At 37.6% G+C, this 1153433-nt stretch overlaps 12 protein-coding genes and 3 long non-coding RNA genes across 20 annotated transcripts in view; 4 read left to right on the plus strand and 11 right to left on the minus strand.

The window, feature by feature from the left end:
* Positions 1–5823, minus strand: part of r3hdm4 (R3H domain containing 4) — an 8217-nt gene extending 2394 nt beyond the window's left edge. Inside the window, exons 1-5 of the mRNA XM_048173059.1 lie at positions 5650–5823; positions 4674–4828; positions 2458–2576; positions 2267–2381; positions 1–52 (exon numbers count right to left, since the gene is read on the minus strand). The exon at positions 1–52 is cut by the window's left edge and continues 34 nt beyond it. Of these exons, the coding sequence (XP_048029016.1) occupies positions 1–52; positions 2267–2381; positions 2458–2576; positions 4674–4828; positions 5650–5693 (485 nt within the window). The 5' untranslated portion in view covers positions 5694–5823. The remainder of the gene's footprint in view (positions 53–2266; positions 2382–2457; positions 2577–4673; positions 4829–5649) is intronic.
* An 823-nt stretch (positions 5824–6646) lies between these two features.
* Positions 6647–56100, minus strand: abca7 (ATP-binding cassette, sub-family A (ABC1), member 7). The gene is given in 51 exon segments (XM_048173055.1): positions 6647–7782; positions 12106–12349; positions 13123–13215; positions 13819–13922; positions 13998–14132; positions 16663–16804; positions 16925–17031; positions 17130–17192; positions 17286–17409; positions 17505–17634; positions 17737–17860; positions 19668–19812; positions 20051–20166; positions 20255–20432; positions 20749–20918; positions 21003–21077; positions 23329–23434; positions 23523–23555; positions 23655–23749; positions 24358–24550; positions 24642–24734; positions 24818–24942; positions 25931–26079; positions 26188–26211; positions 31775–31877; positions 32194–32396; positions 32541–32598; positions 34458–34678; positions 34762–34899; positions 35015–35154; positions 35318–35449; positions 35572–35743; positions 35900–36013; positions 37022–37226; positions 37401–37622; positions 37762–37984; positions 40240–40416; positions 40530–40735; positions 43660–43974; positions 44059–44198; positions 44728–44929; positions 44931–44966; positions 45684–45704; positions 45706–45777; positions 50431–50625; positions 51720–51841; positions 52178–52305; positions 52403–52544; positions 54715–54808; positions 54892–55000; positions 55955–56100. Coding segments are annotated over 50 exon segments (7008 nt in total). The 5' UTR covers positions 54958–55000; positions 55955–56100; the 3' UTR covers positions 6647–7389.
* Positions 56101–56454: 354 nt separating this feature from the next.
* si:ch73-40i7.5 (amyloid-beta A4 precursor protein-binding family A member 3) lies at positions 56455–72077 on the minus strand. Its single transcript, XM_048173057.1, is given in 12 exon segments — positions 56455–57037; positions 60982–61122; positions 61208–61327; positions 62070–62282; positions 64788–64967; positions 65352–65528; positions 65607–65669; positions 65671–65694; positions 66670–66815; positions 67411–67441; positions 69074–70250; positions 71833–72077. Coding segments are annotated over 11 exon segments (2253 nt in total). The 5' UTR covers positions 70160–70250; positions 71833–72077; the 3' UTR covers positions 56455–56965.
* A 161-nt stretch (positions 72078–72238) lies between these two features.
* On the minus strand, positions 72239–80127 carry pex11g (peroxisomal biogenesis factor 11 gamma). Its single transcript, XM_048173058.1, has 5 exons — positions 79817–80127; positions 76769–76954; positions 76508–76686; positions 72792–72863; positions 72239–72699 (listed from the first exon to the last, which is right to left on the minus strand). Exons 1-5 carry the CDS (start codon positions 79877–79879, stop codon positions 72474–72476), a joined length of 726 nt encoding a protein of 241 aa, XP_048029015.1. The 5' UTR covers positions 79880–80127; the 3' UTR covers positions 72239–72473.
* Positions 80128–81289: 1162 nt separating this feature from the next.
* Positions 81290–102075, minus strand: si:ch73-40i7.2 (FYN-binding protein 1). 2 transcript variants are annotated; one of them, XM_048173072.1, is made up of 16 exons: positions 101988–102075; positions 96216–96783; positions 95952–95994; positions 95421–95500; positions 95026–95060; positions 94855–94889; positions 92772–92883; positions 92493–92652; positions 85388–85541; positions 85277–85290; positions 85095–85146; positions 82399–82453; positions 82118–82280; positions 81911–81944; positions 81781–81818; positions 81290–81632 (listed from the first exon to the last, which is right to left on the minus strand). In XM_048173072.1, the coding sequence occupies exons 1-16, from the start codon at positions 101988–101990 to the stop codon at positions 81607–81609; spliced, it is 1572 nt and encodes a 523-aa protein (XP_048029029.1). In that variant the 5' UTR covers positions 101991–102075; the 3' UTR covers positions 81290–81606. The 2 variants fall into 2 exon arrangements, with proteins under 2 accessions (XP_048029029.1, XP_048029028.1); XM_048173071.1 differs by having other exon boundaries at positions 81291–81632; positions 85277–85293.
* An 8376-nt stretch (positions 102076–110451) lies between these two features.
* Positions 110452–121460, minus strand: slc35e1 (solute carrier family 35 member E1). Its single transcript, XM_048172551.1, has 6 exons — positions 121026–121460; positions 117721–117791; positions 117432–117569; positions 117220–117345; positions 114590–114835; positions 110452–112907 (listed from the first exon to the last, which is right to left on the minus strand). The coding sequence occupies exons 1-6, from the start codon at positions 121354–121356 to the stop codon at positions 112692–112694; spliced, it is 1128 nt and encodes a 375-aa protein (XP_048028508.1). The 5' UTR covers positions 121357–121460; the 3' UTR covers positions 110452–112691.
* A 1649-nt stretch (positions 121461–123109) lies between these two features.
* LOC125256111 (mediator of RNA polymerase II transcription subunit 26-like) lies at positions 123110–130779 on the minus strand. 2 transcript variants are annotated; one of them, XM_048171725.1, is made up of 3 exons: positions 130676–130779; positions 129871–129945; positions 123110–124514 (listed from the first exon to the last, which is right to left on the minus strand). In XM_048171725.1, the coding sequence occupies exons 1-3, from the start codon at positions 130745–130747 to the stop codon at positions 123297–123299; spliced, it is 1365 nt and encodes a 454-aa protein (XP_048027682.1). In that variant the 5' UTR covers positions 130748–130779; the 3' UTR covers positions 123110–123296. The 2 variants fall into 2 exon arrangements, with proteins under 2 accessions (XP_048027682.1, XP_048027681.1); XM_048171724.1 differs by having other exon boundaries at positions 129871–129948.
* Positions 130780–139876: 9097 nt separating this feature from the next.
* LOC125257154 lies at positions 139877–145445 on the minus strand. Its single transcript, XR_007182254.1, has 2 exons — positions 140942–145445; positions 139877–140005 (listed from the first exon to the last, which is right to left on the minus strand). It is a non-coding gene; the product is annotated as an uncharacterized LOC125257154 (long non-coding RNA).
* An 871-nt stretch (positions 145446–146316) lies between these two features.
* On the minus strand, positions 146317–151923 carry LOC125256723 (dual specificity tyrosine-phosphorylation-regulated kinase 4-like). Of its 2 annotated transcripts, none has more exons than XM_048172929.1 (12): positions 151865–151923; positions 149693–149820; positions 149387–149483; positions 149109–149245; positions 148246–148376; positions 147934–148077; positions 147676–147814; positions 147457–147538; positions 147165–147337; positions 147020–147080; positions 146795–146921; positions 146317–146710 (listed from the first exon to the last, which is right to left on the minus strand). In XM_048172929.1, exons 1-12 carry the CDS (start codon positions 151887–151889, stop codon positions 146434–146436), a joined length of 1521 nt encoding a protein of 506 aa, XP_048028886.1. In that variant the 5' UTR covers positions 151890–151923; the 3' UTR covers positions 146317–146433. The 2 variants fall into 2 exon arrangements, with proteins under 2 accessions (XP_048028886.1, XP_048028885.1); XM_048172928.1 differs by having other exon boundaries at positions 146318–146710; positions 149387–149486.
* A 4724-nt stretch (positions 151924–156647) lies between these two features.
* Positions 156648–164378, plus strand: LOC125256474 (retinol dehydrogenase 10-like). Its single transcript, XM_048172514.1, has 5 exons — positions 156648–157410; positions 161922–162020; positions 162114–162262; positions 163711–163842; positions 163955–164378. Exons 1-5 carry the CDS (start codon positions 156961–156963, stop codon positions 164076–164078), a joined length of 954 nt encoding a protein of 317 aa, XP_048028471.1. The 5' UTR covers positions 156648–156960; the 3' UTR covers positions 164079–164378.
* A 608-nt stretch (positions 164379–164986) lies between these two features.
* Positions 164987–188174, minus strand: cse1l (CSE1 chromosome segregation 1-like (yeast)). Its single transcript, XM_048172513.1, is given in 28 exon segments — positions 164987–165692; positions 165823–166054; positions 168740–168858; positions 168860–168887; positions 169024–169105; positions 169220–169305; positions 169392–169489; positions 169598–169648; positions 169650–169807; positions 173189–173339; positions 173812–173909; positions 174026–174129; positions 174224–174240; positions 174242–174361; positions 174455–174516; positions 176113–176197; positions 176729–176931; positions 177010–177075; positions 177199–177328; positions 178104–178271; positions 178393–178485; positions 178585–178692; positions 178804–178894; positions 179234–179379; positions 181316–181417; positions 182471–182613; positions 187092–187181; positions 188017–188174. Coding segments are annotated over 27 exon segments (2916 nt in total). The 5' UTR covers positions 187177–187181; positions 188017–188174; the 3' UTR covers positions 164987–165602.
* Positions 188175–191606: 3432 nt separating this feature from the next.
* On the minus strand, positions 191607–512892 carry ptprga (protein tyrosine phosphatase receptor type Ga). The gene is given in 31 exon segments (XM_048172553.1): positions 191607–194232; positions 196684–196819; positions 199158–199300; positions 202083–202229; positions 202448–202576; positions 203041–203117; positions 203441–203534; positions 204334–204480; positions 204580–204669; positions 204671–204716; positions 204829–205001; positions 207036–207170; positions 207292–207426; positions 207523–207605; positions 207831–207927; positions 217076–217167; positions 223988–224079; positions 232534–232666; positions 235217–236006; positions 236973–237022; positions 237136–237244; positions 242494–242678; positions 252775–252967; positions 261281–261438; positions 272323–272389; positions 280434–280529; positions 320425–320573; positions 324731–324913; positions 432499–432591; positions 512363–512462; positions 512563–512892. Coding segments are annotated over 30 exon segments (4263 nt in total). The 5' UTR covers positions 512457–512462; positions 512563–512892; the 3' UTR covers positions 191607–194085.
* An 11274-nt stretch (positions 512893–524166) lies between these two features.
* On the plus strand, positions 524167–972017 carry fhit (fragile histidine triad diadenosine triphosphatase). 2 transcript variants are annotated; one of them, XM_048173664.1, is made up of 8 exons: positions 524167–524208; positions 568102–568160; positions 665540–665661; positions 850013–850158; positions 854651–854680; positions 877109–877177; positions 971315–971425; positions 971921–972017. In XM_048173664.1, exons 3-7 carry the CDS (start codon positions 665556–665558, stop codon positions 971414–971416), a joined length of 453 nt encoding a protein of 150 aa, XP_048029621.1. In that variant the 5' UTR covers positions 524167–524208; positions 568102–568160; positions 665540–665555; the 3' UTR covers positions 971417–971425; positions 971921–972017. The 2 variants fall into 2 exon arrangements, with proteins under 2 accessions (XP_048029621.1, XP_048029622.1); XM_048173665.1 differs by having other exon boundaries at positions 971925–972017.
* LOC125257196 lies at positions 914915–918234 on the plus strand. 2 transcript variants are annotated; one of them, XR_007182264.1, is made up of 5 exons: positions 914915–914963; positions 915402–915527; positions 915996–916077; positions 917179–917249; positions 917342–918234. It is a non-coding gene; the product is annotated as an uncharacterized LOC125257196 (long non-coding RNA). The 2 variants fall into 2 exon arrangements; XR_007182263.1 differs by lacking the exon at positions 914915–914963 and adding an exon at positions 915038–915292.
* A 165370-nt stretch (positions 972018–1137387) lies between the features above and the next one.
* Positions 1137388–1138393, plus strand: LOC125257253. The gene is made up of 4 exons (XR_007182274.1): positions 1137388–1137496; positions 1137578–1137646; positions 1137721–1137819; positions 1137945–1138393. It is a non-coding gene; the product is annotated as an uncharacterized LOC125257253 (long non-coding RNA).
* Positions 1138394–1153433: the final 15040 nt, after the last annotated feature.

Here is a 1153433-nt window from a genome sequence, read left to right on the forward strand (position 1 = left end):
AGCCTTCGATCAATCCTCTGGTAACATTCCTGAGCCCTGACAGCAGGATTTACTGTTAAAAGGATAGGAGAATGATCATCACAAATATGTCAGATAAAATTAGAAATAATCTGCCCATCATTGAATTAATAAAGATGAAGTGTGTATTTTTTGATGTTGGAATACTTCAAATCCCCAGATTAACGGCAGAGACGACCGTAAGTAAATCATGCATAAGTTCACCTATACAGAGTGCAAATACTGTGGAGCTATCGAAACATTGCTCTGTTTGTTTGAGCGTCCCGACACGTCCGACTTCTGGCTCAACCAGTGCCTGAGTTTAGGGCAGAGTGGGGGGAGGGGGGTTTAGAGGTATCACACGAACAAAAGTGCTGTTTTCCCCAATATCAGCACGATTTCAAATGTAAGATTTATTTTAATACAACAGTTCAATAAACAATAAGTTGATATTAATTTAAATTAATTTTAAACACAGTATTGTCCATTTTGAGTGTTCTTTGCTCTATTTCATGAACGAAAAATAGTTTAGAACAGGGGTGGGGAACGTTGATCCTGGAGGGCCATTGTCCTGCAGAGTTTAGCTCCAACCCTAATTAAACACACCTGAAGCTAATCAAGTTCTTCAGGATTACTAAAGTTACAGGCAGGTGAGTGTTTTTTTCAGGGTTGGAGCAAAACTCTGCAGGACAATGGCCCTCCAGGATCAACGTTCCCCACCCCTGGTTTAGAACAAAGCAGAACAGTTGCATCTCCCTGCAACATACAGAGGTGGTGTTTTGTTCATGAATGAATCAGCCGGTTTGAACAAATCAGTGAATGAATGATTCTTTGACTCATTTATTAAAGGATTAGTACACTTTAAAATGAAAATTTACAAGATTTACTCACACTTAAGCCATCCTAGGAGTATATGGCTTTCTTCTTTCTGATGAACACAATCTCAGTGATATTAATACAAACCCAATTCCAAAAAAGTTGGGACACTGTACAAATTGTGAATAAAAAAGGAATGCAATAATTTACAAATCTCATAAACTTATATTTTATTCACAATAGAATATAGATAACGTATCAAATGTTGAAAGTGAGACATTTTGAAATGCCATGTCAAATATTGGCTCATTTTGGATTTCATGAGAGCTACACATTCCAAAAAAGTTGGGGCAGGTAGCAATAAGAGCCCCCGTGTGGCATGGCCTGCTTACACATCTGGAAAGGCACCATCAATGCTGAAAGGTATATCCAAGTTCTAGAACAACATATCATATCATATCCATATTTAACAATTTAGAAAGTAAAATATCTAGCTTCCACCAGACCACCTTCCGTATTCACCAAAGAAAGTGTAACGCCTCTCGCAGCTCAAAACACTTACGCTATGTCATACACCTTCCAAATTCAACAAAAGTCTAACTGACGCGACGTCAGGATATTTATTAACTCTGATTATGTTCATCAGAAAGAAGAAAGTCATATACACCTAAGATGGCTTGAGAGTGAGTAAATCTTGGATTAATTTTCATTTTAAAGTGAACTAATCCTTTAAGACTTGCTGCCACCTACTGGCAGTTTCAGTTCCACACAAAAGTATCATATATAGAAAAGTATCATTTCATATTTCTATATTCAAAATGTTACATTTTAAACACTAATTTCATAACATTGTTTATGCAACTATAACTAATTACAGTGTAAATGCATATAAATAATAGAAATTATGACATTTACATTGATTCATTTAGCAGACGCTTTTATCCAAAGTGACTTACAAGCGATGAATAGTAGTTTCTTTCAGTAATGCACAACATTGCTTTTGCTCATTTACTAATTTCAGCATAATGCCAACAAAGGACGTAATTATTTATTTGAATAAAAATATAAATATATAATTTAAAGATGTTGTAACTAATTTTTTTATGTAAATGTTATAGTAGGCTAGCTATGAGAGGGGTGCCCTTTTTTCACTTGAGCACCTGCCCCCCAAAATGTCTGTACACCACCCTGATCTTAAGGCACTGAAATGTAAACTGTACAAAACGTATGGCTCTAAACTGCACTCAAGCACTTAGGTTAAGGGGACTGAAGGCAACAGAGAGCATGTGAAGTACAAATGCCTCTGTGTGAAGTACGTCTCATCTGGTGTGGTCTACACTAGAGTGAATACGTCAAACGTAAGTCTTAAGATGTGTGTAGTGTGATAAACTGGTGTGCAACCCTCTCTCTTATTGGATGCAAAGTGGGTTTGTGTGATTAAATTATGTCAGACCCTTTCTTTGGTCTTTATGGCTCTTGTTAGAGTGGGTCCTTTGAGCCTCCTCCTCCAGCAGAGCCAACAGTCGCTCTTGCTCCTCCCCAGAACGATTCATAAAATCACTCCAGTACTGAGAGACATCAGAGAGAGAGTTAAAGTAGTCAAAATATCCCTTAACTGAGAGCAGTTAAAGAAACTTGCTTTACCTCCACATAGTTTCCATTGGTGCAGGCTTCAGTGAAGATGGTGGGTGAGGCTGTTTCATGCCCTTCACCATCCTCTTTAGAGCATTCGCCCGGTTCCAAAAGACTGTCCAGAAAACGAGCTACGCAGAAGCAGAGTGTTTGCAAAATATTACAATATCATAACTAAACTTTTTTTTCTTTCTGAGCCAAACATGAAAGTTTTTTCTTTTCATTTTTAAGCATTTGGCCAATGCTTCTATACAGTATATATACAGCACAGTGCATAACAAATTTATTAGACCACCACCCAATGTAAGGTTTGTGTCACAGCTGCCCTAAACTAACAGTATTGGTGATTACCAAAATCATTTTTGTTTCTGTAATGGTTAATCCACACCAGTATGTGCAAACTCTTTAATCTAAGTTATGTTTGTAATGCTAAAATATAATTATTTAATGGATTCAAAGATATATTGCACAAAGGATTCATCAAAAGCAAGTCTTTAGGAACAACTATAAACTATTTGGAAATCAGTAACAACAGAGACTGTGGAAAAGTACATAAAAACAATGCCAGCAAGAATGTAAGCTGTTATCAAGGCCAGAGGAGCAAGCAACAGAAAGAGCAACAGTTCTGGAAATTAATTTAATACTTCGTAGAGCCAACTTTTTCTTTAATTACAGCCATTAATCTTTTTGGATATGTCTGTACTAGCTTTGCACACCTAGATTGGGGAACATTTGGCCATTATTCCTTGCAGAATTGCTCAAGTTCAGTCTGTAATTAAAGCAAAAGATGGTTCAACGAAGTATTAAATCAGGAGACTAATGACTTTTTCAACCCTGTTATTCTAGTTTTTCAGATAATGTAACTTTATTGGTATCATGCTTCCTATTAAAATAATCCTCGTTTAACGCCCTGCACATTGGTGTATATCACCTCCTTGAAGCATGCATCATATGCTTGTTATATTAATCAGGGTATAAAGGGACACAAACAGCCAGCTCACTCTGATCAAATGAGTCAGCTTCCAAACAAAGGAATTTTTCCTGCTTGGAAATTACACCTTTCTCATTGGTCAAGCTTAACTCGAAAGGTGTGACCTCGACAGAGTCATAGTGACCCTCCCTCACTACTTTCCTCTGGTTGCTGTTTGTGTGAAAAGACTAGAGAGACATCCGGTCCGACTATGGGACTTTTCCCTCGGTGCGCAATTGCGCAGCCGGAGGGGTCTCAAGTTACATCCAGCCCTATTGTAACTTGCTCGACCTAACAATGCAAGTTTGTTATCTCTTCATTCAAACTGGAAAAATTTGATTGCAACTTCACCACCATCCAACTACTGAACCATCAAGCCTTGTATGTGCGTCTGTGCGCACCGATAACAGCATGGCGTGCAATACCGAATTAAATCCTCTTTTGCCTCTTCTAGCGCTGGAATGGTTTTATATCTATTTAATGTGTAAACTAGCAAGACAAAACACGTGCAAATGATAACCTTTTACTCTACTGCTGTGAAACTTGCAGTTGATCCACGAATCACATGCATGCCGAACCGTGGGGCTTGGTTCACACGGATCATTAAGTTAGTAGGGGGAGAGTAGGTGGTCTTTTGTGGCTGTTCAAACACATTCGACCAAATGACTCTGCCTCTGGAAGTAGTTTAAAGTAGACAAGCTCAAAATGTTTTAGACCCCGTTTACACCTGCTTTTACAGCGTACACCCATTTACAGCGTCGTCCTCTTATGATCCAGTTGGCAAAATGCATCTTATTACCAGGTGTAAATTAGGGCCTAAAAGTGCAGTCACAGTTGCTCATCTAAATTTCACAGACAAATTTCAGTCATTTTAATAGGAATGTGTGAGGGCGAAAACATTTTCCCAGCCAGATTTCATTTGAGTTCAAATTCGCTGCACTGACTAACAGAAAGCTGCTTGGTTTGAAAGTAACATCTGTTTGAGCAGCGTTTCATACATTGAAATAACACTAATGTGACCACACCTTAATGCTAAAAATGAACTATGAGAGCCATGTTACTGTCATAAAAAAAATCATATAGACTTTTGTGTTTTTTCAGTATAGAAAAGAGCATTGTTAACATTCTGCAAAACTGTGACAAGAGGGTGAGTAAATGACAGAATTTTTTTGCAAATTTTTCCTGTGTAGTAGGTAATAAAACAGTAAATAACATAAACATAAATAATGAAGTATCCAGACATCAAAGCAAGACTCACTGTTTTCCTGTCGTCGCAGACTCTTCCTGCCCTTGGCTCTGGGAGTGAGGTCCGAGTTACGGATGGCCTGGTTAATAAAGAACTGCTTCTTTTTGGCTGGAGAAACACGTTTTGCAGGAGAGTTGGGTAGAGATGAGCAGCGCCGCTCATTTAGGCTGAAAGAGAAACAGAAATCAGACATGTTTTGGTTTACTAAACTATTCTCCCAAAGGGTTTACTCCATAGTCACACACATGACAGACACAAAATTTACTCTGATACAAATTTAAATTTAATTAATTAATTAAATTAAATTTGTCACAATGTTTTAGTGGATTTTAATGTAGTTTTTCACACTGCACTGCTGTAGTGAATCTACAGATCCTTCAGTGGAGACCCACTGCTCTACTTTTATTTATAGCTCTAGCCACAAGTCAGATGCTTTACCATGGAAATAGGTCACAGCTTATCTCTGCAAACAACATGCAAATTTTAGTTGTCTATTTCACTATAATTATTTCATTTTTATTTGTTGTGAAGCTGCCGGCCAGGGTCACCTGTATAGAAACCAGCAAATAGTAGATTACACATTTATACTAAATAACCTACAGAAAATTAGATATGAAATACTGATTTTACTTCTGAGTTTATTCGGATATGCCGGTTATCTCCAACTTAGTTGACTTTACGTAATTGAATTATAACCTTACATTTATTTATTTATTTCTGTACATAATGACCTGTCATTTAGCTGAGGTGCCATAAACAATGACATAAACAATCATTACATTGCTACCACAGTTTTAAAGTGCATCACTTATTTCATTTATATAAAACATTAGATGCAACGAAGACTTGAGAGACGTAACGTTATCTGTCGTTTGTTTTTAATTTAGCTAATGAGCTTGACCGACTGACAAAAACAACTGACATGTAGCATATGTGCTAAGACAAATAGGCGAATTAGCTACCGGCTACAAGCTAAAAATACACTTACATTACATCCTGTTCCTCATTGTCATTGCTATTTAACACAACCATCTCAAAGTCTTCTCACAAAGAAACACGACAGAGACACAAACAAAGAAATTTATAAGGAGAAAAGGTCCAGAACAGCTGGCGTTAGCCGCGATGGCTAATAGCTAACTAGATAAAGAGAATGGGCGGGGTTTTGGAAACCCTACAGCCATGACAATCATTTCAGCCAATAAATATCCTCAGAACGCTTCAACCTGACAGAAGCTATATATTATATTATATTATATTATATTTTATCTTAGATTATGTATTTGGTAACCATTTTCATTTCAAGTTTTTTACCATTTTAAGTTTTTTTTATAAATAGTCATGAATTGTGACAGTTACGTACAAATATCGAATATAATGTTTCAATATGAGGTCGAAAATCTGCATGCATAATTATAAAATAATAATTATATTAATATATTTAGGTATTGTATGACATTTATGGTAATGGTCAAGGTATTACATAGAACTTTATATCAAGATCTTACTGGAAAGGATTTTGTTAATGCTGTCAATTTTATATATATATATATATATATATATATATATATATATATATATATATATATATATAATAAACAGTGAGTTGTAGAGTCTCAGCAGTTTACAACAGTTTAAAAAGTGAGATATGGTCAAAGAGACCATGATGACGGTGGAGGAAAGTGGCTGCAGTTAAAGACAGCTGCATTACCAGAGCTACTTTCATCCCCATTTCCGGTTCCAGACAGTAATCATCCATAGTCAAGCCTAAAAATACCCTTCCCAAACATAATTCCCCTGATGTGTAGCTTTTAAGAAACAAGACAAGTTCACTGTGTCACAGAGAAAGCATTATTCAATGTTCTACTGCCAGATTGGTTTATGACAAGATACACTATACGCAACCTTGAAAATAGTTACTGTTAATTGAATATAAAAAGGACACTAATCCATTTTTTAAAATAAATCAATGTGCGCACACACCAAACTTCAGTACCCAGATTTATATATTTGCATATAAATATCCCAGCATTTTAACTTTTTAGAATTTTATCCAGCATCATACACATAAGGAATATTGCAAACATAATTTCATAATATCTCTGTTATGTACATCCAATAAATACTACATAAAAAAGCTACATATCAAGCATTGTGACAATCTTTGCAGTGAAGAGATACAGTGATAATCCAGACTACAATATTAGAATCGTTTTAAGCTAAAGTGCATCACATAAAAAAAGAGAAATAAATCTAAAACAGTACAAAAAAATCAGGAAATACAAATGTTGAGCATATGAAGGCAGTTTTTCAGTTTGATACCATCTCTACACTGCGCATTTGACCTTTACATACATGTAGAAAACAGAGGTCCGATATAATGTAACACATTCAGCAAAAATCATATCCAAATTGGGTTGCACAAAGCAAATCCTATATGGAGGTGCAACTCACATCATGACAATAATATGCATAATTTATGCGTTAAAGAGGGCTGGGAAAGAATTCCTGCCAATGATGCCATGCGTCATTTTCAAGTTTCAGAATAAAAACTAGACATACAATCAATGACGAATTGCAGAGTTATCAGGGCAGCCAAATAGATTCAATAATTGATTGGTTTTAAAGAAACTATATAAAAAATTTGGAAAATTATATGTGAAGAAGGCACCAAAGATCACCAGAGATCCACATCATGACTGTTTGGTTCTGAGTATCTTTGTTTTTTTTTTCACACTTTGCTTTCCTGTGTTTTGGTACTGACAATAAATAACATGGATGGATCTTTTCTCCCAAGAGTCTGGTCTTCAGGAAGGTGTGATCCATTAGCTGCCTCGCCAACAGGTTCCATCCGCATCTGCTGTTGCTGTCTTGAGATTGATGGACTGTTCGATTTACTCTTTTTGGTCTTTAAACTAGTAGATGGAGGCTCAGGGGTTTGTTCTGAGCAAGCAGCTTGATCTGTAGAGGGTGTTGAAAGAGAGTGTGGTGTGGAAGACCTGCTGAATTTCTCGAGTTTGAGGTCCGTGGGCCGCTGAAGTCGGTTGGCCACGGATCCACCGTTTACCGTGACTTCCCTGAGCTGATCATCATCTGTCTGCTCCTTAGCAAAGTTAACAAACACCTGCAGGAGGTAAACACTCTTAGTTGTGAGTAACAACAAAGACTATAGAATAACACAAGACGTGTCACTCGTATTGTTTTGAATGGGAGAAAGTGCAACGCGCAATATGGCGGAACAAGTCCCGCCTTCTAAATAAGGGCCAATCGCCGACTGGTAAAGTCATTGCGTCACTGCAGCAGCCGTTAGAAGCACCGGTTTCTATAGAAACAGTCAGACGCGTGCCTCCGAAATGAGGCAGAAGAGCTGCGCATTTAGGTCTGCACATTAGCTTGATCTAGCTTGAAAAATACAGTTTTTTTGTCATGAATCAAGCATTTAGAAACAAAATTTATGAGACAGTTGTTGTCAGATTTCATTGGTGATTTCAAATATGAATTTTAAATCGAAAGCTTGGCAAACAGTTTTGGAGAATTTGATGTTTTCCCATTCAAGAGATAGGAGCTGCACATGCATGCCCGAGAGACGTTTCAAAGATGGCCACCGAGTGAAATGACTTGTCTTAAATGGACTTTGGTAACAATCCCTGTTCTAAAACCCAGTGAGATGCCTCCTGACACAAGGCTGTACCTATAATATCTTCTACTGGCCAGATTCTAAAAGTGTAGTCACATTAGCAAAATTTAACAGGCAAAAAGGGTCGACTGTCAATAGTATAACGATGCATGAAGCACAGCTCACACACAGAAGTCACTTTCAAACCAAGCAGCTGTCTTTTGGTCAATGTGGCATATCTATGTGACCAACTTGAAAAAAAGTGTGTGATAATCATTTATCCTCAGGCAAGTAGATAAACAATAACAGTAAACTAAACAACAGTAAATGTGACCGCACATGCATATAGCCTTTGTGGAGAAGCCAGGCAATCCCATAATTCACTGCAAAAAGCTCAGTGAAAAATGCTAAATTATTATAAATATTAATATTTCATCTAATACTGAAAAGAATCAATAAAAAGTAGTTCTGATAAATTTTAAATGGACTATTTTACATGTGCTATTAGGGCTGCATGATTAATTGTATTTTAATCATGTTTTCTGCTTCTCTAAATTAGTTAAAAATAATTGTCGTTATATTTGCCCCGCTGATTATTTGTCCCGAAAACTTTTTTTTAATTTTATTTAGACACTTCTTTTATCGTGCATTGATAACAAGCCTCCACTATCTTTCCTGCTTGAAGTTGTCAAGAGTATAAATCTTATCCCCCAAACTGAGCTTTTCTCTTAAAAGGATTTGTTTTCTGCCCAGTGTATTACTTAATCTTTTCAATTTGGCAACCACACGCACATGCACTCTCTTGTGCTGCAAAAAAGAGCTGATGATCTGACAACACTGACAAAGTTTAGCGATGTTAATTGTGAAATTCTGCTCGAATGAAAGTGTCATACAGCCAGTCTGTGTTCCTTCACGAGGCAGCATGTGTGATTTGCTGCTACAAAATCTGCGAGTAAAACATCTCTGTGACAAACTGTAAGAAATCCAAACATGATTCTTGACCATATTGTTTGTGATCTACCTCTGTGCTACAATACAAAGTAAAAATTTAACATAATTTGGAATTATTGTAATTAATATTAAAGTTCCCCTATTATGGATTTTTGAAAATGACCTTTCATGTAGTGTGTAACATAGCTCTAAGTAAATGAAAACATCCTGCAATGTTTTAAATCTGAAAGAGCACCGTATATAAAGTTATTGTCTCACAAACGTAAGAGTCGACTCCGAGTCAATTAAACGTGTCGTTTGTAAAACGAATCCCAAGCCGTTTCGTTGTGACCTCAAGACGAAACATTAGCATATTGTCCGCCCACTTATTGTGTGCGCAGACGCCAGAGAAAACTTGAAACTCCTCAAACACTGCCAATACGTGAATTATCAGTGGTTAAAGTTTATCTTTACAGCTATACCACAGCAGTATAGCCTGAACCTTGTGCTGTGTTCCCGTCATTTTACTGACGACTGCTTCTTCAACCTAAATGCATTCAACGAGGGATTTGCAAGCCGGTTGTTATTGAAGGATGGGTCAGTACCCAGTTTATTTGGACCAGCTTCTTCCTCCTCCGAATCAGAAACCTGTAAGTATGATTAATAATTGTTGCTGTTATGATGTCTGTAGAATGCATTTAGTTGTGTGTGTTGTGTACGCTCCACGCAGCTTGTAGGTGTCCGGCTAACCAGCTAACAGCAATATGTGTTCGCTCGCAATAGTCTAGAAATGTGTCAAATGTCAAATACATTGGTGTACAACTTTATCAATACGTTTCTGCATTGGGCTAACGCATATACCATGACTGTTTGTGCGTTTACCACTGAGCTGAGGGCTAGGTTAGCCAACATAAACACAAACCAACTTATTTCCTCTCTGAGTCTTTATTTTTAGAACAGAGCGGAGCACCATCATTGTTATAATACAATGTAAGTGAAGCAAGCACTGTATACTGTACTCCTGTGTACAACTGACTGGGTCATCTGACCAATTACTGCAGATTAACATCACGCAAAGGAGGGGTTTGGAAAAATTAATCATTGAGCTAAACGTTTGGGAGTCGTTGAGTAAATAAGGTAAAAATAAATGCATATTATAAGATAATGAAAGTGTTTTTTTTAACCTTGCATGCTTGTAAACCTGTTGCTGGGCACTCCCAAAACAAAACTAGGAACCTTTCAAATGCCATAATAGGGGCACTTTAAGAATTTCACTGTTTTACATTTTAGCTTTTGAGAGAAGCTTCTTAAAGGGATAGTTCACCCAAAAATGAAAATTTGATGTTTATCTGCTTACCCCCAGGGCATCCAAGATGTAGGTGACTGTTTCTTCAGTAGAACACAAATGATGATTTTTAACTCCAACCGTTGCGGTCTGTCAGTCTTATAATGCGAGTGAATGGTAACACAATTTATAAACATAAACATGCACAGACAAATCCAAATTAAACCCTGCGGCTCGTGACGACACATTGATGTCCTAAGACACGAAATGATAGGTTTGTGCGAGAAAACGAACAGTATTTATATAATTATTTTACCTCTAATACACCACTATGTCCAACTGCGTTCAGCACTCGGTTAGTGATGTCTGATCGCGCTCTGACAACGGCAGTGATGTCTCGCGCATATACTTCAATGAGTGCTAGACATCACTTCCGCTGTCAGAGCGCGATCAGACCTCACTAAGCGAATTCCCCAGTTGGACATAATGGTGTATTAGAGGTAAAGAATGATATAAATACTGTTCGTTTTCTCGCACAAACCAATCGTTTCGTGTCTTAGGACATCAATGTGCCATCACGAGCAGCAGGGTTTAATTTGGATTTGTCTGTGCATGTTTATTGACTCTTATAAATTGTGTTACCATTGACTCGCATTATAAGACTGTCAGACGGCAACGGTTGGAATTAAAAATCATCATTTGTGTTCTACTGAAGAAACAAAGTCACCTACATCTTGGATGCCCTGGGGGTAAGCAGATAAACATCAAATTTTCATTTTTGGGTGAACTATCCCTTTAAAGTTTTACCAGTTTTCATAAATTAAAGCAGTTGAAAACTACATAGCTGCCATCTGTTTGTTAGTGTTTAGCCATTTCAAAGATGAAAATGGTTAAAAGAAAAACATGACAATGAGTAACATTTATTTGCAGTCTGTCTGTATGAATTTGCATTTGTGGAGCAGTATGAATCTGTGGTTTTTCTCATTTGCAACTGAATTGCTTCTTATAAAATATTTAATGTGAAGACAAATTACAAAGCACTTACCAAAACCACGTATTACCAGAAGTCGTATTAATGATAAGTAGTGTTCAATTTACTCTTATCAATACAATTGTAATCAATACAATTTTTTTTTTGTATTCGACTTCCCATGTGATGAAGCTATCATAGTTGGTTAAATGAAGTCCATGTGCCACCTACAGGCCTATCAGGTGAAGTGTAGACTGTTAGTAAAGAAAACGCAATATGTGAAATGGCATTTATTACATTTACCCCTTTGATTTACACCTCTTTATATAATAATGTTTCTTCCCAAAGGAGAATAATCATGATTATCTGTTTAACCATTATCATGCAGCCCTATGTGCTATGTTTTTATGCTGCTTAGAGTATTGTTAGCTTAGCAACATGCTAGTGCCAAATTCTTTTGAAATCAATTGTGAGTCAAGTATATTGAGGAGAGCTATTTGTCTGATGAGTTCATGTCTATGTTTAGTGTTCAAATTGGTCACGTATGAGGTTTTTATGACATTTAGTTATGCTGTCTTAGAAGGTACACAGTAGATAGCAAGGCAGCTCACCATTTTGGAGCAGAGTCTCAGCGCTGTACTCTTACCTGATCCAGTGTAGTTTGTGACACTGTGTAGTCAGCTATCCCCAGCTCCTTATAATTATTCGACAGAACCTCAAAGACGCGAGCGAGCGAACAGGTTTGTGATGGCAGCTGGTAATGGAGAACATTCTGATGTCTTTCCTTCAGCTGGATCCCAGGGAAGGAGTTCTGGATGTAGGTGTCCACCGGGCATGGTTCTGTAGACGGCGTGGACAAACGAAGGATTATTGTGTAACCATCTCCAAACCTAGTAGGAAAGACAAAGAGGGCAGAAATGAAAATTGTTATAAGACACTATTCAGTAATATTATTGATTTTACTGCACTTACACTGCACTGACACTATTGAACTGAAATGAGATGACTGATGAAACTATTGCCTCCTGTAGAGCTGCATTTTTGCAACACAGACACTGTTATTGAACTTCACTGACTCATTGAACTGACTCAAGCTGAACAATGACATTATTGCCTTCTGTAGAACTGCTTACAGCTGAATTGAACTCGTTTCATAACTAGTTAACTTTCCAGTTATTGAACTGAACAAAACATATAAAAAATATTTGATGAAGTTTGCATCACTGATTCTGTTATTTCCCTGTTTATTACTGTGCAGCGAAGCATGCTTTGTAACAATCTGTATTGTATATAAATAAAGGTGACTTGACTTGACCTGCGGAATTGCATACTACTTATATTAATTTTGCAGTATGCACTGCATTTTCTTGAGTACTTTCTTTCTTTCTTGAGTTACTTTAACTGAAAGTGACATCAGCCACAAAACTGTATTCTTTTTAACATTACTTATATCATCCACAATCTCTTGAATCACTATTTGATCTCTCTACAAATAACGGTTTGATTCTGACATGATGCCACTGAATTAAACATGCAATATACGGAGGATGTATGACAAAATGAGGCATATTACTGCATACTCTTTCGCATCCTATTTTTGAAACTGCATGCAGTACATACTAAGCTGTTCATATTAACCTAATGTTTAATTCAGAACTGTTACCTGTTCTTCAGGTGCTGGACTGAGCCCAGACACTGGAACCTTCCGTTCACCATGATGGCCATTCGGGTGCATAGAGCCTCACACTCTTCCATGCTGCAAAGACAGCAGAACCATCAGGGCAGGAGAAAAAAAAGTTAATCTGAAGTCAGAATATCTTTCAAAGAGTTGATTTCTCTACGATGGTAAACTGAAAGTCCAAATATAAAGTATAAAGATGCCTCTGCACATGAATCACTCTCAGGAATCATGTATAGAGGAATCTTTATACTTTATATTTGGATTTGAAGTTTCACGTAAAAACAAAACTAACTGTGGTCGGATGTTTTACATGTCAATCAGATGATCTCTTTTGGTCTAAGTGGGCAGTTCCTCATTTTTGTACATAAACATTTCAATGTTCTTTACAGATTCTCACGGCTTGGTTTTGTTCATAGGTTTTTGACTGGATTTTGAGATGTGGGCATTGTGCTCAAAAACAGAGGCAGATGAACGTGAGCTTGCAGGGGTGGAGTTTAAGTGGACTAAATGACTGAAAAAATTCTGCATACAACACCAGAGAGAACTTTAGCTTCACTGGATTCACTTAATTAAATGTATACATGGATGAATCATTCACAATAATTTAGAAAACAGAATGTGATTTTTTATTTCCATCCATTGAGGCTACCTATATGAAACTGTAATAGTGTCCTCTACCTGTGAGAGGTGAGAACAACAGATCGTCCCTGTTTGATCACGCTGAGAATGCAGTTCCAGAGGAAGCGCTTGGCCTTTGGGTCCATCCCAGTCGTAGGCTCATCCTGAAAATCACAGATGAGGGTGTAAAATGCCATTTACAGCTACATCATACAACAGTATGATTGTAGCAAACATACCAAGAAGATGACAGGTGCAGCTCCAATAAGGGAAATGGCGGTGGAGAGTTTGCGCTTATTTCCTCCACTGTAACCCCCAGCCTCTCGATCAGCATACTGACTCAGACCAAGCTTTTGAACTCCCCACTGCGCCACCTAGAGGACAGTCATGAAAAAGGACTGTAAGTGATCTACAGTGCTTATTGACTAATCACCTCAAACCAGCATCAAAGAAATAGAAGTGACGACGGTCGACTGTGGTGTCGCCTCACGTCACCAAAAAGTTGCGCTTAAACACACCGCAAAGTTTACGGCCAACTAGCTTATAAGTTCTGCATCTACCTGTGAGCAGGTGGCACATCACAGAAAATCAGCTTGGTGTGTCACAGCCTTTAAAACAGGGGTCTCAAACCCCTGGGTGGGAATCTTTAGGCACCTCATGATCTAATTCCGATTCTGGGAGTCACGATCCGATTCCAAAACGATTCTTGATCTGCTTTTTTTCCAATTAATTAATTAGTTTGCCAACTTTAAATAAAAAAAATAAATCATGTGGCGCCAATGAGCTTTGGGCGACCCAAATTTGAGTCTCGGCTCACGGACCTTTCCCGATCCTATCCCCCTCTCTCTCTCCCACTTAGTTTTCTCTCTGTTTACTGTTCTATCATAATAAAGGCAAAAATGCCAAAAAAAAAAAAAAAAAAAGATTAAGATTAAGATTAGGATTTCATTACATATGCAATTATAAGTACTTTTTAAAATAATTACAAAATTAAAAAAAATTAATTAAAACAATTGTGTTTTAAATATATAAAATAATACAGCTTCAAAACATAAAAGCAAGTAGTAAATAATTATAAAAAAGGAACAAAAAAAAAATGACAAGCAATAAACAAAGAGTGCTTTCAGTATTCAAGAGTATCTGAACGTTTTCCATTCAAGAGCTGTGAGTGTTTTTTCTCTTTCTCTTTTAAATATACAGTACAGTCCAAAAGTTTGGAACCACTAAGATTTTTAATGTTTTTAAAAAAAGTTTTGTCTGCTCACCAAGGCTACATTTATTTAATTAAAAATACAGTAAAAAACAGTAATATTGTGAAATATTATTACAATTTAAAATAACTGTTTTCTATTTGAATATATTTCACAAAGTAATTTATTCCTGTGATGGAAAAGCTGAATTTTCAGCATCATTACTCCAGTCTTCAGTGTCACATGATCCTTCAGAAATCATTCTAATATGCTGATCTGCTGCTCAAGAAACATTTAATGTGTACAATTGTACAAAATATTTGTGTACAATATTTTTTTTCAGGATTATTTGATGAATAGAAAGTTCAAAAGAACAGTGTTTATCTGAAATCTAATCTTTTGTAACATTATAAATGTCTTTACTGTCTTTACTGTGATTGATTTAATGCATCCTTGCTGAATAAAAGTATTCATTTCTTTAATTTCTTTTCAAAAAAATAAAAATAAAAATTCTTACTGACCCCAAACTTTTGAACAGTAGTGTATAATGCTACAGAAGCTTTGTATTTCAGATAAATGCTGTTCTTTTGAACTTTCTATTCATCAAGGAATCCTGAAAAAAAAAGTACACAACTGTTTTCAACATTGAAAATAATCATAAATGTTTCTTGAGCAGCAGATCAGCATATTAGAATGATTTCTGAAGGATCATGTGACACTGAAGACTGGAGTAACGATGCTGAAAATTCAGCTTTGCATCACAGGAATAAATTACTTTGTCAAATATATTTAAATAGTACACAGTTATTTTAAATTGTAATAATATTTCACAATATTACTGTTTTTTACTGTATTTTTAATTAAATAAATGTAGCCTTGGTGAGCAGACGAAACTTCTTTTAAAAACATTAAAAATCTTAGTGGTTCCAAACTTTTGGACTGTACTGTAAGTCATGGTTTGTTTAATGCCTTAAGACATAACTGACTGTTTACATTAATTTTGTGTCATGAAACCATTTTGAGATGCAAGTACATTTAACCACAGAGTTGCACACAGCTGCATACACGAGCGCTCTTCACAAAACGCACATGAGCATTTGAAATTGAAAACAGCCTTCTGGCAGTGAGTTTCATATTTTTAATATTTAAGCCCACTGCATTCCATAAATGATGCCTTCATAGAACATCTGTAAGGAAAATACCGGTGGGCGAGAGACACACTGCAAGCGCAACATCAAGCAAAACGCACGTTTCTCACAGCACATATCCTGTGCATTGAAGCCCGCGAATGTCCTTGTAATGCTTTCAACCTTTCCGAACTTTAACAAAGATTATTTTATGGAAGTTTCAAGTGGTGTGTGTGAGGAATTGGAAGCAAGCAGAATATAGGTGTTTCTAAAACACGCAGCGTCATCATCGCGCATGAATCAGGATCCATTCTGAAATTGATCCAGAATCATTAGAGAATCGCGATGCATCGATTTTTTTCTCCCACCCCTACCTACTTGGTACCAGAAGATGTGAAGCCAACCAACCTTGGATTTAAATACAAAAATATATTATGACTAGATGGTCCATTTGAAACAAGCTTGGAATCACTAGTTTTCTGAGACCCCTGGCCTAGAGCCTATTAACGCTTATATCTAGTATTATGTGCCCAGAATGCACTTTTATAATAACAATAATAATAATATTTTTTTGGAGCATCCTGTACCTTTGCAACATGAGCTTCAGGCACTCCTCTGAGGCGAGCGTAGAACTCCAGGTGCTCACGTCCTGTCAGCAGGTCACTGATGGCATCAAACTGAGGACAGTAGCCCATCAGCTGATGAACTTTCTCCATTTCTGTAAGAACACTAAATAAAAAAAATGCATGTGTGTTAGGGGGTTGTGGGTAGTTGCCAGGGTAAAGTAATACTAAGTAAAAGTAGGAAGTATGAATATTGGTAATGTTCATCACATGTCAAAGGTCTAACCTGTGGTTGCTAAGAAATGCTTCTCCATAAGTAACATGGGTGTCTCCTGTTAGCATGCGGAAGGTTGAGGTTTTTCCAGCCCCATTAACACCAAGAAGCCCAAAACACTGCCATGGGAAAAGAAGACACTTGCAGCAGTTTAAACCATCACAACAGAAAAAACAAGGAGCTAGTATAAATGTTTCCAGGATGGCACTCTACTTACCTCTCCCCGTGGAATGCCCAAGCAAAGCCGATTCACTGCTGGCTTCCTGCCCGCCTTGTATACCTGCAGAGACACAAAGAGTCCATATTTTACCACTGAATAGATTAAACAACATTTTATACAGCTTCTTGTGTAGTATCTGGTGTGGTTCTGTACCTTACTAAGGTCTGTGAGGACGAGAATGTCTCCCACAGTTCTACCATTCTTCACACGTTCTCTCTCTCTTGCCACATCCTCATCCTCCGTGCCCAGTGGGGGCAGCACAAAGCCCGACCATCGACTGAAGGGAAAATGTTTATTTATCAGGAACAACTATACAACTGTATGTATGTGTTGATTTATTCAATATCATGATATTTAAACATACAAATGTACCTAATATTAATAAAGAATTTATACTGCAGGAGAACAGTGAAGATGAAGAACACAATTCCTTCCATCGCCATGGCAAACAGGTTCTTCCCAACAAAATCCCAGGACAAAGGGTCCAGATTCTGTTTAGTTCCTGTTGACATCAACAAAATTAACTCATATGCAAAACTTACAGCTGTTCATGCCTATTGCAGAAATATTTGTTTATCAGTGAGAGAGCTCTTTTTAAAAATACCCAGCCGCTGAAATGCATCTGCCATGGCCTGGTTCTTGGCCATGTCAATGAGACCTCGACCCAGACAGAAGTGAGGGAAGATAAGGAAGACCTTCTTCAAGATCCTGTTGACCTCATTCAAGTGCTGAGTACAACATGAAAATAAAATAAAGAAGAGATTTTTTGCTTCCATTTTATTATTATTAGTAATGTATTCATGATTTTTAATGAATGTTGGTTTTGAATTTAAATTTTATATGATATATTTTTATTACTATTATTACTATAATAATAAAAAGAAGTACATAACAAGTAGCATTAGTAGTAGTATATACATTACTGTAATACGTTTTGAAGTCATTAGATCATTAAATGGATCAAAAGTGACAGTAAAGTATTTTATAATGTTTAAAGTGTGTAATGTATAAAGTATATTTACAATGGAACTGAATCAACACTGAACTGACTTCAGCTGAAAAATGACACTGTTTAGAGATGCTTTACAGTTGAAATGAACTCTGTTTTCATCATTGAATCATTTTCCTTTTATCACTGCTTTGAAAGCTGCTTTGAAACAATCTGTATTGTATAAAATGCTATATACTCAATAAAAGTGACTTGACATCAATTAATCAAACAACCGGGACTTAAAAGATTCACGGTTTTCACAAAAATATTAAGTATCATCGTTGTTTTCAACAATGATGATAATAAATATTTCTTGTGCACCAAATCATCATATTACAATGATTTCTGAAGGATCATGTGACACTGAAGACTGGAGTAATGATGCTGAAAATTCAACTTTGATCACAGAAATAAATTACATTTTAAAATGTATTAAAATAGAAATCAGCTATTTTTAATTGTAATAATATTTCACAAAATTACTGTTTTTACTGTAATTTTGATCAAATAAATGCAGTCATGGTGAGCATAAGAAACTTCTTTCAAAATCTTACCAACCCCAAATTTCTGAACAGTAGTGTATTTGTAGTACAAGTAAAGAATGGTTGATAGGAATTTTTTTGTCAAAACTAAGGATGCTGACCCAGGAACATGTACAGTACATGGGTTAATCATAGGGTGACCAGATGTCCTGTTTTTCCCAGGACAGTCCTGTATTTCAGCTCTATTTTTAGTGTCCCGATAAATTTTTTTTGGTTTTGACCCATATTGGTTCTTTCCTAAATTGTCTTTGCTATGTGAACATAAAAGCGAGTAGTAGTCTTCTGTCATGCGAGAATAGCCTAATCAAAGGTAGCCAATCTCGTCAAAGTATATATTTTGGAGAACAAAATTACCATACACTCACAATTCGCAGTTAGCGAAGGCGGGATATTAGAGAGAGCAGAGGAGATCAAATCAGACGTGAAGATGTCAAAGAAGCGTGTGTGTACATTTAACAAGGATCTTCAAAAAGAGTTAAAAAACTCAATGCGGTATCGCGCTGAATGACACATACCAGAAGGGATCTCTTAAACAGCGTGTAATCCCAAATTCAGCTCTCTTTGCGCCTGAATGGTCAAATACAGACACAGTTGTCAAAATGCCCATCATGTGGAGTTTCTCACGTAAATACAGTCGGTTATGGCTTAAGTGAATGTAAACAGCTCCGGATATGTGTCAGTATATTAGATCCTAGCATGCAGTCTTAAGGTGAAAGGAGCCTAAAATACCTGTCTGTATCATTACTGTCAATCAAACAAAAGATGTTAAATAAATGTATACATGTTAAATAAAATGATGTACCTGAAAATCTTTGTTCTTTTTTATATAACAAAAATAAAATAACTAGGCCCTATACAATATATATAGATATCATGAAATATGATGAAATACGTTTTTGGTCATATTGCCATATTACACAAAGTTTCAGTGAATTTTTAGTCAAGTGAAATTATGATCACCCTAGTGAATCAGTCAGTATCTGTGTGGTCTATGTACCTCACCTCATCGACAAATAGCTCCAGGACGAAGGTGGCGACACTGCCATTGATGCCAATGAAGAGGTTGATGGAGGTAAGGACCACATAGGCAGTGCTGGGGACTGAGAAGATGAAGGAGGCTGGGTACATGAGTGGAGTGATAGACCAACTGCAGCAGAAACAAACAAACAACACACTACTGATTTATGCTGGTTAGAGCTGGAGGAACGAGCATGGTTGACCAAGGAAGTTTAGCTGATTAAGCTGCTAAAACAGGCTGTGGGGACACCAGCACTCCCATGCTGGGGACCACCAAAACAAAACATATGATATTTCTGTACGCAGTGTTAGTAAATATACCAATGTGCTGAAGAGTTATTTATTGAACCAGTAAATGTCTTTCTCACCCATACAGCAATAGCAGGAGCACCAGTGCAGGTAGATTCTTCTCAGATACATATGATTCCTGCTGGAAGCAGATGAAGATGAAGACCACCATAGTGGCTGGTACTGTATAGTTCAACTGAAACACAAGAACACCACAAATATGAAATCCATTAGGATAACCATTTAAAGATATTTCACAGTCTCATCAAACTCACAGCACTCACCATGTCCCATACGTAATTGGTAGTCCAGTACAGGATGGGCTTCACTCCACTGACAAACTGCAGATGTTTTGATTTACTGACCCGTTCCTCAATAAGGAACAGCACAAAACTGGCAGGAACAAATGACATGGCGAAAATAACACATATGGACACCAGAACGTCCACTGAAGTGGTCATCCTGCAAAGGCCAGAAAGAAAAAAGCATTGACAATTTTTACATGAGTGTCATGAAAACTTACAATTCAGCAAGGCTATAAGAGGGTGCAATAATTTCTAAGGCAAATTATAATTCAGAATAATTTGTTGCATTTCATCCCCTAGTGGGAGTAAATAAAAAGTGTTTAAAGAATAAAGTTTTAGTGGAAAAATATTGGTAATTCTGACTAATCTCACAGTTTTACTAGATTACATTACATGCATTACTTGGTTGCATACGGTCTAGCCACAAAAGTTCAAATATTGAATGACTGTTGATAATGAATGATATTACATACAGGGCCATCTCCGTCAGCTGCTCCTTTGTGAGGTTGAGCGGGTGATTGTAGGCTGTTATTCCATATTTGCGTCTTTCCACGTTAGGCGGCAAGTTGGCACGAAGGAGACCATTGTTCATAATATTCACAAATGATGCCATGGCATGCCATCCTTTATTATTAAACCAGACCTGAGAGAGAACACATCACAGCTGAATGAAGAGATCAGGAGAAGTTTGAGCTTGAGAGAGGTCTCTCACAGGTGTCTTACTCACCTTCACATTGTTTTGGCTGGTGAGTCCTGTAAGGACATCTGGTAGTCTATGAAGGAGCTGATCTAAAGACCCATTCTGCAAAAGAACAAAACTTATCGTAATAATGCTAGGGTGCTTTGAGTGTGTATTAGAGTGTTGCTAAGACGCTCTGAATGTTTTTAGCTCTATTACTGTATGGTTGCCAGGGTGTTTTGGGTGGTTCTTTTCTGTCCCAAGTAAAAAGAGCCCAGCCCTCTAGTCTCTATGATAACCTAGTTACAAAACATGGGTCATTCAGTGGAAGTCTGTGAGAGTTTTTTGCACCATTTTTTTGCACCAGCTTTGCACAAAAAAACATGCCTTAAGAGTGTACACTTTCACTGCAAGATGTAGCCCATTAGAATGCACTTAGAATGCCTTTAAGGATATGGGGATATGGGGGCATAAAAGCCTTTGTCTATTACATTTATAGCATACAATGTATGTAGTTGAGCAATATTACATGTGATATTGATTTTATAGAACAGTTCAATAAACAACAAGTTAATATTATGCAAGCTGCATTTTAGACACAATATTATTTGTTTTTGCTCTACTTCGCCAATACATTTTTTTTTTACAAAGTAACAGCAGAACTGTTGTGTTTCTTCGAGTTTTGTGTGTTCACAGTGGTGGTGTTTTATTTCTGAATGAATCTGTTTTGAACAAATCGTTTAAGTGAATGATTCAATGACCCATTTAAAAAGACTGTCACTTGCTTTGTTTCTGAATGAATCAGCTGTTTCAATGAACTGGTTGAATGAATGACTCAGTTCACTCATTAAGTCTTGCAGCCATTTACTGGTAGTTTTAGTTTCATATAAGTATCATTTAATAAATAAATAAATAAAATAATAATAATTTCATTTTTAAATGTTCAATTAAAAAACATCTCATACTATTATTTATACATTTGTAACAGTCATTTAAACAGTCCTGTAGGGTCTCGTTCTAACTGAATCTATTAGGGGGGGTCTAATGCTATTTCATGTATTCTGACTTATTTACACTGTTAAAGAGTTGGATTCTCATGCTAAACATGGCCAAAGCTTCAAAACACGAGTTGAATGTACGATGGAGTATTTCTGTGCCAAAAATACTCTTCCAAATCCTCATAAACTTTGCAATCTTTTTTTCGAGTATGGGCCTTTGAAACGTCATAAAGGTCGGAATTCCTTGTACGGGTACTTCTCCCGGAGGAGCGTACACGCACATGTCGACCAGAGCAAGAGAGCAAGAGCACGCCCATCAACGTGCGTTCTACGGAAGTCATCAGCAGCGCTGCATAGGTCACAGGACTTCGTGAAATCAACAATGTCACCAAAGAAGTGCGTTTTTGGTTGTCAGGGAAAGATAACCTTGCTTCCCAAAGAACCCAGCGATAAGAGGAGTGGAGAGTTTTGTGCTCACGCATTACATTGATGCGCTCTCGACATTTGTTATTAAAATAACCATAGAAACTGATAGTTGCAGCCACGTTTTTATTGGTTAAAATGAATGGAGAATATCTTGTGTTTTTCCGTGGCTGCTCAAGCCCTCAGGATCGGTGTTCATGGTTTCATAAACAAGGCCCAGATCTACGCTGGATTTACAGATGAAAAACTGAAAGATGGAACGGTCACAGCGATAATGATCCCGGTCATAAGTCTGAACCACAGGTGGTGAGTAAAACTGCTTCATATGTCTGTTTTGTTGGCAATAGATTCATATAATGTAAACAACACGAACGTAGTGAATTCATAAATGTATTAGTCATCATTCACTATACGCTATATTCATTATAGTGATTCAAAATTTATCCAGGAAAATGTGATGGTTTATTGTGTGTGTTTAAATACAGTTGTTTAGCTGACCATTGATAGCTTGCAGATGATCGCTACGCAAAAGCTGCACGTGCTCGTGACAGCTCGTCACTCTTTAGCTCCATTCACATGGCACGCCTTCAGGTGCTTGGCTGTTTTCGGTTATCTTCTATAAATATGATAAAACTAAAGACTTTTTGAAGATATGAAGGATGCACTACTACTCTATAGCTACTCAAGATTAACATGAGATTGGCAGAAACTGTGTGTGATAACCCCCTTTTAAATGTAAAAATTGGGCAAAATTGCCCTTATAAAAGGTAAAAATGCCCCTGAAAGTTTTATTTAAACAGAGAAAAGTTCCTTTCTGTCACTGCCGTGAACTAATCGCTACACAGAAAATCTTTAGGAGTCAGCTGACCATGATATGTTTAAACCAGCCAAGGTACAAGCACAAAAACACACTCAACAAAATATTGTTTCACACAAAAACTTAGATGTCACACCTCTGCAACGTTGTAGCGTCTTCTAATAGCCAAAACAGACTCCTCCAGGTGATGTGGTTCATCCACAGCTTGAGAGCTTTTAGCCCCCAGAGAGAAACCTCCATATCTGCAACGGTGAGCAAAGAGTAAACCAACATGAAAACAAACTGAAATTAAATGGTGATTGTTTGGATCTCTGACAGTAATTAACTTACCTAAATTCATTTACCCATTTTTTCGTCTTCAAACTGTAGGTGAGAGACAAAAATTACACATATGTGCTGTCAAAACAGCTCAATTTTTTTTTATTATAGAGTATTTAAAGAAAAAATTATTGAAAATCAAACCTTTTCTTCAGAATTTGGGGATACGTTTTGATGAGGTAGTCAGAAATGTTGCGACCTGTCAAATTTTGCAGGATATCACCTGTCATTTGTTTTATCTACATGGGGAAAGGGTGGAGGTGTTAGTATGAAACTAAAAACACTAAATAAAGTAAAATAATGAAAAAACCCTGTCTATTCCATTTAAATCTGTGTTTTTGACTGCTAACAAGTGTTCTAATTGCTTATTTTAAAATGTGTTTTCCCTTAAGGAATGGGTCAATAATTGTAAACACCTATATTAACAATGTTATTTCTGGGAAAATGCTAACTGTTCACAATGTACGGTAAATGCTAACATACATATTTTACATAAAACATACTATACATGAAGTTACATTACCACTTCTATTTCAAATAAATGCTGTTCTTTTGAACTTTCTATTAATCAAAGAATCCTTAAAAATGTATCACGGTTTTCACAAAAATATTAAGCAGCACAACACCAATAATAATAAGTATGGCGATCAGCATTTTAGAATGATTTCTGAAGGATCATGTGACACTGATGAGATGTGCCATCACAGGTAATATTTCATAATATTACTATTTCACTGTATTGTTCATTAAAAAAATGCAACCTTGGTGAGCATAAGAGACTTTCAAAAACATCTTTAAAAAAATCTTAACGACCCCAAACTTTTGAACAGTAGTGTATATTACTGACCTGAGGAGGGGGGATTCCTCCTGCTCCCTCTGGGCAGTCCGGCAGCATTCTGCGGTTATTTTCAGTACTGCATTCACAATCAGGAGATGGCTTTTCCACAGTCCAGTTGCCTTTATGAAAGAGCTGCCACATGCTGTAAGGAATCTGGGGCCGGACAAACTTTGTTTCAGCTTCCTCTAAACACTCTAGGTCACTGAGAGAGCACACAATAAAGCATCATGTTAAACTATTTAAACAGTATAGACTATTTTATGTTCTTGTATTCCTAACGACAAGGGTTGTACCTGCTCGGCTCCATACATTTAGTACCAAACCCGGGTGGATCTAGCAGGGCGTCCAGGAGGTTCTGTGTGGCCGAGTCCTGTGGGGCATCATTGCTTTATGGAAAAGAGACAAGAGGTAAGAGATCTGCAGGTGACAGCAGGCTTTTCCTTAAAAATCTCCATCTCTGAATGCATACCTGAAGAAGGTGAACTGCTCCCCGTACATCCACGGCTGGAGCTCCAGGGATGGATATTTCCCAAAGGGTGGGACAATGAGACTGAAGAGTAGAGCGATAAGGACAAAAACTGCAGGAAGAACAATCTGCAAAACATGATGGATCATGAATCAACATTGTTACACAAAATTCAACATACTGAAACAAAGACATCTTATATAATTACTATATACTATAGTGAGTTTAGCATCATAAAGAATTTTTTAATGTTTTTGAAAGAAAATACAAAAATACAGTAATAACAGTAATACTGTGAAATATTATCACAATTTAAAATATCTTTTTTCTATTTTAATATATATTAAAATGTAATTTATTCATGTGATGGAAAAGCTGAATTTTCAGCATCATTACTCCAGTCTTCAGTGTCACATGATCCTTCAGAAATCATTCTAATATGCTGATTTGCGGCTCAAAAAACATTTATTATTATTATTATTATCATCAATGATGAAAACAGTTGCTGAATAATTTTGTGGAAACTTTAATACATTTTTTTAGGATTCGTTGATGAAAAGAAAGTAAAAAAAAACAGCATATTATAAAATATAAAGAACAGATTTATATTTATAAAGATTGCATTTAACAGTTTTATTAAATTATTTATGTTTTTGAAGATAAACTTTAAGTGAGTTTTGGATGGCAGCAAAGGTAATTGAATAGGTAACATCAGTCTGATTTGATCTGAAACTGATATGATACTGATATCCCTACAAGACACCTTAAAAACCCTCAGTGGAAGTCAAGGTAGTATGAATTACTAAGTGCACTATCTGTACCTGCCAAATTACTTAGAAATTACTGTTGTCAAAGCAGAGTGATTTTCTTTCCACTTGGAATAACCTGTACTGATGCATTATAACACCAAGAACAGGTATTAAAAAAGTAAATAGGTTGACTCAAATAATGCAGTAAGACAGAAAATTAATTCAACATTAATTAAAAAAAAATCCTTAACATCCATTGACAAGACTGTTGGTAGACTTTGGAACTGACATAATCATTCAAACATGCACAATTATTAGTTGATAATTTCAAAATCATTGTATTGACAGGTCTATCACTGCTGTGTACCTGTGCAAAAATGCCTCTGCAACTGCGAAGAGCGTACTTCAGTCTTTTGGTGAAAAGCGCTCGAAGCTGCTGACATGTATGGAAGCAACCTGTGAGAGGAGCACCGCCACCCTGACCATCCCCACTCAGCGGTTCTGTCTCCTGGGCCTCTGTGTGCCAGAGAAAGACCTTCTGGTTAATGACATCTCATTACAGCTGTTCTGATCTGCGCTACTGCTGTGAACACTAATTACAGCCTGTTTTGTTTTATTTTGTACCTTTCCTGATTGGCTGTTTCCGTACTGCCAGCGAAGCAGAGAGAAGAGCAAAACAAAACAAACATCTTTAAAATACATGACACAACCAAACCTAACCTCACCATTTATACTTACATTCTTATAGTATGACCAATTATATGCATACTATCGTCATAGTATGTTTTGTATCCACTGGCCCATATTTGTAGCCCACTTGCCCCGCCAATAATTTCCCGGGTCCCAAAAAAAAAAAAAAAAAAAAAAAAAAAATTATATATATATAGTATCTCACAAAAGTGAGTACACCCCTCACATTTCAGCAACCATTTTAATACTATAGAAATTAAAATTGGATATACGTTAGAGTAGTCATGGTGCAGCTTGTATAGTAGTACAGATTTACTGTACAACATACAGCCATTATTGTCTAAATAACTGGCAACAAAAGTGAGTACACCCTAAGTGAACATGTCAAAACTGTGTCCAAAGTGTCAATATTTTGTGCGAGAACCATTGTTATTTAGCACTGCCTTAATCCTCCTGGGCATGGAATTCACCAGAGCTGCACAGGTTGTTGCTGGGATCCTCTTCCACTCCTCCATAATGACATCACGGAGCTGCTGGATGTTAGACACATGGCGCTTCTCCACCTTCCGCTTGAGGATGCCCCACATGTGCTCAATAGGGTTCAGTTCTGGAGACTAGGCCACTCCTTCACCTTCAGCTTCCTTAGCAAAGCAGTTGTCATCTGGCGGTGTGTTTGGGGTCATAATTCATGCTGTTCAGCCCAGTTTCTGAAGGGATGGCATCAGGTTCTGCTTCAGAATGTCACAGTACATGTTGGAATCCATGTTTCCCTCAGTAAAGCAGAGCTCCCCAGTACCAGCAGCAATTATATCAGTCCCAGACCATGATGCTACCACCACTATGCTGGACACCATCTGACCCAAACAAGTTTATCTTAGTCTCACCAGACCACAGGACATAGTTCCAGAAATTCATGCTCTTGGACAGGTTGTCTTCAGCTTGTGGGCTTTCTTGTGAGCCAGGAGGCTTCCTTCTGGTACGATGGCCATGCAAACCGACTCGTTGCAGTGTGCGGTGTATGGTCTGAGCACTGACAAGCTGAGCTTCCACTTTTGCAACCTCTAAGGCAATGCTGGCAGCACTCATGCGTCTGTTTTTTTGAAGCCAGCTTCTGCACCTGACGCACAACACAAGGACTCAACTTCTTTGATTCAACTTCTTTGGCCTGGTCCTCCCTATGACCCTGACCACTGTACTGTAACTCAGTTTCATGTCTTTCATGGTCCTGCTTGACAGGTGTCAAGCAGAGAAAAACATTAACATGATGAATAGGACATGTGGCTTTGCATGGTTAAACGACATACAACTGTTATCACTTAGGCTCACTTTTGTTGCCAGCTATTTTAACAATTATGGCTGTTTGTTAAGTTATTTTCAGAGGACAGTAAATCTATACTGCTATACAAGCTGCACATTGACTACTATAAAATAATAAAATATATCCAAGTTTATATAGTATTACATTTCTATAGTACTGTCCCTTGAGAAGACATACTAAAATGGTTGCTGAAATGTGAGGGGTGTACTCACTTTTGTGAGATACTATATATATATATATATATATATATATATATATATATATATATATATATATATATATATATATATATATATATATATATATAGTACCTACCTACCTACCATTTAACACCATAGGCTATCAAAAGCTTGCAAAATTGACATGTTTTCCAGCTGGATAACTTTACTTTGATGACATATTTAAGTCAGTAAAATTTGCAAAAATGTTCATACAATACATCTAACATTTACATCAATGAAAAAAAAAGTATACGTTTGCAAAACATAAAATATATGTATATGAACTATGACATAAGATAGATCAGTTCTTTTAAAAAGTCCTGCCTGTTAATAAACTCAGGTTAGAAAATATTTGCAGAACATATGTAAAAAAAAACAAATAATGTAAATTATCTTTTTTAATGAACTTACACCTGCACAACAAATGCTAGCATTGCATAGCATTGTCGTTATGTATGCAAATTAAACAACAAAACACCTGCAAAGCTGTTGGTTGCAATTTTTTTTTTTTTTTTGAGTCAACCGCTATTCGACTTTGAATGACATACAGCCAATGGTGTAGTCGGGGCGATACGCACGCATACGCCGTATGCTTACTTTTTGCTCAGGGCCGTTTGTGTATTACGCTTCTAAGGATATATTTGCGTAACCCATTGTTTTTTGCTTCGAAAGTCCATAAAATAATGCCTGTTAACTTCTCCTTTAACTGTGTTCCAAGTTGTTGTGTAAAGTCGCGATTCTTTGTGTAAGTGGTGCTGAGCATTTCATTCTACCTTTTCCCCGCTCATCATGCAAAACCCAGGCTTCACAGTGCGTGTTCGCGCTGCAGTGAGAGATCTCCGGTCAAAGCCGCTCGGTGTTTTGAGTGGTGCATTGAGCGCAGTTCTCTCATGCAACGGTCTCAGCGTGAGAAATATGGTGGTGAGGAAATAAGACTATTAATTAATTATATAGCCTAATCATGCGTCAGAGCGTTTATAAGCGCTAAGTCCCGTACAAACTAAAGACCATCAGCGCAAATAAGCCTTGTTTATTTAATGTATTAGTGCGCGAATCAAACCAAAATACTAGGCTGCTACTCTGAATCGTTAAGCTCCAAAAGTTTTATAAGATTTCCACGAGCCATCCCGACACTGATGATAAAATTTGCGATCCATTTGAATTCTATTGAGAGTTAAACACTTTGAAACGCTATATAGAATGTCAAACGTGATCTAGACTGATGGACAAAATTAACAAAAGTCTGAAAAGAGGACAGACATCATCTTGCGCCAACAATTATTAGGGAGCTTTTTAAACTATTCATGACCCACCCTTACTAGAATTTATATAGTTTTATTGTAGTAATTATGGTAAATTTGGCTAACTTGTAGAATTTATAACCTATTAAGAGAATTCACTAATTTATATTACACCTGTGACATCTTCTGTTGTTTCTATAGGCTATGTGTAGGTTGCTATTTTTCATAACAAATGCTTTGATAATGGAAAATGATATAGTTTGACTTCTTATAACACAATGAAGTAGAAAATTCTGTCAAACTGATAAGCTTACATAGTCGTAAATAATAAAAAAACTGAGTTTACAGAGGTTACCGGGAAACAGCTCTATTTCTGCTGCTCCATAAGCGCCACCTACTGACAGAGAGTGGTTTAAATTTTCATTCAGTGAATATAATTCCAAAGCAGCATGTTTAAATAATAGTCAAACTGTAAAGCATTACAATGTCAACCAATTTTAGAATGCACTGTATTTATTTGTTTTTAATTCTGGGTAATAGTACACCACTTATTTTTTTAGGACTACACCACGATACAGCATTAGTATGTAAATTAGGGCCAGCTGTATGAATATAGGCGCTGTGTTAAGACTGTGGCTGAATTTCAAAATGCATACTAGCATACTTGTATGTGATTCCAAATTCAGCATATGTCTTAAAGAGATAATTCACCCAAAAATGGGTGAATCATTATCCCATGATTTACCTGGGTGTATATGACTATCTTTTTTCACACGAACACAATCATATATTTAAAGGTGCCCTAGAATTAAAAATTGAATTTATCTTGGCATAGTTAAATAACAAGAGTTCAGTACATGGAAATGACATACAGTGAGTCTCAAACTCCATTGTTTCCTCCTTCTTATATAAATCTCATTTGTTTAAAAGACCTCTGGAAAACAGGCGAATCTCAACATAACACCGACTGTTACGTAACAGTCGGGGTGTACGCCCCAATATTTGCATATGCCAGCTCATGATTGAGGCATAACACAAGGGCAGTTAGTATTACACAAGGGCAGAACGTCTGGATGTGCACTGCTGAATAATCAGACTAGGTAAGCAAGCAAAGAAAACAGCGAAAAATGGCAGATGGAGCAATAATAACTGACATGATCCATGATAACATGATATTTTTAGTGATATTTGTAAACTGTCTTTCTAAATGTTTCGTTAGCATGTTGCTAATGTACTGTTAAATGTGGTTAAAGTTACCATCGTTTCTTACTGTATTCACTGAGACAAGAGCCGTCGCTATTTTCATTTTTAAACACTTGCAGTCTGTATAATTCATAAACACAACTTCATTCTTTATAAATCTCTCCAACAGTGTGTAATGTTAGCCAGTTAACCACGGAGCACAGGCTCAAACTCATTCAATATCAAATGTAAACACCCAAATAAATACAATACTCACACAATCCGACGCATGCATATCAGTATGCATGACGAACACTTTGTAAAGATCCATTTTGAGGGTTATATTAGCTGTGTAAACTTTGTTTATGCTGTGATAGAGTCGAGAGCTCGGGAGGGGGCGGAGCGCGCGCTATTTAAAGGGGCCGCAACCTGAAATCGGCTCGTTTGTAATTATGCCCCAAAACAGGCAGTTAAAAAAAATTAATTTAAAAAAATCTATGGGGTATTTTGAGCTGAAACTTCACAGATACATTCAGGGGACACCTTAGACTTATATTACATCTTTTAAAAAAAAGTTCTAGGGCACCTTTAAAAATATCCTTAGTCCTCCAAAGTTTATAATGGTTGTGAATGGGGAGCCATGTTTTGAGGTAAACAATAATGCATCCATCCATTAAAAAAAGTAATACATACGACTCCAGGGGGTTAATAAAGGCCTTCTGAAGCGAAGCAATGCATTTTTGTGAGAAAAATATCCATATTTCAAAATCTTAAAGCTTTAAAGCTTCTGGCAGACGACCGTATACAGAACGCGCAAGTCGACTTGCGCCAAATGAGTAATCCTTCAACGCGACGTATGACGCAGGAGTATTGTAAGCTTAGATGCCTCTCGCGGTTCAAACTAATAGGGCTGTGCGACAAATTTAAGCTAATGTTCTCTAATATCAAAATCCTTTGAAATTTCTCTTTAAAAATGATAATTTTAGACTTATAATCCATGACCGGTGATTTGTTTTGCTCTATCCTCTGCGCCTCCGCATTCGTCATTACATTGTGCGTCAGGTCAAAGTATACTATTTCGTCGCAAATTGACTTGCGCATTCTAGGAAGCTAGTTATTTTAATTTATAAAGTTTTAAATATGGATATTTTTCTTACAAAATGCATCACTTTGCTTCAGAAGGCCTTTATTAACCCCCTGGAGTCATATGGATTACTTTTTTTTATGGATGGATGCATTATTTTTTACTTCAAAATGCAGCCCCCCATTCACAACCATTATAAACCTTGGAGAACTAATGATATTTTTAAATATATCTCTGATTATGTTCGTCTGAAAGAGAAGAACTAGTCTGACCAACTAGAAGTTAGTTAGGGGGTAATAAGTCTTACTTTTTGGATTCAAATCTACTTTTTTCTGTAACTGACATTAAAAAAAAAAAGTTATGACATGTCCTAAATAAAAAATTAGATGACTAACTTGTAAGATTAGTCAAAACAGTTCAACAGGCCACAGATTTTATCCCATTGGCTCAGCGGGAATTAAATGTATTCATTTACCTGTGTCTGTGTCCTCAGATGGCGCCCCCTCATGGCCTGGAGATGCTGGCAGCTCCTCAGGGTCTGCATCCACGCCTGTCTCCTCTGCCACACGAAGAAAGATCTAAAATATACAGGCAGAGGTAAATATTACAGTCTGGCAAAGCCCCTTTTTCCACCACTTGGCAAGAAGACATATTAGGTTACAACAGCAGCCATGAGGATAAACACTCTCTACTTAGTCCCTGTTTATTTTTAACTGATGTTAGAACCCCACACAGATTAAAGAGGGATTTCCTCTTTTGCCGCCAGAATGGGATAATGACTGGCCATTGACGGATATGTATACCACAACCTTGAACTTTAGTGAGGGGTAAATCCTTTTACAGAGATAATGTATCAGTGTGGAAAAACAAACTGATGCTTCAGAACCGTCTCACCTCTTCTAACGTGGTGTCAGACAACCCGTAACTGACCACGCCAAACTCGCTCTGCCGTTTGTCCAGTTCGTTCAGGAAGAGGGCAAGACTGCCGTCCTCTGAGGCAGCATGGGGCAAGTTGATAACTGCCTCTCTGCCAATGTCCTCCACCAGCTCAGCATCAGAGATGTACTGCTGAGCAAGAGCCATTAGAGCAGCAACATCTAAAAAAGGAAGGTATCAGTCCTTAGATAATGTTGAGGTCTACAATAGACATTAGAATAGACATTGCTGGGCACAGCCGGGCAGCTTAGACAATATGTTAAGACATGATGCACATAATTCCTGTAAGGCAAAGCTGTACCCACCAAATCCATTCTCTTCACTGCCCAATCCTGTGTCATCACTTAATGAGGATTCGCTGTCCTGAAACACAGAGACCTGGTGAGAAAACTGCAGGAGGTTTGCGACAGAGCACATGAGCGAAGCAGAATGATGTCGCTCAAATCCAGCTCTGACATGAAATATCTCTGTACTATATGTCTTTCTGTTTGCAATTAATTTCTTGAATAAACAGTTATTAGTAATGTCATGTAGCTTTGTAGCTTAAGTTGCTGATTAATTCATCAGAGCAGCGCTGACAGCACGTTTCTGTGCGAGTGTGTGTTTGTACTGTATGTGTGTGCATTTGAATGTGGGAGAGAGTATGTATAAAACAGTAATATATTTATATCTTAATTTTTATAATTAGGGTTTAAACATTAATAATAACATTAAGTATAATTAGCCCTATACAGGTGCTGGTCATATAATTAGAATATCATCGAAAAGTTGATTTATTTCACTAATTCCATTCAAAAAGTGAAATTTGTGTATTATATTCATTCATTACACACAGACTGATATATTTCAAATGTTTATTTCTTTTAATTTTGATGATTATAACTGACAAATAAGGAAAATCCCAAATTCAGTATCTCAGAAAATTAGAATATTGTAAAAAGGTTCAATATTAAAGACACCTGGTGCCACACTGTAATCAGCTAATTAACTCAAAACACCTGCAAAGGCCTTTAAATGGTCTCTCAGTCTAGTTCTGTAGGCTACACAATCATGGGGAAGACTGCTGACTTGACAGTTGTCCAAAAGACGACCATTGACACCTTGCACAAGGAGGGCAAGACACAAAAGGTCATTGCAAAAGAGGCTGGCTGTTCACAGAGCTCTGTGTCCAAGCACATTAATAGAGAGGCGAAGGGAAGGAAAAGATGTGGTAGAAAAAAGTGTACAAGCAATAGGGATAACCGCACCCTGGAGAGGATTGTGAAACAAAATCCATTCACAAAGAGTGGACTGCAGCTGGAGTCAGTGCTTCAAGAACCACTACGCACAGACGTATGCAAGACATGGGTTTCAGCTGTCGCATTCCTTGTGTCAAGCCACTCTTGAACAACAGACAGCGTCAGAAGCGTCTCGCCTGGGCTGAAAGACAAAAAGGACTGGACTGCTGCTGAGTGGTCCAAAGTTATGTTCTCTGATGAAAGTAAATTTTGCATTTCCTTTGGAAATCAGGGTCCCAGAGTCTGGAGGAAGAGAGGAGAGGCACACAATCCACATTGCTTGAGGTCCAGTGTAAAGTTTCCACAGTCAGTGATGGTTTGGGGTGCCATGTCATCTGCTGGTGTTGGTCCACTGTGTTTTCTGAGGTCCAGGGTCAACGCAGCTATATACCAGGAAGTTTTAGAGCACTTCATGCTTCCTGCTGCTGACCAACTTTATGGAGATGCAGATTTCATTGCATGAGTGCTGTACATGCTCATACTTTTCATGTTCATACTTTTCAGTTGGCCAAGATTTCTAAACATCCTTTCTTTGTATTGGTCTTAAGTAATATTCTAATTTTCTGAGATATTGAATTTGGGATTTTCCTTAGTTGTCAGTTATAATCATCAAAATGAAAAGAAATAAACATTTGAAATATATCAGTCTGTGTGTAATGAATGAATATAATATACAAGGTTTCACTTTTTTAATGGAATTAGTGAAATAAATCAACTTTTGATGATATTCTAATTATATGACCGGCACCTGTATATAAAAAATGTAATCAAAAACAAATCAAAATAAAACATTTTAAAAGATTTACATCTAAGGGGTTCGGCTGACAAAAAAGTCTGGGCAATCTTGGTATAACTGATGTGCTAAAGTCAAAGTACTCAATAGGATCTGGAAAATATGCCCTTACACTTTTAGCTTCTGCTCTTCATTCATGTGGGTCATCTCACCTTGCTTACTGCAGCTGAAGGGAGTTTGCTAGTGCTGATGCTGCTGGGTGTCCTATGCATCTCTCTCTTGACCAGCGTAAGGTAGTAACCTGTACCAAGACGTGCCTTGAGGAAAAGCGGCGTTCCATAGCAGCACAGCTTTCCCTGGGAAATGATTGCAATGCGGTCACCGAGAAGATCAGCCTCGTCCATGTAATGTGTGGACAGAATGATGGTGCGGCCTGAAATTCAAAGGGTGCTAAGTCTGGTAGCTGACAAACCACTAGATTATATTCATTTTTCAAAAGGCAAAACTTTAAAAGACCTTCACGGTATTTGAGCAGAAGGTCCCAAATCCCGCGGCGGGAGTAGGGATCCACACCAGCTGTGGGCTCATCCAAGACCACAACCTTAGACCCACCTATGAAAGCGATTGCAACAGACAGTTTCCTTTGCATGCCACCTGTCAAGAAAGACAAAATAAGCCCAAGTAAAGGCTAGAGGTCACAGTTTAGAAAACACCATAACAGATATAGAACACCTGAATGGCTTTGAAATGAAGATGTTTGTTAACCTACCTGAAAGGTTTTTAGTCTGCTCGTGTCGTTTGTGTTGTAAGCCCACATCCTCCAGAAGTGAATTTATCTCTTTCTTCACATCCTCCATGCTCATGCCCTTCATTCGACCATAGAACCACACATGCTCTTCCACCGTCAGGCTTCAGTGACATACAAGAGAACACATATAATGTTAAACATATAGTATAGAATGCATAAGCTTGACTTCATGTGGCAACACAAATGTTTCATTATTATGAGTAGAATTACCAAAGTACAAGTAAAATTATCAAGGTAACACTCTTTTATTGAAAGGTGCCCTACATGTCAAAGAGGACGTTGTGCTGGGGACAAACTCCCAGAGTCCTGCGGATTATGTCCATATCTGTGCGAATGTCCATTCCCTTCACATATATCGTACCAGCAGTGGGAGGAAACAGTCCTGTTAGAATGGACCTGTGAGTCAAATCATCATGAAGTATTAAATGAGTCAGAGCTTGGTAAAGTAAATCTAGTAAGACGTAAATTTAGTTTAAAGAAATGTAACATATTTGTAATGATTCATTTTAAGCTCTCACATGGTGGTTGTCTTGCCAGCTCCATTGTGACCCAGAAAAGAGGTTATTTGGCCCTCATAGAACTTTATGTTAAGGTGATTGACAGCAAGCTTGGCCCCTTTTTTATAAATCTTTACTAAGTTTCTTATGGAAACTCCCAGAATGAGGTTTGTCGGTTCAGCTTCAATCCGATCTGTAATAAACATCGGAAGTAAAAAAAATATTTAACCAAAAACATGGTACATAAATCTCTTCACCCAAGAGTATTAATTCAAATATTTTTCCTAAAATAAATATTAAAAACATCTGCATGCCAAACACAGTTTAACTCATAGTTTGATGCTCTTACCATCTGGTTCCTCTCTAGGTGCTGTAGGAATGGGCAACCCCACCTCTAATGGAACCCCGCCCCAGTAATTCAGCTGGAAGATAAAATACCACGGTCTGGGGACCCCATACTGACCTGTGAAACACATCCAATTATTGACATATTTTTTCTTACAGACTAATTCAACACAATGAGTGTGTTTACATGCATAATCGTATTCAGCCGAGAAGTTATAAAACAACTTCTCTTTGACATGTACCAACACATAACCATGTTATTATGATTATATCAGATAATAATGTTATGATACTTTGATGCTGCTTTGTATTTGAACGCATAAACAAAACCTGAGCGAAACACCTATATATTTACCCCACTTTCACTTTTTAAATATCTTTACCATTGTTCTGTCAGTTCACTCAATGTCTGGCTGTGAAACAGGAATGTCTTGGGGTAAAACGCAATAATATAAACCTCTTTTTCTTGCATTGTCTATTAATAGATTTGCACATTTTTTGTAAAAATTTGCTTTTTTTGATTACTATGAGACTTGTGAAGTAAGATTTTATTCTGCAAGGATGCATTAAATTGATTAAAACATATAATGTTACAAAAGATGTCAAAGATAAATCAATAATATGAATTTTCAATAATATCAATAATTCTCAATAATATCAATAATTTCAAATAAATGCTGTTCTTTTGAACTTTCTATTGATTAAAGAATCCTAAAAAAATATCATCATGGTTTCCACAAAAAATTAAAGAAACAAAACATTTGAAAACATCAATGTTTTCAACGTTGATATTAAGAAGAAATGTTTCTTGAGCACCAAATTTACTTTATTAGAATGATTTCTAAATTATCGTGTGACACTAGTAGTAATGGCTGCTACAAATTCAGCTTTGCCATCACAGGAATACATTACACTTATATAAATAAATAAATTGTGTATAAATAAATACATTATCACAATATTACCATTTTTACTGTATTTTTGATCAAATCAATGCAACCTTGGTAAGCATAAGAGACTTATGGTGAGCATTTAAACACTGATGAATCCAGAAAATCATGTTAAGATCTCAAAGGAAGACACAGCTAGATATAATTTTGCGTTAGCTCACAGAAAGTTGCTTTACCTGGAAAAACAGCTTCAATGTACCAAGTAGCCAGTGCATAGATGACAGCATCTACATACAGCATCACAATGGAGGTGGTGAAGTTGTAGCGGTCCCCCTCCATGGGGCTGGATCTCAAGTTAAACCACTGGATCCCCACACCCTGCTCTTCATACTGAGAGAAATACTCACAGCCAAAACCAAAGGCCACTGGAGACAGGAAGCTCTACAGGGAAACAAGTCATTGCTTCAGACATCTGAATTGCAGAGTTTGATAGGAACAGACAAAAATTTAAACTGTCATTTTCTAATAATCTTCTCCTTTGCAGCCCTCAAATCTCATTCTTATATATTTTCTTATATGTGTTGTGTGAAGATGTGTTACGCCAGCAGCTCTCACCGCTAAGATTCTGTGTGTGCTGGTCAGATATTCCCTCCAGGCCACACATAGCACATACGGCAGGTAAAGGGTGAAGTAAATGAGGCCTCCACACGCTGCTGCCAGGTTAGCGCGTGAGAAGAATGTGCTGATGAGGAAGCAAAGCATGATGGTGGCTGTAGCAAATGCGGTAAGGAAGAAGAAAACAACAGCCGGGTCACTGTAGGGTAAGATATCTCCCCACTGCAGAGAGAAGAGAGACAGAGAGCTCAAACAGTGCATATTTTTTTCAATAAATCTTTTGACAGATGAGAGAAAAGGAACTTTAAAGGGGTGTCATCAAAGAGCACATTGAGCTCAGGAGAGCTGCAACTTCGTTCACCTTAAGGGCGGCGATAAGGAGTCCTGCGCTGAACAGGAAGGGCAGGTAACTACTGACGAACCAGCTGAGCCACAGCATCCCAGAGCTCAGGCCCATGATACGCATTGTCTCCTTTAGACGAGCTTCTTTCTCGTAGACCACACCCTTTATGATCATAGCCACAGAATAGATCCACGCCAATGTCATAAACAGAGGCAAAGAACGATTCAGGACACGTATGAACCTAAAAAAAAAAAGAGAAAAAAGGTCATTGACGGGTTTCAAAAATAAATGGAATGATTTTGAAATGTTATGACGCAGTATGAAATAAAAAGTAATAGCATATTTTCCTTATGTCTTAAATACATACACTACTATTACACTTATTATACACTACTATACAAAAATATAGTAAAAACAGTAATATTATTACAACTTAAAATAACTAAAATTTTCTATTTTAATATATTCTAAAATGTAATTTATTCCTGTGATGGTAAAGCTGAAATTTCAGCATCATTACTCCAGTTTTCAGTGTCACATGATCCATCAGAAATTATTCTAATATGCTGATTTGCTGCTCAAAAATCATTTAAAAACAGTGCTTAACTGCCAAAGTCACGCCCAGTGGTGAACCATTGAAATTTCGAAACACTTATTATGTAACGAATCCTCGTTTACTGAAATCACGTGACTTTGGCAGTTTGATAGGCGCTCTGAACCACTGATTCGAAACAAAAGATTTGTAAAGCTTCGAAGCTTCATGAAGCAGTGTTTTGAAATCACCCATCACTAGATATTGTTGAATAAAGTCATTATTTTGTTTTTTTTGGCGCACAAAAAGTATTCTCGTCGCTTCATAACATTAAAGGGGTGGTTCACAGTTTTTTTTCTAGGCTTGATTGTGTTTATGGGGCGCAGTTTAACATGTCTTAATGCTTCGTTTTTTAAAAAATGCCATATTTTTCATATATTTTACCTTTATTTTACACCACTGTTTCCCTTCTCCTAAAAAACGCTCTGTTGAGTTCCTGGTTCTATGAAGCCCCTCTCTCAGAAATACGCAATGGACTGAGATTGGTTAGCTGGCCCTGTGTATTGTGATTCGCTCGATTCAGGTTGTCCGGAAACGCCACGCCCCTTACCATTACGGGCAAATGTGCATGTGCTTCAGTCAAAGTCCAGTCTTTGCAACGGTGGAAATGTAAATAATGGCGTAATGATGTAATGATGAAGAGGGTCAAGCAGAACCTCTGCAAGCACGGCTTTTAACGGATGTTTATGAATGTTAAGTATTTTTGTTTGTATTTGTGTCAAAGTGTTTAGATATGCTGTCACTTGTAAATGTTACTGCTGCCCCAGTGTTCTGATTAAAGCTTTACTGTAGCTGAATACATGACTGAGTAGTAGCATTTTTGTAAAGTTATTGTTTAATTTATAGCATGAACCAGCATGTGGGTAAACACAACATAAAGCCGTAATGAAACAATGTTGTACACTGATAACAGAAACGCCAACAAACACCAACACAAGTTCGCTGGTGTGATTACATAGAAGTTTGTTGGTGTTTGTAGGCATTTGTTGGTTAAATATGAAATAGAATTTAGCTAACTGGTTTGCGAGCCAAACCGCGTTGGTCTTTGTTTACATCCCAGAAACTGTATAACTTTATAAAACATACATTACAGTTAGGGGCCCATAAACAGCAGCTTCTGCTTTTAAAGTTTTAAATCTTTCAGTAATAGCCTTTGTGCAAATCCAGCATTGAACTTGTGTGGATTCTGGAAGCTGTCTTCCGTAAAATGTGCAGCACAGACCGCTAAATTAGCATTATAGTTGTCAGGAACAAAATTAAACATAAATTTTAAACATTGTTCCCGAAGTCCAGCGTCCCTAGGAAGAAGACTTGTATGCACACGACATGGCCCTCACCCACTTTTTTGCGTGCTTCCTGGGGGCAGTGTTTATGTTAATTGCAGGGTTTATGATGTCACCAACCCAGGAAGAAGCTTGTTGTAGTCCAAACCGGTCGTTTTTGTAGGCATTAAACCACCTTAACTTTAAAAGACAATATCTCTGTTTGCATTGAACTTTCAGCGCTATAACTTTGCAGATACTGTTTGTACTCAAGCAGTAACATTACACACTAACTAAAGTTAACAAAGTGAAATCGCAACGAACCACCCCTTTAAGGTTGAACCACTGTAGTCACATGAACTGTTTTAAATATGTCTTCAGTTCCTTTCTGGCCATTGAAAGTGTTAATTGTCTTGCTGGCAATGGAGGTCTCACTGAGCCATCGGATTTCATCAAAAATATCTCAATTTGGGTTCTGAAGATGAACAAAGGTTTTACAGTGTGGAACGACAAGAGGGTGAGTAATTAATGACAAAATTTTAATTTTTGGGTGAACTGACCCTTTAATGATGGATTTAGCTCAAAGTTATTGGTGTACATTGTGGAATATAGTGTGGTGTGAAACAAAAGAGTGAAACTCACACATCATCAACGAAGCAGGGGTAAGGCATCTGTTGCACATATATGCCTGTGTTTGGCTCTTTACCAGTGAGCAAATATGTCACAGCTCTCTCAACTAAATCCTGCACATAAATAAAACCACCCCAGACATAGCGGAGGTCACTGAATGGTTCAGCAGCCGGGCCTGGATCCCAAAATCTGTCAAATGATAAAACATGATATATCACCTTTATTAAACAACAGACCAAGGAAGCGCTACATAAATAAATTTCTCTGTAAACTTAAGTGTGCGTGTGGACATTTCAATATACTTGTCTTTGATCTTGTTTGTGCGGGTTACATCGTCTATGTCCATGCGGATCTTGTACTTGACATGAGGAGGTAGGGAGGATGATGATGGGTCTGGGAGGAGGAAGACAATTCCGGCCCAAAACTGACGATCTTCCAGCAGCTCCAGGGCTCGTTCGACCAGCTCACCCTCTGTGGCCAGACCCTCAATTTTATTCAAAGAGAAGCACTGGAACAATAGAGGGTATAGATAGATAATGATCAATATAAATACTGAGGATTGTCTCAAATGCAAGTTATTGACAATATATGACAGTTATGAGTATATATTGGCTGACACTGCCTGGCTCTAAAGAATTTTAGATCCATTTGTAAAGGGTTATAGGTAAAGTAGAAATCTTTATCCATAACACTTTTATTTCAATTAATAATATAGTTTTTCAACCTAATGTCTATGTGCCAGATCTGTGACATATTTTTGTTAGTACACCTACATTAAAGGGTTTATTCACCCAAAAATGAAAATTTTGTCATTAATTACTCACCCTCATGAAGTTCCAAACCTGTAAGACTTTCGTTCATCTTCGGAACACAAATGAAGATCTTTTTGATGAAATCTGAGAGCTTTCTGTCCCTCCATAGGCAGCCTACACAATTGAAACTTTGGCGCTTCAAAAAGTTCATATAGCTCAAACATTTGAGCTTCCGGAAGAGATTTATTCTCGTGCGTCATTCAGGTTCAGTTGAACTTCTGTTTTTGTTTGCTGATCAAGGTTTATATGCGAGTAAAATATAAATTAAATATGTTCATCACAAAAAGCGATCGAGTCTCTTCAGAAAATTTGGATTAAACCACTCAATTCGTATGGATTAGTTTTCCGATCTCTTTATGAACTTTTTGAAATGTCAAAGTTTCAATTGCATCGGCTGTCTATGGAGAGACAGAAAATTAAATATTAACGAAGATGAGCGAAAGTCTTACGGGTTTGGAACGACATAAGGGTGAGTAATTAATGACAGAATTTTCATTTTTGGGTGAACTAACCATTTAATTATTCATTAAAGTTATCTATATTGTCCTTTTGCAGCTATGCAGATGACACCCAGATTTACCTAGCCCTATCACCTAACGACTACAGCCCCATAGACTCCCTGTGCCAATGCATTGATGAAATTAAAAATTGGATGTGTCTAAACTTCCTTCAGTTAAACAAAGACAAAACTGAAATCATTGCGTTTGGAAACAAAGATGAAGTTCTCAAAGTGAACATGTACCTTCACTCTAGGGGTCAAACAACTAAAAATCAAGTCAGGAATCTTGGTGTGATTTTGGAGTCAGACCTGAGTTTCAGTAGCCATGTAAAGACAATAACTAAATCAGCATATTATCATCTCAAAAATATTGCAAGAATTAGATGCTTTTTCTCCAGTCAAGACTTAGAGAAACTTCTTCATGCTTTCATCACCAGCCGGGTGGATTATTGTAAGGGGCTCCTCACTGGTCTTCCCAAAAAGACCATAAGACAGCTGCAGCTCGTACAGAACGCTGCTGCCAGGATTCTGAGCAGAACCCGAAAACATGAACACATCACACCAGTCCTCAGGTCCTTGCACTGGCTTCCAGTTGCATTTAGAATTGATTTTAAAGTACTGTTACTTGTTTATAAATCACTCAATGGTCTTGGACCTCAATACATTGCAGATATGCTCATAGAATATAAACCTAACAGATCACTCAGATCATCAGGATCAAGTCATTTAGAAATACCAAGGGTTCACTCAAAGCAAGGAGAGTCTGCTTTTAGCTGTTACGCCAGCCGCAGCTGGAACCAGCTTCCAGAAGAGATCAGGTGTGCTCCAACAGTAGCCACATTCAAATCCAGACTCAAAACACATCTTTTTATCTATGCATTTGCTGATTGAGCACTGTGCTATGTCCGAACTGTTTGCACTTTATTTTATACGTATTATCTTTTTATTCTTTTAATTCCTTTTCCTGTTTTTATTTTCATTTTTAATGTATTTTATATCTTTTATGTATCATCTTGTTATTCTGACTTTTAATGTATTTTAAATATTGCTGTCTGGTTGAAAGAGCTGGAGAATTAGGAAGAAAGTGATTAGGTTAAAATTTGGTAAATTTGGATAAGGGGACAAACCATGGGGAAATTTAAGCTGTAGTGCATGGTTAAGATATCTCTGGATTACAGTCAGGACACTTTCCAAAGGGGGAAATTTCCAAAGGGGAAATTTGAACTGCGTTGCATAGATAAGATATCTCCAGAAGGGGGATTAGGGCTGGGGATTTGTGGTGCAGTTTGAGGTGTCCTGGCAAAAGGGGAGATTGAAACTGTGTTTATCAGTTTGAAGTGCCTTAACAGGTAGCAGTCCTGTCGTGTGAGGAAGATCCATTCTGATCCGCTCTGATGGATAGATCCGTTTAGATCCACTCTGATGGACAACAACAACAACAACAACAACAAACTCTCTGAGACTTCCTAGCTCTTCCATCCAGATAGCAAAATTCTCTGTTTTTACTGTTATTTCTATTCCTTATGTTCTATTTTTATTATTCTTTTTTATGTAAAGCACTTTGAATTACCATTGTGTATGAAATGTGCTATACAAATAAAATTTCCTTGCCTTGCGCAAAGTGGAGGAACATCTGGTTATAATTGGACAATTGAAATGAGGTTGAAGTCAGAATTCAGTCATAATTCGTTGTATTCCAACATTCAATGCAAATGTCGAGGAATAGAAAATAGTATGGATGGTGTAGGCAACAATTTGTGGTGGATTTTTGAAGTGTGCATCAATAGAAGACAAGGAGTTTGTGACAATTATCTGTTAAGGTTCAGCTGCTGAAAATGTGATAAATGAGTATGTAGATAAATGTATAAGAACCTAAAAAATGTATGGAATTATGAGTTACACATGGACCCTACAGTTGTTTCTTCCTCAAACTTTCATTACTTTCCTATTAATAATTAATTACTTTAATCAAAATAACTTCCCCTCCCTCTTGCAGCGACATCTCTTCTCTTCTCTGAGGACGTGTTTACTGGCACATGAGCGGGACAACCCATCATTCAACCATCCAGTCAATTCCAACATGAGCTGCAGATTTCCTCCTAGGCTTAGCAGACAAATTACCTTTGTGAGTTCTGACAGAGTACTGAAGGTGTTGCTTAAATCCTGGTACAGATCTAACCAAGTGGGCGGTGCTCCAACTTTACGAGGTGTATCTGGGTCAGGTGTCGAGAGGAACCGGGAAATGCGAGAGGCCGTCCAAGAGGTGTTTTCCAGACGTAGGTTCACAACTACCGCCACCTCAGGCCTTCTCAGAAGATCCTGCAGAAGCCGAATTTCTACACTGCTCTCCATGAAGGTTTTGATTCTGGGACCCACTTCCTGCCACGCCTCCTGCACATCATTTAGAATCTGGAAGTCCTGAAACGTTTTGTTTACCTGGAGGAACAAGAATTTCAGGATAGCATCAGAGACATCCTATTTTTGGACAACAGACATATTGCACACAGGATGGGGCGGTACCTCTGACATGATTGTACGGGTGACTGGTGTGTCTGGTGTGTATAGCATCTTTCCAATGAACAGTGGTTTGATGCCCCGCCACACAATCCGTGAGAGAGGGTTGGACTCCAGACTTCGAATCAAGTTTTCACAGAATGGTGCTATGAGTAAAAAGAAAATCAGGCATGGTTTGAGTTATCCCTGATGCAGGGATAACAGGAATATGAATCTTTGGGTAGACTTTCTCAATTCAGAAACAATTTCTGCAAATTTAGAACGAATCGTTTTGATTCACAATGACATTTGATTCAATTTGATTTGATCTTGATTAATGATTCAAATCTATATTTTTAAGTTCACTATGTTAAGATTTTGTAAATACTTCTCCTAATGTGTCTCAAGAAAAGAAAAAGACCAACTACCTAAGATTGTTTATTGTAAGCGACTTGAAAGTAAACATATTAAATATATTTACATTCAGGCAACTTGGAAGACATTTATTTAACTAATTTAATGTTTATATACGTTACAATATAGAATGCTACTTTACCGAATCATGTTTCATTACAATTTTTACTATTTTAAATTCATTCTTGACCCTAAACAAATGATTGACGATTCAAAAATCTATGTTTCAAGATGGATGCATATGCATCGTTACACCCTATAAATAAATCAAACATGTCTTACTGGTGCTGTTGTTATTTTCAAGGTCTGTCTCCTCTGATACGTTTCTGCCCAGGAAAGATTTGATGTCCTGATCTTCGTACCAGTTGAATGAAGGGATTCTCTCTCCCCCTGCCTCTGGGTGTCCACACATGATTCTGGAGAAGGCACGAAAGCTCTCGCGTGGCAGTGCTAATCGGTTTTCAGGTGTCAGTAACCTCATCTCTGGAGTTTAGCTCTGAGAAACTGGACAGAGAAGAGATCTGGGGGAAGAAGAGAAGAAACAGATTCATTGCTGTGGTGTGAAAATGAATTCAAACATATTTGCATCCTTAAAAATGTATTATTTAACTAACTATTCCTCTGATGGCAAAGTTGAATTTTCAGCATCATTACTCCAGTCTTCGGTGTCACATGAACCTTCAGAAATCATTCAAATTTGGGGCTCAATTATTACTGAAATTATTGCTGAAAATGTTCTACTTAATATTTTGTGGAAACCATGATACATTTTTTCAGTTCAAAAGAACAGCATGTATTTGAAATAGAAATCTTTTGTAACATCATAAATGTCTTTACTGTCACTTTTGACCATTTTAATGCATCCTTGCGGAATGAAAGTAATAATTTCTTCTTACTTACCCAAACTTTTGAATGGTAGTTTCCACAAAATAATAAGCACCAACATTTTCAACATTAATAAGAAAAAGAATGTCTCTTGCGGACCAAATCAGCATATTAGAACGATTTCTGAAGGATCATGTGACTCTGAAGTCTTGAGTAATGATACTGAAAATTCAGCTTTGCATCAAAGGAATAAATTACATCTTAAATTTTTTAAATTAGTTCTTAATTAATCCAAACTTTTCATCTGTAGTGATTGTCATGCAGTTTCATAGAGAAAGGAAAAGGCAAGATTAATGTTTCATTAGTACAGTAAGTGTGAAACTTTGGCATTAATAGATCTGAAAACGACTCACATCATCCATAACTGATGCTAGCTTCCTCAGTTACAGAGGAAACAGCCCGACTGATGAGCCGGAGATCAGCCGCGTTTGCCTCCAGTCTGTCTCTCTGAAAGGAATTAATATGAAAAAAAAAAAAAAAATCTGTTCAAATATGAAACTGAGATTTCAGATGGCATTGAAAAAAAGAAGCACATTAACATTTATCATATATAAAATTTTCTTCCAGGAAAATGCCCCAAAAATACTGATGACTCATAATACCTCATTTTTGTTTTCAATTAAATTCTGATACCACCTACTTCTGACTAGCATGAAAGCAGCATATCATTTTCAAAGCTATGTCATGAACTAAATGCTATTGGCTATTTAAAAAAATGACACATCCCTTTGATAGTTTTTGACTGGTAATCACATAATTAGTGATAAGCACTTTTTCATGAAGCTTCACAACCTTTATGCATCTTTTGTTTCAAATCAGCGGTTCAGAGTGCATATAAAACTCGCTTCCAGACAAACGAGGCTTCATTACATCATACCTTGCTATTACATTTTTTTTTGAAATTCTGATGGTTTGCTGCTAGAGGGCATTAATCTGGCAAACCCATGAACTCAATATATATTCAATATATATATCTAGTTGTCAAACATGAAACTCTAGATGGCACAGGCCAAATGCATTCTGTAAGCAATCACATAATTTACTACACAGCACAAGTTGACTGGCCTCTGCTGATCCTGCAGCCTATGAGCTTGCTTGCTCAACATTTTAATTATCTGGTTCAATGTTCACTGCAAGCGTGCTCTGAAACCCTCCACCTTCCCCCTACAGGATTTATGTATGCATATTCCTGCAGAGGAAGCATATCATCTATTGTCAGTAGCAAGTCCATACTTGCTCTGCAGCAGTAATAATCAACTGCAGCAGCGTAGCAGATCTAGTCTGCCAAGATCAAATACTTAACATTGTCATATCCATTAACATACTAAAACTATTCCCAGAGTTGTCATGATTGAAATTGTTTTAACTGATCTTGGGTCAGTTTTATAATGAATGTTCAGATTTAATTCATTTTAAGACATATCCATGTGTAATAAAAAGGGAGAATAATAGTTCATTATTTCTAATTGGTCTAGTTTTTCTAGGCCAAGCCCTGCCTAAAAACACTATAAATGAATACAAATGAATATTAGATTCTAAATCAAAATGTTTGTGATATTTACACTAGAGATGCATGGATCGCGGCTATATCTGGACACTGAGGAAAATCTGCAGGTCAAGCGGGCCAAGTAATAAAAAATAATATTCCGATTAATTGTGGATCAGGCGGGTCGAGGGTCGATGAAACGAATCATTAATGACAGAAATATTAACGACTCGGGTATGTGCCATGCTGAGTATGTGACATGTAACACCTATGAAGTGCTATGTATATGATAGTAATACTCATAAATTAGCCTATACCCATCCTTTGCTTGGGCTGAAAGCATTTCATTTTTGGTGTATGTGTTCGGGAAGTTACAGTAACAGAAACAGTGACATACCAGTTTAGTTTAGGCTATTAATAAAATAAAATTTTGCCAAAGCAGAACTTTTACTATAAATAAATGTTCACTTAAAGGGTTAGTTCACCCAAAAATTAAAGTTATGTCATTAATACTCACCCTCATTTCATTCCACACCCGTAAGACCTTCATTAATCTTCAGAACATCAATTATATTTTTTAATGAAATCCAAGAGGTTTTTTTATCCCCAATAGAAAGCAAAGTATTTACCGTCATTCAAGGTCCAGAAAAGTACTATAGACATTGTTAAAATATTCAACCTGACTACAGTGATTCAACCTTAATGTTATGAAGTGAATACTTTTTGTGTGCAAAAATTTCTTCTCTACCCTGTCAGACTTGTAAGCAGTTGACGCAGTGTACGCAGTTCAGCACTTCCGTGTTTATGTCTGAACGCCGGCTCAGCATTGGCTGACGCTTTTCACATGCGCACCACAATGCATTCGTGTGATGCCAGCCAATACTGAGCCGGAGTTCGGAGGCAAACATGGAAGAGCTGAACTGCATCAAACTGCGTAAAAGACTGACAGGGTATAGAAGAAATTGTTGAATAACAGAAGTTATTTAACAGAAGTCGCCTACATCGAACGGCCAGTTTGGACTACATCCCTCTACTTCCTTCTTTAATGACATCACTAAAACAGTTTTTTGACTAACCTCCGCCCACAGGAATACACAAGAGTTGCGTTTGTAGAGTGTGTTTGTCGCCATGTCGTCGAAACGCTGTTATTTTCATCCCGCAGTCCAATCACCGGGTCTGATTCCGGCTCAAATTGATAGGGTAAAATTAAAGACATGTTTACAATAACACTGAGCGCGTGCATCTCCACGTTATGGTAAGAGGCGTGACTTTTCCGGGGAAGGAGAGCTAAGCTGCTGTCGAATCACAACACAGGAACCGCTGGCACAATCAGAACTCATTACGTATTTCTGAAGGAGGGACTTCATAGAACAAGGAAGTCATCAGCCCGTTTTTATGACAGTGGAAACAGCGGTATACAGATAAGTAAATTATGTGAAAAATACTGTGTTTTTTTACACGCGAAACATGAACACATGTTATATTGCACACTATAAACACAATCAAAGCTTCAAAAAACCACGAAAAACGGGACCTTTAAGGTTGAACCACTGTAGTCACATGGACTATTTTAAAGATGTCTTTACTACCTAGACCTTGAACATGAAAATTGCATTGCTTTCTATTGGGGATAAAAAAAAAAAACCTCTTGGATTTCATCAAAAATATCTAAATTTGTATTCCGAATTGTGTCACTTTAAATGCAAATGAACTGTTGTCCCACGGCCCCTTTCAAGATCTCATGCTCCGGCATACCGGCAACAACACAACAGGACAATCTTACGCACCAAAATGTCAGAAAGGGTGTTAGTCAACAATGTGGGTGGGGCTTCTCCTTACGATGACACCATTGTAGGGGAGAATCTGAATCAGCTCGTTTGCTCAATCGGAGACTGCTTCTGATTTATGCAAATTTTTAAAAAAAGGACTGGGTGGATTTTTACCATTATAATCTGGTTGTTTACACACACTGAGGACCAGTGTTAATTTCGTTGACGAATAATTTGTCATAATTTTCGTCAACAACATTTTTTCATGGACGAAAACGAGACGATGACTAAATAAAAATGCGTTTTGAATGACTAAAACTATGACTAAAATCTACTCTAATTTTCGTCAACGAATAAAAACCGAGACGAAAATGAAAGAATGACGATTTGAGAAGATGTCCTGTGTGGAAGATGCACACATTTGAAGTGTAACGTGCTGATCTAACCGCGGGAAAGGCGGCGCTGTTGCGCGCTCTACAGGCTCGTCAGCAGCACTTCAGACTGCTTTGCAATTAATGAATAGCGCATATTTATGCTAAGCGAGTGCTTATAAGCTAATGTTGATGAATTAAGACAATGTTTACTACACGATGTTTAAATGGTAGTATGTTTTAGACGGTTGTAAGAAATGCATATTTTATCTCCCTCATGAGTAGCCTGCTATTACAATAGGCTACAGTGCAGACTGCAGACATTTCAGAATAAGAGTCACTGTGTATTTCGGGATGGTTTCTAATTATAATTCATAGTAAACAAGTAAGGAAAGACTAAGAACATTATTTGACACATTATTCAATATATTTTACAAGTATAAGGGTTATTATAACTAAATTATATTATATTATATTATATTATATTATATTATATTATATTATATTATATTATATTATATTATAACTTATTATTAACTAAACCTAAAACCAAAGAAATCTTCATTACTTTAAATAAACATGAACTGAAATAAAAAATAAATATAAAAATGTAAACTTATTTTATTTCATAGTTTCTAAGCTTTAGCTTAACCTGAGGTATTAAAATAAACAGAAATAAAAACTTATAGACATTTAAAAGCAAAAACTAAGACATAAACACAAAAAATTACTAAAACTTTTAACTAAAATTACAATGAAAGCAGAAAAACTAAAAATCAAATTGAATAAAATAAAAAATTTTAAACGAAAACTATAATAGTACCTCAATGATAAGTGTGTCAATCCCTGAAAAGTACTGAATTTTGCTCTTTCGCGTGTTTTTGCACTTGAACGGTCAAAAACCATCCGCTTTGGCAAGCAAAGTACAGTTGGGTGAACATAAAGAGTTTAGAGAGTATATCAGATGTATATCAGTGTATTTGATTTGTGTATTGTTAGCGAAATGCTTAATGCATTACAATTTTAGTACGATTTTAGTTGACTAAATCTACTGTAGATTTAGTCGACTAAAATCTTATGATATTTAGTCGACTAAAACTAGACTAAAACTAAAACAATTTCCGATGACTAAAATATGACTAAAACTAAATGGCATTTTAGTCAAAAGACTTTGACTAAAACTAAATCAAAATTTGCTGTCAAAATTAACACTGCTGCGGACACATCGGTCTTCAAACAACGTATAAAAGTGATCGAGTGGGGGTTCAGTACGGATATTTAAATCAGATAAAGTTATAGGTTCAGGTGGGTGGCATCTCTCAGTGGATATAAAGAAACTGCACTTGCAAAAACTTTGTTGTGGTATTTTGAGCACTTCGAAATAATGAATAATTTTGCAAAACAATTGGTTCAACTGATTTAAAGTTCTGGAAAGCTTAAACAGAATAAATACGAAAACCATAAACTCACTAACCGTGAGGATCTTGCTGAAGTCCAGCTGTGAGAGGAAGATCTGCTCTGCCTTCTGCATAACATCTGAGGGCACAGCACACAGCGCCCCCTGGAGTTCAGGGAAAGAATCTCCTTTCTCAGCGGTGAGGTAACGACCCAAGAGTGAAGCATTACAGACGATATCAGACAAACGCATTCCTCCACCTGCTAATGAAACCTTGTGGACAAAAGATATTCATGTATCAATTTACTATCAACATCTATGAAAGTGTTAAAGTTGTATTGTGACATACATCCAAGTGTAACAGATAACTGAAAATGAAAAAATTTAGAGCAGGGACTTGATTCTGTTCATTGGTTGTTGATTGGACTTAAGCGGATTAAATGACTGGAGAAATCCTGCATTCATCAAAAGAGAGAAATCTGTCATTTCACCGAAAGACATTATGATATTTTCATTAAAAATTAAGGAGGTCAAAACAAATAAATAAAACATATGCATGGATGAATTGTTCACAATATGATCAACAGAATATATTTAAAAAATAGATAGGGCAAAGTTTTATTTCATGCTGACTTTAAAGTCATGATGAAAGGAAGGTAGCAACAGACCTCTTTTTTCATATTGTGACACGTATCTGAGTGACACAAATTTTCAAAAATAGAATGTAGGGCGGGGACTTGGTTCTTGGTTGTACTGGTTGTTGACTTGGATGGAGGCAGATAGAATGTGAGCTTGCAGTCGATTGCAAGAAAGGGGAAGAGTTTAAGCAAACTAAATGATTGACATCACCAGAGTCTGTCATTTCACCAGATTGAGTTTAATTATCAATCATTTTTTAATTAAGTATTACATGATCAACATTTTTTGAAAAAATGAACCATATATAAACGAATGAATTGTAATCAATTACATGCATTTGGAAAATAGATGATGAATTTTAATTTCATGCTGACCTTAAAAACAAATCATGAAAAATCTCTGTTACACTGAAGAAAATGTAGAAATCTATCTTAGGTAATCAAAATAATAGTTAGCGCTAACTGATGATGTAACTGGGCAGGGGGCAACATTGTGGTTGCAAATCTGAGCTGCTAGCTTTATTATTTAGATATTAAAAATATCTTTGTATCTGGACAATGAATAGCTGTATATGGTTATCCAATCACATATTTCTGGCTAAAAAAAACAAAAAAACAATGCTTTGCACTGTCAAGTTACATTCAGGTCATTTGGCCAGCTCAGAATCTAGGTTTTCCAGAGGAGGATTATAAGCACTTCAGAAAGTGGAAAAAAGTTTCTCTTCTTACCACTTGGAGGTTCAGTCGTGACCTCAGCAACTGATCAACAGATGCTGAGGAGATGCTGGTGTTTGTCCGCAGGAAGGAGGAGAAGCTTTCATTGGCTCTGAGATACTCTCCAACTGGAATATCTACAAAGATCAAAGTCCAGTGGGCTTATATTAAAAAGTTTAATTTTGTTAATAATACATTAAGGAAAATGGTTTGACCTACTGGCCACATTTAGTTCAGGATTTGCATGTGCAAGGCACAGAATGTGTACTTGCTGTGCCCATTAAAAAAAAGAGGATTATGGGAGTTGCTAAAAATGAAAACAACAGCCTTATTTCCTCTCTGAGAGATCTACCAGAGAAGCGTTCTCAGATTGGGGTCTATTTCTTCTATCTTTGAGAAACAGCTGGGATATTGAACATCTTATATGGGATTTTAAGCTTCTTACAATGAGACATTTGATCAGCGTGTCGTACTTGGCCAGGCATCAGGTCTTTCCCCCAGTCTTTGGATTGCCTGTGACAGGTCCTGTAGGCCGGAGAGTGCTGTCCGGTTACCACTGATTGTCAGGACAGTCCTGATATCGACCAAAAGTCGAGAGAGTCTGAAAATGAGAGAATAAACCTCCATTAATGGCCAAAGCCAAAGAAAAGAAAAATCATGATACACTGTCTGAGATACTGTATAGAAAAGCTTCTCACATGGAGTTGTCGAAGTTGCTCACTCGTCCGGGTGTTTCTCCTGCAGTGGGGTGATGAAAACAGGGATTGTTGATATTGCAGATGATGCCCTGAATCCATGACACTGTGCCTGCTGAAGGAAGGGCCTTGTTGGGAAAGTGACCTGAAATGGAAAAGAAAAAAAAAAAGAAAGAAAATCAAAAACATTTAATGTGAAATGTAGACATTTAAAGATATTTACATAAAGATATTTAAATTAACTAAAATGAACATAGTTCATACATTTTAAAAAACTATAATTATAATAATTTTATACATATCCCCTACATGTGAGATGATTATTTTATTGGGCATTTTATTTGCATAACTAATAAACAATTTTGACAAATATGCCTGTGAATAGGGTGTGCTTTTACAGTGGTATGAATATTCAGAAACTTTTGTTTTTGTTTGAAACTGCATCCATACCAATAGGTGTGAGTATACTGTATAGTTTATTAAAGTCATCATTAAGTTTAAATGCGATCATATTTTCTTCCCTGTTGTGACATATATCCAGATTAAACAACTTTCCGAATGAGGACTTGATTTTGTTGACTGGGAATAAAAGTCGTGATTGTTTCTGTGAGTGACAGGTTGCTGGAGGGAAAGGACTGAAACTCTGCTGGCTATCATCACTGATTGATTAAAACTCTTTTAAAATGACATGCTCAAATCTTTTATAATAAATACTGCAATATTCCATAAAAAATTAAATAAATAAAAAATTAAATTAAAAAAAAAGTAAATTTTGATTTCATGGTGACTTTAACTGGACAGAAGCTAATTTCTACTTCAGATTAAAAAAAATGTAATTCCTTATTTTAAAATAAGAAATAACGTTGCACTTGTGTGATATAAAGTCACAACGCAAACTATAAAGTCACAATTGTGAGATATACTCGCATTTTTCTCTTTTTTTTACTTTGAAGTTGAAATGGGCTTCGATAGGATGGACATTTAAACGGTTAGTTCACCCAAAAATGAAAATTCTGTCATTAATTACTCACCCTCATGTCGTTCCACACCCGTAAGACCTCCAGAACACAATCTTCAGAACACCAATTAAGATATTTTTGATGAAATCCGATGGCTCTTGCCAGCAAGATAATTAACACTTTCAGATGCCCAGAAAGCTACTAAAAACATATTTAAAAAATTAAAAAAAAAACAGTTCATGTGACTACAGTGGTTCAACCTTAATGTTATGAAGCGACGAGAATACTTTTTGTGCACCAAAAAAACAAAATCTTTTCGATTTTTTTTTTAAATCTTTTGTTCGAATCAGTGGTTCGGAGCATGTATCAAACTGCAAAGTCACATGATTTCAGGAAACAAGGCTTCGTCATGTCATAAGTTTTTCAAAATTTCAATGGTTCACCACGGGGGGCATGACTTTGGCAGTTTGATACACGCTCTGAACCACTGATTCGAAACAAAAGATGTGCAAAGCTTTGAAGTTTCATGAAGTGTGTTTTGAAATCTTACGGGTGTGGAGCGACATGAGGCTGAGTAATTAATGACAGAATTTTCATTTTTGAGTGAACTAACCCTTTAAGTATAACATAAGCTTGTGTTGCCGTGTTTGCCTGGTTGGGATGTTTAAGAAGAGCAATTTTTTTGTATAGCACATTTCATACACAATGGTAATTCAAAGTGCTTTAACATAAAAGAAGAATCCAAATACATAATAATAAAAATGGAATGCATAAGAAATAGAAATAACAGTAAAAACAGAGCAATTCCGCTATCTGGATGGAAGAGTTAGGAAGTTTCAGGGAGTTTTTTGTTGTCCTTCAGAGCGGATCTAAACAGATCTTCCTCACGCAGAGGGATAACTATTTATATTTGTCAGATAGCTGTGCATTTAAACAGTACCCTTACAGACAAATCTTCCTGGACTAACTCTATACAGAGCTCCATCCAGGGATAACTCTAAAAATATTTGTCAGGTAGCTGTGCGTTTAAACAGTACCCTTACAGACAATCAAATGATAGCACCTTGATGTTTCTGGGGAAATAAACCCATGACTTCGATCACCTAAAACATCTAACCCTTATTAGAGAAATGTGCAACAGTCCTGCAGTGATACACAGTAACATTCATTTCATTTATTTAAAAAATTCATCATGTCACTGAGACTGAATTTTCTTCAGGTGAGCCGTCAGAAAGGTCATGATTATAAACAATGTCACAAGGGCTCAACAATGTCCCGAATTTCAGTGTAGCTAATCAGCTTTGCTTCCCTGCCAACAGAGGAGGGCAACACTCATGCTCACAGGGCGTCACTTACACTGGCTCTGTTTATACGGCGGGTGTGATTGCCGGACAGCAATGAGGATGAGGAAGAGGAAGAGCGGCCACAGAAGTTCAATAATCAGTTGGACCTGTATGGAAAGAAAAAGAGACAATGATCATGTTTAACGACATTCCTCACTCTATACAGACTGGAGGAGTAAAGACACGACACCTTGTTTCTCCTGCGGTACGTGAAGTTTTTCCACAGCAGCAGATAGAGCTGTGTTCCAATGGCCATGATGGACGGCACAGAACTATGCAGCCATGGTAACAGAGGAAACCTACAACAACAACAACATAAAAAGGTTGTACTCTTCCACCATGCAAAAGCAGTGACATATACAATTTTACGCTCTAAGCCAAGAAGCCTTTCAATTAAAAAAAAGAGACAAAAGGAGATACTATGCAAGATTTTCACACTTAATGGTGACAAGGGGCTGTCAAGCTCCAAAATCACTGTAAAATCACCAAAAAGTAAAAGTAACTGTACTCCATAGGGATTGTGCATTTATATATATTGTGTAAGATATATACACAAATCTCATTGTGTGATTTGCACATATTCAAATTGGAGCTCCTCAGTTACAACAAAATGTTAATTTGAACATTTTAAACAAACCCCTTTAAATGAATGGATGAGCTGTTAAAAGTTAAAAAGACATGATCTCTTCAGCTTTGACTGTCACCTCCTTTTCTTGAAATCCTCATTATGCTAATTGGCTTAACAGAGTCAAGTCAAATAAATCTCCTCCAAAATGGGCACAGAAAAATACAGCACAAGCTTGTGTAAGACACAGAAAAGGTTAATGTAATGACTGAAATTATTATGGGCTGCTTATGTTTGGACAAAATATTAAAAATTGTCTACACTGCCAATTTAAAATTATGAATTACCTACAGAACTATAGATTGTTTATTGTAACTGACAATTATTTTCACACTCTTTATGGATACAATAAACAAAGCATTATATTTGTAAAATATATTACAGGCCTATTTAAAAATAAGGCCTCATTTGAGCGGTGAATTCTACATATTTTAGAAATCATTTACTAGTTTTCCTTACAGTGTTCTATAATACAGAATATATTACCGGATATAATAATTTAAAGTCATTCATATTTAATGAACTGTTCGTTGCAGGTCATATGTCGAATAATTCACAGTACTGTAGCTTTGACTTTCGCTACAAATGTCTATAAACAACACAATAAACACGGGTAGAATGTTGTTACCTTTGGTTTTATCCAAAACTTCATGTGCCTCATGAATTCAGCTGGTCTGCTGCAGTCTTCCTGCAGTCCGTGGCCGTGCGCGCTGCCGGTGTTACAAGATCACTTTGAGGAAGCTCCAACATGGGCGGGGCTTCCATTCAAAACACTGAACCCACATTGAGCTTGTAACCAATCGAGAGCGCTGCATTCGGGATATGCAGCCAATCATTTGCTTTGTGTTCATTTAGCGCCCGCCCTCTTAGCCTTTTACATAAGCCCTGCGCAATTTCCGGCATCTACACACAGTGAGCCTGCCTGGAAATGTAATTATTATTTTTCATATATCTTATAATTCATCATATATTCTGTCTTGAAAATTAATTATATTATATAATAAAATAGTTAAAACAAACAATAAATATATAAAAAAATATGATTTAATATAAGAAAATATAAGATACATCTTAGAACAGTACTATACCTTCCTCTTTCAACAATTAAACACACAAATCAAGAAAGAATGTCTTTATGTATCTTTAATAAACATCCAATACAGCAGTTATTAAAATATACCTCTCTCTATATAGCTAAAAACAACCCTGGCATAATCAAGGTCCATTCATTTTTACAGGCACTAAGTCTTGAGCTCTGTAAAGAGCATGTAAACCCTTGAAACATCAAATCCATAATGAGATATTGCAGAAGTGCTGGAAGCTTGAGGTGGAAGGCTCAAGATCATTTAAGATTCATTTTGAGTGTGGATTCTATTCTAATGCATAGTCGTTGTCTTCAGGCACCTTGGCTTAGCAGCAAGAGCAAAAACACATGTACACATACGAACCAGCAGTTAAATAATCAGCTCTAAAACAGCTTTAAAATGGAGGTCCATGATCTTTTATAAGATTTTACACTGTTCAGCTTTGATGCATCTGCTAAAGGACAGAGTTTAAATAAAAGAACTGCTCTACACTTCAGTCAAGTGTTCAGTGGTAAATTTGCATGTGACCGAGAGAACCTGAGGGGATCCGCCTCCTAAAGGAACACGGGCTGATCTAGGCCAGTCAGGAGACGGTAGGTTGATGTTGGCATTGTCTTCAGATGAATCTGTCACAAATTAAATAAAAATGTTTATTACTAATGGAAATTCACCCTATCTATTTTCTAAATGCAATTTATAGCTCTTATTGTGAAATATTCATCCAAGTAATCGTAACATCATAACTGGAACTTTTGGGTGAAACGTCTGGTGTCGTATACAGGGGCATCACTAGGCCCATTACCCTAAATTTCCATCCAGTCCACCCAAAATTTGTGATTAACTCTGTAATATGTACAATAATTTGTGAACGCCTCAGTCTCCTTTAAAGGGGGGTATCACACACAGTTTCTGCCAATCTCATGTTAATCTTCTGTACATAAAGAGTAACAATACATCCTTCATATCTCCGAGAAGTCTTTAGTTTTGTCATATTTATAAAAGATAGATACGCTAAATCGAGTCTTTCTGAAAAAAGCCGAGATCCTGGAGGCGTGTCTGCCGTCAGTGCTGTGGGCGGAGCTAAAGAGTCACGAGCGCGCGCAGCTTCTGCGTAGAGATCGCATGCTAGCTGCGAAATCATTATGAATAAAAAGGGAACAAAAATGTTTGTGTTGTTTACATTATATGCACTTGCGTGCCGATTGCCAACAAAACACAGACATCTGATGCAGCTTTACGCACCGCCTGCGATCTGCAAATCCAGAGCCGAACTGGGACTTGTTCACAACGTATCATCACTGAATTCAAACATACATGCACAACTCCGTTGCTGCCTTGGAAAAACAAACTTCATCCTCTGTTCCCTTAACGCTGGGTTCTTTGGGAAGCTGAAAAAGGTAATCTTTCCCTCACAACCAAAAACACACTCCTTTCGTGACAGGAGCTGTGTCTCATTTTGGAGGCCGCATACTTCATCAAGGATGTCATATTTAAGAAAAGTAACTGTAAAAAATTTGACTGATATTCATTGTGAGGTGTAAAATACTGTAATTTCTTTCTTGCGTTGCAATCTACTGGTTATTTTTCTTAAATGAGACTGCCTTGATGATGTATGCAGCCTTCAAAGGGTGCAGCCCCTGAATTGGGACACAGCCATTGTTGAAAAATCTCTCTGCTTCCGTATCCCGAACGAAACGCGTTGATGGGCGTGCTCTTGTTCTGGGTGATGCGTGTGTGCACGCTTATCAGGGAGAAGTGCCTTTACAAGGAATTCCGCACTCTTTTGACGTCATACAGGACACACTCGAAAAAAACTCTCCGAATCCTGTACCAAAACCGAAAGAAGTGGATTTGGCACAGAAATACTCTGTCATACGTCCAACTCGTGTTTTGAAACTTTGGCCAAGTTTAGCATGAGAATGCAACTCTTTAACAGTGTAAATAAGTCAGAATGCATAAAACTGCATTACACCCCCCCTTTAAAACTCATAAAAATGGCAGCAGGCTTTGGCTCCTCTCCATATTAGTCTGTTATTCAGCGTGTTCTTCAATCTGTAGCAGTGCAGCGTCAGAAGCAGAGATCAACGAGTGTGCATTTATTGATAGATTGTTATGATATCTGCATCTGTGCAGTTATAAACTGTCATAAATGCAGTCCACATAATACGATGCAGGAACAATACAATACAGTTTCCCATCCACTGTAAAATCTGGGCTTATTCATTTATTGTGTTGCTTTCATTTAAACAGCATGAGACTTTTGCTACTTTTGCTATAGTTCATACTTCAGTACAATAAAATTGCTCAAATCTGTCATAATATTCATTTTATAATAAATCCAAAAGCAAAACACGTAAAAAGAACTATAAAGGGAGAGGAAATGAGCTAATGAGCGGTCTTTCCCAGCCATCTACTGGTAATTTCATGTAATTTTCATGTTACAAGTGTTTTTGGCTACATTCAGACTCTCAGTCCAAACCCGATTTTTTTGTGCATATCCAATTGAAATCTGATCAGATTAAGCAAGTGTGAATGGCAAAAAAAAAAAGAAAAAAAAAAACGATTTTTATAAATCTGTTTCGAGCTACATTCATATGTGGTTTGAAATCGCATTTCTGGAAATCCGCTCTGAATGGATTTCACTTGGTTTATGTGACTGTCTCACAACACATAAAACATACACATCAGACGTTGTTATAGGAAACATGCTGAATATCACTGCAAGGTTGCGTTGTTGCAAAGTGCCCACACAGGCAGAAAATGACAATATAACGGAGACATGTTTTGAGACCGGCAGAGATGACAGCATGGAATAAAGTCACGCATACCACCTCCTACATTTCTGCTGCTGCCGCCACACAGGACACAGTAGTCAAGTGCAGCGGCTACACGGTCAAATTGCATATAAGACAACATCTTTATTGCAAACCCCTCCATGTTGCAGTTGTTGTTTTTGGCGTACACCTACCAATGTCACTGCCATTGAAACCAAGGCAGATATTGTAGGAAAATGAAAGTGCGGAAGGGACACACAAATCATGGATCTGAACAACTGCAATAAACAAAGTGGACAGTCAATCATTTTAGATCAGATTCCAGTACACAAATAATCGGATTTGGACTGACAGTGTGAATGTTGCCTTTTCCACCAGGTGAAATCCTCCACTAAACCATGGCACATATTCCATGTTATCTCCATGAATGAAAATTGGATGTACGTCACAACCATTTAATTGCAATTTTTAATTGTGTTCATATATATATATATTTTGGACTGTACTGATATATATATATATATATATATATATATATATATATATATATATATATATATATATATATATATACAGTACAGTCCAAAAGTTTGGAACCACTAAGATTTTTAATGTTTTTAAAAGAAGTTTCGTCTGCTCACCAAGGCTACATTTATTTAATTAAAAATACAGTAAAAAACAGTAATATTGTGAAATATTATTACAATTTAAAATAACTGTTTTCTATTTGAATATATTTGACAAAGTAATTTATTCCTGTGATGCAAAGCTGAATTTTCAGCATCATTACTCCAGTCTTCAGTGTCACATGATCCTTCAGAAATCATTCTAATATGCTGATCTGCTGCTCAAGAAACATTTAATGTGTACAATTGTACAAAATATTTGTGTACAATATTTTTTTTCAGGATTATTTGACGAATAGAAAGTTCAAAAGAACAGTGTTTATCTGAAATCTAATCTTTTGTAACATTATAAATGTCTTTACTGCCACTTTTGATTGATTTAATGCATCCTTGCTGAATAAAAGTATTCATTTCTTTAATTTCTTTTCAAAAAAATAAAAATAAAAATTCTTACTGACCCCAAACTTTTGAACGGTAGTGTATAATGCTACAGAAAGCTTTGTATTTCAGATAAATGCTGTTCTTTTGAACTTTCTATTCATCAAGGAATCCTGAAAAAAAAGTACACAACTGTTTTCAACATTGAAAATAATCATAAATGTTTATTGAGCAGCAAATCAGCATATTAGAATGATTTCTGAAGGATCATGTGACACTGAAGACTGGAGTAACGATGCTGAACAATTCAGCTTTGCATCACAGGAATAAATTACTTTGTCAAATATATTTAAATAGTACACAGTTATTTTAAATTGTAATAATATTTCACAATATTACTGTTTTTCACTGTATTTTTAATTAAATAAATGTAGCCTTGGTGAGCAGACGAAACTTCTTTTAAAAACATTAAAAATCTTAGTGGTTCCAAACTTTTGGACTGTACTGATATATATATATATATATATATATATATATAAACTCTAAATATGTATTTTATTAAAAAAAATTAATTATAAAATTTATTACAGAATTTAATAACCAGAAAAAAGCAATACCAGTGAACATTTTTGATTTTGGTTTTTGAAACATCCATATTTGTTATGAAATTCAATTTAAGACAGACGTTTTAGGAATGTCTTGAAATCTGAATGATCATATCCCGATTTCAAGAAGTTTTTTAATCATTCTTGTTATAGTATAAATTATGCAATATTGTTTAAAGTGAAATACCTCTCCTACAGCACTGGACAGGATCTGGATGATCTTCTCGTGAGGTGTAGCAACGACACTCTGTCCATTGATCTCAATGATACGATGACCGACTCGAATGCCGCCCCGCTCAGCTATTCCACCCCGCATTAAACTGCAAATCTATTGCAGAAGTCATGTTAACAGAAACAGAATGTCATATACTCAATACAGCTTCACCAACATAGTGTGGTAAACAGTTTCTTACAATCCCGTCCTCCACGCTGAAGCCCAGCTGATACTTGGGGTCTGGACGCTTAATGATCGCCATGGTGACAGGTGGACAGTGAACGATGCTGAGCTTTATCATCGACAGGTTCTTTAAATCCTGGTGAAAACAAAAAAAATCAACATTTTGGCACGAGATGCAGAGTTTTAATTGTTGTGGAATGCTTAAAGGATTAGTCCACTTTTAAATAAACTTTTCCTGATAATTTACTCACCCCCATGTCATCCAAGATGTTCATGTCTTTCTTTCTTCAGTCGAAAAGAAATGAAGGTTTTTGATGAAAACATTCCAGGATTATTCTCCTTATAGTGGACTTCAATGGCCTCCAAACGGTTGAAGGTCAGAATGTCAGTTTCAGTTGCAGCTTCAAAGAGCTTTAAACAATACCAGATGAGGAAATAAGGGTCTTATCTAACGAAACGATCGGTCATTTTCGAAAAAATACAACTGTATATGCTTTATAAAAAACAAAATATCACGGAAACCGGAAGTACGTTCAAGGCATTCTTCAAAACGCTTATGCTGTATGTCCTACAACCTTCCCTTTTCTACTTACAAATAAACAAAACTGTTTGTTCCATAAGTAGAATTCCTCGTCTGGTATCATTTAAAGCTCTTTGAAGCTGCACTGAAACTGTAATTTTGACCTTCAACCATTTGGAGGCCATTGAAGTCCACTATAAGGAGAATAATCCTGGAATGTTTTCATCAAAAACCTTCAATTTCTTTTCAGCTGAAGAAAGAAAGACATAAACATCTTGGATGACATGGGGGTGAGTATATTATCAGGAAAAGATTTATTTAAAAGTGGACCAATCCTTTAATTTCTGGTTGGTCTTACTCGTATGATACTTTGGCAGGTGGCGATGGGAAGGCCCACCAGACTGGTGCCATTAATAGACATGATGCGATCTCCGATGCTCAGCTCGCCGGAACGTTCCGCAGGGCCGCCGTGCAGCAGGTTGGCTACCACCACTGTCGGCAAGATAGAGCCCCAGCCAGACTCCACAATCGCAACGCCTAATATCTCTCCTGCCTTTTTTGTTATGCACACCTAAAAATAAAAACAGAATGTTTTTTATTATTATTATTCATGCTATCTAGCTAGGGCTAGGCAATATGACCAAAATCTTATATTAAGATATGATATATACAGTACTGTGCAAAAGTCTTAGGCACGTCAGTATTTTCACCCCCGAAAAAAAGGTTTTAAGCCAGTTATTTATATCTTTTGCTGTAGTGTGTCAATAGGAAATATCTGTTCACATTGCCAAACATTCATTTTGCCATTAATTGTAATAATCCAGTGAGATTTTTGAATACACAATAAGACTGATAACAGCCGGTGCTCCACATGGAGATCAGAGCTCACCATCATCAAATCCGTCTGTGATTACATGAAGAAACAGATGAAACTGAGACAAACTAAATCCAGTAGAACTGTGGCCGTGTCTCCAAGATGCTTGAAGAAACCTGCCTGCAAAGATACAGTACTGTGAAGAGTTTTAGGCACTTGTGTAAAAATGCTGTAAAGTGAGGATGTTTTTAAAAAATACTGTTATAAATAGATATTATTTATCAATTAACTTATATTAACTAAATCAAAACAATATTTTGTGTGACCACCCTTTGGATTTAAAACAGCTCTTGTCCAGGTATACTTGGGCATCATTTTTCAGGTAGCTTTGGAGGCAGGTTTCTTAAAATCTCTTGGAGACACGGCCACAGTTCTCCTGGATTTAGTTTGTCTCAGTTTCATCTGTTTCTTCATGTAATCACAGACGGATTCGATGATGGTGAGATCAGATCACTGTGTGGAGCACCGGCTGTTATCAGTCTTATTGTGTATTCAAAAATCTCACTGGATTATTACAATTAATGGCAAAATGAATGTTTGGAAATGTGAACGGATATTTCCTATTGACACACTACAGCAAAAGATATAAATAACTGGCTTAAAACCTTTTTTGGGGGGTGAAAATACTGACGTGCCTAAGACTTTTGCACAGTACTGTATATCCTGATATAGTTATTTTTGTTTTTAATAAGTTTTTTTAAATGTAATTTCATAATTTGTCACCAATTTCAATATATAAAAAACCCTAATACCAGCCTAACTAACATAAGTAAAACAAAACAAAAAAATTACTCCCAGTCTTTTACAAGGATACTAACAAATATGGGCATTTTGAAACCTAAGTGTGGAAATTGGACCGTTCAAGAACAATAAGGCGGCAAAAAGAACTCTGTTCAGTACTCATGCGCTGCGTGAGCAGCGGCTTTATGTGTGCGCATTTTGATGTGCATCCTCAGAAATGTCTCTCAGGCAGTAGGAGTGGGCGATATATACCGGTAGACTCGATCAACCGGTAGAAATTTGTCAACTGGTTACGCTCGCGTGACATTGCTGTGCTGCGCGGTCACGAAAGCTTATCGTTTGCATGTGCATTGTGGTTTAAAAACAAGTGGTTTTAAACCGTTGAAGTACAATTAGCAGCGTAAGACTCATTTCAGCATATGTGCGCGCTCTCTCTGAGAGACTGTTAGCGCTGTCTGAGAGATGCGCAACATGAAGCCGCTGCTCATAGAGCACGTGAGGACTGAACTGAGTGCTTTTTGCCACCTAATTGGGCTTGAATGGTTAAATACACATATGTATGTGTCAAAGTGACCATGTATTTGCAAGTAAACAGCCATTAATATTTTAAATGAAGGTACGGTTGAAAGACAAGGCTTGAGTTAATGGATCGGTGCAGTTGGTCTTAAAGGGACAGCATCTAAATTTACCTGCATTAATAATGCTAATCAAACAACAAAAAAGAGAAAATCTCTCACTGCTTGCTTTTGTAACTTTAATAAGAATAAATGTATATTTAATTTACACAGTAAAGACTATGCATTGTTTTTTTATATACCTTTGATAACTTTAGATATTTTATTTCTAGTGCTTGAAGTTTTTCAGGTAGGTCTATTTCAATTGTGTCTTTGTTCTATTGTAGTTTGTTTTCTTTGCTCTTTCTTTATCACTGTTTACTTGTTTTCAGTAAGCTTGAGAGTTTTTTAGGCTAGTATTTGTTTATTTAAATGATATTGAAAATGGTGATAAGAATTATGAAATTATGAAAAATGTTGATATCATAAAAACCTTATTTAAAGCAAAAATAACTATATTGTGATATATATCGTTATCGTGATATAAAATTACTTATATTGTGATATAAGATTTTGGTCATATCGCCCACCCCATCAGGCACCATGTGCATATCTTTCACTGCTTACAGCACTTGAATGGTTCAAAATCACACTTCTTTAAACTGCAAGGCAAAAATTAAAAATGCATTCAAATAACAAGCTTTTGTGCAATGTTACGTGAGCATAACCACGATAGAGACTGTAATCCAAAATCTATACCATTTGACAAATTTCTACCGGTTTATAGTGTCCACCGGTATATCACCCTTCCACTATATCTTGCCATATTAAAGAGAAAAAAAAAAGAGAATAAGTGTTCAAAGCAATCTTTCAGCAAAGATCCACAATGAAGGGAAGACATCCTCACCTCTCTGATGTTTTCAGAGCGAGAAAAGTGAACCAGGTCTCCGTTATAAAGTTCCTGAGTGCCGAGGTAATCGCTGTACTCGCCTGGCCTCAAATCACTAGCTTTAATTCCGTTAGTGTAGAGAAACTGCTGGTATGCAACACCAAAAGCCTGACCAATGGCCTGTGCAATGATCTGAGCCTAAAGAAGACACACATAAGGAGTAAGGAATTATGAAAGTTAGATCAAATTAAAATCTCAAAAGACATCTTTATGCATAAATGAATAATAAAAACCCAATAATAATGACAATGGAACATTTTTAACATTTTTACTCTATGTGCTGGTGGACATTACACAAAAATATGTGCAATATTTGAGAGTGACTTCCAACTTGTGCAATCAAGCCTCTGCAAATGAATCAAAATGCACCAGCACATTGCACAGTGTGAACTCTCCTTCACACTTTTCATGTTTATTGCCTTTTTAAGATAAATCGCTTATTGTATTCCTAAACTGTAAGTTGCTTTGGACAAAAGAAGTGTTTGCTAATTGAATGCTTGTAAATGTAAATATTTGACTCACATCCTCTGAAGAAAAGACGTGGCAGATCATCCAGCACTTCTTTGGTGGTGATGCAGAGCTAGCCGCTGAGTCCGCTGATTTGCGATTGGCTGGCTTCCTGCGGGCCATCAAAACTACAATGTTCCCAATATCTGCGATGTAAGAAATCATCTGCAGAGCATGGTCCATCATGGCCTCCTGAAAGCATGAGAGAAATCAGAAAAGACAGCACTCACAGAACATAAGATGGACTGTCAGGTATGTTTTTTGTCTAACCTGTGTGTCAGCACTCAGTACTTTGATTCTCTGTGTGGAAATGAACAGATCCACCTCTGTCATAGGCTTGAGACTCTCCTTCAGGTGCCTAGATATTATACAAATGCACATATATGACACAATCTGCTGTTATATTAGCCATGTTAATACTATCAAACTAGATTTTTAGAATTTCTGAAGAAAGCCTGAGTATAGCGGTTGCCTGTGTAAAACCACAATGAAAGGGTGTTGTGGGTGGTTCCTTGCTGGTCCAAGTACAACTGCCACTAATATTTTTAATAGGTTGAAAATTAAAAAACAATCAGTAATGTTTTGCAATGTATTGTATGTCATCATTTTCCAGCAAAAGTGTTTACGTTTTTACTGCTGTCTTGAAGTTCCTAATTATGATAACTGTATAATTTTCAGCTATTATTGCAAAAAATATTTTTTAAAGAAAACTTTCCTGAAAAGCATTTGTTGAAAAAACTTAAACTTTATAATATTTAAACATGATTGTAAGACAAATATTAAATAATAGATGCAAAATGATGCTTTTAAAATTAGACATTAGTAAATGAATAAATTAATAATTAAATCCGGTTAGTGAGGTCTGAACGCGCTCTGACAACGGAAGTGATCTCTCGCACTCATTGAAGCAAAGCACGAGAAGATCACTTCCATCATCAGAGCGCATTTTCTGACCTCACTAACCGGATGTGCAGGGCAGTTGGACATAGTGGCGTATTAGAGGTAAAAAATTATATAAATACTGTTCGGTTTCTCGCACAAACCGATCGTTTCTTGTCTTAGGACATCAATGTGTCGTCACGAGCCGCAGGGTTTAATTTGGATTTGTCTGTCGTGTTTTTTTGACTCTTATAGATGGTGTTCCCATTGACATGCATTATAAGACTGACAGACGGCAACGGTTGGAGTTAAAAATCATCAATTTGTGTTCTAACTGAAGAAACAAAGTCACCTACATCTTGGATGCCCTTGGGGGTAAGCAGATAAACATCAAATTTTCATTTTTGGGTGAACTATCCCTTTTTTTTTTTTTAAATAAATAATATTTTTCAACCTTGATACGATCCATAGCTTCCTGTGCCTGGGCCATCCGGGCGTTGGTGGAGGGATTTTTCTCAGACTGTAATTGTGTAGATCCAAGATATTTAGCTCCAAAGATCACCCCATCCAGGAGGTCTTCAGGGTCACATGGTCCAGGCACTTAGAACAACAACAAAGTGGCATTATTTACCATGTACATGTACATCATAATAAAGCACAAATATATTCGCTGTTGGCCAGAGGAGAACTGGCCCCCTGACTGAGCCTGGTTTCTCCCAAGGTTTTTTTCTCCATTTTAACACTTATTTGCCACCTGATGTCAGCTGTTGGAGTTTGGGTTCCTTGCTGCTGTCGCCTTTGGCTTGCTTAGTTGGGGACACTTGACATTTGATATTCAACAGTGTTTGGATCTGCCTGCATTGACAGCCATTGTATGTGAACTGAACTGAGCTGGATGATGACATCACTGTTTACTCCAGTGCTGATCTTAGATAAATTAACTAAATTAATAACTATTGTTTCTTACATCGGAATGAATCAATACTGAATTTACTTAAGACGGACATTGACACCATTTTCTTTAAGAGCTGCTGTGCAGCCAAAACTATATACCAGTTAATAATGCAAAGCTGCTTTGACACAATCTGCATTGTTAAAAGCGCTACATAAATAAAGGTGACTTGACTTGACATGTACATCACAAGAGCTATGAAAATAAATACAACTGGTAAATACTTTATATTGAGTTTCATACCATTCTTATAAGCCGGCTGTGTCTCAGCTTCCTGTTAAAAGATAAAAGAAAATCAAATAAGTGTCTAAACTGATGAATCCATTGCTGTGTTCCATTCAACTAAAAAAGTCAGAATTTTGTTAAAGTGCATTAAAAATGCCACCAAAAGCTCAATTTCCAAATTATATGGAAATCCACAACTCCAACTTCACTGGTGTATGATGTCATACATGACACTGAAGTTCTTAGATTACGTGATGATAAAATCTGATCAGATTAAAAGTGCCTTAACATATGGAAACCCATTTATAAAATAAAAAAAGGTATTTGGACTTTTTTATCATTCAATTTTGACTACTGCTTGCAATGCTGAGTTTATGTAAACATTTTAACATATTGTAATTCATACTTTTTTCTCAGAATTGCGAGTTGATACACAATTTGGACTCTGAGGTTTATATCTCACAGTTTTGAGTTAACATCTTTTTTTTTTTTTCCAAAATGTACAAAACATTTCTTAAACAAAATATGCTACTTCTTAATACAGAAAGATCCTTTAGTCTATGAAAACAGGTGACCCTTAAAACGGTTAATTCATCCTCACAGCGGTTACTCACCCTCATGTCGCTCCACACCCGTAACACCTTCATTCATCTTCCGAACACAAATGAAGATATTTTTTGATGAAATCCGAGAGCTCTATGACTCATCCATAGACAGAAATTTAACCACTACTTTCACGGTCCAGAAACGTAAAATAGTCATGTGACGGCAGTGGTTCAACCTTAATTTTATGAAGTGACTAAAATACTTTTGTGCGCAAAAACAAAACAAAAATAACGACTTTATTCAACAATACCTTCTCTTCTTTGTCATTCTCAAGTCGTTATTTTTGTTTTGTTTTTGCGTCTCCCGTTCTGACGTAGAACAGGCGACTAATCATTGGCCGACACTGTTCACATAATCAGCACAACGCATGCGTGTGATGCTGACGCAGGAGCCGGCAAATAATGAGTCGACGTGAAAAGCGCTGGATGTAAACAGGTGTAGGAGAATGACAAAGAAGAGAAGATATAGTTGAATAAATTCGTTATTTTTGCTTTTGCGCACAAAAAGTATTCTCATCACTTCATAACATTAAAGTTGAACCACTGTAGTCACATGAACAGTTTTCAATATGTCTTTAGCAGCTTTCAAAGAGCTCTAAGATTTCATCAAAAAATATCTTCATTTGTGTTTCGAAGATGAACGAAGGTCTTACGGGTGTAGAACTACATGAGGGTGAGTAATTAATGACAGAAATTTCACTTTTGGATGAACTAACCCTTTAAAATATACATAATTCAAAGAAAAAAAATCTGAATTTTGAGAAAACTTCAAGAAATAAAGTGTGCTATAAACAAGCAATGCTGAGAAAAAAGTTTGAATTATGAGATTTTATTCATTTAAAATAGCGAAGAAACTGAATTGCTATAAAATATATAAATAAAGTCAGAATAATCTTTATTTTTTATTCTATGGCAGAAATGGACTTCCATAGAAACAGCCATGTAAATTGCTTTAAATGAGCTTTTCTGTCAAGCAACGGAACACCTTTATGGTCAAAAGTCTGAGATTTTAAAGTAGGAATACCCACATCTGCCTTAAAATGTAACAGCCTATCTAACTGCAATTAAAGACTCACCAGATCAGTATTTGGGGAGACAGACTGATCCACGGTCAGGCCTTCAGACGCTGTCCACTGATCCTCCTCTGTGATTCCTGAGACCAACAGCTCATCCTGCAGGTGTCTGTGCCAAGCATCCTCGCTGTGAGATATGGGAATCATCTCATCTGCATCACTGCTCTGCCTTCTGAGACCTGACTGATGTTCAGGGGTCACCAGGGGTGTGTGAACGAACAGAGGCCCAGTTCTGTGTTCCTCTGGCTCTGGGTCCTCTAACAGCTGCAGCAGATCTTTCTGATACTCATGTGAAAAGAGCAAAGCTTCAGGGATGTTCCTGTCTGCTGCACATGCTGATTGGACACTAAACTCAAGCCCTTGGGAGGAAGCAGCGCCCTCCGCTGAATTATGCAGAGTGCCCTGATTGGCTGAGTCATCAGGCGTGCAGTGGGAGGGATTATCAAAAGGAGTTGATGGATGAAAAAGATGCAGTTGAGTGAGAAGAGTTTGAATGTGTGAATGGTCAATATCGTGTTTCGTACTTTCTTCTTCGTGTTTCCATTTCCTCATATCTTGATTCTGCAATTTTCTAACTCTATCTTCTGTGTAATTCTCTTTTCTTTCTCGTTGCTCATCCTGATTTTGAAAAACACTACTTTCAGGCTTGTTCTCACACATTTCTTGAGACAAAAGCCCTTCAGTTTTCTCAGAAGCGTCGCTGGAGTCTTGAGCTCCGTAATCACTTACTGCAGACATTGTATCCTCATTCAACTCTGTGTTGAAATATCCAGGAGCCTCAAAATCTCCCACCGAACAGCTTTCAAGTTCTACAACCAAACCGGCCTCACTGGAGGAGTCGGACCTCCAGTCTAGTGGTGGGGGCTCGATTGGGTTATAGGAATCCAGATCCTCCAACTCGGGTGTCTGTATATTTTCACTGTTCATATTTGAGGATTCAGGAGGGTTAGTTGAGTAATCCGAGCCATCGGGAGCCCAATGTGCATCCTGGGCTGAAGCTTCGGTTTGAGAGTTGGAGGAATCATAAGAAGCAAGTTGGGAACTCGGCTCCATCTCCAAACTTCCATTGTAGAGAAAATCATCTGCCATTGCTACTACTAGTAATTCTTTGCATTAGTAAAGTAATAACCCTTAAAAATCTTTCATTTTTCCAGAAGAGCCTTGATCCATGTAAAGCAACCTAGATAACAGATTAATAAAGTGCAAGATTAAAACAACTAGTGACTTTAAAACATACCCAAACATACATCAAATCAATTTTCCACATTTTATAACAATAGTTAAGTCATCAAAAGCATGAAAAAAAGGCAAATACAAGTATAGAGGTATTCTACAGTTGCAAGAGAGAGTATGTGAATCACTTGCAGAATCTGTGAAAATGTTAATAATTTTAACAAAATAAGGGAGAAAATACAAAATGCATGTTATTTTTTATTTAGCACTGTCCTGAGTAAGATATTTTACATAAAAGATGTTTACACATAAGACAAAACAATAGCTGAATTTATTAAAATAACCCCATTCATAAGTATGTGAACCATTGATTCTTAATACTGTGTGTGGTTACCTGATGATCCACGACTGTTTTTGTGTTTTGTGATGGTTGTTCATGAGTCTCCTTGTTTGTCCTGAGCAGTTAAACTGAGCTCTGTTCTTCAGAAAAAAATCCTCCAGCTCCTGCAGATTCATCAGTTTTCAAGTAATTTTGCATATTTGAACCCTTTCCAGCAGTGACTGAATGATTTTGAGATCCATCTTTTCACACTGAGGACAACTGAGGGACTCAAACACAACTATTAAAAAAGGTTCAAACATTCACTGATGCTCCAGAAGAAAACACGATGCATTAAGAACCGGGGGGTGAAAACTTTTGGAATTTGAAGATCAAGGTAAATTGTATTTAATTTGTCTCCCGGGAAACATGCAAGTATCTTCTGTTGCTTCTGAAGTGCAATACTAAATGAAAAAAATAGATATTTAAACAAAATAAGACAAATTTGGACATCTTAATCTTGTTCAAAAGTTTTCAGGGTTTAGTTGAGTTTGAGTCCCTCAGTTGTCCTCAGTGTGAAAAGACGGTTCTCAAAATGATACAGTCACTGCTGGAAAGGGATCAAATATGCAAAAAATGCTGGAAAACTGATGAATCTGCAGGACCTGGAGGATTTTTCTGAAGAACAGAGCTCAGTTTAACTGCTCAGGACAAACAAGAGACTCATGAACAACCATCACACAACAAAAAAAACAGGTGTGGATCATCCAGGTAACCACACACAGTATTGAGAATCAATGGTTCACATACTTATGAATGGGGATATTTTAATAAATTCAGCTATTTTTTTGTCTTATGGATTATATGTAAACATATTTTATGTAAAATATATTACTCAGGACAGTACTAAATAAAAAATAACATGCATTTTGTATGATCTCTTATTTTGTTGTTAAAATTATTAACATTTTCACAGATTCTGCAAGTGGTTTTCTTGCAACTGTATAGTGCCCATCAAAACATCAAGGTAATCACTGTACTATTGTACAATCGCAGTACTTTTTGGTAAGGTAACTTAAATCACAGCGTAGTCTACAAAGATAAAATGCATTGTGTAATGACATAAGACAACACACGCACACCAGCTGGGTTGCCTTTGTGTACGTGGATAGTTCAAAGTGCATGACACTATTTATACAAAGCACGTAAATCTGATTTCTGATTATCTATCTGTAAATTAGCATTAGTGTTATTATATATAGCGGCTTACCTTTCATCTAGATCCCCAACAATAGTCAATAAACATCACGCAAATCCTGTCCAGTCGCTTAAATGGCTGGAGCTTGGAGCCGGTCAAAAGAAGGTCGTGTTTCAGTAAGACATCCCTACAAACTGACAGTATTCATTTTGTATAGACGGAGAACTTTTACTGGGTTTACACTGTTAATGCAGCTCCACAAAAAAACTTAAGCGTAGTTGAGGACATCTCCACTGCGCATGCGCACCCGAACAAGACATGACTAATCTATCGTATCATCAAACGAGGCATACAGAACTTTACTTGTTGAAAAAAAGTTTTACAAAATGTAGCTGTTAATGAAAGGATTCTTTACATTTTAAAGAGTCATTGAAAAAATAATCATTTATTTTGCAATTATGCTTGAAGCATTTTCACATTATTTGTATAAAGATTTTATATTTTCACAAAGACATTCATCCATCTACAATTGAATATAACATTGTTTTTTAACTATTAACCAGTGTAGAAGTTAACAGAATTTCAAAATACAGACTTATCAGTGAGTCTGTACAAAACAGTGAATCTGTATAAATTGCACATTGTTAAACATAATTATTAATTATTAAATTATACATTACAAATAGTACCAGATTTGATGTGTGTGTAATGCTTTAGGTACATGCTCCTTGATCACTGGAGCTCATCTGTAGAAGACCTATCAGAGAGGATACCGTTCCCATCAGTCCCACCAGCCATGGAGGAAACCGTCCAGCCCACAGAAATCCAGGCGGCATCCAATGAATGGCATTGCTGAGATCTGCCATACTGCTCAGGATACTGAACACTTCCCCTCTGATCTGCCTCCGGAGCGCAGCTCTCTGAGAAAATGCTTCCTCTCTGATGATCAGACACAATGAGCCATTCTGTGTTAATGCAATAGGCAGTGAATATGGGAACATTAACATTCAGAGCTAAACTTTAACACCCACCTGCTGTCAGCTGAACCTGACCTTTGACACTTCTGCACTTTTCCCTTCAGAATCAGGATGGATCTAATGGATCTAAAAACAAAGATTTTTGCTATTTTACATAAATGGTTGATATTTTGGAGAAAAAAAAAGAAACTATTTAAAAAATATGTATTAATTTATTTATATAAATTTAGAACATGCCATAAATCCCCCCAAAACTGAACAAATGTAGAGTAAAAACATTAATAAGTAAGTAAAATGACATTTGTTTTTAAAAAAAAAATGTAATTGTTTAGTAATTTGATTGAGTCGTGTCTGTCGAGAAGCTCCACCTGGTAATCACTTGAATTCACTTTAAAATAACTTTTTGTGATTGTAACATTTAATGTTTCACTGAAGGCGTCAAATAGCTGAAACGTCTGCTGTGTATGTGCTGTGTTGCACATTTAACCCTCTATGGTATGCATTATGTTGAAATATTTTTTCAAATTTTCAAGTTTCAAGTTCAAGTTTTTAATTACATCACTCACACATATCAAAAAAGGTTTTTGAAAAAAAAAAGGGTACTTTGGGAAACGTTGCCATATGGCAACACTGTACCACAACGGAAAATGGTCAAAAAAGTATGCAAACCAAAAATAAGTAGATTCCTATCATTTGACTAACTCATCCTCACTCTCATCACATGGAAGAGCTAATGCTGTATTCTTCCTATTGTCCTTTCCATAAAATATTGCTGTATTCATTTTCTGAATAGAAGAAATTATTTTGTTATTTATACATAAATACAACTATACTACAATAAACACTTGCTATTACTTGCTATGCTACTTTTTTATAAAAAATCCCAATGGGGAAATACATTACTGCAGTTCCATTTTGGTACAGCATTGCCATATAGCAACATACATATTTTTCCATAGTGAATAAAACAAAATCACATCTTATGATTTTAAAACATATTTACTTAAAATTAAGTAAATTTAGAAAACAGCAACATTACAAAAAAAATATTGAAAAACATGAAATTCACAGCAATATCACTGCTACATAAAATATTTAATGTATATTTCATATATTATTATTGTTATTATTATTATTATCACATATATATATATATATATATATATATATATATATATATATATATTATATTCATCTACACTGTGTACAGAATTATTAGGCAAGTTGATTTTCTGATCATATTTTTTTTTCCAAGCACATTTTACCAATTCCAACCCACATCAATCTTAATAACTACTATTAATATTGTTTTTTAATCATTTATAAGTGATATATAATTGTTCATGAAGGCTGGAAATGAAAAATGCCTTATATTCAGGTGTGCATAATTATTAGGCAGGTTTTCTTTTACAGGCAAAATGAGCCAAAAAAGAGATTTAACTCAGACTGAAAAGTCAAAAATTATTAAATACTCATGAGAAGGACGCAATACTAATGCAATACTAGAAATTGCAAAGTTAAAGCATGACCAAGGGACAGCAAAATGCTCATTGGGTCAGCGGGGTCAGACAGAAACAGGTGGAAAAGAAAAGACACATGTTAACTGCAAAATAATTAAGAATTAAGTGTGAAACCATCAGGAACCCTTTAGTCTCCAGCGCCACCATTTTCCAGAACTGCAACCTACCTGGAGTCTCCAGAAGTGCAAGGTCTCAGGATCTCAGAGACTTAGGTTAGCTAAAGAATCCTAAAAAATGACCCGCACTTGATAAGAATCACAAGCTGAAGTGTTATAAAATACATGAAGACTGGGTTTTTATAGGCCTTATAAACAGACAGCTTGAGAGTGACTCCTGAAGGACCAGCACCACATCCTCTTGTACCACTGTTTGAAGAATTTATCTTCCAGAATCTGGCAGTAAGTTTTGGAAGATCATTTTTAGTCCATCTCTGCAAGACAGACATTTCAGGATAAGAGATGGACTAAAAGTGAACTCAAACACCTTACTGCCAGATTCTGGATAAATTCTTCAAACAGTGGTACAAGAGGATGTGGTGCTGGTCCATCAGGAGTCACTCTCAAGCTGTCTGTCTATAAGGCCTATAAAAACCCAGTCTTCATGTATTTTATAACACTTCAGCTTGTGATTCTTATCAAGTGCGGGTCATTTTTTAGGATTCTTTAGCTAACCTAAGTCTCTGAGATCCTGAGACCTTGCACTTCTGGAGACTCCAGGTAGGTTGCAGTTCTGGAAAATGGTGGCGCTGGAGACTAAAGGGTTCCTGATGGTTTCACACTTAATTCTTCACCTTAATTCTTAATTATTTTGCAGTTAACATGTGTCTTTTCTTTTCCACCTGTTTTTGTCTGACCCCGCTGACCCAATGAGCATTTTGCTGTCCCTTGGTCATGCTTTAACTTTGCAATTTCTAATATTGCATTAGTATTGCGTCCTTCTCATGAGTATTTAATAATTTTTGACTTTTCAGTCTGAGTTAAATCTCTTTTTTGGCTCATTTTGCCTGTAAAAGAAAACCTGCCTAATAATTCTGCACACCTAAATATAAGGCATTTTTCATTTCCAGCCTTCATGAACAATTATATATCACTTATAAATGATTAAAAACAATATTAATAGTAGTTATTAAGATTGATGTGGATTGGAATTGGTAAAATGTGCTTGGGAAAAAAATATGATCAGAAAATCAACTTGCCTAATAATTCTGCACACACTGTATATTTCATCTATATTTCCCCCTCACCGCCGGAAAAATTCAAAAAAATCACGAATGTATGTAAGCGACAGGTTTATTATGAAAAAAATATAAATGTTAAAAAAATGAAAAATTAGGAGAATCAATGAATTGTGAACAAATTACTGCCATTGTGTAAATAATATGTAATCATGTAATCCATAAAAAAGTAACTGTAGTCTGATTATGAGTATTTTAAAAAGTAGTTTACTCTAATTACAAGTACTTGATTTTTGGAATCTGATTACATATAATCTGTTAGTACCCAGCTCTGGCTTTTTTTTTTTTTGTCAGACAACAGAATGAGTATGATATAGTGAATGACTACTTTTTTTTTTTTTACATATGTAAATTATATGAATCCCAGAGAGTTCAGAAACTGGATGAACTAAAGCTCTGTGATAGTGAGTAATACAAGTGATAAGAAAAATGGAAATCAAAACGGTCAAACTAAATTCTTTAAATATAAAACAAAGGAGAATCAGAAATAGTGTTTAGTTTGTGGCAACGCTGTGTGCTCGTGTGTAGCTCGCTCATTCACGTCTGTCAGATCAATGGAATGTGCTTCTTCTCCTCTCAGCCACTCACTGAACAGAGTAGACGCTGAGAGAGGTGTGACGGCAGCGGGAAAGCAAGACCTCACGCTCACAGGACAGTGCTGGTGACATTTGGAAAGTTACTGAGATTTGTCCAAAAAGTCACTAGATTTGTCGCTAGTGCTTTTTTGAAAAATAGTCGCTAAAGTGGTCTTAAAAAAGTCACTAAATCTAGTGACAAAGTCACTAAGTTGGCAACAATGAATATGACCATGACATGACGTGTGGTGTTCCATACTCAGAATTTGTGCTCTACATTTCAACCATCCGAGTACACACACACACACAAAGTAGTGGGCAGCTGTTATTTTTGCGGCACCCGGGGAGTGATTGGGGGTTAGGTGCCTTGCTTAAAGGCACCTCAGTTGTGGGTAATGAGAGTGGAAGAGTGCACTGACTTCTGGACCCCACATACTTTACCTGAGTATGCTGAGGATGAGTGACATGCCCCAGAAGCCTGTGCTCAACACCCACCACCGGTCAGATTTGGTTTTGATGAGCTCTGCATCTGCAGCCCAGGCGATGTGCTCGCACGGGTAATACAACTGATCAGCTACATTAGTCAGAATTGACATCCAGCGCACCAAAGCGTCCTCCTCCTGAAAAAAACAAGGTCATTATGTCACACTCTCCTTCAAAACTCCAATGTTTCAATTAAATAGAGCCATCCTGCGCCCTCACCGAGGCTCCTAACCCATAGCTTGTGGAGTACGCCAGCATGGAGAGGTCGTCAAAGAGCCTGAGTGTGGTTCTGCAGTGACTCAACTGAGCGGAGAACAGCAGGAGACTCTTCCCCAGTGAAGACTGAGTCTTCTTTCCAGCTAGAACTCCACCTACCAGCTGAGAGCCATAGCAGAGGGTCCTTATCTAAACCAAGAGGAAATAAATCATAATACAGTCGCAATATTTAATGTCACCAATCAGCATGTATGGATAACTGGGAATGAGGAATGTGCCTGGTTTCTTTACTGCACTTCTAACAAGATTAACAAAGAGTAAGAATGCACTGTAAACCAACAAGATTCTTTAACCAGATCTGAAGGCATTTTGATTTAAACGTCTCATCCTGTAAAATCTCTTAGCCTGGTGTCACAGACAGGATTAGACCTTAGTTCAATTAGGACATTTACGTATCCTTTATAAATGTGCCTTAGAAAAAAAACGTTACTAATGTGCATCTTGAGACAAAACAATGACACTGAGATATTTTAAGATATGTCAGAGCAAGTTGGTTTCAGTTAAAGGGATAGTTCACCCAAAAATGAAAATTTGATGTTTATCTGCTTACCCCCAGAGCATCCAAGATGTAGGTGACTTTGTTTCTTCAGTAGAACACAAATGATGATTTTTAACTCCAACCGTTGCCGCCTGTCAGTCTTATAATGCGAGTGAATTGTAACACAATTTATAAGTAAAAAAATATGCATATTAGGGTTGGGCGATGTATCGAATGCTTTTGTCACGCGCATTTCTTCAGTAAAGCCGGTTCCCTGATTACCGCTAAATCGCCATCACCTGCTTTCAAATGGAGGGGCATTTAATAGACAGAGCCGTAGATCACTGATAAGCCACGCAATATCGCGTTCAATATCGGCGGCGATACATATCGATATTGAACGCGATATTGCGTGGCTTATCAGTGATCTACGGCTCTGTCTATTAAATGCCGCTCCATTTGAAAGCAGGTGATGGCGATTTAGCGGTAATCAGGGAACCGGCTTTACTGAAGAAATGCGCGTGACAAAAGCATTCGATACATCGCCCAGCCCTAATGCATAGACAAATCCAAATTAAGCCCTCCTACTCGTGACGGCACATTGATGTCCTAAGACACGAAACGATCGGTTTGTGCGAGAAACCGAACAGTATTTATATCATTTTTTACCTCTAATACACCACTATGTCCAACTGCCCTGTGTATCCGGTTAATGAGGTCTGATCGCGCTCTGACAACAGAAGTGATGTCTCGCACTCATTGAAGCAAAGTGCGAGAGATCACTTCCATCATCAGAGCGTGTTTTTTGACCTCACCAACCGGATGCTGAACGGGCAGTTGGACATAGTGGTGTTTTAGAAGTAAAAATGATATAAATACTGTTCGGTTTCTTGCACAAACCGATCGTTTCGTGTCTTAGGACATTAATGTGTCGTCACGATCCGCAGGGTTTAATTTGGATTTGTCTGTGCATGTTTTTTTACTCTTATAGATGGTGTTCCCTTTGACATGCATTATTTGACTGACAGAGCACAACGGTTGGAGTTAAAAATCATCAATTTGTGTTCTACTGAAGAAACAAAGTCACCTACATCTTGGATGCCCTGGGGGTAAGCAAATAAACATCACATTTTCATTTTTGGGTGAACTATCCCTTTAAAACAGCTCAACCATGCATTTTAGTCTGGGACCAGTCTGTGAAATTGTATACATAAAAAATAAAAATAAAAAAGTTAATATGCACCGTATGTTGCCATATGTATTGTCCATTATACACTACCATTCAAAAGTTTGGGATTTTTAATGTTTTAATTTTCATCTGCTCACCAAAGCTGCATTTATTAAATTAAAAATACAGTAAAAACAGTAATATTGTGAAATATTATTACAATTTAATATAACTGTTCTCTCTCTCTCTCTCTCTCTCTCTCTATATATATATATATATATATATATATATATATATATATATATAATTTATTCCTGTGATGAAATATTATTACAATTTAAAATAACTGTTTTCTATTTGGAAATATTTTAAAATGTAATGTATTCCTGTAATGCAAAGTTGAATTTTCAGCATCATTACTCCAGTCTTCAGTGTCACATGATCCTTCAGAATCCTTCACATTTTTTATTATTATTAATGTTTGAAAAAAGTTGTGTATTTTTTTTTTCAGAAAGTTCAAAAGAACAGCATTTATCTGAAATACAAAGCTTTTATAACATTATACACTACTGTTCAAAAGTTTGGGGTCAGTAAGATTTTTTTTTTTTTTTTTTTGAAAAGAAATGAATACTTTTATTCAGCAAAGATGCATTAAATCGATCAAAAGTGACAATAAATACATTTATAATGTAACAAGAGATTAGATTTCAAATAAACACTGTTCTTTTGAACTTTCTATTCATCAAAGAATCCTGAAAAAAAAAAATGTACACAAATATTTTGTACAACTGTACACAATAAATGTTTCTTGAGCAGCAGATCAGCATATAAGAATGATTTCTGAAGGATCATGTGACACTGAAGACTGGAGTTAATGATGCTGAAAATTCAGCTTTGCATCACAGGAATAAATTACATTTTAAAATATTTCCAAATAGAAAACAGTTATTTTAAATTGTAATAATATTTCACAATTTTACTGTTTTTACTGTATTTTTAATTAAATGGTGAGCAGACGAAATTTCTTTTAAAAACATTAAAAATCTTACAGATCCCAAACTTTTGAACGCTAGTGTACAAACACCTAATTAGCTATTAGTTGAAATGTCTCATACTATATAAAAAAAATATACAAAAAAAAAATATATATAAATTAACACACTTCTAATGAATTAAGATCGTATCTTACGGTTTAATTTACCATTTTATTTTATTGTCTTTAATGCAGTGCCTACTGTTATTTGATTTCAAATTAAAAACAGAAAAAAGTTATTGTTTAATGAACGTTACAATACGTTTTGTATAAAATATGGGGTTCTCGTGAAGCATATAAATACAAACTTACCACTTTATCTCTTCCTCTATATGACTCCAGCACATTTATGAAGGACTCGACTGAATTCTGCATGATTCGTCAGTTTAATTCTCATCTGCAGACAAGCGATCCTGCAGAGACACTTCTCGTTTGTAAATTTCTCAGACGAAAGATGTGACTTGGTACATCCATTAATAACTTTTCAGAATGTAAGAAATATAAAGCACATAAGGCGGGGTTGCTTTTTTAAGCTAATATAAAATTAATTCTTATGGTAGCAGTCTTGCATTAGGTCAGTGGACTTCGTACAGGAAATTATTCATGTTCACCTCAGACCAAAGCAGTCAAGAGCCGATTTGAGTTGAGTCGGGGAATTACGTCATGTGACTTTTTTTTAATACAGTGCAAAACTACAAAACAAATGCGCAGGAATTTTGTACATTTCGAATATGTGAAATAAAGATTAAGAACAACAACAGAAAGCCAACATATAGTAGCTACAAACATGGCGACAAATATGAATGAATGAATGTTTGGGCGTTAAATAAATTTGAAAATCATTGGAAATTTGAGTTTATGAATTTTTTATTTTGTGTTTTCATATTTGAAATGGTTTAAATCTTTTCTCAGTATTAGAAAAGGCAATATATTAGTTTTTTTTTTTTTTTTTAGTTATTCTTGTCTTGTGAATGTAAAACTTTGCGAAAATAAATAAAATATTAACGATGTAATTTTGTTCTTCAGAAAAATATGGGTTTTGTTTAAAAATAATAATAATAATAAAGTAAAATGTCATTAGGTTGTAAATTTAAAGTTTTTTTGTCATGTTTATCTTGAAACCAATCCAAAATGGAAACAAAAAGAATAAAAATAAAATAATAAATAAATAAATGTTCGATATCTTCAACTGATTTGTTGCAAAAAGTACATTTATCACAAACAGTATTAATGTATGTATGCATATTTCAATTATTTATTTTGTGTTAGAAACATATTTTGAATTATTGAATTAAATGGATGACTGGATCCAGCACTTAAATTAGTTTCTTATGATGTGATTAAAAAAGGAAAGACTGTTTACAAAAAGTTGGGAATTTTGTAATGTTATATCTTTGATGTTTACATCAGAGGATTTGGTTAAAATTGTAAAAGAATATAATAAAATAATTAGGGCTATCAACAGTAGCTTAATAATTTTAACCAAATCCTCAGATGCGAACATCAAAGCAACATTTCATATATAAAATATCTATATCATGTGAGTCATGTGAGTCTACTGCACCTGTCAATCGTAGTCTGATGTGCTGGCAAAGAAAACACTTGGTGTAGCCTGTGGCTTATATAGTGCATATATAAGCATATATATATGTGTGTGCATTATAAGTGTTCGTAAAAAAAAAATAAAAGAAGAAGAAAGACTGGCGTCATTATTGTAACAGTTACATGGTAAATATATTTAAAAGTGAATAATGAACCACAAATAAATAACAAATCAAATATAAAACTTTATTTATTTTTATTTGAACAGTGCTGAATTGTCAGTATCAGAAAAAAATAAGAATCTTTATCAAATCTAACAAAAATCAAAATCATCCCTATAATAATTACAAGTCATTTTTTACAAAATATTTGTCAATAATAATAATTATAATGTTTCATAATAATTATTTCTACAATATACAAAGCTTTGAGCTTTAGTTTCCTGAAGCAAATTTCAAACCATGTCATTCATTCATACAGGGAACAGATGGTTCAGTCTCTTTTTACTTTCTCAGGTAAAAACACTTTTATTTGGATGATACACATCATCTCCAAGCAGGTCAGCTGTCATCATTATCATATATATCTGCCATTAAACAAACAAATACACAATAAATACATCAAATTTGTATTCATTTGCTATAATAATTACAAATAAAACATCCATTTTTTATACTACTTCAGCTAGCATTAAAAAGTAAAACATTTAATTTAGGAGGGAAAAAATGATGTACCTGAAGCAGCGTCAATGTCATCATAAACATCATTCTCCCTGAAAATGAAAACAGAGGATAACATTTTTTTAAATATATGTAAATAAAAATCACTTAATGTATTACTGTATTTAAGTAAAAGAATACACACTCAGGCAAAAGGTAATTCAATGGCACGTATCCATCTGTGCAAAGAGAAAGAGTATAAAATGATTTAATTGTGATAAATTATTGTATACTTATTTAATCAAGATAAAATCAGATCTTTATTTCTCCGTCCTCTTGGTTTAAATGCAGCTGAAGAAAGAAGGCAAAGCTTCAATAACATATATGTTCCAGCAGGCGGTGTCTGACTCACATTTCCCCTCGTTATTACGGCACAGAAATCGCTTCTTGTTGGTCTCCTGTATAACCTCAAGAATCTCTCCACGGACCACCGGCAGGTCTTTGTTCCCACCCTTCTTCAAACTGGCATTAGGGTCCACCATCATGGTGTACAGAACTCGGATGGGCCCTTCAAACTGTTAAATAGTTTGATATCTTTTATATTTTACAATTTAAGACATCTTAAAGGTTCTCATGGCAATAAGAATCAAAGCTAATCTGTGAAAAAAACGGTCAAAAGTAAGACAGATTTACCTTAAATTTCTTTCGAAACTCTTTCTCCTGCTGCTTGGCCTTTTTCGGATCGTGGCTAAACAAAACCATATGGTATTAATATTACAAAAGAAACATTAAGCTTTTTTTTCAAATAATTAATATATAAAAATTGTGATCATTATATGATTCATATTTTGAACATTATATGATTAACAATCACTAGAAAAAAAATGTGCAACTAGCCTCAGGTTAGGGAAGCTAAAACAAAAGCTCTCTTTTTCCTCTGTGGTAGTTTACACTATAGTTACCCATTAACACATTCATTCAAATGGGATTTAGAAGGTTTGTCATTTGTTTAAAGCTGAAGAGAGACACTTCATACATACAACATGAGACAAAAATAGCAAATAAAAGGAAAACAATTGGCGTGATTGCTTGTTTTGTAATGGAACACAGATAGGCCTTAAGGTGCGGTCACATCAGTGAAATTTCTGCAAAATTTTGCAGGCAAAAACAGGTCCATTGTCTGCAGTCAATAGTGTAACAATGTATGATGCACAGAACTCACTTTCAAACCAAGCAGCTTTCTGATGGTCAGTGCCACAAATGTACGTGACAAACTTGAACCTGCTGCAAAATCTGCATGGGGAAATCTTTCACCCTCATGTGAAATTACAAACTGTGTGGATTCCTATTGAAACGACTGGATTTCGCTTGCAAAAATTTGGCAAACAACTTGTGGCCGCACCTTTAGTGAATGAAAATGAGTCTGTGAGGTCCTAAGTCACGTCAAATACTGACAGCCTAGGTTTTTTAAATTATTATTTTCAGATGTATTTGTAGTTTCATCAGCTGAGTGATCAACACTAAAGAATGATAACTATAGTGATAACTATAATCAGAGGTGCACATAACTTTTTTGTTCTGGTTCTCAAGGGAACACCTAGAGATGCCGCTTAGTACTCAAACTTTACACAACACTCTTATCCTACAAGTTGTCGTCATCACTTTCCTCCTGACTGCTCTCTTCACTATCTTCTTTGCTCTCGAACATGGTAGATAATGATGATGATGTTTTGTTTTTATTTTATCAGTGTGCCGAATCTGCTGTTTGGAGCGCCAAAGTCACATGATTTCAGCAGTTTGGCGGTTTGACACGCGATCAGAATCATGATTCGATACACTGATTCATAATGCTCTGAAGCTTCCTTAAGCAGTGTTTTGAAATCGGCCATCACTATATAAGTCATTATTTTGTTTTTCTGGCACACCAAAAATATTCTCGTCGCTTTATAATAGGGCTGGGCGATATATCACATGCGATTGTCACGCGCATTTCGTCAGTAAAGCCGGTTCCCTGATTACCGCTAAATCGCCATCAACTGCTTTCAAATGGAGCGCCAATTAATAGACAAAACCGTAGATCACGGATCAAGCTACGCAATATCGTGTTCATTATCAAAGGCAATTCATCTGCGATAATGAACGCGATATTGCGTAGCTTGTCAGTGATCTACGGTTCTGTCTATTAAAGGGTTAGTTCACCCAAAAATGAAAATTCTGTCATTTTTTACTTACCCTCATGCCGTTCCACACCCGTAAGACCTTCGTTTATTCATTTATGCTCCGAAGCTTCATGAAGCAGTGTTTTGAAATCGGCCATCACTAAATAAGTCGTTATTTTGTTTTTTTGGCTCTCCAAAAATATTCTCATCGCTTTATAATATTAATATTGAACCACTGTACTCACATGAACTGATTTAAAAATCGTTTTTAGTACCTTTTTGGATCTTGAGAGAGGATATTTCATTGCTGGCTATGCAGGCCTCACTGAGCCATCGGATTTCAACTAAAATATCTTAATTTGTGTTCCGAAGATTAACGAAGAACTTATGGGTGTGGAACGGCATGAGGGTGAGTAATAAATGACATTATTTTAATTTTTGGGTGAACTAACCCTTTAACACTAATGGCACAGACAACAGCAGGAATATTAGGCTACTGTCACTTTAAGACCGAATGTGCGGAATGAATATACTGACACACATCTAGTTTCTTTCTCAACCGTTTACTTATGACATAACCGAGAGAATACTTGCTGAGATGGGTATTTTGACAAAATTTGGTGTGTATGTGTCCATTCAAGCGCAAGTAAACGTGAAAGAAGAATTAATTTGATGGAGCGCTGTCTGAAAGCCTCTCTCTCTCTCTCTCTCTCTGCATGCAAGCGAATCCTGATTTTCGACTTCTTCTTGCACATTTAAAATCATTTGAATGTGTAAAGACAAAACATGTCCAAATGATAAACTTTCACATTATGATGGTTAAACTTAGCAGTTAACGAATCATCATGCGTGCCAAACCGCGGGGCCTGGTCCAAAAGGATCAACTGTGATCCGTTGCACAACTAATAATTAATGAACACACTTATCATCTATCTTACCAGAGATGGAGAAAAATCCTACACCTGTAAGTGAATGTGTCCCCAAAAATGTTGGGACTCAAAAGCACTTCCCTCCACGTTTTCAATTACGCATCATTTATTTTTACCACGCATGCACACCTGCGCGCCAGTTATGTGTGTATAAACCTATATATCAAGTGCCAGACAGAAACCATATAGAAACTTTTCTTCTAGAGTGTAATCTGTTCCCTCACAGCCTCATTTTCATTTGTGTAAAATTAAATATTGGTGACTAAGGAAAATTTGTTAAAAAAAGAAAGACAAGAGACACCTGATCTCTGGGGGAGGAGGAGGAAAGTCATGGTCCACATCATCATATACATCTGAGAACAGCAGAATCCAAACATATCAATCCAATACATCAATCCAATACAGAAAAATCTCTAAAAAAAGACTTTTCAATCCAGTGCAGAAAACCCCTCTAAAAGTCGAGGTCTGTATAGGATTACTCACCATCGCTGTGAAAACTGCTGCAAAGAGAAGAAGAAAAAAAAACACAATATGAGATCAAACTGTTGAGTCATATTAGAAATATCCTTTGTCTTTCCTCAACATGAGGCTCACCTGTCCAGTTGGTCGTTGGAGCCGATATCATCATAAAATTCTGGGTTGATGGCCTGGACTACAGGAGGGTGGAAGGAGGGGGTGGCTTGATTACGGAGTTTCCGCTTCACTTCCTCATAATCCACATCCACACAGGAGTTGCTGATGTAGCCAACTGCAATGGTTAACACATATATATTCATAACTTTCTGAATATTTTACTGTTGTTTTCTTTTGCTATTAAGAAAATGTCGAGCCAAGTTGATAGCTAGACTTTAAAAGAAGATTCTGGGTTAAAATATAGCCTAGAGTCAAAGTTGTGACAAAATGGAAGTAGGAACAGATCATTTCTTTCATATTGTGATGTGTGAAAAAGTGCTTGCCCCCTTGTTTGTTTGTCACACTTTAATGTTTCAGATAATCAGACAAGATAACACAAGTTAACACAACATGCAGTCTTTAAATGAAGGTTTTTATTATGAAGGGAAAACAAAATCCAAACCCACATGGCCCTGTGTGAAAAAGTGCTTGCTGTTAAAACATAACTTGACTGTGGTTTATCACACCTGAGTTCAGTTTCTCTAGCCACATCCAGGCCTGATTACTGCCACACCTGTTCGCAATCAAGAAATCACTTAAATAGGACCTGCCTGACAAAATGAAGTAGACCAAAAGATCCTCAAAAGCTACACATCATGTTGAGATCCAAATGAATTCAGAAACTATTGAGAAAGAAAGTAATTGAGATCTATCAGTCTGGAAAAGGTTATAAAGCCATTTCTAAAGCTTTGGGAATCCAGCGAACCACAGTGAGAGCCATTATCCACAAATGACGAAAACATGGAACAGTGGTGAACCTTCCCAGGACTCATCCAAGAGGTCACAAAAGACCCCACAACAACATCCAAAAAACTGCAGGCCTCACTTGCCTCAGTTAAGGTCAGTGTTCATGACTCCATCATAAGAAAGAGACTGGGCAAAAATGGCCTGCATGGCAGAGTTCCAAGATGAAAACTGCTGCTGAGCAAAAGAACATAAAGGCTCTTCTCAGTTTTGCCAGAAAACATCTTGATGATCCCCAAGACTTTTGGGAAAATACTCTGTGGACTGACGAGACAAAAGTTGAACATTTTGGAAAGTGTGTGTCCCATTACATCTGGCATAAAAGTAACATTTCAGCATTTCAGAAAAAAGAACATCATACCAACAGTAAAATATGGTGGTGGTAGAGTGATGGTCTGGGGCTGTTTTGCTGCTTCAGGACCTGGAAGACTTGCTGTGATAAATGGAATGATGAATTCTGCTGTCTACCAAAAAATCCTGAAGGACAATGTCCGGCCATCTGTTTGTGACCTCAAGCTGAAGTGAACTTGAGTTCTGCAGCAGGACAATGATCCAAAACACACCAGCAAGTCAATCTCTGAAAATGAAGACTTTGGAGTGGCCTAGTCAAAGTCCTGACCTCAATCCCATTAAGATGCTGTGGCATGACCTTAAAAAGGCGGTTCATGCTCGAAAACCCTCCAATGTGGCTGAATTACAACAATTCTGCAAAGATGAGTGGGCCGAAATTCCTCCACAGTGCTGTAACAGACTCATTGCAAGTTATCGCAAACGCTTGATTGCAGTTGTTGCTGCTAAGGGTGGCCCAACCAGTTATTAGGTTTAGGGGGCAAGCACTTTTTCCCACAGGGCCAAGTGGGTTTGGATTTTGTTTTCCCTTCATAATAAAAACCTTCATTTAAAAATTACTTGTGTTATCTTTGATTCATATTTAAATTTGTTTGATGATCTGAAACATTAAAGTGTGACAAACATGCAAAAAAAAAAAAAAAATCAGGACACACCACTGTATGTCAGAATGAAAACAGTTATCGAAAATGAAAAAGTGTTGGATGGGGACTTGGTTCAAAACATCGATTGAACTTCCATTGAATGGAGGAAGATCTGAATGTGAGATTGCATTCGCTTGTCAGAAAGAGGCTGGGTTTAGGCTCACTAAATGATTAAAGAAGCCCGGAATACATCACTAGAGTGAAATCTGTTGTTTTACCAGAACATTGTGTTGTAAGTAGTGTATAACATTAGTGTTCTAAGAGTTATGTAATGTAAATTAATTTATTTCAACTCTTTCCACTTATTTGTAAAAACAAGCAACAGTAATGCCCTTACAATTGAAGTCTATGGGGGCAAAGACATTGAAATAAACACCACGTTTCAAAAGTACAGCCACAAGACTTGAACATTACAGAAATGAACATGAGACTAGTGTGATATAATCACAAATAGGCAAAGATAGTCTCAGCCTCAGACGTCATGCCCACGGACCATTGGCTGAACATCTGACGCATATGGCACACAATCTGGAAACACTTCAGGATTTTCGAAGTCATCATCTGGATGGTTGAAGGTGTGTGTTGCGTTCCTTAATGGTCCGCCTGGAAACAAATGCCCCTTGTGCAAGAAGAAAGCCATCGTGTTTAAAACTGTGACAACCAGCGCTTACCAGGATCAACTAAACGCTAGATTTTCAAAAGTATGTGATGTTCGTGGCTCCATTGTTGCTGTAAACTTGCACAACGCTCTTGAATGAATAATTTATTAGATGCACACCAGTCTATTATTGTAGGGACATCGACTTTCATTTTCACACCCCTAAACCTGACGCGGAACAAAATGAACTGTGATTGGTTGTGTTACATGTCAGTTCTTGGGCGGTCCTTGGCCAATGAAAGCTGCGATAGAGTCCAGACCTTCTGCCGTCAGTCTGAAGGACTGGCTACGTGAGACTAAAGCAAAGATACCAGAAATTGACTTTTTACATCGAGGCAAAATACATACACAGAAATTATGTACACATTACTAAAATTCCTCCACTTTGAATGTCACTTCACCAAGTACAACATGTTCCTGGATCACCATCTTTGTTGATCCTGGAACAATGTTTCAATCAACCAATCAGATTTGAGGGACAAGTTTTCAGTTTATGTCAAGTTTAGGCTTAACACCCGGGGTTAAGGGCTTCTGCACCATTCTTATTCACCTATCAGTTCCCTCTGATTTTAAGGATAAGTTAAGGGTTGAGTTAGGTTTAGGGGTAGGGATAGGGTTAGGACCAAATTTTCGGACAGGATTGCTGTTCCAGGATCAACAAAATATGTCGATTGATGAACTTCTCTTACTTGACAAAATTACAGTGACCTTTTTCCACCTAGAACTGCAGTCCCAAAGCTAAAAGGATGATTATCCAACATTTACAGCTCAAATATACTGTACCATGTCTGTCTGAATGCTCGATTCTGAAGGTGCGCATTACACTGTAAAAAAAAAAAAAAAAAAAAATCCGTAGTTTTTACAAAATAATTTTGGCAGCTGTGGTTGCCAGAATAATTTAGTAAAAAATACAGAAAAACTGTATACACATTTACAGAACAAACAGTAAATTTTACAGTATAAAACAGTAATTTACAAACAAGAAAATTTGAATGTAAACCAGTAAATTCAACAATGCATACTACTACTAAAATCTGTTTTGTACCTTTAACATACACTGCCAACCACATTATAATGCAGGTGGTAAAAGAGAAAGCCACATGAAGAATCAGAGTTCATCAAGTAGTTTTTCCACGAGCTGAAGTATATATTAATATAAAGAAGGTGCACAGAGTCATTCATGCAAACGCAAAACACCATCATGGTAACCCACAAAATTTAAATAACGCAATAAACATTCATTAAACATTAAGTTTCATTGCTAGTAGAGAGACACTGCACAGACGCAGATATTTCACACATGCATCTCTCTCTCTCTCTCTCTCTCTCTCTCTCTCTCTCTCGATAGGCTAATTAATTCAAATAAAAGTTATAATTCATAAATAATAAATGCAACCTTACCACAGTATTTTATCTCTGTGTCTGATTTAGAGTGGACTGAATGCTACATCTAACGAGTTGTAGCTGATGAAAATAACCATCATTTTAACCCTTCCAGTCAAATTTAGCGCTGCAAACATTATTGACAGCTGTAACTTGTCGATGCTGGCAAATGACCATGGTATAAGTGGGATAATCCACAGCTAGCAGTGCATTTAAAAATTTGAATGCACTCCGCGGAGGCAACCTCCCAACGCTGTGGATTATCCCTTACATGCTACACATTTTGTATGAAAGAATTATTATAAGTGCTTTAACAAAAATACAAGCTGCACACTTCTGAGTTAACTTTGTGGAAAGTCTCACCCCAGTAGAATTCCATTGTAAGTGCATTGCTTCAAAGTCCCTTTAAAGGATTAGTTCACTTTCAAATAAAATTTTCCTGATAATTTACAAACCCGATTCCAAAAATGTTGGGACACTGTACAAATTGTGGAAAAAAAACAATAATTTACGAATCTCATAAACTTATATTTTATTCACAATAGAATATAGATAACATATCAAATGTTGAAAGTGAGACATTTTGAAATGCCATGCCAAATATTGGCTTATTTTGGATTTCATGAGAGCTACACATTCCAAAAAAGTTGGGACAGGTAGCAATAAGAGGCCAGAAAAGTTAAATGTACATGTAAAGAACAGCTGGAGGACCAATTTGCAACTTATTAGGTCAATTGGCAACATGATTGGGTATAAAAAGAGCCTCTCAGAGTGGCAGTGTCTCTCAGAAGTCAAGATGGGCAGAGGATCACCAATTCCTCCAATGCTGCGGCGAAAAATAGTGGAGCAATATCAGAAAGGAGTTTCTCAGAGAAAAATTGCAAAGAATTTGAAGTTATCATCATCTACAGTGCATAATATCATCCAAAGATTCAGAGAATCTGGAACAATCTCTGTGTGTAAGGGTCAAGGCCGGAAAACCATACTGAATGCCCGTGATCTTCGGGCCCTTAGACGACACTGCATCACATACAGGAATGCTACTGTAATGGAAATCACAACATGGGCTCAGGAATACTTCCAGAAAACATTGTCTGTGAACACAATCCACCGTGCCATTCGCCGTTGCAGGCTAAAACTCTATAGGTCAAAAAAGAAGCCATATCTAAACATGATCCAGAAGCGCAGGCGTTTTCTCTGGGCCAAGGCTCATTTAAAATGGACTGTGGCAAAGTGGAAAACTGTTCTGTGGTCAGACGAATCAAAATTTGAAGTTCTTTTTGGAAAACTGGGACGCCATGTCATCCGGACTAAAGAGGACAAGGACAACCCAAGTTGTTATCAGCGCTCAGTTCAGAAGCCTGCATCTCTGATGGTATGGGGTTGCATGAGTGCGTGTGGCATGGGCAGCTTACACATCTGGAAAGGCACCATCAATGCTGAAAGGTATATCCAAGATCTAGAACAACATATGCTCCCATCCAGACGTCGTCTCTTTCAGGGAAGACCTTGCATTTTCCAACATAATGCCAAACCACATACCGCATCAATTACAACATCATGGCTGCATAGAAGAAGGATCCGGGTACTGAAATGGCCAGCCTGCAGTCCTGATCTTTCACCCATAGAAAACATTTGGCGCATCATAAAGAGAAAGTGACAAAATGCGACAAAGAAGACCTAAGACAGTTGAGCAACTAGAAGCCTGTATTAGACAAGAATGGGACAACATTCCTATTCCTAAACTTGAGCAACTCAGTCCCCAGACGTTTGCAGACTGTTATAAAAAGAAGAGGGGATGCCACACAGTGGTAAACATGGCCTTGTCCCAACTTTTTTGAGATGTGTTGATGCCATGAAATTTAAAATCAACTTATTTTTCCCATAAAATGATACATTTTCTCAGTTTAAACATTTGATATGTCATCTATGTTGTATTCTGAATAAAATATTGAAATTTGAAACTTCCACAACATTGCATTCTGTTTTTATTCACAATTTGTAGTGTCCCAACTTTTTTGGAATCGGGTTTGAAAAGAAGTTTCGAAAAGGTCGAAATCAGGTTGAAAAGAAATTAAGGTTTTTGATGAAAACATTCCAGAATTATTCTCCTTATAGTGGACTTCAATGGCCTCCAATTCCACCAGACGAGGAATAAGGGTCTTATCTAGTGAAACGATTGGTCATTTTCGAAAAAAAAAATTCAACTGTATATGATTTATAAACACGAATGATCGCCTTGCATGTGCTTCCGCTTTCCGTATTCTTCAAAAAGCTTATGCTGTATGTCCTACGCCTTCCCTATTCTATTTACAGAACAAACGCGGCACCAGTTTCGTTTTTTTCCATATGTAGAATAGGGAAGGTGTAGGACATGCAGCGTAAGCTTTTTGAAGAATACGGAAAGCGGAAGCACATGCAAGGCGATCATTTGTGTTTATAAAGCATATACAGTTTATTTTTTTCAAAAATGACCGATCGTTTCGCTAGATAAGACCCTTATTCCTCGTCTGGTATCGTTTAAAGCCCTTTGAAGCTGCACTGAAACTGTCATTTTGACCTTCAACCGTTTGGAGGCCATTGAAGTCCACTATATGGAGAATAATCCTGGAATGTTTTCATCAAAAACCTTAATTTCTTTTCAACTGAAGAAAGAAAGACATGAACATCTTGGATGACATGGGGGTGAGTAAATTATCAGGAAAATTTTATTTGAAAGTGAATTAATCCTTTAAGACAAGTCATTTTACTCAGCGAATATCTTTGAAACGCCTTTCGGGCTTTCAAGTGCAGCTCCTCTGGGGAAACATCAAATTCTCCAATGTTGTTCAACAAGCTTTTGGTTAAATTTCATATTTGAAATCACCAATGAAATCTGACAATAACTGCCTCATAAATTTTGTTTCTAAACGCTCGAATCATGCCAAAAAATTGTATTTTTCAGGCTGGATCAAGCTAATGCGCATGCGCAATCCTAAATGCGCGTCCCTTGTGTCTCATTTCGGAGGCGCACGTCTGACTGTTTCTATAGGAACCGGAGCTTCTAACGGCCGCTGCAGTGACGCGATGACTTTACCAATCGGCAATTGGCTCTTATTTAGAAGGCGGGACTTATTCCGCCACAGCCTATTGCACGTTGCATTTTCTCACATTCAAAACAATATGAGTGATGCATTCTATAGTCTTTGATTGCTTTAAACATGATTTTCACATGAACATGTCAAAGTTAGAACTTAAGCTTATGGCTTACTGCTGCCCCTCATGTTTCGTGCCAGCCATTTCCCTTCAGGGTTGTTGTTCACACGGATGATCTCCACGCTCTCCCCCTGTCGCACGATCAGGTCATTCTTTCCGCCCTGCCAGTCCTCTCTCACACGAGCCATGTGGATAACCTCAATAGGTCCATTCAGCTGTGCGAATAAACAGGAGTATGAACATGCTAATATCTACGGGAAGCATGCAAAAACACACATAAACACATTCATGACGTGATGCCTCTTTTTAGCTTCAACACAGACAAAATTGTTACCTTAAATTTTTTTCTATACTCATTTTCCTGCTTCTGCTTTTCCTTCAGTTCTTTCTTGTCCAGCTCTACCTTTTTATTATCTTTTAAGACATGCCTCTCAATAGGAACAGGTCTGCAACATATAGAAAATCACAGTTAAAATTAAAGGAACAGTTCAAACCAGAATTACTTACTTTCTTCAGTGGGACACAAAAGGAGAAACTCTGAAGAATGTTCACGCTGCTCTTTTTAGAGTTTGACAGTCACTGTTTGCTTTCATTTTGTTGGAAAGAGTAATTTGTCATTTCTCACAAGGGTGAGTACATTAAGTCAGAGTAAAGAATAAAATGTTATTAACTGATACATTATTGATACATGATACATATTTATTTTCAGATTATAGATTTCTTGTACTAAAAGTTTTGCATGACCATCTTATACCCTTACAATTACAATCTTCATTATTTTTGCTACTGTACTTAGATTTCAATACAGAGATGCACTGATATTAAAATTGTGGTCGATACCAGTAAATCAGTAATTATTTTCATGGTCAGTAACCCATTTCAAGCGGTTTGAAATACACTACAGTTCAAATATTTAGGATTGGTAATATTTTTTTTTTATTATTATTGTTTCTGAAAGACAACTCTCGTGTTTACCAAGGCTGCATTTACTTGATTAAAAAAGCAGTAAAATAGTAATATTGTTAAATATTATTGCAATTTAAAATAACTGTTTTCTATTTTAATATATTTTAAATTTAAATCTATTTCTGTGATGCAAAGCTGAATTTTCAGCATCATTACTCCAGTCTTCAGTGTCACATGATCCTTCACAAACCATTCTAATATGCTTATTTCTTGTTATTTAGAAAACATTTCATGTTACTATCAATATTAAAAACATCTTTTCTGCCTTTTTTTATTTTTTTGTAAACTGATAATTTTTTTTCAGGATTCTTTGAAGAATATAAAGTTTAAAATAACAGCATTTATTTGGAACAGTTTACTATCACTTTTGATTATTTAATGCATCACTGCTGTATTAATTTATTAAAAAAATCTTACTGACCTCTAAACTTAAACTTAAATTAAAAATAAAACACTAAAAACTGAAATCATTTTAAATGCTATAAATACATTTAGCACCACAATATAATGTACAGTACAAAAAAAATGGATAATAATTTAGACTTGTTAAAATTGATTTTTTTAAATACATTATAAAGAGTTATAAACAGTTTGAGTGAGTTCTGGGTGACAGCAAATGTAGTTTAAATAGGGGAAACTAGCATGCACAATTAAATATCCATTACCAACCGTTATCAGTAAACTAAAACTTTTCTAATATTAACTTATAACAGATAAGGTATCTATATACCTATAAAATTCCTACTTCTATGTAAATGACTTATTGTTATTGAGCAAGTGGTGCAATTTTACATTTATATTTAACTATAGCTTTTATCCAAAGTGAATTTAGCAATAAAACCAACAATAGGGCAACAATGTGTAAGTGCTGTGACTATTCCCGGTTAAGTCTAGCACAGTACATGTAGCAAGTTTTTTAAATAAATAAGAAGTGAAAGTGAAAGTGATATGTGAAGGCCAAGAATGGTAACCCATACTCAGAATTTGTCCTCTGACCCATTTAACCCATCCAAGTTTACATTAGCAGTGGTGAACCCACACACACTGCAATCCGTATAGATATACAGAATAGAACAGTAAGTGTCAGTTTTAATGGATCAAGTGTTGACGAAAAAGTCTTTAGCCATTTCTTAAAAATGACTCAGCTGCTCGGGTTAAGTTAGGCGGTTTATTCCACCAGCATGGAACAGTCCAGGTAAAGGTCTGTGAAAGTGATTCTGTGCCTCTTTGGGATGGCACCACAAGTCGCCGTTTACTTGCAGAATGCAAGCTTCTGGAGAGCGCATAAGTCTGAAGTAATGAGTTTAGGTGCATTTTAATGTGTTCATGTTTGTGGCATCTGAACAAGCTGTTTTTGCAGTTAGAAATGCAGCTAGAAATGATCTGGGTGGGGAGGGATATTTGTATTGTATATGTTTTGGAAATGCATGATTTATAAATGTATGACTTACTTGTCTGGGTCTTCATAGATTTCCTGATCGCTGTCCTACAATACAATGAAATAGCACATTAGAGATCACGCTGCAGCACTGTAACTCTTGCAGATGGAGACCCTTAAACACACATCCTCACTTTCACTCGTTCTGACATACATACAAGCAAAAATAACCTAACAGACCGACCTCGTGCTGAGAAGGGTAACTGTCAGTCCATGAGTCTGCAACATGAGAAGACATATATGCTGTATTGGTGAATGTATTTTTTATAGAAATAATTCTGTAATTATCTGCTTTTCATAGTAAAGAAAACCCAACATTTGAGACAAATGCATGATTATCTTTTGGCCGCCACAGTGCTGGGATGTTATGAGTGGTCACCAGGGTACTGCTTTGTGGTTTTTTTAACCCATTGCTATGTGGTTTCTTACCGGAATAAGTTTAAAGAGCCCACCCTCAAGACTCTATGATAATCTGATCTCCAGATATGGCTTGGGTCGCTCAAAGTAAATCTGAGATTATTTCATCTGCTTTATCGCTCACCAAGCAACAATCATAAATCAAATTGCATTTATGTTTACCTCTTGGCTTGGGAGGTGGGGGAGGAGGTGGTGGGAGTGAGCTGATGTCATCATAGGTTTCAGGCTCCGGGGAAATGTTTCTGATCCAGACGACACATGCAAATGAGAGTTAGATCAGATACCTACCCAGTCAGACTCATTGTCAGCAAACATACTTCACTCTCTAATAATAACAACAGAGTGGGATAAAAACAACCGATAACCATAATGCAACACAACACATGCATATCTGAGCTGGTTTCAAAAGAATCTGCATAAAGAGTCAGGAAATGCCACAGAGCGTGCTTTACACCCACATACTTCCAGGATGAAAGGTTGCACTGTAAAATGCACGCATAAAGCGATGCATTAGAATGGAAGGTGTTGTGTTGTGAAATTCAGAATTATTGTCTCTTTATACTTCAGAGATAAAGTACTGATATGGAAAATTTTACACCTCAGAGATCTATTCTATATGTATGCTTCAGTTTCCTTTCCCTTCTCTTCCAAACTGGCAATCTAGAGAATTACGAACAGCCACATATTACTCACAGTTCTGAAAAGGATGATGTCAACTTTGGGGGTCTTGCTGGTCCTGATAAAACACAAATACACCAAATAAAACTAATTCAACACAAAGATTTGCTTAACAAGTCTATGAACAATAGCTATTACGTAATTCCTGTATCACAGGTCATATGGACCAATAAATGCAAATGTTTATTGAGGAGTGATGTATTTTTTTATTACTGATTTGTATGTATATGCAATAAAAGATTGAAAAGGCATTTGTTTTCCATTCAAAATGGCTCCTACCTTTCAAACATTGTGATTCTATAGGTCTTTTGGGAAGAACAACAGGGGCTTTTTTCCGTAAGTGATCCAGATTTACATACGGAGGCCGTTTTGGTTTTGACGGTCGTGGTCCGACGTTGGGAAGCGGCTTCCTTAGCGGTACTACCTCCGACACACTCCTCTGGCTCGGCAGTGGCGGTTTGAAAGCTGAAGACACTTTCATGTCGCTTTGCTGTTTTAGTATCTTGCTCTGAAGAAGTTCTCCTGTCAGTTTGACTCTGCTCGGCACATTGACCTCCGTAGGGGGCGTTTTAGGACTCTCCTGGGCTCCTAAACGATGAGCGGGAGGAGGCCTTGGGAACACTCCTTGAGGACCCGAGTGAAACATCTTTGGTTCACCTAAAGAGTTCAGAGGAACGACTGGTCTTGGAGGCACAGCTGAAGTCTTGTTTCGGAGCGCTCCATTGGTTAGAGACTCTGGCAGCGCACCAACTGCGTGAGGTTTGATGGCGGATCCGCCTCCGGAACCTGCCATTTCTAACTGAGCGTGAAATTTGGCCCGGAGGGCCTTGAAATCCACATTTTCTTCCTAGAAAAAAATTTAATTATTTCTCATTTGAGCCGTAAAACAATTAAAGTACCCTTTTGACTGGTGCCTTTCACAGGTAAAAACCTGTTAACTGGTTATCCATATGTTGCCTTACTTTATACGGTGAAATGTCATAGATCTAATGAGACATTTCTTGCAATTTTACAGTAAAATGCTGTCAAATGTACTGTGAAAAGAAGTAAAAAAGTCATCCTATAATTTGCACTCCCCCTGTTGGTTATGTACATTAGGGTTTTATTCTTACATCTTATGTTATATTTATGTTTATTGCATTATTTTTGTGTCATATGTGTTTTTATGATGTTTTTCAGTGTATTATAAAGTAAAACTGTTCAGCTATGAAAATCCAAAGGAATATATCCCATTCAAACTGTTGTTAAATCAATAGTAAATCAACCCTGTGAATAAGAAGACCATTCTGAGTTAATCATTTGCAGTAATTTGCTGTGATGTTAGACTGTCGTGTTCAGTGGCGCTGGTTTGTGCTGTTTTAGAAATGTTGTGTTTTATGGCGAGAGAAACTGGAGCAAACAATACATGACACGGTTGTAGCAGTAGCACTGATGGCTTGTGTCACATAAACATCCATCTACACAACATCTGACCTTGTGGGTGCTTTACCACACAATATTAACAAGTGTGAGCGAGAAAAAACAGTTTGCATGCAAGATACAGAGCAGGTGTGAATTTTCAAAAAAATATATGAAATTTTACTGTCTGAGCTATAGTGATGAATACATAAAAATTGTGACAAATGTATGGATAGATCGAAGAATGTTCTCTGTCTCACTTCAAACAGTTAAAGGAATGTTCTAGGTTTAAAATGGCTCTTTAAACCACAGAAAATGGTTTTAACTAGCAGTAATTCAATTAGAAGTCTATGGGGAAAGGGATTGCACTGCTAAATTAAAGACAATTTTGACTAATGTACTGCACAAGTAACACATTAAAGGGTTAGTTCACCCAAAAATGAAAATTGTGTCATTAATTACTCACCCTCAAGTCGTTTTACACCCCTAAAACCTTCGATCATCTTCAGAACACAAATTAAGATATTTTTTGATGAAATCCAATGGCTCAGTGAGACCTCTATTGAGAGCAAAGCCACTGAACCTCTCAAGATCCATAAAGGTACTAAAAACATATTTAAAGCAGTTCATGTAACTACAGTGGTTCTCATAAATGACAGAATTTTCATTTTTGGGTGAACTAACCCTTTAAGTGTATGCAATGCTTTAACTTTATTTCCTTTCATTTTACATTTTTAAATATATATTCTTGGTCTTGTATATTTTCAAAATCTCAGAATATCAAAAATGAAATTGATTCACACATTTAGCCTCCCCCATCCGACAGGCTCTGTTCTAGTACTGTATGTAATGCCCACTTTTAAAGAACCAATCAATTCCTGACTGATAAACTCAAACCTTGGTCACATTTAACATTGCTCAGAGAAATGCAATAATTTCAAGGGGAATCTTTGTGATCTGGAATTTCATTTAAAGGTAAAACATTTCCTAATAAAGACTTTGCATCAGGTTTTTCATGCAAATTCGCCGTGCTGATCAACAGAATGCAGCTTGGTTTGAAATTGACTTCTGTGTGAGCACTCTTAAAAATGAAGTTTCCAAAAGGGGGTTTTCACAGCAATGCCATATAAGAACCAGTTTCTGTTTCACAAAAAACCTTTCAGTGAACAGTTCTTATAAGAACCATTTTTTTTTTTTGTATAATGTGAAGAACATTTTAATCATCTAAAACACCTTTCTCCTCAATAAAGAACCGTTTGTGGAATGGAAAGTTTCCATGGATGTCAATGTTCTTCATGGAACCATCAGTGCCAATAAAGAACCTTTATTTTAAAGAGTGTACATCATTCATAGTGGACAATGGACTGTTTCTTCCAGCAAAATTTTGCTACAATTTTGCTAATTTGACCAAGGCTTAATTTGAATACTTGAATCTCCTGTTTCTCTCAGATTACAGAAGAAAATAAATGTTCCAAATCAGCTTTTCAGGTTTACTTTTGTTAACATCATATTTAACCAAACATACACAGACTTCCATTGCAAATGATTTACTATAATCATGATCTTTGATTTGCATTTTTGCTTGTCCTTATAAACTGAAGACGAGTTGAAACGATTTTCTGTGGTAATCGACAGTAGGCCACAGATGCTATCGATAGTTTAACTTGTAATGAACCTGAAACGTTCTGCTCAGAGGACTTAATTGCAATAGAATGCATTGTTGTTTGTTCAACAAAGGCATTGATCAAAATCAGCAGGTGGAAGGCAGAAGTTTTTAGCAGAAGTATGTCATCTCTGTGGTGTTGGCAGAATGGACTATAATAGTCCTCAGACCACACTTTGTCATTATGACATCTTGTATCCTCATTAAGACTGGACAGTGAATGTTACTAATTCGTTCGTATTAACTTTCTTTAAATAGTGATTGCACACATTATTATCAGTGATTGATCAAGCATCTGTTAACAGCATATTTTAAAAGAAAACCTTCATGACATCAGACATTGTGGGGAAGATAATGAACTGTCTCGAAGTGTTTAAAGTGAACAGCAGATTCAGAACAATAGTGAGGCACAGGAAGTGTCTTCAACCACACACCTTTGCACAGCACATCACTCAACAGTGGTTGCCATAGAGACGATAGTCAATAGTGGGCCAATCAGCTGCATGCCTTGCTAAAAAACGCACCCCGTGTCAATGACAAAAGAAAAATGAAAGCTTTGTCTTATCTGTTCTAGCCACATTCCAAACAATTAAATCATTCACACACCCTTTAAAATCACACTAAAATTATTTCAGGGGAAAGGAAGCACAAGTCTTTTTTTTTTTTTTTTTTTTTTTCATTTAAGGATTTTGTATTAAGTCATCAACTGAGGCCTGAGTTTATCACCAAAATCTAGTTTTGAGAATCAGTCATTGAAAACCCTATACTAACTGACCACTAATCAGAATATCTCTATGGTTGATGCCCATCGTTTGATTAACTACATCAATAATCACAGTACAGATGATGATTTATTACAGCACACAATATATATATATATATATATATATATATATATATATATATATATATATATATATATATATATCATAAACAATGATCTATTATAATCAATTATAATTAGGGATGCATCGATACCATTTTTTAAGGAACTAGTACGAGTACTTTTTTTCTGGTACTGGCCGATACCGATACCTATAAATTTATTAATTTCTTTTTTCTTTTCTTTTTTTGTGATGTTGCAGTTTTCCAAGCACAACACAGTGAGACTAATGAATGCAGGACAGCAGCATTATTAGTACTCTAATGAAAAAAGTAATAATTTTTATGTGCTTGTCACAAACTTAAAGCACAAATTTCACAATGTCCAATAAACAACCTTCAAAGGGCATAATTATTAAAGTCATACTAAAACAAAATAATAATAATAAAAAATTCAAGTCTTTTTTAACCTGCCTTTCAAAAAGTGCTAAACAAATATTACAGAACAAATGTTTATAACATAACACTGTGAACCAATGTAAACACAACCTTGTGACCAGATTTCTCATGGTGGAATATGGACGAGTGGGCAATATGACCATGATATGAAAAATGTTATATATATATGCATTTATATATATGTTTTATTAACATTAATGACAGACAAATATTTAATTAGGCTACTCTCCCATATCCTGTTTTCACCCACCTGTTTGCGTCCACTTAAGCCATAACCGACTGTATTTACATGAGATACTCCACACGATGGACAATTTGACAACTATTTGTGAATTTGACCATTCAGGCGCAAGGAGAACGGGATCGCGCGCAAGAAGGAGAGAGAGCGCTTCTGGTCTGTCATTCAGCGCGATTTGCATGCAGTTCGCAATGTGTCGGTTGTCATCATTAATTTTGAAGTATTTCCACACCCCTGAGGCTGACATTGTTTCTGCGTACGGAAAATTCTGTCAGTTACGTCACGTGAGGTATCGGTCTTCGGTATTGGGGGCATTTTTACGAGTCCGAGTACAAGTAGGCCTACATGAGCTTGGTATCGGGCCCGGTGCATCCCTAATTATAATCATATAAAAGTATTTAAGTGCAGAGCGTGAATATGGAAAGGTTTTCACAGTACATTTAGCCGTGGTTTAACAGCTTTTTAATGTAAGTGCCTCTTTTAACTTTGGCTAAAGCAATATATCCTCATTTTGAATGAATGTTGAAAAGTTGCTAAAGGTACACAGTGTGAAAAAAGAATGAACAACAGGTAACAAGACAACGCAGGATTACATTACCCCAGGGTTTAAAATGATCTTATGTTAACAAAAACCATGATTAGAGTTTCCTCACTGCTTCTCTAACTCAACAGCACACACAGTATTTTGGGGTCTCGGCTGCTGATGATGAACAAAATTCTGGTGACACAGCCTTTGCACAATGGGATGCCTTTTTAAGTAATACTAATATGAATACTACACTGTAAAAATTATTTTCATGACGTTATCACAACATTTTTTCTTTTGTCAAATCAACTTAGATAATTAACGTGGATCAGATAACATAATATCTTGAGTTTCTGTGATTAAACCAATCGCCTTCATTGTATTAACTCAAATTTTTAATTTCAATGAACTCAAAATTTTAAGGCAAGCAGGTAACTTATGTTTTTAAGTTAAACCAACAATTCTTTTTTACAGTGTAATACTAATAATAAGGTCACACTTTAGTTTAGGGTCCACTATTAACTAGCTATTAACTATGATTTTGCCTCAATAAACTCCTCATTACTGCTTATTATTAGTTAGTAAGGTAGTTGAGTTTATGTATTGGGTATAGGATTAAGGGATGTAGAATTTGGTCATGCAAAATAAGGCATTAACATGAGCTTTATAACTACTAATAAACAGCAAATATCCTAGTAATATGCATGCTAATAAGCAACTAGTGAGATTTGGACCCTAAACTAAAGTGTTACCAATAACAACAACAGCAACGATAATAATTAAATACATGGAAAGCAAATTAGATTTTAGGTTTGTCTAATTTATGATAGGCTAGTATCAGAATTAACAAAACCTTTAATCAGCTGTCACTTAATAATTATATGAGAGCTTTGAAAATGCTCATTTATGATAGTTTTGCTAAAAAGAAGATCAAGGTGTCCTTACCATGTGTTTTATCTCCAAAGTTTCATGTCATGTGAGTACGGCTGAACAGAGCGGCAGACTGCAGCAGTTTCCTGAAGCGCAGATGACAGATCAAACACACTTGTTACAGCAGGAAGTAAAATAGAAATAAATGAAGACAAATCCATTGGGCCACTGTGCATTTACATATAGGCTATCTACCGGTTTTATGAGGCTGTGAGAGGCATTAAAATAAAAACCCTGTCTTTCCATTTACAAACATACAAATATTGTCTTGCATAGGAACGTACCGAGTCTCTAGTTTAGTGGTTTCTTTTAATTTTAATATTTTAATATACATTTTTAAACATAATTTATGAAAAATGATTGCCTCAGTCAGGGTTGGGCAAAAATACATCAAAATGTATTTTAAAATAAAATACCAAATACCTTCATTTTCAATGTATCAAAATAAACTACAAAATACAGCAACCACACCATGTATCAAAATAAACTACTGTATTTTTGTATTTTAAAAATACTAAAAAATACTTTTACAAGTATTTGTATCAGTTGACTTATTTGATTGATCCCTTCACCATTACACTGACTCAGTTGATTAAGTAAACAATGTTTGATAGCACCAGCTTTTCTCTGCCCGAGTCATGCAATAAATCTGACATATGCAACCAGTTAAAGGCACAATATGTACAGTAAGATTTTTGGATTAAAATATCCAAAAAAACACTAGAACAATGCTATATATTTTGTTGACTTTTGTACTTACATTATCCCAAATGTTTCCGAGAATGTTTAAATCCAGAGAAATAAGCTATTTTAACAGGACACAGGCTGTGTCCGTGCGTCGCTTATCAATGACATCATATCCGCGTTACCCTCAATTTCTGGTTTTATTTTGTAGAAACCATGGACACACCAAAGAAAACTAATCATGTTATATAGCTATTTGTTTAAATCTCGTTTTCTTGATTTACCACGAGTACCATGTTTTACCATGACTAATATTGATCTAGCTTATGCAGTGTGCAACAAGTGTCTCACAGAAGCCGCTGAGCGAATGCAGAGTAGCATTATAACACAAATGTATCTAATATGATAAACAGTGTTGCGTTACCCCACATACGTTAGATCGGCGACTGTGGCATAATAAAAGTTCCACTTAGACGTGTCGCATTCGTCTCTCATTAGCAATCACTCCAGCAGCTTCGTTCAGCTCCAACATCACTCGCCCTGCTCTGCTTCATACTACAATAACGTTAATACTCTCATCCATAAACATGATTTCTGACTGAGTCCCGTCCTGATTATTTTCCACTGGCTGTAGACTTGAAGACAACACATCCCATGATTCCCACAAAATCAAGGATAAGCGACCGAATAAGTGACCTCTAGTGGCGAAAATGTACATATTGTGGCTTTAACAGAACAAATATTGACATATGCCTGTGATCTCCCAGATGAAGTTTAGTTTTAAAGTAACCAACAGTTTAATGTTTAACAGTTTGCAAATGACTTATAATTGTATCCTAATTTAGTTATTTGGTGTTTGGTAATGAAGGGCCTACTTTGCATCAGCAACACTGACTCAATGACAAACAAGTCATTCATAAGAAGACAACTGATGGCTCCTGTATTCATAGCACTAATTAATAATTTGATTGTTAATCATAAATATAGGGGGCTGCTGCTCAGTATAAAAGTTTTCAAGAACATGTAAATTGGTATAGCCTATGCTATTAAAACGAACACCAAAACTTAACATTTGTTCTGAACTCAATAAGTCTGGGCAAACTATTGAAACTATTGTAAGCACCAGTCAGAGGCCGCATTTTTATGATGTTATCATGTAGACTTCTTACAAAGTATTTTACAGTATTTTAAAACTACAAAAATACATAACATTAATGTAATTTGATACAAAATACAAACCCATTTTCATCAACCCTATCAAATACAAATTACAAAAAACTATTTTGTATTTGAAATACATGTATCATAAATACTGCCTATCCCTGGCCTCAGTGTGTGGGGTTGACGGTGAGATACTCTACCATCGAATCACTGATCTTGAGCCAGATGGAGCTTTGTCTCCCTCTGTCGGTCAGATAAGTGTATAACAGAATAACAAAAATATTGCTGGAGCAGTTCACTGGATGTGAGTACTTTTGTAAAGGACGTGGAAAAAAAGAGGAAAAAAAAAAAAACTCAGAATAAATAGCCTACTAAAAATGCCATGTGCAGTTTTTTTTGTGCCCCTGCCGACCGCGACATAAAATCTAGTAGGCTATATCATTATGTCCTTCCTCTCTACGCAATCTCGGGATTGGATGGACCCAATATTTCCTCTTTCCTTTTCTCTTTTTAAGAAGAGAGGACAACTAAATCATGCTCACTGCTTGAAGACTCCATTTTGTATTGTTTTGCAGTGCCAAAACATTAACAGTCACTTGATATGATTCAAATAGTGTTGTTGAGTGAATAATCTTATTGTATTATATTAAACATTGTTATGGAAATGTTTTATATTGTTATAACTATTTTTTGTTGTTGTCTGTTCCTAATGTAGGCTACGCTGAAAACATTTATGAGGTATTTCTATAGACAGACCTGTTCAATTATCAGTTCAATTCATGCATGTCAAATGCATCTACATTTATCTGCATAAATTATCTTTTAATTAAAAAAAAAAAAAAAAAAAAAAAAAAATTAATACTTAATCAAACAACTTGAAGGTCAATATAATGAAGACTGGACAGTCAGTTTCAGTGAAATGAAGCTGTAGCATCCATATCAAAATATCACATATATCACTTTATATCAGGTGTCATGTCAAAAAAAAAAAAAAAAAGCCTGAATAATTATAATTTTTATTAGGTACAATGTACTGTGTTGTGCTGCTATTGAGGTGTGATATGGTAGTTAGGACAGGTTTGGTGGTATTGGCTTGTTTAATGGTGGGTTAAGGAATATAGCACATTTCTTACACAATGGTAATTCAAAGTACTTTACATAACAAGGAAACAAATACGTCAGAATAAAAATGGAATGCATAAGAAATAAAAATAACAATAAAAACAGAGAATACCACTATCTGGATGAAAGAGTCAGGGAGTTTCAGTCAGAATATTTGTCAAGTATATGTTTAAACAGTACCCTTGCAGACAAATCTTCCTGGAACCACCAGGGCTAACTCAATTTTGTTTTCCGTCAGAGCGGATCTAACCAGATCTTACTTGTGCCAGAGGGATAACTGTAACTTAACTGTAACTTTTTACAATGCTCAGCATAAATGAGTACACCCCCTTTGAAACGTAACATTTTAAACAATATCTCAGTGAACACAAAAACAATTTCCAAAATGTTGACAAGACTAAGTTTATACAAATTATACAAAGCGCTATACAAATAAATGTGAATTGAATTGAATTAAGTTTAATATAACATCAGTTTAACTTATAACATGAAAGTAAGGTTAATAATATAACTTAAAGAACAAAATGTTCAGTTTTACTCAAAAAAATTAGGGTGATGCAAAAGTACACCCCACTGAAAGTCTCTGGAGCAGACCTAAATTTTAGACTACAAATGTCTAATTTAACAAGAATTCAACCACAGGTGAGTTCATTACACAGGTGTCCAGCAGACAGTTGACTATAAAAGGGTGTTAAAACCCCTTCCCATTTCATGCTGTCAGCAATGGCACCACACAGAAGAGAAATGTCACAAGACCTGAGAAAGAAAATCATTTCTTTACAGCAGAAAGGTGAAGGCTACAAGAAGATCAGCAAAGCTTTATTTATCAGTCAGAATACTGCAGCAAAAGTGGTACAAAAATTTTAAAAAGATGGAACTGCAACCATCTCGCAGAGACGTCCAGGTCGTCCATGGAAGTTAACACCTCGACAGGAGCGTCTTCTGATGAGAAGGTTTGAAGAAAATCGGCATGCATGTTCACTGCAGTTATCTAAAGAAGTAGTAAGCCAAACTGGGGTGACTATTTCCCGTGACACAATACGGCATACACTGCAGAGGAATGGCATGCATGGGTGCCGTCCACAAAAAGCCCAGGCACAAAAAAGCCCGCCTAGAGTTTGCCAGGGCCCATGCTGACAAAGACTACTGGGACTCTATACTCTGGAGTGATGAGACCGAGATAAATGTTTTTGGAACTGATGGCTTCAAAACTGTATGGCGTCGCAAAGGTGAGGAATACAAAGAAAAATGCGTGGTGCCTACAGTGAAACATGGTGGTGTCAGTGTCCTTATGTGGGGCTGCATGAGTGCTGCTGGTGTCGAAGATCTGCATTTCATTGATGGCATCATGAATTCACAGATGTACTGCTCTATACTGAAAGACAAGATGCTACCATCACTCCGTGCCCTTGGTCGTCGTGCACTTTTCCAACATGACAATGATTCTAAACACGCATCTAAGGCCACTGTTGGATTTCAGAAGAAGAACAAGGCGAAAGTGATTCAGTGGCTCCTGATCTGAACCCAACTGAACACCTATGGGGAATTCTGAAGAGACAAGTTGAGCATCACTCTCCATCCAGCATCCAGTCTCTAAAAGAGGTCATTCTTGAAGAATGGAAAAATATAGATGTTACAAAATGTCGCCAACTTGTTCATTCCATGCCGAGAAGACTTGGTGCTGTCATTAAAAATCATGGAGGCCGTACAAAGTACTACATGTAGTAGTTTTTGTTGTGGGGTGTACTCATTTTTGCATCACCCTAATTTGAGTAAAACTGAAAAATGTATAATCTAATTTATGTTATTAACCTTACTTTTATGTTATAAGTTAAACAGATGTTATATTTAGATGTAACATTTCGGAAATTGTTTTTGTATTCATTGAGATATTGTTTAAAATGTTACTTTTCAAAGGGGGTGTACTCATTTACGCTGAACACTGTATATTTGTCGGGTAGGTGTGTGTTAAAACATTACCCTTACAGACAAATCTTCCTGGACTTACTCCATGCAGGGATAACAAGTGTTTACTTCCTAATTCTCCCAGCTCTTTCAACCATACAGCAAGATTTAAAATGCATTAAAACAGTCAGAAATAAAAAGAGGATGCATAAAAGAGTGACATAAAATGCATTAAAAATGAAATAAAAACAAGAAAAAGAATAAAAGGATGACAATATAAAATAAAGTGCAATCAGTTCAGACATAGCACAGCGCTCATGCAGTAAATGGACAGCTAAACAGACGTGTTTTGAGTCTGGATTTGAATGTGACTGCTGTTGGAGCACATCTGATCTCCTCTGGAAGCTGCGGCTGGCATAATGGCTAAAAGCAGACTCCCCTTGTTTAGAGCAAACCCTTAGTATTTCTAATTGACTTGATCCTGATGATCTTAGTGATCTGTTTGGTTTATATTCTATGAGCATACCTGCAATGTATTGAGGTCCTAGGCCATTGAGTGATTTATAAACAAGTAACAGTACTTTAAAATCAATTCTAAATGCAACTGGAAGCCAGTGCAAGGACCTGAGGACTGGTGTGATATGATATACTAGCTGCTGCTGTCTAATGGTCTTTTTGGGAAGACTGGTGAGGAGTCCATTACAATAATCCACCCTGCTTGTGATGAAAGACAATCAGGCTTAACATTATGACCATCTTCCTAATATTGTGTTGGTCCCCTTTTGCTGCCAAAACAGCCCTGACCCGTCGAGGCATGGACTCCACTAGACCCCTGAAGGTGTGCTTGTGGTATCTGACACCAAGATGTTAGCAGCAGATCCTTTAAGTCCCGTAAGTTGCGATCAGACTTGTTTGTTCAGCACATCCCACAGATGCTCGATTGGATTGAGATCTGGGGAATTTGGAAGCCAAGTCAATACCTCAAACTCATTGTTGTGCTCCTCGAACCATTCCTGAACCATTTTTGCTTTGTGGCAGGACACATTATCCTGCTGAAAGAGCCCACAGCCACCAGGGAGAACCGTTTCCATGAAAGGGTGTACATGGTCTGCAACAATGTTTAGGTAGGTGGTACGTGTCAAAGTAACATCCACATGGATGGCAGGACCCAACATTGCCCAAAGCATCACACTGCCTCCGCCAATTATTCTTCTTCCCATAGTGCATCCTGTTGCCATGTGTTCCCCAGGTAAGTGACGCACACGCACCCAGCCATCCACGTGATGTAAAAGAAAACATGATTCATCAGACCAGGCCACCTTCTTCCATTGCTCCATGGTCCAGTTCTGATGCTCACGTGTCCACAGTTGGCTCTTTCGGCGGTGGACAGGGGTCAGGGGCCACTCTGAGTGGTCTTCAGCTATGCAGCCGCATACACAACAAACTGTGATGCACTGTGTATTCTGACACCTTTCTGTCAGAACCAGCATTAACTTCTTGAGCAATTTGAGCTACAGCAGCTCGTCTGTTGGATCGGACCACACGGGCCACACACACAGTCTGGTTCACTATCCTTGTAGGGACTCTCCATAGACGTAATGGTTTTTATACAAACTGTATATTATATCCCCTAACCCTAACCCTACCCCTAAACCTTCCATCACAGAAAACTTTAGGCATTTTTACATAATGTATAATTTAGTATGTTTATTAATTTATTTCCCCCATGGGGACTGCTGGCTGGTCCCCACAATGTAGGTGATCTCACTCTGAAAAAAAAGATACTTTGGACCAACTTAAAAAAATTGCTGTAATTTGTTACAGCTAAATTTATTAGTTTTTCTCCAACTATATTTTTAATTTGGTTAAAGCTTTAAATTTTATTTTAATATCAATCAAAATAGTTCTTCAGCCCAAAGTAAAAAAATTACATTGAAACAAAGTTAAAATATTGTTTTTTATGGAGACCAAATCATTATTTTTACTTTAGTACCGCTTAAAATTTTTACTTTGGAAAAACTTACTTTTTACCATAACATCCAAGTATAATATTTACTTCGGACTAAACTAAAAAAATTGCTGTAATTTTGTTACAAGGAATTTTATTAAGTTTACTCAAGTTAAATTTCTGATTCAGTACAAACTAGATTTTTAATAACACCTAAATCAATTTATTCTCTTGAGTCACAAGACAAAACGTTATGAGTTGTATACTATGGTGGCTCCCAGCATGCATTGCGACATGAAGCATGTCACCATTGTTGAGATTCATACGCTGATTCTTGATGTCTGTGTGTGTCAAATGTTTTTAAAAATTTTAACTTTAAAAGTCAAGATTCAGAATGTCTGATCTGTAGCAAGAAAACATTGTTGGTGAATATAACCTATTAAAAACAAATATGCTCTTTTGCTCTGGATAGCAATTAGTAAATGATTTTGCTTTATGATGATGAAAACTATATCACACCTTCATTTTGTTTCTGGTTTCTTTGCAACAAATGGTGTGTTTTGTTAAACACTGTTGCAAAGAGCACAAACTCACACAAAAAGCCAAGAGTCAAACTGCTCAACTAAAGGAACCACTGACCACCAAAATGGTGACCAACATTTTTAATAAAACATCAACATCTAAACCTGTTAATTCTCAAAAAGAACTTCTGCTGAGATCTTGAGAGATTTAATGTCTTCTTTTATCTTCAGTTGATTTCAGGCTGTGTATCTTTGAGTCAGTTGTGTTTCATCTTCTGAGAGTGGAAGCATCACATTGTAACCCTGATTCAATGCCATTACCATTGATTTATTGTTGAAATTTAACATTGATTTAACATTAATTGAGGGTGCAAAAGTGACATTGATTCAATGTCATTACCACTGACACATTAACATTGATTCAAAGTTATTTCGATCATTGATGCTATCTGGGATGTGCACAAACACAGTTGTCTGTAAAGTAATAACCTAATTGTCCATCCTGCCACTAACCATAAATGTGAATGAAAAACACTTATTTTTGTTAAAATACATTTTCGAATGTTGATGTGGAGTTAGTTGATGTGATGTGGTCACGTGACATCTGGTTTAAAATAAAAATACTACTTAAGTCAAATTGTTGTTTTTAATTTGTTCTAGGGGCTTCGTTATTTGCTTTAAGGCAAACTGAAAAAAATAGGTTTAATTCTTGTGGGGACCCACAATGTAATATAAACCTGTACACACACACACAATTTACTTTCTGGTCTCTGACCCAACAGTTTTAGAGTAAAAGAAGGATATTAAATAAATAAATAAAAAACAGAGCAAACACAACTACTAAAATAACACAATCTATAAGTCATTAAACCTTCAACATAATTAGGAATATTAGCCTGTGTAAAGCGGTTAGACTTTTTTAACCTGAGAACTACATTTTGAGAATTCAAATTCAGACCCCAATATGTGATTCTTTGTATGAGATTTTAAATTGTAGCTATCTCATTACAATCAAAAGGAACAATGCTATTTTCGTGCTTGAACAATTTTCTGCCAACAGTGGTGTTCACAAGTCCAAACAAAAAGTTTTAGGATTCTGCTTTACAAAGCCCTGAACAAATACAACAGCAAGACTTTATCAATTAATCTTCTTTATTTTCACATTTAAAAATAAGTCATCTTATAACCTTTAAGTTGACAAGCAAAAAATGCAACATTAACCGTACCAAGGCATCTTAAAATCAAATCATATAAAACACTGGCTGAAGGTGAAACTATCTCAACACAGAAAGTGTGACAATGCATTTCCACACCATAGAAAAACAAACCGGAAAAAAAAAAAACTAAACGGGATTCAACATGACTGTCAGATTATAGAGACACATATGAGTCTCCCAGGGAAAAAGGTCTAAGAGCTTAAACATTCTAAAGCTGAATGAAAATGCATCAAATACTACAGTAGTGCATGATATTCTGAATGGGAAGATAAAGACACTGTAATATTGGTTCTGTTGAGTTGAATATTTCCAAGGTTTAGGCTCAGTTTACAAATATTTACTGTGTAATACAACACAAAAATCAAAACTAATGTTTTCCAAGACTGAGATTCCAGTGCTAAGAACTGTTGTGTCAGCCATAGTATTTCTTGTACATTTACAACCAATCATCTAAAACTCTAAGAATTGGGGAAACTAAAAGAAAATCGGCACTGAGAAGAAATTTGCACACCTCTAGTGATTTCACAATGAAAGAGCAAAAGGTGTGAACCAATAAAAAAAACAGACAGAAGGAAGAGACCACACCCACAGCCTTTCATTTTTTGGCAGCTGAAGTTACAGTATCAATTAATGAACCACTTCATCTGCCTGAACTGATCCTCTAAATTCACAATATATAAAGAGACATAAAGACAGAATGTCACGTGAACCTTGTCTTTCAAAATTCACGACACAAAAAAGCCATGATGCCTTTTAAAATCCATAACACTTAAAATATATATATTTTAAAAAAAGAACTCTCCAAGTTCTTTTCTCTATGCAGTTATGCAAGAATGTGCATGCTTTTTGCCAAAAATGTGTCTAACTTTCCAGCAGCAAGACACGACATAGAAATGGAGAAATAGAGAGAGAGAGAGAGAGAGAGAGAGAGAGAGAGAGAGAGAGAGAGAGAGAGAGAAAAAAAAAAACACCTAGCTTACAAATATTAAACTAAAATACCACCTCGCACATTTAGCTAAAACTGGTATAACTTTGGGAACAAAGATGGTAACGGGTCAGTTAATACCCAAAAAGCAGGCCCACAAGAAATCTCCAAATCAAAAAGTTATGAAATAACCCACCTTTTTATGAAATATTCTAGCTAGGTTATTAATGCTTTCAGCTACTAATAAAGGTGAAGTGCTCTCAGCTCTGTTTAACACATTTTTACCATAAAATTTTGTCCACAGATTCAGGTTTTACAGGGCTTGAAAGACCTCCGTCTGTCATGATTGAAAGGAATATTAGAGTTTGTTGTCGAGGAACCAGCAGTTTTTAAACACTGTCCTCAGACTTTTTATTAGATTGCAGTTTGGGGAAATAAGAATTTAAACAAATTTAACTGTAAAGAATGTCAACTTCCAGAAAGAAAAAATAATAATAAATTGTTTTATGAACCTTCTCATTCAATATTAATTAAACTGACCCATAAGTTAAGGCCATTGTATCTGACAAGTCCCCTTCAGTACAAAAAAACAAAGATACAGAAAATAATAATCATGCATATGAATGTACACCGTGATTCAAGTGATCTTGTACAGTGACCTTTGTCTGATTTAAATACCTCAGGAGGAAAAAAAAAAGTGATTCTCTCACAGACATTCAAAAATTCAAAGGGGTGTTATCAGTCCATGATATGGTCAACCAATGCACCTTCCTCTATAAAAATAAATAAAATATTTACAAATAAAAAGCAAAATAAGAACATTGACTAATACCCTGATGCAGTTGTATTTGCAGTGACCCAGTGTATGTTATATGACTGCGTGTCTGTCTGTCCCTCACTCGCAGTAGCATGATGGCGATGAAGACGCTACATTCTGAAATGCATTGAAATGCATGCTGTGCAAAAATAATCAAAAAAGTTCCAAGCACCTTCCTATAGCCTACACATACCACTGAGAATTTAAAATAAATGTGAAAACACAACAAAGTTTGTAATGAAATAAATAACAGGCCTGTGGAAAAAAAAAAAAAAGGAAGGAAAAAAAAAAGCAGTAGGATTCTGTGAGTAAACATTCCTTTTCCAGTCAATTCGACACTTCCTTGTTCGTATGAAAGATGCATCCTCAGAAGCACAGGAGTCTGGGAACAGTCTATAGAGTCCTCCGAAGTGCTCCACTCACACAACATACTGATTGGAGCTGTAATTCGTTGTGTAGGCCTGTCGGCTGTACTGAAAGTGGTCGGTGAGTACTGTGCTCCGACCGTACTGAAAGTCTGAGCTGTGTGTGAAGGGCCCGGTGCCGTTGGACTGGGGCTTGTCGAATGACACCATATCCTGTGTTGAAACTGGCAGCGGTGTCTTTTTGGCCTCCCGGTTGGAGTCGTACTTCGCCTGGTGAGGAAAAGAATTCCATTTCATCATTTTTTGCATCGCAACATTGTTTGTGTAATGATTTGCCCAGTGCTTGAAGTGAGAAAAAAAAAGTGCCGGTGTCCTCGTGAGGTTTATTTATTTGTCTGTTTGTTTATTTTTGCAAAAAATGGCCTTTTGTGGTATTACCCACACATGCAAAGTTGGTTGATAACATGCATAACTGCAATAAAGTAATAGCCTAGGGCCAGTAGTTCAAAAAGTTTAATCTGGATCAGAATGATCTGGATTTGAAAATCCCATGTTTTGCTATCCTGGATCAGGTAATCCATCTTACTTTTGTGCTGGTATTTCAAAGCAAAATTGAACTGGATCACCCTGCATTCTCTCAGAAAAGTTCCACGTAGCGTTCACCCGAGAAACTTTGCGTTTGCTCGCAAATAACTTTTGACTGGTTCATCTCTTATGATTGTGCCAATGTAGTTTACAAACACTGATTAAAAAAAACAAAAACTTTGAATCAAATATAATTTTTCTTAATAAATATTTACAGCTGTTTGGGGATTATTTTATGGCACCAAAATCTCTTTTTTTCTTTACAGTAGGTTATCAAAAGGCTAAATATGTAGCCTAATGTCTACTTCTAATTTATTACTTTAACAATTAAACTAATCAAGAGCAAAATAAAAAAGTGTATATGTAGATTACATGATAAAAATGTTTATTTGTTGACCAGTTTTAACGTTTTATTACATTTTTGTTCCTGAAATCCACCCTTTTGATGGGATCTGTATAATCCAGATTTTTTTGGATCAAAGGTATCCCAAACTTACTAAAAAGTTTTGAACAACACAAACTGATGATTTTATCCAGATCAAAACCAAGACTGGATTTTGTGATCTAATTTGATTTCAGAATCCTTTTTTTCCCTTTCAAACAACCCATTTTCAAGATTTGATCCAATCCGATAGCCGAAATCCGATCAGATTACTCTTGAACAACTGGCCCCTAGTTAACAATTACTTGTTTGCAAAATGCAATGGGAAGTCAAACTAACTTTACTTAAAATTGTTAATTTCCTGTCATCTCTTGGAATATCTGAAAGACAGTTTTTTCCTAATATCTGTCATTATTAGCAGAAAACGTTTTATATATGGGGAAAACCCAATTGTTTTGTCAATAATTCAAGATGGTCAAAATTTACCACAATAAATACTACAGAACGCAATAAATTCAAGTAAAGATGGTCATGAGTAGTTTAAAAAGCCTTCTTATTTATGTTGGTGCAAGATGTTTTCTTTTTAGTTTATGCTGCTGTTTTAGATCAGGTTTGACTTTTAGCTTTTGAAAGTGGCACATTCTCAATAGAATTCAAATGGGTCACACATTTTATCATCAGCATCACAATAAGAACGGCTCGTGCAAATCTCATCACACTTTTGGAGGGCAATGCCTACTGTGATTTGTGCACCCCTCATGCAAAATTAAAAAACTGGGCTTCAGTCACATTGCACAGATAATTGGTCCGTTAAGATCGTACGGCTTATAAAAGCTCCGAACATGCAATGTATATAATTCTCTGTTTCGGTGTGGGCAGTCAGAGCACCGGCAACATGTGAGAACGCTATATGGGTACGCTATAGATTAAAATACTGTGTACTGGCCCACTTCAAGCAATGGATATGCCTAAAAAAGGAAATTACCTTATTATAGAGGAAGACACCTAGTATTGCTGTCATCATGCCGATAATGTTAGTGGTGCTGACGGGGTTCCTGAGCATCAGTAGGGATATGCTGATGACCATGATCCTCTTTGTTGCGTTGGCTACGGCGTAACTGAGTGGGCTGACCAGGTTCAGCACGCTGAAAGCGATCATGTTTTGTGCAAAGTTGCAGATACCACTGATGAGGAGCAGCACAATTGTTCCCGTCCAGTTGGAAACCTCCATCTGTAGAAGAGAACAGAGAAAATGAGCGTGTGAATCGCAGTGATTCACCTGCACTGCTGCGGGACCCGACGCAAGAGAGCGGGATTTGATGGGCGAGTGCGGGTGGTAAAACATTCGTGTGTGTGTGTTGTGGAAGAAAAAAATGATTTGCAGGACTTTTGCAAAATGTAAATATCTAAAAAATAAAATATCTGAAAACAAATAAACTTTTATTCATCTATTGCAGAAAAGCAACAAGAACAATTAAAATAAAATAAAAAATGATTTACAGCTGCAAGCATAGGTGTTAGCCTTCCCCTGCCTGCTGCTGCTTCTGATTGCTTTTAGAAGGAAAAGTGGCCAATAACTGCTGATCTAGGATCTGTTTTCTTCATAATAATAGCATACTGGTGAAACAGATGGCAAACGCACCAGTGCGTATGTGTGTTTGCGCTCTGGAGAGTTCCAAAGGTTTCTATTTATGTGTTTTTTGCAGCGGTGAGCAATGTAGCCAATCACAGACATGTCTGTTGATCTCTTGAATGCAATGACCAATCAGAGGTGTTCAAGTTAGAATCCAATCACTGGTCAAAAAGAGTTTTTGTTCATTGCGGAGTTCTGCACACTTGAAAATCCCCTTATTATACCAACGAAGGGTAGACGATGTAAATAAATGACTCATTGTGCAAAAGTTTGGGGCCAGTAGGATTTTTTAAAAATATTTTTGAAAAAACGTTTCCAAGTCTATTTATTTGATCACACAGTAATATTGAGAAATATTATTACAACTTAAAATAACTTGTCTATTAATATATATTCAAATGTAATTTATTCTTGTGATGGCAAAGCTGAATTTTCAGCATCATTACTCCTGTCACATGATTCTTAAGAAATCATTTTAAAGATGCTGATTTGCTGCTCAACGGATCAATTATTATTATTAATGTTAAAAACAGTTGTGCTGCTTAAAATTTCTGTGAAAATAATATGATACTTTTTTTAGGATTCTTTGATGACTAAAAGGTTCAAAAGAGTAGCATTTATCTGAAATAGGAAATTTTGTAACAACATAAAAGCCACTTGATCAATTTAATGGAGTGGTTCTCAACCTTTTTCCCAGTGGGCCGCGCTATGGTCCAAGTGCAAGTCTCAGAAAATGAGAACAATGTATTCCACCAAATAAAAACTAACTTACTGACATTAGCATTACAATAATCAGATAATAATGCTCAATGAACTATTTAACTCTGAATGTAAATTCTTTTCAACACCATCGTAACAGTCACCAAACAACGACAATGTTATATAGACCACAAATGCCTTTAATAAGCAAATGTTACTCAACTATCATTACAAACGGCATTGAGCGCATTGTAATTACAATCTCTGACGATATCAAGCATTCGGTCACGTTGCAATCCCTCGCGCAGCATCCGCCAACAGCCACGGATGCATCGATGCAGTTATTTTTATCGATTTAAAATACAAGTACATCTAAAATCTTCAACGTCTTTTGACTTTTGACCAGTCTCATTACCTGCTACGGCTCTTCTTGTTTGCAATGCGTTCCTTCATTGGTATGTTCCTCATTCCGTTTTTCTCCTCTAATAACAAATTTGCCCATTTTGATCCCTAAATTTACAAATGGCTACTATTGGAATTCTGCCAAAGCACGTGCTTGTAAGTGTTCCTTAACTGAGTAGCCTACTCAGTATATATAGTCTGCGTATGTCTGAAAATAACAGGCCTATATGATCACCACAATGATTTTATATGAAAAAAAACAACAACATTATAGTTCAAACGTATATTAATTTAATCCATTTTAATTTATTTTAGAACAAAAATAAATTGTAAAACTGGAATTTATTTTTTTAAATGTGGTCGGCATATTGTGGCCCGCATTTTTATTCGTGGCGGGCCGCGGGTTGAGAACCACTGATTTGATGCATCCTTGCTGAACAAAAGAATGTCAAATAATAATAATAATAATAATAATAATAAATATTACTGACACTAAACTTTTGAACACTGTATACGTTTTGAATAACTAAAATGAAGAATATTTTTCTGTGATATTATTTTCGATCATAATACACCACCACCTTCCCCAATTGTTTAATATAATGATAAAAATATTGACATATTTAATTGTAAAAAATATATATATATATATTTTACTGAATTAAAATAAATACAAATAAAATTATTACATTAAAATCCATTATGTCCGAACAGAACCCATACAATGGGTTGGGAGGACAATGACAAAGTCACACAATGCCAAAATCTTGATGTAAAAAAATTGTTTCTTTTGATTTTGGGACAGATTTGAACAGAACAGATTTACCCATAAGCACCCTCTTATCTCATACTCATAAAAAAATGATTCAAAACATATTTACCAGGTCTCCATCCATCAGGAAGGAGGAAAGGTCCACTAAAATCCATGTGGGCAGCATATACAAAAGTGCATTGAAGCCCAGGATGTTCAGTAAATGGAGGTGGTGAATCCTTGTGTCACGCAAGACCTGAAACAACCACAAAAATCATTTCATTCGGAAACTCATACCAGTCTTTTTCTAATTTAAAGAAATCACCAAATAGAAATAGGAACCTTTTTGGAGAATATGTTCTGTAAAGAGAAGCAGAGCGTGGCTGCCAGAGCGCTGATCAATCCAGAGACGTCAAAGGACAATTCAGTGACAGTGGCCAACAGGACGCCTCCAATGATTGGGATCAGAGACACATAAACCTGGTGGGAAAAAGCCAAACTCGTCAAATATGTAAATAAACACTCTGAACTTCAGTATTGGATGACTAAGACACAATCAATGACTATTAAAACCATTATAAATTCAGTAAAAACATGACTTATTTCTAGCTATGTTTAGATGAAGTCGGACCTTTGTGGTTTGCTTCTCTTTCATGATAATCCGTGACAGCAGAACCACCCAGATGGGCATGGTGGCCTTCACTAGGAAGTGGGGAATGAAAAGAAGACATGCATTCACTCATCTAATAACATCAACCATTAGTCTCGTCACATGTTCTTCTGTAAAGTCTTGTGATTGCACCTGGTGTTTCAAACATCTCAGCTGCAGTCGAGTCCTCAGAATCAACACTCACACTCTCCGTGCTGATTCCTGCACTAATGCTTTAGAGTTTAGGGTCCATTTCTCACTATTAACTGGTTCATTATTAACAGGCACATTACTAAGATATTGGCTGTTTATTAGCAGACTTATAATGCACATATTAATGCCTCATTCTACATGACCATATTCTACATCCCTTGAAGGCACAATTTGGATTAAAACATCCCAAAACCACTAGAACAATGCTATATATTTTGTTGACCTGTGTACTTACATTATCCCAAATGTTTTCAAGAATGTTTAAATTTTAACCAGCACAAAAACCGTGCGCCACCTATCAGTGACATCATATCCGCTTTACCCTCGATTTCTGGTTTTATTTTGTAGAAACCTTGGACACACCAAAGACGCTTTAATACATTATGTGTTTTATTAGACAGGTGAGCAACTGTTTGGATAGATTCATTGACAGAAATCTAATCATGTTATATAGCTCAACACAGTCTTATTATTTAAATCTCATTCTCTTAATATTCAGCGAGTATCATGTTTTACCATGCCTAATGTCGATCTAGCTTACTGCAGTGTGCAACAAGTGTCTCATAGCAGCCGCCGAGCAAACACACAGTAACATTATAACAACTTTCTACACACAAATGTGTTTAATATGATAAACAGCGCTGCGTTACCCCACATACTCATGACCGGAAGAAGCAGAAGCGGTCGTCTGCATTCCGCTCCAACAGCTTTCAGCCCCACCCTGATTTATACTACATTAATGTTAATAAATCTTTAAACCATTAGCTCATCCATGAATATGATTTCTTCAGGATTCTTTTCCACCGGCTGTAGACGTGAAGATTTCCGCAAATTCAAGGTGTCAGCAAGCTACGCCTTTGTTTTGAATAAGCGACCTCTTGCGGCAAAAAATTACATATTGTGCCTTTAATCCTACCTAAACTTGAATACTACATTATTAACCATTAATGAGCAGTAATTATGATTTTGAGGCACAAGTTGTCCTTAATAGTGAGAATTGGGCCCTAAACTAAAGTGTGAGCAAATGTTTTTCAAACAGAAAAGCTGGCTAGACTAAACAATCCGCATAAATGGAAATCAAGTAGAGAATCACTCAAATCAGTAGGGAGTTATTAATAACCCAGAAGCAATAAGACTGACAAGCATATCCTAATACTTGCTTTCAGATAAGAGAAAGTTATAAAAAAAGTTACAGCCTTATGCTAAACTTTTTTTTTTTTTTTCAGACCAGTTTACATAGACAAAACCAGATTTGTGATGACTTGGCAGACATACTGATATTTTCTGTTTTTCTTGTTATGCTCTAAAACCACAAACAATTTGAAAAACATCATTTAGAATCAGAGAAAGTCATGGGTGTCAATATATTTGCAAGTTTCTGCACAACTTTGAGTTATGTGAATAAAAATTCACTATCACTTCATGTTTTTTGTTTTGTTTTTTCTCCCCATATTATTATTATTGAGGAGTTTGATTAACAAATGAATGGAGCCACACAGACGAACATTGCAAAAGCCACAAGAAGACACTGGTCACGACAATTAGATAAAAATGAGCTCATAAACGATATATGCTGATATATGCATAATAGACACTATCCATACTGTCAAATTTAAAATAACTAAGCTCTAAATACTTTTCTGAATGGCGAGTTTGTAAAATAAGACAAGATTTCATGTCATTGTACGGCTACACTCTGTTATTGTACATTTGACAGATAAAGTTTATATACTACCAGTCAAAAGTTTAATGTTTTGAACGAAGTCTCTTATGCTCATTAAGGCTGCATTTATTTCATAATAAATATAGAAAAAACAATAATATTGAGAAATATTATTACAATTTAAAATTATGGTTTTCTATTTTAATATACTTTAAAATATAATTTATTTCTGTGATCAAAGGTGAATTTTCAACATCATTACTCCAGTCACATGATCCTTCAGAAATAATATGCTGATTTATTATCAATGTTGGAAACAGTTGTGCTGCTTAATATTATTTTATAACCTGTGATACTTTTTCAGGATTCTTTGATGAATAAAAACTTAAAAAATATCAGCATTTATTTAAAATAGAAATCTTTTGTAACAATATACACTACCGTTCAAAAGTTTGGGATCAGTATTTTTTTTTCTTTCTTTTTTTTTTTAAAGAAATTAATACTTTTATTCAGCAAGCATGTGTTACATTGATAAAAAGTGTTAGAAAAGATTTATATTTTGAATAAATGCTGTTCTTTTTAACCTTTTATTCATCAATGAATCCTGAAAAAAGTATCACAGGTTCCAAAAAAATATTAAGCAACACAACTGTTTTCAACATTGATAATAACTGAGTATCAAATCAGCATATTAGAATGATTTCTGAAGGATCATGTGACACTGAAGACTGGAGTAATGACGCTGAAAATTCAGCATTGCATCACAGAAATAAATTATATTTTAAAGTATATTAAAATAGAAAACCATAATTTTAAATTGTAATAATATTTCACAATATTATTGTTTTTTTCTGTATTTATTATGAAATAAATGCAGCCTTAATGAGCAGAAGAGACTTAGTTCAAAAAACATTAAAAATAGTAATGTTTCCAAACTTTTGACTGGTAGTGTTACATACAGAAGGGTCTGATAATAATAGAGACCACTTATCTCATATAAACAAAAGGAATTGAAGCTTCCCAAACTAGTCTGAATAGCCACGCAGGTGGATGATGTGGCAGTATGTATTAAGAGTGCGGAAGTGACGTACTTCATAAACGACTTCAATGAAGTGTAATGTTATCAAATCTCGGACGTAAAGCAATTAACGACGAGTCATTAAATCCCCATTACACTTTGTTTCTTTATGTGTGGATGAAAGTGGACGTTTAAATGTCTGGGGAGCGCAGATTACTAGATTCCCAGCTGTGGTTCGGGTTAATGACAGACAATAACGCACGCTAACGCGTTTAACTGAACCGAGCCGAATCAACACATCCGATCAGGTTGGCTGGTTACGTTCACTTTCATTGATTTTAAATAATAAGGCCTGTTATACAAAACCGATATGAATAACCGAGAGCCACTTACCGGTGTGCGCGTACGACACCGGAACCTTCCATATGCTGAAATGGGCCGAGACGGATGCGAAGTATTTCCCAAAGGCGAGCGGGAGAATGTACCAGCGGTAGTAGCGGGCCGGTACCTCCACTCGCGGGACGCCCCAGGCTCGTAGCAGCGGCGGGAGAAACACGATGATAGAAAGGATATGGAAAAGAGAGACCGTGACCGGATAGGGGAAGCCGTTGAGGATGATTTTATTAATCACGTTGCCACCCGAGCTGACGGTGTACCAGAACAGGCACAGCACCGCGATCCGCATTCCCTCCCGCACAGGCGGGCGCTGCTCCACCGCGGCCATCTTTCAGCGCAAGCCACGACGCGAGCGAGGCAAGCTACTCTGGAGGAATCGCTGGTGGAAGAGTCACGTGAGAGAGTTAATGTCACGCCCCTACGAAAATTCACCATGGTAACTGGCGGAGAGAGTTTTTGATAGAGGTGTGCGCTGTTTACATCGAGTTCACGCAAGTGAATTATTCACGTAATGTGCTCTCTTAAAATTAAAACAAGTGTAATATTATTCCCAACTACCGTTCAAATCAATTTAATAGTGTAACTCAACAGTAAAACTGGTATTTAGCTACAACGGTCATCAAAAAGAAGCTCTTTCTGAATTCTGAAAGCTCTTTACACTGGAGTGTACAAAGGAGTTCCCATATTTATTATGGTTATATAGTAACTGTAGTAATTATATATATCTTGTATATCTTGTTTTTATTAAATAAATAATATGTGTATTATTATTTTTGCGGGAGATTTAAAATATGGGAGGAAAAAAATCAATGCTTTTGCGTTCGCTCGCAAAGGATTGCATTTCAAAAGGTTTGCCAGTTATATATATATATATATATATATATATATATATATATATATATATATATATATATATTTTTTTTTTTTTTTTTTTTTCCTTTTATCTAATATTTTTATATCACCACAGCCCCTTTTAGGGGCTACATATATAATGTAAATAATTATTTAAGACGTCATAAGTTTTTGGCCTATGCAAGTCATCAACTGCAGAAAAGTGTAATACAAAAAGTCATATAAAAGCGTACTACAGGATGTTATTATAAATGAAATGAAAACACTGTACAATCCTTGTTAAAATAGTTTTGCTTGGATGAAAGCCAAGGCCAGGGCGCTTTTATTATTCTGTACAGATGAGAAATTGTAGGTAAATTCTTCCATCTACAGGAGACATTTAGGAACTGCAGATTCATTCTAGTTCATTTGTCTGTTTCCTATACTAAAAACAATGCTCTAAATAATCTAGATGCATATAATATTTTAAAAATATGTATCATGCCATTGGTACATTGTTAAAAGTCAGGACAGAGGTTTCATAGCGATAGTCACAAAGAATAGAGAAGCACAACAAGAGAAACACAGGCAGAGCTGGGTAGTAACGGATTACATGCAATCAGATTCCACAAATCAAGTACTTGTAATTAGAGTAAAGTACTTTTTAAAATACTCATAATCAGACTACAGTTACTTTTTTTATGGATTACATGATTACATATTATTTACACAATGACAGTAAGTTGTTCACAATTCATTGATTCTTCTAATTTGTAATTTTTTTTTTACATTTATATATTTTTTTTCATAATAAACCTGCCGTTTATATACATTTGTGATTCTTTGAGTTTTTTCCGGTGGTGAGGGGAAAATATAGATGAATATATATGAAATATAATGAAATAATAATAATATATGAAATATAGATGAAATGTTTGATGTAGCAGTGATATTGCTGTGAATGTCATGTTTTTCAATATTTTTTCTTTTGTAATGTTGTTGTTTTCTAATTTTACTTAATTTTAAGGAAATATGTTTTAAAATCATAAGATGTGATTTTGTTTTATTCAGTGTTACTATCAGCAAACACTAACAGGTACATTAGTGTTAGTATTTTGAAGTATCATACATTGCACTTTAAAAAGAATTTGTTGAGGCTCTTGTTGGTGAATAGAATATATTTTTTGGAATATATATTTTTCTTTGTATCTGTCAAAATAGTACAAGATTATCCTACAATATGTGTGACATCAAATAAGGGTTAGCACAAAAGTAATCTAAATGTAATCCAAAAGTAGTTACCAAAAATGTGTAATCTAAGAGATTATATTACTGATTTTGTCATTTAATTTGTAATCAGTATCTGATAATACCCAGCTCTGCACACAGGTCTAAAATAGTTGTGAATCCACTTTTAAGAAACATGCCTTTACAGTCTCAAAATCTGTAATCTATGGCAACATAAGGCAAGATCTTAAGTTTACTCCCATTCCCATATGGATCCAGGGTTATGGACTGAGTCCAGTCGTACCAGTTATTTCTATTATCATAACAGCCATTCACACCATGCCATCGATGACTGCGTATCCTGACAAGGTCTCGCTCGGTGATCTCTCGGCTGACCCCAGGAAGGTCTGTGACAGGGAAATCTGGTATAAACGCATGTGTTTTTTTGTAGACTTTTAAATTTGTCTCCTGCTTGAAATTCTCAGCCACAGAAAAGTCCATCCCTGATCTTTCTGAAGTTGGCAAGCTATTCTGAATCATCTTATATTGTGACATCTCTCTCCAGTTAGTCTGTTGGACCAAACAAAGGTTTTGTTTCAGACGCTCACTGCCTTGGATTTCACTTCCTGTTGATCTCTGACAGTCCGATGTTTTACTTGATATAGGTCTGATTTGTCGATTGTGAGGGTCATACGTTAGTTTGCTTGCTTGCTGTTGTGTAGTTTTGGTATTGTCCTCTGCAGGACGTCCATCAACTTTGACAGTGTGATTGTTATGCTGATTCTTCGTATCCTCAAAAGTCCTTATATCTGTCACTGTGGTGGAGACCTCATAGAGGTTAACGTTCAGCGTAGCAGGTTTGAGTATGTTGAGGAGGTCTGAAGGCTGCTGCATCTTTATGTTTGAATCTTGGATGGAGGAATTTAAAGCTAGACTAGAAGTAACACAGGTGGATTGTGCTGGTTCCTCGGCCACCATAAGGTGCTTTGTGTCACTGCGACTGGCCGAGGTGTCTTGTCTTTGGGGCTTGTGCTGCTCTTGGGAATGCTGATTGGACAGAGATGGTCTCAAGCTCGTGAACTGTTGTAAATTCTTGATGGACGAGGAATATGGTCTGATGGCACGGACGGGTATTTTACTCTTTCTAAAACTGATGGGATATTTAATGTTTTTACCTGACATTTCATCCCTCTGGTTCATGTTATTGTGGAAAAGAGTTCTGCTGTAATTTTCCGTGAAGGTTTGTGCTGATCCAGGAATATGTTCAGCGGGAATTGAATCCACAGAGCTTGAGAGCCCTTTTGCCGCGGCTTCATTTACTCCAACCAGCCTCTGCCAACTCCGTACAAGTTTTTTTAAACGTTTAACAAGATCTTTGTCTGTGCTTCTTTTTCTCACATCATTGATCAGCTTTCCAAGCCTGGTTTCCTGGAATAAAACAATTCCACACACAATCATCATCATCATCATCATCATATATAGTCTCTGTTACACTTTAATTTAGGGTGTCCTTGTTACAGTGTAATCATACATTTAAGGGGGAAAAATGCAAAAAAAAAAAAAAAAAAAAATGTACTCACCCTAAAGTATTTCCAAACCTGTATAAATTTCTTTGTTCTGTTGAACACAAAGGAAGATATTTTAAATAATGTCAGTAACCAAACAGATCTCGTCCCCCATTTACTACCATAGTATTTATTTTTATACTGACATTCTTCCAAATATCTTCCATTGTGTTCAGCAGAACAAAGAAATTCATACAGGTTTGGAATACTTTAGGGTGAGTAAATGATGATAGAATTTTTATTTTTAGGTGAAACATCCCTTTAAGATGCATCTTTCAAAAACATTTTAAGATTCTTACCATCCCTAAACTTTTGAACAATATTCTATGTACATTTAAAATAAGTAAATAATACAATAAAATGAAATAGAATACTTTTTTTGTATAAAGTCCAAAAAACAGACATATAACCACAGGTGTAGTTCATCACATTAACTATGAACAGGTTCCACTAATGTTTGACAACCACAAATTGTCACAATAATTTTTGTATTTATTTATAGTATACCGTATTATGGAAGCCCTGAACTGCATGGTGAAAAAAAGAAGAAAACTTATCGTAATTTTCAACATAAGACGTTATTTAGTCGTTAGTCGTTATTTCGACTCACAACTCATTATTTCGACATAAGTCGTTATTTTGAGATAGTTGTTATTTCGACATAACTCGTTATTTGGAGATAGTCGTTATTTCGACATAAGTCGTTATTTTGAGATAGTTGTTATTTTGACATAAGTCGTTATTTGGAGGTAGTCGTTATTTCGTCATAACTCGTTATTTGGAGATAGTCGTTATTTCGACAACTCGTTATTTGGAGATAGTCGTTATTTCGACATAACTCGTTATTTTGAGATAGTCGTTATTTCGACATAACTCGTTATTTTGAGATAGTTGCTATTTCGACATAACTCGTTATTTTGAGATAGTTGCTATTTCGACATAACTCGTTATTTCGACATTAGTCGTTATTTTGAGATAGTCGTTATTTCGACATAACTCGTTATTTTGAGATAGTCGTTATTTCGACATAACTCGTTATTTTGAGATAGTTGTTATTTCGACATAACTCGTTATTTCGACATTAGTCATTATTTTGAGATAGTTGTTATTTCGACATAACTCGTTATTTTGAGATAGTCGTTATTTCGACATAATTCATTATTTCGACATTAGTCGTTATTTTGAGATAGTTGCTATTTCGACATAACTCGTTATTTCGACATTAGTCGTTATTTTGAGATAGTCGTTATTTCGACATAAGTCGTTATTTTGAGATAGTCGTTATTTCGACATAACTCGTTATTTGGAGATAGTCGTTATTTCGACATAACTTGTTATTTTGAGATAGTCGTTATTTCGACATAACTCATTATTTCGACATAAGTCGTTATTTTGAGATAGTCGTTATTTCGACATAACTCGTTATTTGTAGATAGTCGTTATTTCGACATAACTTGTTATTTTGAGATAGTTGTTATTTCGACATAAGTCGTTATTTTGAGATAGTCGTTATTTCGACATAACTCGTTATTTTGAGATAGTTGCTATTTCGACATAACTCGTTATTTCGACATTAGTCGTTATTTTGAGATAGTCGTTATTTCGACATAACTCGTTATTTTGAGATAGTCGTTATTTCGACATAACTCGTTATTTGGAGATAGTCGTTATTTCGACATAACTTGTTATTTTGAGATAGTTGTTATTTCGACATAAGTCGTTATTTTGAGATAGTCGTTATTTCGACATAACTCGTTATTTTGAGATAGTTGCTATTTCGACATAACTCGTTATTTCGACATTAGTCGTTATTTTGAGATAGTCGTTATTTCGACATAAGCCGTTATTTTGAGATAGTCGTTATTTCGACATAACTCGTTATTTGGAGATAGTCGTTATTTCGACATAACTTGTTATTTTGAGATAGTTGTTATTTCGACATAAGTCGTTATTTTGAGATAGTCGTTATTTCGACATAACTCGTTATTTTGAGATAGTTGCTATTTCGACATAACTCGTTATTTCGACATTAGTCGTTATTTTGAGATAGTCGTTATTTCGACATAACTCGTTATTTTGAGATAGTCGTTATTTCGACATAACTCGTTATTTTGAGATAGTTGTTATTTCGACATAACTCGTTATTTCGACATTAGTCATTATTTTGAGATAGTTGTTATTTCGACATAACTCGTTATTTTGAGATAGTCGTTATTTCGACATAATTCATTATTTCGACATTAGTCGTTATTTTGAGATAGTCGTTATTTCGACATAACTCATTTTTCGACATTAGTCGTTATTTTGAGATAGTCGTTATTTCGACATAACTCATTATTTCGACATAAGTCGTTATTTTGAGATAGTCGTTATTTCGACATAACTCGTTATTTGGAGATAGTCGTTATTTCGACATAACTTGTTATTTTGAGATAGTTGTTATTTCGACATAACTCATTATTTCGACATAAGTCGTTATTTTGAGATAGTCGTTATTTCGACATAACTCATTATTTCGACACAAGTCGTTATTTTGAGATAGTCGTTATTTCGACATAACTCATTATTTCGACATAAGTCGTTATTTCGACATAACTTGTTATTTTGAGATAGTTGTTATTTCGACATAAGTCGTTATTTTGAGATAGTCGTTATTTCGACATAACTCGTTATTTTGAGATAGTTGTTATTTCGACAACTCATTATTTCGACATAAGTCGTTATTTTGAGATGGTCGTTATTTCGACATAACTCGTTATTTTGAGATAGTTGTTATTTCGACATAACTCATTATTTCGACATAACTCGTTATTTGGAGATAGTCGTTATTTCAACATAACTTGTTATTTTGCCAATATCTTGTTATTTCAACATAATATCTCATTATTTCAACATTACTCGTTATTTTGACATCACAGTCCTGGCTTTTACCGCGATCACCACGGGTTCGAATCCGCCTTTTGCCGAGCTCTCTCTTCTCTATTTTCCCATCACATTTCACATCAGAAAAGCATTTATTTTCAATAAAAATGAAAATAATGTTCTAAAAGTGAAAATAATCTGCCTAACGAGTGTTTAATAATCTTAAAAGTATTTATTGGGTAGGGTTAGGGGAAGGTGTTGGGTGGGTTTTTATTCTCCTAATAAGCCAGCATCCATTTAATAATTTTAATAAATATAATCATATACAGTGCAAATATCTCCAAATAACAAGTTATGTCGAAATAACAAAATATTATGTCGCGATAACGACTTAATATGTTGAAATAATGATATATTATGTCGAAGTAATGGCTTAATAGGTGAGACCGGGGATGGTTGTAACACCATTAATTCCACCAGTTAGGGACAAGATAGGAGTCATGTGATCACTTGATTATTTTCCTACTTCCTCTCCGATCCCGTATGTTGATTGCCAAGGCTGGAAACAGGCACATTCAGAATATATAGAGAAAAAACAGATTTTGAGGTAAGAAAGTAAAAATTTTGACCAAGACTATATTTTGTTTAGAATGTTTTTTTTGTTGTTGTTGTTGTTGTTGTTTTAATCAGGGACAATGTACATTAATAATACATACAATATGTAAAATACACCAGATTTAGCCAACACTTGGCTAATTTTCACCTGTAGTCCCTTTTAGCAGGTTGATGTTAAGGACAGGAAGAAAAAATAAAAACAAAAAAAATATTAATACACCAATTTAAGAACAAAAAGAAAATACGAGAGCAAAAATATTAAAACAAAATTACAGACTACCATACCATATCCATAATAGTTTCTTAGGCAATATGTGATGCATTTCCCCCTGCTAATTTCAAACCACTATGGTGACAGGGGTGGGGATGGTTGTAAAACTTATTTAAAAAGTGTTACAACCATCCCCTTTCATAGACACACACTCACACACACATTGACATGCTTATTTTTGTTAGACTTAAAGTTGTACTAAGATGTTCTTTAATCAAGATGTTCTTTAATCAGATACATTGTAGTAGTGTGCATTAAGTATACCATTAAGTATGTTTGTCTAGATTTACACACACACACACACATGTTCGTTTTTGTGAATTGTGGGGACATTCCATAGGCGTAATGGTTTTCATACTGTACAAAACCGTATTTTCTATCCTACTCTACCCCTACCCCTAAACCTAACCATCACAGGAAACTGTGCACACTTTTACTTTCTCACAAAAACTCATTCTGTATGATTTATAAGCCTTTTGAAAAATGGGGACATGGGGTAATGTCCTCATAAGTCACCCTCTCCTTGTAATATCTGTCATACCCATGTCATTATACAAATTTGTGTCCTGGCATGTCACAAAAACACGTGCACACACACACACACACACACTGTCATAGAGAGAGTAAGAGACATTGTTCTTTTATTTCAATAAACCTGTTTTTGAACAATATCATATATGCATGTGTTTTTGCTTCTTTTGTCTAATTGTTATAACCTACCCCAGCATGTGTTACAACCGACCCCGGTAGCGAGGTAAGTTATAACAAAGTTATTACACTATTCTTTAAGAGCCGCTGTGCAGCCAAAATAATGTACCAGTTATCAATGTAAAGCTGCTTTGACACAATCTACATTGTAAAAAGCGCTATATAAATAAAGGTGACTTGACTTGACTTGACAAAGGAACAGTATGTATTTGACATTAACTCACGAGGTCTGTGATTTTCTTGTAGAGGGTTGAAATGGTTCCATTTGTAGTAAACAAATGTGGGTACTTTGTATAAAAGACTGAGAACTCAAGCTAAAAAATTCAGCAAGTTATAGGTGCTGAAGCAAAAAGTGTTACAACCATCCCCGGTCTCCCCTATGTCGAAATAACGAGATATTATGTTGAAATAACAACATGTTGAAATAACGACTTGTGTCAAAATTTTATTTTTTTCCCCTCCCCACCATAAGTTTCTTTTTTTTCCCCTACCATGTGGTTCTGGGCTTCCGTACAATATACCATAGTATAGTTTTTTTTTCACTTGAAAACTGTGCTTGTGCTATTTTCCCTTCAAATAAATGCCAATTTCCTGTTGCATTTGGTATTTTGTTATATGTTATACATTTCTGAAGCCCATTGTGCATCTGCTTCCAGTAAGAGTGATTTCAGAATTTTATTCTTATTTTCAGTGTGACACACCATACCACAATACACAGCTGTTGTGATAAACTCAGTGTAAAAATACTGAGTTAGTATCTTACCACTAGAGCCTCTTTAGTCATGGGGTACCTTTCCAGACAGCATATCACATCCAACACAGCCATCATGTTCTGTATCTGCTGACAGGTACAAGTAATGCTAATGTCACTTCAGACTTTCATAATATTCTCTGTGCATTAAAAAAAAAAGACTTACATTGATTAATGATTAATCATTTTGCTGTATGTTAGAAAGTCAGTCCCTGTGTCTTTTTCAGAGGTTGGTCATATTCATGAAAGTAAATGGGCCTCATGTATTTGAATCCACTTCTCACATGTGCACCTGCAGCAGTGACACTTTCAGATCTCAGTTATGGTAGAAAATGCAAATGACAAGGCTGCATTCTCATTGCTGTTAAACTATATGAAATACGACCCCAGGGAACTTGTCTCATAAATAAACCTCACCACAGTGAGATTTAAAATAAAACAAAACCAACCTTGATTTTACTTGGATGTAACAAATGTGAAAAGTCAGTTATAAAATGATGCACTATATTTATTCAGGTAAAAGGGGAGGCACTGTCATTCGTCTCAATTACAAAAAGTCATCTAATTTAACTGAATTCAATTTACACAAAAAGTCATTGATTATGAGATGAATATATAAAGACTGGCATTACCAATCTTTGTTTGCCATACCAATAAAGCTCATTTGAATTTGAGAGAGAGAGAAAACATGCATTTAGAATGATGCTCCCTATTTTTTCCATTAATCATTGAATGAATGGGTAGAAAATGCCATTTGTAGTTAAATGAAGTGACAGTTACTACTAATGATGCATATCCAACATGGGTATTTACTCACATTATGTTGAGCATCGATGGCCTGGAGTAGCTGCTCTTTAAGTTGTTGAGGTCTTGATGAAGCTCTTTTCATTGTCAGACAGTGACGCTTTAAAAAACATCTACTGAAAGATTTGCAGCAATAAGAATACACACTATGTGCAAAGCTCTTCAAAAGTGTACACGTCACTCATATGAAACCACTTTACAGCCAACCCCATTTGAGCTCAACTATCCGTGTCCACGCCTGCAGGCAAATTACTAAACTGTCCCAAAAAGGGTCCAACAGGTGCAGTTCTTATATGTTTCATATAAGTCTACAGAGCTAATGTAGGACAATGTTACAGTTAAAGACCCAAAAGACCAGATATGATGAATAAAGACCCGTAGTCAGAGTAAAAATATAAAAAATGAAAACTTTACTGAAGAATAGTTTGCCTGTTTCATCAGCAGAAGCCAGCTTCAAGTCTCACAAGGAGTTCGTAGGCCGCTCTGCGTACATTCACATTTTCACAGCAATTATACTCTAACAGAGTCAACTAACTACATCATTACTTCAGGTTGAATGATTCTGATTGGCTAAGAAAAACAGACAAATTTGGTAATCTTCCACACATGGACAGATAGTCAGAAGCATATCTCCATTCGTCAGGATGCTGATGAGGTGACCCTGGATTTAGGTACTGGATGTCCTTTTGGGGTCATGACATGGCGTCTGCTGGTCTTAAGCAGAGTGTCAGTTGTCCAGTAACAAAGGACCTGCACAGAACACTTAGCGCACATACACAGATGCACATAATCACAGCTTCTCCAAGGTTGAAGTTGATCTGAGCTCTGCTCTGAGCAGGAAACTTTCCCAAAACATACTGATAACATGTTCTTTTCTCACAGTGAGAGGTACTGACAATATATTTAAAATTATTTTTTAGTGTTTGAAAAAGAAAATAAATGCTTTAACATACGTTGAAGAAGTCATTCAAATCAATTTAAAGGGTTAGTTCACCCAAAAATGAAAATTCTGTCATTTATTACTTACCCTCATGTCCGTTCCACACCTGTAAGACCTTCGTTAATCTTCGGAACACAAACTAAGATATTTCAGTTGAAATCCGATGGCTCAGTGAGGCCTTCATAGGGAGCAATGACATTTCCTCTCTCAAGATCCATAAAGATACTTAAAAACATATTTAAATCAGTTCATGTGAGTACAGTGGCTCAATATTAATATTGTAAATCGACGATAATATTTTTGGTGTGGCAAAAAACAAAAACAAAATAACAACTTATAAAGTGATGGCTGAATTTCAAAACACTGCTTCAGGAAGCTTCAGGAGCAATAATGAATCAGTGTATCGAATCTGCTGTTCGGAGTGCCAAAGTCACGTGATTTCAGCCGTTGGCAGTTTGACACGAGATCTGAATCATGATTCGATACACTGATTCATTGTGCTCCGATGCTTCATGAAGCAGTGTTTTGAAATCTAACTCTTTAACAGAAAGATAAATGTTGATTAATAACTTAAAAGATATATATTGAAGTGGCAGTGGTTTCCAGAATCCACCCCCCTTCACTAATGTGTGTCAATGACTAGTTGCATAATTATACAACTTTTATGCGCTCATATTCACTGAAAGACTATATGTATTTAATACTTTTAATTTGTCAAACCACATAACTATAAGTGAACTAACTTGATGTGACGTGACATGAAGGCCATGTATGGTAACCCATACTCAGAATTTGTCCTCTGCATTTAACGCATCCAAGCTAGTGCACACACATTAGGAGTAGTGAGTAATGAACACACACACTACTACAAACCGTGGACACCCATTTGCTGCGGCACCCGGGGAGCGATTGGGGGTTAGGTACCTTGCTCAAGGGCACCTCAGTCGTGGGTATTGAGGGTGTTCATTTATTCTTCCGACCTACATTTTCCTGCCAGCATTGAGAACCGAACCCGCAACCTCCAGGTTACAAATCTGACTCTCTAACCATTAGGCCGCAACTGCAAAAACTTAAAAGGCAATTAAAATAATGAAATCTTAGCAGCAATATACTGTAATCGAACATCTGAGAGCCACGTTTAGATGAATATGTAAATATGTGCTGTGCGCTTTCCCCTCAGTAACAAAATAAACACAACAAAAAAGAGAAAACATTTTATTCAATCGATTGCTTAAAAGCAAGCAGCTTTACATTATCAAATGTGAAAAAACAGTGTCAGTGCCTCAGAAGAACAACTTCATTTTCTACTATAAAGCGACTATCCAATGTGTTCATGTTTTCACCAGCGGAGATCTTACCTGGACGGACTCAACAGATCAAATGAGCCAAAGAAAAGTCCTGCGTGAAAGAAGGCGGAGCCTCAGCTCACACCTCCTATTACATTATCGTCACAGACCAATGGTATATGAAGGTGTTTTGCAGCTGAAGCGAACTTTTCCTGAGAGTTTGCTTTAGGCTAGCCGTTTGGCAACTCCCAAAATGAACACAAAACAAACTTCATTTTGGTCCTGATTTTATTCGAAATGATGTCACATCAGTTTGTTCTTCGATTTCGTTTGAAGTATTTCGGGGCTTGTATGTGTCAACACTGCATCTCTGAGTGCTCCATTGATTATCCTGTTCCCTTGTTTTGACCCTGTTGTCTGTTTCCTGGATTTACCCTGTCTGCCTCTGTTCCTTCCCTGGTTTATTTTTGGAATATTTGCCTGTGTTTTAACCTTTGCCTGTTTTTTGGATTTTGATTGTGGATTACCACTCGAGGAAACATCCAGGACTTTTTAGCCATTGCAAATTCCTCTGACCCCCCAGACTATGCTCTCATTGATTTCTTCTGTTATGGTCTCAATGAACACTATCAATCCAAACTGATCAGTGATGGTCCTCAAGGGTTGTTGGCTCAGTTTCTGGACTATGCACTTTTGCTGAGTGGCTCCTCATTTACTGTTGAGGAAGCAGAGGATGACGCTTCCCCTGAACATTTTTTTTGGGGGGTGTTCAGAGCGTTCAGCCGTCATGGACGCGAAGTTAGTGTTCCCGGTAGTCATGTACATTGCACATGATGGCATTACCTAGGCATTTGAAACTGGATTCAATTCTAGAAGACACACCGCTGAAGTCGGTGCGAGCAGCTGGTATCTCTACAGTGGCATCAAGTCTGGGGGTCACAGAGGTGGTCCCACTGACAACTGCATTCCCCGTTATGGCGACGGACATTTAGTGTGTTTGGGCCATGCACTGTGCTTCAGCTCATGAGCCTGCTCCAGCCCACGAGTCTACTCCAGAGCCCGCTCTAGCCCAAGAGTCTACTCCAGAGCCCGCTCCAGCCCATGAGTCTACTCCAGAGCCCCCTACAGCCCAAGAGTCTACTCCAGAGCCCGCTCCAGCCCATGAGTCTACTCCAGAACCTGCTACAGCCCAAGAGTCTACTCCAGAGCCCGCTCCAGCCCATGAGTCGACTCCAGAGCCCCCTACAGCCCAAGAGTCTACTCCAGAGCCCGCTCCAGCCCATGAGTCGACTCCAGAGCCCGCTTCAGCCCATGAGTCTACTCCAGAGCCCCCTACAGCCCATGAGTCTACTATAGAGCCCGTTCCAGCCAGAGTCTACTCCAGTGCCCGCTACAGCTCAAGAGTCTACTCCAGAGCCCGCTCCAGCCCATGAGTCTACTCCAGAGCCTGCTCCAGCCCATGAGTCTACTCCAGAGCCCGCTCCAGCCCATGAGTCTACTCCAGAACCCGCTACAGCCCAAGAGTCTACTCCAGAGCCCGCTCCAGCCCATGAGTCTACTCCAGAGCCCCCTACAGCCCAAGAGTCTACTCCAGAGCCCGCTCCAGCCCATGAGTCGACTCCAGAGCCCCCTACAGCCCATGAGTCTACTATAGAGCCCGTTCCAGCCAGAGTCTACTCCAGAGCCCGCTACAGCTCAAGAGTCTACTCCAGAGCCCGCTCCAGCCCATGAGTCTACTCCAGAGCCTGCTCCAGCCCATGAGTCTACTCCAGAGCCCGCTCCAGCCCATGAGTCTACTCCAGAGCCCCCTACAGCCCATGAGTCTACTCCAGAGCCCGCTCCAGCCCATGAGTCTACTCCAGAGCCCGCTCCAGCCCATGAGTCTACTCCAGAGCCTGCTCCAGCCCATGAGTCTACTCCAGAGCCCCCTACAGCCCATGAGTCTACTCCAGAGCCCACTCCAGCCCATGAGTCTACTCCAGAGCCCACTACAGCCCAAGAGTCTACTCCAGAGACCGCTCCAGCCCACGAGTCTACTCCAGAGCCCGCTGCAGCCCATGAGTCTACTCCAGAGCCCCCTACAGCCCAAGAGTCTACTCCAGAGCCCACCCCAGCCCATGAGTCTACTCCAGAGCCCCCTACAGCCCAAGAGTCTACTCCAGAGCCCGTTCCAGCCCATGAGTCTACTCCAGAGCCTGCTCAAGCCCATGAGTCTACTCCAGAGCCCCCTACAGCCTGTGAGTCTACTCCAGAGCCCCCTACAGCCCAAGAGTCTACTCCAGAGCCTGCTCCAGCCCGTGAGTCTACTCCAGAGCCCGCTCCAGCCCGTGAGTCTACTCCAGAGCCCCCTACAGCCCAAGAGTCTACTCCAGAGCCTGCTCCAGCCCATGAATCTACTCCAGAGCCTGCTCCAGCCCATGAGTCTACTCCAGAGCCCCCTACAGCCTAAGAGTCTACTACATGAACTTCCTGTCTGCCTCGACGTGACTGCAGAGGTCAAAACTGAACTTCCTGTCTGCCCAGAAATGAGGCCAACCTTGGAACACCCTGCTGGTTCCTTTATGACCAGTGAGGACGCCCTTTGAGCTCCCTACCTGTTTTGACATGACCTCTGAGGCCAATCCTACCCTATCTATGCACTGTGTTTCAGTTTTGCCTGATCAGACATGATGGTCTCCACTTCCGACAGTTCTACGTACGTTCACAAAGCCCCCTTAACTTCACTCACCTGGCAATCTGAAAATGCTGTTGCTCCTGCACTGTTAAGGAAATTGTAATATGTTTTCTATACATGGGGTGACTTGTTTTTTTTTTGCATTTTGTGAAACGCAAAAAAAAAAAAGAGCTTTATTTGTAGCAACAGTAATACATAATATTTTAAAATTAATTACATATATTCCATTTACCAACACAAGTCCAGCTTTTATTAATATATTGTAATATCGATCTAGCTTACTGCAGTGTACAAGTGTCTCATACCAGTCACACAACTTTCACACTCAAACATATTTTAGTATAATTTTTTTGGACCAATAAAACAGCACTGCATTACCCCACAATTTTATGATTTTAATTTTATGATTAGTAATTCAGCACTCGTGGCTGTTTCATTATAATGAAATAAAATAATGTGAGTTTAAGTGATCAAATGTAACTGTAACAAAGTTCAAGTTCAGGGACGAAGGCGGCAGATGTTAAACATATCTTCAATCATTAAATATGCATAAACAACAAAGTGAAAGGAGTGGCAGAGGCCGACTGCTGCATATATGCCTAAGCATAATAAAAACAGCCGTAAAATGTCCCGGGCTCTCAGCCGCTCCCTGCTTACCCATTGGCTTACCCATGAACATGATTTCTACCTGAGTCCCGTCAGATTGCTTTCCATCAGCTGTGGATGTGAAGTCGACAACTCCCATGAGTCCACGCTCATTCACGGCATTATCAAGATGAGAATCTTGTGCTGACCAGTGTTACACTTACTTATACTGACACCTACAAGTGTGCGTGCAGCATCATGCAAAAATAAAGGTTGTTTACATTAATGGATGTGTCTGTTAATGCATTATTCATGGTGACCCATGCCATGATTTCGTGTCTATCCTAAAATGGGTAGTTTACGACTTTGTGTGATAAACGACATACAATAGCACTGGTATTACAAAACATTCAGTGGCACATTCCACTCAAATACAGATGTGCCACAAACTGAGAACATGTTTGTAAAAATATTACCAACTTTTATGCGTTTAACTGACATCTATTTTTAAATATCACTAAATTAGGCTATTTATTTAGGATTTTGTGTCACGATTACGTCAGTATACAGTGGGTACGGAAAGTATTCAGACCCCCTTAAATTTTTCACTCTTTGTTATATTGCAGCCATTTGCTAAAATCATTTAAGTTCATTTTTTTTCCTCATTAATGTACACACAGCACCCCATATTGACAGAAAAACACAGAATTGTTGATATTTTTGCAGATTTATTAAAAAAGAAAAAACTGAAATATCACATGGTCCTAAGTATTCAGACCCTTTGCTCAGTATTTAGTAGAAGCACCCTTTTGATCTAATACAGCCATGAGTCTTTTTGGGAAAGATGCAACAAGTTTTTCACACCTGGATTTCTCACACATTCCTCCTTGCAGATCCTCTCCAGTTCTGTCAGGTTGGATGGTAAACGTTGGTGGACAGCCATTTTTAGGTCTCTCCAGAGATGCTCAATTGGGTTTAAGTCAGGGCTCTGGCTGGGCCATTCAAGAACAGTCACTGAGGTGTTGTGAAGCCACTCCTTCGTTATTTTAGCTGTGTGCTTAGGGTCATTGTCTTGTTGGAAGGTAAACCTTCGGCCCAGTCTGAGGTCCTGAGCACTCTGGAGAAGGTTAGTGAGGTCTGATCGCGCTCTGACAACGGCAGTGATGTCTAGCACTCATTGAAGTATATGCGTGAGACATCACTGTTGTTGTCAGAGCGCGATCAGACCTCACTAAGCGAATGCTGAACGCAGTTGGACATAGTGGTGTATTAGAGGTAAAAAAAATGATATAAATACTGTTCGTTTTCTAGCACAAACCGATCGCTTCGTGTCTTAGGACATCAATGTGTCATCACGAGCCACAGGGTTTAATTTGGACTTGTCTATGCAAGTTTTATTTACTCTTATAGTAGAAGTTCCCATCCACTAGCATTATTTGACTGACAGACGGCAATGGTTGGAGTTAAAAATCATCATTTGTGTTCTACTGAAGAAACAAAGTCACCTACATCTTGGATGCGCTGGGGGTAAGCAGATAAACATCAAATTTTCATTTTTGGGTGAACTATCCCTTTAACAGCTGTCATGGATGTATTGCAGCGCGAATTCTGACTGAACGGATATAGACCGGAAAATAAAGGTAATTTGTTTGATATTTTATCTACATTTATTAGTTTTAGAATTCAATTTTTTGAATGAATTCGAGCGAGCAAGGGAGAGAGCACGCGCGAAAGAAAAAGAGAGCTACAGCTTTTGGCTTATAAGAAAAACAACAACACGGTGGTCTTTTAAATTAACCGGGCAAAGTTTGAAATTCAGCTGCTGAATATGTGTGCGCAATTTCTTTCACGTTAGACAAAGTTCCCACATCAATATAGAGCTGCGAATTTTTAGTGCGAGTGCATACAAGCACGTCTGCTTCATAATACAACATTTAAGCTATATTTTAGTGAGCAAACGTGCCACCCTCGCCGTTTGATGGCTTGGAATTACAATGGGAATCGGATATGCGTGTTTAGTCGAAGTTCGCATGTTCAGAGATCGGATATGTATCGGATTTAAAACCACATTTCGAAGTGGCTCAGATCGGATACGAAAAAATCGGATCTCGTGTGGATTTTTGTGTTTACACGTGTGCAACTAATTTCGATCTGTGTCAGATGTGAGCAAAAGATCGGATTTTTTGTGGCAGTGTAAATGCAGCCAAAATTATTCATACCCTTGGTAAATATGACCAAAGCGCACTCCCTCACCAGAGTACTAATCACCCACACCTGTCACGCATCAGCTACATCATCACAGACACTACAAAAGACATAGCAGCACACACAGTCACTGTCCGGTCTTGTTAACGTATAGCCCTACCTACCTGCTATGCTTACCTCAAAGACTCATCTAACGACTACTTACCTGTCTCCAGCGTTCTCCACATCTCCTGTGAGTGTCTCTGTGTCTCATCTGCTCCACGTCTGCCTGCCATCCACGATCCCTGGGAAAGCAAGACAAGTATCAGTTCCACGATCACCATCTGCCACGAATTATACCTGCCTTCACTTACCTGCACTCTGCTTGCCGTCTTTGGTTGTTCAATAAACACAACTTGTATTATACCTGTGTCTCCGTCCCTTTCTGTATGTAACACTGTGGAAATAAATCTGCATCGTTAATACTTTTGATCTTTTATTTTAAAAAATATACAAAAATCCAACCTTTCATTGGAGAATAATTTTAAATTTTGCACAAATGTTTTTCTCTAATACACACTGCTCACAATTAATCATACCCTTTTATTAAATACTTTTTGCAACCTCCTTTTCCCAAGATAACAGCTCTGAGTCTTCTTCTATAATGCCTGATGAGTTTGGAGAACACCTGACAAGAGATCAGAGACCATTCCTTCATGCAGAATCTCTCCAGATCCTTCAGATTCCAGCTCCATGTTGGTGGTGCTTCTCTTATTTACTTAAATACATTTGTAGGCAATAAATGCATCGTTTTACAATATTTATGTAATACACCGACATGTGAATGTAGTAACAGATTTTTTTTTTTTTTTTTTAAAGATAAAAACCTGCTAATATTTGAGGATTATTTTTGTCAACCAGCATTGCCTGCCTTGTTAACATATTTCTGGCTAACATTACCTTGTTTAAAGGTCGCGTTGCAGTTGTTTTGAAGTATTTTTATGTTTTTAAACTTGTTAGTTAAGGGCAATCATGTCATGTTCACTATGGTTTCACAGGGACAGGAGACCTGCAGGTGACAATTGTCTTAAAAAAAACCCTACTGCAAACAAGTGAAATGTAAAATTTAATTAAGCGAATTTTATTTAAACTTGATGTTTACAATTCTTATGCACCTATTACTATATAAATTCATACACAATATATTCAATTCTAAAACAAAACATGATTATACACACACATTGACTTTTGCACTGATTCAGTACAATGGATTTATGAATTTCTAATAAACTGCATGTCAAGCATTTTGTCTGTCCTTTCCTACATGTTCTTGTAGTCTCCACTATGGTTTGCAGTGCTGCATGAGGATGATCCAGTTGTTCAGAGAAAGCAGTATGAATTCATGGTTTCCCCACTGACACGGAAAGGAGAAAATATGTTCTAGTCAGCAGGAGTGATCTAAATAGAACTAAAGATTGTGTGCTAAGTTGTGTTAAACATATACAGGTGTATCTGCCCTTTTTCACAAAAACCAACACTGGGAACTTTTATGTTTATTAAAGGTTTATTAAAAATAAGGAGCAAGGAAAAGCTTGCAAAATCCAAGGAGCAGAGACTGGCAGTGAGGGTGCAACATCATTGCATGGAGACTTCAGGATCTGAATCCCCTTCGTGCTTGTATTGAAAGCAAGATAAAAGGAGACAAAAACAGGAGAAATTAAATACAGTAATAGTATATAATATACAGTTTTGGTATTTAGTATGATTTCCCATTTAGCCTAGTATGATTTTTTTTTTCAAGCATTTTTTTTTTAATCTCACTTATAAGCTTCCCTCTCCCCATCAATAGAAAAATCAGCTGAGCTGACACATAATAGACAGTCAACAGAATCACAATGTATACATTCTCAAATATAAATTCTGAAATAAGTATTTTTTTTCTTTATTCCCAGGTGAAAAAAATACTGTAGTAATTTATAGTAAATACTATAGTGTTTTTGAACCATACTACAGTAAAGTACTTGAATTCATTTGTTGTGGTAATTCTATAGTTGCTGTAATAATATAACAACTATAGTAATATAAACAAATTACTTAATAGCCTACTGGACTAAGTTTTCTACAACTATAGGGTATATTATACTACAGTATACACTAGAGTTTACTGTAGTAAAAACTAAAGTATACTACAGTATTTATTATAGTTTATCAGTTCACTATGCAGTATGCTAATACTATATATAATATATACATTATACTACAATTTGCTACAGTATATGGTTCAAAAACACTATACTATATATTTACTGTAGTATTTCAACTGGGTTGTACATTTAATAAGGATATTCTCATTTTACCCACCACAAGCCCCAAAGTTATATTTAACCCCGTTTAGAAGCCTTTTTCTCTAATTACACAACGATGGATAAAACTGCATTAATAGTTTTTACAATAAATAAGCTGTTTTAATCTATTATCTAATCTACTATCTGATAACATCCCCTGAAACTATTTATTTAGTGAGCAATATCAGCTAGCAGGATTTAATACACAAGTTAATTTGATTCAGATGTACTGATAATGTAACATCTTAAAATTTAAACAGCTTACCTTTTAAAAATACATCACAAACGGACTGTTCTGCTGTAACTCTATGGCGCGGCTGCTACTTCCGGGAACTACTGAGAGGTTCCATGAGCCGCCATTGCTGTAAAAAAAACGTTCCATTGGAGTCTATGGAGTTGTCGCAACTCTCTCTCTATATGGCTCTGTGTGTCATTATCCATGGATTCGGTCTTAAAGGGAGTGTAGCCTATTAAATAAATGTATACATGGTAAATAACCAGAGATTCTGTACTATTTCAGAAAATGCATCATAGTGCCCCCTACCATATAACACTGAAAACACCAATAGCATGAAAATTCAGTCAATGGTGAGGAAAGAGTTAAATTCTTCAAATTTTGCAATTTATATTAAAGTAAATATGAATTGTATTTGTACCGAGTCAGTTAGTATTTTAAAATGTTTTGAACTTTTAGCTATTAAAGTTTCTTTACTTAATGGGTCTGACATGATGGTGGTCGGTTGTTACCGCCCGCCTTCAGCTTCAAGTGAGGCAATTTCATTGCTTACAGATATGTTGCACAGTTGGTCTAACTCTGATTTAGTTTTAATGGGAGATTTAAACTGGGACTGGTTGTCTCAGTCATCGGACTCATTTAAGGACATATGTAACTCCTTGTGTTTGGAACAATTGATAAGTTCACCAACTCGTCTAAATGGAAAGAGTATGAGCAAATCATCTTTGATTGATATTATTTTAACCAATATACCTCATGTTTTCTCTGCGATAGGAGTTTTTTGTAATGACCTTAGCGATCATTGTGCAATATCTTGTGTGAGAAATTTTAAGTTGCCTAAGAGTTCACCCAGATTTATATTTAAATGACAGTTCAACAATTTTAATGAACAAGCTTTTTTGCATGATGTGTATAATAGTGACTTACAGTTAGTTTCGTCTATACCTGATGTGGTTGATGCTTGGGATTATTTTAAATCTACCTTTCTTAAAATTTGTGATAAACATGCTCCTTTACGTAGATATCGAGTGAGTGGAAAAAATAATCCTTGGTTCAGTGAATCTGTTTCTAATCTTATTAAACAAAGAAATTTAGCCTGGTCCAAAGCAAATAAAAAAAAAAAAAAGTGATGAGGACTGGTCCAATTATAGATTTCTACGAAATAAGTGCACAAAATTGACAAAAAGTTCTAAAAGTCAATATTATCTTAATCTAATAATAAAATGAATGATCCTTCTAAATTTTGGAAATTAACAAAATCTCTTGTAGGGACAAATAAATCTACTGATTTTCCAAAAGTTTTAAAAGTGGACCGGAGATTAATTACAGACAAGGCTGATATTGTTAATATTTTTAATAATCATTTTGTTTCAGCTAGTTTGATAACAGGTACCAATAATTCGTTGATCACTGATGAACAGGAAATTGATGAGACGACAAATTATAATAAATCAGATTTATTTTCTTTTACCCCTATATTGTCCACCGAAGTTTATAAGTTACTTTCAAATTTAGACTGTAAGAAATCAAGTGGATTTGATAAAATTGAACCATTTTTTTTTTTAAATGTCTGCAGATATTATTGCTGAACCTATTGCATCAATTTTTAATTTGAGTCTATCCACAAATGTAATTCCAACATCTTGGAAATCAGCTATGGTTATGCCATTATTAAAAGGAGGAGATCCCTCTGATTTGAATAATTATCGCCCTATTTCTAAATTATCGGTTTTAGCAAAAGTTTTTGAATCTATAGTAAATGATCAAATGAAAGAATACCTTGCTAGTCGAAATATTTTAAACGCATTTCAGTCAGGATTTAGAGCGGGCCATAGTACGATAACAGCTACTACACTTGTTACTAATGATTTAATCACCGCTCTCGATGAGAGACAGCATTGTGCGGCCTTGTTTGTTGATTTGACAAAAGCGTTTGACTTAGTGAATCATTACTGTTGCAGAGGCTTAAAAGTATAGGCCTCTTTAACTCGGCCTTGAGTTGGTTTCAAAATTATTTATTTGATCGAACGCAATGTGTTGCTATAGATAATTATGTTTCATCCGTGTTAACAGTTGAGAAGGGTGTCCCGCAAGGTTCTTTACTGGCACCACTTCTTTTTTCTATTTTTATAAATGAATTAGGGCAGGGAATAAAATCCGCAAAGTTACACTTTTATGCTGACGATACAATAATTTATTCAGCTGCAGCCTCTCTTTCACAAGCTATTGAAATGTTACAGGATTCTTTTAATACTTTTCAGCAGAATTTACTCCAATTAAAATTAATTTTAAATGTGAATAAAACTAAGTACATTGTTTTTTCACGTGGTCGTTCCATGATCACTGCTCCGTCTATTATTACTGCTGATGACGTGCATATAGAGAGAGTAACAACCTACAAATATCTGGGAATATGGATAGATGAGAAGTTGGCATTTGATGTTCATATTGATTACTTAGTAAAAAGATTACAGCCAAGATTGGGCTAGATTTCGGCAAAAAAAATGTTTTTCCTTTGGAGCTAGAAAGAAAATTATTCACAGTACTTTTTTACCTATTTTAGATTATGGTGATATTATTTATATGCATGCTTCTATTGTCACAGACACGTCAGGTTCCAACCTCAACCAATCACAGCGCACACCATCTCCAGAGTACTGATCACCGCCACCTGCACCTCATCACCTCACTCATCAGCAGCACCATAAAGAGCACACACACACAGCACTCCATGTCCGGTCTCGTTCGCATATACTTCCTGTTATGCTTACCTCAAGGACTCCTCTTCGTATACTCACCTGTCTCCAGTGTGTCTCCCCTTCCCTCTGTGTACCTCGTCTACTGTGTGGGTGTGCTCCAGTCAGCTCCAAGTATCTCCAGCGATCTCCAAGCTCCAGCGTATATCTCCCTGCAACGAAAAGGACAGTAACTATTCCTCATATCACCTTCTGAACATCATCTGCATCCATTCTACTCACCTGTTTGATATCTCATGCTCTACTGTGGTCAATAAACTACCGATACCTGTTTACATCTGTGTCTGCCTCCTGTGTACCGTAACATCTATATATTTATTAAAAAGATTAGATTGCATTTATCATGCTGCGTTGCGTTTTATAACAAATGCTTGTTCACGTACACATCATTGTTTGTTATATAACCGTGTAGGCTGGACCTCTTTACGTCAAAGAAGGAAATCACATATATTAGTATTTACAGTAAAGGCATTGTTGGGTATGCTGCCAATTTACATTACTAGGCTTTTATGCCTGTATAAAAAGAACTATAGCACTAGATCATCAATTGGCATTAAATTAGAAGTACCTAGGATACACTCAGAACATGGAAAATCAGCTTTCTCCTACTTTGCTCCTTGGCTGTGGAATGAATTTCAAATTAATGCTCAATTAGAAAGAATTCCTTCTTTGAATGTGTTTAAAAATATATTGCGATGTAAAATGAATGAAGTGTGTGGCTGTTTTAATTAATTTCGGTGATATATGATAAATGTTATTGTATTTACCTTGTCTGTTTAGAATTTGTTATATGTGTTTTGTAATTATGTGAAAATTTAATACGGCCATCTTGGCCAGGACTCCCTGGAAGAAGAGATTTCTTTTTATCTCAATGGGACCTTCCTGGAAAAATAAAGGTTAAATAAATAAAAAAAAATAAAAATGTACGCTACCAGTGGACTAGTCTACACAAAAATTCAGATACTGAGAATTAGGATCATATCTGTTTTCTATATAAGTCATTATTTTCAAACAATGTACGTTTATAAGACAGTATGTAAAACTATGTGGGGAAAAAGTATTTAATAGGCTACTAAATCAAAAGATTAAACAACTACAAGCCAAGTGTACTTAGAATACTCAATTATACTTTTAAGTATATCTCAATCAAAAGATTAAGTAAAAGTATAGGCCAAATATACTTAGACTTTTCTGTCAGTATAAGTCAAGTATACTTAAGTGCAATTTTAACTATATTTCTGAGAAGTATATAAAAAGTAGACAAAGTATACTTTCTTATTTTTAGTTTAAAAGAAGCATCCTAATAGCACACTTGAATAAACTACTTTTTCGTAAGGGACACAGTGAATAAGAACCAGATTTTTGAGGCCATACTCCTCCTTCAGCATTTTTTGGACCCCATTGTTAATCCCTGTCATAACAGAGGCATTGTCAGTCCTATCCCCAGGACTTTTTCTTTTTTAAGACAACACTTCATGAGGAAAGCCACAACAGCACGGGCTATAGATTTGGCATCTCCTCCCTCCAACTCAAGAAATGTTGATACAATTGTCTGCTTGGTGTCACTAAAGTATCTTATCACAACCCCCATGCCCATAGAAACACTTACCTCCGTGGACGCATCGAGGGGCGGCTTCCTGCATGCGCGATTCAGGGCTTGACATATCAGTATTCACAAAAAGCTTAAGGCTAAAAGTTGTTCCTAATGCAGAAATTTAGGAGCAACTCTTAAAAAATTGGGGACGTCGTTCCTAATTTTAGGACTCGTACATTTTTAATCCAAGACTAAAAGGCCCTGATATACTCACGTTGAAGTTCTTTTTTGTTCTTCGTTTAGTAGGGTTGTGAATCGTCACTGGTCTCACGATTTGATTCGATCGATTACGATTATCATGTCAAAGATTCGATTCAATTCCAAGATTCCGATGCATCAATGCGTTGCATCCTCAATTTTCAATATTACTGCACACACTCATGCGCACATGCTCTCTCAGCGTGTGTGCGAGCAATGGTGCATGTATGTGTGATAAAGCATGTATGTGTGTGTGAGAGAGCGCATGCGTGTGAGTGACCGTGTGAGTATGTGTGTGTAAGAGTAAGTGTTTGTGTGCAAGCATGTGAGCAATGGTGCCAGTGTGTGTGTGACAGAGAGTGTGTGTGCGCGAGTGTGTGTGTGAGAGAGCATGTGCATGCGAGTGTGTGTGAGCGTGTGTGTGCGAACAATGGTGCAAGTGTGTATGTGTAAGAAAGCGCATGCTTGTGTGTGTGCGTGAGTGTGAGAGTGAGCACGTGCATGCGAGTGTATGTGTGTGTGTGTGTGTGTGTGTGTGTTTGTGCGAGCGTGTGCATAAGAGTGTGCGAGCGAGCGAGCACGTGTGAGTGTGTGTGACAGATCATGTGTGCGTGAGCGTACGCGGGTGTGTGCAGCAATATTGAAAATTGAGGAAGTAACGCATTGATGCATCGCGATGCGTGGAATCGAATCGAATCATTGACATGATAACCGTAATCAAATCAAATCATGAGACCAGTGACGATTCACACACCTACTAAACAAAGAACAAAAAAGAACTTCAACGTGAGTATATCAGGGCCTTTTAGTCTTAGATTAAAAATGTCCTAAAATGAATTTGCTCCTAAATTTCCACATCAGGAACAACTTTTAGCCCTAAGCTTTTTGTGAATACAGATATGTCCAGCCCTGACTTTATGTTTCAATGCTATATAAATGCTTCCTTCCTTCCTACCCAGGGTGATGTCGCCACTTCATGGTGGGTGCTTCACTAAGGGCTTGAGGGTTGATATTTTCAAGGGATTGTACACGTTTCGTAGACGTGCCAGCCTTTCCTCACATAATAAGGCCTTGTGTCCCCTTTTGTTCAAAGGACCAGACCCAGGTTTGGGGTAAGATGGTTTCACAGTGCTGTCCTTCGGCTCATGCCGCAGATGGTCATGAGTCCCGTTATGGTTGTTGTGGCGACCCTCTAAGATCCATTTATGCTGCATGGCTTCCTGTGGTGTCATACGCATCTTGGGGTCCAACCTAGAAAGGTTAGTAATACATGATCAGTACATTTACATTCATCAGATACACAAATGTCTTGTATAGTAATCAAAATGAACATACGTCAGGCAGCGCTGCATGAAATCCAAAAAGGAAGGATCGGTGGTTCCCAGAATATTGACCAGAGGTCTGGATTTGGGGTGTCTGATGCCTGCGTGTTTGGCTACAGTCTTGTTTTTCCACTTGCCAGCTTTAATAGAACAAAATACACAATACCAGTTCAGCACAAATGACGCAGAATCAAAAACAACTGGAAAATCACATCATGTCTGTGTGTTTTGAACTCACCAAAGAACGCAGTCCAAAATTCCGATTTTTCTGTTACATCAATAGAAGGCATTCCAAGCACCTAAACGGTAAAACACAATCAATATAAACTCAGACATTAAATGAATATTCATGTTTCTGAAAGCAGGCTTCCACTGCCATTTACCTGTATTATACAGGACAGCTGATCAAGCTCATTTCTGCCGGTGAAGATGGGATGCCCAGTGTGGAGTTCTGCTAGGACACAGCCAAAGCTCCACATATCTATGGCAGTGCCATAGTGCTGACGTAGCAGCAACTCAGGTGCACGGTACCACCGAGTTCCTATGTAGCCGAAAACTACAGTGGACGAAGAGATAAAGAAAAAGTCATGAAAATGCAAGAAAAAAGAACCTCATATCTCACACATACTGAAACACTTGTTCTCTCACATTTAAAGCACCTAAAGCTTAACTCACCTTGCTCATCTTCATAGCAGCCGCATCCAAAATCAGCCACCTTGATGTCAGAGTGCTCTTCGTCAATCGCCAGGATGTTTTCCTATACAGAGCAATAGCATTATAGAGCAAATTGTTTCACTGCAGATCTTCCAACAGTGCATCAGACCAAAAACAAACAAATCTGAATACTTATGAGAATGTAAAATTAAAAGGATGTCGAGTGTTAGTCAAACTTACAGGCTTGAGGTCAGCATGTATGATCTTCTCATCGTGAAGCGCCTGCAAGCACTTCAGCAACGAGCGGGCATAACGGCGGACCAGATTCTTGGAAAGGCCCTGGCGGTGTCGCTTTTTAAGAATCTCATTCAGGTTTGATCTATGCAGAGACAAAAACACTTTTTTTTTTTAGAAGCTGATTAAGATCTGACTTTCTGCTACATGTGCCAACATTTTAAAAAGTTGATTGTCCTGCAGCTAGAAACTGCTGAAACTCACCCCAGAAGCTCAAAGGCGATGCAGAGATGTCTGCGAAAGATGAAGTGGTCTTTCATTTGGACGCTCTTGGTGCTGGAGTCTTTGTCTTTCTTGAGCAGAGCCTCCAAAATCTTGACCTCTGTCATGGAAGTTTGATCATCTTTCCTGTTACACGAACAGAGACATACTGGGTTAAACCTGGAGAGTTCCATCCAAACAGCAGCAACTCTTTTGTGTTCTCTGTTTTAAGTCCATTTAAAATTAAACCTATTTAGTAAACCAAATACAAATAATTAAGAATTCCATTCAAATTATGGAATGTAATAGACTTACATTCTGCGCAGTATTTTAATTGCAACCATCTCATTGGTCTTGTGGTCCCGACATTTTATCACCTGACCAAATGCGCCTTGACCCATCACTTCAAGCACCTCATATCGGTAGGCAATGTGATCATGAGCAACCTGTGAACAACACAAAAGAAACATTTATATCCAAAATCAAAAGCTCACAGCTGCTTGTAATACTTTGTAATATTGTTGTGTGATTTTAAGTATGATTGTAAAACAACTTCAAATCAAATCAATAGCTGCGTCTCATTTTGAAGGCTGCGTCCTCCGGAGGTCGCATTTGAAGGCTGCATATGTCATCAAGGCCTTCTCATTTAAAAAGAGTAACCGTTAGATTGCAAAGAAAGAAAGAAATTACAGTATTTTACACCTCACAAGGAATAACAGTTAATTTTATTACGGTTACTTTTCTTAAATAAGAATCCATGATGACGTATGCAGCCTTCAAATGTGACCTCCGAAGGAAGCAGCCTCCGAAATGAGACACAGCTAATATCTCATGTACACGATCAATTATTTGTTTGGTGAGAAGTCGTGAAAAAACAGGATGGCTGCAGCCTGCATTATCTCTTACCTACATGTTCATTTGTTTGAACTTGTTCATCTTAGCTAAAAGACGCTGGCTAGGAATTGTTTTTCTTTGTGCAAGCTTTGAGATTATTACAAGTGTGCTCAAATATTTAAATATTTATGTCCAAATATTTATTTATGTGCCCAGGAGCTGTGTAATGACTGGGATAATGTACATCCACACAGTTAACTTTTTAATAATCACTAACATCTAGCTGGCTGCGCATTATCCCCTACCTAATATGTTGAACATGTAACATTAATAAAAACAAATACCATAATATAACGGTCTTTCTCATCATCATATTTTCGGATCTTCATAGCTTTTAAGCCGAGGTACCAGATCTCTGTGTATCCCAGAATCTCCTTCTGCTCAAACTCAGTCAATCTGGTGCCATATTTTTTCAATGCCTCTGACAAAGTAAGGTGACAAAAACATAATCACGGAAAAAACACAGACAAGATTCTATCGTGTTTATCACATTAGTACACAGCTGTACACTCTTTAAATAAACCTTATTGAAATACATATGAACTGGTGAAACATCTGATACCTGGGCCATCAAGAGGTTCCTTCTTTTTTGGGTGCTTTTGCACCTTTCCAGAGACACCCTTTAAACCATTTTGCTTCAAAGTGCCTGGCTTCTCCTCCTGCTGAATAATAATAATAAAGAAAAAATGTAATTAAAGTGCTCTACTTTTTCATATTTTGTAAGTACATTAACTAAGGCTTTCTATGGAGTTAATGTATCTCACTAGAATGTCTTATCTAATGAATTGAATGATCTATGACTGTATTATTGTTGGCAGGCAGGAATTCGAATCTATTGTGTGCTTTAAATAATTGCAAAAGAACTCACAGAGACACTCCCATGAGAGATGTATGGGAGTTTGGGCTGAGGCTCGGAGGGACGGTTTAACAATCGTCCATTGTGTTGGGGGGCTTGATTGCCTGCACAGCCAGTGGAGGAAAAAGTGATGGGCTCACCTAAAGAAGAGGAGAAAACCAAGGTTAGCCACAATAACACATATAAAGAAGTAATAAAAAAGTGGTCAGATTAGTACACATTACCCAAAGTGTGTTGATTACATTACTACCTACAATTTTTTGTGATTTGTAATCAATAACAGACTAAAATTTGATTTCCCAGCACTGGTCATGACATACATAATACTGTTTCCAGGTCCAAGCCTCTAGTACTTGCTTCAACTGAGAATAATATTTTATTAGCCGTTTATGAGCACTATTTATTCATATCAAACATTTAAAATAAGCTCTTAAACTCGTGGTGTGCATTACACTCTAGCAACCATCCTGAGGGACTCACACCCTTCATTACTTTTAAAACCGATTCAAACATAAAACTACTTCAAATGTGAATCCTTTAAACTTCAAGCTTTTAAAACTTTTTTAAAATCTCTTTCTCTCTCTATATAATTATATATATATATGTATATAAAACTATTTCACACGTACAGCTTTAACCATTACTTAAAACTTTAAGACTAGTTTTTCTCAAGCCAACATCAAAGTTGTTCATTCACAACATGTACTCATCTAGTTGTTCATTAAACTGTTTCAGAGTAAATAACATTATAAACCTGATGTATTGGTCGGGCCCACTGCTTCCTCACGTCCGGCCTCTGCTTCTCTTTTTGTACGTTGGCCGGTGGCCGAGGAACGTACGTTTTCTTCAGTGGTTCACTCATTTTATCGAATGGTTGAGTAAAACAAGTGAAGTCGCTGAAGACGGACTGGTAACGTATGTTTCACAGAATCGTCGCTAACGGTTGGTAGTTGTTAACGATTTTGAAGGGTTGTCAGAAATGTCTGTAAAGACTGATCTGTCTGTGAAAACCGAACTAACGTTACCAGTAAAGACTTATCAGAAATGTCTTTAAAGACTTGTGTATCGTCAGTATATAAAGACTGATGTGAAATCGTCGATAAACACTTAACTGTACTGCAAGCATAGACTGTTCTGAATCGTCTGTGGAGACCTGTGAGAGAAGCGTACTTTAATAGCGCTAATAGCGTCGACGTCACAGTGAGCACTGTTCTAAGTTCTAAGTGACGCAAATCTGGAGCTGATGCAAAGAGTTAAAGAGAAACATACAGGTATATTTTATTTTTATATATATATATACAGTTGCAAGAAAAAGTATGTGAACCACTTGCAGAATTTTTTAACAAAATAAGAGAGATCATACAAAATGCATGTTATTTTTTATTTAGTACTGTCCTGAGTAAGATATTTTACATAAAAAATGTCATAAAAGAACGACTGTTTTTTTTTTTGTTGTGTGATGGTTGTTCATGAGTCCCTTGTTTGTTAAAGCTGCTGTAGGGAGTTTTTAGAAAACATTGACTTAGCCTGAAAATTTGAACAAGCACAACTCACAGGTCACTCCCCCTTGCTCTCTGCTGCGCTACAGCCCTCCCTCCACAGCTCCTCCCCATCACAACGGAGCCTGCCGTGAACGCGCAGGCTAGTAAGGCGGATAAACAGTTATGGCACATTCACTGGTACAGACGAAACATCATCAATATGATTTACATTGACTATGGCCTGCCCATACTTTGACTACAAACTTGGTCCTCAAAACATTACGTATTTTGCAATACATGTAATGTAAATATATGACGTTGCACTATTTATATAAGTAATAAATAGCTAGTATGATAATATAACGGTAACTAACGTTACAGTATGCAAGTAATTATTCTATCGATATGTAATGCTAAATAAGGTTTGCTAGTACATTATTTCAGCAACATGACAAGCCAGTGAATTAGTAGGTTTCAATAGTTGCTTTGCACAGCGCGTGACATTTTATCTGTATGATATGCGGCTAGAGTTTTGACACTGAGTCAATGGGCTCCGACGAGGAATTCACACCCACAGCGACTTCGAGGAGTCAACGGGCGGGGAGAAGAGGAAGCATCAGGCAGGGGACGGGCAGGCCTGTTTTGAAATTATCTTAGTTGTGTAGTTCTTAAAAAATGAAACAAATCAAGCAGGGATACTTACTTGTCGAGCAGAAATGTCTCTGCATCGGTTTTTAATCCTTTCAGGACAACGTAGCTCCCTCCACCTCGGAAAAGCCGCTCCGATATTTACCCTCGTTTTATTTCGGGCTCCATCTAATTCTTTCTTTTTGGCTTTTTTATCATCGTCATCTGTCTTTTTCCGTTTACCCGTCTTTATTTTATGAGCAGGTGCCACTCGAGGAATTCGCAGTTTGGATAGTTTTTCCGCCATAAGCAAAGCTGCGGCACACCGGTAATCTTGAATTTGAACTCCTGTATGCGCTGGCGCTGTGCATGAGAGGGGTGAGATCAGCGCGCACGCGAGCTTGATTGACACTGCTAAGACACTCCTCCTGGCTCTGATTGGTTGTTTCTTACCGGGAGCGGTGTATTTCTGCAAATGGCAATAGGACCACTGGGAGGAGCCAGAGGAGCTTGATTTTTTCACAGATTATCTGTCTCATATTCTATTGTCAGGACATAATGACAGGTTTAACAAATATGTAAAAAATACATTTTTACAAAAGTTACCTACTGCAGCTTTAAAATGAGCTCTGTTCTTCAGAAAAATCCTCCAGGTTCCAAAAATTCTTCAGTTTTCCAGCATCTTTTGCATAGCCTATTTGAACCCTTTCCAGCAGTGACTGAATAATTTTGAGATCCATCTTTTCACATGGAGGACAGCTGAGGGACTCAAACACAACTATTAAAAAAAGGTTCAAACATTCACTGATGCTCCAGAAAAAACAAAAAACAAAAAAAAAAACATGATGCATTAAGAGCCCCGGGGGGGTGAAAACTTTTGAACAGGACGAAGAGGTCCAGATTTTTCTTATTTCACTTGAATATCATTTTTTTTTTTTCATTTAGTACTGCCCTTCGGAAGCAACAGAAGATACTTGCATGTTTCCCGGGAGATAAAAAATTAAATACAATTTACCTTGATCTTCAAATTCCAAATGTTTTGAAAATTTGGACCTCTTCATCCTGTTCAAAAGTTTTCACCCCCTGACTCTTAGTGCATCATGTTTCCTTCTGAAGCATCAGTGAATGTTTGAACCTTTTCGAATAGTTGTGTTTGAGTCCCTCAGTTCTCCTCAGTGTGAAAAGATGGATCTCAAAATCATTCAGTCACTGCTGTAAAGGATTCAAATATGCAAAAAATGCTGGAAAACTGAAGAATCTGCAGGACCTGGAGATTTTTTCTGAAGAACAGAGCTCAGTTTAACTGCTCAGGACAAACAAGAGACTCATGAACAACCATCACACAACAAAAAAACAGTCGTAGATCATCCAGGTAACCACACACAGTATTGAGAATCAATGGTTCACATACTTTTAATGGGGTTATTTTAATAAATTCAGCTATTTTTTTTGTCTTGTGGATTATATGTAAACATCTTTTATGTAAAATATCTTACTCAGGACAGTACTAAATAAAAAATAACATGCATTTTGTATTATCTCCCTTATTTTGTTGTTAAAATTAACATTTTTGAAGATTCTGCAAGTGTCATGATTGATTACAGGAAGCAAATGCAAGTAACGCCGTTTATTGAACAACAAGCAGTAACAGAAACACAGTCAATGAGAACGTGCAGGCTACAGGTAGGCGCAGGGACTGAGATGGTCGGCTGGTGACGTGGCGTGGTGACTGAAGAGTGGCGGTGAGATAAATCCAGGATCCAGACAAAAGACAAGGCACGAAGACAGTAATCCACAGAAGACGACGAACAACTGGGATCCGGTCAGGAACAGACGAGACAACCACGAACAGGACACCAAACAACGATCTGACAATGGAGACAGGAATGAGGTGAGTATTTAAGGACTGAGGGAATGAGCAGCAGGTGGGGAGAGTGATGGGTGGCAGCTGGGTCCAATAATCACCCACGTGGCCTGGGCACACCCACAAACACACTCGCACACAAACACAAACACACCCACTGCTGTCATAACACAGAGCACGCGACAAGAAGGAAACAATGCATCTGCGAACCGTGACAGCAAGTGGTTCACATACTTTTTCTTGCAACTGTATATATATATATATATATATATATATATATATATAAGAGGGTGAGGTTTAAATCAGTGTTACAGTCAAATAACCAATCGAAAAAATATTTGGTTTATCGCAATAAGTTTAGTGTCTGTGTTTGCTGTTGTTGTTCGAATACAGAGCGCGCGCTTTTGTCGAAGTGCAGTTTAATTCTCACACTTGTGCCAGAGAAACAATCAATCACGCAGCCATCTTTTAAAATTTCGTGTTTGAACTTCAGTTTTTGTGGTAGCTCTGTATATTTTTATGGCATCGCTGCTGAAGAGTAATTAGGTATCTAGATAAAGTAGTTTTAAGGCCTTTCTCTAGACTGTATGTAGAAACACTGTATTTTCCATGAAATGCGAAATAGGCTACCTCTAGTTTTGTTTTCTTCCAGCTGTGCATTTTGCAGTTCAATTCACATTTTTTGTATAACGCTTTTTACAATACATATCGATTCAATGCAGCTTTACACAAAATGCACAGAGTAATTTGTTATCAGAGCACTGATTCTTTGAGAGAAGGGGCAAAACATGTCCTAAGCACAAAGCCCTATTTATGTTAAAAAGTAAGAATATCAATAAAATAAAAATACTTGAAACGTTACATCTAAAGGATACTCGGGGCATTCATTCCTTATACTTTTAATGTAGCTTAAAGCGGAACTCAGTAAGATTTGCGAAGCTCCCCCTGCAGGTTCCTTCAGTGAATCACACTGTCGTAAATACTCAAAGCGCAGCTCTGGACTACAATTACTACAACGCTCACCAGCGCAGTAGTTTTGCAAATACAGTACAAGAAATCTCGATGGAGGTGGGTAATTTTCGAAATTGTCTTATAAAGTCATAATATATACATTGTTTTTGAATTACCATAAAGCATTTTGTCACTCTCGCGTGAACGTGGACATGAGGCTATAGTAGGCTGTGTTATGTATCCTGATTGACTTTATGATTAGTTAAATCTGTTTTGCACACGCATCGCCACAGAGTTAACCATTTCAGACAGTACAGGACAGCCTCTGTCTTGTTCACTTCACGTCTGTGGGCGTTACGCACAGCTCAGTGTGGCCCAGGCGCCAGGATTCCAGTTTTGGATGGGGCCAGACCAATTGTGGGTGGGCCTTAAATTAAAAATGTTAAATTAAAAAAAAAAAAAAAAAAAAAGTTATCCAATCACTGCTTAACCTAATAAAAACATATTGACTAATATAGCCTACTGTTATATTATCTGTGCGTATACATAATATAGATTTTAATAGCTTGATGTTCTTTAAATATTTTGTTGCATTGTTAAAAGTTTCGGTGCATAGGACAGACCTATCCGCGATCGCTCTCCATGGTTCTGACCAAAGAAGAGCGCTTTGGAATCTCCATTACGCATGAAACGCATCATACCTGGGCTGCGTTTCCCGATAACATTGTCTCTTAGCGCGCTACGAAGACTCCTAAGGTATAACTTAACTAAAGGTATACTACCACTAAAGGTATATCATTGCTAGGCGTCTTCAGGGCTATCATCCACTCGCGAGGCATAGGCGCTGAAAGGCAGAGGCGCTGGCGCACTCTTAGCAACGGCGCTGTTTTTGGTAAAACATGATTTTGACGACTTCATTAAGTTTTGTTTTATAGAAAACTCTTTTTAAAAGATATTCGTTTTGTATAAATTGTATCTTAATTTTGATCAATGTTTTATCAATCAATTGTCCGTATTTAATAAATAAGAAACAAATATATAGCAGACAGTGTAATAACCTTAGTGTAATTGACAGAATTACTAAAAAATATTTTGATACCTAAAAGTTAAAGATTTTTTGTGTCACGCATGCATGCATGTCTATTTCCCTCATATTAAATATAAAACGCATGTGGACTGATATTTTTCCAATGTCTGGACTCCTTTATTAATGGAGTATATAAACAGACGTTTCAATATATTGGTATTAAATGCATTTTCTGAGAATTTATAATTTCAAGTTTTTACTGCAAATGTCGAAATGCGCGCTCTTTGGTCCATCAGTGCTTGGGTCACTGATCACATTAGAATAAAATATCTCATAATAAAATACAATTGACTGATTTATGAATGTATATGTGTTAGCTACTATGGCATGAAATATCAACACGATCACATGAGAATGCGTATCAATAGTACGAGTTTGTAATCTCGTAGAATATACACGCCAAAATGGGTTTTGGCGTGCTTATGGTACGCGGTTTTTCGCGTGGATATGATACGCACTTTATGGCGTGTATATGATACGCTCTTGGGTAGGATGGGGGTGGGGGAGTGGGAGTTTCGTACGTATAGTACGCCATAAAGTGCGTATCATATGCACGCGAAAAACTGCGTACCATAAGCACGCCAAAACTCATTTTGGCGTATATATTCTACGAGATTACACACTCGTACTATTGATACGCATTTTCGTGTGATCGGGCTCTGAAATATCTGATATTCCGATTGTCAAATACATGCAAGTGGAAGTGTATTGTTGTTTAAACACCTTTATAACGATCGCGTTAGTTGAGCTGTATGCGCGATATAATTTTATGACACAAAATTTTGAAATGTAGGCTTAAATCAAACACATTTTAATTCAGATTCTGTATTGGAAGAATGTTGGAACGGGGGGGGGGGGGGGGGGTAAAAAAAGTTACTTAGTTCTGCTTTAATGAAACGTTTATTCAACTCTTCATGTCCTAAAGCACTGCAATTGTTCTTGAGGGGTGATAATTGAGGCTGAATCATAAAACACTGTCAAAGGTTGTACATTTACATTTGTATTTCAGATACTTTCAATTTTCAGGTGACGTATGTTTATTTGTTAATCTACCCACTTTGAATAAAATATGATTAAATAAACAAACAAGGTATCTTAATTGACGTGAAGAACAAAGAGCAGAGCAGGATCTCAATTGGTGGTGCTGCATATTTAAACCCTGTAGTTAATCCAGCAGTGATTATATAAACCACAGGCAGTTGAATCTGCTCACAGGACCAAAGGAGCTTGGATAAGTTGTGTTCATGTTATTGTTCTAATAAAAGGAAACATGATAGTGCTAATAGATCTATTGTTAATGCTCTTGGACATGACTTACACCATCATCAATGCGGTGGTTCGCACTGTTCTTCGGCCGCGTCTCAAATCAGTGGACGGGGAGGTGTGTTTGATCACGGGCGCTGGCGGAGGGCTCGGGCGACTCTTTGCGCTGGAGTTCGCCAGAGAAGGTGCCGAGCTAGTGCTGTGGGACTGCAACACTGAAGCCAACGAGCACACGGCCAGGCTAGTGAGGGAACTTGGCAGCAAAGCGCACACGTACACAGTGGATCTGTCCAAGCGCGAGAGCATCTATCAGACCGCTGACCGCGTGCGGAAAGAGGTTGGCGACGTCAACATATTGGTCAACAACGCTGGAGTCGTTGCTGGGCGACGGTTCCTGGAGTGCCCGGATGAACTGCTGGAGAGGACCCTTCTGGTCAACTGCCACGCGTTGTTCTGGGTGAGACTTTATAAATCAGGGGTGCTCAAATAGTGCTATGGTAGTGCCATGTAGCAGCCTTTTTTGGACATGACACCACTATGATATTCTTTGAAGTGCCTTATTTTCAGTCTGATGCTATTTACCAAAGTACCACAATATGATTACAAATATAGTCATATTGTGGTACTTTGATATATAGCATTGGACTGAAAATGATTAACCATAGTATTTGGATTGAACTGTTGCACTACTATCCAAAAACCGTATCATGGTATTTTTTATATATACAGTGCCCTCCACAAATATTGACACCCTTAGTAAATATGAGCAAAGGCGGCTGTGAAAATAAATTTGCACTGTTTATCCTTTTTGATCTTTCATTAAAAAAAATCACAAAATTCTAACTAAAAAAGTATCATTGAAGTAAAACAATTGAAGTAAAACAATTGAAAATGGGGGGAAAAGCTCATTATGAAATAAATGTTTTTCTCTAGTTCACGTTGGCCACAATTATTGGCACCCAATTATTGCAATGTCCTTTTCCCAAGATAACAGCTCTGAGTCTTCACCTATAATGCCTGATGAGTTTGGAGAACACCTGACAAGAGATCAGAGACCATTCCTTCATGCAGAATCTCTCCAGATCCTTCATATTCCCAGCTTTATGTTGGTGCTTCTTCTCTTCAGTTCACTCCACTCATTTTCTTTAGGGTTCAGGTCAGGGGACTGAGATGGCCGTGGCAGAAGCTTAATTTTGTGCTCAGAGACACATTTTTTTGTTGGTTTTGATGTTTGTTTTGGATCATTGTCCTGATGGAAGATCCAACCACGGCCCATTATTGGATTTCTAGCAAAAGCGGTCAGGTATTGATCTTTTATCTGTTGGTATTTGATAGAATCCATGATACCATGTATCTGAACAAGATGTGCAGGACCTCCAGCAGAAAAATAGGCCAACAACATTAAAGATCCAGCAGTATATTTAACCGTGGACATGGGGTACTTTTTATCCATGTGTGCACCAAACCCATCTGGTGGGTTTGCTGCCAAAAAGCTCTTTTTTTTAATTTCATCTGACCAATGCATAACCACCCACAACCTAACCATGAGCACTCTTCAGCACAATGGTAACCACAGAAATGTCAACAGAAACTCCTTTAAATGTAACAAACGTAACAGCATTGTTCTAAAAAACACATCAAATGACACTTAATTTCAACATTTATTCTCCTGGGCACTAGAAATCCACTGCCCAATTTTCAGTTATCAAGACATTTTCATGAAGTTACTTCAACATATTTATTTATATATTTTATTTTTCAATTAAAACATACATTTCAGTTTAAAAATACACACAATATAAAGTTGATGTGATGACCAACATTATTATGTCAATCTCAAAATAATTTTTGGAATGTAAAGAGTTTAATTAAATCAATAGATGTGAATTTTAATTTGTAACCATGCATTTATTTAAGTTGTGGTAATGGGTCCCCTGAGTTTCTTTTTAGAATGTACTATGGTACCACCAAAGTACTTTTTTTATTTTTTTATTTTTTTATAAGGACTGTTAGTAATTTTCAAGGGAACTTAAAAGATTTTAGATAGCTGGTTCAGGTGTGTTTGAGAACTGTACAGGAAGCTTGATGTCCAGGAGGAGGATTGAGCACTTCGTCTGAGTGACAGACAGCATTTCTTGCTGCCTGTGCTGACAAAGTACATCTGACGGTGACTGTGTGTGTGTGTGTGTGTGTGTGATGTTTCCATGCTGTTGAAAGTTAAGGAGATACTGAAATGCCGTCTAAAGCTAGAGTGAAAAATTGCAGTGACTGTATAATCTGCTTGATGAAAAAGGTTCACAATAGTGGCTTATTGTGCATATGACCATAAGTCACACATACAATGAAGAACAGGACATTATGCACCAGATTATCAAGTGATTAATCATGACAGCAGCTCAGTCATAAGTGTTATTATATAAACTGTCAACAGTATGAAATAATGCTTGCTGGGGCATTTGAACACAGCTTTAATCCTAACTTTAGTCGCACAACTCACCCCCCACTGTTTGTGTTAAGGGCATGAATTATACTTCAAATTGAGCATGGTATTACTTTTTAAAGAAATCAGACCAATGTAAGTATGTTCTGTATATACTTATATTTAAAGAGGGACCCAAGTCATATATAAATAAATTCCAGAATATAATAAAGACTAAGGGTGTGGTCACAAAAAAGGTCAATTTGTGACACATTGTGAAATTTGTTCTGGGACACTTTTTGCTCTAATGTAAAATTACTAAATGTGTCGATTCTTTTTTAAATGAAAATCCACCAAACAACAGTATGCTACAAAAAAAATTGAACGAAACAGTTTCACTGCTTGTTAATATTTAAAAAAAAAAAAAAAAAAAAAAAAAAAAAGCCAAATCTAAGTCATGCGGGAAGCCTGCAGAAAACAACATAAAACAGGAAGTGATATATAATATAATTGGACCTTTTTATAATAAGGTTACATCAAGTTGTAAAATGTCATTTGGTGCAACTCGCAAAAACAACTGAATGAAAGAAAAATGCATGGTATTTGTAACTTTTTACTTATGGTGTAAGGAAAATATATTATTACTTTCCACTTGATGGTTACACCACATGACACTTTTACATTTACTAACTTCAGACTTTCACTGAAGATGAAAGTGGTGTAACTGTTTTTATAAATGTTTTAAAGATTTTTATTTTTTATATTGTGGACATCTTATGTGGAGTCATTGACCCACTAAAACTCTCTGAATTCGTTCAAGATCTTGAATTTTTGAAGTGCACAATAAGTCCCGTAGCTTTTATGTACATCACTGTTTTAACACCAGGCATCATGCAGTCATATGACCTACAGCAAGCACCATGAGTAACAATCAGCTCAAATCCTGACACGGTTCTTTACATTGCAGCAAGAAACAGCTCCAGTTACTTAGGGATGCAGTTAACAAGCATTATCCTATAGCACTCAAAGCCCGGATTACTACAGCAGCAGTGACTGAACAGATGACTCCTGTTCAAAAGTTTGGTTTACTGTGTTAAAGGGGTGGTTGATTATGATTTTTGACCGGTCTGCTTCACAAATGAACTAATCATTCAGAAACGTCCAGTTTCATTCTAAAAGTTGTAACTTCTTCCTGAGTCTCTCCATCAGTGTCGACTCCGGTTTGAACAATGTAAGGCTGAACACGGTTGCTGACAATCCTCATTTTGGCTGCGTGAGATTCTCCAGCTTTGTTGTTGTTGAGCTGTTAAAGCTCCGCCCTCTTCTGGAAAGCGGCCGGGAGCAGCAGCTCATTTGCATTTAAAGAGACACACACAAAAACGGCATGTTTTTGCTCATATCCAAATAGGGGCAAATTTGACAAGCTATAATAAATGATCTGTGGGGGATTTTGAGCTGAAACTTCACAGACACATTCTGGAGACACCAGAGACTATATTACATTTTGTAAAAAGGGCATTATAAGTCCCCTTTAAAAAGAATTTTCAGTGTCCCCGTGGGTCCTTAAAAGCCTTAAATTCAGTTTTATCAAATAAAAGGTCAATAACTTCCCCTCCTTCTTGCCGTGACATCTTTTCTGGCATGAGGGCAGGGCAACCTGTCACTCATATGAGACTGACCAATAGCAAACCATGACCATCCAATCAATTCACGACGGACAAATTCAAGTGCCGCCCTACATTTTTCATTTCTCTCGGATGTTCATCATAATAGGGATGAAAAGACTATCACAACTTCCATTTCATGCTGACTTTCAATGTTATTTGTGCATGTCTTAAAAAAGGTTGTAAAAAGTCTTAAATCTCATTTTAAAAACTCTATACCCCTTTTTAAAAGAGCACTTATTACGGATATAATGTGCTTTAGAAGAATATACTTTTTTAAAACGTTTGCCGACACTTAATTGCAATTAAATGCAAATGTATTATATAGTTTTAATTTATATTAAATGCAAAAAGATAAACTTTAATGTGCTTTTTTCATTGGACATAAATATATCTTTATAAGTAATTAAATAATTACTGCTATTGTCTTTGAGATATAGTTGAAGTGTACTGTACTGTACTGTTGTATAGTTGAATATCTTGTGTGTTTAATGTACTTGTAATTACTGTACATATTTGTAATGATGAAGTTGCAATTTTGTATATTTAACATATTTTAACTTTTTACACACTAACAAACAACAGACTGGTTAGAATTAATAATCTTATCTTAATAACCAAAAATTAATCAAGTACTTTATATGTGCTTTAGTATGTTATTCCACACATGAAAATAAGTGTACTTCTTTTAAGCTCAACAAAAGATTAAAAAATAGTTTAAAGTAAAATTTTTCATTCAACATTATTACAAAGTGAACTTTGATTAGTTAGATTATCTGTACAGGTACAAACAATATGCTTTTAAGATTTGAAGAACACTACAAGTGCGCATTCAATACAATTAAGTGCACTTCTTTTTCACATACTGTTTTCCTGTTTTGACAGATGACAAAAGCCTTTCTGCCACAGATGAAAACCAAGAACCACGGACATATTGTTACTGTTGCAAGCACTCTTGGTCTGTTCAGTACCGCTTGTGTAGAGGTAAGTTAAACAAATATAACTGTTGTGTGTGCAACCCTTCAGTGACGTTAAAAGCTTGTTGACTGACTGATCGTGTTATCTTTCCTGTTTTAGGACTATTGTGCTAGTAAATTTGGAGCTGTAGGTTTCCATGAATCTCTGACTCATAGTTTGTTAACAGAGGAAGGTGTGGATGGGGTGAAAACCACCCTGATCTGCCCGTACATCGTCAACACTGGCATGTTTGCTGGATGCCAAATCAGGTGAGGAAATAGAATATAACTAAAAACTTAAATAAAAATAAAGCACACTAAATAGTAATGTTTAAAAGCACATAAAATGATGAATTATTACAAAATATTAGGTGGGCTTAATGTGTACTAACAATAAATACCCACAAGACAATGTATAACTACATTGGAAAATTCCCACACTTATTGCTAATGAGTTTGAGGGTTGGGTTTAGGAATAAGGGTAGGGTTAGGATTGGGTAACACTTTTGTTACACTGTTAACTTAATGTACACCATATAACTTTTTTTTAAATGTACAAAATTTAAATAATGAGTTAAGACATTGTCGAGCCTTCTTCCAAAACATGTTTTGTCTTTCCTTGATTCACTATGGTAAGCTATTAATAAGTGTTTATATTTTAGACCTATGTAGATGGTTTTCTAAATCTCATCTGATTTTTAATTCTCAAACCTCTGGGGAATCATAAACACTGAACAGACGAGAGTCTGCTGGCAAAAAGAGAACATGACAGAGCTCATAATAAAACCAGAATCAACATTGGCTTGGTTTTTCGGAGATGCCGAGAACTGAGGGAATAATTTTGTAAAAGCTCCACAGAGATGCTGTTTTTATTACTCAACATGTAAGTAAGGTATTTTATTGAACTGACAAATTGCCATATGTAGCTCTCTAACAGAGTTCATTGCATCATCTAATTGTAAATGTTCATATTCATCCATGGTCAAGCAAAGCCAAAACACAACCAAAACAATGTTCTTCTGTAACATGGAGTGTTTTTTTTAACCACTAGAGGGCCAAAAGTTACTTAGCGTACCTTGAAAATATTTTAAATGCAATTACAATGCAAGTGCATTGCAATTTTTTTTACATACATACATACATATTTATTGTATCAAATGATATTGTAGTTAAGGCCTAATATGGCCTATAGCGAATGGACATGTTTGATGTCAAACCAGGATTATCATCATTAATTAAAACTATTAAAAACTTTGAAGCACTAAAATTACTTATTGGAAATAAATAACTCAAGGTGAAATAAAAAATAAACTAAGCAAAAAAATAATAGTTAAAATAGCAAAACCAAAAAATGGCACAAACAACAAAATTACTGAATATTTAACTGAAATTAAAAAGAAAGCTGACGATTTAAAAATAAAAGCTAATTCAAAATATTAATTAAAACTATAAACATATATATATATATATATAATATATATAAAAAGCATAAAAATAGCGCTGCTCCAAACCTAATGCAATGTCTTCACATTTGAATATGGTTCATTTTTGTCCTTTTGGGAGCCAGTGATCACCACATGCTTGCTTTGGAAATGAGCTGTACGAACAGTCTCCAAAACATGTTTTGGAACAACATGATAAATTTACAATAAGTTTTTATTTTTGGGTGCTATTTATTATGTGTTCTAATGTTCACGCTAGTGTGTCTCCATTCACAGGAAGGAACTCCAAGGCCTGATTCCACCACTGGATCCTCTATACTGTGTTCAGGAGTCAATGAAAGCCATTCTGGCTGACCAGCAAATGGTTTGCATCCCCCGCGTTATGTACTTCGCTATCCTCTCGCGGGCGTAAGTACCTCCACAGTCCAGTTTCCTTAGACTTGGATTAAGTGAGATAGTGTACACAAAACTCAAGCATATGCATTAATCGTTCTGTTATGTCGTTTTTTTTTTTTTTTAGGTTGCTCCCCTGGGATGCTAACGTTGCAACATATCGTTTTATGGGAGGTGACAAGTGCATGTATTCCTTTATTAAGGCCAAACAACAGCAACAGGTTGTTAATGGTCATGTGAAATCCTCTTAGATATCCTGTAATAGCTCCATACATTATCCACATTTCAAGGCAATAAGCCTAGATTACATTCATAGAATGTAAAGCATTTGGCTGCTATCTTTAAAAAACATTTACAAATGTACTTCATGGGGACCAACAGAAATATATTTATTTTTCTGTACAAAAAAACCTATTGTATTGTAATATTGGAATGAATCTGTTCATAAATTGACTGATTATTAGACCTTTTTCAGAGCCAGGTACATCTGTGCAGATTATATGTGCCTGCTATAAGACAGTTGTATTTTAATGTAACTTTTAAAAGTAACAATATATTTCATTTTAAATGTTATAAATAATTGCCATTGACCAAAACAGCATAAATAGGCACACATTCAAGTAGGGCAAGTAAGCAAGGGCAAAACTAGGGCAGGATATTAAAATCGGTGAGCTGGTTAGCAAAATGTGAACTACATGTATTTACTAGGGTTAAAGTTAGATTTAGGGTTAAATATGCATAATCTGTTATTACTATAGTGCATGTTGTATCAGGCCTGTGAATGGATTACATGTGATGTGGTGTGAGTTTGAAAGTATGTAATCCATGCTTTAAGTCATCAATGTGCTAAAAAAAGATTAGATTGCTTTTATGAATCAGAAATTTACATAAAATGTAGTGATGATAAAGTGGTAAATTTAATGTTACACAAACTCACTTTGTTAATTGAAAACTTGACTTTGCATTATGGAAAATCAATACATGACAGTCTTTCCTGGAATGCAGTGATCTGTGAAATACGCTAGATCAGCTTTAGCGTGTGATGTAATGAACAGCTGAGTACAATACAGCGATTGTGGTCTTCAGCTCCCCGGCATGTGTAAGATCCTCAGGCACGTTAACCTTTTTTTTTAAAGCAAATACAAACGTGACCAACATGTTAAACAAGTGCTTAATTTTATTTATTAACAACTAGAGCAGCAAAACTAAGACATGAAGACAAGACATGGTAAATGACATGCAACAAGAGACATTTTTAGTTCATTTTTTCTGCGTTGCAAAAACTCGTTTATACAGTAAAAATATCTCCAAAACTAAAGAAAAAAAAAAAAAGAACAAACGGAAAATACTTTTCCCATTGATTTTAAAGATGCCACCAAATGTCTGCCAATTCCTAAGTGCTGTTAAATGTTTGTAAAATGCGACATTTCAAAATACTTTCGAATGTATGGTTGGGTGAGATGGCAAACTAAATAAGAGAAAATGTTGAATGGACTTCAATTAATACATAGAGGAAAAAGCCAACATCAGCAGAGGCCACCCAGTGAGTTGATCAGCCCTCTCAACCCAAGCAACAACGATGGTTGTTCCCTGCTCGGTCCCATTCATCACACAGAATCCATTAAAACAAACCCTTAAAAACCCCTTCTGTCTGGCCATGCATCACTGGGCGGTACGTCTCCGCTCATGTCGAGTCCATTGGTCGTCTCAGCTTGGGTGCTTTCAGAGTGTCAGGGGCCCCCTTTCTTGGCGATAAGGAGTCTGGGTGTGTGTGGCTACACCAGCTGTACAGTGGCAGCCTGAAGGTAGCCCTGCAGGTACTGAAGAGCTTCTGCTGGCAGACTGGTGCTCACCATGGAGGGCACCTGTTACAGACCATTCAGTTAGCAGGTATTCCGGGTAGGGCATCTTACTAGGTCTGGAGACCAAGCATGCTCTGAAGACATTTTAGTAATTACATCAGCATCCCTAAACCTTCTCATGAGTGATACTCACCCTTCCAGGACAGGCAGTGGAGAGTTTGTGTAAGGACTGAGCAAGGAGAATTTTGGGATTGCTGACAGCATCTCCGATGGGGTCATGTTCTTTCTTGCCTGCAAAAGCAAGCTGGGAGAAAGCGGTCTGGTATCCTGGAGTGTCTTCTATGTCTATGAAATGCTCATCATCTGGGATGCTGTCGTCTTCTGGTAACTCGAACAGACCAATCAGGGCCTGCAGCAAAGGAGTCCTAAAGAACATAACCCAGGTTTAGGTCAAAAAAAAAAAAAAAAAAATTTACAAAAAGTTTTTTTTGTCTTCTAGTTTTAAAACACGAATGCCCTCAACACCATGTCTACACCGGACATGACTGCTTGCTTGAGGCCGTCTACACTGGACTTGACAGCAGCCATCGCAAATCTATTGGAATATGTCAGAAATAGAACGGGTCAGGAATTTGTCATGTCACGCCGCATCCAGTCAAGTTGATCGGACTAACGGTTGCGTTGTTACAGTTTGCATTGACTAACGTTGTTACAAAACATGTTTATTTTTTTCCAAGTTATAGTGCCACCTAGTGTCCAATCAATGAGATTTTTTTTTTTATTGTGACCAAAGATCGAGCCCCTGCACGTGTACAGAGTTTCATTTCGTTCTTGAGTTATAGCCATTTTAGTAAAAGTGGCCTCGCCCTCATCATTCATTTTGGCGCCCCTTAGCGACCGTGAATTATGATAATTATTTATATTCAGACTCCAGAGAACACTTCTGCACCTAGGTTTTGGACATACAGGAAACAAAATCGATATATGTTTTGTTTGTCTTGAACCAAGGATTACAATGATATAAGACACTTGAGTCTACAACAAACAGTCTCCGAGTTATGAACGATTCTGGGTAACACTTTATAATAACTGCACACTATGAAGCATTAGTTAAGCATTAGTTAATAGTTATTTCATCACTTATAAAGCATTAATAGACATTAGTAAGTAGTTTATAAATACAGCTATAATTGCTTTATTCTTGAATTATAAGCATATCTATAATGTGTTTAATAATTGTATTTTCATACTTTATTAATAATCAATTTATCATTTCTAAATTAAGTATTACATTATTTACAAACCAGTTATTTAGGAGTTGTCAGTAGTTCATTTAGTAAGTGTAAGTAAATGATTAATAAACTATTTAAACATTCATTTATACATCTTATTATTTAGACACATAGTAATAGTTACTTAGTGTGTTAGTAAATGTTTTATTAACACATATTCCTACTGTAATTCATGATTAATTCAGGTAGTTATAAAACATTTAGAAGTGGTCAGTTAACTATTTTTGTGAGCTCATCTAAAGTGAGGACTATTTATGCTTTGTAAAGCTTTTATAAATGAGATTTAAAGTTTCAGTGATCTTCTGCACTGCTGTTCTCTAATGTTTTAAAGTTAGTACCGAGGTAGTTTTGACACTAGGAATATGTTAATAAAGCATTTATTAACACACTGAGTAACTAATACTATATGTCTAAATAATAAGATGCATAAATGTACATTTAAATATTTTATTAATCATTTACTTACACTTCCTAAATGATCTTATGAACCACTGACGACTCCTAAATTACTGGTTTGTGAATAATGTAATACATAATTTAGAAATGATAAATTGATCATTAATAAAGTATGAAAATACAATTATTAAACTCATTATAGATACGCTTATAAATCAAGAACAAAGCATTTATAGCTGTATTTATAAATGGCTTACTAATGTCTATTAATGTTTTATAAATGATGAGTTAACTATTTACTAATGCTTAACTAATGCTTCATAGCGTGAGTTATTCTAAAGTGTTACCCGATTTTGTACTTTTGATCGTTGTAGCGCCCCCATTGGCCGACTGGGGTCATCTCTTGTGAGGTTCTTCACAAATTGAGCACTATCATCTAGCCAAGTTTCAAGTCTCTAGGCCAGGGGTCAACAATTAAGTTTGGCATCGGGCCAAAAAAAATTTCCCCACTAGATGGCAGGCCAGAATATAGTCAAAGGATAACTTAAATTAATTGATGAAAAATACAACTAGAATTGGCTGTGACCAACTGTTACAGTGTCATTTGTAACTGGTATTGAGCTGTTACTCTGACACATTTGTGTGGCGGTGTCCGGGCTTTACACTGGAGTTACTGCTGTACCTGGCAGTATCTTCATTCACCAACACAGGCCGCCTTGCTAAAACACACATATGTGGGCGATGCAGAATGGATAACTCAAAATAAAAGAGGACTTGAATAAGCCCATTAATGGCATGTTTGAGTCATGCTCTTAACGAACTAGGTTTTAATTTCCTCTCTCCTTACTGTGAATAATAAACGTGTCTCAATTTGCTTGTTACACAATGGATTCTAACTTATTGTAATAATTATTTGACGTAGCCTACTGTTACTCTCAGAATTATTCCTTGGCATCCTCACGTACTAAACTGCATTTTTTTTTAGTTTCTGACGTAGTCCAAGTGCTTTGCAACGGTCGGATTGTCGAGTTCAGAGTAGACAGCTTTTAGCTGTTGCGGCGCAACGTCACACGAAAAAAGTCACGTCTGGTGTAGACACGAAATATTAGATGGCACCACGAGACGAAGATCTATTTCAGAACCAGACGCTATCAAAATAAGGACAGATATTATTGCTGGTGGGCCAGTTTTGGCACTGCTCTAGGCCTTACGCTTTGGTCTGCACGATTCATTTTACAGCAGAATACTACTAATAAAAATCCTTACAATGCTCCCTACATGCTTGAACCCTAAATTAAAACTTGGATATACCTTATTTGATATGATTGAACATGTTTTTATGCATAATTTTCATTTTTTAATGCATTTTCCAATTAATGTCATTTTACACAAGCTGGCCCACAAGCCTGCATCATGTCTTACCAGAGTTTGGTGTACTCCGTGTCCATCATAGCAGGACACTCAGTGAGGATCTTCGTGATGCCCACAGCACAGATCTTCTTCTCCACCGGCCCTGAGACCTTCTGAACCTCAGGAATCACGAATCTTCTCCACAACCATGCCAAACATCCTGAGGACACACACATACACAAAAAAAAAGAAAGGCTCACCAAATAATTCAATAAAAACAAACACAGCAGGATTTGCGCAATATCTGCACTGCAGAATTATGAATAAACATATTTAGAATAATAAAAGTAACTTACTTTGGCTGGATGCCATCAAATATCTCCTGCAATGCAATGGCACCATATTTCACAGAATAAAGGTTGATAAAGACGAGGAAACCTGTGAAGAGGAAAAGAATGATACAGTACAGTGAGTGATTTATAAAGTGTTTAAAGGGCCCATCTAAATATGGGGCAAGTAAACTGTGATTCAGAAATGACAGAAATCACTCACTCTTAACAAATTTTGTGGTCTTAGAGCTCTGGAGCCTCTGAAAGAGCAGAATAAAAATCTGTTTCCTGTACTGTGTGATGGACTCTCTGCAATACAAGCAGAAAAAATTAAAATGAGCACAAAAACATGTCAACTTTTTTTTTTATTTACGCGTCCTCAATGCATCACTTACGGAGGCATGTGCTCCACTATACTGTTGAGCAGATAGAAGCCTTGGTGGTCATTAGCCTTGGATGCGATGAGTTTCTGGAACACTCCAAGAAGACCAGGCTATAGGGAAAAATAAAAGTTAAATTATTTACATGGGAGGGTATTCAGGGGAGATCCACTGCATTATGGGTATTAGTCTATCAAAAGGAATTCTCACAAAACGCTCACAATCTTGTCAGCGGCTGTGCTGGCGATGGTGGCGGCTCCTTTCTCCAGGTAAGGCCTGCAGCAGACGGACGAGCGGAGGGATGTTTCCTGTGCGTTCCCAAAGGATGGGCTGCAGGAGGTGAGGAAACAGAGCCATGTAGGAGGAGGGAATGGAGTTATTGTGGATCTCTAGCAACAGAGACATCACCTGGAAGACGTACGGCACAAACTCTGCAGGGACAGGGGACACAAGAGGGAGGGCTCATAAAAACATGGCTTCAGGACTGTTCTCAGACAGTTTACATTTTTTTTTAAAGAGAATTTTAAGTTTCAATTTACAATTTGTTTTGGCTTGATGTTTATAACGCTACTTTTATTTTTTCTTTCTTGTTCTGTTCTGAATACTGTTAAAGGATTTGTTGTGGAGTGAGGGGAACTAAAATAGCCTATACAGGGCTCTACAGTGCACCCATTTAACTTGCATCTGCGCCAGAAAATAACTGCGTGCAACTGTGAAAAAAATTCAGGCGCACTGGTGCGAGTGACTCGATCGATTCTCATGAACAGATCTATAATACAATCGGAATAAAAAGTACAACTCGCAAAATGCATCTACACTGAATAACAGTTATGTTTTGCACTGCAATCGGCTGCTTTTCATGCCTTCATTCAAAGACTTTGCTGCAGCAGAACAAGTGCAAAAGACGTGCATTCCGGAACACACTTCAAAGATTGTTTACAAGGTGCAGCTGGTGTGATGCAGCCACGCACACTTACCAGGCCATCTCATGCTGCTGTTTCTTTGCAGCCAAATTACTTGTAAATACTACATTTGGATTATCAAAAAATTCAAAAAGGTCAAAAATTAACAGGGGCTTGGGGCAAAAATGCCTGAATGCCTGTGCTCATATTACTTTCACTTTTGAAGTAGTGGCAATTCGGAGGCGGCAACTGATTGGTGGGTGGGTTCTTTATTATTCTGGATGAAAAATACAACAACAAAACAGTACAATGACAAACTCGTTTAAATATGCACTTTAACATCCCTCATCTTGTCATTCAGAAAAATGAGGCAAAATGGGCGAAGTAAATTGAGCAGGCGCGTTCAGTTTTTAACTGTAGTATTTTCTAACTAAACTAAATGATTATTATTACTATAAAATGAGGGTGGGGGCTGGTGCCACAGTCACAGTGGGCAAGTGATATAACCGGTGTCGCTGCTGAACACCGGTAACTCTGATCGCAGCAAGTTAAGTACTCTCCGAGAACTGGCATGATTGCAAATGTGATACTTACTGATCTGACTGAAGTCCAATAAACAAGCTGATATTAAATGGCAAAATGTTTGCCACAATGTCTGTTTTTGCTCTATTTCATGAAAATACTTTCAAACAAAGCCACACCAGAACTGTTGCACATCTCCAAGCAATGGTGATTCCTGAATGAATCTGCGTTTTGAATGACTGAATGAATGACTTGCACATTAAGATTTACAGCCTGTTTTATTTTCATACACACATTTTTTATATATATGTATGTATATATATATATATATATATATATATATATATATATATATATATATATTTTTTTTTATTATTATTTATTTATTTATTTATTTATTTATTAGGGGTGTCGCAATATACCAGTATTGATGATAACCGTGATATTCAAAGCATGAAATATCGATAACGTGTTAATTTAGGGTGTGACAATATACTGGTATTGACGATAACCACAATATTTAAAATGAAAGGGACGCTTATGATATGACATGTAAATACTCTAACGCCAGTACCTGGTTGAGCTCTCAGGTGGCAGTATTGCACCTTAACGCTGACATCTGTCAAACAAGAAGACGACGCAGAGCAGCTATTCCAAGAATAATGTCGTCCAAACGGGAGAGTAAGAGGCTCTGTCCACACCCGGAAAAAGTAAAGTAAGCTCGACAAAATGGGAGTTTTTCGGCTCCTTAGACAGCCCAATCCGCAGGATTTGCCTAGCTACAGTCAGTGCAAAGGGTGACAACACCATCCTTTTTACCCACCTCCGTGTCCATCACCCTGCAGATTATGCCATTTTACAGAGAGTAAGTTGTGATTATTTTACTAGTCACGGAATGGGAAATGTTATATCAACCTGTTAACAGCGATTTTCTGTGTTCATATATTTAAATAAATGGTTATTATTTTAAGTACCGCGTTTTCTTTACTCTTCTTATTCTGCGTGATGTAGCTATGCGTACAGTTATGTGCCCTCAATTCAAGATACATGGGCCTTTTTTATATCATTATATCATTATATCATATTATAAGATGTAGTTGTTTTACAATAATCACACGAGCAAAAGTGTTTTCCCCAAATCAGCACAAATGCAATGTTCCTTAAACTTATTGTTAAATGAACAATGCGACATTTTAGACATAGTATTGTTAATATTGTTTTCTTTCCTTTATTTCGCCAACGAAAATTTCAAAATTATGAACAGCAGAACAGAGACCCATGCAACAGAAATGTTTTTGTTATTCTGACTGAATCCGCGTTTAGAACGAATGAATCCGAGCTTCGTTCCTGAATGAATCAGTCATTTGAACAAATCGACTCACTCATTAAGACAGTGACCTGCTGCCACCTACTGGTTTCATGTTTAAGGGACATTTTAATTAAAAAGTTAAAAATAGAAAAATGTATTTAAATATTTAAATATTGAATTAAATTTATGTAGACAAATTGTAAATGCTGTGTAAATATATTAATGCCACTTCTCATTCTGTGTCACCTCTGTATTGCAAAGATGGATTTTGTTGATAATGATTTAATTTGATTGGTAACAGCCATAATCTATAGGCTACTATGCTAGTATTAATTTATTTCTTCAGGTCTTAAAAAGCCTGACTTAAAAAAAAAAAAAAAAAAAAAAAAAAAAAAAATGTGTAGCAATCCTGAAAGAGAAAAACAAAGTGCAAATTTAGACTCATAATTTTCTTTTTTTCAAATTGCAAATGGGTTATATACAGATTTTCCCTTTTTAATCACTGCAGCTGTAAGTCACTTCAGCGGAAACTCACATAGTTCACAAAACTCCTGTTATAATCAATCAAGCTGGCTACACTGCACAATGAATCTCTTATTGACCTTATATTGCATAAAAATTATTAATTAGCAAGTTACTGAATTAGGTAGTTGCTTACCAATTACTATTTACTGCATACATTTGAGCAGTTAATAGAATTAGCTAACTGCTGCATGTGGCAACACAAAACTAAACTAATCATTGAAAATACTACTCTCACATCAAAACTCATCATTCCTGAACATCGCACTTTCTGCAACTAACAGTAATTGTTTTTGGCCAGTGATAAACTCTTTGTTCTCAGCTGAAGAACTTTCTAAAAAATAATTTTCAAGGACAACAACAAGATTTTCCAGGACATTTTACATTTTCTCTAATTTTCCATGTGTTTTCCAGGACTGGAAAGTTTGTCATCAATTTTCCAGGTTTTCAAGGTTTTCCAGGACGAGTGGGAACCCCGTTTAAACAAATACTGACCCCAAACTTTTGAACAGTTGCTCAAGACACGAGTTTAACAACTTTATAACAGTGTAACTCACCCTGTACATCATTCTGGAGGATCTCGGTAAACACAGGAAACAGGGCCTCCTCAAAGCTGCCCACGGTGTCTGGATTTGCCTTGCAGGTGACCCTGATGGACAGGCACAGTGACTCAAACAGGTAATGGTTGAAATGTGGCTTACTGGGATTCTGCAGAGAAAAAAAAAAAATAATATAAAAGTGTCTCATATTTCAACAGGGTGCCCACACATCCAAAAACCAGGCAATGTTGTGGCTGTTTAAAAAAAATAATAAAAAAAAACATTGATTACTATCAAGCAATTACATAGCCACTTGCTCAACAGAACTTGTAATGTGGTAATTTTCTGCAAACAGATTTTGCACGCTACAGAAATACTACTAATAAACTAGTATGCTGAATAATATGCTAGTGTGCCATGCTGAACACACCCTGTGTATGAAACACTCGCATGGAGGTGTTCCGTCCTGCCTTTAGGATCAAGTCCTGCTTGGGAAATGTCCCCTTTAATGGACGGATATTTCTGTGTGTCCTGCCAGTGAATCCAATGCCATGGACTGAGACAAAGACCACACTGACTGGACATCAACCTGAATTAAAGCCCCCCCCTTTCGAGGACAGCAGATTTAGTGACTGGCTTACCTTGCTGACAAGGAGGAGCTTGTGGGTGAGCTGGCCAATGAGAGTGGGGATGTAGGGCACAATGGCTTCCTGCAAGAGGGAGAAACTCCTCATGATGGCTGGAGAGGTGACAAACAGAAAAGGTCAAAAAGTAAATGGGACAATATTAAAGTAAACAATATGAAGTTGACAAACATGGTCTATGTGGTCTTGTGAAAATTAAACAGCCAATTACCTTTCATGATGTACTCATTCTCAGATGAGCCAGGGATTGCTAAAGCTTTGAACAGATTATTGAGTAACTGCTCCGTGAACGGTGCCATTTCAGTAGGTGTGATGCTAAAAAACAGGGTTAGTTTAGAAACTAAAATAATGACAAAACACAGAGCATGACCACTCTTCTTCACTCATGTCTTGTACTGGATAAACTCACAGGGTGGTGTTGCTTGGCTCCTCTCATGGTGAAGAGTCTCTCGAGTGCATGTGCGGCATAGGTGTGTTGAACGATGCTCTCTGCCTGCAGGTGGGTCACCAGGAGAGGAACTGCCTGCAACAGCTGCTCTTTAGGGAGCTGGAGGACCAAACAGAAGCCACACCATCACACACAGTGAAGTACACGTGTGCAATGGAAAGCACATAATGTAATGGAAAACAAAGTGCTTACCTGACTTCTGAAGGTCATAACATACTTGATGGCATCTGCTTTCAAAACTGGGAACTCGTTCACTGAGGGGACGAAGAAAAAAAAAAAAAAAAAAAAACTTTCTAAGCAATACCATTCCACTGTATAATATTATATCTCCACAGCCTATAGAAAATGATCATACCCCTTTGAAATATTTACTTTGTTGTATAGCCTGAAATCAAAACCCATTCCAAAAAAACACCTTTACCAGCTTTATTTACAAATGTTGCCTTAAAGTAATGAAAGAAAAAAAGCAACAGTTCTGGAAATTAATTTAATACTTCGTAGAGCCACTTTTTGCTTTAATTACAGCCATTTGTCTTTTTGGATATGTCTGTACTAGCTTTGAACAACTAGATTGGGGAATATTTGCCCATTCTTCCATGCAGAATTGCTCTAGTTCAGTCAAATTCCATGGTGAGTGACAATGGACCGCTCTCTTCAAGTCCATCCACAGATTTTCAGATTTAAAGGGTTAGTTCACCCAAAAATGAAAATGCTGTCATTAATTACTCACCCTCATGTAGTTTCAAACCCGTAAGACATTTCTTTTTGATAAACTCAAACTTGCTTGAGCTTCCATTTACACAAGTGATGTGAGTTGATGACCATTTATGTGTGAATATAAGCCTAAATTCAATCCGTTTATGATATAAAGTGATCAAGTCTCTTGATAAAATTTGGACTAAACTGTTCAATTCATATGTATTAGTTTTACGATCCCTTTATGAACTTTTTGAAGCGTCAAAGTGTCAGTTGCGTAGCCGTCTACGGAGGGACAAGAAAGCTCTCAGATTTCATCAAAAAGATTCTCATTTGTGTTCCAAAGATGAGGGTAAGTCTTATGAGTTTAGAACGACATGAGGGTGAGTAATAAGTCAGGGGGCTCTGACTTGGTCACTCGAGGGCATTCACCTTATAACCCTTAAATCTTTGCGTTGTTCTTTTGGCGGTGTGTTTAAGATCATTGTAGTGTTGGAAGGTGAAAGACCTGCCCATCTTCATGATGTCTAGCAGAGGGACGCATGTTTTCCTCAAGAATTTGGATGTACTTGGCAGCATCCATTTTGCCTTCAATCCTGACCAGTCGCCCAGGCACAGTAGGTATGGTGTGTTTTGGGTGGTGTGCTGCGTTTGCTTTTTGCCAGTTCAGTCCAAAAAGGTCAATTTTGGTCTCATCAGACCATAGAAAAATCTGTGGATGGACATAAAGAGAGCAGTCCATTGCCGCTCACCATGGAATTTGACTGAACTAGAGCAATTCTGCAAGGAAGAATGGGCAAATATTCCTTAATCTGTGCAAAGCTAGTACAGACATATCCAAAAATATAAATGGCTGTAATTAAAGCAAAACGTGGCTCTACGAAGCACTAAATCAGGGGACTGATGACTTTTCCAACCCTGTTGTTCTAGTTTTTCAGTATTTTATTAATTTTCAGAACTGTTGCTTTTTCTTTGATTACTTTGATGTTGGTAAGGCAAAAATTGTAAATAAAGCTGAAAAAGATTTTTTTTTTTTTGGAATGGGTTTTGATTTCAGGCTGTAAAACAAATAAAGTAACCATTTCAAAGGGGTATGATGATTTTCTATAGGCACTGTATATAAAGTCTGAAGAGTTCATTGAGACATCAATTACCGTTGGGAGACTTCAGGTCTACTAGAATGTGGTTGATGAAGAATTCGGACAGGTTTACCAACTCATTGGCTTGTGTTATTCCATGCTGTAAAACAGGAGTACAAGTTTGTCAGACTAGACCTCAGACCAACAGTTCACAAATAAAAAGAAATCAGATGCAATCTGTTCTTAAAACGGTCTCCAATAATCTGACTGCCAAGTACACAGAATTTTTACAGCTCACATTCTAAAAATTCATATTAAAGTACGAGACATTTTGAACAACACGTGTAAGCCTCTTGATATTCATTACGAATTCTTTGCAGCTCTTTGTGACTACTGGTCAACAGATATATCACCATGGCTGATATATCAGTTAATATTTGGCAACTTTTAATTATGAGCATTGGCTGAAGTTTTTGTGTAGCCAATAACTGTCAGAAGACTTATTTTTAAAACAAAAGAAAGTAAACAGTGAGCCACCAGCAAAACACTGATACTGTTGTGAACACCTGCAACACTGGAAAGGAAATTCAGATGAAAATGTAGAGAAGATTGTGAATAGAAAAATAAGTAAATCAAAGTAAAACGGTTTGATCACAACACCATCTATAGCTGGTCCCAACACACATCTCACCTTCTGTGTCTGAGCTTTGGAGGCCAGAGATGTCACCAGGTAGATAGCAGCATCTTTGTGCTTCCAGTTCACACCAGGATTCTTGGCATACTCTGCCAACATGGAGTTCACATAGCCAGAGAAGATGCCAGTCACCGGGCCCTCGAAAAATTTACAAAGGCCTCGCACCAAATCACAGGCTGCTCTACGCCTTGTGTCGATGTCTGAGGACAGATGGCATCATTTAGTACGGACATCAGGAAAGCCAAGGGCCTGAACGATATAGCGTAGCATCAACACACCTGAGCCTTCAAGGTCTCTGATGATGTACTCCTCCGAGTTATCTTCAAAAGCCTCTTCATCTGCACCTGTTCACATACAAGTATCAATTTGCAATGTGTAAAAATCCTTCTCAATTACTTGTACATCTCACTAGCAGGTTTCTTTGTTAATGTCTGAAATAGAAGACCTTGACAAAAACTGACACATACTTCTGAACTCCATGTTGGGAACGATGACTTTCTCACAGATACTAGTGAGAACATTCTGGTCTTCAAAGAGATGTTTATAGTGCGGCCGCTCACACACTGACGCCAAAAACTGGATAGCATTGCTCACAAGCTACAACAGACAATATTATCAGGCACTATTAAGAGAATACTAACAACACTATGAACACTGAAAAGAATCTAGTGTCAGACATTATTTTTAGTCTTGAAACTTTTCAACTCGCAACATGTATAAACAATATGCATGTTAAATTAGAACTGCACGATACAAAAAAGAACATTGAAATCGTGCTTAAACATGATTCTTATTCTGATTATGAAATCGCAAAGGCTGAGATTATTTTTTTATGTGCAGCTTGTCAATGAAGTATGGCTCCAAATGCTAATCCATCTGAAAGCACTGCGAGTTTGTGTCGATTATAATGTACATTTGAAATAGCAACACACGTCAAACATCTTCCCAGGCATGAGAAGCATTTATTAACATCTTGTCCAACAAAAGACAACATTTAATAACATGTTTTTACTCCAAACTCACTTCATAATGACAGTTGAGCTTCATTCTGTGAGATGTGGCGGCTTCTTACACAGAATAAGGCAGTTGTGTGTTTATTTCATGTTTAATATGATGCCTATAGGGATTTCCTGGAATGACGTGTTATCTACTTCAACAGCAGGGCATATTTGGAGTTTGTGCAAGAGCGCCCTCTGGCTTTCAAATGGAGAAGCATTTACTACTGATCACAGAGCCGTACAGCTCTGACAAGCTGCACATAAAATAATAGCAGCCTTTGCCAAATCGTGTGCAGTTTAATCGATAATATCGATGAATAAATAAATCGATATAGATCAATCGTGCAGCCCTATGTTAAGTACAATCTACTTACCAAGTCATATTTGACCTCCTGACCTGTTGTGACCAGCAGGTTCCAGATAGCCGTGACAAAGCGAGGCAAGTAGGGCTGGAACTCCTCGTCGTATTTTTGAGCATAAAGTGCTGCGTTATCACAGATTTGAGATTTCAACAACTCCAACAGACCAGCCTCCTCCTCATCCTACGGCAAAAGTTTCAATTTAGTTTCTTAATCTTGGTTATTTGATCTCAGTGTTAAATAGATCAGATTTATGAGCACTTCTCCTCTGCAACTACATGTTTAAACATGAACACAAACTCACATCTGTTTGCAACAACTTGTTATCCAAGGTCAATAAGTTATGAAAATTTGACATCCAAGTCTCCATGTTATCCTCAAAGAACTCTGGAAGATCCTGAAGAGATTGGAAAAACAAGATGTTAATTGGAAATACAGGCAAAGAATATACAAAAGTGAAAAAAGGTGTCATGCGAGGAATGACTGCAAGACTTACCTGGAAGTTAAGGCTGTAGAAAAGTTTTGAAATAAGCGTTAGAGAAGAGAAGAGCACTTTCAGGGCGTTGACATCTGTTGCATGAGTTTGACACAAATCAATTGTAGCCTAAAAATAAAAAAAGAATGACATTTGAATTTTCATAGCACATATGACGCAACGATTATGTCATATATAGAAATTGGTAATCATAAGATTACAACCGCTCATTGACATCACCTTGAACAGTTCAGTGAGAGGCTGTGCAAAAGTGTCCAGTACTAGCTTGATCTCAGACCACAGCTCATTGGACTTAAACTCATGGCGATATCTGAAAGACACCAGAGATAATGCACAAAATATTGGATATATCAAACTTAAAGAGTCATGAAACCCAAAAACAGAGTGTTGCAGGTCTGTGTTTTATTGGTTTTCTCCCCTTTTCCCACCCTCTACTCTCCCACTTTTCCACTGCTTTACATGCCCATTTCTTGAGATTTTTCAACCCAGAGGTGTGAAAAACCAGGCTAAAATAGGGAGGGGGACTCATGACACCAAGTAAAGGTAAAGAACAAAAGGGTCTAAAAACACACAATTAACTGAAGATTAAAACAAACATGTAAAAGGACTACAACACTGCATTCATCTTATTCCAATGCATCTCAAATACCTTTTAAAAAGGGAATGTGCTGTGCGAAGAATTCCATTGATGATGTGGAAGTCTCCGCTCTGAAAACGGTTCACCATCTCAGTCAGGAGATCCGGCCATTTCTGAGGAAAGTCCTCTCGCCCGATGATGCTGATTGCATCACTCAGCTGCAGAAGGGAAAATAAGTCATCTCTACTGCTCCTTGCTGCATAGTAACCAGCATGTCAGTTTACATCAGCAGATCACTAAGGCAGTGTTTCCCAACCCAGTTCCCAGAGGCAGTTGTACTCAACCTTTTTGACTCATGCTGTCCACAACAATTAGGGCTGGGCGTTACATTGAGTATTAGTGATATTATCATGTTATGTTTGCCGACATATTGTGTAAATAATATAGTGTATATTGTGATAATGTTAAAAGGTACACCAGGTAACTTTTGTTCAAAATTTATATAATGAGTGACTACCTCATTAATCCATCTCCCAAATTTTGATTTTGCTGTTCCTACAGTATCACTACAGTATGCCCATTTATAAGGGTTTATATTCAGACTATTTTTAACTGAGCGGGACGCAGAGTAGCCCAGTAGCTGCGTGACTCGTCATATACATAAACAGAGCAAAGTAGCGTTGTTTTTACATTCGTCAGAATGCAGATTTCGGCGACTCATTTTGGTGCCACTTAAATGCCTGAGCTGTTGATTGAAATATTCAGTGCATCATGTGTTTTTTTTTTTGTTTTTGTTTTTTTAAGTTTCGGTTCAGGCACCGGGCTGTTTTAAAAGTATTGATTTGGCGACCGGTATTGTAAAAAACACAAACAATACCCAACCTTATTAAAAGCCGCTTTTAAACGTTGGACTGAATGTGAAAATGCGATGATTGACAGGGATTACCATGGCAATGGACAGGACCCAAAAAACAAAAAAACAACAACAACAAAAAAAAACATTTTACAAAAGCATTCTTATACAGCAAGAACTGTGCATTATGTCTTGGAGTGGTAATGCAAACTAACGGATCTGCCACTTGTTCTATGTAATGTGTTTTTGTCCTTCAAAGAACCTGCTTTTTTTGCTGTAACTTTATGTAAGATTGCAATTTTTTTATAATTCTTTATATTTTTTATGCCACCCCCTGTGGAGGAGTGTTATTCTCACTTAATTTACTGTTGCTAAGTGATAGAGATTGCATGTGCAGTAAAAAAAAAAAAAAAAAAAAAAAGTGAAAAACAAGTGTGCGCACACGTGTGAAAATGGTAGAGGCACATGGATTTACATCAGTATTTCAGTTCTACTCAGCCAGAAAAGACAGGTCAGGATAAAGAGAGAAATTCATAGAAGAAATCTCTATACAAACGCATATTTGTCATTTTAAAGCCTTAAATCTATTCTTTGAATAATTTTGTAACGTTTATACTTATTTATACATGTGAATTTTGCTATTTTCTCTTTATTTTATTTATAATAACATTTAATTTGATAAATATTTAATTTAAAATGATACTGCCCTTGTATGTTTATTGTTCAAAAATTGCAATAAAAAAAAAGCATGTTTGTATTGATGATTGTAATTTGATTTTATGTACGATTGTTAATATTTGTGTTTTGAAAATGTTTTTGATTGAGGTTTTGACTCCTATCCAATTTAATACGTAAAAAAAAATGTCTGTTTTTATAAAGGTTAGTTAAATTAATTTTGGGTTACCAAAACTTGGAGTGCCTGCCTGAAGGGCTACCAGGGATTTAGAAATTTTACGAGCCCCGCAGACTGAGGGAATCCTGGTTCTTCAGAAACAACCATTGAAAGGGTAAACTAAAACAAGTACCTTGATTACTTCTTTTTTTGTAGTTGTTGCAGCTTATTTCAATGCTTGTTTTGTTTTACTTTAAATCATAATCTTGAGGCCCCCTTTGAAGTTGGTTGAAGTTTGCCCCGCCCCTTGGTTGAGAACCATTGATCTAGAGACTACAGCAATATGGTTTTTAAAAACCCAGTAATGTGCATTTTACAGCTGTAGCACTCATTCCAAATAACAAGAGTAACATAGGTAAAGCAATTTTATTCTATCCACTGCTTCTCGTGGGTTATCTGAAATGGGTACCTGTTTTTGTATTTGCTCTGGGCTGGTCAGCATCAAATTTACAATGTTGGCTTTGATAGCAGTCCGATCAGGATCAGAGATTTTGTTAGGTTCATCCTCAATCTGAAGAGAACATACACACATCCACATTAAATATCCACCTATCACACAACAGACTACTTTAAAAGATCAGTTAATTTCAGAATTAAAACTTCCTGATAATTTACTCACCCCCATGTCAAAAATGTTTATGTCTTTCTTTCTTCATTTGAAAAGAAATTAAGGTTGAGGAAATCATTCCAGGATTTTTCTCTATATAGTTTCTCCAAATTTCAGTTTCATTGCAGCTTCAAAGGGCTCTACATGATCCCAGACGAGGAATAAGGGTCTTATCTAGCAAAACAATCATCCATTTTCTAAAAAAATTAATAAAACTTGTATACTTTTTAACCACAAATGCTTGTCGGACATGCGCATGCAGCGGCCATTGTAAGTCCACAAGATCTACTGTGCACATGTAGGCTGAATCCCAAATGCGCGCTCACGAGCACCTTTCTGAAAGCTAAAATGATGAATGGGACACCCTACAGTCTTGTGGACTTAACGGACACGTGCACGTGGCAGCCACTGTAAGTCCACAAGACCGGAAGTGCATAGAAGTGTGCCATTTGGGATTCAGCTGAAGTGTGCCATTTGGGTCAAGGCCTTACTCTTTGCACGTTCACTTTGTAAACACTTGCTCGGTACTTCTGCCTACGTCACGCTGGACCTTTTCAATGCGATTACGTAATGTGTGGAAGATCGCAGAGCAGTGCAAGACGAGCAATTTATGGTTTAAAAAAAAAAAAAAAAAAAAAAAAAGTATAATTTTTTTTTATTTAAAAAATGGCCGAATCATTTCGCTAGATAAGACCCTCATTCCTTGGCTGGGATCGTGCAGAGCTCCTTTGAAGCTGCATTTAAACTGCAATTTGGACCTTCAACCCACTGGATACAACCCCAGTGAAGACCACTATATGGAGAAAAATCCTGGAATATTTTCATCAAAAACCTTAATTTCTTTTCGACTGAAGAACGAAAAGACCAAACATATTGGATGACATGGGGGTGAGTAAATTATCAGGAAATTTGAATTCTGTAGTGAACTAATCCTTTAATATTTAACGGGGCACTCACTATGCGCCAGTTCCTCTTGATATAGTTCTTGAAGGTGACGGCTGAACACACACGGATGACATCATCTTGGGACTTCTCTAGTACTGTAAGCAGTAAAATGGGGTAGTTCTGGTTTCCCTCCACCGATTCCAGAAATTTCTCAGCTAAAGATAGAGAAGAGATGAGAACACAAGAAAACATTAATTTCATGTTTTCATGTGCATGCATCACAAATCAGGGCTATGCTCAGGACAGTTGACAATTGTCACTGGCTGCATAGCCACAAAAGTTAATCATCTACATGCTTATAATCTGCAAAATTATGTCAAAATGCCCATCCTGGTAAATATTCTTGCAAACCTCCTTGCTTATGTTTTAAGTGAGCAAACACTTGGAAAGGCAACCTGATGCATGTCAGTTTTTTAGATCTGTGCATTAGGTCTTAAAGTGACAGCAGCATAATATAATCGCTGCCAGGGCTTGACATTAACTTTCTTGCTCACCAGCCATTGTGGCTAGTGGATTTCCAAAGTTATTAGCCACTCAACATATTCACTGGCCACAATTTTAACATAACATGGGGAAAAACTGCCATATAGATATTTTCAATATTAATTTGACAGCAGGTATATTAGGCTGTTGTCACTTTAAGACCAGACACATGGATCCATTACTGTTACACATGTGTTTTCTTTCTCTTTATGTTAACTTAAAACATAACTGACTATTTATGTAAATACTCGCCAAGACCGTGATTGACATTATTTTGTGTGTATTTGATTTTTTAAACACAATAAGCAGCGAAAAACAACTCAATTTAGTAATTCAAGTGTTTGTCGAGTGTCCTCATAAGAGAAGTCTTGAGGTTAGTTCACCCAAAATGAAAATTATGTCATTAATGACTCGCCCTCATGTCGTTCCAAACCCGTAAGACCTTTGTTCATCTTCGGAACACAGTTTAAGATATTTTAGATTTAGTCCGAGAGCTTTCTGTCCCTTCATTGAAAATGTATGTACGGTACACTGTCCATGTCCAGAAAGGTAATAAAAACATCAAAGTAGTCCATGTGACATCAGTGGGTTAGTTAGAAGTTTTTGAAGCATCTAAAATATTTGCATTGTCTTCATTGTATTCTCTTCCGGGTCTGTGTATATCCACTTTCAATCCACAGTGACGCTGCTTCTTCTACTGTCCGGAGCAGAAGGGGGCAGTAATGCATCAATAAGCTGGATGCCAACCGCTGTAGAAGAAGCAGCAGCGTCACTGTGGATTACATTTTGGTCCAAAAATAACATAAACTACAACTTTATTCAGCATTGTCTTCTCTTCCGGGTCGACAATGCTGAATAAAGTCGTAGTTTTTGTTATTTTTGGACCAAAATGTATTTTAGATGCTTCAAAAACTTCTAACTAACCCTCTGATGTCACATGGACTACTTTGATGATGTTTTTATTACCTTTCTGGACATGGACAGTGCACCGTACATACACTTTCAACGGAGGGACAGAAAGCTCTCGGACTAAATCTAAAATATCTTAAACTGTGTTCCGAAGATGAACGAAGGTCTTACGGGTTTGGAACGACATGAGGGAGAGTCATTAATGACATCATTTTCATTTTTGGCTGAACTAACCCTTTAAATGAGTTAAATAACATCTTAAATGAACTTAAAAGAGTTGTAAGAAAATGAGACGCGTGAGATCCCTGCCATGTTCAACAGCAGAAGGTCTTAAAAGGGGCTTTCGCACCTTCCTTTTGGGGGAACTATATTAGCTCCTACTTCAGAGTAGGGTCTAAACCAGCACTATAGAAACTATCAGTGACGCAAGTGTACAGCGATTGTTCAAACACTGGCACCCGGCATTTTTAAAAAGCAGTGTAAACATTTACTTCACGAACCTGGTAAAACAGTGATAACAGCATTTACATGTTGTCTGCAGAGTTGTTCTTTTTCTGCCTCTATGATATGCAATACTAAAAGTTGTCATTGGAGATTTCGTCTCTTAGCCCCACTTTTTGCTCTTTCAGTCGCATAAATTGTACGTTATCATGAAACTAGGGATGGGCACGAGTACTCGAACGTGACAGCGACGATCAATCATATTATCTTTTATCTGATTGGTTATTACGGCATTTTGGGCAATATCTGAGGTCTGATTCATAAGTGGTAGACAGCATGCCTTCCAGACTGGTGAAATAAAGAAAAACTGGAGTTGAAAGTGCGCAGTGATGGCTGGAAACTCTGTTTCATGATTAAAGTGATAAGTGCAAGATGTGCAGCACCAATCTGTCATGTACATAACATTATAATGAGAACACAACTGTAATATAATGTTGTAAATCCTCTGTGCTCTTGTTGCCTGTGTATCAGCCTGCTGTTAAAGGAAGAACACGTCCTCTAACGAGAGTTACAAGTTCAAGTTACGGGAGAGTTATGCGGTCAAGTTCACGTTGCCAGCAGCCATATCACCCTGTAGCCCAAGACTGGTTGCCCACTGAAGCTAAGCAGGGCTGAGCCTGGTTGGTACCTGGATGGGAGACCTCCTGGGAAAACCAGGTTGCTGCTCACCCTGTGGTCTGTGTGGGTCCTAACACCCCAGTATAGTGATGGGGACACTATACTGTCAAAAAGCACCATCCTTCGGATGAGATGTTAAACCGAGGTCCTGACTCTCTGCGGTCATTAAAAATCCCAGGATGTCCTTCAAAAAGAGTAGGGGTGTAACCCCAACATCCTGGCCAAACTTGCCCATTGGCCTCTGCCCATCATGGCCTCCTAATCATCCCCATTCACTGATTGGCTTCATCACTCTGTCTCCTCTCCACCAATAAGCTGGTGTGTGGTGGGCGTTCTGGCGCAATATGGCTGCCGTCGCATCATCCAGGTGGATGCTGCACATCGGTGGTAGTTGAGGAGATTCCCCCTTAATATGTAAAGCGCTTTGAGTGTCCAGAAAAGCGCTATATAAATGTAAGGAATTAATTATTATGTGCGCAATCACATCCTTTTGTGCAGATGTTGTAAGATTACTTTTATGTTGTCTATATCTGATTAATCTCAATTTAGGACATGTTTCTTTGAGTTTATTAACCAGCTAAAGCACTGCAGTTTACCGACCAATGTTTATTCACTCTTCAGTTTCAGTTCAAATGCAATAGCTTACCCAACATTGACTATATTTGGGTTAGACATATTCATATATTACTTTTAGACTTTTCTTTTTCAAAAACATTGACATTAATAATGCAGCAATGTTAATTTGTTATATATATATATATATATATATATATATATATATATATATATATATATATATATCAAAATAATTATCACTTTGATCATGAAAAATAAAATTAAGTGCAAGCAGTGCCAATCTGCCATATTATACACAGCAGGATTGTAATAGAATTCTTTGTGCTTTAGTTGCCCGTGTTTTTATGGGAAGATCGCCTCCACAATGGGAGTTACCCTTTCAAACTAGTACAGGTCAAGTTCACATGCGCATTTGCGTCATTTTGTGCAGAAGTTGTAATCAATAACATTAAAGCATCATCTAGCAGTGTTATTTTTTCTAGTCATATGTTCATGTTTTTATGTCATATTTTTATTTGTCAACATTATTGGCCAGATCCTGTGTCAGCATCACATGCATGCGTCGTGCTGCTCACGTATTCAGCTTCGGCCAATACTGAGTTGGCGTTTGAACGTAAACAAGGAAGCCTACACTGAGTTCACTACGTATGACAACGGCTCAAATTGTTGAATAAAGCCATTATTTTTGTTTTGTTTTTTTGACTCGTTTCATAACATTAAGGTTGAACCACTATTGTCACACTGACTATTTTAACCATTTTTTCAAATGGTGCAAAGACGTTGCTGCCTATGTGTGGATCAGATACCCTCAGATTTCATCAAAGAATATCTTAATTTGTGTTCTGAAGATGAACGAAGGTATTGGTGTTGAACGACATGAGGGTGAGTAATTAATGAATTTGAGTGAACTAAACCTTTAAAATATTTTTGTTATCTCCATGACGGACATGCCCCGCCCCCTGCACAAACCTGAAACCACCAATACATTTAACCACCCACACACCCTCCCTCCCCTCGAAGACAGGACAGAAGTGGTTGAAAGTAGACAAAACAGACGGATTAAAACACCAGGTGTAAACGGAATGCGTCTCCCTCGTCTACTTGTGATCCAATCGACCAAAACGCATCTTAATACCAGGTGGAAACGGCCATAGAGACATCAGTACCAGTATTAGCCTTCATTCATAAAAAGATGCCATTAAACAAATACTTAAAATATGCTGTCTTTAAGTTGTTTCTACATTAATTTGGAGAGTAACTGTGAAATTATTACAATATAAAATATTAAAAATTCCAATGTTTGAATCGTGATTAATTACAGAACAAAATGTGAGCGATTAGTTATTTTTTAATTGATTGACAGCACTAATTATAACATGAAATGGGTCAAAAAGCTTTTTGTAAAAAGTAAAAAACAGATGATTTGGCCTGATTGGGCCAGTAGAAAAAAATCCTTAATGTTGAGTCCTGCAAACATACCTCCTCAAGGTCAAATTCAAAGAAAATGCTATTTATTTTTTTTATATTCTGAAATATGAATGAATACCTGGCCGTCTCACAGCTGGGTCAGGGCTTAGTGTTTTCTGCAGATACTCAGTCAAGGTTTGGAGATTTGCATCATTGAGCTCCATGATTGCTACAAAATTAAAAACATGTATGAGAAATGAGTGAGATGGTAATAAAACACAATAAACCCACTAAAATTATAGAAAATATTTAACCACAGCAAGGTATTTCCGTATAGGCTAACCGAATCACTATATTACTTATTAAAATCAAGTCATTCTGAGAACACAACATCCTGCTGATGATAAAGTAAACGCATGTATTTGAATAAATTAAAGACTTGCTTTATAAAGTATATTTTGACGTAAGCTTACTCTTTAATGTTTTTTTTTTTGCAGATCCCATATCTTACTAGTGAAAACTGTTGATATTATAATCTTGACAGATGGCAACCCGCACCCGTGGCCTGCTCTGAGCGAAGCTTACCATCGCGGCCTGACAGGCATCTCTCTTGCATTTATGAATAAACACTACATTATGATCTGTGTGTGGTAGACTGCTGGTTTATGTGTCTACGGTATCAGTTTGGATGTTTCAGAGAGAGTTTAAAGACAAGCTCAGGCCATGATTCACGTGCTAAAGCTGTTAGCATACTGAAATGCTAGTCATCCAAATAGTCACAATAAACAGCGTTTCAGCATTTTCTTTACCAACATGTAGAACGCTGAAGAAACAATAAAAAGGGGTTCATTTAATAAAAGTAAGGCGGAAAACTCCATTATGTAAAGTACTCCGTTATGTGGTTAGTTCAAGCGCTAACTCTCGAGCTCACTTTAACAGCGCGCGCTGCGTGCGTTAACATTCAAACAAGACAATTCAGTATCTCGTTGTTTAATAATGACTAGTAGACAATAGAGAGTGTATTTATTAATAATCAGAAGAGAAAGGGATATAAAGGCTCTTACCGTTAGCTGTAGGTTGCAGTGCTGTGCTAATCACCGGCGAGAAGTTTCAAACGTCTCACACAAGTGCGCGGTCACGACTCCGCGCATGCGCACTAATGATACACGGAAAGAAGCGCACGTGGGGGCGCATGTATGTATCATGTACCGCCCCTCGTGTATGTTGCGGGGACTTGCAACATAGATAGGGAAGGTTTGTACCAGAGCCATGGAGAGAGAGAGAGAGAGAGAGAGAGAGAGAGAGAGAGAGAGAGAGAGAGAAACGACATAATTATATTTTGCATAAAAATTAAGCCTATTTTAAAGCAAGTACGTTTTTTTTTTTTGCATCTTGAGATTATTTTCACGACAGCATATTTTCCCCCAGTTCTGAGAGACTATAGCTATTTCTGTCAAGCAAAAAAGTAAAAAGGCCTAGTTCAATTACAATGCCTGTTTTCTCTACCAGTGACTTTGCTGACTGGTTAAATGATGCAATTCAAAACTGTCTTAAATTAGTATATTTTTATAAATTCTGTCCAAACTGAAATTCCATTCTCGTGATATTTTTGTAGCTGTTGTAGCTTAATCTGGTGCCATGGGTGTTTTCTGTTCGCACCCTCAGCCTAAAACTGAAAATACAATAGTCTTTTCGTCTGTGAATGTGATCATAATGAATGATAATTCAATAATTTAAAAGGTTAAAGGTTAAAAAATGGATAGACTTTATGCATGTGATATGCTTTCGCTTAACCCTTGTAAGTGATTCATTTGGGATGTACACAGGCTGTGGGGGTCTCCAGAGACCCCAGACAATAAAATGCGATTTTATAACAAAATAATGTTGTTGTTTTTTTGTTTTTTTTTAGAACAAATGTAATTGTACATACTTTATTAATGTTTTTACTCTACATTTGTGCAGTTTTGGAGAGATTTATAGCATGTTTTAATTGTTAAAAATATTTATTAAATATTTTATATAGTATTAATATTAAATATTTATTGATTTACAACCATTTATGTAAAATTCACTTGATTCAACATGCATTCATGGAGATAACATGGACAATTTGCCATGGTTTAGTGTTACATTTTTTGCCATCTTTTGAAAAATAGTAAAAGTAAAAAATGATCACTTTAACCAGTAGATGGCTGCAGAGCTCCACTATTTGCTATTGGATATAGTTTTTCCAGTTGGATACATATCTACATATTATAAATATGTTCAAAAATAACTTCTTGTCCAAGTTTTTTTTTTTTTTTTTTTTTTTTTTACCAAAGTCAGTTTTGTACTGACGTTTGTGCTAAATTGTATTGTCTCGTCTTTTTATGTGTGTGCGCGCATTGTTCTCCATCTTGGATGTGTCATGGTGTCATAACTTTATCTTTGTGGTCATTGTGCATTTTGGCTGATTTTATTTGACAAATTATAACAGAGCAATTTTTATAGTCTCACTAATTTATTCCTCTGTTTGTGTGTATGTGCTGCATGATCATTTTGCATTGTGGATGTTTTAAAGTGTTGCCACTTCATTTCTGTCTGCGTGTTCTGCGTTGTTGCTGATTTTGAGGATGAATTTCATCCATTTGTCCATTTTTTTGTCCATATATATTTGTAGATCTAGAAAGTGTTGTCAGCGTTACAAAGTCTCATGCCATTTTGATCAAGGGAACATTTTTTTTCCTTCATTTCAGCAAACATCATTTGATCCTGAATAGCTCAGAAGGGTTAATGTAATAATGGGAATATTGTTGTCACTTATTACAGCATGTTTAAAATCTGAATTGTTTGAGCAATAAAGCAGACCAAACCTAATAAACCTATTTTAAGTTGACAAACAACAAGCTCTAGTTGATTAGTGGCATCCGTCCTTTTTCACTGCAAATGGCCTGAGATTACACACTATACCTGTCTTCATATGAAACCTACTGTGTACTTAGTTTAAATATAATGGAGACGATAGAAGAAGAACAATACATTGTAGATAATGGTTCATTTGGTGCACCATTTTCACTATATAAAATATTAAAGATTAAATAAAATGACATTAATATTAGTTTAAATAACCAGCTTATGACATTGGCAAGGCTTTAATACATTAGTTTGGTAGTTTGAAATGTTTTAGATGCCCTATAAAAAAGATGTATTTCTCCTCTGTATATATTTAATCATGAATAATACAAAGATGTAAATGATTCACAAATTTCTGCCCCTACATAATGGGATATCCTTTGTGGCGTAATAGTTATAACACAGGACATTGAAAGACATGCAGTCTGACTGTCCTTTGTTTCATTTTGTAATTAACTTCCCTTTGTCTCTTGTACTGTTTGTGGGTTCCAGCAAAAACTCACATAATTGCCTCTGGTTCCTCATGATTATTGTTTTTATGCCCCAGACATCAGAATTTGTTCTGATTTAAATCTATAGCTGTGAAAAGCTAAATCAGGCACTGTAATAATTACAACAATTATGACCATTCATACTGCTATCAGACAGGAAAAACACAAATCTGCCAGAATGAAAACAAAGACTAAAATGAACACTGGGAGGCAATGTTATACTTTTGGATTTTTTTATCCATTGAACCCTCACAGTAAATGTGAATTTGCAAATATGAAAAGATGCATTCATGCGAAAAAAAAAAAAAAAAAAGACCGCAGTTGATCTAAACCTACCCGTCTCCACCTCCTGGATCTAGATCCAATTCCTCCCACTTTACATATCCCTAAACCTACCAATCTCCATCCCCTGTATATAAACCCACCCATCTCCACACCTTGGATTTAAACCTACCCGTCTCCGCCCCCTGGATCTCGTGTGTTCTGCAGTGAGGGGCTACTGAAATCTGGGGGACAAAAACTTTTATCCAACGCCAAGACGATCCAACAACGTGTGCTCTGTTTATCTTCCGCACGTGTGCACCTGCACACAGACGCACATCTGTCTCGACCATTAACACAGCAAGCCATGTTATTTTGTATGAAATAATCCTGACAAAAGCACAAATACGGCAGAGATGCCAAGTTCAGCGGCTGGAATTAGCTCACAGACAGCAGCGGCAATCCACCTGTCACTCAAGTGACCACGCCCTTAATTATTCAGAACTTTAAGGCTTAATATTGTAAAAAAAAATCACCCCCCTCACAGTTGTCATGAAGGGCAAAATTAGCTATAGAGACCAAAACCACAATTTGATCTAGGCTTTAAACATGTTTATGATGTAAAGTTGGGCATTTTAACATGGGGCTCAATGAGTTTCTGCTCTCTTTTGCAGCCTGTCCCTAGTGGCCAGTCGATGAATCGCAGTTTAAGTCACCCCCATATTGGCTTCAAGAGAAATGTGGGGAGGTTGCCGCTTGGTCCAGACCTTCTGCCGTCAGTCTGCCGTTTTTAAAACATTTATCTCAACATTATTTATTTATGCGGTTGTGATTTTACCAGTTTATCAGTGTTGTTAGTGATTTCATTTGATTGGTAACAGCTCTATATAGTCTTGTTATTCCAACTATATTTATTGATTAAATATATGACATTTCTCAAGACAGAAAAAGAAGCAATCAAATACAAATAACAAATATCAAGCATCATAGACTCACTCCACACAATGTACTTAAAGTACATCAAAACTCATATTTTATTTTATGTATAGCAATACAATTTACATATTAAATAACACTATAATAGAATGCTTTGATATAGCTTTCAACAAAAAGAAAAAGAGAGAGGAAAAAAAAAAAAAAACAAGAGAAAAAATCCTTTGTGTGTTATTCCGGATTACAAAAAGAGGATATGATGGTGACACCCACCTGCTTTGTATGACAGAATTATTCTTTGACTTAGAAGAGCTATTCTATTGCACTTCTGGACAATGAAACAGATTTTATTTAGATTCAAAGAGGAAAAAGCAAAGAAATACCACAATCACTGCCTTAGTTTATGATTGTTATGAATGTTTTTGGAATGTGATGTCAGCCACCTTCAGAAGGATCTGGGGACATTTTGTGTTAACCATCAATATGAGAACTAAACACAAAACTAAAGCAAACAAAGTTGATTTATACGAAAATATAACGTTTGCGACTATATGCCAGGATACAAAGCTTTCAGAGAGCGATGGGTTAATGAAGCAAAAAAAAAAAAAAAGATATGTACATGATAATGCAAATATGTTTGCAAATGCAACCCACAAATAATGCTTGAGCAAGAGAAGGAAAAAAGGGGACACCACAGGACATAAATGTAAGAAAAGATTTAGAAAAGCAACTTGTCACCTCCAATGACTTTACGTGATGTACGAGCAAAGTCAGAGTATTACCCCAAATGTTGGAGAGATGTGACTTCATTTTTCAGCCTCCTTCTTAGGAGAAACAAGACATTAATTGAATAAACACCTTCAATAAGCGTCTTCTCCATCTTAACAGCATAACGTTATCTTTCTAAAGCATTTCCAAAGTCAAACAAAGATTCAACAGCTTTCTTCACATCAAAAGAAATCAGTAATTGTATACATTCTCATTCACTTTAATTGCAACATAAAAAAACAAACAAAATAAAAATAAAAGTGACCTGTGAAACAAACAATTTTAGTGAAACGATTTTGACAAAAAAACAAAAACTTGATTTTGCCTGTGGAATCATCCTTTTCAACATTGTTTTTCCAGACACCACCAAAAACATTCTTTTTAAAACTTCTTACCCATTAAAAATAAACACTTTCTCACACGTTTTGTGAATGGAGTGACAGTTTAGTCTTTGGTAAAAATTAATGAATCACGGGTCCCCTGTTTTTTTAAGACTGATTCTAATGTTATATTAGCAAGGCCTTTGTGCTGTATGGCATGAGAGAACCGTTTATGATATTACAGTAACCATTTTTCCTAGCATATCTGAGGATCTTCGATATGAAATGACACTGTGAGTCTGTTTAGTGAAGAAATGCTTAGTCTACAGGTTTCTAGTAAAACCAGTCAATACCAAACACAACACACACCTATATCACACACATACACACACCTGCCGAGGTGAAATGAGACTGTACAGAAGGCATCGAGAGACTTGTATACATTATTCTCAAAGTTATGGGACGGCTTATGACAGAGAACTATCTAAAAAAAAAAAAAAAAAAGAGGACAGAGCAGTATAAAATTACAAAATTAAGTGGGCAAATAACAGAATTAACTCCTACATTACGAGTCCATAGGTAATGCGATATCATTACCCGTTCGGTCGCACTCAAGTGACACAAGTAGCAGCTTGCAGCATAAAGCAATAGCGAAATCAAACCAGCAGGGGGTGCTAGAGAAGTCATGAGCTCTGCGGATCCTTCAACCGAGCGCAGTGACTGTGACAGTTAACATTTACAAAAGCACAAGTTATCATGATATACGATATATTCATATATATTAAAAGCAGAATATGAATCATACAAAAGTTCACAGTAGCTGTTTTAATACCACCTTTTCAAAAGTAAATATGGGTTTAACTAGAAGCATAATGAACAGATCTACTATTTGGGGTGCGCAAAATGATCAAAGCAAATAAACAAACCAAAAGTAACAGTCCATATAGCTCATATGGTCTTTCGTCGGTGAATCTGACGTTTTGTGGCGAGTCTTCGCAAGTTGGCCGTGGGATTAATCTCTTTTTCCAGCTTCTGAGGTGTGCGTGGAAATCGTTTTTCGTTTGTGGCGGTCGTTTCTAAAGCTTCGGAGAACAGCTTTATAATGGAATGTCAAAACAACGGCGTGACAGTGAGAGTTCGAGCGAGCGAGACGGACTGACTGTGGTCGAGATGCTGGAGTAGGCAGTAACACTGATAGTTTCATAGTGCAAACTAGACAGAACTGTGTTTCATTTTGTTTCGTTTGTTGTGAACTCAAAAAACATCGGTGCAAATGTTCAGTAGGATAACATTAAGACATAAAATGGCGAAAAAATAAATATCAAAAACTTTTTATCAGTGTAAAAAAGTAATCAGGTTATTCTTTTAACCAAGAGTTCTGGCAAAAAAGGCCTCAGAAAAAGTCTGTCTTAGTCTTTGAAGTTTTACAAAGTTAGATTAAGTGCCTCTTCGCGCCTGTTCGGGGGCTTCAGACGAGGGACTCCATGCTTTCGGCCGGGTCCGATTCGTCAGACATGGCCAAACTGCCGTTTCTGTCCAAGGACATGGGGCTGGATCCGTTCTCTTTCGTGCTTATCAGGCTGAGCATAGCTTTGTAAAGGTACTGGTACTGTTCCTGAAAAACAGAGGGAGACATACGACATGACTATAGACACATAGGCACAGAGGAAAGTAATGTTTCGTTTAGAAAACGAGACAACTAGATTTTAGGGCTGCCCTCGACTAAAGATTTTTCTAGTCGACTAGTGGTCGCTCGTTTAAGCCATTAGTCGCGCGTTTATATTAATAAGCCATACATCATAATATTGAGCCTTTAAATGCCTATATATATTTAATACATAACCTAATGATTATGAGTGTGTCATGAAAAAAACAGAAGGAGACTGTCTAAACATTTTAATCATTTATTGATAATGTTTGCTGTGTTTTCAGCTGTAGGGATCCGCACCTATATGCATGTTTCATATGGTTTACATAATCTGAAAATATTTATTTTGTTTAAAAGTAGACATTTCAAGCTCTATAGATATATTTCTCGTGTCTGTGAGGCAAGTATACCTTGAGTTTTGGTTCATGGTTTCTCAAGTTCACTGAGACTGAGACAGCAGAAAGGTCATCCTGACTTTTTTCATTATTTTACAAAAAAAGCACAACATTTTGCTGTTATTGTGAGTTTACAGAAATAAAAGTGGACCCTTTACAGTTTGCATTACTCTTAAAGGGGCTATATGTAGGAATGACACCCAGTGGTCGAAATAGGTACTGCAGTCCAAATTCAAAATATTGTTTGCCCCGCCCCCTCCTTCAAAGATGCGGGTGGCCAGCTTGAGGACACGCAACAAGAGGGAGCGCAATTGACAATGAAAGCCGAGGAGACTTACACACTGTAAGCTGATGAGTTGATTTATCTGTGTTTTAATATGCTGTCGTTCATAGAAATTTTTAGATGGATGCAGAGGCTTTTTAGGTCAGGTAGAATCTGCGATTCTCTGACCCAGTTTGTTTGCTGGTTTCCATGGCTGCAATACGGTGTTTTCCGTCAACTGGCAACCTGTGATGTCAAAATACTATTGGATAAACTGGCAGCGCACGGTTTCGCACGGACCAAAACAAAGACAGACATTCCGACACGGAACGCACATTTCAAAGTAGAATGTCTGGCTGTAGCATTGTTTTTCTGAGAAACAAGTAGGTAGCATGTTTCCTAAATATCTGCAAACATATTGGGGTATTTTTATGCTTTGTTAAAGTGAAAATCTTACATATAGCCCCTTTAAATGCAAGTGATCGCACCGGCGCCTCCATGTCATGCAGTAAGCGCGCTCTCCACACAAACACTTGGATATACGTGAAATAATAGCGCACATTTATCTAAGCTAACATTAGAGCGAGCGGACTTGTAATGTTGCTACTACTTACATGTTTCAAGTGATAAGCAATTTGAGGGTGATGAATAGTAGGGAATGTTTGGATTTCCTGCTGTTAACGATCCGTCCCTCACAGACTGCGTCACTTCGTCACTTCCTGTGGAGGTTTTTTTTTTTCTGCAACTAACCGACTAATAAAATCTTGGTCGACCAAGCCTCTTCTAGTCAACTAACGGTTAGTCGAACTATTAGGGAGCAGCCCTACTAGATTTTTAACATTTTCTGAAAAGCTAACAAAAACAAACAAACATGTGAGTGATGCCTGGCCGTGCAAAATTCGCTGTCACAATGCTATGATTTTACTAGGATGTTCTGGATTCTGGCTCTGCTCCCTCTTTCCAACTCCAGTCCAGTAGGTGGCAGAAACGCACCTTTTATGTTTGAATGTTTGTGTAGAAATGTCAGAAAGAAGCAGGAGAACATTTCCATCACTTACTGGACTGGAGTGTGAAGTGCTGAATGGTACACAAGGGATCACAGTTTTGCTGTTAAATGTATGATCCCGCACATAACATACAGAAGAAAAAAATAGATATTGTGACCACAAATTAAGAATTTGTTTGTTCCCTCGTTTTAGTTAAGTCGTGACCACATTGTACTAATTCATTTTAATTCGAGAACGAATGAATACGTCATGGGAATTAATTTTTTGGCCACATTTTACTAATTTGTCCCTTTGTTTTAGTCCATGTTGTACAAATTCGTTCTAATTCGAGAATTAATAAGTCGTGTGAATGAATTTGTGGAAACATTATATTAATTTGTTTCCTCATTTTAGTGAAACTGTCACCAAGTTGTCTGAATTCGTTCTAATTTGTTAAAAAATTTTCTGTCCACATTTTATTAACCCCGTTCCCTTGTGATTAATTCGGGAACAAATGAGTTAGTCATGGATCAAATCATGTTTTTTTCTTTCTCTGCATGTCATGTGCGGGGCTTTGTAAAATAATGCTTGCTGATCAATTTCATTTTGGTCAGAATTTTGGTGCCTTATTAAGCATTTCTTCTCTAGAAGAAATGAAGTCTAGGTTTGAGAGTGAGTAAATGATTAATTTGTGTGTGTGTGTGTGTCTGTGTGTGAACTAAACCTTTAAATACGACCCGTATATAAACATTTAAACCTTAATATAAACACTTACAATGTCGGTAAAGACTCCTGGTCTCATGAGGTTGATCATTTTGGCCACCTGATAGACCCCCACAGCTCCTTCACTCTCCAGCTGCTGTGACAGTGTGGTGAGAGCACATAACATCCCAGCAGACACTGCACCAAACCTGTCAACACACAAACATTTATATTGCGGTATACGGTAATATACACTGCCTGGTACAGTACAGTCCAAAAGTTTAGAACCACTAAGATTTTTAATGTTTTTAAAAGAAGTTTCGTCTGTTCACCAAGGCTACATTTATTTAATTAAAAATACAGTAAAAACAGTAATATTGTGAAATATTATTACAATTTAAAATAACTGTGTACTATTTAAATATATTTCACAAAGTAATTTATTCCTGTGATGGCAAAGCTGAATTTTCAGCATCATTACTCCAGTCTTCAGTGTCACATGATCCTTCAGAAATCATTCTAATATGCTGATTTGCTGCTCAATAAACATTTATGATTATTGTCAATGTTGAAAACAGTTGTGTACTTTTTTTTTTCAGGATTCCTTGATGAATAGAAAGTTCAAAAGAACAGCATTTATCTGAAATACAAAGCTTCTGTAGCATTATACACTACCGTTCAAAAGTTTGGGGTCAGTAAGAATTTTTATTTTTATTTTTTTGAAAAGAAATTAAAGAAATGAATACTTTTATTCAGCAAGGATGCATTAAATCAAGTAAAGACATTTATAATGTTACAAAAGATTAGATTTCAGATAAACACTGTTCTTTTGAACTTTCTATTCATCAAATAATCCTGAAAAAAAATATTGTACACAAATATTTTGTACAATTGTACACATTAAATGTTTCTTGAGCAGCAGATCAGCATATTAGAATGATTTCTGAAGGATCATGTGACACTGAAGACTGGAGTAATGATGCTGAAAATTCTGCTTTGCCATCACAGGAATAAATTACTTTGTGAAATATATTCAAATAGAAAACAGTTATTTTAAATTGTAATAATATTTCACAATATTACTGTTTTTTACTGTATTTTTAATTAAATAAATGTAGCCTTGGTGAGCAGACGAAACTTCTTTTAAAAACATTAAAAATCTTAGTGGTTCCAAACTTTTGGACTGTACTGTATGTGTAGCTTTTCATGTAGGAAGACACATCATGGCCATATTCCAGGATGACAATGTCGAGATTAATCAGACTCAAACTATGAAAGATTGGTTAAAGAGTCATTTTCACACATGAATTGACACTTCTGAGTCCAGTCCTTAATTTCACTGAAAGTCTTTGGGATGTGCTGGAGTAGACTTTACAGAGTGCTCACCTCTTGCATTGCCAATACAAGATCTTGACCCAAAATCGATGCACCTCTTGATGGAAATAACATCACATTTATTCATCACAACTTGTCCTTCGAAAGTATAAACATAAATGTCGTTCAACCTATTTTACTTCTTCGGCCGTACTCCCCCGCTGGCCTGCACTCATATTGCACTTAACGCTCTGGGCCGTATCAGAAGATTTATTATGGAGGCAGCTGAATGAAACTGACACTGCTGCTTGCTATAAGTGGAAATTTTCTATTTCTACAGATTTCTTTTTATAGATCATCTGGTACAGGCCATTTTCTCTCTCATTTCATCTTGTGTTCTTGCTTCAGCAGTGTAACGTCTCCCACCATAAACACTATATTTAAGTCTAAGGGAATTGAATTCATTACTGTTTCTAATGTTTGACACCCTAAGATGCTGTGATCCAATTAGCTCTAACGAGTATCCTTTAATTTCAGCAGACATCACTTTGCAACAAAACGACTAACAATGGCCCCTTCATGTTTATTCATTATGTTAATGAGGTCTGCTTGCCTCATCTGATAAACATGGCGGACTAATTGAGCTTTTCAAAATGTGTAATGTTACTATGGTATCACCCTAAGAGCTTTCGAAAAGATGGCTGTCTTAATTAGCATCGCGTTCATTAGCGGTGAAGATAAGCTAGTCTGTCAAATGCTCCTCCTGCAGAAGCTGTTGACAGAAGCAAAGATCTGGCTCTCCTGTGGAGCTATTTCTGCGTGCACCGTCTCCCTGGGGTTTGACAGAGATCTACTTCTGGCTTGAAGGAATGTGAACTCTTTGTAGTCTTAAATGGAAGGCCTTTTGTTTTCACTCAGTGAAAACTGAGACTGAATCGAAGCCTCCATCAAATTTCTAGAATGAGCTGAACATGAAGGATGGCCAAAAAGCTGACGTATCTAGAGTGAATGTTAATGCTCTATTAGCACATTAGGTACAAAAAGTATACACTATAATGCGAGTATGAAGTAAGCCTCAAGAAAAAATGTTGTAGTATGTTACATTTCTGACATGCCATATATTATATCCGATAGTTAGTATGCAAATTGTGATTGATCAGGCTTGTACAGGTTTTCTAAGCCAAATTGTAAATTAAAAGAGGTACAATTTTGAATAACAATAGCATTACTTACTCATCATGCACTATAGTGGGTCCATCTCTGGTCATGGCCTCTTCTTTGATGACATTGATGAGCTCAAAGGTGCTGCTAATGGGAGCGTCAGGGTTTGGCCATTTTGGGCACTGAAAATGTCGAACTTCTAAAACATAATCATCCTACAGAGAGAAAGGAAGAGAGAGATAATAATTTCAAATTATTTTTATTTCCACAAAAATATTAATTAGCACAACTGTTGTTTAATGTATATACTAAGTATTCCTACATGGATAATAATAATAAATATTTCTTCAGCGCCAAATCCACATATTAGAATGATTTCTGAAGGATAATGTGACACTGAAGCTTTGCCATCAAAGGAATAAATTATAAATTAAAACGGTTACTTTAAATGGTAACAATATTTCACAATTACTGTATGTACTGTATTTTTGATTATAAAATGGTTAGTTCCTGTCCTTGATTCTGATTGGTCAATAGCTGTCTTTTATTCACGATAAAACACGGCTATGACCGCTTTACCCAACGGTTCTGTGCATCACTACACAACACCCTTAGCAACCACTCTTAGCAACGTAAACTGTTTGTTCTCAGTTGATATTGTTCATTGAAGCTTACAGTATTATGTAGAAGAGTATTGTGAGAAAGAGATCGAGTGAGCGAGTTTATTACCTGCATTCAGATTTAGCATTTCCCTTCAGGTCAGTCCTATGTTCATAATATGTCCGATGTATTATCTTGTCCTTTTAACATTTAAGGGGTTTTCCCGTGACTGACAGCGCTAATCAAATCATTTGTCAGTTGCGTCTTGTTCCGTGTTCACAACAATTCAGTCTTTTCATTGTAAAAGTCTTCACTACTGACTGACACACTCATAAAGACAGTCTTTGCTGCCATCTAATGGCATAATAATGTAACTTCTGTTGCTGTTCACGGTCAGGGACTATTTGTTTCCAGCGGAAGGAAGACTTTTAGTTAAAGTTTACTTCATGAAAGTTGCATTGATACATGTTTTTGGCTTTAATATTTGTATTGTGTGGTAACCATTTTATAAAAGCAAAAAGGTACTCGAGGTACCCCTTCAGCCTTGACTTATTCACGATACAGCACAGAATCTTTTACCTTATTGCTTACTTAAATTAATGCAGCCTTGCTGAGCATAATAGGCTCAGTTTATTAACCTCTTACTGCAAAATTAGACACAGAGTCATTCAAGTCATTCTGAATAGACACATAACCAACATATATTTAGAAAGCCAACACTTCAGAGTTTTGGTCGATCGGATCACAAGCGGACAACCCTAAATACAGGTGTAAATGGGGTGTAAAACGTTTTGAGTTTGTCTACTTAAAACCACTTCTAGGGCTGGGCGATATATCGCATGCGATTGTCACGCGCATTTCGTCAGTAAAGCCGGTTCCCTGATTACTGCTAAATCGCCATCACCTGCTTTCAAATGGACCGGCATTTAATAGACAGAGCCGTAGATCACTGAAAAGCTACGCAATATCGCGTTCATTATCGAAGGCGATTCATCTGCGATAATGAATGCGATATTGCGTAGCTTATCAGTGATCTACGGCTCTGTATATTAAATCCCGCTCCATTTGAAAGCAGGTGATGGCGATTTCGCGGTAATCAGTGAACCGGCTTTACTGACAAAATGTGCGTGACAATCGCATGCAATATATCGCCCAGCCCTAACCACTTCCAGAGTTAACTGAAAACACATTTGACCAGATTGCTTACGTAGTGTAGATGCTCATTTGGTCGAATGTGTTTGTACAGCCACAAAAGGCCGCCTTCTGTCTTAGGACCAGATTTACAAAACAGGACAGAGCATGAGAGCACAATCCCATAAAAGCGCAGACAGGAGGGGAAAGTTCTGTGCGTGATCTACTGATGACTGTGCGTGAACACAGACACAGCCGGATCGTTTCCAAAATTACCAAACACAATCTACCAAGAGAGGTGCAAATTCATGTCTAGTTTAAGACATGCTTTTTTTGGGTGGCAAATAATGGTGCAAATACCAGACTAGACAAACCATAATAAATCACCTTACATGATTCATTTAAATACTCTCCTCCCATAAATTTTGCATCTGAAAGGGAAACTCCTATAAATACATATGCAATAAAGTCAGCTGCAAAAATAACCGTGTCCACGCCTTTCAGCGCTAATTTTTCACTGCGAGTCTTTAGTAAATCCTGACAGTATTTTTTTTAATGCCACAAGAGGGTTTGCAGTGGCGGAAACGGTTAGTAAATCTGGCCCTATTTTTGTAAACATATGGGAAGTGCGATAGCCAGATGGGATTTAAACTTTGTCGGCTGGAGACCCAAGTTCGGTTTGAAGACAAAAAAATGTACCAAGCACAATGTTCTCTCTCCATTCCTGATTTCTAACAAACACTCTTGTTCTTGCGGCTGTCAGAGAAGAAACGAAAGCTGCGACTCTCTGTATGTTTTTCTGTCGTCTCCGGGCGCATTCATATGTAAATTGCGTGAGCTTATTTTGTCCATTAGATTAAAAAATCTGAAACAACCAATGCATTTACCCACCCACACACCCTCCCCTCGAAGAAATCAGGACAGAAGTGGTTCAAAGTAGACAAAAGAGACAGATTAAAACACCAGGAATGTGTCTCCCTCGTCTACTTCTTAATACCAGGTGGAAACTGGCCCATTGACTTCTTTCAATAACATTAAACAATCTTATCGACACTAAACTTTGAAAGGTAGTGCATATTAATAATGATTTAATATTAATAATATTTAAATCTAATCAATTAATGATATTATAACAATATTTATAATAAATATACATTATCTTATAATATTATATTATATACAGTAACATAATATTAGATGAAACACATCAAGTTATTTATATATTCTATACAGTTTCACTCCACATCTTATCCTTCAAAAACAGACCTGTGTGGCCTCCAGGATGAAGTCATGAATGATGATTTGCTCCTCATTGGAGAGACAGAGTCTGTCTTTACTGATAAGGGTGACTGTAAATGCCTCACAGTTCATGGCTTCCTCTCGACTCGGCCAATACACAAACTCATCCTCCGCCTGCGGAAACAAACGTGTGTGAGCATCGACGCAAATTAATTAAAGACTTTCAGAAAGACTGAAGCTCTCACAACCAATTTCCATAATTCACTGCTTACAATAAGGCATCAGCTGACCTTGAGGAGCACAGTCTATAACATTATCTTGAGTTTCCCTCCTTAGAGGCACGACATCACTCAAGGCAAGAAGGAAGTTTGCAGATGGTACTGAATACCCACCAGGCCCTGGTTGTCAGGTAACATGACGATGATTTGAGCGTTGTGGTCCCAGATCATCCTCCAGAAATCTTTAGTGGTGTGAGGCAGGGGATGCTGGGTAATGATGAACTCATTGCTCCGGTAGTAGCCCTAGTAGTAGTAAGAAAACGTTCAAAAAATGCAATCAATTATTTTGGCTTTCAGTATACAACAGGTAGCATCGATAAAAGAGACTCAAAAAGTGCCCCAATTTACCTACCCTATCTAGTTAGTTAATTTCAGTCACTTAAAAATCTTAGGGCTCAGGATATCACTTAGTAGTAGTAGTTAAAAATGAAAAATTACAATGTGAAGTTTGTGTTTGATTCCCTAATGCCTGTTATCTCATTGACATGTCATCTTTGAGCCATGTATAAACCCCTTTCTATGTACTATTTGAAAAGAAAAAAAAAGGTGTGCTCAAAACCAAAGCACAGGTGCTGTAAAACCAACACTGCAGCAAATGTTCACTCGTACGAGCATAAAACAGAACAGTTTTCCCCAGAACACTGAGTGCTATTTAGACATCCAGTACAGGTTAATGTTTAACTGTAGTGGGGGTGCTGGGTACTCACCATTATATAAGATGCATTGATGTAATCTGTGCCTTTCATTCCAGGCAACGGCGCGAGACCAACACGTGCTCTTTCCGCTGAGAGGGACAAAAACAGCCAATCATCATGCAGAATAAGAGAGCAGGTCAGTGATGTGATCTCATTAGCTCAAACGGTGCTGCAAGCACACTTTTGAAAGATGTGTTGCAAATTGGATTCAAGAACATTAGTAAAGATAATTGTCATAAAGGGCCAAGGTATTTGAAAAAGAACAAAAAAAGAAAAGAAAATGGCCACAGACACCACAGTACACAATAAGCAATACCCGATAAATAAACTGGATGTGCTATTACATTTACATTTAGGTGACAACAATGCTAATAAACCTTAATTGTCATATATTTTAGCTTATGTTACTCACATGGGACAACAGAAGAGTTGCGGTTCTTCTCCTTGTTGCATTCTTTCTGAGCACTGAAGCACTCCACAAATCTTGCATTGCACTGAGTCACCAACTGTACATCAAGGACAAAGAATTATTTTTTCTTTATTTCAAAGTAGCATGAATACATCACATAAGACAAAGCCAACCGTTTGAATTCAACAGGAAGGAAATATGTCAAGTTGCTGTCTATGAACCATAAACCGTGAGAATTTCAGGGCTCAATAAAGAAAAGAAAAGAAAAGAAAAGAAAAGGAAAAGGAAACAAAAAAAACAAGGAAAATGAAAGAAGAAAAAAAGAACCGAAACCAAAAAAAAAAAAAAAAAAAAACAAAAAACACAATGAACTGGACCTTTTTATTTTTAACAAAACAAAAGATTTTGTTATGACACAAAACAAACACAAAACAAAACAAAATATTCCTAACATTAAGTACTGAAACTCAAATCTTTGGAACTTTACAGGAAGGAAATATGTGCCGCAGTTGTAAAACGTGATGTGGATTTATATTTGGGTATTGAAACCGTACCAGACAGAACTATAAAAAGTGAAAATTTCAGGGCTCAATAAAACATTTTATAAACTCATGAAACTCAAGCAGACCACATATCACACATTTTTCCCACACAGAACCTGTCAGACTTGGGGTTTAAGTCACAGTGTGCTAACCAGGTATGAAATGATAAAGTATTAAGCAATAAAAGTGAGCCAATTACTTTGGTTCAAAATTCTTCTCTGCATAAATATGCATTAAAAATAAAATATCTTCTGATATGCTGAGAATGTGTCACGCATAGCAGTTCTGCAATCAGTTTGAACAGACAAATTGCTTGTCGAAATGACTTTGCATAAGGAAAGAGATAGTCCTCACCTTGAACTGCTTCTCTAGTCGTGTTTTGCCTCCTGGGCCTGGCGTCAGGATGTTGTTGACGTAACTGTGCAGCTGACTGGAGGGCACCTCTGTTTCCTTCCCAAGAATGGCTTCCATCAAGGCATCGTGGATGAAGATATACTGCTCCTAAACACACAGAGACAGACAAAAAAAAAACAACAACAGAGAGATAAAGAGACATGCTGGATGACACACAAACAGGACAGATTTGGACTGGTGACTCACTTCCGTTTGGACCAGGTAGTTTCTCTGAGTTCGTATATGTTTGAGGAAACCCAGCACATTGACTGAGCCTTTATCCTTCAGCTGCTGTAAGCATGCTGTCAATCACAATGTAAGTTCCGGTCCTGCCCACTCCAGCACTGAGGAAAATACATTAAAAACATGTAAACTGTTTGTTTTTGCTCTCTTTAGCCATTAAATTAGCCAGTGCAAGTGTGTGTGTGTGTGTGTGTGTGTGTGTGTGTGTATTACCTGCAGTGTACAAGCATGGGGCCCATCTCTGGAGTCTGTGCGGCAGAGGACTTCCTGACGAAGGTGAGTACAGGTAACGTGTACTCAGGGACACCCATATCTGGCCACTGAGTGTAGTGATACTGCAGAACTGTTCTCTCACTCTGACGGCCCTTAGTGTTACCCTTCTGACCCTGCAAACATAAACAGACAAAAGTCTAACAACTACATATGACTCTTCAACATAAAAGGACAAAGAAGGAGAACACAGATGTCTGCTGTTTTTAAATCAGTCCAAAACGAGACACAACACAATCTGACACAACAAGCAAAGCAAAGTAACACAAAACAAAAAAACAAAGCAAACAAACAAAAAACAAACAAACAAACAAACAAAGCAAAACAAAAACAAAGCAAAGTAAAACAAAATAAACAAATAAAATAAAAATAAAGCAAAGCAAAATAGACAAAGCAAACAATCAAAACAAAACAAAACAAAGCAAAGCCAAACAACAACAACAAAACAATTCTTAAACCCGGCTACATTCTAAATTGACAACATATTGCATATTTACTAACCCAATACTGACCCATTTATTATTTTTTTCTAGTGAGAATCATCCTTAAGTCAGTTTTTTTTAAATATTTGTATGGATATTTTCAGAAACTTGGCCCTGCCAGGTAGCGAAAAAAATGCTTTTTTGAAAATAAATAAATTACACAACATAATGCAATTGTGTATGACAGTCATTAAACACAAACACTCGATTAATCTCCATATATTCAAATAACCCTTACTTGACATTAAACTTGCAGCGCAAATGATTTCTTTTGTGCGATTTCTTTCTTTTTTTTTAACCATACATGCATTTTTCCTTGCCGCATAAAAAGGTGGCACCTAAACTCACATCTAACTGGCTGCTATAAAAAGACTCTTATTTCTTTGCCACCAGTGGCCTTGGTGTGGCTCTGTGTATTATGAAAGAGATTTACACAGAAAGCAGATCGCTCTCACTGACGCTGTGAAGGCCAGGACCTTGCATAAGCTCCTTAAGATATTTTCCTCTGGCTTTTAATGCTCAACCCTGCCACAATCCTTCACACAGGTAAAGGAAAGCAGGCAAAACCATGCATAATTACTATATGGATCATTCTATTAAATGAGTGCCTTTTCCAGTTTAATGAAGAATGAACAAATATTGTGTATAAGTGATAATAAATCATCACCTTGTAATTATAAGGTTCTATCTGGCATTTTTGTCAAAATATTCTTATTCTGTAACTTGTGATTTTTTTTTTTTTCAAAGTTCATTGTACATTTTTTTAAGAAAACAAAAAGCTTCTATCTACAAAGTCCACTGGAATGCAAAAACTTTGAAGTTCAATATCTCAAAACTGCTCAGAATGCAGATAGAACCTTATAATTCCAAGGTGGCGAAATGGCATTGTGTAACAGGACAGCAAGGGAGGCAGGCTGAGAATAGGAACTAAGTGCAGGATATTTAACAGGAACCAATTAACACAAAAGGTAGGAACACAACAAACAACTGACAACCTAACACACCAAACACTGAGGCTTATATACATAGGGGCCTAGATTAACAAGACACAGGTGTGAACAATTAGGAACCCAAAAAACTGAAACAGTTTATTAAACTATATCAAACACTAAATCAAACTTTTACACAGCAGTCAAAACAAGAAACAATGATATGACACATTGTACTATTGCAAGCTAAATTTATTTTAATATCTGTTGAGAACTTAGCCCCTTCATGAAGGTAAAACGAATCAAAACAGGATGGTAATAGGGTTGACAGTTTAATTTAACACACATTAGAGTTGTCAAAAGTACAGTCGGTACCGACTGTTACCGGATTCGTAAACACCTCCGATTGTGTTGACATGCTCATCTGATATGTCTGTGATTTTTTAATTTGCTAGTTTTTATTTTCATATACTTTGTTCATTTAATTGCGTATTTGGAGAGGCTGGAAATACACGGGCGGGGAAAGGTAAAAAAAAAAAAAAATAGTGGAATTTTTTTAATGTGTTTCGAACAATGTCTATTTTAATTAATAATAAAAGTTGGCATCAGCTATTCATTGCTAAAATCATTTCTAACACATAGGTAGTAAATAATGCCATCCATTTTGTTGAATGATCCATTTTCAGTGTACAGCATGAGAATGTGCATGAGAGAGGGAGGCGAGATGAAAACTGTATACCTTCTTTACTTTGGTGTTTCTGATAGCGAAGATGCGGAGTGTGTAGCACGCCATTACTTTGGTTCTCTTTAGCGTCACCACAATATTACCATATTCCTCACTGTTCTCTGTCGGCCAGTACTGGTCGCATTTTCTCTGTGAGATGCACACGAAAAGGGAACAAAGTTTAAAGCGGCCATATGAAACAAATTATCAGAAATATGGTTAAATATTAAATATGGTTATATCAGAAATTGTAACGGTTGTCAGAACTCACTCTGCCTTTCTCCACCAGGTTAGTGATCATGACTATAATGCCGGTGTTCTGTTCCCACACCATCCTCCAGAAGTCCTCGAATGTGGATTTGAGAGGACCCTGAGCTGCTATGTAGGCCTTGGGTTTGTTGTACCCCTGTAGAGGAGAGAGAAACAGAAATATACATCACACACTGTCAAGTTTATTCAATATGAAGCTCTGACATCAATGTGCTCTGCAGACATCACTCACATCCACATAGTTGGCATTGATGTAGTCACTGTGTTTGGAGTCTTTGCCTGCCAGAGGTCTGAGCTTCACTCGACTGTGGTCGTCTGGAGGAAGAAAGAGAGATGGACAGTGAGAGGCACGTCTGATCTTTATTTACTGATTTACTGTCACTTTAGATCAATTTAATGCTGAATAAAGGTATTCATTTCCATCGAAAAAATCCAAACTGAATCTATACACTACTGTATGTACATTTTCAATTAAATTCTAAGACTTTAAAGATTTTTGGACCCCTACCGTATATGTGTGTTACATAGAAAGAGACTCACAGGCTATGATGTTGATGTATCTGTTTTTGTGCTTATTGTCAGGGTGGTTGGAGTGTTCTGATGTGATCTTCATATCTGCTGTGCAGCGCTGCACTTCCTACAACACACACGTATGAGACATCATGAATTTCATTTTCATAGTTTGACATACAAAAAACCCATAATATTTACAGAGCAGGAAAGAAAGAAATGTCATTTTCCCCAATACTCAAACCAAGTGTTAAGTGCAAACAAATGCTCCTTTTCTAAGATTTTTTTCAAGGTGATTTTAAAATAAGTTGATTTTCAGTGTTCACATAGATGAGTAACCACAGGTGTAGTTTACATTTACATTTATTCATTCATCAGATGCTTTTATCCAAAGTGACTTCCAAATGATGGATATAACAAGTGATTCATCAGGGAGGAATGTAGTTCATCACATTAACTACTACATGAAACAAAAAAGTGATCAAATATGATTCATTTTATACAGTATACATGTTGTTTTTATCATTTGCTGTTTTGCTTAAAGGATTAGTTCACTTCTGAATTAAAATTACCTGATAATTTACTCACCCCCATGTCATCCAAGATGTTCATGTCTTTCTTTCTTCAGTCGAAAAGAAATGAAGGTTTTTGATGAAAACATTCCAGGATTTTTCTCCATATAGTGGACTTCACTGGGGTTCAACGGGCTGAAGGTCCAAATTTCAGTTTCAGTTTCAGTGCAGCTTCAAAACGCTCTACATGATTCCAGATGAGGAATAAGGGTCTTGTGTAGCGAAACGATCGGTTATAAAAAAACAACAACAAAAAAAGTTTTAACCACAAATGCTTGTCTTGCACTAGCTCTAGGGCTGGGTATTGACACAATTTTCACGATTCGATTCGATTACTATTCACATGCTCGTGATTCAATTAGATTCTGATTCGATTCAATTCGTTATCGATTATTTTGGATGTAGTATTTCAGTTACAGTACATGGCAAATTTTCTAGAGGAAAAAAATCTCTCATTTTTATTTTTTATTTTTCATTTTCAAATTTATCTTTTGAATCTCACAATAGGATGGATGTCATGAGACTTTGCTTCATATCAAAAGTAACAAGGCACAAAGATTATTGTGATTTATTGGATGGGAGGCGCTACATATTCTGCTCATTCATCAACTGAAAACAGACTAGACTAATCAATTCTTGGGATTTAAGTATCGATATCGGTTCGTAAAAATGAGAATCGATTAAAATCGAGAAATCTATATTTTTTACCCATCCCTAATGAGCTCTGTGATGCACCACACATTACGCTGAAAGGTCCTGCGTGACGTAGGCAGAAGTACCGCGGTAGGGCGGAAATCTTATTTTTTTAAGAGTGTTTGGCTTAATCTTTGCACGCTCGCTTGTAGACACTGGATCGGTACTTCCGCCTACATCATGCATGACCTTTGTAACGTGATTACGTCATGTGTGCGGATCGCAGAGCTAACGCAAGATGAGAATTTGTGGTTAAAAAGTATATACATTTTTTTTTTTTTTTTAAGAAAATGACTGATCGTTTCGCTAGATCAGACCCTTATTCCTCATCTGGGATCGTGTAGAGCCTTTTGAAGCTGCACTGAAACTGCAGTTTGGACCTTCAACCCGTTGAACCCCAGTGAAGTCACCTATAAGGAGAAAAATCCTGGAATGTTTTCCTCAAAAACCTTAATTTCTTTTCGACTGAAGAAAGAAAGACATGAACATCTTGGATGACATGGAGGTGAGTAAATTTATCAGGAAATTTTCATTCAGAAGTGAACTAATCCTTTAATTCCAATTTGGTTTTATCTTTTGTTATCTAATACAATGATATTCCTACATTGTTACATGTGACATACAGTATTAAAGACAATAACTGTGCATTTGCACAAAATTCTCTGTAGTTTGCAGGTAGCATGTACAGCAGGTTAAGCAGAGCTAACATCCTGAGGCTGTTAACAGATCTCTCAATAAACACACGAACACATGACACAGTCTGTTAACAACAAAAACATTGAGATACAGTTAATTGATCTACCGGAAAACAAGAATTGGCTGTGTGTGCATTGGTTGGATGTGTGTTTGTATTGCATTTGGAGGGTGTGTGGACACGGTTGTTTAAAACCACAAGATGTTTGAAAATCTGCCAGGGGCTGTTTTCAATGAGTCTCTCGTCTGCACACACGCACCTGTGAGGTTTCTAGTTACCTGCACCTGAATTAACCCCGCTCATATCCTGAGAAGAGCTGCTACTTCACAGAAGGCCACAGGAGAAAGAAACATTTATGTGAGGATGGTCCACGACTGTCAGTTCTATTCATGTGTGACCTGTGAGATCGTACGTGATGCTGGTGGTATTACATGAGGTTTCTTTTTTAAAGTCAACACGAACAACCCATTACCCAACCTATTTTACTTACTAGAATGAAAAGGTATTCAGCAAGAAAAATAGTTTCATTGGGAAATGACTGGATGTTGAAAAGTGTGATTTCCAATATCTGAATGCAACTTTGCAGTCGATTGTGAAAAGGAAAAAAGTAGAAATCAAGCCATGCAGGGAATTGAGATGATGACCAAGACGAGGAGGCTGAAAGTCAAGTTCACCCTGGAGATTATCTCGATGTGAATGGTTAACTGATAACTGAGACATTTTAGTTAATTGACCAAATGTCCATGTCAAACTCTACAATTCAGTATTTAGAAATGAATGTAAGGCCATGTGTCCACCAAAGCGTTTTTAGCCAGCTGAAAAGGCTAGGCGCTCTGCTTAAAACGCCTATCTGTGAGCGCTTGAGAGCGCAGCGTTTTTTTTTATTGAGACGCTTTGTTGCTATGATACGGAATATCCGCGGCACTGTTACTTATAACTGATTTGCAGGTAATTTGTTTCAGACTAAAAATGTTGACACAATGTGGAATTACTTGCTATGTATGTTCGGAGAACAGCAATATTAATTTCTCATTCATTTTGTTTCAAGAATGTTGTGACAGTTGGTCGGTGTAGTATTTGTCCCGCCCCTCCTTCACTCTGATTGGACGGCTGGCTAAAAAGTGACAGTGATGAGCGCAGCGTTTTACTCAAAGTTGAACATTTTTCAACTCGAGGCGACCAGTAAAAAACGCCGAGCTCTCAGCGCTTGAGCGTGAAAAAGACGCTCAGCGCCTCGTTACGCTCCTGCCGTTTAAAAAACGCGGCGTTCCCATTGAAAACAATTGAAAAAGTACGCTAGCAGCTGGAAAAAACGCTTTGGTGGACACACGGTCTAATGTTAACTTAGTCAACATCAAATATATCTTTATTCATTTTTTGATGTCTGTGAATAAATGTCACATTTCAAAAACTCGACATTCTAAAAAATAACCCAAGTTGGGTTAAATAGACAATAGACAACCCCAGCGATTGGTTTATTTTGACCCAGCAGTTGGGTTAAATATTTGACCCAACCTGCTGGGCAGTTTTATTTAACTCCAGGTGCTAAAGAGGATGTTTTGTTTTATACATTTTTGCAATATTACTTGAAACTGTCTTTACTAACTGATAAAAGACTATTTATTAGGTGCACTGAAAGGAATAATATTAATATACATCATCTGTGCACGAGGTAGGGCCTTAAAAACATCAGCCAATCGTTTACGCAATATCGCGTAAACGATTGGCCCTCTGGCTTGTCATCACTGCCATGACGTTCCTTGTGAAGACGCGCGGCTCGCGCTCCAGTAGCTTTCCACACTCCACAGGCGCCGCATGCAATGTTTTTGTCAGGAACAGGAGTAACAACTGCAGATTATAGTTACCTGCGGTGAATCCGACATAATGAATCCACTAAGTGTGTGCGCGGCTTTAAGATGATTGTAAGGCCGATTATGAATGTAAATTGATACTTATGACTGATCGCGTTCAAACGCGTCCAGTCAGAGCCAGTTGCTTTCAGTCTGCGATTACAGTCGGTGTTCAAATTCCATGTGAAAGTATATAAATCTGCTTCAGGAGCAGGAAACAATCGCTGTATGTTGAGCATAGTCAGAATGTTTTAGCTAGTCGTTAAATGTGTGCCCGGCTTAATAACACAGCGAATGCCGGTGCTAAACACTCGTGTTCCGATACTCGTGCATGAGTTTTGGGAGGCGTTCCCTCTAAATGAGCTGTGAAGGAGGGGGGTTGTTCTTACCCATGCGCTCATTTCAAAAACTCAGTCGACAAAAAGAACCTCTTTAGCACCTTTAACTCCACTATTGTTTAAAAATTACTATATTGCTCACTTAAAATGAAGCTAAAATATTGTGATTAATAGTTAATAGTTAAGTTAAATAAAACAAAAAATTGAATATTAATTCAATCCTCCATATGACAGATTGTCACAGAGATGAACTCCGTGGTTCCCTCCTCTGGCCATCGGAGGGAGCCATCTCCCGAGTACTGACACACACACGCACGCACATACACACTACATTTCCCATCAGCCCGTGCCTTGGACTAATTAGTGCCACAGCTGATACCCATTACCTGGACTATAAAAGACTCTCATGCCCTGCAGTTCACTGCGAAGTCTTGTTTTCCCTTGGTGAACATTTCTGAGCGTTATTACCCTGTTTGTATTCCTGTTGCTGATCCTGTTTGTTACCCGTCTACGATCCACTGCTGCCTGCCTTTGACCCCCGCCTGTTACCTTGTTCTGTAAGTGATACCTGCCTGTCCTGACCCTCTGCCTGTTATCTGACCACGATTCTGCCTGTCCCTGTTATACCTGTCTGCTCCTGTTTCACCCTGCCTGTATTACCACGCTCTTACTAATAAAAGCATGCAAATGGATCCCAGCCAGAGTGATGATTCATTACACAGATGATGATTGTTTGTATAGAATTGTTTACTGATGTAAATGCATCCGTCTTCTATACTGGGAAACATTCTGAAAGCCTAAAAAGAACATTCTATTTCTGTAAAAAAAACAAAAAAAAAAAAAAAACAATCATGGCTAACCAAAAGCAAGTCCACAGGTGTTGCAGTCGCTTAACTTGCCTACAGTGGATGTGAGTGTTGAGTCATGTCAAAAGCAAACAGACCCCATTATAATCACTGACACTATCTACACTGGATACATTGGACTACACTGGACGTACACTGCGCGCTTGAGTCTGTCGACAACAGGACAAATGGAAGAGTATAAGAACGTTCGCTGTGACATGTCCAGCTTAAACAGCGATGAAGAGACTTCAGAAGGATCCCAGCACTGGTTTGTATTTAATAGCGTCCCAGATCACAACGGAGGATTATATGTTTGTTCTGAGTATTTTGTTTTGTAAATGAGGCACAGTGTAATGGAAAAAACAAAAAAAAAAACTTTTGTTGACAGATGAAGCAGTCAGCTGTATTGGATCTGACAGCAGTTGAATCACCAAGTGTAAATAAACGATTTCATAATGCTTAGTCCGTAAATGACGGTTTTATATGGATAGTATTTTTGAAAGCGCTTACTCACGTGCAATAGCGTGTGGCCGTTGATATTGTTTTTCTATGCAATGACGTTATCCAATCATTAAAGTTGGCAGATTACTGACAAGTGCTCATTTCAGACAGAGGGTCAGAATGAAGGCTAAAAATAATATTAATATATGTTTAGAATATATATATAAAAAAACAAAAACGTTATTAACATTACAAGATTATATTATTATTATTAAGATTATTATTATAATTGAACCTCAAGGAAAGGAATATATTAAAATGTCATGACCCCTTTAAAAATATACATTTAACAATGTTCTGGGAACTAAAGATTGTTAGCTTATTCATTATTTGCTATTAATATATCTTTTTTTAATAACACTGACCAGCATAACATTATGTTGTTATTTTTTGTAAAAATGCCAATTAGCAACAACGGCAGTCTAAAAGATAAATATATAGCTATTTGGCTATGCAGTTATTATGTTGTTGGGCTATTATATTAATTTTATCTGTGTAAAAATATCAATTAATTAATAGCATCTTAAAAGAGTTAATATCATAAAAGATGTGAAGGAACCAATTACATTTTGATAAAAAAAATATATATTTTTTTAGAATAGCATGCACAAAAACAACAGGGACATTTATTAGGCAAGTAAATAAGGTTGGTTTCGATTTCTTGTTGTCTTTAAAGAGTGTCTTACAACATTAAACAAATAAAATAAAAAATAAGACAAAACTACAATAAAAACCATAAGGAAATAAGTCTGTCATCCACTGCTTTTCTCAGACTCTGATCTGTCTTCCTCTCTGGTGTTCTCTATTCACTCGTCTCTCGCTTTCAGTTGAATGCCAAACTTCTCCAAGTGTCCTCTTCCTTTTTTCCCTTTGAGTCACTTTTCTTTCCCCCCTAAAAAACTCATGCATATAATCCCCGTGCCTGTCCGGACCTAGCCAATACCCCTCCTCTCCTCCCTGGCTCCCATGATCGCTGCCACCCCAGCCACTGCTTTTTTTTTGGCCCCAGTTGCACAAAGCCGCTTGTCAGGGGTCTGGGGGGCTCCATCCAAAGGGGGTTTGGCTCAGCTGTCTTCCCTCTTTTTCTCTGCTCAAGTAGTGGAGGCGAGAGAGAAGGGTTAGGAACCACAGAGGAATCCATTGAGGGGAAACAGCACCAGAAACCCCCCATGGAACCACTTCCCAATGTCCATCAAGCCCACATGAGCGCAGGCACACACTTTCTGAAGCACTTCCCTGCGTCAATCAAGCCACCATGGAACAAAGGGGCCAAGTGAGGCCCTCAGAGGAACCTTAGTGACCCACACACCTCCCCTTCTCTCCTCCCCTCATTCTCTCCTATGAAGGAGGGAAAGTAGAAGACCTACTTTGAAACTAAATTGAAAGATTTTCCTTTCCATTATGACAAACACAACAGATTACATTCACTCAGTAGCTATGTTTCCATTACCCTGTTTTTATGTACATTTTGAAATATCGCATCAGAAATGAGTGATAGAAACGTCCAATTTCGGGAAAAAAAAAAAAAAAAAAAAAAAAATCCTTAATTCGCATCACATGTGTGTAATGCTTAATAGTCGAGAATTGTTCAGACGCCTCTGGTTTGTTGTTTTCCTATACATAAGTGTTTGAATGCTTGGTTACAGTGTTTTATTTACTTTTGGTTACTGGGTTACCGATACCACCGTCATACGCTCAAACAACTTGATGGAAACACACCTAATTTGCATTCATTTGAAAAGATTCACTTCACAGATACCCAGCTAGTGTTCTGGATTGACAACTGTATTACAACTGTATTGACACCTGTATTAACAGGTGCGCAGCAAAAACAATAGCGCTATTCAATTAAATGTTTTCTTCGATATTCTGATTAATTAAACAAATATACTTTGAAAAAAATTGGTACTTTCAGGTTGAAGGTGGCAAAATTGAGTTGTCTCAAATAAATACAAAAACGTGAGAAATGAACAACTGTCTATGAAAACTGACCATAAAATGAGCAGCTGGCTATTAGTAATTAATCAGTGTCAGAAATAAGTTTTTATGAAATAACATTTTCTCACCTTTAGGACATTGTTGCTTTTTTGGGAATTTTTTCCAATCTACCAAAACATGCTGTTATTTATTAATTTAATTTAATTTAATTTAATCAATTTCCAAAATAAATTTTGAATATACAATTGTTTTAAATTTTAACTTTTGTTAAAAGATTAACTTTGAAATAAATGTCTTGAAATTAGCAGAGCCACAGATTTAAGCAATACCTGTATAGCTTATGCATAAAGTACAATAAAGATTTTACAAATAAAAATTGTAAATAATTAGTGGAGAATTTTTTGCCGAATATAATCTTGAAGTTTATTATAAAATAAAATAAAATAAAATAGTAAATAAATAAGCAAGCTTGTAAAATAAATACAATTACATAATAAAAAATAAAATAAATAAAAACAGGTAAGTAAATACTGTTTGCATCCTTTCAACTCAAAACCAGCTCAGATTGTATTGCTGAACTGCTTACTTAACAATTCGTCAATTCTGGTGGAACAATCAATTTTGGAAACGTGAGTTTTTTGTTGCAGACCTCAAACATTTGTCTGCAACAGCAAACAAACTATAGTATAAGCAAGCAAAAATAGTATAATATGGGCTAGTGTTGTCACGATACTGGAATTTCCAACATCTATATGATACATTGAAAAATATCGATATTCAATACCATAGGGAAAACTGCCATTTTTGGAACGTAAAACAGTTGAGAGAAAACACATGTTGTGTAACAGTATATTAGATTCGTGCATACGCTCTTAAAGTGACAGCAGCCTAATAAACCTGTCAAGTCAATCAAAGAACAAAAGACGAAGAGAAAATCACTGCTGCTCTTGACTAAATAACTTTTGTAACTTTAACTGCAAGCATTAATTTTTACAATAAAACTATTCAGTGTTATTTTACATTTGATTACTTTCATTTCTGTAGTATTTCTTACCTGAATACTCTTTATTCTATTGTATTTGTGTCAATTCGCCGCTGGAGAGAAGAGAGAGTGAGAATGCGCAGCTGCTATCATTGTATCAACACTGCAGAAAAGGAGTATTGGACTGTTTCAGATATTTCAGTATCGATATGAAATATCGATATTTTGGACAACACTAATGTGGGCACGGCCAGTTATTACTGCCAAAAAGACCTCCAGAACATCAGGACACTTCAGAATCCTGATCCAAGTGTGTGTGTGTTTGTGATCTGCAAGCGATCATCGGGGCCAAACATTTCAGATCGTTTCATTGACATTCACCTGTGCCACTGACAGCACAAGCAGACGCTGCGGCCCAAGATTCAATGGATAACTAATTACTAGTCATCCTTGTACAAACTGCCATCACATTAGTCTGACAGAATGTTGTTGTGGTTTTCTGGCTTCTGCGCCGCACTAACACACACAGCAGAGAGAGTCCAAACTCGGTGTGAAAAAAGATGCCAACGTTCAGATGGCCTAATTCATTCTCACACAGGCGGAGTTCAACTGGCTTGTCCTGTACGGCCACCTGCCAGAAATAACAAACATCCGCGGAGGGATCCCGGCCCAGCTGTTCACAGACAGACACCAGAACCTGTCAACAGAACTGCTGCAGCGAGGCAGAGGGAACCACATGAGACGGGACCCGTGTTTACAAAAGTCTGAGGGAGTTTGCTGAGGGAAGAGTTATAGAGACGGGATATGCCTGTAAAGTGTGTGTGTGTGTGTGTGTGAGTGAGTGAGTGTGTGCAGATCTTACCTCAAACTCTTCTGAGAAGCCGTGTTGGTTGTTGGAGTAGAGTTCTGATACATGCTTGATAAACTGTTTAACAGGGATGGCCTCCATATCATCTGAAACAGAGCCAAAAAAAGAGATGAATTTGGGCTTCTGTTGTCTTCTCAGGTGTGGATGTGTGGATGGTTGTTTAAACAGGAATTACCATAAGTCTGTTAAAAATATATCCAATATTTTGACCTTTAATCCTTTTCAGTGTTAATTATTTTGGATAAAACAACAAACAAAAGATGAATTACCAATAAATACAATTATTAATATAATTATTATTACCTCAATATTTTATATAATTATATAAAAATTACACAAATTATATGGTTCCTTTTTTATTATTACATTTTAGATTTTCAATTTTCAAATTGTGATTGGCACTGAGGGAATACTTGTGGTATAAAATTAGTAAAAATATTATATTTTTTACGCTGCATCACACATTTTTGAAAACTGCACTACAACAATAGATTTTACTCTAATTCCTGGCAGCAAAAGTAGCATACAAGTGTTTCCAGTGCTGGTACATTGATCCTACTTAATGGCAGCACCTGTGCTTTAATCAACAACTCAGCATGTTGACTGTTTCAACTTCAGTCACGGTGAAAAAAGAAAAAAAAAGAAAAAAAAAACTCGGACCGGATTCAAACTCCCCACAGATATACGCTAAGCTGACCAAACTGTCACTCAAATCTGTCTGAGTCTAAATACACACAAATAAGCCTGTAAAGAGAAAAATAAACAAACATACCCAAAATACACACACACCCCACACAGCACTTTAAAACTTGATTTAACTCATATCAGGACAGAAAAAAGCCTGTAATCATTGTCAATCAAATTTAATTTGGTTAGGAACAAAATAACAACTAAAATATATAATTATAATCAACATATAATTAAAATGTAATAACTATGATTACTACAAGTATGGTTACTAATTACTTTGTCAATAATTTATATAATATGGTGTGATTTTAATTATTTAATCATTATAATATAACAATCACATACACTACCGTTCAAAAGTTTGGGGTTGGTAAGATTTTTAAGTAAATATTATTACAATTTAAAATAACTGTTGTCTATTTTAATATATTTTTAAATTTTAATTTATTTCTGTAATAGCAAAGCTGAATTTTCAGCATCATTACTCCAGTCTTTAGTGTCACATGATCCTTCAGAAATCATTTTAATATACTGATTTGCTGCTCAAGAAACATTTCTTATTATTATCTTATTCTGCGTTCAGTAATTACCGTGATGACGAGGTGACCACAGGTGAAGTCCTACTCAGAGCTGTTCACGTCCTTTGACTCGAAATTATGCGTTTCAGTGGCAAAACCAAAATGAAACTGCAGCGGTCAGGTGGTTCAGCAGTCGTGTGGTAGAAGTCGGAGCTCTCAGAGTTCTCTGAGGACGTGAACGCTTTTTACAAGTCAGAATCTCATAATTACGGTAATTCCAACATGGCGTGAACGCACCTTTAACTTGAACTTAGTTTGTGGAAACTGTGCTACTGTCACATGTAGTCTGTTTTGGTTTCGTTTTCATTTTGTTCTGTTCCGTTTTGCCTGCTTGAGTACCAAGTTAGTTTCCTTGGTTGTTAATTAGTTCCACACACCTGTTCCTGTTCACTTTGATTACTCCCTGTCAGTATTTAAGCCGTCAGTTCTTTCAGTTTCCTTTGTCCGGTATCGTCTAAGTTAATGTGGTTGTGCTCATTGTTTCCATCTTGTGATCTCCTGAGTTTTTCTGTTTGGATTTAATCATTTGATTCCTTGTCTTTGAGCGTATTACTACAGCCACAACGTGACAGCTACATTTTTTTTTTTTTTTTTTAAAAAAAAAAAAAAACAGAACAACATTTATTTGGAATATAAATAATTTGTAACATTGTAAATATCTCTACTTATCACTTTTGAACCCTCTACGGACACACTGAAGCTCAAGTTGCCATTGGCTAGTAATGTTTTTTATTTTACTCGCCAGACTTTAGTTTTTACATGGAATGCAAGAACAATGCAAATGAAAAAAAAATCGACATAAACATAAAATATAATTTTCAAAAACTATTAAAGACGAAGTAAACAGTCTGTAATAATATAAGAACAAATAAACTACAAGAAACACACATAGATACAAATTAAATTTTTTAACATTTTTCAGGTAGATCTAACAGTAGTTAGACACAGTTTAGGTAGCTTATGTACAGACATTGAATAATCAAATGTAAAATAACACTGCATAGTCTTCACTGTGTAAATTAAATATAGAGTTAATCTTTAATAAAGTTACAAAAGTTCAGTTAAGAGCAGTGAGTGATTTGAGTAATTGAGAGCTAAGCAGTGAGTCTTTTGTTGTTTGATTTAACGTTAAAAAAAACACAGCAGCAGGAATATTAGGCTGCTGTCACTTTAAGACATAATGTACGGATATACTGATAGTGTTACACATGAGGTTTTTTTTAAATTTTTAATTGTTATGTTTACTTAAGATAACCGACTATGTTTACTAGGATACAAGCCCAGACAGACATTTTGACTTAATTTTGTGTTAAATTGTTTGTTCAAATGCAAGATGTGAAAGAGCTCAATTCAGTATTCCGCATCCTGGGCTTTCTGTCAGACGAACGCGATTTATATTTCGCATCTTCTTGCTAAAAAACATGAGCGAATGATAAACTTTCATGATCATGCAGGCACTGGGCCGATCGAGAAAGTGACAGTTCAGTCATCTCTTGTCCATCGGGCAGTCCTGTCGAGCCCTGCATTAGATCTAGCGCGTCAACTCTCTTTACGTGGCATGTGTAAACCTCTCTCTTTCTCTCACGTTAAGTGTGCGTGTGTGAGAGAAAGCGACATAGGGCGCTCTCAGGCCAAGCGCCAGTGCGTAAAGTTCAGCAGGCAACGAAATTATATCTGTGCTAAACTTATATTTTTGCCTCTTAACTCAATCACAGGTGTCTGAAATCATACAATATACTAGCCATTGGCTAATTAAAAAATTTTTTTTAGTCGCCTAGGGTGAAATTTAGTCACAAATGCTAGTGATTTACTCGCATTGTAGAGGGTTGCTTTTGATCAGTTTAATGCATCCTTTCTAAATAGAAGTATTAATTGCTTAAACAAACAAACAAACAAAAAATCTTACTGACTCCAAACTTTTTAGTGTATAACAATATAATTAAAAAACATTACAACAAATCACAATTACTGATTTACTGTGACCCGAGCCCAAAACTATCTAAAGCTTTTAACACTAATAAAAGGCGATCCACGCACCTTCTGTCTTTATCCTAAAGCGTTTATAGCTGAATACAGCTAACAAACAAATTTTGGCATCCATGGATGGCAGAAACAAACAGGGAAATTCAGCCAGAAACTGAAGGCTCTATTTAGCAGGAAAGCATCCATGTTTGAAAGGACACTGAACTCAAAGCACCATATGAGCCGGAGCCAGCGGAGAGAGAGAGAGAGAGAGAGAGAGAGAGAGAGAGAGAGAGAGAGAGAGAGGCTGTTGCCCACACTAAATAGATCTTTGTAAATACCGAGGCCAGTCCTCGCCAAGCTGGCACACAGATGCCTAAATTGGATTGAGGGCACCATGCCACCGTTATTGTGAGCCGTGCCACCACGCAACAATGAAAATTGGTTCCAATGAAGTGCTTATGGGAAAGCCTGAGCAAATCAATAGGCTCTCGTTGCATTAAGATCTTGGTTCCAATACACTGACTAAACCGGACCTGAAACCTTCAGACCCTGAAAAATCACATACTGTCCACTTCAGTTCCACTACGCTCTCCGCTCATTATTTACCCACACACACAAAGGCAATGTGAGATAGAGGCCAGTCAGATAAAGCCATTTTCTTGGCTCCTAACCTTAATGGCTAATGTGTATGTGTGTGTGTACATGCAGAGGGTCCAGATGGACCACAAAGACCCTGAACAAACCTAACAAGACTAAATTTCCTTAAACAGCTCTCTCAAAACATCTACTGTGTCTATATTCAACAAACTCTTCAATGTAGCTCACACTCATCAAACCCAGCTTACAGTAAACATGACATGGCCAGCCATTCCAGAAATTCATTTCTTTTAAAATCAGGAACTCCATTCCAAAATTCCCAACCACCGAGTGTCAAGCAGTAATACTTATGTAACTACAGAAAAAGAGTCTTGCATACCTGCGCAAAACTCACTGTGTGGATGGTTGCCAGGGTCTTCCGAGGGTGTTGCAAGTGGTTGCTGGGGTGTTGTGGGTGGTTGCTAATAGGGAGTTGTGAATGATTTCCAGGGTGTTGATAGGGTGTGTGCTTAGGGTGCCATGGGCAGATGCAGATAGTTGTCAGGACTATCCAGGGCGTTGCCAGCTAGGCATTTGCTCGGGTCTTGCTGGCGGATGTCAGGGAATTGCTAGGTGATTGCTAGGACAATAATAGGCTGTTGTGGTTGGTTGCCAGAGTATTGATAGGGTGTTGAGGATGGTTGTTATGTCCTAGTTTGGTGGTTGCTGGGTGGTTTCTAGGGTATTGCTATAGGGAGTGAGTAGTTTTGAGTGGCTGTCAGGACATTGCTTGGGAGTTGCCAGGGTGTTGCTACCCCAGTAGTTGCTTGTGTATGGTTATTAGGGACTATTGGGTGGTCATCAAGGCATGGCTAGGTGGTTGCTGGGGTGTTGTGGGTCATTGTTAAAGGTGCCCTAGATTATGTTTTTAAAAGATGTAATATAAGTCTAAGGTGTCCCCTGAATGTGTCTGTGAAGTTTCAGCTCAAAATACCCCATAGATTTTTTTTAATTAATTCTTTTAACTGTTTATTTTGGGGCATCATTATAAACGCGCCAATTTTATGCTGCGGCCCCTCTCTGCCCACAGAGCTCGCGCTTGCCTTGAACAGTGCATAAACAATGTTTACACAGCTAATATAACCCTCAAAATGGATCTTTACAAAGTGTTCGTCATGCATGCGGCATGCATGCGTCGGATTATATGAGTATTGTGTACTGTTATATTGTTTACTTCTGATTTTGAATGAGTTTGATAGTGCTCCGTGGCTAACGGCTAATGCTACACTGTTGGAGAGATTTATAAAGAATGAAGTTGTGTTTACGCATTATACAGACTGCAAGTGTTTAAAAATGAAAATAGCGACGGCTCTTGTCTCCGTGAATACAGTAATAACCGATGGTAACTTTAACCACATTTAACAGTACATTAGCAACATGCTAACGAAACATTTAGAAAGACAGTTTACAAATATCACTAAAAATATCATGTTATCATGGATCATGTCAGTTATTATCGCTCCATCTGCCATTTTTCGCTGTTGTTCTTGCTTGCTTACCTAGTCTGTTGATTCGGCTGTGCACAGATCCAGACGTTAATACTGGCTGCCCTTGTCTAATGCCTTTTATAATGTTGGAAACGTGGGCTGGCATATGCAAATATTGGGGGCGTACACCCCGACTGTTACGTAACAGTCGGTGTTATGTTGAGATTCGCCTGTTCTTCGGAGGTCTTTTAAACAAATGAGATTTATATAAGAAGGAGGAAACAATGGTGTTTGAGACTCACTGTATGTCATTTCCATGTACTGAACTCTTGTTATTTAACTATGCCAAGATAAATTCAATTTTTCATTCGAGGGCACCTTTAAAGATATTATTAGGATGTAGTGGGTGGTTCCCTTTGCATTGCTCGGTGACTGTGGGTATTTTTCAGGGCATTGATGTTGTGGGTGGTTGCCAGGGCTTTGATGGTAGTTGCTGAAAAGTAACGAGTGGTTGCTAAGGTGTTGCTAAATGGTTGCTAGAGCATTGATAGTGTGTCACGGGTAGCTGCAGATGGTTGTCAGGACATTACTAGGTGGTTGCTAAGGCTTTGCTAGCCAGGGGTGCGTTTCCCGAAAGCATCGTTAGTCAACTATGGTCGTAAGTCCCATTGAACTCTATTGGTAGCGACGGAACTTGCGACCATAGTTCGCTTTGGGAAACGCACCTCAGGTTGTTGCTCAGGTGTTACTGGTGGTTGCTAGGGTGTTGCTAGGTGGTTTCTGGGGTGTTGTTGGTGGTTGTCAGCCATAGCTAGGGTATTCTGGGCGGCTGTTTACTGGCCCAAGTCAAACGAGCCACCCCCAAGTCTATAACACAATTATAATGACTAGATATGGCTTGGGTAGTTCCTTGAATGCAAGTCTATGGGATTTTTACCCATTTTATTGACCACCAGGTAAAAATCACAAGTCTGATCACTTAGAATAGAAAGTCAAAGGATCTGACGTATCATTCATATCTACAGCACATGGTGTGAGAGGAAGCCTACTATTAAGGGCAAGGAGTTTGTTCAAATATTAATAGTGCAAGCATGATACAATATGAGAAAACAAACAAACAAACAAACAAACAAACAAAAAAACGTATAAAATCAACCACAACGTGGAGCTACACCCTGCATCTCATGCTTGTGGACACAGCTGGTTTCCTCCCTGTTTCCCAGTAGCTGAAATCTTCATTAGAGCCACTTCATGTCAGAATCAATGCAGAAATTGATTTTTAGATTCTACACTAATCGCACAGAATAACAGTCTGTAGAGAGCACAGAGTTAAGGTCTATTCCACACAAACACACATATGCTAAGATGACAGCCACAGCTTTGTTCAATCTTGGCACTGTTCAGAATCTTATGTAATCCAACCTCTTACCCATTAAGCAACAGGTACAGGCAAAGCAAAGACACACTTGCAAAGTTTTGTATCGCCATACTGACATTAGATCACATTAGAGCACCTGGTCTCTATGAATTGTTCCGTACGTAACAGGATTGTGTCTTTACTTCATATCTAAGTGTGCCGAGTGATCTGATATCTGTTTGAGGACACCTACCTGGGATAGGAATGACTGGGATACTCTCATTGGGCACAACTCTGGGCGAGTTACTGTCCTCAACGTAAAAATGAGCCGTTTGAAAACACCTCCTAAAAAAGAGAGACAAGGAGAGACAGTCAAGTGACATAATGGCCGTTCAGCACTGCTTTAATGTTTCCACGAGGCGTGGTTTAGGTAACAATCCCCACCACAGTAAACAAACATGCTGTTGGGTGTGTATGACAGGATCAAGATGAACTTTGAACCCTCTTCTCAAAGAACAAATCAAACACTTCAAATAGAGATTACAGCCCCACATGTCAATACACATGCCTACTTAAAGAAATAGCTCACAAAAATGAAAATCTTATTTTCTCACTCTCATGTGTCTACAGTAAAAACCTATATATATACACTACTGTGGAATGCAAAAGAAGTTATTTTATTGCAAACTGTCCAACCTGTTCTTTTTTAAGTCATTCTTTTATGTATTTTTATTGTAGTGAATTGCAAGCTTGAACATTCTGCCAAACTTCCCCTTTTGTGTTCCACGTAAGAAAGAAAGTCATAGAGACTTGGAACAATCTGAATGAGTAAATGATAAGAGAACTTTTAACATTTTTATTGTTTTAACTATTTTATTGTCAACTTTTCCTCATATTTACACACATATTTAAAGTCAAAGTTGCTGTTTTTATATTAAAATAATTATAAAGGTACATGCCCAAACTCTACACATAAAATAAACCATTTTACATTTTCACAAAATTATAATTATAAAAAACATATTATTAATAATATTTTAATAATAATTTCATATTTAATAATTATATCATAATGTTTTAATTAAATTAAATATAATAATAATAATGAATAAGACAGGTTTTTGTCACATCATGTGGACAATTTTGTCTGTAAAATATAATCGAGTAAACCCACACATGTTTTTACTCCCAAAATCCATGTGAAACATTTTCTTTCTATGCATTTTCAAACTAAACATCTATAACCAATCTGTACGAAGTCCATTTAGAAAAGAAATAAAACCCAGAATGTCAGGATGAATGATTTGCAGTTGTTTCAAGTTTGAGAGCCGTAAACTGGTTTTACCTCTTTCTTTCACTTTACAAGAGAAGAGATAAGCAGGTCAAAAACAAAATCCATATCCAGTAAAAAGAAACAAACAGAAAGAGAAAGACAGCCAGAGACTAAAAGGTTGTTCTAAAGTTACAAAAACTTGAAGTTTTGGACGTCAACCCGATAAGCCAGCCGGAGTCTCGTCTGTCCTACCTGTACTTGATGCACAGCAGAGAACATAAGCTGTTCATCCCTGCAAAGAACGAGGGATTTTAGGAGAGGTGAGCGACCGTAGGCTCCGCATGCTCCCGCCGAGCAAACAGAGCCATGAGTGAGCAAAGTGAGAAAGAGAGAGGGGGCGGAGAGAGGGCTGGTCCTGACGCATCACATGCACAGAGCTTTACACAAGAGCAAGAGCTGCTGGGGTCAGACGTGAACAGTTCACTGATCCCAGATCAGTCCAGAACTGATCTGATAAACCACAGACACCTGCTGCCCTTCCCTCTGGACACACACACACACACACACACCCTTCCAGATGGACAGTCCTTTGTGTCCAACTACTCCATTCTTGTATTGAACTCTTTTTAACTCTTCTTTCTGTCCAAGAGAATGGAGAATACCACAAATAGCCTACAGAAACAAAATGCATCAAAATAGAGTAAGCAAGGCTTCATCCATTTAAGAATTGACTTCACAAATTCATAAAAGATCAGCTTGAACAGAAGAAAGTCTTTCTTCTATTAGCTCTAGCTGATCTTTTATGATTTTGTGGTCATTTTTTAACTCATAAGCTCCAAAAAAGACAAAAAAAGCACAATAAAATTAGTCCATAAAACTCACTATAGTCTTGTGAAGCCATGCAATAACTTTGTGATGTTGTTATTTTAGCATTTTTTATTTTTTATTTTTCCATTCTATTATAGTTCTTTTTAATATTTTTAATTTAATTTAATTTTATTATTTTATATTTTCATTTTAAATTAAGTTTATTTTGCTATGTGTTTTTGTAATTTTTTATTATTACTGCTTATATTACTATTTAGGTTTCAATTTTTTTTATTTCAGTTTTAGTCTGATAAATATATATTTATTTCCAGTATTAATTTTACTGCTTTAACTTATTTCAGTTCATTTATAATTACCGTTTAGTCCATTTATTTTATTTCAGTTTTTTTTTTTCACTTTTTTAAGTTTTAGTTAGTGGTGTGATGAACAAACCAATATTTAAGATGTTTACTGAAAATCACACCCTTTGTCATCGATCTCAAATCTCAAATCTCTTATATCTGGATACATTTGAATATGCTAAAATGAACGAGTTTTGAAAGATGTTGGGAAAGATTTCTCTGTCTGTTCCTCACAGAAAGCTACTGTATGGCTTTATGAGACTATTGGGTAATTTTATAGTGCTTTTTTTTTGTCATTTTAGGAGCTTGATGTCCCTGTCGTATGGAAAAGATCAGCATTCTGTAAAATATCTTCATTATTCAAATTATGAATGTCACACACTTTTTGAACAACATGGAAAGTAAGTGACAGAATGTCTATTTCTGTGTGAATTATTCCTTTAAACCCCGCCTAAATTACAATGTAAAAACCAACTCTTCACTGTAAACAATCTTTAACTAAAGTCCTGGCTTAAGAGAAACCCTCCCTGCAGGCACTGTGAAACTTCATGCTCAACAGGTCCAGGGCGGTCAGGAAACACTTCAGGTAATTTGCATATACACAACTTCAACCAGTCCAACTGGACATTGCGTCAGAGGCTTTTATTTTGTGGTGTAAATGTGAACTTCAAATGAACAATCACATTGTTTAACACAACGTTTAAGTCAATGTGTAAGAAAGCGACAGTGTTTGGCTATGTGTTTAGTGAGCAGCTTTGCTGTATACATATAAGGCAGCTACAATCATGAGGATTCATCAGAGCCTCATCAGTGACTGATTTGGAAACTTCTATAGGCAACAACTCCGTGGCCCACAAATAAAAGCACATGAGAAAATGCAAACATTTGATTTCTGATGTTAGCATGTTGCTAAGATACCAACACAACACATTAAAAAAAAAAATTCTTCTGAATAAAGGTTGATAGAAAGTGCTGATTGAGAAATTGCTTTTACAGTGTAAATATTTATCTTGACTTTCCCTGAGACAGGCCACAGTAAGTGTCACATCCTAGTTAATGTTTCCAGGCGGACTTCAGAAAACACAACACAACACGACACAACACGACACAACACGACACAACACGACACAACACGACACAACACGACACAACACGACACAACACGACACAACACGACACAACACAACACAACACAACACAACACAACACAACACAACACAACACAACACAACACACACAGACAGAAGGCAAGGATATCTGATCTGATATAGACTGAGACATCAACATGTTGTGCTAAGGGTAATCTCAGTCAGTCTACTGAGCAGATTACATTTAAAGACCCTCACACACACACACACACACACACACACACACACACACACACACACACACACACACACACACACACACACACACACACACACACAGTCATTAGAGAAGTGTTTATGATCATATCAATGGCTGAATATTATAGTTGAAGTCTATTCTAATACCTTCCCAATATCCTTTGCCTCTGACCAAGCAGAAACAACATGAAATAATAGATCATGTCTGTTTTTTTTAGTGTGTGTGTGTGTGTTAATTATAGTCCCCTTTATCATGGCTATGAGTGCTATGACAGATGTATGTTCTCTCTGGAGAGGTTTTGGGCTTGGTCAAGTGTGTTTGCGTAAATGTGTATGTTATCAAGCAGTAGAGCATTTGGCGATGGATACACATCTCAAAATATTTCACGACCCCCACTACTGCATGACCCTTAAGCACCAGAGGAGGGAGCAGATGGCTGTTATTGGCCCAGGGCGGAGAGCCCAGACCTGGGGAGACAGTCCTGGCACAGGCCTGCTCCAGAGCTGTTTGCTAAACTGAGACATGGTGTGATCAGGGTCCCTGAGAGACTTTATCAGCTGACCACTAGAGAGAAAAGATATCCAGAGAGCCATATGAGTGCAAACGGCCAACCATAAACACACGTTTAACTACCAATTTAGGTAAGGGGCACATAATATAAACAATCTACACACCTATTACAACCCATTTTTTATTATTAATAATAAGAATATCAACATTATTTATATTTCTGTCATGACAACTCTTAGAGAGATTGGTATGGTAATAGAGATTGGCATGGTAATGGAGATGGCAGTGTTAATGTATTTGGTCTTGCCGGAATTTATCTGCTACATTGCTGCTGCAGAGCAAGTACAGAGACTTGCTACTGCCAATATATTTATAGACTTTGCTGTGAGCATGTAAGACATGCTGCTGCACATGTAACATACATGAAATAACCCCCATTGCAGATCTATACAGGTGGAGCTGGGGAAGGTGGAGGGGTTCTGGCGCACAGCAGACTGCTAACAGCAAAAAACTACCAGTATTTGAATGTTGAGCCACAGCTCATTGGCCACTGATGCAACAGCAACCAATAAGCTGCGCTGTATAGATAACGATGTGATCACTGCCAAATTGAGTTAAGGACCTTCAGGTTAAGGAGTTAAAAAGTTTCATGACAGAACTTGGCAGGGGCGTTTCCTCTGAGGAAGCAAGGGAGGCAGTGGATGAGAAAATTGGATGAGAAAAGAAGCGATATTACAAAAAAATTAAACAATGCAAATATTACAAAATGTGACATTAAAAAGTGTAAAAGTCACTCGTTTTTATAAAGTAAAACAGTGACACCCGCATGTGAAGTTACAGCGAGAGGCTTGCCTGAAAGTCACGTGAGAGGAGGCAACGCCTCCATCATGCCTTGATCGGATATGATCAGTTATGATTGGATATGATTGGTTCACGCGATAAATCCCACCTCTTGTTTTCGTGTATGTGCTTTCTCATTGGCCTGAATGAAGACAATGATGCTGTTAATGGGAAGACTAAATAAAAAGTAAGTAAACAACACAGCCATTTCACCGCTTTATATAACGTCAAAATCAAACTTGAAATGGCCTGAAAACATGATGACTGCGGGGGTTTTTAGTGAGCAATCAGCATGGTGAAATGATCATGTCTGTGTCTGTGACCAGTGTGTACAAGCTAGATGACTGCTGAAAGTAAGTTGACTGTTAGAAAAAAAAGCTGAACATTAGTTCACAAATAATATACACTATATTGCCAAACGTTATGTGACGCCTGCCTTTACGTGCTCATGAACTTTAATCCGTAGGGTTTAATATGGAGTTGGCCCACCCTTTACAGCTATAACAGCTTCAACTCTTTTGGGAAGGCTTTCCACAAGGTTTAGGAGTGCGTTTATGGGAATTTTTGACCATTCATTTAGAAGAGCATCTGTGTGGTCAGACAGTGATGTTGGCGAGAAGGCCTGGCTCACAGTCTCCGCTCTGAATTCATCCCAAAGGTGTTCTATCGGGTTGAGGTCAGGGCTCTGAGCAGGCCAGTCAAGTTTCTCCACACCAAACTCGCTCATCCATGTCTTTATGGATCTTACTTTGTGCACTGGTGCGCAGTCATGTTGGAACAGGAAGGGGCCATCCCCAAACTGTTCCCACAAAGTTGGGAGCATGAAATTGTCCAAAATGTCTTGGTATGCTGAAGCATTAAGAGTTCCTTTCACTGGAACTAAGAGGCCAAACCCAACCCCTGAAAAACAACCCCACACCATAATCCCCTCCACCAAACTTTACACTTGGCACAATGCAGTCAGGCAAGTACCGTTCTCCTGGCAACCGCCAAACCCAGACTCGTCCATCGGATTGCCAGACAGGAGAAGCGTGATTGGTCACTCCAGAGATCACGTCTCCACTGCCCTAGAGTCCAGTGACGGTGTGCTTTACACCACTGCATCCGATGACGCTTTGCATTGCACTTGGTGATGTAAGGCTTGGATGCAGCTGCTCGGCCATGGAAACCCGTTCCTTGAGCTCTCTACACACTGTTCTTGAGCTAATCTGAAGGCCACAGGAAGTTTGGAGGTCTGTAGCTATTGACTCTGCAGAAAGTTGGCGACTTCTGCGCACTGTGCGCCTCAGCATGCGCTGACCCCGCTCTGTGATTTTACGTGGCCTACCACTTCATGGCTGAGATGCTTGTTGTTCCCAATTGCTTCCACTTAGTTATGAACCACTAACAGTTGACCGTGGGATATTTAGTTGTGAGGATATTTCACGAATGGACTTATAATGGACTTATGAATTCACTGAGCTCCTGAGAGCGACCCATTCTTCCACAAATGTTTGTAGAAGCAGTCTGCATGCCAAGGTGCTTGATTTTATACACCAATGGCCATGGAAATGATTGGAAAACTTGAATTCAATGATTTGGAGGGGTGCCCCATTACTTTTGGCAATATAGTGGATATTGTTTAATTTTTGGACTGAATGTAAAACTGTGTAAAAATATTATCTTGATGAAATTTATACTTGGTTTTATAAATAAAAAACATTACATAGTTCTTGCAAAAAATACAAAATAGAATAATGTTTGGTCTCTTTTTTATGTAGATTATTTAACCAGGAAAATTAAGAATAATGGACATAAATTTACATTTGATATACAGTATATAAAAAAAAAAAAAGAGTACTTGGCCTCCTCATTTAAAACACCATCGCACATCACTGGAACTTGGTATATATAATTTACAGAATCTATATATACATTTATTTCAAAGTAATGCAAATATAAATTTTTTCTCTCTCTCTCTCTCTCTCTCTCTCTCTATATATATATATATATATATATATATATATTATTATATATATATATATATATATATATATATATATATATATATATATAAAGAGAAATCATTCTACAACTTGAAATTGATTTTTTGTAACATTTTTGATCAATGTAATGCATCCTTAATTAATAGAATTATTCATTTTCTTACCATTTGAATGTTTTCAGGTTATTAAAAAATTCATATTTTTATAAATCAAGAAAACATTTCAAGTCATAGAATGATTTCTGAAAGATCATGTGACCCTGAAGACTGGAGTAACGATGCTGAAAATTCAGCTTTACATTACAGAAATAAATTACATTTTAAAATATATTTAAATAGAAAACAATCATCTTAAAGAGATAGTTCACCCAAAAATGAAAATGATCCCATGATTTACTCACTAGCCATCCTAGGATATGACTGTCTTCTTTCAGATGAAGACAATCAGAGATATATTTAAAAATATCTTTAGTCCTCCGAGTTTTATAATGGTTGTGAATGGCTGGCCAAATTCTGAAGACAAAAAAAAAATTGCATCCATCCATGAAGAAAATGAATCCATATGACTCCAGGGGGTTAATAAAGGCCTTCTGAAGCAAATCGATGCATTTGTGTAAGACAACTATCCTTATTTAAAACTCTATAAAGTAAAATAACGAGCTTCCGGTGCGACAGCCATATGCATTTAACGTACATCCAAAAAGCGTCAACTTCCACGACATAGTACACAATGACATGACACGTACATTTTAAATAAGGATACCGCCTTACACAAACGCATCGATTCACAAACGCAGGCCTTTATTAACCCCCCGGAGTCGTATGGATTCATTTTTTTTATGGATGGATTTTTGCCTTCAGAATTTGGGCTATCATTCACAACTATTATAAACCTTGGAGGACTAAGGATATTTTTAAATACATCTCTGATTGTGTTCGTCTGAAAAAAAGATAGTCATATACGCCTAGGATGGCTTGAGGGTGAGTAAATCATGGGATTTTTTTTTTCTTTTTTGGGTGAACTATCCCTTTAAACTATAATACTATATGTCACAATATTACTGTTTTTACTGTACGTTTGCAGCCTACTATATTTTTACTGTATAAATATAGCCTTAGTGAACATAAGAGACTCCAAATGTTTGAACTATAGTGTACACACTGCAACATATATGTTGTTTGAAGCCACATTCACTCAGTCTCAGGTGTGACCATGGCAACAGGGCCTTGGCAGCCGTTTCCGTAGCACCTCCATCACTTCGGAGATGCCCTGAGGGAAGAGTACGGCCTCTCTCCATCTTACTTACCGTCACCAGAGACACATCACCCACACTTTCTACAGGCTCGACACACACACTCCCTAACTGGTTTTTATTCCACCCCTCGGGGCCCAGGGGACGCCAGGGGCCCAGAGTGATAAACTACCAGCTACAGGATCCAAACGGACACAAACACACACAGATGTACACGGAAATACACATGGTAGCCAAGCTCTGAAGCAATAAAACAGATGAAGTGTTTAGGAGCGTCACATCAGGGTAAAGCCCTCTGTCTGTGTGACTCCCCATGATTCAATCACAGAATCAGTCGTGTATCTATCAAAGAGTTGCTCAGGAAATCAGTGATTCATTCAGTGACTCCTATAGTCAGTTTGTCAGTGTGGATCAGTGTCTCACCTCCAGTAAACGAGGACGGCCAGCAGCAGAATGAGGCAGAGGAAGGTGAGCGCCGACACCACCACCAGAGGAATAATCCACTCCATCCTTCCTGAACCAGGCACAGGGTGCATGCTGGAGACTAGAGTACGCTCTGAAACACACACACACACACACGTTACTATGAACACACCGTACATACGGCAAACAGAGGCTCTGTTTAAAAACATATTGAGCTGAAACCCCCACACAGCATTTCTGGGCATCTTCAGCACATTCAAATATTAAAATATATAAAAAAAAAAAAAAAATAGCACATGCTAATGTTTAGTGAGCAGGGATGATATGAAGCTGATATAGATGTAAATCTGTGCATCATATAATCAATTACAGACATAATAATAATAAAAAAACATTTGTATATTATTATTGTTATTACTACTAGTACTAATAACTGTAACGTTTATGTTCTGTTTTTGGTTTTGTTTACATTCTGTTCCCTAGTTAGTCTCCATGGTTGTTCATTTATTCCTGCATCTGTTCTGTTTAACCTTGATTAGTTCTCCCTGTGTACTTAAACCCTCAGTTCTGTCTGTTCATTCTTCAGTGTCGTCTGTTTACCGTGGTTATGCTATTTTGCCTATTCCTGTAATCTCCTGAGTATTTCCCAGTTGGATTTAAAATTAAAGACTGTTTTCATTTGATTCCTTGTCTTCGTGTGCATCAATACAGCCACCATCTGTGACAATAATTATTTATAAATAATAATAATAATAATAATAAAAGTAAAATCATGTCATAATATTCAATTGATTTAGATCAAATTACTGAAATTCAGTAAAAATACTTCACACAATACTTACTCAACATTCAAAATAAATGCAAAAATACATAAGAATATAATAACTATTACTATTATTATTAATATCAACATTTTATTATTAAAATTGCTATGATTTAATGATACAATTACATGATAAAATTATTCAAAATATTAGATAAAATAGATCATTAGAAAATATTCAAATTAGATTAAACATATACTAACCATTAAAAATAAGCGTTCATAAAACATTCAAAATAAATGCAACAATACTTCAAATTATTGTCAAATATAGTTCTGGGCACCATAATTTTGCCAAGTAAAATGTGTTACTAGACTAATTTATTTTGAACAATCCTAGAACAAACATCAGTCAAAGGTTGTCCTAATCCTGACCATAACGTTAGGTGTTTCAGCACACCTGCGTGTGATTTTCAAGCGATCCTGAAGAGCCTGATTAGCTGGTTCAGGTGTGTCTGATTAGAGCTGAACTCTGCAGGACAGTGGCTCTCCAGGAGCAGGGTTGAAGACCTCTGCTCTAACCCTTTCCCTAAAACCTGATTGGTTGCTATAACTGCTGTTCCAGGACCAACAAGGATGTTGATTCAGGAACACGTCCCACTTGGCAAAATCACAGTCAACCTACCAGTCGACTTCTAACACACACACACACACACACACACACACACACACACACACACACACACACACACACACACACACACACACACACACTAACTAACATACCAAAGTCCCAAACTGGCAGTGGAAACCACAGACTCAGATCCCGACAGTAAGAACAGAGAGATCAGGAAACCTGCAGCTCCCCTCGGGTGGTCCAGAGACGCATGCTGCTAACTAATCCATGCTGCTATCCCATAATGCTACAGCTTCACCGCGGTCAGACACAGACCCGCAGTCACGCAAGGAAGAGCTCTCAGAAATGATCTCAAACTCTAGACCTCGCTGACACACACACACACACACGCGCACACACGCACACACACACACACACACACACACACACACACACACACACACACACACACACACACAGATGAACATAACTCCAGTGCCATAGAGCTAAATATGGAGTTTCTCTCTTTCTTATTTTTTTTTTTTTTTTTTTTTTTTTTACTCCCTGCAGCTGAAAATGTTTTCTGCTTCTCATCCTCTCTGGACCGGAAAACTAGGCCAACCCTCTGCCTCCGAAACAAACAGAGGGGACGGAAAGAAAGATGGTAGGATGAGAAGAGGGGGGATAAAGAAGAGGGTGAAACAAAGAGAAACGGAGGAAGATGGGAAATAAAGAAAGAAATGAGAGTGGGAGAGTGAGATGAAACTATCATTTCACAGGGGACACACAAACAGAACCTCAAAACACAAGAACTCAATTTTTAGTGAGAAGAAAAAAGGGTCTGAATAAGAATTTAACATTTCCTGAAGAAAAGATGAGTGCTGCACATGTAAAACTTGCTAGGATGATGTGGGAGGTTGCCAAGGTGTTGCTATGCTGTTGCTAGGGTGATATGGATGGCTGGTCCAAGACACAAGAGTCCACCTCCAGGTCTCTGGATATGACTTATAGGTTCCTCATTCAAAGTAAAATGTCATTATTCCAAACTACTTAATAAGGTTTTCTTTTCATATATATAAATTACAATAAACCTTCTCAATTAACTTTTGTATACATTCTATGAAAATCCTTAGCAATTGGAAATAATGAACAACTGGAAAAGTCATGGGGTCTTTGAATATTGTTGTGGACAATCGGGGGCCTTGGAGTCAAAAAGGTTGAGATACAAATGCAAAAAAAAAAAAAGAAAGAAAGAAAGAAAGAAGAAAGAAAGAAAGAAGAAGAAAAAATGGCTGGTTTCTAACCTGTATGTATAGAGAAAGGTGGCAGGTGGTTGCGGTCTCCTCTGCTGGGTTTGCTGGTCTGAGCCATGTTGTCTGGGGGCTCTATTACTGCCGTCACATTATCATCATCCTCTGGCTCTCCGGTCGGCAGCACCTGCATGTCCTCTCCGCCTGTTCTGTGTGTGTTTTTCTCCACGTCATCCTCAAGGACACTAGATGGCACTGTGTTGTTTTCTGCCTTCCTGCTTCCTCCTTTCTCTTTGGCTGTCGAATCTGGCGCTTCTGTGGGCGGGTCTTTCGTCACGGAGCTGTTCGTCTGCTTTTCGACATTGTCTGGAACTTTGCTGTCTTTACCCTCGGCACCTTTCTCCTCATCCTCTTCCTCTTCTTCTTCTCCGTTCTTTTCTCCGTCCTCATCCTCACCCTTCCCTCCCTTATCCCCTCCATCTTCAGATCTATCGCTCTCTGTGGTGGCGTCTGCGTCGGAGGCCGGCGAGGACGTCGGTTCTGTGGTGGTCACCATAGGTTTGGCTGGGGTCTGGCGGGTGGAGGCAGAGGCAGGGGTCGAGGGAGGAGGCCTGGTGGGCCAAACCGAACTGGGGAAGGAGGAGATGACCCCTCCACTGAAACCCAGCCCTGCTAGAAGGGTGCTGGTCACCACGGACGCTACCGTCGCTTGGCTGCCGCTGGAAGAGGGGCCGATCCCAGTTGCCATTGAAACGAAAGAGAACGGAAGACCGGAGGAAGTCCAGGTGGAGGAGCCGGAGCTGATCGGCGCCATGTCTGCTGAGGATGCTGGGGATACAGTTGGCTAAAGGCAGAAAAAAAAATGTACAGAAAATTTTTTTTTTACCTCGGCGTTGATTCTAAAAGATGAAATCTGTGCACATCATGTGAGGTCTCATCAAATTAATAGTTTATACTTATGTTTTTCAAACATGGTAATTATAGATTTCTATATTTTCTAAAATAAATAATAAATTAAATTCAGAATTATATATACATTATTATAGACAATAAAAATTCAGTTTTTAAAACATGATAATTATACATATATATTTCTATATTTTCCAAAATAAATAATGATAATAAATAATAATAAAACAATATTTTATAAATAATAAAACAAAAACGAGTATATATTTAAATCATGTATTTATTGTATACATATATATCTGTACTTTCTAATATATATTACTATTATTATAATTATTGTAAATTATTATTTTAATAAACTCATTTATTTATAGTTATATTATACTTATTTATAGTTATATTATTTCATTTTAATAAATAAAAAAGATAAAATCTGTGCACATCATGTGATCAAAATAGAATCATTTCCATTCATAACTCTAGATTTGCATTGAGTTCAGAATATAAATATAATATATTTTGAATATATATATATATATATATATATATATATATACACTTCTAATATAAATACTTCTATATTTTCTATAATTTTGATAATAATATAGAAAATATAAGTATATGTATAAAAAATAATTTGTTATTATGCATAACTCTGGATTTGCACTGAGTTCAGGAAATGAATAAACAAACAAACAAATAAATAACAAATTATTATTTTATAAATATACTTCTATTTTTCTATATTATTATCAAAATTATTATAAATTATTCTTCTATACATTATTATTATTATTATTATTATACAAGAAATAAAAATAAAATATTCATGTTTATTTTATTTGCCATTGCAAAGAGTAAAGAAACAGTGCTTCCACCTGCTGGACAGATGTAAACTTACCATCCCAGTTTTGACTATTCTTGTGCCCTCAAATATCCTGGTGGTGTTGGCTACCATAACACAGAAGATAAATATAAATGAGATGGAACACGCTTAAAAAAAAAACAACACAAAATATCATTGATAAAAGGCTTTTTGTGTGTGTGCACGTGTAGCTCCGTACCTCTGAAGAGCATGCTCTGGCTGAAGTCACTGCGCTTGTCATTCAAACACACCGCCTGGACGCGGAACAGGTACAGCACATCTGGTGACACCGGCGTGATGACGGCCTCCTTAAATACACACACACAGACACAATGTTACATATACAGTAAATATACGTCAGGATTTCACATGAAAAGTCAGTCTGTGATGTGGAGGTGTGTTATCACCTGACGCGTCCAGTCAAAACACACTCGCATACACTTTGAAGTGTGACCTCTCCTGACAGAGGTCTGGAGGATGAAGGTGAGCAGCTTGTTCTCCTCTCCTTCACTCGACAGCAACACCTTTCTTCTCAAGTCATTAGCATTGAAAATAGACAGTCTCTATCAGTCTCTCCCTCACATAACATTCATTACCACCTAAAGCACCTCTGAGCTGCTCAGCTGGGACACAAAGACAGTGGAATTCAGTGAGCGAGCACTGATTTATTTTTAAAGGCTGTTTATATAATGTACGCCTTTTATCAATAAATTATGCAACATTGTTAGAATCTCTCTGAGAACATAGTAAAACACACAGTACACTTTAGATCAGTGTCTACTGAATATATGCCTACTCAATATAAAAGGTAGTGTTTAATGAAATTAAATGATGTAATATTAAAGTAGTTTCTTTATTAGTGGGGTTTGCTTATTACTATTGTTCATACCCAGCTTTAGGGATCTGAACAAACCCCTAAACCTAAATATTACACTTCACTGAATGACTTATCCAGTGCTGTTTGTGCTACAGATACGAATGATACTTCAAATCATGCAGCTTACTGAAAAGAGGTGTGCTTTTATTTTAAGTGAACTGACGTCTTGTGGATGACAAACATCTTCGCAATTGAAAGGCAATGCATTAAAAAACAATAATGGAAATATTTACTCATTATACTTTTTTATATCTTCTATTGATCAGTTACACACCACTTTCTTAGTTTGTCTGAGCGATCCAAAAACACTGTGTATAGTGAAAGCTGTATAACTGATTATTAACTGATAATGTTACATAAGAAATGTTTCTCGAGCAGCAAATATTAGTGATGTAATGATTATGATTACTGTATGATTACTAAAGGATCATGTGACCCTGAAGACTGGATTAATGATTCTGAAAATTCAACTTTACCATCACAGGAATAAATTCAATGTTAAAATATATTAAAAAAGATAGGTATTTTAAATTTTAATAATATTTCACATTTTTTTTACTGTATTTTTATCAAATAAATGCAGCCTTGGTGAGCAGAAGAGGCTTCTTTCAAAAACATGATACTTAAAGGCACAATATGTAATTTTTCGCCACTAGAGGTCACATATTCGAAACAAAGGCGTAGCTTAATGATACCGAGACTGAGCATGGAATCATGGGAGGTGTTGTGTTCACCTCACAGCCGGTGGAAAAGAAATCATGTTCATGGATGAGATTATTAACGTTAATGTAGTATGAAGCGGAGCGAGCCGAGTGCTGTGGGAGCTGAACGAGGGACTTTTATTATGCCGCAGTCGCCGCTTCTGCTTCTTCCGGTCAAGCATATGTGGGGAAACACAGCGCTGTTTATCGTATTAGTTACATTTGAGTGTGTTGAAAATGATGTTATAACGTTACTCTGAGCGTTCGCTCGGCGGCTGCTGTGAGACACTTGTTGCACAAAATCGCTAAATCGATATTAGGATATCATATTAATATAATCAAGAAAACGAGATTCAAACAATAAGACTAAACGTGTTGAGCTATATAACAAGTAGTTTTCTGTCTATAAATGCATCCAAACAGTTGTTCCCTTGTCTATTAAAACACACAATATATTAAAGCGTCTTTGGTGTTTCCATGGTTTCTACAAAATAAAACCGGAAATCGAGGATAACACGGGTATGATGTCATTGATAGGCAACACACGGTCCATGTCCTGGTTAAAATCGTTTATTTCTCTGGATTTAAACATTCTTGGGAACATCTAGGATAATTTAAGTACACAAGTCAACCAAATATATAACACTGTTCTAGTGGTTTTTGGATATTTTAACTAAAAAATCTTACAGATTGTGCTTTTAATCTTAAACAAATTATGTGTACAATGAAGGACAAGATAATAAATCAGCTCCGCTGAAACTGTAAGTGCACAAAAACTGAACAACTGTTTGAAGTGTGACAATGAATAAAGACTGTATTTTTAATCCCAGGGTGCTTACTGGCCTAAAAGAAAAGAGCTCAATTTAAATATTTTAAAATGAGTTCAAAGGAGCTAGGAGTACTTCACTCTTATTGGTAGCTGAAACACATTAGTCAAAATATTTAAAAAAAGAATTTGGCAGTGCATATGTAAACTAGGGCTTCAGCACACTTGACAAACAAATCTACTTCGGCAGTCAGGTATGTGACCGTTTTAACTACGTTTCCTTCATTGGTGCCTGTTTGAACCACACGCAGGCAGCCTCATTTCATCTCTAAGAAATGGAGATTCAATACAATTCTAAGTGTATGAGCAATAGCCATTATCATAACTCACTTCACCTCCCCGGGGTCTGCTGAAAAGTGCCGTGGGCTTGAGGGATTTGTAAATCTCGCGCTAAGTAAATGGCGTCAGTTCCTCTCCACGCCAACACCTTTCTGATTCATGCGAGTTCATTCCGTAAAGGACCCCGACTCAAATATTATCGATGGTGTTGGGTTATTATAAATGAAAAGGAGTAAAATCTGTTTCTCTATTGATCTGGGAAGCAGTCCCTCAAAAATCAAGTCGGCCGCTAATTTGACCCAGATAGCAGCATCTTGGGACGAGAGAGGAAATAAAAATGGAAATGAAGAACTTAAAAGAAAAGGAAGAGGGAGGAACAAGGAAAAAAGAGGAATTTGGGAAAGGAGGGAATGGGGCGGCTCTGATGATGTTCCGTAATGGGATGCAATGCAATTTTCAAATTGCACACTGAAATGTTTGAGAACAAAAATGACTTCTTTCTACTGTTTTGTCGCCTCGCAACCCCCTACGGACTAGAGAATCAGAAATCTCAGCCTGTTATAAATTTCACACCCCACTGAGTGTGCTTGATAGAAAGTCAAGAGAAATGAGACAAAAATACATCTCTACCTCTTAAACAGTTTTAGTGCATTAGTATTTTCAAATGGTGGGCCTCAAGGTCAGCGTCTACCACTGCGGCCCCCTGCTGACGACCTAAAATACAGCCTTTATTCACAGTCACACTCACTGCGCTTCTGCAAACATGGATCTGTGGGCTCTAGCGGAGGAGAGATTACTGGATATTATCGATGAGCTGAGGGTTTACGGACATAATATCAACATCCTCACATTCCAGACTTTAACAGCCAGTCTGTTTTCCAAAAACAGTCTGCCACAAATATGAAACCTGAAATGATGATTGAAATCAAAGTGAACAATATTTACCTTTTAAATAAATTAGAAAAATGTATTAAAATTGAACGAACATACAGTACAGTCCAAAAGTTTGGAACCACTAAGATTTTTAATGTTTTTAAAAGAAGTTTCGTCTGCTCACCAAGGCTACATTTATTTAATTAAAAATACAGTAAAAAACAGTAATATTGTGAAATATTATTACAATTTAAAATAACTGTGTACTATTTAAATATATTTGACAAAGTAATTTATTCCTGTGATGCAAAGCTGAATTTTCAGCATCGTTACTCCAGTCTTCAGTGTCACATGATCCTTCAGAAATCATTCTAATATGCTGATTTGCTGCTCAAGAAACATTTATGATTATTTTCAATGTTGAAAACAGTTGTGTACTTTTTTTTTCAGGATTCCTTGATGAATAGAAAGTTCAAAAGAACAGCATTTATCTGAAATACAAAGCTTCTGTAGCATTATACACTACCGTTCAAAAGAATTTTTATTTTTATTTTTTTGAAAAGAAATGAAAGAAATGAATACTTTTATTCAGCAAGGATGCATTAAATCAATCAAAAGTGGCAGTAAAGACATTTATAATGTTACAAAAGATTAGATTTCAGATAAACACTGTTCTTTTGAACTTTCTATTCATCAAATAATCCTGAAAAAAAATATTGTACACAAATATTTTGTACAATTGTACACATTAAATGTTTCTTGAGCAGCAGATCAGCATATTAGAATGATTTCTGAAGGATCATGTGACACTGAAGACTGGAGTAACGATGCTGAAAATTCAGCTTTGCATCACAGGAATAAATTACTTTGTCAAATATATTTAAATAGTACACAGTTATTTTAAATTGTAATAATATTTCACAATATTACTGTTTTTTACTGTATTTTTAATTAAATAAATGTAGCCTTGGTGAGCAGACGAAACTTCTTTTAAAAACATTAAAAATCTTAGTGGTTCCAAACTTTTGGACTGTACTGTATATTAGGAAAGTATAATCCTATATTATTCCTTTCTGAAAATTCAGTTTAACTAGGAAGTATGTCACATTAACGATGCTTATTTAATCATTTGATGGGTTTAGTGTGAGATATTGTGGTATAGATGAAAAAAAAGCACACAGAATCCCTAAACAATATTGTTTTCCACTAAATATTCAGTTTAAATAGGAAATATGTTGCTTTATGGAAGCAAAGCTATATCATGCTGTCTCTAAAGTATAAGCAGGGTATTTGATCATTTTTGGGAGATATTGTGGTATAGATAACCAATACAAACAAAAAAAGCAAACAATTTCTTATCAATATAAAGCGACAAGAATATTTTTTGTGCCCCCAAAAAAACAGAAAGCCTTATATAATGATTTGCTGATTTCAAAACACTGCTTCATGATGCTTCGGAGCGTTGAATCTTTTTGATTCAATCATGATCACGTGTCAAACCGCCAAACTGCTGGAATCACGTGACTTTGGCACTCCGAACCGCTGATTCGACACAAAAGATTCATAACGCTCCGAAGCTTCCTGAAGGAGTGTTTTGAAAATGGCCATCACTATATAAGTGACTATTTTTTTTTTTTTTTGGTGCACAAAAAATATTCTTGTCGCTTTATAATATTAATATTGAACCACTGTACTCACATGAACTGATTTAAATATGTTTTTAGTGCATTAACGGATCTTGAGAAAGGAAGTGTCATTGCTGGCTATGCAGGCCTCGCTGGAATTCATTGGATTTCATCAAAAATATCTTAATTTTAATTAACGGGTGAGTAATAAATGACATTATTTTCATTTTTGGGTGAACTAACACTTTGTGTTGCTATTGTATGCTATTCCATGTTTTCTTTAAAGTGCATCTTAATGAATAAATTATATTTTGTAGGGATTATTGTGAGATATTGTGAATGACCATTACACACACAAAAACATTCAACTCCTCACCAGTTTCTGATCACTCCCTTTGACGTACGTCTCCTCGTATGACTCATCGTTTCTGGTCCAGCTGTAGGAAATGAGGTAGCTGATGATAGGCGGATCGTAGGTGATCTCCGGGCGGGACCATCGGACGACTAATGCAGTCTTGTTAGTGTGCTGGACGTTCATGTTGATCGGGGCACTGCTGCATGCTGCGTGAAAGACGAAAAGAACAAAAGTGTGTGTTTAGCTCTTTGCCACCACTCTAACCTTGAGCTCCACTGGTGCCCTTAGATCCCACAGCCACTAGATGGCTCTGTTACACTACCGACTACATATACTTGGCTTTCACGTGTCCTGAATTGTGTCATGCCCTCTGTAAACACCAGCAGCATCCAAGTTGCTGTTAATCTCCCCAGCAGAAGGTGTTTAATCACCGAACGTGCCACAGTTTCTGGCGGCTAACAGCGCGCGTAGGGGTGAGCTTCTATTCGTAGAGAAATCTGACAGAAGAAGCCCTAAATTTTCTTTAGTTCTGGTTTTCCTAAAATGCATGCACACATTTGCAACACAGACAAGCGCACACCTCCGCACGCTCAAATCACTCCCTCCCACAGCCACAGGGGAGCCATTACATCCAAAACAATGCTAATTAAACTAATTCTACCATCACTCCTCTCGCAGAAGCCTCTATTAGCTCTAATCATGAGAGAAGTAATAGTGACTACAGTCGTAATCATACTGCAAAAAGACTGACTTTCACACAGATGGCATGCATTGGTGATTATAGCACACAAACATGACTTTGACCTTTAAGGATGGACGCTTGTCCTTTAAATAAGACTTCACAGACATTTCAACAGCCTGCTCTGGTAAGAGTTTATAGGAGAATTATGTTCAAAAGGTCATAAACATACCAATTTGCATGCTATTCATCCTAATTGGTATTCAAGATTAAAATCAGTGGGTCTCAAATCATGGTATATCGAATACAGTATGCACAAGGTGTCCAGGTGGTATTATTAATAACTCATTGAACAGTTTTTTTTTTTTCTGTTTTTTTTTTAATTCATAGACCTAAAATGTAAACCATAATGAATTATAACCATAAATGCAAACAATGTGTAAAAAAAAAAAAAAAAAGTCCTTCAACCTGCATAGTGCTTTCCTACTTACACAAACATACTCCGGTACACAAAGTACTGCACCACTGTTTGTTTCTGACTCAAATTTTTGCATCTAATTTTCACACCGAATGTTCGTGTTGGTGTGAACAGGCCTTTAAATCACCAACATTGCAGGAACTATTTCCTGTAACCTTTTCAGCTACTAAATGAAAGTACAAGAGTGTCTGGCCATCAGCACTTGAATGCATAGCCTTCCAAAGAATACCGTTTGCTAGCATGCATGACACACGCACCCAAGAAAGTTTCATCTTTGTCCAATGTCTGCACTATTTCGCTTCAGTAGTAATGACTGATAAAAATGTCTTTGTACTCATTAAAACTAGAGTCCAGTATCTTTTAACCCACTCACACATGCTCATCAACATTGGCATCAATTGTTGTTGCGTCTCCAGTATTTTATTATAGTTCTGTCTCTTCCATTTCAACTGTGAAACAACGGGCTGGGCCAGTGCTGCCACCTTGTAAAAAAACCAAATAGTGCAAACAATTCAATGTGCATGTGCGAGCTGAACGTACAAAGTATGCACAACACTCAAATCCTAGCTTACACGTAAAAATCTAAGTATACTTTGGGATTTAGCAGCAATGTACATCCATTTATCACTGAACAGGAGCATAGAACATAGAAAAGTTTAAATATGCTAAACACTAGGGGTGTGACAAGACAGTTAATGAGACGAGACACAAGACGAGATTTTTACACAGTATTTTTAAGAAATCCTGAATGACGAAATACGTGACTAGAAAAATACTCTGCAGGTGCATTTGAAGTGTTTTAACTAATCATCTTTCAGTTCTCCTTTCTGTGTATGAATTATCATATGCAGTAAAAGACAACAATACTCAAGCACTGTAAAAGGTTTTGCCACTAACTCAGCTGACTGGCTTCTCTCCTGTATGATTTCATATAGAGCTTTTGACCTCCTAACTGAGCTCCTTTCCACAAATTCATCATAGAAATAAAAACAGTATAAATAAAAATGAATAACACAGTTATTTCTTAGCCTTAAGTGCAAACAATAAATGCAACCATAATCAATACTATTTTAATATTCAAAGTGCAAATAGACACCATATTTTTCTTCAAGTATTAAAAGAGCTAAGAGATGGTTACAACTACACAGCCCAGCCTAAGATAGCTTTCATATTGGGAAATATTTGCATGCATCAATGAGCCGCTTTCAAAATGCGTGACGTTGAAATTGCGTTAAAACGCACGCTCGCGTTTTACTTTCACTTTCGATGTTGCAATCACGTGTACTCTGTGAATAGGGAGCGGCGGTGCTGAGCGTGCATTCTACAAGATAAGACATTTATCAGACGCTTAGGCTCTGTTGTGCAACGAATCCTCCGCCATGGTCTTGTCAGTCATCTCGTCACTTACTCTTGTCATGTGATCAGTGAACTCTGATTCCTGCTGCACTATGTACGACTCTGCTGCTTGTGTTGGATGAGCTGGATGGAACTGAAGCGACCTTTATCCAACTGAATGAAATGGTTTTTATTTCTATTAAAAGCAAAACGACAGTGGAGGCGTAATGTAAACGTAGGCACATTCTATCCTAATTTCACTCTCACACTCAGTCATGGCAATATCGCGAGACAGCTTTTCACTTCGACAAGAAATCTCATTACATTCTCACAAGATTTTAATCTTGTCACACCATTGATCAATGGTCAACTACCACTGATAGCAAGAACATGGATCTGACTGATGTATGACATCATTTATCACACCTTGACAAAACTGCAGATTTCCAAACTGGAATACTAGTCATTCTCAGGGTTTTACACATTATCCCCTTTGTATAATTGTGTTCAAGGATGGGCAGTATTTATGATACATGTATTTCAAATACAAAATAGTATTTTGTAATTTGTATTTGATAGGGTTGATGAAAATGGCTTTGTATTTTTGTAGTTTTAAAATACTGTAAAATCCTTTGTAAGTCTACATGATGACTTCATAAAAATGCAACCTCTGATTGGTGCTTACTCAGTGGTTTCCCCAGACTTGTTCAGAACAGATGTTAAGATTTGGTGTTCATTTTAGTAGCCTTGGCTAAATAGTTTACCAATTTACATAATGTTCTTGAAAACTATTGTACCGAGCAGCAGCCCCCTATATTTATAATTAACAATCAATTGATTAATTAGTTAGAAACTAGTTGCTATGAATACAGGAGCCACCAGTTGTCTTCTTATGAATGACTTGTTTGTCATTGAGTCGGTGTTGCTGATGCAAAGTAGGCCCTTCATTACCAAACACCAAGTAACTAAATTAGGATACAATTATAAGTCATTTGCAAACTGTTAAACATTAAACTGTTGGTTACTTTAAAACTAACCTTCATCTGGGAGATCACAGGGATATGTCAATATTTTATCTGTTAAAGCCACAATATGTCAATTTTCGCCGCTAGAGGTCGCTTATTCGGTTGCTTATCCTTGATTTTGTGGAATCATGGGAGGTGTTGTCTTCACGTCTACAGCCAGTGGAAAAAAATTGGGATGGGACTCAGGCAGAAATCATGTTCATGGATGAGATTATTAATGTTACTGTAGTATGAAGCAGAGCAGGGCGAGTGATGTTGGAGCTGAACGAGACCGCTGGAGAGACTGCTAATGAGAGACAAAAGCGACCCACGTCTCGAGAGCAGCGGAACATTTATTATTACGCAGTCGCTGCTTTTGCTTTTTTTGGTCTAGCGTATGTGGGGTTACACAGCGCTGTTTATCATATTAGATACATATGTATGTTGAAAGTTGTTTATAATGCCCCTCTGTACGTTCACTTGGCGGCTGCTATGAGACCCTGATGTGCTATATAACATGATTAGTTTTCAGTCAATGAATGAATCCAAAGAGTTCCTCATCTGTCTAATAAAACATATAATATGTTTTATTAGACAGATGAGGAATATAAAGCGTCTTTGGTGTTTCCATGGTTTCTACAAAATAAAACCGGAAATCGAGGGTAACGCGGGTATGATGTAATTGATAGGCGACACACAGACACAGCCTGTGTCCTGGTTAAAATTGCATATTTCTCTGGATTTAAACATTCTTGGAAACATTTGGGATAATGTAAGTACACAAGTCAACAAAATATATAACATTGTTCTAGTGGTTTTTGGATATTTTAATCCAAAAATCCTATTGTACATATTGTGCCTTTAACTGGTTGCACATGTTATTGATTGACTCAGGCAGACAAAAGCTGTTGCTATCAAACATTGTTTACTTAATCAACTGAGTCAGTGTAATGGTGAAGGGATCGATCAAATAGCCAAATTGATGGAATGTTTGTGAAGAAATTTCATGCTCCCTTGTAAAAGTATTTTTTAGTATTTTTAAAATACAAAAATACAGTATTTTATTTTGATACATGGTGTGGCTGCTGTATTTTGTAGTTTATTTTGATACACTTAAAATTAAGTATTTGGTATTTTATTTTAAAATACATTTTCATGTATTTTTGTTATATATTTTGGTAAATTGTATAATGACGGATTTAAATATTTTACACAAAATTTCAAGAAATCAGCACAAGAAAAGCCTGATCACAACATTTTCTCCATCCGTGTGTCTGTGCAGCACTACAGTATATAACCCATTCCTACTCTCTCGCCCCACTCAGAAACACAGTCACAGAGGTTACTGCGTGAGAGTGCAGGTCTCTTATGAGATGCACAGAGAATCGTTTAATAAAAAGGCCATCTTTGGCCCTCCGGCTTGTTGACCATGGAGAGTGAGATTAATGGAGGGATATAGCAGGAAAGGAGAAAAGGTGAGAGCAGAAGTCAAATTAGAGAGAGAGAAAGTGCAAACACTCCGTTAACCTTGAGTGGCTGTTTCGAACAAGTTGACACACAAGACCAGTTTAAAGGAACAGTTCACCTGAAAAAGAAAACGCTACCATTGGCTGGACAAAAAGGATTGGATTTTTTTTTTTTTTTTTTTTTTTTTTTCAGCGATGCAGAAGAACCATTTTTGGTTCCCCAAATAACTTTTTATTGTGAAGAACACTTTAATAATCTAAAGAACCATTTTCCACTATAAAGAACCTTTTGTGGATGGACAATTTTCCATGGATGTTACAGGTTCTTCATGAAACCATCAATGCCAATAAAAAACCTTTATTTTTAAGAGTGTAAATGTGTTAGCATTAGCCAGCCAAGAACAGCTCAGATTAAGTCTAATTTAGTTTGAAATACTGAATGTTTAACAAAGAAAGAAAAAAAAAAAAAAAAAAAAAAACAATCAATTGACGCATTTCCTACACAGGTGGGGATTGGTGCTGGGATTGGTCACAGTCTGTACTATATTTTGGACTGCTGATAAAACCGATTCGGCTGTTTCGCCTACTGCGAGGGAAAGTTCAGCTATGATCCGTGCGTGTGTTTTGAATTAATCGAAGCTGACAAAAAGTTCAGCTCCAGCCTGCAGGCACCATTGATATGCTTCTGTTTTCAGCCTCTATCACACTATTACTCCACCCTTTCATTCTTTCCCCCCTTATTCTATCCTTTCTGTTCCCTTTTTATTCTTCGAACAACAGCGGACGGCGTCACAATCAATTTTGCACAGAGCTGAAATTAAACGCATAACCAGGGAGCGATAAGAGAAGTGTTTCTTTCTTCGTATTACAGTATTATTTCCAAGCACCCAACTTAATTATATTTCTGATTCAAAGGCTCTGGAATCTGGGCAGATGTTTAGGAGTTTCGGTGCAATTCTGGCAATCCAAATCACCTGGAGCTATCTGGAGCCACGTCAACAAGCTGGCTACACAGAGAGATTAATGGAGAGTGTGGGTGGTCAGCTCTTCTGTTTCTTCAACTACTGGTCCTTAGGCTTTGTTGACATTGTATATTAACAGAGCAACAGTGGATACACTGAAAAAAGTGATTGTGATTTTAATGGTAAAAGACTGTAAAAGATTCCATACTGTATACGTTGAAAAACTGTAATAGATTTTACTGTACATTTAATGTAATTTTACAGTAAAATACAATTAAATTTACAGTTTTTGGAAGTGACAAAAGACATTACACACAAGTCATTTTATAATTTACAGTGAAAAAATGTAAATGACATTTCCAGAATTCCCTGCATGACACTTCACATTTGATGTATTTTCGTTGAAATAACTCTGTTAATTCTGTAAAACCTAAAACGTTGCTACCATATTTTTTATGGTAAATTTCTGGTAACCACTGCTGCCGTTTTTTTTTTTTTTTTTTTTTTTTTTTTTACAGTAAATTTAATGGATTTTTTTTTTTTACAGAAGATTTGTGGTTTGAATTGACCCTTCGCCGGGACAAGCGATCTAACCAATCATAACGCAGAATCCACCATTTTGTCCGACAAAGCAGTCAGGAGTTAGAAGATTAACCTCAGTAGATTTGAACTTGAAAAATGGTGTGTAATTGCGTCTTTCCGCGTTTTAAACAACATTCATTCTCATGTTCATTCATGTTTATTTGATGCTATAAATGATCTACTAGGAAGAGATGATCGGTTCACGAGCCGCTTGAGCTGAGGCGCTACAGCAATCTGTCACGACACATTAAAGAGCTACAAAACAGTTTTTATTGTTTGAATTTCTTAAAAAATTACATAATTTGAAAGCTGGGACTTTGTTTAATATCATAAGTAACCTGCTCTGTCTTGTCTGTCCACGTGCTGTCAGTGTCCTCTTTGCTCCGCCATGTATTTTTCACTGCGTGTGGTGTGACAGCGCCATGTCTTGTCGGACAAAGCAACAGTAACTAAGGGGGGCGGGTCTTTGCGAAGGGTCAAATTGTGGAATTGTTGCTTTAAAATGCCATCTATGAAAAAAATACACAGCAATTTCCACCACAAAAAGAAATGGTATATTGGAAGTGACGATAGAATAAAAAGAGAATAAAATGCCTTTGTAGAATAAAAGTCCTTGCTAATGCTAATTGTATTGCTAGCAATTACATGATATTTTCACATTTTACACAATATATGACAAAATTACAGCTTTATAGGAAATGACAAATCGTCACCTTGATATTATAAGGTTCTATCTGACATTTTTGTCAAAACTGAGTTCACATATTCTTATTCTGTGACAACTTATATACATTATGTGATGTTTTTTATGTTGTGTACTTTTGGGACTTTTTATTCAGAAATCAAAAAAAGGTTCTATCTACACAGTCGAACTGAATGCAGAAACTTTGAAGCTCAAAATCTCAAAACTGCTCAGAATGCAGATAGAACCTTATAATTCCAAGGTAGCGAAATGTAGTATTTGTCTCCATCTTTCTCTCCTCTAAGGAACACAGTCTGACCGCATGTAGATGTCGTCTCTTTATCCTGAACAGGCTGATGAGGATGGTGTGGTCTTTCTGACCTGTAATTTGTGTACTGTGATCTGTATTAGAGCCGTTGGGAATTGGGGATTGTGCTTGGACCATGGATCACCAGGCAAGATTTTATGAACATGTGAGAGAACTGTAAATGAAAGGAACTACCGCGGTACAATGCTAATGCCAATCAATATCTGTTAAGGCCCTGAAGATATTCTGCTCAGCACAGTACAGAAAACGAGTGTGTAGGATGAATGTTTTGTGTATATGTGGTAAACAATCTTTGTCTGTATTGAGAGGTAGTAGGGGTGGGTGTGTGTACTTAATTCTGTTTGCCAATCCATGTGTAGATCAAATGTTCCCACGAAGAAAACAGCTTCAAAAGATATGTAAAAATGGCAGTAAGGATGCTAGTTAGTATGTTAGGTTCCGTCACATGACCCATGGCAAGGCTTCAATGCTCTTCTCAACACAAGCGTCAAGTGCAGCTGTGATCTCCACATGAAAAGTGGTTCACATACCGTCATGAAAAGTGACTTTACAAGGTTGCTAGGCAGCAAAAAAGCGGGATGTGTACATGGTAAACGGTGACAGAAAGGGGTAATAAGAAAGTCCTGGTGTTTTTCTCAACACCGTGTGGGATATAAAATGTAAGCTTAAAATACCAGTCAAAAACAACAACAACAACAACAAAAAAAACTTATGTAAGCAATAAACAGAGTTAAGCTGTCAATAGATTCAATCATTTGTGATCTTAAAGGTCCACTGAAGTGTCTTGGAACGCACAGCTTTATTCACTCTGTTGATGTAATTTCCAATGAAACAGGAAGAGAGGGTGGGATATATCTCGAAGCTCCTCCCCGTTTTTCAAAATAACCAACAGTGTTTCGCCTAGATCACAGCTCAGCCAGAGCCACTGAGCTCATAAAACCCAATTTTCCTCATAATCTCTAACTGTTTCTTCTCCATATTGCTTTAAAATATAGCATTAGAATTAGAATTCACTCTGCTCTGTGCTCTCGTGTCTCTGGACCGGAGCAGACCGTGCTTGTGCTGCGGCAGTTCACGTGACGTTAATGCGAAAACTTAATTTGTGTCAATGGAAAGCATATTTGAATCTGAATCATTCCCTATCCTCTATATTGTTCACTATGCGCCATTCAACATATAGAAACTAGTAAATGTGTGAACAAATGACCGATTTAAAGGAACACTCAACTTTTTTTGAAAATACAAATGTCTCCATTTGTGAGAGACATTTGGCAAGGCACGCTCCCTGTGCAAGCAGGGGGTCACAGCCACTGCGTAATACAATTGCGCCTGCTGCTAAAAGTGGTACCGCCAGACCCGGAGATTGGCTAAATGGATTCGAAAACGGTAAAACTCACATTTTTTACTCTAGGGGAGCTGGAAAATTAGCCTATTTTGAAAAAAAGTGGAGTGTTCCTTTAAGCCGCAGCTTCAGCGTCTGTTTATAGTGTAGGAGGAGGAGGGACTTCAGATTCTAGAGAGCATTTGATTGGACAGAAGATTTGATGAGAAGCTGAAGTGCGCGGTGATGTCATGAAATTCTGTGATCCATTTTAGCGGAAGGGAGAGACTGTACGTTTTGAATGCTTTGAATGCTATCTCCAAAACGCAAATATTGTCATTGTTTTAGAACAAACCAGCTTATTCATAACCTTAAGGCTAACATATTCTTACTAAAAGCTAAAAAAAATTTGATTTCAGGGGGACTTTATATATATTAAAACATTTAGCAGAAAAACTAAATACTGTGTAATTATGCAATTATGCAAGTATATGATATACATTTCTATATATACTGTGTATATTAAATATTTATTACATGAAGGAAAACTGAGATCAATACAAATATACAATAATTAAATAGTATAACAACTTCACATTAACATATGTACAAAAATATTTATTTAATTTAGAATTAATTTAAATTTATGCAAAGCATGCCAATATCTTTCTTTTTTTTAAATTTACAATAATTAAATAGTATAAATTCATATTAATACTTTGTACAATCATATTTGTACATATTAATTTAATTTAACTGTAATTTAATTTCCAACATGAAAAGCATGCAAATAACTTAAAAAATTTAAAAAATCTCATCTGTATTAGAGAAATCTACTATGATTATGAAATCTAACAATTTCATAATCATATTTGTACAAACATATTTATACATATTAATGTAATATTCTATGTAATTTGTTTATTTAATTTAATAAAAAAAACAACAGAAGCCAAACGAAGGTATATAAAATCAAATGGTCCAATCATTTGTGGACCAAAGCAGCTGTGTTTTGGACACCAGGAGAGGTAGAGCGTGTGAAGCAGATCTGTGGCATATAGACAGAGCTGAGAAAAACAGCGTGTCCTTGAAAAGCTGCAGCCCTGTGCATTTCCTGCGAGTGCGGCTGCCACGCGGAGCAGAGAAATGAGCGAGAAAATAGGCAAGTAAAGACAAAGCGTCTAATGACACAATAGCAGAAGACAGGCACCATATGCCACCGACTCACTCTCATTACACACACTCGCTCGCAGACACTGATGCGCACGCGTTTGCTCTCGTGTTATGCGATGCATTATGAGTAAGCACTAATGAGGAAAATTTATTTGAATCTAAATTTGTATCTAAAAGAGTCTAAAGCTTATGAATACAGTATATGCAACGCAAAGCCATGATATACAAACATCTGGTTTAGTAGAAGCTGCCAAAAGACAGCCACAATCAGCTGTCAGGAGAGCCCGCCCACCTTTGGAAGCCTCTGTGCCGTACGGGTTCCCCAGGCTGTCAGTCAAGTCAGGCAGCCAAGCATCTTTGACTGCGGATTTGAAGACCTCTCGGTTGTCCAGACTCTGGAGTGGGCGGAAGTTGTTACGCAGGTATTCAACGGATTTAACATGATCCTGCTGTTCTGTGGTGAAGATGGAGTAGAACGCCTCCAGCTGTGAGAGAAAGAGAGAGAGAGAGAATTTAGTGTGTTTTCATATCTGTCTCTTATTTTTTAAGTAAGTCATCTCCCAGGATGCCTGGAGTCTCTTTTTCCCTCCTTCCAAACTAGTGACTCAGAGGAATGTTATTTTAGCTCACAGGCTGATCAAAGACCAAAAACATGACCGACTGTCTGTCTTATTTTTGCCTCTGCCATGCCTCACTAACCTTCTGCCTCCTTTCCTCTCTTGCTTTCTAAAAACACTGAACGTTCAGAAAGCCGAAACCACACATGGTCCTTTTTACATTATCCTAAATCCTGTGGAATCTGAAGTCATTTGATGGATCACTTCAAATTAAAACACGCTATAAAGGATGTGACACACCAAGCTGACGTCAATGAAGTAGCAGTGACAACCTTGCGTCAACTGCGTCTCAGCCAAAAAGCTGTGCTTGAACACACCAAAAGGGACGCAGGGGACTGCCAACTTGAACATGCATTCTGCGCGTCTGTGTGCAAGGAAATAACTGTCTATATCAGCAGGTATCAATTTTCTATGTTCATCATTCAAAAAGAGAAAACAAGGACAGCAGATATCCAAACCGTAAACAAAGCAGCCCTTGCTTACCATTTTGAATATCAATCATGCTGATCACTTTCTTCATTCCAGGCAACTCATTTTATGCAAATACTCACATAGTGGAATGCTCAGGGAAGATGACATAAAATTAGAAAGCCTTCTGTCTGTGCCGACATCCGCAAAAATGTCGCAAAATGTTTTTTAGTCCGTCCGTCCGTCCATACTTTTATTTTTCAAGGAGACATTGCTCAAAAACAACAGTAAGGACAATTATAATGTTACAAAATATTTCTATTCATCAATAATGCCCCCCCCCGACTTTCAGTTTGTTTCAGTTTGTTTTCATTTGTCAAATGTTCCTTTGTTCTGTTTTTTACTTTATTTTTGATCAAATAAATGCATCTTAAAATTTAAAAAAATCTTACTGACCTAAACTTTGTAGTATATTTCTGTTAACATATAACATAAATATTTGATTTCTAATAATAAAATATATATTATGAGTAAATATATAATTATATTTTATATGAATATTGTATATTTAGAATAGTAATATCAGTAAACACTGATGTATGCAATAAATTAGCTTAATTAATAAGCATATCATGTAATTCATTTGATCAAAATGTTTAATTGATCCATACTCCTAGTTTTAATTATAATTAGCTTTATATAAAAACAACAGAGGTTTATGGTATGTCATCATATATAGTTAGGTAAACATATGAGTGTGAAAATGCAGACAGAAAAGAAAATGTGTGACACAAAAACAGTCTGCCCTTACGAAAAAGAAGTATACTTCAAGTTCATTTTATCAAGTATACTTAAATAATTTCAAGTATTTTTTTTTAAGAATACTTTATGTTGTTAGTACAAACCCGATTCCAAAAAAGTTGGGACACTGTACAAATTGTGAATAAAAACAGAATGCAATGATGTGGAAGTTTCAATTTTCAATACTTTATTCAGAATACAACATAGATGACATATCAAATGTTTAAACTGAGAAAATGTAGCATTTTAAGGGAAAAATAAGTTGATTTTAAATTTCATGGCATCAACACATCTCAAAAAAGTTGGGACAAGGCCATGTTTACCACTGTGTGGCATCCCCTCTTCTTTTTATAACAGTCTGCAAACGTCTGGGGACTGAGGAGACAAGTTGCTCAAGTTTAGGAATAGGAATGTTGTCTCATTCTTGTCTAATACAGGCTTCTAGTTGCTCAACTGTTTTCTATGGGTGAAAGATCAGGACTGCAGGCTGGCCATTTCAGTACCCGGATCCTTCTTCTACGCAGCCATGATGTTGTAATTGATGCAGTATGTGGTCTGGCATTGTCATGTTGGAAAATGCAAGGTCTTCCCTGAAAGAGACGACGTCTGGATGGGAGCATATGTTGTTCTAGAACTTGGATATACCTTTCAGCATTGATGGTGCCTTTCCAGATGTGTAAGCTGCCCATGCCACACCATCAGAACCCCATACCATCAGAGATGCAGGCTTCTGAACTGAGCGCTGATAACAACTTGGGTTGTCCTTGTCCTCTTTAGTCCGGATCACATGGCCTCCCAGTTTTCCAAAAAGAACTTCAAATTTTGATTCGTCTGACCACAGAACAGTTTTCCACTTTGCCACAGTCCATTTTAAATGAGCCTTGGCCCAGAGAAAACGCCTGCGCTTCTGGATCATGTTTAGATATGGCTTCTTTTTTGACCTATAGAGTTTTAGCCGGCAACGGCGAATGTCACAGTGGATTGTTGTTCACCGACAATGTTTTCTGGAAGTATTCCTGAGCCCATGTTGTGATTTCCATTACAGTAGCATTCCTGTATGTGATGCAGTGCCGTCTAAGGGCCCGAAGATCACGGGCATCCAGTATGGTTTTCCGGCTTGACCCTTACGCACAGAGATTGTTCCAGATTCTCTGAATCTTTGGATGATATTATGCACTGTAGATGATGATAACTTCAAACTCTTTGCAATTTTTCTCAGAGAAACTCCTTTCTGATATTGCTCCACTATTTTTCACCGCAGCATTGGGGGAATTGGTGATCCTCTGCCCATCTTGACTTCTGAGAGACACTGCCACTCTGAGAGGCTCTTTTTATACCCAATCATGTTGCCAATTGACCTAATAAGTTATTATATTGGTCCTCCAGCTGTTCCTTATATGTACATTTAACTTTTCTGTCTCACTTTCAACATTTGATATGTTATCTATATTCTATTGTGAATAAAATATAAGTTTATGAGATTTGTAAATTATTGCATTCCTTTTTTATTCACAATTTGTACAGTGTCCCAACTTTTTTGGAATCGGGTTTGTATACTAGTATCAATGTACTAATAGTAAACTTGCAAATGTACTATTTTAATACCGCTTGGGACTAAATTGGCCCAACTGAAGTATACGTTTAAGTGTACTATTGTTACGAATGGAGACTCAGGCTGGAGATCCAAGTGCAGCGTTTTATTTACAGTGAGAATGGTCGTACAGGCAGAGTCAATCAGGAACAAACGGAAGCAGCAAAAGACAGGCAGGGTCGTAGTCAGGGTACAGGCGGTAGGTCAAAAGGCAGGCAGATATCACTCACAGAACAGTATACGAGGCAAGGATCAGGACAGGCAGCAACGGGTCAAAAACAAGAAACAGGCAGGAACGATAACAAGCAGGCAGACAGGATAGAAACGCTCAGAAATTGCAACAACAGTTAAACAATACTTCGCGGTGAGGTGGTGTGTTTGGAAGTCCTTTATAGTCCTGTTAATGAGCTGCAGCTGGGTGTGGTAATCAGTGTGGTGTGCTAGGGTGGATGTGGCAACAGGTGATTGGTGTGAAGTGAACATGTGACTGACAGGGAGAATTGTGGGAAGTGTAGTCCGGGGAGTGACAGGAACAGACGGTGATCGTTACAACTATAAGTGTAACAGTAGTAAACTTTAAGTACACAACTAGTTTACAGCTACCTTTCTCATTTTTACTGCATCTGTACTACAAGTGAACCTATATGAATAAGTATACTAGTAGTTTACTATTTTAATACTAGTAGTACATTTTTAGTACACTTTGAAATATACTCTCAGTAAACTACTAGTTTAGTGCAAGTATGCTTATAAGTTTTCTTTAAGTGAACATAACACACTTATAGTTTACTTTTTATATATTATTTTTGCACTTTAAGTATACTGCTATGTTCCTATTTAGGTATTATATTTTATACTTGAAATACCTTTAACTGTACTTTAACTCTTTCCATTTTAAAAACATTTTATTCTAGCTTCATGAATTCCTTTTTTATCAACACTTAAATGTGAGGTAAGTTTTATTAAAAAAGAGATAACATTTTAAACGAAAAGCTGATAAAATTGCATTTTTGTCAAAGACTATGTCCGGATGGGATTCAGGAATGATGATCAAACACAGATGGAGTAGATCGAGTCCATCAACACCCCAAAGCTTCATAGTCCTCATTCAGTAACGTTTGGCAGTTTTGATTTATATGCTGTTTAATGTTTGATGATTTGCGTGAGTAATCTTCTATCGCTTGTTTCAGCTTCTTCTTCTCCTGCATTTTGATCCAGAGATTATGTACTCTTTCAGAAAATGCGTAACAGTGCCCCCTCCTGTATAGCCTGAAAATTCAGTTAATGTAGAGGAAAGAGTGAAGTAGATTTGAAGTAAATTCCTATGTACACTACCAGTGGACTAGCCTACACATAAATTCAGATACTCAGAATTAGGAATATATCCATTTTCTTTATAAATCAATATTTTCAAACAATGTACGTTTATAAGAACAGTATGTAAAACTATGTGAAAATGGCTACTAAATCAAAAGATTAAACACAACTACAAGCCAAGTATACTTAGAACAATTAATTATATTTTTAAGTATATCTCGATCAAAAGGCCAAATATACTTAGACTTTTCTGTCAGTATAAGAAGTATACTTGTGCAATTTAAATACATTTCTCAGAAGTACATAAAGTATATTTCTGATAAGTATATAAAAAGTAGACTGAAAGTATACTTTCTTATTATGAAGTATGCTAATAGCACACTTGAATAAAGTTCTTTTTCGTAAGGGTGAGCATCTGTGTCTGTTTTATTATCTGTTTCAGAATTCAAATGAAACTGAATTCAAACGAGTACGCAAGCGTGCTCTGTCACATATCTGAATATGAAAACCCTCACAAGCATTCCCGCACGCTGTACCTCTCCAATATCCAACCAAATCTGATCTGTGACATCATTTCCTGCGCTTTAGGGATCCACACCGAAACCCGCTGCATCAATATGGTGCTCTCGAATAATCTCCTGATCATAAATCCTCATCAATTAATCCCTCGTACAGCAAAACCTTGCTTCTAAACAGCTTACCAGGATTGGGCATCGGCTACAAAAGCATGTCTCTTATTGTGTACAATTCTTAGCGCTGCAGTAATCCGAGACAGATGTGTTTGTGTGTGTGTGTGTTTATAAAATGACTGTGCATCATGGGTATGAAGGTTAAGTAATCCCTGGTGGGAAATCACAGCAACAGGGCCGTTCTGGGTCACACATCTGTGTGTGTGCGTCACTGCTCAAAAGACATGTTGGAGTCTGATGGTTGAGTAATCCCTTATGGCTAACCACAGCAACAGGGCATTCTTGGGGCAAATGGCAAGATGTGTGTGTGTGTGTGATGTCCACCTATGCTCCAGATGTTGCAAATGCAGTAGACTGGCTGAGCATCGATCGGCTCTTAAAGCGCCCCAGAGCTCCGTCTGTCAGTCTCCGTGACCTACTTCCTGCTTTGATGAAGAACAAAGCAGCAAGAAAAATGGGGAGTGAAGGACAACTGTCTTCCTCCATAGACTCACTTATATCTGCCTCAGCAGTGTTTCCTTTTAAACAAAATCACCCAGAGACGAAAGGGAACAAAAAAAAAAAACTTTAAAAGGTGTCAAATGAGAGCAGAAAGCTTCTGTGGGCAGCGTTTACAGCTCCAAGGAAGGGATTGTGTCTTCCTGTTAAACGCTCGGTGAGCTGTGATCTGTACACGTATCACTTCCTGCAGTTTTGCTCTGACGGGCTCAGAACATTTGGATACTGATGGTGACTCACACATCTGACAAAATCTGGGCTATGACTGAGCAGATTGTACAGTGATTGTACACAATGATTTGACTATGTAAAGTCATGCAAATGCCTTCATAATGCATCAGAAATGGTTTAAACTTTAAGATTTTTGTCCACTACCCTGGTTTTACTTTGAATCTAAATGATTTTTCAACATTCTGTCAGCATTTAACATTCAATGTTTTGAAGTTATATATTTTTGATGGGCTTTTATATTGCCACAAAAGAACACTTAAGGCCCCGATATACTCATAGCATATTCTTTTTCGTTCTTTGTTTAGGGGTAAAACGAAGTTTAAAATATGTGAAGAGCGATCCACTGTTTATATGTTTATATATATGGGATTTTATTCAATAGATTGCTTAAAAGCAAGCCGCTTTATAGTATCAAACATGAAAAACAGTGTCAGTGCCTCATTTCATCAGAAGCACAACTTCATTTTCTACTATAAAGCGGCTATCCAATGTGTTCACCTGCGGAGATCTTACCTGGACAGATTCAACAGATGAAATGAGTTAGAGAAGAGTTCCGTGTGAAAGAAGGTAGAGCCTCAGCGCACACCTCCTATTATGTTACCATCACTGACCAATGGTAATACGAAGGTGTTTCGCAGCTGAAGCTAACTTTTCCTGAGAGTTTGCTTTGGCAAGCCGTTTCGAACTCCCAACGAATGAACTTCGTTTTGGCCTGATTTTGTTCGAAATGACGTCACATCAGTTCGTTCTTAGATTTCGTTTGAAGTAAATCAGTGCCTTTCCCCCCTAAACCTCACTCCTATCTGGGTCACGGCACCAATGTGAGTGGTCCTACCCGCTCTGAGTGGGATTTGAACAAGCATGGGGAGGCTGGCTTGCTAACAAAGACCACAGCCTCTAGTATCAGTTGTTAGTGCGCCTCACGAGGCCAGGGCAGTGAGGTTTACTTGCACAGCTGTTACTAGTTGGCCTCCATTACACTTCAGGCACATATAAAAGTGTAACTATGATAAGCATGTGGAAAACAACAAATTTTAAAAATTGACTGTAGCCTGATATAATTACCACCAAGAAACATATCATGGATGCACACTTAAAAACAGCGCAAGACATGACAATCATAGACATTTGTCTGAATGTGTATGACTAGTGGCACATGCTTTAAAGGTGATTAATTGAAAACACAATGTTTCCCAGAGGGTTCTGCTGTGCAAACTTTAACAACCAGCTAAAGCACAAGATGTTATCAGAATGCTAATTAAAGAACTGTCAGTAAAAAAAAAAAAAAAAACTCTACAAAATAGTCAATATCACCAACGATTAGTGGATTAGTCAACCATCGTGACCAACAAACTCTAATGACAACTGGAATAATTCATATGCGACTCCAATATTGTATGACTTGGATTGTACGAACATATACAACTGTCATACTGTATGTTTTTTACAATTGTGCACAGGTTTAGGTTTTGGTCATGCGTTCTATGTGTCTTCCTCTTGTCTACTGCACTGATAGGTTTCAACGAATTTCAAGTGGACAAAAATTATGAATATTCAGTACTTGAAACGTTCAACAATCAGATGCACAACAATCAAGCCCCATTTAAGATGCATGAGCAGAACAAAAGAGTCTGTAAATAATGTGTAAAACCATTTACGAATTACGTAATAATGGTCTCACGAATGATTTACACGGAGCGTTGGTGCTTCCATTCATCACAGTCTCGTTTTTGTGTGATTAAATATGTGTTCTCTGCCTTTCTATTTCTTTTTAAAATATTGATTTTATCATTACAGTCTTACACTATATGGTTATAAATCTTGGAATGACTTTGAAATAACATGGAATCTTACATGGCCGGATGAGTATTATACAGATATCCTTTGATCTTTTATATGTGAGAGCAAAGCCTCATGCGGTGAGATCAGAAGCCGCAGAGAGGCCAGAGAAGGATTGGTTTCTGACGGAGAACAACCTTTATGAACAGCCACTGTGTTCCCTGCCTGTACATAAACTTCAGTCCCCACTTATCCCGGCTCTCTTTGTTTGGTATCTGAGTCTAACAGTGGTGATTTTGAGACCAGACCACGCCACAGTATCCTGATGATTTCTGCTGTAAAACCAGGCCTCCTACCTCTACACTTTGGTGTAAACTCATCTGACCTGCACATAGCTCTTCACATAGCATGAAGATGCCCCATTTTTGGTGGTTGGTTTTGTTACATTACAGTGTAAAAGCTCAGTTTGAGAGTATTTCTTATCAATCAGAGCTCAGAAGCATTGCCGAGAGGGAGGACAGGATGTATGTGCACAAGCGGTGCTGGGCATTGCATACTAATGGAGAGGCATGAGTCACTGTGGTGAAAATCTGAGGTCTTTTAAGGACCATTCGAACAATAACGGGTATTATACACACTAGAGTTTACTTTTATTTCTCAAATTGTTTAGCTCTTGTCCCAAACATGAGCTCTGTATAATAAATCTGTAACATGTATTATGGGAATTGTGACTTTGAGCTTTGCTTTGAATAAAGATGCAACTTGTTTGGCATAATTCGGTATATGTCTTAAAATAAATGTTTATTTAAACACTTCAACAAGCACGATTAACTTCAAAACACCTTCATATGTGTGGCAAAGACTCACCTGTTTGTAGGAGAGGAACACAGGCCGACTGAAGACGATCCACTCCACCACTTTACTGCAGGGTGGGGTGGTCAAAGAGCCGATGTAACGGTAGTAGCTCCCGATTGAAGACGGCAACAGGTCTCGGAGCACAAAGGGCTCTAGAAATGTCTCTTTCTCTGAAACAACAACAACAAAACATGTTGAGAACATAAGGATTTTAGTAGTTTGTTGGTTAGTAGTGATTGTATAAAGGCGGCAAAAGGCAGACTTTCACAGTCTTTTAGAGGGAGTACAAATGGAATGAGTCAATCATTCGGGAATTGGTTGGACTGCACTGGTCATGCTGTGCCGTTTGGATTCCCAAAAAAGAATCAGTCTATACTGGTCGCACAGCTTTTCGTTCACTAAAAAGAATTTACTCATAAGAGTCATTCATTCGATATTTGGTTGGACTGCACTTGTCATGCTGTATGGTTTGTATTCACTATAAAGAACTGGCTCATAAGATTCATTCTTCGGGAATCAGTCTACACTTGGTCACACTTTATGTTTTTCATTCACTAAACAGAACAGACTCATAAGAGACATTCAATCAGAAAGTGGTTGGACTGCACTGGTCCTGCTGTGTGGTTTGCCTTTACTATATATATATATATATATATATATATATATACAGCTCACAAGAGTCATTCTTTCAGGAATCAGTTAATGTCTACCGTACACCAGTCTCACTATACTGTATGTTTTTGATGGCAAAGAACCAACGCTAAAAAGAACCAACTAATAAGATTCAATTGTTTGAGTCAATAGAGGTATGCCATTACTTTAATAAGCAATCAGATTGTTGCAAAAACACAATAAAACCCTTAGGATAGCTTAGAATCTGTATAGCAACCACCCACAGCAACATGACTGTGAGCTTAGCATGGGAAACACTACTCATAATTTCATTAGAAAGTATAAAACTCTGGTTATGAAACTTATCCATTTATTTATTTATTTTTACACAGCGAAATGGGGCAGCTGCAACTTTGAGATTAATCTCTGTTTTGTCCTGGAATTGTTTTTCTCCACTTGTTGTGTCTGTTGTTTTTCCAAAAGGGGACATGGGCCAGACTAAACGTTCAAGCTGTGGATGAGTTGTGCGTTTAGCATTTTAAAGCCACTCGATCCTCGAGAGGACGCAATCTGCAGATTTCTACCCATAATCCTCCTCTGATTGAAACGCTTATCAGTTCCATCCAACAATGCCTGCCCAACATATGGCTGGCCTGGCGACATGATAAAACGAGAATCGCTTTCAACTTGAGTGTTTCTTGTTCTGATTTTCAAATGCACAAACATTGCCTGAAATCAAGATAAACAGATGCAGAAAGCTGATTGGTTTGAAGCGAAGCGAGGATGACGCACAAAGAATAAAGTATCTCGCCAGCCCACTGACCCATATTCCAAACCTAACATTGTGAAACCTGCTCAGCGGAGCTTAGAATGCAAATGTTATTCAATTTTGAAAAAAAACATATTTGCAGGAATTCTGCACATTTGATAATAGTAAAGCCTGAGCAGTTTGTGTGATTCTGTACTGACAATCAGTGTGGCGATGGCCGGGCAAATGGAGACTTCAAAACATCCCTGGAAGACTGAATTAATGGACTTGTAATACATTCTGTAGTGAAACATAGACCTCATTTCTCGTTTTCATTTATGCACCCCAGAGAAGTGATACTCGGTTGAGCAAACAATACTTGACGACTGGTGTGGCACAAGGGGACAAACAAGAATGCTCAACACACAACGGCACTACCAATCACAGCAGGGTTTAGAGATACTGCAATCTGATAGCCGTCTCATTATCACTCACTGAAAGAGAGAGCAAAATAAACAGAAGCATGCGCTCATTTATATGCAGCTGGGTGGCTAGTGTGTAAATGGGAAGGCTAACATGCCTTGTGTTGTGTGTATATTGAAGTTAAGGTTGAATGAATGGTAATCCCCTGAAGGTTGGACTGGGAATGTAGAACTAGAGAGAGAGAAGCTTTTGCTGTGCCTCAGTGGCATGGTAATGGATGCCACGGAGCGCTTTTCTGTCACACGCACACACAGCCACAGGGCAAACACTCCAGTCACACATCCGTGTCTGAACCCAGCACGCCATGGACTCTCTCCGCCACACGCAGTCCCGCCGCCGAAACGTCCGTCATGAGGTTACATCAGCTGACTCACACTAGGAGAATGAGCAGAGCCTGTACAGCAGTGAGGATATTTTGATATTTTTTGCCACTTTTATGCCACAATCTCTGATGGATAAAGTCAAGCCCCATCATTGTGAATGCCGTTTTATGTTTACTTTAAAGGGGTACGCTTTTATCATTTGCCGTCCCAGACGTATACATCTTTCCTTCTTTAGATGAACACAAACAAAGATTTGTAGAAAAATAATCCATCTATTTGAGTCCATATAATGCCAGTTTTTGGGTAGAGTAACAAAACTTTAGCAAATAGAGGCCATATTCTAGACTTTTGTAGCATTGTAAGTGCACTTATACTATTAGTCAAGGTTTCTTGCACCATAAACAAAATCATTTAGTTTTACCTGCTCCTTTTCTGCCCTCTCTCTAACCATCAGAGCTAAACAGACTTTTTTTGTGTTACTGTACCTTTAAAACTTTTATATTTAATGACCTCTATTATGATTGCTGAGTGAAAACTATCAAATTGTACCAAAATTTAATTTACAATGACGTTCATAAGGGCAGGGCAAGTTACTGAAAACTAAATAGACCTTAAAGGATTAGTTCACTTTCAAATGAAAATTAGCCCAAGCTTTTTTCTGAAGTGAAGCGATGCATTTGTATAAAAAATAAAAATAAAAAATCGGTAACACTTTATTTTACAGTGCCATTGTTACTACATGTACTTGCTATAGTAATAACACTAAATTATGCATAATTACAAGTAACTAACCCTACACCAAACCCTATTCCTAACTGTAACTCTATAGTAAGTACATATAGTTAATTAATAGTAGTCAGTAATTATTAAGTAATTACAATGTAACTACAGCACTGTAAAATAAAGTGTAACCAAAAAATGCATATTTAAACCAGTTATGAAGTCAAATATCTAGCTTCCGCCAGACCACTTTCTGTATTCAAATTAAGCAAAAATGGAATTGGCTCCGCGTTAATTCTGTAAGTAGAATAGGGAAGGCGTAGGACATACAGCGTAAGCTTTTTGAAGAATATGGAAGGCGGTCTGGCGGAAGCACTTGCAAGGCGAGCATTTGTGTTTAAAAAGCATATGCATTTTTATTTCTTTTTTTTTTTAGAAAATGACCGACCGTTTCGCTAGGTAAGACCCTTATTCCTCGTCTGGTATTGTTTAAAGCCCTTTGAAGCTGCACTGAAACTGTCATTTTGACCTTCAACCATTTGGGTTCTGCTGAAGTCCACTATAAGGAGAAAAATCCAGGAATGTTTTCATCAAAAACCTTAATTTCTTTTCGACTGAAGACGGACATGGACATCTTGGATGACATGGGGGTGAGTAAATTATCAGGAAATTTTAATTTGAAAGTGAACTAATCCTTTAATGCGAATGTAAATGTGGGTGGTCATATGTTAATGTGCTTATTGCGATGTCATCACAGACATTAGAAAGTTTATCTCTGCACTTTTTGGTAAACAACCCAACAATTTGGTGTGGTTCCTGCCTTTGAGCAACTTACTTCTGGGTGAATGTTATATCGCCTAATAATATTCATGAGGCAAGATGATAGGGTTTAGATTGTGTCCTTTTGGCCATACGTTATAATTGTGAACATTTCTGATCAAGTTGCTTCATTTCCATAAATAGTCTGAGTGGACTGGAGAGGGAGCTCAATCTACATTGTACATCATACTCTGAAAAAGCAAGGAATTTCTTGTTATCCATTATACATCCTCTTTAATAGCTTTAATAATTCTGAAACTACTGACGTGAGCGAAGCTCTATACAGACCTCATTTGTCCCCGCAGCTGACGTTAAAATGAAGCATGAACTTCATGAGAGATTCATTAAAGCCTGCTCATGTTAATGTCAGGTGAAAGAACAAAAGCTTACATCCTTGAATTAAGGATTCGCAAGTAACATGTTCCCAGAGGGCCTGCATGTGTCGTCTCGACCCAAACTCCATTGTAATCTGCAAACGCAAATGCACTGATGTTCACACTGGGCCGTTCTCACAGAGTGCACACTGTCTTGTAATATACGACTGAGCGTTCGCATGGCATGTCCTCTTCTAACGTGTGGTTAAATATTAAGAGAAATTACCTCATAGGAGCTTAATGGATGATCACTTAACAAGACAGCTCTTCTCTTCCACCAGCCGAGAGCTTTTAAATACAGCGTGTAAAATGCTGTCTTCTGTCATGGATGCATGCCACTTAAGCGCCAACACTAACCAGACACTGCTCAAAATCTTCATTTTAGTAGTCAGAGTGGAGATAAACAGGTTTAAGAATTCACATACGGCCGCATACGATTAATTTGAGCTGCAAATCATTTGGTTCAGCTTCCTGTGCGTCGTGTACATATGCGGCAGAAGATCGGCAGGTTGAAATTACAGACATCTGAGAGCTGACAGCGGACACGGCTCTGAATGTGTGCAGACCCCCTGCTCCTCTCTGTCTGGGATAAGAAGAGATAACACAGCTCTGTCCCACCTCCCACCGAGAACACACACACCTCCATCCCGTCCCCTACTCTAACCCTACTGAGCAAACAAAATCAGCACGCTCCAGCAAACAGGCTGCACAGTGACTGGTGTGGAAAGAGTGGATTAAAAGGATGAATAAATGTGCCTCTGTCTGCTCTCCTCTTGTAGTGTATCATTTGAATCAAAGGGTCAAGGTTTGGCTGTGGATGCTGCAACTAGACCAATATTGGACAAAAACAATCTTTCTTTATTGATGGGCAAAAAAGTTACCATCGTTAAAGTTACCATCGTTTATTACTGTATTCACAGAGACAAGACTGTCATTATTTTCATTATTAAACACTTGCAGCCTGTATAATTCATAAACACAACTTCATTCTTTATAAATCTCTCCAACACTGTGTAATGTTAGCTTTAGCCTGTTAGCCACAGAGCATAGCCTCAAACTCATTCAGAATCAAATGTAAACATACAAATAAACACTGTACTTACGCGATTAGACATGTTGCATGACAAACACTTTGTAAAGATCCATTTTGAGGGTTATATTAGCTGTGTGAACTTTGTTTATGCTGTTTAAAGGGGCCGCAGCCTGAATCGGCGCATATTTAATGATGCCCCAAAATAGGCAAAAAAATATATGGGGTATTTTGAGCTGAAACTTCACAGACACATTCAGGGGACACCTTAGACTTATATTACATCTTTTGAAAACGCGTTCTACGGCACCTTTAAGAGTTTGCTATAGAAGCTTGTTTCCGCAACTGAATAAAAAAGTGTGACATATTATCTCACAATTCTGACTTTTTTTTCTCGCAATTGCGTGATATAAACTGCGAATGCCCATACGACAGTTTAAAATATTAAAGTATTAAATAACTTTTTATTATGCACACTTTTTTTTCTCAGAATTGCGAGTTTAAATCGCAATTCTGACTTCATAACACACAGTTGCAAGTTATAGAGTCAGAATTGTGAGATATTAACTCACAATTGTTATTTATAAAGTCAGAATTGCATGATATAAACTCAAAAATGCATGTTATAAAGTCAAAATTGAGAGATATAAACTCGCAATTCTGACATTTCTCTCGCAATTGTAAGTTTAGATCTCGCAATTGTGACTTTATTTCTCGCAATTGCAAGTTTATATCTTGCGTCATTTTTATTTATCTAAGGCCAATTATCGAATTGCATTTATGCCACCTCTAAAAAGAATATGAAAAATTATTAAAAAGTCTGTGTAAATACACCTTTTGCAACCTTTTGTTTAATATTGTATAAGATTTTTTTTTTTTATTGAAATTCTCAATATAGTTGTACTTTATTTTTTTATTATTTTTCTTAAATGTGTATTCCTAACAAGTACTAAAATAATAATCAATGGAACTGGATTTTAAATTAAATATTATATTTTACGATTCTCATCCCTATTCGAGTCGCATTGAGACAGCAGAAGAGATTTGGGAATGGGCTCTTTTAACCACACAAAACACCATAACAACCGCATAATCATCCTGGCAACATCCTAGCATCATGGGAGAGACTTTTGCAAGTGTGTGGATGACTCAGAATATCAGAATATGTAAAAATTGAGTTAATCACCATCATCACATCTTGGTAACCCTCATCATTGTCATCAGATTTAGCATCATCATCTTCGACTTCTGGCAGCAGGTGGAGGCAGAACTATCTTGGTAAAATCCCTTTTGAGTGGGCACAGTTTAAAGTGAGTGCCATTATTACACTGCATTAGAGCTGATCTCTTTGTCAGAATGGCACTGCGATGCTTTTAGTACCACGGACGCCCGGATTACACCACGACTTCATCATTCTCTCTCTCGCTCACTTTCTACGAATGTCTCAGTGGGCAGCACAAATCGCAGGCCGGTAATTACCATCAAAGCCTCGCCATGCCTTTAAACTTCACATGGACACATAGTGAGACGTTCCTGAGATGACTGAAAAGCAGGCAGAACAAGAGTATATTAACTAAGAAACCCTTAAAGACGTCAATTTACTCTGTCTAAATCATGGACAGACCTCTGCGTTTCATCTTAATATTCCAGAATATACAGTTCACGCTGGGAGCAGTTGGTGGTGTCTTCATCATTTCAGAGCTTTTAATGTCTGGAAGCAGACAGAAGGAACATTAAGGGAAATTGTACGATGACTTTCGGGGAGTCAACTTACACAAGGCAAAAAAGGTTATTTTTCGGGATTACATTCATCTTGTGAAAGTTAAAATGATCTTTTGGTGCCCCTAGCATACCCTTACGGAACAAAAAAGAAAGAAATTCCAGAGAAAGAAATTCTGTTTTACCACAGAAAGAAATTCTGTTTCATGATGCTAGTGACAAAGAAACTAACTTTTATTTGATTTATTTTTTTTAGTTACAATAATGCTGTCAATGTGCCATCCGATACTGATCCTAATGGAAAGCCCACCCTTACAAAAAGTATTATGATGGACAAATAGTAGCTTTGGGTACTTTTTTGTTTGTATATCAGCATGCAGTTCTTCAGGCTAGCACCACTTTTGTTCATTTAAGTGCCTACCTTTACTTCTATCACCTGACAACAGAGATCGCCAATCAAAAACACAAGTAGAAAATTACACACATTCTCAACAAAGCTTGAGACAAAATGAGTAGATAATGTGTTTGTGTATACATGTGTGGGTGTTTGTGTGATTGTCAGTCTGGATACATGACAGGTATATACTGTGTGCGTCAGAGATGGGCACTCGAGTTAGAGACTCGGATCGATCGCATCGATCGCATTTTAACAGACTTCAGACTCGGATCGGATCGACCTAAATATTCAGACTTGATCGATCGGCATAAAATATCGGATATTTTAAAAACGACTAAGTCTTTTACCCATAACTACTGATATAATAAATAAAGTTTGTGTTGTGTTTAAATGGTTTTATAATATCTGCATCTCATATATTTCCTTACTTGTCGTGGTAGACTGGACTCTTGTCATAGAATTTGATTACGTATGTCTGTGCGGATAAACTCCGAAATTCATAATAAGAGTCCCAGCAACATGCGGGAGCACCGTGCCATTGTGTTCTTTCGTTTGGGTTTATTATCACATAATCAGCTAGATGCACAGAACGTGGGAAAACAATTAAAGACACCGGAACAACATCATCAAATTTTATGAGACATCACATCCACAAAGGTTAGTCACATTAACTCACAAAACTAGCTATTACTCTGTGGTGTAAGCCTGGTAAAATATGAACAAAATCAAATTGCCTTTAAACCTAGACTACGTTTTATCAAATCTTCGATTATTTGCGCTTTTCTATTTCTTAATGTGTGTCCATAAGAGAGAGAGAGATAGAAAGAGATGTTAATCATTTATTACTTAAAGCTCATATTTTAATGTATCACATTCAGCATGTGTAGAGTTTTCTATTGACATTCTTAAACATTCCGAGGTTTGATATGTTCTGATAATGACTGCGTCAATAACAACGAAGCTGATAACAATCTGCTGTATAACAAACCGTGACCACTGGCGCCATCTTGTGTCCGCTTTTTTTTTTTTTTTATGACTGAATGACTCGCTCGAGCACGTCTCTGATAAAGACCTCGGGAGACCGGTCTCTTTTCCCCATGCATGCACACTGGTGTCCTGGAGTGGGTTTGAGAGAGAAGCGCAGGTCCAGCAGGGGCGAGCACGTAGAGGTCTCTTTCCCCCATGATGACACTGGGTCCTCGCATCCAAGGGTAGAGGGGAGGGATCCAACTCATTTGAGCTCTACCTTTTCTTTCAAGTGCCCCAGCACAACGAGGACACCAGATCCCCTGTTTATTTTGGACACTTTTACTCCCACTGACACTTTATTCCCCTTTTTGGACATTTTAGGTTTATTTTTATGTTTGTTAAATGCCACATGTGGCTTGCAGACCTGCCAACCTTGGAAAAATTTTTCGAGTACCAGTGACGGGACGGGGCACGGGTTTATTTTTATTTTTTTTTGGGGGGGGGGTATTTTTTACATTTTTGAGAATACAATACACAAAGCACACACACCCATCTTCGTTAATTTTGACTGTTAAAGTTTTTTTAATTTGACACAATTAAAAATTTCACTACACCTGCTCAAAAGCATTTTTTTAAATTCATGATTAATCTTGCATTGCATAATGTGCTCTTATACAAACTGACAACCACAAGTGAATTGCATTCATATATTTAATATGGACTAAAATTTTTTGTTTGCAATTTCAAGAAGGCTATATTTACATACAACTAACCTGACAGTTGAGTCGTTTACAGGTTTTGTAATGAAAACTAGTCTAAAATTAAGAAACCCTTAGAAAACAGTAAACATTGAGTTTACATGTGATTCATTTAAAATACTTAATTTATTATTCCAATATCCAAATATGATACTAAATCCCACAGAAAAAAGGGTTTCTATTTGTAGCGTGCTGTCTTTGAATTATAAACAAGACAAACATTCGCTGAATAAAGGTTAGCCAATACAAACATATTTATAGAAAACAGTTGACAATGAATAGAAAGGACCAATAAGAGCAAAACGCATCGAGTATTCAGGAATATCAAGAAGTTAGTCCGACATATAACGAGGGTTGTGTTAACTAAAGTGTCCGTCATTTACCGAATCTTAAAAACACGGGTGGATAATTAAAAATCTTTTCTTACAAAAAAAAAATAAAATAACACAAGCAAGTACAAATTTTAAACCAAACACGGCAATTTTCATTTTACCTCTCTGTGTGCGCGCACGCGTTTGTGCTTATGAGAGAGGGCTCGCGCAGCATTGAGACAACGGTCATTTTAAATGCATAAGTAACTAATGTGCTAGTCTTCATACAAAATAAGTAGGCTATGTAGCATAATTAGTTACTTTAGTTAGTATTAACACAATAACGCAACACATGTAGGCTATACGTTTCTGAACACTGAGAATAAATAAATAAACGCCTGTTTCTCCAGACTTGCGCTTGTCAGTCAGTCACACATCACAACATTTTCATAATCAGCGATTTCAATTTTATTTAGATTTGTTGTTCAACATTACTTGTGCATTTTATACCCGTTTACCTTAAGGAGTTAAAAGTGCGTGAGTGTGCTTTCCTCGCTTGAGAATTCAGTCAATGAGACGGCGGGACTCGGGAGTGAAGGAGGGATCGAGCGGGATTTTGTGTTGCTGTCGATTTGCAGTGTCTTTTTATTGATAGGCCGTACGCATTTGTCAATCATCCCCGCTTGCTTTTTGAGGAAATGAACCCAGCGCTGATTGGTCGAACTCTTTTGCTGGATTTGAGTACTACGCGTGCACAGAGGAGTCACCGGGTTTTTCCGTAGTATAGAGTGACAAATCGTACCAGCGTACTTTGAGGTCAAAATGCGTACCTGGTACGCAAAATGCGTACATGTTGGCAGGTCTGGGCTTGTACATGGAGTTTTGGAGCAGACTAAGGACATGGATTACTAGAACCAAGATAAACTTATTTGGTTCAGATGGTGCCAAGCGTGTGTGGCGGCAACCAGGTGAGGAGTACAAAGACAAGTGTGTCTTGCCTACAGTCAAGCATGGTGGTGGGAGTGTCATGGTCTGGGGCTGCATGAGTGCTGCCGGCACTGGGGAGCTACAGTTCATTGAGGGAACCATAAATGAGCAGAGCATGATCCCCTCCCTTCGGAGAGTGGGCCGCATTCCAACATGATAATGACCCCAAACACACCTCCAAGACGACCACTGCCTTGCTAAAGAAGCTGAGGGTACCTAAACCCTATTGAGCTTCTGTGGAGGCATCCTCAAAGGGAAGGTGGAAGAGCACAAGGTCTCTAACACCCCCCAGCTCCGTGATGTCGTCATGGAGGAGTGGAAGAGGACTCCAGCGGCAACCTGTGAAGCTCTGGTGAACTCCATGCCCAAGAGGGTTAAGGCAGTCCTAGAAAATTTTGACACTTTGGGCCCAATTTGGACATTTTCACTTAGGGGTGTACTCACTTTTGTGGCCAGCAGTTTAGACATTAATGGCTGTGTTTTGAGTAATTTTGAGGGTACAGCAAATTTACACTGTTATACAAGCTGTACACTCGCTACTTTACATTGTAGCAAAGTGTCATTTCTTCAGTGTTGTCACATGAAAAGATATAATAAAATATTTACCAAAAATGTGAGGGGTGTACTCACTTCTGTGAGATACTGTATATATATGTGCATGTAGTAGACACACAGGTCATCAACAAATTAGCAGGAGTTGTTGCCAGGACAATTAAAAAATACATGTAACTAGTAAAAAATAATATATAACAAATTCCAATACTGAACCCTCAACCTGAAATGTGCATGAAACATTCTACTAACCGTGATGCACCACTCCTCTTAGACCATGAATGATCGGATCTACTGCTGGATTGTCCTTCATTCCCACCTGAGAAAGAGAGAAAGAATACAAATAAAAAATAATGACTTTCACCTTCATGTTGGGAGTTACAGACAGACAGACAGACAGACAGACAGACAGACAGACAGATAGATAGATAGATAGATAGATAGATAGATAGATAGATAGATAGATAGATAGACAGACAATAACTTTTGATACAGGAAAAAGCCGGTAGATATCTGAGTGGAGTACATGATGTGTTTTGTGCTGATGTCATACAAGCAAAATGATTGCAATCACACACAAACACACACTTCACATAAGAGAAGCCATTATGCTTCATACCGCTTCAAAAGCTGCCTGTGTTTGAGATGCACCTGAACTGACAGAATTGTTGAACACAGACAAAAGACTCCAGAACGCAATAAAACCTGAAAGAGAGAAGCTATAGTACTGACCTTTAATGTGTGTTTCTGAGCATATGTTCCTTAGCGAAAGAGACTGATGGCTTGCTCAGTGCTGACTATATACAAAAATAAAATTGGTTTGAAAATAATTTGAACAATCTTTGACCGCTAAAAAAAGCAAAGATCAGGGAAAATCCCTAACAGGCAGAGCATATTTCCTTTGCTTCTCTTGGATGGAGGTGTATCAAATACAGGTTTGTGCTTTTAAGAAGCCCCTATAGGGTTGAATCAGGAGACAGGCTTTGACAGAGAGGACCCAAGGGGTGAGGTCTATTGTTGAGTTTGTGTGTGTGTGCGCGCGCGTCGCTTGTGTATCAAGGAAGCCAGTGCTGGTTAGCCGATCTAACCAACATTCTCATGAGGCAGGAGTGAAAAGGATTCACACACTTTCTTTGGCCCTTAGCCACCCTCTCTCTCTCTCTCTCTCATAAATCTCTCCAGGCTCTTTGAACACTCTTGTGCTGTTTCTTGCATGAAAGAGAATTCCAGAAGCTCAACTCAGGAAGTGGGCAGTAAGAGTTAACGGCACAAGTCTGCACTACAACAACTGTCTTGAACAGTTCTCTTAGACAGACTTCAGTCCCAAAGTAAAGACTGCTGTTCACTGAGGTCACACGACAGACCGAAAGACAAACATGGACAGACACACAAATAGAAAGCAGAAAAGCAGACAGACAGTCAGCGGAATGACAGAGAGACAAATCTGCGCAACAGAGAACTGACAAAGAATGGCACAAATAGAAAGCAGACATGCAGATAGAAGAAAAGAGGACAGACAGACAAATAGACAGCCAGACAGCCAGATAGATAGATGACAGACAGACAAAGACAAAAACAAAGGACAGTAGATAGACAGATTGACAAAAACAAAAGGATAGACAGCCATTTTATGAAACAGGAAAAACCTGGTAGATAGTCTGAGTGGAGCACAAGATGTTAGAGTTTGACAGACAGATAGATAGCATGATAGATAAATAGAATGATAGAACAACAGACAGACAGACAGACAGACAGACAGACAGACAGATAGATAGATAGATAGATAGATAGATAGATAGATAGATAGATAGATAGATAGATAGATAGATAGATAGATAGATAGATAGATAGATAGATAGATAGATAGATAGATAGATAGATAGATAGATAGATAGATGCTCTCTAATGTATCAAAGGCATTCCAAAGGTATTGTGAAAATTCAATCTTTAGACTTTGGGTTTGTTTTTGTTTTTGTTTTTTTTTGTTTTTTGTGTAGCAAGAGGAGGTTGGAATGGCACTGTGTGGAGAACAAAACACAGAATCTGCAGCCGGCATATTTTTCTTATTCTAGTAGCAGGACTGGCTTGCCTCAGGACAGCTATACAGCCAGAGTGTGTGAAAAATGACAGAGCCAAAAGTGTCAGGGCTGGAGGAAGAGAGAGAGACAGTGTGAGGTCTTTGCTGGTCAACAACATCAGACTGACAATGGAGGGAACTTAAAGGGATAGTTCACCCCAAAAATGAAAAATATGTCATCATTTACTCACCCTCATGTTGTTCCAAAATGAGATTTTTTTTTAATAATTATAACAACAGAAGTCAACTAGTTACCAGCATTTTTCAAAATATCTTATTTTGTTTTCCGCAGAAGAAATGAAGTTATTCAGGTCTGAAAGACGAGGGTGGGTAAAAGATGAGAATGTTTGTTAAAGAGAGCAGCTGCCTATGTAGAGCATTTCAACTTGAGTTACTTATGAAGTTCCCATATCGCCTTAGCAGAGCGCAGACATTGAGAGAGTTTTTGTTTTGTTTTTGTTTTTTTAAACAGAGCTCATATCGTGTTCTACATTGCATTCATATACACTGGAACAAGTGAAAGCACTCTGCAAATGAGCCTGTAATGCCAGAAGTCACCCACAACCCACAAACACCTGGACTTCCTTGTAGAACAAACCCTGAGGTAAAATAAATAGCAGCAAACTGCTTTAAACTCAGTTTAAGAGCTCTGTTCCACCTCACAAGTAAAAATAGCACATGCAAGTCAATAAAGTTCAAAGTACGTTTTAGCAGATGGAAAATAAAAATGCTCATTTACAGTATTAAGCTCAGAGTGAGGTTTTTAATGTGGCAGCTGTGAGCTGTACCAGGTAAACAGAGAGAGAGAGAGAGAGAAAAAAGCCCTGCGATTGATTAAAAGTAAATGAGGAACGCAAATAACTGCCAGCTAATAAAACAGCACAAGACCATAACTTGAAACAATAACCAACAATGAATTATATACAACCTAAAAACGATTTATTGTGTCCCGGGTCACCAACAAGCCTGTGGTTTCAAGTGTATTAAAGAAAAGCTTTGGCTACATGCTAAAAGCTAATAGCTGTGCTCTAGTGTGTGGACGACATGTGTCTTGTAAATAAGCCTATGAACGTATCATGACAGATGTCACGACTGCTATCTTCCTTAATCAGGGATAGATAGACTAAACGCTTGGGCAATAAAGAAAATGGTGTGAGTTTCAAATAAAAAGAGATATCGAGCGGGACACATGCTACAAGGATTTCCTCAGAGTATAAGTATAGGTGTATAAGTATAGTATAAGTGTATAGGAAAATATTATGAGACAGGGTTTGGGGAAAATATATAACACTCTTTTCACATGAGATTTAGAATCTGAAATTCTGTATTGTCATTTAATGATTAGTCTTCTGAGTTTTGGGGGTGAAGGGTGCAGAATTTCCCTGATGAAAATTTGTTCTTCAAAGAAAAGCTACAGTTGCAAATGTCTATAGCAAACATCTGCATACATTTCTGTGTTTCTGTTATTATTTTTTTCCCCCACCATTTTATACACTATTGTTTTTGTCCTTCGTTTTACACAACTGTTAAAGAGTAAAGGCCTTTGCACACTGAGTCCGAAATTCGCATGCAAAATTTTCGCACGTTAAAAAATAAATTCGACCTCACGTTAAGTCAATCACGTTTGCACACTGCCTCCGAAACTTTCGTCCGTCAAAAAAATATTCGGATCAGGTTCGATTTTCTGCGTTTTTCGCATCCGTGGCATGCATTTTGAGAGACGTTTTGATAATTCAGAGCCACCGTACTCAAACGCAAAAATCCCGAATGCCATCTGACAAGCTGATCCACTGCCTACAGCACAAAACAGCAGCACTGAATGACAAACAACGTGCGGAATACAAAGACAGATTGTGCCAGTAGCAAAGCATCAAACTGAGCCACTGACATCCTGAAGTAAACTTTGAAACGCTCGGGATAATCACACAGCTCCTTGATGAGGTGAAACTCTTTCTCTCTATGCAATCGCGAAATTGGATGGACCCAATATTTCCTCTTTTTAAGGAGAGAGAGGACAACTAAATCGTGCTCACTGCTTGAAGACTTCATTTTGTATTGTTTTGCGATTTTTTTCGCAACGCATTCATTAATACGCATCGGACTCAGTGTGCAAGGTCTCTGTGCGTGACGAATTTTTAGGATTACGAATACGAAAAAACGAATGCGAAAATTTCGGACTCAGTGTGCAAAGGCCTTAAGTATACGTACACTAGTGTTTCAAAGATTGGGTTTGGTTAGATGAAGTCTCTTCCGCTCACCAAGGCTGCATTTATTTGAGCAAAAATACAGTAAAAATAGCAATTTTGGGAAATATTATTATAATTTAAAACAACCTTTTTCTGTTTTAATATATTCTAAAATGTAATTTATTCCTGTGATCAAAGCTGAATTTTCAGCATCATTACTCCAGTCTTCAGTGTCACATGATCCTTCAGAAATCATTCTAATATATGCTGCATAATATTTTGTTGAAACCTTGATAATTTTTCAGGATTCTTTTATAAACAAAAAGTTCAAAAGAACAGCATTTATTTGACAGAAATCTTCTGTAACATAATAAATGTATTCACTGAATAAAAGAATTTCTTTTACATACTGGTGAGACGAATTAGCTGTTAAAGCAGAACTAAGTAACTTTTTTACCTTCATAAATAGTTTTCTAAGTCCTTATGATGGTTAATTGACTTGTAGTGGTGTGTTTGAGGCGTGCACTAACCCCCAAAAAATGTCAAAATTGTGAGATGCAAACTCGCAATTGCAAGAACAAAAGTCAGAATTGTGAGATAAAAAGTCACAATTAACTTTTTTATTCTTTTATTTAGCGGCGGAAACAAGCTTCCATACACAACAATTGATCCTGTTTTAGCTTCAATTCATATTTCAATTCACATTTATTTGTAAAGGGCTTTTCACAATACGCATAACCTGATATTGCTGAGTTCAATATGTTCCTGGGTCAACATATTTGTTGATCCTGGAACAACATTCAAATCAACCAATCAGATTTGAGGGACAAGTTTACAGATTATGTCAAGTTTTGGCTTAAAATCATGAATTGGTGCTTCTACATCAGTGTTATTCATCTATCATTTCCCTCTGATTTTTGGGATAACTTATGGGTAGGGTTAGGTTTAGGGGTAGGAATAGGAATAGGGTTAAGACTAAATTTTCAGACTACAATGTTGTTCCAGGATCAACAAAATATGTTGACCCAGGAACGCATCTAACTCAGCAATAGGGCTGGGCGATATATTGCATGCGATTCTCACGCGCATTTCGTCAGTAAAGCCGGTTCCCTGATTACCGCTAAAATCGGCCATCACCTGCTTTCAAATGGACCGGCATTTAATGGACAGAGCCGTAGTTCACTGATAAGCCACGCAATATCGCATTCATTATCGAAGGCGATTCATCTGCGATATGAACGTCAGTGAACTACGGCTCTGTCCATTAAATGCCGGTCCATTTGAAAGCAGGTGATGGCGATTTAGCGGTAATCAGGGAACTGGCTTTACTGATGAAATGCGCGTGACAATCGCATGTGATATATCGCCCAGCCCTACTCAGCAATATCAGGACGTGCTTCACAATACATATCATTTCAAAGCAGCTTTACAGAAACACATATCAACATTACAATATTAGAGTAATCTGTTATCAGAGGTGACTGTGTCCAAGTTATGTAATTTCAGAAATGTACATATACAAATCATGCAATTAGCTAACATTGTATTAATTCAAACAATGTTTTAATTTAAGGCAGAAACAATGAGCTTACTGAAGTAATGAATACATGTTAACAAATGATTAGGATATATAGAAAAAATTAAAATGGTGCCTATTGATCCTTAATGTGGAACAATGTTTGCTGTCGAAGCAAATATAGACCAAATTAAAGCTGCAAGCAGCGATGAAAGGGCCCTCGCACCTGGCCTCAGGAAAACAGTGAACAGTGGTCGACATGCATGTAAGCGAATGAATACAGGAGAATTATGCCAAAGTCATTTCGAAATGCCACACTTCCTGCTGCCAACACGTGGCACTTTGACCATAACCGAATATTGCGATATAGATGTGTTCAGGCCAGGACTGTTATCAAACACGTGAAGTTTGGAGCAGATCGGACATCATATGCCTGAGTTACAACAACTTCCTGTTTCATGGCGTTAATCACATACATTAGCACTTAGCCAAGTGTTGCATGATTTAACGTGTTTCTTGTATGTTTGGTACTTTGTGGCATATGATAACATTTGATGTGTATCTGGTTAAATCTCTATGAGGAGTTAATCACAGTGTAAAACATGTCATTTCCTGTTGCCCCCAGGTGGCGCTATGACTGTAACTGTATATTGTCATATAGATGTCTTCAGGTCATGACTCTAATAAAACATGTGAAGTTTGGGGCAGATCAGACATTGTATGCCCGAGTTACAACAACTTCCTGTTTCATGGCGAAACATCGAACTTTGCCAGGCCGCCACGGACACGCCTTTCAGCGAAAACTCAAGATCTTCGCAATTTAACGTCTCAAAGGCCTTTAGATTAGATTGACCAAATATGATGTTGATCTGATTAAAGCTCTAGGAGGAGTTCGTTAAAGTACAACATGTGGAAATGGCAAAAACTGCCAAAATTTTGTAGAGAAAATTCAAAATATCTCACTTCCTGTTGGGTTTACAAACTTTGCACCCAGGGGCTTTTTTGTAGGTATTGGGCTGTTACATCTGTCTACCGAATTTCATAACTGTACGTGAAACGTAGCACGAAGGGCGCTTAAATGAAATTTTGTAGGTGGCGCTATCGAGCCATTTTGCCACACCTAATTCTGAAACCCATATCAGATGTAAATTTTCACCACTTCTGACGCGTGTGCAAAGTTTCATGAGTTTTTGAGAACGTTTAGGCCCTCAAAAAATGCGATTCATTTTGGAGAAGAAGAATAATTGGCTGAGCAATTCCAATAGGGTCCTCACACCATCGGTGCTCGGGCCCTAATAACTTGCAACACTCAGTACGTTTACATGGAACGACACGATGCAATAAGATTCCAGCGATGAGCAATGCAACGCGACAATGAGAAGCGATAAAATCAATCAAAAACCAAAGCCAATCAGAAGAGAGTGTGGGCGGGCTCTCTCGGCAAGAGCACAGCAGACACAATGAAATGGGCAAATACTTAGTAAAATTCATAAATATCACACCATTTAAACATTATTTAAAGTACATACGGAGTGACTGAACCAATCTTTGTCATAGAATACACTTGTTTGTTCGCATTGAGTTGACAGTTTGAACATTCTTGTGCCCATTTATTTATTTTCAAGATCTGATGTGAATTATCCAGTGTTGTTTTCATTACAGCTAAAAACTGGGAACACAGAACGATATTCAAACTCACGTTAGATGCCAAACTTTGTGTTGCTGTTTCAGCCGCGATGTCGCAGAGAAATAGAAACCGTTTCTAAAATAGAATATTCGCGTGTCGCCGTCATGGCTGGTTAGGACAAAACTCAGATTAACATGGAAAACATACCTTTTATCGTGTGTCGCTGCGTTGTGTCGTTTTTGTGAATTGTGGGGACATTCCATAGGCGTAATGGTTTTTATACTGTACAAACTGTATTTTCTATCCTCCTACTCTACCCCTACCCCTAAACCTAACCATCACAGGAAACTGCACATTTTTACTTTCTTACAAAAACTCATTCTGTATGATTTATAAACCTTTTGAAAAATGGGGACATGGGGTAATGTCCTCATAAGTCACCCTCTCCTTGTCATACCCATGTTATTATACAAATTTGTGTCCTGATGTGTCACAAAAACGCACGCGCACGCACACACACACACACACACACACACACACACACACACACACACACACACACACGTGTTTCCTGCCAATTGTTTTTTGGACTGTTTGAAGAGTCTTTTGAACTCTGGATTATTACAGCACTGACACGTGTGTAATTTTTAAAATGTGAGAGATGAGTATACAAACCCACACATACACAATTCCTAGTAGAAGACTGAGCCTTAAATTGCTGTTTTGTGATTATCGCAGCAGGGTTGACAAAAGCACAGCACAGAACTGGAGCGAATATGTGTGTGTTTTTCCATATAGAAAACAGAGCAGTGTGAGTGTGAAGCTTCAGTATCACCAAACTTAATGGGACGAGAGAAAACCTCCTCACAAAATCAATGCTTTTTAATGCTGGCACTTAACACTGACAAAGCTCAGCAGCCGAACATGAAGTCGCTTTTGAAACGAGCAAGCTCTCACCTGAAAGAAGACAGCCATGGCCGCAATTACTCGCTTCTCCCGTATGGCTGTGTTAAGACTGTCAAAGTCATCTGAGTTATACATGAAGATCTGCATCTGTGTGAAAGAGAGAGAGAGAGAAATGTGAGAATCTTGTTAGTCTGAGATCTTTAGGCAATCAGATTGTAATTCTTACATTATCGCTAACAAAACACACATAGTCCATTATCAAAGCTAACATCTCATAATCTCATGGCCTCTAATCCGTCTCATCCTGTAATCTCCCGAGAGCGTTCGGCCTCCTCGTCTTTCCAGTCCAAACGTCAGGCCCTGTCCATCCTCTTATCACTTTGATGGGATCTTTGGCAGTAGATCAGGCTAATAAATGTGCTCAACTCTCCACGGACCACAACTCCTGTCTAAATTGGCAGCGGCTTTCTGTTATTCTCCATTGTCAATACCTTTTCCCACAAAAACGCTCCAAAAAAGACAACAAAGATGAGCGATATTCTCGCTGACAGATAGCCATCAGTTCTGCGTCAATAAAAGGCGTAGATTTAACAATGGAGAAACAGCAAGTCCTGTGGAGCGTCAGAGACACTTAGAAACAATGGAAATAATAAACATCAGCTAAAAACAAAGATTTAGAAGGACTGGAAATTCGAAGATTTTGAAAAGAACTTCCCTTCCAACCAGAGACACTTCATCATTCTGTTGTCATGGCGATAATTAGGGATGAGTGACTACTGCTGTCAGTGTATTAAAAATGCAATTTATACATGAAATCACTTGATTACAGCTCTTCTGTGATGAGAATGTTTTTAATTTCTGAATTCAAAATTATTGTGATATTTTGGGACATACAGTGAAGTCAAAAATACGATCCTGATATACCAGAAAAAAACAAAAAGCAATGGCTCATTCTTGAAAATAAAACATTATTAAGTAGTTTTGTTATTGACAATATTATAATAATATTAAGAAAAAAAAAAAAAAAATTATATATATATATATATATATATATATATATAGAGAGAGAGAGGACCCCTTAGAACTTCTGTGTCAAGATCAATAAGTAGTAGTACCATAAAATATCACATGGTTTGACCTTTTCATGGTAATACAAAGTTAATTTGGGTTGTAAAATTTTATATTGTGCAACTCCACAAAAATGTAATGATACTACTGAATTAATAATTAATCATATTTGTAAAAAAAAAAAAAAAAATTATATATATATATATATATATATATATATATATATATATACGATTCCACTGTGTCTTCGTTTCAGGACTTTTTTTTTTTTTTTTTTTGATGTTCTTTTGTCCTTGCTGTGCCTGTGTTCAGTTCCTGTGGTTTAGTTCCTGTTTACCTTTGTTTCTATAGCTACCCTTGGTAGTCACCATGTCAACTAATCACCTGCACCTGTTCCTCATTATCCCTCATTTCTCTGTGTATTTATACCCTTGTGTTTCAGTCTGTAGTGGGCGCAATCGAAACACTTATGATGTAACAAAGCCTCGTTTACTGAAATCACGTGACTTTCACGCTCCGAACCACTGATTCGAAACAAAAGACTCGTAATGCTTCAAATCTTCATGAAGCAGTGTTTTGAAATCGCCCACCACTAGATTTTGTTGAATTAAGTCGTTATTTTGTTTTTTTTTGGCACACAAAAAGTATTCTCGTCACTTCAGAACATTAAGGTTGAACCACTGTAGTCACATGAACTGTTTTAAATATGTCTTTAGTAGCTTTCTGGGCATTTTAATTTGTGTTCTGAAGACGGAAGAAGGTCTTACGGGTGTGAAACGGCATGAGGATGAGTAATTAATGACAGAATTTTTGGGTGAACTAACCCTTTAAGAATGCTTTTCCCATAAACCATTTAACATGCACAACCTCTCTGTATTCTGCATCAAAAAGGCATGCACACTGATGGAACAGCAGAAACGCAGCAGTTACCCCGCTAAATGTTTCAAACAGCCATTCAGATTTTTGTATTTGCAATGGTTCATCACAGCGTCAAATTCTTAAATAAAGACTTAAGTCTATTTATTTTCAAACTTAAACATTTTTATATTTTAATCTGGACTAAAATGCCCTAGATATTGATTAAAAAAGTTGCGATTCTTTGTTATTGTTCGGTAACATTTTACAATGAAGCTCCATTAGTTAACATTAGTTAATTCAGTAGTTAACAAACTAAGAATGAAAAATACTTCTAAAGCATTTGTGACCAGTCACGGAAAGTAGAGACACAAGTCGGTTCTGGGGCATTTTGAGTTATTCACCGATTCTGAAAGTGTAGTCTCCAAGCTTTCCAACGATGTGTAACACATGGAAATCTGATAATATTTGTAGAAGTTGTGGCCATTTGAAGGTAGGCACTCAAAAATGCTCAAAGGGCAGAAAATGACCTCTAATTTTGCAGTTCTCGCCTGTTCTCACCTGCTGGGAGTGACAAAAGGGCTCATTTACATCTCATTTAGATAAGCCATACCCCATGTAAAGCTGCATGGTTGCATAGCAACGACAGACGCAACGGGAAAAATCGGACCGCATACTATTAATAATAAAGGATAATGTGCATTGTAAATGTCAGTAATTGATCTTTTTTGACATTAGGACTTTTTGAACAGGATTCTGTGATAACCGTATAGTCCTGGTTTAGACCTCAGTTAGTGGTTAGACCTGGTTTGAGTCAAAGGATTAAACAAATCCTGTACATTAAACTCTTCAATAAATACTTTTACTTTTGACTTATAACGCACATTTTACGGCTACGGATACTTTATACTTTTACTTACGTAGGAATTTTATCTGATACATTTACTATTACATTAGTAAATCCTTGTTAAGAATATTAAGTAGTAACTGGCTAAAATTATTAGCGTCACATTTAATTTAAGAATAGTAAGGTTTACATGAGCTAAGTCATTCACACCAGTCAATTCAAGCAGTTGAAGCGTTTTTCAAATTAATAGCAGATGCTAACATTACCATCTAAAAAGCCCATTATAGTAATGGGGGTTTTTGGCAAGTGATACGATGCTAACGATTACAATTAAAACGAAACTCCTGAGCAAGCTAATAGCAAAAGACACATAAGATAACGTGTAGCCTACGTGTTCTTAGAATGAACACAAAACGACAAACTTTGATGTTTATGGAAACTCACCCCATAAGAAACAGAAAAGATCTCATTGCCTCCAATGAAATAAGTTGTTCGGGCACACTTTCTCTTTGTCGGGGTCTTCTTTGTGGATGTAACCATCTCCGAAGTTTGCACTACTATGCGTCTGTTTGCCTCTAAATGTCCAATAATTCGCATGTCCTGTCACTCTTTTTCCGCAGCTAAAGAATCCAGCCGTATGTTGTACTTCAAAACATTTTTGGTGTAGCGGCCACGGTTCAGCTCGTCTGCGATATTCTTTGCGGCGTCCATCTTCATTAAATTTTGATATCAGCTAGAGCCGGCCAGAGCGCTACATAAATAAGTAGCCATGCTTCCCTTGGAGGGCGGCGGCAATAACAAAAGAAACAAAAGCCGGCGTATCCGATTCCAGTATGGAAATACAAACAGACAATGACACGCCCCTACTGTGAGATAGAATCCTAGAACAACAAGCCGATTTCAACCTCAAAATGTACGCTTTTAAATAAACCAATACTGCTACCTAAAACACGGAGATGCTTCTTCGTGATCTCAACTAACAGATTCTGCAAAAAAACGAAAATCACCAATTTTGAAAAAAAAAAAAAAAACGCTTCTGTCTCAGTTTGCTCATTAGTTGTGCTGCCGACTTGTGTCCCTGGTTTCCGTGACGGGTCACATTTATTCATCTTTGTTCATGTTAATTTTAACATTTAATAATATATTATTAAAATCAAAAGTTGTAACTGTATTATTTAATGGACCTGAGATAACAATGATCAGTTGTAGCTATTTTTAACATTAACAAAGAATAACTTCTGTAACAAATGTAGCAATTGCTTATTGTTAATATTAGTTAATGCCTTAACTAATGGGACCTTAAAGGGATAGTTCAGCAACTGCATTCAGCAATCGCTTAGTGAGGTCTGATCGCGCTCTGACAATGGCAGTGATGTCTCGCGCTTATACTTCAATGAGTGCTAGACATTACTGCAGTTGTCAGAGCGCGATCAGACCTCACTAAGCGAGTGCTGAACGCAGTTGGACATAGTGGTGTATTAGAGGTAAAAAATGATATAAATACTGTTTGGTTTCTCGCACAAACCGATCATTTCGTGTCTTAGGACATCAATGTACCGTCATGAGCCGCAGGGCTTAATTTGGATTTGTCTATGCATATTTTTTGACTCTTACAAATTGTGTTACAATTCACTCGCATTATAAGACTGACAGGCGGCAATGGTTGGAGTTAAAAATCATCATTCGTGTTCTACTGAAGAAACAAAGTCACCTACATCTTGGATGCCCTGGGGGTAAGCAGATAAACTTCAAATTTTCATTTTTGGGTGAACTATCCCTTTAAATGTAAAGTATTACCTATTGTTCTCTTGTAATTCTTTTGCAATTTAATCTGTTTGAATGAAACATTTGTTTACTTTGAACATAAAAATACAATAAATCAATACACAAAAAAGTCTAAAGAGTTCTTTTTGTTATGAGAAAACAGTTATTAAACCTGTTATATTATGACAACACTCTTTTGCAACTTATTTCAATACCGTATACCGTGATAAAAGCTTCAGCAATTATCACAAGATGAAAATTTGATACAGTCACATGCCTAGCTGAAATTAATCAACAGTTCAAACGAAAACAACAACAATAAATCTCCACATAAAAGATCAGTAGCATTACATATATAGCCCCCAGTCCAAAGCTCTTAAAATCAAGAAAGAAATCATTGTTGCCTACCACATTGGCTTGTTTTTCCCCGTTAGCATTGTCAATATTATGCCTCCTGAATTTTTCTCGCCTCTGTAATCCTTACACGAGGCCAACTTTGATCTAATTCAGTCTCAAACACCCTCATAGCTTATGATCACAGATCGTACCGCGCATGCTAGAGAATTCACGAGCCTACGGGCCTGAGCTTAACGCCTCCATCCGCAGTGTTGTATCTTACAGCCAGTGATTAATGACATAATATCTGGGCAATTTCTGAGAACACGCTCTCAAATGAAAGTAAACAGCAGAGGGAGAGGGAGATTAACATAACAGGGTGTGAGTATCTTAACCTCTCGCTATTGGAAGCTGTCTGTAGTCTGTTTGTATTCAAGCAGGAGAAGAGGTGACAGACTGTGACGTGTCCTCCATACGAGACTAACATTACGCTGTGGATCAAATGAAAGACATGTCAGTCTTTACAGTGAGATAAGGAAGAGCAGAAACCATTCTAAATGATTGTTTAAGACAGTTGGAATACTGGCATTGTATAAGGTAAAATGTTTTTTTTATGGTTTAGTATATTATGTATGGTTTTAGTTTGTGGCAAGGGGGGCGTGATTCAGCGAGGTCTGTGACTGGAGAGAGAGTCAGTAGACAAGCGGTGAGTAAGTGGGTCAAGTACAAATGACAAACACCTGTGTCTTGTTTCAGTAACTGGCGTGAAGAGACCATATAAGCCACCTGGGAAATGAGAAGGAGGAGAGAGACTGGCTGCAGACTCACGGTGCTGGACTGTGCAGTGAGAGCTCTGGAGAGCGGGACGTTTGATTTGAAAGGACTGAGTTTGACAGCACACTTAGCGCGGATTTATGTTCTGTTTTTGATTATTGTTTTATTGGAAATAAAAAAAACACGAGTCTCAGTCAAAGCCGACCTTGTCTTCTTCCTTCATTTTATTTGAATCTTGTTACAGTGGTGCCGAAACCCGGAAAGGAAGAAGCAGCCGCCGCCATGCAAACTCCGTCAGCTTCGCCGTTTGCGGACGTCATCTCATCCCTCGCGGTCCTCCATCAGGAACAACACCATGCGTTGCTGGACATGCGAAGTGACCAGAAGCGTCGCTTCCAGGCGATCGTCCAGGCACAACAAGAGGACCGCGAGAGGTTCCGGAGCTGGATGGACGGGGAGGTTCGGGAAGAAGCATCAGCACACCCAGCCACACCCACCCACCTGCCGTTGAACAAGATGGGGCCTCAGGATGATCCTGAGACATTCTTGGACCTATTTGAGAAGACCGCAGAGGCAGGTGGGTGGCCACGGGATCAATGGCCGGTGCACCTCATTCCATTGCTGCGGGAGAGGCGCAAGTGGCCGCCCAACAACTGCCTGTCCAGAATCTCCTGGTCTTTGACGATCTGAAAAGAGCCATCTTACAGCGGGTCGGCCGGAGCCCAGAACAACACCACCAGTGATTTCGGTCCCTGGAATTGGGAGAGAGTGGCCCGACCCTTCGTGATGGCTCAACAGCTTCTGGACTCCTGCCGCAAATGGCTATTGGCTGAGGGAAGTGACGTCGAGCAGATCATCGACCGGGTGGTGCTGGAACAATTCGTTACGCAGCTGCCCTGGCGGGCAGCCGAGTGGGTCCAGTGCCACCGCCCGACGTCGCTGGACTCGGCCATCCAGTTGGCGGAGGACCAGATGGCGGCGTGCCCAGGGGTCGGCAAAACCCTACCAGCAATCTCTCTCTCTTCCTCTTTGTTTTCTTCCCCTACCTCTTCTCCTCGACCTGTCCCTCTCCCTAGGTCTGGACCTCCCGGACCGCCTAGAGTCACACCCAGAGGGTGGGGTGGGCCTGTTCCAGAATATTCTGGTGGCTCGAGAGCTCCGGCCAGAGGGGGCTGACCACTACCGGGACCATTGCCGCTTCTTCTTCCCTGCTCTCTTCATGCCAATCGCTTGATCCATCTCCTGCCACTAGAGTGGCGAGTAGGTCTGGGCTGGCCTGCTGGCATTGCAGGGGACCTGGAGCATTTTATTGACAGATGCCCAATGATGGAGGTGGGAACATTGATCCAGGGTCCCGGATGTCCATGCATTTGAACAGGTCCATTTTATTGACGGTCAACTTCTCTAACCTGATCGGCCGCTTTCCTACCCATATTTTGCTATTTTGAAGGATCAGGTTGTATCGGGTGACACAAGACACTCAGACAAAACAAGATACAACCCAGTTATTAATACCAAAAAGCCGTCGCCGGGAAATGCTTTTCCAGGCGGCTCATTGTAATCCTATGGCTGGACATCTAGGACAGACAACCACTTTAAATCGTCTCATGGCCCGATTCTTTTGGCTGGGCATTCACGAAGAACATGCGCAGGTGGTGCGCGTCTTGTCGTGAATGTCAGCTGGTAAATCCGCCGGCCGCACCAAAAGCACCTTTGCGCCCCATTCCTTTAATGCAGGTCCCCTTCGAAAGAATTGGGATGGACCTCATTGGCCCATTAGAACAATCTGCACAAGGGCATCGCTTTACATTAGTTCTGGTGGACTATGCAACACGATATCCTGAAGCAGTGGCGCTTCCGCAGCATTTCTGCAAAAAGTGTCGCGGACGCTCTGTTTCGCTTAATCTCCCGAGTGGGGATCCCAAAAGAGATCCTCACTGACCAAGGCACGACATTTATGTCACGTACTTTACGCAAACTGTATGAATTATTGGGCATTAAATCGATTCGCACCAGCGTCTATCATCCACAAACAGACGGGCTGGTGGAACGATTTAATCGCACTTTAAAAACCATGATTTGTAAGTTCGTTCACAAAGACACCGAAAATTAGGATACATGGTTGGAACCCCTCTTGTTCGCTGTGCGCGAGGTCCCGCAAGCCTCCACAGGGTTTTCCCCCTTCGAGCTACTTTATGGACGTCAGCCTTGAGGGGTTTTAGTTCTTAAGGAAACTTGGGAGGAAGGACCTTCAAAATCTGTAGGAAGGACCTTTCGTCAAAACGAAATTCAGTATGTACTGGACCTGTGCACAAAACTCCACACTTTGGGGCAGCTCTCAATGGAGAATTTGTTACAGGCTCAGGACAAACACACCTGGTTGTATAACAGGGGCATCAAACTAAGAGAATTTAAACCGGGAGATAAAGTCCTTGTATTAGTACGTTGAGTTCCAAATTACTTGCGAAGTGGCAAGGACCCTTCGAGGTCACACGGCGAGTTATGGATCTCAAATATGAGGTAGTTCGAACGGATAGGAGTGGGGCACGTCTAATTTACCATCTCAACCTCCTTAAAAAAATGGAGTGAGGCGGAATCAGTGATGCTAGTGAACGATAATCAGTGCAGAAGAAGATCTCGGGCCAGAAGTGAGTACTAAAACACAATCACTCGCTTCTGGCCTCGGGGGAGATCATCTTTCGCCCTCACCAGATCACTGATGTAGCCAAGTTGCAGGCAGAATTTGCCGACGTGTTCTCACCCCTACCCGGTCGAACAAATCTCATTCAGCACCATATTGAGACTGACCATACTGACACTGCGCCCAGCGTGGTGGTGCACAGCCAGCCATATCGACTACCTGAACACAAAAAAAGGTGGTTCAGTCCGAATTAGAGGCGATGCTCGAGATGGGAGTAATAGAAGAATCCAACAGTGATTGGGTGAGCCCGATAGTTTTAGTACCTAAAACAGACAGCTCTGTTCGTTTTCTGTGTGGATTACAGCAAAGTAAATGCTGTGTTGAAATTCGACACGTATCCAATGCCGAGGATTGACGAACTGCTTGATCGGCTAGGCACCGCTCGTTTTTATTCAACACTGGATTTAACAAAAGGGTATTGGCAGATCCCCTTATCACCTCTATTCAAAGAAAAGACAGCCTTCACAACGCCTTATTGGATTACACCAATTTGTTACTCTTCCTTTCGGGTTGTTCGGGGCACCTGGCCACTTTTCAGCGTCTCATGGACTGAATTCTTCGGCCGCAGGCTGCATATGCTGCTGCCTATCTAGATGACATCGTCATTTATAGCAAAAATTGGCAGCGGCATATGGAGCCATGTACGAAGCCGTCCTGAGAGCGCTGAGGGTGGCCGGGCTGACTGCCAACCCGAAGAAGTGTGCAGTTGGGTGGGTGGAGGTCAGGTATCTGGGCTTCCACTTGGGTCATAGTTGGGTCAAGTGCGTCCCCAAATTGATAAGACGGCAGTGATTGCAACTTGCCGAGACCCAAGACCAAAAAAGGAGGTGAGACAGTTCCTGGGGCTGGCGGGATATTATAGAAGGTTTGTGCCTAATTATTAGGACCTCATCAGCCCGCTGACTGATCTCACTAAAAAGGAGGCACCAGATCCAGGTTCAGTTGGACGGAGCGGTGTCAGCAGGCTTTCACTTAAGTAAAGGCTGCTCTGTGTGGCAGGGCCGCTATTACATTCTCCTGACTTTTCTCTCCCACTTCTTGTTACAGACTGACATGTCGGACAGGGGGCTGGGAGCGGTCCTGTCCCAGGAGATAGAGGGAGAAGGAGCGGCCGGTGCTGTACATTAGTCGCAAGCTCTTAAAGAGAGAGGCTAAGTACAGGACCATCGAATGCTCGAATATCATCAAGTGTTTACAGTGTTACATAGTAGTTTACTTGTTACATAGTTTTACTATAATAACCCTGACTGTAGACCCTGAAAAAATAATAAATAATAGTGTAAATGTACAGTAGTAGGTCATTCAGGTATTACATGCATAAAGATAATTTGCATACTGTGCACAGTATACATACAAGCAAAATAGTGTATGAGAAGTAGGGCTGGCCGGTATATCGAGTTTGTATATTTTTATATACGATATGGAATGAGGCAATACCGTTCATATCCATATACAGTTTGGAGCACATCTGAAAAATAGCGGAGGACAGAGTTCAGCTGTGGATAAAATGCAGAATACAATTTGTCCTAAACATGAGACATGCTTAATATTAAGGACTTTAAAATAACTCGTAAGATATCATTAACACGTATAGATTAAAGCAGTTTACCTCGTCAGATGCTCTGACAGATACTTGCGCTGTTTAATGCGTTTATGGTGTTTTCCTCAGTACATAACTTACATTTCACAGATATATTCTCCATCTGTAAATGTTAGAAAGTCATGCAAATATTTCCATTTTGCTTGTCAGGAGTGGACGAGCCTTATGTAAGCGAGTTAATTTCCGCTAAACACACTTCAGTGAAAGAGTGCCGTCGAACGCATGCGCGTCAAACAGACGGAGCACCATAATTCTGACTAAAATATACATTTTGCTAAAATATTTGTTGTTGAACAATAAATATGCCATATGTAGAAATTTAAACCTATAAATAAGTGTATTTTTGTGATAGCAGTAGGCTAACTGTAAAGTGACTATTGTAATTTGGGAAAAATCAAAGCAAAGATACTGAGATATATACGTATATATCGCCATTCAGACAAAAAATACAGAGATATGAATATTTTTTGGCCATATCGCCCAGCCCTAATGAGTAGTATGATACTATGGCATTCTGAACATATCCATGATCTTTGCACTGTACTCAGTTGCTCTGTTTAAGTCTATGAAAGCTAATATTCATGAGAGTCATGAGAATCATGTGTGTGTGTGGGGTGGGGGAGGGAAGGTGATAGACTATGCTAAACACTAAACCACCAGCGGCTTCATTACAGAAATGTCAATAATTTATTCTGATTCATGAAAGAGAGAAAATTATAGCAGTAGAGAGAGAGGTGAACTTTGTGTCAGGTCACCTTTATAACACAACATAAACTCAAACAGTAGTACACACACACACACACACACACACACACACACACACACACACGCGCAAACACACAAAGACACTAAAGGGCATCGTTCAATCAAAATGCAATGGAGCAGAATTTACAATAATAGAGTATCGTGCTAAAGCCTTGTAAAATAGATGAATAAATACAATAAAAGCGCAATATGATGGATAACCCATCCAACTGCTTTATGCAGTTAAACAGTTCTACACAATCATTAGTAGTGATTACTAAGGGTATTATTCATCATTATTGTTGATACTTGGGTTCTGGTATTACAAATATAATCGATTTTTGACTGACCGTCTTACCACCAACATAGCAATGTCCTGCAACCATGAAAAACATGCTATCATTGTGGCTGCATCTGGTACATAACACCAAGGTTCCTAATATTGCAAAAGCAAATTTATAGCTCAAACAGAAATTTTATTTGTGTTGCTTTTAAGTATTATATTTTTTAGTCAATTTTATATGGCTTTTAGTCGATGTCCGTAAACACTGAAACCATATACTTTATATGCTCTTCTACTCCTAACAGTTGATTAAATTCCTTATAATCAGATATGCACAATTAGGCCACGTTCACACAGTCATTTTTTTGGGATTGACAACCGCATTTACTTATTTACTTAACCGCATTTACTTAGATGTGAGTCTCGAAATGTCTCGTTCACACAGCAACTTACAGTAGCGTTTGGAACACTGCCTGTATGAACGTGCAGTGAGTGTCAAGCCTGTATTCTCTTACTAGTAACCATGACGACAGTGATAACGTAATATAAAAGATGGCAACGTCTATAAACTGAAAAGTATTATCACCTTTCACATGACAAGAGACTAACTGAACCGTGAGTTCATCCATCAAAACTTCATTAACCAACAGCAGCATGTAAACACGTGCCAGCCGGAGTCTTTTGCGACATCACGCGCATACACGGCATTTGAAAAGAAACACAAAACTGACATGAGCCGCTCCAGTAGAACAGTGACTGGCTCTAACACCTTAAGATGACGCACAGCTCGTATCTCTGTCGCTGTAAGTTACTGAAAGCCAAACCACACACAAAACACCTCTCTCTCGCACTGTATGACGTGACAGACAACTAGCTGTCCAGTCCTGTTCCGTTCACACACTGCGAATATTCCAAGAACGCGGTTGTGAGTCCTGAAAATTTACAGGTGTGAGTTCGGTTATAGAATGCTGATTTCACACCCGTAAATAACCGTACTGCATGTGAACTAGAGATGTTCCGATACCCCTTTTCCACTCCCGATACCGATTCCGATACCTGAGCTCAGGGTATCCGCCGATACCGAGTACTGATCCGATACCAGGGTGCAGGGCTCTGAACCGGTTCAAGGAACGAAAATGAAAACCGGAAACGAACGAAATTTTGACCAGAACGTAACCAGAAATGGAAACTCAATCAGATTTAATCATTTTGAACAGAAACGCTCATTTGAAATGGCCATTAACCGGTTAATAACGTTATTTTTTGTTCTATTTAATATTTTGATTTGGCAGTCAACCAATCACAAATTCAAATAGTACAGCCTATGCAAATGTGACGCTGACGCATCCAACGTGAGTGAAATGCCCGCGCTGCCGCTCTAAAGTGAGATATGCCTGCACTGACGCGCTCAGTCATCATAGGTTAGGTAAGTTAGAATGGCAATGCCCTGGCATTAGTTTTTCCGATGATATATGTCACCATTAGGCCTGCATTTAAGTGAAAATGAATGTCAAGTAGGCTAATATGCAGCTTGTTGTGCGTTTTGAAACCAGCGAAAATTACAGGATATGTAGAACATGAGTTCACACAACGCCACCTCACGCAGCGGTTCAGAATAAAACTATAGGGTAACATAACACATATACAACAAAGGGGAATATTTAGGCCTATAGGCTACGCGAAATATTTCACCATATAATTAGGTCTACATATTAACAAAACGAAAGTGGTTCATTGTGGCGCACTCCAACGATCTAGGAAAGGAAACAGACATTCTGCATATTTTCGTTATTTAAATGTCTTTTGTAAATGTATGAATTATGTCTGGCTTTTAAATTACGACCATAAACCATAAATTACAAAGTACAGTTTAGGAAAAATTTTTCCAGTGGTCGCGACGGCGACCACTGCACACAAATTCTTGCATTGCTTACTTGATATCGCAGCTCAGCTGTTAAATATTAAAATAAAATACAATCAACCAAACATATAAAACTTTACACTGCTCAATTCAATTCTGTAATACAATCTGCCGTCCTGTGACCACCGCCTGACTGTGCTGTTATGTGAAGAATGATGTCGATAATGCGAGTGAAGTACAAAGTTTACATAATAAACATTCTGATAGTTTAGTATTTGTCTCGAAAATGGAAACAGTGCAGAATGAGAAAGGTATGCTTCAGATTCACTCTAAATTAATTCGTTTAGCATCTTATTTAGTTTTATTTCTAATAAATAACCCTGTTTTTCACTTCTTCGCTGCTCTAAACAGTGCTTGCTTATGGCAACACAGCACAACTTCCTGTGTTTGCATTCTGAGAAGAATTGATTTCCGATTTGCTGCGTTAAGCAAAGATAGCGGGCACAACTAGATATTGTTTAAGAAAATGGTATCGGATCGGTACATGAGTTTAATTACTCGCCGATACCGATGCTAGATTTTTTTCTGGTATCGGTGGTATTTCCGATACTAGTATCGGAATCGGAACAACCCTAATGTGAACGTAACTGTATTAAGGACTCAAATACAGGACTGACAACTGTATTCTGCTGTTGTATGAACGTGGCCTTAAATTTACAGATTTTCTCTTACTGTTAAACAGACTGAAAATTGTTGATGACTCATCTTGTACTACACAGACTTTTATCCAATCAAATGCTCTAGAATGTAAATGCCCCTCCTCCTACTAGCTACGTACATGATTTTCTGCTTGTTAGTTGGTTGTATGTATTTGCTTGTACAGTACCAATCAGACAGTTATGGTTAATAGTTAAAGGTCCCGTTCTTCGTGATCCCATGTTTCAAACTTTAGTTAGTGTGTAATGTTGTTGTTAGAGTATAAATAAAATCTGTAAAATTTTAAAGCTCAAAGTTCAATGTCAAGCGCGATATTTTATTTAACAGAAGTCGCCTACATCGAACGGCCAGTTTGGACTACATCCCTCTACTTCCTTCTTTAATGACGTCACTAAAACAGTTTTTTGACTAACCTCCGCCCACAGGAATACACAAAAAAGGGGGCATGGTCTTGTTGCGCTCCCACGGAGAAGAGCAAGAGTTGTTTTTGTAGCGTGTGTTTGTCGCCATGTCGTCGAAACGCTGTTATTTTCATCCCGCAGTCCAATCACCTTTGTTTGGCCTTCCCAGGGACGCTGTACTTAGAGATCAATGGTAACAATTTATGTTTAATTTGGTTCCCGAAAATTATAATCCACATGTAAAACTATGTGCAGCACTTTCCGGGCAAGGTGCGCTAAGCTGCTAAGCTGAATCACAACACAGGAACCGCTGGCACAATCAGAACTCGTTACGTATTTCTGAAGGAGGGACTTCATAGAACAAGGAAGTCATCAGCCCGTTTTTATGACAGTGGAAACAGCTGTATACAGATAAGTAAATTATGTGAAAAATACTGTGTTTTTTTACACGCGAAACATGAACACATGTTGTATTGCACACTATAAACACAATCAAAGCTTCAAAAAACTACGAAAACCGGGACCTTTAATGGTTTCAGTATATCCCACCCACATTTCTTGTTTCAATTGGAAATAAAGGGGAAAAAGAGCTTGTATGCAAACAGCTCACAAACCTGGAGCAAAGAACAATAATATCGACATTTCTGTGTAAACATAAACACACATAGGCTTTTACCTATGACAGCCCAAGGAAGCCAAAGCAAATATGTAATGAGAGAGAGAGAGAGAGAGAGAGAGAGAGAGAGAGAAAAGGGGAGAATGTCTTCTCTGAGATCGTTAACATACAGGTCACTCACAGGTATCTGTGTCTTGTATGTACTTAGGTAAGTGTGTGTCTGTGTGTGTATAAGCAGATCTCAGCAGAGTTTCATTAGCACACAGGTCAGACACGACTTGTGAAATCCTCTGCTCTGGTTACACATATCAATTGCATACACTCGTTGTTAGCCAAATGTGCAAACACACATAAAACAGATGGATATGAACATGCTAATGTACAGGAAAGATATACATTTTTTTGTTTTGAGAAGAGTCAATGAAATCAGGCAGCTGAGAGGAATTCAAAGCACATCTCCATTTAAGCAGACACTCCAAGGCTCAGTAGCCTGATGGCACACGTCCTTCATCCAAAATGACTATTCAGTGTTAGTGACTGGATGTCTTATTCATTTTTTTCCATTTTTGAAAGTGTGCTTTAATGAACTGAATAAAAAAAAACTTGATAGTTTACCAGTATTTTTAACCTGTTGCTGTTTATCTTTCATGTGAAATAAATGGTATTTTTCATGAATACAGTAAAAATTACAGCCTCAGACAATTAATGTTCAGAGGTTAGTAGTTTCTGAAACTGTTCATTGAAATATTTTTCTAAATAGCTTAAAACATTAAATAACCCTCAAAATTGAAAACAAGACAAAACAAATAAAAAAATAAAACAAAATCCTACGCCAGAAAATACATGGCGTAGCCTGAATTAAGTTGACTTTCAGAAGGTACTAGCAACCAACTTGGGACCAAACATTGTTTTGAACTGTATTTATTGATTATTTATTTGATCTATTTTCTTACAGCAACTTGCATAAAGGATATTGAATATTTGAGCTCTAGAATACTCGATAAACATACAAATACAACACTAAAATTTGGTGTAAAATTGTGAAAATGGAATGACATTTTTACTTGTTTTAGAAAGAATACAAAGGATTTCTGAGAAATTAAATGATTTCTAAGAAAGGAAGGTAATTTGAGGTAATTACTAGAATAACTGAATAACAATTTAACAAATTAAGTTATTTTAAATTTTGGAAAAAGTTGAGAAGGTCAAGACCACAAATGTTCACAAATTGGTGTGTTAGCTGTCTAAACCATTTAAGGCAATTCAACCAATTCATGTGTCAATCTCAACTGACAATTTAAGAGTGTTTAATCATCTGCAATTATTTAGAAACATTTTTCATTTTCAAGTTTTTTTTTCTCTAGGTGTATGATTTTGAACATATGTGAATAGTGACGCTTTGCTGGTTATGCACTCTATAACAGATGTTTCAGCGTCGTACAGTATATACTCCTCCGGTGTGGTAGAATGTCTCTCTAACATGGAATAATCTTCAAAAGCTCCCACTAAAAATAACTACAACTGGGGAAAAATTAGGTCTGTGAGGCACAATATTACGTTCACGGGTGAATGTAGCCGAGTCGCTTAGGCCTTGGGCTGCTAATACAAAGGATACAGGTTCAATCCAAGGTAAGAGGTGGAATTGGACAGCTTACTGTGATCACAATCCAGCTTTATAATGATTGTGCCCTTTAGCAAGACACTTAACCACAGGCTGCTCCATGGGGACCATCCCTGAAATTTGTTACTGTAAGTCACTTTGAATGATCTGCAGCCGCTAATGGTGACAGAATTCTCTAAGAGATGCTGTTCCTGAAGTGGCTTTGAAGAACAATATGATTGGGAATTCACTGACTAAGATCCAAATTAGTTCCCCTGCTCTACAGAGAGATGGGCCTTGATCTACAATCAGCTTTCTTCCTCTACCTTGTCATCCTGTTCGCTTTGTTCTACAGAGCAGACCTGCCCATATCAGTGCTTCGATTCTGAGACACATAACAGGTCCTGAAGTCATGGGCAGGGAAACTTAACCTTCCGGAGAGATTGCTGAGCCATAATTTGAATGATTTTTTGCCCTGAGACTAACCTGCCCCCAAACTTCCAATAACAACAAAGCTAATGGTGGTTGGTCTCATTTACATGACATTTTCCTGACTGAGTGGGCAGTTCTTGCACAGAAAAGGTAAAAAAATGGACCCAATCAATCGTTAAAAGAATGGCTATGAGAATATGACTTTATAAACAAGAAAATATGGCTGCAAGGTCAATCAAACCTCTGAAGTTGTCCTTGTAACAACTCCGAGGGGGTATCCACAGAATCATCTTTCACAAAGCCAAAAGAGCCTGAGGTAAACAAATGGATTCATCTAGGATCTTCTCCTGAGGAGAGACTGTAATTCTTCTGACACCAAATAGAGGACGAAAAGGGAAAAAACAGGCATCAGCGCCTCGGGGGAGGCCCAACTTTGCTACTTATGTTCCTTTGTTTCTGAAAAACATGCAAGGTAATCCTGCTGAGAACCAAGCCGGCAATGGACAACACCTAAACAAGCCTATCTGCCATTGAAGGGCCTTTGAATGCAGAAGCCCTGCTGTTCTTCGATGCGGGAATTGCTTTCAAATCTCCCAAAATGACTACAACTACCCCTTTCTCCAAACCACACGAGGTCTTTACGTCCTTTCTGCTCGCATTCCTGTTAGGGTCAAGGTTAGTGTCTAGGACTACGCTTCCCTTTGGCTGATGGCTTCTCAAAGGGCTCCCTGTTGCTACAAGTTCTGCAGAAATACCATCAACAGCTGTTCAGAACTTCAAAGCGTGAGGAGGAAATGCCCTTTGACCTGCTAATTATAAACCAATCAGGAGCGTCTCGTTTTGGCTTACAGAGAAGCGAACGTTGGAGATTGGCAGGGTTTCTCTCTCTTTGTCTTCCTGGGCAAACATATTGACCTGCCTCTCAATTCAAACAGGAGCCAATTAGCCATGGCCGCTGAATTAATTTAGCTTTTGTTTTTATAAAAGACTCAATCTGTGTCCCCAGTGTTTGTTTGCAGCTCAGCCATCCATCAAGGTCAATAAGGGGTTTGAATTAGAAATAATAAATGAGTACCAGAAATAAAGAGAATTACCCATCTTTATGAGCTCTAAACCTTCCCTGAATTGGACATTGTGTTTGCACAAAGGCAACTGGCTCAAGTTTTCAAAATCAAGGAGCAAATGAAATATTGACAAACTGGCACTTCCTCTTTGGGACTGGGCCACATTACAATGCAGGTGGCAGAGCGAGTCTACATGCAACATGTTCTGGATAAGTGTATAAGCTCTTGTCTATTTGTCTCACGGACCCTTGCACTATCAACTCCCGCACAGTCTCGGATGTAAATTATGTCAAGTTCGGGACGGTTCAAAAAACAAAGACCATCTGAACGATGTAACCTCAGAAGAAGACAAGGCTAAAGTGCCTCAGATAGCGATGAAATCAAGATCAGAAACAGTTTTTGTTAAATGCGTTACAAAATCGCATACTTTCCTACTATATATAGGTGAAAAAAAAACAGTATGTGAAAAAAGAAGTATGTCCGAATTTACAGAACTCATAAAAGATTAGGCTTACAGATGACCTACTACTTCTGTCGACATTCTGAAGTGTGCATATGATGAACACTTTACTATCCCATGACGCTACGGGAGAGGATTTGCGAATGGCAGTGAAGCGAAACAACTGACGCTGATAGGTCACATGACAATGACAGTATGGCGAATGTAGTGCATCTGGATTTCATTCATACTACACACTCATACTATATAGATCATACTGTTTTAGCGGTCGGGAAGTCAATTACTTGTTTAAAATAAGTACCTACTCTGGAGAGTTTGCGATTTTGGACGAAGCCCTGGTTTTGCACAAGATCAACCAGAAATGTGACCTCAGAGGATAATAATGCTCACCTAAAATAACTGGGGCAGCCAATCAAATGCTTCTGCCAATTTGCCAAGGGCTACAATGGAATCAAGGTCATGAACAGTTGTCTAGTTTGTATTGTTAGATGTTCAGAGAAACGAGAACACACCTATCTTTCTCATCACATATTTAATAGTAGAAATCATGACAATAAGAATGCAACAAGAACTCAAGTCTAATGCATGTGTAACTAGTCATTTCAGCTGGTAGATGACAAGATAATGGATCATCATAATAAATATTCCATATGCTCTTGCGGTAGCATATACACACACTTAGACACACACACACACACACCCACACACACACACACACATACACAGAGACCTTCCCTAGCTGATCCATTCCTCTCAGTGTTGAATTTGAGTGACGGGACACATATATCGATTTCGGCACTTTATCCCTTTAAAACAACGGCCGTCACCGTGAGAAAGCAAAGGAGATAAACGAGCGCTGCGGTCCGCAGGGAGCTGAGCCTAAAGATTTCCCATCAGTCCTTGCTCTCGCTGACCGAATGCCCGCTCCACAGCTCTTACTGAGTGCTTTTACAGAAAAAAGATCAAAAGAGTGCCTGAAACTAGTTAGGGAAAGGGGTTGATTTAACCATTAGAAAATGTTTGTCAAACTATTCATTTTTTGCACCTTCTTTTACAGAATTCAGGACAAATAGAGTTTTCACCATGATTTCTGTGATTTTTATTAGCAATAAACATTATATAAAATATAATTAAATAAAATATTACATGAAATATAATAATAAATATATAAAGGAGAAAAAAAATACAAGAAATGGGGATCAAAAAATATATACAGTCAAACCAAAAATTATTTGGACAATTTTTTATATATTTTTTTACTAGTGGGTGCAGGACACTATAGTTCATTTATGAAAGTGAGGATAGCAAAATAAAAGTAAACTGTGGCATATTATACCCAAAAATTCTTCATACAGTGGACTACCAGTAAAATTGATAAAAATTTGGAACCAAAAATTATTCAGACACTTTGACCTGACCATGTTTTGCTTAAGTGTTATCTGACATAATTAAGATTTTTTTTTCTGACACAGTTTAACTCAAGGTGTCTGAATACATTTTGGTTTGACTGTATATGTATATGGGGTAAAATGAAAACATTTAGATTATTTGTCGAATTTTGTTTTAACTTTTGGTCAATTATATTGTGTTTACATTATACAGGCATTTAAAACAAGCTATTTTTCATGTTATGTTAATTTTACGCTGTTAGATGTGGCTTTCTTGAGCAAATCAAATCCAGATTAATTGGACCTCCAATATTTTCCATATCATATTTTTTTCTGATCCTCAATTGCTATTTCAATTTTAATATCGTTTAAGTTTGTAGCTGCACACTCTTTGAACCGAAACTGTTAAAAAAAAAAAAAAACACTATCTTTTCTGAATCAGAAACAATCTTGCCACCCACAGCGTGCAGACAATCTGAAACAGTCTTGTGGAGTTTATTGTCAAGTTCAGGATGGGAAAGGGCAGGGTGCAAGCAGACGGCCTCTAATACCTGTAATATAAATGGTAATAGTGCCAAGCTTCCTTTGAATCCCAAAGAGCCAACCTGGGAGTTTTACCTCAGACGAGGCCTGTTATTCCTCTCTGGGCTTTGTCTCTAAAGAATGCACTGTGCACACCACACTTTGCCAAATTGAATTTATCCCATATTGACATCTCTCCAGGTCCCACGGTTGGAGGTGCGCACACACGCACATCACACTGACATTCACAAGGACAGACAAGAGGGAAAACCCATTGCTTTATAGAGCAGGACCCAATATGCAATATGCAGTATGTGTGAAATGAGAATAAACCAAACCATAAGTGTGTGTGTGTGGATATTTGTATGTATAGATCAGTGTATTAATGATTGTATTAAACAGCACAATGCTAACACGACTAGCACACCTTAGTATGCAACAAACATCACACAAAAAATACAGCTGTTTAACAGAGTCGGACATTTGACTCAGTGTGGTGCATTATCAGATGTGATGTATACTAAAATTTACATTACTATTTACAATCAGCATCAGACATCATACACTGACTTTGTGTTTCCAACTTAAGAGTAAATCATGTTTATGATGTTACATGGTTACAATGTGGTGAAAAAAAATATACTATGCCAGAATGGGTAACAGGGTTGAAGGGTTTTGTAATCTTGTAACCAAAATGTGGGTCGTATTAAACAACGAAACGAAACAGTAACAGGGTTGCAAATTTAGCCTAAATTAAGCTGTCATTCAGTAGGGGCTATCTTTTTTTGATCCCAAATATTAATCCGTAGTTATCGATAAACTTATAATCACATACATCAGAGAAAATTGTATTTGTTTAATCGTTTTCCCCTTCACAATAATCTGGGTAACAGGGTTGTTAGATTGGTCGCTATTCTTCATCAAAAGCGCAAGTCTCTCATACTGTAATTAACCAAACCATCTTCAAGATCACCACACAGGGGTCAGAGAAGGATCTGATGTATAGATTATACAGTACAAGTTCACAGAATCATGACTGCCTGTAAAGTGCTTTGACCTTCTAATGAACCATTCTTCAATTTTCCGTACAGCACCAGAGCTTTTTTAAACCATGCATCAAGGCCACACGGTGTCGCAGAGACAGAGAGAGAGAGAGAGAGAGAGGGAGAAACCGATAGAAATTTTCTTCTCATCCTTCTTCCCAGAAAATGAAAGAGCAACAGAGACGCACTGAGATCTGTAAAAGTGTCATGTGCCTTTTATTTCCCATTTCACGGGTATTACATCTCTTCATAAAATACGGGAAACACTGTTTTTGAGCAAAGAAAGGCAGGAGGGGACGGGATCTATGGCAAGATTATCAAAAATGGTATCTAGCAAAGCAAAGAACTGGGACAACATCTATTTGCCCTCCAGGTTTCACATGGCTTTTAAAGAATGGATGCGTTTTTCACTGTCGGAGGAGGCAGAGAGGAAAATATAACATTATGTCAGGAATTGGATGTGCCCCTTTTCTTGGAAGGGCAATAAAAATACAAAGATTGAAAAAAATGGCATGGCATGAATCTGTTATCTAAAAAGATTTTATAGGATGCTGTTCAGCGACAGAGACGGAAAGTGCACATCATAATGCATTACTGTGGAAAATAACTAATCTATGGCACAAATCCAGCTTCTGTGGAATTGTAAAACTGCAAAAATGTAACATATACACACTTAATGTCAGAAAATATATATGGTTTGTGTTAAGGTTTCAGTGCTAATTTGTTTTTAAGTCATTACTTTGGGCCTTGTGTAAGCGAACAACATCGGGAATTTATGATATGTCATTAAAGTGCATTAACATTGTTGAAGTGGAAAATCGTTTTCCACTTGAATAATGCTTACAATATTTAAGCTCCATGTTTTTTCCTGAGTGTGTGTGTACTGTGAAATGGATTCCTCTTTTCATATTTAACAGTGTACCGCTTAGCGTGTATGTGTTATCTCACCCTGGCTAAACAAGGAAGAGCCTCCCAGGCTCAAGCGAAACTAGAGCCCTTCAATGTGTATAGATGTGTGTATATTGTTATGATTTATATCCCATACACACTCGAATATTCCAAGAGTTTACAATTTTTGTGTCCCTAAATATGCATCATTGGGTTTCTGACGTGACCCTGAATCTAGTACAGATTAAGAGCTTGTTTGAAGACACAATTAACATGGTCCCTGAAGAACAACAGAGTGAAATAATGAAACGGCCTGACCCCATTTTTTGTTGGTTTCTTCATATTTACTTACATTTTTATCAGTTTATTTGCATTTGTCAAAAATATCCAGTGTTTTCCACTTTGAAAAAACCCCAACAACAAATACACATAATATACGTTGTATATATTTTTGTTAATTTAAATAAAGCTACAATAAAATAAAATAAAATTTAATTAAATAAATAAATACATATATTTAAAACTAAAAGAGATTTCTGCTGCGCAACTACCACTCTGACGCTTCAAAAAGTTCCTAAGAACATTGTAAAACTAATCCATATGAATTGAGCGGTTAATTCCACATTTGAATTTAGGCTTTTATTCACATATAAACTTTAATCAGCAAGCATAAAGAGAAGCTCAAATTACTCATGAGTCTTTTTGACCAAAACCTGCTCCTATAAGAGGCATTTGTTCTTGATTTGGACTACATTGAGCACACTGTTTATTTTTGCATGCAGCCAGCAAAAATGATGTGTTTTCTATTATTTATATAGTTTTTTGGTATTCCTTTAGTAAACGTTAGTCGCTCGATTCAGGCTTTTGAGACAATTCCAGCCACCAGCTGCCTATTTAATGTGCGATCCCATCAAATAATCATCAATAACAGCGAACTCAAGCGATAACTATGGTTATCAGAGCCGCAGCATTACTTTACTTTTGCAAATACAAGATCAGGCCATCAGCCCAGCAGAACGCATGTTACACAAACGTGGCGACCTCGTGATTCGCCCAACAGGCTGAAGCGAACACAAAACAACGTGTTGTAAAATATTTACGAATTAATACAAAATCCGAGATGACACATTGCCTGTTGGGACACGTTGTTCCATTATATTTGTGTTTCCTCTAGTGCAGCAGCTGGTATTTAGACATTAGGAGGTGTCAGCACCATAACGATGATTTTTCACGGCACAACCCCGCCACAGAAGACACCCAGATGCTGCTTTCAAAAGGTTAGCAGGCCACTGTTATGAGAATATGTGTTATCTCAGCTAAAATGTCTTGTTGTAATTTAGTTTGTTAAGACTTTTTACTTTCGGACTATTCATTAAAACTATTCGAAGTTCCTGTGTCTGCATATTCTGTGTCGGCACTGATAACGCTTTAGACATTTAGCAGTGAGTTTTCGGTTATTGCAGGCCTGCAAACCCCACAAAGAGAGGGGGGAAAAAGTACCATAGCTGCTTTGTCAGGTCAATTTTCAATAAAAAAAAAAGGAAATGAAAAGAAACGCTGACAGTGAAAGCACTATAACAGTAGACATGCCCATGCTTGTGGAAACCAATGCTCATTCCCGTCGTTTGTGTGGTTCTTTCCCATTACACGCGCTTCTCTTTTTGGCTATCTTTGCATCAGGTAATATTTTGGAATGCACTTTCTATTGCACCGACTGCAGGGGCTGATGGGAAATAAAATTCAATTCATCAATGCCACATCTTATCTCTGATACCCACAGCGGTGTGTGTTGGCTTCTGTGCCCCCCATCACATGTGTTAATTTACTTTGTGCTTCTCTTATCGGCGCAGGCGGACAAAGGCCTCAGTGAGAGCCTTTTTCTCGCTCTCGTAGCAGCCGTTCTGCGCGTTTATCATCGAGCTGGCTGGACAGAGGGTTCGGCCATGATTAAATGGAATGCTGACCACCTAAGCACTGTATCCCACAATCCAACAGCTTACCTGACCTCCCTCCCCTCTGGAGTTTTAAATTCGGGCTGCATCGCCGATAAGAGAAACACAGACGACAACCCCAAATTTCATCATCGCGCTCATCGCCCCTGGCAACAACGCAGACTCCATCACTGCAGGAAAGCGTTGGAAATAACAGTCACGTACAGGCCCAGACTCAGTTGTTTTCTGCACTGGTTTGGGAAGAAATCTACAGGATGCATTTCAGAAAGTGTTAAAGGAAACATAATGCATAATGCTCACCCTAATGATATTCCAAACCCGTTCTTTCACAAGATATTTTGAAGAATGTTCCAGCACCATACAACCCTCTATGTACACCCTGGCAAAATAATCAGTGCAATGCAATATATATATATATATGCATGTATGTACAGTATGCAGGGTGAAAAATCAGAACGTTCACTGCTAAATTCAAACGTGCTTTCGTGCTTTGGCTGCGGTGGCAGCACCCATTGCACGTTATTGATCAACTGACAGGATTTAAATAACAAATCACATTAAGGGCCAGATTTACTAACAGCTTGCACCAGCGCAAACCCTCTTTTGGCGTTAGTAAATCCCGTCTACCGTCTACTAAAGAAATGCAGTGCAAAATTAGCGCTGAAAAGGCATGGACAGTTGTTTTTGTGGCTGACCTTATTGCATATGCATTTGTAGGAGTTTCCCTTTAAGATGGAAAATTTATGGGAGGAGAGTATTTAAATGAATCATGCAATGAGATTTACTAATCATTGTGCTTGTCAATTTACTGGTATTTGTGCCATTATTTAACGCCTCAAAAAAAAAAAAAAAAAAAAAAAATATGGCTTGGCCGACATGGCTTGGCAGACAATATTAGGCCTATCTGTGTATGTGTTTGTCAGATTACATGTAACAAGTTGCGCCTGTGTCGACCCGCACCTGATGAGCTCAGCTTATTTGCGTCCCAATGCTAATTTGTGCTGCTCTTTTTAGATTTCGTTGGTCATTATGTAAATGATTTGACTGCCTCTGTGTTCTTTAATTTGCACGTCAGCAGTAGATCGTGCGCAAAACTTGCCACTCCCATGGGCGCATTTGTGGAATTGCGCTCTCACGTTAATTTGCCCCGTTTAGTAAATCTGGCCCTTAAGTATTTGACAATAGGTGCCGATTTATGTTTGGTGCCCACACTCTATGACCGAGCACGCACACGTAATATCTGAGCCAGAGTAGAACCATGAGGACACTATATTTGAGAGCACGCGAGTTTTGTGGAGAGATTCGTGCTGCACATTGCATTGATGCGCTCACGTGTTAATGTATTACATTGATGCTCACTCAACATGCGTCATTAAAACTGCCTCAGCTTCAGCATCTGTTGATAGTGTAGGGGTCGGGACTTCATATTATAGTGAGGATTTGATTGGACAGAAGATTTAATGAGAAGCTGAATTCTGAGGTGATGTCATGAAAATGCGTGATCCATTTTGGCGAGAGTGGGAGACTATAAGTTTTGAATGCTTATATCTTCTAAATATGAATTTTGTCATTGTTTTGGAACACATCAGCTTATTCATAACCTTAAGGCTAACATAGTCATACTAAAAGCTAAAAAACTTGAAAATTTGACTTTAAGCAGAGCTGAGAGTATTAAGGGTCATTTACACGACACCATTTTCAACTAAAAACGGGAATCTTTTTATGAGGTTTGGCCGTTCGTTCCAACGACAACAGTGTTTTGGGGGTCTGAAAACGTAAACAGTACTGTTATCTTCTCTGTGTAAACTACAAAAACATGAATTTTTGAAAACAGTGACATCATGCATATGCCCATACATGTTCAGTCTATAGGCACATAGTGTTTCTTTACAAAGTGACAACTATAGGCCTGGCAGCAGAATACAGCGTTTTGAGTCGTTTTCGCAGATCCGTGTGAACAGGGATCGTTTTAACATTGTCGTCTCTATGTGAAAAACTTTTCCGTAGTTAGTACATCATTGCCATGTAAATGTGCCTTTACTCTTATTGGTCTAATCGTCAAAAAACAAAATCAACAAACATGCAATGGGTAGGGAGTGTGTACAGCTTCGTGAATGACGGGCGTTCCAATTCTATCAAAATGCATTTAGATCATTGTGACCTTTTGACACAACGCCTTATCACATTCCGATCTCTGGGAGCCAGTTTAAATATTATTCTGCCATTATTTATTTGGGTAATTTAAATGTTATAATAGCATTTGTTCAGAACAGTGACGGCGACCTCTGTGTGACTGTCATCTCGGATTTCGACACACTGAAAAAGACACGGGTTAAAGATTAATAGACGAAATGCGTGAGGAGTCGATTTTTGTGGTGCCTGACTTATTCATGAGCAAATAAAGGGCCTTTAGCCACGCTAAAGCGTGAGTAAGTGTGTGTGATCTCAGACAGCAATATAAGTGTTATCAGGATAAATGCTGCATGGAGGCTGATGCCCGCCTGATTGAAGATCCTACGCCTTTCTGAATGTGACTGGCATACTAAACACAGATTTACAGTTAAAACAGCCGGCCTGAACGCAGCAGGGCTGCACTTAATCATGCCATTCAGCGGTCTTATTAGAGAACAATTACTAAATGGCAGGCCTTGTAAATCATAAATCATTCATCAAGATGACTCTGAGAAAATGAGTGCAGCATTTTGCAGCGAAACGCCAATGGCCTCCCTCATGTGTATTCATGGGAGTGTAGGTAGACATTGTGCAAAGCTGTTGCTGCCTTCATCTGTCATGAAAAAACCAAGACCTGAGCCACCAGAACAGGAAGGACTCTTGGGAATCACATGAGTGTGAATCTTTAAGAAGTACAACATCTGGATCCTGGTTTTGCAGATGGAGTTATAAATGTGAAGTTAGAATATAGCTACAAATGGCACCTAGGGTTAGATTAGCTGTTTGGCCTGCATTAATTACAATGTTTGGACAATTTTTCTTTGCCTAGATAAGGATAAAGTCTAGATATTTGTATTCATATAAAAACACATTTATACTATGTGAGCAAAAATGTTATGAGTGATATTATAAGGACAATATTCAAAAATATCTTCGATTGTACTAAAGCATAATGCTACTATTATCATTATATTCATGTTTAATTATGCTGATATATAAAATAAAAAAACACAAGCCCTATGCCGGCCAAAGGAATAAATATGTTTTTGAAAGAAGTCTCTTATGCTCTTCAAGGATGCATTTATTTGATGAAAAATACAGTAAAATATTTTTAGCCATTACTAACCTGATTTTATTCTCAACTATTATCAATTATCACTGGTGCTCATTTATTAATGGTTCTTGAAAAAAAAAAAAAAAATCCACATGACCATTGCAAAAAGATTTTCATTCCATTCCATTGAGTTCTTGAGAAATAAGCAAAAATGTAAATATTCTCATAATAGCGCTACCTCCTGGCAAATGGTTGTATCAACAAGCATCACGCAATCAAATGCTTCTTGATCCCACTTCCTGTCTCAAGTTGTTGACTTGTTTCATGTCATCAGAGATGTAAGGGGGACAGTTTATGAACTTTATCAGCTTGGCTCATGAATAATAATCAGGTGATGTAACGTTCAGCCAGTAGTCACAACCGATTTGTGGAAGCCCAGTAAGTGAAAGAAGTAGAATTAGAGCCTTCGTACAGTTGACTGCTGATGCAACTGGCTGGCAGATGTTTCTGCTTGGTCTAAAAGTCTTAAAGCAGACGGTTGTCATTTCGATTACCTAAGAGGTGGGTGAGATTTGGGATCATTCCACCAAGTTTGGCACTTCTGACTTTACGATTTCTGACATCCAGATACGTTCAGGGAAGAAAAATCATAGTAATAAGAAAAACCCTTCAGTACTGGATCCCTAAAAAAATGTGTTTCTGGTTGATGTGCTGATGCTGGGGGTTTATTAACATGACTATGTGCACCTCCACTAGGAGGCACTAGACTATAACTCCCCAAAGACAAACTCAACCCTGCGCTCCTTTGCTCTGTTGCCTTCGGTGTCTGTAGAAGTGTCATTTGACAGACATCTGTCACAGCTCATCTCTTACACACCCTGTCAACTCTCCCTCACCCACTTCCTCTCTTTCTCTCTCTGGCCTCCTCAGGCTGTTTAGAATGTGTGAGTGAGCAAACCGCTTCAGGAGGAATAGAAAGACATGAAAGGTGAATTTCTCTCTTCATCAGTGTCTGCTTCAGCGCTCCCCAACCTTGTTCCTGTAGGTCCCCCAGAAGAACACATTTTATATGTCTCCTTTATCTGACACATCCATTTTAGCGTACTAATGAGGTGTTAATCAGGTGTGTTTGATTAGGAGTCATCCAAGGTATGTGCAAAACTACAAATATTCATAATTGATTTGTCAGTTGGTTGTCCGAATGACTAGTCAACTTGGATTTTTTGATATCCCAGCGGTGCTTTAAAAGAGATACATACCATGATGACAGTATAGAAGCATGTTAAAGTGCCCCTATTATGCTTTTTCGAATATCACCTTTCACGCAATGTGTAATGTAGCTGTCTGTGAATGTAAACAATCTGCAAAGTTGTGAAGCCGAAAGTGCACGATAAATAAAGTTATTGTCTCTCAAAGGAAAGAATTGACTCTGAACAGCCTAAACAAGTCATTAGGAATCCGGATCCCATTTCCGTGACGGCCACACGTCACAAAGTAAAACATTTGCCTAAATCCCGCCTATGGTCTTCATTGGCTGCCCGTGAACAACGTCTACTTTGAAACGCTGTAGCTGGTTCGTGTTGTATACATGTCGAAAAGATGCTGTTTTCTGCTCAGCAAAAGTAAATTCTCTTTGTAAACACTCCCAAAGGATGAGGATGTGAAGAGTCAGTGGTTAAAATTACCACACCGATACAACAGCAGAATAAATAACATCTTCATGATTGCTTCTCAAATCTCTGTGAGGTCTAAATGGGCCTTATAAAACGCCATTAAAGATAGGATAATAGCCACTTTATTTGGACCAACTTGCTCCTCAGAATCACAGCCTGTAAGTATGATTAATTACTGGGTGTTCATAATATGTAGTTTTGTGTTTAATATTGTGTATGTCTCCAGCTAACCAGCTAACTCATGCTATTACTGTCTTATACTTCTCCTAATCAGCTGTGAGCCACTGTTAGCTAAAATTGTGTCCATTAATGCAGATTGTCTGTTGTTCTTACTACTCTGAGTAATGGAGCAAGATTTGTTTTACAAAATTTAATGTTAGCACTATTATTGAGACAGTTAATTATACAGTTCCTACGTGTGCACCGCAATACATTAGAAATATACACATCGGTTTGTTGATGGACATACACTTGTTAATGCTGATGGTGAGGAATTACAGCTGCAACATCTTATAAAATAAGTCAGACTGATTAGTGTATCACTGAGAAATGTCCTGCTCAAGTCGTCCTTGTGATAGAGGCTCTGGTTGAATAACTAGTTCTTTCAATATTTCATCATCGGACTTACGCTCAGATTGATATGGTAAAATCTACAACATTGTTGTCTTTACAGTGTGTGCAATTGCTGAGCTTTAGGAAGCCTCCAGGGCTGAATGAGTTATGGTAATGGCCGCTTGTTTCCGCATGTGGTGTGAGCGGTAGACCATTCACAACAGACTGGGCCATCTGGCCAATCAAAGCAGAGCAGGCTTGTGGAAAGGGGGGATTTAGAGTAACTGAAGCATCGGACGAGTCGATTGAGAATCATTGAAAAATTTGGTGACGTGCAATTTTTTGCATTTTTTGACCTTTGATGCATGTAAACCTGCTATAGGAGACCTCCAAAACAAAATTAAAAACCCTTGAAATCCTTTTGTGGAAAGGTTTAATTTATATTCTAGCAAAGAAAAATCAACAAAAATAGTAAAGCTACAAAAATCTAGATAAACAACCTCATTAGCTATGTTTCCATCCATAGTTGTGAATTTAACTTGTGTGCATAATTGGAATATCGCATAAAACATTTGCGAATAAAGCAGCGTTTCATGCTCATGCTACCTTGCTTTCGGAGGTGAATGGCTGCTGTTTGGGAACACCATCATGTCAGTCTCTGGTTAGTCCAGTTAGTGAACCAAAACACTGTTTTTTTGATGCGCATCAAATTTATTCAGTAAATGTGTTTCCATCGTAGATTATGCACGTTTTCTTATCAGATTAAAAAAAAAAGATCCGATTCAATTGAGCGCATACATTTTTATGCACATTTTTATTTATGCGCATCTTGGCATTTCCATCCAGCGTTTTTTTTTTATGCAATATCCTAAAATGTGCATAAAAATAGGTGGATGGAAACAGCTATTGATCCATTAGTAAACTGGTGTATGTCTAGTTGGCAATAACATAAAACCACGTGAAGACAACACAGAAACATTCTTAAGAGCTCCATTTTGATGATATCTAATTCTCCACTTCTGAAACAGACTAGTCGCCAAGTTTGCTTGCATCACATACAAGTCATCAGAGGCAGAGAAGTGATCAGAGAAGGGAATAGTATAAACCACATCAGCTTAGCTCATGAATATTGATTAGGTGACAACATTCACCCAATGAATACTCAAGAGCCCCAATGGATTTTCTGAAGGGCTGTTAGATGGGTGCTAGCCATATTATGATTACCTCTAACTGCTTGTACATTCATGAAACTGGTTGGCAGATGCTTCTGAATGGTCCCATAGATGGCATTTTACTTGACTAGCTACATTGTTTGTTTGTTTGTTTGTTTCTTTCACCAAGCTAAATAAAAGTCTTAAAATGATTATTTTCCAAAAAGTTGTGTACTTCTATTCAGATGTATGTGAATCTGAGTAAAGACCAATGTTTTCCTTTCCCAAATCCCTCAAGTTTTTTTTTTTTTTTTTTTTTTTAGCTCAACAAAACACTCTGGAGATGGGCCTTTTGTCGAAGCCATGAAGCCCCTGGATTACCATACATCTGGAGGGTCCGCTTGACGGACGAGTGAAGGATGGAGAGCGCTCTCCCCAGTGATAATGACAGTGATCTGGCAGCTCTCAGATTGAAGTCAAGGGCCACTGGGTGATCTGTCAAAAGTAGCAGTGCTTTCGGTCAGGCTCTGAACAGCCCTCCACAGGGGGCAGCGTTTAATTACCTCAGGTCTCCAGTTGACTCTCCAGCTAAACAAAAGTAATTGCCACACTTGAAAAAACAAAAACATGAAAAACTTCTTTGGTTAACAGGGCCAGGGCGACTAATGCAGAATGCTCTGTGGAGGAGTAATCTGTATGCAAAGAGGGAGCGCTTGGCAGTGTTGCGGTTCTTTGGAAATCTCGGTTTGATGATCTAAGCAGAGCTGTAATACTACTTTGTGCAGATATGAGCTGAACAAAAATGAATCAACAAATAAACAAGTTCTAAACTCGTCTGGCTCACACTGACTGATCCAAACAATCAATAACAAACAAAAGCAGATTTTAGCATCTTCTATTAACGTTTTTTATTCAGTCTCATGAACCAATGACTCCTGTCCAGGGGTTCATATATCATTTTTATTAAAAAGTACCTAATAAATATTAGGAAATATTTATTAGCTTTGAATGGATTAAAATAACTAATTGTGATAAAAGTTCTTATAAAAAATGAGTTTAAAGGAAACAAAAAAATGTGTGCAGTGTAATATGAGTTTTATAATTTTATACAACAGCTAGTTCTCAAATCTGATCCCGACACTTTCTGCAAGTCATTTTCAACTGATTTGTTCAAAAACACTGATTCTTTAAGGAATCAGGTTCACATTTTATTAATTCATTGCCTTGTTCTAGTTAAATCATGGCCGCGTTGTACTAAATTGTACCATCATTTTAATTGTTAAATCATGGCAGCAGTTTAACTAAAATGAGGGAATTGAGTCAACAAATTCTTAATTTGTGGCCATGTTATCTTGTTTTCCCCCCAGCATGTCAGGTAATTCATTCAGAAATTAATAAAGTGACTGCCTTCATGAGTGAGTCATTGAATCAGTCATTAAACTAAATCATTCAAATGTACAGAGCCCTGCACATGACATGCGGAAGAAAAAATATAGATTGAGACCCTCAACTAAGAATTTGTTCCCATGACTAAATTTGTGGCCACGTTTTAACGTTTTTTCCCCTATGTTTTAATTAAAAAACGGCCATGATTTAACTAAAATGCAAAAAGTTTTGACATGCCCTGACATTTGTGCTTTTTTCAGTTGTTCATAAACATATTAATGGAAAAAAGTGTCATTACACTGTATTCAGCACAAACTGGGCTACAATAATATGTGAGGAACATGTACATGTTTGTGTTTTTGAAGGAATAACATTAATGCGTGGTTATTGAAAAAACAAAAAACTTAAGTCACTGAAATAAGGCCAAAAAAAGTATAGTAAATCTGTGTTTACAATACTTTAGGGTATTGCAGGTTGTAAACTAGAGTTTTTGCTTCAAAATTATGTAAACATTATGCTGCCTACTCCTTCATATAAAACAATATATTGATTTAGTTTTTGTAAGACACTTTTTGCCAAGAAACACAGTATGCGTGGAGGCGTGAATCACTACTGAATAATGGGCCATTCTCACCTGAGAAGACAAAAGAATTGGATAGTGATGAGCTGAAATGACTTGCATATTAATGAGGCTTTTCAGTCAGGTAGGCTGTGAAAAAAACCTTCTGTGATGTCTCAAACTCATCATGATATATGAAACATACAGAAAAATATTATTACAATATAAAGTAATGGTTTTATATTATACTTTAAAATATAATGTATTTCTGTGATGCAAAGAGTCTGAATATAGGCTTTTAGTTTAAAAGCATGCACATTTAGAGAAATATTGGATTCTCATATGCTTATGTCAATTTTCTATACAGAGAAGTTATATTTATTTAATATTCATTGTCATTACTATGAGCGCTGGTGTTTTCAATTCATCCTTGAAGTCGGAGGGCGCTCTCTGTGCATTTTTAGTCCACAAATTCATCTAAAAGAAGAAGAGGCTATTCCATGAATGAAGTTTCCAATTCATACTGCAGCCGGAGGGCGCTAAAGAAACAAAAACTCATCTAAAATTCATCTGTAGAAGAAAAGAAAACAGGAACTAACTGCATGTCTTCTAGAGCTCCCTAACCATGACTTTTACATCCAGATAAACACTTTTCAAGACAATAAATACACGATTGAGACGATGAATGCATGTATTGCCTCTGAATTTGCGTCTGAATAGCGCTGGCTCTGTGGGCGTGGCCGCATTAGCAGATAATGAGCTGAATCACGGACTTCTGACATGGCTCTCTTTTCATACAGATTACATAAATGAGTTTTTGTTTCTTTAGCGCCCTCCGGCTCCAGTATGAATTGGAAACTCCATTCATGGAATAGCCTCTTCTTCTTTTAGATGAATTTGTGGACTAAAAATGCACAGAGAGCGCCCTCCGACTTCAAGGATGAATTGAAAACACCAGCGCTCATAGTAATGACAATGAATATTAAATAAATATAACTTCTCTGTATAGAAAATTGACATAAGCATATGAGAATCCAATATTTCTCTAAATGTGCATGCTTTTAAACTAAAAGCCTATATTCAGACTCTTTGCATCACAGAAATACATTATATTTTAAAGTATAATATAAAACCATTACTTTATATTGTAATAATATTTTTCTGTATGTTTCATATATCATGATGTGCCATTGACATCACAGAAGGTTTTTTTCACAGCCTACCTGACTAAAATGCCTCATTAATATGCAAGTCATTTCAGCTCATTACTATGCGATTCTTTTGTCTTCTCAGGTGAGAATGGCCCATTATTCAGTGGTGATTCACGCCTCCACGCATACTGTGTTTCTTGGCAAAAAGTGTCTTCAATCAATATATTGTTTTATATGAAGGAGTAGGCAGCATAATTTTTACATAATTTTGAAGCAAAAACTCTAGTCTACAACCTCCAATACCCAAAAGTCTTGTGAACACAGATTTAATATACTTATTTTGGCCTTATTTCAGTGACTTGAGTTTTTTGTTTTTTCAGTAACATGTTCCTCACATATTATTGTAGCCTAGTTTGTGCTGAATACAGTGTAATGACACTTTTGTCATTTATATGTTTATGAACAACTGAAAAAAGCACAAATGTCAGAGCATGTCAAAACTTCTCCAGGCCCCAAATCAGCCTCAGACTCCAGAGGGTTAAAACCTGACATCTTAACGTTTTTTTAGACATAAGTTTAATTTTTCTGTGATTAGTATTCACTAAGTTACAGTTCATTTTCTGAGAACTATCAGATTGGACTTCGTTCAGAGGGAAACCACGCATCATGTTTGTTTTCTTTATTTTACAAAAAGCAAAACATTGTGTTTTTACTCTGAGTGTATACAAATAAAAGAAGATATTCTATAGTTTCAATTGATATATTACTTATGTCTCTATGACAAAAAATGAGAGTATTTTAAGTCTGTTTTGCTGCAATGTGAAAAAAAACCTGCAAAACGCGCCAGCGCGTTTTCAGACCTCAGAGTGTTAAAGTTGACAGGTGGATTCAATGTTTCTCTTTGCCCATTTTAATTTTTTGACACGTGGTGGACACACTGCCAAGATGGCGATGACTGGCGCCGCCCACTTTTGGGCTTTAAAAATGCACTTCAGAAACCGACGGGTGACTTCACAGACACTACGACCATATTATTTTACAGTCTATAGTACAAATGCACTGTCTGCATGAGTGAGTCATTGAATCATTCACAAAACCACTCTGTTCAAAAAGAAGAAAACACCACTATTTGTGTGTTACTTGGAAATATGCAACAGTCATTCTGCTTTAGTTTGAAACTAGACTTTAATAATATTCTCTCCAGCATATTATGAGTTAACTTCAGTGGTTTAGAAAAAGCTGCCTCAAAGAGAATTGAAAACCACAATAGCAACCACAACAACAGCAACAACAAAAAAGGCCCTCCATGCCTAGTCTTTCAATAATTCCTCAGTGGTTTAATTAGTGTAATTAATTCAGATTAGATGAGCCCTCTTCTCTCAGTCTACACCATCTAAATCATGTCATGACCACTTGATAAATAAAACCAAGTGAGCACTTACGGTTAATGTATGTTTTTGTAAATGGCTTTAATCAACAGGTGACGCTGTTTTCTTTAGCTGCATGAAGGATCTGGGTCTGAGAGCTCTCATGAAGAGAGCACAGGCCAAAACACGTGACGTCATGCCAGGAAAACCACAGAGCCCCACTGCTGATAGCCTTAATTAGCTTTCTGACTCAATTAGTTTCGTTAATGAGCGTGTTGGTTGTAAGCTAGCGTTTCGGCTGGTGAAAACTAATTCATAATAGGCCACACTTCACTTCAACTCCGGCCTTTTTTCTGTCTTGTTATTCGGTTTTGTTGTTAACCTTACCTCCAGTGTTTCTGCAACTTCTGTGATGTTCCAAACTAACGTCTGTCTCTTTGTCTTTTCTTTATTCAGTTAGGGTTGTGTAACAGAGTGAAAAGAGCAGCCTAATCTACATTCTCTGAGCTTCAGGCTCGACTCACATTGACTACAAGACACTAAATGTGACAGACCAAACAAGTCAAACACACTACAGACAGACATCAGATGAACCAAAACACAGATCGCTCTAGTAAAACTGTCCAAAAGGCCGCTCAAAATAACAAATGTCAGCTCTATTTGGCCCTGAAGCTACACGATTAACTGATCACTTTTAGTTCTTGAAGGGAACACTTGGAAATGAAATTTAAAAAGTTATTTGAATTTGAAAATGTTGTATATATTGCCATATAAACATCTAGTCACTACACTGATTTGAGTCTCACAAGCCATAAATACAACACAATTTGTATGCATTACATTCACTAAAAGAACTGGATCAGAAAGGGTCATTCAGTCAGGAATCGGTTGGACTAAGCTGCTCGTGCTGTATTCACTAAAAAGGGAATGGTGTTTTGGTTCACCAAAAAAGGAATGGCTCATAAGAATCAGTTGTTTGGGAATTGGTAGGATTATAATGGTAATGCTGTATGGATTTGCTTTACTAAAATGATTCACCTCACAGGGGTCATTCCATCAAAGATCTGTTAAACTACACTGTTTGTGCTTTATAGTTTTGATTCATTAAAAATAACTAGCTCATAAGAGTCATTTGTTCAGGAATTGGCAGGATTACGGAATATACGTTGCTTTTGATTCACTAAAAATAAATGACTCATAAGAGTAATTTGTTCTAGAATTAGATGGACTATAATTGTCATGCTAAAAGGTTCTGATTCACTAAAAAGAAACATATTAACTGAACCGAATGTTTTTTGGTTCCACTGTTTCTTTTTTTTAAATGGTTCTGGTTCTGAATAAGAGTATTTTCCAAATCCTTTCATGGAAATATCACTGTAGCGCATTGTCCTTAAATTCTTTCTTTGAATTCTAAGCAAGCTATATCTAAATAGCTGGTAGAATGCAGTAGGAGACCTTCAGTGCCAATGTGATTTGTACTGTGATGACATCATCACACCAAGCCACATCAAACTGCCAATACAAGGGATGGTGATGCAGGCCAACGAACACATATTTTACTCTCTAAATTAGGTTGGGTGAGAGGGCGGCAATAAAACTACGACCACCAAATCAAACAATATTAATTGCACTTAATGTTGAAAGACATGCAAACTCTGATCACTTGCATATTTGAGGAAGGGTGATAAAATCAGTCTCAAGTGTGCATGAGAGGTGCCAGGCGGCCATAATGATAAATCAGAATTGCAAAGAGAGACACAAGCAGCCAGTGATCAGACCCAAGAGAGAGCTCGTCTCCATAATGCCCTGTTCAATCAATACAGGAACGCCTTTTTACACGCTTCTATAAGACATGGCCAACCATTCCTCCTCTCCACCCGACCATGATTCTTCCTGCTTTTTCTCTATGTAAAGACTACCAAGGTCCAGATAAAGCTCATTTTAGACTGAGAGCTGTGGGTCAATGACCTGATACACTTTTATTTTCTCTATTAATTTAAAAAAGAAAAAAGAAGAAAAAAAAAAAAAAAAAACATTAAAATGCAGTCAGTGCTTCCCACAGGTTTGAAATATACTTGCGGTGGTAGCCGGGGGAATAATTCTCCAGTACCCACGGCACAAAAATGCTCTATTATGTGACAAACAACAAATAATGTGTGATTTTTAACAGTATTTTTATTTATTGAAATAAATTTTAATTACATAACATACTATTACATTTATTTACATATTAATATTATGCATTATTAAGCATTGTAAATTATGCAAAATTACAGTATTTAAATGGTTATATTTTGCCTATGTTCTCCTTGCTGTCATATAGTGTCTCTCTCAGTGAATGGGACATCAATTTTACTAGTATAATTTATATAATGAATAATATACAGGTCAAATCATGTTCTTGGTCTTTTCTTCCTGTGGGGGAGACTACAATAATTTACTATGAATTAAATGGAAATCAAATTAAATACAATTTATTGTGTAAACAAAATACCAATAATGCCCAGAAGAAGAAAAAACTTAGCGTGTGACTTAATTATAAACAAGCCTGAAATACACCAGGACTCTTATTTTGAAATGTAGGCTGATCCTTCAGATTCTTACAACCGTCTAAAAAAAATTATATAAAGGCCATAAAGTAGACATTGTCATAATTCATCAACTTGAATTTATTAGCAATCGTTTGGCATAAATCTGCACTATTCTTTGATTGAGAATCACTTTGAAGCAGCCTGAAGCATAGAAGTGTAGAATGCGCAACAGTGCCACCTTGTGACTTTGCAACATGCAGTGCTCTTTATGTCTCTGCAGCGCATGTGGAAACGTTAGCGTGAGTAAACAGTTCTCGCGCCAGGGGAGATTTTCCACCATTTAATCGATCGCGGATGGTTTCATTATCTTGGGTGGATACAAAAGTATAAGAGGATAAAAATAATAAAAGCATAAATGTGTCTCCAAATATACTTGGGCGGCCGTTAATATACCTGGGCGGCCCAACCAAGTAAAGTCTATGTGTGGGAAGCACTGGCAGTATACTGATTTGATTATAGTATACCTCTTCTATGATGAACTTGTTTTTAATTTCTGAATTAAAATTCAGAAATTATTCTCTTAAAATATCAGATAATTTGACCTTTATAAGGGCTCATTAAGTCAAAAAATATCAGGGTGGTAGAAATGCCCTGATACTGTAATGAAGAAAAAAAAGATAAAATTCTTTAAAAGAAAACCTTAAGTCTTACACTGTAAAAAATGATCGTGATTTTAACGGTAAAAGACTGTAAACATGCTATGGTGAAAAACAGTTAATTGGTTTACAGATAGTTTCCATACTATATACGGTGAATAACTGTAATAGATCTAATGGTACATTTAATGTAATTTTACAGTAAAATACCATTACATTTAGTTTTTAGAAGTGAAAAATAACAAGTCATTGTATAATTTACAGTGAAAAAACATAAATCAACATTCCCACAATTTCTGCGTGACACTTCACATTTGATGTATTTTCATTGAAATAACTTCATTAGTTATGTACATTAGGGTTTTATGTTACATGTTAATATTGTTAAATTAATGTTTATTGCATTTTTAAACCATGGTTGTGTTTAGTGTTTGTGTGAATGACACTGGGTGCACCTTCTACTGTATATATTAGTATTGTTCTTCTCAGCTTTTGGAAAAGCTGCTTCTGATGAGCTTTGATTCATCATGTGACTCTCACCACCTCTGTGTTTGGGGGTTGTCAGTGTATTACAAAGTTACAAAACAGATATTAGTACTTCAATAGATTGGTACATTAACATTATATCAGTTAGTGCACTATGTTTTTTTTTTTCACCGTAAATTTAACAGATTTTTTCACAGTGTGTAAAAGAAACAGTTATGAACCGTAATTATTACAATATAAACCTTTAAATTATATGGTTTTGAACTGTAAAATAGATAGTAAACGAAGTACTTTACCGTAAAACTTAAAACGTTACTACTGTATTTTTTACGGTAAAGTTCTGGCAACCACAGCTGCCATTTTTTTACCATACATTTTACAGCATTTTACACCATTTTGTTGCGCGTCAGCTGTGATAAACAGACATCCACTCTCGCATTGCGTGTGTAACAGTGGACAGCTAGTGAGAGTTGTGCAGGTAAACCACTGCGCATTGACGACCGCTAGAGAATGCGGTGTTTGGCGTCATTGTTAGTGCACTCGCCTTGCTTGCTAGCAGCGGATGGCCCGGGGTTCGAGACCGACTCAGAGCAGGGTGCTTAGGATTGGAGGGTGAGTTTTGGAGGCGGAGCAATGAAGAGAGGTGTGGGTTTGTTTGGGTTGACTTCAAATGTCCAACAGCATTGTTGAAAAAATACATACCCCACATTTAAGATTAAGTAACCTTAATTTTTTATTATTACTTATTAATAATAATTATTAATGCTTATTAATGGAAAATGTTGTGCTTATTAATGGAAAACTTTTGTCTGAAAAATCAAAGTCACGTGTTGTTTTTCCCAATATGGAGAAACAGTTCATGTCAACATCGATACAGAGATTCTCTTAAAATATCAGATAATTTGACCTTTAAAATTTGGCTCATTTATTGACCAAGTCAAGTTTAGTTCATACTGTAATGTCATATGGTGTGACTGCCCAAAATAGTTATCTTTATCGATTAATTGATTGATTTAAGATGTATATGTACTAAAGGTGTGAGGAAAATATATTTGTTTTTTAACTTGTTGGTTACACCACATGACATTTTAGCACCATTAAATTAAACTCTTTTTAATCTAGAATTTTTTTTTATCATGGACACTCTTATAAACAAAACTTCAAAGGCAAAATAACCTCAATGCATCACAAGTCTTGAACCATTTGAAATTTATAGCGTTCTTAAAATAATGCTTGAATGTTCTCGAGACAAAGTCCCAAGTAAGAGCGTAATTTCAAAAAGTTGGCGTAGCCCGCAAAATAAAGCAAGTAGGCCAGAGTTGGGAGTTGGTGGAGCTGGTTTGTTTAGATATGGAACAGACCTTGGAGAGAGATTAGCTGGGGCTCACCTCCACAGGGAATCTCCTGCCATTGATGCTGTGCTCCGAGCCATCCGAACCATTGCTCTGGCCCCAGTGGAACTCCACCTTCTCGGCTTTGAAGCGGCCCGGTAGCCCGGCTCCTCTCACAAAATAATCGTCCTTCAGGAAGATCGCCACTGTGAAGTGCAGAGAAAAGGAAAGAGGGTTAAATAGGGAGAAACAGAGAGATAAAGACCACTTTCTTGGCATGTACACTAAACAAATACATTCCAAGCATTTCTGACTGAAAACAGTCTGGAGGACACTTCCTTTCAGCATTTAGGATTATTCATTTAGCTTCCTTAGAGACACGGGCTGAATGTTATACACAATTCCTTTCTGCTGTTGCCCTGAAAAGGCCAGGCCTCAAATGAAGCAATAATTTGGCTGAGAGAAGACATTTCCCCCTCACAGTGTTTCAAATTGCTTTTTTGATTCCTTTTGTTATTTCATAAAACAAGAGCCTTAAAGGCGAAAGCTCTTCCGTCCAAAAGCATTTAGATTCACAAATTGGTCTTTCGCACCAGGACCGGACTTTAATTAATGGGCGCAACCTTAAATAGCACAGCCTTTGTTGGACAGATTTCTATTTCTGATTGAATTTCAGAGTGATTTTTCCCTACCGCTTGCCACGAGAGATTTGTGTCCTATTTAAAAGAACGGCTCCTCTGAAACCTCACTTGTAATCTTAGCGAAACAGGCTAGTGTCCAACCATTGAGATATTGAAGCAATCAACTGGTGGCAGTCTGAATCCGTCACCACAGCAACGAAGGAGTGACTTGGAGGTGCCAGGGGCAAAAGTAAGAAGCATGACATGCTCTCGCACAAATACACACACTCTCAAGCCTGGGAAAAAACAACACCACTCTCTGTCCTTCTCGCGACTCCTCTTTAAGTTGTTTGGTCTTTTGTTGATTTTTTTGACGTAATCCGACATGAGAGGGAGAATCAGTTTCATTAGCTATTCCGGCTTTGAGCTTCATGAGCTTTAACAAACAGGCAGGAATTAGACGGCTAAGCCAGCAGGACCTTGGAACGGCAGCTTGTGAAAACTAGGCCTCGTCTGCCAGCAAATCCTTGATCAATGCAAATGTTTCGTCAAGGTTCCAAGATCTCATGAATTTCTTGAGTTTAATTTGGTGGGGGTCTGTGAGGAGCTTGTGTATTGGCCAGTCCAGCAACACACAATTGCTCGCTCGCAAAAACACCTCTATGTTAGGAATAGAATACTGCAGTGTGCACAGTAAGTGATTTTTCAGTATATATGGAACAGAACAAAGCACAGAGTGAAATACTGTACCGAAAAATGCAATGTACTTGACTTGATCTTCCATTTTCAGTGTAACAAATAGATTTGACTGCCTATAGATAAGACATCTTTACAGAAAATTGGATTAATAAGCATTTTATTGTATCATTATTTATTTTTATTATATATTTACAATATGTATTTATTATTTTTTTATAATAAATAATTGATTTATCATTTAATTTAATGCTTTTTATTAAAATAAATGGTCGTCCAACACAATATTCATATTACTATATTCCTGCTCTGATTATTACAATGCTGCTTGTTTTCAAACTTAGGATTGTTGATATACAGTAGTCAACATTTGAAGTGGATCAAAACTTTTCATCAAAGTTGTCCTAAAACCTTCTTCTTAGGACAACTTAGTTCTTAGGACAAATTTGATTAACTTTTTTGATCCACTTCAAACCGTTGACTACTATATTAAAGGCCCCCTGTGGTGAAAATCAAGTTTTTAATATTGTTTATATGTCTATGTGATATTTTTAATATGCTTTAAGACAAACTATGTGCAAATTCATGTGTCAACACCATTGCTGAGTATTTACTCCTTAAAATGGAGGTTAACAAAACAATCAAAAACACGGTTTAAAATTGCTGCTGTTTCTGACATCACAAACTACCTTGTAACCAATCACGTCACTATGTGATTGTCAACGACTGGATGCGAGTGAGTGGAGGCGGAGCTAAATTGCATATTCATAGAACCGTGTATACTAAATGAGGCAAGGGTGTAGAGTTACATTCAAGCTATTTTAAAGCATGAAGATTTTTTTATTTATTTTTTTTCAAGGAAAAATGTTTAAATATGTAATTTTTGCGATCAAAGATGACTTTTAAGGGATAAAATTATTGACTACAGGGGGACTTTAAAAATAATTAACCTGTAACGAAGGCGGGACTCAGGTAGGGATCCAAATGCAAAGCTTTATTTACAGTGAGCGTTGTCATACAGGCAGGGTCAAACGGGAGCAAACGGGAACAACAAGGAACAGGCAGAATCGTAGTCAGGGTGCAGGCGATGGTCAGGACAGGCAGCAACGAGATAACAAACAGGAAACAGGCAGGAACGGTAACACAGGACAGGCAGACAGGATATAACGCTTGGTAATGCAACACAGGGAAAACAAGACCTAGCAGTGAGGTGGTGTGTGTATGAGTCTTTTATAGTCCGTGTAATGAGCTGCAGCTGGGTGTGGTGATTAGTGTGAAGTGTGTGCAGGTGAGTGGCAGAGAGGATGATGGGAGATGTAGTCCGGGAACTGACAGGAACAGACGGTGATCATGACATAACCATGATTCATTTTGTGATTGCAGAGGATTCAAGATTGGGTATGTTTATCAATAAAAAACATCTTGATTTATTTGTGTTTTTAACATTCATATTAAGCTGTTGTGCTGTGTGTTTTTTTTTATATATATACGATAAAATAATTGTAAGTCATCCTGTGGCCATCTTGTTGAGAACCACTGGTGTACACTATATACTGCACAGCAAGCAAGTACACTAGCATTCCATTGCAAAGACATTCAAGTTCTTTATCTTTTACACACTTATTCCTTTTCCGGACATCCCTAATGAGTGTTTCGCTCAAGGTGAGAAGGTCAAGGGTCACTTGACGTTGTAGTCGTCCATAGAGAAAATGATTTAAAACATTGATTGAGTCATGCATAATTCAGAAGTGCCAGGTCTGTAGGTTTATTGTGCCGCCCTGTTCCAGGTGATTATTTTGCTGATAAAACACTCATGTGTCAGTTATAAATAGCAGAGCAGCTCTCCATTATTCATGGGACAACAGCGGGACATTTGTCTTCCTCTGCACGGATTATGTTAAGGAGGGAAATGCTGGGCAATTCGTGTCTGTGTTTACTTCCTCAATACACTCCGCTGCAGTACAGCTTAATGGTGCAAGACTGTAGCATGAAAACAGAATTCGGGTGTGAAAAGTTCAGGGGAGGGGGATCACATCATAAAAGTTTGATAGAGCTTGAAAGTACAAGAGTTGAACACTTTCTATTCAATGTAACCTATAATTTATAGAAGTCAGTGGCATGGTGCAGCAATTGGCACGTGTTTCTGCAGCAATCTAAATCCATAACCCTTTCTCCCCTAATAAATTTCTGTCACTCTCAAGTCTTTAATAAAAATATTTAAAAATATCTATACAAATACTTTTTATGCCCAAAACAAAACAAAAATAATGACTTTATTTAACAATATCTTCACTTCTGCGTAATTCTCTTACGCTGTTTACGTCCATCGCTTCCAGGTTCTACGTCAGAACGGTGCCGGAGCCAGCCAATAATGAGTAATAATCAAAGGGGTGGTTCATTGCGATTTCACTTTTTTAACTTTAGTTAGTGTGTAATGTTGCTGCTTGATCATAAACAGTATCTGCAAAGTTACAGCGCTGAAAGTTCAATGCAAACAGAGATATTTTCTTTTAAAAAATTCTCTGTTTAAGGACTACAACAAAGGGCTTGTTGTAGAATTTACATAAACTCTGCCCCCGAGGACACGCAACAAAGGGGGTGAGGCCATGTTATTGCAATACAGCACGTAACACAAATGCAATAGCATGTCATAAAAGCAAGATGACAAAATGACAAGTTATAACTGTTTCATTTCATTGGCATTTAAATGGACACAAAAACAGAGCATTTTGCTCACCCCTCAAAAAGTGCTATAAAAAATGACCTGTAGGGTATTTTGAGCTAAAACTTCATATACACACTCTGGGGACATCAGAAACTTCTTGTAAAAGTGGCATTATACTACCCCTTTAAACCCTGATTAAATTGCCATCTATGGGGAATAAAAAAAAAACTTCAAGTATTTCATCAAAAACATCATAATTTGTGTTCCAAAGATGAACAAAGGTCTCATGGGTGTAGAATGACATGAGGGTTAGTAATAAATGACAGAATTTTTGGGAGAACTAACCCTTTAAGACTGTAAGTCTGTATCTGTGCATATTTACCAGTTTTGCCTGTATTCTTCATTGATGTCTTGTTGGACGACTCTGCATCAAACCCGTCCAGTGTGAGTTCCTGGTACTCCATCGAGACTTTAGTGTCTTGGTCGGCTATATTGATTGGCGATTGGTTTCTCTCCTGACACTCAGGAAAAGCTGCCGCCCACCCTGTATCTGGTCCGTACGTCCCTGCAGAAGAGAGAGACAGCAAATCAATGGATCATCACACTGCAGACAGAAGCCGAACCGCTCCCAGACTCACTTTATTCTTTATAAATGCCAGTCAAAACACACTAAAGCTGTCCTGAGACCACCATCTGTCTGTCTGTCTAAAAAAATAAAAAAAAATAAAAATATAAAAAACGGAAAAGCTTGATGAATTCACACTTGAATAGTCACACTTTAATCCAAGAACTTTGAACCACACAGGCTAAAGCAGACGTGACTTTTTTTCAAATTCCGCTGAGAAATTTACAAGCACTCATGGACAAATATGGAACGAGTGTTTTGGAAGTAAGCCAGGAACATTTTTTACCAATAAATTTCCTTGTTGACAGAGAGTGACCAAAAGATAACACTTGCTAATGTTTTGCTTTGATATCCTGTTGTGCACATGACACAAGTTAATATCTTATTAGCTAGCCATGGTCACAGCATGCTGGGTAAATGCGATGTCTAAAAATTTACGAGGCCATGTTTTACTAATTTGTTACTCCATGGCCACAGTTTAACTAAAACTAGGGAACGAATTAGTACAATGTGGCCACGATACAACTAAAACATATAGAAACATATAATGTTGTGAACAAATTCTTAATTCTTTGCTGCAAAATATTTTATTCTCATGTGTAGGGCACCATATATAAGAAACTGGACTAGTTAAATCATCTTGCCCAGCATTATTGCTAACTTTGGTATACATATGCCACAGTTAATGTTGCACAACAGTTAAAAAAAATGCTTGCTTCCAAAGACACCAGGACTTAAACACTTTATTACTCACACTACTAATTTATCTACATTTTTCAGTAATTATGACAGTAGCTCAGCTGCTTTCAAAACAACGTAGCTTCTAGTAACAAGTTATTTTGTCCAACAATCAGAATTATAGCATATTACTGATTGAAATCAGCTTCCCCAACACTGTGCGAAACCATCAGCGATCAATGTCACACGGTAGAGACCCTTGTCATCTTAAACATAATAAAATAAAAGTATGAGCAGGCAATTTTACTTCAGCACACAAAATGAGACAAGCAAACAAGACAAGGATATTTTAAAAGTCCATTAAACCCTCTAGTACGGTTAGAAGCACCGCTTTGGCTTTGCTTACAGTTAAAGCCTGCCAAATCATAAATGCACCTTTCAGAGCAATAACCACATCCTAATGAGACACCATAGTGCCAGAGTGTGAGTGTGTGAGTGTTTCTTCTCTATCAGACTTGGTGAGAGGTGAGCAGTGGTCCACAAACAGCTAAACAGAAGGTCCACTCCTAATTGAAAGCAATCCTCAGCTACCGGCCTTTAAGATGAATTTGTCGACAATTACCCCAGGCCCTGCAAGCATCCGGACGGATCCGAAATGCGTATTTCATCAAATTAGGATTCATCCTCCTCAGCCTCTGCCCTCACTGCAGCCTTGGGGCATATTGATTGGACAGGTCTGGGTTTCATATGGAGCAGCATAGTGCTATAGATCCGGGCAGCGCTGCTGGGTAATGAAAGAGAGCGAAGGACTTGCGTGTGAAGAGATTACTCACTCCTTAATGCAGCCCTAACAGGGTTAGAAAAACTGCACACGCAAACTTAATCCCAACCACACCTCGGGATACGCATCTCAGATGAGAAAAACAAAGGTCCGAGCACATAACCCTGCCTCTGAGCAGAAAAACAGAGATTGATACTATTTCATTTTTATTTGTTTTGCTTGGTTTATGGTTTTGTTTGTTCCGTTAGATCCATTTTTCATTTGTTTACACATTAAAGGGTTAGTTCCCCAAAAATGAAAATAATGTCATTTATTTCTCACCCTCATGTCGTTCCACACCCTTTGTTAAGACCTTTGTTAATCTTCGGAACGCAAATTAAGATATTTTTGTTGAAATCCGATGGCTCAGTGAGGCCTGAATAGCCAGCAATGACATTTCCTCTCTCAAGATCTATTAATGTACTAAAAACATATTTAAATCAGTTCATGTGAGTACAGTGGTTCAATACTATTATAAAGCGACGAGAATATTTTTGGTGTGCCAAAAAACAAAAAAACAAAAATAACGACTTATATAGTGATGGCCGATTTCAAAACACCGCTTCAGGAAGCTTCCGACCATTATGAATCTTTTGTCACGATTTCGCATGTCAAACCGATCTTCATCATAATTTGACACAAAAGATTTATAACGCTCCTGAAGCTCCATAACGCTTCAAAGCTTCCTGAAGCAGTGTTTTGAAATCAGCCATCACTAAATAAGTCGTTATTTTGTTTAATTTTGTTTTTTCAAAATTATTCTTGTCGCTTTATAATATTAATATTGAACCACTGAATTCAACGAATTGTTCATTATTCAAAAGCTCTCTTTTTTTTTTTTTTTCTTTCTTTTTTTTTTCAAAAATTTTGAAACGAATCAAATCATGAAATTTGAGTCAATGCCCTACTTGAAACATTGAAAATAGGACTGACTGAATTCTGGACATTCCTCACAGCCTCATTTTCATTTGTGTCAAATTAAATACAGCATCTACTCTAAGTTCCATATCGAACATTAGCATAAATTGTCTACTTCTACAGTCAGCTATCACTTTCACGTCGACTACTGCCAAAGCAGGGCATCATTTGCTGAGCAAGTTAAACTGTCAATACATTGTTACATTTATAGTTTATAAATACTTGAACAACAACAAATCTAGTTTAATGGCACAGACATTTAAAGGTATCTCTATCGCCCCCTTGAGTACAGGAGTTGCTACTACGGTCCCAGTTTATATTAAGTGGCCTTATCTACTATGTACTTACATTTAAATTAATCATTTGATACAATGCACTTATTGTGTACATACATGTTTTTACATTGTACTAATATTTTAAAAACACCTGCATGCAATTACATCTGTAATTATTTTCTTTAATTACATTTATAATTACACTGTTGACCCATCCCTTACACCTAACCCCTACCCTTAAACCTGCCCATACCACCAAAGCTTTCCCTAACCTTATCCGTATCCCACCTCAATAGCAGCAAAAGTGTTTTGCAATTCAATATGAACCCAATAAGTACATTGTACTTATTTTTTGATGCAAGTACATAGTAGCTAAGGCCACTTAATATAAACAATAGGATCACATTTTTCAATGCCATGACCAAGCATTTGCATTTGTTTATTTGCTTTCCTTTTGTTGACAGGAGTTTGTCCGACTGTCTATGAACTTAACCAGCAATCAATTCAGCCGTCCCTCCCTCCTCTCCTTTAGTAAAAACACACAGTGGCTGGTACAATACACGGAAAGCTATTCTTGCGAGGACAGAGGGGAAGGTTCAACCTATTCCAACATTAAATAGTTGTGAAAGATCTCAGCCTCTCACTGTTTTGATTTACCCTTCATTCCTCTCTCCAGACAGAAAGGGAGGGAGCACAGACCAGGTGTCAAATCAACATTTCATTCACCTCTGACCCCTCTCTCGGCTCGATCAATACTGCCTCTGTTCACTGTTTCCTTCTTCTTTTTTCTTTTTTTACTTTGTTGAGAAAGAGAGTGAAAGAGGCTGATGGATCTCCTAAAATGAGATTACATTTCGAGGCAAAAGACAGCTTTGCTAAGAGAACACACAACCACTCTTACCATTGATTCTCTCAATCTGTAAAGAGAAATCTGTCATCATTTACTCAGCCTTATTTCTTTCAAAACTGGTTTGTCTTTCTTTTTTTTCTGTGGAACACAAAATACATATTTCTCCAAGTAAAAGCAGATGGGAGCAGCTTGGACATTATGCTAAATATCTTCTAAATATTTTGATATATTATAAATAGAATTTTATTCTTTTAATGAAGCTTTTTTTTTTTTTCTCTCTTCATTATTACATCAAGACATTTTTGGCTTTATAGTATATCACCAAATATTATTTTATATTAAAAGGTGCATTCAAGTCTATATAAGTATGAATAGCATTTTACTGTTTTGTTGAATGAATCAATAGATTAAAAAATTACCCTTGTGTCATTGAGCCATAAACAAATTCTGTATATTCTTTGAACAAAACACAAAGCATGGAAACAAAAAAGATTTATAAAACAAAGAGAATGTGGACTAGTGAGTTTCTTTTCACCCTTTCGAAACAAGATGTGCCACTCAAAAATACGTCTGACAAGTACAACCATGCCCTCATCAAAATGTGTGAAAGGGAGACATTGAAAGCAAAAGTCCTTTTCCGCTAATGCTGCTGTTCTCATGCATATTTCACCAGAAACTGTCTCCAAATCTCCAGAGAGTCGACGTGATTTAACAGAGAATCTTGAGTGTAAATATACCTGAATTTTGCATTCGGCCCCCCAGAGACAATGTGCTTTTCACTCAATTAGCAACAATTCTCCACGCAGCTGTGTAATGTACTGACCTCAAACCATTTGGACTGATGCAGAAAGTGAGCGCAACACTTTAATTTATGATGTGAACAAAAGTGCGTTTGTGCAAGAACATCTGAAGAGCATTTATATATATATATATATTTTTTTTGCCATATATCAGCATTGTGACTCAATAAACAGACATGCCATTTGGAAGGTTATGGCAGTTTAGATGAGTAAGAGAGAGATAAAGAAAGAGACAAACAACGAAAAAACCAAAAAAGATTTTGAAAATTCTCCTGTGGCTTCCCTTAGGGTTTCTGACATGTCAATGTTATGTCACACTAAGCCTGTCTCTTGGCTGCAGGTGCATTAGTGATGGGTCATAAACACAGAGACATGTGTCTGTGTTGTTTCTGGATTTACCCGTCTTGAATCTATCAGACTGTGTGACTGCCAGTGAATGCTGAGAGAGAAAGCTTTCTAATTCCCTCTCGAATACCGTACTCACACATATACACTCAACCCTCATGGAAAGATTCACAGCATGCTTCAAATGCACCAGTAACAGTGACACTATAAATGGGACATCTAAATTAAAACAGCAAATTAAATGCAGGAAACTATTTTAGGGTGCTTTTGTAAAAAATAACAACAACAACAAAAGATTTTCAATGTGATACTTTAGAATAATCTTTGTTATTGCATTCACATTATTGCTGTTTTTAAAGAAATTGTTACTTTTATCCAGCAAGGATGCATCTATTTGATAAAAATGACAGATGTTTATAATGTTAAAAAAATATTTCTATTTCAAACAAATTTCCAAATAATGCTGTTATTCAAACTTTATGTTCATCAAAGAGTCCTAAAAATGCAGTATAACCATCTTCAATAATAATAAAAAACTAATGATAATAAAAATAATAATCATAACAAATGTTTCCTGAGCACCAAATCAGCATATGATGCATGATTTTGATAGATAGATAGATAGATAGATAGATAACTTTTATATTACTAAATAGAGATGCAGTACCTCATAGAACCCAGGGAAGGCCATTTGAGTAACGAATCATGATTTGCATTGGTCTGTTTATCATCCTCCATAATGCACTGGACCCTATTAAAGAGGTGCTTCCTCTGACACAACCTCTACTTTCTTTAATTAGATCAATGATTGCCCTTAATTACTCAAATAGGCTCTGTGGCATCAGCGCCAAAGCGATCAAAGCTGAGAAAGAGAGAGACCTGCATCGAGAAACTGAATCGCAGGCCTGTCATCGTCTCCACAGGGGCCGGTATTTAGCACACTGTGCATTAGAAATCTGACAAATAAAAGCACTTTTGGGAAAACAAACTAGGAAAATAATTATGAATCAAGTGGCGTAAACACAGGCGAGTGGGGCTGACACTTTGGAAGACTCTGATCCGTGTGAGAAGAATCCCAAGGCTAACAAAAAAGTGATTACAGTAGCCACATGCTAACAGGCTAACAGCTAATGAGTGAAGTGTCTGTGCTGATACCTCTCTGAATGACTAGTTTGTGCATCTTTTATGCGATGAGAGCTGTTGCTAGAGAGATTGTACTCCAGAGAGCTCAATTTGACTGCATACATACAGCCAGTCTTTCTCCCTCTGAAACCAGTCACCTTGGTTATGATGGGCGCTGCGTGGTGTTAGCGCTTGGCTGTTTGAAGTGCAGAGGTGGACAGGGTAAAAGTAGCTTGTCTGGCGGAATGTTGCGCTGTGTTAATTAGATGTGGCGTGTGTTTATGTTTGTGTGCGTGTGTGTATGTGTCCAGGCAAGAAGAGAATGCTGGCTGTAAACCCAGTGGGACTCGAAGCCCATGAGCAAAAGCTGTCAAGAGCGACTGGAGATCCACACGCTGTCAGAGAACATTTCACGGCAGCCCACAATAGACTCAACAGGCACACACACATAAACAAAGAAAAATAGACACATTCTCATATATTTCCACACAGAGTTCTGCCTCAATCTCATGAAAAGACAGATTTCACACATCTCACAAACTTTATGTCGTCTTTGTGTCATCCACACCGTTACAATTGTATTCTGAGTACACAGGGGTGCCCAGATTACATTCCACTCAATGTCTGCGGCCCAATTTGCATGCTATCCATCCCAAATTACAGTCGAGATTGGAATTAACATGTCCCAGATCATAGTACATAGGAAATAGCATGCCAAAAGTACCCAGATGGTATGCATTTATTGGATTTTCTGAAGAATTTTTTGGATAATATTTCCCACAACCCATTATGCAATCCGTTGAGAGTCTCTGCTGACTCTGCTAAAAAAAAGTGAGGAATGCAAAGCAGAAGCTTCCACGGCAGTTTTAATGAAGCAATAAAACTGCGTTCCATTGATTTCACCACAGTTAAAGGGTGTTCTAATGCACAATGCAGATAAATGCTAATAAATAGTTACATTTATTAATTATTCATTGGTATAAACCACTCTTCTGACAAATGGATCTAAAATGTAACTACAAGTTGGTAATTTCATATGATTTTGTATGATTTTTAGAAAAAAGCATGAAACTCCATCCGCTAAATCTAATCGTCAGTGAGGCGTAAGCAGATCGTACAAAAACGTGTAAACGAGGCTGTACGAATTCATACAATTTCGCCACCAATTCGCTAAAACGTAAAATAGAAATGATGAAATGCCATCAGAGTGTGTTGCTTCTGCTAACAAATACAATTCAAAAGTCTAACTGCAGGCATTATTGCATAAAAGCAACAAGACACCTTAGCAAATGAATAGGCTATGTAATGTGCGCTATGCTAGCATTTTCAATATGGCTCATTCAATCAGAATTCTCAGTTGGAACTATTTTATAGTGTAGTATTGATATTGTGTAGTGTAGGATAGTGTAGCCCTATAGTAGGCTGTCCTGATTGACTTTATGATTAGTTCAATCTGTTTTGCACATGCATCGCCACAGAGTTAACCATTTCAGACAGTACAGGACAGCCTCTGTCTTGTTCACTTCACGTCTGTGGGCGTTACGCACAGCTCAGTGTGGCCCAGGCACGGCGCCAGGATTCCAGTTTTGGATGGGCCAGACCAATTGGGTGGGCCTTAAATTAAAAATGTTAAATTAAAAAAAAAAAAAAAAAAAAAACGTTATCCAATCACTGCGTAACCTAATAAAAAATATTGACTAATATAGCCTACTGTTATATTATCTGTGCGTATACATAATATAGATTTTAATAGCTTGATGCTCTTTAAATATTTTGTTGCATTGTTAAAAGTTTCGGTGCATAGGACAGACCTATCCGCGATCGCTCTCCATGGTTCTGACCAAAGAAGAGCGCTTTGGAATCTCCATTACGTATGAAACGCATCATACCTGGGCTGCGTTTCCCGATAACATTGTCTCTTAGCGCGCTACGAAGACTCCTAAGGTATAACTTAACTAAAGGTATACTACCACTAAAGGTATATCATTGCTAGGCGTCTTCAGGGCTATCATCCACTCGCGAGGCATATCCGCTGAAAGGCAGAGGCGCTGGCGCCCTGCTAGCAACGGTGCTGTTTTTGGTAAAACATGATTTTGACGACTTCATTAAGTTTTGTTTTATAGAAGACTCAGTGTTTTATCAAACAATTGCCCGTATTTAATAAATAAGAAGCAAATATATAGCAGACAATGTAATAACCTTAGTGTAATTGACAGAATTACTAAAAATATTTTGCTACCTAAAAGTTAAAGATTTTTTGTGTCACGCATGCATGCATGTCTATTTCCCTCATATTAAATATAAAATGCATGTGGACTGATATTTTTCCAATGTCTGGACTCCTTTATTAATGGAGTATATAAACAGACGTTTCAATATATTGGTAGGCCTATTAAATGCATTTTCTGAGAATTTATATTTCAAGTTTTTACTGCAAATGTCGAAATGCGCGCTCTTTGGTCCATCAGTGCTTGGTCACTGATCACATTAGAATAAAATATCTCATAATAAAATACAAAATTGACTGATTTATGAATGTATATGCATAGTTCTCATCAGTCGGAAATACAGATAAACGCTTTCATTTGTTGTATTTTTGATCCTGAAAGAAAACAGAACAACAAAAGAGCGAATCATAGGCCTACATGGAGTCTGTACGTGTTATGCTTCTTACGCGGACTTTTGGGACTCAGTTTTGAACTGGTGTCAAGGCGCAATGAATGAAATGCACAAATGGTAATTAAATAAAACCCCTGAAATGAACGAGGGCGAGCTGTTTTATTTTCACAACATTTTGGAACATTTTGTTGTTTAAACACCTTTATAACGATCGCGTTAGTTGAGCTGTATGCGCGATATAATTTTATGACACAAAATTTTGAAATGTAGGCTTAAATCAAATACATTTTAATTCAGATTCTGTATTTATATATATATCGTCTATGCATGTCTATGCATGTCAGTGCTAACAGTCAGGGGACATGTGGTATAAAGATGTGGTAATATCCCAATCCTGGTGTACTGTCTTACAACACACTCAAAACAAGCATTTGTATAACCAGCAAGTTACATATTTTCAGTGAATAATACAAGTATGTGAATTACAATGCAGCCCGTCTCTAATACACTGCAAAAAAAAAAAAATAAAAAAAATGCTTTTCTTACTTAGTATTTTTGATATCGTTTTGTTTCCTGAAAAAAAAAAAAAATGTTTTTGCTTATTATCTGTCAATAAGTGTGACAACAACATAAGACTTAATCAGACAACTTAAATAGTCCTTCAATCCAAAAATGAATGCTACATTTGTGACTAAAAACCATATACCATAAAATATCTACCATATTCTGAACAAATTCTTTGATTGAGAGGGGGGTTTATAGTCACAGTAGTAGAAATGTTTAGGTCTATATAAAGGAAGCAGTTACATGCGTCATTGATTCATAAACCTACAGACTCATAAAGCATTTCATAATCATACGTGAGGCACTGACCTTAAAATGCACTGTTTATTAAACAAACCTTATAATCTTCTCTTTTCTTAAGAAAAATTGTACTACATTATTAAAATTTCACAGTGTTTTATGACTTCCTTTGAGCAGATCATGTTTTAAGAAACCTAAATCTAGCACGAAGAATGTCTGGAATGGCCGCAGCAAATGCAAGTGCAAACTCCATTATAACGAGCAGCCAAAATGTTCATTAGAGGAAATTGGTCTTTTCTATTAGAATAAAATCCCTGAAGTTTCTTGTTTTATCTTACCTCATCTAACCCTTCTTTCGACTGCATTTGGTTTTCACTCTCTATTGTTTGATATAGTGACATTGTCCTGAGATTTTTCCTTATTTTGCAATAAATAAAAGATAATGAAACCCCCTTGAGCAAAGAGGGAAAATTTAATTCCAACAATACTTCAAACGAATTTAACCAAGTTAGAGAGGAAAAGAAAACATCGGCTAAAATCAAAAACAAAGCAAGCTGGAGAGGGAAAACTCCAATAAATATCCAAGCAGGTCCCGTCGGCAAAAAATCATTTATTGAGCAACAAATACGACTGGGTTTCAATTCTAGAGATATTTTCTCGACCTATGCTACCATGACTGGTTGTGAGTAGCATATTATTTTGTTTAAAATAAACTTTTAAAAGCATTTTTGACTACTTTCAAGTCACTGATTTGTCTTAGTAGTATGTGAATGTTTAATATTGCAGTTTCTGACTCAAAAGAGTTTCTTTGATTATCTGATTAAAAAAATGTGTGTAATATATATATATATATATATATATATATATATATATATATATATATATATATATGCAAGTCTGTCTGACTTTTCTGACTTTTTGCCAGGCTCCTATGTTTAGGTTCAGTAATTTTATTTTGATGGCAATGAAAAGGTTGTTAGTCAGTTATTGAAATGCCTTATTTTCAAAAATGTCACTTTAGTCAATTCATTAGAATTTAACAAATTTTTTTTTTTTTTTTTTTTGCAAAAACCTCTAAGTCCACCTCTTTGGATAACAAGACAATAAAATGTCTGTTTCTGTCAGCTCTACAGCAGCAAAAGGAACACTGCGTTTAATTGCTACTTGCGAAATCCTGTCATTGCCACTGTAACGATGGACAAAACATGATAAAAACTTGCAGCTCGGCAATTGAAAGCCGGCTCATACGCACACGTCATTCATCTTGAAATAATATGATTCGAATTTGTGTCTTCCGATTGGTTGCTTGACAAAGGTAGTTTTGAATGGACTGACACTGGGATTTAACGGATTTGAAGTGAAAGTATTTGATGAATGTGAGTTTAATGAATAAACTATGTGAGGAGAGCTTTCGCTCAATATCATCATCTCATTTTTGACGGAGGTGGTGTTTTGCATCTGAACTCTTCATATACACTATATTGCCAAAAGTATTGGGACACCCCTCCAAATCATTGAATTCAGGTGTTCCAATCACTTGCATGGCCACAGGTGTATAAAATCAAGCACCTAGGCATGCAGACTGCTTCTACAAACATTTGTGAAAGAATGGGTCGCTCTCAGGAGCTCAGTGAATTCAAGTGTAGTACCGTGATAGGTTGCCACCTGTGCAAGTCCATTCGTGAAATTTCCTCACTACTAAATATTCCACCGTCAACTGTTAGTGGTGTCATAACAAAGTGGAAGCAATTGGGAACAACAGCAACTCAGCCATGAAGTGGTAGACCACGTAAAATCAGTGTAAAATCAAGTCCCCAATTTTCTGCAGAGTCAATAGCTACAGACCTCCAAACTTCCTGTGGACTTCAGATTAGCTCAAGAACAGTGTGTAGAGAGCTTCAAGGAATGGGTTTCTATGGCCAAGCAGTTGCATCCAAGCCTTACATCCTAAGTGCAATACTCCATATTAAACCCTATGGATTAAGAATGGGATGTCATTAAAGTTCATGTGCACGTAAAGGCAGGCGTACCAAAACTTTAGGCAACAGTATATATATATATACTGTTGCCTAAAGTTTTTTTGCCAACGGGACTACACACACAGACACGGACCACTAATGGATCAGAGTTCTTTGAAAATTGTCTGGGCTATTATGAGATTTCATGGCCCTTTTCTCTTCTGTTAAAAATGACAAGAGACGTGTCATTATCTCTATGATTAAGATCGTTCCAAAATACATTAAAGCACCATAAATATACTTCAGTTTAAGGAAAAGTACTTTCTAGCTCTAATTTCACGCATTCTGTGAGAGATGTCTGTTTTGGCCAAATGTGACCAGTGGCTATGTCTGATCTTCGCTAATTTACCATTCAAAAATAGATAATGTTCCATTTCAGGAGGACAGAGATAAGTTTAGACTATAAAAGCAGAAAAGAATGGGCAGACAGAGGGCAATAATCAGAAAATGAGTGCAACTCGCCGGTCCATTAACAACCCTTTAGCTTTCTGCATCTTTGCTCAAGGGAGGTCTGGAATCCCTCATAACAGCAGGGCTACTTCATTGAAAGCTCTTTAAGAAAACATTAAGAGCAAGATCTAGAATGTCTGGGGCAATTAAAATCAAAAGAACATGCTTATTAATGTGAAGACGTTTTGCCATTCTTCCTTGTGGCTTCACTCATCCATGTGGGTTATTTCAATCTTTTCCCTTTCCCAAACATGACTTGATGAGGAAAAAAAAAAAAAAAACCCTTTATGGAGGGGTGCTAGAATGTTCTAAATGTCTAAAACGAGCTCAGATTGAAAAGTCATGCTTTTATTCGTGCACTGACATTTTTAGAGTTGATTAATTACTCAGCTTAAGAATGATTGATCATTTGTTGCTCACCTATCAAACATTAGCATTTAGCTTATAGTTTTCTAATTAAATATGCTTCGGCCGTTCTGAAACCAAAAGCCATTAGTTACAGTTTATGCTACATAAACAGCTAAATAAAACAACCTAATCACTATCTTTCACCTAGACGCAGAGAGGCATGTCTCGGCTCTCCTCTTCACAAATTTTTAGTGGTTTTAATTAAAAGATAAAGGTGCTTTTACATTTAACAGTCATTTGGTTAACCTCTTCGTCGACTTGTTTAAAATAAATATATATACTGGTATTAATATCTACTGGTTTTATATATTTACCGATAAATCGATTGTATTTCTTAATACCATAATGTATAAAAACATTGTATTCAATATTATTATTATATAAATAAATATCATTTGAATTTATCTCTAATTTGTGCAAAACATACACTTCTACTTGCTTTTACAATTGTCCTTACTTTACAGCTTTCCGGTTTGACGTCACTGCAAAGCATCTGTTGCGAGTTCAGATACAGTAAGTCACTCTTTCCATCTTGCCATTTAATTCTTTCTCTGTCATCCAGTTTCCTCCAACTTCTCATTATCCCAAATGCCACAGTGACTGCTGCCACCTGCCCCACCTCCAGGCTCAAGGTTTCTCTTCAGTTTGGCTCTTAGAGGACATCATTACCAAATCCTTTATTTAGTACTAACCTTCAGAAACATTCTTTCTTGTTCCACCGCGAGAGATGAGCGAGGCTGACCTGCACAGGCAGACCCCGAGTCACGGTGTTAATTATAGCCGAGCTCCAAAACAAAGCAAAAACATTCCTCATAATGTCTTTCACAAAACTTATGAGAGCTTCAGGGCATTACAGTATCTGAGCTTAAACCTCAGCTCACCTTGTAAAGTAGACGTGACTAGATAGTTCTTAAGTATACAAAAAAAAAAAAAAGATACAATATTAATTCTTTATGTAATCGACGCCACAAATAGATACTTTCTTGTTTCAAGCATAAAGCCTACAAAATATTTGCCAATGGGGTAAGAAAAGAAGAACTTAATTCAAGATGTATTTTCTGTAAACAAGTCTTTATATCTTTCACTGTGTTGCTAAGAAAATTTAGCTTGTTTTAATGATGTTTAGGGACTTTTACTGGAAAACATTGTGAAAATACTGGTTAAGATTTTTTTTTTTTATGTATAAGAAAAATTCAATACCAATTCTCCAAATCCCACTTAATCCCTTCAAGATGTCGACAATCAATTTCAGTGTTAACAAGCAGTGAGAATCACTAATGATTCTCGTCATTTAAGGTGAAGCCTTATGGAAATATAAAAGATTCAAACCAGACTCCAAAATTGATGAAAGATTTAAATGTTAAATTTTCACTCTTAGATGTTCAATTATTGGTATTAGAACTGGCAGAAATAAAGTTAATAAAAGTTTCACAAAGTAGTCGCAATTATAAAAAATAAAGTCACAACTGTGAGACATAAACTTGCAATTACGATAAATAAAGACAGAATTACAAAAATCTTTGCTGGAAATATAGATGATAAAAAACTAAAAACATGCACTGCCTCTTCATACGACTTTTGGGAGCTAATTATAATAAACATACAACTAAGCAATTCGGGAGCCACAAAATAAAAGCTGATGGGCCAGAAGCAGCCCGCGGGCTGTCTGATGAGTAATTTGGGTGTAGTATATGGTGCTCACTGGACTCCATGCCTTCTCACAGAGGTCTCATAAAAACAAGTCCTCATTGGCACAGAGTTGGTTGAAAATAGGAGACTCACCAGTGGTCTTACACAAACTACAAACAAATCCTGTAGGATTTACAAATTCTGTGGTCTTCACCATTACACGATGCCATCTGGGCTTTTGAATATCAAATAAAACAGAATGACGATCGCTTCCCAGGCTACAACGCTCAGCCATGATATGAAAAACTTCATTGCCTTTTTGCCTTCAATCATCTCAACTTTGACCTTGATCCCAAAAGCTTCATAAATCAAAGCCGCTGGCCGTCCATGTTAGAATCGTCAAGCAATGGATTGCACCTTGCACTTGGGATGTGAGATCCATTAAAATGCAATTTAGCCGAAGCTTATTTCTCAAAACAAGGGAAAGTGCCAGTCATCAGTTTCATAGGAGCGAGTAAGACTTGCTCTCTGGGGTTCACTCAGAGACTGATGAGTGGAAAGATTAACACTTCATTTACAGTCCCTGCAGAGACACCGGGACCATAATGAGATGCAGAAAAACAAAATTTATGTGCTTTCTTTCAAGTAGCGCTGGTCTGCCATGGAGGGAAATTTCTGAAATGAAAACTCGGGACAAATCTTGTCCAGCAGTCAATATCATATCAATGAACTTTCTGTTATTGTTATTATTTATAAATTAAAGTCAATATCTCCATATTGATTGTTTTCCAAGTGATGTTTATAAAAGAATAACACTGAATAATAGTAATAAAAACCATTCTATTATTGCATTACTCCTAAACAATTTACATCTGTTTATAAGTTAAATAATGTTTTACTTTTGTCTTTACTTTTGAATTATCCGTTGTATTGTATTGTGTTTTAGGTTTAAAGGTGCTCTACGTAAGGATGGCAGCTAGTGGTTGAAATGGGCACTGCATTCCAAATTCAAAATATTGTTTGCCCCGCCCCCTCCTCCTCAGACTCTATGCTCACGCGGGTTGCCAGTTTGAAGACACGCAACAGGAGCGAGCTCAATTGACATTGGAAGGCGAGGAGATTTACACAATGTAAGACAATAAGTTGATTATTGATTTATTATGAGTAGATATCGCATTTTAATATGCTCCCGTTCATAGAGATTTTTAGATGGATGCTGAGGCTTTTTAGGTCAGGTAGAATCTGCAATCTCTGACCCAGTTTGTTTGTTTGCCACCAACTGGCAATCCACGGTGGCGAAATACTATTGGGTAAGTTGGTAACGTGCGGTCTTGCACAGACTGAAACAAAAACAGAAATTCCGACACGGAACGCAAATTTCAAAGGAAAATAACTGGCTGTAGCACTGGTTTTCAGAGAAACGAGTATGTGAACTGAGCATGTTTAATAAATATCTCCAAACATATTGTGGTATTTTTATGCTTTAGTATAGTCAAAATCTTACATAGAGCACCTTTAAAGAAAATACTAATTTTTCTTAGAATGTATAGTATATTCTGCTCTGTTCGCCATTATTAACAAACTAAACAAGTATGCACAATATCTAACAAAATGCATACCTACAAAGATACCAATATTAAAATTCAATATGGCAGTAAGGGAGTAGTAAATGTCGAGTGCTAATGGCAAAACTAGAACAAACAATTGAGGATGTAACCACTGTGTAGCAATTCTTGCCACAGTGGGTATCAATTCCCTTTCCTGGTCTCTTTTGAACACAAAGTGATTTCTGAACACAGGAAACCAACACAAGGGACTGTCCTTGGAAAACGGGAACATCTATTCACCATAAAATATAGATGTGAAAAGGACGAGCCTGAGCTAAGAAATTGTGGACAAAAAGGTTAAAAACAAAAAGAAGCCAACCGAACAAAGAATTAAGAGTTACAGTGGGAGAGTGTTTGAGTAATACAGGAGCCCTCTGACATCAGTCAATGACTGTAGACACATCATCCGTTAGAGCCCAATCACGATGAGGTTCCACACCATCTATCAGCCAAGCTCTTTCTCCACTCCTACAATTAGTATTGTTCCAGTCTCAGCCCTGCGCCGCCTGTCTCCCCGATGCCGTGTCGCCCTGATGAATGCACCTCTCTCGCCTCCATTGATTTCTCTTCAGGCTCAGGTCCTTTGTTTGATTTGCTAAGTACTGGAGTGCTATGACTGAGGTGTTACAACAATTTCCCTCCCTCTGGCTCCCTTTTCTCGTGCGTTCATGTGCCTACCCTGCTTCTCCCCAAAGGCATGACTCCACTCGGGTAGAGATTATTTTTCACACGGCAAACATAGTGATCTATAAAGTCGTGAACTTTAGCCAATGATCTGGCCCATGGCCTTTCGCCCCCGCTCTCAAACAAGACAAGCAAAAAGAGTTGTCTTCTTAAACAGGACAAATACAGTTTGTCGATATCTGTGTGGGGAATAACGACAATGAGGCCAGACCCGTACATCAAATCCAAACCGAACTCCTGCTGGGTTGTCAGCATGCCTCCTTTTTTTCTTTTTTTGCTTTTCCCAAAGTACTTGCAACAAGGACATGGAAATAGATAAACATGCCAGCCTAAAATATCCCATTTCATCCAGACCTTGGAGATTCCCAGCATGGAAGTCATTCAAGAGCAACTAATGAAATAAAAATCTGCATTGTGTCCTCACCGATAGTCTGCTACAAGACAATAATTACATAAGTTGCCCAATTACTAATAATGCTGGAAAATCGTTCTGTAGCTCAACTGGATGTGCTTTTGAGTGTTCGTGCGAGCAGCTGCAAGCACGTGTGTTCTATACAAAGCAGCTGCTTCAAAGTCTGACAGTAAACAGCTATCAAATTTATTCAGTACTTGATGCTACCAATAAGGCAGAGAGAATCATAACATTAGACATTTTAAAAATATTGCTAGCGAGCTCTGATACTTTTGGCACCAGTAGTTAAGACAGCAAAGAATCATTGAATTGCCAGCTACTGCGCTGAATGTCTTCTGGTTGCTATCTAACACTTGTAAACTGTCACAATTCAGACCTCTGCGTCCTTGCACATGTGCGTGCACGTTGCGGAGCGTCAGCTCGCTTGGGACGATCCTCAGCAGGAGCAGAACGGAAACAGCAGGGGAGCTGAGAAGCGAGCCTTGAGGCACTCCGACAATATCCCCACCCACTAAATATGGATCATTACACAAGCGTTTATGATCTCATTTCTCCTCTCTCTTCTCCAAGGCCCACAGACACTAATCAATTTGTGTGGCTTCTTTTGATCTGTTTATAGATGCTGTTGGCATGTTAAAGGCTTGATTGAAATCCCAGGCCAAATATCAGCAAGGGTTGACATGTTCACCCTGTGTTCATTTGGGTTCGCTGTTTGAAGACACTCTGCACAAGCTTATTAAGGGCTGGGTGTGTGAAGATCGTTTTGTGTGTGTGTGTATGTGTGTGTGCGCAGTTCCCCAGCAGTTGAAGGAAATTACTAATGCATTTGGCACACTGTGAGGCATCTCTTCTGGGAATGAGGACTGTGGGAGGAGAGTGACAAACCAATGTGACAAATGAAGAACACATTAATGGAGGGACAAACGGAGGGGAAAAAAAGAGGTGAAGACACGTGAGCAATCAGGTAAAAGTGAAAGAGAGAGACAACAAGAGTGAATGAAGCTTGACTGTCAGGTGAAAAGCACCATGGGCCTTTAATGCTGTCAGTCATGGAGGCTGAAGGATCTGACAAACAATAGCAAACCGGCTGCCGTAAAGTGGACAAGAAGCAGGCCACTTCCAGGACCCCAAATGCCACATTCATAATCTGCCTGCCGATTCCCATCAAACTTCCCCGCCGCTGCCTGACAGCCTCTTTCAGTCCAGCCACTGACATCACAGCAACATGCGCCTATAAATTATAGACCTCAAAGATAATGTTTTCAGGTTCTAAGCCTGAAGGGAATCTAGGAAGTGTGGGAACAGCCTCTGTTTCCTCTGTGCTTCTGCAAAACCTCTTACTTCAAGGGACACATTTGAGATTATTTAAGGATATCGTATATTAAATGCAAATACAGTGGGAGTACATCTGTCCAATGCATGAAAATTCAGTAGAAGCTTCGAAACGTGCATAAATAGTATCGGTATGTTGCGAGTTTGCCTGTGTGTCCAAAGGATATTTGTGCGGATATACATTTTTTTTTTTTTATGTATTCCTTTTGACAGAAAAATATGGTCGGAGAAAATGAAAGGCCACAAATGAGCCAAAAACATGAAATTGACAGAATGATGGATGCAGAAAGAGAACAAACGAAGACATGTGGACAAAATAGCAAGAAACCATAATACAGTATATGTTCTAAATATATTTACATAGTTCAATCTAATTACAATTGAAATTGAACCATGTTAATCAATATTCATGCATCTTAAGAGTTGCTAGCTAATCTATATGCTAACTTTAATGCTATTTTGTTGCAACGTTCTGAACGTTGTCACTGCCTATAAAGATAGTTCCATTTTGATGAAGATGTTCCCTTAGAAGGCAGCTGCCTAGGCAGTAAATGGCAAGGAAGCTCACTGGCTTTCAAAACAGAGCTGTAGAGTGTGACGTGCCCCATAGGTGAGTGGGCGCTGTGCCTCTCCTGTCTTGCGGGTGACCCTGACTCTCGCCCTGTCACCTGCTGCTAAATTGACTCTTATGTTCCAATGAACCAGGACTGAAACGCTTCTTTAAAGCAGCACAGCGGGAGAAGTGAAGAGAGATTCTTTGATTCAATTTAAGGCAGAAGGCTTCAACCCTACAGAGCCACAGTGCTGAAAGCTGGATGCTAAATGCAGAGGTGCTATTACCAGAGATGGATTAATTAATTTTCTGCTTGTCGCTTTACTGAGGATGACAGCGGCACAGACTCCAGTGAGCCAGAGAGGAAGAGTACTTGCACACACGCAACTTCACACAATTAAGCATGAAAGCAATTTAGGAGGATGAGGACATGACACGTCTCTTTCAGCTCAGCGCTGAAGCTAAATACATTCCCTGCACATCACCTATATTTAATGTGTGTGGGGGTCGGTTAGAAAGAACAAAGGAAGGGGAATGCAACATGACAAAGAAGAATTTTTTAAATTTTCAGGTCTTCTAAAATCAGAAGACAACAGGAGCTTTGTTGGTATCACTGCACTAACAAAAAAATAATACAAAAAGTACCATGTTTCTTTCTATTCTTTCTTTTTTTTTTTAAGACATGGAAAAACATGTTTTTGGACATGTACCATCAGAAGATAACATGATCCACTGCACCTTGCTACATGGTAACCTTGCAGCAGAATCACCACTAGACTATTGAGCTCACACACATTCAAAATCCCAATTTAATCCCTCAGTATCAGGGTAATACTATGACACACCTTGAAGTACCATTAATTAATCTCCGTAAATCAGGGCCATAAACACTGTAGACACCTAATAATTAGAAATGGCTAAATTCTCTCCCCTAATATTTGATATTCTTGCTGCACTTCATTAAGCACCACTCTGTATGTTGTTAGGATGAAATACTAATTTTTGAGCATGATCTGCTTCAGTCGTCTAGCTCCTTAATGTCAAAAAAACTGAGATGGCCAATCAGATAAAAAGTGATAGGCTTTACTGTTCACAAAAGCCAAATATGAACTTCACAGTGACGCTTCAGGTTTAACAGTGTAAGAGTGCAAGTTAAGATGTAAATTTAACATTAAAGGGTTAGTTCACCCAAAAATGAAATTTCTGTCATTAATTACTCACCCTCATGTCGTTACACACCCGCAAGACCTTCGGGTCCCACTTTATATTAAGTGGCCTTAACTACTATGTACTTATATTTAAATTAATCATTTGATATAATGCACTTATTGTGTACAGTACATACATGTTTTTACATTGTACTTATATTTTAAAAACACCTGCATGTTATTACATCTGTAATTAATTTCTGTAATTACATTTATAATTACACTGTTGACCCATCCCTTAACCCTTACCCCTACCCTTAAACCTGCCCATAAAACCAAAGCTTTTCCTAACCTTACCCGTATCCACCTCAATAGCAGCAAATGTGTTTTGCAATTCAATAAGTACACTGAACATATTTTTTGATGTAAGTACATAGTTAAGTAGTTAAGGCCACTTAATATCAAGTGGGACCGACCTTCGTTCATCTTCAGAACACAAATTAAGATAATTTTTGATGAAATCTGAGAGGGTTTTTTTTTTATCCTCCATTGAAAGCAATGAAATTACCACATTCAAGGTCCAGAAAAAAAAAAAAAATAGTAAAAACATCATTAAAATAGTCAAAGTGACTACAGTGGTTCAAACTTAATGTTATGAAGCGACGAGAATATTTTTGTGTGCAAAAAAATGTGTCTCTCCTCTGCTAGCATTTTGGTTGCCTTCCAGGTTCTAATCCAAATGGTGGCTATTGGCCGATGTGTTCATGCAGCACGAGGCATGCCTGTGACACAGGAGCCGGCCAATAATGATGTGTTTACATTTGGACGTAAACACGGAAACAGCACTGTGCCAACTGCTTATCAGACTGACAAGGAAGAGGAAAAATTGTTGAATAAAGTCATTATTTTTGTTTTGTTTTTGCACACAAAAAGTATTCTCTTCGCTTCATAACATTAAGGTTGAACCTACAAACTACTGATGCAAACTACTTGACATTTTTTGTCAAATTTCGAGGTTTTGAATTAAACATGTAGGCAATCTTTTAAGTGATTTATGGAATTTATAATTTAATGCAACAAGAATTGTTTTCATCATATTAGGCATGTTTAAGAGTTAATTTGTGTACATATTTTAAAATAGAAATATAATTTGCAAATAGCTCAAATGGATTACAATAAATTCTATTTTCAGTGACATGGTCAGTGTGAAAAAAGTAAAAATACATGTATATTTAATTCATAATGAAAAGTATATGAACTAAATTCAAATTTCACTGTTTTACTCAATATTTCCATGTGTTATACTTTAATGTATTTTTATGCAATATTAGCATATACCACATCACTAGCAAAGGGATCATTCAACCAAAAACAAAACATTTGTCATCATTTACTCACCCTCATCCGATTTCAAAGCTATATGACTTTCTTTCTTCTGTGGAACACAAAAGTAGGACACTATGAAATGCGATTTATTTTTTCCCAAATTCCGTTTTAATTTTTCTGGATTCTGTTTTTTCCGTTTTATTTATTTTTTGACTCCATTTTAATGGTTACATTAAATTTTAGTAATTAAAAAGTTAATTAATTGAAATAATGAATCTTGTCCAATTTACAAACAATTTGATAATTTTTTTTAGGGCCCTATGATAAACGTTTTATTCTTTCCCCTCAAATTTTATTTTTACCAAATTCTGTTTTCTGGATTCCATTTTAATGGTTTAATTTCATTTTAATAATCAAAAAGCATGTCTAATTAATTGAATTCTTAAAAACAACAATATTTATTTATTAAAAAAATGTATTTTTATGATTTTCTTTTTTTTTTTTTTTCAGTAAGTTCTGTTGTGTATTTAAATTTTTCTGGCAATCAAATGAATGCATACCATTTAATTTATCTTTTAATCATGAAATTAAACTTTTTTGTCAAACAATGTGCTGCACAACAGAGCTTTACTCTTAAAATTAAAACATGGAAGAAACATTGAGATTATTGTTTAAAAATATATTTTAGTAATTTATTGTTAAATTATCTAAATTCTACTGTACAACAGTAATATGTTTCTGTCAAGTTAAATTGAAACTCTTTATTTTGACGGTTTGCCTAGAGCTTTGAGTTTGTCTGTGTTTATGACGGTAGTTTTCTCAAACGAAGCAGTTAAATGCTGATGAAGTGACTTTCAGAGCAGCTCTGGAGATGAATTTGTGCGTTCATATGTGTGAGGCGGTGTGAGGTAAATGAAACTGCGCTTCCGCATCATTCATTTTCCGAGGCACACAGGCATGCAGGATTCATGTTTAAATAGTCTTTTTGCGGTTTAATATTCACAGACACTAGTCTATATCGGGATTTAATTTAAGTGTACTGCCCTGCTTTTAATTCATTCATCAAAAATTTGACAAATTCCGTGACATTCCGCGTTATATAGTAAATTCCGTTTTTATTCCGTCCACGATTCCGTGATCGCGGAAATTATAGGGCTCTACAAAAGGAAACATTTTAAAGAGCTGTTTCAACTGTTTTGGTCCATACTGTGAAATTCAATGAGGTCCCCATACATTTCCATTATATGGACAAAACTCTTCTTTTGTGTTCCACAGGAAAAATAAAAGTTTGGAACAACATGAGGGTGAGTGAATGATGAACGAATTTCCATTCCTGAGTAAACTATTCCTTTAATTTCTCCAGTAGTTTCAAGTGGTCCGGAAAATGAGACAAAACGAATCTCTTCAAAAGTGTGAACGGATTCTTCATTGGGTTCTTCACTCTTCATCTCAAGAGAGACGAAAGCCTCATTAGGGGTGAGCAATGCTCTGTGAAACCCACAAACAGCTCTCTTAATGTCCTCACCCTCAGTACACACTGTTCTTGCATCGCCTTCTACTCGTTTCCTCTTTCTCCCTGTTGCAACACACCACAGGCTCCCTCCATTGATTTCATGGATGAACACACAAAATTCGAAGGCTTGCCAATAGATGTGTGTCGAAGACTTGACAGGGCACAGCTAATTAGCAATGCTGATGATCGGCTTAATTAACCACGTTCTGCTTTCTGAAGAGTGTCAGAGATAAAAAAAAAAAAGAGAAGGATATACCCATTTGGCACACATTGTCGACCATGCTAACTCGAGCTAAAGCAGGGTTCTTCAAATCCGGAATTGGAGCTAAACTGTGTTTGATTAGGGTTGGCGTTAAACTCTGCAGGACAGTGGCCGTCAGGGCTGGATTTGAAGAACCCTGAGCTAAAGCCTTAAATGTAGTTTTAACAGCTGTTTTCTCTCTCTAACATGCCAGAAACCTTCTTTAGCCTGATTCATGTGTCTATTGCAAAGCGTCAGGAGAATCAATTACTTTTATCCTTGTCAAACCGACTAAGGTTACTTGTAGAGCCGTAGCTAATGGGTTTACACTTGAAGAATACAAAGGGACACGATAACTGGCATCACCGGTTTGATATCACAGGTGTCAAATCTGTTTCAATGCTTACAGTTGAAAGCTAATATCACACGTTCAAAGTAGATTTAGCAAGGTCAAATGACAGATTTTTCCAGTGTTTTTCTTACAAAGAAATGACCATGGTAACCATGTTGTAGCAGAATATTTTCTTGTCATCAAAGGCATATTAATTAATTAATTTTTTTTTTTTTTTTTTATTATAAGGCACTATTTCAGTTAAAAGGCACTTTTAAACCCTTAGTTTTGTAAAAACAGTATAGAAATAAAACTGAAGTATTCCTGTTCCCTGATATGACTTGGTCACCTCTTTCAAAGTAAATCAATGAGATTTATTTTGCCATCTTATCCTTCGCCAGTTGAAAAAATACAGAATGATAGCACACTTCTCCTCAACAAGCCAAGTTTTGAGCTATCACTCATGTCTGTAGCACAAATGGTGTAGGACGAGTTACGTGCTGAAGTCTACTCTAAAGGTGCGATCACAAGAAATATTGTCAATAGTGTAGCAATGTTCAAACAGAAGTCACTTTCAAACCAAGCAGCTTTTCTGTAGACTGCATGGATTCCTACTGAAATGACTGGATTTTGCTTGCGGAAAATCGCTGAACAACAGTAAATGTGGCCGCACCTTAATGCTTAGGGTTACAGACCATAAAACAATAGTACAGCCTTAGTAAATACACTAATAATAATTGTTGCAACAAAGGTATTTTGGCAGAAACTATAGTTCACTATAGAGCATAAACAACATCTGCAAAGTTACGACTCTCAAAGTTCAATGCAAAGTGCGATATTTTCTTTTAATGTATGCTCTATTTAAGAACTACAACAAATGGCTGGTAGGGACTACAATGAGCTTCTTCCCAATTTAGTGGCATCACAAACCCTAAAATTTACATAAATCCTGCCCCTGAGAACACGCTACAAAGGGGGTGAGACCATGTTGGGCTGCTTTAGAGAAGAGGAAGAGTTGTTGTCATGTAGTAGAGTGTTGTTGTCATGCTGTCGTTTTACGTCGGACTGCTTCACAAACGAGGGTCGATTCAACGCTGGATTTGCACAAAAGATTAACATGACGGCACATGCTAGTCGATGAGTTGAATCAACTCCACAGCAACTACATAAATGTATCCACTAACCATTCAGAAACGTCCAGATGCATTCTAAAAGTAACTTCTTCCTGAGTCTCTCCATCAGTGTCGACTCCGGTTTGAACAATGTAAGGCTGAACACCATTACTGACAATCCTCATTTTGGCTGCGTGAGATTCTCCAGCTTTGTTGTTGTTGAGCAACCGAACCCAAGCTCCGCCCTCTTCTGGAAAGCGGGCCGGGAGCAAGCAGCTCATTTGCATTTAAAGGGATACACACAAAAACGGTGTGTTTTTGCTCATATCCCAAATAGGGGCAAATTTGACAAGCTATAATAAATGATCTGTAGGGATATTTTGAGCTGAAACTTCACAGACACATTCTGGGGACACCAGAGACTCATATTACATCTTGTAAAAGGGGCATTATAGGTCCCCTTTTAAATCTTTTGACATGAGGGAAAATGATGTAAATGATGAAAGATCTCTTTAACATGACATTATAATATTATAAAGAATACATTATAATTGCAAATAACATTATTATATTTTTAATTTTTTTTAAAATAAAGTATAATAAAATACATAAAACTTGAACTACATAGTGGTAAGCTATTTTGAGATCATTCACTTAGACCAGAGGAACAGGCCTCAGTCATTACACTTGGAGGTTACTGGAATATCTACTCCTAAGCTCCTGTTGCAACAAAATTTGGTTTTATTCGGTCTTTAAGTACCACTAATGCCTCTCTCTCCATGTCTCATCTCCCAGGGGTGACCTGTTTTAGTGTGACATGACTAACCAGACTAATCTAATGGCTGGAGAAGAGAACCACTAAGTGCTAAATGCACTGAATAATTTAACACAGTGTAACTCTAATGAGGAGAGTCTGACACTGTTCATTGAGGTAGCCTGAGACACAATGCATGTCCGTGGTAGCACTCACACGCTAATACACACAAGCATTTTGCCCGATCAAACTGCTTTTGAACAAGGGGAATCAATATATATATATATATATATATATATATATATATATATATATATATATATAAATTCAAAATTATAAATACATAAATAATAATAATATGTATCGGCGTTGATATTGAACGCGATATTGCGTGGCTTATCAGTGATCTACGGCTCTGTCTATTAAATGCCGCTCCATTTGAAAGCAGGTGATGGCGATTTAGCGGTAATCAGGGAACCGGCTTTACTGAAGAAATGCGCGTGACAAAAGCATTCGATACATCGCCCAGCCCTAATATATATATATATATATATATATATATATATATATATATATATATATATAAATTAAAAATGATAAATACATAAATAATACATTTTAAATTTTTAATTCTAAAAAATACAGACAGGATTATTATATGCTCCTTTAATGCACAAACATGTAAATGATGAGATGAAACGAAAATTCAAGAGAACATACTCACACCTCTCTCAGTTCAAGTCTAATGATAGTTAAACATCATTAAGTGACAAACACACAAAGCACGGGTGACCTTGAAATGCTGTGTCTTCACTCTCTGAGAAAAGAGCCAAGCTGACCCCACTTAAGAGTCAGGAGAGAAGGAAGAATTTCCTCATTGATTTATGGCAGCAAGGTCTTCCTGCATGTGGCGGCACGCTCATAACGGAACACGCTCTGCCTTCACAATTTAATTAGAGCAGCCTGAATCTCAGCAGCGGTACTTCTGCTAGAACCACCATTTTTCATTCGCCTCATTAAGCAAAAGCATGGATTTCAAACCGTCTGTGGCTGGGTTATAGAGCAGCTTTCAAATGAGCTGATGAGTAGACAGAGGGAGGGGAAAAAAAGGAGAGATGGAAAAATAAATGTTAAGAAGATATTAATTTCATGGTTATTTGAAAACTCTGCCTTTTCTTTTTTTCTTTAAAGCTATTGGGATTCTGTCAGATGATAGTGAGATATTGCAGAATGTAAGATCTGCAGAAATGAACAAAAGTCTTTTATAGTGAAATATAATATGTATATATATATATATATATATATATATATATATATATATATATATATATAAAGAAAAATAAACTTAATTCAAAATGCATATGCAAAAAAAAAAAACAAGACAATTATTATTTTTAGAATTATTTTTTGCAGTGTAGATTTCAGGGAAACATCCACAGGGGGCCGAGCACACACTCTCTCACGTCACGTGCGCACATGCCACGAGGCAGAGAAATATCACTCCTTGGAACAAAGGCAATTAGCTGACATTAGAATGTACTTGGGCAGTGTTCATGGTCCATCTCAAAGGTGTTAAATCAAGAGAAAATGTGCTACAGTAAGTATTACGCCTGGATCACAGAAAGGTGACAGCAGCATTAGCGACCTTCTTCCTGATTAACACGGCTTTAAAACACCAAGGAATAGAAGATGAAATTGCTCAACGTGAGCATTCGTATTCCGTTAGAGATTCCATTACGTTTTGTGTCAATGTTTGTACTGAAACAAGAGACCAGAGTTTCTACGGACATGGGAAACCTAAAAATATCAGGCAATTCTAAAATTGTGATTTTCAGGCCTGTACATGGCCAGCTTGAACATATTTCAATGGACAGCAATTGCTTTCTGTGAAAGTAATCTGTATAAACTGATTTTCATCCTCATTCTGTAATCATTAACATCTTGAAAATTCACAGATATTTGCTGGTGGAAAAGTGTGAAAACCCTGAAAAGACAGTTGATAGGGCTGGACGATTATGGCCTAAAATCAAAACCTCGATTAATTGAACATTTTACCTCGATTACGATTAATGAACGATTATTTTATTTCTGTTTTTTTTTTTTTTTGCCCTCATAGTTCACTGACAAGGTTTGTACTGTAAATAGCCTATGATTGACTATTAAGGTGGGTTTTTTTTTCCCCTGTTGAAAGAGTGATCTGACATCATAGCTCACTATCAGCAGTTAGGCTATTTTATCTATGGTTTGTAACATTTCTTACAGGTTTCTGCTCGTTGTTAGTCATACCGTCTCTCTATTAATTGTGAAGCTGTGGGTTGTAAATAGTTCCTTCAAAAGTAGAAAAAATAGATGCTATAACTTTCTTTTTTTAAAGTTTCTAAGCTATTTTAGTGATAAATTACAGGACAGCGCTGACAACAAGTTTCTGCGTTCCTCTGTGTGCGCACGATCTTCACGTTTTGCCCAGCTGTTTGTGTGAGTGTTCGTGCCACATGCAGCTGCGCGAGCGCGGCATAGATATATGTATATATCTATGCGAGCGCTGTAGCTCGATATAATAATACACATCCGATCGTCTAATCGCTCGAATGTCCAAACCATAAAACAAATACAACTGACAAAGTTTAGTGAAGACGCAAGGCGCAAGGCTCACCGCTCGCGCGCCATCACTATGTGTTGAACCGGCGTTCACCTCCGTGTTTTGCTTTTATGCCACTGACTGGACGGGGTGGAGTCACGTGGCTACACACGCAGTTATGTTTTTAAGGGGGAAGTATTAACAGGATTAAAAAACCGAAATAACCGACATGGGAAAATTACGTCGGTTAGAGGTTCTGAATTTCGGTTTCAATTACTTTTCGATTAATCGTCCAGCCCTAACAGCTGACTTCCAAATCCTAGAGTGCTGCCTACCCGGAAACCAGAATTATTTTAAGGCAAAGTAGGCGCACTCCAAGGCTGTTCCAAAACTTAAACAACATAATTGCTTTCTAAAATGCCTCATTTAGGCCTCATTGCATATATCCTTCACGGAGAGGGCAATCTTAGAGTGCAAAGCTCAAAATTTAGATTGTGGAAAAAAGTGTTGAAATGTCAAATAAATCAGTCAATTATGAGGTTTCCTGATGTTTACGTGCCTTAAACGATAGGCAGTAGGCAGCAAGGCAGCTCAATAGGGTTTTGAATATACAGTAGCAACTGTAATATCATTACAATCTAAAACTTAAACATCATTACTCCAGTCTGCAGTGTCACATGATCCTTCAGAAACCATTCTAATATGCTGATTTGCTGCTCAAGTAGCATTTCTTATCATTGTCAAAGTTGAAAATAGTTGTGCTGTTTAATATATATTGTGAAAACAGCGCTACATTTTTAAAATATCATTCGATAAATAGAAAGTTCAAAAGAACAGCATTTACTTGGAATATAAATCTTCTGTAACATTATAAATGACTTTACCTCCACTTTTGATCAACTTAATGCATCCTTGCTAAATAAATGTATTGATTTCTTAAAGTATTAAAGAAAATATATTACTCTAAACTTTTGAGTCATGTTCAGTGCTTCCCAGAGGTTTGAAATATACTTGCGGTGGTAGCCAGGCGAAAAATCCTCCTATTACCCACGGCACAAAAATGGTCTACTACATGTGACAAACAAATAATGTGTGATTTTTAACAGTATTTTTATTTATTGAAATTAATTTTAATTACATAGCATATTACATTTAATTACATACTAATATTATGCATTGTAAATTATGCAAAATTACAGCATTTAAATGGTTCACCTTTTCCTATGTTCTCCTTTGCTGTCATATAGTGTCTCTCTCAGTGAATGGGACACAGATTTTACTAGTAAAATTTATAAAATGAATAATATACGTGTCAAATAATGTTCTTAGTCTTTTCTTACTGTGGGAGAGACTACAATAATTTACTATGAATTAAATGGAAATCAAATTAAATACAATTTATTGTGTAACCAAAATACCAATAATGCCCAAAAGAAAAAGAAAAAAACTTAGCGTGTGACTTTTAATTATAAACAAGCCCGAAATACACCGGGACTCTTATTTTGAAATGTCCGTACTATTGCAGGCTGATCCTTCAGATTCTTACAATCGTCTAAAACATTTTATATAAAGGCCATAAAGTAGACTTTGTAATAATTCATCAACTTGAGTTCATTAGCAATCGCTTGGCATAAATCTGCGCTTTTCATTGATTGAGCATCACTTTGAAGCAGTCTGGAGCACTGTTGCGCGAGCTTGTAGAATGCGCAACAGCGCCGCCTAGTGACTTTGCAAAATGCAGCGCCTGTGGGAATGTCAGCGGGAGTAAACAGTTCTGACGCACACATAACGAGCAGGTATGAAACGACTAGTTTATCGATCGCGGATGGTTTCATTATCTTGCGCGGATATAAAAGTATAAGAGGATAAAAATAATAAAAGCAAAAATGTGTCTCCAAATATACTTGGGCGGCCGTTATTACATGTGGGCGGCCCGCCCAAGTAAAGTCTATGTGTGGGAAGCACTGCATGTTGTATAATCAATTATAAGAGTATCGCATTGTTAGCTTAGCAACATTCTAACATCAAACTATATTGTAACCAATCCTAAATCAAATATCCTATGCGCTTTACACGAGAAGGGCAATAAAGAGTGTTCCAGATCATCACTTATGAGGTTCCGTGACAGTTAGGTGCCTTAGAAGGTAGATTACGAGGTAGCTCAGAAGGTTTTAAAATAGAACTAATATCGTTACAATACAAAACTGAAACACAATCCTACATATAACCTAATAAAAGCACATTACTCAACATAAGCTAGAGTAACTCAAGTTCTTCTCCATTACTTAGGAACAGCCACCTCCAGCTGAACCCGAAGCCCTTTTCTAAAGGCTCAAAAGTTTACTTTGCCATGAAGAAGAAAAGAAGAGGAGGAGGCTGGTGACCTTCCTCCTCAGCCCACTCAAGGACTCTCATCAGGCCAGAGGCGGCAGGTCAGCTAGGGTCGAGGTATGAGGGAGCTTCGGGACGTGATCTGATCTATAATTCTGAGCACAGAGAGGTTCTAGCATTCTAATGGCACTATTTCATATAGAGCAAAAGATGGAAATGAACAGCAAATGTCTTCCTCTCATCCTCTATGTTTCTCTTAAACCCTCCCAGTTAGTACACATACGTTATCGAGACACTTGTGAAAGTACTGCATTCTATTTTAAGGCTCTTATTTGTGTACAAACCTCTGAAAAACAGCTTGAAAAGTGGAAAAGCACATATAGGATGTGAAGACTTAAACCACACCTAAAAATGTAACATTTAACTAAATCAAACCAAGCTGCAAGTGATGCTAGAACTATTTCTCAGAACTAGCTTCACTCTTCACAGCACTGAAGAATATGAGAGAAAATATTTGCACTGCCAGCTTGAAATTTCTTCTGCAGTGCATAGCAAGATGGAGAAACATGTCTTATGATCTAAGTTACTTATTTTTTTATTTAATATTTTCTGACTTCTGCTTCTGGCTTAGTGGATGTATGAAGTCAGCTTCTTTTCAAGTTCACACCAGTGTCCTGTTTGATTATTGACATTCTTTAAAAATATCTTCTTTTGTGTTCAGCAGAAGAACGAAATGCATTCAGGTTTGGAACAACATGAGGGTGAATAAATGATGACAGTTTTCATTTTTGAACTATTCATTTAATAGCCTTATCTTACAGTGTTTATTCATTAGCATTACATTTTTTTGTGTATGTGTATGCAAAGTGTGAATGTACTTATGTGTGTGTCAACCATTTTTGAGAAAAAAAAAAAAAATCGCTTGGTTCAAATTCCAAAAAAAATTGGGTAGCAGCTTAATGACCACGGGAAAATGTTGGTCCCATGGCCAACTAATCAAGATCCACTGGCTTATAACATGCATTTGGGAACGCAACATGCACCTATCATCTTCTCAAACTTGTATTGAGAAGCACTTATAAACCGGCTGTTGTCAACAAAAGAAGAAAAGAAGCTTGAAATGTTGAATGAGAATTTTTTAAGTTAAGAAACAAAGTTTAAGTAAGATTTTTATATTGTACATTTTTATTTTTCTTAACTTGAAATATTTGAGTACACTAATTTATACATTTAACTTAACATTATCAGGTTATCTCAATGTAAAAATTTAGCTAGCTAAAACAAACTAATTCAGAAAATGCCAACTTGCTAAAAAAAAAAAAAAAAAAACATAGCATGGTATAGCACTTACTGAATGAGAACAGCAATGAGAACATGCTCTCAAACCAAGCCGCATGCGCCACTTGTCATCATGATGGTAACTCTCTAAAAACCCACATTAACAGAAACTCTTTAACAAAACATTAATCATACTAAATCTCCCTTACCATCCATTTTGCACAAAAAAACATTATATAACACTTAATTTTAGCACTTACTCTCACTTTGGAGTGAGATATTAGTAATAATTCTTATTTTTAATAATAATAATAACTTTTTTTTACAGTTAATATTGTTATTTGATAGTCATATTGATATATAATCACAAAATTTCAGAATTTCTAAATTGTGCAGCCTTATAAACAAACAGTTTTGTGTTTTCTTATCTTGTTTTTCTTATACCAGAGAAATCAGAGTATATTTCTTATGTCAGAGAAATCGTAATTAGATTTTTTTCCCCAAATCGTGCAGCCCTGGTGTTCCCTGCTACGACAGAATGACATTCTATCATTGTTGATGTTTTTTGCAATATTTATGATTTCGAATGTGTGAATCTGCTGTTTCTAAGACATTTATCTGATGTTTGTATACAAACGTGACATTTAAAATAGATTGCTCCTGCCTCCTTCCACTGCTCCTTCCAAAAAGAAACCAGAAGACATCACGCTATTGCCGCCTTCTCTCGCTCCGAACATTAACACCTCAGACGGACACACTGGGCTTTCCGATGCTAACACAATCTGGCAAGCATTAAATTTTAAGTACAAGATAAGTGAGATTGCAGTAGGGACCTCCTTAAAGTACAGCATGTTTTAAACTTTATTAAACCTTGTAAAAATTTCATTTCACTAACATTAATGTCTACACTGACTACAAACCAGGTAAGTTAAAGAAATGCATTAAGATACTCAGTATGACACCCTATCGAAGATGGAGACAAGTCTAAAGTACATCAAAGTGTAAATAAAATGACATTTGATATTCAGTAATGAAATCATACCCACTTTAAAGCTTGTAAGACTTCTCTTACAGCATCTAAGAACATGAATGCAACACTTCAAAAAGGATTCTATGAAGTTGTATTACCTGTATTACACCAAGTCCCACCAGAGCATCCAGACAGCATGGAAAGAAAGAAAAAATAACAAAGGTTAGAATCCAATATAATGCTTTGCACAGCATTCAAGAACAGTTTGAATGTCTCTTATCAAGAACAATTGAGCTTTTTATTTAATAAGGTGTGATTTCTCCCCCACTAAAGAACGGTCTGCTGTACTTCATATGCAGATGTTATAATATGATAAATTGAATATGCTGTTATTATTTTTCCATTAACATTTTGATTTGCAGTCAAATGTTCCATACAAGCTTCTACAACCTAACTTTAACTAACTGACAGCAAAATCACATAAAATTGCGATATAAAACTGCTGCTGAGGATGTCATTTTAAACCAGTTCTGTTTCTTCATTTTTTAAATGAAATATTTCAGGGTACAAATTTCACACTGCAAGGTGGAAATTTCCACTTCAGTACAAAGCTTGTTGGAGAAAATGTGATTTTAATTTTGTCACAGTTCTTTCATGCACTTTTGCCTATTTTGACAGATATTTTTTAAACATATTTTCAACATATTTTAAAATGGTTTAACTAGTCTCCCAGCCTGACCAGCTGACAATACCAGCAAAGCAGATCATGAGATCAGTCTAACTAGTTGAATGAAACTGGTAGATACTGCAAGTTGAAATGAAACTGGTAGATTAATTATCAGTAATTATTTTATTTTGATATTTGATCATTTTGTAGTTGAAAAAAAAAAAAAAAAAAAGATCAAACAAGCATGATGCTTTACTGGTCTTAGCAGGTTTAAGATGGTTTAGTAGGTCTTCCAGTCTGACGAGTGCCATAAAGCCCTCTAAAACCAGCACAACAGAACAGCAAAAAAACAGGAGGGAGGGAGAAGAAATGGAACTGGTGCATGATGCTGGCTGGACTCAAATCTCTGTGCTCAATATCATGTCATTAACTGCTGGTTGCTTTGTTTTTGATAAATAAAAAAAAATTTAAAAATATGTTTAAATCAGCCTAAGTTTCTTTGCTGGCCTCAAACCAGACCAACCAAACCAGTAGAAACCAACTTTATGATCAGCGACCCTACTTAGGCTGGTTTATGCATATTTATTTCCCCGAGTTAATATTAAATAGCAAGTTAATTTTTAGAAAATACATTATATTTATCAACATATGTTTCTGTCATTGACAAGTGAAATGAAATGAGGATGAAGGATTGACATTGGCAGAATCCAACCATCTCTCTGAGAGCTCAATGACTGAACTTCTTGTTATAATCTGTGTGTAAATGTGTGCATGCAAAAGATGAGAAGAGGTATTTAATTATGTCCTGGAGTGTTCATGCGTTTAGATAAGCTCTACCTGTCCAATCGCTGTGAGGTTTTGCACAAGCCTCCATAGCTCTCAGCTCAATTCGTTCCACATAAAGTAGGCTGAAGGACAAGCTTTGCTATATCAGTATGGGGAAGCATATTTAAAACTGGGGACAGCAGAGGTGATCTATACCTGCCAGCTTTATGCCAATAGAATCAGGCAAAGGCTAAATTGCTGCCACACATAGGTGAGGTTGTGGTTAAATCCAGCCTGGAGAGGTTCTGATGTCTATATCTGCACTACTGTGTCAATAACTATTCTCTCGCTGAAGGGCACAGATATTGCAAAAAAGATTTGTATTATAGGTGTAGGTATAATTATACAGAATATTATTCAGTCTTGCTAATTTTGTTCTCAAGAAATGTCTTATTATCAATTATTATCAATCAATAGCATTATGACTACCTTCCTAATATTGTGTTTTGCTGCCAAAACAGCCCTGACCGGTCGAGGCATGGACTCCACTAGACCCCTGAAGGTGTGCTGTGGTATCTGCAGCAGATCCTTTAAGTCCCGTAAGTTGTGAGGTGGAGCCTCCATGGATCGGACTTGTTTGTTCAGCACATCCCACAGATGCTCGATTGGATTGAGATCTGGGGAATTTGGAGGCCAAGTCAACACCTCAAATTTATTGTTGTGCTCCTCAAACCATTCCTGAACCATTTTTGCTTTGTGGCAGGAGCATTATCCTGCTGAAAGAGGTCACAGCCACCAGGGAATATCGTTTCCATGAAAGGGTGTACATGGTCTGCAACAATGCTTAGGTAGGTGGTACGTGTCAAAGTAACATCCAAATGGATGGCAGGACCCAAGGTTTCCCAGCAGCACATTGCCCAAAGCATCACACTGCCTTCTTCCCATAGAGCATTCTGGTGCCATGTGTTCCCCAGGTGAGCGACGCACACGCACCCGGCCATCCACATGATGTAAAAGAAAGTGAAAAATGATTAATCAGACCAGGCCACCTTCTTCCATTGCTCTGTGGTCCAGTTCTGAAGCTCACATGCCCACTGTTGGTGTGTTTTTGGCGGTGGACAGGGGTCAGCATGGGCACCCTGACTGGTCTGCGGCTATGCAGCCCCATACGCAACAAACTGTGTATTCTGACACCTTTCTATCAGAACCAGCATTAACTTCTTGAGCAGTTTGAGCTACAGTATTTCATCTGTTGGATTGGACCACATGGAACAGCCTTCGCTCCCCACGTGCATCAATGAGCCTCGGCCGCCCATGACCCTGTCGCCGGTTCACCACTGTTCCTTCCTTGGAGCACTTTTGATAGATACTGACTGCTGCAGACCAGGAACACCCGACAAGAGCTGCAGTTTTGGAGATGCTCTGACCCAGTCGTCTAGCCATCACAATTTGGCCCTTGTCAAACTCGCTTAAATCCTTACGCTTGCCCATTTTTCCTGCTTCTAACACATCAACTTTGAGGACAAAATGTTCACTTGCTGCCTAATATATCCCACCAGGTGCTGTGATGAAGAGATAATCAGTGTTATTCACTTCACCTGTCAGTGCTCATAATGTTATGCCTGAACTGTGTACTGTAGAATGGTGTCTGCAACGTACAAAGTTAGGTACAAATTCTACAAGCCATTTAAACAAATAGACATACCAAGAAATATGACAACTGGCTAGAAAATCGGTGTGTAAACAAGGCAGGCAGAGGTGTGTGGAAAAAAAAGCAGATTTTGGCAAGTCTGGCAGTAAGACACAAGTACAGTCGGTACGCAGAGTGGGGAGATTCCGCACGGACGAAAAATAGGTCACACTCAGCTTATTTGTTTAGATAAAAACAAAAGAAAGAAGAAAACAGAATGGGGGGGGGGGGGGGGTGGAGAAAATGAAAATGATGAAGAGAGAGAAAGAAAGAGGAAAAGAGATGGATTTCAGCCTCTCAAGGCCATTATTGGATATAGAGTCAAAGATATTTGTCACATGGAATCAATAAAAACATCTTGGAACAGCAGCACACCATTCACTATTAGCAAGTAGATGGCACCAATCATCATGCAAAAATGTCTCTTGAGATTCACATGTAACACTAATATACTCTTACCCTTAATAATAACCAATCAGGCAAAACAAAATGTAACCACCAACCCAACCTCGGTAGCAGTAAACAGCAAGAGTTTCAAAGTACAGAGTTTGAAATGTAGACTTAAGTTCAACTTTCCCTAAGATGCGTTATATCTAATAACCCACCTAAGTGCCAGCACCTTTCTGAACGCCCTCTTTTATATTCCAACCATGAGTTGGTGGCCTAACATCTCATTGATTCCTTTATTATTGTGCGTTATGACATTTCACATTTTGTCAGTTCAGCTCTTTTTGTCCGTCCCTCTCGGCCCTGATTTCAATTGCTGATTGCTCCACCTCAGTCAGAGCTGATTTGATGAGAGGGCCATAGAGTTATTGCTTCCCTCAGTTAAGCTTATTGCACCGACCGACTCGCTCTCTGAAGCTTTATATGGCGCAGACGAAAATAATAACAAGGGAGACATCAGGGACGCATGACATCTTGGTGACAGGCTGAGTGGCAGTGCTGTCACACTCTGACACTTCTTTTAGCAGTGTCATCACATTTAAGTGAAGGGCCTCTCTCTCTTCGCAAAGCCATTCTGGTGCTGATGGTTTAGTGGGAAGCACGATCTCACCTGGACAACAGGTAGGGACATCGGGGACCTTATTATGGAGTCTCCTTGGAGGTCAATGCTAGCTTGTCGTTAACAAGATCTTACTAATCATGAAAAAAATGTTCAAATCTGATAAATACAACGAAGGAATTCTTTATCTAAATATGAAGATTTTGGCATCATTTAACTTTTCTATGAAACACAAAAGGCTGAATGTCCAAGGTCCAGTTTCCCAAGTAAAATATACAATGCTAAGCCCCAAAAATTCATTTTTGTGCTATACTGTAGGTCTTCTTATGTCATATGAAAGCTTTGTTGGTCACATGAAATGACATATTTAATGGTATTTGGTAGAGATGTGCCCAAAGCCGAACACCTTATTCGGAAAGGCATGGATAATGGCTTCAAAATTTTAATTATACTAAATAATAGGAACATTTTTCGGCAGGCATAGTTGCTCCTCTAGGTGAGCCAGGGGATAGCGCAAAATTATACATAAGCCTCTAAAATCACTCGCATTAATGAGTGTGTGAAGTGAATGAGTGTAAATTTATGAATAAAATGAATGCAAATCCATAACTATCGACACCTCAACTTTATTCCTGTAGACACAATTGCTGCACATAAAGTGTTTCTGTTGCTAAATGAAAATGTCTGAAACGTAAGTGTATTTGACTAACAATGCAGCTAATTAACTTCATTTGTGAAATAGTATGCAATAGGCATGTGCCTGAAGCTGAGAAGCCTACTATGTTCGGAAAGAAAATGGCGCATTCTACGGAGCCCCTAAAGGGACATGGTGATGGAAAAAAATACGAGATGGGAGGAAAAAATGTATTTCAATGCTTTTGCTTTCTCTCGCAGTTATATAGTACGGTATAAGGGTGAATAAATATGGTTGGACAATTGCATAAAACATCGGAAAAACACTGTAAATGCTAAATCAAATCTCTTTTCCACTAGATGCCATGGCACTGCCTCACAAGAACAAAGAACCTAATTATCAACGTTTCTCTACAACGACCAACAAACTCCTATAGGCCAGAGTTGGGAGATGTGGTCATTCTCATCTCTTTGGATTGCCAGTTGTTGAACAGGACGAGATGAGGCCATTCCCCTCCACTGCATCGCTCGCTGTAGCCTGCGTGTTGGAGGAGATATCATGTCTAATCATTGCCTGATTTCATCATCCGCCACTCTCTGTTACTAATCTGTGCCGTTAGCCACTGAGCTGAGAATCACGACTCGACATCGCCTTGCTAGTATTTACTCACGGAGCCTGAACAAATGAAAGGGGGAAAAACAGCTTAATGACTGGGTCTGATAATGAATGTTATTTGTTGGTGCACCATTTATGGCCCATTAATAGCTTGGCTTGGTCGGTGTTGGCTTGTGCAATTGCATCAAGGGAGAAACTGAATAAACAAGCTTAATGAAATCACAGCACGGAAGCAGTCGAAACTATACAAGAGATTGGTGATTTATAATAGTGATGGATAAAAACATAAAATGTTGTGTTGACAATGGTTCAAACATGCCACCCAAACAAAGTTTCCCTTACAGTCAAATTCCACCTCATACATAAAAACATAACCAATCATATTTTTTGTAAAATGTTTAAAGACCCCCTGTGGTGAAAATTTGTTCTTAATGTTGTTTATACAGTATGTCTATGTGGTGTTTTTAATTTCAAACTCATAAGTTAACACCATTGCTGAGTATTTTCTCCTTAAAACTGCAGTGATCTACAGACAGTCTCAAATCCGTGGTTTGAAATTACTGGTATTTGTGACGTCACAAACTACCTTGTAACTAATCATGTCAACGTGCCGGCTGGTTTTAGCACATCATTAACATCGAGCTACCAGGGGAGTCTCAAGAGAAGCCAGGTTATCCTGGTATATTTTTCTGTTGATATGAAAAATCGCGTAGATTTAGCAATATGGTGGGTGTATGATGTATATTATGATGTTATATATACATGTCCACTGACGTTCTGAGTTGTTCAATGCGTTTCTAAGAATACTGATTGTTAGAAGGCAGCTGTCTGACTCTGACATGGTGAAAAGGAAAATGGTTTGTGTAACATTAGCAACACATTATTAGCTGTCTGATAACGTAGTCAAGCAAAAGGCTAATCATATTAATTACCGTTATGTGTCTGATGTTGTAAAGAGCGATACCGTTGTGTTACCTAAGTAAGTTGACCAAGTGAATCTCTGAGCTGGCGTGAGCGAGTGGAGGTGGGGCTAATTTGCATATTTATTGACTCACATATATTTAAGGAGGCAAGGGTGTAGAGTTACATTCAAGCTATTTCAAGGCATGAAGAAATGTTTTCACAAGAATTTTTTTAAAATACAATATGTTATTTTGGTGATCAAAGATGAGTTTTAAGGGATAAAATGATTGACTACGGGGGACTTTAAATGTCAGCCTAAAGTACACATCACAGTTTGGATGATGGTTCATTTAAAATTGTACATAACTGGAAAATGACTCACAGTTCAGTGAGGGAGTCAGTTGTGAACTCAGAAACGGCTCTGAATGATTAACTAAGTTAAAACCGCTAACTCAAGAACGAGTTTCAATATATTATGTGAATCTTTTTCATACTCATTTATTCTTGAATCAGACTTTTGCTGTATTTGTTGCTGTGTTCGAAAAAACTCTAGCTCTTAACAAGTTAATATCTGATGAAACTACATATGGCCAGAACGTTTTCTCAACTGTTGCCATGTTCACTTTTTTTTTTTTTTTTTTTTATCACACTTGCAACCATTTTAGTTGCAGTCTGAAGCCCTAGTCACCAAACAAAGACACTATCAATTATGAAAATCTTGTAAATTTCTATTTGGTTGGAGACATGGAGTGGCGGATATTGCATGTGCACTGACATGAAGTTGAAGTGATTTTGACTTTGGTCAACTGGCGACTCTACCCCTTTCTTCTGATCCTTCCTATTGTTTCCTCTAATCTGTTCCATTAATAAAAGAGGTGAAAAAACATTTTGGGCCAGATTTACTAAGAGCTTGCGCCAGGACAAACCCTCTTGTAGTTTCCCCAGGAGTTTCCCTTTCAGATACAAAATTTAGGGGAGGAGAGTATTGAATCATGCAAGGTGATTTACTAAGGTTTGCGATAGTCAATTTACTGGTATTTGCACCATTATTTACTGCCTTAAAAAAACATGTCTTAAACCGGATGCTAATTTACACTGCTTTTGGTAGATGGCCTAATGGTAATTATGGAAATGATCCAGCTGCGTGTGTGTTCTGTAATTTGGACATCGTCTGTATATCACGCACAGAAATGTGGACTCCCATTTGCACTTTTTTTGGAATTGCACTCTCAAACTAATTTGCCCTGTTTAGTAAATCTGGCCCTTGGTCTGAAAAGTACTTTTAGTTGTATAGGTTCGTCTCAGTGCTAACCCGCCAAAAGGAAATGCATCCTGTCAAAGTTGTTTATTATTTAATGTGAAGACAGAAATAAAAGGTATGTAACAAGAACCGCTGAATTCTCATGGAATTCAGCAAGAGGATTTTCCATTTAGTTTTGCCTGTAGCGTTGGGTGTGTAGCATGCAGCATTTTTCACCTTGTGTATGCATAGCAAACTCTATTATTCATAGTGTCATGTCCTCGGTCATTCTGAGTTGCGGAAAAGCCTGTGGCGCAGGCAGCTTCCACCCATTAGAGCTCAGAGAGGTGCCTATCTCTCACACGGGGCAGCGTTTTACTGTCAAAACCTGAATTCATCTCCACCATGACTAATTCTCTAGTGTCCAGCTAAGTGGCTAGGCTCATTTAGCATTATGTAGAGCAAATCAGAAAAGCTTGTGATGGAGTGCGTAGAAAAGTCGACCCTTGTCGACGCAGAGGATTCATCTTAGACGTTCCATTGCTGTAGTGTGTGATCGCAAGTAAGATACTGACAGACTTTTGCTGCTTTAGCTTTCACAACTTGTCCATCACGCTGTCCTTTTTTACTGATGGAAAGACTTCAGGGTGACAAAATATAGTGTGATTCTGAAAGTAGGACGGAGCAACTTTAGGGCATGCTAGGTTATCACAATGAAACATAAGCATTAACACAAGTATGATACAGAAAACCTAGAATACCTTTCATAAAATATGTCAGTAGAGAACCAGGCCCTACTGCTGTATGAGAATGCACAAATGAATGAGTATAGAGGAAGAACACAACATACAGATGAAAAGGCCATGACATAGGAGGGAAAATCTTGAAAACACAGCAAAAGTACAAGTGTAGAGAGAGGGCAGCTGAGGTCTGAGAGTTAAATTAAACAACACCTACCCCTCGTTTTTTTTTTTTTTTTCAACCGTAAGCAAGTTCTCTTGCTGATGTAGACGAGCTCAATTACACAGTCTAGACCTAAGTGCAGACCGTTCCTGCGCTGAGAGATGTTATGCTGCTAAATGGTAAATAAGACCTCATTTGCATGGGCAGGAGTGAGAGAGAGTTTATCAAATAAGCGGCCAGCCCACTCTGAAGCTTTCTAATTTGGGCAGATGTGGGCAGCACCCGGTCTTGTGCCAGCTTTACCTGATTACCTCTCGCAGTCGCCCACAAAGTTATGTAATACAAATAAATGCCCTACTTTGGTAAATCTGTCTATGTAATTGGGTACCAGGGCTACCTACTTTTCTTGTTTTGTGTTTAATTAGAAAATAAGGGTAAATGTGTTGCAGATTTAAAGTAAAAAATGTCAGAATGATATAATTCATCATTTAAGGCAAGATTAACAAAATAATAGTTCAGATTATCATATTACGATTTCCCAAAAATGTAATATTTTGGGGAAAAAATTGTATATATATATATATATATATATATATATATATATTTAAAAATAACATTTTTTTTTTTAGTAAAAATAATGATATTATACACTTAAGTTTTCAAGGCGTATTGAAAATGTTATTAGATTTTATATGATGTTAGACTGTATGAGTCATTAAATTGAAACGTTCTTTAAAAATGCCATCAAAGATTTTCAAAACCATACAAATCAACATGAATACAAAGAGTACATTTCTAAGAACTCGGCACATGTGTTGACCAAGAGATTTTTCCTATTCTTCATTGTGCACACTCTTACATGAGTCCCATACATACCTTATGTATGTACATTATGCACATAGTACTGCATGTAAGCTAGTGTTTTGGACCTAAGGGCTCACGCCGGTATCTGTGGGTGGAGGTTTATGAGGGATTACATTTTGTTCATGCATAAAATCCCGCCTCTACAATCCCCCTGCTGATAGCATAATATATTCTCTCTGGATCATCAGGGACAAAAACGCACACTAAGACACACAGTCAGGGTGGACCAGGACCACTGGGGTTTTACATCATCAGAACGCTATTCCTAATTACTGTTTCTCTATGCTCCTCAGTACGCTTCTATGCATCAGAAAGCTCCTCTGTCCGGTGATCACACATTTGTAAGGGCCGAGAGAGAGAGAAAGAGAAAGTGGCTGCCCCAACACAAATCTCTTTACACAACCAATCACCTAAGGTACACGAGGGACAGGCAGGCAAGCCCAAGTCCCATCTTCAATAATTAGAGAAAATGTGCTTGGGTTAGAACATTTATAAAGGATTCCTTGCCGCTGCCAAGTCCCGTTTAAACCAGAGCGACTCTTTGGCCCTCTAGTTACATAACAAAGTCCGGGGGTTGTTGCACAACTGTTCGCTATTCACCGTCAGGTTAAAAGTGTGCCAAGATGCGACAAGGCGAGAAATTAATGCATTAATTGAGTTGATATTTTTACTAGCTGACTGAGTAAGTGCTGATGAGAAAGACAGGAAGCCTCGGCTCATTTCCCACCAAAATGTCCTGGAGAGAGACAGGAAGTGCAGTCCACCCACATATAAATCAATGGCAAAAGCCCATTTAGAACACTCTGCACAATCTTGAATGTTCTAGAATGTTCCAGAGAGCGATCTTTCTTTCTTTTCCTAACATAATGGTAGCCATGTGGAGCAAACGACCTTGTACAAGTGTGAGTGTTAGCGTATTTATCAGACAATTCCACCACATAAAAAACACCCCATTCCTGGCCGCCATCATTAAAAATGAACCAGCCAAAGACATCTGTGTCTTAAAAGGCAATTAACCGCTGGTGAGCAGTGCATGCTGAGCCGAGGCAAGAAACAACCCAGTTTCACTTCACTGTGCGTAGAAATCAATAGCCACTTAGCGTCTGTGTCTACCTGCGCGTTCCAATCTCATGCGCAGAGTGCGGATTTCTATGGACATCCTTTGTGTATAGCAATGTAGTGCTATGTTAATGTGTTAAAAGCAATCACTGACCACACTGACCCCAATGCCAATTAAGTTCATTTGATGACTTTAAACTTTGACAAAGTGAAACTGCCATACAAAGGCAAAACAAAGTGCATGTTTCATCAAAACTGTGATAAAAAAATGGGTCTCTTAGAATATGTTCTGCCCTGTGACAGATGGGTTTGAATCACTCATTCATTTTCAAAACCACTTGTCCTATGTAGGGTTGCAGGGATTCTGGAGTCTATCTCAGCAACAGGCCATAGGCAGGAAAACACACTGAATCACAATTGATATCAATCATTCAATATTCAACTAAAAATAGTAATTTTACCTTCATCCTGAAAAAAGTATAATGATTTTTTTTTTTTTTTTCTCCCAAAAAGTCAACAAGCACTAGGAATTATTTTTGTGTCACCTCTGGTAAGCTGATGTTGGCTTTATGGGTTGGCTTATCTTACTAAGTACCAACTCTGACAACCTAAAGTCTGCAACACAAAGTAAAGTTTGACTTGCAAAAATTGCTCTTCTAACTGGATATTGAACATAGCTGAAGATAGTGAAGATAGTATGTTTCTGTGGCAGAAAATGTGACAGACTATATATAGTCCTGGGCAAACAGATCTAGAGTGTATGTCATTTTATTCATAAGGGGACAACAGCAAGCTTACTTCAGGCGATAGATTCTGGCATTAAGGCGACTGTGCTAATTGAAAGGTCAACCTCATAATTATCTATTCCTAAGCAAAGGCAAATACTCGCCAGTTCCCGAGTCGTGAGCAGCAAGCATTGTGTCCTGATGGCTAAGTTGCATTCAGTCTGTCATTATTTACTCAGAACTGGGCTCTGCTAGACATTTCATTTAAGCAGCCACTAACCTAATTAAAGCTTGTTCCTCCACATCTTTGCTATCTAATAACTAATTAGCCAGAGTCCAGCTCAGCAGCAATAAGCAACAAGCCTGGGGGCTAAACCGCAGCCTCTTTATTTCTTCGTCTCCCGCCACTCAATCTTGTACGTGCCCTGTTCAATCATCCTTTGTCTTCCTTTCTTGCTAGCTTGCTGTCTCTTTTTTACCATCCAATGGTAGGAGTCCTCGAGAAGGCTTTTGAAACCTCCGGGGATCTTTGTTGGTCTTTCATGTGTGGTAGCATGGTCTCAGGAGGGAGCAGACAGACAGAACATAGGACACTCAGCAGGAATGAGGGGCAGCTGTCAGCCCTTTGATCCCGCCTCAGCAGAAAGGCCAAACACTTGTTCTGGAGAAATCAATGGAGGACAGCAGGGATAGAAAGGCAGATTGAGAATGAGTTTGAGAAATGGGGTGACAAGACAATATGTACAAAAGAGAAACTGATTGAAAACAAAGTGAAGCTCTGGGAATTATCTAGACTCTTAGGAATCCAGACATAGAACATGTTTTGGAATACAAGGAGTCAATGGCTTCTGGGTGATCCACATTTGCCTAGATCTGGTTTCAAATGGATGCCTTGGAAACTCAAGGGATAATAGAATTAAGGATATCAGTGAGGTAAGGGAGAGAATTGAGCAATATATTGCCACTGGGTGCTACTTCCGAGTCCTCAGATGTCACCTTACATGGCTCCCCATAGCAACGGACTCACAGGTGGTTGGACGTGAGTGGGGGTGTCAAACTCAGCTCCTGGAGGGTCCATGGTCCTGCAGTCTTTAGTTCAAACCCTGCTCCAATACACTTACCTGTAGTTTTCAAGAAATCCTAAAGGCCTTGATTAGCTGATTCATGTTAATTAGGCCCTGTTTACACCTGGTATGAAGATGTGTTTTGGTCGATCGGATCACAAATGGACGACACCAAATACAGGTGTAAATGTGGTCTAAAATGTTTTGAGCTTGTCCACTTTCGACCACTTCCAGAGGTAGTCGAAAACACTTTCGACCAGATTGCTTTCGCAGTGTACACCCTCATGTGGACAAATGTGTTCGAAGAGGAGCAAAAGACCACCTACCTAATGCATAAACATTATGGGAAGCGCGCTAGCCAGATGGATTTAAACTTTATCGGCTGAAGACCCAAGTTTCATTTGACGATGAAAAACATACCAAGCACACTGTTCTCTCACCACTGGTGATTTCTAACATACACTAACAGCATTCGGTGTGGTCTTGCAGCTATCAGAGCAGAAATGAAAGCTGCTACAATCGGTATGTATTTCTGCCATCTCCAGTCATGTCCATATGTAAACTGCATGAGCCCATAAACCCTCTCCACAAAGAAATCAGGACAGAAGTGGTCGAAAAAAACACATCTTAATACCAGGTCTAAACAGGGCCTTAAGGCTAAAGCTAAATTCTGCAGGAATATGGCCCTTCCAGACTTGAGACATCCCTGGTCTATACCATCTGGACATGAGGGTGTCCCCTCATTCACTCTTGATCTCTCCATTTAACCTCTCATTTAGTTACCGATGCATTCAAGGACACTCCAAAGTAATCTCTTCTTTACTGAAAGAGGAGCTTTACTTGCTCAAGAAGTCAGAGGGAAAAGCTGACAGTAGGACGTACAGCAAGGACACCAAGGAGGAAGGAAAATTGATTTTTCGTCTTCACGTCTTCTTTACCGGCTGCACTATCCTGTCATTTCTCTCTCTTTCTGTTTTTCCTTCTTTTAACAGTCAACATCTGTACATTTTGACATCTAGAAGTGTTTTTTAAAAGAGAACAAGACATTGACGGTGAAGACGGCGAACAAAAGGAAGAGAATAAGATATTGTCAAAAGAATCAAGGATGTACACACAGAGTCGAGAGAGCAATTAGCCGATCAAGCGTGCCACCATGATCGCTTTAAAAGGCCTGCAGTGGCCAATCATAAACCAGCATTTTGTCCATGCCCAGCAAGCGTTCATCAGGCACTCGATAAAGCGGTTTCCCCAAGAGCATCCACCATTAACGGATGGGTTTTCAGCATGAGCAGTCCTCCATGAAATGCACAGAACCCATAAGCCCATTGTATCATGCGCTGCTCTTAACAACTGGAGACTGAGTTGAAAGAAGAGTTCTCAAAAGATATGTCTCAAGACAAGGCAAAAAGCTATGTAGAATCTGGTGCTAGTAGGAAACTTAAACTTTTTGTATGCAGGATATGGCACTGCATTACTAAGAAGTAAAAAACTAGACTCTTTTTTTTTTTTTTCAATTTTTTGAAATGTGTTGCATACCCATACAAAATTCCCTTGCTATGATTCTAGGTTGCCGGTGCGTTGCTATGCAGTTGCTAAGGTATGCTGAATGTTTCTTAGTGCACTGCTATATAGTTGCTAAGACATTTTTTGGAATGCACTTGGAATCCACCCTGAAGTCAATAGTCTTAGGTTCCAATGCAGTGTAAGGATTTTTTGGCTGTTGTATCAACCAGAAAGCACATAGCATATGTGCAGCCGATTAGAAAATGCTTTGAGTTATCAGATACTGCAACCTGTGTGGAGGGCCTAAACATATATAGACACTTTGCCTGAGTGACTCTTTTTCCTTCTAATTAGAACTTCCACACATACCATGACCTTCTTACATAACTGACCCACTCCTTATCACCAGCATGCAGCCAATTCCCATTATGCAACAGCCTCTCAAAACACTCTCACTCACTCTACTCTCCAGAAGTCCAGTTGTGCTGTTCCAAACCTCCCTGCTTTGCCATCATCAGCGAAATCCTTCAAGAGAAGTTAAAGCATAAAACAGGCTTCTCTTAAGCTCTGGAATCTTACAGCATCAGAGAAATACACATCCAACCTGATGACCATTAGTTTCAAAGAATCTTTCCCGTAAGGCTCAGCAGTAAAATAAAGCTATACCCCGATGCCAAACAACTTTATAAATGCATTACATATCAAAAACTCAATTTCCATCACAACATATACATTCAACAACTCCAACACTCAGTGTTTTAGCTAGACATATGAAAAAGTTCTAACACAATCTCTCAGATAGTTAAAAAGGTCTATTTGTAGAATTAACTTACATTATTACAGGTCTTACATGTACATTTTAAATGGGATTTGTAAGTTTTACAGTAGAAAAAAAATGTACCTGATGTCACATGCATCGTACTATTACTGCAAATTTAAGATAAATATTAGCATTGCCAACAGTACATTTTGGACCAGTTGTGTACCATGATAAGGAACAAAGAAATTTAGCCCTAAATTCAAAGAATTTTACATTTTACTCTTTCACATACAAGAGTCAAACTGTCTTGGTATTAAATAAAAATGCAATTGCAGGTTGTTCTTCACTTTGTTATTTATTTATTTATTTATTTTATTTTATTTGCATCAGTGGCTGGCTGATTACGCAACAGAATGAGCAGCAGAGTTATTGTGGCCGTCTGACTTGGATAGGCGGTGCTGTCGGCAGTTGCTATCTCTCCCGCTCACCTGGTTCAACTTATCTTCCCCAGTACACGGCACTAGACACTTTCAGGGCCGGATCAAAGACCTCCGCTTCTAAGCACTGAGCTCAGCTGTTATAGGCGAGTGTGGAGGATGGCGTTTGTGGGGAAGGAGATGCTGAAAGTGTTGTCATCTGGGTAGAGTGTAGGAGGAGAAAAACAAGTACCTAGAAGAGCAGTGGGCGATATACTGGTTGAAATGATAAAGTGTTAGGAATTTGTCAGCTGGTATATATTTGTAAGTATTGTTTCTATCACCAGCGAGTGAAACACTGCTGCATAGTAGGAGGTTTAGGAGTTAAAAAAAAGACTAATAATAATAATAATATAAATAAATAAATAAATAAATGTGCAAACAATTTAAAAAAATAATTTCTTAAAAAATAAAAAATATATATATATATATATATATATATATATATATATATAGTCAAACCAAAATTTATTCAGACACCTTGATATACAGTTTATACAGTTTGTTTACTACAGTTTAAAAAAAAATATATATAATAAAATATGACAAGATCTCAGAGTTAAACTGTGTCAGAAAAAAAAGTCATCTTAATTATGTCAGATAACACATCAGCAAAACATGGTCAGTTCAAAGTGTCTGAATAATTTTTGGTTCCAATTTTTTTTTAAATAAATTTTACTGGTAGTCCACTGAAGAATTTTTGGGTATAATATGTCACAATTTACTTTATTTTGCTATACTCACTTACATAAATGAACTATAGTGTCATGCACCCACTAATAAAAATATATCAAACATGTCTGAATAATTTTTGGTTTGACTATATATACATATATTAGTCATGTACAAATCTTTTTTATTATCATCTTATCAATTTTTTTTATATATTTTACAATATCAGTGATGTGAATGATTTTTAAAATAATAATTTTTAATGATTTGATACATATTCTTTGTATTTTATTTTACATAATATATTTCATATATATTTTTCTTTATAATATTTATAAAAAGATATAAAAAATAATTCTTCTACCTAAAACAAGATAATTTTATTTATTGTTTGTTTGTATTGTATTGTTAGAGTTGAGTCCAGCTAATATTTGAGATTCTCGTATTCATTTTTCAATAAGTAGATAGTAGTATTTTTGAGGAAAAAAAATCTAAGACAACTGCCATATATTATTTTTGCACATGCTGCAACCTGCTATATCCTCATCTACTTTGTCATTTAGTTACACATGCAGACACCCACGTGCACTTGTGAATTTTTTTAATATATAAATCACTACTAGTAACAGCAGGGACACGCACACACACAGTCTTGTCAGCAGGTGGCCCTCAGGACAAGCCGGCTGCATTAGCATGACCCCCTGCTGTGGCACCATCACTCCTATTTCATCTCAAACCTTTAGGAATAATGAGTCTTAAAACACAGAAGTCACTTCATGTCCCTCTGCTTTTAAACCATTTCCTCGCTTTCTACTTCAACTGCTTCTTTTTATCATGTACTTCTAACCTCTTCAAGTCTATCCATCACTCTTTTCCCTCAATTCAGTCTGTGGTCACAGACAAAGTGGCGTCATGTTCTACAGAGGCAAAAAAAGTTTGTCTCAAATAAAATTGAACTAAAATATAACTTGCTCCTCCTCTGAAACGACTTTCCTTCACTTAGGCTGTGCAGAAGACATGGTCGGTTTCTGTTTCCTCACCCTTTCACCAGGGTCATCTAAACAGCGTTTTTGCATCGCCAAACATTTTACCACTTACAGACTGAGAAGGCATTTTGTCATCCTGAAAATTGCATTTGGTACATTAGAGGTCTCGGGGTTGACGACTGACCGGAGTATTGAGCATACGCAAGGAGAAGAGTGTGTGATGTATGCATTCATTATGGCCATTATGGACTGGATCCATAGCTTCCATTCCACCTGCTCCATTACACACTCGGCTAATCTCAGTGGAATCTTTTTTGGGCTTGGTACAAGAGCATCTCTGCTTTCCATGCCCTTCTCAAAGAGTTCAATCAAGGGTTGTACTAAGCAATTTTGGTCGACACCCATCACAAGTGAATTACTGGCAGATAATGGCAGATATTATAAATCTACACTTGTAATGTTTAGTTAAAGTTGAAGAGTGTAATTCAAGAATTGCAAATGGCACCAAACAGAATGGCAAAGAAAAATAAACAGAGGAATTCCAATAAGGTACTTCACATTATCAGTTTCCTAATAATGACCAACGTGGTTAAATAGAAATTCAAACTACACTAATATTCGCCAATTATTTGGTGTGTTCCTTATTAAATGACTTCATTTAATAAATGTACGCAGATACATGTTTGTGCACAAGCACACAGTAAAAGTTTCACAAAAACAACACCCATTTATCTCTAATCAGCTTAAAGAATCACAAAATGTTGTTCTCTGTGAATGTTATCTGCAGTGTTCTGGTCCAGTTTCCTGGTCTTGGGAGTGGGCTCCTGTTACCCCTGCAAAAATAATCTAAGCGGCCTTTGTTTGGAGAGAGAGAGAGAGAGAGAGAGAGGCCTGAAATGTACAGTGTTATGAAAGAAAATGCACTTTAAGACCATGACAAAACGGCCACACATACACACACACACACCCTCTTGACTGAAAACCCGGTCATGGGGCAACACCACCAACAGCGATCAAGATCTAATCTCTTTCTTCAGAGCGCTGTTCTGTAAGCAAGAGGAAGAGAGTGTTATGATTAGTGCTCGAGATAACATATTCCTGCTCTTTGGCATTCGCACAGTTCACAGGTTAATACAGTCGCATGAGGTTACGTAACCTTTGAAGGAAAGAACTTCCAGTGGCCTTTCCATTCCAGACTGAGGGAAAAACGGATCTTCACACAAAAGAGTGCAGAGATCCTTTCCTGCAATAAGTCATTCAACGCTCTTAGGCTAATTGCTTATAGAGTATGCTCAAAGAAATGGCGGGATGAGATAAGTCGACTGACGACTGATATGTCACGTCTCCACGAAAGACCACAAATGCTAAACTCTTTCCAGACAGTGGCAGAATTAGGGCTAATAGTCAGGTCTTTGTTCTCAAAGAACTTGTTATTGGCTGTGAAATTTAACAAAAAGCATTTTGCCTCCATTGTGTTTTGATAGATTTTCTTTCTCTTTAGTCTAGCATTGTGTTAGCGGTATATGCTAGGTCAGCATTGTGTTAAAAGAGTGTCATTTATTTGCCTCCAAAAGGGAAGATATACAATACTGTTCAAAAGTTTGTGGCTGCAAGCCTTTTAAATAAATCTCTTAAGCTCTCAAAGGCTGCATTTATTTGATCAAAACTGTGAAAATTGAGATATATTATTTATCACAATTTATTTCTGTAATGCAAAGCTGAATATTCAGCAGCCATTATTCAGTCTTCAGTGTCACATGATCCTTTAGAAATCATTGAAATAATGCTGCTCAATAGTTGCGATTTTTCATGTTTTTAGTTGAAACAGTGATATATATTTTTTTTTTCTGAATTCTTTGAAGAATTGAATGTTCAGTTCAGAAAGTGCAGTTACAGCATCTGCCAGTAGGGGCTAAATGCTAAACATAAGACAAACCTCAACTCCTGGATATTATTAAGTGGGCAATAGAGCTGCACGACTCCGGGGGGTTAATAAAGGCCTTCTGAAGCAAAGTAATGCATTTGTGTTTACATGTTATGAAGTAAAATATCTAGCTTCCTCCAGACCTACTTAAGTATTGAAGTTACAAAGTAAGTGTAAACTGGTGTCGCATCAGTTACACTTTTTCCGTAAGTTGAACAGGGAAGGCGTAGGACCTAGCGTTAGCTTTTTGAAATGCAAGAGTTTTACACTTTCTTCGCATGTTAAATACGGAAGGCAGTCTAGTGGAAGCTAGATATTTTTCTTCATAACTTGATAAATATGGATATATTTTTTTTACACAAACGCATCGCTTCACTTCAGAAGGACTTTATTAACCCCCTGGAGCCGTGTGGAGTACACATTTACGATGGATCGATGTTGGTGAAAGCACTTTCTTCAGCTCATACTCGTGAACCCTGTTCACTGCCATTATAAAGCTTAGACGCGTCAAGATTAGGGCTGGGTATCGTTAAAAAATGTTCGATACCGAGACGATACCGATACCTTGACTTCGATACCGATACCTGAGCGATACCTTTTTCGATACCAATTTTATAAAATCTGTTTTAACAAGATTACATTACCTCAAAAAAATCTTTGGTTTTATATTTTACATTTGTTGACTTTTTTTTTCAGACTCAAAGTCTCATCTCCTGAGCCACTGCAGGGAATAAAAAAGCACAAATGAACAGAATTTACCCAACACAATAAATCAGTGCAAATAGTTTTAATAAAGTTTAGTTTTCAATGCAAAAATTCAGTATGTGAGGCTCACTGCAGATCTTTTTAAATCACTCAGCAATTGTTGTTCTTCTTCAAAAAATTAATTATTATTAACAAGATGAAAAAGCGGAAGTAAGAGTGACGCACGTTCGTTGCGTCTTACCGTGAAATGAGAGTTCTGTCTTTATTAAAATCAACACATTAATGATTTATCTCTCATCCACCATGCAATTAATTGGAATGTTATTTTTTTATTACTTGGCCCGACCTGTGGATTATAAGCAGTATGGCAGTATCAGGAGGATGCTGATACCCCTTTTCCAGCATAATTGTTCGCGTTCTGGAGCCAGAGCCTGTGCTCGTGCAGGCGAACTAGAACCCGTCACGAACCGGTCGCGTGTTTCCATAGACTTGAGGAACGAACGCTGTAAAGCTGCTGTGTGTTGTACCTGTCCATAACTAGTCTAAAAAACATTGCGCGTTCCGCTGTTTCTGCAGGCAGTGCGACACTTCTGTTTTCTGTTAACAGTATCTGTAGTGAACCGGCTGCTCACATAAACAGCCGTTTCTCACCCGTCCATTCGGAGATAAACTGAAAGCGAAACCGTTGATTCACTCGCCCTCTCACACACAGGGTCTCTCTCGCGCGCATAGTTTTATATATTTAGATATAAATAACAATGTAGTGCAACGTTACTTGCTCATCAACGAGACAGCGAAAGCATTTCTCCACCCCCTCTCCCCGGCTCCATTCTGAGGTATCGAAATTTGGTACCGAATGACAAGACACTTTTCGATACTCGATAGTACCGAGGCAATTCGATCGGTACCTAAAAAGTATCGAGTTCGGTACCCAGCCCTAGTCAAGATATTTATTAATATTCCTCCGATTGTGTTCATCAGAAAGAAGGAAGTCATATACACCTAGGATGGCTTGAGGGTGAGTAAAGCTTCGGCTAATTTTCATTTGAAAGTCAACTAATCCTTTAATGACAATGATTCGCCTGACAAAATCATACCGGAACATTCAAATCTGTGTTTGTGCTGCCGCGCTGAGCTAGAGAGAGCGGTTTTGAACCTAGAAGTTATTTCTGTGTTACAAATATTCAAATTATCACAGAAGTACAGAGATAAAAGTTTAAAGTTAGCATATAAACACTGGTGTCTATGATAGCCATCAAAATAGAGCAAACCACCTTTTGAAACTAACGGTTGTATCAATTAAATCTTAGTCACTGTTAAAAAATGTTAAAAAATATTTGTCATTGAATCTTTCGTTCAAATATTCAATCAAAAGAACTGATTCATTCAGTAATGAAACAAGTATTTATTATCATTGAAGTTATTCAAAACCTTTTTTTTTAATAATTCATTCAAATTAATGAAAAATTATTTTCCAGCAATTAAGAGTCCAGAAATTTATATTTTTTGTCAACATTACATTATTTTGTTAAGTTGTATATTCAGAACCGTGGGAGAATCATGGTCTCTATTTGAAACCAAAAAATCGTGATTCTCATTTTATCCAGAATCTTGCAGCTCTAGTGGGCAATGTAAAAACTAAAGAGAATAATTTAATAACAGAGTCAGATGGACACTGTTCCTGAATTGATTCCTTCAGGTTTCAGAACATCCTGTCCTACTTGCCAAATGTTCTCAAAAGTTCTAGGCAATTTTCTTTTATTTAATTTTTTTCCTCCTTAAGGAGCTGCAGAGTGACAGCTACACTACAGGGACTCTTAGGCTCCCTGCAGCAATTAACATAATGTTCTGTCATCGAAGTGTTAAAAAAAGTGAAGAAAAAATAAGCGAAGCTTGTGTACCGGTACTGTCGATGTCATCAACATTTGTATTGACATGTAGAGAATGTTGACTTAAAGGGGTCCTTATTATGCCCTTTTATGAAGTCTTGATTTTGTTTTTGAGGTGTACTAGAACATGCTTTCATGCTTGTTTTTTTTTTTTCTTTCAAAAAACACATTATTTTAAATTATTACAGCATCTTTCTCCCCAGTCTGGCTCAAACACACCAAATAGTTTCTGTTTCGATGAAGCCCCTCCTTCCGAAACATGAAATATGCTGTGATTGGTTAGCTGGACCAGTGTGTTATGATTGGCACAGCTTAGCCCCTATTCAGCAAATGTGACGGCCCTTCATAACCAAGAGATGTAAATATTAAGAATGGTGTCAATTCCAAGCCTGATTCAGACTTAATGTTAACAAACAAGAGGATTACGCAGAACAGATTTCATGCACAGACTTTTCAAGCACAGATTTCACAGAATGTTTCAGAGTGGTATGTTTTTAGAGAGATATGATGTTATACACCATTTAACTATGAAATCTGTCAGAAAACTATGGTAATACAAACAATAATCGATCACAAAACCACGGTTCATTTTCCTAAGGGACCGTGACCAGTCTTACAAAATCGAGAGCTTACAAAAACTACAGTAAACACAAACACAAATGTTGGCTAGCGGGCGAGCGAACTTTTAATAAAAAAAATGCGAATCCAAATAATAAGACATACAAGTTGTGATCCACAAACAACAGATTGTCTCGACAAAGTAGGAACTGCTTCATTTCAGGAAAAGTTTTTGTGCATACAGCCTGCATTGTACTGGAAGCTGTTCTCCATAAAATGTGCAGCACACGGATAAACGTTGGGGTTATAATGTTTAGAAACAGTGTTAAAATAAATTTTTAGCACTCTGGGCCCTACTTTAGCGATCTAAGCTCATGGTCTGAAGCACATGGCGCAGGTGCACTTAGGATTCGCTATTTACATGGTGGAATTTGCAAGCGGAAAGACTGACTGCTTCTCTAGAGAGGAATCCTTTTATTTTTAATATTTAAAAATGTTTGTGTGCTGCTGCGCGTTCCTGTGTGTGTGTATGTGTGTGTAATGTAATAAGCAGAGAGTATGTGAATTGTGCACCCGCCTGTAGGCGCATATTACTAACAAACCCTTTAAATAAAAAAATATATATATAAAAAATACTGCACAGTTTTCTATTTCAGTTGCCTCAAAATAGCAACATGCCAACAATGCACCTGAACACACCGAGGTGTCAGACCAGCACGCTCATGGGTGAACAGATGGGCGTGAGTGCATTTGCTATTTAAACAAAGTGGCGCTGGACGTGAAAATGATAACTGCGTCAGGATGAAACTAGCAAAAAAACACTTGTGTTGTGCCTGGTGTTGCATTGTGCTGGGTGTATGATAGTGTCCTTTAAGTTCTTCAGCCTTAGGAAGATCAAACAAATGAGTTTTGGAAACGGGATGGAATATTCAACTATTTTTTCATTTTACAAAAAGATCAAAGATAAAACCAGCACTAATTCTGTGCATCTGGACAAAAACCCAAAAATAAAGTGGACAGAATTCAGGTATAATAAATGCAAAATAATAAATAAAAGGCTGATTCATTAGGGCAAAAACAATGCTGTGATTATTTAGGAAAGTCATCAGACCCATTACCTGAAAACTGAGAAAGTTGTGCTATGTTTTCAGGTTTTTTATTTATTTATTTATTTATTTATTTATTTTTAGCAATTCTAGGTGTGCGATAATCAAACCCTATGAAGTTTGGCAAGACAGAGTTTCTCAGGTAGCGATTTTTCTTTATTTCTGGCATGGGACATTCTTCAATAAAAAGGTGGCGCCAGTCTTGGCTGTTACTGAATGCTATCGATGTGACAATATTCACATGGCGTGTGAAAGAGTGAGAGAGAGAGAGAGAGAGAGAGAGAGAGAGAGAGAGAGAGAGAGAGCAAAAAAGTGAGAAAAGGATCTGTCTATGGCACCTTTGAGGTATTGACAGAGCAGTGAGACGGGGCGTCAGGAAGAATCCCATAGAGCAAGTGTTGCCTCTCTCTCTCTGTCTCCTGTTCAGTAGGAAAAAAAAATCAATGGTACAGAGGAACACATACCCAAAGAGGCAGGTGCAACTTTCCAATGAAAAGCTATGAGTGGTAAATTAAATGTCACAGAAGCAGACATAGCACCTGTGGAGAAGACTAAGGTCGCAAACGCTTCTAGCTCCATTTCATGCATCATTATGGTCAAAAACATGAGAATGAAATTCAGAATTCTAAGCAACAACAACATGTTCTCAGCATGTCCATGGACATTAGTTTTTTATGGTCAGGTTTTTCTTTCAGTCAAATACTGTCATGATGGTGCAACCATTTGAAGAGATGACTTTGATTGGCATGACACTTTTTTAAAGTTACAATGAATTAAAATTGACACTTTATTTTACTTTATGTAATCACGCACAATTTATGTGCGCGATTACAAACTGTCACTCACATGAGATCACAGCAATAGCAATCCACAACCATCCAATCAAATCCTCATGGACAAAATCAAGTCTTACCCCAAATATTTTCTTTGTTAAAGAAGCCGTTTCACTTGGATATACATAACAATAGGAAAGAAAAGACTATCACAACTTCCTATTTATTGAGAAATATGCAATTCATACACAGAATGAGTTTTAGGGAAGGTTATTTCAGGTTATAAAACTGAAAAAAAAAAGGTTATTTTAATAAAACATTAAGAAGTGTGGCATAATCTTTTATAATTTCTTAGATACATTTCTCCACTAAACCAAAGTCATGTGGTGCAACCAACAAAAAATGATATAATTCATGATATATGCAAAAAAAACAAAACAAAACAAAAAAAAACTTAAATTAATTGCATTTTTTTTTTATTTTTTTATTTTCCAAACCATGAGAAAGCAAAATGAATACAAGGTGTTCATTTCTAAGAACTTGGCATATGATTTCAATTAGATTTTTCTTTTCTTTGAAGTATATAGTCTTATGTGCTTTTGAATCATTTGCATAAAATTTATTTCTGGTAAAATTCATAACACTTACATTAGTGCAGTGCTCGGAAAGGCAGTGTCACTAAAATTGTTTACAGTGTGTCACTGGCAAGCATGTGCTTTTATTATTGTAGGTTTATGCATGTCTTAAACCATTCTGGTAAATGCATTCATGATCAATAAAATCCATATGGAAATCCTTGTAAAACAGAAACATTCCCATAATGCCTTGGCAAAATTACAAAAGTTAATTTGTGCTGAACAGACATCTTAATTAACTGTGCTGGCTTTGCTTTAGTAGACAAAGGGGGTCACTCTGCCTGTCCTCTCTCTCAGCTAGCCTCTTGTCTAAGCGTTTGCCTGTATATTTTACTGAGATGTGGCCCTGCTATATGCATGTGCTTGCAGATTTGGTAGAAACTGCTTTGAACCTTAAACAGGGATGAAAATGTATCTAGCAAAAAATGTAAAGTGCATATTGGATGCCCTGGTATGGTGATGGTCTATGAGACTTGTTACTCTGCAGGGACAAAAGCGAATCCTGCTGATAGAGAGAGCAGATAGACAGAACATCCTATAATATTTAAGCTCTGCATCAAAGCTAAACACGGAGAGCCGGGAAAGAAATAAAAGCAAAGAGAAAATAGACAGTGATGACCACTCTATATAAAAACATATATTGAATCTATCCCTCACCTATTTTAATATTAATTCCCTGACAACATCATTATCCTGAGCTTTCGAGACACTAAGCAGCTGAAAAGGATTTTAAATCTGATTATTCTGACTTCAAAAATACAGAGGGCTTCACTGCGCTCTTGTTGTGTTCAAAGGAATTGCAGACCTGGAAAAGGAGATGGCGAAAGTGAGCAAGTGTGTGTGTGAATGTCCAGAGAGAATCGTTCAACTTGTGAAGTAAAAATCCAGATGAGTTTAACTGTCTACTCCTCCGTTTCCTGTTACTATTTAGGGCAATAACGTTCCGCCAGGCTACACTCAGATCCATGAATATTGCATCAGCCCATGGTTTACTGTAACTCCTCAAACATCTCTGTTTCGCCAGACGTCCAATGGGCTAACCAATAGGGACAGAAGTGTCAACTGTCCTGACCCCCGTGGGAATGTGTTATAAGAACCAGGGAGGGCCAGTGGACACTTTCTCTTAGCACGGTGTTTCACCCTGAGGCATTACCCTTTACGCATCAGAGATATTAAACAAGACTTTTGGCGCTTCTGAATAGGGAACGGTTGACCTTTTGTTATACTTCAACTATGTGTAACCTGAAGTGTAATGTAGTAATGTAGTTGTATTGTATATCTTCATTGTCCACCGAGGTGGAAAACTGTCTTTGGCTCACCAGCACATAAATAGTGTTAAAAACAACAAAAACAGAACAAAAACACATATATTCACATTTCATAAAAAGGTACAATTCATGCCGCTGTCATTTGGTTTATCAAACACTTGCGGAATTGAGAATTTTGATAGCGTTTGGAATGAATGATCGCTTAAACACATTTTTATTCTCAAGAGGTATTCTGTAGCATCTGCCTGATTTAAAGGGCTCAAATTGGCTAAAAAGAGGGTGAGAACTATCTGCAAGAATACTTCTCGCCTTCTTCCGTGCCCTTTCAGCGTGAAGTTGTTCTAAGGGCTTATGTTGTCTGCCAACAATTTTGCTTGCCATTGACACAATTCTGGTGAGTTTGTTCTTAGATCTACAGTGTAAATGTTCATACCAGGCAGGGATATGAAAAGACAACACACTCTCCACAATAGATTTTTAAACAAGTTCTAAAATATGCTGACTAACTCCAAGGCCACTAAGTTGTCTTAGAAGAAATAATCGATGTGAACATCTTTTAAAGAGGTACTCGGAATTATCAACAAAGCTCAACTGTGAATCCAGGATGGAGCCAAGATATATTTCTACTTGTTGACCCACAAGTGAAATTGGCTGGAGTGTCAAGTCTCTTTTTGTGCACATAATTAAAGGTGCCGTAGAACGTCTTTTTAAAAGGTGTCCCCTGAATGTGTCTGTGAAGTTTCAGCTCAAAATACCCCATAGATTTTATTTTTTATTATTTTTTTTTTAACTGCCTATTTTGGGGCATCATTAAATATGAGCCGATTCAGGCTGCGGCCCCTTTAAATGCTCACGCTCCCCGCCCACGGAGCTCGCGCTTGCCATAAACAGTGCATAAACAAAGTTCACACAGCTAATATAACCCTCAAAATGGATCTTTACAAAGTGTTCGTCATGCAACATGTCTAATTGCATAAGTACGGTATTTATTTGGATGTTTACATTTGATTCTGAATGAGTTTGATAGTGCTCCGTGGCTAAAGCTAACGTTACACACTGTTGAGAGATTTATAAAGAATGAAGTTGTGTTTATGAATTACACAGACTGCAAGTGTTTAAAAAATGAAAATAACGACAGTCTTGTCTTCGTGAATACAGTAAGAAACGATGGTAACTTTAACCACATTTAACAGTACATTAGCAACATGCTAACGAAACATTTAGAAAGACAATTTACAAATATCACTAAAAATATCATGATATCATGGATCATGTCAGTTATTATTGCTCCATCTGCCATTTTTTGCTTTTGTCCTTGCTTGCTTACCTAGTCTGATGATTCAGCTGTGCACAGATCCAGACGTTAATACTGGCTGCCCTTGTCTAATGCCTCGATCATGGGCTGGCATATGCAAATATTGGTGGCGTACATATTAATGATCCCGACTGTTACGTAACAGTCGGTGTTATGTTGAGATTCGCCTGTTTGTCGGAGGTCTTTTAAACAAATGAGATTTACATAAGAAGGAGGAAACAATGGAGTTTGAGACTAACTGTATGTCATTTCCATGTACTGAACTCTTGTTATTCAACTATGCCAAGATAAATTCAATTTTTAATTCTAGGGCACCTTTAATTATTTTGTCTTCACAACATTAGTTGGCTAAAATGACACCAAGTTTCAAGGGCCTTAATGTGAGCCAAATAGGCAACATCATTTAAAGAGTTAGTTTTATCCAATAGGCCAACTAAGGCCATATCATCGGCATATTTTAATAATCTAAAATGTTCCTCCTCAATAGAAAACTCATTAGTAAATAAAGAAAAAAGCAGAGGGGAAAGAACACAGCCTTGTGGGAAACCTGTGCTTAAAGTGAGCACATCTGACATAATACCTCTGACACAGCCCCTCTGTGGACGGCAGGAAAGAAACTTTCTAATCCATAAAACTAACCTTGTACTAACATCAAGATCTTCAAGCCTTTTTAAGAGATTGTGTGTCTTCATTGAATTAAAAGCCGATGTGAAATCCACAAATAAAATCCTGATATATGCTTTAGGATTCGTAAGATGTAACTGTGTTTAGCAGGGTCGGTACAGCATCATCTGTGCCTCTGTTACTCTTATATGCAAACCATATTGTTTAGAGCAATGAGTAGGTTTGTGTGTGTGTGGCATTTGTAGTTGGTGTGACCAATGGGGAACTATCTATCAGGGGTCAGCAACTGTTACTGGACAGTGATGGATTTCCACCAGCTCAGAGTCAAGAGGACTAGAGAGGCTGGACAAAACATCACCATCACAGCCATCCATCACGGATTGGTAGCAAAGAGCCAAAATGAGCTATAAATCAAAGTCAGCTGCAGAAGAGCCTATCCAGCACTATAGCTCCTCCCTCCGGAACCAGGTTTTATTAGTGCAACCGCAGAGCGAAAATGGCCCCAGGACAAAGACTTGAGGCACGCCAAACTTTTCTGATCTTTTTGTATCCAACTCGGACCCCTAGTTTAATCCTAAACAACACAGAACCTTGTACTGCCTTAACATGGAGCTGAGAGTATTGAGATTTGCATTATGCAAATAAATGCATTGATAATTAGACCACACAACTGGTCTCTCATTAATGAAGGCTGTGCTAAGCCTTGTTCTGCTAAAAAAAAAAGTCTGTTGCTCATGCACTTCAGTGGGTTAGTAGCTTACAGTAAGACTGTGCCGGCGTACACAATGTGTAGCAAGGCATGAGTAAAGCCGGGCACACATTTAACGACTAGCTAAAACATTCTAAGACCGTGCTCAACATACAGCGATTGTTTCCTGCGACTGAAGCAGATTTATATACTTACACATGGAATTTGAACACCGACTGTAATCGCAGACTGAACGCAACTGGCTCTGACTGGACGTGTTTGAGAGCGATCAGTCATAAGTATCAATTTACATTCATAATCGGCCTTACAATCATTAAGTGTGTGCTTAAGAGAACATTTTGCTAATAGTACAAACAGCTTAACTCATATGAACATATAGGCGGAAAACCTCCAAGTAAATTCATCCCCAGCTGATTAAAAATGAGTGAATATGTGCTTATTATCTTAATATTATAATCTTAATCTTGTGCTATTTCAGGATTTATGCATTACATAAAAATCCACAACATACCATTCAACCAAAGTACATGGTTTGCAGTTTAACAGTAATACATCATACACTGTAGAAAAAATGTTTTCATGATTTGTTATCAAAATGTTTTCTAATTACACAACTTAGATAATCAATGTTGTTCAGATAACATACTATTTTGAGTTTCTGTTGATTAAATCAATCGCCTTCATTTAACTCAAATTTTTAATTTCAATGAACTCAAAATTAAGGCAACCAGGTAACTTACTTTTTTTTTTAAGTTAAACCAAAAAAATTTGTTACAGTGTAATACATTAATATGTTATGCTTTATGCCAATATATACAGTTATTGCTACTACTGTGAAATAACAGTAGTTAGTTTTTAGAATATTTCTTGCATTGTTTGATTTTTTTTGTGACAGTTGCAAGTACTGTACCAAAATGGTTACCATGGTGATTTCTCATATTAATAATGTTGGGTGTAAAACAACGCAGGTGCTTTGTCACAATGTTAAAGCTAATTACATTTGATCATCAGGAGTAGAGGGTGAATTGTGAGCTATAAGTCTCGTCTAGCCTACCACAGTGTGCTGTACAAATGAAATCTCTTTGGGACTGATACAGACTTAACCACACACAAATGTGTAATTGGGCTCTGGCATTTGCATTTGAATTGTGCCATGTTTGGAAATGAGGAAAGGAATGAAACTGCAGAGACAGACAGAGAGAGAGGGAGAGAGAGAGTGTGTGTGTGGGAGAAAGAGTTGTGTGCTCTGATTAAAATGGAGGATTGTGTGGAAAAAAGGCAGGGATGGTGGAGGAAGCAGTCGGAGGTTTAATTGGCTGATGACCTGTCCTACGGTGAAATCCTCAACCAGAGGGAACTGTCTTATCCATCTCTTCCTGTCACTCTTTGTGGCCTACACAATGTTCCTATATCGCTAAACAGATTATATAACTACTTCCTGTTTTGTTGATACACCCTCGAGCTTCTCACACTTGATGGTTTTCCTTCTTTCGTGAAACAAAAGAATTAGACATTTTGAAGAATGTTCACGTTGCTCTTTTCCATGTAATTACATTTCCATGCAAATGAAAGAGGAATCAAGCTTTCAAACATCAAAAAGAATGCAATGTCACAGGTGTGCTTTCGTAGTGGAACCCTCTGAGTAAAACACACACAGACGGCTCAATTTCCCTGGAACCTGTGACAGGAAGTATCCCAGAATGCCGAGCGGGGCAGCTGTTAAAAGTGTCATCAGAGAGTGCGTCCCGTGGTTGGTCACCTGTCCTGTCACATTCACTCATTCTTTCCATTAATCAAAGTGTACACACCCTGCTGTCTGTGCAATTCTTGTCACTTAGCCCAGGATAATGGTGTCATGAATAACCCACGATTGTTTCCCCCCTGTTTTTCTCCTCCTTCGCTCTCACAATCTTTATTCACACTCTCACACTATGTCTCTCTGGCTCTCAGCAGACATTGACAAACTTCCTGTCACCTTTTCCTTTCAGAGGGAAAGAGGGAGGGAATGATATATAAAGATGGAGTGGGTTTAAGAAGAGGCAAGAGAAAAAGATAGCTAGAAAGACAAGTAAAGTGACGATTCCTGTCAAGAGTCACTACCTCTGGGTCTTTACATTTAGAGGAAAAAAAAGATGCAAAATTTAATTAAATGTAAGAGTGTCCCTGATAAAAGGAAAATATTTTAGTTTAAATCTCACTGTCCTTAGAAATTTACTCTTTGTATTCATGATAGTTTCATAAGGTTTTGAATTTTTTTTTGCCATCCACAAGAATGGTTTAAATGAAAGCCTCTGAAAAATGTCATGTGGTAAAAGTAATAATATTCTCCAACACCCTGAATATGAGTGAGTCATATTAATCTTACTTTCATAAATATTTTTAAATATACTTTTCAAGGTAAAATATTTTCAAATAATATGAGTCGCGCCACATGACATTTTGCTACTTGAACCAACCATGTGATTTTGTAAGAGACTACTGACCTTGAAACATAGTCATGAGGGTCTGTAGAGGTATGCTCTATAACAGGGTTCCTCAAATCTTGCCCTGGAGGGCCAGTGCCCTGCAGAGTTTAGCTCCAATCCTGATCAAACACACCTGAACAGGGCAGCAAGCTAATTAAGGTCTTCAGGATCACTATAAAATCACAGGGTTTGAGCTAAACTCTGCAGGGCAGTGGCCCTCCAGGACCGGATTTGAGGAACCCTGCTCTATAATATCATGTTTTTGTTTTTCTGGATGTTTGTTGGACCAGACTACAAGGACTTTCTAAGCAGTGGTAACTACCAGTGATGTCCAATTCTTTAAAGAATCATTTTTTTTGAGTTCACTCATCGAACTGAATCAAACTTTAGTTCCGGGTTGATGAAGCATGACGCACTGCTGAAGTAGCATGTCCGATTTAAAAAGAACCTAATGAGCCGGTTCAACCAACTGTAGAAGTTTGCCGAAGGATAACTGAGGATTCTGCTGCTGACAATACACACTTGCATGTTTTACCAAGGACTTTAACAAGCCTGATGCGCAACGTTTCTTAAATAACAAACAAAACTTATTGGAAATATGCTTATGACTAGTTTTATTGAATAGGCCTATACAGATGTCTGAATATATATATATATATATATATATATATATATATATATATATATATATATATATATATATATATATATATATATATTCAACAGTTCTGTCTGGATCTCGATTCTGATTGGCTGATAGCCGTGCGATATTTGTGATAACAGCACTCCTACCTTTTCATCGTTTGTATCACTCCGCTTGAAGTGACCGTCATGGCGGCTGAGCAAATTCAACGTAATTTTTGCTAATACTACTTGTTGTACCAGGAACTGTAGTTTTAATATTTTTTTAGGCGAGAATGTAGTTGTTTAGACCTGAAATATGTGACTCATATTAAATAATAGCGTCTATTTTACAATTTGTTTTGAAGTTTTCAGAGATGTGAGCTCCAGGGCGTCAACGGCCGTTCAGGGGTTATGCACGCGCCGAGAACAGCTTCATTTCGGCCAGTGCTTTGGGGATTTGCCGCTGGCTGTTATAGTGGTTAAACATGAGACATAATTCAATTTGAGTACATAAAACGGGCAATCTTGGGTCTTATTAATCTATTATTTGATCCAGAGCAAGTCGAATTGTGCTATGTTTAATTTGATAATAATTACATTATATATATATATATATATATATATATATATATATATATATATATATATATATATATATATATATATATATATATATACACATACACATATATATACACATACATACATATATATATACAATGTAATTATTATCAAATTAAACATAGCACAATATATATATATATATATATATATATATATATATATATATATATATTATCAAAACATGGGAAAAACATGAATTTTACTATTGTTTACTGTGCATACATTACTTTTAGGAAACGTATCCAAGATGTAGGCTACTCAATATTGGTCAGTCATGTCTGACATGAAGGGTCAGCGAATAAACGGTGAGCATAACACCATTAACTTAAAGGTCCCGTTTTTCGTGGTTTTTTGAAGCTTTGATTGTGTTTATAGTGTGCAATATAACATGTGTTCATGTTTCGCGTGTAAAAAAACACAGTATTTTTCACATAATTTACTTATCTGTATACCGCTGTTTCCACTGTCATAAAAACGGGCTGATGACTTCCTTGTTCTATGAAGTCCCTCCTTCAGAAATACGTAACGAGTTCTGATTGTGCCAGCGGTTCCTGTGTTGTGATTCGACAGCAGTTTAGCGCTCCTTGCCCGGAAAGGTCACGCCTCTTACCATAACGTGGAGATGCACGCGCTCAGTGTTATTGTAAACATGTCTTTAATTTTACCCTATCAATTTGAGCCGGAATCAGACCCGGTGATTGGACTGCGGGATGAAAATAACAGCGTTTCGACGACATGGTGACAAACACACTCTACAAACGCAACACTTGTGTATTCCTGTGGGCGGAGGTTAGTCAAAAAACTGTTTTAGTGACATCATTAAAGAAGGAAGTAGAGGGATGTAGTCCAAACTGGCCGTTCGATGTAGGCGACTTCTGTTAAATAAAATATCTCGCTTGACATTGAACTTTGAGCTTTAAAATTTTACAGATTTTATTTATACTCTAACAACAACTAAAGTTTGAAACATGGGATCACGAAGAACGGGACCTTTAAGTGAATGAAAGGCAAAAATCAGCAATATGCGTTCACACAAATAACTTTTTTCTTTGTAAAATAAATGCTTAGTGACATCTTTGCGTGATTTACTTTTGTTGCTGGTGTTAGATGTGGTGCTTATCTCTGTGTAGTCTCTTTGTTTGTGTTTCCCATTTGCTCCTCCCACTTTCCACTTGACAGCGTTGGAAGTGCCACCTGATTCATGTTCCAGCTTGTTAAGATGTGAGTGGAGCAGTATATAAGAACCCAGAATGTTCCAAACAAAGTAAGACCGAGGATTTCCTCTGTGAGAGACTGTCATCTTCCGGTCCCAGCACTTATTACTTCCATTGTGTATGTTGTGTTACTTGTGGAACACTAAGAAAGGTATGCTGTATGCTATAACTTCTGTGTGAGTATGGTTAAAGTAATGAAAGTAACCCTTTTATTGTATCTTACTGTATAGTTCTGGCCTGGGTGGTCAGTTTTTTCCTCTAAGTTAATACATTGCTCTTTATTGTAGGACCATTTGTAGAGGGGTGGATGCCATTTCGTTTATGTTTCTATTTTTTTTCTGCTGTGTTTAAATAGAGAGAGAGTAAGGGAAGAGTTTATGTCTTTGATTTCTCTTTTACTTTTGAAGATATTTAAGTTATTAACAAATACTCTCAGGAAGAATATATTTTCTTTATTGTTTTGGCTGATTCCCCTCCTGAAGTCTTATTTCTTTATATCCCACTGGTTATTTAAATAAAACGTGTTATATCTTTTTACTTTCAAATCTGGTGTTGCTGTGCTTTGTGCCTGTCCTGGGACCTGGAGACAGGAGTTCTCTCTCTCTCCCCCATAATTTTTGTTACCCTCCTTTCCTGCCGATTAGACTTTAGAAAGGGGGCTCGTAACACACTGTATGTAAATTCAATAAAAGATATTTTTTTTTTAAATGCGACAAGACAAAAGCAAATAAAGGACAAACTATCCACCCTTGAAAACACCGATTTCATTAGCACAAGGACATGGGAATACAAGACCCGTGCACACTCTGGGAACAAAAGAAAAATAATAAATAAAAACAAAAATAATAATAATAATAAAAAAAAAATCCATCTTCACCCCTTGCTCACTCATTCTTCATCTCAACACCTGAGGGACACTGTCCCTTTGCTCCTTCCACACTTCTCCAGCTCAATGAAGTCAGAGAGAGCCACTTTAATAGATTTCCAAAACACGTTTCAGACGACAAAGCCCCAGCTGTGGTGAAAGCACAGGTACACAATACACAACCCAGCGATTGATGGAGCCGCATTCAGCGATTTGACAAACTGATTATCTCTCTGGAGCTTAAGCGCCAATCGATTACCGATTTTAAAAAGGAGGGAAGAAAGGATGAGTAAGAGAAATGAAAGAAAGAGAGAAACTTTCCATTGCCTTTAGGTCTTGAATCATGTTTAATTTTAGATGAAGAGAACCTTCCTTTAAGGATTAAACATAGTCAGAGTGCTGATTACATAAATCGTGTAACTGCACAGAGAGACTGCCACATGAATATAAAGTCAATGTGGGGGTTCATCGTGGAAATATCCTTCTGTCCAAATATGCTATTTGGATGATAAAAAACACTGCGTATCCAGCACCACTTCCTAAAAATGGCCCATAGTGAACCATTTTGCTCATTCAAATGTTCTATATTACCAGTGGTACTGTTGGGGTTTTTATTTGAGGAGGGGCTATCCATCAAGTGGGTGGGCTAGAACAGCCCAGAGTCAATTATTCTGAGCTGGCCTGGTACTCAATGCCACTTCCTGCCTGGCAGATGCAGAGAATGGATCTCAGTGGAGGCCAAGGCAGCTTTTTAGCCCTTGGCCACAAAGCCCAACTGGGTCTGAAATGGACTCTCATCTGGATTAAAAGGTTAAGCAGCGTACCTTGCCCAGAACGGCTTTTTAACACTTTATCAAAGAAACATAAAAGAGTGTCCATGATAAAAGAAAAGGAATGATCTAAAATCTAGTTTAAAACATGTGCCAGGTTCTTACCTGAACTCTTTGTATTCATGATGGTTACATCAAAAGTTGAAAAGTTACAATTTAATGACTAAAAATGAAATGGTGTAACCATTAAGTAGCAGTCACAATAGTGAAATTGCACAGGCAAAAACAGGTCCATCTTCCACTGTCAATAGTGTGGTTATGCACAAAGCACTACTCGCACAGAAGTTACTTTCAAACCAAGCAGCTTTCTGTTGCTAAACGTGGCATGTGAAATCTCACGCGTATGCAAAATTCCAGATCACACAGATTTATATTGAAATGATTGGATTTCGCCAACAAAATGTCAGTGAACAACAGTGAATGTGACTTCTCATAACAGCTTAATGGGCATAATGGGTTTTTATGTACTTTTGAGTAAGCATCCTGTCATTGAACGTTATACACTCCAAAATGGCAGATGAAAACAAAAACGTCTCGGGTTACAGATGTAACCCCTGTTCCCTGAGTAAGGGAACGAGACGCTACGTCGAATGACGTGATGGGAACCCATCACGTCATTCGACGTAGCGTTGATAGTTCCAACGAAAGGGAACTGTAGTTGCTGCTTTAAATACCAGTGGATGGTTCCTGTCTGGACATTCACGCCGACAGTTATAACCATAGGAGGCTAGGTCACCTATAAAATATGGAGAACTGGCCACAAATAAATTACAAATATAAATAGAGATTTATTGATTTCAATTGAAGGACTGTTTAGAAAACCAATACCTCAAAGTTCTTGCTGAGAGCCTCTTATGAAGATGCTCTTATTGACTTTTGTAGCACCAAAACAGTCCCAGATGAATGTATGGTTGAGAGATATATTCATCTGTAATCACCCTATTTCTCCATTTGCTTTGAGTGACCTTTTATGAAATCAATATTCTTTTCCACATAGACCTATAAATGTCCACTATAACAGAAACACAAAGAAGACGCCCTCCTGCTGACTTTGGACTACAACTTTTATTTCATGGCATTAGCTTAATTAATTTCTTAAGCTCTTCACAGATCAAATGGGCTGCAGTTCTAAAATAACAAGCCCACTCTCTCCAGTATAGATGTGGACCTCGGAGGACTTGACCTCTGCTTGTTCAGGGCCAGTTAAGTCCCATCTAGTGTCTCAGGCGCTGCTAAAATGAGACTGGGGACTCTGCTACCAGCCCCAAGATTCACAATTAAAATCCTGCCATAGAGTGTAGGACAGACAGGCTAAAGAAACTCAATTCAAGAAGTTATGGATGGAGGTCAGTGAAGTAGAAAGAAATGTGTTGAAAAAGCGACACACTGCCGTTTTTCAGTTTTGGAGTTTTTGGAGATCTCACACACATACATACATACATACATACATAAATACAAATTTGCTTTAAGGCATGCTCCACTAAAGCAGAAATATTTTTTTCTAACATCAATTGCTGTAAACTCCGAGCAGATATAACCCTGTAAACAACCATCTTTCACTCAGGAAGCAAAACCTAATAAAAACTCGCTTGCCGTTCACAGTTTGTTCTGTTTTTACACATTAGATATCAGACATGCAAACAACAACAGGAACCAGACAGGAAGAAGAAAACAGCATTGCAATATTGCAGCAACAACATGTTGGAACTCTAAGGAAAAAAAACTGTAAGACTAAATGTATTGCTCAAGACCATTAATATCAGGAATGAAAAGTGAAAAATGCAGAGATTCAATGCACAGGGGAGCTACAATGAAATATGTGAGAAATACAGAAGAGAAAAGAAAAAGCGTGGAAGGAAGAAGTTGAGATGTCACCCCATTCAAGCTCAGAAACAATTATTCCCCTCTATGCAGTCAAAATAACTCTCCCTGGACCTCCACTCAGAGTGTGGGGGAACTGAAGGAGTTTCTTTATGAAATCCACTGGAGACGATTGCCGAAAATATTCAACTCTGGGCTGCTTTCACAACAAGTCTCCAGAGAGCAGGTACAGGCCTTTCTGTAGTCCTTTGGGAGGAGGAGGGGTCTGATAACCTCAGGAAGCAACAATTACGATGGGACTGATCAATGGCACAAGGGTGTTAAAGGACAGAACACTCTACATTCAAACATGATCAGTGGCATTCCAGCGGGAACCTGGAGTGTGCGCATCGCATATACAGCATACTGTCAAAGCCAGACAATGGGAAACTATCAGCTTCACGTATTGCTCTTAAAGTCAACATGAATTCAAACCTGATCTTGATGTGCATGATTCATTATTGCATATTCCAAAGAGAAGAAATGATTGTATCAAATCGTAACAACTTTCTCCGTTTTCCACCTGACGTCATCAGATAAAATATCTTGTTATAATGCTAATCTGTGCGTTTGCTCGGCAGCTACTATGAGACACTTGTTGCACACTGCATTAAGCTAGATGGATATTAGACATGGTGAAACATGGTACTCGTGGTAAATCAAGAAAACGAGATTTAAACAATAAGATTTACTGTGTTGAGCTACATAACATGATTAGTTTTCTGTCAATGAATGTAACCAATACACAACACACATTTTTTTTTTTTTTTTTTTTTTTTTAAATATGCTATATAACATATAAAAACTAATATATATAACACTTTTAAAAATATAAATTGTATATTTATTTATGCCGGCGCTGCGTTGCCACGGGAACATCCCAGCTGAAGATAGTGAGGAAATTACGCCGCTCCCTTTGCCAAGTGTATTCCAAATGGCTGCATACAGGCACGCTCACTTCAAAGTCCCCACTTTAAGGGCTTTGCCCTTCGGAGGGAATAGGGCATGATAAATCCGGCATGATAGGGCATGAAATCGAGGGCAACGGAGGAATGATGTCATTGATAGGCAAAAGACGGACACAGTCCGTATCCTCGTTAAATTGCTTATTTCTCTGGATTTAAACATTCTTGAAACCATTTAGGAAAATGTAAGTACACAAGTGAACAAAATATATAACACTGTTCTAGTGGTTTTTGGATATTTTAATCCAAAAATCATACATTTCGTGCCTTAACGTTTAATGTTTCCCAAAGCATCAAACTCTACAGAGTGCTGCAGGGATGATGCATTTTTGTAGGCCAAAATCTGGAAACGAGTTAGCCTTTTTTCACTTCTGATTCCACCATCCTGAAGTCAATAGGGTTTTTGAATGCGTTTTTTAAAATACCTGAAATAAAGTCTGTGGTAACACAAGCTCAAGATATTTTCACATTTTATACTATAACTTCAGTAATACCCCTTTTGGATTTTTTTTTTTTTAAGATTTTACTTGTCTTGAAAAAGGCGGTTGCAAACAAGTCTCTAAATGGGACTACAGAGGTTGTCTGAAAAATCGAACATCACGTTGAACAGGTAAACTCATCTACTCACTAGTCCGCTTTCACAGCCTTGTTGTGTTTATAATCACGCTATTTGCAAACTATTTTAAGTCAAACTTTCAGCAACAAAAATGTGTACAACCTCAACTTTGATCCCATTTGCAACTGACCTTGATCCCTAAACGATTACCAGAGAATTTGCATTCTGTATCAGTGGGAGTGGGAGATTCCAGAATGAAAATTAAAACAAGATGGAAAAGACACTGTGACTTTACATTACAAATGTACATTAAATATTCTATGCAATGTAATAAATAGCAAAATCACTTTTCTGTCATTTCATCTGCACGTTTTTCATGTGAAGGTCAAAGTATTGCATGAAATCCTAATGTGAATCACATCAAAGGGCAATTATACTGAGGGAAGTGGAATTACACATAGTATGAGATGCACCCAAATCTTAGAAATGAAAGAGAAATGGGATATAGTGTGGGAAAAGGCGGAGGAAGGGGTCATCACCACAGGGTTCCTGGGAGCCAGGAGCTCGTCAGGTGATTTATGGGCCTGCAGGGCTACTGTAGGCTGGGCTGATTTTCCCAAAGGCACATCTACCAGAGCCGAAATTACACCCTTTTCCTCCTTCCGTTCCTTCTCCTTCCTTCAGTCAACATATGAACACTGGGGACGGCCAAATTATTCTCCCACTCTCTTGGTTCATTTTCAGCCTCTGTGTCCACTCACTCACAGTCTCGCTCTCTTCAGCTGAACAACGAGGCCAACCTCCACCCCACCCCCCTTTCATTTTCTCAATCTGTTCTCACTCTCACTCAATCTGAAGTAGTCTTAATAAGACAGTGCTCTTTCCGAGACGAGAGTTACTGACCTTCCCGGCCTTCCTGTTTAATTGAAAGACCCGCATAGCTCCGAGTAGCTGCCATTCACATTGTCTCCCCCTTGAGCCGTAACTCTCCTCCAATACCTGCGGTCCACTTCTGCCTCATAAAGTCACAGATGGATTCTTTATTTGTCAGGACTTTATTTTTCATTTGTTGAGTCTTACTCTTCCCCAGACAGATCGATGAGGCATGAATCTTACTCCAGAGGAGCTAAATCTATATATGAGCCGTAAGGTATAATATCTTCTCTCAGATTCTAAAGATCCACAGTGAAACTAACAATCTGATGAGAAATGCAGCCAAAATCACTCATGGAGATTTTGGTAGGAGCTCCACAGAGAAATGGCCTTTAAAATCTACTTTTCTCTTCATTCAGTGGTCTATAAACTACATCTTGCCTCGGGCGATATTAATTAGGTTACTGTTATTAAGCAGTTGGAGGAAAAGGAGAAAGTACAAGACAATATTTCTTGGAGTAATTAGCGGACATGTACAGTGGACTAGAGAGTGGGTCAGACGATTGAAGTTCATGTGTTTATAAAGTATGTATTTGAGTTCGGATTAGGGCAGAGGGACATACTTCCTAATAAAAGATCAGACCATCTAGACCAGGGTTTTTCCAGGGGTTGCCAAGGACCCCCAAATAATAGGATACCCCTTTCTAAAATATAAAGGCAGCTACGTATGTTCACATATAAAGGCCTATTTATACAGATTAAGAAAAACATTGCAGTGTAATATTTTAAAAAGAAAAAAATGCCTGAATTACATAATTAGCTTCAATATTGTCAAAGTACTAAAGGCAAAAAACAAAAACAAAAAACGATATTCTCAAAATTTTACATATTCTCTACCCCTTTCTTGCTTAATAAAGGAATAGTTCACCCAAAAATGAAAATTCTGTCATCATTTTCTCACCCTTAAGTTGTTCCAAACCTGTATGAATTTCTTTCTTCTGCTGAAAAAAATAATATATATATTGAAGAATGTTTGTATTTGTTTGTTGATTCTTCAAAATATCATATTTTGTGATCAGAAGAAGAAGTCCATACATTTTCATTTTTGAATGAACTATCCCTTTAATTAATATTTTTAGCTCATTTTATAATGCAGAGTGTGGTTCACACATCTGTGTAAAACATTTGACCATACTTTAATATACCATAACATTAACATACTTAATTCCACAGATTTTCCCTCAAATCCAGCGCAAAAAGTAGTAAAAATATGCAGATTCATTGTGAACCCAGCTAACAACATAAACCATCCACAGAGAAATGGAAAAAAATAGACCTCCGCTGGTTGTAGTTTAGCTGGAACTGTCTTCATTCAGATCAAGTGGTGTTGCAATGCCCTACAGACCCCATGGTGCCTCCCATCCCGCCTTTGATCGGCATCGCCATCCGTCCACCACCAATTACCGACATTTTTTACAACTCATTTGCATACATTAGCAAACAGCGCACATATTCACGAGATGCAGATGAACCCTGCTGACTGGCTTCAGGGGCGTTGCCTCCTGTCAAACGTATTGCAATTTAATACTCATTTGCTAGTAAGAGCTGGAGCCACACACGAAGACTGGAAAGGAGGGGGGTAAAGTGGGGGAAGTTGAAATGAAATGGCCTCCCTTTACAGGATGGCTTTGAGGAGCAAATGATGTGTCTTTTCTTTCTTGTGTACGAGCGGCTCTTTAACGCAGGTAATTAGACCGGAGTTAGATTAAGCTACACAATGGAGCAGAAAGAAGAGAAGTGCAATAGGTTTACCCTCACTGCATTCCACTCTTTTACTATACTGACAGAAATCAATAGACACTCATGTAATGCACTTCACAGCAGATAAAGGGTGAACAATAAAAAAGTGAAAGGAGAAGAAGAAAGGCGGAAAAGGAGAGAGAGAAACGGGAGAAAGAGCTAGAGCCATTTTGAAAGCCATTAATCTCTTTGGAGCCATGGTGCAGTGGTGAGCACAATAGGATCAAGCTTTGGTGCTCATGTGAGTAATGCAGGTTCGAATCTGAACTGCAGTATGCCCTGATTTTTATAGACGGGTCATCCTTCATATACTCAAACGCACTTTTTACAGACTGCGACAGTAGGACAGTGTGTGTTGAGGATCAGAAGGGTCCTTGCTGAGTTTATCGCTGGAAAGAGCTGTTGTCGAGAGCCAGGATCAGGCGGCACAATGCGGGATTTACGGTGGAACAGAGAAAGAGCAGCTCGCAGGAGTCATCCTCCACCCCAGGGCTGCTTTACACTTAATGTAACTCACTCTCCATTCACACAGCCACACTAATCCTGTTCCCAGCATAAACCTGTTAACACCACCCCAACATAAACACACGTGCGCACACTCGATCGTTCTCTGAAAGCATCTCGCTGCCTCGAAACAGTCCCAGCTCAAGGGCATAGGCAGAGAGGAAGAGATGTGAAAAATAAAATTGAATAAAGCCAACAGTTCTTGTTCTCCAAGGCACCATAAAGAGCTGATGCTAAGAGTTGTGCTTCACACTAGTCTTGAAATGCTGCCATCTTCCCAAAAGCAAAGTGTACAGTAGGACAGGCTAGCTCAGATGTAGGTGTAGACCACCCATAGTACTTTCACAACATTTTTTGACACAAAGAGCTTTGGATTTCAGAATCACTGCTACTAAATGCTATGTAAAAACAAAATGAACAGCTTTGTCTTGTATTTATATCATATAGTTAGCAACATCACACAAGCAAGAGTGCTGATTTCTCAAATATCAGCTGTAAATGTGCTTGATTTTATACAACAATTCAATAAACAAGTTAATACTGTGAGTTACATTTTAGACTCAATATTGTCTTCATTTACTCTATTGCTCGTCAACGAAAAAAAGTTTCAAACAAAGCCACAGCTGAACCATTGTGTGTCTTTGAGCAACACACAACATTTTGTTACGCTGCATTCACATGGGGCGTCGGCGTCAGCGCTTGACTGAGGGAGCGTGGTGCTGACGCAACTGTCATAGTGACAACAGCCAATCACATTACTTTTCGGTGTTACATGAAAGCAATTGGCAACTGGAATGAGCTACCTGAGCTATGCTAATTTGAGCCCTTCAGAATAAACTCATTTTCCCAATAATTAGCATTATAAAATCAAGAACATTTTTTATATATATTTTCTCTTTTTTATTATTATTATTATTATTATTATTATTATTATTATTTATTATTATTTTGTTTTGTTTTGTTTTTTTCTTTGGCTACTCACTATAAAAACATTTCTCAATTTTTATTGGCATGAAACAAAGTTTATTTTACTATTAATTTTAATATTATTAAGTTTTTTTTATTTATTTCATGTTTAATGTAATGCGTTACTTGCCATTTCTGTTAAATTTACTAGCAATTTCTGAGTTAAAATTGTTTCTAAAATTGTTTCTAATCATTATTGTATATATATATATATATATATATATATATATATATATATATATATATATATATATATATATATGTAAGAGCGAATGGTAATGCAAAAAAAAAAAATGCTATGGTCTTTGCTATGGTCTCCCATGAACCCATAAAGAAGCTTACCCTGCTATATGTTTACATATTCCAAAGCAAGAAATGTGAAAAAGGTCCATAATCTGCAAAGTGAACCACACGTCATACCAAAAGTCAAAAGACTGGCTCTTCGAGACTAGTTTATGTGTTAGCATCCTCAATCCCCACAGTTCTGTGGAAGGGGTGTGAGGTCAGAAAAGAAGTACTGTTATTCGGATAGAACGTCTCTGTCTTGTGCTCAAGTTGAAATAAATGCAGAATAACCAATGCGGGGCGCTCTGATTAGATCATTTATACTTCCAGCTGCTCCGCGAGCCGATCAATAGCGTCGGTATTCGGCAAGAGAGATTGAACAATAATTTCCCCTCGGATTTTCAATTATAGACTGCTAAACATCTGCAATAAAGCAGCCGGTTCCGGGCGGGGGAGCGATCCATCACGGGACACTCACAGGAGAGATGGGAAAGAGAGATAATACTGGCACCGTACCCGTCACAGAAGAGCAATGCCCCGCCAGCTGCCTTGCAGCGAAAGCACGTCTCTCTGTCAATTTAAAATATTCATCTGATTCTGATCACCTCTCCCCTCATCTCAACTAGATACAGTTCTGCTGTGCCTATCCATCTTCTTTTGTAGTATCAGGCCATCTCGTTTCTTCCGTCCTTAACTGCATTGCTGGCTTCCTTATTTCTGCCTCCATGTTCCTAATTTTCCCTCTCCCTTCCTCATTTTGCCGTTTTTTAATTCCGAGCACTCTTTACCCGTTTAGTAAACTCCAGAGCGTCACAGCTCGTCCGCAGGGTGCATATTAAACACGCTCGGAGCTAATAAGTCTGCAGAATGTGTGTTCTGTGGGAAAAGTAATCAGCCTGCCATCTACACAGGAGGCTTTGGCTGTGTTTTTTGGGGAAAGTGACAATGTATGCTTTAGAGTTCTATTCGCTGCCTAATTTTTTCTCACGACCTGGTTTTAATTGCGCTGGCCATTTGATGAAGTGTCGTGTAATAATGAGAGGATACTACATTGAGCGTTTAATGATCAATGGATGCTGTGTTTGAATACGCAATGTGTGTGAGAGAGATCACATTCTTACTAGCCTTGTGTTTGATATGAAATAAACATTAATTTACTTCTGCTCATTTAGTAGATGCTTTTTATTCAAAGTGACTCAGATTGCATTTAATGTGCACATTCTATAAGCTCATGCATCCTCTGGGAATGTGATTAGTGTGTTATATACTGTGTAATGTATAAGGTTGTCCAATTCATCCTTGTAAGATGGGACTGTTATTATACGTTGATAATAATAGGTTGATTTCTGCTGTCCTTGTTCATTCATGCCATTTCCAAGAATATCTTTATTTCTAATTTATCTTTTTGTTTTAACATTCTTGGTTTTATTTTTGCATTGAAATGACAAATGTAGAAAATGTATTTAAATTATATAATACACACACACAAATTTTAATACAATGTAATGTAAATATAAAGCAACTTTTACTTTAGGCCCACAGCTCTCAATAAAGTTTGATTTTTGGCCCTTTGTAATAAAATGTTTGGTCACCTCTGGTCTATAGGTTACACTTCATTAAATGAACAGTATTTCAGCATTTATTCACAGTACGTATACAATCTCCCCACAGAAGTAGAAGAACATTACTGTAATTGCTCTTCATTTCCCACCTTCTTTTTTACAAACTAAGGGATGAGTCGAAATTATCCACTGCAGTAAAACATCGTGCCAGAGATGCTGTCCATAGAATTTATCTTTTATTTAACTTAGGATATAATTTCTGCCACAAATCTGCCAAAAACATACTCATACATGGTCTGTACTAAACATTGAAAGGATAGACACCTCATCTGTTACAATACACTCAAGAATACATACAGCCAATGAAATTACTATGCATTTATAGATAGATAGATAGATAGATAGATAGATAGATAGATAGATAGATGGATGTGCTTTAGATGGGTCATATCTGACTTTGTCCACCAACTGAGCCCTAATGCTGAGCCCTGATGCTGTCCATCAAGGCACCAATGTTTCTTGTTAAGATCTGGGCCTAAATGTGTCAGTATTGCATCTAGAACCCATCCAGTGCCTCCATCTGAACCGTAGCCCTCGGGTCGGGCTGAATTTGAGTGTGATCAGCGTGCAGAAAATCCTAATTCCTTCATGGATTTGCAGGGTGAGATTACGCTAATTTGATCCACATGTTCATAGCTAGTGTGCGCATGAGACATAATCCAAAATCCGCTGTGCACAAATGGGTCATTAACAGAGCCAAACATCTGCTAAATGAAACTACCTGTGTGCGGCTGTGCGTGTAATAAATGTGTGTGAGAAGCTGTGACTGTGTTAGCATTAGCCTAGCGTGCTTACGCGCGCACAAGGATAAAAATGACTAAATGCTGCCAGAGTAAAAGTGTGTTTATATGTGTGTGCATGTGTGGTCTGTGTTTTTAAGTCCCAAACACATCCACACCCATTTATTTCCAGCTCTCTGGCGTCTCCCTTGAGTCAGGCCCATCTGAGGCACATTGATTAATTAAAGGTGAGTGATTTCTCATCTTTAAGAGCTTTAATTACACCGGGGAGATCGCGCAAGGACAGGAGGGTCGCAGCCACATTGCTGCAGTTCATCATGCCGCCTTGGGGCCGACGTCAACCACCCCCTCCACCCTCCAGCCTACACTAAGCACATGTACCTTGACTGCCAGCACCTCCACACAAACATGCTGTTTATGCTATTCATCAGCAGTTAAAGCATCATCCGTTCCTGCCACTGCACTCTCGAGAGTTGACTGGAGATTTCATCTGTGCTAATCTTGACCTATCCTGTTACATCAAAATTAATGTTTTGTGGCTTCTTATACAATAGCCCCTTTCACACATATATTGCCCCATCTTACACCTGGCGCAATGCGACACCAGGTGTAACGCAAGTGTTTTTTGCTAGTTTCAGCCTGACACAGTTGTCGTTTTCATGTCCACTTTGTTTAAATAGCAAATGCACTTGCACACATCTATTCACCCATGGGCGTGCTGGTCTGAAAACGAGGTGTGTTCAGGTGCATTGTTGCCGTGTTGCTATTTTGAGGCAACTGAAATCGACTGCACCACTGACCAACAAAAACCTGATCTAAAGTCAATGGTGCTGTATTTTTTTTTGTTTTGTTATTTAAAGGGCGCATTACTAATATGCGCCTATAGGCGGGTGCACAATGCGCGTAGACTCTGCTTGTTACACACACAGAGACACGTAGCAGCATACAAACATGCAAAATATTAAAAAATACTAGAATTACAATGTAAAAGATTATTATTATGTACGTAAAGATAAAAATGCTTACATGTCATAATGGATAGTCATTGCATGCATCAGAATTACCTATCTGCAGTAATGACGAATAAAATTGGTTAATTATTTGACCAATCATGGCAATACACACATGTATTTAAACTGACTCGTCAGGTTGAGGGTGTCTATATTCCGCCATGTAAGTACAAATCCATCAAGGTGCAAGCGCAACTGGCTTTTAAAGGGAATGGGAGATTACACCCAAAACACACCCATGACTCATTAAGAGACTAGGTACAACCCTTTTGAACCATGTGTCTGGCGCCGACCATTTTTTCCGTCGTTAAACTAGCAAAAGTGGATTCGGACAAGCCCTAAGTGCACCAGTGCCGTGCGCTTCAGACCATGAGCTTAGATCGTTAAAGTAGGGACTTTTTCAAAAATACCGGTAAATTGGTTTTGGCAATTTACCAGTATGAGAAGTTGTAACATTATCAGTAAATTACCAGTATGATGCTGTGTGAACAAAGAACGAAGATTACCGGTTTGAGCACAAAAAGTCTGCTTTGGGCTAATAATAAAGTTGTTATGGAGATGACGCGATTACTCTGCACCGTTTACGGTAAGCTCTGCTGCTTTTTAATACTTTTTCTATGTAAATATGTACTAGATGGACATCTTTGACCATCGCACCGCGTCTCGCATTTTTTTCATCGCGTCACGCTTCAGACCCTGCCTTCTTTTCCATTCATCAGTGCTGCGGCTCTGTGGTTGGATACTATTAGGCGCATCTTGTGTTTTTAAGTGATAATTATCATGATCATGTCCCTAAGAAGTCAACATCACACAATTTACCAGTATTTCGGTGCTGATGTGTGAATGGTCTCTTAACGGTTAAAAAAAAACAAAAACAACACTGTTTTTTTTTTGTATGTTAAGTACAACTCAAAAGTGGCAACAAATAGTATGGCAGTTGAATTTAGTTATTGTTTGCAATAAAAGCACTAAAAGAATGAGGCGGAGAAAAATGGCCAGCTATGGTGGGACAGGGGAGATGGAAAGAGTTGATAATGAAGTGCTTGTGTTGTGCGGAGGTGAGTGGATTCAGATAGCTGCTCCAGCTCGGCCCGGAATCCCAGCTGTCAGTTGCCACGGTGACGAGACCACCAGGCCGCTCTTGCTGACAGTGACACCACGGGCCACCGAAGGGCCAGCTGGGCTCGTGTCGATCTGACAGGAGCTCTGCTTCCCTGACAGGCCATGACAGCCTGCACTCTTTCTCTCTCTGCTTTTCCCTTCCTCTCATTCCTGCTTTCTCTCACACTTTCGCTCTGCTTGGAGGGATGATACAGCGTTATTTTCATCTTCCGCACTATGTGCCCACACCTCTATTTTAATGGGGAGTGTAGCGCCTCTCCTCTATATTCCAGGCACTTTTCTCCTCACGCACACACTTATACAAACACATGAAATCCGAGTTGTCAAGAGTTGGACGACTCTCCCATGAGACTGCAAAGCCAGACTTCTCCTAATGACTGCTAATGTTTGTTTTCCACAGTTTGCCTACTTAACTCAGGTTGCCAATAAAGCTAATTTGAAAATGGAAGAGTAACTCTCACAAAAACAAGACCAGGTCCCATTTCACATCAGTTTCAAAGGTGGGAGAAGTTTGAATGTTTTGCACAAAGAAAATCATGCCCCATTTCTGAATTTTATTTGAATATATCAAGGCAGTTTCAATATTTGTTTGCAGAATGTAGTTTCTGGGTGAACATGTCAGGAATGTCTTTATCATAATTATACATATTTATTTAGAATTATATATATTGTTCGTTTTTTTTTTTTTTTTCAAGGATTCTTTGATGAATAGAACATTTAAAAGAACAGAATAAAAAGAATAGCATTTATCTGAAATAGAAAGCTTTTGTAACATTATACGTGGCCGTTCAAAAGTTTGGAGTCAGATAGACTTACTTATTTATTTTTGGAAAGAAATTAAAGAAATGAATACTCTTATTCAGCAAGGATGCATTAAATGCATTAAGACATTTATAATTTTAAAGAAAATTCTATTTCAAATAACGCTCTTCTTTTGAACTTTCTGTTCATCAAAGTATCCTAAAATAATGGTACACCACTGTTTATATTATATTATATTATATTATATTATATTATATTATATTATATTGGTGAGCAGAAGAGAGTTCTTTGAAAAAAATAAGAAATCTTCCCGATCCGAAACTTTATATATATATATATATATATATATATATATATATATATATATATATATATATATATATATATATATATACACACATATGCCAGAGGGGCCAGACCATTTTTTTTAATGTGGGCCAGTCAGTTTCATTATATATATAAATAAATAGTTTTTACAGGCCGAAAGCGCATAGGAAGGATTTTATTGCTAGCACGATTTCACTATGGTTATAATAATGTTAAGAATAATAAATGTTAAGAAATGGCCGGCCAAGTTGGCAATGGCTGGCCCGGTCCAGAGATGGTTAGTCACTGTGCCGCTCTCACGCCACACTAACTGCTTTGTCGACATAAATGTGGATATGGCATTATGATTGGTTAGATAGCCTGTCAGTCAAACTCAGTCAAACTGAGAGAGCGCAACACAAGCAAATTGTCAGTAAAAAAAGGAAGTTTTTTAAAAAAAAGGAAAGGCGGTGAAGAAAAGGTTCGAGAAAGCAACAAAAAAAAAAAATGTCTCTTAAGTCCGACGATGCCAAATGCCTAAAATTAACCAAACTCTTTTCACGATAATTCACGATACTTTGCTCCAGTGTTTTTTTTTTTGTTTTTGTTTTTTTTGTGTAAGTTGTAAGCGTAGCATACAACCTGTGTATATTTTAAAATGCCATTGCTTCGTGATAATTCGGTTACAAGTTTTAGCTAGCCTGTTACTAAATTACATGACTGAAATATCAGCAAATAAGGTGGGATTTAGGGTAAAATAGACTGCTGTACGCTACTTGCAAAGTTGCAATATAGTCAAAAACACGTCAAAAACCTATAGCAACCCAGGTGAAAAAAAAGTACTTAACGTGCTCTATTTTCGCGCACTAATTTTGTACTTAATAGATTTTTCTTAATTTTGTACTTAGTAATTTTTTAATAAAATTCTTCTTTAGTACTTCTTAAGATAATCTTAAGAATATATTCAAATGTGCTATTTTGCACAATGTTTCACAATATACAGTTTAATATAATGATATAATTTGTATATTATAGTATGTAATATGTCACTATACATGGATGAAAACAAAGATAAAAAATTCCTCCGGTTCATTCAGAAATTGCAGAAAGCTCTGTCAGAGCCCACATGATGCTGCACTACTTGTTCAGGGGTGTTTTTCAAAGCTAAAGACATATTCTCCTCAAAGATGCCTTGAAGGCAGAGTAAATCCAGGCATCGGACTCCTTTTCATCAATCACCTCCTTCAAAGCCTGGAATAACAACAACTGTCGATACAATATTTAGTTACGTGATCACAAACCTCTAATTTATTTACATCCATAATATATTTACTTTTTCATCTGACGGTGTAATAAATTGCGGGTGGCCGACAGGAGTGATTTGATGATTTAGAGCTCAATTCGAGAAACCAGAATTGGTTTCCGGCAAGCTAATACATCAGAGGAAGGAATTAAAAGGTGTGGCGGCTGAGCGCTGAACCTGGCTGCCCGTGTACTACCGCTACCAGCACAACGGCACATCACTCATGCCAACCGGCCACCCAGGACAGAGACGGATGGAGGTGCGTGAAAGCAGTAAATTACCAGTCCGATCATTAGATGATACAGAAGATGAAGCCGGGAAGCCTGGCAAAGTTCTTAAAGGGCAAATAAATAAATAAATAAATAAATCAACAGAAAGCATGACCTTGGCCTCTTCCCATGAAATATTTTATTAATGCATTTACTATGTGTTTGGGCTGTAAAATTTAACACGGACTTTACAATTGTAGTGATGGCAATTGTGAGATGAGGCAATCGTATCATGCTATGAACATTAGGCTTCGTTCTCCTCTTTGTGTTCTGAGACGCACGTTCACAGTTGTTGATGTCCGGACCCATGTGACTGATGGTCCTCGTGGCTCTCATCATGGCTGTCATTGGCCTCTAGGCAGGGTGATAAATTCTGGCCAGTGGTGGGGCAGCAGAGAGCAGGTCGGACTGATCGTTTGCAATCAGTGGCTCAGCGTGAAGCTCCAGTCAGAACAAATGGCTCTGACGTGCTCTTGACCTCCAGGTCACCAAGTCTAATGAACTTCCCACCGTACACAGAGAGGTCACAGCCTCAGGTGTGAAAGTCACGATCCATGGATCTTTTCTATGACAGGTAAATGTAACGGACAGATTGTCACACTGCGGCACCCAAAGGGAACAATCGCAATCTTTACTAACGCCGGGACTGGCTGATAGTTGCTGTGACGGTTCGAAACGAACAAAAACTCTTGTATTGACAACCCATCTTACTTCTGTAATGTCATAATTTATGAGTGAAACAAAATATTTAGCATGGAAAAACTGGAAATGTGATTGAGAGAAGTCAGTGGCAGGTGATTGTGAAAGAATATTTAGCCTTTAATACTTGTTAATCTCTGCTTTTGTTTTGTTTCTATTATTTTATCGTTACTATTGTTGTTTTCATTTATCTCACTCATGTACAGCACTTTGGTCAGTCCTGTGGCTGTTTTAAAGGTGCTTTAAAAATAAATAAACTTAAACTTAAACTTAAACTTAAACTTAAAATCAAATCTTTTTGTAATCATGATACAGTTATGTAAACCATTCGAAAAATGATTTTGGTCAACCTCAGGTAGATAAATTTAGGCATTTTTTAAAACAAAATCAATGAAATGGTAGATCAAAAATGTCCACCCTGTTAGGGACAAATGAACAACCGTTTAAAATACTTATGATTCTAATTATTGTGTACATTTTCTTAGACAACTCATGTCCCTTTGTCCCTTTAAAAGCATGTCAGTTAATAAATGATCAGAAAATGTATATATTATGTATCAATTGTAGGTACTTTCTCACAAAAACACATCATTTTTACATTTTTACATTTTTTTCATTTTCAGATACAAATGCCTAAAAGTACCACAGTATTGATAATCCCATAAATTTTCATTGTCACTGATTTATTTATTTATTTATTTATTTATTTATTGCAATTTTATGGAATTTTTGTAAAGAATTCTTAACAGGGTGGACAAAGTAATAACAGAGTGGACAAGTAGTATAAAAAATAGATGAAAATAAATTTTGTACATACAACCATTTACAATATTACTTTTGTTTGAACTAGATTTTGATACGAAACAATATGTAAAACATTACCAAAGAATTTTAAATACACTACTTCAACTTTAAACATCTTACTTTCACAATCACTATGTACACTCTCAGTGTCCACTCTTCTGATTTAACAGGGTGGACACTAACAGAGTGGACATTCTGGCCTAAAATCAGCCACTGCACCATTATCTGAGCAAAAACAAGCTAACATAGAAGGTTTTAAAATTGTAAATTTAAAAATATGATTTTTCTACTAAATTTTTCATATTCCCCCTTAACAGAGTGGACATATTGAGGTTGACCACATCAAATCTGAAAGATAAAATTTGTAAAAATAGACAGTTAAGATAATAGAGGATCTCATTCACTTTCCCAAGTTGTTTTCCCTCCAAAGAAGTGTTGACTGCTTTATGATATGATTTCATTTAACTTTCCAACTTTTGAAACGAAAGTAGTCAAAAATAACAGAGTGGACAATAACTTGAGAGACATGCTAAAAACCTTTATTATAATTGTTAAAATTAATAAAAAAATAAAAATAAAAAATAAAATCTTCCAAAAAAAAAGCATGTATAGTAAGTTTTATTTATCATGAAATTGGGATACACAAGCCTGGAGACATTGGAAAAATAATAATGTAAGGTCCTGTAAAATGTCCAATTATTTTTTGAATCAACTTATATGCTTAGAGTTCAAATGGTGTTATTTATGACTAAGACAGATTTAGACAGTAAAATCATGATCTTCACTGGGGACACAAATACACTGAATCCCAGGAATTACCCAATTTTAGAGGTGAAGATTTTGTGAAGAAAAAAAAGAAAAAATCCTTTCTAATAACATTTACCAATGAACCATTATTCACAATAAGACCGGGAATAAGTATTTATTTTTAAAAAATAACTCATTTATTTAGTTCAGTCTTATTATGAATGATTTATAGATGCATGTTATTACAAAGAAAATTGTTTCATAATATATGAAGTAATAACTTGCTCTTCCTCTGAAACAACTTTTCTTTATTTGGACTAGCTCCATTCTAAGTAATGCCCACTTTTCACAATTCAATCAAATCCAGATGGATAAAACCAAGCCCTTTCCTAAATATGTTCTCACTGAATATCCTATTTCACTCCAACAGATGACACATCATGAAAATAAAATGTTTTGCGATTGCCAATTCAAGCTCACTTAAGACTTAACAGTAATGCTTCGTTCACGCCATGCCGTAATAACAGTAATTACCATAATTACTAGATGACAACCCAGGATGTTCTACTCTGTAGAATTGTTCACATCCTCGGACTTGGAATTATGCTTTTCCATGTTAACGCTATTAATGGAAAAATGAAAAAAAAAAAAAAAAAAAAAAGTCTACATTAAAGGTGCAGTAAGCAATTTCTGAGAAATGCTATTGAAAATTTAAATCAACACCCAAACAAACAATTTTATGACTATTTGCTAGATGTCCATTCTGAGTATGTGCCGTGCTTGTACATAGACCTGGATGTGTAAACAGGAGAAAAAATAAAGTGGCTCGGACCGATCAGGCCGAGCACCAAAACACTCTTGTAGCCAATCCGCAGTAGGGGGCGTATACGCTCATGATGGGAGAGGAGAGAGAGTGAGCAAGCCGGACATTTGTAGAATGACTACAGAAAGAGAGATGGCTGAGATGTTACCAAAGAGGAAAGTGTCAGAGGAATATCACTGGAAAAAGAAGGGATATGATCAGGCAAGAGCTTTAGCACCCACATGAATATTATAAAAGCTTTCCAGAGCTGGAGAGATGTTAGAGAAATTGAAAACATGGTAATTTATTTCCAACAGTAACATTTCTATGTACGCATATGCTGTTGTAGCTGATTTATCAATACTTGCACCAGCTGTTAGTCATTGCTTGTTGCACAGTGTGTTCATTTTGGGGGCGGAGCAATGAAGGGAGGGGTGTGTTTGTTTAGGTGTTTCCAGAAATCGCTTACTGACCTTTAAACTTTGTCGTTCGTTTATTTTCAGATTATTCTCTGATTATGAAAACACTATCAATAGTCATTTATAGTATATATAATTGACAGTGATAATGTAGTTTTTATATTTTATATTATGAATTTAATGCCACTTGTTTTACTTTCTTTTGAGTGTTTTCATTGATTTTATAGAAATTTATAGCAAACGAGGCATAATCGGATCTCCAACATGAACACGACAGATCCATATTAGAGCATTTGCACCAACCACACACACACAAAATAAATAAATCGTTGTGACTGTAAAAAAACAAAAAAACAAAAAAAAACTAAAGGCATTCAAAACATCCATTAGTTTAAGCATTTTAATTCTTTAAAGAAAAGGTACCATACTAACAATGTAAGGCCAATGTGCCTACAAATCATAATAAAATACAAGGACAAGGAGAAGCGAGGTGAGAGGTGGAATGGAGCTAAAGACAGACCCTGATGTGAGAGGGCAAACAAGCACCGAAGGCGCCTGTCGCTGAAATATGTTGCAATTAAAATAATGGAGTGTGGTTCACACGCTCACCCTGTTATTCTCCAAAACTCATTCACTCACACAGACACATCCGAAGAAATCAAGGGCATTGTGCACCGGCGTTGAGCTGTGGTGTTCTCCTTGATGATTGCACTGCTTAGCTCCTCAGTGGAACTATTAAATTCCCTACCTACGAACACACACACACACACACACACACAATAGAGGAGACTACAGGGCAGCCACACAAGACACAATAATTGCTACCGAAAATAGATTTAAGAGTTTTATCAGATTCCAGTGGGGCTGCAGAAAGGACATTTTATCAGTCATCGTAGAAGCCTTGTGGCCTATTCCGAATGGCGTTCCGACAAAGACATTAAAAACCCTGGTAGCATGAAACACTATACTGGAGGTTTTCAATTATATACAAAAGGCATTATTATTAGTAGTGTTTTCTAAGATAAGCATCATCATTATTACTGCTTATACTTAGGGGCTTGAACAATTTTTTTGAAGCAATTGCACTTATGATTTTTGCCTTGTGGATAATAAAAAACGCAAAATAATCCCTCAGACTTGCACTGAAGGAGGGGCTGAATCATATATAGGGACATCATAGAATATTACAATGTGAATGTGTCAAAGTCAATGTTTGAAACCTGTTTTTTGCTGTTGTTTTTGTTGTTGTTTTGGTCTATACAGTGGAAGTCAACTGCAACATAAAGCCATTAAAAAGTCAAAAGAAAGTCATAAAGGCTTGAAACGACATGAGGCTGAGTGAATTAAGAAAGAAAATTAATTTTTGGATGAATTTTCCCTTTAATATCATGCACTGATGAATCATTCATAAGACAAATACCATATTTAATTTTTATTACATTTTTCATTCATATTATTTATAGACTAGATAGATAGATAGATAGATAGATAGATGATAGATAGATAGATAGATAGATAGATAGATAGATAGATAGATAGATAGATAGATAGATAGATAGATAGATAGATAGATCTTTCCCCAGTTGCAGACGAGTAATTACTCACCAGCCTCAAAGCCTCAAATATTGGATTTTTTAAACACACACAAAGTTTTGTATGAATACATCAACCATTTAAATTAATAACACTCACAAGAAGCTGAGAGAGAGAGAGCGAGACGAACAGAGAGACGCACAGAGATGGAATGCTGAGGAGGGTCTTTATCACTCAGGGCCGGCGTCTCTGTTTACCGTGCTGTCTTTTCCTTCCCACGCCACATCCCTCACCCCTGACGTACAACAATACAAGGAAATATTTAGCTGCGATGATCTCAGCGAAAATGAATTAATATTTCATGCGTGATGGAGCCTTTTTAATATTTCAGGAGCAATTAATAAAGCAGCATATCACTCGTCTCCCAGAGAAAATAGCTACAGTCGAACGTCAGTCGTAGATGAATGAGAGTTTGCGTGCGTTTCTGCAAAGTGCTTTAATGTCGCCATTGGCACTCATCCTTGCTTGTGCGGTACAGATATCTTCTTGTCCTTAAAAACATTCAGATGTAACCTCAGCTGCTCAACTTTGTATGTACCCAGAAACTGTCTGCTACATTTTCAAATCGCATTACTCAGAAGAATCGGTCACAAGATTCATGAAAAAAGGAAGAGCTCAACTGAAGGGTAATGTTTCATTTCAAATGAAAATGACATGAATGTGAATGCAGCCGTTTCTCTATCTCACATCCGGAAAGCTGCTGAAAGAAACCTACACGAGACACCATTTTTGCGGTTTTTCATTTTCTTTACCACTTTTCCAAAACCATTACTTTTTTTACACCAGCATGGTGAGGTGCCACAGCTGGTGCCAAATCTGGCCTCATTCTACATCTTTCCACCAAAGTAAAGATGGTCCTGACAACAAAAACCTGCCTCCAGTCAGTTGTGTTATCGTTTGGCTCTCATGCAAGGTGAAACGCTGGCCGGATCTGAGAGACGTTCTGAGAATGTGGTGAAAAAAAAAAAAAAAAAAACATTTTAGAAGTAAATAGCTGACCCTTTTGCCTTGCTAAGGCTCATTTCACAACTAGCATTTTATGCATTCTAAATACACAGAGAAATAATTTCCAAATTTTTGCATAATTTGAAAAAATTCAAACAAAAAAACAAACAAAAGTATACTCCTGAAAAAAAAAGAAAAAAAAAAAAAAAAAAAAAGAAAAGAAAAGAAAAGAAAAAAAGGGGCCAAGCCAAAAATGGCTTAGCAATACTTAGTGGTCTTTTAATGGTTTTAGCCATTTCAATCACAAATCACTTGTCATGATTAGCAAGCAATTCCACAAATACTGTAGTATTCCAATAAAAGAGTCCTCCTATAAAAACTGTCTTCCAGGAAAAATGTCTCCCAGTTCGTTAAATACCAAACCAAAACAAATATTCACTACAGTGTTTAAATCTGGACGCTGACCAGGCCAAAACGTGAGCCTGGTGGACTTGATCTCAATCCACTTCTTGGTTGTCTTTGCAGTTTGGGCAGGAGCATCGTCTTGTTGAAAAATAACATCCGATCATTCCTCTTTAGATAACAACTTTTCATTTGTGGGAAGCAAGCCATTCTGCAATATACTCCTGTACTCCAAAGCATTAAATGACTCTTCACAGTGAAGCAGCTCACCAATACCAGCAGCTAAAAAGCCTCCCACACAATGACACACAGTCTCTTCCTCCATGCTTCACTGTGGTAGAGATGCATTTATTACTATATTTCTCACCAGATCACTCTGGAGCATTACCATTCAACTCATTTTTTCATTCATTTTGATTCATCGCTCCACAGTTTCCCATTTCTGCCAAAAACTTCATTCTGTCTTTGATATTTTTCTGAGGCAGAAATGGCTTTTTAAGTATTAAAATTATTATTATTATTATTATTTTGCTAATTTCCTGACCAATAATTTGTGGTTAAGACAACTAAAAGCTTATTTTTTAGCCATTTTGGGCTTGACCCTATCTCTCTTTTCTTTTCTTTTTTTCTTTTTTTTTTTTTAGCGAGAGGTGTAGACTGTTTAAGTTTTCTTCACACATCACATCTCATATTTCATCTCAAGCTCTTCACTGACACTGCCGTCTCAATGGATAAAATATGTTATAATAACATTTGAAAACAAAAATAAAAATTAGGACAAAGGCTTCAGGCTTATTGTGGAAATGATGCTTGGGTCTGAGGGACAGTTGTAATTCATGAAAAAAAAAAAAAAAAAAAAAAAAAAAAAAAAAAAATAATATATATATATATATATATATATATATATATATATATATATATATATATATATATATATATATATATATGTGTGTGTGTGTGTATTATATATTATAACAATTTATATTTCATATAAATGTTGTTTTTTAAAATAATAAGAAAAAGAAGACGAACTTATAATATACACCAAATCAGCATATTAGAATGATTTTGGAAGGATCATGTGACACAGAGGACTGATGCTGTAACAATGATGAAAAGTTTTGTTGAAATTGTAATAAAATTTTAACAGCATTAATGTTTTTACTAAAATTTTAAATCAAATAAATTCAGTTTTGGTGAGTACAAGAGACTTCTTTTAAAAACATTAAAAAAATAAAAAAAAATCTTAATACTGACCCCAACATTTTTAAACAGTAGTGTATTTATTTTAACAGTAGGCAATGTTCCCTCTAATTTTTTTTTCTCGCTGAGCAAAATTTTTCTCTGTTGAGCGCACATTTTGGCCACCTGAGCAAAAACACACTTTATATCAGACCTGTACAAGGAACGCAAACTCACACACACAAAAAATGGTTTTATCATGCAACTGTAACATTTAACTTTAATGTGCCGTTTCTATTTTATTTGACCCTTGATGCAACTTAGTGATATATTTAATCATATTTTTGAAAACAAGCAGTTCAGTCACTAAATTAAGCACATTTTAGGTTACTTGAGATTTTTTCACATTGCTGTATTAACTGTACCAGTCTTTATCAAGAAATTCTATTAAAAAATAATTTCTGTCCTCCTTCAGGACAGTTCAATTCTTTATAATAATATAATATGAGCAGTTACAATGATGGTTTGGGAACAACCATAATGTGTTTTTGTACAGTCAATTATTAGCAACAGACAGTGTTAAACCATCAAAATTACATGTTTATTGCTTATGAATTTCCCAGATTTTATATACCAGGAGGTTTCAGGATTTTTCGTGGCAAGGAGCCCTAAACAATCCCCTTGTGAGATAAATTTTTCATTAGGCTTACATTATAATATAATATAATAAAATATAATATAATATTTAAGTATATAAACTGATATACAGTATTATATCAGTTTAAATGCTTCCATTTGTTTTAATATATTATAAAGTGAAAACAAACTGAAGCATTTCAAACAGATCTGATAAAAAGCTAAATATTTTTAAGAAAAGTGAACATGTTAACTCTTTTATAGTTATCTAAACGTCCATGAAACCCACAGCACCACCACACATAAAAATCTATTTAAACTGAGGTATATCACTGATGTATTTTGAGTTTGCAAGCTACACCTGTGGTGGGTGTGTGATTGTAAATGTCTCAGAGTTTTGTTAGCATTCTGTGCCCATCATCTGTTATTTCCGCCACTTTTCATTAAAACATGACGTTTTATTTCACATTTCTTTTCGTTTCGCATTGCCTCTCGTATTGAGGTATTTACTCCGCAAACATGACAGTATTCTTACCGCGACTGATTTGGCTCAGGCCCGCTAACACACGCTCACATCGTTCTATGAAACCTGTAAACCGCATTCCAACTCTATAGCGACAATAACTCTATAGTGGTTGACCAGAGCACTGCAATTATTTCTCATTTAAACTACAATCAAATGGATTTCCCCACACATGATTTCATGTCTGTTCTCTGCGCGATTATTCTTTCTGTGCGACCGCGGCTTCAGAAGTGCGTGGCCGCGCACGTGCGCAGCTTAGAGGGAACATTGACAGTAGGGTATACAATTTTAAATGTATTAATTCATATTTGTATAATGAATTTTTATAGTTTAAGATTGAAAATACGGGTAAAACAATAATTATCTATAAAGTCATTTTATAACAAAAATTAGCAAAATAAAAGACAGCAGCATAGTGAACAAGACTTGTGTGTACCTTGTGTGAACAAGACATACTTCTACAAGAAAGAAAGATAAAATTACCAAAAGTTGAAGAAACACCCAGGTACATGTGTCTGACACATACACACACACACACACACACACACACAAACACACGGGTTAGAATTAAGATATGTCATGGCGTGGTACATTTCATATGAGAGAATCAAGTTGTGTGTGTGTGTGTGTGTGTGTGTGTCCAGGAGGGCATGGCGAACAGAAACAAGCTCTTCTCTTCTGTGAGTCATTACCTCTCCCAGCCAGAGCTCATTTTCCACATGGCCCTGGTGTCAAATGCCTTAAAGCCATTCACCAAACTCTGGCTGTATCTCTCTCTCTCTCCTCATGCATCTCATGACAGAAGGACCAGAGCTCAATGATTCAGATGCTGCATGTTTCTACAGAACCAAAGCCAATGAAATTAAGAAGGGCAGCAGGGGACCGCAGCCAACATGACGCAGGCCACTGTTAGTGCTCTTGAGTGGACAAGGACGATTGAAAAGTCCTCATATATGGCCACAGACACAATTCATCACAGGATTCTGCCAAGAAGTCCCAGGAAAATTCTTCAAGGGCCATCTCGTGTGGAACCCTGAGCACCCATAATGCCCTAAAGAGATGACTGTACATGCACAGAGCCAGCTGGTGAATTATGGATATGTGCAAATACACACACTCACAAAGTCCCACGAGTACTGTTCATCTAAACAACAACAACAACAACATGACCTGAGGGATGCAGGATGGTTTTGTGCTTCATTAGACAATTTTTACAGGGATGCAAACATACACTAATACACGCCATCTAAACAACTATAACTATATATATATATATATATATATATATATATATATATATATATATATATATATATATATATAAAAGACTGCTTTGAATTCCGCTTTGCCATCAAATAAATAAAAGTCCTTTTAAAATACAAACCCGATACCAAAAAAGTTGGGACACTGTACAGATTGTGAATAAAAACAGAATGCAATGATGTGGAAGTTTCAAATTTCAATATTTTATTCAGAATACAACATAGATGACATATCAAATGTTTAAACTGAGAAAATGCATCATTTTAAGGGAAAAATAAGTTGATTTTAAATTTCATGGCATCAACACATCTCAAAAAAGTTGGGACAAGGCCATGGTTACCACTGTGTGGCATCCCCTCTTCTTTTTATAACAGTCTGCAAACGTCTGGGGACTGAGGAGACAAGTTGCTCAAGTTTAGGAATAGGAATGTTGTCCCATTCTTGTCTAATACGGGCTTCTAGTTGCACAACTGTCTTATGTCTTCTTTGTCACATCTTTATCTTTATGATGCGCCAAATGTTTTCTATGAGTGAAAGATCTGGCCATTTCAGTACCCGGATCCTTCTTCTACGCAGCCATGATGTTGTAATTGATGCAGTATGTGGTCTGGCATTGTCATGTTGGAAAATGCAAGGTCTTCCCTGAAAGAGACGACGTCTGGATGGGAGCATATGTTGTTCTAGAACTTGGATATACCTTTCAGCATTGATGGTGCCTTTCCAGATGTGCAAGCTGCCCATGCCACACGCACTCATGCAACCCCATACCATCAGAGATGCAGGCTTCTGAACTGAGCGCTGATAACAACTTGGGTTGTCCTTGTCCTCTTTAGTCCGGATGACGTGGCGTCCCAGTTTTCCAAAAAGAACTTCAAATTTTGATTTGTCTGACCACAGAACAGTTTTCCACTTTGCCACAGTCCATTTTAAATGAGCCTTGGCCCAGAGAAAATGCCTGTGCTTCTGGATCATGTTTAGATATGGCTTCTTTTTTGACCTATGGAGTTTTAGCCGGCAACGGCGAATGGCACGGTGGATTGTGTTCACCGACAATGTTTTCTGGAAGTATTTCTGACCATTACAGTAGCATTCCTGTATGTGATGCAGTGCCATCTAAGGGCCCGAAGATCACGGGCATCCAGTATGGTTTTCCGGCCTTGACCCTTACACACAGAGATTGTTCCAGATTCTCTGAATCTTTGGATGATATTATGCACTGTAGATGATGATAACTTCAAACTCTTTGCAATTTTTCTCAGAGAAACTCCTTTCTGATATTGCTCCACTATTTTTCACCGCAGCATTGGGGGAATTGGTGATCCTCTGCCCATCTTGACTTCTGAGAGACACTGCCACTCCGAGAGGCTCTTTTTATACCCAATCATGTTGCCAATTGACCTAATAAGTTGCAAATTGGTCCTCCAGCTGTTCCTTACATGTACATTTAACTTTTCCGGCCTCTTATTGCTACCTGTCCCAACTTTTTTGGAATGTGTAGCTCTCATGAAATCCAAAATGAGCCAATATTTGGCATGACATTTCAAAATGTCTCACTTTCAACATTTGATATGTTATCTATATTCTATTGTGAATAAAATATAAGTTTATGAGATTTGTAAATTATTGCATTCCTTTTTTATTCACAATTTGTACAGTGTCCCAACTTTTTTGGAATCGGGTTTGTATATATTCAATAGGAAATCTTTCACAATATTACTGTTTTTACTGTACTTTTGTATTTTCAAATAAACATAGCCTTGGTGAGCATAAGAGACCACTCATTCCATAAGACACTTATTCCACTCCTTTGACCAGTACTGTATGTTAACGTTTAAATAACTAAATTTGATGCGTCAAAACTGGCCAGTCAAATATGTCAAATAGTATATCATGTAATTGTATGACAGTTATTTTACTCTTACACTTCAAATAATTCAGAAATAAACAGCATACAATTATAAATGATAGATAGTTAATCTCATTTGTTTTCTGAACATTCTGGACAAAAACAAAAAAACAAAAGTTATCAATTTGACATGAATATTTGTGGTATAAACACAAAAGCAGCTGCTTCACATTATATAACACTTGAAATAAATGTTCACACCAACTAAACTGTTAAATATGCAATATACATAAAGTCTGGAATACTGAATCCAGCATCTCTACCGGATAACACATGCGCCTCAGTGTGTGCTAATATCACACAAACGCTTATGAAATATTGCCACTTGTACTCATGCTTTAAATAAATTTTAATCAATTCGAGCTAATCCATTTGCTTGTTTTATAGTAGACGAGAATATTGCTCATCCACCCCCACCCGACACACACAGCAGTTCAGGGACGAACATGCCGGTCCATTCAGTATTCATTGAGGTACACACACCTCTCCCACAAACACTCGTGAGAGCCGTTTACTCTCATTAAAGTCGACTTCTTAATCCTCAGCTAAAGAGTCGGCGCGCAGGCTTCTGATAAATTCTGTGAACAATCTCGTTCTCTTTCCCTCCCTCTATTTTTAGCTCTTTTTCATTGGTAGTTTTCTTCCTCCCGTTCATTCATCTTTGTTTCCGTCTTCGAGTCATTAAACTGCTCCTCAGCTAACAGTATTTAAAGAAATAACTCACCCACACAAAATACACTTAACACCTTTGTTCCTCTAGCTTGGGCTGGATTCCATTACTTTGGAAGTTAAAATATAAAATAAGTTCTTAAAGGGATAGTTCACCCAAAAATGAAAATTTGATGTTACCCCCAGGGCATCCAAGATGTAGGTGACTTTGTTTCTTCAGTAGAACACAAATGATGATTTTTAACTCATAAACCGTTGCAGCCTGTCAGTCATATAATGCATGGCATGGCAATGGTAACAACTCTGCGGCTCGTGATGACACATTGATGTCCTAAACAATTGGTTTGTGCCTCTAATACAGCACAATGTCAAACTGCCTTGAGCGCACGCACGGCATCCGGTGCGTGAGGTGTGTACGCGCTCTGGTGGAGTTTATGCAAACGCCAGAAGTGATCTCTCGCGCGTAACCGTCACTCATCGCGCTCAAGGCAGTTGGACATAGTGGTGTATTAGAGGTAAAAATGGTATAAATATTGTTCGGTTTCTCACACAAACAGATCATTTCATGTCTTAGGACATCAATGTGTCGTTACGAGCCACAGGGTTTAATTTGGATTTGTCTGTGCATGTTTTTTTTTTACTCTCATAGATTTTGTTACCATTGCCATGCATTATACAAATGACAGACGGCAACGGTTGGAGTTAAAAATCATCATTTGTGTTCTACTGAAGAAACAAAGTCACCTACATCTTGGATGCCCTGGGGGTAAGCAGATAAACATCAAATTTTAATTTTTGGGTGAACTAGCACTTTAAAACTAGTAAAATTCTTGTAAATAAAGACCGTGATGTGACATGTTTGTTGGTGGGTAGGTTTTGTAGTATTTGTAAGTAGTGTTGGGTGCTTTCGAAAAAACACGCTTTGTGAAGCTTTGAAACCTTTGAGAATCATTTGTTTCCAACAAGTGATTCAGACCAAAATCACATGATTTCAGTAAACGAGGCTTCGTTACATCATGACTGTTTCGAAACGTTTCAAAATTTCAATGGTTCGCTGCTAGAGGACGATGATTTCTGTGAACTGGTGTGAACCTATGAACCAGTAGCTATGTTTCCATTAGGAATGTCAATTTACACAAATTCCCAAGATCGATCGTCGTTTAAATTAATGATCAATTAATCAATTAATCGTTAGCCTTAATACTTCAATATGCTTTTATTGCAGTGGCTTATTGTCAACAGCATGACAGATGCTGCTCAGAATGCCATGTTCCTCACCCAATAAATGAGAAGGGTTTTTAATCTAAATAAAGGGCTAGTAGGGTTGTAAAATGAGTCAATGTGATTGATCATTTATTAAATTACTTATTTAATAATCAAATACAACGACTAATACAACGTGTCACCAACGGCGCCTCAGATGCATGCTTGTCAGAATGTGTACTCCTATTGTGGACGTGCTCTTCCTGGAACAACGCCCTGAAAACGGCAACAAAACTACATTAATTAGCAAACGATTTATTAAAATAGTGTTCTTATTAATGTTAAGTAATATGACAGTCCCAATCATAGTTATTATTAGTCATGCATTGCTGTTTGAGCTGCGCGAGCCGTGCTGAAGCGCTGAATGAACACCGGTAAACTGGAGCACTTTGCTAGCGTGTTATTTAACTCAAAGAAACGCGTCCTATATGAGACTAATCAGATACGTACAAAATAAACATAATATTACAAATTATATCTGCACAAAATGACACGAATGTACAAGTGAACTTGAACTAAGTTACATGCTATTCAGAATGTCATGTTGTGGACACGCGCTTCCTGGAGGAACGCGATGAAACAACTAAACGGCAACCAAGATAAACCCAAATAATTCAAAATGTTTTATTACAATATTGTTCTCTTTATTATATTATGTAATGACAGTCCCAGTCATAGTCATTATTAGTTATGCATTGCTGTTTGAGCTGCATGCGTTGAAGCTGAAGATGATCACAACACGCTTTACTACAGCATTAATTCTTAACCGAATGCATCCTATATGAGATAAATCAGATATGGATAGGCCTACACAAAATAAACACAATATTACAACTTACATTTGCACAAAACAAAAGGCTACGAATGCACATGCAACTTATAGCAATGATGAAGGTGTAACTCTAGCTGTAAAATGGTTCCAAACATAACCCCTGCGCTCGCTTCATTTTTCATCGTGTCTGCTTTACATGTTTCACAGTTGAGCAGCACGCACACACATGAACATGCTTAATCGACGATCGATACGTTTTATCGATTAAATGTATTATCGACAATTAATCGATCGTCGATTAATCGTCAACATCCCTAGTTTCCATCCACCTATTTTTAAGCACATTTTGGAATATTGCATAAAAAACGCTGGATGGAAACGCCAAGATGCAAATAAATTCTAAAAATGTGCATTAAAAAAAAACGTATGCGCTCAAATGAGTCGGATACATTTTGTTGCATTACGAAAACATGTGCATAAACTATGATGGAAACACTTTTACCGAATAAATTTCAGTTTTCATTCCGATCAAATGTTTACATGTCCTATCGAATGGATTAGAAAAGGTTTAAACCACAACTTACAATCCGAATGAAATTCCAATAGGATTTGGCCAATTCATTCTGACTGAAGTGGTTATATGTGACATTTTTATTCTGACTGTGCTAGTAGTCTGATTACAAACGGATTATTAGGGTCCATGTAAACTTGTGTAAAATTGGTTCAATTGATTGAAAGTTTTGAAAAGTTTTCTCTCATCCCTAATTGCAAAGAGAGGATCCCTTGAATTACTGTTCTCAATGTAAATGAATACAGGAATGTCTCCTGGAATACTGATGAAATTTGAATGGTAAAATGAATGGTAAAAGACCACATAAACCACAGGACTTGATCACACTTAGCAAAACCCAACAGCGTGTTTTTGTAAAAACATGCTCAGTTGTTTAACTATGCAGATTTCATAAATGAAACTCAAATAGCTTGGCTAATATGACGTCCTCACCAGGCTGAAGTTGTGCACAGGCCACAGGAGATGAGCTTCAGTTCTGTAAATACTGCAACATTTCCCCTTCACCGCTCTCCTTTTCTCTCCCTCTCTCGATCCGTCTTTCTGCTCTCTCCTGAATACTAACACAGCCCTGGGTCTGTTTGCCTAGTGCTGACGGAAACAGCAACATGTCGGTGTGTTTCACCAGTCAGGTGTGTGTGTGTAGTGAAGGAGGAAGGTTTGATATTTACATTCCGGATATATCAGCCACTCTGTACTTCCAAACACACAGAGCTGGCCTTTAAATCCCAGACGTGGATTCATAACGAGAGACAATGGTGGAAGAGATGGAGGAAAAGGGGATAGTAAAACAACCAGAATAAACAAATGAGTTGCCAAGCAGTTAAACAAATCAGTGAGATTTCTCTCTTTTTTTTTATATAATTTATGCAAGTATGCAAATGCAGATGTGAATGTGGGACAAATGTGGGACTAACTAGCTTTCTGACTACGATTTATTCAAAAAGTTGCTCAGCCATGACAGTAGCTCAACTGAAAGAGAAAGCTGACTGTAGAAGATGACATTTGATCTTCTGTTAGCACCCCTTGTGGCATTGCTGAGAACATTTATTTGTGTTTCAAATACAAAAAAGTTTGATATGTTTGAGAACACAAAGCTGAATTTTCAGCAGCCAACACTCAAGTCTTCAGTGTCACATGATAATATGCAGACTTTTGCGCTCAAGAAAATTTTGAACTATAGTGTACAAGGCTCGAAAATAAGGACTGCGAGCGGCCAGGTAAACACTGCTGAGTTTCAGAAGAGACAACCTTGTTTAAATGCTGAGTGATCCTGCTAAAATATTTACTAGCTTTAAGCTTACAATTAAATAGGCCTACTAAAACATTCTTTGTTCTATTATTTTACTTGTGTTGTTTAATGCAGTGTTTAATTAATTGCATCAACTCAGAATTCCTTAATGTTGGTTTTACTGCTTGTGATATGGGTTCATGATAAAATGTTTTTTGTCTACCTGATGTAGGAGATTTAATGCGGGTGCGGTTCGGGGCGCAGTTTTTATGTCAAACGGGTCGTGTTGGGTACGGACTAAAATTTGTGATTCTGTCGGATATCAGGGCGGGTATGGATTTATCAAACAGCACCCGTGCAGGACTCTGACAGGAAGACACGAGAGAGAACTCAATGTGGTACTCAATTGCTATGTGGGACGTTTTGCGTGCACAACATCCGAAGATCATGTCCAGAAAGCTGTCTCTCAGACAGTGTGCATTCGTTTTCTTGCGCTTGAAAGAACATATTCACACAAAATTTGCAAAATGCCCATATTGGCTAGTATCCTCGTAAAAACAGTCTGTTATGGCTTAAGTGAACATAAACAGTTGAAAAATAAAACGCATGTGTAACAGTATATTAGATCTGTGCAGCGTAGGATTAATTTATATTTAATTCATACAGTGAATACTATGCAGAGTTATTTAACATTTGATTCAATTTCTCTACCTGAAAAATACTGTTAGACATACCTGAAAAGATTTCTGTTTGTTCTATTGTATTTATTTGTGCTATTGCTCGTTAATTTGATTATTTGTTCTTATTTCATTACTGACAGTTTACTTGTCTTTAAAAATAGGTTAGTAGTTTTTGGTGTCATAACTGCATTTATTTATTACTTTTTTGTGGTGGGGCCACAAGAAAAAAATTCGGGCCAATAGAAAAAAAATCCTTAATGTTGAGCCCCGACGTACCTCCGTAGAGTAAATTACAGGCCTGAGATGAGATTATAATGCGACCTAGATGATCCAGCATCCCCCATGAGCAAACACTGCTCACAGTTTGACCTGAATGCTTCATCTGAATCAGTTACTTGCCTCCACCACACACACACAGTGCACCTTGGGATGGAGCTCAGATGAAATGTGCCTCTGGGTCAGGGTTCTACAATGGGAGGATAACTCAAACTGCACCATGTCATAATCCATTACAGGACTGTTATTGGCTGTGCAGTAAATTGCACAATAACAGCAGGTCCATCCAGCGACGTGCGGTAGCGTTGGCGCAGGCCTGTGATGGACTCTCCAGTACGCCCTGCCGGCTCATTTTATTAAAGCAGATATCATAATGGATCTCATGTTACTCACTGTTGCCAGATTCAACAGATCAGCACATTCAAACCAAAGCTGGTTATTGATTAATATATTAAACCACATCACCCCCCCACCAACTCATCTCTCATTTTACGCAGCAGTTGCATGCACTACTGGAATCCCTTTATAAAAGTGTCCCAAATTAAACAGAATCTGAGTCATCTATAAAACAGGAACTTTTTCTATTTTTGGAAGTATTTCCTTGAGGTTACGGTTTTATGTACACTTCGCTAATGCCCTTGTGGAAGGACCCTCCTTAAGGGATTCAGTAGCTCACTTTTGCTTGGAATGACCCTCGGTAGCGTCCTCATCCCACAGCGGCCTTCATAGGCAAAAAACACATTTGAAATTCACCCAGAGAGAAAGAAACATCACAAGAAAACAAACCAATGTTAGCAAATTTATCATTGCACGCAAGTTAAATGGGAGTGAGAAGAAACTCAGAAACTAAATATAATGACCTTGTTTTTAGTTCAGAAGAACAAGAGAGAATTTCAGAGAGAGACAGAGATTAACTTTGACAGTGAAAGTTAGCATAGATAGCATAGCATGTGAAAAAAAAAAAAAAAAAACATGGACTAACAAGAGCAAGAAACTTAGGCAAAAAAATATTTCAGAAGTTGTCTCTGAAGTTTTATTTCAGAAGAACAAGAGGCAGAATTAAAAAGAGAGGGAGAAAGAGAAACAGACAGGAAATAAGAAAAAGTTAGCATACATAGCATAGCATGACAGAACAACCATGGTTGAATGAGAGCAAAAAATTCAGAAATTAAAAATATTTCTGAGATCTTGTTTCTTGTTAAAGAAAAATGTGAGAATTAAAGAAAAAATGAGTGCGAGGGAGAGAGAAAGAGAGAGAGAGGCGAGTGTTTCTCATTAGCATGCTCAGTCAGGTACGTCTCTGGTCTGGCTAGCTCAGAGCACATCCAGCTGTAGTGGGGTCTAACAGCTCCCCCAGCCCGCAGACCCACCCGTAATTACCCGCTTTAAGAAGAGGGAAAACGGGGGCATTATGAATTCTTCCCTCCGCCTCTATCTATCTCATCAATGCGTCTGTCGTCGTCTAATTAGCGGTCTAACTGATGAAAAATACCCCTGTCAAAATAACTCAAATAATGACAAAAGTTAACGCAGCACCCCATTTACTGCAGCACAGTCTCAAAGCACAAAAGCTGTCAGAGAAGAAAGTTCATTGATGTCAGAAAAAGAAAGAAAAAAAAGAAAAAAGGAACAGGCAAACAATGGATTAGGTTTTTTGGCGAGTCTCTATTTACATTTAGTTTACTCGGCACCAGTTAGTGGAGAATCTAGAGAGGTAGAGAGATTGGAAATCAGTTGTAATATGACAAACAATCCCTTTCTACTCAATAACAAATCAAAACAATCAGAATTTCTCAGATTTAAAATTTAAGGCCTGAAATGAAGAAAAAAACATATTTATTTAAAAAGTACAAAATTCTTGTAATACTTTCCCTGCATCTGAATATCCCAGCTTACCAACTATATAAGCTAGTAGGTGAAAAACTGTACGTGATAAGAGTAGTATGTCCGAATTCATAGTATTCTTAAAACAATAGGTAAAAAGTACCACGTTGACCTACTACTTCCACCAAGATTGTGTGTGCATCTGATGGACACTTCAGTACACGGATGAGTCGTTACATCACAATGACAACATGGCGGATGTAGAACATCCAGATTGTACTCATACAACACACATTTATACTATAAAAAACTGGTAAGTAAAATCTTATTCTAATTGAGTACAAACCCAGACAGTAAGCAATTCCAGACCCAGCTTTTATGCTGTGCTGACCAATACAACAGTGGTGTGGAAATTATATTGACACATATTGGGGTGGAGAAGACATCACAAACAAACGTTTCTGGTTACAGACATATTGGTCACACCACTCACATGATTTATTGTGACAAAATTCTACCACAATAAGTGTATTATCGAGATGGAAGTGAGTAGCATTCGGCTGGTCACGTGATCTCAACAGGAGACGACCTGCCACATGTTATACAAACCTGGCTTCCTTCAAAATCACTATTAGTTTCTAGAACAGTAACATTTTTATAGCGGGAGTTACAACTGAACTATGTAGTACAGTCTTAATTATGAGTTTCTTTAAAGGTGCCCTTGATTCAAAAATTGAATTTATCTTGGCATAGTTAAATAACAAGAGTTCAGTACATGGAAAAGACATACAGTGAGTCTCAAACCCCATCGTTTCCTCCTTCTTATATAAATCTCATTTGTTTAAACGACCTCCGAAGAACAGGCGAATCTCAACATAACACCGACTGTTACGTAACAGTCGGGGTGTACGCCCCCAATATTTGCATATGCCAGCCCATGATGTTCCCAACATTATAAAAGGCATTAGACAAGGGCAGCCAGTTAATCATCAGACTAGGTAAGCAAGAACAATAGCGAAAAATGGCAGATGGAGCAATAATAACTGACATAATCCATGATAGCATGATATTTTTACTGATATTTGTAAATTGTCTTTCTAAAAGTTTCGTTAGCATGTTGCTAATGTACTGTTAAATGTGGTTAAAGTTACCATCGTTTCTTACTGTATTCACAGAGACAAGAGCCGTCGCTATTTTCATTTTTAAACACTTGCAGTCTGTATAATGCATAAACACAACTTCATTCTTTATAAATCTCTCCAACAGTGTAGCATTAGCCGTTAGCCACAGAGCATATAGCCTCAAACTCATTCAGAATCAAACGTAAACATCAAAATAAATACTTTACTCACATAATTCGAAGCATGCATGCAGCATGCATGACGAACATCTTGTAAAGATCCATTTGAGGGTTATATTAGCTGTGTGAACTTTGTAAATGCGCTGTAATATAGTCGACAGCTCGTGTGGCAGGGAGCACGCGATTTAAGGGGGCGGCACCGAGTGTAAATCAGTGCATTGTTAATGATGCCCCAAAATAGGCAGTTAAAAAAATGTATTTAAAAAAAATCTATGGGGTATTTTGAGCTGAAACTTCACAGACACATTCAGGAGACACCTTAGACTTATATTACATCTTGTGAAAGAACGTTCTTGGGCACCTTTAAATATAACATTTCATAATGGGAGATACTTGCGTAGTACTCCTTTAAATTTGTTACATAACAATACAAGCTGCATACTGCATTCACACACACACGGCCCACAGGAAGTACTTTGTCTGTCTGATTAAGTGTAAATAGCAAACATGAGGGTCGACCTGCTGTGCTCTGAACAACATCTGGAGCGGGTCAACATCTGTGTCCAGGTTGCCAAGATTGCTAAACAAAAGCTGGCAGCCTTGAGCTTAGAGCTAATAGAGAATGATGGGAAGGGGGTAGATGATGATGATGAAGGCCTGCGGAGAGCTGAACAGAAGATTTGGTTAACAAAGTCTGTTAACAAACGATCATTCAAATAGAGATTTGACTACAAATGTTCCAGAAAAAAAGAAGATAATCTGTGGTATATTTCAACTGCTTTTGTCGATAATAAAAGTGGATCCCATTGACTTTCATTGTATGGACCAAAAAAAAGTCTTTTGTGTTGTATTCAGGTTAGGAATTACATGAAAGTGAGTAAATAACAGAATTTTTATTTTTGCACAAACTGCTCCTTTAAGATGAAATCTACTGTTCAGTTGAAAACGAAATATATATGCACTCAACGTATGCAAGCAAATCATGAGACGTGAAAGCATTTACCAGTTGACGGCCTTTTTAACAAACAGAAGTGGCACAGCAAAGGCAAGACATCAAATTCCATCTTCATACAGCTTTCTATAGAGCTTTGCAGTAGCTGCAAGCTGTTCATTCAAAGCTGGAATCTGGGGATGAAATTACCTTACCAGTACATTTTCCGTCCTTTAAATTAAAACCCATTAATGGAAATGCTGCTGAGAACACAAAGGATTTCAAATTAATATCCATCGAATAGACCAAGGTTAGCATGCAGAGATTATAACACTACCGCAGCCGTGCGTTATAGAGGTGATAAGTGTCTGTCGAGAACGATCACATAGAAAATGTATTTTGGGGTGTGGCACATGGTTCCTGGAAGACGATACTGATCTTGTTTCAAGGTTTTTTGATACTGTGCTTAGCCAGAGAGCAGCTTCTCTCAGTTCATTAATCATTCAGAGATGCTTGTTTTGTTTACAGTCCAAATCTAGCACATTTTTGTGAGAGGCATTTCAATTTAGATGCTGTAAAGATAATAGTGCCTCACCGCCAACAAGCGACTGCATCAGTGTTTTAAATTACTAAGCATAATGTATCTCGAAACAGAACTTTCATGGATTTTGGACTGGATTTCAACATCGTTCACCGCCACGCTATTTACGCATCAAATCAATTTGAATCTTGTGGAATATGTTTAACAGCACCTTATTGATGTTGAGATTATTACATATTACTTCACCATGAGAGTGTTTGGCAATGTATAATCAATAAAACCTTTCTAAATAATTTTCAAGAAATATGGTGACTTTCACTACGTTTTTGTTATAGATGTCAGAAAAACAATGAGAATCCTTTCCCAAAAGACAGAACACAAACATTGCAGAAAACATGCCGTGGAGTATTCCGTTAACACCAATTCCACATGTATGAAATATGTGAATAACTAATGATATTTAAGTGTAATCAACCCAAGCTAAATTTGGCCCAGTGGGCCCTATAGCCCAGAGAAGTCATACGACATGTTTGTTGGGGTTTTGTTTGATCAAGCATCATTTTCAGGGCTCTTCAGGGAGCAATAAATAAACTGATAATGGAGCTTGATGCAAAAATGGTAAGGGCTTTGTAACTGGGCAAACCAAGAATGATGACTAACCGGAGGGTACAAGCGTGGCAGCTTTACAAGGCGCGAACAGAGTAAAGCCACTCGACAGGACGACGAGCCGTTCTCGGAGCGAGGATCATCTGCCGAGTTCATTAAATCTGCCTGCAGGACACAGTCATCTGTGCTCGTCAACAACATTCTGCTCACAAGAAGCGATAGGTGCTCAGCGACCAAAGGAATTCAGTGCAGTACGTGCATGAAAACATGAATGCACAACCACCAGAAAACACGTGTGGAGATACAAATACACACAGGTGCATGTAAACATGTGCTTTACGATATCTTGCCATGTTTTTAAGGCTTAACATTCTAAGACCCTTGATGTGCATAAGAAACCCACAGGCGGATTTGACTCAAGAACACACGCTGACTCTGAATCAATGTCTACAGTTGTATTGATTTGTGTTTAAAAAAAACAAAAAAAAAAAACACATGTGATACTGGTATTTATTCAGAATCAAGAATACAGACTCAATCCAGTTTTTAAATACATTTATCAATGTAAAGGTTTTTTGTTTGTTTGTTTGTTTTTTACAAATATTCGGAATTATTAATTTTTAAATATCATTACGTCACACCAAATCAGACACATTCGATTTTTGAACTAGCTTTGCTTTATCAAATATTTTGAGAGACTTATCGACCGCGACACATAGTCGTGAGGGTCTGCAGAGTTTTTGTTCCCCCAAAATTAATTTTAAGAAAGAAACTGAAAACATTCTCATCATAAAAGAGGTGTATTCAAAATCGCTGTATGTATGAAATTCTTTTTAATCAATTGTCTGAATAAATCAATCGATAGGAACAAAAAAATACGTGGCATGACATTGATTCGAATGCCATGTAGGAGGTTTTCAGTTCTTGTAGGGTAATAATTTTTAACTGTTGTCTATTTATGAATTATCAAGGTTCCTCATAATGTGGCATCATGTTCTCTTCTTTTCACCAGGTTACTGATTAAAACTTACTTGCTAATTAGCATGTACTAATTGCCTGTAGTTGTGACAGACTTGCTGTTTTATCATCAATGTCTGACTAAAAATAGCATGCTCTCTCTCCCTTCCTCTGCACAGGCTAATGGCAGAGATGTCTCACCACACAGCGGGCAAACTACACAGCAACTCAGGGTGAAGCCACAGATGCCCTAGTGACCCACCCCATCAAACCCCTGACCTAAGCGCACGAAGCATCTCCTGTCTCTGGACAGCAGGGGTTGATGGGCATTATGCAAAGCTTTTAACATAAGCCTGCAGTTCTGCACTAAGCAAAAAGGGAATATCATAAGAAATTCTCTCAACAACTGAAACGCTGTACGACACACCTTAATGTTGTTCAAGAATTTCCATTGGAAGGACGAACACATCATGTACAGTAGGACTGTCACTAACAATTATTTTGGTCATCGAATAATCGATCGATTATTTTGCCGATTAATCGAGTAATCAGATATTTTCTGTGGTAATAAAAATAGAAAATGCACTATGTATTATAACAAATACCTGCAGAGGGCGCCAACGGCCTAGTGATTGTTGTTGTTACACAGCAGATCAAATCCTTAATATTGGCCAAATGTTTACTTAATCTTTCAAATTTAGCCACTTCGTTACAATGTAAATGGGTCATTGACAAATACGTTTTTTTTTTACGTTTTATTAAGTGTTAACTATGAGATTATGTGGTTTGCATAATCAATCAACACGGCTTTTGTCATTTTTTACAAGATGGCCAAAAAATTCATTCAGTTTAACAAAGATTTTGGTTTTACCGAATGACGATATTTTCAAACAAGCTAGCAAAAGGACAATCAAACATTTTATATTTATTACAAGTTTTTAAAATATTATAACATGTTTTATAGCGGTTGTACTGAATGACCTGATGTTTCGGGACATGATTATGAGCAAGCGAAAACATGAATTTTTCAAATAGTTAAGAGAGAGTTAGTTACTTTGCTTCAAGACCATGTGGCCCTTTGCACCCTGTCACATGATACTGACCGCGTGACTTGATCCAAAATGGTCCTTTATATTGGTTACTCCGAATGACATCAATGAAATTCATTTTTCCGGACATTCTTTCTCGTAACAAAGCAATGACTTCTGCACCACTTCCGGTATTTTGACGGTTACTCGACATGGGCAAATTGTACTCGAGGATTTTTAAAAATCAAGTACTCGAGCTGAATTGAGGAATTGTGACAGCCCTAATGTACAGTAGTCACACCCAAAACGCCTTTAACAACAATATTTTCGTACCGAACAACAAAAAAGTAAATAAAAAAAAAAGATAATTAATTACATTAATTACTAAAATAAATAAATAATAAAAAAAAAAAACAGTAACACAACCGTAGCTTAGTGTAGCTTTTCCAGTAACAAGATCATTTTTCCAACAATTAGCGGTACAGTGCAAGATTCTTCACATTGTGACTTTTTATTCGTGACTTTACATCACGAATAGCTTACAGCTTAGCAAGCTACAGTATTAAATTTGCTTCCCAGACACTGGCACACAATGCCAACATAGACATCCAAATGTGTGTACTAGAGAATGATGACAAATGTCAACCCGCAGGAAGTATTCAAAGTAAGACTTTGTAATTATCACTTGAAAATAGATGTATAAAAACACTAAAACATCAAGATCCTTTGACTGAAGGCGTTTTTGATGTGATAATATATGCATACGCACACACACGGAGGTTGTGAGTTCTAACACTACAATCTCAGCAAGCTCTTTTCAGTAGAGAATTGAATAGAAGTATATAAGAACTCACATACCACCTAATACAAAAAGCCTTTCCTACCAACACTACCCTGACACTGAATGCATTGACTATTCACAATGAATTGCTCCTCTGAAAGACGCTTCAACACCTTAGCGGGACATTAAATGTTTGATGTTAGAGAAAAAAAAAACAATAAAGACCACAAGATCACAAAAGTGCAGGTATCCAAGCGTTTGTTGTAGGCCACATCTGTGCAAGGGGCCACCCGTCACACTGGCAAACAACAGAAACCCATGGCACTGAAAAACGGGGAAGTATTTAAATAAATAAAATAAATATCATTGGTTGCCGCAGGCTTGGTGGCACAGTTAAAGATTAATGCTATTCTTCTGCAAATATTGCTCAGAGGGACAACATGAGTCAATTTTTCAACAGCAAAGCATTCATGAAAGCAAAAGCCAGGGAAGACCTAAGGCGAGGCCTCTGGGGTGAGGTGGACAGCTTTGGATGAAAGATCAGCTGTCTATCAGAGGAAGTTTATGTGTTTGAGTGCTAGCAGAACACAATGACTGTCACAAAAGAGAAATCTGAATGTAACTCTTTCTGAAGTGTCTCTACGCAAGTGTGAGCGTAGTTTGCTCACCTGAGTAGGCCCAGTAGGACTCTTCAGCCGCTCTGCGGTGCCTGTCACCGATTGGCCGGTCATGATGCTCAGTTTTCTCCCACTCAGCTATTGCTGAAACAGAAAAATAATGAGAAAGAGTTTTAGAGTATGTGATGTGACAACGTGAGCTTTGGTGCTCATGTGGGCAATGTGAGTTTGATTAATAAGTCTTAACTTTCTGTCAGTTCCAAATTCTCCTAAGAGAAGTTCTGTTCTTATATCTTTTTACACATTTTACACAAATTAAGTAAATATTAGTGTATATCTGTATCCCAACAATAACTAAATTGTATTACACTACACCCCACTCTCTAGTTATCTGTATTGAAATAAGTCATTTGAAAATTCATATAAGACGACTATAAGACAGAGCACAAGCATACGCAAATCATGAGGGTCAAACTACAGTTTAAAACCTGAGGCACACAAACAAATCACAAGACTAAACCTCATACACTCACGCACACAAACACAAACACACCAACCTGTGATCTCTGGCTAAACCAAGTCATTAAATCCTGTATAAACCAATCAGGCTCAAAAAAACTACTCCATTAGAGAGAAAAACAGCCCTCCACACAGCAGTATTTACAGCCTATCTGCTCTGGGATCAGTTTCCCCTCCCTCATTAAAAATGTATGAGGGGCTAAATAAATAAACAAGGCCTGATTGGCCGGTGAGCGGAAGGCTAAAGCGCTAAGTACTGAGGCAAAGAGGCTGCGGACAAGGCGCTGGCAGCCGGAGAAGGTGGGAAGATCTAGCTGTGTCCCACCAGTAGGCTGAACTAATCTAGACTCAACCCAACAGGAGTTCTAGACCCCTTCGCCTACTTGTTCAGGGCTCTAAGGCTCATATTAGCTGTGAAATTACAACACCAGAGGATTGGGGAGCTTACTGGAATCCAAACCTCTCGGTCGTCAAGGATGCCAGAGATATGGCTGGGTTGAATAAGAATTTGTTCTGACTTGCAACAGGAGCTAGAGGGGTTAGGAAGGATGGCACACATCCCAGCACCCTGTGGCCACTGTGTGAGTTTATCAGAGGCGATCTCAACCCATCGGCTCCTGGCTGTGGGATGTCGGGGATGCACTGGAAGGTGAAGAGACTATGTGAGATCAGCCTCACAGCTGTCGTCCACATCCAAACTCTCAAACTTACTATGGCAGGACTTGGGGGCTGACTGCCATTTTAAATCTAGACTGACCCAAAAAAGAGTCAGTGGAAGAGAAGGAAAAGAATAGCTGAAGAAAGCACTAAAAGGACTAAGAAAGGACTAAAGCCACAGCAAGATGTCAACAAGCAACGGGCCACGTTTTTCCGCAAGCCTGTCGATGTGCTGACCACACTACGGTAACAAGGACAGACTGCCTAAAAGCCATCACTCAAAACATAATGCAATTTACAAGGCCCCTCTCTCTCTCCAAGCATGCTGGGTAAGTATATTCTGATATGAACAATGGGTGACTTTTTGTTTCAATGACAAACTGCCTTCTGCTCCTCGCTGCTCTAATTCTTCAGGATAGCGGCTCGGGCATGGCAGTGAATGCCAATGAGAGGGTATGCTATGGCTTCTCTATGAATTACATTATTGATTGCCGATACTCTTTGAACAGAAAATGTAATTATGCAATGCGGCATGCCGGGCTTAGTCGCTATCCTCCCGATATGTCACTCATGCTCCTATTCTCATTCCCTCAATCATTCCCTCCCTCCCTTTGTCCCTGTCCATCCATCAATGAAGTTCTCCCCCTCTCTCCAACACTCCAAAACTTACTTCCTGGGAGTAACTCTCTTGGACAGACTCGGGATGCCCCTTTAGTTGCTGTGATGAGTCATACATCAGCAGCAGAGTCGACCTCTTCTAGAGACGTGCGTTCTTTGTTTCTGTCTTTCAGAGATTTCTTCCAAGTGTGTCTAGCTCACCAGTTCTGGCTGACCACAGAGGCTGTTTACAATGTTCCCTGAGAAACTCTCTGCACATCCGTCTATACATTGGATTGATTTTAATAACTTTAATATACTTCCTGGGAGTAACTCTCTTGGACAGACTTGGGATGCCCCTTTAGCTGCTGTGATGAATCTTACATCAGCAGCAGAGTCGACCTCTTCTAGAGACCTGCGTTCTTCGTTTCTGTCTTTCAGAGATTTCTTCCAAGTGTGTCTAGCTCACCAGTTATGGCTGTTTTCTGAGAAACTTCCTGCCAGTTTCTTTTTTCCCCCGTTGGCTAGTACCATCTCTTACGTCACTCCACAAACACCTGTGACTACACATGGTTGTACCCCAGGCCCTCTTCCTCTACTCCAGATGTCTTCAACAATGGAGCATGAATGCTTTAAACAACCAAATAATTGGGCAACAGCACCTTGTCCAATTGCGGCTCAAGACTCAAACAAATAGAAGCACTGTGTTCCAACCCAACAGGTCCACTATGGGAAAAGTGGTCAGGGTTCTGTGACACCTGGAAACTGATAGCCTAGAGAGACATTCTAGGAAAGCAAAATGGAGCTACTACTAAGAGCTACTAAGTAACCAAAGAAGCTGTAATGTGTTTCAAATTCTTTTCCCTTAGCACAGGCCTAGCTCACCATCAGGCTGACTGGTTACTGCTCTTTTCATTGTTCTGTACTGACTGGCTCATGATCGTAACATGGTTACATTTCCACTGTGTTTACTACATCAACAGCACAGGAGACTGACAAGGAAGAGAAGAAATTGATGAATAAAGTTGTTATTTTTGTTTTGATTATGCCCACAAAAAGCATTCTCGTCACTTCATAACATTAAGGTTGAACCACTTATCCCTTTATTTTGCCTTTATTTTGCAATTATTCTGCTTATTGTACATATAAAATACAAGAATATCAGTAGTCCCATATTTATAATTGTGACCACAGAGGCTGTTTACAATTTTCCCTGAGAAACTCTCTGCACATCCGTCTATACATTGGATTGATTTTAATAACTTTAATATACTTGAGGTGTGCACCAAGCACTAAGAAAATACAAGCACCGAAAATACAGATACTCAATATTCAATGATTTAGTTTGGGGGCACACAAATCCTGATCAGGACATCCCTAATAGACATCCCTTTTTTCTTTTTTTTTTTTCTTTCTTTTTTAGAGGTGTAATGATACATGTGTTTGTCCCGAACCGTCATGGTACAGACATTACAGTTCGGTGCATGCAATCAAATGACGAATACAGTCGGTCACAGGCGATCCACACTTCAATCCAGAAGGGGCCGTGTGTGGGAATGCAACGCTGTTTGCTAACCGTCACAACAGGAAAAAGCGCAGAAGAAGAACAACAGACGATCTTTGCATATAGATATGTTTACTTATAATCTCTCAACCAGTGTTTCAACCGCAGAAATACGACAATATAACAGCTTCAGAATAACATCTCACGTAGCATTACATTTACCTCAGGCAAGTCATTTAGTGTCCACAGCATGTTAGTACACTAGAGAAATGAACTCAAGAGTGGAGCATTTCACAAAATATATGCACTATATTAGCTTATATATTCATTATATTTACTTTACCTGTTATTAATGTCTTAATTATTTTAAGATATGTTTAAATAAATGTATCATAAAAACAAATTATGACAGTAACTGTGTAAATGGTTATATTTCAAAAATGAGTCAAAGAAGTTAATGCAAAACCTGCCTTATTTGTTTATTTTACAAAAATGTTTTTTATTTTATTTTTTATTTGAGTGTTGATTATTAAATCTAAAAATAAATAGCTGAATTTAATAGTGTGGGCTCTGTTGTTAATTGTGAAATTTAATATTATAGTAATGTGCAAGAAAGGGCCCCCTATATATATAGTTTACTATATTAGAAAATGAAAATAATAAAATGTTAATTATAATTCAATTTATTTAAAAAAAAAAAAAAGAACTTCTAATTTTCTAAGAACATTTTCCAGCAATTTCATCCTGAGAAGTATAACTTTGAAACACACACATGCAGAGATGAAGGCACTTACAAAAAAAAAAAAAAAAAAAAAGGAAAATGTCTAATGAAGTGCACACACTGACAAGTTTGACAGAGCTAAGTCTCACAATTTTGACTGCTTCATTTCTCTGGTATATGGGGCAAGCTAAAAACAATAATGAGTTTGACACCCTCTGCCCACGTGTGGGGTACTGATGCAGAGAAAAGGCCATCTCTTGCCCTTCTTTAAAAGCAGGAGGGGAGAATAGAGGAAAGAGAAAGTTACCAAGAACAACCAACCACCACTGGAACAACTCCCAGCCAGATTACCACATATTTCGACACACACATGTACACACTGATTCCCCTATCCTCTAGATCCTGTCGAAATCAATCAGCATCAATTCAGCCCAATATGCACAAAGAGCCTCTGTACACACAGATGGACACACATGATCAAGAGAATGCACGAGACTGGGCAAACATCAAACACACACACACACCAAAAGAATGTCATATTGTTCAAAAACAAGCATCATCGGCTTAAAGCACAATCTTTCAAAATCTAGAATCAACTGCGAGTCGATGCCAGTATACGCTTGCCTTCTGTGATCAAATCTCCGGCGCCAGGGGTTCCATCTAGCCCGGCTCTTCTAAATGAATTCTGACGTAATTGATTTACATCCCTCTATTAGAGCTGCAGAGTTTTATGAGGAAGATATTGGGAGTTGACGTTTTTGTCAGGCTGTCTCCACAGAAACAATGATAGAACGAGGGGAGTTATGAGGGCTTCATTTTCAGACACGGATTCCGGAACTCTCAACGAGATAAGTCTCAGAGGAGCCATGCGATGTCGTCTAACTGCCACTCAGAGATTGCTTTTGCGGAGGATGGGCCAATCATTGCTTAATGAAAGTATGTGTCAAAAAAGTTTATTTTGAATGAAACCAAAGGAAGTCTCAATGGTAACTGCAATTGGTGTTATACAGATGATTAAATATATTGAGAAATTTGTAGCATAAAATGAAATTAATGGTTACCATGGACAAGTAATTTGTAATTCATTTAGGCAAGACAGAGGCTAGTGTGTTAGCAAACTGAACAATCACAGTCACACACACACAAATCCTTGGCAAACTATGGAACACAAGCTTCTGCCAAAAGCTTCTTCTGACCCTGAAAAACTCTTTGTATTTTCAGAGATTCACAAAATCATACAGCCGTACTCTGCCTGACTGGTAAGTTTATAAAAGAAAAGAATCAGACATTTATTGAAAAGGTAAGTTCACACTTACAAGGAGTTTGACTCTGAGAAATACTCCCAAGATAAATGTACAATATAGAAGAAACGAGAGAGGAAAATATGTTGTAGATGTAGGTTTAGGTTTTAGGTTTTAGTTTATTTGCACAAATATAAAATATATACAATAATAATAAATAAAAAAAATACAATCCATATACTGTGCATGGAGAGGCAAAAAAACCCAAAGGGCTTATTTAAAGCCTCCACCTAAAAAAAAAAAAAAAAAAAAAAAAAAAAATTATAAATATATAAATATATATAACTGCAACAAGTTAATTACAACATAATAATAATAATAATATAGTCCAAAAACAAACCATAGAGTGCATGAAACATCAATAAACAAAAAAGCACAATTACAAAGCAGCAATAAAATTATTCTTCATACATCTTTTGTAACATTTTAAAGAAGAACATTTTTCTGCTAAATGAGATAAACCATTCCATAATTTAATACCCCTAAATCGTATAGACTATTGACCTCTACAAGTGAGAATTTTAGGAAGATGAAAATCTGAGCATTGACGAGTTAAGTGACAGTGAACCTGTGAATTTACTTTAAAATACATCTTAAATTGCTCTGGAATGTTACCTTCACATGAATATCTTATAAATAAAGACACACATTTGAGAAATGTTAATATCATAAACAGTAAGAATCTGAAGTTTCTGAAATAGAGAAGCAGATGAAGTATATGCATTTGATCGGGTTGCAATCCTAACAAAACGTTTCTGAAGGATAACGATTTTTTGAAGAGTAATAGGAAAAGTGCTCGTCCAAACTATATTACAATATGAAAGATACGGATAAATTAAACTATAATAAAGAGTAAGAAGACACTCTGTAGTAACAAGATGCCTAACCTTTCTTATTATACAAGTAGATTTATGTATTGACCATGGAAGCGTAGAGGATAGAGCAAAACAAAACACCGGTCACGAATTAGAAGTCTAAAATGAGAATTTTTAAAGAGAAATATCAGAGGATTTCGATATAAGAGAGCGCCTACTCTCACCTAAGCTTACGCTACTTCTACATCCTACGTCATATGTCAGGTCAGAGGTCACTCTTGAGACTTGCGTACAGCCGTTGCTGGAAGCCAGTATAGTTTATAAAGTTTTAAATATGGAATGTAAATTTTTCTTACAAAACCCCATCGCTTCACTTCAGAATCCCCCCTGGAGTCGTATGGATTATATTTATGATGAATGGATCAGCTTTTTGGAACTTCAAAAACTAAAAGAATAGGGGTGTAACGATATATCGCAGTACGATATTTCGCGATGCAAAAATGTTACGATATGTATCGTAGAGTGATGTCGATACTTCTACGATATGATGGCAGTCTAATCTTATTGGTTGAGCTGCCGACGTGACCTACTCTGCAACATGGAGGTGACAGTGAGAGTAGCCGGTTGTCACCGCATATTAAGGGTGTGTCTCAATCAGCTCTCTAATTCAGTAAGTGTTTCGCGCAAACATTGAATCTTGCTAGCAGGTTTAAACGTTTCTCGCGTCAGTCTCTTGCTTGGTCGCGTGAGAGAAGTCGTGGCTTTCTTTCACCGCAGTGCCACCGCAACAGCTGTGCTCACAGAAAAGCAAAAGATGCTTGCGATGCTTTGCTTTAAGTTCTGGGCCGCTCACATATTGCGTCTTTTCCGCGTGCAAGTCGGTTATTTCAGATGTAGCCACGCGGCAGGCGCGCTCATAATGGAAGCAACGCGGTCGCGACGCGCATGCGGTGCGTTTTCCAGGCGCATAAAGATAAAAAATAATCAACTTTTCAGAATGCCGCAAGCGCACCGCAGGTCATGTGACAAGAACCAACCGATCAGCTTCAGTCTTTCCGTAACAAAACATCAAAATCTCAGCCGAACAGCTGATCATAGCTGTACAGGGTGGTTTTTATATCTTATCTCCATAAATATATCTAGTAGTAAAGCTAATGCAAGGGCTAGAAATCAACATATTCTTTGCTGAAACTTCCTGATCCTCTTGGCGAGCGCAGTTCATGGTTGCATAGCAACGACCGACGCCACGGTAGCGCAAGCGCTTTGGAAAGATGGAGAAGCGGTGCGGCCGTGCCTTCCACACGTTTTTAGACGCAATATGTGAACGTCCCTTAGGATTCTGGAATAATTAATCTGCAGTCAATGAGTTCATGTTAATTTTAACATTTTTCTTTTCACTGACAGACAGACCTATTCAGCTGTTAATTTGAATACAGAAGGTTTTTATTAAACCTGAAATGTGATTGTGACGAGCAGGGCGGGCGAGAGCCGTGAGGGAACGGCGCGAGGCCGGTGACGCGAGTGATAATGAGCGTCACCTGCGAGGCGTGCCGGCCTCGAGTCTCTCACGGAGGAGCTCCGGAGGCATAAAAGGAGGAGCGACATCAGTGAAGGACGAGAGAGGACCAGGCCTGGACTTTATTTTATGTTTTATTATGTTTGTGTGGCCGGCAGACGTCCGCGAGGGTCTGCCGGCATTACTTTCGTTTTGTTCTTTGTTTATTTTGAGATTAAACTTTTGTTGAACGTTCGCCGGTTCCCGCCTCCTTCTTCCCGTATCTACTAACCGTGTTACATTGGTGCCGAAACCCGGGAGGAAGGAGGGACATGCTGTCGAAGAGCCCTCGCTGCTGAGGGGGATCGCGGTGCTGCGGAGTTCGGGCAGCGCGGGAGTGTGAAGACCGCGAGAGGCTGCCCGAGGCGGTGGTGCTGGAGCCTAGTGACAGGTGGGACGGAGAGCTCGAGGCCGTGCCCCTGGGACGAGGTGGGGTGGCTGCCGTCCAAGAGGGAGCGGAGGAGTCGCCGCCGTTCACCGTGGGCCGGAGCCTGCTGCCGTCCGCCATAAAGGGGAGGAGCAGGGAACGGGGGACTCGCTGCCGGCTGCCCTCAGTCGGAGGAGCCATCGCCCGCCGCCAGGAGGCGGTCGAGGATCGGGCCGTCCACCGAGCGTCCAGTGCCACCGCATGGCACCGCGAGGAAGAGCCTCCCGGCTGGCTGAGGACCGAGCGGCAGTGTGTCGGGGAACCGGACCAAGAATTTTTTTTTCTCTTTTTTTTCCTCTCTCCCCTCTCTCGTCCTGTCGCTCCCCTTGCTTCCGTCTCCTTTCTCTCGTCTCATCTGTCCTTACCCCCAGGTGCTGCGGCCGCCGAGACAGGCCCCGGGGGGGGAGTAAGCGCAGTCGCGGGAGTACCCCCCGGCCTGCGAGGGGCGTTGGGGGTATGTGACGAGCAGGGCGGGCGAGAGCAGTGAGGGAACGGCGCGAGGCCGGTGACGAGTGATAATGAGCGTCACCTGCGAGGCGTGCCGGCCTCGAGTCTCTCACGGAGGAGCTCCGGAGGCATAAAAGGAGGAGCGACATCAGTGAAGGACGAGAGAGGACCAGGCCTGGACTTTATTTTATGTTTTATTATGTTTGTGTGGCCGGCAGACGTCCGCGAGGGTCTGCCGGCATTACTTTCGTTTTGTTCTTTGTTTATTTTGAGATTAAACTTTTGTTGAACGTTCGCCGGTTCCCGCCTCCTTCTTCCCGTATCTACTAACCGTGTTACAGTGATCTTGTATGTACAACAAGGAAAATTATTTCAATTTGTTAATGTTTTTTAAATAAATGAAACTGAAATTCAAATAAGATTTTTTTCAAAATATCATGATACGTACCGTATCGTGACCTGAGCGTATCGTTACACCCCTATAAAAGAAAGAAGATAATCATATACACCTTGAGGCTGAGTAAATTATGGGATAATTTTCATTTTTGGCTAAAGTAACCTTTTAGGTGTTGGTTAAGTGGCCAAACACTTTCTTGCCCCACTTTGTGTAAAATTAACAATATATAATCAAGAAAAAATATAGAACTGTATATGTAGGTATTTAGTGTGCAAGGTTCAAGATGAAAACAGTAGTGCTGTCAGTGTCCACTATTCAATTGTGACTGACATTCAGTTATTATGTTCAGTTATCAATGATGACTTTAGCCTGAGGGTAGAATCTGCTCTCATGCTTAATTCTTTCGGTTAGATAGTTTTGAATTTTAAGATTGCACAGACTTAATTGAAATGCACATCAGGCATTCACATTCATGCACTTAACCTTGATTTTGCTTTTGTCTTTTTGGACAGGAGGGGTCAGAATGTGTATGTGTGTCCTAATGGACTCATTAAAATTCTCCTCCGGTCTCTCCTGAAGGGCATTCACCCTGTGGGCACATCCAGGACATATATACCAATGTCCAATGCGAAGATGCACATGCCTTTACACACTTGGAGCAACATCTGTCGCCTAAATCTGTCCAGAAATGTGAGAGAGCAGCAAATACAGCGAGGACACACTAGGACAGATGGAAGAAACAGAGATTTAGGGCGAGCTGTGAGCATCAGAAAAACAAAACTGCTTCAACCCCTTTACCCATAACACCATGCTGCACTTCTCAGGCCAAGCAGGATAAGCCAGCACTGAAGTACCTGTACTGTGCCTCTGACTCACAATCTCCCGATGTACAGTATAGACTTAATATCTCAGTCAATATTAATAGTCTTGTGACTTAATCCAAATATTTGGCTTCATTTTAATGCAAATTACAACTCTGAAAAATCGATAATGTACAACCTCTGGCATAGAGAAACCAAACTCCATTTAGCAAAATTAATTTAAAAACAGACAATGTACATTTTGTGTGGAATATTAGAGACAGAATCAGCTCTCTTTAAAGTAATTTACTTTACTTTCAGTATAGTACCAGCTGACTGCAGGAATTTCTATTATCCCTTTTATCCAAAATGGTACCACTCTCAAAGCACCTCACGTTTTCATCCGCTTATGAGCCGAACAATGAGGTAACTGACTGTGTCATTAAAAAACATGCCACGTTGTCACACATTTCAGAATGGTCCAGACCAGTGGTTCTCAACTTGGGGGCCTTAATTTGAAAATTAAAATGAGACAAAAAAGCTTTAAAAATGTATAAAAAAAACAAAAAACAAGTCAAGATATTTCTTTAAAACTTCAGGATTTCTATTATTTAATTCCGTTAAAGGATTAGTTCATCCTAGGTGTATGACTTTGTTCTTTCTGATGAACACAATCAGAGTTATATTAATAAATATCCTGATACATCCGAGCTTCACAATGGCAGTGAACGGTACCAATGCGACGTCAGTTGCGCTTTTTTCGTAGGTGGTCTGCCGGAAGGTAGATATTTTATTTTATAACTTGTTAATATGGATATTTTTTTTTTACACAGTTCACTGCCATTATAAAGCTCAGATGCGTCAGGATATTTATTAATATAACTCTTATTGTGTTCATTAGAAAGAATAAATTCATATACTCCTAGGATGGCTTGACGGTAAGTAAATCTTGGGGAAATTTTCAGTTTAAAGTGAACTAATCCTTTAATTTCAATTGTTTATTTTTCTGTTTTTTGTTTGTTTGTTTTTGTTTTTACGCAATCTATGGACAGATGGTGGGAGGATGGGAAGGGGATGGGAAGACAGCTTTGTTCATTGTGGTAGAAGGGATTTCATGTTGTTACTTCAATCTAGCAAGATTTATATTGTTTTAAAAGTTATTATGGTGAGGAACAGGTTGCTACTAAAACTAAAACACTTGCCTGGCCCAATTAGTTTTCTGTTTCACCCTTTATCACTGTGTTTGGCACAACAGGACACTGACGTTAGTGATTCCTCGTTCAAAAACAATATATTCAAAGGGTCGGCGCCCTTTTTTTTCAGTTTTTCCTTGGGCCTGATAGGGTCACCATCACCATGTCGGTTGAAAGGAGTGCTATGTGCATTTATCTCTATTGAGACCGATGGAGAATAGAAAGGAGGGCAAGAAAGTGAAATGAAGAACAGGTCCTTTTATTTCTCTTCAAGAGAAGCTTGAAGGTCAAGGCACATGAGAAGAAATATCCGTAACAGATGCCACATAGCAAGGCCAACAGCCGACAGCGGACAGCTGCTTCAGCCTGCCGTGGTTCAACTCCCACAGCTGTGAAGAGAGGTGACATGTTTGCATCGAGTGTGCAAAACTCTCCTGTGTCTTTACGTATTTCAATATCAATGCCTGTAGACTCGTCAAGCGCTGGTAAGGGAGTTTGCGTCCCGTCCATGCTGTGATTAAAAACATGCCACACTGTGAATCTAACAGGACAAAGGCTTTGAGGTCTCGAGACAACAGCCTTTGTAGCGTTTGTTATGTCTACATCAGGGTCCTGTGGCTAAGCAGCTATCTTAATGATTTCAAGGACAAGACAGGAGGTCTCTTGTTTATGGAGCATTGAGTCCAAAAGAGCGAGAAAGAAGAAGGAGACGGAGAGAAATGGACTGTTATTAAATCGGAAGGCGCCTAAGCAGCTGACAAGCAGTGTGTGACTGTGTGTGTGTGTGTGTGTGTGTGTGTGTGTGTGTGTGTGTGTGTGTCAAACAGGGAATGAGAGAATGAGAAAGGGGTAGAGACATTGAGAGGGAGAAAGAAAAATGGTGCTGGCAGCGCCAGGCGACACTGTTAGACATAATAACATAATTTGAAGTAATGATGGTTGCCCTTTAAGATAGTCTACGGGGAGAGAAAGAGGGATGAACTAGACTGTCTTTGGTCTCCAAAAGAAGCATCCAGCTACATTGAACATTACAAAAGCCATTTATAAGAAAAGTCACTGTCACTTCTTGACCAATTAGTTTAAAAACATAACATGAATGATTGGCCAACACATTGGAAGCATGCAGTCCCACTGTACGTTGATTAGTGGCGCATTAAAAGTAAATCTATAATATTTGGAGAAAGTCAGCTGTTAGATTTCAATACATCTCAAATGGAGCTTGACCCTCTCAGAACATTTTTGGCAAATCAGAGTCAGGATCTAACTGATACAATAAAGAACAAGCTGCTTGTTGAAGAAGAAGAAAAAAAAAAAAAAAAAAAAAAAAACTTGCCTCTAGCTAAATTTTTGCTTCAAAAACGTGCCTATACATACAACTCACCTTTTCACTTTCCAGATAAAATGACCACTAGCGGCAGTAAAACACCAACAACTTTTATATCTTTTCACACAAATTATGATTACAGGGGCAGATTATTCATTAATAAAGACTTATTTTCACACGGTTCCTTCCATAATACTATGTTATGACCTCAAAACACTTTTACAATAGTGCATGATTTATAAACGAATACATCTTGGCTTTTGCATCAAATAATCAGCTCCATATGTATAGCTTTTCTGATGTAGTAAACTTGCTCAATAGCTCTCCTGGTACAGCACTGCACTTGCGAAGTGTATTGTTTGTCCTGTAAAAAAATTAGTCATGATACAGACTTGCTTCAGTAAATGTGTTCTTCTCTCAAGTTCTGTTTTGTTAACACTATTGGTTAGGTTTAGGGTAGGGTTTAGTGTCGGTGGTATGTTATTTTCAAATGCAATAAAGCATTAACCTTTTAGCTCCACTTACTGGACATTTAATTTCCAAAATTATAAATAATACGTTCATCTCACGTTCATCTGAAGTTCATCGGAAGAAACTAAAGAGGCTTTTGCACCGGAAACAGGAACATTTTCATTGTTTTCACTAGGAATGAAATTAAATTAGCTCCTACATCAGAGTAGGGTCTAAATCAGCACTATAGGAACTACCAGTGACGGAAGTGTATACTGATTGGCCAAAGGCACGCGAATCACTAGCACCCGCCATTTTTAAAAAGCTGTGTACGAATACAGTTTATAGCCTATATATTTACTCCACACTCTACGAATATATACGAAAACAACAATAGATGGGCCTCTCGAGTTAAGGAGAAAATCCAATGCAACTTTGAGGGGACCAAGCAAAACATAATTATGTATTTCTGCTCAGCTAGTGACATTGGACATCAACCACACGGCAAACGCTAATACTTTTTCAAAGGCTGTCTTCTTCTTTTGTATAACAGTTCTATCTAATAGCTGACTGTTAAACAAATCGTAAACTAATGAAGACGGAGAATGCGAGCGCCCTGGTGGCTAATTCCTAGAACTAAGTTCCTAGAACTACCTGGTGTGAAAGACCCTTAAGTGTGTGCTTTAAACACAAGCTATGAATCCAATTCATATTAGAATCCTCCAAAAAATATTTGTCAAAACTATTATAAATGATGACATCATTCGAAAACATTAATTCCTAAACCTTTTCAAGAGGTGAGATTCTTTTTGAGGATGTTAAAACGCATCTAATTTTTTTCGACAAGTCAGGTCTTCATCATACACAATCCTGATTAAGACCTGACTGGTCGAAACGTTGCTGTTTTTTTGTAAATAAACTTTCTTGAGCTGTAATTTCAGTGTGTTTATTGTCATTTTGCTGTCCTATACCAGAGCACAATTCAGGTTTTGGATGTGGACACCTATTTGTATTTTTTAGGGTATATTTCGTGCTTTATTCCCTTAAGCGGCTGTCTTTGATAGTCATAGATAATCCGATTTAAGACCCTCACAAATGCATCCTTTAAAAACATAAGTTCAAACACACATGCTAAATCCCACTGTCTGCTATAAATAGAAGAACGTATGCAAAATAAATGGCCAAAACCTATTTAATTGATACATGGGGGTCATTACAAGCATGTGTGTGTGAATCACAAGTTGTATACAAAAAAAAAGGTGCTTAATCATTTTTGCACCTGTTTGTGATTAGCAAACTCTCGCACTCATGGCAGGGTGTTAAGAATGCTAAAGATGCCAGCGGAGCGAACGGCAAGAGCCTCGATTAGACAGCAGTCAGTCACCGTGAGGACAGAGAATGAGAAAACCGCTTCCCGTGGCTGTGACTGGGAGGAGACGCTGGCGCCGCTCCAGTGGAAGTGTGTTTGTGTGCGAAGTGTGTGGAAAAGGGGGCGCCTCGGGGCAGGACGTTCGGGCATGGAACTCGGGCCCACAGGAAACAAGAGAGAAAAAGACAAGACCTCGAAATAGCACTCTACTTCCCCTCACTTCTATTTGCATACAAAAGCTAGAACTGGCCATGGAGTTCAGTCCCTCGAGGTTCCTACCGAATGCCAGGAACGCTCTCGGTACCTCTCTCTCTCTCTATCTTTCTCTCATAGTTTGCCCAGAACTCCTTGGAGTCTATCAGGCACTGCATTATGCTTTCTGCTGGCTTCATTAGTCCTGCATGCTGCACCGGAGAATTTCATTACATACACACGCAGCCAAAGTTCACAAAAAACAACAGTCCCTGGGCTACATGACTTTCCTTTGTGATCTGATTACCCAGAGAGAGAGAAAGATAGTGTTGGTGAATTGATGTAGGCAATAATAAAAAAAAAACAAAAAAAAACCACATGGAATAGATCCACACCCAATGAGAACTGCGTTGAACGCATACCGTGAACAACGCTTTCACAGAAGGGCTGGATCCCAACCAGGCCGCCATGTGTTCTGTGAAACTGCGAATGTTCTTTGCCCTCCGCAATATGCTTCACAGATCTTCCGTATGAATAAATCACGACGGTAGATACCGCACTTCCTGCGTCAAATTCTCATTCATGTCATTTATCTCATCTTTCTCTATGTCTCGTTTACATTTTTTTTAAAACAATTAGTCATCACCAACCTGTTTGGTTTGACAAAGACGAGTGTAATTCTGCTACAGACATGTCTCCTCTGACAGAGGTGCGATGATCTTGGGTGCAATAAATGTGTGAATGTTTCATATTCGAGCTTTAAGTAGAAATCACTGTGCTAATGTCAAAAAAACATTGAAAAACACACGTTTTACAGTTCCTGTTTTGTGTGTAGGTGACTGCATGTGTTTCATAACCTCATCTGGAAAAAGAAAAGGCAATGTGTTTAGCCTCGGCTTGTTGCGATGACACCACACATGCTGCCGCTATTCCGGCTAATGATTTCGAATCGATACGGTGACCCGTGGTGCTCCTTCATGCAAAAGGGGTCAACTCGCAGGTCACAGCTAATCTATTACTGCTCAAACACCAATACGGCCTTGGACACAGAAAATGTCATCTCAACCAAACGAGGCAAATAAGGTGTATCTATTCTGTAACAGTTTAAAAATGACAGATTTTGCAATATACTCATCCTATCTTTCTACAAGAGGTTTGGCAAACACACCTAGACACCGGAGACTCAATTTAAGAGCGCAGACAAGATTAAGGTGGCTACACGTATGAAATTATTGTTTGTAGTGTTGAAAACAAGAGCGAAGGCTGTGAATGGGGTGGCTAGTCGACGTCAAGATTTCCACAGTGTAATCTCACCATGGTTGGACATGAAATTTGTGAACGTGGAAATTCGATTAACACCCACATGAGGTGATGAAGCCCCTATTCTATAAACACACACACACACACAGAGCCACACACAGCTCAGCGCTGGCCCAATGCAAACTACGAGCTCTTCCCCCCTGCCAGTGGCTAATGACAGACCCACTGCTTCATGGCAGGAAAACCATCTGGTGGCTGCAAAGCTTTTAAACCAAACAAAACACTGCCAACCAGAACAAACTGTGTGATCGACCATGACTACACACACATACACGATTGTACGCATCATTCATGTCATCTGTTTGTCATGGACGTGGTGTGTGTTCATAAAACTTTGCTTTGGGCTGCTTTGCAAACTTTTTATAATTTTACGTGCACGTGTGTGTATGCGGACACACATTCAATATGATAAATACAGTGAATGCGGCGTGTGGCACCGAGGGCCTGCGGATTGCAGCCTCAGTAGATTACCCACCTACATTCATCACACACACTTTCTGAATCATGCTTATTTAGCTGTGTGGAACTGCTTCATAATCACTCAATGTGGCACTTCCAAATATAACATTCACTACAATTTAACTTTGTGCTGAAAACATGGAGACACAGGAAAGAGGTGGAGACATATTCCTGCGTGTCCTATTATGACAAAGGTAAATACAAGACAAAAGACATTAACTGTATGACATAGACACAGTCTTATGCTCACCAAAGCTGCATTTGTTTGATAAAAAAAAAAAAAATATATATATATATATATATATATATATATATATATATATATATATATATATATATATATATATGAAAATGCAATTTATTCCAGTGATGGGCCATTACTCTAGTATTCAGTGTCACATGATCCTACAGAAATCATTCTAACATGCTGATTTGGTTCTCAAGAAACATTTCTTTTTATTATTATTATTAATGTTAAAACTGTTGTGATTAATATTTTTTGTGAAAACTGGTATTTTTTTTCAGGATTTTTTAATGAATAGAAAGTTCAAAAGAACAGCATTTATTTTAAACAAAAATCTTTTGTAACATTCTAAATTACTTTACTGTCACTTTTGATCAGTTTTGACATATTAATATCTTTAAAAAAAAAAAAGTAAATGACCCCAAACTTTGGAACAGATGTGTAATTTATTTTAAAATATTTAAAGGGATAGTTCACTAAAATGAAAATTTGATGTTTATCTGCTTACCCCCAGTACATCCAAGATGTAGGTGAATTTGTTTCTTCAGTCGAACGCAAATTATGATTTTTAACAGCTGCCGTCTGTCAGTCTTATAATAGCAGTGGATGGGAACTTCTACTGTAACAGTAAATAAAACTTGCTTAGACAAATCCAAATTAAACCCCATTTATATCGTTTTTTACCTCTAATACACCACTATGTCCAACTCCGTTCAGCTTCCGGTTAGTGAGGTCTGATCGCGCTCTGACAACGGAAGTATGTCTCGCGCTCATTGAAGTATATGGGCGAGACATCACTTCCGTCAGCAAGCGGGTTTTTTGACCTCACTAAAGGATGCTGAACGAAGTTGGACATAGGGGTATTAGGGTAAAAAATGATATAAATACTGTTCGGTTTCTTGCACAAACCGATCGTTTCGTGTCTTAGGACATCAATGTGTCGTCACGAGCCGCAGGGTTTAATTAGGATTTGTCTTGAAGTTTTTTCGACTCTTATTGTTCAAGTTCCCAATCACTCCTATTATTTGACTGACAGACGGCAGCGGTTGCAGTTAAAAATCTAATTTGCTTCGACTGAAGAAAAAAAGTCACCTACATCTTGGATGCCCTGGGGGTAAGCAGATAAACATCACATTTTCATTTTTGGGTGAACTATCCCTTTAAAGTCAACAAAGCAACAGTATTCACTAAGTTTACTATAAGTTTCACTCACATTTGTTACAGTACAGTATATTCAACAAGAAAAAAAAACGGGGGGGGGGGGGGGTGCTGGACATAAGCATCTTGATGTATTCCAATGTTACTGCTTCTTTTCAAAATATTGTTATTACATTAACTAGCATGAAATTCATTTCAGCTATAACTACTAGCATAAAATAACGGCTCAATTTCTATTTGGCTAACCTAACCAATAGGCAGTGTGGGGGGGGAAATGATGAAAAAATTATGCAAACAAACAACGTGAACAGATTAATTGTACACACACACAAAAAAAAAAAAAAAAAAAAACTCATATGGAGACAGTTATGATTTCATGTTGGCATTACATTTAAACAGAATTAAAAACACACTTTGCTCCCTAAAGAACAAAAAAAGCTTTTATCCTGCCACATCTGCTTCACCAAGTTTGAGCTTTACACTATCAGCCACCCTGTGGATTATGATTGCGAAGAAAATGAGGCCAATTAGTGAGTCAGATTTCCAGGTTTTCATCAAAATGGTCTTTAGCAGTACCTGCAGTTTCTCATTCTGCAAGTAAAATTCATAGGCTTAAAGCAGTAAAGCTAAGAGAGGACATAAAATCCCCCCAATTTATTCAAAAGGTAATCAGAAATGGAGAACAACATGCATATCTCAAAATCTGGTGAATTTCAGAGGAAGTAAATGCATATAGGACAGATTTTAAATTGGAATTTGCGTAAATACCGCAGGGATGAGCAAACACACACCTCGCATGTAGTGTAGCTTAGCGTAGCATAGCGCAGTGCTAAATGCCATGACCTGGCTGCAACGTTGGCTTTGCACAGGCAAAAATAAATTCCCTAAATTAGACGTTTGTAAGTAAAATGCCTGGTGTTAGCAACTCAAAGCAATTCCCGATAAGACGCCGGTGTGCTGAAGTGAATCCAACTAATAAATGAGGAGAACTGGTGAAACGTATTTTCAGCTGATAAAACATACCTATGAAATGTATTTCTCATTGGACTACCAAATCTAATTATACACCTATGAAATGGGGGTGGAGGCGGTAAAGCTCGGAAAGCATCAGTGGTAAAGCTCTCAAATCGGCATCCCGTTGAAAATACACTTAAACCACTTTGGAAGGAAGGAGACAGAGGAGGTGAAAGCAATCCCTGTTCTTAGCTCACTCACTCTCAGCTAATGAGTATGTTTTCTTATGTGGCATTTCATATTCTTCTGTGCATATGGAATAACAGTGGCATTTGGAGTGACAAATTTGAGCTGATTAAAGAGTATAAACATTGCAGAGCTGTAAAGAGGGTGGTGTGTGTTTGAATGATTTTGATTTTGTGTGTGTGTGTGTGTGTAGCAAGGGAGGGAGAGGGACTGATTTTTTTCCCCTCATGCTCTGCTCTGTAAAATTCAATTTGAAATTGTGAGATGACAGCAGAGCTCATGGCAACATGCAAAAACTGTGCTTCCCAGAAACATCAAAGACAGGAAGTGATTTATTAAAGAGACACACAGAGAACTGGGCGGATGGGTGACAGGATGGAACTGATACTATGCGTGTACAAAAGTACTGTGGTACAGTTATGATATCAGAATAACATTGTTCTTTGAGATATAGCATGGTACTGATTACATTCATTTACATATATATTACCATATTCATTTACATTTATATAAAATGAAAAAAAGGGGTAAATGCTTTGTACAGTGAGAAAATATATTCATATCTTTACAACAGTGGCAAAACATTTGACAAAAGATACTGCAGTGTTTCATATTCATTAACTAGACTGTGGCGGCCAGCCTAAAATCTTATCAATTTTTACTGGTTATCAATGTTAGTGAAACATGTTCATTTGCAGATGGCAATCGATTCTATATTTTGTCATCTAATGTATCTTTTATGGCATTATTAATTGTGATCTAATTGTTCAAAAGTGTCTAAATCTTTTTTTGACCTGTATACGTCAAACTATGCTATACTTTATTGTTGGTGTAGGATACGTGCACTTGCAAATTCACTTATTTTTGATTTTATTTTGCTTACCACTAAGATAAATAAACTTATCAACTTATTCTGTTGATTCAGCTTTTCATTTCAAGCCTACATTTTCAGTCTATTCATTTATATTCATTCTTTCATTTTAAGTGGCCCAGCAACGCCCTAAAAATCTTTTGATTTATGTGGGTCCTCCATTTTAGCTCCACTAAATGACAGGGAGAAGTAGAGACATCTCATTTCAATTCAAATAGACTGACGCACAACCATATTTCATTCAAGCTGTACACACATCCTTGAGAAAGCTATTAGACAGCGGCAAAAGGAGAGGAATGATGAATTTACTGCCCTGATGGAGGGTAGTGTGCCCTGTATTCTCTTTCCATCGCCGATGACCAAACAGAGCAAAAAGGCCTAATGGACCTTTCCAATAAACCAGCATTCAGATACACAGTGTGCACTGACTCTATTTATGGACAGCAGAGTTATTACTTTATAATGGGCTTGGTGCAATCTGAAAGTTAAATTCAAGCTGGAATCGATTGTAAGAAGTTGAATTGGCATTGTGTAAATGATATACTTTACCATGGTGCTTTCATTCAACAGCATCAGAGCAGCAAAAACATTTCAGAGAAATCAATAGAAGGCTAGTCATCACAGATTAAGCTCAGTATAGTTTAATTTCTCCCTGTGGAACGAGAAAAGGCAGCTTACATGTTCCAGTGACCAAGGCGCAACCTCATAAACAAAATATGGATTGCAATTTACAGCTCCGGTCTAATATAAAACAATAAATATCTATTAGATATAAAACATCAGATTGAGAAAACCACTAATCTTTACAGAAAACAAGCCATGTGGTTCATTAAAGTCATCTTGGGTGAGTTGTTTCTCCATTCAAATTAATAATAAGATCCATCTATAGGGAAAACCTTTTAATTTATTTAATTTCCGTGAAAGTACTGCATATTTAGTACTGTATTTTTACAATGCTTATTTAAATGCTTATACAATGCTAAATTTACAATCCCACCTAAATGTCTATGATTAAGTTCACACTGCAGACAAAAGTAGCCATTTTTATCCCTTTTTTTTTTTTTGCTCATATGTGAATCATATACATATATATAGACCCACATAAATCATATATATATAATCTAATTGTCTCACAATGTAATAGTACTAGTAGCAATAGTAATAGAAATCTTTCTGTAACAAGCCACATTATTTATTTGTTCTTGTCAAAGTTTACAGCAAAACCAAACTAATTAATCAAATGAAATGAGGTCGTGTCACTCAAATAATAATGAAAGTTCATTATACTTAATAGAAAAAAAGTTGCATGAACTCAAAATTTGATTGTAGTAAACTGAACTTAATATGATTGAGTTGCAGCAGATTTCTAATTCCCAGCATGCTTTGCATCAGACTGTATAAGAAAAATAAATGTTGAAATTAATGCTGCAGTCTTTAAGTTTTGCCTCTTTGTCGCCATCTCTGTTTAAAACCTGCAATTGCAGTTATCTGCGGAATTATCATCTTTACGTGGGTTGTGCATCGGCACGGCTCCTCAGCACGAATGAATCTAACGTTTTGAAAAGAATGTGTGGCTGTCAGTCACCGCACCGGTGGTTACTGTACATGTACTTCAAAATCACAGATTGTAGTCTTGGAAGTATGACCAAAATAAGAATTTTTACCGGAAAATGTCTGAACAAGTAACAAATCTGACACTTTTTTTCTGACCAACAGAGGAAAAAAGCATTACAATAAATTCCACTACCAATGGTAATCGAACCATCACTTAGCTCGGATCACATCACACAGTGCAAATTATTATTATAGTTATAGTTTGTTCTCAAATTGTTAATGTTAACAACAATTTGACACAATTAAAAATTTCACACCTGCTCAAAAGCATTTTTTTAATTCATGATTAATATTGCATTGCATAATGTGTGCTTATACAAACTGACAATCACCAAGTGAATCGCATTCATATATTTAATATGGACTAAAAAAATTTTGTTTGCAATTTCAAGTAGGCTATATTTACATACAACTAACCTGACAGTCAAGTCTTTTATACAGGTTTTGTAATGAAAACTAGTCTAAAATTAAGAAACCCTTAGAAAACAGTAAACATTGAGTTTACATGTGATTCATTTAAAATACTTCATTTATTATTCCAATATCCAAATATGATACTAAATCCCAAAGAAAAAAAGGGTTTCTATTTGTAAAGTGCTGTCTTTGAATTAAAAACAAGACAAACATTTGCTCAATAAAGGTTAGCCAATACAAACATATTTATAGAAAACAGTTGACAATGAATAGAAAGGACCAATCAGAGCAAAACGCATCGAGTATTCAAGAATATGAAGAAGTTAGTCCGACATATAAAGATGGGTTGTGTTAACTAAAGCGTTCGTCATTTACTGAATATTAAAAACATGGCTGGATAATTAAAAATGTTTTCTGACAAAAAAAATAACACAAGCAAGAACAAATTTTACACCAAGCACGGCAATTTTCATTTTACAATGATCTTCCCTCTCTGTGTGCACACGCGCATTTGTGTATGAGAGAGAGCTCGCGCAGCACTGAGACAATGGTACTTTTAAATGCATGAGTAACAAATGTTCTAGTTTTCATACAAAATAAGTAGGCTATGTAACATAATTAGGTACTTTAGTTAGTATTAACACAGTAACGCAACATGTAGGTTATATGTTTCGCAACACTGAGAATAAATAAATAAATAAATGCCTGTTTCCCCAGACTCGCGCTTGTCACAGTCGGTCACACATCACAGCACTTTCATATTTCACTAAGCCATATAGCGATTTCAATTTTATTTAGATTTGTTGTTCAACATTACTTGAGCATTTTATACCCATTTACCCTGAGGAGTCAGAAGTACCGTGACTACCGTACTGTCCTCGCTTGAGAATTCAGTCACTGAGGCGGCGGGAGTGGAAGGAGGATCGATCGGGATTTCGATTTGCAGTCTCTTTTTATTGATAGGCTGTACGCATTTGTCAATCATCCACGCTTGCTATTTGGGAAAATGAACCCAGCGCTATGACTGGTCGAACTCTTCCTTTTGCTGGATTTGAGTACTACGCGTGCACAGAGGACTCACCGGGTTTTTGCGTAGTATAGAGTGACAAATCGTCCCAGCCTACTTTGAGGTCAAAATGCGTACCCGCTACGCAAAATGCGTACATGTTGGCAGGTCTGAAGATCTGAATGTGATGTTTATGTAAATGAACTATATGTAATTAATATTATGATGAGTGGGGCGACGTTGAGAACTGTGGGAGTGATGGGATGCTGGTGACTTGATTGTTAATGAGAGACACCTGTGCACCACACTGGCCTTGCTCCGCTTCCACAGCACTTGGCCCCGTCCCACTTGTCAAATTTTTTTTTTAAAAATAAGCTCCATTAACTTAAAAAAAAAAATAGTTAGTTTACTTAAACAATTTGAGGTAGTAAGTTTCCTCAAATGTTTCGAGTATTCAGAACTTATTGAGTTTTTCAGTATACTTAGGGTTATGTGTTCAAATCCTTAACCTCAAATATGTGCACTACTAATTATATAGAATAGAGAATGAGAATTGCATTGGTACATGTAGCAGGTCAAACTCAAACCTGCATCACCCATATGAGCACCAAGGGTCAATCTGTCAAGCATTTGAGTAAAGAAGTGTGCTGTGATTTTGCTTATCCTGCCCCAACTGCACTTTCAGTCTTGTTATCTGGGCTCAGTGCAGCTCTAAGGTCATTTGAAGTATTTCCCGCTCCAAGCATTGCTTTCAGGGCGCTCGCTAACTCAGGGCGCTCGCTAACACAATTTATGGCAGTGCACGGTGTGTGCACATCACCGTGTTCTGCCTCTGGTACAAAACAGCTCTCAAAAAGCAAGGCATTGGCCTTGGAGTCCCTCGAACCCTCACCATGTCAATTAGCAGAGAAAGCAGGGTTAGATGTGAGGGGGAAGATGAAGAAAGGAAAGGAGCGAGAGGTGGAGGTGAAGAAGTGCCGTAGGGGTGCTGAACAATCATGAAGCCTTTACCAGAAATAACAACAAAGCAAAAGAGACATGAGATGAATGGAGAGGAGAGGAAAATAGAGAGGTGGAGATGAATGAAGAAAGAGGAAGGAGGAAGGGGAAATAAAAAAAGTAGTTAAGTGAACGGAGGATAAAGAGGGGAGGGGAAAACAGATGAGAGGAATATTGCTCTAATGAAGTGAACCCCTGCGGTGCTTATTGAGCATTAGATCAGTAATAATGAGAGTTTGTTGGCTAAATACAGCATAGGTAAACAAACATGACCGAAACCTCCATCACTAGGTTCAAGAGAACTCCATTTCAAGGGCGCAACTTATTTGTAGCATCAAGCATTTCAAAATATTTCAAATTCCTAACCCCATGTTATGTGCCCCAGAAAGCACCACTAATAATTATGAGAAGGGGAATAGAATGGGGACATGTTGCAGGCCCGATGCGAACCCGTATCACCCGTTTGAGCAGCAAGGCTCAAAATGCAAGACCGCACGTTCTAATCATTATACCAAAGCATTGATTTGAAGGCAGCACAATTTGGCGACTTTTAATGAGTACAAACAGTGATCAGTCTCCTGACACAGCTGGAAACTGTCCAGCAGAAATTCAACCAACAATTCCTTTACCTCTCCTACATTCTTTTCCTAGCATTCAATCCTCTATCTATTAACCTTGTGTTCATCCGGACCGCCTACATGACAATTTCCATCACCTATTTCTCATCCCACAATCCTCTAGTTCTCAATGCACCCTCTGGTATTTCTGTCTTGATCTCTTCCAATCTGTATTCTCCATCCCTTACATCCACATGCCTCGTACCCAGTCTGATCTCCAGAGGAGCCCAGGGCTCCCGACCCACCTGAGCGCAGTTTTGAAGACACACATGGCGAGCTGCGCTCAGAAAGCACAGCTGCAGGCGGTCCTGTTGAGCACCACCACTGACAACGACTAACAAGTAGAGCAGATCACAAACAGCACAGGGACTTATTACAGCAAACAGGCTGGAGCGTCAACACTAGTCTCTCAGCACAGGACTCTGGGTATTTCTAGCTTTTTTCCCCCCTCTCACACTCTCAGCCATATGCATTCCATCTTTATCCACTTATACCGTTACCTAGAAATGTTTGACGAGTCTCTAAATATTCTTTTTTAGCTCTTCACAACAAAGGTCAAACTCTTGCCCTACTTTGCTCAGATAAGCTAAGCTTTAGCATCTTTCTAGTCTTACTAATTCTTCGGTATTGTTTGAGCATGTTCACCCAGTTAACACACATCATGTCCATGTAAATCACATGTGAAACATCACATTTTATTTTAAGATTCATATTTGTATATAAACCTCATTCATGAAACACAAGCAGAACAAATGTCTGTGTAATGGTGTGTGATATCACAATTTTTGATCGTCCACGATCTGCTTTTGAAAAAAGTTCTGGAGCCTCCATCCCAACATGCTGTACACATGTTAACGCAGAGGTAGGGTTACGCTCACGTGACATTGAAGTTATTCACAATAACGAAAGTGTATTATTTGCATGCGTTTTAAAACCTTGCCGGTTCAACATTTTATTTGCGCTCTGTTCTGACATTCGCTTTTCTGAAGTGTATGCACGCTAAAATGCTGTCAAACAGCACGCGAGTACTAAACTAAGTTATCTTTCAAGTCTTATTGCACTTAAACTGTCAAATACACACAAGGTTTACACAAACACAGTCAGTTATGTCTAAAAGGAACACTCCACTTTTTTTGAAAATAGGCTCATTTTCCAACTCCCCTAGAGTTAAACAGTTGAGTTTTACCGTTTTTGAATCCATTCAGCCGATCTCCGGTTCTGGCGATACCACTTTTAGCATAGCTTAGCATAGTTCATTGAATCTGATTAGACCTAGGGCTGCACGATTAATCGCATGCTATTCTCACGCGCATTTCGTCAGTAAAGCCGGTTCCCTGATTACCGCTAAATCACCATCACCTGCTTTCAAATGAAGCGGCATTTAATAGACAGAGCCGTAGGTCACTGAAAAGCCACGCAATATCGCGTTCATATCGCAGATGAATCGCCTGTGATAATGAACGCGATATTGCGTGGCTTGTCCGTGAACTACGGCTCCGTCTATTAAAAGGCGCTCCGTTTAAAAACAGGTGATGGCGATTTAGCGGTAATCAGGGAACCGGCTTTACTGACGAAATGCGCGTGAGAATAGCATGCGATTAATCGTGCAGCCCTAATTAGACCGTTAGCATCTCGCTTAAAAATGACCAAAGAGTTTCGATATTTCTCCTATTTAAAACTTGACTCTTCTGTAGTTAAATTGTATACTAAGACCGACGGAAAATGAAAAGTTGTGATTTTCTAGGCTGATATGGCTAGGAACTATACTCTCATTCAGGCGTAATAATCAAGGAACTTTGCTGCCGTACCATGGCTGCAGCAGGCGCAATGATATTACGCAGCGCCTCTCACAAACGTCTCCATGGTTACAAGGCACGCTCCCTGTGCAAGCAGGGGCTCACAGGCACTGCGTAATATCATTGCGCCTGCTGCAGCCATGGTACGGCAGCAAAGTTCCTTGATTATTACATTTCTTGTAAACTACTGTCAAATACACCTACTGTGAAAAATAAAGCACTGTTTATTTAATTTGTACATTATTCTGTATTTGTAATGTGCATCTTTGTTCTTATTTTTAATAACAAACAAAAAAAAAATTAAATACAGATTTTCATCTTCGCTCACCCCTACTTTGGCCTGTCATTCTTTTTTCTTTTATATTTTGTCACCTTTAAAATAGGGAAATTAGTTTTGCTGTACTGCTCAGTCGCTTTTAAAATAGTAAAACCAACATGAAACAAAAAATAAAGATAAAATTGTGAATAGTGTGAATTCTCATGTACGTAATCCATAAATTTTTGCATTGTTGCATAAGCAAAACAATTTTGGTACATCAATGCACTGGCAACATGAATTTGTATGAATCGTTCGTAAAACTATAGGCTTACGTAAAAACTGTAGGAGAAGAACAAAGTTCTGTGTGAATTGTAAAATTACTTTCGAATAAAGTGTTGCATAAACAAGCAGACTGAATTTGTGTAAACTGTGTGTACAATTTTTACAAGTGATTTTAACATAAAAAAACGCAAAAAACAAATCTTCTAAATCATACTGGGAACATTTCTGTGACATACAGTAGGTGAGCAAATGCTAAGCAGTTTTACCAATTTTCCAAGAATTTACTTTGTAGTTTTATAGCATTTTTCTGCATGATATATGTGATTTGGTAACACTCGCTGCGTTTTTCTGTTCGCTGAATGTGTAATGGTCTGAATTATAGGCATACAGTAGTTTTCAATAGCTTTTCAACAGCCGTGGTGCATTTGCTGATTCGGCCCACATACAGTACAGTTTCAGAGGAGTATACTACCATTTATTAGTACACTCTTTTGATGTACAAACAAAGCACACAAAACATGTTTTTTAGACAAGGTACCTTGGTAAAACCATGTTCTTTTTGGACAGTCTTTGAAGTACTAACTAAGAATCAAGTTTTGATGACATGGTAATTTATCAACTGCTGTAGCATCTGCAAGCTTCCACCATTTCTACATGCAGTTGATATAACACTTAACATTTAAAATGAAAAACTCAACTGATTTACACTTTATCTCAACAAGCCAGGGATGAAGCCATTATTTTGGATTGTTTTTCTCAGTAGCTGTAATTAAATTACACACAGACATGCTACCTTGAGCAGAGATCATTTTGAGTCAGCTTATTGTACCATCAAGGTTTAACAAAGACACCTATCTACGTTTCCTTTAGATTTATATCCTTTCTAACCCAACACATAAATGTGCAGCACAGTACAGAGGTTCACAGTGTTTTAAGGGTAATTTATGTAAAGGGGAGGTGAGGAAAAGTTCAAGTGAATGAGATTTTTTTTTTTTTCTCTCTCTCTCTGGATGTCCATGAAAATTGCTCATACATTTTTAGGGCATAATGTCATTCTTGGGTGAGTTTTACAAAACTTCAGTAGAGTGTGGGGACCATAACAGTCAAGTAGAATAGGGAGAAAAAAACACAACTATTTTCCGCCTTTCACACTTAAAGTTGAGTACCTGCTTCAGACCTTTCAGTAATTAGAGCAATAAAAGGCAATTTCACAGCCAAAGTGCTTATAGTCAGTGTGGATTTGTAAAGCATTTTAGCTCCTTAATGTGAAACATGATATTCAACAAGAAAAATGATGCCAGGCGGAACTTGATTCTTCTATCCCTCAGGAATTGACTGGATTGTGTATAGTTGCTGTTATTTACCAGAATGGAGAAAATCCAATATCAGTTTGCTAACAGTGCCTAAATATCTATTTGATTACTGTTAAAATTATCAAATAGTATGCAAGGCCTAAGTGACATGACAAAAAATGGTAACACTTTATTTTAGGGTTCAATTCTAACATTTAACTCGTTACCTATTAGCTTGCATATTACAAGGATATTGGCTGTATATTAGTACTTATAAAGCAGATATTAATGCCTTATTCTGCATGACCTTATTCTACATTCCATTAATCCTACCCAATAACTATATTTAAATGCTACAAAAACTACCTTACTAACTATTAATAAGCAGTAAATTAGTAGTTAATTGAGGAAAAAGTTGCAGTTAATAGTGAATGTGTTCCCCATAAGTGTTACCCAAAAATGTACTGATTTCCACCAATGAATCATTCAGTTAAAGACATGAAACTGCATTAAATATATTACCTTTGTACAACATTGTTGTTTTATTTTACCTCTGAATCAAATGTCAGTCTTGATAGAGAGAGTAATGTCATGATTTGTATACAAAACTGAAATATCGTCTTCCAAACACTGTCATAATCTAATTTACCCCATTCTAATACACAGTTTGAGAATGTGGCCCTTTTTTCCAATTTATACCTTACCTGCCACCAAGACAACAGCAATAACAACAACAACAAACAATTTACCACAAAGCTTTAGCAAAGCCTGACTTTTGACCCTGCAGAAAATAAGCTCTATCCATCAAACACACAGCCATCTTTCCTCAGGTGGGTTAATCGAATCTAGTAATAAAGATATGTTTGCACCTGGTTATAGCAACTGAAAACAGTGCCACAACCATGACAGGTCCTTCCTCTCCACTCCAGGTTAAATTAATATTTTGCAGGTTGCTGCTGTTCAATGTCATGAGGTAAATTAGTGAGCATGTTCTGTATACTTTCTGAAACCCCACTTCGACACATTTTATTTTAAGTATATAATGCATATAAATCTACAGGAAGCTTCCATTAAAAAAAAAAATTCAAATTAACACACTGAGCGCCCATTTTCTGAACACACTGAGAGCTCATTTTCTGAACCCCCACACTCATGATTTCCTGCCCACTAATGTGCAGTTGCCAACGCAGACATCATTTTAAGGCATCATAGGCACACTCCAACGCAAAGGGTGTCCGAAAAGGTAAGAAGCATAATTCTTTTCTAAGATACATTCTTTTGGCCAAAAGAACTCAACATATCCTCCATAGACACCAAACCCTGAATGCATTGCTAAGAGCTCGGTGATACAACTCATCCTTTTCCCCCAACATTTTTGTGTTTGACATAATTTTTTAGCATGGCCACCAAGTGAACTGACTTGCCTTAAATGGTTAGCTCACTCAAAAATGAAAATAATGTCATTTATTACTCACCCTCATGTTGCTCTACACCCGTAAGACCTTTGTTCATCTTCAGAACACAAAGATATTGTTGATGAAATCTGATGGCTCAGTGAGGCCTCCATTGAGAGCAAAGCCATTCAAACTCTCAAGATCCATAAAGGCACGAAAAACATATTTGAAACAGTTCATGTGAGTTCAGTGGTTCAATCTTAATATTATAAAGCGCTAAGAATACTTTTTGTGTGCCAAAAAAAAATAAAAAATAATGACTTTTCAACAATATCTATGAAGCTTCTGAGCTTTATGAATCTTTTGTTTTGAATTAGTGATTCAGATCTCATATCAAACGGCTAAACTGCTGAAATCACGTGACTTTGGTGCTCCGATTCACTGATTTGATTCGTAAAGCTCCGAAGTAGTGTTTTGAAATCGGCCCATATAGATATTGTTGAAAAGTCTTTATTTTGTTTTTTGTTTTTTGGCAAACAAAAAGTATTCTTGTCGCTTTATAATATTAAGATTGAACCACTGAACTCACATGAACTGTTTCAAATATGTTTTTAGTACCTTTATGGACCTTGAGAGTTTGAATGGCTTTGCTATAGTGGCCTCACTGAGCCATCGGATTTCATCAACAATATCTTAATTTGTGAAAATGAGCTCTCAGTGTATTCAGAAAATGGGCGCTCAGTGTGTTAATTTGTGTTCCGAAGATGAATGAAGGTCTTACGGCTTTAGAATGACATAAGGGTGATTAATAAATGATATTATTTTCATTTTTGGGTGAACTAACCCTTTAAAAGGATTCTGGTATTGCATCATTAGCTTACCGACATGCTAACGTCAAACTCCGAATTAACTGCGAGTTGAATCTCCTGTGCTATTTGTGTCTCATGAGGAGTTGCTCCCTATGTAGAACATTCCATATCAGTCACTCATTAGGTCCTATTTCAATGAAAATGCTGCCATAGATGATTGCTGTCTAAGTATAAACTCAACAACCTTCTAAGGCAACAAATTTCCAAGATGGCCGCAGAGTGAATGACTTGCCTTAAAGGGATTTTGGTGTTGCATCACTAGATTAGCAACATGCTAACGTCAAACTCCGAATTAACTGCGAGTTGAATCTCCTGTGCTATTTGAGTGGATTGAGAAGATGCTGCCTATGTAGAACATTTCAGAACAGACACTTAATTCTATTTTAATTAATATGCTGCATTAGCTGTCAAAGTCTAGGCAGCAACCTTCTAAGGCAGCATACTTCCAAAATGGCCACCGAGTGAAATTATTTACCAAACTGATTTTGGTCTTGCATCATAAGATTAGAAACTCTACTGGAATCAACTGTGAACTGTCATCGATGTAGAATGTTCCAGATCCAAAATCAGTTTGGTAAATAATTTCACTCGGTGGCCATTTTGGAAGTACTGCTGTCCAAGTATAAGCATCAACCTTCTAAGGCAACAAATTTCCAAGTGAATAAAAAGTGAATAAATTGCCTTAAAAGGATTTTGGTGTTGCATCATTAAATTAGCAACATGTTAAAGTCAAATTCGGAATTTACTGTTAATTGAATCTCCTTGGTTATTTGTGTGGATTGAGAAGATGTAGAAATACGTAGAACATTTCAGTACCGTCCCCTATAAAGTTCTATTTTAATTAATATGCTGCATCAGAAGGTTGCTGTCTAAGTCTAGGCAGCAACCTTCTAAGGCAGCATATTTCCAAAATGGCCACCGAGTGAACTTATTTACCAAAAGGATTTTGGTGTTGCAACGTGATAACGTCAAACTCTACTGGAACCAACTGTGAACTGTTTTCTATGTAGAGCGTTCCTGATCACTCATTCGTGGGGCTTCATTTCAATTAATATGCTGTCTTAGCAGGATTCTGCCTATGTAGGCAATGTAGAGGCGGTGTAGCCCACATAAACACACACACTTCTCAATCAAGACTGAGCCAATTTCAATAACAAGAAGTCTAGAGATTTCAATTATCCCATGAGGTGTTTCAACAAAATTAATTTAATTGAATAAACATTACAGCAGAAGTGCTCTATGTAATCTATTATTCACATTTAAATGCAAATCAGCAAAAATAAAGAGGCACCTAGTGACAAATTCTGGCATTGTGCAAACGGTGTGTTCTGAGAGGGCGGAGAGAGAAACAAATTCACACGAACAAAAGGCACACTCCTATCAATCCCACAGTGCTGTATTTAACATTTCGGCTGAGATCGAGTAAATGGGAATGCTGTAATAATGGACTAAAATGGAAGCGGAGAGGCTGAGTTGATCCCAGAACCACCAGGCAGGGTTTTGACAGCTGGCGTCTGGTGGAAAAACTTGGAAAAACAAAAGCACACAAACAACGACAAGCCAATCAGTTCTCGACACCTTGCCCCTGGCATAAACCTTCATGTATTACAGGGAGGCAGAGAAAACACAACAGCAGCGTAGAAAAAGAGTGATAGTCATCGGATACGTCTAGCTTTGCTTTCTTCCATTTTTTCTGTGGGCATGAGACAAGCTGGAGGACACTTGACACATCTGCGTCCTTGCGAGAGCAGGTCAACATAAGGCCACGTACGTAATCGTACACACAGTTTGAAATGACCGACCCTGTGATCCAAGGTGCGAGATTGGCCACAATAAACCGGTGTGTGTTTGTACGTCTGTTTGTGCATTTCGAAAATAAGGCAATTTATTTTTAGCTGCACTTTAGTTCCATTGGTTTGAAACGCCGCATTCTAACACATCAAATCTCAGATGCAGGGAGTCTTGAGGGGAAAGGATGCAGCTTATTTTTAGATTTTAGCAGTCATCCTAGGAAATGTGCCTGAGGAAATCAACCTAATTTAATACCAACATGCACACGTACTTGTTTGCGGAAACATGTTATGTTCAGGTGATGGGAAAAACAAATCATTACATGCTTCACTCTGCGAGAAAAATGTCGTGTTCATTTTTAAAGAAAATGGCCTGCTGTTCCCTCCTTTCCTCGACTTTATTTTTATATATTTATTTATTTATTTTTGAGTAGGTCAAGTATGTATCAGTTTTGTTATTGCATTATGAGAGGGCAAACTCCCACCATGTGGCAAGTGCTCTAAAATGAAGACAATTTCACTTAATGACAGACCACCTCTAGAACATCTCACCGACAGCCAATCAGAGCACGGTAATGAAGGAAGCCTGATGCAACTTGATTTGCATAATGGCAGAGAGGCTTGTGGGTATTGATTACGGTTACATAGCGGCTCCAAAAATCAATTAAATTAATTGAGCAAACAACCGGAGATTATGCAGATTGGATGAAAAGATGGGAACAGGCAGAAAAAAAGAATAAAAGGGGGAAAGCAGCAGCTGTTTTTGGGGGAGTAATGGAGCAGAACAAGGAAGGACTGATTAGGAGAGGACGCAAATATCTCTCCTGCAACAGCCCTCCATCTTCCCACCATTCCATTTCCGTTCTCCAATTCCAACATTTTTGGGCAAATGTTATGCAGAACGTTTCAACGTAGGACTAGGCGTATGTGCTATGCAACAGTAGATGCGTGTCAATCAGGAGAGAGTTTGCTATACCACTATTATTTTATTTATTTTTATTATTATTATTTTCTAAATAAAATGTATGTAAAATACTATCTAAATATAACTATTAAAACTAATACATTAATTTAAATAAAAAAAGATACTGTTAATGCCATTAATACATTTTTTTTAATAAAAAAATAATAAAAAATAAAGAAATATACATTTTTTTTATTTCTTTTATGAATATTCGTATTGTTTGGTTGCATCATGTTCTGAATATTAAAAAAAATATTAAAATAGATATTAAAATGCAAAAAATTTTATTGGATTTCCAGCAATAATAACAATATTGTGACATATACTGTTACCATGATATAAAATTACTCAATAACATGATAAGATGTTGGTTGTACTGCCCACCCCTACAACAACAACATGAGGAAATTCAAACCGTTATTTTACAGTAATAGCGGGTGTACTTCAAGGTGACCACCAGCTAGCGGCCCGTGACAAAACAAACACTTTGTAAAGATGTGATGGCATGTGATACGGAAGGAGGAAAGGGAATGAGAGATGGAGAAATCTATCCTGCGGTGAGACCGGAGGGTGGCAGCTCCTATTTGACATGTGTTGGGAAACTGGCACTGCGGGAACAAGCCTCAAACACACAGAGGAGGGCGAGAGGGCACAGAGGCAAGAGATAAGAGAGAAAGGCAAGTACACCAGATGGCATCCGAGAACTTTCTCAAACACTTTTTCTTGCCAAGGGGAGTGGGCTTCTGTTGTGAAAGGTGCCACAGGGCACAGAGCATGTCCGTGGCAACACAGGAGTCACAACCCAAGCCAGGCGTTGCTGGAAGTCCACAGGAGTGTGAGAGTGTGTGTGAGAAACACACCATATGGAAGCGTGCACCTGCAGGTCATCATTACTACAGCCCGGATAACGCGCATGATCAAGAGGAGCAGCACACCTGCACTGAATGTCACATCAGTGTTGACCACAGAATTTGGATTTTTTTTTTTTTTTTTTGTGTGTGTGTGTTTTGAAGCACGCTATCATTTAAAAGTCTGGACACAGCTACTCATTATTTTTATATTTCACATTTTAGAATAATAGTAAAGTCTTGGAAACTACCAAACAACACAAAAAGAAAGGTGGGATTTACTGTATGTCCTGTAGTGTGTAAAAACGCAACACAAATCCTTTTTATACAGGACATTGCATTACAAAATTATGTTATGTTAATATGTTATGTTAAGTTCCGGGATATTGTATAATTTGCGGGCAACGGGGAGTCGTGACCCGTGTTTGGGTGTAATGCAACTACGTAATTAATAATTTAATTACAGTTACTTCTGGTGTATTTGCATTAAATACTGTCTAGACTATAGAACAATTATACAAAAAACAAGTGCATTTAACATCAAAATTTAATGTCTAATATTAAAATGTATGTTTTAATGTAACCTTAAATAGGGAGAAGAATCATTTCAAGAATAATTTATACAATTTTATATTATTTATTTGAAAGAATTAAAAGAGCAAGTTTCATGTCTATCCTTGTATTGTTCAACTGGTTGAGGTTGATATAGGATTTAGAGAGTAATAAGTAATGCAACACTTTTTAGAGAAAATAATTACTACAATTATCTAATTACATAGTTGAAGATGTAATTAGTTTTTAGGAATTAAAGGTGCCCTCGAATGAAAAATTGAATTTATCTTGGCATAGTTGAATAACAAGAGTTCAGTACATGGAAAAGACATACATTGAGTTTCAAACCACATTGCTTCCTCTTTCTTATGTAAATCTCATTTGTTTAAAAGACTTCCGGAAAACACGCGGATCTCAACATAACACCGACTGTTACGTAACAGTCGGGATCATTAATATGTACGCCCCCAATATTTGCATATATGCCAGCCCATGTTCGAGCATTAGACAAGGAAAGGCTGTATTAACGTCTGGATCTGTGCACAGACAAGGTAAGCAAGCAAGAACAACAGCGAAAAATGGCAGATGGAGCAATAATAACTGACATGATCCATGATAGCATGATATTTTTAGTGATATTTGTGAATTGTCTTTCTAAATGTTTCGTTAGCATGTTGCTAATGTACTGTTAAATGAGGTTAAAGTTACCATCGTTTCTTACTGTATTCACGGAGAAAAGAGCCGTCGCTATTTTCATTTTTAAACACTTGCAGTCTGTATAATTCATAAACACAACTTCATTCTTTATAAATCTCTCCAACAGTGTAGCATTAGCCGTTAGCCACAGAGCATAGCCTCAAACTCATAGAGAATCAAATGTAAACATCAAAATAAATACTTTACTCACATGATTCGATGTATGCACACAGCATGCATGACGAACATCTTGTAAAGATCCATTTGAGGGTTATATAAGCTGTGTGAACTTTGTAAATGCACTGTAATATAGTCGAGAGCTCGTGTGGCAGGGAGCATGCGATTTAAAGGGGCGGCGCGCTGAAAAAAATCAGTGTATAGTTAATGATGCCCCAAAATAGGCAGTTAAAAAAATTAATTAAAAAAATATTTTGAGCTGAAACTTCACAGACATATTCAGGAGACACCTTAGACTTATATTACATCTTGTGAAAAAGCATTCTTGGGCACCTTTAATTAATTAATTAACTTACCAAGCACTGGTCATGACAAACTTTTTTAACTAGTTATTATTATTATTATTATTATTACTAATTTATTTAAAATAAAAATATAACTTTTGTTTGTAAAGAAATTCATATATTAATCTACAAAACAAAGTTTTAACTTTAGCTCAAAAGATTAGTAAATGAAACTAACTGTCAAGTGTGTCTAAAAATACACTACAAGTGAAACATTTTATTTTAAAATAGCAATGTAACAAAACTTTGTTGTGAATCTGCACCCTTAACTACACGCCATTTTCTAAACGTCCATGTAATCCATGTTACTCTTAACACTTAACAATTCTGACAAGTTATGGCAAGTAACTTGACTGATTCAAACTAATAACTTGTCAGGGTGTACTGTAAATAATTGTTTTGACCAACTTCATTAAAAGAATCGGGAGTCCTCGGTTCATGAACTCAAACCACATCGATTGTAGTGCGAAAAATGTGTTGTCTATTAACTGGGCTTCATTCTGGAAACACAAGGACAACAAATATCTGTAAATCTGTAAATTATCAAACGTGTCATGAATGAAACCAAGTTCTTACTGTTTACCAATCTTATGATGTTTTACAGTGACAGAAAGCCTCTTGTTGAAGATTGTGTGTGCGCATGTGAGAGAAAGAGAGAGCAGGAGATGACAAAAGGCGGGGAAAGACACCGAGCGGAACAGAGGACAACATTAGAGCAATAAAGCGCTGGAGTCATGGTCAGGGTTAAGGGCGGAGAGAGGAACGGAGAGAGCGAAAAAGGAAGAGGTGGTTTAACAAGGCAGCATGTCGCATTAGCGGCTTCATGCAGGGTCATAAAACACAAGAGCCAGAGACAATCCGACTGTTTACAACCAAAGATACACTCACAACACACACACAAACACACTACATACTGTCTACACAATGCACTGTCATGAATATTAACAACTGTTTTTGCTAGAATCTAGAATGTGTATGCTTATTAGAAGGGTGGACCAGAAAAATTGTTTTTAGCATAATTTGTGCTAAACAAGCTAAATTTATGAAACCACTGTTGTCAAATATCATTGCTGATTTTACATTATTTAAACACAATCTTGACAGTTTTAACATATACTGTAGCTGCACTGGCATGCCTAGAAAATAGAAGGGGGTGTTAACAAGATGTCCACAGAGTAAAGCGACATGCCTTAAAGTCCACATGAACTCAAAACTGACCCTATTTACTTTGTTAAGCACACATTAGTCTTGTGGTGAACAATAAATCCAAAGAACAAAATGTTTGTCTTTGTAATCTTTAGTCAAAATCCGAAAATTTGTTTCCCCTCTGGATTGTCATTACTTCACTGAAGGTGTTTGACGGCTTTAGCAGAACATCCCACTCCACTCCAATCATCAGTCTGCTATGAGCGAAAGATGACAAGGAGGTGCACTAAAATTAGGGTTGGGTATCGTTTGAATTTTAACGATTCAGATTCTGATTTCGATTCTGCTTCTTATCGATTCCTAATTTCGATTCCAATAATAGGGGTGTAAGGAAATATCGATACACGTGAATACTGCAATATTATGTTTGGCGATACTGTATCGATTCTCAAAAACACTGTATCGATATTTATATATTTATTTATTTATTTACATCCAAGATTCGTGGCTTTGTGTTCGGTTTAAACCACAGACTGTATAAAACCCAACCGCTAGATGGTAGTGTTATCTCAGAGCGTAAACTGACGCGGAGCTGGAGAAGCGCAAGGTGAAGGTGCGTGCATCGCTAGTGTTAGCATTAGCAAACCCAGCTCACAAGATGATAGAATTATTCCACTCCCGCAGTATACAGAGCCGAAAGTGTGGACCTCATTTTGGCTTCAGCTATAAAGAAGCCACTAAGGAAATCGAACAAGAGTCATTTTGTTTGCAAAATAGGCCATGTTAAAATCCAAATACTCGGGAAACGCATTGAATCTGAGAGCTCACTTAATATCCCGATGCTATCCGTGCTGCTGAGAATCGTTTCGATAGATCATGTGATATGTACTGCACGCTTTCCTCTCAGTAACAAAATAAACACACAACAAAATTGACAGTGGTGGCAGCAGAAAGAAAGCATCTGATCATAGCGATGTGGATATATTTGCACCAGCTCTGCAGTTCAGCACTTTAAAAAGCACTTTATACAATAGACTGCTTTAAAGCAAACAGCTTTACAGTATTAAATATAAAACAAACACAGTCATTCAGTCATGGAATGGTCTATGCACTTTCTGATGTTAAATAGTTTAGAAATTCAAAACTGCTATACTGTGAACCTTTAAAACATATTCACATAAAGAATCCTGCAGTCACTTTACTAGTTTACTTTTACTTAGATTGCACAAAATAGTGATTAGTGATATAAATGCAAATGATACTGTATTGATTAAAGGTACAATTTGTAAGATATTCGCAGTAAAATATTCAAAAACCACTAGGCTAGTGTTATATATTTTGTCCAGCTGATTACTAACAATATCTCTAATGTTACTTGTAAATCATGAGAAAATTCCCATTCTAAACAGTGACACGGGGCAGTGCAGTCGCCTGTCAATGACGTCAGTTACCCTTTGTTACCGCCTTTACTGACGTAGAAACCACATGACAACAGTGGTAGTAGTGTCTAGCGTCCAGCAAACCACTAGCTTGCTTCAAGCAGTTCCTTATTTACTTCTTGCACGTTTTATGGTGGATTGTGTTACTTATTTTTGGAACATAATTACTGTTTACCATCTGCCGCTGGTTCTGTCGACAAGGACAGCTCCCGTAAACGTAAGCGTACGGGCCAACCAAATGACCCAAGAAGAGTTTGGGACAAGAGGAGAGAAAGAGCGAGGATCAATATCGATGTTGCATTTTCTAGATGGAGAGAGCTTCGCGACAAACTTCACCTAGAAAGAGATGCCAATCTCGCTTGTGTTTTACTCGACAGGTGAGTTGTTTTGATTAGTACCTTTACAGAAAACGTATGCCATTATAACGATCAACACGATTAGTATTATGGGGCATACACGCGAGGATGTGTCTGATCCATAGTCCATGATTTATCTTTCCATCTGATTGATGGCCGTCAGCGGTTGGGTAGAAGACAACAAATCCCATCATTCCACGCACCTTCTCAGCGTCATCAAACCACGCGATTGTTATTGTTTTGGTAGTGCGCCCTCTAGTGGCAGGTCCTACAACCTGTACCTTTAAATAAAATAAAGTTGCTCGTCAGGTTTTATGCATATGATTGTGTTCTTTATGACCATTTTTTTGAAAAAAAAAAAACAAAAAAAACAAGAAATATCACAATATATCGCCTTTCTTAAAATATCTCAATATATCACAATATATCGTATCATAACCCCTGTATCATGATACATATTGTATCGCCAGATTCTTGGCGATACATAGCCCTATCCAATAAAGTAAAAAAAACATCAACATAGATATCATTTCACATTTATTCTAAGTCTTATTGCAAAACAATTCATTGTAGTTGAATACCATGAACAAAAATCAACAGGCTCAAGAACACTTACACAAGGACCTTTGCCTATGGTTTAAAAACACCATAAACAACAACAACAACAACAACAACAAAAAACTAGCCTCACTGATAAAAATTTCAAGCATTATTAAAGACAAGTAAACGCTCAGTAGTTAGTTATTTTACTTTATAACTTGTTAAAGGGTTAGTTCACCCAAAAATGAAAATTATGTCATTAATGACTCACCCTCATGTCATTCCAAACCCGTAAGACCTTCGTTCATCTTCGGAACACAGTTTAAGATATTTTAGATTTAGTCCAAGAGCTTTCTGTCCCTCCATTTTAAATGTTTGTACGGTGCACTGTTCGTGTCCAGAAAGGTAATAAAAACATCATCAAAGTAGTCCATGTGACATCAGTGGGTTAGTTAGAATTTTTTGAAGCATCAAAAATACATTTTGGTCCAAAAATAACAAAAACTACGACTTTATTCAGCATTGTATTCTCTTCTGGGTCTGTGTATATCTGCTTTCAATCCACAGTGACGCTGCTTCTTCTTCTACGATGGTTGGCATCCAGCTTATTGATGCATTACTGCCCCCTTCTGCTCCGGACAGTGACACAATTAGGACATCCGTGACATGCACACTTACGCACCAATTTAAAAAATATAGCAATACCAAAATACAAACAATGTAGAATAGCTTGAATACAGCGTGCGTCTCCCTCAGACTGTAAACGAAGCTCGGGCGCACTACATAACACATCATCAGCGTCACTGTCCGGAGCAGAAGGGGGCGGTAATGCACCAATAAGCTGGATACCAACCGCCGTAGAAGAAGAAGAAGAAGCAGCGTCACTGTGGATTGAAAGCAGATATACACAGACCCAGAAGAGAATACAATGCTGAATAAAGTCGTAGTTTTTGTTATTTTTGGACCAAAATGTATTTTTGATGCTTCAAAAAATTCTAACTAACCCACTGATGTCACATGGACTACTTTGATGATGTTTTTATTACCTTTCTGGACACGAACAGTGCACCGTACAAACATTTAAAATGGAGGGACAGAAAGCTCTTGGACTAAATCTAAAATATCTTAAACTGTGTTCCGAAGATGAACGAAGGTCTTACGGGTTTGGAATGACATGAGGGTGAGTCATTAATGACATAATTTTCATTTTTGGGTGAACTAACCCTTTAAATATGGATATTTTTCTTAAACAAACACATTGCTTCACTTCAGAAGGCCTTTATGAACCCTCTGGAGCCGTGTGGAGTAGGTTTATGACGGCGAGATGCACCTTCTTGAGTTTCATACTCATCGGTCCTGTTCACTGCCAGCTTGGACACGTCAGAATATTTATTAATATAAATTGTATAATTGTACAATTGTGTTCATCAGAAAGAAGAAAGTCATATACACCTAGTATGGCTTGAGGATGAGTAAAGCTTGGGGTAAATTTCATTTTAAAGTGAACTAATCCTTTAACATAATAGTTGTGGTGTGGACTTCCCTATTCTCATAGTAATAGAATGATTATTAAAAACTTTATAGTTATAGTTATCGTTATAGTGATCATCCTTGGTTTGAACAGACCTTTAAAGAGATTACCAATGGCAGCCATCTTGTTCTGAGTACTTCATTATAGTAATGGTTTAAAAAAAAAACACAACCTAAACAAGCTGGTAAGCTGGTTTAAGGGTTTTATCTCGTCTCCTAGCCTGGTCAATCTGATCTGTTGGCTCTTTTAGAAAATTTTTAGACAAAGCCCTGGAGGTGTCAGAAGACTTTTCCTGACAAATAAACGTGAATTTCTTGGTCCAGGTAACAAGGAGAACATTGTTCATTTACAAAATCCGACATTGAAACAATACAAAGCTGTTTGAAAATGAGCAAAGTTACACTTTAAGTAAAAATCTCAAACTCATGCAACTACAGTAGTTGTTCCTCAGAATCATCCATTGTAGCAAGCAGAACAATAAGAACCTGTGCACTCCAGAAATGTGTGTAACGTCAACTAATCATATTGCAGCTTGCTGTTTTGATATAACTATTGCCATAATTGTATACAATTTGCCCGTAAACAATCTGAGAGCATGTCATCTGAGGCTGAGACCAGGTCTAATTGGGTTTCAACAACAGATATGGAGCAGAATGGACTGATGATGGTGCTGTACAGTATGTCAGATCTGTCAGTATAATCCTAGTGTTTGATCTGAGGCGTCAATTATGACAGTCTCATATAACCCTCCAAACAGGAAACAAACAGAAATGCATACATGGACAGAACAGGTATACAGGGAGATCTGTAGGCCTATCATTTATTATTATTATTAATATTAATTTGTGTTCTCTCTTCTCAAATTCTATCTATCCACTATCGCCATGTCTGGCTAAACACCTCCAATGAACTAAACAAACAGCACGGTCAGCTGGTTAACCTTCCCTGAGGAACTGGCAGCTCACGCACAGCGGTCCTCGTTCCCCAGCTCCATGAATTTAGGGAGAAAAGGTAGGGTGGATGGAGAGAAGGAAGGAGACGACGAAAAAATCTATAGTGGTACCTATTTGCTAAGTGATACAATCTTTGCTCACTTCCCCTTGAAATGAGGGTGCTTCTGGGAAAGGGATCTCATTTTCCCTCAGCCAATCAGCTTGTGAGCATACGGGTAATGCATGGGATCTCTGCGGGACAGACCTACGGTCACAATGAACACACACACACCAGCCTGGATTCACGTCATAAATCTACGAGGACACCTGGGAATATAGGATGTAAGCCTGGAATTAAATGCAATTGGCTTTGGGAAGTTCAGCTTTGGTAGAGCCATTGAGTGACAGCCGCATAACCTTACAGTGTCTGACCGTCGAATCTGGCTAAGGCTGATATGAGATTTGATGGGTTAAAATGAAATATCCTCTCACTCGACCGCAGGGGAAGAGCTTTTGATGGTTTGGTCTAGACCGGTGAGACCAGAAAAAACTAAATTGCTGACATGAGCCCTTATAACACACACAATTTCTGTTGTTCTTCTTATTTAAAATACTTCAACACTATGCTGGTGTTAATAAAAAAATAAAAAATATATATAAAAATATATTTCAATAGAGTTTCTAAATTAAACTTCATTATTATAACACCGGAATGTTTGATTTATTTTCATGATTATTTTCATTCACTTTCATCATTCATAAATGTTGATAGAAGTAAATCAAGATATATATTATCATTACCAAAAAACTGTAAGAAATACTAATAATTATAATATATAATTAAATGTGTGTATATATATATAAACATGCAAAAAATATATAATATAAATATATCTATTATTAATTTTGCACTATATTGTCCAACCATAGAATAAGTTATGAGTAATGATTTTGGATTTTAGCTAGCAAATGTGTTCAATAGTGAGGTCACTGATGCTGAAGACCCTCGTGAAGGTGATGAGAGCAAATCGTTGGCCCGCAGATGTCGATATGCTAAATACAAGCTTCCGCTGGCCTTTTCTCTGAACCGATGACCTGAGCAGAGCTGCTTCAAAGACCCTTCAAACAACCTTCTACTTAAAGCAGAGGAACAGCCACTCCACTTTTCTTCAGAGCAGTGAAATAAGTCATGTGATGTGTAACTAACATTGACACGCACACACACACACACCTCACTCGTGTGAAGAAAAGGCAGAATCAGTCAAGCCAGTCAAATTTAACAGTCAAGCCTCTGCTCAAATGTCACATTATCTCATGAAAGAGGATCAGAACACAGCAGAAAGTTAGACAGAGAAAAGTATATCAAAATCAGGTAAGGAAGAAAGAAAAAATGAGGAGAACAGTGAAAAACTTCAGTGATAAGAAGCAATAATCCACAGTGCAAAAAAAGAAACAAAAATCAATGAGAGATTCATTTTGAAAACATGTGAAACCAATTCAGTCTGATTAAAGAATCATTCAAACTGGTTTCATAACGATTCAGTGTCAACGAATCATATATCACAAAAACATGCACATTATTGGTGGTGTATTGGATATTAAAGGGTTCGTTCACCCAAAAATGAAAATTCTGTCATTTATTACTCACTCTCATGTCATTGCACACCCGTAAGACCTTCGTTAATCTTCGGAACACAAATTAAGATATTTTAGTTGAAATCCGATGGCTCCGTGAGGCCTTCATAGGGAGAAATGACATTTCCTCTCTCAAGATCCATTAATGTACTAAAAACATATTTAAATCAGTTCATGTGAGTACAGTGGTTCAATATTAATATTATAAAGTGACGAGAATATTTTTGGTGCGCCAAAAAAACAAAATAACGACTTATTTAGTGATGGCCGATTTCAAAACACTGCTTCATGAAGCATCGGAGCATACATGAATCAGTGTATTGAATCATGATTCAGATCACATGTCAAACTGCCAACGGCTGAAATCACATGACTTTGGCGCTCTGAACCGCTGATTCGATACACTGATTCATTTATGCTCCGAAGTTTGCTGAAGCAGTGTTTTGAAATCGGCCATCACTATATAAGTCGTTATTTTGTTTTTTTGGCGCTCCAAAAATATTTCCGTCACTTTATAATATTAATAATGAACCACCGTACTCACATGAACTGATTTAAATATGTTTTTAGTACATTAATGGATCTTGAGAGAGGAAATGTCATTGCTCCCTATCAAGGCCTCACGGAGCCATCGGATTTCAACAAAAATATCTTAATTTGTGTTCCGAAGATTAACGAAGGTCTTACGGGTGTGGAACGGCATGAGGGTGAGTAATGACAGAATTTTCATTTTTGGGTGAACTAACCCTTTAATTTAACATGGCGAAAAAAATGTGAATCAGCATCAAATGTCATTTTGTTGATTATACAGTTGACACTTTCACACATTATTCACAAATCATCAGTTTCCATTTAGTTCAGCAGCACAGGTTAAACAGCACTGGGATGACCAGAAAGCTAAAATCCCCCCAGGGAACCTCATCTAACAGATCAACTCCCAAATCCCTCTGCAGTCCACTGACAAATACTGTACCAGCACTACACACAAACACGCGCGCGCGCGCACACGCTTAACGGTCTCTCGTAGGCTCTGAATCCCTCAGAGATTATCCTGGAATCTGTGTCCTTCAGGGATCCGCATCAAGTAGCACAAATTAAAAGTGCTCCGGGGAGAAAGTTCACCTGCCGCCCAGTCAGCCATTACATTAGCCTCGAATAAAGGACCATATGAATCACTTTCCATAGTCTGACCAATAAACAAAAAAACTCCCCAGACAAGATGAATTGGAGACATTATAAACCATTTGTTTTTTTGTTGTATACTATGGTTGCCAGCTTTCTACCTCCAAAACATGATGAGACCGGTGGTGGAATGTCACAGAAGTTGATATGCAGTTATTAATATGAATACACGTACAGACAGTCATTAGCGCATTAGCGCGTTCAGGAGGTCTTGAAATGTTTTATTTTGTGATGATGACCAGCTAACTGTATATTGCGATGCTTATTACACACCTACTTATCAAATATAAAATATTTATAAGTCAAACGTAGCCCAAAAATATCCAAATTGGGCAGCCTTGGCCAGTTTGTACATCTGGGGGGTGTTTTGGGGATGTTGGAGCAACGAAATCTTATGTACGGAGGTGGAAATCAACCCGCGGGAAAAAATAACCCGTGGCAACAACTTAGAAGTAGCCCAAGTTCACTAAAGAAGGAGTTAAAACTGAATAACTTACTCTTTAGACAAGATATTGCCAATATTTCTTCGTTTGTTGTTGCTCCGCCAGCAAACGCCGTCTTATTTCGTTGTTGAATGAATCAGCATTTTTGAACGAATCGGTTGAATAAACGACTCAAATGACTCTAAGACAGTCACCTGTCGCCAACTACTGACGTACCGATGTAACCTGGTTATTTATTTATCTGTTATTTATTTATTTATTATTATTATTATTATTGTTGTTGTTGTTGTTTTCTATTCTAATACATTTTAAATGTAATTTATAGGTCCTACCTGTCTGAAAGCTGAATTTTCAGCAGCCATTAATATAGCCTATAGTCTTCAGTGTCACATGATCTTTCAGAAATCATTTTAATATGCTGATTTGGTGCTCAAGAGACAATGCTGAAAAAAGTTATTCTGATTGTTTTTTTTTGTTTTTTTTTGTTTTTTTTTTTGTGGAAACTTTTATACAGGATTCTGATAAATAGAAAGAAAAGCATTTATTTGAAACAGATTTTTTTTATTATTATTATTAATGTAAAAGCCACTTTTGACCAATTTAATGCATTCTAACTAAACACAAGTATTAATTTCTTATTAAAAAAAATTACATTGACTCCAAACCTTTCGTGTATGTGAGCAGAAACATCCCAAAAATTGAGAGACATGAAATTATCACAGAAAAAAAAAAAAAAAAAAAAATCAGTTAAACAGTTTATTGTTCATTATACTAAAATATCTGTTAGAAAATGCCCCACAATTGTCCATTCAGAATCTATATAAAAGAAATCAGCAGGACAAGCAAACTGGATCCACATGAGATGCTACGCAGATTTATTTTACCTTGAGCTTTTCACTCACAGTGTTCACGTCACACATTTAAATGATTTCACTGCAGTGCAGAGGCGGTATAAACGCATTCACGCTCTGAATTGCAACTCATATGCAAGTGTTACATTTTTGGCAAAATGTTGATTCTTGTGCACAGCCCAAACAAGGGTAGCTAACCTATATACTGTGATGACTGTGACAATGCATTTTACTCAGCACTCATTTTAGTTCTATAATTAGTTCATTTGCCTGTTAATAATCTGTTTTATGAGCAGTTTACCATTACGGTTTTCACCATAATTGCTCAATAAATGTTTTTAGGATGTATCAAGTCATTTTGTACCATATATAGCCTGTAAACAGAAACACAAAGACACAGGTAGGCAGACCGTGACTCGACATTGACTGATGTGCTGTGATCATTTGGAAATTCTACTCACATTTTCGGGACTAAGCCTATATTAGCAACTTTCTCCAGATTCCACAGATGCGAAGGCCGAGGGCAGCCGACTTCTCGACCTCAATCACTGTTGACCTCCTAACCTTGGTCTCCATGACGCCAGCATCCCCCCACAGCACCCAGATTTGACAGCAACTGAAGACTAGATGCCGTTTCCTTCACCCCCTTTAACAGTAACTCCTCTGTCTCTGTTTTTCTCTTCACAATATTCTAACAGACTCCCTTAAGAGCAATCCAATCAAAGAGCTCATGGCTGTAGATACATCAGCCAACAGGTTTAGTGAGAAAACCACATGCACATTAGCATTAAAACTTAGCCAAGCATGCAAAGATATTCACTATTTTTAAAGCCCCACTGATTTTTTTTCTTTTTTTTTTTTTCTTTTTTTTAACTGAGGTATATTGTTTCATTCAAATTTAAATATCTCTACTAAACATTTCCATAAAGTCCTATTGGTTTGTTTTAAAAGCCACAGGGACAGAAGCATCATGCCGTTTGGATTTTGTTAGACAGACCCTAACTGCTGGGTGTGTAATGCAAATGTCTGAACAAGCTAACCCAGCTACAAGTCTAACACAACGAAACCAACATCAGTAAAAATAACAGCATCTCTATCTCAAGACAGCTGTAGCTATTACATGATAATTAAGAAGATTATCCTGGAACTAATTAGTTAAATTAGTATCAGAAATAATATTCAATTAAAACATTATATTCATATTGTTATTTTTTAAAATAAAAAAAAGACTAATCTTGCCACAAAAAGGGATTTTTTTAAATGGAATATAAAATAATAATATAAAATGTGAGTTGGTTGTGGGTGGTTGCCAAGGTGTTGCTATGCAGTTGCTAAGCTGTGAGGGGTTTTAGCATGCTCGTATGTTGTTGCTAGGATGTTCTGGACAGTTGCTATGTGGTTGCTAAGGTGTTCTGAGGAGTATTCAGCATGTTTGTACAGTATGTGGTTGCTAGAGTGTTCTGGGTGGTTGCTATGGAGTTGTTAATGTGTTTTGAGGGGTTTTCAGCTTTTAGTATGCAGTTGCTAGGGTCTTTGCCATATTACTGCTAATGTGTTTTGAAGGATTTTCAGCAACTTGTATAGTATGTGGTTGCTAGTGTGTTTTGTTTGTTTGCTGTGTGGTTGCTGAGGTGTTCAGATGTGCTTTCATCATGTTTGAATGCGGTTTTTAAGGTGTTTTAAAGGGGGCACATTAGCATGTGGTTGCTAGGGTGTTCTGGGTGATTGCTATGCGGTTGCTATAGTAAGGTTTTCTGAGGAGTTTTATCATGCATGTATGTTGTTGCAAGGACATTCTGGGTGGTTTCTATGTGGTTGCTAAGATGTTCTGATAAGTTTTCAGCATGTTTGTACAGTATGTGGTTGCTAGGGTCTTCTGAATGGTTGCTATGCAGTTGTTAAGGTGTTTTGAAGGGTTTTAAGCACATTAATATGTGGTTGCTTGGGTGTTCTGAGTGTTTGCCATATTACTGCTAATGTGTTTTAAAAGATTTTCAACAACTCGTACAGTATGTGGCTGTTAGGGTGTTTTGTTGGTTGCTGTGTGGTTGCTAAGGTATTCTGATGTGGTTTCATCATGTTTGTATGCGGTTGTTAAGGTGTTTTGAGGGGTTTTCAGCACATTAGTATGTGGTTGCTAGGGTGTTCTGAGTGTTTGCCATATTACTGCTAATGTGTTTTAAAGGATTTTCAACAACTCGTACAGTATGTGGTTGTTAGGGTGTTTTGTTGGTTGCTGTGTGGTTGCTAAGGTATTCTGATGTGGTTTCATCATGTTTGTATGCGGTTGTTAAGGTGTTTTGAGGGGTTTTCAGCACATTAGTATGTGGTTGCTAGGGTGTTCTGGGTGGTTGCTATGTGGTTGTTAAGGTGTTTTGAAGAGATTCCTGCACATTGGTATGTGGTTGCTAGGGTGTTCTGGGTGATTGCTATGTGGTTGTTAAGGTGTTTTGAAGAGATTCCTGCACATTGGTATGTGGTTGCTCGGGTGTTCTGGGTGATTGCTATGTGGTTGTTAAGGTGTTTTGAAGAGATTCCTGCACATTGGTATGTGGTTGCTAGTCGGTGTGCAGCTGCTAGGTGTGTTTTGAGGGTTTTTCAGCATATTCCTGCACATTGGTATGTGGTTGCTAGGGTGTTCTGGGGTGATTGCTATGTGGTTGTTAAGGTGTTTTGAAGAGATTCCTGCACATTGGTATGTGGTTGCTAGGGTGTTCTGGGTGATTGCTTTGTGGTTGTTAAGGTGTTTTGAAGAGATTCCTGCACATTGGTATGTGGTTGCTAGGGTGTTCTGGGGTGATTGCTATGTGGTTGTTAAGGTGTTTTGAAGAGATTCCTGCACATTGGTATGTGGTTGCTAGTCGGTGTGCAGCTGCTAGGTGTGTTTTGAGGGTTTTTCAGCATATTCCTGCACATTGGTATGTGGTTGCTAGGGTGTTCTGGTGTGATTGCTATGTGGTTGTTAAGGTGTTTTAAAGAGATTCCTGCACATTGGTATGTGGTTGCTAGGGTGTTCTGGGTGATTGCTATGTGGTTGTTAAGGTGTTTTGAAGAGATTCCTGCACATTGGTATGTGGTTGCTAGGGTGTTCTGGGGTGATTGCTATGTGGTTGTTAAGGTGTTTTGAAGAGATTCCTGCACATTGGTATGTGGTTGCTAGTCGGTGTGCAGCTGCTAGGTGTGTTTTGAGGGTTTTTCAGCATATTCCTGCACATTGGTATGTGGTTGCTAGGGTGTTCTGGGGTGATTGCTATGTGGTTGTTAAGGTGTTTTGAAGAGATTCCTGCACATTGGTATGTGGTTGCTAGTCGGTGTGCAGCTGCTAGGTGTGTTTTGAGGGTTTTTCAGCATATTCCTGCACATTGGTATGTGGTTGCTAGGGTGTTCTGGGTGATTGCAATGCGGTTACTATAGTAAGGTTTTCTAAGGGGTTTTAGCATGCTTGTATGTTGTTGCTAGGACATTATGGACAGTTGCTACTTGGTTGCTAAGATGTTCTGAGGGGTTTTCAGCATGTTTGTACAGTATGTGATTTCTAGGGTGTTCCAGGTGGTTGCTATGTGGTTGTTAAGGTGCTTTGAAGGGTTTCCTGCACATTGGTATGTGGTTGCTAGGGTGTTCTGGGGAGTCGGTGTGCAGCTGCTAGGTGTGTTTTGAGGTGTTTTCAGCATTCTGGTTGGGTGCAATGCAGTTGCTAAGGTGTTCTGATGTGGTTTTTATAATGTTTGTATGCGGTCGTTAAGGTGTTTTGATATGGTTTGTGTTCTGAGTGGCCATATTACTTCGAATGTGTTTTCAAGGATTTTCAGCAAGTTGTACAGTATGTGGTTGCTGATGGTCGCCCCTCTCCATGTAATCGAATGGGATCCAAGCCAAATTAAAAAATCCAATTACAAATGCATCCAATTTTTTTTTTTTTTTCCAAAGATGGTTTCTGTCATTTTGGGTAGTTCTCATCAATCAGATGTATGTTAAAGTGTTCGTTTTCCCAACAAGTTTGGCTTTAGTTAGTTATCTGATGCTATGAAAACTGGGGTATAATGTCATGATTGACAGAATCATGTGCTCACGATTGAGTGGGAGCAGGAGCGTGGGCAGGACCTTGATACCGTGGCTCCACCTCACGATCACTACGGCGCAGACTCGGGACATAATTGGCAGCGATGTTACTGTGATATTTTGGCTTCATTTTTCTACAATTGGTAGGAAGCAGAGACGTGTTGTCCATCTTTTTTTACAGTCTTTGCTCACACAGCAAGCTCAAATCCAATAGGACTTGCACCTACATTGAGGCCTTTGACAGGACATAAATCCCCCGATTGCTCAAATTACTGCTGAGCACAAATGTGAAATAATGAATCCCTCAGTAGAGCCTTTTCGTTTTTAAAACATTACTGGCGCTGAGCTGAAAACACTGGTTTAACAGCTGGGGGTTTGCACAGATTAAAACTAGTGATTATGCTTTGAATTGTGGGGCTGGGTTATTAAAAAAAACAGAACAGCGAGTTGATTATAGGTTAGTTTAACCTTATTTCATAGTTTAACATTTAGGTTGTTTTCAAACAATGCCAGTGCAACACTGAGTCACAGAAAATATCCCAGCTCATTTTGACCCACTCAATATTAATGTCACAATGAGTCACAATAATACAGCCCTCTCGCTCTCATCTTTTATGTCTTTTCCCTCTCCCACCATCTCCATAACCCACCGCTCGCTCTGTCTAAGAGGCCTACCAGCAATGAAAGCAAAAACTCCAGGCCATTTAGACAAGCTACTGTGGAATGACTAATTGGTAAAACAATATTTTCTCTCTGGTAGAAGTCTCTCTTTCTCTCTCTCTCTTTTGGAGAACTGGAACAGAATCTGAAAAAGTTTACTTAAGAAGTTTAGTATTTATATTATCCCAACAGGATTTCATATTTTACTGGTAGCTAAAATTGTATCAGCTGGCTTAAGTATGTAAATATCCGTTTCCTTTTGTCAGAGTGTGTGAAGTCGGTCCATCTGTGTTTACTGACTGCCCTTCTGTTCCGTGGCCTTTGCTTCTGTCAGCATGCGGTCACTTCCTCAGGACAGTTCCACACATTTGTCACTTCTAAGATTATGATGGCCTTTAAAGTCAACATGAAATCAAAATTGACTCTGTTTACTTACTTAAAAGGATAGTTCACACAAAAATGAAAAGTATGTCATAATTTACTTACCCCCATGCCTTTCAAAACCTGTATGCAATTCTTTCTTCTGTGAAACAAAAAGCAGGATACAAAAAAAAAAAAAACTGAGTTTCATTGTATAAATAAAAATATATATTTTTGTGTGTTTCGCAGAAAGAAGAAAGAACAAAGTGAGGGTGAGTAAATTGGGTGACTATACCTTTAAGAACAAGGTCAGCTTTGATTTCCGATGTTATCCTGTTATTCTCTGAAATATGTCACATTGCTCAAGTCAAATTGGTTGCAAATTCTGTTTTGTGTCGGAGTGATTAATGAGAAACATGGAATAATAATCAGTAGCTCTGAAAACAAACAGGCAAACAGAGGGATCTAAAGGTCAGGAACTGTGAGTAAATTATGCAAGCAAACACACACAAGCACAAAACCTGATACTTTCAAGTAGGTAGACTTAAAACACATAGAAGAATTAAGTCCCAGAGCCGTCTTGCAACATTCAGAAAGACCGCAAGGCATTGAGCAACCTGCGAACGAGTAGAAAACATGGAGGCCTAAAAGAACTAGCGAGTATCAAAAGCTAGCATCTAGCAAATGCATTTTCTCAGGAATGTCTTTTCTCCTGCCAGTCCTTAACAGCAAACGCCCCTCAACACACATCTTATCGGCTCCGCTGACTCACACTCTTCATCTCCCGCCTTGCTCCATCCACTTCTAAAGTAGCTTTGAAGTTATTTTGGAATCAATACTTCATGGAAGCCAGCGAACGACTATCAGGATACAGAAGGGAACAGTGAACTAGATTTAAGAAGCCGTTTAGTAAAGAGGGCCAGGCTGACCCTGTCAGGAAGCCAAAGTTACGCTCTCAGGCAGAGGCAGAAACAGATGCAGAGCTGGAATAGCTGAGATTCCTCCAACATGCAGATGCTAGTTTGGATCCAATGACAATCTGCTTTTATTCTGCTTATCAAGATGTCATTTCTATGACCAACAAACCAGCTAAATTGCTCTAAATATCATATTCAGGCCAAAAGCCAAAGCTAGCTTTTTTATAGCACGTTATTATGTTTCAAACTAACTATGCTAGCTATGCTAATCTTCATAACAGTTCTGATATTTGGAGGGAAATTGTGCTGATACAGACATAGTTGCATCACTTGCAGCTGTGCGCACATAGTGGTGGCAGAAAAATAGTAGTAACAAGTGGAGGAAAATGGGCAAAATCCACAGAATAAGAGAATACTGTTTTATTGTGCCTTTGGATGTCAGAATCGGAATGCTAAAAAATATGGTCTTCATTTGACATTTTACATAGATGACTTTTAAACATAGCCTATAACATTTTTATTTCACAATTCAGACTTTTTTTTTCTTGCATTTGCATGTTTATATCTCCAAGTTCGGGCTTTGTAAATGAGTTTATATCACAATTCTGAGGGGGAAAAAGTCAGCATTGCAGGATATAAACTGGCAGAATAACAAGTATATCTCACAATTCTGTTTTTCCTTCTAAGAATTGTGAATTATAAACTCGGATTTGCAAGAGAAAAAGTCAGAATTGTGAGATATAAACTCGAAATTAACTTTTTATTAACTGTCATTTTTTGCCACCGGTAGGCTCCGCCCACAAATAACGTCATTGCTGTTTGCAAACACAAAATAGGTCTATCAGCCACCGTGGATTTATAATGAAAATTTTTATTAAACACATACACACTCACCGGCCACTTTATTGGGTACACCTGTTCAACTACTTGCCACCAATCACATGGCAGCACCTCAATGCATTTAGCCATGTAGACACGATCAACACGATCTGCCGCAGTTTAATCTCAACATCAGAATGAGGAAGAAAGGTGATTTAAGTGACTTTGAACATGGCATGTTGTTGGTGCCAGACGGAAACTGCTGATCTACTGGGATTTTCACGCACCACCACCGATGGTCCTAAAAAGAGAAAATATCCAGTGAGCGGCAGTTTTGTGGGTGAAAATGCCTTGTTGATGCTAGAGGTCAGAGGAGAATAGCCAGAATGGTTCGAGCTAATAGAAAGGCAACAGTAACTCAAATAACCACTCGTTAAAACCGAGGTCTGCAGAAGAGCATCTCTGAACACACAGTTCATCAAACCTTGAAACAGATGGGCTAACAGCAGAGGAACAGAACGGGTGCCATCCCTGTCAGCTTAGAACAGGAAACTGAGGCTACAATTCACACGGGCTCAACAAAACTGGACAATAGAAGACTGGAAAAACGTTGTCTGGTCTGATGAATCTCGATTTCTGCTTCGACATTCAGATTTTAGGGTCAGAATTTGGCATAAACATCAGGAAAGCATGGATCCATCCTGCCCTTTATCAACGGTTCAGGCTGGTGGTGGTGTAATGGTGTGGGGGATATTTTCTTGGCACACTTTGGGCCTCTTAGTACCAATTAAGCATTGTTTAAACACCACAAACTCCCTGAGTATTGTTGCTGACCATGTCCATCCCTTTATAACCACAGACCCATCTTCTGATGGCTACTTCCAGCAGGATAATGCGCCATGTCACAAGATCTGTCATGTCAGAGATCTCAATCCAACTGAGCACCTTTGGGATGTGTTGGAATGGGAGATTCGCATCATAGATGTGCAACCGACAAATCTGCAGTAACTGTGTGATGTTTTCATGTTAATATGGACAAAAATCTCTGAGGAATCTTTCCAGCACCTTGTTGAGTGTATGCCACGGAGAATTAAGGCACTTCTTAGCCGTACTAGCAAGGTTGAAGCCGTACTAGCAAGGTGTACAAAGCGGCCGGTGAATGTATATGTGTATTATATATATATATATATATATTCAATGTGCACAACTTGTGTTCATGTTTTGACGCTAAAACCTAAGAAAAACCAGAAGAACCAACATGTTGCAGTTTTCTGGTGTTGACCTTAATATGAGAGTTCCAGTAAAGTATTCTGATGGCTTCAGGGTTTAATTTAACAACAGGACACAAAGTCTTGCAGCTATTTCTCTGATCACTTTATTTTGCCAGAGGAAATCTAAAGGCTTGTCAATCATCGTAAAAGCTGCTCTGGAGAAGATCACTTGCCTTCACGGCGCTCGTGGAATCACATGCATGAGTGTGCGTGTGTGAGCACGCGTCTGACGAATGCTAATTAAACAGATTACAACAGCGGTACGAGTGACTCGCAGTGATAAAGGAGGTGACCTACTACTAATGTTCTCCACCCATTCTATTTAATCCAATTGAAAGTCTTTCTGCACGCCTCTTTGTTCGGGCTCAACCTGCCACTCAAATGATCATTGTGTTCCCATTCACTTTTTCACTCAACAATGTGTTACGTAAATCTAGCATGGATGCAGCGGCTATTCAGCGTACCGACAAAGAGCTGTATTGTCTTATTGTGTGTCTCTCAAAGTTTAGCATTTAAAGGCAAGTAAACAGATGAACCGATCTGAAAGTGAGATAAACACCCAATTCCAAGCAGCAAGACAGCAACAAAATGAACCTTTTTTAGCTTCTCTTGAAAGGAAAACAACATGCATTCTTTAAAGAGACAGCCATGTAATCCAAAATTGGGTCTTAAGGGGTCATTGCACAACTCATTAAGCACACATACATCGGTTGGATGTCTGTGAAAGAACATTTTGTTGTATGTTTTCATATTTTATATGTGCGTACTATGGAAGCCTGTTTTTGTCTCTGAAAAAGTAAAAAGAGGCAGTTGTAAAATAAATGGCACACTGCAAGCCTAACTGCCAGAAATGTTGTGAGACATTGTGAGACATTCTCCCATTGTGAGATATAGTCACAATTACGAGAAAAGAAAAGTGGAAATAGTGAGATATCAAGTTGGAATAAAAAAAATAAAAATCCCATATTGTGATTTTAAAGGGTTAGTTCACCCAAAAATGAAAATTATCCCATAATTTACTCACCCTCAAGCCATCCTAGGTGTATATGAGTTTCAGCCAAAACAGTCGGAGTTATATTCGAAAATATTATAGCTTTTCCAAGCTATATAATGGGAGTGAATAGTAAACGAGAATTTGAAGCCCAAAAAATGAGAATTTTTAAAGAGAAAGAGTAGTTTTTTAACCACGAGAGTCTACTCTCACCTAAGCTTACTCCTACATCCTGCATCATACACCAGAACTCGACTCTCTCGCGAATGCGCGGACGGACATTACCGAAAGCTAGTGATTATAGTTTATAAAGTTATAAATATGGATATTTTTATTACAAAAATGCATCGCTTCACTTCAGAAGGCCCTTATTAACCCCCTGCACCTTTAAAGAGAAGGAGTAGTTTGAGTTTTTTAACCGTATCTCACCTAAGCTTACTCCTACATCCTGCGTCATACACCGGAACTACTTTTATGATGGATGGATGTGCTTTTTTTGGGCTTCAAATTCACGGTTACCATTCACTTCCATTATAAAGCTCGGACATTTTTGTAATATAACTCTGATTGTGTTTGGCTGAAAGATTACAGTCATACACACCTAGGATGGCTTGAGGGTGAGTAAATTATGGGATAATTTTCATTTTTGGGTGAACTAACCCTTTAAGTCAAATTGTGAAAAATAATGTAATTTGCAAGAAATAATCACAATTGTGAGAAATATGATCACAATTTAAAAAGAAAAAATAATCAGCACTTGTTGTGTGAAGTTCCAGTACAATTAAGAAATGACAAACAAGATCAGTAAAAGATTGCAGAATATCACAATATTAGAACTCAGATATCAATTCAATATTCTCCCAATGTACACTCTTAGTATGTGTGATTTCATAATGCATATTTGAGTGATCTCCTCCTTTCACTCAATCCCACCCTTGCTCTTTATCCATTTCATCCATTTATTCAGAAAAAACCTCATCGCATGGGGGTTCTTAAGCTCCATACCCGCACACAGGAAGTCCACTTCCCTTGCCAACGTACACAGTTGCTAAGCGCTTCTGCCTCTTTCCTCAGATCTAATGAGGGCTTTTTACAACTGCCAATGGCCAAACATTTTTTTTTCTTTTGTGCCAACAGGAAACACAAACTCAAGCCGACCAGATGATAAGGTAGCCACATCCAAACTAAGCCAGTAAGCTGCATTTCATTTCAAATTGCGATCGAGACCGTCTTCTGCCCAACCTGAGGTAAATCCGCCCAGTGATACACCATTTAACTCCATCTCTCATTTCCTCCAGAGATCTATCTGAGATGAGCAGGCAATGTGGCTTAAGGACTCATATCTGCTCAGCTTTCAGCGTCTTCGCTGGGCCCGCAAGCGCTTTGTGGCTGACCGTCCCGCTCGACGGCCGGCAGGAAGAGATAATGAAAATCAGAGATAAAGACGATAAGGCTGAAATGGCGGCAGTCGTTTTTGAACGGAGAGCTCAATCCAGCCCAGACAAGCAGATTAGGAATGACATTTGTCTGCTTGGATTGATAACTACATCTATGCCAGTGAGGCTTACAGAAAGGGGCCGGACAGATTATGTCAACATCCAAAGGCATATCATGTTGGTGGAGAAAAGAATCAACAGAGCGTGTCTATCAAAAAACCCATCCAAAACCAGAATAGAACACGGAATTGAATTGAAGAGATAGCGATTCGAGAAATTCGGGCGAGTACCTGCATTTTGCAGGTGTGTACAGTGAAGCGTGACTCATATCTCAGAGATGCTAAAAATACACAGCCTATGCATTTACTCCGCGGGCACGGAGGACACACATGCTGTGACGGAGGACGGGTTTTCATGTCACAACAACATATGTAGCTGGATTCAGCTAGCTACAAGACATAAGTCAACGTACCCTTCATGCTGACCCCTAGTAGAAGTACTGTAGCAGTACCAGCAACGCTATTAGATGATAATACATTGGCCATAAATGATATTTATGTAGTTTTAAGTACTAAGTGGAAGTTTTTTTTTTTTTTTAAAGAATGCTAAAACACCAAGGTATCAGCATGGGTCACTTTTTGCCATTGAGATGACTTGGAAAAAGTCTCACAATCAACCTGAATTCACCCTATATATATATATATATATATATATATATATATATATATATATATATATATATATATATATTATCGCATTCAAATTATTATGACTTCTCATGATGTCCAATAAATGTACTACTTCATAGTACTTTTTGGCACCTTTTTTGTAATTGAATGATATATTGAGTTTCAGGTGCCAAATGAAAGCTCAGAAGAAACGTTTGGTGAATAGGAGTGTGTAATGTCAGATTTTGAGGGTGTTACAATAAGATTTCCAAAAATACACTGAACCAGCCTTCCTAAAAGCTCAGCGGATATCCTTTGTGAAAAAGAAGTACACCTAAGCATACTTTCAAAAAGAGTACTTATTATGGATATAATAAACAGATATAATGTTATCGGACACTTTTTTGCAGTTAGCTAAACCTTTGACTACTTTTTTGACCCACTTAAGTAGGGCTTAAGTACATGTATATATTATAATTATTTCTATTGTCTTTGAAATATGGTTAAAGTGCACTGCCAGTTGAGCTGGCAAGCATTTACGGTAATGTCATTTCTGTCATGTAATTGTAATTTGTAATGATGAAGTTGCATTTTAGTACATTTAGGCCTGGTTTCACAGACAGGGTTTAGATTAAGCCAGGATTAGGCCTTTGTTCAATTAGGATATTTAAGTAGCTTTTTAAAATGAGCCTTAAGAAAAAAACATTACTGGTGTGATTCTTGAGACAAAACAATGGCACTGATATATTTTATGGTCTGCCAGTGCAAGTTGCTTTCAGTTAAAACAGCTCAAACATGCATTTTAGTCTGGGACTATTTTAAGGCTTGTCTGTGAAACCATGGGTTAATTTTATAATCTGGGTTTTACAGACTTTGATTAATCCGGGAGTAGGCCTTTAACTAGGCCGGGAGTAGGCTGATTTAATAATCTTTTGTTGTACATTAAAGACATTTAAAAACATCAGTACACCTTTAAAAAGTGTACTGTTAAAACTCTCTTAAAGTACAAATATTTTATTTAATTGATATTATATTATCTGCGAGTTGTTGTTTTTTTATTTTTAAATATACTTCTAAGATATACAACAAGTTCGGCACTTATTTTTCACAAGGGATGTCAGAGTATGTTGAGGCAAAGATGAAGTTTTCTCAGCATTCACCTTTGCAAATTCTTACGTTTTTTCTCTATATACTTGTGAAGCGCTATTCCAATTAAAATCACCTCTTTAGAAAAATATAAGCTGGTCCAAGTAGCATGTTCTAAAAGCCAGCTTGACCAACTTATGCTGATATAAGCAGCTGGCAGCCGGTTTGTTGGTCCAAGATGGCCTATGATGAATAACCAGCGTGGACCAATTAATGACCAGCTCAGACCGGCTATAAACCAGATAGCAAGTTCCACAATACAGCTATCAGCTTAAGCTGGATATTCCTGCAGGGAATGGATCCCCGGCGTTCTCAGACTCAGCGTAAACTCTAGTGTGTGGGTGACCTTAGTCGAATGCTTTGCATCTATTAAAATATTTAAGGCTTAAAAAAAAAAAAAGTATTACTTTGAATTTAGAACGTAGAAAAAATGTGTTGCTGATCTTGTGACAGCAAAACTGGAGTAAAAATGAAAGGAGTACGTAACATCAATACACAGAGTCCAAAAACGACAACATAACCCCTCTAGCACACTACAGGGGAAAAAAACAACGAACAACAACAGCAGCGGCACACTATCGAGCACATCAACCTCTCCTTTAATGCCCTACTGAGAGTTGCATGCAGTGATCGATGGAAAAACAACAAGATGAAATCTGGCAGGCCAATATAGCCAGATGATCCTGTATTTCTGATGACCTCAGGATGGACAGCGGCCAGCCCATGTGCCACGGCTAACACAGGCATGAACGGATGAGGTGACTTTTTCAACTCTTCATCCTGGTCACAGAAAACAATTCGATCCCAGGGGCCCAGCCTGAGTTTTCTCAGCTTTCATGAGAGCAGGGGTGAGAAATGAACAAAAGATTTATTTCAACACGCTCACCAATGCCTGTGACTTTGGGATGAAATCACAGCGTTTCCTTTTTATCTCTACTCTAATGTAGTTTTAGATGGCACCACAACTTTTAGCCACATAGTGACAGCATTTTTTATATCAGTCATATATATTTATTTTTGTCCTCTAATGTTCACTTATAGTTAGTTCCACCATGACCATTTTTACCCTTAAACTTCATTATACCAAAAATATGATAACAGAACACCACGATTGTATGTATATATATATCAGGGGCGTTTCCTCCGAGGAGGCAAGGGAGGCAGTGCCTCCTCAAAAAAATAGGATGAGAAAATAATCCATATTACATATAAAACAACACAAATATTACAAATTATGACATTAAAAAGAGTGCAAGTCACTCGTATTCCTAAAGGAACACTATCCAACAGCGTGGTGAAGTTACAGCAAGAGACATGCCTCCCTTTGCACGCATATAAAACCATAGAAAACCATTAGACCCTTGACATGCGCTGGGTTTTGTGGGGGGTAATTGAGAATGAAAGTCACGTGAGAGGAGGCAATGTCGCCATCGCTCTATGATTGGATGTAATTGGTTATGATTGGATATGATTGGTTTGTGCGATAAATCCCGCCTTTTGTTGACATGCACATTCCGCGCGTCAGTTTGAATGAACAAATAATGGCGTCAATCGGAAGACTAATTGAAAAGTAAGTAAACAGATCACAGTTAGATATCACTGCTTTATCTCATGTCAAAATCAAACTTGAAATGGACTGAAAGCATGATGACTGCAGCGTTTTTTTTTTTTTTTGTGCAATTAAAAATACAGTTCGTGTCTGTGACAGACGGTGTTTATGGAGCATGACTGATGATCCAAAATAAAATAGCCTAAGTTGGCTATTAAAAAGAAAAACATCAATACACAAATAAAATATATTGTTTAAATTATTATTGCCTTTAGTTATTATTTTGGAAGGAATGTAGAAATGCTTGAAACTAATTAAAATTTCTTTTTTGATGTAACGTAATGTTCATTTAACAAGGGAAGACTTCAACGTTAAGAGTAATGCATGAATTTACATTGGTTCATAAATAAATAAAAAATGTGCCTCCTCATTTCAGAACACCACTGCATGCCACTGAGATATATATATATATATATATATATATATATATATATATATATATATATATATATATATATATATATGAATATTCAAACCACAGGTATGTATGTCACAGGATATTATATTATATTATAATTATATACCAATTTTTACTAGCATAACAATTTGTAACAATTTGACTACATGGTCAATGTGTAATTTTTTAATAGGTGACCTATAATCAGTGCAGATTTTACCCATATTTGTTTTCCATTTTTTTTTATGTTTTATTCAAAATCCTAAAATTTTCATAGTTCCAGGTTCAGATTAGATTTTGATTCCTCAATGTGTATGAGTCCCATATGAATCTTATTACATTCCGTTCAGCATGGAAATAACAACAAGCAGCAGAAAGTTAAAAACACGCTCACATGAAAAATAAATGTGCCGAGATGACTGGAGATGAAGGAAAAGTGCAAGCGCACACACTTGACAAAAATTCCCCCTCACCGTATATAATTCCGTTCTCTGCACTCTGTATGTTTTCCCTGTTCCGTATTCCCAGGTAATAGGGTCAGAGAATCTCATTGCGGCTGGAGCTGCAGACTTCTATATTATCATTTGGCTGCCAGCACAGCCTGTGAGCACAAATGTAATGATATTTTGTTACCCACCATCTGCCACACGGCCCAAAACACTTCCTCCGCAATACAATACCCTCTTGGAGCAAGGCCGCGAGGGCTCCGCCACGTACCGTACACGGCCACGGCCACATATGACAGGCAATACTCCCACCACAACAAACACACAACACAAACAGCTGCCGTGATAGGTCACATAACCTGACGAAATGCTAGCATAACGCTAGCTAAGCTATACAGATATTCAACCCACAGGGAGAGTGGAAGACGACTTTTCTGAACCAAAACCCTCAACCAAAGCTCGAAACCTTCAAAAAAACAGTTCACCCAATGGAAATGTATTTAATTTCAATCATCCTCATGTCATTTCAACCTTTTTTTTTTTCTTACAAAAAACGGAAAATTAGATGTTAGAGCTCCTCTTTTCCTTCACAGCAAAAGTGCATGGCTATTTATACTCCCAAATTCCAAACATGAAAAAAGCAGCATAAAATGCACTTTACTCTGAATCTTCTGACAACATATGACAGGAACAGACAACATTTAGGCTGCTAATGTCATTTTATACTGAATAATTCCTTCAGAAGTTTCTTCAGCACAGTATGATTAGCATTTGCATTGTGGTTTATGCTAAAAACAATGTATCTGCGCTTCCAGACAATAACTGTGAAGTGTGCCCCTGACTACATGAGAAGAGTGGAAGAGAAAGTGTGTAGACAGTGTGTGAAAGAATGCTTGTGGCAAGGACCAACCCTGCATGACCACTAAAAGCCCGGAATCGGGAGAACTGTCGCTATCGGTTTCCGTTAATTTCCGCTAATAGGCCCCGCAGTCATCCGCTAGCCAGAACTTTGGCCGTGTATAATGTTAATTAGATTTTCTTTTTGGACCGTTCGCCGAACGCTTGTCAACATCCTGTCACATCCTCGAAAATTCTCATAGTGACACAGCCTAAAAGCCATTTTTTTGGCTGGGCACCAAAGCGCCGCTAGGCACCAAGCATCTGGCAAATAAAATAACATAAACTACAACTAAAGAAGAGACAAAAGGGACGTTCAATAAGAAATGTCCGACAGAAAAACCTTGTTATTCTGTTGGCCTGATCCAATCAGACAAACGTGAAAAATTCTCCTTGCTTTTGCTAACGGCTAGTTTTATTTAGCGATTAGTCATTCCTTGATCACATTCCAGAGCCTATCAATGATTAACAAAATGTTGACACATAATGGATGGATTTGCCTTGGGGTCAGAGCTTTAAATAATTCAAACCATCAGGGTAAACATAAGCATTACTGATGCATTTATTCATAAAAAAATCCAGAAATAAATGCAAATCAAGTGGTCTCATTCTAAAAATGAGCATCTGTGTTTTCTTTAACAAAAGTTGTTCTGCAGCCACTTGGAAACAGTCCTCAAGGAAATGAGAGCTGGTACATTGATTCTGCCCTAGGTCGCCTTTGACTCTGAAACAAACACATGCTTTTGTGTCCAGAGGCGTTTGTTTTGACAAAAACATATTTCAGCAACTTAAAATATTGTGTTGGCATAAGTTCACGCTGTGAAGTATTCAGTCATTTAGTTATGATAAACTGATATGTCAGCCAAGCTGGTCGACATTTGACCATTTTTAGATGAATGGCAATCTAGATCCAATTCTCACTATTAAAGGTGCCCTAGAATTAAATATTGAAAATTTAAAAATTTAAAAGACCTCCGAAGAACAGGTGAATCTCAACATACACTGTTACGTAACAGTCGGGATCATTAATATGTACGCCCCCAATATTTGCATATGCCAGCTCATGTTCAAGGCATTACACAAGGGCAGCCAGTATTAATGTCTGGATCTGTGCACAGCTGAATCATCAGACTAGGTAAGCAAGCAAGGACAATAGCGAAAAATGGCAGATGGAGCAATAATAACTGACATGATCCATGATATCATGATATTTTTAGTGATATTTGTAAATTGTCTTTCTAAATGTTTTGTTAGCATGTTTCTAATGTACTGTTAAATGTAGTTAAAGTTACCATCGTTTATTACTGTATTCACGGAGACAAGAGCCGTCGTTATTTTCATTTTTAAACACTTGCAGTCTGTATAAACAACTTCATTCTTTATAAATCTCTCCAACAGTGTGTAACGTTAGCTTTAGCCACGGAGCACTATCAAACTCATTCAGAACCAAATGTAAACATCCAAATAAATACAATGCTCACATAATCCGACACATGCATGCAGAATGCATGACGAACATCTTGTAAAGATCCATTTTGAGGGTTATATTAGCTGTGTAAACTGTGTTTATGCTGTTCAAGGCAAGCGCGAGCTCCGGGGGCGGGGGAGCACGAGAATTAAAGGGGGCGCAACCTATATATCGGTGCATAGTTAATGATGCCCCAAAATAGGCAGTTAAAAAATAAAATAAAAAAAAATCTATGGGGTATTTTGAGCTGAAACTTCACAGACACATTCAGGGGACACCTTAGACTTATATTACATCTTTTAAAAAGAAGCTCTAGGGCACCTTTAACTAACTTTTAACTACAACTTTTCCCTCAATGAACTCCTAACTACTGCTTATTAATAGTTAGGTAGTAGTTAAGTTTAGGTTTTGGGTAGATTTTTAAGGTATCGGGACATCCAATATCCTAATAGCGAGAATTAGACCCTAAGCTAAAGTGTTACCAAATTTTGTGTGAATTTTGAGGAAATGTTGCGAAAAAACAAATGCCAGTAATGATTGTTTAAGGCCTCAATGGAACCTTGAGTCACTGATGGTGATTTCAGACGCTTGTTCCATGTGGAGTCATCTGCCCTAAATGTTGGGGTGTGGGCTAATTTAAAGCAAAATGTGTGTGCGTATATGTGTGTCGGGGTGGTTATCATCTTCTTTATTCTCCTCTCCTATCCTGACTGTCTCCTCATCTCCTCTCTGTCACGCCTGGCCACTCTCCATTCCATTTCCCCAATGGTTCATCCATCGCCACCTCCGGTGAGTGGCGAGCGGAGCCCGGGGTGATTAACGCAAGAAAGATGGCAGGACTGGCAGCGTAAATCCAAAGAGGTTTCAGGAGGAACACGGGCGCTTGTCTCCGCATGAGGAATGGAGAACCGGCTGGGCCAAAACCCTTCCTGGAAGTATCCTATCCCGTCCTACACGGGTGGAATACAGAGAAAGGAATTCATGAAAAAGTATGGAAAATCCACAGCGCTCCCAGGGGCATGAGAGTAGAAGCCCATCTGTCGGACATCTGGTCAGAGGAGCTCTTGTGAAAAAGAAGTGTGCTTAATTTTATTGAATGTGTACTTGTAGTGTACTTCAAATCTTAAAAGCATATTTAAAAATTGTTCTTTCAGATAATATAATATTTATGAAAAAGAAGGTCACTTAAATGGATGGTTAACCCAAAAATTAAGATTACCCCATGATTTACTCACCCTCAAACCATCCTGGGTCTATTTGACTTTCTTCTTTCAGACGAATACAATCAGAGTTATATTAAATAATGTCCTGGCTTTCTCAAGCTTTATAATGCCAGTGAATAGAGGATGAGATTTTGAAGCCCAAAAAGGTGCAACCATCCATCGTAAAATATACCCACACTGCTCCAGGGGGTTAATAAAGGCCTTCTGAAGTGAAGTGATGCATTTGTGTAAGAAAAACATCCATATTTAAAACTTTAAAAACTTAAAGGTGCCATAGAATTGAAAATTGAATTTACCTTGGCGTAGTTAAATAACAAGAGTTCAGTACATGGAAATAACATACAGTGAGTCTCAAACTCCATTGTTTCCTCCTTCTTACGTAAATTTGATTTGTTTAAAAGACCTCCGAAGAACAGGTGAATCTCAACATAACAGCGACTGTTACGTAACAGTCGGGATCATTAATATGTACGCCCCCAATATTTGCATATGCCAGCTCATGTTCAAGGCATTAGACAAGGGCAGCCAGTATTAACGTCTGGATCTGTGCACAGCTGAATCATCAGACTAGGTAAGCAAGCAAGAACAATAGCGAAAAATGGCAGATGGAGCAATAATAACTGACATGATCATTTTATGATATTTTTATGATATCATACTAACATGATATTTTTAGTGATATTTGTAAATTGTCTTTCGTTAGCATGTTGCTAATGTACTGTTAAATGTGGTTAAAGTGGTATTCACGGAGACAAGAGCCGTCGCTATTTTCATTTTTAAACACTTGCAGTCTGTATAATGCATAAACACAACTTCATTCTTTTATAAATCTCTCCAACAGTGTGTAACGTTAGCTTTAGCCCATTAGCCACGGAGCATAGCCTCAAACTCATTCAGAATCAAATGTAAACATGCAAATAAATACTATACTCACATGATCTGATGCATGCATGCAGAATGCATGACGAACATTTTGTGAAGATCCATTTTGAGGGTTATATTAGCTGTGTGAACTTTGTTTATGCAATGTATTAGAGTCGCGAGCTCCGTGGGCGGGGAGCATGAGGATTTAAAGAGGAAGCAGCCCGAATCGGCGCATATTTAATGATGCCCCAAAATAGGCAGTTAAAAAAATTAATAAAAAAAAATCTATGGGGTATTTTGAGCTGAAACTTCACAGACACATTCAGTGGACACCTTAGACTTATATTACATCTTGTGAAAAAGCATTCTAGGGCACCTTTAAATAATAGCTTCCGGCAGACGGCCATACGCACGTCGACTTACGCCAAAAGAATAACCCCTGATGCGATGTAGAGCATAAGCTTTGACACCTCTCGCCTCTCATTTCGTTTAGGCCTTTATTAACACCCTGGAGCCATGTGGTTATCTTGTATGATAGATAACTGCACTTTTTTGGGATTCAAAATCTCATCCTCTATTTGCTGCCATTAGCAAAGTTTGGAAGTGCCAGGACATTATTTAATATAACTCTGATTGTATTCGTCTGAAAGAAGAAAGTCATATACGCCTAGGATGGGATGAGGGTGAGTAAATCATGGGGTAATCTTCATTTTTGGTTTAACTAACCCTTTAAGTGTACTTAAAGAGAATCCACTTTCATGAATCCACTTTTACATTGTGCACTTATGTCAAATTAAGTACATTTTAAATCACAAAAGATTATTACAACATACTGAAGAACACAAAATGAAGTTCACGATTATAATTTTATCTATAGTAATATATTTTAACGTATTGCAACATCATTATTACAAATGTGTAATTCCATATATATTTAAAACATTAGATATTTATTTCAATAGAAATAACATTAAAGTGTATTATAGTTTACCATAAATAGTTGTCAGTACAGTCAACAAACCACATTTCAAAAGACAATAGAAGTAATAATGAAATTACATAATGAAGTCCTACTTAGTTCAGCTAATTGCATTTAATATAAATTTAATCTATAATACATTTTCATGTAATTGCAGTTAACATGCAATAAAAGGTCAAACTGAAAATATTATTCTTTTAAAGTATATTATTTCTGTAACAAGTACTCTTTTTTAAAAATCTGCGCAAATGTACTTCATTTTCACAAGGGAGCGAAAGACCTTCAGCGTCGGGAAATTTTAGAACTAAAGTTACTGTATAGTTCACTCAAAAAATTCTGTCATCACTTACTCTTCCTCGTATCATTCCCGTATGACTTTTTTTCTTCTGTAGAACAGAAGAAAAGTCTGTTTTCCACAGAATTATGATAAATTGAGGACTAAAGCTTTCATACTTCAAAAAGATGCAAAGCACCGCAGAAGCATCATAAAAGCAGTCCATAAGTCTTGCACACTAAATTCCAAGTCTTCTGAAGTCATACAGCAGCTTTGAGACAGACTGACATAAGTCAGAAGTCAAACAGACTACTTTAATGATATTTTATGGTGCTTTTGCGTCCTTTTTGAGGCTTGAAAGCTTTGGTCCCTGTACCTGCCTGGAAAAGAGCATGGAAAACAAAATGTCTCTTTTTGTGTTCCACTGAAGAATGACATGAGAGAGTATATACTGATAGAATTTCTGAGTGAAATATTCCAAAACACAGAAGCATAAATGTAGCCTCATTCGCTGAGACCCAGTACAGGAGGTTACAAGAGGTCAAACACAGCCAATCCAATCAGTAGTCACAGCACTAACCCATCAGCACTAGTCAAGGTAGAGTGAACCATCAAAGACACAACCCAGCCAGAAAAGGCAATCACGGTTGTCAAGCGGCAAAGAAATGAAAAAAGTATTTCTACTTTTGGGTTTGATTTCATGCTTGTACATTGAACTGCCACTCGGCTGCTGTTTGAGCTTAACGTCAGGCACATTTACCGCTCTTTGCGATGCTGATTGTTTTTAATATGAAAAAAAAATGTCAGGAAAGAAAAGTGGAAGACAGGGAAGAAACTGCCTTAAAGTAAGACGCCAGAAAATGACAATTCTCTTTTCTCATCTGAATTTGCATGTTTGTCAAAGCTATCATTGTATGATCATGGTGATTACATGGCTAATTAGCATATTTAAAATAAAGCAGTAAGCCTTCAAAATCCTCTCCAAAGCCACTTCACTTTTTTATGGGTACTCTATTCATTGCCTGATTAGAAATGATAGAAAATTACTTTACATATATCTATTCTTAATCATGATAATGTTAAAGTGCCCCTATTATGCCTTTTTTAGGGTTCCTGATATTGTTTTGGGAGTCTTCTACAACAGATTTACATGCATGCAAGGTCAAAAAACACTTCTCATAATATACATTTAATTTCACCTGAGTTTTCAATGTTTTGTAAACGATTCGTTAGAAGCAGTTCAACGAATCAGTCTCTCTAAACGCGTCCTTTCCGTCAGCCTACACTGCTCTGATTGGTCAGATGGCCCAGTCCTTTGTGAATGGTCTCCCTGATAGCACACATACATCTCGTAGATGTCTATTTGATGTGTGTGTTCACGTCTGGAAGACGTATTTTTTAGAGTGTTTGCTCATCTGCATTACGTCTATAGGACGTTTCCTGTCAGATGTCAAATAGACGTTTAGAAGATGTCTTTAAGATGTTTATGATTTAGAATGTATGTAAAACTGACATCTTAAAGATGTCTATCAGATGTTTGTAAACAGCAGATGCTTTCCAGATGAAGTGATCTTTAACAGACATCTTGCAGACATACGTGTGCTAACTGCGCACACCGCGCCCATTGCCATAACTGAATGACAGCTATCAATTCACAAGACATTGTATACAATGTATAAACAGAAAAGATAGCATCGATTTTACTGTATCAATTCGAGCCCGAGTCAGACGATGAAACGTCTGAAGTAGTCGATAAACCAGAAACTGATTCGCAATCACGACTGGAGTAGGACGTTTCTATATGGTAAGTGTCACCTTAGTTATTTATAAGATGTGATAGCAGTGTCACTGTTATACTTTATGTAGGTGCACCTGTGGGAACTGGATCAGCATGCCAAGCAAAGCTGAAAACCTCTAACATAAGATAAACATTTAGGCCAGATGTGTACAGACATTTTTGTCGTGACTATTAACAAAGAAAAATGGTTATATCACTGTTTGACATTACAATGCAGACAGTCCTCCAAAGAAAAAAAAACAACAACCACATAAGTTGTTTTTTCAAGCACCTTATTACGACCTATATTTACGTTTTAAAGTCATGCGCCCTCTAGCTGGCATAAAAATAATGACAGTGATGTGTTACATATTTCGTCATGAAATGAGGTATGACTGTCATTCCCAATCATAATGCGTGTTAATTTAAATGCAATGTGAGGACTTTCTACACAATTTGCCCTATTTCCATTTAGCAAAACTAATTTTTTATTGATGACTACACCCACCCTACCCCTAAACCTACCCTTAGTGATTTATACACTTTACGAGCACATGCGATCCCTGGGATCGAACCCACGATCGCATGATCACATGATTGCGTATACTGCAAAGCTCTGCCAATTGAGCTACGCGAAACCCGAAATATGACGCAGATAACGCAGATAAAAGGGAACAATGCATTAAAATGAAAGGGAATTCAAATTTCAGGGAAGTGACAAACGGCTTATATATGCGTATTGGTTGGAGAACATGTTGTTACAATGGATGTTTACTGTTTACAGAGAGAACACTTCAACTAGTTAGCATGGACTAGCATCTTAACATCCTATTACAATACAGATAGAGCTCCACTCTACTGTAATAATAAAAACGCAGAGGAAAAAAACTATTTGTTTTGTATGTTGTAAACTCCCACGTTAGCCGAGCACAAACGTGAACAGCTTATAATGCATTACACTCTGTAAACAAAAGTCATGCTTCATCCTTGATCATTACTCCAAGTAATAAGACAGACAAGCTGCATTAATCGACACATTTTTAGACAATATTGGACCCACATCTGAATAGCAGAACTACAAAAACGTGAGTTAGCCAGTTAGCACGAGACATACGGATGGGGGTGTACGTTATACAACATAACATACAAAACTATGAATTTTGAAAGATTGCAAGAAGATATAAACATCAATTATTAATCATACTTACAGGTCGAGATTCAGAGGAGCAAGCTGGTCCAAATAAACTGAACATTGATCCATATTTTAAGACCAAGCGTTTTGTGAATCCTGCGTTAAACTCCGCAAGGTTTGAAAAGTAGTCATCAGTAAAATGACAGGAACACAACAAAAGATTGTACTGCTGTGGTATTGTTGAAAAAATTAATTTTCCTGGTGGGCAATATGCTAATGTTTCATTGTGATGTCACAACAAAACGGCTTGGGATTCGTTTTACAAACGACTCATTTAATATAGGCCTAACAGATTAGCATAGTGCTAACTGATTACGAAAAGCTTTTTTGTTAGCTAGAGCAATACAAACCACAATGTTTTTGACACTTGTATACATAGGATTGATCACTAAAGCCGGGGACACACCTAACGATTAGCTGAAACATTCTAAGACTGAACTGAACACACATTCCGATTGTTTCCTTCGACTGGAGCCGATTTATATACTTACACATGGAATTTGAACACCGACTGTAATCGCAGACTGAACGCAACTGGCTCTGACTGGACGCGTTTGAGCGCGATCAGACATAAGTATCAATTTACATTCATAATCGGCCTTACAATCGTTAAGTGTGTGCGCGGCTTAAGTATATTAAATGATAGTCAAAAAGATTTTCAGAAAATGCCTGATATTAAACAAGCACTGATTTTACACAATGTATACAATGAAGCTTGTTAGCCAAATCGATAATCTCACAATGGTGAAACAGCCTAGCGGCCAATCGATTGGCTTGATACAGTATATTGTGTAGTCAAAAGCTAAACTGTAAACATATCGACTTTGAATGCTAGAATTATGCTAATTATTTTTCATATCAGCTGCTTTACAATGACTGCGAAAAAAAAGGCCTATCCAAAGAAATGTCAGAGTTGTAACTGTCTGCTATATAAAAATAGAAAAAAAAGGTTGTTGAAGGTTATTACCATTTGCGCAATTACATTTTCGGCATTGGCACACCCAATTGCGTTGAGTTTGGGTGGGGCTATCTTCTAGGCTGACCAGTGACAGATGGGGGTCATCTTCAGGAAACTGTAAATCTTTGCAAAGGAACCTAAACAATTCATCTTTAAGGAAAACAGATTTGTGACGCACACAAAGCAACTTTAGAATTATCATGCAAGTATCATAGCAAAGAACATCCTCAGTAACTTCAGAGGCCCAACGATTCTGTATCAGTACAGAAACCTAAAGATCTGTGCGGCAGGATATTCCAAGAGAGTTACAGGAAGAGTCCGGTCATAAGGGAACATGCGTGTGTATAATGTACTCGTCTAATTCACTATACGCACACTGAGTGACTGTTACGAGTGGAATAAATCAGAACGGACAGACACTAATCACAAGCCATTTTCCGAGCAGACTCGATACAGGTCTGACTGATGAAAGCGCAGATATCTGGAGTGGCGGAAAGACAGCGGGAATCTCGCCAATTTGAGAAGAGAAGGAGTAGAAAAAAGCATTGTACTTTAAACAGCTTCCCTAGAAGTAAGACAAATTGGGCAGCGTGGTGCAGTCCGCAGGCTGCGTCTCGCCCGCTCTCTCTCTCTCTCTTGGTGGAAGAGGCTAGCATCCTCCCAAGCATTAAAGTGGAAAAACCAACTACACTGCAAAAATTTAATGAGAAGACTCACAAGTCCGGCCTAACACTGGCTCACTGACACAACGCTCCTTGGCATGTGGTTATTTTCCCCTTCTCGTCTTTTCTTTCCTCTTTTTTGCCACGGAAGCAGAGGAAATATCAAGGGGCTGTAACCGGCCTGGCCCTCTCAGTCGTGGTCTAATGCAACACTAATGCGTTGTGTCTGTGAAAATGGGCATTCAGAATACGTGACCGTGCTTCCCAGAAACGCCACGGCATTACCTCATTTATATGGCCACTGAGAGACTGTACGCGTTCCACACACAAACAAATTATTTGCTGCCGCAATTTCCAAGGCTGATGTGATATATGGAGGGTGTCTGATAGTTAGCCTCGCTCCTTTTCTGCCGTTTTTGTTCCTCTTTTTCAATGGGGAGAAATAGAACCAAATGGAATGAACTGGCCTACAAAACCATTAGGCTACAATTCCCTGACTGACAAACACCCATCACATGGACAACATCACCCTAAAGGCAGTATCATTACACGCAAGGCCTGAACCGCAGCCCGCAACCTCCGAATTAAGGTTATTTCTCTATTGCAAGCAGGCCTGTCCATGACAGACATCCCATCAAGGGCTCTGGGCAGAGATTGGCCTTTTACTCTGATCCAGACTGGATTACGCAGCCTAAATCCCAGCCATTACCTTTCAAGAATGAACCGAAAAACTGATATCAGATTACATGGGGAGGGTTCTTCTTATGGGCATCCAGAAGTGGATTTCACAAATGTGAATTTAAAGGGATAGTACACCCAAAAATGACATTTTTTACTCATTTAGTATGATTAACTTTCTTCTATGGATATTTTTAAAAATGTCTATAGAAAGAAAGCTTATTTTGAACTGCAAAAAGTAATACACTATATCTATTCCATAAAATTTTGGCAACAGATTACAAGCAATATTATTAATTAAATTCAACAAATTAATTCAAATTAATTCCTTAAATGTCAACCATTTAAAACAAGTAAAAATTTAAACAAAATATCTGAATAACAGACAGTGTCAAAGATGAATTAAGAACTCTTTATTTTTTATTGCCAACATTGAAGACACCTGATGATAACAAGCAGAATCACTGAAGGAAAGAGAAATATATGAATTAACAGAGGTTTAGATGTTAATTTTATTGAAAATGTTTGGTCGCTATTATGGTGATCAGTGTTACATTTAGTTTGCCAAGTTTGACTCTTAGCTTTTTATGTCAGTTTGTGGTTTTTGTAGTGGTGTTTGCTAATTTTACACATTTTAAATGGTTGACTTTTAGGGAATTAATTTGATTAATTCTAACTCAACATCTAACATCTTTCACCCCTCGGCTCTTAATGCATCGTGTTTCCTTCTGGAGCATCAGTGAATGTTTGAACCTTTTTTAATAGTTGTGTTTGAGTCCCTCAGTTGTCCTCAGTGTGAAAAGATGGATCTCAAAATCATTCAATCACTGCTGGAAAGGATTCAAATATGCAAAAATGCTTGAAAACTGAAGAATCTGCAGGACCTGGAGGATTTTTCTGAAGAACAGAGCTCAGTTTAACTGCTCAGGACAAACAAGAGACTCATGAACAACCATCACAAAACATAAAAACAGTCATAGATCATCCAGGTAACCACACACAGTATTGAGAATCAGTGGTTCACATACTTATGAATGGGGTTATTTTAATAAATTCAGCTATTGTTTTGTCTTGTGAACTAAATGCAAACATCTTTTATGTAAAATATCTTACTCAGGACAGTACTGCATTTTTTATTATCCCTCTTATTTTATTAAACTAATTCTCATTTTCACAGATTCTGCAAGGGGTTCACATACTTTTTCATGCCACTGTATGTGCAACAGAAGCAAGGCAGTCATACAGATTTGGAACAACATAAGGGTGGGTAATTGATGCATTTGACAACGAAGCGTCATTGGCGATCATTTTATTGGGCAACTGTTTATTTCGATGGTCCACTTTAGACATTCTGCTAACTATAAGTAACTTTGCAACTACATTTCAACTTGTTCTACTAACCCAAACCCTAACACCTAACCTAACAGTCTACTAACAGGCAACTAATACTCTAATGAGGGTAAGTTGACATATATTTTAAAAGTTATACGTAGTTATCAGAATGTCTAAAGTGGACCAACGAAATAAAGTTTAACTTTTTATTATCTTGACATATTTGATTTCCAGTTATGTTGAAGAGAAAAAAGGCTTCATAGTTTCCTTTAAGAGTGGTTGAAAGGAAAAATTAATTTAAGGAGTATTGTGTTGGCCAGTGATAGAGTGATAAATGAAGTCTATTACTTAGCACTAGCGGTTAGCACGCCACAAAAGCCTTGATCGATCGGCTTGACAAACCGCAGAATTAATGCTGCGTATAATCTACAGTAAAAGGTAAAGTCCGCATTGCGTAAAGTTGGCGTGCGTATTTTAAACTAGAAACATAAACAATGGAACTTACACAAAACACTCCCCCTAGTGGCCAAGATGTGAAAGTTGTTGCATCTCGGTTGCACAACAACATCTGTCTGGCTGTTAATATTGCAACGCCCACTGGGACTCATCAAATTGTAATTAATTTCTGTCTCATTAATCCATCCATCACTTGCAAAGAAACATAAACATGTTCCATTGTTTGGTTTCAGACAGATTAATTTAGCATCATCTTTGCCGTTTTAGATGCGTGTTGGTCTTTTACGCAAGATAGCGTGTTCTAGCCTGGTTAATAGGAAGAACTGGCATTTAAAACGGAGAGGGCCAGCAGCCGTTATACGTTATTAATGGAGAGACTTTTACGTTTGTTACTCCACACTCTGCTAATTATGACCTTAGAGAGGGGGACGGGGGTAAGCAGGAGAACGAGGCGCTGGAGGGGGGCCGGGATATGTGGAAGGAGAATTAGCGCTTAAGTCTCCCAGAGGCTCAAAGGTTTCTTTCGTCTCCTGGCAAACTGTTTCAACCCCTGTTACTGTGCCAAATGAAAATCTTTTCAGAACCTCCAATCTGGGAGAGGTAGAGAGAGTCAGAAATAGATAAAGAGTGGGAAATAAAAGAGTGGCAAAAGCAAAGAAACCTGAGAGAAACTGAAGCCAAAGTACACAGCTTTGGTCTCCTGCCTTCAACTACTACAACTTTCAATGAGGCGAATCATTATCGCTACCGAATTCGCATCAGGCTAACGTTTCAAAAAATGGTGCGCAACAAGAGCGGAGAGTTGTCGCTAAGAACCAAAAAGACCATTTAGCAAAGCTGCACACATCAGAACAAACAAAGAACAAAACCAATGCAACCGACATGTCTGACAAAGCCAATTTTTATCAAACCGTACAGGATTTGGGGCCCATCTAAAAAATTACCACAATGAATATTTAGGTCACACTTTATTTTAAGGTGACGTACTTACACAAGTACTAAGTAAAATTAATTAACTACATGTACTTACTATAGAGTTAGGGTTTGGTTTAGGGCTAGTTACTTGTAATTATGCATAATTTTCTGTTATTACTATAGTAAGTACATGTAGAAACCTGTAACTACGACACCTTAATTGGTGTTGCCAATATTTTAGCCAAACGTATTACCCTCCATTTCTTTGTTGAACTTTACTCTAAGTATTTGAAATTCTTGCATGATTTTAAAATGTTTACAGGCTAAAAAAAAGGCAAAACTCAAGTGCAATATTTCAAGTGCAATAAGTCCCTTCTATTGAACTACTAATGTCTGTTTATTTCACTGTTAATGTGGTGTTACTGAGGGAGGTTCCGATACATATTTTAGACACAGGTAAAAATGTCACTCAGAAAATCATAAGGTTGTAGTATGTGTCCTATACATCAAGTATAACATTTATTTTTTGTCTCCATACCAAAAACATTATCTGATAATATAACAATCATATGACTTAAATTTACATGCTGGGTTCATTATCTGCAGTTTCTTGTCTTTAACACAAGATCTACCAGCATGCTTCATGAATGTCCACTTCATTTAGTGATTGGCACACACTGCGAGCTGTGGTTGCCAGTGGAGATGAGGAGAAAATGTACCAGCATGAGCACGGACACATACACGCTCTCTCTCTCTCTCACACACTCAGACACGTCTGCCTTCACCAAGACTATTAAGGAAAACTGGAGATGAGTCCTTCACTGAAGAGCACCAATAATACTTGAGATCTATTCACAACATCTAACACAACAACAACAAAAAAAAAAGAGGCGGAGAAGGAAACAATGTGAGTTAATGCAAAAAACAACAACAGCTTTTTAGAATAACAGTGTCTGTTAAGTGTAAGTAGAAAGAAGAAGCAATTTAACTGGCTTAAACACTTTAAGGATTAGTCCACTTTAAAAAAAAAAAAATTCATCCAAGATGTTCATGTCTTTCTTTAGTCAGTCGAAAAGAAATTAAGGTTTTTGATGAAAACATTCCAGGATTATTCTCCTTGTAGTGGACTTCAATGGCCTCCAGATGGTTGAAGGTCAACATGACAGTTTCAGTGCAGCTTCAAAGGGCTTTAAACGATACCAGACGAGGAATAAGGGTCTTATCTAGAGAAAACGATAAAAAAAATAACGCTTACGCTGTATGTCCTACGCCTTTACTATTCTACTTACGGAACGAACGCGGCACCAGTTTAGTTTTTTTCCGTTAGTAGAATAGGGAAGGCGTAGGACATACAGCGTAAGCGTTTTGAAGAATACGGAAAGCGGAAGCACGTGCAAGGCGATATTTTGTGTTTATAAATCATATACAGTTGTATTTTTTTCGAAAATGACCGATCGTTTCGCTAGATAAGACCCTTATTCCTCGTCTGGGATCGTTTAAAGCCCTTTGAAGCTGCACTGAAACTGTCATTCTGACCTTCAACCGTCTGGAGGCCATTGAAGTCCACTATATGGAGAATAATCCTGGAATGTTTTCATCAAAAACCTTAATTTTTTTCGACTGAAGAAAGAAACACATGAACATCTTGGATGACATGGAGGTGAGTAAATTATCAGGAAAATTGTATTTAAAAGTGGACTAACCTTTTAAACTGAATACTTAAACTGAAAAAAAACACATTAAATACAAGAAGTCAGGAGTACAAACCGAACCATCTACAACCAAACTGTAATTTAAATTACAATAAATTGTAATTTATTCCTGTGATGGCAAAACCGACTTTTCATCAGCCATTGCGTCAGTCTTCAGAGTCACATGATTCTTCAGAAATCATTCTAATATACTAATTTGAGACATTTCTGACAGTAAAAAATATTGTTGGTTTAACTTAAAAAAGTAAGTTACCTGGTTGCCTTAAGATTTTGAGTTCATTGAAATTAAAAATTTGAGTTAATATAAGGAGATTGGTTTAATAAATAGAAACTCAAAAATATTATGTTATCGGAACCACATTAATTATCTAAGTTGATTTGACAAAAGAAAAATAAAGTTGTGATAAATCATGAATATATATATATATATATATATATATTTTTTTTTTTTTTTTTTTTTTTACAGTGTATTATTATCATCAATGTTGAAAACAGTTGTGCTGTTTTTATACATTTTATTCAGGATTCTATGGTTATAAAAATTTCAAAAGAATAGCATTTATGTGAAATAGACATTTTTGTAACATTATAAATGACTTTACTGTCACTTTTAATCAATTGAATGCATCCTTGCTGAATAAAAGTATTAATCTGATTAAAAAATAAATAAATAATATATATAAATTGAAACATTTTATTATTAAATGAATTAATCTAATTAAACTGGAAATATGTTTGGTTAAAGGCTTAAACCACAGTGAAAGTTGGGACATAGCATCCAAGTTAAGAGTTCTTATTCCCTCCATGTTGCTGGTTCCAGCCACACACTCCTTTTAGTACGGACGCAGCGCACATTCAGCACGCACGCTAACAAACTCTGGTAGAGTGACCCCGCGGCAGCCTGACATCACCCCACACGTTTACCCGTCCGCACGGCCCTATCTTTTAATCAATCTATTAGAGAAGCCAGGCAACGATGACAGGCTTCGTGACTGATAAAGTGACCTGGCGAACATTACAGCAGCTTTGGTCACCCAGCCGGACAGATAACGGCCCGAGCGGAGAGAGATGATGATGATGATAATGTTGTTACAGGGGCCGCTAGTGCATCCAGTCCGGCCCAAATGTCAGCTCCAGCTATCTCACTCCTGAGACTCAACCCCCCATCTTAAGTGCCCGTCATTTCCAAACGGACATTTAGCAAATTATCCTTTTCTATTAGACAGAGAAATGGCTCCTCGCTCACATAAAAGGAAATCAGAAAGGCAGGAAGTCTGATGCCTCTTAAGAGATTTGAATTATCATTGTGCTCTCCAGTGCGTGGCATGCTATTCGTCATGCGACAGAAATAACCGTCTAGAAATCCTTTCCTCGCTATCGCCGGGGGTTTCTAGTTTTCTACATCTTTTGGGTGAGTCCTTTGAATTCTTTCCTGCTATACATAAGAGGATGGATAAGAAGCTAAAAGGAAAAAAAGATCAATTCTATTGCTTCCCTGCTTTGATTTACGTGGCGAAGATTCGCAAGTCGAACAATTTTTGCTTGCTAGTTTCACCATGTATCACCAGTTGAGTTTAATAGCTTTAAATTATTAGGTGGGAACGGCTCTAGTATTTTCTCTTCCGTGATAGTCATGCATCGCTCCGACGGCTCTAACGGCTAGATCAACCGTCTGTGGAGAAATGAGCGTTGCCTGGGGCCAATAGACGCCCCGCCGAGAGATCCTTCCCTCCCTTTCGCCGCTTCCGCTCCTGCACCATCAGCAAACTGGCCATTACTGGAGACTCAAGTGTGCAGACACTTGTTTCCCACTGGCATGACAGAAATAAATAAAGTTGCACTGTTCCCTTTTTCTAGCACATTGCTGTATGTCACTGTTGCAGCGGCGGCGGATACAGAGCTCGCTTGTCTTTCCGCAGCACTGGCTCGGCTAAAAACGGGTCTATCAGACACAGACAAGTGACCAAATGTCACCGAGGTTAAAAAGACCCGCGTCTGGAAAAAAAGCAAAGAGGGCAGGAGGAATGACAGGAAACAAACGGAACGCGTTAAAGTTGTCTTTTGTTCTATATGGTAACTTAATTTCTCCCACACTTCCGACTGGAGAATTGGAAGCGTACACCTTTCTCTCTGTGAAATCGACTCTGATAGACGGAGACAGTAAGATAGACAGAAACGCATACTGCGACAGACACAAGAGAGAGAGGCGCAAACAGAGAAACAGACAGAAAAGATTGCTAATAATGTCCACAACCTTGAGTCAGGCAGTTGCCCTTTGGTGACAATGTGTTATTCATGGAGCATTCATCACGGGCCTGATGAAATCTCTCGGCTGTTTGAGATGCAGAAACTTAGACACTTTATCTCACTGTCAGCGCTCAAGTGCTCACCCCTATGTCCGCCGAGTCCCTGAGCACCCTACTCTTGTAGTTTTGGATCACATAGAATGGGAGATGAAAACTAGAATTGAAAAACCAGAGGACATTCTAACTGATACAGTATGTAGAGAAACCATAAAGGCTTGGGTAGAGCAGCGTTAATATTAGTTTATTCCTGCGACAGTAATTGACTACCAATAAAGAAACATTTTTTTTATGTATGCAAAGTGATGGCCACTTGATAACACAAAACCATCAAGCTCCTCAAAAGTAGGTCAGCTATAGTGGAAATTTATGTTTTGAGATGTATTAGCATTTTATGTACCAAGATATATGGAAAGATGAGAGAAAAACACAGTGTGTTTCCGAACGCATGCTTTGCGTGCAAGCATACACTTAAAAAATACAATACACTGAGCAGCAATCTGCAAATCATGTTATCTTTCATTCGTACGGAGCTGTAAATTTCTAAAGCTTTTCTTGTTTATGAATATGGCTCACTTGAGACCTGAGAATGTCATACTCTCTAGAATTATACATTAGACTTGACGCCTCCAGCGTTACATAAAAACTCATGCAAATATGCAGAGCTTATCAGTCTCCTCCTGGTTAAAAACGACTTGAGCATCTCAGACTCTGTTCTTTCTCTGGCTGCTGCCTATCATCACAGCAGAACCTGAGAGATCCTCACCTATCACTCTCACACACACACTCAAGGTCATCTTAAACAAGATGCCGTCAAATATATACATTTTTAAAACCCGGACGAGCCCCCAAAATCATGTTCTTATGACGTTTTCCAAGATCCATTGTTAGTTATTGTGGGAATTCATATTCGAGGCTTCATCCCTACTTGCCTGATCCTTCAGATCACCACATTTGAATTATCAAAACATAAACAAAGTAACATCAATTAAATAATAACCTTTTTTTCTTAACTGATCACAAAACTATGCCGCTCGGTATTACTGGGCGGCATTTGAAAGCACTTTGAAAGTTTTTATATAAAACAATAATAATTTAAAAATCATTAGCCTGCAACCATAGAAACAATATACATTATAAATATTAATAACAAAATATTGACAATTCACAATATATTATTTATTATATTAATATATAATAATAATTGATCTAATGTGATCTAATGTAAGAAAAGTATTTTCATGTTTGTTTTGGACAATGTTTAACTTAAGTTTAAAATGCTATGCATTGCTCAATTGAAGACGATTTGCTGTAAAAAGTTATGATTAATTATGCAAACAATAAATTTAAAAAAAGTATTTTGTTTGTAAACAATGTAGTTTCTTGTTTAGAACACTTTTAAGAGACCCATTTAAATGATTTAAAGAACCGATAACCAACAAAGTAAAGGGTGAATATCTATAAAAATTACTGGTCAAACCTATTATATGCACATAAAAAAAACCCTCAATTCCTAGACCATCTTTTCCAAAGAGAAAGTGCGTAAATCACGTTAAAAGTCGTCAAGGAATGAAATGCTGCTAAATTATGCTTAATCTAAAGATGGCTCAAATGTGCATTATAATTCAAACTGCTTAAATCAAATATGTTACAATACCCACAGAAAGACATCGGCTAATGTGTTTTCCTATAACGGATTTGAGTGTAATGTTTAGAAATAACGGGTCCGCGCGCTTATAAATACCAGTATAGCGGATCATTAAAGGATACTGAAACATCAATAGACGTCATTATGTGCGTTACAATTCCGTGTTAGATCGTCCCAATTCCATGACTTACAACAGAAGAAAAAATTGTGGACATGTGTTGTTTCAGCATTACGCAGCCAATGTAATAGGTCGTAATGATAAATGGAGCGATTTGAAAACAATTTCTCATCCACCTCAAATCCAACTTACCGGGATGACAATGTGCCCACCGGAGCACGAGCGTGGAGAAAAGCAGAGGCGGAATCCACCAGCAGCAGCAGCGCGGTCGCAGTAGCCTCCGCATGTCACACTGTATACATGGAGATCTGGAATAAGGCAACTGTTGACAGAGTTATCCTCCTGGTGAACAAAAAAAAAAAAACTCCCACAAACAAGCAATGCAAACGCACTGGACACGCTTTAATGTATCTCGGTCGCCTCCTTTAGAGAGTCCTTCGGAGAGATTTTTTTTTCTTTTGAAGTTCGACCGAGCCAAAGGAAACAGTTTTTCTTTTCTCTTTCTCTCTTTCAGATGTCTGAGCTTGTAGTCCAGAAGAGAAACATGTCAAAGGGGCTGTGGATTAAGAGAGAGAGAGAGATGTTAGAGAAGCAGTAGTCCATGCATCAGGCTGAAAACACAGAGACAAGAGTTGGAGCGGCTCTGGAAGCTTTCCATTCCGCCATCCAGGAAGTAGCGCATGAGCTGAAGTCTGGCAGAGACTTTAAAACAGGCTTGGAAGAGAGCGAGGGAGAGAGCAGAGAGAGAGAGAGAGAGACAGAGCGAGCGAGAGAGAGAGAGAGATCCGCCGGATCCTAGCGCCGAGCCCGTAACGGACGGAGCTGCTGCCGCTGTCAGACAGTGTGTGTGATGGACGCACAAAGGCGCTCTCCTTCTCTCTCCCCCCCCCCCCCTCTCTCCTTTATCTGGGATAAAAACCAAACACTTCAGATAACATCAGTAATAAAATGACTGCATGCAAGCTTTGTATCTGGAATTATCAGCACAATCTTCTACATGAGACGAGTGGATGCATGGTTTAACATGCATGATATTTCACAACTATGAAACAACAGACACGTGTATACATGTTTAAAAATTAGATTCACTATAGAAAATTCCATGACTTTAATATACACTTGTAAGCCTGTAAACACGCGTGCGCAAGGCTATTCCTATCATTACGAGTACATTCCAGTGATTTTTATACTGTACATGTATTTTCTATCTCCTAACCCAAATACCCTACCCCTAAACAACAACAAAAGAAAAAATATATATAATATAATATGATTTATAAGCTGTTTTCCTCATGGGGACCAAAAATGTCCCCACAAAGACAAGGATTTCAGATATTGTCATCCTTGTGGGGACATTTTTGAATACGTGAACCACACACAGAGAGAGAGAGAGAGACACACACACACAGGTGTGTTTTTGTAAATTGTGGGGACATTCCATAGGCGTAATGGTTTTTATACTGTACAAACCGTATTTTTTCTACCCCTACACTACCCCTACCCCTAAACCTAACCATCACAGGAAACTGTGCACACTTTTACTTTCTCAAAACAACAACAACAACAAAAAACAACTCTGTATGATTTATACGCTTTTGAAAAATGGGGACATGGGGTAATGTCCTCATAAGTCACCTCTTCTTGTACTACCTATGTCATACCCATGTCATGCCCATGTCATTATACAAATTTATCAAGTACACACACACACACACACACACACACACACACAATAGATATGCAGCTGAAAAGAGTCCTGTTTCTTTTGCGAACATTAGCAATTACCAATATAAAAATATGAGTCACTATATTGAATACGGATCATTCATAAGCTTAACCCTGTCCATATTCATTTCAGAATTGCTTATTGAATAACTGAATTTTCTGAAAAGACATAGAGAAGTTGTATATTACAATAGCATTTATTCATTATACATGCCATTCAGGTTTTTTTTCCTTCTTTCATGTGTGTGTTTGTCCTTATGCCATTGTTACATCTTCATTTTGTCCCAACCTATCCATCAGTCTTACTGCCTATTTTTCCAATGAAAAAAGATAAATGAATCAGTAATACTGATAGAGGAGGACATGACATTAAAAGGCTCCTTCTTAAACTGAAGTGTGCTGTCAGTGTAGAACAAAAGAGATTTTTATTGGCTAGGAAATATTACTCCTCTGTAGAACTTGACTTGGCAGTTCTTGACATTGGACAGACATTATATAAGAACAATAATAAAAAAAAAAAGCACTCGGACTACTTAATTACAAATATATGCTAATAGATGCAAGGAATAAGACTTTCACTTTGACCATACTCTTTAAATAATAATAAGCACATGGTAAAAAATATTATTAATATTATTTTACAAAAAAAAATATATATATATATATATACATATTATCTAAACAAAGAGATCTAAACAAAGAGACAGACGCCTCAGTCTTTTGTGATTGGTGGATTGCTTACAGCGTGTGTTGGAAACAAAACGCCTATTACTATATCTGAATTTCAGCTCCAGAGGCTTCCTCATTGCTTGACATGCACTTGGCCTCATTTATGAAACACGAGCAGAATTTTTGTGTACATCGTTCGTAAAGCCATTTTGACGTAAATTTTTGGATTCATGAAATTTTTTTAATTTTCAAAATGTTAGTTGGTATGAAAGAAATGTACACCTGCTCCCAACCAAGTGTAAATGGTGCGTAAAACATTCAAAAATTCTGTGTTTGTTTAAGCAAACCAATGACTCTGCATTTTGATGCACTATATACCATAATAATATTTCACGAGTTTTTTTTAACTGTTCAACCTTGGGTAAAATGCAGGTCTTGTCACTGTCACTTTTTACCCAGCTGTCCAATCAAAATGGAGGAGAGGCGGGACAAATACTACACTGACTACCCATCCTACTTGTACAAAAAAAATAAAAATAAAATAATAATAAAATAAAATAAATAAAAATTAAACATTAAAATACCTATGGGATACTTTTTTGAAAAACAACAAATATTACCCAGAATGCATTGTTTTTACAGTATAATACAGTTTCAATGGAAACGGTATTGTACTGCATAAATTTGTTTAGTTTTTTTTTTTACAACGTGGTTGTCACAGACACGCCAGGCTCTACAGTCACTCAGACATAGCGTGCGTCATCCCCTGAGTATAAATCACTCACACCTGACACTCATCAGCACCATCATCAGCAGCACTACTTAAGACACAGCAGCACACACAGTCACTGTATGGTCTCGTTAACGCATACTTACTTTTATGCTTACCTCAAGGACTACTTTGTAGGACTACTAGTTACTCTGTGTCTGATCTGCTCCAAGTCTGCCAGCTCTCCACGGTTCCTGTAATTAGAAAGACAAGTATCAGCTCTACGATCACATCTGCCAAGAACTTCACCTGTCAGCACTCACCTGCACTCTGCTCACTTCTCTGGTTGTTCAATAAACATCTCTTATATTCCATCAGCGTCTCTGTCCCCTTCTGTATTATAACAGAAGACCGGACCATAACCGCCTGAACAGCCAGAATGAGCGCCCTGGATCCGTTTCAAGATCTCGTTGACGCACTTCGACGAACACTCTCCAGCACTCCCCCGACAACACCACCAGCGCACACTTCCGCATTCCCAGCCGCTTCTCCTTCACCACCGGCGGTCGCCAGTCCCATGGCTAAACCGGCGCCCTTCTCTGGTGCGACAGAGGACTGCAACGGATTCCTTCTGCAGTGTTCGCTGGTCCTGGAGATGCAACCACACCTGTACAGCGCAAAAGTGTGTTCATAATCTCTCAACTCGACGGTAAAGTGCTTTGCTGGGTGGAACAGCTCTGGTCATAGAAAAATCCCATTGTCCAGTCTCTCTCCAGTTTCATCGCTCACTTCAAAGAAGTTTTTGGATAACCTGCTTGGGATTCAACGATTGGTGAGAGATTATATCAATTAAAACAAGGTTCCATGTCTGTGACTGACTATGCTCTCCAGTTTAGAACCTTTGCTGCATCTAGTGGTTGGAACGAACGAGCCCTGATAACCACATATCGACAGGGATTGGATCCACGCATGCGGTTGCATCTCGCTGCATACGAGGATTCCATCAGGCTAGAATGGTTCATCCAACTCTCCATCAGATCCGCCACTCGTATGCAGTCATGTCTCGAAGAGCACCAGGGCCAGTCGCTCTTTCCATCATTCCTCCGCCGACCAGAATCCATCAGCTCCCCAGAACCAAGCCAACGAACCCATGCAAATTGAAAATTCACCTATGTCATCAGCTGAGCGGCAGAGACGGCTGACCCAGAACCTCTGCCTGTATCGTGGTCAAGATGGGCATTACATTTCAGAATGCTCCACTCGCCCCGCTCGACCTATGGTGAGTGTTATCATTCCTTCGATTAATAAGATGAAACCACTTACCATTGTTGTAAACCTTACTGCTGCCGACTTGTGTCTTCCAGTTAATGCCCTCCTCGATTCTGGGTCAGCTGGGAATTTCATCTCTGAAGCCCTCTGCCGCCAGCTTCAGCTCAAAACAGCAGCCATGCCAAAGCCCTACCAAATCCACTCTGTAACTGGAAGACCACTAAGACAAGTGCGCTACAGCGTCGGTCCTATTCAACTCCAAATCGGCATTCTTCACATGGAAGAGATCCATTTGCTGGTTCTCCACCGCTGACGTGATTTTAGGGCACCCATGGTTGGAGCAGCACAACCCCATCATCTCGTGGAAGACAGGAAAAAATCCTGAAGTGGGGTGACAAATGTTTTGAAGATTGCTTTTCTGAATTTCCTGTTCCAAGTTCTCCACATTATGAAGAAGTTCAAATCTGTGCTACATCTGTTGAAAGTCCACTTGAAAATCGTTCAACAGACATACCGAAATGTTACTCCCACTTCAGCGATGTCTTCTGTCCCAAGAAGGCCTCCACGCTGCCTCCACACCGGCCATGGGACTGTGCTATAGATCTACTTCCCAGTGAGCCAGTGCCCAGAGGAAAGATTTATTCCCTTTCCATCCCAGAGGAGAAGGCCATGGAGGACTACATCAAAGAGGCTCTGTCTCAAGGCTACATACGCCAGTCTACTTCCCCTGCTGCTTCAAGTTTCTTTTTTGTGGCGAAGAAGGATGGATGCTTGCGGCCCAGCATCGACTACAGAGCCCTTAACAAAATCACCGTAAAATTCCAGATACCCACTTCCTCTCGTCCCCTCAGCGCTGGAATATCTCCGAGGTGCCACTGTGTTCACCAAGTTGGACCTCCGCAGCACATACCTCATCCAGATACGTGAGGGGAACAAATGGAAGATGGCATTTGTGACCCCTACTGGTCACTATGAGTATCTTGTCATGCCGTATGGGCTAGTCAGCGCCCCCTCCGTATTCCAGGATTTCATCCATGAAGTGCTCCGGGAGTTCCTGCACAAGTCAGTTCTGGTCTACATTGACGATATCGTGATCTACTTCCGAAGCCTGGGCGACCATCGCCGCCAAGTTGTGGAGGTCCTGCAATGCCTGAGGGCGTTTGACCTCTTCCTGAAGGCCGAGAAATGGGAGCTTTAGCGGAAGTTCTACCCGGAAGACTCTAATGCACGTCATTGCTCATTATCTAACCAATCATTACACGTCACCTGAGTATATAAGTTCTGTTCCCACCCACTATTGTGTTCGCAGATACCATCGCTGGCGTTCACCCCCATCCTCCCCACCACCACCAGGTCGGTCCCTGTCCATACATCGGGGGTAGGCTCCACCCTTGCCTTCATCTTAAGGCAGGATCGGCAAACGTCTGCTACCCTCCAGATTGTACTATGGACAGGGCCTACGCCAAGGAACTTTATCATTTATCTTTGATATTTACATTCAAACTGTTGAATAAATTGTATTCAAACGTTTTTTTGCTTCCCGAGTCTTTCTGGTAGAAATGTACCTTCCACCAGCCCTCAGTACAGTTCCTTGGCTACAACATCGATCGCAGTGGCATCCAGATGGACGAGAGGATTGTTTCTGCCATCAAGGACTGGCCCATTCCCACATCAGTTAAGGAACTGCAACGATTTCTGGGATTTGCAAATTTCTATAGAAGATTCATCCAAGGTTACAGTATCATCACCACTCCCCTCACGGACCTTCTACGCGGTAAGCCCAAGTCTCTGTCCTGGACTCCCACCGCCACTCAAGCCTTCGAACACCCACAAGAGAGCTTTCACCTCCGCTCCCCTCCTGGTACACCCTGACCCAGACAAGCCCTTCGTCGCTGAAGTTGATGCTTCCACCACAGGAGTGGGAGCGGTTCTCTTCCAGCACCAGGGGAGCCCCAGTAGACTACACCCATGTGCCTTCTTCTCCCGCAAACTCAACCCGGCGGAGGTCAACTATGACATCGGGAATAGGGAGCTTCTTGCCATCAAGCTAGCCCTGGAGTAGAGGCATTGGCTCGAAGGAGCCCAACATCCGTTTGTGGTTCTCACAGACCATAAAAACCTGGAGTATCTACGAGATGCCAAGAGACCAAATCCTTGTCAAGCTAGATGTGCTCTTTTCTTCACCAGGTTCAACTTTTCGATTACTTATCATCCAGGATCTAAAAATGTAAAGGCTGACGCTCTCTCCCGTATCCATGGTCCTGATGATAACACAGAAATCCCAGAGCCCATCCTTCCTGAGAATCTCTTTGTAAACCCTATCGTCTGGTCTGAAGAAATTCTTCCCGAGACCAATGCCACCACCCACGCCCCGCCGGGTTGTCCACAAGGTTTGCTCTACGTCACCCAGACCCCTCATCCATGCATCACACTCGTCACTGGGCACTAGCCACCCTGGGGTCAATAAAACCCTCTCGTTGTTGAAACAACGCTTCTGGTGGCCGAACATGGCAGCTGACATTAGGAGGTACGTGCAAGGGTGCAGGGAATGCGCCATCTCCAAGAGTCCATGCCATCTTCCCTCCGGGAAACTCCAATCTCTGCCCGTTCCGAATCACCCTGGTTACACCTAGGAGTCGACTTCGTCACAGATCTTCCAGTCTCCAACGGCTGCACGTTTCTTGAAATTGTGTCATCTAATCCCCTTACGAGGACTGCCCACAGCTATGGAAACTGCTGAACTAATGTTTAACTGTGTCTTCAGATACTATGGACTCCCTGAAGATATCGTATCCGACCGAGGTTCACAATTCATCTCAAGAGTCTGGAAAGCATTCTTCAAGCTCCTAGGTGTGACCGTAAGCCTTTCCTCCAGCTACCAACCCCAAACGAACGGGCAGACAGAGTGGAAGATACAGGAGATCGGCCATTTCCTACATACCTTCTGTCACGGCCACCAGGACTCCTGGAACCAGTTCCTGGATTGGGGCGAGTACGCCCAGAATTCGCTCCACCAATCAACCACTGGACTCACTCCCTTTCAGTGCGTGCTCGGCTATCAACCCCCACTGTTTCCCTGGACTGGAGAACCCTCGGATGTTCCTGCAGTAGATTACTGGTTCCGGGAGAGCGAGAGGGTCTGGGACTCAGCACATCTCCAACTCCAACTCTGTCCCCTTCTGTATTATAACAGTGGTTGAGGGTGGTTACTGCATTTTTATATTCAGAAATATTCTTCAAAATGAGATACTAGTAACATGTTAATATCATGGATATTCCAAATCATCATCATAACCAAAGCATCTTGGCTAGAAAAACGCTGCGCCTCCAACTGCTCTCAAGTGTCATCAGCAGGCCGTTTTCAGAAGAGCACCTGGCATTTTTCATCTGACTTAAAACGTGTTGACGCATGTTAATTGAATATTTATTGTTAGGAAGGGAGTCCAGAAGATTCCACAGTGTTCCCAGACACGTAATTTGCGTAGCTGTAATTCATAGGCGGGGATTATGCTAATTGTGAATGAGTGTGCATGTACACCCTATTAACAAATTATTGGAATTCATTAACATACACACGTTTAACTATCAAATCTGATGTTTATGAAGCGTTTGTGAATCCGGAGGAGAGTTTTCAGGAAGGTCCGTTTTACGTGCAAATTATTCAGAATTTACTCATATATTTACAAAAGTTCCATGATGAAGCCCAGTGCTACGCACAATGGTGCCAGGATTTACATATCAGTTCCAGTCTGAGTCCTCATCCTTTTGATGTCGACAACACAAACCAAACTCTTCCAGTCTCAGCTACAACTACAGTGTTTGAGGGCGGGTCAAAGTCGATGTTGTTCGTGGAAAGCATAGGCTGGAAAAGCATAGGCTGGAATTATGCAAATTTGTTATATTGTTATGTAGGTATATAACAGGAAGTGAGAATTGAATTGTTGACAACTTTGCTGCGTCCCAGTTTGCCTACTTATACTACGTCCTTAAAGTATGTACTGTTTTTGTAAAGAAAAAGTACATACTTTTGAGTGTGTAGCAGAAGAGTACGCAAGCTAATTGAGACATACTACCTCATCGTAATTGTATCTTTAACGGACGTTCTGTCGCTTAGTTACGCAACCTGTCACTGTTTAAACTGCCCTGTCAATCATCTTGTCACAGTTAAAATCCTCCACATTCAATTAAATTTAATTTCCTATACCGTTTCGGAGAGAAATGTAGTCGCATGTTTATCTGCCAGTCATGGGTCTTTCACGCAGAGAACTCTCCTCATCTTTGCATAATGATGCATTTAAAAGTTAATGACCAAACGCATCATTATAAAAGTTCACAATGGTGTTGCAGATGAAATATAATGTGAATAACATTTAATAAATATCTTTTCGTCAGGTTAAATACTGATTATTAATCATTCAAGCCCCTTTATCTTAACCGCTCTGCTTAACCATCATTCTCGCACATCCGTCATGTTTATAGTTTTTTTAACACTTTTTATTTGTATTTGTAGTTCTAATCGAATCCTCGTCCACAGCGCAATGGGTTATGGTCCATATTAGCCATTAGAAGTGTGCACGGATCTGCACTTTGAATTCTAACCGGAAAAAGCAGACCATCCGGGTATCTTTGGAATACTTATTTCAACATACTACGATTTGGGACATACTAATTCTTTTTTCGAATACTATTTAGGATGGATAGTATGCGAATTGGGATGCAGCACTTGTTTCAGCAGTTCAGAATCGATTCTTTCTTTTAGGAGACAATAACTTTATTTGTTGTGCACTTTGATCTTTGAAACGTTACAGGCATTTTACATTCACAAACAGCTGTATTACACACTGCATTAAAGGTGCACTATGTAATATTTTCTGTCCGCTAGAGGTCGCTAGAAGCCTATTCAAAACAAAGGCGTAGCTTGATGACGTCATGTTTGAGAGCAGAATCTTGGGACATGTGGTCTTCACCTCAACGGACGGTGGAATAGAATCGGGATAGGACTCGGGAAGAAATCATGTTCATGGATGCGATTATTAACGTTACTGTAGTATGAAGCAGAGCAGGGCAAGTGTTGTGGGAGCTGAACGAGGAGCTGGAGCGATTGATCAACACACGCCTCACGAGCAGCGGGACTTTTATTATGACACAGTCGCCGGCGCCGCTTCCGCTTTTCCAGTCATGAGTATCAGGTAACACAGCTCTGTTTATCATTTTAGATACATTTGAGTGTGTTGAAAATGTTATAACGTTACTCTGTGCGTTCGCTCAGCGGCTGCTGTGAGACACTGTTGCACACTGCAGTAAGATCGATCGATTTTAGAATATATTAAATGCTGGATATCTAATAGCAATTAATTTTAAAACATATTGTATGATGGAGAATATTCTGTATACTGTTAATAAAAATAAAGCTGCATCTGATTATGCTATGTTAGCTACTTGACAAAATAGTGTTTTCTCTGAGGCATGGTAAAACATGGTACTCGCAAAAACTCAAGAAAATTAGATTTAAACAATAAGACTAAACATGTTGAGCTATATAACAACAATTCGTTTTCTGTCTATAAATATATCAAAACAGCTGTTCCCTTGTCTATTAAAACGTGTAATATATTAAAGCGTCTTTGGTGTTTCCATGGTTTCTACAAAATAAAACCGGAAACCGAGGGTAACGCGGGTATGACGCAATTGACATGCGACTCCTCACACGTCCCGGAGCCTTGGTTAAAATTGCAATTTTCTCACGATTTACAAGTAGTTGTAAACATCTGGGATGTTGTAAGTACTCAAGTGAACAAAATATATTACACTGGCCTAGTGGTTTTTGGGTATTTTACTACAAATTTCTTACATATTTAAAGGTAATATAGCCCAAAAAACATTTTAAACAAATGATGACTGTTGCTCGTTGCCATTTCCACTACAAACAACAATTTTGTCCCTAAAGATTTATGTACTTAGCAAAGGAGACAACAGTGTGAGGAGTATGTTTGACACATATGATGTGAAAAACAAAGAAAAATCAAGGTGGATATCAGAATGTTTGCATTGAGTGTCATTTCATATCGTGCTGTCAAAGTTCAACAAAGCTGTAATTTCATTCAAACTATGTAAAATGTGTGAAAATATTTCACAAAACAAAGGAATGAAATAAATTACTTTTGTCACCTTTACAAAATGGTACTTTATAGCACTTATGAACTATTTAAAAAAAAAAAAAAATTGCGGCTTGGTGGCAAATTCATATAATTTTGTACAATCCTTATATTATCACTAACGGGTAAGTTTAGGAGGGGTTGACCTTCATGCTTATGTTTGTCTTTCTAAAAATGGTATTTCAGAATGAATCACATCCTGACTTCATATGATATCGCCACCTCGTAAAAGTTACATTTTCTGTTGAGACTGGGTTGGCACTTCACATATGGGTCTTTTGTTTCTTAAACACTGTTTAGAATGATTATTTACTATTAAATTAGGGACTTTCTTTGCCAAGTCAGAAAATCATTAGATGTATTTATTTTCATATTAAGCAAGAATGTCAGTTCAGCATCTGTTTTTATTATTATTATTATTATTATAGCTTGGCTTCCAGGAATCCACATCAACTCTGACATATATTCAAGTTGCTCTCGGAGCCACTTGAATTAATATATTAACGTAAAGAATAAAGCGGCAAGCTAATGGCTGCCGGTGGGAGGGCAGTTTTATGATAAGTCATTCTGTCATATCCAGATGTTGCCCCATTTATCCAACATCTGCATGACAGTAAATCAATATCCCCCTCGATACAAAGCAAGCAACAGATAAACCCTAAATATGCCATTCATGTAATTTTTCACTGTAGTCTGGCTCTTAATGTCATATGCGGTATAACAATAACTCCTTCCTTTGCTTTACTGAAAATGTATTACTCACATCTATAAAAGGCTTCATAAACTTTGCAGCTGCCAGAACACTATCTTTGACTCTTCAGATTAGTACAAAATGTCTTAGTGGCTAAGTTTAACTAAGTGTTTAATTAACAGTCATGTAATGTTCCTTAGGGAGGTCTCCCTCAGTTTTAAATTCTAATTAAGTCAACTAATCAATTTTTGTACAATAATCAATCGGTTCACTGCATATGGGACATTTAATGAATTCTAGGATAGCCTACTAGAAGCCTATAAGTCTAAGCTTGATCCTATTAGTATCAAGACCTGGCTTAACACAACAAAGTTGAGTTGTAAAAAACAAAAAAACTTGAAGATAATATTTATGATTTGCAATTTACCTGACAAAAAAGTTGAGTTATATCATAAATTGCTTATATTATAGGTCCTAGGCCTATACCTGCTCATTATGTTTTGATATGAGGACATGGTCATGGATCTGATAGTGTTGTTCCATTCAACCACAATAACAGTTTGTGAAATATAACAGTTTGTTCATTTTATATTACATCAGCGCTGAAAATATATAAAAGAAAGTAAAAACAGAAGTAGCCTATGTTACTAACAATATGCTATTATGCTTTACATGGCATACATTGAATGTGGATGACAGCTACAACAAATACTGGGAAATGTAGTTTTGTGGCGCTTTGGACTACGTGTTCGCGGGTGCTTAAAAACTACGCTTCCCACAATCCCCTATAGAGTCCGCGTCTGCCTCATCGACACGGAAGGTGAGTACATGTGTTCAGTGTGGAAGCTGTGAGATGTCATTTCGGTGGTGTGTTCACGGTCTCTTTAAATTCGTGTTTTATAATATGCATGGTGTGTTTATGAAAATGTATGTGTTGATAGATGTGTATGTAACGCATTATGTCAGCACGGCAGGCGAATGTAAACACATTACTTATTATTTTGTGACAGCGTCATGCAAATCAGTTGCATGTTATGTTTGGAAAATACGTCTTGCTCAGCACTATGTGAAGCAGCGACTTTATTGAAAATAATCACATAAATTCGGACATGTTAAGGCAAGAGTGAAAACCTGGGTCAAATGCTGAAATGTCAGTTTAATGCTAAATTATGTCCTTGCTTTCTTATGTACTGTAGAAAAGCAAAACACATTTTCATCATGTAATAAAACACCCTAGTAACAGTTTTTGTTTCGTCATTGAAGCAATACTACAAAAGCCTATTATGCTAATGCTCCACATACCTATACAGTAATGAATAAAAAACATTTTCGTTTATATGGATATTTATATTTAAAATGTATTTATACACTATGTACTTACCTTGATTTTGCAAATTAGGGCATGTTCCGTAGGGATTTTGGAACATTTTTCTGTTCAACAGAACAAAGTATACTTTGTCAAAGTATACAGAAGAGTATGCGATTTTTGTAATCGCGCGTACTGGACGCGTAGGTCACACATGCGCATTTAATTTTTTGTTTATTTTTTTGCAATGATTATCCAACCATGCCCTGGGGCGTTGATTCACAAGGTAGTCGAAGAAAACTTGCATAAACAGAACATACTGGAACGCATGCAAGCTACAGCGACGATGGAGGCCTATATAGATGAGAGATTGTGTGAAGAGGTTAGAAAGTACCCTCATTTGCACAACTCTAGCATGAAAGAATACAAAGATTTCGAACGCCTGTGTATTTGTACAAGTCAAATGAAGTATACTTTGCAAAGCTGTGCATTCGCCTGTGCGCGTACACTAGCGTATGCATAAAAAAAATGAAGTATACCTGGGGCTTAAGGTTAGGTTTAGGGACCCACACATTTTACCCAGTGAATTTCGATGGTTCCTCTAGCCCCTCCATTCAGTTAATCCAGAATTCACTAATGAATAATTTAGGGGCCATTTACAATGCACTGTTTTTAACTAAAAATGGAAAACGTTTTATGCGTTTTGGACGTTTATTTATACCACAATGGCGTTTTAGGGGCCTAAAGTTTCAAAGTTCAAGTTTTTGAAATCAATACCGTTATCATCTCTGTGTAAACTACAAAAACTCAAATCTGTGAAAACGGTGACATCATGCACATGCGTATTACGTGTTCAGTCTGTAGGTTTATAGTGTTTCTTTACAAAGTGATATCGCCAACTACTGGCCTGACAGCAGAATACAGCGTTTTGAGTCTTTTTGCGGATCTGTGTGAACGGGGATTGTTCTGACAACGTTGTCATCATTAGTAATGATGTAATAAAAATGGAAAAGCTTTCTTACCCTTACCCTTAGACTGATTTGTGAGTCAAACAATCACGATTAATCGTTTGCAAAATAAAAGTTTGTGTTTACGTAATAAATGTGTGTGTTCTGTGTATAATAATTATGTATATATAAATACACACACATACATGTATACATTTAAGAAAAGTGTTAAATTTATATATCAAATATTTATATTTATATGTAATATAAAATATATAAAAATATATATATTTATTTAAACATGCATATATTTTTAAATTTATACATGTATGTGTGTGTATTTATATATACATAATTATTATACACAGAACACACACATGTATTACGTAAACACACTTTTATTTTATTTCATCCCTAGTAATTAACACTTTCAAATGCCCAGAAAGCAACTAAAGACTGTTTCGAATCAGTGGTTCGAAGCATGTATCAAACTATCAAAGTCACATGATTTCAGTAAAGGCTTCGTTACGTCATAAGTGTTTCAAAACATTTCAAAATTTCAATGGTTCATGTGACTTTGGCAGTTTGATGCATGCTCCGAACCACTGATTCGAAATACTGTAAAAGATTTGTAAAGCTTCATGTAGCAGTGTTTTGAAATCGGCCATTACTAGATATTGTTGAATAAAGTCGTTACTTTGTTTTTTTGGCGTACAAAAAGTATTCTCGTCTCTTCATAACATTAAGGTTGAACCACTGTAGTCACATGAACTGTTTTAAATATGTCTTTAGTAGCTTTCTGGGCATCTGAAAGTGTTAATTATCTTGCTGTCAATGCAGGCCTCACTGAGCCATCGGATTTCATCAAAAATATCTTATTTTGTGTTCCAAAGATGAACGAAGGTCTTACGGGTGTAGAACGACACAAGGGTGAGTAATTAGTGACAGAAATTTAATTTATTGTGAACTAAACCTTTAAATATAGGTTTTTATGTACTAACCTTGATTTTGCTAAAGAATCATTTAGCCTGATTTGTGAATCATTTTGTCCAATTCATTTAAAAGAATAAAAACATCTCGCTCACCAATCAGAGACACTGTTGATTGTGAGCAAATTTTACATCTGCATGAGCAATATTTAGCTGATGACATATTTAAGAGAAGAGCATCTTTTTTTATTTCATTTTACTATACACATGTACATATACATTTCCATGTGACAAAGAAAACAAAGAAAACAACAAAAAGCTTCTCAGTACTTTACAATAGTATTCAATGCCACCTCTTTTCTTAGTCTTCTATTAACACCTTTCCAACTCCACCACGTTTTAAGAACAATCTGAAAGGTCCCCAAACTCCATTGAAAACTGTATATTTATGCCTTAAAATATCAGTTATCTTTTCCATTGACATATTTGTTACCATTTCTTTTAGCCAATGTTCCTATACCTTGGTGCACAAATACTTTTCCAATTTAAAGAAATAAGCTTGAAGAATACATATATGTTATAAATATATGCTATTTCTTTTTGAACTTGATCTCCTTAGGATAAAATGAAATAGAAAAAGTACATCAAGGATATTCTCTATCATTTCTTTCACACCTTTCTGAAAATTCTTGGCTTCTTTGCACTCCCATAATGAAGTAATGTACCTAATGAAGGAATGTATCTTCAGCAAGTGTCAGGGACGTTTTCAATATATTTATGTAATACAGCTAGAGTTATATCCGCATCAGCCGCTTATATTCTAGCAGTTTCAGATGTAGGAGTAGAGCAACTTGAGAAAAACTGATTCATTAAAGAAATTTTCATAAACTTTAAGATTTTATTAATCATTCTCATTCAAATTGCAACAACTTTGCCAGGTTCAAAAAGCATAATTTTAAAATTCCCTGATAAACCTCATCACCCTGGCTCATGAATATGATCAGGTTTTAAATCAGGTGATAAATGAGTAGCATTCATCTGTCAGTTGTTGACCGTTGACACAACTGGTGTTTTGAATTATGACATATACATAGTGATGTGTGTTCTGTCTTGAGGTAGTTAATCGTACCCAGTCCTACTTTATATGCAAAAATTGCCTTATTGTGAGTGCAATTTTCTGGTGAATAAGGACTAAAAGTTTGAGTGTATAAAGGTGTGAGAGTGGGAGCAGAAGGTGGAACCGGGTGTCCAGCTGCATTTTTCATTAGACTAACTTGATTAAATGTATTTTAATTACCTCTATCTCAGCGGTGCGGTTGAGAGATGTCACATGGCTCTTCCTTTTAATGTCTGCCATCTGTCTAGATGCCCTGAGAATATAAAGAGAAAAATGGACCCCAAAATCTCTCCCTCTCACCTCATCTAACCCTCGCAAACCCATTCGAGTAGTTCCTCCAGAAACAGTTTTTTATCGAGTATCGAGTTTTCTTGCCTCAATATAACCCAATCCAGTTGATGTCTTGACATCGATGGAAAATCCAGCTATTTTCAATGCTGTGGTATCTGTGGCCTTCTTGCTTAATGGCAAAACCGAAACCTTTAGAGATCCTTTTCAGCTGAAGATCATTCTCCACTCTCAGCTCTTGCCAATGCAAATGAGTAGATTAAGTGAATAAAGTGGTGAAATGTGGCCTCGGTGATCTTTGACTCCCTCTCGGAAGCGGTACGTGGAGATTTGCAGACAGATATGTATAATGCAGGAGAGCTGGCATCAATTATGCACCTTTCATTCATGCCACAGCAATACCTAATTGATTTGATTCTGTTTGCTTTATGTATAATTGAATAGGCACAGATCCTGTGTGTGGCTTTCAGCCATTGGATGTTTGTGACGGGTAGACCATGCCTTATGCAGCTTTGAGTTGGAACAGATCTCTTGTTCATCAGGAATGTATTAGGTCTGTTTAACCCTGGCAATAAAGTGGTCAATAATGAAGGAATACATTATAATATTGAAATACGATATTTAAATCATGCCAACTCTCAGAATAGATTCAACCCTTTACCGATGGTGTGAGGACCCTATTGTAATTGCTCAGTCAATTCTTCTTCTTCTCCGAAATGAATCACATTTTTGAGGGCCTAAACATGCTCGAAAACTCATGAAACTTTGCACACGTGTCAGAAGTGAAGAAGATATACGTCTGATATGGGTTTCTGAATTAGGTGTGGCAAAATGCCTCGATAGTGCCACCTACAAAATTTCAATTAAGCACCCTTCATGTGAGCTGTATAAGGATCAAATTTTGTGGAAATAGCTTAAAGTAATCAAAAGTTACAGCATTTGGAACCAAGGTAGTCTTTTTGTTTACCCCTTGACACCCCCTAATGGGCATTTTTAAAATTGTTCCTTCACATCGACGCAAGGGATTGTGTTGATTTAAGACTCATTTCGATTGGGAGCATCCACTGTAAGTAATGATGTGCCATTTTGTACGATCTATGCATGTTCCATGAAGTTATAAACGAAAATGCCACGTGAAAGCTACGTCTGATTTTAGTTAGCGTCTGTGCGCCTGTGGGGTTTCATGTGTCGTAATTCCGTGAGGAATATCATGTGATCGACTTATTGGATTATGCTGATGTTGGTCTCATTTTAATCGTGAGAATCTGCAAATTTCCACAATCGGAGCATGTTTCATGAACTTAGGAGCAAAAACGTGACATAAATGCAGCATGGGTGCATTATTTACATATGGGTCTTGCGGGGCTTCACGTACAAAAACTCGCTCCAGTCAAAGCCCAAAACAGTTATGCTTGTTGTATTCTACTCTGTGAGATCTTTCAAATGACATATGACACATGATTATCTGAGCTGTATGATGTTTTTGACACATTGCAGTACATAGTACAAATTTTAATTTTTTAGCAAATAACTCAGCAGCAATTAGGAGTTAATCAAATGACTACATTCATTGTAAAGTTAAGACTCTAAGCTTTCAAATGACACATATTTTGTGTTGATCAAGGCAGTAATTTTGAAAAAAATATGATTATACTTTTTTTTTTTTTTTTTTTTTTTTTTTTTTTTGTAGCTAGGTGGTGCCCGCAGGCGGTACACTCTGTTTAGCGGGATGACTCAGCACTCATTAAGTGTTTAACAAACTGGTTAGATGCATAAAAAGCTGAATTTATAAGCTTTGAAATGATACATATTTTGTTTTATTCCTGTTAGGTTACTTAGTATTTTGATCATGAATTTTATAGCTACAAGATTGGAGCCATTTATGTGATTTCTGTCCTGTAGCAGGTATTGTTTTAGTATTCTGACATCAGCAATGTCTTTTCATTTCCACAGTGTCACCTCCATAAACATAGCTAAAATAGAGGGTAACACTTTATTTTACAGTGTTACTACATGTACTTACTCTAGTAACAACAGTAAATTATGCATAGTTACAAGTAACTAACCCTAAACCAAACCCTAACCATAACTGTAACGCTATAGTAAGTACATGTAGTTAATCAATACTACTCAGTGCTATTACTACTCAGTAATTACAATGTAACTACGTCACTGTAAAATAAAGTGTAACCAAATAGAGACCTTGGCAAATATAATTTATTTTAAAGTCCCCCTGTGGTGAAAATCAAGTTTTTAATGTTGTTTATATGTCTATGTGGTGTTTTTAATATGCTTTAAGACAAACCATGTGCAAATTCATATGTCAACACCATTGCTGAGTATTTTCTCCTTAACAATGCAGTGAAAAAAACACCCGCAGTGTCTGTGACATCACAAACTACATTGTAATCAATCACGTCAATGTGCCGGCGGTCTTTAGCATATCATTAACGGCGAAATGGCAGGGGAGTTTCAAGAGAAGCCAGGTTATCCGGTATATTTTTCTGTTGATATGAAAAATCATCTAGATTTAGCAATATGGTGGGTGAATGATGTATATTACTATGTTATGATGAACTACATGCCTTTCTCCACTGACGTTCTGAGTTGTTCAAAGCATTTGTAAGGATACTGATTGTTAGAAGGCAGCTGTCTGACTCTGACATGAAGAACAGGAACATGGTTTGTGTAACACTGTGTAACACATTATTAGCTGTTTGATAACATAGTCAAGCAAAAGGCTAATCATATTAATTACTATTACGTGTCTGATGTTGTAAGGAGCGAAACCATTGTTGTGCAGTGGTAAGTTGACCGAGTGGATCTCTGAGTTGGTGTGAGTGAGTGGAGGCGGGGCAAATTTGCATATGCATTGGTCTGCATATATTAAATGAGGCAAGGGTGTAGAGTTACATTCAAGCTATTTTAAGGCATGAAGAATACATTTTTTCACAGGAAAAAAAGTTTAAATATGTCATTTTGGTGATCAAAAATGAGTTTTAAAGGTGTCCTAGAACTTTTTTTTAAAAGATGTAATATAAGTCTAAGGTGTCTCCTGAATGTGTCTGTGAAGTTTCAGCTCAAAATACCCCATAGATTTTTTTTAATTAATTTTTTTAACTGCCTATTTTGGGACATAATTAGAAATGAGCCGATTCAGGGTGTGTGGCCCTTTAAGTCTCGTGCTCCACGCCCCAAGAGCTCGCGCTTGCCTTAAACAACATAAAAAAAAGTTCACACAGCTACTATAACCCTCAAAATGGATCTTTACAAAGTGTTCGTCATGCAGCATGTCTAATCACGTAAGTACAGTGTTTATTTTGATGTTTACATTGATTCTGAATGAGTTTGAGGCTGTGCTCCGTGGCTAACGGCTAATGCTACACTGTTGGAGAGATTTATAAAGAATAAAGTTGTGTTTATGCATTATACAGACTGCAAGTGTTTAAAATTGAAAATAGCGACGGCTTTCTTGTCTCCATGAATACAGTAATAAACGATGGTAACTTTAACCACATTTAACTGTACATTAGCAACATGCTAATGAAACATTTAGAAAGACAGTTTACAAATATCACTAAAAATATCATGATATCATGGATCATATCAGTTATTATTGCTCCATCTGCCATTTTTCGCTATTGTCCTTGCTTGCTTACCTAGTCTGATGATTCAGCTGTGCACATCCAGACGTGTAACGTTAATCCCTTTCATAATGTTGGAAACGTGGGCTGGCATATGCAAATATTGGGGGCGTACACCCCGACTGTTACGTGACAGTCGGTGTTATGTTGAGATTCGCCTGTTCTTCGGAGGTCTTTTAAACAAATGAGATTTATATAAGAAGGAGGAAACAACGGTGTTTGAGACTCACTGTATGCCTTTTCCATGTACTGAACTCTTGTTATTTAACTACGCCGAGGTAAATACAATTTTTGAATCTAGGGCACCTTTAAGGGATAAAATTATTGACTACAGGGGGACTTTAAACTTTTTTTTTTTTTTGAAACTTGCATGTATTCAAGGTGTAAGTAAATGTCATTACTTTTATTCAGTCAAAGTAATGTCATTATGTTTAAAACCCTTTCTTTAAAAAGGGTTTCAAAAAATTTGAAACCAGCATACAAAGAGTACATTTTCTTAGAACTTGTGGATTTTTGTGTACTCCCCTAACTTGCTGTTTTTGACACTGACTGTTCACAGAAGTGCACCAAAACAGTTTCTTTCTTCTGTTTGCAGTGTTCCCTAAAGTCGTTGTCTTTCAGCCGCGTGTTCCCTTGATTTCAGCTGATAGGGGGTCTTCTATTCCATGACCTTTAAAGGTGAAAGGCCATGCTCAGTCAGTCTCTCCCTCTTGGTGGGAGATGCGAGTGCTTTGAGGAAAGCAAAAAGAAGAGTGTTTATTATCGATGACAGAACATACACACACACACACACCCTTGAAGGTCCGATTCTGTCACCGTGTTCTCGTCAGGGTGGCTCTGGGGTCAAGAGCACTAGTGTGGATCAGTATGGCTACTCTGACAGCGTGACCCGGGCCAGAGGATTCATTCTCAGTACAGAGGTCAAAGGTCAGCCTTTCAGAGCAGCAGGGGAGGTCTGCCAGAACTCATGCTGGAATATTAACTCCTGTCTGCTTCAAACTTTCCATACATTTACATGAAGGCGCATGGCTTGAGGCCTATTTTTTGCATTTCAGGTTCAGAGAAAGTGGGATTTTTGGGTAGAATGAAAGATGGTGAATGCAGATCTTCATGTTGCAAATGAGTTTGCCTCTTTACTATTAAGTATCCAGTCATCTGGAACTGTTTTTTATTCATTAGTGGTGTTTGGTATGGCAAGAATCACTATTAATATTGCTCTTAATTAGGGTTAGGGTTTTGGGTTAGACATTTAAATTATTAACATTAGGCACGCAACTCATGAAACCACATTTGGAGGTGGTTTGGGAGGGATTTTGACCGCATTTAAAGACAGCATAAATGCAAATGTGCTTTTGTTATCTACATTCAACTATGTGTTTAATATTTAACAAGGTTCTGCTGCAAATAGTCATTCATGTCACTTTGACGGTCATTAAAACACTGTGCAGTGAATTGCTGCTTTTTATTCTGCTCTCGCTGTGTTAAAAAGACAATAGATGCTGAGCTCTAGTGATCTGTTGATGAGATTTAATCAAAGATATTTGATTTTTTTTCTTTTTAAAAATCCACTTGGAATGCTGCTTCTCTCATTTGTCTCCCTGAAGAATGCTTAACGTTTTCTCCTCTTTTCCTCACTTATAATCTATTAATCCCATTTGAGGGGTTATAAAGAAATAACACATGGTAACACTTTACAACAAGGTTTCATTTGTTAACATTATTTAACAAAAACAAACAAAAAATATTTTATTATTATTTGATGTTGCTAATGCATCATTAAAATCAAAAGTTGTATTTGTTAATGTTATTTAATGGACCTGAGATATAACTAACAATGAACGGTTAACAAAGATTAATAAATAGTAAGTTCATGTTTATTAATACATTAACTAACATTAACTTATGAGACTTGTTGTAAAGTGTTAGTGAAAACACAATAAATGGAAAAATGGCAAATTAAAAAAATCAAGTTAAATGACAGAATCAGAATCCACTTTTATTGCCTAGTCCAACATGTACAAGGAATGGAGTATGGTATTGAGGTGCTTTAAAAAGAATTAAGAAATAAAAAGAAGAATAACAATTTAGATAATAACAAATAATAAATAAGCCTTTGATACGAATACACAATTTTTAAAAATTTGGTGTAAACACAGTAGTGATCGACCGATGTATCTGTTTACCGATATTTTTCCCGATATTTAAGCATTTTTCCATAATCGGGTATCGGTTTTGTAATATCGGATTCGCCTATTTACGGCGCCATCTTGTGGCCGTTTTGAGATTTCCGCCATTGCAGCCCGGGCGTCTGAGGAGATCAGTCAACAACAACTCAGTGCACAGGTAAAGTATATGTTCTACTTGGTTTGCTTTAATTAATCAATTTTATTTAACATAACAGACATGCACAAATGAGATCTGAGACATAAATTCCTGATATAGTTAATTTATGCAGCTTGTTTCTAAACAATTGAGACGAACTCATTGAGTCACGTAGTGTAATTCGTCATGTCCTGCCCCAATAAAGACGTAACTTTACATGAATTAAATAAAACAGACATGAATGAGTGTATGTTGATAATAAAAGCGCTGAATTTAATTCTCTATCTGTTGTATTTGCTCACCATTAGTCTAGAAGAAAAAGTTCGTTCATATTGCTTAGCAACTGACGGATGATCAGGAGGCTTAAGCACGGCCACTGAATGAAACTTTTGACAAGATTATCTTGTTTAAACACCCTAGATTATATTATCATTTACTACATAACAATTATTTCGCTAATACACATATAAATATAGCCTACCGCTTTGTGGAAATTAATTATTTATTATCTCCATGCGCGATCGCGGGTGATTAAGTTATAGTCAAACAGCACTTTGTCAGTTGGCATTTCATGATTTAACGTTAGATTAAATTTAGATCATAAAATGCCAACTGACAAGTGCTGTTTAACTTTATATACTCTCGGAAAAAAAAGTTCGTTCATATTGCTCAGCACCTGAATGGGTTGATGATCAGGAAGCCTCAAGCACGGCCACTGCATGAAATTTTTGACAAGATTATCTCCCTAGATTATATAATCTACTACTACATAACCATTATTTAGTTAATAAATATAAAGGTTTTTTTTTTTTTTTTGTATGCAAGGAGGGAGTGATTGTTATAAATAAAATGGTTTGTTCAGCTCATTTGTGTTGTAATAATTGTCAAAAACAGAAGTATAACAGTAAATAAATATCGGTTCTGCATATCGGTTATCAGGTACATAAACATGCAAATAATCGGTATCGGTATCGGTTATAAAAAATCAATATCGGTCGATCACTAAAACACAGCATACAGTCTGATTAATGTGTGTTTAGTGTAATACATATGAAGCGGTATTAATAAGGGTGCTTTCTCTATCATTTAAAAAGGGATAGTTCACCCCAAAATGAAAATTCTTTATCAGTCTACATCACACATCAGTTGTGGTAAAGGGAAGCTCAAGCTTGTTTGCTTGATGTGCAAGAACCAATGAGGTTCATTCTCGAGTGTTATGCAGCACGTTTGAGCTTCCGCAAGAACCAATGAGGTTTGTTCTCACGCACCAAGCAGGTTCGTTTGAGCTTCTGTTTATGTTCGCTGATCAATGAGTCATTCCACGAAACCGGTACAATTTGAGTCCCTCTGACCTTTTTCAATGTATTTTATCTACTGGGTCACCAAAATATATTTTTTAAAAGCTTTTTGTATTAATTGAAATGTATCCTTTTAATAATATTTAAAAACATGACATACATGTTATCTTCATATTAGAAATTATTTAGTTGACACCGCCTATTTTGTCACGTCTCTCAAGGCCTTCTATGAAAGTGTACTTGGGATGTGAATAATAAAATGAGAAAAAAGTCCATTCATTTTGCTATTCCCTTAAATATCCATCTGTGCTTTTTTGCTGGTAATGTAAAGTAAATTCATGATTATTCATTAAAATCACATAATTTAGTTCCGTACCTCAGTAACCCCTCAACCCCTTTACGCAAACCATTCTCCCCCTGATACTTATGTGACATCATTAATAGGAAGTGACATCATAGAACTCTTCTGAACAACATTGTGAGCAGACACAGGCAAGTTACCACCTTCTTTAATAATTATGACTAAATTATGTTGTGAAATTGTGTTTGTCAAGCTTAACGACTCAACCCCGTTACATCAATTAAAGATAGAAAACTATTTCTTGTGAAAATGATCTTTGTTATTTCAACATTATTCATGATTTCTTAATATCATGCATGTCATGTGCTCTCCATTTATTCACTAGATTTAGAGCAGTGGCCAGTTTGGGCAAAAAATCACAACCCCGTCACACCTACATTTTTATTATTATTATTATTGTTTTTTGTTAAGTTTATGAAAAAGTAATTAAAATGATAGTTGAATTCTGTCTGAAATGTTCAGAGCAATCATAAGAATACTGATTTTAGTTCAAATTCTGAAGTTAAGCCTTTGATAAATAATGATGAGGTTGCTGTCACAAAAAGTGCCCATTTCAGGCTTTAGTGTAGCAAAAGTGTGAGTTTTTATGTAACTTATATATGTGTAATTACTGAATTAGTGTGAGGGACATCTGATTAATAGGAAAATGTTGATTTTATCACAAATACATTTTATAATAATATTCAGAGAGCTCCCATAGTGTCCATAACTTAAAATAATGACCAGTAATAATAGGGATTTGATGTCTGAGATGGGAAAATATGTTTTTCTGGAAGTTAAATATGTCAAATGTTGTGGGGTGTTCAGAAAAGTAATACATTTTGAAAAAATCTCCAATGTTTTATATATGAATAAAAGCCTAAATTCATTCTGTTCATCATATAAAGTGATCATGTCTTCAGAAAATTTGGACTAAACCACTCAATTCGGTTTTTTTATGTTCTCTTTATGAGCTTTTTGAAGTGTCAAAGTGGTAGTTGCGTAGCTGTCAATTTAGAGCAGTGCTCTCAACTCAATTTCTTGAGGGCCACAGCCCTGCACAGTTTTGCTCCAACCCTAATTAAACACACCTGATCCAGCTAATCAAGGTCTTCGGGATTACTAGAAACTTCTGAGCAGGTGAGTTGGAGCTGGTTGAAACTCTGCAGGTCTGTGGCCCTCCAGGAATTGAGTTTGAGACCACTGATTTAGAGACAGAAATCCCTCAGATTTCATTCAAAATATCTTCATTTGCGTTCTGAAGATGAACAAAAGTCTTACAGGTTTGGAACGACATGAGGGTGAATAAATGATGACAGATTTTTTTATTTTTGGGTGAACTAACACTTTAATATGTAAGTGATACACTGCATGATTCTGGATAAATTCACAATTTTTTTTTTTCTTCTGGAGATTCACAATTTTTTAGTTTAAAATAGAGTTTGTGATTATCCCACGATTCTGAATGGACAACTTCACAGTAAAATCCCCAGAGTTAAATCAACTCTGCTCAGAGTACATATGGTCCCTCTGTAAATAGTGTTAAAGTAACACTGAAGCAGAGTTAAATTTAATGAGATAATTAAGCAATTAATAAGGCTGACTGACTGACTAACTGACTAGTAATTCTTGTGTTTCTCTTTTCTTCAGTGATTCTGCTTGTTAACAGCAGGTGTTCATCACTAATGTACAATCATCACTTAATTAATTGCTTAATTATCTCATTAACTTTAACTCTGCTTCAATGTTACTTTAACACTATTTAGAGAGGGACCATATGTACTCTGAGCAGAGTTGATTTAACTCTGGGGATTTTGCTTCACTTGCTTCATTACTGAATGAATCAACATTTTTGAACAAATCTCTTGAATGATTCAATGACAAATACATTTTTGAACAGTTGCTTGTTGCCACCTACTGGTGTAACGATGTAATTGATACACTCTTGATTTGAAGCATCAAATTGCTTTCAAAAGGTGACTTATTCCACATTGATCACTACTGTAGACATCAGTATTTAAATCTGAACAATAAACTTTTATCCCAGTACTTCTGTGATAATCTGAATTATTGTAACAGAAATACAAGAGTTTGTGAAGCTGTGTCATGACAACCACTCTCTCTGGCTCAGCGGCATCACGAACACATCTGAATGTTCGCTGTGATCAATCTCGGCAAAGGTTTAATAGACATATAGCCATATCGCTATCATTTAGGAATAAGATCACGTGAGTGTTTGAATCGATATCACAATCTTTTAACAATGAATCGTTCAGCTCTAGTAAGTGGCGATTTGTAAATGTGACCAGAATAAGGGGACTTGCTTAATATGGTATTATATTCAGATGCTGTTCTATCAGGACACAAAGAACATGTTATAGACCATAAACACTTGGGTTGGGGTCTTTTGACTTGGACCAGTAAGCAACTGCCCTAAACTCCTTATCCTTAGTAACTGTATAGCAATGCTCAGTGGCAAGTTTTACTCAGGCAAACACCACTCAAATTTTCCTTAGTAAAAAGCTACTTTTTATTTATTGGTGTTTCTTTTCCAGTGCTTGAGCTATTAACTACAAACTAACAGTGAATCACTCACACTTAACACACCCTCATTTAAAAAACCCTACAATAACAAACAGCAGAATATTATTAATAATCGGAAATTAATTGCATTTTTTTTCTACCTGACAAAGCATTTGTCTTGTTGTGCTAATTAGTTTCCTAAAGCAAAGGCTGAAAATATCAGTGATCAATTTCCGTTACTTGAAATAAAATGAATGTTCACTGAAAACAAAAAAAATTAAGTTTAAGTTTTTGTATATTTTATTTCATTTGAACTATTTGCCAAGGTAGCATTTATTATTTTTATTTCAGGTTTAGTTATTTTAGTTGCATTAAACTAAATAAAACTAATAAATGCTGCTTTGGCAAATAGCTCAAATGAAATAAGTTTAAGTTTTTGTATTAAGTTTTTTGTTTTGAGAATAGCATCAAGTCAGTTAAACTATTGGGATATTGATCTGGTCAGTTAAGAAGCAGAGGGGGTTTAATCAGTTTCAGCTGCTTTGGTGTTAACCATAGATGCAAACTTCTTTACTCTTTACTTTACTTTAAAACCTTTATTTTATATATGTGAGGCCTGAGATGTGGGAACGGTGAAGAGAGAGGGCAAACAGTTTATATATATATACAAACTCTTATGTTACATGTGATTAATCGATTTTACAGCACTTATTTATTTATTAATAAAATGCACAAAAAGATTTGTGCACAAATACACGAGGAACATTTATTAAGTAAATGGGTCAGTTCTGATTTCATGTTGTTTCCTTTAATGTACCATAGTGTGCTGATGCTCACTATCTGTCAATAGCTCTTTGTGTCCATTGTTGTGATGCCAATCCCGGCATGAGGCTAAGTGGTTGGCGGTGACAGTGGCAAAGCTACAAAGCAGCTCCATCTTTGTTGAAGTGTTCCTGTAGATCTCCTTTAATCCAGCTAAATACAAAGAGCTCCCTTTCCAAATCATATCAACGCATGGACAACTCTGGTTTCCTCAAGTCAACAGCAGATATATGTGTTCTTGGGTATATGTTGAGAGAGAGAGAGCAGCAGATGAATAGCATTGTCAATCTGATGGTCATGGTGAAAAGGATTAGAGAGTCTTGAGGGACTAGTGGACTACTGGCAAATGATGGAAGTCCACAATCTTTAGTTGTCCTCTTGCCAGGGGACATGAAAGAATCAACTAATCCTTTAAACCGGACACAACTCCAGTGTATTTTTATACAATGTGTGAAATATTGTTATCTCCAAATGTGAAACAACCAAGTTATATTTCTAGCACTGTGACTTCCTGACCTCTTCCATTGTATCTCTTCATTGTATCATTTTTGTGTTGTCCCTTGAGTTGTGCCTGATCTTTAGGTTTCAACAGAATATTTCATTCTTAGACATGTTATATGACTCTGGGGGAATGGCAGTTTTATGCCACATTTATTTATTGGTTTGTCCATGTCCTCTATATAGCATAACTATTTTAGTCACTTGAAGTGATTGCAGATATGACCTTGGTAAGGAAACAAAGATGAGATTCAGATTCTTAATTGAATTATGGGTTAATAGGAATCTTTTCAAATTAAAAAAAAAAGAAAAAAAAGTGAATTTTTGCATGGCTCAATGTAAAAAAAAAGTGCCCATTATAAAGGAAGAAATCCGTAACACTTTACAATAAGGTTGCATTTTTTACTACATTAGTTATCTCCCTGAGGTCTGAAAACGTGCCGGCGCGTTTTGCAGGTTTTTTTTCACATTGCAGAAAAACAGACTTAAAATACTCCGTCATTTTTTGTCATAGAGACATAAGTAATATACCAATTGAAACTATAGAATATCTTCTTTTATTTGTATACACTCAGAGTAAAAACACAATGTTGTGCTTTTTGCAAAATAAAGAAAACTAAAATGATGCATGATCTCTCGTCTCCCTCTGAACAAAGTCCAATCTGATGGTTCTTAGAAAATGAACTGTAACTTAGTGAATACTAATGACAAAAAAATTAGATTTATGTCAAAAGAAATGTTGAAATGTCAGGTTTTAAATCGTGCAAGTCAAATCGAAAACAAAAATGCTGTGTTTATGTAATCTGTATGAAAAGAGACACACGTCAGAAGTCCGTGTTTCAGCTCATTATCCGCTAATGCGGCCACGCCCACGGAGCCAGCGCTATTCAGAGGCAAATTCAGAGGCAATACAGGCATACATCGTCTCAATCGTGTATTTATTGTCTTGAAAAGTGTTTATCTGTATGTAAAAGCCATGGTTAATGACCTCTGGAAGACATGCCGTTAGTTCCTGATATGTCCTTTTCTTCTTTAGAATAATTTGTGGACTAAATGTGCACAGAGAAGCGCCCTCCGGCTGCAAGTATGAATTGAAAACACCATTCCTGAAATGTCTTCTTCTTTAAAATAATTTGTGGACTAAAGGTGTACAGAGCGCCCTCTGGCTGCAAGTATGAATCGAAAACACCAGCGCTCATAGTGATAACAATGAATATAGAATAAACTCTGTATAGAATAAAATCTGTATAGAAAATTGACATAAACATATGAGAATCCATCAATATTTCTCCAAATGTGCATGCTTTTAAACTAAAAACCTATAGTCAGACTCTTTGCATCACAGAAATACATTATATTTTAAAGAATATAATTGAATATCATTATTTTAAATTGAGCTGAGACATGATTACAGAGGTTTTTTTCACAGCCTACCTGACTGAAAGGCCTCATTATTATGCATCACCATTAGAGGTTCTTTATGCTATTCTTTTGTCTTCTCAGGTGTAAATGATCCATTATTCACGATGATTCACGCCTCCACGCATACTGTGTTTCTTGACAAAAGGTGTCTTACAAAAACTAAATCAATATATTGTGTTATATGAACAAGTAGGCATTATAATTTTTACATAATTTTGAAGCAAAAACTCTAGCCTACAACCTCCAATATCCAGAAGTCTTGTAAACACAGATTTAATATATATTTTTGTCCTTATTTCAGTGGCTTATTTTTTTTGTTTTTTCAATAACCACGCATAAACGTTATTCCTTCAAAAACACAAACATGTACATACATGTTCCTCACATATTATGGTAGCCTAGTTTGTGCTGAATACAGTGTAATGACACTTTTGTCATTTATATGTTTATGAACAACTGAAAAAAGCACAAATGTCAGGGCATGTCAAAACTTCTTTAAGCCCCAAATCAGCCTCAGACTCCAGAGGGTTAACATGAACTAATAATTAAAAATACTTTTAAAGCATTTTAAAATCTCATTTTCTGTTAATTTCAACATTTATAATACATTATTAAAATCACAAATTGGACCTTTTCGTATTACTTAAAGTGGTTATGAACTGTGTTTATTGTTTTATAATGTTTCCTGGGGTGCACATATAATGTTAGCATGATTTTTACAAAATCAAAAATTGTCATCATTTAGAAATAAAAGGCAATTTCCTACCCTGATTTTAGTCCTCTGGTTTGAACGCTCTGTTTTAAGGGGCGTGTCTGCTGTGAGACTTCAGTGTAAACGCCCACTGCTGTGATTGGCTAACATCTTTGCAATTTACTCTCTCAAAAACCTTTAGCACATTTTTACTATCACAGCTCTCAATGTTAACTATGAAAAGTGTTGATTATAGCATTACATTTAAATCTATGGCATTATATTTAGATCGTGGCATGAAAGGTTTCAGAGATGAACACTGTAGCCGATCACAGACACGTTGAGCACGTGAAAGCAGTGATCTCGTCATTGCAACTCAATTTCTGCACACTAACGAATGCTTTCATCTTAACTTACAGTGCAAACGCGATATAACTGAGAGATTCGTTGAGTTTTGGCACATGTCGAGAACTCAGTCACTGATAAACTTGCGCTGTTTGATTGACAGCTCTAGCGATTGTAAAGGGAGCATTCTTTGAGATATATATATATATATATATATATATATATATATATATATATATATTATGTTTGATTTACTTGACAAAGAACATCTGACTGTACATGAATCATTATCAGATCAGATCAGGCATTAGAATTAAGTTACTTACACGTTGTTGCATTACTGTCAAGTCCATATCGTAAAAGTCTGTTTGCAAAGCCTGCGCTGAAATGTGATTGATTTGCCAAAGAATCCACAGTGAAATGTTCCAGAATACAAATAAATAAAGCTCAACTGAGACATTCACATTGTTGAAAATAAATAACCATATTCCTAGCATAAGGATCCTTTGAAAGGTAATGATATTTTTAATCCTGTATCGCTCTTCTCTCCTCCTCATCTCACTAACACACCAGTGGGCGGGGCTAACGTTGTAATGTGAAGTAGGCGTTGATTTCTTCTGTGGAAGCGGCTTTTAAAGGTGCCCTAGAACTTTTTTTTTAAAAGATGTAATATAAGTCTAAGGTGTCCCCTGAATGTGTCTGTGAAGTTTCAGCTCAAAATACCCCATAGATTTTTTTTAATTCATTTTTTTTTTAACTGCCTATTTTTGGGCATAATTAGAAATGAGCCGATTCAGGGTGTGTGGCCCTTTAAATTCTTGTGCTCCACGCCCCAAGAGCTCGCGCTTGCCTTAAACAACATAAAAAAGTTCAAACAGCTAATATAACCCTCAAAATGGATCTTTACAAAGTGTTCGTGATGCAGCATGTCTAATCGCGTAAGTACAGTGTTTATTTGGAAGTTTACATTGATTCTGAATGAGTTTGATGGCTATGCTCCGTGGCTAACGGCTAATGCTACACTGATTGGAGAGATTTATAAAGAATGGAGTTGTGTTTATGCATTATACAGACTGCAAGTGTTTAAAAATGAAAATAACGACGGCTCTTGTCTCCGTGAATACAGTAATAAACGATGGTAACTTTAACCTCATTTAACAGTACATTAGCAACATGTTAACGAAACATTTAGAAAGACAATTTACAAATATCACTAAAAATATCATGTTATCATGGATCATGTCAGTTATTATTGCTCCATCTGCCAATTTTCGCTATTATCCTTGCTTGCTTACCTAGTCTGATGATTCGGCTGTGCACAGATCCAGACGTGTAACGTTAATCCCTTTCATAATGTTGGGAACATGGGCTGGCTTATGCAAATATTGGGGGCGTACACCCCGACTGCTATGTAAGAGTCGGTGTTATGTTGAGATTCGCCTGTTCTTTGGAGGTCGTTTAAACAAATGAGATTTATATAAGGAGGAGGAAACAATGGAGTTTGAGACTCACTGTATGTCATTTCCATGTACTGAACTCTTGTTATTTAACTATGCCAAGGTAAATTCAATTTTTGAATCTAGGGCACCTTTAACCCTATCTATAGATAGGCGCATTCCAGGATCAGTCGTTCGCTGGGCCTGGTGTCAATAAAATCTTTTATTGGACTAACAAGGACGTTTTCAGTTCTGAAACTTATAGGATATTTTTATTAACTAATGTTAACTGAGCTTACTAAATACTGTAACAAAAGTATTTCTCAATGTTAGTTAAAACATTAACTAACCTTATTATAAAGCATTACCAAGAAATCTATTAGAAATCTAATGCGAAATAAAAACATGTGCCAAGTTCTTGGAAAGTTCTCTTCCAATTCATGTTAGTATGGTTTTTTAAATCTTTGATACCATTTTCAAGAGACATTTCATTTTAATAACTCAAGTATTTATATCCTGCGTGCAAATGTTCTTTATGCCATCAATACGTAAGTGTACACATTATTTAAAAAAAAGCTTGAAAATAAATTTCAGGGTAAAAGTATTAGTGTATTAATACTTTATGAGTGTTTTTTTTTTGTTTTTTTTAAGTCACATCACACACGTGACATTTTACAACCTGGACTAACCTTGCTTTGTCATAAAAAAGGTCAATGTTAGGATACTTATTGACTTTGACACATAGCCATGAGGGTCCACATAGGGTCCTCTCTATGATCTTATTTACTTTGGTTTCTGCATGCATAGGGAAGCTGCTGTGCTGCTTTTTTCATACATCATAAATGACTTGTGCCTCAAAGTGCACTGACGAAATGCATTAAACGCTGTCATGTTATCTTGGGTTCAAATGCCTGGTGTTTGTGAACGCAATTGTGTGAGACACTTCTGGGAAGTAATTATACCAAATCACTTTGATAACAGACTTTAGCTCAGGCATTTCAGAATGACCAAACCAACATTTGAGATGCTGTGCATTTGAAATTGGTCCGCTGGTTAGTCCAGTTATCAGTCACATCCACTGTGGAGGCAAATTATTGTGAGTTTTGTTGTTGTTGCACATCAAGGGATTTATTTGGTAAATGTGTTTCCATCGTAATTTATGCGCATGTCTTCTTATCTGATATAAAATCGTCCACCTTCATTGAGTGCATACATTTTTTTTTAATTTATGCACATCTTGGTATTTCCATTCAGCATTCCATTTTTATGCAATTTCCCAAAATTCGCAATTGAAATAGGTGGATGGAAATATAGTTGTCTATACATACATTGGTTAATGTTTCATCTGACCTTCAAACACAAGACAAACACAGTCCACTTAAACAAATAACAAACGACAATACATTAACTTTTCATGTTCTTGTTGAATACAGTGTAAAACATTCATAGTGCAGGATGGAAAAAGTATGTGTGTGTGAAAAGTATTTCATTACGGGTTGACCCTCCTCTGGCAGCAGTAACTTCCTCCAAAGGTTTCCTGTAATAGAGGATCAGTTCAGAACATCAGTCAGGAGGGATTTTGCACCACAAGTTCAGCAATATTCTGGGAATGTCTGTTGTGAACCGCCCTCTTGAAGTCATGCTAAAATATCTCATTTAGTTTGAGGTCAGGACTGGTCACTTCCAGAAGGTGTATTTTCTTCTGACAAAGCCATTCTGTTCTTGGATCACTGTTCGCCCAACTTCTGTTGAACTTCAAAGATAACCTTACATTGTCCTTCAAATTGTCCCGATACACTTGGGGATTCATTTTTGTATTGATGTTACAAAATTTTCCAGTCCATGAGGCAGCAAACCAGCACTTAAATGAAGTCAGAATATTTTTCAGAGTAACACTGAAGAATCCAGGTGCTGACAACAGATATGTACGCTAGGGCTGGGTGATATGGCAAAAAAATAAAATCTCGATTTTTGTTTTGTTTTTTTTGTTTTGTTTAACTAGTCAACTTAACTTTATTACAATATGATTTAACTAACATTCTTTTTATTAACAATCTGGTTAAAAAAAAGTTCCATTCCAAGTGCACCACACATGAAGTGTTGTAAATGTAAAACAATTAGTTAAATATCTTTGCAGAAATATGCCTGAAATATGAAGACAAATGTTGTACAACACATCCTATATACACAGAAATAATATAAAATAAGAAAATGCTAAATATTTCTTAGCCAAAATGTAATAGCAATAAATAACACCAGTAATAGACTATCATTAACAGCAAATGCTTTGTAAAAACAGAAAACAACAGCAGCTTTCAGCCTGTCACCATCATGCAAATATCAAACAGGTTTACAGGTTTTTGCATTCTATTTCGCTATTTGTCCTATTGTTTTTATGTTTGGCTGACATGTTTAGGTGTTGCTCTTGTCACACGTCTTTTGCAGGCATCTCACCCATGAAATGGCATTCTAAAAACACGGCGGTCAAGTATAAAAAAAAAAAAAAGCTCAATTCACGTTTAATAACTTTACCTTTTTTTCTCATTCCACTGCCTGCGTCACATTTCTATAACGCAATAACGCATTTCTGAATGAACAGCCACTTAAAGTCAGGCATGAAATCAAAATTGACCCTGTTTACTTTGTTAGTGCATATTACTAGTGTTGTGGTAAACAATTAATCCGTGCAAGTTATTACACAGAAAAAAAATTGCTTGTCGTTGTAATCAAAATTTGAAAAGTTACTTCTGGTCTAGAATGGCGTTCCTTCTCTGATGACGTCAGTTTGACGGCTTGGGTTGAAAATGCTTTAAACCACTCCCCTCCAACCATTAGTCTGCTATGAGCGAGAGATGGAGTCAATATTCCGTTTCACTCAGAAATACGTCACAACACTGGAGAAAAGTCGTTTGGAACTTCCGGTTCACGGGGACTTTAAAGGTGCCCTTGATTCAAAAATTGAATTTATCTTGGCATAGTTGAGTAACAAGAGTTCAGTACATGGAAAAGACATACAGTGAGTCTCAAACCCCATTGTTTCCTCCTTCTTATATAAATCTCATTTGTTTAAACGACCTCCGAAGAACAGGCGAATCTCAACATAACACCGACTGTTACGTAACAGTCGGGTGTACGCCCCAATATTTGCATAATGCCAGCCCATGTTCCCAACATTATAAAAGGCATTAGACAAGGGCAGCCAGTTAACGTCTGGAGCTGCACACAGCCGAAAAATGGCAGATGGAGCAATAATAACTGACATAATCCATGATAGCATGATATTTTTACTGATATTTGTAAATTGTCTTTCTAAAAGTTTCGTTAGCATGTTGCTAATGTACTGTTAAATGAGGTTAAAGTTACCATCGTTTATTACTGTATTCACGGAGACAAGAGCCGTCGTTATTTTCATTTTTAAACACTGTATAATGCATAAACACAACTCCATTCTTTATAAATCTCTCCAACAGTGTAGCATTAGCCGTTAGCCACGGAGCACAGCCTCAAACTCATTCAGAATCAATGTAAACTTCCAAATAAACACTGTACTTACGCGATTAGACATGCTGCATCACGAACACTTTGTAAAGATCCATTTGAGGGTTATATTAGCTGTGTGAACTTTGTAAATGCGCTGTAATATAGTCGACAGCTGGTGTGGCAGGGAGCACGCGATTTAAGGGGGCGGCGCCGAGTGTAAATCAGTGCATTGTTAATGATGCCCCAAAATAGGCAGTTAAAAAAATTAATTTAAAAAAAATCTATGGGGTATTTTGAGCTGAAACTTCACAGACACATTCAGGGGACACCTTAGACTTATATTACATCTTGTGAAAGAACGTTCTTGGGCTCCTTTAAGGCTGCGTCTGAAAACCTAGGTAGCTGTCTTGCTGCCTCGCTGTCTTATAAGAGAACGACCTGTACGGCAGCGTTTGTGCATGAAGGTACCTCACGAAATTTATTTTGGACAGACTTCTGAGGCAGCGTAACGGTTTAATGATCTACAGCAATATAGCGCGAGCTTTGGTGAGAACTAAACAAATATTTAATTATTACAGTAGTAATTTCTTGATAGAAATGATATCAAAATTGAAATATGTGGGTCAAAATCGTACATTTATACACAAACTGAGCAGCAAACGCAACTTTCGGACGCTATCTTTATTTTTCTAGCTCAACTGTCACAGAATGGAAAGCACAGGATTGTGGGATATCAAAGGCAGCTAAGGATACATCCATGCTTCCTTCAAAAATCGATCAGATGAAGGTATCTCATGAGACAGGAAGTGAAGCTAACATTGGATTCGGACGTGTCCTTGATGCCTTACTACCTTGAAATGTGTCCTCAGAAGGCAGCATTTTCCCAGTTTTCGGACGCAGCTCCACGACTAGTGATGTGTTCTGCGTTCATTGAACATCACATGAGAGCGGTTAATCAGGGCGTGCCGGCGCCATCATGAGGTCGGATAATTTTCATCTCCTAATACGGTTATCATTGCTGTATTGTCAACATGTCTAATTGTAATGCTTGCTAACATTTTTATAACAAAACCGTGATTTCTCGATTTAAAAAATAATAAAATCGAGGCAAAACATTAAATTCGAATTAATCGAAAAAATCAGAAAAATCGCCCAGCCCTAACGTACGCATGTTCTAGAGTTTTTAGTTGAGACTCCAAGTTTTTTTCTTTTCATTGGCCATTTCTGCAGTTATAGAATGTTATCCATGGGTTTCAAAGACGCCACTTCCGCTATGCCCACCGCCATATTTGTGTCCGGTCACAGCTGCGCGCCCTGTTTAAGTCTATGGTGACAGCAGCTACAACTACCAGAGGAAGGCCAACAAAACACTCTCAGAAGGTTCACAACAAGTTTATAATATATCTTGGATATGTGGTGCTGTTAGCCGTTTCAACAGTCGTCAGAACTACAAATTTATTTGATTCCAAAGGAGTTAGATCGGCGGAATTATTGGCTTCATTCAGAAAGGAGCACACCACTGGCAGCCAAACAGCAACGCACAACATTAATAACTGCTGGGACTGTCATTTGCATAACTTTATAACGGTTGTTGTTAGAACACTTTTGTAATAAAATTTAATCGTAAGGTGTGAATTCTCTATGTTGTTGTTTCAGCGTGTTGTTGTGGGAAGAGGGCGTCTACTGGAGTTAAACATTGATTACATAACTTGTTCAAACTTCACTTGTGCATTCGCGTCATTTTGTTCAGATAAAACTTGTAATATTAATTTTATGAAGTATAAATAGCCTATCTGATTATTCTCATGAAGGATGTGTTTCGTTGAGGTAAATAACCCACAGAGCTGAAAGTAAGGCAAAACATTAATATGATTGGGACTGTCTTCTTCTTATACAATCGTATACACTTGTAACATAACGTTGTGAATTATTTGGGCTTATTTGCTGTGTTTCGGAGTTTCAATGACGTTACTTCAAGTTCATATATGCGTGATTTTGTGCAAATACTAGTTGTAGTATTATTTTCATTTTATATAAATATCTGAATTATTTTATATAGGATGTGTTCCGTTGAGTTAATTAACTTTCAGTTTGTGTTTTTATTCTCCTAAACTTAAGCGTGCGCAGCTCAAACAGCAACGATTAAGTCATTAAAATGTTTACAGTAATATTAAAACTTTCATGTTTTTTTTTTTTTTTTTAAATGAATGCATTATTTTTAATAACTAGCTCTTATATTGTTCTCGTATTATATTCAGCCACACATGGTTTGATTAATAAGGATCACGAACAATAACAGATTTTTTTTTCTCAAATCATCTCATTTTGATAACAGTATTATTTGAGCTGCACGCGCTGAATGAACACCCGTAAAATGAAGCACTTTGCTAGAAGGTTAACTCAAAGGAACACATCCTATATAGGGTAATTCATATATATTTATACAAGATAGACATAAAATTACAACTTATATTTGCACAAAATCATGCACGCATGTACTTGAACTAAGTAATGTAGTCATCTCGTGTCGTGAATTTGTTCATCCTGTAATAACACGCCGAAACACAATTTTAATACAATATTATATACAATTATAAAGTTATGTAAATGACAGTCCCAGCAGTTATTAATGTTGTGCGTTGCTGTTTGGCTGCCAGTGGCGTGGTCCTTTCTGAATGAAGCCAATAATTCCGCCGATCTAACTCCTTTGGAATCAAATAAATTTGTAGTTCTGACGACTGTTGAAACGGCTAACAGCACCACATATCCCAGAAATATTGTAAATTTGTTGTGAACCTTCTAAGAGTGTTTTGTTGGCCTTCCTCTGGTAGTTGTAGCTGCTGTCGCCATAGACTTAAACAGAGTGCGCAGCTGTGACCGGACACAAATATGGCGGCGATAAAATACAGTGATGTCACATGAAACCCATGGATAGAAACAGAGCTAAAATTTGATAATTTGTCTTATTGTCAGTTGATGAAGACTTTGAGATACTTTTGTATTCATTCCAACTTTATGCATGTCAGTAATTCTTAGACTTTTTTTTATCAAGGCGTAGTTCATAACATACATTGCTTGTAGAATATAGAACTTAAAGGATTAATTCACTTCAGTAGTAACATTTTCTGATAATTTACTCACCCCCATGTCAACCAAGATGTTTGTCTTTCTTTCTTCAGTCGAAAAGAAATTAAGGTTTTTAAGTATACGTCGCGCGCAACCTTTATATTCTCCTCTAATCTTTAGTCCCTATGTCAGTGTGCACTGTTTCTGAACTCCATGAAAAGCCTCGATTGTAGTCTTGAGTTTTCTTTGGGGAACGAACAAGTCACAATATTCCTCATTTAAATAATTCTTGCTCAAAACATACGCAAAACGAAGGGTCGGGGCCTGGTTGAGTTGTGTTAGTAGTGTGTAGAATATCACAGTTATGGTAAGGGGTGTGACCTTTCCAAAACCTGCTAGAAAAGATGGACCAATCACAACACACTGGTCCAGCTGACCAATCAGAGCACATTGTGCTTTTCAGAGGGAGCAGCTTCAAAGAGACAGGAACTATACTGTACAATGACGTAACTCATTGCTTCACTGCCATACTATGATGCATCGCTGAAGAAATCAACTAGCTAGTCACGGCTGTTTCCCGAAACCGTATTGTTGCAAACCTGTCGTTCAGCCACGTTGGTGAATGATGTCACACAGGTGGTGGAGTAATAACAAAGACTATAGAATAACACAAGATGTGTCACTCGTATTGTTTTGAATGGGAGAAAGTGCAACACACAATATGGCGGAATAAGTCCCACCTTCTAAAAAAGAGCCAATCGCTGGTTGGTAAAGTCATTGCGTCACTGCAGAGGCCGTTAGTAGCACCGGTTCCTACAGTCAGACACGCGCTTCCTATAGAGACACACACTTGGGACTGCGCATGCATATTAGCTTGATCCAGCCTGAAAAGTACAGGTTTTTATTTATTTATTTGTTTATTTTTTTTTTTGTCATGATTTGAGCATTTAGAAACAAAATTTATGAGACAGTTGTTATCAGATTTCGTTTGTGATTTCAAATATGAAATGTAATCAAACTTGGCAAACAGTTTTGGAGAATTTGATGTTTCCCCATTCAAAGAGATAGGAGCTGCACTTGCATGCCCAAGAGGCGTTTCAAAGATGGCGGCCGAGTGAAATGACTTGTCTTAAAGGACTTTGGTAATAACTTCTTTGAATGAAACCGTTTGAGACTGAATTATTGCTAGATTTTTTTTGCTGTAAATTACAGACATGGCATCTGATGACTAATTATTTCTAATTTTTCTCAGTTATTTTGCTTTTTCCTAATTCAATCATAGACTCATTCTTACATACTAGAGCGCACTCTTCAAAAACTATGCTTAAAATCTCTTGACAAACTAAAATATGTAAATGACATTTGTATATATATTCGAAATAAAAGATATACATTATACTTGATGTCAGCTTGCTTTTTTTTTTGCTCAAGATAACAATTAAGTCCACATGTCATTGAAAACAAGAAACTATGCTTCTAACCACAACTCGAGAGCTGTCGTTCCAACCACACAGTTTGCGAATGTTCATTTGAACTATGGTTTCGAGAAACACCAAATCGTTGAACTATGTTAGTAACGACGGAACTTGCGGTGTTAGTTGGCTAACGATGCTTTCGGAAAACGCACCCCAGAACGTTACTGACAGACTGGGAAGAGAGGTGCTGCAACAATGAAAAATAATGTAACTTTTAGTATGGTTAAGCTTTGTCGTCTACACTACTCTGGCGTTTTCGACTCTAGAAAACGGAGACTTTCAAAAATGCTGCAGACCACATTTTAGTTTGAAAACTCAGGGGTTGCGTTTCAGTGTAAACGGACTAAAACGGAGACTTTTAAAAATGAAGGCGTGGCTACCCTCATTACGCTACCGGAACATGACAATAACAGACCAGGGCTGCGTTTCCTAAAAGCATCGTGAGTTGATCGTGGAGACCGTTTGTAGCTATTGTTCTACGATCAACTTAGGCTTTTGGGAAACGCAGCTCAGTGCCGTCTCTGTAACATACCGCCACGCCGACTGTGTAAACAATAACATGGAGACGGAACTGCACTTGCTGACTTTGTGGTCCTTTTTGTGCATTTTATAATACTGCAGCTGCCTACATGCACAAGAGGCAACTGTTTACACTTGGACGAGCATGCCCAGTCTGCATGAACGGTCATGTGACATGCGTTTTCGATCATGTAGTGTGGACGGAGATAATTTCTGGAACGCAATGGAAATGCCAGTATAGATGAAGGATTGTTTTCATTTTAAAAAGCCGTTTTAAAATAAAAACGCACAAGTGTAAACAGGGCCTTAGATTTGAAACTGCTATATGTTATTTTTGTACCTAAGCTTTCCATTTCACTGTACAGTTAGTAGATATACAGTACAGAAGGGTAGTAAACCGCTGCATTGTCATATTTGTGCATTATTCCTTGCAGCTGGTGCCAGTGTTATGCCACAATGAGCAATGACAGGAAGTACTGTATCAGCCCCAGTAAATGCCACTTTACTTTATCACATCAAGTCTGCATGACCGCAGGCAATAAATGCAGTGCCTCTGTAATTACATTCTGTTACATGAATTCATTACTTATTTGATAATGGTAAAACATACTAATTATATTGATAATATATTAATTGAAATGTAATGCAAATATGATCTGACCAAATTAGGCCATAGGGTTGAGTAAATACGGTTGCTCTTAGCTTTCCGCCTGAGCGATTGAATAACTCTTTTGGATGGAACGTGGGCAGGGATTGTGTTGTGCTGAGTGTGTGTTGATGCTGATGGGACGGGACTGCTCTCTCCATTAGAGGACCTGTATTCCCTCCACCCCCCATGTGTGGCTCCTGTCAGCTGCTAATAAGTGGAGCTTACTGTCCCTCCATAAACAACCTACGCAACTGACACTTTGACGCTTCAAAAAGTTCATAAAGTGATCGTAAAATTAATCCATATGTATTGAGCGGTTTAGTCCAAAATTTCTGAAGCGACTCGATCGCTTTATATGATGAACAGATTGAATTTAGGCTTTTATTGACATATAAACATTGATCAGCAAACAAAAACAGAAGCTCACCCGAAACTGCAATATATGGACCTTCAATCCGTCGGTAGCCATTGAAGTCCACTAAATGGAGAAAAATCCTGGAATCCCTTAATTTCTTTTCGACTAAAGAAAGAAAGACAAAAACATCTTGGATGACAAATGGGGTCAGTAAATTATCAGGAAATCTGAATTCTGAAGTGAATTAATCCTTTAAGACTCAGACCCCTTTAGAAGTTTTGTGTCAGGATGGTATTTGGATATATTTTACTTGGATTGCATTTACGGTTACACTTTATTTCGATAGTCCACTTTAGACATTCTACGAACTAGAAGTAACTTTGCAACTACATCCCCCGGTTTCACAGACAAGGCTTAAGCTAGTCCTAGACTAAAATGCATGTTTAAGCTGTTTTAACTGAAAGCAACTTGACATATCTTAAAATATGTCAGTGTCATTGTTTTGTCTCAAGATGCACACCAGTAATGTTGTTTTTCTAGGGTACGTTTATAAAAGCTACTTAAGGCCTAACCATAGCTTAGCCTAAGCCCTGTCTGTGAAACCAGGCCTAAATCAAATAACTGTCATTAATTTGCAACTACATGTCAACTAACTCTCATTAGAGTATTAATAGACTGTTAGGTTAGGGTTAGGGCTAGTAGAATAAGTTGACATGTACTTGCAAAGTTACTTATAGTCACCAAAATAAAGTGTCACCAAAGACTCTCCACGGATCACAGCTGGAGAATGCAGAGATTAGTTGAGTCTTGAGTCTCAGAAAGCCCAAAAAATTTATCAAACAACACCTACATCCCAACAAGTTGTTCGGGAGGGTTTCAAGAAAAATCCTCTGCTCTCATCCAGAAACAAACTCCAGTATATTCAGTTGACTGGAACTTCAAATGGGAACGGCTTCTATGGTCAGATGAAACTAAAAAAAGAGCTTTTAGGCAGCAAACCCACCAGATGGGTTTGGTGCACACATGGATAAAAAGTGCCCCATGCCCACGGTTAAATATACTGCTGGATCGTTAATGTTGTGGGCCTGTTTTTCTGGTGGAGGTCCTGGACATCTTGTTCAGATACATGGTCTCATGGATTCTAGCAAATTACCAACAGATGAATAATCAAAACCTGACCACTTCTGCTAGAAATCCAATAATGGGCCGTGGTTGGATCTTCCATCAGGACAATGATCCAAAACAAACATCAAATCCAACACAAAAATGTGTCACTGAGCACAAAATGAAGCTTCTGCCATGGCCATCTCAGTCCCCTGACCTGAACCCTAAAAAAAACGAGTGGAGTGAACTGAAGAGAAGAAGAACCAATGTGGACCCGGGAATCTGAAGGTTCTGGAGAGATTCTGCATGAAGGAATGGTCTCTGATCTCTTGTCAGGTCTTCTCCAAACTCATCAGGCATTATAGGTGAAGACTCAGAGCTGTTATCTTGGCAAAAGGAGGTTGCAAAAAGTTTTGAATAAAAGGGTGCCAATAATTGTGGCCAACATGTTTTGGAGAAAAATATTTATTTCATAATGTGATTTCCCCCCACTTTCAATTCTTTTCCTTCAATGAAAGGTTATAATTTTGTGAATTTTTTGAATGAAAGATCAAAAGGATAAACAATGCAGATTTATTTTCACAGCCGCCTTTGCTCATAATTACTGAGGGTGCCAATAATTGTGGAGGGCACTGTATGTGTATATATATATATATATATATATATATATATATATATATATATATATATATATATATATATATATATATGATAAATAATGTTTCTTTTTCATGTTGTGAGATCAAGACTCCACATTACAATGCATGAATGACTTAAAGTGTATGATTTTTTGCCTAACCTCTTTATTACATGCGTGCAGATAATGTAAAACATGTTTAAATCAGGATCTGTGTCAGATCATCAGCAAAATTCCAGACTAGTTGTGACAATTACAAGTTGTTTGTCCTCTTTGAATGTAGCTATGTTCTTGAAAATTTTTTAGTTCCTGCTATTTTGTGCTCTTTCTCTCAGTCTGTTTGTTACCTTGAGTATTAGGAAGATTCTAACCAGACTTCTCGGAAACAAGAGTTTTATAAACATCCAAATTTAATGACATCCTGGCATCATGGAAAACCTTGTAGAGGATTTTACCACAGGTGCCTCAATGTAATGTGATTAATGTTTAATAATTATTTCATATTAAATATTTATCAACATATGTCATTCTGAGGCAGCTGCTGACTGACCGATTTATTGTTTCCTCTTGACGGCAAGGCATTCTTCACTGTAAAAAATCAAAAGTTGAGAAAACTTAAAAGTTTCAAGGCAACAAACAGATTTTTCAGTTTTCTCAACTTGTTTTTGTAGGAGTTTTTTGAGTTTTTTTGATTTTTGCCTCAAACTCATAATTACTGCTTATTAATAGTTAGTAAGGTAGTAGTTAAGTTTAGGTAGGATTAAGGAATGTAGAATATGGTCATGCAGAATAAGGCATTAATATATGCTTTATAAGTACTAATAAACAGCCAATATCCTAATAGTGAGAATTGGGCCCTAAACAAAAAAACTATATATGCATATGTGGTTTCACCATTTTTCTAACGTTTGCTTTCTGAACCATGCAGTTTGATGCAGGTCAGTGTGTTAAAACAGACGTACAGTTTTTACCATGATGTAGAGAAGTTATAACATCACATGCATGAAATGCAAGATATATACAATTATTATTAAAAATGTCCTGCACAAATCATGCTTGTGAAGCTTCAGGTCAATTTGCTTGTTCTTCTTGATTGTGACTTGACTCACCAGTTATGATAAAGGGCATTACATTTCCGACACACGCTCTAAGTGGTTGACCAATCACAACAGACTGGGTCGGCTGACCAATAAGAGCAGACTGCGCTTTTTGGAAGGTGGGCTTTTAAAGAAAGCAAAACTAAAACAGAGCGTCCAGACAGAGGGTGAAAACAGGTGCTGCAACACTGTAAATTAAGAAAAATGTTTTAACATGAAATCATGTAAACACATTTTAAATCATGTAAACATATTTTAGACCTAAAAAAAATTTGAAACCTGTAAATTAGCATGTAATAGTGGCCTTTTCATCATTTATCATCTAATCTGAACCAAAAACATGCTTTTGAAAAATGCAGCCTCTTGTTGCATGGATATAATGTTTTTTTTGTTCTTTTTTCTATTTTCTTTTCTTTTTTATTTATTTGACCAACGATCGAAAGATGGCATGTAAAGAAACAAAATGGCTATGCTACCATTTGTTTTGTAGATTATAAAGATCAAACTGATACAAACTGATTTATTCGTTTTGTAGCATGTCATGCACTGAGATCTCAGTTAAATAAGTTTCCACACTGAAAGTCTGTCTTTAGGTGGAACTCCTTTTCTGGACAAAAAAAAAAGTAAGAGGACATTACTGAATAGTTCACTTTAGTGTTGTGTCAAAAGAGATTTCATTGTGCAGATTAGGTCTTACAAATAGTTATATACTTGACCTATAGTTTAACTAAGCATAATATTCAAAATCCTTGAACTGAAAAATTCTTTATCTGTCAGATACTCTATCGTCTTAAATAACCGTAGCGGAGGCAGACTGTGTGGTATCTCCACACTTTTCTTAGGCTCAGAGTTATTCATGAAACCTTTTCTGTCATCCACTTAGTCTTCTGAATATAACACAACTCTTCTCGCTGAAGTTTGAACAAGGTCAGTCATCTCGTTGGAAAGTTTTTGTTCTAATCCTTTCTCGTTAAGTTAGCCCCAACTGCACTGCTTTTTCATAAGCTTCTGATATGTGTGATGCCATTTATGAGGTCATCACTGTGTTCAGTTTTATCTCAGTCTCTTATTCTCTGTTCATATAAGTGACAGTGCTTAGTACATCTGAAAGCTTACAGTAGATAAAGTATCTTGAAGCAGTGAAAGTGTCAAATCTGAACAAATTATGATTTAACAAACCAGATTGCTGTCTTAAGCTGGCTCTTTCTTTTTGTGGATATTTTGTTGTGATTTAAAGGTGACCTATTAAGCTTTTTTTATGCATGTAAACAATCTGCAAATTAACAATGCACAAGGTCCACACCAAAGAGATTGAATCTCTCCAACAGAAAACACCTGCCCTAAATGCTTCAATTGTTAGTCCTGTCATTGTTTCGGTAACGTGGCTACGTCACTATGTAACTCATTTGCATAATGCCTCAAACAAAGGTAGTTATAAAGCCAGGAAGAGGTTATCACTACATCTATAAATAAGAATAACAACAGAGTGTCTTTAAAACCGGGAACTACTTCCTTCCGCCACGGATTCAACAGTTGAGCCCAAGCCTCCGTTACTAATTCTAAATCATCACTTTAGATCTAGTAACGAAGGAACGTTGAGTTGCTTCATTGAAATTCATTTTAATATGTAGAGATCGAGTGTATTGCCTGCATCTAGTTGATATTCTTCAGGTCAATCTTATATTCATAATCACAAAATCAGTTTGAATGTCCGCTGAGGAAAGCGATATCATTTGTCTTTGTCCTTTTAACATTTAAGACATTTCCATGAAAGCACTAGTCAGTGCATTATTTGTCAGTTGCGTCTCGCAAGATGTTTAAAGTAAAAACAACGTCCTTGTTTCCTTGTTTCAGTCCACTTCAATATAAAAGTCTTTGTGACTGACTGACTCACTCATAAAGACAGTCTTTGCTGCCATCTCATGGCGTATTAATGTAGATTTCACTGAAGTCGAAATCCGTAACTGACTCTTTTTCAATACCAAAAAATACAGCATGTTATTTAAATAAAAAATTATTTATTGAACAATAATATTTAAATTAACAGCAATAGCCATTATAACAGTATAAGAAGTAAAATAGGAAATAAACAAGCAAACAAACAGTTCAGTCAAACACACAAAAACAGCACTCAATTTCAATGTAAATATAAAGTTGTGAAACTTAGTATAGCCTTTAAACCAAATCTATTAGCTCTGGAACAAGTAATATATTAATAAGACCAAAGATTGCCCGTTTGATATACCCAAAATGAAATTATACCTCATGTTTAAACACTGTCTACATGAGAGCCAGCAGAAAATTCTCGAGCGACTGGCCGAAATGAAGCTGTTCTCTGCGTTGAACGGTTGCTCCGAAGGCATCTAAACACATTTTCAAATATGACCTATGTTTACAGTACATATGAATTGCATATCTGAGGTCTAAAACTACATTCCATTACAAAATAACAGTCGTATCTATAAAAATATGGTGGGTTACGGTACTGTAACACTCGCTGTAAGAATGCTGACAACGGAGTGATTCAAATGGTGAAACGGTTCCCTTGGTGATATTGGTAGAATATCGCATGGCTGGAAATCAGATTCGAGAACCAGAAAGACCTGTTGTATATATTGAAGGTTTGGGTCAGTTTGCTTGTTCTTATTGACTATGACTTGACTCGCCAGTTATGGTTAGGGGCGTTAGATTTCCTACACACGCCTTATGCGGTTGACCAATCACAACAGATTGGGCCGGCTGACCAATAAGAGCAGACTGCGCTTTTCAGAAGGCAGGTTTTTAAAGAAACCAAAACTACAAAAAAACAAGAAAATCCTGCACACTATCAACTTGCAAAACAGTAAAAATTCTTTATTAGGCAAGTATTTTGACTTTACTAGTCTTTTTTCCTACGCACCTGTCTATGACCTACAGGTGTGCGATGCTAATTGACCAAAGAAACCAAAAATAAAACAGAGGATCCAGACAGAGGGTGAAAACAGTTGCTGCAACAATGTAAATTATAAGATTTTTTTTTTTGAACATTTAATGTAAATGTATTCTAGTAGACCTACTAAACAAAATCTATGAACCTGTAAATAAACATCATTTATCATCTACTCTGAACCAAAAACAAGCTTTTGAAACTCAAAAATGCAACACCATTTCCATAACATGTTGCACTGAAGGCCTTGTTCTTTTGTTTAATTAACTGTTAGTAGAAATACACTTACAATGAATGTATATAGGGCAAGTATTTTTGTTAAAATTAAGCTTATGTTTGCTTATATTTTTGGTCAAGAGCTTTTATTTATTTATTTTTTTCTGTAAGTGCGGTCACATTAGTAAATTTTGAAGCACCACTCACACAGTCTTTTTTCAAACCAAACATTTTTGGCAAAATAGAGAGATACAAGAAAAAAAAAAAACTATTTCACTCTTGCACGAAACTCCGTGTTGCATGGATTCCTATTGAAATGACTGTATTTTGCTCTTTGAAATTTTACAGAGCAACAGTAACTGTGACCAGCACATATAATGTTGAAGTATTATGTTTCATACCGTATGTACTTTATCATTTTATTGTCTTGCCCCATAGACTTCCAGTGTAACTGAATCATAAATTCAAGGATGTTCAAAATGATTATATCTGAAAACTTACTTGAACTTAACTTCTATCAAATCATATATTGATGCTACTTGATGCAATTTTCCCTGCATCCCCATTTAGGCGTGTTTTTTACTTTCTGTTTAATGTATGTACATTTTAAAGCTCTTGGTTTTGGGAACTTTTTGATGGTTGCAGTTCAGTGTCCTCAAGCTAAATCAGGGCTAAATTAAAACCGTGTCAGCAAGGGAAAGAAATCAGAGCTGGGTTGTTTTTAGTTTAGTTTCTCCAGCACAGGAGCAGAGGTTACATGCATGTTTTTTTTTAAGTTTAATAGCCTGTAGGCTTGGACTCCAAGATTACAAATACCCACAGCAGAATCAATAGTCCTCTACTAAAGGGGGGTGTTAGAAATACTTACAAAATAACATGTGTTATTTTTAAGAAGTAACCTTCTAAGAGCTCCTCAGCTGTTCGTGAGATCTGAGCACTCTACATTTTTAAAGTACTTTTTAAAGTACTTTGATCTTAAAGGAATAGTTTACCTAAAGATTCTGATGATTTTTCTGTGGAACACACAAGGAAAAATTTGGAAGAATGTCTTAAGCCCTATTCACACAGGATTAGTATTATCTGGGGACCTCGTGTGATTTAGAAATTACCCCTAGAAATTACCCCTTACCACTATTTTGGGTAGGCAGTTGCCTTGGAAATGTCTTGTCATTATAGGTCTAGCTTTATGATAAATCATTGACAGACGAATGCTCCTTACTGCGTGCTGCACGCATTCTGCAAATTGTAGTTGTATGGTGTATAGCGATATGACCCAGCTCCCAAAATACTATCAAAACACTACAACGCAGACTCCATTCTTCACGAAAAATGGATAAAGAGGCACATGGGAAACAAGAACATTGAAAAAAATTATATATTCAATTCAATTCAATTCAATTCAATTCAATTCACATTTATTTGTATAGCGCTTTTCACAATACATATAGTTTCAAAGCAGCTTTACAGAGAATTTATCATTTTTCAATTTGGAGAATGCAGTTAGCTAATAATGTAATAATTTAGGCAATTTAATTTACAATCACTGTTATCAGTTTAATTGAAGGTAGATGCGATGAGCTCCAGGAAATAATGAATTACATATTAACAATAATTAGGATATATAGAAATTTGGGAATGTGCATGTTCACGTTGATCCAGATATTGCATCATCTGAAGTCCTCGCAGGTACCATCTCTTCAAAGGTGTTAGTCATCTGAGGTCTTCTTAAGAGGCTGGATCCAAACTGAAGCTGATGTACTCTCTATAGTATTTTCTGTTTTATGGGCGTCCCGAGGTAAAACAGAAAAGCAAATGGAGAATAATTAGCGTAGCTGCTGTTCATAACATTAAGCAAAGATAGTCAGGTGCAATTGATCTGGTATGAGATGCATTATGTGAATGCTTGGCTAAAGAGATGTGTCTTTTATCTAGATTTTAAACTGGGTGAGCGAGTCTGAGCCCCGAACATTATCAGGAAGGCTATTCCAGAGTTTCAGAGCCAAATGTGAAAATGCTCTCCCTCCTTTAGTGGACTTAGATATCCTAGGTACAACCAGAAGTCCAGAGTTTTGCGATCTTAAAGATCGTGAAGGATTGTAGGGCGATAGAAGATCGTTAAGTACGCAGGAGCTAAACCATTTAGAGCCTTATAGGTCATTGGCAATACTTTATAATCGATATGGAACTTAATGGGTAACCAGTGTAGAGATGATAAAATTGGTGTTATATGATCATGTTTTCTTGATCTGGCAAGAACTCTAGCAGCTGGATTTTGTGCTAATTGTAGCTTGTTTATTGAGGAAGCAGGACAACCAGCTAATAATGCATTACAGTAATCTAATTGAGACGTCATGAATGCATGAACTAACTTTTCTGCATCAGAAATAGATAACATATTCCATATTTTAGTATTGTTTCTGAGATGGAAGAAGGCTGTTTTTGTAGCATATGAAATATGATTTTCAAAGGACAAGTTGCTGTCTAATATAACACCCAGGTCTTTAACTGTCGAGGATGGAGTAACAGTACATCCTTCTAAATGCATATTGTAGTCTGAGTGATTCTGTGTACAGGTATATATACAGTACAGTCCAAAAATTTGGAACCACTAAGATTTTTAATGTTTTTAAAAGAAGTTTCGTCTGCTCACCAAGGCTACATTTATTTAATTAAAAATACAGTAAAAAACAGTAATATTGTGAAATATTATTACAATTTAAAATAACTGGGTAACATTTTAAATATATTTGACAAAGTAATTTATTCCTGTGATGGCAAAGCTGAATTTTCAGCATCGTTACTCCAGTCTTCAGTGTCACATGATCCTTCAGAAATCATTCTAATATGCTGATCTGCTGCTCAAGAAACATTTAATGTGTACAATTGTACAAAATATTTGTGTACAATGTTTTTTTTCAGGATTATTTGATGAATAGAAAGTTCAAAAGAACAGTGTTTATCTGAAATCTAATCTTTTGTAACATTATAAATGTCTTTACTGCCACTTTTGATTGATTTAATGCATCCTTGCTGAATAAAAGTATTCATTTCTTTAATTTCTTTTCAAAAAAATAAAAATAAAAATTCTTACTGACCCCAAACTTTTGAACGGTAGTGTATAATGCTACAGAAGCTTTGTATTTCAGATAAATGCTGTTCTTTTGAACTTTCTATTCATCAAGGAATCCTGAAAAAAAAAGTACACAACTGTTTTCAACATTGAAAATAATCATAAATGTTTCTTGAGCAGCAGATCAGCATATTAGAATGATTTCTGAAGGATCATGTGACACTGAAGACTGGAGTAACGATGCTGAAAATTCAGCTTTGCATCACAGGAATAAATTACTTTGTCAAATATATTTAAATAGTACACAGTTATTTTAAATTGTAATAATAATTCACAATATTACTGTTTTTTACTGTATTTTTAATTAAATAAATGTAGCCTTGGTGAGCAGACGAAACTTCTTTTAAAAACATTAAAAATCTTAGTGGTTCCAAACTTTTGGACTGTACTGTATATATTTAAAAGTTAAAATATATATATTTTACCTAAAGATATGGGTTTTGAGTTGATTTGTGCCAAACCTTAGCTTGATTTCTTTCGAAATTGAATTTGTTGACTCTATCGACTTCTTTTTTGGTCAGATTCCAACAAATCACACGTCATTTAATAGAGAATAACAATAACTTTTTGGAAATGTGCTCATTGCGACTCATTTTGATAGCACGGGTCACATATAATAATTTGCCATTTTTGGATGACCATTCATTTCTAGTCACCATTCACTTGCGTTATATGGAAAGAACAGAGTGAACATCATGCCTTCCTCTGAAGTTTTCTAGTACATGAAATTTGTTTTTTAGAAAGTGAAAACAATAGTCTCTTCATCTCCTGACATAGATTCTTTCTGCTTCTCCAGAGTCTGAGTTATATATTGAGATTTCCACCACTGATGGCTCTCCTGAACCTTGTTTATCTCTCTGCGCGTCCTCTTTCCGTCAGTTTAATCAACGCTTTTAATTACCGACACTTTCAGTTGCCTTGTGTTCATTCGGTTGTCACCTTCGGGAAATCCTGCAATGGAGGGAAAAAAAGAAGACCAAAAAAAGGTCCGTTTCTTCCCGCGGGTGTTGGAACAGGCTTGGTAATATCCAGCCTCTGCCAGTCCGTCAACTCTGTTGCCAGCTCACATCTCCGCAGGCCCGCTGGGTTCTTCCAACATTGTCTTGATAAATGGATTTTTGCCTTGACTCGAATATGTCCTTTTAAGATGGGTGGGACGAGGACACTTGGGTCTACATTCCATCAAGCCTTAGTCACATCATCAGGGTCACATGAACATAGAGCCTAGATTCTTTCAGGTTTTCTTGCAATGATGTATTATGCAATGCTATTGTAAGAGGTCTTTATCTATGTTTGCTTTCACAATGAAGTATGCATGAAATCTATTTCAAGATGTTTTGGCCTGTGTTGTTTATGTGAGCTGTCTGAGCAGAATTGAAACATAATATTGCTAAACAGGGGCATCTTGCTACTTCTACCTCACATACATTCGACAAACAGAGAGCAATTTTTTCATTGACATATTTAAGTCCATTCGTCCGTCCAAAATGAATAAAGCCCAAAGTATACTTCATTTTTTTTACGTGCGCGCGAGGATCAGCGTACAGTGCGCGTGACGCAAATTTTGTCATCAGAAGCGTACGCGCATACTGTACACACGCCGCCGGATTTTTGTAACCGTTTGTACGCGCAGGTCGGATTTGCGCATTTAATTTCTCAGAAACACTCAATAAAGACTGACTGGAATCAACAGACTGGAACGCATGCAAGTTACAGCGACAATAGAGGCCTGTATAGATGAGAGATTGTGCGAAGATGTTAGAAAGTACCCTCATTTGTACATGAAAGAATACAAATATATTGACATGGGTTGTAACTCATGGTGAGAGATTTCTCAAAACTCCGTATGCGTCGAGCGCATATGTGCGCGTACAAATGCGTTTGAGTCAAAAGAAGTGAAGTTAATAAATGTAATTTCGGGACAGAGGTCGCGTTAACCGAAAATTATCCATCATTGACGGATTTTTTTTTAACATTGACGGAAAAATCTGAAGGCCGTCCGTCATTTTGACAGATTACACTGAGGGTGATCTATTGTAAATTGTAACAGTAATTCACACCCCTGTCCAGTTGGTGGCGAGTGCGCTCCAATGTAGCAGCAGAGCACTGGATCCAGAACAAAAATGAAACTGGCACAATCTTTTGCTATGCGTTTGATAATGCACAGGCAAGTACCCAGAAGCTACAACGATATATGACGCCACATTAAAGAGCGCCAAAACGGTATTTATTGCTTGAATTTCTTAATGAAATGGACAGAATTTGAAATCTGAGACTTTGTTTCATATCAAAAGCAACACAAAGCTTTAAGCTTATTGCGATTTATTAGATGGGAGGCGCACTACTGTTTATTCATCAGCTGAAAACAGCATATAGCCTACCAAAAGATCCACTGGGATTTAAGAATCGATATTGATCTTATGAATGTGACCAAAACAGTAAGGAGACATTTTAATTGTTTATTAATAAAGTAATGTTTTCTGAATCAGTGTCGGCTGCAATCGTCGGCTCTCATCATCTCCTCATAGTGGACGCGCCTAGAGAGAGAACGCACATTTCATTTGGTTTAGGCTACATAATCAGAGTAGCCTATTTCTTTTCGTTTTTAATTATTTCGTTTTCGTTAAAGTAGATATTTAAAGCTTTCTATAGATATATATAGTCAAGCAGCTGCTGAGTTTTTCATTTAGCCTGTAAGACGCGCTCCAGTTCACGCGCCAGTGATCGCGCCCGCGCCTCCATGTCACGATTAAATTGCCTGCTATATTTGCTTCTTATTTATTAAATCCAGGCAGTTGGTTGATGAAACATTGATTAAAATTAAGATACAATTTTTACAAAACGAAATTCACTTTAAAGAAAGGCTTTCTACAAAACAAAACTTGAAGTGGTCAAAATCATGTCTGACCCACTCCATGACTCCCGACATATTGCGCATTTTATGGTGCATCTTACTCACGCTCTTCATTTTTCATAATCAAATAGATGAATTTAAAACATAACATAGGACTATTTAAACAAATATGAAACTACGTTTTCTTTAAAGGCTACAACACGTAGCCTGTAGTATAGTACAGAGAAATTTCATGTTAAAGTAAAAGTTACGCAGTCTAATCTGTTAATCTGTTCTTCAAAATAAATGGATAAGCCTATATCATCCTGTAGGTTCATAATTAAAAATGAAAATGTGAACAAAAATAAAAGCAATTAAATGTGTTATTATAATTAAAATATGAAAACGACGGGTAACAGTAGATTATGACAGAATATTTACGACCCTGTCCGTCAAAATGACGGACAATGTTAAAGTCTAGCGCAACCTCTGTTTCGGGAGGAGTACGCCCATCTAATCTTCCAATTAATACCAAGGTATAAAACAAGCATCTCACCTCTTCCTGTTGTTAGTTCTTTCGGCATCCCTCCTCCTCCTCTTCTCCTCCTTTTTGTACACTTTTACCTGTTATAGAGGGGCAATCAGAGATCTATCTATCTATCTATCTATCTATCTATCTATCTATCTATCTATCTATCTATCTATCTATCTATCTATCTATCTATCTATCTATCTATCTATCTATCTATCTATCTAATCTTTAAATCTGTTATGCATTCCTTATTTAACATCCTTTCAATTTGTCTTAGGCCTTCATTTTTCTGTGGCTACAGACTGCTAAGATACACGCAGTATGGTGATTCACGCAGTATGACCCTTGAGCGGGGGTGTTGCTAGGGTTTCTAGGGCCCTGGTACTGTATTATTGCTTAGAAAACAATATATACTTATATTTTATTATTTATATTTCACCTCCCTGTGACAACAGAAAGCTTTTTAACCCCCAGAGCAACTGTAGCATGATGTGCAAAGCAAACTACAATGCAAACAGCATTTTAGAGTTCAACGCAGGGTTGAAGTATAAAAGGCTGTGGAGATCTTTTGGGTTATATACAACTACAGCCATTTATTCTGCACTTCTTTTCAAGTGCAAAAGTCATGGTTGATTTGGAAATTTCAGAAACTTCTAAAGATGCACATGATGATCGATATTTCAGTGATCAGACTGAAAAAGCACATGATGATTTTTTATTTATTTTTTTTTTAATATAATGAATATTACATCCAGAAAATGCATAGATTTTCTGAGATTTACAATCTTATTTGGGTTGGGATGTCAAAAAATGTAACAAATATTTTCAGGTAAATTACTTGCTATGTGGGATGTAATCATTTTTACCATACAAAAGAAAAGAAAAAAGAAAAAAGGTGCAGTAGAGGGTAAATATCACTCATACTCACTTTGTCCTTCAGAAATGCATGCTGCTTAATGCTAAAGCTGCCGATGTTTGTTCATCATTTGTTTCGCAGTGTTCTCCAAGTTGTCTGTGTAATAAAAAAAATAAAAAAATTCTCTGCACAAGGACGGCATTTCTTGGCCCTGTCATGTTGCATTTGGATGGCTCATGTTGCTTAGAGCAGAGAAAACATTAAGGTAGTCAACTCGTAAATATTTGATTTACCCAGTGCTGGAGATGGATTCAATTTTAATTGTTTAAGAAGCGGTGTTCTGCCCACATTCAAAAATTATAACGTTTAAAAATAACCAATGTTAAGGGTCTGGGATATGTAATTCATGATGATGCTTGAATGGAGAATGGGTGTAATTATTGTGCATGGAAAACAAAACAGCTTTAATTTACCAGGATAATCAGACCTGCAAAGCTATGAGAAACTAGCTGCCAAACATAAAAAGTGATGTGTGAATTTTTTTTTTTTTTTTTTTACATTTTTGTTAAAGACTGCATGTTTACTTGAATCTCTTTTAGAGTTCTACTATAGAGCTCATATGTTTAATCTTAAACCGAATATTTTGGATCACCCATGTACAGAACGACTTGATTGTTTTCATTGATAAGCTGTCATGGAGATCTTTGAAAATGAAGATGGTGTAGGCTAGTAGTGGTTGAAGAACTGGATTGGTAACTAAAAGGTAGTACATTTGAACCCTGCAAAGGATGATGGTGAACTATGGTGCAAGATACCAGAATGCTTAGGTGGAACTGTCTGAATAAGTGTTCTGTAGATCCTATAAAAACATAAAGTAGTGGTGACTTGTTTCTGAATGAATCAGAGTTGGGTGAATAATGCAATGACTCACTCAGTCACTTGTTGCAACCCACTGGCATCAGCATGTAACATTGCAGAAGGGGGCAAATTAAGAATTTGTTTCCACAACTTAGATTATTTTTTTTTAGATTATGTCCCTCATTTTAGTTAAATTGTTCCCAAAACTTTTTTTTTTTTTTTAATATTTCCCCTTGTTTTAGGTAAATCGTGGCCATGTTGTAATAATTTGTTCCCTCATTTTAACTGAGAGAACAAATTAGTACAATGTGTTAATGATTGAATTCAATAACAAGAATAACTACTTCTCAATTTATGGCCAAAATATGTTTTTTTCACGTGCAGAGTCATAATGGACAGTTTGTAATGTGAATAAACAAAACAAAAAAAAACTCAAGTCATGTGAGCAAAACAGAGAAAAATCCCATGTTTTTGGAATAAATAACTCTGTGAATGCTGCTTGACCAATCAAATTGTAGGACCGGAACTAAATAAACTAATGCTGTACGAATGTTAGCTACAATGCTGTTTAGAATAAGAATATCCTGCCGCCAACTAGCAATAGTAAGTAGATTTTTTTTTTCTTTGTTTCTTGGATGTGAGTCATGTGACAATAACTAAAGTTAAGCCCATCTGTTAATATTGCAGTAGTAAATTTCGAACCATCAACACATTGTTTGTTTAAGCTTACTGACAAATTAGTAATTAGCAATTACTGGTAGTTATCATTTTTAGGTTGTTTACTCCATTTTTCTAATTCATAACTCTCTTATTCCACAGCAGGACCATTTGATGTTAGCTGCGCATAAAATACAGTTGGCATTTCAAACTCACTTTTATTCAGAAAACATTTCAAGTACAGCAACAATACCACCCTTTTGAATCTCCCTGCTGTCTCAATTAGCATCGGCTAATCTGAAGCATGCTACTTTTTAATGATGCCTTAATAATAAACACAGTTGTCCAAGTTTACCAGTAATGACACAGTTTTTTCATGTCTGTGTGTGTTTCAGGCTCTCTTCTCTCATTAATTGCATGAGCTAGGCGCTCAGGGAAAGTTCACAGAGTGAAGGTAAGTGTATTTATTGCATCGCTTTGACAATGAAATCAGCCAGGTTCATTGATTTTTTTTTTTATTTATTTTAATTTATTTTTTTTTATTAGTCTCTCTCGTGCTTTTTTTTTTTTTTTGTTTGTTTTTTTTTGGTGGGCTGATAATCAAGTTGATTACAGATAAAAACAAGTAGGAGAACTGCTAGCACGCTCTAGAGAAATGGTTTGTTAGAAGTGAGGAGCAGTAAATGAGCCCAGCACATGTTTCTGATCGTTGGCAGCTATGCAGAAACATATCACAGCACATGTGACACTAATCGCAAAAGACTACAGAGATGAGGTAAATGAAAAGGTGCAGCTTCTTTCCGTTGTTCTTTTGTCCTGTCTTTTGGAGTATAAAATCATTGGCTGCATTCCATTTTTCTGTCCTTGTTTTCCGAGTATGGTGGGGCTACCTTAAATAAAAGTATGTTAAAATGGGGCTGTAGGCCCCCTGGGATGCAGTGAAAGGCCCTTTTGTTTTTTATTTTCCCCCAAAACACTACATTTTCAGGGTTATTGTCAGCTCTACAGTTTTCCTTAAAAACAACAACAACAACAACAACAACAATAAAACTAAATGAAATACATTAATTAATTAATTAAACTTGTGTAAAACTCTCCACTACAATGCTAGGGTGTAGGGCATTATTATGTGGTTGGTAACACTTTACAATAAGGTTCCTTAGTTAACATTAGTTAAAGTGTTACCATGTGGTTGCTAAAGTGTTCTGAGAACATATTAGCATGTTAGTCAAAGTCAAAAGAGCCTGGCCTATTATGTTCTGATATTTATATAGGCTACTACTGTTAAAAAGTTTGGGGTAGTTTAGATGTTTAATGATTTTGAAAGAAGTCTCCTATGCTCACCAAGGCTGCATTTATTTGATTAAAAATTGCTTATTCCCCTGTAGCTGAATTTTTTTTAGCATCACTATTCCTGACTTCAATGCCACATGATCCTTCCAAAACCATTCTGATACACCAATTTGGTGTTTAAGAAACTTTTCTTATTAGCAGTGTTAAAATTGCTTAATAGTTTTGTGGACAGTGTAAATAGATGCTGTCAACAAATTAAGAATTTTGTCCAAAACAAATTTGTGTCCATATTTTATTTTATTCCCTCATTTTCTTTAAAGGTGCCCAAGAACGTTCTTTCACAAGATGTAATATAAGTCTAAGGTGTCCCCTGAATGTGTCTGTGAAGTTTCAGCTCAAAATACCCCATAGATTTTTTTAAATAAATTTTTTTAACTGCCTATTTTGGGGCATCATTAACAATGCACTGATTTACACTCGGCGCCGCCCCCTTAAATCGCGTGCTCCCTGCCACACCAGCTGTCGACTATATTACAGCGCATTTACAAAGTTCACACAGCTAATATAACCCTCAAATGGATCTTTACAAGATGTTCGTCATGCATGCTGCATGCATGCTTCGAATTATGCGAGTAAAGTATTTATTTGGATGTTAAAGTTTTATTCTGAGTGAATTTGAGGCTGTCCTCTGTGGCTAACGGCTAATGCTACACTGTTGGAGAGATTTATAAAGTTGTGTTTATGCATTATACAGACTGCAAGTGTTTAAAAAATGAAAATAGCGATGGCTCTTGTCTCCGTGAATACAGTAAGAAACGATGGTAACTTTAACCTCATTTAACAGTACATTAGCAACATGCTAACGAAACTTTTAGAAAGACAGTTTACAAATATCAGTAAAAATATCATGCTATCATGGATTATGTCAGTTATTATTGCTCCATCTGCCATTTTTCGCTGTTGTTCTTGCTTACCTAGTCTGATGATTCGGCTGTGTGCACAGCTCCAGACGTTAACTGGCTGCCCTTGTCTAATGCCTTTTATAATGTTGGGAACATCATGGGCTGGCATTATGCAAATATTGGGGGCGTACACCCCGAGTGTTACGTAACAGTCGGTGTTATGTTGAGATTCGCCTGTTCTTCGGAGGTCGTTTAAACAAATGAGATTTATATAAGAAGGAGGAAACAATGGGGTTTGAGACTCACTGTATGTCTTTTCCATGTACTGAACTCTTGTTATTTAACTATGCCAAGGTAAATTCAATTTTTGAATCAAGGGCACCTTTAAAGGTGCAATTTGTAAATTTTAGCAGCATCTAGAGGTGACGTTGCAAACTGCAACCAACTTCGGCTCTCCCCACCGTTTTGAAGCAAAATAGAGAAGCTATGGTGGCTGTCTGGCCGACACAAGACAAAGATGTCGTCATCTGAAGACAGGAACACAGCAAGCTGATGGTTGGCCGTCGGGCAGTTTTTATTTGTCGGCCGACTACGTTTTCTCAGTGTGTTCCACCGGCTGAAGTTGGTCCTCGTCAGCTTTTTTTCGGCCGATTTGACATGTTGAATTGGCGTCGGAGCTTGTCGGTCCGTCAGGCCATCTGATCATTCTGATTGGCTGTTCAACTACTTCCACCTGCTGGTACGGAAAGGCATTTCATCTCGCGCAGTAAAAATGGTTCCCACAACTTCTTAATTTGTTCCCTTGTTTTAGGTAAATCATGGCCACACTGTACTAATTTGTTCCCTTGTAATTTAGTACAACATGGCCACAATTTATCTATTTCATTTATTCATTTTTGCTTTTGATCGAATGAATGCATCCTTGCAGAATAAGGCCACTTTTACACAGCAGCAGAATACGGTTGTCAGTCCTGTATTTGAGTCATAATAAGCTTATGTTCTCACACAGTTCGGTTATTTACTGGAGTTACAGCCACATTCTGTGACTGAACTCAACCCGTAAATTTTCAGGATTCAAAACTGTGTATTTTTTTTTTTTTTTTTTTTTGTCATGTGCAGAGTTGTACTACTGCACAGTTTGTAATGTGAAAAAAAACACTTCAGTCATGTGAGCAAAACTAAGTTTTTGGAATAAATATCAGAACTCTTGAATGCTGCTCGACCAATCAAATTGGAGGAACGGAACTAAATAAACAAACCTGTTCTTGTGTCCAATTCCACAAAACTGGAAGACTTTCTGAACATAAGCACTAGGCTTTTTTAATTTGTTTTTAATTTTTTAAGAAATGAAAATTGGTAACACTTTAACTAATGTTAACGAATTAACCTTATTGTAATGTATTAACTAACATGAACTAACCATGAGCAATACATTTGTTTCTGTATTTGTCAATCTTTGTTAATGTTAGTTAAAAAAAATACAGCAGTTTATTTTTTGTTAATTTTACTTTAGAGCATTAACTAATGTCAACAAATACAACTCTTGATTTAAATAATGCATTAGTAAATGTTGAAATTAACATTAACAAATATGAATTAATGCTACAGAAGTGGTTCATTTTTAGTTCGTTAACTAATGAAGTTAATTAATGAACCTTATTGTAAAGTGTTACCAGCAAATTTAAAATAAAAAAAATAGGAGAATTAGTAATAGATTAATTGAATTATAAATAATTTGCTATTTTGTGAATATTAAGTAACCATTTAATCAATAAAAAAGTGACTGTAGTCTGATTACGAGTATTTTAAAATGTAATATCATCTAATTACAAGTACTTAAAGGGTTAGTTCACCCAAAAATGAAACTTATGTCATTAGGTTCACACCCTTAAGACCTTCGTTCATCTTTGGAACACAAATTAAGATATTTTTGATGAAATTTAAGAGGCTTTTTTTTTTTTATCTCTCATAGAAAGCAATGAAATTACTACATTCAAGGTCCAGAGAAGTAGTAGTAGCTTCCGTGTTTACTTCCGAACGTCGACTCATTATTGGCTAGCTCCTGCATCAGGAGCTCACGTGAACACAGCCTCGGCCAATACTGTGTTCGGACGTAGAACATGGAAGCGCCGCAATGCGCTTACTGTGCCAACTGTGTAACAGACTGACAGGGAAGAGGAAAAATTGTTGAATAGTCATTGTTTTTGTTTGTTTTTGCACACAAAAAGTATTCTTGTCGCTTCATAACATTGAGGTTGAACCATTGTTGCCACGCTGACTCTTTTAACTACAAACCTGATTCCAAAAAAGTTGGGACACTGTACAAATTGTGAATTAAAACAGAGTGCAATGATGTGGAAGTTTCAAATTTCAATATTTTATTCATAATACAACATAGATGACATATCAAATGTTTAAACTGAGAAAATGTATCATTTTAAGGGAAAAATAAGTTGATTTTAAATTTCATGGCATCAACACATCTCAAAAATGTTGGGACAAGGCCATGTTTACCACTGTGTGGCATCCCCTCTTCTTTTTATAACATTCTGCAAACGTCTGGGGACTGAGGAGACAAGTTGCTCAAGTTTAGGAATAGGAATGTTGTCCCATTCTTGTCTAATACAGGCCTCTAGTTGCTCAACTGTCTTAGGTCTTCTTTGTCGCATCTTCCTCTTTATGATGCGCCAAATGTTTTCTATGGGTGAAAGATCTGGACTGCAGGCTGGCCATTTCAGTACCCGGATCCTTCTTCTACGCAGCCATGATGTTGTAATTGATGCAGTATGTGGTCTGGCATTGTCATGTTGGAAAATGCAAGGTCTTCCCTGAAAGAGACGATGTCTGGATGGGAGCATATGTTGTTCTAGAACTTGGATATACCTTTCAGCATTGATGGTGCCTTTCCAGATGTGTAAGCTGCCCATGCCACACGCACTCATGCAACCCCATACCATCAGAGATGCAGGCTTCTGAACTGAGCGCTGATAACAACTTGGGTTGTCCTTGTCCTCTTTAGTCCGGATGACATGGCATCCCAGTTTTCCAAAAAGAACTTCAAATTTTGATTCGTCTGACCACAGAACAGTTTTCCACTTTGCCACAGTCCATTTTAAATGAGCCTTGGCCCAGAGAAAACGCCTGCGCTTCTGGATCATGTTTAGATATGGCTTCTTTTTTGACCTATAGAGTTTTAGCCGGCAACAGCGAATGGCACGGTGGATTGTGTTCACCGACAATGTTTTCTGGAAGTATTCCTGAGCCCATGTTGTGATTTCCATTACAGTAGCATTCCTGTATGTGATGCAGTGCCGTCTAAGGGCCCGAAGATCACGGGCATCCAGTATGGTTTTCCGGCCTTGACCCTTACGCACAGAGATTGTTCCAGATTATCTGAATCTTTGGATGATATTATGCACTGTAGATGATGATAACTTCAAACTCTTTGCAATTTTTCTCTGAGAAACTCCTTTCTGATATTGCTCCACTATTTTTCGCCGCAGCATTGGGGGAATTGGTGATCCTCTGCCCATCTTGACTTCTGAGAGACACTGCCACTCTGAGAGGCTCTTTTTATACCCAATCATGTTGCCAATTGACCTAATAAGTTGCAAATTGGTCCTCCAGCTGTTCCTTATATGTACATTTAACTTTTTCGGCCTCTTATTGCTACCTGTCACAACTTTTTTGGAATGTGTAGCTCTCATGAAATCCAAAATGAGCCATTTTTTGGCATGACATTTCAAAATGTCTCACTTTCAACATTTGATATGTTATCTATATTCTATTGTGAATAAAATATAAGTTTATGAGATTTGTAAATTATTGCATTCCTTTTTTATTCACAATTTGTACAGTGTCCCAACTTTTTTGGAATCGGGTTTGTACGTCTTTACTACTTCTCTGGACCTTGAATATGGTAATTTTGTTGCTTTCTATGGGAGATTAAAAAAACCCTTGGATTTTATCAAACATTTCTTAATTTGTGTTCTGAAGATGAATGTGGAACAACATGAAGGTGAGTAATTAATGACAGAAATTTCATTTTTGGGTGAACTAACCCTTTAATTTTAGGATTCTGATTACATAATCCATATAATAAGTTACTACCCAGCACTGGATATGATTTATGTTTAATATTTTGAGCCTACTCTCCTAGTGTATGATGCTCCGCTGCTGAACACATTCGATTACTGCATTATAAAGTGCCATTTTCTTAACATAGTTTATTCTAAAACATGCTTAATGTGGCTTAATGTACTAAAAAATTTGACCATGGACAACCAAATTTCTCTCATATTTCTCTTTTAATAAACACTATCTATCTGCTTCCTGGCTCCATAATCCAAATGGAAAGACAATTTTGTGTTAAGCATACTTTGCTGACCTTTCCGTCTGTATTTCTCACTCTCTCATTCTCTCTCACACACACTTTTGTGCTTGTGCACACATAGAGACAGTGAACAAGAGAGAAGCTACATAGACACACACTATATACCATGTAAATAGTTAAATACAGTACTTATGCAAATAGTTATGATGCACACACAGTTTGGAATGACTTAAATACATTAAACCCTAAAATAGTCATGGTATGAGCAATAGAAAGCACCACTATAAATAGTAATAATAGTTCAAACTCAGGAGTCTCTTTTTATTCAACTTGTCTTTGTGACATTTTAAATGAGGTGTTTAGTATAGCTGTAAATGCATGTCATAACAAATCTGCAAATAAAAAACACCCACTGCTCTAGTGCTGTACCGGTCTGACCACCCCACGGCTTATGCTTGTCGTTAGTTATGGCATGTTAATTTTCTCCCAGTGGGAATACGTGTCCCAGGCAGTGAGTACCGCCTCTGTGCTTTTCAGTTCGTATGAATTACCTTAATTTGCTTCTGTGATGGTATGGCCTTGGTTACTACATTTAATTCTAGATACTTTAGAATAAGGGTTAAACAGAAACGCATTCACAGAAAGGGAGACTAGTGTATGAGATTGCAAAATGCGCTGACTAATTTGAATGACTGAAATGTTTACAACCATGAAATTAATAACAATAAAATGGCATGTTAGGACAAGCCAACAGTGTCATCTTCGTGATCTGATATCAAGTTTTGATGTTTTGTTGTACCATCTATTAATAGCCTGCTGACTCTGGAGGTCTAGACAATGCAATTGGACTTGATTGTTCAGCACATCCCACAGATGCTCGATTGGATTGAGATCTGGGGAATTTGGAGGCCAAGTCAACACCTTAAACTCGTTGTTGTGCTCCTCAAAACCATTCCTGAACCATTTTTGCTTTATGGCAGGGTGCATTATCAAAGCCACTGGAAGGCAAGCTGCAACCTTTAGCCAAAAAAGGCTAATGCTAACACTTCAGCTCTGGCGGTACACATAGGAGGTACCGCAGGGAAGGAGTATTGAACGGTGGCACTGATGTCACTGCCATTACACGATAGGCTGAGAGATGCCGCACGTGATTAAGTTAGCCGTTACGCTTTCTCCAATGGTAAGAGATACAGACCCTCTCATCTCCCTATAATATCCAATCTCTGGCATTATCCTGCTGAAAGAGGCCACAGCCACCAGGGAATACCGTTTCCATGAAAGGGTGTACATGGTCTGCAACAATGCTTAGGTAGGTGGTATGTGTCAAAGTAACATCTACAAGGATGGCAGGACCCAAGGTTTCCCAGCAGAACCATTGCCCAAAGCATTACACTGCCTCCGCCAGGCTTGCTTTCTTCACAGACTGCATCCTGGTGCCATGTGTTCCCCAGGTAAGCGACGCACACGCACCCGGCCATCCGTGTGATGTAAAAGAAAACATGATTCATCAGACCAGGCCACCTTCTTCCATTGCTCTGTGGTCCAGTTCTGATGCTCACATGCCCACTGTTGGCGCTTTCGGCGGTGGACAGGGGTCAGCATGGGCACCCTGACTGGTCTGCAGCTATGCAGCCCCATACACAACAAACTGGAATGCACTGTGTATTCTGACACCTTTCTATCAGAACCAGCATTAACTTCTTGAGCAATTTGAGTTACATTATCTCGTCTGTTGGATCACTCCTCATGTGCATCAATGAACTTTGGCAGCCCCTGACCCTGTCACCGGTTTACCACTGTTCCTTCCTTGGAGCACTTTTGATAGATACTGACCACTGCAGACCAGGAACACCCCACAAGAGCTGCAGTTTTGGAGATGTTCTGACCCAGTCGTCTAGCCATCACAATTTGGCCCTTGTCAAACCTGCTCAAATCTTTACTCTTGCCCATTTTTCCTGCTTCTAACACATCATTTTGAGAACAAAATGTTCATTTGCTGCCTAATATATCCCACCCACTAACAGGTGCCGTGATGAAGAGATAATCAGTGTTATGTTGGGACATTACTTTTTTTTCCTGACCCTAAACCCTCCCCTACCCCTACCCAGTAAATGCTTTATTCCCACTATTCTATACCCGTTAGGCACTTTTCCACTTTCCAAATATTTTCTTATTTTATTTCAAATAAGCTTCTGTCTGAGTCTGATAAGTGATGGGGAAACAGAGAAGAATGAGTTTGAAAAAAGGTGGATTTGAACTCTGGTCATTTGCGTCAAAAGATAACTCCACCTTACTCTTCACGCCACTGATCCTGTTATCAGCCGGAGTTAAATTTTGTTTGGTGGGTGGATCTGCCAAAAAGGCAGGCTATTTGACTTAATGTAAATATACACACCTTTGTGTTTATCCAGATTTCCTTCACATTTTGGGTTGTCATTAATTTCAGTGATTTCAGTCTCCACCGCAGGAGCTTTACCCAGAAACTAGGGACTTCGGGGTAGTACTCGGTGTGTTTCAACTGCAGGGACCAGGGTCAAAATTAAGTTCTGGGTAAATATTTTCCCCTCAGAAAATCCCTGCTCACAAGGTAGTATTTTTTCAAAGTTCAGGAATTTTCAGGAGTGGGACCTGGGTGCTGAACATGCTGATTGGATGAGTTCACACAGCATTTTGATTGGTTGACTCCATGCAACATTTTCTTTCAACCACCATTTTTAAAAATTTGTTGTGGCGCGTGCAGTTAGAGTTGTTTGCTATTCGAATCAACAATGGAGTTTAAAAAATACAACCGATGGGCCAGTGACGAGGTTCGGGCTTTATTAAGCTTATATTGCGGAGGACGAAATCCAGCGGGAACTGGAAAGTTGCGAGCGATTCCTACATTACCGCACTATCTTCACAGTGCTTTAGACACGATGGGAACGCAGACAGCAACAGGTCTGGGGGAAAAAAGTCCCTAGGACAAATTGTTATGGGTAATTTTGGTGGAAACGCGGCTATTGAGGCACAACTCGGGGAAAATATGATTTTCTTTGCTGTGGTGCTTCAATGCCACAGGCAACACTGACATGGCCTTGATAGAAATGATACTCTAAAATGTGTACCATCTGGAAATTTATCTGGTTTTTCACCCACCTGTATTCCTGTGCATGGCTCTTACATTTTAAAGGCTTACAAAATTGTTTGATAGTAGACCTATTTAATGCAAGGAACAGTATGTCATTTGAAACATTATTTCAATCCATTTTAGCATGCATTGATAATTCGGTTTTTAAAAATTGCTGTAGCTACATTTAGAAAATATTTTTAGATCATAAACTGTGCATATGGGGTTCTTTAGCTCAACTGGTAAAGCTAGTGGGTTCAACTTGAGCTTCAATAAGGTAACACATACTAGTGCTAAAAAAAAAAAAAAAAAAAACAAAAAAAACCTTTGTGCTGAAATGCAAATTTCCACTGTGTGGTTATAAACATAGGCAACAGGAAGCAGTGTGGTTTGTTTGACCTGAACTGACTGTAGAATGGGGTTATGCTCAGCAGTGACTGACTGTGCAGAGTTGTGATTGATGTGATATGTGACACAGTGATGTCAGATGATGATGAAACCACCTTACAATGTAAATAATACATTTAGTTATTGTTATCAGTCGAATGACAAACAGGCCATGTGGACAAAATAAAGTATAGACAATATGAAATGTAGCTACTCTTTCATTTATGGCCAACATTTTATATGTGGCAGAGTCTTATGTAATAAGTTATGTATCATTGTTTTGAATTTACCAAGACTTTTCCCCCCAGGAGGGTTTAGGGTTGGGGTTAGAGTATTAACATCCATCTTCTGTTTACTGAACACTGAACTAGATGGCAATACATGGACATGTAAGCGAGATCCAAACTGAACCTGAATCTGTCAACCCCCATTACATGGTCTTCTCTTAAAATGAAACTCTTTGGTCATTTTTGAGCGAGATGCTAATGGTTTAATCAGATTCAATGATCCATGCAAAGCTGCAGCTAAAAGTGCTACCGCCAGACCCGGAGATTGGCTGGATTCAAAAATAGTAAAACTCAACTGTTTAACTCTAGGGGAAATGAGCCTATTTTCAAAAATCGTGGCGTGTTCCTTTAATATTATTAAACACGTTCACAGTTTTTTCCCACATTTAGAACATTATTTTAATTTTTATTGAAAATAAATGCAAACTTAAATGCAAAAGGCGGATTCGATCCTGCATTGACCGCGTTAAAAGCCAGGTCTGCGAGCCTTACTCGTTACTGCTGCACCACTGAAGATATTGAATTCCATGCGTCTTTTTTTTTAAACTTGAATGGCCCAACCTGACATTGGTGGGCGGAGCTAGTGTAAATAGCATTTGTCAACAAGGGACACTATTTGCACTTAAATAGACACTCCTTTATAAATAATAGTCCATGCTGCAGTCAAATTCAGATATTCAACACACCACTTTTCACAAACCAATCAACAAATTGCACACTAAAATGCATCTAAAAAGGTCACAATATAGCAGTAAAGACTTTCACAACTTTCATTCATGGCAACTTTAAGATTTTTGCTTTGTGACATTCTTTTTATGACAGTTAACAAGTCATGAAACCATTTTTGACACAATCTTTGACGCGTGAGATTCACCCTAATACCAAGTGTAAATGGTGATGCGTCTCACCTGACCATGTGATCGTATCATTTGAGATGGGAGTTAATACTAGGTGTAAATAGGGCTTTAGATTGTCCTTCAATGTGCAATTCAAATATGCAGCAGCCTCAATCAGGTCAATTCATAAATACAAGAAGACATCAGGAGTCCCTGCTAGAGCACAATATCGACTCCATTTCAGCTTCATGAAGCAAAAAAGCTTCTTGCTCAAAAAGGATTAAAACAGCCCTGGGCTCTTTAGCGGCCAATTTTACATAATGCCACACACTTTTCCTTTTATTGTTCTCTTTTTGTTGCCTGATTTCTTTTTCCTTCTTTAATTTCCCACCTAATGGGAAAGTTCTGGCTGCTGTTTTTTTCCCCTTTTTATGGACCAAGCATTAAGTTTTAAAACCTTGACTCTTTTATGGAAAGTAATTTAACTCCCACTTGTGATTATTTAAGAAAATCAAAAGATCTTCACTTCTTTTATCTTTCATTATTCATCCCTGATTCTTAAAAACTTTTAGGCCACTTCATAGAAAGAAGAGTAATTATGTCAAACTGGTGGATAGGGCTAGATAGGATATTAAAATTTCAGTCTTTCGTGAAAGGAGATTTTCCACTTTTCTTCTCATTTTTAACAATAACGTTTAACTGTGGATTATGTCTTTGCCTACAGTTGAGGACGTAGTCGATAGCACACCTTAATTTCTCTCTGAAAAATCGTTCCTCAGGCTTGTGTAAATGACTTTTTGCCCCTTGGAATAATTTAGCAGCTCAACTACAGGGTAAATGAGGTCAATACTAGACTTAAGCCCATTTGGTATCTGACAGGAACTCATGCTTGGAATAAACATCGCTAATGGGCAAGAAGTAACTGCTCTCCAACCCATCTCAAGATAACAGCCTGACTGTCAACGAATAGAGTTCACACAATTATGAGCAAAGTTGAACTGCGTGTCTCTAATTACTCTCAGGTAGATGGCCTTCTTGATCCGTGAATTTCCTGTCAGCATGTAAAGAGGCTTTAACTACGATAGTGATGCAACTGAAGGAATCACTGGCCATTGTTTGTCTGTTTTCACGTTTTAAAATAACCAATTTTTCAACCAAAGTAACATTTATATGCTAAATAATTGTATTGAGAATGTGAGTATTGTGCAGTCTGTTGGTTTTTATATCTTTTTTCTGTCCGTACTCCAGGTGGAGGCTGTTTGTGTGTGTGTGTGTGTGTGTGTGTATGTGTGTTTAAAGGAAAACCTTGAAGCAATAATAGCACTGAGACTCATCAGATATGCAGTACATGTTAACATTCCTGTAAGTACTCTTAGCTTGCACATATCAATATTTGTGTGTGATCTCAAGCGAGGAAAATACTCTACGCATGTATGCCGTGGATGTTTGCCCATCAAATTGTACATGTGCGGTCCTGTGGCGACAGATTTGTGCCATTAAAGGGATAGTTCACCCAAAAATGAGCATTTATGCTTCCTCGTGTTGTTCCAAACCTGTATGACTCTTTTCTTCTGTGGAACATAATAAAGGAAGATGTTTTGAAAAAAGACTTTCTTTTTTGTGTATACCAGGGTTCTCCAAACTCGGTTGTTGTCTAGTTATATAAAGCAACAAAAATGTTTTATTTTTTTTTTTTTCCACTAAATGGTTTCAGTTTTAGGTTTAGTTAACTGTACTAACCGTGGTTTTCACTAATGTTCACTGTATCGAGCCCCTTATGGCATGTACTTGCATTATGCACTATGAATTGCATGCAAATACATTTCCAAATTCAACGACTCATAAAATCGAACTTTTGTTGCTAAAAGCAGCTGCGTTTGCGTTTCAAACCTCTGGAGTCGTTAATTAGGGAGGGGCCAAAGACCGCTTATTATTATCTCATTTGCATGCCACATATGTAAAATAATTCAGTACAGAAGCCATTAATGGCATATGAAGCTTTCTTCTTGTAATGTTGGGAGAGAGTTGGGAATATGCACCCACATTCTCATCAAAAGCAGTGCTGCTGCTATAAATAGTCAAGAGCTTCTCAAGATATGTTGGGTAAATCTCCCTGGAAGAAAGAAAAAAAAATAATAAAATAATTGTTTCAACAGGACAAAAGCTGGGGGAAAAAAACAGTCAAGGTGCCCCTGCGCTACGCCTAAACGCCTTTGTATGTTGACACACTTTCTACAGCTGTCCGATACCCCTATTCTTGGCGGTAAAAGGCTTCGCTTGTTCTCCAGGCTTGAAGATCGCTGCCATCAGTTAAGCAGTCCCTCCTGCCCTCTGCTAAGATCATTATCGCTGGGGCACGGGCTGGCGAAGCACACGCTTCTGTTACAGTGATCACGGCGGTTAATGGTCATGATCGTTGCGTTGAAGACATGGCTCAGTTTGAAGAAGTCCTCCTGAGTGTAATGCCTCAAAGAGGAAAAGATACAGACACTTAGACATCTGAAAGTGTCTTACATTAAGTACTTTTTCTTGTAGACACGTTCATCCTTCGCAGAGAGGCAGAGAGCAAGGGAGCGCATCGCTGAAAACACACATGCTCAAAAATACATTTGTATTTTTCAGCTTCACTCGCTTCAAGGAAAAAGCATAACGCTATTCGTATTCCTTACATGGCGCATGCATTTTTGATGCTTGCCGGTGTCACGTTAAAATCCTCCCTCGTTACTTATAATCCATAATTGAAGACATACCTGTATAATTCCCTGTGATCTTGGCTTTTGAACCTTTTAATGATGGTTTGAGTTGTGATGATTAAATCTTCTGTGTTTGAAAGGAAAGGAAATTTCTCTGATGTTTTTTACTAACAATATTGGACAAAGAGTTGCGAAACCCCTGGCATTGGTGTGGTGGTAGCGCATCGGCTAGGAAATCTCAGCTGGTAAGGCAAAGGTTGCAGCATTGATCCCAAAAGTGCCCAAAAGAGGAAATTGCTTATTTCCTATACTTCAAGACACTATCACAACTGAGACTTCAAGAATAACACTTAAAGAGTTAGTTCACCCAAAATTGAAAATTATGTCATTAATTACTCACCCACATGTTGTTCCACACCCGTAAGACGTTTGTTCATCTTCAGAACACAAATGAAGATCCTTTTAATGAAATATGAGAGCTTTATGTCCCTCCGTAGACGGCTACGCAACTGACAGTTTGACGCTTCAAAGGCTTTTATTTACATGTCATTTTATTTACATTTATCAACTTAGATATGATAAACAGAAGCTGAAGCATGTTTGCTTGATGTGCGAGAACCAATGAGGTTCATTCTCGTGTTACGCAGCTTCTGCTAGGGATTTATTCTCGCTCGTCAGGCAGGTTCAATTGAGCTTCTGTTTACGTTTAGTGATCAATGTTTATATGTGAAATAAAAGCCTAAATTAAATCTTTTCATGACATAAAGCGATCGAGTCTCATCAGAAAATTTGGACTGTCAGTTCAATCATTGAAGCGAGATTAAAGCATATAAGCGAAAGAGAACTCAATTCAGAACTTACACGCTGTTTTTTTGTGCACACACACACGGAGCCACACAGAAAGCAACACACAAACACTGAACTCAGTTCTCTTTGACATACAGTATATGCAAAATTGTTAAAATGCCGGTCTTCACAAGTATCCTCATAAACACAGTTGCTTATGCCTTAAAGGGTTAGTTCACCCAAAAATGAAAATTCTGTCATTTATTACTCACCCTCATGCCGTTCCACACCCGTAAGACCTTCGTTAATCTTCGGAACGCAAATTAAGATATTTTTGTTGAAAATCCGATGGCTCAGTGAGGCCTTCGTAGGGAACAATGACATTTCCTCTCTCAAGATCCATTAATGTACTAAAAATATATTTAAATCAGTTCATGTGAGTACAGTGGTTCAATATTCAATATCCAAAAAAAACAAAATAACAACTTATTTAGTGATGGCCGATTTCAAAACACTGCTTCAAGAAGTTTCGGAGCGTTATGAATCTTTTGTGTCGAATCATGATTCGGATCGCATGTCAAACCGCCAAACTGCTGAAATCATGTGACTTTGGTGCTCCGAACCGCAGATTCGACACGCTGATTCATTTATGCTCCGAAGCTTCCTGAAGGAGTGTTTTGAAATCGGCCATCGCTATATAAGTCGATATTTTGTTTTTTTTGGCGCACCAAAAATATTCTCGTCGCTTCATAATATTAATATTGAACCACTGTACTCACATGAACCGATTTAAATATGTTTTTAGTACATTAAAGGATCTTGAGAGAGGAAATGTCATTGCTGGCTATGGAGGCCTCACGGAGATGCGTGTCACTATTGGATCCATGAATTAGATCTTAAAGTGACAGTAGCCTAATAAACCTGCTGCTGTCTGTCATTAATGTTAAACAAACACAAAAGACAAAAAGAAAATCACTTTTGTAACTTCAACAAATATTAATTATTTATACAGTAAAGACAATGCAGTGTTATTTTACATTTGACAATCCAATTTCTGTATCTGAATGTTGTTCATTTTCATTTGTATCTTAAAAAAAATAAGACGGCTTAAATTTAAGATTTAAAAATAAAGGTTATATATGTATTAAAGTGTTGCACGATCCATCTGCTCCTCATAATACATAAACTATGACAAATGAAACATCCAAAATATATGTTAAAATAGAAAACAATTATTTCAAATTGTAAATAATATTTCACAGTATTACTGTTTTTACTCTGTTTTTGAAGAATGCAGCCTTGGTGAGCATAAGAAACTTCTTTCAAAAGCATTAAAAATGTTTAGTGTTTCCAAACTTTTGACAGGTACTGTACTATGTATTTTTATGATATATCAGCCAATAGTCTGTATAGTTTAAAAACAGCCGATAATCAGGGCAGGAAAATCCACTGAATTTATGCTTTGTGTAAAGAAAATGCTAAGAAACCAGTTTGATGTTCCATATTAATAGTAAGTATATGAATTAATAACATTCAGAAAGTAAATATTAATTTAATCTTCAGAATTCAGTTAATGTGTGTTAATATTAATTTTAGTAATGTGTTTGTTTATAACTGAACATCTGCTTCTGTTCTGCTATGTATAATGCATTTCAATGTAGGATTTTAAGGAGATTTTTTTAAAATACTTTTGTATGACAAACAATTTTGGAACTGCAGGGTTTCCACTTGATGTCCAGTGTAAAATCGTGGTCTTCAAGCGAAACCATTTGAAAATTGATTTAAAAATGGTGCATTTTGGAGATCTTTTACTAATGCGATCATGCTTTCTGCTACTGATAAGAGTGTCATACCACATTAAATATTGCCAATATTTACCATTTCCTTCAAGCATAACCCATAATCCCAGGTTGCTTAAATCAGTCAGTCTCTGCAATTAGTGCGTTGCACTGAAAACGCATCTGCTAAATGACAGGTAACACATCCGTGCGTATTTGAAGGCTTAGTTTTGACATCCTCCTCATCTGCCTGCAGTCAGTAAATCACATTATTGCTTATATTGTGACACATGCCATTAATGCCACGTTAGAGAGATAATGTGAAGTCTCATCACCCGTCTTTTGTGACATGAATTAAATTAGATTTCTGTCTCGCTACATTTCCTCTCCAATTCCCTAACGGCCTGTAAAATTTGCCCCTCTATTATCTCTTCCCATCCTGGCCGATTGTGAATGTCATACTTCAGGTAGAAATAGTGGATTTTAAAGGAGTGTAAATTCTGACATAATTTACTCACCCTCATGCTGTTCCAGACTTGTATGATTTTCTCTCTTCTGCATAAGACAAAAGAAGATATTTCGAAGAATGTTCCAGCTGTTTTGTCCAATTCAAAAAGTCAGTGATGTCCATTGGGGACATGAGAGTGTGTACATAAAAACAGAATTTTCATTTTTGGGTGAACTATCCCTTTAAGAGTTAAGGTAGAGCGGTGTATCATCTCATGCTGGGTTTATGGAATAGTGTTCTTTATGATAATCAAAAGTGCTTCGTTCCACACGTCGCACGTAATTTTCCTCCGTTTCTGTCCTAAAGTGTCTTCTAAGGCAGAATACTCATCCTCGTGAGCACATTGTTTCTCCTTTGCTTTTCTCCTGATATATTTTCTGAGCTCATTTCCTCTTTTTTCATCCCTTGTGCCTCAGTTGCTTTTTGCAATCTTTTTTCTCTTTGTCCTTTTCCCTCTCCCTTTCATTCTCTCATCTCTGTACGACTGAAAACACTGATGCACAGCCGTCTTGGCTGAGAAACAGAAGCAACTATCCCCTCTTGACTGTGGTTTAAGTTAAATCACTGCCCGCCTTTCATGAGCGGCCATATTGTTTCTTTCTTTGATGTGGGTCTGCTTTTGTGGCAGTGTTTTGCTCCCTACCTGGAAAAGCATCCAGATGGAAGGAAAGGAGAGAGGGGTAAGCTTGTGTCCGCTTGCCATCTGTCCTCTATCGGGCAAGATATTCTTCTCATGTAAGAACACACACACACTCCATTACACTGTTGAGCGCCTCAGGGGCAAAGCCATGTTTATTGTGTGGTGTTTTGAGCCTGTTTCATGAACTCTAGTGTGGCTGGATTTTGTCGCTCTTGGTAAACGTATGGAATTATTGGAATTTGTGGTTTAATAAAATACTTGAAGCCATAACTTCTGTGTGATCGATCACTCTGGAACTGGTAATGGTAAACAAACAGCAGGGTTTACCAGACTGAACTTAAATTATTTCAATGAAAAACCAAATGTGTCACACAGGTAATTCTGGGAATGTCAAATTACGGTTTTTCACTATAAATTAGAAGATGACTTGTTCTCTTTTTACATCTAAAAAACTGTACATTTTACAGTATTTTGCTATAAAAATACATGAAATGTTACATTTATTACAGTTTTGCTCTGTGCATATAGAAAGAGCACTTGCGAAGCAGTTAACAGGTTTTTGACTTTTACCATTAACATTATTATTATTATTATTATTTTTTTTGTACAGAGCAGGAAAACGGCATTATGATGATGCTGACTGGCTGATGTCACCACATAAACACACACAAAGTCCTAAACCCTAAAGTCCATTTGTACTATAAAATATGAAATAATAGCATTTTCTATGAAGCTTGACCCAATTATTTTGTTGGCTGTTTTTGAATGGACGCTAATGGAAAATTTGGATGCAACATATCTTGACCTCTTTGTTTTTCTCATGCAGGTTTGAAACAACATTATAAAGACTAAATGATTTTTTTTTTTTCTCTCTCGATGAACTTTTCCTTTATACACTTGAGCCCTTTTCAAAACACCTCAACTGAACATTTGTCAAATGCACTAAAAGACAGAAATTGCAAACTGTATTTGCAGATCCTATTTTAAATAGAAACAGTTGTTTGTATTGTCAATATACCATAATTTACGTTAAATTGCATATCTGTGCAAAGGTTTTGCACAGGTTGCAATTAATTTGTTTTGGTAAGATTTTTAAAATTGAATTAAATCTCTTCTGCTCACAAAGGCTGCATTTATTTGATCAAAATATAATAAAAACAGTAATAGTGTGAAATATTATTACAATTTAAAGTAACTGTTTTTATTTGAATATGTTTTAAAATGCAATTTACTCTTGTGATGCAAAACTGAATTTTCAGCATCATTACTCCAGTCTTCAGTGTACATATATAACACTGTATAACATATAAACATTATTTAGGAAACCTGACTGGAGTAATGATACTGAATATTCAGCTTTGCATCACAAGAATAAATTGCAATATAATATAATATAATATAATATAATATAATATAATATAATATAATATATAATATAATATAATATAATATAATATAATATATATATAATATAATATAATATAATATAATATAATATAATATAATATAATATAATATAATATAATATAATATAATATATATAACCTGATTGGAACACCATTTTCCAAGATTTTATGTGGGTCCTCTTTGCGCTCTGTAAAACTATGAGATATCCGCTGACTTGCAGTATAACACATTTCTCCATCCTCTTTCCCCTCTCATATTTCCGCCACAATTCTGCTAATCCCTCCATTTTCCTGTTCCGTTGCCAAATTGAGCTAAAACTTGTTTTAACCGCTCTAATATTGATTCTCTGCTTTGTTCGGCATATTTTCTATCTGTTGCCTCAATTAGAGAAAAAAGGTAATTATACAGAGCGTAAAGAGAGTGTCCTTCTATTTCGGATGACGAACACCCGTCCGCTTTAATCAATAACCTTTGTCTGACGATAATGTGTGTATTTAGTAACTTGACTCGGGAAATGGATTAAAAGCTCAGAGTGAACAGGCCAGCGGACCACAGTCAATATAATGGGAGGAAGTCGTAGCTTGATATCTGTAATGGGTGTACTTGGAGGGATTTATAACTATGTAATTGTGCTTTTCTTCACAACTGTGAGTGTCTAAAGGCGAGTGAGAAATTGCAGATTTGATTATATATGATCAAGTCATCTCAGAAGTATATTCATTACAGTATCTGAGAATATAAAACACTTTGGATCATTGCATTCCAGTGTATATCTGTATATTTTCTTTAAAAAGATTAGCTATTTCTATACAGAAAATATGTTTCCTCCGTAATGAAAATGAATTGAATGGAATAAAAGTCAATTTGAGTTAAAACATTTAATTAGGACCTCTAAACACAGAGACATTCATTACCGAATGAATCCGTGTTCATTGACACTCAGCCGTGTACTTCCAGTTATATTCTGACTCTGCTAAAGAAAGCAAATCTGCAGCTTCTAATGAGGAATTCAATACCATGGCTTTTATTTATTTCCCGTATGTTACACTGAATATACCCTCAATATAGCACTCAATAAATGAGCAGTCTTTTGCAAAGTAACTTATTAGGCATAGAAAGACTTATAGCAAAATAAATAAATAAATAAATACACAGACAGCTCTCTTTTTTTTCTTTTTCTTTTTTTTTGACCAACAATAGACATATGCATGACAGTTGTCATTTTTTTGTCATAATTCTGATAGTTATGCACTGCAGTGTCAATTCCACCATTGATTACTTTACTTACTTTATACTTATTTTGTCCCTGTTAAGCGAAAATTGTCTTGGGCAATACAGGTGAAGCTGCACAACAAGACACCCACATCAATAACGTAATCACACAGTCATGTCCTTTGAATTAGAATTTAACAGCCTTGTAGCCAAAGGAACAGAAAGAATTCCTATCGCAGTTGTATCTAAACCTTGCAGTACAGAACCGTCGACCAGATGAAAGTAACTCAAATTCAGGATAAAGCACATGAGATGGGTCCAGAGTCATTTTCCTTGCCTGTTTAAAAGCAATTTTGTCGAATATGGACCTATTGCCACACGCACCAGCCGATTCAACTGTGATCTAAGAGTAACTGTCAAATTACCAAACCAGGCGGCTATACCATACAATAAGATGGATTCAGTACATAGGCATGATAAAACAGCAACATGACACTCTTGAATGTTTCTGGATAAATTGGCTGCCTTTGTCTCAAAGGCAGGTTAGTCAGTTTCAGAGAGGCTAGCAATAGCAATCTTGAAAGCATGAGATCCTCCCTTCAGAGCATCTCCAAAGCCACACCTCCTCCAAAACACATGAACACAACACACATTGGTGTCTGCAAAGCATCACAAAACCGTGTTAAATTACCTCATGTCTCAAAGCACATAACATTACAATAATAATTAACGTAAACAACTTACAGAGCTCTTACTTGGCCACCTGACTGCTGCAGATTCATTTCGCCGTTGATAGTGTTGACATAGAAAATCTGAGTCTGAGGACGTGAACAGCTCTGTGTAGAACATCACGCAGTGGTTCCCAAACTTTTTAGAGTGGAGTACCCCCTGAGGCATTTACCATCCTTCTGCGTACCCCCTCATTCCACTTAGACTGCACCTTTTCCATTAAAGGACAATATTTGCACCCTAAATTGACTTTCCAGTGCATTTATTATCTTTATAAATACCTTTACATCATAAAAAAATATTTTAAATAAAAAAAAAATTCAATAGTAAAATATGCAATGATGATAAAAACGTGAAAAGTGTTTCTTTTGCATACTAAAACCGCCAGTTGGTGGCGGTAAATCTTAATGCGTGAGTCACCGAATCATTCGTTCATTCAGTAACGAAGCAAGTGGCTGTATTTATGAATGAATCATTGAATCAAGACTTTCACAAATTCTGCTGTGGCTTTCGTTGGAACTATTATTTCGTTGCAAAATAGAGTAAATACTGTGAAGAACATCACTTAATATTACCCGTTTGTTGGTTGAACTGTTCTATAAAATCAATGTCACATTTGCAAACGTGTGGATATTTGGATGTGTATTCTTACTCGTATAATATTAACAAGAACTCACAAAAGGTATGTTTTGTATCAAGAGTTTGAATCTTAAACTGATCTCTATTATGCACCTTGTGCCAGGCTATTTGTTTTTCATGCTAGTAAGTGCTAAATCTACAGGTACATTGTCGAGAACGGCAGTAATGTACCACGATCTGCTAAGGCCTATCAGCACCCATATGCATGCTGCTTGTGTGGAAATGGATTTAGTCAGTTTGACCGCAAAAGATGTGGTATTTTGATTGGATGTCATGTATTTATGTCATTGTGCCCTGAAATACTTGCTCGGTTTTAATGTTATTTTAAGGTGGGGAAGAATTAAATGAATGACAAAACTCGGCATTTTGTTCAAGTACCCCTTGTGTCACGTACCCCAGTTTGGGAACCACTGCTGTAGAACATCACGGCTTGCCATCTCGTAATTACGGTTACGACATGTCATGAACACAGCATAAGCTTGTTGGATAGATAGACAGACAGACTGAAAGATACTGAAATCTATTATGTCACATGTAATCGCTCAATCAATGTTTCAACCCCAGGAAAGATGTCAATAAAACAGCTTGTGAACAATGTCACTTAATGTTGCATTTACCTCCAGGAAAGTTGTTCACAGTTTGTTAGTTAGCTATAAAAAAACACTATAGATGAGCTTATTTACTGTATGTTTGAATAAATTTGTCATGAAGACAAGTGATTATTATTTGATTGTAATTATGATATCTGAAAATAAATACCAGTTGAATATATAGTTTGGGCTCTGGTGGTAATTTTATTGCCTGGAAAATCCAGCCTCACCACTGTACCAGCGGATGAGTCTGGTGGGCCATTGAATCAATTCGATTTCTAGGGCGGAGCAAATCTGAGCAAACAGGAAGCGGAGTAAACCAATCAGAGAAGGGTGGATATGACGTTAGCAAAGCGACAAGAGAGTCAACAGCGAAAAGTAAATAATGAATGTGTTTTTGGTCATTTAAAACTGAATTCACGGCTGAATAGAACAAACTCTCGGGTCTCCTGTGCGCAGTCTTTGTTGATATTGAAGGGACTTTCGCCGCACTAGAGTGACGCTGTTTGCGTCACTGAAATAAACGAATCTTATTGCACGATACAGTTTGGAGTTGACTCGAATCGCGACGGAGGGCGGACTGACCAGACTGATATATCTTGTAGAAGATATATCAGTCTGGCCTTGCCAGGCAAGTAATTTTAACCTCTAATATTATAGTAATGGGCCAAATGAAAGGGTTATTTGGGAGATCTTGCCCGATAGAGGACAGCATTCATTGGGAGAGTTTTTTGGATGACTGACTGACCCACATACAGTGCTGGTCAGAATTATTGGCACCCTTGGTAAATATGATCAAAGGTGGCTGTAAAAAATAAATCTGCATCCTTTTGATATTTTATTAAAAAAATAGCAAAAATCTAACCTTTCATTGAAGTAAAAGAATTGAAAGTGGGGGGAAACACATTGGGAACAATTATTTTCCCCCTTTTATTTAATACTTTTTGCAACCTCCTTTTCCCAAGATAACAGCTCTGAGTCTTCTTTAATGCCTGATGAGTTTGGAGAACACCTGAGGAGAGATCAGAGACCATTCCTTCATACAGAATCTCTCTAGATCCTTCAGATTCACAGCTCCATGTTGGTGCTTCTTCTCTTCAGTTCACTTCACTCATTTTCTTTAGGGTTCAGGTCAGGGGACTGGAATGGCCATGGCAGAAGCTTCATTTTGTGATCAGAGACACATTTTTGTGTTGGTTTTGATGTTTGTTTTTGGATCACTATCTTGTTAGAAGATCCAACCACGGCCCATTATTGGATTTCTAGTAGAAGCGGTCAGGTTTTGATTTTTTTATCTGTTGGTATTTGATAGAATCCATGATACCATGAATCTGAACAAGATGTGCAGGACCTCCAGCAGAAAAATAGGCCCACAACATTAAAGATACAGCGGTGTATTTCATTTTTACACATGTGGTACATTTTTATCCCTGCGAGCACCAAACCCATCTTAATTTTTTAATTACATTTTTTTGTTTCATCTGACCATAGAATGTTTGAAAAGTAACTGACACTACTGGAACTTCAAATGGGACGGGTTCTATGGTCAGATGAAGAAAAAATAAAAATAAAAATTTCTTTTACTTCAATGTAAGGTTCGATTTTTGCTATTTTTTTGAATAAAATATCAAAAGGTTAAACAATGCAGATTTATTTCTTACAGCCATCTTTGATCATATTTACCAAGGGGGCAAATAATTCTGACCAGCACTGTAAAAACTACACATAGTTGATGAAACACCCAATAATGTCCTTCATGAGCTCAAATATCACTATCTTGCCCCTCACTTAAAACCTAGTCTTAGCCTCAGAAGTCACCACTGGCTGAAAATCTGATGCTTAAGGCACACAAAATGGGAAATGCTTCGGGAGTTAAAGTGATAGGGCCAGTCAGAAGAGACCTGAAGCAACTTTACATTTTCATGCCCCTAAACAGAACAAACTGTGATTGGATACTTTACATGTCAGTCAGACTGCCTTTTGGACGGCCCTTTGCCAGTGAAAGCTGCGATAGAGTCCAGACCTTCTGCCGTCAGTCTGAAGGTCTGGCTACACGATATTTAAAACCCAATCGCATCATGGGATCAGAGATGTTCATCAGTGAGCAACTCAGAAAGGGTGATTATTTTTCCAGATGTAGCACCATACTTTTTTTTTTTTTTTTTGATTTTTGAGATGAAGCACTTTACTTTAAGAGAAACACTGAAACTGCTGAACCAGCTCCCAGGTTGAGCTCATTCATAGTGCCTAATGACAGAGACTACAGGCGAAATTCGGCGCAAATATGTGTAGATGCTATAAAATAGTGAGTGAAGCGGTCTTCGAGATTGCCCAGCATACGGAAGATGTCTTTCCTCCAGTTTACACACTCATGCTTTCCGACAGTGGATGCGGAGTGGATTATTTATGGCCTTTATTGCCTTTGTGGTGAAAATAGGTTGGGTTGCATTAAAGGGCCGTGTGTGTGTGTGTGTGTGTGGATGAAGGGTCTAATCAGCCCAGGCAGGTGTCATTTTGAGCTCTCACTCTCTCCCGGAAGGCATTCCTGTATTATCACATAAATCACACTCTTAATGTGATGTGAGGAACCAGATTGTTCAAAAAGACACATCACACATGCTTGATTTTTTTTTCCCCTTTCCCTTTGTCTCTTGGAGCATAAAATGTAATATCACACTTTGGAGATGCTGTTAAGCTTGCGGTACCTTGAAAATGTACAATTAGCCTTCTTGGCTGCATGAAATGATTCAGCCTTTATAATTACTTCATTGCTTGTGTAGTTTGCTGTGGTGTCGAACATGTTTACAAATTAGCTGCAGCGATGCAGGAAGGACTTCATATGTCCTACTAGATATAGTTTTAAATATTACTTTTTTTTTTTAATACATATAAGCTGTTATTTGCTACCTACGCTAATTGTTTTGTCATTTGGTCCAGATAAGTTGTTTTCATCCTCACTTTCTCTGCCCATGTACACGGCTAATTGTGCTGTTTTGGTTAGTTTGCACTTGACTTAATTATACTTAATTTAGCAAACGTCTATGCTTTGTTTGCTGTACTAAATTAAAACAAAATATGATTAGTGTTTTATGTTTAATTATTTTTTTTTTATTTTTTTGTAACAGCATTAAAACTTTTGAGACAATTAAGCATATGTGCTCTTCTCACATAGTTTAAATGAGAGCTGGTTAATTGTCTCCACTTCATAAGCACAGATCAGTTCTGTCTTTCAGCGTCAGCAGTACTCCAATATACCATATGTTTCACAGGATGTATTTAAGCTTGCAATGTTATACCGTGTTATATATCCACTAAACATTTTGTGATGTCATCCCTAAAAGTTACAGCACAACAAGAAAGAGAGCAAGAACAATGTTAGTTAGTGTAATTTATGGTAGTTTTCACTTTAGAGCTTTTGGCAGGGATTTTGATTCATTTAGTTGGTGTAAAAGCAATTTCTGGTGCATTTTGTTAGAATGAACCTCCTAATCGCACATGAATCTGTCTGAAACAGTGGCCTGGGGTAACTTTTATTATTCTATTGAACAACTAATATTCAGCGGCAAATTCCCAAAGGACTGGCCCGAGATGAAGCTGTTCTCTGTGGGTACATGAGCACTGAACAGTCGCTGACGGCCTGGAGCTCGAATCTCCAAAAGCATCTAAACGAATTTTCAAATAGGTGCTATGTTTACATATAAATCATTCGATTTATATGTAAACATATAGGTCTAAGGTAGATCTGAGGTCTAAACAACGATATTCTTGCCTAAAAAACTCTTAAAACTACATATTGTTTACAAAAATATGGTGGGTTTGCTTGTCCGCCATAACACTTGCTGTGAGAATGCTGACGTGAGTAATTCAAATGTGAGTGATTCAAACGGTGAAACTGTTTCCATGGCGATATTGGTACTATATCGCATGGCTGGAATGACCTCTCAGCCAATCAAATTTGGGAACCAGAAAGAACTGTTGTATAAAAAAAAAATAAATAAATAAAATTAAAATAAATAAAATAAATAAATAAATAAATAAATAAATATATGTACAGTACAGTCCAAAAGTTTGGAACCACTAAGATTTTTAATGTTTTTAAAAGAAGTTTCGTCTGCTCACCAAGGCTACATTTATTTAATTAAAAATACAGTAAAAAACAGTAATATTGTGAAATATTATTACAATTTAAAATAACTGTGTACTATTTAAATATATTTGACAAAGTAATTTATTCCTGTGATGCAAAGCTGAATTTTCAGCATCGTTACTCCAGTCTTCAGTGTCACATGATCCTTCAGAAATCATTCTAATATGCTGATTTGCTGCTCAATAAACATTTATGATTATTTTCAATGTTGAAAACAGTTGTGTACTTTTTTTTTCAGGATTCCTTGATGAATAGAAAGTTCAAAAGAACAGCATTTATCTGAAATACAAAGCTTCTGTAGCATTATACACTACCATTCAAAAGTTTGGCGTCAGTAAGAATTTTTATTTTTATTTTTTTGAAAAGAAATTAAAGAAATGAATACTTTTATTCAGCAAGGATGCATTAAATCAATCAAAAGTGGCAGTAAAGACATTTATAATGTTACAAAAGATTAGATTTCAGATAAACACTGTTCTTTTGAACTTTCTATTCATCAAATAATCCTGAAAAAAAATATTGTACACAAATATTTTGTACAATTGTACACATTAAATGTTTCTTGAGCAGCAGATCAGCATATTAGAATGATTTCTGAAGGATCATGTGACACTGAAGACTGGAGTAATGATGCTGAAAATTGAACAAAATTTTATTTTATTCAAATAGAAAACAGTTATTTTAAATTGTAATAATATTTCACAATATTACTGTTTTTACTGTATTTTTAATTAAATAAATGCAGCCTTGGTGAGCAGGCGAAACTTCTTTTAAAAACATTAAAAATCTTAGTGGTTCCAAACTTTTGGACTGTACTGTATATATATACAGTATATATATGTCTCTTAAAAAAAAAGGCAAAGGCAACGTCAAATTTTAAACTTTTTTTAAACATTTAAAAAAACAACAATGATTATTATGTTTACATATGTTATTTCTTTTTACTTGATGGTTATAACAAGATTTATTGGAATCATTAATATTTATTTATTTAATTAATTTTGTTTTGCTGTTTAAAAGTTTTGGGGTCAGTAAGATTATTTTTTTCTGTTATATTTTAAAGAAAGCAATACTTCTATTTGAAACTTTCTGTTCATCAGAATCCTGAGAAAATGTATATTGACTTCCACACAAATTAAGGAACACAATTGTTTTCAACATTGATAATGTTAAGAAATGTTTCTTGGCAGCAAATTAGAATAATTTCTGAAGGACCATCAGCCTGGAGTAATGATGCTGAAAATTCAGCTTTAACAAAGAAAGAATAAATGACATTTTAAAATCTATTAAAATAGAAAACACTTATTTTAAATTGTAATAATATTTCACAATATTTTTTTACTGTATTTTTGATCAAATAAATGCAGCCTTGGTGAGCATAAGATACTTTTTTACCGATGCCAAACTTTTACAGTAGTTAGGATTTTATTTTTTTTTAAAGATTTTTTCTTTTCTTTATTGTGGACATTGTCATTGACCCTAATATCATTTTTGTATTGTGTGTGTACATGGCCACCAATTTAGATCTAAAAATATAAATGCTCTTCATACATTGAGCACTACTCTTGTCAAAGGCACCATTCTGTGGTTTTATTTATGTGCTCTTTTAGCCCAGCCGACCTTAGTCGACTCCATCAGTGGCCCTGCTGAGGTTTGAAATAGACCCAGATCGGTGACAGCGGGAGAATGACATATTGTCTCTTTCCACCTCTATTTTTACGAGCCTGTTACAGTTTGTTTGACTTTTTTGATCATGACTGTTAGAGAGGAGTCCCACTGTGGCATCCATTTGGAGGTTTTTACACTTTTTTTTTTACACTTTTTTTTGCTTGTTTCAAAATGATGTTGGAACTCGTCACTTAGTTGTCATGACATTTGTCATCTTTATTCTTGTCCGTTAACAGTTTTGTGTTGTTTATGGTTTTACGGAGGAGCAAAGTGGTCGCATTTGAATCAGCTCATCTTGATGGTGTGTTATTGCTTTGACTATCAACGAACTGCAGCAAGGTCACCGTCCCACGTAAAGTAAGATTACAGCATGACTACAATCTGCTGCGAACGTGGTGTGGAGCGAGTGGGTTAGCGACCTGTTTAACTGCCCAATACTGAGATCCATAAAAACAGCACAGTCTCCCCCACCCCCCATCCCAATGAAATTTAACTCTGATCTGAGGTGACTTTCCGTGTTGTCACTAAAAGAAGGGACATTCAGCTACAAGGTTTATAGTGCGTCTCTTCGCAAATCATTATTTCATTAAAACGGCTTGATAAAATGGCGAAATGCAAAAATATTTACCATATTTTTAAGTAGTTTTATTTCAATTCCAAGCAAATTAAATGATATGGGTCCAAAGTTATTTGTGAGTGACTGAGAAAAAAGTTTTTTTCATAATTTGTATTGTGTTAATAATATTTTTCACCATAATGGTGCCATTTAAATCCTGTTTAGCTGCTTTTCCTTGCATATTAGTCACAAACATTGCGGGCTGTTGTGTCTCTTGCAGCATCATGTAGGAGGTGAGTTCAAAAGTTAATTTTTTTTTCAGCAAGGATGTGTTAAATTGATAAAAAGTGATAGTAAAGATTTATATTGTTAGAAAATATTTCTATTTTGAATAAATGCTGTTCTTTTTGACAATTTATTCATCAATGAATCCTGAAAAAAGTATCACAGTTTCCAAAAAATATTAATCAACACAACTGTTTCCAACTTTGATAATAACTGAGTATCAAATCAGCATATTAGAATGATTTCTGAAGGATCATGTGACACAAAAGACTGGAGTAATGATGCTGAAAATTCATCTTTGCATTACAGAAAAAAATTATATTTTAAAGTATATTAAAATAGAAAACCATTATATTAAATTGTAGTAATATTTCACAATATTACTGTTTTTTTCATAAATGCAGGCTTGATGAGTAGAATAGGCTTCTTTCAAAAATATTAAAATAGTAATATATATATATATATAATGTGTGTAATATACAGTGGGTACGGAAAGTATTCAGACCCCCTTAAATTTTTCACTCTTTGTTATATTGCAGCCATTTGCTAAAATCATTTAAGTTTATTTTTTTCCTCATGAATGTACACACAGCACCCCATATTGACAGAAAAACATAGAATTGTTGATATTTTTGCAGATTTATTAAAAAAGAAAAACTGAAATATAACATGGTCCTAAGTATTCAGATCCTTTGCTGTGACACTCATATATTTAACTCAGGTGCTGTCCATTTCTTCTGATCATCCTTGAGATGGTTCTACACCTTCATTTGAGTCCAGCTGTGTTTGATTATACTGATTCGGACTTGATTAGGAAAGCCACACACCTGTCTATATAAGACCTTACAGCTCACAGTGCATGTCAGAGCAAATGAGAATCATGAGGTCAAAGGAACTGCCTGAAGAGCTCAGAGACAGAATTGTGGCAAGGCACAGATCTGGCCAAGGTTACAAAAAAAATTTCTGCTGCACTTAAGGTTCCTAAGAGCACAGTGGCCTCCATAATCCTTAAATGGAAGACGTTTGGGACGACCAGAACCCTTCCTAGAGCTGGCCGTCCGGCCAAACTGAGCTATCGGGGGAGAAGAGCCTTGGTGAGAGAGGTAAAGAAGAACCCAAAGATCACTGTGGCTGAGCTCCAGAGATGCAGTCGGAGATGGGAGAAAGTTGTAGAAAGTCAACCATCACTGCAGCCCTCCACCAGTCGGGGCTTTATGGCAGAGTGGCCCGACGGAAGCCTCTCCTCAGTGCAAGACACATGAAAGCCTGCATGGAGTTTGCTAAAAAACACCTGAAGGACTCCAAGATGGTGAGAAATAAGATTCTCTGGTCTGCTGAGACCAAGATAGGACTTTTTGGCCTTAATTCTAAGCGGTATGTGTGGAGAAAACCAGGCACTGCTCATCACCTGTCCAATACAGTCCCAACAGTGAAGCATGGTGGTGGCAGCATCATGCTGTGGGGGTGTTTTTCAGCTGCAGGGACAGGACAACTGGTTGCAATCGAGGGAATGATGAATGCGGCCAAGTACAGGGATATCCTGGACGAAAACCTTCTCCAGAGTGCTCAGGACCTCAGACTGGGCCGAAGGTTTACCTTCCAACAAGACAATGACCCTAAGCACACAGCTAAAATAACGAAGGAGTGGCTTCACAACAACTCTGTGACTGTTCTTGAACGGCCCAGCCAGAGCCCTGACTTAAACCCAATTGAGCATCTCTGGAGAGACCTAAAAATGGCTGTCCACCAACGTTTACCATCCAACCTGACAGAACTGGAGAGGATCTGCAAGGAGGAATGGCAGAGGATCCCCAAATCCAGGTGTGAAAGACTTGTTGCATCTTTCCAAAAAAGACTCATGAATGTATTAGATCAAAAGGGTGCTTCTACTAAATACTGAGCAAAGGGTCTGAATACTTAGGACCATGTGATATTTCAGTTTTTTTTTTTTAATAAATCTGCAAAAATGTCAACAATTCTGTGTTTTTCTGTCAATATGGGGTGCTGTGTGTACATTGAGGAAAAACACACATACACACACACACATAAATTATATATATATATATATATGTACTAATTAACACAAAACCAGTCATAAGGGTCAGTTTTTTGAAATTGAGATTTATACATCATATGAAAGCTGAATAATATTGAGAAAATCGCCTTTAAAGTTGCCCAAATGAAGTCCTTAGCAATGCATATCCACTCACAAAAATACATTTTTGATATATTTACAGTAGGAATTTTACAAAATATCTTCATGGAACATGATCTTTATTTAATATACTAATGATTTTTGGCATAAAAGAAAAAAACGATAATTTTGACCCATACAATGTATGGTTGGCTTTTACTACAAATATACCCATGCGACTTATGACTGTTTTTGTGGTCCAGTGTCACATTTATAATTAGCTTTTATATTTTTATTTTTATTTAAATTGTATAAATTTTATGATTTTCTTTATTTATTTTTCGTAATATATTTAGATTTAATTTTATTTCAGCTTCATTTTAATTAATATATTGTTTTCAATAGTTTTTGTTTTAGTTAACAATAACAAAACGGGTCACGTGTGAGTAGAATATCCTGGCCAAAAGTGCGCATGGTTGAAGAAACACTCTTATGTAGTATATCATTGGAGGATGTGGTGATTTTAGGGCAGAATTGTGAATGCAGTACTTTCCAGTTAACGTACTGATGTTCTTGCTAATGTTTTAGCTGCTCTGCTCCATTTAATGTGTTTGTTTTTCATGTCGACTCAAATAAAAACTACCTATTGTAATCTAATGATGGTACAAACAACTTAATTGTCTTTCTGTCCACCTCACCTTTATCTCATAGTATTAAAGAGGACAGAAATGTCTTCACGTTTCTCTCAGATGGGAATTACACAGTCGTCTGTTGTTTTGCTGGTTGACTCACTGCAGTGAATGACAAAATTAGTAAATGTATGGAGGAAACAGAGATGGTAAAAAGCCAGAAACAAAGTCTGACAGTGAAGTGCACTGTGTGTGTAAAGGCTGGGAGAGATGTGTTTAATGGATGCTGCTGTATAACTTAAGCAGGCATGGACAATCTAGACATCACTAATGAGAGAGATAGTTGGAAAGAGATGCTGTTCTCTTACTTTTCTTGTCTTGGTTTCTCATCCCTATTCTCCTTGAGCAATATTTTATTTATTTGTCTATTTATTCGTAGCATATACCTCTTCCTAAATTTCTAGATATTACATTTACGTCTCTGTTTGAGGCCTTCAATGTTTTGCTCCCTTAGAATACCTCAGAAAACAGCCAAAACAAGTCCAGAAGTCCAGCCCAAGTGAAAGTGAAAGGGTTTTTTTTCCCCCGTGTCTGAAGGTCAGACATTCAACTGAAGCAGGCAGACGGGTCCTGAATGTGCCATGTGACACACACACACACACACACACACACACACACACACACACACACACACACACACACACACACACACACACACAGTATGAAAGTCTCCGCTCTCATACCGTTCAGATCCAGCAGAGGGGGGAAGCTGATCTAGGTCAGGATGTATCACCAGACTAGCAGAGAGTTTGGGGTCTGAACTGTTTTGGTTTTTATAATTTAATACATTTTCTATTTACTATCTATCCATCTATCTATCCGTCTGTCCGTCTATCCATCTGTCTGTCTGTAAAAATATCTAGATTTTTTTTATATTGACTTTTTAGTTCAGTTGTTCTCTTTAGTCTTCAGATATAATGTTTTCTTTCCTTCAGTTTAATTGCAGTGTTTTGCTATAATGTGCAGAATTAGAAACAAATGCTTCATCTAAATTAGTCCACCTGTATAATGATGCTTGACAACCAAGTTATATGTGTTTATATCTCACGTCAAAAAATGTTTTGTTAAAATCTTGCAGTCATCAAAAAACATTTGGTAACACTTTATTTTACAGTGCCGTAGTTCCATGTTACTACATGTACTTATATAGTAATAACAGTAAATTATGCATAATTACATGTAACTAACCCTAAACCAAACTCTAACCCTAACTGTAACTCTATAGTAAGTACATATAGTTAATTAATAGTACGCAGTACTTATTTGAGTAATTACAATGTAACTACGGCACTGTAAAATAAAGTGTAACCAAACATTTAATATACAGCAAAATTCACAGATGTAGTCAAATTAGAAAGCACATGCTGTCTATTTAATTTAATTCGTTCATCAATACCATCTAGTTTCAATTTCTCATCTTCAGATATGTGAATTACTTTAGAAATATATAAACTCAAGATCACATATATGGAAAAAAGACAAAAGGTGTGTCTCAGTTCATGCACTTATGTACTATTTTATGCCATTTTGTAGTAGTGTGTTCACGTTGAAAAAAAATCCAAAAGGATAAAGTGCACTTTAAATACCCGGATGATGCACTTAATTAACGGACAAAAATGAAGTGTGGAGTGTTGGACTCTTCATGCACTCAAATGTCACAGTTTTAAAGGATTAGTTCACTTTCAAATGAAAATTACCCCATGATTTACTCCCCCTCAAGCCATCCTAGGAGTATATGACTTTCTTCTTTCTGATGAACACAATCGGAGATACAATAAATATCCTGATGCGTCCAAGCTTTATAATGGCAGTGAACGGGGCCAACGAGTATGAAGCTGAAGAAAGTGCCTCCATCCACATCCATCCATCATAAGTAAAATATCTAGCTTTCGCCAGACAGCCTTACGTATTCAGCTTACGAAGAAAGTGTACAATTCTCACAGTTCAAAATGCTTATGCTACGTCCTACGCCTTCTGTCTTCAACTTATAAAAAAGCTTAACTGACGCGACGCCAGTTCCGTTTTTTTTTTCACGTAAGTTGATACGGAAGGTGGTCTGGAGGAAGCTAGATATTTTACTTTATAACTTGTTAAATATGGATATTTTTCTTACACAAACGCATCGGTTTTACTAGGCCTTTACTAACTCCCCGGAGCCGTGTGGAGTGCGTTTAAGATGGATGGATGTGGATGGAGGCACTTTCTTCAGCTTTATACTCATTGGCCCCGTGGATGCATTAGGATATTTATTAAAATATCCCCAAATGTGTTCATCAGAAGAAGAAAGTCATGTACACCTAGGATGGCTTGAGGGTGAGTAAAGCTTGGGGTGATTTTCATTTGAAAGTGAACTAATTATGTAGCGGAGGGGCGATCGGACTCCGATGTTGAATGACAAAATGACCTTATAAACTTATAAACATAGTGCATCAGTACATAATTTATAAGTGCATAGTGTATTGTAATGAGTCATCACTCGACATGGGATCCATTTAGCAGGCTTTATTGAAGCAATCGTGGTCGTACAGGCAGGGGTCAGAACCAGCAAACACAGCAAAGGAGGACAGGCAGATCATAGTCAAAGACAGGCAATAGGTCAGGGTCACAAGCAAGAATCACAGTCCAGGAAACAGGCAATGGGTCAATAGGTAGGCAGCAATGGGTCAATAAACGGTGAACAGACAGGAATGGCAACGGGAAAACAAACAGGGTATAAACGCTCAGAAATGACAGCCGGGGCAATGATCAAGACTTCGCGTAGGTCTGTGTGAAATGGCAGCTTAAATAGCAGTCCTAACAAGCTGCAGCTGGAGGGGGATCAGAGTCCAAGGAACGGGGCTTGTGGGAAATGTAGTGTGGGTCAGTGTAGATGAGTGAATGGATGCGTGAGTGTCAGTATTCCGGAGATGGGGCCCTCTGCTGGCCAGAGGGGGGAATCACGGGGTTCGTCTCCGTGACATGTATAGTGCGTCATTTGGGGCACAACTAAAAACAATATTAGGTAGATTTCTATTTAAATGAACTACAGCTAAACAATGTTACCAGTAAAATAGCACATTTTTTTTCATGAAAAGAGACAATAATCAGGGTTGCCAGGTTTTAACGACAAAACATGCACAATTACTGCTCAAAACTAGCCCAAAACTAGCCCAATCGCATTTCAGGGGGGTCCCGGTAAAAATCAAGTTCTGTGGGTAAAATCCACGTTTTTGGTGGGGTTCCCCTGGTAAAATTTGCATTCCAGGGGCAAAATATCATATCCCTCCCCACACCCCCGCGGCCCAATTCCGCAGGAAAACTTGGCAACACTGATAATAATGCTAACGCTGCATCCGAAATGGAATACTACTCTACTAAATAGTACGCGGAAAACAGTATGTGAACAGAGTAGTATGTCCGAATTCATAGTATTCGAAAAACAGTAGGCAAAAAGTACCCGGATGACTTACTACTTCCGGCGAGATTCTGAAGTGCGCATATGATGGACCCTTTACTATCCCATGAGGCCACGGGAGAGGATTTGTGAATGGAGTTGAAGGGACGTAACTGAGCTGGTAGGTCATGTGACAGTAGAAGCATAGCGGATGTAGTACGTCCGAATTCATTCATACTAAACGCATTCGTACTAAATAGAACATACTTTTTCAACAGTCCTGAAGTAAATTTAAATTCAAATGTAGTACGTACTCAACAGTATGCAATTTCGGACACAGCATACGTTTCCGTGCAGTGAAATTTTCTTTAGTAGTGGCCATCATTGTATCTGTGAGCTGTACGTATGTGGTGCAGCGCCCTCTGCTGCCCTGGAGAATGTGCAAAAGCACTATATTTCATTTATTATACTTTTAAAAATTGTAATCCTGTTAGTAATCCCAGTTTCTTCTAAATTTGTTGGTAATCTTCAGGTATAGTTGACATTGAACACTTGGGGAATTGTGTTTGAAATGTTAAAGTCTGCGTGAACCGGAAGTTGCAAACGACTTTTCTCCAGTGTTGTGATGTATTTCCAAGTGAAATGGAATATTGAATAGAGGGTAGAGTTTTACTTCAGCGCTCCTCCTCTCCGTCTCTCACTCATAGCAGACTAACGGTTGGAGAGGAGTGGTTTACGCGATTTCAGCCCAAGCCGTCAAACTGACGTCATTAGAGAAGGGGCACCGTTGCAGAGGGGAGGAGCATTGTCAGATTTTGATTAAATATTACGAAGCCAAATAATTTTTTTGTGTGGATTGACTTGCACGGATGAATTGTTCACCACAAAACTAGCAATTTGAGCTAACGAAATGTCAATTAAAGGTCAATTTTGATTTCATGTGTACTTTAAAATCAATCTAAAACTATTTAAACACCGTTTTCTAGTTATTAAAAGTTTTTTAAAAAGTAGCTTTTTTACATTTAGCTAAAAATCCATGACCTGCTATGTGATAAACTTTTAGTTTGAGTAATTTGAACCCAAAAATCTTGATGTTTATAAAAATCACAACTACACCCCAAGCCGGTTGTCTTGTATTTTGTTTATTAGCTTAGGAAAACAATGGAAGCCAGACTGACATTGAAAGTTTGTAAGTCTGCAGCAGAAAGACGTAGGCGTGCGGGCGAGGGTTTGAATATCAGCAGCTCTTTGTTTTACGAGCCTTTACGAGGCAGATACTGCGGCGACTTTAGCAGCCCTTGATGAGCCATTTAGCATGCTAATCATCTGACATCCTGCTCGTTAAAGAGGGAGAGAGAACGAGAAGAGGTAGAAAGAGTGGGTGAAAGCCAAGAAGAGTCTCTCTCGCTCCCTCTACGTCTGCTTTCCTTTGGGGAGCTTTGATAAAATGAATGCATTATTGCCTTTTCTCAGCCGCTCATAAATTAAAAGATAACAACAACATGTATACGGCATGAAAATTAGTTTTGTCGAAGTGTTTCTAATTATTTTCCACCCAGCAAGCTGTGCCAGGCACTCCTGTATTGATGAATAACTTTACGACGGCCTTCAACAAGCTGAGGTTGTTTTGGGAAAGGGGGTATGCGGTTTATGTGGAGACACGTTCTCTCTAGAGCGGTATTAGTTGCTCGGTTTGGGTGTGAAGCGGAAAAAAAGTTTAATTAGCAAAGCAATAAAGTCAGAAAAAGACCAATGCACTGCCTCGTGAAGAAATTACATCTCCATTCCAATAGATCGCCCATAGCTGCGCTGCTGCCGGTATCATTGTCCTCCTCAAATGCAATTTAGACACAAATTTTTAATTGCTGTAAACTCATGTATATTTATATCAAGTCTCGTGTTTTTTTTTGTTTTTTTTTTTCTTGCAGAAGCCAGGTTGTAGCTCACTTCATTATCAAAATAGTATGTGTGTGTCGGTGACTGTGAGTTCATTTTGTCGAACACACAAACACTTCAGTCCCTCAAGTGCGTTGGCCTCATCTGTTCTAAGTACATATCAATAAACTATATCGCATCTTGTGCCCTCTCAAATCCATCCCAGCAAGCTGATAACACAGATCCACGATCCTCGCGGAATTCTGCTAAAATGTTCTGGAGTCCTCTGTCACGTGGTTGCTCTCAGCTGTTTACCTTTCTTCACAGGAATTAATTAAATTTTCAAATATATTAATTATAAAAGATATATGAAAACGTAATAATATTTCACAATGTTCAAAAAAAGTTCTGTATTTAATGTAAAAGGACCTTTCACACCAAAAGTGAAACGAATAAGCCTCAGATTGAAGGAAATGCAAATACACGGCTGTACAGTAGAGGGCGCAGCTCAAACAAACCTTTCAATCCAATGTGGATTGGAGAAGAAAAGTATGCAGGAAAAGAAAAAGTAATTTTTGCTTATTAGCAGTGTTGGCATTACAAGTAATGTGTTATGTAATCAGATTACTTTTTCAAGTAATTAGTAAAGTAATGCATTACTTTTCCAATTTACAACAACAATTTTTTCAAAGTTACTTTTTCGCATTTATTGACTGACAGCTCTCCTGTCCCCATGTTCAGAGAAATAAAGTGCAGAGGTGTTGTGTGCGCTGTGTGAACATGATGATTATTGTAGTTCTAGACTAAATGTGAAACATGCGTTTACTCATCTCACTTGCACGAAAACATTCAGTATTCCTCAAAATGAATAAAAACAGTGAAATGCAATCTTCAGAATTTTATACAAATCTGTAATAATTAACTATAATAAATGACACAAATATACTTCATGTATTTAATCTCAATGTTATTATCCAATGTCTTTGCTGCTGACCTTCAATTATCTAATTCAACCATATACTAATAAGCAAAAAATACTCTAGATTAGATTTAGAAATAAGAGTGTTGAACTTCCTTCTCCTGTATCCTATTCTTCTTTAATCCAGAATGGCAGCACAGCTGAAAGGTTTGTTTGAGCTGCGCCCTCCACTGTACAGGAGTAAATATGCATTTCCTTCAGCCTGAGGATTATTCATTTCACTTTTGGTGTGAAAGGGCCATTTGCCAAAAATAGAACTTTTCTGTTGTTATTAAAAAACAAACAAACAAGCAAACAAGCCCAGTGAGAAAACGTAACGCAAAAGTAATGTAACGCATTACTTTTCATAAAAAATAACTAACACAATTGGTTATTTTTTTAGGGAGTAAAACAATACTGTAATGCATTACTTTTAAAAGTAACTTTTCCCCAACACTGCTTATTAGTATGATTGAATTGCAATCATCGAAGGTCAGGAGCAAAGAAATTGGTTAATAAAGTGAGATTAAATATATTGCATTTCACAGTTTTTATTCATTTTGAGGAATAATGTATTTGTGATAGTGGGATGAGTAAATGCATGCTTACATTTCTAGAACTAAAATAACCATCTTGTTTGGCTTGGCGCACACAACACCTCTGAAAATAAAAATTAAAAATGAAAATAATGTCATTTGTTACTCACCCTCATGTCGTTCCACACCCGTAAGACCTTTGTTCATCTTCGGAACGCAAATTAAGATATTATTGTTGAAAATCGATTGCTCAGTGAGGTCTGCATAGCCAGCAATGACATTTCCTCTCTCAAGATCTATTAATGTACTAAAAACATATTTAAATCAGTTCATGTGAGTACAGTGGTTCAATATTAATATTATAAAGCGACGAGAATATTTTTGGTGTGGCAAAAAACCCCAATAACGACTTATTTAGTGATGGCCGATTTCAAAACACTGCTTCATGAAGCTTTGGAGCATAATGAATCAGCGTATCAAATCAGCGGTTCAGAGCGCCAAAGTCACATGATGATGGTGGTTTGACACACGATCCAAATCATGATTCGACACGCTGGTTCATAACGCTACGAAGCTCCATGAAGCAGTGTTTTGAAATCGGCCATCACTATATAAGTCGTTATTTATTTTAATTTTTTTTGGCGCACCAAAAATATTCTCGTCGCTTTATAATATTAATATTGAACCACTGTACTCACATGAACTGATTTAAATATGTTTTTATTACATTAATGGATCTTGAGAGAGGAAATGTCATTGCTGGCTATACAGGCCTTACTGAGCCATCGGATTTCAACAAAAATATCTTAATTTGCATTCCGAAGATTAGCAAAGGTCTTACGGGTGTGGAACAGCATGAGGGTGAGTAATAAATGACATTATTTTCATTTTTGGGTGAACTAACCCTTTAATGCTCTGCCATGGCGCTTTAAGCTTTACGTCGACTAGTCGCTGATCATGGCCTATAGAGGGCGCAAAAAGATTAGAAAGCTTTGAAGTCCATATTTACACTCCATATCCAACAGTTATTGACAAATAAATGCATACTCCAAGAGTGCTCCACAAGATATGTTTGATTTTACCATCTGGATGCTCAAAATTGACCGGGTGAATACGCATTTTAAAAAGCTTATTGTATGCGTAAGTTTATCGCAGCTTTAAACAAATGCGCTGCCGCATTGGAACACCCACACACATACTCACGGAGGAGCTTGGAAGAATAAAAGGAGGAACGACGACAGTGAAGGACGAGAGAGGACCAGGCCTGGATTTATGTTCGCCGGTTCCCGCCTCCTCCTTCCCTTATCAACATTCCTCGCTACAAGCTTTTATGTAGGAGCAATAGCCTTGTGGGCAGCACTGTGTCATATGTCATGACTGTGCACAAGGCACCCCGCATTTAAGTTTCAGCTCGAGTTTAAGGCTTATTTGTTCATTAATGATCTCATCAGCGACTAGTCGACGTCGACTTGACTTTAATTACATATGTCAAATCTGAAGTCAGTAAACCCCTAGTTCCATGAAGAACCTTGTCCTCAACCGCATCTGTGTTCACTGTATAGAAAATAGCACAGAGAAAATGAACATCTGCAAAATTTCTCCTTATGAGTTCCACAAAAGAACATGTACGATTACGAAAGACACAAAGATCTGTTTTGCTTTTTCTGTCTGCTTTTTTTATTCCGATCTGTGATTTTCCTATGCTGTCTATGATTCCTTTCTTCATTGCATCTTGAGTCCAAGTAACAGAAACACGTAAGCTATAGCATCCGTTCTAAATTCATATCAATAAATAATATGTGCCCTCTCAAAGTCACCCTGCCATGCTCATAACACAGATCCACGATCCTCGCATAATTCTGCGGGATAATTCACAGATCCTCCATTACATGGCGGCTCTCAGCTGTTCATTTTGATGTAACCTTTAACGTGAGCCTTTCAATATCCTTCGCAGATGGCCGGCTTCCGTTTCAAACGTGCTGACGGTGTTCATTTTTGCCCTTGCCGAGGCCCTTCAGTCACGGCGGTCCGCGCTCTCGCGGCTCCATTTGGCTTATTTACCTTTTATTAGTGCTCACCCTAGCCTTGACATTTCATCAAACGGGCCACCGTCACTGATCTCGGGGTTTGTGTTAGAACAGGCCACGCACACACTCGTACACATGCTACCTGACAGACAAACAATCACACGGCTTGTTTACACAGGCTCATGCTTGAACCCTTAATATAAAGAAAGTCACACGTGCTTGTCTACACACATGGCCAGCCTGACCTCCTCTCGATTTCTACTGGAAATAAACTTAAGGGCTCATTTGCGTTTGTGATGTTTCTATTGATGGAGTGGGTTGAAGTGCCTCTTGAGTATTAAAGGCTTAGATTAATGCCTTACTCGCCTTCATTTATCCCTGAAAATGTCATTCGCACTTCTCCATATTCAGGACTTGCACATTAAAACACATGGAAACCAGTGATAAAATATTTTATACCATATCCTGGAACACCATATTTGAATCTACGTAAACATGAATGGAAGTTTGAGCACCACAGCGGAGACAGTGTTCCTTTTTTCCATTCATTTTTGTCTATAGTTGGAAATGTTTAGTCAAAATTTTGTCAATATTGTTTCATGTGATATTATTACATTTTTTTTTTTTTTTTTTTTTTTTACAATATTATCCAGAATCAAATTTTGAGCAAGTACATTACCAGTCAGTGTTCAAAAGTATCTCCTTACCTTAGCCCGATTCACAATGTTAAGCTTGTAAGAATGTTTTCTAATTCGAGTTTTCTAATTCGAGTCGTAATACTGGTGGGAAATTTGAGCATGTCTTTGTGTCATTACGTCACATCTGTTTACATGAAAGAATGAATCCCAGCTAGTAGGCTATGCTGCAGATGGCAGATTGTAACACAGTTCGTAAACGGGAAGAAGGAGGCGGGAACCGGCGAACATTCAACGCAACTTTAATTCAAAATAAACAAAGAACAAAACGAAAGTAATGCCGGCAGACCCTCGTGGACGTCTGCCGGCCACACAAACATAATAAAACATAACATAAAGTCCAGGCCTGGTCCTCTCTCGTCCTTCACTGATGTCGCTCCTCCTTTTATGCCTCCGGAGCTCCTCCGTGAGAGACTCGAGGCCGGCGCGCCTCGCAGGTGATGCTCATTATCACTCGCGTCACATACCCCCATCGCCCCTCGCAGGCCGGGGGGTACTCCCGAGACTGCGCTCTACTCCCCCCCGGGGCCTGTCTCGGCGGTCGCAGCACCTGGGGGTAAGGACAGACGAGGCGAGAGAAAGGAGACGGAAGCAAGGGGAGCGACAGGACGAGAGAGGGGGGAGAGGAAAAAGAGAGAAAAAAAAAAAAAATTCTTGGTCCGGCTCCCAGACACACTGCCGCTCGGTCATCAGCCAGCCGGGAGGCTCTTCCTCGCGGTGCCATGCGGTGGCACTGGACGCTCGGTGGACGGCCCGATCCTCGACCGCCTCCTGGCGGCCGGCGATGGCTCCTCCGGACTGAGGGCAGCCGGCAGCAAGTCCCCCGTTCCCTGCTCCTCCCCTTTATGGCGGACGGCAGCAGGCTCCGGCCCACGGCGAACGGCGGCGACTCCTCCGCTCCCTCTTGGACAGCAGCCACCCCACCTCGTCCCAGGGGCACGGCCTCGAGCTCTCCATCCCACCTGTCACTAGGCTCCAGCACCACCGCCTCGGGCAGCCTCTCATGGTCTTCACACTCCCGCGCTGCCCGAACTCCGCAGCACCGCGATCCCCCTCAGCAGCGAGGGCTCTCCGACAGCATGTCCCTCCTTCCTCCCGGGTTTCGGCACCAATGTAACGTGGTTCATAGATGTGGGAAGAAGGAGGCGGGAACCGGCGAACATTCAAGAAAACTTTAATTCAAAATAAACAAAGAACAAAACGAAAGTAATGCCGGCAGACCCTCACGGACGTCTGCCGGCCACACAAACATAATAAAACATAACATAAAGTCCAGGCCTGGTCCTCTCTCGTCCTTCACTGATGTCGCTCCTCCTTTTATGCCTCCGGAGCTCCTCTGTGAGAGACTCGAGGCCGGCGCGCCTCGCAGGTGATGCTCGTTATCACTCGCGTCACCGGCCTCGTGCCGTTCCCTCACGGCTCTCGCCCGCCCTGCTCGTCACACAGATCATTTATAGCCTTTTCTCACAGGAGCTGGAATAATTAAACATCATTTTGATGGCAGATTGTATGATATGACAAATGGACAATTAGAGATTAGACTGTACAGAAATTGAAATTGACATATAATGCTAATACTAAATACACGTTGTCACGCAATGCTGATGTTGTTAACATTTACAATTTGAGTATAACAGTAATAATAATTTGCATGGTTTAATGTGATATGAGCTAAGCGATCGTTAGATTTAATCACCATTTGTTGAGCGATTTATTGTAATGCTTTTTTTTCTCAGTCGGTCAGAACAAAAGTGGCAGACATGTTACTTACTTGTTCAGATGACATTCTCTGGTTATTTTGGTCATACTTCCAAGACGTAGAAACCACTACACCAGAGCAATTCTACCGGTGTAGTGGAGAAGCTTGGAGAGGTGACTGACTGCAAACATTAGATTCATCCGCGCTGAGGAGCCATGCCGATGCACAATCCAAGTAAAGATGATAATTCCGCAAATAAATGCAATTGCAGGTTTCGGACAGAGATGGCGACAAAGAGGCAAAACTTATGGACTGCAGCTTTAACTAAAGAACCCTGCAAAAAAAACCCACAAAAATATTAAGCAGCACAAATGCTAAGTTCATTCATGAAACTCTAGATGGTGCAGGCTGATAGGTCCTTAATCTCGAGTTCACACTGCACGATTTTCAGTTGCCGAAAGATTTAGCGAAATCGGCAACAAATGCCCGAAATCAGAGGCAAATCGGTGCTCGTTCACACAAGTAACAATCACACAGTGTGAATTATCAAAGACGTGATCTGAGAGAATCCACTATATGTCGCTGAAGCCTGTGAGATTTTTGGCATGCTAAATATCTGAACCTGTCTGCGATTCAAAATCCTGCTGTGTGAAATGCGTTCTGACTGAAAATGACATCGGCGATGACATACAGCCAATGAGAGAGCAAGATACAGGGCAGCGGGAAGTTTGAGGAGAAGCTATAGACCCGCGTCTCCCCAAACATTTCCTCCTCCATGATATTAAAAAAATAAAAAACGATTTTTTTTTTCTCCTTTTCGTTGCAAATTAGCGCACAGACAATTTGGATTGCAAGCTTCTTGTGGGCTAACACTTTTAATAACAATTCCAGTTTCGCGCGAGAACTCCAGTCTCACGCGTGACCTTGCATTATTTCCTTATCACTTCTAGCGTGTGTTTGGTTGTGAAACGTAGTTTATGGACCAGACAGAGTTGTTGGCGATTCTTCCTATTATAAAGTCATGCAATTTGTAACCCCCTGTCGCCGAACCGTTGTTCAATGTGCACACAGCAGTGACTGAATGCTACCCCAGATAGTCGTGCAGTGTGAACAGAACAGTGATCTGACGACTTTGAAAATCGTGCAGTGTGAACTTGGCATTACTCAACCTGCTTGCAATTACATTTGAAGGCATGCTCAACCTTCAAATACTTGGTTAAAATTTGCTGTAGCAGTGCAGCACGCTTTCAGAAACCCTCCACCTTCCCCAGCTCCACCTGTATAGATTTGTTATGGGTAATTCATGTACGCTTTTTTTTTTGACAGTCACTCAGAGGGCCCTATTTGAACACTTTTGCTAGTTTAACGACAGAAAAAATGGTCGGCGGGGTCTAAAAGGGTTGTTCCTAGTCTCTTAATGAGTCATGGGTGTATTTTGGGCCTAACGCGCATTTAACCAATCAGAGTGTCATCTCCCATTCCCTTTAAAAGCATCGTGGCAGATTCGCTATTTACATGGCGGAAAATAAACACCCTCAACCTGACAAGTCAGTTTAAATACATGTGTGTATTGCCACGATTGGTCAAATAATTAGCCAATTTCATTCGTCATTACTGCAAAAAAGTAATTCTGACACATGCAATGACTATCCATTATGACAAGTAAGCATTTTTATCTTTATCTACACAATAATAATCTTTTACATTGCAATCCTTTTATTTTATTTGGCATGTTTATGTGCTGCTGCTCATCCCTGTGTGTGTGTAATAAGCAGAGTACACGCGTTGTGCACCCACCAATATTACTAACGAGCCCTTTAAAGAACAACAACATTTCGTTGGTAAATGACACCGTAACTTTCAGTTACCTCAAAATAGCAACACGCCAACAATGCACCTGAACACACCATGTTTTCAGACCAGCACGCCCATGGACGAACAGATGGACATGAGTGCATTTGCATTTTAACAACATGGGCGCTGGAAGTGAAAATGATAACTGCGTCAGGCTGAAACTAGCAAAAAACACTTGCGTCGCGCCTGATGTCGCATTGCGCCGGGTGTATGATAAGGCCCTAGATGGCACACGCTGATGGGTCCTTAACTCAACCTACTTGCAATCACATTTGAAGGCATGCTCAACCTTCAGATACTTGGTCATCATTTGCTGTGGCAGTGCAGCACGCTTTCAGAAAGCCCCCTCCTTCCCCAGCTCCACCTGTATAGATCTGCTATGGGTAATTCATGTACACTACAGCAGCATGTTGAGTATTTATTGGCAGTAGTAAGTCCTGTACTTGCTCTGCAGCAGCAATAACAACAGCGTAGAAGATCTTTTCCACCAAGTCCAAATATATCACCATTGTCATACCCATTACCATGTCAAATAACTCAGGGAATTGTCATGACAGAACTGTTTTCAACATTGAAAATAACAAGAAATGGTTTTTTTTGTTTGTTTGTTTTTTTTAAACAGCAAATCATCATGGAGTAATGATGCTGAATGATCATTTTTGAGTGTCAATTTGCATTTGCTGTATAGAAAAGATCATTTTGCAAGAACATTTGCAAAATATCTCCTTATGAGTTCCACAGAAGAAAGAAAAGTTGATGATTTTCCTTTAACTGTAATGTTTACATGTACCATTACACAAAACACAACAATCTATGCTTTTCTTTTTGCCCATTCAATTCCTATTTTCATTGCATCTTCAGTCCACGTAATAGAAACAGATAAGCTAGCATAGTGTTTAACAATTAAAAAGTAATTTTCAATACCCAACATGCATTCGTCTGCCGCACAATGTCATAAATATGTTCATTTTTAATAGGTTGACTTATCGTACACCGAGAAAATATTTTGGTTCATCAAGGTTGTGTTTGTTGTGATGGAAAAGAAGCTTCCTTTGTGTCCCTGAGATTAGCCGTGTGTTCGGCCGTATTGTGGAAATGGGGCCTGTGCCCATTAATTGCCTAAGAGACGCCCAGTCACACACGCTTTGTGCATGAAAACACCTGTCACCATTATTGTCTCTGATCCCTAAACCTGTTCCAGGCTGCTGGGGAGAGGGCGTGTGTGTGTGAGAGAGAGAGGTTTGAGGGATGGAGGAAACGGTTTGCCAACAGACAATTACAGAGGAAAGAGAGTGTGGTTGAGAGTTGTAACTACTCTCACACTGGGAAAATATGACTCTGAGCCAAACATCCAACCAGGCTTCCCAGCAGCCCCTTTCCCACTCACTCATCTTAATGCCCAATCAAACGCCGTGAAAATTTACAACAACACTTTAATTATTGATGCTTGTTCACTACATTAGATGCTGTGTTGTGTTTACATGATTTGGATCCACAGTTGGCCACTCGATGTGTCCACAGTCAATAAATGAACATGAATATGAGGGTTTTTTTCTTTTTTCTGCCTTTGAAATGGATACGTTATCTTTGCGATTGTCCTGTGGTGGGGGGCAGGGTTTCATTTATAGATTGCGATGAAATCTTTGAAGTGTGATATACTTCAATTTAGATTCAGAATTGAGGAGATTGAACAATATTAAACTGCATTTTGCTGCCATGAAATCATTTTATGGATATTTGCGATCCCCCTCCCCCCCACCTTCTCCCAAGGTGTTCGATCTTTCTTTGCCACTCTTTTTTCGTCTTCATCATATTGCTGTTTGTAATGGATCTAATTTGATTTAGTCAAGGTTGTTTGCTGCCTCAGTTTACAACAGTTTAATTAAACAGTAAAAGAAAGTCGGAATACGTGTGTAATTGAAAGCTAAATTAAATTATTGTATTTGCTCAGTCGAGTTGCCTTGTGGGTATGTGGCGGTTTTCATTTTGCACAGGAGACGGATGCTCTGCGTGATGACAACCTGCTGGTGCCCAACCTACAGACGCACGCACACAAACAATATTAAAAACAATATTAATTTCATCAACTAGAACGCAATATGAACATCCTCCAGGCGGAGCGCCGCAACATTTTTGGTTATTAATTTGAGAGATTGTAATAACTCGACATGCTGTCTTCACCTGCAAATACATTATTCAAAATTAAATGATTAAAAATGGAATTCAGTACTCCCTGCGATGCATGAAACAGCATTGCTCAAAACTCTGTTTGAGTCTCATGGCCTTTTTGCACCATTTTTTTTTACCCTGTAGGAAGAATTTTGATAGACTGAGGAAACGGGTGAAGACAGAAAGTGAAAGACCAAAGACACTAGCAACAGAATTCAGATTTCATGTGTTGTTGCGTTCTGAAATGTGTACGAATGCAATTCTTAATGCATTGCAACACGTCATCTTCTCTACTGAAATAATCTACCTGTCTTGTTAGTGCTGGTCTGGTGAAAGCTGTTCGACCAGCATAGTCTTACTTTTAAGTCTTTCTTTTAAAAGATAATTGTGAATTTGAGATATAAACTCGGAATTCTGACTTTTTTTTCTCAGAATTTCCAGTTTATATCTCACAATTCTAACTTTATAACACTCAATTGCAAGTTATATAGTCATAATTGTGAGATATAAACTCACACTTCCGAGAAAAAATAGTCAGAATTACGAGATATAAACTCACCAATTGTGAGTTCACATATTGCAGTTCTTACTTTTTTTTTTCAGAATTGCGTAATATAAACACGCAATTGCGAGTTAAAAAGTGAGAATTTCGAGATATAAATTTAACTCGCAATTGCGTTTATATCTCGCAATTCTGACTTTATAACTTGCAAATACGAGATTATGTCACACAATTCTGAAAAAAAGTCAGAATTGCGATATGTAAACTCGCAATTGGGAGAAAAAAAAGTCAGAATTGTGAGATAAAAAGTTGAAATTACCTTTGTTGTATATTCAGTGGAATACAAGAAACAAGCTACCTTAGATTAGAGAACATGTTAAAGTTGAAAGAAAATATACAGCGGTTGAAAATTGCTAAAACAACTTTTACGCATAGGACAAACGCGGCTTGAACAAATTGTAAAGAATAAATGCTTACCGTCTCCGGGAGAAAATGAGACAGAGAAACATATCATATCGTACAAGGTTTAAAACATTTAAATAAACACATCAAGTAGGCCTAGTAGAAAAATGTGTATGATGTAATATTTTAGTTGATATTACTCTTGTCAAAACTCTGATTTCTGTGGGACGCACAACAGCAATGTGGCAGTTTGATTTGCTATCGTGCTGTCCTTGTTTCATTCATAAAGTTTACACTCATTCTTGTCACAGTTCACACATTTGAGTAGTTGAGTAAAATTGAGTAGTCATTTTAGAAGTGTATGAAGTGTGTTTCCTAATAAGGTATTCAGCTTCAGGCACATACCTAGGAAAAAAATACGCATGAAGAATGTGCATCCCTAACCCCACCCCTAAACATACTCATCACTGGTGTGTAAATAGATTGTATGAAAATATACAAATTCATATGAATTAGCCACCATTTTGTCAAAACGTAAAATAGTTACAAATTGCCATGAGATTGCGTTGGTGTGTAAGAAAATGTCATTACTTTTTGCTTGATGTTTGCACCACATGACATTATGCGTTTTTTTTTTTTTTTTTTGCTATCAGTTTTCATTTATTGCTACACACTGTCATAGTAATTCATAACTGTTTTACATTTTGGTGAATTGGTGGCTAATCCATACACTGTAAACTCGAATAAGTTGACAAAACTCAATCAGTTGCCTCAATTTCCCTAGTGAAAAAATAGTATACTTAAGCACAATTTATTCCTATGTACTTTAGCATAACTAAATGTTCTTGTGGCACGCTATAAATTGGTATACTTAAAGTCTGCTAAATCAGAACAACTAATTTTGTACTAAATGCATTTTTGTTGTCCAAAAGCAGTGCTAAAGTTCAACTGAAGTTGTATTAAATATACTTGTTTGTGCTAAAGTGGAACTATTCCAAGTATACTTAAGTACACTTTAAATATACTCTTGTATTTAAGTTTTGAAATGCAGAATTCACTCAGCATAATCTTTAAATGTATTTTGGTGACATTAGAATTGCAGTTCAGTTACACTGTAAGAGTGTTGAACATACATTAATATTATGCTGATAACAAACTTTAAGTGATTTTAAATGTACATTGTGAATAGCATTCAGCACAAAATACCCCACAGTTAATTTATTATAACCATTTGAAAATGTCATTTTTGGGGCCTGTTTTAAAAAAGAGCTGTTTTGGTGTGTACCACCTTAAATATAAATGAGCTGCATATCCCCGCCCTGCCTTTGGATGAGGGCGTAACTTGCATACCTATGGCAATAAACAGTGGTAGAAGCAGAATGGCTGAGAGTGAGAGACCCGCTGTTTTGTATGGCATTCAGCCGTACATGTTTGAACCAGAATCAGACCCAGATGATGAAGAGACTCCGGCAAAGAAACACAATTGAGAATGGAGCAGGACGTCTCTGAATGGTTATTTGATACATTTATGTACTTATAGAGTTTTAATCGCGTCCCCTTTGCAATTATGGATGTGCAACACACACACACACACACACACACACACACACTGTGATAACGTTCGCGCAATTTTTTGAAACTACAAACACAAATACTGTGATAACGTTTGCTAAGTAAACATACACAGTTTGGATACACACTATACAAACAAGGTTTAAATTATATACAGACAGCCCCAGTATACCAGTAACTTACTTATCAAGTGAACATCAGTGAGACAATGGGAACAGATTTATATGTATATTGAATGCAGGAACAGGTATTATTACATACGGGCTGGAATCGAACCCGGGTCACGCGGGCCGCTGTCGCACAAGAGCACTTATGAATTATTGAGATTGTAAAAAAAACGGGTGGATTTTTCTCATTCTAGGGTGGTTTTGCTCACACACTGCCAACACACATTTATGGTCAAACACCATGTAAAAGTGAATTTTGCATTACCTGCTGCGCCACCACGTAGATATAAACTACGCAAAACTGGGGTTACTTTGTGTTCTCTCTGCTGCGCCATACTGTTACAAGTAGGCTATAGCTATAAGCGTGCAGACATTATTAATGACAGCACAAATTATATGGATTAAAAGACTGTGAATTGCTGAGAACATTATTAATATAGACACAGTAAGTGGTGCGTGAAAATAAACGTGAAATGGCCTGTTGCTATACAACACGAACATGCATTAAACTTTAAGCTGTTGAAGAAATAAAACCATTAGACGCCACAATAAATATCAAGAATGTTTTGCTTCCCTTTTACCTGACATTATCTGTCATTAACACAACATGAAGCAATTGCATAAACTGGCACATTAGTTTTATTCTTTTGCACGCACTAAAACACAGACAGTTCCGTTCATTGGTGGAAAAATGTGAACGTGCAGAACCACAACTGAGCCTGACAAAAACGCAATTAAATGATTTGGCGGTCTTGCATTAAGCTGCAGATTTATATGTGATGCATAAATTAAAATGATTTACTTTTCATGCAGTAAACATTTCTGGATTTATTTGAGATTTTAACTTTCTGCTTTTTTTTTTTTTTTTGCTCAGGATCAGTTTAATAATTAATTTAATAATTCATAATATTTTGCATATTTCAAAGTGCAAATAAGGTCCATTAAAGTAGCATTAATGGGAAAGTGCATTAGGAATACACAAATGTAATAAAACTTCTAATCAGGTACATGAATTTCTTTCACCATTTCAAACTGACTATATGTTGTTTTCTTTATTTGTCATAATTACAAATATTTACTTACATAACTACTTTCTATATGTATGTAGGCTATATCTGTTTGCAACCATGCAAAACTGTGAAAAGTGCTATTGAATTAAATTAAACAATAGCCTACCTGATATTCAAAGTGTGAGCAAATTATTAAAAAAGGTAAAGGTCATAATTATAAACTTATAATTAACCCTCTGGCCCTCTTCATTTAGGAGTCACACTTGCCTTCTTTACGGTCAAAAGTGACTGAAGCCTTGACAAGTAACTTTTTTGTTCCTCAGGAAAACCAATATATGTAATATATTCTTGTTCAATAATATTTTTTGATTATTATATAAAATTGTGAGGGTTTTTTATGATACTATGCAATATTTATACCATTTTTATTAACTATTTTTCCCCATTGAAAATAATAATACACATTTTTTTTCTAACATATTTTTTAATTATTTTTAAATTAAAGCAGTATTCCATGTTAAAATAGAGTCAAGGCATTTAAAATAATTTAGTTTAGTTTTTTTTAGATTAGTGCCATTTGGTGAGAGTAAAAAAAAGAAAAACTTATGCAATGCCATGGTGAAACCACTAGATTCCCATAGAGCTCTATATAAAGTGGCTTATAAATTCTCTAGTGGTTTTTGGACACAAACACTTATTTTTATTAAGTTTTGGGTTAGGATTTATACTTAGACATTCTCAAAGAGCTTTGTCAAGGTTTAGATTTATTTATTTATTTTTTTTTTTTATGTTGATTTGAAGTGTCGATTTTTGCATTAATTTTACTACAGTCAAACCTGAACACAGAGGAGGAAATTTTGTCACACAACATCATAATTCAATAAAAAATATAACAAAAATGAACAGGTGTGTTTTATAACAGCTTAATAAATCTGGGTCTGATCTGATTTCATCCTCTTATTTGAGTTTTGGCTCAATTTTACCATACTGTTACAGCCACACTGGTTCATTTGTATGTGTATAATGGTGTGTTGTGTGTGTGTTTGTCTGTAAGTGAGTGTGTGTTTGAGTGGGTGTTTCTGTTTTGTACTCTTGGTGTTTTAGAGTGTAACCTCTTTCTTGCAGTTCATTTTTTACTGCTTTGTGGCTGAATTTTTGATTTTATTTCACACATTTGCATAAATTTGCTCTGTCTTATAGTCGTGCTAGTTCATATATATGTTTGTGTGGGGTGGGGGGTTGGGTGTGTCTATTTTGCACTCTTGACATTTTAGAGTGTCCCCCCTTCAGTGCTGTGCACTTTTTTTCTTTACAGTGTCTGATTTGTAGTTTGTACCAACAAAGTTAGATTCAAGATTCTCTGAGTTGTCGTATTTTTTCGTATTTCCTATTCATTTCCTATGTCGGTCATTTTTGACCGAAAAGAAGGTAAGTGCGACTATTGTTTTTATGACCCTTTAACATGTCCGAATCATGTCCTTGATTTTTTTTTTGTGTGTTCCTATTGCTAATGCGACAAAAGTCACCAAGTGTCATCTCATTCCAACGAAGCTACGATTTTTAACAATTCAAAATTCTTCGGTCAAAAATGATCGAAGAAGGCCAGAGCGTTAAAAACTCATATTACTTATAATTATTTTTTGCAACTCAAAACACATTTCCTGTAAACTTTTATCTAGGCCAATACTATTTTTTATATTAAACAAGTAGAACTCAAATACTGTTAATTGATTTGGACATTTAGTCATAACAGGTCAACATAATATTCAACAAAAATAAATTACTGAAGTACTTAAAAATGTATATGAAATAATTTGCAAATTTCTGTAGGCAAAAGTCGGGTTTGAAAATTCCGCCCTTACAGCCAATTAGCAGAAACAAACTAAATGTTTCAGTTCATACCTCATGTTTTCTGTGGTTTGCACAAAAAGAAAGTCTCATCTAAAAAAATGATATAGCATCATCTACAAATAATTTGATCATTCTTGGATTTGACATACATGAGACTTGTGTCTTTAGTTACAATGACTTTCTAGACACTAAAGTTTCCTTCTGACAAATGTGCCAAAATCTGTAACACAGATTCTCAATAGTGTGCACTCCAATGAGTTCAGTTGTTTGCCAAAAGTACAGCAAAACCGATTGTTGGCGAGTGTGACGGAATTGGCTTTATGGCGTGTTCAAAACATATCAATCATTGTGGTTCAACCAATAGTAGGACGTTGGGGCAGGCCAATGGGGGTCAAGGTTTAGCTTCAGCAGTTACAGGGTTTTCAAGTCATGTCAGAAAGAATGTATTTAAAATGCACATGAACATCAGCACAACTCATAATTATGAGTTTAGGCAACTCGAGTTAAGTACGTGACGGTGAGAAAACTTGTCGGAGGCAATGGATGCAGAGTCTGCCCTAGTGAAAAAACCCTACCAAAATGTATTTAAAATAGTCCTACATTCATTTCACACTAACTAAAAACCCATTAATATACAGTAGTCAACATTTGAAGTGGATCAAAAAATTCATCAAAGTTGTCCTTAGAAGAACATTTTAGGACAACTTTGATTAAGGGATTTGATCCGCTTCAAATGTTGACTATTTACAGACATACTGAAATAAATATTTTAATCAAACTTTATTTGCAGTTCTTCTTTATTGCACAATTCATATTTCTAAATGTTAAGCCTAAAATGTGTTTAATATCACTATTAATAAGGATAGTATGATCACTGTATAATTTGAATGCAAGATATATAAAGTGTACCTAAAGTATACTTGCAATAGTTCCACTTTAGCACAATCAAATATACTTAAGTATATCTTTAGTTGGACCTCAACACAAAAATACTTGTTCCAGACTTTAAGTATACCAATTTAGTATACTAAAAGTACAATTGCAGGGTATTTATATTAAGTAAGTACATGTAAATGCAATTATAGTACACTTAGCATAAAATAAATGTATTTCAAATATATTTTAGTATATTTATTTTTCACTAGGGTTTTGAGTTAAGAAATTCAAAGTTTAAGTAAGCTGAACTGGCAGATTTTTATTTTGTACTCATACATTTTAATTGGTCTTAACTTGAAATGTTTGAGTACACTAATTTATACATTTAACTTAAAATTTTCATGTAACCTCAACGTGAACATTTTTATAAGTGTAAATTTAGCTAGCTATAACAAGCTCAGAAAATGCTAACTTGCTCAATAGCAATAACACTTGCTGAATGAGTGCAGCAATATAAAGCATTTAACATACTTGCTCTCAAACCAAGTCACATGCACCACTTGTCACCATGATGGTAACTCTCCAAAAAACCCCAGCAAAACTCTTTAAAGTAGCATAACAAAACATTAATCACTAGTAAATCTCTCACTTAACATTAATCTTGTACAAAAAACATTATATAACGCTTAATTTGAGCATTTCTTCTCCCTTTTGAGTGCCATGGGCAAAGCATGCTGGGAAATAGAAATCCCAGCCCAGTTTCAGTTAAATTTAAGTTTGTCTAAACTGAAAGTAATAAGTTCATAAAACTCAAAGCAATGAAACAGTTCAGTTTCCTTAAAATATATCAGTTCTGTGAGCTTGAAAGAAAAAGAAAGTGCTAAATACTCATAAAAGTTCATTTGACTGAACTAATTTGTTTAATTTAAGTTTGTCCTACTCAAACCAATTAATTATTTTGAGCGTTAGGGTTTACAGTGTACTGTGTCATTTGTACAATTTTGTACGATCTGCAAAATCTTTAACGGTTAGGTTTAAAGGCGAACATTCTTACTTATTTATTTTTTATTTTTTAAATCATACCAATTCATACAACATCACCACCTTGTAAAATACTTGTTTTCTCATGAGATAGGTATTTAGAGGTCTTGCTGTGTTAGTTCGGTACTCACCTTCATTTATTCAACTTCATGTCATTCCAAACGTGTATAATTATTTTGTTGTTGTTGAAAACAGAGGAAGATATTTTGAAAAAGAAAGAAAGAAAAAAAGTTCCCGTAAAATGAAAGACTTGTTTTCCCATTCTTTCACTGACCTCTTCACCTGGTGTTAGCCTCATGGAATCTTTCATTTTAGCCACTACATGAATTCCCTCTGCACTCTTCCTGTGGCTGTAGTTGTTATTGTGTTCACCATTTAAGACCCCTCAAATCCCCTTATAGTCTGAAGATGGATTCCTCTTTTTTCCCCTTTCTTTACAATCTCAGGGTTTCTGAAATGGGTACAAAAGTAATCTCGAGACCCTCTTTGGCCCCCGGGGGCCATCACCTAAAAGCACCGAAAGCACATTTTGTCCCAAGGTCTTAAAGTATACAATTAGCACAGCTCGTTCTGCAGTGAATTATAGCTTTACCTGAGAAGCCCCTGAACCATAGAGCCATTTCCACTGTGTCTGGGTTGTAGATAAGAGTCCTGTATCCGGCTGTGGTCTTCTGGACTGAGTCTTTGAGTTCACTTTAGGGTTATTGGATAATTGCCATCGTTGAAAGACTTCAACAAGTGCTAGAGCACATTTCTTCTTTCCTCGAATCAAATGATATGGTTTTTATGATAAAGCAACTTACTCGAGCACCAAGGTCACACAGCTCACTTAGTTTCCAGCCTAAATTACTTTTCACCAGTGTTTTAGTGGAGTGTGTTTTCCTCCTAATAGTGTTTCTGAGGCTGTTGTGAATTTATGTTTTCCTAGACCTCATTTTCATTGTTTTGTCATGAAAATGACAACATAGCAACATATTCTGTTGATTAAGGTAATCGCTGCTGAAAAATTGGACACAAAACACAAAATAAGTTGTGCTAGTGAAGTTCCTCAAGGGCAACGTTAAGCCCAACACAAGTTGCGGAACAAAAGGTCTGCTGTGTCTGCAGATACACGGATCATCAGCCTCCGGAAGGTCGAGGAAAGGTCGGCTTTACCTTTAAGCAGTTTGCTTGCTTTGAGGTTGCCTTTTCTTCCAAATGCCCATTGAACATCACCTACGCAGGTCATGCTTCAACAGAAAATATTAAAAGTGGAAAAAGAGAAAGAGCTATTCAAGATGATCATTGTTTCTCAACACTTGCCCATCCTAATTTAAACCTAACACTTAGATACAAATTAGAATAGTCCACTTTGTCCATCTGTCCACTTTGCATACATTTAAAAGTAATTGATTAAAAATGCATTAAAAAGGCAGTTCATACAACATTTAATTTCTAAAATGAATATTTGAAAAAAATATATAAATAATTTACTTTATAATAAAGAAATATGCCTCATTAAAAGAGTGACATTCTTAAAAAGAGAGTACTCAGAGAGTAATATATATATATATATATATATATATATATATATATATATATATATATATATATTTTTTTTTTTTGCTTAGTTTTTAGTTTCAGCTCACCTTCCTGTGATTTTCAAGTTCAGGTGTGTTTGATCAGGGTTGGAGCTGAAATCTGCAATACAGTGGCTGCATCCGAAAGCTTAAAAACACTGCCTTCGCATGATGCATTCCAAGGTAGGCATCAAGGCATGTCCAAACCCAATGTTAGCTTCACTTCTAGTCTCCTGAGTTACCTTCATCTCATCGATTTTTGAAGGCACCATAGATATGTATCCTTCACTGCCTTTGATATCCCACAACACTGTGCTTTCCATTCTGTGACAGCTGAGCTAAAAAATAAAGATGGCGTCCTTAAGGTGCAGTTGGAGGACAGTTTTTGTGTAGATGTACTTTTTTGACCAACATTTTTCACTTTTGATGTAATTTCTAGCGAGAAATTACTATTGTAGTAATTTAAATATTTGCTTAGTTATTACCAAAGATTGCTCTATTTTGTTGTAGATCATTAAACTTTTACACTTCCTCAGAAGTCTGTTTCATGAGGTACCTTTGTGCGCTGCCTACAAAGTCATTGCCTGATAGGGCAGCAAGGCAACAAGTCAGCTGCATAAAGGGATAGTTCAACCAAAAATGACAATTCTGTCATCATCATCATCATCATCATCATCATCATCATCATGAGAAGATATTTTGAATGATGTTGATAACCAAACAGTTGATGGGCCCCCAAGTCAATGGGGGCCATCAACTGTTTAGTTATCAACATCATTCAAAATATCTTCTTTTGTGTTCAGCAGAAGAAAGAAATTCATTCAGATTTGAAAGGGTGAGTAAATTATGATTCATTTTTGGGTGAACTATCCCTTAAAGTCGGCATGAAATCAAAATGGACAACTCTTATTTTTTATGGAATATTGTCGTTTTTTTTTTTTTTTTTTAATCCATTTAATTTATCCGTGCACTTTTTTTAATTCATGTGCTCTCGTAATCTTTAATCAAATCATCAACCTGCCCTCCCTCTCAAAATGACTCATCGTCTCTTCCTGTCACATGGTATGGCGCCACCCTCTCATTTCAGATGCCGTTTCACTCGGATAGATGTCACAGTAGAGAAGAAAAGACAATCGCAACTTCTGCTTCATGCCTCAGAAGCAGGGTTGAAGACCTCTGATGTAATGGGACCTACAAATTCATGTGGCCAATCAGCTTGCAGAAACATGCTTTGTTCACGCCATGTCATAATTAAATGAAGCTTTGTATGCTTTTGAATCTCTCTCACGGTACTTTGCTGTCATACACCTATCGGCCTGTGCAGCGCCGAACAAACATTAAATCTGCAGTGGTCAGGTGGTACAGCTGCCACGTGGTACAAGTCATAGCTCTCAGAAAATTCAAGTTCACACATTGTAATTACAAGTTCTACAAGCACGTCGTAAAGGCTTTGTAGCTCTGTTTGCAACTGGCCCCAGAATATCAAAGAGATGATCCCTTTAAACCTTCATAAGTGTGTTGAGTCTAAGACAATAAGTAACCATCTGGCAACCCTTAGCAGACACTCTGGCATCGTGGCCATGACAGTGAACATGGTTTCACCAAGTACAACATCTTCCTGGATCAACCAATCAGATTTGAGAGACAAGTTTACAGTTTAAGTCAAGTTTACACATACAACCAGGGTCAGGTGCTTCTACATCAGAGCTATTCGCCATCATTTCCCTCTGATTTTATGGAGAATTTATGGGTAAGGTTAGGTTTAGGGGGATAGGGTTAATACTACATTTTCAGACAAGAATGTTGTTCCAGGATCAACACAATATGGCACAGTGACCTGGCAGTGACTTTTTAAGTCTCTTGCAGTAGCTTTATTGTATATCATTAATTTCAATGTTACTTTGTTGTTTTGCTCCATTTTTGCACCTTTTTCTATATTCCCAAAGCCAGCCTGAAAAAAAAAAAAAAAAAAAAAAAAAAAAGAGCATCTACAAGGACACAGAACACTGTTAAAACAGCCTTTTGGCCTTGATCTTTATTAGTGTCACAGACATCATGGGAAAGAGCTCTAATGATGATAGAACTGCTAATTTGAAGGCAGTTATTGCTGACACAAACAGTGCTTATACTGATTAGAGATGCAATTTAGAAAGTTCCACCTTCAAGGCAGGATCACGAAAATCATTAATTACTCTCCGAGGAGTTTTCTCTTCCTTCCGAACCAATTTTCGCATTTTCTGCGAGTTGCAATCATCCTTGTAGAACAAGAAAGGTTGGTTTGACCTCACTTCAGATGGTTAATTAGTACTAAACCTCACTTTTTCATCTCTGTGATTTTTGTGTTTGAATAGTGTTTATTAATTTTTTTTTTTTTTCATTTCGGAATTTGCCGAAGCACATTCCTTTTTCCACTTTGAAATTAATTTAGCTAAATTGTTTGATAGGAATTAATTGCACACAGCTAATCTCAATTAAATCAGAATGTGTGTGGTATGAGAATTGTTCTCTTTTAAATACGATTCTCCATTTGCTGAGACAATGCTGAAGTTCACTTCATTCTCCATTAGTTTCTCACTCGCTCTCATTTAAGTATGAAAATTAACATTCAGGGTCTGAACAGCATTAATCCAGATGTGGGTCTCCTCAGCACGGAGAGGATTGAGAACAATGGGTCAGGCGTTCGGCCCGTGTGAACATCGGTTTGATGGGAAAGTGAGGACTCGGGTGTTCTCATTTCTTCACATGCCTTGATGTGAGTTGATGAGACAAAGATCTGCATGTTGATGAAGTGGTGGGCTGTGTTTGGTGTAGGAAGGATGAACATGTGCGCTCAAGTCTCCAGCACAATGTTTCTTCTGTCCTTCGAGAGCTTCAAGCACTGTAAGCTACACGACACCAATGTGGAGGAGGATCCAGCACTTCAATTAGACATGAATCTGTTATTTTTTATTTCTTTGCACATTTTTGACATTTACAATTATATTTATCTATACAATTATATTTTATACAATTATTATTTTATTTAATTAGATTGTTAGTTCTAGCAGAGTGTTACAAAGTAAGACTTTGTCCTAACAAAAAAAGTCCACTCTTAGTATATATATATATATATATATATATATATATATATATATATAGTGGTGGTGGTCAGAATTATTATTAAATATTATTTTGTGCTCAGTGACACAATTTTGTGTTAGTTTTTATGTTTGTTATGGATCATTGTCCCGATGGAAGATCCAACCATTATTGGATTTCTAGCAGAAGCGGTCAGGTTTTATTTTTTTTATCTGTTGGTATTTGATAGAATCCATGATACCATGAAACAAGATGTTCAGGACCTCCAGCAGAAAAATAGGCCCACAACATTAAAGATCCAGCAGTATATTTAACCGTGGGCATGGGGTAATTTTATCCATGTGTGCACCAAACCCATCTGGTGGGTTTGCTGCCAAAAAGCTCTTTTTTTTAGTTTCATCTGACCATAGAAGCCGGTCCCGTTTGAAGTTCCAGTCTTGTCTGACAACTGAATATGCTGGAGATTGTTTCTGGATGAAAGCAGAGGATTTTTCTTGAAACCCTCCTGAACAACTTGTAGGGAAGTAGCTGCTGTTTGATCATTTTATTTTAGGCTTTCTGAAACTCAAGACTCAACTAATCTCTGCATTCTCCAGCTGTGATCCTTGGAGAGTCTTTGGGCACTCAAACTTTCCTCCTCACCGCACATTAGGACGATTTAGACACACGTCCTCTTCCAGGCAGATTTGTAACATCTTTAGTTGATTGGAACTTCTTAATTATTGCCCTGGTAGTGGAAATGTTGTGGATTTTCAATGCTTTAGCTATTTCTTACAGCCATTTTCTATTTTGTGAAGCTCAACAATCTTCTGCTGCACATCAGAAATATATTCTTTGGTTTTACTCATTGTGATGAATGATTAGAGGAATTTGGCCTTTGTGTTTCCTCATGTTTGTACTCCTGTGGAACAGGAAGTCATGGCTGGACAATTTCTTCAATTATTTGTTGACAGTGTGAATGTTAAGCGAACCAGGAATAATTGTGTGTATATGTATACATTGAAAAAAAATAATAATATTTTTTGCTGCTTGTTCAAATTACTTAATTAAAATGAGCTAAAAAACATAATTCCTACACATTTTGTCCTAACTTAATTTTGTTGTGTTCAATCCACTTAAATATATCTATTATTGAAATTGACTTAATCCGTTTGTGTTGGGTTTACATTAATGATTTGTGTTGCATTCACTGAAACTGGGCGGTGCTAGTTAGTTCCCAGCATGCATTGCATATGGCTGGATCAAGAGAGAAAATGTTGAAATTAGGTGCTATTTTATGTGTTTCGCAGTTCGATAAAACAGAGGATGCTTCATAGTGTTTAGGCTACTTCCAGATTACATTATTCTGGAGACATTTGAAAACAGAGTTTTCATTTGAAAACGGAGTTTTCTGGCACAATCATTTTAGTAGTGTATGATCACAGATCACACTCAAAATCGGGTTTAAAACGCAACTGTCATCATGTTTTGCCGCGTGTTCACTTACATTTGAATTATTAGAATGTTTTAAATTTCCCTGGGTTACCATTGTGGAGAAGCATTTGCTTAGGCTGTGGACTGGTACTTTACATTCAATTTCTGCTTTGCACTGAAAGTTAACATTTAACATGCTAGTGTGTGCTTTATTGTTAGCTAATAGGCTGTTGACTAGTACAGTCTATTGATTCAGTCAAATAACACATATATGACGTTGAATTGAATGAAATAACATATTTGATGAATGGATGAATGATTGATTTGGTTGAATAAATCATGTCAGATAAACATCAAATTTTCATTTTTGGGTGAACTATCCCTTTAATCGAGTCACTTAAAATTACTTAATTTCATCATGTTAAAGTTACATTAACAAATTACATTTGTGTAATTAACTGATTTGTGTGGGACCGATGTACACTATTAAATCATGTCAGTTCAACACACTTTTTTTCCCCCAGTGTGTTTACATATACATATACTGTATATATATTTTTAGGGTCACGGTTTCGATAAGGTTTGGTATGTGCTATGTTCAGGGAAAAATGACTACTGTCAAAAAAAAAAAAAAAAAAAAAAATGAAGAAAATAAGAACAAATAATCAAACTAAAAGCAACAACATAAATAAATACAGTAGAGCGAAGATACAAATAAAATAAACAGTGCTTTTCATTTTTTTTCTGTTATCTAACAGTTGTTTTCAGGTACAGAGATTGAATAAAGTAGCTAATCAAATGTAAAACAATATTGCATATAATCTTCACTGTATAAATAAAAAAAAAGATTAATTATTAAGTTACAAAAGCTATTCAGTCAAGAGGAATGAGTGATTTCATTGTCTTTTATTTTATGAACATTAAAAACACATACAGACAGCAGGAATATTAGGCTGCTGTCACTTTAAGACATAATGCATAGATACAGTACACTGATACTTCCTACTTGCCTGCTTCCTGCTTCGCTACTGTTCGGACGCTCTTGCTTACAGCTCCGCGCTTTGTTCTATTGCTTTTATATTTTATCTCCTAATTTTAACTACAGCAAATCAGCACAGTGCTCAAACGACAAATCTTGGCACCAACAAACTTTTTAACTGGAAGAATTGCTACAAAAAAGGGGAATTTTTATCCAACCAGCCTCCCACTGATGGCAGCCATCAGCTTACATTCCGGAGAAGGGAAAACACAGCTGCCTACATCCAAAAGGATTAGAAATAATATGCCTCCTCTGGTTGAAGAATCTACCTGCTGCTCAAACTGCCACAGACTTCTACAAAGGATTGCAGTTCTTGAAACAAAGTTACTTGCGGGACTACCAAACCAGAAGGAATACACAACAGAGCTTCGTAATGGACACAGTCGGTGAGTCCCATGAATCTAATGCCCCTAAACAGACCATACTAAGTGCCGAAACTGATCAACATACTAATCGTTGGCACAAACAGGGAGCGAGACCCAAAGGCACTCAAGACATCAGATTGTCACGAGTATCACATATTAATGCAGTAGCATCCTCTACCCCAAACACTAGCTCCCTATCACCGCCAATACATCTGGAGAACAGATTTGAAGTGTTAATGAATGTGGGTGAGGAATCCCCAAACATGATCGGACACAGATCAAATCAGCCAGCAGCTAACACCGATGCTAACTGCCGCTCAAGGTCGAGCAGACAGCGGCACTCAGCTCAGAGAGCAGCCGAGCCCAGGACTCTGATAGTGGGTGACTCTATTATCAGAAACATTAGCAGCAGGGATACAACTACATGCTGCCTACCACAAGCAACAGTTTCTGATGTAAACAGGGAACTTAAGAGCATCCTGATGAAATATAAGACTGCAAACCGACTAATCATCCATGTGGGGAAGAATGATATTCGGAAGGAGCAGTCAGAACTCCTTAAAAGGGATTTCAATGAACTTTTTGAAATGCTTAGAAGACTAAAAGTTCAGTCGTTCATCAGTGGACCACTCCCAGCAAGAGGAACACATAGATTTACACGGTTGCTTGGGCTTAACACATGGCTGCAAAAACTTACCTGCAACTTAATGGGACTGAATTTCATCGACAACTTCAATCTGTTCTGGAGTCAGAGACAACTGTTCACTCATGATGGCCTGCACCCAAACAAACTGGGTTCAAGAGTGCTAAAGGACAATATCTACTTCTGCCTCCATCATCCTTCAGCAGTGTGTGCAAATCCACTCAAACTGAATGGCACAAACACACCTGGACAGAGTACAACTGACCACAGGACTTCATTTCAGCACCTGAATGGACATGCGACTGACACATCCCACAAGCTCAATGATAACACCACGCAGCCACAACAACCACTGCTCACGGACACAATCCTGATTGAGCCCTGCCCACAGAGCTCACCGATAGACAGTGACGTGTTAGAACTGCTCCAAGATTCAGCACCCAAGGACGACTTTTGGATAAACAGCCAGGGAAGCCAGGACAACATACAGCCTCCGGTAACACCAGAGCAACAGCCCCTCTCACCGGACACGTTATCCCTCTCTCCAGCATCCCCTCTTCTGTGCTTCTCAGAGAAAATGGAGGAACTGGTGTATGCTGGAACCAAACTCTCCCACTCTTTTGCGAGCCCCCAGATATCAACAAAAAAGCGTCAAGCCCCGAAACCACCAAAGCCTGTGGGCCCAGCTCGGCCTCCCCCTCCTCCTGCGAGGGCTCTTCGGCCCCTGCCACGACGCCAGGGCCCTCACCATCCTCCATCTGTTCTTGATGAACCAAAAACCACCGATAACAGCTCTCAGTGATGTGTGTCAGTTCCCCGCTATGATAACAGTGACTTTATCAAATGTTTACAGAACAAGCGGGAACCCAGTGTGCCTATTGCTTTCTCTATTTTTGTTTTATTACGTGATAGAAAGCCCAAGGCCTTCTCAAATCGTTTTGAAGTGCCTTAACAGGTAGCAGTCCTGTCGTGTGAGGAAGATCCATTTAGATCTGCTCTGATGGATAGATCCGTTTAGATCCACTCTGATGGACAACAACAACAATAACAAAAAAAGAAAACTCCCTAAGACTTCCTAGCTCATCCATCCAGATAGCAAAATTCTCTGTTTTTACTGTTATTTCTATTCCTTATGTTCTATTTTTATTATTCTTCTTTATGTAAAGCACTTTGAATTACCATTGTGTATGAAATGTGCTATACAAATAAAATTGCCTTGCCTTACTGAACACGTGTTCTTTCTCAAGCGTTTAAGTTGATTTACAGTTTTTTTTTATTCGCTTTGGTACTATTTTCACAAGTAAGGTGTACATTTTCAAAACTCTTAGTACAAAAATCCAAACTGATCACACTTGTAACGCAGCTAGTCATTCTTTCAAAACTTGATGGAATGCTTTCAGTCAGTTGCACATGTTTTCAGGCCACATAATCATTGTTTCAAACACAAGATTATTGTAATATGTAATGGGAACATTTGGTTTAATCACCGAAACACAACAGTATGATCTTCTTTCAGTTTAGTACTTTTAACAATCAGTTCATCCAACAGCAAATGATGCAAGATACATGTTTCAAATCACCCTTTATGCTGAAATAATTATCATTATCATAGTTATCACAGGCTACAGATGCCACATTAGAAAAAAGACTTACATTACCTAAATTACATAATTGACATACAATCCATAATGTTTGTAATAATATCTATTCAGTATGCTATCAAAGGTTTGATAAAGTATGACACAGTCATGAGGTTTTATATAGAACAGAGTGTGCTGGCAATACAGTGAATGTTCCCACTGTACCACATGACTGAATCTATACTGTAGTTGATCTTTACTGATGAAGGGTGAGTTACAGAAATGTGTCAGTTTCTGCCATGGTAATGCCTCTTTTTACAGCATCACATGGCATTCTATAATGTCAAATGATGTTGGTTTGCCATGTTTTATGGGGACTTTCCATATACATAATGATTTTTACTTTATAAATGCTATACTCTATCCCCTACCCATAAACCTACCTATCACAGAAAACTTTCTGCATTTTTACATTTTATAAAAAAATTATTTCATAAGATTTATAAGCTGTTTTCCTCATGGGGACATTTGGTTCACAACGCAGTGTTTACCAGGACCACAGACGCACACGCATACACACACACACACACACACACTTTGAAAATTGTGGTTATCATCTAGGTAAATCTGAGATAAATTGCTTATAATGTGAAAAGAATTTGTTACATTTGGTTATCCATAACGTAAATTGCAAATATGTTCTATAAAACTATGCCTATAAAATCAATATATAGAGCAACAAACCATATTATAGATGTGTATTCATTGTCAGATATGAGATGAACCACAGGGCAAGTGTGTGCTGGACCATATATATATATATATATATATATATATATATATATATATATATATATATATATATATATATATATATATTAGAGTCACATCTTGTGACATCACATCCTGTTTTTGGTTTGTAAACCAGAGTTCGTTTGAAAATGGGCTGAGACTCTCCTTTTCAGGGTTCTCAGTCTGCTTGTTTGGTGCATACCAGGGGTCAGATGGCAGCGTTCACACTTATTCGCACCAGGGTTCATTATAATCAAACCAAACCTTCCATGTGTGAACACACCATAAATTACATTTGAATACTAACATGATAAGAAATAACATGCCTGTCTATTTGTGCAGGTGTATGTACATGGTTAGTTTATTCTGTCATTTTATATGTGTGAATAAAGCTCTTCCATCAAAAGTCACTGAATTAAACTCAGAGGACAGCATGACATGCAAATGGCCTCTATTCCTATGTATTCCTGCAGCTGCAATCACCGTTTCTCAGATCATCAATAAATATTCCGTTTACACGTGTCATCAGAATGAGCTTATGGGCGATCTCCTGCGGGCTGCCGCTTGTTTACTTCTCTTCATATAAAAGCCATCATCGCTGTCTGCTGTATTTGTCAGATGATGGTCTGCTGCAGTGGATGAACAGCTTCCCTCCGGTCCAGAATGTTCCGCTATCACCGCGAGGAGATTATGTGTCCTGCATTGGATGCGTGGTGGCATCTATCCAGCGCGCAGCTGCGAGGCTATTGTTTAGAGGCCTCGAAGAAAAAAAACACACTGAAATGTAGTCGGTTTTTATAAGAAACATCAGAAGAAGAGGACAGGAAAAAAAGGAACATTCAAATTGGATGCAGAAACCCTGGGGAATATAATCTTTTTATGCCACATTACGTTTTGCGTCCTACATTGAATAGACGTTTGTTATCCGTTTGTTTGTGCGCGGATTTAAACGGGGCTAATTCTATGTAGAGCAGCGTGTTGCTCGGGCGTCGGGTGCGGAAAGGACAGCAGATTTTAGGGCAGTAATAATGTAAGGCCGCTGAGCGCTCACCCTCTGGTGGACTGCGCTTCAGTTTTAATCAGATGCCATCAAATAAACATCTCCTCATGGACCAAAACCTGCTTGGTTTACTTGGTTATTCTCATACTCCTGGATTAGACAATCTATGCAGGGAGTCTCAACCTTTTTTGGTCCATGACCCAATTTTTAGGTTCCAAAATTTCTTGTGACCCCTGACCCCAATATAGATTTATTTTATTTTGTGTGAGTGTGTGAGTGTGTGAGTGAGTGAGTGAGTGAGTGAGTGAGTGAATGAGTGAGTGAATGGGTGAGCATGTGAGTGAGTGGGTGAGCGTGTGAGTGAGTGGGTGAGCGTGTGAGTGAGCGAGCGAGTGGGTGAGCATGTGAGTGAGTGAATGGGTGAGCATGTGAGTGAGTGAGTGAGCGTGTGAGTGAGTGAATGAGTGAGTGAATGGGTGAGCATGTGAGCGAGTGGTTGAGCATGTAAGTGAGTGGGTGAGCGTGTGAGTGAGCGAGCGAGTGGGTGAGCATGTGAGTGAGTGAATGGGTGAGCATGTGAGTGAGTGAGTGAGCGTGTGAGTGAGTGAATGGGTGAGCATGTGAGTGAGTGGGTGAGCGTGTGAGTGAGCGAGCGAGTGGTTGAGCATGTAAGTGAGCGTGTGAGTGAGTGTGTGAACGAGTGAATTAATGAGTGAGTGAGTGAGTGAGTGAGTGTGTGAAAGAGTGAATTAAGTTAGCGAGGGAGTGGGCGAGTGTGTGAGTGAGTAGGCGAGCATGTGAGTGAGTGGGTGAGCGTGTGAGTGAGTGGGTGAGCGTGTGAGTGAGAGAGCGAGTGGGCGAGAGCGTGAGTGGGCGAGCTAGCGTGTGAGTGAGCGAGTGAGTGAGTGGGCGAGCGTGTGAGTGAGCAAGTGAGTTGGTGAGTGAGTGGTTGAGCATGTGAGTGAGCGTGTGAGTGAGTGTGTGAAAGAGTGGATTAATGAGTGAGCTAGTGAGCATGTGATTTAGCGAGGGAGTGGGTGAGCGAGTGGGTGAGCGTGTCAGTGAGTGGGTGAGAATGTGAATGAGTGCGTGAGCGTGTAAGTGAGCGAGTGAGTGGGCGAGAGTGTGAGTGAGTGGGTGAGCTTGTGAGTGAGTGAATGGGTGAGCATGTGAGTGAGCGTGTGAAAGAGTGAATTAACGAGTGAGTGAGCGTGTGAGTTAGCGAGCGAGTGGGTAAGCGAGTGAGTGTGTGAGTGAGCGTGTGAAAGTGTGAATTAATGAGTGAGTGAGTGAGTGAGCGAGTGAGCGTGTGAGTTAGCAAGTGAGTTAGTAGGTGAGTGAGCATGTGAGTGAGTGAAAGAGTGAATTAATGAATGAGCGAGTGAGTGAGTGACTACACAAATACAGCTATCTGGGACTAAAACTTAGTTCATCAAGGAACTTCAATCTGGCTGTGAAAGACCTGAGAGCAAAAGCAATGAGAGTCTTCTACATGATTAAAAATACAATTCGACATGAAATTCCAATTCAAACCTGGCTGAAAATCTAATAAAACAATTGTGCTGCTTAATATTTTTTTGTTGAAACTGTGATACATTTTTTCAGGATTCTTTGATACATAGACATTTTTGTAACAATTTAAAAGTCTCTACTGTCATTAAAATAATAATAATAATATGTCCTTGCTGAATAAAAGTATTAATTTCTTTAAAAAATAATCTTACTGACCTCCAACTTTTGAAAGGCAGTGTTTAAATTCAGTGGTAAAATGACATGAATAATGATGTTTTACATTCACACTTGTTTTTGGAACTCAGACATTGCATAATAATAATAATAATAATAATAATATTTGCATATACAAGCATATAAATAAATAAAAGTATATACTTTAATTATATATTTCACACATCATTTCAAGGCAATAATTAATTTTGTTTGTTGCATGACATATGTTTTTGTGTGTATTTGATTTCTTTTATAATACATTTATTTTTGCAACTTCACAGAAAGTAAACGGGTCATTTCCTTGTTTTTATGTCATTAATTTTTGTAATGACTTGAAACAGCCAAAAGTATTTGTAATTACATAAATATATTGTTTTCACAAACACATCAGTACTTGTTTTCGCTTACTCTTTTGTGTTTGTGTGTGTTTAGCCTTGCCACAGTATCTACAGACTGCTCATAAATAGAAGAGCTACACATAGAATATATAGTGATAAATAAAGAAGACAAGGTCAAAATAAATATCCACAGTCACATATAAGATGCTGTTTACTTTGAACGTTTTGCATGACAGTTGCGTTTTGATGATAAGTGCGTGGACAGGATAGTATATCTCCACTGAAGAAAAGACAACACTGCTCACCTTGTGACCCGCTATATATTGTAAAAAGCCAACTGTTCATATTCGGTGTCAGCTGTCCATTATTCAAAAGGCAAACATGGCTTCAAATGCATGTTTGTTGTTAGTATCTCACCCTTGTCTGCATAATCAGAGGCCGAAGGTCATTCGAGATCATCTTTGTGTAGGATGCCCTTGAGGATTGGCCCTGATGTTTACACCAGCAAGGTGAATCAGGGCAGGCCTGAAGTATACGCCGAATATTTACGGAAAAAAACAAAACAAAAATTACCTTGTCTGCTGTTGTCTAAAATAACTTAGGCTTTTTAATTTAACCATAAATCTAACATTCAAGTTTGCAGGGATTTTAAAAGGCCCCATAATTCACATCTAAAAGCTGAGCAGGCGAATATTACCTCCAAAGCGGCGTGCGCGGTAATAACAAGGATAATTTGCGGCAATGTTGTGCTGTAAACTGTTTACAGAGGCTGCAAGCAACGACTGGCATTATGTTGACATCCACGAGGCAGTAAACAATTTAAAAACAGTTAAGGTTAACATAGAGAAAAGACGACAGGACACGAGCAACAGTTCGCTGGAGTTTTTATGGAACCTGACCAGTGTTCTCAGAATCCCAATCAATACAAACACTTCCCATTCTGAAAGACCTTGACAAAAAAGATTTTCAGGCGCTCTTAAGTCTCTATGGTTTATGGCCTTTGCTCAACCTGCATTTTCATTTTCCCACTTTCTTCCTTTGAAAATAGTTTCCTTCATCTGAAAATTGGACAAAAACTGACAAACAGAGAAATCAGCGCGTCCTTGACATGACAGATAATCCGAATTCTTTACTTGAAGACAGATTGATTTGCAGCCTAATTCCTGTACTTCCAAAGAAAGACAGAATGGAATATGTGGACAAACGGGAACTGCCTTTGAAGTGAGTTTTAGCTGACACGGTACGTCCGAGCAGCACCTCTTCCTCTCTTGCCACCAACTGTCTCATTAGGGACGCCAGAACCTTCGGAGGAAAAACCGTTGACTGCGCACAACAGCTTGACAAATTCCTTCCACTTTTTTTCTCCAGCAAAGGTTGATGCTTCCATAGTCTTCCTCACTGCGAGTTTGTTCTGAGACTAGCACTGAAACGTACCATCTGTTCATCATAGCGTGACGCTCTGACAACCTCTCGCCCATCACTCAAAATAACCTGCCATGCTTGAAGATTCGGAACAGTGTTTTGTTACCTTTACCGGTTTGAAGTCGACTGTTATGGAAATGCGAGCATCTGTGTTTGAGAACACGGCTATCATTTCCTTTGATTCGATAAACTCCCACGGTTTGCATTTACATGAGCGATTGCTTGACTTCTTGTTGCCTTCTACCTCACATATTGGCACATTTGCATACAATTGTTATTTTTGCATGGTACACCGGTCTTGCCTTATCTTTGAGTTCCCTTGTGTTTAAATCCAAAGGATCCGTAAGACCCATTCTTAAAGGATTAGTTCACCCAAAAATGACAATTCTGTCATCATTTACTCACCCTCATTTTGTTCTTTTCTTTCTTTTGTGGAGAAATTTGCTGGAAGACTTTGCTGGTAGCTCATTTCAATGCATTTACAATGGAGTCTAGAGCTTTCAAGCTTCAAAAAGGATGCAAAAGCACTTTAAAAGTGTTCTAAAACGACTCATGGACTCTAATCCAAGCCTTCTATACACCATAGTATAGTTTTATGTGACTTAAAAGCTCACTATTTCAGATTGTTACAGTTATACTTAACTTGGTCCTCTCTTTCCACGAAAACCATTTTTTTATTTTTTGATACTTTTATGGTCTTGAAGATTGAAAACTCCAGTCTCCATTCTTTGTAAGAGCATGGAAAATAGTGACCAGCATAGTCTTGTTCTGAAAATTACTTTTGCTCCTTTTTCCCCCCTTCTCTATAAAAGAAAGTGAATAAATGGCTGAATACAGTATTTATATCCAGGTATAATGATACAATTGAACCCTTGTTTCTTGTGATGTTTCTGCTGATGTGATATGGCTGCAATAGTCTTTTGAGTGATTTTTCTTTATAGTTAATTGACTTTTTTTTTTAAATAAGAGTTACGTCACTAAACAGGTGACACCATAATACTTGAGTGACTTGATTACAACCATTTCTTGGTCGACTTTGAATATGTTTGCTGTTGTGAGGCTAGAATGACGGGGGAAAATTCCTTGAAAATTAACTACTACCTCATAGAAAACAATAAATAGAAAAATTAATAAAGGAAAGCAAGTCAATATTACCTGTATTCCATCCATTACATGTATTTAAATAGACAGCAAGGTTATTCAGTTTAATTCACAAGGCTGTATTCATTAAACTAATGCGTGCTGTTATTTCCCCAGAGATGGCCAATCTCTGTTTAAAGTATGTTTGTGTTTTCTCATCATAAAATGTTTTGTTTGTGTTGAATATAAATGCAAATTAATCATATCTCTACAGGTCATGTTTATGTTATTGTGCAAAATTAGAACAGTACAGTTTAATTTCCTTATATAACGTCAGCAGCAGCAATATGTGCCAAGACAGTTTAGGATTAAAAACTCCCAAAGTCGTTTTGATGTAATTGAGCTCATATTTGCATTTCAAAAGAACTATATGGTGTAGTGGATATTACTGAGAGCTATTAATGAAAACAAAGATGCTCTTCAGATGCTTGTTACGACCCCTGTTTCTTTTAGCTCTCTACGCAGAAGCAATCAAAACTCGGATTGAAGTCTAGAGGCAAGACCTCGGTATGGAAATGTACATTATCCTTGAATTATTGTAATTATTTACAGAGGACACCATACTGATTATGCTTTAGTCGTGAGGATAGAAGCCAGAACACGCTCACAAAAACTAGCCTCTCCATCTTTTGACTTCATATTTTTGGAGTTTAAATTGACAGGTGTTGAATGCGCATTCAGAAGTCTAGCCTTCTAGCTTTAGTGAAACAGGCATGTAGCCTGTTGGGATGAATATGAAAAGATGAATTCTCAGAGACGTCTGCCTTTGTGTAGTATTTCTGTACTCTCAGGACATACAATAAAGTCCCCTCTCATCTCTTCACCATGGTAACTGCTGTTTTCTCGCTGTGATTTATGCACCAATGTATGCACCAAACCCACCAAAGGGGTCAGAATAACTACATATCACCATGAAGCTGTTGATTAAATGGCCAAGTTGCTCTCTACACATTCAGCCCGCTAATGTATCATTCTCAACAAAATATCCTCCACATCCTTGCCCACAATTAAATGCCATTATATAGATAATTCCGTGCAGCTGTGCTATTTTCATACCGCTTTTACAGATCAATCAGTGTGCCTTAGGGACTAAATGACGCTTCCATCCTTTTTCCAGGCACGGCTTTGGAATCTGACTGCATGTGCGGTATATTTATGTGTTTTTACCTTGTGGGAGATGGATTTGAAGTGTAGGAGTTATGTTGTTATGGTGGCCTTGTGTTAATGGTTTGTATCATTTACCATCTGGAACTCCAGACCAACTGTCAGTTTTTAATGAGTTTGACAAGCTCTCGGCTGGTTTTTAAAATTCAAAGCTCATGTGAGTCCACTGCAAAGCTTAGCCCATTGTGCGAATGTTGTGTCGTTTGACAAACAGAGATGTTGAAATCGAGAGTGATTCGTTTGTGTTTGAAAAGCAATGGAGAGTGGCAGATAGGAGCTTGGCGTCAACTCGTAGAGAGGTTGTTTGTCTTTATTCGAAGGTTGTATTACAATTATCAAGACTTGTACTAAATGATTAGCACTTCACTGAGGCAAATTCTTGATTACCCTCCCAACCCATTGAAGAATGACTAAGCACTTGTAATTGGTTGATGCAATTATCAAAACCACTCAGATGTTAACATTTATGACTTGATGGTTCTTGGCACTGTGGCTTGCTGAATGTCTGTTGTTGGGGATTGGTTCATATAGTTGAACAAATAAAGGTTAAATGAATAGTTTATACTTTATGTCCCAGGATTTTATTTAAAAACTGAAATATTTTTTCCATACCTGCAACGTCTGTCCGTCCATCACTATTCCTGTAGGCAATTCTCCACTGTCTTGTGACACTTGACATTTGAAAAGTAAACATTATTCGTAAGACTCCCTGTTACATACTAACTGGAATTCTACTTCTTTTTCTATGTTTAAATGTATAGTCCTAGGATTTGGCTCCAATTTGGGGTCAGGAAGTCAACCCTGTGACCTGCTAAACCTTTGAGCAGAGTTTGTACCCATTTCTAGGAGCTGGAGGAAGAACTGTTCCTCGAATTGTTCCTCATCTCTTCCCATCTCAGTAGCCAGACTCATTACTGGGCACATTTCAACCCCAGACACCATCTACCCCCCAACCCCCAAGCCAAGTGACTCCTGTTTCCATCATAATTACTTACTCTGTTTCACCTTGAGTTCACAGCGTGTGCACCACACTCTTTTTTTTTTTTTTTTTTTTTTCATTCTTTATTTATCCCCTGGTCATTCTTATTCCAGACCTCTAATTGGCTGCAGTGGCGGTCCTGTCTGTCACCTCTGTGTCTCACCCCTGCTGTCACTCTGACCTTTGGTGAGAATAAACTCCTTAAAATCATAATATGCATTTTCTATCTAGGCTTTAAAGGAAAACGCAGCTTGACTTCACTTTTAGTGCAGGGGTTAAGTATGCCTTCTTAGACTAGTAGTTTCCTAATTATTCATGTGGAGCTACAGTGAGTAAACGCAGGAAACAAAGTGGAAAATGTCCTTGGTCTCAGGTAGAAATAGGCCTGTCTTTTAAGATATGATCATGTTCCTCATATACTTGTGAAATGGTCCATATCTGGTGGACACCATTATAAATTGTACTCCTCTTTTCATCTCTCTTTTTTTGGGGGGGTTTGGGGTGACAATATGAATCAATGTTTATGAACAGAACAGTCTAAAAAAGATGCCCATTTAACTTGTATTGTACATCTCTCTCAGTCAATTAAAATATGTAGTTGTATTTAGTTTTTTTTAAGTAAAGAAAATATAAAATTTAATCTTGGCAATTTTTGTGGTTGACACTTACAGCATAAAATTTTTTCGTGTTTTTTTTTTTTTTTTTTTTTTACTTCTCAGAATGCATCAAATATACAGGAAGTGCACATATCCGCACATGTCTGCACTTTATAGACTTAATATTAGATGTGTAAAGATACTGTTCTTACATTTCTATGTTGTACTAATGGGTGATTTACCTGGTTGGAATTTTAATAGCTGAATCTCACTGTAAAAAAAAATGAGTGCAGGTTTGACTGTACTTACACTCTTATGGTGCGTTCACACCGGACGCGAATGAAGCGGTAAGCGCGAATGATTTACATGTTAAGTCAATGCAAAGACGCAAATTTACATCCTGCGGCGCGATTCGCGTGAATGAAGCGGCGCGAATTGAGCGATTCGGGCGTTTGCCGCGCTTAACGCGTAATTCGCGTGAATCGCGCAAGTTAAAAAATCTGAACTTTGGCGAATTTCCGCACCGCGATAACCAATCGGGAGCTTGCTCTAGTAGTGACGTGACGTAGCGAGCTGAGGCAGAAATTCAAAACAACAATGGATGACAAAATCATCGTCGCTGTACATCTTCATACATTTATAGAAACAGAAATAAAAAAGGATCGTGTTTGAAAGAAAGTGAGTGAGGAGGTCGGACAATCTGATAAGTTGTAAAAAACGGTCTTTACTCAATTTGAGCTATATATATATACATATTAAGACTACAAGCCAACTAAAGACGACCAATTGAGCTTATTCGCTGTAATTTACAATTATTTCCCCACTGACAAGTTGTGTTTATCCAGAGGAAGTGTGCAGAAAGCAGTGGGAGAGTCTGGGACACATAAAGGAGCGTGAGAGCCCCTCTCATGACGCGAATTCGCGTCTGTAGCGCGACGCGAATGTGAAGGGACGCCCAAACGCCCGAGTTTTCACGCGCGAATGAAGCGAGTAAACTCAAAATGTTCAAGCGTCCAACTACGCGTGAATAGCGCGATTTATTCGCGCAAGTCGCGTCTGGTGTGAACGCAGCATTAGGGCCAATGTCTATCCTTTAAATCTAATAATGTCAGGAGGTTTGGTTAGCTCTGAATGTTCCATGAGTTTTTAGAAATTACATAGAACAGAATAAAATATTTTAACATTAAACATATTTAATTAATCGTACACTTAGTAACTTTGGCAGACATAATTTGCGGAATTCCTTTGAGAAAATACCATTCTGTATAAAGCTCAATTAAAGTTGTGATTTCTTGGGCAGCAATAATGATATATTAGTGCTTTACATCTTAAAAAAATGCCTAAACAACATTATTTTTCTTGGTCAAGTATCATTATTCTCATGAAAATCAATGTTTAATTCTACAAACTGAATGTACATGATAAATGAACTTACTACTGTTTTTTTTTCTGCTCTTTTCACATCTTGCTCATTTCCATCAGCATCCTGAAAGAATAAGCTTTTCTCTAATGTGTTTTTATAACTGGTCTAATGTTTGAATAGTCATAATTTATCCTCCCCCTGTTGTGCTCTGGGTAAAATTGTTTGATTCAGGCTTATTATCTGCTATTTTAAGATATTGAATAAGTTTGTTTTTCTCCCACTCCACCCACAAGATTCTTGTTGAGGCACAATGTTGTCATTTGGCTTAAAGGATGCTCCAGACTGACAGTTTGGACAGATAGCTTCTACATGTACCTCTCGAAGAGCTCATGGCTTGAATTATTTGGCCCACTGCTCCATAGACGGGCAGCACTGGATGCTTACGAACTGACAGACCGGTCTATCCAGTGCCCCCGTGGACTAGTTTAGTCTACTGCTGTAAAACCAACTCTAGGATAAACAGCTCCATTTACAAAGATACTTTTTGACAGCATAGCAGATCTGTTTGGTTAAAATGACCTGGCAACAAACGTTTTTTAAATGTTTTTCTTCAGCTATCAGCACTTCTGTGGACTTTTTAAAAAATATATTCCCTTAAAACACAGTTTCCACACATCGAGTAGTTTGTCTAAATGTGGAAATGTTCAACCCATGTCATTTACATTATGTATTTTTTCACTTTATATTTCAAGCATACTCTTCACTGACATTTTTTGTCTCCTTGAGTACAAAGTACACTAAGAGGCCAAATGATTTGTCATAGTGAAAATGTTGCCACAACTGATGAATCATTCATTATTTATGGGGAAAATGTGTGAAAATAGGATAGGATAAAATAGGAAAATATATTTTTTATTTTTTTAGATGATTGTAGTTTAATAATTTTATGATCTGTAGAGAACTGCAGCGATGACGCATTTTTGTAGGCCAAAACCTCTTGTTCTGTTGTCCCGAATTCAGTGTGTGTGTTTTAATGGAATTTTGGTTAAAAGCTTGAAATAAGGTCTGTGGTAATTGAAAAAGGCGGTTGTTAACAAGTAGCTAAAAGGGACTACAGAGGCTGTCGGGGCCATTAAATGTCGTCACTGCGAACATTTAAACTCATCTACACACTAGTCTGCTTTCACAGCTTATTTGTTATAGTCACGCTCTTGCAAACTATTCTAACTCACACTTTCAGGGAAAATGTTTTTTAATAAAAACTGAAAGAGTTGTCGGAAGCTTGGTGGTGGTGCAGTTTGTTTATATCCTAAGGGTAGCTTTTTATTTCTGGCAATTGTATTTAGGCTTCAAATTCATAAAAGTTGTATTCATTTGTGAAAATTATCTTGGACAAAACGTTTAAGTATCATAAACTTACGTTGATCACAGACTTTATTTTTAGCGATAATTGAAAAGCCTATGGAAAAAATTCTATTGGGTTTTTGTCATGGCAACCAGTGGGTTAGCCTACAGAAATACGTAATTTCTGCACCACTCTATTTTCAAAATTCACAGTGTATAACAATTAATTAAATAGATAAAAAATTGTGAATACAAGACCTTCATATAACAAAGAGAATATAGGCCTAGTTGAAATCTGTTTAATAAAAATCAACCACATGGTTATAAAGCTCCAATAGCTAAAGAAGCACCAAAACAGCTTCGTGTCCTGTATTAGATATCTGTAGAATTTATTAAACCTGGCAGAGTGTTAAGATACATTGGTGCTAATGGTCCATAGATAGGTTGACAGATGTACTTTATTGGTCCCCAAGGGGAAATTCAGACCAAAAGTTTCAAAGCAACAGACCACATTATTCACAAGACCAAGAATCTTAAGAATAAAGATAATGCATCAAAATATCTGTCCAGGTTCTGTCAGAAAAAAGAAGATTATCTTTAATAACCCTCATTATCATTTTAATCTTATTGCACATGGCACAGTTTCCACAGTTATAGCTTTCTCCTAAGCTCTTTTTTTACTTTTTTTTTCTGGCCAGACAATTCAAAGCTTTAATGTAGCTACTGTGGAACACTTTTCATTAACTGACACTACGTCTCTCAATAGTAAAAAAAAAATCAACACGCTTGTCAGAAGTGCTATTCAGTTATATTCTTCACATTTGCATGGATGTGGTGGATTAGCCAAATGGCTTTTGTCAACTAATGGAAAGCACACATTTCACACGTTACTTGTGAATCTTAACATTTACTCTTCTTTAAGTTGTCGGTGTAGGTCACTCTCGTCAGCTGGATCTCATTTCACAGTCGTTCTTGTGCATATGAAAGGTTAGCTCAAATGAATTAGAAGATGTTAGGTGGTGGAGAGAGATCAAAACTATTTCATGAATGTATGTAATATAGCCTATGTATGTAATTTTGTCACAGTTTTTTTTCTTCACTTTCGACCAAAGTAATATATATATATATATATATATATATATATATATATATATATATATATATATATATATATATATATATATATATTTAGTTAGTAGTTAGTTAGTTAGCTAGTTAGTTACCTACCTACCTATTTTACCTGAACGGAATATGAGTTGTGTGACACAAATGTTTAAATCTGACAATTAGCTAATCATACACATCTGATATATTCGCCTCAGTCAAATGGGTGGTAAAATTTTCTTTTTTTTATTTCCAATACATCTTGAGGCAACTAGGTATATTTAATTAATAGCCTTTTTTTTTGTTTTTTTTTTCCTGAACAGGACACGTCGTCTTCTCACTGTGTGACTTGTTGGATACCTTCAATAAAGCAGTTATTCTACACCTCACAAACCTTTATGTTCAGTTCAATGTAACCTCAAATTGTGCCATTAGTTTGTATCATTTAAGGTCTTAAGAATGGCTGTTGGCCTTGTATGCTTTGCTTTATAAATGCAAGGCAGTCATGCAAACCCACAGTGAGAAACAATTAATTTCTCCTGTACACATTGCTCAGAGGATGGTAATATATAATAGTCCACCTTTTAATGTGTTCGTGGATTTATGATCGGAGGCGTAAGCACTCTTTACACATATCTTCCCAGTGTGAATATATACTCATTAATTTTTATAATTCATGTACATTGGAATGATAATATTTACATAAAAGTGCACAGTGTGTCCGTCTCTGTGTTTGTTTAAGGAAGGACAGGCACAGAGACAGGCCACAGGTTCATAAAACATGTATATTTTAAATGATTTTTTGGCCTCAGCCTCATTTATCAATTTGGTTTTTCGAAACTAGAGCAAAAACTAGGATGGAAGGAGGCAGCGTTGCATGGTACAGGTGTTTTGCACTAGTTTTTAGAGTCTTTTCTTTAATATGCTGGCTCTGTGGAAATTTCATACATACAATATTTTGCTGAGAGCTAAAGCAGTTTTAGGTATTTTGGATCTATGAGGAGGATGGGCCGGTGTGGTTTTGGGTTGAAGATGATGAATTTGTCTTTGTGTGCTCTCTGACATTATGGTCAGGCAAATATAGAAGGTATGATGTTTTTTGAATCAGCTGTGAAAACTATATTAAGAGTTGGTAAGTTTGACTTTGTTTGCGTAAATCTGCCTTTTTCAGTTAATTTGATTCAAAATCAGGCCAGTGACATGCATAACATGTGATCATGTATGCCAGTGATCAGGCATAACATTATGACCACCTTCCAAAATATTGTGTTGCTGCCAAAACAGCCCTGACCGGTCGAGGCATGGACTCCACTACACCGCTGAAGGTGTGCTGTGGTATGTGGGACCAAGATGTTAGCAGCAGATCCTTGAAGTCCTGTAAGTTGCGAGGTTGAGCCTCCATGGATCGGACTTGTTTGTTCAGCACATCCCAGAGATGCTCGATTGGATTGAGATCTGGGGAATTTGGAGGCCAAGTCAACACCTCAAACTTGTTGTTCTGCTCCTCGAACCATTCCTGAACCATTTTTGCTTTGTGGCAGGAGCATTATCCTGCTGAAAGAGGTCACAGCCACCAGGGAATATCGTTTCCATGAAAGGTTGTACATGGTCTGCAACAATGCTTAGGTAGGTGGTACGTGTCAAAATAACATCCACATGGATGGCAGGACCCAAGGTTTCCCAGCAGAACATTGCCCAAAGCATCACACTGCCTCCGCCGGCTTGTCTTCTTCCCATAGTGTATTGGCGGTGGACAGGGGTCAGCATGGGCTCCCTGACAGCTATGCAGCCCCATACGCAACAAACTGAGATGCACTGTGTATTCTGACACCTTTCTATCAGAACCAGCATTAACTTCTTGAGCAATTTGAGCTACAGTAGCTCGTCAGTTGGATCGGACCACACGGGCCAGCCTTCGCTCCCCACGTGCATCAATGAGCCTCGGCCGCCCATGACCCTGTCGCCGGTTCATCACTGTTCCTTCCTTGGACCACTTTTGATAGATACTGACCACTGCAGACTGGGAACACCCGACAAGAGCTGCACTTTTGGAGATGCTCTGACCCAGTCGTCTAGCCATCACAATCTGGCCCTTATCAAACTCACTCAAATCCTTACGCTTGCCCATTTTTCCTGCTTCTAACACATCAACTTTGAGGACAAAATGTTCACTTGCTGCCTAATATATCCCACCCACTTACAGGTGCCATGATGAAGAGATAATCAGTGTTATTCACTTCACCTGTCAGTGCTCATAATGTTATGCCTGATCGGTGTGTGTGTGTGTATATACAACAGTTATTTCTGGTTCTTGAATCTGATTGGCTGATAACAGCACTCCTACCTTTTCACTGTTTGGCAAGAATGGAGTTGTTTAGAACTGAATTATGTCACTTATATTTAATCATAGTGCTTATTTTACAATTTGTTTAGAAGTTTTCAGAGATGCGAGCTCCAGGCTGTTCAGGGGTCGTGTATGCGCTGAGAACAGCTTCATCTTGGTCAGTGCTTCGGGGATTTGCCGCTGGCTCTTATAGTGGTTAAACATGAGACATAATTAATTTTGGGTACATAAAACGGGCAATCTTTGGTCCTATTAATCTATTACTTGTTCTAGAGCAAGTCAAATTGTGCCATGTTAAATTTGATAATTTAATATCAAGGCAGTATTTTATGGAGGACCACAAGTGTCACGGAAATAGTAATAAAGCATATCATTATTTAATAACTAATTGTACAATAAAAATGTGCATTAATAAATGTGTTTACAAATTAATTTATTAATCTAAAAATAAATAGATTAAATTGCAAAGTAATTCATTATTTTATTTTTTAATGGGCAATAAAACCAGTAATTAAAAAAATAATTTATAAATTAAATATTAATCCATCAATAAATGTTTCAAATTAAAAAGGGTTTTACTAAAAACAACATAAATCACTCAATAAATACATCATTTAAAAATATATTTATGAATTCATAAATAAATAGTGAAATTTCAAATTGTATTTGAAAATACAATTTAAAAAGAGAAATAATTAATTGGATTCAGAAATTGAATTGCAAATATAGGTTTTAATCATCCATTAAAAGGGCAATTCACTTAACCATTTGCATTTGCCCACTGTTTTTCCATTTTCTATTAGCTATTCGATTTGCATAACCATTTAGCTTTCTTTTTAGCCTCTCTATTTAGCATTTCAGTGACACTTTGTGGCCTTGCGTGCTGGGGAAAAGGGGTAAACGTGTGATGGGTGTAACAAGCTCTCTGATTGGCTATTACCTGGCAAGTCATGTGCAGACACATGCCATTGATGTGGAAAGGAGAAGATAATTGATAGAGAACCTAAAATGGAAGAAACAATTTCCCAAACACGCAATAACACAATAAATGCCTTTATTTCTCTGGCTGACTATATTGACAGTAATGTGCCAACTGACTATGACTTTGCTCTGACGATGTTGCTTCATCTTAGGGTAAACTTGGAAGCATCCAGTTGGCATTTGGAGGACACTGTTTGGGCCAAGTTTGATGAGGTGGAGCATATAATTCACCAAATGGGAAACATCTCAGAGTTTCGGCCCTGTCTTGACATACAAAGAGACGAGGTACAGCAGCAAATCTCCCTTGAAATCTGGCGCAGGAGATAGCAAAATGATTTGGTGTGTCTTATCTTGTCTTGTGTATTGTTTTAGCTATGGCTAACGACATGTAGCGTCATCATCCAATGCAGGCTGTCCTTAAAGTCCCCGACTCCCCGTGAACCGTGAAGTTGCAAACGATTTTTCTCCAGTGTTGTGAACCCTACATGTCGTTAGCCATAGCTAAAGCAATACAGCAATGTTTCTTACCTTATTCCCCAATGTGCAATCCTGCAATGGAGAGTTTTCAAAGACACACCAAATTGTTTTGCTTTCTCCCTGTGCTAGATTCCAAGGGAGATTTGCTGCTGTACCTTGTCTCTTTGTATGTCAAGACAGGGCCGAAACTCTCACGCACGGCTATGAGTGTGTATATATATATATATATATATATATATATATATATATATATATATATATATATATATATATATATATATATATATATATATATATATATTTGGGGTGTAATGGTACATATATTCATCCCGAACCGTCACAGTTCGGTTCATGCAGTTACACAACGAATACAGTTAGTCACAGGCAATCCACAGTCCAATTCAGAAGGCGGCATGTGCGGTAATTCAACGCTATTTGCTAACCACCGCAACAGGAAAATGAGTGGCGCATATGCGAATTACATATGCGAATTACTTGAGCGTTTGCATCGAATGCATGTTTCTGCGCTCATGGACAAAGGAGAATACTTTGAAAGGCTAGTAGTGGAACAAGTTTAATTATTACAAGTTTGTAAAAAGTTTTATTTTTCATTATTATGTTAATTTTGTTCCTTTATAACACAAGATGCTTATCAGTTTGTAGCTGATTGTGACCAAATACCTTTTGTTTATCAGCCCAGCAAAAAAAAATAATACATAAAATTACCCATGCAAGAATGCATACTGTTTACTGCTTAGTGCTTAATACACTAAAGGAGGATGTACTGTACCAACTAGGGGACTACATGCAGCTAGGTGGAACAAACTGTGATTTGCACTGTTCAAAATAAATGAAAAGAAACAAAATTGTTGCAAGACTTTTGTAAAAAATTTGCAAATGTAAAGTTTCTTGAGGAACGCAAACTTATTGTGAGAGAACCAAATCTAATTTTGAAATATACTGTAGTTTTTCTTCCCATTTTGTATTTTTTTCCATCACCATGTCCCCTTATGGATGTGTACACAACATGGAAAATTGATAAAGTGAAGGTAATGTTTTCTAGTAATGCTCAGCTCTTCCATATATCCTCTGCTTGATATTGCTCTTTGTGAGTGAAATGTCTTTAAGTCTTCGTCCATTGATCATAAAGCAAAAAAGACATAAAAATGTCATTAAAAGTCATGGGAATTCATTGGTCATAGGTTGTTGGAGGGCAGACTTATGCAGCCGCAATCAATTACCAAATGAGGTTACAGTACAGAAGCGTCTTGAATCTTAGAGGCTGCAGGATTTGATTTGGTTTATTGCGGTGAACTGGAAACCGAGGCCATTCAGCTATGAATCCGATCCTCATTCAATATTTGCCGAAGTTCAATGATTATGACCTATGAGATTGCAGCGCACTGGTGGGGAAATCATAATCAATTCTCACGTCCCTGATGAAGAATCGCATTCCCCTTAAATCAATTATCCCATGTGTCTGGGACATATGCTACATCTCAAGTGTCGCCATCCAAACACACACACAGGAGTCTGAAGTCTGCCGTTAATTCATTTGTTTGATGAAGGACTCTGTGTATTCCTGTTGTCGTGGATCTGTTGGCTTTGAATTATGGTCCTCGGCTCACATGTAAGCACTGGATTTTTCACAGGATATGAGTCTTCTGGCTGGGCATTAGTGCTGCCATTGAAATGTGTGTAGTATCCTACAAACCCTCCATCACGTGAAAGGTCAAAGTGACAAAGTCATCAACAGGCCGTTGGAGGCTCCTCTTGGGAGCCCTGTAAGCTTGAAAACAGCCGCCCTGCCGTTGGTTTAATCCTTTCTGTGCTCCTTTAGATGGCCTTTATCCATCTCTGCTTGTTCACCTAATCTCATTTTGGCAACTAATGCCCTGCCCCTGAAAAGTTTGCTGACAGATCACTTGGAGATAATGACTTACATACACCAACAAATTGGATCTCTTGAGTTCTTTAACCTCGAGGGAAAGGCTCATACTGTTATTTATTTGTCTGCACTTAGAATAAAGTAACAATTATATTTTGAGTCTGAGTAAGATGTATTAGGGCTGGCGTTTGGGATTCATGAACTGGCTGGCCTTTTGTTACAGGCGCATCTGAGTACTTCCACGTTTAATCTTATGAAATGGCATTTGTAACTCGCTTTATCTTTCAATACACTCTAAAAAGAAAAAGGTGCTATATAGCACTAAAAGTGGTTGTTGGCGTGTAATCATAGGGGAACCACTTTTGGTGCTATGTAGCACCATATCTTTAAAATGATGCTATGTAGAACCCGTAAGAGGGGCCTTGACGCATTTTATTTCTTCAACAAAAATGGTGCTAAACAGCACCAACACTGGTTCTTTGGCTCATAAAGAACCTTTAACCCTCTGGAGTCTGAGGCTGATTTGGGGCCTGGAGAAGTTTTGACATGCCCTGACATTTGTGCTTTTTTCAGTTGTTCAGAAACATATTAATGGAAAAAGTGTCATTACACTGTATTCAGCACAAACTAGGCTACCATAATATGTGAGGAACATGTATGTAGATGTTTGTATTTTTGAAGGAATAACGTTTATGCGTGGTTATTGAAAAAACAAAAACTTAAGTCACTGAAATAAGGCCAAAAAAATAATATTAAATCTGTGTTCACAAGACTTCTGGGTATTGGAGATTGTAGACTAGAGTTTTTGCTTCAACATTATGTAAAAATTATCCTTCCTACTCCTTCATATAAAACAATAGAGAGATTTAAATTTTCTAAAACATCTTTGGTCAAGAAACACAGTATGCGTGGAGGCGTGAATCATCATGAATAATGGGTGATTCTCACCTGAGAAAACAAAAGAATCGCATAAAGAGCTCTAATGTCCTGCATAAATAATGAGCTCTTTCAGTCAGGTAGGCTGTGAAAGAACCCTCTGTGATCATGTCAAACATACAGAAAAAACAGCAATACTGTGAAATATTATTACAATTTAAAATAATGGTATTCTATTATATACTTTAAAATATAATGTATTTCTGTGATGCAAAGTGTCTGAACAATTATGTTACCTCTATGGCATTTCATATAGGCTTTTAGCTTAAAAGCATACACATTTGGAGAAATATTGATGGATTCTCATATGTTTGTCAATTTTCTATACAGAGGAGTAATTATTCAATATTTATTGTCATTACTATGAGCGCTGGATACTGTGTTTTCAATTCATACTTGCAGCCGGAGGGCGCTCTTTGCACCTTTAATCCACAAATGCCTGAGCACTAAAGAAGAATAGGCAATCCAGGAACTAACCGAACTAACAGAGGCCAGAGATCGCTAACTATGGCGATGAATGCATGTATTGACTGAATTTGCGTCTGAATAGCGCTGGCTCAGTGGGCGTGGCCGCATTAGCAGATAATGAGCTGAATCACAGACTTCTGACATTGCTCTCTTTTCATACAGATTACATAAACAGAGAATATTTGTTTTCAATTTGACTTACATGATTTAAAACCTGACATTTCAACGTTTTTTTAGACAGAAGTCTAATTTTTTTGTGATTAGTATTCACTAAGTTACAGTTCATTTTCTGAGAACCATCAGATTGGACTTTGTTCAGAGGGAGATGAGAGATCACGCATCATGTTAGTTTTCTTTATTTTACGAAAAACACAACATTTTGTTTTTGCTCTGAGTGTACACAAATAAAAGAAGATATTCCACAGATTAAAATGGTGTATAACTCTTAATTGTATGTGCAACATTGATGGAGTATTTTGAGTCTCTTTCACACTGGTAAGAAAAAACTGTGGTGGTATCGCCGGCGATACCTCAGACCTCAGAGTGTTAAAGGGGCTTAACAGGTTCTTTGTATGGCAGTGGTGCTATATAGCACCTTAACCACCCCAAAGAACCGCTGAAGAACCATACAGGGGCTTCACAGGTTCTGTATATGGTAGCGGTGCTATATAACACCTCAGTCATCCCAAAGAACCGCTGAAGAACCAAGATTTGGTGCTATACAGCACTTAAAGTCCCCTATGATTACGAGCCAAAGAACCACTTCTAGAACTATATAGCACCATTTTTTTTATAGTGATGACATTTAAAAGTGAAGTAGTATATTCAACGAGAAAAAAAAAAAAAGTATGTCAGAGAGGAAATTTATTAATATACAGTGTTGTGGGTAACACATTACAAGTAATGCGAGTTATGTAATCAGATTACTTTTGTTAAGTAACTAGGAAAGTAATCTCACTTCATTAACCAATGTCTTTGCTGCTTACCTTTAAGGCTCCAATTCAACCATGCGAATAAGTAAAATTAACTTTTAGATAAACATCACATTTGAGTTTCATTTTTTTCCTTCTTTTTATTGCTTAAGTAAAGAGTGTTTCTTGTCCTGCATGCTATTCTTCTTCAATCCAGAATGGCAGCACAGCTGAACTGTTTCTTTGAACTGCGCCCTCTACTGTACAGGAGTGAATTTGCATTTCCTTCACCTTGAGGCTAATTCCACTTTTGGTGTGAAAGAGCCTTTACATTTGCCAAAAATAGAACTTTTTTTTTTTTTTTTTTTGTTATCAAAAAACAAACAAGCAAGCTCAGCCCAGGTGAGAAAAAATAACACAAAAGTATCCTAACGCCTTACTTTCTATTAAAAAAATAACAATTAGTTAATTTTTAGGGAGGAACGCAATATTGTAATGCGTTACTTTTAAAAGTAACTTTCCCCAACACTGTTAATACATATTTTAAAATGTAATTTATTTGGTTGATTTTTAGTCCACCTGACCCTTTAGAAATCTAATATGTCAGGAAACATTTCTTATGTTGAAAATGGTTTTTCCTGCTTATTTTATTTTATTTTTTTTTTGTAGAAAAAAAGAAATGAATCTTTTTCAGCATGGATGCACTAACTTGTTCAAAAGTTACAGTAAACACTTTGAAAATGTCACAAAAAATCTATTTTAAATAAATGTTGTTCTTTTAATATTTCTATTCAACAAAAAATCCTCCAGAAAAAAATATTTAAGCAGTCCAACTGTTGTAAACATTAATGATGATAATAACAATTATTAATAACTGAGCAACAATAATAATTGATGATAATTGCATATCAGCATATTAAAATGATTTCCGAAGGATCATGTGACACTGAAGACGCTGACAATGGCTGCTGAAAATTCAGCAAAATATATTACATTTAAAATATTTTAAAATGCAGCTTTGATGAGCACATGCGACTTCTTTCAAAAACATAAAATATTCTTAATCCGAACTTTTTAATGGGAGTGTATATATATATATATATATTTTTTTTTCTTTCTTTCAGAGTTCAGGTGAGGTCATTTGAAATCTCTGCCTCATGGTCAGTGGTTTCATGGTTTTCTCATCCATACTCATTGCAACTTGACATTGAGGGCAGTTAAACATATCCGTTGCCTTACTTTCTGAAGCAGTTTCTGTGCTGTTGTTAAATACGTTAGCTTAAAAAAATTGGGGCACTAAAAACAATCCATGGTTGTTCATGGGTTTTGCTTTTTATTTATTAACGGTGGGTGCATTTTGCCGGGTACAATATCCTGCTTACGCTTTCAGATGTCTACATTTCTAAGATGGATCCTTTGATAATGAGTATGATTGACAAGTCTACATGTCTTGCATAGAAATATCTAGACCTCAAGTAGAAGATGGATAGTAGGAGATGATCACACCAAGTGTCATTCTAGATTTGTGTGAAGTGCTTTGCTTTCAAGTTATTTTCAGCAAAATTCTTCATCAAGATTTTTCCACTAATCCTTGGGTGAATCTCACAGAAAACTGTCAAGGAATTGCTTGGGTCATATTTCACCCCAAAATCAAAAGAACAAATGGGAAAATATATTCAGTTTATTTTAGTACCTTTGTTGTATTGTGTCCATTGAGACATTCTTTTTCTGACCGTATTCAACATTGCAGTAAATACAGTTGTAGTCATAAATTTACATATGAGTACACCTTGCAGAATCTGCTAAATGTGAATAATTGTAACCAAATAAGAGGGATCATAAAAATTGTTTTTTTTTTTTTTAGTACTGTCCTGATTCCCGAATAAGATATTTCAAATTTTTTACATATAGCCCACAGGACAAAATAATAGCTGCATTTATAAAAATGACCCTGTTCAAAACTTTACGTGCCTTCTTATTACTCTGTGTGTCATTACTTGGATGATCCTTGACTGCTTTTTGTTTTGTGATGTTTTGTTCATGAGTCCCTTGTTTGTCCCATTGTGTCCTTCAGAAAAAAATCCTCCAGTTCCTCCACATTCATTGGTTTTCCAGCATTTCTATATATATCTGAACCCTTTCCAGCAGTGACTGTATGATATTGTGATCCATCTTTTCATACTGAGGACAATTAAGAGGCTCGAAATCGAAAATCGAACATTTTGTTACAAATAAATTACTTTTTACATTGCTTCCATTGCTTAGTTAGTTCTGCAAGCTGCAGCCCCCCCCACCCCAACTCGCCTTTATAAGGTTGATATATCTTATTTGTTTGCACGTAAGCTAGCTAGTGTTAAAAATGTAATACAATATGAATACTGGTGTCATGGGTAAACCTTTAAGACTGGCTGGAGGTCAGAGGTCAGCCTGTGATACACTGGCCCCATGCGCAGCTATTCCATATATAGCTGTGACTGATTCATGATGTGTTACCTCTTTCTAGTTCTACATTCATGCTTTAAGTCAGCACTTTGGCACTCCTTCATAGAATCCAAGATCAAAATCACCACATGCCACAGATCAGCTGTAAGCACTATCTTTGAACATGCAAAAAAAAAGTGAAATTCAAATGCGCCGCAGACACAGACCAAGTCATCTCAGTGCCATGTTGAGCGGCTGATTGATTTTGTCGTAAATGCTCCATGAATTTCCACAGAGGCAACACTATTGTTCATTATCTACCTTGCTACTCACCAGGAGAAGCTGCTGGAAATAAGAATAACAAATAAGATGAGCTTGCGGGGGCGTTTAGAGGCCACAAGACCCGCGGCTGTTGATGCGCCCCTGCACACAAATCAGAGTACGTTTCAATCAAAACCATTATGTTCCATTTCTCTTCTTTAAAGTCTGCACTGTAGACTTACGCCGCGTCCTCCACTGTAGGCCTGCGCTTTTTAAAAGACGACTATATCTGCGTTCCGTCCTTTGATATTTTCTCCGCGTGATGATTCTTACGACTCCGAATGAGATGATGGTGTGATAACTTTAGAGCATCCTGACAGTTTTACTGGTAAGCCGCTGCTGATCAGAAAATTGGATCTAAATAAGATTTCTATACAGACGCTCAGTGAGGCGGTGTTCAAACACAGGTGATATAGGCTACATTGTAAGAGTTTTTCAATTAAAACAAGCTTAAATGCGATGTCTCCCTTGTCCAGCAGCACCTGTTAATCAGACGTTTCCTTTTGTTGTGGCAGATTGGATGAGCCGCATCTTAATAACAGAGGTGGATCTGCTGAGGGAATATGGGAACCAAATTAAAAATGTCTGTTTAGAATATAAGAAAAACTATTTTCCCTGCACATCTGGGACTTACCTATATTGCAACAAAGATGGTTGTGTTTTGGTTATAATAAAAGAAATATTAATTTTGTAGTGCATATACTGTTTATTTAAAGGTGCAGAGAGCATCCACATAAACAAATACATATGAAGAAATGAATAGTATTTTTGATATGATAAAGAAGTGTCATTTCAGGGCCAAAAGTGGCATCAAAAAGTGTTCCGTTTTATGTGAGTTGGACAAAATAACATTGGAAAAAGCCAGTGGTTTGAATTTTGAGCCAGTTTGTCCAAATAATCACCCCTATATAGTGCACATTTTCAGGGGAAAACAATTTTATAGTGGTGTACGAAATCAGTGGACACTATTGAGTGCACTTATTCAGTCCCATAATACACCACAATAACAAGTGTTCAAAGATAATACGATAATACGTCATGCACTGTCAGGTTCACGCTGAGCAAATTCTCACCAGAAGATGCCGTCCAGAGCAGAATCGTAAGACATTGTCACATTTACCGTTGTTCTGTGAATTTTTGAGGGTGAAATCCAGTGATTTCAATATGAATCCATGAAATCGGAGAGGTTGAAAAGATTTTGCCATGCAGATTTCTAATCTGGTTTATTTGGTCATGTAAATTTGCTGCTTTGACTATGTGATGATGCAAGAAAATTTGTTTTGAACCTTTTTTTTAATTTTTATTATTATTTTCAAGTTTTAAGTTTGACATAAATTTGGTCTCTTGTCGAGATCACATGACCAACTGAATTATTACACTTTTAGTTGGGCAATAAGTTAATCATGGTTATCAAACAGCTCCCAGATATTGCTATAATTTCCACAGTCTATGCTTTTACATAATCAAAATGTGTAGACCGACTTGTTAGGGTTGTCATAAGTACCGACTTCGGTACCATGTCAGTACTGAAATTTTAAAAATGTGACATACCAGCATTTCCCCGTAGCATTTTGAGCTCTGTTGAGTAGATTCTTTAACACCTCTGATTGGCCATTGCATTCAAATGCTCAACAGATATGTCTGTGATTGGCTACAATGATCAACTCTTCAAAAATATGTTGTAAATAGACATCATTGACGCTCTTCACCGAGCACTTGCACAGATACACATGAAAGCAGGCGGATCTGTCTATCAGCAGATATATTAGGGATCCGCTGATAGATGCCTGCTTTCAAAGCCTCCCGTGTGTATCTGTGTAAGCTGTCGGTGAAGAGCGTCAAAGATGTCTATTTACAACATGTTTTTGATCATTGTAGCCAATCGCAGACATATCTGTTGAGCACGTGAGCACAATGGTGTTTAATCCACTGTACCGCCCGCGGTACACAAATCTTTCAAAAGAGAGCCAAAACCATGCATATACTCCAAATGGTTCAAGAACAGCATGCGATTTACTTTGGGTATGCCTTTTTTAGGCATTTTAGGCAAATTTTACAGGAATCCTTAAGAATCCACTCAACAGCACTCAAAATGCTAGGGGGAAGTAGGGTACAACGGTGCTAAAGGCACACCTTAAGAAAAATGTGCTTTTCACTACTCTCAAAGTGTATGATTGCAGAAAAAAATATTTTTTTTTGTATTGAACGTTGATGGAGAATCATATTTTGTGTGAAAATAATTCATAAAAGTGGTTTATTTTGTTTATAAGTCTTATAAATGTAAGAGGTGGTGAGGGGGCCTTTTACCCCACACACGGGATAAAAGGCACACAGTATCAATACAAATACTTTAGCTAAAATAATATATTTTTAATAATGTCTAGGTTAATACTTGTTCATAAGAATCACTTTAGCAATGGTTGTACTATGTTCTGTTTATTTTTATAAATAAAATACATTTTTGTTCAATAAATATACTGTCATTAAAATGTTAATATAAAAATATATTTTAAAAATACAGAAACAAAATTATTTTAAAAAAAAAGAGTCTGAAAGCATTGCAGGAGATCTTTTAATATTTAATATAGATTTACAATAGTAACAATAAGTGATATTTGATTATGATATGATTAATATCATATTTTTTTAAATATGATTGCTTCGTTATACAGTAAATATGGGTATTATCTCTAAGGTGGATACACAATTTGATATATGATATTTACCATTTGAATCTAGCCATGTCATGTCAACAAATGGAATAGTCAGCCAGCTATTTATTATCCTGTGCCTTTTTCCCCAAGTTGCCCCAGTTTTTCCATTATCGAAAAACTGTTGCTTTAATTACCTTGAACAAAAGTGAAACTCTTTAAGAAGACCTTTGTCTGAAAATACAAACATTAATTGAATCGATTCTCATTTGCTACTTAAATCAACAACATTTTAAAAAACATCAAATGTTAGATCAAACTACCTCAGAATCAACTTTGCACTGCTGCCTGCGATCGCGTCAAAGATCCGACAAATTTGCACGTGCATTTTGAAAAGCGGATATTTAGGAAAGTGCTACGGCAAGTTTTTGTGCCACCTAGTGGTTTAGAGGAAATTAAAATCATTATTTAGTCCCGCTGTCTTTATAGTTTACAACCCTAGTACTTGTAGGACCGTAAAGGGTTTAGGGTGATGTTTTGGACAGGACCTCAGTGCACCTTTGTGTAGAAATAATCAGTATGGCTTTTCAAATTTAGCAGAGGCTCGAGAGATGCATCAATTTCTTGCTTGTATTTAAAAGGGTAAAAACCTGTTGGCAAGGCCTCCAGAAGCCATTTACATGGAACTCTAGACAAATATATGCTGCCAAACCACCTGTAAGTGTCGAGCTTTATTCAACCATCTGTGCAAGCGCATTTAGCTGATTTTGAGAAAGGTTATAAGGTCATTTGCTTATTTTAAATAGCACATTCAAGCTTTAATCTGTTTTTCTTATGTAATTATAAATAATTATGAATACTATAATTAACAAAGCAGCATGTTACATCCAGATGCCTTGCCTGTCCTTCTGTGTATCTCACAGGTTCTTGGTGTCAACACATTTAATTAGTCATTATTATAATAACACATAGACGCAAACGTGCCCACATGCACACGCACGCATGTCTGACTCCATTACTGTCAGAGCACCCGTGAGAGATCGGCAGTCAGCATTAAACCGGTGATGAAATCTTTCATCACTGCCTTATTGATGTAGTTGTACTTGTGGGATTTTATTTGCTACCAAACCTCTCCTGCAAACAAACTTAATGAGACGACGTTTCAACACTTGCTTTGCTTCTGATAGCATTTCAAAACACGGGAACTCCCTCTAGCCCTCTGTCTGGATGCATCTGCTACCTGAATAAACTCTAGTTATCGGCAAGCTAAACTGACAGCTGAAGCCCACTGCTTGCTGTGTATGTTTGGGAGCTGTTTTTCTTCTCTTTCCAGTTAGATGAAACGCAGTGTGCCAAAGGCCATGTTTGGATGGAAAATGGAATCAAACGTTTATGTTTCTCACCTTGAGGTGCTTTCTGTGTGGTAGCTAAATCATTGGTTATTCATCATGATTAATTGCATGCAGTGCCACACTCCATCAGCAGTCTGCTAGAAGTTCATTCATCACTGCCGTAGTCTTGCGATGCAACTGGCCTTGTTATTACAATGTTATTACGTTGTAATTAGATGTTAATAAGCTTTGTTTCATTGCAAATGCTCTTGTCCATGACAGAGACAGTGCATGAGAGAGAACGGCAAGTTTGAAAAGAGCTAAATGTGTGAGAGAAGCTGTGATTATGTCTTAAAAGGGACGTCTTGCTTTAAATGTTATACATTTATGGGCAGCTGTCTCAGCAATGTTACAGACTCGAACAGTTTAAGCGATGATTTAAATCACTATTCTATAAGTGTAGTTGTGATACTTGACATAGAAGGCACTTTCAAACAAAGCTGCTGGTCAGGGCAGAGAGTCCGTTGTGAAATCTGTAAGGAAATATTTTGTTCTCATGCAATAAATGTTAAATGTGACTGCACTTTCTTCGTGGACCATACAACGGGTGAAAAAATGCCATAGATATACACTGCACACTTGATTTTTGAGACCCAGATAGCGATGCATAGAAAGGAAGAGCTACCATACTAGCCGAGCTACTACAGTATGTGCTCAATACACTTACTGATAAAGACGAGAGATTGCTCTGTTTGTACACTGAGCCATACAAGATTAGTCTGTTTTATCACTGACATCACCTAAGGATATGAATGCAAAATGCCATAAGAAATCTCAAAAAGCCTTTGACTGCTGAGGCTCGATGAGACATTCTTTTCATCTCCAATGGACTTGCTAAGGTATTCAACAGAGTTTATTTAATTTAGGGCTCAATGCTTGGTGGATTGAATTCTGTAGTTTTTTATAGTCTGGTAAAAAGAAAGGACAGTTCAGCCTTGGGCGGCATATCATTGCTTTTGTTCACTGGAGATGAGGTCAGGTCTCACATGTTTATATCCTAAGGTCTTCTTTTGATATATGCTTGATGTCATCACTCTAAACACGTCTCATTTGGCTTTGGAAAGATGTGGACATGCTCTTTTGAGTTTAATATATGATCGTATTTATTCCATGATTATATTCTGAACTGTATAATTATTTTTTTTTTTAATTGCAGTCCTTCTACTGAATGGGAATACTGTACATTTAAGTACAAATCTAAGGTTGCGGTAGAGAATATGTCCAGCGCTTGAACAGCATTCACATTTGTTTTGTGCTTATCAGGCCATAGTGGATTCAAACCATGCATTAAAGACCTTGAATCTGTGTGTTGTGTTCCAATGGAGAATATAATGTTTCCTGTATATGTTTCATGCTGTCACAGGGATTTCAGTGGCTTTGCAGTTATGAACACCTGAGCTCAATTCCACAGGGGGAAGTGGTCGATATGTCTTTACAGGCCACTGTGTAAAACAACGAGGTGTTGAGATGCAGTCAACCTTTTGTTTTAAGGGGTCATGACATGTTTGGTGCTATAAGCAATACTCTGACATATAAAAAGCTTTAGGATATTTACACTCAGAAAAAAGGCTGAATTTGTGAGTGATATTTGATCCTGTATGTTTTGATAAAAAAAAAAAAAAAAATGAATTGCAATATGATTGTGATATGTGTAACACACCATATATAAAGTTTCTATTGATTTAAGACAACACAGGAGCACTTTGTTTAATGGAGCAAATGTGTTTTTGGACAAGTTTGTGTTAAGTATGAGAACATCATAGTTGCTTTTTGCATTGTTGAAAAAAAACTAACAAACAATTCTGATTACTTATTGAATAATGCTTTCATTGAGATGCACAGATGTATCGGCCAATAATCGGTATCAGTTGATAAAATATTATTTTCACTATATCAGCAAATGGCCCATTGTTTAAAAACAGTCGATGATCAGGGCAGATCATATCCTGTCAATCAGAAAGGTGCGGACTGCGTCTGTCAGCAACTCATACTGTGTGTGAAGAAAATCTGTTGTGTGTTGAATTTAGGAAGTTAATGCGACAATAAAGCATTAACAGTAAAAAAAAAAAAAAAAAGCTACGTAAAAGCTGGCCGTATTTGACCCTATGAATCACCCGTAGTTCAAGCCAGGTTAAACATTATTTGTATCGTGTTTTGTTAAATCCTGTCCATTTTATCACGAAATTCAAAAAATAAATGGTGTTTGAGTCCAACTTTAAGCGGCAGCGTGGAGAGTGAGTCTTTTCTTCCATTTTAATACAGTTATATCTCAAAAAACATGCATGAACATCAGAAGGTATGTTTCATTTCTCATGGAATTGCTCAATCAGTGTTTAAATAAAACATGAAGACAAGTGCTTATGAAAACTACCTTATGTGCAACTGAGTTGTATACAAACATTTCATTTTTTATTTTAATGTAATCATTGTATCGAAAAATAATAGCTCTGTTGTAAATTTTAACCTCTAATATTATAGTTTACTGGATGAGAGGGTTTCCTGTATAGTTTGTAGCATTATTTGGGAGAGTTTTTTTTTTCCTTAAGAAAAAAAAAAAAATTGCTGCATCTCTAATTGTTTTCTATGTTCTTCATGTTTGTACTCATGCCGCCATCTTATTGGCCGATATGATGCATTATACAGTACAGTCCAAAAGTTTGGAACCACCAAGATTTTTAATGTTTTTAAAAGAAATTTCGTCTGCTCACCAAGGCTACATTTATTTAATTAAAAATACAGTAAAAAACAACAATATTGTGAAATATTATTACAATTTAAAATAACTGTGTACTATTTAAATATATTTGACAAAGTAATTTATTCCTGTGATGCAAAGCTGAATTTTCAGCATCGTTACTCCAGTCTTCAGTGTCACATGATCCTTCAGAAATCATTCTAATATGCTGATTTGCTGCTCAATAAACATTTATGATTATTTTCAATGTTGAAAACAGTTGTGTACTTTTTTTTTCAGGATTCCTTGATGAATAGAAAGTTCAAAAGAACAGCATTTATCTGAAATACAAAGCTTCTGTAGCATTATAGACTACCGTTCAAAAGTTTGGGGTCAGTAAGAATTTTTATTTTTATTTTTTTGAAAAGAAATGAAAGAAATGAATACTTTTATTCAGCAAGGATGCATTAAATCAATCAAAAGTGGCAGTAAAGACATTTATAATGTTACAAAAGATTAGATTTCAGATAAACACTGTTCTTTTGAACTTTCTATTCATCAAATAATCCTGAAAAAAAACATTGTACACAAATATTTTGTACAATTGTACACATTAAATGTTTCTTGAGCAGCAGATCAGCATATCAGAATGATTTCTGAAGGATCATGTGACACTGAAGACTGGAGTAACGATGCTGAAAATTCAGCTTTGCCATCACAGGAATAAATTACTTTGTGAAATATATTCAAATAGAAAACAGTTATTTTAAATTGTAATAATATTTCACAATATTACTGTTTTTTACTATATTTTTAATTAAATAAATGTAGCCTTGGTGAGCAGACGAAACTTCTTTTAAAAACATTAAAAATCTTAGTGGTTCCAAACGTTTGGACTGTATGTATGTGTATCTATAGTGTATGACCTTATTAATTGTTTAAAAAGCCAAGATTATAGTAATTGTGATCTACTAGACTTAAGTTTGATTAATTGTACAGCCTTAATGGGAATAATGAAAAATTCAATACATGGACAAAACAAAATTACATCAAATACCATTGCCATTTGTTCTCATAAGTGCTTACCATGCCCATATATTTCAAAAAATATATATATTTGAGCTGAATTTCATTGGGCGAACCTTACATTGTGGTTGTGTGTGTTTGAATTAGTTTAGGGATTATTGTATCGGCTGGTAAATGATGTATCAGTAGCGGCGAGCAGGCTTCTGGATTTCACTGATTACACGCTGGAGCAGCAATCCGTGCAGTCAAGGTTACAGATAAGGATTAAACATGTAACCAGCGCAATAATGCTTCATGGAATGCAGGCCGAGCGCACGCCCAGCGAATCATGCGCGACCGCCACTGCTGCGAGCAGAGTCACAAGCACGTTTGATGGAAATGTTGATATCAGATCACAGCGGAGAGCCGAAATGCGTCCCCTTCTCGCACGACAGCACGCTTCAATCCACGCACGTGTGTGGTACCATACCTGACGTGGAACAAAATGCCAAATATGTGTCGATAAGCACACAGGAGATGCACATTAATTAGGTCATTGCAAACTGCGGCACTCTAATTGCAGCATTGTGATTCTTAATTGTGGAATTGTTGGAATCTGTTTAGGAGGCTAATGCCCGAGACAGCTGGTACGCACACATTTTCCGCTTTCCTTTTTTCCCCCTTCCTCATTTTTTTTTTTGGATTCTGTCCTCTGGGACAACGTCCAACTCACAGTATGGGTCCTTTTCACCATGTTTTCCTAAATGATATGTGTTTCCTAAGTGTGTGTGTTTAGAGGAAAAGAATATAAAATTTTCTGTGTTTGCCTGTGAATAATTCTGCACACATGCTTGTGTATGTATGCGTGCGTGTGTGTGTGTGTGTGTGCACATATCTTTAGGGTCATTTTGAGTGCATCTATGCCTGTGCGTGTCTGTGAGGTTATTTTAACCCCATTTTAATAATTCATGCACACACAAAAATCCAACTCCCTTTGGTTATTACATATAATTATATTTTTAAGAAAAAGCATGGCAATAGATTTTTATTTATTTATTTATTTATTTGGTCCATTTTTCTCTCCTTATGTTAAATGCGGAACTGATTTGACATTTCTTTCACTTGGTAAATAAAAGATAAATTAGGTGTTTACAAGCAGTTTAAAGTGATAGTTCACCTACAAATGACAATTGTGTCACCATCCATGACAGAAAGAAAATCAAATGTGTTTCGAAAGACGTGAGGGTGAGTAAATGATGACAGAACTGTCTTTTTTTTTCCCATTTGAACTGTTCCTTTATTTCTACCTGGGATGGTTAATGCGACTGCACTAATATATTTTTAGCTGATCAATGCAAACTGAAATTCCCTGGAGAAGATGCCTATATTTAGCAAGAGGACACTGATCTTGGTCGATTCTTGTTTGTAATGGTGGGTGTTAAAAAGCCCTCCCAGTGCGGCAAGATCCCTCTTTTTTTATGCTTTATAGATTGTTCTTTGTTTGAACTCTTGCTGTTTCAGATATTCGTTTTATCATTGACATCTCCCATTGAGACGGTTTTAAAATAGCTCGCCATCAATTTGTTTACTTCAGGTCTGCTATATGAGATGCCTTTCATCTGGACCGAAATGAGAGAAGAAATGTCATTGAATTTATTTAATGCAGAATGTTGTCTCAAACTATTAAAAGAGTAGACAAAACTTCATTTAACAGGTTGTAGGATGATATTAGTGCACTGTAAAATTCACCCTAGCATTGTTTTCAAAGTTTTAAAAAAGGAGTATGTTTTACAAGAAAAGGCTAATTTATTTCTGACTTCATAACGTCATCTTTAATTCAGTGTGTTAATTGGAGTATCTTTGTAATTATTTATAACATTTACACTAGCAAATTGTTTCAAAGTAAATCCTACATCAGATTTTTTTCAGTGTGATACAACTGTTCTGAAATCTGAATAATGCAATTATAATTATACTGTTTATTTATTATTTTTTATATTTTATATTAATTTAATTAATGTATATTATTACTGTTTATTTATTACTGTTATTTTATCAAAACTGATTCACTACTTATTTGGAAAATTTGTAACACCAAATCAAAGTCAAAGTCATGTGGTGCGACCATCATACAAAAAAACAAAAAAACAAAACAAAAAAAAACAGGAAATGATATAGTGAGGATCCTTGCAGACCCTCATGACTATGTCAAGGTCAATAAAATATCAGATAATTTGACATTTTTATAACATTTTCAGGTTGTAAAATGTCATGTGGTGCAACCCAAAAACTTAATGATTACATTGAAAAATGTATCAGGTGTGAGTAAAATACTTTATTACTATTTATTTGAGGGTTACACCACATGGCATTTTTCAGAGACATTTAAAATGATATCAAGTTTTTCAAAACCTTATAAAATGGGTACATTTTTAAAAAGATTTTTTCTTTTTTTTTATTGTCAACACTTTTGTTTTCATTAACCCTTAAATTCTGTCTTTTACAGAAATTGATGATCCACCATGGCTACATTGCGCTTTGGGCAGCACATCATAAAGTCCTCTGCTGTGTTTTTGAAGACGGAGTTATCCTTCGCACTAGTCAACCGAAAGCCGGTCGTGCCTGGCCGTATCCTTTTCAGGTTTACCATAGTGACTGGGGTATTACACTGAGGTGAAGCAAGGTAGGATTTTCTGTCTGTCTTTCCCCTCTCGTCTCTGTTTACTGTGGAATACAGTGAATATAGAGCAGTTCTGTTGCTCCCTGCTGTTGCTCAACAAGAGTTTGCTGGGCGTGTTTTGAAAGTTCGGTTTGACATTAGCATTAGGCCATATAAGCAAATGTTTATGATACAACCCTGCAGAACAGGTTATCTGTGGGAAGAAAGGTTTGGACTGGCTGAAAGTTTTGCCAATATACCTGAAGACTTTTAAGAAGATTGCTTCTAAGTAATTTTCATGAGCCATGTATTGTTGACTTTTCCATTTGTTGGTATATTTTGAACTTGTAATGAACTTAGATGAAGCCAAATGGCTGCAGTTTCCCTGTAAGCAAAAGCAATTTTTTATCTGTTGGTATTTGATAGAATCCATGATACCATGTATCTAAACAAGATGTCCAGGACCTCTGGCAGAAAAATAGGCCAACAACATTCTAATTTCCAGAATTATATTTAACCGTGGGCATGGGGTGCTTTTTATCCCTGTTTGCACCAAACCCATCTGGTAGGTTTGCTGCCAAAAAGATTTTTGTTTAGTTTCATCTGACCATAGAAGCCAGTCCTGTTTGAAGTTCCTGTAGTTTCTGACAACTGAATATGCTGGAGATTGTTTTTTAGGCATTCTGACCCAATACTCAATTAAATTTCCAGCTGTGATCCTGAGAGTCTTTGGCTACGCAAACTATCCTCCACACTGTGCATTAAGACAATATAGACACAATTCCTGGCAGGTTCATATTTCTTTAATTATTGCCCTGATGATGGAAATGGGGATTTTCAATGTGTTAGCTTTTTTCTTATAGCCATTTTCTATTTTGTGAAGCTCAACAACTTTTGCTGCACATCAGAACTATATTCTTTGGTTTTATGGATGATAAGGGAATTTGGCCTTTGTGCATCCTCATATTTATACTCCTGTGAAATAGGAAGTCATGTCTGGACAATTTCATGTTCCTAGTGACCTGGTGTGCTAAAAAATGTAAATATGAAGGGCAATATACAAACCTGATTCCAAAAAAGTTGGTACACTGTACAAATTGTGAATAAAAAAGGAATGCAATAATTTGCAAATCTTATAAACTTATATTTTATTCACAATAGAATATAGATAACATATCAAATGTTGAAAGTGAGACATTTTGAAATGTCATGCCAAATATTGGCTCATTTTGGATTTCATGAGAGCTACACATTCCAAAAAAGTTGGGACAGGTAGCAATAAGAGGCCGGAAAAGTTAAACGTACATGTAAGGAACAGCTGGAGGACCAATTTGCAACTTATTAGGTCAATTGGCAACATGATTGGGTATAAAAAGAGCCTCTCAGAGTGGCAGTGTCTCTCAGAAGTCAAGATGGGCAGAGGATCACCAATTCCCCCAATGCTGCGGCGAAAAATAGTGGAGCAATATCAGAAAGAGAGTTTCTGAGAGAAAAATTGCAAAGAGTTTGAAGTTATCATCATCTACAGTGCATAATATCATCCAAAGATTCAGAGAATCTGGAACAATCTCTGTGCGTAAAGGGTCAAGGCCGGAAAACCATACTGGATGCCCGTGATCTTCGGGCCCTTAGACGGCACTGCATCACATACAGGAATGCTACTGTAATGGAAATCACAACATGGGCTCAGGAATACTTGTCGGTGAACACAATCCACCGTGCCATTCGCCGTTGCCGGTTAAAACTCTATAGGTCAAAAAAGAAGCCATATCTAAACATGATCCAGAAGCGCAGGCGTTTTCTCTGGGCCAAGGCTCATTTAAAATGGACTGTGGCAAAGTGGAAAACTGTTCTGTGGTCAGACGAATCAAAATTTGAAGTTCTTTTTGGAAAACTGGGACGCCATGTCATCCGGACTAAAGAGGACAAGGACAACCCAAGTTGTTATCAGCGCTCAGTTCAGAAGCCTGCATCTCTGATGGTATGGGGTTGCATGAGTGCGTGTGACATGGGCAGCTTGCACATCTGGAAAGGCACCATCAATGCTGAAAGGTATATCCAAGTTCTAGAACAACATATGCTCCCATCCAGACGTCGTCTCTTTCAGGGAAGACCTTGCATTTTCCAACATGACAATGCCAGAGCACATACTGCATCAATTACAACATCATGGCTGCGTAGAAGAAGGATCCGGGTACTGAAATGGCCAGCCTGCAGTCCAGATCTTTCACCCATAGAAAACATTTGGCGCATCATAAAGAGGAAGATGCGACAAAGAAGACCTAAGACAGTTGAGCAACTAGAAGCCTGTATTAGACAAGAATGGGACAACATTCCTATTCCTAAACTTGAGCAACTTGTCTCCTCAGTCCCCAGACGTTTGCAGACTGTTATAAAAAGAAGAGGGGATGCCACACAGTGGTAAACATGGCCTTGTCCCAACTTTTTTGAGATGTGTTGATGCCATGAAATTTAAAACTTATTTTTCCCTTAAAATGCTACATTTTCTCAGTTTAAACATTTGATATGTCATCTATGTTGTATTCTGAATAAAATATTGAAATTTGAAACTTCCACATCATTGCATTCTGTTTTTATTCACAATTTGTACAGTGTCCCAACTTTTTTGGCATCGGGTTTGTACTTCAGATATATTTCACTCATAATAATTTGTATGGGTGCCAAAGAATTTCTAATTGTGGCCAGTGTGTATTAGAGAAAAACATGTATGTCATATTAATCACACACATTAGTTGTTTTTTAAATTCAGTTATATAAAATGAAAAATATGCAATTAATCATGCCCCTTACAAATAGGGTGACCACCCGTCCTGGATTTTGTGGGACAGTCCCGATATTGGGAGCTTTGTCCCACAAGATGCAAGTATTGTCCCGCATTTCAGTTATGCCTGTATTATTATTTTTTCATACCTGAAATTACAAAACCACAATAAGAAATTTAATAAAACCTGTGACTGGCATTGAAAAATCTATTTGTGCACCCATCATGTTCTAGCTGTGAAAATAACCTACCAACGCAATCATAGAGAGAGGTTTTCCCGCTGATAACAACTGAGTGGACAGCGCAAAGGAATAAGTGCGGGGCTTATCGGTCGGTAAAAGCCGGTAAACACAGCTACACCAGCAAGGATTTCATCTTACATACTGGATAAGAACCTCAAGAGCTGCTCAAAGCTGCCCAAATTGATGATTTAAACCTTGTAATCATCCATTGTGATGGCAAATATTTCATCCACCCACGGAAAAAGTCGAGCACCTATGGAAAATCACGAGACATTCTCCATTTTAGCCAATAAAAAAACACTTGATTGCAACTTTCAGACACGACTTTCTACTCACGTTAATAGTTCATTTAAGGCAGTTTCTATGGCGTTAGTATAATGAAAAATGTCGAGAGCGCATCAAATGAAAATTCACTTCTCGAGCAAAACTGGACGCGCGCTCTCTCTGTCACTCAGATATTACATGTGCTTGCTCATACTTTGTCTTCCTTCATGTGCACTCGTGAATCTAGAATCATCTTCTCTCCAAGATTTAATGTTGTCAGAAGCGTAACATTATAGTGTGTACACCACCAGCAGAGACAAGTTTGCCAACGGATGTAAATCAAAATTTACATAGCATAATAGTAGTAAATTTATCTGTCTCACATGTGTCCCGCATTGTCCCGCAAAATCACATCTACGGTCCTGCAACAGATCAATAGCCAGGTGGTCACCCTACTTACAAATAATTCATATTTTCCTACCTTCTAAGCAATTCATGGTTAGCGCTTTCATGTATTTGCGAATTTGCATAAATCAAAAATAAGAATATACTGACTTAAAAAGCCACTTTTTGCAATATCTATTCAGTGCTTTACTTTGCCTCAATAATGTAATGTCTTTAGATTACGCTACATTTGACAACTTTTCTCAGTTGAAAGCCTATAATTTTGACATTCCAATTTTGTGCACTTCTTTAAATCTTGCGGGCACAAGTTGTACTCTTTCACAAGCTTGATTCTGTTGCATGCAACACAAAAAGCAAAACGCTGTGAATCATCATAAGATGCTCCTTCATACATTCTCCTCTTTTTTGCTTTGCTTCAAAAAGAAAGCGGATACTTTTTTTGTCTATTAATCTTAGTGCTCAACGTGCAAACCTTGCATACATTTGCATGATTTCCATTGCTGATTTGTTTGAATAATGTCCTTATTCTCTTTTTGAAATAGCAATAAGTCCTTGGCATTGAGGCAAAAGATCTTCAAGTGCTGCTCTGTCTTACGTAAGCTGCTATGTTTAGATTAACTTTTGATGGAAAGCCATTTTTCACAGCATTATAGGCCACTGCAGCACAATCCTAAAACCCAATGAGAAGCAGCAATGTTTGGAGGGCATAAGCAATACATTAGCATTATTTAATTGTTACTCTTGCAGTCCAAGCGGCATGAAATATTATGGCACTGCCAGGAAGTAAGTCACATGAGAGCAAAAGGGCAAAGCTTCTGTTGTGTATAAAAGAGGCCTATAGAGTTCTCCTAATGTTTAATCCTGACATTTAATAGAAATGCAGCAATGACATGTTTATCAATGCAATTTATAATGCATTGCTATATTATCAATATTCCCATATACCCCAATTCAGTGCTACAACTTGGTTTTATATATTGTATGTTATGACAAGTGTGACTTTTAGGAATATCCCAGGTTCAATACAACTTTTTTTCATAATGTTGATTACCAAAAAAAATATGTAAATGTAAATGCAAGAAATGTTGGCTAACAATGAATGAATGAATGAATGAATCTATGTAGTGTATGTGAGGCTTTTACAATGGAAGTAAATGGGCTAATTTTTAAATGGGGTAAAATATATGTTAAACCAAATAAAAATATTTCTTTCTAAAGCCCTATTCGGATGACAATTGTTTCTCATAGGAATGTAAGGTATTTTGAAAATTTACAGAGGCGCTACTGCCATCCGAATCCAGAATGTCAGTGTTTTTCTCCCACCACCCACGTAAAAATCCCTGGCCAAATTTTTTTGACAAACACCAAAGTCATGTGGTAATTTAATTGTCATTTGAATCCATATCTCTGAGTTTACAAGAGGAGATCAATTCAAAATTCACAGTTTAAATCCTTTTTGACCACTGCGGAACACCGTATGATAACTGTTACGATTCACTGTAATTTGCATGCATTTTAAATATGTACACTTTTATTACTGAAATGCTGGGAAGTATTTACAAGAACGATATTTCACCACCGCTCCACCTCAGCGAAAGGAGAAAGAGGAAAAAAATCACATAGGCTACACATTTGAAATGGACCATTATAGCAATACCATTTTAAAATGTATTATATACAATTATATAGATTAAAAATATAAACCAAACATCTTTGTTCACCTCATGTAAATAAGAAGCTGCATTAACTTATTTCCATGACATCCATCATTTATGAGATAAAATGCAAAACCATTTCAACTATTGCTTATTATTAAATGAAATATGAATTCATTTGTATTATTCCAAGCATAGCCTATTACATTTTATTTACAGCAGATGATCATGCGACCATGTGAGCGGCGAGTTGCCGGGTTCATAGGATCACTAAACTCGCTCCTCCTCTGTGAATAAATCGGCATCTGAATGCATGAGTTTTCTCATTTAACACAATAATGACTTTAAATGATCTTGTGGAGTAATTTCTCAGCCAAAATTGATGTGTGTGATTCATTTTGAGAGGCATTAGCAAAATAAACACTGCTGCTTTTCATGCAATGTGCGTAATTACCCATCATACATTGTGATACAGCCTTTTTGTTGCTCCGTTGGGTCAGATTGCTTTCCACCCATAAGCCACCTTCTCCAGAGTTTGTTTTCAAGGGGGCTGAGATTAGCATTGTTTGATTTTCGCCTGATCTTGAACTGATATTTTTGGTGCGGATCCAAGTGCAGTCATGTTCATATATGTCTAAACGAACCTAACTAAGGGAGAAAACACGGCAGGTTCCAAAACAAACGCTCCAAACGAGCCGGGTGCGAAAACGCCCTGTGTCCATTTAAGTGTCAAATCACTGTTTGGTAGTTTTACACTTAAAAACTGACATCTATGCTTCCCCATACTTGAAATTCAGCAGCTGATGCTGATATGCTAATTTGCTACACTGTACCATAGGGATACGTTCATCATTATTTCACTGTTTATACTGTATGTTGACCACTTGGGCTTTTGAGCACTTGCTAATATATAATTATTAATCATGTAGAATTCAGTTATTATGAGAATATTAATATGTTGTTTATTTGTTTTTGTTCAATGTTGACCAATTTCATTTGCTGTTAATGTGTAGACTGGTCATTCTTGAGTCATGGTGAATATATTGCAGAAGTGTGACTCAGTGAGTCTGCTGTTTTTTATCTCTCTACACCTTTCGGTGGGCTTAGCAGGTTTTGTCTCGTATCAAAGCTGTTCACTTTTGTACATATATCAGTTCAGAAGAGCTTGGAGAGGTAGACAGCACTTGGCAAAGATCTTAAAGCTCCCCAGCAGCTCTTGAACATCAGTATGACACCTAAAACACAGTGTTCTTTGTGTTTGGAGCGGGTCCCTGGGGCAACACTGGAAAATCCCAGCGGCTTTAGCTGGTGTGATTTAAGTTAGTCCACATCCCAACACATAACCACATGAAAGGAGTAAGCTAGTCTGTCTGGCTCTCCTCCTCCACATGCACACTTATCTTTTGTTTCGAAGCTATTTTTCCACATGATTTCTGTCTTGTTTTATCACAAGTAGGGTTTGATATGGGGATGGGGGGGAATATGATGTTCTTATTGTAGTCCGATGACAGTTTCCATATGGAATATCATTGACCAAACCTACACAGAACATCTTTATTGCTCTCAGATGTATCTGCTTGTGAAGACGGCTACAGCAAATAGAACTGTGATTGAACTACTGGTCACTTTATATGTCAATCAGACTATTTCATATATATACATATAGTATATATATATTAGGCATAACATTATGACCACTGACGGGTGAAGTGAATAACACTGATTATCTCTTCATCACGGCAAGTGGTTAAAGGAAGGAACGGTGGTGAACCGGCGGGTCATGGACGGCCGAGGCTCATTGATGCACGTGGGGAGCGAAGGCTGGCCTGTGTGGTCCGATCCAACAGATGAGCTACTGTAGCTCAAATTGCTCAAGAAGTTAATGCTGGTTCTGATAGAAAGGTGTCAGAATACACAGTGCATCTCAGTTTGTTGCGTATGGGGCTACATAGCTGCAAACCAGTCAGGGTGCCCATGCTGAGCCCGTCCACCGCCGAAAGCACCAACAGTGGGCACGTGAGCAATCAGAACTGGACCACCGTAGCAATGGAAGAAGGTGGGCCTGGTCTGATGAATCACGTTTTCTTTTACATCACGTGGATTCTTTTACATCCTGCCATCCATGTGGATGTTACTTTGACACATACCACCTATCTAAGCATTGTTGCAGACCATGTACACCCACGAGCACAACAATGAGTTTGAGCTGTTGACTTTGCCTCCAAATTCCGCAGATCTCAATCCAATCGAGCCTATGCTCTTCATTGGCTGATCATGAACAACGTCTACTTTGACCCGCCCTCAAACACTGTAGTTGTAACTGAGACGGGAAGAGTTTGATTTGTGTTGTCAACATGTCGAGAAGACACTGTTTTCAGCGCTGTGAATCCACTTTGCTGCACTTCAAAAGGATGAGGACCTGAATAGATACCAAAAAATCTGACGCCAGCGTTACCGTTTGTATCACTGTGTATCAAGTGGTGAGAAAGCCTTCAGAACTGAAATTTAGATATAGTATTGGTGTTTCCGACACGTGCTGTAAGCGATAGACCAATCGCACCAGACTGAGCCATCTGACCAATCAGAGCAGAGTAACAAAATGAGGAACTTTTAAAATAGGGGCACTTTAAGACCTTGACATCTGCTGGCATTATGGGCTATTCTGTTTGTCATTATCCCTATTCAGACGGGACTAGTTTTCCAAACGATGTTTGAGTAACAATTCTTATCAACCTACGTCTGTGATTTTATGTACGGATTCGGACGGGACTAACATCTCCGTGTTTATTACCGAGGTAGGAGTGTCTGTGTTTTACATGTGGGCATTTCAGAAGATCACGTGTTCAGAACGTGGATTGCGTATGGTCATATGAACTAAACATACATTTATCATCATGATTTAATAGAACTGGGTTCTTATAATAAACCTACTGGAATAAAAAGTTTTAACTTATATAATTTACACGTTATGTAATTAAGTGCAGAAATGAAAGTACTCTTACCTGAAACTGATATTACAGTAGCCAGTCTTAACAGTTTACGTGATTTGGCTCTTCTTGTTGATTTATTTTCTTCGCAGTGTACCAAACACATCTACATCCATTATCGGTGCGCAAAAAGCAGAAACTTGAATACCGGCGCGACAGCGAGAGATTGTACGGTAGTTCACGTTGACCAAAACACACAAGAAAAAGCGTTTTGGAAAAAAACATTTTCGGAAATCACAGACATTCGCATTCGGACGGGATTAGATTTCTCTGAGGACCGCCGAGTTTGACGAAAAACAGTAGGTAATTTGCTCTGGAATTTTTGCAGAGGTCGTGTGAGAAAAAGACAGACATGGCAGATTCAGACGGGATTAAAATCTCAAAGTACGTCTGTGAAACAGAAATTTCTCTAACATCCCCCTGTGAAACTAATCCCGTCCGAATAGGGCTATTGATTTTATTGATTTGTTTGTTGTCAAGGTTTAAATAGGATCTCACATTTAGTTCTTACAGTACACACAAGCAAATCCAGACCTAAGGCTGGGTGGTATATCAAATACTTACAATGATTATGCTGACTATATAAAATTAGGTAATATTGCGAATATTGAAATTCTTCTCATTGTTTGACTTTTTAAGTCTCCTACAAAGCAAGTTATTAGACAAACGCCTGTTTCACACATGATCCATTTGCAGTACGTATGCAGTTCATATGTGTTTTTTTTTTTTTCTTTCTTTTCTTAAAGTTAGAGCATTCACGTTAGCCTATACACATATATATGGGGTCCAGGCAATGCATTGCAGAAGCGGTGCAGATGCAGCAGTTCAGCAAACATTTCTGCACAAGTCTATTTTTCTGTGCTGAACATACTGAATTAAACTGACAGTGCATTGTTTTTTGTTCAAAAAGAACATGGATTGACACAAAATGTATTTACTGCAAACGGATCATGTCATTTTTCAGTCTTTCATTGTTGTGTGACTCACTAGACAGATTTTTTTTTTTTTTAATTCATCAGTTATTGGCACATTTGATTCATTTATGTGAATCGGAACAATTATTTTTTTTTTTAATATTTGCATAAAAATATATGTAAATATTATTTTTTGTTACTTTGTGCGAAAATCTCATTCACCAAAGCTGCATTTATTTGATCGAAATACAGTATAAACAGATATATTTTAACAATTTTATTTTAAATTTAAAGTAACCATTTTCTATTTTAATATATTTTATTTATGTAATGGCGAAGTAGAATTTTTCCGCAGCCAATTTTCTAGTCTAACCCCAAACTTTTGAGGTGGTAGTGTATGAGTATTGATTTGATATCCTATTATTGTTTGAAACTGAGCAATAACTCCAACAAAAGCAATTAGCTTCACAATTTCATTTCAAACTTAAAATGATTGTGAAAGCGACTCTAAAACGAATAAACCACTAACAGTCATTAAATCAATTGCTTAATGAACTATAAGCCAGGCAAGGCTGGACTTAATGGGCTTGCTGACACACTGCTGTATTTCACTTTTAATCAAAGGTAAAGATCACTCTCTAGGTAATTCGCTGATTGCAGTTTTGTTAATCTTATAAAGCACTTATTTATTTATTTATTTATTTTTACCCGTTCACTGTATTGTCACTCATTATGTTTATATTATGCTAATATTGCCTTGTCCCAGTTGATGTCTCACTGGAAAAAACAGTGCTCTATTCCTCATTATCCCGCACACTCAATCTCGTCACCTGCCAAACAATGTTGCTTTATGTAAATATTTGCTGAACATGTGAACATAAACATCAACGCAAATTGGATTAGTATGATAATGACAATTTTGCCACCTCAGCTAAAATCCATTGTCAGCTTTATAGGCTACGTGCGTGTGTGTGGGTTTATGGGAGGATGATATAGTATAGTTGAGAATAGGGAAAGCTCCCTTGATCTAGGCTTCTGTACATAATATTTGTCACGTGACAAAGAAAGGGTACCAATTTTTTTTACACACACACACACACACACACACACGCACACACACACACACACACACACACACACACACACTAGTGTTGTCAAAAGTACTGTGTTCGATACTGAAATTTTAAAAACGTGACGCTTTGAGCACTGTTGAGCGGATTGGCCATTGTGTTCACACGCTCATCAGATATGTCCTGTGATTGGCTTCAATGATCTAACGCTTCAAAAACATGTTGTGAAATAAACATCAGTGACGCTCTTCATCAAGCGCTTACACAGATACACACGGGAGCGTTTGAAAGCAGGCTTCCACTTTCAAATTCAAACACTTCCGTGTGCTTTCAAACACACCCGGTCGTTGATCATTGTAGCCAATCACAGATATATCTGATGAGTGTGTGAACACAGTGGCCAATCAGAGGTGTTTACGAATCCCCTCAACAGCGATCAAAGTGACACATTTTTTTAAATTTCAGTATCGACCAGGTCGAAAGGTCGACTTGGTCAAAGTCGACAACTCTTAACGCACACATATAACATGGCAAGCAAATTAAATTTTAATAATTTCAATTTAAGATTTAGCCAGGATTACAGAATTTTGTAAACATGTATATATATATTTTTTCAAATGGCAAGCAAATCGAAATTTTAAATTTTAAATCTTTGCCAAAACAGATGTATCAATCATTAACAACAACAACAACAACAACAACAACAACAACAACAATAATAATAATAATAAGCATTGTATTTAGGTTCAAGTTAACTGCAAAAGAAGCATTTTTAAGAGTTGTTTTTATATGATTTGTAAAAAACAAAATGGAATTTAAAAAAACAAAAAACAAATCACATGGCAAGCATTAAAATTGAATTTTTGCCAAAGCTAGATTTATCCAGAACAGCTCCTGCAAATATATATAATATATTTGCAAGAGCTGTTTTACATAATTTTTAAACACTTTTTTCATAGAATTTCACATGGCAAGCAAATAAATAAATAATAATAATAATAATAATAATAATAATAATTATTATTATTATTATTATTATTATTATTTTTTTATTGTATTTCGATGCAACTTACCTGCAAAATTAAGTATTTTTGTCAAGGGTTGCTGTAATACTCTCGCATATATTTTCAGAGATTAGTATTGTTCTGCTGAGAAGTTAGAATGTGATTTACTATAAAACATGATATCTGTTCAAGTACATCTTACCTGTGACTTTGTAGACCTTCTTGCCTATATCCATTTCATTTTCCTGGAACACATACCGATCCATTAGATAAATAGCTGCATCTTCTTACAAAGAGTATCTGTACATTGAAAGATGCTATCGCAGCTGATAAAACGGCTCATCTTCTCAGAGCTGCTGTAAAATATTAATTATTCTGAACAAGAGTTCGTTCTCTGGCAGATGTGAAGGTCGAACTCGCATCTAATGGCGTTTCATATCATACATTTCACCGCAGGTTCGCAAATGACAAAACGGGAATAAAATGAGCCGGGCTATGAATTCTGAGAAACTTTATGAAGCAGAACACTCACAAGTCACATCACTTGATTAATCGTCTCTCTACTGAATGAATTAGGCTGCACAATACTCTGAAGAGATGATGGCAACAGATCCGCTAATCCTATTAAAATTCATAATTAGCAATATTCTTGCCGGTTTCCCAAGGTAGTAAATGAAAGAGATAATGAATAAAATAAATAGAAGATTTGAAAGTGATGCTAGAACAATACATGGCATTATCATCAAATCTGCAGTCACAGCTTCAGACTCCTGCTGAGGGATTAACGCTTTATTGAAACGCTCCTTGGTCTACAGCTGTAGCCTGTAGGGGTCTGGGGATCGTTCGAGTCAATGATGTGCTTTTGTTTCCTTTGTATTTATAAGAGATCAACCCCAAATGCAAACAGGCATCAGAGACAAGCAATGACATCGCCTTTTTCCCTTCTCGACGACACGTGCCGTTGATGCCCATCTGTGACATGCGGTGAAGATTCTCGGAATAAGATTTGATTTCTTTTCTCACCTTCTTGTTCTATAGATGCATACCATCTGTTTCACTTCCTGCCTGGCAGGACGTTTTCTTTCAGCTCTGTTAGAAATGCACGCTTCTATCATGGCACGTTCTGAGTGTTATTTTGCATGTTTTCTACAGCCTTGGTTATGCAGTCAGTGGCCTTCTTATTGCCATAAATCTTTTTTTAAATTTTTTTTTATGAGAACTTTTGAAGACTTTGGCAGTTTGATACACACTTAAAGCTTTGAAGCTTCATGAATCAGTATTTTGAAATCACCCATCACTAGATATTGTTGAATAAAATCATTATTTAGTTTTTTTGGCACACAAAAAGTATTCTCGTCACTTCATAATATTAAGGTTGAACCACTGTAGTCACATGAACTGTTTTAAATATGTCTTTAGTAGCTTTCTGGGCATCTGAAAGCAACATGTTAGGTTAGGTCGTTTGTCACTTCCCTGAAATTCAACCCATAGGAGCGTTTACTAAAGTTGCGCTCCTATTGACAACAATACGCTTACATTTTAATGCATTGTTCCCTTTTATCTGCATCATATTTCGGGTTTCGCGTAGTTCAATTGGCAGAGCATTGCAATATATAACAATATGCATTCATGTGATCATGCGATTGTGGGTTCGATCCCAGGGAACGCATGTGCTCGTAAAGTGTATATGCACTATAAATCACTAAAGGTAGGATTAGGGGTAGGGTAGGTATAGTCGTTAATAAAAAATGAGTTTTGCTAAATGGAAATAGGAAAAATGGAGTAAAAAGTCCACACATTGCATTTAAATGAACACGCATTTTGATTGGTAACGACAGTCACCAAGAGATTTGGTTTTTTGGCCAACGTGTTTTTTTCTCCAAAACACGTTGGCCACAATTATTGGCACCCTTGTATTCAAAACATTTTGCAACCTCCTTTTCCCAAGATAACAGCTCTGAGTCTTCACCTATAATGCCTGATGAGTTTGGAGAAGACCTGACAAGAGATCAGAGACCATTCCTTCATGCAGAATCTCTCCAGATCCTTCAGATTCCAGCTCCATGTTGGTGGTGCTTCTCTTCAGTTCACTCCACTCATTTTCTTTAGGGTTCAGGTCAGGGGACTGAGATGGCCGTGGCAGAAGCTTCATTTTGTGCTCAGAGACACATTTTTGTGTTGGTTTTGATGTTTGTTTTGGATCATTGTCCTGATGGAAGATCCAACCACGGCCCATTATTGGATTTCTAGCAGAAACGGTCAGGTTTGATTTTTTTTTTATCTGTTGGTATTTGATAGAATCCATGATACCATGAATCTGAACAAGATGTCCAGGACCTCCAGCAGAAAAAAATAGGCCCACAACATTAAAGATCCAGCAGTATATTTAACTGTGGGCATGGGGTATTTTTTTATCCATGTGTGCACCAAACCCATCTGGTGGGTTTGCTGCGAAAAAGCTCTTTTTTTTAGTTGACCATAGAAGCCATTCCCATTTGAAGTTCCAGTCTTGTCTGACAACTGAATATATTGGAGATTGTTTCTAGATGAGAGCAGAGGATTTTCCTTGAAACCCTCCTGAACATCTTGTGGGGACGTAGATGCTGTTTGATATTTTTTTAGGCTTTCTGAGACTCAAGACTCAACTAATCTCTGCAATTCTCCAGCTGTGATCCTTGGAGAGTCTTTGGCCACTCAAACTTTCCTCCTCACTTCACATTAGGACGATTTAGACACACGTCCTCTTCCAGGCAGATTTGTAACATGTTTAGTTGATTGGAACTTCTTAATTATTGCCCTGATAGTGGAAATGGGGATTTTCAATGCTTTTAGGTATTTTCTTACAGCCACTTTCTATTTTGTGAAGCTCAACAATCTTTTGCTGCACATCAGAACTATATTCTTTGGTTTTTCTCATTGTGATGAATGATTACGGGAATTTGGCATTTGTGTTTCCTCATGTTTATACTCCTGTGGAACAGGAAGGCATGTCTGGACAATTTCATGCTCCTAGTCACCCTGGTGTGCTAAAAAAATGAAAATATGAATGGGAATATACTTCAGAGATATTTTACTCATAAGAATTTCTAGGGGTGCCAATAATTGTGGCCAACATGTATTGGAGAAAAACATTTATTTCATAATGTGAGTTTCCCCCCACTGTTCAACTGTTTTCCTTCAATGAAAGGTTAGAATTTTGTGAATTTTTTTAATGAAAGATCAAAAGGATAAACAATGCAGATTTATTTTCACATCCACCTTTGCTCATATTTACTAAGGGTGCCAATAATTGTGGAGGGCACTGTAGGTCGTAATAAGGTGCTTGAAAAATGACCTATAGGGTTGTTTTTTTTTTTTTTTTTTTTTTTTGGAGGACTGTCTCTCTGAAAGTGTTAATTATCTTGCTGGCAATAGAGGCCTCACTGAGCCATTGGATTTAATCAAAAATATCTTAATTTGTGTTCCGAAGATGAATGAGACATGAGGGTGAATAATAAATTATAGAATTTTCATTTTTGGGTGAACTAACCCTTTAAGTTAAAAATGAAAGTGGGAAGTGAAAGTAACTTGGATGGGTTAAATAAGTCCTAGTATGGGTCACCATTACTTGGCCTTCACATGTCAGTGCACACCCATTAGGAGAAGTGAGTAGTGAACACACACACACAGACCTGGAGCAGTGGGCAGCCATTTTTCTAGCAAATGTAGTTAAATTATAATGGGGAGGAAGAAAGATCTTTCTGAATGCCCATTCAGTTTTCGCAAAATATTGTTTTCATGTCTTTTGCAAGTCATTGCACCATTTCATGCTTTTCATCTTCAGAAAGATTTTTCTTCCTCCCCGTATTTCATGAGAACTGTGACTTACTTAATAATGTGGAAAAACTTTTTTAAGTAGGTTTTTACCTAAGAAAACCTGGCACACTATTGTACATTTATGCAATTTATTTTAGTTCACCGCCAATCAAAACTTTGGGATCGGTAACATTTAATGTCGGTAGGATTTTGTCAGTAATGTTTTTGAAAGAAGTTTCCTCTGCTCACCAAGGCTGCATTTATTTGATCAAAAATACAGTAAAGACAGAAATATTGTGAAATATGATTACAATTTAAAAGAACCGTTTTCTATTTCAGTATATTATAAAATATAATTTGTTCCTGTGATGCAAAGCTGAATTTTCAGCATAATTTCTCCAGTCTTCAGTGTCACATGATCCTTCAGAAATCATTCTAATATGCTGATTTGCTGCTCAATAAACATTTCTTCTTATTATTTTCAATACTGAAAAAGAACTGCATTTATTTGAAATAGAAATATTTTGTAACATAAAAAATGTTTGTACTGTCTTACTGACCTTACTGACCCCAAACCTTTGAACAATATGTAGAAATTAACATTAACCAATTAAAAATACAAAAATAAATAATAATAATCAAATTTTCAAATTTTATTAGTTATTGCATTAACTAATGTTATTCTATAAGTTTCAATAATGTTTAATTTTCAGTTGTATCTTTATATGCGGTACGGTAACATACACTTAAAAATCAAGTTTAATTGACTGTAAAATGACTAGTATTTCTTACACTGCATTCAGTGCTGTTGATAAGTTCTCCTCTTTTAAAGCAAGATTTGCTAGAGCATGGTGTGTGTGTGTGTGTGTGTGTGTGTGTGTGTGTGTGTGTGTGTGTGCGCATGTTAAACTAACTCCTATGTGTATGTGTACCACCTACATGTACCCCTCCTCCCACCCGTCCTCCAGTCACCTTTGATGGATCACTCGGCTTCTGCTCTGAATAACTCTCCTTTTCACCCTCTTAAGCATCTGTGTGTTGGTGTTGTAGCTTTGCACGCCATACGGGCCCGTGATCAAACTCTACAGCCTTCCACTCTGATGACGGGCCGGTATAAGACAGACCCTCGGGCTGGATCCGCTCCACTCGTTTTGCTTCAACCAGATGCTTGTCTGCTGCATGGCTCACTGTGTTTCTGCTCCGGCAACCAGGGAGGGAAACCAGGTCATCGTGCATTCAGAGCCGAGGAATCGACCTTTTCATCTTCAGTGTTTATGTCCAAAGGAAGACTCCACAGCAAGTAGGAGGCCAGTGTTGGTAGGAAACCCTGCTGGGCCTCGGCGTGACCCACTCAAAGGATACCGTCTGAGAAGAAGGGCAGGTCCGGTCGAGGCCATTGCTGCTGGAGATGTAGAAAGCAAAGTGAGATGGAGATATTCCAAGCAGATCAGTCTTGTCCTGCAGTGTCAAGGTTGCTTGTCCTTCTTTTGATTTCCTTCCAAGTGTTATGTTAAACATGTCTGTCTTTTTCTAACACAGTTATTGGTGGTGTTCGCTAAGGCAAGTATTGCTCAGACTTACTGTATGGTTAGTTTGCTCAAATCAGAATTGAACTTTCCACAACGTTTGCTCTACATACACAAATGAAACCTCAAACCGTGCAGCACTTTACTTTGAGAGATACTACCAGTGTAACCTCGAGTTATGTAATCAGATTACTTTTCAAGTAACTATTAAAGTAACACATTACTTTTTCAATTTACAACAAAATATCTAAGTTACTTTTTCACATTTATTGACTGACAGATCATTTACTCATCTCACTTGCACAAAAACTTTCAGTATTCCTCAAAATGAATAAAAACCGTGAAATGCATTGCCAGAATTTTATGCAAACCTGTAATAATCAACTATATTAAATGACACAAATATACTTTATGTATTTAATCTCACTTTATTAACCAGTGTCTTTGCTGCTGACCTTCAATGATCCAATTCAACTATACAAGCAAAAATTACTTTGGATTAGAATTAGAAATAAGAGTGCTAAACTTCCTTCTCCTGTATCCTATTCTTCTGCGATCCAGAATGGCAGCACAGCTGAAAGGTTTGTTTGAGCTGCGCCCTCTACTGTACAGGAGTCAATATGCATTTCCTTCAGCCTGAGGCTTATTCTTTTCACTTTTGGTGTGAAAGGGCCATTTGCCAAAAATATAACTTTTTTGTTGTTATTAAAAAACAAACAAGCAATTACTTTTCATAAAAAGTAACTAAGTAATGCAATTAGTTACTTTTTAAGGGAGTAACACAATATTGTAATGCATTACTTTTAAAAGTAACTTTCCCCAACACTGGCTACTACATTTATAAGTGGTCGAACTTGTAATTCTTGGACTTTGGAAAATAAAAGTGGGCCAAAAAGACTTGGAATAAAAGATGGACTCAAGCCATACGGGAGCAGAATATCAGAAAAAATAGCAACAGTCTATAACCTTAGCACCCACATAACAAAGCCCTGGAAACCACCTGGAAAACCACTCACAGTTTCACAAAATATAAAGATATAGTATAATATAATTTGTTATATACAAATATTTTATTTGTATATTACAAATACCAAAAAAAAAAAGAAAAAAGTTTGGGGTCAGTTTTTTTTTTTTTTTTTTTTAAATAATTAATCATTTTATTCAGCAAGGAAGCATTCAGTTTATCAAAAGTGGCAGTAACTAGGGGTGTGACGAGATCTCGTGGCACGAGATCTCGCGAGACTAATATGTGACGAGATTTCTCGTCGAGGCGAAAAGTAGTCTCGTGATGTTGCCATGACAGAGTGTTAGAGTGATTAGGAAAGAATATGCCACCGCTTCATTTACATTACGCCTCTACTGTCATTTTGCTTTGTATTTAAATAAAAAACATTTAATTAAGTTGGATAACGGTCGCCGCCGCTCAATATTTACAGAGTTACGCGCGATCGCTGAAAGTGAAAGTAAACGCGATCGCGCATTCAAACGCGATTTCAATACCCGCATTTTGAAAGCGGCTCCCTGATAAATGCACATATCTCTCAATATGAAAGCTATTTTAGGCTGGGCAGTGTAGTTGTAACCATCTCTTAGCTCTGTATCAGAGAAAAATTTGGTCTTATTTGAATATTGAGAGAGTGTGATTATGGTTGCACTTATTGTAAAGTGTTAGGCTACCATAAAAGATGAATAACAGTTTTCTCTTAAGAAGCACAAACAGTAAGGTTTCATTTGTTAACATTAGTTAATGCACTGTGAACTAAAATGAACTAACAATAAATGACTATTTTTATTAACTAACATAAACAAAGATTAATAAATACTATAGTACATATATTGCTCATTGTTAGTTGAAGTTGGTTAATACATTAATGTTAATAAATGAGACCTAATTGTATAGTGTTACCATTTTTACTTATACTGTTTTTATTTCTATGATCTGTTTGTGGAAAGGAGTTCAGTTAGGAGGTCAAAAGTTGTAGAAGCTCATAAATCATGTACAGTAAGATCTGAAGAGACTGAAAGCATACAGAAGAGAAGTCAGTCAGTTGAGTTAGTGGCAAAACCTTTTACAGTGCTTGAGTATTGTTGTCTTTTACTGCATATGATAATTCATACTCAGAAAGTAGAACTGAAATGACATTCATTACAAGATGATTAGTTAAAACATTTCAAATACACGTGCAGAATATTTTTTCTAGTCATGTATTTCACCATCGAGGATTTCTTAAAAATAGTGTGTAAAAATCTTGTCTCGTCTCGTCTCGTGAACTCAATCTCGAGTCTCGTCTCGTCTCGTGAGATACCTGTCTCGTCACACCCCTAGCAGTAACTGATGTTCTGTTTATTTAAATAAGTTTATTTAAACTTTCTATTCATCAAAGAATCCTGAAAATAATTTATCCACAGAAATATTAAGCAGCACAACCGTGATCATATATAATACAAAATACCAAATTATTTACCGTATTATTATTATAATATAGTATTTTATTTTTTACTCACTATAACGTTTTTTTATTTTTTTTTATCTTTATGGCTTTTGCCAATAGATCATGAAACATAGTATAGTAGAGTGCATATATCTTTTATTATTTCTTGTTTTGACTTAAATTAATAGATCACAGAGTTTCAAAAGTACCTCAAAGCTTCAGTAATGTCTAAAATAGTGCCTGTGAAAACAAAGGAATTCTCAACACTTAGAAATCCATCTCTTTGAATCTAAGTGTGAGCACAAACGCAGAAAAAGCAGAATCATTTCTCTGATTTATATTCTTTTACCAAGTCTGAATATTTTAAGAAGCAGCGCCACATATCCAATTAAAAGTTTGTATTCATAGTGGTTTTCTTTGTGAGCGTCTTTGAAGATTTTTATATATACGTGTCTATGTGTGTGCGTGTGTGAAAGTTTCCTCACTAAATAATTCTTTTTGCTGTATTTCCTTATCTTTCATGTATTCTCTCTCAGTAAATGTTATTTGGTGTGTTTTCTTATCTCCTGTTAGGGCAGAAACTATAGACACAAGGCAGCATATTCCAGTCAATAACCGTCTTTCATCAAATTTAATTTTTGATCACTATTCTAATTTTTGAATGGGGAGGGGGTCAGTTTTTTGTGCCCTTTTAAAGAATTCTCCAGGTTCAGTACAGCAATATGTATACACACACAGTTCCTGAGCTACACATTTCTGTGTCTATACATTAAATTACATTAAAGGGTTAGTTCACCCAAAAATGAAAATTTTGTCTTTAATTACTCACCCTCATGGCTCGTGAGGCCTGCAATTGAGAGCAAGTTAACTTAGACTTTCGAACGCCCAGAAAGGTACTAAAGTTATATTTAAAACAGTTCATCTGACTACAGTGGTTCAACCTCAATGTTATGAAGCGACGAAGACGCTTTTGTGCGGCAAAAAACCCCAAAATAATGTCTTTATTCAACAATATCTAGCACTCGTCACTGAACTAAACACTGCTTCATGAAACTTTGAAGCTTTACGAATCTTTTGTTTCGAATCAGTGGTTCAGAGTGCGCATCAAACTGCCAAAGTCAGGTGAACCATTGAAACTTCGAAACACTTATGACGCAACGAAGCCTCGTTTACTGAAATCATGTGACTTTGGCAGTTTGAGATCATTTGATACACGCTCCGAACAACTGATTCGATACAAAGCCTCATGAAGCAGTGTTTTGAAATCGCCCATCACTAAATATTGTTGAATAAAGTCGTTATTAAGTATTCTCATTGCTTCATAACATTAAGATTTGAACCACTGTAGTCACATGAACTGTTTTAATATGTTTTTAGTAGCTTTCTGGGCGTTTGAAAGTCTAAGTTAACTTGTTCTCAATGAAGCCATTGGATTTTATCAAAAATATCTTAATTTGTGTTCTGAAGATGAACAAAGGTCTTATGGGTGTTGAAAGACATGAGGATGGGTAATTAAAGACAGAATTTTCATTTTTGGGTGAACTAACCCTTTAAAAGTGTATGTATGTAATGTGTGTGTGTGTGTGTGTGTGTGTGTGTGTGTGTATATATATATATATATATATATATATATATATATATATATATATATATATATATATATGAGCAATATCACATGAGTAACTGTGCGATATGGCTGTACTGTATATCAGCACGGCTGTGATTCCTCCGTAGGCACAAGGCCGCAGGCCCGAATGCCATAGGTAATAACAACGTGCTGATATACAGCCATATCGCACGGCTACTCGTGTGATATTGCGTTTATACAACAGTTTGACGGCACAAGAGTGTAAACAAATAAAAACAACATCAGAGTGTCTTTAAAACTCTCTTTTGTGCAGCACTACTTCCTTCCGCCACTGATTCAAATCTCAAGTTGACAGTTGACCAAGCCTTCGTTACTAATTCTAAAACATCACTTTAAGGCCAGAACACACCAAGCCGTCGCCGACGAACTAGTGGCGACGAAAGCAGACTGTGGGGTTGGCTCACGTTGGCAGCGTCTGTGTCCAAAGTTGCCCTGACACACCAAACCGACGCTAAACAGCCGACAGCCAAGTAGCACGTCAGTTCTGCGCCTGTGTGAGATGAAATGCCTTTCTGAACCAGTTGGCGGCAGTAGCTGAACAGCCAATCAGAATGATCAGATGGCCCGACGGACCAACAAGCTCCGACGCCGATTCAACATTTCGATTCGGGCCGAAAAAAAGCCGTCAAGGACCAACTTCAGCCGATGGTGTGGAACACACTGAGAAAACTTTGTCGGCCGACGAAGAAAAACTGCCTGACAGCCGACCGTCGGCTTGGTGTTTTCCTGCCTTTAGAACTAGTAACGAAGGAACGTTGAGTCGCTTCATTGAAACTCGTTGAATTTTGTACAGTATTAGAGAGAGAGAGAGAGAGAGAGAGAGAGAGAGAGAGAGAGAGAGAGAGAGAGATCGCCTGAGCGAGTAGGCTATTACCTGTGTCTGATATATTGTATTGCATTCATTCTTCAAGTCAATGTCCATAATATTATATCCATTATAAAAGTCCGTTTGAATGTCCGCTGAGGAAAGCGATCTTGTATTTGTCCTTTTTACAGCTATGGGAATTTTCCATAACACCTAAAACAACTTCCTTTGCAAAAGTTCCTTTCAATTTAAAAGTCTCTTGTGACTCACTGACTCATTCACCTGTAAAGTGTTGTCGCCATCTAATGGCGTATATGTAACTTTCACTCAATCCATATTACGCACTAATGGACATATTTATATAAAATAATATTTATTGAACAACAAATAAACACAATTATACAATTAAGTCAAACGTAAAGCACTAGTTATTTAAAAAACAAAAAGTATAGGTCACCCTTTACGCTTGTATGTGGGTTTTACAAATATTTTACGAATGAAAAGGATTTTAAAGAGCTTGTGAGAAAACCTCGTAACTCCATTTGATCCTCAAACTGTCAGTCAAACCTCATAAATCTGCCTCACCTCATGAATGAAGTGCCGCACGCAGTTTAGTCATCTAGTCTATGCAATGCAAAGGTAAATAAAGATCTGATGTTTGAAAAAAAAATTGTAAAGCGTTTCCTTTACTCAAAAAACACTGTCTATAAAGTTTAATGTTTTACGTATTTGAAGTCTGATATTTCCCGTCTAGTTGTAGCCAATATGCTTTGCTATATAAAGGATGCAAGGTAACATTAATTATTATCAAATTTAACATGGCACAATTCGACTTGCTCTGGAACAAATAATAAATTAATAAGACCAAAGATTGCCTGTCTCATGTTTAACCACTATAAGAGCCAGTGGCGAATCCCCGAAGCACTGGCCGAGATGAAGCTGTTCTCGGCGGGTACACGAGCACTGAACGGCCGCTGACGCCCTGGAGCTCGCATCTCCGAAAACGTCAAAACAAATTGTAAAATAGGCACTATTATTAAATATGAGTCACATATTTCAGGCCTAAACAACTACATTCTCGTTTAAAAAACTATTAAAACTATAGCTCGTGGTACAACAAGTAGTATTCTCAAAAATTACGGTGAATTTGCTCGGCCGCCATGACGGTCACGTCAAGCGGAGTGATAAACGTTGAAAAGGTAGGAGTGCTGTTATCACTGAAATATCGCACAGCTATCAGCCAATCAGATTCGAGAACCAGACAGAACTGTTGTATAAATATATATATATATATGTGTGTGTGTATACAATATATATATGCATAAGTCTGTCTGTGAGCAATCTTAACTGTGTATAAACCTGAAAAAATTCCTTTAAATACGTTGATTTCATTGAGAGGCCAAATTCTATTCTCTAGGTTAAAGTATTCGTTCTTGAATTCAACGATCTATTAAAGAAGTCACATTTCTCCGATCCTGAGCTGAGATGCAGGGTTTTGTTTTACAGGCTTCTGACCTTAGACGTCTGCTTCAGTGAAGATAGCCACCTAATTTCCCTCTTTTAAGAAAACACCATTAATTGGTTTATTTTTTGGATGTTTTTTCTTCGCCATATCTTTCAATCGGATGCCTTGTATGCCCTTCTTTAGGTCTAATGTATTTGGGTAGAACATACTGTAATTTTTAGTTTGCATTTTCAGATCAAAAATCACTTTTCTTAATTGCCATCGAGTTGAACTGAAGGATATTTGAAAGGCAATGGAAGCTTTTATAGAGGAGAAATAAAGGAGAACAGAACAACATTGTGTTTTTTCCCCCCCTGCCTGTTTAGATTTTACCAAAGGACATTGTGTCTGGGAGACAGCCAGCAGTCTACACTGACTGTAAAATATATGTGTGTGTGCGGTGTTTGTGTGTTTGTTTGCCCGCCTTTCTCTCTGGCCATGTTTGTCTTTGTTTACTGCTCTGTTGGACCTTGGAGAGAACAGAAAAACTACAATTCTCTCGTGATTCTAGTGCTGGCCTGGATTTCAGAGTCGAGGCACTGTTTCATAATTGAAAGTTCTCCACTGTCTGTTCTGTCCAGATGTCCAGCGTGTCTGAAGACTTACCCACAATGCAACTGTAAGAAACCACACAACCTTTTCACCTTAATTAGATCACTTTTCCGACATTGAGAACCCAAGTATATCTTTACAAATAAATATGCTAAACTCATACACACTGTTTTTGTAGTTGTGACATACACTTGCAGCTTTTGCAGGATTGCTGCCGCTAGTAAACGTTTTGATTGCATTGATTGTAGATGCGATTGTAGTTCTGTGAAGACACTTTTGTCTATCAGCAAGTCTTTTGCACTTCAGATTTTTCTGGTTGAGATCCACCCACGGCTGTGGTGTCTTTCAGACGTGTGTAAATTGATGATACTACAATAATAGACAGGCTTTGGGGGAAAAAAAAAAAAAAGGTTTTCACAAACGGTTGTATGGAAAAAGTGTAATAAATGTTGTGAAGAATAGTAAGTGGGTGTTTTTTGCACTTTGAAGTCACAGGGTTTTATTTTATTAAAAAAAGATTTTAACAGTTTCTATTTATAATAAATTTAAAGGAAATTTATTTATAATAAATGTTTTGTTCTACTGACCTGTGTCTCGCGTTTGTTTTGTTCTGTGTGAACCAGCCCTTAGTCTGCATATTAATAGCTCAAGACTTTGTCATGAGCACTAAAATGACAGAGGTTTAGGATAAGGTGTGTGAGAAATTAGTCCTTAGAGTTTTAAGGACAAAAAACTGACAAATTACTTGAAATAAAAGTGAACAATGACTTGGAGTGTTGCAACCAGAGTATAAGCGGAATAATTGACTCTGGTCTGTTGAATTATTAGAAAAGTAATGCTATGAAATTAGCCTTAGCAAGACAAGGAAGTTTGCCATTTTATTCCAAAAATGTGATTATTCTGTTAATCCTCTGGAGTCTGAGGCTGATTTGGGGCCTGGAGAAGTTTTGACATACCCTGACATTTGTGCTTTTTTCAGTTGTTCATAAACATATTAATGACAAAGGTGTCATTACACTGTATTCAGCACAAACTAGGCTACCATAATATGTGAGGAACATGCATGCACATGTTTGTGTTTTTGAAGGAATAACGTTTATGCGTGGTTATTGAAAAAACAAAAAAATTAAGTCACTGAAATAAGGCCAAAAATATATATTAAATCTGTGTTTACAAGACTTCTGGGTATTGGGGGTTGTAGACTAGAGTTTTTGCTTCAAAATTATGTAAAAATTATAATGCCTACTTGTTCATATAACACAATATATTGATTTAGTTTTTGTAAGACACTTTTTGTCAAGAAACACAGTATGCGTGGAGGTGTGAATCATCATGAATAATGGCTCATTTACACCTGAGAAGACAAAAGAATCGCATAAAGAACTTCTAATGGTGCTGCATATTAATGAGGCCTTTCAGTCAGGTAAGCTGTGAAAAAAACCTCTGTAATCATGTCTCAGCTCAATTTAAAATAATGGTATTCTATTATATTCTTTAAAATATAATGTATTTCTGTGATGCAAAGAGTCTGAATATAGGTTTTTAGTTTAAAAGCATTCACATTTGGAGAAATATTGATGGATTCTCATATGTTTATGTCAATTTTCTATACAGAAGAGTTATATTTATTCTATATTCATTGTTATCACTATGAGCGCTGGTGTTTTCAATTCATACTTGTAGCCGGAGGGCGCTCTGTACACCTTTAGTCCACAATTTATTCTAAAGAATAAGAGGACATTTCAGGAATGGTGTTTTCAATTAATTCTTGCAGCCGGAGGGCGCTCTCTGTGCACATTTAGTCCACAAATTATTCTAAAGAAGAAGAAGAACCAGGAACTAATGGCATGTCTTCCAGAGGTCGCTAACATACAGGTTTTTACATACAGATAAACACTTTTCAAGACAATAAATACACGATTGAGATGATGTATGCCTGTATTGACTCATAATTTGCGTCTGAATAGCGCTGGCTCCGTGGGCGTGGCCGCATTAGCAGATAATGAGCTGAATCACGGACTTCTGACATGTGTCTCTTTTCATACAGATTACATGAACACAGAATTTTTGTTTTCGATATGACTTATATGATTTAAAACCTGACATTTCAACGTATCTTTAGACCTAAGTCTATTTTTTTTGTGATTAGTAGTCACTAAGTTATAGTTCATTTTCTGAGAACTATCAGATTAAACTTTGTTCAGAGGGACAGATCATACATCATTTTAGTTTTCTTTATTTTACAAAAAGCACAACATTTTGTTTTTACTCTGAGTGTATACAAATAAAAGAAGATATTCTATAGTTTCAATTGATATATTACTTATGTCTCTATGACAAAAAATGACGGTGTATTTTAAGTCTGTTTTGCTGCATTGTGAAAAAAAACCTGAAAACGCGCCGGCGCGTTTTCAGACCTCAGGGAGTTAAACACAACCATTCTAGATCTAGTGGAAATAATGCTGTGGTGGGGATTGGCAAATGATTCAATTACTGATTAATTCCCTAAGATAACTACAACAAAATAAAGCAGAATATTCCATTTATTCATGAATATCCAGTTTCATGAGTACATATGGCTAGATTTACTAACAGCTTGCTCCAGCATAACCCTTTTTTGCCATTAAAAAAACTACTTTCAAGATTTACTAAAGACACGCAGCGAGAAATTAGTGATGAAAAGGCGAGGACACTCTTATGTTTGTGCAAAATTTATGTGAGGAGAGTAGTTGAATGAATCCTGCAACATTTACTAACCTTTGCAGTCGTCAATTTTCTTGCCCAAAAAATATTTAACGCGCTCCCAAAAAACATGTCTCAACCCATTTTTCACTTGACATAGCTGCGATAGTGGCGACAAACGTATCGTTTGCCAATCCATGTTATTTTTAATTTGCTGTGACCCTACACTAATTAGTGCTACTCTTGGTAAATTTCATTGGTCGTTATGGAAATGAGCTGGCTGTGTCTGTACTTTAATTTGCGCATTGTCAGTAAAGGAGGCATTTACATGACACTGTTTTCAACTAAAAACAAAACTTTTTATGCGTTTTGGCCATTTACTTACATGACAATGGCATTTTGGTGGTCTGAAAACGCAAACTTTTGAAAATATGTTTCAAATTGCATGTTTTTGGAAACTATACCAGACAAAACAAAACAAAACAAAACAAAACAAAAAAACGTGAATTTGTGAAAACGGTGATGTCATGCACATGTGTATTTCGTGTTTAGTCCAGAGGGGTGAATGTGATTTCACCAAGTATGACATGTTCCTGGATCAACATCTTTGTTGATCCTGGAACAACATTCCAATCAACCAATCAGATTTGAGGGACAAGTTTACCGTTTATGTCAAGTTTAGGCTTGCAACCAGGATTAGGTGCTTCTATATCATTGTTATTCACCTATCTTTCCCCTCTGATTTTAGGGATAAGTTATGGGTAAGATTAGGTTTAGGGGTAGGAATAGGGTTAAGACTAAATCTTCAGACAGGAATGTTGTTCCAGGATCAACAAAATATGTTGATCCAGGAACATATCTTACTTGGCAAAATCACGGTGACCGTCTATAGGCACATAGTTTTTCCTTACAAAGTGACATCGCCAGCTACTGGCCTGGCAGTACTGGCAAACCTTTCAATCCAGTGATTACTGTCATTCATGCTCAGAAGCGCTCATTGTAGCAGGGAAGTACCTAGTTTATGATAAAACCATGTGCACCATCACTCCCGGAACTTGTGCAACCAACTAGTCATATTAAAATGGACAATTTCATTTTTGTGTACAATATCTATGGCCATGCCATCTGAGACTAGATGTCATTGACATTAAGAAGCCAACATTTCATAACTCTGAATGATGGAATTATAGACCTCTGAGCACTTGCATATTACACAATCACTGTAACCGCAAACACCTTATTACAGGTCTCTCTAACGTTTTTTTCAGTTTGAGCTGTGAAATTAACTTAGGTGCCTTTAAGCTGCTTACTTGCAAATATTTGACCTCTGCTGACAGTGAGTGATTACTGATAGCACAGGCATCGGCAGTGTACCAGCGCACCATTAGCATGTCATTACGCATAATTACTCCGTGTGGCAGAGGGGAAGTGAACTGAGCTGTGCATTTAAGCAGAAATGAGCTTGTGTAATGACACACAGTCCTGTCAGTTAGGAGTGCTGGTGGTGCCCGTGTGGTTATGTGCTCGAGGTTACCTGTTGACTGTGGTCGTGGTATTAGTTTGGTTAGTGGTAAGCGGAGTTGTGTGTTTGTGTGTGTTTTTCTATATATTTCTGGTAGGAGGAGTGTCTGTGGTTGAAAGTGTGTGTGTATGGTTTATGTTTTTGTCAAACATACTTACCCTCATTTATGAAACAAATGTATGACCGAAAACTGGGCGTACGGTTGCTTCCATTCAAAACTTGGCATTTATCAATATGGATGTGAGTGGTGGCTTCGATAAAATCTCAGGCTAACTCAGAGTTTTTGAGTTTGCGTGAACTTGGGTGCAGCATAGTAAATCTGGTGGAGAATTGTAATGAAAGCATTTTGCTCATTTAGATTATTTTCCTGACTGACAACCGAACCTTATTATTCATTAACAGTTCAAATAAGTGTGTCATATTAAAATTACATTAAATTATAATAGATGGTGTGACCCATTTTTGAATGTGTGCATTTAGGGCAGATGGAGAGACAGGTTTTTTCTTCACACAAATAAATGGTTTGGCCTCAGAACACTTGGAATATTTGTACATTTTGAATAAATTATGAATGTAGTCATATCTGCCTGTTAGATCCTGTGTTTTATATTATATAATTCACAAATGGGAGGTACGATAGCCTTGTGGGCAGCATGCCAACATATAGTGCCATTGCGGTTCAGGCGACCTGAGTTTGAATCCCGGCTCGCAGACATTTAGAGATGCTGTCCCCCTCTCTCTCACACACATACAGTACAGAACATATGAAATGCATTTGAATGGAAAATAATAGGGTATTTTTTTTACACAGTGTATATATGTGTAAAGCCTGTTCATGTTGCCTAAGTTACAGTGGTGTCAGTGAAAGAGATCGAGGTAGAATGACACAATGCGCTTCATGTCAATGTGCACAGCTTGTTGTGCCTGAAGACGCATGCTATGGAATTTGATATACTCCTCCTAGGCGATTAATCTGATCACCACCAAACTCGGTCAGAATGAAGTCAAGACACTGAGGATGTAAAATTGCGAGGGGATTTTCGATATCTCAAACAGTTTGGCCATAGCGAGGCAGCAAATTTATGGCAAGAAAAGGGAAACAGGAAATGTGTTATAACCTCTGCATACATTGAATGATTTTAATAAAACTTCAGCTGTGTGTTCATTGTAGGAGGCTGATCATATGGATGTGACTATTGTGAGTCAAAGTTATAATGCCACCAACTGGCAGCAGGAAGTGTGTCACTTTCAGCATGCTTTGAGATCACCCTCTTATTTTTACCCGATTTGCTTTACACTTCATCAGAATCATGTAAAAACATGGCAGATGTAGACCTTTGAAAAGAATTGTGATATCTCAAACACTGTTGCCATGGCAATGCATCAAAATTTAATATTCGTTTTGGATGCTTTTGAGACTCTTGGCATGCTTCAAATTGTATGGAACTCCACACACACATATCAGGATTGTTATCCAGTAGACATGGGCAAAGCCTTAAAAACGGGCAGGGAGGAGGGGCTCTATAGCGCCACCTTGTAGTGCAGTAAATGTAGAGTGAATTTGACATAGTCCTTTGATGTTTTACCTGTTTTAAATGCCTATTGCCCGCTGTGCACAGTTGCCGTGAAGCCACCGGGTTGGGGGTCATTTCGAGGTGATAAAGTAATCATACTGTGTACCGTATACTGCAGGATGAGTGGCAATTCTAACCTCCAATGTTTATTAGGAAAGCATACGCTTTGTAGTAATCATAATATTAAATTATTGATAATTTCAGTCTATTTACTTGCATTCATACAAGAACTATCTGTTTGTGACATCGAGCAGCTTGTGTTAATTAATGCATACAGTAAGTAGCCATGCTTTGATTGCACAGAGAGTTGAATATGGAGCCCTGTTTTGAGAATTATTAAATTTTGGAGTGAAAGGACCCCTCCACATAAACAGAGAGACTATAATCTGCTGATACCTTTCTCCCATTTCATGGGTCATTTCATATTTTAGAATTTATTTTACCCAACTCCTCCAACAATATCCTGTGTTAATTCGATATGCAAAGACAGTTCTAGTAATGTGCTCTGTCCGTTCACTTGGAAACAATGTTAGAAAGCACATATGTGATTAGATTAGTTGGCACATCTAGAACTGCAGCAAAATGACTGCGCGTCTGAAATTTCTTGCCGCATACTGAGAGACCCAGCGTGCTTTAAATTATTACATAATTTATCATTTATATAGAACATAATGACTCATAATGATTCATATGCACTCTTGTATGCACAGTATACCATGTACTGTGTTTGTGTGTGTGTGTGTGTGTGTGTGTATATATATATACCAATCAGGCATAACATTATAACCACATTCCTAATATTGTGTCGGTCCCACTTTAGCTGTAAGTTCTTGTAAGTCCTATAAGTTTCGAGGTAGGGCCTCCATGGATTGGACTTGTTTGTTCAGCACAACCCACAAATGCTCGATTGGATTGAGATCTGGGGAATTAGGAGGCAAAATCAACACCTCAAACTCGTTGTTGTGCTCCTCAAACCATTCCTGAACCATTTTTGCTTTGTGGCAGGAGCATTATCCTGCTGAAAGAGGCCACAGCCACCAAGGAGAACCGTTTCCATGAAAGGGTGTACATGGTCTGCAACAATGCTTAGGTAGGTGTCAAAGTAACATCCACATGGATGGCAGGACCCAAGGTTTCCCAGCAGAACATTGCCCAAAGCATCACACTGCCTCTGCCGGGTTGCCTTCTTCCCATAGTGCATCCTGGTGCCATGTGTTCCCCAGGTAAGCAACACACACGCACCCGGCCATCCACGTGATGTAAAAGAAAACATGATTCATCAGACCAGGCCACCTTCTTCCATTTCTCTGTGGTCCAGTTCTGAAGTTCATGTGTCCACTGTGAGGTCAGCATGGGCACCCTGACTGGTCTGTGGCTATGCAGCCCCATACGCGACAAACTGAGATGCACTGTGTATTCTGACACCTTTCTATCAGAACCAGCATTAACTTCTTGAGCAATTTGAGCTACAGTATCTTGTCTGTTGGATTGGACCACATGGAACAGCCTTCGCTCCCCACGTGCATCAATGAGTCTTGGCCGCCCATGACCCTGTCGCCGGTTCACCACTGTTCCTTCCTTGGACCACTTTTGATATAGAAACTGACTGCTGGAGACCGGGAAAACCCCACAAGAGCTGCAGTTTTAGAGATGCTCTGTCCCAGTCGTCTAGTCATCATAAATGTATGTATGTATGTATATATATATATATATGCAACCGTGATTGAAGCTACGCCTGTATATTTATAATAGTTATTTACACATTAGATGTCATATAATATGTTACCAGAAAGTCTGTTCTTGTGAAGGTTTCATAACACATGGAAGTATGAGCAAATCTGTATTTCTATGGAAGACAGCAGGGTGGAAAGAACATCTTGCTATCTCTCATCGCCTCTCCTTCTCATGTGAACATCTGGACTCGTCTGTCTTCATTTGAAGTTCTGTTGAAACGTGTCTTTCCATGCACACGGAGTGCTCCATATGTCAGATTTTGCGGGACCAATGTGAATATCAAGGCTGCTTTTATTTATTATTTAGTTTAGAATCAGCCTTATGCTGGTTACAAATGATGGAATTCTTTTCATATTATTAATTTAAGCATCTATGAGGACATAAAACAATGAAGAGAAAATATCAAGCATATCACTTAAATGCTAAATTATGCTATATATATATTCTGTTTATTTAATATTACCGTCATACATTTCAGCACAAATTCAGCAGCCTAATTTCTATAGAAATTGTGCCTATTTTACCTTATTCACAAAATTAGTGGTAATTATCTTCCACAATTAACTTTGCATCCAACACAGCCATCATCATCAAATGATAATGAAATGATGAATCAAATGTTTTCAGCATTTTAAGCAGTTGAAAATAGTGCTGTAAGGGATAGACTTTCCCTCTTTACCATGGCATGTGTTTTGTACAGGTTGTGATGTTTTCAAAATTCATTAACTTTCAAATCTTTTATGGAGTTCATTTTTATTTTATTTTATATTTTACTGAAAGTCTTTTGGAAAGATGTTTCATCAGTTGATCATTTGACATGTTGTTAGACAACAGTTCAATCAATTGAACACTGTTCTTCTCAGCCTCATTTTCATTCTTGTCAAAAATTAAAATTAAATGTGGCGCAATCCTGATTGAGGTGTATGTCATCAGGCAGATTGCGGAGTAAAAACTTCTGCTAATTAAAGTCGCTGCTGTTAAAAAAAAAAGCTTGCAGTTGTATCTCAGAAGTGGGCTGGATCTCATATTGCACTGCTAAATGTGAAATTCTTGGACCAGCTCAAGATGGACGAAAGCGGAAGCATTGGCCAAAAATGTTTTCATTAATTAAGAATGAAAGTCGAAGGTTCAAAGATGATCCAATACCGTCGTATTTCCGACCATTCCAACCATGTTATCCCCATGACCCGCTGGGCAGTGTGCAGGAAACCACGGGTCAATGGAGGATGTCAATGGAGGAGAGGCTTCACTAAGCTGAATAAACTGCTTTTGTTAGAAAAAGACTTATCATTTAATGAATCGACATCCCATCATCTAATCTTCAGCATCTCTTAAACATTCATTTTGAATAGAAAAAAATGCTGTTTTATAAGAGAAGTCACGAACTATTGCACAACTGGTATGATTCAGTTTACGGCACTTTTCATTAATTTCTATGGTATCTGCAAACAGTGGCTGACTATTGCACAACTCTGAACGAAATTCAATAACGTCAAGGTTGTAATGTGATTGGTTATCAAGTCACACATGATCCAAGTTAGCCGTTTTCTCCAATGGTAGAACCAAGGACCCTCGTATCTCCCAATAATAAACACCATCTCTGGTTCTAGAGCACTTCTACATATGCTCACTCTTCAAAAATTCCACTTTAATTCTCTTGACAAGCTAAAAGTCATAAAATTACATAATATGCACTGTTAAAAATAAATGTTCTTTATTGGAATCTGGTTCCATGATTAACATTTAACATCAATGGAACTTTGTCATTGCACAAAAGATTCTTTGTAGTGGAAAAAGATTCTTTAGATTATTAAAATGTTCTTCACAGTAAACAAAAAAACAAAAAACAAAAAAAAAAAATATTGTGAAAGGTTTCAATGAAAGGTTATTTTGGAGCCAAAAATGTTTTTTTCTATGGCATCACTGCTTAAAACCCTATTCAAAACCTTTATTATCTTTATGTACATGGAATGAAAGATATTCATGTTCAGTGGCTCTAAAAAGTATTTGGACACTTAAAGGGATAGTTCAACCAAACATAAAAATTCGGTCATCATTTACTCACCATCAGGTCATGAGGTCCAGACCTTTTATGACTCTCTTTCTGCAGCTGAACACGAAAGTTGACAAAAGGATATGATTGGATTAATTGATTGATAATGGAATAATAGATAATATGAAACAAATCAAAACTATCATTAAAAGTATTTACACATAAACCTTTGTATCAAATAGATTTTAAGATCATGAGAAAGATTAATTCATTCAAGTGTGTTCAAACTTTTAACTGGTAGTGTAGATAAACATACACAGACTGAGCAGTTTTATGTGACAAATAAACAGTGAACTAAACAAGAATAATAAAGGGATGTTGATTAACATGTTATGCAAATGAGTTGTTAATCACGCAACCAAATTGAAGTTCTTTCAGTTGGACCATGTGCACCCTGAGAAGTTTGGTTGTGTTTTGGCGAGTTTGTGTCTGGCACTGGGCTAATCTCACCACTCCTACACACCACATGCTAGCACTACCATCAGAAACTCATACACAGCCCAACTCAGCCCACTCTGAGCGCCAAAAACAGGCAACTCCTCGCTAGTTGGATGGAGGGATGGATGGTTAGCAGTGTTGGGAAAGCTACTAAAACAGTGCCTCATCATTTAAAGAAATTCAACTACAGTGCTCTTTCATACAGGTGCTGGTCATATAATTAGAATATCATCAAAAAGTTGATTTATTTCACTAATTCCATTCAAAAAGTGAAACTTGTATATTATATTCATTCATTACACACAGACTGATATATTTCAAATGTTTATTTCTTTTCATTTTGATGATTATACCTGACAACTAAAGAAAATCCCAAATTCAGTATCTCAGAAAATTAGAATATTACTTCAGAACAATACAAAGAAAGGATTTTTAGAAATCTTGGCCAACTGAAAAGTATGAACATGAAAAGTATGAGCATGTACGGCACTCAATACTTAGTTGGGGCTCCTTTTGCCTGAATTACTGCAGCAATGCGGCGTGGCATGGAGTCGATCAGTCTGTGGCACTGCTCAGGTGTTATGAGAGCCCAGGTTGCTCTGATAGTGGCCTTCAGCTCTTCTGCATTGTTGGGTCTGGCGTATCTCATCTTCCTCTTCACAATACCCCATAGATTTTCTATGGGGTTAAGGTCAGGCGAGTTTGCTGGCCAATTAAGAACAGGGATACCATGGTCCTTAAACCAGGTACTGGTAGCTTTGGCACTGTGTGCAGGTGCCAAGTCCTGTTGGAAAATGAAATCTGCATCTCCATAAAGTTGGTCAGCAGCAGGAAGCATGAAGTGCTCTTAAACTTCCTGGTATATGTCTGCATTGACCTTGGACCTCAGAAAACACAGTGGACCAACACCAGCAGATGACATGGCACCCCAAACCATCACTGACTGTGGAAACTTTACACTGGACCACAAGCAACAGGGATTGTGTGCCTCTCCACTCTTCCTCCAGACTCTGGGACCCTGATTTCCAAAGGAAATGCAAAATTTACTTTCATCAGAGAACATAATTTTGGACCACTCTGCAGCAGTCCAGTCCTTTTTGTCTTTAGCGAGACGCTTCTGACGCTGTCTGTTGTTCAAGAGTGGCTTGACACAAGGAATGCGACAGCTGAAACCCACGTCTTGCATATGTCTGTGCGTAGTGGTTCTTGAAGCACTGACTCCAGCTGCAGTCCACTCTTTGTGAATGGGTTTTGTTTCACAATCCTCTCCAGGGTGCGGTTATCCCTATTGCTTGTACACTTTTTTCTACCACATCTTTTCCTTCCCTTCGCCTCTCTATTAATGTGCTTGGACACAGAGCTCTGTGAACAGCCAGCCTCGTTTGCAATGACCTTTTGTGTCTTGCCCTCCTTGTGCAAGGTGTCAATGGTCTTCTTTTGGACAATTGTCAAGTCAGCAGTCTTCCCCATGATTGTGTAGCCTACAGAACTAGACTGAGAGACCATTTAAAGGCCTTTGCAGGTGTTTTGAGTTAATTAGCTGATTAGAGTGTGGCACCAGGTGTCTTCAATATTGAACCTTTTCACAATATTCTAATTTTCTGAGATACTGAATTTGGGATTTTCCTTAGTTGTCAGTTATAATCATCAAAATTAAAAGAAATAAATATTTGAAATACATCAGTCTGTGTGTAATGAATGAATATAATATACAAGTTTCACTTTTTGAATGGAATTAGTGAAAGAAATCAACTTTTTGATGATATTCGAATTATATGACCAGCACCTGTACACTAAACTTTACTAACAAAAAGTACAAACAAAAGATTCAAATAAATGTCATTATTTTTGATCTTTTAATAATATATATATATTGATAATAAGTCATGTTTCTTGCGCAGCAAATCAGCTTATTAGAATGAAGCGGGCCAGCAGCAGCAGCTCATTTGCATTTAAAGTGACACACAAAAACGTGTTTTTTGCTCACACCCAAATAGGGGCAAATTATTTTTGGCTGTATGATAAGTAGGCATACAGAAAATGAATCTTAACGTTTGTAAAGTTGAGCAGAGTTTGTAAAAAAGGACAATGTCTGACTGCATGTTTGTCAAAAGTGCAAATGAGCATGGTTGTTGCGCTAGGCAGAAAGATACAAAGCAAGGGCCGTAGACAGCGTGATGGAAAGGGTGATGGGGAGGGGTGTTGTGGTCCCGTGGCCTGTCTTTTAAAGAGGTTATGGCTGTGGTTAATCAGGAGAAGCTGGTGTAATGTGTGCCCGCTGTGCTGGCCGTCTGTGGGGGGTGAACTCCTCTGATTGCCTCTCTTTCATTAGCCTGTCAGAACACACACCGGAGGACCACAAACACATGGCTCGACCTCTACCACAGAGGTCAAACGCTCTCACACATGCACACACAATCATTCATCTCAACGCACACACAGTGTCCGACAGCTCCTCTCACGGGTCGTCAATAGCTGTCCTCAGCTCAAGTTTATTTTGTGTTGAAACTCCCCAACCCGTTTCGAGTCAGTTTGTCCTTCTCAGTTGTTCTCGGAGTATCTGTTGAGACAAATCGATCACTCTTCTACCTCACGGTTGTCACTCATACAGGCCTTGAGTGACTGTTTTCTAATGCAAGACACTTCTGAACTTCCTCCCTCACTGAGTGAGAAAAAAAAGTCCATTAGGTGAAAACTGAAGTTGTCTGTCTTCAGAGACACTGTGTCCCTCCATCAGTGCTGTCAGGCTCGGAAAGAAGTATGATCTTTTTTTAACTTACATTTTGTCTGTTGTTCATATTATTTGTAGCAAACCAAATATCAGAATTTGGATGTCACCTCAAATCCACTGTGGATTTTCTTTGTTTGAACAGATAGGCAAAAACTTTGCCATTGTCATGACTCTGGATCTATTAAAGCAGTTATTGTATACTTTTGTATACTATTCAAGATGTTCATAAGTCTCTTTTATGCTCACCAAGGCTGCATTTTTTTTTATCAAATATAAAGTTTTACAATGAAAGTACTGTGTATATATATATCAAAAAGATATTGTGAAAAAAGTATTGCACAATTCAAAATGTTTTTGAAAAGATTTTAAGTGTCACATCATCCTTCAGAAATCATTCTTATATGCCAAAAATCTTATTTATTATCAGTATTGAAAACAGTTTTGCTGCTTTATATTTTTGTTGAAACTTAGATACTTATTTTCAGGAGTATTTGATGAATAGAAAGTTAAAAAGAACAGGAAATTTGCATAGTACAATAAAACTTGTAGGTATAGTTTGCCTTTTTTGATAAATAATAATTTTGACAGATATCTTAACCAAGTTTAGTGTTTTGTTCTTCCCTCAAATATTGTGTAAATATAAACTTGTAAGGTCATTAGGAACAAATATCCCCTCCAGACATCACTTTTGGCCTTTACTGTAATCTTGTGTACAATCTTTTGTACGTTATGTCTTTACTGTCACTTTTGATCAATTTAATGTGTTCTTGCTCAATAAAAGTATTACTTTCTTTAAAAAAAAATCTGTACCTAAAAATTTTGTACCTAAAAATCTGTGCCTAAAACATTCCAAAACATTAGTCCATAAGCATTTAGTACTGATTATTTGCCAGATTTAAATTAGTTAAACTTTCTTTCTTTTTATTTCTTTTTTTTTTTTTTTGATGCAAGTTTTGTGAAAAGTTCTTTCACAAAAGTGGTCATTGTAGAAACCCAGTTCCTAAACACAACTCTGCTATCCAAAAACCTGACTTTAGGAAATTTTGTCAGACCAGCCAATCAGAAAAAAATTCATTTCATTCATTTGATGGCAAAGTGGAATTTTCAGCACCATTACTCCAGTAATATGCTGATTTGATGCTCAAGAAACATTACTTATTATTATCAATGTAATATTTTTGTAGAAAATTATACTTTTTCCAGGATTCTTTGATAAAAAGAAAGTTAGAAAGAATAATATATTTTGGAACGTTTTATACAATCTTTTATTACATTATAAATCTATTTTCTGTCACTTTTGATCAATTCAAACAAATTCTTTCAAAAAATCTGTATGTAATACTTTTGTATTACTTTTATTTCTGTCAATCCAAAAGTATTAAGTACTGATTATTTGCCAGATTTAAATTAGTTAAGTTTACTTGCTACTACATGTCTCAAACAAAACTTTATATGTACCTTATTTTTTTTTATTTATTTTTTTTTTTATTGATGCCACTAACTTCGCCAATTTTAGTGAAGAGCTCTTTCTCAAAAGTTGAGAAAGAAGAAACTCAGTACCTAAACACAACTTTGTTTCCAAAAACATTGCTTTTGGAAATCAAAACAGCCAATCAGAACAATTTTCTTGCCAATTTTGTTGTGCAGTATGCATGGGAGTCCTGATTAATGAACTATGTTATCATCAGTAAATGAGCAATTTATCATTGTGAGTTGAATATCCCGGTAAGTTTTTACCAGAATGCTGGTCATGTCTTTATTTTACCCAAGGACACTGGGACAACTTAAAGGCACTATGAAAATTCATGGCGTAGTCATTTAAATTGCATTTTTAATGAGGCATAACTAACTCCCTAGTGTGATTGGCCCACCCAAACATATGCAGATAGCTTCTTGTTTGGTTTGGTTGTTTATTCTAGATTTCACTAATTGACCTATTGCACCATTTATCATGCAAGGATAATCAACGGGAAATTAAATCTGCAACAGGGAGGGGGTGAAACTGATAACTTTGCATAAACAGTACAGCATATCGCTTCTGTTTACTTGATTTTATGGTCTAAGGAAGTAATATCACAGATTTCCACACAAAACAACAGTATGTGCCGGTGTTTTTATACACCGGTCTCACCCTGGTCATTAGGATCATCTGTAGTCAGGTGGCATTATGATTAGTTGCTATAATCAGTAAACTGGCACAGTGTTGGTTGTTTGGATCAGTGTTTGCTGGCAGGCTTGTAATGTAGTGTGTGCTCAGTCAGTGTGTCTCCGATGGCCTTCCAGAAACAGCTTGCTCAATAATTACTGGGTCATCATTGTTCACTTTGTTGCTTTGTCTACTGTGCGCTTGATTGCAACCTCTGCTACGCCTGTCCACACTGATCTTCCCTGCAGTCCAGCTGACCTGGTCTTTAGTAAATAACTGGCCCTGACAGTAGAACTGATTTTTAATTGTGTTATTCTGGCAAGCATTTCACATTTCCTGCACTTGTTTCTGACCTTACACCTCGCTATATCTGTGTCCATAAGCACGTAACTGAAAAAGAACCTTTTGTAAAAAAAAATGTAAGTGCTTGTTTTGGGTGTCTTAGTTTTGATGAAATAAATGAGTCGTCAAGGATTTAAATGCAGTCGTTCAAAGTTGACTATTTTCAATTAAAAATGGAAAACTTTTTATGTGTTTTGGCAGTTCATTTAAACAACAACATCTTTTTGGTGGACTGAAAATGCAAACTTTTGAAAACGAGTTTTCAAAGTGCAAGTTTTTGAAAACGATACTGTTATTGTCCCGGTGTAAACTACAAAAACGCAAATCTGTGAAAATGGTGACCATGCGCATGCGTATTACCTGTGCAGTCTATAGGTGCGTAGAGTTACTTTACAAAGTGACATCGCCAACTACTGGCCGTAGCAGCAGAATACAGTGTTTTCATTCATATTCGTGGATCCGTGTTAACTGGGATCGTTTTGACAATGCTGTCCTTTGTACATAAAAAAACACAAAAGGCAGTCTGGCTAAAGCTAGGTATTTTACTTTATAACTTGTTAAATATGGATGGATGGATGCACTTTCTTGCGCTTCAAACTCGTTGGTCCCGTTCAATGCCATTATAAATCTCGGATGCGTCAGGATATTTATTAATATAACTCCAATTTTGTTCATCAGAAAGAAGAAAGTCATATACATCTAGGATGGCTTGAGGGTGAGTAAATCATGGGGTAAACAAACAAATAAACGAAACGAGTAACAGGTGTAAATGATAATCAAACAATGAGTAACCAAGTAAACTAGAAAAAAAAGAAAGAACAGATCACCCGTGACATTGGGAGAAAAAATAAATAAATTCTTTTTCTAAACAAAAATTATAGAATAATAAAAAATTCAGTATGTATTGTGGAAAAATAAATTATAGCCTGTTTTAAACATTGATATTAATAAGAAATGTTTCTTGAGCAGCAAATCAGAGAATAATTTCTGAAGGATCATGTGACACTGAAGACTGGAGTAATGATGCTGACAATTCAGAAATAAAATACATTTTAAAATATATCAAAAACAGCCTTGGTGAGCGTAAAAGAAAATTGTCTCAAAACGATCAGTTGATGATATGACTTCAAACTCTCAAATGTTTTTGTGATAAACACAATAGATTTAGTTTATAGATTAATTTAGTTATAGATGTGCCGTGGGATCATTTTGCTTGGAACACAAAAGAGCTCTATCATTGCATTCACTTCACCTGAGGGGGTTTGAAAGTCAGTTCGTAGAGATCTGAAGTGAAAAGCTGAATATATCTCCCATCTACCAAGCCTGATGTCTTTGGTTCAACAGATGAGGATGAGATGCATTAGATGTGCCATTGAATCATGCACAATATTTGATCAGAAATTGCAGGCAGCAGATTTTACTTCTTGGCAGCGGTCTCTATGAGCCTGAATGATCCCTGAAGTAGCGTGTGATCAAAGCTAGCGTGGCTCGGGCTGAATGGCAGGCTTTTGTGCAACAGAAGGACGTCGGTGGCGTCCGATAGAGGCCGCGCTGAATGACACTGAATCCCTTGATCAGGCTCCATTTCAGCCTCATCACCACGAGTGCTCCGCAATTCTCCGCTCTGAAACTCGTCTCCTAGTAATAACGCCAAATTCACAGCATTTCTATTCATGACTACATGTGTCTTTCCACAGTTGCACCTAGGGCTACATCTGAATTTAGACGATTCGTCTGGCCACGGTGGAGTATGGTTTTTTTATTAATATTTTTTCTTTTTATATTATCGATGACTGTTATTGATGTCTAAGTGTAGGTGGTGCTCTGGGCTCACAATGAACTTCCATTTGTTCATGGGAGAGATGTTTGGCCTTGAGAGAAACGGATTGTTGACATATCAAAGCCTAGTGCAAATAAAAGTAAGAAATGGACAAAGCATGTATCTGAATTGGAATTAGGCTGAGAATTTATCAAAGCCTAAGATACAAAGCTATAGCCTATGCATACTGTGTGCTGCAGAAACAATGAACCTCTGTGCTCATGTAGACAATGTTTTTAAATCCATTATGCCTCCTCTACTGTCAATAAAAAAGTAAGTCACATGTTAGCTGTTAGCCAGTTAGCTCATCCCAAATCTGCATTCAGGACTACTTTGTATGCAGGGATGTAAACTTAAGGTGAAAATCGCTTTTGTAATCCAAATAGGTAATTTTGTGTGATTTGTGAAGATCTGAATTTTTAAATTCGGAGGAGTCACTGGAAATGAGATGTGAACCATTTGTTCAAATCCCAGTGAACAAAAAAAACAAAACAAAACAAAAAAACACAAGTTTAAACCATCTTCTCAGATTTGTAATGAGAAGTGTTCATAAACCTTTTGTCAAAAAAAATAAGGAAACTAAGAAACTTTACAATTTCTTAAAGGGATAGTTCACCCAAAATGAGAATTCTGTCATCATTTACTCACCCTCAAGTTGTTTCAAACCTGTATAAATTTCTTTGTTCTACTGAACACAAAGGAAGATATTTGAAAGCATGTCAGAAACCAAGCAGATCCCACCCCCGTTTTCCTACTATGGAAAAATATATACCTAATATAGTTTTTAAACCTAAGATATGTGATTTATATGAAAAAATAGCACCTATTTGAAAATTTGTTTAGAGGCTTTCGGAGATGCGAGCTCCAGGCCGTCAGCGATCATTCAGCTCTCATGTACCCACAGAGAACAGCTTCATCTCAGCCAGTCCTTCGGGAATTTGTAGACAGTGTTTAAACATGAGGTATAATTCATTTTGAGTATATCAAACGAGGCAATCTTTGGTCTTAATCTATTACTTGTTCTAGAGCTAATTTGACTTAAGGGCTATATTAAGTTTAAAGGCTCTCTAAGCGATCCTGGGTGGAGTAACTTCCTGTTGACGTTCAAAGTGTTGTCAAACAAAACAGAGGCTAGCTAGATCCTCCTCCTCCCCCTCCCCTCCGTGCTTCCTGAAACAGTCATGAACGCGCATTTAAAATGTAAGTAGCTGGCGTATTGACGCTGCTTGTCGTTTTTTTTTTTTTTTTAAAGCAATAAATAATATTTTATATAAATAACGTCATATTTTTGGTATTTTGGAAAAGTCCGATTTCATTTCGACTTCAGTGAAAGTTACATTAATACGCCATGAGATGGCAGCAATCTTTAAATAAAGCAGTCTTTATGAGTCAGTCAGTCAGTCACAACGACTTTTATATTGAAATTGACTAAAACAAGGAAACAAGGACATTGTTTTTTTAAAAAAAAAAAACATCTTATGAGATGCAACTGACAAATGCACTGACTAGCGCCCTCATGGGAATGTCTTAAATGTTAAAAGGACAAAGACAATGATATTGTTTTCCTCAGCGGACATTCAAACTGATTTTGTGATTTATGAAAATAAGATTTACCTGAAGAATATCAGCTAGACGCAGGTAATACACTTGCTCAGGCGATCTCTCTCTCATAATACTCTAAATATTACAATGAGTTTCAATGAAGCAAGTCAACGTTCCTTCGTTACTAGTTCTAAAGTGATTAATAATGGAGGCTTGGGCTCAACTGTTAACCTGTCAACTTGAGATTTGAATCCGTGGCGGAAGGAAGTAGTTTCTCACAAAAGAGGGTTTTTAAAGACACTCTGTTGTTCTTATTTATTAGCACGCTTGTGTCATCAAACTGTTGTATAAACGCAATATCACACTCTTAGCTGTGCGATATGGCTGTACGTCAGCATGCTGTGATTACCTACGGCCGAATCACAATGGTGCTGATATACAGCCATATCGCACAACTAAGAGTGTGATATTCAGTAATGTTTCTTGGTTATTATTTTAATTAAAAATAATTTATTAATTAATTTAATTGAAGTAGATTGACTTTTTGAAACTCTGTTCTTTAATAATAATAATAATAATAATAATAATATACAAATATATAGTGTCTATGGGGGCTTTGTCATCACTTTCACCCCTGATGACATGCCCTTTTTATCCATGTATATGAGAATTGACACTCTTGTATAATAAAAGTCAGTCAAAAAAGCCACTTTTTGGGATTGAAAAAAAAAAAAAAGGAATCTGAGAAACAAAACAAAAAAAAAAGCATTTGAAGAAAAAAAAAAACTTCTCAGTAGCACCCATACCGAAAATCACTTTTTTGAGTAAACAATTATATGAGAAAATTGGATATCATTTACTCGGCATTACCCCGAATACAAGACCAAATCAAACCCATAGAAGTTATAAGGCCTTCACCGAAACACTTTATGCCACATTAGAGGGCAACAACTTCTATTTTCGTCCCGTTCGTGTGTTTTTCGATCTCTCATTAAGAGCTCATCTTAGAGTCATCATGTCATGAAATGTCATAGATTTTATTGCATGTTAGAGTTCTCAGTTGGCTTTCCTGCCCTCTAGCTCTGTTCTCACTTTATAGCACACATCAATGTAGCCATTGGTTTCTGTAATATCCTTTTATGGTATTCCAGAGCCAGAATATGATCCATTTATGATACCTCAGGACATTGAGGAAAAGCCGTTGGAAGAAGCACAGTGTTTTCGGTTGTAAAGCAACGTGAGTGACAGAAATGCAGACAAAACCGGAGCTTGACACAGATAGAGGAGTTACTCAAGCAAATGATTGGGGCTCATGTCACAGTCCCCTTGGATGATAACGGCCATCTCCTTCAGACGCCTTTCTTATGCTAAGGTCTTCTCTGCTATCCGCTCTCATGTACTGTGCTAATTAATATGTCCACTGCAGCGTGTAATTGGTCCTTTCTTGCGAAACCTTGCATTTAGAAATGTTGCTCTGGCTCACCTTGAGGTGAAAGGTAATGCTGTTCTTCTGTCTATGAAAAGCTATTGGCACCTGCACTTCCACTTCCAATGGTTGAACATGTTACTCTGGTCAGCAGTGCCTGATTCAATTGACTGTGACTCAACTTGCATAGTTCTACATCAATTCCATGTATGATTCATAACAGCACTACCAATGATATATACAGTACATACTTCTAAGTGCTTATTGTAACAAGTTCACTAAAGGTGAGTTATCTGAACCCAAGTGCAGTTTATTAAACGAATGATATGTGAACAATCCATGAAACAAACATTTGACTTGATGAATGAACTAAACATGAACAAACAAACTCACCAACAATGGGTTACATGAACAAAGCTAGACAAGAGACAATGGTAACATGAGGACTAATGACTAAACAAGACACACCTGAAAGCAATGTACAATCAAACAAAACAAAACAGAACAGAGAAACACGTGTGATTGTTTGAGATGCATCGGCGCTGCATCAAAGTACCACCTAAAAGGATCGAATGCTCAAGCATACCTGGTTCTTTTCGTCACAAGAGCGGTGTTGCTTATTACAGTTCGAAACAGAGGTTGGAACCGCATCTTCTTGCAGCAGATCTTTGTTTGTGTGGAAGAATTCTTGGCATCATTTTGACTCCTTTACACATTTTCTAAGCTTTTTGTTAGTTCTCTGTTGGTAAAAATACCACCATGTACGCACATACAAGAAGCGCATTTAGTTCAGCATGCAGCATTGTTTTGGATGATCGGTAAGTTCCATAGCAAAATATGTGTCATAAAATCTTTTTTATTTATTTATTTAGCATCTTTAGGTTTGGTCTGAAAAATGACATTGTGAATGCCATGTGAATCAGAACTAAATATATTGTTTTCTTTTTTGGTCTGGACCTAAAGAACCGAGAGAACCGAACCACAAGTGTGAATGCACCCATAGTCTTATTAGCTTATGACTGTTGACTCAAGAACCACTTGGAACTGGATCATTGATTCAGATAGTTGATCTTAAGAACGGATGAGTGAACAAGCAATTCTTTTGAACCAGTTATTTTCCAGTTGATCTGGTTCACAAATTATTCCTTAAAGGTGCCGTAGAACGTCTTTTTAAAAGATGTAATATAAGTCTAAAGGTATCCCCTGAATGTGTCTGTGAAGTTTCAGCTCAAAATACATCCATAGATTTTTTTTTAATTCATTTTATTAATTGCCTATTTTGGGGCATCATTAAATATGTGCACGATTCAGGCTGCGCGGCCCCTTTAAATCTCGTGCTCCCTGCCCCGGAGCTCGCGCTTGCCTTAAACCAGCATAAACCAAGTTCACACAGCTAATATAACCCTCAAAATGGATCTTTACAAAGTGTTCGTCATGCAGCATGTCTAATCACGTAAGTATGGTATTTATTTGGATGTTTACATTTGATTCTGAATGAGTTTGATGGTGCTCCGTGGCTAAAGCTAACATTACACACTGTTAGGAGAGATTTATAAAGAATGAAGTTGTGTTTATGAATTATACAGACTGCAAGTGTTTAAAAAATGAAAATAACGACAGCCTTGTCTCCGTGAATTTAGTAAGAAACGATGGTAACTTTAACCACATTTAACAGTACATTAGCAACATGCTAACGAAACATTTAGAAAGACAATTTACAAACATATCACTAAAAATATCATGTTATCATGGAATCATGTCAGTTATTATTGCTCCATCTGCCATTTTTCGCTATTGTACTTGCTTGCTTACCTAGTCTGATGATTCAGCTGTGCACAGATCCAGACGTTAATACTGGCTGCCCTTGTCTAATGCCTTGAACATGAGCTGGCATATGCAAATATTGGGGGCGTACATATTAATGATCCCGACTGTTACGTAACAGTCGGTGTTATGTTGAGATTCGCCTGTTCTTCGGAGGTCTTTTAAACAAATGAGATTTATATAAGAAGGAGGAAACAATGGTGTTTGAGACTCACTGTATGTCATTTCCATGTACTGAACTCTTGTTATTTAACTATGCCAAGATAAATTCAATTTTTAATTCTAGGGCACCTTTAAATGATTTATTCAAGGACTGAATGAAGAGTTCAGTTCACTAAGTCAATGATCTTTGGCCGGTTGCATAAACTGCTTAGACTAGTGTTACAAGTTAAGGTCCTTGCACACTGAGTCTGAAATTTCGCATGCGTTTTTTCGTATTCATCATCCTAAAAATCCGTCACGCACAGAAACCTTGCCCACTGAGTCGAAAAAATTTACAAAACAATACAATATGGAGTCTTCAAGCAGTGAGGATGAATTGTTGTCCTCTCTCTTCATAAAAAGAGAAAAAGAAAGAGGAAATATCGGATCCATCCAATCCTGGGGTTGCGTATAGAGAGGTAGGAGAGTTCCATCTTCTTATCATGGAGTTGTGGGATTATCCCGAGCGATTCAGAAGTTTACTTCAGGAAGTTGGTGGCTCAGTTTGATGCTTTGCTAGCTTTGTTTGTTATACAGCGCTTTGTGCTGCGAGACGAAGTGGATCAAATTGTCAGGAGCCATTCTGGATTTTGGTGTTCGCTTGTATGGTGGCTCTGAATGGTCAAAACACCTCTCAAAATGCTTGCTACAGATCCGGAAAACAGAAAATCTTTTTTTTTATTTTTTTTTTTATGACAGAGTTTTGGAGGCTGTGTGTAAATGTGATTGACACAACGTGAGGTCATATTTATTTTTTAATGTACGAGAATTTTGGACTGTGTGCAAAAGACCTTCAGTCATATCAGTTTTTTCTTCAAGACTGGTTATAACTTTTAAGTCGGTTACATTAAAAGGTAGATTGGTCTAATTTGAATCTGAAATAGAACTGACCCTGTTAGTCAGTCTAGTTTTTAAGACACATTCTTAACATAGCAGCTATATTTATGCAACTGGCCCCTGATCGTAGTTATTCCTTTTATCATTATTATTTTTTGTTAATATTTCATAAAGAGTTTACTGTGATGGTATGGGAAAACAAATAATTCCCTGGTTTCACAGACAAGGCTTAAACAAGTCCCAGACTAAAATGCATGTTTTGGCTGTTTTAAATGAAATGAAAGTTTTTGTCTCATTGATTTGTCTCAAGATGCACACCAGTAATGTTTTTTTTTTTTTTTTTTTTTTTGTCTAAAGCAAGGTTTATAAAAACTACTTACTTACTTATGTTCTAGTTGAACCTGTCTGTGAAACCAGGCCATAGTATGTGACATTTAAGCTTCTATTTCAGTTTTACTTATTTATTTTTTCTTTATTTCTCTTTTGTTATATATGCATGCAAGTATGCAGAGCTCCTAGAAGCCATAACAAATTTATTGTGTGTTTGTGCACACTTTTTAGCGAGTAAAGTACATTCAGAATCTGATTCTGAAAAAGTCCTATGTGCAAGGAATTGTGGAACAATACAAGCCCAAAAATGATCACAATCCGAGTCTCATCCATGCACCTTTGACAAATTACTTTCAGCATATGAATTGGGACAGACTCTTATATACCATCTAGGACACAAACTGGGATACAGGGTCTGAGTTTGCCTTTGTGGTGACAGAGCGGTAACTTTAATGGCTATTAGTATTTGGGAATAGATGAGCAAAAAGATGAGGCACTTGTCCGGACATGGTGCGTCCGTTGGAACTGCACACATGCTCAGAGTGAGAGAGAGCCAAAGAAATCAAAATCAATCTGTGCATCTTTTTCGGATCCAGAAGGCCTGGTCCTTTCCTCCCCTCTCCCGAGAGACATTGCAAATTCACTTTTGAGATACTTTACTTTCTTTTGCTGCTTTAATTTAATATATTGCAAATGTATTCACCTATCCTTCATGAAAGTGAAGGAGGACATTTTAGATGGATTATAGTTATTTGGCTCATTCCTGGACTTTTGTCAAAAACTAATTTTTTTATGATAGTACTTTTGCCATTTGAAAATGTTATGTCAATAATACTCTACTTAATTCTGCACTGTTGTATACAAGATGTTACTAACAAAGCAATCTATATGAATTATGTTCTTCAGGAAGAAAGCCTTTTTGGCTTGAGATACTTTACACTTGGCCTAAATCGAGTAATTGGAAATAAAGACTCATAAGTCTGGTTTTATGGTGAATGGATGATGATTTTTGTTTGAATTCAGTAATAATTAATCATTCAGTGGATTTTAAAGCATCTTGGAAGTGTTTTTGAATGATTTTATTTTTATTTTATTATCTGATTAATTCATTCTTCATCAACTCACAAATACTCTAGGGTTCCCCTGATCTGGGTGAATATCAAAGACGGTTCTTCCTTGAATAATGAAGCGCAACACACACACACAAAGGAAAATACTGTATTAAAGGTCTAGTTCACACAAAAATGCTCAACTGCTATGCTTATGTCAATGCAAACCCATAAGACTTTTGTTCATCTTCAAAACACAAATGAAGATATTTTTAATGAAAACTGGAAGGTTTGTGTCCCTGAAAGGGACCCTAACCCACACCAAAACTTTCAATTACAACGTGAAAATAATCCGCACGACTTGAGCGATTTTAATGTCGAATTTGATAGATTTAACATTTTATTCACATGTAAACTAAGCACATAGAGTTCATCAAATTTATATATGGAACCTGAACCGTAGTTTTTTTGATGGTTCTTGTGCGTCAAGCAAACGTCTCTTTACCATATTTGAGCTCTATGAATGTGTGCAGATGAATGTTAATCCACTATATCCCTTCGCCCAATGACGCTTTGCATGAATTATGGGTGCAACTTCTGTTAAGCTGTAAACAATCAGTGAAAGGCTCGCTCTATGAACCCAATACTCACTACTCACCCTTCAACCAACGAATGGTTTCATTAAAAAGATCTTCAACTGTGTTTCAAAGATGATCATAAGTCTTATGGGTTTTGAACGAGACAAGGATGAGTAATCAATGATAGAATATAATTTTTTTGGCAAACTAACCCTTTAATACAATATTTTTAATTTTTCAAATTGGTTTTCTTATTTTTGCACAAGAGCCTCCTTCATGGTCTTCATGGTTCCTATAACTATCGGTGGAAGTACCCGCTTTTTGGCATGTTTACACCACAGGAACTGGAAGTGATTTTAGTTGTAGGAACTTCAGAGTAGGATCTAACCCAGCACAATAGGAACTACCAGTGTGATCTAAGCGTATGTTGATTGGCCGAACACGTTATATGAAACGCCAGCACCCGCCGTTTTCAAAAAGCTGTGAAAACACACAACTTACATATATTTACTCCATGAACATTGAAAACATAGATGGATGGACCAATGCCGAAAGTCCAGGCACTTCTCAATCTTTACACTATGGAGTCATTGACATTGTTGAATGCTGTGCTTTAATGACGTCGCTGTAGGCCAGCTTACGTCACTTCAGAGTTCCTACTGGTGGTGCGAATGCAACCAGGAAAATGGCCCTAGGGGAACATTTAGTTTTCGGGGGGCCGTCCTGGTGGCTAGTTCGTTTAACTGAGTTCCTGGTGCGAAAGCCCCTATTATTCAATGAAGAACCGTCTTTTATATTGCAAATCCCTAGGTGATTGTGAGTTGATGAATTACATCATAAAATGTAAAATTAAAAAAATAAATAAATAAATAAAATAAAGCACTTAGTAATATATATTATACATATTGTTAACCAACATACCAACACATAGAAGCGTGAATGTGGATGTTGTGAAATTATTGACTAATATAAGAATTAACTAAAAATCTCAAGGGGTACTTCAAGTAATTATTTGAGGTAAAAGGGTTTTGGCTGACAAAAATTTTTGGGAATCCTTGAGGATCATGGGAAATTAGACAAGAACAAAAACATTATTTGAAATTCGCATCCCTTTGAAATATCTTCTTGCGAGCTCGCGCTTTGAAAGTTGCTGCAAGTTCCACTGTGAGACCATTGGGACGGTCGGCTGCAAAGAATGGACCACATGGATGTGGGACCTGCGGGGTGACGTAGACGAGGTGGGTTATCTCACCCGTCTGGAGAACGAGCATAAAGCATCCAGACGGCAGCGGCAGGCAGTCACAGAGGCGCCGGTGCAGATTGCCGTCACACGGGGAGACGTAATGCTTCCGTTGTGCCAAATAAATTCCGGGAGTGTTAAGCCTCCACTGTGTGTGTATGCCTCTGATAAGCTGATCATAAATGGAGGGATTTATGATAGTGTATTAGGCAGCTGCAATTGTTCATTCAACTATTATTTAGGATATGAAGGGAGGGGTGGGCATAGAGCGAGGAAATCGTTTTTTTTTTTTTTTTTTTTACGTAAAACTACAGCAGCAGGAGGTAGTGTTTAACAAGACAGGGAATAGAATCACAATAGTTTATTTGAAGCTCTCTGCATTTTACATTTAAACCGCTTGAAAGGTAGCAAAGTGGGAGAGAGAAAAGGGAAGATCTCAAATGATCAAGATTTCCGTTTCTGATTTGCTAGCAGACAGACAAATGACATAATGAAAATCAACAAGTAATCCAGCAACATATTACCACCTCAGGCTCACAGGAAGCATGCAAATTCTTTCACTATTGATTTATTGAGTGCTACAGGGATGGCTAGATGGGGCCGCTTTAGGTTTTTGTTGTTTTGTGGCATTGACAGTACAGATTAGTGTTGGCCTGCCTGAATGTGAAAGGGGAATTGTGGGTTCTTGGACAGGAAAGGGAGGCTGCTTTCTTTGCTGAATGCTAAAGTACCTGTTCATTTAAATGGTCAGAGAACATCCAAATTCTATCCATCTGTAGCAGGCAGACTGACAACAGTTGCCTATTTTGAGGCTTAATGGATTTCAGACCTCATCTAATATTTTGGCGCTGTAGAAGGACATTACTGACTGCAATGCTGTTCAACCCATCCTGCTAATCATCTGAAAATAATTATTGATTTAAGCTTAATTTAAGCCCTAATGTAAAAAACAAAACAAAACAAAAAACAAATGTTAGAAATATGATTAAAATACGAAAACATTTACCAATGGGGTGAAAAAAATATGCTTAATATAGCCAATATTAAGAGAAATTCTATGAAAACCAGTAAACCAGTTTAGCTGTTTTTTTAGTCTGTTTTTTTTTTTTTTTTACTGGTAATGATATAGATATTTTGACTGGTAAACTAGAGAAATAATTCATGTAAATTTAGTGTTTGTGCATTTAAGCTGCACACCATTTCAAATTATCCTCTAACATTGACAACTCTAGTGAAATGACAATAAAATCTGTTAAAAAAAAACTACAACTGTATAAATATGGTTAAAAAATATTTCAATCACTAACTGTTTTTGTGGTTATATATTACTCTACTGTTTAAAAGTTTTGTCAAATATATATTTTTATTTGATTTTTTTTAAAGAAATTGATACTTTTATTTAGCAAGATTGCATTGCATTTGATCAAAAGTGACGTAGTCTAAAAAAATCTTTTAAATGTTGATATTTCTTTTTTTCAATCATTCTAAAAATAATGTATTATATTATATTATATTATATTATATTATATTATATTCAACAGTTAGTTCCTGTCATTGATTCTGATCAATAGCTGTGTTTTATTCACCCCACGGTTCACTACACAACACCCTTAACAACCACTCTTAGCAACGTAAACTGTTTGTTCTCAGTTGATATTGTTCATTGAAGCTTACTGTATTATGCAGAAGAGTATTGTTTCCTTCAGGTCAGTCCTATGTTCATAATAAAAAATCTGTTTAAAGATTGTCAGATGTATTATCTTGTCCTTTTAACATTTAAGGGGTTTTCCCGTGACTGACAGCGCTAGTCAAAGCGTTTGTCAGTTGCGTCTTGTTCCGTGTTCACAACAATTCAGTCTTTTCAATGTAAAAGTCTTCTACTGACTGACACACTCATAAAGACAGTCTTTGCCGCCATCTAATGGCGTGATAATGTAATTTCTGTTGCTGTTCACGGTCAGGGACTATTTTTTCCGGTGGAAGGAAGGCTTTTAGTGAAAGTTTACTTCATAAAAGTTGCATTGATACATATTTTTGGCTTTAATATTTGTATTGTGTGGTAACCGTTTTATAAAAGCAAAAAGGTACTCGAGGCTAGTGCTGTATCGTGAATAAGTCATGGCTGAAGGGTGTTGTTAGACACGACGCGAAGCCTCTCATACCTTATTGCTCACATATTATATATTATATTGGTTCTAGATTAGTCTGTTAGTGAGAACAGTGTGTGTTTCTGGATGGAGGTTGGAGGTACAGTGAAAAGGATTTCAGCACCAAAGGTTTACTTTAACTAGGCCTACACTTCTGTCAAATCACCTAGAAGCTTTTTAGAAATCTGCAGTGGTCTTGTTTTTACAATTCATCCTACATCATCTCAGAAATATGGTTTCTTTTATAATAAAATTGTTGATTTTAACAGATAGAGACAAAAGACCCAGATGTGATGAAAGGAGCAGGTTACTTTCATAAAACACTTTATGGCAGATGTGACAGTGTGCGTGATTGTTATTGCTTCCTGTCTAAGAGTGTTAAAGTGAAAGGTATTAGCTTTTTTTTTTTCTTTCTTTAATTTGACGAAATGACAACTCATCCTTTTTACACTTGACAAATGAATACTTCAGATGTCCACATAGATTTTCCCGCCTTTAATGAGCTCTCATTAAGAGAATGTCCTAGAGCATTAACATTTTAAAGAATGTGTCATATTAAAAAGACATTTTAAAAAAATCACACTAACAATGATGTGCAGAAATCCATCGGCAAGACCGTAGATAACTCTAAAGCCTCGTTTCTGTAAGAACGGATACTTATACCAAGATAACCAGACAGAAAGACTGTTGTATTAATGTAAATAAGTCAGATAGTCACAGTACTGTAAATAATGCTGAAATTCTTGTTTTCCTCTTCAGGAAGAATGATTGAATTTCTCAGTAATAGGTCTTTGTTATTGTTCAGATAGCACAGTTTTGTAACCTGACATGTCCCCTTCAGCATTCTCGCCGGCTGTGACAAGCGCACAATGCCAGAATTGATCCGCGTTTGCTCGGGTGGGAACCGTAATGAAGGGTCGTGAGTGTCAGCACAAACACATCGACAATGTTACTCTCACACTGCGTCCTATTCAGGCAGGACGCAAAAAGTATCCAGCAACAAGAAATTTTTATTACTACAGTGAAAGTGAAAATGCTGAATGCTGCAACAAAATCACAGCCAATCAGAACAAAGTGTGGATGAGTTCTTTTGAGCGCTCTCTCGCACTCAGAAACACTCTGTACATGCAACAAAACAACACACCTTGTATTTGTGTGACTTCCATGATGTTTAAATCAGCATCGTTTTTGTGGTTTTGAGTTGTGGAACTTCGGGATTTGACAAAATGTGTCTCAGTCTCCACAATCAACCTGTCTTCAGCCATATTTGAGGTATCACAAGACTGGGTAGTGTCATTTGTCACTTACAATTTTATTACAAATAGTGTTTTAAAATGAAAACGATCCTTGTCTACACTGGCGTTTCAGGAATGAACTTCATCTACACTACACGACCTAAAACACAGAAGTGTAAACAGTTGCCTCTTGTGCATGTAGGCAGTTGCAGTATTACAAAAATCCAGAGTTTGACTGCACAATGACTGCTAAAAATGACAACAGCCAGCAAAGATTGTAGTTCATTCTCCATGTTACTGTTTACACGGTAATCAAGGACACGCAGAGCGAACGTGGGCAGCCATGCCATCGTTTTAAACTCTCCGTTTTGGTCCGTTTATATGGAAATGCAACCCTGGTGTTTTCAAACTAAGACGGGGTCTACAGCGTTTACGAAAGTCTCGGTTTTCGAGGTTCGAAAACGCCGGCGTAGTGTAAATGACAGCCGTAACCATAGCAAAACTTCTGCGTTTTAAAATGAAAATGCACTAGTGTAAATGGGGCCTCACATAGAAATGTGCCATGTTAGACGCCTGAAAAATAAAAACAAGATGTGTTTGCTTCATGTCAAGCACGTTTGATATCCTCCAACTGAACAGAATCATAGCCTGAAGCAAAAAGTTGGAGTTTTTGCCTATCATACGTTATGCAATTTTCTGTGAAATCTGTGAAACTCAAATCTTCAGACTGTTTTTCGGCAACTGGCATCGACTTGTCCAGACTGTAAATTGGGGCAAAATTCATATAGTGTAGTCCAGCTTTTATGATATATACAGTACAGTCCAAAAGTTTGGAACCACTAAGATTTTTAATGTTTTTAAAAGAAGTTTCGTCTGCTCACCAAGACTACATTTATTTAATTAAAAATACAGTAAAAACAGTAATATTGTGAAATATTATTACAATTTAAAATAACTGTTACTATTTGAATATATTTCACAAAGTAATTTATTCCTGTGATCAAAGCTGAATTTTCAGCATCGTTACTCCAGTCTTCAGTGTCACATGATCCTTCAGAAATCATTCTAATATGCTGATCTGCTGCTCAAGAAACATTTGATGTGTACAATTGTACAAAATATTTGTGTACAATATTTTTTTTCAGGATTATTTGATGAATAGAAAGTTCAAAAGAACAGTGTTTATCTGAAATCTAATCTTTTGTAACATTATAAATGTCTTTACTGCCACTTTTGATTGATTTAATGCATCCTTGCTGAATAAAAGTATTCATTTCTTTAATTTCTTTTCCAAAAAATAAAAATAAAAATTCTTACTGACCCCAAACTTTTGAACGGTAGTGTATAATGCTACAGAAGCTTTGTATTTCAGATAAATGCTGTTCTTTTGAACTTTCTATTCATCAAGGAATCCTGAAAAAAAAAGTACACAACTGTTTTCAACATTGAAAATAATCATAAATGTTTATTGAGCAGCAGATCAGCATATTAGAATGATTTCTGAAGGATCACGTGACACTGAAGACTGGAGTAACGATGCTGAAAATTCAGCTTTGCATCACAGGAATAAATTACTTTGTCAAATATATTTAAATAGTACACAGTTATTTTAAATTGTAATAATATTTCACAATATTACTGTTTTTTACTGTATTTTTAATTAAATAAATGTAACCTTGGTGAGCAGACGAAACTTCTTTTTAAAAACATTAAAAATCTTAGTGGTTCCAAACTTTTGGACTGTACTGTATATATTTTTTTCAAATCATTTTTGAACCTCCAGAGATTCGTTCCCCATTCATTGTAGCTGCATTGAAAGTAGAGACTGGTAGATTCTTTGAAATGTCTCGAAGAAAGTCAAAAAGGTTTGAAACAGCATGAGGGTGAGTAAATGGTGACACAGTTTGTCACTTTTTCGCATGCCGCCTGCTTAAGACACAGTGTCATTCACAGTTTTTGGGACAGCATCGAAGATTTTACCTCTTTACGTACCTCTTGGGGTTCGTAAAGCTCTTTATGAATCTTTCATCGGTTAATATTTGATAATGAGAGCCGTGTGGCTTTGACCTGCGTAATTACTGGCCGAATATTCAAGTGAGTGTCCCGAATCTGAATTTCAATCAGCCGGGCCAATTGCGCTGACAGTTCTGGTTAGGAGTGTTTTATGGCAGCGGAGACGCACTGGCACAGATGGCCACTAGGTCGAGGATGAGTCCCCCCGTGGGGAATGGGCACGGGGCAGAGGGCCGGTCATTAGGATGGTCAACAGCTGTTGCCGTCTTGGCATGCTGTCAGGTCGGGGCAACCTTTTGACCCCAGGCCGTGCAGGGAGCATGCAAATGAGAACGGCGGCTTCTCGCGGTCTTCCACATTCCGGTTTCTGTTTTCCTCGCCTTCCTTCTGTTTGGAGATGAGGTCAATGTGGCATAATCACTTACACGTGAGCGATACTCACCCCAACGGTGAGCAACACAGGTCACGAAACACAGATGTTGACATCCCTCCCTCTCTTTTCCCATCACCACCGCCTGATTGCCCCTTCAGTGAAGGATATTGTGTGTGAATCAAGGAGTTCATTTCTGGGGCCTGGTAGGCCATTAATTCATATCTGTGCTCTAATGAGTGAGTTTCAGTAATGGAGCAGCTCAGCGTGTTATGATGCGACGGCCGGCACACAACGCAATTATGTCATCGTGGATTAGACCGGTGTTCAGCCAATCAATGCCCATGAGCTCGGCCATTTCGGGCTCCCAATAAACAAATAGTCTAGCGCCTGCCACTTTCAATGAACTACATTAATTCTGAGTCCAGGCCACCCGTGTGCACGTGTACAGAGTGTGCGTGTCCATATGCTGCTGTATTTTTCAGACCAGGTGCTTTGTTTATCATCTTTGGTCGAGTAAGGGGGATAACTGGTATCTTTTTTTTAAGTAAAAAACCTACAAAAATAAAGAAAAAGAAAAACATGCTCCGTTTAGAGCGTGTGTGATTTGTAGAGTTGGAAATTAATGTTTCTGTGAACGGATCTAACTCTGTTTCTAAGAAGATGCTGTTTGTTAATTGCAGCCCAATACTTTTCAGAGAAATAAGGATAAAAATAAATGACACGCATATGATGGGATACAATTTTGTAGTCTATTGCTAATACTTGGGGTTAGGAGTTATTTGAACAAACAACTTAATGCTTAATTCTTCCTATCCTTTTTGTGATGAACATAAATGGTACATCAGATTGTGTACCTTCTTTTTCAGGAGAGGTGTGGGCAATTAAATAAATTCCAGAAACACCATAGACATATATTTGAGAGACCTAGAAGAGAAGGGATTCTATTGATTAGATAATCTTAAATTGGTCCGTGAAGCAGCCACTTCTAGAGCACATTAGTAACCACACAGCAAAGTGATAAAAACCTTAAAAGGATTGTTTACCCAAAAATGAAAATTCATTCATTAATAACTCACCCTCATGTCGTTCCAAACCCGTAAGACGTTCGTTCATCTTCAAAATACAAATCAAGGCTCCAGACTGACTAAAACTGTGGCATTTGCAACCAAAAATATTAATTTGTGAGTGATATTTTTGCTGAGATCGCCACTGGCGACAATATAAATGAACATGTTATGATTAAAAATTGCGTGCATTTTTACCTGCATGTTTTGTGATGAGTAGCCCATCACATCTTTTGTTGTGTTGACATAATAAAATGATATAAACACCTCACGAGCGTCAGAAACGCATTTCAAAGCTAAAAATATCAGGCTTTTTCAAAGCCCTCATCTCTATCGAGCAACAGCGCTGACAGCTGTGCCAGCATGAGAGAGATAGAAACCGACGGAGACGTGTCAATGAATGAACATCCAAGTACTGTAAAAGTGCAGGAAGGCGGTATCTATTTTGTGCACACGTTGTAGATAAACTACAACAGATTAATGTCAACTGTGTGGACACAAACGAATCGTTAACGGTTCTTGTTGTTAAAGGTGCCCTAGAACCAGTTTTTACAAGATGTAATATAAGTCTAAGGTGTCCCCTGAATGTGTCTGTGAAGTTTCAGCTCAAAATACCCCATAGATTTTTTTTAATAATTTTTTTTAACTGCCTATTTTGGGACATCATTAACTATGCACCGATTCAGGCTGCGGCCCCTTTAAATCGTGCGCTCCCTGCCCCCCGAGCTCTCGACTATAATACAGTGCATTTACAAAGTTCACACAGCTAATATAACCCTCAAATGGATCTTTACAAGATGTTCGTCATGCATACTGCATGCATGCGTCAGATCATGTGAGTAAAGTATTTATTTGGATGTTTACATTTGATTCTGAATAACTTTGAGGCTGTGCTTCGTGGCTAAAGCTAACATTACACACTGTTGGAGAGATTTATAAAGAATGAAGATGTGTTTATGCATTATACAGACTGCAAGTGTTTAACCCTCTGGAGTCTGAGGCTGATTTGGGGCTTGGAGAAGTTTTGACATGCCCTGACATTTGTGCTTTTTTCAGTTGTTCATAAACATATAAATGACAAAAGTGTCATTACACTGTATTCAGCACAAACTAGGCTACAATAATATGTGAGGAACATGTACGTACATGTTTGTATTTTTGAAGGAATAATTTTTATGTGTGGTTACTGAAAAAACAAAAAACTTAAGTCACTGAAATAAGGCCAAAAAAAGTATATTAAATCTGTGTTCATAAGACTTCTGGGTATTGGAGGTTGTAGACTAGAGTTTTTGCTTCAGAATTATGTAAAAATTATGCTGACTACTCCTTCATATAAAACAATATATTGATTTAGTTTTTGTAAGTCACTTTTGGTCAAGAAACACAGTATGCATGGGGGCGTGAATCCTCATGTATAATGGGTGATTCTCACCTGAGAAGATAAAAGAATTGAATAATAATGACCTGAAATGACTTGCATATTAATGAGGCCTTTCAGTCAGGTAGGCTGTGAAAAAACCCTCTGTGGTCATGCTAATAACAGGATTAAAGTCCACTCAGGACAAAAAAAAAAACATGATTTTTGTGATCTCATGCACGCACGTATTATTGCACATGATATGAAGAAAATTGTGTATAGGCCTATGTTAAATTACACTACCAGTCAAAAGATTGAACACATTGCCACTATAATGTTTTTAAAAGAAGTCTCAAGTCTCTAACCAAATAATGGTTTTCTATTTTAATATACTTTAAAATATAATGTATTTCTGTGATGCAAAGTGTCTGAACATTCCTACCTCTAGGGCATTTCATATAGGCTACTATATTTGTTATATTATAGAGCCTAAATGTTGATGTGCAGTTGACAAACTATACATCATTAAAAAGATCTAAGACTCAAGCTTCACATTTTGACTCTTAAAATCTTATATTGACCATAATTTCTTAATATGCTTAAAAGCATACACATTTGGAGAAATATTGATGGATTCTCATATGTTTATATCAATTTTCTATACAGAGGAGTAATATTTATTATTCTATATTTATTGTCATCATTATGAGCGCTGGATGCTGTGTTTTTAATTCATACTTGAGCCGGAGGGCGATCTTCCCCCTTTTGTCCACAAATGCCTCAGTAAAAGAAGAGGCATATCATGTGACAATCAAGGAACTAACAGAGGCAAGAGATCGCTAAATATGGCTATTCAAAACACTTTTGAAGACAATAAATACACGATTGAGATGATGTATGCATGTATTGACTGAATTTGCGTCTGAATAGCGCTGGCTCCGTGGGCGTGGCCGCATTAGCGGATAATGAGCTGAATCACAGACTTCTGACATGGCTCTCTTTTCATACAGATTACATAAACACAGAAGGTTTGTGTTCGATTTGACTTATATGTTTTAAAACCTGACATCTTAACGTTTTTTTAGACATAAGTGTAATATTTTTGTCATTAGTATTCACTAAGTTACAGTTCATTTTCTAAGAACTATCAGATTGGACTTCGTTCAGAGGGAGACGAGAGATCACGCATCATGTTAGTTTTCTTTATTTTACAAAAAGCACAACATTTTGTTTTTACTCTGAGTGTACACAAATGAAAGAAGATATTCCACAGATTAAAATGGTGTATAACTCTTAATTGTATGTGCAACATTGACGGAGTGTTTTGAGTCTCTTTCACACTGATAAGAAAAAAACCACGGTGGTATCGCCGGCGATACCTTCAGACCTCAGAGTGTTAAAAATGAAAATAGCGACGGCTTTCTTGTTTCTGTGACTACTGTAAGAAACGATGGTAACTTTAACCACATTTAACAGTACATTAGCAACATGCTAATGAAACATTTAGAAAGACAATTTACAAATATCACTAAAAATATCATGATATCATGAATCATGTCAGTTATTATCGCTTCATCTGCCATTTTTCGCTATTGTTCTTGCTTGCTTACCTAGTCTGATGATTCAGCTGTGCACATCCAGACGTTAATACTGGCTGCCCTTGTGTAATGCCTTGAACATGAGCTGGCATATGCAAATATTGGGGTCATACATATTAATGATCCCGACTGTTGCACCACAATCGGTGTTATGTTGAGATTCGCCTGTTCTTCGGAGGTCGTTTAAACAAATGAGATTTATATAAGAAGGAGGAAACAATGGAGTTTGAGACTCACTGTATGTCATTTCCATGTACTGAACTCTTGTTATTCAACTATGCCAAGGTAAATTAAATTTTTGATTCTAGGGCACCTTTAATTGATGATATGGATTCTTATTCTCAATATCTTAATCTTTGCAGTTTTCTGTTAGGCTATTGCCTGAACTTTATTTGTAGTGCAACCATCCATAATCGCAGTAAGATTTGTACTTAACTGCCACCTTTAATATGTCACTTTTAATGTGTTTGTTAATTTTAGTAAAGAGTTAACAAACTTTCAGCTCTGCTTTCATCATTTTTTTCAACAAACTTTCATCATTTTGCTAAATATACTATATGCACTATCGCATTATCCTTATATTTTTACTTAACCTGTTGTCTACATAAGAAAGAATGGCTAAAAATGAAATTCAACACTGCCCATATAATTAAATGTGAAGAGCTGCCTTTCAACAAATTTAACTTGCAGATATTACTAGTGAAGAAAAATAGATTGGTTGTGTGCAAGACATACGACAACATTTATAGAATGCATTAGGAGGAGGCCAAAATATATTGCCAAGTGATGATGACATTATTATGGTCTGAGACACTGTTCAGATTCTGTGTAAAGAGCAATTCTTTGTGACTGTATGCAAATTGAAAAGAAAAAAAAAAGCAATTCAGTTCCTGCTTTTAGTGAATCTTAGCTCCCAGGACATCCACAAGATGGATGAAAATTCTGATGCTGTAAAAGGAGGGCAGACGTGACAACCCATTAAAATGAAAACACGTTTGTTCTTTTATCGCACTTTAAAAAATAATTTGGCGCCTTTTTTTTCCCTTTTAGGAGCCAATGGCCTAAATTGAAAACCATATGAATTGAGCGGTTTAGTCCAAATTTTCTGGAGAGACTTAATCACTTTATATGATGAACATGTAATTTAGGCTTTCCATTTGTATCTTTTACTAGTCTTACATGGTTTAAGTTGGTCTAGCTCCAAGCCTGACCAGCTGACAACTGCCCAAAAACCCTCTAAAACCAGCAGACCAGACCAGCCTGTCCAGACAGGGAGACCAGCTACATTTGCTCATTTGTAATTGAACATTTGTGTATGGTACATAAGCTAGCAGACATATCAGTAATGGCATGCTGATGGTGTGTTCAAATCCTTCATGGGAAGTTCGTATTTACAAGTTGGGAAGTCATAATTTCGACGTCAGGTGTGTTCAAGACACTTTGGTTGGCAAAAGATGTACCTTTTCTGTAAAAAGGTGTGGTTTTGCTTTGTTTTTATTTAATTTACAAAGGTGCTGTAAATATATTCTATTGCAGTTGTACAATTCTATTGTATTTTTTACATGCAACTTATTTTTTAAAATATTTGTATTAGGGCTGTCAAACGATTAATCGCGATTAATCGCATACAAAATAAAAGTTTGAGTTTGCCTAATATATGTGAGTGTACTGTGTGTAATTATTATGTATATATAAATACAAACACATTCATGTATATATTTGAGAAACACTTACAAGTATATGTATTTATTTATATTTTTATATAATTTATATTATATATAAATAAAAATATTTTGTACATAAATAACATATTTCTATTAAATATATACATTAATTTGTGTGTATTTATATATACATAATAATTACACACAGTACACTCACATATATTATGCAAACTCAAACTTTAATTTTGTATGTGATTAATCGCGATTAATCGTTTGACAGCCCTAATTTGTATATATTTCAACAAATGTAGCGGCAATTACAGACACTGCATCCATTGCGTCCACCATGTTTTCTCACTGGCATGGCCTCAACTTTGAAACTTGGGACTATTTAGTGTGGTGTTCTATAGACCGTATTCAGAGCAGCTCTATGACGTGTATGAAAGCGAGGCTGTGAGGGATAGACTTACCATATTTTCAATGCTATCCGCTGTAAAAAGTTGCATAAAGCTTCTTTTATCACTTTTAATTTTCCATGCCTCATATTGTCTGTTTTTTTGTCTACTGATATTTCTTGAAAATATATTTTTGCAGTGTTTTGTCTGCAGAACAATCCAAAAGCTCATTAAATAACGGTACTACCCCCTGAAGATATATGTCTATCCCTCAGCCACACGTTCATTCCAATTAAAAGATGGCGTTGCTGTGAATAAGGTCTATTGTGGTGGTGCTAATGTGTGTCCTGCTCGTAAATATGACATTTCCAACATGACAAGCGCCACAAGCAAATGAACTGAGAAGTTAGCTTTTAACACAGCAGATTAGTAATAAAAAAAATACAAAGAATAGGAAAAGTTTAATTTCACAATCTATAGCTTTGTTTAAATACTATTGCATTATATGTAAAATAGAATGTAAAAGACAAATGGTTGGTGAGTTTTGCACTGGCAAGCACAGTATTTTCTTCAGAAACTGCTCTGGGATCTGTTCTAAGAAAACATTGTTTAGTTCATTACACCCACATTCAGAGAATCCAGACTAAGAATATGTGCACTGTTCCGATTCAGTTTGCTTTGGAAAATGTCAAATTCTGGTTTGTTTCTTTGTTCAAACTGCAAAACCCTCCACCTGTCAGAAGCACAACACGTGAAACACTAATTTAGAGTGTGTGTGTGAGTTTGACTGCAGTTAATGATGGTAGTAGATCAGGCTCGCTTTCTAAGAAATCATTGTGTGTTTGTTGCAGCCTGTGTAACATTGAAATTATGCTTCACTCTATGTGCAGAAGAGCACATCTGACTGTTTCAGGGAGTGTGTTTGTATGTGTGCCTGATATGTGAGACAGGTGGTATCGTAGAGATCTGCCGAACACGACAGAGTAGTCACAACATGATAAACCAGGTGAGCGCATTAGCATACTGTGGCTAACAGTGAGTGTGTGCGCGTGGGTGACAACAGCTTGCCACCGCTGACAGTTCACAGTCAGTGCTGAGTGGTGTGCTGATGTGCCGAAAGCTCATCCACGTTCCTCGAAAAGCCAAGAATCATTCTCCATCACCACACCAAAACTCTCAATTCCCCCCTCTGTGGTTTTCTCAGGAAAGACAAGGTTGTTGTTTTTATTGTATAGCTTGTTTCAACCCAGGGTCACTGGAAATATGCCCGTGGTGACATTTCTGCAAAATGATATTACCTCTTGCAAATTTTGTGACAGTTTCAAAGTGAAATGTGCAGTAAGTGGCGCTAAAAGCACATTCAGTTTTATCCAAAGCGGATATCCAAACACGTAACGTTACATTTTATTACCATATTGTTCCGAATACAAGAGGGCTCCCCCTTTTCAAGATGTACCTTTTGGGGAAAAAAAGGCTTTTTGAAGACCAAATCTTGCATTTTATCAAGAAAATGCTTTTATTTGAAAATATTTTATAAGCTTTTGACTTTTTGCATTTTTAAGACTGTCTTTTGCGCACTCAATTTTCTAACATAACACTCTGACACACTGGACCCTATCATACACCCGGTGCGATGCAACACCAGGCGCGGAACAAGTTTTTTTTTGCTAGTTATCATTTTCACGTCCAGCGCCTACGTTGTTTAAATAGCAAATGCACTTGCGCACATCTGTTCACCCATGGGCGTGAAAACGAGGTGTGTCCAGATGCATTGTTGGCGTGTTGCTATTTTGAGGCAACTGAAAACGACTGCGCCATTGACCAACAAAAACCTGATCTAAAGTCAATGGCGCAGTATTTTTTTGTTATTTAAAAGGTGTGTTAGTAATTTGCACCTATAGACGGGTGCACAACGCACATACACTCTGCTTATTACACACGCAGGGCACATGCAGCAGCACACAGATATGCCAAATATTAAAAATAAAAGGATTACAATGTAAAAGATTATTGTTGTGTACATAAAGTCAAAAATGCTTACATGTCATAATGGATAGTCATTGCATGTATCAGAATTACCTATTTGCAGTAATGATGAATGAAATTTGCTAATTATTTGACCAATCCTGGCAATTCACACATGTATTTAAACTGACTCGTCAGGTTGAGGGTGTCTATATTCTGCCATGTAAATAGCGAATCTGCCATGGTGGATAGGGAGGGAATGGGAGATGACACTCTGTCATGATCACCAGTTGGAGTGCCCTATTTAGCCACCAGAGGGCACTCCAACATGGACTATTGTTCACCACTTGGACTACATTGCCCATAACCCACTTCCCGGACTCATTAGCACTTCATTGTATTATGTTATTAGTGTCTGTCTATTTATACTGAGTTTGTTTCTGCTTTTGTTATCGAGGTTTCATTTATCGTAATTGTTTTCTCTGTTCTGTTTTCTTTGTTTTGTATGCACTGATTCTGTGGATTTTGACCCTTGCCTGTATGGATTACGTTTTTGGATTACCCCATTAAAGCTGCATATGGATCTTACCTTCTCATCTCTGTGCATTCCGTGACACACTCTGATTGGCTTATTGCACGTTACGCCCAAAACACACCCATGACTCATTAAGAGACTAGGAACAACCCTTTTGGACCATGCGCCGACCATTTTTTCCGTCGTTAAACTAGCAAATGAGGATTCAGACACGTCCTAAGCCTATTTGCCGCCACCTACTGTAGCGGTTGTATTATTGATGTGTAAGTCTAGACCCTAAGGGCCATATTTTAACGATCTAAGCGTGGCATTTAACCAACGTGGCACTGGACGTGAAAATGATAACTGCATCAGCTGAAACTAGCAAAAAACACTTGCTTTGCACCTGGCTTCGCTATGCACCGGGTGTATGATAGGGCCCTAAATATAAGACAACCCTTTTTTTTCAGACATATTTATGTTCTTTAAAAATCATGCACTATTATTAATGCGTTTTGAGGGCATAACAAGGAATGAGCCAAGCAAAAATAAGCCTAAATAATTAATTGATAATCTGGCATTAATCATAATTTGTGTGAACAGGAATAATAGTTGTTTTACTGCTCAAGTGTTTATTTTAGCTGGAAACTGCAGTGAATTATATGTGTAGGTACATATTGGAATTTTGCAAAAATGTAGGTAAAGGCATGTTTTCCCCAAAAAGCCTAGGTTGGTTTGTTTTCATCACCATGGAGTTTAACTCTGAGTTTTAATCACACTTTTTAAACCAAAATATTATATAAAATGTTAATACTTTTATACACAGGTTTTTGACAAACTGTCAAACTTATTTTTCTTGCTCCACTGTGCAGACCTTGTTCAGGCGCATATGTGAGTCATATCAAGAAGTACACAGCAACAAATGTGCTTCTGTGGTGAAGAATTGCTTCAGTTCTCTTGCAGTGGATTGTGGGACTGAACTGTGCCGAGAACAAATCTCAGCGCTTTATCAGTTCTGTATTGTTTGTTTGTGAATGCTGCTGTGAGATGATGCTCTGGAGGCAAAGCTTCCTTTGTGTGTGTGTTTGAATAGAAGCATGCACCTTTTGTAATATGGCCCTGCCAGCCCACCTGGGTGTGTATTTGAATGTGGCACAGTGTGTGGTGTGATGTTTCTCATGCTAGTTCAGCCAGACATGGCTTCAGGCCACAAGAACGCTCGTACACACGTACACTCACTCACGCAAGGTGGATGTGGGTAAATCTGCGGGAGCAGACTGGCGGGATGAAATTGGATTTTTAGCCAGAGCTTCAGGCTGTCGAAGCCCCTCAGCTAAAGGCAGCGCTTGAAATCACACACTTGTGGTCTGAGGCCGGCTGCAGTGTGTGTGTGTGTGTGTGTGTGTGTGTGTAAACATTCTAGGGATGGGAATCGTAAGGAATTTAATATCTGGTTCAGATTGTTATTCTATTTAATGGCTACAGCTCCTCAATGGTTATTGACTCTTTTAGTACCTAAAGAATAATTGGAATTAATTATATCTTTTGAGGTAAAGAATATTTTACACATACCATGAATTAAAGATTTATAAACATGTCATAAATGTCATGTCATAAACAGGTCAGTGTCTTTTATAATATCTTTTCCTGTTTTAGTTTATTTATATAGTTTTTTATTAATGTGTGTATGAATTTAGAATGCATGCCCCCAAAAATTAAGTTTAATAGTTATATATTATATGTATATATTAAATATATTTTCAAAGAAATGAATAGATCCTGAAAAAAAGTGTCATGTCATATGTGTTTTCTCACGTATTTCTCGCTCACATGGCAAAGAACAACCCACTTAGACAGGAAGAGGCCATCTGATGGGCATGTACAGAGACCAGTCACATATGGACTGGTGATATCAGTCAGCTATTGACATTTTTATATGCAATATGAATCAGACGCTCAGTGAACAGATTGTGTGCAGTCTGTAGATGTGCCATCTAAGGCTAAGACTGTGACGTGTGGTTTAGCACTGACTGATTCAGTCAGTTAGTGAGTCATTAGGCTGATTCAGCCTAAAAACCTATACAATTTGAGATCTCGTTATTTATTTATTTATTTCTGAGTGATGCCAGGGCTCAACGGTAAGGACTTTTTCTACTGGCTCGCTAGGGCCAGTAGTTCAAATTTTCACTTGCCCTGCCAAAAAAAAAAAAAAAAAAGTGTTTTTGACCCATGCAACTACTAATTTATGATGCCAACATTTTAGATGCCAGTGAAATATTCACAATTATTATTTCCATTTTTGTTACCACGGCAAAAACTACTAGTAAAACTACTACTAAATAATATAAAGTTCAAACATTATTTAAGACAAGTGATCAGTCAGTATTATAACACATAAGCAAATTGCAAGCAATAGCACAGATAAACATGAATGAAATAAACAGAGCTTCAAGTTTTTTCAGGGAAGTCTAATAGTTGTTTTCAGATACAGAAATTGAATTAAAAAATGTATAATAACATTATAGTAGCTCTATAAATTAAATATACTGTAGACTAAATTTTGTTAAAGCTACAAAAGTTATAAGGAGCAGTGAGTGATTTTAACATTGTCTTTTGTTGTTTAATATTAATGATGACAGCACCAGGTAAATTAATTAGGCTTCTGTCACTTTAAGAGCTAATGCACTGACCCAATATAATAATGCACAACCGATTTCTTTCTCATATGCTTAATTTCAATTAAGAGTGTATTTACAAAAATATTCACCAGAATAGATATTTTGACATAATTTTGTGTATATTTGTTCGTTCAAGAATGTTAATTTCATGCGAACTTAATTCTGTGTTTGCGCTGTCTATGTGCGCATAGAAAACGTCTCGGGTTACTTGTGTAACCCTGGTTCCCTGAATAAGGGAACGAGACGCTACGTCATATGACGCTACGATTTCCCATAACGTCATATGACGTAGCGTCGACAGTTCCCGTGAAAGGGAACTGTGTGCAAGTCTTCTTGTATTAGAATGGGTTGAAATTAGAGATGCACCAATACTAAATTTCTCCGCCAATACTGGTAGCAGATTATGATGTCTGCTGATACAGTTAGATTTTTCCTTTAAGGAAAAAAAAATCTCTCTCAAATAATGCTGCAAACTATGCAGGGAACCCTCTCATTTGGCACATTATTGTCATTGAGATTTTTTTTTAGATATAACTATGCTACAGTGATCTGTCCCTTCATATCAAAAAGCCATTTATTGTTTGAATTCCATGATAAAATGGACAGATTTTGAAAGATGAAACTTTGGCCAGATTTACTAAACAGGGCAAATTAGCGTGAGAGCTCATTTCCAATAAAATGCCAATGGGAGTGAAAATTTCTGCGGGTGATTTACTGACAACACGCAAATTGAACATGCAAGCAGCTGGATGATTTCCATAATGACCAACGCCATCTACTAATGCAGTGCAAATTAGCATCTGCTTTAAGACATACTATTTTTAAATGTTAAATAATGCCGCAAATACCAGTAAATTGACAAGCGCAAAGCTTAATAAATTGCATTGCGTGATTCATTTAAATACTCTCCTCCCCTAAATTTTGCATCTGAAAAGGAAACTCCTACAAATACATATGTAATAAGGTCAGCTGCAAAAATAACCTTGTCCACACCTTTTCAGTGCTAATTCTCCTATGTGTGTCTAGTAAATCCTGACAGTAGTTGTTTTAATGCCAAAAGAGGGTTTGCGCTGGTGCAAGCTATTAGCAAATCTGGCCCTTTATTTTTTATCAGAAGTAACAAAGCACCAAAAAAGCTGTGGAACTGGCAACCCTGGCTTGAGTATATTTAGAGTATATGCATGGTTTTGGTTAGGGAGTACCGATACTTTTTTTCTGGTACTCGCAGATAATGTGGCAGTTTTCCAAGTACACCATAGTGAGACTAATGAATGTAGGACAGCTTCTTTATTATATATATATATATATATATGTTCTGATATGTACAGTACTGTGCAAAAGTCTTAGGCACGTCAGTATTTTCACCCCCAAAAAAGGTTTTAAGGCAGTTATTTATATCTTTTGCTGTAGTGTGTCAATAGGAAATATGCATTCACATTTCCAAACATTCATTTTGCCATTAATTGTAATAATCCAGTGAGATTTTTGAATACACAATAAGACTGATAACAGCCGGTGCTCCACATGGAGATCAGAGCTCACCATCATCAAATCCGTCTGTGATTACATGAAGAAACAGATGAAACTGAGACAAACCAAATCCAGGAGAACTGTGCTTACCATGTCATCAACTATCTGATATTCCGATTCTCAAATATGTGTAAGTGCGTGTGTTTTGTCGTTTAAAAACCTTTGTAAATGATCTTTATCTTGACCTATAATGTGAGATGGGCGCCGCCATCTTAATTTGCGCTGCAGTTCTGTCAGTTGCATTTACGGCACGTGAATTCATCAGTTTCTCCCGAAATACATGCAGGTAAGTGGCTGGTGAACTGGAAGAATAATAGAGTAAACTTTATAGATACTTAGGACCACTTTGTGTGCCTGATATAAATAAACGTAGGCAAATTATATTTGAATGGATTGTTATTGCTGCTTCCACTGATGTCTGACATCAGTGTGTATTTTCCAAACTCTAAATGTATTGTTTTACTGGTGCTTATGTGTATTTAAATGTCTGAAACCTTTAAAAAAACATGTGGCTATAGTATAATGATAATAATAATTTGCACGGTTTGGCGTGATCCGAGCTAAGCTAAGTTAGATTTAAAGGTCGAATCAGAATTTGAATTTACCTCGGCATAGTTAAATAACAAGAGTTCAGTACATGGAAAAGACATACATTGAGTTTCAAACCCCATTGTTTCCTCCTTCTTATGTAAATCTCATTTGTTTAAAAGACTTCCGGAAAACACTTGGATCTCAACATAACACCGACTGTTATGTAACAGTCATCATTAATATGTATGACCCCAATATTTGCATATATGTGGCAGCCCATGTTCAGCATTAGACAAGGAAAGGCAGTTACGGCTGGATGCACAGACAAGGTAAGCAAGCAAGAACAACAGCGAAAAATGGCAAATGGAGCAATAATGATGACATTCCATGATCATGATATTTTTAGTGATATTTGTAAATTGTCGGTGAAAATTCTTATTTTGGAGACGAGAGGGCCGTCATATTTTTAAACTTTGTATAATGCAAAACACAACTTCATTCTTTATAAATCTCTCCAACAGAATGTTAGCGCCACGGAGCACAGCCTAAACTCACACAGAATATGTATCTAAATAAATACACACCAATATGTGGTGACTGACTGTGTGACCAAACATTAGATTCATCCGCGCTGAGGAGCCGTGCTTATATTACCAAAAAAACAATGCACAACCTATTTGCAATTTATTGTAACGCTGTTTTCTCAGTTGGTCAGAACAAAAGTGATACTTGCTTGTTCATTCTGGTGAAAATTCTTATTTTGGTCAAATAAGAATGTGTATCCACACCAATGTGGTGACAACCAAACATCACCGCGCTGAGGTTGCACAACCCAAGTAAAAATGATAATTCTCCAAATAACTGCAATCACAGGTTTCAAACAGAGATGGCGACAAAGAGGCAAAACTCACAGACGGCTGCTTTAAAATAGTATTTTATAGGCTGATACCGATTATTGGCTGATACATCAGTGCATGATAGTAGTTGATAACACTTGAAAGTTTAAATCGTCAGACTATTGTAATGATTTGGCCACTGACAATCCCATTGACTTTCACTCTGGCAACGGGCCATCGGGCAGTCCTTTGAATGCATTAAAAAGGGACTGAGTTTTCTTTGTTTTGGACCATGTTATAATTCATTTGGTTATTTATTTTTTAACATTAAACTGGATCTGAATAAGGACCAGTTCTTGGGTTCCCAACTCAAGTGCGTGTATGTTGACTAGATGTAGAATGATTGAGCATCTCACAAACACACTCACACAAAAGGTAAGAATGATGAAAAAAGTGAGGGGTGGAAGAAAATACAAGCGAGCGAGATGGGCATTGCAAGAGCAGGACAGCTTGACATGAATTAAATCAAGTGGACACAATGTTGACAGACAACATGTAAGGCAAGAGAAAGATAGACAGACAATTGCGAGTGAAAGAAGAGAAAGAGGGTGAAATCTGATGGAAAGGTGAGGAAACCGAATAAGAGTAGAGGAAGAGAGACAGACGTTCGTCCAGAACTGATGTGTCTTTGTCTGTGACTGGACTACCTGTGGCACTGATCAGAGGTTATCTGACATAACTCACATTGATAAGTGAGTATGTGTGTGTCAGAGAGGCTGGAAGCGAGAGAAAGCGAGAAAATAAAAAAATAAAATAAAAATCACTGATGTTGGAAAAGGGAAGCAGCCAATCCTCTGGCTGTAGGTGCAGCATTTAATGCATGAATAGTCAGATGGAATCTGTCAGTCGCCAAACCTGACTGCAGTTGAATAGCCTCAGACAGGAAGCCCATGGACCATTCATAGACTATCTGGTGCATATTACACACAAAAATAACTCAAACTTTCTGAAAAGGCAAGCTCAAATCTCATTGGCTGATTTTGTGCAATATATAGATGACACCTGGAAGGTCTAAAATAGCTGTTATCAGATATACTTTAGTGTAAAAACTGAATTTATTATTTTAGAATAGCGAAACCGTTTAACAGCTGATTTACATATAGAAACAAAATATTTTAATGAATAGACTAGAGAGATCAGAACTATCAAGCTTAGAAATAACAGTCATTTAATCGTTTAAAAAAATCAAAATTATAGCAATTGATTCATGATGTTTGTAAGGAAATATGACTAAAAAGGAAATTGCATTGCTTGGGAATTGAATTGTGCTAGTAGTTGTTAATGCCGTAAAAACAGTAATATAAGTTTTTGACAGTATGTTAATATATTATAAAATGTAATGTGTTTCTTTGATGGTAAAGCTGAATTTATTTACTATTTATAGCTTTCAATGTCACATGATCCTTTAGAAATCTGATTTGATGTTAAAAAATATTGTTCTGACAAATATTTTTTTGTGAAAACATCACTTTTTTATCTTTAATTAATAGAAAGTTAAACAGAACTGCTTTTTTTGTAACAGTGTAAACATATTTTCTGTCACATTTGATTAATTTAATGCATCCTTGCTGAATAAAAGTTTTGTTTTTATTATTATTTTTTTCAAAACATTAAAATCTTATTGACCTCAAACTTTCAAAATGTAATGTATATATTAAAGAGATTTCTTTTGCACTTATTAGCAACCTTGACCACAACTGTAAATTCTTGTTTTTTTGATTTTTCTTCTTCTTCTAAGAGTTATGCTTGATTTCTAATTTTTTTTTTTTTTTATAAATATCACGTAAAATGACACAAACTGAAGTCGCATTACATATCAGTCAGGCAGTCTTATCCTGTGAAAGTGGGTGGTTCTTGGCCAAAATAAGCTATGAAGTAGATTTTGGCAAAGATCTGGCTGCATAAAAATAGCAGTTGACAGTTGTGTTTTTAGATTTGGGAACAGGGAAGCTGTGTTTTTGTGAAGGTACAACAGTTCTGCACACCGGGTTTGGCTCTGTTCAACTGGCATAGAGCTGCGATCACGCCTGCACCTGTGTGTTTGAGCACAGAGAATGAAACTTTGAGTTTTACCCACTCTCTTTTCCGGAGACTGATCAGTTTACAAGCCTGTGTGTGCGTGAGGCAGGGCTGACAGTTCACCTCTCAGATGGGAATGATTTATGTGTCATCATTGTTCAGAACTGTGATCACACCTGCATGAGAGCTGGAGAGACACAATACTGATGGGGGCTGAGGTTTTGCTTCCAATATGCCTGTTTGAACATCTCTCTGCTTTTAGTCTTCAAAACTTCACATCAGGATCCTAAAGTCCCTCTCTTCACTGCAAAAATCACTTTCTTAAGCAGTATTTTGTCTTGTTTAACTTTTACATTTAAAATATAGTATCTACATCCATTAATGTACTTGTCAACAAGATGTTAGGACTTATATATATTGACTTAATTGAATAAGTTGACATGTACTTGCAAAGTTATGTATAGTCAGTAGAATGTCTAAAGTGGAGCATCAAAATAAAGTGTTACCAAAATACACACACACATATATATAAGAAATATTCTCTATTTCTAGTTCTTTCTCCCTCTCTCTCTTTTTAAAATAAATGATGTAAAAAGGTCATCTTAAGTTGAAGGAATAGTGAAAAGGCCTTCACTCAATAATTTGGAAGCAACAGTAAAATATGCATGACACTTTTAAGATGGATCTTAAAGTTTTAAGTCTGAATCTAGTGGTCGATATTTTAGCTCATGTCAAGTGGTTCTTTGGTCTGTATTTGCAGATGATTGTCTGGTCTTTCTCAGCGAGAAGCTTAACCTTGTCCCACTCACTTTTCTTTTTTTTTTTTTAAAAATTCTGATATTCCCTTCTAGAAACATTTGATTTTGCATTTACATTGTACCTGCCCTACAGTGTGAGCTCAGGTAATATAATACTTTCCCACTGTCTCAGAGAGAGTTTATTTGATTTTGTCTTCTTGAGCTCTACCAATTCTTGGTGGAATGAAAGATGCAGATATTTTCAGCACAGTGATCTGAATATATTCGTTGAACATTTAATAGACAAAAACAATTAATGCAAATTTCTTGCACAGCCAGCAGATCTACCAAAGAGATCCTGAATTGCTGTGAGCTTGTTGTCTAACCCACAATGCACCTTGTTTTTACCAAAAACAGCAAGACAACAAAAACCGAATAAGCGGTTTATGAGACATGAGTGTTGCATTATAAGTATGTTTGTAAGTAAATGTGTTGTAGAGAGAGTGAGGCAGACAAAAAGAGAGCAGAAGAGATTGACTTAAAGGAATATTGCCCTTAAAAAGCAAATTGCAGTAAATATTGGAATTGAAATCACTTTTAACACTTTATTTCCTCTAAATCTGGACAGTTTATTATCTGTCAAAGGACTGACCATGTAGTCTAAAAGACACTAAGAAAGTTGCCTGTAGAGCAAAGTAGTTCACTCAAAAGCCTATCAACATTTACTCACCTTCATGTTATTTTTAAAAAATATATGATTTTCTTTCTTTTGTAGAACACAAAAGTAGAGTATTGATTCTTCTTTTTTTTTTCCAAGCTGTGAAAGTGAATAGAGAGCATGTATTATTGAACTCAGACATGATGCTTTATACTTTAATAGGGCCTTTTGCCCTATTTATTTTTGTCATATTTTTCATAATTCAGCTTGATTTTATGGGAAAGAGCAGCGTAAATTCTTTAAAATAATATCAAGTAAATACATTTTCTAAAACTTTCACAGAAGAAAGAAAGTCACACGGGTTAAGAAGGACATGACGACTATCCCTTTTAAGCTGACGTTTTCAATGACCTCTTTAAAGTTGGCATGAAATGCAAGTTGTGCTAGTGTTTTCTTCCCTATTGTGATGCATATCAGAGTGAAACTATGTAGGGTGGTACTTATTTTTGTCCATCGGGAATTGATTGGATGGTTGTGGTTTTCTATAGGTGGATCTCATGTGAGTGACAGGTTGTCCCGCCCTCTTGCCAGTAAACACGTCATCAAAAAAGAGAAGAGATGTAGCTGCCAGAGGGAGGACATGAAGTTACTGATGTATTTTAAGTATAAAAAACGTATTATTTATTGGCAAGCAACATTATTCCCTGTCTTAGAGGTGACAGCTTAGAGCTTAACAAATATAGCATTCCTGTGAAAAAAAAAAGAAGACGAACAGTACAGTCTTCATCAACAGAAAGTAATTAATTATAAAACAACACTACATAGTATTTGCTGTATAAATATATATTAATCCTACAAAATCTACTAAAGAGCAGTGAGTGATTTTCTCTTTATCTTTTGTTGTTTGATTAACATCAATGACACAGACGGCAGCAGGAATGTTAGGCTGCTGTCACTTTAAGACAGAATGCACGGATCCAATATACTGTTACACAAGTGACTTATTTATCGACTGTTTATGTTCACTTAAGACATAACCGATGGTGTTTAAGTTAACAACTGTCACGCCGACGCACCGAAGCTTCTTTGTTTAAATTAGCTCAAATTTACTGTTAGATTTAATGTAATTACCTTGAAAACTATACATCATTAAAAAGCTGGGCATTTTGATCTTTATTTTAGTGTCGCAACATCGTATTTTACCGTTATTTGTTAATATGCGTCGGGAGTTATGAATATGAGAAACGGAGTCGTTACCTTTTCATTGAAGAGCGTCAGCTTCAGCCATTGAGAAAAAAAACTCTGTACGATCATCATGAAAAAACTCCAAAAATAAATCCCTCGGGGCTTTTAGCTTAAAAGCATGCACATTTGGAGAAATATTGATGCCTGATACGTTTATTCAATTTGCTACAGAGGATTAATATTTATTAAATTTTTACAAAACCTGATGTCCATGAGCGCTGTATACATCCTGTGTGTTCAAACCATACCAGAGCCGGAGGGCGCTGTGCACCTCTTCACAAATAATACAGTCAAGAGGCTTGTGACTTACGGAGCTCAGAGGCTACCAGACATCGCTATAATCATTGTATAAACATACAGAACGTCACTTTTGAGAAATACACGATTGTGAATATGGTTTTTGTGTTCTTCACGCCATGAGGTATTCAAATAGTAGATTATATTTATAATGCATTCCAGGATTATTATATTTTCTCTGATTTTTGATCCAAAGCCACATCACATAAAGAAGGTATTTAAAACAATCGTGGAGAAAAAACTTTTTAATCAATGGGTTTTGATGGTGTGCACTAACATGCTAACGGTTGACCTGTTCTGAGCTATAATGTAAATGTAAAGTACAGAATTTTTTACAGTCACTTTTTTTTTCTCTCTTTTTCCAAGAAGGGCTGATACTTTGAAAGAAGGTGAAGTGAGAAGTTTGGTGAATGAAATGAGGGATTAAATCACAATAGAACTGTAAGTAATTATAATAGAGACAAAAGAAAAGAATAAGAGCAATGTGGCTGGAGAGGTTAAATGTGTTCAGGGGAGACTGAAACTGAATGGGGCTGTTAGCACACAAACACAATATAGACCCCTTGAATAGATGACAATAAACATCAGTTAACATTTTAGTCCTTTCTAAAGTTTGAACTAATTAATAAAACTCAGTTATATACTTGCACTAGCATATTGTATATGACAATGGCTTAGCTGCAGTTCATTTCTAGATTGCCACAAGGCCAACTTCACTTTTATTTTCATAAATATATTTCATAAAAATAAATTTCTAATAACTTTTCAAAATTTCAAAGCTATTTTTAACTATTTTCCTCATTGACAATAATTAATTATGGTTTACCATAAACTGCAAAGTGTCTGCTTTCAATGAGACCTTACTTATGCTTTTAGTGCAAAGGGTTCATGAACTGTATCTGTTTTAGTTTGGGTATGTCATTTTTTGGGATTTTCTGCTGGCTAACAGGTTAAGCAAATACTCACCAAGCTGGGCATTTTGACATATTTCAGTGTGCTTTTAAAGGAATTCTAATAAAATTTTCCTGATAATTTACTCACCCCCATGAAGATGTCCATATCCTTCTTTCTTCAGAAGAAGGTTTTTTGAGCTAGGATTATTCTCAAGATTCAATGAGGTTGAAGGTCATTTATGCTAACACACTGTTAACTGCCCTCCAATGTATAAAATTTTTATTTATTTTTTTTTGAGAAAATGAGCGATGGTTTCTCTAGATAAGACCCTTATTCCTCGTCTGGGATCGCGTAGAACGCTTTGAAGCTGCACTGAAACTGTAATTTTGACCTTCAACCGTTTGGGCTCCTTTGAAGTCCACTATAAGGAGAAAAATCCTGGAATGTTTTCATCAGAAACCTTAATTTCTTTTCAACTGAAGAAAGAAAGACATGAACATCTTGGATGACATGGGGGTGAGTAAATTATCAGGAAAATTTTAATTTGAAAGTGAACTAATCCTTTAACCATTTAGGTGCAAACCCGAAGTTCACTTTGCTTGTCCGTATTCCACTCCGTCTCGGAGCGTGCACACAGAAATCCACTTGGAGAACTGTATTGCTTTTGCGGCTTAATGCAGTTTCAATAACTCTTTTTATCAAGCACATCCTGCAGTTTAGCAACAAACTAAATAAAACTATTATCGGCCGTTAACGATCGGCACCCGATCAATCAGAGCACCCTTACTTATTGTAAAGAGTTCTTTTTGATTTTAAGTTCTCTTGGATTTTGTCATGTTGCTTCGTGTCGCACAGCTCATATCCGGCGTAGAGACGCTGCAAGCATTCACTTTAAAACCAAAGTATACTTTGGGCTTTGAAGGTGCATTAAGCAATTTCTGAGAATCATTGTTGAACACTGTTGATATTTGAAATCAACCCAAACAAACACACCCCTCCCTTCATTGCTCTGCCCACAAAATGCACAAACACACAATGTAAGAGTGGATGTCTCTTTATCATAGCAGAAACAAAACAAAATAAAGCAACGGGAAAAATAAAGCGAAGATGATGAACGAACGACGAGGAAGAGCAAAAAAATGAACATATATTACAGAAGTATATACAAGAAAGAGTTGGTTGTTAGTTGCCAGCCGTTTTCAGGCCTTCCCACTAAGGTTTCTCCAGTGCTTGAAAGCTTTTCTAATATTAATATTAACCCAGGTCCTAAATCTCTCGCCTGATTATAACCCTTCTTTTTCCAGTGATATTCCTCTGAGCTTTTCTCTTTTGTAATGTCTCTCAGCCATCTCTCTGTCTACAGTCTTTCTTGAAATCTCCTTCTTGCTCACTCTCTCTCCTCCCCCATCGTGACTGGACACGCCCCCTACTGCTGATTGGCTACAAGTTTGTTGTGGTGCTCAGGTCTGATCTACTTTCAATAGCGTTTTTTCAGAAATCGCTCACTGCACCTTTAAGAACTGTAAACAGTCCATATTATGCCATTTTAGACTTGATTTTGTTTTTGGGGTCTACTAGAATAAGTTTTCATGCTTGAATGTTCAAAATACACAGTATTTTTCACTTATTTTACATTGCTGTAGCTCCTTGCCTCCTAGTCTGTCAGTTAATGAAGCCCCTCCTTTCAAAAAGCGCAATGTGCTCTGATTGGTCAGCTGGACCACTTTGGAATGTTTTGTAAATGTCACGCCCCTTACAATTGTAAAGCTGGGCAATAAATACACAGGATTGGATTTTGTGCTTTGTAACTTTACAGAAATGTTCATGCTCAAACAGCAACATTACACACTAAAGACATTTGAAAATGTAAATAAATAATCATAATAATAGGATAATAGGTCCTCTTTAAAAAAATACACTGTCTTTTGTAGTCTTCTAAAGTCATAAGATAGCTTTGTATGAGAAAAATTAGTAAAATTAGAAGCTTTTCTTAACTTTCTCAAAGATTTTCTTACATTTTTCTGTTTCTTACTCATAAAACTTCAGAAGACTTTGAATACCGTACATATATACAGCTATAGCGTCCACTTCAATGATATTTGTTATTATTATTATACTTGTGGAGCTTGACGGTCTCTTGTAACAACTTGCATTATCTCCCTTTGTGTTCCATAGAAGATAGCATGGGTCTGCAAGAACATGAGGGTGACTGAATAAACTGTTAACATTTCAAAGCTGTTAATTAGAATTAATTGCTCTTATGAAACAGTGATACAACTCACTGCTTTTTACACTCCCTCACCGCTCCGTGCCTTCATTGAAATTGTTCTTTTAGTTCTTTATCTAGACAACTGACCTCTTCAGTCCCTCAGCTCTCCTTGTGTGCCTTCAGACATGTTTGAAGCTGGTCACGGTCCTCGCCTGTGAGTCAGGCACCGGCTGCAGCCTCAGATGGCGAGAATCGCTCCCTCTGGCGCTCTGCAGCAATCCCAGGATGCTGAGCCCTGTTGTTAGCCGTGTCCTGGTGGTACAGGAGGGCTATGATTCATTCTCACAAACAATAACGCAGCTTTCAGCCATGCCGATGCGTAAGTCTGAGAGATGAGCATCTAGAGAGAGAGAGAGAAAAACTGTAGTTTGTGAGAGAGTAGGAGTGGGTGGTCGTGTATTGATTAAGTCTAATGTGGAGACAGCGCACAGGTCCACCTGACTGCCGAGAGAAATGCCTGACTAATTGACTGAGACAATGCAAATTATTTGTGGCTGTTTGGGAACATCAAGATTGATGGCTTCTTTGCTTGTGGATTTAATCGACTTGTTTTTACTGTTCTCTTCTGTCATAATACACACACACACAGAGAGAGAGAGAGAGAGAGAGAGAGAGAGAGAGAGAGAGAGACTCTTTTTACTCACAGAGGGCAGACTGCAGGCAGAATATTTGTTGAAATTGGGATAAAATAAAGAAAGTGTAATGAATAAAGTGGTAAATAAAGACTAAGTGAAAAAGATGTTCAGTATATGTAAAACATGAACGTAACTGAAATATATATATATATATATATATATATATATATATATATATATATATATATATATATATATATATATAGCTGATTCTTGAGATAAGGGACAAAACATGTCCTACACACAAAAGCTGTCTTTGTTAAAAAATAAATAAATTCATCAAAATAAATGAAATCTTCATCTAAATGAAATCTGGATACTCAGAACATTCACAGAACATTATTATTTTATTATTTATTTATTTATTTATTATTATTATTATTAAAAAAAAATTGTTAGTTTGATTACATACTCTATAATGTCCTCAGCATGGGGTCACAATGTAAAATTGCCAAACAAAGTGTTTAAAAATGCAAAAAAATTTAGAAAAACACATTTAAATTGAAAGGCAGAGATCTGTAATATATCAAGCAATACCAAAAGTAAGTCTTGTATTATATTTTCCATTTAAAAAAAAAAAAAAAGAAAAAAAAAGCCTATCAGAGTTGTGTCCTCACTTTGCGTCAGAATTGTTTATAATTCTGAATAAATCAGGCGGTGACATGGTCATCTTTAACTCTGAGGACCCCTTTCCTATTTCATGCTCATTGTGGATCTCACAGTAGGGCACAAAATCCTTTTTCTATTTTATACTAACAATGTTGAAGTATCTGTGGTCACAGCTTTAACATGTCCGCCATCTCGGTGTAATAGTTTCTGTAAATAGTTGTGGGATAAATCTGGCCATTTTTTATATGTTTATTAAGGCAGCAGCAACTGAGAAAGAAAACAACATTGTTCCACTGTACAACATGTGGTTAGAGTGGAAAAATACTCAGTTTTGTCAACTCCATCAGACGTCAACTCCGTCAGGTTTTATGTGTGACAGAGTTGACGTGTAAGCTGATGGAGTTGACAAATGTTCGCAAAAACTCTTTATATAGTGATAATATATATATTTTTTGCATATGGGGAAAATATATATCTATTATCACCATATCTATTGTTATTTATTTATGGAATATTGCAGTTATTATAATTTTTTTTTTTTTTTTTTTTCACTTAAAGATCACAGCAATAGCAAACCCTGATTTAATGAATTTAATAGAGAGCGAACTTGCCAGTTTCCCACTCTTTAAGTCTTGTAGATCAGGCACAATTAAAATGTACATAATTGATGTGGTTTAAAGAGAGGCTACAGATCCTTCACATTAGGAAAAGATATCTGTTGCTGCTACAGGGCGGCACATAAAAGCCTTACCATTACACTCAACCTAACATACACTTGTATTCTGTGAGGTACTGGAGACCCAGAATGAGACGTACAAGGATTGATCTATTAAATTAAACATTATTTTAAAAATTAGTTGTCTTAATTTGTTGTCTTGTCAATCAGTTGTTTTAACCTTAGTTGGACCTTTTTCAACTTTGTCATCAGTTTTTGTCAACTCCGCCAGATGAAGGTTTGATCCTGTACCATTAATTGCATTAACCATGCAGAATATTTTGATGTAAAAGTTAAAATACTTGACTCCAACATGTATTTATGTGTGACATTTTGTTTTAATCACATTACAAAAGTGCAATATTTCTCTTCTGCTGCATTATACGGTAAGATAATAAAGAGAGCGATATTGTCGCATAATCATATTTTACTGGTGTAGATCATAACCCCAGAGGAATAAGATTTACATTCATGAATATCATCACTGGAGGTTACAGCAGTGTTTATTTATGAATAGGTCCAGCATATTTAAATATGAAGAAAAAAATAGATACAAACTGGCTCAGTATCAAGAATAACATGTCTGCTGCATGTGATGTTTGTGAGAGAATAGTGTTCTTTGATATGAGAAACAAATAAAAAAGCAAGAATAGGCATCTCTCTGTTAGTTCTTATCAGTCTCTTTGTAGTGATAGCGATCTAGTCAGCCCCGAGACACTTTTTAATGTCACCCAGCTCTCTTTTAATCCTGCGTTCTTTCTGTTTCTCTGATCTGTGTGCAGTTTGGGGAGTTGTACTGTATGTGTGTGTGTTCTGAACTGTTCATATGCTTCTTTTGTGTATCTCCTCACTGATGTGTGCTGTGGCATGTGTGTGGTTTCTCAAAGCTCTTGACAGCCCATTTACAAATCCGAACTTCAGTCAGATAAGATCTTTAATACCAGGTGTCTTCTCTCTCCCATGACACCTCCCCACAGGCCACCGCGACGCAGCGTGCCTTTGAATTATTAATAACTAGGAGATGCCAGGCGGCCTTGATCAGCCCTCTAATAATGTTGATTTTCCAAAAAGTTTTACCGCCAATGTGATTATTGAGATGATTAATGTGACAACCGCTTGGTGGGAGACGTCATATTAGTTCGTGGAGAACTAACACGGGGTTCTGCTTCTCCCGCTCTCTCACCATCTGATCTGAGAGGAGAGCTTGAAGGATCCTATAATTCCAAAGGATCGAAGACAGGATGTTTCTGGTAAATTAGCACTAAAGGTAGACAGACATCTCATCATTGGCTCTATGGGTACCAGTGGTGGGTTAATACAACAGCAAGTTCTAAAGATTTATTAGGACTTACAGTATATTTATGTGTGCATGGGAGAATTCTTGCCGAAGCAGTGTTTGAATCCTTGATTTTGTCAACTTTAAGTGTCTCCGCACTGCTAAACTGAAAATAATATGTTAAACCAGGGGTGTCCAACCCTGGTCCTCAAGGGCCACTGTCCTACAGAGATTATCTCCAATCCTAATTAAACACAGCTGAACCAGCTAATACTGTATAGGTTTTCAGACAAGTATGTTGGGACAGGTTGGAGCTAAACAGCAGGATGTTGACCCTCCAGAAGCAGGATAAGACACCCCTGGCTGAAACCAGCATAAGGTGATTTGTTGGTCTTAGCTGCCCACTAAACTGTTTAAGATTTTTAGAGGTTTTAGAGGGGATTTGAGCATTTGTTAGCACCAGCTATAGGCCAGGGTAGAAGACCCATTAGACTGACTGAACACCAACTTTGCCAGGCTAGAAGACAGGTTAAACCAGTTGAGCACTAGCTTGGCCAGGGTACTTAAACCACTTAAACCAGCTAAACATTAGCTTGGCCAGAGAAGTTTGCCAGCTTGTCAAAAATGATTTATAGGTAATCACCAGCTTAATGAGGCTAATTAAACCAGTCCTGCTTCTAAAGGGCCACTATCCTGCAGTTTAACTTATATCCTAATTAAACACACCTGACCCAGCTAATCACATCTTCAAGTTAACAACAAACTTCCAGGCAAATGTATTTGGGCAGGTTGGAACTAAACTTTGCAGGACATTTGCCCTCGAGAACCACTAAACTAGTCTATTCTAAACTAGTTCAAAGTAGCCTAGGTTGGCTTGAGCTCTTTTTCCTCACCAGGGTAACTAAGGGCTTTTTCAGACCTGTAGATTGTTTGCTTTATTCTGAAATGGGCTTAATTTGTTACAATCGTTTGCTTTATTCTGAAACGGGCTTAATTTGTTACAATATTGCATTTCTGTCAGGACCACTATTGTCAAAGATGATTGACAATTAGCATACAGTTTGGATTGGCGGTATGGTTCTGTTCTGTGCAAGAACTTCCTGCCCATTCATGCAGCCTAGCATGGATCGGGAGAACAGCGACAGGCCAAGTCCTGACTGGACGAGAGGAGCTGGGGATGAAGGAGGGTAAATAGCTTCTGAGAAACACGATAAGATGCTGATAATACTGATGGACCTTATATAGGATGCTGTAATAGGGGTCGTATTCCCATAAGTACATGTGGATCAGCGGCCCGGGGAGTGATTGGTGGTTAGGTGCCTTGCTTAAGGGCAACTCAGTTGTGGGTAATGAGAGTGGGAGAGAGCGCTGTTCATTCACTCCCCCAACCTACATTTCCTGCTGGTACCGAGACTTGAACCCTTGACCTTGGGGTAGCAATTCTGACTCTCTGACCATTGGGCCACATCTGCCCCATATATAGACCTTTATATAACTTACACTCAAGTTAGAGCGGGAATCAAGGGTTCATCGGGACAGCATTCTTGCAGTGCATGGAGAAGAGCCATTACAGCAAATGGCTCTTTTTGGTTTTCAACCACACAAACTCACACAATCAGACACTGCTGCTTTTTATATAACATATATTTCCCATTATGAATTATGATACCGCTTGGTTCGTTGGTCCATTGGGTCAGACTGCTTTCTCACCTCAGCTGAAGCGATCCAGAATTTATTTTTTTAATAATTGTCCTAATCGTTCAGGCGATCTCGGAGTGATTGCCGTGGTGTGGATTCGAGCGCGATTGTCGTGTTCACGTATACCTAAACGAACAGAACTAAAGGAAGAAAATGCGGCAGGTTCTGAAACAAACACTCCAACTGAGTCAGGTGTAAAAGTGCCTTAAAAGATTAATTTAGTCTAAACAGTTCTGCACTTAGTATACACATTCATTTTTATCTCCACCGTGAACTTTGGGGTTGGTGGCTTGTTAATGAACATAATTTCCATTCATCTTTGTGGTCTGTTCTGTGTAATTCGGGGATGATTATAAATGGTCTAGTGGGTGTGGAGGGGAGCTGTGGAAGCACCCCAAGAGTGAACTGCAAATTTATCGTAATTATCTGTAAAATTTGGGAGCTGTGTTTCTGGAGACACAACATCAGAGCAGATGGCTGAGGGGGCTCAGATAATGTATTACAGAGAGACAGGGGAGACATGGGAAGGAGCCGAGAGAATCTGGGCTGTTTCATGGGAAGAAAGAGTAAGTGAGGGAGATTTCAGTAGTAGAGATAGTCTTGAGCAGGCAGTGCAACATCTGTACGGTGGCGTAGTGTGCGGTGAACATATTTCATTTCCACACACGGCTCTACACGCTTTACGAATCTACTCTTCCTCACTCCCAGGAGGCCAAACCCGACAAGTAACATCTGGAGGTAGCAGCTCCGGCTATGTGCTAAGCTGTAATAGACTTACAGTTGTATTATAGATGTAAGAGTTGCTTGTGTGTCATGAATTAATGATTTCTACCTGCTTACGTCCAGTATATGCCTTTTAAGTGAATTCTCAGTGCTGCACTTCTGGTGAACGTAAAATGTGTTGGTACTTGTTAGAATGCAATGCTACATAGGTAACTTTGCAAACAGCAATTATCCAGAAAAATAAGGCATGTTTTGGATTTGGAAACAGAGCAGTTGTGAGGTAAGGTTATAGGCCAGCGTAACCTGAATGGCTAATTCACCTTTGGCTTTCTCAGGAATTTACAATGGGTTGGAAGCAAGTAAGCTTAAATATGTGTTGGTTGTAGCCCTTATGTAGCAACTTGCTAGCAATTACTGTATGTTGTGTTTTTATATAACAAGACGGCATTGAAACTCATGTTTGAGATATAATTTATGTTTGTTTATTTCACACTGATGTGTAATCTACTGTATGTTGTAGAACCTTTTGGAAATTGAAATTGGAAATTGGAGTTTGATTGACAAGCGATCTAACCAATCATAATGCCGAATACGCCATTTTGTCCAACAAAGCAGTCAGGAGTTAGAAGATTAACCTCAGTGGAGTTTAACTTGAAAAATGGTGTGTACTGATGTCTTTCCACGTTTGAAACAACATTCCTTCTGATGTTCATTCATGTTTATTTGATGATATAAATGAACTAGTAGGAAGAGATGATCGGTTCAGGAGTCGCTTGAGCTGAGGCGTTACAGCAATCTGTCACGACACATTAAAGTGTTTTTATTGTTTGAATTTCTTAAAAAAATGACACATTTTGAAAGCTGAGACTTTGTTTAATATCATAAGTAACCTGCTCTGTCTTGTCTGTCGACTTGTTGTCAGTGTCCTCTTTGCTCCGCGATGTATTTTTCACTCTGTGTGTGGTGTGACAGCGCCATGGCTTGTCGGACAAAGCAACAGTAACTAAGGGGGGCAGGTCTTTGCAAAGGGTCAATTCTGTAGAGAATCTATGGCTTGGAAATGCTTTATAAAACTACACAGCTCTATTGGTCGGGAAAACTCTGCATTGGCGCTAGCACACATTAGCAATGTAGCACAGCATGGCTACTTTTCATTAAGTTTGGAGTTGTTAAACACATTGTCTTGAAGCCAGAGTTATTCTGACAGCTTTATCAATATTCTCTCTCATCAGTGCATTCAGCTGGCAAACACCCACCGAAGGGCAACACAGAGAGATGCCTGAACGGCTCATTAAAAAGTTTGGAGGGTGCGGCCAACCAGTGAAGTCAGGGAAGGGAAGGTGGCCTGCTGCTGCTCCGGAGGAATCTGACCTCTAGGGATGTGAGAGATCAGCTCACTAGGGAAAAACTTGAACCTGATGTTGGCCTCACGTATTTACTGCTGTCAGAGAGCTGACAAGGGTATGGATGGGGGTTTATCATCCTTATCACAATAAAGTGGAACAATACCAGTTAAAATGAGAGAGAATAAGGAGAATTCTAATGAAAGAGAGGGAACAGCATTGGTAGAAGGGTAACTGATTAAAAGCAGCAATGTTAACTACGTTGTTCAGTTGTTTTAAAATATTGTAACTTTTCAGTAACAAGCAATATATATTTTTTTCAATTCAAAATGACACATTTATGAGTTGCATGGTCATAATTATGAGATAAAAGCCACAATTATGAAAATATGATATACCAAGTCATTAATTATGACAAAAAGTCCTATCAAGCTTGCAAGTCAGACTCAGCATTAATGTTTTGTCTCATAATTACTTTTCATTAATACATTTTTGACTAATACTCTCATAATTAACTCTCAATTAAATCTCAATTTTGACATGCTATGTCTTTTTATGCCATGATTATGATTTACCAAAGCATGATATTTGTATATTTTTTTATAACAGAAATGGGCAAGATTTCTATTGATTTTGTGCCATACAAATACTGCTTTGATCGTAAATGCATATGCTTTAGCATACTAATATTAACATAGTGTCCTAACCAGACGCCACGCAACACCGCGATAAAAGGAATCTTTTCCATGTTAATCAGAGTTTTTGTCCTAACCAGCCGTGACGGCAACACGCGAATATTCTATTTTAGAAACGGTTTCTATTTCTCCGCAACATCGCGGCTGAAACAGCATAGTATGGCAATGATATGTGCTTTATTATCGTCTAACGTGAGTTTGAATATCATTCTGTGTTCCCAGCTTTTTAGCTGTAATGAAAACAACACTGGCTAACGTTAATTCACCTCAAATCTTGAAAATAAATAAATGAGCACAAGAACGTTCAAACTGTCAACTCAGTGCAAACAAACAAGTGTATTCTATGACAGAGATTGGTTCAGTCACTCCGTATGTACTTTAAACAGTGTTTAAATTGTGTAATATTTATGATTTTTACTTTGTACTTGCCCATTTCATTGTGTCTGCTGTGCTCTTGCCGACAGAACCCGCCCACACTCTCTTTTGATTGGCTGTGGTTTTTGATTGATTTTGTTGCTTCTCATTGCCACGTCTAGTGTGGACATTCAAATTGCTCATCGCTGGAATCTTATCGCATCGCGTCTGGTTAGGACACGGTGTGACAGTAACTGTCCACACATATCTAAAATTGCAACTAGAAAACATGAACATAAACTAGACAAGAAGTTTTTTCTCTTTAGAAACAAATCCACCTCCAGCAACAATAAGTTTACAGTTAGACTCTAAATAAAGCACTTTTTTACCATTGCATCACACTGTTTATAGACAGTTTACTTGCATATGGATTTATGTACAATCTGTATGAAGAACCGTTACATCTTGTTGCATGCAGCTATTTTTAATTGCAAGAACACGTCGCATGTAAACACCCCTTTAGAAACGTTTCTAATCATGAACCATCATAATTATACAGGGCTATACAGACCATCGACTAATTGACTTTCAAAATATGTCAATTAGTATTTTGCACATCAGTAGTCTGGCTGAGAGTTTGTTGTTGTGCAGGTATTACTGAGGCCAGTGACCCATTGTGATCAGATGGATTGTGGGTAAAATTGTGGGGGTTGAGTGGGCGGTAAGAGAGGGTGGAGGGCGGTGCCTGTTTGCTGAGCGCTCCTAATGCAAAACAATAAAGCAGAAGCAAACAAGATAAAGAAAATTGAATTTTATAGCAGCCATGAGGGGAAAATGTGTGTGTGGGGGGGGTGGTGGAGCCCTCAGACTCAGCACAGCATCTCTGAGGTGCATTACCGAACAAGCCGCAATCATGATGCAGATCTATGTGGCTATTATTTTGTTTTCATAGGCTAACGGGGTTATGTGGCGTCTCCAGCTGCAGCCCTCTTGGAATATCTACGATCTCTATAGCACAGAACATTTCAGCGAGCTTTGTGAGTTAATGGGAAGCTCTCTGTATCTCTCTTTCTTCCTCCAGCCCCCGTTTTCAGAATAAATGTTAAACAGATGGGCAATGACAGGACATGTTTAATGATGCTTTAACACCGTGGAAAGAAACTTGCTCCACCAGGAGAAGAAACACACACAGGGAGACGTTCCTCATCGTTCAGAACATCAGAAGACAGCATCATCTATCAGGCATACAGCAGGCGTTATCACTCACCGCCGCTCACGGCTCACCCGCTCTCACCTGAGTCACTTTGAGAAGTCAGGAGGACAAGTAAACAACTTGTTACTGTTCTGGGGACCAAACCTCTAAAGACTGACACATTTGTCTGTCGTTTCTGCGAAATAATTGTTGAAGTTGTCGAAAGCATAGATATGTATATGTAGATGTCACATTCGACCGCTCCAGACATGTCGGCGGGCCTGCCATCTTGGGACGGTCAGCGTGTCGTCACTCAGAGTAAGAATCAACGATGCCACAACATTGCGCACCTTCTGGTTGTGAAACAGCTGAGATTTGAATGTGAACACAGTGGTACTGGTATCTCATACAGCCATATAAGCCATATCATCTTACAATCTTTGGATATACATGTTCGTACATGGGCATATAAAATGCAAAAACAAAATAATAAGAAGAAATAATAATAATAATAATAAAAATAATACAACCGAGCATATCAAAGTAAATAACAGGGCCGATTTATAGACCAAAAATTAAAAGGATATATCAGTCACTGAACATCTTCCAGAAAGTTCCACAAAGAAGACCAAGTGTGCCAAAAAAACATCTGATCTTTGATGCAGATCGTGAGTTAGTTTTTCCAGAGGTGAAAGAGTAGCGGACTGACTTATCCACATATTAACTGAGGGTATCTGAGGAGTTGACCATAGTAATAATATACATTTTTTCAGTACAAAAAGTTCAGTACACTTTCTTTGTCATAGTCAAGGCACAGACCAGCTTTACAGTTCAGAAGGTAAACATTTGGAGATAATGCAAACGTCTTTCCAATAATCTTTTGAATAATCTTATGGATCTCTTTCCAGTAACCTTTGATTTTATCACAATCCCAAAACACATGCATCACTGTGCCAATGTCTGTCCTACATTTGAAACATAATTGAGAAGAATTGGGGAATATTTTATGAAGGCAAACTGGAGTTAGATCCTGTAGTACTGTGGATAAATTTATATTTTGTTCGTGGGCCGAAATTGAGACACCTTTGGGGAAAACACATGTACAAACAGATAACCACTCCTCATTACTAAAATTTGATCCTAAGTCCTTTCCCATATCACCCTCAGAGAGTCAAAAGTTGAAGGACCAACATTAGACAGCAGAGCATATAACTCCGAGATCTTCTTCTTAAGAGTAAAAGAAGAGAGAAGCTGTTTTTCCACTTCAGTAATATTCGTATATTACCTTCTTTTGAGTATGACTCTAAAAAGTGCAGTAATTGAAGAAATGTATAAAAATCATTTACTGGGCAGGTTAAATTCCTCCTTTAATGACTTGAATGACCTCATTTAACCATTATCAAATAAATGGCCAAACTCAGACAATCCTCTGAACCTCCAGGACAGAAGACCAATATTCTGTACGGTTGGGGGGAGATCAGGATTGAGTGCGATAGGAGACATAAAAGACATCTTATTTGGAATAGCTAAATATTTATATATATATAATTATTATTATTATTATTTTTTTTTTTTTAAAGGTGCCCTAGAACTTCTTTTTAAAATATGTAATATAAGTCTAAGGTGTCTCCTGAATGTGTCTGTGAAGTTGTGCTTCTTGGCTAAAGCTAACATTACACACTGTTGGAGAGATTTATAAAGAATGAAGTTGTGTTTATGAATTCTACAGACTGCAAGTGTTTAAAAATGAAAATAGCGACAGCTTTCTTGTCTCCGTGAATACAGTAATAAACGATGGTAACTTTAACCACATTTAACAGTACATTAGCAACATGCTAACGAAACATTTAGAAAGACAATTCACAAATATCACTAAAAATATCATGTTATCATGGATCATGTCAGTTATTATTGCTCCATCTGCCATTTTTTCGCTATTGTTCTTGCTTGCTGTGCACAGATCCAGACGTTAATACTGCCTGCCCTTGTCTAATGCCTTGAACATGAGCTGGCATATGCAAATATTGGGGTCATACATATTAATGATCCCGACTGTTACGTAACAGTCGGTGTTATGTTGAGATTCGCCTGTTTTCCGGAAGTCTTTTAAACAAATGAGATTTATATAAGAAGGAGGAAACAATGGAGTTTGAAACTCAGTGTATGTCTTTTCCATGTACTGAACTCTTGTTATTCAACTATGCCAAGATAAATTCAATATTGAATTCTAGGGCATCTTTAAGAAATTAATAATTTTATTTGGCAACAATATATTAAATTGATCAAAAGTGACAAGTAAACACCTGTTACAAAAGTATTGTATTTCAAAAAATGCTGTTCTTTCGAACGTTATATACATAAAAGAAAAAAACAATATATATATTTCAAGCAAAATATCAAGCAGCACAACTGTTTCAACACTGATAATATTAAAAAATGTTTCTTGGGCATTAAATCAGCATATTAGAATGATTTCTGAAGGATCATGTGACACTGAAGACTGGAGTAATGATGCTGAAAATTCAGCTTTGCATCACAGGAACAAATTACATTTTAAAATATATTACAATAGAAAACAGTTGTTCTTATTTCATTCTTTTTCCTGTATTTTTTGATCAAATGAATGCAGCCTTGTCAAGCATAAGAGAACAAAACATTTAAAAAATATATTACAGACCCCAAAGTTTTGAATGGTCTACATTAAAATTAAAATTTGTTAGTTCGTTTGTTCACATAATGTTCTCTTAAATAGCATATCCTTTGTATCAATAACATAAACAAAGTTGTGGTGTTATGCTGAGATATTTATTACTGTGTAAACTGTAACTTTACACCACAACTTGGCTAAGTTTTAACTTGCACACATTTGGTGAAACCTGCCCCAGAATATGAGGGTATAAGATTATGATCAATATAAGGAACCTCCTTGCAACCACATTAGCAATGTGCAATGAACACCTTAGTAACTGCGTTAGAAACTTCTTGGCAACCACCCACAACATCATTAAGGTGATTTTCCAGACCCACACACATTTTTTTCAGATAATGTAAGAATCTAGTTACAATTTTGAAAGAGTTTTGAATATTTATAAATGTACCAACTGTTTTTTATACACATATGACCATATTTAAATCCATTCCACAGTCTGCAGATTGTTTACAAGTTCAATGTGGGCGTATATATGACCGATCTGCAGTCACCTGCATTAATGCTCAGCGTGATTAATAAAACAATGACAGTTTGAAGAAATAGAATGCGATGCAATTGTCATCTGCTATCAAGATGTGTCACATCTGGCATGTGATGGTCAGAATCATTTCTCATGTTTATGGTGTGAGCTTTGTTGGACAGATTTTACCAGAATGTGTCTAATGAAAAGCTGTTTTCCTGATTCTGTTTTCTCAATTCTGCTTTCATCCATGTTTCAAATTAATGAGCGCATTGCATTTGAGCCTGTGTCGGTGACATAGATAATTATCTAGTGTGTTTCTGAAGCGAGAAAAAGACCCAGTTGTCGTGCTAGTTAAATAGAGTTCAAAAGGGGAATAAGAAACAATGACAGGGTCATTTGTGGACTTTTTGTTTATTTATTTATGTCAGTACTTTCTTATTTATATATTCACTCTCATTGAGATCTTACAGAGCATCTTAAAAGGATAGTTCACCCCAAAATAAAACTTCTGTCATCATTTTCTCACCCTCACTTAGTCTAAACCTGAATGACTTTCTTAGTTCTAATGAACACACACACAAAAAAGAAGATATTTTGAAGAATGTGGGTAATCAAACAGTTGCTGGTCCCCATTGACTTCTATAGTATGGAGACAAAGACAAAAAATACTATGGAAGTCAATAGGGCTTTTCACACTGGGCTTAACCCTGGGTCATCAGCGTTCTAAACACAGCTTTTATCCCCGGGTAAAGGAACATTTCACACTTGTAATTCAGAAGCTTTTGTGGTGTTAACCCCTTATTATAGTGCCAAACTTGTACAGTATGAAACGATGTGGTGTTAGAATGTTACAGCTAGATCCTTAGCAACAGACAACCAATCACAGAGACTGTTTAATTCTTACCTTTATAGTCTGAAATGTCCATTCAGTATAAACTTGATAGTACAGTTGGCAATCCGAGGATGCTCAATGCTAGCCTATGTAAACGGGTCACATGCTGCGTTTATCAGAATCAGAATCAGAATCAGAAAGAGCTTTATTGCCAGGTATGTTGTTTACACATACTAGGAATTTGTTTTAGTGACAGAAGCTCCACAGTGCAACAGAGTAACAGCGACAAGACAAGACACATAATAAAAAGAATAAAATAATAATATACAAATTTACAAGATAGACAAAGTGCAAAAAAAAGCAAAAGACAATATATATTATAGACAATTGTATGTATGTGTGCAAATTGAGATATAAATAAGTGTTTTAAGTAAATAAAGTGTAATAGTGTTGTGTTATCCAATCAATGCTGCTGACACCGAAAATATGCAAATAAGAATGTTAACCCAGGGTTTAGGAATGTACAATGGGAAGCGTCACCTTATGAATACCCAGGATTAATTGTTAACCCCGGGTAAATTATGAGCTGTGTGAAACCTGAAGCAAGGTAACCCAGGATTCCACTGTCCCCGGGTTTAGAATGACCCAGGGTTAACTATTTCAAGTGTGAAAAGCCCTAGAAACTGTTTGATTACCAGGATTACCACATTTTTGTTCAACAGAACTAAGAAAGTCATACAGGTTTAGAACAACTTGAGGGTGAGAAAACGGTGACACAATTTTTATTTTTGGGTGAAGTATCCCTTTAAGGAATGCAGATATTCCACAAATATTTTTGTGGAAATCTTTTTTTTTTTTTAAATAGAAAAAATAAAGTACAAAATAACAGAAGATAGAATATAAATTTTATTTAAAGTAGAAAAAAATGTATATACTGTAATAAATAAGACACAAGAACGAACCCTCAATTTTGGTCTCTGGATATGGCTCAGGTCCCTTCTACAATGGATTTTTTTGGGTGTGATTTATCACTCGCCAGGAAAAACTCATAAATCTGACCACTTAGAAAAATTATAGCTCACCTCTCCTCAACAAGTGGCATGATTTGAGACCCTATCATTCATGTCTGTAGCACGAATGATATAGGATGAATTACTCACCAAAGCTTAATACTTACACTATAAATGAGTTGTTTGTTCAGATCAGATCCTTAATTTTGACCAATAACAACAGTTATGCTTGCCTTAGCAAAGGTCTCTATATATACAATTTATCATCAACATTTGTCTTGATTATTAAATCCACACCCTCCGTACTGACATTACCGACAATAAAGAAGCTTCAGAATGGTTTTACCACCACTACCACACACCGGCTCGCACCTGTCCTTTTCCATACCGTACACAATCCACATGTCCCTCCTGAGATGGAGAGCGCAAGAGGCAATAATCTTCCCAACTCATTAACTCCCAAATTAATTGATAAGTAAGCGGGGCTGGTAGGCATGTAGGTGTCTTATTAAAGTTCTTCAAAGCCTGAGAGATGTGCTTAGGCACTAACTTTGATCAGTAATTGCAGAGTACTTTTGCACAATTAATTGATTACTCTTGGGAGCGCAGGTTTCCCAAGTTCTCCGTAGTTTGAGTTCTTTTTTTTTCTTTTCTTTTAGCTAGGGAACCTTCCACTGGAACGTTACAGCATAACAGTCATGATTGCCTGTCCTTCTTTGTGTCCTTTTTCTTAGTTAAAATTTGGACTTGGCTTCCTCGTTTGCACTTAACCGTTATGGAAATGATGAATGAATTTTGGATTGGCAGTGAATAAATCAGGAATTGGTTGCTTTGCCAAAGGGGTTCCTTAAGTGCACATGGCTGAAGTGGACATTTGACAATTGGTCCAAAGCAGCAAACTAAGAATAATAAGAAGAAAATAGTCAACCTCAATTTCAATAATTTACTGTCTCTATAAATTAAATTAGCATCAAATCCAATGACAAACCTAAAGCAATGGTTCACTTAAAAATAATTTACTCATCATTTTATTCCAAACCTGCATGGCTTTTTTTTATTCTTCTGTGAAACACAGAAGGAAATGTTTAGCAGAATTTTTATGCTGCTTTTTTCCATATAGTAAAATAGTTCATACGACTGCTGAAACCATTAAATAACTGTGTGAGAAACAAAGTGAAACTTAAGTTGTTATTCATTGAAAATACTGTAACTGTTGTATCTTATTCTTAATGGTCTGCTAAATGAAGCCCACTAACAATGTTGTTTTGTGTCCATAATGTCAAATGTAATTCAATACTGATGACTTTTTTTTTTTATTATTATTATTATTTATTTATTTTTTTAATATATACATGTGCAAATATCATGTAAGATGTTACCGGAAATGTTATTATTATTTTTTTTTAAGTTAAAGATACACTATGTAACTTTTGGCACCCTAGTGGTTAAAAATAATGCACATATTTTGTGAAAAACATTGTTTTGTTCAGCTCAGGCTCATTAGAAAAACATACCTGTGTAAACATTTTTGCAAAACGCAAAATACATTGCGTCATGCATGTTTCGGACAAAGTGAAATGTCCAGTGAGTGGCGTTAAAGGTGTGTTTAGTTTTCCAAAACAGATGAAGCTTAATGCTCCATCACTTTTAATAACGTACACCTATGCTAAACCCTTAACCTACCCGATAGTGTTAACAAAAACAAACCGTAACCATGGCATTTTAGCTTGTTTCTGAACTCTTGTTTTTGAGCTCTTTTACTGTGACTCGTCTTACGTAGGATTCGTACCCAAGCTCTTCACGTCGCAAGTACAATTCTGTACCAGCTGGTAAATGATGCAAATCATGCATGATGATAAAAAATGTTTTGAGGCCATAACATTATTGTGCAAGGAGCCACGTGAAAGTCTTTATTGATCTATAATCTGACCCTGTAATCATAATTGTGTGTGAAAACTATTAAAAGGGCTTGCTGTTTTACTGCCTCTGGTGTTAATTTCTGCTAGAAACTGCAGTGATATGTACGTATTGGTATGTATTTTGCATTTTGCAAAAATGTTGACACAGGTACGATTTTCCAATGAGCCTGTGTTGGTTTTGTTTGTGCTTCGGCTCTGCGTGCGGATGAATATGGTTATCCTATGCTCATAAAACATTTACTACTATAAGAGATCTAACCAGTTAAGATGGAAAGGATCTCAAGCTGACTAGCTGAAGATGTTAGCATTAATACACTGTAAAAATAAAATTGTTGGTTTAACTTAAAAAAGTAAGTTACCTTAAAATTTTGAGTTCATTGAAATTAAAAATTTGAGTTAATACAATGAAGGCCATTGGTTTAATCAACAGAAATTCAAAATATTATGTTATCTGAATTACATTAATTATCTAAGTTGATTTGAAAAAAGAAAAATGGTATAACAAATCATAAAATTTTACAACAACCACCCTTCACAATAGATAATGCTTTGCAATGATCTCAGAGAGCTACAAATAAAATACCTTGCACACTTGTAACCTTGCACACCTTGCACACACTCTCACACACGAGAGACAACATTTCTTTTACAACATTTCTAATCCCTCAGCTCTCGCTATTTCTGAAAAGCCAAGCCAGTGTTGATTCTCATTTTATTACGAGCTCTGTTGCATTCTCTTTTTGCCAACTGATTCATTGTTTGTTTAAAATGGGTGATTCCGCGGAGGTTTGAGATTTAGCTGCTCCATGTAAACCTTTCTCACTCGTTGTAACAACTAATCCATGCCACTCACACACTAGCCGGAGCAACTTTTCTCTATTTAAGGATATGATGAGACACCCACCGGAGAGTGACGTATGTACATAATTTCCAGTGAAAACCATCCCACCTGTCTAAATTCTAAACACTTATAATAAGCTTACCATAGTAAATCAGGGTAAGACAAAATCACATTTTGGTAGAAGGATTGATGCATTGACTTATTTAAATTTAGTTAAAAACACAGTTTCTGCCAATCTCATGTTAATCTTGAGTACCTATAGAGTAGTAGTGCATCCTTCATATCTCCAAAAAGTCTTTAGTTTTATCATATTTATAAAAGTATAAAAATATTTATTTCCAAAAACAGCCGAGCGCCGGGAGGCGTGTCATGTGAGCGGAGATAGACTGACGAGCTGTCACGAGCACGTGCAGCTTTTGTGTAGAGATCGTCTACAAGCTATCAATGGTCAGCTAAACAGATGTATTTAAACACACACAGTATGCCATCGCGTTATCCCTGGATAACTTCTTAATCACTATAATGAATATAGCATATAGTGAATGATGAATAAGGAATTTATGAATTCACTTCGTTCATGTTGTTTACATTATATGAATCTATTGCCAACAAAACAGACATGTGAAGCAGTTTTACTCACCACCTGCTGTTCTGACTCATGACCTGGATCATTATCGCTGTGACCGCTCCATCTTTCAGTTTCAAACTATCTGTAAATCCAGCGTAGAACTGGGCCTTGTTTATGAAACCATAAGCGCCGATCCTGAGGGCTCGAGCAGAGACAAGATATTCTCCATTCATTTTAACCAATAAAAAAAGTGATTGCAACTATCAGTTTCTATGGTTATTTTAATAACAAATGTCGAGAGCGCATCAATGTAATGCGTGAGCACAAAACTCTCAGCTCCACTTAACGCTGCGTTCTTTGGGAAGCAAGGATATCTTTCCCTGACAACCAAAAACACACTTCTTTGGTGACATTGTTGATTTCCGAATGCCCGTTGATGGGCATGCTCTTGCACTCTCGCTCTGGTCGACCTGTGTGTGTGCGCCCTTTCAGGAGAAGTTCCCGTACAAGGAATTCCGCCCCCATTTACGTCACTCAGACCAAGAAAAAAAGACCCCGAATCCTGTAAGGATTTGGAAGAGAATTTTTGGCACAGAAATACTCTGTCATTCGTCCAACTCGTGTTTTGAAACTTTGGCCATGTTTATCATGAGAATCCAACTCTTTAACAGTGTAAATAAGTCAGAATGCATGAAATGGCATTATACTCCCCCTTTAATTTTGAACAAAAGTTACATAGTGTACCTTTAACAACCACTGGTCTCCATCATCTTGAGTTGAATGTCACAATGACCTGTGAAAAGTGGTTATGAGCAAAGGCTTTCAAATTATGCTAATTTTTTTCACAAAATTCATACAATAAATGCCATTTGACACTTTTATCCAAAGTGACAAATGAGGAATACAACATTTTAATGTGTTGTGACAGGAAAGTCATTCAATGCCCATACTGTAACTCATTAGCTAGAGAGAGAGAGAGAGATTATATACTGTAGCTAAAATGATAAATATATTTTTAAAATGCATGCACTGCATTATAAATACCTTATATTTTTAATTAACATGAAACAGTAATTATACCATTAAACTAAGCTGAGACTTTCAGTTTCATGCAATGAATGAAAATGATGGAGCAGCTAACATACTTTCTCTGAGTAAATGATGAACAGATTTTTCATGTTTGGGTGAACTATGCCTTTAAGCGCTGATCAAACTAAAGATGCCCTCATCACTTTATCTTGTCTTGCACTAAATGAAAGTTTTTAAGGTCACATGAAAGGCTCATTTACTATCATCACAACTGTTTTGGATGCTTAACTTATGTCCTGTAATGATCCCGCAGAAAATATCACCTTTAATGAACTTCCAGACCTCTCTGTTTGTGTTCATCATGTTGTGGTGGAGGTAACTAATGGCCCTCATACATTAAGTAAATGAGTTTTGCTCAACTAGTGGAATTACAATGGCTGAGGTCTAATGAGCTCACATGTGTTTCCAGGGCTTTTTGCCTCACAGAGGGAAGTCAATGTGTCATACCTTAATCACTTCAACTATAAACCCTCTAATGTGATTGCCTTATAAGCTACAGGTCGTGATACAATAACAACTATTTCTTACTCATTTAAAAACAGTTTGAGACCCCATGGAGACGCTTAGCACCTTGATGTTTGATCTAAAATGATTGCAGCTTAGATGCTTTAAATTATTATTGTATACAAATATAAATTGGGCCCATGGATTATTAATTAAAATGAAATTATTTGTATTAATTTGTGCATAATAATCACAATAATAAATATAGCTGCAAGCAGCAATTATGGGGCCAAGCAAAAAGCAGCACAAAAAGCCAGCCAACATGGCTGGGAGCATTAGACCAACTGCAACAGTGAGCAATTAAAGACCTATTAAGATCATTTTAGGCAAAAGAGCTGAAAAATGATATATACAGTCAATTATAAAGATTTTCTGGTTTATCACTTTTGACCAATAGGTGGTGCTATAACCAAACTAATGTGGTATGGTCAGAGTGAGGTAACAATGACACTCGCTAAGGATATGACTCCCATGAAAATAAGTCAACTAGATCAAAAGTTATAAGCATATGAAAAAAAAAAACAGTAGGTGGCGCTGGTTCGAAACTTCTCAGGCTCCTTCAGGGCCTTGTGCTGATGATTCATACCAAGTTTCGTAATGATAAGCTAATGTGTTCATAAAATACAGTATTTTCGAACTAAATTCAAAATTGTCCGACTGCCACAATGGCCGATATTGGAAAATTGGATGTCATTCGACTTGGCATGATGCCCCGAATCTAAAAAGACCAAATGTTTGATTTTTGGACAAACCTATTGGAAGCTATAAGCAAAAATATCCATTTTTTGTATCTCCAGACAGTAGGTGGTGCTGCACTGAAACTCACTATGTAGTCTCAGGTCATGGTTGTGATGACATGTACCATATTTGGTCTGAATATGATAAAGCATTGAAGAGATACAGCCATGAGTCCAAATTGGGTGCTCTACGTTAAATGAATTTGTGTGTTATTCGAGAATGGTTGAGTTTATAAGAAAGCTTTTGATAACTTTTTGTCAGCATGAACTGAAGATGATCTGATTTGATTTTTATGAAAATCAAACAAAGCATCTAAAACTAGTTCGAAAAAGTAGGTTTTTCGCAAAATTCAACATGGCGAAAAAACCATTAGTCAAAACCTATCATGTTTGGTATTGTTGGACTCAGTAGGCATTCAGGAGTGTAAGGATATGACTCGCATGAAAATGGGTCAACCACAGCCAAAGTTATAAGCATTTTAATATATGATTTTACCACTAGGTGACGCTGGTGCGAAACTTCTCAAGCTCGTTCATGGCATCGTGCAGATGACCCATACCGAGTTTCGTAATGATACACTAATGCGTTCATAAAAAACAGCATTTTAGCACAAAATTCAAAATGGCCGATGGCCAAAATGGCTGATATGGGAATATTGGATATTATTATTCGTCTCGGCGTGATGCCCCGAATCTGACGAGACCACATTTATGATTTTTGGACAAACCCATCAGAAGTTATAAACAAAAGTAGCCATTTTTCGTATCTCCGGACCAGTAGGTGGCGCTGCGCCGAATCGCTGCATGTTGCCTCAGGTCATGCTTATGATGACATGTACCAAATTTGGTCTGAATATGATAAAGCGTTGTGGAGATAGAGCCCCAGGTCCGATTTGGAGAGCATTTTGTCGAATTCATTTGTGCTGTTTTCGAGAACGGATGTATCTATCAAAAAGCTTTTGATAACTTTTTGCAAGCATGGTCTGAAGATGATCTGGTTCAATTTTTGTGAGTAACACCCTAGGAAGAGTTCGAAAAAGTAGGTTTTTCGGAAATTTTCGGGAATTTTAATGACAATTTTTATGTTTCTAGCCCATACGGTTCAAAAGTTATTAGCATAAACAGAAGTGCAAATTTGGACAGCTGGTGGCGCTAGAGGGATTGAGTTAGAGACTCCAAATTTGCTATGGACACAGTTCAGACAGTCCTCTAACTGTGTGCCAAATTTCACAAGTTTTTACCATACGGTTCTATGGGCTGCCATAGACTTCAAGAGCGGAAGAATAATAATAAGAAAACTAACGATTACAATAGGTGCCTTCGCACCTTCGGTGCTTGGCCCCTAATAATTAAAATGGAGGAGGCCTGAAAACATAATAACAAAGAATAAGTGTATCCAAACGTTTGACTGGTACCATATATTTTAGAACTAGAGGAAGGATAGTGAAGTCTGGGATCATGTAAGGTTTTGAGCTGAAATAATTTGATGGAAGCTGTCCTTTTCAGTGTGTCTTACAAAGCTTTCAGAATACCTCCTCACTCGCTCTCTTTCTCTGGTTATTTGTTCTTTCTATTGTTTGACTGTCAAGAGCCCATCTGTAGGATGAGTATGTTGCCCATTTAGTGTGGAATGAGCTTTGGTCAGTAGAGGATGAAGGGAATGTTTCTTTCTCCTCCATCAAAGGGCCACGTGAAATGATGTACTGCAGCTGTCACTCAAAGTTGTGTCAAACACAAAAAGTCTATCTCATCTGACATTTCAGTACCTAAAAATCCAAGTTCTGAAAAAAAACCCCAGCATAGTTTAGACATAGCCTAGTTGTTATTAATGTTGTTAGCAGTTTCATAATAAAGTTATACTGATAATTTACTCAACCTCATGGTTCAAAAGTTCATGTGTAACAAATTCTATGTTGAATCAAATAATATATTTCTTTCTGAAGCTACTTTTTGTAATGTCTATTTGATGCTTTACACAATAATGACTTCAAATTATCTTTTGGGAGTAATTTCTCAGCTAAAATTGATGTGTGCTTAAATTGCGATTAATTAGATTAATTAATTGCCACATCATGTAATTAGATTTAAATTTAATCGCTTGACAGCCTTAATTAATTAATTTATTTATTTACAGGGACAAATCACATTGGCCCTCATTTATCAAACGAACGTAGAAACCAGCGTAACCATCCGAACAAAAAAAATCTGCTTACGACAACGCTCACGTGTGATTCATTAAACTTTCGTATGCGGCCAATTCCGTCGCACGAATGAACGGGTGTTGATAAATGTGGCGGCTGAAAACTGTCGTCATTTAAATGTCATGCATTAAATTTTAGAAGCCTTTGCCCTATAGTTTACGACACAGAGAAACGTAACCCGGCCATGAAGAGGAAGAAATGTATCTTACGCTAAAAACACCCCTCAGCCTTGTAATTGTAAACAATAGAATTAATTCAAAAAGAAAATACTGGTAAATAAAACGAGAAACTTACAAACATTATTAACATATATAAATTTGGTTATTTTAGTACCCCTCTTCACTCCACAGAAAATCCTTAAAATGTATTTTATTCAGAGCAGAACAAGAAAAAAAAAAAAGTAGCTATAAAATTATATATTAAATATATAATTGGAACGCAAATTATATGCTATAGTGGCATTCATTATAAAGCAGAAATGAATTTATTTAAAGCAAAACTGAACTGGGCTCACATAGCCTACATCTCTAATTCGGGAAGAATCCAAACGTTTCCATATTCACGATGTAACATTTATTGGTTGCTGAACTACTATTCATTATGTAAACTAAGGCTTTGTATTTCACTCTTTTTTCAATATCCATATAAAATATCGTCCTTCGCATGTGCAAAAATGCGTTTGGTTGGGCGTTGCGCGTGCCGACTGCTACAGATGTACTTCTATAGCGGGCCATTAAACTGAGCAGTGATAACTTTCTCTGCATTTAGTTTGCTGATAAATGACTGAAATGTAAAGTCAGCAATGCTAGAACTGATATGTAGCATCTGCGTGTGAGTGAGGCGCCTGCGCGATCAATTGGATTTAATAAAATAAAGATAAATATTTTAATAAAATAAAGAAAACGAATACAACACGTCAAATGAGCGTAGCCTTTACTTGCCCTACTTGATGCACAGTTTTTCTCTTTTGTTTTGTTAATCTGTTAATTATTTCAGTGAAATACATATTTTGTGTAGTCTTATTATTTTATTCCTTGTATATTATTCTGTTTTTCTCTGCATGATGTGTGAATCCTTATGTTCTGTTGATGTTGCCATTTGTGCATGCAAAGCAAAATCCCTGGAAAGAAAAAAAAAAACCATTTGTGGTATTTTAAGACACTCATCTAGGCTATTCTAATTTAATTTTAATTTGACATTTTAATTGTGTCGTTTAATGATTAATGATCGGTTAGTGAGTGATTGTCGGTCAGGAAATAATCTAAATGTTCTCATAACGGTTCTCCACCAGATTTACAATGCTGCACGCAAGTTCCCGCTTACTCAAAAAACGTGCGTACACGAGCTGAGACCTGACGTGAGATTTGATTGTAGTCACCGCTCACGGTCATATTGATAAATGCCAAATTTTGAGTGGAAACGAGCATACGCGCAGGTTTGATAAATGAGGGCTATTATGTTAAAGGGTTAGTTCACCCAAAAATGAAAATTCAGTAATTTATTAATCACCCTCATGTCGTTCCACACCCATAAGTCCTTCATTCATCTTCGGAACACAAATTAAGATATTTTTGATAAAATCTGATGGCTCAGTGAAGCCTGCATTGCCAGCAAGATAATTTCCTTTTTCAATGCCCAGAAAGGTACTAAAAACATATTTAAAACAGTTCATGTGAGTACAGTGGTTCAGCCTAATATTATAAAGTTATAAAGTGACGAGAATACTTTTTGTGCACCAAAAAAAAAAAAAAAAAAAAAAGGCTTCATTATGTCATAAGTGTTTCAAAATTGTAATAGTTCGCGTGACTTTGGCAGTTTGATACGTGCTCCAAACCACCGATTCGAAACAAAAGATTTGTAAAGCTTCATGAAGCAGTGTTTTCCCATCACTAGATATTGTTGAATAAAGTCACTATTTTGTTTTGCCGCACAAAAAGTATTCTCGTCGCTTTATAATATTAAGGTTAAAACACTGTAGTCACATGAACTGTTTTAAATATGTTTTTAGTAGCTTTCTGGGCATTGAAAAAGGGAGTGTTATTGCTGGCGATGCAGGCCTCACTGAGCCATCGAATTTTATCAAAAATATCTTAATTTGCACTCTGAAGATGTACGAAGGTTATACAGGTGTGGAACGACATGAGGGTGAGTAATATATGACAACATTTTCATTTTTGGGTGAACTAACCCTTTAATTGACATTATGGCCACAAATGTTGTAGACAGAGTTTTACTGAACCCAGAAGTTTCCCTTAAGAATAACTTTATAATGGATTATATATATATAATTGTCAAGAAAGTGTTACCTACGCTTTTCCTAAGCTTTGTCCATATGACAGAGGGCAGTGTGGGATGTAGAGAATTCTCCAGGTGTAGTCACACTGCTGATGAAGTAGAGCTCAGGGAATGTGGGAAAATGAGCAAATGAACAGATTGTATGAGACTGAAGCATGTGGGTTGTGTCCATAGAGATGTTTTGTGAGCCACAATCTTGTATCGTGCGTGTTTGTGTGAACAGAACAGGGAGACACACAAAGTTCCCTCCCCCTCCTCGTCCACCCCCTCACGGTGGAGCTCTCTGATGGAAATTTCCGCCTGCTTTATGTTCATGTCAGATGTACTTTTGGTTCTAACTGCTTTTCACTTAACATTTAAATAATCACATGAGCAGATCTGACCCAATGCTGCCAGATCCATTCCATAAGATACTTAAAATCCAATATGCAGGAAATCAACAGCAAACTTTTTTATTGGTAACACTTTAGAATACTGTTCCATCATTAATGAATAACTACACAAGATAGTAGTTCTATCTTTCCATCCATCCATCTGAAATATAAATTCACTTAATATATTGCTTTTCTTTCTTTCTTTTTTTTTTTTTACCACAAACAATTCATTTATTTACGTTTATGCTTATGACAAGAAATAAAAATAGCCAAAATGGCATCGGAAGCATTCAGCATTCAGTCAGTAATTCTCAGCATACACATCTTTGCTATCCTTATTGCTTTCCATTAGCCCATTTACAAATATATTAACCCATTAAACATTTATATGAGATCTAAACAAGAATGAGCTTGATGCAGAAAAAGCTTTGTGGTGTTTGTAGCAGATTAAACATAATCAAGCTTGCTTGAAGATGCATTCTGGGCTAATCCTGGTCTCTGTGTGGATTGTCTATATCATTGTATCTGATTCCACTTGCTGTTGACATTTCAACATCTGTTTTCTTAAACACTACAGCTGCTGTCAGAATGTGTGGAAGTCATGAAAACGATACTGTTATTGTCTCGGTGTAAACAACAAAAACAGGAATTTGTGAAAATGGTGACATCATGCACATGTGTATTACATGTTTAGTCTATAGGGGCGTTGTGTTTCTTTACAAAGTGATAGATGACTGACCAGGCAGCAGAATACAGTGTATTTAGTTGTTTTTGCAGATCCATGTGAACGGGGATCGTTTTGTCAATGTTGTTGTCTGTACGCAAAAAAATGCGAAGGAAAACTTTCCAAAACTTTTTGGGATAAATAAATAATACTAATAATAAAAAAAAACTGTGCTGTACACTGTACACTTAATTAAGCTGCAATGTGGACAACCGTCTGTAAATATTAAAGAACAGAAAGACTACTATTGAAATATAAAAATAAAAGGACTTGTTTAATTTTTTATTACATTTTTAAAAGATTAAAAAAAAAAAAGTTAAGTTTTATTTGATAGTAAATTTGTATTAAATTCAAAATTAGAAAAAAAAAAAAATAGAAGCAGCAACACAGAATTTCTGAAAAGATAAAACATTTCATAGGGCATTATTATTGTAAAACGTTTTAATATATTAGTCAATTTTTAAAAATTTATGAATTCAATTGGACATGCTTTTTAAAATTATTAATACTTTATTTAATTACACAATTAAAATGAAATCCAGAAAAATTAAAGCAAAAAACAGGAAATTTGGGCAGAAATAAAATAAATAAATAAATAAAAGTAAATTTAAGAAAAAATAAAACATCATGGAAATTTCCGCCTGCTTTATGTTCATGTCAGATGTACTTTTGGTTCTAACTGCTTTTCACTTAACATTTAAATAATCACATGAGCAGATCTGACCCAATGCTGCCAGATCCATTCCATAAGATACTTAAAATCCAATATGCAGGAAATCAACAGCAAACTTTTTTATTGGTAACACTTTAGAATACTGTTCCATCATTAATGAATAACTACACAAGATAGTAGTTCTATCTTTCCATCCATCCATCTGAAATATAAATTCACTTAATATATTGCTTTTCTTTCTTTCTTTTTTTTTTTTTGTGTAATGTATGTTTGTTAAACTTTTTTACTTTTGTTAAATAAATTGGTGTTTTAATAAGTTGATGAATTGCATAAGTTTTATGATTTCAATTAAGACATGTTAAAAAAAAAAAAAAAAGATTTAAAAAAAAATTACAGCTTATTGTAATCAAAAACTGCCCACTCAGAAAGGAAGAGACCATCTTAATTGTTAAAGGGTTAGGACACCCAAAAATGAAAATCTGTCATCATTTAATTCATAAACAAGTGGAAAGGCTTTATCCATTTTATTCGCTTCCTATCCCGCTCACTTATAAGCCCCGTAACGTGGGTTCATACACTCAGGCGTATATGTGCACGGCTCTCAGCGCTCCTGCAAAGGTGATGTAGAGCGTGATGAAATAAGAGAGGACTGCATTTGAAATGCATTGTAATATCAGGTGAAAACAGTAATGTGTCATGGTTGACCACTTATGTTTGGATCACAAAAAACACATATGAATGCTAGGTGGAAACAGGGCTATTCTTTTTTTGTTGTTGTTGTTCTGCACAAGTCAGGCGGGTTTGGAAAAAAATATGAGGGTGATTAAATGATGAAAACATGGTTTTGGGTGAACTATTCCTTTAAGCAGGGATACTTTAGGGGTGGGTAAATATGAAATCAATGATACTATAATAATTAATTTGTTTACTTGCTTTTAATTGCCTCTGCATTTCTTTCAAAGATTTGAAGCCTCTCAAACTGTGTCGAGTCCAGACTCCTGAACATTGTGCAGCAACCAGCCAATCAGTGGATTTACACTTCATAAGTAGTAGTTCACTTCATGATTTTTAACTTCGGCTGAAAGTGCACTGACAGATGTCCTTGACTGGAGTCATTGTGAATGTTAATGATTGACTGTTTAAAGATGGGTTGTGGTCCACTTAACTGCGCTCACATTGCAGAATTATAAGGACATACATTTTAATTTGCAGTTTCGCTGTCGCTGTTATGTAGCTTTTGATTAATGGCGTTCTAAGCTTGTTTCAATAATTCATGAATAATTCTACTTTATGGTCATGAATAAGTTCCCAAATCTTATTCTGCTATATTATACACGTATAATGTATATATGAACTTGGGAGAAGAAAAAGGCAGAAAACTCTTGCTTCATCCCATTTTCTGTTCAGAAGGCTTTGGTTGTGTTAAAGTCACCATGAAATCACAACTGACAATTCTTATTTTTTGGAATATTGCAGTATTTATTATAAATAATTTATCCATGCACATAATTTATTTAATTAATATGCCATCTTTAATCAAAATAAGTTCCCTTCGCTCTTGCAGCAACATCTCTTCTCTCTTCTGATTATGTGCTTAATGGCATGAGGGCGGGGCAACCTGTCACTCAAATGAGATCCACCAATAGCAAACCACAACCATCTAATCAATTCCCCACGGACAAAATAAAGTCCCTCCCCACATTCTTTCATGTTCGAGAAGCCATTTCACTCAGATAAACACTTATCAGGCATAACATTATGACCACCTTCCTAATATTGTGTTGGTCGCCCATTTTGCTGCCAAAACAGCCCTGACCGGTCGAGGCATGGACTCCTCTAGACCCTTGAAGGTGTGCTGTGGTATCTGACACCAAGATGTTAGCAGCAGATCCTTTAGGTCCTGTAAGTTGTGAGGTGGAGCCTCCATGGATCGGACTTGTTTGTTCAGCACATCCCACAGATGATCGATTGGATTGAAATCTGGGGAATTTAAAGGCCAAGTCAACACCTCAAACTCGTTGTTGCGCTCCTCAAACCATTCCTGAACCATTTTTGCTTTGTGGCAGGAGCATTATCCTGCTGAAAGAGGCCACAAGGGAATACCATTTCCACGAAAGGGTGTACATGGTCTGCAACGATGCTTAGGTAGGTGGTACGTGTCAATGTAACATCCACATGGATGGCAGGACCCAAGTTTTCCCAACAGAACATTGCCCAAAGCATCACACTGCCTCGCCGACTTGCCTTCTTCTCATAGTTTATCCAGGTGTCATGTGTTCCCCAGGTAAGTGACGCACCCAGCCATCCTTGTGATGTAAAAGAAAATGTGATTCATCAGACCAGGCCACCTTCTTCCATTGCTCCGTGGTCCAAATCTGAAGCTCACATGCCCACTGTTGGTGTGTTTTTGGTGGTGGACAGGGGTCAGCATGGGCACCTTGACTGGTCTGCGGCTATGCAGCCCCATACGCAACAAAATGAGATGCACTGTGTATTCTGACACCTTTCTATCAGAACCAGCATTAACTTCTGGAGCAATTTGAGCTACAGTAGCTCTCTGTTGGATCGGACCACACGGGCCAGCCTTCGCCCCCCCCCCGTGTATCAATGAGCCTTGGCCGCCCATGACCCTGTCGCCGGTTCATCACTGTTCCTTCCTTAGGCCACTTTTGATAGATACTGACCGCTGCAGACCAGGAACACCCGACAAGAGCTGCAGTTTTGGAGATGCTCTGACCCAGTCGTCTAGCCATCACAATTTGGTCCTTGTCAAACTCGCTCAAATCCTTACGCTTGCCCATTTTTCCTGCTTCTAACACATCAACTTTGATGAAGAGATAATCAGTGTTATACACTTCACCTGTCAGTGCTCATAATGTTATGCCTGATCGGTGTATGTCATAATGGGAATAAAAAAGACTATCGCATCGTCCTTTTCATGCCAACTTTTAAACTCAAATAGTATTGCAGAATACTGATTGGTTAGATAAAACACTGACTGATAGACAAAATTGCTTGATGATAGATTAAAAATGCACAGTGTCTGAGTTGGAAAACGTAGGCTTAGCTTTGACAGACAAGAAGCAGGTCAGACGGTGAGAGAGACTGACAGCAAGAGCTTGTTTACGATAACTTGGCCTTGACTGCAGGATCCCTTGATACGGGGCCACCAGGGATGAGCCTGACTGGGCTCCGGACCCCGTTGTGTTCTCATCCAGCTGTACAGAGTCTGACCCAGAGGGTACGGGCTGTCTGAGCGACTATGTTCACCCGTCTCTCATTCTGGAAACTTCTACAGCCAAAAACAGGGGTGGACGAGTCACTTAGCAGATGGATGAATAAAATATTTAGTGATGCTTCACTAAAATCAGCCGTGTTATCAAGCAGTGAAACGTGGGAGGGGAATGAATCTGTTTCATTGACATCTAAGGGAACACAATAACAAGAAGTGGGCTGATGGTTGATAAGGCATTTCAGTACAATGCATTTGAATGAAGCATTGTGCTCAATAAATATGTATTGAAATATCACTATTGTTATTGAAGGAACAGGACAGAGAAGGTCTCATCATAGTTGTGCAATAACAATAGTTGGAGTTTGTATCATTTAATCAAAACAGCCATTCAACATTACTGTTGTGTTTATGGAATGAGAAAAACATAATTAAATGGAAATATTTTGGCATGCATTGTCTGTCTGGCACTAATGCTGAGTTTGTCTTCATTTGCACATTTTCAGTGTCAAAGAACTTTATAGAGTGATCTATTTTATTATTATTATTTTTCTCATGTAATTGTTGCTTAAACTATACTTTGATTCAAATATTTACCTTTGTTTGAAAATTTGGCTACTGTGAACAAAGCAACTGAGGTGCAACCATAATAATGACAACATCTAATTCAGACACTGTGTTCATGTATTCAACCAAGACAAATTATATTTGATATTTTTCATTATTGGTTTGTGTTCAGATCTTAGCAGGAATCTTTAGCAGTAGCATGATGTCTTGCTAATTGTATGTCTCATTCCATGGCATGCATTGGAAGTCCTCATGTCAAAATGAAAACAGTAAAACTTTAGAAAAAAGCATCTAGAGACTTTTTTTTTTCTCTCTCCAGGTAATGATGCACTGATATTAAAATTCTGGATATTCATTATGAGATTTTGTTTTAAATTATTCATTACATTTAAGTGTGCATTAGAAGATGCTAAGGTGATCTAAGTATGTATATATATAAAAATATGTATATTGTGGCCAGAGCTAGCCTTTGCCATTCGGCCTATGCAATACCCCCCACCCCCCACACCCCGAATAGGCTACATCAATGTTTTACACTTAGGCTACTCCAATTTTGACATTTAGAACTTGGCTTTCCGTTAACGGAGTGTTGCAAAAGCTCTGACAAGTTTATCCTTATCCAGCAATCTCATAAGATCGTGTTCAGTTGTCATCTGGACAACTGCGGACAGTCTTTCTTGCAACATGATAGACAGCAGGTATGATTTTATCATCCGCAAATGCGAGATATAAATCTAGAAAATGAAATGATGGAAATAAATTGAATGAAACTAAAACTGCCAGTAGGTGGCAGCAAATCATTATCTTAAAGGGATAGTTCACCCCGAAATAAAAATTATTCCATGAACTTTCTAAAGTAAAATAACGAGCTTCCGACGCAACAGCCATACACATTTGGCGTACTTCCAAAAAGCGTTTCATTGTGTAGAACGTCATGGCATTGCATACTACGGCATGGAAGTTAACGTTTTTTGTACGTACGCCGAATGCATATGGCTGCCGCACCGGAAGCTTGTTATTTTACTTTACAAAGTTTTAAATAAGTATTTTTGTCTTACACAAATGCATCGATTCACTTCAGAATGCCTTTATTTACCCCCTGGAGTCATATGGATTCAATTTTTTATGGATTGATTTTTTTTTTTTTTTTTTTGTCTTTAAATTCTGGGCTGCCATTATTATCATTGGAGGACTAAGGATATTTTTAAATATATCTCCGATTGTGTTTGTCTGAAAGAAGATAGTCATATGCTAGGGCTGGGCGATATATCACATGCGATTGTCACGCGCATTTCGTCAGTAAAGCCGGTTCCCTGATTACCGCGAAATCGCCATCACCTGCTTTCAAATGGAGCGGCATATAATGGACAGAGCCGTAGTTCACTGACAAGCTACGCAATATCGCGTTCATATCGAAGGCGATTCATCTGCAATAATGAACGCGATATTGCGTAGATTGTCAGTGAACTACGGCTCTGTCTATTAAATGCCGCTCCATTTGAAAGCAGGTGATGGCGATTTCGCGGTAATCAGGGAAACGGCTTTACTGACGAAATGCGCGTGACAATCGCGTGCGATATATCGCCCAGCCCTATCATATGCACCTAGGATGGCTTGAGGGTGAGTAAATCATGGGACAGTTTTCATTTTTGGGTGAACTATCCCTTTAACGATTGAGGCATTCAATCAATCAGTCAAACGATTCCTTCAAAACACAGACTCATTCATTTACTTGGAGTTGTGCAGTGGCTCTACTGTGGATTTGTTGCGAAATTTCTTTGTAACTTCTTGTTTATTGAACTTGTTGTATAAAATCAATAGGCTAACACTTTTGCAATCATGCTTATGTTTGGGAAAACATGCCCTCTTTATCCTGTTATAAATATTAAAAACAAGAATTTTTGAAGAATATCAAAGAATATCATGATTTTTGGGTGGAATTTTTGCCCCAAGCCCCAGTTCATTTCCGTGACGGTGGGGGGCGGGGCTCTTTTTCAAGTGCATGGGATGGAGGCCCCTTCTGATGCGAGACCCGTTTCAAGCGAAACGGGTGAAACATGGCAAAGGCCACTACTAATCGTGGCCAATAACAATTTGTTCCCATGACTTAATACCTCACCATGTTCATTTTAAGTAAATCATGAACACAATATAATAATTATTTCGGTCATTTTACTAAATCGTGGCCGCGTTGTAATTATTTGTTCCCTTGTTTTAGTTAAAACAAAGGAACAAATTAGTTCAACATGGCCATGATTTACTAAAACAAGGGAATAAATTAAGTTGTGTGAACAAATTCTTACTTCTTAGTCACAATTTAACTAAAATGAGAGAAAGAATTCTTTGTGGGAATACATTCATAATTCATGGCCACAATATTATATAACAATACATTTTTTGTCTGCATGTCATGTGCGGGACTCCATAATTGTAAGCAATATCCAATATTGAAAGATAATATCAGCTAATAACAGATATGGCACCAATATTTCATGTATCCCTAAATTTGGAATTTGAGACCCTAATGCATTTGGACTTTTTTTTTGTTATTTGTATCATCTACTTTAAATTTTCAAAATCATAAAAAACAAAAAAACAAAACAAATAGCTGTCTTAAGCACTTTACATTACAGCAAACAGCAAAGCCTAATGGCTTATGTAATTAAATGTAGATTTGCTCTTGGCATATTTCCATAGTCTCCATTTTTCCTTCCTCAAGGGCAAAAGAGACAGGCCAGTAGTTTTTTTTATGCGTGAAGCGCACCTGAACGCAACATCGCAAACCATATGACACGGGACGTCCCGTCGGCATCCAGTATACAATTATAGCTGCAGTAAACCAGATCTAAAATCCATCAAATGCTACATTCAAGTCACACAACACCACCCAAAGGGCTCCAAAAAACAATATTTGCAAATGTTTGATCAATGCTTTTTTGTGTGTGAGAGGTAGATTAGACCATATGGTTTGCTCAGTAATAAGCCTCCCATGGTAAATCACAGAAAGGCATGGAGTGCGTTTTAATGCTGCAGCAGATATTGCAGCGTTACACACAGGAGTTGGAGCCATCTTTGCTTCTGGGTGGCAGGTGGCCATCAGTTATTGTGTACCACATTTGGGACTGAATACACAAAAACTTTAAACCCAGGGAGAGAGATTCGTGAAATGTTCATGCTTTGAATGCTTACTTGCTTTGTCTGCTTTCTGTATTGCAAAAAATAGACACATTTAAAGATTTCTGCATGATTCTTTTCTTCAATTTACTGTCTAGCACTTTATCTTGAAGTTACTTTCTGAATTTGTTCGCTGCTACATATTGGAATTTAATGACAAAAGCTCTAGTAATTAGCTTCTTGGTAAATACCGTTTCAGAAAAGATAATTCACTCGTTCGCCATTACTTTCGAGTAACGAGGGAGTTTGATGACTCTTTGCCGTCCTCTGTAGAGACAGTGATATAGGCATTGTTTCTTTATCTGAAAATTATGCACGACCATTAACTGGCTTCCTTCATTATCCTCACTCTGACTACAGCAACTGTCAAGCGAATTGTCTTTTAACTAATAATGACTTGCTCTCTTTTTTCCTGATGGATCTCTTGGTTTCCATGAGGTAAACAAGCAGCTGCCAAGGACTTCTCAAACACCGTGCAGGAACGTTTCTTCCATTCGGCTCCCAGAGGAGCTGACAACATCCCAAATTCACCCAACCAATCAACCTTAGGAACCAGCACAACTCAATTAGTGTTTTGTTGTGCTAAAGAACATATTTTTCTCTGGTAAGTTGAGTTCTTCTCTTCATTGTGATGTCAAGAACCTCCCGGAAGACAGCTGCCTTTCCTGTAACGCTCTCAAAATAGACAAGATGGTAAACAAACCTCTGAGCCACGCAGAAACTTTCAGCTGTTCAACGCAATGCCAATTTGTGGCATGGAAAAACAGCATCACGGGCCTCCTGTGAGGGTGAGCTTATCTGGCTTCGTAACATTAGTGCTTCTCAGAAACAGTCGTGTCTCTGGAGTATTGCCTACATAGGTAGCGTGACCTCTGCGTTTGGTAATTGAAACCAGAAATATTCAATCTGTACTGTACCGTTCCCTCCATTTGACCAAATTGAATAAAGGTACTGAGGGAAATCAAGCCAATCAAAGTGAGTCTTCTGAGACGTGAGAAAAAAGAGATGCAAGCTCTCTGATGCGTGATTGGACTCACAGATACGATTTGTCGAATGTAACAGGTCTATTCAGGCGTTCAGGATGTTCTGACCTTTAAATTTAGAGGTGCAAAATTTGGCCTACAGTAGATAGTAGAGATGAATCAGGATGGACCATTTTTGGTCCAGCCAATAATTAATCATTTAATGAGGTCCAATTAGTAAGTTTGTCTACATTTTAGCTTTAATAGTTTTAGTAAGAGTTTGAGTACATCAGAGGGTTGATAACAGTACTTTTCCAGTGTCAGAATGATAAAATCCTCTCTGAGAAGTTGTACATTTTGTAAATTCACCCCTTGAACGACACACTGCTACAACCAAGTGTAATTATACAGGTTCTTTAAGGTTGAGTCGACTAGTTATTTAGACTACCCGCTGATTAGTCTTGTGTAACCCACTTTTTACTAAATGGCATAAAGTATGTTCCAAATTGCAGCATATTTTGTCCAAGAATGGCCTTGTTCTTGATACAAAACTAAGCATATAATTCTTTCAAAGATTTAAAGGGTTAATTCACCCAAAAATGAAAATATTGTAATTTATTACTCACCCTCATGCCGTTCCACACTCGTAAGACCTTTGTTAATCTTTGGAACACAATTTTTAGTTGAAATCAGTTCATGTGAGTACAGTGGTTCAATATTAATATTATAAAGCGATGAGAATATTTTTGGTGCTCCAAAAAAACCAAAATATCAACTTATATAGTGATGGCGATTTCAAAACACTGCTTCAGGAAGCTTCGGAGCGTTATGAATCTTTTGTGTCGAATCATGATTCGGATCGCGTGTCAAACCACCAAACTGCTGAAATCACGTGACTTTGGTGCTCCGAACCACTGATTCGACTCGCTGATTCCTAACACTAAAATGATCTGAAGATTCATAACGCTCTAAAGCTCCATGAAGCAGTGTTTTGAAATCGGCCATCACTATATAAGTCGTTATTTATTTTTTATTTTTTTTTGCGCACCAAAAATATTCTCGTCGCTTTATAATATTAATATTGAACCACTGTACTCACATGAACTGATTTAGAATATGTTTTTAGTATCTTTAATGGATCTTGAGAGAGGAAATGTCATTGCTCCCTATGAAGGCCTCACTGAGCCATCGGATTTCAACTAAAATATCTTAGTTTGTGTTTCCGAAGATTAACGAAAGGTCTTACAGGGTGTGGAACGACATTAGGGTGAGTAATGACAGAAATTTTCATTTTTGGGTGAACTAACCCTTTAATGTCAAAAACATGAAAATTTTTTGCAAATGTAGCAATTAGTTCTAGTAAAGTGCTCGTTGTATCAACCCAGTTACTGATAAACATTACTTTGTTTCCTGGTCGAATTAAAATAAATAAATAAATAAATAAATATAATAAAAACACTTTTTGTCAAAACCTTTTTAATACTATTTCTTTGAAAAGGAAAATAAAGAAAGTCATGTGGTGAAATCAACATGCTGTGGGGGGGAAACAAACAAACAGAAAGTTATATCATAGAGAGGTCAATACGTCTTTTAAAATATAAGAAAATTTGCACTTTTTTCACAAGGCAAGGCTTTGAGATTCTCGCAAAAAAAACTATATATTTATGGATTAATTCATGATGCATAAAAATACTTTACTTTAAAAAATAAAATTAAAAACATTTAAATTAAAATAACGATCAAGATGTCAAGTAAACATATTCAAGGTGTGAGAAAATATGTATTTTCTTTTACTTGATGGTTGCACCACATGACATTTTTTAATCATTAAGTTTTTTTCAAACAAAATGAAGGCAGGTGTACATTTCTAAGAGCTTGACACTTGTTTTCCCTTTCTTTATTATGGACAATCTTACTGACCATACTGTACTAGATAGCCAAACAAAGTCATACACACTTTCTTGCTTGAAGGTCTTGCGTCCTCCAAGTTATCAGTGAAACATGTTTAAAACCAAGTGGCCCTATGCATAAAAATGAGCCGTAACTTCTGCACAAAACTTAATAATTTGATGATAATAACACAGCCAATATCAGTGAGCTGTGCACTCGGCTGCTTCCTTTTATGTGCTAGTGGACTGAATGATGATGTGAATTAAGGGACTCAGCATCTGTTGCAGCAGGTTGTGTTTTGAGGAGTGCTTTTAACGATCGTTTCGCTATCGATCAAGGCCCAGCTCTGTTTAATCTATCAGAGTTCTAGCCTGGTGAAAGCCGTGAGGAGAAGCAAGGCCTGGTTCATTTGATTACCTCTGATCAAGAGCAAACGTGTATCTCGGTCGTAATCCCCCTTTGGTTACTTGTGTTGGGGAGGGCCTTGATCAAAGGCATGATGGGATTACACACCGAGATCAAGAATACAAGGAATGAAGGAAGAAGGGAGAGAGATATACTTTGGACCCAATGTTGCACTATTCTCCAAAGCAGCAGGTGGCAGTGTGGACAAAACATCACAAAGTGTTTTTAACCATCCTGAGATAAAGGTCATAAAGGTATTAAAGTCTGAGATTTTCATTCACAACTGCAAAAATTACACTGGAAATTGACTATTGTTTAACTCAAGCGTGCTCTAAGAAATCCAATTCTGTGATTATGGATTGTTCGTTCGTTGACCTTCGTTGAATACCGTATCTGAAACTAACTTTAATCTTGTTTTACTTATGGATTTAGACAAGTATCTTTTTTTAGACAAGATCTCATCCACATCAGTACATATAATAGCAAACATCTTTTGTTAAAATATCATCTTTTGTTAAAACTGCATTTAAGCACTATTTTTTTTTTTTTAATGGATCTAGAATGGATACATTTTAGAGTCTTGTGTACAGTCAGCATGAAATGAAAATTCACCCTATCTATTTCCTAAATATGTTATAGACTGTATTATGAACAATTCTACTGTGCAAATATTTTATTATTATTAATTTATTTATTTATTTTACCTCATAATGTTTAAAGTCGACATGAAATGGAAATTGCAGTAGGCATTTCTTCACTATATCTTAATGAAACAGCTTCTCGAAAAAGAACAATGTAGGGTGAGACTTGATTTTTTCCATCATGAATTGATTGGATAGTTGTGGTTTGCTATTGGTGGATCTCATGTGAGTGACAGGTTGCCCCGCCCTCACGCCAGTAAACATGTCATCAGAGAAGACAGTCTTTGATTAAAGAATATAAAAAGATTTTAACAAAATAAACAAAAAATAATTATGTACATGGATAAATCATTTCTAATAAATCCTGCAATATTCCATATATATACAAAAAAAACATATTATTAAAAATATATTAAAAACGTCATAACTGCATCTTCATGAAAATGTCTGAAACCTTTGCAGGACTTCGCCAATCATTTAGTCCTCTTAAACTCCACCCCTGCAAGCTTGCATTCATCTGCCTCCACTTTTGAGTTTAACACCCGCATCTAATGATCCAATCACCATCCGAGGCTCAATGCCCTACATTTTTTCTTTTTCATTATAATCTGTTTGGTAACATTTTATTTTAGTATCCTTGTTACACGTCGCATGTAACTAAATCGAATCCTAATCCTGACCATAACCCTACAGTAAGTACAGTGCTCAGCGTAAATGAGTACACCCCCTTTGAAAAGTAACATTTTAAACAATATCTCAATGAACACAAAAACAATTTCCAAAATTTTGACAAGACTGAGTTTTATATACCATCTGTTTATCTTATAACATGAAAGTAAGGTTAATAATATAACTTAAAGAACAAAATGTTCAGTTTTACTCAAATTAGGGTGATGGAAAAATGAGTACACCCCACTGAAAGTCTCTGGAGCAAAGCTAAATTTTAGACTACGAATGTCTAATTTAACAAGAATTCAACCACAGGTGAGTCTAATTATTCATTACACAGGTGTCCAGCAGACAGTTGACTATAAAAGGGTGTTAAAACCCCTTCCCATTTCATGCTGTCAGCAATGGCACCACATGGAAGAGTAACGTCACAAGACCTGAGAAAGAAAATAATTTCTTTACAGCAGAAAGGTGAAGGCTACAAGAAGATCAGCAAAGCTTTATTTATCAGTCAGAATACTGTAGCAAAAGTGGTACAAAATGTAAAAAAGATGGAACTGCAACCATCTCACAGAGACGTCAAGGTCGTCCATGGAAGTTAACACCTCGACAGGAGCGTCTTCTGATGAGAAGGGTTGAAGAAAATCAGCATGCAAGTTCACTGCAGTTATCTAAAGAAGTAAAAAGCCAAACTGGCCTGACTATTTCCCGTGACACAATACGGCATACACTGCAGAGGAATGGCATGCATGGGTCCCGTCCACGAAAGAAGCCGCTCCTAAAGCCCAGGCACCAAAAAAGCCCACCTAGAGTTTGCCAGGGCCCATGCTGACAAAGATGAAGACTACTGGGACTCTATACTCTGGAGTGATGAGACCGAGATAAATGTTTTTGGAACTGATGGCTTCAAAACTGTATGGAGTCGCAAAGGTGAGGAATACAAAGAAAAATGCATGGTGCCTACAGTGAAGCATGGTGGTGTCAGTGTCCTTATGTGGGGCTGCATGAGTGCTGCTGGTGTCGAAGATCTGCATTTCATTGATGGCATCATGAATTCACACATGTACTGCTCTATACTGAAAGAGAAGATGCTACCATCACTCCATGCCCTTGGTCGTCATGCACTTTTCCAACATGACAATGATCCTAAACACACATCTAAGGCCACTGTTGGATTTCTGAAGAAGAACAGGGTGAAAGTGATTCAGTGGCTCCTGATCTGAACCCAATCGAACACCTATGGGGAATTCTGAAGAGACAAGTGGAGCATCACTCTCCATCCTTTCTAAAAGAGCTCATTCTTGAAGAGTGGAAAAAAGATAGATGTTGCAAAATGTCGCCAACTTGTTCATTCCATGCCTAGAAGACTTGGTGCTGTCATTAAAAATCATGGAGGCCACACAAAGTACTAGATGTAATAGTTTTTGTTGTGGGGTGTACTCATTTTTGCATCACCCTAATTTGAGTAAAACTGAAAAAATGTGAAATCTAAGTTATATTATTAACCTTACTTTCATGTTATAAGTTAAACAGATGAACTTAGTCTTGTCAACATTTTGGAAACAGTTTTTGTGTTCATTGAGATATTGTTTAAAATGTTACTTTTCAAAGGGGGTGTACTCATTTACGCTGAGCACTGTACATGTAGTTAATTAATATTACTCAGTACTTAAATGTATAATTACACTGTAATAAGGACAACTTAAAAAGTGTAACCATCCGTTTCACTTGGCTGGCCCTACGTCACAATACAGAAGACAATGTCACTACTTCCATTTGATTGTGCCTTCAGACTTTAAAAATCATTTTATGCAATCCAGTTACATTTAAACATTTAGAACAAAATACTATATAGTTATTTTTATGCTGTTTAATTTAAATCAGACCTGTTCAAGAACCTGCATATTTGAATGAAATCACTAAACTCAAGTGTATTGTTTTTATGTTTTTACTTTAATGTACAAAAGGCAGTACAGTAGTAATTGCACAGGAAGATGTTACCACCTGCTGGGCATTGCTGCCTGTCGCACCTCCTCCAGTGCCCATGGGTCAGCTGCAGGGTCATCAGCCAGAAACCACCATTCACCAACGTTTCGCTCCTTTAATTCTGGAACGTCTCCTGGTGGCGGAGCAGTGACAGGGACGTCTCCCTGTCACCCCCTGCAGCTGGTCGCTGTTCTCCCTGCAGCTGTTGTCTGGGGTTAGGTGTTCTTCCCCCAACACATATCATTCCTCCTCAGCCAGAGCCAAAAGCTACCTTTCTCTGCCTCCTCTGCCAGATCCTTTGTTGCCCTCCTTAACCTCCCTCCAGTCACTCCTACTTCCCTCAAGAGGCGTATGGTTGACAACCCAATGAAGCCTCGGCATCCGACCTCCACTGGGTAGATGTTCGTCTTCCAGCCAGCCTCCCGGCACTCGGCAGCGAGTTCTGAGTACCTAGCCTTCTTCCGTTCGAAGGCGGCCTCGATTCCCTCCTCCATCGGTACAGTAAGAACAAAATACTATATAGTTATTTTTATGCTGTTTAATTTAAATCAGACCTGTTCAAGAACCTGCATATTTGAATGAAATCACTAAACTCAAGTGTATTGTTTTTATGTTTTTACTTTAATGTACAAAAGGCAGTACAGTAGTAATTGCACAGGAAGATGTTACCACCTGCTGGGCATTGCTGCCTGTCGCACCTCCTCCAGTGCCCATGGGTCAGCTGCAGGGTCATCAGCCAGAAACCACCATTCACCAACGTTTCGCTCCTTTAATTCTGGAACGTCTCCTGGTGGCGGAGCAGTGACAGGGACGTCTCCCTGTCACCCCTGCAGCTGGTCGCTGTTCTCCCTGCAGCTGTTGTCTGGGGTTAGGTGTTCTTCCCCCAACACATATCATTCCTCCTCAGCCAGAGCCAAAAGCTACCTTTCTCTGCCTCCTCTGCCAGATCCTTTGTTGCCCTCCTTAACCTCCCTCCAGTCACTCCTACTTCCCTCAAGAGGCGTATGGTTGACAACCCAATGAAGCCTCGGCATCCGACCTCCACTGGGTAGATGTTCGTCTTCCAGCCAGCCTCCCGGCACTCGGCAGCGAGTTCTGAGTACCTAGCCTTCTTCCGTTCGAAGGCGGCCTCGATTCCCTCCTCCATCGGTACAGTAAGAACAAAATACTATATAGTTATTTTTATGCTGTTTAATTTAAATCAGACCTGTTCAAGAACCTGCATATTTGAATGAAATCACTAAACTCAAGTGTATTGTTTTTATGTTTTTACTTTAATGTACAAAAGGCAGTACAAATACTCATTTACATAAATGCCCTTTCTAAACAAGAAGGAGAGGTGAACTGTAACAGGCAATTTAACAGTCTAGGCAAAAACATGGTGCTTTTAAACTTATTTGCAGTAGTTCTTCTGGCTCTAAAAGACCCCGATGTATGACTTTCCCTCAAATTTGTTTAATAGGATTGAAATGGCACACATAAAATTGTGCATGCTTACAAAAATGTGGATGTGCATAACCCACAGGGTCAAGGTTTGGTTGATTAGCATTAGCAGTTAGCCTCCGCTGGTAGATGTCGTAAGTGTTCCGTTCTGCAGACAAACAGCCTGTTTTTCTGTTGACAGGTTTTCAAAAGTAGCCATTTATTTTGTGACAGATGAGCAACTGCCATTGAGATGAATAAGAATGGTAACGGATAGCATTCGCCAGGTGTCATAAACCACCTCGGCATGGGCAAAACAAAGCAAGCTCAGCACAGGTGTTGTTTTTGGTGCATGATTCCCATGTGTTTTGATATTAATAAATATAGATAGGTTTGTTTGTTTGTGTGTGTGTGTGTGTGTGTACTTATTTATTTATAAAATAGCATATAGTATTTTTGAAAAGGATTTTCAGTTACAATTAAAGATTTAAATTCATTGATTTTTAATTAAGTCCCAGTGATTGATTTATGTAAAGGCCATTTATTTTATTTTATTTTATTTTATTTTATTTATTTTACATTTTCTTAATATTTTACATTTATTTATTTATTTATTTATTATTTTTAAATATTAAACATTTTTATTTAAAATTATTTTATTTTTTATTTATTTTATATTTTGTATTATTGTATTTTCTCATTTTAAAATGTATTTAAAATTATTTTTTATTGTTTTAAAATATTGAACATGTTTTAATTTGATTTAATTATTTTTAAATATTAAAATATTTAATATTTATTTTATGCATTACTGTATTTTATTATTATTTTAAAATATATATATATATATAAATTATTTACTTTTGTTATTATTTTATTTGTTATCATTGGAGATTTAAATATTAATTTATTATTATTTGTAAATATTTTATTATATTTTTAATTATTTTTATTTATTTATTTATTATTTATTTTATATTTTTATTGTATCATTGTATTTTATCATTTTTAAATGTATTTAAAAATGATTTATTATCATTGTTTTTTTTAAATATTGAACATGTTTTAACTTTATTTTATTATTGTTTATGTATTATTGTATTTTTTATTACTTTTAAATGTGTTTAAAATTATTTACTTTTATTATTATTTTATTTTTAAGCACTGCACATTTACATTTTAATTTATTATTATTTTTAAATATTAAACATTATTTATTTAAAATAATTGAATTTTTTAAATTTTTATTGTATTAAGATATTTAATTATATTTCAATTTTATTTCATTTTATAGTTGAGCTTTAGAGAGCTGAAATATGGATCCCAAAATGTGATCTGTCACTCTCTTTCTCTGGACATTGTGATGCATGCTAAGAATGATGACCACTGACCTTGCTTGGACGGGAGCTTTTCCTGAGAGCTGTCGGAGCCCAAACGTGTATATTATTTTAAGGGTGGATGGTTAGGAGCAAACCTCTTCAAGGTTCAGTGGCGCCCAGGTAGAGGTCATTATCATGCGACAAGAGATAGAAGTAGCCAATAGCAAACCGAACCGACAGGGAAGAGGCTGACAGACATTATTATAAGTGTGCACCCAGTGTTTGAACATCTGTAGCTTTGCTTATGTAAATGAAAAGTAAAGCTTAGTGAATTGGAGATGAACACAGCCTGTTAAGCAGCATGTTTCCTGAGCTCCTCCTCAAAGCTGCGGGTGTGTGTGTGTGCCAACCGTACACCGCACAATATGAACACAATTATAACCTTCTGCGTGCTGTCTTGAATCAACTCTGTTAGCTGCAGATGCCAAAATGCATCACACTGACTGGCAGAAATGAGCACAAGGGCATTGCGTCGTTATGAGTGATTTTAATGAAGTCTTGTGGAAAGGGAATGATTGAAACGCTAATGAAGCAAGTATAGACGGAAGACGAGGCTAGCAAAAAACTATGGCAGGAGAGAATCTTTAAATCTTCTCTTGGGATTGGTGGGCGGCCTGATTCTGTAGGCCCAGTCTCCCTGGGGAAGTCCTGCGGTGTGACAAATTCAACCCACAGTTGTTTTCTTTTGAATTATGCATTCCATTTACAGGTCCGAACTTGCGTGTGGATCATATTTATTTTATTTATTTTTTTATTTATTTTTATATAAGCACCCACAATGGCTTTTGAATGCTGTTGAAGCTGATCCTACTGAAGAAACACCACAGAGCTTATAAAAAAATAACTGTATCTTTGTGTATGTTTTGGATCAGGCCATTAAGCTTCTGCTACTGTATTTCTTTACCATCTGAGTCTTAAATGCAATCATGTGCTTATTTGCATGTGCCTGTTTCTTGTTAATACAATCAGTGTCTGAACCATCACAGGCACCTTTACACCACTGACTCTGTTCAGAGGTTGTGATAATGAACATCCTTCTGAATTAATGAAGCAATACTTTAGCAATATGAAAAAAGCTGCTTTGTGATGGTTGGTGTTTTCGTGTGTGTTCAATACTGTTCTGAGCTCCAGTAGCATGTTTAACCACCACGCAAAGCACACAATTGCATGGGGCCCTGCAAGTTCTCCCTTGGGGGTTCCCCCAGTGGTGTAGTGTACGTGATACCAAAGAATATACACTATCAAGAAGCGACACTCAGTAGAACGTTCCATTGCAACACCGGCGCCCAGCAGCGGCCCTGCGTTTCCACCATTTTGTGGTGAAAACGACTCGGCAGTCCACTATTTCTATGGCAATATCAGCTGCTTTGTACATTAAAGCTGAAACCCAACCTGTATGATGACAACACAGAATAAAATACTATCACTAGTGATCATCAAATCCTTTTAGCAGTTTATTTTACAGACTTTGTGTTTAAGTCTTCCATTTTTTTTCACAAAACCTTTGCTCTCTAGAAACCCAGTCAGTTTGGGTTAAAATGTTTTGAAATTCAAGTATTAGCATTATAAACACTGAATTAATACAACATATGAAATTAAATTAAGAACATGCATCAGAAAAATTGGGAATGATGGACAATAAATATATAACAGCTTGATTTTGCAGTGTTGTCTAATGTCCGTTAAAGCAAAAGTGGGAATTATGTGATAATGGGTACAGCAATGCATCATGTATTATTAATCATTATGTTTGTAGCATGATCCATTAAAACATACAATATATATTATACTATACAAATACAAACCCGATTCCAAAAAAGTTGGGACACTGTACAAATTGTGAATAAAAAAGGAATGCAATAATTTACAAATCTAATAAACTTATATTTTATTCACAATAGAATATAGATAACATATCAAATGTTGGAAGTGAGACATTTTGAAATGTCATGCCAAATATTGGCTCATTTTGGATTTCATGAGAGCTACACATTCCAAAAAAGTTGGGACAGGTAGCAATAAGAGACCGGAAAAGTTAAGTGTACATGTAAGGAGCAGCTGGAGGACCAATTTGCAACTTATTAGGTCAATTGGCAACATGATTGGGTATAAAAAGAGCCTCTCAGAGTGGCAGTGTCTCTCAGAAGTCAAGATGGGCAGAGGATCACCAATTCCCCCAATGCTGCGGCAAAAAATAGTGGAGCAATATCAGAAAGGAGTTTCTCTGAGAAAAATTGCAAAGAGTTTGAAGTTATCATCATCTACAGTGCATAATATCATCCAAAGATTCAGAGAATCTGGAACAATCTCTGTGCGTAAGGGTCAAGGCCGGAAAACCATAATGGATGCCCGTGATCTTCGGGCCCTTAGACGGCACTGCATCACATACAGGAATGCTACTGTAATGGAAATCACAACATGGGCTCAGGAATACTTCCAGAAAACATTGTCGGTGAACACAATCCACCGTGCCATTCGCCGTTGCCGGCTAAAACTCTATAGGTCAAAAAAGAAGCCATATCTAAACATGATCCAGAAGCGCAGGCTCCAGAGGGAGCACACGTGATCTTATGTGGTAGCGGATGTATACAAAATGGATACCCTCTATTCAGCAAGAACAGCATGTGAGATTTAACTGCCAATTTTAATATTTGTTAACAATAGTTATGCTAAGCTAACGTTGAAACACTGAAACACTGTCAGCACATTAGCTCATAGCGCTAGCAGCTTTCTTCTTCTCTCATTCACTTCCGTCTCCTTGTAGACTTGTCTCTCATTGGCTATTGTGAAAGTAATTACATAATCTTAGTCATAATCATCAGATATTATCGGGCTCCATTTTCTCTTTCTAATCTATCATATCTTGAGTTAGACTCTTATCTGTGACAGAGTAGCACCGTCGTAGTAACAGCTGTGAGTGTTTGGTAGATGTTCATCTAACGTTTTTCGCCCCATCTGGAGCTGAGGCACTGAGGGTACATTCAGCGTTTCACAGACCCATTACCCACAGCATCCATGCCATCTCTCTGGGTATGAAAGCTTAATTTAAGACAGTTAAGATTTACGACGCATTGTTTTGCTCAAACACACTCACTCGCCCAGTTTTACTGTCATGGAGGCCCGTTAGCTTGTTGCACATGGTGTGTAAACACAGCAATAAAGGATATAACATTTAGGAAGAGTGGCTATGAATTTATTTGCATTTAATATGTTTTCCCGTTAGTTCTAAAGCCTAACACTAGGAGCTTTTACAATACTATTGAGTAAATTCGAATAAATTGGGCCACTTTTGATATTTAGATTTTATTTTATTATTTTATTGTATTCACATTGAGATGGCTGCAAAAAGTGGTCCAGTTTACCTGAATTCATCATGTAACTAATGATTGAACAGACTTCCTGTATATGAAGCTTGGAATAAAGTCTTTCTGTGTCTAGTCTGACACTGTATGGTGAGGTCACTCTGATGTATAAGAGGTGTGTGTGGACTTGAAACCCAATGAGGTGAGCTAATTCAGTGCATGTTAATACAGCTAATGAGAAAGGGAGAGAGTGAGAAAGAGATGAGATTAGGTCTGGCATACACACGCATGCCTAATGATTGATCTTCTACTGACCTTGACGGAGCAGGATAGATATAACTTGGAATTGACTTTGTTAGATCTGAAAGACCAGTATTAAAATATGCATTCTCAACCGTATCTTCCTGACATGCCTCTCTCTGATTGGTTGATATGGTATCGTGAATTTAGTCTCAGTCTTATCTCATGGCTCTGCCCTGTAGCCTGTGTTTCTACTAAATACTCTACTTAAGTAAATTTGGGGCCAGCGATTTAAGAAAATTGAAATTAAAACAACAGTATTTATATGTATATATACTGCCCGGCCAAAAAAAAAGTAGCTATTTGGATTTTAATTGGCAAATATTTAAGAATCTAAGAATGGATCATTATTACAGTGATTATTATTTTTCTATTATGTTATATTTTTGGCAATGGTTCTTTTAACCCTAATAGATGGAGGGTGTAGCTGTTCATTTCTTAAACAACCATGTATTAAGATGTATCATGGCCATATTCCAGGATGACAATGTCAAGATTCTTCAGGCTCAAATTGTGAAAGAATTGCTGGGAGGGAGCATGAAGAATCATTTTCAAGCATGAATTGGCACCTCTGAGTCCAGACCTTAATTTGATTGAAAGTATTTGGGATGCGCTGGAGCAGACTTTACAGAGTGCTCACCTCTTGCATTGTCAATACAAAATCTATACCAAAAAATGATGCACCTCTCAATGGAAATAAATGTTATTTCCATCAAGATGTGCATCATTTTTTTTGTCAAGTTCTTGTATTGACAATGCAAGAGGTGAGCACTCTGTAAAGTCTGCTCCAGCACATCCCAAAGACTTTCAATCAAATTAAGGTCTGGACTCAGAGGTGCCAATTCATGCGTGTAAATGATTCTTCCTGCTCTCTGAACCATTCTTTAACAATTTTAACCCTGGTGAATCTTGACATTGTCATCCATGATGTCTTCCTACATGGTTGTTTAAGAAATGAAAAGCTACACACTCCATATTTAAGGGTTAAAAGAACCATTGCCAAACATATAACATGCTAGAAACATAATAATCACTGTAATAATGATCATTCACAGATTATTAAGTATTTGCCTATTAAAATCCAGTGACTTTATATATATATATATATATATATATATATATATATATATATATATATATATATATATATATATGTGTGTGTCCATGAAAAACTGCCATTCAGGTCTGACTCTATCACTATCCAGTCAGTTCCTGGTGTAAAAAATCAAGTTCTCCCCTGCTCTTTTTTTTTTTTCTCTTGTTGAATATCTTGTTTCACCTAGAAATACATCACATTATGGTATTATGGTAATAAAATGAGTTGTGAATGGTATTTCAAATTGGTTTTAATGTGAGAAAAAGCGAAATCCGTCAGTGCAAATAAAAGAAAGCCTTCTCCGCGCTCTGAATTTGTAGGCCTATTGCTTGGTAGGGCGGCCTCATAATAAAATATAAAATCATATCTGATTCCAAATGCGCTGTCCCGCATTCAAGCGCGGAAGGACACATCAGTTAACCTTCAGCTTAATAGAATATTTTAGAGGACTTGTTGGAACTATTCATACTTTGAGCGATGAATTGTAGAGCACAACCTGTCAGGCCTGTTTTAGGACAGCAATTGAGTCTAAGGTTCCTTTCACTTTCAGGAATATTTTCTTATATTTGAACACAATGTGTAAGTAAGTATTCTGATATGCAGATTGCAAATTGTGTCTCGGCGGTGGCTGGCAGTGAATTTATGAGTTTCTGTCTCCTTTCAGATTCCTTTAAAGTCTTGCAGGATCACAGTGTTTTTGAGAGCGTTCCAATCGATTGCAGGAGAACACCATGAGTGATTTGGATATTTGTCCAGTGCGGCTCCACACATTAATGAGCCTGTCTAATTGATTTAATGAAGTTCTTCACTTTTACTCTTTCCCAGATAGGAGGGGGAAAAAAATGGATCTGACATTTTTAAACAATGACATGGTCACCGTCAACTGAACAGAAAGAGAATACATGTTTGGTACTGGGATGTGTAATGACACAGTTGACATCGGTCCCTCTAGGGGGGTCCGGGGGCATACACCCCCAGAGGAAAATTTTGTACGTTTTAAATTTAAAGGTGCCCTCGAATGAAAAATTGAATTTATCTTGGCATAGTTGAATAACAAGAGTTCAGTACATGGAAAAGACATACATTGAGTTTCAAACACCATTGCTTCCTCTTTCTTATGTAAATCTCATTTGTTTAAAAGACTTCCGGAAAACACGCGGATCTCAACATAACACCGACTGTTACGTAACAGTCGGGATCATTAATATGTATGCCCCCAATATTTGCATATATGCCAGCCCATGTTCGAGCATTAGACAAGGAAAGGCTGTATTAACGTCTGGATCTGTGCACAGACAAGGTAAGCAAGCAAGAACAACAGCGAAAAATGGCAGATGGAGCAATAATAACTGACATGATCCATGATAGCATGATATTTTTAGTGATATTTGTAAATTGTCTATCTAAATGTTTCGTTAGCATGTTGCTAATGTACTGTTAAATGTGGTTAAAGTTACCATCGTTTCTTACTGTATTCACGGAGAAAAGAGCCGTTGCTATTTTCATTTTTAAACACTTGCAGTCTGTATAATTCATAAACAACTTCATTCTTTATCAATCTCTCCAACAGTGTAGCATTAGCCGTTAGCCACAGAGCATAGCCTCAAACTCATAGAGAATCAAATGTAAACATCAAAATAAATACTTTACTCACATGATTCGATGTATGCACACAGCATGCATGACGAACATCTTGTAAAGATCCATTTGAGGGTTATATTAGCTGTGTGAACTTTGTAAATGCGCTGTAATATAGTCGAGAGCTCGTGTGGCAGGGAGCACGCGATTTAAAGGGGCGGCGCTCTGAAAAAAATCAGTGTATAGTTAATGATGCCCCAAAATAGGCAGTTAAAAAAATTAATTAAAAAAAATCTATGGGGTATTTTGAGCTGAAACTTCACAGACATATTCAGGAGACACCTTAGACTTATATTACATCTTGTGAAAAAGCATTCTTGGGCACCTTTAAATGCATAAATCTGGTGCATTCTGAGAGCAAAATTAAGTGACTAGATCAATGAAGAAACTTGTTCTCTTGTAAACAATTTTGTGCTTTAGAAGTAATTTATTTATTTGTGATGGTGGGGCACATTAGTCACGTACACAAAATATAGTAGGCTAAATGATAGTTCATAAGTGGTCAAACATGTAGAGTATACATTTAAACCATGTAGGCTACCCGCTGAGAACAGCTTCATCTCGGCCAGTGCTTCGGGGATTTGCCGCTGGCTCTTATAGTGGTTAAACATGAGACATAATTCATTTTGAGTACATAAAACGGACAATCTTTGGTCTTATTAATCTATTGCTTGTTCCAGAGCAAGTCGCATTGTGTTAGGTTAAAGTTGATGATAATTAATGTGCATCCTTTCTCAGGCGATCTCTCTCTCTCTCTCTCTGCACAATACATTTAAAATAAATGTCTTTTAATCTTAATATAAATGAGCAATATCACACTGCGGCCTCGTGCCTACGGACGAATCACAGCCGTGCTGGTACGTGTGATATTGCTCATTAATGTAAGATTAATTATTAATTATTTATTTTAAATGTATTGTGCATATTTTTAATGGGGCAACAAGCTATAGATACGACAGAGCAAAATAGGCTATTAATAATCTTTCAGTGTGCAAAACCATGATAATATGAAACGCTTCAAAACAGCAGCACAAACCGCTTATGCGCATCCCGGGTGCAGAATGATGTGCTTGAAGCAATACGGAATCACACAGTCATTGAAAAGTTCACGGCACAAAGAAAATCCCTGTGTGCATGTCTACATCTAACAGTTTATTAATCATGTTTCTTCTCACTTTTAAATTCCAGTTATCGTGCGTGTGACGCGAATTCATAGTCCTTGTGTTGTGCGATCTAACAGACACCCTGTAGCCAGTATAATGACATCGTTCAGAAACAGCATAAACTCCAGCAATATAAAGTCATTTTATGCAAATCCATAGTCCTTTATCTACATAGCAAGTGTTATAATGGGAATATATCATATTGGAGAGTTTTACCGTGCTGACTGTCTTTACCGAACACGACGCGCTGTGTGAGTGCTGAACAGAGAATAATTGACAGCTGCAGCGAGGGCAAGACGAGTTTCCTTGAACTTAAATTTAACGATGCATTCTTGTATCCCTCACATGAAGCTATGAAATGGCTTAATAAGATAAGTTTGAATATAGTGCACGAAAACTTAATTGGTGATAGTCTATTTCTTTTGCTCTATGACTCCCACTTTTGCCATATGAAAGTGCGCAATTATCAGACGGTTATTTAAATATCGCGACAAGCCTAATTTCCGTTTCCTAAATTATTTTTTGATATTTGTTAAAAAAAAAAAAAAAAAAAAAAAAAAAAACTTTACCTTTGAAAAAATTTATTTAAAAAAAAAAACATTAAGATTTGTACACATGTAATATATAAAGAGAAATTATATGACTTTTTATTTGATTGTTATTGACATTAAATGTAAACATTTGCTGAAAATGGTTTAAAATACCATACAAAACAATCATGAATACCAGGCATATTCCTGACATAGCATTTCTAAGAAATTGACACATGTATTTTAAATTAGACTTTCCCTTTTCTTTCTTCCTAGACTAATATGATCTGTGTTGTTTTTCAAAGAAGAGAATTTTCAATCTATAAACTGTGTGTACAATCCTCAAAAGGCCACACATAAAATTAGCAGATATTTGCTAACTTCCTCCTCCTCAGTTGACCTCATCAAAGCACTAATTTATGAAGTCTGACCAGAGGGGTTTGATACACCCCACTGAAAAATGTTGGGTTTCTTCATTAATGGCTAAATTAATTAGACATTCTTTTATCAACATGTTAATGAGCCGTAACAGGAAGTGGTCATTATTGTTTTTTTTTGGTTCAGCTTAGCTGTCAATCTCTTTCCTCTCTCACCTGAGGTCTCGTCTCTTTCTGGAGACAGAGAATAGACTGAAGTGCTCAAATGTCGTCTAATTGATGTGAATGTTTAGTGGCACCGTGTGGCGAGAGGAGTTATTCTAATTGGACTATATTCATGAGTTGTTTTTTGTTTTGTTTTTCATTCAAATGGTGCTATTCAAGGACTCAGATCTGCTTCGTCTGGTTTTATAGTGGTATGGTCCAGCAAAGGGTGTCTGAACCAGTGTTAATTTTGACAGCAAATTTTGATTTAGTTTTAGTCATAGTCTTTTGACTAAAATGTCATTTAGGTTTAGTCATATTTTAGTCATCGGAAATTGATTTAGTTTTAGTCTAGTTTTAGTCGACTAAATATCATAAGATTTTAGTCGACTAAATCTACAGTAAAATCTAATTCAGTTAAATTGTAATGCATTAAGCATTTCTCTAACAATACACAGATCCTATACACTGATATAGGCACATCTGATATTCCCCAAACTGTTTATGTTCACCCAGCTGTACTTTGCTCGCCAAAGCAGACGGTTTTTGACCGTTCAAGTGCAAAAAGACACAAAAGAGCAAAATTCAGTACTTTTGAGGGATTGACACACTTATCATTGCAAAGAAGTATTTTGTGTTAAACAAGTTGTTTTTGAAAAAGCTTTTCATTAACTGATTATCAGTGTCCAGACACATTATAGACTGTTAGGGGCCGTTCACACAGAACGCGTCTTTGCGTCTAAAAAAAAGCACAGCGTAGAACGCGAGGGTCTCGAGACGCGCCTTTGAGACGTGATGCAATAACGACAATAACGGAAATAATAGAAAAAGGCAAACTGCAGAATTTACAGATACAAGTTTTGACATGGAAAAAAAGAAAATAAGATAATAATGAGCGTCTCCTCCGCCATGTTGCCATTATATAAAACAGTTGTCATGCCAGCTCGCAACAATTGCCCCGCCTCCAAGTTCTTCTGATTGGTCCACTGTTTTGAAACTGACATTGATGAGCGGCGCTGCGTGTAAAAGTTGAAATTCTTTAACTTGACACGGCGTCTTAAAAACGCGGCGCTCATGTGCGAGACACTGCAAAAGACGCGAGACGCGAGCGTAACGGTCATGCACGTCCGTCAAGCGCGTGTTTACATAGAAAAACAATGGGAAAGTAGCGCATTGGAATAGAAAAACGCGTTCTGTGTGAACGGCCCCTTAATCATTTTAATTGTAGGCCTATAATTCGTTGTATAAATGTCTTTCAATCATTTTCAGTGAGGAGTAAGCTAATCTATCAAATCTTTTATTATCCTCAAAGTGCGTCGGTTATGCGGTGATGCACTATGAAATTAGACTATTGAATTGTAGGCTAATTTCAATTTAATAATAAAAGTAGGCCTATCCTAATAATAATAATAATTTAATAAATAAATTGGAAATGCTAAATTCTCTTATATCCATAGCTAATGCTTTTGACGATATAGATAGTGTTGGGTCAATCGGCACAACCCAGCACGGGGGCTTATCGTGCATATTCCAAACGCATAGTCTAAGCAGTCAAGTCACATCTCAACCATCGGACCGCAAAGTGTGAGCACATAAATTGTGCACTTTGGCTTTACATCGCACGCGAACTACTCGTACAGTGTAATGTTTGTACCCTTGCTGAACTCGCACAGCAATTGCACAGTGTATGCCTGCCTTTACTCTTGCTGAGGCAGAGTAGAGACTAGATCATGGGGTTTTCAGCTGGAGCTTGTTGAAGAGTTGAAGGGGTGAAATTCCCCACCACCTTCGACGACTGACAGGAGAGAGCTGTGTGATTATGATGATGTGTTGTCTATGACATCATTAGATTCAGCAGCAGTTGTTCTTCTTGTTCTAAGCCAAACAAGAGAGCAGGAGATGGCTGATGAGGATGAAGATGGTGAGCCTCCTGAATCCACAAAGCCACCCTGTCCCCGCGTATGTACAGCTGTGTGAGATTATGGAATGCGCCTCTGGCAGACTGCAGCTGCCATTGGAGCAGGTTAAGAAAGAAACTGCTCACGGATGGTTTGTCGAGCGGTTGCTTTTTTGCCATACTCCTTCAGCCACTGTAAGCTTTTCATTCCTTCTTGATCTTTATACTGAGATCGAGAAGGCATGGAAGGACCTGTATTCAGCTCACATTCATCAACATCAGCAGGTTAATTCGCTGGTGTTGATGGAGTGAGTATGGGTACGCGTCGATGCCTCCTATTGATGAGATGGGCGCAACTATCTTGTGATATAGGTAGGCTCCAATGCTCTATACACGGCAGCAGGTCAGGCGGGTGTTGCTTTACACACAATGTCTGTTTGTAAGCGTGTCAGTTAGACCTGCTGAAATTGGCTTGGTAGGTCTCTTTATATTTATAATCAGTTTCCTGTATAGGAGGTGGACTAAGGGCCCTGAAGTTCCATTAGGTTGGCTGGAACAATATATTATTAGGGTAGTACTTTGTTTGTCCCCTTTTTTTGGATGTGTTGGCTTCAGATAACGAAGCCACCGTTCATATGTATTCAGATGTCGGCTTTAACTAAACCGCACTGTTAGCCACCTTTTGGTTAATTAGCTTTCTCCTCTGGTAAATGCTAGAGTTTTGAGATTAGCTTTCACTAACTTCAGATAGATCTATTTAGCGTTGGCCTTACAGGCCCCCTGACATTGTGTGCTTGGGTTGAGCTTTGCTCCTCTGAGCTTTACTGTAGAAATTTTGTATTCTCAGTAGTTTGCGTCCTCTCAGTTGAGAGTCTTTGGTAGAGGCTGTTGTTTCATAGCCCCAGGCAGATCTATGCTTATGTGTTGGTCTTATAGGCCCACAGCTATAGCTGGCCTAGACTAGAACTAGGGTTTAGGTGGTCTGCTTAGTAGCATTTTACACCCTTTTTATACTACCCCTGATATGGGAGTGTAGTTTTCCTAGTTCAGGCCCATTGTCCCTTCGGTGTAGGTGCAAAATAGATAGCAGCTAAGGTAGCAAACTATTGCTAAGTCTCCCTGGTGCCGTTGTCTCAGGCGGTGTAGGCCCCTTTTCACTATGTGAATAGAAGCTTTGTTGCTGTGGCCCCACTCCCCCAGAACTATCTAGTGGTACTTTTACTTCAGTTTTTCCCCTGAACCCCTTGAACTATGTTCAAGCTTGAGTGATATGGTTGTAGCTTTTTATGAAAGCTCCTGTTCCCTAGGGTTCAGTACAGAGTGTATCTGTTTTTGGTGAGCTTTCCCCCCCCCACATCTGGGTGTTCTTTAAGCAGATTGAGCATGTAGTTTCACATGTTCGCCTTTCGCAAGGCTGCTGTGAGGTATTTCTACACAATCGTAGAATTTGCGTCATGTTGCAGGCCCCTTCCAGGGCCTCCATGATTCTGTGCCTACAGTACGGCTTATCTGTTAGGTTGAGCTCTGCACTCCCCTCGTTTGAGGGTTGTCCTGCATAGTACTTAGCTCCCTAAGCTGGTCAGTGGTTGAAGGCCTCTCTGAGGCCTCCCTATTGAGGATCAGCCCCCATGGCTGGTAAATGTACTCCCCATGTTGGGTTCCTTAGAGTGCACAGCCTCCTCAGTGCAAATAATCACGCTCTGAGTAGATCCTAGGATTGAGCAGAGTGTTACTCCCCTCATTGGTAAGGGTAAAAAGCACTAAGCTGAGTCCTGCTCTCCGAGATGCCCATCTCTACGCTCTGGTCTGAGTTGGTTACTGCCTCTTTGCAGTCACTCTTACTGGATATCTTCTCTGAAGAATGTGATTTGAGACTCTGTGATCAGACAGGTTGTTGGCCAAGACTAGGTTTCTGTAAGAGTAGACCAGGTCAGCCTCCCTGGTGGCAATCAGGGTCGAGTACGTTCCCCTGACAAGTGACTGGCTAGGGTTCCCTCTGGGCCCCCTGGCCACATTCCCTTAAAGGTACCCTCTTTTCTTTGAAAAGAAGCTTGGTTCTAGAAGCCTTTGAGCGGCCTTGGTAGGCCTTCTGCGGAAGGCCTCGTTTGAGGCTTATAGCTTGGGCTGTTGGCCATAGGGAATGCTGACACTGACAGCCTATGTATGACCCGTAGAGGGAGTGGTTCTGGCATTTCTGATGAAGCTGCTAGTTCTGATGTTTGTCTAGTGATTTTTGGCATGCACTCCCCTCAAGCATGGCGGCGTGGGTATATCGTTCCCCATATGCTTTTCAAACGCAGTGTAGAGTTCCCTTTAGAAAGGGAACGTCTCAGGTTATATATGTAACCATGGTTCCCTGAGAACAGGGAACGAGACACTTGTTGAGACTGGTTCTCTAGGCACTCCTTATATACTTCCGGGTTGTGCTATGATGACATCATAGGCTGTTGCCGGCCAATAGGATTGTCGTGAGTTGATATTGTTTTCAGACACCGGTTCATGCGGAAGCGTTCCCCATATGCGTTTCAAACACAGTGTCTCGTTCCCTGTTCTCAGGGAACCATGGTTACATACGTAACCTGAGACGTTATCAATCAAATCACACCATTGCATACAACAACTACACTTAAGGGTATTCAGATACTGATAAACAACTGATAAACAACTGATACACACAAGGCACAATTATTTTTAAATTTTTGCATTCTCTGTCTTTAGCAATTTTTTGTGAAGGAAGACAAGCATTTAGTCTAAAAAACACTGCCTGAATGCACCCCGAAGAACTGAAAAGACTTTCTGATGCACATTTTAAAGACCATGCTATGTGATTTTATTTAGAGGCAAAAATTATATTATTTTATAGTATTCTATACAATGATAAAGGCTATGCATAGCATTATAAATATTCATTATCCTAACGAAAATAACCAAGATGGCTTGAACACAGACAAACCATATATTGTCAAAATGGTGTTAATTCTCTTCATGTTAAATCATTTAAAACGTCTCTATCTGCATTTTAAATGCACATTTCATAGGGATTACATAATCAGAGAGTAGCCGAATTTCTTTTCGTTTTGAATTGTTTAGTTTAAAAGTAGTCATTTCAAGCTTTCTATACTGTAGATATATTTCTCATGTCTGTGAGGCAAGTAGCCTGTAAGCTGAGTTTCGGTTCGTTTATAAGATGCGCTCCAGTTCACGTGCAAGTGATCGCGTCGGTGGCTCAATTATACTTGTCTGCTTTATTTGCTTCTTATTTATTAAATCTTAGGCAATTGGTTAATGAAATATTGATTAAAATTAAGATACAATTTATACAAAATGAAAATCACTTTAACAAAAGGCTTTCTACAAAACAAAACTTAATGAAGTCGTCAAAATCATGTCTGACCCACTCCATGTCTCTGGATATTGCACATCTTTTATGATGTAGCTATCCTATTTTACTCATGCTGTTCACTTTTCATAATCAACATAGATTAAATTTAAAAAATAACATTATAATATTTAAAGATAAATATGAAACTAAAAACATTATCGCTCACATGCTCTGCTGTATAGAGAATCTCTTGTGTCTTATCAGACGACATGATTTTGCATGGCAACAGCAACTGCGCATGCTGCATATGTTTTATGTAAGATGGCAACGTTAAGGTGAAATACTGGCGCTGGATTATTTACGTGTCATATTATCTTGTGTATTTTTCATTTTAAATATTACGGTTATCACGGTAGACCCGTAATTAACACAATACCGATTTTTCATGTTTTAAATATCAGGGTTATCGTCAATACCGGTAGCCTACATTGCGACACCCCTAGTCTGAACCTAACAGATGTCTCTGTTAAGTATTTGAAGAAAACAGTTCTTAAGAAAAAACTTGCTTGAATTCCACAAGGTAGAGTAAGCAGCAAAAGATTCCAGTGGCAGCTCATGGATTTTAAAATGGAGGACGCACAATAATTGTAGTGTAATTGATTTTTTTTCCACTTTTAGAAATAAAATGTAAAAAAAAGAAAATCACACACATACAGCAAGAAAATATAAATATATTTTCACTCATCTGTTGAATAAAAAATCCAATTTCTGAAAAATGCTGTTGAAAGTGGATTGGACCGAGCATCACAACAAACTTGGAGCCAGCAGTAGGGGGGTGAAGAGAGACTGTAGAAAGAGAGATGGCTGAGAGACATTACAAAAGAGAAAGGGAGGGGTGTGTTTGTTTGGGTTGATTTCAAATATCAGCAGTGTTCAACAATGATTCTCAGAAATCGGTTACTGCACCTTTAAAAGAACATATTTGGCCATTTAATGAAGCTGATTGTTGAAGCCTATATGTCCGATTTCGGCGTGGGGTCTTTCTTCATTTTAATTTTTAGCTGCTGCTCGAATGGTATCTAAGAAAATTTGTTGGCAATCAAATGTTCAGTATCTCTACTCTCCATAATTAAGGTAGTTGCTAGATTATCATTAAACCCATGTAGGGGTTTAAACTAATATCACAAAATTTACGTCTCAGCAGTGATTGGTTGATATACCAAGGGAGGCTAGCCTCTTCTGTGATGTAGTTTTTCTCAACACTCTAACTGATGACAGTGAAATACTCAATGGTGATTGGCTAAATGTTTTATCAATGGAGGCAAAAGTCTCTGGCTATGGATTTGCCCTTGGCTCCCCAGATAAGGCGGCACTGAGAGATTCAGAGGCAGAAAATAGACGAATATGTGGCATTTCTCAAATTTAGCATTAATAATGTTTCAGGAATGTTTAGTTCTTTTGTAAAGCAGATATAAGAATCTCTAGCAAGCAGTTTACATTTCATTTTAATAATGGTGTTTAGGCATCTCAAAATTTGAATTAATTTTGATTGTGTTTTTTTTTTTTTTTTTTTTTACGAAAAGCATCCTTTTGTTTAAATGAAAAACTATATTAGAACGACCTTAAATTTTGGTTAAACCAATGGTGTGAGTACTATGGGGCAGGGCTATCTATTTGTTCGACCAGTGGGAAATGGAGGAATCTCAACAGGCTAATGCTAATACCATTTTTTTAATCATACAAATAAAAATGAACTGTTCCTTAAAAGCATCTGCCAAAAGAATAGATGTTAAACTTTTATTAATAATTCATTTATGAATTTGATTCAGAATCTTTCAAGAAATAATCATGATGCATATGTAAATCAAAATTTTTAACCACCTTATAAATGACTAATGCAGAGTAGTTGGAAAGGTGCATGAAATGATCAGCGCCTTAAAGAATAAAGCTCCTATTGTAAGAAAAATGTATGATCTTTATCATGTCCTTCTCATTCTGAGGAGGTTGTCTGTGGGTTTGTGTGTCTAAGTGAAAGTAGAATGAACAAAGAGATGAAAGCAAGAGGGAAAGTGAAGTTCAAGCTCAAATATTGGGCTTTGACTGCCTGACCCTTCAGAGTCATTCACCCTTGTGGAAGCAGGAATCTCAATTACCGTCACACTTAACATGGAGTGCAGGTCCAGGTTTGAGAGACCGCCTGGCCCCACCATGAGGTTAATTTACAGTCCAGGGAGGACAGCCGTGCAGTATGAAGCATGGAATTCATGAGGCTCGGTGAGAAGGTCTCGACTCGGCGGGTCATTTTTTATGGCAAGGAGCGCAGTGCACTGAACTCACTGAAAAACTCGTTTAACTCTTCAAGAAGAAGCTAAACTTGTGATTTGAGCAAACTGGATGAGTTAGTTACTAAAGTAAGGTGTGAGTGGACATTTTAATCTGGAATTAAAGTTGTGCTCCCAAGTTTACATAGTCATTGAGGATGCAAGCTGAGATTCAACGCAAATGGAGGACAAAAATAATGAATTCTAGCGTTTTGAAGCAAACACGGTGGCAGAAAAAAATGACTCTTTGGTCCATTTATATGACCATGTAAAACTATCAGAGTACAGCTATTTTTGGTTGTGAAAAATAATTTGTAAATGAAAAATCCAATGAATATTTTTTCCTCTGGTGATTCCACAGTGGCAGTAACTATTAAGCCAAGGACGACAGGCGTTGAGGTGTCGTAGTCGGGTTGAAAAGGTGGAGGGAGGAAAACTCTAATTCTTCTTCCTGCTGACAGCAGTAAAAAGCAGCATATTGTTATTACTGCACAAATGTGTGAGATTACATTTGCAACAAAGATCTAGGATATGAAATGTAGAATCTGTAGTACATTAGAAAAGCCTGAAATTGAGGTTCAGCCCATCGGGATGGGTTACGCTCATATAACTGGGCCCCTAAAGTGGGTTGAAGGCGATTTGCATTTCATTAGTTTACTTCGAAGATATATGTATGTATATATATACAGCTCTGGAAAAAATTAAGAGACCACTTAACATTGATTTCTGAACTTGGAGTGGTCTCTTAATTTTTTCCAGAGCTGTATATATATACACACACATATGCCAGTGTATATATACAGGGGTCGCCACAGAGGAATAAAAATTTAATATATTATTAAAATTGTGTATATATATTTTTTGTATTATAAATGTTCCAATAACAGCCTCGCTTTTAGATTTGCAGAATATTGCTTGACAGAAGAGACATTTGGCCCTTGGGGGTGAACTTTCCATTTTTTTTATTTTTCATGAACCTTGGTTTTCCTTCTCTGAGCCATTATGAAGACTGCTTCTTTACCCTCCAGCTCATATATTTCCAAAGAATGTAATATTTTTTTTTCATATGTATTGATCATTCCATCCATCTGTTTACAATCTAAAGATATCATTCTAGCACATATTAAAAAAAAAAAGAAAAGAAAGAAAAGAAAGAAATAAAATGAGTTGGTGTTCAAATTAGTTTGAGATCTTAAAACATACATTTCAGGAATTGCTTGCATGCACATGTTCCATCACCATTCCACAATCACATCCGAAATGCTTTTAGAATGCCACATTATACTGGGGGTCTCTTACAGCTGCTCCAGGCCTAAGGGATGAGGTTTTCTGGGTTTCATTAGCCCTAGGACCCCTCATTCTTTTCTCTCTGGGTTCATTGTAATAGCACAACTGCCTCCCCTCACATCAATGCTGCCCCATCCCTTCGATTGCCACCATGCAGCCAGGCTCCCAAATGGTACAGACGAGACCGAGAGAGAGAGAGAGGGAGAGAGAGAGAGAGAGAGAGAGAGGGAGGAGGTGACACAACCCACACTATAGAAATGTTGCTGGGCTAGGAAGCACTGGTTGTCATGCCTATTGTTCTTCACCTGCACTTGAGGTGCTGAGCTACTCAGAGGAAGCCTCCACCACTTATGGATCAGGAGGGAAGAGTATGACCGCTGGTCTCTGTACCTACCTTGACGACAACCTTTCTTTGCACCCTTTGCATCTTCAAGATTACCTAGCATGGCAAGGGCACTCCATGTCCTTTCTGTTACTGCATGTACCCTTCTGGAAACTACATAGCATTCATTTCACAAACATCTTAATAAGGTCTGTGAAAAGAACTGCTTCCCTCCTTTTCACTCCATCTCGGGTATTTTCATTGAACTCTAGGATGCTGGAGTCGTCATGCTCCTTGCTTGCTGTCCCTGGGGATACTGAGTCACTAAGCAGAAGCCACCACTCCCCAACCCTGGACCCAGGAGGGAAGTGTGTGACTACTTGACCCTGCCATTACCCTGATCAAGACACTTCTCTGTACTCCCTGAATTTTACATTGCATTGCCAAAACTCAGCAAGAACATTACACCTCCATATCCCCAAGACATTTTTTTTTTCTGACATCACACCTCAGAATAGTAAAGGGTTTAAGACTCCATGTTCTTGTGGGGTATCATCAGCAATCTCAGCATGTCATAAGGTAATTTTCTTGTTGCTCTAGAATTACTGGCCAGTATTCTAGGGTGGTTAGTAGGCAATTGCTGCTCATGTGATTGACTGATCAGCAAATGACAAAACATGGCAGCAAGGGGGTTGCCTACTTAAAATTTCTAGCTTGTAAAGCAAGTGGGAGATCAGCAGGGACACTAATGGATAACTTTCTCCAGGCATTGTTGGATTTAAAACCACCAATATAATTCCACTTTGCCCATTCTCAGAAGGCATATATGTGATGACCAGGGTTTGAGAACATAAAAGTGTGACACCGTTGATCATGAGATTCTGTTTGACTGTCTTCAGACCTGGGTTGGTCCATCAGGTCCAGTTCTTAGATTGGTTCAGCAACTTAAGCAACAGGGAATATTATGTTACACTGGATACCTACAGCTCCAGGCATTACGTCATTTCTTCTGGTGTTCCTCAAGGCTCAATTTTGGGCCCTCTATTATTTAACATATACAGTGGGTACGGAAAGTATTCAGACCCCCTTAAATTTTTCACTCTTTGTTATATTGCAGCCATTTGCTAAAATCATTTAAGTTCATTTTTTTCCTCATTAATGTACACACAGCACCCCATATTGACAGAAAAACACAGAATTGTTGACATTTTTGCAGATTTATTAAAAAAGAAAAACTGAAATATCACATGGTACTAAGTATTCAGACCCTTTGCTCAGTATTTAGTAGAAGCACCCTTTTGATCTAATACAGCCATGAGTCTTTTTGGGAAAGATGCAACAAGTTTTTCACACCTGGATTTGGGGATCCTCTGCCATTCCTCCTTGCAGATCCTCTCCAGTTCTGTCAGGTTGGATGGTAAACGTTGGTGGACAGCCATTTTTAGGTCTCTCCAGAGATGCTCAATTGGGTTAAATTCAGGGCTCTGGCTGGGCCATTCAAGAACAGTCACAGAGTTGTTGTGAAGCCACTCCTTCGTTATTTTAGCTGTGTGCTTAGGGTCATTGTCTTGTTGGAAGGTAAACCTTCGGCCCAGTCTGAGGTCCTGAGCACTCTGGAGAAGGTTTTCGTCCAGGATATCCCTGTACTTGGCCACATTCATCTTTCCCTCGATTGCAACCAGTCGTCCAGTCCCTGCAGCTGAAAAACACCCCCACAGCATGATGCTGCCACCACCATGCTTCACTTTTGGGACTGTATTGGACAGGTGATGAGCAGTGCCTGGTTTTCTCCACACATACAGCTTAGAATTAAGGCCAAAAAGTTCTATCTTGGTCTCATCAGACCAGAGAATCTTATTTATCACCATCTTGGAGTCCTCCAGGTGTTTTTTAGCAAACTCCATGCAGGCTTTCATGTGTCTTGCACTGAGGAGAGGCTTCCATCGGGCCACTCTGCCATAAAGCCCCGACTGGTGGAGGGCTGCAGTGATGGTTGACTCCTCTCCCGACTGCATCTCTGGAGCTCAGCCACAGTGATCTTTGGGTTCTTCTTTACCTCTCTCACCAAGGCTCTTCTCCCCCGATAGCTCAGTTTGGCCAGACAGCCAGCTCTAGGAAGGGTTTGGTCGTCCCAAACGTCTTCCATTTAAGGATTATGGAGGCCACTGTGCTCTTAGGAACCTTAAGTGCAGCAGAATTTTTTTTTTTTTGTAACCTTGACCAGATCTGTGCCTTGCCACAATTCTGTCTCTGAGCTCTTCAGGCAGTTCCTTTGACCTCATGATTCTCATTTGCTCTGACATGCACTGTGAGCTGTAAGGTCTTATATAGACAGGTGTGTGGCTTTCCTAATCAAGTCCAATCAGTATAATCAAACACAGCTGGACTCAAATGAAGGTGTAGAACCATCTCAAGGATGATCAGAAGAAATGGACAGCACCTGAGTTAAATATATGAGTGTCACAGCAAAGGATCTGAATACTTAGGACCATGTGAAATTTCAGTTTTTCTTTTTTAATAAATCTGAAAAAATGTCAACAATTCTGTGTTTTTCTGTCAATATGGGGTGCTGTGTGTACATTAATGAGGAAAAAAATGAACTTAAATGATTTTAGCAAAGTGCTGCAATATAACAAAGAGTGAAAAATGTAAGGGGGTCTGAATACTTTCCGTACCCACTATACATACTTCCTTTAGCTGGTGTAATTAACCAGTACAATATTTCATTTCACCAGTACACAGATGACACGCAACTCTATCTTTCACTTGCACCAGATGCCCACAGTTCAATTTCCACACTACTGGACTGCATAGAGAGCATAAAATTGTGGATGTCCCAGAATTTTCTACATCTAAACAAAGATAAGATGGAGGTGCTTGTTATCGGTAATGACGTGTGGAGAACATCTATTGCTTCACATCTCGACTCTATCAATAAAAGCCAGTAATCAGGCCAAGAACTTAGGAATCATGTTTGACAGTGACCTCAGTTTTTTTATTTTTTTTTTATTTATTTTTTTTATTAGCATTGTTACAAAAACAGCATATTATCACCTCAGAAACATCTCCAAAGTATGTGATATTCTCTCCCCTTCTGACCACGAGAAACTTGTCCATGTTTTTGTTACATCTAGACTTGACTACTGCAATAGCGTTTTTGCTGGGTTACCAAATACCTGTAGTAAACATATGCAAAGAGTTCAGAATGCATGAATGCTAACTCATTCTAAAACTAGAAATCACATTACTCCAACACTCAGATCCATTCACTGGCTGCCTGTATCATTCAGAACTGAATTCAACTGAATTCCTCTTATTAGTGTTTAAATGTCTTCATGGAACTGCCCCAATATATCTTTCTAATTTGTTGAATAACTCCAGGAAGATGGCTCCAAACATCAAATAGTAATTTGTTGGTTGTGCCTAAGACACGACTAAAAATTGGTGAGTGAGCCTTTAGTCATTTCGGTCCCAAGCTATGGAACTCTCTTCCTGACAACTTATGAGCCATTGACTCACTGTGCACTTTTAAAAAGTATCACATTTGTTCCTAGGGCTTTTCCTTGACTCATTTTATTGTTGTATTTCAATATCTTTATTTCTACAATGTGATTTTTTTTTTTTTTTTGGGGGGGGTCTGTATTTCATTTTTTCATTTTATTTCTATTCAGTGTATTATCTTTTTTCTATATGTATGTGTGTATGTTTTTGTATTTCTATTCTGTAAAGTACTTTGTAAACACATTGTTTTAATAGGTGCTATATAAATAAAGTTTTACTTACTTACTTAGAGATCTTCGAAAACCGATCCACTGTAGAAAAAGGTGGAGATTCAAAAGACGTTCTTCCTAAGAAGCCAAGCAAGTCCTTCCTACTGATGTTGTACTGTTGTTTAATGAGGACCGCTGCACTAGGCTACAGGCAAACCTTTAAGATGCATGCAAAATTAGCTTGCCAACACTGTTTTGTTCCCACCTTAGAAATGCAAATGAATCGGAAACCTCAAAGTAAACTCTTCTGAGTGACCATGTATACAAAACAGCAACGAATGATGAAAAGTTCAACATATGTATACACCCACACAAACATACAACCTTTCTTCTGATATTAACCAAATCATGCTAAGTAGTGAGTAACATAGAGAAGGATTGACTAGCCCTCTGGCTAAACATGTCTTAATTCTCCCCTCTTAATGAACTTGGTAATTATATCAAATTAAGGCCCATTAGTCGAGTGATTTTTCAAGCTGATAATGTGCATCCTCTTGCAAAAACTTGGTTTCCTGTAATTAGAGAAGCTTGAACAGAGACAAATTGGAGCTATTAATTGTGTACTCATGTCTCGATACTGACAACAACCATTTTTAATGAGGGGGAGGAACCATAGGCTGTGGCTAAAGAAATGGAAAAATTGAGGTCTGCAGCTAAATGTACTGAGCCAAATGTAAATACAGTCCTAAGGGTTTGTTTGCCTCTTAATTGAATACAGTAGGAATACATTGATGAGAGGGCAGATGTTTAATATGTTGAATATATACAGTAGTGGCTGTTAACTGGTTGTTAAAAATGTGTCGTATGCCTGTTCTGAATACAAACAGAAGGGGAAAAACAATGTTAATAAAATGCCAGTAACCATGTAATCATCCATACTTTAGATAGCTTCCAATAACATTTGTTGTTGTTGTTGTTGTTGTTGTAAAGCCTCCAAGCAAAATTGTGACTCAATTTCATTTGTCATTTGGTAGACACTCTCACGGGCTAATCCTCAAAAACTGTTACATTGATGAATGATAGATGTTTGATTTTAAAAACATTTTTAGGTCCACAATATTTTCTCTCTTTTTTTGGATGGCTAACATAATGGCCTTGTACTTTATACTGACACCTATTGGTGTGGATGCAGCATCACACAAATGTCTGATTTTTGCCACAGAGTTGTAGACATTAGCCTTAAATAATCATAACTTGATTATCATTGATGATTTTCTGCATTGATAAAATACTACATAAAATACCCCCCCACCCACCCCACACACACACACACACACACACACACATTTTCCTTTTTTCTCCTAAGCTGATATTCATGTTTCACTTTCCCTTGGAATGAATTTCCACTTTCAGTTGCTAATTTTATGGATTTATACAAGACTGAAATGAATCGCACTCTGGCTGTAAAACAGCTTTACGCAGACCCACGAGAAGGCAAATAAGAAACAAATATTTCTTAATGGTTTATTCATGAAGTTTTTAATTCAACTTTAAATATATATGTTTCCATTTAAAGCAGATACCTCTCAAACAATGGCATCTGTTATGCTAATATAGAAAAATCATCTCTTCAGTACATTAGTTACATTGGCAACATCATGTTTATCTTGATTGAAAGTGCCGCCCACTGTGCCGATGTCAAGCCAATCTACAAAGTTGCAGGACTCCAATCTCAAAAAGTTTGGTTAGTTGTCAACGCAGGACGGCATGTGTAATATCATCATCATCTCACAAACCACAACGCACAAACTTAGTCCTCTACAAATCATTTGACTTTTAAATTTAATCTAGCCCTGTGCTCCAATTTAACAGTGTACACGATTACACGGCAAATTAAAAATCCTGTCCGCATGGGGGTCGTCCTTCATAAATAGCCGAGACTGATTAAGCGGTTATCAGGGGTGGTCCAGCGCTGTGCTGCCGTTTCCCAGGTGAGGGATGTGGCAGATAAGTGTCAGAAGCGGCTTTCATTTCCGCCCAACTCAGGGCATTAGTAAGCCTGCCTGAATGATCACACAAATGCACACATTTCTCTGTTTCTTTCCTACTTTACACACATGTAAAATAGTGTTATTTTAGGATATTTTTACTATTATAATTATTGTTGATATTTTGGTTTAGATTTTATTTTATTTGAGTTACATTAAATAATATCCTGGCTTTTCCCAACTTTGTAATGGCATTGAATAGTGCCTGAGTTATCCATCATAAAAGTAATCCATATGACTCCAGTGGGTTAATAAATGCCTTCTGACACAAAGCAATGGGTTTTTGTGAGAAAACATATCCATATTTAAAACTTTCTGAAACTAGGGATGCGCCGATCCGATACTCAGATCGGGTATCAGCTCAGATACTGCCATTTTTGCCGGGTTGGGTATCGGCTTGGACAGGACCGATCCAAATGTGATATTGTGCGTGTAATATTCTGTTATTGTTAAGCACAAAAGGCACAAAAACATTAAAGGTGCCCTAGAACTTCTTTTTAAAAGATGTAATATAAGTCTAAGGTGTCTCCTGAATGTGTCTGTGAAGTTTCAGCTCAAAATACCCCATAGATTTTTTTAAATTCATTTTTTATAACTGCCTATTTTGGGGCATCATTAACTATGCACCGATATATAGGTTGTGGCCCCTTTAAATCTCCCTCTCCCCCTCCCCCGGAGCTCGCGCTTGCCTTGAACAGCATAAATGCAGTTTACACAGCTAATATAACCCTCAAAATGGATCTTTACAAGATGTTTGTCGTGCATGCTGCTTGCATACATCGGATCATGTAAGTATAGTATTTATTTGGATGTATTACATTTGATTCTGAATGAGTTTGAGGCTATGCTGCGTAGCTAAAGCTAACAAACTACACACTGCTGGAGAGATTTATAAAGAATGAAGTTGTGTTTATGCACTATACAGACTGCAAGTGTTTAAAAATGAAAATAGCGATGGCTCTCTTGTCTCCGTGAATACAGTAATAAACGATGGTAACTTTAACCACATTTAACAGTACATTAGCAACATGTTAACGAAACATTTAGAAAGACAATTCACAAATATCACTAAAAATATCATGTTATCATGAATCATGTCAGTTATTATCGCTCCATCTGCCATTTTTTCGCTATTGTTCTTGCTTGCTTACCTAGTCTGATGATTCGGCTGTGCACATCCAGATGTTCTGCCCTTGTCTAATGACTTGATCATGGTCTGGCATATGCAAATATTGGGGGCGTACACCCCAACTGTTACGTAACAGTCGGTGTTATGTTGAGATTCGCCTGTTCTTCTGAGGTCTTTTAAACAAATGAGATTTATATAAGAAGGAGGAAACAATGAAGTTTGAAACTCAGTGTATGTCTTTTCCATGTACTGAACTCTTGTTATTCAACTATGCCAATATAAATTCAATATTGAATTCTAGGGCACCTTTAAAAAGCACCATAAAGTTTTCATGCACTATATTCCAAGTGTTCTGAAGCCATTCCATAGTTTTAAGTCGTTAAATTAAAGTACATGTAAATGCCTCCCTCCGCTGCAGCTGTCAGTCATTCTCAATTCAGCATTCAAACTGCGTATCGCGTTCGGTTACGACAGTCAACACAATGAAACTCTTTACAAGATGATTCAGTGTTTCTATTATTATACTTCATCTGCAGACAAAGATACATTACGCATCATTATATCTTCCCTTTGTGCTTTGAACTTTTCACTGCGGAGCGCTGCCGCTGCGTGCTGTGACTCCATGTTGCTTCAAGCGCATCATTCTGCACACGGGATGCGCATAAGCGCTTTGTGCCGCTCTGTATGGGAGCCATTCATATTATAATACTTTTGCGCAATGAAAGATTGTTAATAACCTTTTTTGTTCTGTCCTATCAGATGTTGCTGCCTCATTAAAAACAAACCGCGTTATAAATTTAGAAGAATTGTCTTTTTAATTTTATAGTAGATATTTATATGTAAGTATATTTAGTTTATGTCATGTATGAGTCAAACATACATGAAAAACAAGTCATGAGCCATTGCTGAAGGAGTCAGCTGGACTCCTGATTATTCTGAATGTCTACCAAGCTAGTGAAGCTATTATTTACAGTTGTTGCACTGATGCACAATTATTTAATACATAATTCACTACATTTTTTGTTTGTTTGTTATTTTGTTTTACAAAGTTAGGAAAGTCAATGTTTAAGTCAAGTTCTTCACACAGTGAGGGATGCAGTTTATTAGGTAATTCAGCACTTTTTTTATTATTTGTATTTGAATATTGGATCAGTATCAGCCGATACTGAATCCCAGGTATCGGAATCGGAAGCGAAAAAGGCGGATTGGAGCATCCCTATTCTAAACTATAATCACTGGCTTCTGGCAACAGCTGTATGTGCGTTAACAAGAGAGTTGAATTCTAGCGCAAGGGTGACCTCTGACCTTTCTCTTATATTGAAATCCTCTAACATTTTTCTTTAAGGTGCGTTCACGCGGCATTGTAATTCCTGTAGTTACAAGATTCTAGCTTCACGTCCTCGTAGAGCTCATAATTACAGCTTGACATCTGGGAGTTTACTGAAAGCTCCCAGATGTACCATGTGGCCGCTGTACCACCTGACCACTGTAGATTCATAGCGTTGATAGTGGTGCCATGGAAACGCATAATTCCCAGTCAAAGGATGTGAACAGCTCCGAATATTGCTCCGTTTTGCTCTATACTCTGTGCTTCCGCGTTCGTCAGTTACGAACCTAATGCTGCGTTCACGCCACCTCATATTTACCGGAATCTTGAAATAACAACACGTGATGTTATATTCGGAGCTGTTCACGTCCTTTTGGTCATTGGACTGGGAATTATGAGTTTCCATGGCACCACTATCAACGCCTAAATGAATCTACAGTGGTCAGGTGAAAACTCCCAGCTTACAAGCTGTAATTAAAAGCTCTATGAGGATGTGAACGCTTTTTACAAGCTAGAATCTCGTAACTACAGGAATTACGAGGCCGCGTGAACACATCTTAAGCTTACGCTACATCCTACGTCGGGTCAGAGGTCACTCTTCCGCCGGAACTCAACTCTCTTGTTAAGCCCTCACTGTTAAGCCAGTGATTATAGTTTAAAAAGTTTTAAATATGGATATTTCGCTTCACTTGGGAACTATTTAATTTTAAAGTTTTAGTAATTGTGTTTTTTTTTTTTTTTTTTTTTTATTAGGGTTTTTTTTTTTTTTTATATATATGTTTACATAGTATTAATTTTTAGCTTTGGTTTATTTATTTTTATTTATTTTAGTACTTTAAAATGAGACATGTTGCCATATTTTCAGCACAGGCTCATTTAGTTTTAGTTAACAATAATAACCATAATGTACTCTCTAGTTTGTTCCAAAACCTAGTGAGTGGCCTGCCCAGATGCCAGCTTTGAAAATAGCTTTGCATATATTTCTTAGAGAAGCAATGCCAATGTTTATACTTATACCCCCGGTTTCACAGACAAGGCTTAAGTTTATTCCCAGACTAAAATGCGTTATTGAGCTGTTTTAACTCAAAGCAACTCGCAATGTCAGTGCCATTGTTTTGTCTCAAGATGCACACTGGTAATGTTTTTTTTTTTTTTTTTTTTTTCTAAATCATGCTTATAAAAGCTACTTAAATGTCCAAATTAAACTAAGACCTAATCTTTACTTAATCTAAGCCCTGTCTGTGAAGCTAAGCCATAGTTTTTTTAAGAGTAATTAATATTTTATCATGGCATTTTAATTAATTTTAGTCAATTTTACTTCCTCTTTAGTCTGTTTGATTTTATAAACATGTGGTGGTGAATAAAGGTGGCATTTCCCTACCCTTCAGGGATGTTATTACTGCTTTAATAGAAATGATTTACAAGGACCTACACATTCCTAGTTATATTACACAAATTTGCCAACATACAGAACAATCATTTTGCTCTTTTTCCACCTTTCCATCTTTCCCCCCCCATCTCTTTCAATTTACAGACTTGCATAGATGAATAAATTTGTAGATGGAACTTGGGTTTGAATAATAGATGAGCTGAAGTGGTTTATTTGAATCAGAGGTTGAGATCCCTTGATGAGAAGAACATTTCTGTAGTGAACGTTAATGGATTTTTACCGTGCATACATATTTCACCCACTTACCCACAAAAAGACATTTATTTCATTCTAAAAGGGAGTCATGGCAACACTGCTGTCTGTTAATTTCACTGATATTCAAAATTTATCAAGCATACATTTAATTATACATCCTTTCATGCCAGACGTTCATGCTTGGCTTTGGCTACACCAGGCAGGCATCAAATTTGGCTGAAATGTATTATAAAAAAAATCATATAGTGATGTTCATATAACTAAGATGAGCTTGTCTGGATATGAGATGAAGTATTACACTTATTATATAGTCAGGATGTAGTCTCTGGTGAAACAGTGATACAATGGTCCACTAACCAGTACAATGTGAAATAACTAAGGATAAAACCTATTAAGAAATGTTAATCAAATTAATTATACGATATGTCATTTAATAAACAAAATAATAAATCAATATTTGCTGAGAAAAGCCAGCAAATTCAGAAAATTCAAAGACATTGAATTATTATTGCAGACAAAGGCATTGAATAGACATTATAAAAATCATTTCAGAAGTCAAAATATTATTTATTTTTATTTCTCTGTCATTGAAAAAATGCCTATCACTGACTTAAAGGTGCCCAAGAATGCTTTTTCAGAAGATGTAATATAAGTCTAAGGTGTCCCCTGAATGTGTCTGTGAAGTTTCAGCTCAAAATACCCCATAGATTTTGTTTTAATTAATTTTTTTAACTGTGTATTTTGGGGCATCATTAACTATGCACTGATTTTTTCAGCGCGCTGCCCCTTTAATTCGCTTGCTCCCTGCCACACGAGCTCTCGATTATATTACAGCACATTTACAAAGTTCACACAGCTAATATAACCCTCAAATGGATCTTTACAAGATGTTCGTCATGCATGCTGTATGCATCTTCGAATCATGTGAGTAAAGTATTTATTTTGATGTTTACATTTGATTCTGTTATGAGTTTGAGGCTATGCTCTGTGGCTAACGGCTAATGCTACACTGTTGGAGAGATTTATAAAGAATGAAGTTGTGTTTATACAGAGTTATACAGACTGCAAGTGTTTAAAAATGAAAATAGCGACGGCTCTTGTCTCCGTGAATACAGTAAGAAACGATGGTAACTTTAACCACATTTACCAGTACATTAGCAACATGCTAACGAAACATTTAGAAAGACAATTTACAAATATCACTAAAAATATCATGATATCATGGATCATGTCAGTTATTATTGCTCCATCTGCCATTTTCGCTGTTGTTCTTGCTTACCTAGTCTGTTGATTCACCTGTGCAGATCCAGACGTTACTGGCTGCCCTTGTCTAATGCCTTTCATAATGTTGGGAACATGGACTGGCATATGCAAATATTGGGGGCGTACACCCCGACTGTTATGTAACAGTCTGGTGTTATGTTGAGATCCGCGTGTTTTCCGGAAGTCTTTTAAACAAATGAGATTTACATAAGAAAGAGAAAGCAATGGAGTTTGAAACTCAGTGTATGTCTTTTCCATGTACTGAACTCTTGTTATTCAACTATGCCAAGGTAAATCCAATTTTTGAATCTAGGGCACCTTTAAAGTCGACATTTTATAAGCTACAGTCTGTCAATCAATCCAAGATTGTAGAGTTGTCAAAAGTACCGACTTCGGTACCTAGTCGGTACTGAAATTTTAAAAATGTGACGCTTTGAGCACTGTTGAGCGGATTCGTAAACACCTCTGATTGGCCGTTGTGTTCACGGCTCATCAGATATGTCTGTGATTGGCTTCAATGATCAATGCTGTAAAAACGTTATGTAAGGAACCCCCCATCGGCCCAGTGAAAGGAATCCGACGGCCTGGGTGAAGGTTTGACGTGTGTATGTCTTTTCAGCGCCCCTGTGAAGTTCACTCAATTTTTAGAATTTGGTTTCAATTATTTAGCTGCTTGTTTAATCTGACTCCAATTTCAAATGATTATTACTCTTAGATCGTGTTTCTAATTAAGAAATTAATAGTTGGTCATGTATTCATTTAGATATTTGATTATTCTGGGTATCACATACTTTCAATTATTCGTTAATTACGGACCCATATCGCTTAGAGTCACACGTCCCGGGTTTGCGCGGATCTCACGACACACATTCGCCAGTTTCTGATTCTTAGTCAGAGGGTGCAGAGTTTACTAATGCATTTGAGTCGAACCGCCACATGCTCCAATAATCTACTGGTCATAATGATTTCAGAGGAATCCAGAGTAAATCAGTCAGACGTTTAAAATGATACCAAACATGAAAGGAAAAAACAATAGATTCACAAGATACATTATACATAGTATATGCATTCTTGGAGAACTTTCAGTGACTTGTGTCAGGGTGAAAGGAAGGAGGGTGTGTGTGTGTGTGTGTGTGTGTATCTACACATACTGTAGATGTGTGAGGAGAGTTTTGGGCAAGGCGTTGTCCTATGCTATTTCTTAAACCAGCTAATCTTAATCTTAAATTAAGTAATTCCCACCAAAGGCATACGCAAAATAAAATGGGGCCTGATTGAGTTGCATTAGTGTGTTGAAACTCGCAGTTGATAAGGGCTCTGTGATATTTTCAAAAATACTTGAAGCGGTTGACCAATCAGCCAATTGACCATTCAGCTGACCAATCAGTGCACATTGTGCTTTTCAGAAGGAGGGGCTTCATAGAGACAGGAACTAAACAGGGGTGCGTTTCGCAAAGCGAACTATGGTCGCAAGTTCCGTCGTTACCAATAGAGTTCAACGGGACTTAAGACCATAGTTGGCTAACGATGCTTTCGGGAAACTCACCCCAGAGTGTTACTGACAGACTAGCAAGTGAGGTGCTGTAGCATTGTCAAATATGTGGAGAATAATGTTTTTGAACATTCAAGCATGAAAACCTATTCTACTAGAGCCCCAAAACAAAATCATGACTGTAAAAGGGCATAAAATGGCCTCTTTTGAGAAATTACAAGGGAACAGAAAAATTAATTAAATTATAAATGGTATATATACTATGTGTGTGTTATATATATATATATATATATATATATATATATATATATATATATATATATATATATATATATATATCAGACAGATAGACAGGTACACAGATAAATCAATATCAGATATCAAATACTGCAATATTCAATTCTTCTTTTTTTTTTTTTTCTTAAAAAAAAAAAGGTACATTTTGATTTAATGATGACTTCAAAGTAATCCACGCGACTTGGGTGAAATATTCCAGGTCTTCTGAAGTCATATGATAGCTTTGTGTGAGGAATAGACCAATATTTGACTGATTTTGGCTGATTAATAATGTTTTCGAGTGAACTTTAACTAGAGTCTGCACAATATACCAAAAGTTATTGCAAAGCTTTCTTGGAGGCAGAAGTGGAGATTGTGGAAAAAGGTCTGTGTTCTCAAAACCTCAAAACTATCATTACATCAAGCTCAAGGGAGTTGTGCTTCACCTTTTTATCCAACTTTTGACTTTCTGCTCTCTTTTGGTCTCTTTTATTCTTTATTATACGCTCTTGCTTTAGGATAAACAGGCTTATACTTCCTGTGTCTACCCATAAGTTTCAGTGACTCCTGCTCTTAAAGGTAGGAACCAGAAGGGTCGGCCGGGCGGACGTGTGTCTGTGCTTTTGAAATCATTATCTGGTTGAAATATGGATCGCTTGAGGCTCACGAGACTTTGCGTTGTATGCTCTTAGATGAGGAAGACAGTGATCCAGAGGGGGAGGATATGATGTTGCACCATTAACGCTGTTTTTTCCACCTGGGACAACAGGCAGCAGAACATGTCCTGCACCACAGGGACCTTCAGCGGTTTTCATCGCTTGCTGAGTGCTTTGATCAGCACGTTTTCCCTGGTGGTTATGTCCTCTTCCTTGTGGCGAAAAAACCTTGTGGAAAGCAACAAAAAAAATGTGAAGGATATTTCTCAAAAGCAATTAAATTATTTTAGAGTCACTAATTAGGGAGCAGTATTTTCACACTGATGTCACTTCCTTTTAATTAAGGTAGCATAACATCATTACTCTGCAAGTCTCTTGCCACAGTTTGGTGCATGGAATGTGTTGGAAACATACTTTGACATGCAACCTACTGTAATTTGCTTCTGTAATCATAGGGTTTTTCAGTGAAACAGGATATTCAAAGAGAAAGAGATGTAGGGCAGGGCTTTTATTTCACACTGGAAATTGATTGGATGGTGAAAAGCATGCATTAAATACCAATAAAATTTGACAAAACAGTGCCTGATTAGCTATTTAGCTAACTTTATCAAAAGTGATGTCAATATCCATTGTATTTATACAGAATATTATTCAGAATATACATTTTCTCACTATAGCAATGTCTCACATCTTAGCATGCATATATCTCAAGTCAAGTCACCTTTAATTATATAGAGCTTTATTCAATACAAATTCAAAGTAGCTTTACAGTGATGACGGGAAAATTATGATAATTCAGTCAATTCAGTGTTGATTCAGTTCCATTGTAAAAATCATCAGTTATTAAATTAGTTCATTTCATCTATAAAGCAGTTCTGCAGAAAAACAGTGATATCGTCGTCCAGCTCAATTCAGATCTCATCCAATAGTGTCAGTGCAGTCAAATCAATAATATAGTTGAATATTAAGTGTCCCTAACTAAGCAAGCCAGAGGCAAAGAACCCAAACTCCATGACAGAAATGGGTAAAAGTCTTTTTTTTATAATTACTATTATTAAAGATATTTATTATATTAGTATTCGTTTATTAAGGGGCACCTATTATGCAAAATCCACTTTTACATGGTATTTGGACATAAACGTGTGTTAGCAGTGTGTGAACACAACCACCCTACAATGATACAATGAATTTTTTAATCCCCAGTAAAACCAAAGCAGTCTCATTAGACATGCCGTTTTGATTCTCGGAGCAGTGTGACATCACACTGATCAGGCCCCGCCCTGTATAACCACACGTTTGTAAAGAACGGTGTAAAAGGTGATTGTCTTGAAAAACTGTGGACGTTTTCTGTAAAGACAAGATATTAAAAATGCTGTTTATTTGCAAAGGCCAGTACATTTATCCACTAACCATTGAGAAACGTCCAGTTTCATTCTAAAAGTTGTAACTTCTTCCTGAGTCTCTCCATCAGTGTCGACTCCGGTTTGAACAATGTAAGGCTGAACACCGTTACTGACAATCCTCATTTTGGCTGCGTGAGATTCTCCAGCTTTGTTGTTGTTGAGCGACCGAAGCGCGAGCTGTTAAAGCTCCGCCCTCTTCTGGAAAGGGGGCGGGGAGCAGCAGCTCATTTGCATTTATACATATTGATCTTTTGTTGAACTAGGCTTATTACATCTTGTGAAAAGGGACATAATAGGTGCTCTTTAATCTGATTAAATCTGATTATTATTCCAACATAATTGGAGTCAGCAATGGGAACTCCACTTTTCTCGATGGTAAACAATATTCTGCGACCTCCTGACTCTTTGCCATCTGATATGTATTCCACTGACTTATGTGATCGCTTTATGACATTTTTGAGTCTAAAGGCCTGTTCACACCGGGACGAATATCGCGCATGATTTTCGTCGACGTTTAACGCCTCGTGACTAAACAACGGGCGCCAATGTGAGTGTGCACACCGACGTGAAAAACGCGAAGCGTAAAAGCGTCATTTTTTAAAAAAACGCCTCGGGTTAATTTTTTTTGGTTTGACGCGCCACGTTAAAAACTGGCCGACCAATGAGATTGGTGCTTTTGTTCACGTGCCTGGAGCTGCTGAAGTTACAGTAAAACACGACTTGGTGGCGCTCAAGCACAAAACAGTCTTGCCGAACACACAAGACGACAAAGAGAAAGTAAGTAGACGAGGAAGACCCCTACAAACTATCCCTGCGTCTCAAACAGCTCCCTAGCTTCCTAGGTCGTGTATCAGTATATTATTTAATGAATGTGGCCGACTCTCTGATCAGTACCCTGACTAGTGAACTAGGGAGCTGATTGAGACGCACACTATGGGTGCTCTGCCAGTTCTTGGCCATAGATGTGTATTATTTATGTATTTTTGCTGTTTTTTTTTTTTTTTTCTTTTACATTCATATACATCCATTAAGGTTAAAAATGTACATCAGCAATTACTTTCTGGTACTTTCCACCATGACTCCTGTCAGTTTATCTCTCACGCACCTCCCCACTCTACCTTTACACTACCAACTTCTTCAGAGATAGTGGGTCTGATAAATAAATCAAAATCTTCGACTTGTCAGTCAGACCCTCTACCAACTCCTTTACCAGCCCTGTCGCCATTGATTACTAAATTTGTTCATGCTTCACATGTTTCTGGTTCTGTATCTCCATCTCTTAAATCTGCTATTATTACTCCCATACTTAAGAAACCAGGGGCTGATCCATTTCATTTTGATAATTTCCATCCAATTTCAAATTTACCGTTTATCTCTAAGGTAGTGGAAAAGTGTATTGCAATTCAGATTCATGAACATCTTTCTAATAATAATTTGTATGAACAGTTTCAATCTGGTTTTCGTCCCCACTATTGCACTGAGACTGCTCTCGTCAGAATAACCAATGATCTGCCGCTGGCAGCTGACTCTGGGCTTTTAACCATACTTGTCCTTCTAGACTTGAGCGCTGCCTTTGATACTGTCTCACATAAGATACTTCTCGACAGGTAAGCTTCTATTGGGATTACTGGCACTTCTCTGTCTTGGTTTAGGTCGTAACGTTCTGGACGCACTCGGCGTATTCAATTAAAAAGCTTTTAGATCAAGAACATCTACAGTCACCACTGGTGTTCCCCAGGGTTCTGTTTTGGGCCCGCTTCTTTTCATTATTCATATGCTCCCTCTTAGTTATATTTTGAGGAAACATGGTATTAATTTTCATTGTTATGCGGATGACACCCAACTTTACCTGTCTGCCAAACCCACTGGTTCTTTTCCTCCACCATCTTTGTCCAGCTGTTTAGCTGAAATTAAAGATTGGCTCTCAGCTAACTTCCTGAAGCTAAATGGCAACAAAACTGAGGCCTTACTTGTTGGCAGTAGATCTGTTTTATCTAAATCTAATTGTTTTTCTTTGCACATTGATAATAATGCAATCTGTCCTTCCTCGCAGGTTAAAAGTTTGGGTGTTATCATGGATAGCACACTATCCTTTGAAACTCAAATTAACAATATCACGCGGACTGCATACTTCCACTTGCGTAATATTAATCGTTTCCGTCCCTTTCTCTCAACCAATAATACAGCAGTTCTTATTCATACATTAGTCACTTCATGTATTAGTCACTTCCCTCTAAATTGCTACATAAGCTTCAGTTTGTTCAGAATTCTGCAGCTCGTGTTCTTTCTAGAACACCTTCTACTGAGCACATTTCTCCAGTTCTTCAGCAATTGCACTGGCTTCCCGTAAAGTATCGAGTTGAATTCAAGATCTTCAATTTCTCTTGTGGTACCTTGGATTCGACTAACTACCATGGGTGCCAGATCTTTTAGCGCTGCTGCCCGCCATCTATGGAACTCCCTTCCCCTTGATGTTCACAATAGCGATTGCCTGCTGACTTTTAAAATGCGTCTTAAGACATATCTTTTTATATAGGCTTTTTAATAATATGTTTTATCGAGTCTTTACTGCACTTTATCTGTATATGCGGAGTGTTTGTTGTGTGTTTTATCTTGTGTAGTGATCTATATTCTTATATTTATTTATTCATTTTTTTTTTTATCTTTGCTTGCTTTGTGAGGTGATCTTGGATGTTATGAAAGGCACCATTAAATAAAATGCATTATTACTATTATTTAAAGGTACACTATGTATCTTTTGGCATTATAACATTCACTATATAACCAGTTTAAATGGAAATGATCTCAAGCTGACTAGCTGAAGCTGTTACTATAGCTTTACCCTTTAACCCTTAAAGACCTAGAGCATTTTTGGGGCTCCTGACTCACCTGCACTTTTCTCTGGTTTTCTAACCCATTCTAGCAGTCAGCATCAAGTGCCATATATCATACAGGGCAACTTGAAGTTTCAGTTTAGCTCATTTAAAGTGCCAATTTTACATTTATTTTGTCTGAGAATGGATAAAATTCAAAAAAAAAAAAAAAAAAAAAAAAAACGCCAGCAAAAATCTAGTGTTTTTCACTCTAAACTCACAAAAAAACCTCATGAAGATTGATTTTTTTTTTTTTTTTTTTTTTAAAGTTATATTTGGATGTTTTAAACTTTCATATGAAATTTTGTATAAATTGAACAATCTCTAAGCAAGTTATAGCCATTTGTTACAATATTACTCTAGATAAAACTACAATATTACTCTTTAGGGATAAACAGGTGTACTTTATATATTGATAATGTGTGTCCAAAAAAGACCAGGGAGTAAAAAAAAAAAAAAAAAAATGTTATACAACAGAACACTAAAGAAAAAGTGATTTATTAGAAATATATTGAAAATAAATTCCAGCTCAGAGCTACAACAACCATAATGAAACGACCCTTCACTATAGATAATGCTTTACTTGAACTGTAAGAGGGGCGGGCTTACCCCTCAAATACATTATTGGTATTACATATTCAGACTCTTCAGTATCCAACGATTACTGTCCTCTCTATAATAGTCACAACGTTTTGCAAAACTCATTGTTCATAGAAGGTCACATATTTGCTTCTCATGAACATTTACAAATCGGTCTTTTATCCCTGTGATTGTCAGAGCTTTTTACAGGCTGCATAGAGGTGGATCTCAAAGGGACTAAATAATAGTGCACCACTATACGCCTTTCCTTTGTGTCGAAGCAGATTGTTGTTTGTCAAAAGCATTTGGGAAGTATCCATTAAAGAAATGGCACTTCAGTAAAAACACAATGTTGTCGTAAGGGACACAAACTCTACAAAAAGTTCTCTGAGAGTACACTCTTGTGGCTTTTAAGTTAGTGCTTTCAAGATATAGGTGAAACATAGCAATTCGAAAACATTTCACTGCTGTGATATTCACGCTTTGTTCTCGCAAAATGAGACAAAATGAATGCAAACAGATCGTCTTTACTTCTTAGGTTGCAGGTTCAAAGAGACGCTGATATGATGAATTGGAAGTGAGATGTTGTTGCTTTTTGTATTACATGGAAACTGATAGTCCCCAATTTCCCTGCACGCAGTTCCAGACCAGGTGGCCAAAGACACAATACACAAAAAACATTTTGTCATGCCTCTCAACTGTCATCAAAAACAAACACAAACATTGTCCCAGCAGGTTATTACCTTCTAACTTCAAACGCAAAATCGGCGGGGAATGTTTTCCCGTGCAGTCAGGGGTAGGCAGTGCCCTAATCTTACTGCACCGCTCTGCTTTTCTAACAAAGCTTTTAAGAACAAACAACTTCAGTGGCGGTCTCATACCTGGAGGTTTGCCTTCAGGGACGTGCTAAACACAGCTCAAGGTCTCGCCTCACCTCGGCTGCCTAACAGTCTAATAATCTTATCGTCTCTTTCTTCCATGGCTTTATGTGTACATCACCCAAGTGCCTATAATTAGCATGGAAAACACAATAGCTTTGTTCCAAGCGCTTATATGTGCTCGGTGTTGACGCCACAGGGGTCCCCAGGGGGCCCAGTCCCAGCCAGTATATAAATACTGTGCTTGTGTTTTTTTCTCAAGTTTTATCTGGTTTTTCAAGTAGGTGAGTTGTTTACTTATTTTTTTAATTAGTCTTCCATTAACACCGTCATTTATTAACTCACACCGATATGCAGATGCGGAACATGCGTGAAAACGAGAGGTGGGATTTTTTAGCACAACCAATCATATTCATTCATGACCACTCATATGCAATCATAATGCTATAGAGGCATTGCCTTCTCTCACGTGACTTTTCCCATTCATTCTCATTTACCCCCCACCAAACCCACTGCATGCTTTAGGGGGGTCTGTTAAAACTCAATGGGCTCAGAGGAGGCAAGAGAGTTGGGCGTCCTGTTGTAACTTTACCTGCTGGTGTCGCTGTTGGACAGTGTTACTTTAGAGAAACAAGCGATTTTTACATTTTTTAAAATGTCATATTTCATAATATTTGCATTGTTTTATTTTTGTACTGTGGATTGTTTTTTTTTCATTTAATTGTTTTGAGGAGGCACAGCCTGCCTTGCCTCCTTGGAGGAAATGCCCCTGCTTTAAGCAGGTCTGATATCCACTATAGAAGCCAATTGAATATATAGTACAAAACAAATATCAAATTGGTGTCATTTTAAGTAGTCTCTGTTTACATATGTCTGTGCATTAAAGGGTTAGTTCACCCAAAAATGAAAATAATGTCATTAATTACTCACCCTCATGCCGTTCCAGGCACGTAAGACCTTTGTTAATCTTCGGAATGCAAATTAAGATATATTTGTTGAAATCCGATGGCTCAGTGAGGCCTCCATTGCCAGCAATGACATTTCCTCTCTCAGGATCCATTAATGTACTAAAAACATATTTAAATCAGTTCATGTGAGTACAGTGGTTCAATATTAATATTATAAAGCAACGAGAATATTTTTGGTGCACCAAAAAAAACACAAAGTAACAATTTATTTAGTGATGGCCGATTTCAAAACACTGCTTCATGAAGCTTCGAAGCGTTATGAATCTTTTGTGTCGAATCATGATTCGGTTTCGCATGTCAAACCACCAAACTGCTGAATTCACGTGATTTTGGTGCTCCGAACCGCTGATTCGTCACGCTGATTCATTATGCTCCGAAGCTTCCTGAAGCAGTGTTTTTGGGTAACACTTTAGAATAACTCACGCTATGAAGCATTAGTTAAGCATTAGTAAATAGTTAACTCATCATTTATAAAACATTAATAGACATTAGTAAGTAGTTTATAAATACAGCTATAAATGTTTTGTTCTTGATTTATAAGCATATCTATAATGAGTTTAATAATTGTATTTTCATACTTTATTAATGATCAATTTATCATTTCTAAATTATGTATTACATTATTCACAAACCAGTTATTTAGGAGTTGTCAGTGGTTCATAAGATCATTTAGGAAGTGTAAGTAAATGATTAATAAAATATTTAAATGTACATTTATGCATCTTATTATTTAGACATATAGTATTAGTTACTCAGTGTGTTAATAAATGCTTTATTAACATATTCCTAGTGTCAAAACTACCTCGGTACTAACTTTAAAACATTAGAGAACAGCAGTGCAGAAGATCACTGAACCTTTAAATCTCATTTATAAAAGCTTTACAAAGCATAAATAGTCCTCACTTTAGATGAGCTCACAAAAATAGTTAACTGACCACTTCTAAATGTTTTATAACTACCTGAATTAATCATGAATTACAGTAGGAATATGTGTTAATAAAACATTTACTAACACACTAAGCAACTATTACTATGTGTCTAAATAATAAGATGTATAAATGAATGTTTAAATAGTTTATTAATCATTTACTTACACTTACTAAATGAACTACTGACAACTCCTAAATAACTGGTTTGTAAATAATGTAATACTTAATTTAGAAATGATAAATTGATTATTAATAAAGTATGAAAACACAATTATTAAACACATTATAGATATGCTTATAAATCAAGAATAAAGCAATTATAGCTGTATTTATAAACTACTTACTAATGTCTATTAATGCTTTATAAGTGATGAAATAACTATTAACTAATGCTTAACTAATGCTTCATAGTGTGCAGTTATTATAAAGTGTTACCGTGTTTTGAAATCGGCCATCACTAAATAAGTCGTTATTTTGTTTTTTTGACGCACCAAAAATATTCTCGTTGCTTTATAATATTAATATTGAACCACTGTACTCACATGAACCGATTTAAATATGTTTTCAGTACATTAATGGATCTTGAGAGAGGAAATGTCATTGCTGGCTATGCAGGCCTCATTGAGCCATCGGATTTCAACTAAAATATCTTAATTTGCGTTCTGAAAATGAATGAATGTCTTACAGGTGTGGAACGGCATGAGGGTGAGTAATAAATGACATTATTTTCATTTTTGGGTGAACTAATCCTTTAACAATTCATATATACACAACATTAAATGTGTGACCTCTAAAAATGGTTATGATGTAGCTTTTAAATGCTGAGAAGACAGCTCTAGATTTTTGAACAAAGCTAATATATGCTGCACAACCCAACAAAATAACAAAGACTGACAGTAATGCGTATGTTCCTCTGGTTTGCTGTCCATTACGTGTCTGTAGAGCTCTGATATTTGGAACATTCTAGAATATTCTGACTGACCCTGTCTGTGGGCCGTGGAGAAAGGCCATCTCAAAGCGTTCGTATTAGAGATGTGACAGTCGAGCCTTAATGCTTTGACATCTCTCTGTTTCACTGGTCCCTTCTTGTTCGTCCCCTTTTAACCCCGTGATCCATAAACGCTGCCAAGCTCCTCTTGTGGTGAGTGCTGCTATTCAGAGGAGAGAGAGTGAGAGTGGTCTGATTTCATCTCATGGCTACACTCTTTGGAAGCATTTACCGCAGTTTATCGATTTGGGCGCACGTCAACCCCCCCACCCCCTTCTTGTTTAATCATATCAGATTTTTAAGATGGCTCTAGATTGATGGTATTGATTTAGTCAGACAAAACTGTCAATTCCTGTCTGCTGGCTTGTTTTTTGAGGCAGAATGTTTTTTTTATGAAGAGATTGTTGAGAATTTAAATGAACATGGCAGAATCAATGTGTTTTTGAGAGCTCAAGTGTTAAAGAATTGGGGAATCTATAATCTGATCTCATGTCATTTCTCAGTTTACACCAGTCGAACCTTGTGCATGTAACTCCACTGCCCTTTGACCTTAAAGGGATAGTTCACCCTGAAATGAAAGTCTTCATTTACTTACCCTGGTGTTATTCTAATGCTGTATGCCCTTTCTTTTTTGGACCACAAAAGGAGATTAAAAAAAAAAAAAAAAAAAAAAAAAGTTCTGGGAGTATATAATAGGGTTTGGTGAAAAACAAACTGAAATTTAATGTATTATTTAAAGAAAATCCTGACCTTGGCTGTTGGTTTTCTGTGCACGGCTCCAGCTTGCCCCCAGAAAGCACATCAAGATTAATAAATACGCAACATGAAGTAAAATGCATAAAAATCCCCAAAAAAGTATTTGTGTACTTTCTCCAGACCGGAACTCCAGTTGTTAGATAACAGTCAGAATGACAGCTGAAACAAACACGCATGTTGCGTTATTTGAAACAGTTTTTATTTATTTATTTAATAATAATAATAATAATAATAATAATACTTTAATGCATCCTTGCTTTATTTTCTTTCAAAGAAAAAAAAAAAAAATGTATTGATCCCAAACTTTTGAATGATAGTGTACATACAGTAATAAGCTTATTGACAGCATATAAAATGCAAGCATTTTATATATGAACAACTTTAGAGTACAAATGGTTATGAATTCTGTCACTGAAGTATGAGGTTGATTTCATTGTATTTAATCAATGAAATGAAATATGTTCAATGCTATCACATTTATTTATGCATTTACTCTACATGATCTGACATAACATAATATTATATTCATATTTAAATATTATTTTTTTCTTCATGATTAATACTATTATTAAATAGTAAAAAGTATATTTTAAAAATAAAATGTTACTAAAATCATTGTTACTGTACATTTCTGTAAAATGTTTATTTATTTAATGTTATTTTATATTGTTGAAAATGTCTCAAAATTAGCTATATAATTGTAAAATGTGCCTATACAAATACTTTTATACATATAAAGAATTTGTAAAGAAATTTGTGATTCTAAAGCTGTGCATATAAGTTTCAAATGCTGTCAATACATATATATTGTACATTTCATTTACAACTGTACAACAACGTCATCCAAAGTGACTTTCCTTTTCGTCTGATGTCACCTAGGTCCCATGGGTGGGGAAAACAAAGTTAACCAATAGCAAGATAGCTATTTATTTATTGTTTTTCAGAATCCATTCAATTACCATTGGTCAAAATTGAAGCCATCACACATTTTTTTTTGTGTTTGTTGGAAATATGTTGCATATTATTAAAGTAAAATGTGTGTTGAATGTTTTCATGTAGACATTAATGGACAAGCGTGCTTTGTGAATTACACCCCACTACCTATTTCTGATCCACCAGACATCTTTGCAGTATTTGATAAAGTGTATTGTATAAAAGCCTCTGATGTGCATCGAGTACACTTTTATTGTGCTGACGCGTTTGTTGATAAGAAGCAAACATTATTTCACATGACTCTCACAACTCTCATGACTTACTGCCCTCTTTCCTTTCAGAGAAGGAACTCTTTTATGGGATTATTAAAGCCCTTACATCCGTACTTTGTATCCTGGAAGCTTATGGTGATCCTTAGGAGAAAGGTTTTGTAAAGGAAAGGTTGTATTCACAATCCCAGCAGGTCTCAAGGCTTTAACTCAGCGTCTGCATCCCCCCTCATTTCAGCCATGTAATGTGAGGCCTTGGATTGGTTTGAATCTCTTCAGGGCTTCTGCTGCCGATCGCTCACAAAAGCTTATGAGGCCCTAATCCTACCTGACAGTTTAATGATAATTGCACGGGAGAAGTTCACCCAAGACACTCACTATCAAATGAACGGAGCACCCGTCATCGAGCGCAACTGAAGGCAAACTCTTCATTTAGAATGTGTGAAGTAACCTTCTTTTTTTAAAAATCTGTTTTTTTTTTTCTTGTTTTCCAATAAAAATATCATAAAGGGATAGTTCACTCAAAAATGAAAATTTGATGTTTATCTGCTTACCCCCAGGGCATCCAAGATGTAGGTGACTTTTTTTCTTCAGTCGAACGCAAATTATGATTTTTAACTGCAACCGCTGCCGTCTGTCAGTCAAATAATAGGAGTGATTGGGAACTTGAACAATAAGAGTCGAAAAAAACTTCCATAGACAAATCCTAATTAAACCCTGCGGCTCGTGACGACACATTGATGTCCTAAGACACGAAATGATCGGTTTGTGCAAGAAACCGAACAGTATTTATATCATTTTTTACCTCTAATACACCACTATGTCCAACTCCGTTCAGCTTCCGGTTAGTGAGGTCTGATCGCGCTCTGACAACGGAAGTGATGTCTCGCGCTCATTGAAGTATATGGGCGAGACATCACTTCCGTCAGCAGAGCGGGTTTTTTGACCTCACTAACAGGATGCTGAACGAAGTTGGACATAGTTGTGTATTAGAGGTAAAAAATGATATAAATACTGTTCATTTTCTCACACAAACCGATCGTTTCGTGTCTTAGGACATCAATGTGTCGTCACGAGCCGCAGGGTTTAATTTGGATTTGTCTAAGCAAGTTTTATTTACTGTTACAGTAGAAGTTCCCATCCACTGCTATTATTTGACTGACAGACGGCAGCGGTTGCAGTTAAAAATCATAATTTGCGTTCGACTGAAGAAACAAATTCACCTACATCTTGGATGCGCTGGGGGTAAGCAGATAAACATCAAATTTTCATTTTTGGGTGAACTATCCCTTTAACAGCCTTAATTTGAAATCTAGCAATATAGAATTTAATAAGAGTTGTTTTCAGAGAATATATTGTTTTTTGTTTTTTTACCTCATTCACAATTTTTTTTTTTTTTTTTTTTTCTTATTTGAAGCAGAAACCTCACAAAATTGTTGCACTGCAAGAACATGAATGAACAGAGGGAGTTGTCTGACATTGTCATCTTGGATAAGTGCACGACGACCAAGGGCACTTTCAGTATAGAGCAGTACATCTGTGAATTCATGATGCCATCAGTGAAATGCAGCTCCCCGACACCAGCAGCACTCATGCAGCCCCACATAAGGACACTGCCACCACCACCATGTTTCACTGTAGGCACCATGCATTTCTCACCTTTGCGATGCCATACAGTTTTGAAGCCATCAGTTCCAAAAACATTTATCTCGGTCTCATCACTCCAGAGTGTAGAGTCCCAGTAGTCTTCATCTTTGTCAGCATGGGCCCTGGCAAACTCTAGGCGGGTTTTTTTGTGCCTGGGCTTTAGGAGAGGCTTCTTTTGTGGACGGCACCCATGCATGCCATTCCTCTGCAGTGTATGCCGTATTGTGTCACGGGAAATAGTCACCCCAGTTTGGCTTTCTCCTTCTTTAGATAACTGCAGTGAACTTGCATGCCAATTTTCTTCAACCCTTCTCATCAGAAGACGCTCCTGTCGAGGTGTTAACTTCCATGGACGACCTGGACGTCTCTGTGAGATGGTTGCAGTTCCATCTTTTCTCAATTTTTGTACCACTTTTGCTACAGTATTCTGACTGATAAATAAAGCTTTGCTGATCTTCTTGTAGCCTTCACCTTTCTGGTGTAAAGAAATTATTTTCTTTCTCAGGTCTTGTGACATTTCTCTTCTGTGTGGTGCCATTGCTGACAGCATGAAATGGGAAGGGGTTTTAACACCCTTTTATATTCAACTGTCTGCTGGACACCTGTGTAATGAATAATTAGACTCACCTGTGGTTGAATTCTTGTTAAATTAGACATTTGTAGTCTAAAATTTAGCTTTGCTCCACAGACTTTCAGTGGGGTGTACTCATTTTTGCATTATCCTAATTTGAGTAAAACTGAAAATGTTGTTCTCTAAGTTATATTATTAACCTTACTTTCATGTTATAAGTTAAACAGATGTTATTTAAAACTTAGTCTTGTCAACATTTTGGAAATTGTTCTTGTGTTCATTGAGATATTGTTTAAAATGTTACTTTTCCAAGGGGGTGTACTCATTTACGCTGAGCACTGTGTATATATATATATATATATATATATATATATATATATATATATATATATATATATATATATATATATATATATATATATATATCTTATAGATTTTGTACCACCAACTACATACATTCTTAAAAAACAACAACAACTACAAAAACCTATTATCTCAGTGTCAAGGCTAAGTGATTAGCACACATGCCACAATATATTTTGCCATTGTGCTATTGTGGGCCACGTGGGTTTGAATTCAGCTTGCGACACATTATATATTTCATGTCCTTTCAATCCCAATCCTTATAAATAAAAGTATTAAAAGGCCAAAAATAAAAGTGCATTCAGGCAGGACATCCAGTAAAATCTCAGAGGATAGGTTTACAGCAAAAACATCCAGGGTATGTTAGTTGATGAAAGGCTCCTGTGCTGGACGCTTCACTGGAACGCCAGCTGTAAATTTGAACCGTATTTAAAGAGCTCATGTCAGTTTTATGGAGCAAATATGAAGTCATGCGCACATAATTTCAACCATTGGCCGTCTGTTTATTTATCCTTCAGGTGTGCGTTTGGGTGAGTGATATCCTTTGCAATATATCATGGCGTGGAAACATCTCTCTTGAATATTTCATCACAAGGCCCTCATTTTAGGCACCGTTATTGCAGGCTAGCCGTGATTGTTTTAGAAAGACAATAAATCACGTCCTAATTGTCTGCTTGTTTTCCACCTTGCATGGAAAATGTTGCGAGTATATGCTCTTTCCAAACACAAATGCAATCATAAGACAAATGCCACCTTGATGGATCATTCATTGTACAAAGCATTTATTTATTTCATTTTTTTAAGTGCTGGCAGAGTGGAATGAGAGCAGTCAGTCAAGAGAGCTGTTCTCTTGGAGAAATGAAAGGACATGGATCCGTGCCCTTGCACAAACATGCGAGCGTCCTCTTTTGAATCTTTCAAATGGAAAGCAGATGCTTTTAAATGCCTTACAAACGACTGAATCTGTCAAAATGAGATGCATGATTTTCCCTCGGCCTCGCCGTTCCTTCTGTACATCTCCAGATGATGCATGATCCAGGCTGGATGTTAAAATGGTTTGACGTTTTGTTCCTGCCACACAGCCAAGATGCTAAAACATGGCTTTGTTCCTCTGAAAGGAGTGTGATGGGTTGTGGAGATCTGTTTTCTGCCCGTCCTCCGTATTGTCTTGGTGCGACTGTCTGTAAATCAGTGCTAACTGGCCCACTGATGCCAGTCTTCATCACGGCAGCGCCCGCTGTTTCACTGCCACTCAGCGTGCTGATGGGAATTCAGGTTTAGAGCCCACTGTGAAGTCTACACTGAAGATGGTATGAGGTGTTGACAGCAACAAACAAACAAAAAAAGGCACATTAAACAGCATCAGCAAAAACAGCCTCTTACATTTTTCTGTATTTGTTGAAGCTTTGATACCTCATTAGTATTATTATCATCATCAAGACTAGCTTACTTTAGATGAGAATTGTAAAACTAAATTTCAACAAAGTTTTATTACACTCAATGACTTCAAGATCCTGACAATCTATTTCCATGCAAAACTTAACCAAATATTGTATAGGCAAATTGTAAAGCAGAGTAGAAATGAAAGTAATGCTGGCAGACCCTCGCGGATGTCTGCCGGCCACACAAACATAATAAAACATAAAATAAAGTCCAGGCCTGGTCCTCTTTCGAGACTCAAGGCCGGTGCGCCTCACAGGTGGAGCTCATTATCTCTCGCGTCACCGGCCTCGCACCGTTTCCTCACGGCTCTCGCCCGCCCTGCTCGTCACATACCCCCATCGCCCCTCGCAGGCCGGGGGGTACCCCCGAGATTTTGCCCTTCAACCGTTTGGGGTGCATTGAAGTCCACTATAAGGAGAATAATCCTGAAATGTTTTCATCAAAAACCTTAATTTCTTTTTGACTGAAGAAAGAAGGACATGGACAGTAAGTTATCTGGAAATGTTTTATTTGAAAGTGGACTAATCCTTTAAACGAGTCATTTGTAATACGAATCCAATTTCCGTGAAGTTCACACATCACAAGTTTACACATTTGCATAATGCCCGCCCGCCTACGTTCTGCGTGGACATCCCGCGAAACCTGTGGTTAAAATGTCGACAAGACGCTGTGCTCTGCGCTGTGAAGGTAAATTCAGTTTATTTTCACTTCCCAAGGATGAGGCTGTGAAGCATCCTTGGTTAAAGAGAGGACAGTACCCACTTTATTCATCACAACCTGTAAGTATGATTAATTATTGATGTATTTTATACTGTGTTCAATATACACAGTTTTGTGTTTTAGCATAATGTAACAAGGTCAGTAGATGTGGGAAGAAGGAGGCGGGAACCGGCAAACGTTCAACAAAAGTTTAATTCAAAATAAGCAAAGAACAAAACGAAAGTTCGCGGATGTCTGCCGGCCACACAAACATAATAAAACATAAAATAAAGTCCAGGCCTGGTCCTCTCTCCTCCTCCACGGTCGTCGCTCCTCCTTTTATGCTCCCGGAGCTCCTCCGTGAGAGACTCAAGGCCGGTGCGCCTCCCAGGTGATGCTTGTTATCACTTGCGTCACCGGCCTCGCGCCGTTCCCTCACGGCTCTCGCCCGCCCTGGTCGCCACATACCCCCATCGCCTCTCGCAGGCCGGGGGGTACTCCCGAGACTGCGCTCTACTCCCCCCCGGGGCCTGTCTCGGCGGCCGCAGCACCTGGGGGTAAGGACAGACGAGACAAGAGAAAGGAGACGGAAGCAAGGGGAGCGACAGGACGAGAGAGGGGAGAGAGGAAAAAGAGGGAAAAAAAAAAAAAAATTCTTGGTCCGGTTCCCCGACACACTGCCGCTCGGTCCTCAGCCTGCCAAGAGGCTCTTCTTCGCGGTGCCATGCGGTGGCACTGGACGCTCGGTGGACGGCCCGATCCTCGACCGCCTCCTGGCGGCCGGCGATGGCTCCTCCGACTGAGGGCAGCCGGCAGCGAGTCCCCCGTCCCCTGCTCCTCCCCTTCATGGCGGATGGCAGCAGGCTCCGGCCCACGGCGGACGGCGGTGACTCCTCCGCTCCCTCCAGGTCCAGGACGGCAGCCACCCCACCTCGTCCCAGGAGCACGGCATCCGGGTCTCCGTCCCACCTTTCACAAGGCTCCAGCACCACCGCCTCGGGCAGCCTCTCGCGGTCTACACACACTCCCGCGCTGCCCGAACTCCGCAGCACCGCGATCCCCCTCAGCAGCGAGGGCTCTTCGACAGCATGTCCCTCCTTCCTCCCGGGTTTCGGCACCAATGTAACACGGTTCGTAAACGGGAAGAAGGAGGCGGGAACCGGCGAACATTCAACAAAACTTTAATTAGAAATAAACAAAGAACAAAACGAAAGTAATGCCGGCAGACCCTCGCGGACGTCTGCCGGCCACACAAACATAATAAAACATAAAATAAAGTCCAGGCCTGGTCCTCTCTCGTCCTTCACGGTCGTCGCTCCTCCTTTTATGCCTCCGGAGCTCCTCCGTGAGAGACTCGAGGCCGGCGCGCCTCGCAGGTGATGCTCATTATCACTCGCGCCACCGGCCTCGCACCGTTCCCTCACGGCTCTCGCCCGCCCTGGTCGCCACACATAGATATTGTGTATGTCTCCAGCTAACCGGCTAACTCACATTATAACTGTCTTACTGAAATACTTCTGCTCATCAACTGTGAGCCACTGTTAGCTAAAATTGTGTCCATTAATGTAGATTGTCTGTTGTTCTTACTACTTTGAATAATGATGGATGGAGCAAGATTTGTTTTACAAACTTTAATATTACATCAATGCACTGTTATTGTTAGTGTTATCAATACAGTCCACATGTGCACCACAATAAATAAGAAATATACACACCGGTTTGTTGATGGACATACACTTGTTAATGCTGATGGTGAGGAATTACAGTTGCAACATCTCGTCAAACTGAGTATCACTGAGAAACATCCTGCTCAAGTCATCCTTGCGATGGAAGCTCCAGTTGAATAACTAGCTTTTCCAATATTTCATCATTGAACTCGCGCTTGAATTGATATGGTAAAACTGACGTCATCATTGCTGCCTTTACAGTGTGTACAATCACAGCATGATTATTGCACAGGTGTGCCTTAGGCTGGCCACAATGAAAGGCCACTCTAAAATGTGCAGTTTTATTACACAGCACAATGCCACAGATGTTGCAAATTTTGAGGGAGTGTGCAATTGGCATGCTGACTGCAGGAATGTCCACCAGAGCTGTTGCCCGTAAATTGAATGTTCATTTCTCTACCATAAACCGTCTCCAAAGGCGCTTCAGAGAATTTGGCAGTACATCCAATCCGGCCTCATAACCGCAGACCATGTGTAACCACACCAGCCCAGGACCTCCACATCCAGCATCTTCACCTCCAACATCATCTGAGACCAGCCACCCAGACAGCTGCTGCAACAATCGGTTTGCATAACCAAAGAATTTCTGCACAAACTGTCAGAAACCATCTCAGAGAAGCTCATCTGCATGCTCATCATCCTCATCGGGGTCTTCGACCTGATTGCAGTTCATCGTCGTTACCGTCTTGAGTGGGCAAATGCTCACATTCGAATGGCGTCTGGCACTTTGGAGAGGTGTTCTCTTCACGGATGAATCCTGGTTTTCACTGCAGATGGCAGGCAGCGTGTATGGCCTCGTGTGGGTGAGCGGTTTGCTGATGTCAGCGTTGTGGATCGAGTGGCCCATAGTGGCGGTGGGGTTATGCGCAGGCGTATCTTATGGACAATGAACACAGGTGCATTTTATTGATGGCATTTTGAATGCGCAGAGATACCGTGACGAGATCCTGAGGCCCATTGTTGTGCCATTCATCCACGATCCATCACCTCATGTTGCAGCATGATAATGCACGGCCCCATGTTGCAAGGATCTGTACACAATCCTGGAAGCTGAAAGCATCCCAGTTCTTGCATGGCCAGCATACTCATTGGACACGTCACCCATTGAGCATGTTTGGGATGCTCTGGATCGGCGTATACGACAGCGTGTTCCAGTTCCTGCCAATATCCAGCAACTTCGCACAGCCATTGAAGAGGCCACAACATTCGACAGGCCACAATCAACAACCTGATCAACTCTATGCGAAGGAGATGTGTTGCACTGCGTGAGGCAAATGGTGGTCACACCAGATACTGACTGGTTTTCGGACCCCCCTGGGGTCTTCCTTGTGTTGATAATACAGTAAGAGGCTCTATAAGTTAACGATATCTCACAAATCCTTCAGATTGATCAGATGATGAACTTCCTCCAATTTATATAATTGTAATTCAGTCAACAATCTTTCATGATTGTTCTTTATTGTCAAGGTGAAACTTTACTGGTGCCCCAAAAATATTGGAAGGAATCATCTGACTCAATATTAATATTAATACAAAATATTAATATTTAAGACCATAAACCACTAAATTTGTGGTACCCTCGAGTGAGCCTAATCCAAAATCACTACACGTTTATAATTTTGTTCAGTGTAGAATTAAGAACCTTTAAAATAGCATAACAGGAGCACTTTAAAGTATTTGATATCTACCTCAAATTGAGTATCTTGTTACCAATGTTAGCAATTCTACTGAAGCAGCAGGTTTAATTACTGTGATGTACTGTGACTGATTTAGATATTAATTTCCCTGTCATTTGTGGCCAGTCATTTGGGATCCAGCTGCTGTCATGAACATTTTTGTTTCACTAACCAGTTTGTAAGAATCCCACGTGGATACTGCTAACTATTCTCTTTAGCCTTCAGTACTGTTGAGATTAGTCATTTTCTGTCATCACATTGATAACCTTTCCTAATTATTGCGTTCCTGTCATCCTGTGTGTCATAGGAAAACGGGTTGTGTTCATATTAAACTCTCCCTGGGGTTGGTGGCGTCCATTTGAAGGTGTCACATGTGAAGTCTTTCTCCCATGATACGCTCCCGTTCCTGCCTATTTGCCTTGCTAATCAAGTGTGAAGGATGATCCTGCAGGCCGCAGAGAGACCGTCTGTCACAGCGTAATAGGACAGAGACACGTGGATGAACCTGTGTGTGAATACTGCCATTAACCTGAAGGTGCAGCAAGGTGTGTAGAGCGATGATGAGCAAGTTCATGGATCAGAGCCTCAAAAAATCCACCTTGAATTTTAGGATGCCGCATTTTCAGGCAAGCGGTGATATCTAGACCGCGGCATTACCTACTCTCTGACGGCTGAACGCTAGTGAGCTTTTGTCACCTCTGCTAATAATCCTGATATATGCAGATGTGTCCCACATGTGCTCTCACAATCTGTAATGTTTTATTAGATAGTAAAAGTTTTCTGTCACCTTGAACGCACCTGTTCCCTTGCGAAGTGGCGTATTGGGAGATCATTTATGACAGAGAATGATGGTTCCTTATGGATTAGCTATCAGAACGTGAAGGAATTTGTTTTGCAGATTAAGGCAATTTCGCTTATAGTTCTAAAAGCCAGAGTTTTGACTATTAGCATAAAGTCTGGTGCATAGTTTAAAAACCTTTGATGTTGTGCAACAAAGTTGTAGCTATGTAATTGAGTGTGCTCAAATGCTATTGGCTAACATTTAGTGAAATCAAGTTTACTTACTGCCAACTGCCTTATACTAAATAATATATTTATATTTTACAAAATTCAGTGCCTTTACCTGAAAATAAAATGTGGCCAATCTAGTGGCTATTGTGATAAAATTAAAACCAGTCTTTCTTAACCCAATCAACTCAATCTTAAACCTGGGTTGCTGGTCTTGGTTCATCTGCTTTTAGGGATATTTTGGGCAGTTTGCAGTTGGTCAAGCTGGGAGACCATCTTTAAAACGTTAAGACCATTTAAACTGGCAGAAAACAGCAAACCTTCTTAGGTTCTCTGATGGATGGAAATCATTGGAAGTCTGTAAGTTGCTTAGCATCAAAACAGCCAATCAGATTGGAGCTGGTAGATTTTACTAGTTTTTTTTTTTTGTTTTTTTTGTTTTTTTCTAGATTGATTGATTCATTGATTGATTCATTCATTCATTCAAAGGACAAAAAGCACCAAAAGTCATTCATACTACTAGTCGAAGTAGTTTTCAGATGTCAGCTAATGCCATTGTTTCTGAACATGTGTACAAACAGTTGTACATGAAATTTATGTGTATTTTATGCAAATTGTTTTAGATTTTCAGCAGACGGGTTCAATTTAAGGGGGCATTTACACAACACCATTTTCAACTAAAAACAGAAAATTTTTTTATGCGTTTTGGACGTTTATTTACACTACAGTGGTGTTCTGGGGGCCTGAAAATGCAAACTTTTAAAAAGAGGTTTCAAAGTGCATGTTTTTGAAACCAATACCATTATCATCCTCAAGTAAACAAAAATGAGAATTTGTGAAAACGTTGACATCATGTACATGTGTATTACATGTTCAGTATCTAGGCACATAGTAATTCTTTACAAAGTGACATCGCCAACTACTGAAAGCTATTGTATAGCTTTTGATGGCTTGGAATAAAGTTCATATTTGGACTAGTTGTCATCCAGTAGGTGTCAAAAGACTTTAATTTTAATAGTGCTGGGACTTTAGTTGTAAAGTAGCTTTATATTAAACAGAATAATGTAGAGTAGGACAGTCATTTTTGTGAAATAAACCCTTTCAGGAGAATTTCTCTCCAATACACTCCTCCTCCTCCTCCCCAATTTCAGGAAAACATCATATTGTCAATATTGTAATCAAAACTGCGAAACAAATTTCCTGTTTGTTGTTCCTAATCCCACCCAACAACCACACCCCGCCCCACCACCCCCGCCAGAACATAAACCGTCTCTCTCTTTTGGCTGGCATGCGGTTTAATTGCCCTGGTTCTTTTTGATAGGTTTAATTACTATTTGTACGCTTATGTTTGCATCTGTGCAGAGGGTAAACGCAACTGTATGATGTCAATGGCACATAAAATATAATGACCACACCAGGCTTTTGAATTAGTCAGAGCTTATATTAAAACGCTTAGATGATTGATGCCATAAAAGTTAGGAGCTTGTGATTGCAGGGATTCTTACTGCAATCAAAAAGCCATTTGTCTGCAATGACTGTTTTTGCAATGAGGACAATACAAAATGATGAGGGGTTCAATTAGAGCCGTATTGAAGAGCCAGTTTGGTAGGTTGATAAATAAGAGAGTGACATTCTGTTCTACCTGTCTCACTGTCTCTTTTTTTCTGGGCATCTTTGAAATGCTGAAAAAAGATGCTTTGCTAAAAAAAGCCCTTTGCCAGCAGTTCTGTCACTCTAGTGGGCGGCTGGCATGTTTTGGCCGGTTTAGGCGGCCTGTAATAAGGCAGACAGGCTGGATTGGTAGCTGTGTGAGAGCTCTCTTTGTTCTGACAGTCCTGTAGTTAGGGTGTGAAGCGAATAAAGGCAGTTTGATTCATTTTCCCCCCGCTGGGTTCATCACAGGCTAAAAGACTGTCTGTATCGCTCAGTTCGTGTCCTGCTTTTTTGTGTGTCCAAAATAGCCCTATTAAATGTCAAAACTTGAGCTGGAGGGAAAAAAAGAAAGCAAAAAAAGAGAGAAAATCTCTCTCTCTCTTACCTTTTACACCTTCACATCTTTTATTTTTAAGCTTTATCTGTATTTTCGGGGGGAAAAGCAATCACACAGGCAAACAAATACTTGACACACCTTGCCGTCAAGGAGAGAAGAGCACCACATGCAAAGTCAAAGGCCGCAGAGTCCCTCTGTTAATCGTCTCATCAGTGCAGACGGGTTACACTGCTCTGAAATTATGAGGTGGAGACTTCCTGTGTTCCATCTTAGTCACATTTAGCACTGTATTGACCTCTTGACCCGCTCTTCACCACACATAACTAGATCCTGAGCCTACAGTCCTACTCTATCAGAGAGGTCACGTTCCCTGTGCTAAGCACTAATTGTTGCATTAAATTTCACCCTGTTGGCTGCCATGGCTTCTGCCATTTTAATTTCCAGCTAACTGTATAGCTCCCAAATGTGATTCCAAGTGTTAATTGGGGATTTGCAATCCATTGGCGCTTCCAATGGCATCTCCGTTTTTCTACCTTATTTATTTACATGCCTTCCTCTTTAAGTGGTTATTGTCCAATCACATTACCCAGCTGCTCAGTTTGCCCACCACATGTCTGCTGGTGTTAGCAGAGCTTCAATTCTTTTGTAGATCTGTCAATGTTGCTGTAGAATAATAAGGTTTAAGGCCAGATGTTTGAAAGGAGGCATCAGCAAAGGACTGTAAACCTGCAAAGAGAAAAATAATTAAAGCAGTCAAATGATTGCTATGACTTAGAATAATGCCACTGAGCTGATGTTTCTGAAATCACGTGTGAGCAGTCACGCAAAACACTTCACATGGTGTAAATGAGAAATCAAATTTGTCCTATTTATGAATGTTTCTGGCAATAGTGGCATCTATTTTTTTTTTTTCTTTTTTTTTTTTCAGTGGAAGACATCAATGAGCATATGATTGATACAATCAAGCTGCATATTTATTACAATACACTGCCATGGCAATTTGTAACTATTTTACAGTTTGGATCATTGGTGGGGAGTTCATATGAATTTGTACAATCCAATACAAGTTTTTTGTTGTCTTTGTTGTCGTTGTTGTTGTTTTCCCTGCTTACGCCCTACTGACAGTCAAATCGTACTTTTCATATGAATCTAATCCAACCTGGTCTCATGGAAAGACGTACCTGTGGCAACGTTTTCGTGAGTCGCTAAAATACGTACCAATACGTACATATCACATACATATATCACTGCAGTTTCCAACAGAAAAGAACACTAGAGGCAGTAAAACAGCAAGCGCTTTTAATCGTTTTCATACACAGTTACGATTACAGGGTCAGATTATAGATTAATAAAGACTTGTTTTTACGTCTCCTTGCACAATATTATGTTAGGACTTCAAAACTCTTTTTACCAAAGTGCACGATTTGTAAACTAATATATTTTGGACTCTGCATTGGTTAACTAGGTCCAAATGTTTCGCTATTCTGACAAAACAAGCTTGCTAGGTAGCTCAGCTGATACGGAGTTGGACTTAGGACGAGGAAGTCGGTACGAATCCAGGGAAAACTGAGTTACGGTAAAAGAGCTCAAAGATGAGAGGTCAAAACAAGCTAAAACGGCATGATTCCGGATGCGCTTTTATGTCACATTTGCTTATGTTAACACCATCGGGTAGGTTTAGGTGTAGTGTTGGTTAGGGATGTGTCACGATTTTCGAATATTCAATTAGTTGATTTAATATAGAATATCGAATAGGTTGTGCGATTATCGTCTTAATAAAATTCCCCATTTGATGCGGCGGTGACTTAACCAGAGGGTGGCGCACGCTGCCAATAACGCGAGAAGGAGGTCTCTGCGGAACAAAAAGGGGCGGTTCCCAACTTTGGGGTGTTGTCCCACGGGAATAGGTGTTTTTCAACCTCTTTACCTGATTTGCTCAAATCGAGTGGGATATTTCCGGAAAAACAATAAGAGATATGTATTGTATATGAATGTAAGTGTATTGTTTAAGTTGTTTAACAGTTGTTTAACATTTCTTTTATGTGAATATACTTGCTAGCTCGTTGTAAAAAGCTCCAAGCAATCTTCCACTCACTTCTAGCGATAACTATTATTAGCTAACATTCGCTATTCTATTTGATGTATGTTAGTCACTTGATTTGTTTTAGTTTTGCCATTAGGTTGTGGCTACAGTGTCTGTGGTCAATAAAATGATTATAAAGTTTAAAGTCTTCAGAATCATCATTTCAGGTTAACAATTTTGTTTTTTTAAAGTTTACACAAGGTCAGTAAGTCAGTAGTCTTATTAATGCATAAAGCTAATTTATACAATATACGCTGAGGCAGTCATGAGTTTCTGTGGTTGATAGCCTATAAAAAACAAACACTTAAAATTAAAGTTAATTATATCACAAGCACTGTCTAGCCAACGTATTCTCTCTGCTTGTCTGTTGATATAGTGCAGTGGTTATGTCATTTTAGTATTATATATATAATATATATAATACTATATAGCTTTTATGACGAAGGTTTACACTATGCACGTGAAATTTGGCATGCGAGAGATTAAATAAAATAGGCTGTTGATCGCGTGCCTGCTCTTCTGCGTTATTCATATTGAAGAGGCCAATTATTATCAATTATTAAACAAGACTTGTAGCACAAGAAGGATCTAGCCTTAAGAAACTATTTGAGGTGAAAAAATACCGTAGTAATTTATAGTAAATACTATAGTGTTTTTGAACCATACTTGAATTAATTTGTTGTGGTAATTCTATAGGCTATTGCTGTGGTAATATAACGTAATATAAACAAATTACGTTACTGTACTAAGTCTTCTTTAAACTATATTATACTACAATACACACAGTTAACTGTAGTAAAAACTAAAGTACTGTCTACAGCCTATGCTGTAGCATTCATTAACAAAGTGTTATAAATACTATAATATACAGTATACTACAATTTACTGGTTCAAAAACACTATTTACTATCAATTACTATAGTATTTTTACACCCCATGTCCAACCAAATGACGCCGATTGGATAAGTTCAGACAAATGACTATTTGTCTATGTAAAATATATAGCCAGTGTGACAAAATTACATCCCGTGTCATTATAATTCGTAGGCTAGTTTATGCAAAATAATAATAATAAAATAAATAAATAACTAGCACTAAAAAAACGGAGTAGGTTAATAAATATTTGCATAAATTATATATTTCGCCCTCTCGAGCTATAAGCTACAGGTCCTGTAAAATAGTTCATACTCTTCAAAATAAATGAATGTATTATAGTAAAATGTTTCCATATATCTAGGCAGGCACTCGGGAAAAACGCATAGTTTCACTGTTACGGAAGTCAAGCATGCAGCAATATTTTATTTATTTTTCATCATCTCTAAACATTAAAAAAAGTAGTTGTAATCATAAGAAAACAAGAAAAAAATAAAAAATAAATAATGAATGGCCTTTCGTACTTAAAAAAAAAACGCATATCCCGGCTTCCGTACTTTTTTGGTTGGATCGTTATAAACACCTCTCTCAGTTAGAAAACACCCCAAAATTGGGAGACGCCCCTCTTTTGTTCCGCAGAGACCTATACTTGAATAACGCACCTAAAAGCTGTCAATCAGCTCAAACTTTACCTCACAGGCACACTAGACTTGTGCGGCATAGAACAGATACATTCAAATTAATTTTAACATAAGTGCCGTCATTCAGTCTTTTCACAATATGTTATTATGCGTTTAAGCAGCCAAAAATCATTATGGCTTGAGATATGGTGGAAGTTTGGGTTTCAAATCGAAATGTAAAAGTGTCAATTTAAGCGGGTTTGTCATTGTACTGCTTTGTTGTTGTGTTTTTCATTAAAAATAACAATGAACGCAGCATTCAAGCAATCGCCGCTACCGAATTGGCGCTAATTTGAAAGTGAAAGTAAAAGGCTCACGGCCACACGGGCGTTCATAATGGTGCGGAGAGCGAGCGTTTTCAGTCTGCTCCGCACCGTAATGAATGGCCGTGAAAAAAAGATTGAAAGCGTGAATGGTCTCTCTCCCTCTCTCTTTCCGTTTATGTGTGTGTACACAAAGACTATAGACCTTATTTACCAGAGAAACAAGCGCGCCGCCATCTTTATAAAATTGTCTTTGAACTTCCGTTTTGCGGTAGCTCTGTACATGTCTATGGCATCGCTGTCAAAGAATAATTAGTTGGTTAAGTGGATTTACTTGTTGTAGAGTTAATGAAAGTTATCATGAGCATTGTTATGTTTAAAGCATATGTCTTAACAAATGTCAGTAGATCGGGAAGATTTTAAAACGAGCAGTTCATTCATAAATGTAAGATCGCTGTGGAAATACAAACCGGAAGTCAAAAGACAACGAGCGCAACGCTGAAAAGGGGCGGGGCTACATAAGGTCTATAGAATAACACAAGACATGTCACTCGTATTGTTTTGAATGGGAGAAAGTGTAACGCGCAATATGGCGGAATAAGTCCCGCCTTCTAAGTCATCGCGTCACTTCAGCGGCCGTTAGAATCACCGGTTTCTATCCACCTGTTTCCGCGGGCCGCTACTGTAAAAAAAGAACGTGGGTACAACTTCCGGTGAGGCGGCGGAAGTAGCATACCAATGGTATTTTGTGTTCTAATTAGCGAAGACGCTAAGTGTTTTTTGGATCATTGTTTACTTTACAAAGTTGCAAATCTTTATGAGAGATGTCGTTACGGTGCTTAGGGACAACATTTTAGTTTAGAACATTTATTAGTTAATAATATCACAATACAATAAACAGTTTTCGTGCCCTTAATAGCCCTTTACTTTACTGACCTTCCACAAAAGTGCTGCTGCATTCTAACCCTGCAATACATGAACAAGCTGCTGTCTGTTCTTCACCTGTCACTGATGCTAGCACCAAACGCTTATGATGTGATATTTTACTCCTAATGTGTCGTGCGTGCCAGAGCCAGTTGCGTTTCCACAGTCATATATGCGATGCTAAAGGCTTCTTATGTTAACCATTGCGATAATAATTACACACGTTTATGGAAAATATCAAAGACTGCTTGAGGAACGTAGACAATTCTTATATGATTATAATCATGTATTTATTAGTTAATGATTTATCCGTCACTTCCCTGTGCCTGTTGATTCCAGGCAAATGCATACAGATCACAGATTCACACACTCCGGTTAACTTGTTTAACTCATAAATCCTGTTGTTTTCTCATGAGCTCCCTCTGTTGCTCTGGCTGAAATCAGGATAGATAGACGGAGAGATCGCACAAACGTCCTTGCAATCATCGCATAATTTAGAAGAAAATCAATAGAAATGCCCAGAAAAGTGATGTAACCATAGGGTATGTTATCAATATATTTCTAAATGTTTAAGCCTTTGAATTTAAAAGCCTTGTTGGAGTTGTTTTGTGCATTCTTGTGATCGTAAATAAATGGAAGCAGGCGCAACTGAATAGGTATGCGTTTTCTTTTTATGTCAATATAAATATCAGTTAGATTTAGCATGATTGATGTGCACTCCTGACATAAATTAATAAATTACTATTACTGTAACATTTTTATTGTAAAACATTGTTCAAATATTGATGCTGGAATCTTAAATCTTTAAGTAAAAAACAAACGTTCGCGAGTTTGGATCGTTAAATCTTGAATGACTGTCAACTGTTTACTTCGAACCGGAAGACACTCCCACTTTTGGCGCAAGGCCTCATGGGGCGTAGGACAGTCAGACGCGCATTTAGGTCTGCGCATGATCCAGCCTGAAAAATAGTTTTTTTTTTTTTTTTGTCATGATTCTAGCATTTAGAAACTAAATTTATGAGCCGGTTGTTGTTAGATTTCACTGGTGATTTCAAATATGAAATTTAATCGTAAGGTTGGTGAACAGTTTTGGAGAATTTGATGTTTCCCCATTCAAAGAGATTGCATGATGCCCAGGATGCCCAAGAGGCGTTTCAAAGATGGCCGCCGAGTGAAATGACTTGTCTTAAAGGGACTTTGGTGTACATTAGCCTGTTAAGGCATGTGGGGGAGGGGTGCGATTTTCGAATAATATTCGAATAATTCCCAGCGATTTTCGAATATTGTTTTTGCTTGAAATGCCCATCCCTATATCCCTATTTTAACATATAGGCTAATGGAGCACTACACTTTTAGTGCCACTCACAGGACAAAATTTCAAATCAGAACTGTGGTGATTCGTATAAAAATCAACGTCATAAAAACATACCATATTCACGTTTATCTGTTCCGGCAAAAACAATGAACATACTTTTAGCGCCACTCAGTGGACATTTCACATTGAAACGGCAGGTGATATACGCAAAACAAATTGTGTTTAACCACCATCAGAGACATCAAAGCCAGCGGCAAATGTCAGAAGAAGAAGTTTTATTTATATAGCGCCTTTCCATAGCTCAAGGTCGCTTCACATAGTGCTTTACAATACAGAAGGACTTGCCAGGGTACACTGCACAGAGAATGCCCGAACCTCACAACTCAAAATTCACTGAGCAAATTTTCAAATGGGCACAATCTTTATAAATAAACCACAGATTTGAGGTTTAAGCGACTACATACTTGCCTGAAAAACTCTTAAAATGACATTTTGTGACACAACAAACAGTATTTTGAAAATTATAATGGTTTTTGTCCTCTGCCATTGCCACTCGCTGGGAGAAACGCTGCCTGTTTAGAATGGCACAGAGACAAAGGGAGTGAACAGTCCCCGTGCTGATACTGGTGATATTAGCACACCTGGAGGGCTTCTTTGCAAATCAGATTAGAGGACCAGAACTAACTGTTGTATATAATTATATTAATATTGTATGAAGAACTGTATATAGTCAGATTTATAACTATATATTATCAATATAGATTACATTTTTTTGTGTGTGTGTGTGTGTTCGCACGCCGATGTTTACATATTCAAATATGTTTAATATTTACAGATGTTTCATGATCTGTCTGATTTCAACTCAGACCCTAGTAAAAATACCATCCAAATGACAGTGTCATTTTCTTTTCTTTCCTAATCATCCTCTTCCTTCATATTCTTTGATGAAGCAAAGGCTATTTTTCCATCCCCGATGACACGTGTGTGGCGGCCCATGTTGGGAAGAAATATACCAGTTAATACAGTATCTGATTACATTCCAGGCAAGCTGCACATGAAAGCCAAAACGTATCGTGTGTGCCTCTCATGGAGACTCCTGAGATGAATTCAACTCTGATGTGACCACAATGCTATGAGCAGCCTAATGTACTCGTAGTCCTTCAAACAGCAAGACACGGTATGATCTAATTCTGTCTGGCTGTAAGAATACGTTTAAATTGTAAGAATGTATTTAAGTTTTGTTTTAAGATATATGTACTATTTTTATGGGTATATAACAGACACCCCACTGATATATGAATCTAAAAATGTGTTTGAAAAACTTATTCTGAGCCCATTTACTGCAGTATTCATATCAGCATGTTTAACATCCCTCCTGATAAGTTTTTCTTTCAAATTTGAACATGAAGTTTAATGGCTTACAGAGTTTATACAATTGGTTTTGTAAAAATGTCTGACTCTTTGTGGGAAACTAAATGGCTATTGATCTTATGACCCGAGATAGAGGCAAAATGTTTTTCACACTTTGAAGTTTTTTTTTTTTTCATGAGCGAGGGTACCACCTGCAACCCCTTGGTTTCCTGCAATAGGTACAGAGTTGTATTACTTTTCTATGCTCTCTTTCAAAGAGTTTATGGATTGTCAGACTTCTTTGAACAATGACCAATGTTGAGCCCTCAGGAACTCACAAAAGCTTAAAGTCGCAACAGATCTTTTCTTACATATTGTGACATACATCCAATTAAAATGTATGGTGGGGACTTCTATCCATCGGTTGTTGATTGGATGGAGGCTGAATATGAATTGAGCCTGCAGTCAATTGAAAGAAAGGGTTAGTTCACCCAAAACTGAAACTTCTGTCATTTATTACTCATGCTCATGCCGTTCCAGAACCGTAAGACCTTCGTTAATCTTCAGGATGCAAATTAAGATATTTTTGTTGAAATCCAATGGCTCCGTGAGGCCTTCATAGCCAGCAATGATATTTCCTCTCTCAAGATCCATTAATGTACTAAAAACATATTTAAATCAGTTCATGTGAGTACAGTGGTTCAATATTAACATTATAAAGTGACGAGAATATTTTTGGTGCGCCAAAAAAAACCAAAATAACGACTTATATATTGATGGCCGATTTCAAAACACTGCTTCAGGAAGATTCGGTGCATAATGAATCAGCGTGTCGAATCCGCAGTTCGGAGCACCAAAGTCACGTGATTTCAGCAGTTTGGCAGTTTGACATGTGATCTGAATCATGATTCGACACGCTGATTCATTACGCACCGAAGCTTCCTGAAGCAGTGTTTTGAAATCGGCCATCAATATATAAGTCGTTATTTTGTTTTTCTGGCGCACCAAAAATATTCTCGTGGCTTTATAATATTAATATTGAACCACTGTACTCACATGAACCGATTTAAATATGTTTTTAGTACCTTTATGGATCATGAGTAAGGAAATGTCATTGCTGGCTATGGAGGCCTCACCGAGTCATTGGATTTCAACAAAAATATCTTCATTTGTGTTCTGAAGATCAACGAAGGTCTTACGGGTGTAAAACGGCACGAGGGTGAGTAACAAATGACAGAATTTCCATTTTTGGGTGAACTAACATGGTGGCATACGTCACCAGAGAGAAGTATGGAAAAAAAAAAAATCATCCAAGATGATGATTGTGCTTGCAGTCAATTTAAAAAAAAAAAAAAAAAGGGCAGGACTTAAGCAGACAAAATGATTGGAAAAGTTCAGCATATATCACCACAGAGAAGTATGTTGTTTCACCTGAAAGTCGAGTTATGACACTTTGATTAAAATTATGAAATCAAAATAATTAAATAAATAAATTTGTTTGCATTTCACCACTAATACTACCACCATGCTACCGATATATGTTCATAATTTAGTAGCATTACTTTTAGTAAGTTGCTTCCATGTTTCTTTTTGCTTAATATCACATTATACAACTAAATAAACTAAAAAATAACATTTTAGTCCTTTAATCATATTGACTAAGAGTTTCATGGGCTGTTTGATTCTTTGTATTAGCAATATTCAGAAGTCTTATTCTTTGATTGTAAGGTTATTGCACGTCAGTGATGCATTTGATTTGCTGTGAAATGTTTTGATTTGTTACCTAGGGTGAAGGACAGGAAGAATTGAAACGGAGCATTTGGGAGGAAGAAAACGACAATCAAAAAATTAGACGTATGATATGAGATGTATGAATCTTCTTTAATAAAAGCTGTTTGGAGTCAAACAGGGCGGTTGTGAAGGAGGACTCCTCTCTCTGAGCTTTCTCTTTTGAGTGCTGATGCCTATCAGAATCATTCATCCATTTCCAATTCAAATTGGGCCTATCTCTCCCACATCAGAACCATTGATATTCCAATAATTTGTCTGGCACGGAGGGTCTGCTCTATTTTGCTTGTGTAGAAGGATGTGGGCTTGTGTGTGTGGGTTTACATCAGTGTGTATGTGTGTGTGCTGTAGATCTCATTTTATTAGTATTCAGGGCAGGGACAAAAAAATTTCAGGGTCCACAGCTCCTTTCTTCATTTATATGTTCAGCCTGCCCATGTTTTGTCTACCGGTAGTTATTGTATATAGAGTTTTCCATTCGTCTATATTAAGTTAGGTGATACTGGCCACTCTGTTTGTCTTCATCTCTTGTGCATTAAGAGGTTTGTTCTACTCGATTCTCCAATAACTTTCCATTGTATAACTTTAGAAAACACTTTGTCAGTTAAAGGTGAATATGTTACAAAGGCTAAAAGGAATGTTTTGCATTACTGTAAATACAACGGAATATTCCGGGTTCAAAACTAGTTAAAGGCACAATATGTCAATTTTCGCCACTGAGGTCGCCTATTAAACGCATACCTTGACACACTGATTCATGTATGCTTCGATGCTTCCTGAAGCAGTGTTTTGAAATCTGCCATCACTAAATAAGTCGTTATTTTGGGGGTTTTTTTGGCGCTCCAAAAGTATTCTCGTCGCTTTATAATATTAATATTGAACCACTGTACACATGAACTGATTTAAATATGTTTTTAGTACATTAATGGATCTTGAGAGAGGAAATATCATTGCTGGCTATGGAGGCCTCACGGAGCCATCGGAATTCAACTAAAATATCTTAATTTGTGTTCCAAAGACCAACGAAAGTCTTACGGGTGTGGAATGGCATGAGGGTGAGTAATAAATGACAGAATTTTCATTTTTGGGTGAACTAACCCTTTAACTAATGTTAACTAATACAACCATATTGTAAAGTGTTACCAAAACATCTGCTCAAACTGAACCCTTCCAATCTCCAAAAGGTAACAAAATATGCTTTATTTAATTCTTCTGTAATTGTTACTCTAATATCAGGAGAGTTTTATATTATCTCAACAGGTAGAGATCCATCTGTGCTAGATATAGATTCGGGTCACTGAAGACCTGAATATGTAATAATGATTGGCGAAACATTCATGCCTTTAAGGGTTAAAATAATGTATTCTCAAGGGAAGTCAATTGGGCAAGGCATTGTGCAGGATTAAGAGAAGAATTGAAGCAGAAATGTGAAGCTTTTTTATAATATTCAGTTATTCAACAGCACGTCACAGGTGTTATCAATGGAGCTTTAATTGTATGTAACCCAGAATGCATTCCCTGTCCTAGCTTGTACTATTTTGAACGATGGCTGAAACTTTTTATTACTGGCACATCTCATGTTTATTGCAGTCTTATGATGAATCGCTTGTTGTATTCCTCAATTGTCACTTGTCAAAAAGTCACTTTGGATAAAAGCGTCTGCTGAATTAATAAATGTAAAATGTAAATGTAATATTCACTCAAGTTGTCCTCATATCTCACATTTCCGGGAGTTTGATGTAGATAATGTGCTTTTTTTCTCGATTCAACGGTTTTTCCCTTGACGAGCTCCTCTTCCAGATGTTCTAGTGTGTCCTCTTCGTGTCGTTGAGCGGTTTCGGGATCTTCGTCCTGAGGAGGTGGCAGATCTATTCATGACCACACAGAGAGTCGCCAATGGAATCGAGAAACACTTCCAGGCATCCTCCCTAACCATCGCCATACAGGTATGATGGGATTCAGCAAATACAAGTCCATTGTGATAAATTTAGCATGGTGATGTAGTCTTTCAGAATGTAAATATATATGTGACCCATGCAGGCAAAATGAGTTGCAATGAGCAAATTTTCAAAAATGAGTTGTTATTTTCACATTCTCTATTTAGAAAAAAAAAAAAAAACTCAAAATGATGTATGTTTTTTTGGAATCCGACAAAAAATGACTGAGCTACACCTGTTTGTAGTCGACAAAGTCAGCAAAGTCAGTTTTTTAGAATATAACTATTCAATATTCAACTTTTTTCCATGATTCCACAATTGTTCAATTGTTTGATTAACATTAATGAAACCGACAGCCTATATATTAAGACCTACTGTACCAAAAAGATCTAATATAATGTTACACATCAGATGTTTTTCCACAACAGTTAACCAAACGTTCATTCAAGTAAGATTGTTTTTGAAAATCAGATATCGGCATGAGTTTGAAAATCACACATGAAAATATCACACCAAATGGCACCTGCACATTACCTTCACTTTTACTACTAACTGTTGTAAGGTGATTTTTGGGGGATGTATGAAGTAGTTTCTCTTCAATTTCACACAGGTGCCGCAAAGTAACAACAGGTGTAGAGAATGTTCCACTAACATTTAACAACCTGAAAGTCCCCAAATACTTTTTCTTCATTTTTAATCAGATATTTGTGTCTTTCTTTAACCCTATAAGGCAGGGATATCCAACTTCAGTCCTGGAGGGCTTCTGTCCTGCAGAGTTTTGCTCCTACCCTAATTAAACTAACCTGAACAAGCTAATCATAAACTGCTTCTCAATTCGAAGGCTGCATCTTCCAGAGGTCGCATTTGAAAGCTGCATACGTCATCGAGGCGGTCTCATTTAAGAAAAGTAACCGTTAGATTGCAAAGTAAGAAAGAAATGACAGTATTTTACACCTCATGAGGAATAACAGTCAATTGTATTATGGTTACTTTTCTTAAATAAGACATCTTGATGATGTATGCAGACTTCAACTGTGACCTCTGGAGGACACAGCCTCCGAAATGAGACACAGCTAATGTCTTCAGGATTACTAAGGCTACAGGCAGGTGAGTTTTTCTTTTTTTCTTTTCGGGGTTAAACTCTGCAGGACAGTGGCTCCAGGACAGACGTTGCCTCTCCTGCTATAAGCCCTACTGTATCATATTTTATATTATACAGTATGTAAGGCCTCTAAATTTTCAATACAAACAAACCTTTGCTGAAAAAAACCCTGTTGTACACAATCTACTATACTGTATGCCTTCTGTCATCTAATGGATAGTTGTTCTTTTTTTTTCTTCTTTTTCTTTCTTTCTTTCTTTCTTTCTTTCTTTCTTTCTTTCTTTTTTTTTTTTATTTATTTATTTATTTATTTATTTCACAAGTAAAAGGCCTTTTAGTATAATTTGTAAAAAAAAGTCCACAGTCCAATTCAGTCCAATCCAAAATCAGTCTTTACTGATTTTTATAAAATTAACATATGAATAACTTAATGAATATATATAAGTATATTGTTAGTAATATTTCAAGATAAAATTAGCTACTAAACTAAGTCTTTTTTTTCTTAAAAAAAAAAAAAAAAATCATGTTCAAATGTCAGTGTCAAATGTAATACATCAGGCTTTTAAGGAATGATTATTTTGTACATCTCTCAATCATTATTGTGTTGCATTGCATTATACAGTGGTAGTCAGAATTATTGGCACGCTTGGTAAATATGATCAAAAATGACTGTAAAAATAAATCTGCATTGTTTATCCTTTCAATCTTCAATCCTTTCATTGAAGGAAAAGAATTGAAAGTGGGGGGAAATCACATTATTAAATAAACGTTTTTCTCCAAAACACGTTGATCACAATTATTGGCACCCCTAGAATTTTTAATGAGTAAAATATCTCTGAAGTATATTTCCATTCATATTTCCATTTTTTAGCACACCAGGGTGATCATGAACATGACATTGTCCAGCCATGACTTCCTGTTCCACAGGAGTACAAATATGTGTAAACACCAGCCAAATTCCCGTAATCATACATCACAATGAGTAAAACCAAAGAATATAGTTCTGATGTGCAGCAAAAGATGTTGAGCTTCACAAAATGGAAAGTGGCTGTAAGAAAATAGCTAAAGCATTGAAAATCCCCATTTCCACTATCAGGACAATAATTAAGAAGTTCCAATCAACTAAAGATGTTAAAAATCTGCCTGGAAGAGGACATGTGTCTAAATCATCCTAATGCACGGTGAGGAGGAAAGTTTGAGTGGCCAAAGACTCTCCAAGGATCACTGCTGGAGAATTGCAGAGATTAGTTGAGTCTTGAGTCTCAGAAAAAAAAAAAAAAAAAAAAATTATCAAACAGCACCTACATCCCCACAAGTTGTTTGGGAGGGTTTCAAGAAAAATCCTCTGCTCTCATCCAGAAACAATCTCCAGCATATTCAGTGGTCAGACAAGACTGGAACTTCAAACTGGACTGGCTTCTGTGGTCAGATGAACAAACCCACCAGAAAGCCAGTAAGCAAGTAAGCAAACCCACCAGATGGGTTTGGTGCACACATGGATAAAAAGTACCCCATGCCCATGGTTAAATATACTGCTGGATCTTTAATGTTGTGGACCTACTTTTGTGCTGGAGGTCCTGGACATCTTGTTCAGATACATGGTATCATGGATTCTATCAAATACCAACAGATAAAAAAAATCAAAACCTGACCGCTTCTGCTAGAAATAATGGGCAAACATCAAAACCAACAAACATCAAAACAAACATCAAAACCAACACAAAAATGTGTCACTGAGCACAAAATGAAGCTTCTGCCATGACCATCCCAGTCCCCTGACCTGAACCCTAAAGAAAATGAGTGGAGAGAAGAAGCACCAACATGGAGCTGGAATCTGAAGGATCTGGAAAGATTCTGCATGAAGGAATGATCTCTGATCTCTTGTCAGGTCTTCTCCAAACTCATCAGGCATTATAGGTGAAGACTCAGAGCTGTTATCTTGGCAAAAGGATGTTGCAAAAAGTACTGAATAAAAGGGTGCCAATAATTTTTTAGCTTTCAACTAAGCATTTAAATATCATCTTACCATTTACCATAATGAGAGATATAGAGTTACAACTGATATTTATATCAATTTTATTTGTCTGCTATAATGTATCATCATCATAGATAGCATTGGTTTATGTTACAAGCTACCAGAATTTCATTTTCTTAATTAAAATCAAGGTGTTTTTTTCATCCTTAGCATGAACTCCATATTTACCAATATCATATAATCATATAATATGACCCATAAAAACCTGATTTATCAAATAGGTTACTCAACATAAAGCACACAACTATTGTTATTATTATTATTATTATTATTATTATTATTATTATTATTTTGTTTAAAAGGTTTGATAAATGGTTCCATTAAAAAAAAATAAAAAATCATATGTCAGGCTTTACAGGGTTAAACTTTTAGGTTTAATTTGTGATTTAATATTTAATAATGGCTGTCAGACTCTGTTCATCGAGGGCCACTCTCCTGTAGAGTTTAGCTCCAACCATAATTACTGTAAATACACCTAAACCATCAAGGACTTCAGGATTACTAGAAATTTCCAAGCAAGTGTTTTGGAGCTGGTTGGAGCTAAACTCTGCAGGACAGTGGCCCTCCAGGATCGGAGTTTGACACATGTGGTTTCGTGCATAATGCTGTAGCATTCATACATGTTTAAGTGTTACCTAAGAATACAAATACTTTTGGGGTCACTTTTTTCTTGTTTCTTATAGCTATCAAAAAAGTGTATGTCCTATTCAGTGTGTTGATAACAGATACATTTTGTATGCTTATTTCAAATGGTTTCTTATTTCAAGACACACAAATCAACAAAAGAAAAGCATTTTGTTTATCAGACAAAAGAGAATAATCAATATCCTTTTCTGCAGGAGTTGATATGAGATTAGATTTCCTTGCTTTCATAAAATAGTAAGATGCTGTTCTACAGTTAAATTTCTTTCTCCAAAAAGGTGATGCTTCTGAGGTGTTTAATTTTCATGTGAAAATGATAAGTGAGAGAATACTAAATAAATATCTACACTTTTTACAAAAAGCAATGGGATATCACATTTTTGCCATGTAGAAAATAATGTTTAAAAGGCAAAATTTTAATTTGCATTACATATATCCACTTTAATTGTACAATATACATTTATATATAGTGAAATAATTATTCAATAATTATTATTATTTAAACTAAATGATTCAAAACACATTTTAAATATATCTTGGCTCAAAAGCATTAACAGACCTAAAGAGGTGGAGAAAAAAAATAAAATAAAAATAAAAAGGCACTTTGACATTCACATGGTCACGTGAAAGTGCAGAGATTCATTTGCAAGTAAAATGCTGCTGAATTATTGACAGAGGTATTCCTGAATTCTCAACTAATTATCTGCTTCTGTTCCCAATAGGACGGACCTGAGGCAGGACAGACGGTGAAGGTAGGGTCTTAATAAGCGCTCCTTCTAAATTTATCATGAGGTTTCTGTGACACTTATCTTGTATTAAATAATAATTGTATTTAATTTACAGTCCTAAACCCTTTGAGCATCTCAATTATGCATGTGTCTGGTTTAAAATGCTTTGTCCAAATCTTGTGGGGGTAGTGACACTGACTTGCTTTGAGACGGCTGACTGCACATTCAGAAAGTTCTTAGGTTTTCTGACTTTGCCCAAAGCTGTGCTAGCGGCCACTGGTGAAGTGTGGTGATCTCATCTGGATTTCCTTGCTCTTTGCTCTCTTTTTTTTTTTTTGCTATTCCGGAGCAATTGAAGCAGATGCATCTAATGGACTGTTTAGTTGAGAACTAGTGTCGTTTTAATATCATTGATATAGTATTATAGTTTTTAATATTTTGGTCATTTTTGTTATATACACACATACCGATCAGGCATAACATTATGACCACTGACAGGTCAGGTGAAGTGAATAACACTGATTATCTCCTCATCACGGCACCTGTTAGTGGGTGGATATATTAGGCAGCAAGTGAACATTTTGTCTTTAAAGTTGTGTTAGAAGCAAGAAAAATGGGAAAGAGTAAGGATTTGACAAGGGCCAAAATGTGATGGCAAAGTGTTCCCGGTCTGCAGCGGTCAGTATCTATCAAAAGTGGTCCAAGGAAGGAATAGTGGTGAACCGGCGACAGGGTCATGGGCGGCCAAGACTCAGTGATGCACGTGGGGGGCGAACGGATGGTCCGTGTGGTCCAATCCAACAGATGAGCTACTGTAGCTCAAATTGCTCAGGAAGTTAATGCTGGTTCTGATAGAAAGGTGTCAGAATACACAGTTTGTTGTGTATGGGGCTGCATAGCAGCAGACCAGTCAAGGGTGCCCATGCTGACCCCTGTCCACCGCCGAAAGTGCCAACTGTGGACACGTGAGCATCAGAACTGGACCACGGAGCAATGGAAGAAGGTGGCCTGGTCTGATGAATCACATTTTCTTTTACATTACGTGGATGGCCGGGTGCGTGTGCGTCGCTTACCTGGGGAACACATGGATCAGGATGCATCAGGATGCACTATGGGAAGAAGGCAAGCCAGTGGAGGCAGTGTGAAGCTTTGGGCAATGTTCTGCTGGGAAACCTGCCATCCATGTGGATGTTACTATGACACGTACACCTACCTAAGCATTGTTGCAGACCATGTACACCCTTTCATGGAAACGGTATTCCCTGGTGGCTGTGGCCTCTTTCAGCAGGATAATGCTCCTGCCCAGTGCCACAAAACAAAAATGATTCAGGAATGGTTTGAGGAGCACAACAACGAGTTTGAGGTGTTGATTTGGCTTCCAAATTCCCCAGATCTTAATCCAATCGATCATCTGTGGGATGTGCTGAAAAACAAGTCAGATCCATGGAGGCTCCACCTCGCAACTTACAGGACCTAAACGATCTGCTGCTAACATATTGGTGCAGATACCACAGCAAACCTTCAGGGGTCTAGTGGAGTCCATGCCTCGACGGGTCAGGGCTGTTTTGGTAGCAAAAGTGGGACCAACACAATATTAGGAAGGTGGTCATAATGTTATGCCTGATCGGTATATACAGTGGGTACGGAAAGTATTCAGACCCCTTAAATTTTTCACTCTTTGTTATATTGCAGCCATTGGCTAAAATCATTTAAGTTCATTTTTTTCCTCATTAATGTACACACAGCACCCCATATTGACAGAAAAACACAGAATTGTTGACATTTTTGCAGATTTATTAAAAAAGAAAAACTGAAATATCACATGGTCCTAAGTATTCAGACCCTTTGCTGTGACACTCATATATTTAACTCAGGTGCTGTCCATTTCTTCTGATCATCCTTGAGATGGTTCTACACCTTCATTTGAGTCCAGCTGTGTTTGATTATACTGATTGGACTTGATTAGGAAAGCCACACACCTGTCTATATAAGACCTTACAGCTCACAGTGCATGTCAGAGCAAATGAGAATCATGAGGTCAAAGGAACTGCCTGAAGAGCTCAGAGACAGAATTGTGGCAAGGCACAGATCTGGCCAAGGTTAAAATAACGAAGGAGTGGCTTCACAACAACTCTGTGACTGTTCTTGAATGGCCCAGCCAGAGCCCTGACTTAAACCCAATTGAGCATCTCTGGAGAGACCTAAAAATGGCTGTCCACCAACGTTTACCATCCAACCTGACAGAACTGGAGAGGATCTGCAAGGAGGAATGGCAGAGGATCCCCAAATCCAGGTGTGAAAAACTTGTTGCATCTTTCCCAAAAAGACTCATGGCTGTATTAGATCAAAAGGGTGCTTCTACTAAATACTGAGCAAAGGGTCTGAATACTTAGGACCATGTGATATTTCAGTTTTTCTTTTTTAATAAATCTGCAAAAATGTCAACAATTCTGTGTTTTTCTGTCAATATGGGGTGCTGTGTGTACATTAATGAGGAAAAAAAAAAGAACTTAAATGATTTTAGCAAATGGCTGCAATTAAAAGTATTCAGGGGGTCTGAATACTTTCCGTACCCACTGTATATTAGTGTGTGTGTGGGATTTTTGCTAAATGATCAAGGCAGTTCTAATTGAAATGTCGGGTGAGTGGAGCTACAAGGTTAATTGGGTTTTAAAATAACGTACCGTCTAAACATACTAAACCCTAAACATACCAGATAGTGTAAATGAAAGCAAATGTGAGAAAAAAAAAAAAAAAAAAAAAAAATACACACATTTGCTGAAGCATCCATGCCATTTTAGCTTTCTTCTACAAGTCTTTGATCTCCGTTGTGACTTGTGTTTTACGAGACCCACGTGCTCCGCATCACAGGTGCAGTGCTGTACCGTATGAACTTTTGAGTAAGTTTACTGCATCAGAATGATACATATGGAGCTGGTTATGTGATGCAAACATAAAAATGTATTAGTTTACAAATCATATACTATGGTAAAATGTATTTTGAGGTTATGACATAGTATTGTGCAAGAAACCATGCGAAAATAAATCTTTTTTAATCGACAGTCTGCCACTTTTACAATTTGCCAGTTGTTGGTGTTTTGCTGCCTCTAGTTTTCATTTCAGCTGGAAACCGTAGTGATTTTTATGTATTTGTACGTTATTTGTAGGTGATTTCATGTGGTGATTTAGCGCTTAAAAAGCTTGAATATCTTCGAAACCACCATACGAAATTCGGAACCATAGTTCGTTAACTGGACGCTAATGCCCAAATGTCAAAATTTTGATAGTATGTAGGGAAAAAAAAAAAAAATGTTCTCATACACATAAATGTTTATAACTCCAAAACGAAATTAGATATTTTCATTAAATGTGTCACTCTTGGTGGTGCTATAATTAAACAAAACATGGAATTGCCATTAACTACAATACAGTATTATGATATAACATTATGCTGATAGCTTTTGATTCATTTAACCTATTGTCATGACACTGGTCTCAATAGATTCCTTGGGTCATGTTGAGATACCAGTGTGGCCATAGTTGGCCAAGTTTGCTGTCCGCCATTTAGATTTTCTTTAAAAACCTACTTTTTCAAACTCCTCCTAGACCGTTTTTCACCAAATTTGAGTCAGATGACCTTCAGACCATGCCAGCAAAAAGCTATGAATTATGTGGTGATGGACAAAACTGTTTTCATAAAGTGCAGCATCAAATTTTAGGCATGATGCCAAAATGACTCTGAAGCTGTATTTCTGTACTTATTTCCCCGATTGACACCAAACTTTACATGTTTCGTTGACACCTTACTCTGACCACACCACATCAGTTTGGTCACAGCGACACCAATTCAATCATATTTCTAATGACTGTATTTATGATTTTTTTTAGCCAATTTGCCTACAATCATCTTAAAATGTCATTACTTGCTTGTTGTTGTTGCTGGTTTGACACTCACAGCCATGTTGGCTTGGCTTATGTGCTCTTTGTGCTTGGCCCCATAATTGCTGCTTGCAGCTATATTATTATTATTATTAATTAATTAATTAATTAATTAATTAATTTGCAAAAATGTTGTCACTGGCATGTTTTTTTTTCCAGTATATATAAATAAATAAATAAATAAATATATATATATATATATATATATATATATATATATATATATATATATATATATATATATATAAAATTAAATAGAGCTAATGTTTATTTTGTTTTAAGTAATTCTTTTTTTAAAGGTGCCCTAGATTCAAAAATTGAATTTACCTCGGCATAGTTGAATAACAAGAGTTCAGTACATGGAAATGACATACAGTGAGTCTCAAACTCCATTGTTTCCTCCTTCTTATATAAATCTCATTTGTTTAAAAGACCTCCGAAGAACAGGCGAATCTCAACATAACACCGACTGTTACGCAACAGTCGGGGTGTACGCCCCCAAAATTTGCATATGCCAACCCATGTTCCCAACATTATGAAAGGCATTACACAAGGGCAGCCAGTATTAACGTCTGGATGTGCACAGCTGAATCATCAGACTAGGTAAGCAAGCAAGGACAATAGTGAAAAATGGCAGATGGAGCAATAATAACTGATATGATCCATGATATCATGATATTTTTAGTGGTGTTTGTCAATTGTCTTTCTAAATGTTTTGTTAGCATGTTGCTAATGTACTGTTAAATGTGGTTAAAGTTACCATCGTTTCTTACTGTATTCACGGAGACAAGACTGTCGTTATTTTCCATTTTTTAAACACTTGCAGTCTGTATAATTCATAAACACAACTTCATTCTTTATAAATCTCTCCAACAGTGTGCAATGTTAGCTTTAGCCACGGAGCACCATCAAACTCATTCAGAATCAAATGTAAACATCCAAATAAATACCATACTTACGTGATTAGTCATGTTGCATGATGAACACTTTGTAAAGATCCATTTTGAGGGTTATATTAGCTGTGTGAACTTTTTTTTATGTTGTTTAAGGCAAGCGCGAGCACTTGGGGCGTGGAGCACGAGAATTAAATTCACACCCTGAATCGGCACATTTATAATGATGCCCCAAAATAGGCAGTTAAAAAAAACTAAAAAAAAAAAAAACGATGGGGTATTTTGAGCTGAAACTTCACAGACACATTCAGGGGACACCTTAGACTTATATTACATCTTTTAAAAACAAGTTCTTCGGCACCTTTAAATGGTTTTAGTTTTTTTACAATAACCCTTTTGTGATCATTTACCAAAAGAACACAGAAACAAACTTTAAATTCTAGTTCTCGACTGGTTTTACTCCAGGACCCAGATTTGATGTTAGACTTAAAAAAATATATATTGTATATATATAAGTACATAATTAAAGATAATATACTATATATTTTAAGAAAAATAAATATAAACATTCCACTTCCTCTTTCTCAAATTAACTGGTCTCTTAATTTTTTTTACATCCTATATATATATATATATATATATATATATATATATATATATATATATATATATATATATATATATAATTGTAGAGCCAAAAATGGAAGTTGTTTCAGAGTAAGAGCAAATGATTTCACTTTGATTTTCAACAAAATTACAAAAGCAGATTTTTATAATTAATAATGTGCACTGACGAATCATACACAGTTAGACCAGGGATGTTTATTAAGGACAAAACAAATGACTTCAACCTTTATCGGTCCCCACACAGCCCAAGCAGCTCAGTCTGTGATTTTGAGTGATTTTTGTGGCCTTTCCACATCTGCGGTACTACTTTGTGCACATTATCTAATTGAATACATCAGTTACATTGTCTTTCATGTGTGAAGACATTTTTAATTGCATGTGGTAAGGCATATTAATTATGCATGTATAGCAGCTTCCACGAGAGTAGCCTGCCTGTGGCCTGAGGTGTGGAGCTATATTAAAATGGCAGTAGTGTTAATTATGTTAATTGTGGTGGGACTGGTCTGAATTCCAAAGCCTCCTGACAGAATTCCAATGCATATCGTTGGATTCTGGAACAATTCATTCTCCTTTGGACAGTAGAACATGCTACTTTCAGTCAATTAATTAGCTTAAAAATGACAATCAAAGAAAGAAACATCAGAGTCTCTCTGCTGTTATAAACACCTCTTTCAATTTTCTTTTTTGAAATTTTTAGTCACTTTAATCACAACTAAAAATGGCTTTTCATTTGAGTGTTTTTATAGAGGTTTGAAGAGGCCTTAAAATAAATAAGTGGCATGATTTTCTCAGTCGTGGCGCCAGCTCTTCAGAAAATGAAAGAGCTGTTAGAATTTCGCCTACTTAACAAGCACATTTAGGTCAATATCATAGCATTTCACTGATAGGCATCCATTTAAAAACACAGGCCTGCATTTTATGCTGATATTCATCAGTATTTGTTATGTCTGAGAGCTCAGTGTTCCTGATCAAGAGGTCAAGTTTTGTGGACCGAGAAAGTGACTGAAGGCTATTATCACAGCCTCTAATCTGCTTTCATTACAGACTGTTTAAGATTTTATTTACAGGAGGAAAGATATGATGTGGATTTCGCACTGCTTGTGAGTCCTAGCAAATTAATGTAGCCTTAAGGTGCTGTCACATTAGCAAAATTTTGCACAAATGTAGTAGTCGAAAAGGTTCATTGTTTGTTGTCAGTAGTGTAGCGATGTATGAAGCACAGCTCACACAGAAGACAGTTTCAAACCGAGAAGCTTTCTGTTGATCAACGCAGAGTAATTGCATGACCAACTGAAGCCGATGCGAAATCTGTGTGGGAAGTATTTTGCCCTCGCACCAAATTCCTGATTGTGTGGATTCCTATTGAAATGACTGTATTTCACCAGCAAAAAATGACATATTCAACCAATAGTTCACCCAAATATCCATCATCAGTTATTAACCCTCATGTCTTTTGACATCTGTATTGACTGCCTTTCTTCTATTTTCTTCTTTTTTTTAAGCAAAAATTAAATAAAATTGGTAACACTTAACAATAAGGTTCCATTTGTTAACATTAGTTAACTTCATTAGAACACTTTTTAAAGGGGTGGTTCATTGCGATTTCTCTTTTTTAACTTTAGTTAGTGTGTAATGTTGCTGCTTGAGCATAAACAATATCTGCAAAGTTACAGCGCTGAAAGTTCAATGCAAACAGAGATATTGTCTTTTAAAGTTAAAGCATGGCTATTAAAACAACCGGTTTGGACTACAACGAGCTTCGTCCCGGGTTGGTGACATCATAAACCATGCAAAACACGCCCCCGGGAACACGCAACAAAGTGGGCGAGGCCATGTCGTGCATAATGGAAGCGGAAGAGTTGTGTACACCGGACGCGAGCGGCGCGATGCGACGCATCAAAAGATAATAGAACCCATTAGAATAATCAGTGATATTGTCTACACTATAGACTGTAAAAAACACTGTCTACACTGGATGCGGCACGGAAGACAGCTTCCAGAATCTACACGAGTTCAATGATGGATTTGCACCAAGGCTATTACTGAAAGATGAAGCACTTTAAAAGCAGAAACTGCTGTTTATGGGCCCTTAACTTTAAGAATGTTTTATTGTTTGTACATGTCTTTTAAATGTATAGTTTTGTTGCTATTTTTTGGTTGCATCAAGGATGTAAACAAAGACCAACGCTTTTTTGCTTCGCTAGCGAGTTAGCTAAATTCTTTTGCATACTTCTCCAACAAACACCTACAAACTTCTATGTTCATAGACAAACAGTTGTTCATGCTATAAATTAAACGCTACCTTTACAAAAATGATACTACTCAGTCATGTGTTCAGCTACAGTAAAGCTTTAATCAGGATAAAACCACTAACAAATAGCAGTAACATTTACAAGTGACAGCATGTAAACACATTGACACAAATACAAATGGAAATAAACGTCCTTTAAAAGCCGTGCTTGCAGAGGTTCTGCTTGACCCTCTTCATCATTACTGCTATTTGGGTCTGATTTGGGCTCAATTTGATAATATAGACGCCATTATTTACATTTCCACTGAAGCACATATAACAACTAATGGTAAGGGGTGTGGTGTTTCCGGACGCTTCAGCGAATCACAATACACTGGGCCAGCTAACCAATCTGAGCGCATTGCGTATTTCGGAGGGAGTCGTATCATAGAAGCAGGAAGTCAAACCGGTCGTTCAAATGACAATGGAAACAGCGGTGTAGAATAAAGGTAAAATATATGAAAAATACAGTGTTTTTTTTTTTTTTTTAACAAAGCATTAAGATATGTTAAACTGTGCCCCATAAACACAATCAAGCCTAGAAAAAAACACTGAACCACCCCTTTAATGGACTATATGCACGGAGCGTTCTTTAGAACTTCCGCATTAATATAAGCCAGCTCGGTAACTTCCGGTGAGATGTCATTTGCTGGTGTGTTGAGCATCAGTAGTGTAATACTTAGTTTATAATCAGAATATAGTCACTTAAATAGTCAGGCATAGCATTAATTTAGTTATTCAATCGTAAGACAGCTTAGAAAATAAATAAATAAAGACGTACCTCAATGTTCCTCCTCGGCTAAATTCAATTCGACCATTAGTTTTCACACTTTTATGTGAAAAAAAGCTTCAAAAATTAAATATTTATTGTGCACTTTAGTTAGATTAATTGAATAAAATGTGTGTTTTCACAAGTGTGCTGAAATCATTGATCTTGCGCTGCACTGACTGACATCTGCTGTGATTACAAAGGGAGAGCGGGCTTTCTGTGTAATTAATTCACAATAAAAGTTATTGTTTTTCATAAGATTTTGTGAGTATTTCATACTTCACATTGACAAAATGTTTTTTTCAAACCTAGTTATTTTATAATGTTTAATATTTAGTCAAAAACGAAGTGAAAAACGTTTAGAGGAAATGGCTTATATATGCGCAAATAAATGCTACTTTGCCGCCACCTGCTGGTTAAAGTGCTAATTACTGTCTTTTTTTATTTTTAAATAAGTGTTTTTTATCAAATGTTAAATTTCCTACATTTTTAAACGTTCGGTTTTACAATGGGGACAATCTCAGAAGGATGAACAAATTATGTTTGTGGTCATCGCATTAAAAATAACATGTAAAGTGCTGGGGAAAAAATGTGTGTGTGTGTCTAATTACAGACACGGCATTTTTAAACAGTCCCAATAGCTTTGTCTTTATTGCAATCAATAAAACTGGTTTATTGGCAAATTAGGTAAATGTAATAACTGCATTAAAATATAAATACAACATTAAAAAGTCAACCATAGATGGTTTTGTGTCGATGTACAACGACTACAGAATGAACAGCTAACAGTTCAACGGAAGTGCCCGAGCTGGCTTAACGACAACCAGGAAGTAACCCGTGCATATAGTCCATTGTTAGTTTATTTCATCTTTCATGCATTTAATATTTATTAACCTTAGTTAATGTTATTTTCAACATTCACTAATACATTATAAACATCAAATGTCTATGTTAATGTTATTTAATGGACCTGAGCTAACATGAACTAAAATGAACATTAACTATTAATAAATAATATTAATAAACACTCTAACAAATCTACTGATTATTGTTAGTTAATGTTAGTTGATGCATTAAATAATGTTAACCTTATTGTAAGGTGATAAAACACAATGTGTTCACTATTCCGTTAAGAAAAATACACTTCATTTAAGATTTTTACTCAGTCCAGTGTGTGCATACTAGGTTCTTTACAGTTATTTGTAATTGTACTGTCATATCTTTTACTTACTTGCCTTGAAAGTGTTTTTGGTGTTTCGGGGACTATCTTAAACTGGTGTAAATCTTATTTTACTGACCATCACCAGTTTGTTTCTATGGGCGGTTACAGGTCTGAAATCAGGCTGGTGTTCCTCAGGGCTCAGTATTAGGCCCTTTACTGGCTTTTTCTTCCTATGCTCCTATCCTTTGAAACTCTCTTCGTCCTGAACTTAGAGAAGCTCGGATTAATGTTATCATAGCTCAACTTTAGACACATTCTTGTAGACTAGCATTTGCTTGTTAACTTTTGCTCTTTTATTTTATTGCTTGGGTTTTTATGAACGTTTTTTTTTTTTTTTTTCCATTTACGCATTGTTTATCTATGCATCGTTTCTTTGCTCCTCCATTCTCCATCCTATGACCCAGAAACCGATCGAGCTCAGCCATATTGAAGGACATCTCAATTCTCTAATTCTGCACCATAAGGAGGCGAGGATCGAGGAGTCATAAGCGAGGATACAGATTTGCATCCTTTGCGGAAGTCTTTCTCTTTGAGAAACATGACACACGCATAAATTCTCCTCCCCCTTCATATCTGTCACAAGAATTTAAATGTATGCTTTAATGTATGCAGTTTAAATAAACTTTGCATCTCACATATTTCAACGGGGCATCATGCTTTATTAATATTTATTATATATTTTTTAAATAATCAAACTTTAACAACATGCGGGTAGATCCCTTGAGCGCAGCTGATGACGCTTTGAAGTGACGCTTAAGGGAGCGAGGATATCATTTCACTTGATTCAATTCCTCCGTCCTCGCGTCTTTTCCCTGTGTCCTTCCCTCGCATCCTGAAGGGGTGGAGCTAAGACTTGAGGAACGGAAGCAAGGAAAGGAAACGAGGATGCACAAATAAGAATTGAGAAGCACACACTGAGACCTGTCACATGTATGGCTGTTTTTGCACCGTGTTCTGTTTGTTCTTAGTTTCCCGCCACTTATTTGTATCCTTGGTTACTCATTTGATTAGTGTCTTCAGTTCAGCTGTGTCTTGTTTATTAGCTCATTAGTTCCCTCATTTGTTCTTGTATAAGTACTCCTTGGTTTGTTCACTCTTTGTCCTGTCACTGTTGTTTCGTGGATGTGTATTGCCTATGTTTTGAGTCATTCTTAAACCTTTTATGTTATTTGGAAACCAGCTCTTCTGCCTGTGGTGACACACCGTTACAAGACCCTTGACACTCAGTAAACATTCCCTCAGAATTAAAATGTGGGCTATTTATTTTTTATTTTATTTCCATATTTTAGAGTTGATTTTCCATGGGAGTCTTTCGATACAATTCTGAATTCCATTGGTTTGGAAACACAAAAAAAGTGAATAAAAGAGCAAAAACAGGGAAAAAAGATGTTGGGCAGCACCATAAATATTCACTAGTGCTTAATGGATGGGTTTGGAAGCTGTTGGTCCTACTGTCTATTTGTTGGTGTTGTTAATGTTGCTTTTTTCCCCTACGTCTCATCTCCCTCATGCTCATTAGCCCCACGCAGCATGCTGGGAACATCAATCCTCCCCAGCAGAGAAAAACAGCATCGCTGTCATTCGATTAATGGCAATGCTCGAGTTCCAGCCCGCTGCCAAAGACCCGTTCTAAATCACCACTTCTGCCCACAACAGCATTACAGAATGGAATTCAAGTTCGTCCGTTTGGCTGAGGTTTCCAGAGCTCTTCCCTAGTTAAGATTGCCTGTTACAGTCTACCTGGGGTAAGGGCGGTTAATTCAAAGCAGATAGTCAGGATTTTAATTCAGCGCAGAGGCCAGCTGCCATCTTGCCTGACCAGTTTTTAAATCATGTATAAAATAAGCACCATGAATTATTGATTGCCCCAAAGTCTCACAGTCAGGACAGTTTACAGGCTGATTTGATGTGCTTTGAAAAATGCCCCCAAACAGAGCTTGTGTAAAATGGCGAAAAACGATTGCAAGTTGTCCCCGTGGAGCCTCTTTTAATCTTTATTTTTATTTGCCAATTTAATAACTCAGGCTATTTTTCAGCCGGTGTGTGCTCACAATAAGATGGTGTAGATTGTCAATACAAAAGTGGTCAAAGAGAAATGGATTTCAGATTTTCCTTTTTTTTTTTTTTCACATGGATGAACCCAATGCCCTCAAAAAAAAAAAAAAAAAAAAAAACTGCTTCGGAAAAATTCTTAGAAATAGTACTTTTTTTTTTTTTTTTAGGTTTTTCCATTTAATAAAAATATATGAAAATATTTAATAAAAAATATAGTAAAAAGTAATAATGTGAAATATTACTACAATTTAAAACGACCATTTAAAATGTATTATAAATCATTCTAATATGCTGATTTGGTGCTCAATTATGATCAATTATGATTGGTGATCAATTATTTATTGTTTCATTTTTGGATGAATAGAACGTTTTTATAAACAGCATTTATTTATATATATAAAAAAATAAAAATAAGGAGCAAAAATGGTTTTGAATATTGATGATGATGAATAATAATAATAATAATAATAATAAATGGTTCTTGAACAGCACATCAGCATATTAGAATGTTTTCTGAAGGGTCATTTCTGAAGAGGAATCATGAATGCTGAAAGTTCAGCTCTTGCACCACAGGAGTAAATTACATTTTAAAATATGCTAAAATAGAACAAAAGTTATTTTATATTTTAGTAATATTTCGCAATATTACTATTACTGTTAAAAAGTAAAAGAGTAGTTCCAGTGCAAATAAAGACTGTAGGAACAAAGGAAGCTGCAAACTGTGTCATATTTATTTATTTATTTATTGTTATATATTTTTTAGTTTATTTTAGTTCTTCTCCACATTGGATTATGGACAATATAGTGTTCAGCGAGTTGTACAATAGTTATACACAATAAATCATCATGCATTATGGGTATAAAACAGTGAACTAGAGGCTATAGGGAACAAAATTGTTTGCCAATATAACATTATTGGTATATATTGATAGTAGGTAGTGATTTTGGACACTTATCAAAAACACATCTGTGGAGCTCACAAAATGGGACAAAAACGTACAGTATAGCAAAGAGGTTTTCAGTGTTCTTAAACCGAGTAGCGCACTTTTCATAATTTATAAACTAATTTCGAACATGAAGTTACTCTAAATTAGAACCCTGCCTAGTTCTTTTATGAAAACAGATTATCGTTTGCATATAGCACATCTGCTATGCTAAAGCATTGGGTCCATTTATCACTTACGTTATTGCAATCAGGTGCTCGGTGCCGGGAGTACAAGGAGGACGAAAAAATGGATCTATGATTGAATAAAGGAGCAGCGCACTATAGAAACGAATACATTTTTACTAACCTCTCTGCCTGGAGCTATATGAAGACAGAAGACAGATCTAAGTATTCATATGGTGAAATTGGGTTTCCGTACACTCTATCTAGCAGAAAACTGGGGAGTGACTTAAGAATTCAGTCATTTGTCTTGCTTTGGAAGGTTATTTATCTTGCCTGCACTGCGTGATGGTTCAGAGTTAAAAACTCCTGAGCATATTCATCATTACCAGCATAACTGAGTTGTGTTTGGACTGTTCTGAACAACGGCTTGCCATTTGTGATGGATTTAGAACTTGTTCAATCATCATTTGTATGCGAGGACGTCCACGTTCTGAGAGATTCGGGTTCAGAAACTTTATTTGCTCCTCTCATCTTGTTATAGGTCCATTATGATGTTCCAGACCAACAGACGGTTCCGAGACTACTTTTGATCAACCTTGCTGGTTATGCACTGAGAGATAATACACGTTGTGTACCTGTTATTATCATTATCTTTTTGTTCTCCATCCACGAGAAAACAAGTCCACAAAATGTATCCCACTGTATGATTGGAGCTCAGTGGTGTACACCCACCGAACCAGAGGTCTTGTTGTTATTGCATTTATATCGATCAAATAGCCACTCTCCCGCAGCCTTACCAAATGCGAACCTTTTAGCAAATGGTTATTTGAGACATAGGCTGGCCTGCATGGAAAAAAAAAAAAAAATTGTAAGGTTGCTCTTTGCATTCACACCGCTCATGAGTTTAAATAAGTTGGATCAATTAAATATATATTTTTAAGTTATGAGTATAGACATAATAGACAAACTTTAAACTGATCAGATGACAGCAAAAAATTTTACATAGTTTTAAAACAATTTAGCAAGTAAACGCTACTCTTTTGACAACAGAATGTCTAAAGGGGACCTCCAAACATATCCACCAAAAAATATTAAGCATGACAGCTGTTTTCAACATTGATAATTATGAGAAATGTTTCTTGAGCAAGTCAAGTCAGCATATTAGAATAAAGACTGAAGTAATGGCTGCTGAAAATGACATGAATAAGTTGCATTTTAAAATATATTAAAATAGAAAACAGTTATTTTAAATTGTAATAATATTTAGTTTGGGAGTGTTCGCATTTGAGCCAAAAATGACCAGTTTTTTTTTTTTTTCTCCACTGAGCTCTTGTTTTCTAAAATTGCCTTACATTGCAGGCAGAAATGAGGTATATTAGAAGGCATCAGTTTCTGGACCTATAATTTTGAGAAGGCATTTTTGTCGAAAGTATACCTGTGATGGCCAAAAAATGTTTTCCAGCAAGGCAGTGTACTAAGGCCATGTTCAGAGTGCCAGCAAAAATCAGATTTTTTGCATATCCAAATGGATTTTTAAAAGTCTAGACAGCAAAAAAAAAAAAAAAAAAAAAAAAAAAAAAACATATGCAATCAGATTTTTTAAAAATCTAATTCAAAGCACATTTGGAGGTGGTTTAAAATGCGATTCAAATCAGATTTGTACAGATACATCTCAGTCTGGACACTTCTGGCTGCTCAAATTGGATTTCAAATTGTCTTTTGGGTCATTTTACGCGACACACAATATCTGCACAGCGAAGCTGGCTGTGACTACAGCAAGTGTAAGGATCACCACCCGTCGGCCCAACGACAGAATCCAACGGCATGGGCGAAGGTATAATGCGTGTATGCCTTTTCAGCGCTCCTGTAAAATTCACTTCGATTTTTAGAATTTGGTTTCAATTTTACTTTATCTCCGCTCTTAATCTGAATCCAATTTCAAATGATTATTACATTTAGATTGTGTTTCTAATAAGGAATTAATCATAACTATTGGTTAAGTATTCAATTTAAATATTTGATTATTCTGGGTATCCTGTACTTTCAATTATTCATTCATTAGGAACCCGATGTTGCACAGAGAACTTACGGCAGCCGAAACGTAGCCTCACAGACACAAACTGGTCGGTTCCGAACTTAGATAGAAAATGTAATTGACCAACAATAAGTAACAAATAGTGTTTTTTATTCGTCAGGTAAAAATATATTATGCCGATTACACAATTAAACAATTAGAAGCCAGTGGGAGTGGGGCACGCAGTGGTGTGTGAGTGTTTTTAAGACCCATTCAAGACTCATTTAGCCACCCATTCTGGCTACAGAATGTCCCAAATGGCTGCTCTGCCACTTTCCCTTAAATACCCAGGCCAGAACAAAAGAGTTGTAAATATTTACTACACCAAAACCTAGTTTTGTGGGAGAGGAGAGGATTATCAGATATTTTGAAGCAACCCCACACTCTAAAATGTGGGGTTTAACTCTGGGTTAAAAACAACCCAAGTTGGGTGAAAATGGACAAACCCAGCAATTGGGTTGTTTTAACCCAGCGGTTGGGTTAAATGTTTGCCCAACGTGCTGGGTAGTTTTATTTAACTCAACTGTTGTATAGAAATTACTGTATTGCTTGCTTAAAATGAACCCAAAATATGCTGGAAATTAACATTTATTAATATGTTTAATAAAAGAGTATTTATTAATAAGATAATGAATAATAAACAATAAACATTTATTAAATTGCTTATTAATAAATGTACACCTTTTGATTATTATTGTTGCCTCTAGTAATTATGTGTCTGATTTTTAATTTCTCACCTATTTTGGATTCATTTTAAGCCAGCCATATAGTCATTTTTAATCAGTAGTTGGGTTAAATAAAACTACCCAGCAGGTTGGGCAAACATTTAACCCAACCACTGGGTTAAAACAACCCAATTGCTGGGTTTGTCCATTTTCAACCCAACTTGGGTTGTTTTTAACCAAACATTTTTTAGAGTGCACCCAAAAAGGAGAACAGAATTCTCCTAAGTTTTTAATCTTTCTCATAATACCAGTGACTGCAGTGAAATTGAGACCATTTTACCAGTCGCACTGAGACATTTAATATGATACCAAACATGAAAGGGAAAAAACAATAGATTCACAAGATACATCATGGGCCCTATTTTAACAATCTAAGCTCATGATCTGAAGCGTGTGGCGTAGGTGCACTTAGGGCGTGTCCGAATCCACTTTTGCTAGTTTAACGATGGAAAAAAAATTATGGTCGACGCAGCAGGTGCATGGTCTAAAAGTGAAGTACCTGTGTGTGTTTTGGGTGTAACGTGCAATCAGGGTGTCATCTCCCATTCCCTTTAAAAGCCAGTTGCACTTGCTTCATGGTGGATTCGCTATTTATATGGCGGAATATAGACACCCTCAACCTGACGAGTCAGTTTAAATACATGTGTGTATTGCCACGATTGGTCAAATAATTAGCCAATTTCATTTGTCATTACTGCAAAAAGGTCATCCATGGCCATCCATTATGACATTGTAGGCATGTTAACTTTATGTACACAATAATAATCTTTTACATTGTAATACTTCTATATATATATATGTTTGGCATGTTTGTGTGCTGCTGCGCATCGCTGTGTGTAACAAGCAGAGTGTACGCGCGTTGTGCATATTACTAACGCGCCCTTTAAATAACAAAAAAATTAATAAATAAATAAATAAAATAAAATAAAATAAAATACTGCGCCACTGACTTTAGATCAGGTTTTTGTTGGTCAATGACACAGTAATTTTCAGTTGCTTCCAAATAGCAACACGGCAACAATGCACCTGAACACACCTCGTTTTCAGACCAGCACGTCCATGGGCGGACACGAGTGCATTTGCTATTTAAACAACATGGGCACAGGACGTGAAAATGATAACTGCGTCAGGCTGAAACTAGCAAAAAAACACTTGGGTCGCGCCTGGCATTGCATTGCGCCTGGTGTATGATAGGGCCTCATATGTGGTATATAGACATCCTTAGTGAACTTTCAGTGACTTGAGTCAGGGGGAGAGAAGAGGGAATCGGTTGAGGGCATACATAGATAAGCGAGGAGAGAAGATTGGGCAAGGCAGTGTCCTATGTTATTTCTTTGAGATCTTCAGAGATCTTCTGAAGCCGCGGCCGCGAAGAAAAAAAAAAATTGTCTGTTCCTCTAATAGGTAGTTTGGGCTGTGAGCCTCCATTGCTTTTGACCCCCTATGTCTTAATTGGAGGCCAGCTGTTGGTGACAAAATGCATTTGTCTACTTGTCTGACTGGATTTAACCTAAACAATATAAATAGCATGGCGGCCATTTTGCACATTTGTTCATCGTCAGAAGCTAATTAAAAGACATCTGTTTTAATTAGAAGAGCAGACACTTTACAAACCTTTTATTCCAGTAGAAGTTGGTTGCAGCTGCAGATTTTCTCTCTCTCTCTCTTTGTGGAAATCAAGCTTGAAGAAAGGTATTCCAAGTTTATAAGGTTGGTTGAAATCTATATTAACAATTTGATGATTTGTGAGAGGATAACCACTTTAGAAACTGATACCACGGTGTGACTTTAACCATAGAGGAAAATCCGATGAAGTATTGTTACCAGTTTATTTGCTCAACATTCAGCCATCATATTAATACTTATTAAGCTGGATTTCTTATGAATTAAGAATGTTTTTATTTCTCAGCCATACATACAATTTGAACAATACAATTTGAGACTGTGTTACACAGTATTCACAGTATATACTGACATGTACAGTAAACAAAAACAGAATGTGTTCTCTATGAGTGCTCTGGAGTGATACACATTAGCTTGAAGTTAGGTATTACAACCCGAATTCCGGAAATGTTGGGACGTTTTTTTTTTGTTGTTTTTTTTTTTTATTTGAATAAAATGAAAACTAAAAGACTTTCAAATCACACAAGCCAATGTTTTATTCACAATAGAACATAAATAACATAACAAATGTTTAAATGGAGAAATTTTATACTTTTATCCACTAAATGAGCTCATTTCAAATTTGATGTCTGCTACAGGTCTCAAAAAAGTTGGGACTAATTAAGTTCATTGATATCAGGTCTGTAACATGATTAGCTGTAAAAGGGATGTCTGAGAGAGTCTCTCAGAAGTAAAGATGGGAAGAGCTCTGAAAGAGTGCGTGAAAAGATTGTGGAATACTTTAAAAACAATGTTCCTCAACATCAAATTGCAAAGGCTTTGCAAATCTCATCATCTACAGTTCATAACATCATCAAAAGATTCGGAGAAACTGGAGAAATTTCTGTGTAAGGGACAAGGCCGAAGACCTTTATTGGATGCCCGTGGTCTTCGGGCCCTCAGACGACACTGCATCACTCATCGGCATGATTGTGTCGATGACATTACTAAATGGGCCCAGGAACACTTCCAGAAACCACTGTCAGTAAACACAATCCGCTGTGCCATCTGCAGATGCCAACTAAAGCTCTATCATGCAGAAAGGAAGCCATATGTGAACATGGTCCAGAATTGTTGTGTCCTGTGGGCCAAGGCTAATTTGAAATGGACTGTTTCAAAGTGGAAAAGTGTTCAATGGTCAGACAAGTCCAAATTTGACATTCTTGTTGGAAATCACAAACTCCACGTGCTCCGTGCTAAAGAGGAGGGAGACCTTCTAGCGTGTTATCAGCGTTCAGTTCAAAAGCCAGCATCTCTGATGGTATGGGGGTACATAAGTGCATACGGTATGGGCAGCTTACATGTTTTGGAAGGCACTATGAATGCTGAAAGGTATATAAAGGTTTTAGAGCAACATATGCTCCCCTCCAGAGGATGTCTATTTTAGGGAATGCCTTGTGTATTTCAGCAGGACAATGCAAAACCACATACTGCAGCTATTGCAACAGCATGGCTTTGTCGTAGAAGAGTCCGGGTGCTGAATTGGCCTGCCTGCAGTCCAGAGCTTTCACTTATAGAGAACATTTGGCGCGTCATTAAAACAAAAAATATGTCTCAAACGACCACAAACTCGTCAGCAGCTGGAAACCCATATCAGGCAAAAATGGGACCAAATTCCAACACCAAAACTCCAGAAACTCATAACCTCGATGCCCAGACGTCTTCAAACTGTTTTGAAAAGAAGAGGAGATGCTACACCATGGTAAACATGCCCCCGCCCCAACTATTTTGAGACCTGTAGCAGGCATCAAATTTGAAATAAGCTCATTTTGTGCATAAAATTGTAAAATTTCTCAGTTTAAACATTTGTTATGTTATCTATGTTCTATTGTGAATAAAATATTTGCTCATGTGATTTGAAAGTCTTTTAGTTTTCATCTTATTCAAATTTAAAAAACGGAATTTATTTCTGGAATTCGGGTTGTACTATATCATGTATTTTAGCACAGCTGGATTGCTGTATTGATCATTCAGCATCTAGGACTAGAATTATCCATTTTAGAAAATTGCATTTTATGGAATTTTACAGTCAGTATTTAAAAGGCGTTTTATTTATTCCAAAACCATATGTTTTTTTGTTTTTTGTTTTTTTTTAAAGAATATCTTGTCTGTTCTTTTTCATATAATGAAAGTGAATGGGAACTGGACCTGTCAGGCTCAAAAAAAAAAAAAAAAAAAAAATATATATATATATATACGTTCCATATTTGTCAATATCACTTGTGCACTATATTCTGAGTCTTCTGAAGTCATATGAAAGTTTTGTGCAGGGAACAGACTGACACAACGCATTTAATGGTGCCATACTTGACTTAAGAGCTGTAGCAGAGTGGAATATTTTCACTGAATAACAAGCTAAATTTGCCTCTGTTAAATTTATCTCACACATAGATTTCATATTCTGTATACAAAACATATGCATCATTTAGAATGCTTCTAGTGCTTTTTTTTTGGTCATTTATGGTCATCAGTACTCCAGTCCCCATCCATTATATGGCAAACAGAGTGGCCTAGGTATAATATTCAAACAAATTTGAACGGTAAGTAAATGATGACAGAATTTAAATTTTTGGGTAAACTGTTCCCTAATATGCAGTCTATTACTTTTTTTAATAGACTTTTTTTTTTTTTTTATGTTTAAGCATTTAAGATGAAACTAGGCTCATAAAATCATGTACAAGGTAATCCACATTCTTTATCATGTAGTATGAGTTACAATGAATGTCAAACTCTGACCCCAAACTCCCGTCTGTATTTCCCTGCACCTTGTCACATTGCTCTTAAAATCATTCATTTTATCCTTCCAATTTTCTGCACTATTCAGTTGGTGGCCCTTTGCCACTCGCTCTGGTCTACTGAGCTTTCCTTCTCCATGCTAAGCAGCCTCTAAAAGTCTTCTTGATGAGATGGTTTTGTGTGTGTGCTGTGTTTCTCCATACTTTCCTCAAGGTAGATGAGTTTAATAATGCAGACATTATGCAAATGCACTCATTAAATAGAAAATGCATTGCAACAAAGCAGATGCCTCCAAACATGTTATCTTGTTTGTAACATTTATAAATACTTATTCGCCAAGCCTGAGCTGTTTATCACAACAGACTAATGAAAAATGAATTAAAAAGCACTGTAATTAGGTTATTACACCCTGGTAGAGTTCAGTACAGTGTGAATACCTCCAAAAAGTTGATGATTTGGACGGCAGACGGTAATATTGTTTGTTTATCTTAGGTTTCGATGTATGTTGGGCTAAAGATAGGCTCTTGCTGATTAGACAAAACAATCAGAATAGGCTTTGTCGTAAAATCATGTTCATTAAAACTTTACATGACTTTTTTCAAGGAGACAACCAATCACATCGGTACCTCATCTACTCTGTACCTGTTCTTTTATTTTTCAAGGTTTTTATGTATGCTGTCCACATTATACTGTCATGTCACTTGTCTTCATGGAGAAAGCTCTGATACATTAATAGCGAATGATCACACATTACAAAACTACTAGGGGAAGGTTGGTGACAGGCCTCCATTTTACTGTCTTGATGTGTGACTTTGATTTTTTTTTTTTATACATTTAAATATCTTTTACAGAGAACTTCAAAGAACAGTGACAGTTTTACATCTCTTTTTGCATCTCCTTTTCCCGCCTTTTGTTAACCTTTTTTTAGAAATTCCAACGAAACTAGAACTGATCCATTTTTACTCATCAAATGTTTAAATATTTAAAACAGTTCAAACATATGGATAATTTATAATGTCATTTATAAGCAATGGAATGAAATTGTATTATTAATGGATTACCGGGGTAAACTTTTTTTTTTCTTGTTTCTGTGCAGAAACCATCATTTGGCATAAATGTAGGATAGTTGGTGATTGAAAACTGCTCTAAAAGCACGAGAACACGCAACAGCACTTTTTACACATTTTTATTTTGAAACATGCCATGCTTGCATTTATTTGGGCTAAATCATATTCATTTAATATATAAATAATATAAATATCATTTTTGTTCAGTCAGTAGCCAAGGCCCACCCAAGCCCACCACCCACCACCCCGTTGTAGGCACTTTAGCTTCAGCCCGTGGAAGCCCGTGCGTTAAGGCGCCCATGCCTAAAGTGTTAACAAAAGCAAACGTGAGATAAAAACTAATTTGGTAAAGTAACCATGTTACTTTTATAACCATATTCTAAGTTAAATATTTCATCAATATCAAGTTTTTGGGGAGTTGCACCATTTTTCAGTCTTAACTAACAAAACTACAGGTTTTTAAAGTTTTTTTTATTATTATTATTTTTATTTTTGTATTATTTTTATTTTATTTTATATTTCATTAATATCAAGTTTTAGGGGACCACATCCTTAACTAAGCTGATCTGATGAATTTAATAGACTTATTGACCTTGACACACAGGGTCTGAAGGGGTCCTTTCCTTTCTATGATGTAATTTCTTTCTATGATATAATCAATTAACTTTTTTGGTCGTAACACATGACTTTGCTAAATAAATATAAAGATTCAGACAAAAAATTAGTGTTATGTCATTGCCCCAGATAATGCACCCACCCCTCCAAACCAAACTGATAATACGGAGAGAAAAAAAAAACAAGAAGAAGAAAAAAGAGGTATTTAAAAAACTGCAAATATTTAGGGTTGGCACTATATGCACAATAGCTAATGTTTTGTTCAGTAAAACAGAGCGTGTTCTACTGGGACTCAAATTACGTTGCTAATGTGCACCCAAGGAAAGAACGATTTTGCAAACTAACCGTGCAGATGGCCAAGTTTGTGACAGCATATTGAAGAAGGGAATTCACCGAGGACATCTGACAAAGTCAATTTAAGTTTTAAAAGCCTAAAAAGAAGTAGTCTTAGAGGTTTACGGCTGCACGCTTGGTGGAATTTACAGTAACTCTTGCATGATTTAAGAGAAGTTAACACTGAAAAGCTGCCAGAAGACTGTGTTGTAATGAAGGAAGTGATATGCAGGGTGGTTGAGCGTACCTGTCCTCCCTTTCTCTGGCAGTGACCTCAGCTTTGCTGAATGAAGAAGTTTTTCGATTAACCACTCCTCTGTTCATCTTGTAATTACAGCATGTCCATGTCCACGTGCTTCCGAGGAAGGCTGGAGACTTCGAGAAGAATGACAGCATCTATGATGAGGTGAGGTTTAAATGTCTTACATGTTCCAGTTCATGTATTACATATTGTCACATACATTCTGTCAGTACATGTAACTATGGAGTAAAATTACATCTGATTTAATTCTTAAAGGGATAGCTCACCCAGAAATTGAAAATGATGTAATTCCAAAGCCTGTATGCATTTCTTTCTTCGGTTGAACACCAAAGAAGGTATTTTGATGAATATTTTAAACTTTTTTAGCTTACAATGGAAGTCAGTAGCTATGTTTACATCCAAAGTTGTGAATTAAACTTAGCTACAAAATTGGAATATTGCATAAAACATTTCTGAATGAAGCACAGTTTCAATCCCTGAGAACAAAGAGAACAAAATCGTCACTTCCTGGGAAACTGGTGAAAAATATCTGTAATAAAAATGGAAGTTGTTGCAATCGGGGAAGCCACTGTGCTTTCTCTTTTCCTTCATCATAAGTGAATCCGAGTGTGCAGATGAAATGCAATAAAAACTGTAATGCGTTCGGATGGCTGGTGTTTGGGAACACAGTTGTTTGAGTCAGTTTTGGGAGGGATAACGCATCATTGTGATGACAGACTTTAGATCAAGGCATTTCAGAATGACCAAATCAACATTTGAGATGCTGTGCAATGAAATTGGTCTGCTGGTTAGTCCAGTTATCAATCACATCCACTGCTGAGGCAAAGTCACTTTCTGCCTCAAGTGAGCACATTTTTAAGAATGTATGAGCATCTTGGTATTTTCATCCAACAATATCCCAATATGTGCATAGAAATAGGTGAGTGTAAACTAGTGTCAATTTCGTTAATGAAATCTATGACATAAAAAATGTTCTTTAACAACCTTTTTTTTTTCCATGACTAAGATGAGATAATGACGAAACGACACCAAGGTCATTAAATAATAACTGTGTCTATAACAACATGCAATATCGTTGAGGAAAAAAGATGAAAAAAGAGACTAAAATGTAGTTAAAAAATAAAAACTTTACCAAAATCACACTTTGTTATTGTCAGGGAGGGAAAAAAAAAAAAAAAAAAAAAAATCAATATAGGTGGACCTATAACGCCCCTTTTCACTTGATGTAATATAAGTCTCTGGTGTCCCCAGAATGTGTCTGTGAAGTTTCAACTCAAAATACCCCACAGATCATTTATTATAGTGATCGTTATAGTTATATTAAATATGCCCCTATTTGGGTGTGAGCAAAAACACACTGTTTTTCTGTGTGTTCCTTTAAATGCAAATGAGCTGGCACTTTCCAGAAGAGGGCGGAGCTTTAACAGCTTCCGTTTAGGTTGCTCAAGAACAACAGAGCTGGAGAATCTCACACAGCCAAAATGAGGATTGTCAGTAACGGTGTTCAGCCTTGCATTGTTCAAACCGGAGTCGACACTGATGGAGAGACTCAGGAAGAAGTTACAATATTCTGGGCATTTCTGAACGGTTAGTGGATAAATTTATGTAGTTTCTGTGGTGTTGATTAAACTCATCCACTAGCATGTGCCGTCATGTTAATCTTTTGTGCAAATCCACCGTTGAATTGACCCTCGTTTGTGAAGCATTCTGGCGTAAAATTACAGTAACAACACTCTACTACAACAACTTTTGTCTAAAGCCAGCCCAAGATGGCTTCGCCCTCTTTGTTGCGTGTTCTTTTGGGCAGGGTTTATGTAAATGTTGGCTTAGTGATTTCACTAACACAGGAAGAAGCTTGTTGTAGTCCCTACTAGCCGTTTGTTGTAGTTCTTAAACAGCGAATTCGCCATTTGCATGAGCGTCGTAACTTTGCAGATGTTGTTTATGCTCAAACAGCAACATTACACACTAACTAAAGTTAAAAAAGTGAAATCATAATCAACCACCCCTTTAAATTAGGCTATATATCTGGAAGTAAATTACAGTCGTGTACTGTATATCATGCAGTCAAGTTTAATCCTTCTGAGTGTTTTATTTCCTGTATATTTTACTGTGACATTTTATATGTAATTGAAGTATGTTCTTACTAATGCTAGCCTGAATATCAGCAGGTTCATATGAATATTCCACTCAACCCATTTATAAGCCTTGTTTTTTAATTCCCAAAAGCGCTTGGAGAGAAATGAAGGGCCTCATCAACAGTGGTAGACCGGTGCATGATAAATTAGCTTGTTTTTAATTTGCATGTGGTCATGAGGGTTATTGTGGAGTTTTGCCATTATATTTTCGGTGTCCTGTACGGCAAATGAGAGCGATCTTTCCCCCCCTCCGAGCTGTTTTTGTCCTCCTATAAATAATGACTGAGGGCTGTCCCTGCTTACCTTACACTGTTAAATGTTTTATAAGCTAAACTAGATGCATTTACTCTCTCATAAAGCCTATTTAAGAGGCGACAGGGATTTAGCATCCCACTGCTACTGAAGATTACCGAAGAAATGTTTTTCAAGCAGGTACTTGCCATGTGCTTTTTGCTGTAGTAATTGTAACTGACAGGAGAGTGGGAGTAGTGCTCGGATGTAGGGTCACAGTGTCACATTTTAAGCTAAAGGTTTTTTGTGGACATTTCGGGGCGGTTTCCCAGACAGGGTTTAAATTAAGACAGGATAGGCCTTAATATAGAATAGTTAATCGTGGCTTAAAAATGGCTTTCTGAAACACAGATTAAGTACAGATTACTAAAACCTGGACTATGGAGTCCAGACATAAACTAGATTAATTTTAAACCAACTGTGCAAATCTGAATTAGCATGAGAGAGGTTGCCTGTAAAACATGGAATGAACCAAGAAAAGCTTAAAATTGCATGGAACTGAGAAGCAAATCCAAGGAAAACAATGGCAGCAGAAATAGACTGCAATCTCAAAAAAAAAAAAAAAAAAAAAAAAAAAAACTTAACTAAACAAACAAACTAAACGTAACTATTTAGACATGTGATAATCGGAGTTGGCAGTCTAGAAATGATACTGGTTTGATCCAAAGCATTATCATAGAGGTTGCTTTATTATATATATAAAAAAAAAAAGCAATTCTTGTTGCAGGTCCTCAACCCAAGCATAAGCTCTACACTTCACCACAACGGTAATCTCCAAAAAACATTAACATAACACAAACATTTACATAATAGAACATCAAACAGTAAGAAGTCTCACTCTCACCTTTCTAAAAAATCCATAAAATAACACTATTTCAACATTCACTTTCCCACTTCAGCCCAGTGCAAAGCATGATGGGAAGTGAAAGTCCTGTTTGATTGGGTTACTTGACTGAAACATGTTATTTCAAACTGAAAACATCAAGTGAGTTCTAGTAACCATTTCAAGTCAATTTAACATGAAGCAATCACATTTGAACCATAAACAATGGTGTTAAATCAAAATAAATTGTTTTAATAAAGTGAACAGCAAAAAAAAAAAAAAAAAAAAAAAAAAAAAAAAAATATATATATATATATATATATATATATATATATATATATATATAATATACATACAGTGTATATATATCAATATCGATACATATCCAAGTAATACATGAGTCTTCTTTGAAACACAATGTTAATCTGAAGTTAAACCTGCCTCCTGGTAGGTTTAATTTAAGCCTCAATTTAGTCCTGGAGAGACTCTAGTCTTCCTCCTGGAAATCAGCTTATTAAACTCTGGACTAGACTAAGGGTGCTTTCACACCTGCCTCATTTAGTTCGGTTGAATCGTACCAGAGTTCGTTTCCCCCTTTGGTGCGGTTCGTTTGGGCAGGTGTGAAAGCAGCAATCGCACTCGGGTGCGCACTAAAAGCGGACCAAACAAGCGTACCGAGACCTGCTTGAAGAGGTGGTCTCGTACGCTTTCAAACGAACTCTGGAGCGGTTCGCTTGAGATGTGAAAGCAATCCGACCCAATTAACGGACCAACGAACCAAATGACATCATAATTCATAACGGAAAATGCGATATAAAAAGCGGTAGTGTCTGATTCTGTGAGTGAGCACATTATTTACCACAGATGTAAACCAACGAGCGCCGCTGTTGTGTAATTGCACTTCTCCGTGTGAGAATGCTGTCCCGACAAAGCCTTTTTCCTGCTCTGCTTCATTATAAAATGTAGCCTATATAGTCTCTCTCGACACGCTGACAGGTCGCCTACTACACAGCGCTGGGAAACCAGAGACAGACCGAGAGAGAGAAAGAGCGCGCGTTTGAATTTGCCGCAGTATTAATATGAATGTAGTATATAATTTAACAGCGGGAAAGACGGCTACATTTATAAAGTGTTTGCGTGTGTCTCGACAGTTTCAAATAAAGTCACAATAATCTCATGGAGCGAACTTGTCAATCATTATTTTGATGGATGACGCAAAGAAAACTCTGACCAATAAGAGGGCAGTTTTACTCGCATGTGACTTGCCTAAACGCATTTTGGTACGCTTTGAAATGTTGCCATGTGAAAGCGAACCGAACCAAGAAGAAAATGCAACATTGTAACAAATTTAGTCCCTGTTTCGGACCAAAACAAGCGATCCATAGGTGTGAAAACACCCTAAGTCTAGGACTATTTTAAACCATGACAGAGAAAGCAGATTTCTGTTATTCTGGTTTAAAGGGCCATTTTATTCTAGGACTAGGCTTACTCTCTGTCCGGGAAATGTTCATTTTCACTGGTGTGTTAAAAGAGTAAATACAGTGGAGGTCAGAATTATTGGCACCCTCGGTAAATATGATCAAAGATGACAATAAAAACAATTATGCATTGTTTATTGATCTTTAATTCATAAAATTTGCAAAAATCACATTATGAAATAAATGTTTTCTCCAAAACACATTGGCCACAATTATTGGCACCTTTTTGTTACATACTTTTTGCAACCTCCTTTTGCCAAGATAACAGCTCTGAGTCTTCACCTATAATGCCTGAAGAGTTTGGAGAACACCTGACAAGAGATCAGAGATCATCCTTCATGCAGAATCGTCTCAGGTTACGTATGTAACCATGGTTCCCTGAGAACAGGGAACGAGACTCTGTGTTGGAATACGCAATGGGGAACGTCACGTGACCCAGGTGTCTGAAAGCAACTATCCAATAACTCCGATCCCTATTGGCCAGCGACAGCCTATGATGTAGTATGGCGCAACCTGGACGTATAAAAGGAGCGCCTGGAGAAACAGAAGACATCTGTCGTCTTGAGGGACTGTTCTGCAGGCAGGCAGCCCGAAGCATGGCAAGGAAACGTAGAGTCTCGTTCCCTGTTCTCAGGGAACCATGGCTACATACGTAACCTGAGACGTTCCCTTTCGAAAGGGAACTTCTACTCTGCGTTGGAATACGCAATGGGGAACGATATACCCACGCCGCCATGCTTGAGGAGAGTGCATGCCAAAAAAATATGGCTGGCAAACTTCGAGCAGTTTCGAAAGAAACGCTTAGCAACTCACCCTCGGGTCACACCAGGCTGTCAGTGACAGCATTCCCTATGGCCAACAGCCCAAGCTGAGCCTAAAGAAGGCCTTCCTCTATAGAGAGAGAAGGCCTAATAAGGCCGCTAGAGCATCTGAGACCAACTTTTCCACAGACAAAGTGGTCTCTTCTAGGGAATGAGGCCAGGGAACCGAAGGGAACCCCGACCAGTCACTAGAGGGGAACGAAGTCACCCCCAATGCCACAAGGGAGGCCGACCTGGTCTATAGTAAGACAAGCTTAGTCTTGGCCAATCCCTGTCTGAACACAGAATCTCAAAAACGCATCCTTCACAGAAGGGAGCGGGTAAAATGACTGCAAAAGGGCAGGAGCAACTCAAACCCACGCATAGAGACTGGCATCCTGGAGAGCAGAACTCAGCTGAGTGCTATGAACCCTCATATTGAGGGAAGTATGATCCACTCATCCTAGGATCTACTCAGCGCTTAATTAATGCACTGAGGAGGCTGTGCGCTAAACACCTGATGCTTTAGGGGAGCACAAACCAGTCTATGGCTGAATCTTAGGAGGAGGCCTAATTAAGATATAATACAATCTCAGCAACAAGTGGCGTTCAGCCCATTTGCAGAATAAAACAAACTGTCCCAACATGTGAACTAGAAAGGAGGCCTGTTGGGGGCCTACCATTCCAATGACACGTGGCTTCAGCTCGTGAAATACTGTAAACTACGTGAGCAAACTATGATCAGCTAACAGCACTTGTTAGAAATACAATTGCTAACTAGAAGGAGGCTAATTAACCATAAGAGCCTACAATCAAAGTTATATGCAATATAGCTGTTAACAAGATCACAAAAAGGGAGCTAATAGAAACCAGCTTTTCTCAAAAAGTGATTCTATACTACCCTGAGTATGCAAGTATGATTTTGCCGTGAGATGTGACCAGGACATGTTCTTGACTGGATTCCTTCATAAATAGCCAGAGAAAGTGTCAAGCACTAGATGATTAGCTTGTGTAAAGTGGTGGTCAGAATTATTGGCACCCTTGGTAAATATGATCAAAGATGACTATAAAAATAAATCTGCATTGTTTATCCTTTTGATCTTTAATTCATAAAATGAGCAAAAATCTAACCTTTCATTGAAGGAAAAGAATTGAAAGTGGGGGGGAAATCACATTATGAAATAAATGTTTTTCTCCAAAACATGTTGGCCATAATTATTGGCACCCCTGAATTGGCATCTCTGAAGTATATTCCCATTCATATTTACCTTTTTTTTTTTTCTTTTTTTTTTTTTAGCACCAGGGTGATCATGAACATGAAATTGTCCAGCCATGACTTCCTGTTCCAAAGGAATATAAACATGAGGAAACACAAAGGCCAAATTCCTTTAATCATTCATCACAATGAGTAAAACCAAAGAACAATGCAAAACATTGTTGAGCTTCACAAAATAGAAAATGAAAAATAGAAAAATAGAAAATCCCCATTTTCATTACTGCAAAATATCTAATTGTCATAAACATATATTTCAAATGAAAAAACAAAAAACAAAAAACAGTGATAAATTGTAAAGTATTTGTGCTATCATGGTAATATTGATTTATGTGCACAGCTTTTTAAATTTGCCGATTTAAATTTAAAAACATATTGTTATTATTATTATTATTTTACTAAAATAGAGACAATTGCTAATTAGAGTACTGATAATAATGGGAATTACAAAAAAAAATAATAAACATTAGTAAAACATATGGACATTTCATGGAAATATAAGTGATTTTTTACTGCGCAATTTTTATTATTTTTATGCTAAATATCCATCCATCCATCCATCCAAGCTTGGTTCAGTTTATTTTTTGAGTTTAAGTCAAAAATAATGAAATGGAAGTTGTGTTAGGCTTTTCTTCCCTAGTGTTGCATATATCCGTGTGAAAATGCTTCTCAAACAAGAACAAATGTAGGACGGGACTTGATTGTCCATTGATTGGACAGATGAATGTTGGTGGTTTGCTATTGGTCAGTCTCATTTGAGTGACAGGTTGCCCTGCCCTTGTGCCAGTAAACAATCATTAGAGAAGAGATGTTGCTGTGAGAGGGAGGGGAAGTTAATTTGACTAAAGATAATAAGGGCATGTGATTTAAAATAAATAAATAAATAAATACAAATATGTATTGTGAAAACAATCAAAAAAGAAAGTAATCAAAACAATACAAATTAAATAAAACAAACTGAACAGGAAAACACTAATCCCTGATATCCCCAAATGTGATAAACCCTACTTGAACATTTGTTTATGTATTTAGGGCACCAGGGTTCCTTCATTGGGTGTAATGTACTATATATTTTAATCATACAGTAGACAAAAAAGTAGGACCAACATGACTAAATTTTGTTCCCAAATGGCAACAGCTTCTGCATAAAGAAAAAGAGCTTTAATCCTCATCCTCGCTCATACTGCTGTATATGTAAAATCATCTCCTAAGGATGAATCGCTTCTCTTGCAGCATTACTCATTTTTAGTTGCTTTAGATGAAAGTGTTTGCATATGAAATCAGTGTTGGGGAGTCACTAGCTAAAAGTGCTACTAACCATATGGGTAACACTTTATACAGATACATTTTTATATACCATCTCCTACCTTGAAAGATCTGTCTTGCTGTTGTCTGAATTGAACTGGTGCTGGTCCCTCAAGTGACACTCTCAAATCAGCCTTAAATAAAGCCTTTAAAAATCAGTCTTCATTAATTTCACTACATTCTTATTAAGTGGAGGTCATATTTCAGGATTCTTTACCTTAAGTCTCTGAAAACCTGACACCATGTACTTCTGGAGACCCCAAGTAGGTTGCAGTTCTGGAAAATGGTGGCATTGGAAACTAAAGGGATCCTGATGGTTTCACACCTAATTCTTCAGCTCAATTCTTAATTCTTTTGCAGTTAACATGAGTTTTGTCTTCTTCTTCTTCTGTTTGTGACCTTGCTAACCCAATGAGCATTTTGCTATCTAATGGTCACGCCTTCATTTTGCAATTTCTTGTATTGCATTAGTATTGCATCCTTCTTATAAGCATTTAATAATTTGACTTTTCAGTGTGAGTTAAATGTCTTTTTTGGCCTGTAAAATAGAGCTTAATAATTATGCATATCTGAATATGGTGTTTTTCACTTCCAGTAATTATATATCACTTGATTAAATAAATGATTATATACAAAAAATAAATTATATACAAAAAAAATAAATAAATGATTATATACAAAATTAATAGTAGTTATTAAAGGATTAGTTCAATTCAGAATTAAAATGTCCTGATAATTTATCATATCACTCTTAGTCTTTCTTTCTTTACTCAAAAAGAAATTAAAGTTTTTAAGGGAAAACACTCCAGGATTTCTATCCATATAGTGGACTTGAGCAGTTACCAACAGGTTGAAAATCCAAATTGCAGTTTCAGTGCAGCTCTACACAAAGGGCTCTACATGATCCCAGCAGAGGAAGACCCATATCTAACGAAAAAGTATATAAAAACAGAAAAGTATAAAAAAAGTATATTTTTTTAATCACAAATGCTCATCTTGCACTGCTCTGTGTTGCGGCATGCATTACATAATCACGTTGGAAAGGTCACGTGGTACGGGCGGTAGACAATTAAAGTCACTGTTTCAGTAACTTAGGACACATGGAACATTAGGAACATGCCATAGTTCTGCTGCAGGAGGCATGAGGTCTGCAGATGCGAACAGAGCAATAAACTGCAATGTCCGTAATGTAAGACGCCGATAGTTCTATAGGGAGACAGCTGATCGTCCTTGCAGTACCAAACCACGTGAAACCATATGTCCTCTCAGACATGTTTGAGAACTTGCAAGTGTTTTGGTGGAAGAGTGGAGTAACATCTCAAAACAAGAACTGGCAAATCCGGTGCAGTCCATGAGGATGAGATGCTTTGTAGGACTGAAAGCAGCTGGTGGAAACACCACATAATGACTGCTACTTTTGCTATTGACCCCTGCTCGTTCAGGGACTCATTATTCCATTTCTGTTGGTCAAATGTCAAATGTGAAATTTGTTCATTTTATTTCTCAGTTGTTGAATGTTCGTACAAATATTTACACATGTTAAGACATTTGCTGGAATAAAAAGCAGTTGAGAGGAGTGAGAGGATTTTTTTTTTTTTTTTTTTTTTGCTGAGTATTTATGTATTCATTTACTACAAAAGGGGTTTATTAACTGATAATTTGTCTTTATAAACTATTCATTAAGAAGCAGCTCATATGACTACACTAGTGTGTTTTATGCACTAATAAGAACTGACTAACTCGCTATTGTTTTTTGCGTGCAGACTACAAGAACACCGCAATAGAAATACATTTCTTACTCATATTCTGTGGAACAAATTCAGTCCAGACTGCACAGGACTATCTGTTTGTTCAACCAATGGAAGAATTATTTCAATTATTTTATGCAATTCTATAGAAATTGCACACTTCAGCTTTAAACATCCTTACTTTGAAGAAACTATGTGCCAGTTGAGAGTCCTTTTATCTTCCTTCCTCTCCTTCAGTTCTGCACAGGCCTCATCACAAGCACAGGGCCCACACTTTCAGGCATCACAGTTAGGGTGTTTATCCAGCACGGTTAACAATGGGACTCCAGCGTGGGCTTTTATTTGTCACTTTATTGAGACAATGTGACATGCTACAGTAGACTCCTGCGGCGTGGTCATAAAGAGCCTGACAGCTCCTGCGTGAAAGATTCAGTCTTCAGCACAGCTTTTGTGCTCCTGCTCTGTCTGATGTACCTGATGGCATTTCCACTTCCCTTTGCAGTGTCACCTCGCCAAAGAAAAGACTATCGCTGCATATCATACGTGTGTTGTCGCGAATCTTCTTCCCTTCTATTCTTCCCTTTCTCGCTTTTATTTCTTTATCGTCGCCTTTATATTTTTTCTTTTTTAATTTTCTTGTCAGTCAATCTAATGGTGGTAGAAGGTAGTTTATCCTCCTTTCAAACCATTTTATTTTCCCCAAACTAAAAGTTCTCTCATTATTTACTCTCACTCAAGTCATTCCAAACCTGTATAGCTTTCTTTCTTGGAAATTTTGAAAAGTTGTGCTGATCGATCTTTTTCATGCAGTTACAATGAATGAGGACTGAAGCTTTCAAGTTTCCAAAAAGACACAAAACACCATTAAACTTTCATAGAAGTAAGCATGACTCATGCTCTATATTCAAAGTCTGCTGAAGTCATCAACTAGCTTTGCATGTGTGAGAAACAATTTAATATTTAAGTTGGTATTCTTTAATAATGTTCCTTTCCATTGAGCTGTTAAAGGGTTAGTTCACCCAAAGATGAAATTTATGTCATTAATGACTCACCCTTGTGTCGTCCCACACCCGTAAGACCTCCGTTCATCTTCGGAACACAAATTAAGATATTTTTGATGAAATCCAAGAGTTTTTTTTATTCCATAGAAATCAACGCAATTTCCGTCATTCAAGGTCCAGAAAGGGAGTAAAGACATTGTTAAAATAGTCGACGTGACTACAGTGGTTCAACCTTAATGATATGAAGCGACAAGAATACTTTTTGTGCGCCAAACAAAACAAAAATAACATGTCATCCAAGATGTTCATGTCTTTCTTTCTTCAGTCGAAAAGAAATTAAGGTTTTTGATGAAAACATTCCAGGATTATTCTCCTTATAGTGGACTTCAATGGAGCCTAAACGGTTGAAAGTCAAAATTACAGTTTCAGTGCAGCTTCAAAGGGCTTTAAACGATACCAGACGAGGAATAAGGGTCTTATCTAGCGAAACGATTTTCAGAAAAAATACAACTGTATATGCTGTATATGCTTACGCTGTATGTCCTACGCTTTCCCTATTCTACTTACCGGAAGAAAAAAAACAAAACTGGCGCCGCGTTCATACCATAAGTTGAATAGGGAAGGCGTAGGACATACAGCATAAGCTTTTTGAAGAATACGGAAAGCGAAAGCATGTGCAAGGCGATCATCTGTTTATTGAAGTCCATGATAAGGAGAATAATCCTGGAATGTTTTCATCAAAAACCTTAATTTCTTTTCGCCTGACGAAAGAAAGACATGGACATCTTGGATGACATGGGGGTGAGTAAATTATCAGGAAAATTGTATTTGAAAGTGGACTAATCCTTTAATAACTATTAACTAATGGACAAATTGTAAAGAACATTATCGTGTGTCCGAGATGGGTAACACTTTATAATAACTGCACACTATGAAGCATTAGTTAAGCATTAGTTAATAGTTATTTCATCACTTATAAAGCATTAATAGACATTAGTTAGTAGTTTATAAATACAGCTATAATAGCTTTATTCTTGATTTATAAGCATATCTATAATGTGTTTAATAATTGTATTTTCATACTTTATTAATAATCAATTTATCATTTCTAAATTAAGTATTACATTATTTACAAACCAGTTATGTAGGAGTTGTCAGTAGTTCATTTAGTAAGTGTAAGTAAATGATTAATAAACTATTTAAACATTCATTTATACATCTTATTATTTAGACACATAGTTACTTAGTGTGTTAGTAAATGTTTTATTAACACATATTCCTACTGTAATTCATGATTAATTCAGGTAGTTATAAAACATTTAGAAGTGGTCAGTTAACTATTTTTGTGAGCTCATCTTAAGTGAGGACTATTTATGCTTTGTAAAGCTTTTATAAATGAGATTTAAAGGTTCAGTGATCTTCTGCACTGCTGTTCTCTAATGTTTTAAAGTTAGTACCGAGGTAGTTTTGACACTAGGAATATGTTAATAAAGCATTTATTAACACACTGAGTAACTAATACTATATGTCTAAATAATAAGATGCATAAATGTACATTTAAATATTTTATTAATCATTTACTTACACTTCCTAAATGATCTTATGAACCACTGACAACTCCTAAATTACTGGTTTGTGAATAATGTAATACATAATTTAGAAATGATAAATTGATCATTAATATAGTATGAAAATACAATTATTAAACTCATTATAGATATGCTTATAAATCAAGAACAAAGCATTTATAGCTGTATTTATAAATGGCTTACTAATGTCTATTAATGTTTTATAAATGATGAATTAACTATTTACTAATGCTTAACTAATGCTGACCAGTTTTGTGAACTGGATGTGACTTCTAGAATGAGGCATCGCTACTTGTCTGTGGATAGTGACTAACATTTTGGTCATAAATGTTAAAAATATGATATATAGTGTATGAGTCATATAAACTATATTTATGATTCTTATACTATGCTGTTAAGTCCTTTTTGAAACTTGAAAGCAGTTGCATGTGAAAGAGCAACCAGTGCAGTTCTTCTTTCTGTTGTGCTCCACAGTGTAAATAATGATATTTTTTTTATTTTTTCGTTTTTTATTCTTTATTTATTTATTTGTGTGTGTGTGTGTGTGTGTGTGTGTGTGAATTAATCCTTTAAAGGTGCCCTAGAATTAAAAATTGAATTTATATTGGCATAGTTAAATAACAAGAGTTCAGTACATGGAAATGACATACAGGGAGTCTCAAACTCCATTGTTTCCTCCTTCTTATATAAATCTCATTTGTTTAAAAGACCTCCGAAGAACAGGCGAATCTCAACATAACACCGACTGTTACGTAACAGTCGGGGTGTACGCCCCCAATATTTGCATATGCCAGCCCATGTTCAATGCATTACACAAGGGTAGGACTTTCTGGATGTGCACAGCTGAATCATCAGACTAGGTAAGCAAGCAAGAACAATAGCGAAAAATGGCAGATGGAGCGATAATAACTGACATGATCCATGATAACATGATATTTTTAGTGATATTTGTAAATTGTCTTTCTAAATGTTTCGTTAGCATGTTGCTAATGTACTGTTAAATGTGGTTAAAGTTACCATTGTTTCTTATTGTATTCACGGAGACAAGAGCCGTCGTTATTTTCATTATTAAACACTTGCAGTCTGTATAATTCATAATAACCCCTTCATTCTTTATAAATCTCTCCAACAGTGTAGCATTAGGCGTTAGCCACGGATCAGAGCCTCAAATTCATTCAGAATCAAATGTAAACATCCAAATAAATACAATACTCACATAATCCGACACATGCATGCAGTAAGCATGATGAACACTTTGTAAAGATCCATTTTGAGGGTTATATTAGCAGTGTAAACTTTGTTTATGCACTGTTTATGCAAGCGCGAGCTCCGTGGGCGGGGAGCGTGAGCATTTAAAGGGGCAGCAACATGAATCGGCGCATTTCTAATTACGCCCCAAAATAGGCAGTTAAAAAAATGAAAAAACGTTCAATGGCACCTTTAATAATTCAAGATTCAAGTTTGACCAAAACCTGTCACAGCAGAAGCATTAAACGGGATGTTTTCTTTGGCGCTGGACAGATTCCAAGACTTTATTTGTTTGCTGTCTCTCATTTCTCATCCCTAATGCATTAAAAGGCCATTTGCTAAATGGTGTGTTGAAAGATGCCACCATGCTCATGGAGACAGAAAAAAAGGAATAAAAACAACTATAGATGTTCTTGGTTTCATGAAGTGCTTTCTAATCTCACCAACTCCATCCTCTCAGTAAAAGTCAGTGGTTTTCAGAAATAAGTGTTGTGACCTTTTTTAATCATGAGAAGGAAAGCAAAAGCGTTGCACTTCAACAGTTGTAAATTTGAAAGAGGACCATCAGGGTTTAGCTCTAAAATCAGAACTTTCAATTGTTTTTATGGTTCCTAAAGTGTCTTGAAACAGTGTTAGAATTCATAATTTTGAAACTAATAAGAGTTCATTTAGGATTTTTTTTTGGGGGGGGGGAGGCTTGTTTTTCAATATCAAGTCAATGTCACTTGATGCAACAGTTGACAAAATGTTCCTTATTCCTTTAAAAAAGTTATTCATTTTACAATGTGCTTTGTGATACTCTTGTAATATTAAAAAGTATAATCCAGTTTTGGATCTAAGATCTAATCTGATTCATTCATCTTTCAAATTCATCTGTCAAATGAAAGCTGTTATAAATCCATACAGTGAAAACAACCTTCTGCATCTAAAGTTGTATTATTATTATTATTATTTTGGCTACTTAATGGCTTTGCTGTCAAGACACACATCTTGAAACAGATAGAGATCTCTCCACAAGGGATACTTATAGGGATAGTTCACCCAAAAATGAAAATCGTGTCATCATTTACTCACCCTCATGTCAGTCCAAACCCGTAATACTGTCATTCATCTTCGGAACACAAATGAAGATATTTTTAATGAAATCTGGGATATTTCTGTCCGTCCATTGACAGTATACACAACTACCACTTTGACTCTTAAAAAAGTGAATAAAGAGATCGTAAATCTAATCCATATGAATTGAGCGGTTTAGTCCAATTTTGCTTTTATGATTGCTTGATGATACAATGAACAGATTAAATTTAGGCTTTTATTTACATATAAACATTCATCAACCACACATCAGTTATGGTAAACGGAAGCTCAAGCATGAGAACCAATGAGGTTCATTCTCATGTGTTACGTAGCATGTTTGAGCTTCCACAAGAACCAATAAGGTTTGTTCTCGCACACCAATCAAGTATGTTTCTATACTTATTAAGCACATATTATGCCTTATTCTGCATGACCTTATTTTACATTCTTAATCCTACCCAATACCTAAACTTAACTAATACCTTATTAACTATTAATAAGCAGTAACTTAGGAGTTTACTGAGGGAAAAGTCGTAGTTAATAGTTTATATGTGTTTCCTATACTAAAGTGTTACTAATTTTTTTTTTTTTTTTTTTTTACTAAATTGCTCAATTCATATAGGTTTTACCATCTCTTTGTGAACTATTTGAAGCATCAAAGTGGTAGTTGTGTAGGCTGTCTATGGAGAGACAGAAATTCTCAGATTTCATTAAAAATATCTTCAATTGTGTTCCGAAGATGAACGAAAGTCTTGCGGATTTGGAACGACATAAGGGTGAGTAAATGATGACAGAATTTTCATTTTTGGGTGAACTAACACTTTAATGAGGAGATATTAAAAAGACAGGGTGAGGATTATAATCACACTCCTGCCAATCTATCGGCGGAGGACCGCTAAAGATGGTTCCGGGTTGAGAGGACAGTCAGATTCTGCCCAGGCATCTAACTTTAGAAATCTAAATTGAATCTTCATTTTTTTTCTTTCTCTCAAACTCTAGAAGGGGAAGAAGGAATCTAATTATGAAAAGCAAGATGAACAGAGGCCTGCCACATATGCCAAAATGCGAAATGCATGTTATGCCTACTAGCAACAAACGGAATTGCAAAAATGACAAGTTTCTGAACAGGTTTCCCGAAGATTTATTTGGCAAACAGCCAGTCCACGTCAAAGGAAAGCAAATAAGGTTCATGTTGATATCAATATGAAAACTTCATCTATAAAAGATCCCTTGAGGTTCATTAAAACTAAGAGAAAATGGCACTGATCTGATGTTTGAATAAAATGCTGTCATAAATGCATAACAGTGTTGGGGAAGCTTTAAAACTGTGTGACCAACATGACCAACAGCAGCATATTGGAACTAATCGTGATATTGATTTGTAAAATCATTATAATTAGGGATGCACCGAAATGAAAATTCTTGGCCGAAACCGAAAACCGAAAAAGAGGAAACCAAGGCCGAAAACCGAAAAATTATTAGTACCACTGCATTTATGGCTATGACTGTGTTCTAACTTTACTAAAATCAAGGCATTGCAATTGCATGAATTAATATTAAAGTTTCAAAGAATAAATCAATTACAAATTATGCAAATATTTATTTAGCACATTGCAACAATGCACAGTATAAAATAAAATTCAAACGAAAATGTTTAACTTGACCCCACTCATGTGTACATTAAATAATAATGTCCTGTACATTATTATTTAATGTACACATGAGTGGGGTCAAGTTAAACATTTTAGTAAATATTTCTTGCAGGATTTCACTGAACATATCAGACAACGAGGGTGCATGCCCCTCATCTGGTGCAGAGAGACAAGTCTTTTTTTCTGCGCTCTGATCTCGTTCTTCTGCGCTGGGCGCTGCTCCGTCTCTGTCTCCACGCGGGTTCTCCGCATCCATCGCGCCACTTCGGTAAAGTTGGTTTTATATTCGCACATTCGGACTTTTGATAAATTCAGACTTTCCGATAAATGTGCAATAAATTAATGTTTGCGAATTTTAAGCAGCGACATGATATTGACAACCAACGATTGTCAACTTACAACATTTTTCACAGTCGATCAAAATAGGCAAGTATTGTTTTAATGGCATATTTACTTGTGAATGTCCACTGAATGTCCAATGTAGTGTGATTAACAAGGCTATTGAATACGGATGTCCGAATGTGCGAATATAAAACCAACTTTACCCAAGTCATTTCTCGTGCGCGCTGCTTTATTTCCGCATCAAAGTAATGGTCTTTATAACGCGGATCAAGTACAGTCGCAGAGGATCCGAATAGATCTCAGTGAAACGTGTGCTGACAGACTCTAAGAGTGTACTTTTCATTGTTTTCACTCCGTGTTCCGTCTCAACCACTTTGATTAGGAGACGCTTTAGTGCTTCGATTAAAGGAATAACGTCCGCTACAAATGCATCAGAGGAGCTGATCTCACGGTTTCTGTTTGCGTTATCACAACATTTCGGCCGTATTGTTTCGGTGATAAAAGTCTTTCGGTGGCCGAATATTCGGTGCATCCCTAATTATAATATATTATTTTTTTATTATAAATGACTGTCTAACGGTTTATGATGTTTGATCTCCTTTTTAATGCTTTAAAAATACAATGTTGGAGCGGGGAATTTTAGGTTCTATTGAGAATTTGATTGGACAGAAAATCTGTTGAGAAGCAGAATAATGTCATAGTTTAATGTCATTGTAATGATTCAATACTCGACATGGGATCCATTTTGCAAGCTTTATTAAAAGTAGTCGTCGTCGTACAGGCAGGGGTCAGAATCAGCAAACACAGCAACGTAGAACAGGCAGAAACGTGGTCAGAGACAGGCAGGGGGTCAGGGCAACAAGCAAGGTTCACAGTCCAGAGAGCAGGCGCAGGGTCGATGGGCAGGCAGCAAAGGGTCAGGAAACGTTAGGCAAACAAAGACAGTGACAGGTAATCCAACGGGGTAATAACGCTCAGTAGTGACAGCCGGGGCAAGATCAAGACTTCGCGGTGAAGTGGTGTGTGTGACAGTCCTTTATAGTCCTGGTTATGAGCTGCAGTTGGGTGTGGTGATTAGTGTGGTGTGCTAGGGTGGATGTGGCAACAGGTGATTGGTGTGACGTGAGCATGTGACAGACAGGGAGGATTGTGGGAAGTGTAGTCCGGGAACTGACAGGAGCAGGCGATGATCGTGACATAACGCCCCCCTCCCGGAAGGCGCGTCCTCGCGCCGTAAAAGGAACAGCTAGGGAGGGGGGGTGGGTGCATTGGAGATCTAACGGCAGACGGGATCTCCAATGCAGCCCCAGGGACTCAGGCAGCCACGGTGGGTCAGGTGGCTCGGGCGGCCAGGGCAGGTCGGGTGGCTCGGGCGGCCACGGCAGGTCGGGTGGTTCGGGCAACCATGGCAGGTCAGGTGGCTTGGGCAGCCGCGGCAGGTCAGGCGGCTTGGGCAGCCACGGCGGGTCAGGTGGCCTGGGCAGCCACGGCGGGTCAGGTGGCCTGGGCAGCCACGGCGGGTCAGGTGGCCTGGGCAGCCACGGCAGGTCAGGCGGCTTGGGCAGCCACGGCAGGTCAGGCGGCTTGGGCAGCCACGGCGGGTCAGAGTCCATTAGTGGCCATAGGGGTTTATAGTCCATGGGCGGCCCTAGCAGTTCGGAGCACGCTGATGGTTGCGGCCGAGCAGGGTCCCCACCCACAAGCTCCCCACCCCTAGGTATACTGCCCCCCCCCAAAAAGTTCTTGGGGATTTCAGCGGAGCCCGTCGCAGGTTCGTGGGCAAGGAGTTCGGGTGGCGGCAGCAGGGCCAGGCGTGTGGGTGAAGCCGGCAGGGCAAGACGCCTGAGTGGTGCTGGCAGCGCAAGGAGTTTGAGCGGCGCTGGCAGGGCTGGAAGCTTGGGTGGTGCTGGCAGGGCTGGAAGCTTGGGTGGCGCTGGCAGCGCTAGAAGCTTGGGCCGTGCTGGCAGGGCTAGAAGCTTGGGCGGCGCCGGCAGGGCAAGAAGCACAGGTGGCGCCGGCAGAGCGAGGAGCCTAGGTGTAAGAAGGGGAAGAATAGAATGAGCCTTCCTCTTCCTCCTCCTCCTCCTCTTCCGAGGATGAGGCGATGGTTCACCGGTTGGAGCGTGTTCAGGAGTAGGCTCACTGGCTGAAGCGGGTTCTGGAGCGGACTCAATGGCTGGAACGCCCCCCACATCCTTGAGTACTGCAGGGGCGGCCATCTTGCCCGTGGGCACTGGAAAAGCAGCCATCTTGTCCAGCGCGTCCAGGGCGCTTGAGTCCATAGCAACCGGCGAACTTGAGTGCGTTGCAATTGGCGAACCTGAGTCCATGGCAACCGGCGAACTTGAGAGCGTGGCAACCGGCAAACTTGAGAGCGTTGCAACCGGCGAACTTGAGAGCGTTGCAACCGGCGAACTTGAGAGCGTTGCAATCGGCGAACTTGAGAGCGTTGCAACCGGCGAACTTGAGAGCGTTGCAACCGGCGAACTTGAGAGCGTTGCAACCGGCGAACTTGAGCGCGTTGCAACCGGCGAACTTGAGAGCGAAGCGGCAGACTGGCTTGAGTGCGAAGCGACCGGCAGGCCTGAGTGCGAAGCGGCCGGCTGACTTGAGAGCGTAGCGGCCGGCGGGCTTGAGAGCGTAGCGGCCGGCTGGCTTGAGAGCGAAGCAACCACCGGGCTTGAGGGTGAAGCGGCCACCAGGCTTGAGAGCGTAGCGACCGGCTGGCTTGAAAGCGAAGTGTCCGACGGGCTGGAGTGCGAAGCGGCCGGCTGATGTTTAGGAATACCAGCAGCTCGCGCTGAAATCAGCGGTGGATCAGCCACACTGGAACGCAACCCTAGCCGCTCTCTAACTGATCCAGTGACGTGACGATGCTCTGGGCGATCAGCGAAGGCGTGACTTTGTTCTGGGCGATCCGTGGAGACCTGAACTGTTGCTGTTGTGATGGTTTCCGCCATCTTGTGTGTGTTACCTGGCGCGGCGGCCATTACGGGATTCACCATGGTGTCGCATTCCTCCGCGACACCCACAGTAAACGGAGAGCCAACAGTCAACAATGTATAGTCGATAAAGCTGCTGAGTGACGAACGCGGTCCCTCTCGTCTTAGTTGATTTTGGAGAGGTTGGTTGACGCCGTCACAGAAGAAGTCAATCAGTGCACAGTCCGGAAGATCAGAGAGGTAAGCAATGTCCAGATATTCCTGCACATAATCCTCTAACGATCGCGTGCCCTGCGTACTCCACAGTAACAACTGATCAATGTCCATACCGTACAACTGAACTCCGGGAAAGCTGCTGGATCGTGGTAGTGGCGAAGTCTTCTGTAATGATTCAATACTCGACATGGGATCCATTTTGCAAGCTTTATTAAAAGTAGTCGTCGTCGTACAGGCAGGGGTCAGAATCAGCAAACACAGCAACGTAGAACAGGCAGAAACGTGGTCAGAGACAGGCAGGGGGTCAGGGCAACAAGCAAGGTTCACAGTCCAGAGAGCAGGCGCAGGGTCGATGGGCAGGCAGCAAAGGGTCAGGAAACGTTAGGCAAACAAAGACAGTGACAGGTAATCCAACGGGGTAATAACGCTCAGTAGTGACAGCCGGGGCAAGATCAAGACTTTGCGGTGAAGTGGTGTGTGTGACAGTCCTTTATAGTCCTGGTTATGAGCTGCAGTTGGGTGTGGTGATTAGTGTGGTGTGCTAGGGTGGATGTGGCAACAGGTGATTGGTGTGACGTGAGCATGTGACAGACAGGGAGGATTGTGGGAAGTGTAGTCCGGGAACTGACAGGAGCAGGCGATGATCGTGACAGTCATAGTACAACCAAGTTCTTGATTGTATTAGTAGTGCAGAGAGATTGTATAGTTTGAATGTATATATGTGCTAAATATTATTTTTTTTTTTTTGGAGCATACTAATAAGTATTCTAGATACCAGATTACCTTAAGGCTAACATATTAGTTTGAAAAGCCACAAAACGTCAACTTTGATTTCATGAAGACTAACATTTATTGAATTTTACATTATTACAGTTTCATAAATCTTGTTGAAAATCATGAGATTATTTCATTTTATTGATAGCCTTGTTTTTACACTAAGAAATAAACTAATCTGCATATAGATTTGTGAAAATGCTAGAAAAAATGATATTTTGGCTTTAGTACATTGACAATTTAAATATCAGTTATTTATTTTACAAACCACATGTTATTTTTATAACTTTTTTTCCATTAAAGGGTTAGTTCACCCAAAAATGAAAATTATTATCATTAATTATCATTAAATCATTAATGACTCACCCTCATGTCGTTCCAAACCCGTAAGACCTCCGTTCATCTTCGGAACACAGTTTAAGATATTTTAGATTTAGTCCGAGAGCTTTCTGTCCCTCCATTGAAAATGTATGTACGGTATACTGTCCATGTCCAGAAAGGTAATAAAAACATTTTTGAAGCAAGAATTTGTTGAAGCATCGAAAATACATTTTGGTCCAAAAATAACAAAAACTACGACTTTATTTAGCATTGTCTTCTCTTCCAGAATCCTTTCCATTGAATTGATTCCATTGAACTGATTCCATTGAATTGATTCCATTGAATCCTTTCATCTGTCGGCGTTGGTAATGCACTTTTACGTCTTTGTTTTTGGCGATTAGGACATCCGCGACATGCACACTTACGCACCATTTTAAAAAATATAGCAATACCAAAATACAAACAATGTAGAATAGCTTGAATACAGCGTGCGTCTCCCTCAGACTGTAAACGAAGCTTGGGCGCACCGGATAACACGCAGCAGCGTCTTACATCAGCAGCGTCACTGCGGAGTCGTGAACCCGGATTGACAACAGACCCGGAAGAGAATACAATGCTGAATAAAATCGTAGTTTTTGTTATTTATGGACCAAAATGTATTTTCGATGCTTCAAAAACTTCTAACTAACCCACTGATGTCACATGGACTACTTTGATGATGTTTTTATTACCTTTCTGGACATGGACAGTCTACCGTACATACATTTTCAATGGAGGGACAGAAAGCTCTCGAAGGGATGGGCTAATCGTTTGCGATAAATACTAAAATTCTCCTCATGATAAAAATTTGTCTTCGCGAAATTACTGTCTAGTTGTTGACTTATTTCGTGCGCGACCGATTCACTGTTCATGTGTGGAGTTAAAACGCATGAGAAAGACGTGAGGCTGAGGAGCACTTGTTGTTAGGAAGAGTTCCCTTCACAATTTGGAACGGTTTGGTTATAGAAAATCAGATGTGGAGCAAACTACGGTAATCACTATAAACAAATGTTCAATGAATGAGCCGTATTATTCACGCCATCATCACCCGGGTTTTGATAGCGCGCGATGCAGGTGAGACCTGAACATTCACGTTGCTATTGTTTAAACTAAACTCATTTAAACCTTGCCAGTTACCACTTTAAACATTCAACTGTAAGACGCAAAGAGAACTTGCGCGCGCTGTGAGGAGATTTATGTGTACCATCCGAAGCGCGTACACGGAGAGCTGCGTAATATATTTTGAAACTATCTGAAGACATAGTTGGGATTGTTACTTTTTGAACAGTTAGGGCTTACGGTCGGCATGAAATCCGCGACATATATATAATAAATAAATATATATATATATATGAGGTTGCTTAACTGTTTTTGTTTTTTAGCAATGAAAAATATGAAGGCCTCCGTCAGATACTGAGGCTTTAGCTTGTAAAGTAATCCCGCCCCTGCCCAGGGTGGTGAGCCCTCCAGTGTGGCAGCAGAGCGCGAGTTCAGTCTCCAGAATAAAATGATGCGTTTGATTACAAGCACACAGTTTAGGTTATTTGTGATAATAAAGTTATGATACTTATACTTAAATAATTCAGTTTCTAATCCAGTTATTTTGTTTTAAATGGTTTGTTTTCATTTTTCTTGCTGACTAATGACTATAAGTTTAGTGAAAATATATATATATATATATATATATATATATATAATTATCGTCATTGGTATCTTATCGCAATAAATACCTAAATTATCGTGATAATTTTTTTAGGCCATATCGCCCATCCCTATCTCGGACTAAATCTAAAATATCTTAAACCGTGTTCCGAAGATGAACGGAGGTCTTACGGGTTTGGAATGACATGAGGGTGAGTCATTAATGACATAATTTTCATTTTTGGGTCAACTAACCCTTTAAGAAAGAATAGTCAAGTTTTACATGAAATCCTATAGCTGTATCCTATAGTTTAAAAGGAGGGTCCCTTGCAAGTGTGTCATCTTTTTTGAGGGTCCTTAGCATAAAAATAAAGTGAAAACCCTTCATTTAGGCATCAGTTAGTTCACTTGATGTCACTATTTTTAGTCAAAAGTGTTCAGTTAGAGATAATATCATTCCTGTATCCAGTCTAAAACACTTCTGCTCAAAATACGCCATTGAATAAGTCTCACTTATTTATAGTTCTGATTGTCTTTTATCTCACTGATTTTACCCTTCATTTCATTATCTACACAATCAATACATCATCCCCAGCCATCTCTCAATTTCAGAGAAATACACTGAACCGCTTAGAGACTTTGAAATCAAGTATCTCATACTTTCTTTCTCTTGTACCCTCTATTCTTTTTTTCTACCCTGATGTCGTTTGATAGCTTTGTTCATTAGATCGTTATCGATGGCTCCTTCTCACAAACTATGGTGGAACAGTGAGCGAGCGATCATATTTGGAGTAGCGGTTGGGGGCGGGAGAGCCTCGGTTGTTATTTGGGGCGTGATTTATCGTCGGGCCCTCCTTCCTCCGCGCCAGAGTTGCGGCGGAAAAACAAAGACGGGGGAGAGGGCAACGTAATGAGAAATATCAATGTATTCTCATGTTCCTGCTCTCCCTGACAGCACACAATCCATCTCTCTGACATTCACCTAGTTAACATTTTTATCAGAGGGCCAGGACTCGTCATTTTTTACCCCCTTCCTCTAGACGAGAGTATAAGTCTCCACTAATAGTTTAGATAAAGATGAAGAATCAGAAACATAGCTGCACTCCTCCTCGTGAGAATGATAAACAATGAAGCCAGCGGTTGGTTTCATATTTTTACCCCCTCATAGCTCTTGTCCCGTTGAGCGTGGCAATCGCTGTACCGACCTAAAGGTTGTGTTACAGCCGTACCTGCGGTTGTGAGCCGTGGTACTCAGTGGGTGCGCCTCCCTCAGGGAGAAGGAAGGAAATGCCAAAATTATTTGTTTTGGGTTTGAGCAGACTTTTCCGGTTGTACGTCTTGAATGCGGTAAATGTGACCCTTCTATAATTGAGTGCCCATGAGGGCAGTGTCCACTGTGCAGCAAAGCCAATATCTTTATCTGGATCTGTTGCAATGGCAAAATTATTTGTATCCATATAATGTATGTATTCAACAAAACCTGTGGGAGGGGCTTAAACCGTGTGTTTATCAAAATTATAAGAAATTCTGTACCCTTCATAATTAATATATAGCAATTACGCATTGTATAATTATTATATGCAATTTTTTTTATTATTATTACAATTTTGGTGAATATATTTAAATATATTTAAACAATAAAAACAATACTACAAAATGGTAAATAAACTGAAAAAGTTCTTTAGTAGAGGAGGTTTCATTTGTGTGTGGGACAGGTTTGATAGGTTCCCAACACTTTTTGTCAAATTGCAATTTTTGTCCTGCCACTTTTTGACAGGAAATCAGGGTGCAATGTCAATGGATCCAGTTACCGTGATAACTTCACACACTTGCTGCTGCACATCAGAAATGTCAACATGGCTATTTGATCACACAGCACTCATTTTCATTCATAGAGGATACTCTCAGTCACCAAACACTCACTATTGCATTGTTATTTTAGTTGTGTTAGTGTTATCAAATATTGATCACATGTTATCCAGTAATAACAAGGAGTGACTGCATCTAATAGTATATATTTTAAATTATTTGTTTGAATTTGTTATTGGTTTTGAAGTTAATTATCTGTGCCGTTCTGAATAATGTCTTTAAAATAATTTTTCATTAAAAATGTATTGACTAAAAATGAAATTAATGGAGAATGCCATGTGGTGTAACCATCAAAGTAACATATTTTCCTTATACACACATCTTAACATCCCCCTGTAGTCAGTAATTTTATCCCTTAAAGGGTTCGCCCAAAAATTAAAATTCTGTCATTAATTACTCACCCTCATGTCGTTTCAAACCCATTAAACTTTTGTTCATCTTCGGAACACAAATGAAGATCATTTTAATGAAATCTGAGAGCTTTCTGTCCCTCCATAGACAGCTATGCAATTACCACTTTCAAGCCTCAGAAAGGTAGTAAAGACATCGCTGGAGTGCTTTGTTTGCACAAAAAAAAGGCACAATTTTCTGCTTTATTTACATAATATTAATCAAAGCACTCGTGTCGCTTCATAAAATTGAGGTTAAACCACTGGAGTCACATGGAGTACTTTAATGATGTCTTTACCTTTCTGGGGCTTGAAAGTGGTAGTTGCATAGGCTGTCAATGGAGGGACAGAAAGCTCTCAGATTTCATCTCAAAAGATCTTCATTTGTATTCTGAAGATGAATGAAAGTCTTACGGGTTTGGAACGACATGAGGGTGAGTATACATGTGGGTGAACAGTGGGTACGGAAAGTATTCAGACCCTCTTAATTTTTCACTCTTTGTTATATTGCAGCCATTTGCTAAAATCATTTAAGCTCATTTTTTTCCTCATGAATGTACACACAGCACCCCATATTGACAGAAAAACACAGAATTGTTGACATTTTTGCAGATTTATTAAAAAAGAAAAACTGAAATATCACATGGTCCTAAGTATTCAGACCCTTTGCTGTGACACTCATATATTTAACTCAGGTGCTGTCCATTTCTTCTGATCATCCTTGAGATGGTTCTACACCTTCATTTGAGTCCAGCTGTGTTTGATTATACTGATTGGACTTGATTAGGAAAGCCACACACCTGTCTATATAAGACCTTACAGCTCACAGTGCATGTCAGAGCAAACGAGAATCATGAGGTCAAAGGAACTGCCTGAAGAGCTCAGAGAAAGAATTGTGGCAAGGCACAGATCTGGCCAAGGTTACAAAAAAAATTCTGCTGCACTTAAGGTTCCTAAGAGCACAGTGGCCTCCATAATCCTTAAATGGAAGACGTTTGGGACGACCAGAACCCTTCCTAGAGCTGGTCGTCTGGCCAAACTGAGTTATCGGGGGAGAAGAACCTTGGTGAGAGAGGTAAAGAAGAACCCAAAGATCACTGTGGCTGAGCTCCAGAGATGCAGTCGGGAGATGTGAGAAAGTTGTAGAAAGTCAACCATCACTGCAGCCCTCCACCAGTCGGGGCTTTATGGCAGAGTGGCCCGACGGAAGCCTCTCCTCAGTGCAAGACACATGAAAGCCCGCATGGAGTTTGCCAAGATGGTGAGAAATAAGATTCTCTGGTCTGATGAGACCAAGATAGAACTTTTTGGCCTTAATTCTAAGCTGTATGTGTGGAGAAAACCAGGCACTGCTCATCACCTGTCCAATACAGTCCCAACAGTGAAGCGTGGTGGTGGCAGCATCATGCTGTGGGGGTGTTTTTCAGCTGCAGGGACAGGACAACTGGTTGCAATCGAGGGAAAAATGAATGCGGCCAAGTACAGGGATATCCTGGACGAAAACCTTCTCCAGAGTGCTCAGGACCTCAGACTGGGCCGAAGGTTTACCTTCCAACAAGACAATGACCCTAAGCACACAGCTAAAATAACGAAAGAGTGGCTTCACAACAACTCTGTGACTGTTCTTGAATGGCCCAGCCAGAGCCCTGACTTAAACCCAATTGAGCATCTCTGGAGAGACCTAAAAATGGCTGTCCACCAACGTTTACCATCCAACCTGACAGAACTGGAGAGGATCTGCAAGGAGGAATGGCAGAGGATCCCCAAATCCAGGTGTGAAAAACTTGTTGCATCTTTCCCAAAAAGACTCATGGCTGTATTAGATCAAAAGGGTGCTTCTACTAAATACTGAGCAAAGGGTCTGAATACTTAGGACCATGTGATATTTCAGTTTTTCTTTTTTAATAAATCTGCAAAAATGTCAACAATTCTGTGTTTTTCTGTCAATATGGGGTGCTGTGTGTACATTAATGAGGAAAAAAAAATGAACTTAAATGATTTTAGCATATGGCTGCAACATAACAAGAGTGAAAAATTTAAGGGGGTCTGAATACTTTCCATACCCACTGTATATATGAGCAATATCACACGAGTAGCCATGCGATATGGCTGTGTTTCAGGCCGAGTCTTACGGGTTTGGAACGACATGAGGGTGAGTATACATCAGGCCGAGTGCTGTAGGTAATCACAGCGTGCTGATATACACCCCTAAAGCCCACCGACATGTTGATGTGATTGGTTACAAGATAGTTTGTGATGTGAGAAACATTGGCAATTTCAAACCGTGTTTTTGAGTCTGCAGTCTTTTTTTCGCTGCAGTTTAAAGGAGAAAATACTCAGCACTGGTGTTGACTTATGAATTTGCACATGGCTTGTCTTAAAACATATTAAAAACACCACATAGACATATAAACAACATTAACAACTTTCACCACAGGGGGTCTTTAATCATTCTTTAAAAAATGTTTTTAAATATAAGGTAAAAAACCTAATGTTTAGAACTATCATGACTTGTTAATTTATACATATCACATTTTTGAGTCGCACCACGACTGCCTGAATTAACCTTGCCTTATAACAAGAGCATATCATCTGATATTTTAAGAGGCATACTGACCTTGACAAAAAGTCATGGGGGTCTACATGGGTTAATGATCAGGGTGTAATGAGATCTCGTGCCACAAGTTCTCGCTATATTAAAATGTGATGAGATTTTTCGGTTGAATGAAAAGCTGTCTCAAGATATCGCCATGACACATAGTGTGAGGGTGAAATTAGAATAGAATATGCCAACGTTATGTTTACAATACATTACGGTGCCCACCGCAGCACCGCATCCACTGTTGTTTTGCTTTTTTTTACAGAAATAAAAAAAGACATTTAATTTAGTTGGATAATGGTCGCTTCAATTGTAAACTATTGTAAACATCTGCTCTGTTCACTGATCACGTGACGAGAGTAAGCCGAGATGACTGACAAGACCACGGCAGAGGATTCGTTGTGCAACAATTTATCTAAGTGCCTGATAAATGTCTTATCTTGTAGAATATCACCCGCACCAGAATATCACGCACCACCGCTCCCCATACTCAGAGTATATGCGATCGCAAATTCAAAAGTGAATGTAAAACGCGACCTCCATGATACGCTCAAATTACACAATAGCCTAATATCTCCAAATATCAAACCTTTCTTAGGCTGGGCTGTGTAGTTGTAACCACCTCTTAGCTGGTTTCTGTTTTGGTCTCTTTTTGCACTTTGAATATTGAGAGAGTACTCTCAACTGATCATGGTTGCACTTATTGTTTGCACTTAATAATACTAAGGGCCCGTCCACACAGAGTCGATTTTTAGCTGTATGTGCAAACATTTTGTATCGTATAGGTGTTTTGTCCAGTTTTGTTCAGAGCCTGAAACCGCTATTTTTTGAAACCGGGTCCCAGAGTGGATAAATCTGAAAACGACACCCTTGCATTTTCGTGTGTACAGCCAATCCGTATATTTTGTGAAACGATGATGTCATCATCCCACGTGTCGACCCTAGTCAGATGTCGCTACATCACGTAACAACAATTGTGGACTACACGCTTGTGTTCGTGCTGCAGAAGCTACCGAGCTTATTAGCTTTACTAAGGTTTGTATACAGCACATAAGGTTTATCCGCATGCTCCAAGTCTTATTCTCCATTTTTATGCTGTGTTCACACCAAACGCGAATAGAGCGTCTGGCGCGAATGATTTCAATGTTAAGTCAATGTAAAGACGCGTTTACGCGCGTCTGGAGGTCTCGCGGCGCGAATGAGGCGTTTAGCGCGGCGCGGAAGACGCGAATTCGCCTCATTCGCGCGTCTAGTTCGCGCGAATGATGCGAATTGAGCGTTTCGCGCGATACGCGCGTTACGCGCGAATGGTGCTTTTTGTGCATTTGGCGTTTGACGCGAATTCGCGTCTGACGCCCGAGTTGAAAAATTTGAACTTTGGCGTAAATTCGCGTCGCGTTAACCAATCAGGAGCCTGCTTGCTGCTGTGGCGGCAGGCCCGCCCGGAGTCACTCATTCAAAATGGAGGAACGACTGATATTATCAGTGAGCAGTCACCCAGAGATTTATGACACAAGTTCATACTTCAGACAGGAATAAAAAGGACCTCGCTTGGAAGAGTGTCGGTGAGGAGATTGGGCTACCTGGTAAGTTGTAAATACACATTTCACTTTTGAGTCACGTACACGTTTATCGACCCGCAGCCTTCCCGCGACGCTGACCTCTACGCCGCTGTTCTGCTCTCCAGAGCAAATACAAAGCGGTAGCTCTCTCGATGAACGCACGATCAACATCAGCCATCTTGCAAACAGACAACCGTCTTGTCTTGCCCCTCCCACAAGAAGCGGATTTCGCCTCGGACGCGCGTCAATTTCGCTTCAAACGCTTGTTTTTTACGCGCGTCTATTTCGCTCTAGACGCGCGAATGCATTCAAAATGTTCAAGCGGCAAACTAGACGCGGTAGACGCGAATTTGACGCTCTATTCGCGTTTGGTGTGAACGCAGCATTAGTGTATCTCTGTGGCAGGATTACAGCGCCACATACTGGTCTGGCATGTATACTACATCATTTTGATTCGGTTTCAGTGGTTTCATGTGTATGCAGATATTTCTTGAGACGAGGGGGAAAAAAAATATCAGACAGGGAAAGCTCTGACTTTGTATGTAGCCTAAGAAAAAAACTGTGTTATTTATACTGTTTTTATTTCTGTGTTCAATTTGTGGAAAGGAGTTCAGTTAGGAGGTCACATACAGCCTCAATCAGAAGTTCTGGAAGTCCATAATTCATGTACAGTGAGGTCTGAAGAAATCATACAGAAGAGAAGCCAGTAAGTTGAGTTTGTGGCGACACCTTACAGTGCTTATATAATGTTGTATTTCAATGCATATGATAATTTATACTCAAAAAGGAGAACTGAAATGCCATTCATTCCATGATGATTGGGTAAAACATTTCAAAATGCACTTGTAGACTATTTTTCAAGTCATGAATTTTGTCATTGAGGATTTCATAATACTGTAAAAAAAAAAATCGTGAACCCAATCTCATGTCTCGTTTCCTCTCGTGAGCTAAGTGTCTCGTCACACCCCTAGTTAATGAAATCATATTATGTTTTGTATTCTTTCCTCTGCTTGTTGGTTGCACCAGTCGTGACAGTTTTGACTTTATGTCCCCCAAAAAATATTTTAAAAATAATAAATTAAAACATGCTTATCATAGAAGAAGTGTATTCAAGTCATTGTATCCACCTTATTTTGCAACACGGAAGTAAGCCTTTTTCTGTGGATGTGCGAGACTTCCGTTTCATTTGCCAGACAACTAGAAGAATAACAGTGCAATACACTGTAAAACTATTTGTGCTACAAGCCAATGTGTTTAGACAGTAATTACAGTAATACATATATAGTTTAGTCATGAAACTCTAGATGGCACAATCCTTTACCTGCAATCTGCAGCTATCCCATCATTACCACAGGGCACAAGCTGATTGGCCTTTGTTCGACCTTATGAATAGTAGTCTGGCATACAAATATTGGTTAGCGTACATGCTCTGACGTGCTGAGCTGTGGTGCACACGCAGGAATTAAAATCAAGCTTGCTCCATTCTCAATCCCATACCCCTCTGTTCCGATACTTTCCTTCCTGTAATATCCTTGTAAATATAAAAAAGGAGATTGGCTTTATTTTTAAAACATACAAATAGCTGGTAGCTACTTGCTCTGGTAATTGGTACTATACCAAATAAATATATACTTTCTTCTAAGTTGTATTCATAAGAGTCAGTCAAGGATGCTAAAGTTATTTTAGAAAAAAAAAATGTAATAATCCCTTACATATAAGTAAAGGAAACTGGCATGAAAAAAAAAAAAATATCCAGAGGAAGCATTTCAGAGACTCAATTTCTTTTGAGCAGCAAACAGACATTTATAATGCAGGATGAGTTTTATTCATAAGTAATCACACAGATGGCGGCAGCCTTGTTTCCTTAGCTCTGTCTTTCCCAGTGCCAGGTGTTGATCTAAGAGAATAGAGAACTGTGTCTGACAGAACAGAGGTTATTAGCAACAAATATCTGTCTGTCAAATATGACTTCCCTCTCGGTCGCTACACTGCAAACCTTCCTTTTAAAACCTTGGAAAATGACCTCTTTGGTATTTGCGCTGTCCTGCCCAGATAAATGAAACAAAGATACCGTCAATATCCATAATGGTTTACCTGCTGTAACATTTGACCTTTTGTGTTTTTTGCACCCTTTCCTACAAAAGGAAGAAACAAACAAAAACAAACCATTCTCAAAAATGCTTCTGACCGAGTATCTGTCATTTTGAACCGTCTAGCATAAGGGCAAAGTTCTATATATTGATTTTAGCATTTGCATTTTTTCTTTACAGCTCTCTGCCCTTTGTCCTTTCCTCTTACTGTCTTTCTTTTTTGAATTTTCCATTTGTCCCAGTCTGTAGAGGACACAGAGACATTCTGTCTTTTGTAAGGGGTTTAAACATGTTTTGATGATGCAGTTAATTATACTGGAGACTGCAGAATGGATTCAGCTACTGTAAAAGAGTACATGAAAATGGCCTTAAAGTTGCTTTTATGTTTTTTTTTTTTCTTTTTCTTTATAAGTTTAACATTGTAAATCAGGACACAGTGTGGAGAACTAGTTAATTGGCCACTGAAATGTTTTGCATATGCATATTTATGCATGACTATGTGTGTTCGCAGTTTTGCAAGTTAAGTGTGTGTGCATTAGCATGTGTTCATCATGTGACCCACGCACTCGCCAGTAGCATGTAACCTACATAATGAGCTAAACACTGTTAATTTCATCTGATTTGCATATGATTTAAATTCTGAATCTGCAGTGCTCAAAAAGAAAGCACATTATCATGTATGAATATACCCAGCTGAAAAGAAAGCTTAAACCAGTATGGATTTAAAGGTTAGTTTACAGTAAGCTAGTCAATGCTGGTTTAGTGCTGGTAAATCAGGATTAGTCTCAGCCTTAGACGACACGCCCACAGACCACTGGCTAAACGTCTGATGCATAAGGCACACAAAACTGGAAACACTTCAGGAATCATCAACGAATTGGTTGAATTCTACAGGATGGCTGTTTCTCAATATGCGTTCTTCAGCGATCTTGCGTCCTTGTGTTCTTGCTCTACGTCATCATCAACCGTCGAAGTTCGTTCCAATACTCAAGAACGCAAGAACGGAGGACGCATGAAAGTACCTGGATGTGTTCTTGATATCGAGGATGCATCGAATGCAAACTAGAGGGAATCGAACCGTTAAAAATCCCAGAAGACACTGCGGCGGTCGACGTACGGAAGCCTGTAAGCTTTAAAGTTCTCCTGAGATTCCAGCTACAAGCTCGCAAATACGTGACGGCTCGTGAAAGTAACTTTGTTTCGCTTAATTTTAATAAAATGATAACCTGAAGAAAGCCTGCAGTATTTTTATTGGCATATAAAAAATAATCTTAACATTGACAAAGCCTAACAGCCAAAGGCTACTCATTTTTAAAAATAAATGCAGTGAAATAAAAAGATATAAAATTATATGAAAACAATGTCTATAATAATATGAAAGAATTTTTTAACAGGTTATGACAATTGTTTGTGATGTTATGTTGTATTTATTGTGCATTAGCCACTTATAATATGCTGGAACGGTCAGTTGAGCAACAAGATCGCAGCACATCTCAATTCTCAAATGATGCGTTCTGTGTCCTCGCGTCCTTACGAGATCGTTCTTTCAAGGTCGTCTGGCAAGACCGGACTCCACGAGAACGCAAGTCCGTTCTTTGCGTTCTTGGAATTGAGAAACAGCCGATATCCGGGAGATATGTGTGTCGCGTTCTTTAACGGTCCGCCTGGAAACAAAGCCGTCATGATACCAACCCCCCTCATGGAAGAAGCAAGCCGTCGTGTTTACAACTGTGACAATGAGCGCTTATCAGGATGATTTACAAAACTATGTGAAGTTTCCGGCGATCAGGGGTTAAATTGGGCCGGGGCCGTCCGGGGCTGAGCCCTGGCACATAGGCTTACCAGAGCTTGACAAGTTGACATAGGCTACATTTGTCCGGAACTGGGGGACAAGTGGATTTTTTGATGTGAAAAAGAATTTTACTTGCCTGACCAGGGGTGCGTTTGAACTATGGTCGTAAGTCCCATTGAACTCTATTGGTAACGACGGACCATAGTTCGCTTTGGGAAACGCACCCCAGATTGATTAAAATGTCAATAACAACCAAAACGCGAGAATGATTCATTTATATTAAGTGGCGATTGATAGTGGATAGTAATATACGTAGGGCATAATGTAACGTTATATTGGCGGTGACAGCCTATTGCGCTCTTGAGGCGCACGTAACCTCTTGAGGAGAATTCAAAACAAATGATCTCTGCTCACACAAAGAAACTCAGTTATCATGTTGCAATACAAATTGAATATGTGGAGTTTTTATAGCTAGCTATTTACGATATATGATAAAGTAAGCATCACCCAAAAGTGCTGAATTCCTGAATATCACCTTGATTGAAATTGACACTAATTTCATACAACAGTTCAATAAACAAGTAGTTCATATTAATCACTTACGTTTTAAGTGCAATATCGCCTGTTTTTTGTTCTATTGTAGCAGCGATAATAGTTCCAAACAAAGCAGAATCAGCGCATCTCGCAGCTACGCTCAGCCGTTTTGAATGATTCAGCGTTTTGAACGAATCGGTTGAGTGAAGATTCAATTCCCCAATTATAAACAACTGCTTCATTCTTGACTGATTCAGCTTTTTGAATGAATCGTTTGAATAAATGAATCAGTGGCTCACTCATTAAGACGGTCACTTGCCGCCATCTATTGGCGGTCTAATTTCATGTTTAAAAGTATAAATTTACCACCAACATATCTTATTTGTATATTCAAAAATATTTAAAGAATCTCAACATTATAGAATGCAGTTGTACTTTTTCAGTGTAAATTATTTAATCTGGTAACAGCCCTATAGTGTGTTACTATTTTAATTTAGGCCTATCAAATGAAAGAATTTGAAAGGACGAAACATAAATTTAATGTTGGGAGGGGGAAATGCCCTTTATAAAGGTTAATTATTATTATTAATTAAGGAATTATTGTTATTATAATGTAAGAAATATTAATAAAATACCCCCAGGGTAAATAACATAAATTTGCAGATTTAAATATGTCACTGCTGAGAAAGTTGCTTGTTTTAGAATAAATTATATTTACAACACGCACAAAATTTATTTATTTATTTATTTTTTTCCCCAGGCAAGCTAGTTTTTTACTCTGACAAGTAAATTACCAATTTAGTTGTGCAAAGGACAAGCACAAAACAATGCTTAATGTCGAACTCTGTATTTTGTATTTATATTCTCTCCTTTAATGGTAGCATCACTCTTATATTTGATACTGATACAAAGGAGAAGGCACAGGCCTACAGAAAGATGTTATTGTCTTCAGATGTATCTTTGTACACTACCAGCATCTATAAAATGATTTTTATCAGCATTTTAGTGTTCATAGCAGAGGGCTCACTCAACTTGTTATATTTTAGTTTGTCAAATGATATAATTTTGTAGTCTTCACATACACATGCACCCCTCGAAAGCCTGAAACCACAGAGCCCCCCCACATAACAAATCCCAATTTAACCCCTGGCGGCGACATTGTTGCAGTAAATGTGCACAACATTCTTGAATGAATAATTTATTAGATGCAAGCTGGTCTGTTATCGTAGGGACATCAACTTTACATCTCCATGCCCCCAAACACGATGTAGAACAAAAAGAACTGTGATTGGTTGCTTTACATGTCAGGCAGATAGCCTCTTGGGCGGCCCTTGGCCAATGAAACTTGCGATGGAGTCCAGACTTGCAGCCGTCAGTCTGAAGGTCTGGCTACATGACACTAAATTAATATAGACATGCTGTTCAAAGGTCTACTGAGAACTGGTTCTGATTCAGTTGCGTTTGAAAGTATTAAAGGCACAATATGTAATTTTTGCCACTAGAGGTCGCTTGTTCAAAACAAATGTGTAGCTTGAGAAAGTTATAATGTTACTGTTCGCTTGGTGGCTACTATGAGACACTTGTTGCACACTGCAGTAAGCTAGATTGATATTGGTCATGGCAAAACATGGTACTCGCGGTAAATCAAGAATACGAGATTTAAACAATAAGACTTACTGTGGTGAGCTATATAACAATGATTAGATTTCTGTCGATGAATGTATCCAAGCAGTTGCTCACCTGTCTAATAAAACACATAATATATTAAAGCGTCTTTGATATTTCCATGATTTCTACTAAATAAAACCAGAAATCGAGGGTAACGCGGATATGTTGTCATTGATAGGCGACGCACGGACACGGTCCGTGTCCTGGTTAAAATTGCTTATTTCTCTGGATTTAAACATTCTTGGAAACATTTGGGATAATTTAAGTACACAAGTCAACTAAATATATAACACTGTTCTAGTGGTTTTTGGATATTTTAATTCAAAAATCTTACATATTGTGCCTTTAAAGGATCAGTTTGAATCAGTCTAGTGATTCATTTACTGACTGAATCGGTGAGAGTGATTCTTGGCATATTAAATCAGTTCACTTGAAACTGACAACTATTACTTAGTACTTAAAGGTATAGTTCACCCCAAAAATGAAAATGATGTTCCAAACCTGTATTACTTTTTTTTTTCTTTTCTTTTGTGGAATATAAAAGAAGACATTTTGAGGTTACCAACCTTCTTCAAAAAATATTTTATGTTCCACAGAAGAAATAGTAATAATAATACAGGTTTGAAACAACATGAGGGTAAATAATGAAATGATTATTATTTTTGGTTGAACTATCCCTGTAAGGCTTGTGAGACCTACATTCACAATGTTGTTATAAATTGTAGTTTCATAAATAAATACATAGATATTTTCTTCACACAGTGTATTTGTTGACACAAATGATATTCAGGTAATAAAATAATTGTTAATGGAATTGTCAAGCTGTTAAATTCCATCCACTAAACATGTTTAGTAGAGGAGGTATAAGATAAAGATTAATCATTCATTTTTAATTATTAACAAAAATAAGAAGCATTATGTTAACTTTGAATTGTATAGGATAAAGGAAAGGCTTGGACTGTATAAACTAACATTTAAAAAACAATTTAGTGTGCCTGCCTCGATCTACCTCTATTTTTTGCTTCTAGCACAGTCTCTCTAAAGCAGACAGAATATGTTCCGTCTTTATTTGCTGTGAATCAGGTTAGCTGGTGTATGGAGAGTGACAGGCGCCAGCAGAGACAGGCTGAGAGGATGATGGCAGCTAACCTTTCACAGAAATCATTTTTCATTTTGCTCAGCTGTGTCCACTGCCTGCAGATCTGCCTGGGGAGAGGTGTGTGACGCATCCAGCAGCGGCCGTTCCCTTCGGTGCCGGCCACGGAACTGTAATTTGATCCCAGAAAACTCTACGGTCCGAGACACAAAGTCGCCTGGCTGTTTCTCTTTAAAATCCCTAGTTATTTTTTTCCCCCTTCTGATATGAGATGCTTTGACTTTTGGCATGAATGTGTAATGAACTGAGCAGGTGGGTTTGTTTACGGAGTCCGGTGGGAACTTTCATAGTCACGTACAGTATGAGCATATCCACCTCTTAATTTCTACAGGGAATGGATGAAATATATATTTTTTTCCATGGATCCTTATGACCCTTTTCATGTTTCACAATTCTATGCAACACTTTGATACAAAGATATGTATAGCATAGTGTGTCCCTACCGGCATGGGAATAGACATCACAGAACATGCTAGTATTGTCACAAATATGTTATGTAGCATAGATCTGTAACTCAACACTTCTCTAGAAGTCTATACTCATGTGGCTCAATTATATAGAGAGCATGCAAATGAAGCCTAGTGCCCCTCTTGAAATAAAATAATTCAAGTACAGGTAGGAGGGACTGGCTATATTTAAGCAGAAAGCTGATTTAAGAGCCTCTTGCGTTATTTTTTTCTGGGTCTATAGAACCTTTAGTTCCTGTCCTCAAATCTGATCCTGTCCTCAAATCTGACAGCACAACTTTCCAAGAGTGCTGATGTAACAGTCCAAAAACACTTAGACTTTTCACATCACTCAGCCTGTATTGCTGCTTTCCAGTCAGAATGTCGGTCTGTGAATTAGTGGTGAGTCTTTTCTGTAGGTTTCATGGTTACACCAGTTGATGGTGACGCTACAGTCTTTTTTTATGAGTGAGTCTTTCAAGAACGAATCAAGTGATTCTGCTTCAGAATACGCCTGCATTCCTTCTATATAGTTGACAAAAACAGTACACAGTAAAATCAACAGTGTTAATCAAACAGTGTTAATCTGCATTTACTCTTAAGGAGTTAATTTAACAACAAATAGTGAAAAATACCCCCTAGTGTTGGTGAAAATAATCAGAGTTGAATTCTGCTTCGTTAAATTTACTCTGTTAAGCTCCGCCCCTTAAGCCAACTCCGAAGACCTGAGCGGAAGTTCTCTCGTCGCCATTTTCTTTGCCTCGCACTAAAAGGTAAGTTCTTTTAATTAACTTATTAAAACGTAAGTTTAATATTTGATGTTAACAATTGTGCTAATAATAATGCAGTTGTAGTTTTTTTATCTGGTTTAATTTGGTTTAAACTCGGAAATACTGAATAACTTCGCTGCAAGTCACTAGGCCTATGTTGGAGAAATGTGTTTTTTCGTCACAATGTGGTAATAAAGTTTAGATTATGTCAGTAATCTTACTTAATTTGATTTTCAGCTGTAGTTAGGTGTATCCGTTTAATGTGTTTACAGTTTTTTTTAACGTTTAATTATCTAACATCACAATAGGGGGTAAGCTGACACATTTTTATGTGTTTGGATGGTCGAAATCTTACAGGTAGGGCTGTGGCTGGTGTTTTCAACATTTTATAATGTAAACGTAACGATGAAGTTAATTTTAAATTCGATTTGTCAAATGCCACCATAGTATTTTTATTGAAGCCACGTAAGTTAGATGGCGCTGTGGGATAGCGTTAACATGGCCCAACACTGCGCAACGAAGAAGGCGATGGGGAAGGCGGAAAGTCTCATTTAAAAATACCCGCTTTTTTGTTTCTCGTCACTTTAACCTTCTGCAATGATCACGGCAGCACGAACAACTATTTTATATTATTGTTATTAGACATAAACAATCAGTTGACTTGAGCAGAGCGGCGGTTGATACAAGTAACGCATATTGAAATTCACTCTTTGTTAGCAGTGACTATTATTGGCATAGCACATATTGCTGAACTAACGTATTTTGTTCTCTTTTTTTTTTTTTTTAATTAACAAGCTTCTCCTGTGCACTCAAACAATTCCCTGTCTTCATCATTTGACTCCACCGACTCACAGGACACACTCATTATTGAAGAAAGGTTTTCAAGTACACGAATGAGGCTCGATGATGAAGCTAAAAAAGGTGGGCAACACGTTATTACTTATGCATTTGAGGGGGAAAGAAAAAAAACTTACTGTTGAAACTAATAAATCAATTTAAAAATCCAACATTAATTTGATCTTTGATTAAACATTTAGAAGAATATGTATAAATCTTGTTTGAAGTAGTATTTTTACATACCATATTCAAGTTTTGACATAAATATATATATATATATATATATATATATATATATATATAATATTAATATTATTTATTTTTTTAAGCCGGTGGAATCCATTGCAGAAATATGGTGGGGAGCTTATAATAAATTAATCAAACTACGATTTTGGGGGATGAAATGAGAAACTGTCAATATCCTGTCAGCTGACATGACAGAAGAGAATTGGTAATTTTCATATACAGATAATAATATGATCTTTCACCATAGTCCTCTCTTTTTTATATATATATATATATATATACATTTTTATATTTTTTATTTTGCAGTACATCACAACCAAGGAATGTGAATGAGAAATATCCCAGAGTAATTGTGGTGTTCCTGTATCTCAGTGGACCCCACCCCCACGTAAGTATCACACATTTTTTTTTTTTTTTTTTTTTTTTTTAGTTAATTATTTGACAAGTTTTAAATAGTGTATTTTGCTCTTGGATTTAAGTTTTTTTTCTTTTTTTTTCTTCTGTGCTTTTGTCTTTCTAAGGAGCATTGGTATGTTGGTGAGAGTGCCACCAGATACTTGACCTGGAGAATCAAAACTATACAGAGAGGCATTGCTAAAGAACAAGGAGTATCATTTGAAGGTACAAAATGAAATGAGAATTTCATTGTGTCATCTTTCATGGCAGTTTTATTGCCATGGTGTTGCATTAAAGGGTTAGTTCAACCAAAATGAAAAGTTCTGTCATTAATTACTCACCCAAGACTTTCGTTCATCTTCAGATCACAAATGAAGATCTTTTTGATGACAGAATGCTGTCAGATTTATTTCCATTGACAGTCTTTGCAACTGACACTTTGATGCTTTAAAAAGTTCATAAAGAGATTGTAAAACTAATCCATATGAATTGAGCGGTTTAGTCCAAATTTTCTGATGAGAATCGGTCGCTTGTTATGATGAACGGGTTTAATTTTTGTTTTTACTCGCATGTAAACATTGATCAGCAAACATAAGCAGAAGCTCAACCGAAACTGAATAACGCACAAGAACCGTGCTGGTTACGTGCTGCATAACCAGCGTTTGAGCTTCCGGATGAGGTTTGGCTTTGTGTGTTATTAAGGTTCGGTTGAGCTTCTGCTTATGTTCGCTGATCAATGTTTAAATGCAAGTAAAAACCTAAATTAAATCTGTTCATTATAAGCAATCAAGTCTCTTCAGACAATTTGATCTAAACCCCAATTCGTATGGATTAGTTTTCCAATGTCTTTATGAACTTTTTGAAGCGTCAAAGTGTCAGTTGGAAAGGCAGTCTATGGAAGGAAATCTGACGGCATTCTGTCATCAAAAATATCAGTTCCAAACAAGAACAAAAGTCTTATGGGTTTGGAACGACATGAGGGTGAGAATTTTCATTTTGGGGGTGAACTAACCCTTTAAATGTGACTAAGGATTAACTTCGTATAGCAATATTCAAGCAGTGTTGATCTTAAAATGCTTTTGTTGTTCATCAGGAAAAGGATTGTCTTGTCAAGGCCAGAAAAGGCGTCTACATCTCAAGTGGGGATATCTTGTCTTCTAGAAGGTTTGTTTTTATTTATTACTATTTTTATTATTATTTTCTTGTAGTTTTCTTTATTTAACATTAGTCCTCTGCAATTTGCTTGGTTTTCTCAGAGTGAAACAAGCATTGAGGAGCATCTTCAAGACATCGCTGGAAGTGCTCAGTCCTATCACCTGGCTGTTGAAACCAAGAATTCAGTTCACCAGTTCTTCATTCTTGATCAACATGTCATTCCATGCAAGTCAGCCTCTTCTTTTGTTGCCTTTTGATGAAATGTTTAATGGGATTATGTTTAATGTTTAATGGGTTTAATTCACCTAAAAATGAGAATTCTGTCATTAACTCATGCCATTCCAAACCCGTAAGACCTTTGTTCATCTTTGAAACAACAATGAAGATATTTTAATGAAATCTGAAAGTTTACGACTGCTTTCATTTCAGCAAATCACTCATGCGTCGTGGTGCTCTCATGTACGCAAGTCCGGTTTTGCGTTGCTTCATAAAACTGAAGTTAAATCAACAGAGTCACATGGGTAACTTTAATGATGTCTTTACTGCCTTTCTGCACCTTGAAAGTGGTAGTTGTGTAGGCTGTCAATGAAGTGACAGAAGTCTCCCAGATTTCATCAAAAATATCTTCATTTGTGTTCTGAAAATGAACAAAAGCCTTACAGGTTTAGAATGACATGAGGGTGAGTTAAGGAGAGACTTTATTTTTTGGTGAACTAATTTTAAGGCACACTTTGTTTTGGGCACCATTTATAACACTATTCTACACAAGATGTACACTCTTGTTGTCAGAATGAAAGTGTACAACAAATATGCTGGCAAAGTGAAGTCCTTGTATTGCTGAGGTTAGAGCAAGGCTGCTTAGCTAGGTGGTTCAACAGATTCTGTACTGCATACAGTGATGTATTGTCATTTCATGCAGATGTGATGTATTTTTGTGCATATACGTGTATGTTTTTTGAGCCTGACAACGTTTAAATAAATGTTTTAAATGTGATGTCGTTGAACTTGTTTTCTTTTCTGTTTTGAAAACACCAATTGGGTTTTGAAATTTGAGAATTTTTCACTATTACAAATGTAAATAAACTCTACATAAGTGAAATATTAACACTAATCTGAGTTAATTTTCCGCTAGTGTTAAACTCTAGTAACACCAAACAGAGTTAATTTCTCCTAGTGTTAAACTCTAGTAACACCAAAAAGAGTTAATTTTCCCCTAGTGTTAAACTCTAGTAACACTATTAAGTGTTGAGCAGTGTTAAATTTTTACTCAAAATAGAGTTAATTTAACTCTGAAAATTTAACACTATGACAAGAGTCAATTTATCACCAATTCTGAGTGGGACCAAATACACTCGGGCCGAGTGTTAAATTTGACTCTTATAGAGTTCATTTAACACTGCAAAATTTACTGTGTATGTACAAATCCAGTATGTCTGATTTTGTAGTATTTATAAAGCAGTAGGTGAAAACTAACATTATGACCTACTACTTCCACATATCATCCTATGAGGGTTATTGTGAATGGCAGTGAAGCAATGCAACGGCATATGTCACATGACAAAACCAACATTACATCCAGAATTCATTCATACACACATTCATAACATATAGAACATACTGTTTTAACAGTCACAAAGTTAGTTTTTCAAATCAAATGTTGTACCTACTTAATATGTGAGTTCTGACATACAAACTCTCTTTATGAGACAGTCATTGGATTATTCACTCAACCGATTCATTAAAAAAAATGCTTACTTATTCAGGAACTAAACTTTATGAGAGAGTAATAGAATTATTCTCTCAAATGAGTCACTCAAAAACACTAATTCTTTTAGCAACAAAGCTGAGTTTTTGCTATCTCTTTTTTGAAACTGTTTTCAATCGTGGAGAACAAAACAGGCAATGTAACTGGCAGTTAGTAACACAGTATTAACTTGCATTACCTGAAATTTTGTATAAAAGCAATAGCATATCACTCGGCAATCGTGCCAGTGCAAGAACGGTGTGTAAACGGCTACTGAAACAAACAGCTACTTTTTTGAGAACTTTTGAGAAGGATTAGTTCACTTTAAAATGAAAATGACCCCATGATTTGTTTAAATAACTTGATGCAATATTGTTTGATTTGATGAAGAGATTCAGATTTAAATTATTCTCCCACCTATTTTACTCCACCATCTTTTAATCCCAATAGCTAATACTTAAGATTAATTGCACTATAAGGACCCACAACATAATTGCCTGTTAAATGCATGAATATGTTAATGTGCAAATTCTGAATATGATAAAGGAGAGAAATGGTATAGGTCCACTTTTCAAGAGTCTTGGGGCTGATTTCGATTTATTTAAATGAGGCGGAGAAAGCTTACAAAAATGAGCAGCATTATCCTCCCCCACAAAAACACCTGCGGTGGACAGGAGGAAGTATTCTAATCACCTGACTTTTGACATCCCTTCTGCCAAGCGCAGCACTTCTCCGGCTTGGCTTTGTTCTGGGATGATGGCTCCAGCTCGGAGGCATTTATAAACCTGTGGGTCACTTGTGGTAGCGCAGAGTAATAGCTTTGAAGATGTGAGACAGAATCCAGAGGAAATCTCTTGCCGAGCATTATTATCAATGAGCAAAAAAGACACTCTGTCCATTTTTTTTCCCCCCCTTTATATGCTTTTTTGTACAAATAAGGAAATAATGAATCTCCTAGCCTGGACTTTTAGATGTATTACTCCCATACTAATTTTCCTCCTGAAATGGTGTAATTAAAGACGATTAAGTGTTTAAACCTGCGTGGCAGGAGAGCCGAAGGTCTGGTCGCTTAAGGAGAGTTTTAAGTGCTATGAGCAGAGAGGCATGAAGGTGCTGGAGCTGTTATCAGATCGGCTGCCTAATCGCACCGCTCATATGTAGCCAACCTGCAATTAGAGCTTCATAATGGGGAAGGTGTTATCTCTGCCAAAAGTGCTTCATTTTAGGGCACATTTAGATTAAAGTTTAGCAAAGAATAGAGGAGATTTCCGTCAAATCATTTTAGCAGCACTATTAAAGTATTGTGGTGGAACCATGGTACATTGATGCTATCAGATGGTAAAGCCGTGGTACTTTGACATGTGGGTAGCTGTCAGGAAACTGTTATTTTTCTGATATGTGTGTCTTAGTACTATGGATAGAATTTATTGGATACTGAATGTAGTTAGTATAAAGTACATATTAGGTGGGGGAGGGGGGGGGGTTATATGTTTTTTGTGTGTTTTTTTTTATATCATAATATAAGGCAATTTGCATCTCTCCATTCATCAACATCAAATATTTTAATTTGTTATATATAGAAAACAAAATTAATTTCTGTCTAAATGTTGCTTGAATTTAAAATACACTTTAACTACACAAAATGTGTGGTAGATCTATTATGATGCAATTTTTAATATATTTTTTTAGACTGTCAAGCTTAATTAAACTTTTGTTTTTGCCTTCTTTTTTTTTTTTTTAAACCGATAAATATTGCTATTGGTAAAGGGCACAAAAATAATGAGTAAGTAATTAAGGTGCACTGATTTGTTAGCAATGGCAAAATATTGAATGCAACATGCCAAATTGTGCAAACATAATTTTTGACCAGGATGTCCCTAGTGAAAAAAAAGTATACTAAGTATACTTGCAGCAAGACTAATTATTAGTATATTTCAAGTGTGTTAATGATTAGTTCATTTAAAGTGTGCTATTTTGAAACAACTAATTTTGTACTAAGTATATTTAAGTTGAAATTAAGTAGTATTAAAATACAACTTTAAGTATATTTAGTATACTTATGTGTACTAAATTGGAACAACTTCAAGTATACTTAGTACACTTTAAGTATATGTCTGTGTAGGGACTAATTACATGCTTGATTAGTGATATTAAAGTGTACTTAATTTGTGTTATAAGTATACTTCATTTGTGTTAAAAGTATAATTTTTTGTTATAATATACTTTGCATTATAAGTATACTTTATTTGTGTTATAAGTATACTTTTATTTGTGTTATAAGTATACTTTATTTCTGTTATGAGTACACTTTGTGTTATAAGTACACTTTATTTGTGATTTAAGTACATTACAAAACACAAGCAATATACACTGAATATATTATAGTATATACTGTATGCTCAGTACCTTTGGCTTATTCCAAATATTAAACATTACACACTTTGCAGTCAATAACTATACACTTTGTTATTACTTCTACTTTGTATAATATAGTCAACATTTGAAGCGGATCAAAACCATTAATCAAAGTTGTCCTAACTTTTTTGATCCACTTCAAATGTTGACTACTGTACTTTGAATTACATAATCTCACACAATACAGTTGTGCTACCATTTAAATACAGTTTAACACATTTTCCCAAAGTTGAATGCATTTGTTTTCAAGGCCACTAAATTAAATAAAATATAAGAACATAATGAAGAGACATATTTCATTGACAAATCCAATGGTTTTTATTTAAACTTAATATAGATTCAGCAAAACTTACCATGTTTTTCATTAAAGAAAAAAAAATTGATGGTAAAACTATAAGTACTTTGCAACACCGCAGAGACTGTAAAAACAAGTTTAGGATTGAGGCCAGTAAGCAGTAATTGAGGATTAGCAAGGGAACTTTCAGAATACAGTCGCTGAATAACCTTTATGAATTAATATCATATTTGTTGTCTGACTATGGTCTATCGCTCTCCGTTTGTTACTATCTTGTTTTCACCATGTTTTTGATTTCACATCATCCAATAATTAGTATCCTGCTGAGTAAATTCTGCCATAAGAATCCTATGGAACAAACCCACTGTGAATGACGTAATTATGCTCTCAAACTACTTAAACATTTGTATTGAATAATATAAATATTTGTATAAATTATATACAATTTACATGATACTTCAGAGGTAGTATTACCATTGTACATGTCCAGACAGACCCATAAAACTATTGCTGATTCTATGATACTTTTTGAAACAGTTTCATTTTTGATGCATTTTCACATACAGTTTGATGTCAAGTTGAGCAGTCGTGCATTAAGACTAATTCAATGAAATTTAATGTTATATTTTGATGGGAGCACAAAGAACTTGTAAAAGGTGTTTCGGCCTCCGTGTCATTCCCCTCCGCCCCTCTTATAGGGTCCTCGCTGAAGCTTCATCCCTACTGAGTGATATCTCTTCCCAGCCCTAACCGTTTCCGACACCTGCCCTGACATGCCTTTAGTGCCAGCATGGTGCCTGTCAGCATCATCCTGCCCACCCTGGCCGCCACCCCAGAGCCAGGCATGTTAATCTGGGCATCGGCTGATGCCAATTAACTCCCCTACCGCCCCCTCTGGTTCTGCTTTAGCAGAAATAGCAGCCTCCCTTCCTGCCCAAGGCCAGTCCGGCACAACCCTCGCTGATGACTTCACAGTGGGGATGTGGTGCAAAACTCTGCCCTCGCCAAGGGCACCGCTGGCTTTTTATTTTGTTCAATCCCTGACTAAAGAGTTCTGCTTTGTTCTGGGCATCCATCCCATGTGTGTATTTCAACTCCAATTTGTTTTGTTTTTGATTAATTTTCAACACCTGACTTTTTTCATTTATTTGTGTGTGAGTTGCATATCTTTCTTTTTGCTGCTGTTTTTTTTTTTTTTTTTTACTTTTCAGTGCATCAAAAATGAGCAGCTGTATCATTGACTCCCCAAGCTTTGCTAGATCAATAAAAGAGAATTGTTGTTTTGCATTGTACACTTTATAAATAGATTCTAATTGTTCACATTAACTACATTATTAAATATGTCTAACAATGAAAAAATATTTCTAAAGCATTTCTTAATCTTTGTTAATGTTAATTTCAACATTTGCTAATACATTATTTAAAATAAAAGTTGTTTCTGTTAATATTATTTAATGAACCTTAGCTAACATGAACCAACAATGAACAAATGTTAACAAAGCTTAACAAATATTTTAACAAATTAATTGCTATATGTTAGTTAAAGGTGCAGTAAACAGTTTCTGGGGGGAAAAAAACACAATCGGAACAAGCACCACAACAAACTTGTAGCCAATCAGCAGTAGGGGGCGTGTCCATTCATGATGGGGGAGGAGAGAGAGTGAGCAAGAGGGAGATTTGAATAAAGACTTTAGACAGAGAGATGACTGAGAGACATTACAAAAGCTCAGAGGAATATCACTGGGAAAAGAAGGGTTAAGATCAGGCAAGAGCTTTAGGACCCACGTTAATATTAGAAAAGCTTTCCAGTGCCGGAGAGACCTGAGTGGGAAGGCCTGAAAATGGATGCCAAGGTTGTTTTGTTTCTGCTACATATGTACAGGACATCCAGAATTCATTCATACTACACACATTCATAACATATAGAACATACTGTTCACAAAGTCAGCTTTACAAATCAAATGTTGTATCTATTTAGTATGCAAGTTCTGACATACAAACTGTTTTTATGAGTGAATCATTGGATTATTCACTCAACCGATTCATTAAAAAACATGCTCACATTCAGGAATTAAACTTTATGAGAGAGTAATAGAATTATTCTCTCAAATGAGTCATTCAAAAACACTAATTCCTTTAGCAACAAAACTGAGTTTTTGCTATCTCTTTTTTGAAACTGTTTTCAGTGGTGGAGAAAGAACAGGCAATATAACTGGCAGTTAGTAACACAATATTAACTTGCATTACCTGATATTTTGTATAAAAGCAATCACTCGGCAATCATGCCTGTGCAAACGGCTACTTTTTTGAGAAGTAGCTTTAAAGGAATAGTTCACTTTAAAATGAAAATTACCCCATGATTTACTCACCCTCGAGCCATCCTAGGTGTATATGTCTTTCTGATGAACACAATCAGAGTTATATTAATACATATCCTGACGTGTCCAAGCTTTATAATGGCAGTGAATGGGGCCAACAAGTTTGAAGCTCAAGAAAATGCATCCATCCATCATAAAAATACTCCACACGGCTCCTGGGGGTTAATAAAAGCCTTCTGCAGTGATGCGATGCGTTAGTGTTATAAAAATATCATTATAAAGCTTGGACGCATCAGGATATTTATTAATATAACTATTACATTATAAATATCATTGGAAAAAGAAAGGTTAAGATAAGGCAAGAGCTTTAGGACCCACGTTAATATTAGAAAAGCTTTCCAGCGCTGAAGAGACCTGAGTGGGAAGGCCTGAAAATTGATGCCAAGGTTGTGTTATTTCTGCTCCATACGTGAGTAACATTGGTATTGAGTGTGTGCTGCTGGTGACTAACAACAAACTCTTGCTTGTGTATACTTATGTACTATATGTTCATGTTTTGTCTTAGCTTTATTTTTCATGAAATCATTATTTCGCTTCACTTACTATTACTGCTTTCATAAAGAGACATTCACTCTTTCATTGCATGCTCGTGCAACAACGATTCTCAGAAATCGCTTACTGTACCTTTAATGTTAACTAATTTGCACTAATAAAACCTTGTAAAGTGTTACCTTTATTTCTTCATGAGTCTGGCCATACTATGCTTGCAATAATCAGCTGATTTGGTTCAGTTGCGAGTGTCATTTACATGCCAAGTATGAATAAAAATGAAGCTTAAAATATGCTATTCGGTAGCTTAAAACCCCAAACAACAAAGTGAAATGACTCTCCGCGCTGTGACTGACACACTGAATTGATTGGTGTGAAAACTGGCTGACAATGTGAAGAGAGGAGAAGTGAGGACGCTGAACTCTCGGCTAGTGTGTCTCTCTGGCAGGTGTATTGAACAGGTGATAGCACCACAAACCAAATCAATCCCTTAGTCAATACAGTCCCATGAATTAGCATGCTAATTAGCTGCAATCAGATTGCATGTCACTATCACAAACTGACAGAATAAATCAACTAATAAAGAATGTAATCCAAGGGTGGAGGCAAGGGTGTAGTTTGGTTTCGAACTGTGAGCTGTGAACCGTTTTTGCGAGGTCCCGGGCATGCTCTGTCGTGAGATGTATTTGTTTGCTATAGTTTGTTTATTCATTTTTGCAAAATGTTCTTTTGTGTTCATCCACACATGCAGAGTTGGTTGATGTAACTGCAATTAGTTAAAAATGACTCGTTTGCATGGCATATCTGATGTATTTTATATTATTTAAGCACCTGGAACCTTATCAGTTTGACAGAATGTTCTACTTAAAAGTGCCATTGGAAGTCAAATTGAAATTGTTTATTTCCTACTCCTTAATAGTTCATCAGGCTCTTAATGATTTTAGTTACAGTATGTCATCTCTTGGAATATCTGAAGACCATGTTTTTCCTAATATAAAAACAGAACACATTTTACACATGGGGAAACCCAATTGTTTGGACAATGATTCAGGAAGTTCCAGAAGCTCTTGATTCTATGTTGTACTTGCCCTTATGAAAAAGCACCATACTTCTTGTAATTGTTTAACTGTAGCATTTTTTTCTAATAAGACCATTGATGGCTCCTCATTACCATGCTTATGCCAATGTTGATTTTTTTTTTTTTTTTTTTTTTTTTTTTTTTTTTTAATCTATAGGGTCATTCTATGTCAACTCAACCAGAGGTCCCCGGCTCAGATTTTTGATTGAGTTAATATTTTTTACTGTACAAAGACAAACATAAATAGTGATGAAAGCCAAAATATTAAATGTCACAGATGTATATTTACCGAATATTCCATTACTTTGTAGAGGAGGATCAAAATGACAGTTTTCACCTGAGATTTGGAGCCAATTTAGATCGGTGTAAAAATTACTTTAGAAAGACGGCAGCATCATTATTGTATTTTTTACACAGAAATTGGTAGGTCTTTTAGTAAAATCTGTTTATTTTAGCAATCTTTGTTTCATTATATGCCAACTGTGATAGTTCAAAAATGGCAAGAAGCACTTCTTTTGTTTTGTTGCCTCAAGTTTGCATACCTGTAACTCAAGAAGTATTAAAGATATCTTAATATCCTTTTAGATTCTGGTTCTTAACAAACTTTCCTTTTGGTAACTTTGTTTTAAAGGCACTTGATGGTTCAATCCTAGAGATATGGACACGTTAATGTGGCCCCATGAGTAAATTGGTAAATTGCACACATTTTCAGTGGTCAAATGGTCAAAATATTTTAAAGAAGAATATCTTAAAGAACAATAATGTTAAAACTAGAAATGTATCTTTTTTTTTTTCTATCAGCTCATTTGCATAGAACATACCTGTATGAGTGTCATAAATATTACTTTTCTAGCGTTTGCAAGCCTGTAACTGATTCTCATTCTTAATAAACTTTTATTTTGGAATCTTCATTTTTACGGCCTTATATAGACATTGGGACGCCACTGTGACTCCATGTCCAAATTGTTGAATTTGATAGTTATTGTGTTTAAAGAAGAGTGTCTGAAGAACAAATAACACTGAAACTAGAATAGTATCTTGTTTCCTTCTATCAAAACAACTGAACACAACACACCACTCTGAGTGCCAAAAACAAACTTTTTTTTTTTTTTTTTTTTTCCCTAACTTTAATTCAAGAAGTCTCAAAGATATCTTATGTCATTTTAGATTCTTGTTCTTATGAAACTTTTCTTTTGGAATCTTAATTTTTAAGGCCCTATATGGTTCAATCTCATAGATCTCATAGGGATATTAATGCAGTAACGTGTAGTTACGATGCTGCATATTTTTATAACTCCAACACATGAAGCTCATGATAGCTCCAAAAGTTGAACAAAAAATGAACAAAAATCCCAGAATCCAATATAAATTCTTATAAATACACTTTTGAGAGCAAATTAATGATCCTCAACTATTTTCAGTGGATTTTTGGTAGTTATGTTCAGAGAGTTATGTTTTATGCAGTTCTTTTGATAGAGGGAAACAAGATACATTTCTAGTTTAAACATTATTAATTCTTCAGATATTCCTCTTTAAATGCAATAAATATCAGCTGTATGCAAAGTGAGCCACATTTGGTTTTCGATCTCTGAAAATGGGTACAATTCAACAATTTAAAAATGAAGCTGCTTTGAGATTCCCATATGGGACTGAACTATATAGGGCCCTGAAAATGAAGATTTCAAAAGGAAGGTTTGGTAACACTTTATTTTAGGGTGTTTTAACTAGTTTCTTATTAGAATGCACATTAATAGAATATTGGCTATTTATTAGTACTTATTAAGCACATATTAATGTCTATTATTCTGCATGACCTTATTCTACATTCTTAATCCTACCCAATACCTAAACATAACAACTACCTTACTACCTATTAATAAGCAGTAAATTAGAGTTTATTAATGGAAAAGTCGTAATTAATAAAGTTTATACGTGTTCCCTATACTGAAGTGTTAGTCTGCAGAGTATGTATGAAATAGTAAGAAAAACTAACCATTGCCTTCTACCAACCTCAAACAGTGAGATGTGTTTGAGGCAGGAAATGCCAGATTGTATCAATAATGACTAGTTAGGCGTTTATGTTTATATGTTCGGATTTGATGCAGGTTTAACTGCTGTGGATGACCAACACGTTTACTTTGTTAGACTGTTAACTGAGCTGCCAAATGGATGAGAATATGCGTTTTGGAGATGTCATAACTCCTCACATAAGACCTTAAGATGAGACTGAGCACAGTATCAAAGGCTTCATCTCAAGTGGAGATCCAGCAGAGATCCTGCAGCTCAGAGAGAGGCTGAGGTTGGAGGAATGTGATTCACAACCTCCCTCAAGGTTTATTGATACACCTATATATATATATATATATATATATATATATATATATATATATGGTTCTGCATAACAGGAGTGACCTGTGTTCTGTGTAGAATATTCTTAAGGTTACGCTTTAAATGCTCATTTGCTCATCAATACTGCAGGTTAACTAACTTCTAAATCTGAATGACAATTCTGTTTGTGCGGATGATGTTCTGCAGATTGAAGATCGATGTCTGGTTGGTACATTCATTCTGAAAAGTGACATGCATACAAAGAGCAAGGTCACAACAAATCCTTGAATGGAGATGGAGAGAGACAGAATAAATGAAGTGAATGTAATCCAAATAGCCTGCAGTATGTGATTGTGACTAGAAAATCAATGACACTTAATAAGTAAACAACATCCCTTAAATGTAGTCATTGACATTCTGACAGCTCAAATTTGAGCCAAGGCCCTCTCTCACACTATCACTGATGCTGGATTTGTTTGTATGCTGAAAACAGTTTTGCATGATTTATCCTGTGCCTGAACCTTGCTGCCAATGACTTAATAGGCAGCTTAGCAGGTATGAAGGTCCCTGCTAAAGAAACTGCTTTCAAACTGTAATATATCTCTCTATTATAAATACTCTTATACAATATATATATATAATAAAACGGTTAGTTCCTGTCCTTGATTCTGATTGGTCAAAAGTTGCGTTTTATTCATGATGAAACACGGCTATGACCGCTTCACCCAACGGTTCCTTGTATCACTACACATCACTCTTAGCAACCACTCTACGTAAACTGTTTGTTCTCAGTTGATATTGTTCATTGAAGCTTACTGTATTATGTAGAAGAGTATTGTGAGAAAGAGATCGAATGAGCGAGTTTATTACCTGCATTCAGATTTAGCATTTCCCTTCAGGTCAGTCCTATGTTCATAATAAAAAAATCTGTTTAAATGTCCGATGTATTATCTTGTCCTTTTAACAGTTAAAGGTTTTTCCCTTGACTGACAGCGCTACTCAAAGCATTTGTCAGTTGCGTCTTGTCCCTTGTCCCTACAATTCAGTCTTTTCAATGTAAAAGTCTTCACTACTGACTGACACACTCATAAAGACAGTTCTTTGTCGCCATCTAATGGCATGATAATGTAACTTCTGTTGCTGTTCACGGTCAGGGACTATTTTTCCGGCGGAAGGAAGGCTTTTAGAAAAAGTTTACTTCATGAAAGTTGCATTGATACATATTTCTGGCTTTAATACTGTATTTGTATTGTGTGGTAACCATTTTATAAAAGCAATACAAGAGGCTGTGCTGTGTTGTGATTAAGTCACGGCTGAAGGGCGTTGTTAGGTGCAAGGCGGAGTGCGTATATATAGTGTATATTACGGTGGCCCAGTAGTGCACGACGCAACAAAATTAAAAAAGCAAACATAAGTTCACAACACAATGAAATTTAAAGCCACAACACAACGAAATAAAGCCACAACACAACGAAATTAACAGTTAATGTGCCGTATCAACACAACGAAATGTAAAGCCACAACACAACGAAATAAAGTCACAACACAACGAAATGATCTCTGCCACAACACAACGAAATAAAGCACTGTAACACAACACAATGTCACTGGCAAACAAACATTTCCTTACTTTTTTTCCTCATCATGAGTCAAGAAGTACAAAAACAGACCTTTATTTTTATGCCTCTCTGAACTTAAACAACAGAATAAGAGTGTATTATTCATGTTCTGCTCGGCACAGACGGCAAAGATTGAATGAGGAATATTAAAACCACCCCCAGAGAGAAATGAGCTTTGAGAATGTAAGTGGCTTATTGAGACTGACACCAACCAACCACCCACACGAGCAGAGAGATGTCGCAACACACACACACACACACACACACACACACACACATTTGAGAAGCCTGCTGGGACAATTATTCACAATTAACAGTCACGGTAGTGCCCAGAGAGATTGGTGTTTGATTTTTACTGTCTTTTTAGACTGTTTCAAGTCCGAGCAGATGATCTACAGCTCTCCAGACCTTCATTAATCAAATATTGATTCATTAATTCTGCCTATTAACTGAGAGTCATTCAGAATTACTAGAAGCGCATCAGCTTTGAGAGAGTGTTCTGAAAGCGGCAGCTATTGTGCATGATAAAATGTTTGTTGAGAGTGTGCTCTGTTGTTTTGAAGATATTATGTGTGAAAAGAATAAAGCAGTGTTGTCCATGGGTTTTGCTTACAATGCTGGTGCTGATTTCAGTTTAAACAATAATGGGCCTTATTCATGAGCAGGATGAGTAAAACTAATTTAGGAGTAAATCATTCCTAAATCCATTTGTACATAAATCGTGCCACTAAATTGCATGTGACGATTCATGTGAGTATAGCTTCATGTTACAATTTACACACAAAATTTGTTCTGGTGCTATTTCGTAAGGCCCAATGGGTTTAAATGATTGTTACAAAAATTATATTTGATCAAATATGGTAATTAAATTAATAGTAGTAGTGTTTTGGACTTGTTTCTGGACTTGTGTTGTACTATTTCCCACCACTAGTCTGTTCCCTTAGTAACTGATCACCTCATTATCACCACCAGCTGTGTTCCATCACCCACCTTGTTATCCCATGTATATAAGCCCTGCGTTTTCAGTCATGTGTTGTCTGGTATCGTTCATGTGTTGTTTCTATACATCTATACTCCTCGTCGTGCGTGTTTATGCTCCTAACCAGCAATTGTAACAGTAGTAATAGTAGTAATTTAATATTGTTACATTTTATTTTATATTTCTGTTGTATGTATGAGGCCCAGTGGGTTTTAAATGTCTGTTACACAGATATGGCCTATTATATAATGTTCAAAGATGATAATTAAATTATTATAATTTGATTATATTTAAAGCAATTTTATTTTATATTAGTAGTAGTCATTTCTATAACAAATATTTCAGTAACATTTTACAATAAGGTTCATAAGTTTGCACTAACGTGATCTAACGATGTTTATTAATCTTTGTTAATGTTACAGTCATTCATTGTTTGTTCATGTCAGTTCAGTGCATTAACTATTGTTAACTAATACAACTTTGGATTTCAGTAATGTATTTGTAAATGTTGAAATTAAAATTAACTAAGATTAATAAATGCTGTAGAAATATATAGTTTATGTTAAATAAAGCAGTTATATAATGTTAACTAATGAAACATTGTAAAGTGTTGCTAATATTTCTAACAATATCAAATATTTTCTAAGAAATACATTTCTTTCTTTGTTTATTTGATAATTCTTTTGTTAGTTTATAATGATTTAATGATCATAATCGTGGTATGATTTATCTTATTGTTTAGAGTCAATTATCTTTTTCTTTGAAGTCGGTAAAATCAGAGTTCATCGGATCCGTAAGTCTAATTCTGTGTTGTTTTATCTCCTTAATTCTTTTGAAGTGTGTCATTAATTACTTGATTCGATTCATCTGTCTCTTTGTGTTTTGATGAATATTTTGCCCAGGATGAAAGCTTTATTTTGTTTTTATCTTTTTTTTATTATTATTACTTTTACTTGATATATATCAAAGTCACAAAGTAATGTTCATTTGCATTTCTTGAAACTAGTGAGCTCAACAGTCACTCACATTTGAATGATCAAAACAGAACAACTTCAAAAGCGTGAGAATGCTACCAAAATCCTTGCAGTCCCTCTTTTAAGGAAGAATTTCGGGTAACACTTTTGATTAATCCACTTTAGACTAATTACAAGTAACTTTGCAACTACATGTCAACTATTAGAGTATTATCTGCTTACACTTTACTCTGGTGCTCCCCAACAGACATTCTACTAAGTAACTTTGCAACATGTCAACTTATTCTACTGACCCTTACACTAACCTTAAACCTAACAGTCTGCTAATACTCCAATGAGAGTTAGTAGAATGTCTAAAGTGGACTATTAAAAATAAAGCTTAACCGAAATGTGGTACAAGCTCCTTCTCTCCTTACCTTGCACACTTTTTAGTGCACTAAATTGGTGCTTGAAATCCAAGTCAAGAAATGAAAAGTTGTTATAACAACTTAATTACTCAGGCAGCAGTGTTCAGACAGTCCCCCATAGCGTGTGATTGCAGTGTTGACAGATTTCCTCATGATGTTTAATTTAGAAATGTCAGTCTCCTTCATATTTATGAGCTGTAGCTGTGCAGGTACCGGCTGGTTTATTGCGAGCGCTGCCTCGTGACCTTTCTGACTCCATCACTCGACACAGCGTTACATGTTTACTGCAGCAAAGCATGATGGGAATCCTGAGTGGGCATTGCGAGCTCTGGGGGTAAGAGGTGCACGTGTATTGTGCATACTTAATTTTAACTCTTTCCCTGTCAAGTTTTTTTGCACGCGCCAGCATTTTTAATCATTTACACAAAACTTTTATGCCCCCCAGAATATTTTGTTGAATGGTAGTTTCATTAAAAAAGCAACATTTTGAACAAAAAGCTGAGAAAATCATGTATTTGTTAAACACGTCTGGGTCGGATTCAGAACGATGATCAAAACATAAGTTGTGTTCCAAATGACGCACTATACACTATGCACTTATCTGTGTAGTGTATGAATTTTACAAGGTTACTTTGTCATTCAACATGTACGTAATTAAAGGGTTAGTACACCCAAAAATGAAAATAATGTAATTTATTATTCGCCCTCATTCCGTTCCACACCTGTAAGACCTTCATTAATCTTCGGAACGCAAATGAAGATATTTTTGTTGAAATCCGATGACTCAGTGAGGCCTCCATAGCCAGCAATGACATTTCCTCTCTCAAGATCCATTAATGTACTAAACACATATTTAAATCAGTTCATGTGAGTACAGTGGTTCAATATTAATATTATAAAGCGGCGAGAATATTTTTGGTGTGCCAAAAACAAACAAACAAAATAACGACTTATATAGTGATGGCCAATTTCAAAACACTGCTTCAGGAAGCTTCAGAGCGTTATGAATCAGCGTGTCGAATCATGATTCAGATCGCGTGTCAAACTGCTGAAATCACGTGACTTTGGCGCTCCAAACCGCTGATTCATAACGCTCTGAAGCTTCCTGAAGCAGTGTTTTGAAATCGGCCATCACTATATAAGTCGTTATTTTTTTTTTTTTTTTGGCGCACCAAAAATATTCTCGTCGCTTTATAATATTAATATTGAACCACTGTACTCACATGAACTGATTTAAATATGTTTTTAGTACATTAATGGATCTTGAGAGAGGAAGTGTCATTGCTGGCTATGCAGGCCTCACTGAGCCATCGGATTTCAACAAAAATATCTTAATTTGCATTCCGAAGATTAACAAAGGTCTTACGGGTGTGGACGGCATGAGAGCGAGTAATATTTTTTGGTAGGGGAAAGAGTTAACTTTATCACCATATGGAAGATCTTTATGCAAACACGTCTCCTGAATATTCATGCTGAACAAATACATTTCTGCTATTTTTACTTTTGTTTCCCCACATTCTTCTCCCTGTAAATATCAGCTCTTGCCACACGGCATCTGTGGTCTATAATAATCTATGAATACTGCGCTTTTGCACTTCCATTGCATTCCGATACATGTCATGGGAGTCCGATATAATTTGATTTCTCACATGAATGAGTGCTGAGGGTTTGTTTTCCGTGATTTTCTCTCTTATCGACAGCTTTTGAGGCTCTTGAGTCTCTATTCCAGCACTGTGATTAAAGGCCTTCTGTTGCTACTCAAACCCCCCTTAAAGATCTGCTCTCCTCTCCTGTAGCATCAATTAAATCCAAAGTGTTTTTGTGTGTGTGTGTGTGCAGAGCACTTCAATCCATGGATATTCTGTGATCCCTTCCCAAGGTTTCTCATCTGTCCGGACATCTGGTGTTTATCCTGAAGCGTCTATCATAACGGCTATTCAGGCATGTTATTAGAAAATTAACGCCCAACTCAAATGTCACTCCTAATAGTGCTGCTTAGTTTTGCTCATAATCATCGTAATTCCTGCCGATCTTGGGATTTCGCTCGATTAGAAACAAATTCTCTGTAATTCATGTGTAGCTGGCAAGGGCACGACTGTTTGGATTAGCCGTCAAGAACGATGTGTCTGCCAATGGCGGGACTTCGTATATGGTCTGTCCTTGATGATACTCTGTCGTCCGATGTCCTTTCATGGCTTTTAAATGCCGTTGAAAAGGTTAATGGAAGCATTTTGCTCCCTGACGACACTTCAGTGACGAAGGCATGAGAGACCTTCATCAGCACTGCATTCATTTTGTATTGAAGATGTTTAGTGGAGAGTTCGTTCATTTGCTAAATGATGCTCAGTACCCAACTAATAGTACTGTTTGCAATTCAAATAGATATATATATATTGTATGCATTAGATTTTGCCAGTTAATCAAGATTATAAATGTTGACTTTAAATTCCATTTCTGATGTATTGAATTTGAATTAAGGTAGCAAACATTACTTTATTTTAGCTGAAATGGAATGAAATTCAGATAAATGTATTTTTTTGTAACTGAAAAAAGGGTAGTTTTTCTTTTACAGTATTTTAATTGAATATAGATTACATACAATTATTTTACCTGCAAATACCTTAAAATATAAGGTATTTGCATGAACATTACAAGATATTATTATAAACAATACTTGAAGTCTTACACTATTGTTCAAAAGTTAGTATGACTTTGTATTTTTTATTTTTTTTTGTAGATAGATAGATAGATAAGATAAAGTGAAAAACAACCTCATTTGCAAAATGTGCATCACAAAAGTGCATTAGCATATACGTAAGCATTGAAAATCAAATGCAATTTTGTTTTATTGTAAAATTGTGTTGGACTAGGCAAATGAAATTCCTCTGTTGTGTACCAGTAAGTCATGACTTCCTTTCATTCCAGTCGCAAAATAATTCACACTCAGGAATTGTCGCTTTATAACTACTACCTGCAAATTTTGCCCAATCGTGTCAAGCAGTCTAAAGAAATCGGCAGTGTTGAATTGACAGCAAAATTGAAGCGAAGAGACAAATGAAACGTGCTGTCATTAAACAACTTTTTCCTCTTTCTCTGAGTCTTTGTCCAGTGGAGGTGTCTGGTGCGTTCTGGGAGAAAGGGAAGATGAGAGAAAGGCAGGAGACATGTTGTCATGCTGAGTAATTAGTCTCCGTTGGGCAAGAAAACGTCTGGATGTTGTGACACACACCAGATTGTCCTCTAGTCCATTGAGATACCCTGTCAGCCTGTGGGCCTGTCCAGGGATGATACACACATAACTCACACAAACACACTTCGTTTTCTTTAAACTTCAGAAGGCTTGGCTGCCATCCAGCGCACAGCACACACCAAGGTGAAAATCCCTGATTTAAAAGTACAGTAGCTATACTTCACCCAGAAATGAAAAATCTGTCATCATTCATATCATTCATTCACCCTTATGTCATTCTAAACCGGTATTGTTTTTGTATTGCACAAAATGAGAATTGTACTTAATAATATGTCCCATGGGGACTGTGGCTTTCAAGCTTCAAAAAGCATCATAAAAGTAGTCTATATGACTTTTGCACTAGGAATAGTTCACCCAAAAATTAAAATTTCATGAGTATTTACTTAGATGTATATATATGACTTTCTTTTCTTAGTGAAGAGAAATTAAGGTTTTGGTAGAAAACATTCCAGGGCTTTTCTCCATCTAATACAAATGAATGGTGCCCAACATAGACCATTTTTGATGGTCCAAAATCCATATTTGGGCAGCTTCACACTCAAGCCCGCCTGAGACTCGCCATGCCACGGCTGCCACGCCAGAGCCTCGCCACGCCATGGCCGCCACACCTGCCACACCAGAGCCCCCTCTCCTAAAACCTGCCTTAGTTTTCCCCAAGTATTTTTTTGGGGGGGGTTATAGGTACCAAACTCCTGCAGCTGCGGAGCTTGGTGCACCACCAAACCATGGCCCAGGTCCTCCACTGCATCAGGACCCCACACTCCAAGGCTCAGTTCCTCCCACACTCCATGACCCAGGTCCTCCCACGCTCCACGGCCCAGGTCCTCCCACGCTCCACGGCCAGGTCCTCCCACTCTCCACGGACAGGTCCTCCCACGCTCCACGGCCCGGTCCTCCCACGCTCCACGGCCCAGGTCCTCCCACGCTCCACGGCCAGGTCCTCCCACGCTCCACGGCCCGGTCCTCCCACGCTCCACGGCCCAGGTCCTCCCACACTCCACGGCCCAGGTCCTCCCACACTCCATGGCCCAGGTCCTCCAACGCTCCACGGCCAGGTCCTCCCACGCTCCACGGCCCAGGTCCTCCCACGCTCCACGGCCAGGTCCTCCCACTCTCCACGGCCAGGTCCTCCCACGCTCCACGGCCCGGTCCTCCCACGCTCCACGGCCCAGGTCCTCCCACGCTCCACGGCCAGGTCCTCCCACGCTCCACGGCCAGGTCCTCCCACGCTCCACGGCCAGGTCCTCCCACTCTCCACGGCCAGGTCCTCCCACGCTCCACGGCCCGGTCCTCCCACGCTCCACGGCCCAGGTCCTCCCACGCTCCACGGCCAGGTCCTCCCACGCTCCACGGCCCGGTCCTCCCACGCTCCACGGCCCAGGTCCTCCCACACTCCATGGCCCAGGTCCTCCCACACTCCATGGCCCAGGTCCTCCAACGCTCCACGGCCAGGTCCTCCCACGCTCCACGGCCCAGGTCCTCCCACGCTCCACGGCCAGGTCCTCCCACTCTCCACGGCCAGGTCCTCCCACGCTCCACGGCCCGGTCCTCCCACGCTCCACGGCCAGGTCCTCCCACGCTCCACGGCCCAGGTCCTCCCACGCTCCACGGCCAGGTCCTCCCACGCTCCACGGCCAGGTCCTCCCACGCTCCACGGCCCAGGTCCTCCCACGCTCCACGGCCCAGTCCTCCAACGCTCCACGGCCAGGTCCTCCCACGCTCCACGGCCCAGGTCCTCCCACGCTCCACGGCCAGGTCCTCCCACTCTCCACGGCCAGGTCCTCCCACGCTCCACGGCCCGGTCCTCCCACGCTCCACGGCCCAGGTCCTCCCACGCTCCACGGCCAGGTCCTCCCACGCTCCACGGCCCAGGTCCTCCCACGCTTCACGGCCCAGGTCCTCCCACGCTCCACGGCCAGGTCCTCCCACGCTCCACGGCCAGGTCTTCCCACGCTCCACGGCCCAGGTCTCTGCCATGCCCAGGTCCTCCTATTCCCCTGCACAGGCCTGGCCCACCATCCCTCCCCCAAGACCACCCTCCCGGACTGTAGTTTTTTGTTTCATGTTGGGCGTCAGGAGCTGCCCTTAGTGGGGGGGATTCTGTCATGTCTTGTTTTGTGTTGGCTCATGTTCACGTTTTTTTGGTTTATTTTCATAGTTATGCTTTGTTTCTTTGCCATGTTTGTTTTCCTTGTTTTTGCCATGTTTTGTATCATGTGATTCCATTGCCCTCATGTGTTCATGTCATGTGCGCTGCGTTAAAAAACAATACTGTTAGGATTACTAAAGACACGCAGTGAAAAATTAGCACTGAAAAGACGTGGACCGTTATTTTTGTGACTGACCTTATTGCATATAAATTTATAGGAGTTTCTCCTCCAGACGCAAAAGTTATGGGAGTAAAGTATTTAAATGAATCATGCAAGGTGATTTAGTAAGGTTTGCGCTAGTCAATTTACTGGTATTTGCGCCATTATTTACCACCCCAAAAACTTGTCTTAAACCAGACTCTAATTTGCACTGCTGTTGATCATTATGGAAATGATCTGGCTGTGTCTGTGTTTTTTAATTTGCCCTTCGTCAGTATATCACACGCAGAACTTTACACTCCCTTCTGCCCTTTTTTGGAATTGCGCTCTCACGTTAATGTTCCCTATTTAGTAGATCTGGCCCTATATGTGAGCAAGCATTTACTCATCTCACTTATTCAAAAACAGATTTAGTATTCCTCAAAATAAATAAAAACAGTGAAATACAAACTCATACAAAATATTACGTGGACCTGCAATAATGAAATATGTTAAATTACACAAATGTACTTTATTAACCAGTGTCTTTTCTGCTTACATTTGATGATCCAATTTAATCACACTAATAAGCAAAAATGACTTTAGATAAACATCACATTTATGTTTCTTTCTTTGTTTATTCTTGCTGAAGTAAGAGTGAACTTTCTTCTCCTGTGTCCAAGCCCAGCCCGGATGAGAAAAAGTAATGCAAAAGTAAAGTAACACATTGCTTTTAAGTAACTTTCCCCAACACTGTGAAAAAGTTTATAATTTTTTGTATCATTTCCCTAGAGAATACACTTATTCATAGACTGGTGTCTTGTGAAGCCATTTGAAGCTGCCTAAATATGGATTTTGGACCATCAGAAATGGTCTAAGCTGGGCACCATTCACTTAGATGGAGGGAAAAAAAAAAAAAAAAAAAAAAACCTATAAAGTTTTCCTCCAAAACCTTAATTTCTCTTCGGCTGAGGAAAGAAAGTCATAAACATCTTGGATAGCCTTGGGGTGAGTAAATAATCAGGACATTTTCATTTTTGGGTGCATTATTCCAGCTAGACATAACTGTTTCCTCAACCATAGTAACTTTGTTGCACATCTATAATTTGAACCACACTGGTTCAACATTATAGAACTGTCAATAATGATGCCACAAGGGGGGAAATCTCAAGATCTAATTAATGTCAATTAATACTGTACATAGCAAAGATGGCATCTGAGGACTATTTAGCATTTTTTGTTCTCTACTGTTTTGCTTTATTTTAAGATGTTTGAGTCAATCATGGTTCTCCCCTACATTCTCTTGACAAATTAAAAGACGTTGAATAAAATATATTTATATGGAATTGAAGATATAGATTGTACTGCATGTTAGCTTGCTCATTTTCCTGAAGAACATGAACTATTTACTCCACACGCCATACTAACAAGAAACTATGCTTCTAACCAAAGGTCGAGAGCTTTTGCGATTCTGTTTGCAAATGTTCGTTTCCACTTTGGTTTCAGGAAATATAGATCAGTGAATTATGGTTTTGAGAAACGCACCCCTGAATGAACTCGTAAATTTGTGAATGAATCATTCAGACACGTTTTGTGAACTGGATCAAACCATTCAGGAAAAGTTTGGAATGATATGAACATCAGAATGACAATTTTTTAGTAAATCATTCATTAAAAGATGTTTTCTTTTGTCGCTTTTAAATTCTGAGAAATGGCTACATTTCTTCAGCTCTCCATCAGCAATTTTCAAGAAACACATTTTTTTTTTTTTTTTTTTTTTTTTTTTTTTTAAGAAAAACACTATCACTTAATAGCAGTCTGCTTTCGACTGTTTTGACAAGGAGGATTTCAACCCTTTAATTGCAAACATTCCTTTAATTACCTGCGATTGGCAAACAACCAGTGATGCCGATAATGAGAGGAGACGTGTTAAGTCTGAAAACTAACACTGGTGGTGAGAAGCAGCCCTGAGGGGCCAAATGAGGTACGCTGTCTGTCAGTATAATCCAGTCCCTCTGATAGGTGGCTTTACTGTGAAGGGAAATAGCACCGTGTGACAGTGTTGTGAGAAGGAAATCGTTACTGTTACACAAGAAAAGAAGAGAAAGAAAATGAGGGTGAGAGAGAGAACATCTGAAGGCTAAAGGTTACTCAAAAGAGGAAGAAAGCTAATAAGAAATGAGAAATGGGACGGATGAAAAGGAAGGTCAGTTTTCCGATAAAGGTTCAGCCTTGTCGCTTTGTCAGCGCCAAGCCTGTGGATTTCTAATCCAGAAGCTACCTTAATCCAAAACCTTGGCCTCACATTTCAAAGTCATCCTCACACATTAAAACACCCTTGTTATTTCACGTTAACAGAACTGTTCGATTCTGACATGTGTATTGGGGGAATCATCAACATGATGTTGAAGCTGGCCTGACAACTTTTCCCATATTTGCTAATTCTCTAAGGTGTTCTGAGTGGTTTCTCAGGTGTTACTAGGCGATTGCTAAGTTGTTTCGAATGAACATCTTTCCCAGTATTTGCTAATATGTTGCTATGGTGTACTGGGCATTTTCTTTGGCATTGCTATGGTATCCTGAGTGTTTGCTAGTGTACTGCTAAGCAGTTGCTAAGGTGTTCTGAGTGGTTTCTAGGGTGTTACCACTGTAATTGATTGCTAAGTTCTTTGAGTGAACATATTTCCCAGCATTTGCTAATCTATTGCTAAGGTATACCTTTTCTTTGACACTGCTGCAGTATTCTGGTTAGTTGCTGAGGTAATTACTAGGTAATTGCTAAATTGTTTTGGGTGAACATCTTTCCCAATATTTGCTATTGTGTTCTGAGTTTTTATTTGAATGTTGCTAGGGCGTTCTGTACGGTTGCTAGACAGTTGCTAAGATGCTACTAAGATGTTCTGGCTGTTGTTAGGTGACTGCAAAATTGTTTTGAGTGAACATATTTCCCTGTATTTGCGAATCTGTTTCTGCATAGTTTCTTTGGCATTGCTAGGCTCTTCTGGGTGATTGCTAGGGTGTTGCTAAGCAGTTGCTGAGGTGATTTGCATGGTTTACCCAAATGAGTGAACATTATTTCCAGCATTTGCTAGTGTGTTCTGAGCTGTTTCTTGGATGTTGCTTCTGGATGGTTGCTAAGTAGTTACAAAGATGTTCTGAGTGATGACTATTACTAGATGATTGCAAAGTACTTTTAAGTGAACCACTTTTAAGTGGAGTAATTTACTTCTCAGTATTTGCTAATCCATTGCTTCTATGCTGTACTTGGTTGTTTCTCAGATGCTGCTAGGATATTATGGGTGGTTGATAGGTTATTGCTAGCTGGCCCAAGTTCACTGGCCTGAGCCTTTATTATATTCTCTCTTGATATAACCCAATTATCCCTTTAATATAAGTCAATTGTATCCCTTTTTTCCCACCTGATTTGCAGGTGAAAACTGTAAGCCCAGTTGCATAGTTTAGCATGTGCAACACACCAGAGTTTAGTATGAGTGATATTATCAGTGATGATTGCCTTAGCAAGCAGCAGTAATTAATTAGTTCCTAGATTTTTTTCCCCAAGAGATCTTGAAATGGGTTGAGAACAACATAATTACAATATGCAGCAGTTTTCTCCAGACCCAAAATAAATTATTACTCTTTAAAACGAGGGTGACTGGAGATGTACAGAAAAGCCCTCCAACTCAATGCATTGATTTGCATGTGTGAGAATGTAATTAATCTTGATGGGGCCTTAAGGCTCAGCTCGCTTCAATTCAGGTCAATTACTGCTCTGACATACAAGTATTGACTGCGGCACACACTCAAATAAAGTCACACTCATGAAGCGTGGATAGACCTTTGTACATCACCACGCAACTTTCACTTTGTCTGCATATTTGGCTCTGAATAATCATATTATTATATTTTGACCCCACATAGCGGAGTTTCTTTCAACTCCCATTATGCAGTTGCAAAGATATCACAGTGTCACTGCAGGGCCGCCGAAATGGTTTACGTAACTGAAATGGTGATAATAGTCATCTGTTACTCTGTGTCAAAGGGGCCACGCCAGTTCAATTATTCATCTGGTATGGCAGGATGTTTTTAATCATCTAGATTCTCTTCCTTTCATCAAAAAGGAGAATCCCGAAACGGATATGAATTAGTAAAGAAAATTTTTGAGATTCTGTTTGATGGTTGATAATTAAGATTAAAAGTTCAACATATTTTCCCTTCCTATAGTCACATGATTTTCTTTACAATCATGGCTGGCATTTATTAAGGCACCTATACTGCATTGTTATTGCTGGATAGATCATCTTAGATTAGAATTTTTCATTAAATAGTCATCTCAACTTTTCAGACATGGACTCCCTGAGATAAGCTATCATAAATTCTCTTTTGTCAGAGATTATTGTCTGCGGCGCTGTCATCATTATTCAGTGTTTACCTTGGAATAACGAAGGAGAAATAATGAGAGAATAAAGGAACGAAGAAAAACAACTGTTGTGAAATGTTAATGATGCGTCCTTGGGTGTGTTTGTTTTTTGTTGTCGGTGATGAGCTCTTTAGAGCCTGTTACATTCCCTCAGAACAGAGACATTCACATACGTGACTCGTGTGTAATTGAAAGTGGCGCTGTCTGCGTTTCAAACCTGCCTCATCAAAGTTAATCTACCTCAAATAGAGGCATTCTCTCACAACTACATTAGAAAACGAAACTTAACACTTCTAGATTTAACATGTCGGGTTTTTTTTTGAAGATTACTTTGTCTTTTCAAACTGAAGTGATAATAAGTCTCTTACAACTATATCAGAAATCAAAACTTCATCTGATGTTTGAAGGTTATTTCATGTTTTTTTTTTTTTTTTTTTTTTATCGATAATCAGACTTTTACTTTAGAAAATTAAATTGAACAATTGCCGATTTGACGAATCCCACTCTGCTTTGTGGAGTACTTTTCATATTGATATGATGTTCATCCTGATGTTCAAAAATTTATTTTTGTGACTTTTCACACCAAAATGATAGGCAGCCTACCACTCTCATGACAATTTTTAATTTGTATGAGATGGCAAAATCGTATGACATTTTACAACTTGTGACGTACAAAAAGATATAACTTTTATAGATTAGTTTAAATATGGTTAGGGTTAGGGACTGAGTAAGCGGTAGGACCACATGGTATCATTGGGTTTGAGTATGACCAAAATCATACCATTTCTAAATTATTTTCCATTATGTTACATCCCAGTCTAGGAGTGTTGAGGAGTAACATAAATGAAGAACGTCACATATGGAAAGATTTGTGTTTGTTGTAGGAGCATAGCAGGTTTTTGTTGTTGTTGGTGTTGTTTTCAATCCACTATTAGCTTCAGGGTATAAACCAAAATAACAAACAAAACAGAAACTAACTATTTTTCTACCTTAGCCTAACAAAGAAAAAAATGAACAAAAATACATCCCACTTCCCTGTCTCCCTATCTGCTCAAAACCAGGAGAAAATAATTCTAAATAAAATAGGTGTCCACTCCCTACAAGTGTGCCGTAGCTCTATTTACAGATTACCTTTTAATACCGACACATTTTAACCAAATAACTCAAACTCCTACTGAATAGTGACGTTTACAGATTACCTTTTAATACCGACATAGAAACACAAAAAAGTGTTCGTCATGCAGCATACCCGATTATGTAAGTATGGTATTTATTTGGATGTTTACATTTGATTCTGAATGAGTTTGATGGTGCTCCGTGGCTAAAGCTAACATTACACACTGTTGGAGAGATTTATAAAGAATGAAGTAGTTTATGAATTATACAGACTGCAAGTGTTTAAAAATGAAAATAGCGACGGCTCTTGTCTCTGTGAATACAGTAAGAAACAAGGGTTACTTTAACCACATTTAACAGTACATTAGCAACATGCTAACAAAACATTTAGAGAGACAATTTACAAATATCACTAAAAATATCATGTTATCATGGATCATGTCAGTTATTATTGCTCCATCTGCCATTTTTTGCTATGGTTCTTGCTTGCTTACCTAGTCTGATGATTCAGCTGTGCACAGATCCAGACGTTAATACTGGCTGCCCTTGTGTAATGCTTGAACATGGGCTGGCATATGCAAATATTGGGGGTGTACATATTAATGATCCCGACTGTTACGTAACAGTCGGTGTTATGTTGAGATTCGCCTGTTCTTCGGAGGTCTTTTAAACAAATGAGATTTACATAAGAAGGAGGAAACAGTGGAGTTTGAGACTCACTGTATGTCATTTCCATGTACTGAACTCTTGTTATTCAACTATGCCAAGGTAAATTACATTTTCAATTCTATGGCACCTTTAAATGATAAGCAAAAAGAACAATTTAATTTAACAATTACAGATTTGAAGAATTGCCAGTTTCTTAAAGTTTATGTTTTGTTTTTTCATACTCATGTGACATTTATACTCTTGGAACATTCAATTATAAGAAAAATAAACAAACGTTTGTTTTTTGTAGCAAATTATAAAAAGTATATATATATTATTGTGACTTCTTATGAGAGCAGATTGGACAGCTTTTGATAGTTATTTGTGACTTTACACAAAATTCACAGTCAGAACAGATTACCTGATGGTTACTGTCAGGGTATCAGGGTAACCTGAAGTATTTGACTAAAAGGGGAAGGTGTTAGGGTATCATGTATTACCTGAGAGGTGTGTTGTATTATCCAGCCCACTAGAGGGGCTCAAGTATAGGCAAGTTACACATAGAAGTAAGTGTCTTCCAGATGTAAACTAACTGAATACAGTGTTGTTCTAAGGGGCTTCATTAAACCTCAATAGATATGACTAATGCCTCCTTGTAAATGCATAAAAGACATGGTGTCAGAAGTGTAAAGACAAGAGAATAGCAAGATGTCGAAATTTAATCCACCAGAAAATTTTAACTTTGAAAGAGGTACAGAATAACACTTTAATATATGCAATGGGCATATCGAAGCCGAGAACATTTTCAAACGCTCACCTTCACGGCTGAGGAAAGTTCTGAGGATTATGAGACGGTCTTCAAAAAATTCAATGAGTCAGGCGCGTTCTACGCCTGTGTGTTAAGGAGACCGCTGTCTATTTTTTCATATATACACGTCTATATTCGTCATTCAGAAAGGGAGACCGGCACTGCAGGCTGCAGATAAACAAACTGTAAACAAAGCAGCATGTCCACTCGGGTCACGTTAATATTACAACAGCCTTCTGTCTGTTCCGCCTTGACTTGTTTGCTCACTGTTTTGCTATTATTCTCTCTCGCTTCGACTCATTCACTCACTAAATAGAGTAGGCGGTACATACGTGACATAGGCGGAAGTACCACGGTAGAGCGAAAAACTTCATTTTCTCCTCCAACTTTAAAATTGTCTGACATTGTTGTTTTACGTTTTTTTTTTTTTTTTTTTTTTTTTTTTTTTGAAATGGCCATTTGACTTAGTCTTTGCACATTCGCTTTGTAGACACTGGATCAGTACTACATCACACGTGACCTTTCCAACGTTATTTCGTAATGTGTGGCGGATCACAGAGCAGTGCAAAATGAGCATTTGTGGAGCACTATATGGAGAAAAATCCTGAAATGTTTTCCTCAAAAACCTTAATTTCTTTTCAACTGAAGAAAGAAAGACAAACATCTTGGATGACATAGGGGTGAGTACAATTTTCAGGAAATTTTAATTCTCAAGTGAACTAATCCTTTAAGATAAGTGATACTCCATTTATAGTTTTAAGATACTGCATACAGGAGCTGATGTTATCGTAATGAACACTGTGACATTAGCCCAGGTGGACTACTACAGAAGCGGAGTATAAACGTAGAAAGCTATGTCACTACCATTTATGTGGTAGCGGGAGGAACTGTCAGTAACCTTCTAAGCTGACGGACAGCTGCCAAGATGGGGTTAGTCAAAAGAATAGAGCAGATAAGCACAGATTTTGAAGTGTTTCCTTCAATAGAAGACGCAGAGCCATATGTGGTACATATGGAATTTGCATTGGATTAAATAAACTGAATGACAACATAAAAAGAGAGAGATACATGCTTTCCACAACAGGCGAGATTCTAGTTAAATTAGCAGGAGCAAGCGTCTTTACATCATAAGACGCAGCATCAGGATTTTCAGGCAGATTCCGTGATGTGAGAACAGCAGCTTGCTGACAGCAATCATCACTCCGGTGGGGCGTTATTGTTTTAAGAGACTCCTGTTCAGAATCAGTATAGCCCCAGAAACCTTCCAAAGAAAACTGAACAAGCTAGTGGACATGGAAGGGGATGCTGTGTACAAGGATGGTGTGATCATGTACTGTGCTGGAAAGGAAGGAAAGTGTGGGCCTCAAATTGAATAGTGTGTATTCAGGAAAGCAGAGTTGAGTTTCCTGGGACATGTAGTGGATGCACAAGGTGTCAGAGCAGACCTTGGAAAGGTGCGTGCGATAAGTGATTTGCAAGAGCTGAACAATGTAAATGGGTTGAAGAGGGCATTGGGCCTCAAACTACATGAGTAAATACATTCTGGACTTGCAATAAAAGGGGGTGCCTTTGTATGAGGTGCTAAATAAAGGAACTGCACGGACATGGATCAACCACAGAAAAGCACATTCAGCACACTTAAAGGCTTGCTCACTATAAGCTCCAGTCCTGACACACTATGGTCCGGAAAAAGAAACAGTGGTATCGGCATGATGACAGCTGGAAACCTGTCACGTACTGTTGACAGATTCTGAAACAAGATATGCCCAGATAGAGAAGGAATGCCTTTCAGGCATACGGGCAAATTAAAGGTTCCAGAAGTACTTGGTGGGCTTGGACACATTTAAATTAATACCTCTGATCAATAACAGAGACTTGGACTCTGTGGCAGTGAGATGTCTTTTGATGAGACTTTAATGCAAAAGCGGAGTTTGCGTCTGGCAAAAGCTTGGTTGTCACAGATGCATTGTCCCATTGAACACTACTACGGAGGACTGAGTTGTCACGTGAATGCAAATGCTAAAACTCTTTGTTAGTGAGTGAGGGACTGATAGTGCTGGGGAATCAGCACAAGTAACTTCCACAGTCAACACCGCTGCCGGAAAGGCCACGGCAGCGAATAGCCACATAGGGCTGGGCGATATATCGCATGCGATTGTCACGCGCATTTCGTCAGTAAAGCCGGTTCCCTGATTACCGCGAAATCGCCATCACCTGCTTTCAAATGGAGCGCCATTGAATAGACAGAGCCGTAGTAGATCACTGACAAGCTACGCAATATCGCGTTCGTTATCGAAGGCGATTCATCTGCGATAATGAACGCGATATTGCGTAGCTTGTCAGTGATCTACGGCTCTGTATATTAAATGCCGCTCCATTTGAAAGCAGGTGATGGCGATTTCGCGGTAACCAGGGAACCGGCTTTACTGACAAAATGCGCGTGACAATCTCATGCGATATATCGCCCAGCCCTATAGCCACAGGCTTGTGCATGCATAAAGGGAAACAATATCTGGGGCCGTATTCACAAACATTTATAAGAGTTATCTTAAATAGCAGTAAAAGTTCTTAGCTAAGAGTTTCCTCTTAAAACCTATTCACAAAGCTGCTGAGACCAACTTTTACTAAGGAATAGAGAGAAGTCTTAAGGCCTGTACACACTGGGACGAATATCGCGCGTGATTATCACTGCCGTTTAAAACCTTGTGACTAAACAAAGGGCGCCAATGTGAGAGTACACACTGTACACCATTTTTTTTTAAAACGCCTCGGGTTAGTTTTTTTGGTTTGACGCACAACATTAAAAACTGGCCGACCAATGAGATTGGCGCTTTTGTTCACATGCCTGGAGCTGCTGAAGTTACAGTAAAACAAGACTTGGTGGAGCTCAAGCACAAAACGGTCTTGCCGAACACACATTGATACCAAGACGACGAAGAGGAAGTAAGCAGACGAGGAAGACCCCTACAAACTATGGGTGCTCTGCCAGTTCTTGGCCACACCAATAGAAGTGTATTATATGCCATTTTATTTCTGTATTTGTATTGGGGTTTTTTTGTTGTTGTTTTTTTTGTTTTACATTCAAGAAATATAGTTGAGAATGTCTATTTCATAAGTCGACTATGTTTATTTGAACTACCGTTCACTTGCACTACCTCTCATTGTGTCTTATTTGCACTACCGTTTCTGACTACCATCTCCTAATGCCATATATGCCATTTTATATTTGTATTTTTATCTTCTTTAATTTTATATCATAAGTATTTTTATTTGCACTACCATTCAGCACAAGCGGCATATACTGTCAGGGAGTGAATTTGCAAGTTCACTTGGCGCATCGCCAGTGAAAATCGCTTGGGTATGAACCACGAAAAACGTCTCGAAAAACGCTGACGAATAAGCGCTCGCGATATTCGTCCCAGTGTGTACGAGGCTTTAAGCTAAACGAAAGGGCAGGGTTGACCTAGTTGCTATGGATGATGTCAATATGCTTACTAACTATGCAGACAGTGACTGGCTGAGAGGGGAGGAGGTGTCTGTCAGTCATTTAATAATAGAAATATTGTAGAACAAAATATTATGTTTCCATATTCAAATAAATATTTTTAAAAAAATATCATATTCAATTAAAGATTTTCAAAATCAGCTTGAAAGGAGGCATATATACTGTATTTACACAGCCGACTCACCTCGACAGTTTTCTGCATCCCTCCACCACACTGACTCCTCACTCTCAGCTTGTTCCTATTCCCAGAAAATGGGGAAGTACTCTGGGTTTGAGCTAAATTTCCGAGCTCGGAGCCTCCCTTCGGACAGCACACCAGAATATGCTTATCTTATTCTTTTAGTTCTATTTGATCATTTGTAAACAACAGCCACAGGTAATCTGACATTATTATAGTTTTTATTTATTTTTAAAGATTTATTTTTGTTGTTTTTGCCTTTTTAATTATGATAGGGGAGTGAGTAAGCGAAGTGGGAGACAGAAGGGTGGGATGGGATTGGGAAAGGTCCACGAGCCGGAGCTCAAACTCAGGGTCACCTGAGCTGCCCACAAGGCTATCGGCGCTGAAAAATGTAGGAGTCCTAAATTTAGGACTGACACACCCATTATTTTTAAGAGTTTCTTCTAAATCTGCAAGTTAGGAGTTACTTTTAGCCTTAAGATGTTCTTGTGAATACATCCCCTGATTACTATTTGCACTACTTGGAAATTCTTCTGCTATGTGTTACTACATCAGAGCATGTTGAGAGACTTGAAGCGTTATTTGCGAGATTCGGCATACCAGAAAAAAATTGTTAGCAACGAACGATGGGCCACAATTCTCCAGTTAAGCCTGGAGAAGCTTTTGTGGTATGTATGAATATTTTACATCAAGTCTGCACAATACACAAGGTAACAGGCATAAAGAATGGGCAGTTCAGACAGCGAAGCACATCCTGAAACCTGATGATCTGTTGATAGCATTCATGTGTTTCTGAACTATCCCTACCACTTATATGGGTGTCAGCCCAGTGTAATTGCTTATGGGAAGGAAAATCCGTACTACTCTACCCACCTTACTGAAAAACAAAAGAAAAGCAAAAGAAAAGCAAGCATACAACTTTAACAGAAGGCACGGTCTTAAAGGACTTACCTGTTCTTAGACTGGGGAATTCAGTCTTGTTAAAGCCGGATAATGAATCATAATGGAAAAGACATTGCTACATTGCAGAAATGTAACCTGAAGTATTTGACTAAAGGGGGAGGTGTCAGGGTATCATGTATTACCTGAGAAGGTGTGTTGTATTATCCCTCTAGATAGTCACTTTCTTTTAAGCTTCTTTCATAATTTAAGGAACACTTAAGAGGTAGGCAGATTATTCTAATTTATTTTAGAAAATTAAACTTTATTGTTGTAGATTTTAGGAACTATTCATCTTTTTTTTATATATATGATATTATTCGAAAAGCTGTTTTAGCAGCACTGATCTCCAGCTATCGGAGAATTGTTCAGTTAGTTTTCAGCCTGAGATCAGTGCTAAACACAGGCATGTTCTCTCTACTTCAGGAAGGTCATGACCTTTCAATGTGGTGTGACACTGAGTCACCAGAGAAGAAAATGGGGTTACATTGGGTTAATCATGTCCTATTTCTCTCATTGAAAAATATCCTTTCTCTGACCTGACATTCGAAAAGGACTTTGTCTCCCCAATAGATCCTATTTTAATACTGGACTGTTGTTTAAATGCCTCTTTTCAATATAAATACAGGGACAGGTGAGCACAGTATTTTACTTAAAGTCACATTAATATCACTAACTGACTCAGACTTACCAGATTGTGCTTCTACACACATAAATACACACAAAGATATTCCAAAATTCCAGTCTCAGTGAATATTTATCACTTAAGTGAATGTAAACTGTTGAGAGAAAATTGGATGTTGGATCTGTGCATTAGATATTAAAGGTGCCCTAGAATTAAAAATTGAATTTGTCTTGGTATAGATAAATAACAAGAGTTCAGTACATGGAAATGACATACAGTGAGTTTAAAACTCCATTGTTTCCTCCTTCTCATATAAATCTCATTTGTTTAAAAGACCTCCGAAGAACAGGCGAATCTCAACATAACACCGACTGTTACGTAACAGTCGGGATCATTAATATGTACGCCCCCAATATTTGCATGCCAGTTCATGTTCAAGGCATTACACAAGGGCAGCCAGTATTAACGTCTGGATCTGTGCACAGCTGAATCATCAGACTAGGTAAGCAAGCAAGTACAATAGCGAAAAATGGCAGATGGAGCAATAATAACTGACATGATCCATGATTACATGATATTTTTAGTGATATTTGTGAATTGTCTCTATAAATGTTTCGTTAGCATGTTGCTAATGTACTGTTAAATGTGGTTAAAGTTACCATCGTTTATTACTGTATTCACGGAGACAAGAGCCGTCGTTATTTTCATTTTTTAAACACTTGCAGTCTGTACAATTCATAAACACATCTTCATTCTTTATAAATCTCTCCAACAGTGTGTAATGTTAGCTTTAGCCACGGAGCACCATCAAACTCATTCAGAATCAAATGTAAACATCCAAATAAATACTATACTTGCGCGATTAGACATGCTGCATGACGAACACTTTGTAAAGATCCATTTTGAGGGTTATATTAGCTGTGTGAACTTTATTTATGCTGTTTAACTCCCTGAGGTCTGAAAACGTGCCGGCGCGTTTTTCAGGGTTTTTTTCACATTGCAGCAAAACAAACTTAAAATACTCTGTCATTTTTTGTCATAGAGACATAAGTAATACATCAATTGAAACTATAGAATATCTTCTTTTATTTGTATACACTCAGAGTAAAAACAAAATGTTGTGCTTTTTGCAAAATAAAGAAAACTAAAATGATGTATGATCTGTCCTCTCCCTCTGAACTAAATTTAATCTGATAGTTCTCAGAAAATGAGCTATAACTTAGTGACTACTAATCACAAAAAAAATAGACTTAGGTCTAAAGACACGTTGAAATGTCAGGTTTTAAATCATATAAGTCATATCGAAAACAAAAATTCTGTGTTTATTTAATCTGTATGAAAAGAGAGACATGTCAGAAATCCGTGATTCAGCTCATTATCCGCTAATGCGGCCACGCCCACGGAGCCAGCGCTATTTAGACGCAAATTATGAGTCAATACAGGCATACATCATCTCAATCGTGTATTTATTGTCTTGAAAAGTGTTTATCTGTATGTAAAAGCCTGTATGTTAGCGACCTCTGGAAGACATGCCATTAGTTCCTGGTTCTTCTTCTTCTTTAGAATAATTTGTGGACTAAATGTGCACAGAGAGCGCCCTCCGGCTGCAAGAATTAATTGAAAACACCATTCCTGAAATGTCCTCTTATTCTTTAGAATGAATTGTGGACTAAAGGTGTACAGAGCGCCCTCCGGCTACAAGTATGAATTGAAAACACCAGCGCTCATAGTGATAACAATGAATATAGAATAAATATAACTCTTCTGTATAGAAAATTGACATAAACATATGAGAATCCATCAATATTTTTTCCAAATGTGAATGCTTTTAAACTAAAAACCTATATTCAGACTCTTTGCATCACAGAAATATACTATATTTTAAAGAATATAATAGAATACATTATTTTAAATTGAGCTGAGACATGATTACAGAGGTTTTTTTCACAGCTTACCTGACTGAAAGGCCTCATTAATATGCAGCACCATTAGAGGTTCTTTAAGCAATTCTTTTGTCTTCTCAGGTGTAAATGATCCATTATTCATGATGATTCACGCCTCCACGCATACTGTGTTTCTTGACAAAAAGTGTCTTACAAAAACTAAATCAATATATTGTGTTATATGAACAAGTAGGCATTATAATTTTTATATAATTTTGAAGCAAAAACTCTAGTCTACAACCCCCAATACCCAGAAGTCTTGTGAACACAGATTTAATATATATATATTTTGGCTTTATTTCAGTGACTTATTTTTTTTGTTTTTTCAATAACCACGCATAAACGTTATTCCTATAAAAACACAAACATGTGCATGCATGTTCCTCACATATTATGGTAGCCTAGTTTGTGCTGAATACAATAATATTAATATGTTTATGAACAACTGAAAAAAGCACAAATATCAGGGTATGTCAAAACTTCTCCAGGCCTCAAATCAGCCTCAGACTCCAGAGGGTTAAGGCAAGCGCAAGCTCTGGGGGCGGGGAACACAAGATTTAAAGGGGCCGCAGCCTGAATCGGCGCATATTTAATGATGCCCCAAAATAGGCAATTAAAAAAATGAATAAAAAAAAAAATCTATGGGGTATTTTGAGCTGAAACTTCACAGACACATTCAGGGGACACCTTAGACTTATATTACATCTTGTAAAAAGACTTTCTACGGCACCTTTAAAGTGACAGGAGCGTTATAAACCTGATGCTGTCTGCTCTTAATGATAATCAAACAGAAGATAAAAAAAGAGAATGATTCACTGCTCTTGACTGAATAACTCAAAGTAACTTTAATAATAATCATTTATATTTAATGCAAACAGTGAAGTTTTTTTTTTTTTTTTACATATTACTTTATAAAATGTCTGTAGTAGGCTTTTTAGTATGTAGACCTACATAAAAAAAAAAAAATTAAAAAAAAATTTCTAAAATCTTTAAAGTAGTAGTTTACGTTGGTCAAAATTCAAAAACAGTAAAAAAAAAAAAAAAAATCCTTAGTGTTTTATATACTAATTATTGTACTATAAATATGGAAATATACAGTAATTATATGCAGGTGTGGCTCATGTATATAGTCAGGCACGGCAAAGCCCTACTAAAATATTCCTGAACTTGAAAACATAGATCCATACAATAAACTGCCATACAATAAGTCAAGTCACCTTTATTTATAACGCTTTTTACAATGCAGATTGTATCAAAGCGGCTTTACATTGATAACTGGTACATAATTTTTGCTGCACACCAGCTCTTCCAGAATAGTGTCAATGCAGGCAGATCAAAGCACTTTGAATAAATGTCAAGAATACTGTTGAATATCAAATGTCAAGTCAAATGTCAGTTCCCCAACTAAGCAAGCCAAAGGCGACAGTGGCAAGGAACCCAAACTCCACAGGTGACACAGGTGGCAAACAAGTGGCAAATAGGTGTTAAAATGGAGAAAAAAAAACCTTGGGAGAAACAGGCTTAGTCGGGGGGCCATTCTCCTCTGCAAACATGCTTTGTTACGAATCAGGTTGCTATCCTAAATCTGACATTCAAAGTATTTATTTCAGTTCCATCCAGTTGAGGATCGTATTCATCACGCTGGTATGGACGGTTTGTTGAGGAAATGTAATTTGTTAGCCATAAATGCATTCAAAAATGAAACAATTTTGAATTAGCCCTGAGTTATGGAAATTACTCACAGAATCATTATACACAGTGCATGCCATTGTAAAGACTGTAGGTCTTCATAAATCTACTGATTAGGTCACACATGTCAAAAAACTCACACAAAACACAGAGTCACAAACAGCGAGAAAAGAAGTGCATTTTTGGCTCTTCAGATCTCAATACCCAGATAGCATGGTCACATTGAAACAATGTTGAGTCAGTGTTGATGCGTCAACACCAATTGCAATTGAATTAACGTTACAAAGTGATGTTGCTTTAGCATCACTCTTGCACCCTCAGTTAATGTTGAAGCAATACTGATATTTTAACCACAAATCAATGGTAATAATATTGATTCAACATTACAAAGTGATATTTTTTCAACACGTCTTTGGCACTGTTGAAATAATGTTTAGATTTCAACCAAATCAATTGTATTATTGATTCAACATTATAAAGTGATATTTTTTCAACATCACTTTTGCACCCTCAGTTAATGCTGAAACAATGTTGAGATTTCAAAAATAAATCAATGATAATATCATTGAATCAACATTATGAGATGATGTTCGTTCAATTTCATGTTTGCACCCGTATTTAATGTTGAAACAATGGTGAACAAAAAATCAATGGTTTAGTATTGAATCAACATTACACTATGATTGATTCTACATCACTGATATTGAATCAATATTGACATTAATAAAAAATTACCAATGGTAATATTGTTGAATCAACATTACACTATGATTTGATTCTACATCACTGATGTTGAGGCAACATTGAAATTTACAAAAATAATCAATGGTAATATTGTTGAATCAATGTTATGTTGATTCTACATCACTGCTGTTGAATCAATATTGAAATGAACAAAAATGATCAATGGTCATGTCAGTGAATCAACGTTTACACTGTGGTGTTGATTCAACATCACTGCTGTTACATCAATATTGAAATTAACAAAAAATAATCATTAGTAATATTGTACGATCAATGTTAATGTGATGTTGATTTAACTGAAAGGTCAACATAAAATAATGTTCTGAACAACATTAATATTTAAGCTACACTTCAATGGTATGTCAACTAATTTCTGACCATTTCAACATTTGTGGAAAACCTTTTTTAAAACATAAATGACACCTTTCCAGCAGTTGAGTCAGTTTTTTTATTTTTTTTATTTTTTTTTATTTGACAGTTTAACACAGTCAATGACAAAGAGATAGAAAATTAAATTCTTTTAGAGTGGGGCAAAAAGGACAAAAGTATTTTAAAAATAGCACTACTTTCAGAAGTCTTATGTCATCATATCTACAAGTGGTCCAAAGTTTTCAAAATCTGTCTTGCATCAGACAACTGCCTCTTTTCCTTTGGGTTCTCTGAAATCTGAAAAAGAAAGCATGATGTTAATTAAGTCAATTCAGTTGCCATATATAGTCACAGTCAACAATGTTAATATGCTAAACACAATATAATTAACCTTTTATAAATTGCTAAACACAGAATATTCTAACTATACTTATAATACTGTTAAATTATATACATTTAATTTATCAACACTTCAATAACACAATAGGAAAGTGTCCAATCTTTCCACCCAAGTTTATCTCCAGCTCTAATTAAACACACCTGAAGCAGCTTATCAAGGTCATTAGGATCAATTGAAACTTTCAGGCAGGTATGTTGGAGAGGAATAAACAACTCTGAACTATGGCCAAATCTCAGTTCATTTTCTGTGAAACTAGCATATTCAAGTAACAAGTTTATCTTGTATAATGAAAGAACTGTTTTTTTTTGTTTTTTTGTTTGTTTTTTTACGAAAATTTCTTTAAAGCTGCAGATTCACCTTATGTAGACCTTAATCTCTGTTTCAGCGGAAACAGGCTAAACAGAAAGGTGATTAGTTGCATTCCTCAAATTTAATACAGATTCAGGAATATGAATGATTACCTGATTAAGCATTAATCAGGGAGCAGGAGATAAGATACAGGACAGCATCAAGTCCCAGGGGCCTGTACCATGAAGCCGGATTAGCTGGCTAGCCAGGTAAGTTTCAGATTAGTTGCGCCAATCCTGGGTTTTAGGTACCATGAAAGTAACTTGACTTTTAGCGGTGTTCATCGCCATGGTAACTTACGCTCCACGTCTAACCTGCTCCGGGGCAGGTTATGTTCTGGGTTAGAGATCTCAAACTGAAATTGGACCAATCAGACATAAGCTCACTGACACACCTAACACAATAAAGTCACTCCCCCAGTTTCTCGTCCTCTAAATTAAAGACACTATATAGTAAAAATAAATATTTAACGATGATAACGAATAACGAATAATATAATTTATATATGATTTGTATAATTATATGATCTATATTTTTATTAATCCATTACACACACGCATGTTTAGTTTAACAGCTGTTATTAAGCATTTAGTTTCAATGAATATTAATATATACAGATCTTATGTAATATAAATAATAAATAATATGACTACATGTGACCTTGTATGTTTGAGTCTATATCGCTATATGTTATCAACTATATAAACTAACTTCACAACTTTCTTGCACTGATAGAGAAAGATCTTTTTTTTTTATTTGTCCTCTTTCACAGACAAGTGTTTTCCATTAGTGTATATGCGTTTAAATTCTTAATTTTCAGCAAAAGAGTTTTGAATCGCGCTGGCTCTCTCGCAAGAAGTGAATCACATGTTGCAAGGCATGTGATTGGCTGTTTGCCACTGATGTCACACATTCGTGTGCATGCGCTCCACAAACTCAGGATCAAAGCCTGAGTTCACAGAGAAAGTTGATGATCAGCATCATGGTACCAACAAAGCCGGATTGAAGAGGTTTGGTTTTGTCAACTCGAAACTAATCCTATAACCCTGAGTTTGTTCAACTACCATCATGGTACAGGCCTCAGGTCAGGTGATGATCCTATCGACTACAACTCAATGTATTATCAATGAGGGTGCTTCTTTTTTTTTTTTTTATTGTCCATTCTCATCTGCCTTTATTCCTATTAAAGGAAAGAAGTCAATGTACCCTGCAAGCATTGAGTAATAGATGCAATACATGGGCTATGTGTAATGTATGATATTCTTGCTCCTGTTCATGTCACTTGCACTAATAAATAAATATATCCTAATAAATATTACTAAATCAAGATGCATGCACTATTTAAGAATTTAGAAAAATGGATGGTTTATTCAAATACTTTAATAACTTTTTAAAAATATATATATATATATATCTTATTAGATTCAGTAACAATAAATGAAATGCAAACATCAAGCACAAACAAATTAACATAGAAATAATAAGACCTTAATAATAATAATAATGCAACTTTGTTTGAAACCCAGAGAAGTGGTTCAACAAACAACACTACTGTGTAGGATGCATCTGTGTTTTCTCTCTAATGAGGAGGAATTGATTAGACTACTGAGAAGTGCACATGCAAAACTAAAATGGGTGTTTACCAATCACTGGAAAATTTCAGAAACACATGCCTGCATGATCTTGTGGTCATCAACTAAAAATCACTGTTAGTTCAATGTCTCAAAGCATTTGTGCTGTCGGCTTTTATCAACATTTCAATGTTGATCCAACATACATTAAACGTTGCAATGTCAATTTCAACCAAAATGATGGTTTGGATCAAAACTCAACATTGTATCAATGTTACCATGCTACCTGAGCGGTTTATTTCAACACTTTAATAACTTTAAATTAATATATCTTATTCAGTGACAATAAATCAAATGCAAATAACAAGCATGCAAAAAAAAAAAAAAAAAAAACAGAAATAATTTATATGCACTATTGTTTGAAACTCATGCATGTCAAACACACGAGACTTCTGTATAGGATGCAACTGTGTTTTCTCTCTAATGAAGAAGCATCAATTAAACAACTGAGAAGTGCACATGCAAAACCAAAATGGGCGTTTACCAATAAGTGGCCAATTTCAAACTACAATATATGTTTTTCAACCATTTTTCAACAGACTTACTAAAACCATGAAGGCCCACCCTTAAACCAAGCCCCCAATGGATTAGAGCAAATCGGGTAAAGTGGTTGAAAATGGCCATTATGAACTGACACGCCCCACTGATGGGGAAACACCCACTAGTGTTCTGCAGAGATACACACCTGCGTGATCTTCTGATCATCAACTACAAATCACTGTTAGTTCAATGTCACTGTCTCAACCCATGTGTGCTGTCGACTTTCATCACAATTTCAATGCTGATCCTACACACTTTAAACATTGAAATGTCAATCTCAAGCAAAATGATGGTTTGGATCAAAACTCAACATTGTATCAATGTCGCCATGCTGTCTGGGTAGGCTGTTCCCATTCACCAAGTTACACCGATTACCACCCCCTACCTTGAATTTATACATTTATGTGGATAAGTCAAGTCTTGCCCTGTACCTTTTTACAAATGAAAAGCTGTTTCACTCAGAAATATGTAACAATACAGAAATCAAGTCAGCCATAACTTCCATTACATGACTTTAAAGGGAATTTTCATCCAAAAATGAAAATTCTGTCATCATTTACTCACTCCCAGATTGTTCCAAACCTGTATAAATTTCTTTTTTTTCTGCTGTACACAAAGGAAGATATCTGGAAGATTGTTTGTAATCAAGCAGATCTTACCCCATTGACTATTTTGTTTGCTGAGCATACTAATTATGAGATGATGTGCAATCAAAAATCAAAACAGCAAGATTTTGAAAATTGACGTTTTTTCTAAGCTGTTATGGTTTAAAAAAAAAAGATATTGACTTGCAAATGCAGTATTGTTTAATTGGACTTGGACTTGACTCAGAGTTAAAGGGACATTTTAAAAAAAATGAAAATAACCAAGCAGATCTCGCCCCCCCATTGACTACCATAGTAGGGAAAAAAAATACTAAGGCGGTCAAAGGGGGGCGAGATCTGCTTGGTTACAAACATTCTTCCAAATATCTTCCTTTGTGTTCAGCAGAACAAAGACATTTATCCAGGTTTGAAACAACTTGAGGGGGAGTAAATGATGAAAATTTTCATTTTTGGGTGAACTATCCCTTTAAGTTCGACATGGCCCCTTTTGGACTCACTCGACTCGGACTCGAAACCAACACTGTTTCCTTCTAGTATTTCTCTGGCTTCATCAGTATTGCTGAGAAAACAGATATGCTTTGACAAGTTTTCAACCAAGGGACATTTTCCTGACAATCTGGGGAATATCATTTCTGCTGGTAATTACAACACCAGCTGTTGAAAAGTATTTACAAGTCATTAAAATAGTTTCTATCAGATGTCACACAGAAAGTGTGGCAGAAGTCTGTAGCACGTCTCCTTCTTGCTTTGCATCCCCGTGCGGCTGCACTGCACAGTCAGAGATGTCAGTGTGCAGTGACCATATGAGAAAGAGCTGGTGTCCAGGGGGCTGTGAAGAGCGTCCAATGTCGCACTGTCTATGAAAAGGCAGGAAGAAACATTTGTGAAGTACCTTCCTGCCATTTGCTCACTACAACTGTCTATGCTGTCAGCTCTGTTAAGAAAGGTCTGGTAAAAATAGATGGTCTATCTTGTGCTATCTTTGTTTGTCAGTTATGAATTACACACCTGCCAGCTGAACCTTTCTCTGTTGATTATAGATTGTGAGAAAATATGAACTATATATGCACTTTTCATGCCCTGCACTTTTCAGGGCTCTGAACGCTGATAATTATGACATGTCAAACATCTAACAAGTGCAGGGGTCCACAATTCATCTCAAAAATGACATGGAGATTGTGAAACACTTTTATATCTTTTCAAAGAAAGATTACATCAAAGGAGAAAACAGCTTCATATCACTTTTATTCAGCCTTTGTAACATGGTACTCTTTTCAGCTGTCATTGCTTTGAAGAACTTTTTTTTTTTTTTTTTTTTTAATATTTAGTAACATTATTCGATATCCAAAAAGTTCAGCCAGCTGCGAACAAACATAATATTGAAAATTTCATTAGAATATTTCACCCCAAAGTGTAGGAAATTATATAAAATATAGAGAATGTAGCAATTTTTGTACAACCAGTATGATTAGATAGATAGATAGATAGATAGATAGATAGATAGATAGATAGATAGATAGATAGATAGATAGATAGATAGATAGATAGATAGATAGATAGATAGATAGATAGATAGATAGACGGACGGACGGACGGACGGACGGTTGGTTGGTTGGTTGGGTATTGCAGCACTATTTTAATTTAAATTAAGCACCCTCATTTCAATGAAAATAAAATAAAAACATAAGCCTATTATTTATTAGATTCCTGTAATGTATATGATACACAAACTTGAACTTAAGCACATATCTGAAATTTTACCATGAATGATTGACTAAACAAACAAATAAAAAATACATACACTCATACATAAATACATACATGTATATTAATTGTATCATATATATTTCATCTCTTATATGATGTTAATGGGAATCAAAAGTACCCAAAAGTAAAGCATTTGCATGCTTTATGGTTCTGTTTTGGGGAAAATAAATCTTAGTTGTCATGAAAATTGTTAATAATCTTAATAATCATTAAATCCGGCTTCATTTTCTTAATTCAAATATTATTTCGTATTTTCTTCTTTGATGTTGGAATGAAATATGACCTGCAAATGATCTGTGACATTCACCCTATTGCATTTCGTTGTTCATTTTCTTGTTAAAGTATAATGTGTTGATAACTTCCCGACTTGCCAAAAATTCCTCAAATGTGCTCAGATAAGCACATTTCGTGTAATCAATTATTCAATTTTCGTCCTCTTCCTGAACAGAGAACAAAAGATTGTCCTCTGAATTTCTTTTTGTTCTGGTGTAATTATACGATGACCTTCCGTGTCACGTTCATAAGCCGCTGAATGCGACTCAAGGTCCCGATGTCAAGAGGCAGCCAGATAGTCAAGATGTACCCCCTTTATTGCTTCGCTGTGTTAAATGTCAAGAAGCGGCCGCAAAACCCATTATGTTCCCCATTCTGCATTAATGTGTGTCTTTTAATGAGCACATAAATTCATACATTAGCATGAGCCTAAGGGAAAGCCTCAACGTGTGCCATATGCCTCCTTACACTAGGTGGCGAACTTCATGTCTTCGCAGAAAGGCCCCTCCTGCTCCCAAAGTGAAGTTAGATGCGGTAGTGGGCATTTGTCCCCCTGGCAGGAAGCTTTGTTGAAGTGTCGCATATGCCTTTAGCGTAAATGGGAAAGTGGTTGTTTAGACATCTATACAGCTGTTGGTGTGCAGCCATGCTGATCTAGCTAGTCCCTGCCGAGATGAAAACGCTATATTCACATGGGCTCAAGAACATGCTGGGTCTTCTGTCTGCTGAAAAGCTGAAGGGTCTCACAGATTTGCCATATGGAGCCGCTTATGGAAAAAAAAAAAAAAAAAAAGTATGCTGGAGGTCTTAAAGAAACAGATGCATGTCTACATAGAAGACGACAACAACAAAATAAAAGACAATTTTATTCGTGGTATAGTTCTTTTTTACATAATCAGATAATCAGATTTAGCAGCATATAATCAAATTCAAAAATTTGTTTCTAATATAATCCTTTTCATTCTTTGAATTTGTGATCAAAAGGTCTTTGATAATTGGCTAATCATTTCTAAGATGAAAGGCATTTCTTTGCTCAAGACGCTTATTTGCATGTCCTGGTGGGCCACCGTCCTGCAGAGTTTAGCTCCGACTTGCCTCAACACACCTTCCTGAAAGTTTCTAGTATGCCTAATTAGACCTTGATTAGCTGGTTCAGGTGTGTTTAATTGGGGTGGAGCTCAAATCTGCAGGACAGTGGCCTTCCAGAACCGAGATTGGACACCCCTGTTCTAGACTTACCACAGTAATATCAATAGAGATCTTAATATGAATGGCTTTAAAGGTGCCCTAGAATCAAAAATTGAATTTACCTTGGCATAGTTGAATAACAAGAGTTCAGTACATGGAAAAGACATACATTGAGTTTCAAACTCCATTGCTTCCTCCTTCTTATGTAAATCTCATTTGTTTAAAAGACCTCCGGAAAACAGGAGAATCTCAACATAACACCAACTGTTACATAACAGTCGGGATCATTACTATGTACGCCCCCAATATGTATGACCCCATGTTCAAGGCATTAGACAAGAGCAGCCAGTATTAAGAACAATAGCGAAAAATGGCAGATGGAGCAATAATAACTGACATGATCCATGATAACATGATATTTTTAGTGATATTTGTGAATTGTCTTTCTAAATGTTTCGTTAGCATTTGCTAATGTACTGTTAAATGTGGTTAAAATTACCATCGTTTATTACTGTATTCACGGAGACAAGAGCCGTCGCTATTTTCATTTTTAAACACTTGCAGTCTGTATAATGCATAAACACAACTTCATTCTTTATAAATCTCTCCAACAGTGTGTAAACAAACTCATCCAAATCAACACTATACTCACATGATCCGACGCATGCATGCAGTATGCATGACGAACATCTTGTAAAGATCCATATTAGCAGTGTGAACTTTGTAAATGCACTTAATTATAGTCGAGAGCTCGGGGGGCAGGGAGCGCGCGATTTAAAGGGGCCGCAGCCTGAATCGGTGCATAGTTAATGATGTCCCAAAATAGGCAGTTAAAAAAATTAATTTAAAAAAAATCTATGAGGTATTTTGAGCTGAAACTTCACAGACACATTCAGGGACACCTTAGACTTATATTACATCTTGTGAAAAGTGGTTCTAGGGCACCTTTAAAAGTGAAATATGGAAAGTTTTTAATGTAAAATAATGCAGTATGATGCCATAAATCATGTCACTTGTTGAAGGTTGTGCTATTACTTGGATTTCCATCTGGCAAATAATAATAAAGAGTGGAAAATGGTGCACAGAAGGTCAGATCTAAGGAGCAGAATACATAGAGACTTAATGGTGGGTTCTTTTGTCTTGGGCCAGTAATAGGAATGCCTTCGTAAATACCCAGAAAACCCATTAAAATACATTAGCAACTGCATAGAAACACCCCACCAACCATCTACAGCACTCCAAAGTCTTCAGTGAATGTAAACATTTTTGCATTTGTGTTTGGTGCCATAAGCAGTGCCACTTTTAGGAAAAATAGTGCAATTTCTTATTCGAGCATCCCCAGGCTGTCGGTTCAACTCCAGCTCTGATTTCTAAGTATCTCCACGGAGCCCCGCTCCAAGCTGCATGCCCGGTGAACATTCCTCTTTTGCTAGTCTGATGTAGTGGTGCATGTCATCGAACATTTGAGTGGATGCCTCCAGTGATGGCGGAGTTACAGAACTGTGTCAGAAAGTAGAGAATCCAGACAGCGGCCCATCCACACTGCTCATGTGACAGATTAAGATGGCAATCCTGGAATTTGCTGCCTTTTCAGTGTCTGTCTCCCTGTGGAGATTGGACATGATAGAATAATTCTGTTCCGTCTTTCTGGATTTCAGCTGAGGGCTATTACGGCACATTTCAAGACTCCATGAAATGGCTCAAGGAAGCTGGAACAGTACATATGTCGTTTTGCACCGATTAGTGTAATATACGTCATGAATATTTTTGGTGTGGGTTTCTAGGGGAGAAAGACTAAAAATTTTAAATGTTTTATATCATCATTTCAATATAGTATATTAACCCTAACCCTATGTTCAATTTAATTATAATACATTACATTAAGGTTTAATTAGTTAACATTAGTTAATACATTAGATAAGTATGTGGCAAGAGGCCATGTAATAAGCGAGATAATGTACATCCAGCCGGTTGATTACATCGCAGAATAAACCCCTTCAGGGTGATGCTCTGATGACTGTCTGGGTTTATTCTGCGTTAACAACCGGCTGAATGTGCATTATCCCCAGTGATGTGAATAACGGCGTTATAAATAAACGGCGTTACTAACGCCGTTACTTTTTTCAGTAACGAGTAATCAAACGAATTACTTTTTCTCCCGTTACAATGCCGTTACCGTTACTGACAAAAAAAATGCTGCGTTACTATAATTGAGCTCACTGAAGCGGTTTTCATCCGAGTAAGCTCTCTCTCAGCCATAGGACCTGCAAAGTTTTTTTCTCTGGTGTGTGCTGCGGTTAGTCATACACAAATATAATTTTAAACTGATAATAATGTATGATACGCTGTGTGTGTGTCTGTCAGAGCATGCGCGCGAAGCGCGAGCTCAAACCAGAATACCCGTTTTGATGCTTGATCGAAAATATGTGAAATGAGTTTTTTTCTAGTCGACTAGTAGTTGTTCATTTAAGCTATTAGTTGACTAATCACATTTATATTAATTTAATTTCTTAAATACTGGAGAGAATAAACCATAATAAGGAGCGTTTACATAATATAGGCTATATAGCACTCAAGGGCACGCATAATTGCCATAAAGAACCGGCAAAAGTAATGATTATGAGTGTGACAAAAACAGCAAGGAGACATTTTAATTGTTTATTAATAAAGTAATGTTTTCTGAATCAGTGTCGGCTGCAAAGATGAAGTTGACATTGCTGATTCTCATTGCTGATCATCTGCTCATATGGACGCGCCTAGAGAGAGAATGCACATTTCATTCGGATTAGGCTACATAATCAGAGTAGCCTCTTTCTTTTCGTTTTTAATTACTTCATTTTCGTTAAAGTAGATATTTCAAGCATTCTATAGATATATTTCTCATGTCTGCGAGGCAAGCAGCCTCTGAGTTTCGGTTCATTTAGCCTATAAGACGCGCTTCAGTTCACGCGCCAGTGATCGCGCCCGCGCCTCCATGTCATGATTTTACTGTCTGCTATATTTGCTTGTTATATATTAAATCCAAGCAATTGGTTGATGAAACATTGATTAAAATTAAGATACAATTTTTACAAAACGAAATTCACTTTAAAGAAAGGCTTTCTACAAAGCAAAACTTAATGAATTGGTCAAAATCATATCTGCCATGTCTCCCGATATATTTGCGCATCTTATGATGCATCTTACTCATGCTGTTCACTTTTCATAATCGAATAAATGGATTTAAAACATAACATAGGACTATTGAAACATAAATATGAAACTACGTTTTCTTTAATGGCTACCAACACAGTACAGAGAAATTTCATGTCGTGAGCAAGAGCGGATCATGAGTCAGGAGTCGCATCAAGAATAATTTATTCTTAGACTTATATGTAATATTGGGGGCATTCAATTTATTTGGCATATTTTTATTTATTTATTTATTTTTTAAAGTAACGCAATAGTTACTTTCCCTGATAATTAGTTACTTTTATAATGATGTAACTCAGTTACTAACTCCGTTACTATTTGTGAGAAGTAACTAGTAACTATAACTAATTACTTTTTTAAAGTAATGTGCCCAACACTGATTATCCCTTACTACTACGGGGTTGTTAAATGCTCAAATCTGATTGGTTGACCAACGTTCTAAGGTGTGCAATTATTTCAGGGAAATGCACGGGTAAAGTAGTTCTTGGCAGGTCTTGACCACATTGCAGTTCCATATCACTTCGCCAAATGGTTTCAGTTATTTCAATAGGTCCTACAGCCTACAACTGCAAAATAAACAAAACCCACAAAATAAATCTAGTAAACAATAGGATGAAAAAGACAAATTATTGTCATGGTTTTTGCCACAAAATACAATTTATTGTGTCCTGAAGAGCATACTCTATTGCACTCTCTTTCAAACATACACATGTACTGTGTACTATAGTACGGACACACACTCGCACAGAAACGTCTTGTCAGTGCTGCTCTGATTAATTAATCAGTAAAATAGTTTAGCAACTTAAAGGATTAGTCCACTTTCAAATAAAATTTTCCTGATAATTTACTCACCCCCATGTCATCCAAGATGTTCATGTCTTTCTTTCTTCAGTCGAAAAGAAATTAAGGTTTTTGATGAAAAAATTCCAGGATTTTTCTCCTTATAGTGGACTTCAATGGACTCCAGATGGTTGGAGGTCAAAATGACAGTTTCAGTGCAGCTTCAAAGGGCTTTAAACGATACCAGATGAGGAATAAGAGTCTTATCTAGAGAAACGATCGGTCATTTTCGATCCGCTTTCTGTATTCTACAAAAAGCTTACGCTCTATGTCCTACGCCTTCCCAATAGTGCAATTTACTTTTGTTCGTTTTTTTGGAGTGTTTATTATATCTAAAAATAAATAGCTAAACTAATTAAAAAAATAAACTGAATTTAATAGTTTTGTCAGCAGTATACCAGGCTCTCCCTCACCAACGCACTCACTCACTCTCTCACTCACTCACCTGCTCACACTCTGAGTACTGATGATTATGACCTGGACTCAATTTGAGATCAATATAAAAGCACAGGAGTTTCAGTCATTCTCTGTCTGGCCTAGGGTGACTAGAAAAAGTCGGGACAGTCCCGGAATCTAAACTGTTGTCCCGAATCTGGCCCTAATTGTCCCGATAATTATACTAAAGCAAAATCTTGAGTAGTTATTGTCTGATAAACATTAAAAACTGTCTGCGGAGGTCGAGTCATCCTGCAACCATCCCCCGCCGGCTGCTCATTGGCTAAGATATGCATGCCCTTTTTGTTTTAAGCCTTGATGAAGAGAGCGCAAGTTGCTGCAGCCGCGAGGAGGTGATGTACGCGTAAAGGAGTGATTGATTGTTCGCGGCACTGTGTCCAAAAAATACTTCACTACACAATTATTTCGTTATTTTCGTTTAAGCTTATTAGCGTCAGGCTATACAGAAAGGTCTGATTTACGCACTGTTACTTACAACGGTCATTGTTTTTTTCCCTTTCACAATGACATTTGAGTTCATGATTTTAATGTTGACATCAATACCGAGGTACATATCGAACCGTCATGTTTGTGTACCGCTACATCCCTAATGCATAAGTGAAGTTATACTATAAGCCAGTGGTTTAAAATGTTGCAAAGTAATGCCATTTGCGAAATAAATGTACTTCTAAACAAATCCTTACATGTGTTACATGATCTACTCTGAATTTCCTGCTCACAGCAGCTGTGCTCTTTTCCAGGAACTTCCCTCCCCTCTGTTCTCTGCTCTCGGCAAAAATGTGATACTGACGAGCATCTACTCTTGAAGTGTCGCTCTAAATCACTCACATCCGAGGAGCGGTTTTCCATTTAGTTTTACAAGCTCTGAAAACAAATAGGAAACTACATTCCACCCCATCCAAAACACTTCTCCGCCCCAAAGTTCATCTTATGGACGGATTGAGATAACCTCAAGGGGAACCGTGGGGCGCTGTGATGCTGTCTGATGGAATGAAAAAAACAGCTTCTTAGCTCGCACCGTGTTTGTCTTTAAGATGGAGAACAAATGCAGACAAGCAGAAAGCTTCCAGATGATAACTAACTCTGACACACTCAGCTCCAACACAGTTTTGTATGTCTTTTCAAACAAGGCCTATGGCAGCTTAACCATAAACTGTATTACAATGATGTTTTGTTTCACGAAACTGTGAGAATTGTACTTTTTTTTTTTCTTTTTTCTCAATGCAGCATTTATATCAAATGGAATCTAATGCAGATGTCTTCAATGTACAGTTTGAAATGTTTAGGGCATTCAAATGTTTTATCACTGGATAGATTATTGGTAAATGGGAATTTCATTTTAATAGCAACATCAAATATCAGTATGAATCCAACAAGACTTTGTGTGTGTGTGTGTGTGTGTGTGTGTGTGTCACACCACTGTGGTAGCAATACAACATTAATGACTCAATCTAAATTCAATCTAAGGGTACCTTTACATGACAAAGTTTTTCCCTTTAAGTTTTTCAACATTGTCAAAACAATCCCCGTTCACACAGATCCGCGAAAACAACTCAAAACACTGTATTCTGCTGCCAGGCCAGTAGTTGGCGATGTCACTTTGAAAAGAAACACTACACACCTATAGACTGAACACGTAATACGGATGTGCATGCCGTCACCATTTTCACAAATTCGTGTTTTTGTAGTTTACACAGAGATGATAACGGTTTATGACGGTAATGATAATTGCGTTTTCAGGCCTCCAAAACAATGCTGTCATGTAAACGAATGGCCTAAATGCATAAAAGGTTTTCATTTGTAGTTGAAAACAGTGTCGTGTAAACAGCCCCTTATTAGTCTTTAATTCACTGACAAAAATTCACAGAACATACACGCAAACCACCCTTAATATTGATAATAACCGTCAGTCAACAGAAAGGAACAGGGAGTACTTATGCACAGAGAACTAAACTGGGATTAATCAGTAACATAGGTAACAAATAGGGAGGAACGAGCAACTAAGGAGATAAGGAGATCACTGAAAAAAAAAAAAAAAAAAAAAAAAAAAAAGCTTTTCTTAGTATTTCTACGGAGCCCCGGACATGACAAGCAGGAAAAAAAATAGTAGCCTAAATCATGCGCACAATTTATTATTACGTTCCCTCAATTTACTAATCATGCACATGATTTATAAATCGAGAGAACGAAATAGTAAATTGTGCGCACGTTTTAGTAAGTCGTGCATACGATTTAGTAAATCGAGGGAACAAATTAGTAAGTCATGCGGACGATTTACTTTTATTTCTTGCATGTCATGTGCGGGGCTCCGTATATTTCTGTCTTGTTTCCAGTCCAAATATTTTAAAATTCTTAAATCCATATGCTTTTACTAGATAAGTAAAATGACATAAGACTTTTTTTTTTATTATTTCTGAAAGAAAAAAAAAAAAAAGGTTTTGCTTAAAACAAGCAAAATTATCTGCCAATGGGGTAAGAAAAATAATAAATAAGATTTCAAACAGAAACAAGATTATTTTTCTTATACCCCATTGGCAGAACATTACGGAAGAGGATTAGGGCCAAGCAATAATAAAAAAATAAAACCATTTTGAGATTAAAGTTGTTAAATTTCGAGAAAAAAGTCGAAATAAAATGTTGAGAATAAACTCATTAAATTACGAGAAAAAACTCGTTAAATTTCAAGAAAAAAGTCGAGATAAAATGTTGAGAAAAAACTCGTTAAATTTCGAGAACAAACTCGTTAAATTTTGAGAAAAAAGTCGAAATAAAATGTTGAGAATAAACTCATTAAATTACGAGAAAAAACTTGTTAAATTTCAAGAAAAAAGTCAAGATAAAATGTTGAGAATAAACTCGTTAAATTTCAAGAAAAAAGTCGAAATAAAATGTTGAGAATAAACTCATTAAATTACGAGAAAAAACTCGTAAAATTTCAAGAAAAAAGTCGAAATAAAATGTTGAGAATAAACTTGTTAAATTTCAAGAAAAAACTCGTTAAATTTCAAGAAAAAAGTCAAAATAAAATGTTGAGAATAAACTCATTAAATTACGAGAACAAACTTGTTCAATTTCAAGAAAAAAGTCGAGATAAAATGTTGAGAAAAAAACTTGTTAAATTACGATAAAAAACTCGTTAAATTTCGAGAAAAAAGTCGAGATAAAATGTTGAGAATAAACTCGTTAAATTCCGATAAAAAAGTCGAGATAAAATGTTGAGAATAAAGTCATTAAATTACGAGAAAAAAGTCGAGATAAAATATTGAGAATAAACTCGTTAAATTTCAAGAAAAACATTGAGATAAAATGTTGAGAATAAAGTCATTAAATTATGAGAATAAAGTCATTAAATTACGAGAAAAAAAGCGTTAAATTATGAGAACAAATTTGTAATTTAACGAATTTGTTCTCGTAATTTAACAACTTTTTTCTCATAATTTAATGACTTTATTCTCAACATTTTATCTTGACTTTTTTCTCGAAATGTAATGACATTTTGCTCATAATTTAACGTAATTTAACAACTTTTTTCTCATAATTTAATGACTTTATTCTCAACATTTTATCTCGACTTTTTTCTCGAAATTTAATGACATTTTGCTCATAATTTAACGTAATTTAACAACTTTTTTCTCATAATTTAATGACTTTATTCTCAACATTTTATCTCGACTTTTTTCTCGAAATTTAACGAGTTTTTTTTCGAAATTTAACAACTTTAATCTTGAGATGGTTTTAATTTTTTTATTATTGCTTGGCCCTAATCCTCTTCCGTAGAACATTTTGCTTGTTACTCAATTCATTTTTTTTTTTTTTTTTTTTTTAAATATGCATGACTAATCGTATGTCATTTTACTTATCTAGTAAAAGCATCTAGATTTTGTCTAGGAAACAAGACAAAAATACTAAATAAGAAAAGCTTTTTTTTTTTTTTAAAGTACTGTGATTAACTGAAGTCTATTTTGCTCTTCACCTGTAATGTCTTACCTTATTTTTTAATTATACGCCTCTCTGGAATACATCATGGTACTAATCATTCATTTTTCCTTACTGACCAGCTGACTGTACATTATCCCTTACATAGTATGTAATTATTTAGTCAGAATACATGCCAACATTTGAAGCCTGTTGCTATTCTTCTACAGTACCTTCCAATTTGTGCAATATTAAAAGAAAAAAAACTGATAGAAAGCACTCCAAAGCTCTTACGAAGAGCTCAAAGCTAAAAGGCCAGTTACCTCTTCGCATCACTTGAGTGTTGTGGGCTTGAGAGGTTTTTTTTTTGTTTTGTTTTTTTAAGACTATGAGTTGAGTTTAGGTCAGCAGTTGTGGATTACATTGAAAATTTGTTTGGTTTGTTTAGTTTATGCTCTGAAATGGTATGATCTGTAGTCGTTCGAGCCATTTGTACTTTCTTCAGCTGGAAAACCATTTTAAAATCAAGTATGCTTTCAGAGCCTGGCGATTCTTCAATTGGAGACACTTTTTATTACATGAAATCTTGGAAAATGCATCTTTTCAAACTGTTCTAGATCTACTCATGGCTCAGATCAATCTTCAGAAGTATTTTGATGCAGTTCTTTTTTAGACATTTTTTTGTGTTGTGTGTTAATGACATTTCTCACATTTTGTAAAAGAAAAACAAATTATAAACACTAGACTTGCTAAAATAATAATTTAGCTAGCATTAATTTAACTTAAAAAAATAAAACCACCAGTCAATGATGCATACAGGTAATAAAGTTAGCTCAGAACATGATGCAAAACACTTCTCATTTCCATTATAACTATTGCATATTCTATATTTATTTATTTATTTATAATACAAAGCATTTGATATAGATGCTTTGTTAGCTAATAAGTTCATACAACATACTTTAAAATATAAACTTTTTTAACACAGTTAAAATGCTCGCCATGGTGGTAATTGTTACATGTTTCCTGTTTGTTTGGACTTTTATGTTGTATTTCTAGTTTCATGTTTCCTGTGTCTAGTTTGTAGTCACTTTGTAGCCCTTTCATTGGTTCCCCTTGATCGTATCCACAGGTGTGTCTTGTTACCTTTTCTCTTGTTAGCTTGTCTGTATATATAACTCTTGTGTTTCCCATGTTGTTTGTCAGATTGTGTCTTTCTATAGCTGTTATATTGGTGCACTCTGTTTTATTTATTTACTTATGCAGCTTTTGAGTTATTTGTATTATCTTATTACTTTAATAAACCCTCTCTCATCTCTGAGTCGAGCTCAGTAATGACCGTAATAATGTTACAGCGATTCTTTGTTAAAAAAAACATGTTTTTTTTTTTTTTTTTTCTGTAAAGCTGCTTCGAAACGATGTATATTGTGAAAAGCGCTACACAAATAAATGTGAATTGAATTTAATAATGAAAAACAAGGCTAAAGTTATTTCAATTGAGATTTTAATATGTTAAACAGTTGCATTGCAGAATGTTAAATACCTGAGGTCAGAGGTTCAGCAGAAATGCTAACCTGAATGTTTGAGGAATACGAATACAGTGCCGCCTGGCAAGTACTTTAATAACTACGGGCTATTGACATTTGGGGTTCTCATAGGAAGTGCTAATGATCAATTTTTTATTTCAGCTCCAGAAACATGACCGGGAAAGTGAGGATGTCCCTTCCAAATGGAGATCAGAAGAGGAGATGGCCAGAGAGGCGACAGAATTAAGCAGCCTCTTCAACTAGCTTTTTTAGGTAATGATGTGTTATCAAGTAGAGGTCGACCGATATTGGATTTTGCAATCACTATTACCTAAGTTGGGGGGGAAAGACAATGTCTTGTTTTCCAAAAGTCCATGAAATCACAAGCGCAGTTTGTTGTGCAACCAAAAATCTCAATAATAATAATAATAATGACAAAAGATTCAGTGCATAATGCCGGACTTTTGACGGTAAACAAGCCCTCAGTACAAAAGGGGCAGACTTATTCTTTTTATATTCACCAGATGGATTAATAATTATTCACAAGATGAATTTGGATATGCAGTGTATATTGTGATCTGATGTGGCATGCTTCCATATACCCATCTTTTCCTTGGCATGTGTTCACTTCAATGTAGGACACTTGATCGTCTAACCAAAATAGCATTATGCATTAAACTGAGGATAAAATTATGAGTGATGACTCATTTAGATATCTCATTAAATATCTTTCTTCACTTTTTTTATTATTATTTTTTTTTTTTCCAGCCAGAGGTGGAAGACAAGCAGATGGAGGATATCAACAAGAAGATATTTGTTCTTATCTATCTTTATGACCATTTATTCAAATAAATGTTTTAGTTCATTTCTGTATTATGTGTATTTTTTTCTTTTTTTTTTTTTTTCTGAAAGCAGTTTAGGTTAAAGTGTTGACTTTAAATAATGAACATACTGTTATGACATTATTTACGAAAAAGAAATACACAATATTGCAAGTAAATCTTTACTGAACATCAAGTCCATTCATTATCAGTCATTATCAGCATCTTTCTGTAAAAGGGCTGAAATAAGATTTTACACAAAGGTCAAGCTTCAGTTTAGGAGTAGTACACTGTATGCCATTCTATTAAGTCAATTTAAACCAGTTTAGTGCTTGTAAGGATAATGTTTTTTTTTCTCTTTTTCTTCAAAAGATTTGAACTGCACTATTTGCATGAGTTCCGTTCTTGTACAGATGCCTGTACAGCTAAATGAACAATAGAGGTTAGACATACTTTTCAGGTGCCTAAATTGCAGAAACTTGTTTTAAACACAAATATTGAAAAATGACACGGCAAGCTAGAGTATCCTTAATAGAGTATCTAGAATAATCAAATAAAATAAACAGAGATGTTGCGTTTGCAACAAATAAGCCTTTATTGTCAGAGTGTGCCGTTAGTTACCTTACCTGCAGTCCCAGAGCTGGAAACTATTATGAGTTTTATCATTTTATCAATGTGGAAATAAAATAGTCTTGACTGGCCCCTTACTCATCTGGAAAAAGGAAATACAATTCTGACAGGGTAATGTGTACCAGCCCATAGCCCTTTCAGAGTAATCAAGTTGTAAAAAGGCCCATGAATTTTAAACAATATCATTATCCACAAGGGATTCTTTTAAGAAATGTGTATAACAGTTTGAATAGAGAAGGAATCCATCACAACTTGCAAAACAGAGAAAAAAAATATGTCCTGCTGAAAATGCAGGTTAAGCTGGTCATTATTGGTTTAATTTGGTCTCTCAGTCTGCACAAGTTAATATTTAGTGGGTTGGTCAACTGATCTCCCAGCCTGACCAGTTGACAAGTGCCCAAAAACCCTTTAAAAAAAACCACATACCCAACTGACCAGATAAAACTGGTTTTACAATGGATTCCGAAATATGCCCAAATATGTCTATAATTGAGCAGAAAACAAAGTTTCAGCAAACTTTAAAGGTGTGTAAAAGACTGGGATTAAGCTATCTAACCTAGCTCATAAATATTAATTCTGGTAAATATTAATCTTATAACATTGTCCTTATAGGATTATACTAATAGCCATTAAAAAGTGCAGCATGGACTTCAAATTAAAATTCCAGTCTAGATTGACTTTCAATAGGGTTATTATTAACTAATTTGTCTTTTAATAGAGTTAGCAGATCTTAGATGCCGTAGAACACATTTTCAAAATATGAAATATGTAATATGAGTCTAAGGTGTCCCCTGAATGTGTCTGTGAAGTTTCAGCTCAAAATACCCCATAGATTTTTTAAATTATTTTTTTTTAACTGCCTATTTTGGGGCATCATTAACTATGCGTCGATTCAGGCTGCGGCCCCTTTAAATCTCGTGCTCCCCTCCCCCGGAGCTCGCGCTTGCCTTAAACAGCATAAACAAAGTTCACACAGCTAATATAACCCTCAAAATGGATCTTTACAAAATGTTCGTCATGCAGAATGTCTAATCGCGTAAGTACAGTATTTATTTGGATGTTTACATCTGATTCTGAATGACTTTGATAGTGCTCCGTGGCTAAAGCTAACATTACACACTGTTGGAGAGATTTATAAAGAATGGAGTTGTGTTTATGAATTATACAGACTGCAAGTGTTTAATAATGAAAATAACGACGGCTCTCGTCTCTGTGAATACAGTAATAAACAATGGTAACTTTAATCACATTTAACAGTACATTAGCAACATGTTAACAAAACATTTAGAAAGACAATTTACAAATATCACTAAAAATATCATGTTATCATGGATCATGTCAGTTATCATTGCTCCATCTGCCATTTTTCGCTATTGTCCTTGCTTGCTTACCTAGTCTGTTGATTCAGCTGTGCACAGATCCAGATGTTAACCCTCTGGGGTCTGAGGATTTTCGGGACCCTGGAAAAGTTTTGACATGCCCTGACATTTGTGCTTTTTTCAGTTGTTCATAAACATATTAATGGAAAAAGTGTCATTACACTGTATTCAGCACAAACTAGGCTACCATAATATGGGAGGAACATGTATGTACATGTTTGTGTTTTTGAAGGAATAATGTTTATGCATGGTTATTGAAAAAACAAAAAACTTAAGTCACTGAAATAAAGCCAAAAAAAAAAATTAAATCTGTGTTCACAAGACTTCTGGGTATTGGAGGTTGTAGACTAGAGTTTTTGCTTCAAAATGATGTAAAAAATTATCCTGCCCACTCGTTCATTTATAACAATATATTGATTTAGTTTTTGTAAGACACTTTTTGTCAAGAAACACAGTATGCGTGGAGGCGTGAATCATCATGAATAATGGGCCATTTACACCTGAGAAGACAAAAGAATCGCATAAAGAACCTCTAATGACCTGCATATTAATGAGGCCTTTCATTCAGGTAGGCTATGAAAAAACCCTCTATGATCATGTCTCATGCTCAGCTTGCAGCCGGAGGGCGCTCTGTGCACATTTAGTCCACAAATTAATCTAAAGAAGAACAGGATATTCCAGGAACTAACGGCATGTCTTCCAGAGGTCGCTAACCATGGCTTTAACATCCAAATAAACATTTTTCAAGATAATAAATACACGATTGAGACGATGTATACATGTATTGCCTCAGAATTTGCATCTGAATAGCGCTGGTTCCGTGGGCGTGGCCGCATTAGTGGATAATGAGCTGAGTCACGTGCATCTGACATGTGTCTCTTTTCATACAGATTACATAAACACAGAATTTTTGTTTTCGATTTGACTTTTTAAAACCTGACATTTCAACGTTTCTTTAGACATAAGTCTCATTTTTTTGTGATTAGTATTCACTAAGTTACAGTTCATTTTCTGAGAACTCAGATTGGACTTCGTTCAGAGGGAGACGAGAGATCACGCATCATGTTAGTTTTCTTTATTTTGCAAAAAGCACAACATTTTGTTTTTACTCTGAGTGTACACAAATAAAAGAAGATATTCAACAGATTAAAATGGTGTATAACTCTTAATTGTATGTGCAACATTGACGGAGTATTTTGAGTCTCTTTCACACTGGAAAGAAAAAAAACGAGGTGGTATCGCTGGCGTGACCGCCAACCCGAGGGTGCCCTTGTCTAATGCCTTGAACATGAGCTGGCATATGCAAATATTGGGGGCGTACATATTAATGTTATGTTGAGATTCGCCTGTTCTTCAGAGGTCTTTTAAACAAATGAGATTTACATAAGAAGGAGAAAACAATGGAGTTTGAGACTCACTGTATGTCATTTCCATGTACTGAACTCTTGTTATTCAACTATGCCAAGGTAAATTCAATTTTCCATTCTATGGCACCTTTAAAGTCCATGTGTCATGCAACTGTTTATGTCAGAATGGTATGACATTGTGAATCACGCAGAACCCGATTTTACCAAGTACAACATGTTCCTGGATCAACATCTTTGTTGGGTAGGGTTAGGTCAACTTTTTTGAACGGGAATGTTGTTCCAGGATCAACAGTATATGCTGACACAGGAACGCGTCTAAAGGCCTTTGCACACTGAGTCCAAAATTTTCGCATAGGTTTTTTCGTATTCGTAATCCTAAAAATTCGTCACGCACAGAGACCTTGCACACTGAGTCCGATGCGTATTAATGAATGCGTTGCGAAAAAAAATCGCAAAACAACACAAAATGAAGTCTTCAAGCAGTGAGCACGATTTAGTTGTCCTCTCTCTCCTTAAAAAGAGGAAATATTGGGTCCATCCAATTTCGCAATTGCATAGAGAGAAAGGATAGTTTCACCTCATCAAGGAACTGCGTGATTATCCCAAGCATTTCATAGTTTACTTCAGGATGTCAGTGGCTCAGTTTGATGCTTTGCTACTGGCACAATCTGTCTTTGTATTCCTTACGTTGTTTGTCATTCAGTGGGGCTGTTTTGTGCTGTAGGCAACGTGGAACTTGTCAGATGGCATTCGGGATTTTTGCGTTCGCGTACGGTGGCTCTGAATTGTCAAAACGTCTCTCAAAATGCGTGCCACGGATGCGAAAAACACAGAAAATCGAACCTGATCCGAATATTTTTTTGATGGACGAAAGTTTCGGAGGCAGTGTGCAAACATGATTGACATAACGTGAGGTTGAATTTATTTTTTAACGTGCGAAAATTTCACATGCTAATTTCAGACTCAGTTAAAAAATAAATTCGACCTCACGTTATGTCAATCGCGTTTGCACACTGCCTCCGAAACTTTCGTCCGTCAAAAAATATTTGGATATGGTTCGATTTTCTGCGTTTTTCGCATCCGTGGCACGCATTTTGAGAGACGTTGCCAGTAGCCAGTAGCAAAGCATCAAACTGAGCCACTGACATCCTGAAGTAAACTTTAAAACGCTCGGGATAATCACGCAGCTCCTTGATGAGGTGAACTCTCCTTTCTCTCTATGCAATCTTCTCTTTTTAAGAAGAGGAGACAACTAAATCGTGCTCACTGCTTGAAGACTTCATTTTGTATTGTTTTGCGATTTTTTCGCAACGCATTAATTTTTATGCATCAGACTCAGTGTGCAAGGTCTCTGTGCGTGACGAATTTTTAGGATTACGAATACGAAAAAACGAATGCGAAAATTTCTGACTCATGGAAAGGCCTTAACTCAGCAAAATCAGCACGTGTGTGAATCATAGTTTGTACCTTTTTAGAGTTTATGGATGCTGTATCATTATAAATATAAGGACATACGGATCATTGTCCAGTATAATTTGTTATGATGCTATTCGTAGACTGTGTTCTCAGGCAAATTTAAAAGTGAAAATATCGTGTATTTTTTTTTTTTTTTTTTTTTTTTTTTCTAGTCGTGGTTCAGGTTAAAATTCAGTTGCTTTAATGTCATTGATAATCAAAGGATGAAAGCATGTTACAGGAAGCATTTCAGCTCAGGTCCTCAGACATGAAAGAGCCTTATCACTTCTCTACAAGAGACTGCTCCTTGATCCTTTTTACAAGGTTTTGCAGGCCTTTACCCACAGTCCCACGCAGAATGAGATATTTATCAAACAACATTTCCTTCACCAATTTCCTCCAAAATCTATCATTTTTGAATCCCCTTCCCATCATCTCAATTCTCCAGCCTCTGAAAGTGTGAAAGAGAGACCAGGCTTGACATGGACAGAGGTTGGGTTTGAAGCAAATATGAGGTATGGAGCAGAAGGCTTTTTTAGAGCTGTCATCTAGTGCTTAGCACACCCCGCTAACCGCTAAGCTTGTGTGGTTCGATTTCAGTCTGTGTCAGTCTATGATTTCAAGTCAATTTTCTTCTATACTTTCATTAAAGTGGTAAAAGATTCCAAATTAAACCAAAAAAAGGAGGGCATTTACCATGGATGTTAGCACTACTAATGCTAATTCTACTGAGTTAGCTGCAAAGCTGTTGGAAAATTCATATCATACCAGCCAAAGGTGGTCTGTGGTCAGCCAAATGTGTTTTGCAACATGGTTATCAAAGTGAACCAGTTATGCCTAAAATAGCTAAGATTGTCTAAGATCGTATGTTGATCTTATTTGGTTTAAACTTGTCTAGCTGGTCTTCTAGGCTAGCTAAGCTACTTTTTTAACTGGTCAGAAAGGTGGTCTAAACTGACCAGCTGACAAGCACCCCAAACTCCTCTAAAATCATTCAATTAGACCCACTTGACCAGCTAAGACTAGCAAAACACATTAGGCTATTTTCTTCTTCTTCAGCAGGGGTCTTTAATTCTAACCTAGTTGATCTTAGACCCACCAACTAGTAATCTAGTCGTTCAACCACCTAGAACAGATTCAACCAGTTGGAACAGTGCCTGGAACTTGCTCTTAGAGCAGTACATTTGTGAAATATGTATTAAAGAAAAAAAAATCTCTGTTCATTGAGGTGTTTTATACAATTTTCTCTAATTAGCTGTAAGCATTTGTAACCAATTATCTTAGTTTAGCTGAGCCTTTTTGTTATTTGGGAAAAAAGACCAAGCTAAAATGTTTTTTTTTTTTTTTTTTTTTTTTTTTAAATCAGGTGTTTATTTTACATGTTAACTATATTGAGTCAAAAGACCTAAACAAGTGCACAACATTAATAGACACAGTTTATTGCACAATTAATGAAGCAAAAGTCTGATTTTATTCAACACACACAATGCAATCATGAAATTACCAAGTCAGCTGTTACATTTTACTGCATTATACCTTTAATGAAAAAAAGGCCAAGGATATGGCCTCTTTTTGAAATGGAAGGGGGTTAAATTTTGCATCGGTGTCACCTGTGACATATCAGCATCACCTAAGATTCATTTGTGCAATGCTGCATTGGGATAATAAAGCTCATTTTGTGTGTGGTGCAGGAATATATTACCAACATCATTTGCTGCTAATGGACTCTCAGCAGAGCCACTCGCTGGTTTAGGTAAATGGATGGTGTGTGTCGTTATTTGTGCTTTGGGAGGAGTGGAGAGGATCAGGGGGTGATGTTCCCTCCTCTGCGCCCCCTGTTTTAATCATTAGCGTTGTCATTTTGCAGATGGGAATGTAATGGGTTGGAGGTGGCGGGGTGTAGGAACACATACCCATTAATGCCCTTTTTGAACAAGTGGTCGTTCTTAGCAAGCTAGTTAAAGTGCTTCATACCATCAGTGCGATAATAAAGAAGGTCTTAGGGCAAAGATATGCTATCATTTTACAATGGGAAAATATGTTCTTAGATCCTTAGTTTTCTTTTAGGTCTTCATTTAATTAGTTCTTAGTCAGACATAAGAAGGGACACTTAGAATGTCTCTTTCATTAACGTGGACTCAGTTTAGAGGTCATTTAAGGATGCTGTACTTGACTTTGGTGCTAGGGTATCATGTATGCAATAATTAACAAGTATGCTTTAGTATTATTGTCTGTGGTTTAGTGTGTTCACACATTTTGATTTGCACATTCTGACTAACACGTAACACAATACCTGATTGTACTTTGTCTTTGTTTGTTTTTTTGAAAAAAAAAAAAAAATCATTTACACTATTACACAGTATGTTAAGGTGTTCTAATTACACTGCAACAGGAACCTTAAAATAAAGTGTAACCAAATTTATATATATGTGGCTGGAAGCATTATAAGTCATAAACCCCGCCCTCTCCATGAAATGAAATAGGACGTGAGACAAACTAAACAATCAAATTACACTTCAAATATATATATTTTTTTTTCTTTACCAAAGACAGTTTCTGTTATTTAGGCAGTTTTTATCATGCTGATGTTAGTTAAAGTGTTCATTCTTTAAATAAGTTTTAGTTAGTTATTTGATGCTATAAAAACTGGGTGTGATGTCATGATTGACAGCTGAGATTGACAGCTTCTCTGAATGAAGTAGTCACTGAGGCGCCAACAGACTTTTTTTTGGATCTTCGTGTGGAGATTGGAGCTTTAACTTTGATGTCTACATTCCCAAACCAGTTTATTTCACACCAAAATAATTAGTTGTTGTGAGTGTGGGTGGGACCTTGATATCGCGGCTCCACTTCATGTTCACTTCTCACTTCTAGGTGTGTTGTTTTTTTTTTGTTTGTTTGTTTGTTTTTTTTACAGATCTATGATCTGTTAGCAGCAGATAAATTTTATGTCCTGTAAGTTGCGAGGTGGGGCATCCATGGATCGGACTTGTTTGTTCAGCACATCCCACAGATGATCGATTGGATTGAGATCTGGGGAATTTGGAGGCAAAGTCAACACCTCAAACTCATTGTTGTGCTCCTCAAACCATTCCTGAACCATTTTTGCTTTATATATATATATACACATTTATTTAACTTATTTATACATAACACACCATATATACTCAGTAAAACCATCAAAAAACAAAATCACTTAAAACATGGGTAACACTTAATTTTGATGCTCTCCAAAAGACATTCTACTGACTAAGTTAGTTTGCAAGTACGTCAACTTCTACTAACCTGTCAGTCTACTAATACTCTAATAAGACTTAGTTAACATGTAGTTGCAAATTAATGAGAGTTAGTTGGCATGTTCTTGCAAAGATACTGAAGGTTAGTAGAATGTGGACTATTGAAACAGTGTAACCAAATTTTTTTTTAATTATTGCCATGATAATAATAATAATAAAAAATAATTTAATCTACTCCATGTAGTTCTGTGAAACACAGAAGAAGGTATTTTGAAAAAATGTTTCTCTTTTGTTTCCATCCATAATGAAAGATTGAAAGATTTTTTTTTTTTGCAATAACCTTCAAAATGAACTTTAAAAAGGATGAGAGGTGAAGCCCCCCCCCCCCCCCCCCCCCTTTTTTTTCTTTGTAAGGAATTACATTTACCTGAAGGTTTTGTTCATTACAGTTTAGAGGGCACTTTATGGTGCTTTCCCTAACTCTTACATAAACATATCTCTGTGCTATAAGAGAATGTTGCTACTTCAAGTGCCATTTCATATGATTACACATAATATAACATTACACTCCCATTATATTTTGGATGTGAATGCACTGGATAACTATCAAGCTTACTATTTCTCTCTCCCTTTGTGTTTATTCTAAACAATAAAATTTGCAATTTGCAGGCATCTTGCTGATTACGAAGTACACTCTCCTGAGAAGCACGGTGCGGTTTGTTGACATCTATAATCTTAGACTGGTTTAAAGGAATATTTCTGAATCCAATTAAAAGCACATTATGCTAACAGAGGTGGGGTGGGCCCAGAGAGAGTTTAGCATGGGCTTAGCTTGTGGCTAATGAAATGAAATGATTATACAAGGTGTCTAAGAGAAGCCCAGAGCATATAAACCTCCCTGAGTGGAGGTGCCCATGAGAGATGATGTCAGTAACATGTCAGCCTTATGCCCGTGGGTTATACGCTAGGTTAGCATTGCTGAAATATGCAGGGGAAAGCTGTTCGTTTTAAAGTAGACCAGGTTGAGACTGCCGCACAGCAGAGAGAACTGCGAAAAACAGCTAATGCACATTCATGATAAAGACAAAAACATGTCCATTTGTTCCCTGTAGCAACTGAAAAATAATTAGCATGTCATTTTCTTTTTCTTTTTTCTCCTCGTTCAGTATACACGATTGCCATAGGGAGTGCATGAACACTACCAGAGTGATTTGCCTCTTTTCACTCAAGATTATGAAATAAATGTATAATGAAGATGTGTTTCGGGAACCACCTGTAGACCAGAAGTAAATGATCTGAAGAAGTGTCTTGCCCTTACGCAGGGGCATAATATATAATACAGACAGTGCAGCCGGACGAAGTGACTCTGCAGGATACTTGACATACTCATATTTCAAAGTAAATGTGCTGGTTTGAGATTCGAAATCACGTCATTCAAGCTCTACCGCTTACTGTCGACCATTTCGTATATACATACCCCTAAACGTGCACATCCACCTTTGCCTTGGTGTCAGCAGTTTTATCGAAAAAATTCAGTAGCAAGCGAAAGTATTTAAAAAATATCATGCAATACTTTGAGGAAACCATTAAAATGTTCCACAGAATGAGTTTGTGTAATGAATTTTAATAAATGGATTTTATTTGTTACATGTCCAGTGGTGTAACTTTGTTTTAAAAAGTGGGTGGGATAGGTGTGTGTGTGTTATATATGATATGTATAGCGTTACAATGTCCAGAAATCAATTCCAATAGTACATTGGGTTTAATTTATCAACACAGAAGTCATGTTTAATGTGACAGTTTCATCCTTACATCTACTATAATGCAATATTGCTAGTCCCAAGATGCTTCACATCAGTGAATAAATACATAGATTCGCACAGAGGGCTCATGTGCATGAATGTTGTGGTGGTACGAACTTTTGTTAAGCGTGCCAGAGATGGGCCTGGGATCTAACCCGCCCTTGTATAGTTTTTCTCATTCCAAATGTGTCCAGTGATTACAAGAGCATGGAAATGTTTGTGTGCATTTTGTTTTGTGATTTCACTAGAACGAACAGCAATGACGTTATGCTTGGATACTTGACGCTCGTCTGTGTGAAGATTGCGCAGTGTGCATGAGCGCCAAGAGAGCTGATAACAGCGGCAACGAGCACATTCCAGCACAGAACAACACACTCCAGCGATAAATCGCCTCTTATTTAACACAAACGAACAAATTGCGAATCAAATGGTTTCGCCGCAATTCCTGGGGTTACTGTGCCAAAAATGCCAAAAAAGTTTGTGGTGAATTTCAGCACCACAACTGCTACTTGATAACCATTGCCTTCTGTGCTTTGCAAATACAAAAGGTAACACATGGCAACTGTAAAATCAGACACGACTAATTTGGTACTTCTGGCTGCTGCGGCCAGGCACGGTAGCATCTGTGCGTGTGTGCTGGAGAGAGACACGTGTAAATAGGACTGTTCAATTTCATATAAGAAACTGATAAGATCCTGATTTTAGTTGGTCTAAATGAAAGGGTACATAACGGACACAATTTCCGCCAATCTCATGTTAATCTTGAGTACCTATAGAGCAGTATACTGTAGCATCCTTCATATCTCTGAGTCTTTCCGAAAACAGCTGAGCTCCTGGAGCTGTGTCGTGGGCGAAGCTTGAGTCACGAGCACGCACAGCTTTTGCGTATCGAAGCTATCAAATGGTCAGCTAGACAAATGTATTTAAATATTTAAATTGAAATATTTTCCATTCATTTTAACCAATAAAAATTGATTGCCACTTTCAGACACGGCTGTATCCTTATTTTGATAGTTAATTAAGGGTGGTTTCTTCTATGGTTATTTTAATGACAAATGTCGACAGCGCATCAATGTAATGCGTGAGCACAAATCTCTCAGCTCCACTGTTCACTTAATGCTGGGTTCTTTGGGATGCAAGGTTATATTTCCCTCACAACCAAAAACACACTTCTTTGGTGACATTGTTGATTTCGTGGTCTAAAAACAAAGTGATAAATCTTTTTTGAGAAAGTCCTGTGCAGCGCTGCCGTCAACATCCGTAACCCGAACGAAGCGCACTGATGGGCGTGCTCTTGATCTCTCGCTCTGGGTAATGTGTGCACGCGTTCTTCCCGGAGAAGTGCGCATACAAGGATTCCGCCCTTTATAACATAATACAGGGCCATACTTGAAAAAAACTTTCTGAAACTTGTTTGAAATTTCGCTTATATAGGGTTCCCTTCTAGACACAAGCACAAATTGTTTGTATGTGCTACATAACTGTGCATACCAGGTGGCCCATCATAGCCAAACATTACTAAGTTACTCCACTGCCCTCGCACTTATTGTTTCAAGACAAATAAAAAGTCAAAACCAATTGAGGTGAGGACATCTGTGTAAGCTTTTAGATTTAAAATGTAATGTTTGTGTCAATAATCACTTATGTTGTTCCAATGAAGGTGCACTTTTGGCAATTTTAAAGAAAGTAACAACTCTTTAACAACTTTCTCTATTAACAGTGTCCAATGGTTTTGTTTTTTTTTTTTTTTTTTTTTTTTTTTTTATTAAAATCTCTTATATCTGTTATTATATATAACTAGCTAAATATACATATCCATTACATAATATTTTCATTCACACTTTGAATTTGAAAAACAAAAACAAAAACAAAAAAATACAGCTTGTAAAGACGCACAATAATATTATGCTCACAAATTGTATTTAGTTTTTATTAATAATATTTATTAATAATATTTTCCTTGACACATCACATTTCACTCAAGCTTTTCTGATACTGCTGTCTCCTTAGTAACCAAAAACACATTTGAAAAAGAAAAGAAAAGAAAAGAAAAAACTTTTTGAAGCAGAATTGTTGGTTGTGGTGAAGGTGGGACACAGACAGAAAGAGAGATTAGATAAATATATAGATATATAGATGTATAGACAGAGAGATAGACTAGACTAGATAGATAGATAGATAGATAGATAGATAGATAGATAGATAGATAGATAGATAGGTAGGTAGGTAGGTAGGTTGATTGATTGATTGATTGATTGATTGATTGATTGATTGATTGATTGATTGATTGATTGATTGATTTGATTTTTCTATGACAGTTTATTGTGACCTTCACATAACAAAATGATGGGGGGAAATTGAAATAGAAAAGAGTGTGTGCACTGTAAACCCAAACAGTATAACTAACTTATAATAGAAATTTTACTCAAAATGTGCCAAAAAGTTTAACTAAATATTATTTTTGAGTTCATTCAACATCTATCAGAGAAACACTAAATTTATTTTTTTGGTTTTTACAATATTTAATCATCAAACATACGCCCTCTACTAAAGTTTTTTTGTTTTGTTTTGTTTTTTTGTTTGTTGTTTTTTGTTGTTTTTTTTTTTACCGAAATGTGACATCATCGCTGAACGTGCACTCAGAGCTTTCCCTCCACACAGATACCCAGACCTTAAGGCCTCGATATACTTCAAACGAAATCGTTTCGAACGATTCGATCCTTTCGAACAAAATCAGGCTAAAACAAAGTTCATTTTGTGTTCTTTTTGAAACAGCTTGCCAAAGCAAACTCTCAGGAAAAGTTCGCTCCAGCTGCAAAACACCTTCGTACTACCATTGGTCTGTGATGATAATGAAATAGGAGGTGTGCGCTGAGGCTCCGCCTTCATTCACGTGATTCGTGTGTTGAATTTGTTGCGGTAAGATCTCCGCGGGTGAAAACATGAACACACTGGATAGCCGCTTATAGTGCAAAATGAAGCTGTGCTGATAAAATGAGGCACTGGCTCTGTTTTTCAACTTTGATACAGTAAAGCTACTTGATTTTAAGCAATGTATTGAATAAAATGCCATATACATAAACGTGATGTGACTTTACTGCAGTGCTAATTTGCAGAGCTTGTGCTAACATTCCCATGATGTTATAATCACGTGCTCTTCTTACGCTTTCTTTTTAAAAAAAGAAAAAAAAGCGTTTGGTGTTTTTGCATTTTTGTTGCGTTTATTTTGTTACTGAGAGGAAAGCACACAGCACATAAATAAACGTGACATGACTGGAGTGCTAATTTGCAGAGCTCTGCTAACACACCAATGTTGTTATGGTCAGATGCTTTTCTTATGCTTGCTGTTTTCTTATTTCTGTTGTGTTTATTTTGCTACTGAGAAGAAATGCACAGCATGTATTTACATATTCATCTAAACGTCGCTCTCAGCAGTGTGGGCGGTGTCAGATTTTCGATTTCACTATATCGCTGCTCACGTATTTCGAACTTTGAAGAATGAAAAAGAACTTTCTTTGAAGTATATCGGAACCTTTCGCAGGGCAGTTGGATTCGACAGCAGGTCAATTCAAGCCCACATACATGCATTTTTATTTTCGATAGCTACAAAAATAAGCAAGTATCCAGCTGTTTATAATAATGTTGCAGACATTTTGCATATTATATTCTAATTATAGTTGGTAAGCTATCGGCTTACACTCACATCATCCGCCCACAGGTTAGGTTATATTTAAAACTTTGAGTTGCATCAAATTAAGGTGAACAAAACACTAAATATATATTTAGAGTATATTAAAGTTTATTTGTAATTAGTAAAAATAAACTAGCTGCTTACTGATGATATTTAAGTTTGCAAAATTAAAAAAAAAAAAAAAAAAAAAAAAAAAAAACCAGAGGTAATCAGTTGCCTCAATTTTTTGAGTTAGTATAACTTACTGTAGCTGGGTTTAGAGTGTGATACATAATCATTTTTGGACAAACTATTCCTTTAATAGAGACCAGTTATAGTTTGAAATAAATCTGTGATAAATTATGCCACCTGCCTGGTGTATGATAGGTTAATGAAAACAAACTAAGAATAATTAATAATCCATAGCCAAATAATTAAATAATCAGATTAATGTTCAACAATATCTATCTATCTATCTATCTATCTATCTATCTATCTATCTATCTATCTATCTATCTATCTATCTATCTATCTATCTATCTATCATCTATCTATCTATCTATCTATCTATCTATCTATCTATCTATCTATCTATCTATCTATCGCCTAATGCTTGTCCAATAAGACCCACCACCCAACATCACACCCTCACTTCCACCATTTTTTTTTTTTTACTTACCTGGTCTGTATTTAGTTTGTATCTGTGTCAATCTATCCATCTCACTGTCATTCTCTCTCAGATGTGTGTGACATTTCCCTGCCCATGGCTGCCTGCAGGGCATTTCAAATGTTACTTTGATCTCTGCATTGAGTACCTCAGGTGCTAATGGGAGGAAAAAGGAGAAGAAAAAAAAAGTAGTATCACTTATGAATGTGCTGTAATGCACAAAGATTCACAGACACTGTAAATGTGCCTCCTCAGCAGCATATGGTGGGGAAGAGCTCCACATCATGTTTTCATTGTGTGAGGAAGTGCACTGCTTCTCCTACAGCTACTGTATGTTTCCGTACTCTTCAAAATGTATTTCACATCAAATAATGTGACATTAAATATTTAATATTTTTAGCTTGCATATTCAAAGAAGTCAACACTTTATTTACTTCCTTAATACATTTATGTGGTGTTATTGTGTATGTTTCAGCAAAACAAAATGTTAATCAATATGTAATGACTTTCTCCACGTCTGAAATTACTTTTCTGCTGATGTATTCAAGGCCATGTGGGCAGAAAAAAATAATAATAAAAGTGCCTTAGTCAATTTTTCTTCACTTAAAAATGTGTAGACATGCAGAGATGAATATTACTTCTACCAAAATGATGTACATTCAAATGAGATTTTGATGTACACACACACACACACACACACACACACACACACACACACACACACACACATATATATATATATATATATATATATATATATATATATTTTTTTTTTTTTTTTTTTTTTTTTTTCATTGGGTACATTGTTGCTTACATGGGCCACAATCTCTGAAGTATATTCCCATTCATACTTAGATTTTTTAGCACACCAGGGTGACTAGGAGCATGAAATTGTCCAGCCATGACTTTCTGTTCCACAGGAGTATAAACATGAGGAAACACAAATGCCAAATTCCCGTAATCATTCATCACAAAGTGAAAAAACAAAGAATATAGTTCTGATGTGCAGCAAAAGATTGTTGAGCTTCACAAAATAGAAAATGGCTATAAGAAATAAAGCATCATACAGCTTTGGAACAACTAAAAATGTTACAAATCTGCCTGGAAGAGGACATGTGTCTAAATCGTCCTAATGCGCGGTGAGGAGGAAAGTTTGAGTGGCCAAAGACTCTCCAAGGATCACAGCTGGAGAATTGCGGAGATTAGTTGAGTCTTGATTCTCAGAAAGCCTAAAAAAAATTATCAAACAGCACCTACATCCCCACAAGTTGTTCAGGAGGGTTTAAAGAAAATCCTCTGCTCTCATCCAGAAACAATCTCCAGCATATTCAGTTGTCAGACAAGACTGGAACTTCAAATGGGACCGGCTTCTATGGTCAGATGAAACTAAAAAAGAGCTTTTTGGCAACAAACCCACCAGATGGGTTTGGTGCACACATAGATAAAAAAGTACCCCATGCCCACGGTTAAATATACTGCTGGATCTTTAATGTTGTGGGCCTATTTTTCTATGTTGCAATAATTGGGTGCCAATAATTGTGGCCAACGTGAACTAGAGAAAAACATTTATTTCATAATGAGCTTTTCCCCCCATTGTCAATTGTTTTACTTCAATGATAGGTTAGAATTTTGTTAATTTTTTGAATGAAAGATCAAAAGGATAAACATTGCAGATTTATTTTCACAGCCATCTTTGCTCATATTTACTAAGGGTGCCAATAAGTGTGCAGAGCACTGTTTTTTTTTTTTTTTTTTTCCTTCCTTGAGTACGTTGTTGCTTGGGCTTGGGACTCACACACTCATTCACACCTATGGCCTATTTGGTATGCCCAATCCACCTAACCTGCACTTTTTAAAGAAAAGACTTTGCCTTGTTATTTCAGAACACGCCTCTGATATCCACATGCAGTATATACATACATTCCAAGTGCTGTACAGAGCAAAGATACAAGTTTATTGGCTCCATTTAAAACATGGAAAAAGCAAAACAAATGTGTGAATGAGGGGAAAAGTATGTACAATATGATATGCAAGAATCAATGCGGTTCACCCAAAAATGAAATATCTACTCACCCTCTTGCTTCAAAATCTGTATTACTTACTTTCTATTGTAGAACAAATTAATCTGACTTCCAGAAATCAACAGTACCAAAATAGTTTGAAACATTCTCCAAAATATAATATTTTGTTTTCAAGAGAGAAAAAAAACGACATGCGAATGAAAATGACAGAATTGGTTAACTATGCTAAGTTCTGTCTCCATTTTTGCCTTATATCAAATAAAACCCTCTCCACAGCATATACTGAGAGTTCCAACCTCTCTCTCACTCAGACCTTCTACTGACTTGTGAAATAAGCGCCTGTTTTCACTAAAATGAGGGATTACTCAATCAGAGACTAAAACGAAGCCCGGGGCCTCAATGAAGTGGACAAGGCAATCTGAAAATTGATTCCGCCGGTCGAGCGCTGCAGAGCAGGACTCCTCCGCTGTAATTCTCCGCATGCATTCATTCATTTCAGCAGTTGCTGGGATGCAGAGTACGTCAGATGCTTCTCTGCATGAAGTATGAACTGGAGTCCTCGCCGCGGGGCTCGGAGATCTCCTGCATCGCGGTGCCACGAGGGCTCAGCCAGTGGAATACACTTACAGTGAAATATCATCTGTGATTTGCCTCAGGAGGCTCTTGAGAAGTGTATACGGAGACAGCGGGTAATTTCGTGCTTCTATGTATCCGAAGCACGTGGAGACTGGTCTGGACCTGGCTTATACCACTGATTCATTTATCACTCGAGAGCCTTTGGGTTTCTGCACAGATGGCTGTGCACTTCCGGTTTGTTCCACTTCGAGCGGCTCTCCGTGTGGCTCCTTAAGAGGACTTTGTGAAAATACGTATGATTTGGCTGGAGGACAGTGTCAAACTCATTTATTTTCCATAAATAGGTGCCGGACACGCGCACAGGCTGGTTTATATCTGCCCCACCTGGCGCAGCCGACTCTGTCGCCGCTGAACCTTAAGCACATTTTTCATTAGTCGGCTTCTGCCGGCCAGCAATTGTGCGCTGAAGGGATAAATTCAGAATCTTTCAAAAACGTGAAAACTAAAGCAGGTCAGGGGAGAGTTCCAGCCATACATCAAAGAGATTTATCCATCAGTAATGTGCATGGTTCTGGAATATTTTCTTGTGTAGTGTGGGGACTGGGCTCTCTAATGCCAAACCACCAACATAATGGAACTAAAATTGACTGCAAAGTCAGTCTATAGGCGACTGATGTATAATGTATTTATCTATTGATTTTGTTTTTTTCTTTGGGTAGTCATTTACTTATCCAAAGCGTTATAATAAAAACGCAGTTAGTCTTCGTATTGAAAAAAACGGGGCTCAATACTTATTTACATGTAGTTTAAAAGAGGTTAGGACTCTGCGGGGATAATTTGTCTGCATTGCTTATGTCATGTATTGATAAACAGAACAAGCTTTGTGAAGTGCAGTTTCTCTCACAATACAGTTTCAATAGAAATGAAAAGGAGGCATAGATCATAGGAGTTCTGTTATATGTGTTATATGTGTTTATAATGTTATGTCTGTATTGCATGTAGCAGAGATTCATTTATGCATTCAGCATGATCACTCGTTATAGGGTTAGGTCACCCAAAAACGAAAATTATGGGTAACACTTTAGAATAACTCACGCTATGAAGCATTAGTTAAACATTAGTAAATTGTTAATTCATCATTTATAAAACATTAATAGACATTAGTAAGCCATTTATAAATACAACTATAAATGCTTTTGTTCTTGATTTATAAGCATATCTATAATGAGTTAAACTTAAAAGCATATATATTCAGACTCTTTGCATCACAGAAATACATTATATTTTAAAGTATAATATAAAACCATTACTTTATATTGTAATAATATTTTTCTGTATGTTTCATATATTATGATGAGCTTGAGACATCACAGAAGGTTTTTTTCACAGCCTACCTGACTGAAATGCCTAATTAATATGCAAGTCATTTCAGCTCATCACTATCTGATTCTTTTGTCTTCTCAGGTGAGAATGGCCCATTTTTCAGTGGTGATTCACGCCTCCACGCATACTGTGTTTCTTGGCAAAAAGTGTCTTACAAAAACTAAATCAATATATTGTTTTATATGAAGGAGTAGGCAGCATAATTTTTACATTATTTTGAAGCAAAAACTCTAGTTTACAACCTCCAATACCCTAAAGTATTGTAAACACAGATTTACTATACTTTTTTTGGCCTTATTTCAGTGACTTAAGTTTTTTTGTTTTTTCAGTAACCACGCATAAATGTTATTCCTTCAAAAACACAAACATGTACATACATGTTCCTCATATATTATTGTAGCCTAGTTTGTGCTGAATACAGTGTAATGACACTTTTGTCATTTATATGTTTATGAACAACTGAAAAAAGCACAAATGTCAGGGCATGTCAAAACTTGTCCAGGCCCCAAATCAGCCTCAGACTCCAGAGGGTTAATAATTGTATTTTCATACTTTATTAATGATCAATTTATCATTTCTAGATGATGTATTACATTATTCACAAACCAGTTATTTAGGAGTTGTCAGTGGTTCATAAGATCATTTAGGAAGTGTAAGTAAATGATTAATAAAATATTTAAATGTACATTTATGCATCTTATTATTTAGACATATAGTATTAGTTACTCAGTGTGTTAATAAATGCTTTATTAACATATTCCTAGTGTCAAAACTACCTCGGTACTAACTTTAAAACATTAGAGAACAGCAGTGCAGAAGATCACTGAACCTTTAAATCTCATTTATAAAAGCTTTACAAAGCATAAATAGTCCTCACTTTAGATGAGCTCACAAAAATAGTTAACTGACCACTTCTAAATGTTTTATAATTACCTGAATTAATCATGAATTACAGTAGGAATATGTGTTAATAAAACATTTACTAACACACTAAGTAACTATTACTATGTGTCTAAATAATAAGATGTATAAATGAATGTTTAAATAGTTTATTAATCATTTGCTTACACTTACTAAATGAACTACTGACAACTCCTAAATAACTGGTTTGTAAATAATGTAATACTTAATTTAGAAATGATAAATTGATTATTAATAAAGTATGAAAATACAATTATTAAAGACATTATAGATATGCTTATAATTCAAGAATAAAGCAATTATAGCTGTATTTATAAACTACTTACTAATGTCTATTAATGCTTTATAAGTGATGAATTAACTATTAACTAATGCTTAACTAATGCTTAATAGTGTGCAGTTATTATAAAGTGTTACCAAATTATGTCATTAATGACTCACCCTCATGCCGTTCCAAACCCGTAAGACCTCCGTTCATCTTCAGAACACAGTTTAAGATATTTTAGATTTAGTCCAAGAGCTTTCTGTCCCTCCATTGAAAATGTTTGTACGGTAGACTGTCCATGTCCAGAAAGGTAATAAAAACATCATCAAAGTAGTCCATGTGACATCAGTGGGTTAGTTAGAAGTTTTTGAAGCATCGAAAATACATTTTGGTCCAAAAATAACAAAAACTACGATTTTATTCAGCATTGTCTTCTCTTCCGGAATCCTTTCCATTGAATTGATGTGATATTTCAGTTTTTCTTTTTGATAAATCTGCAAAAATGTCAACAATTCTGTGTTTTTCTGTCAATATGGCGTGCTGTGTGTACATTAATGAGGAAAAAAAAAAATGAACTTAAATGATTTTAGCAAATGGCTGCAATATAACAAAGAGTGAAAAATGTAAGGGGGTCTGAATACTTTCCGTACCCACTGTATATAAGAAGGAGGAAACAATGGTGTTTGAGACTCACTGTATTTATTCAAGTATTTATTCAATTAGTGTCCTAGGAATAGTGTGAGATCTCTCATTATTATTCCACGTCCTGGAATTGGCATTCATCACACTTGCTGTGATTTGGAATACAGAATTTCATTGTATATGAGAGACGGTTGCAACAGGCAAAAAAAAAAAAAAAACCCTGTGGAGGAAAGCACTCAAATGAAAACACTAACATTCACATCTCCCTGAGGGCGCCTTTGCAATAAAAGGAGAGGGCTGATTTTCATTCAGATAGAAAGCTAGTGGGGAGCGTTTGCTGCTTTGCGCCCGTGTGATGTGGGACGCGGGCTGATCTTCAGATGGTGGCCGGGATTCTGAACCATTTCCTCCTTTAGTTTGAGACAACACCATGCATTGCATTATTGTGTTATTCTGTTGTTTGTGCTTCCACGGCTGATTTGGTTTGAAATGAAAGATTGAAAGGGGATTTTCAGATATAGCTTACACACGCCCTACAGCAAAACTACTTCCGACTTTCCCGTTGAATATATTTGCCGAGCATAACGCATTCAGTCCTGTTGAATCATGGATAGGGTTTTGGCCAAATGTCTGTGTTTACCAAATATCACACTTGGGTTTGCAAAGGATCATTTCTTAATGGGACATTTCTACAGTGGCTGGTCAAAGCAGTGAGATGTGATGCAAACGCCCTGAACCAGCATATAAACAATAAGATTTGCACTTTAATAATTCTCCACGAGAAAGTGACTTACGGATTTGACCAGCCTTATAGATTTCATGCCTAAATCCAGATTTGCTTTCACTAGAGGTGTGAAGTCAGGAGTGATTCTTTATCAGGAAAAGGTCAAGGACAACAGTCAAGGCACTGCTGAGCTTTAAACTGTTTCACAAGAGTAGAGGCACTACTCACACCCACAGATTTCAATGCAGTTGCATTCACACTCAGTGATTTGCAGCAACAAACTGACCTTTAGTCTTTCATCTTTGATAAGAATTGGCAATTTAAGGCAACATAAGCAACAGCAAATGGTGGCTATGTGACAATTGAGCAGAAGTTAATTTTATACAAATTAGTGTGGCTACCATTGGGAGTGCAGACAGTGGATTTAACATGATTTGATGGTTGATACAGTTAGATAATGCTACGTATATAGAAACATCTCTTAGCAACTAACAGCATTAAGCAATTCTTGGGCCAGGTGCAACACCTTCATCAAGGACAATGTGAATGCATATTAACGTACAAGTCTGTTCATTTATAAACTGTTGATTTATTTCTAAAGAATTTTTTGGTGTGTCTTACAATAGTCACTTTCAATTGTTTTTGCTGACTTTCATCAGCATTTTTTTTTTTTTTTTATTTCAACAAACATTTTCATCAGTGAATCTGTTTTAATTAAAACTAAATTGCATTGTGCGTAATGGCTTATAAATCAGTTACTGATGTGCAACCTTTGAGTTTCTAGCCCTGAACCTTACCATTACCATTACCAACACCACCAACCATTGCCATCACTCTTTATAATATCACAAAATTTCATAAAATTACAAAACCAGGGGTGTCCAATCCTGCTCCTGGTTGGCCAAGACACACCAAAGTCCAGCTCCAACCTACCGCGCTTGACTAGAAGTTTCTAGTACTCTTGAACACCTTGATTAGCTGGTTTAGACATGTTTAGATAAGGTTTTATCTAAACTCTGCCCAGTCTTCCAGCAGAATTGAATGCCCCAACACAGCCTGAAAGTTTCTGAAGGCTTAGGTAGCTGACTGCTTAGTCAAATCGATGACTTAGTCGGCAGCATTTGCACACAAAAGGTTCCCTCCAAAACTGATTTCAGACAAGCTTCTGAGGCAACAAAATAAAGAACGCTTTAGTGATAACAATACACAATTCTAATTCCCCGCTAGAATTGAAATCAAAGTTGAAAAGTTGTTCAAAAACATACATTTACACAACTTATTTTTTAGCTCAACTGTCACGGAATCGAAGGCACATGAAGGGATCCCACAGGCAGCGAAGGATACATCTAAAAAATTGATCGGATGAAGGTATCTCAGTAGACAGGATCATAAGAGGCAGGATTTTTCAGCTTTCAGATGCAGCCAGTGACTCTGAAGACCTTGGTTAGCTGTTTCAGTGTGTTTAATTAGGGCTGGATTTGGCCCTACAGGAGCAGGGTTGGACACTCCTGACCTTGACCATCCTGGAGCAGGATTGGACACCCCTGTCTTAGACCAAGATGGACATTTCCTCATGGTGGACATCTGCTAAACTTCCGCTCTAGTGGCATTCTGGTTATTCCGTGGTTAAACATTTGGAGGTCAGAGGCCAGTGATCATTTATCCCGCAGGGTTCATACTGTTCTTTCAGGTCTATTTATTCTCGCAGGGCAGCTCATACTGTGATGATCAATTCGATGTTGCATAAAGGTCATTTGATCCTTTTTAAACAAACTGAAGACTCTGATTAATAATGCATTCATGCATTGATTCCATCTGACCTTTGCATTGCAGACCAGGTCAATTATCTTATGGAGATGGAAAGTGTTCCGAACGTTCTATTAACGTCCTAATGGTTGCATTTATCATGGTTACCGGCGTGGGGAGAATGAAACAGTAGCTTGAGGTGAGTTGTGCTAATATTTTACTCTATGTTGACAGCTAACTGTTTACTCTGCCAGCAATGGCATGTAAGGTAGTGCTCAAGGGAGGGATAATTAAAACAGGGAGTCATGATCACCACCACTTTGCCTTTTTGTCCCCTGACAATGACAAGACAGGAAGAGCTGTCGAGAAAGCCATCGGCTGGAACTGCACTAGATGTTTTACGGCAGTGGAACGGGAAGGAGTTAGAAGGCCAATTTTAAGTTCACAAAAACAACCGGTGTGGGTTCTTCCCTTCCTTCCCTTTGTATTTTCAGCCTCCTTCCTTGATAATGTCCTTCCATCCTTCCTTTATAATGTCTTTCCTTTTATTCAGTATAGGCCTATCCTTCCTTCCTTCCTTCCAATATTTTTTTCCCCTTTCTGTCAATGTCCTTTCTTCCTTCTAATGTCCTTCTGTCTTTCTAATGTCCTTTCTTCAGTCTCTATATTCAAACCCCTTCCTTCCTTTCCTACATTCTTCCTTCCATCCTTCCTTTCAATGTCCCTTCTTGCTTCTATCCTTTCAGGGTCTTTCCTTTATAATGCCGTTTCTTAACTCCTTCCGTCAATGCCCGTCCTTCCTTCCTTACTGTCCTCCCTTCCATTCCTCCTCCTTTCCTTCCTTTCTCCATTAATTTCTTTCGGCCTATATTTTCACCCTAATTTGATCCGTTGGTCTCTCTGCAGTCTTCAGAATGATGACAATAATATGACTTCATTCTTTCATAATAGAGAGAGATTTTGTAGTATCTTGGTACATTAGAGCTGCAGTGCAGTATAAATGGTTGCAGAGCTTTTGGAAAGATCTAGCGTAATAAGGGTGATAAAAAAGACTCTTCAAGTGCCAAATGACTTGACATCATATAAAAATGTAACAGTGATAAAACATTAAGTTTCACACATTTCCATCATCCGGACTAGAACGATTGCTTCCATAATGTGTGTGCTTGACCTCAGAGCTGAGAGAGTATTGTCTTGCAGTATATTCTATCGAAAGATGCTGTCATAGACCATGTGTAAACCCCACTCCACCTTCAGAGTATCTAATTTAATTCCCCTCGGCATGACAAGAGGTTCTAATTTGTATCAGATCAAAGCAGACCAGACAGACCAAGATCCATATGATATCAGTTATTATGAAGCTGTCGGCACTGCATTACAATATACCACAAAATCAGATATCATCGTTATGTGCAACAGAAAATAATCTAAAAGGCCATCCATTATTCTTGGTGGTATCATAGTATAAAACTGTGGTATCAAATGATTACCATACTCATATATCTTGTTATTTACACAGTCTTCTGATGGCGACACTATGTCCAAAAAAAAAAAAACAACAACAACAAACAAACATAAAACAAAAAGACTGTTTTTTTTGTTTGTTTGTTTGTTTTTTTTAATGAGAAGTTGTTTGAACATTCAGCTTATATTTATTTTAGGTTGAAAATAATTAAAGGTAAACATATTCTTCAATTATGAAACTAAATTTTTAACTTATTTTATAGTTAAATTAAAGGATATATTTGACATACGCAAAGGATCTTAAAGGTGCAGTATGTAAGAATGACAGCTAGTGGTTGAAATGGGTACTGCAGTCCAAATTCAAAATATTGTTTGCCCCGCCCCCTCCTCCTCAGACTCTATGCTCACGCGGGTTGCCAGTTTGAAGACACGCAACAGGAGTGAGCTCAATTGACATTGAAAGGCGAGGAGATTTACATACTGTAAGTTGATTAGTTGATTTATTGATTCATGATGAATTGATATCGCATTCATACTCCCGTTCATAGAGATTTTTAGATGGATGCTGAGGCTTTTTAGGTCAGGTAGAATCCGCAATCTCTGACCCAGTTTGTTTGTTTGCCGCCAACTGGCAATCCACAGTGGCGAAATACTATTGGGTAAATTGGTAACATGCGGTCTTGCACAGACCGAAACAAAAACGGTTAAAAAACAGTAAAATAACTGGCTGTAGCAATGGTTTTCAGAGAAACGAGTATGTGAACTCAGCATGTTCCTAAATATCTGCAAACATATTATGGTATTTTTATGCTTTAGTACAGTCAAAAACTTCCATACAGCACCTTTAAAGTTATAACATGATGAATAACTTAGTATTTTCTTTCACATTAAAGATCAATTAAAGTAATGTTTATATCAGTAAATGGAAAAAAAGGGCAAAATACGGTTTTCTATTTTATAAACACATCCTCCAGCACCATCTCGAGCTAAGTCAGCATTTAAGTAGTGATTTATCCATGGGATTGTAAACACAACTGTACAATAGCCTTGCAGCTGTGATGTTACTGTGTGTGAGTGGATTTATAAAATGTATAAAACGCTCTGCAGACTGGAGCAGGTGGCGTTTAAAATCAGTGTTTTGTAAATGAAGTCTTCACAGAATGCAAGTATCACTTATTAAATGCAAAAGAGTCCTTTTGTTGTTTGCTTTCTTTTTCTCAGCCTATGCCACTTTGCTGGGACTTTTTGAAACCCAGGTTTTGAGGTAATACTAGAGTTACTGGTCAGGGCCGTGAAAGCCTCCATCACTGTGCATTGTCAGCAGTTGGAATCATTCAGCATTGCTTTTGCTGAGGAACGTAATACTTTTTTTTTTTTTTTTTTTTTGTAATACAGTTATGTGGACTGCTGATACAGGCCTGGCTGCATTTGTTTTTATGGGTAATATCATAAATTTGTTCTCACAGGTCAATGAAGAGAAAAAGTGGCAAAGAGAAAGAGAAAAATAAGCACAAATCACACTCTCTTTCTCTTTTTCAAACACTGCCAAGTGTCTCAACCCCTCTCACTGCATTTTAATTTCTCCTTTCACAAAGAAACTTATGTGCTCCATCTACTGGAAAGGAGTAAACTTACAGTAGTTGTGAACTAGTTGAAAAAGCATAGATGGATAGATTATGTGTGAGTGTAATACACATATGAATCATTTATGAATGAATCATGAAAGACTGTAATTGCTTTATAATTATTCCTTTTGTATTCTATAGAAAAAAAGAAAGGCATGGTTTTAGAGTGAGTAAATGATGAAATGATGAAAGAATTATGTGTGTGTGTGTGGTGGTTAGTTAAACAGAAAACAACTACACAAAAAGTTTAACAAAAGAGACCTTATTAAAGTCAAGCATTGCCAGTGTTTCATCCTGTGTGTCATGAAAATTTAAAGATGATTCAGTGAGCAGACATCACCAAAGCGTGCTTTACATCCCCGTGCAATTAATTTTCGAGAGCATGATTCTTGAAAACGTCAGAGCTTGCGTGTGCTGGTGAGATAAGGAAGTTAGTTTTTTTATAATAAATAAGAATGTTTTTAAGATGCTCATCTGTTTTCCTCTGTCATATCGCATTTGTTTTTATAATTGCAATACATTGGAATTAAAATATTTGGTTACACTTTATTTTAATGTGTCCTTTTTACAGTGTAATTAAGTACTGAATAATATAATTAACGACATGTAGCCTATTTACTATATAATTAGGGTTAGGATTTGGTTTAAAGGTCCCGTTGTTCGTGTTTTTTTGAAGCTTTGATTGTGTTTATAGTGTGCAATATAACATGTGTTCATGTTTCGTGTGTAAAATGACGGGCTGATGACTTCCTTGTTCTATGAAGTCCCTCCTTCAGAAATACGTAACGAGTTCTGATTGCGCCAGCGGTTCCTGTGTTGTGATTCGACAGCAGCTTAGCGAACCTTGCCCGGAAAGGTCACGCCTCTTACCATAACGTGGAGATGCACGCGCTCAGTGTTATTGTAAACATGTCTTTAATTTTACCCTATCAATTTGAGCCGGAATCAGACCCGGTGATTGGACTGCGGGATGAAAATAACAGCGTTTCGACGACATGGCGACAAACACACTCTACAAACGCAACTCTTGTGTATTCCTGTGGGAGGAGGTTAGTCAAAAAACTGTTTTAGTGACGTCATTAAAGAAGGAAGTAGAGGGATGTAGTCCAAACTGGCCGTTCGATGTAGGCGACTTCTGTTAAATAAAATATCTCGCTTGGCATTGAACTTTGAGCTTTAAAATTTTACAGATTTTATTTATACTCTAACAACAACATTACACACTAACTAAAGTTTGAAACATGGGATCATGAAGAACGGGACCTTTAATGCTAGTTGTGTGCCTAATTTCAGCCTGGCCTCATTGTTAATATGTAGGTATTAATACGCAACTTTCAAAGACACAAAACGTACGTTTGGATAGGTGCTGAAACATACAACATGGACGTATTGGCAGCATTTAAACATAGCATTATTACAAAACGTAAAATATTTACAAATCTTTCATGTCATAAAGACATATGTATAATTTACCTTTTATCATTTTATAGATAAATGTCAGATCCATAACCCCACCCCAAACCTAAACATACATATAATATTAAAAGAATAAAACATAATGGACAGAAATGTGTAGGAAAATGACAATTTTAGCAACAATATAGAATTATAACGATATTTTGACTCTCTAATTCTACACCTAATCCTAAACCTACCCATAACCATTTCTGAAAACTATGCACTGTATTAAATAAAAAATAACAGACAAACAATCGTAATGACAATGATTTATTTATTGCGAAAATGTGAAAAGTGGTACCAAAAGTAATTCAAATGATGAGTTGCAGTCGCAGTCCTTTTTCGGGGTACACTGGTAATCCAGTCTGAAACACGACATGTCGCAATCCTGTGATGAAGCAGGTGAGAACCAGTGAGCGTTCGATATCAGTGCTCTAAACCATGTCGTAATGCTTCTCGAGGGCACAACTTTCAAATTTGATTCATACGAGTGCAGGCTTTGACCGTGACGTTAGCTGCTAATGAACATGAAGATCGCTGGAAGAAGGGCTGAATTTGGATCTGTTTCTTGTAAACATATATGGATTCTAAAGATTTGGAGTACAGCGAACAAATAAAATTGATGTGATTTGTGAATTTATGTTGTGTTTTGGTATATCTTATGGTTGTATTGTATTGTCAGTTTGCACAGCAAACAAACTAAATATTACAAAATGGTTAAACAATTACAGAAACATTGTTCATTTCCGAAATGAGTTTGCAGCACAAGAAATGCTATTTCATATTAAGTAGCTTTGAGTAAACTGCATTTAATAAATGCGACTAAAAACGTGTATTGATATGACAGCTGAATACAACAGAATCAAAAAATAATGTCACGATTTTAATATTAATACATGGGAATTCATACACATTCACACTTGGATACGTAAATAAGTTACGTTTAATTGCTGTCAATATGTAAGCATTTTACGTTTTAGAGCTATAAATACGTAGTAAAATAGTAAATGTATATGTGGTTGAACCACACTTTACTTAAAAATACACATGTATTCTTATGAGATCACATTTATTTACTGCTATCGTAACTACCAAATATTTAATTTTACTGCTACACTCAATTTGAATGCATCCAGCTTAAATTTGATCAGTTTATTTTTTAATTCTAATCCCTCTGCTGACTTTGTAACACGCTTAAATAATAACGAGACACTGATCGAACTTTGCGGCTGTGATTGCGATGATGTCAGGTACTTTTCGGCGTGTTCACTGAGTGTAAACAGAAAGAGGAAGCAACACCCTCCCGTCCCTGTGTGGAAAACAAATTGCCTTCTTTCCGGGGATTCTAGCAGAGTTTTGGAGCACTGAGCATGGATCAGAGCGCATAGAGGATGTGTAATGAGTTCCATGCTTGTGAAATCATAAACAGGATGGAGGCAGCCCGAAGCCCAGGAACGCTCTCAGCCACTGAACGCCGTCTTTTAAAGCTCCACTATTCCCCAGATGGATTGCATGCACGCCACACTAACTCTCTGCTTCGCTTGCCAGAGGTGTTTGTTGTTCAGTCTCTCTAACCCCCTCAACCTTCCACCCTCTACATACACCCTTGTCTTTTAACATATTGGAGCCAGATAAACACGTTTGATCCTCATCTCTGGCCTCACCTGAGCACTGAGGGGGGAATCTGATAAAGTTAAGGCAACATGATGCATTGAAATGGTTTAATTTCTCGGCTTAACCATAACTTCATAATTGTCCTGCAGTAACACTACTTTGTTTAGCCATTTTGAACGTGCATATTAACTAAATGTAAAATACAACAGTATAAACAGAAATACATTACATTTGAATTTACTTACAGTGGTGGTCAGAATTATTGGCACCCTTGGTAAATATGACCAAAGATGACTATAAAAATAAATCCGCATTGTTTATCCTTTTGATCTTTATTTTATAAAATTAGCAAAATCTAACATTTCATCCAGAAACAATCTCCAGCATATTCAGTTGTCAGACAAGACTGAAACTTCAAATGGGACTGGCTTCTATGGTCAGATGAAACTAAAAAAAAAGAGCTTTTTGGCAGCAAACCCACCAGATGGGTTTGATGCACACATGGATAAAAAGTACCCCATGCCCACAGTTAAATATAATGCAAGAGTATTATTTAAAGTAACCAATAATGTACTGCTTAGTCACATGACCTTTTATTTTCAGACTCTTTCCTGAGGTTACCCTCCATATATTGCTCTATTAAACATATTTTAAACATATTTACAGCATCTTTGGTAAGTTAATTAAATGTTTTTGTTTACTGATTTACTTTATCTAAGATAGTTTACAGAAAATTGAGAAAATATGAGCATGGCAACACTGTACTACAATGGAAAAATTGCTGTATAGCAAATCTGTATTAGAAGGGTTTGCATTTTTTATTAGATTATTTTAATCATATTTTAATAATTTTATGATCGTATTTCTTCTTTTCAGACAAAAATGAATATGAGAATATTTTATGGAAAGAGAAAGAGGAGTGCACATTAACTGTTCCAGATGATTAGATGAGAAAGTTCTTTTTTTCTTTTTTTTCTCTTTTTTTTAATGGTTTAGGGAACAATGCCAAATAACCTAATGATTCACTCAATTTTAAAGTACTATTTTTGCTAGGGGGGTATATTTCATTATGGTACACAGTTTCCATATAACAACTTTTTTTTTTTTTTTGGTTACACTTTATTTTACAGTGCCGTGGTTAAATTGAAATTACTCAAATAAGTACTGAGTGCTATTAATTAACTACATGTACTTAATTTGCTATACAGTTAGGGTTAGGGTTAGGTTTAGGTTTAGAGTTAGTTAATTATGTATAATTTACTGTTATTACTATAGTAAGTACATGTAGTAACGTGTCGGCACTGTAAAATAAAGAGTTACCTTTTTTATCATTTTTTAAATTATTATTATTTCCTCTTTTTTCTTCTTCTTCTTATTTTCACCTTTTTATGTCAAGAAAAAATCCACTGTTTGAAAATAATGCGTGCCATACAGGGCTTTGATATTGTGATATAAGTGAAAACATGAATTTATTGTATATTCATTGGCCTCAATGACTCACAAATGTAATCTGAAAACAAAAAAAGAGCTTTTAACATCACCATACAACACATAACAAACACGGATGACAAAAGCAACAACATAAACAACAGCATAAAATAACACTAACCACATAACTAATTCATGCTGCAACTCATGCTGGGAGCTCATGTCACTTAATATGATACTGTTTGTACTCTGTTAGATGAGTTGGGACAACATTCTTGGGATTATTCTTGGTATAAAATGTTTTTTTGTTTGTTTGTTTGTTTTTTCTAATGACGATTCAAAGAAAATTCACATTTCTTACATCTGTTATCCAACAGCTCTATATACTGGATCAAATTTAATATATTTTTTATAGCGCAGGTTGATCGCCATCTTCTCTAGTTGCTGCATGTCTTTGTGTGTAAAACCAAGGAAACAGCAGTAAAGAACTTCAGAAGCACTTTTATTTTCATTTCTCCTTGTAGAAGAGTAAAAGAAAAATGAGAGCAACTCAAAAGCCATGGGGAGACATAAAATAATGCAGGGCAATTTGTCATCCAGGAAGCCAAGGCCAACCTCACTGTGGCTTGGAGAATGATATTAACACGGTAATTAGCAGCAACATGTGTGCAGTGTTTCCTAATAGAGTCTGCCTAATCTTGTTATTAGTCATTCAATTAATGACAAACCAATGATGCAGGTTTTCACGTAGGGGCCCCATATGTGTTTCTCAGAGGCCTCCGAACGGTACAGTTATAATCACCTCTCTCTCGAGTATGAGCCGGTAAACTCAAAGATCCTCTCAGTTAGACACCACAAATAGAAGCTTGTAGTTATGCAGTGAAGGAAAAAGAAAATGCACTACAACCATTATAGTTTTTCCCATTTGTACTGTGTTCAGTAAACATTAATGGTTTCTGAACTGTTGATACCTCGCAAGTGCGAAGATGTTAAATAATGCCCAATTAAGACTCTAAAATAAGAATACCAGTCCATATGAATTTCCCTCCTGGGATCAGTAGTGGTAAAGTGTTGTGAGCATTTCCCACTCATGTATTAAAATCCAGAATTTCTTGTATGTAGCACGTCTGATTCTGAGTCATAAATATTCATATTTTTAAATATACCTGTGTAGGCAGGAAGACAACATAACACAGAGCTTTTTCTTTATCACTGATGAACACTAGCTATGCTCATTGTTACTAGCTTGTCTTTGTGAAGTAAAGTTGACATTTGGAGTATATATATATATATCATATATACTGTATATATAGTGTATATATATATATATATATATATATATATACAGCTATGGAAAAAATTAAGAGACCACTTAACATTGATTTCTGAACTTGGAGTGGTCTCTTAATTTTTTCCATAGCTGTATATATATATATATATATATATATATATATATATATATATATATATATAGTGTATATATAGGACACTATAGTTAATTTATGTAAGTGAGGAATTTATGTAAATAAAGTAAACTGTGACATAATATACCCAAAAATTATTCATACAGTGGACTACCAGTAAAATTTATAAAAATTTGAAACCAAAAATTATTCAGACACTTTGACCTGACCATGTGTTGCCTTGCTTAAGTGTTATCTGAGATAATTAAGGTTCTTTTTTTCTGACACAGAGATCTTGTCATATTTCATTACCATTGTTTTTAAAGATGCTGTCAGTAAAATTTGCCTCTCAGTTGCCATCTCTGTTTGAAATCTCTGTCATATGTGGAATTATTATCTTTACGTGTATTGTGCATCGGCATTGCTTGCCAGCGGATGAATCTAATGTTTGCTGTCAGTCAGCACACCGGTGGATACTGTACTTCGGAATCACAGATTGTAGTCTTGAAGTATGACCAAAGTAGGAATTTTCACCGGAAAATGTCATCTGTAACAAGCAAGTAACATGTCTGCCACTTTTGTTCTGACCAACTGAGGGGAAAAGCATTAGGCCTAAAATAAATCACACTGCCAATGGTGATTAAATCTAACAGGTCTCTTGGGTCATATCGCATCAAACAGTGCAAATTATTATTTTTGTTATACTTTGTTGTCAAATTGTTAATGATAACAACATAATTGCGTGACTGTGTATTTAGTGTGTATTAGCTTTACCTGTAGGTTTCTGTAGCCACTCCGCAGTCCGAAGTCTTTTGCTTTTTGACCACGACTGAATCTCCAGTTGTCACTGATGATTGTCATTTGGACCTTTCTGGATTACAATCCGCCATCAGAATGATAAGTTTAATTATTGCAGCTGCTGTGAGAAAAGGCTATAAATGGTCCGCTACAAGCAGCATCCTATATGCATAGTCTACTAGCAGGGACTCCTTTCTTTTTGTTTACAGACGTGATGTAATGACGCAAAGACGAACGGCTGCATGCTCGAATTTCCAGCGGAAATTCACCAGTATTGATTTATTATAAAACATTATTACAATATTATATATATATATATATATATATATATATATATATATATATATATATATATATATATATAGAACACATATAACATACAGTATAATATAATAATGCTCACTGTAAAACTCAATAAGTTTAGAATACTCAAAACATTTGAGGAAACTTGTTACCTCAAAACATTTAAGTAAACTAACTAATTTTTTTAAGTTAGTAGTACTTGTGACAAGTGGGGTGGGGCCGAGAGCTGTGGAAGTGGAGCAAGACCAGTGTTGTGCACAGGTGTCTCTCATTAACAATCATGTCACCGACATCCCTTCACTCCCGCAGTTCTCAACCTCGCCCAACTCATCATAATGTTAATTACATATACAGTTCATTTACATAAGCATCACATTCAGATCTTGGTTAAATGTTAGATGGCAAATAACACATGCTATTATAACTATCAAAGAGAATGTCATTATATACTTGCATGTATATAATCAAACAACATACAGTAAATATGGCCTTAAAAGTTTTGCAGTCCATCCACAACCTAACCAAGCTCTAGGCTCTACTCTTCACCACAATGGTAACCCTACAAAACTAACATAACAGAACCCCCTGCAAATCCCAACATAACACAACACTAAACACTAACTTATGTCTCCCTATGTTAATCTTGTGCCAAAACACACAAAATAACACTTACTTTCAGCATTTATTTATACAGTCTGACACGAAGCATGCTGGGAATTCTGGGAAATCTGCTGCAACTCAACTCAATCATATTAAGTTCCGCTCACTACAATGAAATTTTGAGTTCACACAACTTTTTTTTCTATTAAATAGAATGAACTTTCATTATTATTTGAGTGAAATAAATCTTTTGACATATAAGAGGTCATTGTACAAACCCGATTCCAAAAAAGTTGGGACACTGTACAAATTTTGAATAAAAAAGGAATGCAATAATTTACAAATCTCATAAACTTATATTTTATTTACAATAGAATATAGATAACATATCAAATGCTGAAAGTGAGACATTTTGAAATGTCATGCCAAATATTGGCTCATTTTGGATTTCATGAGAGCTACACATTCCAAAAAAGTTGGGACAGGTAGCAATAAGAGGCCGGAAAAGTTAAATGTACATATAAGGAACAGCTGGAGGACCAATTTGCAACTTATTAGGTCAATTGGCAACATGATTGGGTATTAAAAGGGCCTCTCAGAGTGGCAGTGTCTCTCAGAAGTCAAGATGGGCAGAGGATCACCAATTCCCCCAATGCTGCGGCGAAAAATAGTGGAGCAATATCACAAAGGAGTTTCTCAGAGAAAAATTGCAAAGAGTTTGAAGTTATCATCATCTACAGTGCATAATATCATCCAAAGATTTCAGAGAATCTGGAACAATCTCTGTGCGTAAGGGTCAAGGCCGGAAAACCATACTGGATGCCTGTGATCTTCAGGCCCTTAGACGGCACTGCATCACATACAGGAATGCTACTGTAATGGAAATCACAACATGGGCTCAGGAATACTTCCAGAAAACATTGTCGGTGAACACAATCCACCGTGCCATTCGCCGTTGCCGGCTAAAACTCTATAGGTCAAAAAAGAAGCCATATCTAAACATGATCCAGAAGCGCAGGCATGTTTTCTCTGGGCCGAGGCTCATTTAAAATGGACTGTGGCAAAGTGGAAAACTGTTCTGTGGTCAGACGAATCAAAATTTGAAGTTCTTTTTGGAAAACTGGGACGCCATGTCATCCGGACTAAAGAGGACAAGGACAACCCAAGTTGTTATCAGCGCTCAGCTTCAGAAGCCTGCATCTCTGATGGTATGGGGTTGCATGAGTGCATGTGGCATGGGCAGCTTACACATCTGGAAAGGCACCATCAATGCTGAAAGGTATATCCAAGTTCTAGAACAACATATGCTCCCATCCAGATGTCGTCTCTTTCAGGGAAGACCTTGCATTTTCCAACATGACAATGCCAGAGCCACATACTGGCATCAATTACAACATCATGGCTGCGTAGAAGAAGGATCCGGGTACTGAAATGGCCAGCCTGCAGTCCAGATCTTTCACCCATAGAAAACATTTGGCGCATCATAAAGAGGAAGATGCAACAAAGAAGACCTACGACAGTTGAGCAACTAGAAGCCTGTATTAGACAAGAATGGGACAACATTCCTATTCCTAAACTTGAGCAACTTGTCTCCTCAGTCCCCAGACGTTTGCAGACTGTTATAAAAAGAAGAGGGGATGCCACACAGTGGTAAACATGGCCTTGTCCCAACTTTTTTAGATGTGTTGATGCCATGAAATTTAAAATCAACTTATTTTTCCCTTAAAATGATACATTTTCTTAGTTTAAACATTTGATATGTCATCTTTGTTGTATTCTGAATAAAATATTGAAATTTGAAACTTCCACATCATTGCATTCTGTTTTTATTCACAATTTGTACAGTGTCCCAACTTTTTTGGAATCGGGTTTGTACTATAAAAATATCCTGTAAGTTTCAGAACGCAAAACGTCTCGGGTTACAGATGTAACCCCTGTTCCCTGAGTAAGGGAACGAGACGCTACGTCGAATGACGTGATGGGAACCCTCTGCATTTTGTGTTCGTGAAGCACCTCTGTATCCAACCAATGAGGAAACGTGACGTCAGAGGCGGGTGACGTCACGGATCAGGAAACTATAAAGCATACCCAGAACAAAGAACGCTAGCTTCTGGAATATGTCTGAAGCAAGACGCTCACAGGTATGCCGGGGGTATGGCAATGTGACGTAGCGTCTCGTTCCCTTACTCAGGGAACAGGGGTTACATCTGTAACCCGAGACGTTCCTTTCGTGGGAACTATCGACGCTACGTCGAATGACGTGATGGGAACGCTATCCCAACTACGCCGTATCACCAAGTACCTGTCTGTTATCTTGTAGACAGAACTGAGGACCCCGGAGAGGAGCCTACGTCCAGGTTGTAAAACCAATAAATGTGTGCTGGGATGATCATCCAGCAGAACCACATATGTCATTAATGGATACTCCTGACATTAAGGCCTTTGAGGCCGCCATACCCCTAGTCGAGTGAACACGGACAGCTAATGGAGATGGCTGTCCGGCCCCCTCATAAGCAAGTGAGATAGCCTCGACCACCCACTTGCTCATTCTCTGCTTAGATGCTGGACCTCCTTTCTAATGAGACCCATAAAACACACAAACAATTGATTGTTTTGCCCCACAGGGCAGCTCTGTGGACATATGCATCTAAAGCCCTCACTGGGCAGAGCAGATTGAGTTTCTCCTGATCCGAAGTTGTAAATGGAGGAAGATGGAAGGCCTAAAGTACGATGGAACCTGGGACTTTGGTGGGGACCTTAGGCATATAGCCTGGTCTAGTGTGCAGGAACGCTTTGACCATTCCAGGTGCGAATTCCAAACACAAAGAAGCAGCTGAAAGTGCTTGAAGATCTCCTATTCTTTTAAGAGATGAAATAGCCAGTAGAAATATGGTCTTTAAGGGTGAGGAATTTCTCTGAAACTTCCTCTAGTGGTTCGAAGGGAGCCTCGGCTAACCCTTCTAATACCACGGCCAAGTCCCAGGCCGGAGTCCTTGTACGTACTGAAGGCCTCAGCCTCAGAGTACTACGGAGGGAGCGTATAAAAAAGGGGGTCTCGACCTACCGAGGAATCCCCCAGAGGAGTATGGCCAAAATGGCCGCATACACTTCCTCGTGGAGGGAGCTCTGGAGTGGAGTATGGTCTCCACAACCTCAGTTGGGAGAGCAGCATCTATGAGCCTGGCCCCCTCAGAGGCCAGGCCCACAGTCTCCATAGTTCTGGGCGTGGATGAATTATCATGCCGCCCGCTTGAGACAGGAGGTCCTGCCTGAGAGGAAGCTCCATCAGGGAGCCATCTAGAAGTGACACTAGGTCTGAGAACCATATTTTGGTTGGCCAGTACAGGGCTATCAATATTAGACTGACCCCTTCCTGGCGTACTTTCTCCAGAACTCCCGGGAGCAGAGCGAACGGGGAAATGCATACAGACGCAGCCTCGGCCACGTCTGTACCATGGCATCCAGACCCAGTGGTGCTGAATGAGATAGGGAGAACCACAGTGGACACTGGGTTGATTCCCCTGAAGCAAATAGGTCGATTTCAGCTCGACCAAAGTTTTCCAAAGTGAGCTCCACACCTCAGTATGGAGACTCCATTCCCCGGGCCTCAGCCCCTGCCTCGACAGGGCGTCTGCTCCCACATTTTAATGCCCTCAGGTCTGGGAGGAAGTATTTTACTGCAAGAAATACCGCCATCATTTCCAGCCGATTTAAGTGCCAGGAACTGATGGTCCTCCCAGAGACCCTGAGCTGAGCGACCACTCATGATCGCCCCCCAGCCCGTGAGGGAAGCATCCGTCGTAAGTATTACGCGACGACGAGAAGTCCCCAACATGGGTTCTGGGACAGGAACCAAGGCTTTTTCCACATGACCAGAGCACGAAGGCATCGCCGCGTGACTTTGATCTTGCGAAAAGGATTTCTCCTCTGAGAAAACCCCTTGGTCCTGAGCCACCACTGTAAGAGTCTCATGTGCAGAAGGCCAAAAGTTATCACGTTGGACGCAGCTGCCATAAGACCCAACAGTCTCTGAAACTGTTTTACAGTGAGTGACTGGTCATAAGAGACCACCGTCGTGTTGTCCGTATGGACCAACACGTGGTGGCCCCTCAGGTCTGGGAGGAAATGTTTCAGTGCTAGAGACACCGCCATCATCTCCAGCCGATTTATGTGCCAGGAGAGCTGATGGTCCTCCCATAGACCCTGAGCCGAGCGACCACTCATGATCGCCCCCCCACGCCGTGAGGGAAGCATCTGTCGTAAGCATTACGCGACGACGAGGAGTTCCCAGCACGGGTCCCTGGGACAGGAACCAAGGCTTTTTCCACATGACCAGAGCACGAAGGCATCGCCGCGTGACTTTGATCATGCAAAAAGGATTTCCCCTCAGGGAAAAACCCCTTGGTCCTGAGCCACCACTGTAAGGGTCTCATGTGCAGAAGGCCAATAGTAATCACGTTGGACGCAGCTGCCATCAGACCCAACAGTCTCTGAAACAGTGACAGTGAGTTTACAGTGAGTGACTGGCCTAACTTCACCCCATTCACGGCTCCGAGAATGGAATTCACACGAGCAGGAGACAGCTGCGCCTGCATCGTGGTAGAATCCCAGATTACTCCTAGATAGTTTGCAATCTGACTCGGAACCAGCACACTCTTTTTGGCATTGAGCCTCAGCCCAAGCTTTTTCATGTGCGACAGAACAACATCTCGATGTTGAACTGCCAACTGTTCTGTTTGAGCTAATATCAACCAATCGTCGATATAGTTCAGCACGCGGATGCCCTGGAGTCTCAATGGAGCCAGCGCTGCATCCACGCACTTCATGAACGTGCAGGGTGATAATGATAGGCTGAAAGGAAGAACCCTGTATTGGTAAGCTTTGTCCCCGAAAGCAAACCTGAGGAACTTCCTATGAGAAGGATGGATGGATACATGAAAGTAAGCATCTTTCAGGTCTATCACAACAAACCAGTCCTCGGACCTGATCTGTCCCTTCTTTGGAACAATGAAGTATAGGTTGTAAAACCCTGACAGCTTGCTGGGAGCTCCTTCTATAGCTCCTTTTTGCAAGAGCATCATAACCTCCTGTTCCATTACCAGAGACTGCTCAGGGGCCACCACTGTGGGAAGGACCCCATTAAACTGGGGCGGGCGAGACCCAAATTTGTAACCCTTTTCTATTGTGAGCAGCACCCATTTTGAAATATTTGGGAGAAGTTTCCATTCTGCCTTATTTACAAAGGGAACCAGTCTCTCGAGACTGGCCTCTGGTGTTTTTTGAACACTTGACTCGGCACCTTGAAGCGGCGAACCGGCAAGGAACAGCCGAATCAAGTGATGACCGGCCCTCCTCGGAGGATCGGTGGAGACCGCTGCGCCCTGAAGCACACTGGGTGGCAGGGTTAGCAGAACGGCCCCCTGAGGGCGCCAAAGAGGGATGGGTACCAAGTATTTTAATACCCAACCCTCTCTGGAGGGGACTGCCCTCCAATGTCCCGCGCCACTGGCATCAGGAACTCTTCGAAGCCTTCTTGGTGATAATTACAGTCCGCAGATCTGTGTTACCCCACAAAGACTTCGGCTGTGTCACCTGTCCCTGTCCCCAAGCTTTCTGCGGGGGACCAAGGGTGGCGACACTTTCTTTTAAATTCCTCAGAATTTAATGTATTCAATATTTCATTTAATCCTCAAATTAAATGCAGCCAGTTCTTATATAAATATATATTTTTGAACAGACTGAATATATTTAGAATACAAAAAAAGAATTATAGCTCGTAATAATTCGCAAGGTATTTTAGGGAAAGAGAGAAAGGGAAACTCCCGTCTGCTCAAATCCCTTAATATATAAATATATATACATATACATACACACACACATGCATAATTACGGACACGTGATACATGCGCAGCCTCGGCAAACGCAAGACCCAAGCCGTATATTCATTCTTGCAGACTTAATCTACGCGCTGCCTCGGCAACGCGAGATCCGAGCCATATATTCTTTAATGAAAACCCAATCCACGCGCTGCCTCGGCAAGCGCGAGATCTGAGCTATATTCTTTAATGAAAACTCAATCCACGCGCTGCCTCGGCAAGCGCGAGATCCGAGCTTAGACTTTTATTCCCTCGAGAATAAAGCCAACAGGAGTGGAGCTACAAAACTCCCGCTAGTGCATAGGCTACTTTTCTTCGGGACATTTTTATGAATGAACACTGTCACTGTCAGTTGTTGTTTTTTTTTGAGCTGACGTGCATGCCCCACTCCCAGCAAACGACACATAAATCGTGTGTATCCCCACTCGCTTTGTAGTGTAGCACAGGGGAAAAAACAAACTGCTGTTCACGATTGATTTGTTATAAACGTGTGATTTTGAAACACGATATGTGTGTGACTGTGAGGTGGCGATCCTCAGATGATCGATATCACAATATCCACCTCCTCAGAGCTGGACATGTGAGTATCGGTGCCTCAACCCGGGGGAAGAAACCGCAGAGCGTGCTTCCACCTGGGAGACGGCACTGTACCTGGCAGGTGAAGGCAGAGAAAGGGCGGCGCCCGTCTCTAACCCCTCTGTCAGATCCATTTGTGAACCCCACGAACGGAGCCTCCGCCCTGCCTCAGCAGAAGCGGGACCCGATCCGCGGGGAACACTGGAGCACAGTGTCCTTAGAGTGAGTTTTTACAGTGCACACAGACGGCTCCCTCGAGAGCTGCCTGGGCATACTCACTCCCACTTCACTGCTGTTTCTCGCCATAATACGTGTCTTTTTTATATATAAATATATGGATTGGTGTGAGATACTCTTGTCCTCAGACGAAGAGATTGTGATTATTTATATGTGATAAGACAAACAACACCAAATAAGACACACAAGATACAGAGAGCGCTTGCTGAAGACAACAGAAGCTAGCGTTCTTTGTTCTGGGTATGCTTTATAGTTTCCTGATCCGTGACGTCACCCGCCTCTGACTTCACGTTTCCTCATTGGTTGGATACAGAGGTGCTTCACGAACACAAAATGCAGAGGGTTCCCATCACGTCATTCGACGTAGCGTCGATAGTTCCCACGAAAGGGAACTTCCTTGTTAGTCCAAAAGAGTTTTTATTGAAACCAAGCTCCCAAAATGACACGTTTCACATTTTGTCTCAGTATGATGTCATAGAGCGACAAAAGACCACTGCTGCAGAATCAGATCAAGACCTACTTCTATATCATTGCCTCTTGAGCCCAGCCCACAGTTCCACACCTGTCATGTAGTAAATACAAGAGAGATGCAAACACAGGATTACTCCAGCAACAAAATGATAGAGACGCCTCTGAGGATTACAAGAGGTTTTGCAATGCCAATTTGTGGAAAAAACACAGTCTTTGCATTCAGTGGCGTAGCACAAATCCGCAGGGCCCTTGGTGACCGTCTGATATGCCACTGTCTGCATTGCCTTCCTTGTGACCCTAGGAAAGTGTGGATGAACTTTATTTTTAACAAAGTTCCAGATTGCATCAATAAGACACAGCTCGTGTTTGCTTTATTTTACTCTGGATTTGTTTTTAAACAAGTTTTAAACACAGTTTGATCCGGCCTTTTAAATAGTTTTAATCTCACAGTTTAGTTACATTAAAACTGCATAAAAGATAGAACATAATTTATGTGGTCTTGGTCATGTGAACAAGCATCACTAACAATTTCGTATCTATCCACCTTTTGTCTGTCTGGAAGCGCTAGGTTTAAATATCTGGAGAAAGTACAAATGAGATTTGAGAGTCACTGCAGAAGGTGTGATTTTAACTTATTCTGAACTTAACTAAAGTTATATGGACTATACCTTTACTGTATGTACTTTTGTCTTTTCTTGAGGTTTACAGCTCCTGGTCATTGTCTGCTTTAGTTGTACAGAAAAGAGCAGTACAAACATTCTGCACAAATCTCCTTTTGTGTTCCAGGGCAGAGAGGGAAAAAAAATCATACAGGTTTGGAGTGACATGAGGGTGACAGAAGTTTCATTTGTGGTTGAACTGTTCAACCAAAACAATGGCAACATTATTTACCAGCTAGAGCAGCAGCTGTCTTTTTTTTTTCAGTGTTACCTGAATCCCACCTGTCTGGTCCTGTTCTGACAAGAATCAGACAAAAAGTGATTTTCTTTCTTTCTGTCCTCTCTCTCTCTCTCTCTCTCTCTCTCTCTCTCTCTCTCGCTCTCTTTTTTTTGGGGGGGGGGGGGGGGGGGGGGGATTTTTTTTAAAATGAATACTTTGATTCTTTCAGCTAAAACTGATTATTTTGAGGGCAATTAATCAAACTTCAGACGCAATGAAAGCATGAGCCTGGGAAAAAAAAAATCTATTTTTGCTGATTATATTTTAATCATGGTTTAATTATTTCTGTTTTGCCTTAATTGGTCTCATTTAAAGAACTACTCTGCTCCGCTAATGTAAATTGAGTCACATTTGTTCCCTCTGCTCATGAAATGTTTCTCAGTTGTCAGTTATGCAGTCCAATCCGGTGTGTTTGCATGTGCTGTGGCAACACATTCTGACTCCCACCTCGTCACGTATGGACGCTTGGTCAGGACCCCTTGAACCTTTTAGCATAATTTTTCAATGAACAGGGTACTCCAATAGACTTCTTTAGGCATCAAAAACTGAAGCATTGTCAAGCACTTACCATGTCATTCACTGTAAAACAAAAAAGTGAAATTAATTAAATGAAATTAGTTAATTTCACTCAAATATTAACAAAAGTTCAGTGTACTGAATAGAAACAAGTTACATGAACTCCAAATAACTGTAATGATTGTATTAAGCTGAACCTAAACTGAATGCGCTGCAATTGGAAGAGATTAGAGATAATGTGATTTCCCTTTCGAAGGGAACTCAACTCTGCGTTGCCACGCTTTGGGGAACGTCACACGTGACTGGGTGTCTGAAAAACCAACTATCCAACAACGCCAATGCTCATTGGCCGGCGACAGCCTATGACGTCATAGGGGCGCGACCCGGATGTATAAAAGCGCGCCCGCGGGAGCAGTCATTATCTTTTCGTCTTTCAGGGACTGCCTGTGTCTTGCCACTGTCCGATTTCTCTAATTCGAAACTGTGAGTATCTAGAACTATGTCTGAGGGCAAAGGTTTTAGGAAGTGTGCGGATCCTTGTCCGAGGTTTCTGACCCCGGAGGATCCTCACACCCTATGTGAGTTGACTAGGCCAGCGTTTTAGCTCTGTCCTCTAAGGCTTGGAACAGATTTGAGAATCTGTAGCAATGATTTTATTTTTTCTCTCTGTCAAATGGCATGTATTTCAAAGTTTCTTTGAGTTCTAGACGTTTGCCCTACATTTGGTATGTGAGCTTGATATGCTGCCACAGGTTGGCACCCGCTTATGATAGTAGGCCTTCTTAGAAGCAGCCTCTATGTAAGTGTTTGGTGAATCCTTTCCCAAAAAAAAAAAAAAAAGCAGTGTTACTGAGTGCATCACCTGTTGGATGGCATACTCAGGGTAGCTAGATCACTTTTTGAGAAAAGTTGGTATCTGTCAGCTCCCTTTCAGTTATCTGTTTATCAGCTATATTGCATATAACGGTGATTGTAGGCTAGACTGTTCAGCCTCCTTCTAGTTAGCAATAGTTTTATACTGCTGTGTAATAGATTTCAGTCTGCTCACATACTGTTTTTTGGTTTTTGCACTGCTTCAGGCCCTGCAGCATGTTGTTTGAGGTAGCAGGCTCAACTAGCCTCCCTTAAGCCATGTTGGTTGTGTATGGTTCCCTTTAGCCACAAACTTAGGGTACTTTGCCTGTTTAGAAAGTGTAGCCTAGCACAGGTAGCAGTTAGCTTCCCATAGTTTAGTGGGTTAGAGCTGGTTCCCTGTAGCTTGGTTCCCTGGAAATTCACGAACTGAAGCCACGTGTCATTGAATCGGCAGGCCCCTTCAGGCTTCCTTTTTAGTTTCATGTTGGCACAGATTGTGTTTTTCTGTGCGGCTCTGGATGAGATGTCAGTAGTGAAACCTTACTGAGGTTTGGTTTAACCTATTGTTGCCTCTGAGTCGATGATTCTAGTTGAGCTAAGAGCCACCTTAGGTTGGATCTTTGTGCTCCTGGAGACGGCCACGAGACTTACGCCGTGTGTCCTGAAGGATGCTAAGCCTGCGGGCCGCCTTTATTGGACATACTGGTGTTTGTTTTGGGTGTATTTCTCCCTGAGAACTAGTCATATACACTTTCGCTGGCCAGGGGCCCAAGTGGTAGACTCAACCCCCTCTTTTGCGGGTTGTTTACCTGGCTTGGGACCTAAACACTACCACGAGCTGATGCCACGTGTTTGTTGAGGTTATAGGCCTTCCAGGCCTTCCTTAATACGTGTTGGCGTACGCTGTACTCCTCTTGTTTAAAGAGTAAAAAGTGTTTTTTACTGAGTACACTGCTTGTCGGATTGTGTTGGGTGGATTATTAAGGAGCACTGTGCAGCTTCCCCACGGCTGCCATGGAAGTTATCTGTCTCTGTACGTTAGACAGGTGTTCAGAAAGGCGTTTTACTGAAACGGGTCGTTTCTGGAGTGTACTTCTGTTGTCATGTTGTAAGTCCCTCTCGGCCTCCATGATTATGTGCTCTTGGCATAGTCTACCTGTTAGGTGAGCTCTGCGCTTCCCCCTTGGGGTTGGGTTTGGTAATAGTGCTTAGCTCCCTAAGCTGGTTATGATGGTTAGGCCTTCATCAGGCCCCATCTTAAGAATCAGCCCTAGGCTGGTTTGTGCTCCCCTTTCAGGGTTTTCAGCGCACAGCCTCCTCAGTGCGTTAATTAAGCACTGGGTAGATCCTAGGTGAGCGGATTATCTCCCCTCGATATGAGGGTTCATAGCATTCAGCTGAGTTCTGCTCTCCAGGATGCCCGTCTCTACGCGTGGGTCTGAGCTGGTTTCTGCCTTTCTGCAGTCACTCTTACCTATTTTCTTCTTCAAGAATGCTTTCTAGAGGCTCTGTATTCAGACAGGGTTGGCCTGGACTAAGTCTGTTCCCATAGAAGACCAGGTCGGCCTCCCTGGTGGCAATGAGGGTCGTTCCCCTCAAGAGTGGCTGGCCGAGGTTCCCTTTGGTTCCTTGGCCACATTCCCTTAAAGGGACCACTTTTTCCTTCGGGAAAGTGGGTCCCGGACGCCTTAGCGATTTCTTTAGGCTCTATTTGTTGAAAGAGAAAGGTAGTAGCCTTTTGGAAGTTCAGCTTGGGCTGTTGGCCAAAGGGAATGCTGTCACTGACAGCCTGGTGTGACCCGAGAGGGAGTTGCTGGGCAGTTTGAGAACTGCCTTGAGGTCTTTGCCTCAGCCATATTTTTTGGCAGGCACTCTCCTTAATCATGGCGGCGTTGGTATATCGTTCCCCAAAGCGTGGCAACGCAGAGTTGAGTTCCCTTCGAAAGGGAACGTCTCAGGTTACTCATGTAACCATGGTTCCCTGAGAACAGGGAACGAGACTCTGCGTTCCTTTGCCATGCTTCAGGCGGCCTACTGGGCAGTCCCTTCAAGACGATGGATAATGACTGCTCCCGCGGGCGCGCTTTTATACATCCGGGTCGCGCCCCTATGACGTCATAGGCTGTCGCCGGCCAATGAGCATTGGCGTTGTTGGATAGTTGGTTTTTCAGACACCCAGTCACGTGTGACGTTCCCCAAAGCGTGGCAACGCAGAGTCTCGTTCCCTGTTCTCAGGGAACCATGGTTACATGAGTAACCTGAGACGGTTTATGCAATCAAGTAGGATGAGTTAGTCAATATTTCGATTAATTGACATGTTTGTGTATAGCAAATCTGCAAAAAGGCCTGTTTACACCAAGAACGACAACTATAAAGATAACGATAACTATAACTATAGTAGCGTCCACGCTAGTGGATGATTTCATTCTGTTTATTCTAAATGTGCAGTTTATGTTGTCTGCCTCTTTAAATACTCAAGCTTTTTAAAGCAGGATAGACTCTGATTGACTGTCAATGCTTTTATCATTCTTCTGGGAAAAAATAAAGGTTCTGAAAGTGATGCCAACGATATTGTTCCTCTATATGCCGTTACTTGCGGTGTTTGGATTTTGCTATTCTTTTATGAACCAATTTTAGAACAATTTCTTTGTCGTTATCATTATAGTTTTCCTCCTTGGTGTTGAAGGGGTCTTTAATCTTTAAATGTGTTAACTTGAAGTAACTGATTACCTCAAATGTTTTGAGTTCTGCCAACTTGTTAGGGTTTACAATGCTATTATGACACTTTAGGAAACCTTTTCTTGATATAAAACATGTAACAGGCAGACAAAAGTTCAACGTGTTCATACTTAATATATATATATATTAGGTATTTATTATATATTATTTTCTTGGTAAGTCTTGGGTCATGCTTTGGCTTCAAGCTGTATTGGATTATTGTGTTTCACCCCTACATTTAGAACGAATCTATTCTCTCCAAGACTTCGATCATTACCACTGTTAGTCCTAAACAGATATTCCACACATCACTTCTTGTATGCAGCCCACAAAGCTTCAGGCCCCAAACTCAAACAGAGCTAGCTGAGTTTTCTCAGCCAGCCAAAGACATGCCCACAAAAACATCCTAGAACACACAATATCACCCAGAGCAAGTTATAAAAGCTACTTTTCATTGGCATTTCTCTGCCTGTTGTGTTCTTCCAACATGTTGCATATCCTGTTACACACTCTGAAATTTACCACATTTTTTTCCTGTGTTTTTTTAAAGAATATGTTCTGCGCTGTGTGAATAGAAGAGTTTGGGTGGTAGGGGGCTTTTTTCAAGCTGACAATGATGTTGAAATAGTGGAAGTCAACTCAAAAGGAAAATCCTGGCTTCAGGAAAAACTGTCATTGTTGCAGTGTTGCGCTTTTACCTGCAGGCACCGTATTTTCCTGTCTGTTCCTCTCAAAGTGATTCATGGTCTAAAGATGGCACTTTAGAGGCTGTTGGGATTATGGAGGTTTATAACTACCTTTGTAAACAGTAGGAAGTGAGAAATCAGCAGGCAGCTGTGCTGTGTGTCTAAAGTCGCTTTAAGGCAGGTCCGTTCACTCTGTGGCCATCTTGGTAATGCCTCCAGGCAGCTGTTTTCTAGGTAGGTAATGCAGCTCCCATCTACTTAAATGGGGAAAGGCTAGACATTTTTCGTGTCAAGATTAGTGGTGATTCTTTAGGGGTTTTAGCCCTTCTTTTTATGTGAATTGTGAAACTTTATTGCCTACTTCCTTCTTATTAATCATTACAATTTCTTGCATTCATTTAATTTTTCTAAGAGTTGTAGGCTACATATCTTTCCTTTTCTGTCTCTGATGCACACTTCAGCTAAATGTTTTTTTTTTTTTTTTTTTTTGTTTGTTTGTTTGTTTTTTTTTGCATTTCTATGCTTTAGAGAGTTATCTAAATCTAAATCACAAACGCATGCAAAAAAAAAAATGAAGCAATTGGATCCTTTTGATGAAGTCCAATTTGTATTTCTCTAAATGCTGGTGGTCCGGGTTGCACTGAATCAAAGGCTGAATGCATTTAGCTCCTAGCAATGGAACGTTAGGGAAAACTTAATTTCCCTTGTAATTTTCTTAGCAGGGAATAGCTACACTGAGATGCTCAAACAGTAGGTAGCTGGTGTTTTCCAACTTTCTGTGAAAGCAAGAGATTAAAAAAAAAAAAAAAAAAAAAAAAAAAAAACTTGCTACATATCCCTCCACACTGCATGTGGGTGTAGGAATGTAGTTCTTGAGACTCTTTGCTTAACACTACCTGACAACTTGGTTGACATCTCAAAGAGTTCCTTAATATATTCTTAAACCTTTTGGCATCTCTTTCCTGCCCCAAATCTCATGAATAAAGCATGGGGCCCAGTCAGCAAGTGAGCAGTAGGAGAGGCGGCCAGCCTCCATCCATCAATGTCTCCCTGCCTGGCTGGCAAGCCGGCCACATCAGCTCCCCCAATAACCACCCCCCTCCTTTTTCCTGTCAGTAAACAGGTAAGGAGAACTGCAAGAGCAGGTGGAGGAGAGAGGGAGGTTGCAGGCATTTAGCAAGCCATGAATCTTCAGAAGTCAGTCCTGCCTGACCTGGCAAGGCTCGCTGTTGGTATATGTAAAGTAGCTCTTTACTTAAAGAATCTGAAAGTGCTACTGTAACTGTCTTTTGACAGCACAATCTGACATTTTTACTTTATAGAGACGTGCAAGGATTTATACTGCTGTTTTAACCAATGCATTGAGTTTGGCCCGCAATATAGTTTATCTAGCCAAAAACCTACCAATTAGAAAGGAAAAGCTGTTTGACCACCATGTAAAATGACTACAGTGTTTTCTCAGTGATGCCATAATAATATACCAGTGTCCCAAATTATGGCACAGAAATACCCCACGCTGTCAGCGGTGGTTGCAACAATCTATTCGCAGCAGTTTAGATTTTATTAACAAAAAACTCATAGTGTCCATAAAATTGCTGGATAATGTCCTGGTAATAAGCTGTCAGTGCTTTTTCTGTTACTTCACAGATTTATTTTTAACAGTGTTGGTTGACTATACAGTAGAAATAGTAGAGTATTGCTGATACCTGATTAGAGAAAAAAGGCTGTTGTCTTCCCTTTTGCCAAATAGGTAGGGAAAACTTCAACACTCCCACCATTTGCTATGGATATGCTTGACCAGAGTAAAATACAGCCTTGCTTTAGCAGGAAATACTTCTTAGCAAACTTTTAGTCATAATGTTGTTGACTTGTATTGTTCCTGGGTGCAAGACTTTAAAGAGTAAGCATTTAGTGGGACTGAGTTCATTTTTGTTTCAATTTCCCTGTGAAAGGATCCAGCACATTGTAAGCAGTGACTAAAACCTGTGAAGAATTGTAAATATGGAGAGAACACTATGATGGAAAATCTGAAAAACCTCTTTGTTTGTAGTTAACAATTTCAAACTGGATGACTACTAACACAGTGTTTTTAGGCCAAATGGAGGGGAAAAACTGAAAGAAAACTGCCTTTCAAAATGAATGAAAGCTGCTGCCATAGTGTTCCATTTTTACCATAATGCTGTTTAAAGAGTAGACATAGTACAAAACAAATTTCAGTGATAAACCTACCCTTACAATTAATTGTTTGTAAATAGCCCTCTGTCAATATGAATGTTTGTGGATGGGGATACAAAACTGCAGAACTATAATCTGTAGTTTTTACAAAATCCTTGGAGCGCTTTGCATCATCTGGCCATTATTTGCTGACAAATAAACCACCAGGTGAATTTCTCAGTCCAGGTAACATGAAGAACGAGTAAATGTTGTTAATTTGCATACCGACATTCTATCAATGAAAAGCGAGCTGAAAAACGGTGAAGTAACACTTTAATGTCTACAACAACCTCTGTAGTCTCCATTTAGCTACTTGTTAGCAAGCACTTTTGTAAAAACAAGTAAAAGCTTTAAAAAAATACAAGGGGGATTACCGGATGTATTTATCGTTATTGAATAAAATATTTCAGGCATTTAACTAAAAACACATTCAAAAAACTCACTTGACATTTGTACGATGAAACTGGGAGTGCTAAAATGCTAACTCATTTTCTATGATTTGGCCTAAAAACATGCCATCCCTGCAGAACTCTAATGTTATTTCTATGTGCCATTTCTTCTGATTTATTAGATTGTGATTTGAACTGTGAATGAAGAAAGAAAACACACATCCTGCTTATTATTGCAATATGTTGATGGTTTCGATAACCACATTAGCAAATAAATGTCTACATTAAATGCTGCTTTATTCACTAGGAACAAGATCCTGTTGCAATGCTACAGCTTCATTCTAATCATTCTGCAGTGCAGGCTAGCAGATGTGGCACAGGCTCGAATGGCAGCAGCACATTACTGAGAGATCAGAGACCAATGCTCGGTGACTGAAGTAATACAGAGAGATGTCATGTCACATTTTCACCTTCTCACCTCCACATCACCCAACAACCCAGGCTGTTTAATGGTAACATCAGGGGGCCAGTGCCTCTGGCTGGCAGAGAAACAGGCATTAGCCTCTAGCAATATCCGTGTCAGGGCTAAGATGCACAACCTCTTGCTCGGTTGAGACAGAGGGAGAGATGAGGGAAGAATGTCTCAGCAAGAGGTGAGACTTCAATACCGAAGATTCTATTAACCTGCTGCTAAAAGACGTGTGTATGTGGGTGTGGGACACTAAAGAGCTGGATTTAGTGTTGTGGAGGTATATATACCTATATATATAATTTTTTAAATATAAAGAAATGTCTTTATATCACAAGTACAGTAGTTGTGAGGGAAGAGTTGCAAAATAAGAAGGCTTGGTGAAAAGACAATGATTAAATTTTGATGAAAGATATTTTCTTTCTTTGGACTGATGTAGTGGTTATATGTATACATACAGGTGCATCTCAATAAATTACAATATCATGAAAAAGTACATTTTTCCTGTAATTTAATTCAAAATGTAAAACTTAAATATATTCTAGATTTATTATACATAAAGTAAAATATTTCCAGACTTTTTTGTTTCATTTTGATGATTACAGCTTGCTGCTCATCAAAATAAAATAAAAAAATCAGTATCTCAAATTATTAGAATATTTAAGTTCAAGTTCTATTAAATTACCATTCTCAGGGTATAAATACTGGGTTTAGGTCAGTAATCCCAACAGCAGTCATGGGGAAGTCTGCTGACTTGACAGTTGTCCAGAAGACGATCATCAAGACCCACTACAATGAGGGTAAGCCACAGAGGGTCATTGCTGAAAGAGCTGGCTGTTCGCAGAGTGCTGTGCCAAAGCATATTCATGGAAAGTTGACTGGAAGGAAAAAGTGTGGTAGGAAAAGATGTACAAGTGAAAGGAATGACCGCAGACTTGAGAAGATTGTCAGGCAAAGCCGATTTAAGAACTTAGGAGAGCTTCAAAAGGAGTGGACTGAAAGCTGGAGTCAGTGCATCAAGAGCCACCACACACAGACGTCTTCAGAAAATGGGCTACAACTGTCACATTCCACGTATCAAGCCACTTCTGAACCAAAGACAACGTCAGAAGCGTCTTACCTGGGCTAAGGAGAAAAAGAACTGGATTGTTGCTCAGTAGGTCCAAAGTGCTCTTTTCAGATGAAAGTAAATTGTGCATTTCATTTGGAAATCAAGGTCTGGAGGAAGAGTGGAGAGGCACAGAAACCATGTTGCTTGAAGTCCACTGTGAAGTTTCCACAGTCATGTGGTGATGATTTGGGCTGCCATGTCATCTGCTGGTGTTGGCCCACTGTGTTTTCTGAAGTCCACAGTCAACGCAGCCATCTACCAGGAAATTTTAGAGCAGATGGAGGAGATGTTGATTTCATTTTCCAGCAGGAAACCTGCCCACACTGCCAAAAGTTCCAAAAGCTGGTACAATGACCATGGTGTTACTGTGCTTGATTGGCCAGCAAACTCGCCTGACCTGAACCCCATAGAGAATCTAAGGGGTATTGTCAAGAGGAAGATGAGAGACACCAGACCCAACAATGCAGATGCCCTGAAGGCTGCTGTCAAAGCAACCTGTGCTTCCATTAAACCTGAGCAGAGCCACAGGCTGATCGCCTCCATTCCACGCCGCATTGCATTCATGCAACAGGAGGCCCAACCAAGTACTGAGTGAATAGAAATGAACATACTTTTCAGAAGCCTGACATTTCTGTTTAAAATATACCTTTTTTTATTGATCTTATGAAGTATTCTAATTTATTGAGATTTGGAATTGGTGGGTTTTTGTTAAATGTGAGCCAAAATCATCACAATTAAAAGAACCAAAGACTTAAAGTACTTCAGTCTGTGTGCATTGAATTTATTTAATACACAAGTTCCACAATTTGAGTTGAATTACTGAAATAAATGAACTTTTCCACAACATTCTAATTTATTGAGATGCACCTGTAGATGAATTTGGGTTAGATATTATGTTGACTTTAAGTAGGACTAATTTTGTTTTTTGATAATAAAAATTGTGACTGCTTTTTAAAATGTGTTTTTAGAAAAGCTATAGGTTGCTCTGCTTCTTCTTGTTTGTAGGGATGCACAATTTGGCCCAAAATTTAGTAACTATTTATCAATATGTCTATAATGAATAATTGTATTATTTCTTTATTATGATTATTATTGATTATTAGAACTGAAATCAGTTATTATTACTGTTATAACTATGATTAATATTACAAAATAAAATTATAAGACAATCAAAATGAGGGAAAAAATCATTATATTTTACAGAAAAACTATAAAATTACAATATTAATACTTATGGGTGTCTTAATTGCATTAATTCACAATGCGAAAACACCGCATCATGTAAAATAACAATATTATTTTAGGGTAACACTTTATTTTGATGGTCCATTTCAGACATTCTACTAACTATAAGTATCTTGGTAACTACAAACCAGATTCCAAAAAAGTTGGGACACTGTACAAATTGTGAATAAAAAAGGAATGCAATAATTTACAAATCTAATAAACTTATATTTTATTCACAATAGAATATAGATAACATATCAAATGTTGAAAGTGAGACATTTTGAAATGTCATGCCAAATATTGGCTCATTTTGGATTTCATGAGAGCTACACATTCCAAAAAAAGTTGGGACAGGTAGCAATAAGAGGCCGGAAAAGTTAAATGTACATATAAGGAACAGCTGGAGGACCAATTTGCAACTTATTAGGTCAATTGGCAACATGATTGGGTATAAAAAGAGCCTCTCAGAGTGGCAGTGTCTCTCAGAAGTCAAGATGGGCAGAGGATCACCAATTCCCCCAATGCTGTGGCGAAAAATAGTGGAGTGGAATATCACAAAGGAGTTTCTCAGAGAAAAATTGCAAAGAGTTTGAAGTTATCATCATCTACAGTGCATAATATCATCCAAAGATTCAGAGAATCTGGAACAATCTCTGTGCATAAGGGTCAAGGCCGGAAAACCATACTGGATGCCCGTGATCTTGGGGCCCTTAGACGGCACTGCATCACATACAGGAATGCTACTGTAATGGAAATCACAACATGGGCTCAGGAATACTTCCAGAAAACATTGTCGTGAACACAATCCACCGTGCCATTCGCCGTTGCCGGCTAAACTCTATAGGTCAAAAAAGAAGCCATATCTAAACATGATCCAGAAGCGCAGGCGTTTTCTCTGGGCCGAAGGCTCATTTAAAATGGACTGTGGCAAAGTGGAAAACTGTTCTGTGGTCAGACAAATCAAAATTTGAAGTTCTTTTTGGAAAACTGGGACGCCATGTCATCCGGACTAAAGAGGACAAGGACAACCCAAGTTGTTATCAGCGCTCAGTTCAGAAGCCTGCATCATGGTATGGGGTTGCATGAGTGCATGTGGCATGGGCAGCTTACACATCTAGAAAGGCACCATCAATGCTGAAAGGTTATATCCAAGTTCTAGAACAACATATGCTCCCATCCAGACGTCGTCTCTTTCAGGGAAGACCTTGTATTTTCCAACATGACAATGCCAGACCACATACTGCGTCAATTACAACATCATGGCTGCGTAGAAGAAGGATCCGGGTACTAAAATGGCCAGCCTGCAGTCCAGATCTTTCACCCATAGAAAACATTTGGTGCATCATAAAGAGGAAGATGCAACAAAGAAGACCTAAGACAGTTGAGCAACTAGAAGCCTGTATTAGACAAGAATGGGACAACATTCCTATTCCTAAACTTGAGCAACTTGTCTCCTCAGTCCCCAGATGTTTGCAGACTGTTATAAAAAGAAGAGGGGATGCCACACAGTGGTAAACATGGCCTTGTCCCAACTTTTTTGAGATGTGTTGATGCCATGAAATTTAAAATCAACTTATTTTTCCCTTAAAGTCATACATTTTCTCAGTTTAAACATTTGATATGTCATCTATGTTGTATTCTGAATAAAATATTGAAATTTGAAACTTCCACATCATTGCATTCTGTTTTTTATTCACAATTTGTACAGTGTTGCCAACTTTTTTGGAATCGGGTTTGTACATGTCAACTATCAGTCATAAGATTATTAGTAGACTGTCTGCTTATCTGCTAACACTTTATTTTTATGGTCCCCCATCAGACAATCTACTGACTATAAGAACCTTTGCAAGTACATGTTCTACTAACCCAAACCTAACAGTCTACAATAATCTACTAATATTCTAATGAGTGTTAGTTGACATGTAGTTGCAAAGAATTTATAGTTAGTAGAATGTCTAAAGATCATACAATTTCAGTTCTTATTGCAACAACAATATCAACAAATAAATGAAATATACGTTCAGCCTGGTTTCAAATTCACCTGATCCCTATTGGATGTATTTCTTAAAAACGTAGCGGTTGTGTTAAGACGCTGATTGACCAAAGATGTCCATTTAAATGTCAGATGAATTGAAATGCATCACAATGTCAGAACACTAATTAACTCTTCTAATACATATATATATGTAGAATGTTTCTTCTATATATATATATATATATATATATATATATATATATAAGAAACATTCTACATTTCAAGAAACTACAAGAAATTACAAGAAACAATCTACATTTCATTATTCGACTAGTTGTTTGTTGGACAACTACTCAACTAGTTACTCAATTAATGTGATCAATCCTTATTCCATAAATTATCTTTCTCTTTTGTACTAAATTCAGTATAGTCACTTCAAACTCACATTCAGATAACTGTCAAAAAGAGTACATGGGTAAAATCCATTATCTTGATTTCAAGGCAAGAGTGCAATTCATCATTCCTACCATTATAGAGTTGTCCAGGGGTGGTGTTCGGGCACCACTGTGCTCTGCTAGAAATGAGCCTTGCTGAAAATCACAGATGTCATTAGCTATCAGTGCTCTGTGTGGGAGGTTAATGTTGCTTAATGGATGTGTGAATATCTAGAGGATGCCCTCACAGAAAGTTTTTCCTCAATAGGAATATTCTGAAAAACATCAGCGGTATGCCTCTGGATTCACCTGAAATGTTGTATCATGCCGCGTTTGAGACTCTCACCATTTCTTTTCACTCTTTTCATTTTCTTTTTTTCCCCATCTCATCTGAACTGCCTCCATAGCCAAACGTGGTCGGAAGTTTCTCAAAACATGAGTGATGATCAGAGGTTGTCTGTATGTGGCTGATTCATATTGAATGAGAAAACATTATGATCTGGCCTCAGGGCAGAGTCTAACGCTCGCCATTTACAAATCACCATGATAAAACACTCTAATGGAACATATTCATATCCACAGACCTTGCATAGTTTGAGACAACTGCCCCCTTCAAACAAAGTGTGAATCTCCAGTTAGATATCTTTATTTCATTACTCATTTTTTTATGGCGCTTTAGGACCTGAGTCAGTTTGATGCCATAGTTCAGATGGACAGGTTGGTGTGAAAGCTGGCTTCTAAACTATTTAAAAATCATTAGTGTACCAGTAGCTGAAAATGTAGAACATGGGGTTTGATTCCTAAGAACTGATAAAGTGAATATAAAATGTATACCGTGAATTCGCTGTGGGTAAAAGCGGCCTCTACATACATAAATGGTGGTTTGGGAGTTTACAGTTGGTGTGAATGTATGTAATCCGGCCTAACTTGTGAACTGCTCTTGCTGAAATGAATTAGCTAATTATAAGATAATGCCTTTGTCGTCGCTGCTTGTCTCAGCTGAAACTGCGATCGGTGAGCAGTACATGTTCTTCACTTCTTCTGCAGCACATCCGCGGCAGACAGACACCTGCTAATTATGTGCACGTTGAGTTTTAGTTGTTAAACCAAAGGGACAATAACAGTGAATCTGGCATCATCTCCTATTGCAGGGATTCAATTAAAGGAGGTCCCATCTGTACATTTCCTTCCCAGCAAAGGTATGAACATTCAAAGGTCCCAAAATAACCTGCACTCTTTCAGGAGCCAGTATGTTGTTCGGCTGTGAAATTAAATTGCATTTTAACTTTTTTTTTTTTTTTCTTTTCTTTTCTTCAGATTGGCAGACATACTTGTAAAAGTAAGAAATAATACATCCCACATAGTCAAAGTAGTCTCTCATATTTTTTTTGCAGCCAAAGGCCATTCATCTATGGGGAAACAAAAAAAAAAAAAAAAAAAAAAAAAAAACTCTCAAAAATGCTATTTATAGCATTTTTATAATAATGATAATATATATTATATTTGGATATTTTTATACTTTAATATCACACCTTTATGATGATAATTCATGGTCCATGACTTTTTACCTAGCTATACAATTTTATTTCATTTCATTTCATTTCATTTCATTTCATTTCATTTCATTTCATTTCATTTCATTTCATTTCATTTCATTCCTAGACTAATGTGTATATATTATTCCCCAGATTTATTTCTGTGTCATGAGCTACTGAGCCAAAACTGTGATCTATAGTAAGCTCATTGCTGTTAATAATTCAAGGAAAAGTTGGTTCCATGACCCGGACAACTACATTAGTTCGTTTTGATTATATAAATGTTCAACTCGCCCTGATTACGCACCTTGTCTATTATAAATAAAATATTGCATTTCAAATTTTTAGTCATAATTTATTTATTGTTTGCTAGATGAGTTTGCAGTATCAATCATAAATCAAACATCACTCTTGCTGCACTGCCAACTATCTGGGACTATCTGTTACTCAACCAGTGCAGATGGGGTGAGTGTTTTGATCTTTGCAATGGCATTTTAAGGTGACTACTGACAAGTACTAATGTAAATGTATTTATTCCTTCTTTTTTTTTTTTTTTTTCTCCATGCATAATATATGCCTGGTCTCCAGATTATCCATCAACACCTCTCCCATCCTGTGACCCAACAAAAATTACTGTCAGTTCTCCCGACAGTTCCTGTGTTATTGATTCACCCCTGTTTCCAAGACAACAAGGTGGCAGTTAAATTGACACATTTGTCTCTGGGCTGCATAATCCCTTCAAGAGGATTTACACTTGCTAATCAAACACCTTCTGAGATTGAGTGAAACAATTTCACTCAAGTCTAATTCAAGCCGAAAGTGAATCTTATAAATATAGTGCACTGTTTGCCATTTGATTGGCATTCAAATAGGAATTGATGGAAAGGTGGGAAATCGTCAGCCATGCACAGAAAGAAGAAGAACGTTTGTTGTAGTTGGCTGCAATTTTTCGCTAGTTTTCCTTGGCTTCTCCCATGTGCAAATTGCGTATCTGTATTGTGTATAACCTTGCAGACCTAAAGCTATTTTTATTCAAATATCCCCTAACTTTTTCCTAAAAATTATCAGGGGTGTAATTCATAGCCATATGCTTAGTTAGCCAAACAAGAAGTGCAAGCCACGGGAAACAAGTAAAATTAATTTTGAGACCACGGATGTCTTCTTAATCCCACGGTTAATAACTTCAGATTTAAGTACCAGAATATCATTAACACCTTGAAATGCAAAGCTGCCTCTGAGGCAGGCCTTTTTTTTTTTTTTTTTGTCATTATGTTTCAGCTCAGTGAAAATCCAAAGGCAGAAAGTGAAATTGAATGCCGTCTGTCTGTTTTTTCCTCTGAGAGATTGCTTTCTGTACTGAAAAGCAATGTGCATCATAAGAAAAGAACTTATTTTTGTTTGCATGATAGTAATCACAATGCACCCTGGTTAACTTCAATATTCTATACACTGCATGTATTATCTTGTTTTGAGCATGAAGATAACTTTTTGATGAATTTTTTGTTCCTGTAACTCAAACAGTTGAGAATGGTGCTAGCAACTCTAGGTGATGGGTTCGATTCTCAGGAAATGGATAAAAGTTCCAAATATAAAAATGTAAATGTAAATTAAATTTCAGATGGCTTGAAACCCAGAAACCCGAATGATGTGCATGTAAAAATATATGTTCATCTGACAAAATGCAGCACACAGATATTATTGATGCTTTAACCCTCTGTGAAATCACAAAATAGAAAAATACTTTCATAAAAAATATCTAAACTATAAATGCTTCAGTGTGACCTTGGTAAAAAAAAAAATATATATATATATATATATATATATATATATATATATATATATACAGGTGCTGGTCATATAATTAGAATATTGTGAAAAAGTTCAATTTTTTTATTGTAAATTATTTTTAAAAATGAAACTTTCATATATTCTAGATTCCCTACATGTAAAGTAAAACATTTCAAAACATTTCATTTTTTTATTTTTTTTTATTTTGATGATTAGAGCGTACAGCTCATGAAAGTCCAAAATCCAGTATCTCAAAATATTAGAATATGTCCTAAGATCAATCAAAAAATGGATTTTCAAAACAGAAAAGTTCAAGTTCTTTAAAGTATGTTCATTTGTACACTCAATACTTGGTCGGCAGCACATATTACAGCAAATGACTTGCTCTAGCACAAATTACAGCATCAGTGAAGTGTGGCATGGAAGTGGTCAGCCTGTGGCACTGCTGAGGCACTATTGAGCCTTCAGATCATCTATATATTGTTGGATCGACTGTTTCTCATCTTTCTCTTGAAAATATCCCATAGATTCAGGGGTCAGGCATGTTGGCTGGCCAATAAAGCACAGTAATATCATGGTCAGCAAACCACTTGGAAGTGGTTTTTGCACTGTGGGCAGGTGCTAAAGTCCTGCTGGAATAGGAAATCAGCATCTCCATAAAGCTTGTCAGCAGATGGAAGCATAAAGTGCTCCAAAATCTCCTGGAAGATGGCTGCATTGACTTTGCACTTGATAAAACACAATGGACCAACACCAGCAGACGTCACGGCCCCCCAAATCATTACTAACTTCAGAAACTTCCCACTAGACTTCAAGCAGCTTGGATTCTGTGCCTCTCCAGTCTTCCTTCAGACTCTGGGACCATGATTTCAACATTCAACATGAAATGCAAAATTTACTTTTATCTGAAAAGAGGACTTTCGACCACTGTTCACTGTCCAGTTCTTTTTCTCCTTAGCCCAGGTAAGATGCTTCTGACATTGTTCCTGTTTCAGAAGTGGCTTGGTAGTCCTTTTCCTGAAGATGTCTGAGTGTGGTGACTCTTGATGCGCTGACTCCGGCTTCATTTGACTCATTGTGAAGCTCTCCCAAGTGTCTGAATCGGCTTTACTTGACAGTATTCTCAAGCTTGTGGTCATCCCTGTTGCTTGTGCACCTTTGCCTACCCAATTTCTTCCTTCTAGTCATCTTTGCATTTGATATGCTTTGATACATCACTCTGTAAACAGCCACCCCATTCAGTAATGACCATCTGTGACTTACTCTCTTTGTGGAGGGTGTCAATGATTGTCTCCTGGACCATTGCCAAGTCAGCAGTCTTCCCCATTAGTGTGGTTTCAAAGAACAAGAGATACCCGGAATTTATACTGTAGGGATGGTCATTTAATGAAACTCAAATGTAAATATTCTAATAATTTGAGATACTGGATTTTGGACTTTCATTAGCTGTACGCTCTAATCAACAAATTTAAAAAAAAAAAAAAAAAAAAAACTTTTGAAATGTTTTACTTTACATGTAGGGAAATCTAGTATAAATGAAAGTTTCATTTTTAAAAATAATTTACAATAAAAAACTTTTTCACGATATTCTAATTATATGACCAGCACCTGTATATATAAACAGACAATTATCAGAGAGTGTATACAAATAAAAGAATGTCAGCATGTAAATATTCATTATTGTTCTACACCTGGTGTCTCAAAAGTAATGAAGCATTTTTATAGTCAAAATCAGTTCTTACAAGCTTTAAAAAAATCACGAAATACCAACCTGATAATTCTTTTTTCTTTTTCTATATTACAAAGACTTTTACAAAGACTTTAGACAGAACATGAAGGTTAAAAATACAACAAAACAGCTTGATCAATGGGAACATGCTTCCCACTCATTGAACAATGTCGTGGAACAATGCATTTGATGTTGCATCATTAAGGCCCTTCTTCTCTCTTCAGCCTGTTTTCTCATAAGCGTAAGCAAACAGCCGCGCTCAGCAAAATGTAAGTTAAATGCAGTCTGATCAATACTAATGAAGTCTGATCAGTGAACACCCTGCAGCTAACACATCACAGACAAAGCCTCTAAATTGCTTATTTGTGTTTTCTAGTCTAAATTATATTCAATAACAAGATTCATGTGCTGATATAACATGATTGTGAATCCACCGCAATAATTATTCAAAGAGGACAGTTTCCCTGCAGCTTCCTTTTCATTTTGGGACTTGCATGCTACTCTTTTATTGGATGAACACTTTGAAGAAAAGGCAGGAAATTGTTGGGAAGAGGGTGGCAATGGGATTGTAAAAACATATGAACACCAAGGTCAGAAATGAATCAAGGCTCAGGGATAAAAGGCTGGCAGCTAAAAAATGCAGTATTTGATGTTGATTATAATTTGAAGTATGTATGTGGGAATTCCTGCTGATGGCATTGTTTGTTAGTTGTGTTATTTTAGCATCCAGTCTTCACTAAATAAATTATGGAAATCTAATAAAACAAAACAAAAATTGCAGGTCAATACAATTTGAAACAATGTGCCTAAATTCAATCTGTTCATCATTTAAAGTGACTGTGTGTCTTCAGAAAATATGGACTAAACTGCTCGATTCCTATGGATCAGTTTTACAATCTCTTTATGAACTTTTTGAGGCCCCGAAGTTGTAGTTCCGTAGACTGTCAATGGAAAGAAATAAATCTCTCAGATTTCATTGAAATATCTTCATTTTAAGTTTCGAAGATGAATGCAAGTCTTTGGAACGGTTTGGAATAACATGAGGGTGAGTAAATGATGACAGAATTTTCATTTTTGGGTGAACTATCCCTTTAAAGGGTTCTGTCAGGCACTTCATCTGTATAATCTTCTAAGGGTTCCCATTATTGGGATCATTTTATGGATTTAGTTTGAATTAATTTAGTTTTAATTATTTTCATTACATTTTATGGCTCATAAACATACTTTATTGCTAGAAAAAAAAAAATTAAATAACCCATTAAACATGAACGTGTTATGCAATCATTTAAGACATTTCTTTATATATAGAACCTTGTTGGCATACAAGGGTTCTTTAAAATTGAGTCAAGAGCTCCAGGGTTCTATATAGAAGAGTGCAGTTTTGGCTGTGTGCAAGTGTTCGGTTGTGGAAGATGCAGCAGAATCTGTCATACTTTTCTGCAAAACTGCTTTTTAATGTAAAATGTTAAAAGTGTGATATATTTCCAGTTGTAATGCTCTTCTCCATTAGTTGATGAATTACTGCTGCCATAATCAGCAAAAAAAAAAAAAATGTAGAAAAACAGTTTTGGTTTTGGATTGCAGGTGCAGAATGGTCATGACCCCAACCAGCTTCTTTGTATAAAAGACCATTAAAAATCTCTGTACTTCATTAGAACTGAACACATTTGTGCACGTTAGATCAATTATTTGGTAGGCTTGTGTGTTTTATCTTCCCAGCATCATTTAGTTAAAATATCAATTCCACTGTACATTGTATTTCTACAGCCCATTAATTTCTGGCACAACATAGTTCACTGAGCAGGTTCAATATATGACATTCATCTGTCCAGCATATAAAAGAATTTAAAAGGAAAGCAAAATGATGCAAATATAGGCTCTGTTTGTATATTTAATAACAAATACATAACCTTATCGATTGAGAGAGGAAGAGAAGCACTGAGAGAGAAAATTGAATTCTGGCAACAACAAAAAAAAAAAAAAAAAAAAAGAGAGATTACTGGTGATGGATCTTCTTGTGAGGCTGAATGTGTGTGTTTTGAATCTACAGCGGCAGCAAGGATACAACCAGCAAGAGAGCACTTATCGTACGGTACAATAGAGCTGCTATTTCCTTAAAGATATCAGAGGGAGACTGGGCAGAATTTAATTACTGTGAGACTGTTGCCGTTACAAGGACTTTTTTTTCCCCCCACAGCTGAAAATGAGATTAGAGCTAACGCCTCAGTCATATGAGAGAATCGTGATTAATTTCTCGAAGGAATATGCCTCTAAATTGGTAAACTTTCTCTATTAGCAATTTAGATCAGACCTGCATTTTGCAGCAACGAATATTCACCTGACAAGCATCATCACACTTTATTAACAGCTCAGTCAGTGCTGCATGTTGGGGCCCTCATTTCCAACTGACACACACACACATGCATCGTAGACTGACAACTGTTATGAATCCATTGACAAATCCACAATGTGTTTTTGCCACTGCATACAGCGCAGACAGACAGACCACTCTATTTCACTCCACTGTAATACATCATAACGACTTCCAATATCTCATCCACAGCTAAAAAATATTTATATTATATTTTATAGTTATTCCCTGATATGATTTTCTTTCCTAAAAAGATTAAAAATTAGAATTCTTTCATTGTTTAATTACTTTGATGTCATTCCAAACCTGTATAACGTTCTTTTTACCATCTTCCGCTGCTCTCTTCTATAATGACTTGTGCACTATATTACAATTTTGCTTACACACAAAATCCTTACTTGTCACACAATTTGTGAAACCTGAAACTCAAACACCAGAACCAAACCAAATCTGCAAAACCATACACTAATTCACAGCCTTCGACTCAATTTCATAAAACACTTTTTGCAAAACACAACACACATTTCTCTATGTAACACACAAAAATCTAACAGGAAGTATCTTGATTTCCTTTTTCAAACACAACTATTGTTTCTGTCCAACTGCAAATGGTTGATGTATTTCTTTTCTTCCATACTGTGAAATACTGTATTCACAACCACAAATGCTTACAGTAAAAAAAAAAGAAAAAAGTTTGGTTTCAATCTTGCTTTCGTGTTTTTTTTTAAACCTCTCTCTGCCAAATACTTTCAGTCTTGTACAGAAATGTACATAACATCTCATGAAAGAAGAGCTTGAGGTTTTGAATAACTGTATGTATATGATATATCCAAAAATAGAATATTATGGCAAAGGTATTTGCAACGTAAGACAAATGTTTGCTTTTGAGATGCGAGGCATTTTGCATTTTTTTTTTTTTGTGCAATTCTTGGATTTGTGTGTAAAGTTTTGAATAAAAAAAAAAAAAATAAATAAAAAAAAAAGTTTTGAAAATGTGTGTAAGCAGTTGAACTGTAAGTATACATCCACTAAAAATTGTGACTTGAAGATCTGTTAACATTCACTTTCAATGTATATGTAAAAGAGCATCATGGACATTCTATAAATATCCCCTTTTCCACAAAATAAAGACATAATTGTTTGGAACAACATGCAAATGAATACATTTTCTCCTTTTTTGGAGTGTATTAATACATACCAATTTACATATCAATAGCTATTTCATTATTTGGCCCACCCTGATGGACAATGATACATGGAAATCAGCTAATAACCAAGTTTATTTACATAAAATGCCTACTTAATTGGGTCAGAGGGAAGACGAACATGCTTATCTAAATTACACAAGCACTATAACTAACAAAAAAAAAAAAAAGACAAACCTAGCTAGGGAATACACAAGACTTGTGACAACATCAGCTTTAACCAACTAGTGAAATATTTACAATTCATCCCTATGTTCTTTTGTAATATTGCAATAAAAGTACTAATACGATTTCATCTCAAAATTACGTTTGTGCATATTGGCTATGATGCATATGAAAGCCCTGTGTATAAGTAGTGAACAACTTATTATATAACTTTTCTCTTCCCGTCTTAAATCCAACCCCTTGCCTGCACTGTTGAATCAGCGTTTTGAGTCTCAACTGCGACGGTGGCAGCACTCTTACTTACGGGCCGTGAGGGGGAAGCGCCCAGGATGACAAAAGCAAAAATCTAGATTAATGACAGGAATCAAGCTGTGGTGTCATCCGCGAGAGGGCACATCAATCTCGAATCAGATTACTCAAGATTAATGACGGCAAAGAAAAACATCTTGATAATGAACTTTATAATGATGGATGGTGCCCCGAGTTAATGTTAGAAAGCCTGAAGTGCAGTTTCCTGGCCCAGGCACAGAGACGGGCTAATCAAAGTGAAAGAGATGTTCAGAAATTGCATCACATTCAAAGATCGTCATACTTCTAAGTATGAAAGCAAGCGTGTGACTCACTGTCTCCAGGGACATTGATCAAAGCCATGAACTGATATACTGTAGTTCAGTTCAGAGGAGTAGGACTAGCTCTTATGATGCATAATCACTGACAGTCAGTCAGTTTTGCGCACTGCATTGTCAGCATGGCTGTGTGTTTGACATTCATAAGAAGTTTTAAAGTTTCAGCAAGGTATGTTCTTTGTTACCGGGCTTGAACATTAAAGGAGTAGTTCATCCACTTCATGTCGTTCCAAGCCCCAATTACTTACTTTCTTCTGTGGAACATAAAAAGTACTGATTTTAAAGGATATATTGGTCACACTTTTGCAACTTCCGTGAATGTAGACTGGAGCTTTCAAGCTTCAAAAGGGGTGCAAGAATGACATAAACATATCAAAAGTCTATACTGTATATCTCATGTGCTATATCCCAAGTGATACAATCTGCCTAATGTTTATCGTAATTTTATCGCGCACACATAAACACAGCCCAGCCCTCTCGAAAACGGTCGCAACATCACCTTTTATACTTCCGGAAGGGACACAGCGGACGGATCCACGATGAGTGACTGAAAAAGGAAACCAATCAGGATCTAGTTGAAAACACAAACAATGAATATACAAACAAAACTGATGGTAACGAACAGGCTCAGATAGTTTTACCTTGAATGTGCTAGGATTCTGCTGTCAGTCACTTCAGTTATTCCTGCTGTGCAAAAGCAGTCTATTATGCTGTTTGATATTGTTGTCATATTATTTTAACTTATTATCATAATCATAAACACTGGTTTGTAGTGAATAGTTTTACAGTTTACTGTTATTCTTCTAGTTACTATAGCAGCTAATGAATCGGAAGTCTCACACATTCATATAGCGTACTTCTCTTACAAGAGTGACAATCACGTGTTCTATAACCAAACTCGCACAATTTTCAGCACTCACAGCCACATTTTCTGTGAATTCCTGCTGTGTGAAAGGAACTGCACTGAAGTATCATCAATGGTGTAGAGATGCATGAAGCAATGCTCATGCAGAATTCACTTTCAAACCAAGTAGCTGTTAGTTGGTCAATTCGGCGTATTCACTTGACCGACTTAAACCAGTTGGGAAGTATTTCGCCTTCATGTGAAATTCCATATCGCATGGATTTCTGTTGAAATGGCTGGACTTCTCCAACAGTAACAACAGTATATGTTACTGTACCTTTAGTCAAAGTAAAAAATTCATGTGATCAACTTTAAACCAATGTGAAATTTGTGTGGGGAAATCTTTTACCCTCAAGCAAAATTCCTGGTTGTGCGGATTTCTGTTGAACTGATTTTGACCATGAAAATTTGGAGAACAATGGTAAATGTGACCGCACTTTTAATGCTTGAAATTACAAAGTTTTTTGAAACTCTGAATCAGCTGAACCAGTTATTTCACAAAAAGATTTCACTGTTTCGAAGTGCTCAAACACACACACACACACACACACACAAATCTTGCATCCTATATCGCATTCTTCAGTCACGTGATAATGACAACATGGCAGATGTAGTATATATCTAACCATTAGGGCAGTTGTGGCTGCGAAGGTTGCAGGTTTGATTCTCAATACCTTCAGGAAATGACTGAGGTGCCCTTGAGCAAGGCACCTAACCCCCAGTCACTCCTTGGGCACCGCAATGAATGGCTGCCCACTGCTCTGGGTATGTACAGTGGGTACGGAAAGTATTCAGACCCCCTTAAATTTTTCACTCTTTGTTATATTGCAGCCATTTGCTAAAATCATTTAAGTTCATTTTTTTCCCCTCATTAATGTACACACAGCACCCCATATTGACAGAAAAACACAGAATTGTTGACATTTTTGCAGATTTATTAAAAAAGAAAAACTGAAATATCACATGGTCCTAAGTATTCAGACACTTTGCTGTGGCACTCATATATTTAACTCAGGTGCTGTCCATTTCTTCTGATCATCCTTGAGATGGTTCTACACCTTCATTTGAGTCCAGCTGTGTTTGATTATACTGATTGGACTTGATTAGGAAAGCCATACACACCTGTCTATATAAGACCTTACAGCTCACAGTGCATGTCAGAGCAAATGAGAATCATGAGGTCAAAGGAACTGCCTGAAGAGCTCAGAGACAAGAATTGTGGCAAGGCACAGATCTGGCCAAGGTTACAAATAAAAATTCTGCTGCACTTAAGGTTCCTAAGAGCACAGTGGCCTTCCATAATCCTTAAATGGAAGACGTTTGGGATGACCAGAACCCTTCCTAGAGCTGAATGGCCGTCCGGCCAAACTGAGCTATCCTGGGGGAGAAGAGCCTTGGTGAGAGAGGTAAAGAAGAACCCAAAGATCACTGTGGCTGAGCTCCAGAGATGCAGTCTGGGAGAGACCTAAAAATGGCTGTCCACCAACGTTTACCATCCAACCTGACAGAACTGGAGAGGATCTGCAAGGAGGAATGGCAGAGGATCCCCAAATCCAGGTGTGAAAAACTTGTTGCATCTTTCCCAAAAAGACTCATGGCTGTATTAGATCAAAAGGGTGCTTCTACTAAATACTGAGCAAAGGGTCTGAATACTTAGGACCATGTGATATTTCAGTTTTTCTTTTTTAATAAATCTGCAAAAATGTCAACAATTCTGTGTTTTTCTGTCAATATGGGGTGCTGTGTGTACATTAATGAGGAAAAAAAAAAATGAACTTAAATGATTTTAGCAAATGGCTGCAATATAACAAAGAGTAAAACAATTTAAGGGGGTCTGAATACTTTCCGTACCCACTTGTATGTCCACGGTTTGCAGTGTGTGTGTACTCATGCTTCTTAACATGTGTGCACTAACTTGAATGGGTTGAATGCAGAGGACAAATTCTGAGTATGGGTTGCCATACTTGGCCTTCACGTTACTTCATACTACAAACATTCATACTATATAGAATATTCTTTTAGCGGTTGTGAAGTAATTGTTAAAAAAAAAAAATATGTATGCATACAACTATGTATGCTATATGCATAGAGTATGCTATTTCAGACGCAGCCCATGTTTTCCCTTTGAATTAAGTTTTTCTTACCTCATTGGCAGATTTTTTTCAAGCTGCTAATTTAAGGTGTTGTGTAAACAGGACATTTTGAGACTTCTAAAAGTGTGTTCACACTTGGCAGGTTTGGTTCAATTAAAATGAACTCTGGTGCAATTGTTCTGTTAGTGCGGTTCAATTTGAATAAGCTGGAATGCCTTTTGAAACTTGGTGCGCACCATAACTGAAATATGAATGTAACACAGACCAAAGACATCTAAATGAACCAAAAACAGGGTGTGATGTCACACGAACGCAACCCTAAAAAATGGCAGAATGCTCAAGCATACCTGTTTTTTTCTCATCATAGGAAATACGCTGCCCATTACAGTTCAGTACAGGCATCAGAAACATCGTCTCCTTGCATCAGATCTTCATTTGTGTTCAACGGAGGAACTCCTGGCACTGTTTTGACTCCTTTACAAATTTTATAAGCTCTTTATAAATTCTCAACTGGTAAAAATACCATCATATATGTACGCACATACATCAAACACATTGAGCCAAGTGCACAGCATTGTTTGATGTTCAGTAAGTTCCATCACAAATTACACAACATAAAAGCATTTTTTTTCTTTTCTTCTCTTTAGGTTCAGTCTTAAAACGTGAACCAGGACTCTTCTTTTTTGGTCCAGACCAAAAGAACCAAGAGTTGAATTCAAAAAACAGATAACTGTGATATTGTGAATGAATCATTCTGGCCTTGTTTTATTCACTTTGTAAAGACTTAAACTTTTTTTCTGAATTTGGTACTGCATATACCAACTTTTACTATTTCTGCCTTGTAAAGGTATGGTAAAAGAAGCAAGAATGTTTTTAGAATTCAGCCTTTATGTACTATTTTATTGACAAGATTTCACTCAAATTAATGATTCATTCACAAATATCCTTTATGAATGCACCAACAGTACTTGAAAATAAATTGACAAAGTATTTTTATAGCATATTTGCTAATAATAATAATAATAATAATAATAATAATAATAAGTAGCATAATGTAAATTCAGCAATAAGCTGCTACCAGAAAAAAAAAATAAAAAAAAATCATTTATTTATTTATTTTTCTTTCATTCTTCTGATATTTCAATTTTAGCACCTTCTGAGAGTAGCTTGTAGTTATTCTTGCTCTCAGAATCATAACCACTGGCTGTATTTCCCTGGTGACTGATAGTGCTAATGCAATATGGCATAATGTATTTCATGTCTAGATGGGGAAAAGGTCAGAGAAATGATATTAGTACTTCTTAAATTACATGAAATGATCTTTTCTACCCTTTTTAACTGTATTTTCCTCTAGGGGTGTTTAAATGAAGAATAGCAGGCAGATGTTTCTTGAGTTTCTGTGGTAGCAAGTGGTCCATCTCATTTAACGTCCTTGCGTTGTGTTTCCTCCAACCTTTTCCCAAAGCAGAATAAGGGTCAGAGATACATGTTAAATTCCACATTTAATTTATAAATAGTCAAGAGAATAAATTGCTTTTTGATATTTTCAATTTCCAAGCCAGCCAAAGTTGTTATTTCCATTTACACTTCGCTTTTGTCTCTGCAAAATAAGCCCATTTTTGCTGAAGTTCCCAAGTGAATTTATAGCATCTAGTTTTGTGATAAAACTGACATGTATTTATTACTGCATTTGTCTGCTATATAATTTGCATCTTTGTATATATATATATATATATATATATATATATATATATATATATATATATATATATATATATATATATATATATATATATATATATATATATATATACATGTATAGAGGTAAATACAGTTAAAAGGGCAAGAACTGACAAACAATTACATCTTTCTATCATGCTGGCTAATCAGCTAATGACAGGCACATTAACTGTGAGGATGGGTGGCTTGTTATTAGCAGACAGCTCATGCTGAGCTCTGGTTAATTGAAGAAGGCTAGTAAAAATAGGAAAAATGGACCATCGCAATTATGATAAACCATATTGCTGACACACTGAGCTCATGACAGCCGCTAATGGGGAATGATTCCTGCTGTTTTAATGCCAGGACATTGCTAAGGAGAAACTGTGATACCTCTTATAAATTAAGGTGCATGTCTGTGCAGTACCTTGCGTTCATGCTGGGGCACTGCCTCAAATGAGGGGGGCCGCAGAGATAAAATCTATTGTAAGCTATTAAAAAGTGTTAAGCGGCATATGTTCGTGAAAGTGCAATTTCTACTTTGATATAACATCTAGGGCTGGGACAATACATCTAATCTCAGGTTTGCGATATGAAGAATCTGGAGCTATTTTGATATTTTCCGATGTATCGCGATTCTCTCTCGAATCGATTCTGAGCTTAGTTTTTAAACAGAAGATGGCACGGTTCCTTCCGGTTCTTTTACACACACCACTTAAAATAATCATTCATAAAGTTCGAAAAGGTTGAAGCGAATTAGAAATCTCACATCATAAAAGCATTCTGAGCCAAGGTGCAAGTATGTACAGACTTACATGACTCAGCCGAACACACGAAGCTGTGTCCAGCAGTCTTCTTCGTGAGCGTTTGAGAGCATTTGAGATATGTAAAACCTAGAGCACCATCTGCTGTTAAAACTAAGCTCGGAATTGATTAGAGAAAGAAAATATCAGGATCGATCCAGATTCATTGTATTGACCATCTCTACCTTAATTTTGTTGGTGTAACCTAATGTATACATTATATATATATATATATATATATATATACCGTATATATATATATGGCAGGATAAGGCATTAATTGTGCTTTATAAGTACTAATTAACAGCCAATATCCTGGTAATTAATAAATTAATTAAAATTAAATACAAACTCCGATTCCAAAAAAGTTGGGACACTGTACAAATTGTGAATAAAAAAGGAATGCAATAATTTACAAATCTCATAAACTTTATATTTTATTCACAATAGAATATAGATAACATATCAAATGTTGAAAGTGAGACATTTTGAAATGTTATGCCAAATATTGGCTCATTTTAGGATTTTATGAGAGCTACACATTCCAAAAAAGTTTGGACAGGTAGCAATAAGAGGCCGGAAAAGTTAAATGTACATATAAGGACATGGGCGTCGGAAGCAAAAAAAATGTGGGTGGGTCCTCCCTCCAATTTATATATATATATATATATATATATATATATATATACATACATACATAGGTAGATAGATAGATAGATAGATAGATAGATAGATAAAAATGCCAATCAATCGGTAGTTATTGATTTTTTTCAATAGAACAACGAGACACAAACCTTTACATTCAATCGCGTTTTTGATCCCATTTATTTTCACACATTGATCACACAGTGCATACAAAGTTTAATCCCAAAGTGCGCACAACTGGAGAGTTACACGATTACCTTTGATTTTGTTAGATAGAAAAGAAGCTGGGCCGTACACAGGGTTTTATATTTACCGAGGTCACAAAATGTATTATGCTAGGGGGTTTGGGGGCATGCTCCCCCGAGAAAATTTTGATTTCCTTGGTGTACATATATGCATTTTTAAGACGTTTTAAGGCCAACAAATTGGATAACAATAGCTTTAACCATGTCAACAAATACATAGCCTACATGCATGCACAGTTTTGAGGCAGATTTAATCGCATGTTTGGTAATTCCATGACTATTCACCATCATTATTACCTCAGAATAATGATGGTGCATGCCCGTAGTTTCTTTAATGCTTTAGTTAAACTATAATAAAGTAATATGCCGCGCGCCGGCGCATTTGCGCGAGCAATTCTTGAGTTTGCGCTTCGAGCACAGTAGACTATAGCCTAACGGCTGATTGGCTGATTGACAGTTTTACTGGCATAGCCTGACAACATCTCATCTGACCACAGTTCACTGTTGTTCAGCTGAAGGCGCTGAACGCTGAGGCGAAGTCGGAATGCGCGTCTGAAAAGTGTCCCGTTTGTTGTGGTCGTAAAGAGACATTTCTTTATAAACGCAGCTTTTTACTTGCCAATGTTTTAAAAAATATTTTTATTTTTGGTATTTTTTATGATCTGTTGGTGGTTTGTGGAGTAGCATCACTGGGGGGATTAGACAAATGCTGAATTAGAGACAGTAAAAGTGAGTGGGTCCAATATCATTGGTCTTAAAAAGTGGGTGGGTCTTGTCCCACCCACATACAATGGTTCCGACGCCCATGCATAAGGAACAGCTGGAGGACCAATTTGCAACTTATTAGGTCAATTGGCAACATGATTGGGTATAAAAAGAGCCTCTCAGAGTGCAGTGTCTCTCAGAAGTCAAGATGGGCAGAGGATCACCAATTCCCCCAATGCTGCGGCGAAAAATAGTCAAGCAATATCAGAAAGGAGTTTCTCAGAGACAAATTGCAAAGAGTTTGAGGTTATCATCATCTACAGTGCATAATATCATCCAAAGATTCAGAGAATCTGGAACAATCTCTGTGCATAAGGCTCAAGGCCGGAAAACCATACTGGATGCCCGTGATCTTCGGCCCTTAGACGGCACTGCATCACATACAGGAATGCTACTGTAATGGAAATCACAACATGGGCTCAGGAATACTTCCAGAAAACATTGTCGGTGAACACAAATCCACCGTGCCATTCGCCGTTGCCGGCTAAAACTCCATATGGTCAAAAAAGAAGCCATATCTAAAAATGATCCAGAAGCACAGGCGTTTTCTCTGGGTCCGAGGCTCATTTAAAATGGACTGTGGCAAAGTGGAAAACTGTTCTGTGGTCAGACGAATCAAAATTTGAAGTTCTTGTTGGAAAACTGGGATGCCATGTCATCCGGACTAAAGAGGACAAGGACAACCCAAGTTGTTATCAGCGCTCAATTCAGAAGCCTGCATCTCTGATGGTATGGGGTTGCATGAGTGCACGTGGCATGGGCAGCTTACACATCTGGAAAGGCACCATCAATGCTGAAAGGTATATCCAAGTTCTAGAACAACATATGCTCCCATCCAGATGTCGTCTCTTTCAGGGAAGACCTTGCATTTTCCAACATGACAATGCCAGACCACATACTGCATCAATTACAACATCATGGCTGCGTAGAAGAAGGATCCGGGTACGGAAATGGCCAGCCTGCAGTCCAGATCTTTCACTCATAGAAAACATTTGGCGCATCATAAAGAGGAAGATGCAACAAAGAAGACCTAAGACAGTTGAGCAACTAGAAGCCTGTATTAGATAAGAATGGGACAACATTCCTGTTCCTAAATTTGAGCAACTTGTCTCCTCAGTCCCCAGACGTTTGCAGACTGTTATAAAAACATGGCCTTGTCCCAACTTTTTTGAGATGTGTTGATGCCATGAAATTTAAAATCAACTTATTTTTCCCTTAAAATTATACGTTTTCTCAGTTTAAACATTTGATATGTCCTCTATGTTGTATTCTAAATAAAATATTGAAATTTGAAACTTCCACATCATTGCATTCTGTTATTTATTCACAATTTGTACAGTGTCCCAACTTTTTTGGAATCGGGCTTGTAAATTAATAAAATTAATAGTGAGAATTGGGTCCTAAACTAAGTGTTACCAAGGCGAGTTATGTTTAATATATAATCTATAATGGTTGTTATCAATGAAGTGACTCATTCCATGTAATATAAAAGGTTTTTTTATACTACTGATATGACTGGATTCATCATCTTTTCATGTGTATTTTTTTTAATGATGAGAAAATTACTGTTTGCACCTTTTAACATAGTTTTAGTTTTAAAATGCTAGCACAAATTTTAATAAAATAATGGATTTGTATTGAATAGCAGTCTTTGTTTAATAGTAATTTTAACATTCCATTTATTCAGTGCCATTTATGCCCCCTTTTAAAACTGTGATTAATGCGCACGGACTTGGAACACAGAATGCTACCATCTCTATCACCGCTGTGTTTATACAGACAAAAACAAAGGCCAAAACCGATGTGAGTGTACTTTGTTAAGAAATGTTCTTGTGCTTTAATAAAGAATGCTTGTTTAAAAACCTGCTCTGCCCTTTCGCGGTTTCACTCATGAATTTCCTCACGTTTTGTGCATAGATTTTCTGTCGCAAAGAGCTATGGGAGCCAGAAAAGTTGTGTTTGAAATGGCGTTCCTCTCTGCCTTGCCTCTGCCTGGCAGAATCAATCACAGCTCGGTCTGTGCATCAGTTATGTTTCATAGATTTGCCAATACTTTTGCCAGCTCCTCAGGAGGAGCGAGGGAAGGTACAGAAACCTGCCAGCTGTCTTTAAACTGTTAGCTGTCATTTGCATTGGTGGCAGTACCACCAGGAGGCTGATAAATCTGATTCACTGGGCCACACAGGTGATATTTATATTAATAAGAACAGGTCTTTTTTTAAAAAAAAATATGTGTTTGGGAGATTCGTTATCCATTATCTGAGGAGAAGGGTGTACACATGGGATAAACAAAGTGTTGTACGGTGTTGAATTCTTTAACAACATTATAACATAAAATATCAGGCAATCACATATAGTGTATGAGGCAGGTCGGTTTCATAAGGAAGATGTTGTAGCGGTCCCATTTTATATTAGGTTGCTTTAACTACTATGTACTTGCATCAAAAAATATGTACAATGTACATTATTGTGTATTGTATTGCAAAACACTTTTTGCCGCTATTGATGTGGGATACAGGTAAGATTAGGGACAGGTTTGGTCGTATGGGTAGGTTAAGATGTAATGATGGGTCAACAGTATAATTATAAATGTAATTACATGAAGGTATTTTTAAATAAAAGTACAATGTAATAACATGTATGTACACAATAAGTGCATTGCATCAAAAATGTAAGTACATAATAGGGACCTAATATATATAATATGATGTAAGTTATAATGTAAGTACATAAGGCCACCTAATATAGAGTGGGACCATTGTAGTAACTCTCATCCTGCAGTATCAAAATGTTGCTCTTGTAACATTCTCACCTCAGTTTGAAGGGTTCCTTCATTGTCTTTCATATTAATCCTGATAAGCAACTTGAGCAACTTACAATACACATTTTCCATATACATTTATATTTACGTATCAAGTAAAATATGAACAGAACAACCTTTGCAACAGTTGTTATTGTGGTGCACATTGCTTAAATGTGTGTGTGTGTGTGTGTGTGTGTATATATATATATATATATATATATATATATATATATAGAGAGAGATAGACTTTTATTCATGCCAAATATGCATGTTAATTCATGTTGTTATTCGTGTTATTGTCTATTTATATAATTTTACCAAGTCAAGTCATCTTTGTTTCAAACAGGAAAATAATGATGCAATGATGCAAACAGATTTCAATTTGGCTGTAAAGCAGCTCTAAAAAGAAGGGGAGAAAGGGTCATTGTTCAGCTGAAGTTCAGTGGATTGATTCAGTTCCGTTATAAACCTTCAGTTATGAAATATTGCAGTTCTCCTCTGGCTAAAGAACAAACACAGGTGTGATTATGATTCAGGCTTCAACAGAAGTCAGAATTCAGATTGTGGATTGGTATCATTAAAATATTTCATCCTGTTCCTTCTGCTTGAAGATAGGATTCATCACGCTGGTATTGGAGACAAGGCTGGCCATCAGAGTCTGAGCAAAGGACTTCTTGTGGTCTTTGCTGAGGATTTGTGCCGGGATTGTCTTGGTGACATGGTCACTGCTGAAATTGAATTGTGTTGTGGTCATGTCTGGGTGCAGCCCCAACATCTGATCTGGATACGACCCAGATCTGGCTGAGGATGAGACAGACAGACTGAATATTAGCGTAGATATCATTCTTCTTATGATGTATCAAGTACATAGTATGTTGTGGGAAGTGTTCCGGTTGACCTACTTTATGCAGCCCCGCAATCCTTTAATGGATTTGAATTATAGGAAATGTGTTCACCAGGTTAAAGAGCTGTGTTTTTTTTTTTTTTTTTTTTACAGACAAGGCTTAAAGGGTAAGTTCGGAACGCAAATTAAAATATTTTTGATAAAATCGGATGGCTCAGTGAGGCCTGCATCACCAGCAATAACACTCCCTTTTTCAATGCCAAGAAAGCCACTAAAAACATATTTAAAACAGTTCATGTGACTACAGTAGTTCAATCTTAATATTATAAAGTGATGAGAATACTTTTTGTGTGCCAAAAATAACAAAACAGCGACTTTATTCCACAATATCTAGTGATGGGCGATTTCAAAACACTGCTTCATGAAGCTTTGAAGAATCAGTGGTTCAGAGCACCAAAATCACATGATTTCAGTAAACGAGGCTTCATTACGTCATAAGTGTTTTGAAACTTCAATAGTTTACATGACTATGGCAGTTTGATACGCACTCCGAACCACTGATTCGAAACAAACAATTTGTTAAGCATCGGAGCTTCATGAAGCAGTGTTTTGAAATCGCCCATCACTAGATATTGTTGAATAAAGTGCACAAAAAGTATTCTCGTCACTTTACTAATATTAAGGTTGAATCACTGTAGTCACATAAACTGTTTTAAATATGTCTTTAGTAGCTTTCTGGGCAATTGAAAAAGTGGAGTGTTATTGCTGGCGATGCAGGCCTCACTGAGCCATCAGATTTTATCAAAAATATCTTAATTTATGTTCCGAAGATGAACGAAGGTATTACGGGTGTGGAATGACATGAGGGTGAGTAATTAATGACATAATTTTCACTTTTTGGTTGAACTAACCATTTAAGCTAGTCCCAGACTAAAGTTTGAGCATGTTTGAGCTATCTTAACTGAAAGCAACTTGCACTGACATATCAGATCTTTGTTTTGTCTCAAGATGCATACTGCACTCACACCAGTAATGTTTTTGGTAACACTTTATTTTACAGTGCCGTAGTTACACGTGACATTACTGCATGTACTTACTACAGTAACAACAGTAAATTGTGCATAATTACAAGTAACTAACCCTAAACCAAACCCTAACCTTAACTGTAACTCTATAGTAAGTACATGTAATTAATTAATAGTACTCAGTACTTATTTGAGTAATTACAATGTAACTACGGCACTGTAAAATAAAGTGTAACCAGGCACATTTATAAAAACTACTGTCCTATAAGAGCTAAATGTCCTAATTTTAACTAAGGCCTACTCCTGCCTTATTCTAAGCCCTGTCTGTGAAACCAGGCAATTGTGTCTCAGTTTAAATTAAACTAGCAGTTAGTTTTTTTCCAAAAAAAAAAAAGAAAAAGTTATTGCTCGTCTTTTACACATCTTACTCACTTTACTGCTTTTTCCTTCATTCCCTGATTTATTAATTTATTTAACTTTACTATAGTGTTTGAGCACAGTTAATTTGTTTGGGGAATTATGGCTTTCTAACTATTGTTGAAAGCAACATTCCATTTCTTGATTTGTATTTCCTGTGAGTTTAATTAGCTGTTGTTTTGCATGACAACACCAATTCAAACTATCACCTCGCATCAAAGATAAAAGAGTTTTTTTATTTTTTTTTTGTCTATAATCGGAAACCTGGTACGGAATGCTAGCCAAGGGAGTAAAAAAACAGCATAGAAACTCATTTCAAGTTGGTATGTGTCATTTTGTTAATGACAACGCCTCTCTTCCCAACTGAAACTATCATTACAGGGGGGAATTCATATTTCACTTATCTGACAATTCAATTGACAGCTCATCTGGAGAGATTTGAAAGAAAACTCAGGCATATTGCTTCCGTAGCATGCATCGGCACACCGGCATAGAGGAACATTTGGGTGTTTGTGAGTGATGTGGACACATCTAGTGAGCCTGGGACCATGGTGTGACGGATATATATGAAGTCAGCGTAGAGGGCTGAGCGTGTTTAAGGTAGCGAGTGTGCAGGCTTAGCCAGCATGCAGGGCCAATGACACAGTTATCATGAAGATGAATGCTGGCCTGCACCTTAGATCGAAGCTAGGCTTCTCCTTAGAGAAGCGTGAAAACTCTAGATCTGGATGTTGCACGCAAGAGCACGCAGTATCATGCGCTTGCATACAAAGCAGATTCAAAATTGGTGAAAATGATTTTCTTCCTTTAGTTTTAGCTGGTTGTTATTTAGCTAAATTTCTGCACTGTTAATGCATGAATAAGCATACATTATGCTCCTGATGAAGAGGTGCTACACAAAAGCACATCTTGCCTCGTAATGGGAGGGAAGTTTAGCAGGTATCTCGCTGTGCTGAGTGAAGCAAAAGTGATTTGTACAGGTTGCTGCTTTGTGCTGACCACCCACCAAGGTCCAGTCCCAATCAAACCCTCCCCAGCAGCATACCAGGCTCCTTACTTGACTTAACTAAATTGATCCAGAATGTCAATCTCATCAGTAGGCCAGCATTTAAATTAATGCTAATATACTTTTTTGATTTGCTAATATTGCCAGCTGTTCAATCATAGTAAAAATAATCTTCTGTTTGAAGGCACTAGGACTATTAGGTCTGTACTAGTATTAGAAAGAGAGAGAAAAAATAAAATAAAAATAAAAATAACTATGGACCCATTAATCTGGTTATATTGCCAATGTTTAAAAGGCCATAATATATATATATATATATATATATATATATGTTTTAACCAGTATGATCTCATTAGTATTAGTATATTTGCACCTACATTAATTGCTTTTGCATGTATGGATATAAGATAAAACATGCAATGGACATATAAACAGTATCTGTAATTTAGCTATTTACATGCTATTCACGTATTGTTATGCTCATTTGTATAGTTACCCATTAAAAAGTGTGGAGTTGGATTTTTTTTTTTATTTTTTTTTATGTTTCTGAAAGAGGTCCCATATGCTCACCAAGGTTGCATTAATTTGATCAAAAATACAGCAACAACAGGAATATTGTATATGAACTTAAAACAATAATGTTGAAAACAGTTTAATATTTTATGGAAACTGTGAAAATACACTGTCACTTCTTGACCCCACTGTTGACCCCAAACATTTGAATGGTATGTTTGTTCCATGGCAATTAATCAATCAATCAACCATACAAATTATTTAAATAATTAAATTATGACATAATTTTTATTCACTGTAACATTTTAAAATTTGGGTTAAAGAGATGGAACCATTTGAAATACAGCACCAGAAATTATATAATATGATAATGCTGAAAAAAGCATTTTTAATTGTGATTTAGTGGAAAGTTACTAAAGTGAAGGACTGGCAGCAAATGACCTGCTATGTATAAATTCAAGAAGCTGTATAGAGAGTAATCAGTTTGGTTTCGTATTGTGCATAAGGCAGTTCAGAGCTGTAAAACTTATGATTCATATTTTGAATTCAAGTGGTGAGAGGTCGTTAGCCAATCCCCCATGTCTATAAAAGACATAATTTAGAGAGTGTTATTCCAATTATAACCCTGTGGAATTCATAATTTAAAATGTGTTACAAATTAAACTTGATAGAAGGGAATGTGGTGTGTTGCTTTAATTTGATTTGATTAACATCACAGTAGGTATTATGTGCATATTTAGATGCTTTTCATGAGTGTATGTTTATTGATTGGACTCAAATCATCTCAGTTTCATCCCAGGCTCTCAGTGGGTGAACTTTCCTTTGAATTATTTATTTATTTATCTCTCTGTGTTTCCGCTAGTGTTCCACAGCATAAGAACATGCATGAACACGTACCTCAGATTTGCCTCCGGTTTGCCATGCGTGTCATCAGCCGCTCACCACTTCTCTGCAGCCAACGGGACATCAGTGACAACCATCAAATAGGAGCATTGACAAAAAGATAACACAGCTGAGAGGCCCAGCTAGCAGGTTGGGGATAAGACAGGTGATGATCTGTCTAAAATATTGTTCCAGTGCACATCGGACTATTCCACCAATGGTGCGTGTCAATAGCTTTTGGTCTCGCCGCTGTCAGATCGGCAACCGTGGCGACCTGTGTCTGATTCCTGCTCGCTGCAATCAGGAAAACAACAGGTGGCTTTGTCTCACAGGTGAACCCAGAACCTGTCAGAGGAACAGATGGAAAATCATAAACAATACACCTGACTCCAAGCCATCCTGAGGGGAATTCTTCCAAAAGAAAATCTGCAATCCCTCGTTTTACCTACTACAAAAATGCATACAAATGCAAAGAGGTGTTCTATAATCAGGGTCGTGAAAGACCCCAGAGGAAAACTGTATTGCCTAGATGGTGTTCTTTCATAGCTCAGCATATGGATTTCTCATTTGTGATGTGTGTCATTTCTGTGCAACTAGCATCAATAAATAGAACTGCGAAGGATAATGACTGTTTGCAAAGAGGTTTTCAAACCAAAACACTCCCCCCTCTTTTCCACTGGTCAGGACAAAAAGATAGTACCACCTCGAGCTCAAAAAGGATACAGCTTTCAAATGGCTTATATAAAGAAAGAACAAATTAAACAATTGTAAGCATAAGAGTGTGAATAGCATAGCTTAGATCTTTCTTTTTTAAAGATGAAAAATTTTGAAAATGATTTTTGATTTTTGAAGCTGACTTTTGATTAATTTTGAAATAAGTCTGCAATAGAGTGCTGCAGTGATGATGTATTTTTGTAGTCCAACCCAGAAGTTAGCATCACCCTTGTTCCTTTGTTCCCTTGTTAGACCCTTTTTACCAACCCAAGAATAATTTTCCCTAATATTTCAGAAATTTGAACGCTGTGTTGGAAGGGGCATGTCTGCTGTGAGACTTCAATGTAAACACCCACTGCTATGATTGGCTACCATCTTTGCATATGAAATAGGCCTTTTTCACAAGAATCGGAAATCATGTGACGCAGGGTAAAGTTAGTTCCGCTATGCGTCTACGGCTATTAGATTGATATGCTCTTTTCTCAAATATCGCTTCTTACCTTTTCTGTTTTGTCTGTTTTCCGAGTCGCTTTTGTATAATCTACAAAGAAATTATTTTCTACTGGTTTGTAGCTTGTACGGCCGCTCAGACCGTTGCTCGAATTTACCGGCAGGTGGATTTATATCACCAGCTGTCATACAGTAAAGGCTACGCAGCTCATTCATCAATTCCCCCGATCGTATTACATACGACGAACATTATTTATATAATTTATTCATTAAAAAAAAAATAACTCCCAATATATACTTTAATGGGGGATATAAAATCGAGATACATAATATTGTCGTGAGTTTAATATGTTTTAAAAATATATATCATGTAATCTCATATGGCATCACATCCCACATTCAAGCATGTTATAACTAATCCTGATTGATTAAAATGATTAAACTAAGACATAATTAATTTCCAACACCACACTGTACAACTATCAGTCTTTGCATTAATGTTGCAACAGCACAATAATACTGCGCATAATACACACTTTAAGATGATGACGACAGGAAAATGAGTGAGAGACTGAAGTGTTTATATCCAGAAATATCAGGGTGCGAGCGGTCCTGTTTCATGAATCAGAGGATCTTGCGTGATAAGGGAGCTTCCAGCTGATCAATTCCCCAGCACGTCGCTAAAAGCACTCTATACATCCCAATGTGCATACTATCCACCCTAAATAGCACTGAATATTACACATAGACTACTATTTAGGATGGATAGTATGCACTTTGAGACGCAGACACTGTCTTTACAGCACATGGAGCGCGATAATGCACAGCTGCGCCAAACAGGCACGAAGAATATAATCAGTTTAACCGCCATCACTTCAAATTAATTATTAAATTTAGCTCTTAATGAGAGCTCTGTAGTCTCACCAATAATTCACCAAGAACGTTCAAACATTTTCATGACATTTAATTCGTAAAACGACTTTGATTTCCGAGCTGGCTCTGATCGAGGCTATCTATCACTGTAACCGGAAAAACTTTTACACTGCGTGGATCGTTCCGGAAGCCAAAAACCCTGAAGTGTGAAATTGGCCTATAAGTATTACATGTGAAGTATATCTTGTCATCGCAACTTGATTTCTGCACTCTTACAAATGCTTTCATCATAACTAATGGTACAAACATGATGTAAATAAGAGCTGCGCCAAAGCGACAATATATATATTAACATGGCGAGCGATCAACAGTTCAGGAAGTGTGTTCATCCCTGCCCTCGTTTCATCACGGGTGGGGATACACACCAAATGTACGTTGTTTGTTTGGGAGTGCAGCCCGCCCAGGCAGCTCTTGAGGGGGCTGTCTGCGAGCACTGTGAGCTTTTCCCACTGAGAACGCTACGCTCCTGCCGAGCCCTCTTTGAGGAGCTCGGCTCGCGTTCCTCGCAGCTCGGGTCCCGCTTCTGCTAAGGCAGAGCAACGGTTTGCAAATGGATCTGACAGAGGGGTTAGAGACGGGCGCTGCCCTATCTCAGATTTCACCTGTCAGATCTGATGTCTCAATTCGGAGTCAGGAAGCACGCGCTGCGGTTTCTTCCACTCCGTTTGAGGCAGTTACATTAATGGCATCCAGTTCTGAGGAATTGGATGTTGTTAGTGTAGCAACAGGTGACACTGAAGACTCGCCACTTCAGTCTCCTGCAAGTGAGGAGCTTATGGAGGTATTAACTTGTGCCGTGGCTAAGTTAAACATCGATTGGCCGGCCAAGAAACAAGAGCTGCAAGTTAAGAGCAAGCTAGATTAATGTTTCTTACCATCTAGATCAGCTCAACCTCCGCGAACGGGGCTTACCGTTTTTTCCTGACTTCCACACCAAGGTGTCGAGGTCGTGGAAGAAACCAGTTTCATATTGTGTATATACACCTCAGACTTCTACATATAGCAATGTGTTGGGTATGAGAAGACATGGTTATGGGGCGATGCCAAAAGTGGAAGAGACGCTCACGAGCCATCTCTCCCCCCAGTCAGTATCATCCCTTAAAACCCCGACGCTGCCCACCAAGACACTTAAAGCTACATCCGCGCTGGTGGGCAAAGCGTACTTGTCCGCGGGTCAGGCTGCGGCATGCTTGCATACTATGTCCATCTTGCAAGCATAACAAGCCAACCTGCTCAAAGACCTGGGGGAAAGTGAAGAAGTAGGGGGCGGAATTTCATCAAGGAGTTGCGTCAGTCAGCCGACTTAACTCCTCGTGCCACCAAGGAGACGGCCAAATCCATCGGCCGATCTATGGCAGCCCTGGTGGCCACCGAGAGGCATCTCTGGCTAAATCTTACAGAAATCAAGAACAGAAATGAGACTTTTCTCCTGTATGCTCCACTTAACCCCTTGGGCCTCTTCGGTGACGCTATATCATCTGTCACCAAGAGGTTCTTGGAGTCTAAGAAACAGGCTGCAGCCTTACAGCAGTTTCTTCCCCGCCGAACCCAGGTCTCTGCGGCTGCTGGGCGGGAGCAGCCAAAGCCGAGTACAAGATCCAGAAACAACAGAAACAGAGCATTGCCGAGGAGCTGGGAGGCGGGGCAACGCTCGCAGGCGAAGTCCTTGAAGGGCAAGGCAGATCTGAGGTCCGTCATTGCTGCTAAGAGGGCTTCGGTGAAAAAATCCTAATGCCAGAAGTGTCAGGATTCTGAGGGTGGTCCCCTCCGAAGCCAGGCACCGTTCACCCCATCATACGGTGCCCGTCTCTCTTCGGTGCCCTCAGGGGGGAGCTCTGCCAACCCCGCCACAATGCCGGGGTGCAGAGGGTCCCCGTCATCCGAGGGTGGCTTGCGCTCTCTGATGCAGCCAAACCAGTCATTCCCTGCCAGTGCGCCGCTTCAGGGCACTGTGTTGGCTGCCCAAAATACACTAGAGGCCAGCCTCAAGAGGCTGGTTCCCTTAGTAGATTTTACTTCCATGTATCCATCCTCCCACAACACAGGAAGTTCCTGAGGTTTGCTTTCGGGGGGCGAAGCATACCAATATCGGGTTCTTCCTTTTGGTCTAGCACTGTCACCCGTACCTTCACCAAATGTGTAGACGCGGCTCTGACGCCCTTGCGCATACAGGGCATCTGCATCCTAAACTACATCGACGATTGGTTGATTCTAGCTCAATCAGAGCAGATGGCGGTTCAACATCGAGATGTTGTTCTCGCACACATGAAGAAGTTGGGGTTGAGGCTAAATGCAAAGAAAAGTGTACTTTCTCCTGCTCAGAGAACCACTTATTTAGGCGTGGTATGGGATTCGATTGTCATGCATGCTCGTCTGTCGCCCGCTCGCATAGCATCTATTCTCTCAGCTGTAAGAGACATAAAGCTAGGCCAGTCACTCACTGTCAAACAGTTTCAGAGACTGTAAGGTCTCATGGCAGCAGCATCCAATGTGATAACTTTTGGCCTGCTGAACATGAGACATTACAGTGGTGGCTCAAAACCAAGGGGTTCTCACTGAGGGGCAATCCTTTTGTGTAATAAAGGTCACAATGTGATGCCTCCGTGCCTTAGTCACATAGGAACAACCTTGGTTTCTGTCCCAGGGACCTGTGTTGGGAGCTCTCGTTCGTCGCATCACACTAACGACAGATGCATCCCTCACGGGTGGGGGGCGATCATGAGTGGTTGCTCTGCTTGGGGTCTGTGGCAGGACCATTATCTCACCTGGCACATAAATTGCCTGGAGATGTTGGTGGTGTTTCAGGCCATGAAACACCTCCTTCCAGACTTCAGAGGCCATCATGTACTTGTTCGCTCAGACAACACATTGGTGGCCTCGTACATAAACCAAACCGGGGAGTGGAGACTTCACCCCGAGGTGGTGGAGCTCCTATGGGAGAACTTCGGTCGAGCCGATGTGAATCTGTTTGCATCTCGAGAGATGACTCACTGTCCATTATGGTTCTCCTTGACAAACCCAGCACCTCTGGGCCTGGACGCTATGGTACAGGCATGGCCGAGGCTACGTCTGTATGCATTTCCCCAGTTTTGCGCTGCTCCCGGGAGTTCTGGAGAGAGTTCACCAGGATGGGGTCCATCTGTTGCTAGTGGCTCCATTCCGGCTGGCCCAAGTATGGTTCGCGGACCTGATATCCCTTCTAGATGGCACTCAGATGGAGATTCCGATCAGGACGAACCTTCTCTCTCAGGCGAGCGGGTCGATCCTTCACCCCCGCCCGGAGTTGTGGAAACTATGGGCTTGGCCTCTGAGGGGGCCCAGCTCATGAGTTCAGGTCTCTCAACTTAGGGTTGTTGAGACCATCCTCCACTCCAGAGCTCCCTCCACGAGGAAACTCTATGCCTTGAAGTGGAGATTATTCACTTCATGGTGTGGAAATCACAAGTGGGATCCAGTTAACTGCCCCGTTGGCGTGGTGCTGGAGTTCCTGCAGGAAAGATTCCCACAGAGCTATCCCCCTCCATAATAAAGGTGTACGTGGCGGCCTTAGCTGCTTACCAAGCTCCTTTGAGTGGTGTATCTTTAGTGAGACACCTGCTTATTACTTGTTTCCTTCGTGGCACTATGAGACTTAGAACTGCAGTTCGCACAAGGGTGCCAGCCTGGGACCTGGCCATTGTGTTACAAGGCCTCTCTGTGGCCCCCCTTCGAGCCTATTGAAGAAGTCCCTGAAAAGTTTCTCACCTTGAAAAATGTCTTTCTGCTTGCTATATCGTCTCTCAAGAGAATTGGAGACATTCAAGCCCTCTTGGTATCTCCCTCGTGCCTGGAATTTGCACCCAGCATGGTTAAAGCCTTCCTTCACTCTAGACCGGGTTACATTTACATATGTATATGTTTGTGAGAGACAGACAACAATAAATAGGACACACAATTTCACATATAGCGCTTGCTGAAGGCACAGAAGCTGAATGAATGGGTTTTCGGGTAGGCTTTATAGTTTCCCCACTAATATTCTGCAGGCATTTTGTCCTCCACCCATCCGGACGTCAGACCAGGAGAAGCTGAATCTGCTGTGCCCTGTGAGGGCATTAGATGCGTACATCCGCAGAGCTGCCTTTTGGAGAAAATCAGAACAGTTGTTTGTCTGTTTCGGGTCACCTAGGAAAGGTCACCCTGCATTAAAGCAGAGGATGAGCAAGTGGGTGGTCGAGGCAATCTCACTTGCTTACAAGTCGGTTGGTCAGCCCTCACCTTTGGTGTTCAAGCTCACTCGACCAGGAGTATGGCTGCTTCCAAAGCACTTTTGTCAGGAGTTTCTCTCCAAGATGTTTGTGATGCAGCAGGTTGGTCCTCGCCACATACCTTCGTCAGGTTCTATGAACTGGACCTCGGCTCCACTCCAGGGGCGGAGGTGCTATCGTCCTAGTGTGCGCATCGATTTCACACAGACGGTGACTTTGCTCTTGCTCATATGGTGACGTGGGTATTAGCGTTCCCGCAGCACTTCGATGCAGCTCGAGTTCCCTTGAAAGGGAACGTCTCGGTTACGCATGTAACCTTAGTTCCCTGAGTAGGGAACAAGACGCTGCGTCGCCCTGCCATATTCCCAGCATGCCCGTAAGCGGCTTGCTTCGATCTTTTCAGAAGCTGAATGAATGGGTTTTCAGGTAGGCTTTATAGTTTCCTGGTCAGTGACGTCACCCGCCTATGACGTTCCGTCACTCCATTGGACTGATTTCATTCATGCTTCATGGCGCAATCATGCAGAGGCATTCCCACAGTGCTTTGACACAGTGTCTCGTTCCCTAATCAGGGAACTAAGGTTACATGCGTAACGAGACAATTCATTGTGCAGTGTAGATAGCGGGATTGATTATAATGGGAGTTTTGGCGAGAGGCCAGAACTTAGTCACTGATAAACTCATGATTGACAACTCCAGTGATTATATCGGGAGTGTTCTGTGATATCTTTCTGTATATAATTTAATCACAATTTAAATAACAGATTTTTTCATCCTAGAGAAACAATGTGAAGTTGATCGTTCAGTCAATGGCTTGATTTGTCAATGGCTTGATTCGTTCAGTCAATGGCTTGATTTGATCTAACGCATAAACAGCAATAAACGATTTTGAGACAAAGAACATCTGACTTGTACATGAATCATTATCAGAAATCAGTGATCATAGATTATGGCATTGGAATTAACATGGTTACTTACATGTTGTGGCATTACTGTAAAAGTCTGTTTGCAAAGCCTGTGTTGAAATTGCAACTGACTACCAAAGAATCCACAATTTGGACAAACAAATAATGCTCTACTGAGACATTCACATATTTGAAGATAAATAGCCACTTTCCTAGCATTAGGATCCTTTGAAAGGCAGTGCTATTTTTAGTCCAGTGATCCTGGGCCTCATTTATAAAATGTTGCGCAGAAATCGTCCTAAATTTGATCTTACGATCATTTCTCAGATGTGCGTACATGTGATTCATAGAACGAACGTACACACACAAAACGAGCATAGCATCTCTCTTTCAGATGTGAAATCTATAAATCGCAAATGATCTTGAATTTGTGTGCAAGTGAATGATTTCAGTTCTTTGCATTGTAAACGACACCTAATTAATGTCATTTACATATAAATGATCAACAGTCAAAGTCCAAATCCTTAGCGAGCTGCATGAATAGCTTAGATTTACAAAAACCTGCAGTAATCTGACAATGGAAAGTGCGTACGTCTGCTCAGACCCTGATGTGGTGCTAAGCAATTTTTTTCCACGTCAAAGACCATTTTTATAAATATGAGCGTTGCCGTGGATTTAAGCGTACACACACACACACAAAGATCAAATCTGTGCGTATGCACGCTTTATAAATGAGGCCCCCTGTATCGATCTTCTCAACTTCTAATCTCACTAACACGCCAGTGGAGATAGGGCCAAAGATGCAACGATGTAGAAGTAGGTGTTGATTTGATTCTGCAGAGGCGGTCTTTCATCGCACTGTTACGTCATAATATGACAAAATCTGAAACGAGACATCTTCAGAGCTTGGTTTCAATAAATTATGTTTTTGGACTAACAAGGAAGTTTTGAGTTCTGAAACTTACAGTATGTTTTTATAGTAGAATGACAATACAGATAAAGATCAAGGAAAATTTGGAGTTCTTCTCTGTACTCTTAAGATGTTTCTACAGAATTCAGCATGCAGGGATTCTATGCGGTGTTTGTGCCATTTCAGGTAATCAACCAGGCATTTTGGGCCCCAAACCTCACAGCCATACAGATGCTTGTCTAGCTTTTATTTTTATTTATTGCCAGAACAAAACCTTCTAAGGCACTGGTTTTTATTCCAAGGTAGTCATATTTTAGGGTGCGTTCTGTTGCAGTGTTTCCCAGGGTGTTTTGTTTTTTTTTTTTTTTTTTTTTTTCTTCGAAATTGACGGTTAGGGTCCAGTTCTGAAAATAGTTCTCCAGCAGGTCTAGATGCTTCTGTAGCCCTTCTGCAGTAGCTGACAGCACCACCAGGTCATCTGCATAGAAACAATTTCTATTTCACCTCTGAGTATTTTAGAGTGAGACTGGGTGTCACAGATTGTTCCAGAATCACTGCCAACTCATTAATATATAAGTTAAACAGAGTTGGACTCAAACTGCAGCCCTGTCTCACTCCGTGAGAGAAGAATTCTGTTATTCTATTGCTAATTTGAACTGCACACATGTTATCTGAATACATGGATTTAATGGATGTGTCATACATTTTACCTCCTATGCAGGATTGTACAATTTTATATCATAGTCGGTCATGCCATATACTGTAGAGTCAAACTTTTTTTTTTTTTTTTTTTTTTTTTAATTATGCTTTGCTTTTGTGGTGAATGTACTGGTTGACTAGCATCTGTAGTGTATAAATGTGGTCAGTGGTGCTGTTGTTTGGTAGAAGTCCAATCTGACTTTTACTCAAGACATTGTGTTTGGTATAAGGAAGGTCTGTATCTGGGCATTCCCCAGTCTTCCCCAGATTACTTGTAACACAAATGCCTCGGTAGTTACTGGAGTTGTATTTGTCTCCGTTTTTATACAGTGGGTGTATTAATCCCAAACTCCGGTTCTCAGGAAAATAACCTGTCTGTCTGTCTGTCTGTCTGTCTATCTATCTATCAAGCGTGCGGTGGGTTTAGTGGGGGGTAATTGAGAATAATGAATGGGGGAAAGTTACGTGAGAGGAGGCAGTGTCTCCATCGCGCTATGATTGGATATGATTGGTTACAATCGGACATGATTGGTTCGTTATATGGACAAGTACTTGAACAAGTTAAAGATATAAGATATCTAGGAATATGAATGGATTCCAGGTTGACTTTTAAGATGCATATTCGAAGTTGCTAGATAAGTGCAAAAACAGTAAGTATATTCTACGATGTTTAACAGGAATGGAATGGGGAGCTAGTAGGATATCTTTACAAAGAATATATAGTGCACTGATTAGGTCAACAATTGACAATGGATGTATAATTTATGGATCTGCATCGATATCATTGATTAAAAAAGTAGAAACTGTTCAGGCTCAATCTTTAAGAATATGTAGTGGAGCTTTCAGATATCAGCCAAACAAATGGAGCTGGGAGAAATGCCTATAAGTTTACGAAAATTGAAATTAACGATCAATTATTGGATAAATGTAAAAGGACATTCTGAGTTACATCCAGTAAAGGACATATTGAAGGATTGCTGGGAATATGGGAGTAATAAAATCAAAAGCTTTGGTTGGACAGCAACTAGAGATGCTACGTTTTTGGGTATTGCAGAAATCTCAGTTAGTCCCTCTGTTGTTATACCGAAATATTCCTCCTTGGTTGCTTCCTATGCCTCAAGTAGATTTCAGACAACAAATTATGATTAACACTCTGAGGTCTGAGGGTATCGCCGGCGATACCACCACGGTTTTTTTCTTACCAGTGTGAAAGAGACTCAAAATACTCTGTTAATGTTGCACATACAATTAAGAGTTATACACCATTTTAATCTGTGGAATATCTTCTTTTATTTGTGTACACTCAGAGTAAAAACAAAATGTTGTGCTTTTTGTAAAATAAAGAAAACTAACATGATGCATGATCTCTCGTCTCCCTCTGAAGGAAGTCCAATCTGATAGTTCTCAGAAAATGAACTGTAACTTAGTGAATACTAATCACAAAATAATTAGACTTATGTCTAAAAAAATGTTGAAATGTCAGGTTTTAAATCGTGTAAGTCAAATTGAAAACAAACATTCTGTGTTTATGTAATATGTATGAAAAGAGAGCCATGTCAGAAATCCGTGATTCAGCTCATTATCCGCTAATGCGGCCACGCCCACTGAGCCAGCGCTATTCAGACGCAAATTCAGTCAATACATGCATTCATCGTCTCAATCGTGTATTTATTGTCTTGAAAAGTGTTTTGAATAGCCATAGTTAGCGATCTCTGTCCTCTGTTAGTTCGGTTAGTTCCTGGATTGCCTATTCTTCTTTAGTGCTCAGGCATTTGTGGACTAAAGGTGCACAGAGCGCCCTCCGGCTGCAAGTATGAATTGAAAACACAGTATCCAGCACTCATAGTAATGACAATAAATCCTGAATAAATATTACTCTTCTGTATAGAAAATTGACAAACATATGAGAATCCATCAATATTTCTCCAAATGTGCATGCCTTTAAGCTAAAAGCCTATATGAAATGCCATAGAGGTAACATAATTGTTCAGACACTTTGCATCACAGAAATACATTATATTTTAAAGAATATAATAGAATACCATTATTTTAAATTGTAATAATATTTCACAGTATTGCTGTTTTTTCCGTATGTTTGATATACACCATCACAGAGGGTTTTTTCACAGCCTACCTGACTGAAAGGCCTCATTAATATGCAAGTCATTTCAGGTCATTATTATGTGATTCTTTTGTCTTCTCAGGTGAGAATCACCCATTATACATGAGGATTCACACCTCCACGCATACTGTGTTTCTTGACCAAAGATATTTTAGAAAATTTAAATCTCTCTATTGTTTTATATGAACAAGCAGGCAGCATGATTTTTTATCTCATTTTGAAGCAAAAACTCTAGTCTACAACCTCAAATACCCAGAAGTCTTGTGAACAAAGATTTAATATATATTTTTTGGCTTTATTTCAGTGACTTAAGTTTTTTGTTTTTTCAATAACCACGCATAAACGTTATTCCTTCAAAAACACAAACATGTACATACATGTTCCTCACATATTATTGTAGCTTAGTTTGTGCTGAATACAGTGTAATGACACTTTTTCCATTAATATTTTTATGAACAACTGAAAAAAGCACAAATGTCAGGGCATGTCAAAACTTCTCCAGGGTCCCAAAAATCCTCAGACCCCTGAGGGTTAAGAATGAGAAAGCTATATCTAAGGAGGTTATTGATATCTAGATCACAGTTACTCTTCAATGCTCCATATCTTCACAGATGGTTCTAAAGATCCTACATCAGGAAATTCAGCTCCAGCTATATATACCCAACGATTACAGATCAACATTTAGAAAAGGTCTAATTATGTATCTGTCTTTACAACAGAGCTAATAGCAATTTTATTAGCTATTCAATGGGTGAAGGAAGTTAAGCCTTCAAGGGTAGTCATTTGTTCTGATTCTTTGTCAGCTTTATATAGTTTAATAAGTGAACAATCAACTTCAAGAAAGGATTTAATCTATGAGGTACTTAGGATTAGGATTCAAGAAATGGGTATAGTCCTGAGGTTCCTATGGGTACCTGCACAAGTAGGAGTACAAGGAAATGAAATAGTCGATAAACTGGCCAAACATGCAATGAAACATATGAACATCGAGGTACAACTTGCACTAAGTAAAGCAGAAATAAAAGGAAGAATTAAAGAACTCATGAAATATAAAGTGACAGGAAATGTGGGACAAGGATTTAAAGGGCAGGCACTACAGTATCCAAAAACAAGTTGGTAAAGGGAGAGTATGCTTTAACAATAGAAAAGAAGACATAATTATTACTCGACTTTGAATAGGACATTCTGGTTTAAATCATTCATTATTCATAATAGGGAAACATCAGTCAAGGATTATGTACTACATTGCAATGAAGCAGAGATCATTGAGCATGTGCAGTGTATACCAAAGAAAGAGAGGAGTTATTTAAGAAACTGAGAAACATATGATTATTTAACTTTCACTAAATCAAATCTTTTAAGTTGTGCTTCAGGACAGACTAGTATTATGAGAGAAATTCTTAGTTTTCTGAAGATAACAGAATTAGATTTTAATTTAAACTAACGAACAGATCGAGCTACATCAGCTTGTTAACTGTTTTATTTAACGGAGATTCGTTGTTAAGCAGTTTAATGAGATTAGAAAACTTAACGGACAGCAACATTCAGGCGGCAGTAGGTTGTAGGGCCCACAGTTTGTAAATGTTATGTAAATCGTTTTTTTTGTTTGTTTGTTTGTTTGTTTTGTTTTTTAGAATATCTATATACTATTCATTGTTATTATCTTTGTATTTATTGATGTATATATTATATATAATATTTAGGCTATGTATATATTGTGTGTATTTCTCTCACCCTCTCTGTCTATATCTATCTACCCATTATTTATTTATATATAGGCCTATGTATTCAAGTTTGTTTATTAATTCATGTGTCTTTTGTTTCTCTTGTGTAATTTTATATGCATTCATTTATAACAATAAATTACTTAATTTCGTTGCTCCTAAATCAGCCTCTGTCGTGATGTTCACAGACATGTCTTTTTATTCGGAGGTAAAATTTGCTAGCTAAATAGGTGATTATACTTTGACAAATATTTAACAAGCTGTTGACGAAAGCATGATCTGCGAGCAGCTGACCGACACCTCCTTTGAGCTGTTGATTGAATCAACGTTAAAACACAGATGAAAGCGGTAAGCATTAATAAAAACATTGCTGAATGAAAGCAGGAGTAGAGAAGGCCCTTTAAATTTTTTCCCTTTAAAACGCTGCTTTTTCGCGCAAGGACGGAAAAAATGTAACTGGTGCTGCGTTCAATCCGTAAGTAGAATGGGGAACTTTTTGGAGAATACAGAAATGCGGTTTTGGCGGAGGCACTTAGAAGGTGAACATTTGTTTATATAAAGCATATACAGTTGTATTTTTTTCGAAAATTACCGATCGTTTCGCTATAAGACCCTTATTCCTCGTCTGGTATCGTTAAAGCCCTTTGAAGCTGCAATGAAACTGTAATTTTGACCTTCAACCATCTGGAGGCCATTGAAGTCCACTATAAGGAGAAAAATCCTGGAATGTTTTCATCAAAAACCTTAATTTTCTTTTCGACTGAAGAAAGAAAAACATGAACATCCTTGGATGACATGGGGGTGAGTAAATTATCAGGAAAAGTTTATTTGAAAGTGAACTAATCCTTTAACTTAACCAGGAAAATTGTGTAACAGGGACATAAATGAGGACGTTGCCTCCTCATTTTAAAACACCACCGCACACTACTGCTATCTATCTATCTATCTATCTATCTATCTATCTATCTATCTATCTATCAATCTATCTATCTATCTATCGTTGGTATAAGTGGGTGGTAATAGACAAGAAATGTACTGTTTTACACCATCATGCTGATAATGTTTCTGCAGCCTGAACCACTATAGGGAACCACTCCTTATAGTAGGCCTATGAAAATACGGGGACACTATTTGCCCCAGTACTGATGAAAGGCTAACATTTTAAATACATATAGCTTACACATAAGCTGAACTAATTTGAATAAAGGCCTCTGTTCACTAAAAATATTTATTATATTTCATTATGTAGGTTACCATATATCAATGACTTACTGGTGAGATCTGAACACCATGTGTCTACAGACGTCTACAAGAGCAATCCGAAACAGAGTAGAACAAATAGTAAATGTTCATTTCTGTAAATAGCCTTGTAATATATCCAGATCTCATAGGTAATATGCCTTGTCAGTTTTATTTTGTTTGAATCACAACTCTGACCGTGAATGCAGCAAGGCATTCACGCAAATCATTCCAAGTGTTTACTGTGAGGCGAGTTAATTTGTTCTTTCTAAACATCACCTCGTCTCGCGTGCTGTTTGCGCTCTCTCTAGGGTCCTCAGGATGGGAACATTTTTACCGCGTTTTCCTGCCGTGTCGGCCGATGTACGAATGTAAGTACGGCCTGATGTAGAAACAAGGGTAAATAGTTTTTAATTGGAAAGTGCGAACAGTGTCTCTGGAGCTTGCCGAATGACAGATAAATTGTCTGTCTCTCACTTTTAGCTTAAAACGGTCCCTCTGCGATTAGACCATCTGCTTTAGGTGACGCTACAAGTCACTTAAACACTCTTTGTAAAATGATTTAAAGACGCTAGCTGAAACGTTGAGCGGATATAGCGAAACCACTGAAGTACTCAACATCTGAGCTATAATGATCAATGACCAGCTGTTAAACGCGTTGATGTAGAATTGCCAAAGAGTGTTGGGGACAACTTGACGATTCTAAAAAAATAATGATCATTCAGGCAAATGATTACTGCAGTAAACTGTGAGGCTCACTAAGCCCTTAAAGAAAAAGTTCACTCACAAATGAAAACAGTCATTATTTACAGTACAAACTCTGCTGTTATTTTCTCTGTGGAAGACCAAAGTAGACAATTTTTTGAACAATTGTTAGGCAGCTATTGTCATAATAATATATTTAAACATGGTTAGTAACCATAGTGACTAATGAATGTGAAGCTCCAAATAGGATGAAAATAAAGCTCTATTCGGACAAGGATTTTTGAGTTACAATTCTTATCACATCTGTGATTTCATGTACCAATTCGGATGGGATTGTATACATCTGTGTTTATTACAGAGATATGAGTAGCCTATGTATGTGTTTTCTAGACGTGGGTGTTACAGAAGGTCTGCTGTGCTTGCGTGAATCACATGGCATGACGTATAGCTGTTTTTAGTGAATTACTTATTGTTATAACTTCAATTTATTATTAAAACCCCATTTAAATAAACTTCACATGAGTTTATAGAATTGGCTGTTTATAACAAACTCACATATATCATCATGTTCAGTTTAGTTTTGTTCGTGGACTTTCAGTTTGTAATTCTTATAAATAGTATTTTTATTAGAATTTTACATTTTACATAAAGCAAAAGAAAACAAAAATACATTCAGAAAATATATACAAAACAATGAATGATAATATCAACAATATAAATGGTTATTAATAATTATTAATATCATCAACCATTAATAATAATAATGAAAATAAAAATAATAAAAAAATAAATAAAAAATAAAAAAATAAAAAGACTAAGAACCAGGGTGTATATGCAGTTCCAGTGGTAGAGCACAAACAATCAAGCATTCAGTAGAAGGCAGAGCAGACAGCATGTTATGCACTACATTACTGATCAGAGCTAGCATTTAACTGGTTAAGATGATCCAGAAATGGTTGCCATATACTGTAGAATGTATCAAGGTTACCCATAATTCCATACCGGACTCTCTCCATGTACAACATTCCAGTAAGATAAGTCAACCAGGTCTTGAACTGAGGAACAGTATCCAATTTCCAAAGTCTTAAAATGATGCTCTTAGCAATAATCATTCCATAAATAATGGTACTTTGTACAAAGACACTATGTTCTGACAAAGAAACAGAATATCCAAATAATGCAATCTCTGGATCAGGCTTAAACACAAAACTATACATGTCAGAAAACCACTTAAATATGTCACACCAAAAATTATACAGTTTAGGACATGTCCAAAAGAGATGGGTAAGAGAGCCCTCTGCAGATTTACACCAATCACATGTAGGAGAAACGGTTGGGAAAATCTTGTGCAATTTAGATTTTGAATAGTGCAATCTATGCATCACCTTAAATTGAATTAACTGATGCCTGGAATTAATAGAACAAGAACGAACCCTGCTAAGGCTCTCCTCCCATACTTCATCTCCGATCTGTATACCTAATTCCTCCTCCCAGGCAATTTTTAAAGAATGCGTAGAAAAACTAACTTCTTCAGAAAACACAATTACAAAATCTGAAATCAAATGTTTGGAATCGGGTGAGCCCAGCAATAGTCTATATATCCTTCTTTCCTCCGGCAGAGACTCAAAACTAGACACTGCATGACGTACATAATTTCTGATCTGTAAGTATCTAAAAAGTGTGTTGTGGGAAGTGAAAATTTCAGCAAAATGTGTATTAATGTATAAATCTTCCAAGGTAACTATACCACTCAGCCTCCACATGTTGAATGTTGCATCTGAGAGGGAAGAGGGAAACGTGTGATTGCGATATACTGGGGCAAAAATAGCAGTGTCAGGTAATCGGCATCCCTTCTTAATTTGGTGCCATATTTTCAAACAGTTTGAAACAATAAAATTTTCTACCTTGACAGATGAAGGCAATACAGAAGCAGAAAAGAGGAGAGCTGGGAGTGAACTGTTTTTAATGCCATTTTTTTCAATAGAAACCCAAGGGGGAGTGTCAATTGATATTTCTGTTTTATAATCCTCCTGCCAGTAAACTAGGGCCCTCGTATTCGCTGCCCAGTAATAATGCAAAAAGCAAGGCAACCTTTCTCTTTCGGTTTTTGTAAATGTATTTTTGAAATTCTGTGAGCTTTAAAGCCCCAGATAAAAGGCAGGATTACAGAATCTAATGATTTGAAGAAAACTTTGGTCAAAAAAATAGGTAAGTTTTGAAAGAGAGAATCTAGGCAAAGACACCATTTTGACAGCATTTATGACCTATGATAGAAAGAGGAAGAGTCCTCCATTTGCCAATGTCTATTTTTAGATCCTCCAATTTCTTAAGAAAATTCAACTTAAAAATGAATTTAGGTTTTAGGCAGAACAACTCCAAGATACTTAAGTCTGTCTGTGATTTTGAAAGGGAGATTGTGTAGGAATTCATCATCAAGTTCAGCACTTAAAGACATGAATTCACTCTTCTGCCAATTAATTGTATATCCAGAGACTGTACCAAAAGATTTGATAAGATCTAACAGTAAAGGAATTGACTGCTCAGGGTTTGACAAAAAGAGGACAACATCATCCGCATATAAGGAAATGTAATGATCTACATTTCTTACAGGCTCGACAGATGGATGGTTTCTAATACTGATCGCGAGGGGTTCGATCTCAATTGCAAAAAGCAAAGGGCTAAGGGGACATCCTTGACGTGTCCCATGATGTAATAAAAATGATTTCGATTTTTCTTGATTTGTGAGTACAGCAGAGGTTGGGTAAGCATATAGCGTTGTAATCCATGACACAAAACCACCAAACCCACATTCTTCCATAACCTTCATCATATAGGGCCATTCCACCTGATCAAAAGCTTTCTCTGTGTCTAAACACAGAGCAGCCGCTTTAGAGCTTTTCTTATATTTATGGTACATAATGTTCATTAATCTCCTAACATTAAAAAATGAAAATCTATTAGGAACAAAACCAGTTTGATCCGAATGTATAATTGATGAAATGTATTTATTTAACCTATTGGCTAATAATTTTGTAAAAAATTTTATGTCAGAGTTAAGTAATGTGACAGGCCGATAAGATGAAGGCTCAGTCTCCTCCCGACACTCTTTCAGTATTAATGAAATATTAGCATCATATAACGTGTCAGGGAATTTTTGAATTTCAAGAGAATGAGTGAATATCCTCAGTAAAAGGGGAGCCAACTTTCCAAAATATTTTTTATATAATTCAATACCAAAACCATCTGGCCCTGCCACTTTGCCATTAGGAAAAGATTTTATAGCATCAATGATCTCTGGAATAGTAATGTCAGAGTTTAAGGCCTCACAGGCAGCGTCACTCAATTTAGGGAGATTCAAAGGTCCTAGCCAATTAGAGATGTTTCCCCTCTTGCTCTTGATGTATATAATTGTTCATAATATTCTCTAAAGCGATCATTTATAGCTTTAGGATCCACAAGCATGTCCCCTGCTTCTGATTTAATTTTGTGTGTGGCTTTAGCTTGTAAACCCCTCAGCTGTCGAGCCAGCAATTTATGGGGCTTATCCCCTAACTCAAAATATTTTTGTCTTACCCTTAATAATTGATCCCATACCTGTCCAGATAAAATAGTGTTATATTCATACTTTAATTTGAGAATAGTCTGTAAGGTAGAAGGGCTAGAGGAAATTCTATAAAAGGGTTCCAATTGAGATAATTCCTCTTCTATTTCTGAAAGGCGTCTACATTGAATCTATGAGAGTAAAAAAAAAACATGCACAGACAAATCCAAATTAAACCCTGCGGCTCGTGACGACACATTGATGTCCTAAGACACGAAACGATCGGTTTGTGCGAGAAACCAAACAGTATTTATGTTTTTTTTTTTACCTCTAATACACCATTATGTCAAACTGCCTTGAGCGCGCGCATGGCATCCAGTGAGGTGTGTTTTTTCAAGCACCTTATTACGATCTATATTTACAATTTAAAGTCATGCGCCCTCTAGCTGGCGTAAAAATAACGACAGTGTCATAACATCTGTCATCATGAAATGACGTATGACCGTCGTTACCAATCAAAATGCGTGTTCATTTAAAGGTGCCCTAGATTATGTTTTTAAAAGATGTAATATAAGTCTAAGGTGTCCCCTGAATGTGTCTGTGAAGTTTCAGCTCAAAATACCCCATAGATTTTTTTTTAATTAATTTTTTTAGATGCCTATTTTGGGGCATTATTATAAACGCGCCGATTTTATGCTGCGGCCCACAGAGCTCGCGCTTGCCTTAAACAGTGCCTTAACAAAGTTTACACAGCTAATATAACCCTCAAAATGGATCTTTACAAAGTGTTCGTCATGCATGCGGCATGCATGCGTCGGATTATGTGAGTATTGTATACTGTTATATTGTTTACTTCTGATTTTGAACGAGTTTGATAGTGCTCCGTGGCTAACGGGTAATGCTACACTGTTGGAGAGATTTATAAAGAATGAAGTTGTGTTTATGAATTATACAGACTGCAAGTGTTTAAAAATGAAAATAGCGACGGCTCTCTTGTCTCCGTGAATACAGTAATAACCGATGGTAACTTTAACCACATTTAACAGTACATTAGCAACATGCTAATGAAACATTTAGAAAGACAGTTTACAAATATCACTAAAAATATCATGTTATCATGGATCATGTCAGTTATCGCTCCATCTGCCATTTTTCGCTATTGTTCTTGCTTGCTTACCTAGTCTGATGATTCAGCTGTGCACATCCAGACGTTAATACTGGCTGCCCTTGTCTAATGCCTTTTATAATGTTGGAAACGTGGGCGGGCATATGCAAATATTGGGGGCGTACACCCCGACTGTTACGTAACAGTCGGTGTTATGTTGAGATTCGCCTGTTCTTCGGAAGTCTTTTAAACAAATGGTATTTATATAAGAAGGAGGAAACAATGGCGTTTGAGACTCACTGTGTGTCATTTCCATGTATTGAACTCTTGTTATTTAACTATGCCAAGATAAATTCAATTTTTCATTCGAGGGCACCTTTAAATGCAATGTGTGGACTTTTTAGACTGTCCCTTACCCGCCATTTGTCCTATTTCCATTTAGCATAAACAATTTGTGGCGACCAGGGCGGGCGAGAGCCGTGAGGGAACGGCGCGAGGCCGGTGGCGCGAGTGTTAATGAGCTTCACCTGGGAGGCGCACCGGCCTTGAGTCCCTCACGGAGGAGCTCCGGGAGCATAAAAGGAGGAGCGACTACAGTGAAGGACGAGAGAGGACCAGGCCTGGACTTTACGTTATGTTTTATTATGTTTGTGTGGCCGGCAGACGTCCGCGAGGGTCTGCCGGCATTACTTTCGTTTTGTTTGTTTATTTTGAGATTAAAGTTTTGTTCAATGTTCGCCGGTTCCCGCCTCCTTCTTCCCATATCTACTAACTTCATTACACTGGTGCCGAAACCCGGGAAGGAAGACGGAAGCCGCCGCCATGCAGGCAACCTCCGCCGCTGGGACGCCGTTTGCGGACATCATCGCATCCCTCGCGGCCCTCCATCAAGAGCAACATCGGGCCCTGCTAGATCTCCGCCAGGATCAGGAGCGCCGCTTCGAGGCGATCGTCCAGGGCCAGCAGGAGGACCGCGAGAGGTTCCGGAGCTGGATAGACCGGGAGGTTCCCGCGGAGACCAGCGCGGCAGCTGCTGGCCCCTTCCCGCTGCCACTGCAGAAGATGGGCCCGCAAGATGACCCGGAGGCCTTCCTGGACCTATTTGAAAAGTCTGCCGAGGTGTCAGGTTGGCCCCGGGACCAGTGGCCCATGCGGCTCGTCCCGCTGCTCTCGGGCGAGTCGCAGGTGGCAGCGCAGCAGCTGCCCATCCAGAACCTCCTGGTCTTCAACGACCTCAAGAGGGCCATCCTGCAGCGGGTCGGCCGCTCCCCCGAGCAGCACCGTCAGCGCTTCCGGTCTCTGGAGCTGGGGGAGGCGGGCCGGCCCTTCGTGTTGGCCCAACAGCTCCGGGACTCGTGCCGCAAATGGCTGATGGCCGACGGAGGCGACGCGGAGCAAATGATCGATCGCGTGGTGCTGGAACAGTTCACCACTCGGCTCCCAAAGAAGACCGCCGAGTGGGTCCAGTGCCACCGGCCCACGTCGCTGGATTCGGCCATCCAATTGGCGGAGGACCACTTGGTGGCGTGCCCAGGGGTCGGCGAACCCCTGCCATCTGTCTCTCTCTCTCCCTCTCTTCTTCCCCTCTCTCTCTCTAAACCTGTCCCTCTACCTAGGTCCCGTCCGCCCGGCCCGCCTCGTGTTCCGCCCCGGGGGCGGGGTGGAACGGATTCTCGCAGTTCGTGGCGCCAAGAGCCCCGCCCAGGGGGGCGGGACTGGCCACCGCCGGGCTGGACCCCGCGCCTGCTCTCCCCTCTCTCGTCCTGTCGCTCCCCTTGCTTCCGTCTCCTTTCTCTCGTCTCGTCTGTCCTTACCCCCAGGTGCTGCGGCCGCCGAGACAGGCCCCGGGGGGGAGTAGAGCGCAGTCTCGGGAGTACCCCCCGGCCTGCGAGGGGCGATGGGGGTATGTGGCGACCAGGGCGGGCGAGAGCCGTGAGGGAACGGCGCGAGGCCGGTGGCGCGAGTGTTAATGAGCTTCACCTGGGAGGCGCACCGGCCTTGAGTCCCTCACGGAGGAGCTCCGGGAGCATAAAAGGAGGAGCGACTACAGTGAAGGACGAGAGAGGACCAGGCCTGGACTTTACGTTATGTTTTATTATGTTTGTGTGGCCGGCAGACGTCCGCGAGGGTCTGCCGGCATTACTTTCGTTTTGTTTGTTTATTTTGAGATTAAAGTTTTGTTCAATGTTCGCCGGTTCCCGCCTCCTTCTTCCCATATCTACTAACCTCGTTACACAATTCTTTTTATTAACAACTACACCTACACCTACCCCAACCCTAAACCTACCCTTAGTGATTTATAGTGCATATACACTTTATGAGCAAATGCGTTCCCTGGGATCAAACCCACGATCATATGATCGCATATTGTTGTATATTGCAATACTCTACCAATTGAGCTATGCAAAACACAAAATATGATGCAGATAAAAGGGAACAATGCATTAAAATGAAAGTGTCCTGTTGTCGATAGGGGCGCAACTTTAGTAAACGCTCTTATGGGTTGTATTTCAGGTAAGTGACAAACGACCTATATGGGCGTATTGGTTGGATGACATGTCTATCTATCTATCTATCTATCTATCTATCTATCTATCTATCTATCTATCTATCTATCTATCATTGACCCATATAAAACTACAAACTACAGTGCTTTTATGATTGTTATTTTTTAAGCTTTTGTATGGCAAGAGATGTCTAATGATACAGCATGAGGGTGAGTAAATGTTTAACACAGAATGTTCAGTTTTGAGTGAATTATCTCTTTAAAAGTATTAGCACTTGTTGTTTACAGTTCTCAATAGATAGACCTTGAAATTTGAAATGACAAACCATCCACCAGGGCATATTGTGCCCTATAGTGGTGTTCGTGTCTAAAAATATTCTTTGCCTGTGGTAGCACATAGCCCCGTCTCTAAAAAAACAGCAGTGGTTCCTGTCGCTGCGCTCCATGGCTGTCCATCTGGGAGGCAGCCTGCATACACTTCTAAATGAGAAAGTTGGGTCTGATCGTCCAGCCATGACAAAAATAGATTACTCTGGGAAAAAAGAGAGGGGAGAGACCAACAGAATGAGTGTGTATTTGTGTGTTTGTGTTGTGTGTGTGTGTGTGTGTGTGTGTGTGTGTGTGTGTGTGTGTGTGTGTGTGTGTGTGTGTGTGTGTGTGTGTGTCATTGGATCGATTGACATAAGGTAGACAGTCGACTTGTAGAATGTGAAGTGCAGAATGCCTGTATTGTTTGAAAAGCTGCAAAAAAGGCAAAAATAAATAAATAAATAAAACAAACATCAACATAAAGTCAGAGTGCAGTTAAAAAATTTCAACCCTTCACATTTTGAGCTGGGGTTTGAGAAGTATTTATTTTTTTTATTTTTTTTTAAAATTTGCTTCAAGGAATGTGAAATTTAATGCTATATTAACCTGTTACTGATATGTGACTGTTAAATGATTTGGTGGGTTAATGCTGCACAGTTTTATGTGTTTAAAACAATCATACTAAAAGTAAATTTGAACAAACCCACAGTATTTACAAGTAATAGCTAAATATTTTGTCAGGTATGGAAGAGGATTAGGGCCAAGCAGTAATAAAAAAATAAAACCATCTCGAGATTAAAGTTGTTAAATTACGAGAAAAAAGTCTAAATGAAATGTTGAGAATAAAACTCATTAAATTCCGAGAAAAAACTCTTTAAATTTCGAGAAAAAAGTCGAGATAAAATGTTGAGAATAAACTCGTTAAATTATGAGAAAAAAGTCGTTAAATTTCGAGAAAAAAGTCGAGATAAAATGTTGAGAATAAACTCATTAAATTACGAGAAAAAAGTCGTTAAATTACGAGAACAAATTTGTTAAATTATGAGAAAAATGTCGTTAGATTTCAAGAAAAAAGTCGAGATAAAATGTTGAGAATAAACTCATTAAACTATGAGAAAAAAAGTCATTAAATTACGAGAAAAAAGTTGTTAAATTATGAGAACAAATTCGTAATTTAACAAGTTTTTTCTCGTAATTTAACGAGTTTATTCTCAACATTTTATCTAGACTTTTTTTCTCGAAATTTAACAACTTTAATCTCGAGATAGTTTTATTTTTTTTATTATTGCTTGGCCCGAATCCTCTTCCGTAGTCAGGTCATATTTATTTGCCGCATGTTTTTTTTCCCTTTATAGGAGCCAATGGCTCCTTAATGAATGTTTTTGTCTGGAGCCCTGTGTTTGAATATTTTATTACAAAAATCTTTAATATTGTGCCTTTAAGCCATTTAAGACCTTTACTTCGATAAATGAAAAGATTAACGCATTTACATTGTCAGTTTATTAAGCATAATCGGATTAAGATCGCTCATTGATTATTTTTATTTAAAGAAATTGTATGACTTACATCTCAGATGAAGCTAATAAAAAAATAAAAAAAATCTGACCAGCATCGCTTTGAAGCTCTTCTTTTTCTCGAGAGAGTAAAAGTGCACAAACAGATAGCAGGGTAAGCAGGAAAAAGAAGTATATTTTCTTTCTTTTTTACATTACAGATTGCTGCATTTATTAGATATGTTGCAGCCATTAGATATTTTGGCCTCATGGCATTAAAATCGAAAGCAACAGAGAGTACAGGGCCAAATGGTTAGCCAATAGCGCTTAGGTTCGAAATCAGGTAAAAGTGTAAGTGTCACAATCTTAAAAACCCACTTCATGTTTTACTGATAAGCACACAGCATTTGCCAAGAGCTTGTGTGATAACGCTACTGTACGTCAGAGACGTGGCCAGCTAAAAAACACAAGGTATACGGAATTCCATTTACAAGGACCAGCGACACATGCATCTGAAAACATTGCTTTTAATAAATGTGCTACAGGGTTACTATGGAAACAAAAGCTGTCCATTAAAGAAAGAGCCCATTGTGTCTGGGGGGGGAAAAAAGCTGTTTTTGCTGCTTGAACATCTAAACATTTGAAAATAACCCTGGTACTGTGCCCTGGAAAACTAATCATGAAAGGTATCTGATTATATACGTTTTGATATCAAAATGCAAAACCACATTTTAACATTTTCTGACAATGAGTCGGTACTGCAATTCTGTAGGGTGTAGTGAGTGACTCCCAGGGTGTTGCTATGCCCTGATCACAATGCCAGCATGTTGCTACGTGGTTGCTTACAGGCCTTGGCCCAAATCTTTATATGATGATCTGGTCTACTGTACAAGTGGTTTGGGTCCTTCTTTCAGTGCAAAGGTGCAATCATACAGTATTTACCATTGTTTGGCAAATGTGAAATCCAGGAATTTTGCTTAAGATTGAAAGATTTCCCTGTGCAAATTTTACAACAGACTCAAATTGGTCATGTGAAAAACGCAGCATTGACTAAAGGTGCAGTCACGTTTACCATTCAGAGAATTTTCGCTGGCAAAATCCAGTCATTTCAATAGGAAGCCATGCGATTGGGAATTACACATAAGGTGAAGATTCTGCAACTGGTTCAAGTTTTTGACGGATTTGTCGCGTTGACCAGCAGAAAGCTGCACGGTTTGAAAGTGACTTCTGTGCGAGCTGTGCTTCATACATTGCTACACGATGTGAAATTGTACGGTCAAATCATTTCGAAAATAAATAGCTCATCTCCTCTCTAGGGATGCACCCTAATTATTTTTGGACTGTCACAAGTATAAAGCAATATTTTTTGAACTTATACTCAATGGTTAGTCTGTGAAGCCAATGACTAAAGTGTGAATTTCATGAATGAAAATACACACTTCAAGTTAAAATCGTATGGAGACGTTGTGTGTATACAATGCATACTATGATTAATGATATTATGATGTCTAGTACCACAAAATAAATGGGTTTAATAACTTTTTTTCCAAGTGAAGTGAATTATTCTAAAGTTTCACTTTCTTCTGCCTGTCTTTTACCAAACAAGTTATATATGCATATCTAACTAACTAGTTGATAAATCACACCTCTCAAAGCGTTCCAGAGTTTTTGCGTACTGACATAGCGTGTTCATTACTCATCTTTAAATTGACTGCTTTGAGGCATCCAGTAATAAGGAAATATGATCGTTTCCTCCTTCCATTCCCTGAATATCATCTCTAATTACATTTCTGCTTCATGTCTGTGTTAAATGAATGCTCTGTGCCATTTCCTCTTCATTTCTGTTAGCATTCCAGAAAGTTCTAACACACAGGGATAGAGGCTCAGATTGCTGCTTTTAGGTATATGTATAAACAACCACCTAGATTGGTAATCATTTCGCTTTGCCCGTGTTTGCAGAGGAAACAAGCTTGGCTTCAAAATGGCTGCTTTCGAGTACTCTATTGATCACCTCTGAAGATGACTGCTGCATGACAATGTCACCGATTCACAAAAATGAGACTAGGAGAGAAAATTAGCCCATTTTGTGCAGTTTGTGGTTGTTGTTTTTTATCATGAGGAAAATGGAGCTCTCTCCGACGTGGGTGAAATCATGTGAAGTACTCTGATTCTGGGCTATGATAAACAAAAACTGAATAGAATTCGTTGAGAAACAAATATGTAAATGTTGCCATGAATCAAAAGAGTTTAAGCATTTTCAGGCGCTCCAATTGGCACCTGTCTTTTCACCGCAATTTCAGTTTGGGTCATAACAGAGATCAAAGAAAGGAAGTAAATGAAGATCTGGGGAGGGGAGCTGTTAGATTAGCATCTTCGGTACCAACCTCCTTTACACAGGTGAAATGCAGTTAATTAAAAATCGGTCTATCTTGGCTTCATTCACAGTGCTTGTGAAATCTTTGCCTTAAAAGAAGAGGAACTGGCAGTGATTAGTTTTTTTAGCAATAAATAAATAAATAGTGGTGTCAGTTGTCAGTGCTTGGCCAGTGCATTGCAAGCATATTGTCCTGTTGTAAATACTTAGGGGGACAATATAATATTATGCATATATGAGATTGAACTCATATTGATTGCGTGGGGTTGGAAAAGATGAGGGAACGCGGACTGACATGGCACGTGGTGTCGTTTATGCGCTGAGAGCGAGGATGAATGATAAATGCGGACCAGGACCCACGCTGGGAGCCAAATGGAGCTGTCTGCCACAAACCACCATTTTGAAGAAAGAAGCATTTGCTTAACATATTACTACAGCTGCTGGCATATAATATGATATAATATAAACACAGTAGCAATGCTATTTACACTAGGTGAAAATAGCGATAGATTCTATTTACAACATGTAAAAGTATCAGTTCTTTGCAATAAGAGTAAATAGTAATTAGATGCTATCTATACTTTATATTGGCAGACACTATTTGCACCTCAGTATTTTTGTACATTAACAGGATGCAATAATATCATAGTGTGTAAATTATCATATTTATTAAAATTATTAAATGGATGCTGCCTTATTGGGAGAATAAAAACCCTCCCTACCCTTTCCCTGAACCCTACCCAATAATCACTTTTAATATTCTTAAACACTTTAAAATATAAATATACTTTTTTTTTTTCCATGTTTAAAACATTATTTTCATTTTTATTGAAAATAAATGCAAGCTTGGCAAAAGGCGGATTCAAATCCGCGTCGATTGCGTTAAAAGCCAGGTTTGCGAGCCTCACTACTGCTGCGCCACTGAAGATGTTGAATTCTGTCTTTTATTTTTTTTAATTTGAGTGGCCCAACCAGACATTGGTGGGCGGAGCTAGTGTACATAGCGTTTGCCAACAAGGGACGCTATTTGCACTTAGTGTAAATAGACACTCTGTTATTTTATATGTAAGGAGAACTCAACAACATGAGAGCAGGATCCAAATGCAAATGCATTAAACAATACAATAACAAGAGTATCATAACATAAACATGGAAAACATGGAAAACTTATCTAAGCTCACCTAACAATACAAATGGACAAGACCTAACAAAAAACATGAAACACACGCGCTGCATCCGTATATGCCTACTTTCATACTAGGCTATACAGTATGCAAAAAAAAAAAAAAAAAAACAGTCTGCCAAAAGAATAGTGTCTCCAAATTCCTAGTTTTTGAAAAAAAAAGATAGATGGCCATGTAGCCATGAAGCAATGTAACTGATGCTGGTAGGACAATTGGAAGTGACAACATGACAGATGTAGTGCATCTGAATTTCATTCATATTATCCATATTCATTCTATATAGAACAATGCAACATCAGTTTCAAACCAAGTCTAGAAAAAAATATAAATTAAAATTGAACAAAATTTGAAATATTGCCTCATAACTGAAATATCAGTAACACTTTACAATTTGGTTTTTGTTAACATTAGTTTACATGAACTAACAATGAACAATACTTCAACAGCATTTATTATCAATGTTAATTTCAACATTAAATACACATTTTCAAAAAATGTATGTTAACAAAGTAATGCACTGTGAACTAACATGAACAAACAACGAAAAATTATATTTTTACTAACACTAACTAAAATTAATAAATGTTTTAAATAGTATATTGCTCATTGTTACCTAATGCATTTATTGATGTTAACAAATGAGACCTTATTGTAAAAAGTGTTACCGAAATATCGGTAATGCTTTACAATAAGGTTCATTAGTTATATTGTCATATCCATTAACAATATTAAAACTATTCAGAGACTTGTCATTGTTGAAATAAATTATTTGACGCACAAAAAAATTAACTAAAAATAGTAGTAACATAGTAATAACAATAAAGGTAACACTTTAGTTTAGGTCCAATTCTTCCCAATTATTACCCATGTGTTTATAAGCATGCATATTACTAGAATTTTGGCTGATATTGGGCCCTAAACTAAAGTGTGACCACAATAAATTATGCATAGATAAATCAACTAACCCTAGACCAAACCCTAACCCTACTTATATAGTAAGTACATGTTAATTAATATTATTCAGCACATAATTGTATAATTAGGCCTACACTGTAACAAAGGCACCTTAAAGGGATAGTTCACCCAGAAATGAAAATATGATGTTTTTCTGCTTACCCCCAGCGCATCCAAGATGTAGGTGACTTTGTTTCTTAAGTAGAACACAAATGAGGATTTTTAACTCCAACCGTTGCGGTCTGTCAGCCGAATGATGCGTGTAAATGGGAACTCCATCTATAAGAGTAAAAAAAAAAACACGACAGACAAATCCAAATTAAACCCTGCGGCTCGTGACTACACACTGATGTCCTAAGACACGAAACGATCGGTTTGTGTGAGAAACCAAACAGTATTTATATAATTTTTTACCTCTAAAACATCACTATGTCCAACTCCGTTCAGCATCCGGTTGGTGAGGTCAAAAAACACGCTCTGCTGACGGAACTGATGAGTGCGAGACATCACTTCCGTCGTCAGAGCGGGTTCAGACCTCACTAACCGGATATGGAGGGCATTATTCGGCTGACAGACCGCGACGGTTAGAGTTAAAGGTGCCCAAGAATGCTTTTTCACAAGATGTAATATAAGTCTAAGGTGTCCCCTGAATGTGTCTGTGAAGTTTCAGCTCAAAATACCCCATAGATTTTTTTAAATTAATTTTTTTAACTGCCTATTTTGGGGCATCATTAACTATGCACTGATTTTTCAGCGCGCCGCCCCTTTAATTCGCGTGCTCCCTGCCACACGAGCTCTCGATTATATTACAGCACATTTACAAAGTTCACACAGCTAATATAACCCTCAAATGGATCTTTACAAGATGTTCGTCATGCATGCTGTATTCATGCTTCGAATTATGTGAGTAAAGTATTTATTTTGTTGTTTATATTTGATTCTCTATGAGTTTGAGGCTGTGCTCCGTGGCTAACGGCTAATGCTACACTGTTGGAGAGATTTATAAAGAAAGAAGTTGTGTTTATGAATTATACAGACTGCAAGTGTTTAAAAATGAAAATAACGATGGCTCTCTTGTCTCTGTGAATTCAGTAAGAAACAATGGTAACTTTAACCACATTTAACAGTACATTAGCAACATGTTAACGAAACATTTAGAAAGACAATTTACAAATATCACTAAAAATATCATGCTATCATGGATCATGTCAGTTATTATTGCTCCATCTGCCATTTTCGCTGTTGTTCTTGCTTACCTAGTCTGTTGATTCACCTGTGCAGATCCAGACGTTACTGGCTGCCCTTGTCTAATGCCTTTTATAATGTTGGTAACATGGGCTGGCATATGCAAATATTGGGGTGTACACCCTGTTACGTAACAGTCGGTGTTATGTTGAGATTCGCCTGTTCTTCGGAGGTATTTTAAACAAATGAGATTTACATAAGAAAGAGAAAGCAATGGAGTTTGAAACTCAATGTATGTCATTTCCATGTACTGAAATCTTGTTATTCAACTATGCAGAGGTAAATTCAAATTTTGAATCTAGGGCACCTTTAAAAATCATCATTTGTGTTCTACTGAAGAAACAAAGTCACCTACATCTTGGATGCCCTGGGGTTAAGCAGATGAACATCAAATTTTCATTTTTGGGTGAACTATCCCTTTAAAATAAAGTTTAATCAAAATAACTAATAAAAATGGCAGAAGTGCATAATAAAATTACCAAAACTTAAACTAAAATTAAAATGAGAACCAAAAATACAAAAACAAAAGCTAATTCAAAATATTAATAAATACTATAATACTAAAATAACACTGGTGTTCACATACCTGGTGAAATTTGTTTCTCTTTATCTCTTGTTTCTTCCTTTATCTCTCAAATGAATGAGTTACAATCTCAGAACAAGTAGAAGAAAGACAAAGACATAGAGTAAGGACAGTAGGACATGGTAGATAAAGAGCATAAATGAGATTTAGGGAGGTTTGAGGCTAGTTAAAAACACAAAATAAGGGTTTTGAAATTATTACTAATTGTAAAAGTCAATTTGGGATTCAGCAATTTTTTTTACTTTTTACATTTTGCTGAAAACCCTATTTAACGGTGCCTATTGTGACAACCTACCACAAATATTGTGATAACATGTCCTGCTAAAGGTCAAGGCGTGTTAAATGAACTGCATCTTTATTCTTTTTTTTTACTGACAGTGGAAATGTTCAGTAGCTTCAACTAGCCTCAGTCTCTCCAACACTTCTCTTGTCTCATCTAGTCCCCTCTCCTGCCAGGCTTGATTGGGCAGTCAAAACATCCGTCAGGTGATCCACAACCAGACACATTCTCCACATATCCACCCCCAGTTTAAAGCAAATGCTCTGACAGGTCTTTCCTATAAACGCGACCCAGCATCCATTATGCGTCAGGATTCATCTCAGCCCTCCCAAACAACATTGACACTGAAAGTATGAAATGCAATAACAGCAGCCAGGTGTATCTGTGAGTGTGTGTGTGTTTATAGAGAAAAAGAAATGTGATGTTCATCCCAAACCCTACTTTACATATTCACTTTACACATGCACATCATTTCCACTGCACTCTGCATATATTCCACACATCCTCTTTATAACAGACGCCAATATGTAATTTTGTAACCCCCCGTCTCTTTTTATTTTTTGACGGCTGTAAGTTGCACCACCAGCAGCTGTAGTAATATGTTAAGCAAATGCTTCTTTCTTCAAAATGGTGGTTTGTGGCAGACAGCTCCATTTGGCTGATAGTTTCTCCCAGCGTGGGTCCTGGTCCGCATTTATCATTCATCCTCGCTCTCAGCGCATAAACGACACCACGTGCCATGTCAGTCCGCGTTCCCTCATCTTTTCCAACCCCACGCAATCAATATGAGTTAAATCTCTAATTTTCTATGGTTGTTTCATATTTTCGCCCCCTCAACGTGATCTGTGTTTTTCTTTATATAACGTCCCTTTGATATGTGATCTGATAAGAGACGACAACCCTTCTCAGATTGTTTGTTGTTGACATCATATATATATATATATATATATATATAATTTCATAATTTTGTAGATAATGAGGTATCCCCCAATAAAGAGTCTCAAGGTGAGAAACATTTTTACAAAAACTAATTCATAATTATTAATATTTTTGGAAGTTGCACCAGGTGACATTTTATTCAGCTTATATTATATTTTAATATACGTATTGCCCTTGACACATTGTTACTGTTTTTACTTTTTTTTTTTTTTTAAATGTATAAGGGATCCCCTACCCAAAAATCAAAATGTATTTAAAAAATATGCCAATAATAATGCATCAGTGAATTCCATTTTTATATAAATTAATAGGACATAAAACAGTGCCGTTGGGCCAGATGCCAACATGGTCAAGTTATGTAACATGACCTGACCCTCAAAAAGCATGCACAAAAATAAGCAAGCTAAAGACAATATGACGCATTATAATATTTCATCGTTCACCATGTAAACAACAGTGTGTCTTGTCAATCCTCATACCCTCTGCTCTCTACCACCCCACACAATCGATACAACTTAAAGCTCAAATTTCCTATGTCTGGTTTATGTTTTTGCCTGTTATCCATAATATAACATTAATTTGAGTGTGCAATAACACTGAATATACCGAACCCCCTGGAAATCGATATATGCGTGTTGGGGGCGTATGGTAACTGTACTTAAGGACTCCTAGAGGACTGTGCATTGTCCGTGAAATGTATTCATTAAGGGCTGTTACGGAATTCCCCCACCCCTCGCCCTCAGATCAGTCCATTCTAGATTTAAAAATGACCTTTTGGGATTATAAACAGTGCATGTGGAATCACTTTATTTCTGCACTCTACTAATGAGAACAAAGCGGTTGTCAGTGTTTGATTAATGTTTTTTTTTTTCATAACCTGGCGGAGCAGGAGATCATAAAGAAGTCATTTTCCAACTTCCTCTCTGCCTGTTTAAAATTTGCACGAATCCCAGATTAAAGGTCCGTATCACACCAGCTAAAAGCCAAATGGCATGAGAACAGAAGGTCACAAGATTTCATTTTGTGGTGGAGAGAGCTGCTGGACTAACATCCACTGTAACCTGTGATTAAGCTACAGAAGTGAATTGTGGAGAGACGGTAGGCCGTGATGGAGCTGTAGGTTATTCTTCTCTGGATGAATGAGGTCTCTCTCTGAGTGCTTTCTCTGAGTTTGGAGTGGATGATAGAGAAATGAGCAGTGCGAAAAGGAACCGAAGGCTGTGGTCCCTTGAGTTTGATGGATATGGAAGAGTTGGTACCGATGCCAGACAGAGAACAGCAGAATCTGAAACATGAGCTAAGAATCGACCCACGAAGACCTTGCAACACAACAAATTTAGCATATGGAGTTCTTACAATTGGTTCTTTTTAACCATGACAATATCGGTTGGTAATATAGAAAAAAATTTTGAGAGAGAGAGAGAGAGAGATAACTCTCTTTTGCTCACCAAAGCTTAATTTATTTCAAAATACAGTAAAAACAGTGAAATACTTTTACAATTATTTTCATAATAATAAAAGAATACTTTCCCCAAATGTTTGAACAATCTCCAATGCATTAAATAGTTAAATATAAATAAATGGTTTAAACATATATGACTCTGTGTTCTGTAACCAAAATGTGATTTGGAACTTTTAATCCCTTGGGAGTGAAGGCTGAAAAGGTTCAGCACACGTTTAATTAAATGGAGGTGGATCAGGGTGATGGGGACATGGAAATCTTTACATATATTTTTTCTCCCTTTTGTAATTGCATTATTTTTAAAATGCCATTGGAGTGATTAAACACAACACATTCCTGAGGATCTAGGGAGCAGAGAAGATCAATTTTAAGTCAGTCTTGACATAATGTTCAAGTAAAACAGACAGAGCATCTGAACAGTAATGCATGCAAAACTCCCTGGTTCAAAGACTATTTTAAAAGAGACATCCTGTGAAATTATGATCGTCAGTAAGCGAGAGACAGAAAGAGAGAGAGAGAGAGAGAGAGAGAGAGCAGAAGAGCAAAAGAGGGATGCATTTTTTTAATTTCATTTTTTAAATGCGTGTTCTATAAATAATCTAAAAAGCCAATGAAATAAATGTAAAATATAAAAGCATTTTTTTGACAATAATAACACAAAACAATATTTTTATTAATTACTTTTGTTTCTGATTTTATTGTTTTTCATAGTGTGAACATTTTCAATGTTTAATTACCTTCAAATGCAACATTAATTGTAATACGGAGGGTGCCAGTGTTGCTGCCGCATGAGCCTCAACAAATGGGTAGTTGCACCCCTGAGAGCAAGTAATGGTTAAACATTAGCATTCGAGATACATTTCATCCAGTTAGCTTCTGGATGGAAATGTTTTTATACTGAGCTGTGCATCATGATATTATTCATGGCTGTCAAACACTTTCCAGAGGCAACCCATCCCAAAACATGTTTATTCTCTTTGCTCCTGCACACACTGCAAAAAAGTACATCACTCTCAGAGAAAATGTTCCTGAAATCCATTACGGTGACAGGTTTTTCACTCACCGATTTGATGTCTCAGAAGAGACAGGACTTAAGCCTGAACTTCACAAGTTACCTGACTGTCTTTACCCCACGAGTTAAAGGGGGGCTAACCATGAGGCGGAGAAAGTGCAAAATTAAGCATCAGGGAGATGACAGAAATTACTCCAGCGATGGAAATGAAAATGCATGACTTGCGATAATTGCTGTGAAAAAAAGTGACAGCTGGACTTTCTCTTTTCAATCTGAGGATGTGACATGGTCGAAACATACTTTCCTAATGGACTGCTTAGGTGGCAGCTATCATCATCCAACCCCGTGTAAAACAGATTACAGCCCATCGCGATGTGTTTTTTGATGCAACGCCGAATAAATGTGTTGATATTATGAGACAGATAAATGATAATGACTTGCAGATATAAATGGCGTGTGCATAAGGAACCAGGCTGCTCGACGTCAGGGCGGAGAAAAACATTGCTCTTCCTCATCTGGGACAATCTTACCTCTCTGGGAGACAGAGTAAATTTGTCATGTTCTCGCTATCAGCACACGCAGTAGTGGATTGATGCTAACATTAGCAGCGCTAGTTGATGTTTTGCCTCTTTCAGTTTGTTGCTGCGGAAATGAAGGACCACCATAAAAGTGGACTTATTTCATTAAAATAAACTTTCAAACAGCCAAACTAAGTCTGAAGGCTGCGTATAAATGTGATACAAGTGCTTAATAATCATGATCCACATGTCAAATGTTAGCATAAATAGAAAACTATTGCATGATTTTTTTCCCCCATCCATTCTAAGCGCAAACCCTACCCCACAGGCAATTTCATTGGTCAAATACATCATGCAGTCGCCTGTCAAGAAAAGTTCAGATTTCATGAATTCAGTGCAGAATTCAAAAATATCATGGATGGATCCAGTCGTGACAAACAATAAATGTACAGTCACATTAGTGAAATTTTAACAGTATTTTGTGTGCAGAAACAAGTGTCAGTAGCATAGAGATGTATGAATATCTGCTCACACAGAAGTTACTTTCAAACCAAGCAGCTTTTCTTTTTTTTTTTTTTTCATTTGAATGACCAACTTGAACAAGTAAAATCTGCGTGGGAAACTTTTCCGCCCTCACATGAAAAGTTTACTCTGGTTAATTCAGTTCATTTGGTCAAGGTAAAAACATGAATACACTAGAGAGCTGCTTTATAGTAGAAACTGAAGTTGTAATTCTAACTGAAAGCTACAGTGACACTGTGTAACATTTGAGTTCCACAGAAGATGAAGACGAAGATTCAGTAATGTCAGATTTATTAAAAAAATCTCAGAATAACATGACAACAACCAAAAATGAACAGGAAACAGGCAAGAACTTAAACACAAAGAGATGATGACTAAAGACAAACAGCTGTGATTAGTGTCTGTGTGACTGATCAGTGGTGGGAACAAAGACAAAGAGAAACAAACTGAAAGTCCATGAAAACTGCAACTAAAATGAACTGAACGTGACATAACACCCCTCCCGGCAAGGTGCGTCCTCGCACCATAGAAGAGGGATGACATATGGAGAAATGGCTTTTTAGGAGGAGGACGAGGATGTGGCGAAGGGCTGGTGAAAGGGATGGTAAAGGCAGTACGATGAAATAAAGTGATGGTGATGGTGGGATGGTGATCCCCTGGTGGTGACGGTGGAGATGGTCCGTGAGCACAGACCCAGAGCTCCCCAGTGCTGACAGCTAGTGTTGTTTTTGGCGGCCTGTTTTAATTTTAGTTTTAGCCTAGTCTTTGTGTCAAGCTGTCATTTTAGTTTTTATTAGTTTTAGTCACGTTCATACTCTTTTTAGTCTAGTCAAGTTTCAGTCGACTAAAAGTCTGAGCATTTTAGTCTTATTTTAGTCAGAATTATCCATGACTATTTTGTCTAGTTTTAGTCGTCAAAAACTGATGACATTTTAGTCTAATTTTAGCCAATGAAAATTTTATTTTAGTCTCTTTTTAGTAATGCAATTCTATTTAACCCAATCAATATAGTATAGTATAGTACCTAGTAGTATAGACGAAACTAAAATTTTCATTTTTGCCAAACCTATTTTAAACAAGGTTATCTTATTATATTGTTACCTACATTATATAGATAATACCTTATAATGCCTTGAGATGTCTCTTAACCCTTTAAAACCTGAAGGCTTTTTTAGAGTTTTTTTTTTTTTTTTTTTTTCTCTGAGCGACAAACACAAAAGTAAAGACTCATAACTCTAAAACTGGAGCAAGGAGAGTCAAAAAGTAGGTATCAATTGATAGAACACTTTTAAATGTTTTAAAAAATATAAATTACATTACATTTGGACATTTTCATGCTGAAAAACTGCTGATAAAAGACTATATATATATATATATATATATATATATATATATATATTTTCATTTTATAATTTTTCATTTTTTTTTATTTGACTTGGAATAACTCAGGAAGGCAATAAGATAAGAGAAATTATTTTTTTTTGGTGATGCTCTCCTACTCTCCTACATGTGAGCTACATCTTTTTCAAATTTTGTGGTGATAAAGTGTTATTCATTTTTTTCGCAGCTAGATGGCGACCTATGGGCAGTAAACTCCGGTTTAGAGGCTCTTCTCAGCGCTCGTTAAAAGTTTTTCGAAATGGTTAGATGCATTAAAAAGCTGAGTTTCTAAGTTTTAAGATGATAACCTATTTTGTTATTTTGTTATTCCACGTTGGAAAATGAACATGGATGGGTCCGGGATCATTGGATACACACTGCATCCCAGAAAGATGAGAGACATGTTTTTAGCCAAGTATGTTAAATCATTCCATGAGTAATATCTTGTGATCAACGCAATATATTATGTTGATTTTGGATTCATTTTAATCATGAGAATCTTCTTTAAATAATGATGTGCATTTCTATGATCTGTGCATTTTTCATTAAGTTATGAGCACGTTAAATCTACATATTTACCTACATATCGGTCCCTTTCTCTATGTCAGAGGAAGTGGCGTCGCCTGCGTCTGCACAGTGCAACCTGATGCAGCCCCTGAAGTGAGACACAGGAAACAGAAATACTGCAAAATAAAAATAATAACACGACTAAACGAGACAAAATAATGTTATAACATTTTGTCTCGTCTCGTTTTGGTTAATGAAAATGAAGAGACATTTTAGCATAGTTTTTATTTTGTAAACCACATTTAGTCTCGTTTTTATTCATCAACAATATTGCATTATACATTTAATTATAGTCATCGTCACATGACCAGCATTTATGTTGCGTCTCGTCTCGTTTTCGTCAAGTGATAAAGGTTCATTGATGACGATATTTAGTCATAATTTTCATTGACGAAAGCAACACTACCGACAGCCCACGGCGGAGTCAAGAGAGGGGAGGAGTCCAGATGGTGACAAGGCTGGGGGGACGACCGACGGAGACGTGGCCGATGGATCCACAGGCGCAGACGGAAAGCCGATGGACTCAGGCGACTTCGCTGGTACTGGAGACCTCGGTGATGCCGTGGTGATGAACATCGAAGGCTGAGCCAGAGTACCTGATGGCTGAGGTGGAGCCGGTGTGTAGGCAACGCCAAGAAGGAACCCACTGCAGCTGTAGGGGTTAAGGGACGGATTGCAGCGGATGGCCCACAAGTCCGTGGTGGAAGTAGTGTGACGACTGACCAAGGGGGAGCTGGCAGGATGAGGGAACCCAGTGGAACCGCAAGTCCGAGGGTCTCTGGTGGAGGCGAAGATGGGAGGAGCCAAGACGGAGCCGACAGGCCGAGATGTAGCGAAGAGGTCAAAGCTGGGAAGCGGAGCCGTAGGATCCTCTCGTACTGACGCTGCTGGTAGTGAACATGACCTGCAGCTCAACATAATAGCAGGGCTTCCACAGAGATGGCGCAGGGCTGTGGACATCTGACAGTGGATGAGCTGGAGGACTGGCTGAGCTACCCGGTGATCGAGGTGGTGAGGATCTCAACGGAATGACAGTGAGTATGACACAGTCCATACAGTCATTAGTACAGTTCAAAAACAGTGATGACGAAAGGTACTGGGTAGGAGTAGATGCTTCCTCATTGAAGTTGATCAGCCAGTCCTCATTCTGTTGTCACGACTCCCTTGTCCACTGATGTCGCAGGCTCAGACCCCTGGTCAGACTCACGATGGAGCTCCACTTTCAGGGTAAGGGTCAGCTCTGTCCTCTTCTCCTCGGGCTCTGGCTGACATATTACGGTGGGTGGTAGCTCTCGATCGTGTTGTCGAAAGGGGCAGGAGATGGCGAGATGGAAGAACTCCTCAGCAAATGATAAAAAAATCATGGCTCTTCTGAGCCACGGTCATGAATATCGCAGCATAATCCATTATTCAGGTCGGTTGTTCTGTAATGTTGAGTTCCAAAAAAGATGAAGACGAACATTCAATAATGTTAGATTTATTACAAAACTCAGATACACAGAGAAACTTAACTACACAGATGTAACGCCTGTACAATATCCATCTTAGTCAACCAACTTTGGAATTTTTAGAATGCTTTTAGCCTGCTGAACTGTGCATGTAAATCATGTATTGGCTCCGGCCTGGCGGACATTAACAGCTCACGGGACACGTTTTATGGCTATTCCGATAGATTCCTGAACATCTCCCTCGCGACTTCAAACGACCGCGGCCACCTCGGATCGAATTACTGCAAGCCATGTGCCCACATACCAGACAGCCTAATATCGAATACACATACACGCACCCACAGACACACACACACAAACACGTATTGAAGATTGTATGTGCAGAATATGACTATGTCTAAGTGTACCCGCCGTTGTATTTCAAATTGCATATAGATATTCCTACTGTATAAGTTTAAATGACTGTAGTTGTGCTAGTGTCATTTCTAATGATAAAATTTGACTGTAAGCTATAACTTCTCTTGTATGCCTTTCCCACCTGACAAGTTTGGTTTCTTTGTAAAGCTCTCTTTATGCCTCATTCAACAAGGTATGTCGCATTACTGTAAAATGCATTGTTCTATTTTTAATGGTACTTTAGAGAAAATACACTCCGATCTGAAGCGTCATAAATTATGCAAATCGAGCCATAAGACAAGACAAAGAAAAGTTTTGCCCGCCAGGATTGCCCACGCATCTATTGGCTGTTTCTCCCAAGGAGGCGTGTTGACTTGCTTGTCCATAAAAGACAAGCACAAACATTTTCCTTTGTCTCTCAATTGTCCCTGAATTGTCCATTGCCCTCTCGTGCATGGACGTCTCAGGCGACCGCGCTTCCATCACGCGCTCATCTTCTTTCGGGACCACCATCTCTGGCGAAACGAACTTTCATGTCCTCAGTTCAAATCTTCCCGCGGAAACGGAAGAAGCCAATGAACTGCAGCAGCACTGAACCATCACCTGTATCTTTTGAAACTCAGCACAAACTAATGCAAGGAAAGTTTCTCTATCTTAGACGTGATACATCTAATACGACCTAATGAAACTGATTTCTCTGCTGGCTCTCAAGGACTGTTAGTAAGTTTTGTTACTTGTCTTCTCTCTTTCCCATTCTTTACTTTCGCTTCTGTATATATGTATATCCTCTGTGTATATTTAGCCGTATAACCTTTGTATTGTCGATTTCATATATTAAATACATTATATTCATGCTCGATTGTTCTGCTGCTCATTCATCACTTCTTCGTTGTCGATCCGGCACCATTGCTTTACGCTTTGATGCTATAATAAGAGTTTATTCTCGTGGCCAAAGAATAACATTCCTTTTATAATAGTCTGTGAGAAAACTAACAGTTTGCTGGACAAACTTGGATAGTTTCTCCAAACAACTATTAAACTAGAACTGATCATATATGTAACTGATTATAATTCGTTGTAATTAATTCACAATATATGTGCATAATTCCGTCTTGGGTCGATATATGTATCATAATTAATCATAAGGCTTTATGATTTATTATATTCATATATTTCACCCATAAATTGATTAAATACTTATAATATCGCTAAAGATTTATTACACAGAGATGATGATTAAAGACAAACAACTGTGATTAGTGTCCATGGTGACTGATCAGTGGTGGGAACAAAGAAGGAACTTTGTTTTTTTTTTTTGAAAAATAAAGCACTCACATCACTTCATAAAACTGAAGTTAAACCACTGGAGTCACATGGAGAATTTAATTACATCTTTACTACCTTTCTGGACTTTGAAAGTTGTAGTTGCATTGGATCTCTATGGAGGGAGAGAAAGCTCTCATATTTTTTATAAAAGTATCTTCATTTGTGTTCTGAAGATGAACAAAGGTCTTACGGATGTGGACTCAAGGGTGAGTAATTAATGACAGAGTTTTAATTTTTGGATGAACAATCCCTTTAACTTCTGTTTTCTCATTGATGTCGTTATTTTGTTATTGATAGGAAAGTGCACATATGCATGTAAACGCTGCTCTCAGCAGCATGGGGGTGTCGGGATTTTCACTAACAGTATACCACTGCAAAGGTTTCTTAGGCTTTATAAGAACTTCCATGTGAGTATATCAGGACCTTAACCGTATTATTACATTTAAAATGCAACGTGAGACCTGTATGGGTATACATTCACAGTAAATCTGATTTCTCAGTGCATCATAAAATGTTAATGAGCCCTCACCTTCAATGACAGAAAGAAGAAACATCTGGCAAGTTGCCTTCATTAAGGCAGCCAAAAAGACCTGAAGGGGGTTTTCAAATTGAACTCCTTGAATGCTGCCAAAATAAAGTTTACTGTGGTGTCAAAGGGTTTTGTTGACAGCTCCTCCAGTGAGTGACAAAGTATGAAGACATATTGAGCTGTAACTTTAAAATTTGTTTGGAGATAATCAGGTTTAAATAAGGATGTGAATGTAAGGTTGAGCCCACATCCTGTATCACTGTAGATCACCATTAGGTGTACTGCATTACACATGAAATGTGTTATAGACTAGAGATGCACCGATACTAAATTTCTCTGCCGATAGCCGATTATTCAGAATGATATCGGTTAATGCCGATACGATACCGATAGTTTGGTTTTTTCTTAAGGAAAATAATGTTGCAAACTAAGGAAACCCTCTCATTTGGTACACTACAATATTAGAGGTTACAATTAACAACAGAGGTATTATATTCAGCTGCTGTTTATTTTCAGATATAATAATTACACTCAAATAAAAACTGAAATGAATGAAAGTATCACATAAGTCATTAGCACTTCATAAGCACTTGTCTTCATGGCAAATTTACACAAACATAATTAACAGCAAATAAGTTCCTCTCTAGTGTTCATATATAGATCGTTAGACCACTACTTTGAAGAAGAGATTTGGGATCAGATACTATCACATTTTCATTCTTCCATTTGCTCATCTTATTTTATTAAAATATATATTTTAAAATAAATAAACAGTATATAGAAAATAAAGTACCAGACGGGTATTTAATACTTGGAATGAAGTGTTTAACAGGTAGGGTCAGGGACAAGTAATGTCCCAATAAGGCAGTAAATGTTATCATTGCATACTGTTTTATAATATACTACAATATACACTGATGCAATATTTTATTAATTCAATCAATATGAATTTACTTCTCAACTTTTTTAAATACTTGTTAATATCTTGCTGGGGGAATGAATGAATGAATGAATGAATGAATGAATGAATGAATGAATGAATGAATGAATGAATGAATGAATACTTTGACTTAAGGTATATTAAATAGAATTTTGCTGAATGGTTGGACATTTCCTTCATCATGTGAGCCACTAGCTGTCTTCACTTACAGTATTTTACTGCTGCCAGTGTAACGGATGCATCTCTCAAGACAAGGGACAAGTGTCGTATTATCAGTCATATCAGTGTCCATAACTGCTGAGTTGAGTCTCATTGCATGTCAAAACCTACTAGTACCTTGTCGAGATAAAGCCAGTCACGACAGGATTTAGGTCAGGGTGTCAGATGGGTGATATTTCGGGGGTCACCTAAGCCTCACCCCACGACGCTAAGCAGCTGGGAAAAGAGGAGGACCGCAGCTGCACCTTCCTCATCACGTTTGACACCTCTCCATCCATCTGCTGTCCCCTTCAGCTGTTTTCTCCATTCCTCCGGTTCTCTCAGTCATTAGTGTTCTCTTCTCTTTTGATGTCTTTCTGCCGCTGATGGGAAGTGAGAGAGGGAAAGCTGAGAGAAAGGGATGAGTGCAAATGATTGATGCAAGAATTCAGAGACGAGGACAGAATTCACAGACATCAGTTCAACCAATAGTTTAGGGACATCAAATCAAAACAGTGTGGAGAGTTTTGGGGAAAAGTTCTGATTTATTGCATTTTTTTACATTCCAACTTTTCATGCAGAAGAAAAACCTGTATCTTATTTATTAACTAGTAATTCAATTTTACCAGTCACTGAATGAGCTGAAATAGTGCAGCCATTTATTTAAATAAAGTCATCGTCATCTTTTTAGTGCAAATGTGTCTTGTTTCTCTTCTCTGATTTACTCTATGCTAATGTAACCCCTCTACCCAGGTCCTACTCGCCCCGCTCTGCGCGGGCCTCGAACCTGGGTCTCCGACGTGGGAGTCGGACGCTCTAACAAGGAGGGTAGGAGTGAGGTTTTACTTGCACTGCAACTACTCCGTTACACTCACCCCCCTAAACCTCACTCCCATCCGGGTCACGGCACCAACGTAGCCCCTCCAGTTCGCACCTGCACGTTTTAAGCAGGACGCGAACCCCGGGCCCATCTGCATGGGAGTCGAATGCTTTAACAAGGAGGCTAAAGGCTGCAACCTCTAGCGTCAGTCGCTAGATCATCTCTTGAGATCAGAGGAGTGAGGTTTTACTTGCACAGCAACTATTAGCTGGCCTCCATTACACTAAATATAGAATAACTTGCTGCAATAAAAAACAAGTAATTTAAATCAGGTGTTTATTTCAGGATTATGCACCATTTAGAATTGAATTATAAATTCTAAAAACTATAGTTTAAATTGTTGAATTTTAATTGAGCTACCAAACATGATGCAGAATTTTAATTCAAATTTAAATGTAAGTAGAATTAAAATGAATTGAAACTCAAAAAATGCAGTACCTGTGAATATCAATAGCCATGTTTCCATCCACCTATTTTTATGCAAATTTTGGGATATCGCATATAAAAGAAAAAAGAAAAAAAAAAGATGCACGTAAATTTTAAAAATGTGCAAGTCATTTATGATGTAGGAAAAACCACAGTCCAACCCCAATTGCAGCAACTTTCCATTTTTATTACAAGATATGTTTGCGGCAATTTCCCATGAAGTGATGATTTTGTTTTCTTGAACACATGGGAAGGAAACTGCTTTATTTGCAGAATGTTTTATGTGATATTCCAATTATGCACATATGTTAAAGTTGCAACTTTCAATCTGAAATTCATATTCCTGTCATTCCAATTCAGTTTATGCAGAATAATGTATGCCAAATCGTACTAGTCTGCAGCATCTTTTTTAACCTATAGCATTCAGACTTGCAAAATTCATTTGTAAAAAAAAATTGTGACCCTGAAAAAGATGCTAAAACAGGACAGACAGAACAAATTACGCAACCAATATGTGAAAATCATCCTTACTGAATTAAGTACGCTCCAAGCTCTGGGGGGTTAATTCTACATTCATGCTTCCTTGTTTATTTATTTGCTTGTGGACTCGTTTGCCCTATAATCGATTGAATTAAGCAAGTATGCTTTTCACAGATGCTTGAAAACAAAAGCCTCCATCACACACACAAAAAAAAAAAAAAAAAAAAAAAAAAAAGGAAAATAAAGAATATTTGAGGTTACACGCCTCGATTGACTCCCCATTGGTGTGACTGACAGATCCAGCTGTTATGCCTGAGGCTAACATGGAGGCAAATCAGTGTGTCCCATTCATTACTGCCTAATAATGCAAAAACTCATTATCATGGTCATGGTCCTTCTGTCACCATGCAGAGCAAAAGGCCCCTGTTTTCTCTACTTCCCTAATTACTTTATCATACTAAAAAAGGGAGAGGTGACAGTCTGTTCTGGCTTACTCTCAGAGGTGGCAATGTTTGGCTATTTAACGTCAGCCACTTAGGCCCTGCTGGTAGATGTCATAACTACACAATTTTTCTGACAAAAAAAAAAACAAAAAACATTGATGACCATTCAAAAAAGGCACTGTACTATATATTCTGACAAAATAATATTTTTTTTTGTGAACATATTGCAAATATTTCATTATTGTATTGTATATACTGTACATTATCAGTGGTTTTGGAGCATTAGGGAAATTTCAGCAAATTTAAAAAAAAAAAAAAAAAAAAAAAAACGTCCATTGTCCATTGTTAGTAGTGTAGCAATGCATGAAGCACCATTCATACAAAAGACACTTTCAAACTAAGCAGCTTTCTGTTTGTCAATGCAACGAATCTGAGTGACCAACATGAAAACAAGCTAAATCTGTATGGGGACCTTTTTACCCTCAATCGGCCAGATTCACTTTGAAATGACTGGATTTCACACCTTTATAAATGTGACTTATATTTTCCCCATCATCACAGCTTAGAATAGTTGCTTGCAGTACATACATGCTAACAAAAGCTATTTCCTGCGTTTCTAATTAAGCAACAAGCAAATATAACAATTTGTTTTAATTTTAAAATGTTGCTAGCAGCTGCAGGTACTCATTACCTTCCCAAAAATTGTCCAGTACTGTCCATTTTTGGTTTGGTTTCCAAGTTCCATTGGCTCAGCTGGACGTGATGGATCATCCCCAACTCTCACTCTACAGAACACAAAGCTGGTCCATCTCTTCCCATCTGTCAGAGATGCTGGATGGCCACGACTCTGTCCAAGTCTCCCCATTTGTTATGAATAGCCCCTACATCCTGGCGCACGCATCCGCTTTCAGTCACTTGCTGGGTCTTAATCAAGGTTGGCATGGGGAACGTAACAGGTGAGCTCCGCTAATGACGCCGATTACAAAAGGCCTTGCAGTAGAGAGATGGGCTTGAGGCGCAACCAATAGCTGGACACTCATTCTGATGGGGGTTTTGCCCTTCTGAATACCAGACGTGTTTGCTTTGGCTCTTATCTTCACACCGTCAGGGATTTTTCAGAGAGCCATGTGGTTCTGATTCACCAGCCCATGCCTTGACAGCTGGGAAAGCAGATTTTAGCAAGGGGAATTTAGCTGGAGTTAATGGTTAGGAGATAACACATACAAGACGTCATAATAGCTTCATTCTGATTTCTGTATTGCCAACTGAACTGCAGCATGAAAGCGAACACCAAACAGAAATACCACTGTGGGTTGGTTTGGCAAAATGGTTAAAGCTCAGGAATTGTAATTGAAAGATTGCTGGCACAATACCATGAAAAACAAAACAACATTGTGCCCTTGAGCAAGGCACTTAAAGTCAACATGAAATGGCATTCTCAACCCATTTTACTTCTGTAATGTGATGTTGTCCAAGTGAAATAGGATGTTCAACAAGAGCAAATAAAGGGTAATCCAAAAGGGAATTGATTGAATCTTGAAAAATGGGTATTTAGTGGTCCTGAGTTTGGATTTAGATGTATTGAAAGGTGGTGATCATTTTCTGGGCCTACGATTTCACCCAATTTCACTCATGACCCCCCATCAGTGCATGTTTTTTTTGCTTGTTTGTTTGTTGTTTTGGGGGGAAAAACATGGAATGATGAATCGTGAGATGAAAGATGTGTATTAAGAGTGCAAATAGGGACAGTTTTTGATTTTATGTTAACTTTAACCCTAAGATTCTCCAGGAGGGTTTCTTCTTCTTCTTCTTCTTCTTAATATCTTATCTAACTGAATTCTTTAAATTTGGTTTCTCAGAAAAGCTTGTGTTAAGACGTAAGCATATAAATTCATGGCAGCTTGGGCCAAATGCTCATCTGTGCCTGGTGGTGATACCAGGTTGCTGTATCGCTATGTGTCAGAGTGGTAATCCAGCCCTTTAGTCGGCTCAGAGTCCTTATAAGCATTCAGCTCTAGCGCGCATAACCAGTCGCTCTAAACGGCTTTGCTGGGTTTTGATAGAGATTAGTTTCCTGCGCCTTAATGACCCCTCAAATTAGTACCCAGAATTAGACTAATTAGAAGTGTGTGCTTTCCTTTAATTAAAAGCTGAAATGCATCGTTGACTTCAGTGAGTTTTCGAAAGTTCATCTGGGGCTCACAGAGCAGGGCTCTCGGCAGCTCTCCAGAACACTGCGTCACCCCGGACTTCCAAATGACATTATTCACAGTTGACTTGGCTGTGCTCACAGTGAAATCGCTACGGCGTCCGCGCCAGGTCTCCCCTCGCCCCCCTGCCAGCGCCCCCTCGTGCACCAGGCCCCTTTCAAGCATGCTATTTCAAAGCCCTCCGTCCCCCCACGTTCCAGTGAGATTTGAAATTGCATGAATGTTGCCCTTCAGAGTAAAGTGTTTGGGCACCCTTGGTTTTAAACCAATCTAATCCTTGTAATCACGGATTGTGCTCAAACCCCCATGCTCCCGTGGGGAAAAAAAAAAAAAAAAAAAAAAGAGTTTGGAGGGGTTGAACAGAATCCCTGTCGGCGTCGAGCCATGACCCGAATAGCAGCCAATATAGCGCCTTATTTCTCTATACTTTAAGAGATATGTGCTAGCAAAGCGAAAGTGACAGATAGTGTTTTGTGGCCGGCTGGGAGATATGTGTGTCCCCTATATGAAATGACAAGTGCATTTTCCAAAAAGAAAGACTATAATGTTTTTCTGTTTAGCAGTTGACAGTTTGCCTTCGTCATAACATGAGCTTAAGCGCTTCGGAACAAGCGTGATTATTTTAGGCCCCCGGCGTCTCTCTCTCCACAAATTGAAATCTTTTATGGGGAAGGCACCGTTAAGGCCCCGTGGCGGGGGAGCCACCTAAATCAGCATGCAAAGTGAATCTGCTATATTCACTTCCATTGACCTCCATCTTTGCACTGAGCGCAACAGCAATAAAAAGAAAAAATTTGCTTCTTTTCCAGCAGTGTCCCAAGAGTCTATCGCATTTTTTTCCTGGGATGGAGTTTCATGAATTTGCAAAGCGCTGGAGCATTATGCCCATTAAGCTGGACTGCAGTCGTCTATTTGCTGCTCTTGGAATCAAAATGGCAGCTGACACAGAGAGATTATTATACTTTTTGCACAAACATTGAAGGTTTCTCGAAACCAAATCACCTGGAGCCATGGCCCAATATAAATTGGACCCCTTTCTGTAAGTGTTAGCAGCAGTGGGGATAAGTCATGTCAATTTACAATTTGAATCTGTCTTTTGTAACATTGCTAATCTACTGAGAATTTATTTATTTATTTATTTTTTGGTCTTACATACAAATATTGGTTACACATTATTGCGATAGTCCACTTTAGACATTCTACTAACTATAAATAACTTTACATGTCAACTAACTCTCATTAGAGTATTAGCAGTCTGTTAGGGTTAGGGATCGGGTAAGAAGAATAAGTTTACATGTACTTGCAAAGTTACTTATAGTCAGTAGAATGTCTGTTGGGGGAGCATCAAAATAAAATGTTAGCAGATATTAAGTAGACAGTCTACTGATACTCTAATGACTGCTAATTGACATGCAAGATGCAAAGTTACAGTTAGTGGAAAGTCTAAAGTGGACTATCAAAATAAAGTGTTACCTAAATATTTGCTTGAAGGAACACTTAAATTTACAAAATAAAAAATGAAGACATCAGTTTACAAGGCTTTTTTATAGTTTAGTTCATATAAATTATATGTGTAAATGCCTTAATTATGCAATTAAATGTCTTAAATGAACTTGTCAAATTGCCATGCTTTAAAATCTGTCAGATTTTAACATGTTTTTAAATCGATTAATATAATAAGCTTTATCTCATTTTCTATGTTAAATGAACATGTCATTGAGAAATGTGAACGTGAACACTAGGCAGAAAATATTCATGAAACACATTAAAGGGATAGTTCACCCAAAAATGAAAATTTGATGTTTATCTGCTTACCCCCAGTGCATCCAAGATGTAGGTGACATTTTTTCTTCAGTAGAACACAAATGATGATTTTTAACTCCAACCGCTGCCGTCTGTCAGTCAAATAATTGCAATAGATGGGAACTTCATCTATAAGAGTAAATAAAGCTTGCTTAGACAAATCCAAATTAAACCCTGCGGCTCGTGACGACACATTAATGTCCTAAGACACGAAACGATCGGTTTGTGTGAGAAACCGAACAGTATTTATATCATTTTTTACCTCTAATACACCACTATGTCCAACTCCGTTCATGACTCCTTTAGTGATGTCTGATCGAACTCTGACAACGGAAGTGATGTCTCGCACATATACTTCAATGAGTGTCAGACATCACTGCCGCTGTCAGAGCGTGAACGGAGTCATGAACTGAGTTGGACATAGTGGTGTATTAGAGGTAAAAAATGATATAAATACTGTTCGGTTTCTCACACAAACCAATCGTTTCATGTCTTAGGACATCAATGTGTCGTCACGAGCCGCAGGGTTTAATTTGGATTTGTCTAAGCAAGCTTTATTTACTCTTATAGATGAAGTTCCCATCTATTGCAATTATTTGACTGACAGACGGCAGCGGTTGGAGTTAAAAATCATCATTTGTGTTCTACTGAAGAAACAAAGTCACCTACATCTTGGATGCGCTGGGGGTAAGCAGATAAACATCAAATTTTCATTTTTGGGTGAACTATCCCTTTAAAACCAAGAGCCAACCTCCCCCCGTTTCTCTTGAAGCCAATACGGAAGTGACTTAAACTGTAATTCGTCGACTGGCCGCTAGGGACAGGCTTCAAAAGAGAGCAGAAACTCATTGAGCCCAATTTTAAAATGCCCAACTTTACAGCAGAAAAAAACAAACATGTTTACAGCCTGGTACAAATTGTGGTTTTGGTTTATATAGCTATTTTTGCCCTTCAAGACAACTATGAGGGGGGTGAATTTTTTCATAACTCATCCATTTAAATTATATTAAGCTTTAAAGTTATGCATAATTAAGGGCGCGGCCACTTGAGTGACAGGTGGATTGCCGCTGCTGTCACCACTAGGTGTTTGTCTGCTGCCATCACGTCACCTCAGCTCCACCCACGCCCTGCCTCTTTTAGCCCATTTTCTGTTATCCGGGAGTGGTGCGCGGTGACACGCTGTCAAGATAGCAACAGCCGGCTTTAGGTTTCAAAAATGCTCTTCAGAAACGTGCAGGTGACGTCACGGACACTACATCCATTTTTTTACAGTCTATGATTAAAACACACACCTCGACATTTGGAATATGAAACCAAACAAGGGTACTTGTTAAGAACTAACTCATCAAGACATAACAAGACCTCAAGTCACTTAACGTGACAACAAAATAATCAACAACAGTGTAAAAAAATAAAACAGACAAATGACAATGCAACCATTTTAATTTTTCATGCCCCTGTGGGACTATGTTAAGACAGAACCATGAAATTTTTAACCTTTTGTAACAAAAAATGGGCCTATTTAAAAAAAAAAAAAAAAAAAAAAGCATTAACAGCAATAACATAAAACATAAGTGTATGATAATAAAAAACTTGTATTGAGATGCATTACTTGCACAGTTGTAAGATACTATATAAAGGTGTAAACTGTTAGAAATTAGAAATACTATATTTTCATCATTATTTACTTGATCCAAAAGTAAAATTCTAAATGATAATCTCTTTTGCAAGCTGAAAAAGCAGTTTACATAATTATTGTATATTTAACTTTATGCATGAATAACAGTACCATCTCTAGATGTTGATGTTGAACCTCTCAGCTGCTGCAGCTTTATGCATTTGCATACAAATTGTCTGGCCTATCCTGACCTCTGGGGAGACCAATACTCTCAACATCTGCATTTTATGCAAAATACATTTTAAAAAAGTTTTTATGGTGTGCACCAAAAACCCATACGCCAATGACGTAGTTGTGTTAAGTTAGCCAGTAATTTACTGATAACAAATGCTGAATCTATGATGTTGACAGGCACATGCTAATAAATTAGGATTAAGAAATTTCAAATGTGAACTTTCCATTCTGGGTAAAACCATTGCTGGACCCTGATAACCTTCTGCGTTGGACAGCCCTTTTATGGTTGTCTTTATATAGCTATTAAAGATAATCGCCCTTTTAGAGTTTGGGCTGAATTGTTGTGTTCTGCCAGACTCCATCAAGCGGAATAGAAAACAGCACATGGAGATGCACCAGTAAACTACTTCAGACAGATTGCCACTTTACAACTCTGTGCACACACTCCATTCCAGGGGCTAAAAGTTTAATCATTTTAAGCTTTGAAAAAGTACCAAATAAAATGAGTAAAACTGATGGCACTCGCATTGCTGGGTGTTGGTATTTGCCCATCACAGCTACTGTGCATCAGTCATAAAGCCCAAATGAAATATAGGGGGGAGTTTTGAAAAGACTGAGACACATATTGAGATACATTTACTGTTTTGCTTGTGGCCTGGCTGAATTTCAACTCAACTGTACTTTAGTTTACAGATCTTTTGAATTCAGGACTTTCTGCTATTAAATTTAGAAATTGGTTTATACTTTTAAATACCACCAATAAACATAGAAAACAATTGAGTTGAAAATGTTCTCTAGCAACGGCAATTCTAAATACATTAAAGGAACACTCCACTTTTTTTGAAAATAGGCTCATTTTCCAACTCCCCTAGAGTTAAACAGTTGAGTTTTACCGTTTTCGAATCCAATCTCCTGGTCTAGCGGTACCATTTTTTAGCATAGCTTAGCATAGTTCATTCAATCTGATTAGACCATTAGCATCTCACCCAAAAATGACCAAAGAGTTTCGACATTTTTCCTATTTAAAACTTGACTCTTCTGTAGTTACATCGTGTATTAAGACCGACGGAAAATGAAAAGTTGCGATTTTCAACTTTTCATTTTCAAAATTTCAATTGAAAATTATGTTATAACGTTACTCTGTGCGTTCGCTCGGCGGCTGCTGTGAGACACTGTTGCACACTGCAGTAAGATAGATCGATTTTACAATATCATATTAATAAATGCTGGATGGCTTGTGTTGATAAATGGCATGCAATTCATTTAAAAACGTATTGTATGATGGAGAAAATGCTGTATTACTGTTACTAAAAATAAAGCTGCGTCTGATTATGCTATGTTAGCTACTTCACAAAATAGTGTTTTTCTCTGAGGCATGGTAAAGCATGGTACTCGCAAAAAATCAAGAAAATTAGATTTAAACAATAAAACTAAATGTGTTAAGCTATATAACAATATTTCGTTTTCTATCTACAAATATTTTTAAAACAGTTGTTCCCTTGTCTATTAAAACATGTAATATATTAAAGCGTCTTTGGAAACCGAGGGTAACGCGGGTATGACGCAGTTATTGACAGGCGACTCCTCACACGTCCCGGAGCCTTGGTTAAAATTGCAATTTTCTCACGATTTACAAATAGTTGGAAACATTTGGGATATTGTAAGTACTCAAATGAACAAAATATATAACACTGGCCTAGTGGTTTTTGGATATTTTACAGCAAAATTTTTACATATTGCACCTTTAAGTTCCTTGTGTTCCTTGTCTCATCTTTTTAAACACTCCACAGCCTCACACAGTATAATCGACCCAAGTTTTAACTTTTGTAATTCAACCTTTTGGTCTGAGCATTACAATATTATATTGTTTTGTTAAATTATTGTAATATTATATTTTTTGTATATATATATATATATATATATATATCGCTATATATAAATCGCTGTAATTTGCAGGGACTCAAATGAATCTTTGATTTGTTGTTGGTTTGTTTTTCATTTTAAATTCTGAGCTGTCTGAATGAACTTATTCACTAAAATGAATCAGAATTTTCTGATTGCTTGTTTAAATGCTTGTTCAGTACAGTACATGAAAGGGTGATGTAATGCTTTTACTCATTGTAAAAAGTAGCTTCTTAGAGAAAAAAAACTGCACAGTTTTGAAAACAGCTGAGCGACTGTCATGCTTCTGACAAATGTAGTTAAACTAATAGCATCACTCCTTTTAGTTCCTCCTCAACACAAATGACATGCTGTATAACTGGAGTTTGCACTAGCACTGTGAATAATTTTTTTTCCATCTGTCTACATGACTTAATGTTAGTAGGAACAGTCTAAATACAGTCAGTAGACTTTACTTATCAAACACAATCCCCAACTTAACATATTGCCAAGGGAAACCATTGACAATTGAAGTCTTTTTATTTTTATTTTTAAAGCTTATTTGAGTCATTTGAACATTTTTTCTTTGTTCTTTAATTCCTTTTTAGTGCTTGTCTTCTGTCTTTAATGTCAGAGGCCAACTCAATCTATCCGTGGGTCCGGCCGTCTTATTCCCGGATGATTTTCCGTCTTTGACGTGTTTGAGAGAAGCTGTCAGGGAGGTCTCTTGCCGTTAAGTCATCTGTCATGTCCAGACAGAAGCTTGCTCGTCACTTGTCATTTGTATCTCCTCACTTTTCTACAGAGACTTTATCTCTGTCATACATGCCAGAATTGATTTTGACCACAGGCTGCTTGGAGTCAGGTGTTCATGTGTTGTGCGGTTCCCATTTCAAGTGCCTGTACTGATCTACGCTGGAATGTCTTGAGATATGCCCGAGCATCTTTTTTTACATATTCTAATCAATCTCTTGCTATGCACACTTCACAGCTCCAATTAAAATGCGAGTTGTCATTCCAGGTTAGATTCATTACAAATGTGTGCCTCAGCTTTAAATAAATCAAATCAAAAATGAACTCATTATATTCTTAAACTCACAGTTTATGTTGCCACCAACTCAGAGGTGCTCTTGCAAGATGTATTTATGTAAGTGAAAATTACAATCTCTGTCATTTCAAGCAAATAAAAATGTCAGTTTTTCAGTTTGTCAAACAGCTTGACTTAAAACTAAACAGCTAAACATGGGGGAACACAGTTTAACTCATTTTGCTCTCTCTATCTTTCTCATTTTTTTTAAGTATGTATGCATGTATTTGTTTATTAGTTCTCAACTACTGTAGTAGCTCATCAGTCTGCAGACTTTTACATTGTTACAAATGATTTCTATTTCAAATAAATGCATGATGTATATAACATGTTTGTAAATTTGTTTGCCATGTAGTTGTGTACAATAAAGTTGTTGTTGTTGTTGTTGTTTTTTTTGTTTTTTTTTCAGTCATCACAAGACCCATTGCAAAATCTGGGTCCTGAACAAAAACACTGGTCTAAAGGGTAGATGTATTAAATGCTATTTGTAGAGACTGCATGTTTGCTGTACATTTGGCACCTGGTTCTGCCCCAAACAGAGCTCTTGACAGGTTGGGCTCCACTCCAGGTGTGAAATTGGTTGATTGGAAGAAATGGCCCACTCTTCTGCCATCAGTCTGGTGGCCTCTTCTGGGCTGTTCAGCCAATGAGACCTCCCCCACTGACTATAATGCACAACTCCGATTACAATTGCCTTTTCCACAGCCCTGCCTTTCAACATGATCAATCTTCCAAGCTTGTTGTCTTTTGTCTATTTATGAGTGAACTGCTCATTTTAAAATCTTCCTGGTCTACTGACATTTGTTAAGACATCTGCTTTAAACATAACAATGCTCATGATAACTTTCATTAACTCTACAGCAGGTAAATCCACTTCACCAGCTAATTATTCTTCAACAGCGATGCCATAGAAATATACAGGGCTACCGCAAAAACGGAAGTTCAAATACAATATTCTAAAGAATGGCGGCGCGCTTGTTTCTCTGGTAAATAAGGTCTATAAGTGCACTTTGGAGCAAAGGCTGTTCGAAAATGTAACACTTCTGAAAAACATTATTTTAGACAAACTAATGGAACGTTTACACAGAACATGTTTTCATATTCCACTGCACTGTGTTTAGTGTCTTGTGTCTTTTGCAGCATTCAAAAAATGTGGCACTCTGTCATGTTTGTTGTGTGGTTTTATTTTAAGTTTGTTTTCATGTCTTTTATTTTGTAGTTTTAGTCAAGGTTCCCAGTTCTTTGTTTCCCTTGCCCTCATGTGATCATGTCATGTGCTTCTCTTGTCTAATGTGTCATGTTCTGATTGGTTCCTTGTTTCATGTGTCAAGTTTTCATTGGTTGTTTTAGTCATGTGTTTCTCTGTTCTGTTTGATCATTGGTTAATTGTTCATTGCTTTCAGTGGAGGTCCGTCAGGCAGAAATTCCCCGCAGGTGGGCTCACCTGTGCTTACATCTTCATTCAATACAGAAAGGTATGGATGAAAGTAGTTCAGTCTTTTTAAAGTGTACTATTTTACCCAATATTTGTTTGTTTATTTTAGCTGTGTCTCATTTCGTTGGATGCGTCCTCCGGAGGTTGCATTTGAAGGCTACATACGTCATCAAGGATGTCTTATTTAAGAAAAATAACCGTAATAAAATTGTCTGTTATTCCTTGTGAGGTGTAAAATTCTGTACTTTCTCTCTTACTTTGAAATCTAAGGGTTACTTTTCTGAAATGAGACCGGCTCGATGACATATGCAGCCTTCAATTGCAACCTCCGGAGGACACAGCCTTCGAAATGAGACGCAGCTTTTGTGCTGCTTAGTGTGTTGTTAGCTTAGCAACATGCTAAAGCCAAACCAAAGACTATAGAATAACACAAGACGTGTCACTCGTATTGTTTTGAATGGGAGAAAGTGCAACGTGCAATATGGCGGAATAAGTCCCGCCTTCTAAATAAGAGCCAACCGCCGACTGGTAAAGTCATCACATCACTGCAGCGGCCGCTTAGAAGCTTCTACAGTCAGACACGCGCCTCTGAAATAAGGCACAAGAGATGCGCATTTAGGACTGCGCATGCACATTAGCTTGATCCAGCCTGAAAAATACCGTTTTTTATCATGATTCGAGCGTTTAGAAACAAAATATATGAGACAGATGTTGTCTAAATATTAAATATGAAATTTAATCGAAAGCTTGGCAAACAGCTTTGGAGAATTTGATGTTTCCCCATTCAAAGAGATAGGAGCTGCACTTGGATGACCGAGAGGCGTTTCAAAGATGGCCACCGAGTGAAATGACTTGTCATAAAGGGACTTTGGCCAAACTCTCCCACACAGAGTGCTGTTTGTGTGGTGTTTGAAGTTGCTGCCTTTCCCAGTCAATTACCAATGACATTCTTAAGATGCTGTCTTAAAAGTCAGCTGCCAATGTAGGCAGGAAAAGGCAGCTCACCAGGTTTTAAATAAGTGCAAGCGTATATGGCCTTTGCTAATGTATTGCAGCACTGACAGACCATCACAACCATATCTACAGTCACTTCTATTTGTTGTGCTCACCTCCTTGCTGAAAAAAAAGAACATCTGCAGTCATATAGCTATTTTTTTTTTTTTTTATGTCTATTGGCAGTAGTATACCTCACACAGAAAAGTGTTGTTCAATGTGACACATTAACACCTTGAACCCATTGCAAAATGTGTGTGGGAAATTGTTCACCCTTTTGCGAAATTCCTTATCACGTGGATTCCTGAAATAACAGAATTTTACCTGCGAAAATTTTCAGAACCATGGTAAATAGGACTGCAGCTTTAATGTGGTTAGCTGGTCCCCCAACCTGTCAAACTGTTCTATTTTGTTGGTTTTAATGTGGTTTGGGACACTTTTCAGCTTGTCAGACTTGCAAACCAGCTGACCAGCCACCATCTTGGCCAGGCTGGGCTTATAGCCATACTATATATTACCAGCTAAGACCAGGAAACCATCTTACTAAAAGTAATTTAAGCTGATTTGTTCATCGGTTAACAGTCAATGGTGTTTTCTTAAAGGTGGACTCAGTAGAATTTCAAAAAAAGTTAGTCGGGCTGACACCAAGAACAAACGTCTAACCAATCAGCTTTAGGGGGCGTATGACGGTCGAGGAGAGAGAACGAGCAAGAGGGAGATTTGAAAATAAAAAAATAAATAACTGCAGGAAGAGAGATGGGACAATAAAAAAGCTCTAAAGAATATCACTGGAATGAAGGTTTATGACTGGGTAAGCACTTTAGGACCGCGTTTATATTAGAAAAGCTTTCCAGCGCTGAAGAGAGCTAAGCGGGAAGGCCTGAAAACAGACGCGGAGGCTGCTTTGATCCCGCTTCACATGTGAGTAACACTGGGTTTCAGTGTCTGGAGCTGGTGCAGTTGGCGACTAACAACAAACACTTTGTATTTACCCTTGTGTACTGTACGTTCAGTTTTGCGCTTCCTTTCGTTTGTTCATCAACTGAGCTTTATTTTTCGTGAAGCAGTTTGTTGTGCATCAGTTGCGATAAACAGACATCCACTCTCATTGTGTGTGTAACAGTGGCCAGATAGTGAGAGTTTTGCAGTTAATTACGGCACACTGACGACCGCTAGAGAATGTGGGGTTTAGCGTCATTGTTAGTGCACTCACCTCGCCTGCCAGCAGTGGACGGGCCGGGGTTTAAGACTGACTCGGAGCAGGGTGGTTAGGATTGGAGTGTGAGTTTTGGAGGCGGAGCAATGAAGAGAGGGTGGATTTGTTTGGGTTGATTTCAAATATCAACAATGTCCAACAGCGTTTTTCAAAAACTACTGATCCCACCTTTAACATCACCACACATAATAGACAAAATAGTATTTATGGGCTACGTGAATTGCTTCCATGTTGTACAGAACACTGGACCTCTCTGTTAAGTCATTATAATTCCCCTTTCCTCCTCAAGGGCTTATTTTTTAGCAGTGCATATTCATCTGTTCTGACAGCTGTCGGAGTGGTTATGTATTTACTCAGCCTTGTCCACAGCAATCTCCCGTTATAGCTGCATGGGAGAGAATTTTCATGGAAATGAGCCAGTTTAATTGGTCCCTGTGTTATTTGCATAACAAACCTAATAATAATGAATGGGGACTGATCATCAACAGGGTCTTAAATTTCATAATATTAATAAGCAGGTTGCAAATTGCTATTATTGCAGTACATTTGTTTGTCCAGAGCATTTCATTATCACAGAAGGGCTGAGATTTCAGGTCATTTGCCTGTCAGAACAAGGTTGGGCCCCTGTCATTGTCATTTACCAATTATATTTTGGCAGTTGGCTGGAGCGCACGCAGCAATGCGACGGAAACTGAACTCTGATATCTGTCATAAGCAGTAATGAGGAAATCTGGAAGGGCAGTTTGCTTCGATTGTAAAAGTAGATCATCAATTTCCTGGATTTATTTGTGTGTGGCTACTTTTAAAAGAGGTAGATAAAGACAGGCATCTTACCAAACAGATGCATAATTAATTAACTAACTAATTATTAATTAATTAATTAGATGCCCAAAAATAAGGAGATTCAGCTAACAGTCAAGTTAACACATGAAGGTGTCAACATGAAGTTAAAGGTGCAATGTGTAAATTTTAGGAGGATCTATTAACAGAAATGCAATATAATATACATAACTATGTTTTCAGTGGTGTATAAAGACATAATGAACCATTATGTTTGTATTACCTTAGAATGAGCCATTCCTATCTACATACATCAAGGGTCCCCATACATGTTGTCACCTTTTTGCGCCAGCATGTTTCTACAGTAGCCCTAAATGGACAAACTGTTCTACAGATCGCGTTTGATTAACTAGCTACTCTCTGCTGTCTCAGATGATGACATATTTGTCCTGTGTTGGCCACCGTAGTTTCTCTATATTGCAATTTGCAACCTCACTGCTAGATTCAGCTAAAATTTACACACTGCACCTTTAAATCATCTTTAATTTTTTTGTTAAATTATTAAATTATTGTTAGTCATAGGAATTATACAAGTAATAACAGGATGGAAAGTGAGGAAACATGAGCACCTATGAATTTATTGCCTCAATCGTGTGACGCTCCTGTTTTGTCCTACCTTTTTTTGTCCAAAAAAACCCCAAAAAACATTCAAATTACAATGCATACATACAGTGACTTGAATACACATCTTCTATGATCATTATGTTTTACATTTTTTAATTAAAATGTATTTGGGGGATTGGCAATTTAGGTTTAGGTTGTAAAGTGTCATAGGTGCAACTCCTCAAAAACTTAATTCATTATATTTATTTAGACAAAAAATAAGGATTAGGTTTATAGTCGTGTTCAAGGTCTACTGAGACTATGCTATTACTTATTACTTTGATGGTTAGTCCACATGACAAAGAGTACATTTCTAAAAACTTGACACATGTGTTTTAGAAATGCACTTCTTGTTAAAACTATAGTTTTAAATTAATTATATTGTTATTTATTGTGGACACTCTTGGGGCCCTACAAGTGCATGGTCTAAAACGTATGGTGCAAGTGCACTTAAGGGCGTGTCAGAATCCAACTTTTGCTAGTTTACCGAACGGGAAAAATGGTCAGTGTGCCTGGTCTAAAAGGGTTGTCCCTATTCTCTTAATGAGTCATGGGTGTGTCTTGGGTGTAACGTGCAATAAACCAATCAGAGTCTCATCTCCCATTCCCTTTAAAAGCCAGTTGTGCTCGCGGCATGGCGGATTCGCTATTTACATGGTGGAATTTGCAAACAGAAAAACTGAATGCTTCTTTAGCAAGAAAATAAATCAAACAATCTATGGGACAAGCTGGATTCCACCAAAGCATTTTTTATCTTTGTGCACACAATAATAATCTTTTACATTGTAATCCTTTTATTTTTAATATTTGGCACATGTGTGTGCTCGCGTTCCCTTGTGTGTAATAAGCAGAGTGTACCGCATTGTGCCCGCATATAGGTGGATATTACTAACGCCCTTTAAATAACAAAAATAAATAAATACTGAAATATACTGGCCATTGACCACTGAAATGGTCTAAAGTCAATGGCGCAGTCTATTTCAGTTGCCTCAAAATAGCAACACACCAACAACGCACCTGAACACACCTCGTTTTCAGACCAGCACGCCCATGGGCAAACAAATGGGAGCAAATGCGTTGCTATTTAAACAGTGTGGCACAGAATGTAAAAATAACTGTGTTTGGCTGAAACTAGCAAAAATCACTTCCATCGAGCCTGGCGCCGCATTGTGCCGGGTGTATGATAGGGCCCTTAAAGGATTAGTTCACTTTCAAATTAAAATTTCCTGATAATTTACTTGCCCCCATGTCATCCAAGATGTTCATGTCTTTCTTTCTTCAGTCGAAAAGAAATTAAGGTTTTTGATGAAAACATTCCAGGATTTTTCTCCATATAGTGGACTTCAATGGCCTCCAAACGGTTGAAGGTCAAAATTACAGTTTCAGTGCAGCTTCAAAGCATTCTTCGGGGTCTGTGTATATCCACAGTGACGCTGCTGCTTCTTCTTCTACGGCGGTTGGTATCCAGCTTATTGGTGCATTACCGCCCCCTTCTGCTCCGGACAAAAAAAATGACGCTGATGACGTGTTATGTAGTGCGCCCGAGCTTCGTTTACAGTCTGAGGGAGACGCACGCTGTATTCAAAGCTATTCTACATCATTTGTACTTTTGGTATTGCTATAATCGGTATTTTAAAATGGTTGCTGTTCCAGCGTGTGCATGTCTGCGGATGTCCTAATCACGTTCACAGGAATGGAATCAGTTCAGTGGAATTACAATTCAATGGAAAGGATTCCGGAAGAGAAGACAATGCTGAATAAAGTTAGTTGTATTATTATTGTTATTTTTGCATGTAGCCTACATAATGTAATTTTAGATGCTAATCAATACGTACAGCATTCTTATTTACTAAAAAACAGAGTGTATTTGCTGTCTTAGCCAATATGCCTACAATTATCTTTTATAATAAGATTCTGTCCAAATGTAAACCTATTAAACAAAAGGAAAAACAATGGTTTATAAATAAAATTATTTTTTTCAAGATATTTTAATGTTTGCTGCATGGTTTAAAATACCAGTGCTATTCCTGAGAGGAAAAAAGATAAGTCGCATAGGCCTATATGTCGCATTTTAAGCTGCAATGAAACGAATTTTGAATTTTGACCTTCAACTGTGTTGGAGGCCACTGAAGTCCACTGATTTGGAGAAAAATCCTGGAACGGGTTTGGAAAAACCTTAATTTCTTTTCGACTGAAGAAAGAAGGTTCGTAGACATCTTGGATGACACTTCTATAATTTACTTAAACTGCTCTGGTTTTCGCACACTAACCCTGTACTTAATATACTAAAAATTCTTCTTTAGTACTAATTAAGATAATCTTAACAACATCTAAGTGTACTCAACTGTGCTATTTTGAGACACCATGAAATATGAACTAAAATGTGCTTTTAATATACTATCTCTGTATTTAAAAAAAATTATTTAGATATCACTTCATATAGTACAAGAGGTAACTTAAATACATTTTAGTTCATATTTCATGGTGTCTCAAAATAGCACAGTTTAGTATGTTCTTAAGATTATCTTAATTAGTACTAAAGAAGATTTTTTTTAGTATATTAAGTGCAAAATTAATGTGCGAAAATAGAGCACTTTAAGTACATTATAGAAGTGTACTTTTTTTTTCACCTGGGATTGACCCCAAAACAATACTCCAAAGAAAAATAAATTATAAATTGCCATTTTTTTATTTAAAAAGTTTGTACATGGTAAAAATATAGACATGGCAAATGTTATTTAAAATTCTCCCCTATTCACTTAATTGTGGATGCTACTGCACAGTAGGAATGAGCATGTGTAGTCTTGAGATTGTCCAACCAGTGTTTCTCATTGTGAATGCAGCTGACAGTTTGTTAATGACTGCTGGTGCTGAGGAAGAATGCCAGTGCGGCATTATGGGAGGCATCCTGTTTGCGGTCAAACAGAACTTCCAAGTCATTTGTAGCTGATGACAACATCACTTTAGCATCTGACTGCAAATCCTGAAAGATAGAAGAGCGGGACCCGGGTGTCCTGGCCATGTTTCCAGAATGTTTAAGAAAGAAAATGCGTGAGGACACTGATTTGTCCTTATTTTAATGCTATGCAAGTCACATTTTGAACAAAATAAGCCATTTAGGATTGATCACAGTGTATTCACAGTGTCACACATCCAGCTTGAGGTTTGAGCATTGTGAATTGTGTTCATCAGTTAGTTCTGTCTGGCAGACGCCGCTATTCTGCTGTAATCTTCATGGTGGGAAACATGGTTGTGGTGAAGTGCTCAAATCTGAACCTTTAATTCATCTGCATTTTCTTCCCCAGAGCCATGGAAGCCATTAGAGATGTTATCTGAAATTACAGGCTTATTAAAAAGGCCACGCAATTCCTCGCCTTTTGAGATTGTGAAATTGGCATAAATGAACGTTGGCAGTCTCGCTGCGGGTAGCGGAGGAGATCGGTGAATGAACTCATTTATGCGGCCAAATCAAGCTTTTCAATTTTCAATTGAAAGGATGTATTCTGCATGTAGCCGGATTTTTTACACATTTGCATCTCTGATTTTAGCTTTTTAGATATTAATCATCTGCAGATAGCAGATTAGTCTATCAGCGTTCCTGCTGAAGGAGTTGTTCATTGATATCCAGCCAAATCACATTCTATCAGATTATAAATTTCATGGCTCTCAGATGTTCAGCATCTGAAAATTCACTAGAAATGCATCTACGTCCTCAAATGTAGATTTCGAAGAATTAATCAAGTCATGAAGGTGTGGATAGACTCAAAATTCTACCTTTGTGATCAACACTAGCGCCTGGCAGCTGGTTTTTCAAAGCCTTTCGACTTCAATCCCTTGAAAAATCATCTGGCCATGGCGCGCTACGCCAATCCGCACAGAACTTAAATTCCATTAATATAACTTTCAGTCTGATTACACAAAGCAAATGAGGACTCCAGTGAGTGGTAAATTGATAGTTTAGAAAAAGGATGAAAAATATGCAGGGGGAAAGAAATCAAAACACTTCAAAAAACCCTCCTGCAGCAGCCCTACTCATCTACATGAGAGACACGCGGTCGGTCGCTCTCCACGCGCACGTGAAATCACCTGCTGTGAGATGTGAATAATGTCTCCAGCTCGCCACCCCCACCGAGGGCCCGGCCCCCGTACTCCATTACGTTTATGAAGATATGTATCTGAAAGTTGTGTAGGAATATGAGGCTGAGCTGGAGGGGCTTTGGGGGAGAGGTGATACATTTCAATAAATCCATAAAGTGGGAAGTGAGTGAAGTGCGCCTCCGATTTCCTTCCACGCTAAGTTTCTTGTGTATTTTAGTCCTCTCTCGCTTCGTTTGAAATAAAAAAGTGCTTTCATCTGACGCGGTTTGGTGGGAGCTTGAATAAAAAGCAGAAGACATGCAGTAACACTGACATTTAGCCATATTTGGAGCTTGGGAAGCTGAAATGTTATCTCCGTCAAACAGCGCACCCTGATCTCACTGTTCTCTGGAAATACTGCTGGTGCTCTTTTTGACTGCCTCCAACCTAGTCTGTTTTCAGCCATGTTAAATGTCTCTTCTCGGTGCAGGAACGCCCTCTCGATGTGCAACTTGCACTGACTCAGGCGCTAATACCCTGATGCCTCAACCCATTTCATGGCACCTGTTTCTTTCAAATTTGTTCTGATCTTCGCTTTGTTCTGCTCGAAGCTCTCGTTTGGCGGCGCGCTACAGCACCTTTCTAGTCAGCTCTTGTTTCCAGGCACATGACATTTACGCTAAATGCTGGCATGCCACGGTGCATCAAAAAACAAGTTTGAAAGGCGAGCCATTAAAGCTAAAGAAACTCCTGCCTTCGGCTGTTCTATTTTATTAGCCTCTCTGTTGTGACTTGAAGGGGGCGAACACGGCTCTCCTGCAGAAAAGGCACAGTTTTACATACATCTCCGTGACTCCTTCGCTCTAAACCAAGTCGTCCTCGCATCTGCACCTTGGCAGGCCGATATGACTATTATGAGATGAAAAAACAGCCTCATGCTGTCTATAGCCACATAACCACAATTGAAAAGGACTAAGCCTTTTCACCTGGGGCTAGGAGTGAACTAAAACCGATCTTTTCCCTGCAACTGTCTGCAGAGATTAGTATTGATTCACCCCTTTTAGATGACTTTGTCGCACCTTGCTGGGCAGTTTTAATCTGGCAATGTACCAACAGCACTGGGGAGCCACTCTCTCTCCCTCTGAGTGTATAATCTCCATCTTCATGATGGTTCCATCATGGCGTCCGCTCGCCAGGAGGACGCATGAACTGACCTATTTTTTTATGGTATTAGCCATTGTGCTGCACAGTCACTGGGGTGCTAGACCAAGCACAGAAAAAGGTTACTGGTATATGCTAGCTTCACCTTAAATCTGTTTTGTTTTCTCCGATTGGTTAAATAACAAGACATTGATAATAATAAGCTATATGTATAAGCATTTTTCATAAATGTTATCACACATAGCCTATAAATATAATTACTGTAGTAATTGTTATATTGGAATGACTCTGTAGTGATAGTTGCCCCTTTATTACATTTGAGCCCCTGCCCTGGAGAAACTCTCTGCACATCCATGTATACAACCCAAATTCTGGAAATGTTGGGACGTTTTTTTAAATTTGAATTAAATGAAAACTAAAAGACTTTCAAATCACATGAGCCAATATTTTATAGAACATAGATAACAAAAATGTTTAAACAGAGAAATTTTACAATTGTATGCACAAAATTAGCTCATTTCAAATTTGATGCCTGCTACAGGTCTCAAAATAGTTGGGACACGGGCATGTTTACCATGGTGTAGCATCTCCTCTTCTTTTCAAAACAGTCTGAAAATGTCTGGGCGTCGAGGTTATGAGTTTCTGGAGTTTTGGTGTTGGAATTTGGTCCCATTTTTGCCTGATATGTGGTTTCCAGCTGCTGAAGAGTTCTTGGTCGTCTTTCGTTTAATGATGCGCCAAATGTTCTCTATAAGTGAAAGCTCTGCACTGCAGGCAGGCCAATTCAGCACCCGGACTCTTCTACAACAAAGCCATGCTGTTGTAATAGCTGCAGTATGTGGTTTTGCATTGTCCTGCTGAAATACACAAGGCGTTCCTAGAAATAGACTGGAGGGGAGCATATGTTGCTATAAAACCTTTATATATCCTTTCAGCATTCATAGTGCCTTCCAAAACATGCCAAGCTTGCCCATACCGTATGCAATTATGTACCCCCATACCATCAGAGATGCTTGCTTTTGAACTGAGTGCTGATAACACACTGGAAGGTCTCCCTCCTCTTTAGCCCAGAGGACATGGCGTCTGTGATTTCCAACAAGAATCTCAAATTTGGACTCGTCTGACCATAGAACACTTTTCCACTTTGAAACGTTCCATTTTAAATGAGCCTTGGCCCACAGGACACAACGGCGCTTCTGGACCATGTTCACATATGGCTTCCTTTTTGCATGATAGAACTTTAGTTGGCATCTGCAGATGGCACGGCGGATTGTGTTTACCGACAGTGGTTTCTGGAAGTATTCCAGGGCCCAATTAGTAATGTCATTGACACAATCATACCGATGAGTGATGCAGTGTCGACTGAGGGCCTGAAGATCAGGGGCATCCAATAAAGGTCTTCGGCCTTGTCTCTTATGCACAAAGATTTCTTCAGTTTCTCTGAATCTTTTGATGATGTTATGCACTGTAGATGATGAGATATGCAAAGCCTTTGCAATTTGATGTAAAGAAACATTGCTTTTAAAGTATTTCACAATCTTTTCACGCACTCTTTCAGAGCTCTTCCCATCTTTACTTCTGAGAGACTCTGCCTCTCTAAAACATCCCTTTTATAGCTAATCATGTTACAGACCTGATATCAATTAACTTAATTAGTTGCTAGATGTTCTCCCAGCTGAATCTTTTCAAAATTTCTTGCTTTTTCAGCCATTTGTTGCCCCCGTCCGAACTTTTTTTGAGACCTGTAGCAGGCATCAAATTTGAAATGAGCTCATTTAGTGGATAAAAGTGTAAAATTTCTCAGTTTAAACATTTGTTATCTATGTTATATTGTGAATAAAATATTGGCTCATGTGATTTGAAAGTCTTTTAATTTTCATTTTATTCAAAATTAAAAAACGTCCCAACATTTAAAGGGTTAGTTCACCCAAAAATTAAAATTCTGTCATTTATTACTCACTCTCATGCCGTTCCACACCCGTAAGACCTTCATTAATCATCGGAACGCAAAGTAAGATATTTTGTTGAAATCCGATGGCTCCGTGAGGCCTGGATAGGGAGCAATGACATTTCCTCTCTCAGGTAAGTACAGTGGTTCAATATTAATATTATAAAGCGACAAGAATATTTTTGCTGTGCTAAAAAAACAAAATAACGACATATAGGTGATGGCCGATTTCAAAACACTGCTTCAGGAAGATTCGGAGCGTTATAAATCAGCATGTTGAATCAGCGGTTCGGAGAGCCAAAGTCACGTGATTTCAGCAGTTTGGCGGTTTGACACGCGATCCGAATCATGATTCGACACAAAAGAATAACACTCCGAAGCTTCCTGAAGCAGTGTTTTGAAATCGGCCATCACTAAATAAGTCGTTATTTAGTTTTTTTGCCGCACCAAAAATATTCTCGTCGCTTTATAATATTAATATTGAACCACTGTACTCACATGAACTGATTTAAATATGTTTTTAGAACATTAATGGATCTTGAGAGAGGAAATGTCATTGCTCCCTATGCAGGCCTCACTGAGCCATCGGATTTCAACAAAAATATCTTAATTTAAAGATTAACGAAGGTCTTACAGGTGTGGAACAGCATGAGGGTGAGTAATAAATGACATTATTTTCATTTTTGGGTGAACTAACCCTCTAAGGAATTCAGGTTGTACATTGGATTGATATAATAACTTTAAAGTACTTGAGCACCAAGCAGTAGGAAAATGCAAGCACCGGATCGGGACTAGGTCTCGGCAGATACTCAATATCCAACAACTTAGATCGGAGACACAGATTTTTTTAAACACAGACTTGATGAGAAGAATTAGAGACTTTAAACCCCTCACTTTAGAACAGGGGTGGAGAACGTTGATCCTGGAGGGCCATTGTCCTGCAGAGTTTAGCGCCAACCCTAATTAAATACACCTGAAGCTAATCAAGGTCTTCAGGATTACTAAAGTTACAGGCAGGTGAGTGTTTTTTTCAGGGTTGGAGCTAAACTGCAGGACAACGGCCCTCCAGGATCAACGTTCCCCACCGCTGCTTTAGAATGATACATACTCATTGTATTACCTTAAAGGTGCCCTAGAATTAAAAATTTAATTTACCTTGGCATAGTTGAATAACAAGAGTTCAGTTCATGGAAATGACATACAGTGAGTCTCAAACACCATTGTTTCCTCCTTCTTATGTAAATCTCATTTGTTTAAAAGACCTCCGGAAAACAGGCGAATCTCAACATAACACCGACTGTTACGTAACAGTCGGGATCATTAATATGTACGCCCCCAATATTTGCATATGCCAGCCCATGTTCAAGGCATTAGACAAGGGCAGAACATCTGGATGTGTGCACAGCTGAATCATCAGACTAGGTAAGCAAGCAAGGACAACAGCGAAAAATGGCAGATGGAGCAATAATAACTGACATGATCCATGATATCATGATATTTTTTTTGTCTTTCTAAAATTGTCTTTCTAAATGTATTGTTAGCATGTTGCTAATGTGCTGTTAAATGTGGTTAAAGTTACCATCGTTTCTTACTGTATTCACAGAGACAAGACTGTCGTTATTTTCATTATTAAACACTTGCAGTCTGTATAATGCATAAACACAACTTTATTCTTTATAAATCTCTCCAACAGTGTGTAATGTTAGCTTTAGCCACAGAGAATACTATCAAACTCACGAGAATTTAAAGGGGCCGCAGCCTGAATCGGCGCATATTTAATGATGCCCCAAAATAGGCAGTTAAAAAAATGAATAAAAAAAATTCTATGGGGTATTTTGAGCTGAAACTTCACAGACACATTCAGGGGACACCTTAGACTTATATTACATCTTTTAAAAAGGACGTTCTATGGCACCTTTAAAGTGTATTTTAAAACTTTTTTTAAAAAAATTAAATGTCCGCACACATGTATTCAACATGAATACGTTTATGAGACAATTACGAATATGTAAGAGTACATTTATAAGAACTTTTAAAATTGATTTTTATGATTTTTCCTTTTCTTTATCCATGAGCATTTTTATTTGTCATTGACCTTCATAACACAGAGATGCCTGTTGCACAGCTCTCAGAGAACAGCAATGGACTTCCATTAAATTCTGCTTGTTATCAACACTAGGTTCTCTCTTTTGTTGTGGTGTTAACACCCACATAGCCCTGACCTCTGCGGGACAGAAAAGAGCAAAGGAGCGTGGGAGATGTAGTTTAGGTCAGATGCACCTCTTAATGGATTATCCTACAGCAGAAGAGTTTCCTCATTAGACGGAAAAGCATGTCTCTAGTATTGACATTGTGGCTGGTTTAGGGGTTTAAATGAAACCAAAAGTTTTAAAAGAGTGCAAAGGTCACGGTAAGCTCATCCAGCTATCCATTAGCGCTTAAGGGTGACACTCAGTTTTTCAGTGTGTATGTGCTTAAACTTACAAAACAGATCAATGGACATATCCCCTGAAAAAGATATAATTCAAAATACAAGCTGCTGTTTTTTAACTACAATTTCCTCGGCCAATTCTGTTTTGTTTTGTTTTTTTAATTAAAAACAAACTTTTTGTCTTGATTAATATCCTGTTTGACTTACATTTACTTTGATTTCTATTAGTAAGTTAGAATATGGTGTCAGAAGTTTAACACTTTATTTTTATTTAATTTTTAGTGTTACTTTATTATTTACTTGAACATTTGTTTAACATTCCATTATTATGTTATTTTAAAGGTTCCTGATTTAGTTTTGGAGGTCTTCTACAAGAGATTTACATGCACCCAAGATAATCCAAACTTTAAACACTTTAATTTTCTCATAATATATAATAATTATATTGCACATCACCTCTTTTCTCAAAGTGTCTGAAACGGCTCGATTAAGGATTCAAGGTTCGATAAAGGATTCAAGGTTGAATCCTTGGTACTGGGAATTGTACCAAAGCTCCTACTGTACCACCTAACCGCTGCAGATTCATTAACTTGTTAAAGATTTGAATATTTGAATCCTTTACAGCAGTGACTGAATGATTTTGAGATCCATCTTTTCACACTGAGGAGAACTGAGGGACTCAAACACAACTTTTAAAAAAGGTTCAAACATTCACTGATGCTCCAGAAGGAAACATGATGCATTAATAGAGGAACTCTGAAAGTGCATTGGCTACATATGCAATAGGAAGGAATCAGCTTCTTCCATGTAGCTTAACAATGTGTCAGACTCAGCAGGTTGACCGCCAGCCTGTGCCATCTAGAGTTTCATGGCAGAACTTGGTATAAACATTATATATAGAGTATACAGTACTGTGCAAAAGTCTTAGGCCACCATTAGATGTTGTTTTAGCAATGGTGTAATACAAATTTATAAAACGGTTAGTTCTTGTCCTAGATTCTGATTGGTCAATAGCTGTGTTTTATTCACAATAAAACACAGCTATGACCGCTTCCCCAACGGTTCTGTGTATCACTACACAACACCCTTGGCATTGTAAACTGTTTGATCTCAGTTTATATTGTTCATTGATGCTTACTTGTATTATGTAGAAGATAATTGTGAGAAAGTATTACCTACATTCAGATTTACATTTTCCTTCAGGTCAGTCCTATGTTCATAATAAAAAATGTTTAAATGTCCGATGTATTATCTTATCCTTTTTAACAGTTAAAGGTTTTTCCCTTGACTGACAGCACTAAGTCAAAGCATTTGTCAGTTGTGTCTTGTTCCGTGTTCACAACAATTCAGTCTTTTCAATGTAAAAGTCTTCGCTACTGACTGACACACTCATAAAGACAGTCTTTGCCGCCATCTAATGGCGTAATAATGTAACTTCTGTTGCTGTTCACAGTCAGGGACTTATTTTTTCCAGCGGAAGGAAGGCTTTTAGTGATTTTACTTCATGAAAGTTGCACTGATACATATTTTTTGGTTTTAATATTTGTATTGTGTGGTTAACTCAATACAAACACTTCGCGTTGTGCCTAACAACGCCCTTCAGCCGTTGACTTATTCACGATATAGCACAGCCTCTCGTACCTTATTGCTTACATATATTTTATTTCTCAGTCTCTTTATTAGAATATGACCAGGAAATACAGGAAAATTGTATGCAGTATTAAAAAACAGAAAATAAAACAAAAACAAAAAAAAAGCAATTTTGTTCTTTTTTTTTTTTTTTTTACATGTTGTGTAGATATTTCCTGTATTTTCTGTTTGTATTGTAATAAAGACCAAAAATTAAGTATGGATGGTCATTAAAGGTGCTAAAGAGGATGTTTTGTTTTATACATTTTTGCAATATTACTTGAAACTGTCTTTACTAACTGATAAAAGACTATTTATTAGGTGCACTGAAAGGAATAATATTAATATACATCATCTCTGCAGTCTCTCAGTCTTTGGTTTCTCAGTCGACGAAAAGATCCTCTTTAGCACCTTTAAAACATTGCTAAAACAACAAAGCTGGTGATGGACTATGACTTTTGCACAGTACTGTGTATATATATATATATATATATATATATATATATATATATATATATACAGCTTTGAATTGAATCCTTATATACTTATTACATACACATATAATTACACATAAGAGTTAACAGAGATAATGAACAGTAATTTCTTCTCTAAAATGAAATGGTACACTCTCTCTTGTGTGCTGTAACGGCTGTCACAGCTTAATTACTTTTGTACATAAAGTTGATTAAAATGTACTTAAAACTGTACATTATGTGCCTCAGCGTGTTCTAAAATGTATCAACCTCAAGGTTCCACAGAAACACATTAAGGAACTGTGCCTTGCCATCTACTGCATTCTCTCCATATTCTCCCATCATCCCCTTCTTCTCGAAGGCTATAATTCACACAGTTAGCCGAGGCTCAGATGGGCAATACGTCTGCTGGCAGATAAGCACATGTTCCGGATGTTACCGGTGTGAGCTGCCGGGTTGAAGGTGGAGGCGATTTCACAGTATGCTCTGTCTCTCTGTTAACGGCAGGTTCATTAGCTCTAATGGGACATTAGATAAAACTCAGGGTGAATTCTCCCAGGCCCCAGGGTCTTCAGCACAAGGGCAATTAAAAACACAGATTGTAGCATAAAAGCCATTTTAACGTGCGGCAAATGCTCACTCATCCCTCACGCGTAGAGTCGTCCCCTCGGGCGACGTGGAGTTGAGACACCATTGGGAGGCTGATCTAAATTTTTTAAAAACATTTTACAGAAACAGAGAAATGATCCATTTTCCTGCCTCCAAATGCAGCAGTGGGAGAATATTCATAAGTTATATAAGCTAAAAGGGTGTTTTAGATCAGTAGACTAGACAAATATTGTCAAACAATATTGTGTGATACAATATTGTGTGTTTCTTATTGCGTTTAAAAATAAGGAGGAGCAGCGTTCATGCTTTTAGAATGTGTTTCGAAACATTTTAAATCAAGGTCAACCAGTTCAAATGAAAATTCTGTCATGCTTTACTGTCCCTCATGTTGTCCAGTATCCTTATGATTTTCTTCTGTGAAAAATAAAAAAGAGTCTCTTTTACTTGACCAGGGTGACAGCAGAGCATTGATGACTGAAGTGTGATAGTAGAGAGAGCACACACCTCTTCACAGGATTATGGCAAGTAGACAGATACATATAATAGTCCAAAAAGTACAGGAGATCACTGGAGTTAACACAAGGAGATCCAATATCTAAGCAGAAGCAGGTAAGTAGTCTGTTATCTGTAGCTGAGACCAGACAAAGAGTAACTGTGAGGTGTGTAGACAAAGAACTGAACCAAACAGAGGAGAGAAAATGAGGGATGAAACAAGGAACAGTCGGGGCTGATTAATTAAGAAATGAGTTACTATGGCAACTAAACAGAGTTAAGGAAACTAAACTCAAAGGACCAAATAACACAAACCATACGTGACACTTTACACATGAAAAAAAGAAGAAAAAAAAAAAACAGTAGAGTGGCCTTTGCTTTATGAATAGGGTCATTTGCCATAGATGATTATATCTAGGGGTCCCCTGGTGTGTTATTTTCCAAGTCTTCTTTATCAATAAGATAACTGTATTAAGAAAAAAAAAAAAAATCTACACTTAAAGGATTAGTCCACTTTCAAATTAAAATCTCCTAATAATTTACTCACTCCCATGTCATCCAAGATGTCCATGTCCTTCTTTCTTCAGTCAAAAAGAAATTAAGGTTTTTGATGAAAACATTCCAGGGTTATTCTCCTTATAGTGGACTTCAGTTGGACATCATTGAATGACATGGGGGTGAGTAAATTATCAGGAAATTTTCATTTGAAAGTGGACTAATCCTATAAGTTAATATTCAAAACCCATCATGGCAGGTTTTACATGTAAACCAATGATTTGATTTGATGTCATTAAAGTCAAACATTGTACAATTGTACCACTTTTGAAAGTACACAGGACAACTAATGTTTGCTTTCCTCAAAACTTGATTTCACGAATGAAGTTACTTAAATGAACATTTGTTTTTGCCATTCACATTAAGAAAACAGAACATCAGGCAGATGTTGAAAGTTCGCTTTGTTTCATACATATTTCAGGCTGAAGTTCTCTGATGAAGCCTATAATAGATTTTTTTTGTACTGTTTTCACCGGCATCAGCCAAAATCTTGTCCCAAGATAATTTCCCATGAACATTTGGTGCGTAATGGGTGCAGTTCATCTTATGTGAGTTACAGCAAAACATTAAAGGTTCCTCATCTAGTTTAACGACATAGTGTCTATAACAGCAGGAGTCTTCTACAAGCTTCTATGTGGACTAAATGATTCTGAGACCAGGTGAAAGAGAATAAATTAATATTGTTCCTTCTCTTGTCAGGATTTATTTATTCATTGTTGAGACACTCATTAAATGCATGGCAGCAATTAAAACAGCAAACATAAATCTATCTCTGAGCGGATGGTAATTAGTTGCCTTGGTGATCATTCTTGGAGTTATCTTCATGTGCAATATTGGGATCATGTAGCAGTTTGCATTTTTCTATTCTCTTCACTGAGTTTTTCAATGCTGCTCATGATGGAGAAACTGTATGTCCTCTGAGATTAGGAGGCTTTATCTGCAAACTTTCCACTTAGTGAAAACATTTTAATGATGTTTTCACTGTCCATATCTGCAAAAATTTATCTTTTTCATCATGATTGCATGATTGCATTCTTTAAAAAAAATAATGCTGTATGTTAACAAAAAAAAAAAAAAAAGCCATTACTATTGTGAAATAAAAAAGCCTACAAATTTTGTCTAGCCATCTATTCATGCAAACAAAGTAAAGACATCACATTCACATGTCACTGCAAACTGTTTTTCCCATGTTTGCTTTCAAGGTGAAATTCTACAGACCTGAAATGAACAAGTCAAAGTTGATAGGAGATGCCTGCAGCTGGATAGAGGCACATAATGCAGCTGTGACTTTTATAGAAGAGTTTTTGTTTTTTTGTTTTTCTCCTAGTCCATACTGTCACACAGATTCAGAACTGTCTATTTTGAAGTCCCAGGAGGTGTGTGTGGTCTTTTCAAACATCTAATGCCTTTGTGTTTGTGTCCTTCAGTCATCAAACAAAGAAAAATTGTATTGATATTGTTACTTGCATGGCATTGATACTTTTCTAGATGAAAAGAAAGAAAGAGAGGGAGGAGATAGAGATAGAAACAGAGACAGTTAATGACCAACATCTACTCCAAACATGCCACATAAAAAGCCAGCTGTCTTTTAATCAGAGCTTTATCACTTTAATTAAGACCTTGTGAGGGTAAACAAACGTGGTGTATTATGCCTGTCATATGCAGTTTGGATCTTCCATTCATCAGACCTGTCCATCTTTCTTTGATTTGCCTCATCACTTGTGTGTCATTTTATATATATATATATATATATATATATATATATATATATATATATATATATATATATATATATATTTAATGAAATGTTGTCCTTTGCAAGTCTTAACACTCTTGTGACCAGTTGTCCCCCGTATTGTACTTGCCATGTTAATTGCAATTAAATGAAAATGTATTACTCACCATGTCTGTCATATCTGCACACTACATCTCCCACAATCCTCCCTGGTTATCACCTGCACTCACTTCACAATTACCACACCTGTCTGCCATCAGCTTAATCTGCCACTCTACATAAAGCTGGGTGCACACTGTGCGATTTATAATAGTCCTTTACGATGGTTGCTTGTCAGACTGTACGAACATGATCCTCATGTCACACTGTGGGATCTCAGCCGTCAATTATGTCAGACTGTACGACAGGCAAGATGCATTAAAAACGGACGTGCGCATGAAAACTTGTCTTGAAAAACGAAGACAATTTGACATTTGTCGTAGGAGAAGTCACACTGCAGGAGTGTGCACCGAATCTTCTGACACTGCCAGAATTTCGTTGGAGAAAAAATTTGATCGCAACAATCATTAACTGGCTGTCTGTGAACATGTCAAACTAGCGATCAAAGACTACAGATTTTAGGCTAGGATTATAGGAATCTTTTAGGATTTCCAAAATTTGTGTCAGACAACCAAATCGTGGCCAAAATCGCACAGTGTGAACCAGCCTTAAGCCAGCACCACACACACAAGGCGTTTCTCAAAACCAAGTTCGCTAAGTTCGGACTCGCGTCCTTGGTAGTTAGGACTTGGCAAGTTCGATTCAGGAGAACGAACTCCCGTGGATGGGAGGACGCAAGTCCAGTGATTCTGCAAATGGCACAGCAGCATACTTGATAACGTCACTCAGCTCGCTCTGGCTTCTCCGGTTATCTCTGTATGTATATTTTAGCCAAGAATAAAACGAAATTTGTTATCAAACAGCACTCTGCCTCTTTTCGTTTTAATTAAAAAAAAAAAAAAAAATATATATATATATATATATATATATATATATATATATATATATATATATATATATATATATATATATATATTAATAGCCTCAGGCAACGAGTGATTGATTATCTGCAATGTCTGCTTAACAAAACGAAATATTAAACAACCCCTGCCTCTTTTCGTTTACATTTCAAAAATATTAAATGTAATACTATTTGTGCATACTCTGATTATCTTCACTGTAATGCAATGAAATAGGCTATAACATAAAACACAACCCTGTCTCTTTTTGTTAAATGTCAGTTTTCAATAGCCATTATAAAAGGTTTAAGAATATACAATAAGAAAAGCAAACAATTCAGTCAAGCGTACAAAATCAGCGCTTTAGTATGATACAAAAGTTAAATAGCCATATATAAAGTTATGAAACGTCACGTTGCCCTCAGCCAAAACGGAGCCAGCGGCAGTAAGTGTATTTTACAATAACGTTAGACCTTTTTCACAAGAATCTGGAAATCACGTGACGCGGGGTAAAGTTAGTTCCGCTATGCGTCTACGGCTATTAGATTGATACCAGTATGCTCTTTTCTCAAATATCGCTTCTTACCTTTTCTGTTTTGTCTGTTTTCCAAGTTGCTGTTGTACAATCTACAAATAAATTATTTTCTACTTGTTTGTAGTTATACAGCCACTCAGACCGTTGCTTGAATTCAGCGGCAGGTGGATTTATATTACCAGCTGTCATAAAGTAAAGGCTACGCAGCTACTCATTCAGTAATTCCCCGGATCGTATCAGGTACGACAAATATTATTTATATAATTTATTCATTAAAAATACTAACTCCCAATATATACTTCAATGGGGGATATAAAGTCGTGAGATACATAATATTGTAGTCAGTTTAATACGTTTTAAAAATATATGGCATCACATCCCACATTCAAGCATATGTTATAACTAATCCTGATCGATTAACATGATTAAACTAAGACAATTAATTTCCAACACTACACTGTACACAACTATCAGTATTTGCATTAATGTTGCAACAGCACAATAATACTGTGCACAATACACACTTTAAGATGATGACGACAGTAAAATATGTGAGAAACTTAAAGGTCCTGTTTTTCGTGGTTTTTTGAAGCTTTGATTGTGTTTATAGTGTGCAATATAACATGTGTTCATGTTTCGCGTGTAAAAAAACACAGTATTTTTCACATAATTTACTTATCTGTATACCGCTGTTTCCACTGTCATAAAAACGGGCTGATGACTTCCTTGTTCTATGAAGTCCCTCCTTCAGAAATACGTAACGAGTTCTGATTGTGCCAGCGGTTCCTGTGTTGTGATTCGACAGCAGCTTAGTGAACCTTGCCCGGAAAGGTCACGCCTCTTACCATAACGTGGAGATGCATGAGCTCAGTGTTATTGTAAACATGTCTTTAATTTTACCCTATCAATTTGAGCCGGAATCAGACCCGGTGATTGGACTTCGGGATGAAAATAACAGCGTTACACTCTTGTGTATTCCTGTGGGCGGAGGTTAGTCAAAAAACTGTTTTAGTGACGTCATTAAAGAAGGAAGTAGAGGGATGTAGTCCAAACTGGCCGTTCGATGTAGGCGACTTCTGTTAAATAAAATATCTCGCTTGGCATTGAACTTTGAGCTTTAAAATTGTACAGATTTTATTTATACTCTAACAACAACATTACACACTAACTAAAGTTTGAAACATGGGATCACGAAGAACGGGACCTTTAAAGGTCCCATGGCATGAAAATTTCACTTTATGAGGTTTTTAAACATTAATATGAGTTCCCCTAGCCTGCATATGGTCCCCAAGTGGCTAGAAAAGGCGATGGGTGTAAACCGATCCCTGGGTAAATTGAGAAAATGAAAGCTCAGACGGCCCAATCTGGAATCTTCCCTTTATGTCATCATATGGGGAAAGGTTACCTCCCCTTTCTCTGCTTTGCCCGCCCATGAGAAATGAGCTACTACAGTGAGATTCAAGCACAGTATATATATTTTTTTTTTCCTCGAGAGACATCATGCCTTGTAAACGAGCGAAGCATGGTCGGTTGCTCAGTGTCTGGATGTACAAATGAACATTTTAGTATTTTTTTAGTTCCTTCATCCGAGCCTATGAAGAAACAGTGGGTTAATTTTATTTTCTCTGGTAATGCACTGATACAATTTCCAATAGTTTTTAGTATGTCTGCGCCACACATTTCACCAACGACTGTTTCCTCAACGTGGGCCAATACAGCCCGGTTACTGTCGCTAATGTAAAGGGAGACAGCATCAAGTATGTGTGTGAACACTGTAATGCGAGTGTTGTACATTTCTTTATTGTTTGGATAACCGTTCTGCTGTTAGTGTTATGGCGCACGCGATATCCACATTTGATGCTTGATGTAATTGTAATAAGAAATATAAAATATGATTTATGAAATATAAAATATGTAAACAAATAAATGATGTTGGCATGGTAGCACATTTTCCACAATGGCACCTATCAAAAAAGGTATTTGTAATAATGGCAGAGGTCTGAATTTAGTTGCGCTGGTTAGTGTCTATAGCTGATAATTATATATTACGATATTATTACGATAGTAAATAATGCAACATGCAACAGAGCAACATGAAGAGCCAACAATATAGGCTAGCATTAGCTAGATGATAATAACTGTAACATTATACATAAACCAACTAAAGTACCGTATCCAGACACAATGTTTTAAACTAACCATTCAGAGACATCCTGCTGTAGCCGCTGAGTTGCAACTTCTCCATCCGGATTGAAAGCTGGAACGACTGCGTGTCTACGAGCCATTGCAATACAACCACTGTCAACATTAGCGCATGGTACCCTAGCCGCAAGCTGGTTAAGGCCACACCCACCTTCCACCTTGCCCCGCCTCTCTCCTCCTCATTAGCATTTAAAGCTACAGACCCAGAAACGGCACGTCCTGAGGAAAGCTCATTGTGGGACTTGCTTGTAGTGGCCAGAATCCAGAAATATCCAGGGTGCGAGCGGTCCTGTTTCATGAATCAGAAGATCAGGCTTGCTTGATAAGGGAGCTGCCAGCTGATTTCCCCAGCACGTCACGAAAAACTCTATACATCCCAGTGTGCATACTATCCACCCTAAATAGTACTGAATATTACTAATGTCATATAGACTACTATTTAGGATGGATAGTATGCACGTTAAGAAGCAGGCACTGTCTTTACAGCACATGGAGTGCGATAATGCACAGCCGCGCCAAACAGACACGAAGAATTAACCGCCATCACTTTGAATTATTAATTAAATTTAGCTCTTAATGAGAGCTCTGTAGTCTCACCAATAATTCACCAAGAACGTTCAAACATTTTCATGACAATTAATTCGTAAAACGACTTTGATTCCCGAGCTGGTTCTGATCGAGTCTATCTATCACTGTAACCGGAAAAACTTTTACCCGGCGTGGATCATTCCGGAAGCCAAAAACCCAGAAGTGTGAAAATGGTCTATTACATGAAATAGCGTCAACTGCTCACCTCAAAGACTGAAGGGAACGCACGCACGAGTTATCAAAAGCGCATCAAATACTGTTTACAACGACAAAACATCAGTAAATAAGGGTATTTCATGTCTTTTAGATGTAACAAATCATGAATTTATTTATTATTGATGCAAGAAGAATTAGTAGAAAAAAGTAAGTAAAAGTAGAAATGAATGGAGTCAGATCTCTCTCATTGACTAACAAGACATCTTGTGAGGACGTGGCGGCAGACCTGAAAGTGCTGGATCTGAAGATGAACTACTTACTGTGAATGTTTTTTGTATGACTGAGTAGATAAGATATTTTAGTGAAACACTTCCCACATGCAGTGCAGTGATACGGTTTCTCTCCAGTGTGGATCCTCTGATGTGTTTTCAGATGAGATGACTGACTGAATCTCTTGTCGCAGTGTGAACACATGTAAGGTTTCTCTCCAGTGTGAATCCTCTCATGTGTTTTCAGGTCTCCTGACTGACTGAATCTCTTGTCGCAGTGTGAACACATGTAAGGTTTCTCTCCAGTGTGGATCCTCTCATGTGTTTTCAGATAATCTGACCGACTGAATCTCTTGTCACAGTGTAAACACATTTATGGTTTCTCTCCAGTGTGGATCCTCTCATGTGTTTATTCTATTTTTCCTAACTGCACCGTTTAACATTTAAGGCCATGTGCATTGTAAGCAATATTCTATACATATATGTGTAATTTGTATATTGAACATTTATATAAAGAAATATATGTCATTTATATTGTTCCCTCCTCCTGCCTGGATCCCTGTTTCTTCCAGATCATCTGGTTACTACCTGTAAATGTAAATATAAATATAATGTCCAGTTAAACAGTGATTTAAAGGTGTGTGTTGCTGCTTAATTACCTCTTCAGACTGTCTTCATACTTTACCTACTCTGGTTGTACATAATCCTCTAAATTTCACCTGTTTCCACTGCTTCCTGGTTCACTTTTACTCACCTGTGCTATTGTGTTCCCTGACAATTATAGTTTGAATTGATATTAAATGAAATTAGCTGGGGTTTTTTTTTTGTTTTTTGTTTTTTTACCAACTTATGTATGACCCAAGTAGATTTTTGTGTAATTTCATAATTACTTCTATTATCATTGAAATATGGTTAAAGTGTATTGCTGTATACACTGACAAGCATTTATGGTAACTAAATATACTTAAATCTTTAATTTGTAATTAGACATTTTTGATAATGAAGTTAAAATTTAGTGCATTTTTAAATATTAACTTTAATTGTAATATTGATTTATCACTACAGTTAACATTATAATCAAGTGTTAAAGGTTAGTTCACCCAAAAATGAAAATATTGTAATTTATTACTCACCCTTTCATCGTTCTACACCCGTAAGACCTTCATTCATCTTCGGAACACAAATTAAGATATTTTTGATGAAATACGATGGCTCAGTGAGGCCTCTATATATAGACAGCAATGCCACTGAACTTCTCAAGATCCAGAAAGGTACTCAAAACATATTTAAATCAGTTCATGTGAGTTCAGTGGTTCAATCTTAATATTATAAAGCGATGAGAATACTTTTTGTGCCCCCCCCAAAAAAACAAAATAATGACTTTTAAATGATATCTAGTGATGGCCGATTTCAAAACACTGTTTCGAATCTTTTGTTCCCATTCAGTCGGTCACGTTCGACGTACGTCGGACAGACCGACGAATAGGAATCTCGCCAGAGAGGCCAATCTACTTCGAGTGTAACTAAAACGAGCCAATGCACATTGGCATGCAATCATATGCATCAGCTGCTCGCCTCGCAGCGCGGGTATATAATGAGCAACAGGTGCGTTGCATCTTCAGCTTTTCGCTTCGGAGCCAAACTACTGCAAACACGGTAGTGTCTACAAGCGAGTGTTTTGAAGACAGACTTCAACGAGCCAGCTCTCTCTCTGACTGCTCTTCTCGTCCGGTGCAGGAGGAACAGCACAGCAGCGGGGCCGATTTCGTTTTCCTCTTCTTTGCTTTTTTCAAGCTGTGTCTCAGCTGTGAAAGCCGTTTTGACGGCTGGTAACGGTGCGCTTTAGAGCGCTAAAAGGCTGTTCTGACAGCTGGTAAGGGCAACGCCTGAAAAGAGAGTGCACACGACAGGCTGCACATTCCCTGTCTGTGTTGCAGCGGCTTTTCCCTGCGTGCTTCGGCACTGAGAGAGTTAGTCCCTGAAAGAGCTTGCACGAGTAGTTCGCGTCTTTTTAAAGATGTCGTTCTACTTGTGTGCTGCTGGATGCGGTCGTTGCCTGGCGCCTCGGGATGGTCACCAACGCTGTATCGCGTGCTTGGGCTTAAGGCACGCTGAAGCGGCATTTGTGGACGAGTCATGTACCCATTGTGGGAAGATGACCGTCGCGGAGTTGCAGTCTAGACTCCAGTTCCTGCAAAGGGGTGGAGTCCCGGTGCCGCTGCCTCGTTCCAATCCTCCCCAGAGGGTTGCGTCGGGCGGCGGCACTGGTGACCTGAGGATTACGGTGAGCGCGTTTCCTTCGGGGAACCAACCCCTAGGAACCCTCACCCCTCCTGCACTCCGCAGACAGTAGAGCTGCTGGGGGAGCGCGGTGGACCGCCCCAGAGGTGTGTACCATCCGTATCCTTCGGAGCTCCCCAAGACGACCGGATGTCGATCACTGCATCGGAGGGTGAGCCTGACGCTTCTGGGGATGACGATTCGGCGCAGCTGCCTCCTTCGGGAGTGACAACTGTGCCTGATTCAGACCCGGAAATGATGGCTATGCTTTCCCGGGCCGCCAACAGGGTCGGGCTTGTGTGGAATCCTTCACCGTGTCCCGAACCCTCGAGGTTGGACGATTGGTATCTCAGGGTGGCAAGGGCTGGTTCTCAGCCCCCCACCCCAGTGCCTTTCTTCCCGGAGGTGCATGAAGAGCTCACTGGCACGTGGACGGCACCTTTTACTGCCCGAAACCGTGTCGGTGGGTCCTCCTCCCTCACCACCCTTGACAGCGGGGTGGCTAAGGGTTATACGCGCATACCCCCTGTGGAACGGGCCGTTGCTATGCAACTGTGCCCTAACTCCACCTGGCGGGGGGAGCCGTCTCTCCCTTCCCAGGCCTGTAAGTACTCGAAGGCTTACCAGGCCTGTGGGGAAGCCACCTCTGCCCTACACGCTATGGCGTTGTTGCAGGTCCATCAGGCCAAGGCACTGAAGGATCTACACGAGGGTGGCCATGACCCACAAGTTCTTCAGGAACTTCGTGCCGCGACGGACCTCGCGCTTCGTGCGATGAATGGTCCAGGAGCGCCATCTCTGTCTGTGTCTTGCGGACATGAGGGATACCGACAAAGTCAGGTTCCTTAATTCCCCTGTGTCCCAGACTGGCCTCTTCGGCGACGCAGTCGAGAACTTCGCCCAACAGTTTTCGGCTGTACAGAAGCAGGCCATCAGCCACATCCTGCCGAGGCGGTCAGCTGCTGCTCCACCACCGCCCACAGCACCTCAGACTGCCCGTCACCGAGGGCGCCCCCCTGCGGCCGCCCCCGCTCCCGCGCCCCAGCAGCAGCCTCCAGCTAAGCGGCGCTGTGGAGCCGGTCGCAGTTGGGGCGCCCAGCCCGTCCAGCCACCCCCCAAGAAGAAGGGTGGCAAGGCCAAGTCCAAGCGGCCCTAGGACGGGCGACCCGGAGATGGATGGGACTGCTCTACAGGAGGTGGTGACCGCACCGCTCCTTCCCCCGGAGGAGGGCCGGGTGGAGAATCTTATGTTTCCTTCTGTTTTTGTTCCGCCAATACCCAAATTCTCAATAAAAGAGCAGTTTCCTTTGTTTCTCCAGGCAGGAGTGCCCCTAGAACAAGTGTCCCGGCATGCTGTGGTATTCACAGATGCTTCTGCCACCTGCTGGGGTGCCACGTACAACGGGCATGCAGTGTTAGGGGTTTGGACGGGACCCCATCTGCATTGGCACATCAATTGCCTCGAGTTGCTGGCAGTACGTCTTGCTCTGAGCCACCTCAAAGGCCCGCTACGGGGCAAGCATGTACTGGTCCGTACGGACAACACTGCAACCGTTGCGTACATCAACCGTCAAGGTGGTCTATGCTCCCGTCGCATGTCGCAACTCGCCCGCCATCTCCTCCTGTGGAGTCGGAAGCATCTGAGGTCGCTTCGCGCCATTCATGTTCCCGGTGTGCTCAACCGTGTGGCCGACGAGCTATCACGAGCTGCGCTGCCAGGAGAGTGGCGACTCCACCCCCAGGTGGTTCAGCTGATCTGGAGAGAGTTCGGAGAGGCTCAGGTAGACCTGTTTGCCTCACCAGAAACCTCCCACTGCCAGTTGTTTTACTCTCTGACCGGGGGAACACTCGGGACAGACGCACTGGCACACAGCTGGCCCCGGGGCCTGCGCAAATATGCGTTTCCCCCAGTGAGCCTACTTGCACAGACTCTGTGCAAAGTCAGGGAGGACGAGGAGCAGGTCTTGCTAGTTGCGCCTTACTGGCCCAACCGGACCTGGTTCCCAGAACTCTCACTCCTCGCGACAACCCCTCCCTGGCCCATTCCTCTGAGGAAAGGACCTTCCTTTCTCAGAGACAGGGGCACTCTTTGGCACCCGCGTCCAGACCTCTGGAAACTCCATGTCTGGTCCCTGGACGGGACGCGGAGGTTCTAGGTGACTTACCCCCCGAGGTACTTAACACCATCACTTCGGCTCGAGATGTGCTTACGCCTCGAAGTGGAACCTGTTCGTCGAGTGGTGCTCTTCTCGCCGAGATGACCCCTAAAGATGCTCGATCGGAGTCGTGCTTTCCTTCTTGCAGCAAGGGTTGGAGCGTAGGCTGTCCCGCTCCACCCTCAAAGTCCATACTGCTGCTATCTCCGCTTACCACGACCACATAGATGGCAGATCTGTTGGTCAGCACGACCTGGTCGTCAGGTTCCTAAGGGGGGCGAGACGGTTAAATCCTCCTCGTCCCCCCTCCATACCCTCTTGGGACCTCGCTCTGGTGCTAAGAGCACTTCAGATTGCTCCCTTTGAGCCTTTGCAATCGGCAGACCTAAAGATTCTGTCTATGAAGACTTTGCTGCTGGTTGCATTGGCCTCCATCAAGAGGGTAGGGGACCTGCAGTCATTTTCGGTCGACGAATCGTGCCTGGAGTTCGGGCCGGGTGACAGCCACGTGGTACTGAGACCCCGGCCTGGCTATGTGCCCAAGGTTCCTACCACTCCCTTCAGGGACCAGGTGGTGAGCCTGCAAGCGCTGCCCTCGGAGGAGGCAGACCCAGCCCTGGCTTTGCTCTGTTCAGTCCGCGCCTTGCGACTGTACATAGACAGAATTCGAAGCTTCAGGACCTCAGACCAGCTCTTTGTCTGTTACGGAGGCCAGCAGAAGGGAAAGGCTGTCTCCAAGCAGAGGATGGCCCACTGGATAGTGGATGCCATCGCCCTGGCTTACCAAGCTCAGGGCGTGCCCTGCCCGCTCAGGTTGCATGCTCACTCCACGAGAGGTGTAGCATCCTCCTGGGCGCTGGCTCGTGGCGCCTCGCTAACAGACATTTGTAGAGCTGCGGGCTGGGCGACACCTAACACGTTCGCTAGATATTATAGCCCGTCACCGCTTGTCAAAATGCCTAACTGCTGAAATCATGTGACTTTGGCGCTCCGAACAAAAGATTCGAAGCAGTGTTTTGAAAACAGCCATCACTAGATATCGTTGAAAATTCGTTATTTTGTTGTTGTTTTTTGCAGCACAAAGTTTTCTTGTCATTTTATAATATTAAGATATAATATTAAGTATAATATAGTCACAAGAACTGTTTTAAATGTCTTGAAGTTCACTGGCATTGTGGTCTATAGAGGCCTCACTGAGCCATCAAATTTCATCAAAAATAACTTAATTTGTGTTCTGAAGATGAACGAAGGTCTTACGGGTGTAGACGACATGAGGGTGAGTAATAAATTACATTATTTCATTTTTGGGTGAACTAACCCTTTAAATGTATATTGCTTTAAAGCATGACAAAATATTATTAAAACAATGATTTAAAATGTTTTAAAGTAACTTAATTTTTAAAAGTGTCATCCCTTTAAACTCAAGTGACATTTTATTACACTAATATTAAATCTGCAAGTTCTGCATTTCTTTTTCACAAGGGTTGCTTAAAGATAAATTCCAGGTTCCGTACAAGTTAAACACAATCAATGTGGCATTTATATAACTCATCCCTCCATTTCTTTAATAAAAGCAAGTTATGGGAAAGCACTTACAAATAAATGGGGCCAATTTTTGGAGGATTTAAAAGGGGAAAAATGAATCTTGTAACTTTATTAAAGGACTTACATTCATTTATCTGTTTATAGCTAACAAAATCCTTATTTGAGCTGTAAAATTGATTAAATTATTTTGTTTTTTTGTTTTTATGGTTTATGGACTCACATTGTCAAAGCAATGAAGTTGCAAAACTGGTTATAACTTTACAAAAAAAAAAAAGGAAAAAAAGAAGAAGAAGTAAACGTCATTTTTCACACTAGAGTCATGTTAACACACTTGTGGCTATACTGTTAAAACACTATGTACTTTAACATTTAGATATTCACCTCATTCACTTCCATAATGTACTGTAAGTGCCTCAAGTAACCCAGATTTTTGGTGTGTGTAAAAGAGGGACAAGTCGAAATTCATTTTTGTGGTAATCAACATTATTCAGAATATTTCCTTAAGATGCCAGATATGTCAACATGACAACCTGAGACTTTGAAATTTCCTACTCTATGTTCTTTTAAATAAAGCTACATCCACCAAACTCAGTCCATCATTCCTTCAACATGACTTGAAGTTTTCCTGTACAGCTGATGATTAGCTGATGCAAGTCTATGAAATCTCATAGATTTCCACTGAAAATCTTTCTGTCTAGTAACAACCAAGCAACATGGCAGCAACTATCTAATATCAGAGCTCATATAAGAGATGCCAACCTCTGTGGCTCTACCATGGGAGAAAGTGACCAACTGTATTACATGTGCCTTGTAAACTAAGCATGTTATAGCATTGACTGAAAATTGCTTTCTGAGTGTTGAAATTATCAGTCATAGTTTGCAATTATCATAGAGATGATTATTACATGATGCAAAATGCAATTTTGTGTAAAATGACACATCTTACAAAACAGAATTGACATTTTGTCTTGTTGCCAGTTTATCGCTGTTATTTTTTGTGCTAACCTTGGAGGCTTACCACTTAACTTAAAGTTGTTGTACACAAATTACTCAAAACATCAAATTTATCATGTCCATCACCAGAACAGTTCTTGGAAGTTAGACTCAGAATAGTTTAGAGTCAGTGGCGTGCAGTGGTGTTCTGAAATGAGGAGGCACATTTTTTTTTATGAATCACTGTAAATTCATGTGCATTACTCTTAAAGTTGACACATCTTCCTTGTTAAATTAACATTACTTTACAGTACATCAAAAAAAAAAAAGAAAAAAAAAAGAAACCAAATACAATTCTATTTTGTAATTTTACATTAACAATGTAATGTTCTATTTTTCAAAACCAAGTCAATCTCATCAAGTTAGTGTTTTAAGCATTTCTACATTCATTCCAAAATAATAACTAAAGGCAATAACAATTTAAACAATATATTTTATTTGTGTATTGCGGTTTTTCTTTTTAATTGTCAACCTAGGCTATTTTGGATCATCAGTCATGCTCCGTAAACACCGTCTGTCACAGACACGAATTGTATTTTTAATTTCACCAAGCTGATTGCTCTAAAAACCCCGCAGTCATCATGCTTTCAGTCCATTTCAAGTTTGATTTTGACGTGACATAAAGCGGTGATATCTAACTGTGATCTGTTTACTTACTTTTCAATTAGTCTTCCCATTGACGCCATCATTTGTTCAGTCAAACTGACGCACGGAACGCGCAGGTCAACGAGAGGCGGGAGTTATCGCACAAACCAATCATATCCAATCATAACCAATTACATCCAATCATAGCGCGATGGAGACGTTGCCTCCTCTCACGTGACTTTCCCCCATTCATTCTCAATTACCCCCCACAAAACCCACCGCTCACCGGGGGTCTGATGATTTTATATGGTTTCCTATGAGAGGAAAGGGAGGCATGACTCCATAGACTGTAAAGCATGACTCCTCTGTGTAACTTTATGTAGCCGGCGAGGTGACTACAGATATTGAAGGGCGTGGCCAGGTAGGTAATAGAGTGCCCCAGGGATGACGCGTTTTTGTAGGCCAACCCGGAAGTTAGCGGCGCACGGGTTCCCTCGGCTGAAAGCCTATGCACTTTTCCCATAGACTTTTGGAAAATCGCAGAAAATAAGCTCTGTATTTAACAAAGGGTTATGACACTTACATGTTTTGTCTATCAAGATAATCCTTACAAGTTAACACATAATTTATAGATTTTGAAGCCTAAATAAAGTCGTCAAATATAAAAGGCTAACAGTAGGCTATAAACGGACTACAGCACACCATAGTCGCAGATCAACGTTGTCACCACCAAGCTTCCTCAAACTTTATTTAGAAAACAACTTTATTTAAAAACATGCTCGCTGATTATGATCTGCGCTGTTATTAACACTTAACCACTTTTTCATGAGAAATGCTGTTCAAATGTCCCGTTTTTAATGATGACGTCTAAAGTCCCCGCCAAATAGGGTTGCCAACCGTTACGTATAATACGGAATCGTCCCGTATTTGACACATAAAAGTCTTGTTCCATATTGAACAGATACGGAACGCACTTTGTTCTGTATTTTTGAGAATCAATTCAGTGCAAATCCATGACAGACATTTTCACAGTTTTTTACCGTTAAAATCACAGCCTACTAATTTCTCCCCCTGTTTGTCTATGATCAGCGTAGCATTTTTAACATCTTGGAACATCATCAGAGAATGCCCTTTTAATTGGTCGTTTCAGTTTTTGTGAGTCACGTATCGTAGCAACGATGACAACAAGTGACAACAGCGGGAAATGTAAAAATGACTACCTCCGAGCAGCCGGCGAAAAAGAAAAGAGCACAAAAATATAGAATTGAATGGGAAAATGACTACCCGTGGCTGGAATGCGTGAATACAAGGCCAATTGTACCATATGCCGTCGCGTTTTTTCTGTTTTTTAGTCACGGCGGAGTGTGTGATATTAAGCAGCACACATCAGGCGATAATCACAAGAGGAGCGAGAGGCTGCGGGCAAAGGAGGGAGCGATGTCAAGGTTCCTTGTCCGTCAGACGACCCCAGAGGCTGATATGGTAGGCTATGTAATCATGTGGATTTTTAAAACTCAAATATAGTTGATAAGAAAGTGACTTTATTAAAAGAGATAGTACAGGTTTAGCCTAACATTCCATTTACATCTCCCCAGTGTTCCCCCTTGTTGTGTTCCTGTATCCCGCTCCCTCATAATGTGTCAATCATTTCTGATGGGTTTCTTAATAAGGTATCTAGAGAGGGAAATAATTATGGATTTAGATAGCTCAAGGTTTAAAAAAGGGTGGGGTCTTTGAAGGGGGTTCTAAGATTAGCAAAGTTTATTCAAATGACACTTGAAATTTGTTTTTGACACTTTAAAAATATTTCAATATAGGCTATCTATTTTTTTTCTGTATGGCTTAGGCTAATACTTAGGTAGGCCTAACCTAAAATAGGCCTATGTATAAAGGCCTATTTGCTATTCTATAAATATATAGGCCTAATAAGTTGTATTATAATATAATACATATATATAATACTATAATGTATTAAATATATTTATCTAAATGTATCAATTAGTTTCCACAATATTCACCAGAAGTCATCATTTCAGGGCTTATTTTTCAAAATTTTCTTCTGTGTTGGCATGTCACCGGACCCCCCAACCCCGGCTCACTGTTCCTTATTTCCATTTCAGAAAGTTGGCAACCCTACCGCCAAAGGAAGTAGTCCCTTTTAGCAATTTGTTAGCAACTGCCGATTTTAAGACACAGTAAAAGTTTAAAAAAATCACAAGTGGGTTATAACTGGTGTGTTTTATGTCATAGATGTCATATGTCATAGAAAGTATTTAGAGGCTTTGTTAACCACAGACCATATTTCAGGCGATTTAGCAAAAACCCATTCAAAAAACCCATAGACTTTACGGCGTTGGAACCGGAAGTCCTAAAATGCTAACTCGCTTCTGGGTTTTGCCTACAAAAATGTGTCATCCCTGAGGCACTCTATTAGTGGGTTTTTAAGCAGGCACCTAGACGGGTACCTGGAGATGGGGTCCGATCTTTTTGTGTGGAAGCGTGTTGCCTCGCAGTGGTGTTTGTGAACAGATATGGTCTGAATGAGCAGGTATGCTAAGTGGATGTTAACTTTGTTTTATGTTCACAAAGCCTTGCTTTATTAAATCAGGGCGCTATGTTTTTAATGCAGATGTAAACGCTGTGCTGCCTGGTACCGCTTCCGCATTGGTTTGTGTATGGACACTGTTTGGGTGAACAGGTAGGCTAAATGAACATCTATGTTTATCTATACAAAGTGGTGTTTCATTAAAGGGTTTGATGTCTTTAATGTAGGTGTAAACATCATGGATTTAGCGGCTGCTGGTCACGCCCGTCCTCGTTCGATCTCGGATATTGGTTTATGGCTGTGTTCAGTTCATGGCTGTGTTGCAGGTAATCGGAGAGGGTATTTATAATACTTAAGTTATTTTGTTTTATTTTATTATTTTTAATGATATTAAAGAATAGTGTGATTTATTTTGAGTATTGTTAATTGTGGTCTTTGTTTTTCATATTAGGTTTAGTTGATCGCTGTTCCTCCTATGTTTGTTTTTGTTTGTTTTCTCGCTAGCCCGTCCTTGCATGTGCACGCTGTATGCCTCCAGCGCAATTAAACGTTTATGATTGTTGTATGAACTGGACTGGCTAGCGGGGTTTTCTTTGTATTTTCTTTATTTTTTTCTTTTTGTTTTTTTCTTTACTTGTATCACTTCCCAGCCTCGTGTTGCTAGCCAACCTCTATATTCCCTAAATCAGATTGATGCTTTAAAACGCATGAACTATTTTTTTTTTGCATGAGGTTTATACTTGGAGTGTAATTGAGTGTTTTTTTTTCTATGAGTGTTGTATTTACTTAATGATTTTGGGCTTGTTTATGTGATCTACTTTTCCTTTAAATCGTTCTGTGTAAAAAAGCTGGCTTGTGTTGGGATCTAGAGAGGGTTGGCTGGTTATTAAAGGTACAATTTGTAAGATATTCGCAGTAAAATATCCAAAAACCACTAGGCTAGTGTTATATATTTTGTCCAGCTGATTACTAACAGTATCTCTAATGTTTTCAACTACTTGTAAATCATGAGAAAATTCCCATTCTAAACAGTGACACGGGGCAGTGCAGTCGCCTGTCAATGACGTCAGTTACCCTTTGTTACCGCCTTTACTGACGTAGAAACCACATGACAACAGTGTCGTGGACAAATGCGGAAGTAGTGTCTAGCGTCCAGCAAACCACTAGCTTGCTTCAAGCAGTTCCTTATTTACTTCTTGCATGTTTTATGGTGATTTGTGTTACTTATTTATGGAACATAATTACTGTTTACCATCTGCCGCTGGTTCTGTCGACAAGGACAGCTCCCGTAAACGTAAGCGTACGGGCCAACCAAATGACCCAAGAAGAGTTTGGGACAAGAGGAGAGAAAGAGCGAGGATCAATATCGATGTTGCATTTTCTAGATGGAGAGAGCTTCGTGACAAACTTCACCTACTTCAACATTTATTATTACTGATTTGAACACTTGAAACTGTGCTGTGTTATCACATCATCGAATTGGACAAATATTCTAATATCTATGACTAAAAAGTTAGTTGTAAACCTTCCATTACTCGGGTCTAATTCAATATAATAAAACTATGACATCAAACACAACATTTACATTAACTTTACCTCATCCGTTAAATCCATGATTTATCTTTCCGTCTGATTGATGGCCGCCAGCGGTTGGGTAGAAGACAACAAATCCCATCATTCCACGCACCTTCTTAGCGTCATCAAACCATGCGATTGTTATTGTTTTGGTAGTGCGCCCTCTAGTGGCAGGTCCTACAACCTGTACCTTTAATTATTTTTTTTGCGGGGGGAAGGAACTTTGGTCATGTATTTTGTTGTATTTATTGATATTTTTGTATAAATAAATCATCTCTTTTTGTGATTTATATGAAGTTTTCTTCTCCCTGATTATATTATAGTTTGGGTTTTTTTTTGGTCACCCTTGTTGGAAGTGAGAGTGGACTAGTTATATTTACCTGCGGGTGTCACTGTTGGGCAGTGTTCCTTAAGAAATACGCGTGACTTCCGCTCTTGTAATGTCATAATTTGTAATATTTGTGGTGTTTTATATGTAACATGGATTATTTTCTCATCCTTTTTTTTTTTTTTTTTTTTTGAGGAGGCACTGCCTCCCTTGCCTACTCAGAGGAATCTCCCCTGTTTAGAGTTATGTAACAGTTTTGTGCGAATTTTGTGGGGTTTTTTTGTGTTTTTTTGTTTTTTAAAGCTGTTGTAGGGAGTTTTTAGAAAACCTTGACTTAGCCTGAAAATTTGAACAAGCACAACTCACAGGTCACTCCCCCTTGCTCTATGCTGCGCTACAGCCCTCCCTCCATAGCTCCTCCCCCATCACAACGGAGCCTGCCGTGAACACGCAGGCTAGTAAGGCGGATAAACAGTTATGGCACATTCACTGGTACAGACGAAACATCATCAATATGATTTACATTGACTATGGCCTGCCCATACTTTGACTACAAACTTGGTCCTCAAAACATTACGTATTTTGCAATACATGTAATGTAACTATATGACGTTGCACTATTTCTATAAGTAATAAATAGTTAGTATAACGGTAACTAACGTTACAGTATGCAAGTAATTATTCTATCGATATGTAATGCTAAATAAGGTTTGCTAGTACATTATTTCAGCAACATGACAAGCCAGTGAATTAGTAGGTTTCAATAGTTGCTTTGCACAGCGCGTGACATTTTATCTGTATGTTATGCGGCTAGAGTTTTGATACCGAGTCAATGGGCTCCGACGAGGAATTCACACCCACAGCGCCTTCGAGGAGTCAACGGGCGGGGAGAAGAGGAAGCATCAGGCAGGGGACGGGCAGGCCTGTTTTGAAATTATCTTAGTTGTGTAGTTCTTAAAAAATGAAACAAATCAAGCAGGGATACTTACTTGTCAAGCAGAAATGTGGCTAACTCTGCATCGGTTTTTAATCCTTTCAGGACACGTAGCTCCCTCCACCTCGGAAAAGCCGCTCCAATATTTACCCTCGTTTTATTCTTTCTTTTTGGCTTTTTTATCATCGTCATCTGTCTTTTTCCGTTTACCCATCTTTATTTTGTGAGCAGGTGCCACTCGAGGAATTGGCAGTATGGATAGTTTTTCCGCCATAAGCAAAGCTGCAGCATATAGCTTTAAAAACAAACTAAATGTTTTATAAAAAATTTAGAAATGCAGAATGTTTTCTGTGATGGGTAGGTTTAGTAGTAAGGGTAGTGTAGGGGGATAGAATGTACCGTTTGTACAGTATAAAAACCATTACGCCTGTGGAATGTCCTCACTTTGATAGCAAAACAAACCTCTGTGTGTGTGTGTGTGTGTGTGTGTGTGTGTGTGTGTGTGTGTGTGTGTGTGTGTGTGTGTGTGTGTGTGTGTGTCAAAAATAAAAACTAACAAAACTTTCCTTTGCAAAGTTGGGCAGATGGAATATTGTTATAACATTAAGTGAAAATGTGGTTGCCTTTTCTCTGGTTGCCTTAGATTGCTGCTGTAAAGATTGGTTGTGTCATGGCATTTCATGACCATAAGTCTTCATAGCACACTGAGCAGTCCACAGGAGGAATTCTTTCTCCTTGCACCTTTTCTACTCTTCTCAATTCTGCAAATAAAACAATGATGTCCTTGAGCAAACTTTGCTGAAGTTTCATTCTCACATTTTGTTTAAAGAGTAGTTCACCTAAAAATTAAGATTTTCTCCCTCCTGTTGTTCCAAGCTTTATGACTTACTTTCTTCTGTGGAACACAAAATAAGTGTTTTATATATATATATATATATATATATATATATATATATATATATATATATATATATATATATATATATATATATATATATATCAAGGCAGGTGCTACAGTGGAAAAAAGGACTGTAATGAAGGGTCAATGGAGTGAGGATACATCTGCAGGTTTATTAAATTTAAATTCACAGCAACAACGATGGCAAGGACGAGGCAGTAGCAGAAAGAGAGACGGGCAGTAATCAGGGCAGGCAGCAAACATACAAAATTCAGAGACAGGCAGCCATTATGTGCCATTTGTCTATTAGCCAAGGGTCAAGGCAGGCAGCAGAGAATCAGATACAAGAAACAATCCAAGTCAAACACAGGTATAACAATCGACAATGAAAACGCTGAGAAATGATCAAATCAAGACTTCGCAACGTGTGTGTGTGTGTGTGTGTGTGTGTATGTGTGTGTGTGTGTGAACTGCTTATGAAGTGTGTGTGTAATGTGGTGCAGATGTGTGTGCAATCAGTCCCAGGAATGAAGTCCTATGGGTAATGGAGTCCGAATGGGAAACAGTCAATATTCGGATGGTGGCTCTTTCCGGTGGTGTGAGGAAGGAGGTGCAGGAGCCTCACTTGTAATAGCCTGTGGCAGGTTTCTGAAGTGAATTTTGTGCATACTCGGCCCACATTAAATATTTGCTCCAGTCAGACAGGTTCTGCTGACAGTAAGCTCTTAGGAAACGTTGAGTTCTCTCTGGATGGTAACGAGAAGTGAGACTGACCTTTATGTTGAGATGTTTGAAGAAAGCTGTCCACACTCTTGAAGTGAACTGTGGGCCCCAATACGAGACGATGTCTTCGGGTAGACCATAGAAGCGAAAGACATAATTGCAAAGTGTTTCAGCTGTCTCAAATGCAGTGGGAAGTTTGCATTGAGGAATGAGTCGGCAGGATTTGGAAAAACGATCTATGACTGTGAGGATGATGGTGTTGCCACGAGACTCAGGGAGATCAGTAATGAAATCAATTGCGATATGCGACCAGGGACATTGAGGGATGGGTACCCAGGTGAAAAAAAAGTCCATTTCTATAATGTACTTAAAGTGCTCTATTTTCGTAAGTACATTATAGAAGTTTACTTTTGTTCACCTTGGTAAGGGTTGGAGAAGACCAGCAGAGAGCTGTCATGATGGTTTGGAGGTACTGCATACTATACAGTTATTGACGAATTGAATGGTCATTGCAGACCACCAGAATCTATTTTTTTTTTTTTTTTAGGTGTAGAGTGGCTGTAATATACCCAGAGCTGGGAACTGCATGAACTTTAGGAGTTTTTTGCACAGAGGTTCAGGGACAAAAGTGCGGTCACAAGGACATTCAGGAGGTGAGGGTTCTGGACATGTGTGATTTCGGTCATGATATCCCACTGAACAGGTGCAACGAGCAGTTTTCAGGGATGCTGTTTTCATCAGATTCAGTTTCCTCAGGTGTCGGCCTTTTCCTTGCCTTCATCCATAGCTACCCCCTCGTGGCTGATGATGTATCCCAGAAATGACGTAGAAGTTTGATGGAACTGTTGAAGAACATGGCATTTCTCTGGGATTCTTTGGCTGAGCATATATGATTAGACATTGATTTTTGTGGTCTGTAAGGATTGTGAAAGGGTGTTGTGCTCCCTCCAGCCAGTGGCGCCATTCCTCTAGCACAGCCTTCATGGCTAGCAGTTCACGGTTGGCCACATCGTAGTTTCGTTTGGCAGAAGACAGTTTTCGTGAATAGATGGCACAGGGAAACATTTTGGCTGGGGTCCCATGACGTTCCGAAAGTGCAACCCCGATGTCTGTCCTTGAAGCGTCAACCTCCACTATGAACGGGAGACTTGGGTCTGGATGATGGCGAATTGGAGCAGGTGTGAATCGTGCTTTGAGATCTTGGAATGCCTGCAGAGAATTGGGTGACCAGATGAGGCGAGAAGAAGAGCATTTGGTCATGGCAGTTAGGGAGGTGGTGATTCAGCTGAAGTCCTTTATAAACTGCCTATAGAAATTAGCGAACCCCAGAAATCGTGGTAGCTCTTTTTTAATGTGTGTGGTTGGGGCCATTCCTATACTGTCTTTTCCTTGCCTTCATCCATAGCTACATGATGTATCCCAGAAATGACGTAGAAGTTTGATGGAACTCAGATTTCTCTGCTTTAGCATAGAGTTGATACTGGATTAGACATTGAAGAATGGATCTTACGTGCTGAATGTGTTCGTTTGGGGTGTTTGAGTAGATCAGGATATCATCGATGTATACAATGACCCAACGGTCGAGCATGTCACGGAAGACATCGCTGATAAATGACTGGAACACCGAGGGACTGTTTGCCAATCTGAACAGCATAACCAAGATCTCATAGTGGCCTGTGGAAGTGGAGAATGCAGTCTTCCATTCGTCACCCTCCTTGATGCGAATCAAATTGTAAGCACTGCGAAGATCCAGCTTAGTAAGGTACTTGGCCTATCTGTGTTGTTCGAGGGCTGCAGGTATCAATGGTAAGGGGTATCAAAACTTGATGGTAATGTTGTTGAGGCCACGAAAATCAATGCAAGGTCTGAGACTGCCACTGAATGACATAAAATCTGATATTTTCTTTGTGAAGTACTCCCACTTGCATGTGGACCTCCTCAGTGATGTGTGTAACTCTTCCTTCTCCTATGGGATGCCATCTAGCGCCTCATCTGCCAAGTGAGAGTTGCATGATGTTAGTGTGATTTTTATGTTGTTGGGTAAATGTGCTAGACCTGAAATTACCAGCTGCCCCCGAGTCTAACAGAGCATTAGTGGATATTGTCTTGCCATTGCTAATCATTTTCACAGGTATTTTGATACAGGATGCAGAATTATTTATTTGCATTCGGGAACTCACCGATTTGGAGTTGGGTGAGGCTGGTTGGATCTGGCATGATGCCTTGAGATGACCGGCTTGGCCACAGTACAAACATAGATGATGTTGCGTTGGGCTCTGGTCTGGATACAGTGGCTTGTGCATAGAGGAAATGTGTGCGAACAGGGCGTCATGATCTAATCAGATTATCGATCTGTATCATCAGTTCAGTTAATCTGTTCAATGTTTTCCCCTCGTCACAACAGGCTAACTCAGCTTGAAATTCGAAATTCAGTACTTTTCTGAATAATAATTTTAACACATCCTTAATCCACTCCGTTTGTGAAGCGAGAGTGCGAAACGTCAAAGCATATTCAGCTACAGTGTTTCTCCCCTGACACAGAGTGAGTGGCTGGTCACCCATTGTGGAAAAATGTGAAAGGAAGTGAATGTTGAACCATCCTCTCTCCAAACAACAGGTGGCCCAGTCTAAAGCCTTTCTGATCAGCAGAGAACACACAAATGAGATTCTGCTTGAGTCCGTAGGATACAAAGTCCCCTACACTTGGCTGGGTCTCCATCAAACTTTTTGGGAAACGTAAGTCATGGGTTCACTGAGGAGGCAGGAGTGGCTGTAGGGTTCGTTGAGGTGGTAATTTGAGCAGACGCTGCCTCAGTTGGTGTTAGACGAAGACTCTTTAGTGTTTTGACGAGCTCCTCTGTGAGTGAAGCTGATGTTGGTGTATAGCGAGCTGGTTGACTTGTGCAGACAATTCTGATGATAGTTGCATAATGGCTGCTGGATCACTGTTTGGCGAAGTCTTCTGTAATGAAGGGTCAATGGAGTGAGGATCCATCTGCAGCTTTATTAAAGTTTAATTCACAGCACAAACAATGGCAAGGACGAGGCAGTAGCAGAAACAGAGACGGGCAGTGATCAGGGCAGGTGGCAAACATACAAAATCGTCAAAAATTGCCTCCAGTGGATCTCTCTTACAGAATGCATGACCTCTAACTATGAACTCAGCAGTTGCCCTCCTGCATCTACGCCAATGCCATCGCCCCATCGAGGACTATGTTCAGGACTTCTGTGGACTTTGTTATCTGGTGGGTTTTTATGACAGAGCTCTTAGGGACATTTTTTGTGCTGGTTTGGATGAACCAATCTCCTCTAGGATGCCTAGGGGGTCAATCAGCTGGAGTCTGATGGAATACATCGACCATGCCCTGTTGCTGGCCGATTCATCATTTACTGTGGGTTTTGCGGACGAGGGGCCCCGTAATCCTACAGTACCCACCACACCAAAGAGTCTCCACATCCCAACCGTCATGTTCACGCCAGGACTGCCACACCAAATCCTGTTCACGTTATGCCAGCCAGGTCAGTGCCTGTTCACGTGACGTCTTCTAAGCAAAAAACTGTTCACGTCATGCTTACCCAGCCACAGACTGTTCAAGATGGCTGTCATGCCTGAGCCCTCAGCCAAGATGGCTACTCCACAAGAGTACTTCAGAGAATGGAGTGCTGACCATTATGGCCACGGCCATTTTATGTGTGTGGACTGCACACACATCGGCTCCAGCCCCTGACCAGTGTCCAGAGGGGACTCCAGTCTCTGACCAGTGTCCTGTGATGTCTCAAGCCCCTGACCAGCATCCAGAGGAGACTCCAGCACCTGACCAGAGTCCTGTGACTGCCTCAGCCCATGAACCAAGGCCATGGAGGCCGCGCCTCTTTGGTCCCCTGAACTGCCTGCACCGCCATGGCCCCCTGAGCTACCAGCGCCACCCTGGAGGTATTCTAGCATGCCAGCATCACCTATGCTCCACGGCCCATTTCCGTCCATGCCCTATGACCGAGGCCCGCATCTGCCATGCCCTAGTCTATGTCTCGTTCCCCTGCACGGGCATCGCCCACCATCCCTCTCCCAAGACCGCCTTCTCTCCACCACCCTCCTGGACTTTTTGTCTAGTTTTGGTTTTGTCGGGAGCAAAAAAAAAGTAAAAAATTGACAATTTTAAATGAATATCAGCTTGCTGTTTATTGAACTGTTGTATTAAAATAAATATCACATTTGCAATCATGCTTGTATTTGGGAAAAAGTCACTTTTGTTTGTGTGATATTGTTTAACTATATCATATGATATAAAAGACAAAATCTTGTACAGGGACAATTTATATCCATAATTTTGCAAGCATTTTTATTAATTTTTGTGCCATTTCCAACCCTGCACAATGCTATTTTATGCCGGGTTCAGACTACATTGTATTTTTGTTGGTCACGATAGTCCCCGTGTCAGATTATACAATTTTGATTTCTAAAATCTTGTCGTGTCGTGGACAAGAAACATGTCAGACTACACGTTGCTACCCAACCATTCATCACGTGCCTTTAACAGTCTTTAACCACGTACATGCCGTCATCAAGAAGGCGGGATTATAGACCAGGGGTGTCTAACCCTGCTCCCGGAGGGCTACTGTCCTGCATATTTCAGTTCCAACCCTGCTCCAACACTATTGTAATTATCAAGCAGCCCTGAAAACCATGATTATCTGGTTCAGGTGTGTTTGATTCGGGTTGGAGCTAAAATCTGCAGGGCGGTAGCCCTCCAGGACTAGGGTTGGAAACCCCTGCTATAGACTGACAGAAGGTGCCATGAGCATAAACAAACAATGGCTTTGTTTACGAGTTTTGCTCTGTCTTGTCGTCAAGAAAGCCCAAATTTGGACACATATCTGGATTGCATGAATATTTGGATTTCCTCCAAAGAGAACTGAGGAACATATGTTTAATTTATCTTTTCTCACTCTGTCGGAGTAACTTAGTCCCTCGAGGAAACATCATAAATGCAGTGTATTGTTGCTCCACAAACATTTCCTCCAATGTAAATTCCACCTAGCAGGAATGATACCATTGTATCTCTTTCATTTCAGCATGTTTGAAAGCATGTTGGAAGATGCTTCTGTGGTTCTATTGGCCAGTGTCACACATGTGACTAAACTTGTCATGGATGACCTAAAAAAATATTAAACATGCTAGTCTTTCTGTCGTGACGTCGTGACTGAATTACCTGTAGGATCTGCTATAGGTAATTCATGTACGCTATATTGTACAGCAGCAGCATGTCTTACTTGCTCACAGCAGTGTGTTGTGTATGTATTGGCAGTAGCAAGTCCTGTACTTGCTCTGCAGCAGCAATAATCAACAGCAGCAGCAGCAGCATAAAAGCAGCAGCAGCGTAGCAGATCTATTCTGCCAAGACCAAACATATCAACATTACCATTACCATGCCAAACACTCCGAGAGTTGTCATGACAGAAATGTAGTTAAGCTTGTAGCGTTGTTACTTGTAGTTGGCTGTTCACCAACACTGCAAACTGGCAATGGTAATAATTTGGCGGGGGTGGGGAACACTCATTTTCTAAACTGGCACTTGTCAAGAACAGGTACTGTTAATCTGACAGTGCCCAGTACCATTGGATCAGAGCACTGTCAATTACTGCCTTATTTGCTGCCCATTGTTGCCTATAAATTTGTCAATGCTCAGTTGTCACAATTGGATCAGAGCCCTTTCAATGCTTTGCAGTGCTCGAAGTGGGTCAGTACACCCACTTTTTTTTAACCTTTAGACAGTTTTCCTTGCATACCAGCACTTCCGACATGTTGCATGTACGGAAGCCCGCCATGCCGTCCATTTATCTATCGCTGATTGATTTGTGATTTTTCAAACAAGAGGAGAGACCACAGACCAGATCTCTGTTCATGTTGTAAACTCAATTATATATTTTGTGTAGACCCTAATATTCTTTTGTGTAACGATATAATATGTAGCGTGTGAGTAACAAAAAGCTTTCTCTGTGTCCATTTGACTGTACAATAATGCTACAAAAACAATCTCAACTTTGACAAAAAGTGTGTTTAATGTCAAATATGTATCCAAATGCAAAACCTAACACAAGTAAATTATTATGTTTGAAAACAATGTTTCCAGCAACTGTATACACATTTTTATTTATATATAGGGCAAAAAGTCGACAGGGGCCTGTGTAGACCTAATCCGATATAACGCCATAACCTGTGACACTTGGAAGGTGTCACCAAGATGTCCTGTTTGTCAGCACCTGTTCTCGTTAGTCCATGATTAGTTAACCTCCTCCACCTGTGCCTGATTAGCTCCCTCATCACTCTGTGTATTTGTTCTCCCTGTTTTGTTCATCCTGTGTCGGTTATTGTATGTGACGCTGATTGCTACCTGTTATTCTTTCAGTAAACTTGATAATGCTTTGTATCCTGCATCCCTCGCCTTCTTTACACGGGGTGTTCCGTAACAGAATAACCGACCCTCTAAATGAGTATATTTGCTACCTGTTATTCTTCCAGTAAACTTGATAGTGCTTTGTATCCTGCATCCCTCGCCTTCTTTACACGGGGTGTTCCGTAACAGAATAACCGACCCTCTAAATGAGTATATATATTTCAAAGATGATGAACTCACCTGTACTGCACCTCCTTCTTTGCCCGGAGAACCAACGGTGGCTGGAGTATCTAGCCATGTCACTCTAGAGTGGTTAATTCTCTTTCGTCAGAGAGCCCAAGGCACACACCATTCCAGGGAGCCAGAGAAAATGGCGCTGGAGCTTTGGCAGGCAGGTCAGTCCATCGCAGAGCCAGGAGCGGACATCAATAGATCTGTGGTCGGTGAATCCTATTCCCACCCTAGTTCCCACCCTTGTATTATCAGTCTCTTCACCGGTTACGTCCGGAGTTCTTCTGCCCTCTTCCAGCTGATCCTGTCTCCTTCACTGGTTTCAGCCAGCTTCCCGTCGACACCCCTGGTGTCATCAAGCTTCTCTGGGTCACCTCCTCGCCTTGGATCCCAACACCAGCACGGCGTGAAAGTCCCGGCCACGCATCGGCCTCCACCCACGCCTCACCTCAGCCTGTCACTACCTGCACCTTGCCTCACCACTCCCTCGTCATTGCCACGGCCTATCCCAGGAGACTCCGCTGGGTTGCTGCTGACATGGACTTCCAGTGTTCCGGCAAAGCCACAATGCACACCTACGTCATCATCAGACCTCCCTTCCTCTGTTCCCCATCACCCTCTCTCACTGCATCATTGCCCCTGTCAGCCAGATCCCTCAATGCCTCAGTCCCGGGATTCTGTTCAGGCTTCCACTCTTCATCCTGGCTCCTCCCACCTTCCTACCTGTGCTCCGTTGTCCACCATGTTCAACCTGTCCATCATTTCCTCCCACCTTGCTCCACCATGATGCCTCCACGTCATCCCCATCTGTCACCAGCTCCACGCCCTCCATCTTAGCCTCCGCCTATTCTCCATACCCTCTTCTGTCGTCATCACGGCGCGAGGACACTGTATTGTCGCACCTGTTCTCGTTAGTCCCTGATTAGTTAACCTCCTCCACCTGTGCCTGTTTAGCTCCCTCGTCACCTGTGTATTTGTACTCCCCACGCTTTTATTGTATCCTGTTTGTGCTTTGTATTGAATGTGCTTTGTATCCTGCATCCCTCGCCTTCTTTACACTGGGTGTTTCGTAACACAAGGTCTGAAGTAATGCTGAAATTAGTGTGACTGTAGCTTTACTCACATTCTGAAAACATTTCACATTACATAGCTGATTAAAAACTAAAATAAAATAAAAAAAACAGTTATGTAAAGGGAAAAATTCAATCCAAGAATGGGACACCCCAGATCCCTAAACTCTTATTTGATTTTGACCTCAGTTTTCTGGATTTTCCTTAATTTTACATCTGCTTTGAGCCTGTAAGATATGAACATTGATATTTAGTGTATTTACTGCAGAAGAATGGCCTTGTTATGTGTTAGGAAACCATCATACTAAGGCGAGCCAAAGTATGTTTGTGAAATTAAAAAGCACTGATGCAAAATACTGGGCAATAAGGGCAAGCAACTGACGGGCGTTTACTCTGTGCTATAAGCACCACTGACGCAAGAAAGAACTGATGAAAACGTTCTCGGTGACAGAGACAATGTCAAACCACAGCGTATTAGACACATACAGATGAAGGAAGGACACCAGAGTGATGTTGTGTCATAAGTGAATTTGCACCCTTGACTGCACTGGTAGGAAAATGTGTTTGTCTAGTTAGGAAAGTAATGTGTCATTCCCTCTGTTGCATGTCCAAAAAGAGAGAAGACAGAGGACAAGAAATGAAATATCAAAGTTTCCACTGGAAATATGTTTGAATACTGCCAAAGACATGAAGATACTAAGCTTCTGGTTAATTAACAATTACACAAGCAGATTATATGATTAAGACCACCCATACGTTTAACATGATTTAAATGATGTTTACACGTCAGAGGCCCCTTGTTTCTCCAAACTGCCTTTTACAAGATAAAGGGGATATTACTTAAAGCTCATCAAGAATCGATTAACAGCCACCAAATGAAATGGCATTGATATGATCACAGGAGAGCTCAGGACTCTCTGATTAATTAAAAATAAAGTATACTACTGAAACTAGATTTATCCACTGGTCCTAAATTTGAAGCAGGGAATCAATTATTCAGATGTCAAACTTCTTTACTTCCCTGCAGAAGTCACTGAACCTTACAATGATTTTTCCTCAGTCTCTCCCAAAGACAAATTATTAACTCATTTTGTGGTTCACATTAGACATTCCAAACCCAGACAAGACATATCTTCTACATTAGTAGTGCTGCTTGCAAAGGCAAATAAAAATACTATCATTATTGACTCTCTACCATGTCGGTCAAAACTGTATGAATTTCGTTCTTCTGTAGAAAACAAAATTAAATATTTTGTAGAACCACATTGGAGATGTTTTTTTTTTTTTTTTTTTCAGAGAGGTTTAAAAAAGAAAAAGAAAAACATGTTAAAACTAGTCTAACATACTTCATTCCACATCTTCAGAAGACATGATAGGTTTGTGCAAGGAACAGGCTAAGTTATTAATGTCTTCCACTAATCTGTGGAAAGCTGCGGCCACATTATAATTTTGGTGAAAAGGTCACTTTCATTCCAAGTAGCTTTCTGTTGGGAAATCTTTTGCTCTGAAAATTCCCAATCCTAAATAAAAAATTCCCAATCGTGTGGATTAATGTTGAAATGATTGCATTTCAACTATGAAATTTTGCCAGACAAACATAAAAGTGACCCAATTAAAACTTTAGTCCCATTCAAACTCTCTATTTGTACCTGAATCACTGAACCAGTATGTTGAATTTCAAAATAGTGTGATTTGTGAGGATCAGTTAATGTATTGTTTTGACATTTATAAACTGAATCAATCAGATTCAAATAAATCAAAATACAGGAACCGTCATCCTGCTCTGTTAGTGGTTCTTGCACAAGCATTCTTCTGCTGATGCAGACAGACCACAGTACTAAAATACTCTGATAGTGCACGCAACGCCACTTCTAAATACAGCATAATCTATTTAGTCAGATTCCTGATCACAGGACTCTTTTGAGCATTGTTGTGGAAAGTTACTTTTAAAAGTAATGCTTTACAATATTGCGTTACTCCCTAAAAAGTAACTAATTTTGTTACTTATTACTTTTTATGGAAAGTAACTTGTGTTACTTATTTTAAAAAGTAACTCAGATATTTTGCTATAAATTCAAAAGTAATGTGTTACTTTAGTTACTTGGAGAAAAGTAATCTGATTACGTTACTCACATTACTTAACATACTCACATTACATACCCCAACACCACTTTTAAGCTTGTTGATTTTACTGTACAGTGTGACCAGTGTAGTCCAACCAATTCCCAAACGAATGACTGAGTGGGTTCTTTTTGTGAGTCAATACACATTCAGAGTAACCACTGTAGTTCAAACAATTATTGAATCTTAATCAAATGACTCTCATGAGCTGGTTCTTTTTAGTGAATCAATAACTGTAACAGTTTAAGAAACAGTTTAAGTTATCATGGTTTTCCTGTAGTTCTTCTTCCTCACCATGAAGGGGGTGCTAAAGAGTTATATGCAGTTCGGAATAATTTCTTTTTAGTCAGAGAAGGAGTCAGTCTGCTATGGAGAGGTAGGAATGGCCTACCTGATTTTGACTTACAATTCACTCTTGTTGATCAGGTTTATCACCCAGTATAAATAAGTAATGTGGTCAGACTTGTTTTCTCCACCATATCTAACAAATCGGGGAGCAGATCTATGGTTTGAAAAGCACATGACCAGACAAAGCTTCGGAAGTCCTTGACATACAGAATCACTCTTGTCTTGGATCAATACAGTTCTATCTATTCTGATCTAATCTCATCTAAATTCATTTGTGACAATGAGATGAGACCACAGCTCGTGTCATGTGTAGCCTAGTCAACGGATTCACATATTGATCAATAATATAAAATATACAATGATGTGATCATAATTTATAATTTTGGGTGAGCTGTTTAACCCTTCTGTTCAGGATCTCTGAGACCCCAGCAATAAAACATGATTAAATGCATTTTCCTTTTATGCATCAGGTGAAGCGCCAATTTGTTCAAACCAGCTGTCCCGACTTTACGATACTGCATGACGTTCGAAGCTTCAAACGTCAAGCATCGGTACAGCGTGTGATACAATAGTGCTTTGAAAACTGCGTCAGAGTATCGGAGCCCCTGTATCAACCGTCCCATCACTAGTATTTGCTGTGGATGTTTTCTAATAGCATATATTGTCTATTGTAAAGGGGCTTCATGGTATGTGACTACCACTAAGTGGGTTAGCATGGTACACTAGTCCCGCATGGTTCGGCCTGCTTGAATGGCAGCATGGGGCCTTTAGTGGCTCAACTCATGCTGGATCAATGCCGTGATATTGAAGTGCAGTAAATGCTTCAACCTGTGTGAATTCCTGTTTATGGATGACGTTTCACAAGGATTAAATACATATTCTTTTTGTCTTTGGGAACTCAACACTAACTGTGGATTATGCTTTTTTGTGATATTGCAAGACCTTCATTATTTGGATTTCTGTCTTTCTTTCTGCCAGCGGGATCCGGACATTGACTGTATGGACTTCTCACCAACTTCTTCCAGATAAGAATTGTTGTTTCTCTATTGTTCACATGTGTTTATATTTGGTGGTATTAACTGCACCTCTATTTTGTGAGACATTCAGGTATTAATTCTCATGAATATATCTCTTGCATATTTTTGAACTGCTTTGTGGGTTGTTTATTTTACACACATAGTAAAGCAGGAAGCCATTTTATGAAGTCTAATATGAACAAACAGCGAGTCCTCTCCTAGTACAGATGTGTAGCCAAAGCTTTTGCATGACAGAGCAGCGGTTATATCACATTGAGTGCAACCAGTGTAGTTCAGCTGA

Source organism: Megalobrama amblycephala, linkage group LG21, assembly GCF_018812025.1.
Source record: "Megalobrama amblycephala isolate DHTTF-2021 linkage group LG21, ASM1881202v1, whole genome shotgun sequence".
Taxonomy (NCBI): domain Eukaryota; kingdom Metazoa; phylum Chordata; class Actinopteri; order Cypriniformes; family Xenocyprididae; genus Megalobrama; species Megalobrama amblycephala.

Excerpts from the sequence above, each read along its gene's own strand:
- pex11g (XM_048173058.1), bottom strand. The coding sequence starts at position 79,879 with ATGCAGAATTCAGTCGAGTCCTTCATAAATGTGCTGGAGTCATATAGA. Across the intron at positions 76,687-76,768 it reads GCTATGGGTTAGGAGCCTCG|GAGGAGGACGCTTTGGTGCG; the intron begins GTGAGGGCGCAG and ends TGTTTTTTTCAG. Across the intron at positions 72,864-76,507 it reads CTCATCCTCAGCATACTCAG|ATCCATTAGATCCATCCTGA; the intron begins GTAAAGTATGTG and ends CTTTGTTTTTAG.
- si:ch73-40i7.2 (XM_048173071.1), bottom strand. Across the intron at positions 82,281-82,398 it reads AGTTTCGAAAGAAATTTAAG|TTTGAAGGGCCCATCCGAGT; the intron begins GTAAATCTGTCT and ends ACTATTTAACAG. Across the intron at positions 81,819-81,910 it reads TTGAATTACCTTTTGCCTGA|GGAGAATGATGTTTATGATG; the intron begins GTGTGTATTCTT and ends TTTCATTTTCAG.
- slc35e1 (XM_048172551.1), bottom strand. The coding sequence starts at position 121,356 with ATGGCCGCGGTGGAGCAGCGCCCGCCTGTGCGGGAGGGAATGCGGATC. Across the intron at positions 117,792-121,025 it reads GGTGTCGTACGCGCACACCG|TGAAGGCCACCATGCCCATC; the intron begins GTAAGTGGCTCT and ends CCCACTTCCTAG. Across the intron at positions 112,908-114,589 it reads GTGTCTTCCTCTATAATAAG|GCGAAGTACGACTCCAACCG; the intron begins GTAATTTCCTTT and ends TTTCCTCACCAG.
- LOC125256111 (XM_048171724.1), bottom strand. The coding sequence starts at position 130,747 with ATGAAAAGAGCTTCATCAAGACCTCAACAACTTAAAGAGCAGCTACTC. Across the intron at positions 129,949-130,675 it reads CCATCGATGCTCAACATAAT|CAGATACAGAACATGATGGC; the intron begins GTGAGTAAATAC and ends TGTACCTGTCAG. Across the intron at positions 124,515-129,870 it reads TGACTAAAGAGGCTCTAGTG|GAAACCAGGCTTGGAAAGCT; the intron begins GTAAGATACTAA and ends GTTTTATTCCAG.
- LOC125256723 (XM_048172928.1), bottom strand. The coding sequence starts at position 151,889 with ATGCAGAGACATTTCTGCTCGACAA. Across the intron at positions 147,815-147,933 it reads ATCGCCTTTGAGCTTCTGGG|ATCAAACCTGAATGAGATTC; the intron begins GTGAGTTTCAGC and ends GTCTCTGCATAG. Across the intron at positions 147,539-147,675 it reads TACATGCTGACCTCAAGCCT|GAAAACATCCTGGCGATTGA; the intron begins GTAAGTTTGACT and ends TGCTCTGTATAG.
- LOC125256474 (XM_048172514.1), top strand. The coding sequence starts at position 156,961 with ATGATAGTGCTAATAGATCTATTGTTAATGCTCTTGGACATGACTTAC. Across the intron at positions 157,411-161,921 it reads ACTGCCACGCGTTGTTCTGG|ATGACAAAAGCCTTTCTGCC; the intron begins GTGAGACTTTAT and ends CTGTTTTGACAG. Across the intron at positions 163,843-163,954 it reads TTCGCTATCCTCTCGCGGGC|GTTGCTCCCCTGGGATGCTA; the intron begins GTAAGTACCTCC and ends TTTTTTTTTTAG.
- fhit (XM_048173664.1), top strand. The coding sequence starts at position 665,556 with ATGGCTACATTGCGCTTTGGGCAGCACATCATAAAGTCCTCTGCTGTG. Across the intron at positions 850,159-854,650 it reads CCCTAACCATCGCCATACAG|GACGGACCTGAGGCAGGACA; the intron begins GTATGATGGGAT and ends TGTTCCCAATAG. Across the intron at positions 854,681-877,108 it reads AGGCAGGACAGACGGTGAAG|CATGTCCATGTCCACGTGCT; the intron begins GTAGGGTCTTAA and ends TTGTAATTACAG.